Here is a 1,153,433-nt window from a genome sequence, read left to right on the forward strand (position 1 = left end):
GTAAAGAAATGCAACCGATTTCTGTATGTTAATCCTGTATCATGCTACCTTGCTAAATTAACTTATCAGTTCTTGCAGTTTTGGTCACACTATTTTAGATATTATATACTGTATTTTTTATCTTACAATGGCTACTTTATAAAATAGTACATGTTAAAATGTTAATTATTACTTTCCAAGTTATATAATAAATCCAGAATTCTTTAATTCCAATATGTTATCCTGACATAGTTTTTACTTTACTTCTGCAATACAGTAAGCCCCCTACATATGAACCTTCAAGTTGCAAACTTTCAAAGATGCAAACGTGTGTTTGCATGTCCAATCATGTAAGTTACTTCATGTTTCTGGCTTCCATTGTCACGTGCATGCATCCTCTACAAGTGGTTGTGCTTTTGTGTATTTTACTCTACAGTACTGTATACAGTATAGTAATACAGTATCTTTATTTCAAGCCCAGGATGTTTGGAAGCAAGCGTAAAAGCAATGGTATATAGCTGTTGTATTAATTGGGTACCTAGGCTAACTTTGTTGAACTTATGAGCAAATTGGACTTATGAATGAGCTCTCAGAATGGAACTCATTCATATGTAGGGGACTTACTATAATTTATAAGTATAAGCATTATATGTAAATGTTATATTTTCATATACTCACAAATAGCTTTCACCAACATGATTATGTTTTCAATTTTAATTCTTGTGTTTAAAAACATTATTTGATGGAGTAAATTTGAAGATGTAATTGGCTTTATTCAGTGATTCGTGAATTGAGCAGCATCCCATCTAGCAAGCAGAAAGGAGCTCTGAGAAGCTGTACAAAATGGAAGGCTTTTATACACAGAAGGGGGCAAAAAGAAGTTTCTAACAAAGTATTATTTCAAGCAAGGTCACCTTTTTGGGGGGGATGTCACCTGTCTATGAGACAGATTATCTCACTTGAACTAACCAGGTAATTCCAGAGTAACTGGTTAAAGTCATATCCCTGGAAGAGGCTGCAACTGTTAGTTATTAAGTCTTGGTTTGATGACGTGGGGCTTAGTACAAGTGGCTCCATTTTGGGCCTGTTGTTTCTTTTTAAACACTTGTAACTGAGGCCTTTATTGTCAGATTATTTTCTTTCTATGTAAAGTTCATTCTTAGAAGTTTCTTTAGTGTAATTCTACTGCTAATAAAATTTCTTGGCTCTTTTTTTGGTGTGAAAATGTGTTTAATTTGATCTAAGTTCTGAAAGATAATTTCACCTTGTATAGAATTCTAGAATGGCAGCTATATTTAAATATTTTGAGGCCATTGTTCTATTATCTGTTTTATTTTATTACTTTTTGCTATTGAGAAAATATACAATGAGGACAAATTATTTGTCTGCCTTTTACCATTATTACCATCTTCTTTTACCTGTAAACCTAAGTTATCATCATGTCTCATCTGGTTTCCTGTGATAAAATTCTACCTTTAACTCTCCCTGACTACCCTCTCCCCCAAACATGCATTATCTATTACTACATAGCAGCTGGGTTAATCCTTTTAAAGTATGTGTCACTTCCCTGCTTAGAACCCTCCAGAGAGCTCTCTTTTTTATACTGAGTCAAATCCAAAATCATTACAAAGGTCTGGCCCCACCTGCCTAGTTTCATTAACTCTCTGACCCTCTCTTTCTTATTTCTCTCTTTTGCTAACTTTGCTCCAGGCTCTTTGTCCTCTTTGCTGTTCCTTGACCAAGCTGGGTAGGCTCCAACTTCAGTGTCTTGTTACTCATTTTTATTCTTCATAGAACATTTTTTCCCCCCAGACATGCAATGTTTAACTCCTTCATTGCCTTCAAGATGTTCCTCAATGTTAACTTCACATGGAGTACTGTCCTGACAACCGCATTTGAAATTTCAAGCCTTACACTTAGCACTTCCAGTGTACCTGACCCTACCCTGATATTATAATTCTTATAACATTGTAACAATAAAGTGTACTTATTTGTCATGCACATAATTCATTTTCTTTCCCTTCTTCTATACAATGTAAGCTCTACGAGGGCAAATTTTATCTATTTTATGATATTGCCATGTGTCTTGAGCAATGCCTAACATAGTCATCAATTTGTTAAATAAATTAAGGGATGTTGGGCTATCACTTTTATCTGCTTTTTTTCTCCCACAATTAGAACTGCCCAAGGTGTTTTTGCCACTACATTGAATTTTGAATCATGGTTGAATAACCCATGTTAACAAATTCTTCCATGCGGCCTTATCCTTACATCCCTCCTGCCCAACACCATCAAGAAACAGTCTCACACCCCACAGCTGCAGGAGATGGGCATCTCCTATCCTGGAGGCTCTCTGGCTTTCAGAACACGCCATAACCGCAGTTCTTTACGGTAAATTTTAGACAGGTTATACCGTTCCTTTAGTCTGTAACGTGTTTTTCTGGAGCAGGGATTGTACTTCTCTGCTTGGGCTTCAATTAAAGCTGCCCTGGTTTGGTCTATAGAAAGTGGTGTTTTGTGAGACAGAGGCAAAAAGCAAACCTCTTGAAATAGCTTACTCTGTGCTTCTCCTGACACACAATGTCTGTTTTCTTCTCCAAAGGTAGAAGGGGCCATTTCTGCCAGCTTGGAGCATTCAGTGGAATTTGGGGATCAAATCCTCTGATCATTGCCTTTCCATGTTTCAGCGACCTACACGTCCCACGTGAACGCTCTGGTTTAGACATAGGAGGTTATCCTGCCAGGAAATTTAGTCTCATCTGTAGCGCTGTCACCCTCACTGTTGGTTCCTAAACAGGATTTTTGGCAAAGTCAGCCCCACCGCTGCAGGAGATGGGCCTCTCTTATCCTCGAGGCCCTGTCTTCAGCCTGTCTTTTTTTATTTTTACAATGTTTTAATATAGTCAAAAGATTCAGTCTTAGAAAAGGAGGATTAAGAAGGAAAGGAACTGGAAGCAGAGAAAGAGGGAGATGAAAAACTAGGTGAACTGGCCATAGCTTCTTAACAAGTACAACTGCTCCATTTCAAGACTTCTTTGGATAGGCATATAATAGCTTTCCTTGAGTTAGGAAAGACCCGCAGGAAAGGGGAAGGTTTTATCTGATGGTTCTTCTCACTTTGTAGTGAACACAGCTTAAGGCGGCCCCAGTGCGGCACCTCCTTATATAAAGCTGTTGGAATGCAAGGGGGACCTGTTATTTGCATCTGACTAGAGATATTGGGCTGCCACTTCCTTAATTGAATTACTATTCATAGCAAAGGAGATGTGATGTCACTTCTGTGATTATGTTTCACTACATAAGACTCTGTCTTAGCAGAATGTAAAGTTACTACTTTGGTGGCCTTAAGAAGAAAATCACCATTCTGGGAACTGAACTGCTTATGAAAAGGGCCACATGGCAGGGAAATAAGGACAGCCCCTGCCTTCAGTCAACACCCATTAAGAAGTGAGGAGCCTCGGTCATGCAACTGCGAGGGAATGGATACTGCCAACATCCTGCCAACATCCAATTTTGGAGGAATGGGTTTGTAAGCACACGATTCCTCAGCCAAGCCTCCAGATGACAATGCCAACCAGACGACAGCTTGCTTGCAACCTTGTGAGAATGTGAACAGAGGACTCACCTTAACTGTGCCCAGGCCCTGATGATTAAAACTGAAAAAAAAAAATTGTCTTGCTTGACGCTACAAGGTTTGTCATAAGTTTTTACTCAGAGATTAAAAATGTATATATGTATATAATATCCAATTGGAAAAGTCCCACTCTTATGGTCCTTAACTTCATCATCTGGCCTCTCCAGAAAGACACTGGGAACCTAGGGCATTACACCCATTCACTGTGTCCAATCTGGTAGCTGGGTGGGTCCGGAAATCTCTGTGTGCCCTTGCGTGTGCTGGGCTTTTTGATCTGTAGCTGCGGTATAGACAGAATTACCCCCAGGTTTGCACTCTATGGCTTTAGAGTAGACTGTAATTTTTATTCCCGGTCACGCAGTTTCCAAATGTCTAAATTATGATAGAAAATATTATGACACAGACAAATAATTCATTTATTTGTTAATCAACTTAGTCAGTTTACAGGGACTTGTTCAATGCTGTGTGCAGTGATAAAATGGTGACCAAGAGCATCCGTGGTTCCTGCCTTCATGGAAGTTAAAGGCTCTTGGACAAGGTAGATAGAGATCAAATTATTCAACAAAAGAATTACAACTTTTCTAGGTGTTACAAGGAGAAAATTGAGCTGTCAGTATAAAGATATTTGATATGTCATAATAATTAATAACTACGATTTTGTTTTCACTATGTTCCCAACACGACTCAAAACATTTTCTATGCATTAAACCTTTTTATCCTCACAACAACCATATTAGGAGGAAAACTGAAACACAGAAATGTTAATGTATTTACCCAGGGCCATACAGCTAGTAAGTGGCTGAGCTGGGAGCAAATCCCAGACATCTGGGGCTACAGCCTGAGTTCTTAAGAATTACCCAATACTGCATCAAATCTGGCTGATGGCATCAATGAAAGTTTCTCTCAAAAATAATAGATTTGAAAGATGAAGACAGTATTTTAACAAGAAAATGGGGTACTATATTTTAGGCATTGTAAATGTTATGTGCAAAGGCCATGGGATGGAAGAGAATAAAGCATTTTAGAAAAACTTGAAGGAAAGAACAGCTGGTTTGGGATATCAGCAGAGTATGATGCAAGACAAAGCTGGACAGATTTAAGCTCCATTAAAGTACCTCTTGAACAATGCATGGCTCTTAAAAGCCTGTTCCTCTGGTCACTCCCTCCAATGTTTTATTGTTACGTATTTACCTCTTCTGTTTAATCACAGCTGCTAAGTAATCATTATCATTATTGATTGATGTCAACATAATTGTCCTTCTTTCTTCTCATCATTACTAATTACATTCCACTCCTGCATTTTTTTTTATGAAGACTATCCTTAAATATTTCCTTCAGAAGCCAGCTATGGTTATAAGGAACTGTAGGACTTTATTTTTCCCTCACCCTAGAATGAGATTTTAGCACTGTATACAGCTCTAGATTGAGTCCCAAAACCTTTGCCCTGATCCCCATGTGGGCCGTGAAGCCTGAGCACTAACTCTTGGATCCAATAACTCCTCAGCATAGCTGCAGAAACAGTTCGTGAGTCAAAGCTACTATGGTTTTCAGCAGTTTATCTTCTGCTGAAATATGGGAATTTCCTTTTCTTTTATAACTCCAGGCATACTTTTTAACAAACATTTTTGTTATATTTTATCTGGCATTTTATATTTCTTATTAGTATTACAGTATAACCTAGTCTTTCACATCACAGGCATTGCAAGTCTTAGTAACATGCTTTTGATGAGGCTAAATCGTGCCTATATAGTTAGAACAAGGTCACTGAGATTATACTTGAATATGAAGTGATATTGGAAGTTATACCATATTAAAATTTTGATAAATCCTTTAAAACTTTTTCTCTCCTAAAATATTAAAATTAAGAATTAGTAGGACATTTTAGACTTCCCTAGTGGCGCAGTGGTTAAGCATCCACCTGCCAACGCAGGGGACATGGGTTCAATCCCTGTTCCGGGAAGATCCCACATGCCGCGGAGCAACTAAGCCCGTGCGCCACAACTACTGAGCCTGCGCTCTAGAGCCTGTGAACCACAGCTACTGAAGCCCGCGCACCTAGAGCCCATGCTCGGCAACAAGAGAAGCCACCGCAATGAGAAGCCCATGCACCGCAACAAAGAGTAGCCCCTGCTCGCTGCAACTAGAAAAAGCCCGTGCACAGCAACAAAGACCCAACGCAGCCAAAAATAAAATTCATTAATTAAAAAAAAAGAATTAGTAGGACTTTAAAATGATTATAATTGCACCCCAAAACCTACCCCAAATCCTCCGCTCACACCTAACTTTAACAAGAACACACTTGATAAAGTTAACACATGTATGGAGATGTACAGAGTGAAAACCACCCTGGAGGCCCAGCCCACATCACAAATCTAAACCTAAGTCAGCCTGTGCTTACGGCTTGACATCATTGTCAAGGAAACTTAATACCAGTCACAATCCTCCAACTCAGCATTAGCTAGCTTAACCTTACCCTAGAAAATGGCACCTGCTTGCCTTATCAGGAAAGCCCGACCTCCTAGCCGATCATGCCATTTGCATGCTGCTTCTTGTAATGTTCCATGAAACTCGCTCTTGCTCAAAATCCCTCGGGAAGAAAGCTGCACTGCTTGTGAGGCATGGTACTCCTCAATCCATGGGTAGTTTCTCCTTTAATAAGGACTTCAAACTCATTACTAAATCATGTTATTTTTGTCATTTAACACATTCCCTCTGCTTTAAGAACTTGGGAAAAGACCACATGCCAACATATATCTTTTAAGATTTGATATTATCAGTTATCTTAATGTTTGCCAAGTTAGTGGTTGACAGATATTATTTTACTGAAGCCTTAGTGTGCATTTCCTTGACTATACATCTTCATGAGGATATTAGTCATGCTTTGGTAAATTGTTCATGAGATTTGCCAGTTATTTGATTGGTTTGTTTATATTTTCATCAATGTGTACAATTTCTTCATATATTTTATAGATTGATCAATTTGCAGTGTGTATCTTACAAAATATATTTTTAATATTGATCAAGCTCACATGTCTAACTTTTCTATTGAACACTTTTGAATATTTCTAAAGGTATATGTCAAAATGGGCTAATTAATTTTTTAGGATAATGATACAACTTTTTCCCCAGAAATAATACATAATCATAATTATCCTGATATATTCATAAAGTGAGCTGAGTGTTTTGTAAAGCACATGTGGTAATTTATATCTCAAATAAAAAGCTCAGAACATTTTGGAAGTGATAATGATGGTACATCAATGATTCATTCATTTGAACAGATTAGATTCAGGATGTGTCTATTTATCCAATAATGAACTTGTAGGTGTTTGCTGAGAAAAAGGGGGCATATTCAATAAACGTTAGTTAAAGAGCATTAAATGAAGTTGTGATTAAAATAAATTTGTAATGTCCTATTCATGATTTCAATGGTGGAAAGTTAACTGAGTTTTAACATAGCTCCAATTTGCTAAGTAAATTTGTATTTCTTTGACCAAGCAACATATCGGTTTTTTGAAATTTTTCCTATAGCGGATTCAACAACTGTTTATAAAAGTTGGTGAATATTTATAAATATTAAATACATGTAAAAACAATGAAATAATGTATTAAGCTTACATTACATATAATGTAATTTCAATCTCTAAAGTGTTAAGTGATTGACTTAATTGCTATGTTTATTTTATATCTTCTTTCTGTTTCCTCTAGAATGTAAGCTTCATAAGGTATAAGATTTTCCTCTCTTTAGTTCACTAATATATTCCCAAAGCATGGAAAAATATAGCATACATAATAGGCACCCAGTAATATTTTTCTTGAATGAATAATTGAGGAAAAACATTTAAAGAATATCACAATAAGTTAAAGATGCTGAGATCCTAAATCATATGAAAATGAATTGTAACTTTCAGCTCAAGGTTACACGTCAAAACTTCTTGTGCTTTTATTATTTTAATATCTGTTCTATGCTAGCTAAAGGCTCAAACTTCATTTATAGGACCACAGAATTGGCAATAATTTATAGATATGCTGCTATATTCTTCTGTTTATCAGGCAGGATAATAGCTTTCTATTTACATAAGTTCTCAATGAGTCTCCACAAACATCTATCCCCTTGGGTAGGGGCAGAATTGCCAGGGACTGAGTTTCTGCATCAAGGTTGATCTTAAAATTACTGCAGGGCCTCCCTGGTGGCGCAGTGGTTGAGAGTCTGCCTGCCAATTCAGGGGACGCGGGTTCGTGCCCCGGTCTGGGAAGATCCCACATGCCGTGGAGCGGCTGGGCCCGTGAGCCTTGGCCGCTGAGCCTGTGCGTCCGGAGCCTGTGCTCCGCAACGGGAGAGGCCACAACAGTGAGAGGCCCGCGTAACGCAAACAAACAAACAAACAAACAAACAAAGACTGCAGAGCCTGTCAGGTAATTCCCTAAAGAGGTAGAAATTCACATTGAATGGATGTAAAGAAATAAAAAAAAGTTTGAATATTTTCCAAATAAACTGGATAACACATGGAGACAGGCAAATTTCTTTTGCAGACTACTTATTTAAGATCTTCCCTTATCTATTTTTTTAACATCTTTATTGGAGTATAATTGCTTTACAATGGTGTGTTAGTTTCTGCTTTATAACAAAGTGAATCAGCTATACATATAGAGAGGAATTTCCTATTTCCTTAGGCAGAGAGGCTGAAATAGTGAAAGAGTAAACCACTTCACATTTTTTAAAATTTATTTTTTGAAGTATAGGTGTTTTACAATGTTGTGTTAATTTCTGCTGTATAGCAAAGTGATTCGGTTATACATATATATGCATTTTTTTCATATTCTTTTCCATTATGGTTTATCACAGGATACTGAATATAGTTCCCTGTGCTATACAGTAGGATCTTGTTGTTTATCCATTCTATATATACTAGTTTGCATCTGCTAACCCCAAACTCCCAATCCATCACTCCCCCAACCCCCTCCCCCTTGTCAATCACAAGTCTGTTTTCTATGTCTGTGAGTCTGCTTTTGTTTTGTAAATAAGTTGATTTGTATTATTTTTTAGATTCCACATATAAGTGATATCATACGATATTTGTCTGAAAGAGTAAATCACTTTAGATAAAAAACAATTTGCACTATGTTACAAAATGTGAAGCTTTACAAAAGAAATTCAGAGTGAGCCTGGGAAGACCCATGCTCTAAAGTGAAGTAGAGTGGAATAAGCACTAGCAATCTTCAGAAAAGCAAGAATCAGTGCAGGATGCTGAGGCTACAGAACTTCAGTGATTGTCAAGTGGTAGACAAGCAACCCAGGGAACATGCTAGTGAAAGAGAACGTCCCAACCATTTGAATACTGAGGCCAGACAACAGGCAACTTTCAATACCTTTAGCTAATATCCATACTTCCTTGACTGCCTTTTCCAGTGTTATTGAAAACTAATCTTTACATCTGATTCCAAAGTGCTTTGGTTTTGTCATCTGTGACACATTTTTCCCTTGTGTGCTTTAGATATGCATCTCAACAATAAGTAGGAATAAAGGGAATTTGTGTTCTACTTTTTTTAAAAGGAGATGTATTTATTCAAATTAGAATTAACATTGTTAACAGGTTTTGAATATTCTTTTAAGAAGATGTGAGAAATTTATCACACAATTCTATTTCCAAAAGGTGTGTTTTAACTTACATATGTAGAATTTAATGATTAAAAAAGGTATTCTCAGGGAATGTTATGGATCACAGAATCCCAGAAGTAATAAACCACAGAACACTAGTAGTAAAAGAGGGGGGGAAAAGACTTAAAATGTGAAAAGACTTTAGTTCCAACTAATTTAAGAAATTTAAATAACCAGCCAGAAATAAAAGAAACTTGGAGACAAGTCCACAATAGATAATACGATATCTAACTAATTATACAACACTAAAGACTAAAGAAATGGCAAGGTGGCATGTGGCATGATCATGGGAGAAATGTCTATTTGAAACAAATTATTTTAAGTATAGTTGTACAGAATATTAATTCTACAAAGCATAATTACCAGATCATTGGTACAATCTAGAATTTGGGTAGGAAAGAAAAATAATAATTCAGATAAAGTGTTAATAAATCTGATGGATTTTATGCATTTGTTTTTAAAACTAAAGGATGGTAAGTGTTTTATTTAGTATCATATGCTAAACTGCATTCATTCAGGGGTGCAGTCATTGAGTGAGGCTCCATAAATATAAACATGAGTGAAAACAATCCCTGTCCTAAGCTGCTCAGGATTTTGTAGAAAAAAGGTACATGGATTGACTAACATCAGAATAAAATTCAAATTAAGAAAATCATGTTGACACATTGTTTTGGTCTTAGCTGTTTTATATAGTCGTGATTGATTTTGCTAATTCTCAAAAGTTTTTTGTTTTTTTAAACTTCCTTTATGTTAAAAAATAATCCTGTCCCACAAGGATGAGTGTTCTGCAAAAAGGCATCATTCCAGGCATAGGAATCAACCTATGGAAAGAAAAGCACAGGTGGAAATAGGGTTCAGAAGAAATTATTGCAGTAATCCAGGAAGGCAGTGAAGAGAACACAAAGTTGTATGTAGAAGCAATGAATCAATAGAAGTATTAAAGGAAGGATCACCAACCCTATCATATAATGAAGTATGTCTGAGCAGGGTCTATTTTGGTTCCAAGTACTGCGTGTGATACAGGATTCGTATGTTTGGAATGCAGAGTGGTAGGTGAATCTTAAACAAAATCCATATCTTTCAGGGTAAAATATGGACACGGAAGAGGGAAGACCCAGCTGCAGTCCAGAGAAGACCAGTTTTGAAATGTGGGGCATAGTACCCCCAGAATACAGGAGCAGGTAATAGGTTGCACACCAGGCAATGTATGATAGAAAAATTCACTAAGGAATTACAGTGACATATCCTATCAGACCTGTGAAATACTGTGATGAAGTGTCTTGAAATAATGAATACATAAGGGTTTGAATTCAGCTAATAAAGAATATTAGAATAGATCATTAGTTAGAAAAAAACAATGAGTTATATTGAACTACAGTCATAAGATTAGGGATTGCCACTTCTCCCAAAAAAGAATAAAAACAATAAGCCAGGAACTTGGTTACTGGGGGGTAAATCAAGGACCTACTTGAAAGAATTTGGATATAAGATATAGACCCAGTCAGAGGAATAATGTTGAATTTTCCACCTTGGTCAAAGAGTGTCCAAGGATTTTTCTAATGATACATAAAAATAGTCATTAACCATGGACTTCTTACATTTCCATAAATTAGGTCTATCACTAGTCTCTATATTTTGATAGGCAGGCGATATCTGGACCAAATTATTGGAGCAGTTGTTTTTTTAATTTTTATTATGCATAAGTACCACCAGAATGTTTATTTAAAATTCAGATTCCTGGCTCCATTTTTCAGAGCTCTAATTCACTACATTTGGAATAGGCTCCAGGAAATATCATTCTGGGCAAAAATTACAGGTGACTCTGATAAATGTTATCAAGGTGGACACACCTTGAGAAACAATTAGATTAAAGAAGAGTCAAGAAATAAAACTAATATTAGATTGTCTTGGTTTCCAGGACTGGAAAATTTCCAGGAGTGCACTACTTGGGAATATACAATATATTGGTGACCAACATCTGCTGATGTGCTTTTTTCTCCCAGTGACCAGATGGGGCGGCTTTCAAAGTTCATCCATGTAACCTAACCCACCATTTCCCCTCCGGGACCCACCTCTCTCTTTCCCCACTGAGCCCAGATATTGTCTGAGACGTGATCTATGTAGCCCCTACATGTCAGTCTCAGCAGCTAAAATGACTGTTGTTCTAATACTAGATGATAAAATGGATCTCTACTCTGTTGGTAGGGGAAATAATGAATCAAATTGAATCACCACTTTACTTTTTCATAATTCTTTTTAATCACAGACTCAAGTGTCCAGTAAATTATCTAGTCTAAATATGATTGTTAAAATGCTTTGAAACCACTTGACAACCACACGGATGAATGACATGACCAATAACCAAACCGTGTCATTTGCCGATCTACCAAGTAATGCAGGCCAGAGTTGCCATGGAATTTCATGCTTATAAGTGATATGAAATAATACTATGTTCTTAGTAAGTAATTTGGTGGTAAAAAATTGCATTTCTAATATTTCAGAGCTCTGAAGAAATCTTCAAGTGACCCTAAGAAATAGAAATAATAATTATGATACTCTACTACAGTCACAGTTAATAAATAATACACAATTTCAAAATTCTATACACAGTGGGGATCTAGGTAGACACATGAGATGCAAGGAAAAATTTATACTTGAAAAGGTAATTTTAAACATAGCAATTTGCTTTCAAGAGGTACACCTTTAATATCATTGATATTTTTAACACAAACCATATGCAAGTACTTTAAAGCTCATTTTTCTTAAATCATCATCTACCAAAAAAGCATGTGAAGTAAATGACAAGGAAAGGAATATGAAGTCAATGTATAATTTGTATCCAAGACAATGAAGAAAGTAAAATCAAGTAATGATTCATACTTCAGAATAAGTATTACTTTCAGTACAATTATCCTTGAGCTGTTTTAGAGAATTAAATAAGAGATTTACATTCGATGTTTCTTTAGGGTTGCATACGAATGGGTTTCATCAGTGAGGATTAGTACAATACAGACAGGCATACCTCAGAGATATTGCAGATTTGGTTCCAGATCACCACAACAGCAAATATCAAAATAAAGTGAGTCACATTGTTTTTTTGTTTTTACAGTGCATATAAAAATTATGTTTACCTCATACTGTAGTCTATTAAGTGTGCAACAGTATTATGTCTAAAAAATTGTGCATGCCTTAAGTTTAAAATACTCTATTGCTAAAAACACTAACCATCACTGTAGTCTTCAGTGAGTACTAATCTTTTTTGCTGTTGGAGGGTTTGCTTCCATGTTGATGGCTGCTGACTGGTCAGGGAGGTGACTGCTGAAGACTGGGATGGCCGTGGCAGTTTCTTAAAATAAGACTACAATGAGGTTTGCCATACCGATTAACTCTTTGTTTTGTGAACAATTTCTCTGTAGTCGGCTGTGTTGTTTGATAACATTTTATCCACAGTAGTACTTCTTTCAAAATTGGAATCAATCCTCTCAAACCCTGCTGCTGCTTTATCAACCAAGTATATGTAATATTCTAAATCCTTTGTTGTTATTTCAACAATCTTTATAGCATTTTCACTTACATTTTCACAGTAGATTCCATCTCAAGAAACCACTTTCTTTGCTCGTTATAAGAAGAAACTCCTCATCCTTCAAGTTTTATCATGAGATGGCAGCAATTCAGTCACATCTTCAGGCTCCACTTCCAAGTCTAGGCCTCTTGCTATTTCTACCACACCTGCAGTTTCTTCCTTCACTGAAGTCTTGAACACTTCAAAGACATCCATGAGGGTTGGAATCAACTTCTTCCAAACTCCTATTAATATTTTGACAACTTCCTCTGAATAACAGATATTCTTATTGTTCTTAATGGCATAGAGAATATTGAATCCTTTTCAGAAGGTTTCCAATTGACTTTGCCCAGATCCATCAGAGGAATCACTATCTGTGACAGCTATGGCCTTATGAAATGTAGTTCTTAAATGATAAGACCTGAAAGTCAAAATTAAAATTAATCCTTGATCCATGGACTGCAGAATAGATGTAGTGTTTGCAGAAATGAAGATAACATGAATCTCATTGTCCATCTCCATGGACTGGATGTGACCAGGTACATTGTCAATGAGCAGTAATATCTTGAAAGGAATCTTTTTTCTGAGCAGTAAGTCTCAGCAATGGACTTAGAATAGTAAACAATGTTATAAAGAGATGTGCTGTCATCCAGGCTTTTGCTCTTCCATTTATAGAGCACAGGCAGAGTAGATTTAGCATACTTCTTAAGGGTCCTAGGATTTCCAGAATGATAAATGAGAACTGGCTTCAACTTAAAGTCACCAACTACATTAGCCCCTAAGGGGAGAGTTGGCCTGTCCTTTAAAGCTTTGAAGCCAGGCACTGACCTCCCTTTTAGCTATGAAAGCTATGGCATCTTCTTTCAATATAAGCCTGTTTTGACTACAATGAAAAATACTGTTTAGTGCAGCCACCTTCATTAATTATCTTAGCTAGATCCTCTGGATAAAACTTTGCAGCTTCTACATCAGCCCTTGCTGTTTCACCTTGCACTTTTATGTTGTGGAGAGAGCTTTTTTCCTTAAACCTCATGACCCACCCCTGCTGACTTCAAACTCTTCTTCCGCACCTTCCTCACCTCTATCAGCCTTCATAGAATTAAAGAGAGGTAGAGCCTTACTCTGGATGAAATTTTGACTTAAGGGAATGTTGTAGCTGCTTTGAAGTTCTATACAGACCTCTAAGACATTCTCCATATCAGTAATAAAGCTGTTTCAATTTGTTATCATTCCTTTCCTTCAAGAATTTTTCTTTTGTAATCACAACCTGGTTAACTGTTCGGTGCTAGAGGCCTATGTTTTGGCCTATTTCAGCTTCCGACATGCCTTCCTCACTAAGCTTAATCACGTCTAGTTTTTGATTTAAAGTGAGAGACATGTGAATCTTCTTTTTACTTGAACACTTATAGGTCATTGTAGGGTTATTAATTGGCCTAATTACAATATTCTTGTGTCTCAGGGAATAGGAAGGCCCAAAGAGAGGGAGAGAGACAGGGGAATGAGTGGTCAGTGGAGCAATCAAAACACACAGAACACCTTTTGATTATGTTCACCATCTGATATGCCTGTGGTACTTTGTGGCACCCCACAACAATTACAGCAGTAACTTCAAAGGTCACTGATCACAGATCACCATAACAAATATAATAATAATGAAAAATTTGAAATATTACAAGAATTACCAAAATATGACACAGAGACATGAAATGAGCAAATGCTGTTGGAAAAATGGGGCCAATAGACTTTCTTGATGCAAGGTTGCCATGAAATTTCACTTTGTAAAAAAATGCAATATCTGCAAAGCACAGTAAATCAAACACAATAAAATGAGCAAGCCTATAGATGAATGTTTCTGTCAACTCAAAATTTCACTGCCCTCGTGTCTTAATATGCAGCCACAATCTAAATCCAGATGGGCCAAAGTATGCAATTTTTTTAAAGAGCTTGTGGGAAGTTTATAAAAGGCCTTGAATCTATCTAAAACATATTTACTCACATACCTGTTTCTGGCACGGGATTTTTTTCACATAACCATGCTTAATGTAAAATGGGTGCCTAATTTATATTTGGATGTTGCTGTCTTCACCAAAAGAAGACAGATTCCCATCATTTTAGTTAGTTTTATTTCTATATCTCAGGCAAATAAAAAAATAATAATGTTGAAGTCTATAAGAAGTCAGATGCAGTCTGAAGAGTCAGAGGCTGCACTTCATCTGATAGAGAGTAAATGCTTCCAGAACAAATGATATCCTCTAATGAAATTGGAGTTAATTTTTTAAACATGAATTTTTAAAATACTATTTAGGAGATGTCTTATTTAAATAATATTTATGCCTCATAAAAAATTGGTATTTAAGTTGAGACATTATCAGGCTGACCCATCACATTCTACAGCTTTTGGAAGAGTAGCTGGATAGAAGGTCCTAGTGAAAAAATAAAGACTGCAATTAGATAATGAGATTTAAAAGTCAACAAAGATCATAAAAAAGTATTGCCCCAAAAATGAGTGTTGCAGAGTTTCTTCTGCTAGTCAGATCTGAAGACCATGCATGTTTCACCTCATGTGCTAAGAAAAACCATGGCATCTGGCTGAGCATTATTGTGTAATGCAGATTAAATTAACTTGGATTTTTTAAATCACATTAAGCCAAAAAGCCATAAGTCGTAAGACGAAGATCCATAGCCTGCCGTGTTGCTTAAAGGAAATATACTAAGAAGATTTCAGTTTACAGCAATGAAAAGCTATATAACAGAGGAATCCTTCCTCAGCCTCAAATTTCCCTAATGAGAAATTGCAATATACCTGCATTTGCCCATGTATATATTTTCACAAATGAAAGAGTTTCTAATCAAGAACCTATTGGTTGCTACTTATTCTGAATCCTTCTAAGAGTGATTCTGAAATAAATATTTTTAAAACTTCAACATTAAAAATTAATTCAGAATTAAAACACCCTAGAAAAGAAAACATAAAAGAAGTTTAGCTGAATTGAAATGAGATGAAGTTCCTAAAGATTACATAGTCAAAATGAGACTATGGGGGCTTCCCTGGTGGTGCAGTGGTTGAGAGTCTGCCTGCCAATGCAGGGGACACGGGTTCGTGCCCCAGTCTGGGAAGATCCCACATGCCACAGAGCGGCTGGGCCCGTGAGCCATGGCCGCTGAGCCTGCGCGTCCGGAGCCTGTGCTCCGCAACGGGAGAGGCCACAACAGTGAGAGGCCCGCGTACCGCAAAAAAAAAAAAAAAAAAAAAAAAAAAAAAAAAAATTAGACTATGACAAATGAAAAATAATGGTATATTTCCATGAACTCTAATTCATAAGCCATAAACACAAATAATTATGCTTTTATTTGATATGTGATTTCATGGGTATATTTGATAAGCATTAAAAAGTTACTAAGGATTTTCATAGGTTTGCACTCATACTTAACCCCCCAATAGATTATCCACCATAATTATTTAATTACTTAATGTATTTTTCTAATAAGAGGAACTTTAGTAAATGCAATCTTCCTATTAGCTGCCTCAAACCCTCTTTAGAGCCCAATGGGTTACAAGGAAATATTTAATGGCAGAAAAAAAGAATACCAGGAAGAAAGAAAGGAAGGAAGGAGGAAAAAGAAGAGGGAAGGAGAAAAAGAGGAAAAAGTGTCAAGATTGAGGAAGTTAAAATCTTATGTGATATGGTACAGAGGAAATCTCAGAAAATGAGGAAAATCACCAAAAACCAAACTTCATACTTCACATTTTAATTAAGGAATAACCTTGACTATATATATCATTCTAGATACACATACATTTTCTCTGTATGTTGGTATTTTTTATATTTTACATTTTTCCTGTGTGTATATTTTCATTTTTTAAACATAATTTTAGGTGCAATAGTTAATTTTCTATTTATGTCACCACATAAAAAGATAAAGATTCATAATGTTGGGGTAGAAATGGTTATACATTATAGAAATTAATTAATAATAACTGATGGGATGAGTAATCATATTTCTGAAATGAGGTTGGAAGTGGCAAAATGAGAATTAGTTAAATAAATCATTCACTAATAAAATAAACTGATTCTCCCAACACATCACAGTTTTGACCCCAACTAATAAAGTATGTAGGAAGTAAAAATGAAAATTAGCATTTTAATGATAAGCATAAGAAAAACTGAATGAGTTCAAACCAAGAGCAGTCTACAAATATTTGAAAAATTATAAAATATATTAAGTAGGACTTTATATTGCAGTTCACAGATTATCCAAATTATAGCTATATTTATTCCATTGTTCCCATCCTTAGATCCTTTTGGCAGTTCTACTTCTCTGGAGATATTATCTACATATTTAAATATATGTCTTAAATACAATTTATAAAGTCATTTAGGAATACCAGTTACAAACCTATTATTAACATTAAATATGTTTTAATGTGATCCACTGCCAAAGCTCATGTGCCATATGTCAAGTTATGAGTTATTAATATAACAGGAAAACTATCACTCCTTATTTCTCTCTTCAGAACAATTATTCTTACAAAGTTGCCTTTATCTGTTGAAATAAGCTGAAAATATTAGATACAAAAAAGAAACTAATCCAAGCAAAATGGCAAGACACACTTATTAATTATAAATAAAATTGAAAGCTATTCTGTTTCATATTAAGAAATATCAGGCAAGACAGCATGACATTTATGTGGGGAGATAATGTTTGTAGAGAAAATAATTTATATGTATATTTATGTCAAGACAGAGAGTACGTTTTATTCACCAGAACTCCTCTTAGAAAAAGCACTGTATTATTGGAAGAAAGAGTGTGATAAGCTGCAATGATAAAGTTAGTGAGAAATTCATCACCAAGGGCCTACTATTAAAATGTTACATAAAACAAAAAGAGGAATTATTATCTTTCTCCTGTGAGAAGTGAAGGGAAGGGAGGAGGCTGATGGGGGAAGCAGCCCAAATTACTGATACTAAATTTTTCATTGACCTTGAAACAAATTCAAGATATGTTGAATTTAAGAAAATAAATAAATATAATATTTCTAGGACATGGAGAGTCATGAACCTGATGATGCTTCTTATATTTATATAAGAAACTTTAGGTGATCCACTGCTTCTTTTCATTAATTATAAAAATGGTAAATGCCACTGTCTTTTCTATTTATTGTTTATTCATTCATTCATTTATATTCATCCTCTCAAGGACTTTTCTCTTAAAAAAATCAAGTATACTATAAAAATACTGCTTAATATTTAAATATAAAGGAACCTTATTAAAAATATGGGTATGGAAACACTAGAAGACAAATACCATACTTACAGTATCTCATAATATCGCTGAGCAATATTACAAAGAAGAAGACTTCAAATTCATTGACAACGCTCCCATTCAAAGGCAGGGTCTTATGCATCGCTTTGATTCTGAGAAGACTGAAGAGCTTCAACCTAGAGCGTACAGAGGAAAGAAAGCTATGTGCCTTGCAAAGCTAGATCATAAAAACCACACATCTTCCACGTGGTTCTCCTGGAAAATTTGCTCTTTGGAACTCCCACCCCCCAATTTGTACACTCCTACTTAGAACCCAGATGACATGTTCAGAGAAACCCAAACTACATGGAGAGGTCAGAGGCAGATACTCATATCAATACACTCAACTGAGCCAGTCCATCAGCCCAGCCCAGAGACTTGTGAGTAAAGAAGCTATCTTGGAAGTCTTTCCAGCCAAGGACCCAGATACTGTGGAGCAAAAAGTAGCCATCCTCCCTATGTCATATCCTGACCATGACTCACAGACTCTATGAGCAAATAAATTGATTCTTTTTTAAACCTTAATTCTGCAGTGGTTTATAGCATAGCAGCATTCACTACTAAGGATAGGAATAAAAGAAATGGAACCAGTTCAAACCAAGAACAGGCTACAGATATTTGCAAAATAATAAAATATACTGATAGGCTTTTATATTGTAATTCATAAATTATCCAAATTATAGCCATATTTAACCCACTGTTCCCATATTCATCAACTGGGTAAACCCAGAGAGGCATGGAAATAACAGCTACAAGTGAGAGCAAATTGAACAGCCCCTGTAAAGTTGAAAAACAGACAGTGTTTAGGGACCTTTCTTGTGACACGGTTCCAACATCATTTACGTTGCACCACATACAGTAATTCAATGAGCCTTTCCACCATCTGTACCTACTATCAGATATCAAACATGTATACAGAAAGACCTCAAAAATAGCACAATGTCTTAAGAATCTATATATTTAAACATCCATTTACTTAATACACTCAGGGTCATCTATAGATCAGTAAATCAGCAATTTATTTTCCCATTTTTCATACAGGTAACTCACTAGCAATACAAGCTGAACCAATTATATTTAAAAGTTATTCTGAATTTGGACTAAAAACATTTAGATTGTAAACCAAACATTAAAATGGACTTTACAAATAAAACTGTAAATGAAAAAGATTCTAGCTACCTTCTCAGTAAAGTGGATCGATACAAGTTTAGTCTCTAAAAGTATCTTTTTAAAAATTATTCTTCTTTTTATTCTTAATCTATTTACATAAACTCTGTCAATGGACATTTATGATTTAATTGAAATCAAATTTTTCAGCATATTTACATAAAACATATTTTTTCAACTGCTTCAACTGCATCTTAGAAACAAAAAATACAAAATATTTGTTAAATAATAATTTAACATCATTAACATCTAATAAGAGACTGCCTGGTTGTTTTCAAATGATAAGTCATTTGCACTTAATTGATTTTTCCATCATGGATTATGATTTCTTATATATACCACATTCAGAGATATAACACAGATACTTTGAAATATTGAGTTTCAAATTAGGAACTCTCAATACTTTCCTCAAAATATAATTTATGTGGAATAAAAGTTTTAAAATTAAAACGTTATTAAATCATTAATAGTTATGCTTTTTCCCAGTGCCTCTGTCCTCAAAAATACCCTCCAATTATTTGTAGTTCTGTGATTGATGAAAGAAACAATGGGAAAGCAAGGTGAAAACTTTATAAGTTCTCTAAATGAAGTCATTATTCAACCATGAGGAATAGTAAATCTTGGTAAAGAGATCAATTACAAGTAGCTCTGTATGTTCACACAGAATTGTATGTTTCCAGTAATGAACTCATATCACCATTAGAAAGGTTGGATATAAATCACTGAGATTTGATAAAATAAAATCCAAGGAACAAATTATTATTATTATTATTATTATTATTATTTGCTTTAGGTGTGCAAATAATGATTTCAATTTGTTCCAAGACACAATCATGAGTTTAAAGGAAGTTACTTTTTTGCTCATTTTTACCTTTAAATTTGGAGGCTTTTCTAGAAGCAGTAGACAATACAGTCCCATACAAATGGCACTATAGTCTCTGACGAGTGAATCTAAATGTCTATCAATGTTTATTTTCATCAGGATGAAAGTACCCACCTTTCACAAAGAAGCCATCTAATATTTTAATCTAATTATTCTGTTTTATTCGATTATATGAAGATAAAACACTATGTGCTAAAGAAATATATTCAATCTGACGTTTCTGCAAGTTAATTTCCCCCACTAAGGTTAGTGAATCGCCTCCCATTGACTTTCAATAACCTATACTCAGGCAATCTCCTGCAGAAATCTTCTTAACTCACAAGCCTTGGATTCATGGAGTCAAGTCATGTCAAATCATTGAGGGCACTGTGATTGGAGCCGTATAGAATACTGCTTTCCTTCAAAAAATAAGCAATCTACTTTTTTCTTTTTCTTTCTTTTTTTACTTCAATCCAAAATATCTTTTTATAGGAAAGTTTAGAATATTTTCAGGGGATTCCATGATACAATAGCTTGGCAGTGAGAAAACAGCTTAGAGAACAGGACATAAGAGTGTGATATTTTTTATCTAGTGACCAATTGGGGAATTGATGGGGAACAGTACAGTGAGCTGATATCCATATAGTATGTTCACAATACTTTTTGTCGGATGTACAGTGTATAGCTAAGCACTGCTCTGCTTATATACATTTATAATATGGTCATACACTTATTTTTAAACCTACTGGATTTGGGTTTAGCCACTGCATAAATATTGGGCAATACAAGCCATAGTTTATTCAAATTACTTATTAAAAAGGAAAATGAAAGTGATGAAATATTACATGTTCTAACAATGATCCACAAAACTTTTGTTATCTTCTTAAATATTTAAAGTAGCCTACTATGAGAATCTATACTGAATTTTTCTCGGTTATGTTAAAATCTTATAAATTCAGATATATTAGTTATGTTAATGTATAAAATTCATCCCCCTCTCAAATTAGCATATTACAATGACTCAAGGTATGCTTCTGATGGAGCAATGGTCTTCTTATAGTCATCCTTGAAATGGATTTTTGCTGTAACCTATTTATCTTAAAAGTGAAAGAAAAACTAAAAACAAAACATTGCTTCTCAGCCACTATAATTTCATTTTTACAAGGCACATCATTCTCATTTTTTCTGTTTTTCTTTTGCAAATTATTGGGAATAATTGTTGGTCTTCAGTGATTGTGGCACACGGGCTCAGTAGTTTTGGCACATGGGCTCAGTAGTTGTGACTCACGGGCTGTAGAGCATATAGGCTCAGTAGTTGTGGCACATGGGCTTAGTTGCCCGTGGGATCTTAGTGGGATCTTCCCAGACCAGGGCTCGGACCCGTTTCCCCTGCATTGGCAGGCAGATTCTTAACCATTGCACCACCAGGGAAGCCCAAATTTGGCATACATTTTTTAAAACTAAAAATACTATTTTTAGTTTTAGAGATCATTTTTAATAGATTTAAATGAATTAGAGACAGTACAATAGTATTTAACAATGTTGCAGAAAATTGTTGCGTTAAACTGCATTCGGATTCATTGATTAGGATAAGACTCTCAGTGTGACTCTAACAAGGGTCTTAGGAAAAGGAAAGGAATAGAGGTTGTTCCTTTTCCTCATTTCACTTCAGTTCACCTTCCTTCAGGGGAAGATACTGACGCAGTTTTCAAAAATGAAGGTCCATGTCATATATTACATTAATGAAATAAACAACATTTAAAAGTGGACAGACTCTCCCATTATCAGAGCCACTGACAGGTATTGAAATATTATAGTAAACGTCATTCACTTGGAGAAAAAGCATAATGTAAACAGCCTGTGTTTGCCTTCAGCATTTGTTAGATCAAACTGGAATAATGTCTTAGAAAATTTAAAATCTTTTAATGCATAGAAATGACCACAGAGGAACTATTTTTCTTGCCATGAAAGCTAAGCTGTCTGTTGCCTTGAGGAGAAGAAAATAATGAATTTGGAAAGTGACATTCATATTTTAAATATTGCCAGACTTGGTGATTTGTTTTTTTTTATTTGCTATATTCTAGTGTAACTTGGAAGAAACTGGAAATGAATACTGATTAGAAATTTAATCAAAGAGTAATGAAGGCTTTTTTTGCTCTTTTTAAACCAATGTTATTACATTTTTTCCCAAAGTCCAAGCCTCCTAACAAAAAAGTAATGAAATTAGGACTGCAATGCAAATTCACAAATGGCTATGGATTTGTAAATGTGCCTAAAATGTGCCAAGAGACTCTAATAAGATCACACTTCAAAATATATTTAGATTGTAAAATAGTTTGCAACCCAGAAGATTAAATGGTGAGCAAAAGTCAGTGATGTAATTCTAAGACCCAATGATTGAATTCATAGTTTTCTGTCTCTTCAACCTTCCCACTCTCTCTGACATTCAGCCTAGTGGCAGGCAGACAACAGACTAGTCACAGTAGTATGTGTATTGACTATGATGAGAATGTTTCAGATGTTATAAGAACCATATAAGATGCACACTGAACCAACCTTTGTGGTTCACGGCAGTTATCCTAGAGAAAATTACATTTACGTCAGAGCCGTAACTTCTAACCTTAAATTCTTCCCCAAGGAAACCAGTCATCATTTGACTCTTTCTAATGTATAATCACATTTATTAAAATGAAACTTTGGTGTGTCAGAGTCTCAATAAATGCTTGGCAATGACAACGTTTCTTTTCTTCCAACATATTTCTACGTATTTTATGCTGCTTTAGAAAACATTGCTTTTGTCAACTTAACACATTTACATAGTTTTAAAATCATGAATTATCACCATATGTACAATGAAAACTCTACCCCAAATACAAATAGCACTCTGCAAAAGCAATCACCTTAAATATTTTAGCCATTCCTTCACTTACCTATAAATTCTCAACATTACTTTTATCCTGCTCTGTCTTGATTATTCAGCTTCAGACACTATTGCTTTTTCTCCACAGAAGTTGAAAATTCAACACTCTTTACAACACTCACTTGACCACGAACATTCACATGTAAACAAAACACACTCTCCCACACAAACACACATATTCACAAAAGCATTTTCTTCCCTTATTTCCTTGGTATGGTTATATCACAATGTTGTCACTATTTATATCACAATGACAGAGATAAACTCTATACTAAAATTGCATTATTCACTGTATTATCATTTGTTACTCAGGATAATTTATTAAATATTAAGATTTGATTATTTGTTAATGTATCCATTACTAGTTCTTCTCAAACCAACCATTATATAAAACCTCTTTCAATATTATCACATACTTCTGGTAATCTCTCCAATTTTCATTTGTGGCTTTCAGAGACCTATGCCGCCTGGACTTTTGCCTTGGTACCATCTGCTCCACCATCACCCGAGACATTCCTCCATCTTTCTCAAGTGTTGACTACCTCTTGATGTTATCTCTTGTTTGGAGCTCACTTTCCAGGAACTTTTTGAGAAAGAATGAATAAAATGTACTTATTTTGATAACTTACATGTCGAAATATATCTTTACTGTATATTCACATTAGTTAAAATCTTTCTGAGTTTATCACTCAAAGTTGCCAAGTGTTTTTCCTCAAGATTCCAAAGGCAGATCTTGTGTCCTACAATCTGATGTAGTGGCTTCAAAGCCATTCTGATTTCTGACCACTAGTATGTGACTAGCTTTTTCTCTCTGGAAACTCTTCTGAAATAGCATGTTCTCTGGTTGTTTCTTTTCATAGCTTCCTGTCCCTGTTTACGGAGGTAGCATTTTCTCTTGTCTCTGAAGGATATTAATTTTACCTTAATTCTCCTGCTCCTTTCATGACTTGTTCCCTTTAAATTGCTTTTCTTTCTCTTTGTTTGTTTCAGGATCCTCTTTCGTGTTGAAGACTCTGTTTTAATAAAATATGAAGATCTCTGGCTCTTATTAGATATTTTAGAATAGAGACAAGATGAGTAGATGTTCTGTATTTATGGGCAGGAAACAGAGACCTTGGACTTAAGAGTAAAATGATCTAGCAAGGACCAATTAATTGCATTGTTAACCCCTGTAGTAAATGATGCCTCATTCACCTGTGCAGGCATCAAAGGCAGTGGTAGGAAGAGCAGAAGCCTGGCTCCCAGAGTCCTGAGATTGGCGTACAGGACAGAGGTCGTACCTCTGGCCATTCTATGTGTAGACATTGTTATTCCCTTCCTGTTTTCAGTATAACTTCTAAACTCTATTCTCAACTGTGCTCAATATCCTGGAGCCCCTCTGTCAATTTCTGCATAGAATTATCCTTCTGTCTCCCTACTGTAAATACCAGGGGGAGGTAGGGGAGTGGGGTCTAACTGACCCTAAATGTGTTTAAGTACTAAATTCTCAGTCCCACTCCTAACTTCTGGAATCCCTGACCTTTCCAGATTTCTACAATATGAATTAACTTGCTTTTTGTCAATTTGTTAATCTTCAGGGACCTAGGTTTTAGTTTTCACTATTCTGATAAGTATCCATCAAGTGTTCATTTAACCAATTTTTTCTTTTTTCTTTTTTAGCATTTCTCCTCCACTGTTGCCTTCTCTCCATTTCTCTTTGCCTCCATAAGATTGGATTCTTTTTCAACTTTATTACTTTCATTTTTTCTGAAAATTTAGGAACAAATCATGGAGATAAACACATGTACTCAATTGTTACCTATTTATGGAATCTTTAGGTTGAATACATACATGTTGCATATACACATACCTACATACATATATCTGCTGATGGATTTCCTCACATAAAATATTCCAATGTTGAGTCAGTCTTAAGTCATTACACCATTACCTATTACAAATCAACAATAGTATTGTCCTCACACCAATGCAACATTCATCTTGTGTTTCCCCAGGGTTTGACTCAAAGTAAGTATTTGTTGAATATAGATGCCTGACTGACTGATACACCACAAAGAAGTCTTGAGTCATTGAATTAAAACAAATTTTTTTGGAATATAGTTGATTTACAATGTTGTGTTCATTTCAGGTGTACAGCAAAGTGATTCAGTTATACATATACATACATATACTCTTTTTTAGATTCTTTCCTCATATAGGATGTTACAGAGTATTGAGTAGAGTTCCCTATGCTATACAGCAGGTCCTTATTAGTTACCTATTTTATATATAATAGCATGTATATGTCAATCCCAATCTCCCAATTTATCCCTCCTCACTTACCCCCAGTAACCATAAGTTTGTTTTCTACATCTGTAACTCTACTTCTGTTTTGTAGATACGTTCATTTGTACCCGTTTTTTAGATTCCACATATAAGCAATATCATATGATATTTCTCTGTCTGACTTACCTCACTCAGTGTGACAATCTCTAGATCCATCCATATTGCTGCAAATGCATTATTTCATTCTTTTTTATGGCTGAGTAATATTCCATTTTATATAGAGTCATTGAATTTTGTAGTTTGTGTCCTTATAATTATTATGCTGTGATTTTTTTTCAATAGAACAAGATTGCTATAAACCAATTCAGCAGAGTCTATTAGAAGACAGACATTCTCTTGATACTGCATGTATTAATTTTTTAATTTTTAAAACTAACTAGACTTATAGCATATAGAATTGTACTCATTTACAAAAACTGAATGTTTATATTTGTTATAAAAGATCTTCATTTTAACAAAATATCAGCATTTAACTCTATGTAAACACACTGTTGATTCAGACCTTAAGATGAAGTTTATAAGGAAATTTAAAATTGAATTATCATATAATCCAGCAACTTCACTTCTGGGGATATACCCAAAAGAACTGAAGGGAGGTACTCGAACAGATATTTATATACTCATGTTTATAGCCACACTGTTCACAATAGCCAAAATGTAGAAACAACCCAACACATTTATTTTAAAATTTAGTTTTAACTTATTATTGTACATACACCAAACATTGTTCCAGGCACTGTGGCACTGTGCTCTACTTTCAAGCTCAGATGACTAAGGCTTTATACGAACTGGAAAGTTTCATTGCTTTCAGCAGAGCTGGTACATAGTTTGTTTGAAACCCTGATTATATAGAGAGACACTGCTGCACTCTCTAGACTTCCTGGTACATTGCATATCAAGTCCTGTCTGACATTTCACCCTGTATACTGTGGACCTATTGCTGAGAACTGTGCTGACCAGGCTGCTATGAGCCTCATGACTTTTTGCCCAGTTTAAGACTAGATTCAGGCTTGCCATAATCTATCACGGTGACCTCACATGAGTTGCTTTGCCAAGTCTGGACGTCGCTTCATGCCTACCCAGTAATAAGGTAGTGTCCTCCAAATCTTTCCCATGTGAGTCCATATGCCTGCTCAAGACAGAAAGTGCTTCATCTAGAATAATGGTAAGCTTTTCCCTGTTGGGCTTTAGAGTCGACATATCACTTGATTTCTTTCATACCCAGCTTTGTGTATCCTGCACACATGCCTTAAACAGCTGTAGTCATCTTTAGTCAGATTTTGTTTACTTAAATCCTTGATTAGATTTCTGTGGATTACAGTGATATACAGAGGGCATAACTTGGTCTTTCTAGCAAAGCAACTACTATTTTTTGCAAGAAATTCTAAACTTTGGTATGAAAAATCAAATTTATATGAGGTATTTCTTTTCCTTTTAACTTTAAATTTTAATTTTTCCTGAAGAAATAGCATCAGCTCTCAATATATTCTGAAAGGCAATACAAAGGTAAAGTAAATGGAATTTGGAGTCAGCCTGAATATAACAGAATCCTAATTCTTCCTCTAACTGATGGTGTAACATTATTCAGGTTATTCTATATTCCATGAACTTCTGCTTTCCCACCTGGCAAATAGAGATAATCATAGTAACTATCCCTTAGGGATTTTCAAAGTATTACATATATTAATATATATAAAGCATGTATAAGATGTCCAACACATAGTACACATTATAGAAGTATTTGTTGTCTTTATTTTTCAGGGTCCCTGCATTTGGAATGAGAGCAATTTTTATTAATATCTAGAAATTTTAATTGAATATCTAAAACATATCATTTACCAATGGAAGGAACCAACCTGTATAAAGTCAAAGTTCATTTAACTACATCTCTGACAAATGAATTTCTATCCAGCTCTTCAAATATGGCACAGGAATTCCATTTTATCCAACTCCTGATAAATTATGGTACAGTTTGATTTGTTGGAAAATTCTCTTATGCTGACATAAATGTGTTTCACTGTAATTTCCCCTCAATAATTGCTATCAACATTTAATTATAGATAGAGGGAGAAAGTACATACATTACCTCCCATTCATGAGTGTCTCAAGCCCAAAAGAGTAGCTGTCTTTTGACACACTGGATGCACAGTATCCTTAAATTAGCAGGATTTGGTTCCTCTAGTTGGCAATAGAAAATTTTTCATCAATATAATGATATTTATCCTTTAACCAGCATGCTTCATATATTTTTCTAGACCAACCAGAAAAGTGTTCAGAGTATCATCCAATGCATGTTTCACCATTTTAATTCACAGGAAGCTGTGGTCAAAGGTCCTGTTGAAATGAAGATATCAGCCTTATTTTCAACTTCCCATAATCTATCAGGCCAATGAGGCCATCGAAGAAATGATCAATAACAGACATAGCTGTATTTAAAATCAAGTTCTGAATCAGTAAACGTATGGGCCACTTAAAGTAGAGGAATGTCTCAAGCAAAATCATCACACATTGTGATCACACAGGTAAAAATTCCTTTGGAAATCAAGAACAGATTGTGAGGGAAGGCGAGAAACAATGGTCCTATGAGAATTTACCCAAACCAGGTCCTTTATTACCTCAAAGAACCTATCTCATTTTATGTCTGATTAGGTCAATGTAAATTATGTTGCTATGAATTAACTGCAAAGAAATCATTACTAAAGGAGACTAAAGACTTTCCTATTACCAGAACAGAATGCTTCAACTGAAGGGTATCTTAACACCATGCTTCTGAGAGCAAAGCTAATTTCCTTTGATTTACCCAGTGACTCCTGCGCCACTGATAATATTGTGGGTTTTTTGTTTTATATATTATTGTTGCTCGAGACTTTCTTTTCTTAGATAAAGATGATTTAAAGGGCCCCAAAAGGCTTAAAGTGGAAAGTCAAGTCACATTTCATTTTGTTTTATAATTATGCATTCAAAAACCAAAGAGTTCTAATTAAAATTGAGAAAATAAATGCAAAAATTGTCAAACTCATCATTTCAACTATCGTTTACTTATTTCATTGTCTAAATTAGTTCCATTAAAACTTGGTCATCTCAGGGGATTATAAATAAACACTAAGTTATATGTTTATGTTTTACAAGGTCATAGCTCTGGCTCCATCTCAAAACATTTGGACATCATCCATTTACCAATTTGCAAACTGCTGTATAGTAATTCAGTAGGCATTTGAGTTTTTTTATTTAAGAGTTTTTAACTTTAAAGCTCTAACCATGGCTAATTTGGATGCACGCATCTAACTGTGAAAACAACTCCAATAAAGATGTAAAAAAAAAAAAAAAAGTCACATAAATTTATACCAGGCAAGGAATGTATGGGTTACTCCAATTTTTATATCACCATCAGTATTTCATATCATTCATTAATATTCACTAATCTGGTGAAGAGATGATTTAATTTGCAATTCTGGATCAACACTGAAGTTAACATTTTCGATAAACATATGGGAAAATGCACATAACCTCTATCTCCTACCATATACAAAAATCAATCCCAGAGGAATATAGATCAGAATGTAGAGGTGTAATAATAAACGTTCTATTAGACAATGTAAGGAAACATTTTCATGGCCTTGGGCTAGGCAAAGCGTTCTTTAAAAGGAAACAATTGAATTAATGGTAAAGAAATTATTGATTGATTACTAAGTTAAAATTAAGAATTCATGTTTATCAAAAAAATTAAAGACTGAGAATGCAAGCCACAAAATGGAAGGAGATATTTGCAGCAAATTTAGCTGACAGAAGACTTTTATTTGGACTATATAAAGAATTAGTCTAAAATAATAAGGAAAAGGCAGATGCCTTGATAGAAAAGAAAGGACATGAAAATCAAATAGAGATTTCTTTTGCAAGCTACCCAAATGCCTAATAAATATATGAAAATGCTAAACTTCATTAGTCAGTCATCAGGGAAATGCAAATTAATACAATGGTGAGCTACTCCTATAAGTTCACCAGAAAGGCTAAATTAAAAAGAACAATGCAAGATATTCCTGAGATGTGGGACAGTCAGAAACCTTATGCATTGCTACTGAGAGTATATATTTACAAAACCACTTTAGAAGACTATGCAGTTATCCAATTAATTTAAACATACACATCTGTGATCCAGCAATTCACTCTTAGATTTATGCAAAATAGAAGTGTTTATGTAAAAAAAAAAACAAATTATATAGTATATATGTATTATATAATATATATATTCATTTTACATTATTTTCATAGTACTTTATATTATTTTTAATAGCCCAAAGTAGCAAACAATACAAATGTCCATCAACACTAATGTGAATAAATGAATGGGATTATTAATAAAACACTACAGCCATGCACAAGAAAATAGACTTCAAAAACATAAATTGGAGCAAAAACAGGCACAAAAAAATGCGTATTTTATGATTTGAATTATATAAATTTCAAAAATAGATATATTATAGTGGGTTAAAAGTCAGAGCAGTGTTTACTTTGGGGAATAAGTAAAAAGCTCATAAGTTAACGGGGGCATGAGATTTGATTTTAAGTTTCTGGGAATATTCTATTTCTTGACCTGGTGGTATTTACATGGTTATGCTCTGTGTGTAAAAGTTTATTTAACTGTATACTCATGATTCATGCACTTTTTCTTTATGTAAATTATATTTCAATGATATATTTGAAAATTACAAATGCTGTCTAGGTAGATTGTTTTAAGAATATATCTTAAATTTTCAGAGAGCAATTGTATGTAAGTCCAATTTTTTTTTAAAGACAATTTTTTCTAGCCTCTTAAATTGTTTTGTGTCCTGGAACATGAGAAATATCAGTTTTACATTTTATAGATAGTTCATTATAAATTACTATGTGCACTATAAGTGAATGAGAAGTGTAGAACATCATTGTATTTGTGAAATACCACCTGGTGGCTAGCCCTATAGGCATCTCACATGACACAATCATATTTTATATTTTGGGAAGGATACAGAAGAGCTCAAATAGATAACAGAAATGGTTTCCCAATGAATACCTGACTGACTGAATCCATTAATCTGTCCCAGAATGTGGTTTTGAATATCACATTAAGTTGTAAGTTATTACTCCTATAAAACTATTTATAAGTTGCTAGAACACCAAAACTACTGGTGAGTAACAGATCAGGATGTAATAATTTACTTACAAATTTAAAAAAATATTTTCTGTGCTATCATGCCTGCTGATACAGCATCTTCCATCTTAGCAAATTGTTTTGTAAAACATCTTCTAAGGATCTGAAATAAATTCTAAATATCACTGAAAAAAAATGGCAAAATAGGAATTGAGCCAGGAAATTGCCCTTCAAAAAGAAAGATCAGATTTAACGTTAGGATACTTAAAGTTCTTGTTAAATGTTAAAGCAGTCATTATCATATAACTCTGGATGCAATATGAAATGTAGGTAATAATTACCTGGTCACTGAATAATGCCATAGGCCTTGTATGAGTAGCAGCAGGAAAGCAAGGGGAAGGGCCTGAGGTCAGTGTGTCACTTACCAGCTGTGTTGCCTTGAGACCATATAGCTTATCAAAAAAAAAAAAAAAAAAGGAATAATATTGAACTCTAAGGTGTTTGATAAACATGCTTTAGAATTGTTGCTTTCTTTCTCTATGGCACTGTCACAAACAGGTAAAAATCTACGTGGCTTGATTAAAGATGTCTAATAAATGTTTTTGAAATGTTCCTACATTTTTATTAATAGTTTAAAATATGGTTATGTGTTTGATCCTTGAGTTATAATCAGAAATGCTCTTTTTTTAATCTCTGGTTACTCCAATGACATGTATTATTCTGTGCAAATAATACATGTTCCACACAAATGACACATCTTATTTTATTTTTTTACTTCCCCAATTTTCTTGTTATTACTTTGGTTTAAGGGTATGTTGTCCAAATATATCTCCCTGTATAAATTATAATTTTTATGATCCAATTATAGTTCCCAAATATGATAACTGGTTTCAAATTTATTCATCCATAGAGACTTATTTTACTACAAGTACATTAATCAGTATAATGAATGAAGGTGAGCAAAATTGTAAATATGCTAAAGAAAATGCAAGGAAAATGCATAATTAATTATCTTATTATACAGTATTAACTATTTTATCTTTGTTATATATTAACGAAGAATAACAATTAATGGAAAACCTCCTGGAAGGAAATATGAATTTCACTATATTTATTCCTTCAGTAAAACATGTTTAGTGAATACCTACTTTGTGCCAGTAACGGTAATCTATTAAGTAGGAATGTAAAAGGAACTAAAGATAAGAACTTCTGTTTTAACAGAACTTAACATTTGTGTGAAGGAGAGAGAGGATAAATGAGTAAACAAATGAATCCATGTTCAGAGAGTGATAAATGTCATCAAGAAAATAAAACTGATGTGAATGACTGAAGATGGTGATACCAAGCAGGACCCTCTGGGGCTCCTGAGCACAGATTTAAAATTATTTTGTACATAATTTATACAACTTTTGTTATATTTATATTTAAACATTTAATAATTTTAAGGCTATTGAAAGTGATATATTTTATGATTTTATTTTTAATTGCCTGTTGCTTATATAGAGAAATACAATTGATTTTGTGTATATTGCTCTTATATTCCACAACACTGCTAAACTTATTTTTAAGATCTAGTAGGATTTTTGTACTTTCTATAGGATTTTCTATATAAATGACTATGTTACCTACAAAAAAAGATAGATTTACTTCTTACTTTCAAATTTAGACGTATTTTATTGAACTTACATATATACTGTATTTTATGGTAAATTATGTTGGTTTTTAAAATGTTAAACTGATTTTGAACTACTGTGATAAACCTCGAAGGATCATATATTAAGCTTTTGATATATTTTTACTATGATTTGCTAAGATTTTGCTTTACAATTACATCTATGAACATGAAAAAAAAAAAAAAGAAGGAAACTATTTTCAATACTGAGGTCAGAAAATGACATTTAATGTGACCTCACTTTTATTTAACCAGAGCAATTCCAGGGGAAAGGAGGGGTGGAAATCCAATTGGAGTGAATTGACCAGAGAACAGGTGGTGAGGAATAGAGTCAATATGTGTAGAGTATACTTCCTAAATTGCTCACTGTGAGGGGACTTCCCTGGTGGTCCAGTGGTTAAGATTCCAAGCTTCCACTGCAGGGGGCGCAGGACCCTGCGTATCATGTGGTGTGGCCAAAATCAATCAATCAATCAAAAAATAAAATGCTCACTGTGAAAGGGAGGAAAAAAATAGGGTGAGAAACATGAGCAAAGGTAGATTCAAGGTATTTATAACTGCCTTTTTGTTTCATCTTTTTTAAGGAGAGATATTCCTTTTGTTTTCTTGATAATGAAAATGATCTAGTACAATAGGAGATATTTAGAATTCCGATGGGAGATATTTCAGGAATGAATTCTCTAAGGGGCCTAGAGGGTATGAGAATTAGAGAAAAATTGGAGAAGTTGTACAAAACTTTGACAGGAACAGGAAATACAATTTTCCTCGTAAGAGGCTTGAAGGCAGGAAATACTAGAGGCTGATAGTGTGGTATTGCAGATATGAAGTATTTTAGGAGTCTTGCTTAGATGAATTTTTAAAAATGAATTATGGGCTTCCCTGGTGGCGCAGTGGTTGAGAGTCCGCCTGCCGATGCAGGGGACACGGGTTCATTCCCCAGTCCGGGAAGACCCCACATGCCGCAGAGTGGCTGGGCCCGTGAGCCATGGCCACTGAGCCTGCGTGTCCGGAGGCTGGGCTCCACAACGGGAGAGGCCACAACAGTGAGAGGCCCGCGTACCGAAAAAAAATAATAATAATAATAAAAATGAATTATGAGTTAAATCTCAGAGGAGAAGCAGAGAATTGAATTATTCCAAGTTTATAAAGAGGAAAGAAGATCTGAACTATTCTCATTAGGTAGGAACAAAAATTTCCTAGAAAAATGTAGAAGCACTAAAAGTGACATGTTTTATTTATTTATTTGATTTTTTAATACCCCAACCGTATTCGAAGTATTTAACAATAAGCATTCAGGATTTCTGGAAATCTTAGAAATCGAAGGAATACTTCAGCATATAAAATAATGACTAACCTAAGATTTTGAAGTGAATTTACTTCTTTTTAAATATAGATATAAAGACTTAGACTGAGTTTGTCTAACAGCGATACTTAAAATGAGACATTTAAAATTTCTTCTAAAATTAATTAGAGACGTTTTAATTCAACAATTTTCTCCCCTCTGAAAGGAACAATGTGATTTTGTCTCTTTCTGGGTTAGTTTCATGCCTGAGATTGTTGAACTATTCCTTTAGCCCTACTGCATCTGCCTCCATGACAGGCATGTGCTCCCAGAGATTTTATCTATTTTAATCTAATATTTTGTCTTTTGCATGTACTTTAATTTTGAAAATATATAAATAGGTCTAATACTAAACTTTCCTCTTTCTTGCTTTTCAATACCTCCTACTCTGTTTTTCTAATACAAATCTGCCTAATCTGTGTTCTAAGTTTTGCACATAATCATGTTAATCACATAATGATTTTAATCACAGTGAATTGGAAATAAGTTCAATGAACTAGTAGTAAATGATAAAGTAAATCATGGAGGAATGCAATCTCTTGTAGTCATTGAAATAAAACAGTATTTTTGAAGAGCTCCAAAAAACGGAGATTTTTGTTACAATGCTAGATGAAAAAGCATGACACAAATTACATTGAAGTACTGTTTAATATTTCCTATTTTGTTCCAAAAAACTTAAGCTAGCTTACAAAATCTCATATTATTGAACACAGCAAAAATATATTAAACTTGGGAAATGATTAAAAAGGAAAAATTATTAGGGAAAATAAAGTGAAACATTAGCCAATTTTACTTCCAAAAATCTGTCAAAAGATGTTATATACATTTGCTGTATTTGGACACATAATTTACCCTAAGCATCCTCAAAAACAGGTATGCCTAATAAAAACCAAGTTCAGTTACATAATTTAGAGCATCTGCTAGAGAAAGCAAACCAGCTGCTGCAGGGAAAGCTAGCTAAACTTGACACGTCACCTGCTAGACTTTTCTGTGCTGTCTCAGACTCTTTTATCACTTGTCGTGCAAATTTAGTTCTCTTTAGTAGGAAGGGAGATGAAACGGAAGAGAAAAGTGTAACCAGCTTTCTTAAAAACACTATTGTCATAAATATACAACTGAAAAGAGATGAATTATTCTCTGGTTCATCAAGAGACAATCCCAAAGATCTCGACTCATTTATTTGCATTCAAATGAAAATTACCTCTGCTGCTGCTGCTGGTGATGATGGTGATTAACTATTGTCTCCACAATATTGTTTAAACAGAAAGAATAAGCCACTGATATGTTGACCTACAATCATACTCTCACTAAATGAACTATAGTGACCTTGACATGGGAAGGATGCAGGTACAGCCCACAATTCCATGACCCCAAACCCTTGGGACCAGACATATATATATTTTTAATTTTGGTAAGTAATACAATATATAAATTATATGCTATGTTACACTTCATAAACAAACCTATTAATATTTCTGCAAGGAAACAAGTGGATAGTCTCACTTGGTTGGTTGAAAAAAGACTACAAATAACATAATAGCGTCACAGTTTAAAGCATGATTTGCTACCAAATAAATTTACAAATTCTACAAACAAACTTAGTTTTTGCCATTTTTACTTTTTATTTAGGAACAGTAGGTATGGGGTCTTGACCTGAGCGTTCTGTGTAGGGTTGTTGTGAAAGTTAAGTGTGGGGTTTTAAGTCATTTGATTGACACTTGCTATGTGCTCATATACATTACGTATTTTGTCTGAGTTTCTGGCAGGCCCCAGGTCCCATCCAGCTTGCTATTTTTATTGCAAACAGGGAATGTAGAATATATATACATGTACGTGCAACTGTTTTTCTATCTATTATTCATCTATCAGCTATCTACATACATACATAAAATATAAACATTTGATAGAATCTATTCTTTCTCTCTCTCTCTCTCTCTGTCTTTCTGCATGTTTTAGATACCTTTAGAAACTCTATTTCAGAAATAACTGTTGATACTCTATTTGCAACACATTAGATTTCCCAACTCCCTATGATAGTATTTATTTCTTACTATTTTAACTTATTCACAAGATTTCCAGCTGATCTGCACTAAAAACATAACTATAAAACTCTAAACAGTCACCATTATCAACCTCAAATAGTGCTCCTCATATTTTTATTAAAACTGATTTGACCTGATTAATTATACACATCAACTGAAGATTTATACACAGTTGAAGATCCACTGATATGCTGAGTTTTTGTTGTGCTCCCCTGTCTGTTGTGAGAAATCTAATTGCATGTGTTTCTGCCTTGCTTAAGTCATTATTATTCTTGATAAATCCACAACAATATGTACCAAGGTATATTTGCCAAGGAATAATGAGTCTTCCTTCATTATAATAGAACCCACTCCATTAAGGAAAATGCTCATTAGTAATGTGTTTTTTTGTGCCTTGAGTGAGGACTACATTATGAATCATTATTTCATTTTAGAACAGATGATGTATGAAAAAATTCCAGGAAAACTTCAAGCCATCATCATTTGGGCTAATCCAAGTGATTCTAAAAAAGCATGTTAACATCACAATTTTACATGTAATGGACCAAGAAGAGAGAAATCTTGTTTCTCATTTGCAAGGCTGCTGTGATCAGCCCCCTACAGTCCCAGGAACTGAGGAAAATTGGCCAGAAATATCCTTTGGAAGGGGGTGAAGTGAAGTTTGCTGTCACGAAGGACATTGCCTCATACAGGGCAATTATTATGAATGGCACTTGCAAAAATGAGCTCTGGTGCCACTAGCATAGATGGAGCTTTAGACCGACTAGATAATTTGTTTAGTGCACTTACTCTTACATAGTTTTAGAAAACAAACATATCTGAAAAATCATATGAATACAGTTGTCTCTAAATGTCATTGAAATCATTTTTAAATGATTTTATAAGTAATGCTAATTTTTTTTTTCTGTTTTCGAAAACATTGCAATGTTGAGTAAATTGCGATTTACTCACCTGAGCTTCACACAACCCTAGGAAGTAAGCACAATGTATATCACTGTATTACTGTGGAGGAAAGAGAGTGTGGAAAGATGAAATACCTTGCTTAATATCTCAAGCCAGGATTAAAATTCTAAAGGTCATGATTATAACTACTAAGCAATAGGTATACTTGTTCATCTCGAAAAAAAAATCAGATTTAAAAGTATGGAGCAGACCTTAAACTAGAGACACTTTTTGATATTAAGGCAAAAGTCTGGGATTGTGGAATGGAGATCAAATCAGAGTTTTAAAATAAATCAGTAAATCAAGTCATTACCTTTTTTAATCTTAATATTACACATATTACCTGATTTTTTTTACTTCTTTTTATGTTTTCTACTCTTCCCAAAACCAATTTGGGCAAAAGAAATAGTGGAATAAGATAGACAGGAATAAGTAAGGGTTATGCTAAATTATAACACTACCTGAGTCAGCTTCCACTTCCAGCCCATATGGATGAACAGAGAACAGGTTTAACTAGTTGATAGTGCTAGAAAGTGAATAAGTAGTTGCCTGAGGGGAGAAGGGGCACAGGAAGGGGAGAAATAAATTTCAAAAGGGTATGAGGAAGCTCTTGGAGGTGATGATTTATTCAGACTCTTGATTGTGCTGATACTTTCACAGATGTAAAAGGGAAGAACTTAAGACATAAATTTGAGAGTTATCTTCATATAACTGGCATTTGACATATTGAAAGTGGATGGGATAACCAAGAAGCTGTGAGTTTTGGAATTTTCATCTTCCTGGATATTGAAATCACTAAGAGTTATAAAAGTAGAAATTATGAGAATTAGACATCCAATCAAGAATTATAGTCATAGAATGAGAAGCCAGCTTGGGTATCTGAAAACGTCTGCAATATGAAGAGATACAGGATGGTTTACTCTGATGACAGAAGATGCAGACCTGAATGTTTTAAGGAAGAATAGAATAAGGAGGTTCTAGAAGTAGCATTGGGGATGCACAGAGATTCAGAAACTAACAATTTAAAATCAATGAAGTGCACAGAAAAGGCACAGGTATATGAGCAGAGAAGTGCAGCGGGTACTGCAGAGTCATTGGATTTTACTGCATTTTTGCAGAAAGTTTTGTATATTAAGATAGTTGAAGATTCTATTTGAGTAGCTTGGCTGTAAATTGTATTCCTTTAGACTCTATGTACCTGAAATTTACTCTCAGATTATGTCTGGTTTTCTTATTTTGAGGAACTAAAATTTTAACCCTACAGTTATGAAAAATCATTTTTCCAATATAAAAAGTTAACAGAACCCCGGGCAATAGTTAGTGTGTTAATTACTAATAGCCACAGAGAATTTAGATTACATTAGAGTTAACATCTGCATCAATCAAAGTGTGGTTAGCCAGAAGCAATAATATCTACTACTATACTGAAAAGTACTGGTTTCTGGTTCACTACTGTATTGTAAAGAGAGTAAATAAAGAACAAGAGGAGACATCACATTTTAATCCCACTAATCCAAGTTGACAGTTTTATTGATTAAAGATCAAGAATTACCTATTTAGTAGTATTTTCTAAATGACTATGTATTTTAGTCATTTAGTCTACAGAGCACAAATGCAAATGAAACCAAAGTATTAGTTGAACTAGAAAAATGAAAGTGAGCTCCACAGATAGCACATGAAAAAAAGTGAAAATAATTCATTCCAATGACTGATTCCTAATATTTGAAACTTCCACCAATAACTAGCCCAAAATGCACACATAGAAATATATGTGTTACTTTTATACATAATTAGCAACACCATAACATTATATAGACAAAGGATGAATATTTGTCTTATTACATAAATGTCACACTATTGAATGAATGCTAGTATGATAACAGTTTCCACCTTAGGGCTCTTGTAGCTGGGATGTTATTAGCCAGTCTCTGGGCATAATGGGTTTCTTCTTGTCTTTCACCCTAGTTGTATGTCTATTACCTTAGTACAAATACTACTTATGTGAGTTACAGAGATTATTCAAACCATATAATAAATTCCATCATCAAATACCAGGATTCAAATTGATTCTTAAATTATAAGCATTGAAGGGATTTTCTTTGTCTTCTGTATAATTTTCCTTTCTGTCACAAAGTGCAGCAATACCAATATTTAGAGGCCTCCACTGGATCTAATGGTTAGCTGTAGATGGTCTACTTCGTGGATCATTTTGGCAGTATTTTAATTCCATTCAGATTTCCCTCTCCAACCTAGCACCATTTTGAACTTCCTCTGACATTCCTTTAATTGTTTTTTGTCAAAGAATTTGCTGACAAGTTCTGAAATAAATTTTTATTATCCTGAGAAAAAGTTGATTACAAACGTAAGCCACTGCCATAAATAAACCAAACATTTTACCAGCTCAAGTTTCAATAAAATGCCTATTTTCTTATTCTCCTTTTAAGTTGTTTCATGATTGTTAATGCTTAATCTAAACAAATCAATTTAGAGAATGTTCCAATAATGTTACCCGCTGATCTTAACTCTAAAATAAGCCAGAAATACAATGTTTCTGGTATGGCAGTATGAGATAGGAAAATACATTAAAATATTCCTTTGACTTAATGAGGATTTTTATGTGGAACTACATGTTGTTGATTGTTGTTTATTAAGTGTAAATGCAGAAACAACTTATATTTCTTTAAATTCAGGTGAATGTGGTAGAAAAAGGTAATATTTTATTTGCTTCGCTTCTGAGAATGCTTTACGTGTGAATTTAGTGTATTTAGATAATTTCTAAGTTAAAGAGCCAATGAACATGCTACTTCCAAGTAAAACTACAAAGATCACTTTGGATGGGTAATTTTAAGTATTCACTTTGCTTCAAAAATTGCAAGTAATAACTTAAAAATCAGACTATCAAAACATAGGATGTCACAGGCAGGCGGCATTCCACATTCAGTGTTGTGTAGAAAAAGAAATGCTAGCCTGACAGAAAGGAAATGCTATGAGGTCACTATAAGAAAGAAAGAAAAATAAGGATGCATTGTTTAAAAGAATGAAAAAGTTACAAAAGTTCAATGTTTCATATATTTAGAAATCATATTCCAAAACCTATTTTTATTTTGGTATTTTTATTGCAGTCTTCCATTGCAAATAGGTAGATCATTAGAAGAATATAAAGCTAGGTCAGAATGAAAGATGGATTATGTTTATAGATTCAATTTTGAGCTGAGCTACATAGTATTGAAGATGAAAGAATAATGATTACTAATTTCAGCATATCACTTTAGAGTTAAGAGATCTTCTTAAGTGGTCTTATTTGACATTCAAAATGACCTTGTCTGATGGTCTTTGATTTCATCCTCCTTTTACTAATGAAAAATTTGGAAGAAATATTGAGCAAATCATCTGAAATCATGCAGCCAATGATTACTAGAGTTTGGACTTGATACCAGGTCTCCTGAATTTGGACCCAAGGACTGTCATATATGCAGTGGAGAGAACGACCACTAGAGATATGAAAGTCTAAATAAATACCACTGCAGTTTTCAATGTTATGTATTCAAATTATGAGTGAAGTCTAGATTTTGTTGTTGTTCTTGCTTGGTGTTTTTTGTTTGTTTGTTTCTTGTCTATTCCAGTGGCAGGATCTCTTGCAATATATATAGTTTGGCCGCCATGATTCTTGTAGCATTCAGAAGGCAGCCTTACTGTTACTAATAATTTCACAGTGATTATACAAATTACAATTTCTCTGTGTTTACACTCTGATTTGAAAACAATTAGGAGGCAGTTAAATGATTTTTCAGGTACCTGTAAAATTTAAGGGCCACTCTTTCGGGTTCTGCACCCAATTTTACCATGGGGAGGGGAGCTTCCCCCATACCACCAAGCAATTCTCCAGACACTAGCTGGGCATTCTACAATTCAATTCAGTTCAACTCAATTCATACACCATTTACCTGATCTACCCAGAGACAGCATCAGATTCCATAAGTTAAGAGTTCAGCCCTACCAGACTGCCCCACCCCACATACCTGAGGCACCAGGCACAAGCCCAGGTGTCACCTGTGCTTCTGACTGACTGACTGTAGATCAGAGTTTCCCACAACCTCCTCCTTGGGTTCTATTATTTGCTAGAGTGGTTCACAGAACTCAGGAAACACATTTATTCACCAGATTACCAGTTTTTTAATAAAAAGATATAACTCAGGAATTGCCAGATATGTAGGGCAAGGCATGGGGAAAGGGTGGGAGCTTCCCTTCGCTCTGAGAGCACCATTCTCCCCAAACCTTCACATGTTCACCAGCCCAGAAGCTCTCCCACACCCAGTCCTTCTGGATGTTCGTGGAGGCTTCATGACTTAGGCAAGATTGAATAACTCATTGGCCATTGGTGACTTCAATTTCTAGCCCCTCTCCCTTCTCTAGATGTCCTGGGGTGGGACTGAATGCTCCAACCCTCTAACCACAATGTTGGTTCTCCTGACAACCAGCCCCCATCCTTAGGTGCTTCCAAATGTCACCCAGTTGTGTTAACATAAACCCAGTTGTGGCACAAAAGAGCTTGTTATGAATAACAAGACGCTTTATGGCTCTGAAGAGTTTTTTAGGAATTGTGGACAAAAGACTAAATATTATCACAAAAATGCTACCATTGTTCTTATTTATCAAGAAATTCCTCTTGTCCCATTATCTCTACGTGGCATGACAAACATTTGTTTACCAAGCATTGGTTCTTCCCATCTCCCTATAAATTGTCTTCCTCCCCTTTGGAATCCCAGACCCCTACCTCTTCTCCTTAGCTCAGGATGGCACACAAGCCTTAACTGCCTGTCTTGGATCCTCTCAATTCTATGTGAGGCTCCATATACACAAAATTTCATTTTTTTCTCCTGTTAATGTCTTATGTCAACTTAATTATTAGACCAGGCGAAAGAACCTACAAGAATAGAGGAAAAATGTTTCCTCTTCAACAGTACTAATATCAATTTTTTAGTTATGGACATTGTACTATAGTTTTATAAGTGGTTATCACTAGCCGAAGTTTGGTAAATGTTACAATGTAATCGATGTAGTACTTTTGGAACTTGCCATAATTACATAATTATTTCAAAATACAAAATTGAAAAAAAATTCTCAAATGTAAAACAATGTTTCTTCTTATGAGGTAGCCTTTTTACATAGTACAAAAGCCTGCTAAAATGTAATCTGAAATATAACAAATACATCAGCTTAGATAATTATAAAATCCAAACATTATGTAGAAAATAAGATATATATTTTAAAATTTCTTAAGTATTCTTTTATCCATGGATGAATAAAATATTTATTCAAAAGTTAAGTCTGAAATAGAATCATTTATTCAGTCTTTCTTCAATGAACATTAGTTGAAAGCTCACTAAGTGCTTAGAGTTTATTGGATAACCATTGCTTGGATTGCTTTTTGGAATGATGAAATAGCTATATACGAAAACTATGGCAGGGGAATTAGCAAAATGGCGTACTGGGAGGCGTAGCCCTAAAATTTCACTATAAGTAACTATCATAGAGGCCAAATGAAACCTGAACTACTATATGTCAACAAGATCATAGAGAAGGTTCAGACTCTGCTCACTCATAAGTTATAGCCTGTAACTTTATGGCCTCATTGTAAATGATATTGCATTTTTATGCTTTAATTTTTCATATTAACTTAATACAAAGTAGCAACATAATAAATATTTTATAACAAATTGTCTCCTTATTCCTTTAATAAGAAGAATCAAATGGCCCCAGCTACTAGTAAAATATTAATGGAGACTTTATAACTATTTGGGAATGTTATTCTTTTCCCTTTGTTTTCTGTATCAACTATTTACATTTCTAGATTCTTTGATTTTGTAGATCTTTCTCCCATCACTTTTGAGATGAAGCTCCTCTATCTCAGAAGAACTTTTCTTGAAATAGATTATCTATTTAAAAAATACAATCATAATAACTAATAAATTATAGAAAGTTGTTTTTGTCATTTATTCATACTAGTTTAACAGAAGTGGGTTTCTCCTACATAACAGGATTTGATTCTCAAGAGTAGTATTTTCCAGTAACTATGAATAATATTAAACATGCAAAATAAGTACTATTGAAAACATATGCGATATTTAGGGGAAATGAAACATTTTTGCAAGTGTAATTATAGAGAGTGCTTTGTTCCTTTTATATTTTAGTTTTCCTCCACTTGTTTTGCCTTGAGATGGAAAAAAATGCTTTTGATCATATTCCCTTTGTAGTGTTTTGGAAGATTTTGGAGAGAGAGGAGTGTTGCACTTGTGAAATCATTTTTAGGGAAACTAGTATGTGAATCGTAAGAGCACTGCACCCATTCCCATTTTATTTTTCTGGCTAGTGTTCCTGAATTCAGCACTATGCAATTATAGTAACTGCCAAAATGAACACTAACTCAATATAAATAAGAAAACGGGCCCACTGTTCTTGCTTTTGAAAAGTAATTACTTACTGGCATCAAGAAAATAAGAATCATCATGTAAAAAATACTAAATAGGAATACTGGAAAATTTTATGGCAGCACATGAAGCTATTTTGACTATCTTGTGTAAAACAGGTCAACAGGAACCATTCAACATAACGTGTCTGAAATATCTAAATATCTCTGAATTGCTTTTTTCCGTTGTATTTCAGCTTTCTTAGAAAGTCAATTTTGGTCTGATATGAAGAGACAGAGGAAACATTTTTTTAAAGTGTTTTTTAGTTTAGAAACCCTGCCTTACATTCATCATCTCCATAACTAAACCTAGGATTATGTTTACTGCCCTTCGAAAATTAGTCTTCTCCAGCTTGTGTAGTTTTGCAGTTTCCAGCACATAACTAGGTCCTTCTAGCAGTGATTTAAAAAACAAACAAACAAAAAACACTCTAGGGTTCCCAGGGACAGTTTAAATATTCATGGGAAAGGACCAGCTCTTATTCTAGCAATTTATGGGTGAGGTCCAGCCCACAATTTTATGACGTGCCCCCTCAAAGGATCAGACAATCTCCCTGCTGTGTTTCTTCCTCTTCCTCAAGAGAGACAGCCCTCAAGAGAACGCTCCACTCATGAAGCAACACTAGTCTGATAGATCAGATTTATCATTGTTTACAATTAATTTTAAGTGTTTACAAGAATAGTTTACTTCAAAAATTAAAGAAAAATATTAATGTAGATATTTCCATACTTTCATAAAGCATTCTGAACAACATAGTAGAAATCACGTCTTGTTGGGAATTAGACTGAGGTTCTCATTGGTCACTTTTTTTCTTTTTTTTCTTTTTTTGCGGTACTCGGGCCTCTCACCATTGTGGCCTCTCCCGTTGCGGAGCACAGGCTCCGGACGCGCAGGCTCAGTGACCATGGCTCACGGGCCCAGCCGCTCCACGGCACATGTGGGATCTTCCTGGACCGGGACACGAACCGGTGTCCCCTGCATCGGCAGGCGGACTCTCAACCACTGCGCCACCAGGGAAGCCCCTCAATTATGCTTTTTACCTTGTCGGTTCTTCCCCCAGGTATGTTTGTGACTCACACTCTCATCCTCTACATCTTTGCTCAAAGATTGCCTTCTCAGTACCATTAAAACAGGTCACTCTTTTTAAAATCACGCATCATCCCCTTTTCCAATTCTCCTAATGGCCTTTATGACACTCATTTACTTTCATGTATTTATGTTATAAAAATTCTTAAAATGTGGTCTGCAGCATTCAATGAGTCCTCAAGGCCTTTATAGGTTATCCGGAACACACAGACTATTTTCATAATAATGTGATGGCATTATTTGTTTGTTTCTCCACTGTGTTGCCATGTGCATTGATGACACAAGAGCAATGGTGGGTAAAACTGCTGGCCTTTTGGCACAAATCCAGGGATGGCACCGAACTGCAGTGGTCGACTAGTATACTACATTCATGAATGGTCACTTTATTCTTCATCGTCATGTACCTACACATTTTTAAAGGCAATCCTATTTAAGAAATCTCTTGAGAAATCGATAGCAATTACTCATTTTCATATATCTGGATCTTCAAGTGGACCTAATTTTAATCTTCTGTAGATGAAATGGGACGTGTGTATAAGTACTTCTATTACACAAAGGTCATCTCGAGGAAACACACTTGTGCAATTATTTGAGATGCAAGCCAAGCCAGCTGCTTTTTTTAAAAACATTTATTTTTACTTGAAAGAACAAGTGACAGACAAACTATGGTTGTTCAGACTTGGGTATTTCCAGATATTTCTTGAAAATGAACCAAGTGAGCCTGTCCCTTGAAGGAAAACCCCTGACAGAATTCCTTGCCTCTTGTGTGGGTCTCAGCCTACTGATGGTGGTGTTCTCTGCTAGCAATGCCTGAGGGACTCACCTGGTCTGGTGCCAACAGACATCCCCTCTCACCACCACCAGGGCCCTTGTTGTGACTGGGCAGACTTCCCAGTTCTTATTAGGATTACAGGACGTACCTCAGCAAAACCATCAGGAAGCTTCGAATAAGACAATTTATTACTCACAAGTCCTGGAAGGTACCTGGTACACCTGAGGCTCACACAACAAGTGTCGTGGGTAGACAGAAAGAGAGGGAGTGTGGACTTGGACTCTGTCTTTTATAGGTGGGGTGCCTAGGATTTTGTGAGCTAACTCTTTACTGGTGCATAAACATAAGGAGTTGGAATTAGGGTGAGGGTAGGGAAAAGCTGTCGGTTATCTAGGTCACTCGGGGCTTGCTTTCTTTTTTCTTTTTTTAATTGTTATTGGAGTATAGTTGACTTGCAATGTTGTGTTAGTTTCATAAGTACAGCATAGTGAACCAGTTGTATATATACTTATATCCACTCTTTTTTAGATTCTTTTCCCATATAGGTCATTACAGAGTATTTCCCCCATGATAACCATAAGTTTGTCTTCATCTGTTACTCTATTTCTATTTTGTAAATAAGTCCATTTGCACTTTTTTTTTTTTAGATTCCACATATAAGTGATATCATATGGTATTTGTCTTTGTCTGACTTACTTCACTCAGTATGACAATCTCTAGGTCCAGGGTTTTCTAAAAGGGGACCTTCTTGAGTAGAGCAGTCTGGTTCCTTATCTAGTTATTTTGACAGTAGCTGTGTCACACAGCTGGCAATATGTTTATTCAAGATAAATGCCTTTAAAATGGATGCCTTGGTAATCAAAAGCTTAATGTTAGGCATTTACATTACAATTAAAAAGGTTAATGCTAGGCACTACATTGTCAATATACAATTAAATTTTTAAGCAAAATTTAGCGTTTTAGAAAACTTGTATCAGTGTCCCAGTATTAATGGCTTTTCTGATGAAATTGGTAGTGACTTTTTATATTGTATAATGAAATATGTCAACATAAGACATAATCACCATTTTCTTAATGGCTAATATATGAAGTTACAAAATCATGCATATGTGAGAGACCCATTCAAAGTGAAAGAATCACCAGTGGATTTTAATGTAAGAGAAAATGAAGAATTCATTGCCATAGTTACAGATTCCACTTTGCAAACAAACTCTAAGAAATTAATAGTTATTTAGTGTTGATGTCATATCAGAGAAATATATCCAGCATCATCTTTAAAGGCTGGTAAAATACCCTTCTCTTCCAACTACATAACTGTATGAGGTGAGCTTGTCTTCATTTTCTTCAAGGAAAACAACATATCTCAATAGACTGAATGAAGAACGCAATACATAAATCCAGTTATTATCTAATTAGTAAGATATGCAAAAAAATAGATTTGCAAAAATATAAAACAATGCCACTCTTCTATTTTTATATTTTGGATTTGAAAAGTATAGGTTTTTTAATAAAAGTAGGTTAACCTGTAATAGGTTAATTATTGTCACTTTTAAACAAATATATTTATTCTAAAAGTTTATTTTAATATCTAATATGGTAAATATCAACAGATATCAACATAGACAGAAGCTTTTTGTGATCTGCAACCATTTTTAAGAGAGCACAGAAATCCTGACTCTAAAATATTTGAGAAAAGCTCTTCTAATATTTTATTATTCATTTGTATATTATGCTTATTGTGTCTTGGCCTATATCAATTACTTGTTACTATAGAACAAACCACTCAAAATCTCAGTGGCTTAAACCAACAATGCTCAAGCCACTGAATCAGTGGGGTATTTCTGCTGGGTGATCTGAGCTGGACTCAGGCACACAGAGTTCTGCTTTGATAGTGAGCTTGGCATTAGAAAAATAAACTCAAAAAAGGAAAATTTTTGACAGTTTTGGCTTCCAGTGTATCCCCATTGCCTAGAAGTGCCCTTGTCATCCTGTGTGATCAATAAACAGTTGCAAGGTAACAAAGAAATTGCAAGAGGTGCTCATCTGACAGAAATTAAGTATCATATCATTGTTTGTTCTCTTGGACATTGAAACATACTAGTATTTGCCAGGTGAAGATTGCTAACATAATTTAAGCTCCTTGAGAATGAGAACTAAACTCAGCACCTTATAAGCCCTCAATAAATATTTGGTATATTAAGAAACATCTCCTTAATGAATGAAAAAAACATTAAAATATTAAAAGAAATAGAAAAATTATTATATTTGAAAAATTAATAATTTATTTATCTGCTTACCTAATGTTAGTTAATACTTCTAAGAGAGGTAATTATGTAGACATATATTTTACATAGAAAAAACTAATCATGAATTATATAAAACAAAACCATAGATAGGAACATGAAAAAGGAAGACTCAAGTTAATGCTGGCATTAACTTCCTTTTTTCCATATTTGCTCTTTTACTCTCTGTCATTTGTTATACACCAAGGAGATAACAGTGTTTCTAAAGATTCTCCCCAAAAATTAAATCACCAATTTTTAATAGTGCTATTATTTATAATTTTGGAAAACACAAACAATAAAAAATCAGAGCAAAATCAGTAAGTCAAATCATGCTATTAAAATAATAACTATGCAATTATGTTATTGTAATTTTTTAAAAGCCAAAGTAAAAAATGCCAAATTGAAATTATATAGAATATATGTAAATAAATTTCTTTTCAGAGGTAGTATTGTCACTTCTGAATGTGCATTGACTTTTGTAGCTATTCTTTCTTCAGTTACTGAATGAAAATAATATTTGCAAGAGCGATTTTTATCTTCACCTCAAAAAAAGGTATGCTTAATACATCCACGTGTGGTAGGAAAAGTATATGTGCCCTTTATTAGAAAAGCTTCATAAATAATTAATGTTCTCTAAATCATCATGCATGCCTGAGGACTAGTAGAAATACAGTTACACACTATTTTTTAAAGATCAGAGTTCTAAAACATTCTTCTTGCCCAAAGTTTCACAATGGGCAATGATAAAATATGCTTGGCCTACTGGCCCCTCTGTTGGACCTTGCTAATTGTCTAGGGCAGACAAAATTTTCAGAGGGCCACAAATGGTGTGGACTTTTAAAAAGTATTCTCCGCTGAAATATGATGGTTACAAAATGCACTCAGTTCTTTAGTTTGACTAAAATATCTTTCAGATAGAAGAGCAATGAAATCGACCTTTCTAGGTCTTTTGGCTAAGTTCTGAGTAAAAAGCCACATAAAATTCAGGTCTTAAATTACAGTTAAAAGCTTGAAAATGTGTAGGCAAACTAAAACCATTAAAATTTCATTTGTAAGCTAAGCTATTCAATCTAATAGGTACTCTTCACATTTATCCAATCAATATGGATAAAATGCAAAATTAAAAATCAGATATAGTCTATAGATCATAGAAAGCTATCTCACTCATAATTGTGTTCTTTTGATACTGGCTATTGCCTAATACAAGCAATTTTGTGTAATATTATAGGAAAAGAATCAGAAGATTATTGAACCCCCTAGTGAGAAACAGCAGGAATCTTATCTGTGCTATTCTTGATTCCTCCATAGTCTTTTGAAATTTTGATCTTGAAGAAAAAGAATACTAGAATATTTTCCAATCTCACGTTAGTTTTTCAGTGAACCAACTTACAGCTAATAAGCATAGACTCTTTTTACATATTATTTTTCAGGCTACATTACTTCTTACTGCAATTAACAGAACCCACAGAAAATAAAATAGCATGTGATTACTTATAGGACGTGTCTGAACCCAGGAAATTAAAAAAGAAATAAAAAAAACTCACTCTGCTAAAAAACTTTGAAGTAAGAAAAACATAATATATAGACTATAGTAATTGGAGGAAAAATGCCTTTGCCAGTATGTCAGTTTGGGAAAAATTTAGGCAATAACTCATTTGTAATTTTTGGAAGTAAGTAGATAAGAAAAAAGATTTTTAAAATATGATTTATATATTTTTTAATAAACATGTACTATTTAAATATTATTTCTTTGTAGGGACGGTTATACATACACACTTGCATGTGCATGTGTGTGTAGACACACACACACACACACACACACACACACACACACACACACACACACCATCATGTATTCTTCTCCAGAACATAGACGTTTATAAAGGTACACATTAAAGTCAGTAACTTCTAATCATTTTGCTGGGAAAATAAATTAAAAAATTAAATGTGTGATTTTAATCTCCCACATATTTTATGATGTTTCTTTACACTACAGCAATAAAAAAGAAGTTCATGTAATGTCAATGCTAATAAATATCACAGACCCCAAAATGCCTCGTGATTTTTTTTCAGTTTTGCTTCTGGTCATGATCTTCTCACCATCTTACTTAGAACAGTTGTATTCTTTATAGTCCAGCTCAAATTGTATCTCCTTGAAGTCTAGAGAGCAGCAGTCTCTTCCATCAAGGAAGTGATATGACACTTTATATATTTGTCTTGTTTTTGAATTCATTTATTCATTCACTCAACAATGCCTACTTCATTCAGGTTACTGTTATAGATACTGAGGAAACATCTTGGATCCTGTACTCAAGGATTTTTTTTTTTTTTTGTAATTTAGGTAAATCATAAATGAGTAACTATTTGTGTCAGCCTGTAAGTGGTATAAGAGGAAAACAAGCATTGGGTAAGTGGGTAAGGATGCTATTTTCTATTGGGTAGCCTAGGAAGGCCTTTCTCATTCTGTTGTCTTCCCTCATCTGTTTATAGACTTGTCACTTACTTGTCACGTAGTGTTTATGGCTTATATTTCTTTATACAACCTCCAGAGTTCCAGCTGTTATGGGGATTGCCTGTACCCATTCACACCCATCTATGATGTTTCCTTCCACAGAGAAGAAACATAGCACTGCTGGGTTCTCTTCATTCCTCTCACATCCTCTCATAATGGCATGTATTCAGTTGCATAATGATCGTGCTTAAGCTTAGCTCTGTTTTTTCCTCTCCTCTTTTTCTAGGGAGCCAACTTTGACAAAGTGTGTGTAGGTAGGATGGTTCTAAACTGTGAATGTCTGAGTGACTCTGTCTATATCCAGGGTCTGTTATTAGGAAGACTCTTAGCCCACATATATAAGCCACAGTCTTAAATGTTGACGTCATCATTTACAAATACTATATTTTGCTCCCATATGCTTAACCTACTTCTTTTATTTCTTAACTCATTTGAAATCCAATGAGGAAGAGGGAGGTTATTCAAAGCACCATATTTAGGAATTATGTAGAAAGGACAGGTCTAGAAAAAAAAATGGTCTAGAAAAGAAGAAACAGAGATGAATGAGGAAATCCAGGAGTGCCTCTTAGGAAGGAATCTAAACGATAGTAGCTCATTTGACAAAGGGAGAATTAACCATTGAATTAAATGTCTCTCGACTATCGAATACAGTGAAGAGATTAAAAGTATGTACCTGTGGGGCTTCCCTGGTGGCGCAGTGGTTGAGAGTCCACCTGCCGATGCAGGGGACACGGGTTCATGCCCCGGTCTGGGAAGATCCCACATGCCGCGAAGCGGCTGGGCCCGTGAGCCCCGGCCGCTGAGCCTGCGCGTCCGGAGCCTGTGCTCCGCAATGGGAGAGGCCACAGCAGTGAGAGGCCCGCGTACCGCAAAAAAAAAAAAAAAAAAAAAAAAAAAAGTATGTACCTGTGGAGTGGCCAACACAGAGTTCATTCGTGACGGTGGAAAGGATGGTTCCAGCGAATGGAGAAACACGAAGCCATGTTGGTATGAGATGAAGAGTGAAAGTGTGTGGAGCCAGTGCCAAAAACACTTGAGGATGAGGGTCTGGCAACGCGCGGATGCTGCAGGCTTCTGGGAAATGAAAATGTAATGGCGGAGGGGCGGGTGCGCAGCCCTTAGCTGCTCTTAAAGGTACAGCTCCTTCAGCAACCAGCCTGGCCGTGGTCCTCACGGCAGAGAGTGCAGTGAAAGACGGATCTCGGCCTTCTCCCAGGGCCCTCCAGCTCCTCTGGCCCCGGGGCGGGCGGGTGAGCTGGGGGCCGGAGACAGGCTGAGGGCCGTGTCCCGCGGAGCTCCAGAGCCCTCGGCACGGCCTCCCACCCGCCTGGCCCAGGCCTCGAAGCAGTCGTGAACCTACCCCGGTCCCTGCCTCGGCGACCTAATGGCAGCAGCGGTCCCCATGGGTTGTGGTGCACAGAGGTCTCAGCACCTGGAGTACACGGACACTGTCATCCAGGTAAGAGCTTCAACCGGCTTCAGACTCTCTGCTCAAGTTTCAAAACTTGGTCCAGCTTTGATCAGTTGTCCACTCCAGGAGGTGGCCAGAGGTCAGGGTTCAGTTGCAAGGACTTTGCACATCATTACTTCAGGTCCGCCTCTGTGGTTGGGCTGTTCTCGTCAAAGGGCAGTTGTTGGCAGCTGGGAATTCACCTGACTGGTATTTGCTACAAATGATTCTCTCCAGTTTAAAGGAAAAGCCTGAGGGCCGGCGGGGTCCTGGGAGCCTGGCTCCCTCAGTGATGAAGGCTGGGCAGGGTCTGGGGACCTTGAGAGTCATTGTGTTCTGATGAGATTACCTTTTAGAGAGAATTACTTTGATGATATATGAGAAAGGGGTGCACACTTATGGAGTGAAGTTTCTGAGAATAGAAGAGTCTGCGATGAGAGAAAATATGGAGGCATTGGCATTTGCTGGAAGAGATGCTTTCTCCTAAATAGGAGCGAGAGGCTGGTTTCAGTCACATCAGAAATATGAAGCTCCTATCTTATAGTATAATCACAACAAAATATAAACTGAGACTATGAGTTGGAAGGAAGTAGGGGTGGAATTAGAAAGCCAGGCACATTAGAAAATGTGTGTAAGACCCCTTGCTGAAAATAGGAAAACAAGCTTAAAAGAGCTAACTGGAAAAACAAAGTAGAATTACTGGGTGTGGTTGAGGGCCTATTGGAGTTACTTGTGATTTTACTGTAATTTTCTTCTCAGCTCTGTGATTTTTGCCGAGGATTCTCCTTAACTCGGTGGCCTGTCTTCCTGGGCTCATATCCTCCATGTTTTATCCTCCCCTTCTCCCTAATTTTACATCCTACCCTATTCCCTCTTTAATTTCTCCTTTATCCAACCCTTTCTTAGAGAAACAGCTTTACTGCCAATGACATTGTTAAATTAGCTACTATATGGGGAAATATTTGGCAGTGTTCCTGACAAACAGTGGTTTAATTCTAGTCAAATATTATGGTTTTTTTTTCTTTTTCCTAGAGACATAGTTACCTTTGAGAGCATACTATTCACCTAATAAAGGATGAATTCTTAGATAAGTGTTACGTTGCTTCTTAGACATTACAGAGAGACAGCTGCTAATCAATTATATAGAAATTTATTTAGACTGGCATCTGCCATATTCCCAATAAAAGCAAAGCACTTACCTAAATCTTTGCGATGTTTTAGTAAATGCTTTCTTTAACATTCTAGAATACTAAATCAGAAGACTTTTACTAAATTATTAACAGCTTGTTGAATACAAAGTAAGACTCCATAGAGCCCTCTTGGCTAATGTTAAGATTGAGAGATGAAACATCTAACACTAGATGAAAAGGAAAAGCAAAAATGTTTACATTGTGATTTTATTTCTTCAGAAAACTTTGCTAAATGAAAATTATCTGTATGTTAATGCTATCCCCAGGATACATATTCAACATTCATTAAACAAATATATTTGAGGAATTCATGTGTGAAAAGTTGTGGCAGAAGCTGCTAAATTGTTCTGGGTCCTTGAAGATACTCTTAGAAGAGATCTACCCAGTGGACAGGACCACCTGTTTGGGACTTCATGTGATTAATAAACACAGTTCAAGTGGTAAATCCACCGAAACCTGGGAGTTTATCTTTGGAGCTGTAAGCATCTCCTTCACCAATAGTTCCATACCTTGTCTTTCCCACTTTCTCAGGCTGAACTATACACTTAGAATGACAGCAACTGGGTCCCTGTAACAAAGTCACCTAGGACAGTGGCACCATGGACTAACAAGAATTGCCCTCCTGCATCTAGATTCCTATTTGAAGGAAAATCAAATATCTATCATCTTTGAGCCACTGTTATGGGGGCCCTTTGTTCCAAAGGTTCACCCTATACCCTAAATTAGTGGTGCTCATGACTTAGATTGCATCAGCATCACCTGTAGGGCCTGTTAAAACCTAGATTTCTGGTAAACATAGATGTAAACCCCCAAGTTGAAACAATAGATTCAAAGATAGCGTTATTTTTTCATAATTATTGAAATAGATTTATGCATAAGAAATGAGCCATGAAAGAATTATAAAGCTAAACCTTAACCTACTGTCGTGATGCTAAACATGCTACTTGTCAACTACTCTTTGATGAAATAGGGCTTGTGCACTGTTATTGAAACACACTCTACCCTGCAAAATAGCACATCTGGCCTTTCCCTCAACTGTTCTACCTTTTCAGTCTAGATAAATGTCACCAGGGGGAATTCCCTGGTGGTCCAGTAGTTATGACTCTGTGCTCCTACTGCTGAGTCCCCGGGTTCAATCCCTATTGGGGGAACTAAAATCCCACAGGCTGTGTGGTGTAACCAAATAAATAAATAAATAAATTTTAAAATGAAAAAAAAATATTCACCAGGTATGACAATGACATTAAAATCATGGCTTAATATTTGAATGTAGTTATCTTCATTTCACTCCTTGGTCACCTTTGTTTGCTTTAAAGCAGTATGGATTTTAAGGAAGTCTGAAAGCCAAGTGTAAACATATTTTCCTGTCAGCAAAGACAAAGCCAAGTTCATGACCTACTGATAATTGGTGTAGACTAACATACGGAATAGAAAAAGTATTGAACTAGAACAAAATGAATCAGGACATTATTCTTGACCCTGGAATTAAGGGGCAAGTCAATTCATAATGTTTGGTTTTCTCCCCTGCATTTACAAAACAGCAGCAATGCTCCTTGTCACTAACTCATTAAGTTTGTTTGTCTGTTTTTAAAGATTTATTTTAATGTGGACCATTTTTAAAATCTTTACTGAGTTTGTTACAATATTGCTTCTACTTTATGCTTTTTGGTGTTTTGGCCCTGAGGCATGTGGGATCTTAGCTCCCCGACCATGGATCGAACCCGCACCCCCTGCGTTGGAAGGTGAAGTCTTAACCACTGGACCGCCAGGGAAGTTTTCAAGTTTGTATTAAGTATATTAAGTAGGTGGAAATGTAAAGTTCTAAGCAAATGTGTTTATTTGGATAACTGTGTCATAATTTAAATAGGTTAAGCCAAATGTGCACATGCTCCTTTTTATTGAATATTCTGGCCATTAATTTTTTTTTGAATATTATTTATTTATCTAGAATAAGAAGCCAGCTAATGGGGAAAAAAGTTACTTAAGGTGTATTTGTATGTGTTCAGATTTACTCCCTTATTACACTTTTCTTTGCCCATAGTGTGAGAAAAATACTGTTTGCAAACATTACAAATTGAAGTATCCAAATGAAAACATTTACTCCAAAGGGAATGGTTTCACTTTACAGACAAATTAAAAACCAGCTGTGCCAGACTTCATGGAAAACATTACACAGCAACTGATTTGTCCACAAATGAATCATTTCAATGAGCACAATACATAAGGCTGCAGGTGGCATTTATTTTGACAAACTAGGTTTATTAAGGTAGTTGAATTTTAAAAAAAAGTTATCTGTAAAATAATTGAAAATTGCTCTAAAAGCTATCTTTTAAGTTTAAAAGGAAGGGTTCTTCCTACACTTAGTTGAGTTTCTTGGATTTTCTATTGCTGTAACACAGAGATACCAGATATATAATACAGAACAATGCGTAGTAATTTAGGTAAGAGTTTTATAGTTCAAAGCAGAAAATCCAACAACAGGAGTCCAACTGGCAACAAGGTATCATTATATAAGATAGATAGATGATAGAATATAGTCATATACTCAGCAGTACTCACTGAGCTCCAATGATGAGCAAGGCAGTGTCCAAACTGCTAATATTTCAGTACCGAATAATGCAGAAAAGTCATTACTCCCTAGAGCTCACAATCTAATAATGGAAAAACCGATATTAAACAACAAATTTTGTTACTGATATTCAATCATAATTTTAATAATTTCAGTTATGTATTTCCTTAGGTGACTCAAATTACTGCATTGTAATTTGATTCCATTAAAAATACACATTTTCAATGGCGTGTCATACATGACTGTAGAAGTTGGGGATATAACAATAAATTTTTTAAAAAAATTAAATCTCTGCTCTAATAGAGTTTAAATTTTCATGAGAGACAGACAGATCCTAAAATGTTATGTTATGTAGAATATTACTAGGTGATTAGTGCTATGAAAGAAAATAAACTAGGTAGGAGAATAAGAGTGTTATAATATTCAAGAGTAGAGTTAGGAAATTATTTACTGAGGTGAGCCAAATATTGAAGCTGAGGGAGTGGAATGTGGGATGATATTTGCAATATATTTCCAGGCAGATGAAACAAGAAGTATGAAAGGCCATGGGGCAGAAGTGTGTCCAGTGAAAAGCAAGTTCAATAGTGTGAAAAGAGGTAATCAGAGGAAGATGAATAGAAAATATGAAGATACATGTTATGAATGTGTTCCCCCCAAATCCATATGTTGAATCCCTAACCCCCAGTGTAATGGTACTTGGATATGGGACTTAGGGGAAGTAATTAGGGTTAGATGAGGTTATTAGGATGGAAAATTCAGGAGTTCAGCATAAGATGGTGTCCTGGTCTAGGCCCACTGGAAAGATATCATCTATATGATGGAAAGTGCTCCCTCCAAGACTGGGACTTGTTCCAAGTCATGGCCAACCCATTGATGGCAAAGACCCCAGGAATTTGGGCAGGCTTGTGGAAGGACATTAAAGGTGTAACCCATTCCATGTGAAGGCAAGCTATCCTGATCATCCTTGTAGAAAGGAATGCTTAAAAGTGTCTTTGCAATGTCAATTACCAAGTACCCTCAGTTTGGGTCATAGCCTGTAGCAATCACAATGTCAGGGAAGCATTGCAGGCCCCAAGTACTGAAGTACAGTGTTGAGCCATTTATTACACATGGTGACTCTCCAGGTACCTGCAGCCTTCCACACAGGCAAGATGGGGCTACTGAATAGAGAAATAATCTCAGAGAGGGCTTTGACTTCCTGGAGCTCAGCAATGAGGGCAGCTGTTTATTTTTCTCCCTCAGGCAGCCAGTATTATTTTTGAGGAACAACAGCACTAGGTGAGGGTGGTAAGGTAGGTGCGTGGTCTTCCATATGCCCTGCAAGGATGGCCCTAATTGCAGTACTTTCTGGCAGGGACTGGGGGCGAAAGTGAGCAAGATGGCACATAGATAATAGACCTATTCATTCAGTAGCAGGAGGCGCAGCAATGGGGGTTTGTAGAGGCACTAAGGGATCCACCTATAGTCAGCTTGGGCAATAGTCCTAGAGGTGGTGGCCTCAGCCCCCATATCAGAAGCTGTGATTCTTCCCTACCTCTCTATTGGACTGTAACCTTGGCATAGGGCTTCCTGTTCTCCTGGGGGTAGATGGACATTGGCTTAACCTCTGGTACTGTCTTGTCTTTTTGTATTTTGTTTTGTGTTTTTTGGAAGCTCAAAAGATCTGGGTCAAAGTTGCTGGGGCACTCCAATTCATCTCCAGATTCATGGGAAGGGTCAGAGGGCATAGCACTCTTATTAGTCATGGGGACCACCATGAGGACCCTAGCAGGGTCACCCATGGCACTCTCCATGCCTTGTACCTGCCCTGGGGAGTTCATCCATCTCCTCCACTGAGACCTCATGTTTGAAAAACCAGACCCAGAGATCGCTTTGGGAAGATCCTTGCCCACATCGTCTAGGGGAGGGTGTGTAATTACCATTTTTACCTGTTTTTTGCTGTTGGTCAATTTTGATATTTTGCCTGTAGCTGCCTTTTCCATGTCCAAGTTTGTCAGTTAAGATCTGGGTTGTCTCATGGACAGATAGAACTGACCCTATAAGGGATTTAATTGTGCTTGATAGCCAGCAGGATCTGCATGAACAAATATGGAAATCTGACTATGCCTAATAATCTCATCACCTGCTGTTCCCACTCCCTCATTGTAGAACCAAGAGATAACCAGGGTGGCTTTCAGGGACCCCATAGTCTCTGTGAGGATGGTCTAGAATGTTTTTCAGTGATGGGGAACTCATCACAGGTGGACAACTGGTGGGAGCCCAAGTAGTACCCAAATGAGGAAGAAGTGGGTCTGGGGTGCTGTGGAACCCACACCTTCCTCCCGCTTAGGCAAAGAGGATGATGTCAAGGCATCCGGAGGAGAGGGTCTATTTCCAGGAATGCATTCAAAATTGAAAAAGCAATTAATGAGTCACCAATTTAACAACAAATTAACCAACTAAAGATCAGGAGCAAGACAAGGATGTCCAGTAGAAATTCTACCCAGAGCAGTTAGAAAAGGAATTAAAGGCATCCAGATTGGAAAGGAAGACTGAAAACGATCTCTATTCATAGACAACATAATCTTGTATATAGACAAACCTAAGGAATGTGCTAAAAGGCTTTTGGCACTAATAAGCAAGTTGAGCAATTTTTCATGTACATGATCAATATACAAAAATCAACTGTATGTCTACATACTTGCAATGAAAAATCCAAAATGGAATTAAGAAAGCAATTCCATTTACAATAGCATCAAAACGAAATATATAATTAACAATAAATTTAACCAAGAAACTGCAGAACATATACTTTGAAGACTACGGAACCGTGTTGAAGAAACTAAAAATGATTCAATAAATGGAAATTGTTCACAGAACTCATAAGTTACTATAGGTAAGATTTCAATACTCACAAAATTTGTTCAAAGATTCAACATAGTCCCTATTAGAATCCCAGCTGGCTCTGCTGCAGAAATTGACAAGCACACTCTAAAATTCATATAGAATGGCAGGGGATGCACAAAAGCCAAAACAATCTTAAAAAATAAAAGTTATTAGACTCAGAGCTCCCAGTTTCAGATCTTATTACAAACTATAGTAATCAAAACAGTGTGGTACTTGCATAAAGATAGATACATAGACCAATGGGACAGAATTGAGAGTCCAGAAATAAAACTTTGTATCTATGGTCAATTGATTTTCAACAAAAGTGTCAACACCATCCAACTGAGAAAGAATAGTCTTTTCAACAAATGATGCTGGGACAACTGATAGCCACATGCAAAATAATAAAATTGGACTCCCACCTCATGCTAAGTACAAAATGTATCTGAAAATGGATTCAACATCTAAGTATAAAAACTGAAACTATAAAACTTTTAGAAGAAAATATAGGGATAAGTTTCTGTGATCTCAGATTTGACAAAACATTCTTAGATATGACACAAAAAGTATAAGCAACCAAAGAAAAAAAATTTAATTGGACTTCGTCAAAAATAAAAATGTTTCTGCTTCACAGGAAACTGTCAAGGAAAGTGAAAATATAACCCGTAGAATGAAAGTATTTGAAAATTATGTATATGATAAGGTGCTTTTATCTAGAATATTTGGAACCATTACAGTTCAATAATAATAAGACAACCCAATTAAAAAAATGGGTGAAGGATCTGAATAGATATTTCTATAAAGAAGTTATGTGAATGGTTAATAAACATATGAAAAGATGCTCAACATCATTAGCCATCAGGGAAATGCAAACTAAAACCACAATGGGTTATCACTTTGTACTCACTAGTATGGCTATAACCAAAAAGTCAGGTAATAAGTGTTAGCAAGGATGAGAAGTATCAAACTTCTCATAGACTGCTGGTGGGAATATAAAATAGTGTAGCCATATTTGAAAACAATCTGGTGGTTTGTGAAACATTATCATATGTTACCATATTACCCAGAAATTCCACACCTTTGTATATACCTAAGAGAAACTAAAATACATGTCCACACAAAAATTAGTAGGAGAATATTTATAGCAGCCTTATCCATAATAGTCAAAAGATAGAAACAACCTGAATTCCATCACCTGATAAATGGATAAACAAAACTCAATATATCCATACATGCAAAATTATTTAGCCATAAAAAAGAATGGAGTAGTGATACATGCTACAATATGGATTAATCTTGAAAACATGATGCTAAGTGAAAGAAGCTAGTCACAAAAGACCACATAGTATATGAATTGTCCAGAATAGGTAAATCTATAGAGACAGAAAGCAAATTAGGGGCTACTTAGGTTTGAGTTGAGGGGTTAATGGGAGTATAAGATGGTAATAGCTATATGGTTCATGGTTTCTTTTTGCTGTGATGAAAATTCTAAAATTGACAATGGTGATAATTGCATATGTCTGCCTATATAGTAAAAGAGTGAGTTATATCTTTTAAGTAGGTGAACTGTATGTTATGTGAATTATGTCTTAATTAAGCCACTATAAAGAAAAATAAAGCATTTGGTGAAGAATTGGAGATAGAAAAAAAAGAACATCTATTTTGAGAAGTTTTATAATAAAGAGGAAGAACTTAATGAGGCCAGAACTAGATGAAATAATATGGTTGGGGGAGTTTTTGGGTTTTTGTTTGTTTATTTTTTAAGATAAGGTAACATAACATGGAGAGAAAGGAGCAAGGAATTCATGGAGGGATGTTGTTTAGATTCTGGAAAGAGCATGTGAGTTTATTTAACAAAGACAATGGCTTTATAACAAATATGCTATTAGAAAACTTAGTTACTTCTGCTTAAATGAATATCCATTTTGACCCTAAGTAAATGACTACCTTGAGCTAATCAAGCCAAGTATATTCTTACTTATTTATTTATGGAACTGGACTTTTTTGGTCCTAAAATCAGTTCCTATTCTATTCCATAACCTGGGATTTGAATAATGCTATTTAGATTGTTATTTTTACAAATTCTCATCAGTCTTTCAGGTCCCCAATTTCAAATATATCTATATCTATATATCTATATAATTCTAGTATATCGAGTTATATAAACTCTAATATATATATGTATATATACTATATATATGTATATATACTATATATGTATATATGTATATGTATAATGTATATATAGTCTACATATCACACAATAACTATTGTTACTGTGTTTGTTGTTGTTATACTTATTTCAATTTGGTACAGCATAGGTTTAGACTTTAAATAATGATTCCAGGTTTTCTGCTGCTTTAGTCTTGTTTAAATTACTTCATTTTTCTCACTGTCATTTTTCACAACTATACTTAACTGTAAGAACACTAATGTGTATCTTGATTGTCTGTAATAATATTAAATAAAAGTGACATATACGTAGAACCTCTCCTCTTTACCCACTGTTTAAGAATCTTTACGTTTTTCTCGCTCTTGTCAACTGTTGTGCTTAATATCACATGAAAAATTTTTCTCAGTATCTGTGTGCTCAGTAATTTCAGTCAAAATTAATAATTATGTGATAAAAATGCACTAATCTAGATATGGTAACCTCCATTTTAAACCAAATTATAGTTTTGAACTTAGCAATCAAGAAAAAATAAAGGAACTCATTATCAATTCCATAAGTTATTCAGTACCTTTACATATTACTTTTGGTTGAAAAAGAAAACTTTAAGAAAGTCATTTTTCATTCCCTGAGAGGTGTAATTATTTAACTCATTAGCAGAAATCGAACTGATGGCTAAATTTTGGTGATTCATACCAAATAACTAAAATTTGAATATTTTTCTAGTAACTTCTTTCATGTCAACTTTGAAAACTAAGAAATGATATAGGAGAAAAAGTTTGTAACACTAATGGATGTTCTTTTTTTTTTTTTGTATAATTGCTTTACAATGGTGTGTTAGTTTCTGCTTTATAACAAAGTGAATCAGCTATGCATATACATATATTCCCGTATCCCCTCCCTCTTGCGTCTCCCTCCCACCCTCCCTATCCCACCCCTCTAGGTGGTCACAAAACACCGAGCTGATATCCCTGTGCTCTGTGGCTGCTTCCCACTAGCTATCTATTTTACATTTGGTAGTGTATATATGTCCATGCCACTCTCTCATTCCGTCCCAGATTACCCTTCCCCCTCCCCATATCCTCAAGTCCATTCTCTCCATCTACGTCTTTATTTCTGTCCTGCCCCTAGGTTCATCAGAACAATTTTTTGTTTTTTAAGTTCCACAGATATGTGTTAGCATATGATATTTGTTTTTCTCTTTCTGACTTACTTCACTCTGTATGACAAACTCTAGGTCCATCCACCTCACTACAAATAACTCAATTTTGCTTCTGTTTTTGGCTGACTAATATTCCATTGTATATGTGTGCCACATCTTTTTTATCCATCCATCTGTCAATGGACACTTAGGTTGCTTCCATGTCCTGGCTGTTGTAAATAGAGCTGCAATGAACATTGTGGTACATGTCTCTTTTTGAATTATGGTTTTCTCAGGGTATATGCCTGGGAATACTGGGTCATATGGTAGTTCTATTTTTAGTTTTTTAAGGAACCTCCTTTTTTGATGCAAAAAGGGTAACCTAAAACACTTCTTATTAAAGAAACTTAATTCATCACAGCAGGCTTGAAAACCTGGTGCAATCTGAGTTTTACAAAAGAGCTAATATTAAAGCTCTTATTAATCTCTCATCTGAGATGATAGAAATTCCAAAAGTCCTCCTTGAAATATGTTATCACCTTTAAAAGTATTGCTTATAAAGTTATTCTTCTTTTCAAAATGTACTTCATGTTTCCAAAGTCAAACGAAAACCTCAGCTCTCTTTTTCCATGTCTAAAGGCTCACTAAAGGTAGAGGTATATTAAATGTATATTAACACTAAATACTGACTGTTGGGCACAATAAAGAGAATTAGCTAATACATAATTAAGATATACTTCTGCTTACAATCATAGGAATATGTCAGTTGTTAATATTTACTTTAACCCTCCCATTTAGCTTCTGAGAATGTACATCCTACACACACACATACACACACACATACACTCATTTATGCACTATATGTATTATATCATTTTTATTGACCCTAAGAAACATAATTTCCCACATTATCTCCTTTCTGATATTTTAATGCTTCTTATCATCAGTGGAGTCTTACATTTGCAGGCAGATGGGTAGGCAGTAAGAATAATGTAGTTGTCATTTCCTGACATTTGGCTTATATTTTCCACTTTGCATACACACCAAAGTATGTATTAAATATAAGTATATTCTTTGAATTTTATTTTATTTATTTTTTATACAGCAGGTTCTTATTAGTTATCCATTTTATACATTTTAGTGTATATATGTCAACCACAGTCTCTCAATTCATCACACCACCACCACCACCACCCGCCGCCACTTTCCCCCCTTGGTGTCCATATGTTTGTTCTCTACATCTGTGTCTCTATTTCTGCCCTGCAAAGCAGTTCTTCTGTACCATTTCTCTAGGTTCCACATATATGCATTAATATACGATATTTGTTTTTCTCTTTCTGACTTAATTCACTCTGTATGACAGTCTCTAGGTCCATCCACGTCTCTACAAATGACCCAGTTTCATTCCTTTTTATGGCTGAGTAATATTCCGTTGGGTATATGTACCACATCTTCTTTATCCATTCATCTCTCAAAGGGCATTTAGGTTGCTTCCATGACCTGGCTATTGTAAATAGTGCTGCAATGAACATTGGGGTGCATGTGTCTTTTTGAATTATGGTTTTCTCTGGGTATATGCCCAGTAGTGGGATTGCTAGGTCATATGGTAATTCTATTTTTAGTTTTTTAAGGAATCTCCATACTGTTCTCCATAATGGCTGTATCAATTTACATTCCCAGCAACAGTGCAAGAGGGTTCCCTTTTCACCACACCCTCTCCAGCATTTGTAGTTTTTAGATTTTCTGGAGATTTCTGATGATGCGCATTCTAACTGGTGTGAGGTGATACCTCATTGTAGTTTTGATTTGCGTTTCTCTAATAATTAGTGATGTTGAGCAGCTTTTTATGTGCTTCTTGGCCATCTGTATGTCTTTAGGTTCGATATTATACACAATAAATACATATACTCATTTGACCTTGAATTCATTTCCAAGAATATTTCCTTTCAACTCAGTTTCATTGAAAAGTGGTTTGTACTCATTCTCTCCATTTCCTCCCTGCCCATTCATGGTTCAAGTTGTTTGACTTTTATTCCCACTATTGGATAACACTTTCGAGTAAAATGTAACCAATGACTTCTGGATATTTAGTTCTTACTCTTTGTATCTTTCCTGAATTTCAAACCTTTGACTATTTTCCTTAATTCTATCCAGTATTAGTTACCATTGTTTCCCAGTCTTTTAAGGAAGACTGCAATGTCTTCCTTCAGACACTTACATCTTATGATTCCACACAGTTCTGTCTTCAGATTTCTTCTCATTCAACTTCTACTAACTTCATCTTAATTTATCTAACAATATGGTTTCAAAAATCACCTGTTTGTCAATAACTCCCAAATCAATACAGTCTTCTCAGACTTTTCTCTTGAGACTCAAAATATATGTATCCAACATTTTATTATGTGTTCCCCTGATAATCTCATACCCATATCAAACTCCAAATAGCTAATAATGAATCATAACTATTCATTTACTTAATCATTTTAAAAGATTTTGCTAGGAAATATGCTTTGGTCTTCATATTCAAACAGTATTTCATCCTAACTTCTATTATTTTATTTGTACCATAATCAGCATAGTTTCTTGCATTAAGAATTGGGATCATAGGCAAGACTTTATTTCCTCATGTTCTCACATTAAATTAATAGATAATTAACAAGGACCTACTATATAGCACAGGGAACTCTACTCAATACTCTTAATAATCTATATGGGAAAAGACTGAAAAATAATAGGTATATGTATATGTAAACCTGAATCACTTTGCTGTACACCTGAAACTAACACAACATTGTAAATTAACTATACTCCAGTATATAATAAAAATTAAAAAAATATGTTTAGGATCAGCAAATTCTACCTTCTAATTATATCTCTGATCCTCTCTCTCTGTTCATTCCTGTTGTCTATTAATTTAGATCTTTTCTAACATAGTTCACCTTTGGAAAGGCCCCGCTCACAGTGTTCTTTCTGACATTTATTCTTTAACCATCCTTCAGATTGCTTCAAAAGTGATAGTTTGGAAGAAAGAAAACCTGATTATTATTTTCGTAATTAATTTATTTATTTGGCTGTGTCGGGTCTCGGTTGTGGCTTGCGGGATCTTTGCTGCGGCACACAGGGTCCTTCGTTGCCATGCACGTGCTCTCTAGTTGTGGCACGTGGGCTCAGTAGTTGCAGTGCATTGACTCTCTAGTTGTAGTATAGGGGCTTAGTTGCCCAGCAGCATGTGAGATCCTAGTTCCCCGACCAGGGATCAAACCCTTGTCCCCTGCATTGGAAGGTGGACTCCCAACCATTGGACCACCAGGGAAGTCCCCAAAGCCTGATTATTTTTTTCTCTTAATTAAATCCCCTTAATAGCTCCCTGTTCCCTTCCAGAAAAAGTGTAAACAACCTAGCATGTTTCTTAGCAAGTTTGATGAGTATAATACAATAGCGTTGTGTATGTTCACTATGCTGTGCATTAGATTTCTAGGGCCTATTTACTACTTATTGCAAATTTGCATCCTTAAACAACATCTGTCCTATCCCCCACCCTCATCCCCTGGTAACCACCATTTTACTCTCTATTTTTACTAGGTTGGCATTTTTCGATTCCACATGTAAGTGATAACATACATTATTTGTCTTTCTCTCTCTGCCTAGATCTTAATTATTGCAGCCACTAAAAATAAATGGAAGTTTTATGACATGATAAAGAAGCTAATTATTGCTACAATGGCAATCGTATTACAATATATATGTATCACATTAATGTGTTGTACAGCTAAATTTGCACAATGTTATACATCAAATAGATTTCAATTTAAAAAATAAACAACCTAACTGCTATAACCTGGCCCTGGTTATATCACCAAGATTATCTCCAGCTATACTTTACATTCACAATGAATTATTCAATAGCTCTACTCTTTTCTAACTGCCCACTACTATCACCTACCCTTTCCTAATAGTCATTACCTTTTATTTGCTTCCTGGAAAACTCCCATTCATCTTCAAAATACAGGTCATAAATGACTAAAGAAGATGTTCTCTGATGATTTTACTGTTATATTAAAGAAATTCCACGGTTTGTTTGCACGTCTGTCTTTCCAACTAGCCTGTGCATTTCTTGAGGAAAAAAAAAAGTTTCTTCATTTATCTCTATGTCTGCATTGCTGTGCACAAGGCCCAGAACTTAATAGGAGCTCCATCCATGTTTATTAAATGATGAGTGAGAAAATAGTGAATAAATATATGGATAAAATTAAAAATGAATAAATGAATACCTTTATAAAATTAAAGTTAAGAATAACTCTGTTCGTTTTGAGCCTGACTTCTTTATGTACTGGGTTAAGATATATCCCAGGCATTAGCTTCAGTGATGTTTTCAGTCTATAACTGTTATACCTTAATCTGTCTCTTTCCTATTCTGTACTAAGTTTCAGTGTTATTAGAAAAACTTGGTTGAGAATATCAAGGAGAGGAGGACATTACAAAGCAAGTTAAATATTCTGAAAGAAGTCTTTTAAGGTAAGGTTCATGATTGTCTAGAAAGATTTAATGAATGAAACATAAGGAGTCTATGGACTTCTTGAAATTGTACACAGAAGGTGAACTGCATATGTGAGGAAAGAATCCAAAGACAAAACAAAATTAGGAATTGTGTCCCAAAGGAAGCTTACAAGTATGGCTCTAGAAATTCATCTACTAAATCAAATCAATAAGCTAAAACCTGAAAATTTCACCAAAATCTGCTCTGATTATTAATACTACAGAGAAAAATACTCTGAAACTTCCTTGACTAACATAATTTAATACTGGCTTTCACATTGTGTGAATTAATCGGGCTCCGATGGACAGTTCTTGCTTCGAGTTCTTGATGCAGTTACCATACAATAGGGGCAGGTTAGAGTCAGCTGAAGGCTTACCTGGTCTGTTCATCCAATGCGGAGTACTCACTTGGCTAGGAAACTCGAAGATCAGCTGTCAAGCAGAGCATCCAGAGAGCCTTTCCGTGTGACTGGGGTTTCTCACAGCATGATGGCTGGCTTCAGCATAAAAGCATCCCATGTACAAACGTCCCAAGACAGGATACAGAAGCTGCCAAACAAGCTAAGGATACACCTGAAATAAGCAAAGCATCCTTTCCCACTGTATTCTATTGGTCAAGGCCATAAGAGGACCCTCCTAATAGTTTGTTCTTAAAAAAAAAAAAATGAGAAATAGACTCTATCTTATGATGGAGGAGGGGCAACATCACATTGCAGAGCAGAGTGTGAGATGGGAGATGTTGCCTTGGCAATCCATGGAAAATAAAATCTTCCATGCTGTTTACCAAGAAGAAAGACTTTAGGAAAAGTAAATGAGGATTTTGGAAAGCTGATTGATGCCTTACAGTGGTTATTTACACTGAGACAGGTGCAAAGAAAGAGGAAGGCAAAATAATGAGGGGTAATTTAATGTGAGGTGAGAAGAAAATCAAAATACTCAGTCTTACAAGCACTATTAAGGATCTTGCATCTTATCAAAAATTAATGGTAATCTATTCTAAGAGTTTTAATCAGGTTGATGAAATTAATACGTATATTTCCAATAATTGTGCAAAGTATCTGTGAATCAGTTATGTTATCATTATGACAACTGTGTCAGAGAAGTATTAAAATTAAGACCCTTTTACAAATGAGGAGATTGAGGTTCAGTTACACTAAAAACAAAACAAACAAAGCAAAACAAAAAAATTGCTCAAAGTTATGAATTTAGTAAATGTCAGAGCTGGCATATGAGTGAGTCCTGGACAGATGGCTACAGCACGGGACCACTTAGTGACCAAGCTAGAATTGTACACAACACTTGAGTTTGCTTTCCCTAACCACACCTCAAATTTAAACAAAGATAAAGTCTTATTAGTCAGAAAAGGAAATGCTGGGATGGTGAATCATCTCTAGCTCTGAGATGGGGAAATGCCTCAAGCAAGAGTTAAAACCTTAATAGGCCCTCTAGTTCCCAGTTCATATATTGTCTCCTGGAATAAACTTTTATAACCATGAAGAAGCTATTTAAAACCTTCATTAAGATGCTTCAGCATCTCATCACCAAGGATAAATAAAAGCAAATTAACCTGAAGTAGGAGTGAGTAATCTCTTGAATAGAATAGTGCTTTGCTCCAGACACAAGTATTGCTGTACATAAAGTGCTGAACAAGAGGAAGATTACAGGATATCCATAGTGGCAGCACAGCTTGCAGCAAAACAGAGCTAAAGCAACACTTCTGTCTTTGTGAAGGTGCCAGCAGGAATCCACCAGTGGTAGGACTTGCTAAATTTAGATATAGAGCTAACAGAAGACCAATCTGAATTTAGGAATATGGTCAATTTATGAAGACAGAGGCCCTGACTTTAGTGCACAGTAACAGAGATCATACAAGCCATCCTGGAACCAGTGCCCTAGAAATGTCAGGGCAGGGAGAAGGAGAGTCTAAAACATGCACTGCCCTTGATTGGAGGATTCTCAATATAGACACTCTCTGGATTGTTTGCTTTGGTGTTTGTGATGCTAAAACTCAGCCTCTGTGCACCGGTGCTGAATCAAATCTCTGAGAAAGAGTTTTGGGTGAAGTAGGAAAGAATAGCTTTATTTCTTTGTCAGGCAAAGGGGGACACAGTGGGCTAATGCCCTCAAAACTGTATGTCCTAACCCCGGGAGGATTTGGTGAGGAGTTTTATAGCAATGGTTCAAGGGCAGGGTTGCTGATAAGGGTCAGGGTGAGAGGGGCCTGCATTCCTCTAATCTGGCCTCAGCTGGTCTCCTGGTGAGCTTCTGTTGCATGGTTTTGTTGCCAGGGAAGCTTACTTTCTAGAGTGATCATTAGCTTACAGGGGTCTCCCATACTTTTTTCTTTAATTAGAATCCCCTGTGGGATTAACTATTTAATCACCTCCTTTGTCCCTTTACTCTGTCACTATCAATTTTGCCTGTAAATGTAAGATTAGAACTCGGGAGGTAGCGTGAATGAAGGTCCATCTCTAAATCAGCCCAGCTCCTTTTTCAAAGTATAGATGCACAGGTAGTTCACCTAAGGACTACGGAATTAGAAGTTAGTGATGTGACAAGCCATATGTATTCTGGTAAACTTCCCCTAGATGACACTGAAGGTTAAATGCTTGGTTAGAATTACAGCTTTTAAGATGTCAAAAGGTTGAGGATTTAACTTTGGCCATCAGATATAAGCACATTAAAACAATAATAGGCTCTATCCTTTATTTTTAATTTTTTTAGTTTTTTAAAAAATTATGATACATCATGTTAGTGAGTTTTAGTGAGTGTATGGGGGATACAATTTTATAAGCAGTAATGTGAAATTATAAAACTATTGTAGAAGATATTGTGGCATTATGCATCAAAATGCTTAAAATATTTATACAACACTTTGACTCACTAATTTTACTTTGACAAGAATATTACTAGGTTTTAATCATACAAGAAATACAAAATTGCTTTTCAATAATAACAATATGGTAAAGCCTCTATGTTTTAGTCAAGGTAACTATGTTTCTTAGAATATCCACAGTTCCTTTCCATTATGGAAATAAGAGCAGATGTTTTACCTTATTTATCTTTGTAATCCTTTTGTAATTCCTTGGAACAAGATATTTCCTGAGTGAATGAAAATAATAACTACATCTGATTCCTTAGATTAGGAAAGTTATATGTCAAAGTGGTTTACATATTTTCTTTCACAGAGGTTTATCATGTATATTTTATTTTTGAATTAAAAAATAGGCTCCCTGTTTTTAAAAATGAATACCTGCAGTGATGTTTGAAATGAATTTTCAATAGTAGTTTATATTTTCTCTCTTGCATATATTACTTGTACAACTTTGGGCCTAAGAATAAATTCTCATCAATGCCTGAATATGTCATATGCCAAGGATGTTTACTCTCCAAGCAATCACTGAATTGAGCCAACTTTTCTGTTTGATTATTTGTTTTTTAATTAGCCTGGTTGATATATTGTCAACAACCTCCTGCCTCTTGGAAATGGCTTAGTGAGTTCATTTGGTTTTTATCTTAGAAGTTAAAATTTTCCAAAATTACTTAGGGATTAATTAGTTAGTTATTTTTTAATTAAAAATTTGCTGTTGATTTTTGGGATAGTGTAGGAGAGTTCTTAGCTGCTTGAGGCCACATCCAGAATGGTGATGGAATTAGATTTGCCCAAAGGAGTGCAATTTGGGTACGTATGTGTCTTTTTTGATGGTTTGTGAGTTTATGAGCAATGAGACAAAAAAAAGAGGATGAAAACAAAGTAGCCCTGCCAAATCTTCGGCTTTAATTATTTTTATATCCAGTCTAAATGTTTATTTGAATAATCTTTCTAGACATTTTCAAATGAACATAAAAACATATAATTCAGCAGGAGATATCATATCCCTACATTGTGCTGATGTAGGAAATAATCCCAAAACACACACACACACACACACACACACTCACACACACATGCAACTATCTCAGAGTTGGAAGGCAGGCTGACAAGTTACCTGAGATTGAATGCCATTTTTGTGACTGCTTGAAACAGAAATGGATCAATGGGCAACATTTCAGAGAGGTAGTTTTCATCTCTGCAAAAGAAATATCTCCCAACATGCAAAGCTGTAGAGAAGGGAAATGTGCATTATTGGGAAGTGACCACTGCTGATTGGAAATTTGTGCAATTAATTTTTAAAATTATGTGCAGTAAATTTCACTCTTGGCGTAGTCAGATGTGTGTTTTGACAAATGTGGTATTGCTATGTTTGTTATTTTTTAGCCATGGTAACGCATATGCAGTGATGACCCTGGGTTATAATTTGCATTTCTCTAATGACTAATGACATGGAAGTTGAGCAACTTTTCAGGTCCTTATTTACTGTTCATATATATTCTTTGGTCGAGTTTCTATTCAAATACTTTGCCTGCTTTTTTTTTTTTTTTTGCGGTATGCGGGCCTCTCACTGTTGTGGCCTCCCCCGTTGCGGAGCGCAGGCTCCGGACGCGCAGGCTCAGCGGCCATGGCTCACGGGCCCAGCCGCTCCGCGGCATATGGGATCCTCCCAGACCGGGGCACGAACCCGTATCCCCTGCATCGGCAGGCGGACTCTCAACCACTTGCACCACCAGGGAGGCCCCTTTGCCTGCTTTTTACTTAGGTTGTTTGCTTTCTTATTGTTGAGTTTTGAGAATTAAGTATTCTGGATACTTTTTACAAGTCTTTTCTCAAATATGTCATTTACAAATATCATCTCCCAATCTGCTGCTTTTTTTAAAAAATATGTTTAACAGTACACTTCACAGAGCCAAAATTTTCATTCTGATAAAGCCAAATTTATCATTTTTTTCTTCCGTGGATAGGTTTAACTGATATATCTAAGACCTTTTTACTTATCCCAAATTCACAAAGATTTTTCTCCTATGTTTTCTACCAGACGTTTTATAAATTTATGTTCATAGTTAGGTTTGTGATCCAATTTTAATTTTTGAATAAATTCAAGGTTCATTAATTTTTTTAGCATGCAGACCTTCCATTTTACAGCCCTTAAAAAAAAAAGACACTTCTTATTCTATTGACTTGTCTTTATACCTTTGTCAAAAATCAGCTGATTATATTTCTGTGGGTCTATTTCTGGACCCTCTACTCTGTTCCACTCATATATGTATATTTTCCTTGACAATCCCCCACTGTCTTGACTGTTTGATTACTGCAGCTTCATCATAGCTCATAAATCAGGTAGTGTGAATCCTCTTTTCTTTTTGAATAAATTATCTTTTCTAAATTTATTTTTATTTTATTTTATTTTTTTTGGCTGTGTCGGGTCTCAGTTGTGGCATGTGAGATTTTCATTGAGGCATGCAGGATCTTCTCCTTCTGGCACAAGTTCTCTTTGTTGCCATGTGCAGGTTTTTCTCTAGTTGTGGTGTGCAGGTTTTGTCTCTCTAGTTGTGGTACACGGGCTCCTGAGCATATGGGCTCTGTAGTTTGCAGCATGTGGGCTCTCTTGTTGAGGCACACGAGCTCAGTAGTTGTGGCGCATGGACTTAGTTGTCCCTCAGCATGTGTGATCTTAGATCCCCTACTGGGGATCAAACCCACATCACCTGCATTGGAAGGCAGATTCTTTACCACTGGACCACCAGGGAAGTCCCTTGAATAAATTATCTTAGTTAGTCTTATTTCTTTGTGTTTCCATATACATTTCAGTATTAACTTGTGGTCTACAAAAAGTTCTGCTACATTTTATTAGAATTGCATTGAAACTATAGATTTATTTAGAGAAAATTGACGTCTTATTAACATAGAGTCATTCAATTATGAACACAGCACATCTCTCTATTAAATGGAGTTCTTTGGTTTCTTTCATCAATGTTTTGTAGTTTTCAGTGTACAAGTCTTGTACATATTTGATTGCTCTTTACCTGTTTACTTCATTTTTCTGTGCTATAATAAGTGATACTCCTTCTTTAATGTCAAATTACAAACGTTCGCTGCTGGTATATAGATACGATTGGATGTTATACTTTGCAACTTTACTGATTTACTTATTAGTTCTAGGAATTATCTTTAGAGTCCTTTGTATTTTCTATGTGAATAATCATGTCAACTGTAAATATTCAGTTTTATTTCTCCCTTTATTTCCTATATACCTTTTATTTTATTTTTTCTTGTAATATTCTTCTGGTTATAAATTTCAGTATAATGTTTTATAGGAGTGCTGATAGAGGACATCCTTACTTTGTTCCTGATCTTTGGAGAAAACATTCTATCTTTCACCATTAATTAAATTATCTGTATTTTTGTAGATACTATTTATCAGGTTAAGGAAGTTTTCTTCTATCCCTAGCTTGTTGTTGGTATTTATAATGAAGTTTATTGAATTTTGTCAAATATGGTTCCTGTATCTATTGAGATGATATAATTTTTCTTCTTTGCTTTATTGATTTGGTGACTTACACTAATTGATTTTTCAATGTTGAACCAGCCTTGCATTCCTGAGGTAAACCCTACACTAATTGATTTTTCAATGTTGAACCAGCCTTGCATTCCTAAGGTAAACCCTCAGTCTTAGCCAAAATGAGTCAAAGATTTAGTGAAAAAAATTATTCTAAAATAGAGACATGAGTCAAAGACCTACCCCTATTTGAACAGTTGTGATAATGGACAGTACAATCAAAGAAACAAAAGAAATTAAATAAGAAGATATACAAAGGACAACCAGAAAAAAGCTCATTTCTTATCACTTGTAAAATTTTGTTTAGTTTTTTCACTCCATATGTCTTCTAAGTCTACATATAAGTTAAGATCACACTAACTACTCTCACATATATCTCAAACACACACGTGTGCGGGAGCAGACACACACACACAAAACCCTAAAATATAAATGTTTCTAAATATGAGAGGCATTTACTTTGTTTCCTTACAAAATTAAAACTGCTGTTTATTGCCAGTAGTCATAGCTCTCCTGATTAGTGATATAATACCTCAGTGTTCAACCTTAAGCTCTGCCATACTGCATGCTTGGCTTCTAGGGTCACTATGCCTTTCAGCAGCAGGCTGGCAAAAGGCAAACAGAATGGAAGGGCACATGTAGAAAGTCTTTATGTGATGGGCCTGAGAGAGACAAGTGTTCTGCCCTTTGCTTCCCAATGGATAGCACTTAGTCACATGACCTTACTTCACAGTAAACTGGTTTAACTGTATGTCTAGGAAAAAATAACAGGCAGGTTGAATTGGTCTCTCTCATAGCCACTGATGATTTCATAGTTGATCGTGAATATTCATATCTAGTAACCATATTTATAAAAACATAATGTAAATTTGGGGGGGAGTTCTTTGTTTTTAAAAACAGCATCCTTCAAACACACACATCAATAGTGTTAAAAAAAAGTAAAGCTTCCATTTTTAACATGAAATTCTGAATAATGTTTGAAGCAATATCAACTTATATTTATGAGTTATATACTTATACATACTTATGCATTACTTTAAAATTATTTATTTATTTATTTATTTATTTATTTATGGCTGTGTTGGGTCTTCGTTGCTGCACGTGGGCTTTCTCTAGTTGCAGCAAGCGAGCACTACTCTTCGTTGTGGTGCACGGGCTTCTCATTGCGGCGGCTTCTCTTTGGTGCAGAGCACAGGCTCTAGGTGCACGGGCTTCAGTAGTTGTGGCACATGGGCTCAGTAGTTGTGGCTCGGGGGCTCTAGAGTGTAGGCTCAGTAGTTGTGGCACACGGGCTTAGCTGCTCCGTAGCATGTGGGATCCCTTACGGCCGCTCCATGAGTCACTCTCCCGCTGAGCCCAGGAGGGAGGGGGCATCAGTCACAGACCCTAAGGCCTCAGCAGCATTTTGAAACAGCTATGCATTACTTTTCTTGTATGAAAATGCTTAAATTTTTCTTCATAATTGCATAGTTTTAAAACTAACATAGAATGATTGCCTCTTTCATACATTTAAACATTTATTTTCTCATATGTGAGGATATAAAACATGTACATATACATTTGGTATATTCTTCAAAACGCCATATATATAAATATAGCAGGACATATAAAATATTAGTTTTTATGCTTGATTATATTTGCTCAGTGTTGTAATTTTTGGAAGTAAATTTTAAAGGGTAGTATAATTCAGAATAAAATATAATTTTGAGATTTTATTTTATTTTTATATAATATCAATCAACAGGCTGATGATAATATATTCACACCTGTCCATGTACAGTTTTACAAAGTTTTAACCATTAACATGAATTCATTTCTTTAAGACTAAGTAACACGGAAAATGATTCCCAATTTTTTTCAAAGTACTTTGGGTCCTTCACTCCTATTGTCAAATAAGAAAGAACTAGAAAAAGTACCAAAGATAAGAATGAGTGGAAGTATGGTTTAGTGATGAAATTTAGTAAACTAGAAAAAAACCCTCAAAACAAAGATTTAAATATTCAGATATACTGAATAATTGAGCTATTACTAATATTACTATAATATAAATTAAATTGCATAAACTTATGCTTAGTGGAACTAAGTGATTATTTTCTAAATCATAACTCAGATAAAATATTCGGCCTCTAAGATGAGCCTAACATATTTGTATTCAGTGCTCCTAGGGAAAAAAATAAAATAGCGTCATTTTCAAATTATACATCATGCAAGATTGGATTTTAATGTGCTTCAGAATACCTCAACAATGATACCAAATACAGCAATGCTATGGTAAAAATGTTATGTTAACAGGCATCCTATTTGTGCTTCATAATAAAATAATATTTACATTGAGATTTGAATTTTATTATGTTGGTGTTTTATTTACACTTTGAGTTGTAACATTAATAACACTAGGTTAAATCAAGTCTAGCTTAATTTCATTTTTTACAAACTTGCTTCTATATACATTTGCATAATTCTAGCAAACAGTAATCACAGTAATTCAGCTCCCTATAACCTCCTCTAACCATGTCATTCATAATTGCAGAAAATAGAAATTAACCTTTCTGAAAGCTGAATAGCAAAATACTCTGCTGTCATGGAAAAGGTAGCAGGTGTGGCCGTGGGCTGCAGTCATTTGTCAAGTAAACCATAATGGTGGCATCAAGACAAAAATTATGCTAACGTAAAAGTAATGCTTCTCAACACTATTATTAGCACTCTGTACCAGCAGAATGATAATGAGACTTAAATCACTTCTGAGTTTCCAAATTATTTTTTTCATATGGTAGAGTGTTCCTTAGATTCTTTTTTAGATGCTGTGCATGCAGAAGTAAACACACTGAAGGTGCTTAACAAACTGTAAATGGGTTGAATGTAACCTAAAGCTCAATTAATTAGGTAATATTAATATAGTCTCTCACATGATGTTTATTAATTTTTTATAAATGTAACAGTTTTCAGTATTTATGTTACTTAGAAGTTTAATAGCACATTAGGGTCTCTTCTCTCCTTTACACACAAGTTTAAGTTTCTCAGTAAATGACATATAAAAATATTGTCTTCTTCCTTGTGACTCAAATTTACAACCTGAGTTTGAGGTCTGAAGCTGCCCTAGCAATGTGAACTTCAGAAAGTAAGTTAATCTCTCTTGATGTTTGGTTTCTTTATATGTTAAAAAAACAAAATAGTAACCACTCATTGTCATTGTAAGGGTTGATAGTATTATGTGTATAAAATCACTTCATGGATTTTAAAGCACAATATGTCATTAAGATACAAGTGTTACTTAATATTGCTTGACAACATTTAAAATCCTCTAAATTAAGTAAGTCAATGTTGGGAGAAAATAGGCAATCTATCATTTGAAGATTCCAAATATTGAAGTCTAACTGGTTTTGTATTTTTCTGGCTAGATCTGAAACCCGATAAATCAAAAGGATATCAAGTAGCAGAATAATCTGGTTAAGTGCAGAAGCCTCCTCTGTACCACTTTTACTTGGCAAGAGATTAGGCTGAGGATAAGCAACATCACAAACAAAATTAAAATGTCTGTGGCAGGCATATGAGCCCCATGATGAGGAAGCTGTAGAGGAGACAAGTGTCTTCCTCCATCACAGAGCTAAACATGGAAACAACTGGGATTTTCACACTGACTACTTGACTGCCCAAGGCCATGTTCATCATTTCTAAGCAGATGGAGTGCAACTTCTCAGCAACCATGAATCTATTAAATTATATTCAACAAAATTTCTGTGGTAAAATAAAGATGGCCACAAAGTTTTTGAGACTCTTTCTATTGAAAGGGGGATTCTAATTCTTCTCCCATTGAATCTGAACAGGTTTCTTAACTCATTTGTCTTACAAAATTAGGCAGTGGTCCAGATTTGGTCTACAGATCATACTTTTTGACCCCTGATAAGAGTGGATTGGGTTTAGCCTGTAAGTAAAAACTGAGTGGTTCTGTATGCTATAGTACTCTTTACTGAAGCCTTAGAGAATCCCAACAAGTACTTCACATTTTCCAAGTGACCTTTAAGATACTCCTACTTTTTAGTTATTTTGGGAACATACACTAAAGCCCATACACTAGGTTACATTCAATGCTTGTCGATAGACATCTGACGAACAGCCATAAGATTTCCTAAGTTGCAAGCATTGTGTTTTATTCCTGCACAAAGTACCCATTTTCATGGAGACATACAACCCAGTCATTTGTATTTCTACTAAAATACAATAATCATGGAAAGAAATGAGCCAATTATGTTTAGGTTACACAGATAGAGGAGTGAAGTGGGGAGTGAGAAAATCAGAAGAATCAATGATGTCTCCTAGCTTTCAGACTTCATCAACTGGGTGACTTGCAGTATCACTTAGAGATGGAGAATACCGGTGTGATGATTGTAAACACAACCACCCTTTTCCATTTCTCCCCTCAAGAGGTGGAATCTATCACCCAGTCCTTAAGTCTTGCTTGACCATGTGACTTGAGGCCAATGGAACATTAGCTAACGTCACACCACAGAGACCTGAAAAGTACTTGTGAATTTTAGTTTGCTCGCTTAAGAACTTAGAACCCTCCTGCTATCCTAAGAACAATTCCAGAATACCCTGTACACATGAAGAGAGGACCAAGTGGATAGCCATTCCAACCAACTCCTTTATGAAACATCCACGGTGGCTGACCTGCCAGCTGGCAGACACATGAACCAATCAGAACAGACCAGAACTCTCCAGTAGGGTCAAAACCCATTGCCAAACTGCAGAATTGTAAGCTAAATGACTAGTTGTTGTTTTAAACCACAGTTATTTGGGGTTTGTATTAGTTACCTTTTATGTAACAAAGTGCAACAAACTTAGTAACTTAGTAACTTAAAGCACCATACATTTCTTATTTCAGTTTTCACTGTTCAGGAGTCAGGGCATGGCTTAGCTGGGTCCCCTACTAGGGGTCTCTCAAGGTTGAAATTGTATCAGTAAGGCTCTGCTTTTATCTAGAAGTTTGACTGGAGAAGAATGTACTTTGAAACACACTCAGGTTATTGGCAGAATTAGTTTCCTCGCGGTGGCAGGACAGAGGATTCATCTTTTTGCCAGCTTTAGGCTGGAGGCTGCCCTCCACCACCAGAGGTTGCCCACAGTTCCTTGCCATATGGGCTTTGCCAACATGGCTGTTTCCTTACTCAGCCAGCAAAGAGCATCTCTGGAGCGAATCTGCCAGCAAGACCAAGACTTCCTTAAATAACATCCTTTTTTTTCTGAATCAGAATTTCCAATGACTGGGACTTCCCTGGTGGCGCAGTGGTTAAGAATCCTCCTGCCAATGCAGGGGACACGAGTTAGAGCCCTGGTCCAGGAAGGTGCCACATGCCATGGAGCAACTAAGCCCGTGTGCCACAACTACTGAACCTGTGATCTAGAGCCCATGAGCCACAACTACTGAAGCCCACATGCCACAGCTACTGAAGCCTGGGCGCCTAGAGCCCCTGCTCCACAACAAGAGAAGCCACCGCAAGGAGAAGCCCATGCACTGCAACGAAGAGTAGCCCCCCACTCGCTGCAACTAGAGAAAGCCCTCACATAGCAATGAAGACCCAACACAGCCATAAATAAATAAATAAATAAATAAATAAATAAATAAATAAATAAATAAAATCCTCAGGGAAGTGACACAACATCACCCTTGCCATATTCTGTTGGTTAGCAAGTCACAGATTCTACCTACACTCAGGGCAGGAGATTATACAAGGTCACGAATAGCTGGAGTCTATCCACCACAAGGTCATTTGTTACACAGGAGAAGTTAACCGATATGACCAGGTATGAAGACATTATGATTTTTGTTCTTAAAAGACAAGGTTCTGTGGGCTTCTCTGGTGGTGCAGTGGTTGAGAGTCCGCCTGCCGATGCAGGGGACACTGGTTCGTGCCCCAGTCTGGGAAGATACCACATGCCGCGGAGCGGCTGGGCCCGTGATCCATGGCCGCTAAGGCTGTGTGTCCGGAGCCTGTGCTCTGCAACGGGAGAGGCCACAACAGTGAGAGGCCCGCGCACTGCAAAAAAAAAAAGAGTAGGTTCTATAGATAGACTGCCTGATTTTATATCCTAGGTCTGCCACTTAGCTATGTGATATGAGACAATCCATCTAACTTCATCCCTAACCACATAAACAATTTCTATTTTAACAATGTAGATTTTTGACCTATGGGACTTATTAATAACAACCAAACAAGTCATAACCATACCGATACCTTTTACTCATATCATATTAATAACAAGAAAAAGAAAATTGGAATAAGATGTATCTATCACAACTTTATACCCAAACACAACTTCCCAGTAAGAAAAAAAAAAAAAAACTGTCAGCATCAGCACTGTGGAAAACAGCAAAATGCAAATCTGCCTTAGGAAGCTTTTAGTGACTTAAATATTGAAGCCGCTGAAACATTAATTTGAATTTAGGATTCATGCTACAGTGATTTTACTGTATTGTGTAGTTGGCTAGGACTTCCCACCTGTTCTTCCACAAAACTGAAAGTATGAAACAATTGAAATTTAAGTAGGCTTTTACTTAAACTTTCTCATTTGTAACATCTAAAAAGGCAGGATGTAACAGCTAAGAGGATAAACTTTCCATTTGGATGTTAACAAAGTAATTCCTTTAAACTTGATTCTTCTGTTTAAAATGGAAAATACTGTCTATAAACGCTCTCTTATTGCACATATTATTTACCCATATGATTTTTAATATATATTACCAACATGATTGGCATGTGATATTGCAATTTAGGCTGAGCATTAAGTGGCATATATAAAATAACATAAAAATAAGACATTTTATTCTTGAATTTTTATTTTTAAACTTTCGGATACCTCAAGAGTACATTAAAATAAGCCTGACATTTCATGACTTGAGAGGAATAATTGACTCATTATCTATGAACAAAACTGGGGAAAACATAACTACATTGTTTTAATTTATTAATGGCAAGTGTGTGGCATCATAGCTTTAGAAATCCTTGATCCCCTACAAATTTTTGTACATGGAATTCTTACATAGTTCTTGATCTTTTCTGAAGCAAAATATATTTTTCTTTATTGTCTTAGGCTACTTGCTGATTCAGAAAAATCACTCCATATTCATTGCCCTACACTCTTTTAATGGTTCATTGCCATTACTTAGAATATGTGTTAATGAAAAGAGGTTATGAAGAGTATCTGAAATTTAACTTATTTAACTGAGAAAAAAAAGCAAATAAGCCTTTTAGGTCATTGCAAACTTGTGAGTTGGAAACAGTAACTTGTAGAATCATTAGGATGCTAAGATGGAAGAAAGAGAGAAAGAAAAGCCCTAAGTATTGAGCATAATGATCTGCACCTGTTTTCAATCACGACTTTCTGTGGAAGCATCGACCGCGTTGGAATAAAGATTTCAGTGTTTGCACAGCTGGAATACAATGCTACTTTCCAGATAGTGGAAAGTCATTAAGGGCATATAAATAGACCACACTATGATTTTGGAAGATTGAACTATGAAATTTACTGAGGGGTAGGATTGTTTAAAAAATGTTTGGTTTGTTCAGAACTCCTTTTCTTAAATAGCCTAAAAATAAATACAGAGAGGATCGTGTTCTTGCCAGTCTGGGATTGATTTACACGAAGTCTATAAATACAAGAGTGATTACCATCTAATGCAGGAGCTATCGCTTCTGTCCAAAAATAAGCCCCTCTCTATGGCTCCAAAGGGTAGAAATTCTGCTACCAGGGGAACAGACTTGATTTTCCACTTATCTTTTAATGACTTCCTGCAGGCAAAAACCTGGAGCCAAAATCCTACTGACATCTGTTTGTTGGTATGGGTCTTGTTTAGAACCCCAGTACTAAGTAATTCTTCATTTTTTCTTGGCATTAGGATTGCATAGCTCACAATGTTTCACAACATGTAAGCTGTAATAAATAAAGGAATAAACAAAACTCTTCTCCTAAGTGCTCATTTATATAAAGCATCAGCAAAACAAACCGGAAAGCTTATACCACTTATTGCTAGATTGGCACTGTTTACAGTTCACATTTATCATTAACAAATGGAAGAAAAGGAAACTGCTAGCTTTTTCATCTTAAACCAGGTCTGATATTTTAATGATCAAGGAAAACTTCATCTTGAAATTTATGCTATTGTGTAAGTCATCCTGTGGAGTATTTTCTTTTATCCTTAGTATTTATTTTTAAGGCACTATGACTTCACTGACTTAGAAAAATGTGGATTTAAGCCTAAACCTGACCTTAGAGATATTAGGAAAATCTCTTAACCCTTCTAAGCATCTTTACTCCCATACTACATGGAGATAACAATATTTATTTCATAAGAGCATAGTGGAAAATAATTTAACATACATAGGGTATATGACATCACTATCTTAGTAATGCTTTATTTTCTCCCTAAACTCTTCTGCTACTTGCTTTGAAGTATTTAATTTTAAGCACAAAGCGATGCTGACCAAGTTGTTTCGCATGGAAAGACAGCCCTCGTCAATTCAATTTAAAGATAGGTAAGTTGTGAGCCAACCGCATAATAGAACTATTAGTATGGCACTTACCAAAGTGAGAAAGATCCAAATGGGGCCCATGTTTACGGGAAGCTAAAGAATGTCCCCAGGAAATCAGGACCTAATTTCCACAACCTGTGAATATCACCTTATATGACAAAAAATATGTGATGATTTCTAAGGATTTTGAGATGGGACATGATGCCCGGTGATGCATTGCCTTAGTGTGGGCCTTAAATGCAGTCACACATGTTCTTATAAGAAAGAAGCAGGGGCGGGGCTTCCCTGGTGGCGCAGTGGTTGAGAGTCTGCCTGCCGATGCAGGAGACACGGGTTCGTGCCCCGGTCCGGGAGGATCCCACATGCCATGGAGCGGCTGGGCCCGTGAGCCATGGCCGCTGAGCCTGTGCGTCCAGAGCCTGTGCTCCGCAACGGGAGAGGCCACAACAGTGAGAGGCCCGCGTACCGCAAAAAAAAAAAAAAAAAAAAAAAAAAGCATGGGGAGGGTGAACATAGAAGAGGAGAAGGCACACAGAAGATGGTATGTCCCTGGAAGCAGGTGTGGGAGTGAAGTGGATCCAAGTTAAGGAAAGCTGGCAGCCACCTGAAGCTGGAAGAGGAAGCAGATTCTCTCCTGGGTCCTCCCAAAGGAACACCACCCTGCTGAAACCTGGATTTCCAGACGATGACACTGAATTTGGACATCCTGTGCCCAGCACTGTGAGAGAGTACATTTCTTTTGTTTTACATCATCAAGCTTGTCGTCATTCATTACAGGAATCTCCGTGACTACTAGTACAATGCTGCTGATTGTTTACAGGTAAGTGGACTGACTCACAAATGATCCATGATGCAGGAGGAGGTAAACACCAGACACATAACACATGTGCTAGAGGACCAGGATGGAGTCATCACACATGTGATATCTGAGGGGCACTGAAGGTTGTAGAGTGTTCATAGGAATGACAAAGAATGGGAAAAGGACATTCCACATGTATTACATACATGAGGCAAAAAAAGATGACTGAAAAGTCAGATAAGCAGTAGTTGGTGCTGATCTTTTCTTAAATGTGAACTTCCTCTGCTGAGATGGAGGAACCATGTGGGGAGAAATTTAATTTTGAAACCCAGTAGTAAAGAACACAGGCAAACAGCTCTTGGGATTGGAGTGAGCTACTTGCATGGGTACGTGTATGAGCAAATATCAATACACTAAAGAAATACAGTTGTTAAGTGTTCTTCACTTACGTATCTGAACCCTAATGCATTACATAGACATCTTCATAATTCTCTTCGTGTAAAAATATACCTGCCCTAAAAGAGGAAAGTAACTAGTCTGGTCCAAGGTGCACTATAGGGTACAAAATGAAGTGAGGTGCATGTTGAAGAAAGAGACATATCCCTTAGCAAAATCTGGTTAAGAGTCCCAAACACTCGTTAGTGAAAAGAAATTAAAGGAACCTCAAAATGACATTAATTTTAGATGTGTATGTTAACAGGTTTTTTTTTTTTTTGATGGTCTAGCTATGTGGTGGATATGAATGGGTCATCAGATTAAATTAAATGTTAAGTACATTATATTTATTTAGTTGCTTTGTGTATGGTTCATGTATCTGAAGTGAAATTTTATGTTGTTTTTCCCTGAGTTAAAATACCCATTCAGGTATTTTGGTAAAGAACAGTATTTCTAAGGGAATAAGACATATAGCCAATATTTTGAATCCCAGCCTATGAAAATTAGGTAGGTAGGTATTACCATTTTAATAAAAATGTCCGGGGCCTCCCTGGTGGCGCAAGTGGTTAAGAGTCCGCCTGCCGATGCAGGGGATACGGGTTCGTGCCCCGGTCTGGGAGGATCCCATATGCCGCGGAGCGGCTGGGCCCGTGAGCCATGGCCGCTGGGCCTGCGCATCCGGAGCCTGTGCTCCGCAACGGGAGAGGCCACAACAGTGAGAGGCCCACATACCGCAAAAAGAAAAAAAAAAAAAAAATGTCCGAACCACTTTCATGTCTTTCTAAATTTGGAGGAGTTTACTCATGCAGAGGAAGAATATCTGCCACAATATCAAGGCATGAATAGTCATGGCCTTTTGGGAAAAGTGGAAACAGTTACCAGTGTTTGGAATGTTGGCTTAGTGGCCAAAGTAACAATAGAAAAGGCTCAGCAGGGGATTTGCAGAAATATTGAGAAGATCTTCTATGGGGAGCAGAAGAGTTTAGAGGCAATGTAACTAGGATGCAATAAAGGAGAAAATCTGGAGCCAGAGTAACCATGGAAGATAAAGGAAACTCAACTAGGAAATGATTTTAGACAAGAGAAAATGCAGACCTGAACTAAAATTACAGCGATGTCACAAAAACAACATCTAACGACTCAGTACATAGGGTTCATTCTGAGCACCCCACGAAATGACAAAATGAGGCAACAAATTCATATCCTCCTTTCTTCCCTCAATATACTTTCTGATCTGATTATTGTGACAGTACTTTGACTATGTCAAGTATTTATTATGCCATTGCATTTATGTTTAATATTTAATATGCAGTAATATACAAAGGAACAGAACTCTGAATGATAATCTGTGCAGAGAAGCAAAAGTAAAGCTTTTACTGTTCTCATCAAGATTGTGAGCTGTCTGAAATGAGTCCATGTTTTTCAGATAATATTGACTCCTGCAGTAGTTGGCAGACATCAAAAATCGCATTTCAATATAAACCAGTCTGGGTTAAAAGGAAACTTCTGCCAGTTAAAAAATCAATCATACTGATACACATATAAGTGGGAAGAGTTACTTAAATTTTTGTGATTATTAACTTATCATCAGGGAATAGCGTTTTACATAAAACAAATATTGGGTTGGCCAAAAAGTTCATTCAGCTTCTCCCAGAACAGCTTACAAAAACCCGAACGAACTTTTTGGCCAAACCAATACAAAAAGAACCTTGATCCAAGACTGAATGAGGAACAAATAGAAAAGATGAACAGACCAATCACAAGTACTGACATTGAAACTGTGATTTTAAAAAGTCCAACAAACAAAAGTCCAGGATCAGCTGTCTTTACAGGCAAATTCTATCAAATATTTAGAGAGGAGTTAACACTTATCCTTCTGAAACCATTCCAAAAAATTGCAGATGAAGGAACACTCTCAATTCATTCTGTGAGGTCACCATCACCCTGATACCAAAACCAGAGAAAGATACCACAAAAAAAATTACAGGCCAATATCATTGATGAACATAGATGCAAAAATCATCAACAAAATACTAGCAAACCAAATCCAACAATACATTAAAAGGATCATACACCATGATCAAGTGGGATTTATCCCACAGATGCAAGGATTCTTCAGTATCTGCAAATCAATCAGTGTGAACCACTACATTAACAAACTGAAAAATAAAAACTATATAATATCTCAATAGATACAGAGAAAGCTTTTGATGAATTTCAACACCATTTATGATAAAAATTCTCCAGAAAGGGGGCATAGATGGGAACTACCTCAATATAATAAAGGCCAAATATGACAAGCACACAGATAACATCATACTTGAGGGTGAAAAGCTGAAAGCATTTCATCTAAGATCAGGAACAAGACAAGGATGTCCACTCTTGCCACTTTTATTCAACATAGTTTTGGAAGTCCTAGTCACAGTAATCAGAGGGGAAAAAAAAGGAATACAAACTGGAAAAGAAGTAAAATTGTCACTGTTTGCACATGACACTATACATAGAAAATCCTAAAGATGCCATCAGAAAACTACTAGAGCTCATTAATGAATTTAATAAAGTTTCAGGATAAAAAATTAATGCACAGAAATCTCTGGCATTCCTATACACTAAAAATGAAATATCAGAGAGAGAAATTGAGGAAACAATCCCATTTGTCATAGCATCAAAAAGAATAAAATACTTAGGAGTAAACCTGGCTAGGGGGACAAAAGACCTGTGCTCTAAAGACTGTAAGGTGCTGATGAAAGAAATCAAAGATGACACAAACAGATGGAAAGATATACCATGTTCTTGTATTGAAAGAGTCAATATTGTCAAAATGACTATACTTCCCAAGGCAATCTACAAATTGAATGCAAACAAAATCAAATTACCAATGGCATCTTTCACAGAACTAGAACAAAAAACTTTAATATTTGTATGAAACACAAAAGATCCCCAATAACCAAATCAATCCTGAGAAAGAAAAATGGAGCTGGAGGAATCAGACTCCCTGATTTCAGACTATATTACAAAGCTACAGTAATCAAAACAGTATGGTAGTGGCAAAGAAACAGAAATATAGATCAATGTAACAGGAGAGAAAGCCCAGAAATATACCCACAGACCTATGGTTAATTAATCTATGACAAAGGTGGCAAGAATATAAAATGGAGAAAAGACAGTCTTCAATAAGTGGTGCTGGGAAAATTGGACAGCTACATGAAAAAGAATGAAATTATAATATTCTCTAACACCATGCACAAAAATAAATGCAAAATGGATTAAAGACTTAAATGTAAGGCCTGAAATTATAAAATGCGTAGAAGCAAACACAGGCAGAACACTCTTTCACATAAATTGCAGCAGTATCTTTTTGGATTCTTCTCCTAGAGTAATGGAAATAAAAACAAAAATAAACAAATGAGACCTAATTAAACTTAAAAGCTTTTGCACAGCAAAGGAAACCAGAAGTAAAATGAAAAGACAACCTACAGAATGGGAGAAAATATTTGCAAAGGGACAAACAAGGGATTAGTCTCCAAAATATACAAACAGCTCATGCAGCTCTATATCAAAAAAAAAAAAAAAAAAAAAAAAAACAATCAAAAAATACACAGAAGACCTAAATAGGCATTTCTCCAAATAATTCATACAGATGGCCAAAAAGCACATGAAAATATGCTCAACATTGTTAATTATTAGAGAAATGTAAATCAAAACTACAATGAGGTAGGTATCACTGTACATGGGTCAGGATGGCTATCATCAAAATGTCTACAAACAATAAATGCTGGAGAGGGTGTGGAGACAAGGAAACCCTCCTACATTGTTGGTGGGAATGTAAATTGGTAAAACTACTATGGAGAACAGTATCGAGGTTCCTTTAAAAACTAAAAACTGAACTACCATATGATCTAGCAATCCCACTCCTGGGCATATATTCAGAGAAAACCCTAATTCGAAAAGATACATGCACCCCAGTGTTCACTGCAGTAGTATTTACAGTAGCCAAGACATCGAAGCAACCTAAGTGTTCACTAACAGATGAATGAAGCAACCTAATTGTTCACTGACAGATATGTGGTACATATATACAATGGAATATTACTCTGCCATAAAAAAGAGTAAAATAATGCCATTTGCAGCAACATGGATGGACCTAGAGATTATCATACTAAATTAAGTAAGTCAGGCAAAGAAAAATATGTTATAACTTATATGTAGAACCTAAAAAAAATGATACAAATGAACTTATCTGCAAAACAGAAACAGACTCACAGTCTTTGAAAACAAATTTATGGTTACCAAAGGGGAAACATAGTGGGAGGGATAAATTAGGAGTTTGGGATTAACATATACACACTACTATGTATAAAATAGGTAATGAACAAGGGTCTACTCTATAGCACAGGAGCTCTACTCAATATTCTCTAATAACCTCTATGGGAAAAGAATCTGAAAAATAATGTACATGTGTGTATGTATAACTGAATCACTTTGCTGTACATCTGAAACTAACACAACTATACTCCAATATAAAATAAAAAATTAAATTTAAAAAACTTGATTTTTGATCTGGAACAATAATAATAAACAAGCAAACAAAAGTGTGAGGTTTTCTTCCCAAAATAGCAGTGTTTTACAGAATAAAATTAATTTTTCTGAATTTTAAAATGTTCTATTGATTTTAATATATGGCATATGCAGTAGCTACATAACACTCAATTCATTAAACATAGATGAGACTGCTACCAATCACAGTAACTGGCAGAAAAAGCAATTGGTTTTGGAAGTTAAAATTATTGCCTAAAAGAAGCTATGTGTACGTTATTTTGAATAACTATTGAGGCAAAAGAATTTAAAATTACTTTTCATGTGCTACAAAAGTGCTAGATAGAAGACTTTGTATTTATTGGTTTTGGCTAATAATAATTTCTTTATCCTTATGGAAAAGAATTTAAAATTTCTCAGCCGATAAAAAAGTGTGGAGTTTATTTTTCAGTTTAAAATATTCGTATAACTATATAACTGTATTTCTCCACCAACTTTAAAAATAATATATTGAAATTAGATTAGCAGTTTCTATATTAGATTTTTTTACACTTTTTAAAATATGACAGTAGTTTTCAAATATTTATCTTATTATTCTATAATTATATTAATATATGAGAGTGTCCATAAAGTAGATCAAGTGTGAGTTAAGATTAGAAGCTATCTTCAGGTTTAACTGTCTCAGAGACTATTACAGTAAGTACCTACATACGAACCTTAAAGTTGCAAACTTTCAAAGATGTGAACGTGTTCAGAGAAAGGATGAAGAGCGACAAGAGGAAGAAGAAGTAACTGAAGAACTGAAGAGATTCACGACGCAGGAAATAACTTTATCTGAGGAGGCACTGTTAGTTTTTGAGGCACAGGACCCAAAGGTAGAATGGTACACAAAGGTTGCAGCAGCCTTTCAGAATGCAATCCAGTGCTACCATGTCATCTATGACGAGAAAAAAAGAGCTACTACCCAGACATTGCTGGATCTTTTTTTCAAGAGGGTACTATGTTACTATGATAATTTTCAAGGTACTATACTGTAAGATTTAAAATGTTTTCTTTTTTGTTTGTTTTTTTATTTATAATTTGTGTGAAAAGTATTATAAACCTATTACAGTACAGCACTATATAGCCGATTGTGTTAGTTGGGTACCCAGGCTAACTTTGTGGGATTTACAAACAAACTGGATTTATGAATGTGCTCTTAGAATGGAACTCATTCATATATAGGAGACTTACTGTATAAGCAACTTTCTAGTGACAGTGAAAACTACATTAGTGGTTTTAACAATGTACTTTAAATATAAATATTAAAGGATGATGTCTAATATTAGGAATGAAGATTTCACAATTGAAATGGCATCTGTGGAAGAGAAGTAAGAGTCACCGTCTTTCAAGTCCACTTTGAGAGAACTTTACATATACAATGTATCCTTAAAGCCAACAACTGCCTACTTTTCCAGGTACTCTCAGGGTTTAGCATATTTTGTGTTACATCAAATTTGCTGGAAAAAAGTATTTAAGAAAAGAATAAATGAGCATTAAGCTAGTCACTTTTCCCCAGCAAAGAATGTATTTCCCAGGGAGTTGCTGGCCCAATAAGAAAAGAGGCAGGATTAGACTCCGGATTGGTGTGCTCTGCCAGGCAGTATCGTATTTCATAATTATAGGCGAGCCAACTGATAATAACGTGAAATGGAAAAGTTCTGGTCACAACATCTCCTACATACTTTTTTTTTCTAAGCATTGTCAGTAAATTAGGGGGAAATGAATGAGTGTTCAGGGTTTTAAAAAGGTTCATGTCACTATAGGAATTAAGTATGATTTACATATCAATTATAACTTGGATATTACAATAACTTTTGGTTGACCTTTGCCTTTTGCTAAACACTTATGTTTTCTTTTACCTGTGGACTTTTAAAAATATTATTAGAGAGGTTGTTTCAGCACCTTATGTTCATCAAAGTAAGAATTTATGTACCAAAGATGGCTAGAAGATGAGGCTATGTACTTAACTGTTGTCACAGCAACTCCTTAACATAACACATATTATTTTTCCATATTTTGACTCAAAATAATTTTATGTTTTCTTTTTGGCACCACAACAGCCAATTGTTTGGATTATTTAGAGAAATGATCATATTACTTTATAAATTGTATTGAAGGTGAATATTTACATTGTCTGAGCCACTGTTGGAGAAGAGGAAATTTCCCCCTTTACCCTCTTGAGGTCTTGTGGCTGGACTAATAATAAAATTGACACAAGACAGATTAACAGGAGAAAAGGAAACACATTTTAATCATGCCCACAGAGGTCTCATAGAAATGGGACCTAAGAAGTGACCAAAGCAGGTAGCTTTTATCTTTTTAGACAAAGAAACAATAAATTTGTAAGAATTGACAGGACAAAGAAATGCAGGTGTTGGGTGTTTAATTAGTGAAGAATCTAAATGTAGTTTGGGCTTGGAGTAGTAAATTAAAGAAGTCACAGGGTTTGTTTTTATGGGCTCCTTGGCCCTGAATTCCCTGTCTCTGGTGATAAGGATGTCCTCTTACCTCCAGATGCAGGAAGTGCACTTTTCACGTGAGAGTTTTATTTTTTGCTTTCAAGGAGACAGAAATAAGGGTCAGGGTGTCCCTCTTGCCTTGGCCATTTCTTAAGTAAATTTAATTTAAAGTAATCAATATGCCATTGAAGCACATTTTGGGGTGGCCAACCCTGGAACCCAACACCACCTATTTTTTTTTTAAACAAGTATGCATTAATCAGCTATACTTTGACTCTCGGAATCTGATTCCTGGAGGTAGGACTTGGAAACTACATTTTAATTTACTACCTGAGATTCAGAACTGCTGCTATTGGAGCATCTCAGGCCCACTTCACACCTACCCATGATTTTGAGAAGGAAGAAAACCTTGATCATGATTCAAGGACACAATTATTACACTTTGGTAAGGAGGCTAATGGGATAAGTGAAGGAATTCTAAATAGATTTAAACTAAGTCAAGCAATCTCTTGGCCTCTCCTCAGATGTCTTCCGCTTTCAAATTGATTCCTCTTTGTATTGGATCTTTTTTCTTCATCTTCTCATGCAACCCATACAATAAAACAAGTCTCATGATACCTATCACTTTGAAAGGATTTCCTTCCACTGAGTTGTGTAGTTTGTAGCAAAACCAAGTGGGGCCCATAAGAGGAGAAGGCTTAGACTGCAAAATAAATTCTTTTCTAGAATTTATTCTGGAGAAATGTTTTAATTTTGGTTGGGTTTATCTTACTATCATTACTCACCACTCTTTCATTTACACACTCAGTTAGTTAACAAGTAGTTATTGAGTTGTTACCATGTTCCAGGCAGTGTCTAGGCACTGTTGGACAGGCCCTAAAAGTGGTCAAAGAACCTATTCTCATAGGGATTATCCCATCGAGGTAGTGGACAAATTATAAGTAGATACACAATATTTCAGTACTTAACATACCTATGAGGAAAAAAATAAGCAGGTCTTTAGGGATTGGAATTTAAGAAATTTTAAAATGTAAAAGAGAAAATCATGAAACTATTCAGGAAAAGACCAGTCCAAGCAGAAGCCACAATATTTAAGATGCCTCTGCAGATAGAGTGTTTGGTCAGAAAAGATCAGTTAAGGGGCCAGTGTGGCTGAACTAGAGAGAAAAAGGGAAGGATGACATGAAATGATGCCAAAGATAGCTTGAGGAACAGACCATATGTGGCCTTTGAGGTCAGCATGCAACATAGAGTTTGGCTTTATTCTTAATGATGTGAGAACCCTCTGGAATTACCATGTCAGAATAGAGAGACACCACACCAAAATCAAGTTAAAAATGCTCGGTCAGACTCCAGCATATGTAGAAAGAATCATTGCTTTATCCAGCCCAGCTTACCACACTTAATGTGCATTTTCAAATAGTTTAATTAGTCAGCGAATGTCAAAGTTATAGCTTGTAATAAATATAATTTCCTTGTCTAAATGTCTTCTTTGATAAAGAAATATAAATCATCTTGTACTTGACAAAAGGAAAATAATTCCAGTCTTAACGCTTGGCCATTGTATTAGTGAGCTTTTCAGCTGGAAACAGAATCAAACCCAGATGTTACTAGAGTCTTCAATGAAGATAGCATTTACAGAAGTGTAAAAATATTATAATGAAACAAACATAAAACCAAAATATTGATGAACCCAAAGAACAGCAATGACAGTAAGCCATTATCTCTCCTGGGGCTGAAGGGGTCAAGGAGCCAGGTGAGTGGTGAGGCCATGAAAGAAGAGGTGCTGCCTGAGCAGTGTGCTGGAACATAGCCACTACCTGAGGATGGCTCAGAGGCACGAGAAAGCATAGAGAAACAGACCTAGCTCCTATCACCCACTACTCCTGTGATTTCTCTCATTGGTGGATTTATGGTGCTTTACCTAAATCACCTCTTAAAAACTTAAGTACCTATCCCCCTGCTCTTATTCTTTTAGAAGAAACATTTTTTGGAGCTTTGTTGAACTTTGCTGCATGTACACTTTCTATTTAATTATTTTTCTCAAAAATGTTTTCTTCTGTCCACTTTTTAGACCCAGGTTGCTTTTCATTTTGCAACTTTTTCAGGTGATACTTTATTTCTAAGGTATACATTTAACATTACAAATTCCTTAAAAATGTTGTTTTACTTTTTCAGACAAGATTTGATATGCATTATTTTGTTATCAATTAGAATCTTTTCTTAATACACTTGTGTATTTCTTAATATCTAAAAATGTGAGGTGAGGGGTATTTTACTTGTAGTTTGCCATTGATTTGTAATATAATTGCATTGTATTTTTAAAATATCTTAATTTCACTTCTGAAAGGTTTTGTGATTTGCTTGGGGGTTTAATATATTTGTAAATGCAATGCTTACAGTGCTTATAAATGCACTATATATGCTTAAAAATAATGTAGGGTCTAGAGTTACTTACTGACCTAATTTTGTCCACTTTCTGCTTTTTAAAGTTATCTATTTTTATATAAAATAATTATTTTATTTTTCTAACGATAAATACAATTTATAGTGCAAGAATATATTTTATAGTATCTACTTTAAAAAGACCTTATTTCTATCCAAAGAAAGTTGAATAAAGTAGATATTTATTAAAATAAGGCAAATTCTCCTACCGTCCCATAAGCACATCTCACCAAGTTATAAACTAGTTTTTAGAGCAGCTTCAAATTAAAGAAGAGTGAAAATATTTGAATGTACTGAAGTAGATTCAACCAGCGTTTACTTCCTCCCTACCAAAATGTTTATTTACCACACAGCAGTGAGAGAATTTCTTTAAAATACAGGATACCCTGTTCTTCTGAATTTTAGAAAATGAATAAAGTATGTCCCATGTAATATTTGGGACATATTTTATTTCACATTCATTCATTGTTTATCTGAAGTTCAAATTTAACTGGGCATCATGTGTTTTTTGTTTGCTGAATATAGATGTTTCTCTTCTGCTCAAAATTCTCCAATGGCTTTCCAATCTCATACAGAGTAAAAGCCAAAGTAAAAACCAGTTTTAGACACGGCAACACAAGCTCTGACCTGGACTAATTCTCTGATCTCATTTCCTATAATAATATCCAGCATTGCTCCAAAATACCTGCAGTGACCTTCTTGCTTTCCCTGGACAACACAGAACTTCTGCCCCAGGGCCTTGCTATTCCCATCCTCAGTTTCTTGGAAACTGAGTCACCTTTTGAGAGAGTCCCTCCCTGACCAGCTTATGTCAAACAGCAACAATTTCCACATGCCCTGTTCCTTGCACTCATCTTTCTTTGGGATACTTATCACCATCTGATGTTATCTAATTTTGTTTTCTGACTCTCTCCCAAATAAATACATTTAAGCTCTACAAAGCCAAAGACTTTGTTTTACTCACTATTGTATACAAGATGCCTAGAACTGTACCAACATGTGGTAGGGACTCAGTATATTTTTGCAAATGGAATAAATGGAATAAACCATTGCTTATCCAGAAGGTAACAGAGTTGTTTTCATTCATAATATTATTCTCCAGTGTACCATCATACCAAACACTGTGTATACAAGTCAAAGGAATTTTATGTAGAGTATCAAGGTGATTTAAATGATCATTTCAACCCAAATTGTATTTAACCTTCAATTAGAAAGATTAATATTTAGATGAGAGAGACATCATCTATTTTCATGCCCTCTTATGCTTTACTTAAAAATTATTGAAGCAAATAAGTAGGAGACATTAAAATTAATGATGTTATCATATTACTAGATATAGTGTTGAAAGCAATTAAGATTTTTATGATTTGGCTTTAAATTTACCTATGCAATTATTTTGACTCCTCAATATTTTTATAAAATGGTACCTAAACTTATGTTTTTATAAAAAATATGATTGCAAACATTGCATGTGTTTCTTTTAAAAATTTGATGTATTAAAGAATAATAAAATACTAAAAAGTCAGATATGCATATAACTCTACCCCTACAAATAATCAAGACTAGCCACACAAGTCCAGTGATACTCAATGATTATGTTTCTAGAAGCTGCTCTGAGATCCGGATTGGAGCTCATTCAGATCACCCTCTCATGCTAAGGTATAGTTTGTAAAGAATGATATAGTGCCAGAGTGGTTGCACTCAGGGACTTAAAACCTCAGCTGTAACCTCAGTGTCAGCCCCCTACCTAAATAGACCATTGTGTTTATCCATGGATGCCACAAAGGCCTCCACTTCCCTCCAGATGCTTTCCTCTTAAGAACCTGGAGAATTATCTTTCCAGAGGACATGAATTAGAAGCTTTCCATCCCATTATGGAGGTTCCAAAAATATTGAGGGAAAAGAGGTCCTGAGCCTAATTGTTTTCTTCCTAAAAAGCTCCTTGAGCATGTTGGCAAAGGTGCCTATAGTTTAGTGCTCAGCATTCCCGATCCAAGCGTATTTAGAGAAACTAGCGCCTTCACTGGCCTACAAGTGTATTGTTAGTTTGTTCTACAGGGAAATGAGTGGTTACTTGCTTTACATTTGCACAGCTATAAAAAAGGCCATTCAGCAGTTAACTCTGTGTAAGGAAAGGGTGGGCCTTGCTCTGGTCTGCTCTTTACGGACAAACGGTGTCTCTCTCCTGTTGTTCCCTTATATCATTATGACAAAATAACTGAGAAGACCTGGAAACAGAACTTTATTTTAATTTTAATTTTATTTAAATTTTTTTTCGGCTGCACCGTGCATCTTGCGGGATCTTACTTCCCCCACCAGGGATCGAACCCGTGCCCCCTGCAGTGGAAGTTCAGAGTCCTAACCACTGGACCACCAGGGAAGTCCCCAGAGCTTTATTTTTTTAAATAGCTACTACATTTTGATATCTTAATTCAAATATTCTTAACATTAACTCTAACACTTGGTTGAAAATATGTGTATGAGAGTAAAGATTAAGGTTTAGATCAGGCTTATTAACAAAGCAGAGACTAAAATATGTTGAAAATATTTCTTTAAATTTCATGCAATTCAGTGATCATAATTACTACAAAGCTGCATACACTATGAAAGAGAAAAACCAAAATTGTCTATTAACACTGAGACTCCTCCCAACTATAGCTAATATTTATTCTAAACAAAATTGTTATTGAAAACTTTAAGTTGCTTGTAATTTTATAAGATGCCTCCAACGAGCATCAGACTGGAATGGCTGTATTTTATTTCATCTGTGCCTCTTTGTTTTTGGTGGAAAAGGCCTTTGAATTATTCTGATTTGAAGATGAACCCAGTGGCTTAAATTCTTACAATATTTCTGAAGGTACAAATAAATTATGTTATTTCAGTTAAAGCAGTAGAGTCATTTCCAAGTTCTCCCTCATAATGAGTTTATTTCAGAGAGAGTGCAAAGAAATAAGAAAACAAAAGCATTTTTCAGGAATTACAGATGCAGGCTTTACCAACAACTTCAGTTCAGGTATCAAATTGGGGCTCCTGTCCTGGTGACACCCCCATCTTACCAACCCAGCTCTCTCCTCCGTCTGTCTCTCTCCCCTCCTCCTAGGCTCAGTACCTATTCTACTGCCTTGCTTCTGGGCTTTCTCTCTGGGTATTATATTTGAAACTCCCAATCAGAGAGGATGTGGTTAAACTGTTTTGTCACTATCAAATTGAGATCATCCCTATCGGGTAAGTGTGTGTTTGGACTCGACATTATCACACTAATATATATATATATATAATAGATAACTAATAAGGAGCTACTGTATAGCACAGAACTCAGTTCTCATCATTTCTGTCTCCTCGATGCCTAGTATGTGCTTCACATATAGTTGACACAATAAATGTTTTTCAGAGAAGTTAGTTTCAATATAATTATTATGAGGTTCAAAGTAGACTAGAAACCTGTATAAACAAATACAGACATAACTGAATACAACAATTGTGTTAGACCAGAGAATGGGCAGAAAGAAGACTTTAATAAAACATTTTAAAATCGAGATATAATTGACATATAACATTATAGATTTGTGTCAAGTGTACAACATAATGGTTAGATCTTTGTATATATTGTAAAATGGTCACCACAATGAGTCTAGTTGACGTCCATCTTCATACATAGTTACAATTTCTTTCCTTATGATGAGAACATTTAGAATCTACTCTCTTAGCAGCTTTCAAATATTCAGTAGCGTATTATTAACTATAGTCACCATGTTGTATGTTGCATCCCCTCGACTTATTTATTTTGTAACTGGAAGTTTGTGCCTCTTGACCCCCTTCACCCAGTTCACCCCCTGTCAACCTGCCTCTGGCGACCACCAATCTGTTCTCTGCATCTATGAGCTCAGTTTTTTTTTGTGGGGGGGGTTATTTTATTTTATTTTTATAGAATTCACATATAAGTGAGATTATGGAGTATTTGTCTTTTTCTGTCTGACTTACTTCACTTGACCTAATGCCCTCAAAGTCCATCCATGCTGTTGCAAATGGCAAGATATCCTTTTCTTATGGCTGAATTATAGTCCATTGTATACATATATACATATATATATATATATATATATATATATATATATATATATATATATGCCAACACAGTTTTCTCGTGAAGGAAAACATTTTCATTAACAGAAGAAATTCATTGCAGTCAATAATTATAATTATTATAACATCAGTAAGAAAATGTTGATTTGACAAGTAACATACATTTTTGTATTTGTAAAAATTTTAACAAATTAATTTTTACTTTTATGTAAGTGCAAATTGATAATGCCTATGGTACAGTGGGTCTCTTTCTAAACCAGACCCTTATACAGTAGATGCCATTTTGACAGGCTGGTGTACTGTGACTTAACCGTCCCTGGACTTACGTGCCTTTGAAATCTGAAGGAGTCCTTGAGCATTTTTTATAAGACCAAGATCTTCCCTGGTTCCCTTCTAAGATGGTGGGGTGGCAGTGCAGATTTCCCAGTTCTTATGGGGCCTTTCCAATATTGCACAGAAACAGATCTCACTAAGAGAATGTTAAGGCAACCCATGCTTTAAAATGTCTTGGCACAATACAATAATTTTTAATCAAATAATATGTCAGGGCTTCCCTGGTGGTGCAGTGGTTGAGAGTCCACCTGCCGATGTAGGGGACACGGGTTCGTGCCGCGGTCCAGGAAGATCCCACATGCCGCAGAGCGGCTGGGCCCGTGAGCCATGGCTGCTGAGCCTGTGCGTCCGGAGCCTGTGCTCCACAATGGGAGAGGCCACAACAGTGAGAGGCCCGCGTACCACAAAAAAAAAAAAAAGAAAGAAAATAATAAAATAATAAAATAAAATGCCTTAAAATATGATAAAATAATGTATCCTAATATACTAAACAATATAAATTTCCTTATAGTATATATCCTATTACTAACAATGAATTGAAGTCTTAATGATTATGTATTTCTTCGAGCAATTTGTTCTAAATTGTATTCTTTTTTTTTTTTTTTTTTTTTTTTTTTTTTTTTGCGGTATGCGGGCCTCTCACTGTTGTGGCCTCCCCCGTTGCGGAGCTCAGGCTCCGGACGCGCAGGCTCCGGACGCGCAGGCTCAGCGGCCATGGCTCACGGGCCCAGCCGCTCCGCGTCATATGGGATCCTCCCAGACCGGGGCACGAACCCGTATCCCCTGCATCGGCAGGCGGACTCTCAACCACTTGCGCCACCAGGGAGGCCCCTAAATTGTATTCTGAATAAAAATCCAGCTTCAAAGAACAGTGGTTAGTTAACTAACTTCTGAAATTCTTAAAGATCTCAATTAACATTTTCCCTTATTCCAAAGTAAATACATAGAGATAGGCATTTAAAACCTAATGTAGAAAAAAAATATTTTTTTGACATATATAAAATCAGTGAATGAATCCAAAGCAGTCCATTTCATTCTGCTACAAATTGATGAAAAGCAAACTGGCATAAACAGTAATTACATTTCAGGCAATGTTCTGCAAGGCATGTTCAGCTTCTGAAGAATAGAGCAGCTGCTTGTAAAATGTGACAATCTCTTCCACTTAAGAGAGGAGCAGAAAAGTCTCATAAAAGCAGAAAATCACATGAATGGAATAAGTGTTTATTCTTTTAAATCTATGGATGGATAATAAACTTTAACTTGAATAAGCAGGAAAAAATGTAATACTGGTTTCTACATGAATATTATAGAATGTTAGTATTTTCATTATTTCTTCTTATAAATTTTCAGATATAGCACAAATCATTCAGATATTTTAGAAACTGTAAACTCTATGTTTTATGCTATCTGTCACAAAATGTAATCTCAGAGTAGACGATATTCAACATAAAATCTGAAACCATTCCTGATACAGCTCCATAGGTAATGCTCACAAGTCGTTAAACTGATTTTCAGATTAAATCTGCTACAACAGTTTCAAAATTAAGTACCATATCTGAAATCTTAGCACATCTTTTATTTGAACTCAAACTACTTCAAACTGAGTCAATTTTCTCTGATTAAAGCCTTGGCAACCACCAATGAGAGCTTGTTTTTAACATGTCAGTTCACAGACTTCAAGAATTCTACTTTTTCTAAAGTTCACTCAGGATTTAGCAAATAATTTTCAGATTTCAATTCAGGGGAGAAATGGTACCCAGAGGACCTATTTAAGGATGACAACTTTTCCCCCTATTCACTACTCTCTGTTGAAAAACTTGTAAATATAAAAATTACAAACAAGTATGATTCAGAGGAGTTTATCAAACTGGATTTGACTAACCCATCTAATCTTCTGATGCCAAGATAAAGTAAGGATGCCACCACCAAAATAAAGTAGCCTAGCATAAGTTTCTCATAATCTCTGGTATTTCCCCTTTTTGCAGAAAAAACAGTAATTTCCTACACCATTTTAAAGTGCAACTAACAGAGTGAGGAAACTTGCTTAAAATTCAGCATCGGACTCTAAACACTTGACTCTAAGGAGGATTCCCCATGATGGTTATTCAGAATTTATTTACTTTTTTACTTATAAAACATGAATAACAGCTTTCTTGTAAGGCAGAAAACACAAAAAACAAATTTAAATAAGATGTTTTGTAAAATCAGAGATAACTACAAGGATGGAAATGGGCAAGTACAGTTTTTCAGTATAACACCATCAGGTCAAAATGATAGCCTCAATTGTCAAAAGGGTGCCGCTTCTACATTTTATTTAAGAAAGCAAGGAGGCACACACTAAATGATTTAGAAATATTTCAAAAATTGCTAATTTTTAGACTGTTATCAGGGGGAAATGGGCAGAAGTATTTACAACAGCAACAAACAAGAATGTTACTTCATCCTTACGGTTGCTTTTTAAATGAGCAGTGATTCCCTGTGGGAGATACCTTATTGGAAAAGTTTGTGTTCTTAAGTAACCTATGGGATATTTAGGTCGTAAAGAGCATTGCTTTAGTGCATTTGAACCAGACTAATAATAAGAAATAATATCAATAACATATTACCCCCTTAGATCATTAATTTAGTCACTAGTCAACTGTAAATTGGGTTGATTTCTCCCACTTTGTAGAAGTACTTGAACCAAGAGATGAATAATTTCCTGGAATGGATTAAGTTAATTAAAATATCTCTTTTTGGTAATTTGGCATTTAAAATATAAAGCAGTGAAATTCAAACAAGTAGAGCTCAAATTGTGAGTAAGATACCCAATATATTTTCCAGTTTAAATAGATTTAGTCATAGTAGAAAGAGAAAAAAATGTCCTTTTTCCTACTTCCTTTCTCTACCTGCCATTACAACTGCTGGTCTCCAGTTTGGCTCCAAAATAAGCTGCCAGTTCACAGTGGCAAGTTAATCAAGGCAATTTGATGAATATATAAACACAGAACACAAGTGTACCTTTGTACCACTAGCCAGGGCTTTAACTTTTAAGCACATTGTGGGTAAATTTAAGAATGCCTGATTTTCAAAACTTAGAACCCAGGAAGGCAGAATCAGTGACTCAACACTTAAGTAACATTCATCACCCCATATAGTTACAAAATTTTTTTCTTGTGATGAGAACTTATTTATTTATAAAATTATGATCTCCTGATATCTCAAAACAGAGGAGTCATAATATCAAGATTAATAACTGTCTCAGGGTATATTCTCTGTTCATCAAAAGAAGAATATTTGTAGCTACATGTTCTTCTTTTGGAAGCAAATGTTCCATGTAAGATTCTTTTTTTAAATTAATTTTTACTGGCGTATAGTTGATTTACAATGTTGTGTTAGTTTCTACTGTGCAGCAAAGGGAATCAGTTATACATATACATATATCCACTCTTTTAGTCTATTCCCATATAGATCATTACAGAGTATTGAATAGAGTGAGATTCATGCTTTGTACATATTGAAGAAAAGAAGATTCTGCATTGCTTTAAAAATTCAGTGAAACCTAAGTAACAATAACTTTAAGAAATACACATTCAAAAGTGAAAATAGTTTTTGACCTTCTACAACGTTGTCAGATTTTCTGTATCAGGAAGAGATCATTCTTCTCAGCAGGGTACCATATATATTGCAAAGTGCAGTGTCCAAATTTTTTAGAAAACAATTTTGTCAAATTATGTGCTTAGCCCTCAAATTAGCCCTTTGAGATGGAAAAAAACTTTGGCTTATGAGTTAACCCTTCGTTCACTTGGATTCTAAATCAAAACTGAATGTGGAAAAGAGTGAGAATAATAGAACTTCATAAAATTCTGAGAAGCCAAATGAATTTCTTCAGTGTGGAAAGTATCTTGAAAAGAACAAAGCACTACAAAATAGCTTCACTTTGTGACAATGATCACTAATAATGATTTTAAAAAGTGTTTTCTTCATGATTTTTACTATTGCAAGACATGGCCAATTTTCAGAAATTTAACAGTTACAAGACTATCTGAAAATATCAAGATGTTTAAAAGGAACAATTCACTTCACTACAGCCAACACGTAATGATCAGGCTCCCAAGAATCGGCATCATGAATTAAATCATATTTAACACAAAATAAAGGTAACAAGAGATACATCAAGTAAGATAAAACAACTTTCAAGTTTTTTTTTCATATTGCAGTAACATAAGCAATTAAAAATTTTAGGAACTATATATAAATTTACATATGCAATAACAAAATGATTCATTGCAATGTTGTATTTAAACTCTGATGGTATTAAGAACATAATATCCCAATTTACCTAGACTTATAGAGGCCTTTAAGAAAACATGTTTGCCTTCATCCATGATGTCACAGAATTCATGCTCTCTTTGACCTAGTAGACATTCTTATATTTTATTAAGTGTATATTATTTGAGCAGTCATCAGTTTTCTTTTGAATGTGTTTAATTTAATGTACATATTTATGTGGCAGGCAGCCTCTAAGTTGATCCCTGATGATCCCAGGCACCTGGTATGGTATGGGTTCATTGTACTGACCAGAACAGAAAAGAGTAGAATATGGTGCAAGTGATGGGGTGTCACTTCTGAGATTATGTTACAAAAAGACTGTAGCTTCTGCCTTGGTGTTCTCTCTTACTCTCTTGCTTGCTCTGAAGGAAGTCAGCTGCTGTGCTGTGAGTTGCCCTGCTGAGTAGCTGCCCCGGCTGAGTACAAGGGTTGGAGTGCTGATCAAGGAAAAGACAGTCAAACACTTGACTAGTATGCTCCCAAAGGTACTTCATCAAGGTCATGGAGAACAAGAAAAGACTTATAAATCATCATCGAGGAGCCTGAGAAGACATGGTGACTAAATGCCATGTGATATCCTGGAATTGATACTAGAATAGAAAAAGGGCTTTAGCGGAAAAACTGCTGAAATCCAAAGAAAGTGTACAGTGTAGTTTAGAGTAATAGGCCAATGTTCCCACTTGAGTTTTGACAAAGGTACCATGGTTATGGAAAAAAATAGCATTTGGGGAAATTTGATAAAGTGTAAATAGGAACACTGTACATATTGTCTTTGCTACGTCCCTGTAAATCTGAGTATATATTATGTGTTATACATATAATACATACTGCATATAACATAAAATTAGAAAGAGAGAACACTTGGACAATTAAGGTTTATTAAATGTCAGCTACTTATCAATTTTAAGAGAATGCTATAACTGTCCTTAATAAAATGTACTTTATGTCTCTGAAAGATTAATTCGTGAAATATTCTTCCATGGGGATTTCTCCATTTTAATTTGAACTATGATAACTGATTTTAGTCCTGGGATAAATCTGCTTCAACTCTATGTACTTTTAAATAGTTTTCATATGTAGAAGCTCATTTTATCTTAAAAGTAGCTTGTTATATCAGCAGCAGATGTTTTAATAAGTCCATTTTAAATATAATAAAACTGAGGCCAAGAGATTTATAAGAAATAAAGACCTTTATGTGCATCCTCCTGTTTCAGTATTCTCTCCTCTATGGCAGTGACTTAGGAGTTCTCTTCTTTAAAGCCTAGGGCTATACATGGGGTACAGAGACACTGATAAGCATGTTTTGTGTCTCTGATTACCCCTGATTATAATGTAGATGTATCATGAAACTTTGCTTTTAGATGATTGATACATTTCAAGATGACTAGGATTAAAAGAGTTTGTTTAATATTTTACTGAAATTTAAAATAAATACATGCTTAATTAGCTTCTGTCAGCTACAGGATTGGAACTGTAAGTATATTTTGTGTAAGTATTCATAAAGATTTTTGACAGAGAACCATCCCTTTGAGTCCCACCTAACTTTCAGCACAGACTTAAATGATGATATTGTTTATTCATGTTTCATTCATTCTTTATACTTCACTGCCTTTAAATATGCAGGGAATCACGGAGTTGAGTTGTCTTGATAGACTTATACTAACTGCCCTATTGCAGATTTGTTGAGTATGGATACATATACAAATAGGATGCTGTTGGGGAGTTTAACTATAATTAACAGTGGGTTATTATACTATATGGCATATAAATAGAGAAAATATGCTAAATATTATATTATAATATATTAAATAATCCTTATATGCATATATATATCTGAAATGCAAATATATCCATATATATTATATATAGTATATATGAAATTGATAATTGATACTGATAAATATAAATTGTATAGCTTGCTATAGATTTGTATAGTAAAATACAAATTTCCATAAAATGTGTGCTCTTATACTCATTACTTTGGAATAAATGTCACATTTTCTTTTATGCTCAGAAGTAAAGGGAAAATATTGATACAAAAATCTAAAGATACTCATTTCATTTTGTTTGAAATCATATTATCTTATTCAAGAAAATATCACAGGTAAAGGATATGCAATTTTTCATGGTCCTTAGTATTCTAACAAAAAGAAAGGTAAGTAAGGCTCCTTGATACTCAATATTGAATAGATTCAGAAGAATGAAAATACTGAACAGGTCATGAGGCGTGACTTGGGATCTAACCTATACATAGTACTGACTCCTAACTACAGTATCCATGAAACACTTTGTATATGTCATGATCAAGTTCAGACAGAGACCCCTTTGTCACTCATAATTCAAGGATTATTTAGAATTGTGTTGGGAGATCCCTGGGACAGAAGATTTTTGATATGCATGGTGGTTAAAGTAGTTTTGAAAAAAGTGTGTGGGAAAGGAGATAACAAAAAGTTAAAGAATATTTTTTATAAAATATTTTAAGCATACCATTTCATTTCAGATTTCAGAATTAGAGAATATTATTAGAATAAAACTGAAATCCCAAACAACTAAAAGCAGTATAAAAAGGTCAAAAAAAGAATGTTTTGATCAATAAATCAAAAGTTTTTAGTGTATATTAGAGAATAACTTTGAAGCATAATTGGTCAAATTGCAATAGGCAAGTTTTTTGGTTTGTTTTCAAGCTCAGATACAAAGTTCTGAGTAATTCCAAATGAATTAACCAGTTAGTTAGGAACTATGAGGATCAGCATGAATGCTTCACAAGTTTCCTGTACAAATATAGTTCAGAAACTTGGATAAGAGAGATTCAGAGAGAAATAAAATAATTACCTTTCTTTATGATACTACTGACAAGGATATAAGGCTTTATATACTTATAAATAATTTGCCCAAAGCCCAAAACATAATAATTGCTAAAGTCACTTCAAGAAAAATAAGGTACTCTAAATCATTTAACTTTCAAAAAATATAGGTCATCTAAGTAAGCGTAAAAGACAGTGTGATGGAATAAAACAAATGTGAGAGAGTCGGGGGGGTGGGGAGGTGTGTGAATTTCAGACTGAAATTTGATTTTTAGAGTTTGATTTTTAGTTTCTCTACTTATTTATGTGGCACTAGGAAAAGTATTTACTTTCTTTGGGACACAGGTTTTTCCTCTCTAAAACAGTATTGAGGATACTACTTTGTAATATTGTTGTAGGCATTCATGTTAGATGTAAAGTCCCTTGCTCAGTGCTTTCTCACATAGAAAGACTTGATAAATGCTATCAATTATTTTGAACATAGAAAATTACTGGAAAAAAACTAAATAGTAAACTTAGGAGATTTTCGATTCTTAAACACTCAATTATGTAATCATTTGCATTTAGGAAAATCTTGCTTATGATTGACTTATCTCCTCAATGACCAGGGAGATAATTTAGAAAGCCATAAATAATATTCTCTTGTCAAATATTTTCTGAATGTTTCATACCCATAGGAAATATAAATACTAAGGCAAGATAAAGTACAAGACGTGTCACATGGCAAAACTGCATATGGTTACTATCTACACTTAGGTACTCATAAGTTCCATAGTAATTTAGAATTTTTAAAGATGGTTTCACTATATGTGTAGAATGATCACATAGTACAGTTCTGATATGCTTCTATTCTTCCTTTTGCTTCCCTCACCCACATATACGCTATTCCAGTCTTATAAATAATATTTCACTCTGAACACCCCAAGTTATTTCACAACTTGTGCCTTTAATTATGCTCTTCCCTTGGCCAGGGATTCCTATCTTTACTATAGACTGTAAGCTACAAATGCGCCAGAATTGTCCTCTCCTTTGTAGGGCTCTACGTTCGCTATATGTCTAATAGTTGTATCATAAAATGAATGTCCCTCCAGAGAATCCCTCCTTATTTCTCAAGACTCGTCTCAAGACAAGTTTAAACTTCTTCACTGCCAAATCCTTCTCTCCTACATTTTTACAGCTCACTGTAGAATTATATACCTTATCCTTTGAGCTTTTAAAACATCCCATGTTTGCAACTAGTATAAAATTTAAGATCAACAGAATCTATTCAGAAGTGAGGATAGAAAGGGAGAAACATCATTAACCTCATAGAACTCTCTCTAAAATAATTTTTAGTGATACACACAGCATTTCTCAGATTCATAATTCTGTAGCCCTGAAGATGTAGTACTGTGTTGTTGACCTGTCTTTAATAAATCATGATCCTCCTTGAATTAAAGTCCATGTAAGGTAAATTATAAAAATATACCAGAATGTTTCTACATAGCTTTTGATGAAACCACACTTTTATAATAAATTGTAATAATTTAAATAGACCAGTTACTGTAGAATCCAAACAATAAAAACAGAATTATTACCCATGGAGTTTGAGCACTGCCATCTCCAAGTATCACAGATTTTCATGATTTTTTTAAAAAAGAAAATACAACCTAAGTGTCCATCAACAGATGAATGGATAAAGATGTGGCACATATATACAATGGAATATTACTCAGCTGTAAAAAGAAATGAAATTGAGTTATTTGCAGTGAGGTGGATGGACCTAGAGTCTGTCATACAGAGTGAAGTAAGTCAGAAAGAGAAAAACAAATATCGTATGCTAACACATATATATAGAATCTAAAAAACAAACAAACAAAAAAACTGATCATGAAGAACCTAGGGGCAAGACGGGAATAAAGACACAGACCTACTAGAGAATGGACTTGAGGACACGGGGAGGGGGAAGGGTAAGCTGGGACAAAATGAGAGAGCGGCATGGACATATATACACTACCAAATGTAAAATAGATAGCTAGTAGGAAGCAGCTGCATAGCACAGGGAGATCAGCTTGGTGCTTTGTGACCACCTAGAGGGGTGGGATAGGGAGGGTGGGAGGGAGGGAGACGCCAGAGGGAAGAGATATGGGGATATGAGTATATGTATAACTGATTCACTTTGTTATAAAGCAGAAACTAACTCACCATTGTAAAGCAATTATACTCCAATAAAGATGTTTAAAAAAAGAAAAAAGAAAAAAAGAAAATACATAGCCAGTTAATGATTGCAAGTTGAGTTATTAGTAGGAAAAAGAAAATCCAGAGATTATAGAAATTCAACTAGTGAAAGGAAAATAGCAAAATAACGAAATTAACTAACTTACTATGTAATAGCAAACTGCTTAAAGTTTATTTTAAGCAGAATTTAAAACAGAACAACAAATCTCGATGTTTTCTGTTTTTCTAGAAGTGTCATTATAAAAAACAACAATGCTTTTCTGGGTATTGAAAATGGGTCAAAAGTAGTTCTTTTGAAATTTATGGACATCACACATTTTGCAAACAGACCTGCTGTTCCCCACTTGAGAGTAGAAAATGGAAGTAAAAATTCCTGGCTCTTGAAATACCTCTCATTCATTCTCTTTGGTTTTGTTCTTGACTGCATTAGCAACACGTCCCAGTTTATTATCGTCAGCTTCTATTTTTAAGATCATGTTGGTCAGAGTTTGTCACCGTTGGTCTCGGGGTTTTCTAAAGTGATTTACATCATATTTTCTTCCCTCCTCTGACTTTTATGGTTGTCTCACTCTCTCACTGTGACTTTTCCAGCCTGTGTAGGAAACAGCCTCAAAATAGTTTGAGAAGTTGTACTTCTAGAGGATTAGTGGGTCATCATAGCCATGTTTTCCTTCTTTGCCTGAAATTATATTTTTGACTGTAAACCTGTGGACATGGTGATAAGGATGACAGGAGAGAAGAGCCAATATTTATCAAAAACTGTCTGTGATACACACGACTTTTCCTTGGAGCTTCTCTTGATTTTCCATGTGAAAACAGCTTTTCTTTTATGGAAGTGAATATTGTAGTTTGAAAATTGTAGCAAATCCCAGATCTGTTCAATTCAATAAGGTCCTAAGCTTGGCTGTTCCTGAATAATTTTTTATTTAGTCCACTAGTACACAAACTTTACACCATTACAGCAATTTCCCTTACTGTTTAAAACACTAAACTTTAACTATCAGCTAGTGTCCTATACCTTATATATTTTCTATAATTGATGCTATATGCTGTAAGTATTAAAATATAGAGTCAGCTAATTGGATAACAGTGTTACATTAGTTTAGTATTTCTTTTTTTACTTCAGTTTTGATTTTTTTTTGTATTTGCTTTTTCTTTCCATCTCAAATTTTCTATTTGTTTTTGTTTTGTTTTGTTTTGTTTGTGATGGGTATTATGGCTTTGATGCTAATAGATAAAACTGGAATGGACTTATATTGATAACTACAAATGATTTTATGCTTGCCATGAGCTAAATTTAGCCAAGCTGATTGATCATGGATATCAACTAGTTACAAGAAGACAATAATTGGTAAACACAAATAACTTTTAAATCAAGTCTTAAATTATTATACCACTGTAATCGTTAGCAAAAGACTATGTTCCCCAAGTCAATCATTCATTCATTTATTCATTCATTTTTTCATTGAATAAACATGCTTTGAGCGATTTTACCAGTCACTGTGTCTTTGAGTAATGGCCTGAAAAGAATTTTATTTCACTCATTTATCTCTACCCTAAATTTAGTATTTTAATATGTGCAAAGTTTAGAATAGCAATTTCTTATTTTTATATGAAATGCCTAAATAGTTAGGGTTGCATTAAGTAAGGGTTTATTACAATACACGATAGGCACTCCTAGTTTACATCATTTTTTTTTTTTTTTACAGAAGATGGGCGTAGGAGTTTATTAATTAATTTATTTATTTTTGCTGTGTTGGGTCTCTGTTTCTGTGCGAGGGCTTTCTCTAGTTGTGGCAAGCGGGGGCCACTCTTCATCGCGGTGCATGGGCCTCTCACTATCTCAGCCTCTCTTGTTGCGGAGCACAGGTTCCAGATGCGCAGGCTCAGCAGTTGTGGCTCACGGGCCTAGTTGCTCCGTGGCATGTGGGATCCTCCCAGACCAGGGCTCGAACCCGTGTCCCCTGCATTAGCAGGCAGATTCTCAACCACTGCGCCACCAGGGAAGCCCGTTTACATCACTTTTGTGTTGCCATAGTATTAACCTCATAATCTAGAAGATTCTAAACTCATTAGACTTAAATTAAGTCCCCCAAACTAATCAGCTATTTCTTATTTGTACTCATAGCTTATATTCAGGCAGTCTTACTCACGTTATATCCATTAATCTAATTTTTCTTTAATGATACTTTTATTCTTGATTTTTAACTCTGAAATTTTCTTATAAATATAGAAGTTTTGACAGGGAACCAGAAGAAAATTTAAATATCTGCAATCTCATGTACTAGACGTAAAACACATCTGTATAGATGCCCAGCATATGTTAGTATTTTGCTTACTCATAAAAATTTATTCTGCCAGGCAAAACAGTGAACATTTAGATGCATCCCTTTATGAGAATTTCACTACCCATAAATAAGCATATATATATAAAATTAAAAATTGGCATCCTCTTACATGTAGATAATCTGATGTCTATGTCTTAGTATTAACATGATAATAATATAATTAATATATAATGTTATTATAATATATAGTATATATGATATAATAATATAATGATTGTGAGCACTTTCCAATTCACTAAACATTCTTTGAAAAGATTTCATTATCACCATAATACTAGTGTCCTGTACTCTAAGTGCATCTGTCCAAATTTTATTACAATTTTTATATAAAAACCTTTGCACCTATCTTTGTCCACAGTTCTGATTATTTCCTAGTTTTGTCTAAGATAATATATTGGGTTAAAAGTGTAACTTTAAAAGCTTTGGTAGGTATTGTAAGAATAATTTCAAGTTATTCCTATTGTTTGTGCCACACTGAACACTGTTTCCTTTCTCACATTTCATGATACAACAGTAAAATGCTTATAAGTTTCCCATATATCTTGCTATGTTTTTTCTTTGGATTTTTCCCTCCTTAAATTTTATTCAATAATCAAAATTTAATTCAAGAGTTACTCCAGAAAACTTTACTTAACATCCCCAGGCTGGGCGAGATGGTCTTTATTGACTCTCATAATAGTCTGTGCATATCCCAAAGTAAGACTTGTGTATCTGTGCGTATTTGTGTCTCACTTAAGAATGATGATCATATCTCTCTTTGTATCGCCTGTGACCAGCACAATGCCTGGCCCATGGTTGACATCAAATAATTTTTTTAATTAAATAATCATCTGACTGATATACTATTCAATCAATAAATTTGATTCTCACAACAAACTTTTCATGTGGGCAAGTACTATTTTCCACTTCATATTGAGCAAAGAAATATAAAATGGATTACTTTCCTGGAGTCAGACAACTAGAAAATGTATGCAGTGTGTTTCTGGAGCCAGAAACAGACTTTATGAATCCTATTATACTATTATATTAATTTTCTCAAATGTGACACAGGAAATCTATGATGGAAATAGCCAAAAGAACTGGAAAATCAGCTTGACAGTTAGGAAGTGTTAGGTTACAATAAATATCATTATTTTTGCCCATATGATATTAATAGTGGATTTATATTACCTTTTCCATCGTTTTTTATTTCCACATTTTAAATGTCTTTGTAATAAAAAAATAACATGAACTGACTGTCATTAAATAATGTATGACATGATAAATCATTCTTAGTAATTTTTCATATAGGAATCTATTTAAAGACAGAGGATATGAGACTTACAGCGTGATTTATAAACGTGCATCATTAAAATATTTGAAATATGTTTTTTCAAAAACATCTGGTAAGCATTTTATGTAAAATTTTCCTTTTTCTTTTAACTTGGCCTCAGCTAGAGGAGTATATCTAGGAAGTCCATTTTTTCCCACCACAATAACCTACATTGCTTTAAAACAGCATTCTTTATCGGTAAAATGGCAGAGTAGAAATAGCATGAGCTTTGGAATCAAACATACCATATGTTTGAGCCCCAGGTCACCCCACTTCAGGATGTATGATGTTAGGAAACTTATTACACTTTCTGATCCTCATTATAAAATGGAAATAGAAATAATTGTCCTGATAATAAACATCAGAGTCATATATTGTGAATATTCAGTATATGTAAGTTTCACTTTGTTTCCATCTCTCTAGGAGGAAAGATGGTGTTGCTGGACAAAAGGCTGGGGAAATAAATGTTGGGTCTTTTATACCCCATATAATGAGTTTTCCTTCAGATGGTTATCAGATTTACAATAGAAGATTCTAGGGCCTTAATTTTGCTATGAATATGTAAGGTTGGTTTTACCTTTGAATAAGTGTGATTGATTGGTTGTGGTATAAAGCAGTGAATTAGCTTGGCCTGTTTAGAGGCAGCTGATAAAATCCACAGCTTTACCGAGTTTGCCTCACAAAGTTGCTTGTCTTCCAAACTGACTACTGGCCGAAAAGTTCTCTCTCTTCTGACTAGGGAAAGAGTAGTTCTTGGCAACTGAAGTGAGCTGCAGGCTGCTAAAATGAGTTCCAATTATTCAATAGTTTGTTGAGATTTCATGGGGCCAAAAAAATATATCATATAGGCTTACCGAAGCCCAAACACACTGAGATAAACACAGTAGTAAACTAAATATCAGTGTTATTACTCAAAAACAGGATTGGAGGATGTGGTGAAGATAAGGAGTCCCAACGGGCTTCCGCATCATTCTCTCAGAATTAGACTTGCTCACGGAGTCACTGGCAGTCCTGGGAAATCACCGACCACTTCTCACAACGGCAATCAGCCGACTTCAAGGCCATGAGCAGACCGGAATGTTCCCAGTCTGCAGGCTGGTAGAGCCACAGGAATGAGAGCAGAGAACGGCTTTAGAAAGGTCAATTCCTTCTACCAGTTTCTGCAACCAGGTAAGTTATTTTTCTTTCCTTAGGAAGGAATTTCCGAGAGGTGTGAACTGAGGCAAAGAGTATTATAGTAAAGCAATAGTTCTCGAAATGTGGTCCCCAGATAAGCAGCATCAACATCACTGGGAACTTAATGGAAAGGGAATTTCTCAGGTCCTGCCTCAAACCTATGGAATTAGAGACTCAGGATACAGAACCCAGCAATCTGGTTTTTTTGTTTGTTTTTTTGTTTGTTTGTTTGTTTGTTTTTTGCGGTACGCGGGTCTCACACTGCTGTGGCCTCTCCTGTTGCGGAGCACAGGCTCCGGACGCGCAGGCTCAGCGGCCATGGCTCACAGGCCCAGCCGCTCAGCGGCATGTGGGATCCTCCCAGACCGGGGCACGAACCCGTGTCCCCTGCATCGGCAGATGGACTCTCAACCACTGCGCCACCAGGGAAGCCCCAGCAATCTGTATTTTAACAAGTTAGACAGGTGATTCTGAGATGTTAAAGTTTGAGAACCATTGAATAGAGGAAGTCTCCTGTGCTAATTTCCTATTTATTTCTCTATAACAAATTACCACCAATTTAACAGCTTATAACAACACCTATTCAATATCTGATGCTCCACAGGTCAGAAGTCTAGGTGGACTTAACTGTTTTCTTTTCTATGGGATTCAAAAGGCCAAAATGAAGGTGTGAACCAGGCCAGCATCTTATGTGGAGGATCTGTGGGTTGGGGGCAGGTATCTGATTCCAAATTCAGTTGGGTTTTTAACAAAATCCAATTCCTTGCTGTTCGTTTCCTACAGCCTGAGGTCCTCATTCTGTTGCAGGCTGTTGGCTGAGGGTTCCTCTCTGCTCATAAGACCAGCACTCAGGTCCTTCCCATCTTACCTCTTCCATCTGAAAAGCTGACAATGGAATATCCTCTCATGCCAAAATTTTCTCACAACCAATCTCTTTGATTTCTCCTTCTGTTACCAGCCAAAGGAAACTCCTTGCTTTTAAAGAGCCCATGTGATTAGATTACATCAACCTGAATATCTGGTACCTTTTATTTTTGCATTTTAAAATAATTTTCTACATTTCTCAAACTTTCTATAATCAACATTTATCTTATAATAAAAAAACAAATTCTTGTTTTGGAACAGAGTTTGGTCTTACTTTGTATAATTTTTAATTGGGCATTTAAATGAACAAAACCTTATTATTCCTGTGTAGCAAGAGAAAACTGATAATTTTGTAGACGCCCATCACGCGAACTACTACTTAGATGCATGAAAATGTCCCACTATCCAGGGCTTGTTGAGAGACAAATATTTCAGATACTTAATTTCTTAGCACCCACCTGGAGATAGACAGTTGCACCGAACTTAGGCTCACGTTATCAGATGCCCTGCCCTAGATATTATATCCAAATATCTAACATTTTTAAAGCTAATTATGGAGAGATAGAATAGATATTTCACTCTGGCAACACAGTATTAACAGCAACATCTAGTCTCCAAATAATCAGATGTAACAGCAACTCCCCAATTTTCTCCCCAAATTGTGACAGTTTTAGAAAAGTAATATCAAAGAATTTCTGTAGAATCAGTTCAATGAACAGGGATTTTACTACCATTATGACTATGTGAAAATCATTTCTCCAAATATCACACCTAAAAACTCTTCACAAGATTTTTATAAATTGCCTGAAAATACTTTTCAGTAACCATAGCCATTCTAGTGAAGAGTGGAAATTCTGGAAAACAGAAAGGACAAGATGGTGAAACCCAAAATACATCAAACTCTGATGATACTAGCATCCATATTAGCAAATCAGTCCCTATAGAGTAATTTCAGATGCTTATCAAAGAATGGAGTTATTTAATATCACAAATTTTATTTAAAATAGGATATTAAATATTAGAATTGTTCAAATGAGCCTGTAATTATTGAATTAAAGTCTAACTTCAAAAGTCACAAGCAATCAGAGTAATTCTATAGCTAGTTCTCACATTTTTTCTTTTTTCCCTGTTAATGGTAACTTTTACATTTTATTTTTCACTGAACTCTCTGTCTCCCCTGTTGGAAGCCACTGACTCTGTCCTATCTCTTCTCCTGCAAGTACAATTTGGTCTAAAAATGCCTCGAGTATTTGTTGATGTAAAGTCAACTTTACTGAAATTTCTTCTTAATATGAAGTAAATGAAATTTGGAAAAAAATACCCTGGATTTAGGTTTTCTTTGTCTTCACACTGAGCTGTGTAATATTAATTGGGATGCCTTACCTGTCAAATTTTGCTCCGTCATAAAATGGGAATTAAAATAGCCATTCCACAAGCTCACTGTAATATTAAATATATATGTCAAATGTTTTTGTACGATAAAACAATTTTTGCCTACAACAGACTCCTATTTGCCATTGTGTTATTTGATTTTAAATGACTTTGACTAACCGAGTGGACAGCAATTGCTTATTTAAACCTGAGTAATAATCCTAAGACTTAAATATTGTGCTTTCCTATTTAGGAGTGAATGATGAAGAACCACACTAGTTTATCAGGATTCAATTCACAGGGTTCATTTACCTTACAGTTTTAAAATTGCAGTCTTTTCGCCAAACACCAAATAGGAAATGTTCTTAAATAAATTATTTAGATCTCTAAAGAAGTTTCATGTCAATTCTTAGAATATTTGTAAAAGAAAAGAACCGACTATCTGAACTGAATTGTTCACCTCCTGATATGTCTTTATGAATAGGTTAAATCTTCATTTTTAACCTTCTTAGAGATATCTTTACCTCTGTTTAATATTAAATAGATGTAAGATGTATTATTCCTACAATTTTAGCATGGTTACAGTTTTTAAAACAAAACTATAATTCTCTGGCCTGGAAACATGAATAAATTGTGAAAACACTTCTTTAACATGACCATAGTTACATTCAAGAAGTTAGCTTTATATATATATTTTTAAAATTTTTAAAATTTTTGCTTCATTCATCATAATTGTTTTAACAAGTAATATTATTGACAAATATATATTTCCTATAACGTGACTACAGGTTGCAGTATTAGCTGACCTAATAGCATTTTGAACTCAGAGAGTTATCCCATATTATTCTAGATCAAGTGAAATCATATTTCTAAGTATCCACACACCACTCCTAGATGAAAAGCACATTATCACAGTTCTATCTATGAGTGAACAGGATTCTGTTCCTACTGTTTGGAATAGACCTCCTGCAGTTAATGATTCTACACAGACATTAATCACATCCTCTATCAAGTAGCCTAATGATGCTGAGGAGGTGAAATCATTATGATGCTAAATTATATTTTGCCTGACAGGGAATGAAAATTCTCTTTTAGTAATTATTAAAGAGATTGGTAATAAGAACAAGAAAATGACATGTCAGAAGTATTATTTTAATTTTTCTTTAGAGAAAAAGCAATTATTTACAAAAAGCGAGCTGTCCTTTTCATCACTTTTCCCTTATTTCTTGTCAAGTTATTACATTGTCTATGTTACCAAAGTTACCTGTCTTGTTTGGAATATGTTGGAGTATTATACTTTTCTTACACTAAGCATCACTTGTAAAACTTAACTGGATCATATCCTTATAACAAAGGAATATTTTACTGTTTTATATATGTGAAAGGCTTTCAGAGCTACAAAGCCCTGTATAAATCGTCTGGAACTCACTGCCAATTTTAAATTTTACCTCTGTAAAAGTAACTGAAGCCTGGTTATAAAAAAAATAACAACCAAGAGAAATAAATTAACTAAAATAGTCTTCAGAAGAATGTTATTCAGAAGAGGATGAATACTGCAGATTAAGAGTTCTGGGAGATAATTATAAGTGGGAATTAGCAATAGGTTGTCTTTGCTTTAAAGTGAAAGAATAGTAAAGCTTCTATTTTAAAATCCAATTAATTATGGGAGGCTGGTAGAGTTTTATGTCTTCCTTTTTTCCCCCTACATCCAATATACAATCATTTACCAACCCTTGTTAATCTTACTGCTTTTCATCCTTCAAACCATCCAGATAGTCCTCTCCATCAAAACAAGAACAACCCAGTTTATCTCTATCATCTCTGATCTTTATTCATTCATCCTCCTCCTAGTGACATGTTCACCTTCATCCGTGCTCTCTTTCCGATGTCCTTCCATTCTCCAAAGATATCTTCTGAAACACAGGACTCATCTTACCACTCTCCTGATTAGAAATTCAACATGACAGTTAATTTTATATGTCAGCCTTCTAGGATATAGTGTTCAACTGTTTAGTCAAACAATAATCTAGATCTTGCTGTGAATGTCTACTTAAAGATGTGTTTCACATCTAAATCAGGAGACTTTGAGTAAAGCAGTTTATCCTCCATAGCCTGGGTGGGATTCATCCCATCAGTTGAAGGCAAAGACAGATTTCCTGAAGAAAAGCAATTCTCAAGACTTTAATATAGAAAACTTGCCTGCAATCATAAGATTAAAAAGAACAACTTCTCTTTGAAAAAGAACTTTTCCAATTTCTTAAATCTATGTTTTAAATGGCAAAAGAATCACATGTTCATTGTAATAAGTCTGAAAATATAGACTATATATATATGTAAAATACAAATAGCATCCCCATCTCCTACAACAAAGTTATACATGTTAGTAATGTGTTCTGCAGGGTTCCATACCTTTCCTCTAGTATATTTTCAATGTTGCACTCTGTAATTAGATTTGTGATTGTCCAGATTGTGACTGGTAGATCATTTCCAGATCATTTGCTACATTTTTACAGCAATCAATACTCACAGAATTAGTACTTGTACAGTAGTATTCATGATAGTCGAAATATTTCTAAGATGATAATTTTCTAAGAGGATGGTGTTGATAAGTAGTAGCAATAATCACAGGTCCATAGGTCCTAGTGAGCAGAAATTTTCTGATGCCAACAGCAATCATCCAAGACTGTGGCTAAATATGTCATGTGGTGCCTTTTTGCAACTAGAAACTGAACCGGCAGATGATCCAGAAGAATACTTGGAATCTTTCCTATATAATAAATGATAATTTCTTGAAAAGTCCTGTCATTCTCTTCTGAAATGGAGTAATACAATTTTTGAAAATTATTAACTCAAGAAAATACTTTGGACACTCAATAAATTATCCATTTAGCCAAGTGATTTTTGAAACTCTATCACAAATGAGAAGGTTTGGACTACTAGAGAAATCAAAGATGAGATTTAGAATAAAATATATATTAGATGCTCAATAAATGAATTTTGATGTCATGAATAAATGTATATGGACCAGAATAATGAGTAAAGATTTTAGCTATCATGTCATCAAAATCATAACTTTTATTTTGAAGGTATAAGCAAGAAACAAATACTTGCTAGCTTAAAAAAAAAATCAGAGATGGAGGCAAAATGGGAAACGCATTAGTTAGGGTTTAGTTTCGTGATATATATCAAAATAAAAATGACTGTTGGGTTGAATTTTTCCCAAGTATATTAATTTCTAAGGTGGCTGTAACAAAATGCCACAAATGACAGAAATTTTATTCCCTCATGGTCTGGAGCCTAGAAGTCTGAAATTAAGGTGTCAGAAGAGCCATGCTTCTTCTGAAGGCTCTAGGGACAATCTGTTCTATGCCTCTCTCCCAGCTTCTGGTTGTTGCTGACAATTCTTGACATTTCTATCTGTATCACTCCAGTCACTGTCTCTGACATCACACGGCCTATTTGCCTTTGTTTGTGTCTGTATCTCTGTGTTCAAATTTCCCTCTTCTTATAAAGACACCTGCCATTAGACTTAGGGCCCATGCTAATTCAGTATGACCTCATCTTAACTAATCACATCTGCAAAGACCCTTGCAAACAAGGTCACATTCACAGATCCTGCATGGACATGAATTTTGGGGGCACACTGTTCAGTGCAGCACCCCAAGTCTACCTTGTAAATAGACAGTGGTTTTCAACTGGACTCTATTACCAAAGTTCCTTTTAGGAGCATTTTGTTGTCAATAGCGTTTCTTTACAACATAAACTAGGTATATTTTAAAACTGTTGAAACTCTTTTTCTGTTTCTTATGTTTAAATGCTTTCCTCTGTTAACTCAAGTGAGGTTTATTCATCACAAGTAAATCGAAGACATATTATTTGTTAATTTTAAGTTACTAGTTATATAAGGATTATGTGTGTGTGTGTGTGTGTATTTCTTTTCTTTTTAGTGTCTTTATGGTAACTCTTAGACAATAACTCATGTCCTCCTTTCTTTGTAAGTAGATAATTTTGTTCAAATTGCAGCCTCATTTTCCCCGAAAGCTTTTTAATACTACATCATCTTCAGATGATTTGAGTATTTTTCTTCTTTTATATTGATCCATCTTTAAAATAATGTGCTTTTCAGAGTGCTGGAAACCATGACTTCTACCGCAGCCCTACATTTTCTATGACTGATAATGGATGTGCAGTTGGGAATAACTTTTAAAAAAGATTTGAAGCTACTGTCTCTTATTATTATTGCTTTTTTTCTCATTCTATTTCTAGAGAGAGGAAGCTGGAATGTGTTAACGCAAACTTATTTTTACTGATTTTAGTAAGATGATAGAAGTAATACTTAGAGAGTCTCATAGTCTTGTCTGTGGCATTTTTAACAAAATGTTCAATAGTAATACATTAATTTCTTTTGGAAAATGTAAAGGCTTTTAAATGTATAACTGATCTTAAACTAAAATTCTTACTTCATTATTACTGTATGAAAATAAAAGACCCTTTTTCATTTTAGGTATGTTTCTGTATACCCAGTAGTTATTTTAATTTTTTAAAATGTCTTAAAATGCATGTCTTTTTATAGCTTGATAGCTTATTTCCCTTTAGTGCTGAACAATATTCCATTGTTTAGATATACCACAGTTTATTTATCTAGTCACCTACTGAAGGACATCTTGGCTGCTTTCAAATTTTAGCTATTATGAATAAAGTTACTATAAACATCTGTGTGCAGGTTTTTGTGTGGACATACATTTTCATCTCCTTTGGATAAATACCAAGCAGTGCAATTGCAGGATTTAATGGTAAGAATATGTTTAGTGTTGTCAGAAACAACAATTTTGCAAAATTTTTAATTTTAATGAAGTCCATGGATTGTGCCTTTGGTGCTGTATCTAAAAAGTCATCGCCATAACCAAGGTCATCTTGATTTTCTCCTATTCATATTCTAGAAGTTTAATGGTTTTACATTTCATATTTAGGTCTATGATCTACTTTGGGTTGTTTCGTTAAGGGTGTAAGTTTTGTGTCTATATTCATTTTCTTGCATGAGAATGTCCAGTTGCTGTAATATCATTTGTTGAATAGATACACTACTGTTTTAAGTGGAGAGAAATTATTTTAGTTATAAATATAATTGTAAGCATTCAATGTTTATTTGTGATTTGGTAAAAATATTTCTCTTAACTAGTTGGGAAACACAGGGTCTAACTATACCACTCATGGTGAAACCTTTCTACTTACCCTATTTTCCAGCTTCCGTGTTTATAGTGAATTACATAATCTCCAATCTCCTAAGAATTTTTGTCTCTAAAATTCTTTGAACATGAAGTATCAGATTTGAATTGATTCATACAAGTACTTGGGAAGACTCAATTATTGGAAACTTAAAATATCTTTTAGCATAGTGTAGACACAACCTTAGAATCAGTGGGACATATTTTAGGGAAAAGTGAAGAAGCCCTCAGTGAAAAGATGGTTCATTTAGTTCTACTTCTGCCTTTTTCCTGCATTTTCCTATTGTATTTCAGTTTATTCCCCTCTGTCAATATTCTAATTTGAAAATTATCTTAGCAATGGTGAAATACAAATCACCACTGTTTTTATTACTTACAAGGACTATTTGAGACATCTATGTAAAATATTCAGGTAATTAACATAGAATTTTGAGGCTCATAAAAAAAATCACTACACTCAACAGAACTTCCTGACATCACATAGTAGATTGATTTTTAATGTAGTGTAATGTTTAGTCTCAGTGAGTGAGATTTCTGACTATAATTAGCTTTGATGGCTCAGAAAAAATATTATCTATGGTGATTGATGATACTCTAGCTATGTATGTGAGAGTCAATAATTAAATTACATTCAGAACATAGAGGTATTTATGTCATTTTATTTGTGCTTCATGAATTTACTGTCCTTATCTCAGAATTCTTCAGTAATGTTTTGGCCACTCCAATTTTATTTCCATGGATTTATATAAAATTTTTACTTGCTATTAATTATTTGGAAAATTTCAAGTCTGAGGTGCAGTGCTGCTTTACATATACATTTTTGCTAGAATATTTCCAAATGATTATTCTGATTAAGGGCTATTTTACAAAACGTTTTCTATTGCAAACAATCTTGTTATTTTTTTTCCTCTGAGACTGTGATAATGTCAGTGCTAATTTAATAAACTAGTAACTTGATCCTTCTAATTTCCTTGATTCATGCTGTAGAAGCCTCTGCCTAATAGAGAAATCATACAATTTGTTATCTTGGTTGACTCTACATTCCAGATGCTGAAATAATGAGCTCAGGATATTTCAAATTTATTTGAAAACAGTTTATATAATCTCCCTTAGTTAAAGAAGCTATGAGCAGGATAGAATGATTAAATTATGATATTCCAAAATATAGATATGCTCCTGTCTTCTCCTTCCCAGATTTCTTTTCCTATGTCTCCTTTTCAATTCTAAGAAAAGGACACCATACAAATTTTGCATGACACGTAGAGTCCTCACTGAGCTGACCTCACAGGTGTTTCCATTGAATCCTAGAATATGTGTCAAGCTCATCTCACACTAGATCAACAACCTCCAACAGTCTATGTACTTTCACATTCCAATGCCCTTACTTATGCTTTGCTTTGTAGTCATAACAGGGTAATATGTGTTCTAGTTCCCTTTCTTCTCCAAGAAAATAGTAACACTGTACTTTTCTGCTCCATTTGAAGAGTGATGTGGAAATATGATATAGCTTGACCAGTTAAACATGAGCAGAAGTCAATTGCAGGAAGGAGATGTAAGACCTAGTGAATTAATATTTATACCCTCTCCCTGTGCCATAAGGATCTTAGATGCATGTGTGTGAAGATGAGTCTCCATCAGCCTAAATCCTAAGTGTCTACAAGGGGCAGAGATTCTGCATCAGTCAGCCTTCTGGCAGGAAAGAAAATTCAACTCACTTGGTTCAAAGAAGATAATGTAATGAAGGTACGACTTGGAGAAGCGGGGCCAGGGTTAAGGGGAATCACCATAAATGTCAAGGCCCCCAGAGGTAAGGGGGGGAAAAGAACATTCCAAGTAGAGGAGGTAGCAGGTACAAATGAAAGGGAGAGGGGGCACTGAGCATGGGTTTTCAGCACTAAAGCAAATTAAAAAACTACAGAGATTGAGCGTGAGATAATCATGAAATGAGGAAGAAAAGTAATACTAATACTATGGTAAATTCATGTCTAATTGAGTGAAAGCCACTGCTCAAAGTACTTGATCTGTGTTAGCTTATTCGAGTTTTTAAATGATTATATGAAGTAGGCACAAGTAATAACTTCTCTGAGAACTGAGGCTCAGAGAAGGAAACATCTTGTATAGTTCAGCCGTTTAAAGTGTGAAGGTGTTTAGGTTTGAACCCAGGCAGTGTAGCTCCACAACTCTTGTCTATAACAACTACACTACACCCCCTCACACAGCTGCGTGAAAGATCGTGCAAGACTTGTGTGGCAAATGAAGGATTTCTTTTTCTCTTCCTCCTAAGAGAAATAGGAATCCACTGTAGGGTTTTAAAGGATAACCTGAACATATGTGATTTCTAAAATGGCTATTCTTTTTGTAGTGTGGAGAACTGGATGGAGAGCAAAACGTACACGTTAGTGAAACTATTTAGATAGAATCAGTATTAGTCTAAGCAAGAAATGGTGGTTTTTGGCTTAGAGTGAAAGTGGTACTGATGTTGAAAAATTTGAATGCCTTTGAGACAGATTTAGAAAGTAAACTTGAAAGATCTCAATGTGAATTATATACAGAAGAGAGGATTAAGGACAAGCATTAGGGACAATGCCTATGTTACTGTCTTATTCAACTGGATTTACTATGGGGTTGTTCATTAAAATGAAAATAGTGAAGAAAAAAACAGCAAAAGAGAGAGATGAGTTTGGTTTAGGACTGGCTGACTTTGAGTTGGCTTTTATTTATCCATATGTAGATACTGATTAAGCAAATTTTGGTGATGTCTGATTCTCACTAGAGCTACTAATTTGGAGCCTGTTTTTCTAGAGATGACACTTACAGCAATAAACGTGGATCAGATTACCAGGACAGAGAATGCAGAGTGAAAAAAAATGGGGTCTCAGACCAGGTCTTAATTGCTCTGACATATAACAGCTCAGGAGAAGAGGTAGGATTTTAGCGAAGAAGAGGTAGACCCCCAGCAAAGAAGAATATGAGAAAACACTATAAATAGTGCTAAGACGAGTACAAAGATGAACATAACCAGATACTTAGGATAGAAAGCAGAATGAAGAGCTGTCAGTGAAACCAAGAAGAGATTGTTTGAAAAGAAAGGCCACAGTGTTGAAAGTTGCTAACAGTTCAAGCAGTTAGAAAAATAAACGAATGGCTCTTGGTGTCAGATATGACCTTAAAAACCAGTTATTCCAAATTTATTGTTGTTAGTGAGATCCAAAGAAATTGAGGAATATGAAATATGTATTTTATACCATGTTATACATAGTGGCCATCATTATTTTCTCATTTAATTATCTAAAACAGTTAAAGTGCTTACATAATCACATCAGGAGGCATGTATTGTCATTTATTAGGAAAAATTATCCACAATTTGCAAATAAGACAAAGGGAATGTGGTATGTCCTTTCAATGTCATGCAGGGGCATTGCTTAAAAGAATCACCCAAAGATTATGTAATTCTCCAGGAAAATGTACTTGAGTTAGATTTAGCTCTTTACTATTTTATTAGCGCCCAGACACCACTGTAAAGTCACGTCTTAGTTTACAGGTTTCTCACCAGCAAAAAAGAAAAGAAAAAAAAAAAAACATAAACCCAAATTTATGATTTTATTGCCCCAGAGAATTTGAATTAGTGTCATGTCTTTCATGGTATTATTTTTATTATTTCTTATTCTACTATTTATAAATGCCTTAAAATGTTCTTTGAACCAGCTCTACTATCTCTCTGCCCCCCCCAATAATGAAATAATTTTTAGTTACATTTATATTTGTATAAGTAAGATAATTTTTAAGTTATACTTTCGCATAATCAATTGATTTACTAGATTAAATCACTGTTTTACTGTAGCAAATAGCCCAGTGGTAGCCTGAAAATTATTGGTTCACTACAGATTATGTGATGAAATATCAAAAAAAGCTTACCTGAGGGCTTCCCTGGTGGCGCAGTGGTTGGGAGTCCACCTGCCGATGCAGGGGACACGGGTTCGTGCCCCAGTCCGGGAAGATCCCACATGCCGCGGAGCGGCTGGGCCCGTGAGCCATGGCCGCTGAGCCTGCGCGTCTGGAGCCTGTGCTCCGCAATGGGAGAGGTCACAGCAGTGAGAGGCCCGCGTACCGAAAAAAAAAAAAAAAAAACCTTACCTGAAAATATTTTTCTAGAAGTTACATTTTATTATGCATAGTAGGATAACAAAATCGAACTATTTCCTTCTCAGACTGAGACTGTAGCACAATAAATGCCAGTTGTTCCCACATCCCAAGTTGAATTGTGATTCGACTATTTGAAATGGAGTAAAAAGCAAACTTTTTTTTTTTTAATCTAAAACTTCTCAACTACATAGAGACAACAAAAATGTCAGGATTTAGAGATTAAGAGAAGATTTTAAGGGAGAGTTCTTGAAGTGCTGTGAGTCCCAATCGCAGTCCTCAAGGAAACAAAGTGGAAGGTACTTCCCTCTTCATATAATGTGAAAAAATAACAAGTTTAAGAAGACCACTCAGATAGCTTACTATGGCCCCCCCTTGAGCTTGAGGCACACAGTGTATTCTTGTCTGACTCATATCCTCCTAAGGAACAAAAGACTGGATAGGTAGGTGGTATTAGGTCAGATCAAGGACAGAGGTGTCTGAGTTGAAATCAGCCTTCTGACAGTTTCTTCACGCTGCCACTCTGGAGGCTAGAGGCTTCCAATGATTAGAGCAACATGAGCGCTGTAAATATCATCTCTCAAAATCCCACAACCAGGTGAGATGTTACAGTGAAAGCAAGGCTTAGACCAAATTCTATCACTCATAGAGAAATGAATTGGCAAATAGACCCCAGACAGTCCTGAGCTGTACTGTTGCAGCCATATTCAGTCCTATATCTCATAAGTTCATGGGTATTCAGTTCTACATTTAGTACCTTTTCCTCTAGTACGATGACAGATTCCTTCATATCATGGTGGCACCGAAGGAATAAACACCTGGGCTAAAACCCCCACTTGGGAAAATGTTACACCTTGAGTTCTCTAGAACTTGTCCAAAGGCCAAGTATCTGTACAAATTTGCTAGTCAATAAACATATCTCAACCACTACCCATTTAGCAAAGACATACATATTTGTAAATTCCCTTAGGCTGTTTAACAAGTCCTCTACTGCAGATTGAGGTAATGATAGTTCAATCATTTTTAGTTGAAATCTACCTCTTTATGATTTTTCCAGGGGTTCCTTATTTCTCTCAGTAGAAATCGAAAGTTCCTAATTTTCAAATGCTGACTCACTACCCTTAGGGTGAATATTCCTGATTAAAGTATTTCAAGTGTCAACCAAATACCTAGAGGGTATAATACAAATATGTATTCCATAAATGTCACACATGTGATGATGAGTTATTTTTAAATAAATTACTGACATTATAAGACCTAAATTTCTATAGGGTTTCCTGGCAATGGATTGGGTAGGCTGTTTGCATAGGACAAGATATAGGCAATGACTAAAACTAACCATCCAGAATAGAGTTGCTCTTGGTAACCCTAAAGGGAACCACGTGTGAGAAATTCCCAGTGATGGGGCAGTGGGCTCGGAAGAACCCACGCACCATAAGAGAAAGTGTCAGCTTTAAGCATCTACCAGGCACACACAACATTATTAATCTAGTAAGAGCTTTCATGCCACACTCCAACAACTAGTGTGGATTGAAAACTTCTCTCTTGATGGGGGATGGGTGGAATTTCAACTTTAAATGAAATTCATAATGTTGAAGTTAATACAGTGGATTGAACAAAATAATTATTGAACTGAGACTGTGTGTGGAACTGGAAGTTACTGGTGGATTCTTGTTATCTGAAAGTGACCATGGCAGGTATAGGATGTGCACTGCTTTTCACCCAAGGAAGCAAAGGCAAAACAAGTCTCACAGCACAGGGGGAATGGACAGTGGAGGATCAAAGTAAGGCTCCTTTATATATGCTCTCAGTGAGTCCCATTCTTCAGTATAATGATTCTTGTCCTTCAGATGATTCAGAGTGAGGCACCTTTGAAATAAACTTATTTTTTTTTATCACTCAGTCTTTTATAGCATAACCATAATGAGTTAAAGGGAGATTCTCTTCCTGTAAGAGTGAGAAAAGGAAAGAAAGATAAAGTAAGTGAGGGAAACTGAAGACACCATCCTGCCTCATATGTTTTAGGACATTTTATCTGCAGTTGTTCAAAATTTCAGATTTAAGATGATGTATCAACTTGTTGGCTGAATAATGTCATTCAATAAGCTTGCCCCTAGCTACCTATTACATGTAGGTATTCTCTGGGCTATAATTCCTCTTTCATAATCTCTAAAATGACCATTCTAAGTGCTTTTGGCTTAAAAGACTATATTCCAGAAAAAATATAATTGGAGAAAGGATTGCAGATTGGGTAGGAATTTGAATAATGTTATAATTTCTATATATTTAATTACCTTTTCTTTTTGCATCAGCTCCAATCTTCCACTATTTAACATCATTATGTTCACTTATCATGTACATTTCTGTGCAAATTATCAAATGTGCCAATCAAATTATGGGGAAAAAATTGTCAACTAATTTTAGAGTAAAATAAATGATTTATAAAATATTATACTTAACGTATGATCCTTGATAAATTAAAATTAGTTTTTGCTATCCTCAGTAATTCTTTTGTTCACATAACATAGAACTACCTAGAGTGACCTGATTCTGCCATGGAACTAAGAGAATCATTAGATTTTAGAGGAAGAATGATGGCTGTAGGGAGACACAGTTGACTGGCTAAGCTGCTCAGATGTTCACACTACCTCCCAATAGGTGAAAAATTGTGCTCTGGAGTTATCATGTCAGAGCTGCTGAATGCCATCCTGACGTTGTCATAAACCAGTGTCATCAATGATCAAGTTTCCCTCAGTTAAGTATAAAACCCCCAGCTCCCCTCCATAAGCTAACTGAGTCTCACTGTACTCTCTCACTTTGATATCTCTGATGAATTTAAAACCTTATAATCAGTAGAAAAGTGTGGTTTTGGTTGGGTGAAACAAGTTATAACTAGAGCTGAGTATAAATGCTGTTATACTCAGGATAGCTATCAGTAATACATGAACTATAAATGCACACATGTTTCCTTTGAGATCAACTCAAGGAAGAAAGGAAAAATGTAAATAACCAGATGATGTAATCTCCAAACAGTGCATCCTCAATTAAAATGAATATAGTACATAGCTTACCTTCAGTATAAAAGGATAATCAAGTTCCCTTAAGGAAGACTGCATGTCAACAAAAGCAAAAATTAAAATTGCAAACAGAATGAGCTTTCTCATGAATTTGTAAGATATAAAGGGAATGTGTGTGTGAGTGTGTGGTTGAGAAATATTAAAGGAAAAAGAAGAATCTGTGACCTTCTTGTTTTCCTTTCTAAAAAGAATATATTCAGAAAGTTCTGAAGGTTCTGCACTTTAAAAATAGATTGATAGAAAGAACTAGTAATACTCCCAGTTATAGGAAATGTAATTTTTAGGAACTTCCCAGCAGGAACATAATAAGTAGGTGAAAACTTGCAAAAAATACAGAGAGTCAGTCTTGAGGATTAGTAATCATGTGATTTTTCCATGAAGACTTTGAGCTGCTGAAATGAGAAGGTTTGTATTTGTTGTAAATAAAACAAGTAAGTACTTATATTAAAACTTGAGAGAAAAATCACTTTTTCTTACAGCCTAGTAAGTTGCAATCAATAGTCTGCTTGCCTAATTGAAATATTTTTACCAATTTATCTGCAATTACCAAAGAAATATCATGTAGAGGTAATTACGTGCTGTTCTCACTTTTTGAAAAATATGTTTTATCAAATAGTGCTTGTATGTATCAATTGACCCTGCACAAATTCAAAGGGAATCTGGAGAAACTACTGAAGGAAATGCATTGTACTTTGCAGCTCCATTTCAAAGTTATAGAGAGTTAAGGATCCAGCTGCTAGTTATAAAACAGTTATGTGCATCTATTTGTCTGACATTTATTATTTTAGCAATATTTCTGTGTAGAAGCAATATCTCTATATTTAAAAGATACATTATTTTACTTTTATTAACTAAGGTCTTTACTCCTTTTTTTTGGTTAATTATAAGCCTTGTCCTTTAGATCCATATAGTTTCATAGTTTATTAGCAAGCACAGAAGACAATATTATTATGGATAATATCTATTGAGCATTTGCCAGGTGCTATGTGAAGGACTTTACATGAACTAGCTTATTTAATCTACAAAACAAATCTTGGAAGTAGATATTTTGTTATCATCTTAGTTTTTCCAATGAAAAGAAATAAGGCACAGAGAGGTTAAGGCATGCTGTTGGTTGCAGAGCAGGCTGTGAGCAGAGCTAGACTTTGAAGTTAGTAGTTATCTCTGAAGCCTGATGCCTGACCAGTGTCATGTTTCCTCTGTTACAAAATACTCAGCCAAATAAAAGGAGAAGAATGTTTCTTATAAACAGTCAGCCTTTCAGGCAAAATCACCAGCGGCTTACAAAAGATGATATTATTTAACATAAATAAGTAAAAATTACTACAAAGCAAAATGTTTCAAGTACCTTAGGAAAAAAAAAAAAAGGACAAGAGTATAAATAAAAAATTTCTGTAGATGTACCATATACTGAGATAATGCCGAAAGCTCACTAATGGTGTGCTCATAAGGCATTGTTTTAAAACACAATGCATGGAGAACTTAACACATTAGGAGGTTATTGTTCCTTTGACATGATGGCTGAGGGTAGGGCGGGAGGGTGACTTTATCCACAGGCAAACCATTGTTTTCCAAAGACTACAGAATTATTTGTTTCCATGTTATGGCATATAATTATTTTTAAACAAAAATACTCTATTTTTAATCCTGTGCTTGAAAAATGTTGGCACATTTTAGGACTTGAATGCTTTGCAAATATTGGAGAAGTAAGTGTGAGAGCACCTCTCTGTGGTGGGAAGTTATTACTGTTTTAAAAAGAGAAAAACGTTTTTAAAAAAGACTTTTTCAGGAGCTGACAATTATTTTGTGTCTTTTCCAAGCCGTTTGTCTTTCTCCTGACTGCAAAGTTATCCCTCTTTTTCTCTGTTAAGTATTGCTAGCAAATAAGTAACATTTAGGGTGTTATGCTACTTCTGACTTTCAAAGAAAAAGGCACAGCATAATTCTGGATCTTTAGGAAAGTTAAGGATAAGTTAATGACATCATATTTCTTTCTTCTATATTTCTAAGAAAGAATGTATTAATATTCATTTCCAGAATACAAAGGGAATATTTCAGTATAGGTCCCCCAGAAGAAGCAGAACTACTAAGAAATGATGCCCATCTGTCTGTCTTCTCTCCCTGACTTCATGTCCTGTGGACTCCAAGCTCCAGGATCAGACACAGGCAACAGTCTGACCTAGACAATTGTGTAAGGTTGAATTCTTAAGACTGTGTCTGATCCTGGAGCTTGGGGGTCACAAAGTAGGCCACGAGGGAGAGAATATGGATGTAAAGTAAAGTAGCAACAATCCGGAACCCATACACCAAAAAAAAAAAAAAAGCTAGAGGCCACGAAAACAGAATGAAACCTATGTGAGCCATTATTGCCTCTGACCTTGACTGTAGTTTTCCTGCAGAAGTCAAGCCCCTTCCTCATGGAACTTAATACCCACACTGGTCCCAGAGTAGAAGAAGCTGAAGGAAGGCCCAGTGGAAGGTGGGCAATGGCAGACCTGGCCACTGTCTCTCACCAATGAGATGAACCAGCAGACCAGTGAGGACATAAAATGACTGCTGCTTCATTTCCCCTCCAGTCCCCTGTAAGAAACTCTGCTATATCCCACCCTAACCAGAGACATACAGAAAAGAAATGCTGGAAAGTGTGGTAAGGCCTAGCCAAGTGGCCACATCAAAAGGCCACCATAGCTCACCCCTTGTCAACCCATGCAAATCTCCTTAAACTGTATTGATCTCCAAATATTGAAAACAGCCAAGTCGTGCTTCCACCTAACATGGTACAAATATCCCAGGTCCAACTGAAAACAGATGAATCCCTTCCTCAGAAGGGATACAAAGTCCCTTTTTTTTCTCTGCATGATAGTCATTTTCTATTAATTCATTCATACTCTCTCATCGATATCCTGCAGCTTAAATACAGAGATATAGTTATGTGGCAATGGGTCCATTCTCATGGAATTAATTAGTCTAACCATGGTTTTCCTTACAGAGCCACAGATGTAATGGTGGAATGGTCTAAGGGAGACTCAGTTATGGTGCCAGCTAGATGGCAATACCTTACAGGGCTGAGGTGATATCTCCAGAGTGTTCTGTATGATCACCATTCCTTCACATATAGTGCTATATCTCCCATAGTCAGAGTTCCTGGGTCAGGGAATCAAGGGAGGAAAATGGGAGAGGCTCCTCCACTATCACTGCAAGTGATCCACTAGCAAAATATTTGCTTCTCATCTCCATGATGTTAAGTCCAGTGAGATCTTAGTACCAAGGAAAATAATGCTTCTGCCAGGGAACCTGACAATACGTTCATTGAAGTAGAAGTTGAGAGTTTGACCTAGCCAGATGGGACTTCTGAATTAACAGGCAAAGACTGGGGTTTCTGCACTAGTTGGAGAGATCCTTCTATCAAGATGAAATTGGGTTGCTACCAAATAATGTGGGTAAAGGAGGGTCTGTATGGAATGCAAAAGATCCTCCAGGGTGCCTTTTAATACTTTCATTTCCTATGATTAAAGTCAGTGGAAAACTATCATAATTCAGGTTGGGCTGCTATGGTCCAGTTCCTTCAGGAATAAAGGTTTGGGTAAGTTTAGCAGGCAAGAATCTATGACCAACAGCAGTGCTTGCTGAGGGTATAGGATGTACAGGATGGTAGTGGAAGAAGCTTGTTATACATACCAGCTATGATCATGTGATCAGCTGGAGAAACACAGGCTGTAATAGTTATGAGTACTTCTTCCTTATTTTGATATGAATATGTTTGTGTGTATGTGTGTGTGATAAATCTTCCCCCTCCCACATACACACATCACATCACACATTTTTTTTCTTTTTGTTCTCCTCTTTCTCATACTCTAATCATGTAAAATAAGATATGTTAATAATATCTAACTCTATATAACACAAAGAGCTATAAATGAGAATCCATGAAAAGTAGTATTTTATTGGCAAATATAAATGATGAAGAAAATTGAATGTTGACGATTTAGCCTATAAAAGAGAAAGCTAAAGGAACTATGTTTTGAAGAAGATGTAAAATTTCTTCTAAAGTGAATCTAAAAGAAAAAAAAGGAAATAGAAAGGAAGTATGGAAAGGAGGAAGGAAGGAAGGAAGGGAAAAAGGAAGGTAGAGGGAAAAGTATAGGTTCTCCGCACTGGAAGTGTTCTACATAGAACCAAAAATGACACGAGAGAAATGTGTTTAAACTTGCTCTAGTTTCATTTTTCTAAGTCATGTTTACAATCCAGAAATTATAAACATTTATATTCAACACTAATATTTAATAGAAAGGTGAAGCCTGAATTTTGAGTAAACAGATGACATCTACTACAGGAAAACACGTTCAGCTCCACTTCTTGTTTGCCTACATCTGCTTCCAACCTGGATCATTTGTTTGGCTTCCTTCCGTGCTGCATGTACACAGATAAAACAGGTTTATTCAATATGCTGTTTATTCAATATCTTATTGAGATAGAGTAATTCACTAATTTGCTATATTTAAGACTAATACCTTACTGTACGGCAGGTTTTAGTCAATGTTTTCAAAAGAGGTGCTGATGCAAAGACTGAGCTACCAAGGTAACTGTCAATAAACCCATCTTTTGTTGAAGTGCCAGTTCCCATTTCTCCTGCTGTGACTTTTTTTTTTTTTTTGCAGTACATGGGCCTCTCACTGGTGTGGCCTCTCCCATTGCGGAGCACAGGCTCCAGACGCGCAGGCTCAGCGGCCATGGCTCATGGGCCCAGCCGCTCCGCGGCATGTGGGATCTTCCCAGACCGGGGCACGAACCTGTGTCCCCTGCATCGGCAGGCGGACTCTCAACCACTGCGCCACCAGGGAAGCCCCGACTTTTTTTTTTTTAACATCTTTATTGGAGTATGATTGCTTCACAATGGTGTGTTAGTTTCTGCTATATAACAAAGTGAATCAGCTATACATATACATATATCCCCATATCCCCTCCCTCTTGCGTCTACCTCCCACCCTCCCGATTCCACCCCTCTAGGTGGTCATAAAACACCGAGCTGATCTTCCTGTGCTATGCGACTGCTTTCCACTAGCTACCTACCTTACGTTTGGTAGTGTATATATGTCCATGCCTCTCTCTCACTTCGTCCCAGCTTACCTGTGTTTTCCGTGGAGACGGCATGGCGTATTACCCTTCAGGAAGCCCTCCTTAGTAACTCAGGTTGGTGAGCTGGGCTCCTTGCAGGAGAGCAGAGGATTAACTGCAGACTCTCCTGCTGTTCTCAGTCAGCAACCAGGTCGATTACTGGTTCAAACAGATGTTTCTCTTGTAGATCTTTAAGAACTATAATTGGGTGGAAAAATAACATGTTTCACTTAATTCAATTTACTAGTTGCATTCATTTGTTGGAAACTCACTTAAAATCCACATAAATATGTTGTTTTGAATAAATGAAGAGATTCTGAGGTGTATGATTCTGTCCAGATGTCAATAAAATACATTACACAATGGTTGACACTAATAAATGGCAGCTTAACTCTGAGAGAATTCTCTGTGAACATAAGCCTAACTCACTTGATAACAAGGGTCTTGACGTAGTGTCTAAAGTTCTCTAGGTCTAGCAACTTCTCTATCTGGGTTACTGCAATATATTTATCTTCTGGCCTTGACAATTAAATACCCAGTAAAACTTAAGTTAATATCATATTTTAATATAGGGTATACATTTACACATATTAAATACATATTGTACTATTATATTTATTTAGCTATATAATGTGATACACAAGAGAATAATTAAAGGAAAAGGATAAAAACAAAATTGCATGATTATTTCGTATGTATACAATACCTTTGTTATTTGCAAATATCAGTAAGTTCTTTTAATTTACTTTGTATTTTATTAGGCACTAAACCCAATGGAAATGGAAATATAGGAAGAACCCAACATATTTTATTTATTAATTTAAATTAAATTTTATTGGAGTATAGTTGATTTACAATGTTGTATTAGTTTCTGCTGTACAGCAAAGTGAATCAGTTGTACATATACATATATCCACTCTTTTTTAGATTCTTTTGCCATATAAGTCATTACAGAGTATTGAGTTTCCTGTGCTATACAGTATGTTCATATTAGTTATCTACTTTATATATAGTAGTGTGTAATGTCAATCCCAGTCTCCCAATTTATCCCTCCCCCCTTTCCCCTTTGGTATCCATAAGTTTGTTTTCTACATCTGTGGCTCTCTTTCTGTTTTGAAAATAGGTTCATTTGTACCGTTTTTTTAGACCCCACATATTTTAAATAGTTATTAATTTACGGGAAAGAATCTAAATAAATTATAAGCTTGAGAGATGGAGTATTTTTAAAATGTGATCTGTAATTTTGAAATTTTTATTGACAGATGAGAGTGGGGGAACCAATGTAGCAACATGTCCATTCAGTTGATCACACAGAATTTTACATTTTTTTGCTCTGTTACATAATTTTTTAACATTCTTCTCAATTTGAACCAATATGGCACATTAATTCATCAGAATACTGCATAATTATATTTATGGGTTAGCTGGCCATTTTGAACAATAGGACTCAATAAGAATTTTCTTCTGGATTTATTTTTTCATTAGACCCATATTCAAGATCATTCACTGTGGTTTACATACTTTTAATATGAAGAGGAAGACTTCAACTTAGATTTTGTTTTAGGACACATTAGGAAATTCTGTGGAGCCATAGTTTTGGAAGTGGCCCTGGAGTTAACATCCAATGTTTACATAGTTTAATAATTTAATATTAGAGTTTTACTTTATGTAGCTGTTGTGTTTCTAAACATTTTCTCTGTATCATTTCTGGGATAACTTACACTCAAATTAGTTCTTAGGAAGCTCATTTTGAGAGTTAACTATGAACTCAGGGCTCACTCAATTTTAATTTGTTTCACCATTGCATGGGAAATATCAACAAAGTTATCTTTCTTACTGAATGAAGGATAGCTGTATATGTCACGTGATATTTTTGTTTAGTAAACACCTTGTCATATAAACAAGTTTGTAGGACATACTAACAAGTTCAGAACATCTGAGAAAGCTATTTTCTATCTCTTAATAAAGCCATAAAAAGTCTTTCACTGGACCAATGGAAGTCACATAGTGATAACCTAAATAATTATAAATATTAATCTTTATTCAAGTCATATCATCTTTCAAATTCAGCAGGCAATTCAAGTCATATCATCTTTCAAAGTCAGCATTCCTAAAATACTTAATCAGAAATGTGGCACACAAAATTTTTCATAGCAAAACATCATACAATCCACCAACAAAATACTAAGAAAATCATTAATTATAAGTTTAAAAAAATCATTTATCAGAATCATAATCTGTGCCATAGGTGTGATCCTCTAAAGATTACAGTCATCATTTTGTCAAGACTATTTCAAGTAAACTCCTCAGTCTAGTCCCCTAATACTCCAAAACATGCCCAGTTCTGCTATGAATAAGTTTTCTTCTATTCATACCTTCCTTCAATCTCTCACTCTATCTTCCATTTCACAAATTTATTATAGAGTCTTGAGCCATCTGTCTACACCCTTCCATATACTCTCAACATTATCGAGAATTCTGACAATTTTGAAAGTCAAACACTATTAAAATGTTTTTTCTCATTAATAAGGACGGTCACTTTGAGACAATTATATCTCTCTTCCCCTTTTCTCACCACAGCACTTAACTCCATATGTATTCATGTTAAAGAATAAAATAAAGCCTTTAAGGAAAAGAAAAAGCACAGTATAACAACCTTAAAGCCAGCCAATTTATGGAGAAGAAAATTGAATAATATAAACCTAGATTCTTAATATGAGAAAGAATCCTTTCCCTTAATGCAGAAAGCTCCTATGTAATAACCAGAAAAAATGATTAATAGTCTTTGCTTGAACAATTATAGCAGTGGGAAATTCACTACTTTATTGGGGGAGTTCATTTTATTGCTAGACAGCTTTAAAATTGGAAAATTCCACCTGATATTTGTTCATTTTTCCATATAGATCATGAGCAAAGTGTAAAGCTAATGTAGCTGACCTCATCCAGACTCTGAACAGGGATGACCTCCCTGGATTTGTGTGCTTTGTACTGCAGATAATTTGACAGTAAAGGGCCATGTAGTGTTCACCGTTCAAAATGTTCTCGTGTAAAAATATCTACACAGATTCTTTTATTTAAAATTTTGTACAGATGATAAAATACATTCTTGATAACTGAACTCACACTCTGAAATGAGCGCCTGACCACACAATGAGTTACCAATCTCCTTTTCTTCCTCACCGAGGATATGGTGAAACTCTTTACCCATGTGCCTGAAATAATAATTCTGGTTTGGTCTGGATCTTACACAGTGTGCCCTTTATAGTTTTTGCCCTCTTCAATGTGATCTAAAAATGCAGTTGCTTCTTTTAAACCAAGTCTGCTAGTCTATTGATTTTGCCCTTGTTTAAAACATAATCTTTTATACTAAGCATTGTGTGTTTAAGAAATAGCTTTGCCTCCTTCCAATGTACCTGGCTGGATGCCAGCTGGGAATGTGTAGGGCTTCCCACCTGTCTGAGTTTTAGAGGCTGTAAAGATGGAGGGAGATTAACATTGAGGACTGTGGGCATTAAAGCCTTTGTATAAGGCAAATCCAAACCTGCTTAGTGTTTGAACTCAAAAAAGTGTAGCATGTCTCTTCAACATTGGGTCAGTGTAGCAATAACGATACCCAAGTATGATTCGCCTAGGACATGATGGTGTTTGAGTTTTACAAATAAGTTTTCATTTTAAACATTTTCATATACACACCATCCTGTACACCTTCCAACCAGGACACCAACTACCAACTTGAAGTATCTGAATTTATATAAACTAAGTGTCTAAAATGAAAAAGCCTACCCCTAATTTTAAGTGACAAAGGCTCAGACATTTATCTAAAATATCACAGTTGTATCAGTACTGGTTCTTTGTTTACATTTATGCTGTTGAAGCCCTTACTAATTTTTAGCTACAGATAATACAAACTAATACTTGTCTATATATCCAGATAATCAGAAGCAAGATATCAAACTACTATAAAGATACAATATTTCTAAAGATGTGTTTTAATTCATTTACTCAAAAAGACTGCAATACAATAAAAATAGAATACATGAACTGATGTTTGACACAAAACTAAGTTGAATGGATATTTGACACTAAGTTGTGTTAGTTTTGACACAAAACTAAGTTTGACACAAAACTAAATTGAATCTTCAAGAATTACATTCAAGGAAGTATTTAGATATTTTATTTAGAGAACATTCTTAAAATGGTTTCAAATGCTTGAGAACAACTAAATGAGTCACTTTTCTTTCCCAGTGATGTTTCACTTATTTGTTATTTGAGAAATCTTTCCAGACAATTATGCAAAAAAGTGTGAAAAATAAGGACAGGATTTTCTGAAAATTATAAAAAAAGATTATTTTTACTAGTGATGTCTTTGAAAAGGAGAAGCCATGTATTAAAGATTTGAAAAGTAGAAAAATTAACATTCATGTACTGTATTAAATTCAGACAGAAGTTTCACTAAGGTGAAATAATAAACATATGGAGCATGTCAACAAGGAGACCAATTAAAAATGGTCAATCAAAAAAAATCATCGATCAAAAGTACTGTCATCATCCTGGTGGAACAGAAGTAAAGGGAAAAACACAAGAGAAAACAAGAAAATATTTTCTATATTGACAAAGTTCAGCCATTATTATTTTTTTATCTTAATATATACAAAGTAGACCCTCAGTTGGTATAAATTCCTAACAGAAATATCACCCCTATGTATAAAAGTTTTAAATTAACATTTTTCCCATCAGAATTCTATTCTAAAATACCCAGTCTTGTATTCCTATTCTCCCATTATCTTAATTATTCACTTTAGAATGACTACATAAAATTCTGAATTTTGTTAGAGCACACTGAGATTTACTTTTTCATATTTAGGATTATTATAATTGATCAAGATACAGCCAGATCTATATACTGAGATAACCTTTCACACATAGTAGATACACATATCTTTCTTCACATTCTAAATGTCTTCACCATTTCTCCAAATATTGTTCAAACAACTAAAAATTTAATATTTCTGGTTAAGTCATCCTGATCTTTCTGTTAAGATGCAAATTCTTCTACACAGATTCCTCAGTCATAATCAGTTGTATCCTCTAATAGGGTCCATTTATTGAACAGCTTTCCAACATCATTATTGATTGAGAGAAACTGTAACCTGGGTTAAAATAACTTCATTGTGTAGAGAGCGTCGAGGATGCTGCAAAGTGCAGAGTTTTGCACTTTGCATCTCTAGGTAAATACAGTCTCTGGGCAAGTAAACAACCAGAAAGGAAAGACATAGACCTCTGGGAACAGAAAATGGTTGGAAGAAAAAGTTGGGACAGCAGAAGCAAAATGCAGACAATTAAAAAAAAAAAAAAACCTATTTCACAATGTAACCTCTACATTTGGATTAGCCAATGTGTTTTATTACTTTAGTTCTATGTATCATTAATGTCTATACATTATTATGAAAATAAAAAGTGTAAATCAGCTTATCAAAATTAGGTTATAAAAGTTTTAAAATTAATGTTTATAAAACATTTCAGTAGAAAATGATGAAATAGACCTGATATCTCTTCATTTACTCTGCAAATAATTCTCAAACTGACTACTCACAATGAACTGGGCTTACACATAACTTACAATGAGGCAGAGGGTATGAATGACATTTCTTTAGTGTTACAATTGGCTCTTGCATATATTTTCATACTTTGACTTGTTTAATCTTATGAGCTTTAAAATTTTGAGTGGGACTCAGGGGTTACACTATTAGAAGGTAAGTTTATTTATAAGAACCATTCAGAAGGAGAGAAAGGATATTGCATCAGAATTATTTAGAGAGTTACATTTTAAAAAATTATGATTGTACTTAATTGAGAGAAGATTTAGAGCATGTATTCTTGGAAAAACTATGTGTCTATGATATTTTCAATTTTTGTTTATAACCTCTGGAAAGGAAAATATTATTATCCATAATTATGGATTGATACATCTGGGTATCAAGCTTCTTTGGAAAGAAATGATGGCTTGTTGATATGTTCGTTAAATCATTTCACAGTCTAAGATAAAATTTTACTGGTTGATGAAATCTTCGAGAGTTGCCCTTTAGGTAAATTATTTTATATTTCATTTAGTTTTCTATTTAACTTTATATAAAATTGGAGCTGGATACTTCTGGAAAATAATTTTAATGCTATGATGTTATCAAAATGCATAACAGAATATGGCACACTATAAATTATAATAAAATTATAGTATTTTCTAATTTAATATTATGATTAAAATAACTTATAATCATATAATAAAAGATAACCAGCTTACTAAATATTGGAATACAAGCTTCTCCTTGTGTATATATATATATATATATATATATGCAGTACACAAAATAGTGCCAATCACATAGTAAGGAACTTAATGAATATTTGTTAAGTGAATAAATGAATTTAAGTTTAAGTGGACAAAGTGACTGCTTACTTGAGACACTCATGTTGTACTCAAATCAATGCATTTCTTGAAAACACTCTGTTCAAAGTTCTATGTTAAGCAAACAAGTAAATCCTAGTTGAGACCAAAAAAAAAAAAAAAAAGGAAATAAAGAAAGAGAAGGAGGATTTGGGTCAGGAAGAGGAGGAGAGAGAAGAGGAGAAGAAAAAGAAGAGTATTTACCAGTTACCTTTACCTCTGGCATCCTTCCCCTCCTCTTAGTAGCTTTTATGCCCACCTTGGTGCATCCTTCCCCAATTCCTACTAAGGGATTCAGAGCTACTGCAGTATTTCTGGGATACCTTTGAACCTGCAGCAGCCCATCAGTGGCTCGTCCTGGGAATCATCAATGCCATGAATCTCCCTCAAAATACTTACAAAATGTTCTCTTCACACATATTCTTCAACAACATTCTATATTGCAAATTACCTAATAAGATCATGGATAACTTTCTAGTTGGTAAGTAAGGGCAATTGCTTCATGTGATATTCCTTGATAACCAAAACAAACAAACAGAAAAGCAACCACAAAAAAGCCCTAAACAAAACATGCAAACCAAAAAAAGATCATGTCTCTTATCCTACATCTAAGGCGCTCAGCACTGCCAGGGAAAATTACACACCCTGCAAATCTATACGTCGATAACTTAATGTCTTAATTTCTCCTCAGGACATTTGACTCTGCTTCTTAGTCTGTCTCCTCAACTGCTCTTTGAAACTTCATCACCTCAAATCCCCATCTGGTAATCATCCCCTGGGTAATTTTCAAACGATAATTCCCAATTCATAAATTTCCTCAACTTTTTATACCCACAGAGAAATGCCCTTCCCTTTCCCTCCAGTCTCAGAAATAATAAAAAACATAATAACACCGTGGGCTAATGTACATGAAGAATAGTGTTTAATAGAGTCATGACCAATAATTGTTTTTCAGTAATGACAACAATGCTCTGAAATAAATACTAAAATTGCTACCATTTTTGTTTTAATAATAAAACTGAAGTTTAGAGAAGTTAGGTAATATTACCATTTTCATGGATTTAGTAAGTAGCAGAACCAGTATTTTAACCCTCCTGTTTGGAGATCTCCTTCTCAGCTTCACTTAAATTGAAAGAGAATAAGTGTTCTCCTCTGGATCCAATTTAATCCTCAGTCTACCACGAATACTCCCTCTAAAATTATCCTTTGGGGACGTAAACAGAAAAGAGTGTGAAGAAGAGAAGATGGTCAATAGTTTTGTTCCTTAAGTTCCCAGCCTCTTTTCTTACCTCTACTAATGATCCTTGTTCTATGGGTATCTAGAATATCTGCTGGAATGGATGTGTGTGGTTGATACTCAATAAAGATACACTGAATGGATAAATCTCAGTTTCTCCTCATAGCCAAGAAAGGACATCATCTTCAGGGTACTTTCTAAACTCTGTGCTAATTCTTTTGTTCCTCATTCCTCTGGTCCTTAAAGACTGGTGAAACCCAGAATTTTATCCTTACTCGTCTTATTTCACCCTAACCCCTTTCTTTGGGAAATTTATTCCACATCCAACACTCAGTTTCCACTTGGTTTATGCTAATTTATTTCAAATCAATCAATATCTTATGCTCAGGGCTCTTATTTTCTTTGTCTCACACACTCAACTTCTATTTATACGTGAATGCCCAGTATGCATCATGAATAAAAATAAGCTTATTTCCCCCCATAATGTGTGTGTCTCTGCCCACACAAGTCAGCAACAATTACCTAATTCCTTAGGTTAGAAGCCTGGGAGGTATAAAAGATAGCTCTTCTTTCTTGCTCATGTATAACTTTTCCACATTAAAATATAATTTATTTTCCCATTTTGGCCATCTCTACTGCAACAGGTTATACCCTATCATTTTCTTTGTGTAATAATTTCTAACTAAGGATTATCCATATTTCACAATGCATCATAAATGAATTTTCAAAAATACAATTCCAATGCAGTAATACTATTATTTAAAATTCTTTACTGGTTCTTATTATCTTCAGAATGAAAATCCAACCTCCTCTATGTTGCATATCTTCTCTCTATATCTATCCTTCATGTTCTGGATAGATATATAGCACTTTCTTTACCAAATTCTTCCATGACGTCTATACCCTTAGTATAGGTTCTAACCATTCTGAATGAATTGATTTTCTGAAAATGAGATGTATTTTATTTTGATCATAGCTAACAACCTGGGTCTCAAGATTCATTCTAAGTAGTAACTCCTCTGAGACATTTTCCCCATGACCTCAAGAAAATGTCCCCAGGTTGTGACAACGTAGCATTATTTACAAAATTCTATCATAATGAATTACTTTTCCATCTCCCTCTTTAGGCATTGGCTCCTTGAGAGCAGGGGGCAAAGCTTTATCCTTGGAGCACTGGAAATTAATGCAATGCCTGTCACTAAGGATTTGTTGTTCTTCTTCTTTTGACTTGCTAGTGGAAACTAAATCTCTACCACTGGAATTAGAAACATCAGTGAAAGACAATTTGAGCATATAGGTTACATATCTTCTTAAATAAAGCATTTTTGGTTAGTGCTTACATATTTCAGTCTGTTTTCAATAATGATTTCTTGTTCAGATTCATTACCAAAAAGTGTTAGCTACCAAACAAATTTTACTCTAATTGTGGTTTCAGTTCCTAAGGAAGTTATGAGGGAAAAATCAGAGAAGAGGAAGAATGTTAATAGATTAACTTCAATACCAGGTAAATTGTTATAATGCAATTATAAAGAAAGTATTATGTGGAGAATGTCGTTATTATTCACCAAACGGTGAAGTCCAAGGTAACTATCCTTTAGTTGACATTATGACATATCTTTTCTTTACCTCTGCCCTCAATTCCTCTGCATAATCAACCTTGCCCTTGGTTGTAGGGCTTTTATCATTGTGTTAAAGTCAGAAGCATAATCTATGAGTGAATAAATCAGAAGTATAATCTGTGAATGAATAAATCAGTATTTTTAACTACATGTGTATTTATATCCAAACCATATCCATATCTAGATGTTTCAAACACATGACGAGTATGATAGTTATAACAGAAATTGGTATATATGTATTCTTATGAATTTTATATCAACATGATGTTCCTACTATCAAATATAAATTTCCCACAAGTCCCAAAGTATCATGTTCACATTAATGTAATTGCATATATTTTATTATCTTTAAAATAAAGGCCATTATTAGACAGGACTTGGGGAATAGAGACAGCTGTAATATTACAGGCCCGCATACTAAAATGCGTCACTAACTTATACATTTGCTTTAAAAAGTGGGATTGCCTCTCCATTATTTTTTGCATAGATAGACATACAAGTTTCCACTTTATTCATAGCCAGAAAATATGTGTAAAATCTTTGTTAACCAATTTGAACAGCTGCTTTTTTTATGCAGTTGAGTGTTACTATAACAAAGGCAACATATAGGTCATTTCTTTTTCTCTCAACTGGTACATTTATTCAATTCAGATATATAGCTGGGAATTTTTTCAGTGTTTCTCCTATTCTGTTAGTCAAAACAGCACATCTAAGATTACAAACCAACAGTTCAATTTCAGAAATATTGTGAATGCCATTTAGACAGCAGGCTCTGTCCTAGGGATTCTGTTAGAATTCCTTTCCCTGAAGACACAGTTTTTTATTATATTCTCTCTATCACACAACAAATTGTTAGTGTCCTGCAGACACAAAGTCTAAAGTCAGGTTTAAACCTGATGGTAAATATATTCACTATCTTAAGCAGAAACACATAGAAATAAGGAAATTAAAAATCATATTATCTCCTGCTATGATGTTTTCTATTTCCTCCCACAGAGGGAAAAAAAAAAAAAAAAGAAATCTTGAAGGATACTAGTATAGGACTATTCAATCCTGTGATGTTGATTTTTTCACCCTTGTTGTTTAATTTTAGCTCTATCTAATTTATTACTTGAATTTAGAGCATAAACTTTGTCTTTAGGCTCCAGCAGCATTATTTTTATTTCCGACTTTTATTCTTTTTTGATATTAAAGCTTTATACTTCTCAAAATTAATTATAGATCACATTTGAACAAAAAGACCATTTTCAATGAAAATTTAGTTTCTAATCTTCTGATTAGCCAATCTGAAAGTGTACAACTTGCTTTTTGTAAATGGTCTTTGCCCTAAAATACCTGACATTTCTTGCTGGTATTCTTCTGTATTCTATGTATTCTTTCTACACATTTTTGGGTTGTTTTTCCTGCAATTATTTCAAACCCTGATTATTTTGATTCACGGTTTAACTCAGGTGACATTTATTGAAATTCTGCCCCCCAAAATCATAGTTTTAAAGGATACAAATATGAAACAAGCACAAACCCTATACTTTAGCTTTCAGAAAAAAATTGAGAAATCTGATATTTATTGTACATCTAATATGCACCAGATTGCCTCTGATACATATTATAAGCTCAACTGCTGATTCACAAACAACTACCCTGCAAAGATATTAATATTGATTATTTATTAATATGAAGGGCTCAGAAACATTAGATAAAAATGTCTTAAATAGTAAGTAGGGCCAAGATTTGATGTAAGAGCATATAATGCCAAGCACATATACATACTACCATGTGTAAAACAGATAGCTAGTGGGAACCTGCTGTATAGCATAGGGAGCTAAGCTCAGAGCCCTGTGATGACCTAGATGGGTGGGATGGGGGGAGAGGGAGGTCCAAGAGGGAAAGGATATATGTATATGTATAGCTGATTCACTTCATTGTACAACAGAAAGTAACATAACATTGTAAAGCAACCATACTCCAATAAAAAAATAATAAAAAATTAAAAAAAAACATATTTTTACCATATGACCCAGAAAAAAAAATACAACATGCAGTTAAAAAATTTTTTTTGGTATCAGTGTATGCTCAACATTATATTCCTTGATGAGAATTTTAAATTCACTTCTCATTCAGTACCATAAGACTCCAAGTATTTTCTTAAAGTTTTTCTTCCTAACATGACCCAATAAATGTTCTCTGGTATTTTTTATTTACCAGTTTATTTGACATACAATAAATGAATATATTTTTTCTCTAGACACTAATACCACGCACTCCAGATTACTGGCCTTAGGCTGTCTTTCAAAGATAGTATTAATCCTCCAACTCTCTTCTTTTACAAAGTTATTTTCATTATTCTATGTCTTTTGCATTTCCACGTGTATTTTTAGAATCAGTTTGTCAGTCTTTACTAAAAATCCTCCTAGGGTTTTGATTTGGCTTATATTGAATCCATAGATAAATTTGGGGAGAACTGATGTTTTAATAATACAGTGTCTTTCTTTCTTTTTTTTTTTTTAATTTTTTGACCATGCCACGTGGCTTGTGGGATCTTAGTTCCCTGACCAGGCATCGAACCCGGGTCCCCCGGCATTGAAAGCTCAGAGTCATAACCACTGGACCACCAGGGAATTCCCAATACTGTGTCTTCTGATCCATGCATATGGTATATCTCTCTATGTATTTAAGCTTCTTCAATTATTTCTAGTAATCATTTGGAGTTTTCAGTATGAGACTTCTGTATTTCTGTCAGATCTGTCCCTGTATTTTGTATTATTTGTTACTGCCATGGCATAAGACCGTCTAGAGGCTATGACATGGAAGGAGAGGAGGGGCAGGGAAAGAGGGGTCTAGAGAGGGGTGTACATGTCCAGGAGAGCAGGACACTCAGCAGCACAGCCAGGGACCTCTGGGTCAGAAAACACCCAGGACTGTGGCAGCTTGGGCTCTTTTTGTAGCTGCAGGGCTTATTTTATCTATGGCTAGCACAAGGTGCAGATTTGCAGTGTACAGAAAGCGCCTAAATGGCTAAAAACCTGCTTATATTTTAAGACAATTGAATGTGCAAAAATTTTCAGTTTGGTGCCAGTGGGCTTTTGAGCTAATGTGCCCCAGCTTTCTATGAAGAAGTAAACAACATAGGCTCACTACACAGAGGTCATCTTTAGCTCATTTATATAACAATCCATCCCTTGGCCCCATGGTGCTTTACAATCTAAGTTGCACATTATAACACTTGAATCTGAAGAAAGGGATAAAGCATCTTCAACACTCAGAATCCTTAAGGGTCATAATCTTGGATTTCAAAGTCTTTTTGCAGCTAATCTGACCATATAGTGGAGGAAAACCTTGGAGAAGAGATGAGAACGGAGATTCTGATTTGGTCAATCTGTTTAGTTAGTAAAGTGATATTATGGCCCCTTGGCTGTGTGTCCCTGGCTACCTGTAAAGCAAACTTGGCCAGTGTCATCTACCCACAAGCAGCAAGATGTTCACCAAGTGTACAGACCCCTCCTTCAGCAGCCAATAAATAATCTAGGATCATGTGATTATCTACCACCATGACCAGTAAAGCATGGTGAGATATGGCCAAGAGCTCCAGCCCTTGGACCATTTGTTTAATTTGTGTGAATAACTCCTTAGATATGGCTCTCTATGTTGTGTGGTGTCCTGTACATGTGAAGTCCCTACTGCCTCCAAAATTAGCGACCTGAGGGTGATGAGTTCCAGGTGGACTCTTTTCAAAGTTCATTTGCAGTGTTGGAGAGTTGCAGCATTGTAGTTTGTAGGAACAAGAACTTTCATGAGGAAGAGAGGTGGGGAGGATGTTCATCTACTGAGTAAAAATCTACTGGAATTTTGAGCCAAACCCACGTGTAGGGAAATATTGGCCAGGGTTGGATGAGGAGAAGCTTAGGGGAAGCTATTTGATTCCCTCATTGGTCCACGAGGCTCCCTCTGCTACCTGTATTCTCTGTGTTCTATGAAATAAGTTTGTGTGGCTTAATACCATTCCAGCTGGTGTTAATAGGAGCATAGAAAGGTATAATGAAATAAGCTTGCGTGTCATCTGTCTTGCATTCAGCACATGGGTCAATTCAATTGGTTATGGGTTCATCCCATTATTGTCCACATATCAGCAAAACAAAACACAATTAACTAGTGCCATCAGGCAAACAGAGCAAGGGGGCCACTACCTATGAAGCCTCATTTCTCTAATGCCTAGAGATTGTATTCAGCCACTGTTACTACCAGAATGCTCGTGATTGGTGCAATCAAATTAAAGCTGTTGTAACCCATAGGCAATGCTCTCAGATTCCACAGCATTACAGAGATAAACTTATAGCTCTTACTATAATCCTCATCTTACCCTGGGATGATGATAAATGTAACCCCTGCCAACAGTGTACACCCCTACAACTACTGGCTTCTCTTCCTATTAATTGTACTAATCTCTTTCCCCCTCCTGTACAAGCCCCATTTATTGGGGTGGAAATAAATTGCACTAACCCAGTGGCTAAGGGCACCTTAACACAGGTCTCCTCCTCAGCTGCTAGGCACTAAATACAAGGGAAACAAAGTATACAAAATAATATGTATACAAAAAAAGGCAAGTTTTACAGAACACTCCATGGCAGCCGGCTCTCCAATAATTGCTGAATCAGGTGCCTACAATACATAGTCGTAGCTCTTGGTAAGTTAACCTCAGAACTTAGATGTTAGCCACGTCTAAGACTCCACACCATTTACCCATGTTATTGCGAATGTCACCTGTGGAGGTAGCTATACCTGGTAGAGGGAAGAGCCTTGCTTAATTCTCTATAGTCCGTACTTAGCCTCTAGGCATTAGTAGCTGGCTTTAACACAGACCATGCCTGGGAACTGAAAGGTGAACTAGTAGGAATTAGTACCCCTTCTTTAAGCTAAGACACTGCAACCCTTCAGTGTTTTGCCTTGGGGGCACTGTGGCATGTCGCCACGCACATCAGTAGGGGAATGTTTCCTGGTTCCCACTGGACAGCACTCAGCAGCAGCATAAAAGCTCAGGCTTGTTCCGTGAGTAACCTGCTGACAGAGGACATACCTTGCAATACTGAGAAAAAAGATGGTCTGGGGCAGAGGGATGCAGTGAGGAACAACCAAGACTGAAGCATCTTTCAGCAAAACTGGGCCAATGTTAACAGTTAGGTGGGTAATGACCCCTTTATTTAGTCCTCCCAGGAAGCCAGCACTTCCTGAAGCCAGATCAGGGGAAAGCAGGATCTCATAAAGCATGAGGTCTTCCTGGGATGTGAGATTTGGGCACCAGGATCCCAGACAGCCAGCCAGTATTGTTTATTTTTTGGAGCACAAACTACAGTTAATGTGGCAAATGGGAGATGGTCTACAATCTCACAGGAGGGGACGGCTGGATCCCTCTGTGGGGCAGGTTTCTACCACTCCCTGAGATGGGGGCAGGAATGGAAGTGTAGGGGAGCAAAACTTGTCACCTTGAAATGTTTCTTTGGCATGGGGATTATTTCCAGATGAAAAAAAAAAATAATCAGGGCTCAAAAGACTCAGGAAGAAACTTTTACCTCACCCCAGCTATGAATTCTTCATCCACACCAACTACCCAGCCCAATTCCAAGTCCTACTGTGCACTCCCCCTACACTAGCTTTTTTTCCAATTTCGTAAACATTCCCTGGTCCTCACTTTCCTATAACACCTTTTGTCTTCTCCTGGCCTGTTCCACTGTGTCTGCTGTAATCTCCATCCTCTGCCTCAGCACAGCCCAGCCCCTAGTAAATTCCTACTCTTGTTTCAAATCTCAGATAGCTAACAATTTTTCAAGGAACCTTCTCTTGAAAAAGATACATAAGCCCCGCACCACTTTCTACCATGTGTTTTCATAGAAACACATATCTCTCTTTGTACAACTCATCCCAGTAACATGTATTCAAGTGAATATATTTTTCATCCATATGTATCCCACAGTTGACTCTAAGCTTATTGAATTCTAAACACCAAGTTCACTTCCTGGCACATGTAGTGAGCCAATGCAAATTTGGTGAGAGGAAATAAATGAATTAAAACATGTATTGGGCTTCCCTGGTGGTGCAGTGGTTGAGAATCTGCCTGCTAATGCAGGGGACACGGGTTCGAGCCCTGGTCTGGCAAGATCCCACATGCCACGGAGCAACTAGGCCCGTGAGCCACAACTACTGAGCCTGCGCATCTGGAGCCTGTGCTCTGCAACAAGAGAGGCCGCGATAGTGAGAGGCCTGCGCACCGCGATGAAGAGTGGCCCCCACTTGCCACAACTAGAGAAAGCCCTCGCACAGAAACGAAGACCCAACACAGCAAAAATAAATAAATTAATTAATAAACTCCTACCCCCAACATCAAAAAAACAAACAAACAAACAAACAAAAACATGTATTGATTACTTCTTCTGGGCCAGATAGAGTGCCTTATACAGAAACAACCACATTTGTAGGGGTTTTATCTTAAATTTGTAACTTTTTTTTTTTTTTTTTTGCAGTACGCGGGCCTCTCACTGTTGTGGCCTCTCCTATTGCGGAGCACAGGCTCCAGACGCGCAGGCTCAGCGGCCATGGCTCATGGGCCTAGCTGCTCCGTGGCATATGGTATCTTCCTGGACCGGGGCACGAACCCGTGTGCCCTGCATCGGCAGGCAGACTCTCAACCACTGCGCCACCAGGGAAGCCCCTTAAATTTGTAACTTTAATGCTTAATTGCCAATTATCAGAATTTAGAGTTTAAGGTATTAATGTAATTGTTCTGATCCTTAATTTTCTGGCACACATGAGTTCAATTACTGACTATTGTTAATTTCAAATGCTTGTTACCAACAAGGTAGAGAACTGAAAAATAGGTTAAAAAATAATAAAATGAGATTCTACTCAGGGAGTGATATATACCACCATATATCTATGGAAAAAAAAATAATCTAAAATACAAATTGAAAGGGCAAGAGGTACCTGGAAGTGCGTAATGCCATACAAAGCATTGCATGAGGGTAGATAGCAAATTGTATACAGTAAGTCCCCTACATACAAATGAGTTCCATTCTGAAAGTGAGTTCGTAAGTTCAATTGTTCGTTAAGTCCAACAAAGTTAGCCTAGGTATCCAACTAACACAAGTAGCTATATATTACTGTACTGTAATAGGTTTATAATATTTTCACACAAATTATACATAAAAAACAAACAAACACAACAAATAAATAAAATATTTTCAATCTTACAGTGTAGTACCTTGAAAAGTACAGTAATACAGCACAACAGCTCTCACAGAGGGGCTGGCATCAAGTGAACAGGCAAGAAGAGTTACCGACTGGAGGAGGGAGAGGAGGTGGGAGATGATAGAGGTGAAGGATCGTCAGCAATAGGAGACGGAGGGCAAGCTGCAATTTCACTCTCACCTGACCCTGATGGCATGCACATTCGCATCTTTGAAAGTTCGCAAGTTGGGCCTCCCTGGTGGCGCAGTGGTTGAGAGTCCGCCTGCTGATGCAGGGGATACGGGTTCGTGCCCCGGTCTGGGAGGATCCCATATGCCGCGGAGCGGCTGGGCCCGTGAGCCATGGCCGCTGGGCCTGCGCGTCCGGAGCCTGTGCTCCGCAACGGGAGAGGCCACAGCAGTGAGAGGCCCGCATACCGCAAAAAGAAAAAAAAAAAAAAAAAAAAAAGTTCGCAAGTTGAATGTTCATATGTTGGGGACTTACAGTATTAAAAATAAATAGACATCCAAAGGTCAGTTACTCCCTGTGCTTCATATCAAACTGCTGTCAGCTATGAGATTATGGTCTCCATGTATTAAAATAAGAGCAGCACATGATAATCCACCTGTTTCTGTTGGGCAATATGTCATGGGCTATATAGGAAACTGGTGAGTAAAAATGAATTTAGCACCTGTTTCAGATGTTGGTAACACATGATCAGAGCTAATGCAAGGATGGAAGAGTAGGTGATGGTGCTAATCTATTTACCATCAAACTGTAGTCCTGCCATGAACTGATGACAAATAGATTTCAAATCTTTTCTCAGAAATTCTCTTTCGCTCTTCATTTTCTTCTTTACAGAAGCCCTGTTGCATCTTTACTGTTTCATCCTTTCTTCACCAACAGCCCTGATCCATACGTCCTAATGGACAGTTTCTCAAGTTCTATTTTCTTTTCATTGTAGAGATATTGATTAATCCTGAATTTATGATTATAACTTTATTCTCATTTATACCTCCTTAACTTCAGGAAAGCATAATAATGATGGAAAAACCATACACACTCTTTGGAACCTTAAAAAAAACCTGTTTAATCTTGTTAAATCACTTGTTACCACTTTGATTTGGGAAAACCGTTTAAACCATGAGACTTAGATTTCTTATCTAAAATAGTGAAAATAAAAAAGTCTGGAAACAAGTGTTTATAAAAACTACTGGAAACTCTTTAAATGTTAGTTCTCTTCTTCCCCTTAAAATAAATGATATTTAGCAAAAAAAAGAAAAAAAAAGTGTGGGAATGAGCAACATGAACTTCATCTGGCATTTTCTCCTCCATCATCTTTGTGCACTTGGAGTCAAAAGTGTTCTCCCATTTTCTGAAATACAGTTTTATTAATTAAAGCAATACCTTATAGTGCACATCACAATCTCTAAAATTAATCAGATTAAAATTTTAATTTCATATCTAATATTTACCATTATGCTAACAATAAGATTGGATTCATAATGTTTCATCACTTGGCTCACAACTAAAATGTGAGACTTAAAATCATGTGCATGGCTTCTTATATGAATCATCTTGGAAAGACATTAACATCAATATGAGGTTGAAGGCAGATGAAAGTCCACAAATCATTGAATCAACAACCTCATTATTATCCTACATGATTATATTGTGAATATGAGACATATCACAAAACAATCTCTAACTTCAAGGGCTTTTTCTTCTTGAAGTAACTATTTATCTTCTAAACCTGGGTTATTTTTGTCATTTATGAAAAACGTAAGAATGGAAAAAGAAAGATTAATGGATTAATCTTTAAAGAAAAGATAGGGCTTCCCTGGTGGTGCAGTGGTTGAGAGTCCGCCTGCCAATACAGGGGACACGGGTTCATGCCCCGGTCTGGGAAGATCCCACATGCCGTGGGGCGGCTGGGTCTGTGAGCATGGCTGCTGAGCCTGCACGTCTGGAGCCTGTGCTCCGCAACGGGAGAGGCCACAAAAGTGAGAGGCCCACATACAGCATTAAATAAATAAATAAATAAATAAAAGATAAAACACATATTCACCGAAATTAACAAAGTCTGTTTTGGGTACAAGATGTCAACTACTCTGTGATGGTCACTGGGAATCAAGCATGAATTCCCTTTTTATATTTAAGGATCAATATCATTTAAAAAAGAGGTTTGGCAAAGTTTTGTTTTGTTTTAAAATCAAGAGTCAGTCTGATTTCATTCGGTAATTTCAATGTAGGAGTTAAATGTTAACCTAAATTCTATTGTGCAGAAACCTGAAAGTGATTCTTTTACATTACATTCCATTGTTATAAAAGGGAAACAAAAGTTTCTCTACAAAGAGCCATCAAAGAAAAGAAAAGAAATGTAGTGAAACATCATGTTCAGAAAGCAAGCATCTTGTACACACATAACCCTTTCAGACAAGCCCTTGATCAGGGTCATTTCAAGATGAATCTGACCCAGCTTGAGTTCACTGTACCCTCTGACCATGCATTGATATGGATGGAAAAGCAACTTGCTTTCATTTCCACCCAGGATATCAGGGCAACCCCAGTTATTTTTCTAATCTTGACATCTTTATGCACATTAGACACCAGATTTTTACCTTTCAAACTCTAAGTGATACTCATCAATACTTCTAAGTTTTCTCATTCTCAGGTGATCCATGATGGCACTGACCCTCCACTGGTCTTGGGTTTGACATGTGGGCATTAACATCCTTCTCCCCTCTCCTATGGCTAAGGGAAGAAAAGTGTCCCCCACCACACAAACAGCTGTTTGCAAGGAAATCCAGACTTCGATCAAGCTCCTTCCTGGCCCTCCAGGTTTCTCCTATCCAGAGGCTGGAAGGAGGAGATGGGTTGGGGCATCCAGAAGATAGTTTTTGCCACTTTTTAGAGAGTCCTGCCAGGATATGTCCAGCATCTTTCTTTTGAATGTGTGGGTCTTTCACACCCATTGTCATCAACATGGGGGCACCAGTTAAAACTCTGGAAGAGAATGGAAAAGTCAGTTAACATCCTTCTAAACGAATACCATTAAATCCCCACAACCTGTCTACACACGCATTATTTTATTTTACAGGACAATATGCTAAGCAGATTAAGTAACTGGTCTGATAACACACAGCTAAAAGGAAGAATGGCAGGAATTCCAATGCAAATAGCTTGAACCCACTATAGTTCTACAAGGTGGAATCTTAGTAGGCACTTGAGTTTACTGGCCTGTGTTTGTCAAGGACCCTCCTCAAGTTTAGGGCAGCAAGTCTAATTTCCAGCTTCACTCACTGGAGAAAATGGGGCCACTGGTATACTGTCAGGCTTCTTCATGACTGGTTCTAGCAGAGAACAGAGGCAAGTCCACACGGTGAAGGACTCCAGGTCTTGTATTAATTAAATGAAAGTAAGACAGTGTAAGGCAAATGGCCAATGAGACAGTGCATAATGGGAAAAAAAAGAAACTTATTACTCTCAGATTATTTTAAGCGGGTAGACCACTATGTTTCATGTGTCTTTTTAAGAACAGGAGTACTTTACAGATTACTTTGCCATTCCCTAGAGTATGCTCATCATTGTCAAGGCCAAAGCTAGGCTGATACATGCAGATTCTAGACAGAGAGAAGGGAAAAGTGTTTGTGAAGCATAATTACCATCCAAAGGCACCATAAGGGATGTGCACATTTCCACCAAGTCCATGGGTGAGGACTTACTCATGTAGTCACATCTAACTACAAAGGAGGTTGGGTAATCAAGTTGATAAATGGAATATTTCCTGTCATATCAGTTAACAAAGGATGTCACAGTCATCAGCGATTGCAGCCACAGCCGATGGTGAGCTGGTGAGCTCTGAGGGAACTCAGAACGGAAAAGAATACCTGCCATCTAACAGCCATCAGACTGCAGCCACTCCCCACCATGAGCCCTGAAGAGACTCAGGAGGAGAAAGAACAGGATGCTGGCCCCAGCCAGCTGAGGTGCATATCAAAGGAATGATTTCGGTGAGCTCAGATTCTTGCATCTTCCCATACATAGAAAAAAGCTATATTCCTTAACTTGAGATTTCTAGTTTTCTTGAATTAACAGTAATCTTTTGTTCCTACTACCTGCCCTTTGTGGCAAAACTCTCTCATGGTTACTTGAGATTCTGCCTCCCGGGCTTGAAGTCCTAAAAATTCCCACTGAATAAAACATAACTCTTAACTTTTAAGTTGTGAATAATTTTTTAGTCGACAAAGTACAGCTGGGTAACCAAGTACCTGACTACAATCCCAGCATTAGTTTAGAAGGGAAGAAAAAATTACTGTGGGAAACTAGTAATATCTGACATTGGCCTCCAGTAAGACACAACTGCAGAATGAAAAACTGAGTAGATGGAGAGAAAAGACAATGGAGTTTGGAGAAGAGACACAACACAGAAAGGCAACGGCTGTCCACAAAATATGATTGCCACACCATGTGAGAACCATGGTTGACAATGACATTTACAACACACACATGACAGAGCTGAATGCCTGAGAGCAAGGATCAGTAATGCTGGGTGGATATGAAAAAGCCAGATTTGCAGAGGAATTGTGGGAGGGCAAGAAGTAGCTGTAATGGAAACTATGTGGTTTAGTAAAAAAAAGAAAGAAACACAATTAAAAACAAAACTTGAACAAAAAGCCAGACACCTGGATTCCAAGAAGGCATTTACCATTGATTTTCTGGGCAACATAAGGTAAGTCAGTCTTTCTGTACCTCAAACTTCTAGAGCTACACTCTGTAATTCAGTAGCCACTAGTGACATGTGGCTATTTTTTTTTATTATAAGATCTTTATTGAGGTATAATTGACATACAGTAAATTGCATATGTTTAAAGTATACAATTTCATAAGTTTTGTCACCATAATCAAGATAATACATATCATCCCTAAAGTTCCCCTCCATCTCTTTGTAAATGCTTCCTGCCAACCTCATCATTCCCTTCCATTCCCAGGAACCAAAGAACTGTTCTCTGTCAGTAAAGGTAAATTTTCATCATTAAGAATTTTATATGAATGAACCTCACAATATGTTTTATTTTAAACCAAGCTTCTGTTACTTGACACAATTATTTTGAGATTCATCCATGTTGTTTACATTAATAATTCATTCTTTCATGTCGCTGAGTAGCATTACATGGTGTGAATGTACCACAGTCTGTTTATTCACTTGTTGGGCTTTTAGGTTGTTTCCAGTTTGGGGCTATTACAACTAAAGTTGTTATCAACATTTTTGTGCAAGTCTTGCTTTTGTTTCCTTTGGGTAAAAACTTAGTTGCAGAATAGCTGGATCATGTAGTAAGTAAATGTTTACCTTTTTTAGAAACTACTAAGCTGTCTTTTAAAGTGATTACACCAGTTTACATTTCCAGCAAACATGTGCAGGAATTCCAGTTAATCCACACTTTTGTCAACACGTGTCAGTCTTTTTAATCTTAGCTTTTCCAATAGGTTTGTAGTGGTATCTTGTGATTTTAATTTACATTTTCCCCATAAATACTGATGTTGTATATCTTTCCATATTTCTTATTTGCCATCAGTATATCTTCCTTAAAGTATCTTTTCAAATAATTTGCCTATTTCTTAAACTAGATTGTGTGTTCTCTTATTAAGTTTTGAGATTTCATAAGATATCCTGAATCCATGTCTTTCATCAGGGATGTCACTAGCAAATAATTTTTCCCAGTTTGTGACTTCCTTTTCCATTCTCTTAACACTGACTCTGATAAAGTCAAATTAGTTAATGTGTTATTTTATGGATTTATGTTATTTTTATTTTGTTGTCATGTCTAAGAAGTCAGTGACTAATTCAAAGCCACAAAAAATTTCTCCTGTTTTCTTCTGAAGATTTGACTGCCTTAGGTTTTATATTTAGGTCTGCAATCCTTTTTGAAATTTATTTTTTTGCATATGGTGGATGGTATGGATCGAAGTTCATTAGTTTTCAGGTGGATAAATAATTGCTCCAGCTCCATTTGTTAAGAAGACTATAATCCTCCAATACATTGCCTTTGCAACTTTCTCATAAACCATTCGTAAACTCTATATGTGTCTATATGTGTCAATATATATGTCTTCCATATTCTTTCCATATTCTTTCTTCTGAATTTGTCTATGTTAAGGCCAATACCACACTGCCTTGATTACTATAACTTTATAAAAGGTCTTGTATTCAGGTAATATAACTCTTCCAAATTTACATCTCCATATAAATTTTAGAAAGTGTTTCTTGTATTAATTGCCAAAATGCCTTGTCATCATTCTCAAGCCACTGAGAGTTATGATTAATAAGAAAATGGCTCTAAATACATCAATCCCTTATTTAATGATTCTGAAAATCTTTCACATCATGGCTGCCACAGACTGAATGTTTGTGTCCACCCAAATTCATACGTTGAAACCTAGTCCCCAGTAGTTAGAAATGGGAGGTAATTAGGTCATGAGAGTAGAGTCTTCATGAATGCGATTAGTGGCCTTGTAAATGAGATGCCAGAGAGATCCCTTGCCCTTCTGCCATGTGAAGACAATGAGAAGGTGGCTGCCTATGAACCAGGAAGCTGGCCCTCTCCAGATACATTCTCACCGGGTGCCTTGATCTTGAACTTACAGCCTTTAGAACTGTGAGAAATAAATGTTTGTTGTTTAAGCCACCCAGTCCATGGTACATGGTTATAGCAGCACAAACCTCATAAAACAATGGTGTAATAAAGTGTAATAATGTTTGTATGGCATGCTGGAATAAGCAGGCAGAGAGTTGGGCACATTTATGGGACTAGAGGAAATGTTACATTTCCATCTTATAATAAATAGCTAAACATAATAAAATAGATAAAATAGATAAAACTGTTATAGTGATCATACAAACCAGATCATATGCCCCTAGATATACCTTTTAGGAGCTTATTTCAAATTTCAAATTCCTTACATAAGGGGGAATGTAATCAACATACTTATAAGCTTTAGCAGTCTTCTTCTAATATACTCTCTAAATATTGGAACTCAGAATAACTAACAATAAATATGTCTCTGGCAAAGATATTAACAATTGTAACATGACAATGTAAACATTATTTACTCCTATTAAACAAAAAGAAAACACATTCTATAAGCAAGCATATTGATTTCTGCAAGTTAAAAGTGCTAAAACATATTCTTAATACTTCTCATTAATTATATGGTTAGAGGGGGCTTCCCTGGTGGCGCAGTGGTTGAGAGTCTGCCTGCCGATGCAGGGGACATGTGTTCGTGCCCCGGTCTGGGAAGATCCCACATGCCGCGGAGCGGCTGGGCCCGTGAGCCATGGCCGCTGAGCCTGCGCGTCCGGAGCCTGTGCTCCGCAACGGGAGAGGCCATAACAGTGAGAGGCCCGCGTACCGCAAAAAAAAGAAAAAAAAATTATATGGTTAATTAGAACTTTAGGAAAAATCACATTGAAAAACTGCCTAGTTTCCTAAAAACATTGATGTTAAAAACAAATTAGCCGGGGAGGGAATTGTGTGGCATGTTGCGTTAGACATGGAGTGCTGGGGGAATTCTAAACATCAACAAGTACTATTTTTGTCACGCTCGCGTTCCCTTTCACTGTAGTTGAGACATCTGACAAGCAGTCTCCACGCTACAACAGACAACCTCCCCAGACACCAGGAGCTTTCAACAATCTTAATCCAGCTGGTTGCATTTCAAAAGTTTCACTAAATCTGAAAAACCAAGGGGCTTCTCTTCTCCATACGCACTGCACAAACAAGGACCATATTATTTCAAAGTTGAAGAGGATTAATGATTATGCCATCTGGCTTCATTTTATTATTGTTATTATTATCATTATTATTATTTGAACACCTTGTTGTTGTTGTTGTTGTTTGCGGTACGCGGGCCTCTCACTGTTGTGGCCTCTCCCGTTGCGGAGAACAGGTTCTGGACGCGCAGGCTCAGCGGCCATGGCTCACGGGCCCAGCCGCTCTGCAGCATGTGGTATTCTCCCGGACTGGGGCACGAACCCGTGTCCCCTACATCGGCAGGCGGACTGTCAACCACTGCACCACCAGGGAAGCCCTGAACACCATTTTTATTCTCAAGTGTAATAAATTTGGCAATTCTTAATTCATTATCAAAGATGGATTATATCACAACATAAACAAATCAGCTTTTCATTTGTTTTGATGTAATACACATGACAACAGCCTAGGAAAGGTGTGACTTGGTTACATTAGAGGTTAAAGCCTATACTTTTCCTCTGATACAATTTAGGAAGCAATAGAACTTAGAATAATATTTTTTACAACAATTCTCCCTCATCTCTCAGTGGGCACATTGTTACCAATACCCTAATCCAGGTTAGCATGACCTTTTGCTTGGACTAACAAAGTAGCCACATCATCGATCTTCCCACAAATCTCCTCTAATCAATATTCTATCCATAGGTGTCATTTGAAAATCCAAATGTGATCACGTCCCTCCCCTCCTTGAAACCTACAATAGTTTCCCTTTGTTTTTCCACCGGGATCCTTTAAATCCTTACAATCTCTATACCAACAGCTCCAAAGCCCTCTTTTTGTTGTTAGAATGCCCACACTTAGTTCCAACATGAATCTTCATGTAACAAATACTACTATTCTCTTTGCTTGGACAAGGCTCTGCTCTCATTCACCCAACACCACTTTTGACTCATTCCTTACCTTAGTTCCTTATCTCAAAAGTCCCATGTTCAAGGAGGTCTTTCCTAACCTCTGAGACTCTACAATTTCCCCATTTAATGATCTCACAGGAACCTATATTTCTCTTTTGCAACAACTGTAAACAAATAACTAATTGTGTATTTAGTCAGTTGATGTCTGCATTCCTTGCTAGAATTTAATTTTCATGAGGGCAGTTCTAGGGAACTATCATCACCCTGCATAGTAGAAGACCATTAAATATTTATTGAATATGCAAATTAGTATTGTTCAATGACAGAAAATAAAATACTAAACTAACATGTAATTATCATTATAATGTACCCAAAGAGAAGTATGTTAGAAAAGTTGTCATAGAGAAGTTAGGTGGCCCACAAACAATCAAATCCTTAATACTCAAAGTAGATTGGTGTCTATAATACTATTGGTATTACTCCAATATTACTAAATACAACTTAAAATAAAATTTCAGTCAGTTTAAAGCAAATAGAAAACCCTGGTAATTTTACACCCTTTATATATATATATATATATATATATATATATATATATATATATATATGTTATAATGCTGAACCACTTAATTTTTCTAAACATTTTTTCATAGCTGACACAAAAAAGAAAGCTTATTACATAAAAAAGATTTCAACTTAGAATGATAAAATAAACTGTCAGTTCCAGACTAACAGACAGGCTACAGAACTAAAATGTCTTTTCTTGGAAAAGTAAAGCCAGAATGAAATTTAAAATATGGCATAAATATTATCTAAAATGTGTTATAGACAAATAAAAAGCTCTGTATAATAAGTATTATTTAAAATATTATAATATTTATATATGTAATTTAAATTGAAAATAACATATTGAATTCTATAAGAATGTTTATTAAAAAGTTTAAGAAAGAAAAGATAAACAATAAAACTAGAAAATAGTCCTAATTTTTTCACTTAATAGATATTTATTAACATAAACAATGTTCCAGACATTATGTATTTTGAGCACTGGGAGATAAAAGATGGGCAAAAGTTGATATTGTCCCTACCTTCACTGAACTTTATATTCGTCAGAGATCCAGGCATTAATCAAATTATCACAAAATTCATGCAAAAAGTTAATTGTTATGAATACATTAAGGCAGGGACATGATGGAGTGAGGCATATTACAAAGACACTTGACGTTTTCTGTGGAATTTGGAATGGTTTATAGTATTTAAGGATGAATATTTAGTTAAGAGTTGACTCGGTGAAGCTTTAGGGGAACAGAAAATGGATACCTGGTAAAGGAAATAATGATGGATTCAACAACCAAAAAATTTCAAAAGCCAGTTTAACAGTATCACAAATGATTTTTCTGTCCTTCTCTGTGTGATACAGAGTCACTCAGTTGGAGAATGGAGGGTGTTTAGACACACACACACTCACAATACACACATATAGATAATAATACACGCATATACACTTATATATGAATGACAGAGCAAAGGGAATAATTCAAGAACTTAAGAGGAAAATCTTAAAAAGGCATAAACTCAGCTCTGCAGTCCTAGTAGTGAACAATGGCCCTGACTAGTGGCCAAGAAAGATTTTAGCCTTTGTTATATTTTCTTTTCTTTTTGGTTTGTTTGTTTTCATTTTCCTCTCTTTGTCACGTTTCAGAAATAATCTATTAATCAATTAGTTGTGTAGTTTAAAGTTAATGTTATTAACTTGGTAATCTCCAAAATGCATTCATGACTAAATATTTTTAAATATCCATTTTACTGAAAAAATTATTGAATTATACTTAGAGTAATACATTTGGTTACTTATTAAATATTAATTACTTAACGTTTTAATGACATTTTATGGTGCATATAAAGTAACAAAGTTTCAACTTGCTAATATCAAATTAGTAATTATTACATTAATATTTTATATGTTCCTATAAATGTCTATCCATCCCCCAAGTATGTGATTGGCTCTGCTCACAAACCAGGTTTAATTTAAAAATTCCAGGCTTGCTTACAGGGTTATGCAATTTCTAATTTTATAGAATTCTAACTCTCTAATGAGCACTCTACTACAGAAAACTAGTACACTATAACATCTGCAACCCAAGACACATACAGATTTCTGACCACCACTAATTGCATGAGTAAATCATTTAACTTATCCCAGCTACAGGTTTGCATCTGAAAAACAGACATTCTAAAATTAAACTTCAGAATTGTTTTAAGGATGAAGATAATGGTTTTAAATTACCTGCCACCCTTGGTGCTTTTCCAAAATATGCCACAACAAATGCAATATGGTGGAAATAAAATTAGACTGGGGACAAAATGATTTGTTTTTTTGTCCTGGCAAAAGCAATTAACTATTTGATTCTTGCATGTGACACAACTCCTGAGGGTCTGTTTTCTTATATATGTAAGATAGAAAGAATAAAACCTGCCCTGCCGTTCTATGAACATACAATGAGATAATATACGAGGAAAGGCAGCAGAACTGAACTGATGCCACCGATGCTTTTGAAATAGACCTCTGAGAGTTCCTCCCACGGTGTTTGTCTAGGTGGCATTTCTTTGACCAAGGAAAGAGCCAAAAAGAAATAGGTAAGCTGGGGCCACTCAATGCACTCGAAATAACTAGGCAAAAAAAAAAAAAAAAAAGAAAACTTTCACTGCTTCCTATTCCATCATGCCCCCCCTCCTCATTCTTGCTTAAAATAAGACCCCTGTAGGAAAAAGAAAGCAAGTAACGTCCAAAGAGATCTAGGCTGGATTTTGCATCAGAGCCAATTTGTACTAGTTATTCTACTGATGTGAGAGTGCTATATTCGTGAGCTATGATTTTTTTCTTACAGGTCCAATTGCTGTACGTTAAAAAAAAACAAAAAAAACAAGAGAAGTTATATCCTAACACCATGACAATGTGATGGTAATTTTACTTGAATCTTTATCTTTTAATCTAATTTTAAAGACATAGGATGAATGTAAATGTGTTTTACTTTTTAAAACAAAAGACTTTAGCACAGTAGATATATTACACAAAAGAGTAAAGTCTTACGTTTATGTTATTTGGAGCTATGTAACTTTTTCGATGATATTTGAGATCTGTATGAAAAGCTTAGGGGAAAACTGATGAAAGTAAATGAAAATAACCCCATTGTTCTAAATTTTTGCCTTTTAAATTCACATAATTCCCCTGATTATTTTCATTTCTCATATACCCATAGGATGGAGAATATGTTTAAATGATAATAGAATACCTCTTTGTCCCATCTTATGTAACAGCACTGTTTCAATACATACACACTTGTGTGTCTATGTACATATCACAATATACACACAGTATCAAATATTTTCATAGGCATTATATATAATGACACTTACTGGCAACACTGCTTTATTGAAGATTGCATTTTTAAAGAAAGCATATAACCTTTGTTTTTCTTTCTCTGAGAATTAATATGTGGCTTGAACTATGCCAGAAATTTCAATTTTATGTAAAACTATATTTTTGTAAAGAAAAAAGTGGAAAAGATAGAAATTCGGAAGGCAAGGGATTTAACTGGAAAAGAAATGGTGGATTTCTCTCTGACTCCATCACATGTGCTAAAAATCCCTGTTGTGCATACTTTAGACACTGAGGTTTATTAATATTCAGGAAGCCTAAATGAAAGTAGATATGCATATTCAAATTTTAAAATAGGAGATTTATGAAAGGAAAATCCTCCAGTGACCAGACACAGGCTCACATTTTTCCTTTGACCAAATGAATGAACATCATTTTGCCTGAGCATTAAAATCGATTAATCCTGGATCAATCACAGCAAGATGCATTTCAGATGGTATAAGGGTAATTATTAGGAAAGTGTCCTTTCAGATAAATGGTTTATGATATCCATTATCCTATGTTTTGCTAGGATGAGTTTTTTAAATAATATTTTATTGAAGATTAGGAGAGAAACAAAAGACGGAAAAATTGAACTATCGCAACGATTTAAAATAAATTTCATATCTGTCAGAGCTAATACGTAAGAAATCAAGTAATACATGTTTACACTGCAGTAGAATTCCAAACAAATTATATTAGCCATCTGTTTTGTATTATTCATATATACCCTTGTGAATTTGATTTCTTTCCAGAAAATTTCCCTCATTTTTAAAGCTGCAGCTAAAATGCAATGCCTGGTTTCTGCTGGATGTTTATATATATATGTATATATATGTATATATATATATGTATATATGTATATATATATATGTATATGTATATATATCTCCCTCTTTAATAATATTTTATTGGTCCCTGTGGAATTATTTTTTTAATTTAATTAGATAAAAAGATAAGTACCGTTATATTATAACAATAAATTTCAAATCTTCATAAATTATCTATTAAAACAAGAATCATAAAATTTGAGGATCCCATAAATATTTCCTGAGAATTTCTCTGTGACGTTTTGGGATTTTTGGCCCTGAGTATAACAAAAACAAAAACATAATGGCCTCCATGATTTAATAATCTATTAAAAGAATTTCACTCTCCTATAAGCAATTATCCAAGAGATCAGAACTATTAATTCAGCATTATGAACTATGAAGAACATTCTCAGCAGAGATGAAGAAGCAATAAAGTGTATTGTTTACGGAAAGTGAGATTAGGCTATTATGGAGGGAAATCTTGAGGAAAAGTTTGGCTGGGAACCCAAATATTCTAGGGAAATAAGAATAGGCTATGGTGTCAGAAATACCTGTAAACTGGCTAAGACATTGTGACTTGGGGTTTAATTCACCCATTTTTATGTACTTCATGCACTCATGAAGACAAGAATGCCTTTTTTACAGAAATAATGTATCAGATGTGGAATTGTATACATACTGCTTGACACATACAGAAGGCCAGTGATTTCTAAGTATTAATTTTAATTACAAAGAAAGTAATATTTTTTATTAATTATTTATTTATTGACTGCGTTGGGTCTTTGTTTCTGTGCACGGGCTTTCTCTAGTTGCTGAGAGCAGGGGCTACTCTTTGTTGCGGTGCAAGGGCTTCTCACTGCAGTGGCTTCTCTTGTTGCAGAGCATGGGCTCTAGGAACACAGGCTTCAGTAGTTGTGGCGCATAGGCTTAGTTGCTCCGAGGCATGTGGGATCTTCCCGGACCAGGGATCGAACGTGTGTCCCCTGCACTGGCGGGAAGATTCTTAACAACTGCATCACCAGGGAAGCCCAACAAAGAAAGTAATATTTGAATTCACCCTAGAAAATGACAACTACTTCTTCAGATAGAGCATGAAGAATGTTAGTTTCAATTTGAAAGAAAACATAAACAATAGATGGAAATGTAGCACATATAAGGGAAACATTAAGTATTCTCTTATGAGTAGAAGCTGTATAGAGATAGTGGTGGGAGATGATGCTGGGGAAGGAGACTGGATTCTGATAATAAAAAATTTAAATGCCTTACTCATAAGTGTGGACTCCATCGTGTAGACAATGTGAACCAGGAATAAGTGATAGAGGGCTCAAGTGGGTAGTGGTATATTACCTGTAGATAAAACTTATTTTTGATTAATTGATAATTTGAGCAATACTATCACATTAAGATTTATTTATCTATATTATATAGAAATAGAAAACAATCCTACAATTACTTTGGAACCACAAAAGACCCCAAAGAGCCAAAAACATTTTGAACAAGAACAAAAAACCTGGAGATATCATGCTTCCTGATTTCAAAATATTTTACAAATCTGCAGTAATCAAAACAGTATTGTACTGGCATAAAAACAGACATATATACCAATGGAACAAAATAGAGAGGTTGTAAATAAATTCACCCATTTATGGTCTCCTAATCTTCAACAATGTTGTCAAGAATACACAATGGGGAAAATATGGTCTCTTCCACAAATGGTGGCAGGAAAACTAGATATCCACAAGCACAAGAATATAAGTGGACCCTTATCTCACCCCATAGAAAAAAATCAACTCAAAATAGATTAAAGAGTTGAACATTAAGACCTGAAATCATAAAATACATAGAAGAAAACATAGGGATAAATAAACAAGTGGGACTACATCAAACTAAAAATTTTCTGCACAGTGAAGAAAACAATCAATGAAATCAACCTATGGAATGGGAGAAAATATTTATATACCATACATCTGATAAGGGGGTAATATAAAAAATATATAAGGAACTCCTATAACTCAGTAGCAAAAAGAACAAATAATCTGATTTCAAAACGGGCAAAGGACCTGAATATTTTTCCAAAGAAAGATATACGAATGACCCATGAGTATGTGAAAAGATGTTCAACGTTGCTAATCATCAGGGAAATGCAAGTCTATGAAAACAGTGTTTAGGTCCCTCAAAATTTTAAAATAGAATTACCATTTGATCCAGCAATTCCAAAGGAATCAAAGTCAGGATTTCACAGAGATATCTGTATTCCCACATTCCCTGTAGTACTGTTCACAATAGCCAAGGTATAGAAACAACCCAAATGTCCATCGCTGGAGTAATGCATAAAGAAAATGAGGTATATACATATAGCAGAATAGTATTCAGCCTTCAGAAAAAAAGGAATCATTGCTATTTTTGACAAAATAAAAGCACTTGGAGGCTTTTATGCCAAATGAAATAAGCCAGACACAGTAAGACAGACATGGTTTGACCCCTGCATTATAAGGAATCCAAAATAGTCAAATGCATAGAACCTAAAAGTAGAAGAGTGGTTACCAGGGGTTGCGGTAGGGGTGGGTGGGAGGTATTGGTCAAAGGATGCAAAATTTCAGTAATGTACCTACTACTCTAGATATCTGCTTAACACTTATCTTAAGTGTTCTTACCACAAAAGAAAAAACAATATTAAAAAAGGCAGAGAAGGGGAATGGGAGAAGACTTCTGGAGATGAATGATACATTTATGGCCTCATCATAATGATGGTTTCCTGGATGTATCCTTATCTCCAAATTCATCAGTTGTATGCACTAAATATCCATAGCTTTTCATATGTCAATTATAACTCAATAAAGTGAGTTTTTTGCAAAGGAATATGGCTCATTTATTTGTAAAGCACATAAGGGAAAGGAGGAATGGATTACAAAGTTACAACAGGAAATTTTTAGGTGTGGTGGTTACATTCATTATCTTGATTGTGATGATGATTTCATAGCTGTATACATATGTCAAATCTAATCAGATTTTAAATTTGATATATTTTAAATGTCAAGCACATCTCAATAAACCTGTTTTTTAAATAAGGAAAAAATACCTTGAAAATCAATATCAAAAACACCTAAAGAAAATATACTCTACACAAGTCTGTTGCTTCTAAAACAATATTAGGGAAGAAAATTGATAATTGAAAAATAAATTTATTCCATGCCCTATCTTGTAGACCAAATTGTTGTCAGAGCTGTGACCTTTGAAACCTTCAATTACTTATTAGTAACTGAATCTTACCTCTGAGTTTCTTTACAGAGCTTGCCCAGAACTCATATCAATCTCTGAGCAAAAGGTCAGAATGTTTTGCCATGTAATGTGAGTTTTCATTATCTCCTTATAAACTATGACATTTTCAAAATGTCTGCATCAGAGAAAACTCTAGGGTTTTTCATTCTTTCTTCTTGATATGTACTATGAAATATATTACATGGAATTCATATGAAATAAGTTTATATTGTGATGAGTAATAATTGGTGATACATAATAGTAATATAGAGGGCTTTTAAACAACTTTTCTTAAAGAATTTAAAGGCAAATTGAGGTGTGTTTCTAAGTTATCTAAGAATACAGACATGTGTGTAATCAACCACACTTTCCACTTAAAATCTCTCACACTTAATTTTCTTGTGGAGTCTGAAGTCACATAACAAATCAGTGAAACTCAAATGTGGCCTTCAAGTGAAGAAAATCGAAATCAGTAAGATATGCTGTGTAAACTTGGACTAATTAAATAAGCATAAATAACTTTCCCATCAAAGTGAAAATGATTTTAAATAAGTCCTTTAAAAAATGAAAACTTTATTAATTTAGTAGTTAAAGTTCTTAATATACTCTATTTTAAAGTATGTTATTCTAATCTCTGCTCAGTATAATACTTAAAAGGCAATTTATTTGAATCAATTGCATATACACTCCAAAAACAACTAGTACAAATATACCACATACTTTTTCATTTAAACTGGCATTTACATTTTCTAAGACCCCTGACTTCTAGTAGGCTACCATAACTTAATATTTGCTACATTATATCCTATTTGGTTTAATTTGTTCATTATTAACTCTGGATTTTTAGAAGTATAGAGTGAAAATCAAAATCATGCTTTGTTATTTTCAACAGCTTTTTCAGTCTACTAGAGGAGGAGATTGTGTGTGAATTTGAGAAGGCGCTGCTCCCCAGACGTCATTTATTTCCCACCGGATCTGACCTATGGAAGGTACTGTGTGAAAATACACTTCTGAAGGACACATGCTATTTTCAGAAAAAGAAAGGTCTGACTAGGTTTTCATTAAGTTGTAGTCCTCATTTTATTTTTTTTTCTTCTTTTTTAATAACTAACTGAAGCAGTTGCTGTGGTTAAGTGTCTACTGAAGAAGTAGCATCTGGAAGATGAATTAGTATTGTGTGTTGAATTTTATACTTCTAAAAGTGAGATGGGGAGATTCCCATCAATATATTAATCATAGGCTGGTGAATAGATAGAAAATTAGCAGCCATGGCCCTGCATTGTATCCATACACTAATATTACATGAACTATATACAATGTTAAAAAATATTACAAAACATGAATATGAGGGGAAACAAACTTTGTTATCTATTAACCATGGATCACCAGAGTTGATTCTACTGGAATTTCTCATTCTGAATGGAGAGATGGCTACAGGACACGCCTCCTTCTGGAAACTACTATGAAGCTGGACAATTTCAAGGCAACAAAAATTCCAGTGAAGGAATATAATCCTTAACAGAAGGAAAACCAGAATTGTAGACCCATGTTCGGACTGGATTCCTGCCTAAGGGCACTTTTCACTGCCCGGTGGAGGGAGGTTGAGCCCAAACAAAACCCAACAGTCTCACTACATCAAGGATGCAAAGGTCAAGCCTGGAGAAGAGGCAGGACTCTCAGGAACAACAGGGGACAGAGCAGCACAGAAGAAGGGCTTCCGATATTTACATGGGGATCCTCTGTGGTGTCTTAGGTAAGGGCCGGGCTAAAATGTACAAGGCAAGACTCCGTGAGGACCACCTGTGCGTTTGAAAGCCAAACAGGTATCAGAGATCACTCAACACAGGGGTGGGTTAGAGTTGCAGTCCAGCCAGAGTTGAGAGATTCTTGTGAACCTGAAAGAACAAAGTCCATTCCTTGTTACTGCAGACAAAACTAAAATAGATTTGCCCTAACAAAGAAATGAAAATAAGGCTGGCAGAATCAGTCAAGAGAATTCTCCAGTAGCTGAACAAAACACAAATATGAAATAGCAACGAGTACCCAGATCTGAACACCAGTTGAACAAATTGACATTTACCAATTTTATCCCCAACGACATAAAAGGTAACTGAATAGTTCCATAGCTGTTTTTTTTAATTAATTTTTTTTTTTTAATTTTTGGCTGAGTTGGGTCTTCATTGCTGCGTGTGGGAGCTACTCTTCATTGCGGTGCACAGGCTTCTCATTGCGGTGGCTTCTCTTGTTGTGGAGCACGGGCTCTAGGCGCATGGGCTTCAGTAGTTGTGGTGCATGGGCTTAGGTGCTCCGCAGCATGTGGGATCTTCCCGGACCAGGGCTCGAACCTGTGTCCCCTGCATTAGCAGGCAGATTCTTAACCACTGCGCCCCCAGGGAAGTCCCTCATAGCTGTTTTTAAAAAACTAAGTTTGTCTGTAGAAACTTTAAAAAAGGACTCAAGGCCCGGATGGTTTCACTGGTATTTTATATCAAATTATATCAAAGTTATAGAATTATATTAAACCCCTTATCTGCATCTTGCTTTCAGTGGTTTCCATTACCTAAAGTCAATTGCAGTTTGAAAATATTAAATAGAAAATTCCAGCAATAAACAATTCATAATTTTTAAAGTGGGCACCATTCTGTGCAAAGTGATGAAATCTCTTGCCTCCCTGCTCTTTCCCACCCAGAACAGGAATCATATCTTTGTCCAGCATCTATGCTGTACATGCTGCCCACCAGTTAGTAAAGGAATAAACATACTATAAACAGGGTTCGGTATTATTGGTAAGTCCCCCAGTTTCAGGCATTCACTGGGAGTCTTGGAAAGTATCCCCTACAGAAAAGGGGAAACTACTGTTTCCAGATTCAAGAGGGTAGAGAAAAGCACTACAACTCTTGGATGAGGAATAGCCAACGTGACGGTGCAAAGAGCACATGTAGTGGCAGTTAGTGCTGCAGATATCCTTGGAAAACATAATCTGTCACATAAATATTTATTGAATTTCCAGCACGTGAAATCGTCAGATGCTTTAGGGTACGTAGCCCTGGAATCGGCTAGCCATCTGGAGTGGAGCTCAACAAAACTTCAAATAACAGAATACAAGGTAGAAAGTGTCAAAGCAAAGAACAGAGTGCTGTGGAACTTCCAAGGAAATAATCGACATTCTAGTGGGGAGAAATTCAAATAATAATGCACACAAGAGTTGGAGTGCAAGGTGGCCCTTGAAAGAAAGATAAGCTTTTTTACAGATGAGGAAATAGGAAGCAACATATAATTAGTGAATATTCTATTTGTGGAAACAAAGAAGAAGAAGAGGAAGGAAAATGGGACAAAGCTTTTGGAATCTTTGTAGGAAACAAGAAAGAACAGTGTGTATAAAAAAAAAACACTAGAAGTTTAAAAAAAAAAAAAACAGGCAGGTAAGTGGATATTATAAGGCAGAGAGAAGGACAGTGATTTGAGTGTCAGCGATGCAGCAGGAAGGACCCTGGGTATGTTACGTAATTGAACTCATGTTATCTTCATAGCCATCTTGTAGGTTTTAGTATCGTTAAAGGAAGTGAGGCTTTCAGAGTTTCAAAAACTTGGCCAAAGCAGAATAGAGAGTAAATTCATGTTCTGTTCTGGAGCTCATATGTTATACATTTCACCAAGTGCCTCCCCTTGAATGAATCTGATTTGGTATTTAGCAGAGATTCATAGAAGGGTGTGGACAATTTTAACTGTGTTGTAGAAAGATTCTTGTGGCTTGAAAAGAGAACTAAAAGAAGTGAGGGAAAACATTCAACAGGCCACAACAAATTTCCATTACAAAAGATGTGAGACCTTAAGTTATGACCAGGCAGGGGCATATATCCAGACAAATCTATAATTCAAAAAGATACAGGCTAGTGGGAAGCAGCCGCATAGCACAGGGAGATCAGCTTGGTTCTTTGTGACCGCCTGGAGGGGTGGGATAGGGAGGGTGGGAGGGAGACGCAAAAGGGAGGGGATATGGGAACATATGTATATGTATAACTGATTAAATTTGTAAAATAAAAAAAAAAAAGATACAGGCACCCCTATGTTCACAGCAGGACTATGAACTATTGTCAAATAGCCAAGACATGGAAAAAACCTAAATGCCCACTGACAGATGAATGGATAAAGAAGACGTGGTACATATATATAATGAAATACTACTCAGCCATAAAAAAAGAATGAAATAATGCCATTTGCAGCAACATGGATGGACTAGAGATTATCATACTAAGTGAAGTCAGACAGAGAAAGACAAATGTCATATGATATCACTTACATGTGGACTCTAAAATATGATACAAATGAACCTATCTATGAAACAGAAACAGAATCACTGACATAGAGAACAGACTGGGGGTTGCCAAGGGGGAAGGGGGAGGGGGAGAGATGGACGGGGAGTTTGAGGTCAGCAGATGTAAGCTTTCATATATACAATGGATAAACAACAAGGTCCTACTGTATAGCACAGAGAACAATATTCAATATCCTATGATAAACTATAATGGAAAAGAATATTTTAAAAAAGAATGCATATATATGTATAACTGAATCACTTTGCCATATAGTAGAAATTAACACAACATTGTAAATCAACTATACTTCAAAAATAAATAAATAAATAAATAAATAAATAAATGCCAGGCAGAAAAAAAATAGAAAATAGAAAACAGATTTAAAGGAACTTGCAGACTTAACCTAGGACTTGACAATCAATTGTATGTGTACATCTACATTTGGGCAGCAATGGGTTAACAGTGAAGCCAAAGTAAGAGATTGATTGGTACAGATTTAGTCAGAGAAGATGTTTGAAGGTATATTTGGTCTTTGATGAGATATTGATGATTTTTTTTAAAAAGATAAACTGTAAAAATAGCAACTGACATTATCAAAAAAGAGATGTAATGGCACCACAGAAAAGGCATTAGCAGTGGCCTTGAATATTAATGGAAGGATAAAAATTCTCTGAAATCTCTGTGAGCTTAACTACCAAAAATATAAGACAGGCAGGTGGAGTTTACAACCAACCTGGCATGCAGTTTTATTACGTGCAAAGAGTTTTGAGTATTTAGAAATGAGCCAGCTATAAAACCTGCAGCAATTTCTTACTGTTTCTTATCCAGGCAGAGGTCCTTGATAACTGAAATATTAAAACGTGAAAGTGTCACAATTCCAAAGTTTTACTTGCCTATTTCTCTCAAAGAATGATCCAATATTTTTATGGTAGGCAGATGGCCTTTTTTCAGTGAAACACTCACCTCTACTTACTGAGAAACAAAATGAATGGGGGTCACATTTCTTCCGGATTTATCGGCGTGGTCTCTTCCCTTGTAAACTATTGATTCATAAAGTAATACTGTGTTTCTATAGTAATTTTTTTTTTTTTTTTGCGGTACACGGGCCTCTCACTGTTGTGGCCTCTCCCGTTGTGGAGCACAGGCTCCGGACGCGCAAGCTCAGCGGCCATGGCTCACGGGCCTAGCCGCTCCGCGGTTTGTGGGATCTTCCCAGACCGGGGCACAAACCTGTGTCCCCTGCATCGGCAGGCGGACTCTCAACCACTGCGCCACCAGTGAAGCCCTATAGTAATTTTAATTAAAGTCAATATTATATATTAGCTTAATTTTATCCATACAGCTCCCCAAGGGGAGGAAAATTATGATATTGTAGTCTCTGATCTCCATTAAATAATGGTGGAAACTGTTACGTAGAATTCATTAACTTACCCAAAGTCTTAGAGTAATTGTAAACTTGGCACAGATATTAGAACCCAAGGAGCCCAACACCCACAAATGATACTATTTCTCCTAAATTGAAATACTTTTATTGTCCATAAAAAAAAAAGATCACATTTACCTAAATAATATTCTATTCCATGCCTATGTCCAACGTATTTACAGGCCTTAAAATTGTCCACCCCATGAAATACACATACTCAAAAATTATATATATATATATACACACACACATATATATATACACACACATATTTATACAATTGTAAATATGTGTATATATACCTTCACATATGTGTATATATTCACCATGTGTATATATTAATACACATTAACCATATATTTATATTTATATACTATACATATGGTATTATATGTAGTATTTATATACAGTGAATTAAAACTGTGTATATATACAAAAATACTGATTATTTCCAAATATGATCTTTAGGAAACCAAATGAAAGTTAGAAGTTCAATGTAAAATCAAAACTAAAATTATGCCAATATTGGACTTCCTGATTCATACTACTCTAATTTATCGTCCACTTTTTGTGGGAAGGGGGCATGCTGCTCCCTCTGGAATACCAATAAGAGACCTTGAGCCCTGACTGATATCCTGCACTTCCTGATATGATTGATTCCCTGAGGGGAAAGCAGGGTGCCGCTGTGACTGTCCCGTCAAACTGCATCCGTTGTTGATCGAATCATGAGGAAACACTGCGCAAATGCAAATAAAAAGACTTTTTACAAAATGGCCTGGGATCTTCCAAAAAGTCAAGTCATGAAAGCCCAGGAAACAATAAGGACCGGATTTGGAGTAAGGAGACTATGGAGAATTGCAGTTAAATGTATTAGATCCTGATTCAGTGAATTTTTTTTCTCTTTCTAAATAAATTAATGGAACGATTACAACATTTGAATGTCTATAGACTAGGTAATAATATTGTATCAGTATTACTTTTCTGATTTTTGAAAATTGAACTGAAATGATATAAGAGAATTCCTTGCTTTTAGGAAATACACATGAAATTACTTTTGAGATAAGGCATCAGGTTTGCAACTTACTGTCAAATATTACAGAGAAAAGCACACATACATGAATACACATGGAGAGGAGAGAAAGAAAGATGTAAAGCAAATTAGATGACTCTTAACTTTGGGGTCATCTCAGCAATTATATGGGAATTCTTTGTATTATTTTTGCAACTTTTCAGTGTCTGAAATTTTTCAAAATAAAATGTTAAGAAAGATCATAAATTCTCATTCATTCTTATTTTGCTCGTTTGAATTTTCTGAAACCAAGACAAGTGAAATTACACACATTTTAAAAAGAGAAAGCTATGCCAAACAAACAAGATAAGAGCAATTGCTATGTAGGATTATAAATTACAAAACTATACCCCAGAAAATGGAATGCTGAGTGGTTTGCATTTAGTTTCTAAATATCACTTTGAAAGTTTTTGTTAATGTTGATGAATATATGAGGATGGATATGAAGTTACAATCAGAAGATTTCAAGTTAGATATACTTCAAGTACCATGCACCTGTTAACACTATAAAATTTTGTTGAATCCTATTTCTTGGCCCTTCAGGGGCAAAGTCGTATTGCAATATTTAGTATCTTTTTGTGTATCTGTTTCTTAGGAATACATAATTCCTTCTTTGAACTTCTTAATCCATAAAATGATTAATAAATGAATATTATTCTTGTGAGTAGTATATATAATAACACAGTGGGGGAAGGGTCCTCAGCAGTTCTGCCCCAGAACTACTTTACTTCCTGAAAACTCTATACTCTCTCACCCCTAGAATAATCTTTCCCCCTCAACTTCAACTCTGAATTATCCCTTTCTTTATACTCCATAGTTGTTTATACTTCTTGTAGAGACTATCACATCTCAGTATAAATAATCACTCTCTTTTCTGGATTGTCATGTCTTAAAAGACAGGTACTAGCTCATATTTTCCTTCAAATTTGGCAGTTAGCCAATTCCTGTCACATAGTAGACACTCATTAGTGACGCGGAAGCGCTGAAAAACAATGGGGACTTTGGTGTCAGGCATGCCTGTGTGAACTCCAGCAAATGACTTAACCTCTGTTGGATTCAGTTTCCTCATATGTCAAGTGAGAAGAGTAATTTTATCTCACAGAGTAATATTAAAGCTAAAGTCAGCTAACGTCTTTAAAAACTAACCTGTTCTCAACATGCAATGAATGTTAAAAAAAAAAAAAAAATTCCTAAAGGTAAAACTGAATTCAATGAATCTTTAAAAAAGTTAACAGAACACATAATATGGAAAAGTAAGTTGAAAAACTGAGCCTATCTTCACTTTCCACGAATAATCTGTACTTTGAAATATTAAGTGATTATACCAAAATTGTTCCACATTCCTTTCAGAAGGGTATTTATTACTCTTGTGTAGGAAGTAGAAGGGTATTAAAAACAGCATTGTCTTATAGTTCTTACTTCAAAAAGGAACATGTCCAGCTCTTAACACAATGCCAGGCATAGCCAGGCACTAAAAAACCATGCACTGAATGGATTATTGAGTGAATACATACCCACTAGTGAATAAATGAGTAAATACCCATTCTCTCATTCTTTCAATTGTAATCTCATCAATTGTTACCTAGGCATAAATTGCCACCCAGAATTAAGACCACCTTTCTCAGCCTCAGGTGGACCTCATAGGACTTCACGGAAAAAATCCCAAGGAACATGAACTCATATACTTTTACATTCCAAAACATGGAAACAAGGCAACATGGGCAAAGGCAAAAATCATGAACAATTGAATCAAATCACAAAGGCACCACACATTGTAATCAAATTGTATATTCATTAAATGTTTATGATAGACTCAAACAGAATTTTGGAAATATAAACAAAGAACAAGAAATTATCTTAAAATAATAAGGCATATTTTAAAAAGGACCAAACAGAACTTCCCAATATTGAAAATATAATGGTTGAAACAAATAATTAAAATGTGGTACCTATTTCAAACAGAAATTCTAAGCGCTATGGAATCTTCAATAGAGAGGGATGCAGTAATGTGTATGTTATCTTACTGGCTTTTCTATTTGCAGTAACAGCATTGGAAACAAGATAAATTTTAAACATTTAATCAGCACGATACCTTAACAGAATGCTTTGCTATAGTTAGCATGTTTTCAAGTGCATTTTTTGAAGTTAAAATACAATATAATGTCAACTGACCTAGTACATTTGACATCCAGAGTGAATTATTTATTAGCACTGCCTCAACAACAAAATCATTTCCAAAAATAATCATGCAATAATTAGTAATAATCATTTCTCAATTTGTTTTAAAACAAAATGTCAACAATCAATATCAAATTTAAATGCATTATTCAAAATCATTTTCAAAAAATGCGTTATTCAAAGTGAGTAAAATATTTCATGTGCATATTATTTAATATTATGTATTAATTTATTTAAAAAATTTTTTGCTGTGTCGGGTCTTCATTGCTGCACGCGGGCTTTCTCTAGTTGCGGTGCACAGGCTTCTCATTGCGGTGGCTTCTTTTGTTGCAGAGCACGGGCTCTAGGCACACGGGCTTCAGTAGTTGTGGCTTGCAGGCTTAGTTGCTCCGAGGCATACGGGATCTTCCTGGACCAGGGCTTGAACCTATGTCCCCTGCATTGGCAGGCGGATTCTTAACCACAGCACCACCAGGGAAGTCCTCATGTGTATATTTAAATATGCACATACTAAGCAAAAACACTATATCTCTTTATCTCACTTTGTTTCACTCTTTTCACTTTAAACACATTCCAAAATAAACTCAAAGTGTGCATATAGAAAAATAGAAATGAAAGAAATCAAGTTCTGTGTCTTTCCCTTTATAATCATTATGAAATCATCTTTAAACATCAACAAGTAGGGTTTCTCAACCAAGGTTCCGTGGAATGCTAGTTTTTGGCAAGAGGCCACTCGGGTCTCTGTGAGCGACTATGGTTAAACAAGAGAACTTATTTCCACTTTACGTGCCACATGACACGAGTGCTCCCAGGGATAGACAGAGAGCAGCCCCTTCACCAATTGCACTAAGGGATGTTCCGGCCCACTTGGCACCATGCAGAAGAACGGTCCCTTTGGCTGAGTCCAGTCTGCGTTTCCGATGTGCAGGGACAGAGGCTGTTGATAATTGGAGGGTGTCCAATGGCTTAGAGGGCCCTAAAGCTGATGATGTCATTCTCTCACTCTTCAGCCAGCTCTCCTCCCAGCTCCCCTCGCTCGAGCTGACATACCTGAGAGGGAGAACACGCTTTACTCTTAGGATAAAACATCACAGGGGAATTTCCATCCTAAAGAAGGGATTTATGGTGACCCAGCTGCCCCAGTCATCTTGCTATTATGTTAAGGGCTACGAAATGTGGATTATGCAGATTAGAAGTAAATTGTTGTGTGAAGTTTTCCTATGTTTTCATCTTGTCGCTCATCTATTAAGCTCTTCCGTTTTAACTTTTATTAGTGTTTACATTTTGCAAACTTGTCTGATAGTGTTGCTGAAACTCAGCCTCTGTTCACTGGTGCCAAACAGAAAGGTGGAGACAGAGTTTTGGATGAAATAAAAATCAATAGCTTTATTGTTTGCCAGGCAAAGGGGGTCACAGTGGGCTGCTGCCCTCAAGACTGTGTGCCCCACCCTCAAGACTGTGTGTCCCGCCCTGGAGGGGGTGGTGGGGAGTCTTATAATATTCAAGGAGCAGGGCGTGGTCAGCTTGTGGACATGCTTCTGATTGGTTGGTGGTGAGGTCATCAGGAGTCGGCATCAACAATCTTCTGGATCCAACCAGTCTGGGGTCTCCGTGCTTGTGGGCAGCAGACCGTTAACTTCTCCCACTGGTAGGGGTTTCAGTATCTGCAAACCAGCTCAAAGGACATGGCTCAGAATATTACCTACAGTCCTTGAGGAGGAACCAAATGTCCTTGACTTTGTTTACTGGCTAAAGTATTCTTATTTTGTCTTGCTTGACTGCTTTCCTTTCTGCATTTTCTCAATTCTCTGATTAAATTTATTCATTGGCTAAAGTTTTTCTACAGACAAAAGGCAGGTGGAGGACATGGGTGGCGTCTATTCTGGGAAGGCCTTGTAGGGTCCTGCTTGGTTACAATAGTCTAATGTGATTATTTCTGAAGATGATGTATGGGATGGAAGAGAAGGATTCTGGGTCTACAATGATGAATAAATTGGTAACAGTAGTGATAAAGGATGAAAATCTCCACTGCACTAGTGCAACAGAGGACACAAAATAAATGCTTTGTTGCAAGGAAAACTACTTATCACTGGGTCTTACACAGGCTGCTAGTCCAAGCTGTCCTATTCCACTGTGCATCGTCTGTGGCAAATGAGTCAGAATGAGTCAGATATGCTGCAATGGCTCTGGCCAAGTTGTAAAGCTGCTTCACTAAATATCAAGGCATTTGAGAAGTAAAGGTGTTGATTATTTAAGACAAGTATTGGAATCTCAAAACAGAGTATAACTTAAAAAAAAAAAAAAACAGTTAGTGAAAATGTTCAAGAAGTTATTGCCCCAAGAAGCAAAATTACACAGATGGTGAAAATCTATAAGACAATTATGGAAGTAAATGCTAGGTCAAGATGTAGTATGAAAAGTTGAAAAGATTCCACTCTTATAAAGTATAATGAGTTGACATATTGATAATATGTCTCATGATGCTGAAGAGGCTTTGTGTAATAAACTGATAAACAATAGCTTCTATGCCCAGGTGGATGAGCCAACAAATTTTACCACACTGTAGCTGTTTTAGATTTGTAAATGATAATGAAACTTAAGAAAATTTTTCTGCCTCAAAGAGTAACCTAAAACAAGCAAAGATCAAGATCAATTTAATGTTTTGTCTTCATAACCGGAAGCAAAAGCTGTGTCTTGGAGAAACTATGTTGATACCTTTACTGATGGTTTTCCACGGTTAAATCGACCTCCAGCCAATAAATCATCAAAACTGATGAAAAAATATGCATATTCTTCATAATATGCTGTGAAATAATTGACTATCTTTTATAAGAAAGACTCCAAACAAAGTATTTGAATGTCAATTTAGACATAGTATCTGGCCTCAGTGAGCTGAAAAATCTATCGAGGGAGCAGCACACACACATAAAGTCCTTTTAGACAATGGTATAAAGTTTGGGGGAAACAATAAGCAGCAGAATTCCTGTGATGATCAACGTTTACGAAGACAGTCAAGAAAGTGAAATATAAGTTGACTTTCGTCTATAACAATAGACCTTAACCAAGGGGAAAGTATAGAAGCTTCAGCAACTGTTAGCTTACATGTATATACATTAAAGGAAAAAGGTTGAGCATTTTGTTTGCATTTTCTCATAAATCCAGACATTATTATTTGAGTCAGGCTCACAGTCAAGATTACTAATGAAACACTCATTGACTGTTTTCGTTACCCAGAACTAACGGCCATGGCAGATGGAAAATATTACAACTGGTTCATAATCTCTCAATGTTCATATTATATCTTGAATTTAGTTTTAAAAGGGGAATAGAACATTTTGTCCATATTGTGGATTGGTTTATAAAGAACAAATTCAGGTACATTTTGATCATTCACAGTTAACTTCAGGGTTATTTACAGCAAACTTTTTACCATCAATTCCTTAATACTTAATAGTGTCATACAAACTAATATATTTTGTATTTGCTTAAAAATGAAATATCTGGATGTCCCCTGTAAAGTGGAAAAGTGTGAGAAAATGGACAACAGTTGAAAATGCCAATTCTGTTTTTAATTACCTAGAAAGATAATTTATGTTGTAACAAATGCCCAAATATTACACACATATACTCATGTTTAAATATATGCTGAAATATTTATGTTGGACTCAATAATGTCTAAATATCACTATTTTATACTTTATAAATATAATCCATCATTACTCGTGTATAATGAAATTGACTACATTCTTATATATGCATGCAAAGTTTTCAATTAAAATCACAATAAAAAACATAACGTTGTACAATGAAAAACAGACCACTAATGAGTGGTTTGACAGGCATCGGATGTCTAGAATCATACTATTATTTCTCCTCTCCGCATCATTGCATGGGACCTGCCACATGGCCACAGTTGATTGTTCCAGGGGTAGACATGGATCCAAGTTGTACAAATAGGTTCTTTTACTGAGAACTTTAGATCAGCACGTTAGGGAGAGAAACCATTTTCTCCTCAGTGTTGGATGTGCTATAAAGTTTTACTAGGGGATTATCAGAAGAAATTTTTCTTGCTATATTGAGAAAGCTAAACCGCAGCTACAAAGAATAAAGCAGGTGAGTGAGAATAAACAGAATAAAGCAGATGTAAGAGTGCAGAGGGGACAAGAACTCACTGGCCAGTGTCCAGGGCTTCTGCAACCATTGCCCACCCAGCTTCACCCTTGCTCAGGATCCACAGACGTTTCCTCACGTAACCCTTACAAATTTATGAAATAGCATTAAAAATACCAAGTTAAAAACGCGGAATAGGGGCTTCCCTGGTGGTTCAGTGGTTGAGAGTCCGCCTGCCTATGCAGGGGACACGGGTTCGTGCCCCGGTTCGGGAAGATCCCACGTGCTGCGGAGCGGCTGGGCCCTTGAGCCGTGGCCACTGAGCCTGCGCGTCCGGAGTCTATGCTCCGCAACGGGAGAGGCCACAGCAGTGAGAGGTCCGCGTACCACAAAAAAAAAAAAAAAAAAAAAAAAAAAATGCAGGTAAAACACCTAATCAATTGAACAGCTCAGCTTAGCCTCGTCTACCTAAACGTGACAAGAACACTTCCATTAACCTACAGTTGGGCAAAATCATCTAACACAAAGCCTATTTTATAATAAAGTGTTGACTATCTCATTGATTTCATTAACTACTGTACCAAAAATAAGTAGAATTGGGAGATTAGGGTTGATTAGGATTACAGTACCATTTGTAAAATAGACAGCTAGTGGGAACCTGCTGTATAGCACAGGGAGCTCAACTCTGCACTCTGTGAAGACCTAGATGGGTGGGATGGGGCTGGGGGGAGGGAGGTCCAAGAGGGAGGGGATATAGGTATACATATAGCTGATTCACTTCATTGTACCGCAGAAACTAACACAACATTGTAAAGCAACTATACTCCAATAAGAAAAAAATTTTAAAAAAAGCAAAACAAAAGAAACATGAAGAACAGAATGGTTGAGTGGGTACAGAATGGGTTGTTCACCTTCATGATTGCATGGCTAATTGCTGCAGCCCAGCAACACAAGAGAATATACTAATTCATATCCCTAGCTCAGGAAAAGATCAAAATTCACTATTCAAAGTATGGTTTCTGTCTCATGCCTATTGCTTCAGCACCATCGTAAAGCTGAAAAATTCTAAGCAGAACCATCATAAGTTGGGGAACGTCTGTAACCATGAGGGTCCTCATCAGAGGGAGGTAGAGGTGCTGGGGGATGGGAGCAGAGGTTGGATGATACACTTGACAATGGAGGATAAAGGTCAGGAGTCAAGAAATAAGGGCAGCTCCCTGCAACTAGGAAAGGCAAGGAAACGGATTCTCCTCTGGAGCCTAGCAAAGGGACACACACCTTGATGTTAACCTCTGAAGACTCTGTTTGAACCTCTGGCTTCCAGAACTATCAGGTAATAAATGTGTGCTGCTTTACGCCAATAAGCTTGTGGTAATGTGTTGTAGCACCAGTAGGAAACTAACAGACATGGTAATTAAACTGATTATTTCCTTGGACTGTAAACTGAACATTCCCTACCTCTCTAAAGGGGCTGATACAATCCCTAGTAGATATAGTAGTCCTGAGGGCTGAATTTCTATTTCACTTCCACATAAACACTGAGATAACTTCCCTCTGCCTTCTATTACCCCATCCTTTGACCTTCAAGATGGAGAATAAATACTATATTTAAAATGGATAACCAACAAGAGCCTACTGGATAGCACTGGGAACTCTGCTCAATATTCTGTAACAACTTAAAAGAAATGAAAAGAAATGGGAAATGAAATGAAAAAGAATAGACACACACAAAATAAATAAATACATAAATTCCCTTTTCGCTCAAAAAAAAGATGGAAAATAAATGAATTTCATTATGATGATAGATAAGTGTGACACAGTTATATCTTCATGCCATGTGTGGTTATAACATGATAACAAAAGCCCCAGCATTATGGGCCTATTTCATTTTAGTTGTAAATAACTTTAGATATATTTTCATTTTTATATACATTATAGCATTCCTTATGTGATTTAGGCTCAGAAATTTTCTGGCAAATGCTGTACAGGTGGATTCAAATTTGAGAAAATATTGGCAACCAGCTAATAACTTCTTGCACAGTCATTTGTGAAAGTGACTTACAGTGACAAAATATATTATACACACTAAAATATTTAAGCTTTCTGGACATATCATGAATCATAAGGCAATGGTATTTTATTTTTGATGCAGCTAAATGCATCTGCAACTTAATGGCCCTCATAAGTAATAATCTGAATTGCCTATCAGAAGAGAGTGCTGGAGTTATTTACAAAGAAAAAACCAACCCAATAACCCAAGGTGTCACCATTTTATGCAGAAATAAAGTGAATCTGGCAGCAAGAATAATGAAATGAGGTAAGCCACACACTTGAAATGTTATGTTTCACATTTAAGTCATGAAAACTATTTATAGACATCTATAGGTTTACTGAAATAGAATTCATAGAAAATGCATAGAAGATCAGCTAAAGAGATGATTCTGAAATGCCTTGTAATAACTCCAATCACTGCTTCCCCAAATGTCTGTACAATTCAGGTCTTCTAGGAGTCATGCCTCAGGCTGATTACCTCTGAGTTTCTCCTTTCCCTCAATTCCCCCAAGACAGAGCCTATTTATTCCACAGACTGTGTCCACATCTGCCATTTCTCTGTTGCTAATGGAACCACCCAGCCCAGAAGATGTTCTTCATATAAGCCTTAATTTTATTCAGTAGATCTCAGCATTTGGGTTATAATTATTGTCATGCAGATTAAACAAAAATCCGTTTTCCTTACATTTGGCCTATGACTTCTGTTCCTTTGTAACCTCCGCACAAACTAACTTTTTTCAAGTCCTTTTATTTTTTTAATTTGTACTATGTTCACAACTGACCTTCATTTTCCCATGATTCCTAATTATCACTGTATTTTATAATTATCGGTTAAGGGGAGAGAATGAGTGTTATGGGAAGAACATATATCCTTAGGAGACAACCTCTGCTATTACTTAGTTGTGCAGGACAAGTAAAGTTACTTATAGTTCTGAACTTCAGTATCCTCCTTTGTGAAAATTTCTGTTAGGAAGAAGAATTCAGAATGCTGAGAGGAAATAAATAAGCTGAAGTACATGAAAGTCTCTAATACCAAAGTTGGCCCATTCAGTGTATGATGTGTTTTCTCTTCTTTCAGTGTTTAAAGATATTGGTATCCAAACAGGGAAAGCCCTCACCCAAAGAGTGAAGGACGCCATATTTACCTCTGGGAACATGCCATCCAGCAGCAAGAGAAGCAGAAGAAGCTACAACCATCCATCCCAAACATGTGATTCTTTAGCCCTGCAGCTCTCAAAGTGTGGTTTGGAGATCATGGAGGTCCTTTACAGAGGATCCGTGAGGTCAAAACTATTTTCAGAATAACACTGAGACAGTACTTGCCTTTTTCTCTCTCATTCTCTTTCAAGTGTTCATTGGAGTTTTCCAGAGGCTGTGTGATGACTTTATTGCAACAGAGTAAAGGGAGAAGCAAACATAAGAATCTGGCTGTCTTCTGTTACGACTTTATCCAAGAGATTTGCAAAAATGTAAAGCAAGGCTATTCTTCTCATTATGATTTTGAAAAATGCAGTTATTTGCCATAAAATATATTATTTATGTTAAAACCTAGTGGGTGTGTTAATTTGAACTAAATTATTTAATATTCTTAAATGTCTCGGCTTTAATTTCTAATTAAATTTAATTAGATTAATTTCTAATTGAAGTAATCGAGATAATCTGCAAACCCAAAAACTTTTCAGGGGTGGTCCTGAATAATTATCACTAATGTAAGGAGGCCCTGAGAAGAAGGTTTTGGAGCTGCTACTCCAGATTTTCTTCTCCTGGTGGATCATTCACTGTCACCCTCATTCCAATTGAGTCACTTTACTACCCCACTGTTTTCTACTGTAACATGTCCTGCTATAGTTCCCTGTGAGTATTAATTCATAATACTACCCTTTGGGCTTGAATGTGCTCAACCACAGCAGATGTATGCAAAGTCCTGTCTTACTGGAAGAGTCCCAGTGCTCCAATCTACATCTGTTAATTCCATGGAGGACAACTGCTCAGAACAGGGTTTATGGTGTCTTCTTAGTTTCACTGGATATGAAGGCACTCTTCCCTAATATCCAGTCTGAATCCTGGAACATTCATCTCCCTGCATGCCCTTGGATCCCATCTCAAAGTCTGTCCCTCCAACCAAGAGGAGCTCTAGACACTGAAGCCTGCTTTTCTGCTCAGATGTTTCTTCTTCCTTCTTCCCTACAATTTTGAAAAGGACTCTGTTGCATCTTATTCGAAAGAATCCTGGCATATGCTAATTCCTTCCTGTCAATTAACAAGTCCGTAGTGGAAGGCTTATTGTCTTATGCTGATGGACTGATAGAGTCTCTGGAAGAAAATTGGTTGTAAAAATCACTGTGCCTAACCTCATTAATGAAGCCGGAAGTGATCTAAATTTTTAGACTATCATACTCTAACAGAGAGTTTGGTTTTCGTGATTGCTCTTTGTTTGTTTGGGAAAGTGATGTTTCTAGAGCTTATCAAGTCCCGTATTCTAGAACCATGCAGTCCGGTGTGGCTGTTGAGCTCTTGAATTGAGATGTGTTGCAAAATACACACCAGGTTTTGAAGACTTAGTACAAGCGGAGACTGTCTATCCCTGTACTTCCAATCACATTGCTCTGCTCTTCCCACTTTCACCCTTCTGTTCCTATAATCCATTCTCCAGGTACTAACCACAATGAAAACAATAAGTCATTCCTCAAGACTGTCAAGGTCACGAAAAACAAAGAAAGTAACAGACCAGAGGAGTCTAAAGACACCTGACCATTAGACAGAGGAGACAAAGGAGCATGACAGCTAAATGCAGTGGAAAATTCTGTAAAATCCACATAAAGCCTGGAGTTTAGTTAATAATAATGTACTGATGCTACTTACTTTCTCCAAAGTACCATGGTAACATACGACATCAACAATGAGAGAAACTAGGTGAGAGGCACACAGGGACTTTCTGTAGCATCTTTGCAACTTTTCTGTAAATCTAGAATTATGCCCCCAAAATGGGCATAAAAATTAAATCAGACTATATTACCCCTTTCCTTTGATTCTTCAATGTCTTCCTACTTTTCATACAGTGAAATCTAAGCTCCCCACATAGTTTTCATGAGACCCCTGGCCACGTCTCTGTTCCCACCTCAAATGCTACCCCCTTAAATATGTCGAGGTAATTCCTAGCTAAGGTTCTTTGTATTTACTGTTCCTTCTGCCTAGAATCTTCAGGATATTACATGGTTGGCTACTTTCATCATTCATATCTCAGTTATTTTTTTCAGAAATTTTTGTCATGATCTTCCTACCTTAAATTACCACTTCCCCTTAAGGCACTGAATATCACATGAATTTATGATACACATTACTTTGTTTATGTATGTATGCATGTGTGTATTATTTTATAGAACTCATCACGATACGAAACTAAAATTTTCTGGTTACTACTATGCTTTTAATTTTTCTGTTTCTCCTAACTCAAATGTGGGCAGAATTATGTTTATTTTATTTACTGTTGTATATGCAACGCCAAGAAAATTACTGGTAGATAATAGGAATGTTCTGGCTATTTATTGATGCATAACATTCCAAAAGTTAGCGACAAGCCCATAGGTTTGTGGTTCAACAATTCAAATAGAGTCTAGAAGGGATGTTTGGAGCTTCTTTTGAAACAAGCAAACAGCTGGGCTGGAATACTCAGTATGTCTCCATCAGTCACATGGTGGTCCAGCAACATCACTTTTTCTACATGTGGTCTTATCCAAGTCCTCCTCACAGCATAGAGTGGGTTCCAAGAGAAAGCAAGCAGAGACTGCCAGTCCAGTAGACTTCTTCTACTTTATTTCATTGGTCCAAGTTCTCATGGACCAGAATCAAGGAGGTAGAAAGAAAAAGACTTCACCTCTTGATGGAGCAGTGGCAGGATCACAATGAAGAATGGCAAGTGGGATGGGAGATATCATTGGCCACCATGACTCACATGCAAAACGTACTGACACCATACCTGATATCCTGATATTCCCAAAGTATCATCCAATTATGGCACCATGAACATCTGCCACATGCTATCTGGGGCCTCAGCTGAGATAACTCAAACAACCAGGGTTGAAGGATGAAAAATGTTTTTTTTTTTTTAATCTTTTACAGACATTTTGAGCAAGTTGCGAGCTCAGCTGGGAGGACGGCTGGGAACTGTGGCTCCTATCTGCTTGGGTCTTTCCAGGGTTCTCTCAAAGCTGGCTTCTTAGAGGAATAGAAAGAAGCACCCAGCCAAATAAGGCCTATGCTTGTATTTAATCAAAGCACTCATAGGGCCAACCCAAATCAAAGAGGTAGAGAAATAGTGTACAATCAAGAGATGCTGGGGAAGCAAGTATCCAGTGCTTTCAGCATCAATGGGCACTTTCTTCCACCCAGATATATAGGTTGTGAGATCCCCTAAATACAGAGACAAGATTCAGATTCAAAGTACAAAAAAAGAAAAAGAAAAATGCCCATGACAGAAACATTTATGATTATTTCAAAATTCAGTGGAAAATAATAGTATAAGTTAACTATAAATTCATTGTACAGTTTTAAAATATGCACTGATTGCCCTGGTATAGTGCAACATCTGTTTTTAAGGTCAGAGAAATGTTTTTCACTTTTCTGATTATAAATAAAATATGTCTTTAGGGATATGGCAAGGTAATACTAGAAATTCCATTTTGGTTCCGTGTGTGGGGTTGAAAATGAAAATTTATGTCATATTATTGTTAATAGATTATAATTTATCTAAATTAGCTACTAAGGTGGTAAAAATAAATGAAAAATAAGTTCTCAGCATCTTACCTTCAAAATCTGTGTATCTGTGTATGTCTGTTTCAAACTTTGTTGTTTAAATCAGTGGTCTAGGGCTTCCCTGGCGGCGCAGTGGTTGAAAATCTGCCTGCCAATGCAGGGGACACGGGCTCGAGCCCTGGTCTGGCAGGATCCTACATGCCGCGGAGCAACTAGGCCCGTGAGCCACAACTACCGAGCCTGCGCGTCTGGAGCCTGTGCTCCGCCACAAGAGGCCGCGACAGTGAGAGGCCCGCGCACCGCGATGAAGAGTGGCCCCCGCTGGCCGCAACTAGAGAAAGCCCTCGCACAGAAACGAAGACCCAACACAGCCATAAATAAATAAATAAATAAATAAATAAATAAATAAACAAACTTTCATTAAAAAAAAAATCAGTGGTCTATCCTGAGTTCGGACATAGACTGAAATCAAAGGGTAGTTTCTAATAATATGTTCTAGTTGCTCATTGATATCCAATGTAAAATGCATCTTGTTTCATCTCCCATCCAGCTTATAAAACACACATGAAATTAAAAAAATAAAATGTTAAAAAAGAAACTAATATGGTGTGGATTCAATCTTAATACAATAAAAACACGTTGGAAAAGGATTAATTATTCGTTCATTATGTGCACATTTCGAACCTGAATCTCTATAAAACTGTTATAGGAGGAAGCCTTAAGGAAAAATCTCTCTTTCTAGTCATCTCTATTTTATTTCTTTATAAAACACTGACTATATGGCATCAGTGAAATGGATCTTAAATTATGGTAAAAAAATTACAAACAAAAAGAAGAAAAAATGAGCATGAATTTTAAGAAATGGTGATGCACAGTGCACAACTGACATTAAATTATGAAACTATTTGGCTGGGGAAGAAATGTGTTCTGCCCTGCAAGTTCCTTCAGGGTCCCCTAAGGGAAGTTTAGGCACAGAGAATGAAGCAAGGAAAATAACACTTTGGCATTAATGGGGACTTAAGTATCACATTCCCAGAGCTGAAATCCAGTGAGTTAATCAGCCCCCAAGTATTTTATATTTTCTAAGCACTGTATTCATTGCTAGGACAACAAAATAAGCAATCAACACAGTACCTGCCCTCTTGGAGCTTATAGTTTAGTGGGAAACATACAAATCAGACAAATCATCTCAATTCATTGAATAATTCAGCCAGTGCCAAGTGCTGTAAACAAGGCATATGAGAGTGTCTGATAATGGTACCTAATTCATTGTGGAGAGCTGAGAAGGGCTTGCAATTAGGCTGAGATTTGGAGGGTAAAGAAGAGGTAGGAAGATGGAGAGAAAAAAGAAGAGGAGCAGCGTATTTGACGTCCTGGAGGTGAAAAAAAAAAAAAAAAAAAAAGCATGAGATGGGATTCCCTGGTGGCGCAGTGGTTGAGAGTCAGCCTGCCGATGCAGGGGACACTGGTTCGTGCCCCGGTCTGGGAAGATCCCACATGCCGCGGAGCGGCTGGGCCCGTGAGCCATGGCCGCTGAGCCTGTGCGTCCAGTGCCTGTGCTCCACAACGGGAGAGGCCACAACAGTGAGAGGCCCACGTACAGAAAAAAAAAAAAAGCATGAGAAATTTGAATTTACAGAAATCCAGCATACAGAGTGAAAGCGGGAGGGCATAGGATAAGTCTTCAGAGGGTGAAATCTCTCTGACCTTGTAAAACCCTTTATGGTTTTTAACTTTGTCTAATTTTTTTAACTTTGTCTAAATTCCCTATTGCTCTAGGGAATTATATGGTATAATTTGCATTTTACAAATGGTTTTCTATCTCTAATGAGGAGAAAGGGTTGGTTGAAAAAAATGCATGGAAGAGGGGTGAGTGGTTAGGCAGCTCCTGTGGTGGTTTGAGCCAAAGCCTGGATCCAGTGAAATTCCTCCTCTAAACCAGATTGGCCAGAAGCAAAGAAGTTCAAATTGTCAACCTTCCCTATCTCCCTAAAGCCTAAGCTCAGAGCAAGTTCACGTGGAAGCATTTAGTGGCAAGTTGTAAGAGTGTACTTGCCTGTGTTGTTGAAATTGTCTGGGTTTTGTGTTCTGTGAAATATGTGTAGCCAGATGCAAGAAGGACTTCAAGTTGGCATCACCTTAAATGCAAGCAGCCCATCACAGACTGAAAACCCAACTCTAACATCTGGCTCTGATATCAGGATATATTGGCACTAAGTCTGCCCTCTAAAATTACACAACTTTGGGGTTTTCACAGAAACAATTAGTCTATTTTGTAAAGCTTTCCCATTTTCAACAACAATGAGGAGGACATTAGTCAAATTAAAAAAATTCCAAATTCTGTGATTCTGTTTCCGTTCAGATGAAATGTGTGTGTGTGTGTGTGTGTGTGTGTATCTGTGTAAACGTGTTGGAATCAAAAGCTTGGAGATAGTTGATTATCAGGCTTATATAATCAACTAACAAATGCCAGATTATGAACACATTGGCTGAATTCCATGTTCTTTTTTTTTTCTTTTTTTTTCTTTTCTTTTTGCGGTATGCGGGCCTCTCACTGTTGTGGCCTCTCCCGTTGCGGAGCACAGGCTCCGGACGCGCAGGCTCAGTGGCCATGGCTCACGGGCCCAGCTGCTCCGCGGCATGTGGGATCTTCCGGAAACAGGGCACGAACCCGTGTTCCCTGCATCGGCAGGCGGACTCTCAACCACTGAGCCACCAGGGAAGCCCCCGTGTTCTTTCAGTATCTGTATGTCTGTGTGTGTGCTACCCTGTACCTTAGCAATCACACTGAATAGTGAATAATGGTGATTAATGAGATTCACCTGACTGGACACACTATGTGCCGAACTAACCAAGCTTTGGTAACAAAATACCAGGACTGGAGGAGTTCTGAAACGGCCCTCCACTCAGATGGCATCCTCTGAAACTTTAAAATCTCTGAGAAGAATTGTGGGATCAAAATCTTGCAATCCTGAGTAATCTGACAGCGTTGCTAATCACTCTGCCCTAAGATCCAAGGCCACCGACTTCCTTCTCTATCCGTTAAACAGTCCCCCTTGCTCGATTTACTGAAGTGTGTCTGAGGCTGCTCGTTTCATCAGTCTGAACAAGCTGTTGACAAGATAGTTGTGCACTTTCCTGCCAGAGGTCTGACTATCTGGATTCGGAAAGCATCAGAGCCTCCCTGGGGATGCACACTTGGGGTCTCTATACCAGCAAGCACATTAAAAAGTGTGTTTTCAAACAAGCAGAAGAGCCGCAGCAGGCCCTGACTGAGATTCAAAATGACGGAAGCCCAGTCCTCTTCCCTGGGGCCTTGAGAGAACCCTGGTCCTCTGATGTTGCAGAGCGGGATGCAGAGACCCATGCCAAGCGGAGCCTGGGGCAGAGTCAGGGGGTCCTACAGCACCAGTCGTGGGCCTTTCAGACTAGACATCTGTCCAATGCAGCTGCTTAGTACCCACCCTTTAAAAGACACTTATGAGCCTCCTCCTGGGCACTGCTTTTTGCTATATGTGCTGCTGAAGACCCCAAGTAACTCTGAGACCAGATATGATGAAGACTACGTATTTTGCAAGGAAAACGTTTAAATATGGAAGGAGCAGATTTTTGAAAATTCACTCATTTAATGATAAGAGCAACTAACCCCATCTCTCTGGAGAGAGACAGGCGCCTAGAAACAAACCCCAAGCGTTTGCTTACCTGGGACAGATGCCAGAATGTCACGCGTAAGTTGGCAGGTGGAGCTAGAACGTTTGATTGACAGCTGAAGACTGGACTCGGGCCGCGTGAGAGTGTGACCCCCTGGGCTGCAGACACTGGGGGGTTCCTTCTCTTTTGTAGGCTTTTCCTCCATGTACATCGCCCGGCATCCGAGGGGAAGCTTGGGCGGGGGGGTGGTGTCCTGGAAAAGGTTTACCTGTTTTGCCACCTGGGGAATGGAAATGCCGCTGCGGGAACGGAGCGCTACATGAATCCATCTCCTCCAAGGGAAGCTTTCATCTGTATGGAAAAGGACCACACACATTTTCCCCTGAAGGCATGCAGGCGAAACTGCAGCTCTTGGGGTATGAGAATAGGGGAAAACCTCTATCCCTGGAGAAGGAGCAGGGAGGCGTTTTAGGCTCAAAGTCATATCTACGGGGGAGGCAGGAAGCCCCGTGAAAGCCTCATCCCCAAACCTGGGTTCCCAGTGGTGCCTAATATGGAGGCCTAATCAGAACACCAGAGAAGATCCCATTCTCCACTCTGCCCCGACACTGACAGGCACGAAATAAAAGTAAAAGTGGGTACACGGGGACAGCTGCCCTAGGCAGATTTTCTTGAGGCACAGCACAAAGGGGAGGCCCAGAGACAAGCAGGGAAAAGACATTCAAGGATAAAAACACCAGCAATTAGCTCGCAACGAACACAAGGTGTCAGTAATTTGACATCTCCTGTGCTGTGAGAGCCACCACAGCACAAAACAACTATAAACTCAGTCCAGCTCCTGAAGAGATGAACACAAATCCCCACTCTAAAGGCCTGTCAGAAGGAAAGGCAGACTCCCTCCAAGCAACAAAGATATTTACCTTAGTATCAACTGTCTTATATGACATGTCATACACACACACGTACATATTAGGCACAGAAAAGTGATTAGTATGTGAAAGGTACCAAAGGAAAATGTAAAGACAAAGTGACTCAAAGGATGGGAAGGAGAAATTGGGAATATACTATATATTATCCAGGATCAAATAGGTATTTTCGTCAGAGAGACAGACACTGTAGAAACCCAATGGAAATTGGTGACCCACAAGATAGATTGATAAGAGCTACAAAAAAACTGAAATGAAAAGAGAGAGGGGGGTGGGTAAAACAAAACAAAATGACCAGAGCATCCAAGAGCTATGGCACAATATCAGTAGTCTCATATATAATTGGAATTCCAGATGAAGAAGACAGAGAGAAGGGGGTAGAAAAATATTTGAATAAGTAATGATGGAGAAATAGACATGAAACCACAGATCCAAAGCTCAGAGAACCACAAGCAGTATGAATAATAAATTTTTAAAACCTTAGCATATTATATTCAAACTGGTAAAACAAACAAAAAAAAAAAAAGAAAAGAGGATATCTTGAAGGCAAAGAAAAAAGGCACATGGACTACAGTAGGGAAAGGATAAGAATTTTAGCAGATTTGTCATAATCCACGCAAGCAAGAAGAAATGGAGTGACATCCTTAAAGTGACCAAAGAAAGAAACAAACTATCAGAATTCTATACACAGAGAAAATATTCTACAAAAGAAATGGAAAATTAAGATTTTTCTCAGTAAAACAAGAGCTGAAAGAATTTCTTGCTAGCAATCCTGCTTTATAAGAAGTATTAAAGAAAGTCTTTGGTAAGGAAGAACATGATATGGGTCAGAAATCTGGATGTATAGAAAACATAAATTTTCAGAAATTAAATAATTGAAAGTAAAATATATTTTTATCTTTAAAAGATAACTGTATAAATGAAAACTAGTTATAATATACTGTGTGTTTGTAGCACAGGTAATAGAGAAATGCACAACAAAGTGACTCAAAGGATAGGAAGGAGAAATTGGGAATATGCTATATATTATATAAGGTCCTCATGCTACTTAAGAGGTGGTTTACTATGCTATGAACATAGACTCAGATTACTTAAAAGTGAATATTGCAAAGTTTATGAAACTATCGAATTAGTTTAAAAGAGACATAAATAAAAAGTCAGTAGAGGAGATAAAATAGAATCATAAAGAAGACACAAACTCAGAGAAAGCAGGAAATGAGGGGAAAATTAAAGAAAAAAAAAGTGGAAAAAACATCTAGCAGACTTAGATTAATAAAACCATATTAACAGCCACTTTCCACGTGAATGGTTTAAACACATCAGTTCAATGAGAGAGATTGTTAAATTGAGACTTAAAAGCTAGACCCAATCCTATGCTATCTACAAGAAAAAGTGCATTGGAAAAAGTGTTTCTCTTTCGGGGTATGAATTTCCTGCTTGGCAAACAGAAGGGTTTGTACTTGTGACACTACATTGCCCTTCAGATTAAAGACTCTGCGTTCTCTTTCTTGTCATCAATACTTTGCACCTATAAGCAGACAGTTGGGACATGATCCTTCCTGGAATAATCTCACAATCTAAATTAAATGGTCACGGGAAATACATCCTAAGGAAAAAGATCGAAATGGGGCCATATTCCTTACAATGAGGTACAGTCGATAATTAGAAATTGTGCATTATGGAGAAAAATTAACATTAGATTTATAGTGTTAGCAACGGTTTGGAATAAAACACTGTGAGATGGTTCCCAAGAAAAACAATATTGCTTGAAATGGCCCCTCATTCCAGCATAAGGAGTGGAAGGCAGGAAATCTAAACTTGGAGTTGTTTGGTTACACTCGCTATTAACACCTAATATGAATAACACAAATTTTGATGACCTTTTGTCTATTACACTTTTCATACTTACGACACATTTCCTATGGATTAGAGACTGTTATCTTTATCTTGTCAAGTCCTTAGGTTCTAGAATATTTTAAAGCTTAATGATAATAGAATTTCTTCAACTTTTTTCTAGAATGTTTAACAAGTAAGTTCATAACTGGAAATATTTCTGATTTTAAATGAATTCCTCTATATAATGCATGCACAGGATTTTTGTTTGTTCAAATACAACCTTGGTTTTAAAAAGTATTAAATACTTTTTGGAGTATTAAATTCGCCTTAAAGATTACAATAAGATCTTTCTCAATAATTTACATGATGATAACATTTTTGAATTTTAGATAACACAAAACCAGTTCTTAAAATTACGGTAAAGGGCTTCCCTGGTGGTGCAGTGGTTGGGGGTCCGCCTGCTGATGCAGGGGACACGGGTTCGTGCCCGGGTCCGGGAGGGTCCCGCGTGCCGTGGAGCGGCTGGGCCCGTGGGCCATGGCCGCTGGCCCTGAGCGTCCGGAGCCTGTTCTCCACAGCGGGAGGGGCCACAGCGGTGAGAGGCCCGCGTATCGCAAAATAAAATAAAAAATAAATTAAATAAAAATAAAATAAAATAAAATAAAATAAAATTACAGTAAAATCACTAAAAAAGAAGACAGTGTTTCATAAGTTTAATACGGTAGAATATTCTTAGGAAGCTTTATATTGGAATAAACCCAGCCTTGATTAGTTTGCAATGAAAACTATTTTAAGTTTGGCCACAAGATGGTGCTATCACAAAACAATTCCAAAGAAACCAAATTATATTCCAAAGTATTTGTACTTTACTTGTGCTTATTTCCAAGGTAAGTCTTTAAATATAAAAATTCTTGTCAGTCAGTGTCTTCTCCCAACTTATTTTGTATTTCTTGATCTGTTCCATGTCTGCATTTTGGTGTTTTTTTTTTTTTTTTTTTTTTTTTTTGGTGCTTCATACCTATTGCCTCAAAGGAGATCAACTAAGTCTATTGTTCTGGAATCTATATGCAATGTCAGCAATATAATATTTCAAAAATACGAAATAATATATTTCTATTTGTATTCATTATTGTTGTTTATTTGTTTCTTGTTATTTAACAGAAAAGAGATTTCCTGCTCCTGGACTAGTGTCAACGTAACCGTGACAAACAGAGCAAGCACTTGGGAAAATAATAAACTCAATAACAGGCTGAAAGAATATTTTCGTTAAGTTGGCCAGGTGGTCCCTCTTTTTCCTCACCATCTGGATCTCCATGTGTTGAAAGTTTTGCCTAGCCAGCAGAGAAAACAAACAATTAAGAAACTTCTCCAAGATACACAGAAATTGAGAGCCAACCTTAACAAAGCATCATTCCCAGATGATTTGATATCCTTCACACTGCATTCGATGGTTTTGTGTCCAAAGGGTACTGTTACTAATTATTACTGCTTCATGAGGCTCAGAAAAATTTCAAGACTGTAATGCTGCAATTTGCCTAGAACCTAAGAGTAACATCGAAGGTCCTAAAGACCCTCAGTGTATCAGAGGATAGTGATTTTAGGGTTTGTTGAAGCACAGAATGAATTGTACTAGAAATTGCAGAGGCTAATGGACCAAAGGTGAAAAATGAGACAGTCTATGCACTGTAGGTATAGATTTTTGGAACTTTCTTGGACCATCTCAGAGTTAGCACCACGCTGGCACTTTGTGCATGTACATATTTGGTAACTGCCTTTCATTAACTGAATGATTTTCTCACACCTCGATTGAATAATAGATGTTGAAACTGATCGTCTGTATACAGGATCTCACAAACAACGCTAGATCCCCTCTTTGCTATAACCGAGTACCTCATTTTATTGTGTTTTGTTGTCTTGTGTTTTTTACAAATTGAAAGTTTGTGGCAACCCTGTGTCAAACATTTCCAATAGCATTTGCTCACTTCGTATCTTTGTGTCCCATTTTGGTAATTCTCCCAATATTTCAAACTTTTTCATTATTATTATATTTGTTATGGTGATCTATGCTCAGTGATCTTCGATGTGAGTGACTATTACAAAGAGATTATGACTCGCCAAAGGCTCAGATGATGGTTAGCAATTTTTAGCAATAAAGTATTTTTAAAATTAAGGTCTATACATTTTTTAGACATAACACTTTTGCACACTTAATAGACTACAGTACAGTGTAAACATAACTTGTCCTGGGAAACCAAAAAACTCATGTGACTTGCTTTATTGCGATATTCCCTTTACTGTAGTGGTCTGGAACTGATCCTGCAATATCTCTGTGTAAAAATCTGTCATTTCTACAAAATAACAGTAATTAATATGTATTGAGTGGTTATTAAATATATTAACACATGTAAATCCCATAACAACCATATGAAGTAGAGAGACTTATACCCACGTCATATTGAAGAAACTGAAACACCAAGTTAAGTAACTTGCCTGATGGTCTGTAAATACTGAATTGGGGGCCCGGAGACTGACCCAGCCTCTCTGATTTCAGAGACAACACTCTTAATCACTTTGCCACGATGCCAGCTTAGGTCCTGCTAAACAAAATCAATCTTAATACATCAAAGCAAAATACATTCCTGGCACCTGCATAGAGTTGCAGCTCCAGTGAAGATGATTCTTGGCTACTGAGAACAATCCTGACAGAAATTACATACTTTTATCAATGGGAGAACTGAACTTTTCCACTGGAATTAGATTTCTGTTCTTTTTAGCTATGCTGCTTTGGGCAGATTGTGTAACTTCTCAAGGGCTGTTTCTTAGTTTGAAAGGCAGGTAATAAAACCTACATCATACGATTGACCCTTAGGAATGTATACTGATGGAACCAATGCAAAAGTGCCTGGTATAGAACTCGAACTTTTACATCTGCTAAGAATGCTGTGTCACAAATTGTCTCAAAATAGAGTGGCCTGAAATTAAAAGCATTTATTGTTTATTTCTGTGGGCCACCTGGGGGTCAGCTGAGCCAGGGTGAGCACGGCTGGGCTGGAGTCCAGGCTGCAGGTTGGTCCACGTCTGCCTTTATGTCTCTCATCTTCCCCAGACCTGCGGGCTGATTCGGGCAAATTCTTCTTATTGTAGTGATACAAGAACAAGACAGCAAGTCCAACCCCACCAGCACATCTCAAGATTCTGCTTGCATTGTGTCTGCTTACGTGCCATTGGCCAAAGTCAAGTGGGAGAACATGAAGTCAGGGTGTAGAAACGCACCCTGTCTCTGGGGGAAGGAACTGCAAGTTCGCAAGGCAAAGAGTATGTAGGGAAAATAGAGCAAAAATTCAACCCTGAATCCTAAGTCTTTGCACACATCAAGTCAAGCAAACCATCATCTAGAGAAGCCAAAATGATAGTGACAGTTCAATTGGCTTTCACATAGTCAATGCCCTAATAGATTTATAACAGTTATTTCCTGTTCAATAAATGGTGCTTCAGGTCCATTCAATCCTTCCTTCTTTCTTTCCTTCCTTCCTTTTTTTTTTTTTAAATTTGATAGAAAAATAAGAATAAAAATTCAAACCAATATTCTGGTCTCAATCATATCTAAAATGTGTTACTGAAGGTGATTATTATCTAAGCTTGGCTCTTTCCCCAATATCCATGGTAATAAGCTATAGCATTCTAAGTGATGATTTTAAAACACTAAATAAATGATCTATAATTCCACCCATCAAAATGTCATAGTAAAATAATAATAATATTTAGTTTAGTCAGGGTGCTGTGGAGATTTAAAGCTGACGTCACCTTGCTTGACAATATATTCTAAAGCCCTGACGTTATTCAGAAACTCTGATAGAGAATTCCTATAAATAGCCACTTTTTTCTCTGCCCAAGAACTCAGCAGCTGATAGAGGTTAGGAGAACATGGCTTAGTTTTGTGGCAACATGATGCTTCTAATACTGAAGCCCAGAGTCAAAGACTTGCACATATGATCTCAGGCTGCCCTGAAGACCCGCAGGCCCCCTGCCAGGACAGAGCCCTTATCGATAAACCTAAGGCACAAATGCCCACCAGGCCCTCTGCCGGCTTATAGGGTCCCAAATGAGGAGGGGGACAGGAGACTGGGCTCTGAATGGTCTTAGCTCTTGCTACTAACTTATCATTCCGAGAGGCTTAGAATGCTTCTCTAATGACTGTCTCCACCTTTCAAGAAACATCAAGAATAAGTTAGGAAAGCATTAACGTGTCTGAAGATGAATCTTTGGCTATAATCCAAGGTACAAACATATAGAACCCAAAAGTATTAATCACAATATTAATTGTAGTGTCAAATAAGAAAAAGGACTTAAATATATATATATTTATATAAATATTATGATGTAAATATCCATTATATAATATATCAGTCAAGAGTCGTGAAGCAGAAGAAAAGGGTGGGTTTGGAGCTGGGCACAATAGCTTAAAAACCATATGAAAATGGTTACATTTGGGTGTATATAAATGATGGGACACTATACAGTTATAAAGAAGATGTTTTCAAGAATGCTTCAAAGCTTTGAAAAGTCCCACAGTAGAATACTAAGTTTAAAAATCAAGATATAGGGCTTCCCTGATGGCACAGTGGTTAAGGATCTGCCTGCCAATGCAGGGGACACAGGTTCAAGCCCCTGTCCAGGACGATCCCACATGCCGTGGAGCAACTAAGCCCACATGCCACAACCACTGAGCCTGTGCTCTAGAGCCCTTGAGCCACAACTACTGAGCCCACGTACCACAACTACTGAAGCCTGGGCGCCTAGAGCCTGTGCTCTGCAACAAAGAGAAGCCACCACAATGAGAAGCCCGTGTACCACAACAAAGTGTATTCCCTGCTCGCCACAACTAGAGAAAGCCCGCATGCAGCAACAAAGACCCAATACAGCCAAAAATAAATAAATAAATAAAATTTGAAAAATAGAGAAAAGAATCAAAGTTGAATTAAATTAAATTTAAATTTAAAAAAATCAAGATATAGCACTGCAGATGCATCTAATACAATATTCGATATACATACTACATTGAGAAATTTATGTAGAAAGAAGAAAAACACAAATATATTAATAGAAAGTATGTTTGGGAGCTGGTATTATAAATTATAATGACTGTCTTTTTCATATTTTATGTATATTCCAAAATCTCTATAAGCATATATATAACTAATTAATAATAGCACAAAGTATTTAGATACATTGTGTATATTTACCTTATTCAAGCAAAAGAATTGTTGAGATAAGCCTTAGTTATAAAGACTGCTTTTTTTTTTAATGTCCCTTCATTGTGGATGTAAATTCATTGATATTGGGCAATTTCTCTTCACAGATTGGACTAAATTATGCATTTATAACTTTATATTCTGAAAATTCGAGTACTATAACTACACTTGTGGAAAAGCTTTTATTGATCATTCTTACTGTAGGGAATCCCAAGTTTTCATACCCTTGGTGAAAGCTACGGAGCACTTCCTTCTCAGGTTAAAGTAAATTCTTGACCATACTTAAGATCATAAAATCAAACTATGATAAACACAGTATATTTTTCTTCCACTGGCACACAGTACATACAGTTTGCAAATCTGTCCATAAACCAAAACCACTGAAGACAGATAGAACAGAACAATTCTTATTGGTTTCAAAAATATGTATTTTTTAAACATTTTTATTGGAGTATAATTGCTTTACAATTGTGTGTTAGTTTCTGCTTTATAACAAAGTGAATCAGCTATATACGTATTTATAGATATACACACATAAACATTTTCAATAATGTTCTAGGCAGTGTATTATAATACACAATAATTGCTGTCTAATCTAATGGAAAAAAGACATTAAGCAAATAACAACATAACTAGTATGTAACACAAATGGCAAACATTCAAAAATGATGCAGTGAATAAGTATAATGGGAGAGGGAGGCATTGTGGGTTGGGAGATTTGAGAAGGATTCTTAATAATAGACATTGATACTGTGACCTGATATATTGAAATTTGGGGAGTCATCCACGTGAAGATTGCATATATTCTTTAGTTTATTGCAGAAGTAAGTTAAATTGCCTTGAGAAAGAATGTAGGTTGTGAAGAGGACTATAACTCGGTGATATGAAAACCCTCAGAACTATTTACTGATGTTCTTTGCTTCTAGTAGAATCGTTATGTTTTCTTTATTTTTATATCCTATGTATCTAGAGGCTTTTTGGTTTATTTTTCCTTGAACTATTTCCCTTTGATTTTAGTCCAGCCCTGACACTAGCCTGAATGGCAACTTTGGGCAAAGTACCTCTTCTTTAAGATATTTAATTCCATCTGACTTAAAATCATTTGTTATATGGATTTTCCAGGTGCAAGACATTTGACTGCTATCTGGAGAAAATTGTCCTCAGAAATCTAAAAATCAATGTGTACATTAGGAAAGTCACCCCCTTTAGATTTAGAACCATACAGGGTAGCTCCATCTTGGTTTATTCATTTATCATAAGATTGATTTTATTGGGCCCATGGAGCTACCCATTCACTTTCTACAATATGGTAAATAGTTTCCCTCTAATCCTGCATCCCATCCTTCATTGTTCTTTCCTTTTGCTTGTGTATATTGACAATAAAACCTCATGAAGAAATAAAAAAGATGAATGGGAGATAGATTATCTGAGTCCTTCCATATCTCAAAAATAACTTTTTTTCTATCCTCAGAAGACACTGATAATTTTATTTGGTACAGAATCAAAATGGAAAACAATTTCCTTAAATCTTTAAAAGTGTAGCTCCATTATGTTCTAGACAGAGCATGTTAAAGAGAAATCTGTTGCAGATCTGAAATTCATTTATTTCTAGATGGCTTGTTTTATTTGTGTGTCTGTTTGTTTTTCTTTGTTTCTCTGGGAGCTTTCAGGTTGTTATTTTTATGACTCATGTCCTAAATCTCATGGTGTGTCTAGGTGTATGTGGCAGCTGTTGGTTATGGTAACTAAATATTGCCTGCTCTCTCTTCTGAGCCCTTGAGGTAGGTTGGGCCATGTGACCAGCTATGCACAGTAAGGGTGAGTGAAAGTGTTCTCAGTCTCTCTGTATCTCCAAAGACGTGGAAAGAGACAATCTAAGGAGAGTAAGATGGTCAGGTTTAAGGGTTATATTCAAATTTCAGATCCCACTACTTGACCAGAGAATGGATGAAAGATGAACTGAAATCAGGTTATTGCTTCATAATTATGAATGCAAGAAAGTAAAAAAAAAAAGTGTACATATATGCAAGATAGTTTAAACAAACTACTCCTGTCATTAGTAAAAATGGACCAAACAGTGTCGTGGACTTTGGAAAAGTAGATTAGATTTTCTACTACTTGAAATGAAGTAGAAAGATGAAAACAGTAGATTACTCACCACAGAAATCATTATTATATCCTTATTTAAGGAAATGTGGTGATTTATCAGCATTTGGTTTTCTGTTGATATACATGATATTAGTGTCTACTGTGTTGTCAGCTATGTATTGTTTCTGCTCCTGCGGTCAGAATATTCTTGTTCAAAATCAAAATGAGCTGACAACATTAAAATTTTTTTGCTTGTTATACATTTTCAGCATCATTTGTATCAACTATATGAAACCAAAGGTATAACATTATTTTCAGATCCAAATTTCACTTCATTTTACCTATAATGCCAGAGGATCAAGATAAATGAGAAAAGAAAGACACATATTTACTAAATAGGGAAGATCAGCACTTTAGAGCTGGATATACTTTCTCTATTGCAATATATCAGCTCCCAAAGACACTTGAAAAAGCTACAAAACACGAGTCACATAAAAACAGCAATTATCTGTTCTCTGCATTTCACACAATCGCCTTTCTTAATCTGTACCATCTACTTACAAATGAGCTATTTACTTTTTCATACCTCTGCTGCCCAAACCCAATACTCTTTTAGCTCCAATTATAATAGGAAGATAATTTATTTTTAATTTTCAAAACAAAATTTTTCTGAAAGAAGAAACTTCATCCCTTAAGGAAATCAAAGCAACAAAAACCCTCACAATGAATGTTTCTACCAGAAATCTGTTTACTATGAAAAAATAAAAGTTTAATGGCAATAGATGAACTTTTAAAACCAATGAGAAAAAACATGTATTCATAGGCAAATGAATTTTTTTAATCAACGAAATACACAAGTGTAAAGACTAAACATCATTTTTGGTATTTTTAAATCTATTCCTAACCATATAAGAAGTCAGGTGGAGACAGTATCAGGAAAACCTGGGGAAATGAAACTGTGGTACAGGGTTATCCTGTGGTTTCTGTATTTATGAGAAGTGTTGAGAGAGACAATTCCACTGAAGATGTAATGAAAGGAAGTAGAAAATGTCATGATATTATTCAAAAGAACTTTTAGGATACATAAGAAAACTTGACCCATAAAGTTCTAATGGGTATAAAATGGGTTACTATTTATGACTCCAGTGTCCATTTTTTCATGAAAACAGACTCCGATGTGTGTGTTAGAAGAGAGATTCTGATACAAAAACTATTAGCAACAATTTCACGATCAAAGCTTTATTTCAGTGGCTTCCTATGAGAAGAATTTTGCCTATATGAAATTCTGCTAAAAGATGGTACATGCTAATGGGTGTTTATCTTCAAGTACAATGCTCAGATTTTCTTTCTGGAACTGGATATGTGCTTTTACGATCTTTGGCCTCAAAAAATCTACACTGCATCTTTCAGCATTACCTATAAACATTTAGAAGTTGTGTACATGGGTTTAGGTCTTTAGAGTTTAGGATTCTCGATAAAATTGCCACCCAAAATATCATTCTTTAATTTATATAAACTTAAGTTTTCTTTATGTCTTTATAATAACCTTATTACTGCACATCATTTTTTTTTTCTACTGAAATGATTATACTCTGGAGACTTTTTCAAGCAGGTAAACTTTCTTGTTCTGAATAAAGAAGAATTGATTCTATCACAATCTGGTCTTTTGTGATCTTTTGTGTTTGCTCTATGAAATTCAAGCTATACCACAATTATGAGATTCAAATTTGACTCTATCATAATTTTAATATCAAAAGAAAAACATATAACTAAAAATTTAAAGATGATTTGATTATCTGAAGTTATTGATTCCCTACTGATATTTATTATGTGTGTAGCCTTGAGAATTTGTTGGGTGAAAATGAAGTAAATTCAAATCAAGAAGTATTAAATGATTATAGAAAGCATAAGAGTTACTCTGTGGGAATGCAATAATGAATAATAAATGATTTGTTATGGTTTTGCACATGTACAATTTTCTCCTACCAAAGTCATTTCCAATTTCATCACCCAGGTACCAAGGCAGGTGGTTTACATTCCTCAGAGCCTCAGACAGAGATTACCAGGTTGGTAAGAAATATCACAGAAACAACAGCCATGTAACAAGATTGGGGAGTTGATGCTGGGTGACAAAGCACCTTTCCACACAGCCAAAATTTCCCACTACTGAGCTTCTGCACGCCCAGCACTAAGTAGCTGACTCTGTAAGTTGGTGCGGTAAACCATACCAGGACGCAAGATGTGGCAATTACAACACAGGTAAGTCCAGAGACATGATCGATATTGTATACACAGAACAAATTACTTACCCTTGATCATCACCTGTATCCTGTAGTTTATCCTGTGAAGATATTGGAAGAGTTACAAAGAAACAACTGATTTTGGACTCAGATGAAAATTGTCTTCTATCCATGATACAAAAAGACATTAAATTACTTCACCAAGTTACTTCAAGTTTACATGAATTTAGTAATTGCTTTGGTAGCTATTTTATATCAAAAGGTAGACAAAAGAAAGGTGTTGAGGAATATTGAAATATATCAGGGAAGTCTGATTCTTTTAATACAGAAAAATGGCTCTGTAAGTCCAAATAATTATGAGACAGCACAGATCTTGTCAATATTTTTAAATAGTTTCTATTTAAGAAAACATTTACAAATATTACAGGAACTCTTGTGAAATGCTAAGCTTTTGTTCTTGCAGAGTTTTTTGTTTGTTTTTTTGTTTGTTTGTTTGTATTGCTGCACTACAGAGCATGCAGGATATTATTTCCTGGACCAGGGATTGAACCCGAGCCCCCTGAAGTGGAAGTGCGGCGTCTTAACCACTGGACCACCAGGAAAGTCCCCTTGCAGATTCTTAATAATACACGTTTAATAGTTTATTTACATGATGTAGTTTTATTGATCCAAATGAAATATAAAATGAGACAAGCTCAAAATTGTCAAAAAGATGAGTTTATTCAGGAATAGCAGAGGAATTGCTATTTGGGACGTGCAAACAGTAGTAAACTACAGTACAGGCCAGTCTGTTGAGGGTTTGGGGTCAGCTGTATTTATGGGTAGGAATGTAAAGAGGGGAGAGTTCAGTTAGAATCTTTTAAAATCAAAAACCAACGGAGACCACCTTTGAAAATTCCCCATGCAGACAAAACCAGCCCTGACATACAAACAAAGCTCAATTCAGTTTATTTTGTGAGACCAACCTGACCTGGGTCAATTTTTGTTCATCCCTCTAGAAACCATGAAAAAATTTCCTTAGGTTGATATGAGGCAACACCAGACCAACCCCCTATCATTTAAGAAATTCTAATATTATCAGTTTTCTATAAATCAGGCATTTATAGGAAGTCAGTTTCCCAGTCTTTAAGTTTTTGTCTTCCTGAAGGCACATGTGTGAGATTTTTCCATTTTATATCCTCTGATCCATTTTAGACGAAATTCTTTCACAATATCGATATTTCAGCAAACAAGAAAAATAAATGATAGCATGCCCCCAAAATGACAACAAAATAAAATTATTTTATTAAGTGTTTTTAACTTATAGGACCATCTAATAAATATCACAATCATGTTGTTAAATAGAAATTTTTCAACAGATAGATTTTTTAAAAATGTGCCCTGAATTATTTATATTCCAGAGTGATCAAGGAACTATCTTCACTCCTACTAACACAGGTTCTTGAGTTTGTAACAGTGACTTGGAGGTAACTGATTACTCTCCATTTTGTTTCAAATTGGATTTCAATTTGTTTCCTAGTGGAAGGATAAATTTTAATTTCACTCAAGTGAAAAATGAGGATTGCTCACACTAACTTGGAGGCTGTTGAGTACTTCAAAATAAGTGATTTTGCTCCTTTAGTTAGAGATAATAAATCAAGCACAGCTACTTAATTATTTTTAGTAACATGTTTTCCAGTAAAAATGTTAGTCACTTTATAGTCTTTTCACAGTATGCTTTTTGGCATAAACATTAAAAATCAACTAGTTTTTATTAAAAAGCAATCATAAGATAGTCTCTTTTCAAAATCAAATCGTTTGCAGCTTAGTTGGCCCAAAATATCTAAAATTGAAGTATTTTTCAAGTAGTTAGTGTTTTCTCAACATTTTTCATCTAAGTTTGAATTCTTAGTTAAGATAGTAAATATTTCCATTATATTTATACTACTCCAATGATTTGAATATTTATATTGTTCTAGTAATTGTGTTTACAAACCTCAAGTTCAGTACTTACCTCAGGCCTAGTAATAAGAGCATCTCATAGGTCCTATCTTTTGTAAGTTGAGAATATTCCAAGACCTACATAAGCTTTCTTATTCTATATAAATATTAATAACATACAGATCAGGGAAAGGCAGTCTGTAAGTTCAGGAATGTTTCCTTTTGGAATTGTATTTAACTTTCAAGTGCAAAGTTATCTAGCCTGGTAACACATGAAATGAAACATATTTTGTATATGATAGATGGAAAACATAAATCTCTGTGTAGAACTATATATTTCTTTGGAGTGTGACTAAATTATAGTGCAGTTTCTTATATTTCTGCTGTTACTTATATTTAGGAAGACTATTATTTTATTTCTATTGAAACATTTTAGATATAGAAATAGAATAAAATTCTGTTGAACACTATGATAGCACATAAGCTTCAATAATAAGCCAAGTAACTGTTTCTTTAGAACCAGTTGCTATAACCTTAGATAGATCTACCATAGTTAAAACTGACCTGTCGGGCTTCCCTGGTGGCGCAGTGGTTGAGAGTCCGCCTGCCAATACAGGGGATACGGGTTCGTGCCCCGGTCTGGGAACATCCCACATGCCACGGAGCGGCTGGGCCTGTGAGCAATGGCCGCTGAGCCTGCGCGTCCGGAGCCTGTGCTCCGCAACGGGAGAGACCACAACAGTGAGAGGCCCACGTGCCGAAAAACAAACAAACAAACAAACAAAAAACTGACCTGTCCCTCCTAATAATATAGACTAGAAAGAAGTCCTATAAAAAATCAGGGAAGATCAAAACGAAACAGAAGTTGTCTTATGCTCCCAGGAATAAGCATTGTCTCTCTTAAAAATTTCCCAGCAGACACTATTTAATTTGTTGAATTTTCCCAATATCTGTCCTTCAGATTCCAGTCCTTGGAATTTGATATCACCATTATCTCAGATTTATTCAGATGGAGAACTCATTTATGCATCCAGTCTCAGCCAGTGTTCAATCTGGAGAAATAAACTACACAGTCATTTGGAAAGAGAAAGTTTAAGGTAGATAATTATAAACTGTAGCAGAGCTTTGGAGTAATGACAGACTGGTTAGTAACAAGTAGTAAGAACTTGAAAATAATATAGCAATAGCAGATACAAGGAGCATGCATTGTCTTCAGAGCTGAGATACAGCATCCCATGAAGAGACCCCAGGGCTGAAACCCAGACTCTGCTGGCCCTGCTGTGGCTCAAAGAATTGCAAGAAAGTCACTGTGGTTCTCCCTTGCTGGAAATCTCTGTAGCGTCTTCATGGGGAAGGGTCGCACTGGAGGCACTTGACTACACCACCATCCGAGGGGATGCTGAGGGAAGCTCCTTCTTCCCTCTTGCAGGGGTTTCAGTATCTGCAAAACAGCTCCAGGTTATGGCTCAGAATTATAGCTCTTGAGGAACTAAGGGTCCTTGACTGTTTTATGGCTGAACTATTACTATTTTGTCTTGCTTGACTGCTTTCCTGGGATATGGTGCAGGGGGTGTCTGTCCCTGGGAGGGCCCCACAATGTCCTGCTCAGTTTCATACCTAGGGTTTTTACCTGTATTTAGGAGAAGGAATGGGGAGAAAAGTTTCTATTCAATTTTCCTTAGATCAAAAGCCTAGCTTTGCATTTAAAATTATTTTTATTTTCTCTAACCAGTGCTTTTCTGGCCTTTAAATGACTGTATTGAGACATTATCTTCCATTTTGTTAAAAAAAAAATTCTCTTCTGGCACCTACATTGTTTTCGTTTTGCCTTCTTTTTCTTCTCTCTTCTTCCCTTTCCTTTTCTACTTTTCCCTCCCTCCCTTTGTTCACTTCCTCTTCTCTCTTCCCACCCTCCCTGTCCTTCCTTGCTTCCTTCCCTTTTCCTGTGACATAGTTATTCAGGAGCTATTATGTTAAGAAGTAATTCAACGAGTTTATTTATGGCTATCTTTTCCAACGAGATCACCTTCATGTTTATATTGGTTTTGAAATATTAAAGTGACAAATGAAAATATAATTGCGACAACTCAAAATATAATTTGTCTAAATACCTCAAGTTTTGGCAAAAAACATCAAGAGTTTTCATCATCAGAAATAATTTTATTATTTATTTTAAAGCAATTCAGTGTAACTGGTAGCAAAATGGTACATAGACAATAAACAGAACTAAATCCCATAGGGCTACAAGGACTAATGTTGACTTCATCTTTTATTTTCATATGCAAGTGTAAGTATTTAAAAAGGCAACTGTTTGTTAAAAGGCTTTTATAAGTATGTTTTTATTTTTTAAATAACAGAAAAGCTAATAAACTATCATTATTATAGCAAGCTAATATGAATTGTGTCAAATATTAAATTTGGACTAATGTTCATAATCAAAAATAATTATTGTAAAATTTATGAAACAAATTTTTTAGTGTTATAGGAAATATAGTCAGGTCCTACCTTAAATCCTAGTCTTGACAGCTGTCATAATGCAAAAATACTCAACTTGAGATCTTGTGGGGAAATAGAAGATTCATAAAATATTACATTTATTCCTAAACATAACTGTAATGGAGTAAAGAAAAGGCAACTCAAAGAAACATCATACTTAAATATCAATGTGCAAATATAAAACAAGTTCATTAAATTTATTATTATTCTCCATTACATGTATTTGTTCAATTCCGCCTTTAGTTTGAAATTTTACATGTGAATATGTGTTTGTCCAATATATTTCAGCTGTGTTTATAACATATACACATACATATGCATACAATCTTTGTTTTAAGATATGCTTCCAATTTTAAGTAACCTGTTATAAATTCTACTTCCCTGTATAGTTAAAGAAAATTAAATACAGGTTCTCCCTATTTTAGGGGAAATTCTTGATGTTCTTATCATTCTAAAATAAGAGTAATGTAAAATACTAAACAAATAGGCATTTCATATTCTCAAAGCCAAATTATACAATGGCTATATAATCTATAAGTTCACATTTTATGTTTTGTACTTTTATATCCATAGATTTATTGGGGAAATATTAGGTTTTCTTTATTAGTTTTAATCCTTCTATTTTCCTTTCAATTTATCTGCCTCTTTGTGAAAAGAAATGATAACATGTCTCTTTCTAGTCTTATGTATCCTATTTTCTGTTGAATTAAAATTTAATGTCAAATTCAGAAATAAAAATATACAAAATTGGAAGAAAAATATCTTTAAATTTGTCAATGTCTCTTTCATAGGAATGTCAGCGCATTTCCACTACCTGGCAAACTGTGCTCTGTGCTTTTCAACCTGTTTCTGAAAAGGAATAATGCAATGCAGGTAAAAGCACTGGTGTCGCCAAAGGTCAGCGTTTCTTTATTTATAACTGTCAGATTATGTATGGTTTAACTTACATTTAAACAGCAAAACCTACTCTTTTTTTTTTTCTTTTTTTTGAGGTACACGGGCCTCTCCCTGTTGTGGCCTCTCCCGTTGCGGAGCACAGGCTCCAGACGCTCAGGCTCAGCAGCCATGGCTCACGGGCCCAGCTGCTCCGCGGCATGTGGGATCTTCCCAGACCGGGGCATGAACACGTGTCCCCTGCATCGGCAGGCGGACTCCCAACCACTGCGCCACCAGGGAAGCCCAAAACCTACTTATTTTTATTTTATGCTTTTTCCTCACAATGTTAAAACATAGCTCCTATAGATAACTTTCCAAAATTAGATCAAAATCTTTGATATACCAATTTTTGGTGTATTATTATTTCAATACTAAAGGCATAAAGGAGGACTTTTAATGTTTTGAAATTTCTTTGTACTATATAAAAAGTATAATTTTGCTTCTTTTAATTTTAAAGTATCTTTCTAATGAAATATACTGTATAGATATATAAAAAATGTTAAAGCTCAAGAGTCTAATGAAAATCATTACTGAATATTTCAATTAATGCTCAATTCTTATATTAAAGTCGACAAATGTGTTTTAAGTATTCTCTATGTTAGGATTCTTTTAGGAGAACAATAAATATTTGCTTTAGTATACTGTTCTTGGCATACAACGTGTGTTAAACATAAAGTTAGGGAAAAGTTCATGTAGTCCATATTTCTTTTTGTTTGTTTTGGTTTCTTCAGAGTAATAAAACATGCTATGAACAGCTCAAATTCTAAAATGAGTATATCATGTGAAAAGTCAACAAAAAGGGTAAAATGACTTAAAGATTCATATTCTAAAGCAAACTATGATTCTACACAAAAGTCAGCCACACAAGTTTGTCTGTTAGTCTGTGTAGAGGAGGCTGGACACTTGTGATGAGCTCATTTTTATAAAATGGCAAGTTTAAAGACTATAATAGGACACATTTAATTTTAAGTGGAGCAACAATCTTCTATGTCCATTGGGACGCACCAAATATAACTGGACTTCTAGTTTACTTTCATAAACCTTAATACTTTTTAAAAATTGGCTTTATACAGTTTGTATTATTGTCAAACAATGAAACATCAGGTTCAGATTTTTGCGTTTTAATTTAGGTTTTCAAAATCATTCCATTGATGTCTTTCAAATATTAATGGGAGGAGTACTAACAAAGCAGTACTTTAAATTTCAAAATAATCTAAACTTCTAGGAGAATAGATTATTTTTAAATATGAGAGAATTGGATATACTCCAATCTAGTTTATTTCATGCCAGCAACACTCTTGTTCTTCTAAGATTTAGAGTTGTTTCAAGCAAGATCCTTGTAGGAGAAAAAAGTCTCGTATTTTCTTTTTTATCAAAGCTGAGTTTCCTCCCGAGAATCTTGGCCTGTGGTGTTGCAGATGCTGTTTTTTCGACTGGGTTCACCATTTGGTAGGTATGCCAGTGGATCGGGTCGGATTAAGTATCTAAGAAAAGAGAACAAGGCAAATAACTGTAATCAAAAAAACTAGTTCACATTGACACTTTAGATTGTTACTTTAAATTTATTCGTTCAGTGTTTAAGGTTATCGAAACTTGTCTCTATATAACGTTGGTGGAATGACTTGCTGTTTATTTGGAAAGGGCTTGTAATAATTCTACACCTAAGAAGATTATCAAGATGAATGTGGATGAATGAAGAATCATTATCTTTCAGTTAGGATCCATTTCACCACCTCCATCTTTTCAAAAGTTTATGTTTTATTTTAGTATTTTATTGATTTATTATTCTTTTCTTTGGCTATTTTTCTATCAAGGATACCTAAATCCTAGCCATGATTATATTACTCAACTGCTCTTAGTGTTATTTTTATCATTCATAAATAAATTTGACCTACATTATTCTATAGTTTTTTTAATTTAAATATTCTATGATTCTACAAAATTAATGATTTCATAAATGCTCTGGAGGATATTATGCCTAGATACTATTTTAATTATTGGGAAATTTATTAACCTAAAATTCAGGTTATGCTATAGTAAGAAATTGGACAAAGAAAATAATTCTCAATTCATTCTACTAGTAAATAGGAAAATGTTCACCTGCCAAACTCACACATTTCAATAATGTTAGAATTTGTTTCAAGAGGGATGTTTTACTTCAGACCGTCAAGTGACATGAGCGTCCATTTCTTGAGCATGTCTAGACTACTGGGCTAGGTCCTGGGAATACAAAAAACCATACACTTCTGACCCCTGCAGAGGATTAACAGAGTGTAATTTATGAAACAGATAGAAAGATTAAAAAGAAATTCCAAACACCACAGAAAGACAAAAAGAACAACAGTGAATGAGGGAATAGTTTATTGAGGAGGTTGGATTGATGGCTTTCCAGGCTTAAGTGGAGACAAACGGAGAGGAAATGGGACACAGAAAAGGATGCTCCCAACACGTTTAGAAAATGAGTTTGACTTTAGAGGACCGGTTAGACCAGGAGATGATGGTAGGTAAATTCAGGAAGAAACGTAGAAAGCAGCTAATAAAGGACTCTAAGTTTCAGGATAAGTAGTTTCTATTTCTGTTCCAAAGTCTTCCCACTGGAAGCCACTGAGGTTTTGGAATGGAGAGAAGGAAAATAAATATACGTAATACAACATTCTAAAAGTCTTGTTCAGGTGCAAATGCAGTTAGTATTTCATAGTTTATAATAATGTTCGGAGTTACAAAATAAATGGAGAAACTATTTTAAAAGTGGGGACTCTAATGAAGATTTGTACTTCTCCTCTTAAAAACCAAAGGAAAAATATTCATAAAATATGTCCCTTAAAAGAGCAATTTCAAGCACTGCAGTCTATTTTCTTGGATCAAATGAAAGTTGAGATTAGCGTCCTTGGATCTATTAACTAGATTTTGTTATCCAACCACCTGTTTTATAATTACTTTGAATATCAATAGCATAGTAGATCAATGAAGAAAACTAATAGTGCACGTTTAGCTTTTTAACGCCATATCACCTAGTGATTTATTGTTCTTCGAATCAAATTATTGTTGCATCTTCATTTAAAATGAATTTTTGAAAGTGATTTTTTAGAAAAACATAAAAGGTATGAGTATAATCCATTATCCCCTAAATTCATTGATGTAGTTGCAAAATTTCCTTTCCCTATTATAATCACTACTAAAAGTATGAGCCTAATAAAATAAATTACTTAAATGCATTTTTTGAACTGCTCGTCATGGTAGCATATTTTCTTGCTCCAGTTATACTAAAATTTAATTATCTCAATGCAAAAAAAAAAAAAAAAAAACAGATCATGGCAAAAAAGAGTTCTTTTTTTTTATAGCAGTCAAGTTGATGTTTTAGCTTAAAACTAGTAAAAAATAATAGCATCCAAAAGGCAGAAAAGTCCATGCTTATTTTACCTGTATATATTGTAACATTATATATTTTATTTTTATGTTTCAGTTTTAAAAAGTTTCAGGAATTATTTTGAATTATAAAATCTCTCTGATGGAAGGATTTGTATTGATACATAGACTCGAAAGGTTAACACTATCTTCTCATGCCATCAAAAATAATCATGGAAAAGAATTATATTAGGCTCAAGAAACTTACAATTTGTTATGAAATATAAATAAAGTAAACCCAACTTAAAAAATATATATATATATAGTTGATAATTTGAAAAAGAGACATATTAAAGTTGGGACTACAAGGGCAGATTTAATAAAAATTGCCTGATTTTATGGGTTAAAGGAAGAAAGACATGTGTAAATATGGACACAAGAAAAATGGAACAGTTTTGTTGTATTACAGTCATATACTAAGTGAAGTCTCCAGAATGGGGAGTTGAAAGCCAGGTGCATCACAAATAAGATATTTTCATCTAGCTTAAAGTGCTCCAAAAATTCAGCATCCCCATTGGATATAAATTTTGACAGCCACCTTAAGAACTCTAGCAGCTGGAATTACCATTCATCAGATTCCCCCAAGTTCCTATACTCTAACCAGTATCATCAGATGGCAAAATAAAATTATTAAACTTACTAGTTGTATCTTAGGTGACTTATAAAAATCTTTTTACACTGATTTTGGGTCAAAGTTACTCCTACTGATGTATTTTCCTAAGAAGCTTTTGAAGCACATTCATCTTTTTGCCCTAAAACTGAGCAGTACTCAGCAGGCCAATATTCATTCTTCTACTTTTTCTTCTTTATGTATGGCTGTTTTTCAAAAAATTATTCTCTTTTCAGTTTTATTCATTTAGAAGGTGAAAAGTAACTAGTTTCTATATAGAACTAGCTTCTTTCCAAAGCTTGGTACTGTATCTCTATATGCTTTCTAGACATTTCCACTTAGCACATTGAACAATGTACCTAAACTCCAGCTCATCAACTCTCTTTTCTCTATACCCAACGACTGCTCTTTCCTGCTTGAAAAAGTGCCTCCCTATACTGACTTGTTTCAGTGAAGCAGTAATTTCTTTTGCAATCACATAGATTTGAAACCTGAAAGCCACGTGAGAGCCCTTATTTTCCAATTCCCAGACCAATGAATAAGTCTCATTCTTTGTCTCCATAAATTTACCTCCATAGGATCTTGTCTTTACAATCCATCATCCAGATGTTATGACCAATTCTTATCTCCATCCTGCCAATCAATTCTATTGCTTTTTACAGAGCTCTTTTTAAAAAAAATGGAACCCTCCAACCCAAGCCAAAATCTCCCACGAAACTGACAGCATCTAATTGCTGGCATATTACTAGCTTTAGTTCTAAATCACTTGCATGGATCCAGTTTATGCTCTGCAACACAGAATGTTCTCACTCTTCTTAGTCACTAACTTTATTACTTATTTCCAGGTTATAGATACAAACACATCCTGTGGCCCTAACACCCACCAAGACTTTTGAATCTTTGGCATTTGTTTTATGTCACCAATACAACCTGGAGTTAACTACCCTGTGTAAGCAGGCCTTGGTGCAGCTCAGGCTTAGGACCATGAACCTCAAGCTCAGACTCTTATTAGGAATTTCTCACCTAGGCTTACACCTACAACTGTCAAAATACCTTTGCTAAAATCCTGCTACTTTCTTGCTCATATATCCAAGTGCTGCCCATTGCCTATAAGGTTGAATATCAATTCCTTATTTTGTCATCTAAGGTCCTTCCAAAGCCATGTTTAATATGTTGCCAATATTATGTTTAACTAATTAACAACAGAGATGTTAATAATACAAAGATTTTACTCTGGTCAAACTGGGCTCTGTAGTATTGCCCGCTGGCACGCATTATGCGATGCCCAGGCAGTGCATTTTCTCAAGCCATCTCCCTGTTCTAGAACGTCCCCTCCTTTCTCTCCACCTGCACAAATTCCATCTACCCTGAGTGTCCAGTTCAAGTCCGTCATCCTTTGTAATCCCTGTAGCTCACAATAATGAATCTCCTGAATTTTGAAAAGCACCATCTCACTTAATCAATGCTTAAGTCATGTGACAAACTCATATATATATACTTCTATTAAAAGTTTATGCTTAAATTGTAGTTTTGTTAATTAGAATGTAAACACTTTGAAATCAGGGAAGATGCCTTATTTGTTTCTATAGAGCACACTTTTAAGGCAACACTAGTACAACTGAACATGCATAATACATAATTTTTGATGAATCAAATTACTACCATAGATCCTTTCCTAATAAGAGTTTAGACCAATTTTACCTTGGCTTTGAGAAAGTCTCAGGTATTTCATACTAGCTAGTGTGGGATATTTTAGGTTTTCCTTTGAGCTGATCTCTTCTTATTCCACATATTTTCTATTATTTGTCCAAATGTATATTTGCTCACAAAATATAAAATTCATGCTGCTTTTTCCTTCTTTTATAGCTCTGTCATCCTACAATGCTTTTATATAGTATTACACACAACAATATACAAAATGCATTTCTTTATTGAACACAAAAATTAGACTTTGATTTCCTAAGCATTTGTATCACAAGAAAGATAAGGGGCTATTATGGTGGAAATAAAAATATAAAAGTAAATAAATTGGTGGCTGTCTGAAAACACATGCCTTATGTGAGATCAACTTACACAACATCATTCAGCTCTAGTCTGGTATCTGGAGATGGGTTTATCAGGATGTAGGAGAGGGTACTTTGATGATCGTTCATTTCATCTAGAAGATAAATAAATGTCAAGTTTGTTATACCACTTACAGAAAATTACAGGAATTATTTTAGAGTATCTTATCTTCAAACCATAGAGCTGTCAACAATAACTTGCTCTAGTTTTGTCCACAGCAGGATTGTGTATATAACTTTGGCTATTTTCAAATTACTGCCACTGGAAATATCTGACAGGTGTTCATTTTTTGTTCCAATAGATGTTAAAAAATAAAGTATCTAATTCTGTTCAGAACAACCACAGTTATAATCTACCTTGTAAGCTATTACACTGAAAAAGTATTTCTGTTAATGAAATAGCTAGACAGGATGTTTACTTAATTTATTATGCTTTAATAATTATTTAAAAAATCGTGCTTATAAATGGTCATCCCAGACAGGAACATTCATGTGGGAATTCTGCGAAAAATCATCTAATGTCATCATGTTTAAAAAACACAACAGAAATGTACCTAAAAAGCATGAAGGCCCTAAATACGTTTGACTCCCTTACATGATATATCTGATATAAGACATGGTAATGTTCTTGCCAAATGCAAAGAATCCCATGGAACAGAATTTAATTGTAAGTTTTAAGGGAAGTGTACCATGGGATCCTTTGTTTTTTCTCTAAAACAATACATATTTTAAAAATAAAAAGCTGTGCCCTTTAAGTTTTGTCAATTCACTCTGAAAACATCATCAGACTTCAAGTATGGAGAACTGAACTGGCACTGAAAATGAAAAGAAAATAGCTTTGGAATTGAGATTTTTTTAGCTGCTAAAGCTATGAGAAGGTGTAAATATAAAGCCACGTGGACACATACTCAATAAATATTAATCTTCCCAAGGGTAAAGTTTTTAGGCTGGGAGGGCACTGTTTCAAATCCTGCTCTAGAGCCATAGTACTCATCTAGCTACTACAGTTGCAGACAAGCTTGGTTCCTAAAAGTAGTACTAAATTTTGCAGTTTGATCCAAAATCTAAGAATATATTTCATATTAATAGAGATATATCAATATATATCAAGTATATATCAAGATATATACTCAAGTAACTGCCTAAAATCAAAGATCCTTTTTAGGCCAACATAGCTGATCCTGATAATTTCCTACACTGGAAAAAATATATTATTTTCATAAAATAACATCTACCACTAGGTTTAACTAGAAACCTGTCACTTGACTGTGAAAGACAGTAATTTCGGTTATGATCTTTCAAGTTGATATCCAGATGTGCCTTATTCTTAATCTATAAATGAACATCCTTATCTTACAAGGCAGATAAACTGCAGTATAATCGAACCCCCCATAAATTTGCCAGTAAAGCTATTATAATCATAAGATTATCAAAAATTAATACTCAAATAAAGGAATATATTTGGTTGCATATCCCAGGGGCAGACACAAGGAACTGTATCCTGTCATGGGGATAAGGTTGCCAGGCAAAATAGAGAATGCCCTGTGAAATCTGATTTCAAATTAAAAATTAACAATTTTTTAGCATATATATATCTATATATATCTATATCTATATCTATCTATCTATCTATCTATATATATATATAAAATATTATAGGTAACACACTTATACTAAAAATCATTTGTTGTTTATCTGAAATTTAAATTTAACTGGGAATCTTGTATTTTTACTTGCTAAATCTGCCAATCATACCTTGGGGAGGGGGTGGATGGTTAATTCAATCAGCTGGAGCTTGGAATTCCAATGAATATGTAACGATGAGCTTACTCCAAATAAGGTGCAATTTCAACTCAAAGCATATTGTACTGGCAGATTACCAGAATCATCTTTCTACATAAAAAGTAATTTTGACTTATATATTCTTTCTGAGAAATTTCCCCCTTGTGTGAATTTCCACAATAGCTAAACAAAAGAACAGAGGTTAACAGTGCATTCTGGAGACTAAAGCAGGGTACCCTGAAATGTGATAGGTCATTAGAGAATCTCCACCTATTTGGCTACGTATAACTCAACTTCTCATGTAAACAATGGCACTGTTGAAGTCTCTTATGTAAAGCAGTGAACATTATTGAACAGTGGCATTAGAGGGAAAACAATTTTAACAAATAACTTCTCAGTTAATATTGATACTCAACACTTCTCCTTGATTATTAACATGATGTTGTACTCATTTTTGTTTCTGGGATGAAGTCAAAATCTTATTGGTGACTTGGTATGCCTGTTACAAATGTAAAAACTGTCTAGATAACTGAGAACTTTACAGAACTAAATATAACTATCATGTCTGTTCAAGTAGATAGTTTGATTTTATCTTTCTGAAGACTTTTGTTTTTCCGTGGACTCCAGGAATTGGAGCAAACATTTTGCTGATGTGCTCAATTCAATGATCCCAAAAGGTTTATATGGAAACATGGGTAATATTGCAGTCAGAATTCATCACTCCTGGTCTTTCCTCATCCACCCCTCACTGACCTCCTCAGTGTTAACAGAATTAAAATGAATTGCTGAGTTCAAAGCTGTTCTCTCTTTCCTTCTGATGCCTGCCTTGTTGTAGGAGTCACCCTTGTCTGCTTGTTCTCTGCCGTGCTGCTCTGTCTGGAAGTCCTACAGTTCACTCTCTTTCACTTTGTGACTTTAAGAATTAGACAGTGAGGTTTTAAAAGCGCATTGCAGTCATCTATCAAAATCACATTCAACAATCTAGTTTTATCAGCCCTAAGTCTGGTATTTTTGTCTCTACCAGTTATTCCCTACATATTTTTTAGTTATTTCTGAATTCTGGAGGGGGAAATATGGTAGGTTTCCTGTATTTTTAAGACCCTATCATAGTAATCACCGTTGGTGGTGGCAAAGACATGAATGGATTAAATCTCTTGGGACTTCCCTGGTGGTCCATTGGTTAAGACTCCACGCTTCCAAAGCAGGGGGCACGGGTTTGATCCCTGGTCGGGGAACTAAGATCTCACATGCCGTGCAGGCAGCCAAAAAAAAAAAAATATGCAGATTGACCCTCCATATCTGTAGGTTCCAAATCTTCAGATTAAATCAACTGAAGGTCAAAAGGCTCTTTACCACAAGTATAATAACATATATAGCGAAGAAAATAAATTTACTTAGGAAAATTTGGCTCATGAACCAGAATCGAGATTTTATCTCCTACCCAGCAAAAATATCTACTAAGGAAGTCTACTGTGAGGATACTCAATGTGTCCTTAATAAGCAATCTCTGACCTTGGTAAAATAAAACGCACTATATCATTTAAAGTGTCTTATAGAAATTATTGTTCATCATTGACATACTTATCTTAATAAAACTATTCTTCTTTGAAAAGTTGAAATAAATGAAGTAGAATACTGAAAACTTTAAAAGAAGTTTGAGAGTCAAGTTAAACAACTACTAGTAGTATTTACCAAGAAACTTCTTTTGCTGTATTAATTTGCATATGTAATTATTCAATCGAAATCTTCATATAGGAAATACTCTGCATAGATTGTTTCAGGTGAATGGATCATAACAGAAAGGATATAGATGTATATTCCTATTGTTCTTACATAATAATTGATTGAGTCCCTTTCCACACACATGAGTTTCATATTTTTGTTTTGTTTCAGTTTTTAAAACATCCCTTTTGAAGTATTTTAAAAGCAGTTTTAAAAGAGGAGAATAAAATTTGATAAAATAAATTTAAATCTTACATGTATTTGTGTAGGTTTTGTTAAATAAGACTGCCAAAAACACACATTCATTGTGTATTGTTATCAGAGAAGCATTTCAAAGAATACAAAGGTATCAATGAAAAGCTCTGTTAAGAACAAAGACCCTGAAACCAGAGGGCTTGCATTGAAATCCTGGCTTCCCAATTATGCCGAGACCTTAGGCACATTACTTAATTTCTTAATCTTTCTCTGTTCAGTTTCCTCATCTGTAAAATGGGGTAGCAATAGTTTTTTTGTCTTAAATCTTATTATTAGAATTAAATGATAAATTAATAATAAGTATAATTTAACATTAATATATCAGAATAAATATACAGTTCTTAGAATCAATTCTGATCCAGAATATCAAGTGCTGTATAAAGGTTTCCTATTATTATCAGAGCAGGCAAATTCAATCCATAACTTGTAAATAATAACTGTACCTATATTGTGATATGAAGGTGTTGGCATTCAAAGACAGGGGAAGAAAAGTTTGCAGACAAAGAACCCCAAATGGGAAAGACTGAAATGGTTGAGTTTAAGTTGCAGAAAACAGGTCCTTGAGAATGGACTAAACAAGGAGGAGTTAGTTGGAGACATGTCAAAAGGGCAAGCTGGGTCCAGACTCTGGAGAACTTTAGAGACCTTGATCAGAAGTTTGAATTTTAGTCTAAAGGCACAGGAAGCCATTGAAAAGTTGTAAGGATGGGAGGTTTGGAGGCATGATCTGATTTCATCTTGAGTATATCACTTTGGCTGCTCTGTGGGAAATGGACTTTGGGGGGGCTCAAATTTGCTCTCAGGGATAGTAGGCGAATAATACAGAAGCCCAGGGGAGAGATGGTGGTGGCTTGGGAGCAATGGAAATGCAGGAAATTTAGGAGGAGGGAGGGAAAGATAGACGGAGAGCTTGAGAGAGCAGGAGAGCCATAGAGAGAGAAAGGGAGGGGAGGGGGGAGCAGAGTGAAGGAGGGAGGAAGGGAGGGAAGAAGAGATGGAGATGTTTTAGGATGGACACCACAGCATATCTGAATTCTGATGGAAAAGACAAGTAAAAGGGAAAAAATTGGTCTGTACCAGCATGAGAGCATATTTTTTCTTCAGTGACACAAGAAATACCAGAGAAAATACTCTCCATTGCACAATGCTTATCTCCCCAACAGGGTCCAGTCCTAATAACTGGTAATAGCACATCCTAGAGATGATTTCCCTTTCCCCTCACCTGAATTTCCATCTATATTATGTGTTATCCACCTATGAAACACATTAGTTTTTCAGTGCTGATTTAACTAGTTCATGTATTCCAGTTTAGTCTCAAACTGTGTTTATGAGTACAACTATTTTGTTCATTTTACTGAACTTACCAGTGTATTTTCAGGGAAGAAAATGTGGCTAGAGGTATGGATAAAAGAATAAATATATTTAACCACCTCTACTTAAAATGATTTTCATTACCTTTCGATAATTTGGAACTACTTTATGCTACACAAGATAAAAGCAAGAAGTATACTCTCTTAACCTCCCTTCATATAAACATCCAGAAATCAAGATGAGATGAAACAATTAGCCAAACAAGAAGAATGATATAAAGCAAAGCTTCAGAAATCACTCATTTTCAACTGTCATGAGCCTCCCCATCACTTACTAGCTTCATACACAAAACTAGTTTAGACTCAATTTTCCTTTAAAATGGAGTATTTGATATTTCTTAACATTTAAAAATCTATATTACTATCTTGTATAAATGGTAAAAGACTAAAATTCCCTTGTTATTTTTTTAATGTGATAGAGAATTCAAAAAAAGTGAATAATGTGTCTAAAAACATACTATTTCTTCAATGGTTCAGGTTCAGTTTTGTTTTTTTTAAATGCTTTCTCCACTGCCCCACCTCCCCTAAACAAGTATTGACCTTTAGAGCTATTATGTGTCCCTAGTGAATGGAAACTGCTCAATAAATGCTAGTTTCTTTGAAAATACTATTACAATACTTTACATTAAGTGATGTGGGCTGAAACAGTACAGATTGTCTGCAAAGTAAAAAACACAGGTACACTTTAAAAAATAGAACATTAATTACATTTGCAAATAATGGGTTCAATATATTTTCAGGTGAATATTTCTAAATTTAAAACTATGATCTAGCTGATAATCTGAAAAAGTAAAATAAATACACTTCTATACAGAAAGTCCAAAAGGTTTTGGAAAGACCTTATTTACTTTCGTTTTAGTAGTTGGATACACTACTTTAAACTTAAAGGTACTTCACCTGAAATAGTATCTGAGATTGAAGAAAAATGTATTGAACGTATTATCTGAACAATTTAAGAATAAGTATATAGCATGTTTTTCAGTTTTGCAGCTAAACTGTAGTACCACCATATGACTTACCAGAAGCATTTTTATGATTAATTGATAATCATAATTTATCACATGATATTCATTATTTTATTCTCCAATTTAGTCATTTAGTAATGTTAACTGGGCATGATTATAGTCACAAATAATTCTAAATCTGGGGACAGCAATGAACAAGATAGGCAAAGTCTACAGATTTACCTTTAACAAGTTAACTGTAAACTTCCTATATGATTTTAAGTATATCATTTAAGTTATCTTTGGATAATCATCATTGTTCTGTTTATCTCATAGACTTATTGGTAAAACAAAATAAGAAATTTACTAATTCAAAATGCACATTCAATGAGTTTTGATATATGCATAGAATAGTGCAACCTCTACCATAATTACAACATAGAACATTTCTATAATGACAAAAAGATCCCTCTTACCCTTTTGCAGTCAATTCCCACCTTTCACCTCCAACCCCTAGAATCACTGATTTCTAGGAAAAATAACTCTGCTAAGATCTTACAGGGTGTTTCTGTGTGGCTTTTTTTTTTTTCCCTTTGTGTAATGTTTTTGTCAGGCATCCAAGTTATTGTATGGACCTACTTTAATATTAATACAGCCACTCCAGTTTTCTATGGATTTGTGATTACATGAAATATAATTGTATGCTTTTACTTTTAATCTATTTCTTTGTTCACATTTTAAGTGGGCTTCTTTTAGGCAACACAGAGCTGGCTATTGCTTCTTTTAATCCCATCTGATGCCTTCTGCCTTTTAATTGAAATATTTATATTTAATATAAATATAGTTGAGTTTAAATCTACCATCTTGCTAGCTGTGTTTCACTTGTCCCAGATGTTCTTTGCTCCTCTTTTCTTCTTTCCCTGCCTTCTTTGAATTAAATGAGTTTTTAAAAAGCTCTTCATAAGATCATTCCATTTTATTTGCACTATCAGTTATTAGTTATATCTCTTTGATTTAGTTGTGTTGTGGTTTCTCTAGATCATGGGTTGGCAAATGTTTTTTTTTTTTTCTGTAAAGAATGAAATAATAAACATTTTAGACTTTTCAGGCCATATGAGCTCTGTTTTACTTATTAAGCATTTTAAACTGTAAAGTGAAAGCAACCATAAAAAATACAAAAACTAGCAAGAATGGTTGCTTTTTTTTTTTTCTCCAAAAACTGGTGTGCTGCAGTTTGCTGTCCCCTGCTCTAGGGTCTAAAGTATACAGCTTTAACTTTTCAGTATCTACTCTTAAATAATACACCACTTCACATGTAATATAACAAGCTTACTACATTATACTTCTATTTTTTCCTTATTATCTGAGTTATTACTGCCATACTTCTTTGCTTCTATATATGCTATAAAACTTACAATGTTTGTTATAAACAGTAAATTATCTTTAAATAAAATTTTAAAAATATAAATGTATATTTTACATTTGCCCATATGCTTACTTATTTTGTTTAGATCTAACTTTCCACCTGGCATCATTTTCCTTCTATCTTAAGAACTTCTTTGAACAATATTTTTAGACTGCAGCACTGCTGTTGACAAATTTTCTCAGCCTTTTTTCCTAAAACCGTCCTTACTTGCTTTTAGTTTAGAAAGATATTTTTACTATGTATAGAGTATTAGGTAGACTATTTTTTCCAGTACTCTAAAGAGTTTCCCAACTGTGATTTGGTTTGAGAAGTTTCTGACAAGAAGTTTGCTATTGTCCTTTTATTTGTCTCTCATTCAAAAAAAAAAATTACTTCTTCCTCCGGCTTCATTTTATTTTTTTTTCCAAAATGTTCTTCTGCCTACATGGAAACACAATAAGAGTTAAGTATACTGTGTTGTCCGGCTTCTTTTGAGGTGTTTTATCATTGGCTTTCAGCAACTTTTTATATTGTGTCTTGGCATTATTTTATTTGTTATATTTATATTGCTTGAGTTTCACTGAGCTTCTTAGATCTTGAATAGAGTCCCCATCAAATTTGGAAAAAAAAATGTTGGTCATTATTTCTTCAAATATCCATTCTCTCCCTCCTTCTGGTACCAATTACATGATTATCTGATATTGCCCCACAAGTAACTAACACTATTTTTTCAAGGTTTTTTTCTTTTCTTCTCTATTCTGCATTTTATTTTATTTTATTTTATTTATTTTATTTTTATTTATTTTTTTTTTTTGCGGTATGCGGGCCTCTCACTGTTGTGGCCTCCCCCGTTGCGGAGCACAGGCTCCGGACGCGCAGGCTCAGCGGCCATGGCTCACGGGCCCAGCCGCTCCGCGGCATATGGGATCCTCCCAGACCGGGGCACGAACCCGCATCCCCTGCATCGGCAGGCGGACTCTCAACCACTTGCGCCACCAGGGAGGCCCTATTCTGCATTTTAGATAGTCTATTGCTATGGCTTTATGTTCATTGATATTTTCTTCTGCAGTAGCTATTCTTACGTGCATCCCATCCAGTATACATTTTATTTTGAATACTGCATTACAAATTCTAAACTCTAATAAGAGTTTCATATCTTCAATTTCTCTCTTTATCATTCTCCTGTTTCCCTCTACCATCTTAAACATATAGACAATATTGTAATAACTACCTAATATTTGTGTTTTCTGAATCTGTTTCTGTTGATTGATCTTCTTCTACTGGTACAGGTCATATTTTCTAATTTGGGGTCCACTTACATGACTTCCAGCCTGTAAAAAGCTTAACTCATTTGTTAACCTTTTCTCAGGTAACAAAGTTATAGGCTATTTTTTTTCCAACATCTGCACACACTGATTTATAGTTTTTCTAGTTATTTAAATTGAGAGCATAAACAGTCATCATAATTGGAAATGTCTTCTTACTGTTTCAATGCATTTAGAAAGCTCATTATTTGCTCTCATTGACTATTTATTCTCAACTCATAATAAAATGTTGGAATTAAAAAGTTCACTCAAACAATTAAATTTTTTTCTCAATGACAAAAAAATATTTTATTTTATTCAAATGGCCACATTTTTCTTACACTTATGCCAAAACACAGTACTTGAATTTCCAGTTGTAAAGATAAAATATATGTATATTTAAGTGCAATTAAGTTAACCATGGTGTTAAATTATGTAAAAATATTCATATCATTGAGAAATTAATGTTCTGGGAAGGATATGATATAACTCCATGAAACAAAACTTTATAGTTTTACTTTAGGGATATATGGAAAATTCATTGCAGAAACAATTTCATTTACCATAAAACATTATCAGCTCAGAAATTACTTCCTTTGAAAGCTTCATTACTTTATCTATTAAGAAAACCATTGAGTTTGTTTCTTTCTACTAACATTCTATATACAGAATGAGATTAACATAAAAACCATGGATTTATCCTTCTGTGTCTGCTTGCCACCTTGTGAGAATGGGTCAGTTCTGCAGACATTAAATCGTCCATTTTCTAGAAATCTATACTGGCAGTATATACTGATTGTACATGTCAACACTATTGTACTCATTTATATTGGGAGATGGAAAATGATATATTTCAAAAATCAATAAAAATCCAATGTCAATTTCTTTTGAAATAATAAATTGTTATTGAAGTCATTACAGTGATCTCAGATACTTATATTATTCCTCCTAAATACTAAATGTTGTAAAACACGCTAGAAAAATACCTAGCTTTAATGCCTTTTCCCTCTTTGGTAATTTGTTTTAGGATAAATTTGTAAGTAATCTTTTACTAGAAAAAGGTACCTGACCTATTGTTTAGAGTTTGGGGGAATTTTTTATTAAAAGCCTATATGAAAATGGTCAATGATTAATAAAAGAGTCTAAAAATAGAAGTTGATGGTTTTACTATTACTATTACTGCTATTATTACTACTACTGCCATAACCATATATATCATACATTTGGGTGGGAATAACATTCCTTTCTTGTTATTTTTGCTTGCTTCTATCCTATAAGAAAGAGGATGATTAAGAATTAAGTCACCATATTAACTATAAGAAAAGTTCTTGGTTAACCCATCCATTATTTCAGGCAAATTATGAATTTACTTAACAAAGAAACTAAGGCTTCCTGATGGATGTAATGAAAGCCATGTCTAACTAGAAGTTACTCTTTGTCACTTAAAAGGATTTCATTTTTTTCTCCCTTGGCATTCCCTCATTTACTAACAGTATGAAACGTAAAACAAACCATGTCAAAATCAGCTAGAATCTGTAGCAGCGGTCACACCAGGAATACTTACTTGCCGATTTATAATATGAAAATATATTATATTTTATATAATACAAAATCTTATAATATAAATATTAATATTAAAAATATGTATCATTCTAAGTACTAATCATTAAGAATCTGTTAACAGTTTTTAAGAATCGTTCTTAGTGAGTATGAAAGCCAAATAGATTGTTGAAGAATAATGCCAGTTATTAACAGAAAGAAAATAATAACTATATATTTGCAGCACAGTTTATAGACTGAAAAATCTTTTGTCACATGCATTCTATTATTTCATATCTCACCCCTTTGGAAGACCTGATTACCCTTATTTGATTGTTGAAGAACATGAAGTTCAGGGACACAGTGACTTACCCAAGGACACATGGCCAGTTAGTATATAATGCCATGATCTTTGAGGTAAACAAGTTTTTTAAAATTATATCAAAGATGTTTTCAAAAAAATTTCAATGAAAAGCAGGAAGAATTTGTAGATTCTCATGTTATTTAATTTCCCAAGACAGGCAGGTCCTCAAATTCTGTCTCCCAAACCCTTGGGGCCAGATGTGTACCAGAACTGAATTTTTTAGATTTAGAAAGTAATATTGGACACATAATGTATTTCATGTAATACGCTCAGTTGGGCCTGAAGCAACAGACAATTTCATATTTCTGTAGCAAACATATGTATATTCACAATAAATCTGATAAAGGATACAAAGAGTTTCAAGCAGTTTGGATCAGATTCAGCGTTTATACAAGTTTTAGTGTCAAACCTGCTTAAAAATTCAGTCTTCAGAAATTTTGGATTTTAAAATTGCAAGTGAGGGATTATATACCTGTTATCTCATTAATGTCTTTTGGGGGATAGGTATATGTTTATCTTAGTTAATACACGCAAAAGCATTTATAGTATTTCAACCTAACCTGTAGAGATAGGCATGTCAGGAAATATTGAAAATGTTATCCTCTGGTTTTTAAGAATTACCTTTCTTTTGGAATTGAATGCTATAAAAAACAAGTGAGAGGTAATCCTTGCCTTCAGCAAGCATGTTTAATTATCAAATATTAATTTCATAACTTTTTAGAGTTTAAGCATTCTTTTGTGTTTCTTTATGATTTCCTATTATTTGAGATATAATTAAGTTTTTCTTTAAATAGTATAAAAATAACTTTTCTAATCTATCATTTATAAAGCAGCATTGTTCTACAAGTTTGATCATTTGAAGTAATTTTCATGCAAACACTTAGTTGAAAGTTAAATTCAGAAAGAGGACAGAAAAAGAGAATCCAGGAAAGGATATTCCCATAGATAGAGCAGGGAAAATAAGAATCCTTTGTATGTGACAGTGTTCTCAGAAAAGGGGTAGAGAAGGAGAAATGTGTGGAGAGTAAATGTGAAGTAATAATGCACAGACATGGAATGTAATTAGTAGATAAAAGAAAGAGCACAAGAGAAAAGGTGAAGACTAAAAGGTGTGTGTGTGTGTGTGCACGTGTGTGTTTCTGTTGGGATTATGGGAAGGAGACCTGATTTCCTTGGAAGAGGAACTAAGAGAAAGGAAATGGAGAAACATGAAAGATTAGGAAAGAGTGGGATTAGATCACAGAATCTGGATTTGAAGGAGCCAGGAAGAAGTACGATTAAAAGCATGGGAAAAGAATCTTTTCTTTTCATCTGGAGGAAACAAGTTAATTATAAAATTAATTCAGAAGAAGCATCCAAATATAGCTAGGCAAATATTGAAGAGTGCAGTGCTCCTAGCCCTACCAGATATCAAAGACTCTAATTAAAACAGTAGGTGTTTTTGTCAGAAGAGGCAGACAGACCATTGTAACACGACAGAAAGTATAGAAATAGACCCAACAGCAAGTACAAATTTAGGATCTGCTAAAACAGGATCTAAAAATCAATAGAATGGGCTGTGCATTTTAATAAGTGGTATTGTATAACTAAATATGAAAAAATATCCTAGATAATACAAAACTGTGTTCCCTTGCTCACCATATATACCAGGATAAATTCCAAACAGATGGGATATTTAGATGCAAAATGTGAAACCAAATAAGTAATGAAAAAAAAAACATAGTAGAATTTCTCTCTAAATTGGAAGAAAGAAAAGTGTTCCTATTACTTAAAATTGATCAGTAATAATGCAAATGATTTAAAAATTGGATTAGGGCTTCCCTGGTGGCACAGTGGCTGAGAATCTGTCTGCTAATGCGGGCGACACTGGTTCGAGCCCTGGTTTGGGAGGATCCCACATGCCGCGGAGCAACTAGGCCCGTGAGCCACAACTACTGAGCTTGCGCATCTGGAACATGTGCTCCGCAACAAGAGAGGCCTCGATAGTGAGAGGCCCGTGCACCGCAATGAAGAGTGGCCCCTGCTTGCCACAACTAGAGAAAGCCCTCACACAGAAACGAAGACCCAACACAGCAATAATTAATTAATAAACTCCTACCCCCAACATCTTCTTAAAAAAAAATTGGATTAAAATATAAAATAATAAAAGTAAAGGAAAAAGACTAAGCTGAGAAAGAAATATCTGCCATTAATATCCAAAGTTCTAATTTACCTAATATATAAGCACCTCTAAAAATACTAAGAACAAAAAATAAATCTATAAAGATTAGCTAGATATAAATAATTCACTAAAAATGCCTCTTAACCACATGAAAGGATGCTTGACCTCATCAGAATAAGAAGGCATGCTGAGATACCACTTCAACAAATCTATTAGATTGGCAAAACATGCAAAAGTCTAACAACACATTCTGTTGGCAAGGTTTTGAGAAAATGGTCTCTCATACTTTTCTGGCAGAAATGCAAAATCATACATATTTAAGGAGGAACATTTTTCCAGTAGCAAAATTATATGTATATATATATATATATATATATATATATATATATATATATATATATACACATATATATATATACACATTTAATCTTTAATCCAGTAATCTCACTTTTAGATATCCACCCCAAAGACACACTGAGAAAAAACACAGAAAGATGTAGGCATATGCCTATTAATTGCAAGACTTTGTAATTAGAAAAGACAGAAAGGACTAGCTTAATAGACTATGATACATTTATACAATGGAGCATTAGGCAGCTGTAAAAAGAAATAAGTATTTCTATATTCTACTAAATCAGTGATCTCCAGGATGTACTGTTAAGTGAAAGGAGCAATGTGGGAAAAAAAGAAAGGAACATATCATGCTACCATATATATTTTTAAATTTATAATTAAAAATGGAAGGATAAACCATAAAGTTAAAAAAGGTTACTCACGGAGGAGAAGGAGATTGTGTGGCAGTGACGGGGACAGATGTTAAATTTCTTTGAATATAACTTGTATTAAATATTTCTCTTTGGACTGTATACATAGTTTACATAACTAAAAAACAAAATTAAATTTTAGAAAAAGCAATTCTTAAACACTGAAAACAGAAATGAGTCTAAATTTATATCCAATTGATAGTATAACCACATCAAGAAGAACTTTTCCAAGACTTAGAATAGTTTTACTAAACATCCCTATTGGGCTAGTCTATAAAGTAAAGAATGCATAAAAATGCATTTTTAGCAATTATAGTGTTAATATTAGCATTATATTATATTCTGAGACTGTTTTATGTATATTATGAAAAATACAATATGATTTTTTTATAATTCCATCATTTCTATTGTTATTGACAAGCAGTAATCTAGGTGTAGGAAAAAGAAAGTACAGATATAGGACAGAAAAAATTAAATAAAATCCCTAAAGCCTGCATTTTAATTGTAAGTATCCATATGAACTGGTGAAATAGTTTACCTATCTATCCTCTATCTATCTACCTAATCTTTTAGCTCTCTACTGAAAAACTCAAAAAAAGTGACAAACACAGTAAAAATGAACATCTCTGAAACTTGGTTATAATCTCGAAATACCATTTCCCACTAAGAGACAGAATCCTTGGAGGGCTGGCTTATTTTAGGTGGGGAGCATTTAGTCCTACAGAGAGCAAGGGAAGTCGATCACAGACAGTTGATGTCATGACAAAAGGACACAGGAGGCTATTTAAAGAAGTTCCCACTGACCAAATTTAGAACAACATGATGAATAATCTAATAACATACAGATTAAAACATATAAAATACATTTAAATCTAGGAGTTCATAATAATAACAAAAACGGTTAAAAAAAGAAAAGGCAGGGAATAAAATGGGCCAATTTAGAGTGGAAATTCAGAGTCTAGGAAACCGCAGGACAGAGAGTGAGTTCCTTCAAGAAATAGATTGCAGTAGGAAAAATGCAAACTGAGGGAAATTAAAAATGATTTAACAAACTTGTCACCCATCTCCATGCACAAACCTTCATTGATCCTAATTTAAATAAAGTCTAAAAAATTTATGACATGTGTGAGGTCACTGGAAGTTTGAACAAGTGAACACTCGATGATATTAAAATTATTTTTAAGTGTGAAAATGGTAGGTGGCTATATTTTTTAAACTAATACTTGAATGATAGATCTACTATCTATATATTTCAGTATCTACTGAAATATATGAGGTCTGAAATTTATCTGAAATTAATATGAGACATGAAGGAAATTGGTGGTCACATACATGGAAGAAAATAGGCCATGAGTTGATAATTGTTGAAGCAGAAAAATGAGTATACTTTTCTTTCTACATTTATTCATGCTTGAAATTTTCTATATTAAAAATTTTTTTTAAATCAAGAATAAGACAGAAAGGTTAGTCTCATGCAGAAAGGACACCTTTTCCTCTAAAGCTGCAAACATTCTGGCTTATTTTTAAAACACTCACCCTTCCACTCTTGCCATCATTCTCAACAGACGATTATACCTCTTACTATCACGTGAAATATTACTCACCTTCCTGTCACAATAACTACGTGTTTATGCAGTTTAAAACAGCCATCTTTTCCTCACTTCCAAATATCTAAGCAAAGGCTCCAACTGTGATCTCTTTCCTATATTTTCTTTCAACTTCTCCACTGGTGGCTTAATCTTATTTAAACATGCTCTTACCTCTCTGACCTTAAAAAAAAAAAAAAAAAGAAAGAAAGAAAAATAGTCCCTCTTCCCTCTCCACTTTCTCATCCAGATTCTTTCAGAATTCTCACCTCTCCTTCACAATGAAATTTCTTAAAAAACATCCACTGAGTCAGATAATAGTTGTCTTTCAAAAGACATTTGCCTTGTCTTCTTAAATATTAGATTCAGGTCACTGAAAATGAAACATACTTGCTTGCCAATGGGACATAGTGGAAATGGTGTATGCAACTACTTGGTAATATCTTTTAATTGAGGAGACAACCCTTTCTTCTCTGGTCTCTGCCTCCTTCCTCCTGGATGGAATTTCAACATGCGTCTTGTACCATGATATGACTTTGGCAATGGAAACAATAGATCATGGAGCAATAAGACAGAAGACTAAATTTTCAATATCTTGAGGTACCTAATATATGAAATCCACTATATCTAGATCTTAATTCATCCTAAAGCTACTTAAATCTGGCTTTCACACATGCTATCCAACTGATACTATCCTCACCAAGGTCAACAATGACATATCACTATACTTTCTGCACTATTATTCCCTCCCATTTCTCTACTGCAAAATTTCAACATTTTTTTCATATCATAAAACACATAGGACATACAACTTTATATTACATTGGGGTAGCAGACAAACCTGCTTATGACTAGAAGTGACCAGCTTCTGACCAACCCAGGCCACACCTGGCTTTGAAAAGTATAAAGAATCAATGTAACAATAAAACATGTAACCAACTGATAGCATATTATTGTACTATGACACATCTTTTGGGTAATTCAGTTCTAGACACTTCAGCCTCTTGTTTTATAAAGAAAATACTTCTTCCCTTAACATTCCAGGAATGTATTTTCTAGAGTTCTCTTGTAGTCCTTCACCTGGGGTTATTCCATCTACTTCTCTGACCTTACTCAAAATCTATAGGCTGATGACTCCCAAGTCTATATACACATCTCATTTGTTCTCCTTGAGCACCAGACAGCAGAAATCTAGCTTCTTATGGATCATTATCCATTTGAAGTCTTCCAGGCACTCAAATTAAATGTATTATCTTCACCCCAAAGTATTCCTCTTCTTCTAACCTCAGTGAATGTCACCACCATGCACTTACTTGCTCCAGCTAGAGCCCTCAAAAGTCATCTTTTGACTCCCTTTTCTCTCCTTTCTGTCTCATATCCAATAGGTCAAAAGAAATCTATTCATTCTCTTGAATCAGGTGACACCTACTCAAGAAAAATCAGATTATGACTCGTGGTTAAATCATCATGCATTGTGTATAAAGCACTTAAAAATATTTCAAATCTTTAAAGCACTACAAAATATTGACACTAATGTAGGAAAAATAAGTGGTGCAGTGAATACACAAAAATATATGGAGTCAAAAGTCACAAGTTAAAGGACTGATTTGAGTGTATACTAGGCTGGGAGACCCAAGTAAATCGTTTATATTTGAGGCCCTGTTTTCTCTTCTGTGAGCACTCCATTTGTTCATGTAATCAGCATGCGGCTACTGGGTTCCTATGTGTCAGGTAATTGGTTTAGGGATACAAAGTTTAAAGAATGAGTAAGACATTTCCTTTTTCCCAAAAAAAGAAAAAGAAAAGGCAAACATGTAAAACAATAATTGTCTCATAGCATGTATTCTGCTTGAAGACAGCATTGTCCCCAAGTGTGCAAAATGTGTTTGTTTGTTTGTTTTTTGAGGTGGGCAAAAAAAAATTACTTTTTTTATGTATAAAGCACAGACACACACAGTACTTAGACAGATACACGGTAGATCTTTGGGATTAGCTGAGTGCCAGTTCTGGGCTAAGCACATTATTAGTCATTATCCCATTTGTCCTTCACAACAAAACCTACAACATAGGTATTATTATTTCTATTTCACAAATCAGAAAATGGCCTTGAGAAGTTAAATAATACAACAACTCTACCGGCTGACACTAGAATATAAATTCCATAAATGCAGAGGTCTCATCTGAATAGGTCATTGGTCTATTCTGAGTACCTGGAACAGTGCTTGACACTAAGAAGGCAACCTAATAATATCTGCTGAATGGATGAATTATTGTGAGTTAGGTATAAATGGAGAAGTTCAGAGGCCAATGATGCATTAGATTCCAAATCCTGTTTTCATAATCGCTATGTTATTAGAGGGTCCCAATACAGGACTTAGAATGGATTGATGGATCTATGGGTAGATAGATGGATAGAATGGATGGAGAGAGAAAGAAGGAAAGAAAAGAGAAAAAATGGTGGACAGTATCTGTTCTTCCTTCCTGTAAGAATTAGCATGAGAATTAAATTAATAAACTTACCTAAAAAAAAAAAGAGAGAATGGCTAAATGCAAGGTAACTGATAGAAGATTTATTAGCAATAACATAATATGCTTCCCTGATGATTCTCCCATGCAGTCAGTTCATTCATCTTGTGTCTCTCAGAGTCAAACTCTTATTTGCCACACTGCCTTCAGGACCAGCCTGGGGTTATAATGTTCATGAAACACAGCTGGAACTTGGATAGATAATCACTTATTAGAACTTAAAAAAAAAGAAAAAAAATACCTGTATAATAACTAGAAAGAGTACATGTAATTATAGGACTGTAAGAAGTACAATCATACTTCATGTCATTAAATTGGCAAAGAGCTCCTAATATAATTTTTAAATTAAGATTTTTTCTTTTAATTTGCCTCAGTATAAGACCTTTTGTGCTTATATTAAAATTATTCGTCATGAATGAGTCTGTACTACATTTTAAGTAAGTGAAATATAATTATGAATTTCAAGTACCTATGGAATCCTGACTTCAACATATTTCAAGTTTATGTCCTCGAGCAAGATTTTTTACCTCCTGAACTTCAACTTCTTGAAGGGCAAAATGGGACACACATCTAATCAGTGTTTATAAGGAGTAATAAGAAAATATACATAAAGCACCTAACACAATTCCTGGCATAGATTAGGTACTCAGTAAATATGCTTCCTTTTCTTGTTCAAAGAAACACAGGTAACTTCTTTTAAACTCCATCCAATTCAATGATTAAAATTTGTCCCTATGTACAGTGTTTCAAGTTGAGACTTTAATAATAAAGATGAGATGGGGGCAAATACAGCATTTATTCTATGTTATCCTTAAAACCTACACGATACTGACATCTTAGCTCCTGATTTACCCGTTATGTATATATATACATATATATGTATGTATATATATATATATATATAACAAACTAAAACACCTTATTTATTATTTGATTTTCTCATATGTTGACTAAATTTCCTTTAAATAAAATTCTTATAGTGATAAATGACATATTTTTAAATTGTCTTTGCATTATTTATTTAAGCTGTGCTATATGCAATATATCTATATTACAATCACATATCAACATAAGAGCATAACAATCATTGGGACATATCTGCACTGTATGAGGTCAAGCAGTATTTGAGCTTCATATTAAAGCTTTTGAAGATTCTTTGTTTCTGGATCACAACAAACTGAACAAATTTTATAGAAACATTTTGGTTCATCTGTGGCTCATCCATTTAGTTACTTGCCGATGCCACAAGTTTATTTTATCCCAGGCCCTAAAATAAAATGTGGTTTGTGTGTGTGTGTGTTTGTGTGTAAAACAGACTTTGAAGCCAGACAGAACTGGATAAAATCTCAGTCAGGCTAGTAACAAACTAACTAGCAAGTTACTTGACTTAGTTTCCTTATATCTAAAATGGAAGATGTTTTGTGAAAATTAAAATTAAGATAATTCTTGTAATGGGTTCAGCACAGTGTCTAGAGACCTGAGCAAATACTTAAAAATTTCAGTGCTCTCTTTTTAATATCATTGTTATAATTGTCTCTAGGAGATTAGACGTGTTACTAGTCCCTTCAAACTGACCTGTGAAACAAAAATGTGATTCTTAAGTTACTAAATTAGAGCCAAATGTGTTACAACTAACTGCAAGAAATCACAAGTCCACATCATACAATACTTGTAAAGAGCATACCATATCCCACTGTAGAAAGACCCAAGTGTTTCATTCTATTTTTCACAAGTTCAGCAAGCTCTTGTCTTTCTGACCTCCTGTAGAGGTTCAGGCGCTGCTGGGTTATTTTCTCAGCTGTTTTACCGGAGTGTTTGGGACCTTTTCTGCTCAGTCTTCGGGCCCACTGCATGCTCTTCCTCCTTAGCAGGGGATGGTCAGACTGGTCACTGGATGTTGAGTTGCGGTGGTTACTTCGGTGGTGACCTTGCTCTTTGGCATCTTTAGTGTCTTCCCACTCTTCCACACTGATGGATATTTGAGACTTTAAAAGAAATGCATATTGGTAATTAGACATTTTAGGAATCATGTAGCCTGGAGTTATATTCTTATTTTTTGCTAATATCTTAATATAATTATATATCTCATGAGAGTTTTCACAGAAAGAGCAAAATCATAATCATTGATACTAATTTTCTGTTTCTAAAAAATTAGAAAATATGTTTTTTTGAACTTATATTTGAACCAGATAAAATATCCTTGCATCCTCCAATATGTTTCTTTATAAAAAGAATTTAATTTTTCAGAAAGGTAGAAGGTGTCAGATTGATAAAATATATGAGACATTCTTTTCCACACCTCACATGCACACAGACACACACACACACAGCTGACTATTCAACTTCTCTCAATTTTTTATAGAACAGTTATTCATGTCATAGGTTATTGAGCATCTGTGGAATAAAGTGGTATTTTAAAATAAATCAATTCACCCAGCAGTTTGAAAGTGTTTGTAATCTGGATTAGTGGCTCCCTTAAGAATAGTTTTACAGCCTTAATAATAGACTTAAACTGTGCTAGCTGATTTATGTCTGAAGACATTCTGAACTGTTGCTATAGAAAACAGAGGAAAATGAAATCACTGGAGATGTGTTGGTTGAACCTTATATGAAAGAATTCCTAAAAAATGTTTTCCATTAAAATAGGATAAATTATAATAATATTTGAAAGATCATCTAAATTTAAATCTACAAGCACCATGGTTAGTAACTCTGGGTCCCCTGGAAATTTCTTTTTATCAGTAAAAGTCCACAGAAAGACGTTTCTCCATTTTCAATAAAGACTCGGTTTAATAAGTTCATTTAGTCTGTGGTCTAAGAAGAGATATAAAATAACTAGTTACATTGTATTTAGATGTATTTTCAGAATCACAGAGATAATTAAAGAACAAACAATATTATGGTCTAAAAATTTTGGATTTGGAATCAAATGCTAAGTTGTATTTTTAATCACATCAGGTAAATGCTTCATAACTTCATGACTTTGAGCAAATCAACTGAGCTTCTTGAAAAATAGTGGTCATAATACTTATCCTGGTTTTCATAGCAAAAATAAACAAAACTTACAAGAAAATAGTAGTAAAAATCTCACCAAAATTCTAAAACCAAATAATTTCTCAAGAATTCAGGCTCAAATAATAGATTTTCTAAAGCTAATAATTTGATAGAATAATGAACTTTATTCCAATCTCTTGGCTTCATCCATATCTAAAAATAAGATAATTCATCTACATATTCTCTTAGGCACCTTTCACTTTTATCTGTTATTCTACGAATATAAGGTTTACTATAGTAGGTAGAATCTCCATTAACTATTAACTCACCATTTCAATCTACTAACTTCAAAAGTCAATGTTTAATTTTATGTCCAAGTGAAAAAATTTCAGATTCTCTAAAGATAATGTTGAATAATCTACAAATTTATGTTACTTATTTTCCACTATGGTCGGACCACATCTTTTCCTCCTCCTCCCCCTCCCCCTCCTTCTTTTCTTTCTCCCTCTGTCATATGTAACACCTATCTTTCTGTTATTATCTGTAAGAGAAAATCAAACCTAGTCAGTTACTTTTCTATTTATGAGTTAAATCTTATTTTTGATTATTTGTTCTAAATGTACAATTAAACTATAGATTCACACATCTTTGGTTTTCCGTGTGTGTGTTGTATGTGTGTTTAATTAAATCTCTGCTTTCTTTGCTGTCTGAAATTTGAAACTTGGCTAATTTATTATCTCAATATCATTTCTCACATTGGTCATTAATTTTTTTTTCCTTTGAGCCTTCAATACTGTCATTCAGAAACAACTAGTGTACAAGGGTTTCAATAATCTAATGCCTTTCCTAGTGCTTTAAGCCCAGAAAATCTTACTTTTTTCTTCTTTGTTTAAGATCTTGAATACTACTATCATGAAGTTGCTAACTACATGGTGGATGTTTTCCCTTAAAATTTAACTAATTCATCTCGGTTCATAAGAACCAATTGAGAAATAATTTTGGCCTAATTTTAGTTGGTTGTTTGTGTTCTTTTACTAAGGAGTCTTGTAAAGTGTTTATAAATATGTAGGTGTTAGTTGGCATATATGTTACTCATTTTATTTTTTATCACATGCTTAGGAAGTTACACTCCAAAAGAACTACTTCAGTTTTTAAATTTTTACAGACCAAAGTCTGAGAAGCATGTTTGGAAATGGATATTAAGGGTACGGGGTAATGGTGGAAAAAACATAAATTTGGTTCGGGCAGGATTTATTGGGCTCACTAAGCGTTTAACATTACAGCCTGGGGAGTCAAAAAGGGTTCTTAAAGTTGTAAGAATTGGTACAGGAAGCAGGGTATGTAGGCCACGGCTGCCAGCTATGCAGTTTTATGCTGCATTTATTCAGTCCTCCCATGCTTCTGTTTGGATTTAACCAACCTAAGTTAGAAGTTTCAATAATTGGCATTTAAAGACAAGAGTATGGAATTGGGGCTCTTGTTAAAGTGGTCCTGCATCATATGTCTCAGACTTATCTGAGTGTTTCATATTGAATTGTGTGCCTAGATTCCAGTAAGGAGCATGGTTGACATTAAGCTCAGAGAATCATCCTTATCCTGTGACCAGCGTTTGTGTGTCTAAAGCAGGCATCAATCCCCATAGCACAGAGCAGTCAGGGAAAATGCTGATACCCTGAGCATCCTACAGCTGGATTACATGGTTGCTTGTGTGAAAGAAGAGTAGTTGCCATGCTGAGATCCACAATTCTGAACACAGCTCATTGGGACCCTACAAAATGCTTCTGCTGCTGCCGCCTATGCTTCTGGAACAATAGAGTTGCTGATCCCCATAGCAATAATGAGAAGTACCCACAGGTCCCTGTGGCACAGCCAAGGGGTGAATTCAAAACTGAGTTAAGCCACGGGTCCTTAAAATCCGACAAAACAACGACAGAGGCCCATAACTCTGAAGATACTGACTTCAGATTCTCTGGAGCAGGAGACTTATACATATGAACAGGGTAGAAAAGAGCTCCCAGAGTGTCTACCAACCAAAGACAACAGCAGCAACAAAACTGGAGGAAATAAACAACTGCAACAGAAGTCCACAATTAGTCCAACTAGAAAATTCTTAATTCACCAAAAGAGTTTATTAAGACCAAGAAAAATACAATAAAAAGGGAGCTGATTGGCTTTGTACCTCTACAACATAGGTCCCAAATTAACTTTAACATCTGAGATGTACCAATTGGCAAACCTTTAGGGCCTTCTTTTCTCTTTGAGTTGGAGCTCTAATTATAGTTATAACTGAAGATCTCACTACTTTTAAACAAAGACCCTAAATATGGAGATTGCTCTAAAATTAAGGTAATCTCTATATTCTTAGCAGAGTTATCAAATATAAGAGGACAAAGAGGTATTTATCACCCTGCCTAAATTTCCCATGGTCATAACACCCATGGCCCCAAAGCATCCCCTAGTAGACATGAACACTCTTCCAATGAGTAATACATTAAAATTAAATGAAATAAAACTTTTGGTGCTTACAATCAGTTGGACAAAATGGAACTCTATGAACCTTCTGTCTGCTCAATATAGTTAATAAAATCTCCAAGGATTGTACAGAGCTTTCAAGGATTGAAGCCCGTTATAAAAACTATTTAGAGAACAGATGATAATCACCACTGCTTCTCCGTTTAACAGCCAAACTGATCTGTTCTTAAACCTGGAAAGAATGAATGGTGCCCCACAGTAGACGGTCCCAACCTTAGTGCCCTTCTCCCACATATTAAGGTGCCGTGCCCAATATTGTTGAAATTACTGAATCTATTCCGTTGGCAACTGGCAAATACTTTGCAGTCATAAATTTCACTAATATGATTTGTTCAGTGCCTGTTTTGACGGACTCAGCCAGTTTCCCTTCACCTTCGAAGGGACACAATACTCCACTTAACTATATATGGGGCACCTCAACAGCCCTGCAATCACACACAGGCTTCGCGGGCAATATCAACACTGCATCCAACTTTCTCTGGAATACAGGTATGTCATGACTTTGATGACTTATCATTCAAGGAGAGTCATTTGACACCCTCATTCGGGACACAGAAACATTCACAAAGGAGCTCATGAACAGGGATGGGCCACTGTCTCACACAAAGTACAAGGTCCCCTCAACTTAGGAATATTTCTAGACATTATTTGCTCAGTCAAGGGGTTCTCTATCTCTGGCACTGTCAAGAAATAATTATTGATCTGTAAGTACCGACAATATTAAGACAAAACTAGTACTTTTAGGCCTTTGGGTTCTAGAGACAACATATTTCTCATTTACAATTTTTTTAAAGCTCATTTATGCTGCTACTCACAAACTGGCCTACACTGAATGAGGTCCATTACAAGAAAAGACTCTAAATTCTCTCCAAATTGCAATAAAACAGAAAAGTGCATTAGTTTCACCTTTCCCTCCTTTGCCTCTACCCCCAGATTCCTTCACTGCAGAGGCCTCCTCTAGGACCTCCTGGAGACTCTGAACCACTCACAACAGCTAAGTTGTCCACGGGCTTCCAGTGCAAGAAACTGTCCTCCTTGGTTTCATGCTCACACCATCAGAGCAGCAATTACAAGGCATGTATCCATAAACATTTACATAAAATTAAGGGTAATATGATAATTAAGGGCCAAGATTTATGACAGATGTGGTACAAAGAAAATTATATAAATTTGAGTAGATTTGAAAGGATGACTCCATGTTGAGAAGGAGATCTGTGTCTGATTTCAAAAAACATGCACTGAACACTTGTGCAAGGCACTGTCCAAGGCACGTGGGATGCAATAATGAAAAGATAGATGTGGTTTAGCGATAATTCCTTAATTCCAAATATTATACCTCAATATCCTCAGTTGGAGTTGGAGAGTTTGACGTAGAAGAGAAGTGAGAAATTAAGAATATGAGAGAAGGTAGAAAAATGGATTATCTTGGAGTCCAGGAAGATGTATTTTTCATGGAATAGAAGGGGTGATGAATATTGTCAAATAGTTCCTACTGTAGCTTTTCTTCCCTCTAACACAGGGGTCCCCAACCCCCGCACTGTGGACTGGTACCGGTCTGAGGAACCGGGCCGCACAGCAGGAGGTGAGCGGTGGGTGAGAGTGAAGCTTCATCTGCTGCTCCCCGTCGCTCACATTACCACCTGAGCCATCTCCCCACCATGATCCATCCTTGGAAAAATTGTCTTCCATGAAACCAGTCCCTGGTGCCAAAAAGGTTGGGGACCACTGCTCTAACATGCATGTCATAAATAATACCTATCATTGCAGAGACATGAGGAAGAGGAAGAAAAGTTATAAAAGGTCATTACTTTATCTAGGACCATAGCATTGCCCTATGATGGAAGCTTTTTTTTTTTTTTTAATAAAGGTTAGGCATCTTCCACTCATATAAGTATGTTATAGAAATTATTGGTGATTTTGAGAAGTGAATTTTCTAAATAGCAAGTTGAAATATTTAATAGTTAATATGTCTAACATATTCATTGGTTTTTTTTGAGCTGTGGTGTTCAGAAATACATTTTAAGTGTTCAGTGAAATTGCCTTAATTCTGTCATGTTTCTATATCATATAGCTCTATCAATGCGGCAGCACTACTTTCTTTCATTGTTTTTCTTATGAAGTCATGTGACCTTCTTTCACTGTGCAACAGAGGAATGTTTTTATCTTTTCTGAATCTATAGCATTTATTTTCTCCTCAAAATAATGTATTTTAAGGTGAAATAATAATATTATCAGCATCAAAATTATCATTACTGTACATTTTGTAACTACGTTTTTTGTAGGTCTCGAGGCACCTCTTCACTCTTCTAATGGTTATTTAATATTGACTGTTGTATTTCATGTTGATATGTGTCTGGTAGGTTAGATTCAAAGTCTGGCTCAAATCTAGACTAATTTCATCCTCATTAACTTTTAGTTCATTAAGGAAACTAAAAAGCAGTTTTCTTTAACCAAATTATTCATTTTATATCTAAAAATAACCAAATGCGTCAACATATTTTCTTTCTACATAAAACGTCCTTTTGGTGTACATATGGTTTGGTTTTTATGTATTGTACATACTTATATATGTGTGTGTAGAGAATTTTCTTATACACCTGAATAGTTTTAAACTCCAAATTTGACTTTAAAAAAATCAATAAATGGAAGAGTACTTATTAAGCACACAGGTTCAACACAGCAAGAAAGGCATTCCGATAGTTTACATGATCAGAATCATAGTTTCATTGCCAGCTCTGTCATCTTCACAGTACAATTCTCACTCATCATTTTCTAGAATTTTCTAGAATTACAGGAATACATAGCCTAAAGCAATGGTTTCAACTACATGTATATGTGTGTGTGTAGACCCTACATACTGTACGGTAGGTGAAGGGGGCTATCATTCTATCACCTCCAGAATCTTACAGTACAGAAGAAAACACTTAAGCATATAAAGTTATGAAAAACTATTATAGTGATTTCAATATGAGTATAGCATCAATTCTACCATACCCAAACATTTTACACACACACACACACACACACACACACACAGACACACACACACACACAGAGTCCTCTTTTCTTTTTCAGCATTTGAGAGCCACCACCCTAAAGCATATAACAGTTATGAATAAATGAGACTGTGGAAAGAAAGTTTCTATGATATATGTAATGTCTTAACTAAGGAAGATATTCAATGGTATAAGACTTGGTAGATATGAATATTTATATTCTTATGTAAAGAATCTATATAAAATGGTATTATTGATCCAAGTATACTGCTGCTGAGCAACCATCACTCTCTTATTAAGACCTAGATGGCTTAGATCAACCTTATAACTTTCTATTCAGTTCTGATTTTGTAGACTCCAGCACCCATGCAACAAGAAGTTGTGACTAAAGTCTTACTTTACTACTTGTGGCAGGGTCCAGTGAAAGAATGATGTAGTGCAGTTTAAGACATTAAGTGAACAGAAAGCCATGACTATGTAGTTAAAATAAAACAAATAGATTGGATGCATCTAAATAGCTTCTTGCTAATAAGTGTGCCAGTGAGACTCTTTTTTCTCTTTCCCCCTCCCCCAATCCACACAGCATGCAGGATCTTAGTTCCCCAACCAGGGATGAAACCCACACCACCCCCTTCAGTGGAAGCTCGGAGTCTTAAACTCTGGACTGCCACAGAAGGCTTAAGTTAAGGTACGTAAATACCTTAAGTTAAGGTATTTAACTGCCAGTGAGAGGCTTAAGTTAAGGTACGTAAATAATGTAAGTAAGAAATGCTTTCCTGATGTTGAAAATAAGATAAGAATTAGTAGAGCTAGGAAATATTATAAAAAAAGAATAATAAAATGGACTAAAAATATTCGAGTCAAATTTTTATAAGAGAAAAGTGAAAGAAAATTACAGGTGAGATGAGACCCATGGTGTGTGTGTATGTGTATGTGTGTGTGCCTGTGTATGTGTGTATGAATTAGAATGCACTTGAGGTTAGTGAATATATCTACTTTTGATAATATTACAAGGTATTTATCCAAATCACAGGAATACTTACTATTATTTCATTTATAAATTTAAGTGTATTGACACAGACATTTTCTGAAGCAGTGTTATCCACTCAAAAATGAAGAAACAGTGAAAAATGATGAGATGAGATCTATGCTACTCTATGTACCTTCACACAGAATTGTTTGCCATTAACTATGAACGATTCATTTAACACATTTCTGCCTTTTTTCTAACTGATGAAGTGATAATAATAAATCTCCCTACTTAACCTCCACTCTGCTATGTGTTGAGAACAGCCCAAGTTCACACACAGCTAGTTAAAGTAGGAGTCAACTTTTAAACATAGATTATCTTGTTCCACGTCTAGTGCTTTTATGGTCAGACAAAATAATTGAATAAATGAATCTTCCCAGGAACAGGGACAGAGGAGAATAAAGAATGGCTAGAATATAGGAACTTAAAATTCAGCAACAAACAATTGACTTGGTATGACAAGCATCAAACATCCACGATTAGACATTGTTAATCTGCGTGTATGATGCAAGACACTGAAGGGAAGAGAATTTGGATATTGTAAATCCACCCAGAAGTAATTAAGTCCAAGAATAGTCATGAAATGTTCATGTCCACTTTCTGAGAAATCTTTCTGGCATGTTTACTGACTCATTCCAAGCACCTAGATGAGAACATCTGGACCTTGGTGGTGCTCAGTAAATATCTGTAATTCTGGAAGATTATAAGACAAAGTATCTGGCAGATAATGAGTTTGTTATTCATGTTTAGGAATTAGAACAGGGAGGGCAGAGAACAAAAATTTGCCATCCCTCAACCTCGAAGTAATCATTGAAACCACAAGATACACTGAGTGCTACAAAGCCATGTGTTAAAAAGAGGAAAAGTATTTTCCAAATCCCCAGTTTTGGTTCAAGTGGCAATTCCCACGTTGATTCCCAAACAAAGCACTTTGGGATCTAAAATCAGATGGTGGAAAAGAGAGGTGGCCAGAAGTTGGTAGAAGTTCCTACAGCGAAACCTAGTGATTAAAAAAACAGGTTCTGATGTCAGAAAGTGATAAAGTTCAAATCCAGGTCTGCTACTTTCTAAGTTTTTATTTTATCAAGTTAATGTGTCTAAGTCTCTGCTCATTTACAAATGGGAATAATATCATCCACCATATTAGCTTGCTGGGCAGATTAAATAAAACAAGAAAGCACTTATCATTGTTCAAGGATCGAGATTAATGCTCTGGGAGAGATGACCTGCAGTGAAGTTTAGCCCACCCTTAGGTAGATAATGGAGTACTTTCTGGAATCTAAAGATGAAGCCCCCTCCTTGGGTAGGAGGTGAAGGTGACCGCTGCCTCTCCTTGGGGTCCTGCATTCTAGAGCCAATCCCGAGACAGGAGATTAGACGAACCTTCAGATGGAAGATCACAGTAGCAGCATCTAAAATGAGCTGTTATAGGCAGAAACTGAACAGCAAAAAAGGGGAAAAAAATAAACCAGTGAAAACAGGGAAAATAGGAGTAATTCATGATATGAAAACTAAGGATAAGAGAATTTTAAGATGTAAGAGAGAATGAACGCTGTTAAAGGTTCTACAGTGCTTAAACAAATTAAAACTAATTTAAAAGACCAATGATTTTGGCTAAAAGAGATTTTTAATAATTGAAGGACAGTATCGATAAAGTAGTGGGGGAAAACTGGGAGATAAGGAATAGAATGGACAGCATATATGAAGTCTTCTGAGAGTTTAACAGCAAGAGTAAAATAAGAAAAAACAGAAAAAAAGGAGAAAAATTTCTTGAGATTTGGAGAAACCTGAACATATTTGAAGGGAGAGAGAAAAAACAAAACAAAGCAAAACTAGAGGTGGAAAGGATGGAAATTGTATAAGAAAAAACTGGAATTACAAGGATAAGCATATTTTAATATCTAAAGTACAATTAGAGCTTTTTCTTCATAAAAAGGATTGTGAAAAGGATACTTATATTGGAAGACTCAAACTTCCCAGTAAATTAAAGGGAAGGCACTTTATTTATATAGGGAATTGACTGGAGGATTTTGAGAACTAGAATAGTAACTATGAGAAAGAAAGTAATCAGAGGAAAAAAGTTGAGTCAACTTGTAATTGGCTACGAAAAGCCAGAAATGAGCCAAACCTTTGATTTTCTGCATCTGAAGTGGTAAATTAGAGAAAAGAGGAGATAGTGAAGCTTTACATCTGAATAAAAGTGAAGAACAACACTTTGAATCAACATGGAAAACAATAGAGCCAAAACCTACTTTTAAAAAATTAACTCTACTTTCAAACATGAAGCCATAAAGTTTTTTAACAAATGAAAACTTTGTTCTTACTGGGACATGGTGTGACCACTAACTAGTGTTTCTACCACTGTGGAGCAGGTCTGGACTCATGCCCTAGAAAGCCTTCAGTAGAGGCAAAGTGAAGCAACTTGGCTTGTGACATGTTCCTAAAATAATTCCTAAAATAATGTCTGCCAGTTCATTATAAAGAAAATTAAATTTTATTTGTGAATCAGGTCAGGTCAAATGCTGGTACAAATTTAAAATTTTAGAAATATATGTTTGATCTCATTTGAGCTCAAAAAATTACAAAACATATTCTAATAAAGCAACTGTAAGAACCCTAAGACGAGCTCCCCAAACCCTACATGTGCCAGAGCTGTGTTCTTCATTGAACTAGAACTTTAATTTGCACCACCTGTGGTGGCAGCTGGACGCCCTGAACAGCTTCATGCTAAACAAACGTTACTATTTTCTATGTACCATCATGTGAAAAAGGTCGGAAAGCATCTAAAACATTATTCTTACGTCCCAAAGTGAAGCCTCCTTAGTAAATATTAAGTAAATTCCAAAGGAATACATATATGGAAAACAAAATTAGAATATTTAAAAATATAATAAAGCTAGAGATAATTAAACCTTAAATAATTTAGGATGTTCAAAATAATTTAATAAACATTTGCATTTATTGCATTTATTACATGGATTCAAATCTATGATGTAGAGTAAACAACTGTCACTGTCAAAATGTTGGGTATTATGATAATATAGAACTTCTCTCCAAAATTCAACAAGCTCAAAAATAGACTCATACCTTTGGATGGTAATTTTGGCACACAACTTTTACACTTGTGACTGTGTTCTCCCAGTGGGCTGAATGGTACCACTGCTTTGACATTCAAAATGCAATTTTTAAAGTTGAAAATGTTTATATTTGTAAGAGTTTCTTTGATTCTATTTAATGCTTGGGAGTTTGTGTTAAGTACTAAGCCCATAATGACAATTATTTATCGTGATTTAGATGAAGAAAATGGAAAATAAAATTAAAAATGCAAATCACATGAAGATAACATCAAGGGTTCAGGAATATAAGAAGTGTATGTAAACATACATAATGTATTATTAAGAATTTTTTAATTGTAGTAAATCAATGATTATCACAGGTTAATATTATCAAACATTAAAGTGATGGCTTCTTCATGACAATAAATTAAAGCTATTAAAGAATAAATTCAGCATGAAAAAGTGTCCCAGAGGAATCCATCACAGGTCCTATTGTCCCCATAACCATTCCTAGGGGGTCCAGCCTACATAAGAAGCAAACTAAAGATATGTTTTATATCGAGACCCCCATTCCCTTTCAGTACCAGCTGATTGCATTGAAGGTGGCACCTCCCTTGAGGAAAATCTACAGCCAGTAAGTGACTAGCTGGTAATGACACCACACAGTAAAATATGTGACTGGATTAATACATAAACATAATTTGAAGACAAACAGGTAAAATTTGGAATCATATTAGGGAAATATAAATACACTAACTTGAAAATAGAGCATTTAAAAGCACTTCAGCTTACTTGTTTTCTTTTAAAATATGAAATATTGAATTCAATCTTTAATATTCTTTTCATTTAATAACTGAATTAATATATTAGACAATTTGAGGAAAGGGAGACAAACAAAATACTTACTTGTGATGCTATTTCTCGACACTGACACAAAGCGAGGGAAAAAGAAACACACAAAATACAGTTTAAACAATGACTAAACAATACATACACAAACCAGTCAGCAACAGGACAATATATGACAGATAGCACAGAACACATCATCTAATTATGTGTTTGATTATTTATCATAGCACTTTTGAATAAAATTAGGTAAAGAATAAGCTAATATTTTAAAAATTTGCTAGAAAGTTGTTCTTGTTAGATTTTTTTTCAAAATCGTCTTTCTAAGATTTGATAGAAAGTTAATTTGGTGCTAATAGAAAATAAAACAATTGATAAGAGCTTATGAAAGTATTATATTCATGAGAGGATACTGACATAATCATTGATATTCAATAATCACTATTGGTATTAATAGCTGTACTATTTTAAAAAAAATGTTAGACCTTATAATAAGATTGTTTTTTCACCTCTATGTATACATTTAAGTAACTTTATAGAAATAGTCTTAGTTATCACATAGGCTATAGAGGATAAAAATTGATCTGCCCAGTCAACATATAAATGCTAAATATTTAGGGGTTATAAAAATCATGCTATCTTGTTCTTCAGTTCTAAGGAAAAATATTTTCATTCCTCAAAAGGTAGAAGTGAAATTTTCAATTATATTCTTTGGTGTAATATAACTCAAGTCTAACCCATTATCTAGCATTCTCACTATTGTTACAAATATAAAAAATGCATAATAAATATATGAATATAGGCTCCATGAAATTATTTGTCTGCAGATTCTTAACACTTGGCCCAATGTGTGAGTGAATAAATGCAGAGATTGGGCAGCTCGAGTTTCAAAACTATTTTATCTAAATCCTTACTAAAATCATTGTATTAATGTAATTTTATAAAATGAAAACTTTAATTTTAATAATATATTTAAAATATTACTTTCCAATTTAAGGGAACCCTCCCTTACTGTTGGTGGGAATGTAAATTGATACAGCCACTATGGAGAACAGTATGGAGATTACTTAAAAATTAAAAACAGAGCTATCATATAACCCAGCAATCCCAATCCTGGGGATACATCTGGAGAAAACCATAATTTGAAGATACGTGCATCCAATTTAATTGTAAAAAGTTATTGGTTGGTAGATGGTTAACTATTACCTATCCACATTTTTTTAAAATATAGGATTTATTAATGATGAAGGTGAACAACAGAGTAACATATTCCACAAATTTATTAGTTATACTGTAAAGATGTTGGTATTTTAATATGCTTTCAAATGACCTCTTTCTAATTTCTAGAAAAATTTTCACTGGTTATGGTTCACTTCAAGAAAATGTGATTTTCAGTACACTGGAAAACTGAAGGCAAAGACAGTTTCACATTTTCTTACCAAAAAAATGAGAATAAATATTTTTATTAATTCAGAAGTTTCCAGATTTTGGAAAGTATCATATACTGAATAGTAGGTAATACCTTCAGAGGGTCTTGGGTAGCATTTTATAATAAAAACACTTCTGTAATGAAAAACATGAATATTCATTTTAAGTGGAATAAGTAAGTATTATGAAAAATCTCAGAACAGTTAAAGTGAGGTTTTGCCACCAAATCAGTTTAGTAAGCTTTTTGAATTTGAGAATTATGGAGAAAATATTGTGGACAGAAATACTGTTCTCCTTTGTCCCCATGAGAAGCACGAGTCCTTGTTGATTCTCTATTTATTTTTTGAACCAGAAGGGTATGGTATTTGTAAAAATTCCCTGAAATAGACATGTAGACAGTGGTCTATTCCAGCTTGGTGTTGTACAATTAGCTGAAAAGGGGCTGCTCCAGCTGTACCCTCCTCTCCACGGACTGATTTTCCAGTCCCTGTACACACTCCCACTGTATGTTTGTCTTTGTATGAATCCTCCTTCCACCAATTTATAGCCCACAAGGAAAAAACTAACTAAGTGTGCCAGGGCTTTTATAAATTTCATGATTTTAATGATGTGTATTTTTTATCACCACGTGTCTTTGAAAAGACATCTGCAAAAGGATTTGGTGCGTCCCCTCCTCCCACAGCCAAAGCAGTGACATAATTTAACTTTTTTCTCTATACACCAAATATGGGAAGATACTGAAGTCAGATTAGGAAATGATGTGGCATGAAAACCTGCATCTGCCTTTAAAATGTATTTTTTTTCAACACCATGAAAAAACAAGGAAGCAAGACCTAGATTTTTTTTTTTTTTTTTTTTTTTTTTCCGGTACGCAGGCCTGTCACTGTTGTGGCCTCTCCCGTTGCAGAGCACAGGCGCCGGACGTGCAGGCTCAGCGGCCATGGCTTACGGCCCCAGCCGCTCTGCGGCATGTGGGATCTTCCCGGACCGGGGCACGAACCCGTGTCTCCTGCATCGGCAGGCGGACTCTCAACCACTGCGCCACCAGGGAAGCCCAAGACCTAGATTTTTTATATTAGTTTATCCCTCCTACATTCTTATATAAAATGTTGGCATTACATTTAAAATATTTCATATATTTTGAATAGAATTGAATAGAATTGGATATTTAAAAGCATAAACTGAAGAAAGGATCAATGAGTGAGTCGGAAAATGAAATTTTACAGCTGGAAATTTATTAGTTGTTTTTATTAGTTATACATACATAGTTTAAATAGTCAGAAAATGTTATGGTTTGTTTTGAAAAATAGAAGCTCCCACCATGATCTCTTCTATTTTCCTCTTGTAGGACCCAGCTACTTTTACCTCTTTCAGCTAGACATGTAGGTCCTTATCTTTGTGTCTCTATATAACATGCTTGACTGTCATTTCTTAATTTTTTGGTCAGTTTCTACTTTTATCTATTGACTTCTCACTTTGGAAGAAGAGAGAGTAACTATCTTTTCCACCCACCATTGCCATATCTCATCATTTCAAAATGGTTGAAGTAAGATTTTGGTTAGGTCAAAATTCAGGGCATATTATGACTACAATTTACAGGTGAAATACATGGGAAATGTGGTTTACTATTCATTGCCTGCATAGTTTTTTGATGTTGGTGGTGGTGATATTGTATTCCTAGAGTTAATTAATTAATTTCATTAATTGCTTCATTAGATTTGTACTTGGTAATCCATCCTGAACTCTTTGACAATTGTCTAATCTTTCTTTAAGTCAGTGAGATGCATCATGTATCCTACGGCTTCCATTTTCCAGAAGAAAAACTTTCTGAAGCTTTCTGACCTGATCTAGGTTGCACTCCTTGCCTGGTGGTCCTTTCATCACCTTCCTGACTTTTGCCTTGGCCTCATACTTGTTGCCAGGTTTCCATAAAATGTCTGGTTTCTTTGCATACATGATTACTTCCTCAGTTTACTCATTCATTTTGGTGGAAGTAATTTCCTTAGAAAGCAGGCATGGGAGCATATGTTTGGAGAAAATGTTGAAATATGATTAATCCTACCCTAACACAAGTTTGGTAGTTTTGTCTGAATATGAAATTCTAGTGTGGAAATAATATTCCCTCAAAATCTCGAGGACATTATTCCATTGTCTTTTGGCTTGTAGTGTTGCTGGTTGAGAAATCCAAAGAAATACTTTGAATGTGACCTACCCTTTGGTTTTCTTTTCCATCTCTTTTAAGATCTTCTCTTTTCCTTCAGTGTTCTGAAATTTTATGATGCTGTGCCTTAGTGTGAGCCTATTTTATTCACTGTGGTGGGCCTCTGGTGACCCTTCCCATTTGGAACATGTTCTGTTCTAGGATTATTATTAAGTTATTAAACTGGTATTTCTTCAATTTGTTTCATTTCCTCTTTAGGGAAGTCTTAAAATTCAGATCTTAGACTCTTAGACCTCCTGGACTAGTTCTCTAATTTTACCTTATTTTTACTATTTTCCATGTTTGAATTTTTGCTCTAGTTTCTTGGTGGTTCCCTCAGCTTTATGGTACAAACTTTTTCACTTCTGCTCACGTACTACCAATCCCCAAGCGTTCTTTTTTATTCTAAATGTTCCTTTAAAAATACAGCTTCCTATTCATCTTTTATCCTTATAATATCTTATCTTTCTAATAATATTAATTACAGCTTTTCAATATAGAACTTCCCTAATACATATTTGACATTTCCTATAATTCACCCACTTCAAGTGTAAAATTCAAGGATTTTTAGTAAATTTACCAAGTTGTACAACCAACACCATAAAAAATTTAGAATATTTCCATCACCCCAGTAAGTTTCATCATGTTCATTAACTGTTACTCTCCATTCCCTCCACCTCCCCCTGTCTTAGGCAGTCACTAACCTACTTTCTGTCTGCAAATATTCACCTTTTTTTGACATTTCACATACTTGGAATCATACAATATGTGGTCTCTTGAGTCTGTATTCTCCCACTTGACATAATGTTTTTGAGGTTTATCCAAGTCACAGCACATATAAGCATTTTGTTTCTTTTTATTGCTAAATGGTACTCCATTGTATGGCTATCCAACATTTTGACTATCTGTTCACTAGCTGAAGGACTTTTAGGTTGTTTCTAATTTTTGGCTATTATAAATAATGCTGCTGAGAACATTCATGTGCAAATCTTTGTATGGATATATTTTCATTTCTCTTGGGTAAACAGTTAGGAGTAGAAGTCTTTATTATATTTTATGTTTTATATTTTCTTTTCCCTCAGTGATCTGTCTTTCCTACAAGTTCAGTTTTTTCTTTCTGTTTGTTTATTTTGGTATCTCTATTTCATTCTATTCCCTGAAATAGGGAATTTTGAGTTGTCTTCTTATATTAAGAGTATAGGGCTAATAAATTGATTGAAAGCTCCGGGTGGGGTGTTTTTAGTGTGAGTTTCATGGTCCCCTGACTGGATCATTGACCTGGAGACTCTCCCGTGTCTGTATCATTAGGCCGTTCACGTGGCTTTGTCAGATTCCCTGGGGAAGACTTTTCAATGTGCTGTTGCAGGGTAAAGTACACAGAATGTACCTTTGCACTTAGCTCTGTGAACTCACTGTGGTACTACTGCCTGCAAACGTGCCGTGTCTCCCAGTCCACAGACCATCTGTGTACCCTCTTCATAGAGTCACCTTTCAAACTGCCCCTGAGGGGTGAGGGACAGTAACACAGCTCTGTGAGCTGTTAGGGAGAATGAGGACCTGTGAACCATCTAAGAAAGAAGATGTCAGATGTTTAAATTCTAATTATTGAATGACGTTTCTACCTCTTGAAATCTGGTGTCCTTTTTTTTTCTTAATTTTTTTTTTCTTTTTATTTATTTATCTTTGGCTGTGTTGGGTCTTCGCCACTGCACTCAGGCTTTTTCTAGTTGTGGCGAGCAGGGGCTACTCTTCGTTGTGGTATGCGGGCTTCTCATTGTGGTGGCTTCTCGTGTTGCAGAGAATGGGCTCTAAGCATGCGGGCTTCAGTGGTTGTGGCACGCGGGCTTCAGCAGTTGTGGCACATGGGCTTAGTTGCTCCGCAGCATGTGGGAACTTCCCGGACCAGGGCTTGAACCCGTGTCCCCTGCCTTGGCAGGCGGACTCTCAACCACTGTTCCACCAGGGAAGACTTGGTGTCCTTCTTTAATTAAAGTAAGAGAAAGATTGGCATTTTGGACAACGATAAATTATTTGAATTCTAACATTTGAGTATTCTCGAACCATTTGAAATTTGAGAGAGATGGTGGAATGTATGAGCCACTCTTTCATTTCATTAGATCCACTAAGCTCTTATTCTGTGTTTTTATATAATCAGGAAAAAGAGAATGTTTTCCCCTTTGCACAAAACCCAATGTCTTTATTGTGTTAATACTGAATTGATGTTCTCCTCTTAAAAAAAAAATAGAACATCGACTTAAGGGATATTCACCTTATTGGTACTTTCACATCTTGCAAAACTATAACTAAAGATAGATAATGTTCATCATTTATCTATCTCTTAAACACCTCTAAATATTCAATGTCTTAAGTAAGGAAGCACATAATATACTCATTCTTTTAACAGTGATCAGGAAAAACAAATCTTTCTCTAGATGAACTTACATCCTTTTGTGTATCAAACTACAATACAATTATTATAAAACTCAACAGTTCTATTTTTGCCTTATTTGCCAGGAAAATAAATGTAGAACTCCTTTTCAACTGTAGCAGTCACTTCATTTTAAATGTAAAGTAGCATTAATTTCTCTGCCCCTATTATATTTTGCTGTAAAAGTGCTTGAAGTTCCTATTTTTATCTTTAATTATTTAAATTGCCTTTTTTTTCTATAATAGGCAGAATATAAAATCTAAATAAAAGTATGTGTTCCAGAAGATGAACTGAATTCAGTATAGGAAGACAACAGGTATTATCCTCATTTAACCCAGTATCCTTTTATTTTTCCAAGGATGTGTGCTTTTAATATAAGCTAAAGGGTTGGGGGTTTATAAACATTTTGCTGGTTTGTGATAGGAAGAAATGACCAAAATGTAACATTAAATACTCCTTGATGACAGTACAAATACTCAATTATCCTTTCCCTATCTGTACTGTAAACAGCATACAACAACATCCCTTAATAATACAAAATGACTGAACATGGATATAAACTTGACCAAGGGCAGAATTTACCATGTTCAAATTCACAAAGTACATATTATAAGATAAAAACAGGATAGTATTCTGCTGTGTGAAAATCTGCTTTGTTCTTATCAAGTTCAAATAAGAAATGGTTAATTGCTTAAGTGTGAAAGCACTTTTTTTCTCTTAACCTTTCATCAAATAATAATTTTTTGGATGCAGTGTTCTTTAAATTTTAGGCATATCTGGCTAAGCTGTCTTGCACATTTAACTTTCTGGTATGTTTCTCCCACCAATCATTCCTGATTTTCTCTGATTTTGTCTTGCTCTTTGTGGTGTGAACCACAGGGACCACAGCCAATGACAAACTCAGATTCAGTAGCAGAGTTGGCAATAAAGCTTCTTTTAGCACCTCTGAAGCTGCAGTGAAACCAGTAAAGAGCATCTCAGAAAAACTGAACTATTTTCTTCTGGCCTCAATATCACTTACTTAAATGTCAAACTACAAATTATAACAAGAAAATAAAAATCTACTCCATTACCCTTATGCTTCCTATAAAACTCTTCTTTTCCACACATGGGTTCACTGATTTTAATCACAAGCTAGTGTAATGATTACATGACAATTAAAATGCATGCAATTAATCTGAGCCTCATAGATGAGGTTCTGTTTTGCATAAGACCAAAGAAAGAAATGGTTAACCAAAATTTTGAATAACTTTGAGGTATCTGAAGAAGAAAAAATATTTCAAGAATATAAACCATAAGTTGGAACCACATAGTGTGATCAAATTAAAATGTGAATATGTTTTTGGTCATACGCAGGCATCAGAAATTCTGTTCCATTTTCATAGGCTCTAGTTTGCTTTTATAATTACTGAGCTTCCCTCTGGGAGGGTCTGGCACTGATCCTAGAGCTTTTTCTTAGCTTCAAAGTAGTCCTCAACCTGGAGTTTGAAGAATGTGAGTTTCATGCTTCCTAGCTTATCTTTGTTTTCCCTCTTTCCAAATGCTAATATGTGGAGTTGAAGATTATATTAGAAAACTAGTTTGCTTGCCCTGAGAACTTTTCTTATGTATCCAGAGGTTACTTAGAGTTAACTTACTTCCTGAAAACCTACAAAAGACATTCAGAGCCCAAAGTCCACAAACTCTAAAAGAGTCCTTTAGCCAACATTATTTTATGAAATTCCTGACATAATTTACATAATTTAATGACATATTTCAGAAATAAGTTTGTAGGCTTAGGAATGGCAGTGTTCAGTAAAATTAAACATTAAGATAGGAATATTTTGGTATTTCCAAACCTCAGATGTAGTAAGTTTTTGAGATTCAGTCCTGTAGATTCCAATGGGAACATCTCCAGTAGAAGAACATAATTTCTGATACAGTCTGGCATAAGTCCTGATCCATAAGTCATCCTCGGTGATTTTCATCTACAATCATATAAATTATTTACATATCAAATTTTTAAGAAATAACCCAATGGTAATTTTTCACTCTTTAAAGGTAGATTTTATTGATTATTTGAAATCTCAAAGTGACATTCATAAGTGCTTATACATGTATTAAAGTTTTTTATTACATTCCATCTCAGCCTTATCCCTGGGTTCACCCAAACTTAAGAAACCAACTGCTCCATTTGTGGCAGCATGACATTTTATTAGTCCCATATATGTAGGCAATATCACTGGTAATTGATTGGGAATTGTTGGAAAACCTGTAAAGACTTGTTTGAATGTTGTGATAACCTTAGTGGACAGGGTCTGCTGATGTTACAAATCTTGAAATGCAAAGGACACTCCAGCACAAAAATGAATGGTCCATCCAAAGTTCTACTAGTACTCATACTGAGGAAGATGTGTAAAAGTATGGAGCACAGGACTCACACACAGGAGGCATAAGTGCTGGTCTCTCTTTGCTAATCATGAATTTGAATTTGTTAGCAAGACACTTCATTAAATACACTTAGGCATAGTACATTTATTTATAAAACAGAGAGGTTAAATGTCATGATCGCTGTTTTCCTTGGCAGTGTAGCATCCTATGTCAGAAACTGTCAGTCTCAAATACCTGCTAGAATTTTGTACAGAACAGCTACCTTCAGGATTATTTTTGTTCTGAATTTTGTACAGAATTGTTACCTTCGGGATTATTAATTTAAATAATGTTTTCCCTAAACATTGTTTAAGGAATTAAAAAAAACTAGGATGCTATTCTTTGAACATATATTAGAAAAAAATAAATAAGTGACATAGAAGAGTTATCCAAAGAACATTATAGATGGCTTTCAGAATTTCCTGTCAGAATAATCTACACCAGAGATTAGTAACTTACAGAGCAAAGAAACCCCGATCCTGGTGTAGTGTCCAATCCCAACAGAAGTCTGGTGATAGAAATCATGTAGTCCTTCACAAATGACTGCAATATAAACAAAATATGTATTTATTGTGTGTAGGAAATACATAGAATAACTTAGAGCATGAACATCTTATCACATCTTAAAGGTTATTTCTTGTAACACATCATTAAGCCCCTATAAAAAAGGAAATAAAAATCTATCTTGCCAGTGTCCTCAATACACATGTACAGTTAAGCTGTCCTTAACGAAATATGGGAAATGATTATTTTCTAGAATATCCAGATATGCTTAAATCTTATGAATGTTATTGGATGTGATGAAAATATTTTTAGATTTTTAATAACAAAAAACTATAAGCTGAAATATAATAGAGAATGTTTTAAAAAATCTAAAATGACTAAAATTTACAATGAAATATTTCAACCAGTATTTGTTTTTTTGTTAGGATTAAATTTTATGCTAGTAGAATACATTTCTATATAATATTTAAGTAAATATAAATATTAGTGAATTAATAGGTTAGTATTAAATACCATCATAAGGCTATTTTGTTTGCTAACATATGATATATTTTGACATGTTGTTAGAACACTACTCAATAGTTAGAATATTAACTGAAAAATGCTTCTAGTTTCTTCAGTTTATTTTTTGGTCTGAGTGAAAAGAAAGACTTTCAAACCATACAAGCAAATTTCACCATGATATGTAACAATTACTTCATAAATCGTATGAAATTACTGCCTTGAGTTTGATCATCAGGTGTTAACAAGTGAAACTGTTAAATAATCTTCTAGGTATTTTGCATCCTTGTTGCTGCAAATGGCATTATTTTGTGCTTTTTTATGGCTGAGTAGTATTCCATTGTATATATGTACCACATCTTCTTTATCCATTCATATAGAGATTATCATACTAAGTGAAGTAAGTCAGAAAGAGAAAGACAAATACCATATGACATTGCTTATATGTGGAATCTAAAATATGGCACAAATGAACCTATCTACAAAACAGGAACAGACTCTTAGACATAGAGAACAGACCTGTGGTTGCCAAGGGAGAGGGATGGGCTAGTAGATGCAAACTATTACATTTAAAATGAATAAACAACAAGGTTCTACTGTATAGCACAGGGAACTATACCCAATCTCCTGGGATAAACCATAATGGAAAAGAATATTAGAAAAAAGAATGTATATATGTTTATAACTGAGCCACTTTGTTATAAGCAGGCATTAGCCCAACATTGTAAATCAACTATATTTCAATAAAAAAATAACAATAAATCATCTAGTTATTTTGTATAACAAAGACTTTCAAAAGTTATAACACTTTTTTTTTTTTTTTTTTTTTTTTTGGTACACGGGCCTCTCACTGCTGTGGTCTCTCTCGCTGCCGAGCGCGGGCTCCGGACGTGCAGGCTCAGCAGCCATGGCTCACGGGCTCAGCAGCTCCGCGGCATGTGGGATCTCCCCGGACTGGGGCACGAACCCGTGTCCCCTGCATCAGCAGGCGGACTCTCAACCACTGTGCCACCAGGGAAGCCCTATAACACCTTTTAAATAAATCATCTAGACTACTTTGTTGATTGCTAATTTCTTTTACCAAGAGCTAGTTTCAAAAAACTAAACCCGGGCCTCCCTGGTGGCGCAGTGGTTAAGAGTCCGCCTGCCGATGCAGGGGATACGGGTTCGTGCCCCGGTCTGGGAGGATCCCATATGCCGCGGAGCGGCTGGGCCCGTGAGCCATGGCCGCTGGGCCTGCGCATCCGGAGCCTGTGCTCCGCAACGGGAGAGGCCACAACAGTGAGAGGCCCACATACCGCAAAAAGAAAAAAAAAAAAAAAAAAAAAAAAAAAACAAACTAAACCCATCTAAAAAAGAACATAAGGAAACACATCCATTCCATTTTTCTCAGGCCATTTATTTAAATGGCCCTTTGGTTTTCAAGGTATATTAACCTCCTAGTAATTAGGACATGAACATATTGGGGTCACCAAGAGGAGCTGTGACACACACCCCTGTTAGCATCATTCAATTTCATTTGTAACTCAGTGTGTGCTAAAGAAAAATTTTAAACAAATTCTTGGGCACTTAAAACTATTATTTCCAAAATGAAAAACAGAAAGCACTCATGGAAGAGAAATTAAACTGAAGATTTGGCAAATGACTATTTTAAATTATTTTAGACCCAGATGTGGTAATATAGCTAATGTTTACCGTATTCGTCATCAACACATACTTTGTCCAGAGGTCTTCTGTCCTGTCACTTCATCAGGGCGTAGACTAGAGTTAGATGAGAGCCAGAAATGTGGATAGCCCCATTTAACATCACAAAATCCATGCATTAAGTCTTATGTGATGCGATCATAGAAGATTTTTCATAGAAGATTTTTTTAATATCAATTTTATTTTAGGTAATAACTTTTTAAATAATTGGCTTTCCTGATCTACACAGATGAGAATTAATAAAAATGATAAAAATATGAAAGCTATCTGTGTTTCAAGTGGGATATAATAAAAACCAACCAAACAAGCAAAGAAACTCAAACATTATACAAATGCAGAGTCATTTACCACAGGAAAAGGGTCGGGATTAACCTAATGAGGTATGCATGGCTTGAAGATGAGTATTCCCACTAAACGCTGGATAGTTGACCTTCCTGAGCCCTTGTCTCATCCATATATTATGATTGATAATACTGCCTCTATTACAGTTTTCCTTGGGGAAGCAAATAAAATGAGGTCTAGAATAGAATTATATTAATAGTAAATCACTATACAATTGTAGTCATCAATAATAGTTCTTGAATATATAAGCATTTATCTTTAAGAATATGGGTTTAAATCATTAACCAAAACAATTAGACTGTATATTTTAAGAATACAAGAATGCATGTTATATAATTTTAGGGAATAAAATGTTTTAAATTTCTAATCTTTTTTAAACCTGTAAATAAATACTCTTTACCTGTCTGAAAAACGTACCATTAAAATATCTCATTTGACATCAGAAGGTAAATGGGCAGTTACTACTTCGAAAATTATTGTTCTAGTTCATTCTTTCTGCAGCTGCTAGCTTTGGAAAAAACACAATTTCCTGTATTTCTATGTATAAAAAAAAAGTGAAACAAAAATGAAAGGAAAGTAATAACTACTGCTCTCCAATTCTACAGAATGGTTTTCCTTCTACTTAGCTTATATATCAAAGACTTTCTCATGAGATTTCATTTAAACATAAGGTACTGTGGCTAAAATATCTGAAAACCACTGGTGCATAATGACAGCAAGCATTTGACTGCTATGGATATAAATCCCCTCAGAGGCAACACTGCTCTTCAAACAATCCCTCCCTTGAACCCCCTCTTTGAGAGATCAGAATTACGTGTGCCTGGCAGTGGGGTCTGGGGTAGAAGCCTGGCTTCCAGAGTACCCAGATAACGTGTCTGGAGACTTTCAGGAGAGCAGGAGTGTTTACGGTTCTTTACTGTGTTGTTCCCGCACTCATCTGGCATAAGCAGATGGTTTGAAACATGGCCAGAGACACAGTCATATGCATAATTAGCCCAGAGGCCAGTAGAAAAGCTTTAACTGTTGTTGGATTAGTTTATTCAGTCAAGCATGGAGGAAGAGGGTACATAAAATACATGATCAAAAAAGACAACACAATGCTTGAATGCTTAATTTGAGATTAAAGTTATGAAATAACTTAAAGCCCTATGAATATCCTTTTTCTCTTAATGGATATATTTAAAAATTATCTGATTACTTGAATCAGAGAATATGAAATATTGATTTTGTTCAGTTTCTGACAGAGTTTTAAAAAAGATTAAAATATACTTGTGTAAAATAAAATCTCTATGAACTTCTTAGATAAAGTTAAGAATGATAAAATGACAATGTAAAACTCTGGCATTCAGGAACAAACCAAATCATTCTTAGTGGCTGTAAAATCTTCCTTATATTTTTCTGAAGTAGGCAATAATTAGCAGATGTTTAAAATGTCCTTGGTTTATCAGTTTATTGACATAATTTGGTATCTTACTGAAATATATATATATTAGAAAGAAAGCTGTCTTTTTTTTAACCTAGTAATTCTTTCTTAGCTTTTATTTATTGTCTAGTAATGTGCTTAGAGGAATATGCAAAATGTATTAAAATGTCACATTAAACATTGTAGGACACTGGTGTCATAGAATGCTTAATATCATTTCATAGATTTTTCTGAAATTTTTTTTTCTTACAGTGTTTCATAGGCACATTTATGTCATTAAATACATGAAGTAAAATATTGGATTACTTCCAGAGCCAATTTTAAGTTAACAGCTCCATGAGAAACACTAGTTGTATTATGCGTTTGCTAGAATCTAAAGAAAATAGAAAATAAACATTTTAGAGAGAAACAAGAAACACTGCATACCTGGTAAAGAAGTGTGTCCAACATGCTGATACTGAACACCCTCCCGGCAGCAAAAGGCAGTCGGAACATAAAGGCCAAATTAGAACCTCGCTCTCTTTCTTTCTGTTCAGAAATTTGAAAAAGAAAAATTTGTGAGCATTCTCTATTTTATGCTTTTCTACTTAAATTTTCCTAACATATGTGAAGAAAGCCATTTTTATCCCGTGGTTCTTAGCTATGAATGTGTCATGACTTCACTTTTAATTGTATTTTTAATGTCCCTTTACTTTTCATAACCAAGTTTTCCTGGTTAAAATACCCAATAGTAAAGAAAGCTTAATTCTTGAATTCATACATTAAATATTTATTTACTCTTAGTACCTATTTCTGAACAGGATTTGAAGTGACATTAATAAAAGGAACAAACATAATCATATTATTTCATCAAATATAAAAAAACCTAAAGCCACATAATGTATCCTAACATCTAGAATATCTGCTTTTGAATATTCTCATAAGTGAGGACAAATAACATAGGCAAGTAGGAGCGATCACAACCAGTGGTTTCTAGCTTTCTGTCATTCTAGTTTTAATTTACCCATCTGCCTTTAAAGTTGTGCCAGCCATACCAATCTGCAGCTAAGCTTCTGTAAGTGACAAAAAAAGTGTGTGTGTTTGCGTGTGTATTATGATGTATGAGGGTTTCTTTTGAAAAATTCTGTTGCTATTAGTGCCCACTAATAAATGAAGGTCTAAGGCCAGATGTTTGTGTAAGATTGGAAGGAATTTCTTAAAAATGAGACTTAACTTCATACTTAAGTGGTAACCTCAAAAATGTTCGTTTCTTTTGCTGCCAACTTCCATTTAACAAGAAATACAAGACACAGCTAAGCCAATAAAAAAATCACCCCTCGCTCTCAGAGACAATGGGAGGAAGCCCCTGTTTCTAATGTAGCAAATTTGGGAGATCTCAAGGGAGGGGACGTCTCTGGGTCCCCCTTTTTAAGAATGGAGGGGAGGGAGTATTGCTGAAGGAAGGGGTCTTGGAGAGGACGGGGGCCACTGCTGCTGCTTGCTGTCATGATGGTACTAGAGAGACTTGACCCCTGGGCTTCCCCTGGACAGACAGATGAGGCTGGTGCTCAGCATCAAACCTTTCAGGGAGAAACAGGAGTTATTCCACCACATCTAGGCCCATCCAGACTATAAGGACATCCTCACTTGAGATGTAGACAGAAGGAGGGATACGCAAGTAGTGCCACCTTGGTGTCCATGTCCATTACATCACAACACAGTCTCTGATTTATTAGCCTTGGTGTCAAAAATGCTTCATTTGAACCGCCTCGGTGGTTAGGAGATGCCTGGAATGAGCTGTCTTCTTGCAGGGATAGGCAGGCTTTCCTGTGAATTGGGGGCCACATCTGGTTCTTAAGGTGTACTGCCAAAACCACAGATCTTCAGCCCATGTTAAAGCAAGTAGCCAAAATAAAGTGCCGAGACCCTAAGAATTTGAAGTCCAGCATCTGTCACGAGGTCAGGTGGGAAACAGTAAGTCTGCTGGGCTCTGCACATGGCTCATTCAGGGTCTTCTTTCCCAGAACTTGGCCACCGATCTCTGTTACCTGACTGGGATCTTCTAAGCCAATGACCTTCATCTCTGTTCATTGTTCACTCCTCTAGCTAACAAGGGGCATGGGACACATGGCAAAACACGATTTTATGCTTTTGTATGTTTTCTCATCCCTTAAATTTTTTAAATCATGTTTTGTTCTTTTTTTTTTTTTCTTGGATGCAGACTTAGCTGCAGTAGAACTAGATCGGGAATTAATTTGTTCATGGTTAGACTCAGAGAGTCGTGGAGGTTGGGTGGTGGCGATGGAGAGGCACAGGAGAGTGTTTCCAAGGTGATCATACATGGGGCTGGGGTGGGTGGGAAGCAGGGAGTGCGCAGTGGCTGCACAAGCAGAGATCCGAGGAGCCGGACACACTGAGCATGTTCCAGCTGTAGAGGAAGATGTGGTCTCAAATACTGTTCAAAAATCAAGTGGGGGGCTTCCTTCGTGGCACAGTGGTTGAGAGTCCGCCTGCCGATGCAGGGGACGCAGGTTCGTGCCCCGGTCCGGGAAGATCCCACATGCCGCGGAGCGGCTGGGCCCGTGAGCCATGGTCGCTGAGCCTGCGCGTCTGGAGCCTGTGCTCCACAACGGGAGAGGCCACAACAGTGAGATGCCCGCGTACCGCAAAAAAAAAAAAAAAAAAATCAAGTCGGAGGAAGACTTATAAAAGTCATAATTTAGTGATTAGAACATGATTCCAGCTCCGGCCTCTCCTCTGCTCTCTCAGTGCGTAACCGTCTAGTTTTTGGCTTTAAATATCTCATCTTAGGACTTCTAAACCCATACATTAGCGTTCACATCGTTCCCAAAGTTCAGTTACAGCTATCAGCCTGAATAGTTTTTTTTTTCAATTAGACAACTTTTACTAAATGAGAAAACTACATTTAAGATGTGCTTTAAAACAAAATGGAATTAGAAAAAAAGACATATGCATTTGAAAGAACGTTGCACTGTGCTGAAAATCAAATCTCTTGCAGTAATACAATACGCCAATTCTTAAAACCTAAGTTAACAGAATTCTCAATTTAACATTTTCAATAGACGATATTAAGGTCAAGAATTTCACATCTATGGTAGCACCTATAGAAGGGCATTTATAAATATGATGTCCATCCTTATGAAGCTTACAAATTTGACAATGCTCAATAAAAGCTTTTAGAATCACATCCAAAAGTGCTGCATCCGAAGCATCACAAATCTGTGTCCTGTAAGTTCTCCTTCTAAAATCTTTGTGTTGACTTTTCTACTCCTGTCATTTGTTAATACTACCCTTAAAAAAAAAAAGAAAGAACAGGAAAAGAAATGCTGCAATAAACCCTTGATCATGTACAGAAATTATTGCTACTATAGTTCACTACAAATCATGTCTATACAATATCATATGAACTTTGATCATGAATATCTTTCTGTAAACTTAATCCCATGCTTTACTAAAATGAATTTCTCATCATGCTGAATAATCGCCTAACTAGTTAATCAAAGGTACTGACTAGTCAATCAGAGAATCTCTGACCACCATCTCTGCATCCCTCTCCCCAGTCCATCCATTAAATTTCCAAACTCCAGCATTTATCCTTAGAATTATCTTAGAATTATTCCCTCTCTGCATCCTACTGCTACAGTACTTGCTGGGGCTTAAACCGACTATTAATTTGCCAACCTCTAGTCTTTTGTAACAGCCAGTCATCCAACACGATGCTGCCAATTCATGTACAAACAATTGCAATAATGTAAATTTTTGTTCATAAATCTAAAATCAGTTTACTCTAAGATTCAGACTTTCTTGCAGAATACATGCCTGGAGAACTCAAAGGCAAGATTTCTGTGAAAAAGTAACATATCTTCATGGAAAGTGCTTGTCCTAAGAATTTCCTGACAAAAACTTGAGTCTATGGTAAGCTCAGTGGATCAGAGGCAGGGTCATCTTTAGCGTATAGTGGTTTCTTTCACTCACATTATCCCTGCTCAATGATTTACTGATGGAGAAGATACATTTCCTAAATCCAGTGGGTTGTTCTCTAATTTTAATAAAGGTTTAATCAATATTTCAAATGTTCTCTTTTATTATATACCTACATTTACATAGATGCTTCAGTTAAATTACATTACGTAGCACATTTAATTAAAAAAGTTTTTGGTTCAGTTACATTTTCCAGTTCATACACTGTATTTTCCAAATACAGAAATATTCTTTTACCTTCAGGGCTTACACTGAAGGAAAGTTACTCTCTTCCTTTTTCCACACATCTGAATTTTATTGATAAGTATCATTTTATAAATCTTTCATTATTAAAGGTTCCAATCAAACACTAACTCATTCATTTATTTACTAAATTAGTCAGTTAACAAATAACAAATACGTGTTGACAAGTCTACATAGGGCATTATCCTTAGTGCTAGGCATAGAGAATTCCTGTATAGAACTCATAAATTCTGTTAATATAGAATTATTATGCATTGAATATGGACCAGGCACTAGTAGACAAATATGGATACTTTCCTTGCCTACCAGAACTCACAAACTGCGAGTGATAACAATAACATATAGGGAAAACACCGGGGTGAGAATATGCAACAAAACAGGGGTAGATGCTTGTGTAGCACGTAGGAAGGGCATCTTCTGTAGTCTTCTGGTGGAAAAGTCGAGAGACTGAATTAGAAGTGATGTCTAAGTGGAGACGCAAAAATGAGTAGAAATTAGCCAGTAAATTTGGGAAGGGTAGGTGTTAAGCAGAAAGTTATAAACAAAAGGTTCAGCATATGCTAGAAGCTGGATAGGAATAAAGCTTAAAAGACTTGAGGAACTATAAGCAATTCTGTTAGAATACAGCACTGAGTGTGAGTGTACGGGCTGGATGAAGAGGTCAGAAGTGAGACTGGAACAGGAGCCAGGAATTAGATGTTAAAGTTCCAGGACATTTGAGAGGAAAAAGGATGTTATCAAGAATTACACTGAAAAACAAGGGTGAAAATTGGGACAGTTCCAGGAAAAACAGGACATACAATGAACCCATTTTGAAATCATGTTAACAATTTCGAATTATATCTTAAGTGTAATGAGAAAAAACTTACATATTTCTTAAGAGGAGGAGTGATATGGACACATTTCTAGAATGGTCCTTCTGATGACAATATGGAAAATGGACTGGAAATGGGGAGGTGGCACTGGGAGACCAAGCAGGTTAAACGAGGGTGTTAAGGCGGCAATTCTAGTGAGAAATGAAGGTTTACAGAAACAGATCTTCTTCAAATATATTTAGACTTCAGACATTAAATTTGAGTGGATTTTTGACTGAATTGGGTAGTAGAGAGAAGATGAGGGTGATACCCCACTTTCTGGATAACTGGGTGGATAAGTGTGCCCTTCTGTAAAAAAAGGAAATGTGAAAGAAGAGAAGACTATAAGTTAATTTGGACTTGAGTTTCAAGGTTAGTAGAAAAGTCCAGCTGTTAAAAATAGGGATCCAACAGACAGTATAACACACAGTGGTTTGGAGCTTGGATTCTACAGACACACAAGGTGACCAGTCAAGTACTGCCACTTCTGATTGGACGATCTTGTACAAGTTACTTAAGCTCCTTCTTCCTCTGTTTCATCACCTGCGAAATGGGGTTCATATTGGTGATGACATTGCATTGTCATTCTAATAACTAAACAAGATAAAACATCTAAAAGTATTATGTATAGTAAGCACTTACTGTCTTCTATTACTAGTAATTCTTCAAACACATCAAATGATGCATCACCTTGTGGACTTGATATTGCTTGCTTTCTTCCTGTACTGATACTTCCAAGTTTTGACTGGGCTGGTCTGGTGTTATCATTATAGCTCAAATATCACCTCCTCAAAGAGACCTTACTTTATCACTTTATTTAAAGTAGGTATTCCCCAGTTATGTTTGAATATAATCCTGTTATGATTTTCAGAGCTCTTCTGAAATCTATAATTCCTTGTTTATTTTTTTATTAGTTAACTGTTGGTCTGAGGTAGCTCAGTGAGTCCCAGGACAATGCCTAACACAATGCCTGGCACACAATCAATGAAATTTTATTGAACAAATGAATGAATCCTTTCCACTTATAGTAGTTGCCTACATCTAGTGAAAATTTGTTGCATAAAGTTTAAAACATTTCTATTAAGAGGGAGGAAGGAAACACTTTGAGGTTTACTCAATACCCCTTCTTCTCACTTTGGTTCTTTAGGTTTGAAGATGGAAAAACTGCAATGTTTGTGTTATATAAATTTCTCTGACTTTAGTATTTCTTTTGACTATTGTGTTTTATAAAATACAATAGTAAATATTTCTATGATTGCTTCTAGTATAAATATATAATATCTTTTTTATATCATATTTGCTTCCTTAGTAGAATTCTAGATTCAATTGAAGTTTCAATGATGATTTTGTGTTTTCCTAACAACCATTTATCTAAAAATACCCAAAAGAAATCTGAGAAATCCAAATCAGTATTAAAAGATCCCAGACACTTTAATACCCTTGGTCTTACCTATTTCTTTCATTTGGTTTGTTATCATGAACATATGCTTTTGTTGGAAGAAGAAATTTGTTTCTGGCAGAAATTGTGTTTTCTTTAAACTGTGTCCATCCAGTACCATATGGAATAGATGATAAAACTGTTGGACTTAGCAGAACGGTGTGGGAGGTGAAAAAAAGTCAAGAATTTTATTGGCATAAATTAATGGTTTCTATCCGTGTTTTCTCAGAGATTGGCTTTTCTCACCATTCATCCTACTTGACTTTCTTTACATTGTTTGACATAACGTCTTCTTTTTTTCCCCTCTTTTCCTCCCTCTTTCTCCCTGTCCCTACCCTAGTTCACCAACAACCCTCAAATCCTATTTCCAAATTCTCAGGTCCTGGGCAAATTAACTCTGCCTTTCCTCTCACAAAACTTCTTGCCCAGGGAGTGGCCTTTTGAATGCAAATACAGAAAATCCTTATATTAAAATACCAAAGCCTTCAATGAGTTGCTAGGGTTTTATGTATCCTGTTTACAGAGCCTTCCCCAGAAAGAGACTCCTCTCTACCGTAGGAACCCCATCACGGGGGCTCTGCACAGCAGCTCTGAGATGTGTTGCCTCTTCCAGAGCAGGTTTCCTATCAGAGCCTCTCACTGAAGTGTGTGTTTGGGAACTGAGGAGAGAGAGGACCCTGGGCCATTGGTGGCTTTAAATCAATCTCTCTTTCTCTTTCTTTCATTTCTCCTCTCTTTATATTGCATAGTTAATCATCCAAATCAGGACATCTTGACAGGAGCTCCTAGTAATTATACTGAGACAATAGCCATACACTAGGAGTGATGGGCAAAACTGGACTTCAACCACGCCCCTTATAAGTTAGAAATATGTGCTTTACAAACAATACACACAAATGGTTTCCTGCACCCTGTTCTCCCGTGAAGGCCCTGATGATCCTGAGAATTGAGTGGAAGCTTCTGAAAGACATGTGGGTTCAGAAATAAATAAAGAAAGGATGTTGAAGGATTAAACAGGTGAATTTTGGTGGGGGGGGCATAAACATTCAGCCTGTGACAACTTTGAAACTATTGTGTGAAATCATAATACTAAGCACACTCTTTTTTTTTTTTTTTTTTTTCTTTTTTGGCTGTGCTGCGCAACTTGCAGGATCTTACTTCCTGGACCAGGTATTGAACCTAGGCCCCAGCAGTGAAAGAACCGAGTTCTAACCACTGGACTTCTCTATGCACATTCTTAATAGATACATTTGTACATTAAAATAGTTATCCATATAAATTACATATCATCACTCCTCTAGAGTAGATCAGGCAGTGCTTTACTACATTTAAAAGCAATAGAAACTAATTAGCTTTCTCAAATTCTTCCTGGACCAATATGGGGGAAGGTAAATATTTTCTTAAAAATTGGATAAGAAATTTTCCTAATGAATCTGGAAGATAGCATCAAACTCTCCCTCAGCCATTATAGCACTTAGATTATGAATAAAAAGTAGTCCAAGTTGTTTGGACAGAAAAAAACAGAATATGGCAATGTGTTTTTGTTTGTTCTGATATATCTGTCTCCCGTCAAATTACAAATTCTATGTATTTTATTCAAATTCATAACTTCTAGCATTGAGGAAGGCATATGGCTCATACTAGGTGCTCAGAGAGTATTTAGTGGCTTGAATTTAAATTGAGAATATGTAAAATTTTGCCTTCTGGCTTTAAGACGGTGCATATGTTAAAAAGTAAATGAGGGCTTCCCTGGTGGCGCGGTGGTTGAGAGTCCGCCTGCGAATGCAGGGGACGCGGGTTCGTGCCCTGGTCCGGGATGATCCCACGTTCCGCAGAGCAGCTGGGCCCGTGAGCCATGGCCGCTGAGCCTGCACGTCCGGAGCCTGTGCTCCGCAACGGGAGAAGCCACAACAGTGAGGCCCACGTACCGCAAAAAAAAAAAAAAAGTAAATGATATTCTTGCCTATTTCTCCCAGAATATATCTCCAGTGTGTATTATTTTGCTCTACCGTTGACTACATAGCAATATATGATTTATAGGCATGACTGTTTATATTCTGACACTCATTCTCTCACACCAACAGAGTGTCCTACAATTCAATTCTGACGCTCACTACTCAGAGTTGGCTCAGACCCCACAGGTTATGGGGCTCAGTCCCCCAAGACTGCTCTCATTTCAACCACCATCTCCAAGTCCTTGGTGTCTCCAAACCAACAGCACTTCTTCTCCTTCCAGCTACAAATCTGGGGCTTCCCATAACAACCTCAGTTTCAATAATTTTCCAGAATGCTCACAGAACGTGTGAAAGTGCTATGCTTAATGATTATCATCTTAATATAAAGAATGCAAATGAACAACAGATGAAAAGTCACACAGGGCAAGTCTGGGAGGGTCCTGAGCACAGGAGCTTCTGTCTCCATGGAGTCTGAGGGCACCACCCTCCTGGTACATCAATATGTTCACCAATCAGGAAGCTCTCAAGCCTCATTCTTCAGAGTTTTATCAAAGTTTCATGATGTAGGCATGATTAATTAACCCATTAACCACATGATTAAACCCAATCTCCAGCCCCTTTCCCCTCCCTGGAAGCAGGGAGGTGAGGAAGTACTGAAAGTTTCAATATTCTAATCATGTCATTGCTTTTCTGGCAACTAGCCTTCATCCTGAAGCTGTCTAGGGGACACTCCCTGAGTTGCCTTGTTAACATAAAATCAGGCATGGTTGAAAGGTATGAATAACAGAAGACACTGCTATCACTTAGGAAATTCCAAGAGTTTTTGAAGTGCTGTGTCAGGAACTACGGACAGAGACCAATTATTATTTTTTATTATACCGTATTATTCATCTCACTTTTTCATTACCTTGCTTCTTACATCAATGGGTAATTACCATATATGATTGCTAAAGTGTAATTATGATCATCACAGGAGAAGGCTCAAAAGCAATTTTTAAAAAGCAGTCTTGAAGCAAATTGCACCATAAGCATGAATAAAATTCATTTTTATGAAATGCATCAAAATAAGAGAAATGAAATGTCTTTAGAGGGAGATGAGACAAAAATTTCTCTTTTTTTTTTTTCTATTGTTGTTTTCCTCTCTTCGGGTTCCTTGTTACCCATCACATTTCCCATCTCTGCTTAGCTCTCATACTGTTTCCAATGCCCACTATATCAGATTTTTAGGAGGAGTGTCAATGACCCAATGACCAATGACTGAACATGGGAAGTACAGTTGGTCCTCTGTATCTGCAGGTTCCACACCTGCCAATTCCACCAAACAGACTGAAAATACTGGGGAAAAAAAATTCCAGAAAGTTCCTAAAAGCAAAACTTGAATTTACCACCTACTGGCAACTATTTACATAGAACTTACATTGTATTAGGTATTATAAGTAATCTAGAGATGATTGAAAGTACACAGGAGGATGTGTGTAAGTGATACGCAGATACTACACCACCACTTTATATAAGGGACTTGAGCATTCTCAGATTTTGGTCCCTGCTGGGGGGGGGGGGTGAGAAGGGAGGGGTCCTGAAACCAATCCCCCATGGATACCAAGGGATGACTCTACTTTTGAGTAAAGAGTAGCAGTAAGGTAATGTCAATATCCAAGACAAGAAAGATAATGTAGTAGAAAATAAAACAACTCAGCAACAATGAAAGAATGATCAGATGAAAAAAATACAAACTAAAGCATGATGGTCTGGTCTATTAGGAGGTTATTATTGTGGATATTCTTCAGTGAGTTGTCGCTTCCAGAGAAACCTTTAAGAGTATTCCTTCTATTACCAATGGCAACCACATATCTACTAGAATGCAAGGTCTACCAAGAAAACATCAGCAACCAGGCTGAATGAAGGCTAACCTTCCATACTTATTCTTGCAAATCCTATCACTTCTTAAATTTGAATGACAACGACTTCATGACAAAAAAAAAGTGTCTTAAGCAGCCAAGCTGGTGTCTGTTTTAAATTCAAAATCTTGATTGTGTTTCTAAAGGTGAAGACCCCATCCGTGAAGGTGCAGGTGCATCTAATTATAGGTAGAATAAAATGATATTCATAATTGTGTTCAGAAGAATAAAAATCCACCACTTCCTCAGCCAACAGTAACACTAGAAAATATTATTGGGGATGTATTTGAATATTGGAAACAAAAATCAGTTTCCTAATACTAAAAATACCTCCCTGTGCTTAGAATACAAACATAGGAAGATAATTACTTTAAACAGTAAACTAGCTGTATATATATAAGTGATAAGGAGCACTGGTTAGAAATGAACAGTTACCATTATCACTGATGGCACGTATGTGAGATTGCCAGGGCTGCCATAAGGAAGTATCATAAACTGAGTGGCTTAAACAACAGAAATTTATTGCCTCTCAGTTCTGGATGCTCAAAGTCTGAAATCAAGGTCTTGGCAGTTTTTGGTTCCTTCTGAGGACTGTAAGTGAAGGGTCTCTTTCAGGCCTCTCTCCTTGGCTTGTGGATGGCTGTCTTCCTTTTAAATGTGTCTGTCTCTGTGTCCAACTTTACCCTTTTTATAAGGATGCCAGTCATTTTGGATTAGGGTCCACCCCAATGGCCTTCTTTAACTTGCTTATCTCTGTAAAAACCCTATCTTCAAATAATGTCACCTTCTGAGGTAGTGGAGGTTAGGACACCAACACATCTTTTTGGTGGGGGGAGGGACATAATTCAACCCACAATAGCACAACAGTCTAAAACATTTCTATGTGACAATCCTATTTCAATGGATAAAAATGATAATAAGTGAATTTAAAAAGGATTTTCCATGGTTTTATAGCATTCAAACCATTGGTTTCAATTCCACTTCCCCTAACTCCTCTGTTCCTACTAATTAGGTAATGTATTGATTTTTTTGTATTCTTCTTGGAAAATATCTAGAAGATGCAAGGGTAAATATAATCTAAAAAAAAAAGAATTTCCCTGATGCCAAAAAAGAAAGAAAACTCCCCTCTCCCACTTCCTTTTCCTAGAGAGTTTCCTTAAAAATAACTTGGAATTGTAAATCCTTTCCATGTCTCTTTGAGATGGATACAAAGCCTGAATAACCTCTAGCTAGTTTTGTATCCCAGGAATGCCTTTCTCGGTGGGGGTGGGGGGGGGCTTGGAACTATCTTTTTGAAATGTGAATGTAATGTATCCTGTCTCTCTCTTTGGGAGCTTAGCCTAGGTGCCTGGCTCCAAGTTGTAACTTTTTGCTTGCTGCAAAGTTAGAAGACATTTTATTTTTCCTTTGGATCAAGACAGTTAACATGTATGTAAATGACTGTATCTGCCTGGCTATATAAAGGGATAAGATGTCTTTCTGTCTTTGCAATGTCTTTAGTGGATTGCTGAGATGCATATCACAGTCTGGTTTAATGCTTATTCAAACAAAACTTTTCTACGTTTCTGAAGAGGACTTCTAGGTTGGATGAAGATTTTGTGGGTTTTTTTTTTTTTTTTTTTTTTTGCGGTACGTGGGCCTCTCACTGTTGTGGCCTCTCCCGTTGTGGAGCACAGGCTCCGGATGCGCAGGCTCAGCGGCCATGGCTCACAGGCCCCGCCGCTCCGTGGCATGTGGGATCTTCCCGGACCGGTGCACGAACCCGTGTCCTCTGCATTGGCAGGCAGACTCTCAACCAGTGCACCACCAGGGAAGCCCGAAGATTTTGTTTTTAATTAATTCCCCAAAAAAGATCAAAATTTCATTTTGTTCTTTTTCCCTCATGCAGTAGATACACAATAATATAGACACACACATTTACCAATATGAAAATATCTTCCACAATTATGACCTTACTACATCAACTGACTTGGAATAAAACTGAATACACACAATAGAATATTTATTAGTGATGATGTCGACAATAGTAATTTATAATTATGAGTTTAGGGCTATTTATTTGAGTACTGATTATATGTCAAAACTGGGCTAAATATTGTGACTAGATTGTGTGCTGTGATCTTTGCAATGACCCTATCATTTGGCTATTACCACTATTTTCCAGAGACAAATCCCAAGGCTACAAATGTGTCATAGATTTATCCAGGTTCCAATCCTACAAAGTAGTAGAGCCTGTCTTCTTCATCATGGGGTGAGCCTCCCTCACTTATCATGAAGGAGACTGTACCGCACCAGGCCAGCATGGGTTCCACTGGATTCCCATCCGTGGGTTTGTCTTTGGATGTTGAGCCATTCAGCTGTGATTCCCACCCATTCCATGTTGTTAAAGCAGTTTGACATAAGGGATGCTTTTTAAACATGAATGGCTTTAAGTTTCTCTTACTGCACTCACTCAATGAAACTGAGCAGGATGCTGCCTTTTTGTTTTCAGTCTCCTAGACCTCCCCTGAGTTCCAAAGGGCAGATTCACTTACTAATTAGGGGAGTGAGGGAATGCAGAAAGAAGCAATTGTGCTCCATTTATAGCTATTATAAAATACTGGCTATATTCCCCCTGTTATCCAATATATCCTTATAGCTTATTTTATATCTATAGTTTCTCTTAATCCCCTACCCCTATATGGCCCCTCCCTCCTTCCCTCTCCCCACTGGCAACCACTAGCTTGTTCTCTATATCTGTGAGTCTGCTTCCTTTTTTGTTATATTCACTGATTTGTATAACCTTTAAAAATTGTGAGTCACTGTAGTGTATATCAAGTATACTTCAATAAAGAAAGGAAAAGAAAAGAAAAAAGGCAAGGAAAGAAAAGAAAAGAAAAATACAGCAATGGGGCCTGGTCGTGGTTGCTCCTTGGGGGATGTACAAAACATTTACATACATATCTCTGAGTTCTGTGGGAACTAAGGTTCCCACCCTGGGGGAGGATGGTAACTTCAGGCAGAGCCTAAGCTCATGGACCCAGACTGGTTGGAACAAGAAGGTTGATGATTGAGATTCCTGGAATACCACCTCCAACCAATCAGAGGAGGGTAACACACCCTGCAGCCCCCTCCCCAAATTCTGCCTATAAAATGTCTTCCCCAAAAACCATCAGAGAGTTCAGGTCTTTAGAGCACTTGTTGCCCCATTCTCCTTGCTTGGCCCTTCAATAAACCTTTCTCTGCTCCATACTCTGACCTTTCAGTGTATTTGGCCTCACTGTGTGTTGGGCACAACAGTTATTTAATCTGCCTTAAACTCTGTTTCTCATCTGGAAGCAGTGCCTAAGAACAATGTAACTATGCCTATAAAGGGGCAGTGGCAAGGCTCTACCCACACAGTGTATGCAACCAGCGTTGAAGATGGAAATCAACAGACAAGAGCACAGAAGTGGCCTCACTCAACAGTACATCACCCAGGAATCAGGACAGTGCCCAACGTAACAGGTAATCAAAATAAAATGAAGTGAAAGAAAAAAAGTAACAACAACAACAAAAAAGTAAGCCATCCTTATCTCTATTTTATAAATATTATTACAAACAATAAAGATGACATAGATTTAACACATTTTCACATGTATAAGATTGGATCTTATTTTTTTCTCTTACATCGAATTCTCCCAGTACACTAGTATCAAGTACACCTGGGATGCAAAATCCATTTATCTCCACACTCAGCCTGGATACTGAGGATGAAAACCACACCTTTCTGTCCCCATAACTTGACTTTGCAATAACACCACTGTCTCCCCTAGCATTATTCTCATCTCTTCCCAATCCTAATAAGTCCCCACTTGAAAAGAGCCTCATTAAATACAATTCCCAATTCTTGATAAACTTTGACCTTCCTTTCCCCACTCCAAGACATTGACATACTCTCTTGGGTCTTAATTAACTCTATCTGATTGCAGACATTTGTTTAGATTTGTGGGGAGAAAATTCATCTTTGGCTATTATAAAACCACTCTTATTTCTTAAGTGGACTTGAGTCTTTGACATGTCCACGCCAACTTTTTTTGGGTCCCAGGTATATGTTTTTATTCATGGATGGCTCACTTGGGGTACAAATTTTGGAGACCTTTTAAATAAAGTTGTGAAGAGAGGTGTTAGCTAGGAAGGCAAGGAACAAGGAGTTTTAAGCAAAGGCAGATGTTCTGTTATCCTGAAGATTCCAAGGGCATTTATGACAACAGTCATGCATCTTAACATGTGACAGGCAGGTGGATGGATGCTCATGGGATAGAAGAGTAAGCAACTTTCAATTTTAATAAATATTTATAAAAAAAAAAAAAAGCTCTCTTGAGGTGACGGCCTCCCTTACGTAAGCAATAAACTTGGCTTTGTCTCAGATTGTGAGCTTGTGTCTCATATTATCTCCTTTGGGAACTGACTTACAACAAAGCCTACAAGTTTTCTAGGACTTTAAGGATTTATGAAAACTGCAAATTCCTATATAAATATAGATGTCTTGACATAGCATTCGTGATATTATCAATAATGGACATTATAAGTGAGTATATATATTCCTGTTGAGTTTAATTCTTTCATATATCATGCTTTGAATTTATAATTAATGATGATGGAATGAGATACCTCCATCATGTTCACTTGTGATACAAATGGTTCAAATCCATAAATCCATACTTTAAAAAAATTATAAATTAAGATTCTAGCTCCCATATAGGCATTCAAAACAGCATTTTTATTTTTACTATTTCTTTCTACATGTACAAATTTTACAGTTAGTCTTTCAACCCAAAAGGTTAAATGCAACTTACTTCATGATGTGAATTCTTACCTTTTCCAGCTTTGAAAGAGCAAGGGAGTAACAGTCTTTGGCTCTGAATTGCATGAATCTCATGTTGGCTGGGTGGGTGAGCTCTGTGATAATACTGAGACTGGAAAACAACCTGCATTTCAAAGAAACATTTGCATTATGCTAACAATCCACTATGGTATTTTTAATAACAACATATTTATGAGTGAGTAATACTTAGCTGTAGGCATAAAACTACATGCAACTATAAGAGCAGGCCATGCCACATCAACTGTTCTGTGCAATGCAAGAAAAATGAAACCCTCTTTCCCAAAGAATACTTTAACCAACATTTTAGCACCATAAGAAAAATAAATTCAGTAATTTGGCTTTTATTAGGCATTTTCTTGCCACAAATTCATAAAGCTGATTGAAGAAGTTACCTCATGGATAATATTGAAATAGAAATGTGTAAGGTGAATATCCAGATTGGCAAAAATTTCCTATGATGAGCTTATTGTTCATAATTGAGTTCTTTGATCTTCTATGGTTCCCTGTCCTCACAGTATGTGCTTTGAAATGCCAAATCCTGCTACAATGAACTTCTGAGAAGAGCAACTATTTTAACTGAAATAACAACTCATTGTAATGAATTGAGGCCACGGTTCAATTAATGGCGTTGTTCTAGAAGGATCCTGAAACTTCCCAGTTGTCCAGAGTTTTGCATTAGTGTTTTTTCCATTTACCTCCTCTTCCTCAAACACACACGTGTGCAAGCACACACGCACCCATGCACACGCATGATTCCCGCCCCCCCAGAAAAACCGGGCAAAATAAAACCACAGCAAACACCTTCTTATTGTCGCTGTGCTTGATGATCTGATCTCTAGCTGATGTCTGTGATCACTGGTAGCCGTCCTGGCTCAGATATTTTGAGATTCTCTGTGGCAGCCACATCATGTGATCATCACCTTTGCTCTCCATACAATATGTCTTCAAACCCAGTTATGGCCACTTCAAATTCCTACCGGTAGCTGAACCCATGCCTTGAACTCAGGCACTAGAACTGACTGAAATATGCCAGCCAGAAACATCTGGCTTGTGGCTCAGAAACAAATCAGCATCTCCAGCTGATCTCGCATTATCTGTGGGGTCCAGGAGTGAGGGCACTGTTACTCCATCTTCCTGAGCGCTTGGCTTAGTGTCTTAGAGAGGAAACTGGGAGCCTTGACTCTGAACTCCAGAATGACGGATACGATTACCCCTTTCCTCGGCTCTAACTCCCTAAAGCTGATGGATGGTTAGCTAGACCCTCTCCCTCCTCCCAGGGAGTGAGGGCCTGCATGCAGGCTTGCTGGGCCTTCCCTGAGGGGCCCTCAGGTCAATTTCCAGGGGACTTAGTCACCCTATCAGTTAAGACCTAAAAAATGCTTTAAAATGCTATATTTCAGAGTTATCTGTGAAAACTATATGTGCCCTCCTGGTTACATTGCTGGACCGGTATCGAGACTTACCTAATCAATGACTTTGAAAACTACGGTATCATCAGGTTTTTCATGAGATCCACTCTTCGGAGGAACAAATATAGTCACATGGCCTCATCTCCATTTTGAGAGCTAATATTATTGTACTTTAAGTACAACAGGTGACTTGTAATAAGTTGGATTGAAATAATATCAGCAAAAGAACAATCAGAACATAATTTCTTTTGTTGACTTTTAATGTTAAAAGTATAATTTTATTTGTGCAGTTCATCATGGCTTACAATAGTTCTGTTACCTTGAGTTGATTAAGGAAATGCTAAACCTCAGATTCTGTACAGGAGAGGTGGTATGAAACTTAGAGATACAGTTTGTGAAAGACTTAGCACAGTGTCTGATACATAACAGGTCCTGTTCCCTAGTTGTTGCGGTTTATTATTTTCTTAACTTTTTTCTTTTTTCTCCTGTTGCTATTTCTGCTTGAAATGTAGTTTCCTCCCTCCTTACTTTCCTCCTCCACCTCTATATTTGGAATCTCAACAATTATTTAAAGTTCTTATCAAATCTCATTGAGATGAAGCTGTACCATTGCTTAAAGTCAGAATCCACAGTGGTTCCTGGTATTTGGATTATTTGTAATACTGCTTATTACGTTGCATTTTGCACTAAACTCTGGTTGGTTTCATCCACATCTCAGCCCTCCTACTAAAGCACAGCAGCCAGAAAGGCAAAGTTTCACTCCTAGTGTCCTAGTAGTACACATTATATTCCTCTAATTGATAATTCTTTGTTACAATAAAAACATCTCGCAGTTCTGATTTGTGTATTTTTGGTTTAGTGGATTAAATCTTGATGAAGAAGGTGTGTGATTTAACTAGATTAGTTTATGGAGAAACACCATATAATCTGTATTCCTCAGGACTTTCTTTTAGAAGCTCTATTCTTGCTCAAAAGTCCCCAATGGTAGCACATTTGATTAAAAGTTCATTTTCTCAGAAACTTTTGAAAAATTAGAAGAGCGGCCTGATAGAAAAAAAACATCAATTGACTTTTGGGCTGGTGCAACTCCATCTGGTAAGCCTAAGTAATGACAAATCTCGTACCATCTGGAAGTTTCAAAAGTATTCACTCAAGAAATATCTTAAAAGAACAATGTCTCTAAAGATATTTACCATGATATGGTGTGTCGATCAGCTGTCACAACAGAAACTAAAATGAATAAATAAGAGTAACAACATGGATGAATGAAGATAAAGCATGTAGTCTCATTTAGAGAATAAATGACATATTCATGATCTGAGCTTCTAAAAAGGAAAATTAACTGACCTGAGGTTTTTCTCTTTGTCTTTTCACTTTTTTTTTTAAATCTTTTGGAAGGTTAAAGAAAGTTCCAAAACCCTATAATATCTAAAATTTACAGAGCATTATTCTTAGAGCTTTCCATGTATTGATTAATGTAATCTTCAGAACATCAGGTTAAGGACCTCATTGTTTGGGGCTTCCATCTGCACCCCCTGTTCCCTGGGAGAAGTTGGGGACATATGGCTCACTCCTGACTCTGCCTTTTCAGTATCTCTGGGTGTGTGCTGGTCTGAGCCAGGCCATGAAGTGAGCCCAGCCCTGCAGGGCAGTCCCAGTGGTTGTCTAGCAGGGTTCCTGATCAAGGTTCTCCACTACTGCCAGGCACCAACGCTACACAGTTCTGCCTAGCATGGGATCCCCAACTGCCTAACTTCTTTGGGTCTCGATAGTTTCCAACTTGTTTAGGAAATCGAGAGAGTCACTTACTATTTCTTCAAACTCCAAAAACTACTCTATGATTTACTTACAATTATTAGTTTACAGTCAAAGAAACTGAAGCCCAGAAAAAACAAATAAAACGTTCAAGGTAACATTCTAGTAGATAGCAGAGCCTGGGTCACACACGAACAGTCAGGGTCTAGAACACGAACCTGCCCCCCTCCCTATTTTAATAAATAGGTAGGTAGGAAAGGAAACTCAAATGACCCAAATAAAATAGTAAGTTATTAACAATATCTAGCAACATGTTGGAGTTTCAGATATTACAAGTCAACTCTATTTTAAACTTTTGTAATCTCTACTTCTGTATCTATCTGGAAATAGGAGCTGTTAGATCATAACTTCATTATTGTTGTTTCAATTTACTGAGGACAATATTTAGTATCTAATTTAGCAAATAAATATCAAGTGTTTGCTGTTGGAGAGCTCTGGTCTCCAGGAGATAAAAAATAATTGGAACGTGAAATTCCCACCTTTAGATTAGACTCTTATGATCTAATAGAGGAAACTGCAAAAAATTCATAAATTTAAGGATGTACATATTTTCCTAAGGATGATAAAAGTGGATGACTGAAATCTGTGGTTCACAAATTAAATAGCTTTAAGATGCTAGTGAATGGATAGCTTGTGAGGAACATCTTGGAAGGCACTGAGATATATGGCCAGAGAAGGAATTTCTGAGGAAACAAAGAGTAAACAAATGAAAAATGTATCTCAACTTTTGGAAATTTTTATTTTCTTTGAGAAATATGGTTTTTATCTTTCACATATATTATTTTTCTAACTTTAGACAAATTTGTGACCACTTGAATTCTTTTGTTTATAATCCTTTTCTAACACATTACATCAAACAGATATATATATATATATATGTAGCCAGATGTATTTGAGGTTATGGTAAGAGTCAGTAATAAAATGATTGAGTGATCTAATCATTGTATTTAGGTGACTTCTAGAGTTGAAATTAGATAGGAAAACAAAATTTATGTGATGTGCCATTTCCGTTCTATATAATTGAACCTACACCATTTATGTTAGTTTAAACTGAGAAACTGCACTAAGTCTGCCACCTAGTGAAAATCTAGAACTAAATAATTCTTAAATAATGAAATATTTTATTGTAGTGCCCTTCATATCTATAAAATATTACTTGTATTCAATTATAATACTTTATATTTGCAAATTTGGTTGTCTAATAGATTTAATTATATATCTTTAATATACTAATACTGTACATCTATTTCTGAGCCTTAATATGACCTAAATACATTTTGAATATATAACATTTTAGAAATAAATGACCAAATAAGTCTCTTTTCCCTAGGTACTAGGATCATCATAAAGCAATATAGTAATTGAAAATAATGTAGTTTGTTCTACTTTAAATTGTTCTACAATTACTTCTGTAGTTAATTCTCTAGTTTAAGTTTTAAATGACTTGTTTAATACTTTCCTTGTACATTGGAGCAAAACTTGCTATCCCAAAATGTCTTTGGCAGTTGAAATGGCTGTTTTTTATTCAAGACACATTTTGATGGGCCAATGTACTCGGTGATGTAAGTATAATTGTGTAAAATATCTATAGAATTGTCACCTGCTTGAATTAATTCATTTAATAAATCATTTTGACATGCCCAGGTATGTTAACCAACACAAAGATGAAAACCATACCATATACTTCATTTCAGAGACTGGGAGAACTCTGAGACTAGCTGCCTGTATATATTAAAGCAAAACAAACAAACATCAGAACATACAAATCTGAAAATTGTTTATAATATTTTAATAAAAATATTACTTAGTGAGCTATTGTGTTACACTATAAATTTTGATCTGTGATGGCTGGGAATGATGTTTCTGAATAACAAAGGGTGTATATTATTATGAAAGGTATAGAAACACACTTAGATACATGAGACCCCAGTTTTAGACTATGATCGAATATTGGAACTAAAACTAACATGAACATATTTTTTCACAAATATTTTAAAAACACTTTAGATCTGAGTCTGGGGCAGTAGTAATAAATGACAGTATAATAAATATCAGATATCTCCTGCATTTAAAATTTTAATCCATGTAAACCAAACAAAATATTAAAAATTTTGCACTGTATAAAAAATCACTCTTGCATTGATAGGTATTCGGCATCAATGTTTTGAATTACATCATTTCCCAAGTGCTTATGTGTGTTATTTCTCAGTAAGACTATGACTATTTTGCTTGGCAAAAATAAAATATTCCTTTTTAATTTTTTTATTTTTATTTTTAACTCGACATTTATGCTCTTATAGTCCTTGCAATTCAAAAGTCTTCTAACTGGTCGGTTTTCACCCACTCTCACTTTTCCCCAAACCATTCTTCACACTGTAGCTAAAATAATATTTTAAACTTTCCTATCTTTCAATGATTTCCTGTTATTCTTAAAATAAAGGGCAACTTACTAAAGTGTTCTTCAAAGCCCTGAATAGTCTGGCTTCTGGTTTCCACCTCAGCCTCTGGCATACCTTCCTCTGGCTCTGCTCCAAGTCCTTGAATGTTTAGTACCTAGAGCCTTGGTATTTGCTGCCCCCATGTGGAATGCTCTGTTCATCTTTTAAGTCCACTTACTGCCTTTATCTTTTTAGTAAAAGACCAGTTCCTCAGGGAGAAGCATTCCTTCACCCACTGGACTAGATCACATATATCTTTCTATTTTCTTTCAGTAGTTGTCAAATTTATAATCCTCTAGCTAAGTCCTTAAATGACTTAATACTTTCCTTGGATAGTAGAGCAAAACTTCCTACCCCAAAATGTCTTGGGCATTTGAAGTGGTTGTTTTTCATTCAAGGCACATTTTGATGTGCTTATTTAAATTTAATTTAGATACTAATACTCGTTCATAAAAATGTGGAAACTTTCAATATTTTCCAAATGTATCGAGCGCCTTGTTAGGTAAAACTTTAGCAAGAGAAACTTAAATTTGAAAGTGAAGACCTGCTTTTCTTTTAATTTGGAAATCAGACAGGGGATCTTTGTGCAAGGAAGATTCACTTGAGTGTTTCTCTTAGAAATGTAAGGAAAGGTGCTTAGACAGGTAGGAGAGAAAGTTTAACAGGACCTAACTTGACAAAGACCTTATCTGCTAATGTCTTCTGTGGTCTGAAATGCTCTCTGGGGGAGGTGGTGGGCCAGCTGCGAAGGATTCACAGTCTCTTCTGAGCACAGTAGTGGAGCCATTCCCTTCCTCAGTGGGTCTGGAACCTCTGGGCTAGAGGTCATCCCAGAGGAAGTTTGCTGCTTTATGGGGCTACTAAGAACCCATAAAGGAAAACTCACCTTGCGAGGAAGAACACATCTGGCTAAGGACCCACTTAGGTCCTTCTGGAAAGACAGCTCATGCTGGCACAAAGCATGGCTGGAGGTTCCTCTTAGTCCAGCCATCCTAGCACACACTTCAGAGTGCTCACTAAATGAGTGTTAAAACTCTGGACACCATGCTCTAGGCTTTGGATGTTAAAGATGAATCACTTCCTGGCTAGGTTCTCTGGGGCCAAACCAGCAAATAGGTAATTGCCACAAAATGTGGATGAAGACACATTAAACTGTGTTGTCCAGCTTTCAATCACAAAACTATGTCACAGATGACATTGCAGACGGAAAGGAATTCTCCCCATGCCCCCAAGGCTCCCCTAACTCCTCCTTCCCTTTCCACCTCTCACGCACATAAACACTGCCAGTGAATTAAGGTGCTTCTCCTGCTTGCCTTTGGTCTTTTGGGACTAACTTTGAAGGTCCTTGGACAATCCGGGGAGAAGAGAGCCCTGTTGAGTAAAGCTGTGAGTCCTAGTAAGCTAGGCAGGTAGGGGCTCAGGCGATCACTCTGAGCTTCTGAATAACAAATGTAACCTTATTCCAGACTGATCATACCAGTTACATCAGTAGGTTGTGAACTAGAGAACTCTTACTTTCATTTCATACTTGAATTCCATCTCATTCTTGTCTCCTGGGCTCTAATATAAGCACAGATTGAAGACTTTTCTAACATATTCCTTCACAGTTTTAGAAGAAAAAATGTAAAAGTCAAAAAACCCCACATCCAAACAGAATGTCAAAATAATCAAGTTAAAATGGCATGGCCCAAACAGCTAAACAGTCAGAAATGCTAGCATAAAATGTAGCATCACCCCATATAAAGTAACAGTATACAGTACTCTTTATTTGCCTAGTACCATCTTCTTAATCTCATTGAAATTCAGTTTCCCTCATCTCTAAAATGCATGTGGAGAATAATTAACCCTTCTTACAGTGTCAGTGTGAGGACAGGAAATCAGGTATGTAAAGAATCTGTCACAGCAATTGGAAAAATCTACCCTAACTTGCATTAGAACCTCCTCCTGTTCCAGAAGGAGTAATACACCCTCTAAAGTTACTGTAATGGGCAGTTCATTTAGAATATAGCTAACTAGTCATTGAGCTATGTAAATAGTACATTTAAAGGTAGCATAGCACATGTTGAAAATATGTAACAAAGTAACAGTATACAGTACTCTATTTGCCTAGTACCATCCAGATACTACGGAGATCACAAGATTTGATTGTCTCCTAGAAATAAATAAGCCAAAGAAAATATTGCATCTAAATTCTTGCCCTAACTTTCTAACTAATACAGTAACCATGATGTCTGCTTACACATTTTCATGACCACGATATTTTAGAAACTGCAACTTGAGGACACTGCCAATTATTATCTGCCTATTATGTGCCTGGTGCTGCTGAGTGCTTTTCAGAAATCATCTCACTTAGTCCTTTCAACAACCTTGCTGGGCAGGATGATGCCATAGTGTGGGCATATTCAGGCTGCCCAGATTAAAATGAACTTGATGTTAGACTCTGGGACTCTTCTGATTTAAAGCTTAAGCTCCATCAATACCAGCTTCATGACTCTTAAGATAGTTCTCACTTTACGTTAAAATGCTTCAGCACAAACAGTGTGATAGGTTCAAGGTTTGGTTTAAAAGAAACTCCAGGTGCAGCTAAGCATTCTATTTCACCACCCAGGGTGGCACAGTTAGTTTTTGTAATCAGAGTACACATCCCAGAATTGACATGGCTTCTGTTATAAATACTTCTATCAACACCCCAGCCTTACCAGTTAACCAGTAAGAAACTGGCTCTTGTTTGAGGAAATGAATTATGGTCATAAAGATGCAAGGACTGGCTGAGATCTTTTAGACATACTATTGTTGAAATAATTTCTAGGCCCAAGATGGAGTGGCTCCTGCCCTGGCTGTCACGTCAGCAAACCAAAACCTAAACGTTCCTGTTCCTGTAGATGTCCCACTTGACCAGAAATAGATTATAGTCAGTCAGCCAACCCCCAAATGCCAAGCCAACTCTGGGCTCTGTACTTATATCCTTGTTCCTTATTCATTTTCTCTTTTTTCTCTTCCTTGTTTCTTAGTCTTTAAGCTATAAAAACTTCCTGCCTCTCACCCCAGTTTGGAGTTCTCTGGACCCTTGGGAATGGAGACTGTCCATTTCATGACGTGTTAAAATTTGTTTGTATTACCTAAATTGTGTTCTTTAAACATGTTTAACACTATTTACTTTTGCATACTCGATGTGTAAGAATCTAGTTCCCTTGGAGATGGGGCCCTAGGCTTTTATCCTAAATAAATAGTCTGCTATCCACCCACTGTGACTGGACTTCTGGGTGCCTGATGCTTACTAATAAGAGTAACTGGATCCTCTCTCTGGAGTGCTGTCATCTGCCTCTAGGAAATTTCATGCAAGCTGGTGGGTAGAAAATCTGAAAGGACAGAAAACTGGGAGTAGGAGGAAGACAGAAAAGGGAAACAGAGTTGAGATCTGTGTTAGCCCATAGTAGATAATCAGTAATTGGTTGTTTAGGGTTTCAGCACAGGACTGTTTGTCATGACTGATCTTGGAGTTTAATCTGGGTAAAGAGGGAAGATAGCCCTCAGGTGACTAAGGACAGTAGAATCAGTGGACAGTAGATTCCAGCAGAAAAGGACTGCTCGGAGTGGGGGATATGGGAAGCAATGAGGTAGAAAATAAGTAGTAGTGTTCAGGGAGTTGAATGAAATTCAGAATATGGGGGGGGGAATTTTTGGTACTCTAATGACCATGAGAATAGGTGGCTAAGGTGAGACATCGAAAGGATCATCTGGGTAGGATTTTTGAAAACATCAAGAATTATGGTAGAAGCAGGGTTGGTAAGAGTCACAGTGAATGAAGAAATGAAACCTTCAAGGAATGTGGCAGAGTGACCTCAAGGGTTATATCTGACTGACTGCACCGATAAAATGAAACTACCAAGTCTGTACGATTTGGGTCATTTATCTACATAAATGGTATTCCATATACCATAGGGACCCACTTGTATCTGACTCTTTTATTATGTAAGACTAGCCTAGTTTAGTATGCCTAGATTAACAGCTGATGAATTATTCCATAAAAAAGTTTCATAGATTTTTTAAAGTTTATTTTAAATATTACCATATTTTTTAAAATTGGAGTATAGTTGATTCACAATGTTGTGTTAGTTTCAGGTGTACAGCACAGTGATTCAGTTACACATATCTATCTATCTATCTATCTATCTATATATATCTATCTATATATCTATATTCTTTTTCAGACTCTTTTCCCTTATAGGTTATTACAAAATATTGAGTAGAGTTCCCTGTGCTATACAGTAAGTCCTTGTTGGTTATCCATTTTATATATAGTCATGTGTATATGTTAATCCCAATCTCATAGTTTATCCCTCCCCTCCTTTTCCCCTTTGGTAACCATAAGTTTGTTTTCTATGTCTGTGGGTCTATCATAATTTATTTTTTCCTGAAAAATATTGTTATGTACTTAGAAAAATGATAATGCCTTTACGGGCACAGGAAAAGAGAGATCAAAATTTGGGTATTTCATAGTTCTTTTTTTTTTTTTTTTTGCAGTACACGGGCCTCTCACTCTTGTGGCCTCTCCCGTTGCGGAGCACAGGCTCTGGACGCGCAGGCTCTGCGGCCATGGCTCACGGACCCAGCCACTCCACGGCATGTGGGATCTTCCCAGACCGGGGCATGAACCCGTGTCCCCTGCATCGGCAGGCGGACTCTCAACCACTGCGCCACCAGGGAAGCCCATATTTCATAGGTCTTTTCCAATTTCTGCTTGAAACTATTCAGTGTAGATGTTTTTATGAGCCATAAAAATTGCATAATTTCTAAAATGTTCTGCTGAAGATAGGTAACCTTAATAGTGAAAAGATCCAAAATCATTCATTCACTCATACAGTCATTCTTTCAGTATGTGATGCCTCCTCCACCAGGTACTCAGGGAAGGCAGCCTTCCCATCATCAGCAACCACGTGTGTGGCTACCCTTAGTTATTCTGGTCAGCTAGTTCATTGAAAAAGATTAATTAGAGCCTTTGCACTTCTCAGCAAGATGGGGGTTTATTATTCTCTTGAAATAAAAATAATTCATTCAGAGAATATGTCAAAGCAATAGAACTGTCACCATACGAGAAATAAACTCAGAATAAGCTGAAAATTAAAATGGCATGTTTAATCAAAAAGACCAGGATCCTCTCCTGTTAAAACTATAATTAGATTTTGCCAAGCATGGAATCAAAAAGTATGATTTTACTTTATTCATTGGCTATAAATCTCATCCATCTGAATTCATTTTCTACCCTGTGGTTTCCTTTCTCATTTTCTAGAGAAAAAAGAATGCTTATATATATGTCATATTTTCAACATGTGCTATGCTACCTTTAAATGTACTATTTACATAGCTCAATGACTAGTTAGCTATATTCTAAATGATCTGCCCATTACAGTAACTTTAGAGGGTGTATTACTCCTTCTGGAACAGGAGGAGGTTCTAATGCAAGTTAGGGTAGGTTTTTCCAATTGCTGTGACAGATTCTTTACATACCTGATTTCCTGTCCTCACACTGATACTGTAGGAAGGGTTAATTATTCTCCACATGCATTTTAGAGATGAGGGAAACTGAATTTCAATGAGGTTAAGAAACATACTCAAAGTCACAGTAATCTTCTGCGGGAACCTCTGGGATAGAGATGATGTCAGATGAAGTTTGTTGCTATATTGTTCCAAGGTCTGTAGCTTTTCCACTCTGCCCCACGTAAGTGATAAGTCTATGGCTAATAATTATAGTAGCTAACATTTATTGAGAAATTGAAAACGACCCGGCAGGTACTAAGGCATTATATGTTTTAAAATCTCCAACAACTTTGTGATTAAGACATCAAGGGTTAGAGAAGGAAAGTAATTTGCCTAAAATCATATAATAAATAGTCAACTTAAGTGAGACACACATCTTGGCTCTCTCAGCTGAATTCTGACCTCACACTATAAACAGATAATTATCCTCAATATATGATTTGCTACAATACAAAGGTATGAAGTGAGGGGAGATAAAGATAAGAGTTCAGATTGCTTTATTTACTTTCGTCATTTCGTAGCTCAGATATTTCCTTTAGACTTCTGCAAAATTCATAAAACTGAAATAATGATCTTTTAGTTATTTAAATTTTAAGATGATTTTAGGAAGAATCATTCCAAGTGACACCGATGTCTTGATTTATTGGCAGTTTTGACTCTGCTCACAGCATGAACTTTTCTCTTGTCAGTATTGCTCATTCTTATGCAAAGATGACCCTAATGGGAATTCCTATCCGGATGCGTTTAATTATTGAAAGATAGGAATTGTCTTTCGTGAGGAAGTGAGGATAACATTGTGACTTGGCTCCTAACATGGGTATATTAACCTTGCAATCTTTTCTTCCTGGTTACTCAGTATGTAAATGCATACCTTTGGCTACTGCTGGGCATAAAACCAAAATTAAACATGCATGGTTTGGCAAAAATCATGAATGTTACTGCACAGATTTAGAATTTCTTAAACTATATGAAAAAACAAATGCATTATTCTTTTTATTTTTAAAAGAACTGCTGACCTGGTGTTAAAAATTAAACTTCACACAGCACCAGCCATACATTAGGTCCTAAGTATTTGTTTTATGATGAAATGAATAAACATAACTGCAGTATAAATGTCTCATGTTCATTCTTTATACACAGAGTCACAGAGTCATATATTTCACAGATGTTTAAGGGCTGGGTTATCCAGACATTTACCTGAAAAGGGTCTGCACGTTTACAATCGTTTTGGCATCTGCCATGTAGTCTTCCTCTGCACTCATGGTGCTTTCTTTGTCCACAACCACCATGTTGGCAGCGAAAGTCACTCCACACCTGAGTAAATCATCTAGACTTTGATAAAAACCAACAGAGAAAAATGAACTTTCAATAAATCTCAGTACTAGGATGGTGCTAAAACTTGCTTACACCCCTGCGCTTATAGGCGTATAGGTTGCCCTTATACGTGGTTTTCACAGAGTGGACACTGGTAGATGTTATGGGAGCTAATATAAGACACTATTCTCTACTGATATGAAGTAAATTGTATTTGGGGTTTCTTTATGTTTCATTAGATCTCAACCATTTCAAAGCACATGCATTAAGGATCTTTAATAATACTTATTAATTTTATAAATAAAACATGGAAACACCCATTTTACAATCAAATAGATTAGAATATGTTAGAACCTTGTTTTTACAATTAGCACATTATTTCAAAGACACACATTCACATTTTTTATCCCTGAGGCACTTCTGGTAAGAATAAAAATGAACACATATTAATTTAGATGGTCAAGCCTAATAAGGAAATATATTTATTAAAAATACTTATTTTTAAATGTCTATTATTTATTTGTGTAAAGCTATGTGTTATAGATTGGTCCTACACAGGCAAGAGCACGTAAAATATATAAATATCGGTTGCATTCAAGCCTACCTTTTAGCCACTTTTCAGCAAGTGATTGAATGAACTAATTTTGATGGTTGCAGGGAATAATTGCTAAACTACGACACAAGTTCCTATGAGTTACCACAGAGTCAGTCTTCTCCCCATCACTGATAAAAATTTTACCTAGCACTGAATTTAAAAACAATGTTACCATAAAAGCTAAATTAAGAAAACCATTATCTCATTGCCTTTGCTTCATACAAACTACAAAAATAGGACTGAACTGGATAAGGGAGATTGTATCAAAACTTGAAGGAGTGCAAGAGTGTTCTAGGTTCAGAACTGATTGAAGATAGATAAGAAGAATTGGGCTAATTGATTTCTACATCTTTTGATTTAAAATGAGAAGTGTAAATCTTAAAGAACAGTAGCTCGTTTTAGCTTCTTAAATGGAAGAGTCAGCTCCCCAAGGATCTTCTCCAAGTGCATGATCACTTGAATTAGTCATCTCACTAATTCACTAGAGGGAATTTTCCTTTTATGGGAAGGCAAGAGGCAGGATTTCTTACTCTTTTATATGGTGAGAGAGTACTACCAAAGCTTTGAGTCCAAGATCCCCAGGAGTAGTCCAGAAAAAAATAGTTCACTTGAATCAGGCACAGTGTTCTGTGGCAGGGATTTTATGGCTAAAACTGTGGAAACAGAATGTTATTCCAAATAAATTTCCTATGGTGAGAGGGGCCAGGACCATAACATCCAATCAGTATGATGACCAAGTTTAAATCTCTAGGAACACTTTACTAGGGTGTTCCTTTTATCTAGGAAATTCATAATTGTTCTTACATCTATTAAAATACATTTTTTTAAAAAGAAAGAAGTAGGTGGAAAATGAATGTGATATGGTCCCTTAGGTACCATAAAAATGATGCTTAAATCTTATGTCTTCAACCGACCTTATTTTAGTGGTAATCCACTTTCTCATATTTCATTTCTTACAATCTTTACTTCCCTGATTAAAAAAATTATAATTGTCTATATAGGAAAAGGGAAAGATAAAGTGGTAGAAGGTAAGCTTGACTGAAAAAAGATACACAAATAGAAGTGATAATAAAAATGAATATTTCATCAACAATAAATCAATGAAATTGAGACTTAACAAAAAACTTAACTATGAGAGTTCCTGTACTAAATAGTCACTAACTACCTAAACCTGTATATATCAGTTAATTCCATACTCAAAGTATTGACCATTGTAGTTGACACATAACTTTGGCAAATGATTTTAGTAATTATTATTAAATATAAGTTTAAATCTAAAGAAATCTATAGAATCTATAGAAAATATATAAAATTGGAATGACATTTCTGAACCACATAGAAATTTTTTTGTTCTTCATGTTTTCACTTTAAATTATTTATGTTCATTTAATATTGTATTACATTCTTTCTTTCCTTTTTTTATTTGGCTACCGATTTATTCTTATAATTCTGTGTCTATCATATGTCTCCCCACTATCTTATCTACAAAGCTACTGCCGATTTTTTTCTTTAGCACTATTGTTTTACACAGTTTGGTCACCAGATGGCGGCCCAAGAAAAAAGTCAACATGGATGAAAAACAGTTACAGATAATCTAACTGACATTGCCCCTCTTTCTACCTTTCTCTGACTTCCTTTTCGAAGAGAACTAGAAGGTAAAGGAATGAATATAGGTGAATGTTTGTGAGTGTGTTCTAATTCATTCATAGTTTTCTTTGCTTATTTATGCTTACGGAAAATTTCAAACATAAGCAGAAGAGAATACTATATACTGAACCTCCTGTACAAATCACCGAGCTTCAATAATTAGCAACTTGTAGCCAATCCTGTTTCATCTCTAATCCTAGGGGTTTGATCCTTTCCATTCTTCTTTTCCTCCCTGTAAATACTTTTATAGGCGGAGAATTCATTATATAGTTTACATCAAAAAAGACAGATGAGAGGTTTATTTTATATCTTTTAAATATAATGTTCTAATGAATTTTAATAGAATACTCTCACAAAAAGAAACATTACTATTGATAAAATATGGATTGATTTCATTTTCATGGATTTAAATAATAGTTTTAGTACATCTACATTTTAGTTAGTTGGTTAGTATTATGCAACTGATAACATAAGTTATTTTAATGTAGAATGGAAGCTAAATATATGTTAATCTGTTTGGCCTTTAATGTGTCCACAGCCAATAAACACTGTCAAAGTTACAAAGCTTTGTTTTTTCAGCATCTACAAGATGAAATGTAAGCATGAAAGTTCTCAGTGGATAACTTTTAGCATTTTATTTGGAATGTTTTGGGCTGAATTTTTTTAGAATGGAAAATTAACACATTTTATAAGCATACTAGTTTTCTGATCTTTTAGTTTTTGCATTTGTTATAATGTCATGTTAATGCATATAACAATTTGTATTTTGAAACTGAAGCATTGCACACATTTGACCTTTAACAAATTTTAGGAAGACTCTAATATGTTACCAGAATAGACTGTCAAGGAAATGCTCCAGTTAATTTAAAATGATTTAAAATGAGCATTTCCAAATTATTTTGAAGGTTTCCAGAAGTTATGATAATGATACCGATGCATCACAATGTTGAAATTCTAGGTTTTCTCTACAAAGATGTTAACAGTAATAAAGTTACTGCTATAGATGACACAAAACTGGAATAGCTTTAGAAAGGGAACAAAACTGACATGCAACAAGATTTGTTTCAATTCAACAACAGATTACTGCTTAGGAAGTTTGAATGCAAGATGTATAACACGAGAACGTAAGCTCCACATGCAATGTACATCATATTTTCAACAATGAAATGGCAAATTACACTCATCATGCAACACAGGGGTGCAGCACACGACAAACCACAGGACACCACACTAGTTAGTGTGCCAAAGATTTTGTCACCTACTTGTCAATAGAGCCCACCATGTAGTAAACCATTGGAAACCAACAGATTGCATCCAGAAAATGCATATCTGGCCTAAGTAGCAGATGGGTTACAAAATGAAACACAATGTCACAACAGTGGCAGCACTTCTAGGGAAAGGAAGTAAGTTGACTCAGTTTTCATTTCCAAAACTAAACACTGTTGACAAGATTAATTTTAAGTGCCTTTTCTCTTAACATTAATTTTAAAATGTCATTTGCACTTGTTATGAATAATACAATGCACTCAACAATGATAAAAACAAGTTGCATTTCTGCTTTCTAAATCAGAAACATTATGGCATTATTCTACAAAAACACTGAATTGATACTCTTAATTTATGACTAAAAAGTCTTGTCAGTGAGTTTAAAATTATTCATGCTGAGAAAGTCTTGTAAAATGGGGAACTGATGATTTTATTTTGATGATATAAAGCATAAGGAACTAAATTAGCATGCCTATTAAGAGCAATTTTCTCTAAGGGATATACAGAATCACAACATGTCCCTTAATATATCAACATATCAATAAATAAATATAGTATATGTACCCATCTATCTATCTATCTATATATATATATTATATAAAATTAAAGTAATTCACCTTTTACATTACTGATTTCTTCAATATATATTGTTGAGCAAATCTGTATTGCAACTGAAACCTTTACTCTTTATGCATATTTAGGGAAAGAATCATGAACCTGGAAGCTTCCTTAGAAATTACCTAATCTACTGTATTCATTATGTAATTCTTTGAATTTGTATTCATTTTGAATTATTAATTCTCTCATGCATCTATTAACTCAGCATATATGTATCCAAACAGTTTTATCTAACGGACATTTTAGTATATGCAGGTGTATGCAAAAAGAATATGTTGTTAACTTGTACTGTAAGAAATAGAGTTTTTGGAACACATAAGTAAAAGCACAAAATTACAACACGTTTTAATCTGAAAAAATAAGGAACAGGTTGCACTCAGGAGACAGAGTTCAGGATCATTTCACAGAGGAAATATTTAATTTGGATGTTGAAGAATGAGTAGGAGTTGACTCAGTAAAGGAGAAGCAAAGGGAACCTCTAGGCAAAGGGAAGTACAGCCCCTGCAGTATCCCAGGTGCTTCTCCCTGAAGCCTGAAGAAGTCTTGTCCTCCCTGATTTATTTTCTTCCTGTTGATCATACTCATCTTTTTCCACTCTAAAGAAAAATAATGCTCAGTGCAGTGAAGCATAAAAAGAAAACTTCCAAAGACTATCCCTGTTGATTACATTCCTACCATCAATAAATTACATCCTAACCATTTTAAGTGGCCCCATATTACTACATATTATAAATGTACCACAATTCATTTTAAAAATCCTCAATTATTTCATTTATGTTATTTTCACCTTTGTGCTATTAATTACTGGAGTTACAAGCTATTTCCAATATCCTGCTATTATAAATGTTACTCATCTGGACATTTTTGGATGACTCTTTTTCTAGCATTTGTTTTTATCATTTACCCCAAAACATTCATAAAACTTTTCACATTAGTGAATCACACGTTACAAATTTTTTAAAGCTCATGCTGTAGGTTGTTTTCAACAAACATAATCATATACAGTCCCACAGTGGTCTTGGCTAGTGCCTACCAGTTCTTCTCTTTCTGGGCACTGCTCTGCATCTTAAAATTAGAGGGGGTATCCTCACTGCTGACTCAAGACCCTCCATGTCTCTTACCCACCTCGTGATTATAGAAGAATACGTCAGGATACAAGTGACACAAGACAGGGACAGCACTGAGATTCTGTGGTGCTTTGAAAGATCCTTTTGACTGCATTTTGGGGGTTATTATTTTGTTTTATCTCTCTTTGCTCCAACATAGTTCCAGTCAGATAAAGTGAGTAGCTCAATAACTTGTGTAGCAGAGTTGGGTCCATAATTCCTCATTATTAATTCCAGAGCAATACCGTCTGGAATAACCTCCTCATTTTTAAAAAATTCAGATTAATTCAATTATTTACACTATCTTCGCTGACCATCTGTCCACTGTAACATATCTGTCTTCCAAAGTCTTGCAACAGTAGTTAATGTTATTGAATAATTCAACCTAATAAAGATACCAAAAATTTTCCATGTGATAAGAAGTACCGGGGTCACTAGTCCTTATGTTATGCCAACTCTTCTGTTAGAGCTAAAACTGAAGATTTGGCCTTTGTATTTTTTTGTTTTGTCCAGTAGAAATCATTCAAAGTATGTAGACATCAAAATCATTGCCTTATATATTCCTAAAACTCATGAATCTTACTGACATGCAATTCTGCCACAAACATGTATTTACAATGCACAAACAATCTTTCAAATCCTTAGAAATTAACATCTGTATTGTGGTAGCATGGTTCATCCTTACATGAATCCAGCTATGTTACAAGGCAAGGCAAGTCACCTGAAACCTGGTAAACATATAATACTGATGGAGCATATCTAATGTAGGGAGTTTAGTATGCCATACCATGTAAAATTTAACTTGTATAACAAAAAGATCCATCTGATAACGGTGGTTTGAAAGGAAACCTGAAATATCAAGAATATATCAACTATACGTTCATATGGATTATTTTGGCTCATTTAAGTAAATCGGCAAAGGTTTTGATGGCACTAAACTGCTTAGTAAAAAAAAATGAGCACATCCTTCATCAGAGTCCTAACTGTAATTCTATTAAGAAACATGACTATTTTTGAGTCTAAATATCTTCATTATATTTAAAATATCTTCATTATTATATAAAAATTTTCATTATATGCAAATATGAATTAGCTGGTTATTGATAGGAAGTTAAAAGTTTTGGGAAATTGCATGGATTTGCAAGTTGAATATCATTTTTTCCCATTTAACTAATAACTATAATGAACTTAATTTTTTTATTTCAAATTCAAGAAAAGAATGCAGTGAGAGTTTATTTTGCTAGCATTTCATAATTCCACTTTTAAGAAGTTTATTTCTCCCCTAAAACTATAGTAGTAGCTTAATTTCAACAACTTGAAATAAATTTCCCTTTTTTTGTTAATTGGGTTTTCACAGAAATTCTCCCATCAGTTTAAATAGTGACAATGTCCTTCTCTTGAGTGGTAGAAGGGGGAAACTGACATTTCCTCACTGCTTTTTATGAGTCAGATATTGTACTAGTGCTTCATATACATTATTTTATATACTTGCAAAATAACTTAAGATAAATGTTCTACTAATTTTATAAATGAGAAAATTGAGGCTTACAGAAATTCTGTAATACGCAACAGTCCTATCAAGGCCTTATTTCAGATCTGTATGAGTCTAAGGTCTGAATGTCTTTAATAAGGACCCTGACATATCAGACAGTTTATCATTATTTTTGAAATAAGCTGAACTGGAGCTTACTTGTAGCTATATGTGGAAAGAAGATTGATTTAGTAAAGGGATAGTTTAAACAAAATGTTGTAAAAATTAAGAAGATAAGGCTGGATCTTGTACTTTAACCTTGTGTAGCTTTGGGTAATATATTTCAAAGTGTTTGACTCTCTTTCCCATGTCTCATATGAAATGGTATCATGAGATGACTAGACAATTTTTAAGGGTGAGATGGTAATCAAACTATTTAAAATCAGTGTGCCACAACAACAGGCCAAAGAGAACAGATGGCCAATCAGTCAGAACTGAGACCAGCTCTAATGAGCCAGTATCAAGTGTAAGATGTTTTCCAATGTACCTGGGTTTTATGTAATTACCATATGAAATGGAGAAGGCCTTCTATTTGGAAACATTGTGAAGACTTATTTTGACATATTATGTATGTGAATATCATAAATTTAATTTACATTTTTAAATCCCATATTTGTGGCATCTGTTATTTGTTTCTGGTATATTGAATAAATTGGTCATCAACTAAATTTCCTAAGTAGCATGTATTGATATTATTTTCAGCAATGCTCATATGCATTTAAAATAAAGTCAAACCCCACTAAGCTAATAATTGTAGAAGTGTGTACAATTATTAGTGTGCAAATTCTTATAACCCGGAAGTATTTTAAAGAAAACATCATATTTCTTTGTAGTACTACAGGATAGACTGAAAAATACTAGCCACAGCAGAGAAACAAGTATCTCATTGTTTAAAAAAAAAGAAGAGGATTGCATAAAACTTCCTGGAACATTATTTACTGGTGTTTAGTGTTTGCTTCCTCATTCTCAATCAAAGGAACAGAGAACAACAAATAAAAATGTTAGATACCGTTTTCGGGAAATGCACAGGAAGGTGATAAATTTTACAGCCCGAGCTTTCATCCCAACGCTTTGAAAAAAAGTTAAACCCCATTAAAATCATTTAACAAACATCATGTGAATAGCTAGATTCCAAACTGTAAGTCCTTAGGAAAGCAAAGAAAACAATTTAATGCAAAATATTCTAAAGTTAAAATATTCTTGTTTCTAAAAGCAATTGACAAACAATGTATTTTTGCATATATCAAAAACCTGTAAGTAAAGTAAGGTCACATAGTTGAAAGATCAATGAACTATGAATTGCAGAAAAGGTTCTAATTCTAGAATTGACCTTGGAACAAATCATTTAACTTCTTTGGCCTGCTTTTTCCTTTCTATGAAATAAGAGGCAGTGGTGTAATCAAGTCACACAGATTGAATTCTTTAAATGTTATCATTGTAATTCGTAAGCTTTGAGATCTTAAGCTGCTTGGTACATCTTTCTGAGGATAAATCATCACTATATGACATGGATATATTTTTTATGGAAATACAATGTGAAATAAAGGTTAGGTATCTACTATGATGATTGCCATGTAGTAAGTGCTCAACAATTATTACTATAATAAGCAGAGGATGGTGGTAAAGAATATTAATTTTATTAAATAGTCACTACAGTATTATTCAGATAAAATATTCTCTGATAAAAGCTACATCTATATTTATATTGAAATACTGACCAGTTTGTCAGTAACTAAGAAAAACAGAGTCTTCAGATTTTTCTGTGATTCATCAGATTCAGGAATTAAGACTCTAGAAATAACCACTTGATTTTTATAATTCTAATATACAAACCAATCAATCAACCATTGAGTAACTGGGCATTTTGGTAACCTGTTAATTCAAAACCAAACAGAAAGAGGCTGATTTAGTTATGGCAATTCCAAAGTCTACACCAGGTACACAGGTTAAGAAATCCTAGCTCCTGCCACCTGCTCATTGGAATAATAAGGGGGGAGAAAGGGGGATTAGTGACTCTGAGATAAGATTACTCAGCACAACTGGATATGGAAAAGGAGTGGAGCCCGTCTCCATTCCATGGAGTAAACTCCACTCCCAAATTTGACAAGACTGATTCTTTTATTGTGGTTTATAAGGAATGTATATTTGGTATTCACATTCAGATTTCTCACATTTCACCACATTTTCTAGCTCACAGCTCCCCAAACGCTTGGAATTTCCTGAGTGATAACAGCAATGGGAGCATCTTTTGTCATAATATTTGGTCTCTAATCCTCAGTTCCTGAAATCACTTCAGCCAAAAAAGTTGAAATGGGTGTCTTGTTCTTCATAACAAGCCCCTTTCCAGGACCACCGGGTTTAAATTAATGAGGTTCCTTTTGGAAAATACCTAAGGATGGGGCTGTTTGCCAGGGAAACTGAAGTTCCCACCTGAATAGAGGGTTGGAACTTCAGTCCCACCCCGTGATTTCTGAGGAAGGGGGAGGGGCAGGAGATTGAGTTCAATCACCAATGGCCAATGATTTAATCAATTGTGCCTATGTAATGAAGCCTCCATTAAAAACCCAAAAGGATGGAGTCTGGAGAACTTCTGGGCTGGTGAACAGGTAGAGATTTGGTGATAGTGGTGCCCACATAGAGGGCATGGAAACTCCATGCCCTTTCCCCATACCTTGCCCTGTGCATCTCTTCCATCCAGTTGTTCCCAAGTTATATGCTTTTATAATAAAGTGGCAATCTGGTAAGTAAAATGTTTCTCTGAATTCTGTGAGCTGCTCTAGCAAATAACTTGACCTTGAGTAGGTGGTTGTGGGAACCCCCGATCTACAGTCACTCAGTCAGAAGTACAGGTAACAACCTAGACATGCAACTGGCATCTGAAGTCCAAGGAGGGGGTCACTGAAACTTCCAATCTATAGCTGATCAGTTATGGGGTGATAACCTGGCTTTTGATTAGATTCTGAAGTGCGGGTGGGACAGTTTTGTAAGACTGAACTTTCAACCTGTGGAATCCGATGCTATTTCTGGGTAGATGGTGTCAGAAGTGAGTTGAATTCCCCCAGAACTGAGCTGGTGTCCTGAGCATTGTTTGCTGGAGGTGTGGAGAAGCCCTCTGACACACACATACACATTGAAATCAGGTACAAGAACCCAATTAGGAGATTTACACATCAGGACAAGAAATTTTACCTTGAAATAATATAAAGAAGGTGAAAGGATAGTTTTTACCCTTTGCTTTATCATAGGGCTGCTGTAGGCACAGTGCCACTTCTTTCTTTCCAAACCTCTTCCTATCTGCTTCTCTGTATTCTGGGGCCTGAGTTGATCCACTTTGATCCAAGCCATCCGAGATGGGAATGCTCTAAGTCAATCAACAAGTAAATACCCCTGTCTTAAATTCATCTTTAAGGCAGTGGACACACTACACCATAAGCAAAAAGAGCCAAAATTGGACACTTCTGAATTCACATAGTTGATGAGCATCTCTCATGTGCCAGATCTTCGTCAGTTTCTTAGAGCCTCCTACCAGAAAAGTTCCAGAATAACGGATATATCCCAAGGCCTTGCAGGTGCTTTGCCACCATACTCTATCACCCTAGCCATCCAGTAATTCAACTGTTATTCTCCTAAGATTTGTTTTATTAAGTTTTTATTTCCTCTGACATTGGGTCCAAGTTTTTGTTCCCCTACACCTGCCCTAAATTTATCTCACCTTTCCTTGGATGCTAAGGTGGTATCAAAAAATCATTGAGTCATCAGACCTGAAAATTCTTCAACTGAAACCTCTAGAGGTGTGCTCAAGTTTTAGAGTTGATTACCATTGAGATACTGACTCTAAAACAAGATGAGTCAATCAGTCTCTTGATATTCATATATTCAGAATAAATAATGTCATGAAGTTACAATATATTAGGGAGATACCTCTGTTTTGAAAAAATTCTTTTGATAAATTTTAAAAGCAGAGACAAGGCAGCAGATTTTGACCTCATTTGGTTTACCCTGAAATTTGCATCACTTTAGAGTTTAAGAGGAGAGTTGGAGGATTCTAAAATATGGTATTGATTTAAGGACCATCTGCTACTAATCTGAGTCAGAGAGAGAAATATTGCAATTTTAGTATACAATGGATTTGACCACAGCATTTAGTGATGTATATTTGTATTCGTATAAGGATTTTGAAATGTTTAAGTAGTCTTATTTCACAAGACTATATCAATGAAACATTTTCAAAAGAAATGAACATTGTAAAGCACAAACTATTCATGTTATGTTACAGAATATATGTTTTAACAGTGGAAGAATTATAAGAACTTATGATGATGTGTAATGGTATGATATAAAATGGATCATTAATATGCTTCTCTGATAATTAATGGTTCTTCACAAAGACAATGAAACTGTCCAGTTTTGGCAGAGATTTTCCAGGCTAGTTGATTAATTTAATGAAAATAACTATAATTATTTCAGTGGCATGTTTCGCACTGGTATAGAGCAATGACCACTTGCAAAAATAGTTTTAAATAAAAGGCTAAGAGTACTCCAGTGATGTTTTAAGTTGTACTTGTGAAACACAATCATATAAAATGGTTGTTTTCTGCCACAGCACAGAATATATCTCTCAATGAAGCATGTGCCATAATGTATCTGATTTAAAATATTCTAAGTAAATTAAATTATTTTTGATAAAATATTAACAAATTTTTGTCTTGTTTGTACATTTAAAAATATACTTACGGGTTATCCAATAGCAGTATTACAGGATTAAGTTCTTTCTTTGGTCTATAATATGCCCTGAGAGGAACAATAAAATTATACAATCCATTTCCAGCTGTTTCAGCTGCAACTATAATTAGCTTATTTTTGAATCCATAGGCTTTTGCGTCCTCATAGTAGTTATGCTGGCAACTCTAGAGAAGAAAAATTATACAAAGAAAGGCCATTTTTATACTCCACTAATATTGGGTAAAAATATTTAGAAGATCTGGAAATGTGAAATTAAGCTAACCTAGTAAATCCTTTGTTTTCTAATAAATTTGAAAATAGTTACATTTTTTTATGCCAAGTTCTCCAGCCTGAAGGTGTGCATGGACAAGACACATCAATTGCAGGTATGCAGCTTGATTTGGGGGAGGAAAAGGCAGCAACACAGTGTACACATGTTCCACTGCAAACTGAAACTTGATGCCAGATGACATCTGGGTATCAATATTAAGGAATCATCACAAGGTATATGTATATCAAAGCATCATGTTATATACCTCAAATATACAAAATTTGTATTTTTCAATCATACATCAATAAAGCTGGAAAAAAATAAATAATCTGCCTCTGACTTTATTTCCAGAAATAGAGTAATATTAAAATTAAATAACCTTGGAACATTCCAAGTATGGAATACCAAAAGGATGGATATCGATATCAAAAGGGATTTTTTTTTTTTGGTTAAAAAACAAAAACAAAAATTAAAAGAAAAAAACCCTAATTGTCTAAATGTATACATGAGCTGGCAAGATAATGATGCAAATACTCAAATGTAAAATACTAATGTTAACAATAATAACAACAAATTACCAAAATGTGTTTCCTGAGGATATTTTGCTATTTCCTAGGAAGCTAGAATTTACTAGACTTAGCATTATTAAATCAAGATCCTTTTAAACAAAATTATCTGCCTGGAGAATTGCTTTAGTGTTCTGGTTTTTTAATCTTTATATGTCTTTATGAGGGTTTCTTTTTATTTGGGTTGAGATTTGTTGATTCTCTGTGGATTCATCATCAATTCTAGAATGTTCTCTGCCTTTATTCTTTAACAAAAAATTACAGAACATTGTTGGGAACAAGGTACTTTGAGTCAGCAGAAACAGTAAACAACCGAATTAGACTCACAAAGATTACAGATTTCACTGTTATAAGATTCAGAATAGAAAATGAGTGTGTTTACTATGTTTAAAGAAATAAAAGAGAACATTCAAAGCATGAGCAAAGAACAAGAGGGTATTTAAAATATTCACTTAGATGTTTAAAAAATTGCATAGACTCTATTCTGGAGCTAAAAATATAACAATTAAAAACAGAAGCTCAAAAGATGATTTAAATTGCCCATTTGATGCATCTGAAGGGATCAACTGTATGATTGAGTTGAAGTAATTACTCAGAGTACAGAAAGAAAAGAGAAAGTAGTATGGAAAAATTAAGATACTTGGAAGATGGTGTGAGAATATCTAATACACATTTAAACAGAATACCTGAAAAAGATATGTGAGAATCAGCAAGAAGCACTATTCACATAAATATTGACTGAGGATTTTCTAGAATTAATGAAATATCCAAATCCTCAGGTTCTGGAAACCCAATGAATCCTAATCCAAATAAATAAAGAGAGATCCAGTGTCATACACATTGTTATAGTGCAGAACAGCCAAGACAACAAGAAGATCTTAAAAGCAGTCAGAGAGAAAAGAGAGCTTTAACTACCAGAAACACAGTTTAGAACAATGGCTGACTTCTCATCAGCAGTGTGGAGCACAGAAGGTAGTAAATAAAATCCTAACAAGCTAAAAGAAAAAGAAAATTCAGAGCCTGGAATTGGACACCCAGCAAAACTATTCTTCAAGAAAGAGGACAAAATAAGGGCATATCTAGGGAAAGTGACATTGAAAGAATTTACCACTAATAGGATATCATTAGAATTTCTAAAAGCTGTAATCACGGAAGTAGGAAGATCAATCAAGAAGGAAGGATTAAGGCATAAGAAAGACTGGAGAAATGGGGAATGGTAAAGGAGAAGGACAGGCAGTCTTCACTGGAAGTATGATTGGAGAATTACTACTATAAACAGGATCTGAAGCCACATGAAATTAGGTCACTTACAGATTGTGGAAGGAGAAGGATGACAGGCTGAGGCTGAGATTATTAAGAACTTCATTTTTATGAGATCAAATGAGGTAAAAGAACTAATTTAGAAGATTTAGAAGTAGCTCAACTAGTAAGAAAAAAAAAAAGAAATAGAACAAGCACAAAACAGGGAATTTAGTATTGATAAACCTTGACCAAAAAGGAGCCTGCTGATACTGATGCAAAACGGACTGGGCAACAAAATACCTGCTCACAGACTTCATGGACACAGTAGGATTGGCTGCATAACCCCATCTGCTAATCGCAAAATGGGCACTGATTTACAGAGCAGACCACCACCTCCAGCCAGAATAACGCCACCTAAAGAATGGATAACCCCAGATGTTATCGGCCAATCAACGATACTCGGAAACATCGCTTTTTTACTTTGGTAAAGAGACAACTTGTCTTTTGGCTTTAAAAGATTGTTTCTCCTCCAGCAAGCCTCATATCTGAAAGCTTAACTTTTCCTGTATCAGGTTCCCTTCTTGGGAATTAGTGGAATCATTTCAACTCTTTGGTTTCCCAACATTACTTTCATCTTTGTGTGTTAAAAAGTAAAATGCCACCAGATGTGAACCCAAGCTTTATGGGCTCTAAAGCTTATATTATTTTGGAAATCCTCTTTAAGGAAAAAAACACAAAAGTCATACATAAAAAATCAGTCACAGGTTTTGGAAGGGGCCAATACACGAGAAGGGTTCTGAAGCTTAAGATGCATCAAGGTTACCAAAGATGCAGAGCGAGCCAGCGCTAGAAATGCTGTGAAGCAGGAAAGTAAAACAAGGACTGACAAAAAATAAGGCATCGAGAGATGAAACTGTCCATTTTAATGGACCCAAATAAGCATCTGGGAGCAGGGGTAAGTGTTCACAAAAAAACTTTAGGAAGATAGAGGCAGAAATTTTCTAATGATCTGCTCATCTTCCTCAAGAGTGACAGCAAGAGTCAAGATTCATAATGTTTATCACATGGAAAAAGTAATAGTAGTAAAAATATTAACAAAATGTATTAAGTGCCTATACATTTATTACATTCCTGGCACTGTGAAAAGCTTTCTCCATGCAGGACTTTATATCATCTTCACAAGAACCCTGTAAGGTTCATATTAAAATTACAAGCATTTTGGAGATACGGAAACTGAAATTTAATGATAATGTTATTTGTCCAAATGGCTGAGCCTGTAAGCAGAGAGCTGGGATTTTAACTCCAGCTAACTCCAAAATATAAAATAAAGGAAGAAATTCCTGGTTAGAATTAGTGGCACATTTTAATTTCTGGGAGATGGGGGGTTTGAGAGTCTTCTTTTTATCTGCTCTCTGACTCATGATGAAAACAAATTCTTACCCAGGTCATGTCCAATGACCATACTGTGAAAGAGAAAGATTCCTGCTTTCTTGGAATCTTTCTGTTTTGGATGGTTTCTCCTGAATATCAAGGCAGGAACCAAGAACTACTGTAAAATCTTTAGGAAAGGGGACATTAAGCAAGACACTTCCAGTCTAATAATTCAGTAATGAATTATGACTAGTTAATTTCACCATGTCAAGCGATTCCACTTTGAGATTTGAGGCAAAAATGTCTAGTAAAATAAATAGAGTGCATCTGGCCAAAATGATCTGGGGAGACCCTGGTTTGAGGCTCTGGCATCTTTGTTTTTCTCTTTGAAACAAAGACTGACCAACTCGTTGGCTACATTAGTAGAGGGTAAACACTTGGGTAATCTTTAGTGCAGTTAAGAAAGTAAAATTCACCACTTTATGTATTACATTTACATTTGAAAGATAATATTCTTTTAACATATTTTAGTCAAAAGACTATACAAAATTATTTAAATACATGTAATTACACAATGCCATCATTTTAGTTTTACAGAAAATAACAGCAGTAAGTGCTTACCTTGTCTAGTCTTAAGCAGCAAAATGGCACTTTTTCATGAAGGAGATGACAAAAAGTGGGTGAACTTCCTATATATGGAGAGTAAGGTGGGTAGCCTTTAGCATATCTGTAAAACAATATGAAATATTGAATTGCCTTGAATTAATGCAGGCAAAATCAGACAATCAAGTTATAGCCATGTTCCTCTACTTTGATAAAGTTAGATGTAGTAATTATTTTTCGGGCCTCTCACTGTTGTGGTCTCTCCCGTTGCGGAGCGCAGGTTCCGGACGCGCAGGCTCAGCGGCCATGGCTCACGGGCCGAGCTGCTCTGCGGCATGTGGGATCTTCCCAGACTGGGGCACGAACCCACGTCCCCTGAATCGGTAGGCGGACTCTCAACCACTGCACCACCAGGGAAGCCCAAGATGCAATAATTCTTTATTTTGATATGGAAATCGTTTAGAACAGGGCCCATGGACCTAATCTTGCTCATCACATGGTTTTGTGAACTAAAGTAGTAGTTTTAATATTTTTAAATGGTTGGAAAAACAAGTCAAAAGAAGAATAATATTTCAGCTCGTGAAATTTAAATTTCAGTGTCCAGAAGTGAGTTTTGTCGGAACACTGTCATGCTCACTCATTTTATGTATTGTCTTTGGGTGCTTTCATGCTTCAGAAACAGAGTTGAGTAGTTGGGGCAAAGACCACATGGTCCATAAAGTTGGAAATATTTACTAGCTGGTTCTTTCCAGAAAAAGTTTGCCAATCCTCAGTTTAAAAGATTTAGACACATTTTAGAAAATAGTAATGTTAATCTTTACAAAATATATTAAAGCAAAATGCATTATTATGATTCACTCTATCACTATTCATCAGTCATGGATGCATAACCGAAAAAGAGTAAATTATTTTAGATTGATTAAATTATTCCATTAGACCCACACAAAAGCCAGAGTTTTTGCTGGAATCATGCTTAAATATTATCAAAGATACTCAGTTTATTTGCTGACTTTATAAAAATAGTCACATTGTGGTTGTAAAATTTTCAAAATGAAACTATCAAAAAGTAGCAGCACAAATGAAAATTAAGAAATAAAAGAAAATTTAGTAGAGGCAAAGTTATTTTATCCAATATGAAAGCTCTTTTTTGACAAAAAAAATTTATCTTTCAAACCAAGAAATTTCAAATCTAGTTATTCCAGACATCATTAGCTAGGATGGTAAAATGGAGACATTTTGAAAATTTAGAAGTTGATAGCCCCCCACCATTACTTCAACATCTTTTTCATTTTTCTAGATATAAAAAAAAGTTCCACCTCAGTTTTTTCAGTACATGTAAAGAAAGAATTTGTATCACACCACAAAACACCATTTCTAGAAATATACTGGTGGTCAAACCTCTTCTTCTTCCTGTCAAATATTTCATAAATCTATTTGAGTATTATTAACTTCTTGGAGAGTGGCCTTGTCTTCTGTGGGTATGTGTAAGTTTCTTGTAATAAATATTTTAAAGTGTGAAGGATTAACAGAAGGATTTTTCTAAGTTTCAATTATATTTCAGTTCATTTTAGTTCAGTTCAACATTGATTGAACTTTTATTATATGAAAAATATTAGAAGTGTTTGAATGATGTTACCTTTGCCACTATGACCAATACTACACCAAATAGTATTTAATACTCATTGAATGCTTACTCTGCATAAACCATTGTCCTAAATACATTGCTCTGTTATCTCAATTAATCTTCATGTGAACACTATTTACAGATAAAGCATTGTGGGTCAGAAGATTTAATAAAAGTCACTTGCACACAACCAGTATAAGGTAGAACTGCCATGGGACACAAATTCCTTCAGACTCCACTGTCAAGACTGTTGAAAACTGTGCTTTCCTCAAGAAATGCCAACAGGGATTCACTGGTGGCACAGTGGTTGAGAGTCCGCCTACCGATGCAGGGGACACGGGTTCGTGACCCGGTCTGGGAAGATCCCACATGTCATGGAGTGGCTGGGCCCGTGAGCCTTGGCCGCTGAGCCTGCGCATCTGGAGCCTATGCTCCGCAACAGGGGAGGCCACAGCAGTGAGAGGCCTGTGTACCACAAAAAAAAAAAAAAAAAAAAAGCCAACATAATATATGAATACGACAAGTAAACAAACTCTACTGTAGGCTAAAATGTGATTAATAGCTTAAACATACTATCTGTTATGGAATCTTAGTAAAGAGAACTAGTACTTCCTTTATTCATTCATTAAAAATATTATTGATGTATCCTGAATAAAAATGGTTGCTGAATGCTGAAATAAGAGAAGCTTAATGGAAGAAGCTGCATTAGATGTCATTGAATAATTGATTGAACTTCAATATGGAAGTGAAAAAATAAATTAGAGGTAGAAGGTACATTATAATTCAACAAAATCATATAATTATGAAAATACAAACTGTATCCTTAAAAAATATGTAAAATATGATATAGATTATATCATGGAAATGCTGATTTACCTATTTTTTTCTTTAAGGATAAAGGATAATACAGAGAAAAATGAGGCTGTCAATAGCTGTTGAAGCCAGAAATTTGAGGATTTAGGATACTTTATCATAAAGAGAGATACTGGCTAATAGGAAGGATGTTTTGGTGTAAGTATGTAGGATTGATTCTAGGAGGTCCAGAAGGGAAGGATATTAGTTTTTCATGGCAAGCACAAATCCCAGTAAATCTTACAAACATACTCCACATTTGAGGACATTTCTTCATCTGGTGTAGTTTCATCTTCTGATTGATCACTTAGAAGATCACATGTTTGAATTGATGACGTATCTGCAACCTCTAAAACGGGAGCAATGCTGGGTCTTCTGACTTCTTTGTTTCCTTCTGAAGGAAGAGACAGGGTATGGCCATGGCCACCTGCTGACCTACAGCTTGTGTCTTGCAAGTCTATGGCCACAGTACCTGGAACAATGAGACATGAAAATCCATCAAAGCATTTGCCACCTAACCTATAGGACCTGTCAATCATTTAATGATCAAAGTGAGATGAAATACAGCCAGTATAACCACGAAATATACTATATATTGTTTATCCCTTAATCTCAAAGGTTATTCATTTCTTTTTAATATAGTTATTTTTGTCCACATGGATAAAAAAATTTCTGTATTCGTGCAAAAGTGTATTTGCTGCAACCAGCTCTATAGTATGAAACATAAGATTTGTGAAATCCTGAAATACTTAGAAATTTAAGTTAAAAAAGTACCTTGTTTCCATTTATATTTATTTAAAATTAATGAAAAAAATTTAGGCCATTTCCATTTTGTGAGTTTCTCATTATATCTTTTTCCCCCATTTTGTTATCTTTCTGTTACTGATTTATAACCACTTTTTTACATTAGAACCATTAATGTTTATGTTTATTCAACAAATATTTATTAAGTACTCTGTGTGGCAAGCACTAGTCTAGGCACTTGAGATATGCAGGGAACAAGGCAGACAAGGTTTCTACACATATGGATTTATCTTTAAGATAATCGAGTTGACAAAGAAGTGAAAAAAGTCATTCCTGATAATGCTAAATACCATGCAGAAAATAAAACAGAATTATGTGATACGGAATAGTGGGGATGGGAAGCGGGAGGAGGGATGAGCTCTTCACTAGGCGATGAGAAGGGCTACTCTGAAATCATGACATTTGATTTTTTTGACCTAAAAGAAAATCATGAGCACAGGAGCCACTGAAATACCTTGGAGCAATAAGAAGAGCGAATCTAAATAGTTTAAGGCTTTTGAATTCTTGGGATACTCAAGAAAAGAAACAAATTCCTTTGAGATTTTTAATTAACATTTAAAAACTAGTCTAAACATCAGTATATGGAAAGTGGATGTCTCTCCCCTTCTGGAAGAAATAATCCAATCTAACGGATAAGTGCCTCCATATTTTACGATCACTCACTTCATGTATGCTCTTATGGATAGCCAGTCATCATTCTGAAAGCCCTTAGTCCTCATTTCATCTCTTTCTTCGAAGCAACTATTAAAACACTCTCCATTTCTTTCAGACTTCTGTCTGACCTTGCCACCTTCTTCACTATAACAGCCTGAGTTTGTAAAGGGGTGAGGGGGGAGAGAACCTCATGGGTTTTGGCATCTCAATGTTTCTGAGTGTGAAAGTTGATAGAAACAAGAGACTGGGGAGAACATCTGCGTATTCCTCAACATTGAAATGTGGGAGGTTAGGTTTTAGAGGCTAGTACCTCTTCACATACTATACACAACACTCAGATTAGAGGGAGGGGTAGGCTAGTGTGTCTACAGTCAACAGGGAAGACTCCTGTGAGGGGCCTGTAAGAATATGTCTAGAGCTTCTGTGCCCGAGGAAAGGACGTGATGACCAGCAGTCAGCAATTCCAGTATCTGAGCAGAGACAAACACAGCTGGCATCAGAAACTGTACACTCGGCCAATGTTTGAGCACCATAAATAAGGATTAATTTATAATTCAATCTATCTTAGAGGGGAGATGGGGATCTTAGAAAAACTGGCATTGACTTTTCCACTAATCAGGTGACTGGATCTGATCAAACAGAAAATTTTATAAGGTTGATTTATCGAAATAAAGCCATATGATATGATTTACATCTTAATACTATTAATTCAAATCCATACTTATGACATTTATCCCCTGCAGATGACCATGTCGTCTAATTCAGAGAGAAAAGAGAAGTTACCGAAGAAGAAATCCTTTAACTCCCTATCTTCAAGCAAATGAACATGAAAGTTTCACCAAACATTTTTTCCCCCTCATTTACGTTTAGAATGAAACAGACATACCTCTATTTATGTAAAACTAAGCCCTACTCTTGTGGGTGGGGATAAGTCCCCACTTGCTTCCTAAGGAACCATGTTCTCTGAATTCCACCCCCTCCCAAATATGTCTCCACATCACCTCCAATTACCTCTTCACCACCTTCCTGAGCAACACAGGAAATGTGGTCGCTCCCTGACAATTCTGTCAACACTGATATCTGGCATCAAATTGGGCTTGGGGGATATGATCAAGAGAAAGTCAGAATTTAGCAGAGGGAAGACACAATCTTAGAAAGCAGTCATAGTTACAGAAACAAGCTCTTCTTTGAATCCTTCCTTCCCCTAACAAAACCTGGCTCTTCTCCGACATCTTTCCCTGCAGTTCTGAAGGCTGCAACACCTAAAGAGGTGTCTGTGTTTTGGAAGTGGGGAGATACCCTCAATGTCCTCACTGCCTCGTTCAGACCATTTTCCTTGCATCCCCTATAATACCCCAGCTCTGAACCCAGTATCTTTCACTATTTTCTTTGTTCAGTCCTGTGTCTGTCATCCCACGTAATGTTTTTTGTTTTCTTTTTAATTGAAGTACAGCTAACATTATATTAGTTTTATATTCGTTTCAGGTGTACACATAGTGATTCCATGGTTTTTTATAGATTATACTCCACTAATGGCCTTTTCTCCCATCATTCCTTAGCCATTCACTTTCATGGTCATACTCTAGATTTTATAATTACTATTGATTACACATAAGCTCTGTTTCTGGCATCTCATTCTTTGATATTTATTGTCACCTCTTCTCTTTCCAGCTCCCTCCTTTTTGATTCCCACTGGAACTATAATCTATTAAATTCACTAGCTTTTCAGTCTCCTTCAACTAACAGATGTCTTTTCACTTCCTTACCTAAATTAAGTTCCATGGTCCATCACTGTACTCATTCTCTTACATATACTCCAGATTACCTTGCCCTTCTCACTTTCTTGCACACCTACCATCACCACCAAGTCTTTTCTTTTTTCACTTTTTTTCAGCACAACTTTTTGAGAGTCATCTAGACCTAGTTTCTCTACATTGCCTTCTGCCATTCTGTCATAAACCCCTCTGACCTGGCATTCTAAACTACCACTTCATTGAAAGGGCTGTTATCAAGACAAAGAACACTGTTTTGCTAAATTCAATGGCCAGTTCTCAGTTCTCATGTTATTTGACCTACTGGCAGCATCAGACATCGCTGGTAACTCCACCCTCTGTATACACTTCATTCATTTGGATTCCAGGACAGGACATTCATCTGGTTTCCCTGATACCTTGTAGTAGCTCCTTCTTTGCCTCCTTTGTTGGTTTCTTCTCATCATCCTTATATTAATATTGACATGCTGCAGGATTCGGTCCTTTGTCTTTATCCCTTTTCTGCCTACAATCATTTTCTCAATGATCTTGTTCAGTCTCATGGCTTTAAATATAATACATAAGCTCAGGAATCCAAAATTTACTTTTTCAGCATACATCTCTCTCCTGAACTCTAGACTGCTATCTAATCTCTTGTTTGACCTCTTCCTCTCAATGTCTAACAGATATTTGAAATTCACTGTGTCCCAAACTGAACTCTGTATCTCCCCTGGCTCCCACTAAACCTTTACTCTCCCACCTTCATTGATGGCCATTCCCTTTTTCCTGCTGCTTATATGAAAAACCTTGAATTCTTTACACTTCTCTTTTTCTTACAGCTCACTTCCCATTCAGCAGCAAATCCTGGTTCCTCTACCTTCACAGTATACACAGAATTTTTTTTTCTTTTTTACCCATGCCACTTGAAAATACACTGGATCCTTGACCTAAACCATCTATTCTCAACAGCAGCCAAAGTGATTGTATTAAAACGGAGTTCAGCACAGGTGAGATCATGCTGTTCCTCTGCTTAGAACTTTATCATGACTCCCACTTCACTCAGAGTAGAAGCTATAACTCTTACATTGACTTAAAAAGCCCAACATGATCTGACCTCTTTTTACCTTTTCCCTCTCATCTCCTGTACCCTTACCATCAAATCATCATGTTTGAGTCATGAAGGCCTCTTTTATGTTTTTAAATTAATTTTTACTGGTGTATAGTTTCTTTATAATGTTGTGTTAGTTTCTGCTGTACAGCAAAGTGAATCAGCTGTACGTATACATATATCTCCTATTTTTTAGACATCCTTCCCACTTAGGTCACCATAGAGCACTGAATAGAGTTCCCTGTGCTATACAGTAGGTTCTCGTTAGTTATCTGTTTTATACATAGTATCAATAGTGTATATATGTCAATCTCAATCTCCCAATTCTTCCCACCACCTCCCTTCCCCCTTGGTATGCATATGCTTTTTCTCTACGTCTGTGTCTCTGTTTCTGCTTTGCAAATAAGATCATCTGCATCACTTTTCTAGATTCCACATGTATGCGATAATATACGATATTTGTTTTTCTCTTTCTGACCTATTTCACTCTGTATGACACTCTCTAGGTCCATCCATGCCTCTACAAATTACCCAATTTTATTCCATTTTATGGCTGAGTAATAGTCCATTGTATACGAGGGCCTCTTTACTGTTCCTGAAGCACATCAGTCAGACTCCTACTCCTACTTTAGGGTCTTTGTACTGGCTATTATCCCTGAGGGAATGTTCTTCTTTCAGACAATCACAGGGATAATTCCCTAATTTTCTTCAAGTATTTTCTCAAATGTCACCTTTTCCATGAGGCCTACAATCCACTCAAAAATCCAGTTCTCCCAAAATTCATACGCACTGTTTTCTTCTTTTATCTTATTACGCATCACCTTCTAACATACTAAATAATTTACTTTTTTTTATATGTGTTATTTATTGCAAGTCTTCCCCATGATAGAATGTTAGCTCTGGGAGCTAGGGACCTTTGTCTGCTTGTTCTCTAATCACAAATACTTATAAGGGTTCCTGGCACACACTAGGTACTCAATAAGTAATTCTTGAATATGTGAAAGAAATGAATAGAACTGCTATGGAAGAGAAATAATCATGTTATATCAATGACAATCAGATTTACTTAACAAAGTCAAAGCTGGGCCAGGAAATATGCCTCAGAGGGGGTGATATTGGGACTGAGATGCAAAGGATTAGAAGTAGTTACATAGGCAAAGTTGGGGGCTGGGGAGTAGATCCCGTCTGAGGAAACAAAGCATTAAGGTCCACTGGTGAAAAACCATTAGGGAAGATTGAAATGAATTAATATGATTGGGGCTTAGGAGAGCAATTAAAGAGATGATGAAAAACCATGAGTGAAGACAAAGCAATTTAGTATGATTGGGACTTAGGAAAGCAATTGAAGGGATGGTAAATTGTGGGACTAAAAAATATAAGAAAGAATCATTAAAAAAAAAAAACTTTAAGTAAAGTGACTGTGTAATTTATCTTCTAAACTAAGATATTCCTGAGAGTCAAAGTAGAGTTCTCTTAATAATGACACCAGGACAATGTATATAAACTGGTACTGTCCTGGGAAAACTGGGATAGCCTCATGTAAAAAAGAGATTTTGATCATCCAATTATAAGCCATGTTATAAAATTTAGACTTTTCTTCCAATGGCTCATAGGAAGCAATTAAGAAGATTAATGCAGGAGAATGACTATAACATTATGTAAACATTATTACTCTGGTTACAAGGTGGAGGAGAGTGTAGGGCAGCGAGGTTGGAGGTGTGGAGGAAAGATTGGGGGGATGATGCTGCAGTGGAGGGAAAGGATGAGGGAGGTTCAGACTGACCACACTGATAGCACTGAGAGTGGACATAGAAATGAATGACATCAGGGGCTACTTAATGATCAGATTTAGTAGAATTCAGTGAATTATGAAGTATAAGAAGAGAGGAATCATAAAAGTCAGACTTGTGGCATTACCAATCAGAGGATGATGATGTCCCATTCATTTTTAGCAAAAAAAATGGAGGTGGAAGTTGTTTTGAATGAGGGGGGAAAGATTAGTTCAATTTGAATATGCCATATCGGTTTTTCCTATAGGCACCCAGATAGAAATAACCCACGGACAGTTGAATATATTGTTTTGAAGAGAGCTTTAAGGTAATGATTTGGGTAAGGAAAGTATCAATTTATGGAGGACAGTTGAATCTCTGAGATCAGATGTGACTATTTAGAGAAAATGAATGTACAGGATGCAGAGGAAAAGCACTGGAGCGTTTTAAGAACTGTCACATGCTGCGAAGATGTCCACTGGATTTAGTGACAAAGAGGAGAGTGGTGGCCTTGCCAGAGTAGTTTCAGTAATGTAATGATTGCAGATTTCAGACTAAGCTGGTAGAGATACGAGGGAACGATAAGATTTCAAGCCATCAACCGCAGACAGTTCTTTAGAGAAATTTATCTGTGAAAATGATGTCATAACATGAGGTCCAGAAGTGTGTGTATGTGTGTGTGTGTGTGTGTGTGTGGAGAGATGTGAAGTCAGAGAGAGAGACAGAGGGAGGGAGGAGAGAATGAACCAGGAATTTTGAAAAAAAAAAAATTAGGTAATGAGGATGAATAAAAGACTGAAGTCCCGAAGGGGGAAATGGAGAAGGGTCGATGGCATAAGTGAAGGCATTTATACTAAAATATTAGAAGTTAAAAGAAGAAACACATTTTCCTTGTGATAGAAACTAAATGTTTATAGGTGTGTAGGTGGTTTGGTGGCAAAATTTAAAGGAAATTCTTATTTGTCTGAATCTTTTATTTATTTTTTAAATTTCTCTGTCACAGAAGCCAAGTTCAACAATGAGAATTAGATGGATAGGAGAGTTTTGAGAAAAATGGAGAGTATTTGAAAGACCCACTACTGATAACTGAATAGAGAACTGATAAAGAAACATAGAAGTGTCAGGTGCTTATATACTAATCAGACATATGAAATCATTGTTAGAAGTCTTGAATTAGCTTAATTTCTTACCAATTTAACAGATTAGAAATTTTGTTCTGTATACTTAGCTACACCAAGTTTGTAATACACACAAGTATGTTTTAAATTTGGCTTTGGAATTTTAAGAAAAATTAAAGTATATTTATTATTCTTTTCAAAGAAAGAGACTAATGATATTTCCAAATGTATTTATACTTACCCATGCTGGCAATTATGCTATGTACAGGTAATCTAGATGGTCCATGATAAAATGACCTTGATACATTGCTTTTTTTCTGATGGTCATGGTTTTTAAATGCTGAATTCTCTTCTTTGGTAATATTAATATAGAAACATATATCTGTAGCACTCATAATATATCGAGGACCTGGATTCAGCAAAATGTTTTTATTATCTTCCCTCCTAATACCAATCAAGCAGACACCAAACCTTAATTTAAAAAAGAAAATAAAAGAGTTTAAGGGTTAAATTCAGCAATTAGTTTTTTTTAAAGTTCATATATGTAAGAAAATAATTAAACAATTATAAGGCAGAGAAAAATTAAAACCTCAAATAAGAACATTTGAAAGCTTGAAAAGATCCTGAAAGTTCAAGGCTCTTGTTTTTAAAGGAAAAAAAAAAAAATCAAAAACAACTATGTCCTTAGTGTGTTGTAAAATCAATTTAGTTAATTAAGACTATATATGTTTTTTAATAAAAAAGAATGGAATAAAAGATAATAGAAATATCAGAGTGCATATCATTTAGTAAGGGTAAGAGTTTTATTGTAAATTTTGTGTGTGTATACTGGGTCTTACCATAAAATGTATACCTTAATTTGGTCAAAAAAGATAAAACAGTATTTCTTACTTTGGTCAAAAAAGTTTGAAAGCCATTGGCTTAGGGGAGAGGAAGAAACTTACTCAAGGTCACAAGAGAAAGAATTAGGGTCCCTAAATTTATTTTTGTTCTGTCTTGAATTTTAGAAAAAAATTTAGAAAAAAAATTAAATAACATTGAATAGGTATACAACTTAATTAGGAGAAGTAATAACCACTGAATGTAACAGGTGTTACTTAAAATTTCTTATATACTTTTTCAGGTTATGTTCCAAACACAAAACCTTCTAAATATTTTTATCTCAGTATGTCTTATAATGTTACAAATAAATCAAACTTAAAAAGATTTTTTAAATATAAAAATAGTATATAAACAGAATCATGTTGGGAATTAAAGTAGAATACTTTAGATATTAGATTACTGGAATATACTAGATTATTACAAATCTTAAAAATGTTATATTAATATTTTATAATACTAATAATATATTATTTTCATGTTAGACATACTTTTTATTTCTTAAGTAAAGAATTTCTCTCAAAAAGAACAAAAATGATAATGTTCTATGTTTGAATTGGAAGGTACTGCCATTTATTTTTTAACTTATTTTTCTGGACAAAGCAAGTTTAAAAAAAATGTCTAGCTTTTATAAATGTTATTTTTACTTTGTTTAAATTTTTAATCAACACTTTCAAATTTAGATTTATAAAGGAGATTCATTTTCATGTGAATTTTTACAGGATTAAAATATTTTTAAAGATAAATTAAAAGATACTAAAGTCAATTTTCCTACTAAGTTATATGATACACCCAAGAATCTTAACTTGTAGAGACCATACAAAAGGCCAGAATTCAAATGTCTCAATAATTATGTCAAAAATTCAAGAATACTTGCAACTTATGAGCACCAATATGGGTTATATTATGGAAAACTGTGTTTAAAAGTATGACTGATTAATATTTTAATTCCACTCTGGAAGCAGAAACATACTTTTTGTGTGCATGGAAAGAAGCATAGGTGAAGCTCTTTCCTTCATATTCAGCAAAAAATGTACTTTCTTCCAAAACGATGTGATACACTTCATTCCCAGAGCATCTCCCGTACATCTTCTGCCATTGTTCTGGCGATTGCTGGCCTTCTCTGCAACAAAAGCATACACACATACACACAGAGAGAGACAAACAGTGAATGCGGTTCAAAAAACAGTCCTTGTCATACATAATCTGGAGTTTTCCAACTGTAAGAATGGACAAGCACAGTTCAAAGAAGTTATCTGTGTGGTGCTCAAAATGATGACATGATTTACAAAGAGTTGCTATAAAAATTTCAAAACTAACACAACATAGAAGCTTGAGAGATGGCAAATTTTTAAAAAGTAAAAGGTTTTCACAATCCAGTTAATAAAAGCATTTATTGTGATCATGAACCAGTGAGCTATAGCATCTGATTGTTAGTCTTTGTTTATGTATATAATGTCATGCACGACCTATATATAATACTTGTCTTAGAGTCTCAGTAATACAGCCCACTTCATCCTCTTTATGATACCTGCTTGGCTCCTATATGTAATTGACTTTGCTTTGTATTTAAAATTATGAATACATACATCTCAAATTATCAGTTTGATTTTATAGAAAACATACTCTTAATTTCTGTCCATATCATAGCAATGGATTTCTTCCAATTGTGTACCAGTTAAGAAAAGATACTTCTTTGTGATAAAAGTAAGGATCTCCAAAAGAGACTACCAGAAGTATTTTTTAAAAGAAGATAAGTTTATCACAGAAAGTGCAGTTTCTTTTTTATTCTAGAATATTCTGCTCAGTGAGTTTGGAAATTTATTAAAAACTCAATTTATGACAAAATTTATTGCGAATATACAATAATGATTTTTTCCATTTTGTACTATAAATTCTATTTACTTTTGGTGAATAAAGTTTATGAGCTCTGTAAGTACAACAAATGCACCTTCTAGAAGAAAAGAGATGAATTTATAAAAATCAAAATATTTCATCATAATCTCTGTACCTTCTGGATGGATTAAAGCAGACAAGTCATATTTTCAACTCTGAGTTTTGTCTGAAAACATTATAAAACATTTATAAATATTTTCAAAGTATCAATAAATATTTTTAAAAACATATATTTTCCAGGTATGTTTCACTTGCACTTCATTCCTTCTTAAGGATGCTTAAGGGTTAAGAGTCTGAGCCTTGGAGTCTGACTACCTGATGTGAACCCTAACTCTGCAATCTTGGGTGAGTTATTTAACTTCTCTGTGATACTTTACTTCTGTAAAAAACATTATCAGTCTTACTGGGCTGGAAAAAATGCAGTAAATCAAGTAAATCATTTAGCAGATGTTGGGAACATAGTAATCTTCAGTAAATGATAGCATCCATTATTATTTTGCTGTTATATCTTCCTCATTGTTGAATTCGGGAGCTACTTTCAACATTCCTAGTCACGATATGAACAATATTGCTCTTAAAATCTTCACCCTTTCTTCTGTAACATTAATATATTTTTGAAAGTAGGAAAATAAAACAAAACACATTTGACTATTGATATATATGGCTACACCTAACTACTACTTCCTAAGAATGATTGTTCTTGGTGGAGAAAACATTTTCTTTGGCCAACAGAAATAAAACTATTTTTGGTATGTAACATATTGTTACTTGGCAAGATAGTACTTGGCAAAGATAGAATCCGTTTAAAGGGCTGAAAATGTAAGAGAAGGTGCCAGTAATTCATCAGGGTTTGTTTGTCATCCAAAAGGCCTCATGGGGTCAAATAATTGTCACATAAGGGCACTAAAAGCTATTCAAGAGAATCACAAATCTAATTCCAGCAGCTGAAATGGAAATACAATATGGTAACTTGGAAGGAAACAGAAAAGGGGTCAGACAAGGACAGTTCTGATGAATTTCCTTAAATCACTTGCTAGTTCCATGCTATTTTATACTGGAACCTTTTTACCAAACATCTTTAATGAATCTCTAAATTCAGCTAATTGTAAATATACAATTCTTTTTGCTTTCACTTCATGTTAATTACTTGAGAAATGTTGGAAATTAGCAACTCCATCTACTACTAATGGGTATGTCCAAGTCTCACTTATTAATTCCTACATGAAATATTTATTGAGCACTTGGGATGCGGCAAGAAAAGTTCTAGATTTCTAGGTGATGGCAGTTGACCAAAAGGGCAGACATACTTTCTTTCTTGAATCCTTTAGTGGAGGAAAACTGACAATACAGCAAATTATGTGTTGGAAGTGATAAGTGGTGGGGAGAAAAATAAAGCAGAAAGGGAAATTGTTTTCAGGGGTGGATTGGAATATAAATAGTATGACTGAGGAAGACCTTGCCGAGAGAATGACATTTAAGTAAAAATCTTGAAATGGATGAGAGAGGTAGTCACAGGGGAGAAGACTGTTTCTGGCAGAAGCAGCAGCAAGTGTTTCCCTGAGGCAGGGGGATGCCTGGTATGGCTGAGGAGAAGCAAGGAAACCAGTTTGGCTGAGGTTGAGGAAGGAGGAGAAGATGAGGCCAGAGAAGTAACTGGCAGGGAGAGAGGTCGTGAAGGGATTTCTAAAATCTTACTACTTTGACCTTTATAGGGAAAATTTGCAAAAGATTCTGACTTATACTTCGCAAAAATCCCTCTGGTCACTGTTCTGAGAAAAGACTGAAGCAGCAGCAATGACCAGTGAGGAATTTATTGCAATGATTTAGCAAGAAGATGATGGCTTGGACCAGGTGAGATTCTGGGTGTGTTCTGCAAGTGGACCTGAAAGTATTTGCTGATGGAAGAGAACACTAAAAATGAACACCTTAAGTGCCCGTGGCCATCAGAAATATGACAATTAAATGAATAAGTAAATATCCATGCAGATAAAAGTGAAAATGTAAGTACTAATGTTTATAAAGCACCATGGGGAAATCTCAAATACAAAATGTTAAAATAATTAGGTAGCTCTAGGTGGATCATTTAGTTAACTAGGTCCTAGGGAAGAAGACATGTAAATCAGAGATAGTATATGTGGGCTTCACAAACATTTAGAATGTTTATTTTTTCTAAATTTGGAATGCTAGGTTCATGGATGCTCATAATAATATTCTTATACCTTTGAATATCTGAAATATTTTCAAGCAAATAAAACAAAATGCATCACCAAAGTGAAAACACAAACCAGGACTAGTAGTAAGGATTTTAAGCTTTTTGTTGTTATATTTTTCACTGCTACATTTCAAGGCAGCATTACAATCTACACTATACAAGGCCTCCCTGCTTACCAATATTTTGAGACTAACATTTTATTTAGGCAGAAAGTAATATTTTCCCCTCTTGCTATGATGAATGTATCAACAATTTTTTTTCCCAAATAGCTACCCAGTTATTCAATTTGTTGAATAGTCCATCTTTTCACACCCTGGTTTAAAATAACTCCCCTATCAAACATCAAATTCCTGTTGCCTATGGGCCTCGATCTCAACTCTCTAGTCGGTCAAATTGATTTGCCTCTACCCATTACCTAACACTACCTATGTCGACTATTGTAGCTATAAAATTATTTCAAAATACTTCAGGATAATCCCTTTCATTATTATTCTCCTTCAAAAATTTTCTTGCTATACTTGTCTCTTCATTTTTCCATATGAACTTAAAATCAGCTGGTTTACTTCAAAATGAATACCTTTGATATGATTATTGGGATGATTAATAAATTTGGGTGAAATTGACAGCCTTGTGATATTGACAATCTTCATTTGTATGTTTATTACTTGTCTATTTCTGCCACCATCTCTCACTCATCCTGAAGCAGAATGTAAGCACCAGAACTTCTCAGTCCATTGTCTATCCTGATCTCTGTGGGATCTCCAGTAAATAGAACATCTTCTAGAATACAGTGAATGTTCAAAACATTCTTGTTTAATGACAGCATTTAATTCTTCTGACAATCTGTGAGATGCATACTAGTATTATGCCCATCACACAGATAAAGAAACTGAGGCTCAATGGTTTCAAGTCTTTGGTCTTGCCAGCATGGACAGACCAAAGAATTCAACCCAGGCAGTCTGGCTACAAACACTGCCCCTTACTCAGAAGCTTCAGTTCTGAGTAACTCCAATATTTAGTGTGAATGTGTAGCTGTTCTATTTCTTTTCTTCAGGATACTAGAATTTGAGAGCCAAATTTTCCTTTTACCCTTATTAATAATACAAGGTATTTTATAGTCTGTAGATTTGTAAAAAACAAAAACAAAATAAAAAACTTCTGAGTTGTCTTCAATTTACCATTCTACCCGAATTTTCTTTTGTCTTTTCCTACTTTATGTATCTGGGGAGACTTAATTCAAGATTATTTTTGAATGAGAGGAAATTTATCATATAAATAAATAATATATTCCCAAATATTTTATACAAGAGAATTCTTTCATTCTACCACTTAAGTAGCTATTAAGTAGCACTTACCCATTTCTCCACCATCAACTCTTACACTCTTAAAAACTGTGCTAACCCATCTCCTAGCTTCCTTGCTTCGTGTGTTGATTGGTGCTACAATAGGAGTGAATTTCAAAATCTCAAATCACTTCATGTCACTCTCCTGCTGAAAATAGTTAAAGGGCTTCCTCCTTCCATCTGAAAAAGGTGAACTTTCTTACCATCATTACAAAGCCCTCCTGACCTATGCCATGCCTGTCTTCCAAATTTCAAATATCATTCCTGTGTCCTTTCTCTTGAGTTCTCCAGCCATGAGCAATCTTTAATTTCCCCTGAAGAAGAAACTCTCTTATCTTGGTCTTCTCACAATGCTGTTCTTTCTTCCTCCTATGGCTTCCTTGTTTCTGGACCCACAGCTCAGGCATTACTCTCTCAGCTTTGCGGTGGTGTACTTCCTTCATGATATTATAACACTAAATTGTATTAACTAATCCATAATGTCTTGCTTCCCTGTGAAATAGGCCCCATGAGGAAAGGGATCATGTCCTGTTTACCACTGTATCTCTGAGACAAGACATCTGTTCTGACACAGAGTAACCGCTTAATAAATGTTTTGTTTAATGAACAAAGAATAACCTACCAATGTTCTTCATGCTCAGTTACTAAATGTTCTGCTTTTCTAATCATATAATTCCTTTCTCCTTCACCAGAATCATTTTTTAGGTCTCATCAATTACTTTCCCCATGATGAATTTGCTGTTAGAATGGGAGGGAGGACCTTCACTGAGTTTCATAATCATAAATGGATATAAAATGAACTTAACCTCAGCAGCAGTAAATAACACAAAAGACATTAAGGCTAAAAAAGCAAAGAATGGAAAGCTCCATGAAAAGCCATTTTAAAAAGGCTTACTATGTGTTTACACTAATCAAATGAACATTTAGGGAAAAGAGTTGGCTTGGGTATTTAATTCCTGTTAACCTCGAAGTAAACCCCAACTTGAAAAGTAGGATAGCCCGTAGTCTATTTCATACCCTTTCGAGGCTGCTCTACCATATTGACTGGTAATTAAATAGTAATCAATTCTTCCTAGCCAGGTTTATGTACACCTTTATTTTCAAAATAATGGCAGCTCCAGCTGTTTGTAAAGGTGTTAGTAGAAAAAGAAAGAAGGAAGAAGAGGAATATGAAAAGAAAATATTCTACTAAGAAAGTAAAGGAAGTACAGAATGAAAGTGTATGCTCACTACTTGAAAGAATCTCTTTAGATCTCTATTTGCCCTGAATAAAGGGTAACGCTGTGAAATCCATGCATCCAATACCATAGTCATGAGAGCCTTAGAAAAATGTCAGTGGGCAGCCTAGAAAGAAAAGAAGCTTGTGCCTGCTCTTGTCTGCATTTTAAACCCTTAACAAAGGTCTTAGTGAGAAAAATATTTGGGAAAAAAAAAAAAGGAAAGTGTAAGGACAGGTGATAGAGAATTGTTTATGAGAAAGCAAACAAACAAACAAATGTCCGGTGAAGTAAATTACAACTTCCGTGTTAAAATCTTCACGACCTTGAAGCCTTCAGCCATGCTCTGTCAAATTTCCATCCCTGTCCTATAATAATAACATCTTGGGCAGATCCCACTTCTTTCAAATCATGTTCAGTTATTAAAAAACCCTATCCTATCTGATTTGAAACTCCAATCTTCCCAGCTCAGGCTAATTCTCCCTGGAATGCTGATGCTCGGAAGTGACTCTAATGGGTCAGCAATGGCCTCTGTGAAGGTGTCTTGTAGAGACATGTGAACATACTTTGTGCGGTATGAGGGGTGAGCCTCTGGGCACCATCACTGGGAAGCAAGAAACTCTCTTCCACTCTATCTCACCTACTTCCCAGCAACACATCCCATCCACCCTATGGCCTCTGGCTGCTTGGGCTTCCTCACCTTGTAGGCAGAACCCTTAGATGGGGTACCACAGAGAGAAAGTGCAAATCTTTTTAAGCCATCAGCTGTGCTGCTGGAAACCCATGCATGGGAGGGAAGTTTCTGCCATCTCTCTCTCTCAAATTCTTTTTTCTTCATGTTCAAATAATCACAGAAAACTACATACGCAGATGTCCAACTAGGGAACGAACTACTAGTTCCCACTTCCTGCAGATACTCCACGAGTATTAGGTCACTTTTTAGACTTCACTTCATGAGGCTGGGGGTAGGTGCAAAAACACTGTGCTGCACTACTGGTCCCTCTCTGATCTTCTCTTTCTACAGAAAGGTGGGGAGATTAGAAAATAGGATACTTGACTCTTTTTCCTCCTTGGTTTTAGGTTATGGTCACCAATCCTGGGACAACATGAAAAGTCCCTCTCACGACCATAAAAAGCCAAACAGTGGGCAGTGACCCAATTCCTGGAAATCTCTGTCCCTTCCCCAAAGTAGTTGGAATAATTCTCCCACTAATGAGCCTATGAAATTACCCAGCCCATAAAAAACCAACCACCTCATATTTCAGGGCCTCTTTCACTCTCTGAGATGGACCACATTCTGTCTATGGAATTCTGTCTCTAAATAAACCTGCTTTCACTTTTTAAAAAAATAAATAAATAAAAATGAAATAAAAATTTAAGAAAAGGTATGTTCGTTCTATCCTGTTTATTGTTCCCAAGTTAGAAATATCATTTGCTCCAGTTAACTTTTCAATGGTGCATAAATTAAATTTGACAACTGATTTTATTTTTCTTTCAAATGCAAGTTGCACATCCCTTGTTAACCCATGATTACACTTTCAAGGCAAACGGGGAGCAAATTAACTCCCGTACAGTCTCCTGTGTTTAAACACGACCAACCAGTTGGAACAGGACTGTCAGCTAGTAAGTGCTTGGGTCTGCAATTTGCAGAAACGTGCTTCATACAGGTCTCTGAATGCAGTAGAAGAATCTGATATGGTTTTGGTTTTCAAAATTTCCCCACATCAGGGTTTCCCTGGTGGCTCAGTGGTTGAGAGTCCGCCTGCTGACGCACGGGACACAGGTTCGTACCCCGGTCCGGGGGGATCCCACATGCCACTGAGCGGCTGGGCCCGTGAGCCATGGCCGCTGAGCCTGTGCGTCCAGAGTCTGTGCTCCGCAGCGGGAGAGGCCACAACTGTAAGAGGCCCGCGTACCGCAAAAAAAAAAAAAAAAAAAAAAAAAAAAAAAAAAAAAAAAAAATTCCCCACATCAAATTTTCCCAAAAGGAGAAAATAAGAATCTAACTGGAATTTCCTGTTCCAGATACAATATTTGAAGTCTTATTATACTGCATTCTCTGTTCCTATTTCAGGAATGTACTGAATGACCGTACTCAGTAATGTGGTTTGCATTTTTTAAAAAACAGCATACAACCTTATTTGATGGACAACGCCCTATTTTTATGAAGATGTATGTTTTTGTAAAACTCAAACTAATAACTTTTAGAAGGTAAAATCTGATTTTTACTTTCATATTTTCTTTGTGTATTTAAAGATGCCACCAAACTAAAGGTAAACTCAAGAAGTGTAGGCAGGCATTACTGCCTTCAAGCTTGTACAATGAAATTATTAGTGCAAATCCATCTCTTCTACAATATTATATCTGTCATTTTAAACACCTCTGCATCATAATTATTGGATTTAGCTTTGCTAGTACATTTTGTTCTCTTCAATCCTAAATAAGGCATTTAAATATACAAAAAATGGTTAGTTTCAGATTCACCAAAATTGACACAGATTGCCAAATTAGTTGCTTTTATATACTTATTTTTATTACCAAGCTAAATTATTTTCACATCAATGGGAATAAAGAACATATTGTCACAAGGTATCTTTGGTATAAAATCCATTCTTCAAAATGTAATAAAAGGCTTTACATATAACTGGAGGAAATCTTTGCCTTAGGAAAAGATGTCATTTAAATTTATACTGGTAGAGTTACATAAGATAAAATTTCCTTATGATGCTTTATTTTAAAGATAAGAAAATCTATTTATTACCTCATTATAGTAGATTGAAAGTAGATTTAAGAAGTCTAAACAAGTGACCCAAAGGTTTTAATCTAACTGAAATTAACATATTTTATTTAATTCCATACTCTAGTAGTTCACCAATTTAATGTCAGCTTGGTTCCAGATAATTGTTTATATTCTTTACAGGAGCCTCTCTGAAAAGATACATGAATTACATTAATTCACAATGGTCCCAAGCTTTTACTTTATTTAAAAATTAAAATATTTAAATGGTATTCCAATTCCCTTTACTATTAATTTCATGAATCTACAGTGAACACTGCAAGTAAAAGAAATGATTTTGACAAATTGTAGCCTGTGTCATTGGAAACATAATTGTAATTTATGGAGTGGAAAGGGCATATTAGAGTAGACGGAAACTTCCACTACAGGTGAGGCTACAAAAGAGAGAGCTAAAACAGAACTTTGGATGAACATTTATTCTTGCTGGTCTGGGGATCGATCTGACACACAAATTGGATTATCTTACCTAGAAAGAAAAGTAGTCAAGAACTCTAAGTAGAGGAGGTAATAAAACTCAAGATTAAGTAATAAAACTCAAGATTAAGCTGAACTTCCCCAGCTTTTTATGGTATCAGACATCAAAATAAAAACCTGAGTCCTAACATTAAAACCATGTAGAGGATGATAATAAATTTTCAGCCACTAGATGGAACCAGAAAGCTGTTTGCCATTCTCAGGATAAGAAAAATTACTGTGAAAGTGACGAGAGTAGAGAAATACTATACAGCTTTCAATCATTCTTAATAGTGAACATAAACAATGAACACCCTTTTGAAAGAGATTTCAAAGAGAAATAAAGTTCCACCGCTAAATTTGAAAGGCTGATTGTACATGAAAGTGGCCCAAACTCACTACCCTTAAAGTTTGTTTGTTATTCAAAAATTCTAGTGTGGTTTTCTGAAGTGCCCACTTAACTCAAGAAGCTACCTAATTATCACACACACAAATCCTAAAATTCTGTGAAGACTTTTCACCTGCTTTTTAAACTGTCAGGTGAAAAATAAATTCATCTCTCATAATGACACTGAATTCTCAGCTCTTTAATTCCATTATTAAATAAGTCATATCCCACTGATTTTAAACTGTTCTCCTTTAGCATTAATAAAAATCCATAGCGAAGGTGTACCTTCCCCCTCTCTCTCAGAACACAGCCTGCTTGCTTATGAATAAGTACCATACACTTAGCTTATGCTCAAGTGCTCCGTGCCCTTGTGCATTTGCATTGTTCTGCTGTACCTGTCACTTTAGTTGAGAACATCATAGTGAAGTCTTCAGGAAAGTTGTATTCCATAAAGATTAATATTTAGGGATATAGGAGTTTCATAAGCTCCTATTTTTGTTATTCACATTTTATCATTTTGAGTATGTTTTTTGCTCTTTTAAAATTATGTGTAACTAGCAAGTTTCTTCACTGGCTGTCCATGTTGTCATTTGGTTTATTCTCAAGGTATGCAAACTAATCTTACCATAGCTAAAAGAAACTACATTAATAAAATAAATCTACTAGGGGAAATTTATAATACATTCCAAATATACATAAGCCATGTTTACATTGTGTTCTGCCTTGTGGTGAATATTAGTTTCTTGTGTTCAGAATGGAACATTTTCATTTTTGCATTTCCCGAACTCCTAACACAGTGCCTTACACTGTATGAATGCATGTGATTGTTATTGTGGGATGAATGAATGAATGACCAAACCATAACAATATTTTAACTCTATTCAGTGCTATTTTTAGCATGGGACTTAATTCATAACTTAAATTGACCAAAAAAAAAAAATGCTTCCAGATTCTGGGCTTAATTTGAAGAGTTTTGAGGTATCTCAATAAAAATATGTTATCTAATTTTATTACTGTGTCATTGTAGGCATTTTCTATTGACCACCATCTCTGAGGTGTGGGAGAAAAGAATTATCTCACAACAGATTCCCCACAGGGCTGTAAGTATAAAGTAGCAGTGACTATAGATACAGGTCTCTTGATTTTCCATTTTGTAAGCTGAGGATATTAGCTACTCTCCCTTCTACATCTCCTCCCTACTTTTCTCTAAAATATCATTTGCTGCACCTTTTTACATTGTTGAAAATGCAAATATCTGTATTTTGCTCCCTGGCTATAATTAAATCAATGGCTTCAGATAAAAGTGGAGAACGCGTTGTACTTCTTAAACTTATATGTTACATGTCAATTATAATAAAACTGGAAAAAAAATACAGAGAACCTGAGTTCAGTGATAACATTATTAGGATTATTGCAACATAGTTCATTTAAGAGTTCAGTGGAATGCTATAATTATATAAAATTCTCTGTATTCCCTGAGAAATTCAAGAGAGAATACAAAAAAAAAATTCCTTACTTACTGACCACCTATTGTTCAGTATTATGGCACATTTTAATTTGATTTATTATAGTTTCTTTTTTATTTTCTTGGAGTTTATGATCGACTTTCTTTTTTCCAGTTGGGAGAGAAAACAGAAACTTCCTTTGCCACATCCCATTGTATATGTTGCTGTTAATCTAGTCCAGTCTCTTGTTGAGACTTCTCTGGCTTTTCCTATGTTGACCATAGCTTTTAGAAATCTTTGGTTTTAGCTATGGTACAGACATGTGACCTAGGTTCTATCAATCGGACACAAATATAAGAGTTTATTTTGGAAGTGAGCTAAATGAGGAAACAGGCAGGCGAGGTGCATCTATATTGTTGAGATGTCTGGCTGCAGAGGTAGCTGGCTCCCAGGATGTTCAGAGGTCAAAGTTCCTTATTGGGTTAGTTGTGAGGTGAGGCAGTGGGAACTGTTTGTGCATGTTGAGCCTAAATAAAGGCTAACTTTCCTGTTCTGTGAGTTATCTATATTCCTCCATACACCTCTTTATAATCAGACTAGCTCAATGAATATCCTTGTCTAAAGTTATGAATCCTAGTCAATATTGAGATTTCTCTTCCTTTCTACAAGTTTAAGAGAATTCTTCTTCATCATTACTGCTTTATAATTTGGCAGTGTTATGTCTCTAGGTGTGGTTCTCTTTCATTCATTGTCATTCACAAGCAAGAAACCCTGTCTATTTAAAGATTTAAATCTCCCTTCTTCTGTTATAATTTCTTACATTCTATTCTCTCCATCCTTTCTGGAATTCCCACCAAATCAGATATTACCTCTTTTGGCTTGATCTCGTGTACTGCAAATTATTTTTCCTACATATTCTATCTCTCTTTTTTTATATCTGAAATCCTCAAGATTTCTATGATGTTATCTTTCAAGGTTTTTATAATCACTCAAAGGTCTTTACTTTCTATTTCTCTACTATAACTCATTTTCATATCTTCCTGGGAGTAATAATTACAATTAATTTTAGCTATTCTGGATTTGTGTACTTATGTATTATGGCTTTTCCCATTATTATTGAAGAGAAAATCAGATCCTCCAGAATCATAATCAACAAATTTAAGTTAAATATTCTGAAAATTTTAAACTCTACAAATAAAAAAAAATCCTCAGCATTTTATTCCTTTGAACAATCATTATCACCCTTTCATAATCCTTCAGTATTCTTGTGAACTATTATTTATACTTCTCTACTGTTCAAAAATACATTTGATTTCTTTTTAATGTATTTTTGTTCTCATTTTCTGTGATTCTCCTTGCTTCCAAACATTTGACTCTCCTTCCAAATGTTACAGTTTTTTGACCTTAGAAAAAATTGTTTACTAGTGAGTAGAAGACCCAACATCCCTATTATCCCAAAACAATTCCACTGTGAATACAGATATGGCTCTCTTCTAGCTGGATTTGTTCCCTTCATTTCAAACTGCATGCTGGTTGTCAGCAAATGACAAGAGCCATATTTCAAAGTTCTGAGTATAATATATAGGGATATTAAATAGATTCCCTTGTCTGTGAATATGATTTGTTAAGTCACAGGTTACATCTTATATTAAGCAAGAAGGGCTCAAACTATCTAGTCTGGGGTCTCTAAATGCCAGATTAAGAGGGTTGAACCCCAACCCCAAACTATATGTTAGCTTATAATTCAGACTAATTCATTTAGGAAAAATCTGATTTTTCCCAGTGGTAAATGTCTGACAAAACTTAATTATAGAGAAATGGTACTGTGGTGGATGAAACAGGGATAACTTGTTCTGTATACAGAAATTCAATCAAAATGTGTCCTCTTTTTTCCTAGGAATCTTGCACCCCAGAGCCTCACTGGGGGCTAGGATTTTGTCCTGCTGTATCACCTTCTAAACATATGCTGGGATGGAGTATTCATTGAGTTCATTTACCCACTTTCCATCTTCTAGAAATTCACTGAAATCTCTTCTTTTTCACTGATAAAAGCTTATGACTTTTATTTATTTGTTATCATTTCAATGGAGCAGATGAGGAAGAGCAGATGAAGACTATGGATTATAAACTACTTTGAACCAGGGGCCTCAATGAATCATCTTTAGTATATCCTTTACTTCATTTACTTAACTAGTGTTTTTTGAGCATTCATGCTGTGAAACACTATAGAAGGTATAAGAATGAGTAAGACATGTTCTCCACCTTAAACAAAATTATACCCTGTTATGTAGGAAAAAATAAAAGGACCATAACACATGCTCTGGCAGAATGTCATAAAATTCTATGTGAGTTTGTAGAAGGGAAAGATCACATTAAATTGGGGAGTTTAAAAATATTCTTGAGGAGATAGAATTTTCAAATTTTAGCAAAACCCTCTAGGAAGGCAGAAAAAATTCAAGGCAGAGGGAACAACGTTAAAAAAAGATGTAGAAGGCGGAAACCACAAAGTATATTTAGGATCATGTTATTTGGAGAACACGATACATATGAGTATCATGAGAAATAAAGATATAAAAATAAATAAGTACTAGAGCATACAGGGCTTTAAATAAATAAAATGGATATACTTAAATCTAATTTGATAATGAAAGATGAGCTATTAAAGCCTTTCCAAGAAGAGGACTGTCAGACTGAGCAGTACCTGTATTTCTCAAGATATGTTTAATAGAATAATATTCTAGTTAATCTTTTAATAGGCGTGATTAGGAAAAACATTTCTCAGGTAATCAAACAGATTTTGGATACACCTAATAAAATGTATTTCTGTGGAAATTTTCAGTACATATTAGTTTATATAAAAGAAAAATGAGTAACCTTCAGCTGTATATCGTTTCCCTTTCTTGCAATTACTCCATTCAGACCTCCAGTCTTGAAGTGTGTGTGTGCGTGTGTGTGTGTGATGGGAGAAATGGAGAAAGGGCCACCAGGGATATACAGACAATCTTTCTTAATTGCCATGATCAAAGAAGCAGCCTTCTGTGGAACCAGCAGAACTATCTGCTGTGCAATAGAGCTTTCATTATTTTCCTTTCTTATCTTCCTGGACAAACTTAATGAAGTGGCAGCCTTCGACCAGGCTTCACTTTCTTATCATCTCCTTATTTGTTCACACTATCTCAAAATAAGAAAGTCCCCATCGTCCAAAACTGTTTTCTCAGAACTTCCCAGAGACCAGTGACCTACTAATTCTGTTTGCATCTTCTCCATCTTAAACCGTCTGTATTGTTAACCATCCAGTTCTTTCTAGAAATCCTTGCTCCTTTTTGTTCTGTTAGGCTATACTATAGTTGCTGTCCTTTTCTTCCATCTTTTTCCTAAGGAAAAGCCTTAAGTGGTCATTTTTCCCAAATCCCCACCATTTCTGCTTTCACCTCTGTGGCCTTGAATAGCCCTGATCTCTCCTCCGGAACCAAAAGTAGCAGTAATTTCCACGAGCAATGATACCTGCATCAGAAAGCAAATAGATCCAATACCAAACTCCTTTCTCCTGCCAAAACTACACATTTTATAGTTCTCTACTGTCAAACCTCAGTGAGTAAAGGGATTTTTTTCTTTTTTTCTCTTTTCTACATCCATAACTCTTCAGCGGCCAAGTTGTGTAAATTCTAACTTTGCAATATTTTTCTTATCAATTCTCTCTTTCCTTCCCGTTGATGATCACTAAGCAAAAATATTGCCTCTTGGATGGGACTAATGAAATAAATAAATATTTTCATGAAAGTAAATGGAAAGGAAAAGAAAAAAATAAATTTTCATAGAGACAAATGTCATCAAGATGGGCCAATTGAAGGTCTACCAACTGTTCTGATAATTTGGCGTCTCTTTGTTAAAATCATCACGGTCCCTGTTTGACAGCCTACAATGATATTGGTACAAAGAATAAAATTCTGTTCATCTTTCTAATGAGTTTGCCAAATAATTCAAAACGTTAATTTAATTGACAATAAGAAACACCACTGTCAAGAGCACTGAGCACTCAAATGTAAATGAAGTGAGTGATAGGGGAAAACTATGAAGGGCTAAAATACAGAGAAAACTTGAATGGATAAAAGGAGCACAGTTATTCAAAGTCACCTAAAGTTAACATCAGCTAGTTGACTCACAGATCAACTAGAACAAGATGAGTATATTAACATCTAGGAAAAGAAAATGTAAGACCATGACAGCATTAATGAGCCTTGGGATATATTGTTCAGGGTCCCAGCTAAGTTGCTCCAGAGACTCCAAAATACAAGATAAATATTTTTAAAATTAATATTCCCCATATAAAAATACAAAGGTAGGCAATTCGTGCTTAATATATGGTTTCCATCTTTCTCCCCATTATCATGGGCTAGAGAGGAAGAGAACTAAGAAAAGGATGAAGGTGTTTTAGTGAGCAAATCTAATTCTAAGGCTGAATTAGGAACTCCATTCTCAGACCTAAGGCAGGTATGTCACTAAAAGAGCTTACCTTTCTATCTCTAACTCCTGCTTCCTTTGTCTATCTTATTTGTTCCAGAACTCATATTTATTATTTTCCTTAAATACCTATAATCTACAGAGCACTTAATTTAAAAATATATTTTTAAGTTAGACTATTTTAGGTTTTGTATTATATTTATGTCTGTGTTTGTTGGGTCTTAAATTGTTTAGCTTGTGAATATCAACTATTTTTAGTCAAAATCACCATTAAAAGTTCATTTATGATATAATGAACTAATAATATTATTATCTCTCCTTTTTTAATGGGAAAATTTGAGTATTATCGTAAGCTTTTTTTCAATTAGTGGTTTGATAATCTTTGCATAAAGCATTTCCTAGACTATTCAACATTTTCCCCATTATACTACTTAATTCAGCTCCCGAGTTTGTTCTCTTATTATTAAATCAATATGTTTGAGCTCTCTGATTTCTGCTGATGCTCAAAGGCAAAATTTCAAACATATTCTGTTAATAAGTGAATCTTCACTATAACTTCATTTAATGCATAATACAGAAGATAATACAAATTACTTTAGTCATACAATATTCTTAATAAAATATATTAGATATTTTAAATTAAGTGATCTGTTTGGATGACTATTTATATTCAAGTGATGGTATTTATCTGTTTAAGGATCTGAATAGTTTTTTCTTCAAAGGTGATATGAAAGTGGCCAATAAACACATGAACTAATGCTCAACATTATTAGTAATCAGCAAAATGCAAATCAAAACCACGAGACAGCACTTTACATCCACTAGGACAGTTATGATGCAAAAGGTAGATGATAAGCATTGTTGAGGACATGAAGAAATTGGAACCATGATACACTGCTGGTGGCAATGTAAGATTCTATAATCCCTTCAGAAAACATTCTGGCAGTTCCTAAAAAAGGCTAAATCAAGTTACCCGATGACCTGGCAATTCCACTCCTAGATACAGACCCAAAGAAATTAAAGCACATGTCCACACAAGAATCTTTACATTAATATTAAGACCTGCCTTATTCACAATGTCATAAACAACCCAAATATCCATCAGCTGATGAATAGAGAAGTAAAATGAAATATATTCATACAATGGAAAATTATTCAGTTATAAAAAGGAACGAAGTAGTGATATATATTACAATATGGATGAACTTTAAAAACATTATGCCAAGTGAAAGAAGCCAGTCCAAAAATCAAAAAAGCACATATTGTATGATTCCATTTATATGCAATATGCAATGTCCAGAATAGGAAAATCTATAGAGACAGGGTAAGATTAGCTTATGGTTGAAAGAGTTTGGATGTAATATGGGCGGCTGCAAAAAGGTAAAGAATTTCTTTATGGGATGATGAAAATATTAGGAGTTAGCAACGATAGTTGCACAGTTCTATGAATATACTAAAAATATTACATTGTATACTTTAATGTGTTAATTATATGGTATGTGAACTATATCTCAATAAAGCTGCTATAAGGAGAGTTATTTTGGTGGACTAAGGCATTTATTGTATCAGTTAACTGGGAAATAATTTTGCAGGTCAATCTTACTTATGGGAAATCCTTAATTATGTGGTAACAATGTATTCAACAACATCACTTTCATTTTTAATATGACAAAATTCATTAGAGTATATTAGGAAAAGTCCTATTTTAAGTGTCGCTGAAATTCTTTTTAAATTTATGTTAAGTGCAATTTGTTCACCAGGCAATATTGTGTGCCAATAAATAATATTTACTAGGAGTTGGAAAATGTAATTTAACCGATCTATAAATACTAATGTGTGTTAGTGGAGATGGGCCTCATTTTATCATTTGTGCAAGAGAGAAGCTGGGCTAGATACTCAGCTCTAAAGCTGTCTGATTCTATGACAAAGATGGATGACAAAATAATGAAGCCATATGATAAGTTCTATGAACATTCCATTAGTTGGTGACAAAACAGCTTTCAGTATTTTATTTAATTCCATCGAAATGCTAAGTATGTCCATCAAAGAAAAATCAATTTCATTCATGATCCTGTTACATCCTTTCCACTGCAAATCTTAAAGGCTTATAAATTCATAGAATAGAAACATTTATATTCAGAACTTTGAGAAAACTGCTCCTGGGAACATCTTTCTGTCTCAGTAGAACAGAGACGTAATTAGAGGTAAGAGAGTAAAATCTACTTAAAATACTGGAAGGCATTTACTATTTTTCAATTAGCAATTTCCTCCATCCAGTACTAAATCCCAGAAAAGAATTTTCCTTTTCCTTGACTTATTTGATTTGGCACTTCACTTAAATAACTATCAATTAACTCACTAAATTTAAATTTTCATAACTACAAGCACCATGGTGGAATTTACTTAGAAAATCAACATTTTGTCTAAAATACCAAGTAAGAAATATGAAAAGTATGAAATGCAGTGCAACATTTGTCTCTTTAAATAAAGGCAGTGACTATGTTCGCTGATTGTATTTTACTTGATTATGCAAGTCAAAAACAACCTCTATATTTTATGAAACTCTATCAAAATAAACAAATAGGAAAAAATGTTTTGATGATATAATTTCCCTCAATACCCTGAAATTCATATTAAACATTATTTCTTTTATACTACATTAGCTGATTTTATCAACTACTCTGTTATCATTCTATAATAATTATAAAATTTTAATTTTGAGCTCATTTGTGCACATACAGCTTTCAGATAAAAACTTACCTCAGAAACAGAAAAAGAACGGCTTTAAGACCATACAGTAATGACTGCTGTCATCCTGTTTTTACAAGTTTTATTTGCAAATTATTAATCTTGAAAATATAAACAATGCCCTAATCCTAGGCCTAACAAGTGATTAAGACATAAAATTTAGGATGAAACAAATTATATCAAGATTAATTAGAAAAGACAGCAAATCATTGTCAGTTTCCTATATATATTGGACCCTATAACAGGTTTGTATTTGTATGTCTGTCTCTCTACCTATCTATCTATCTATCTGTCAGATGATGATAACTCACACAAATACAAGTATAGGTACATATATAGCTGTATACCTAGGCTTACTACTGTATTTCTAAATCACATAACTGCACTTATATTTTTTATAAATTAAAATACATTATCTTAAAGAAAAAATATACTTACTGCCCTCTAGAGGTATGAACCAGTAGTGTAATAAGTGTAGATGTTGCTGGGCATATACAGTTTAAAGCTAACATGGCGTATTTAAACTCTTCTTCACAAACAACATGATCTGTTTGAAATAAAATAGGTAAATTAGAATAATTTACCTTGGGATAGTAGGATTTTAAAATAATATGAAAAATAAAGCAATGAATAAAATTACAAAACTTTCCATATAAACACACTTGTTTTAGAGAGGTTTTTACATGTGCAAATTTATCCCCAGGAAAAATGATTCATAAGAGAGAGTACTAGACTATGAGGTAAGTTATTGAGGTATGGAGGATCTGGTCCCAGACATGTCTTTAATAAAATTGACAGCTTTTGGCAAAATGCTTATTTTTCCTGTGCCTCATATGTACAAGGAGGTAGGTTAGAGGTACAGTCTGGATAATAAACCAGAGACTATATAAAGTCTCCTTTACTTCTGATAATTCTATGGTATGAAATACAATAGTACTGATTTATAACATAATTGATTTATCAACTTCATAGTCAACATAAAGACTTAGAAAGTGATTATTAAAAAATGTGGCATATAATATTTGCACAGCATACAAGTAATAGATTTTTTATTATCAAAACAACTGTAATTACCAGTCAATAAAAATTAATTCTGAAATAAATATAAATTTAAAATATACTTTAACTTAGGACCTAGGTCAAAAATTCAAAAGATGATAGAGTCCAGTCAGAAAAGATAATAAATGGCATAAAAATATTCAATGACATAAAAACAATAGAGTGTTTGAAAAGATGGCACGTAAGGGGGCACAGGTCATATTAAAGGGGGGTGATGCTACTCAGCCCAAGTATATTATTTTCATGCAAGAACGAGGGCCCAGATGCCATATACTCAATTTTCCACAGAAATCATATTTTAGAGAAGCAATTAAAGGTTGTTTGGGAAAAAAGCTGTTTGTTTTGGGAAAAAAAAACTTCCCTTCCAAGTAAACTATTATAGCTGTTATTGGAAATAAAGACTGTTTAAAGTTCTAATTAAATAAATATTCTTAGGCAGAAAATAGCAGTTTTAGCTAAATTAAGAAATAGAAGGTTGAATAGGTGAGTCGGATCTATAAAATGAATACATACACCATACAATTTATGAAGAAACAAGATTGCTTGGGAAATGGTTCATCAAATGCTCCAGATAGATAAATAATAACATTACTCCAATTTGTATAACATGAGTTAGCATATGAAAGAGCCCATTATTTTTTTTTCTTTTTCCTTCATTTCCTTATTCATTTTTTTTCTTTCACCTTTTATGGAAGAAATTGTATGCTATGGTTACCTATCAGGATTTACTCTTAAAAAAATCAAGAATCTGCTAACAATGTCTCTTTGTTTCTCTTTCCTCTTTTTTGCTTGTCAAACATATTATAATGATAATTTTTAAGGAAAATCTCAAAAAATACATAACCATGATACTTAATATTTTGCAGGAAGGCAGGTAGATTCAAAATCCAATTTTGAATGTGGAAAAGTATACAAAAATATTTTCAAAATAACAATGACTTAAACTACTATTTCAATATTTCTCAAAATAATTTTTGAGTGTGTATGCCCTATCTATGAAAATAAAGTAACAAAACTGCTAAATGAAGAGTGTTATTACTTTAGAATCATATGATAGCCATACATTTGGGGTCCATAAATTTTAAACCAAAAATTGAACATATGATTTAAGAAAAATGTTTACATGTATTATGACATGAGATAAACTACCAGAAAATTTAGAAGGTATGTTTACCATATATGCAAAACCACATGCAATTATTAACTTTCCCTTGGTTTAATGTACAAACCGTATTTCTTCTAGTAGGGGACTATGAGATAATGTGATAGTTCTGTGATAGTTGAAAAATATTCCATCTTATTTCCCTTCAATGGTTAAAAGGTAAAAAATTGGGTCCCCTTCCTTCCCTTTTCCTCACTTAATGTGTTCATCTGTGTTTGGTTGGGGATGGTTGATGGAAGATCATGTTGCACTGGTTAATTTTTCAAAAACTATACTAATCTGTTGGAAATGGAAAGAAGGGAAAGATTAGTAAATTTTAGGTAGTAATTTTTATTTCTGTATATGTTTTTTTCTACAAGTAAGTAAAGTTTTTACAGTGTCTATTAGTCTATCAAGCAATGTACATATTACTGGAGGCTACTTTACACATAAATACAAAGTAGGTTCTGCACTATTTTAGTAAATACTAAATTATTTAGAAAGACAACCACTGTATAAATTAAGAGAAAGTTTATTTTGTTTAGTATTGTATGTGAGTCATTAATACAAATTTAAGATATGATCATTAATAATAAGTATGTGCCTGCTACTGTCAGTGTCAGTAGTGGGCATGTACTTATTGGTACAAGTAATTTTCTCTCTTGCATTGTCTTTTTTTGGTTATTCATACCTGGGCATTTACATATTGAAATATACACTTCCTTACTATTAATTATTTCCCTTCGCTTTCTCCTTCATATTACAATTAGTACATTATATTAATTATTTAAAATGTATTCATATAGATATTTACATTTACTCTGAATTTCATTCCAGGATAGTAAAGGAAGTATTACAAAATATTTATCATAAAAAGGAGGTATTGGATTAGATAGGTTGAAAACAATCATCTTAGATTAATGAGTTAATTGTATATAATGCTGGGATTCCCTGTTAGAAAATAAGAAAAATCAGTACTCTTTTTATAAAGAAAACATCTATGTAATCAATAAGGAAGATTGGCACAGGGAAAGGAATATGATACAATAACATTCTTCATTTGCATAAATTACAGAAACCCAGTCTGAAAAACAGAATTGAATATATCTCTAGATGTCTCCTCTCAGGTCCAAATCTATCCCTCTTTCTCAGATATTTTTTGAATACTCATCACTATCCACTAACTTGAGTTAAAAAACTGACAATATTCTTTCATCCTACTTTGCCCCTCATTTCCCAATGTCATATGACTGCCAAGGTTTATTGACTGATTATACCACTAAAGTCCTCTGTCTCTCTCTCATTCCCCTACCCTCATTCCCACTCTCACTACTTACTACAGGCTTCTGATCCTTGTCCATATCTTAAGGGACACCTATCAGCTTTTAGAATTTTTTTTTTTTCAAATTTTGGAAAGACAATATGCTTCATCTTGCAAACCCTATGTAATATGTGTAGGTAACAACCTATGCTTATGTTTATTATTTCTGCAGCTAATGTGGGAATACTCATACTAATTTTAGGAATAAACCTATCTAAAGAGGCAAAAGACCTGTATGCAGAGAACTATAAGATACTGATGAAAGAAATCAAAGATGACACAAACAGATAGAGAGATATACCATATTCTTGGATTGGAAGAATCAATATTGTGAAAATGACTATACTACCCAAAGCAATCTACAGATTCAATGCAAGCCCTATCAAATTACCAATGGCATTTTTCACAGAACTAGAGCCAAAAATTTTACCATTTGTATGGAAACACAAAAGACCTCAATTATCAAAAGCAATCTTGAGAAAAAAAATGGAGCTGGAGGAATCAGGCTCCCTGACTTCAGACTATACTACAAAGCTACAGTAATCAAGACACAAAAACAGAAATATAGATCAATGGAACAGGATAGAAAGCACAGAGATAAACCCTTGCAACTATGATCCCATAATCTATGATGAAGGAAGCCAGAATATACAATGGAGACAAAGCCGGCCTCTTCAATAAGTGGTGCTGGGAAAACTGGACAGCTACATGTAAAAGAATGAAATTAGAACACTCCTTAACAGCATACACAAAAATAAACTCAAAAAAAAAAGAACTCAAAACAAATTAAAGACCTAAAAGTAAGGACAGACACTGTAAAACTCTTAGAGGAAAACAGAGGCAGAACACTCTCTGACATAAATTGCAGCAAGATCTTTTTTTGACCCACTTCCCAAGGTAATGAGGATAAAAACAAAAATAAACAAATGGGACCTAATGAAATGTAAAATCTTTTGCAGGGCAAAGGAAACCATAAACAGAGGAAAAGACTACCCTCAGAATGGGAGAAAATATTTACAAGTGAAGCAACTGACAAAGGATTAATCTCCAAAATATACAAACAGCTTATGAAGCTCAATATCAAAAAACTTAACAACCCAATCAAAAACTGGGTGGAAGACCTAAATAGACATTTCTCCAAAGAAGGCATACAGATGGCCAGAAAACACATAAGATATTCAACATCACTAATTATTAGAGAAATGCAAATCAAAACTACAATAAGGTATCACCTCACACTGGCCAGAATTGCCATCATCAAAAAATCTACAAAAAAATAATTTCTGGAGAGGGTGTGGAGAAAAGGGAACCCTCATGAATTTTTGGTGGGAATGTAAATTGATACAGCCACTATGGAGATTCCTTTAAAATTTTAAAATAGAACTACCATATGACCCATCAATCCCACTACTGGGCATATACCCAGAGAAAACCATAATTCAAAAAGACACATGAACCTCAATGTTCACTGCAGCACTGTTTACAATAGGCAGGACATGGAAGCAACCTAAGTGTCCATCGACAGATGAATGGATAAAGAAGATGTGGCACATATATACAATGGAATATTATTCAGCCATAAAAAGAAATGAAATTGAGTTATTTATAATGAGGTGGATGGACCTAGAGTCTGTCATACAGAGTGAAGTAAGTCAGAAACAGAAAAACAAATATCATATGCTAACACATATATATGGAATCTAAAAAAAATGGTTATGAAGAACCTAGGGGCAGGACAGGAATAAAGATGCAGACATAGAGAATGGACTTAAGGACATGGGGAGGGGGAAGTGTAAGCTTGGACGAAGTGAGAGAGTAGCATGGACATATATACACTCCCAAATATAAAATAGATAGCTAGTGGGAAGCAGCCACATAGCACAGGGAGATCAGCTCAGTGCTTTGTGACCACCTAGAGGGGTGGGATAGGAAGAATGGGACGGAGATGCAAGAGGAAGGAGATATGGTGATATATGTATATGTATAACTGATAAACTTTGTTATAAAGCAGAGACTAATGCACCATTGTAAAGCAATTATACTCCAATAAAGATGTTAGAAAATAAATAAATAAAAGTAAAATAAAATAAAAAAAGATGTGGTACATATATACAACGGAATATTACTCATCCATAAAAAGGAGCAAAACTGGGTCATTTGTAGAGACATGGCTGGACCCAGAGGCTGTCATACAGAGTGAAGTAAGCCAGAAACAGAAAAATGAATATCATATATTAATGCATATATGTGGAATCTGAAAAAATTGGTATAGACGATCTTGTTTACAAAGCAGACATAGAGACACAGACATAGAGAACAAATGCATGGATATCAAGGGGGAAAGGGGGTAGTGGGATGAATTTTGAGATTGGGATTGACATATATACACTATTGATACTATGTATAAAATAGATAACTAATGAGAACCTACTGTATAGCACAGGGAACTATATTCACTTCTCTGTGGTGACCTAAATGAGAAGGAAATCCAAAAAAGAGGGGATATATGTATACATACAGCTGATTCACTTTGCTGTACAGTATAAACTAACACAATATTGTAAAGTAACTATACCCCAATAAAATTTTTTTTAAAAAATTAATTTCAGTGCGGGGATTGCTACCAAATAATTTCAGGTCAGGTCAGATTTTAACACCAGCACAAATACTAAAATATTTTCTTTTTTCAGAATTTTCTGGATTGGGATTACAGCTAAGGGATGCCAGATCTTTATTCAAACTCTGATAATCTCTCACCAGGGGTAACAAAACAGCTTCTGAATTGCTCTTCCTGTTCTCCAATTCTTCAACAGCCCACCTATCACCCTTCTAAAACTGTGTTGGCCAATACAGTTGCCTCAGCCATAGAAAGGAATGAAATAATGTCATTTACAGTAACACGGATAGACCCAGAGATTACCATACTAAGTAAACCAGACAAAGACAAATATCATATAATACTGCTTATATGTGCAAGCTAAAATAAGAATAACCCAAATGAACTTACATACAAAACTGAAGTAGACCCACAGACATAAAAAACAAACATGATAATCAAAGGGGAAAGCAGGGGGAGGGATAAATTAGGAGTTTAGGGATTAACCTATACACACGACTATATATAAAACAGATAACCAACAAGGACCCACTGTATAGCACAGGGAACTCTACTCAATATTTTCCAATAACCTATAAGGGAAAAGAATCTGTGAAAAAATAGATATATACGTATGAATAACTGAATCACTTTGCTGTACACCTGAAATGAACACATTGTAAATCAACTATACTTCAATAAAATAATGAATTAACTAATTAATTGCATAAAATAAAAATGAAACTGTGCTGGACGATACACTTGCCTCTGCTACACGTGGCTATTTACATTTAAATGAACTAAAATTAAACAGAAATAAAAGTTCAATAACAATTAATTTCTCAATAATACTTGTGACTACTGGCTAGGTATTAGACAAGGCAAATACAGAACATTTCCATTATCAACAATAACTAGAGAGTGCTGTTTGATCTGCCAAATGGATTAATGACCTTTCATAAATCCTAAAGCTTATAGTATATATTTTGAATTCCTTAGAAGGTCATTCCTAGATTGTCAGAATTTGGGTAATCTTACTAACATAATATATCACTCTTTTCATGCCTCTTCTCAGCCATATTGCTACTAAAATTGTTTACCTATAATAACAGGAAAAAAGGTAGAATATATGGGCGTTCTACCTTCAGGTTGGTGGGTAGATGTGTAGGCAGACGTTTACGAAAATTTTGTTTTTCTTCCAATCGTTCTACTTTCTTAGTAAAATAGGTGGAAATGATGATTAGGGAAGAGGTTGGAGGTGAGAGAGAAAATATGGTATCACTGTTTAAGAGAGTGGGAGAAGAAACAGAATTGAGGGACAGAATGATTGTTTGGCAGCTTCTAGACCCCTAAAAATTAGTGATCGTGAATTTAATGGAGGAATAGCCTGCAGGTCATCTTTTGTTTGGTTTCCTCTGGCCACATTCAAATGCATGGAAGTAAACACCTAGAAGACAGAGAGTTGTTCACTAGAGTTGATTTCTGACAAACAAGTCTAACTAATGGAAGGTCAACGAACTAGGCTGAATTGAAATTATGGGTTCTAAAGGTGTGCCATAGGATGCAAACAGGTTAAGAAGGGAATCCAGGACCAACAGGTGAAAACTTGGTCGAATCAACAAATCGCAGGTCCCAGTGTAGTCAAAAGATTGTTGGAGTTCTGTATTATAGGACATGAACTAGAAAGATAGGGGGTGGTGGTCACAGAGGGGGCGTGGCTAGGAATAGCCATGATAGAAGGCTCACATTTACATGATCTAAGGAATATGCCTCTGGAAGTGGGTGCAGAGATAAGACATGGGCAAGAACACTGAAAGAAGGGAAATCACCGAAACACAAGCCTAGGGCACTGAAAGAAGCATTTTCCTGGCTATCCATACCATTAACTATTATGACCAAGCAGTGTGGAAAAGAGGGACAGTGAGTAAGGAGATTGGGCAGTTTTTCAGCTCATTTTTTTTCATCAGCTACTTACATTTCCTTTTGGGGACATTTCAAGCCACAAACTGCCAATTTTTATCAAGTGATTTTCTAATTAAAAACTGGCCATCATCAAAAAATCTACAAACAATAAATGCTGGAGAGAGTGTGGAGAAAAGGGAACCTTCCTACACTACTGATGGGAATTTAAATTGGTGCAGCCACTGTGGAGAATAGTATGGAGATTTGTTAAAAAACTAAATATAGAGCTACCATGTGATTGATCCAGCAAACCCACTCCTGGACATATATCCAGAGCAAACCATAATTCAAAAAGATACATGCACCCCAATATTCATTGCAGCACTATTTACAATAGCCAGGTCATGGAAGCAACCTAAATGTCCATTGATGGAGGAATGGATAAAGAAGATGTGGTACATATATACAATGGAATATTACTCAGCCATATAAAAGAACAAAAATGGGTCATTTGTAGAGGCATGGATTGACCTAGAGACTGTCATACTGAGTGAAGTAAGTCAGATGCAGAAAGACAAATATCATATATCACTTGTATGTGGAATCTAAAAAAAAAGTACAACTGAACTTATTTACAAAACAGAAGTAGAGGCACAGATGCAGAAAACAAACTTATAGTTATTATGGGATAAGGTGGGGGGTGATAAACTGGGAGATTGGGATTGACATATACACACTACTATATATAAAATAGGTAACTAATAAGAACCTGCTGTATAGCACAGGGAACTCTACTCAATACTCTGTAGTGACGTGTATGGGAAAAGAATCTAAAAAAAAAAGTGGATATATGTGTAACTGATTCACTTTGCTGTACACCTGAAACTAACAACCCTGTAAATCAACTAAACTCCAATAATTTTTTTTTAAAAAGAAGACTAAGTTATATAAAATTTAAGTACTATAGAGATGAATAATGTAAAATTAGATCTGTGACGGAAATTGCTATCTTTCCCTATTATTCATTTTCCCCTCTGAATGCAGAAACTACCTGTCGATGGAGACACGTATGGGAGAGGTATCAGAAAGGGCAAGAATACTAATGTGGGTGACAGCACCTTGCTGATTTTAGTAAGGTATACAGAGACAGATGATCTGGGGTAAAAATCTATCACTCTGAAAGCAGAGAGAAAAGGGAACATTGCTTGAAGCCAGAAACCTAGGAGTCCAGGCATCTGGACAGTTGCAGAACCAAAACAGTGAACTGTACCCTAAATCATGGGAGATGATACTGTCTTTCAGAATCTTTATCAGCGACCTCCTTTTAAGACTTTTCAGCCAGATCAATAAAGCTGGACCTAATGTGAGGATCAGATAAAGGTGCTGTGCTGCCTTCCCACGCAATAAACCTATTGTTTCAGATGATGCTGAGGTAGTTGTCATGGCAACCAAGAGGGTGATACGGACACGGCAACAAAAGCCAGTAAATATGGCAAGTGCAAGAAAGTTCTTAAAAAAGAACTTATTGACACATAGAAAGGACTGGAGGAAGTCTGTTCTAATTTCAACATTCTCTGTAGCCACAGAAGATAGTGACCAAGGATCTATGCTTATGAATAGACAAAGGAGTTATTTTCTAAGAGCAGGATGGGTGTCTAATCAAAAAAAAAAAGGACAACCTGGAAGAAATGGACAAATTCTTAGAAATGCACAACCTGCCAAGACTGAATCAGGAAGAAATAGAAAATATGAACAGACCAATCACAAGCACTGAAATTGAAACTGTGATTAAAAATCTTCCAACAAACAAAAGCCCAGGACCAGATGGCTTCACAGGCGAATTCTATCAAGCATTTAGAGAAGAGCTAACACTTATCCTTCTCAAACTCTTCCAAAATATAGCAGAGGGAGGAACACTCCCAAACTCATTCTACGAGGCCACCATCACCTTGATACCAAAACCAGACAAGGATGTCACAGAGAAAGAAAACTACAGGCCAATATCACTGATGAACATAGATGCAAAAATCCTCAACAAAATACTAGCAAACAGAATCCAACAGCACATTAAAAGGATCATACACCATGATCAAGTGGGGTTTATTCCAGGAATGCAAGGATTCTTCAATATACGCAAATCAATCAACGTGATACACCATATTAACAAATTGAAGGAGAAAAACCATATGATCATCTCAATAGATGCAGAGAAAGCTTTCGACAAAATTCAACACCCATTTATGATAAAAACCCTGCAGAAAGTAGGCATAGAGGGAACTTTCCTCAACATAATAAAGGCCATATATGACAAACCCACAGCCAGCATCGTCCTCAATGGTGAAAAACTGAAACCATTTCCACTAAGATCAGGAACAAGACAAGGTTGCCCACTCTCACCACTCTTATTCAACATAGTTTTGGAAGTTTTAGCCACAGCAATCAGAGAAGAAAAGGAAATAAAAGGAATCCAAATTGGAAAAGAAGAAGTAAAGCTGTCACTGTTTGCAGATGACATGATACTATACATAGAGAATCCTAAAGATGCTACCAGAAAACTACTAGAGTTAATCAATGAATTTGGTAAAGTTGCAAGATACAAAATTAATGCACAGAAATCTCTGGCATTCCTATATACTAATGATGATAAATCTGAAAGTGAAATCAAGGAAACACTCCCATTTACCACTGCAACAAAAAGAATAAAATATCTAGGAATAAACCTACCTAAGGAGAAAACAGACCTGTATGCAGAAAATTATAAGACACTGATGAAAGAAATTAAAGATGATACAAATAGATGGAGAGATGTACCATGTTCTTGGATTGGAAGAATCAACATTGTGAAAATGACTCTACTACCCAAAGCAATCTACAGATTCAATGCAATCCCTATCAAACTACCACTGGCATTTTTCTCAGAACTAGAGCAAAAAATTTCACAATTTGTATGGAAACACAAAAGACCCCGAATAGCCAAAGCAATCTTGAGAAGGAAAAATGGAGCTGGAGGAATCAGGCTCCCTGACTTCAGTCTATACTACAAAGCTACAGTAATTAAGACAGTGTGGTACTGGCACAAAAACAGAAAGATAGATCAATGGAACAGGATAGAAAGCCCAGAGATAAACCCACGGACATATGGTCACCTTATCTTTGATAAAGGAGGCAGGAATGTACAGTGGAGAAAGGACAGTCTCTTCAATAAGTGGTGCTGGGAAAACTGGATAGGGACATGTAAAAGTATGAGATTAGATCACTCCCTAACACCATACACAAAAATAAGCTCAAAATGGATTAAAGACCTAAATGTAAGGCCAGAAACTATCAAACTCTTAGAGGAAAACATAGGCAGAACACTCTATGACATAAATCACAGCAAGATCCTTTTTGATCCACCTCCTAGAGAAATGGAAATAAAGACAAAAATAAACACATGGGACCTAATGAAACTTAAAAGCTTTTGCACAGCAAAGGAAACCATAAACAAGACCAAAAGACAACCCACAGAATGGGAGAAAATATTTGCAAATGAAGCAACTGACAAAGGATTAATCTCCAAAATTTATAAACAGCTCATGCAGCTCAATAACAAAAAAACAAACAACCCAATCCAAAAATGGGCAGAAGACCTAAATAGACATTTCTCCACAGAAGATATACAGACTGCCAACAAACACATGAAAGACTGCTCAACATCTTTACTCATTAGAGAAATGCAAATCAAAACTACAATGAGATATCATCTCACACCAGTCAGAATGGCCATCATCAAAAAATCTAGAAACAATAAATGCTGGAGAGGGTGTGGAAAAAAGGGAACACTCTTGCACTGCTGGTGGGAATGTGAATTGGTACAGCAGCTATGGAGAACGGTATGGAGGTTCCTTAAAAAACTACAAATAGAACTACCATATGACCCAGCAATCCCACTACTGGGCATATACCCTGAGAAAACCATAATTCAAAAAGAGACATGTACCAAAATGTTCATAGCAGCCCTATTTACAATAGCCCAGAGATGGAAACAACCTAAGTGTCCATCATCGGATGAATGGGTAAAGAAGATGTGGCACATATATACAATGGAATATTACTCAGCCATAAAAAGAAATGAAATTGAGCTATTTGTAATGAGGTGGATAGACCTAGAGTCTGTCATACAGAGTGAAGTAAGTCAGAAAGAGAAAGACAAATACTGTATGCTAACACATATATATGGAATTTAAGAAAAAATAAATGTCATGAAGAACATAGGGGTAAGACAGGAATAAAGACACAGACCTACTAGAGAATGGACTTGAGGATATGGGGAGGGAGAAGGGTAAGCTGTGACAAAGTGAAAGAGCGGCATGGACATATATACACTACCAAACCTAAGGTAGATAGCTAGTGGGAAGCAGCCGCATAGCACAGGGAGATCAGCTCGGTGCTTTGTGACCGCCTGGAGGGGTGGGATAGGGAGGGTGGGAGGGAGACGCAAAAGGGAGGGGATATGGAAACATATGTATATGTATAACTGATTAAATTTGTTATAAAGCAAAAAATTAAAATATATATATATATCAGGATCAAGTACTTTATATAATGAACCGATAGAATGCCCACATGGCTATATGTATGTGAACTAATTAATCTGTAGCATAGTGAACATAGAAATCTTTAGCCATATTAACAGTTAATTAGTTTAACAAATGCCTGACTTAGTCTTATTACGTTAATTTCATAAATAAAGCAATTAAGTTCCATGTAAAAAAAAATACTGCAAGGTCTCTGCAATTCATGTCCCACAGGATTTCACCATTCCTATGGAACAATGTCTGCTGTGTGTCTCCCTTTCTTTGTCCAAAACCCACTATTTTTTATCACAGCTATCTTGCTCTGCTATTATATATGCATATGGGGTGGGGAGAGGTAACTAACTCACTTATTGGCGTGTTCATTGTGAGACTATTAGGATCCACATCTGGCAATCACTTTGAATTATCGAGATATTCTGCACTTTGAGTTGGATTCAGCAATTGAAGCAACTTTGGGGTATTTTTCATAATAATGAATGAGTATCTTAATGTATAAGGGAAAAACACTGTACATGGATACTTGGGTGGACAAAAAGATTTGAACTGTGGCTGAAACTACTCTCACCCCATACTCATTCTCTCCTTCTTCCTTTTAGTAACAGGCTTCATTTTCCCTCACCCATCCCCAAGGTCTAGCTGGGTGCATGCCTGTCCAGGGAGAAATGACATGTCTCAACTCCTCTTTCAGTTAAATATGGTTACTAGACTAGGTTTTGTAAACTTCTGGATTAATATTTTGTAGACACAACCACTTCCCCTACACACTGTCCCTCTTGCTGGTGAGACCACATATGTGGCAAAAGTACAGTTTTGATTATGCAAAGATTACTCCTCAGCAATGATCAAATCTGTCCATGTTTTCTTTCTAATTTCCTTCCCTTGTTGAAGAGAGCATTTCCTCTTTCGAAATCTTGTATTTTCTTCTCGTCCTTGTAAAATTGCTGTTTTGACTCAGCTCTTTCTCTTGGGTTGCTTGCCATCAGAGCATAAGCACATGAGAGAAAAATGGTGTCACCCCCAAGTGTGCCAGGCCACTGGCAAGGTCCTAATCCCACAGAGCCTAACTTGCCTTATCTTTAAAACTGTGAATTATAATAGTATTTACCTCATAGGCTTTTCTGCGGAGAAAAGTAGATAATGAATATAAAATGCTCATAAGAATTCTAAACAGGTACTATTTATCAACACAATCCTGCATTATTAAAAATAAAAAGATAGATTTCAATAAACCATCCTGAAATAATGTCGATAATACAGGTTTAAAATTTAAGTAGCAAAACGATATGATATAACTCCATTGATAAAAAAGCTGACTTCTTCATATATGGTCATGTGTGCATACGTATGTCTGAATAAGCATGAAAAATTGTAAGAATGGGAAACAAAATGTTAATAGTAACTATTTTAAGGAATGGGAAACAGTTTTCAAGGGCTACGACTTTTAAAATAGCAGGATTATGTGAGATTCGTGGTTTCTGTTTTATTGCTATTTTTATTTGTTTGTTTGTTTGTTTGTTTGTTTTGCGGTACGCAGACCTCCCACTGTTGCAGCCTCTCCCATTGCGGGCACAGGCTCCGGACGCGCTGGCTCAGCGGCCATGGCTCACGGGCCCAGCCGCTCCGCGGCATGTGGGATCTTCCCGGACCGGGGCACGAACCCGCGTCCCCTGCATCTGCAGGCAGACTCTCAACCACTGCGCCACCAGGGAAGCCCTATTGCTATTTTTATTATTTTTGATTTAAAAGCTCTTCAGATAAGCAATTATAATTAAAGGTACAAATTTATAGATAGATACGATCAAATCTATTTTCAAGGCCCTTTTGTTTTATGGAAAATCAATTTGTTAATTGCATTTTAACGAGTCAGAATATTTTTTTAAAGTCTGCCTCACAGTATTTTTTGAGCTTGTCTATGATTTAAAGTACTGGAAGCTTCTTCCATGCAGTTGCTAGGTAACAGCTCTTCAGAAAGCAGTAAGCAACAGTGGACAGTGCATGAAACCAATCTAGTCCTGGATTTTGATTTACAGAAATCAAATATCCTTTGGAGAAAGAGCTTTTAAAGAGAAACACGAAACAGGTTAAATTTTAAAACTTGAATGTTATTTGTTTTTATTTTACAGGGAGTTTATTACATAGACCGACTGAACAAATTGCATTATAAACCTCTCACATAGCCTTTGCTTATTAGACTCTGTTAATAAGCATGAGTGGATTGATTGCCATGAAAATTGCTTCTTTTTCTTCGAGGAGAATAATCTCTAACAATCGAGTTTTATTTTGATCCTGTTGCTTTAATCAATAAAATACCAGTCAGAGTGTGTGTGTTTGTGTGTGTACATGAGCAGACATCATATTTCTGCCAATTCTAGGACTGTGAACCATTCAATGGCTAAGAATAGATTTAAGTAAAGCTTTAAAATTCATTTAGTTTCACAAGATCTAAATACAAGATGCTTATTAAATATACAGAATTCAACCCAGTTTGACACTGGCAATGTTCTATAAACAGTAAACAACGTCAATCCTTCAGATAACATAGCCCCAACTGACATCTTTACTGCAACATCACATATATCCTGATTATTACTCCTCCCAAATTCCTGACCCACAGAAACTGTGAGACAATGAGTGTTTACTGGTTATACCATGAAGATGTGAAGTCATTAACTCAGTATCAGCAATAGATAACTAGTCTACTATCTTAACAAGGTTGTGATGAAAATTCATTGAGTTACAATACTCTGTAATGACCTATATGGGAAAAGAATCTAAAAAAGAATGGATATATGTATACGTAGAACTGATTCGCTTTGCTGTACAGCAGAAACTAACACAACATTGTAAATCCACTATACTGCAATAAAAAATTAATTACAAAAAGAAAATTCATTGAGTTAATTTATAAAAAGTAATTCAGAACCATAGTCATTGCACATAGTAAGCATTAAATAAATGTCAACTGCCACAATAATAATAATATAGTTCTTATATTATTTTTTATTCAGCCAAGGGGCAAAAGTCAAAAGGAATATTGCTCAGTCCTGCAATGATAAGTTATTCATTTCTGGAGAGCAAATTGGCATTGTGTATTAAAAACCATAAAAGTACACATACCATTTAACCTAGGAATTAAACTAGATAATCATCTTAAGGCTATTATAACACAAGTTCACAAAAACCTCTTTTATGATAATTGAGCTTTTATTTTACTTTTATTAGTTCCAGACAAAACTGAATCTTAAGAAGCTGAAAACCTAATAATGAATAAAAAATCGTAAAAGAAACTGATTTTGTCAAAATTACTAATTTACAATTTCAACATATTATAAATTTCTTTTACTTATTTTTAAATATGTAAACTTCCAAAATTTTTGGGAAATAACTTATCTCAGCTAATTACATTCACCTTGGTGGTTTTAAAAATAGCTACCCCTTGGGGGCCTCCCTGGTGGCGCAGTGGTTGAGAGTCCGCCTGCCGATGCAGGGGACACGGGTTCGTGCCCCGATCCCGGAGGATCCCACATGCCGCGGAGCGGCTGGGCCCGCGAGCCATGGCCACGGGGCCTGTGTGTCCGGAGCCTGTGCTCCGCAACGGGAGAGGCCACAGCAGTGAGAGGCCCGCGTACAGCAAAATAAATAAATAAATAAATAAATAAATAAAATAAATAAATAAAAACAGCTACCCCTTTTTTTTTTTTTTTTTTTTTTTTTTTTTTTTTTTTTTTTTTTGCGGTACGCGGGCCTCTCACTGCCGTGGCCTCCCCCGTTGCGGAGCACAGGCTCCGGACGCGCAGGCTCCGGACGCGCAGGCTCAGCGGCCATGGCTCACGGGCCCAGCCGCTCCGCGGCATATGGGATCCTCCCAGACCGGGGCACGAACCCGTATCCCCTGCATCGGCAGGCGGACTCTCAACCACTTGCGCCACCAGGGAGGCCCCCCTTTTTAAATTGACTTATTTTTCATTCCTTATTGGAAGGTGAATTTAACATTCTCAAGGAGGAACTAGGTATTGGCTAATTCATCAGATTTATCCCTTATGATTTACTACACAGAATAGCTTGATGGTTTAAAAGAGAACTGGGCACCAATTAAAGTTGTCATTATATCAATATATTAAATGAGAGTTGATTGTGGGTTATATAACAATATGCTAATTGCACAGATCTGTAAATTCACATATATTATCTTTAACCCACATGATAGTGATATTTCAGGTCTATACAAACATACTATAGGCTATACAAACATAACCCCTTGCTGTAATTAAGTTAACATCTTCCCTGCTTAGATATAACTATTTGCAAATTTTTTCATGGCATTAATTACACTTGATAATTTGGATCTTGTGGGGAAAATGTGAAAATGTAAATTCTATAAATAAATTAAAACAACCATCTTCAACAAACGTACCTTCTAGCTAGTATTACGTTTCCATATAAAAATGAAATATAATTTAATGTACATAAATAGTATTAATAAAATTGTTACCCTACTTTAAGGAATTTCCTATCTTGCTTATTTCATCTGTACTACTCTTCATTTTAATATAATTTCTAACAATGACTTATAGGTGCATAATTTATAGACACACTACATCTTGTATATATTATGTATGTATTCTCATATGAGATACTTTACTTCTTTCTACATCTATTCTTACAATAAAAACTGTAATGGATGTCTTTTTATTTAAATGTTGTGTGCAGGTCATATTATTTCCTCATGAAAGCTTCACATAATTATATAAACTGATACTAGCTGATGTATCCATCCTTTTTGGATTTCTGCATGTGCATCCTTTTACTACTTTATACAGTACTCTCATACTAAGCATTTCCCAACAATACCTCCAGAGTAGCATTCTACGGACACACATTTTAATGACACTGCTAGAAAAAACGAATGATGCAGAAAAAATTACGGGGTCTGTACCTAGATTTCCGTTGTTCTTTTCCTGTGTCACTCCTTCTCCTATAGAATTCCTTGTTACCATATCATGGTGGAAGATTACTTACTTATTTGAAAGCTTTTTGTGAGATAATAGAAAGTATATATATTGATTTCTATCCCCAGTTTTCCTGACGCAGAACTCCTGAAACCATTGTAATATCCTGGTTGATAAGAGCACTAGGAACATCTCTTGTTATTATATTTGGCTTCAACCCAGTCACTGACACGGACCTCTTAAAACTGTTGTAAATTCCTAAGTTATAAGAGTACTAGGAGCATCTTTTGTCCTAATGAGGTGATTCAGGGTGGGCTTCTGGATGGCTCCAGGATGGGACTGGTCACCAGAAAAACCAAGTTGTGATTAGAAGCTTGGAATTTTCAGTTCCAACCCCATCTTCCAGAGAGGGTAGAGGGGCTGGAAGTGGAGTTAATAAATGGTCATGCCTATGTGAGGAAATCTCCATAAAATACCAGTAGTCAGGGGTTTGGAGGGCTTCCAGGTTGGTGAACACATCTACCCTAGGTGGCTGATGCACCCCAAATCCACAGGGACAGAGGGTCCTGTGCTCAGAACCCTCCCAGGCCTTGCTCTATTTACCTCATCATCTGGGGGAGTCTTGCAGGTCTGGTCCCTTAACCTGTGGGATCTGATGCTATCTTTGAATAGACAGTGTCAGAATTGAGTTCAATTGTAGGACACCCAGCTGGTGTTGTGCAGAATTGCTTGGTGTGGGGAAAAAAAACCCCACACATTTGGTGACCAGAAGTGTCAGAAGCGAAGTGCTCAGTGTGAGAAGTAAAGGTCACAGCAGAGAAACACAGGAGGAAAGACCTGGGGTTTCCCCGACACAGGTGGAAAACTGTACTTTTTTTTTTCCTTTTCACTATTTCATACATTTTTGCACATTTTTATTCTCCTGAGTTACAGTATTACTTTTCAACATCCTTAACAGATCATTTAAGTTTTTAAATCATACGAGTTAAATGAACATCTAAGCCACTACAAATAGATTCGTTAACTGTTATAGTATAATTCATATTAAATATGAGAATACACCAACAAGAGATGGAAAGTTGCAAAGATAAAATAAAATAATTTCTCACTCTTCTGTGGTTCTCACAGTCAACTGATTATGAAGTCTAGAGAACGTCTGAAATGATTCGTGAATCCGTTCTCACCCTGAACGACCATTAGGTTAAATCTCTCAGTATCGCTCACCTGAACAAATATAATAACTTCCTAAATAATCACCCTGTGTGGTCCTTTTTGCCCTCTTCCCTGCACTCCATATTTCCCCTGGAGTCACTCTGTTAACTAGTTAAAAATGTACACCTTTACCTAAAACTTTCGTTAGCCTCTCATCACTTCTCCAACAACATTCCAATTCTTTAGTAAAGCCTAATTCACAATCGCACACACACACAACACCCACACATGCGCATGTGCACAATATGTCCTTATGCAGTATGATTTGAGTCAATGTTAGATTAAATAAACATCCCATTATAATATTTGCTCTCTCCACTTGTTGGCTGTCCTAGTATTAGGATCTCATTCTTTTGGGGTTAAAAATTGTGTTTTAAGAGACTCTTTTCAATACAGAAGCAACTATTCCAGGAACAGGGATATTATATCAAATCATGAAAACTTTACTAAATTAGAGCATAATTGGGATCATGAGTTTTGTTATATAAAGAGGGTGACAAGGGTTGAGGATGAGGATTCTCAGGTTACAAATGAAGTTCTCTGTAGAAAGAAAAAGCTCAGTTGAAGTGCTATTTTTGGGATAAATGTAAAGGCACACTCCCTGGTTATTAAAGGGTTAGAGGTAAAGAAAATTAGAAAATCTGCCATTGGAATAGATAGATACTCCATCTTCATCTTCATTATACCACTAGTGCCTGGAACAATTTATTGCTCACAGTAGGACTCAATAAAAATGTTTTGAATGAGTAAGCAAGAATAAAAGAGGATATACCTGGTTTTCTTTATGAAACATTCATATCAAGAAACTACTTTACAGACTGAAAATCATAGGCTTAGGTTATGATAGAATATGTCTGGCACTTTCCTAAGACAGAAGAAGAAAAACGCTTCTCTGGTTTCCAGAACTATGAAAATGAGTCTTTGAGAAATATACAACCATAAGAAAATTAATGGAGAAAAACATAAAGATGCTTTGAGTTAATTAAATTTTAAGTGGTCCACAAGAAAATGGCTTTAAATACTTAATGGTCAGCAGCAATTAATCAAGTGTCAAAGAGAAAAAGCAGGAAATATGGTTTGGCCCATATATTAAACTTGTAAAAGGCACAGAAAGGGAAAACAAAAACATGATTGATACTTTATTAGGAGGAGCAAAATACAGGAACGTATTTAACTTAAAAATAATCCACAGCAATGTTAATTTTTAAAATTTTGATTAAATGGGCCATGGCTATAATAAGAAGTTAACATTCCAGGAAGGTGTGTTATGTGAAAGGGTACATAGAAGTGCTCTGTTCTATATATACCATTCTTCTGTTGATCTAAAATTACTTCTACAAAAAAACTTAAAAAGCAAATGCAATTAAAAATAAAATGTTGATTTTCATCTCTTAGGGGTGAAAATGTTATCTTGGCTATGTAGCAGAATGTCATTCTTAGGAAAAACATGCTTATGTAAAAATGTATGTGTTTGTGTGTGTGTGTGTGTGTGTGTGTGTAATATACAGATAGAAGATGAAACAAATGTGGAAATGTTCACTGTTGAATGTAAATGAGGGTAATACACATTTTCATTGTATAATTTTAAAACTGTATGTTTGATTTTTTTTGCAAAGTGAAAATTAGTGGGAAAGAAAAGTAAAAATTCCAAATTGTGCTGGGTTTGAAGATGGCCTTATGTTAAGTGGTTTCTGATATCTTCAAAATAAGACAAAAATCAAAAAGAAAATATTTCCATCTAAAAACGGAGAATTTTCAAAGTTTTGGTAATTTATTTTTTGAAAATATAAGAATTCAAAGCATTATGTTTTTAAGTAGGTTGTAAGCATGAAGTTTAACATGGTGTCTATGTGGGTGTATATGGGAAATGATATTATTCAGCATGAAGAACTCACACCTCACCATTTGGTAAAAGCCAAGCCTTGTGCATACATATGTTATTTAAAACAGCTAAGATAATTTCCAATATTTATATTGCTTAGAAATATTTTTCCACTCTCTTTTTGGGGAGGAAAAATTGAGGCACTGGAGTGTCTGGTGCGCCAGTAAAAACCGATGGCTAAACTTTGAGTCAAATCATTTCTCCAATATGTGTGTGTGTGTGTGTGTGATTTTAAACAATATTGTTTTTATAATGGTAGCCATCCATGACTATATACTATAAGAAAAACATATGTTTATAGAGTACTGTCAATGATATTGTTAGAAAGTATTTCCTTTTGCTCATTTTAACTTTTTTTACAATTAAAATCTTTTTTTTTTTAAGTTCCCAGAACTAACTCCTATAGTTCTAGTATCATGAATCATTCTTCTCGGCACGCTTTAGTGGTGAAGGAGAAAGAATTTTATTCATTCAGCACTTTACTATTGTGGTCTGATTCTTCCATTCATTCATGAACTTTAATTCAAATCTGTTACTTAGGAAATATCATCATCGAAACATGGGAAATAAAATTCATAGAAAATTCACAAATCACTTACAAATTGAGTTTTACGTTCTTCACTCCTACAAATTTATTTATAGACGTATGTTTACATTCTTTACTCCTACTTGTGGGTGAAAATTTATCAATTTGATTTTTATGCCTTCCTATATTTGTTAAAATGAAGTGGGAAATTTCCAGAGAACCCAGTAGTTGAAAGAAAATTAGTCGATAAAGAAAAGGGAATTGAATAGTCACAGATGACCTAACACTTTATTTGGAAGGGGGAGTATAGAGTGGGAACCTAAATTTAGCAATTAATTTACTCAGATAATAGGGGTTCACCTTTCCACTGATTTTCTAATTTAATCTGATTAGGAGACAAACAGCAAAGATTTTCCATTCAAGTGAGAAACTGGAGAGTACAGTTCATTCTTTAAGTTAATTCAAGGCTTTTCAGTAAAGGAGTTCTTTTCCTAGTAAGGTAGATATTTTTCTTGTCCATTTGTTTTGTGCATTTTTTTTAAATGAGTTTCAGAATGTACAGTGAAGAAAAAGATATGGGTTTGGTTTTATTCTGATTAAAACGTGGGCTACAGAAACACATCTAAAAACTGAACTACTATAATGTTTTGCCTTTTTCATCAGAGTTTTGTCACTAAGGAGAGACAATTTATGAAGGGTTCAGCAATGTGGAGGTGCATCTTTTTTCCAGGTAATTTCAGATCAAATATTTGACCCTGGAGAGGCTTTACTGGAATTGCTAGTCCCACAAGAGGCTGACAAAGAGTACAAGATGTTATAAAACCACATTTTTCTGTTAGTCATAGCTAGGGAACACTGCCATTACCTCTTCCTATGTTCAGTACCAATTCCCACTTCTAAAAAAGAAGTGCATTGACAAAATTATTTCTCACAGGAAAAAAAGATTTAACATAACCAAAGCTATATTACCATTCAATTTTTCATCTACAGAGGTTGAGAAAAAATAACCCACTAGAGTCTTTTAAAAATAATGATGTTGGGACTTCCCTGATGAAGCAGTGGTTAAGAATCCACCTGCCAATGCAGGGGACACGGGTTCGAGCCCTTGTCCGGGAAGATCCCACATGCCGTGGGGCAACTAAGCCCGGCGCCACAACTATTGAGCCCACGCGCCTAGAGCCCGTGCTCCACAAGAAGAGAAGACACCACAATGAGAGGCCCACGCACCACAACAAAGAGTAGCCCCCGCTCGCCACAACTACAGAAAGCTCACGCGCAGCAACGAAGACCTGACGCAGCCAAAAATAAATAAATAAATAAATAAATAATTTAAAATATACAAAAAAGTAAAGATGTTGTAAAAGAATGCTGGCATCTCTACTGAAAGGAGGAAACAGTGAGTTTAGGCTGACATCGATGGTATGAAGATGTAACTGTCTCCTACAATACACAAATGACATTCATTGTTGCAAATATGATGGGAATATGAGAGCAGCAATAAGTTTATAGATACAATTTGTAAATACTCAGGAAGAAAAGGAAAGGGAGTGTTTTGAAACAGCCTAAGTAAAACATGATTATGGCATGGACAAGGGTTCTGTCTGTGGATAAGCCTGAGATATTCAGGGAGTGGAACCATACACCACTTGATGGACTGGATACAAACAATGGAAGAATGAAAGACTCATGGGTTTTGGGCTTGAGTTCTAAGTATTAATAGATGCTGCTGGGAAGAATGGGGTTGAAACAGATTTTAGGTCAGGGAAAATCAGTAACTATCTCTAGATATTTTAATTTTGAGACAGCTATTAGAAACCTAACAGGAGACACTGACTATTCAGTTAGAGGAACAAGACAGGAGTTCATAGTGGATATTTGAGGGAGAGACTCAATTTTGGAAATCAAATAAATGGATGAGCTCCCCTAAGGAAAAGGCATTCTAGGGAAAAAAAAAAGAAAATTCTTTTGAATTTTCTTCATAGAAAATCTTATGATATGTGGATAATGGCAGTTTTATTTCTCTTTTTCCAATACTTATTCATTTTATTTATTTTTGTAGTCTTACCGCATGCCTTAGGATTTCCAGGACAATGCTGAGTAAAACTGGTTTTAGTAGGCATCCTTGTTTGTACATAATATTAAAGACAGACTCTCAGTATGTGAACATTAAATATTTGTTTTCCTCTAGGTTATTTTGTAGATAATCTGCCTTAGGTTAAGAAGTTCCTTACTTGTAGCTTCCTAGCATTTTATATTTTTCTTTTTTTTAAATTTTGAAGGGATGTTAAATTCTCTCTCAAATGCTTTTTTGTATCCATTGAAGTAATAATAATATTTTCTTCTTTAAAATGATAATCTACTTCTAGAATAATTCCAACTTGGTGATAATACGTTAGTTTTTAAAGACATTACTTTTATAATATATTTTCTATAATTTTTCAACCATGTTAATCAACTAAATTGGTCTCTAATTATCATTTCCCATACTATGCTTAATGAGTTTTGTATCAAGGCCATAATCCCATACAATGAGTTAAGGAGACATCTTTCTTTTTCTGTTCTCTGGAAAACATGTGCAAACTGAAAATTATGTGCTCTTTGAATGTCTATAATAAGCTCTTTGTAAAGCTTCATGGGAAACTCTCAGTTACTTTTCCTGGAGACAAAGATAATACAGACTTATTAGGAGGATGAGACATAGGTATTCAAGATTCATGACAATCATCAATTTGATAGGTACTAATTACTAGTGGCTGATGTTCTTTTGAGTATTTTTTTTAAATCATAACAACCCAATGGGATAGTTTCTCTTATTACCCTCACTGTACATATTGAAGAACTCAACCTTGAGAGATCGAGAAGCCTGAGATCATGCAGTCATTACATAGTAGAACAAAGATTTGACTGAGGTCAGCCTCATTCCAGAATTTGCAATATATATCTATTCACTTTGACAAATTTATTATAAAAAGGGGCAAACTATGGAAAATAAATACTGTTTTTCTATGAACCAATCTGAGTTTATTTTCTTCTTGAAAATTGTGGTGATTAAAATAATCAAATTATCTGTGGAGGATATTTTTATTTATTTATTTATTTATTTATTTATTTATTTACTATTTATTTATTTTTTTTTTGCGGTATGTGGGCCTCTCCCGTTACGGAGCACAGGCTCCGGACGCACAGGCCCCGGACGCACAGGCCCAGTGGCCATGGCTCATGGGCCCAGCTGCTCTGCGGCATGTGGGATCCTCCCAGACCGGGGCACGAACCCGTGTCCCCTGCATTGGCAGGCGGACTCCCAACCACTGCGCCACCAGGGAAGCCCTGAAGGATATTTTTATTTTACTTGAATCATTACAATTTATACTTGGGCTCATATTCAGAAATCTTTTATTGTAACTATTATTTTCCTGAGGATTTTTTTCTTTCTAACTCTAGGCTCACTAATGTTAACTTTCTCTCTTGTTGACATGAGTAAGAGCATATATTTTCCATTGCTGATATCATGTCCATATGGACTTTTCTTCTGTGAATCTGATCAAAATGTAGAAGATAATTGTATTTATAATTAATACTATAATAATTCATAGAATAATTCATTCAAATAATAGTGTAACAATTCCATAATTTATTTTAATGAATGCCTACTGTCTTTTTGTTCAGGAGAAAATGATCCATAAATTATATAAATGGTATATTTGCATAAAATAATAGTTACTAGGTTGCTACATTGTTTTTACTTTCTAATATTTTCAATACATATCAGCTGAATTTTGAAGTTCCTCCCTTTCATATTTTAAAAACGTGGATTTACTTACAAAAAATACATCAATGATAGTCATGCTAGGAGTTCCACAATTTAGGGGAATTGAAGAAAGTAAATAAATGGAAATAAAAATATATTTTATATCTTGTGATAATTGGAATCATGCTGTATAATACTCATGAGACTATAAGGACAAAAATATAATGAATATTTCCAAGTAAATATGATTTAAGATTAAAGCAATTATTATTTTATTACAAACAGTATTCATTATCTACTGCTGTATAACAAATGACTCCAAAACTTAGTGACTTAAAATAATCATTTCATTTCTCAACATTCTGTGGGTCATCATGGCTTTTTGGGTTGGTTGATGGGTGAGTTGGGAGCTAGGGAGGTGGGGGTGCCAGGAATGGATGAGCCTCACTTTCCATGTGATTTTTCATCCTTGGAAAGACTAAATCGGGATTCTTCACAAGCAGTCTCTGGGCAGTGTTCCCGTGAAAGGCAAGCAAAGGCTGGATGGCCTTTTAAGGCTTAGTTTCTAAAGTCACACAATGCAGCTTTTGTCACAGTGCATTGGTCAAAGCCAAGTGACAGAACAACCCATACTCAAAGGGTGGAGAAATAGATTCCACCTCCTCATGGAAGAAGCCGCAATGTGGAATCACAACAGGACACAGACACAGGGAGCATGGCTCATTGGAAGCCATTATTTTAACAACGTACCACATCAACGAAATGACAGCTTGATACACTGCCTTTTGAAAGGTTAAGTCCATAATCTTTTTAACCTCATGCTGAGACATAAAGCATATTATATTGGTTGGAGAGTCTCATACATCACCTCAAACTGTTTCTTATAGCATTTTAATGAAACCAGGGTGCTTTCATCTTTTCATATTATAAATAGAGTTCCTCTGAGATGTTTTAATCTCAGCCATAAAAGAATACAGACATTATTAAAACGAATTTCAGCAGATGCCATAAATGAGAAATAATGAGATAAACTATTGGGATAGAATTTTAAAACTGTTCATTTTGATGGATTTATCAAAATAACAGCAAAATAAGAATGTGATAGAGAATCAATTCAAATCATCTTTGTAATTTTTGTTTGTAAAAATAGACAATTTCAGTGAGTTTGGTCTGTTGTGAGCACATCAATGGCTTGCTAAAAGGAGAAAAACTAAAATATGCTCTGAATTTTAGTTATAGCACATTCAAAAGTAAAAATTGTTTTCCCAAACTACATATTGTTTTAAGATCCACATTCAATATCCGTTTATTGAAGACCTAATATGTTTCAGATATTATTTATTTAATCCTTACTGCTAACTCTAAACAATGGAATAGAGACATTATATTATTATGGTCATTTAACAAGAGGAAAATATAGGAGCAAAAATACTAATATGCTGAGCTAAATCTTAAGTGTTGGTACTCAAAGTTAAATATATTTTTAAGAAGTTTAGTGCTGTGCCATTACTATCTTCCTAAAAATTTTATCATAGCAAGTCATTATGAGGTATGAAAATTTGGCAAAAATATTCCTTTTCCTAAATAATAATAAAAATAAGGCAGCTTAGTTACAAAGGTGTTTTTAGATAAATAATTGGCACTTCCTGAATGTTAATAACAAATGTAACTGGTCAAGAATGGAATACTTTACATTTATTTTTCCATTCAATTTCAAAAGATTGTCTACAAAGGAGGTACTGTTACTTTTAATTTTCCATTTAGAAAACAGGCTTAAAGAAACCCTGGCACCATCTAAACTATTTAAATTCGCAGAGACCATTTAAATTCTCAGAATCTTTGGTTAGTACTTAAAAAAAAAATCTTCAAAACAGGGCCTCCCTGGTGGCGCAGTGGTTAAGAGTCCGCCTGCCGATGCAGGGGATACGGGTTCGTGCCCCGGTCTGGGAGGATCCCATATGCCGCGGAGCGGCTGGGCCCGTGAGCCATGGCCGCTGGGCCTGCGCATCCGGAGCCTGTGCTCCGCAACGGGAGAGGCCACAACAGTGAGAGGCCCGCATACCGCAAAAAGAAAAAAAATAATAAAAAAAAAATCTTCAAAACAGATTGTAAAATGCTGCCAAAGTTGAGAGTCATTGCTTTAAGTTGTTTCCTATACTTTTTTAGAAAAAAGTGATGTCATTAGCAGCAAGGTTAAAAGATAAGAGTCAGAGAAAATTGAATAGCAATAATGTCATGATTCTCATCATTATTTTAAAATTTCTTAGTGTTTATAATGTTTCTTTTAAATATCATATACTAATAGGTAAGCATTTTAAGGTATGTGAATACATCTTCTGAAGGACATACATTTTGCAAATGCATACTTAAAATGATTTACATTTTAACGACTTTTGAAGGTTTAGACCATTAAGGTGAAATTTTATAAAAATGGTTCTTATAGTTGAAAAATATATGTATATAAATTACTGCCTGGATCAAAATTAATTCCTACAGAAGCACTTAAGAAAAAAATAAAGTACTATTTTACTGTTCAATTTTCTAACAGCTTAAACTATAACGTCTTGTGGATAATTATTTTAAAAGCAGTGCCTGAATGAAAAATTCACATGTATCTTGTTCTTGAATTGTTTTCAAAATCTACCCCCAAATTAAGTCTATTTAAAATACTTGAATATATTATATTATTTTATTCCGTGGTAAGTTTATATGTATATATAATGATCTATAGCAAAGTATTGTCTATCTATATGTAAACATAAGTATAAATTAATATGTATAACATTTGAAACCTGTGTCTCTATTATGTACTCAACTAATCACGGTTAATCTATTCAAGCTTACTAACGTATCCAGCAAGTTTGGTTACTAAAATCACCAAATTATATAAAAAAATAAAAATTCACCACAAAGATTCACATTTTAAAGTGAATAAATCCTCATAACAAGTAGATTATAAAAAGGAAATTCTTCTGTTCTACAGAAACATGAATGTAAAAAGTTACCAGTAACTTCAGAGACATAACTTACAATCATAATGGGAATTTGAGGCAATTCAAAGGATCTCATTCAAGGCCCAACTTACCAGCAAATTTGATATGGAATTTATTTTCAGGCTTTAAGATCTGGACATACAAAGGGCAATTTGGAGCAAAATCTTTTACAGCCCATGCTCTCAAAATTGTTTGGTGATCCTGAAATGATAAAAATCAAAATATCATGAGCTAAATTGAAAATTTTATAATATGTTAAGTAAAAATCGTCAGTTAGTGTGTGAAATGGTCATATCTACAGTTTAAAATTAAGCATATGAAATCATTCATTGTGAGGTCTTACTATTAAAGATAGTTATTATTTCTATAAGAGATCAACAATACCTAGTTCAATCAGTAGTAATTATCAACACTTAGGAAATTAGAAGAGATTAAGAGGGAAGTCTCTTGACAAACTTAAAAATAAATTTCCCAGAAAATACTTGAGGGGCAGAAACCTTCAGAAATGCAGCACAACTGTTAGTTTGTAATAACAGTTTCCATGGAAAAAAAATGGACATAAAATAATTTTAACATAGTTAGAAAGATTGGTAAAAGGGGAATGACTGTAGTGACTATTTGTGAGGAGAACACATTAGTTTACTTTTTATATGACAGTAAAGATAAAAGGATTTTGACTGTGTGTGTGTTGGAAGACCAATAACTTTCAGATATTAAAAAAATAACAGAAAAAATATCTTTTAAAAAAGATGCTCGGGCCTCCCTGGTGGCGCAAGTGGTTGAGAGTCCGCCTGCCGATGCAGGGGATACGGGTTCGTGCCCCGGTCTGGGAGGATCCCATATGCCGCGGAGCGGCTGGGCCCATGAGCCATGGCCGCTGAGCCTGTGCGTCCGGAGCCTGCGCGTCCGGAGCCTGTGCTCCGCAACGGGGGAGGCCACAACAGTGAGAGGCCCGCATACCGCAAAAAAAAAAAAAAAAAAAGATGCTAAGACTGAGAAAGGCAGTGAAAATCATGCTTACCATGAAATTTTACACATAGTGTCACCCTATAAATTATTACTTAATTAACTGAATAAATCAAAGCAAATTACAGCTGTCCCTCAGTTTCCAGGACTCTCCGTGGACAATAAAATACAAGGATGATCAAGTCCCTCATATGAAATGGCATAGTACTGGGGGCTTCCCCGATGGCACAGTGCTTAAGAATCCGCCTGCCAATGCAGGGGACACAGGTTCAATCCCTGGTCTGGGAAGATCCCACAGGCCGCGGAGCAACTAAGCCTGCGAGCCACAACTACTGAAGCCCATATTCCTAGAGCCCATGCTCTGCAACAAGAGAAGGCACCACAATGAGAAGCCCGAGCACCGCAATGAAGAGTAGCCCCTGCTCACTGCAACTAGAGATAGCTTGCAGGCAGCAACAGACCCAACGCAGCCAAAGATACATAAATACAATAAATACATTTATTAAAAAAATAAAATGGCATGGTATTTGCATCTAACCTATGTACCTCCTCCCATATATTTTGAATCATCTCTAGATTATGATAATATTTAATACAATGTAAATATGATGTTAATAGTTGCTGGCAGGCAGTAAATTCAAGCTTTACTTTTTGAAAATTTCTGGCATTTTTTTCAAATATTTTTGATCCACAGTTGGTTGAATCCGAGGATGCAAAACCCTCAGATACAAAGGGATAACTGTACTGGAGAAATTTGCTACTCAGCTACATTTATTTTATTTATTTACTTTTTTATCAAAGTATAGTTGATATACAACGTTATATAAGTTACAGGTGTGCAATATAGTGATTCACAATTTTTAAAGGTTATACTCCATCTATAGTTATTATAAATATAAAACATTGGCTATATTCCCTGTGTTGTACAGCTTATTTTATACATAATAGTTTGTACCTCTTAATCCCTTACCCTAATATTGCCCTCCCTCTACCCCTCTCCCCACTGGTAACCACTAGGTTTGTTCTCAATAAATGGTAGTCTGTTTCTTTTTTGTTATATTCACTAGTTTGTTATATTATTTAGATTCCACATATAATGATATCATACAGCATTTGTCTTTGTCTTACTTATTTCACTGAGTATAATACCCTCCAAGTCCATCCATATTGCTGCAAATTTTCATTATATTTTATGGCTGAGTAATATTCCATTGTATATATGTACCACATCTTCTTTATCTTTTCATCTGTTGATGGACACTTAGGTTGCTTCTATATCTTTGCAATTGTAAATAATTCTCCTATGAACAGTGGGATGCATGTATCATTTTGAATTAGTGATTTAGTTTTTTTTTTTTTTTCAGATATATAAACAGGAGTAGAACTGCTGGGTCATACAGTAGTTCTATTTTTAGTTTTTTTGAGAAACTTCCATACTCTTTTCCACAGTGGCTGCACCAATTTACTTTCCCACAAAGAGTGTACGAGCACTCCCTTTTTTCCACATCCTCATCAACATTTATTATTTTTGTTCTTTTTGATAACAGCTATTCTGACAGGTGTGGGTGATATCTCATTGTGGTTTTGATTTGCATTTCCCTGATGATTAGTGATACTGAGCATCTTTTCATGTTCCTGATGGCTATCTGCATGTCCTCTAGCCACAAAAATCAGAGAAGAAAACAAAATAAAAGAACTCCAAATTGGAAAGGAAGAAGTAAAGCTGTCACTGTTTGCAGATGACATGATACTATACATAGAAAATCCTAAAGATGCCACCAGAAAACTACTAGGATTCATTGATGAATTTGGTAAAATTGCAGGATACAAAATTAACATACAGAAATCTGTTACTTTTCTATACACTAACAGGGAGAGAAATTAAGGAAATAATCCCATTTACCATCGCATCAAAAGGAATAAAATATCTAGGAATAAGGAGGTAAAAGACCTGTACTCTGAAAACTATAAGACATTGATGAAAGAAACTGAAGACCACACAAACGGATGGAAAGATATATTGCGTTCTTGGACTGGAAGAATTAATATTGTTAAAATGACCATAATCCCCAAAGTAATCTACAGATTCACTGCAATCCTTATCAAAATACCAATGGCGTTTTTAACATATCTAGAATAAATAACTTTAATATTTGTATGGAAACACAAATGACTCCAAGTGTCCAAAACTGTCTTGAGAAAGAAGAACAGAACTGGAGGAATCACACTCCCTGACTTCAGACAATACTAGAAAGCTAATCAAAACAGTATGGTACTGGCACAAAAACAGACACATAGATCAATGGAAAAGAACAGAGAGCCCAGAAATAAACTCACATATGTATGGTCAATTTATCTGCAACAAAGGAGACAAGAATATACAATGGATAAAAGACAGTCTCTTCAGGCTTCCCTGGTGGCGCAGTGGTTGAGAGTCCGCCTGCCGATGCAGGGGACACGGGTTCGTGCCCCAGTCTGGGAGAATCCCACATGCCACAGAGTGGCTGGGCCCGTGAGCCATGGCCACTGGGCCTGTGTGTCCGGAGCCTGTGCTCCGCAACGGGAGAGGCCTCAACAGTGAGAGGCCCGCGTACCGCAAAAAAAAAAAAAAGACAGTCTCTTCAATAAGTGGTGCTGGGAAAACTGGACAGTTACATGTAAAAGAATGAACTTAAAACACTCTCTACCACCATACACAAAAATAAGCTCAAAATGGATTAAAGACCTAACTGTGAGACCAGAAACCATAACACTCCTAGAGGAAAACATAGGCAGAGTACTCTTTGACATAAATTGTAGCAATATTTTTTTGGATCCATCTCCTAAAGCAAAGGAAATAAAAGCAAAGATAAACAAATGGGACCTAGTTAAACTTAAAAGCTTTTGCACAGCAAAGGAAGCCATCAACAAAGCAAAAAGACAATATACAGAATGGGAGAAAATATTTGCAAATGATATGACCAAAAAGGGTTAATATCCAAAATATATAAACAGTTCACACAACTCAACATGAAAAACCAAACAACCTGAATAAAAAATGGACAGAAGACCTGAATAGATATTTTCCAAAGAGGACATTCAGATAACTAATACATTTTAACAAAGAAAGCAAAAATATGTTCTAGTGTAGCACTGTCCATACAATAGCCACTAGCCAAATGTGACTGTTTAAACTTAAATTTAATAAAATTAATTAAAATTAAGAATTCAATTCTTTATCACACTAGCTACATATCAAGAGTCCAAAGCAACATGCAGCAAATTCAAAGCTGTATTGGATAGTGGAGATATAGAATATAGAGTATTTTCATCATCACAGAAAGTTTTATCTGACAATGCTATTAGGGAAAAGGAGGATTAAAAATATAGGTAGATCTGAGGGACTACAGTGCAGAAAGAAGAAACTGTTGTCAATGGTTTGTAACTTTAAGTTGCATGAAAGTTAATGAAGAGTAAACCAGAATTATTTACGTGAACAGTGTGTGTCTTCCAAAACATAACAACAAGCCTAATGTGGTGTGATAGTTAATTTTATGTATCAACTTGACCAGGTCACAGGGTGCCCAGGTATTTGGTTAAACATTGCTCTGGCATACTGGGAAATACCAGAATATGGAGAGGCAGAGAAGAGAAACCACAGACTGTGTGTAAAAATTTACACAACATTGGCTGGCCCCTGAACAGTACATGCATGGGGCCAAATAAAAGCAATCTGAACTAAGATTTGAATCACTGCCAACTGCAAGGGTGATATAGTTTTCCTTTTGAGTTGGATCAAATTAACTGCTTTCTAAAACAAGAACATCAATACTCCTGGAGGAATACAAGAGAATCCAAGGCTTCACCACAAAGCACAATAAACATAAAACAAAGCAAAATTACTGAATATATGAAGTGGCAGAAAAATGTGACCTATTTTCATAGGAAAAAACAAATAAAACAATACCCAATAGCTGCTAGCCTCTAGATGATCTAGATGCTAAAATTATCAGACAAGGATTAAAGCAGCTCCTATAACTAAGATCAGTGAGGTAAAGGAAAATAATGCTTGTAATAAACAGAGAAAAAAAATCAGTAGAGTAATAGAAAATACTTTAAAAATTAAATAGAAATCTAAAATATCTGGAAAAATATTCACTGGATGGACTTTGAGATAGAATGGAAATGACAGAGGAAAGAGTCAATGAACTTGATCACAGATCAATAGAATTTATCCAATTTGAAAAACAAAGAAAATAGGAATGGAAAAAGGCACAGAGTTCAGGGACTTTTGGAACAAATGTGAAAACATCTTAAGTAATGTAAGTGGACTCCCAGGAAAGGAACAAAAGATAAATTAAAGCAGAAAATTATTTGAAGAAATAATGGTCAGAAACCTCCCAGTTTTATGAAAGACACAAATTTACAAGTTTAAGGAGTTCAGCAAATCCCAAATTATATACACAAAATGATAACCACACCTAAGCACATTGTAATCAAACTGTTGAAACCGAAGATAAAGATACTATCTTGAAAGCAGCCAAAGAAAAAGTCATAAGACCAAGGACTCTCATCAAAATCATGGAAACCAGGTGACAATGAAACAATAGCCTAAAGTTCAGAATGATGAGGAAACAAAACAAAAACTTGTGAAACCAGCGTTTTATATATAGAGAAAAATCCTTCTAAGAGGTGAAATAAAGGACTTTTCCAATAATAAAATCTAACAAAATGTGTTGCCATCAAAATCATGCTACAAGAAAAGTGTAAGAAACTCCTTCAAGCTAAAGGGATATGATACCAGAGGGAAAGTTAGAACTTCAGAAACCAGAGAAGAGTATTAGAAACGGTTACCATTAGAATGAATAGAAAAGACTATTTTCCTCTTAATATCTTAAAAATATATGTCTGTCTAAAGCAAAATTTATAGAAATGTCTGTGGGGTTTCAAATTTATAAAGATAACTGACATCTGACAATTACAACATAAAGGAGAGCAGAAGAGGAATAAAAGCAAAGTATCTCATTTTAAAAAGTGGTATAATATTAACATGAATTAGAGTATAAAAAGTTAGTGAAGTGTATTGTAGTCCCTAGAACAGTCACTAAAAAATATTCTAAAGGTATTTCTAAAAAGCCAATAAGTATATTAAACTCAAATTCCAAAAAAAATTCAAATGATTTTTAAAAAGTAGAAAAGAGGAAACAGAGGAACAAACATCAGTGGGAAAAAATAGAAAACAATTTAGACTTACAGCCAACCACAAGAATGATGATATTAAACGTTAATGGACTAAACATACTAAAACATAAAGAATATCAAAAGGACAAAAGAAGCAAGACCCAACTATGAGCTATTAAGAAGAGATGCATTTTAAATATAAAGTTACTGATAGGATAAATGAAGTAGATAATAACAAGAAAACAAACAACACAATTTAAAAATGGGCAAAAGATCTGAACAGACATCTCATCAAAAGCATGCAGGGATGACACACAAACATATGGAAAGATGCTCAACATATTATGTTGTTAGGAATTGCAAGTTAAAACAACAATGAAATACCACAACACACCTACTAGAATGACTAAAATCTTAAACAGTGACAACACCAAATACTGGTGAGGATGTGGAGTAGTAGAAGTCTCATTCATTGCTGGTGGGAAAGCAAGATGGCACAGGCACTTTGGAAGACAGTATGTAGTTCGTAGCAGCACTATTTACAAATCCAAGGTGTGGAAGCAACCTAAATGTCCACTGACAGATGAATGGATAAAGAAGATATGGCATTTTTTATATATAACCACAGGTCTGTTCTCTATGTCATCAAGTCTGTATACATATATATATATATATATATATATATATAGTGGGAATTTGGGGTTAGCAGATGCAAACTACTATATATAGAATGGATAAACAATAAAGCAATATATAGCACAGGGAACTATATTCCATATCCTGTGATAAAACATAATGGAAAATAATATAAAAAGAATGCATATATATGTATAACTGAATCACTTTGTTGTACAGCAGAAATTAACACAACACTGTGAATCAATAAATACCTCAATAAAAAAAAGATGTGGTATATATACACACAATACAATATTACTCAGCCATAAAAAAGGATGAAATAATGCCATTTGAAGCAACATGGATGGACCTAGATATTATCAGACTAAGTGAAGTAAGTCAGACAGAGAAAGACAAATATCATATGATGTCACTTATATGTGCAATCTAAAAGTATAATACAAATGAACTTATTTACAAAACAGAAATAGACTCACAGACATAGGAGACAAACTAATGGTTACCAAAGGGTATAGCAGGGGGAGGGGAGAGATAAATTAGGAGTTTGGGATTAGCATATACACACTATTATATATAAGCTAGATAAACAGCAAGGACCTACTGCATGGCACAGAGAACTATATTCATTATCTTGTAATAACCTACAATGAAAAAGAATCTGAAAAAGAATATATATAGGTATATGTGTATATACATATACGTGCATATATATGTATGCATGTATATAACTCAATCACTTTGCTGTACGCCTGAAACATTGTCTTTCATTACTCTCAGCATCAAGTCCAAACTTCTTAACAAGGCTTGCAAGACCGTTTACTCAACTGTCCCCAAACTACTTCCCCAGCCTTTGGACTCTTTATTCCAGTGACAAGGCATTCTTCCCTCCTGAGACTCCAGGAGTTCCCACGTGGAACAATTTACCTGGAACCATTTGTCATTCACTCTAGGAAGTCCTTTATTCGGACTGAAGTCCACGGTACTTGTTCCTACTGTATTCTGTCTCTGCTTGATCATACCATTAACCCCACATATTTTTTTCAAGTTTATCCCCACTAAACTATGAGTGCCATGAAGTCAAGGGCCATGTCTATATTTTACTCACCCTAAGCAAAACCCTAGCACCTAGCTTTCATTTGCATTTCACAGATGAATAAGAAAAACAATATTTATTTCATAGGGGTATTGTGAGCATTCAGTGAAATAATATAAAGACCAGCAGACACATAGAAAGCATTTAGCAAATATTTCAGTTCAGCAGATAGATGGGATGAAGTACCTATCATAAAGGCTCAGAAGCCTTCTTTATTTTATTCATGCATAGTGCCCTACCAAGATATAAGCAATATCTATGATCCTGTGAGTGATGCATTAAGTGAGAAAAAAGGAAAAAAGATCAGTACACTATGGCATAAATTTCACATAAGGAACAGAAAATAAATATTTTCCTACTACAGGTAATAAAATTGGAACAGAAACAAGCTTTTTAATTCATTCTTCTAAAAGTAGAGGATGATATTAATTTTTTTTAACTTTCCTTGCTGACAAACTAATCTTCAAAAAAGATACTCTATTTAATTTTAACCAAAAAGTAAAAGTGCCAACTTTGGAATAAGCAACCTATGATAATAAAGGAAGGTAGCATAGGGTATGTTTAGAGCATCCTAGTGTCCATTGCTACTGTGAAAACAGAACATTTCACCTATATTCAGTTCACCTAAAAATCAACTTGACTAAAATGTCTTCATAAAATTCAACTTTAATAATTTGAAGCACGTAAAAATTATTGTTGGCATGTTAAGGACCTAAAATAAATCACTGTATCTACTGCAGGTATTTTTTTTAATGGAACTCCAAATGACCATCAAGGAATTGAGACATTTCAAGTGAAATTTTATACATGGATTGTTTCCCTCTCCTCCATAAGAATTTGTAATTTTCATTACAGTCTCAGAGTCTGTGACCCAGAAAATGATAAGATATTGGTCTGGTCAAAGGTCACTTTCAACCCAATTTTCAATTTATAAAATACATCTGTAGCCCTTAGAAATGATACACTTTTTTTTTTTTTACATTTTGAGTATGTTTTGCTAATTTATCTATTGGATACTTTTGGAAGATGACAATAATTTATAAATTAAAACTGAATTATGAAACTTAATATTTGAAAATAAATATTTATAGGCAACTGAACAAAGACAAAACATTTATACAAGAGAGAGTAAAAAGTCTTGCCACAGACTGGATAACAAATCTTTCCTAGAAACACTCAAATGTGTTGTTTTATAAAAAATTCTTGTTAAATATAATCCTTGCCCAGAGAACAATTTACACTCAGAAAAGCTTGTAAAGAGTTTGCATTAGATTAGACTCAAAAGCACCTGAGTACATAGATCTGTTTTATTCACATTCAGGTTGTCATAAATTATAAGGTTAGATTATATATATAGATATCTATCATGTAAGGGATGAAATGCAATTCTGATACAAAGTATCTATAACATATATCATCTATAATTAGTTGGTCTAACTTTATGACTGAATTTAAAAACTACAAGATGGGCTTCCATGGTGGCGCAGTGGTTGAGAGTCCGCCTGCCGATGCAGGGGACACGGGTTCGTGCCCCTATCCCGGAAGATCCCACATGCCGCGGAGCGGCTGGGCCAGCGAGCCATGGCCGCGGAGCCTGTGTGTCCGGAGCCTGTGCTCCGCAACGGGAGAGGCCACAGCAGTGAGAGGCCCGCGTACAGCAAAAAAATAAAAAAATAAAAAAATAAAAATAAAAACTACAAGATTTCATTGTAGTTAATTATAATTTATATCTTTGGAGAAGCAGGCTTCAAATTTGATATATACTTATTATAAATACAAAAGTAATTCAGAATGTTCTTAAATAAAATACTTGAAAAGAAAACATATAACCAAAACCCTTAAGATACAAAAACATTAAAATACATTGCTGCCTTTTAGACTAGGAAACTATTAGAAAGCAAATGATCAGGCCATCTAGCTTTAGTCAAACACCTATAGGCTCAGCAGTAATTCGATTTTCAAAAATAATCTGCACCACAGGCAAGAATAATTAAAGAAGCTTTAGTCTTGCATTCTGGACCTTGGTATCAAAACTCATAGAGCTGTTAGCATAATTTTATCTCCCTGCCATGTTTAAACAGAACAGTTTTTACATTATGTCTGGGACCTGCTAAAGAGAAAAACCCCAGGTCCAAAATGGCATCACTTGTGCTAAAGTCCATGATACCAACCTTAGATTTAATACCTAACCTGCATTTTTGACCTTTACCAGAAGTGTAATCTTAATCAATCAGTTTGGAAATTTCTGGTCAGCACCAGTGAGGTAAGATGCCACGTGGGCCCTTCTCCAACCCCACCAGAGGAAGAGGTAATCTGCAAGGTAAACCCCTTGCTGATTTCCAGGCCCCAAATATCCCTTTCTTTCTTTTGTAATGACTTCCTGGATCCATCCTCCTTTCTATAAAATCCTTCCATTTTCTACCACTCCTCAGAGCTCCCTTCTAGTTGTTAGATGGGATGCTCCCTGATTCATGGATCACCTATTAAAGCTAATTAGATCTTCAAATGTCCTGGGTTGTATTTTGGTTTTTGACAGACTGAAAAATTATCTTGGATTCCAGTTTTAAGATTACTTGTACTCCCTTGCTCTTGACAATGACTTCTCAGGGATTGTAACCCTACCTTTGAGTTCTGAGAGTATACTAATTCTCACAGATATGTACTGGCAAAAACCTGACTGCCTGTCTGAATTTCTAGATATAAAGTATTCTTAGAATGTTACTGGAAATTTTGGGACTGAGAAGGAAGTCAACTATAGTCAGTTCACATGTTTACTTTCTCTTTCCTTATACAGAATCTATTTTGGACTGTGCTTCTCAGAGCTGAAATTCTATACTGTTTTCTAGTTGGTCTGAGTTCCAGCCACTTATTCAAAGCTCTACATAGTGCCTTTGGCTTATTTAAATCCTCTCCCAGGTTCTGGAGGAATCCACCCTGAACACCAAATCCAACTCCAGACTGTAATCCTCTTGAGTCTCCTTCATTTATTTATTCTTTTTAACAAAGTTATGATCATAGTGCTCAAAACTTCATAAAATCATTGACAAATGTCAAGTGAATAATAATGAAAGCGATTCATAAAAAGGCTAGGCTATCATGAAACTGTGTAACTGAAGTCCAGTGATGATCTGTCAAGAATTTATCAAAAAGTATTTCTGGACAGATTAAAACACAAATAATACTAGTGACCCCAGGGAGTCCTAGCAAGTTTAAAACCCACAGTTTAAAATTCTGTGATTTTATGAATTGGTAAGAAAGATCTTTTTGAGAACAGGTTAACCATTAGATTTAATAAAAAGCAAAATAAAATTGCAAAACCTCTCTAAAGAATTTAAGGTACATTTAACTAGGGAATAAAATAATAGAAGGATTATGTACTACAGTGTTGGTTTTTTTTTTTGTTTGTTTGTTTTTGTGGTACACGGGCCTTTCACTGTTGTGGCTTCTCCCGTTGCGGAGCACAGGCTCTGGACGCGCAGGCTCATGGGTCTAGCCGCTCTGTGTCATGTGGGATCTTCCCGGACAGGGGCATGAACCCGTGTCCCCTGCATCGGCAGTCAGACTCTCAACCACTGCGCCACCAGGGAAGCCCCTATTACAGTGTTTTAATGCCCCAAATGGATCTGCTTAAAACAAAACAAACTTAAAAAAAAAAGTTTAAATTGTGAAGGGTAAAAGAATATGCTAACCAAAATATTCCTCTTTAGCATAAGGATTATTTTGAGCTGATTATTTTTGAGAAAAAGCAGACACAAGAGGAGTTCTTAAATCAGAGTAGAATTTATCCTTTTGTAAGGGCAATTTATATTCAAAAGGGAAATCTCCATTTGTAAGGATATCTCTCTCTCTGTACCAAGAAGGATGACTATAAATCACAAGAAACTCTATATCAATAAGGAAGGCACCAGACTTGAATCTGCATGACAACCTTACTGTACCTTTCCTGATAACCTCCCATAACTAGCCTCCCCTCTCCCAACTCCTTTCTTTTGTCTTTAGTTGAAGATAGTATTTGAGGTGGTGGCTTGGACCCTTTGGGGGAGTCTTACTCAGTCTTCCTAGGTATCACCCAGGTACACGTGAGGTATACATGTTATTAAGCTTCGGTTTGTTTTGCTCTCCTTAAGCAGTCTTCTGTTACAGGGGTTCTCAGCCATGGAAGGTATTGAGAGAATGTTAAGGGAAGATTATTTTTCTTCCCCTGCAACTTCATACATTTTATTTCAGTTCTTTTCTCACGCTCTCTGAAAGGGTCATCCAGGGAAATTACTGTCTGAGCGCTCAATGATTATTTGCATTCTACTCTAAGATCCCATATATTCCAAAATGCATGTAATAATAAAAAAAAAATCTTTGACATTTAAGAGGAAAGCTAGGGCTTCCCTGGTGGCACAGTGGTTAAGAATCCACCTGCCAATGCAGGTGACATGGGGTCAAGCCCTGGTCCCAGAAGATCCCACATGCCATGGAGCAACTAAGCCCATGAGCCACAACTACTGAGCCTGTGCTCTAGAGCCCGTGAGCAACTACTGAGCCCGTGAGCCACAACTACTGAAGCCCGTGCACCTAGAGCCTGTGCTCCAGAACAAAGGAAGCCACCGAAATGAGAAGGCTGCGCACCGCAATGAAGAGTAGCCCCCGCTCGCTGCAACGAGAGAAAGCCCGTGCCCAGCAATGAAGACCTAACGCGGCAAAAAAAAATTTTTTTTGAATAAAATTAATTAATTAAAAAAAAAAAACAGGAAAGCTAACCATATGGTCTAAGATACAACTTTTTCTGAGTTAGAATACCAAGTCTTTGGAGTTGGATGACCAAGATGGCCTTAAAGTTCCCCCAGGTTTGACTTTCTTCAAAACTATAGGCCCCTGGCCTCCCTTTTCTTAGAGCATTTACTTTAGATAACTTTCAATTATAAATTCTTTCTCTGTGCCTTTGAGATGTAAATCTTCTCCTGGTCTCTCACCAGATTTACAAGAGAGAAAAGTCTTTCTCAAGGGCCTGGAGGTCATCTCTTTGAAATGTGATCCTCAGAGGTGAAATCTTCCTGATCTCCAGCCTCTGTGGCCAGAAGACAGCTGAACTTTCATACACAGCAGTCAGCAAATGATGGCCTAATCACACTGACCAAGCTCCCCAACCCAGGACTTTGCCACTAGCTCACCCCAGAGTGTAAAAATCCTCCAGCCTTATGCTTCAGAGGAGTTGAGTTCAATCTCTCTCCCTGAGGCCTTTAGTAGTCTTCCTTTTGTTAATCTACCAATTGGAGCTAGTAAGAACTTCCTTGCAGGATTGTCGTGAGAAATGCATCACATGAACAATATGTATAAATATATATAAGTAGTCTCTAGCCTGTAACTGATATTTAGTGATGGCTAATAAATGAGGGTGTTATTGTGTAGTTCTTTTCTCTTTATATTCCCAAGAAGCAAGAAGTCTAAAAATCAGTAGTGCCAAAAAAGCTAAAAGAGAAAAGCAGACATTATTGTTTTTTTCAGAACCAGATCACTTTAAGTAAAAATTCATATGCCTAGTTCAGCTAAGAAAATCAAATTCTTTCACCACTGCAAAGAAAGGCTATTCAGAAGGTAAATCAATGATGCTTCCTTCATTATAATGACTCAGAGAAGAGACTTAGCTTTGAACAAATCATTAAATTGAGCACATCTACTGATAGAGTGAGTGAACAAGATGTTCAAAAGTAAAGCGTCTGAACCTTGGAAAACATATCACAATATAAGACACCCTCCTTCCATCCTTTCACTGCCCCTTACTTCCCAGCTCACTGTCTAGGATGGTGATTCCAATGAGTGTCTGACATCATAAGCAAATTCAATCTATTGACACTACCAATTTTCATTCCCTGTTACCTCTATACCCTCATCTTCGTTTTGCTTCTTACCAGCTTACATCAAACGTTTCACCAAAATAACCAAACCCTTGTATAAACAGGCCGTTTGCTTGCCTCCCTCACCCAGGCCTACTCTATAGGCAAAATTACAACCTTGCTGAATCCAACGATACATCTACTGCAAAGAACAAAGAACAGTTGGCTGGGCGTAAACACAAATAGATGATAAATAGGTCCTTCTTTAAATTCATAGTCCATAATATCATCCAGGAGGGGAGCATTGTCCAGGAATTCCACATTTGTCCAGTCCATCCCCTCTCCCACTATTTTAGAGAACTATTTCATATCTTCTTCTCTCATCTCAAACCTCTACCATCTGATGATTTCAACTTCTATAAAAAATAATAATAATAATAAAAACCAACATAGAAATGGTAAGAGAAGGACTTCCATAGCTCTATCACATTTGACCATATACTTGTCTCTGGATCTATATAGCTTGTCTTCCCTGTTTTTAAAATACATGAGCATTTTACCCATTTATTTATCAAAGGAAAATATTCCAATTTTCCTTTTCCTGCATCATTCATTTTACTCTCTCTGGTAGATCACTTCCTTTAGCATATAAGACTCGCTAAAAATTTTCCCACTTAGGAATAAAAAATACAACACAAATGAATCTGTCTGTGAAACAGAAACAGAATCAGGGACATAGACAATAGATTGGTGGTTGCCAAGGGGAAGGGGGTGGGAAAGGGAAGGATTGGGAGTTTGGGATTAGCAGATGCAAACTATTATGTATAGGATGGATAAACCACAAGGTCCTACTGTAGAGCACAGGGAACTGTATTCAATATCCTGTGATAAACCATAATGGAAAAGAATATGAAAATGAATCTATATATATATGTATACCTGAATCACTTTGCTGTACAGCAGTAATTAACACAACATTGTAATTCAACTATATGTCAATAAAAAATAAATTAAAAAAAAAAGAAATGGAAAAAAATGTTCCCACTTAAAACCAATGGGCAAATATTACCCATCAGTTGCTGCCTTATTTCTCTGCTTCCACTTACAGAAAGCACTTCTAAAGACTGTAATTGTTGTCTCCACTTCCTCTTTGCTATTCAATTTTTAAACTTCTTTTCTCATATAAGAATTTAAAACTATGAATCCCTCTTTAGGCACTACTTGAGCTGCATCCTACAAATTCTGAAATGTTGCATTTTTCATCACAATTCAATTAAAATATTTCTAATTCTCCTTGTTATTTCATATTTTATCCATGGGTTAAAAATGTATAATTTAATTTTTAAATATGTGGGTATTTTCCTGCTATAGTTTTATTATTGGTTTCTTATTAAATTCTATTATGATCGAGACACTACTCTGCATGTTTTTTAATTCTTTTATCTTTTCTGTCATTTCTTTTATGGTCCAGCACACGGTCCATCTTTGTGAATGTTCCATATTCACTAGATAAGAACGTGTATTCTGCAGTTGAGTGTAATGTTCCATATGTCAATTGATCTAATTGATGAAAATGAGTTCAAGTTTTTAATAACCTGAATGATTTTCTTTCTATTTGTTCTATTAATTACTGAGAAATACTGAAATTTCTAACAATAATTGTACCTTTTTTTTGTTTCCTTTCTGTTCTGTTGTTTCATACTTCATAAATTTTGAGATTTTATTATAAGGTGCATACACACTTAGGAGAGTTATGTCTTCTTCATGAATTAATCCTTTAATAAATATAAAATATTTATCTTTATCTCTGTTAAAAGTTCCTGCCTTTGAGGTCTTCTTTATCTATTTTATATGGCCATTCCAGCTTTTGTACGACTAGTGTGCACACAGTATATCTTTTTCCATCCTCTTACTTTTAACCTAATTGTATGTTTTCCTTTTGAGTGAAATTTCTGTGGATAGTACTTTATTTGGTCTTTCTTTTACTTATCCAGTATGAAGATCCCTACCATTCAATACTGAATTTAGTCCATTCATATAATTCACAGAGTTATTAATATGGTTGGGTTTAAGTTTACTATCTTGTTGTTTTCTACTTGTCCCATTTGTTTTTTGTTCTTTTCCTTCCTTTTTTCAGATTAAGTAAATATTTTTAGTGTACCATTTTGTCTTCTGTTTTATCTTTATCATGGTCATTCTGTTTTATAACATAAATCTCTATCAAACTCTTCATTTAAATAATATGTAAAGTGCAAGAATCTTATTACAGTATATTTCCACCATCCCTTTCCAATCTTTGTCATATTATTGCCATTAATTTCACTTCTACATTTCTTACAATTCCATGACTATTTTTTTGCCTTAAACAATAAATTATATTAAAAAAAATAGTCATTTATATTTACCTACATATTTACCATTTTTGCTGTCTTTATTTCTTTGTATAAATCTAAGTTCTCAGAAGACATCATTTATTTTTGTTGAAGAACTTTAACTTTTTAAAAAATGTAGTCTGTTGGCAATAAATGTTTGTATAAAAATGTTTTTATCATGGCTTCTTTATTGTGAGATACTTTTACAAGAAATGAAATAGTATATTGACAATTTTTCAAAGCACTCTAAAACACTTGTCCAATTGTCTTCTGTTTAAAATTGTTTATTCCTCTGTATGTAATGCATCTTATAGCTACATAAGTTTATCTTATTGATTTTCAGAAATTTGATTATTACAAGTTCCAGTGCAGTCTTTTAAGTAATCATACTTTAGAGATTTGTTTTATGAATCTGTGGTTTTATAATTTTTGTCATAGTTGCAATAATTTAAGCCATTATTTCTTTATTTGTTTTCTGCACAGAAGTGGAAACTTCCTTTCCATATATTCAACCACATCAGGGAACGTTGATTTCATCTTTTTCCAGAGGCAGACCTCCCTTCTTGCACTCCCTTCTTGCTTTTGTCCCAGAATCTGCTTTGACCATAACCTTGGGAATTCCCATTCCCTCCCCTGAGTTGTATTCTGTCTTCACTCACTCCCTAGTTTTGGTAAAACACATTTCCCAGCAGTCTCCTGAGAACTGTGCATTTTTGAAACTTTTTAATATCTGTAAATATCTTTCTATCTTCTTACTTGTGGAGCCCTACATCAAGGACACAGGACAAAAATTCTGGAATTAACCGAGCCCCCATAGCAACTGTTGCCATGTGCTCTCTTAATCTAAACTGGACAGCCCCCCAATTCCATGTTAGGTAAAATAATCACCATGTAGTAACCTTGTAGCACCCTGACCAGTCACCTAATGCCATCCTGCCAGCAGGAATTTTCTTTGTCTTGAGGCTATAAAAGTTGGCCACTAACCCACAAAGAAGGTCGGCTCTCCCTGGTCTATCAGGAAGTCGGCCCGCTGTATTTGCAGCGCCCCTCACTAACTCTGCTCTTTCTTTTCAATAAACTCTCTTTTCTAAAATACTTCCGGTCTGGAAATTCTTCTTCCAACCCACGCTCGGACCACGACATTACTGAAGTTTTGCCAGGATACAGAATTCCAAGTGGAAAAGTACTTTCCCCCAGAATTTTGAAAGCCTTGACCCACTGTCTTCTGGCTGCTGGTATTACTGCTAAGTCTGAAAACATTCTAATTCTCCATCCTTGGTTTTGAGTGTTTTCTTCTACTTTACCTTCTCTTCATTTTCATTCTTTCCTTCCTCTTGGTCCTTCTCATATCTCAATTTCTCTGGCAAGCATAACTTTTTTAGTCATTAATCTCTAATAAGTGGCCCCTCTTGATTTGTCAACTTCAGTCTGAGAAATTTGTTTTAATTTCTGTTTTTTTTTAAATTTTTATTTTGTTTTATATTTTTCTAATAATTTCCCCCACTTTCTAGACCTTGTTCCTTAAATTCTTACTATATGGATATTGCTTCTTCCTGACTACTTCTTTAATTTTCTCTTGTTTTGACTCCCCTTTTCCATTAGTTAGTTTTATTGTTCATTTTATTACTCTTCATTTTTCAATGTCCTTAGATTTATCTTCAAAATATTTTATTTAATTTTTCATTTGTTACCTATACTTAATTTCCAGAAGCTCTTTTTGGTTCACTGAATGCTCTTGTTTTGTTTTGATTTGTCTTGCTCTATAGCCTACTATTCTTGTTTTATTTATGTATACTCTTCTCATCTTCTCAATTACTAAATTACTAAAAATAGGATATTTATTACATATTTTGAAATTTACTTATTCTCCCAGAATTCTATGGTAGTATTTGTGTTTTCCCTTAATTCCTCTTTTCTCTATGCTTTTTGTATGTCTGTTACTTGGTTCCTTCTTTTTCTTCTTAGGAAATTCCTTAAATGTCTAGTGATCACTGTTGTTTGAACATATGTAGGAGTGAAGTACTCAAAAGCTGTTTGGGACCTGAGTGAATGCAGGAAGCTTATTTTCACATCCTATGTACACACACACACACACACACACACACACACACACACACACACTTGGCCAAGAATGCTTCCAGTCCTGATGTGTCTACCAACCAGTCTTGCTGCACCAACCAGTCCAATACCAAGGGAGCCCTGCTGGTTGTTCCTGGAGGCGCCCCACCCCACCATCTGGATCACGCAGTAGCCTGAGCTGTCTCCACCATAAGTAGGCAGAGGAAACAGTCTCCTGCATTTCCTGTCCCCCAACTGCTTCAGTAACTCACACTGACCTTCTCTGAAACTGCACAGAATCAGAGGATTTTGCTTCCAATGCTTCATTCCCAGAGGGCATCAGTGGGTCAGGACTCTCTGCCACAAGCTAATTTCCCACTCTTTCTTCCTGAGCAGCCAGAAAGTGTTTATTTTGGCCAAATTCGCCAAATAATAAACCTATTTTCCCAGGATGGGGAGAGGGACGAGCCATGGATGTGTGGAGGGGTTCAGGGAATCTAACTGCTTCTCCTCCAGACTTTTAATCACTGTTCATATATTTAGTACCACGTAAAACCCTACTTACAGAGGCATCTGGTGCCTCTATTTCCTGCAACTTTTGAGGCTCCATTGCAGAAAAGAGCCTGCATCTGATTTGTTTCCTCTCTCAACTTAAATGTTACCTTCCTTCTGTCTGTTAAGTCAGTTACCACCCGACCATCTGCTTTCTAGCTTCCAAACTTGTATTAAGGTCTCCTCATCTACCATCTCCTTTGTCTTGATGAGTGAAGTCTTTTTATGCATTTCTTGTAAATTTGCTAGAGTGTCAGGAGGAAATGGAATGCATTTGTTTAATGGAAAGCTTCCAAATTCACCTTGTAAAGGGTACTCTAAAAGACATTAGGTGATTATTTCCTAATGTTTACTCCCTTTGTTACATAGATACTGGAAGACTGGAAGTATTTTGAAACTAAGCTCCCACTGGAGAGGCCCAAGGTTCACAATTACATAAGTTAAATAATTATAGAAACATAAGGTAGAGGATGTTCAATTCCAGTTCACTTATTCAATAAATATGTTTGGAGTATCTAATGTATGGAAACAATTAAGAAACCATTGCAATAGTGCGTAAGTGGACCGAGGAGAATCTGGTCTGAATTAAGACAGTAACTGTGGAGAAGGAGGGGAGCAAGTGAATTTTAAAATATATATTTTAAAAAAATAAATATTTTACAAACTTTGCAATCATTTGTTTGGTCTATGGCCTTGCATTAGTTTGCTAGGGCTACAATAACAAAGTACCACAAACTGGGTGGCTTAACGAAAATTTATTGTTGCATCATCCTCGAGGCCAGAGTCCAAAATCAAGGTGTTGGTAAGATTGGTTCCTCCTGAGGGTTGTGAGGGGAGTGTGTGTCCCAGGCCTCTCTCCTGGCTTAGAGAAGACTGTCTTAATGTGCATGTGGCATTCTCCCTGTTATCTCTCTGTCACCACATTTCCCTTTTTTACAAGGACACAGCTCATATGGGACTAAGACCCACTCTAATAAACTCATTATAAGTTGATTATCTCTATTAAGACCTTATCGCCAAGTAAGTTCACATTATGAGGTGCTGGAGGTTTGGACTTCAACACACGAGTTTTTGAGGGACAAAATTCAACACATAATAGTCCTCTTCAAATGAAGGATGAGTAAGCTCGTTTAAAAATGAGTAAAAATTTTAGTTAAATTAGAGTGAGAACAACACAAAGCCTGTCACATTCAGGACTTGCAATTCTAAAGTAATGTACCAGAGCACACCTATTAGATGCTTCAGAAAAGTGCAAATCATGTCCCTAAAAGACCCAGACATATTTTGCCTTTTCCCCAATCACTACAGAAGCCACCAAGGTTCTTATCTGTCTGTGTACCACAGTTATGACTACCGATGAACTTACTGGCTTAGAAACACAGGAGTTAACAGTACATCCTCAACATAGAATAATAAAGCACTTTTTAAAAGTAATAAAATTTAAATGCATTTAAAAAATAGAAGTTATAATTTGGTAAATTATAAGATTTAATTTAATTATGAGTTTATAGAACTTTAGACCTAAAAAAAATGTATCATGGAGATCATATAAGCCAGAGATTTCCAAATTGGGAGGTGCTTCAAAATCACCTGGAAATCTTTTAAAAATACACAGCTTCCCAATCCCCACCCTGCATATCCTGAATAGAACTTTCACAAATGCATATTTTTTTAGAAGCTCTCCAACTGATTTTATGCAGACTGCCTGATCCATCTGCCTTGTTTTTAAGTTGAGGAAATTGAGATCATTTGAACAAAATCACATAGCATAGGATATATTTAATTAAAAATGATCTAGTTCTGTTTATATATGACTCATTTCATTTTGATCAACTGAAAACCCAGGGATTAGTGATAACTACTTCAAGAATACTTTCATTGATACAGTCAATGATGCAACTATTCTTATATTTTGGCAAGATAGTTTAGAGATATTTACTTCCGTTTAGTAAAATTTTAAGGTCATCAATACTTAATGTTGGCAGATTAAAAAATAAATAAATTAAAAATCTTCTAAGGAAAGAAGAACAATTTACAAAAAGACATTTTAGAAACTTACAGAGGATGTCCTATCTACTTCACAACGGCTGCTCAGAATAAAACAGGCCTCAGCATCATCCATCCTAAATGCAGATGGAAAAATAAAATAATCACACACTGACATATCTGTGCATATCTATGCATTATCTGCAAAATAGAATTCCAGTGCATATAAAGTACGTGTAAACTATGGACATCCTTAGGTTTAAATGAAAGTAGTATTTCTACAATCTTTACTATATTTGACTGTAAACAAAATAATTGTTGCAGATTGGCTATATAACTCAACAGCTTATAATGACAGACGTTAAAATAGAGTCAAATTTTATTTTCTCTTTTATCATTATATATTTTTTTCATATATATACTTCGTGTAAATTGAGGGAGTTGTATTAGCCTTTAGTTTAGATGGATTACATCTTGGCTACAGTATGTCAACAAATTAAGAGAGAGGAAACAAAGCTGCCTAGTATTTGTAAGCCAACTTCTACTGTACATTTATATTTCCTGGAGATGAATCATCAACTGTTCCAAACCCTTTCCTTTCATGCTAAAGTTCTATATTTCTTAAATGTACTGATAAACAGTAATTACGCTTCAGTGCTTGATAAGTAATGTTCTAAAAACATAAAACTGTGTATTTTCAAAATAAGGAATTATTTATCTTTCTGGTTCATTATGATAAAAGAATTTTTCCCCAAAATATTTTCTATGAAAAATCCATGGAATTAGACCAAACCAAACAGTTCTGGAAAAATGTGAAGTAGTCATGGTTATTAAGACACTATGAGCATTGTATAACATTTTCTAAACGTCATCTTCAACAAAGCAATTCAAAACTCATACAACTGACCTTTGGAACTGGTTTGGAGAATCCTACTCTTTGTTTCTTGCATGGGGAATTGTACTGAAGAATGTATTAGTTAACATTAAATCCCAAATTTTCATGTGACATAGGATAAGAAATGAACATAGAAATGGTGCCTTCTTTCTTAATTCAGCTTTTTGAGAATTACCACCCTGCTACCTCTCACTCATCCACACTTTTCTTTTTTCTTCTTATGGAGGAATCCTTCTTGCAAATGTGACTGATTTTGCTAAGAAACCATTATTAACACTATTAATACTAAATGAATGTGTTAATCCTAGGTAGTATCAAGCTAAGATACTAATAACTAATCCTAATGGCTTATATTAATTTAGTAGGTAGTCAAAAGACTTCATTTATCACAGAAATTCATACTGACCATAATATGTGCATGACTCATTTTTACCCTGTGAAGAACTTAACTCATTATAATAAATTAAGCATATTGATTATCTATGCAGATGAATATAAAGATCCAAGTTATGTTACTGTCTAAGCAACTATTTCTTTACAGTTCCCAAATAATGAGTATAGATAGCAAATAGCAAATATCTGTGTTTTACTTGAGGTACTGGGAGAATCTGACTTATTCTAGAACTGTCATGTATACTGACAACGTATATGAAGTATGTAATCCACAACAAATACTAATATTGGGTGGGTCAAAATGTTTGTTCCGTATTTTGGGTAAGATGGCTCTAGTATGGAGAAGGTGCTGCGACTGATTGAATGTGTCAAAAGTGGTTTGTGAAGTTTCGTGCTGGAGATTTCTTGCTGGATGATGCTCCACAGTCGGGTAGACCAGTTGAAGTTGATAAGGATCAAATTGAAACAATAACTGAGAATCAACATTATACCATGCGGGAGATAGCCGACATAACCAAATCAAGCTTTGAAAATCATCTGCACCAGATTAGTTATGCGAATCGCTTTGATGCTTGGGTTCCACATAAGTTAAGCAAAAAAACCTTCTTGACCATGTTTCCACATGTGATTCTCTACTGAAACGTTATGAAAATGTTCCATTTTTAAAACAAACTGTGATGGGCAAAGAAAAGTGGATACTATACAACAATGTGGAATGGAAGAGATCATGGGGTAAGTGAAATGAAGCACCACCAACCACACCAAGGGCTGGTCTTCATCCAAAGAAGGTGATGCTGTGTATATGGTGTGATTGGAAGGGAATCTTCTATTATGAGCTCCTTACAGAAAACCAAACAATTAATTCCAACAAGTACTGCTCCCAATTAGACCAACTGAAAGCGGCACTCGATGAAAAGCGTCCAGAATTAGTTAATATAAAATGCATAATCTTCCATCAGGATAACGCAAGACCTCATGTTTCTTTGATGACCAGGCAAAAACTGTTTCAGGTTGGCTGGGAAGTTATGATTTGTCCACCGTATTCCAGACATTACCCCTTCGGATTTCCATTTATTTCAGTCTTTAAAAATTCTCTTAATGGAAAAAATTTCAATTTCCTGGAAGACTGTAAAAGGCACCTGGAACAGTTCTTTGCTCAAAAAGATAAAAAAGTTTTGGGAAGATGGAATTATAAAGTTGCCTGAAAAATGGCAGAAGGTAGTGGAACAAAAAGGTGAATACGTCGTTCAATAAAGTTCTTGGTGAAAATGAAAAATGTGTCTTTTATTTTTACTTAAAAAACTGAAGGCACTTTTTGGCCCATCCAATATATTCTCAAAGAAGCTTAGTTTTCCAATTATGTACCATTCATTATATCCTGACAGTTTCTACTGACTTTTTTGTTTCAGAAGTTATTAAATCTTTGGAAAAATCTCAGTTAAACTGAACTATTATATATAAATCAAAACTAATGTCAGAGTTCCTCTTATGAGCTATCTAGTCATCTTTTGCAGGAGTAAGCAGCAAAAAGGAGTTTGGAAATTTTCTTCTGTTCTTTTCCGTCACCCACACACACCCTCCCCCATACACACACAAACACAAACACACAGAGAACATGCATAAAGAAACACAGAACAAACACATGGAAAACATGCACCAACACACACACTAACACACATACTCAAGTGATCTGGAAAAAAACCAAAACAACAACAAAGAAAAAAACACTTATGAAATTGAGGGAAGATACTTTTAAACCTAAAAGAGTTTGTAGGACAACTCAAGGATAAACATGAAGATATATTTAAAACTTGTAAAATAAGAGAAAACATTGAGCAAAGCTACCTGCACTAAGGAACTCTTCTGGCTTCTGAAACTAAGGATGCTGTTTTGCAGATGCCCTGATTCCCCAGTGTCTACAGTCTAACCAACCATCCTCTCACTCTGCCCCCTGAAATGACCCTCATGACCTGTGACAAATGTATAAGACTATGTCACCTTTAAGCTGGGTGGGCTGGCATCTACACAACAAGAAGAGAGAAACTAAGACCCCTGTCACCCTTCTGATTCTTCCAGTCCCCAAGGACTCGTTCATCTCAGACACCAGGCAACATAAGTGTTACCTGCCCAGTATATGATACAAGCTCCTTAAATTTAAACCCTGACGCAAACTGCTTTGGCATCTCACACAATGTTTAGCCCAAGATTTTTATCTGTGGAATAAAAACAGTATCCAGGGATTTGGAGATGAGTCTCCTTGAGTCTGGATAACTCAGCTCACCTCCCATCAGCCTGAGATAATTACACGACACCACACTTCTCACCGTGTTGTGTGGATGCAGTCTGCTGAACATCCCTGCCCTGAGAAAGAGGAGCAAATACGCAGATTTTATATTTTTAACCTTCCGATTTGACCAGCAGTGGGACGAAAGCAAAAGCCTGTATTCAAATACACATCTTGCAACACTGAAAACTGCTAAAATTTGGAGGAGAGAAAAGATATTAAAACACTACAAGATGGAAAATACTGAAGAGATATACTCACTTTGCTCGCAACAGATCCTGATCTTTAAGGGCTGAACCTTGAAGGTAGATGACTCTTTGTGACCACATCGGAATCTGTAGGACCCTTCGGACCTGCACATCCATTTCAGTAGGACACAAAATCACCACATAATAATCCTACTCAAAACAAAGGGGGCCATGGGTTAGAGACAATAATGTTTTGTTTTATACTACGTAGGTAAATAGAATATCTAAGAACATTTCAAAATATGATAAAGTAGAAATTAACTCTTACTAACAAATAAAAGTTTGATTTAAAACCTAGTGTCAAATAAAATGATTCAGTAATAAACATAACAGACATATAAACACCTCATAAGTCAATATATTCATCCTGATCTTTTTCAATTTTATTAGTACCAGGAAGGGAAGGGAATCGCTGCTTATACTCAGCACACATTTTCCAGTCTATGAAGTTTTCAGTTACGACTTCAGGCTGATTCTAAAAGATAAATTGCATACCAGCCAGAAGTCCTAAGAATCAATTCATACTTCGAATTGTTACTTTTAGAATAAAAACTGTGATGGTGATTTGTATCATTTGGTAATATTATTATGAACTGATAATATTGAAAATATTCTGATGAATATCTGAATGGAAAAAGATTCACAAAAATATTGATAATACTGACAAAGTAACTTAAATTTAAAAGTTTGAGATCAAAATATTTCAAAATAATGGTCTTTTGGAGAAAATAAAAAACAATCTGTAAGAATTTAAAATCTATAAGAATTTAAAATAATTTATCTATAAGAATTCAAATTCTCTGGTAAACATTCACCATTTTATCACTTTATAATATATCTAGTAGGAATTTTTGGAGTTCTAAGAATTCTCCATATTGATATTAGACAAAATAAATTACTAGGGATCAAAATTTGGAAGGATCGAATTTTCCCCCAAATAGATTTTCTTTGTGGGTTTTAATAAGCATCTGAAATTATTTAATATGAATAATAAAAAACCTAACCATTAAATATGGAATTCCTGCAAAAAAGGAAAAATAATTTATGCAAAAACAGAAGAATATATTATATTAGTATCACTTCTAAATTAATTTTTTAATCCAAAAAATAGTATTTTAAAAGTTCTCTAAAATATTCAAGAAAAAATCTCTTTAAGGGAGAGATAATTGATGTACTCAGCACTGTCTTGACCTCAGAATTATCCAAACTCTTGCCACAAATTTATTGGGAAAACACAAGAAATTCAAGTAGCTCTTTGCTGTTTGGACTAGATTAAGTGCCTTGAGCAGCAAAGGAGATGACCTAAGTCTACACTGACACAGAACCATGGCAAGTGGAAGAAGTATCTGAGGAGTTTGTCTGCATAGACAGAAGAAGAGATTTTTCTGAATTTATCATCTCAATCAGCAAGTTATTTCCCAAATTTTGGTCATTTTTTGTTACTATAAATAAGACCTAGTTTCACTCCAGGAAACAAAAGGAAAAATGGAACTTCCAGACTTCCACATTTCTATCAGCAACACTTGATAAATGTCTGAAATATTCAAGTAAGCAGATGATATTGAAATGATTCTTTCATTGTTTTATTATATTTTATGTTAAATTTCAATGTTTCATAAAAAAATATCATTTATGCATTACCCAAGGGAGAAAAAAAGCAATCATTTTAATCAAAGAAAACCTTTCTTTGTAGCAGTAACATAATTCCATCTGTCTTTCAGTATAGATACAGAAGGAAACTTAACATACTGTGTATTCCTCCAGCATTTTTTTCTATGTTCCTGGTTATAATTGTAGTTCTTCATTTTCTCTTTCTAAATTTGAGTGTATAAATAAAAATCCTCCAGAACACAGGCTGTACCATGATTAACTGACTTTGACAATGTTAGTAGGTATGATCTGTTTAAAGGTACCTGGAGTCTTGGATGAGCATAGAATTCATTCAGAAAGTCCATGAGTAAGTCAATCTTCAGTGAGCTGACACACAGAACAACGTGCTTTTCAGTCTGAGCTCTGTGTCGACTGTAGTTTCCACCTGACTTTTGTCTCTCCATCCACAAATAGGCCAGCTGTTCAAACTGTAATGCATTTTCCACATGTGAATGAAAGACACGGGACATAAAAATAAAAATAAAATTAAATGCAATACATCTGTTGTTTACTAAGTATGCTCAATTTCTTAGATGAAAGTCTTTGAGATGCAAAGGATCAGTGTTCCCTTCAATAAGAGGCTCTTCACAGTATGGCTGCAGAGCTTGCTAATGCCTCCCAGGGCCTTCAGGTCTTCAGGAAACACAGTAATATGATTTTCCTATTGTATCATAGCAGGGCACTAAGAGGTCCGTGCCTCTGCTCTGTCCAGTAGGGTATGCAGCTATATATGTCATGCACTGAGTCAAAGAGAAAAGCCTCACTTTTTTTCTCCCACGTTCTTATATCAACTTCAGCCCACATCTCCTGCAAGGGGAGATACCCTTACCACAAATGAAAGGTCACATTCTAGCTATTTAGTAGTTGGTATCTAAGGGTTGTGGAGTGTACAGGGGAGGGGTGTCATTAAGGATGACATGTATGATTGGATAGGAATGGGAAGATCATTTTTATACCTATGTAAAGTATATTTCAATACACTGTGGCCAATGGTTCTGTAATGGAACATGCAAGTTTGATTTGTATTGGCCACATCCTGTTTCTGACCTGCCCACCCATGGACACCCAGAGTTCATTGCAGGAAAAAGTTGAAGATGGCCTCTATGTATCTTTAGTCTCATTTTATATCTCTGTCCCTTTGCTATCTCCTTATCCATTCTCCAAAATGCTGCATGATAGCTATGTATCATCTTCAGATTTTGTTTTAGTTGACCATCATATGGAAACAATTTTTATTCATTACAGCACATGGCTTTTAGATGTATTTTCAAGACTCAAGAGAAATCAACCCTTTGCAAGTATATTTCCTTGAGCTATCATTCTATAATTTAAAAATATACTATCGTACAAACTTATAATTAACATAAATATTCTACATTTGAAAGAAAGCACCTTGAAGAATTGAAATGAAATGTGAGCTATCAATAGTGACTGGAGGGAAAAAAAAAACTCAATGTTTCTAATACAATGCAAAAAGGCATTTCTGATACAATTGTAATTAATTGACTGGATGGAATAATAGCAGGTGTTAATATATTATTGTTAGATTAACAAGCCACCATGCAATTTTTATTAAATGTGGAAGATTTGATTTCATAAGACTTTGCAGGTTCCTATAAAATTTAACATGGTTGTGTTTACCTGTATGGGGAGAACGACGAGAGCAACACAGATCATGGCAACAACAAAAAGCTTGGACGACCATGTTTCTGGAGTGACATCCCCAAAGCCCACAGTAGAAAACGTCACAATGCAGAAATAAAGGGAGTCGAAGAGATTCAGCTTCTTTCCTATTCGTTCCAGATGTTGGATTCCACAAATGCTAAAGAAACATATGTGTATTACAATTAAAACTTTCAAATTAGGCACACTGCTTCTCATCATGACTCTCTTGAAAACCAAAGTGCATTTCATAAAGCCACTTAATAGTTAGGATCTTATATTGAACAATATGTTGGTTGAGGAAATATAATTTTTAAGCTTTTTTTCTACATCAAACAGATACAGTCTTATTTTCATTAGTAGCCAAAAATTGTAGCCAAAATATCACAAAGTATATCTGAATAGCATGTAAAATAAATTGACTGAATTTCATTGGTGACTTACACAAACATTTTGAATGCATGTCAAGGAAACATAGACACCAGAATTCACTAGATCTATTCCCCATCAAAATAGCAATTGTCAGAGGGTGGTGGTGGGATGAATTGGGAGATTGGGACTGACATATATACACTAATATGTTTAAAATAGATAACTAATAAGAACCTGCTGTATAAAAAAATAAATAAATAAATCAAAAGAAAATAGCAATAGTCAGTAGTCTTTTTTTTTTTTTAACAGAGAGACATTTTTCAGTATATATATGTGGTATAGATATACGTGTATATATTCCGTGTGTGTGTGTTCCATACACAGTCATCCTTCAGTATCCCCTGGGGTCTGGTTCCAGGATCCCCACAGATACCAAAATCTACAGATGCTCAAGTCCCTTATATAAAATGGCATAGTATTGATATTTGCATATAACCTATGCACATCCTTCTGTATACTTTAAATCATCTCTAGATTACTTATAGTACCTAATACGATGTAAATGCTGTAAAAATAGCTATAAATAAGTTGCAAAGTCTATGTAAATAGTTGCTTGTATGCGGCAAATTCAAGTTTTGTTTTTTGGAACTTTCCGGAAATTTTTTCCCAAATATTTTCAATCTGTGATTGGTTGAATCCACAAATGTGGAACTTGTGGATACAGAGGGACAACTGTATACAGGAAAGGCTTGAGGAGTTAACCATTGCAAGGTGCCCCTAAAAATGAGTCTCTAAGTAGATCGATTATCTGTACAAAGTTATTGATGATATGAAAGTAAGGGAACAGCATAGAAATTGTTATAAGATGTTCCCAAAGTAGAATTGTTAAAATAGCATTAGAAATAGCACTGCTACTAGCTAAAAAAAAGTAAGGCTATGAAACATGCATATATGTGCAATGTTGGAGGGAAATGAGATTTGCAACATAAAAAATCAGCAATAAAAAGGAATCTAGTATTGACACATGTTAAAATATGAACAAGCCAAAAAAAGAGTGAAAGAAGCCCGATGTAAAAGACTACATATTGTATGATTCTTTTTATATGAAATGTCCAGAAAAGACACGGAAAGCATATTAATGGTTGCTTGGGGCTGATGGTAGGAATGGGGTGATGAAAATGTTCTAAAACTGGACTGTGGTGATGATTGCAGAGCTTTGTAAATATACTAAAAATGATTGACTTTTACACTTAACGTGAATGAATTTTATGGTATGTAAGTTACACCCTTATAAAGCTGTCATAAAAAATCCCTGTATGCTTCTGGATACTCTTTGTAACTTCTATACAGAACAAGCAGACACAGCTTGATTATGATGACCAAGAAGATGAGCTATTCAATGTTTAAACGACAGAAATTCCTTTTCCAGCCTTTTAAGATATCTATGTATTTGTCTAAGTTACAATCCATAAATATTCAATTATCTTAAATCTTTTTAAGGCAGAGTATAAGCCACTGGATAGTTCAGAAGGTGGGTAGGCACACAGGTAGATAAACCAAGGGACAGAAGAGAAACAGTAGGGTATGTGTCATCATTTTTCTTCTGAGGCAGGAACTGTTCTGTTCTTTTTCTGTTTTCTTAACTCCAGGTCTCAAAAACATTTCAATAAAATTTCACTTGTTCTATGTTCAGAAATTTTGTGCAAGCTGCCTGCCAGGTCATAATAGTTGACTCATGTCAGTTTATTTTATCAGCTGCCTCTATGCAATATACCAGCCAAGCTAATTCTAAGACTATTCAGATGGAGCCTTCATACAACCAAAGAGAACAGCTGTTTGATAACAATAGACCTTTCTGTGGAATATGTTTTTTACTTTATTTAAAATAATTTATATTTGAGAATGTAAACAACTTCGCATCACTTTTACACTTCAGTAGGAAATAGAATGAGGAAAAATATAATTTATATACTTTTAAGAATTCAAATGTTACTGAAGGGCTTACTATATTTTGCATAACTACACATTAAAAGCAAATCTCTGTTTATAGATAAAATGTACATTTCCTAATTCAGACATGTGTTACCATGACCAGAACTACAAGAAAAAAATCTCCTGCTTTGCTTCCTGGTCTCCAGTTTGTCCTTCTTTTAATGCGACCCACTCATAAAGGCCATATTCCTATTCTTTAAACACAGCTTGGATATATCAATCTCAGGTTCAAAAAAGCAACTGGATTCTCACTGTTGAAGAACACTTTCTAATTTGTGGTGTGACATATTATTATAATAGCTGCCAATAAATCAGTTCTTATGTTCATTCTCCGTTGCAACATGATATTGCTATACTTCCCACTAAGGTGTACAATCTATCTCTCCTTGACCTTGAATTTAAGCTGCCCTATTGACTTGTTTTGACCAATAGGGTATTGTGGAAGTGATGCTGTGTGAGTTGCATAAGCCTAGACCTTAGGGGACAATGAAGCTCTTGTTCTCACTTTCTTGGAAGTCTAAGACCAAGACTTCCAAGCCTTGGAAGTTCTGAAGACACTGAAGTTCTTGTTCTCACTTATGGTGCTGTGCAGCAGCCCCATATAGTCAACTGGAGGATGAGGGGCCATGCGGAGGAAAACAAGGATGTCCCAGCTGCCAGCCAGCACAAACAGCTGCACTGCAGAGAGACGCCGTCTTGGACTCACCAGCACCTGTGAGGCTGTCATGTGACTGAAGCCGAAAGAGTAATCACAGGTGAGAACAGCAGAAAAACTGCCCCAGGTACCCATCACAGAACTGTGAGAAACTACGAAGTTTTGGGTTTGGCAGTGGCTTGTTATTTAGCAATAGATACGTGGTGCATATAGGATTAACTAGAATCCAGGGGCTTCCCTGGTGGTGCAGTGGTTAAGAATCCACCTGCCAATGCAGGGGACATGGGTTCAAGCCCTGGTCTGGGAAGATCCTACATGCTGCAGAGCAATTAAGCCCGCGAGCCACAACTACTGAGCCCACGTGCCACAACTACTGAAGCCAGCGCGCCTAGAGCCCGTGCTCCACAACAAAAGAAGCCACCGCAATGAGAAGCCCGCCCACAGCAACAAAGAGTGGCCCTGCTCACCGCAATGAGAGAAAACCCACACGCAGCAACGAAGAGCCAACCCAGCCAAAACTAAATAAATAAAATAAATTTATAAAATAAAAATGAAATAAAATAAGGTGCCTCTAGTAAAGTGAAATAAGGTGAAAAAGTAGCAGAACTAATTAATAATCATTTGATAAATCTTTGCAAAGCTTTGTAAGAAAAAAGAATTAACTAGAATTCAAAACCTGGATCTAACCTGTTTTTTCTTCAATGTTTCTCTCACTTATCTTCCCTTTACTTGTTATTTGGACAGTTTGCTTATCATAATATATATAACCCATGCCCCAATGTATACTTTTTGCCCAATCTGTTTCTTTCAACTGAAAATCCTCTTTCTCCCAATACCTACAAGAATTCCCATTTTTTGAAACCATAGCTCAAATATGACCTCCCTCATGAAGACTTCTTTGTATCCCAAGCTACAGTGTTTCTGATGAATTTCTAAAGTATATGAGTTCATGTCTTAGATAGCTACACTTTTACATATATATATATATATATATATATATATATATATATATATATTTAGTGTTAAATATTTATCAACCCTACTCAACTATTATCAACCTCGATGACAGTATTTATACTTTATAATTTTCCTACAACACTTAGAACAAAGTGCATAGCAGCTATCCAGTAACTAACTGCTAAATGAACAAAAGAACACTTAATTAAACCCTGCTCAAATCATATATACAAACAAACTCCAAAAAATAGTTCATGCATGATTCAGTTTTTTTATTACAGCATAACAAACTCCCCCAAACTTAGTGGTTTAAAAAAGTAACAATTTATCATCTCATATGGTTCAGTGGGAAGCTCCTCTGGTTTTCTTGGGCTCACACCTGCAGCTGTGTTCAGCTAGAAGCCTGGCTGAATTGAAGGCCCAGGATGGTCCCACCATTGGGGTCTATGGTCAGGGTTCCTTGTTGGCTGTGGCACCTAGTTTCTCTCCATGAGACCTCTCAGCCTCCAATCAGCTCAACCAGCTTCCTTTTTGGCATGGCAGCTGCAAGCCCTCTGAAGACCTAGCTTTGATCTGCCCATTCTACTTGCCAAAGAAAGTCACAAAATCATCCCAGGTTGAAGGTGTGTGGAAACAGACTCCATCTCTTCATGAGAGGAACCACAAAATATTATGGCTATTCTTTCCATCTACCAAACTGTATAAATGATAATACCTACCACAACCTATGTAAATCTTAATAAATTTTGCTGAATAAACCATATTACAAGGTATTTAATTTCCTTGATATGGTTGTAGTTAAATCTATACTTACAATCATTTTTTATAACCCTTATGCAACATTTCATTTACTTGACCTGGGAAAATCATGTGAGCCTTTCACTTATTTGTTAATATTACACTTACACTTAAAGGACTTGGTATACCTTAATGCTCTCTAAATTGATATGAAAATGAAGACCCCTAAAATGATAAGAAAATGAAACAGTTGTTGCATGTTTGGTATAATTATACAATAGCAAAATCAACTTTTTAAAAAAAGACTAATAAAGATGAATACACTGAATTACTTTTAGAGTTTTCCTCTGATTTTGAATAGGCTCATCTGCTGGTTTCTCTTAGGGGCTCATTAAATGGGTCACTGCTTAGGTTCATGAGTAACAATGTCACTACAGGTTTTAAAACATTGATGTCAACATATGATCTTCTAAGTCAATAAATATTTTTGTAATAAGTAAATGACTTTTATTCCTTCTTCCCAAGAGAAAATGAGGCAGAGGATACTTAAATATGTAGCCCAAGAACACAATAATCCTTTTAAATTATAGGTCAAATCTTGTTCCTTCTCTGTTTATAACTCTCAATGCCCTTCTTTCACATTCAGAATAAAATCCCAAACACCTGGCTCTTCTCTGACCTCATCTTCCGAGATCATCCCGAATTCACTGTCCTCCAGCCACTCAGCCTCACTGCAGTCAAGCATCAACCAGCTCCTCTCAATGCTTTCCCTTTATTTCTAATCAACATCTCAAAGTTAACGTGTCCAAATGGAATCCTAAACTTCCTCTCTAAATTTGCTCCTCCAAAGCTCTTCATCATCGGATGGTGGCAAATAGAGCCTTCTTGAGCCAAAATCCCGGAATCATCCTGGACTTTTTTTTTCTTTTTTTATAACAACCTATATCCAATCTTTTAGCAAACTTCACTGCTTCTAACTTCAAAATATAACCAGACTCCACAATCACTACTCACCATTTATACTGCCACCACAATGATCCCTGCCATCAGTTTCTCTTCCCTCCACGGCAGTAAACATCCCCACCCTTTTTCCAACAGCTTATAGTCAACCCATCAGCCAGAGCTGCCCTATGACAACATGAGTCAAGCCGTGCTATTTCTCTACTTAAAGCCCTGAGAGGGTTCCCTATTTCTCTTAGACTAAAAGCTAACAATCGTTCATTTGTCTCCAGCGCACTCCTCTATCCGACCCTTCCCTATGCTTTCTGGACTAATTTTCTACTTTCCTCCCTGTGGTTTGCTCTGCCCGAGCTACACTGGCATTCTTGCTTTCTGACCAACATGACAGGCATGGTCCAGACTCAGGGTCTTGTCATGGACTGCTCTCTCTGGCTGGACCCTATTGCCGAGATATTGTCATGGCTATCTCCTCACATCCTTCAAGTCTTTACTTCTATCCTGACTATCATATGTACTCCAAGTCTTTCTTATCCTGCTTCATTAAAAAATATATATAATAGTTTTAGTCATTTGCTGGGTTTGATGCCCATTGTCCATAAACCTCTATAAGGATGGAGTCTATTAGGACAGAGTCACGTGGTTTCTTCATCTATGTTGCCTGAGCACCTATATTACTGCCAAGAACATAATGATGTGTATTAATACTTCCTGAATGAATGAGGGTCTGAATGTAAAATACACAGATCTCTGTTGCCCACATTTAAATCACCTAGCTATTTAGCCTGTTTAGATATAAACTAAATACAATTCATTAAAGAAAGAGCACATAAAAAAAGTTTATCTCACCACTGCCTTAATGGTGGAATCTAATACAACTAAGAGGCAAGGCTAAATACTTCTTTGTCAAAAGAGGCAAATGATTTTCCCACCACCTTTTGAAATATTCGAGTACTTATAAACAAGTAAATTACGTTTTATTTCCCTTAGTAATTCACTTTTGTAACCCCACCATTTGTTTAGTTAGCACTACTTAATATGATAAATACAAAATTTGGAAATTTAAAATGCATTGACTTACTTATTGAAACCCATTCTGCTTGGATAACAGGCAAGCAAATTGTAAACTAAAAATTTGTCTTTTTATAAAATCAAATTTAATATTCAAATATAAAACTTGTATTTATTTAGTCTTGTTAACATTCTAAAATTTCCGTCACTAACATATTTAAAAACAGTTTGAATTACTGAATTAAACTGACTATATTTCACCATTTACTAATCAAAAGTTTTACCCAAAATCCCATTCATGTTAGTGAGTGAATCTTGCATACATTAATACTAAGTTCAGTCAATCAGGTTAGTTACATAGCTATCATAATAACAAAAGTATCCAGCTTATGTTTTATGGAAGAAACAAATTACTCTCAAACATTAGAGAGAGATTTGCCTACAATAACTTTATGATCTTGACTTTGTTGTTGGGATTCACTTCACATGAACTTACGCAACTATTTCCCGTATGTTCTCTTGTATTTATGTAAAGAATCACATTATTTGAAGGGTAGAAAGAGTTTAGAAGGGAATTCTGCAGAGTTTGCACTAACATCAAATTCTAAGATAGTATCTTCACATTATTTAAACAAAAAATTCTTTCAAACCTCCTCTAGAATTATAAAAATTAGATTTTAAAAGTATTTTGAAAATTTCTTGTTGCATGTTTTTATTTTACAAAAGTAAATACTAACACATGGGGAAGCTTAATAAAAAGGCAGAGACCAGACTACTGTGATCACATTATATGGACACAGCATCACTTTCTGATACTAGTTATAGAGCATCTATAGGCAACACGTGGAGAATGTTAAGAATATCTGCCAACTTATTACATACCATTTTGGTTATAGGTGACACAACTAGGAATGTTTTAAAGAAATATGAAAACTTATATTACTCTTCTATGTCAATCATTCAAGTAAAAATATTTTAATATTGTTCATATAAATTATCTTTCTAAACAATATGAAGGAATGTAAAAAGTGCACTTTCAGGAGAGATAGTTGCACAGATAGTTTACTGTTACTTTATTATATAATTCTGGAGGCTAAGACAGTTTTAGCATTGAAATACCCTTTTATTTTACTATGCATAAACATTAATATTTCATTTATACGTTAGCTATTTTTCCTAGTAGTGTGAATGCTACAATGTGCTGTATAAGGTTTTGAAACTATTCAGTGATTATAATCCATTTTAATATAGATTGTTATCTTATTTAATTCACAGATGTCTTTCGAGCCATTATTAAATGAAAACTGCCTCTTCTCCCTGATCATAATTGATGAAGTTCAGTTAATTATTATTTTGTCTCTGTACCCAGAAGTGATTTTAATGATGGCACAGATTTTCTGATAAACTAAATCCAAGAATATGCTCAAATACAGCACATTCATAATCAAAATATCCTATTTTGCCTCCTTATAAAAGAGATACATCTGTTCAGTCAGTCAAAGCCCAAGGTAAACTATTCAAATTATATCCTGAAATGAAAGTAGCAGTGGGATTTAATAATATAGAATTAAAAAATAAATAATCATGTTGGTGGATATTAGTAAATACTCTGTTACCTTCAAATTTTCTAGTAATCAAATTTAATGTTGTTTTGTGACTGGGCCATAATATTTAAGAAAAAAAAGGTCACTTAAATGCTTAATTTTAATGGATACCTAATTGTAACCAAATTTTTGTTTATTATCATGTATCCCCTGCCTAAACATTTGAAATTAAATAATTTACTACAATTTAAGATATAAAAATAAACCAATATCACACCATGTTCTACTTGCATTTTTGTTTCTTTAATATGCATACAAGTTACTCAGATTCACTTGTAGTGAGTGACTTTGAAATGGGAAGTTGCAAATGAATATATTTTTCTTATAATTTCTCTACTGTAAAAATACCTATCAATTTTAAATTTAAAAATGAATTCTATAAAACCAGTAAGTGCTATAATATTTTAATCAAATGTTTAAAATGGAAAAAGTGTGAACTAATATCATAAAGATAAGTCATGTTTATTGATACAAATACACTTATTGATGGTTTACTAGTGCCAGGCACTGAGCTGTATGTTAGAGATGCAGATACATGACATCTTAGTCTACACAAAAACAGTTTCTAAAATCTAAAGTGAATGATTTTGCCCTCAACTTTATAACACTAATTACTACTAGCAATAACACCATAAATTAATAATCAAACTTTTAATTCATAACTTGATTAATACTGACATAGGGAAACTACTTAAGCTTTTTAAATATCATGCTCCTCAACTGAAAAGTAAATGTAATCATGTTAACTTCTTCATTTGGTTATTATGAGAATTAAGTGGTCTAATGCTCAGTGAAATGCCTGACACCTAAGAACCTTCAATGAATTCATTAATAATTTTGTTATTTATATGACAGTCCCAGCATAAAAGAAAAAGAAACATAAAAATGAGTCAAATATAAGGATCCAATATCTCCACATAAGTGTTAAAAAGCCCTCTCCACTTGACAAAAAGCTAAATGTACTATTAGCAAGAGAGTCAGGGACTGTGGAGGAAGAGAAGGGCAATGAGAGAACAGCCTGTCTGTTCTCTTTGCTGTGGATTAGCTAACAGAGTTGTTAGCAGCAGAAAACCACCCATGGATTAATGAATATCTGTAATCGTGTCCAATCTTTTCTCCGCCCTGTAACCCTTAACTGCTAGGGGAAGTGGAAACATGGGCAAGTGTGGAGGGCTCTAAAAAGAAGAGTTAGGCAATTTGCAAGCTAAACCTATAATCTTTAACTATTTAGAAAGATGGTCATGCTGATATTAGTTGAACTTTGGAGGGTTCACTGTCGTCATTTACAGAAAGGGACAACTAATTCTTGGTAATGCAGTAAGGGAAAAAAAAAGTTAGGTGTTATTTCTGGGCCAAAATGTCAATATCAGGCTAGTGACTTGTTTTAAAAAGGAATACTTATTTTAAAAAAGGACTTCTTATCCCTGAGATTGCTTAAATGAAATAATTTCTATTGTGATTATATAAAAGACTGTACATATGTATCTATTTTTAAAATTCACTATATAATGATAAGCATGTCATTATATGGTAATATTTTAAGATTTAAATGTTAAAATCATAATATTTTGAAAAAAGTACAATTTTCTCTTTTTATATAATTTAACATATTAACTCATACTCAAGGCTATCATTTAAATATGTATTTAATTTTATACAACTTATGAATTTTCTATCTTATGAAGATTAAATATACCTAGTTTTTGAAATTCTATGCATTTTGAGAAGCAGAGTATTCCTGCCATTCACGTATTTATGTTTTTTTTTCATAATTGTGGTCAGTATTCACAATACTGGGCTTAAACTGGAATTTCAAAAGTCTTTCACATAGCCATTTCTGCCTTAATGAAATTTAGTTTTATATGAATACTCACTTGTGACAATGTCTATTTTAAAGATCATTGTCACAGAATAAAAATCCTTGAGGAATTTTATAGCAAGCACTTTGGAAAGTTTTTTTTGTTTTTTTAATCAAGTGGACATGCATTTAAACTATGCAGATTGGAGGGTGAAATGCTAACTAGTCAAATATGTCTTTAAATACCAACTCAGAACTTGATTACCGAAAACATGCACCAGAAACAGAGAAATGCCCTCGAAATTTCATATCATCCAATACTTCCACAATCAATAAGGACAAAGACTGACTATATGACTAGAACCATATGAACAAACACAGCCCATGAAGGATACAATGTTTTCTTTGGTTTTCAACCAATATTTGTTGTTTTTCAATATGACCTACAGATATCAAGGAATAAAGGCAACAGATAATATTGGCATAGGAAAGAAACAGTAGGAAAAATTTTGCAGATGGAGAGGGATATAAATTATTTTATTTTGGGATATGTTGAATTTATCATTCCTGTAAAATGTTATGTCCAATTCATTAAAATAAAGTAATTTATTAATATATACCTATTAGAAGCCATACCTACACTCCTTGTGTAAATCTTACCTGATGGTAATTTTTTTTACAGTTCTAATATTTTCAATTCCAAAAAAACATTAATATGCACTTGTTATTACAAGACAAATAATGAAGATATAAATAAGAATTAATATCATTCCACCTCTTTCTATCCATGAGGTAGTAATATTTAGTACATACCCTTTTGATTGTTTGGTATTTTGTTTTGTTTGCTTTTGTCCTTAATGTAAATGCACTTTTGATGTGAGTTTGGCAATTTATTACTATAGAATTTTTATATCTATCTTTTTAAAGTGATCTTGAGTTACAGTTTTATATCCCAACCCATGTTCCCTGAAAAGCCAGTTTGCTGACCAGACATAAGGGTCTACAGTCAAATACATCTGGCAACTCTGAGTTGAGTATATTTTATCTAGCAAAGGATTTTTCAGATCCCTTTAATGAGTTAATGTTGATCATGAATCTCTGAGAATAGAATACTTTTCATAGGATTAACCAAACATATCTGCCAAAGTTCTTACTTTTGATAGAGTATCTTGAAGTAGGAGGGTTTTATGAACTAAAATATGAGAACATCAGCCCATAATTTGTGCTCTGAGTATTTTAGAATAACTGTTTAGCTTAATCATTAAATGATTTGGGTAACTTTGTACCTTTGTCCATGTCCTGAATTACACCACCCTGGATTTACTGTTCCTTGAGGAAGTTTAACAATGAAACATTCCGTCCCTGGAGTTTTTTTGCTCTGTTTTGTTTTTTGTATTTTTAATTGAGATCAAAAGATATAATTTCAAAATGCAACCTTTTAAAGGCGTTCCATCTCTACCCTTAATCTCAATTTAATACTATTTAAAAACCCATAAATATGCATTTTGGAATGACCTACCATTCCTTCCATAGATCCACAAAAATCAATATGCCTCATCATAATTCCTTGGTCTGTACTGACTTCCTACAAAACTGAACTTTGAGCTCATATGACAAAGGACAGTTTATAAATACAGGCCCACAGCAGCCGTACTGAGTGCTGGATATACATAGAAGAGTCCTCTCTTCCTGCTCACAAAGAAGCTAAGAGAATAGGACAAATATTTTCATAAGCACTGTAATTGTTTAGATGTGGATCGCCAAATTGAACATGTTATATGAAAAACAAGACTCCAAATTTTATCTCATTAAAAAAATTATAAATTCTCCTTTTTTGTTAACTGAAATAGTGTCAAATCTTAGGATAATTTTTTTAAAGTATTCAAACACATGCAAAAGTCATAATCACATTAATTAAAAAAGGGTTAGGCTCCATTTTACACTAAATATATAAAGCGATGATATATATTATACCACACATTTAATTTCTAGTTAAATTTAGGAAAAAATAAAGGCTAATGTAAAGTATTTATTTCTTAAGTCTCACTTTCACTAAATACTCTTCCATTTAGAAATGCTAACATCTTAATTTATATATTTAAAATCTACTTTTTTTCTCTTTCACTCACTTAGTGAAAGAAGGATCACTAGGGTATGAGTTAGAAATTATGTAAGGCTATACGCTACACCAACCATAACAAAATGGTAAGTGTTCTTTCTTATATTAAATATTTCAATTAAAGAGATTCTACATTGTCCCTTACCAGTCCTACAGAATACATTTATTTTCACAAAATTGCATTAAATTTCAGTTTATTACATTTCCTCTCTTTTCATCAATAATGACCTAAACAAAATAAAAGCATCTACTCAATAGTCGATGTAAATTACTCATAGGCTCATCAACCTATAGGCCATTACTAGTATATTGCACACAGATAGAAGTAGGATTTTTTTTGTTCATGGTAGGAAAGATGGAACTTATAATCACGTAGTGTTTTTTTCTATGTTCCTCAGGTTATATTTTGAGCATGTATTCATATTCATCCATAATTATTTATTTAAAAAATGGGTACTGTGTGTCAATGTAAAATGTAGTTTCTACTATAAATTGTGAAGGAAGTAGGAAAATAAAGAAACAAGGTAGTGGGATAAGAAAGATGATTAAACAGATTAAACTAGGTGAAAACAAGGAGACAAAATCATTATGGTTAAAGGTAATAAATAACATGGTATAGGCAAGAATCAAGTAAAATCAGGATGTTGTTCTTGAAAATCTCACTTTAGGAGACTCCAAAATTAAACACTTACTGGAAAAAATGGGGAACTGTATCACTAGCAGAAAGTTATTAAAATTATGTTCATACTTTAAAACAAAATAGCATGGATAAGACAGTAAATAAAGATGTGATACTTAATCATCTTATATTCTTGTTAATAAGTGAAACTTTTTTTACTCCTTGTTTTCTGGAAAACTTTTAGGATTTTTCTCTCCTGAAGCTTCAATAAAGGCTTGTAATTTCATTTCCACTATGTTGTAGATCATATGCACTTGAAAAGTTTTTACATTTATTTGTTCTCCTATTTAGTGAGTGTTACTAAGTGTTGGTCTCAGTACCAGGTCCTGGGGGAGAAAATGGTATAGAAAAACTTGCAAGACTACTTCCTCAATGGGAGTTAGAGTGCAGTGGAAGAGATAGAAAATGATGACTAATGTAAATATATACAAATAACAAAGGAGAGCCCTCCGGTGATATGGTTTCCTATAATAATGGAATCCAACCTACTCAGGAGAGTCAGGATTCAATAAAAAAGTGATGTTTACTTAAAAAGGTGAGTCTCACCTTAGTCTGCAGAGAAGGCAGAGCATTTTAGGAAGGAGGGGGTGGTTAATCTGAAAGAGGAAGCAGGGGGAAAAAAAGCAGAGCTTCTGAGCAGAAGAAAGATCAAGGATGTGAGATGAGAAAGAAAAGATGGGGGAAAATCCCGATGGTGCAGGAAATTTAGAACTTATTAAGGAGTTTTGTATTCATCCCACAACACATGGAAAATTTAACAAGCATTAAGCAAGTGATGACACAATTGTATTTACATTTCCCAGCGCTCACTGCAGTGGCCACGAGATGAATGGTTTGGAAGGGAACCAGAGTGGACAACAGGAAAACCAGTTATAGGGCTGTTGCCATAAAGAGGTTATGACAGTTTAGATGAGTGAGGTGAGACTGAGAGGGACAGAAGTGGAAAGATTTGCAGGATATTTTGGAGGTAAAGTGTATGGGATTTGTTTTATCATGTACTGTGTAACAGAACAGGAGGTGTGACGAATGACTCCATTCTTTGGGACTGTCCAAAAAATGGACAGTAGCTGCTATTTCAGACTTACGGACACTTTGGGGGAAGAAATAGCATAAGTTTGCTTTTGAACATATTTCATTTGAGGAATCTAAAGAGGAAATGGCACAGAAATGGCTAACTATAGAGGACATAATTAAAACCATAGACACTGGCCCAAGACAATTTGGTCACAATTATTAGGTTCTTTCTGTTGCACATTTGTAACCTCCAATGAAAAGAGGAAAAGTTGTGGTGTCAGAATCTCTCCCTAACAGCCTTGCTGCCAATCATTACACAATGAGAGCAAGTCATAGACTGAATTCTGCCACATCAAACACTCACGAATCCCTGTTCTGCAAGATCCAAGAGCTTCCTGTTCTCTTGTCTTTCTGTGCATAACGACAAATACATTGAAAGAAATGATCACACCAAAGAAAACCTGAAAATGTACTGAGGGCAGTTTCTGCTAATGGTCTGTGGGATCAGATGACAAAATGCTCGTAAGTAGGAACAGGTTTGAAAGGGTCTCTAGACCTAAGGCGCAACTTCCTTAAAGGGTTAAGCTGCTGTGCTCACCAAATTCTTATAGTCCAGTTATGCAGGGGCAGAAATAACCAAACAACACTTTCTTGCCAACTATATGTCTAGAAAACTATTTTTAATTCCCTTTATGTTAATTTGTAAAAATTCTGACACAGATATTGATGCTTTAAACTCTTGATAACTGACAATGAGTCCCTGATGAGAATCCTTCACACACTTCTTAAACATCCCTAGATTTTAACTTGTCTGGACACACGTATACCATGCTGTCCTGTGGTATGTATGTGATATTTATGGGATTACAGAACATATAACTAAAATATATGATACATTCCTAGAAGAAAAATAAAAATAAAAAGGCTGAGCACTGACTGCTGAGAAAACACATGATTTAATGAAATGTTATAGAAGAGAATGAAGACATAAAAAGAGAGTGTATCTGTGAACGCACATATGGGGTGCATGTATGTGTGTCTCACATGCCCAATGAATTCTCATAACCCCCATGTACATGTAAGTTATTCTTCATGTAAATTTTTCTGACTTTAATATCGGGAAATATTAAATAATATTTAATATTAAAATATTGGAAATATTAAAGTCAATGACTTACGCTGGCTTTCTGAGTCCTACTGTGATATCAGAGATTCCTTCAAATATATTTTTGCTCCATTTCTAGTAATAGAATAACAGAATAAAGTCAATAGCTCTAAGGATCATATTCCCTTTTTTTCCTCATTTTTAAGGCTTAAATTTCAAAAACAAACATAAAGTATGATATCTATTCTTCTTTCCTCTTTACACTTTTTATTTCTAACCATAAGTTTACTTTAAAAGAGAAAAAAGAAGGTATTCTTGATAGGAATAGCTTCACAATCAAGTCATGAACAGTTCAAAGTAAATTCTACTGGTTGCAAAGCACATAAAATGGAATCTTGCATAAAAACCTCAACTATGAAAAGTATTGCTATAGTGCAATTGCCTACAGTATATCCTTCAGACTAAGACAAATTAGGGAAGATAAAGTCGGTGATGTAAGACAGGAAAAATTGTAAATTGCTTGCTATACAACACCGAAGAATTTATACTATACTAAAGACTCCAAAAGCAAGAATGAAGAATTTTAAGCAAGAGAATGAATGATGTGATCAAATCAAATAGTGTCAAGCTCATTAATAAAGTCTGCTGATACGCTGAGTGGTTACTACTGCTCCAAGAGGTAAAACATTTACACTAGACTCTCAGTCTCCAGGCTGACAAATCACCTTTAAGACACTGCCCATGCAAATCACCCAAGTGAAGTTCTATCTGTGAGCAGAGGAAATAATGGATACTAAATTCAGTCCTAAAGTTTTTTTCTGAGTTTGAGCTCTTGCCTCTCTGCAATTTACTATTTTTTTGCTTGATTTTTAAAAAATTATCTTTTTCAGTTCTCAAAAGTGAAGTGTATAACCAATAAAATATTAGTTTTACACACCATTAATTCCCTTTATATATTTAAAGATAGGTTTATAAAAATAAAATATGTATACATCCAGAATCTTTTCAGAAAATATTTGATTTACTTACTTTTCAGAAATATTTGATTTCTATTTTACTATCAAGAAGCTAGTAAGATAAACACTAAGTCATATGTTTCTGCACATATGAAATATGTAACAGTGCCAAATAAATATAATCTAATTTAGGCTGATTTATACTCATTTAACATGTTCCCACAGGAGTGTCTTGCGAGTTAGAGTCACATAACAAGACCAATCCCAAATATTCAGCCACTAGTCAACAGTTTCTGGAAATCAAGTAAGGCGCAAAACAAGTCTTATTTTATTCTATCTGAAATGATCCAAATTTAATTAGCCATTAGAAATAAAAGAAAACATAGACCCTCACATGTTACTTTATATTGTAAGGAGTGGGAATTACTCCCATAGCAAAAGTGACTCTTACTTTTATGTAATAATTTACTTGAACCCAATTTTTAAAATGTAATATTGTTATCATGTTCATTAACAGAAAAGCTCTGTCATACTGATAACACTTTTACACTCATAACACTTAATCTCTGCTTAAAAGCAATTGAAAAATCTCCCCTAAGAGACAGTGAGGTGAACCTATAACCATGTCATAGACTCTATGAAAGCTAATATTTTTGAAAACTCTGTAATATAAAATATTTCTATATGTGAGTCAGAACACTCGTGAGAAGTATCTGACTGGCTCATTTGAGCATTTGACTAATTCATGGTGTATTTACTGCTTCTAAGCTAATGCCAAATATATCACTATCTATGTAGAATTGTCTGCTAGGTAAATAATTATTTTTCGTTTTCACTGGAAATTACAACTGTTTTCCTGGTAGATAATATTTGTTCAAAGAGCAGTTTCAGGAGGTCAATGACACATTCTAAACTAAAGAAATTTACTGGAAATGTGGTTTGCATTAATATTTACCTAAAGCACATTTTGCTCCAATGGCTTCAATTTTTTAAAAATTTGTACCAGCTTTCTCATATCAGATTATATACACTCAAAGAGATTAAGCTAGGGAGTATTATTGCAATTAAGGTATTACCATTCACAAAACTCTTTAATTTTTTTATTTTTTGGCATCCAAAAGAAATTCACTAAGCAAAACAATAGCATTTTTAGGGTCAAACATATACAATAAATATGGCATTTCCTTTACTTTTTACTCATCATGAGACTCATTCAGCTCAAAATTTCATTTAACAGCATCATCCTAATAGAATTTATCCTCATTCTTAGCAATTATGAATGTCATAGAATGATATAACTTCAATGACGCTGCTGGGAAAGTTCTGGGACACACAGGGTACCATGGTACACTGGATTGAGAACAACTGATCTAGTCCAACTCCTTTCTTTTCAGAGGCAGCATCTCAGGGAGAAAAGAGTCCAACACTTGACCAAGGCTATCTATACTCTTAAGAAGGAACACCAGGAATATAACAATGTTTCTTTTCCCCTACCCACAACTTTGTAGAGATTAAATAACACAAGCTTTCTTTAATAAAACTGTGAAATTAGACATGTTTTTGTTTGAGAGAATAATTAGAAAGGAAACCAATTGCCTCAAAGCAATTTGTTAATTTAACTTGTAGGTTCTAAATCCTTCCCGAACCAAAAGGAAACCAAATTTATAACCCATGAACTAAATAACTAATGATTTATTTAGTTACTAATTACCTAGGGTGAATGTCCCAAATAAGATGAAATTTGACTAAGCTATGTTGTCTTTCCTGAATGACAAATTTGTGTACAATATCTTCCACATAGGGAAGACGAAGAGGAAAAGACTCATATAACATCAATCATTTTACTACATTCTATCTTTAACCATCTGAAATGAAAACCTATAAAACATTTTGATACATGTTCCTGCCCACCAGAAAGACAAGATCCAGCCTCATCCACCAGAACACAGGCACCAGTACCCTCCACCAGAAAGCCTACAAAACTCATTGAACCAACCTTAGCTACTGGGAGCAGACACCAAAAACACTGGGAACTACGAACCTGCAGCCTGCAAAAAGGAGACCCCAAACACAGTAAGTTAAGCAAAATGGGAAGACAGAGAAATATACAGCAGATGAAGGAGCAAGGTAAAAAACCACCAGACCAAACAAATGAAGAGGAAATAGGCAGTCTACCTGAAAAATAATTCAGAGTAATGATAGTATAGGTGATCCAAAATCTTGGAAATAGAATGGAGAAAATAAAAGAAACATTTAACAAGGACCTAGAAGAATTAAAGAGCAAACAAACAATGATAAACAACACAATAAATGAAATTTAAGATTCTCTGAAAGGAATCAAAGGCAGAATCAATAACAGAATAACTGAGACAGAAGAATGGATAAGTTACCCGGAAGATAAAATAGTGGAAATAACTACTGCAGAGAAGAATAAAGAAAAAAGAATGAAAAAAACTGAGGACAGTCTCAGAGACCACTGGAACAACATTAAATGCACCAACATTCAAATTATAGGGATCCCAGAAGAAGAAGAGAAAAAGAAAGGAACTGAGAAAGTATTTGAAGAGATTATAGTTGAAAACTTCTCTAATATGGGAAAGGAAATAGTTAACAAAGTCCAGGAGGCACAGAGAGTCCTATACAGGATAAATCCAAGGAGAAACATGCCAAGACACATATTAACCAAACTATCAAAAATTAAATACAAAGAAAGCATATTAAAAGCAGCAAAGGGGCCTCCCTGGTGGCGCAGTGGTTGAGAGTCCGCCTGCCGATGCAGGGGATACGGGTTCGCGCCCCGGTCTGGGAGGATCCCATATGCCGCGGAGCGGCTGGGCCCGTGAGCCATGGCCGCTGAGCCTGCGCGTCCGGAGCCTGCGCGTCCGGAGCCTGTGCTCCGCAACGGGGGAGGCCACAACAGTGAGAGGCCCGCATACTGAAAAAAAAAAAAAAAGCAGCAAAGGAAGAACAACAAATAGTACACAAAGGAATCCCCATAAGGTTAACAACTGATCTTTCAGCAGAAACTCTGCAAGCCAGAAGGGACTGGCAGGCATATTTAAAGTGATGAAGGAGAAAAATCTAAAACCAAGATTACTCTATCCAGCAAGGATCTCATTCAGATTTGATGGAGAAATTAAAACCTTTACAGACAAGCAAAAGCTGAGAGAGTTCAGCACCACCAAACCAGCTTTACAACAAATGCTAAAGGAACTTCTCTAGGCAATAAACACAAGAGAAGGAAAAGACCTACACTAACAAACCCAAAACAATTAAGAAAATGGGAATAGGAACATACATTTCAATAATTACCCTAAATGAAAATGGATTAAATGCTCCCACCAAAAGACACAGACTGGCTGAATGGATACAAAAACAAGACCCATATATATGCTGTCTACAAGAGACCCACTTCAGACCTAAGGACACATACAGACTGAAAGTGAGGGGATGGAAAAAGATATTTGATGCAAAATGGAAATCAAAAGAAAGCTGAAGTAGCAATTCTCATCAGACAAAAGAGACTTTAAAATAAAGACTATTACAAGAGATAAAGAAGGACACTACATAATGATCAAGGGATCGATCCAAGAAGAAGATATAACAATTGTAAATATTTATGCACCCAACATAGGAGCACCTCAATATATAAGGCAAATGCTAACAGCCATAAAAGGGGAAATCAACAGTAACACAATCATAGTAGGGGACTTTAACACCCCACTTTCACCAATGGACAGATCATCCAAAATGAAAATAAATAAGGAAACACAAGTTTTAAGTGATACATTAAACAAGATGGACTTAATTGACATTTGTAGGACATTCCATCCAAAAACAACAAAATACACTTTCTTCTCAAGTGCTCATGGAACATTCCCCAGGCTAGATCATATTGCAAGTCACCAATCAACCCTTTGTAAATTTAAGAAAACTGAAATTTTATCAAGTATCTCTTCTGACCACAATGCTATGAGACTAGATACCAATTACTGGAAAAAATATGTAAAAAATACAAACACGTGGAGACTAAGCAATACACTACTAAATAACCAAGAGATCACTGAAGAAATCAAAGAGGAAATAAAAAAAATACTTGGAAGCAAATGTCAATGACAACACAATGATCCAAAACCTTTGGGATGCAGCAAAAGCAGTTTTAAGAGGGAAGTTTATAGCAATACAATCCTACCTTAAGAAACAAGAAACACCTCAAATGAACAAACTAAACTTACACCTAAATCAAGTAGAGAAAGAAGAACAAAAAAACCCCAATGTTAGCAGAAGGAAAGAAATCATAAAGATCAGATCAGAAATTAAAGAAAAAGAAATGAAGCCAATGATAGCAAAGATCAATAAAACTAAAAGCTGATTCCTTGAGAAGATAAACAATATTGATAAACCATTAGCCAGAGTCATCAAGAAAAAAAGGGAGAAAACTCAAATCAAAAGAATTAGAAATGAAAAAGCAGGAGTAACAACTGGCACTGCACAAATACAAAGGATGATGAGAGATTACTACAAGCAGAAATATGCCAATAAAATGGACAACCTGGAAGAAATGGACAAATTCTTAGAAAAACACAACCTTCTGAGACTGAACCAGGAAGAAATAGAAAATATAAACAGACCAATCACAAGCCCTGAAATTGAAACTGTGACTAAAAATCTTCTAACAAACAAAAGCCCAGGACCAGATGGCTTCACAGGCGAATTCTATCAAACATTTAGAGAAGAGCTAACACCTATCCTTCTCAAACTCTTCCAAAATATAACAGAGGGAGGAACACTCCAAAACTCATTCTACGAGGCCACTATCACCCTGATACCAAAACTGGACAAAGATGTCACAAAAAAGAAAACTACAGGCCAATATCTCTGATGAACATAGATGCAAAAATCCTCAACAAATTACTAGCAAACAGAATCCAACATCACATTAAAAGTCTCACACACCAAGATCAAGTGGGGTTTATCCCAGGAATGCAAGGATTCTTCAATATATTCAAGTCAATCAATGTGATAAACCATATTAACAAACTGAAGGAGAAAAACCATATGATCATCTCAATAGATGCAGAAAAAGCTTTTGACAAAATCAACACACATTTATGATAAAAACCCTCCAGAAAGTAAGCACAGAGGGAATTTACCTCAACATAATAAGGTCCATATATGACAAACCCACAGCCAACATCATTCTCAATGGTGAAAAACTGAAAGCATTTCCACTAAGATCAGGAACAAGACAAGGCTGCCCACTCTCACCACTATTATTCAACATAGTTTTGGAAGCTTTAGCCACAGCAATCAGAGAAGAAAAAGAAATAAAAGGAATCCAAAAAGGAAAACAAGTAACAGTGTCACTGTTTGCAGATAACATGCTACTATTCATAGAGAATCCTAAAGATCCTACCAGAAAACTACTTTACCAAAACTATTTGGTAAAGTAGCAGGATACAAAATTAATGCACAGAAATCTCTTGCATTCCTACACACGAATGATAAAAAATCTGAAAGTGAAATTTAGGAAACACTCCCATTTACCATTGCAACAAAAAGAATAAAACACCTAAGAATAAACCTACTTAGGGAGACAAAAGAACTGTATGCAGAAAATGATAAGACACTGATGAAAGAAATTAAAGATGATACAAACAGATGGAGAGCTAGACCATGTTCTTGGATTGGAAGAATCAATATTGTGTAAATGATTATACTACCCAAAGCCACCTACAGATTCAATGCAATCCCTATCAAACTACCAATGGTATTTTTTACAGAACTAGAACAAAAAATATCACAATTTTTATCGAAACAGAAAAGATCCCAAATAGCCAAAGCAATCTTAGAAAGAAAAATGGAGCTCGAGGAATAAGGCTCCCTGACTTCAGGCTATACTACAAAGCTACAGTAATCAAGACAGTATGGTAGTGGCACAAAAACAGAAATATAGATCAATGAAATGGGATAGAAATCCCAGAGGTAAATGCACACACATATGGTCACCTTATCTTTGATAAAGGAGGCAACAATATACAACGGAGAAAAGACAGACTCACTCTTCAATAAGTGGTGCTGGGGAAATTGACAGCTACATGTAAAAGAATGGAATTTGAACACTCCCTAACATCATATACAAAAATAAACTCAAAATGGATTAAAGACCTAAATGTAAGGCCAGACACTATAAAACTCTTAGAAGAAAACAGGCAGAACACTCTGACATAAATCACAGCAAGATCCTTTTTGACCCACCTCCTAGAGAAATAGAAATAAAAACAAAAATAAACAAATGAGACCTAATGAAACTTAAAAGCTTTTGCACAGCAAAAGAAACGATAAACAAGATGAAAAGACAACCCTCAGAATGGGAGAAAATATTTGCAAATGAAGCAACTGACAAAGGATTAATCTCCAAAATATACAAGCAGCTCATGCAGCTCAATATCAAAAAGACAAATAATCCAATCCAAAAAAAATGGGCAGAAGACCTAAATAGACATTTCTCCACAGAAGATATACAGACAGCCAACAAACACATGATGGGATGCTCAACATCACTAATCATTAGAGAAATTCAAATCAAAACTACAATGAGGTATCACCTCACACCAGTCACAATGGCCATCATCAAAAAATCTTCAAACAGTTAATGCTGGAGAGGGTGTGGAGAAAAGGGAACACTCTTGCACTGTTGGTGGGAATGTAAATTGATACAGCCACTATGGAGAACTGTATAGAGGTTCCTTAAAAAACTAGAAATGGAACTACCATATGACCCAACAATCCCACTACTGGGCATATACCCTGAGAAAACCATAATTCAAAAAGAGACATGTACCACATTGTTCATTGCAGCTCTATGTACAATAGCTAGGACATGGAAGCAACCTAAGTGTCCATCAACAGATGAATGGATAAAGAAGATGTGGCACATATATACAATGGAATATTACTCAACCATAAAAAGAAATGAAATTGAGTTATTTGTAGTGAGGTGGATGGATCTAGAATCTGTCATTCAGAGTGAAGTAAGTCAGAAAGAGGAAAACAAATACCGTATGCTAACACATATATATGGAATCTAAAACAAACAAAAAATTTGGTTCTGAAGAACCTAGCAGCAGGACAGGAATAAAGACGCAGACACAGAGAATGGACTTGAGGATATGGGGAGGGGGAGGGGTAAGTTGGGAGGAAGTGAGAGAGTGGCATGGACATATTTACACTACAAATGTAAAACAGATAGCTAGTGGGAAGCAGCTGCATCACACAGGGAGATCAGCTAGGTGCTTTGTGTCCACCTAGAGGGGTGGGTTAGGGAGTATGGGAGGGAGACACAAGAGGGAGGGGATATGGGGATATATGTATATGTATAGCTGATTCACTTTGTTATACAGCAGAAACTAACACACAATTGTAAGGCAATTATACTCCAATAAAGATGTTAAAAAAAAAAAAAAAGAAAGAAAATCCAAGTCAGGAATCGTCATAATATCATCAAGGAACAGAAAGAAACCAGTCGTGTGTCAGCCAAGTGGTTCAGAGGAAATACCATACAAGCTGAGGTCAAAGAGGTAAGCATGGGCCAGACCGTGGACAGCCCCATAATTATTTTTGGTGTTTTGATCCAAGTACATTGGGGGGAAGATGGAGGTTCTTAAACTTGTAAGAATATTCTTACTGCTCTGTGGAACTAGATTGTAAGAAAACAAGGGTGTCAGCAGACAGACCAGATATCCAAGCAAGAGACAAAGGCTGTTTGAGGGGTAGAGACAGTGCAAATAGAGGGGCATGGTGCCTGCAAATATCTTGGCCTTAAAGCCAGTAGGCTTGCTGATAGATTGGATGTTCTGCCTGAGAAAAAAGGAGCGGGCCAAATGACTCCAGGTACTTTACTTTTTTTAAGGGATGGATCAACAGTGGGATAATTGAGAACATATAGGTGAAAACTGCCTGGAAACAGAGAAGAATTAAAAATGTTTTGGGCTGCTGAAGCTGTCAGCTTACAGATGGTTTTGGAAGCCATAGGCATCAATGAGCTCACCTAGGCAGATAGAGTAGCCAGGTCCTGGAAATCAAGAAAAGCCTTGATAACTTTCTCTGCCATTTCTTAGCAAACGTCTGGAAAAAAAAAATTTATGTTGGAGAAAGTTAGGTGAAAGTACAAATGATCTTTCCACCCTCTACGTGTTCTAATTTATCTCCTAGAATAAAGTTGAACCCTGCCAAGCACCATAATTTGTACCACCACACATTGTCTCCTGAAAGAATTGCTTTCACGCACCTGTTAAGGCCTCATAAGCATAGAAAAGATGACAGGTCATGATCAGACAAACCCGGGCTCATTCCTGGAGCCCCACTTACTTCTTTCCCCTGCCCTTAATGGTCTCCTCTCCAAACTAGGGATACAATGCATACCTCAGAGTGTCATAAGGCTGTCATGGGGGCTTAGTAGAACACTAAGCCAATAAGCAGAAAACCAATGCTATCTTTCCATTACGTAAATTTTTGTAAGAATAACGTACATTGTGCATCTACCCTTATATACTGTCTCTGTATCATTCTGCCTACAGAGTGAGGTTCTTGAGTTCTGCAGGAAACACGAAAGAGGACATTAATTACCTTGAGGGATGTGTGTGTTTTCTTTTTTCTGATAATGAGAGCTCAGTATAATTCATTTCTCCCCCCACCTCAGCTGCCTTAAAACTTAATATCAGGTTTATACTTCATCCCTACTATGTTGATTTGTTGTTTCTTCTACTTCTGTTATAATGACCCAATTTCATGTCTGTTTTGAAAACTGCCTCCAACTTTTGTTGAAGATTATACAGTGTTTTTCTGTCTCCATTTGACAGATGAATAAATTAAGCCTCAGAGGAGCTATAATTTAACTGAAGTCACAGCAAAAAAGTGACACAACCAAGAAATCTTCAAATCCAATGAATTTCTTTTTTTACCTAAAGCCCCTCCAGAAAGCTGCATATGTCCCTGTGAGAAATGAAGCCTAAGAAGAACGGTTTCTTTGTTAAACTAAAAATCTGTCCCCTAAATTATTGCAATGAAAGATACTACTTTACATTTACATGTACTTTACAAAACACTTTTATATAAATGATCTTGATCTTTGTGTTTATTCAGCACTGCATCCTGCTTGACTTTATAATTAGAAAATAGAGAAGATTTAGTGAAAGGCAAATGAACAAACTAAAAAAGTCCTGTAGAGAAAAATTAAAGCACTTGGGGGATATTTGACTTGAAGAAAAGAAGACTGTGCTTCAATTGTCAATATAAAAAGCTAATTATAAAGCAGGGGATTGAAAGTGGTTTTTCACCTTCCCAGCTGGCACACTAGAGGGAAGAAGTTCATATGAAATTCAAATGAGGTATTTAGAACATCCTAAAATCAATTTCCTAACAAATGAGAAGCCTAAAAATAAATACCAGAAACTTAAATATAAAGGTGGAACAAGGGCCTATAATAAATATAATTCAGTGGGCTAATAGTCAGGAATGAGAAGGAATTTTAAGTAGCTGAATCAGCCTGAATTATTAGGGATAATCAGAAATATTCTGTATACAATTTGCATAGCAAAATGTTGGTGAAAGTTATTATAACTTTGGGGCAGGAGATACCACCAGAATAAGCAATGGGTCTAGAGAAAGGAGACAGTGCTGAAATGAGGCTCTCAATACTGAATCAGAATACTCAAAAGCACAGAAAGAGGGTAAATTACAATACCCTCTATCTATTTAAATAAAATATAAATGCAAAATATTATATATTTTATAACATAAAATAATTTAGAGAATTTACTAACAGGAAATTGTGAGAAGAACAGCAATGATACATGACCCTGCTAAGTCAGCTGAAAGGCAAAAGTGTCTAAGCAATTTAAGGAGTTCAGTAACAGAAAAGGAATTAAGAAGGGAAACACAAGATGAAAAAATGAGGAGGAACTTTGAAAGAGAAAAAAAAAAAGTTTTTATGGTGTTTTAAAAAGATGTATGGGGGCTTCCCTGGTGGCGCAGTGGTTGAGAGTCTGCCTGTCGATGCAGGGGACATGGGTCCGTGCCCCGGTCTGGGAAGATCCCATGTGCCACAGAGTGGCTGGGCCCGTGAACCATGGCCGCTGAGCCTGCGTGTCTGGAGCCTGTGCTCCACAATGGGAGAGGCCACAACAGTGAGAGGCCCGTGTACAGCAAAAAATAATAATAATAAAAAAATAAGGGCCTCCCTGGTGGCGCAAGTGGTTGAGAGTCCGCCTGCCGATGCAGGGGATACGGGTTCGTGCCCCGGTCTGGGAGGATCCCATATGCCGCGGAGCGGCTGGGCCCGTGAGCCATGGCCGCTGAGCCTGCGCGTCCGGAGCCTGCGCGTCCGGAGCCTGTGCTCCGCGACGGGGGAGGCCACAACAGTGAGAGGCCCGCATACCGCAAAAAGGAAAAAAAAATAAAAATAAAAAAATAAAAAATAAAAAAATAAAAATAAAAAGATGTATGAATTTTGCATAGGCTTTGTTGCTTGATGGTAAGAAAATACTTTTATTATAATGAAAATGTACTATAAAAGCTCTGACGTTGACTATGGTTTGAAATAGGCAGCCATCTGGTTGGATGGTATAGAGAGGGCTATGTTTGGAGAAGTGAAAAATAAGAAATATTCTAGGATCTACTTGAGTAATATGATTCTTTATTAAAGTCTTCTGCTGCTATTATATTTTTATCAAGTTCTCCTTGCATTTTCACTAGTTTTTACTTTATATATTTAACTGCCACCTCTTTTGGATACAGAGGTAAATGAAGATCCCGTCTCCTTGTAAATTGTGCCATTTATCCTCTCTTCCTACCGTGTTAAGGTTTTTATTTTGCTTTGTTTTTAATCAGAATTTCTACTGTGTTCATCCCTAGGTGCTCTTTTTTTTGGGGGGGGGTACCTAGGTGCTCTTTTCTAATCCATTGCCTTTAATGCTGATCCATATGTTGATGGTTACTAAATTCACCACCTGGTCCCCACCCTTCTCCTAAACTCTGGGCTCCTATAGACACACAGCTACTCGACACCTTACCTTAGGTTTCTAAAATGTGTCTCAACTAGAATGGACTCTTTTTCTTCCTCTTCATGTTCCTTTCCAAATTTCCTTATCCTTACATATGGCATGACATTCAGTCAGTTTCCCAAAATGTAAATCTCAAAGCCATCTTCAATGTTCCTTTCTCTCTCACCTTACGTCCAATTTGTCATCAAAACTGTGTCACTTCTGTTAAAAAAAGAAACCATGGGCTCCAAATGGAGTCACTTATGCTGAGCCCCACATCAGCAAACCAAAACTTAACTGCAATTTTAGTCTCTCCCAAGAATGTACTCTTTAACCAGTCAGTCTGGAATAACCTGGTCAACACTAGTGAGGTCATCTGCTGGATAGACCCCTGCCTTCCCCCATGGGAAAGTGACCTTGCCTGAAACAATCTACTCTTTGCTAATAAACTTCCTTTCCCCATCCTCTTTCTGCCTTTAAAAACCTTTCTTTTTCTATAGCTCTTCAGAGTTCCTTTCTATTTGCTAGATGGGCTGGCGCCCGATTCATGAACCGTTGAAGAAAACCAATTTGATCTTCAGATTTACTCAGTTGAATTTCAGGTTTTAACCCTTATAAATATTGGAGTAAAACACTTAACATGAGATCGACCCTCTTAACAAATCTATAAGTGTACAATAAATGATCTAAAGGTATAGTCATGGAATTAATCAATGGAAAAGGTATAACATGAACCCAGGATTGTACTGCTCCAATTTATGATTTTTACCATTATACCAAAGAGCAAGCACACCTCAGAGCTCACCAAAAAAAAGCAACTCTGTAGTCACTCTGGTATGACAACATCTGTCATTAAGATAGAAATTAAAGAAGTTCTTAATAAGTGACAGAAAATAACTGTGTTTAAGACCAACCTGAGCGAAATGCACACAGAAAATGAGAAAGTTTCAGCACAGATTGAACCAGAATGGAGCATTTCTTAATTGATGTAACGCTCTCTATTTTGTCCAAGGTCTCACACATCATTCTTACGGAGGAGCCAGCAGGTAACATAAATCAGTACGTGGCTTGTCCTGACCTTGAGGGGAATGCACTCCCAGCTTGAGAATACAGGTAAGACAGTACAGGTGAGTCATGGCCTCAACTTGCACCATTCAAAGCAGTGATGGACCTGGGCTCTTAGCAATGATAAGAACTAGAATTAGAAGACAGGGCCCTGGACACTTGGAAAGCTTATGCAGCAGTTCAAGACAAAGCTCCCAGTGCACATATGGTTGGAGCTACACAGATGCAGCATTAGACTTATCAAGTATCTCAGCCCCAACCTGCAAGGAGGTCAACCTACCTTATTAAAATGACATATATAGAGTTTTGTGAATATGTGGTTGCTTCACTAAAAAAACAATACTGAAAAATAGTATAGGCACTGAAAACATACTTCATTTACATTCACATGAATTAAATACATTTTTTTAAGTTTCAATGTTAGCTTTTTTTTTTTTTTTTTTTTTTTTTTGCAGTACGCGGGCCTCTCACTGTTGTGGCCTCTCCTGTTGCGGAGGACAGGCTCCGGATGTGCAGGCTCAGTGGCCATGGCTCACGGGCCTAGCCACTCCACGGCATGTGGGATCTTCCCGGACCGGGGCATGAACCCGTGTCCCCTGCATCGGCAGGTGGACTCTCAACCACTGCGCCACCAGGGAAGCCCAATGTTAGCTTACTATTATTTGCCTTTTAGAAAAATATGTTGATTTTTGAAATGTTTCATGAAGAGTGCTGGATTTAAGAGTCTTACTGTGAGCTTTGCTTCTTTACAAAACATTCTTAAGTGCTATCTTTGACACAGATCCATGCAAAATAATTTTAGTGTTATACAATTCTAAAACAAAATGTGAACATTTATTTAGGATTTAAAATACAGACTCTCATGCTACCCTCCTTAAAACGACTGAAAAATCGCAATTGATTTGCTTACTTAAATAGGTTCTAAATATAATAACAAAAGCACCTTAATTTCTAATCACTTGTAATTAGTGCTTTTTAAAATGTGCTTCTTTTAATATGTTAACTATACATTGAGTTATACAAGCTTTTTAAGCTTTGGCAAGGTTTATAAGGAAAACATTAATTTGAATGAAAGGAAATATTGAGACTGTAAACATTTTCACCACAAATTTCACCTGGTAAATGTCAATTTGTACAACGAAATGTTTTCAGAGGGGAAAAAAAAAGTCACATGGAAGAAATAAATAAATATCAATGCATTCCCTATGAATCCAATTGTTGTGCAGAGTTACTGGAAAAATTTAATTAGCTATAGCATTCTGTGCTGAAAGCATCTAACACTTTGATTTCATGCTTGTAATTCAGACATTAGCATTCAAATCAGCCCACAACTTGCAATTTGGTATTTACTGAATGAATACGAATTAAATTGTTCCAAATAATCATTTTCATTTCCTGTAGAATCTCTGCCTAAAACCTAAGATTCCCATGGAATTTAAGATCATTTGAGATGTTGGGATTTTACATTTTCTAGAGAGAATTGTTGTTTTTGAAGTAATAATAAATCTCATTTTTCTATCGTTAAAAGAAAGTTCTTGCTCTGCTGGGCATTGTCTTCATGTCTATGCAAAAAAGTTAGTAACTGATACCACAGGCCACAGATCTGAAGTCAACATACACTGCAATTTAGTAGTTCGTGAAAAGTGACCACACCCCACCCTATGCCCTGATGCACAAACATGCATTTTCTTTATTTCAAAATGATAGATAAACAGACTTTTCAGGAGAGGATTGGGAGTTAGATCAGTTGGGAGAAACAAAAGTGAGATATTTAGGAACCAAAAAAATCAAAGAAAGAAGTAGAAGAAAAAACAAACAAACAAAAATCCTAAGAGATGATGGGAAGAGAAAAGCATGATAGTACATGTATCCCAATGCTCTCTAGTATCACATAGGAGGTGACAATTTCAGTAATTTTATTACATTGTTCTGCTCTCTCAAAATTTAACATTAAAAGAAAAATTCTCAAGATGTAAATTCTGAAGTTATATGGAGACAAAATTAACAGCCAAAATTTGATTTATCTGGAAGCTCCTATTTATGAGGTATGTGTATGCAATTTATAAAAATTTTTTCAGAGAACATCTCTTTTTAACTAAAAAAGTTGTAGAAGTTTTACTACCCAGTTATATCTCTTTGACAGAAGTACCAGAACTAGAATGTCTGCATAAAACAATAGTGGTATAGAAGGTTACAGTTATAAAGATTTTTTCCATCACCTGACACCAAAATGTGAAAAGAAGGCATTTAAAAGAACATTCTCAGAATATATGGCTTGAACATGCTTAGCTTACAATATATTTAAGTATCTTCAGTTGATAAGGATATTGTCCTGGGATTTTTAACCCCTGAATGTTATTTTCTATCAATGGCAAACATTTGTTAAGCATCTTATATTTTCCAGCCATAAGAGATACTGGACATAAAATGGTAAGAAAAGAAAATTGAAACTTTGTTATATATGATAAAAATCTGGCAGGAAATGCTGATAATTAAAGGAGCATTATATATTTTATAATTTTTTCCATCACTGAGAAACATAAAGCTTCGGCATCTCCCATTAATTCAGATAAACTTCAAGAAAACTTCATAAAAGAGCCTCAATCTAAAAGTTGAGACTCAAAGGATAAGCAGGAGAGAAAGGTGAGGAATTCAGATTAAAAAAGAAAACTTAATATGAGAATCATTTTACAACTGTAAAGAAATTAATCATACAAATCATATTGAATGTGATCCTTACATTTTGCTTTTTGTGTTAAGTTTTTTTGCCTCTTTTTACATTCCTTAATTTTTGTGACTTTCGTTTTAAAAACTAACACATATTCATTTTGAAAATTTAAACCATAGTAGAAAGTATAAGAAAGTTAAAAAAAAATCCTATATCCGTATAGAATCACCTCATATATTCTTATCTATATCTCTATAGAAACATAGAAGTATAGAAAGAGAGACAGATGAACAGGTAAATGGAAATAATTTGAAAAAATTTTAATCATGTATATATGTGGTAATTTTATCTAAACATATCATATTTGTTGTTGATAAAACTAAAAAAATAAAGATTAGAAACTTCCTAAATTTAAAGTAACTATTCACACAAAAGAGAAAGTAATGGATAAAGTATTTTTCTACAGTTAATCCAAAATATCTTTACAAATGAAGAAAGTGTCATCTTAATGTCTTATTAAACTATTATCCTACTTCAAACAGTAATTTAAAATTCACAATAGAAATGAGCAAATTATCATAGTTCTATTTGAGTTTTTAGTTTGATTATAATTTTTATATATCTAGGTTAATGGCTTCTAGAACTTCATACAAATAATACTACAAAGGTTAAGGATGTGGGCTCTGGAACCAACCAATTTGCCTAGGTCCAGATCTGAGCTCTGCTTCTTACTAATCGTAGACTTTGGATAAACTAAGGCTTATCTTTCCATCTAACCTTTCTGTGACTCAGTTTCTTGTCTGTAAAATGAGAATAATACCTATCATAGAAGGTTGTTGTGCAAAATTAAACAATTTATTACACGTAAAGCAATAAAAAATATTGGCTGGCAAAGAAGGTAAACATTAAATAAGTATTAACTATCATTACTATTATGATGACATTTTAGGATCTCTTTGGGAACAGAGCATTCATGTCTGCTGCTACAAGTAAACTGACTTATCTCTTACCTCAAATCTTTTATCAAGACTTCTTTATTTTCCTTAATTTTATTTCTTAATTTTGTAGATTTTGTCCTAAGGTAATTTTTTCAAGGAGACCTCACATGTGTCACGCTCCCTATGTGTATTCATTTTTGAGATTATCAGTTGATGGCTCTCATACATAACTGACCATCTTGAGTGGTATAAAACCAATGTCACAGAGCCTTTCCTGCAGAACTATTATTCTCCTAAAAACCATCAGAAGTCATTGGTTCTCAATTAGTGTAGTATGACAACTGGCTTTCTCTCACACCTTTACCCCAACTTCTAAGTGGAAACCTCCCTTGGCTAGGTGTCTTCACCATGGACAATAAAACTGGGGTCTCTGCCTCTGCTTGGATAAATCTTCATCTATACTTCTGATAAAATGAAGTGTGAAGATGGGGTTTCCCAGAGCCAGATCCAATGAGTAGCTGTTGCATATACCACTGCTTCTCATAACATATATATTTTTTTCCTTTAATTTTTTTCTTATTTTTGTAATACATGTTTAATACTACATAGGTAGCATACTTTCTAAGTTCCTGTGTATCTGAAAATAACTACATTATTCTCATAATTCAATGAGGGCTTAAATTCTATTAAAGTTTAGGTTCTAAATCAATTTTTTCTTGGAAACTTGTGAACTGTGTTTTAGAAACTTTTAACTCAGATGAGAACATGGATATCAGATTGATTCTTATTCATTTGTAGGTAATGCCTTTATTTTTTCCTGAAGTTTTAGCACAGCTTACAGTAGATAAGTGGATATTTAAGATAGATATACTTAGCTGTTTTCCTTTTTTTGCAAATTCCTTAACTACTTTGTGCCTCAAAGTTTCTTCATCTATAAAATAAGGACAATAGCACTTATTTTATAAGCTGTTAAAGGTTAAATTAGTTAATACATGTGCTCAGAATAGTGCCTAACACATAGGAAACCCTTGAAATGTTAGCCATTATTCTCAGTATTTGATGTTTGAAAATAACTGTACATTATTGTCGTATTTCAAAAATTGCTTATTTGTTGCAGAATTTTAATTCAAAACCATGTTTCTTAGATTTTTATATTAATAATAATTACATAATTATTATTTATATATATTCAATAACCATATTCCGCTTTTCCTCAATTTGAATTCAGCTTACTTGGTTAATTAACTGCCTAAAACTTGGCTGCTCACTTATGCAAAATTGAGTCGGGACAAATAGTTTTCTGTTTGTTCTAGTGTGAAACAAGCTTGGAGACTGTTAGTCAGCTGCCAGATCTTTAGACAAATGCACTTTCTGTCATTCATTTGTAATATAAGCAAAACAATTGTGACCAAACAAAACTAGTAATCAAATATCATGATGGTGCGATACTGCTAGACCATGTTATAATACTTTCTCCAAACTACAGTACTTAGCTTCTCACTGTCCACTTCCCAAGTAGCTCTTTGCCTTAAGAGTCAATTCAGTAAATAGAGTTCAAGAACTTAAGCATCCAGTATTCAATAAGTATTAATCAAAGATGCACAGGAAAATCCCAAATACTTTTGAATTAAGCATGCTAATAATGTTTAACTAGATCACATTTTAAACAATAAATAAATAGGTTCATTTTCTCCTTAAATAAGAATGAGGAGGTAAAATCATTTTTTTTACATTGGACTAAAACACAAAATATCCACTAACCTAATATAGCTCTTTGTTTTATAACTCTACAAAATAATATGAAAATATGTAATACATATTCAAATAAAAAATTTGAATCAAAGTAGGTGCAAAAATAAGTCTACTAGTGTAAAATTAGAAACACCAAATGCATTATAAATGAGAGTACTTACTATTGGTTAGAATATGTTGATAATTAAGCTAAAGTCATGCACTTAATTACCAGATGGACCAATTGTCTCTGCTTTGTTCCAGAGACACAGGCTGAATCACAATTTCCAGCTGTCTTGGAAGTGTGCACTACTGAGCAGGAGGGGCACACAGCCAACACGTAGGAAGATTAGTCCAATTCCATTACAATGACAGGAAAAGCAATTCTGAGCACATTCCCTACAGGGAGGGGTCAGTAGTCTCATTTTTATTTCAGTTTGGCACTGAGCATCGTGTCTCTTATAGATGAATGCTTAATGATAGTCCTTTTTAATGTTCATAATGTTGAAGACAAGATATATTTTAAAACCATACAGCAGCTTTCCAAACAGGTAATATTAAGATTGTGAGATCCATGAACAACAGAGCCATTTCATCAAATATTAGTTCCTGAATCATTTGGGGCTTAAAATTTAATGTATGTATTAAAAGTTCTGATTTGGAAAAGCAATGATAGACTTGCTCCATGAAACAACTTAACAGCAATTAATTATGACTAATTTCACCACAATGCAATATATATATGTGTGTATATATACATATATACCATTATACATACATAGATACAAATATATATACATACACATATTTACAAATATACATATAAAAATATGTACATAGACACACACACACACACACACACACACACATATATATATATATATATATATAATGGAATATTACTCAGTCATAAAAAAAGAATGAAATCTTGCAATTTGTGGCAACATGGCTGAACCCAGAGGGTATTAAGTTAAGTGAGACAGAGAAAGACAAATGATGTATGATTTCACTTATGTGTGGAATCTAAAAAACAAAACAAATGAACAAACATATCAAAACAAACAGGTGGTTGCCAGAGGGGAGGGGGTCTGGGGACTGTATGAAATAGATGAGGAGAATTAAGAGGTCCAAACTTACAGTTACAAAATAAGTGAGTCACTGGAATGAAATGTACAGCATGGGGAATATAGTCAATAATAATGCAGTATCTTTGTATGATGATGATGGCGGTCAAAAGGTAACAACTTCCAGTTATAAGATAAATAAAGTACCATGGATGTAATGTAAATCAGGATTAATATCAATATGATTAACACTGCCTTGTTATATATGAAAACTGTTAAGAGAATAAATCCTGAGTTCCCATCACAAGGAAATTTTTTTCTTTTCTTTTATATTTATATGAGATGATAGATAGTCACTAAACTTATCATGGCAATTATTTCATGATGTATATAAGCAAATTATTATCCTATACACCTTACATTTGTATAATGCTGTATGTAAATTATTTCCCAATAAAACTGGGAGGAAAAAAAAAGTAGTTAGTCCCCTGTCTGCTGACTAGAATCATTTTTAATCATCATGATTCAGTTTCATAGTATTATTAACAAATTACTATGCTTAAACATTTTAGAGTAAATCTCTTTTTTCAGGTTCACATGATAATTCAATCATCTTGTATAAAGAGCACTTTTGAAATTAAAATTTTTGGAGTGTTCACACCATATGCCATGGCCTCTGCTAGACAGACATTTTCTAAACATATCTAATTTAATCCTCATTTGAAAAAACACAAACAACAAAAATCTTATAGGGTGATTAATATTGTACTCATTTAATGATGTGGAAAACAAGACTAGATAAATAAGTAATTTGCCCAAGGCCTCCAAATTAGTATAGACTTGAGTTTTACACAAACAGTGTACATGCAAACATTTATGACTTATCATTGCCAGAGACTGCTTATTGTTCCACAACATCGCACCACTTTTTTTTTTCTTGATAGTATAATATTCAACTGGGTATTTTTTGCCCCGACAGACTACATTTTTTTGCAGATCCCCTGCAGCTATTGTGTGGGTATATGACCAAATCTAGCCTAAGTTATGCACACAATTTCTGGGTTGTGCCTTCTATTCTTCTTTCCTAAGGATGGAGTTAGGATGTAATGGCAAGAGCAAAGCAGCCATACTAAACCATGGAAACACTGCTTCGAAAATGGCTGAGAACAAGATATAAGCAAACTTTGTCTCCAACAGTATTAAGCTGATGTAACAATCTTGGAGAGACTACCTACATGTTTCTATTTGAGTAAGTTCTTGTATCTTTGTGTATATTTGTATTTTATAATATGTGTGGTGTAACTCTTTGGTAAAATAGCCTGATGATATAGCATAAGTAATGTATCATTGTTCATATTTTTCTTTTAGGTAACCCCACCATCAATGGTGAATTTGAATAAGACTTATTCTACCTTACTATGATGATCATGATTTATGAAGACATTTTGCTTGTAATGCTAGAGAAGAATACACAAAGAAATCAAACTTCAGTTTTTCCATCCTTGATATTATAATTTTAAAACATATTAATGTAAATGTATCGAGTATGTGTGATTTAAAACAATAACATTTTATGTACCTAAACTAACTCTAAATAATAATTGCACGTTAAAAGGTAGACTCATATCCATGTATTGGTGACAGCTTGAAGATTAGATAATATCTGTCAAAACTACCACTCAAATGTCTAAAGTTTAAACATACATACACACAACAACAAAGTAACTATAATTGCAAATAAAACAAAAAGTGAAACACAAATGATTAAAGTGACAAATAAACTGTATATTAGAAATTGCATATAGATCATGAAAACCCTTTACCTAGCACAGCACTGTGGCATAAGAAAATGGCAAAATTTGTGTAGTTGTTTCCTTTGAAAATAAAAATTACTCAAGAAATAGATGTATAGCAGAAAGTAAGAGCAAATAGAGAACCCACTGTGGGTAGTTCACTGTGCTGAGGATACCTCCAGAACCAAAGTACTGGACTAAGTGTTATCATACAAAAATAATCTGTCCTTACTTTTGCATTAAAATTTCAATTACCTCTTTAGTAAATTTACTTTAATAGACTCCCATAATATTTAGACTCATTCATTTTACTTTTTGTAATTTTGCAGTAATTGAGAAAGTAGCATGTGCATAGGTATATAAAAATTTTAATTTTAAATAATACTTTCCTTAAGTAAAATGAGAAATTTCCTAAATTATCTAAATTATGTATCATAAAATTAAGAACTTTTTGTGACATTAGAAGAGAAGGCATTACTGTTAGTATTTCAAATTTATGCAGTTAGATATTTACTAGGTAAATAATAAAAACAATTTGTGAAGAATAAAAAAATTAAATGATAAGATGGCATTGTTTCCATTTTAAAGGGGTATTTTATGTTTAAAGACATGAAATATCCTAAAATGTTTACTTTTTAACTATAAAAGTATGCAATAAAACATATTTTAAATCCATTGAATAGAGGTATTAATTGCATACTACTTAGGTGTAATAGTTGTTATACTGCTATACCTACAACTATATTTACATACATATATCTATAGCTATACTTTAAAAATATTATTGTACTAGTGATGAAGGCATTCTTCCTATTGTACTACTTCCTAATTAGCTTTTTCTCTTTCTCAGTAGGTCAAATCCAGGTCAGAACACAATTACACATAATTATGTTGAAAAACAGACATATCATTCTATCTCATTTTTTGATTTTTGAATTTTTTCTCTAGTAAGTCTCTTCATGAATCCATATGGGCAGTGCATCATTTCTCATTCCAAAAGAAGAAATACTGCTCAACATCACTAATCATTAGACAAATGCAAATCAAAACTACAATGAGGTATCACCTCACACCAGTCACAATGGCCATCATCAAAAAATCTACAAACAATAAATGCTGGAGAGGGTGTGGAGAAAAGGAAATGCTCTTGCACTGTTGGTGGGAATGTAAATTGATACAGCCACTATGGAGAACAGTATGGAGGTTCCTTAAAAAACTAAAACTAGAACTACCATACGACCCAGCAATCCCACCATTGGGTATATACACTGAGAAAACCATAATTCAAAAAGAGTCATGTACCACAATGTTCATTGCAGCTCTATTTACAATAGGCAGGATATGGAAGCAACCTAAGTGTTCATCGACAGATGAATGGATAAAGAAGATGTGGCACATATATACAATGGAATATTACTCAGTCATAAAAAGCAATGAAATTAAGTTATTTGTAGTGAGGTGGATAGACCTAGCGTCTGTCATACAGAGTGAAGTTAGTCAGAAAGAGAAAAACAAATACTGTATGCTAACACATATATATGGAATCTTAAAAAAAATGGTTATGAAGAACCTAGGGGCAGGACAGGAATAAAGACACAGGTGTAGAGAATGGACTTGAGGACACGGGGAGGGGGGAGGGTAAGCTGGGACGAAGTGAGAGAGTGGCATAGACATATATACACTCTCAAATATAAAATAGCTAGCTAGTGGGAAGCAGCCGCATAGCACAGGGAGATCAGCTCGGTGCTTCGTGTCCACCTAGAGGGGCGGGATAGGGAGGGTGGGATGGAGACGCAAGAGGGAGGGGATATGGGGATATATGTATATGTATAACTGATTCACTTTGTTATACAGCAGAAATTAACACAACATTGTAAAGCAATTATAGTCCAAAAAAGATATTTAAAAAAATAAAAAATTAGTTCATAAAAAAAAAGTTTTCTATAATAAAGCAACGTACCAGTTGCCTCGCACTGTCGTGTCTACCCTAGCTTTCTGCCTGGATGCCTGAGAGAACATCGGGGGAGGAGGGGTAGGCAGACAGGGATGGGCAGGGACAGTGTTCTCAACAGTGGTTCTGCTTTGAAGATTATGGAAAGATGAGGGCACCCCCATGCCAGCAGTTTGAAGGAAAAATTCTTGTTTGACAACTGTGACATGCAGTACAAATTCTTGTGATCTGGTTGTTTACAGCATTTGGGAAAACCTCAGAGCTGCAGTAAACATCAATACCAAATGATTGATGTGCTTTCTTGTTTTTTCCTTAAGACTGAAGTAAGGATTTCACTTCTATTTCTGTAGGTGACAATTACTTTTTATAGTGACTATTTATCTATTCATTTATTGTAGCCAAATCTTAATTAAAGTGGTTTATTATATGTTTTGTAGAACTATAATTAAAACAAAACATAATAAAAATGCTGATATGTATGATCTTACCAGGTGAAGATAAGGCATAGTAATGTAGATATTAAAATCAAAACTTGATTAAACATTGCAGACTGTGTACGCTGAATGGCTCTGTGTAGATCATTCTGAAATAATACAGAACATGCATATTTTAAATTTTGATAGATACTACATATTCATGAGTTTTGTTACATTTATTACTATGTATTACATTTCAACTATCTTGTGCATACTCAACACATATACTTTAAATGGATATAGCAGCATATTTTCATTTTTGCCTTGGTCTAAATAACCTTACTGTAACATTCATATTACCAAGATAATACTATGGGAGACCACCAAAGCACCAAATTTTAGTTTACTCGCCTTACAAACATCTGTAGAGTTGTTACACTGACTCCCCAAAAGCCCTCCACGGTGAGTATGCTCTCTTGTGGAAAATTCTAATTTTAAAAGATCAGAAAATAATATGTTCAATTAAGGGGAAAGTAATAGCTGGACCAAACTACAACCATATCTCATTCTCTGAATCAGGAAAAATAACATGAATTATGCCAGGCGATTTATCATAAAAATAAAATATAGCCAATGAACATTTTTAGATTAATTTCATTCATATTAAGAGAAATGTGAATTCAAGATATAATTTTATTTTCCAATTGAAAAACATCAAAAATAATAATACCCACTGTTATTTAATATGCAAAAAACAAGCACTCATATATAATACTGCTCATGTAATTTGTTATAAATTTCTTGAAAGTAATTTGGTAATACAGGTCAAAATTCACAAAAGTATGCCCTTTCTACTTCGTGGATTCAGTCATTTAATTAGTATTTACTCCATAACATAATTTCTAAAAGCTAACCACATGAAAATTATGAGATGAAATGGAATACTTATGTATGTTCATCTTTATTACAAAATTATAATATTTATTACATGAAATAATGAATATCCATTACTATTAAAGTAACTAAAAATGCAATAGAAAAATGGTTAAATAAATTGATCAAAACTAGATAGCAGATTTAGATGCATCCATTAAAAATGGTTTGAACAGGAATATTTAATGATAGGAACCTGTCCACCACATACTATTATATGACAAAAAATTCAAATTATAAAATTAAACATACGATTTTGTGTGTGTGTGTATTTTCATAGAAAATATTAGAAGAATATAAATTATTACTAGTACTTAGTCTGTGTGGAAGGTTTTTAGTTTTGCATAATGTTTTATTTTATGGTTTCCTGTTGTATAATTTTTTATAGTAACATTTTAACAGTCTGCATATCAAGACTGCGTGAGATAAATAACTTCATCAACACAAGAAAAGTCTCAATGAGCCATAGTTTATCTTCCTCTACCACACATTTAACCAAAACTGTAACAAAAACAAAGTTGACTAGAATTTCACCTCGTATCTCTTACTTCCTTCTAACAGAGGTGTTAATGAACAGAAAAATAAATTAAAATTTAGCAACCAGGGAGAGGAGAAGTAAAATATAAAGCTATGATGGAAAATGAATCCTAAATTAACAATGCAAAGCACTACTTCTACTCTCAACGATTGACTAATGATTCCTCTCTTGGTTAGGTTACTTTTTCCAACAGCTAATAAACGCTAATTAGCAAAGACGTTTATGTTTTCCTGGAGTATTTTTTTTCATTAGGAATTTACGCAATCTATATTTAGCGAAATAGCATTTTTTTGGACAGTTAAGACAGACTGATGTTTCCACAAACCATCCACAGGCTACACTCTCCCCTTCTTAGCCATGAACTTTCATGAGGCTTCAGTGGTTACTTAACACAGATGTTTAGAAATATTCATCTGGTTGTGAATATTCAAATGTTATCCAGATATTCCTTTTGGCCACAACCTGTGTCATGATTTCTGTTAAAAAGCTATTTACATTGTAAAGCAATTATACTCCAATAAAGATGTTTTTTTTAAAAAAAAAAAAAAAGCTCTTTAAGAGAAAAGCAACTTTGCCTCCCAACACATTTAATTTCTGTGTGATAAAATTAAAAATATTGAGCCCTTACTATGTTTATGCCAGATATAATATTTTACACATACATATATATGCATGTATATATAATTTCATTTAATTCTCACAACAAGCCTGTATGTAAGTACTTTTATTCTCTTTTGAAGATGAAGACATTAGCAAAGAAGTTGAATCATTTGCTTATCTTATCAGAGCACTTAACATAGAGTGGACTCCTATTAACACCTGTAGAATAAATGACCAAGCAGCAAGCTCACTCATAAGTGTCCAAGCCTTTTATAGCAAAGAGATTTTGGTCATAGTTATAAATCAGTCCTTCCGAACAGGGTCAGCCTTGGGCAAAATGTAACTGTGACACATCTCTGAGTTCTGCATCTCTCCTTTCCTGCTTCACTTTCTCCCTCCTAATATCCTACTCCCAACCCAACCCAGTCTAAAAAGGTGACTTTACATGAGGGCCTTCTGGTTCCTATATAGTGTCTTACAAAAGCCCATAGATGGGGCTTCCCTGGTGGCACAGTGGTTGCGAATCTGCCTGCTAAGGGAACACGGGTTCGAGCCCTGGTCTGGGAGGATCCCACATGCCACCGAGCAACTAGGCCCGTGAGCCACAACTACTGAGCCTGCGCGTCTGGAGCCTGTGCTCTGCAACAAGAGAGGCCGCGACAGTGAGAGGCCCGTGCACTGCGATGAAGAGTGACCCCTGCTCGCCACAACTAGAGGAAGCCCTCGCACAGAAACAAAGACCCAACACAGCCAAAAATAAATTAATTAATTAATAAACTCCTACCCCCAACATCTTAAAAAAAAAAAAAAAGCCCATAGCTTTTTGTGGACTGTGAGACTACCTACAGTTAAGAAGAGTTTGACAATGTTACCTCCTGAAGCCTTAAAACCAGGGGTCCCGTTACACATCAAGAGATTGCCTTAGAAGACGAGGCTGTTTGTCTTCAGGAAATTGGTTAACTAGTTGGACCAGTCCGAACAGCAGTTAGCTTTGGTTTGGTGATATTTAGAATATCTGAACTATTTTTGTTTACCAGTTCATAGGGCCTTATGAAGGAAGGGACTTGTCAATATGGGCATTTTATGACTTTTCATTCTCATTAGGATATAAGCAGACTTGGGATCTATTAGCTTAGACATTTATGCAACACATCACTTTAATGAGGTAAGAAGTAATGGAGTGTTGAAAAATATGTTTGTCTTTACACTTGTCTTTTATACTTACAATCATATTTTCCAAGGCATGTTTGGCAAGCCAACAGTTTAGAAAGACTGGGACAAATAGATTTCTTAAGGAAGGCCAGAATATCTGGAAAACAAATCAAAACTAAACTTTTATCTCAAAGCAAGAAATCGATATGACTGAGAAGAAATGTGAAACAGAAATAAGTTATTAAAAACAATAGAATGATCTAAAACATGTGACAAATACTTTAAACTCATATGACTATTGACATGCAAGGAGCAGACAGGATCTTTTCATTCATTCTCTAAGTCTTACTTAAGGAAAAATTCTTTGGAAAATTATTGTAGAAGCAGAATGAAAATAATCAGCCCTCACTGGATGTCAGCTATAACTCTGCTAATTCGATCACTAAATCTTTTAGTGTGACAGTTTATAATAGACATCACCTCTTTCTTTCCTGCAACTGAAAGTAAAAAGTAGATGTAAGGAGACACAGCTTTAGTTTTTCATAGCATTACCACTTACTCTCTGAAGATTCAAACATTCTTAGTGACATTGGGGAACTGTACTCCATTGGAATTATATTTAATTAGCCAGTCATTCAATCTGGGGCCAGTTGCTCCTCTAGATAAATCACTCAAATTAAAATAATTGTCAGAACTTAGCAACAGCTTCAGATCATATTGACTTCTTTTCATAATTTTCCAAATAAAATTCAAACAAATAAGGTTTAGAAAGCATATTACCAACAGATATTACTGTAACTTTATCAAACAGAGATTAAGACCTAATTTTGCAATGGGAAAGTGCTAGTTACATATTTTGTAGTTAAACAGGATCACTGTGGAATTGGTCCTCCACAGACTTTGATAAAGAAGCAAATTACTGGTTGTCTGGCTGACGGCAACCTTCTTAGTAAATAGAGAACTGGACTTAGGAAATCCTGTGGTTAAGCTCGAGATAAACATATTCTTAGCATGAGAAACTGTTATAAATACTTGGTTTTACTTGTTTTCTATTTTTTTAATTCCACAATATACACAGAAATGGAGTGATTAATTCCTGGTTTGTTTAGACAATATTGACACTTGTTAAAATGGCACCTCTAGAGCATATATTTCTAAAAGCATTTCAATTTGCTGTTGTACTAAATCTCATTAATTTTCACTTAATTTCACAACCCAGTTATCCAACTGATTTTACTATTTATTTTCTAATACCATGATTTAAAACAATAACAAAGTCTAAATTCATTCATCTGAGCTAATATGTTATCTATTACTATTTAGATTTAAAGACTTTATGTCTAATAAAAAAAACTTATTTCTTTTAAAGATTCTTTTAGGACTTACTGAGATAATGAAGGGAACCGCATTAATTATTTCCAAGATGAAGGGTATTCGTAAAATCTGTTCCCAGATGTTTCCCTTCCAAGAAAAAATGAGTAAAAATGAAAGTCAATTATAACTGAATCCCATTAAAGGGGGAAAAAGACAGCATCAGAATTTCTCTAGCAATAAGGATGCTTACATTAACAGAATACCAAATCATTATTTAGAAATGTAGCAATGACTTTTAGAGATTATTTTGCTGAATGTAATTGTGTCCTCTCAATTTTATAGTCAGTGTAAGAAGTAAAACAAATGTTTGTAGTAATCCTTGAAAATTGCACATAATACATTTTAATTATATCATATTTCATGGAAGAAAAGTTACTAGTAAAATTAAAACACATTAAAAAACCTTACAGAATCAATGAAAAAGCGACTCAATCTTAATTTTTTTACTATAATAATTACATTCACAAACTTTAAAGCATATCAAATAGTTCGCAAACACAAACATATAACGATGTTCCTTGGAATTAACATTGTTTTTAGATTAATAAAATTTAAAGGGAGGATTTTCTCAGTCTTCTGGATTCTAATCTTCCAACCCACATAGTGCAATGATATTAATCAGGCCTGGCTACCTAATTTGTGGGGCTAAGGACAAAATGAAAATGCAGGGCCTCTTATTAACAAATTATGAATAATTTCAAGAAGGTGACATCAAAGCATTAAAACAAGCACAGGCCCTTCTAATTGTGCAGCTCTGGGCAACCACACTGACTAACAGGTCATTCCTGAAACTTTCTTGAACGGTGTCTAGCAAAAAAGAACTCAGAACTTCCTAAAGCAGTTTATTCGTCTATGAAAACAAGAACTACCCATTAGTCAGGCAATTTGAAATCTGACTCCCTGTAATGTCTAATTATTTTGTGACACTGGATATAATATTGGGATTCTTTATTTTTCTTGAGGTCCCAAAGCCTTAAAACATTACAGTGATGAAAAACACCTCCACTTCACAAGGCAAGTTCTAGATCAGCAATCGTCTGTGTGCTAAAGAGGTTTTGTTATCATTGGTTCATCACCCGTCTGCAAGCTGTATACAGAGTGGCGGAGGGAGCAGGTGGAAGAAGCAGAAGCATTGAGACCTCCTCTGTGTAGAGATACAAGGGTGCTGTGATACTTCCCTCACCACGTCCAGCTCAGTGAGGAGAGCTCGGGTGATCGACTCAGACAGCTGGGCTCAGACATGGAGGCTGCATTTCGCGAATGCTTAAAACATCATCAAAAAACAGCAGAGCATGGGGCTTCCCTGGTGGCGCAGTGGTTGAGAGTCCGCCTGCCGATGCAGGGGACATGGGTTCATGCCCCGGTAAGGGAAGATCCCACATGCCACAGAGCAGCTGGGCCCGTGAGCCATGGCCGCTGAGCCTGCGCGTCCAGAGCCTGTGATCCGCAACGGGAAAGGCCACGACGGTGAGAGGCCCGCGTACCACAAAAAAAATTAAAATTAATAATAATAATAATAATAATAATTCTATCTGAGAATCTTTCAGATCTCACTGCCTAATCCACTGCTTCACCACTGCTTCACACAGATGCCTCAAAGGCACCCTGTGGGTAATATGTCTAAAAGTAAAATTTAAACGACAATGAAAACACGACAATCCAAAACCTATGGGATGCAGAAAAAACATTTCTAAACCTATGGGATGCAGAAAAAACATTTCTAAGAGAGAAGTTTATAGCAATACAATCCTACATCAAGAAACAAGAAAAATCTCATATAAACAACCTATCCTTATACCTAAAGCACCTAGAGAAAGAAGAACAAACAAAACCCAAAGATAGTAGAAGGAAAGAAATCATAAAGATCGAAATAAATGAAATAGAGACGAAGAAAACAATAGCAAAAATCAGTGAAACTAAAAGCTGGTTCTTCAAGAAGATAAATGCAATTGATAAACCTTTAGCCAGACTCATCAAGAAAAAAAGGGAGAGGATTCAAATCAATAAAATTAGAAATGAAAAAAGAGAAGTTACAACAGACACCACAGAAATACAAAGGATCATAAGAAACTAACAAGCAACTCTATGCCAATAAAATAGACCACCTAAAAGTAAAATGTATGATGTTTGCCCTGACTGGTTCTCCAGTAACAGAAACCAAAAATTCTGGAGAAACTCTTTACACTTTCCTTTCACATGCTAAACAAGAATAATTCATCAATAAGACTTCCTGATTCATATATGGATCTTGAGTCCTCTGGTTCTCATTCTAACGCTAATCCCACTCCAGCCTCCTAACGGGTCTCCTCCCCTTTCCTTCTTGCCCCATTCCCATTCACCTCCCACAATGTTACCAGGAATAGGTTTCTAAGGCACATCTCATGTGCCAATCCCTACCCCTCACCCCACACCACCCCCACTCACTTTGAAACTCTTCAACAATTCAGACACTTGCACAGCGAAACACAGATTCTATTACAACCTACAAGGCAACATATCGTTTAGCTCTCCTTGTCCTCTCCACCTGAATTTTAAAGATCATTCTTTCCAAAGACCTTCCGCTCCTTATATATGCCAGGGCCTTGGCACGTGCTTTTGAAGAGACTTGGAAAATCTCCACCTTCCGTTCCAATTTCCCTTTGTCTAGTTAATTCACACACATCTTTCAGCTCTTAACTCAAAATCTTTTGAGTGTTTTGAGGCTTTCCTTGCCCCCTCATTGCACACACACCAGACCAGATCAGATTCCCACACTAGGTTTTTCGATCTTCATCAACATCCTTCTCATTACTTTTTTTTTCAGTTTGCCTTTATATATTTAATCAACACTTGATTTTAATGTCAGGAGGTCCAGGTGAGAGCATCTGTTTAGCTCGGGGTTCTTTGCTCTGTTCCTAGCACAGTCCTTGACAGTCTGAAGCTCCTCAATAAAAACTATAACTGCATTATGTCAAACACGCTCCTGTTGATTCATAGCTAACGTGTGTGCATGTTTGTGTATGTGTGTGTTGTAGCAAGTAAGGAATTTCCCCGAGGACTAATTTTCACAATCTAAAATTATACAGGGAGGCAATGTACTCATGGCTAAAAATAAGTGAATAACTTTTCGATTATATTCATTAGATTTAATTCTAAGATCTCAGGTTGGCTTCTGAACATTCATAAATTATCTCCCCTAAGATGAGCTGATGAAAAATAGATAGAAAAATTATCCAAAAGTTGCATTGACTATTAGAGAGTCCCCATGGGCCTGCATCATATAAATCCACATGATAAAAGTAATTATGATGAAAAAAGAAAGCCTAAATCCGGAGAATGCCGCTACATAAAGAAGCATGAAATAAGATCCAAAAGGCAGGCACATGCCTTTCAAAATTAAGTTAAATACCTGTTTCACTTAATCTTATTTTCCTGAATGAGATGAAAGGCATTAGTCTTCTTCCAAAAGGTAACCTAAAGAAAAAAAAAGTTCCTAAAAAGTAGGTTTCTCTGTTCTAAGCGTGTAGAGCTCTCTGTGTTCCTCTTCTTGTTGACAGAATTCAGTAAAATATAAATAAAACCTAATCTAACAATTCTACAACATTTGGTATGGATGTAACCTTCCTTAACCAATAAAAATGCAGGACAATAGGTGATTTTCTAAGATATACCAGGCTTTTATTTTTATCATAAAAGAAAGTGCAAGTTTGGAACTATTATCTAGGTAACTCTAAAAAGCACTTTAAAAATTATAAGACTTATGGTAATTTAGTTGTCGTTAGCCAAGGTTGGAACATGGGACGTTTAAAAAGCATTTTCTTCTATAATATTAAGAATACCTATATTTAAAATATTTAGCCAAAAAGACTAATAACTTACTTTCCTTCAGTGAGTTTAAATTATGGAGTAACCCTATGGCAGTCTTTTGTATTTCTGAATGTAAACTCAACAACATTTAGATTTACCATTTCCATGGCACGGTAAGCAGAATCACCAGGATCTGGGCGTCCTAGTCCGAAACCTTTGTTCTTTCCAGAAATAAGCCCATCATCATGTTAACATTTCAAAACGGTTGCTTTTTATAAAGTGATTATTGTATAGAAAAAAGAATTGTAGATTTAACCAAAGCCTTCTAGGTGTGCTGAACTTTTGTTTTCAGAGATTTGCAAATTATGCCAGGGCATGTTTTTGTTTCCTTTTGAGTTAATGAATGTGTGTGTATAAATAGAGTTCTATTTTGAAAGCAGCTGCTAAAGACATAGAGGGTATCTATCTGACAGAAGAATAAGAACTTCCCTGTTGGGCAATCCCTGCGACTCTTTTGACAAATAGCGATAAATAAACATGAATTGAATGATGATTTAACTTGAGACCTGCAATTCTGTATGACAGAGGACAAAATAAGTGGATGTCAGGGATTTGTAAGTTATTATCTGCTAACCTCAAAATACACTTTTAAGAGTTTTTGCTCATTTTGCTTTTACTCATTAGTTTTTTGATTTAAAAAAAAAACTATAGTCTCCATGATAGTTTAAACTTTCTTAGTTGTTAAGGATTAAGTCATGCTTATTTTAGAAAGTCTAATTTTAAGAACTATAAAGTACTTACAAATAAAGTATTAAATTTATTTTTAAATATCACATATATACATATATGTTGTATATGTAAATATATATATTATCTGTATATATATATGCAGATGTAAACAAATATGAGAAAATTTTATGTTGATTTGCTATTGATATTTCAGAACTAGAAATATCAAAGAGCAATATTAGAAATGGATTTCATTACTAATACAATATCCATTTCTGCATACCTGTCTATAATTTTTCTTAAAAGTCAAATTTGAGAGAAGGACCTCATTTGAAGTTCTGCTGTATGGATTTGCCTTATATATATATGCCATAAATAGTTATCAATTATTTAATTTTTTCATGCCAAAAAATGTATCCAACAGTTTATTGAAAGGGTCAGAAGAGTTCATGAATTTGACTGAATATATGAAAAGAAAAGAAGGTAATTAACAGCAACCTGTCCTTCCAATGTCACATAACTCCTTTTTATCTTGTGTTGTAACACACAGGACTCTTTCACCATGAACCTCTCCTCCATCTAGACATTAATGTTTATGAAGGTCAGAACGAAAATGTTATATGTCATCTAGCTCGACCTGCTAGGTCTTTGCTCTCATTTTATAAATGGCAGGAATTAACTGACTACAAATGTCAGCACCACATAATTACAATGAAAAATTATAATTCCTTCTTGAAGCTCTTTGTGCATTTTAAATGACTACTATTAGCAAAGCACCAAAGTTAATTTCATATTACTTTTTAGTTAGAATTTGGAGCACATACATTCACCAATGCAGATAAATATTTTGGCCAGTTTATGCATTTGTACATACTCTTGTACTAGTGGAAGAGATTTTATTAAATTACATAAAAACACCCACATGTTTAATTTTTTAGCATGTCACTTTTTGCATATCATATTCAACATTTATCACATACTTGAATACTAAAGACCTTAGAAGATAACATCTTGGATGTTAATTTACTTGATTTTTTATTTTATCCTTCTAGGTATCCAAAATCCAGATTTGTCAACCAATTCATATTTATAGAGCACCTATTCTGACAAGAAGATATACTAATAAGCCATTAAAAGATCCCTCCTCAACATCTTATTCTATGGTGTCCATCTCTAAGCTAGTATTTTCTAAGTAATTTAGGATTAAGTGACCAGCTATGTGCAAGATCTTTCAGCTTCCTCCTCTAACTTCAAAATATTCTTTCAGGCACCATTTTCCATCTCCTGTGCTCTCAGAAAAGAACAGAATGTATCCAAAGCTAATTAGTAGTCCTCAACTTCCTGTTCTAGCTTATTCTTACTTTTTATAAACCTTGCTTCTTCCATCATTTTTTCCTGTCCCCTCTACTTGCTCTCTTTAAAAGATGCATATTTTTATCATCGTGAGGCAATATTCCACCTCTTTATATTGCCTCTAGGGAGCTCCTGTACCAGTCAATCAACATTCTTCATTTGACAATTTTACTCTCAACTGTACTCCATTGAAATTGAGCTCTTAAGGGTGAATAACAAATGATCTCCCAAATTGTAAACCCAAAGGCCTTTCTCTAGCTTCTTACTAAACTTTCCAAGGTTCCCATGCTGTCATTTAACACTTTTCTTCCCTAGACATTTCTAACATCCTATTTTTCTCATAAATATTAAATCAATCCATCTGTATTTTTTTGGAAGGCACTCACTCTTTTCTTTCTACACTTTCTAATTCATCAATCTCACCTTATTAGACATTAGCCTTATGTTCTTTAGGCGGAGTTAATGAGAATTTTAAAAAGGAAGGCAGCGGAAAAGGTGAAAGAGGTTGTAAAGACTTCTTGTCCTAAATTTTGGATTAAAAAGTAGTCTAGGGAATGTTATCTTCAAAACCTTACATTATGAAGTGAGAAAGAAATTTATATGGTAAATAAGAATCCCCCAAAAACAGAACCTTGAGTGCACTTGTTGACATCGTACATGCAGAAACTGCGAACTGGAAATCCGTGATGACTATGACAACCATTCTGATGACTTTCCATGCTTCTCACCTATTCCTCTGTCTGCCCTCATTGCTCGGTTCTTCCTACGGCCACACTATAAGTATCTTCATTAATGTAGGTCTTCTCTTCTTCATTGGCTACTATCCCATCCTTAATGGACTTGCATGCTTCCTTCATCATCTCTATGGAAATGACTGCCAATTCTTTTTTTTTTTTTTTTTTTTTGTGGTACGCGGGTCTCTCACTCTTGTGGCCTCTCCCGTAGTGGAGCGCAGGCTCAGCAGCCATAGCTCATGGGCCTGGCCCCTCCACGGCATGTGGGATCTTCCCAGACCGGGGCACGAACCCGTATCCCCTGCATCGGCAGGCGGACTCTCAACCACTGTGCCACCAGGGAAGCCCACGACTGCCAATTCTTAATAAATCTCTCCTGCAAGTCCCAGATCCTCCTTTTCAATTGCCTGAATGTCACAGCTATTTGTCCCAAAATACCTCAGATTCGTCATTTCCAAAACCATTTCCATTATTCCACCTATCTCGACCCCAGTCTGATTTTTTTCTTGATGTAACTTTTCTTGATTTTACTGCCTTGTTCCCAGTTATTTGGATTTAGGAAACCTTAAAATGATTTTTGACATTTTCTTCTCCTCATTTATTTCAACTATTCAGTTGATGATTTCTTTAGTTTCTACCTTCATGACTTATCTTGCATTGAATGTATTCCTTTCACCCAGCCAAAGCTTCACTTGAAGTTCTCCTTTCATACTGCAAATGCATCTTAACTGAGCATGTGGTTTTCAGTGCCATGTCTCTTTGACCTGTGCTGCACAGATATTCTGAACTAATACTCCTAAAATTAGTTACAATTATAGAACTCTCGTGTTCAACATCCTGCATCAACTTCCCACCCTAAGTTGCTGTACAAGGCCCTCACTATATTATCCCATCTTTTTCCATCAATATTTTCCCACATATGCCATACTCTGCCCAAACCTAAATACTTATTAATTCTTCCAATTTTATATGCACATTCCTTCTTTTAAGCCTTTGCTGATTCTATAAATCCCTGTTGTTCTGCCTTTTCATCTTTCTTTAGTGAAGTTACTGATTCAAGGATTCTGCTTAAGTCAGTCTTTTCACCCCATACGACCTCTCTCTATGAAGCCCCACAGGACTTTATTTGCACCTCATAGGAAGTACCTATTATTCAGCCTTGTATTATTATTGTCTATATAATTTTCTCCTGCCCATCCCTCTTTCTAGATTGTAAATTCATTGAGAAAAAAATAATGCACAGTGTGGTGCTCTTCATCAAATAAGAACTTAATAAACATTTGTTAAATTGGGTTAGCCAAGCAAACCTATGCCAAAAATGAGGGGAATTCATTAAAATAATTCCTAACAGACGTGTTTTTCTCCCTCAATGTTTCCTGTACAGATCAGGAGAAGAGATGGAGAACAATAAAAAGCCAAACCATTCCATCTGCTTGTCTCATATGAGCATGCATGTAATGGGTAAATTAGCCCATGAGAATTAGTGAAGTAGGTTTAAGCCACCAAGGAAAATATTACTATGTTACCACAGCTTTTTATCACATACTGGAGAGGTTCAAAATAGTTAAAGGGGTTTAAGAAGAGCTTGCTTTATCCCCAGATTATAAATTATAAATAGAGAAATACTGGGTCAATGCTAGTAATGTGTTCTACCAGCAGAAAACTTCTAATTAAAATAACTTACCTTATAACTGAGATAACCAAGTAGTATTGTTTCAAAGAGACTTATCAATGCCACTGAAACCTAAAATATAAATTATACCTTAATGAGAAAATACAACAAAATCAAAATATATATTCTGATTACAATACTTTTAACTTCATATATATATATATATATATGTGTGTGTGTGTGTGTGTGTGTGTATGCATATATATACATATATATATATATATATATATATATATATATATGATATAAGAGGTGCTATGTTGCACTTTAATTTCTATATACAGGTGGTAGGCAGCAGGCTGTCCCAGGCATTACAGCTTAGTTTTTATAATTTCTAATACTCCTCAATAAATCTTTTTCAAGTTTATTACCACAAATGTAAATGTGGGATTAAAACAATCAGATGGCTGGAATCTTCACCATATGTAAAGAATAGGTTTTGTTTGTGTGTGTACTCTTAATACACACAATCACACACAACTGTCCCATCACACATAATGCTCTCCCCCAGCCACACCACCACCATCTCAGTACACCCACCAAAAATGGCAGTTCCCTTCAGAAAATAAAAGAATACAAGCTTGGAGTTGAAGGATACTTTCCATCCTATCACCCACCTCAAACAAAATGAAACATCCTCAAACACTAAACAAAATAGTCCATGTCAGCACTTCAAGATACTTTCAGATTTTATTTGAATGGACTTCACAGCCAATTCCCCTTCTGCCGCTGGACATGGGCATCCTGCAGCCCCCTAGACAAGCTTCCACTTTTCTCTCTATTCTCTACTCTGTATACAGTTTCCTCTGCTCAGCTACCAAAGAGCTATGATTGCAACAGAAAAAGTAACCAGTAAAGACATCCAAATTATTTTGTGTTAAAGACCCTAAGCACTTCAGGAGACAGGAATATAATCAAAATAAGCAAGCATCAACATGAAATAACTGAGATAACAAATATATTTATTCATAGATTTGTGAGGGTAAAGTCAATCTGCATGAGAAAGGCAGATACCATATAGTTTTAGATTCTGACTCCTGTTGGAATGAAAACTTTGATTTAGGTGAATATTAAAATATAAGCACAATTTAAAAACATATGAATGCATGACTATCTAAGTAAAATAAGTCCAGAAGTACATACAGTACACAGACATTAAAATAGAAATTTTTCACTTTTTAAATTTTCTCCACAAATTCTCTAAATCATAATCTCTTACTTTTTCTAGAACTACACATTGTTAGATGATCTCAAGACCACTTTTAGCATGAATTGCCCAAAATCCTATGTGAAAATGAGTGTTTTTATTATTTTAGAATATCACTATCAGATAAAAGCAATTTGAACAGATCAAAATATATGTCAAGGCCATATATGACTATTCATAAAAATATTAACTTACTTTACAAGTGTGTACAGCACTGAAATGAAAGTCAGTAAAAAAAAACAAAACACAACTTGACTTCAGTAAAATACAAAATATGCAGACATAGTAAAAATGGGATTCATAGTTATAATCACAATGCATACATAATTGAAATAATTCATTGTCACATATAAAATGTACAGACCTCACAATCATCCTGACTTTAAAAGACAACTCAAACATTTGATTTTAAAGTATTTTAAAGGTTGTTTATACACAGTGAGACTTAAGAGTCCTTCCATTTCTTCCAGACTCAATTGTTTTTCATCTTAGAGACTCTCCTTTTTGAATGATTTTTGCTTTTGAAAAACAATAGAAACTAAAAAGTATCTGCAATAAAGAGACACGAGTAGAGGAGATGGGAAGTTGTAAAAAGTTTGCCTGGCATGAAATCCAACAAAAAAAGGAAAAAAGAGAGATCCAGAGGACTCCAGGGAACACTGCAACAAATGTAGTTCAGACACACTGTGCTCCACACGTTCCCTTACTCCTTCTTCAGGACTCTTTTTATGCCAGGGCACACTTTTTGTTTTATTTACAAAATTATCTGCTTAGGGACCAAACTCTTCCTATTGGTAACACGAACTGTTTGTTCATTTGTTTATTCATCTAACAATTATTTATTGAGATTCTACCATGTTTCCAACATTGAGCACATAAGGTAAAAAATGCAAATATGGTTATGGGCTTTTGATTAATTTTTCGAAGATGATATAACCTAAGACTTTAAGAATGCCTAAAGTAGTTTGGCGAACTTGTTGTGACTTCAAACAAGGTTGGGTTTACTTTAGTTTCCTTCAGATCCTCAAAAGCTTTCTGAAGTCTAAACCTGATCATGAGGAAATTCTCAAAAGGTAGAAGGGAGGGCTCACGTGAACGCGAAGAAAGGAATAAAAATTTTAAGATGTGCATCAATATTAATTAAACAATAAACCAAAACTCATTTTAATGTCAAAACTTTTCTCCCCAGTAGTATTGCTCAGTAAAATATAAATAAATCCAGAAATATAGGAATAAAACAAAATTGTACATAACCTGTAAGCCCCATAAAGGTAGACTTCTGTTCACCCAAAAGATATGAGACCTATGAAAAGAATGATAAGACATTAGTTTTTTTTTTCATGAAAAAAGCATTCATTTTCACATTTTGACTAAAGTTGGAAATATTTAAATGTTGTTAGCATAAAAAAACAATAAAATACCACAATTAAAATTAGAAAAAAAATCTTATATTGCTTCAATTTTCTTTTTGGTAATACTTGTCTCTGTTCCAGGAAAAAAAAAAACAAAACCCTTTTTAATTTTGTTTTTGGTCTCATGTTAATTATGTAAGGAAAGACAATGGGCCCTTATTTAAGGAGTGAGGATGGCAGGGTAGAAAAACTCAAACCACCTGCTAATCAACTCTCCATTGAAAAGCCACTTAAGGATCTCCCATAAACTCTAGGACTTTGTTATTTTTAACACAATATATCGGCAACACACATTCAACAGTCGAAATATCAGAAGAAAGTCAGTGACTCAGATTGCAGAGCACATTTATATTCAGATTTGAATTTTTATAAAATATTTAATATATCACCCAAAAACCTGTGACTGAGGTTAGCATAAAACATTATGCAGGACAAGGAGTAATTGTCCTTAAATGTCTCTTAAGAATCCTATTATCTCTGACGTTAAAAATTGTTTATAGTCTGCAAAGAACACCATACATTCTAACGTCCTACTAGTTACAATTTCTCACTGTTTATACCTCACCCTCATCTACATCATTTGGTGTACAGTTGATTCAAACACTAGTCATTCACAGCAACACACTCTACTTAGGAAAAGATGAAAATAGCTGTATTACGCTGCCCAAAATATGCAAATAAAAAACATACAAAGCAGAACAAAGCCTACTCACTAGAGTTATGAAGTATTCGAGGAATCCCATAAAAGACTGTGTATTTTTAAATCTTTGAATCATTTTCTTTTTCATAATATGTTAAACAAAAATAAAGAACAATTAACTCTTTAAAATTCTTGTTTTAAAGACAATTGCAAACTTTAGAAAACTATTAAAAGAAATTACCGAGCTTATTAAACTAAAGTACTCTTTGTGATTCTAGAATGTAACATCTACGTGGGTGATTAACATCTACAGTTGCTCCAAACCAAACCCATGACCTTTCTCACCAAAACAGGGCCTCTCAGGTTTTCACATCTGAGTAATGGAACCAAATTCCATTGTGTTTGGTTAGCCAAAACCTTAGGCATCGTCTTAGATGCTTTCCTCTCCTCTATTTGTAAATACTTAATACATGAGTCACCAAACCTTTTCAATTCTTCCCACCAACTATCTGTAGAATGTATCTACCTCTCTTCATCTCCACTACCACCGCCACCTTAACCTAAATTAATCATTTTTTGCAACTGGACTCTTGCAAAAGCCTATAACTGGAACCCTACACCTCCTTTTGCCTTCTACAGTTTTTCTCCATATTACAACTACAGAGATTCTTTCTAAATTCATGTCATCACATCACTCCACTGTGTTTTTTTTTTTTTTTTTTTTTTTTTTTGCGGTATGCGGGCCTCTCACTGTTGTGGCCTCCCCCGTTGCGGAGCACAGGCTCCGGACGCGCAGGCTCCGGACGCACAGGCTCAGCGGCCATGGCTCACGGGCCCAGCCGCTCCGCAGCATATGGGATCCTCCCAGACCGGGGCACGAATCCGTATCCCCTGCATCGGCAGGCGGACTCTCAACCACTTGCGCCACCAGGGAGGCCCACACTGTGTATTTTTTTAAAGCATTTCCTTTTTTAAAAATATAGTTATGTATTTGTTTTTGGCTGCTTTAGGTCTTAGTTGCAGCATGTAGGATTGAACCCACATCCCTTGCATTGGAAGGTGGATTCTTAACCACTGGACCACCAGGGAAGTTCCTCCACTGTGTAGTGACACTTCACTTTTGTGAAGATAAGGACCAAAACTCTTGACCTGGCATTCTGAGACTTCGTCAACTGTGACATGGTCCTTCCTATCACAGCCCTTTTCACATGTTCTTCCCTCATCCAAGAGCTCTCAGCTCAACCCTCTCTCAGGGAAACCTTCCTAAAGGCTTCCTCTTGATCAATGTAGCCAATGAATCTCTTAGGCCATGTCACTCACCATACCTCCCCTGCCACTCATCTCGGTTATAACCTTGTATTTGTTTGTAAATATATTTCTTGAATAGTTGATGCCTCACTAAACTGTAAGTTCCACAGGATGAAGTAGTATGTCTATTTCACCCACCATTATGGTCCTAATGTCTTCCCAAGTACATGTCTATAGTAGCCTAGGCATTTGATACAAACAAATGGATGGTGCCAGTAAAGGCAAATTGTGAGTGATGAACTCAGTAACTCTGTCATTTCCAGAACACATCTCACATATGTTCTCAGTAACATTTGAGAAACCAGGCTAAAATACAGTATGCAGGAGCGAAGAGGGATAATATATATGTTTTTTTGCAGATAGAAATTGTGTGCTACAAAAACTATGAAATAAATAAGGAGATAGCAATCTCTGTAAAATCATAAAATAAATTGCAAATAAGATGTTTGAGAACATTTTCAAAAAGAGATTGGTAATTAGCATAGATTTACTAAAAGCTAGTTATCAAACTAATGGCCTTTTCTTTGATCTGACGTTGTTTTAATAGGTCTTGAAAGATCAGATACTTAAATTTAAATAAGACTTTGAAAAAAAGATTTTTTTTGGACAAGACTGTGCCATGTGGAATAAGTTTCAGGATCCTTAAAAAAAAGTTTCTACAAGACTGTAATATGTAAATTTTGATAAAAAGTGAGATCTCCAATGGAAAGTCATCTTTTACATCCATTTACCAGGCACTAAACTGAATAAATGCATAGAAGAAAAATGTACACATTCTAATAAAATGCTAGTGCCCAAACTCTCCTGCATAAAATAAATTTATCAGGAAAAAAGAATGTGGGATCTGATCTGCACAGTCCTAGAGAACCATCAAAACAAATAAGAGTTGAAACTGAAGCTAACAGACAGAATAATTCCAAACGAGGTTTCAATCCCATTGACAAAAAAGCACTTGGAGGAAAGAAATCCTGTACAGAAATATTTATTGCAATATTATCTATAGCAGGAAAGTAACTGGAACCTACCCAACCAACAAAAAGAGAATAGTAGCAAGTAGGCTCCTTATATCCTTAACAACAGCAAAAATACCATCCCTGAGAAAAAAGTCACTGATAAAAATGATGTAGATAATATTGTCATAATTGTATCAGTGTGAGTGTGTTACACATATATGTGTATAGATAGAAGTTACAAAAGATTGGTGGTCAAAACACTAAAAATACTTATTTCTAGGTATTGAGATTTTAGGTAACTTCTACTTCCTTTTCCTTGCCCTATGTATTTATACTGCAATAATCATGAACCATTTATAAAGTCATAAAAATAAAATAAATTTCACTTTTTAAAATTATAACAATAAAATAACAAAAGCAAAGATAAAAATGAAATTTATATTACTCAGTTATTCTAAGTTAAAGTAGGCCTATAGATAAAATCATGTTGAAGCTTCATTATGAAAACTGGAAGAACCATATCAAACAATGGAAATAACAAAGTTAAATATGGAAAATTAATAATATGCAGCCCCAGCCACTCTTCACAGCACGCTTATTTATGGTGAATAAATACCACTCCTAAAGGTAAGAAAAGAGCTGCTGAAAATGTCAGAACCACTTTGGCCACAGAGGTGGAGGTCAGGCGGTGAATATGTTAACCAGAAGAATCAAGCACCTGGTAAACATGCGAAAGTAACAGGGTCACCACATGGGGCAGAATTCATATGAAAGACTTGTGGGTCACAGCTCAAGGTGAACTCGGGTTGCCAGAGCTCTAAACACAGAAGGCAAGCTAGTATTGTATTAACGAAAGTGTAAGATTCTAAACCAGGGAGGAAAATTATGACACTCGCCTAACCATAACAAACACTAAGCAATGAGTACTACCTGTGGTTCTAGGTCCACGTTTTTAAAGACAGACAAAATTTAGCATGTGACCAGGATACTGAAGCATAGGAGAGTCTTGACAATATATTAGGAACATTTTCCAATAGCCAAGTCCTTTCAAAACTCAGGTATATTTCACACCAACTGTCAGGGTGTGAACAAGAGAACTAAATGTTGAGTCTCTGAGAGAATGGAAGTTAAGAGTCTTTCCATCCGACACACACGGGCTGAGGCAGAAGCGGCTTTCTGTCTATCAACATTCGTTCTCCCCTTCCACGGTACAGAGCTGGGTGCAAAAAGGAACTCTTCATCTAAAGGCCACATTTCTCAGGCTTTGTGTCAAGGTATGACATGTGACTGATTCTCAAATGAGATCTGGGTACGAAATACAAGTAAGAGTGATGCTACTCATTTGTCGGCCAATCACTTTAACAATTGTATGTGCCTTCTCCATGCTCTCTTCATCTTTCTGAAAGCTGACTGTGAAGGATTCTAGGGTCTTAGGACAGCACGTAGCCACAGAATGAAAGTAGCTTGCATGTATAATATTGAACTTACCATGTTATAGTGTGTGTGTGTGTGTGTGTGTGTGTATGTGTGTCACCATATGGGGAAGTATACTGACTAAGAGCACCAGCACTAGACTCTAGTAAACAAAGAAATTCTTTTGGATTTTTGAGTTTCCATGTTACAATACTTGGAGATGCTTTAATCTATACTATAACCAATGTATATGAGAGAAGAAAAGGTCTACATTATGATATTCAATCTTATTGGTCATCAGATACTTAAAAATACTGTGAAAATTCTATTTCTTCTTTGAATAGTTGTTATTCTAAAGAAGAAATACCCTTTAAAATTGGAATGTCATCTCAACACACTTGTTGCTCTATTAGGCATTGATTTTAAGTGTAAATCCAAGTACCATAAAATATAAGCACATTTACATGCTTCTTACTTTTGTCTTTATCATTTGATGTTGAAAATTAATATTTACATGCTTCTTACTTTTGTCTTTATCATTTGATGTTGAAAATTAATAATCACTTCAACAACTTTTAAAGTGGGAAAGGCTGCGTGAGTTTTGACACATTGAAGAGCCACCATAAGCACCAGCAGTCAATGAGTCAATGCTGATGATTCAGCTCTCAATGAAATTCATAAATTACATGCTGGATGTGTTTCCTTTGCTAATGCCTTTAAATCATTTACTACGAACTGGGTGTACATGAGAGCTTGTCATTTGCATAATTTCATACATTAAAAGTGAAATTCTTTTCATACCCTTCAGTTTGTCCACACGGCAACATTTTCATATCAGTTTTGACTCCTGGGACTTAAAAATAAAGAAAAGCGGCACAAAATACCTTCAGCTTTATTATGTCAGAAGCTCTAATTAAATAAATTTCTTTGCCGTGTTATCCTGATTATTTTATTTTATTTATTTATTTATTTATTTTTTTTTTTTTATTTTTTTGGCGTTACGCGGGCCTCTCACTGTTGTGGCCTCTCCTGTTGTGGAGCACAGGCTCCAGACGTGCAGGCCCAGCGGCCATGGCTCACGGGCCCAGCCGCTCCGCGGCACGTGGGATCCTCCCGGACCGGGGCACGAACCCGTGTTCCCTGCATTGGCAGGCGGACTCTCAACCACTGCGCCACCAGGGAAGCCCGATCCTGATTATTTTAAAACAGAGCCTGTGCTCATAAGGGCCACTGCTGTTTTTCGTTAACCAATATTACATTGACAATGGGAACCAAACAGAATATTGTATTCAAAATGGAGCCCTGAGGTTTTTTTGTTATATTTTTTCATTGCAGTAATTTGATTTTTCAAATGTATATCCTCTGTAATTACAGTTGAATATTCTTACTAATATGGCATAGAAGTTAATTATGGGAAACTTTGTTCCTCTTAATGTTTTCCAATAATATTATCTCACTTTGCTATCACCTGCCAATGCCCTTTTACTCTTAGAAGGATTCTATCATGTCTCATTTTATGATTCCCAGGTCTCTCTAAAGTACATTTTATTTATAAATCACCAAGTTTTAAAAACAATGCTGGAGGGTTTTTAGAAGGGTTTGAAATGTGATCCATTTTTAATAACACATAGACAGAAAATGTAATAAATGTAATATTCACTGACATCTCTAGGCAGTGGTCTTCAATCATCTGGATTGTGCAACACCATCAGTAAAACCACTGAGCATAATTCCATTAATTCAGCAACATTCACTGACCCACCAAGTCCTATGCTAAGTATGAAAGCTACAAAGGCAAATACAACATGGCCCTTGACATCAGTGAATGTATAGAGAGAAGAGAGAAGTAAACAGTGAAATCAAGGGCAACACGTTAACTGTGCTGACAGAAATATGTGGGAGACACTCGGAGAATCCCCAGAAACCACTCCTAACCCAGAGTGGCACTGGGTTATAGGGCATGATATCAAGTGAGAGTGTCAGATTAAGTTTTATCCAATAAATTGTGGTCCTGAAGGTCCAAAGGTTCTGAGGTAAGTTGAAAAAGAGTGAATGGGGAGGGACAGGAGTGGAAATCATGGACCCAAGAACTGGGAGCAAATGTTCAAAGGCCCAGAGACAGTGAAGGGCAGAGTATAGGTAAATAGCTTCAAGTAGGTCAGCACGGCCGGACTAAGAGGCTGGTGAGGTGAAGTAAACAAAGGATCTTTATTTACTCATGCTCACCCATTACTCAATCAATACTCACTTGTTTAATAACTACTAGTGCCATATTGTGCCAGGCTCTTTGGATTCTGACAACAATCTGTGCCCTTGTGAAATATCTATTGCAATCTACTTGGAACATACGGAAAACAAAATAAACAAGTAACAGACATACCTTATGTGAAAGAGATAAAGGCAATGGAGAAAAATGTAAAAAGAAAGGAAAAAAGAGTATTCAAGAGAGTCTTGTGAGGTGAATACAATGTTAAAGAGGTTGTTTGGGTAAGGCTTCACTAAAAGTTTGATTTTGAGTAAAGATCTGAGGAAATGTGCCAGAGTTACCTGATGGAACTCCAGACAGAGAGAACAGCAGATATGAAGGCCCTGAGCTGGCAGGGTGTCTGGTGTGACCCAGGACCAGAGAAGATGCCAACGTGACTGGAGCAAAATGGGTGGGTGGGTGTGGGGGGGTGAGTAACAAGAAGGGAGATGCAGGGAAAATGGGGGCTCTTATAGTCATGACAGGTACTTTGGCATTCAGAGCACAGCTGTGCCAAGATCTGACTTATACTTTAAAGGAATACTGGCTCTGCTTCACTAAGAATAAACCAAAAGGGAGAAAAGGCAGAATTAGCAGGACTAATTAGGAAGGGTACTGCAGTAATCTAGATGAGAGAAGATGGCTTGGCCAGGATGGTAGCACTGAGAAGTGATCGTATGCTGAACTATCTTGAAGGTAGAAATGATGGAACTTTCTGCGCATTTTGCACATGCTGCAGAATGTGAGGAAAAAAGAGAAGTGAAGACTTACTGACTCCAAAACATTTTGCCTGAACAACTGTTTGGGTGAAGTTGCTATCAGACGAAATGTAGGAGGCTGTGGGTTGAGTAGGGTTTGGGGAAGGATGGGGTTGCCATTCACTGAGATGTAGTAAAGCACAAAAGTCTATTGGAACATGGCAAGTTTGCAATGCCTATTTGACCTCCAAGTAGAGAAGGTGAACGTGTAGTTAGAATTTGGGGGGTGGCAGGGATGTGCTGGCTTCCTGCAGCCAACTAGTTAGAGATAAAAAAAAATTACTGCTGAGGTTCTCAAAGTAGGGGGCAAATAGGAGAGAACTTCTGCTTCTTTATATGTAAGATAGGAATAATAACATTGTGTGTATTGAAGGAAATAACATATATAAAACAACTAGCCCAAAGCCAGAAAATATAAGAACTCTAAAATATAAAACCTTTTAAAGGGCTGAAAATTTCCTGAGGGTAGTTAATATTCCTTTTAGTAGCCATGTCTTCATTTACAGCAATATGAATACATGCTAAGTATTCAAAAAAGATATAGTGAAATATCCATAATTATATTCATTGAATAAATCATATCATAAATTATCATGTAAATTATTACACAATGAAATTTCACTTGTTAATCTTTAATTTATCTCCAAACCCTTTAATACATATGAAATCATTTTCACTATCTAAACAAGCTGAAGAGTAACCAATTCATTTATGCATATTATGTCTTCATTTTCCACTTAACTTTGATCTTTTTTTTTCCTTTACTTTTCTTAGGGCGAGCCTCCACATGAAAAAATAATTGTACAGAAGTCAGCCATCAAATTTGTTTTCTGCTTTGAAAATTATTTTCAATTTAGTAGGCTGGACAGAGACCCACGGTGGCTTTGAGATAATAATTATTTAGGCCATTACACACCCAGTCCCCTTCCCTACTGCTTCTAGCAAAAGACAGAAACTAAAAGGAAAACCCATAAATGAATAGAAATGCAATTTAATAAAAGCAACATGATAACGAAGGAAAAAGTAAGTTAAAATAAATCAATGTCATTTAACTCAAATTAGATAAAGAACTACACAAGCTAAATCTGCAACTTGAATCAGGCATCCCAATAAATGCTGATATGTTTCTATTCAAGAATAAATAACCAGTTTTGTTGTTGTTTTGTTTTGTTTTAAGATTCCACATGTGAGATCATATAGTATTTATCTTTTTCTATCTGACTTATTTCACTTAGAATAATGCCCTCAAGGAACCTTAAAAAAAAGAATGTCTAGACTATAACTGAAAATACTTACAAAACTGGTATACAATAGAGTAAACCTTTTTGGGGAATATGTGAATCAAGAACAGAAAAGTATTTGGGTCTTTAAAGAGACTGATTCATTTCAAACAATTAAATAGAGTACTTTGACTAGCAATAAAAATTGCATAGGTAGGTGTCAAGTATTAGCATTAGACAAATAGATAAATGAAATAAGAGATGTTTTCAAAGAAACTACAAATATTACAGTGATGTATTAACTGAAAACCAGATCGATTTAATTGTGACAAACACCTAAAATGTCCTTGAAGAAATAAATTCTATACAACATTCTTTAAAATCATACTACAATTCAGGAGGCGATTCAAAATGGCAGTGTAGAAAGATCCTGAACACACCTCCTCCCACGGACACACCAAATCTATTGCTACATATGGATCAATTCCCTCTGAAAAAGACCTGAAAACTAGCAGAAGAGTTTCTCCACAACAAGGGATAAAAGGGCCACAATGAGACACATAAGAGAGGCAGAGATTCAGTCTCATCAAAAACCCCATCTCTGACACAGTGACCCATGGACGGGAGGAATCTCACAATACAGAGCTTCTCCCTGAGAAACGGGGAGTCTGTTCCCCACACAGACACCCAACACTTGGGACCTGGAGAAATTAGCCCAGAAAACCACTAGCTTTGAACACCAGTAGGACTTAGGTTCAGGAGACCCAAAAATGCTGTGGGGTACTAGAAGTCTGCTCTTAAAGGGCTCACATGCAGACTAACTCACCCTAAGACTCAGAGAAAAGGCAGCAGTTTGAAAAACACCTAGACCACATAGGCAGAAGATTCATTAGCCAATCTTAAAACAACTTCCAGGGGCACAGGGGTCTCTTTGGAGATCGTCAGGAAACAGAGGCACTGGTGGATGCCATTTTTGTGTTCCCTCTCCTTGCTAGCATAACCCACACTATTTTGTGCCCCCAATGAAGCCCGTGGGTGCAGACCATCAATACAGGTGATGCCCCTTGAGTACCTGGTCCTGGTGGCCAAGGAGGCCTGCATTTCTGGGCCTCAGGAGACTGAAACAATTAGGCATCACAGCTCTTGGCAGGCTACCACCCCCATGACATAGCAGACTGAAACACACCCCCAGTTCTCCACTAAAAAAGGCCCATTTTCTTGTCCTAGAGCCTCAGTGCAAGGAGTAGCTTCAGGCTTTTCACACATCTAGGGGTTACAGAGGAGCTCTCAGGGAACCTAGGCTAGGGGAATGTCATCTTTGCACCCTCCCAGGCCTTGCTACAGCTCACCAATACCTCCAAGAAAGGAGCATATACACTCATCTACAGCCCTGACTTTTGCAACTGTCACCTCCAAATTACCTGGTTTGGAGGTCAGTAAAGATAACAACAGTGGTCCCACCAGACTATATATATTTACATACTTTAAAGCTGCTGCCTGAGAGTCTGGCTTCAAATCAGTCTGAAACTAGGGGCTGACTGAGATCCCTACCTTTGAACACTGATAGGGCTTAGCCCAACCTCAAAAACTGGAACTTATCAAGAATAAACCACACTGCTTAAACAATTACAAAAATTTGAGAGACCACCAAGAGCTAGGGCAAGGTCAAACAATAATGTTCACTGCTCACACAATAGAACTCCTTTGAGACTGGGTGAGGTATCCTCTTTCGCCTAATACATAGAAACACAGAGAGGCAAGCAAAATGAGGAAATGGAGAATATGTTTCAAAAGAAAGAGCAAGGTTAAAAAAAATCCTTAATGAAATGGAGATAAGTAATTTACCTGATATAGAGTTCAAAATAATGGTCATAAAAATGCTCACCAAACTTGAGAGAAGAACAGATGAATACAGTGAGGACTTCAGCAAAGAGATAGAAAATATAAGAAAGTACCAAACTAAAGTCAGAGAGCTGAAGAATATAATAACTGAACTGAAAAAATGCAGTAAAAGGGTTCACTAGATCAAGCAGAAGAAAAAAAGAAACAAACTCAAAGACAGGATAATGGAATTCATTCAGTAAAAGCAGCAAAAAGAAAAAAAAATGACAAAGAGTGAAGCCAGCTTAAGGGATTTACGGGACACCATCAAACAGACTAATATACACATGATAGGGATGACAAAAAAGGAAGAGAGAGAGAGAAAAGGGGCAGAAAGTTTATGCAAAGAAATAATGGCTGAAATTTTTCCTAACCTAGGGAAAGAAACAGACATCTAGGTCCAGGAAGACAAGAGAGTTACAAATAAGACAAACCCAGAGAGAGACACATTACAATAAAAATGTCAAAAGTTAAAGAGAGAATATTAAAAGCAGCAAGAGGAAAACAACTTTTTATGTGCAAGGGAACCTCCATAAGACTACCAGCTTATTTTCAAGAGAAGCTTTGCAGACCAGAAGAGAGTGGCATGATAGATTCAAATTGCTGAAAAGAAAAATCTTCCAACCAAGAATACTCTTCTTGGCAAGGTTATCATTCAGAATCCAAAGGGAGATAAAGAATTTTCCAGCTGAGCAAAAGCTAAAGGATTTTATCATCCCTAAACCACCCTAAAAAGAAATATTAAAGGGACTTCCTTAAGCTGAAAAGAAAAGGCACTAACTAGGGGCTTCCCTGGTGGCACAGTGGTTGAGAGTCCACCTGCCGATGCAGGGGACATGGGTTCGTGTCCCGGTCCAGGAAGATCCCACAGGCCACGGAGCGGCTGGGCCCGTGAGCCATGGCCGCTGAGCCTGCACGTCTGGAGCCTGTGCTCTGCAACAGGAGAGGCCACAACAGTGAGAGGCTGCATACAGCAAAAAAAAAAAAAAAAAAAAAAAGAAAGAAAGAAAAGATATAACTAGTAACAAGTAAACAAAAGAAAGTAAAAATTTCACTGGTAAAGGTAAATTCACAGTAAAACTAGTGGACTGACCATTTATTAAGCTATTATTAAGGTTAAAAGAAAAAAGTAGTAAAATTAACTGTAACTACAATAATTAGTTATGACACATAAAATTTAAAAATGAAAAATATGCTATCAAAAACATAAAACGTGGATGGCAGTGGTAAAAATGTAGAGTTTTTAGAATATGTTCAAACCTAACTTGCTCTCAATTTAAAAGAGACTGCTATATATATAGGCTGTTATATGTGAACATCATGTTAATCACAAAGCAAAAACCTTCAGTAGGTACACAAAAATAATAAAGAAGAAATCTAAACATAACACTAAGAAAGTCATCAAAGCACAAGGGAAAGGAGCAAGAGAAGAAGAAAGGAGCAGAGACAAACTACAAAAATAGCCAGAAAATAAGTAATAAAATGGTAATAAGTACATACCTATCAATAATTACTTTAAATGTAAATAGAATAACTTCTCTAATCAAAATACATACAGTGGTTGAATGGATTAAAAAAAAAAACTCATCTATATGTTGCCTCAAGAGAGTTATTTCAGATGTAAGGACACACACAGAACTTTTCCACTCATTTACTTCAATCCAGCAGAATGATATAACATTTGTAAATATATATATATCCAACTTAGGAGCACCTAAATATATAAAGCAAATATCAAGAAATCTAAAGGGAGAAATTGACTGCAACACCATACTTACATCAATGGATTGACCATTCAGAGAGAAAATAAAGACACATTAGGCTTAAATGACACATTAGATCAGATGGATTTAATACACACATACAGGACATTCCATCCAGATTCAGCAGAATATACATGTTCAAGTGCACATGAACATTCTCCAAGATAGGACACATGATAGATCACAAAACATATCAGAAGATTGAAACTATACCAAGAATCTTTTCTTACCACATAGTATGAAACTAAAAGTCAATTTTAGGAAAAAACTGGATAAATCACAAATACATCAAAATAAAAAGACATGCTACTAAACAACCAATGGGTCAAAAAAGAAATCAAAGAGGAAAAAAAATTATTGTGAGATGAAAATGGCAACACAGCATTCCAAAACCTATGGAATGCAGCAAAAGCTGTTCTAAGAGGCAAGTTCCTACAGACACGGGGCTACCTCAAGGAACAAGAAAAAATCAAAATACACAATCTAACTTTATACCTAAAAGAACCAGAAAAAATGAAGGGAAACATTAGTAAAAAAAAAAGGGGGGTGGGGGAAATAATAAAGATCAGAGTAGAAATAAATGAAATAAAGACTTAGAAAACATTAGGAAAGACAAATAAAACCAAGAGCTGGTGCTTTGAAAAGATAAACAAAATTGACAAACCTTTCACTAGACTTACCAAGAAAAAAAGGGAGCAGGCTCAGATAAGTAAAACCTAAAATGAGAGAGGTATTACAAATGATACCACAGAAATACAAAAGATCGTAAGAGATTACTATGAACAATTATGTGCCAAACTGGACAACTTAGAAGAAATGAATAAATTCTTTGAAATATGAAGTCTTCCAAGACTGAATCATATAGAAATAAAAAATCTGAATAGACTGACTACTAGTAAGGAGATCTAAATAGTAATTTAAAAATCCCTAACAAACAAAAGTCTACCACCAGCTGGTTATACTGAAGAATACTTCCAAATATTCAAAGAAGGTTTGAAAACTAGCTGGCTAAAATTCTTCCAAAAATTGAAGAGGAGGGAATGTTTCCAAACTCAATTTTAGAGGACTGAAACCCTGATAATGAAACCAGACAAGAAAACCACACAAAAAGAAAATTACAGGCCAATATCCCTGATAAATATTGATGCAAAAACCCTCAACAAAATATTAGAAAACCAAATTCGACAATACATTAAAAAGGATCACACATCATGATCAAGTGGGATTTATTCCAGAGATGCAGAGTGGATCAACATCTCATTAACATTAACCACATCAGGAGAGACCTTCAAGATGGCAGAGGAGTAAGACGTGGAGATCACCTTCCTCCCCACAAATACATCAGAAATACATCTACATGTGGAACAGCTCCTACAGAACACCTAATGAACGCTGGCAGAAGACCTCAGACTTCCCAAAATGCAGGAAACTCCCCACGTACCTCGGTAGGGCATGAGAAAAAAGGAAAAAAAAAAAAAACAGAGAAAAAAGAATAGGGATGGGACCTGCACCAGTGGGAGGGAGCTGTGAAGGAGGAAAGGTTTCCACACACTAGGAAGCCCCTTCACTGGCAGAGATGAGGGTTGGCAGGGGGGAAGCTTCAGAGCCACGGAGGGGAGCACAGCAACAGGGGTGCAAAGGGCAAGGTGGAGAGATTCCTGCACAGAGGATCGGTGCCAACCAGCACTCACCAGCCTGAAACGCTTGTTTGCTTACCCGCTGGGGTGAGGTGGGGACTGGGAGCTGAGGCTCTGGCTTCGGAGGTCATATCCCAGGGAGAGGACTGCAGTTGGCGGCTTAAACACAGACTGAAGGGGCTAGTGCACCACAGCTAGCTGAGAGGGAGTCCGGGAAAAAGTCTGAACTGTCTAAGAGGAAAGAGACCATTGTTCCAGGGTGTGCGAGGAGAGGAGATTCAGAGCACTGCCTGAAGGAGTTCCAGAGACAGTCGCAAGCTGCGGCTATCAGCTCAGAAACCAGAGATGGGCATGAAATGCTAAGGCTGCTGCTGCCACCACCAAGAAGCCTATGTGCGAGCACAGGTCACTATCTACACCTCCCCTCCCAGGAGCCTGTGCAGCACACCACTGCCAGGGTCCCATGATCCAGGGATAAATTCTCCCGGAGAACGCATGGCACGCCTAAGGCTGTTGAAACATCACGCCAGCCTCTGCCGCCACAGGCTCGCCCCGCATTCTGTACCCATACCTCCCCCAGCCTGAGTGAGCCACAGTCCCCTAATCAGCCGCTCCTTTATCCCCCTCCTGCCTGGGTGAAAAACAGACATGAGAGGGGGACCTATATGCAGAGGAGGAGCCAAATCCAAAGCTGAACCTCGGGAGCTGTGAGAACAGAGAAAAGGGAAATCTCTCCCAGCAGCCTCAAGAGCAGTGGATTAAATCTCTACAATCAACTTGATGTACTCTGCATCTCTGGAACACCTGAATAGACAACAAATAATTCCAAAATTGAGATGCTGGAATTTGGGAGCAACTGTACACTTGAGATTTGCTTTCTGCATCTAATTTCTTTCAGATTTTATGTTTATATTAGTTTAGTATTTAGAGTTTATTATCATTGGTAGATTTGTTTAATGATTTGGTTGCTCTTGACCTTTTTTTGTTTATATATATATTTTTTCTTTTTCTCTTTTTGTGAGGGCATATGTGTATGCTTCTTTGTGTGATTGTGCCTGTATAGCTTTGTTTTACCATTTATCCTAGGGTTCTATCTGTCCTTTTTTTTGTTGGTTGGATGGTTTTAGTAGTTTTTAGTGCTTTTTATCATTGGTGGGTTTGTTTTTTGGTTTTGTTGCTCTCTTCTTTTTTCCTTCTTTTTTTCCCCTTTTTTAATGCTTTTTAATTTTTTTAATATTTTTTTTTATTTTTTATTTTAATAACATTATTTTATTTTATTCTATTTTAGTTTTTACTTTCTTAATTTTTTTCTCACTTTTCTTCTGAGGTATGTGGCTGACAGCATCTGGTGCTCCGGCCAGGTGTCAAGCCTGTGACTCTAAGGTGGGAGAGCCGAGTGCAGGACATTGATACACCAGAGACCTCCACATAATATCAAATGTCAAAAGCTCTCCCACAGATTTCCATCCCAACACTAAGACCAAGAAACACTCAACCACCAGCAACCTACAGTGCTGGACACCCAATGCCAAACAATTAGCAGTAAAGGAACACAACCCCACCTATTAGCAGAGAGGCTGCCTAAAATCATAATAAGGTCAAAGAAACCCCAAAACACTCCACCGGAAGTGGTACCACAATCCAGAAAGACAAGATCCAGCCTCATCCACCAGAACACAGACACCAGTCCCCTCCAACAGGAAGCCTACAAAACACATTGAAACAAACTTAGCCACTGGGGGCACACAACAAAAACAAGGGGAACTATGAACCTGCAGCCTGTGAAAAGGACACCCCAAACACAGTAAGTTAAGCAAAATGAGAAAAAAAAGAAACACACAGCAGACGAAAGAGCAAGCTAAAAACCCAGCAGACCTAATAAATGAAGAGGAAACAGGCAGTATACCAGAAAAATAATTCAGAGTAATGATAGTAAAGATGACCCAAAGTCTTGGAAATAGAATGGAGAAAATCCAAGAAATGTTAAACAAGTAGCTAGAAGAACTAAAGAGCAAACAGACAATGATGAACAACACAATAAATGAAATTAAAAATTCTCTAGAAGAAGTCAACAGAAGAATACCTGCAGCAGAAGAATGGATAAGTGACCTGGAAGATAAACTAGTGGAAATAACTACAGCAGAGCAGAATAAAGGAAAAAGAATGAAAAGAATTGAGGACAATCTCAGAGACCTCTGGGACAACATTAAAAGTACCAACATTCGAATTATAGAGGTCACAGAGGAAGAAAAAAAGACAGGAACTGAGAAAATATTTGAAGAGATTATAGTTGAAAACTTCCCTAATATGGGAAAGTAAATAATCAATCAAGTCCATGAAGCACAGAATCCCATACAGGATGAATCCAACAAGAAACATGCCAAGACACATATTAATCAAACTATCAAATATTAAACACAAAGAAAACATATTAAAAGCAACAAGAGGAAAACAACAAATAATATACAAGAGGATCCCCATAAGGTTAACAGCTGATCTTTCAGCAGAAACTCTGCAAACCAGAAGGGAGTGGCAGGACATATTTAAAGTGATGAAGGAGAAAAACCTACAACCAAGATTAATCTACACAGCAAAGATCTCATTCAGACTTGATGGAGAAATTAAAACCTTTACAGACAAGCAAAAGCTGAGAGAGTTCAGCACCGCAAAACCAGCTTTACAACCAATGGTAAAGGAACTTCTCTAGGCAAGAAACACAAGAGAAGGAAAAGACCTACAATAACAAACCCAAAACAATTAAGAAAATGGGAAAAGGAACATACATATTGATATTTACCTTAAATGAAAATGGATTAAATGCTCCCACTGAAAGACACAGACTGGCTGAATGGATACAAAAACAAGACCTGTATATACACTGTCTACAAGAGAGCCACTTCAGACCTAGGGACACATACAGACTGAAAGTGAGGGGAAGGAAAAGAAAGCAGGAGTAGCAATTCTCATATCAGACAAAATAGACTTTAAAACAAAAACTTTTACAAGAGACAAAGAATGAAACCACAAATGATCAAGAGATCAATCCAAGAAGATATAACAATTGTAAATATTTATGCACCCAACATAGGAGCACCTCAATATATAAGGCAAATACTAACAGCCATAAAAGGGGAAATCAACAGTAACACAATCATAGTAGGGGACTTTAACACCCCACTTTCACCAATGGACAGATCATCCAAAATGAAAATAAATAAGGAAACAAAAGCTTTAAATGATACATTAAACAAGAGGACTTAATTGACATTTATAGGACATTCCATCCAAAAACAACAGAATACACATTCTTCTCAAGTGCTCATGGAACATTCTCCAGGATAGATCATATCTTGGGTCACAAATCAAGCCTTGGCAAATTTAAGAAAATTGAAATCATATCAAGTATCTTTTCTGACCACAACACTATGAGACTGGATATAAATTACAGGAAAAAATCTGTAAAAAATACAAACGCAAGGAGGCTAAACAATACACTACTTCATAACCAAGAGATCACTGAAGAAATCAAGGAGGAAATCAAAAAATACCTAGAAACAAATGACAATGAAAACACAATGACCAAAAACCTATGGGATGCAGCAAAAGCAGTTCTAAGAGGGAAGTTTATAGCAATAGAGTACTACCATAAGAGAGAAGAAATATCTCAAATAAACAACCTAAACTTACACCTAAAACAATTAGAGAAAGAACAACAACAACAAAGAAACCCAAAGTTAGCAGAAGGAAAGAAATAATAAAGATCAGCTCAGAAATAAATGAAAAAGAAATGAAGGAAACGATAGTAAAGATCAATAAAACTAAAAGCCAGTTCTTTGAGGAGATAAACAAAATTGATAAACCATTAGCCAGATTCATCAAGAAAAAAGGGGAGAAGATGCAAATCAATAGAATTAGAATTGAAAAAGGAGAAGTAACAACTTACACTGTAGAAATACAAAAGATCATGAGAGATTACTACAAGCAACTCTATGCCAATAAAATGGACAACCTGGAAGAAATGGACAAATTCTTAGAAATGCACAACATGCCAAGACTGAGTCAGGAAGAAATAGAAAATATGAACATACCAATCACAAGCACTGAAATTGAAACTGTGATTAAAAATCTTCCAACAAACAAAAGCCCAGGACCAGATGGCTTCACAGGCTAATTCTATCAAACATTTAGAGAAGAGCTAACACCTATCCTTCTCAAACTCTTCCAAAATATAGCAGAGAGAGGAACACTCCCAAACTCATTCTACGAGGCCACCATCACCCTGATACCAAAAGCAGACGGATGTCACAAAAAAATAAAACTACAGGCCAATATCACTGATGAACATAGATGCAAAAATCCTCAACAAAATATTAGCAAACAGAATCCAACAGCACATTAAAAGGATCATACACCATGATCAAGAGGGGTTTATTCTATTAATGCAAGGATTCTTCAATATAAGCTAATCAATCAATGTGATACACCATATTAACAAATTGAAGGAGAAAAACCATATGGTCATCTCAATAGATACAGAGAAAGCTTTCGACAAAATTCAACACCCATTTATGATAAAAACCCTGCAGAAAGTAGGCATAGAGGGAACTTTCCTCAACATAATAAAGGCCATATATGACAAACCCACAGCCAACATCGTCCTCAATGGTGAATAACTGAAAGCATTTCCACTAAGATCAGGAACAAGACAAGGTTGCCCACTCTCACCACTCTTATTCAACATAGTTTTGGAAGTTTTAGCCACAGAAATCAGAGAAGAAAAGGAAATAAAAGGAATCCAAATGGGAAAAGAAGAAGTAAAGCTGTCACTGTTTGCAGATGACATGATTCTATACATAGAGAATCCTAAAGATGCTACCAGAAAATGACTAGAGCTAATTAATGAATTTGGTAAAGTAGCAGGATACAAAATTAATGCACAGAAATCTCTGGCATTCCTATACACTAATGATAAAATATCTGAAACTGAAATCAAGAAAACACTCCCATTTCCCATTGCAACAAAAAAATAAAATATTTGGAATAAACCTACCTAAGGAGACAAAAGACCTGTATGCAGAAAATTATAAGACACTGATGAAAGAAATTAAACATGATACAAATAGTTGGAGAGATAGACCATGTTCCTGGATTGGAAGAAATAACATTGTGAAAATTATTCTATTACCCAAAGCAATCAACAGATTCAATGCAATCCCTATCAAACTACCACTGGCATTTTTCTCAGAACTAGAACAAAAAATTTCACAATGTGTATGGAAACACAAAAGACTCCGAGTAGCCAAAGCAATCTTCAGAACGAAAAACGGAGCTGGAGGAATCAGGCTCCCTGACTTCAGACTACACTACAAAGCTACAGTAATCAAGCCAGTATGGTATTGGCACAAAAACAGAAATATAGATCAATGGAACAGGATAGAAAGCCCAGAGATAAACCCACGGACATATGGTCACCTTATCTTTGATAAAGGAGGCAGGAATGTACAGTGGAGAAAGGACAGCCTCTGCAATAAGTGGTTCTGGGAAAACTGGACAGGGACATGTAAAAGTATGAGATTAGATCACTCCCTAACACCATACACAAAAATAAGCTCAAAATGGACTAAAGACCTAAATGTAAGGCCAGACACTATCAAACTCTTAGAGGCAAACATAGGCAGAACACTCTAAGACATAAATCACAGCAAGATCCTTTTTGACCCACCTCCTAGAGAAATAGAAATAAAAAGAAAAATAAACAAATGGACCTAATGAAACTGCAAAGCTTTTGCACAACAAAGGAAACCATAAAGAAGACCAAAAGGCAACCCTCAGAATGGGAAAAAATATTTGCAAATGAAGCAACTGACAAAGGATTAATCTCCAAAATTTACAACCAGCTCATGCAGCTCAATAACAAAACAACAAAGAGCCCAATCCAAAAATGGGCAGAAGACTTAAATAGACATTTCTCCAAAGAAGATATACAGACTGCCAACAAACACATGAAAAAATGCTCAACATCATTAATCATTAGAGAAATGCAAATCAAAACTACAATGAGATATCATCTCACACCAGTCAGAATGGCCATCATCAAAAAATCTACAAACAATAAATGCTGGAGAGGTTGTGGAGAAAAGGGAACACTCTTGCACTGCTGGTGGGAATGTGAATTGGTACAGCCACTATGGAGAACAGTATGGAGGTTCCTTAAAAAACTACAAATAGAACTACCATATGACCCAGCAATCCCACTACTGGGTATATACCCTGAGAAAACCATAATTCAAAAATAGTCATGTACCAAAATGTTCATTGCAGCTCTATTTACAATAGCCCAGAGATGGAAACCACCTAAGTGTCCATCATCGGATGAATGGATAAAGAATATGTGGCACATATATACAATGGAATATTACTCAACCATAAAAAGAAATGAAATTGAGCTATTTGTAATGAGGTGGATAGACCTAGAGTCTGTCATACAGAGTGAAGTAAGTCAGAAAGAGAAAGACAAATACTGTATGCTAACACATATATATGGAATTTAAGAAAAAAATATGTCATGAAGAACCTAGGGGTAAGTCGGGAATAAAGATGCCTACCTACTAGAGAATGGACTTGAGGATATGAGGAGGGGGAAGGGTAAGCTGTGTCAAGGTGAGAGAGTGGCATGGACATATATACACTACCAAATGTAAAATAGATAGCTAGTGGGAAGCAGCCGCATAGCACAGGGAGATCATCTCAGTGCTTTGTGTCCACCTAGACGGGTGGGGTAGGGAGGGTGGGAAAGGAGAGAGACGCGAGAGGGAAGAGATCTGGGGACATATGTATATGTATAACTGATTCACTTTGTTATAAAGCAGAAACTAACACACCATTGTAAAGCAATTATACTCCAATAAAATGTAAAAAAAAAAAAAAAAAGAAAGTAGACCACTCTCTTACACAATACATAAAAATTAATCCAAAATGGATTAAAGACTTGAATGTAAGACCTGAAACCTTAAGACTCCTAGCAGAAAACATAGGTGGTAAGTCCCTTGACCTAGGCCTTGGTGATGATGGTTTGAATCTGACACCAAAAGCAAAGGCAACAAAAGCAAAAATAAACAAGTGGGACTATTTCAAACTAAAAAGCTTCTGCACAGGAAAGGATACCATCAATAAAATAAAAAGGCAGGGCCTCCCTGGTGGCGCAGTGGTTAAGAGTCCGCCTGCCGATGCAGGGGATACGGGTTCGTGCCCCGGTCTGGGAGGATCCCATATGCCGCAGAGCGGCTGGGCCCGTGAGCCATGGTCGCTGGGCCTGCGCATCCGGAGCCTGTGCTCCGCAACGGGAGAGGCCACAACAGTGAGAGGCCCACATACCGCAAAAAGAAAAAAAATAAATAAAAAGGCAACCTAAAATGGGAAAAATATTTGCAAATCATATATCTGATAAGGAGTTAATATCCTAAATATTAAAGAACGTATTCAAATCGACAGCAAAAAAAAAAAAAAAAAAGGAATAAAAATGGTCATAGGATCCAGATAGACATTTTTCCAAAGAAGACATACAGATGTCCAACTGGTACATGAAAATGTTCTCAACATTACTAATTATTAGGAAAATGCGAATCAAAATCACAATGAGATATCACCTCCCACCTGTTAGAATGGCCATTATTAAAAAGAAAATAAATAAAAAATGTTGAAGAGGTTTCAGAGAAAAGGAAATCTTCTCACTATTGGTGAGAATGTAAGTTGGTGCAACCACTATGGAAAACAGTATGGTGGTTCCTCAAAAAATTAAAAATAAAACTACCATATAATCCAGCTATTCTACTTCTGGGTATTTATCCCATAAAAATCTCCCAAAACTCTAATTCAAAAAGATAAACACACACCCCTATATTCATTGCAGTAGTGTTCACAATAGCTAAGATATGGAAACAACCTAAGTGTTTTTTGATGGATATATGAATAAAGAAGTTGTGGTATGTATGTATATATACACACCCACAATGAAATGTGTTATTCAGCCATAAAAAGAAGGAAATCTTGACATTTGTGACAACATGGTTGGACCTAGAGGGCATTATGCTAAGAAAAATAAGTCAGACAGAGAAAGACAAATACCATATGATTTCACTTATATGTAGAACATAAAAAAAACAAAACATGCTAACAAAACAAAACTCATAGATTGTAGGTTACAGAGAAAAAGGAAGAGAATGGGGTAAAATGGGTAAAGGGGATGGATTGTATGGTGACGTATGGTAACTAGACTTATGGTGGTGATCACTTTCTCTTGTATACAAAGATCAAATTATTATGTTGTACACCTGAAACTAATATAATGTTATTTTTACCAGTTTTACCTCAAAACTTATAATACAATTTAAACTAATCAAAAGAATATTGTAGAAAATCAGATAAAGATACCTTACCATTCATTTCCTTGTGAAGGGTTTTCTAGTAGCACTCGGATTATGTACAAAAAGCAGCTTAATAATTTGAGAGAAAAATTGAACAGACGTATTCTTAGACCTTTAAACAAACAACAAAAATTGGATTTTCATTTGAACTCAGTCCACAAAAGACTAAAAAGAATTGTCAAAACTACCAGCTTTAAGTACAGCACTCAAATTGTGTTTAGAATCTACAATATCATAATTGCTTACTCACTCTGAAGTTCTAGGTGTCTAAATATTGAAACAAAAAATGAGAATGACAGAATGTATGAACCGCAAATGACAGTGAATATTATACCCTAAGAGTAAATCTACATTTGAGCATTCAGAAGCCACAAAAATCATGTCCAATCAAGATTGGTTCAAATATGCTTAGAAGTTTAAGCATTTTATAGATCCATGAATTTTGGAATAAATTTTAACTAACCAGAAAATCTAGCTGCTTACAAATTCACAGGATAAGTTATAAATCTTGTATCTTCTGAGCACCTTGTAGGTTTGATTGTAGAGAATTATAATCATGTAAATAATTATGTATTATACAGTTAATTAGTAATTATATAATTATAGAGAAATCCTCATAGCATATGTTGGGAAATACAGAAGCACACACACACACAAGCAGACACATTTTTGAGACTCCACCAACTTTTTACTTTAGGTTTAAATACCAGTGATATCTTAAAATTTTTTTTGTGGGAATTAAGACTGCCATGTATGTATCTTTGTGTCATTCACAGTTATGCAGCCTATAATACTTGATGATGAAGAAGAGTAATTAATATTAAGCAAAGTGTGTTTAAAGTCTGATTAATAGAAGCATTACCTTTCCTGCAATTATCAGGTGGTAACTGATTCACAGATTGTGAATAACATTTTGAGGGCCTCCTAAAATTAATTCTCAATAAAATCTGGAAATGAAATGCCATTTTGTTTTTACTCTGCTATAAGTGAGTGTACCTGAGGTAACATTTCTTAACAGTAAATGGTTAATGCTTATTAATTGTGCAATTTTTCCTGGGTTTTCCTACTAAAATGCTAGGTACTTATGGGTTAGCTTCTTTATAAAGTCTTCTAAACTTAATGAAATTGCCCTGGGTTTATAGAACTGATCTCCTCAAATGACAGCTTAGTCAAAGCTGGCTGTTGTTGAAGTATTCAAATAATACATCTATTCCTTCTGGCCTGGAGAAAGAAAATTTTTAGTAAAATTAATTTTAAAATAAAGGAAACATTCTATGCAAATGATGTGGCCTCTCCAGGTAACATCTATTGGTGGGACCACCTTGGGAATTCAAGACAACTGGATTAGAGAAGCATTAGTTATTATTAGCCTAATCCTAAAACTAACCAGCCATTAAGGTTCTCTAGCCTGTGTGCCTTACAGACTGAAATATTCCCTGGAGTCAGTATTTGGGTAACAGCTCACAACTCAAGTTTCTATGAACACTATAGAAGCACAACTTACTTTAGACCACCCCAGGAGGATTCAGAGGTCAAAATTCAAAGAGAGCAAAGTCTACCCCAATCTAATGTAGACCTCTCCAATGCTTCTTGACATCTTAAGCAATAATCACATGAAAAAACTGCATATTGGTTCATTATTTATGGCTTTTTCAAAGTACATGGTACTAGGGAGAGACAAGTATGACTGGCACTTCAACCCTGAACAGGCTTAGGAGGTCAGTGGCTATGCTAATTTCATGCCTCCTTGAAGTTCCAATGTTTCCCAGGTTTCTTTTTGATGATAAGGATCCCTGGGATGTTATATGCTGAGCTTAGCTCTATACATCCTGCTTTTAAATCTCCCGGGGAGGATGCTAGTAATCTGTACCTTTCGGAACACCCTACATGTTTCTTGTAATTAGGTGTGATGGGGAAACTCTTCCCTACTAAATCACTAAACTAGAAAAGTATTCCCCATTATGGTCACTTGGAATCACCAGAGTCTTCTCACAACAAGTTTTGGTATCCCTCCCAGTTAAAATATGGAACCCTCACTTAAATGATTTTCCTCAATGTTCCTACCAATCCAAATGGTCCACTCAGAAGTCTACTTACTGATGTGGGATTTTGAGAAGTAAAATAGTCAAGAAACCTTGACTTGACACCACCAGATGTAACATCTATTGTTTTCTAAGCTTTAATGCCTGGCAGATAAGACTATCAATTTTACTTCTCTCTATAAAAGATATTTTGCAAAAGGATTGCAAAGCTGGAATTTTTTAAGGTAAACATATATACAAATATATAGACAGGGGAATAAAATGAAAGACTTACTTGATCTCTGGTTTTTGATAAAAAATAACTTTAGTCTCTCTTTAAATGTGTTTTCATTCATATAAAATTCAACTTGCACCCTGCAAACAAAAAATAAAAACATAATTAATCTAAAGACTAATATATAAGAAAATAAAAATAAATTATTTGATGTGATACATTGTATACTTTGAGTGAATCCCCACCACAGAAAAGGAGAATTGAGTAAAATGCTGATTTTTTATTTTTGAGAGAAGCAGTCACTTTCAAATTTTAAAGATATAGTCAGTTCAAATATCATATGTAGTTGATTTGATTATTTGTATCAGTGGATATGATGAGTGGTATGGGTGATTTCAAACAACAATAATGCAAAAGTCTTTCATATGTGTTTTTGGAATAATTTTTTATGAGCATTTTCCTAATTCGTTTTCCTGTCATCAGAATCAACTGCATGCTTAAAAAATTCAGGTTGAACTAACCACTCCAGATCTACTGTATCTGAAACTTAAGGGACTGGGCCTGAAAATCTATTTTTAGCAAGTCTTCACTTTATCTTGAGACTATTTGTGACAACACGTATGGAACACTTTACCTTTTTATTTATCTAGCTCATATTAAAATATATATGGATCAACAAAGGAGTGGTAGTTCAAGTGGAATGTTAAAGTCACCATAGAGAAGTTGCAAACCAGACAAATCAATTAAGGGACTGGATATTCTACATTTAATCTAGTATAAACTGATACCAACATTCTAAAACATAATAGCATTCTAATAAATGCATTTACTTTCTCCCTAAATTCTAGCAAACTTCTCTTATGTGATAGGGCTTAAATAATATTTTCAAAATACTGAGTGAAAAGAAACATTGTGTTCAGTGCATGGTGACTTGTGAATAATCATCATCTGAAATTTTCTTAGTTAAATAGTCTCAAACATATTTATTATAGGTTAGGATTCCAAAAAAAAAAAAAAATAAGAAAACATTTTAATGCTTACACAAACAACAGACATAATTTCATTTTTCCTTATGTGACAAAATTTTGATAATGTAATCTATATAAATAAGATAGTTTTTTGTTTTTTTTGTTTTGCAGGAGTACACAAAAGAGATAAAACTGGAGAAAAAATAATTGACATGTACTACAGAAATATTTCACTCCTAAATTCTAAGCTGCATGTTCAAGAAGATCCATGAATATTTTAAAAGCAATCTCTTAGACCATAAAAACAAAAGAGCTTTTGTTATCAATTGCAAAGCAAGTTTTATCTGTTATACCTTCTAGAAGACTTGAATTGCTCTTTTTCTCTTATTCCTAAAGAAAATATCCTCACCCATAAACATTTTTTTCTTTTCTTTGCGTCATTTTGTCATTTACTGTCCTTTTTTACTTTATATGTAAAATCACAAAAATCAACACATAAATCATGATTCTCTTTACTTGTTAATTTCTTTAACAAGAAGCCATGAAAATTGCAACAATATCTTCTAGCAGAACACCTCTATATGCATGCCTGTGTGCATGCACACACCACTTCACATATATGCAAACTTTCACACTCACATTCTATAAAAGTACATGCACACACATGCAGTCTCACAATTCCACTAGTATCTTGGAAAGCCATGATTGGCTCTGTTTCCCTTGTTTATCAAATGAAAAGGACTTTATTTTAAATAAAGCAACTGTAACACTGACATCAAGCTAAATTAGTTCATATTTGCTATGGATACAAAAGCAAATTAGAGAGGACATATGGCTACTACACAAGTAATAAAGCAAAGGTCATGTAGATTTGCTTCCTAGAATTATCAAATTTATAAAAATATGAGTCCATTCTTCAGTTAATATCAGGAGTACAGTACTGGGTATATAATAGAGGTGAATTTTTCAACTAAAATGAGATCATCTAAAGCCTGAAGCAAAAAATGAGGGATCTGGAAAGTATTTCATTGGATGACAAGTTTAAGGAACTAGAAATGTTTAATCTAAATATGAAGAATACACACTAACAAAATGGCTGTCTTTAAATACTGAAGTGACCATCACTATTAAAATGAGATGATTCATAATATGATGCTCTATTGTATAGGATTAATTATAGAAAAATATGAGATTATGAATGATATTACCCGAGTTTGAAATGGCCATCATTATAAAGTGGAGAACTCGCCAATCTATATAAATGTGCCAAAGACTAGATAAGAGCTTGCAAGTGACTGGATTTTTTTCCTGAGGTAAAAGCAATTTTGCATAGTGTGAGGTCTCTCATTAAATGACTTCAAAATTCCATTTTAATTATAATATCGTGTGAAGTAAAACTTTCTTTTTTTATTATTTTATTTTATTTTATTTTTTTGGCTGTGTTGGATCTTTGTTGCTGCATGCTGGCTTTCTCTAGTTGCGGCGAGCGGGGGCTAATCTTCATTGTGGTGCGTGGGCTTCTCATTGTGGCGGCTTCTCTTGTTGTGGAGCACAGGCTCTAGGTGCGTGGGCTCAGTAGTTGTGGCACATGGGCTCAGCAGTTGTGACTTGCGGGCTCTAGAGCACAGGTCCAGTAGTGGTGGCGCATGGGCTTAGTTGCCCCACTGCATGTGGGATCTTCCCGGACTAGGGTTCGAACCCGTGTCCCCTGTATTGGCCCAGGCAGATTCTTAACCACTGGGCCACCAGGGAAGCCCAAAACTCTTAATTAATCTAGCGATCTTTCCAAGTCAATATCACTGAGGACCATGGATGATATTAAAGCATAAATTTATACAAATGCTTTTCAAAGCTAAAATGAAAAAAACAAACAAAAAATAATCAAAATGCTTTTTGACCCATGTCTTTTATCAGGTACAAAAAAATGTCCTTTGGGTTTACTATTTATAATATGGAGTGGATTTTTCTTTTATTTTATCCAACGGCAACTCTTTGGGAATCAAGGCCATTTAGTGTACTGTACACTTTCAGGAACTCTCCAGCACCATAAAGTTCTCTAGTACTCAGGGATTTAGGACAGTGTTTACTTTTTATCTTTCCCAATTTTTTTCATGATTTTAGTTTTTCCCTTTCCAGATTTAAATGTGCTTTTCCCTTTCCAGATTTAAATGTGCCTTTCCTTCCTTCCTTCCTCCTTTTCTTCCCTCCTTCCTTCCTTCCTCTCTTCTGATCTTCCTCTTTCCTTCTTCTCTTCCTTCCTTCCTCTTTTATGGCCTGTCTCCTCCCATCTAACTTGATCTGAATTTACCTCCATCCAGGAGGTCATTTTAGTGGACTCAAACTATATGGTTTTGAACAATACATAAGGGAAAATCTGCCCTCATCACTCCTTAAAATGTCATTTTTCCACATGTTTGTACTCAAAATAAAATTAAGATCATTTTGTCACATTTATCCCAATATAATAGTGGAAATGGGTGTATTTAATAAGAAATAAAGTGGAGTTGCAATCCTTATTAGGCCATATCTGTTCTTACTGACATATGTTACCATTGGTTAATAACATTATTTTTATGTTGGTCAACAATGTTTTATTTTTTTATTTGGGCAGATCCTATAATTTTGTTTGCTATTATAAAAGTGTTTTGTTCCAACCTTTAACTTTTGTTTTTGATACTGTAATTGACTACCATGTTGAACTCTCTCATAGGTAGTGATATTGTTCAGGTTTATTTTCTGAATTTTCTAGGCAGACAATCATGTCATCTGGAAATCTCCAATATTTGTATTCCCATTTTATTGTTCTAGTCTTATTACATTGACTAGAACTTTTTGATGAAAAAAATAATAACCAAATAACCATGGTGTGCATTCTTAGAAGGCTTCTAGTGCTTTAGCAGTAATTATATTGTTGACCATGAGATTGCAATAAATACTTATGTTTTACTAAAACTCATAACAGGAATGAATGAATGTTGATGTTAAAAAAAAACCTGTCTTGAATCTATTAGTTGATGGTACATTTTTGTTTTTCTCTTGATTTATTGATTTGGTAAATTATTTTAATAGTTTTTCTATTAGGCAATTATTTTTTTCAATTGTGGAATAAGTTGTTTTTGTAATAGTGAACTATTCATGTAATTTACTGCTGGATTCGTTTTCCTATATTTTAGGAGCTTTTCTTCCATGCTCATAACTAAGATTGATGTGCTATTACCTTTAGATTATTCTAATATCTTCAAATACAGACTGAAAAACTTTCCAGATATTTTATTCTCTGGAACAATTTTAAGTATATAGAGATTTTTTTATAACCATCATCAATTTGTCTTAACAGTATCAACTGCCTTAATACTGATTAAAATGTTTTATTTTTTTCCCATTTTCCATTGCTCTGGTTACTTGAATTTAGCATAAAAATTATGCAGGATCTTGTTAAAAGGCAATTTCCTCGTTTCAGTCTTAAAATTCTTGTTTACTTTCTTTAAAATACCAAAAATAATTCTGACCCAGGTTGTCAGTGCACCATTCTTTCAGAAACACTTTTTTTTTTTTTTTTTTTTTTTTTTGCTCTAATAATGCCTTGGACTCTGTTTAGGGTGCCAAAGTTTTGCAGATATTCTCTTTTGGAAATTATGCTACATACAGATCATTACCAAACGAAAATTCTTCCTCTGTGTCCACTTGGTGCTTTTCCCTTCTGCCTTCCTCTGATGCTGTGATATTGGTCATGGAGTCCAGGTACCAGTTTTTCTATTATTACACTCATTCAAACAAGGCAATATCTACCTGGACTTTCTGGTCTAACTGGTGTTCTTCCCTTCCAATCATACTTTATGATGGTGACAGTAGCACTTCTTAGTCATATGAAGTAAGTCCATTAGACTGTAAGCTCCATGAGGTTGGGGACCATATTGTTCATTCTTATGTCTTAAGTATCTCTTAAGTTACTTGAGACCTATTAGGGACCTATTCCTGTTCAATGCCTGAATGAAGGTCCCCAGTTCTTTCTTTGGTACAAACCTTAAGGACTCTGAGTCGATAGTGTAGTGGAATAGATAAAGTCATCTTCCTTTCCTTAGGTTATAACTATTTTGAGGATGCAAAACTTGGGTTTGTGGTGAGCTGAATCCTCGTAAGCTCTTACTCCAACTTGGTCTACCTTGTGATTAACGATCATATCCTGCAGTTTTTCTTTTCAATTTTATTAACTTGGATGTGTTTGTTTATTTGCACCATCTCCCCATGATTTAATGAACATTTAGAAAAAAATCCACTACTGTTAATTGATTTAATTTTTACAGTGTTGCTATGACTTGGGTAAGGTCACCATCAACTTTATTTTGTAGAGAAAAAACTTTAATTCATATAATTTTAGCGACTTGTCCAAATGTATAGCTAGTACTGAGACAGAATTGGGACACTGGTCTTTCTGTTACTACTTCTTGCTTCCTGCCTCCTCATCAAGTTAGTTCTTCATTATTAGGAGAGTTCTAGGTCACCTGCAAAGAGTTACAAAAGAGCACTGCAAACACCAAACCCACACAGGGGTACTGAGTAGTGTTTGTTTAATACTGCCCTTTGATTATTGGCTCTAAACCAGGTTCCTATCCATTTCCAAATATTCACTCTTAACTTCAGGTAACTAAATTATTTAACAGAGTTACCATTCAAGTGGAACCTTGTAAAAAAAATTTAAAAATAAGCCTACCATTAATTTTTCATTTTAAAAAATTAGTTTCACCAGTTCATGCTCAAGTGCTTCCAAAGGCCTTCTACCTGGCTTCCAATCTTTACTACATGCACAAAAAATAAGCTCATTTTAAATACTTTGGAGTCCCTCCTAAAGCATTTCCCAATATCTTTTTGCCCATCTTATCTTTTCATAATTATGCAAGCCTAACTTTCCCACCTCTTTTAGTTGGTAACATCTTATAAGGAGGCAGAGATTAATTCTGGAGACTTTCAATAGCATTCTCTGCATTTTAAAAATAATGTCATTTTCAGAAAGGGAAACCAGCTATTATTATATGCATATGTATATATATATATACATATATATACACATATATATGTTTTCATAGATATGTTTTTATATAGTACATGTACATATATGTGTTTAAATAGATATATATTTTTATATAGTGATGATAGATGATAGATAGATAGACAGATAGATAGATAGATGTAATGGTAATGAGGAAAGATCCTGGGGTGCTAATCACTCATCAATTTTCTTTCATTCTGGATAATGCTGATACCCCTCAATAATAACATTTATGCTTTTGTCACCCCTTGGAAATCACAGCTTGCTAGTAGCTGGAAATACACAGATTTGTGGTTTCCATGGGAAAACAAGTTAGAAGTCCACCCAGGAGTACTTTTTTATTCAAGTCTCTCTTCAGTTTGAAAACTCATGTCTTCATGTCAATGTTCATTTTCAGGACCTACTCTCTGTACTTCCCCATTTTTCCAAAAATAATTAAATTTAAGCAATACCAATTTAACTTAAACCTATGCACAGGAAGCAAAATATAAAGAAATCTAGGATAAGTATTTAGCTTTATTTAGGTATAAAGATACACTTTTTTATCCTTAAATTGCGAAGAGATTTTGCTTCTTCATACCCTGGCCCAACTGCATGGTGGGGGGCAGGTCTGGATCAAGTAGGTATATATACATATGCATACAGGGTATAAAAATATATACATATATACACAAATATATGAACATGCATAAATGTAAACATACATTCATAAAGTATAAAACTGTTAGCCACAGGAAGGCAGATAAGCTTACATAATAACGACTACAGGTAGCATGGCCTCACCACAAGCCTAACGGCCTCCCAATCAAAACTCATAACAACTACAACATGTAAATCCTCTTTGCTTTTTCTGTATGCATATAAGATAAGAAGAGGATAGAAGACACCATGTAATTTCTAACTCAGATTGGACTTTTGCACCAGTCATTTTAAAGCCTTGAAGGAAAAATATAATGATGCTCCCACAGCCCAGGATTGTTAGGAATGGGCCGCATGATTAAACAGCAAAGCCCAGTTTGGGAAGAAATGTGTGTGTTTGGGGGGAGGGAGCTATTGGGTCTCAAATAGTCAGGGCATGGTCAACAGATACTAGTTGTTAGTATGAAACTGGAAATTACACAAAGACTTCCATATGCAATGAAAGAAGCACCTTTTAGTTTTATTGAATTCTTTGCACCAATGTCATAAGATTTTAAATCAGTTCTGCAAGCCCTCTCCCATTCTGTACCTCAAAAGTCATAGATCAGTAATAGGCACAGCTCACTGGGGACACACATTTCTTTAGGATTTATTTTATTACTTAATATTCTTACTTAAGTAACATATATGATTTTAATAGATAAATCATACTGGGTTGAATACAGTTAAAGACATGGTCCCACAATTTGGAGAAAGAGAGGGAAACAGTCACAAATAGAATTTCACTCAATAAATATTACAATAAATCTAATGGGTTTTCTAGAGAAACTGAATTTTTCTCCACAATAGTTTGTTGGTATGTTCATTTATTTGTTTATTTTGTAGTGTAGTATAAGAGCTAAGAGGGATAAGAGCACAGACTTTGGAATCAGATGATATGCATCTGATTATCAGATTTCCTAACTTTTATTCTCTGTAAAATGTGGATATTATTTCCATTAACAGGTTATGAAAATTAAAGAAGATACTTTCTACGTGAGACAAACAACTGGACAATGGCAAATAACTTTTTTCTGGTATGTTGGTAGCTTAAAAATTTTCCTAGAATAAACACTTATAAAGTGAAAAACAAAAACTGTGGATCACTGATGCCAATTTGATGTAATTGATTCCTCCAAGATATATTTGCTTAGGAAAAATGAAGATATAAGGCAATAAATAACTTCACTGTTTACTCCAGAAAACTCCTACAGATCAATTTATTGGGGACAACAGTCCATTTACCTAGGCAAACACATCACTTATTTATAAGACATTAAGACTTGCATTGTCTTGTTACTTATTACTCACTAAGAGTTCAAAACCCTCACTTTGCTGTGTCTGCCAATGCTAAGTGACTTATCCTTTTTCACCATGAAAGATTCCCTCTGCCACCACTTGAGCCCTTATTCCAAATCCTAATAAATATCTTACTTGTAACATCATCTTCTGAAGCATTGCTAATGCTTACTAACTTCAGGGAGTTTAAATAAACTTAGTTTTACTTCATTTATAAGCATCTGGTGACATATCAATTATTTAAACAACAGTATAAAGGAAATTATCCTACACCTGCTGATTTATAACGTAATTATTTTTACTCAATCATAGAAGATGCAGGCCTAGATTGTCATTTTTAACACTGCATGGTACTCTTCTATATATTCCTCTATGTTAACAATGCACCATTTTTTCACAATTCTCTTATATACATAAATGGATTTTTAGTTTTGTTGGTTTATTATGAAAAAAATAAGAAAAAATCATGCATTTTTCTAATAAATAATAAATATATTGTCTATATTTTTACTAAATAACATAATATCTAAATGTCAAATCAATTTAAACCTATGTATATGACAAATAACATAGCAGTAATCTAAAAATGTGTTTATCATCTTATTATAACAGTCAAATAAGTTTCTCTCAGAGTACTTTCCCAATACTTTTTCCCCAAACTGTCCAAGAAGGTAGACAATGATAGAGTTAAAATGTGAAACTGTTACACTACAGAAACATTTGCTGTCAGTTTTGTCAGGAAAATTATCCAAAAGTTGGAAGTAGGCAAAAGAGATTACTAGATGTTCTTTTAATAAAATGCTGGCCTTGACTTTGTATTTTCTGTGTATTTTTACAACTGTGGAGGAACAGATCTTAGTAAGCAAAGTTGTGTCAAGTAGACACGCAAAGAATCTCCACCCAACAAAAGGGAAAGCTCCAAAGGTTAATGCACATGGCCCCATAGGACTTCTGGAGGTGGGGCTGCTAACCCAACCACCTTATTTTGACATTGCCTGGAAACACCTAGCTTCTTCAATACTCGACCAGTTTTAAATTAGTACTGTTTCCCTCCTTAATCAATGAGTTGAATATAAGTTTTGACAAGTTTTCATTTCATATTTGGATGAGGGATATGATCTTTTAACCTTTTGAAAATTGTACTCTAACAGTATCTCCTCTAATAAGGGCTTCTTATTAATTACCAGCATAATTTAAGTTGTCCCAAATGCTTTGGAAAACAATTTGGTATTTATATTATAAAATAAAGGTTCTATAAAATTCCAATCAAACTCACATAGGCAATGTTGTGGAACTTGATAAGCTGATTCTATAGAGGGTGAAAGATTAAACTAAATAAGACATTTGTGAAGAAGAATAAAGAGTAGATATTTTCCCTACCTGATATCAAGACTTATGATCCTACAGTAACTAAAAGATTATAAGTATCGCACAGAGAAAGAAAAATTGATTAGTGGAATAAAACAGTCAAGAAATTGACTCATGCATATATTGAATATTATTATGTAACAAAAAGAGTATGACAGGTCAATAGGAAAAAGAGGAACTTCCAATAAATTGATTTTTTAAATAGTTATCCAAATAGGAAAAAAAAAATGAAATTGGACCCCCATCTCACACCATATGGATTAAATCACCTTTACATAGATTAAGGAAACTTTTAAACTCTTATTAAAAAATAATGGTAAATACTTTTTTTGACATTTGAATAGTCAAACAGTACTTTAGATAGAAAAAGAAAAAAAAGAAAATTATAAAAGAGGTTTTGCCTGGAAACATAGTATAAACCAATAAATAACTGATGGGCTCAGGAAATTCCCACAGCTCAGTTTATAAGTTTTAAATTTAAATTTTAAAGGCAGTGGAAAGCAAGCTCACAGCTAGGAGAAGATATGTGGATGCAAAACCAGTAAAAGTTAAAAATCAAAAGTATATAAAGAATTCCTAAATCACTAAGAAAATAAACATGTAGTCAAAAGATGTGAAATGGCATCTAACATAAGAGGAACTATATTGGCTAATAAACCAAGGAGGAAATGTTCAACCTTATCAGTACTCAGGAAAATGCAAAAAAAGAGTCTATTGAGATAATATTTTATATCCATTTAATTGGAAAAAATCAAGAAGCATAATAATGCCAAATGTGAGAGAGAAGGTAAATCAAAGGATTTCTTAATTGTGGATGGAGTATAAATTGGTGCAATCACTTTTGTAAACAATTTGGTGTTATCTAATAAAATAGAATATTCACATATTTACAATTCAACCATTCCACTCCTAGATAAATGCCAGAGAGAAACTTACACACATACATGAGGATGCATGTACAAGAATGTTCCAAAAAACACTGTTCATGAAAGCACAGAGAAAAATCAGAAATAACTCAAATATCCACTTACAGGGAAATAGGCAAATCTGGTATATTTTTACAATGGAGTATTGCAGTAAAAATTAATGAAGTATGCAATAATATGAATGGATCTTGGTAACCAGATGTTGAATGAAAGATGCAAGTCTGAGACGACTACATGTAGCATGGTGCCCACTTTGTCAAGTTCAAGAGTATCTAAGACCAAACAATAACTTGTTTAGGGATACACATAACATCTGTTAAACTATATTTGTTAAAAGGAAAAGAAAAGCCAAAATAAGGAGAGTGATGACCTCCAGGAGGGAGCAGGGAAGAGTGGAGGAATGCAGAGCTAGTTGTAAGTTATTAATAAAGTATTAGTTCTTTGAGTATCCATAGGTATGTGTATATATATATATATATATATATATATATATATATATATATATATATAAATTATGAATAAATGAAGGAAAGAATGAATAGATGAATTAAATGAGAGTGTGTCCATAGCAAAATATGGGGTGTTACACAAACTAAAAATTACAACTAAACTAATTCTGGGGATACAAAAAAAATCTTAACTATGTTATATTTATAAAAACTGGGGGTGAGAGGAACTCTGGGGTGCTACGTGAGAAATAATTTCCATACTCTACCAAAAAAGTAGATGACTCAAATCTATAACAGAAGAAGGAATTTGTTATGGAGTCAGAGTGAATAGGGTTGGCAAGCTTGGATGGAAGGAGAGAGACACACCCAAGGCCTTTTCTGATATAAGAAATGGCAGGTACAAAGGGAAAAAGAAATGTGAGAAAAAGTATAGTACAGTTATGGAATTAAAAGGAGTTAAAATGGCTAGAGCACAGGAAGTGTATCAGGTAATAGCAATTCTGGAAAGCAGAGGTAGAAAAGAAGCCAGATAATTAAAAGAACTTGAATAGAAGCCAAGAAATATGTTAATAAACAGTGACAATACCATGGAGGAACTACTTATTGAAAATACCCAAGCACTCCACTGAACACACAGATGTATTACCTCATTTAATTCTCAAGACATACTCTTAATGGGTACTATTACTATTTCCATTTTACAGATTAGGAGACAGAGGCATTTGCCCAAAATCACACAAATCCTAAATGATGGACATAGCATTCACAACCAGGCAGGCTAACTCCCATACGCCTAGGCCTGAAGATATATGAGCTTTAACCAAGAAAAAAAAATAATGGTATATAAATCAAATTTGCTTTTCTTTTTGCTATTTTTTACTGAGATATAATGGACATGTAACCTTATATTAGTTTCAGGGATACAACCTAATGATTTGATATTTGTGTACGCAGTGAATTGATCTGGAAAATTCCTTATAGCAGAAGAAGATGTGAATGCACTTAGCCGTCTTGTCCATGCATTGATCCGTACTGAAAGAAATAAAGAGACACTGAGACTTGCTGTATTCATTTTCTAGAGCTGCCATTACAAAATACATGGGCGACTTAAACAACAGAAATTAATTTTCTCATAGTTCTGGAGACTGGAAATCCAAGATCAAGGTGCCAGCGGGTTGATTTCTCCTGAGGCCTTTCTCCTTGGCTGGCAGAGGGCACCTTCTGACTGTGTCCTTATGGGATCTTCCCTCTGAGTTCAAGCATCTGTGGTGTCTCTGTGTGAGTAAATTTCCCCTTTTTACAAGGACACCAGTCAGATTGGATTAAGGCCCATCCTGATGGCCTCATTTTAACTTAATTACCCTTTAAAGGCCTTGTCTCCAAATACAGTCACGTTCTGAGGTACTGAGGATTAGGGCTTCAACATAATGAATGTTGTGGGACACAATTCAGCCCATAACACTTACAAACAATAAACCTAAAATCATTGGCTCCAATTCCTCACCTCTTCTTCTTTCTTAAGCCTATTCCACTTCTCCACCAAATCTGTAATCATCAAGGTCACCAGTGACCTCTACGTGGCACGATGCAGAAATCAGGTCATCTTACCTATCCTATGAGCATTGGGCATAGTCGATCCCTTCCACATCCTTGAATCCCTTTCTTCACTCTATTCTTTTGGTTTTCTTCCACCCTACACTTTACTCCTCCTGGGTATCCTTGGCTCATTCATTCCCTTCTGTCCTTAAAATCCATCCTTTTGCAGCTATACTCAAAGACTAATGAATCTCTATGCCCAGGTTTGCCAAATTTATATATCCCGCCCACCCCTCTCTCCTAAACTCATACATTCAAATTCAACTGCCTACTCAACTTTTCTACTGGGGTCTCTAGCGGATGTCTCCAACTTGGCATAACCAAGACCTAAATTTCTGATTTTTTCCCCTGAAATCTCCCCCCAATCTGAGCTGATGTTAAATCCACTCTTCTGGTGGTACACACAAAAGTCATGTAGTTATACCCCAATCCTCTTTTCACTTGAGCACATATTAATATTATTCTCCAGAGTTCTTTGAACAGTACAAATCTTTTAGCAGAATAAGAAAGAAGAAACTTAAAAAAAAAAAAAAAACGCTTATAATCAACATGTTTGGTCAAAACCAGCTTGCAAGAATGACCTAAAGATATTTAAACCTGCCTGCAGGTTAAAATTGATTTTCAAGGCAAGATATAGAAAAACAAAGTGAAACAAAACTTCAAGTGATAAATACAAATATTGAACCCAAATGGAAACTTCATCCATGAATCAATCTAGAAAAATAGGTGCAAAATATGTCACATCACTGAAAGAATTGTGATGTGCAAAGTCTTCTATTCTGAGGCATGACCTTTAATTAGATACCACTGCAAAAAACACCAGATTAGATACCTAGGGACGTATAGAGACACAGGAGGAAGTATTGGAAAGGAAATAACCACCCAATTTCTTCTTCCCATCACCTTATTGTGTCTGAGAAAGGAGATACTCTGATCTGCCTGCTAATTTTCCCTATGCTATCCCCTCGCTCTCCCCAATTAATTCCAATTCTATCATCCAGAGTTCTATAAAAATTCAGGATTAGTTTGAGGATAAAATTTGTCATCGCACAGTTTCTTAAAGCCTCATTAAATCGCAAGCCCCACTAGAGCGAAACTTATCAGCTTTTGCTTATAACTGTTTGCCCAGGGCCTAGAATATAGTGGAGGTTCACTAATATATATGGAATGCAAAATTATTTGGCAGTAGTTGCTTCTGACACCACGTTAGCATCCAAAGTTGACAACTATCAGCATGCAGAGGCTGGCAATCTGTGGCTACTGCCATCTGGCATCTATGCTGGGCAACAAGAACTCCCAAGTTACCTTGCTCTAAAAGGAAGAACACATTTGTCAGTTTGCAAATGCATGCTTCTGATTTGCTGTGGATAATATGGGTACTCTAGCATGCCATAGTCACTCTTTACTTTCTCAACCAGACTTAATTATCATACGAGTTACCGGGCTTTTAAATTTGTGGGTCCACTACTTTTCAATAAAAATATATTCAACTGGAACTTAAGAAAAATGAACAACTCAAACTAATTAAGCTTTCTTTTGCCTTCCTTCTCGGCCTTGCTCTGCTTCCTTCAGGTCTCATTTCAGATGCCACCCGAACCTCCTTCCTCACCAAAGTCTTTAAGTGACACACGTATTTTTGCTTAGCGCATTCAATTCCTTTGACCATAGTGCTTATTATAATGTATCAGAATGATCTTTTTAAAAGTGTCCATCCATCAAATAAACCTTACAGAGCACAAACCTAGTTCTATGGCATAGAACACAGAAATGTAAAAGAAGGGAAAAGTTAACTTTTAAACAATATTTACATAATTAGAAAGTTGGTACATTTACATTTTGAAAGTATATACCCTCCTTGAGCAAAGCAGAAACAGCTTAGCTTAGTGCTTTGCAAGAATAAAGAGCAAAAATAGACTGAAATAGACAGGAAGCTACCAAGTACCAGATGGAATGCATCATTAATAACATCGAACTATAAGCCTCATCAAGAGTTGATTTGAGGGCATGTTTCTTGCTGTGTGTCCCTCCAAAGCTGCTAGTAATGGCTTTGCTTGGCTCTAAAATTGTGAGCACAGGAACTGTGTCTATTTTGTTCATTTTGATTGTGTTCTCAGAAGCTAACACAGTGCCAGGTACACATAATAGGTACTCAATATACTTGCTGAGTGTTGAATGAATTTTGCTCTAAAAGTTTGCTTTTTGCTCATTACTATTTACATTCTTATCTGCCAAATCATATTGTCAATTTAAAATCTCTTCTGAAGATGTTTCTAATTTTCCATCATCCTTCCTTTACACATTCTGATGTGGAGCCATATTTGAAATTTCCACCCAGTATTTCCTTCAACCTTCACTCCTCAATATTTTCTTCTCTGTGGGAGAAGTACTATTGAAAATACATATATTTTTCTTTCTGATACTTTCAGAATAACTATTGCACTTCACCAAAATTACTGATAAAACGTGGCTAAAAATGTGTACCATGTGAACATTGACTTATATATTTACTTAAATATTTAAATAAGTACATGTACAGTATTTGAATAGTAATTTACATGTTTAAATAACTAAACAGTGGCATCTCTATAGTATATAAAAATATAATATAGTTGATTTCCATTTATTTATTTCTGTTGGATATTTTTCTTTTACATATTAATAAATCATTAAATTCCAAAAGTATCACTTTGGTAATTCTGCCAAAACGTGGCTTTTAGAATCGTGAAACTATCTGCCCCTGAAATGAAACATGTAAGATATCTCTCAGATCAAATAAGTCTGAATTACAATCATCAGTTTTTAAGAGGGAAACAAAAATGAATAGAGCTCATCTCAAAGAACAAATGAAACAAAGCCACAATAGATGACAGAATCCATCCTAGAGGGATGGATTGAACCTCTTGTCAGAACCCAAGTCCCTGGTTTAGGGAAACTGAAAAATATGTTTTAAAGTACTAAAAAAGTTGGGGAAAATTCTGGGTCCTGGCTCACCATCATTGATAATATTCATGGAAAGGAACTATGAAGATGGTTGTAAAGCATTTGTAGCATTTTTGAGATGAAGGCAATTTTACTAGCAACCACAGCTATGGGTATAACTACAGCATGACCCTTTCAAGGATCCTGAGGTTTGTCACCAGAACTCAGAAAGCTGCTACCTCACATTCTAATCCCTATGAAGAAGGCTTCCAACTCTACATATCATTACAAGGCTTTTAGTTTTCTGTTAAAAGGTAGTCATTCGACACTATAAAATAGATGATAAGCTCAAGAATACTAATACCATGCAAACTTGCTTACCATTCCAGTATTTATGAAAATATGAATATTTCATTTTTACATTTATAAAAGTTGAGCAAGCACTGGCTCACCATTAACAAGGAAGGTGTTCCTTAGAATTAGAAAAAAGTTGAAGTGAAATTAAAGCCTGATTATAGATACATCGTGTGAAAATAATTGAGATTCAATTGTAATGGAATTTTTCTTCTTAATAATGGAATCATATTTTCCCTCATTTAAAGATAAATGGAAATGCCAAGAATATGTGTCATTTTGTCTAACAACCAAAGAATATAAAGATCTCTATAATTATATTTAACAATATGTTTATGCAGAAAGAATCTCTACTTGGCAATTCCATTTCAAACTAGCTTTCACTTACTCCATGCATATCTGGCAATTCTACCCTTTTTTTTTCTTATTAAACTTGTTTGTAAATGTACTTGGTATTAATTCATGTCCACAAAAGTTAAAATTAAAGTGAAAAGATTAATTTTATTGTCCATAAATGTTATAGGTCTCTTATATACAAATGCTGAAAGATACTACATATGCGAAAAGTATTATTAATAGAAATGCCAGCAGTTTCTGATGAAGAACAGATTTACATATACCAAAACAATGTTATAATTTACACAAAGAGTCAGTAAAATCTGCAGTAATGAAGTTACTGAATCTTACATGTTTATGCTTTGACTAAAAAAACTTGCAGATGCCTGAATTGACTATATTATTTGATATGTGTTATATCACCTAAGACTTCAGTTTGCATTTGAGGAAACAAACCTATTCAAACTATTTTAAATTAAAAAGGAATTTAAGGGCTTCCCTGCTGGCGCAGTGGTTGACAGTCCACCTGCCGATGCAGGGGACGTGGGTTCGTGCCCCGGTCCGGGAAGATCCCACATGCCGCGGAGCAGTTGGGTCAGTGAGCCATGGCTGCTGAGCCTGCGCGTCCGGAGCCTGTGCTCCGCAACGGGAGAGGCCACAACAGTGAGAGGCCCGCATACCACAAATAAATAAATAAATAAATAAAAGGAATTTAAACTCATTCATAATTGAAAAGTGCCAGCCTGGGATTGACTGACGGAATGGCTTGAAGCAGGAGCTCATCAATTTCACTGACTTTATTTTTCTCCATCTGCCAGTTTCATTTCCCTTACTTTATCCTGAAACGGATTTTCCTTTATGGTAATTAGATCTCTACAACTGCTTCAGAAATTGCATCTGTTCATGTGAAGTGCAGAGAAAAAGAAGCAAGTCTTTACTAGAATCTCACTGACCACAGGGTGTCAGTGGATCTGATTGTGCCATATATCCATCCCTAAATTAAACACTGAGGTCAGGGGATGAAGTTCTCTGATTGGCTTAGCCTTGGCCATATCCTTCGGTCTCAAATCTGGAGCTTAATTAGGGGTGGGGTGGAGGGAGGAAGGCACTAAAGCCCACGGACTGAGATGGAGGAATAGGTGGTTTTCCAGAGAGAAATCAAGACTCAAGATCAAAAATGAGCAACTGGATGCCAGTGGTATAAAATAACTAAAGAGGCAATATGATGTATGATATGATGCAAATTATACGATGTAAAACAATGCAGTTCACATTAAAATCACACATAATCAGATTTACTTTCAGTGCTAAGCAAGATCTTCATGTTCCTATATCTTAAATATCGTTATCATAAATAATATTGAAAAATGACATTAGAAGTTCATTAGGACATTTCTACCTTGAATTTAGTATCTGGGGTATCAGCTTATTGAGGCAGTTCCTAGTTATCAAAATTTCATTTTGCATACATCTCTAGCTACAAATAGATAGGAAAATCAAATTAGATATAATTTTGTGTTAAACTGTCCCCTAGCTTAGAGAAAATTAAGTTAAATAAAATGCCAGGTTTCAACTTTTATAAATACAAGGAGTGTTTTGTTATATAATCTTCAGGTTTTACATCTATTTTATATTGTTATGACTGGAGTAGAGAAAGGGAAGGAAGGTGATCATGAAAAGGTGTCAGGGTTTCATAAGCCACATTAAGGAGTTTGAAATTGGACTTTAAAGGTAACGGGGAGCCATTTAGATAGATAATTATTTGTTATGTCTGTGGTTTTTGATAGTTCTAATCAGTATAGACATTGCATTTAAAGGGTCAAGGTTAAATATGAGGAAACCCCAGTAGTCCAGGAAAAAGGTGATGTTAAGTAAATTTAAAAATGAACACTTATTTAGGGCTAGAAATAAGACAATTTGGCGGTTGTATATCAAGGTCCCTGTGGAGAAAAGAAGTCAAATTTGACTCCCAGATTTCTACCTCAAGCATCTGATTAGATGTGGTTGTCATTTAACAGGAAAGCAAATATCAGAAAAGTGATATTTCAGTGATTTTTAGTTGTTGGAGATTAGCTAGTGAAGAGATAGAAAATGACAAAATCAACATTCTCAGTAGTTTCACGGTCATTTGTGGATTTTTCATAAAGCAGCAAAAAATGTGAGTCTTTAGGGCGAGTTTCCAGCTGAGGTTGAACAAGATGTTCTAACTCCTTATATATATAGAAAGATAGATAGAGATATAGATATAGATATAGATATATAACTTCTCTTACTTTGAACAAGTGCCTTTTCTATGGTCTATTTAGTGTCATATTTTTTGCATTTTGTGTGCTTTTTGTTGGTGATTTCGCTGTTCAAAATAACCCTCCAGCCACAATGCTGAAGTACTGTCTGGGTTCCTAGATGCCAGGCTGGGATGTACCTTATGGAGAAAATATGTTTGTTAGATAAGCTTCATTCAGGAATAAGTTAGTGTTATTGGCTGTGAGTTCAATGTTCCTTCAGAAAAAGGAAGTTCACCGATCTGTATGTGAGCCTGCTCTGGAAAATGTCTAATTGAGATCTATAGTGTATGATGAAGCTACGGAAAAGTTGGAAAACTGGCTAAATGTGTGGATTCATGAGATGTGGACAATGAGATGTTCACACATGCATACATGTATACAAATTATATATACAGTTAATAACCCTTAAACAATGCAGGGGTTAGAGATCAGTCAAAAATTCACTTGTAACTTTACAGTCGGCCCTCTGTATCCTTGAACTTAACCAACTACAGACCACATACTACTGTAATTTTTACCATTTAAAAAAATTCACATACAAGTGGACCCACACAGTTCAATCCTGTGTTGTTCAGGGTCAACTGTATATATATTATATAAACAAGGATATAATATGAAGTTATCACTTGTACTAATCCTTGATCAGGACCTACCTTGTAGTTATACTTGGATAGTATAATGTATTCTTGTCTGTTCTTCAAATGTTACCAACACAAAGGTACTAACTGCCTTACACATTTTTACATTCCCCACAGTGTGTTGGTTCTACAGTATACCCCTCAAAATTTCCTGTTGAAGAAACAGAGGGTTTTTTGAAATGGCAAATTATCTTTTATTCATTTTAATGGGAATGGAAAAGGTAGACCTCAGAGCATTTATGAGCCATTTATTAGCTTCAGTAATTTGCCTTTTGTTATCAAAGTATAAGGTTTTACTACCACAAAGGCTGAAAGTACACACACAGAAATCTATCACACGAAAATAAAGTTGGTTAAAATTAACTAAAATGTGTTCCGAATTATTCACACATAATGACACTTTACTAACAAAATAGGGTGACCTAAAATCAATGGTATTAATAATCTAACAAATTTCCCCAAAATGAGGCCGTTATCTCTACAGTTTCAAGTACTTTAAAAGCTGCTTGAATTTTTTCATGGGGAAGAATATTAATAGGAAACCATTATTCTGCTTATAAATCACCATGTGTCCTTTGAAAGTAGCATATATTTCTACCATATGAAGGATATATGCTTAATAACTCAGAATCTTTCATTTAAATAAAAAAGTAAAGTTGCAATTTGAAAAGTTTCCATTACTTTAAATAATTTAATGTGAAACAAAGTTCCTGATGCACATGAAGGAACATAATTCATATAAAGAAATATGCGAAGCTTCAAGTTGAATTCATTTCTCACTGTAATCTGCAGATGTTCAAATGATTTTTTAATTTGTTTAGTTCAGCAGTTGCCATGAAAAGATCCAATCTGTAGGTCAAGAAACTATTCAAGAAACCTGTTTTTACACATATGCATCTTCAACAATTATATAGCTCAAGCACTTTGTCCTAAGTATGTGCAAGGCAAGTTCACAAATATGGGTAAAAGGAAACAGAAGGAAAAAACAATCCCAAATGACTAATATGAGCAAGACGAAAAAATTTTCATCACCAATAAAAATTTTCATCTCCAAAATGTACTTGTATTAGATTAATCATAAATACCATCTTAATATATGTCTGCTATATGCTAAGAATGTATTTTTTATTAATTTTTATTGTTGTATACAACTAATGTACAACATTAAGCTAGTTCAGGTGTACTACATAATGATTTGACATTTGCATACATTATGAAATGATCACCAGGATAGGTATAGTAACCATCTTTCACCACACAATGTTATTACAATATATGACCATATTCCTTATGTTATATATTATATCCCTGTGACTTACTTATTATAAAACTGGAGGTTTGTACCTTCTAACCCCTTCACCTATTTTGCCCACCACTCTCCATTCTGGCACCCACTGGTTTCTTCTCTGCATCTCTGAGTCTGTTTTCACTTTGTTTTGCTTATTTCTTTTGGTTTTTAGATTCCACATATAAGCAAGTTTGTGTGTTGTCTTTCACTATCTGACTTATCTCACTCAGCATGATACCCTAGTCACAAAAAGATTTCTCCTTTTTTATGGCTGAGTTACATTTTATTGTGTGTGTATATATATACATATACATATATATATATACACACACACACACACACACATACATACATATATATCACCTTTTCTTTATCCATTCATCTATCAATGGACATTTAGGTTGTTTCCATATCTTGCCCATTGTGAATAATGTTGCAATGAACATTGGAGTGTATACATCTTTTTGAATTAGTTTTTTTTTTTTTCTTCAGGTAAATACCCAGAATTGAAAGTGCTGGATCATAGGGCATTTCTATTTTTAATTTTTTGAGGACTCTCCATACTGCTTTCCATAGTGACTTCACAAATTTACATGCTCACCAATAGTACACTAGTGTTCCCTTTTCTCCACATTTTCATCAACATTTTTTTTTTGGTAGTCTTTTTGATGATAGCCATTCTGTCAGATGTGAGGTGGTATCTTATTGTGGTTTTGATTTGTATTTCTCTGATTAGTGATGCTGAGCATCTTATCAGTTACCTGTTGGCCATTTGTAAGTCTTCATTGAAAAAATGTCTATTTAGGTCTTCTGCCCACTTTTTAATCAGGTTATTTGCATTTTTGTATGAGTTCTTTGTATATTTTTGATATTAACCCCTTTATTGGATATATGGTTTGCAAATATCTTCTCCTATTCAGCAGGCAGCCTTTCTGTCTTGTTGATAGTTTCCTTCACTGTCCCAAAGCTTTTCAATTTGATGTAGTCTCATTTGTTTATTTTTGTTTCCTTTGCCTGAGGAGACAGATCCAAAAAAATATTCCTAAGACTGAGGTCAGAGTGCACTGCCTTTGTTTTCTTCTAGAAGCTTTATGATTTCAAGTCTTACATTTAAGTCTTTAATCGGTTTTGAGTTTATTTTTTTATATATTGTGAGAAAGTATTCTGTTGGCCAAAAAGTTTGTTTGAGTTTTCTGTAACATCTTATGGAAAACCCAAACAAACTTTTTGGCCAACCCAATAGTTAAGCTTGATTCTTCACAGTAGCTGTCTAGTTTTCTCAACACCATTTATTGAAGAGGCTCTTTTTTTCTCATTGTATATTCTTACCTCCTTTGTTATGGGTCAATTGAACACATAAGTGTGGTTTTACTTCTGGGCTCTCCACTCTGTTCCACTGATTTATGTGTCTGTTTTTGTGACAGCACCACACTACTTTGATTACTGTAGCTTTGTAGTATAATTTAAAATCAGGGAGTGTGATACCTCCAGCTTTGTTCTTTTCTCTCAAGATTGTTTTGGATATTCGGGGTCTTCTGTGTTTCTATACAAACTTTAGAATTATTTGTTCAAGTTCTGTGAAAAACGCCATTGTATTTTGATAGGGAATGCACTGAATCTGTCTTCGGTAGTATAGTCATATTAATACTAATTCTTCCAGTCCATGAGTACATATATCCATTTGTGTTGTCTTCAATTTCTTTCAACAGCATCTCATAGTTTTCCAAGTACAGATGTTTTACCTCCTTGGTTAGATTTAGTTCTAGGCATTTTATTCTTTCTGGTGCAATTGTAGATGGGATTTTCTTAATTTTTTTCTGATAGTTTGTCATTAGCATATAGAAACTCAACAGATTTCTGTATACTAACTTTGTATCCTGCAAATTTACTGAATTCATCAGTGAGCTCTAATAATCTTGGGTGGAGTCTTTAGCTCTAGGTATTTCTACATATAGAATCAAGTCATCTGCAAAGACAGTTTTACTTCTTCCGTTCCAATTTGGATTCCTTTTATTTCTTTTTTTCTTTATTGATTGCTGTGGTTAGGACTTCTAAAACTATATTGAGTAAAATTGGTGAGAGTGGGCATCCATGTCTTGCTCCTGATCTTAGAGAAAATGCTTTCAGTTTTCACCATTGAGTATGATGTTAGCTGTGGGTTTGTCATATACGGCCTTTATTATGTTGAAGTCTATTCCCTCTGTGCCCTCTATACTTTGTTGAGAATTTTTATCATAAATAGACATTGAATGTTGTCAAAAGCTTTTCTTCATCTATTAAGATGATCATAAAATTTTTATACTTCAATTTGTTAGTGTAGTGTATTAGGTTGATTGACTTGCAGATATTGAAACATTCTTACATCACAAGAGGAAATCTCACGTGGTGAGAGTTTATGATCCTTTTAATGTATTGTTGAATTTGGTTTGCTAATATGGGTTGAGGATTTTTGCATCTATGTCTATCAGAGTCATTGGGTTATAATTTTCTTTTTTTGTGGTGTCTTTTCTGGTTTTGGTATCAGGGTGGAGCTGGCCTTGTACAATAAGCTTGGAAGCCTTCTTTCCACTTCAATTTTTGGAACAGTTTGAGAAGGATAGGTGTTAACTCTTGTTTAAATGTTTGGTAGAATTCACCTGTGAAGCCATCTGGTCCTGGACTTATGTTTGTTGGGAGTTTTTAAATTATTGACTCAATTCCATTCCTGGTAATATCTGTTCAAATTTTCTATCTGTTCATGACTCAGTTTTGGATGATTGTATATTTCTAGGAATTTATCCATTTCTTCTAAGTTGTCCATTTTATTAGTGTATAATTGTTCATAGTAATTTCTTAGGATCCTCTGTATTTCTGTGGTGTCAGTCATAACTTGTCTTCTTTCATTTATGATTTTATAGATTTGGACCATGGCTCCTTTTTTCTTAATGAGTCTGGCTAAAAGTTTATCAACTTTATCTCTTCAAAGACTAAGTTTTCTACTTTTTTTTTTAAACTCTCTATTTCATTTACTTCTGTTCTGATCTTTATTCTGTCTTTCTACTAACTCTGGGTTTACTTTGTTCTTCTATTTCCAGTTTGTTTAAGGTTGGATTATTTATTTGAGATTTTTCTTGTTTCCTGAGGTAGGCTTGTATCACTATACATTTCCCTCTTAGAACTGCTTTTGCTTCATGCCATAGATTTTGAACCAGTGTATTTCTGTTTCTGTTTGTCTCCAGGTATTTTTTAAATTTCCTCTTTGATTTCTTCAGTGAACCACAGGTTGTTTAGTAGCATATTGTTGACCCTCCATGTGTTTGTATTTTTTGGAGTTCTTCTAGTAGTTGATTTCTAGTCTTAGACTATTGTGGTTGCCAAAGATATTTGATATGATTTCAATCTTAATAAATTTATCAATACTTGTTTTGTGTCCCAGTATGTGATCTATCCTGGAGAATGTTCCATGTGTACTTGAAAAGAGTGTTCATTCTGCTGCTTTTGGATAGAATGTTCTATAAAAACCTATTAAGTCCAACTGTTCTAACTTCATTTACTGCCAGTGTTTCCTTATTAATTCTGTCTGGATACTCTGTCCATTGATGTAAGTAGGGTGTTAAAGTTCCCTACTATTATTGTGTCACTGTCAATTTATCCCTTCATGTTTGGTCCCAGAGGTCTCTTAAATTATCCTCATTTTTAAAAATTCTATTTTTGGGCTTCCCTGGTGGTGCAGTGGTTGAGAGTCCACATGCTGATGCAAGGGACACGGGTTCGTGCCCCAGTCCGGGAAGAGCCCACATGCCGCAGAGCGGCTAGGCCTGTGAGCCATGGCCACTGAGCCTGCACGTCCAGAGCCTGTGCTCCGCAACAGGAGAGGCCACAACAGTGAGCGGCCCATGTGCCGCAAAAACAAACAAACAAACAAAACCCTCTATTTTCTTTTTTCTGTTCAGCATAGGTGATTTCCGTTATTCTTTTAATTCTCTGATCCATTCCTCTGCATCATCTAATCTACCAATGATCCCCTCTAATGTAATTTTTTTTTTTTTTTTTTTTTTTGCGGTATGTGGGCCTCTCACTGTGGTGGCCTCTCCCGTTGTAGAGCACAGGCTCCAGACGCGCAGGCTCAGCGGCCATGGCTCACAGGCCTAGCCGCTCCGTGGCATGTGGGATCTTCCTGGACTGGGGCACAAACCTGTGTCCCCTGCATCGGCAGGTGGACTCTCAACCACTGCGCCACCAGGGAAGCACCCCCTCTAATGTACTTTTCATTTCAATTGTTTATTTATATCTCTGTTTAGCTCTTCTTTATATTCTCTAACTCTTTGTTAAAATTCGCACTTGTTCATCTATTCTTCTGCAGAGTTCATTGAGCACCTCTATGATCATTACTTTAAATTCTTTATTGGATAGATTGCTTACCTCCACCTCATTTAGTTATTTTTCTGAGGTTTAATTTTGTCCCATCATTTGGAACATATTCCTCTATCTCTTTGTTTTGCCAAATTATCTGTGTCTATTTCTATGTATTAGGTAGGTTGGTTACATTTCCTGATCTTGGAGAAATGGCCTTATGTAGGAGATGTCCTATGAGGCCCAGCAGCACTCTCCCATCTGGTCACTAGAGCTGTATGATCTATGGGTGCCCCCTATGTGGACTGTGTGGGCCCATCCATTGCAGCACGTCCAACTTCTCTGGGTGCACTGTAGGCAGGGCTGGCCCCTGGCCTGGTTGACTGCCAGGTTCTGCCCTTTACTGTGGCCACAGGCCAGCTGGTGGGCGGGACCAGTTCCTATTGCAGCTGGCTGTGGAGCCCAGGAGACCTTGGGGCTGTGCTGGCCCATTATTTGGTGTGGTCAGGTCTGAGGGCAGCTGGCTATGGGGGCCAGGGACCCCCTGGATGGTGCTGGACAACCCATGAACAGGGTTGGGTCCTGGTCACTGGCTGTAGGGCCCAGGTTGAGCCTGGGGCTGGTGCTGACCTGCTGGTGAGGGATTAAGCCCCCAGCACTAATAAGATAGATGGAGAATTCCCAAAATGGTGCTTGCCAGCCCCAGTGTCCTTGTGGTAGAATGAGCTCCACAAAATGGCTGCTGCCAGTATCTACATATTTGCACTATAAATACTTGTAGTTTTGGTGTGTCTCTGGGAGGGGGTGAGCTCAGGGTCTTCCTGCTCCACCATTTTAGCCACACACTTTGCATTTTTTTTTCTAATATTACAAAATAACTAAGAATTATTATTCTCTTTAAAGAAATGAGACAGATGGGGCTCAGGAAGTTCAGTATTCAACCAAGATCACACTGCTAGTAAGTCATGAAGCTGGAATCTAAAAGAAGTGCAACTTTGCAATGAAAATAAAATGAATCTTGAAGACTTACCCCCATATTTCTTACAGTTTATCTCATAAAATCACTACATGTAAAGGGCCATAAGTCCTTCTGCACAAAAGTTGTTTGGAATTAAATTTATAGTTAGAAACTGAAGCCCAGAGTAGATAAGTGATGTGACTAAGGTTCATCCCTTTCACACATAGTGTCAGAGCAAAAACCGAACACAAGTCTGATTCTCAGATCATGGCTCTTGCTGATGTATTAGATTTCTTCTGCCATATCTCCCCTACTTTTAACTTATCAACTTTCTTAGCTTCAAATCAATTTTGATTAACTACTTCTAATACACATTTTTAAAGAAAAAACAATACGATAATGATCAATAATGGATTGACAGCCATCCTGTCACTAGTCTTATACTCTTGATAATCATCACTAAGGGAAAATGACCACTTGCAGGTAAAAAATTAAAAGGTTATGCTTTGTCAGTCAAAATAGCCTGTCTCATTTTTAAACAATGTTTTAATTTCTTTAGTACATCAGTGCTATGATCATTGTAAACACATGATCATTGAAAACAACTCCTTTTGATTTTGCATAAAATAATACCTTCTGGAAAGTGAATAAGATGTGGAATTACTCTGAACAAACATTTTACCCCCGATATTACAACCCTGGGTGGCCCCAAGTGTTTACAAATGCTGAAAAATATCTTCAGATACAACTTATTTTATTATTCTTTGTTTTCCTCTGAGCACAACAGGAAATTCTTAAGCTGCCATTTCAATTGCAAAAACAAATTATGTGTGATCCTTTCCTCACTTCTCTCGGAGTGACTCTTTTTGTTCAAGCAAGGATCAAATAGAAACGGCATATATTAACTTCTAATTTTCTAATGATATCCAAGCCAAAGAAGGTATTATTGACCTAAGAGCCAATAATAAATGCAATAAATCTTTATTCACTATGGGTTATCGCCCAAACTTTTACTTGACTACAGTCCATTTAAGGAAGAAGCATTTTAGTTTTAAGTGTTAATCATAAAATGCATAATCATTAATGGAGTAGAGATATATCTTTTATGGGAGTTTCCTTTTTACCGCCTCAGACTGCTCATCAGTAATAAAAATTGGTTAGAACTTCCCTTTCCCATTAGGTAGAATTATTCCCTTGACTGGTGACATCAATGTATCTGGAACAACCCATCTGCAAGGCTGACAGCCTGGCCTAAAACGTGCCAATAAAAGGAGCAGAAGCAGGAGTTGGCATTTGAGAGAAAGCTATTGTAGTCAGTCAAGAGCAGGAAAAGTCAGGCAAGACATATCTATGCATTAGATTGCCCCATACCTGTCATGCTTACAGTTATGCTATACATAAATATTTAACTCTTGAATATGTATCTTAAAACAAATAATGTGATTGAATGACTTTTTTTTAGAACGTTGGGCTTAACATATTCAAAATATCTTCCATTTAGATAAAAATGTTAGAAACAGAATATTATGTTGAATCAGAGCAATTTGATAATGATTTAAAGTGGCAGCATATGTTATATACTCAATTATGCTACGGTATCTCAAAAATAAATTGCTAACTTAAACATTACTAAATGCTAAAAGAATTTTCTTAAATGTATCTCTCTTTTTGATCATTAAAATAAATATATTAAAACATGCAATATAAGTTCACTGAAATCACGAATTATTAAAAGTACTCTGGGATATTAGTAAATTAGTAAAGAACAAATACTGATAGCTCTATCTATGTCAACAAAAGCACTTGAACATTGTTTTCATTTTTTCAGCCCCTTGATATTGTAGCTTACCCTACAGTACCTTTCTCATGAGTCAGATATTGATGACTGAAGTCGGGGAAAAGGCACAAAAGTGGAGCCACAAGGAACTAGCTGTGGAGACATTATGATCTTCTGTTCAGATATTTGTTCAAAAGAAAGAAATGTGTTTACAGCCACAAACTCCTTTCATCCAGTTGCAAGATCAAAGGAATGAAGACTTCTGTTTTTACCATGACTTTAGAAAGACTTGATAGGATGTCAACATTTCGGCTCCAGCAGCTGATTCTAATTTCTTTAATGTTATCTGTAATTCTGCGTCGCTTGACAGACTATTAAGGAAATGTTGATGATGCAGGAAGATCAGCGTACGTTAACATAATTATTCCACAGAACACTGTGCATAGTGAATAAGTTGTCACAACATTCCTCTCTATTTCTTTCTAAGAATCTTTTATTTATCTGTATTTAGTCTTGGGATGTTTGATGTTCAAAATATAGAAATATCACTTGTTTCAGAAAATACATAAACTTTTCTCTGGTAAATTATTAAGAATTTGAAAAAAGGATAGATTTGTAAAAGAAAATAATCTGAAAAATAATAGATACGTATATGTATAACTGAATCACTTTGCTGTACAACTGAAATGAACACAACATTGTAAATCAACTATACTTCAATAACAACAAAAAAAAAGAAAGTATCACACTATCCTCAAGAAAAAGGTCTTTGTTAAAATTCAGACTTCATGCTGAAAACAAAACAAATTCAGATGCTAATTTTCAGAAAAGTCCATGGTACTGAGACCATGTCTACCAAACCCACAAGCCTTACAACTCAGAACAATATGAGTGATATATTTCAAACAGCAAGGGCTTTCTGTAACTAAAAAATATATACACACTAAATGTTAAATTCCAAGAGGACATTATTGTTTAGCATGGCCCTTTAAAATGGCTGACATATTGAGGGACACAGTAAATGTGGAGAAGTTTCTTCTAGGCATAAATGGAATGGCAAAGTATATGAAAGAAAATATATATATATATATATGTATGAATTAATAAAAATACAGACATACATAAAATGTACAAGTCTCATTAAAAGGCAGTGATAATGTTAGGAAGATATTAGCAATTAATATGACAACAATGGTGCACAGAAGTATATAAACTTTTTTTTTTTGTAGCCTCATTCATTATAATCTTGCTTGGATTGTGAAAAATCAAAGAAATGTAACTGCCCAATAATAGAAAATCAGATAAATATTTTTGGTACATCAATAATATGGAATAGTAAGCCATCACAAATAATGATGGAAAGCTAACGCATAATATATTATTAAGTGGAAAACCAATAAATAAACAAACAAACAAAAATAGGTTACCAAATACCATTGTCGTTTGATTCTGTTTAGATAAAGCCCATACATTTCAAAATAGAAAAAAAAAATCTGGATTATCATACACCAAGTTATTGGCATTGATGGAATTATGTTTTTGTGGGTTTTTTGAAGTTTCTGGTGGTTGTTGTTAATCAATTATTTTCCACCTTTCCCGTAGTGACCACATACTACTTATGTAATAAAAATAAAGCACTAACTAAAGAAAAGGAATAAGTTGTACCAAGTGACATCACTATCACAAAGTTTGACCACGATTTTACTTCCTAAAATGTGTATCCCTTCAAAATCACTTTCTGGATGTCATTTACAAAGATCCATATAATTGCTCTCTGGTGACATGAGGTCATTTTAAAGTACGTCATGCTGGAAATCACATGACATCCAAAGTCAGAATCGAGAGCTCCTCATCCTAAATGCTACTTACTAGTTAGTTCAGCCAATTAGACTTCAGCCCCTACCAGCTTCCCAGGTTATTTGCTAAGCTCAGAAAAGAAGTTTAGAAGAACAAATCAAAGGCCAAATATTTACTGTAAATAGCAATTTTACAAAACATAAGTTCTTGACCTTATCACTACAGATCAAGCACCGTATTACCTAACATCCTTATTACCTTATTAATCTCCTTATTATCTAATAGCCTTATTAAGTTATCCTATAACATATTCTTCTGCAGAGTCTCTGGAGGTTGCTTCTGTCATTCTTTCTAGTACAATGTATGGGCTTTGCTGTTCAGAGTTTAGGAGGCATTTTCTTCAACTCAACAGAGCTGGACCCATACTTTTCCACCAGTCCCATCAGGGGGTCCCACAGTTCTCAGAGCAGAATCCCCAAGCAGACTTCCTAGAGAACAGGTTACCATCTGGGGATTATAATGTTGAGGGAAATGGACAAAATTCAGAGCCACAGGACTCGCATAGACTGGCTAGTCCCATAGGACTTTGAACAAACCAAGGTTACTTAACTGTTCTGAGACTCACAGTTTCCTCGAAGTGGTGAAATGGGGGTAGTAATTCTTACTTCCTAATGTTAATGAGAACGAAATGAGAATGCGTGTGAAATACCTAATATAGAAACTGACATAGTAGCCCCTCAATTTTCTTTCTCATATCCCTATCAGCTTGGTATTCTTATGATAACCATCATTATCACACAAGGCTGATAAAATTTTACTCCAGAGCAAATAGACGTTTTAGTAAGGCATCCCAGTATTATCACTAAGAAATGTAGATTTGTGGTAAGTTTATTGAAACAACAAAAATAACTCAAGGTTTCCGAGATGATTATAACAGGATCTCTAGTCAGGCTGTACTACAGTCTCTCTCCATGAAGTAATCAGAGATGCCTTTATTCCAGCAATTTAATGTAATTAGACCAAATGGCTGCTGGTGGAAGTGCAGAAGCACAGCTGAAGCAGTATTTCCTAGCATTTAGAAGTTTTATAAAGCTATGGCAGAGATTATCTAGGTAGGCTTATCTGTGAACTAACTTTTTTGCTCTGCCCATGCATAAGCCATCAAAATCCTCAAACGTGTGATTTAGCTTCATTTGCTCAATACTACAGTAAAGTGGGTTTTCTTAGTAAACAAAGCCTTCATTAGTCTTTTCTCCCTCTTAGGAAAGAAATGCCTTATCACATGCTCACATTCATTTATTTCACAGTGACTTCAAATGAGGATCAACAGAAATAATATTCTGACTTAAACCTTTAGTCCACGAAATATCTTTTCAAAACATCAGAGTTTGGGCTAACAGTGCACCCTGCCAGGAGCAACTCATTCTGCCTCTGAATAGTATCCACACCAGCAGTAGCCAAGCAAGAAGCAGGGAAAAGTAGGTGATTTGTACCATTTCCATGCAATGTATTTGGACATCATTTGAGTTTCCAGAACTAAATCAACAGAACCATTCAACAGCTAAGTTCATTTTTAAATTTAATATGCTGGAGCTCTTTAACATTTCTGAGCTCAAACTTGGAACATGAGTCTTACTAACCAGAAAGGAAGGAAAAGGTAGAGATAAACAAACGAGAAGACAGATAGAATCCTTGAGACCACCATATGTTTCTTATTTCATACTAGAATGTTCAGTATACCTAGCAGGATTCTATGTGCATAATATTTATTAAACGAAATAAAAAGAAAAAAGTCAAAAACTTGTAACTATATTGCAACCTCCAATAATTTATCAGCAGAACACATTTTTTAATGTATTTAACGATTCCCTGCGGCTGAGCCAAAATCAATTACCTCTGCTTTCTATTTGAACTTTTGCATGTGAAAAGGGATGTTTATAGGATACTATGCCACTCTATTAATATGTTTTGATGAATAATCAAGTTGTTGAGCTCTTCTTATAAACCATGACTTATAACATAAAGCAGTACAATGAAATAAAGAGTCTGAGACTGTTTACCTCCCCATATAATCCTGGGAATATTGTTTCCCCCACACACACATACACTTTGGTCCCTCAAAATCTACCCCTTCTTGAGGAGAGCAGTAGCAATTCAAAAGCAAAGGAAATTCTCAAATAATCGACATACACAAAAACCTCTATCCAGTCACACTAAAATTTCATTCTTTTTCTGAGCAAACTAAGGATTATATACATGATGGAGTGGATATAATTTGCATTGCCAAATCACCTTAATGACCAAGGTGATTATCAAGGATATTACTGTCCAACCTAGGTATTGCTTATACCCACTAATGTCTTTTAAAACACAAGGTTTTCCTTCTGATGCTGGCAGAATGATTATGAGAATAGCTACTGATGTAGTTACATACATCATAGTACTGATGTAGAGAGCTACTGAAGCTCTCTTTCAGTGTTCAACAATTATTGGTCCTCTCAAGACTCTATGGATAACATGAAAATTATCCCTCAATTACAAAATGAGATTATTTCTCTGTGGAGATGTCCTTATGTCTCAGAACTACAAGAATTACTTTGAAAGGGAAATATGATCATCCAGAAAGGAGCAAGTTTAAAAAGGAACCAACTATATATAATTGATCACTATTATGGACCAGTGCATCTGGGAACTGTTCAAGTTCTTCCATCTTCTGGGATGCCTAGTTTCACAACCTGTAAAATGAGACTGACAGCTTCCTCCCAGGTCAGAAATCTAGCAATTCTTTAAATCAATCCATGTGGAAAGAACAGTCTCAGCTTGGTTACAGATGCATTTATTTACTCATTCAATAACTTTTGTGTCTTCTATTGTGCTTGATATTATATATATAGCAGTGAATAAAAGAAAAATTGTCTTTGTTCTCCCGGAGCTTATATTAGAATCAAAACAATCAGAAAATAAACAAAGCAATAAATGTTCAATTACAAACTGAAATAAGTGCTGTGAATGAAAAGCTCTAGATGGTAACAAGTGGCTAGATTGAGGAGCTGGGAGGTAGCAAAGGCCCCTCCACGTGTACCATGCTACCTGGATCAATGCACTTCTCTTTGCATAGACAGCCCCCAAAATCATTCTGTTCACTGAAAGTTGATTTTCATTCACAATTTGGGGATAACACGTGATATCTGTCTTTAAGCCCCAGTATTCTTGCACTCAATGGACAAAGTTTGGAGGGTGATGGATGGGGGAATAAAAGAAGGAATTTTTTTTTCTTTTTACTTGAGACATAAACACACTATGTCAGAAAACCACAATTTGCAAAGACCATTTCCCACAGTTGATAACTGTCCCTATTTCAATGCCTTTCATAAATTTATACTTTGAGAGAAAATCATAAACAGAGGTATTGTTCCATGGAGTAAACTGATTACCTAGGACCATGAGGAAAATTGTCTCTGCATTCAAAGTACATGACTGGCTAGGTATATTACTTTAAAATTTCTCATTCTGAAATACTTCTCCAGGCAATAAATATGCACAAGCCACAGAATAATTATTAAGATAGTATTTGCTAGACTTGAGAGACTAATGATTTGAGCTGATACCAAAATGCCTATGTCCTAAGATTATTCTCAAATAAAAAATAAGAAGGAAATGGGGATACTAAGAAAGCTGTTGCAAACTAAAGTAGAAAAAACATATTAAAAGAAAGCATACATTGTAGCCTTTAAAATTTTTTAAAGAAAAAAAATAGAATAGGAGCCTACTTCTTAGACATTTGATTAAAAGGTAAAGCCCTGAGATAAAAGAAAGCAAATTCAAAATTCACAAAAGTAAGGTTTATTCATTTTACCACTGTATAATAAATAGATAGATCTTAAAGTCTTGCAAGAAAAAGCAGACTGTTTTATAGAACTGACACACTTTCACTGATTTCTCTCTGCTAAATCATCTCAATGAGGGGAATATGAAAACAGATGAATTGTCAACCTTCCTAATAATGGAGAAAATTTCTTACAATTCTTCTAGTGAAGACTAGCTACATGGATTACATTCTAAAGACCCTTCAAAATCACCACCTCCCTTTTCTTTATTTCTCTGATTTTCTATCAAAGTATAAGTTTGACTTCCCTTTCTGTGCATACGATTTAATGAGAACAAAGTCACTACCCTGACATTATGGACTGTATCTCTGACATACTATATAGTTTGCTGAGCACAAATCAGTTGGTTTGAAACTGCACAACTCTGGATGCACTCACAATATCAGATGCCCAGCATCCCAAGAGGAGTCCAAGACACTGCACCATGGGCCTCACCAAGGCCACTATGACATATTCAAATGGCCAACTACCATCCCATTTTTTCTGTGATTTGGCTTTATCTTTGAAATCTCAAAGGACAAAATTCCAATGTTTTAGACATTACTTATCTGTAAAAAAAGTTTGTCCCAGAAATACTCATTTAAAGGCAGTATCAAAAGATGCTCAACATCACTAATTATTAGAGAAATACAAATCAAAACTACAATGAGGTATCACCTCACACCTGCCAGAATGGCCGTGATCAAAAAGTCTACAAACAATAAATGCTGGAGAGGGTGTGGAGAAAAGGCAACCCTCCTACACTGTTGGTGAGAATGTAAATTGGTATAGTCACTACAGAGAACAGTATGGAGGTTCCTTAAAAATGAGTTGCCATATGGTCTAGCAATCCCACTTCTATGCATATATCTGGAGAACACTATAATTTGAAAAGATACATGCACTTCAATGTTCATAGCAGCACTATTCACAATAGCCAAGGCATGGAAGCAACCTAAGTATCCATCGACAGATGAATGGATAAAGAAGATGTGGTATATATACACAAAGAAATCTTAGCCATAGAAAAGAATGAAATAATGCCATTTGCAGCAATATAAATGGACCTAGAGATTATCATAATAATATGTGGAATCTAAAAACAAAATGATACAAATGAACCTATTTACAAATTGGAAACAGACTCACAGACTTAGAGAACAAAGTTAGGGTTACCAAAGGGAAAAGGTGGGGGGAGAGATAAATTAGGAGTTTGGGATTAACAGATGCACACTACTATATATAAGATAGATAAGCAACAAGGACCAACTGTATAGCACAGGGAACAATATTCAATATCTCGTAATAGTCTATAATGGAAAAGAATCTGAAAAAGAACGTGTGTGTGTGTGTGTGTGTGTGTGTGTGTGTGTGTGTGTGTATAAATATATATATATGTACATATGTATATATATATCTCACTTTGCTGTATACCTGACACTAACATAACATGGTAAATCAACTATACTTCAATTAAAAAATAATAATAAAGGCAGTATCAGTAGCATATAGGAAGTGGGAAATCCAAACCGCCTGAATCAGTTAATGACAATTCCAATGAAAAAAGACAACTGAAAACAACTCTAATAAGTATTTCAGAAAATGTAGCAAAATTGGGCTCTTTAAAAACAGTCCAGGGCTTCCCTGGTGGCGCAGTGGTTGAGGGTCTGCCTGCCGATGAAGGGAACACAGGTTCGTGCCCCGGTCCGGGAAGATCCCACATGCCACGGAGCGGCTGGGCCCGTGAGCCATGGCCGCTGAGCCTAGGCGTCCGGAGCCTGTGCTCCACAACGGGAGACGCCACAACAGTGAGAGGCCCGCGTACCGCAGGGGGAAAAAAAAAAAAAAAAAAACAGTCCAAAAAATGTTTTTGAGTCATGCTCATTTTCTTTGTACATTTTTATAACCTTGGTTTTGTAGCATCATGACCTGATAGGAGAAGGATATTATATGTAACACAAGTTATAGGTAATTATGTTCATAGGGAACCTTAATCTGAAGTATCTACAACTGTATATAATGTCAAGCCATATTAAAATGAGATTTTACTAAATTGTAAGACTCCGTTTTCAATGTACCATTTGACCATCTTGATTCATTAGTCTCAAAGTTTTCTAACTTCTGCTTACTATCCTAGCACCACCCAGCTGAAAAATTAACTTAAAAATGTATTCAGAGGACTAGAGCTTGAGAAATGAAATCTGCACTTCCATGAAATGTATCTCTATTTGAATGAAAAATAAATAAATGGCTTTAACTCCCTCTTCATGTTTTATTATGTTACAGTTTTATATTTTGTTGAAGTGAGGGCATTTCATATATTTCATGCAAAGTGTTGTTAAATAACTTCCTGAAGACAGAAATCAGAAATGAATACAAGGAATAATTTTAAATAACTAATATATTTCAAGAAATTATCCATTATAAACTAACTGAGCTTCTTCAGTTATTAAAAAAATAATAGGACTGTTTACTGAGGATTGACATAAGGATATGAGAAAAAAAAGATTTAGGGGGATAAAACAAAGTAGATAGAAGATCAGTGCCATTAATTAATTCATTCAATAAACATTTGAGTACTCCATATGTACTGGGCACTGTATGGCCTGCTGAGAATACTATACCCTCCTTCACAGGGCTTTCTGAAATCATTATTATGCATACATAAAGTATAATCATTGGTATATTTAATAATTTTCAACATGCTTATGTTTTAAATACAAATTTCTGACTTCTGTGAATAAATATCAAAATATTAATATCTTACACTCTGTAAAAAAGTTTAAAAATAAGAACAGCTAACGTTTTTAAGGGTATTAGTGTCTCTTACATAGAAGGGCATTATTCCACATTCTTGACAAATATTTTCAATTTCATCACACACAATATTTAATTTTTATTTTAAATAAACTACTCTTCTTACAAAAAGGGTCTTTCCCTCCTCCTTTATAGCCATTAAGTAATGACTGCAACTCTTATCAATAGAATAAAATGCCATGCATGATCTTAGTATTAGCTTCTGCTTTAAATTGTGGAAGCAGATATGAAATAAATTTTTTCTCTGACATCTACAGGTCAGTAAGTGAACCTTCTAATTATTAGCCTTTAAACGATCATTAAAATTAAAGAAATTCTCTGATCTCTAAAGCCCTATGATTTGGAATCAATAATTTAATTATTTAATTACAGAATGCTCTTGTACACCAGAGATAAACCCACAAACCTCTAAAAGGATTTTAAAATGTATATTTGCCAGGACTAAAGAGAGAATGTCTTAACAGCATGGCAGATGACTGTTGAATGTCATAATCATCCTATTGGTTAGCATATTTCAAGTTATTTGCACAAGATTCTAATGCAAAATGAAAATTTAACCTTTTCCAAACAAGTGATAATATTAATTATAATGGCGTGCTACTAGTTTTTGCTTTTACCGAAACAATCCTATTCAAATAATTTAATAAACTCCTAAAATACTCTGAAATAATCTCTATGCAATAAATCAGTATCTATTCAACAAAGGTTTGTTTAAATTTAAATAGTAATAAAGTAAAATGCATTTCCTATGTTGAAGTCTCTTTTTAAGGGTAGCTGAATTTTACTCTCAACATTATGGCTATAATTCAATGCTGTTGTTGGGATGAAAGGATCACACTCTTAATTGTTTTAAGTTCCGAAGAAAGAGCACATGCTTTAACAAATGTTATAATCCCTCCAGAAAATCACTTCATTCTCCCTCTAACCACTGCGAAAAACAATCCCTTGATATCGGGTGTCATCCAATGTTCTGAACATCTGAGGAAACAGACTGAAATTGCAGAAAGAAAAATTAAATTATACATATAACTGCAAGTAAGAGACCATATTTGGAAAAAAAAATACTCTATTTTAAACTCCATTTGCCAATTTTCCAATCCAATTCCCCTTAAAAGGAAGATAGATAAAGTAAAATCACTCAGGTGAAAATTACGTAATGAAAGTCACTATGAATTCAATTTTCCTGTTTATATCTTTGTGAAAATAGCAGCACTGAACATCAACCTACCAACAGACAGGAAGAAAACTTTGAACACTTAAGTTCCATGAGCATAGAAGGGTGCCAAGTGGAAGCAGCATATTTATGTGACTGAATAGTAGTTGTTGTTCAGTTCTATAACCATGGAGTATGATCAACCTCTGTTAAAAACTACAGTCCATCCCCTAGCTAGTACATAGGGGAAATGTTGCTAATCCTCTTCTTCCTCATTACTTCATCTATAAAATAGAAATATCTACTTCATAGCATTGGTAACTGGATTAAGCGAGATAAAGTACCAAGTGTCTAGCATCTAATCATCACTCGAAAGTGTTATGTCTTCTTCCCTAAGTAATATATTGAATTGAATATATAAGACACAAAAATTAAGATATTTAATAATCAGTATTTTGAATACACTAAAGCAAAAAACATCAATTAAAAATGAAATGAATCGTGTTCAGAACCCAACAACATATTTTGCTGTACTCCAGGGGTCAGCAAACAATAGCTCCAAAGCCAAATCTTGCCCACTTCCTGTTTTTTTTTTATAACCTGTGAACGAAGCATGGTTTTTATATTTTAAAATGTCTGGAATAAATTCAAAGAAGAAGAATATTTCATGGCATATGAAACTCAAATTTCAATGTCCATAAATAAAGTTTTATTTCAGCTCAAACATGTTCATTCATCTACATATTGTGTACAGATGCTCTTTAACTTACAACAGCAGAGTTGACTAGTTGTAAAAGAGTCCTTATGGCCTACAGGGCCTAGAATAATTACAGTCATATCTGGTCCTTTCCATAGGAAAAATTTGCTGATTCCTGTTCTAGCAAGCAGAATATCCTATCTTCTGCCATAACCTATTTTGTTACATTTTAGCAAGACCTTTTAGAGACTCACTTTTTGATTATAGGGGATTTGTTTTAATTATCTGAAAATACACTCTGGACTTTTAACTAATCCATATCCTATGAGATGAGATGATGTCAGGACACTAAAACAAAAAAGCTTATTGAGGGCTTCCCTGGTGGCACAATGGTTGAGAGTCTGCCTGCCGATGCAGGGGACACGGGTTCGTGCCCCGGTCTGGGAAGATCCCACATGCCACAGAGCGGCTGGGCCCGTGAGCCATGGCCACTGGGCCTGCACATCCGGAGCCTGTGCTCCGCAACGGGAGAGGCCACAACAGTGAGAGGCCCGCGTACCGCAAAAAAAAAAAAAAAAAAAACATTGCTTATTGAATGGAGGTATGGATGAAAATTGGGTAGAGGACAAAGCCGGGAGAAAGACTTTTCACAACATTCTTGTACAGTCATTGGTTATTAATATATGTAAATATGTTACCTATTCAAAGTATATGCTTATTTTTTAAGAGAGATGATCAAACCCTTTAAGCACAATCTTTTCCTCTGTCAAATTAAGAAAAAATTGTGTATAGTTTTTATAAAAGGCAGAAATATAACATTTATAATTTTAAAAATCAAGATTTAAAAGGCTTAAATAACTAACTCACTTACACTGAGTTAAAATCTACCTAACGTATTCTATTTAAAAAAATAGTTTCTAAGGTGCACTTTTTAATCTAATTAGAATTTCTTAATTACCTTCTATGAATTGAACCAAATATGCATTACCCTTCCAAAGACATAGCCACAAAGTGATATCATCTTTTCAAGACAAGGAAAAAGGGCAACTTCCATTTGATTTTGTATATAAAACTTCATAACATTTGATTTATGTATGTAAAACTTCAGAGATCATTGATTTGGAGTAAACATTTAGGCATTTTCATAGAACTCTGACCAACATATAGAATACTGGATACAGGAGTCAGAGGTCTAACATAAGTCTGGAATATCTGGAAGTGGTTGGAGGAGATTGATTCCAGGCAACTTTCTAGGGTTCTCCCTTTTTCTTACATAATCTTCCTTCTGAGTTATCAACCTGCTCAGCCTCAAAGAAATGGGAATTAGGAACAAATAACTTAGTTGAGAAAGAATCATGAACATGTCCATGGAACTTAGAATTTGGGAGGTATTTTCAAGTCCGTTATTTCATTCCCTCAACCATTCAATGAAAATACATAGATTTGTTGAGTCCCTACGATGGGTAAGGCACCCAGCTTGAGAGTGTAGAGAAAACAATGAACAAGAGAGACATGGTCCTCCTCTTGAAGACAATGTACAAGAGGTTCTGTTAAAGGATGATGGATACTGAAGATGCCGGCATATGTGTTATAAGAGAAGAGTTAAGGAAACATATAGAAGGAGGATTTAACCTGGTCCGGAGTTCAGAATGTTGACTTAGGCATCAGATCTATGAAAACTGGAACCATGCAGAGAAGATAAGCATGGTCCCTGTGCAAAGATGACAGAGTTCCACAAAGCCGAGAAAATAACCAAGGAATAGAGATCCGAAAGGTCAGAGTCACCTAAAGAAAAAAGCTGGTAGAACACCAAGGAACAAAGTGAAAAACAGAAATAAATACTGTGAGATATTTTATATTGTTATAAGTTGATAATATAACTATTTAGCTAACATGTAAGCAAACCATTCATTTAAAATGTAGTGGTAGTGGTCTTGAAAGCTACTGACTTACAATACTTCAAGGGAATTCACTAGAGTTAAGCTTCATGCATAAGAAATTTGGTTCATGATTTAATTTGTAACTTCCAAACAATTATATTTGATATGTAGATAATTATCCCATCTGTCTCTCGGCAATATCTTAGAGAATTAACATTTTAACATACTGCAATTGTGAGGATTCTGAAATCAGAAGACTAAAGTTTAATCTCAGCAAAATGTCTTGTGTACATCTCAGGAGGGATTATCAATCAGAAGTCTCTTCTGCTGTAACCACAGAAAGATAAGTTTTGTCAGATTGAATAGCAATTAAAACATCACACTACCATCTTAATACTCTCAAAGGTAAATCTGTGAAAGTAAGAATATAATGAAAAAGAAAATATTGTGAGACAAAAGGAGTCCAGACAAAAATGAAACTTAATTTTTAAAAATTGTAAAGTACATTTAACTTATTTTTTTTAATCTTTAAGGAACCATTCCATGTTGGAAAAATGGACATCTCCAAGACTTCATATAAAGTGAAAAAAAGAAATGTACAAAATAGACTATATAATCACTAGCATTTGTATAAAGATGAAAAAAAGAAATATGCATGCATATATATATATATATATATATATATACATATTTCCTTCCAAATTTGTAGGATGTTTCTTGAACCATATACCAGAAAAAAAGGACCAGCTAAACTGCTTGTCTTTGGAAATGCAAACTGGGAGGGGTGGGGGGGAGGAGGGAGAATTTTCATTCTATTTCTTCTATTCCTGTTTGCACAGTTTTAAAATGTTAAACCATGTGAATGTATTACATATTAAAAAATTATTTTTGAAAAATTATATATAAATTTTTATAATTATATATGATATATATTATATAATTTTAATTATGATAATATATAATATATTATACAATTTTAATTATGTGAAAAATATTTATACATATATATTTCAAGTTCTAATAACCCTCTTTCCAAACTAACAGAAGTGTTTTCATTATAAATGGGTTTACAATTATAAACGTAAAAGGGCATCTTGGGGAATTTTAGATTTAGAAGTTGGAAATAAATTTGTCTAATATATCTCTAGTCTGGAAGCGAATTGCTGGATGTCAGAAACTCTGATGGTTTGAACACTTTCTTTGATATGATTCCATATTCTCACTGAGTAGTCTTTTCTTCCTAATTTTTTTTCAGACATAAAATTCACTGGAAAAAGAATGCCCTGAGCAGTGTTAAAGCACATCAGCAGGCCTGGCACTTTGATGTCCCATTATACATGATCAAATTTGTTTTGTAATACAAATAATGTCTCCTGTGAGATTAAGCAGTGAAATTTTTCTCAGGATGTGAGCAATTGAGGAAAAAACTTTGGAGTAAAAACTGACCACAAAAATAAGAAAAGTGGGTTTAACTCTGAAGTTTATGAAATGTTTTCCTGGAGAAGAGGAAGAGAAAAAAATCAATCCTCATTTCATTCTTAGCAAAAGATTAAAAAAAAAAAAACCCAGTGGACTTCTCAAAAGCCTAGCAGGCTTGGAAAACATGATTTGGTTCAAATATATTTCTATTTTCTCCATACATGCCAAAAGTTACTAGCAGGAATTACAATTCCTGTGAATTATGAGATATTTCCCACAACCTTAATCTCAAAAACAACCATTAAAAAAATTGTCTAGGTTTGGATTTTTACTTTCACCAGAGGTTTTTGGAAAGCAAAAAAGAAGGCTTTGGGAGACAAGCAGGGTATAATTACGCAGTGACTGTAATATTAAAAAGAAAGCAAGGGAAGAATAAAGCCACCTCCATGTGTTAGTTCTGATCTTCACCAGGACCATGAAAGGAACCACCTGGATTGAGGGGAAGAGGGATAGAAAAATGGTACCAGAGTATAAGCAGAGCCATGACCTTGGGGAAACAGTCTGACTGGGAAGACTGCTAATATCACGAGGGACCAAAGAGAAACCTGGGAGCAAGACTGCACTCCACTTGGCTTTTCTCTTTTAGTGATTGTATTGTGATATAATTCACACAGCACAAAATTTACCTATTTAAAGTATCCAATTCAGTGGTTTCTAGTATATTAGTAGAGTTGTGCAACCATCACCAAACCTAATTTTAGAATATTTTCAGCCCCCCAAAGAAACCCTATACCCATCCACCATGAGCAATGTCTCTACATCCCACTCCCGACCCACCCCAGGCCCTGGCAAAGACTAATCTATCAATACTTTGTGTTTTTATAGATTTACCTATTCTGAATATTTCATATGAATGGGCCATACAATATGCAATCTTTTGTGACTGGCTCCTTTCATTTAGCATAACATTTTCAAGGTTCATCCATGTTGTACCTTGTACAAGTACTTAATACCTTCATATTGCTGAATAGTATTCTTTGGATGGATATATCACATTGCACTTACCCATTCATCTATTAATGGGCACATAGCTTGCTTGTATTTTGGGGCTATTATGAATAAAGCTACTATAAACACCCATGTACAAGTGCGTTTTGCACGAACCCATGTTCCCATTTCTCTTGAGTGTACACCTAGGAGTGGAATTCCTGGGTCATATGGTAAATCTGTGTTTCACCTTTTCAGAAATTGCCAGACTGCTTTCCAATGCAGCTGCACCATTTTACACACCCACCAGCAATATATGAGGGCACTGACTTCTCCCCATCCTCATCAACATTTGTTATTATGTCTTTTTACATCATAACCATCTTAGTAGGTGGAAAGTATGTTCTCACTGTGGTTTTGATTTCCATGCCCATGATGGCTATAATGCTATCTTTTCTTATGTTTCTTGGCCACAGCTCAGAACATTCATCAGCCTCTGAAATAGAACATTGGTGATAATTCCTAAGGGTAATGATATAGTACAGAAGGAAAAACCTAAACATCAGGGTCGAGTGAGTGATGAAATCTCCCATTCGTAACAAAACTGGTTATTACTATGTTGAAATAAAAGAAAAACAAACAAATCTGAACACACAGATAGAGTTCCCAAGAAAGGGAACAAGTAAAATGGAGAAAAAAATTTAAAACTTTATCAAAGAAAACTGTACTGAAACAAAGGAAACTCAAATCTACAGTAACTTACGGCACACTGTGCACCACAAAAAAATTGATAGTAAAACTAAGATATTCTGGTAAAGTTACTAAACTTCATAGAAAAAGAGCTGTATATATACTCCCTAAGTACAAGAAGGGGGAGATAGGTGTATTAAACTGATCTGAGATTTATTCAAGAAAATAATCTCTGAAAGCACAGCAGTATCACCAGTATTAAGCAACAAAGAATAACAAAGTATATATCCATGCACTTTGGCCTTCCAGGAAAAGGACAACATGCCTTCTCAAGCATGCAAGAAGCTAAAGAAAACAATACTCGTTGGACTGTCTTGGAAAGAGAATAATAATATTTAATGAAATCTTTGCATTTAAGAGATGAATCAAAATAAAAATTCAGGATGGGAGATGCTGTAAGTACTACTGATAAGATAATTATACCCCTAAATAAAGTAGTAAGTTAAACAATTATTAAAATTATGATGGTAGAATGGAACGTGAATATTAGAAACCTTGACATTGCAAAAAAATTTGTTTTGAAGACACAAAATTGGGAGGTGAAAGTGCAAAGCAGTGCAATGATATTTATTTTTTCATCCTTCATTGGACAGACAACAGATGTCCAAACTTGAAACACAATGTTATTACATTTTAGAAGACATTTAAAATCGAATACCTCTTCTTGTAAAGAAACGTTTGCTTCAAGTACAGCAATACCTTCAATTTCACTTAAATTTCTTCATATTTATAAATTCTCAATAATTCTGATTTCAGAAAAAAATTAATTTAGCATCTTTCATTTTAAAATGTTTTATAGATAGCATGATTTCACTTCAGTAAAATTTTCTCCCTCATCCTTTCACCATCTATCCATCCATCCATCCATCTTTCTACCTATAGCTACATCTATATCTGTATATACAGATGTCTAAAATTATCATATGATAATGTTATTTCTGAGTTGTTGAGTGAGTTTCTTTATTTCTATTTCTCTGTATTATCTTTATATCTTAAATAGACATGTATAATTTACACAAAAACAATACAGCTACTTTTTAAAACATTATTATTAAAATTTTGTAATTTCATAAGGTAACATATTAAAAGTAAACTCCAGTCTGGTAGAGCCCAAGGAAAAGTATTTTAAGGTAGCACTTCTCAAATTTTAAAACAAATACAAATCAACTAGGAATCTCATAAAATGCAGGTTCTAATTCAGTAGGTCTGGACTGGGTCCAAATTTTCAGCATTTCTAGTAAAGGCCCAAGGCCATCCACTGAGCAATAGATTTTAAGGAATTTCATGGAGTTGCTCATTAAATAAGCAGAACTTTTATAAGCTATGAAAATGAGTATATGAGGGGAATTAGAGAAAACAATAGTAACTAATAAATAAAAATACTAAAAACCTATTCTTGGCATTGAACTTCTACAGTGAGTCACTTAAGGAAGATCTGTTTTTATAGTATTTTTAAATATTTTTTTACCCAATCAAATGGGCAGAAGATCTAAATAGACATTTCTCCAAAGAAGACATACAGATGGCTAAAAGGACATAAAAAGATGCTCAACATCACTAATTGTTAATGAAATGCAAATCAAAACTGCAGTGAGGTGCCACCTCACATGAGTCAGAATGGCCATCATCAAAAAACCTACAAACAATAAATGCTGGAGAGGGTGTGGAGAAAGGGAACCCTTTTGCACTGTTGGTGGGAATGTAAATTGGTACTATGGAGAACAGTATGGAGATTCCTTTAAAAACTAGAAATAGAACTACCATATGATCCAGCAATTCCACTCCTGGGCATATACCCAGAGAAAACCATAATTCTAAAGGATACATGCACCCCAATGTTCATTGTGGCACTGTTTACAATAGCCAGGTCATGGAAGCAACCTAAATGTCCATCAACAGATGAATGGATAAAGAAGATGTGGTACATATATACAATGGAATATTACCCATAAAAAAGAACAAAATAATGCCATTTGCAGCAACATGGATGGAGCTGGAGATTGTCATGCTGAGTGAAGTCGGACACAGAAAGACAAATATCATATGATATCACTGATATGTGGAATCTAAAAAAGGGGACAAATGAACTTATCTACAAAACAGAAATAGAGTTATGGATTTAGAAGGCAAGCTTGTGGTTGCCAGGGGGTGGGTGGGGGGAGGGATAAATTGTTACTACTATATATAGAATAGATGACGATTTTGAAAGTTCATTTTCTTCCATTTTTCTCAATTGTGACTCCATTTTTTTACACATGAACTCTAGGTGAAATACTATGTGGGAAAATTCATTGGAGAAAAGAAACAGAATTATCCTGCAGGAAATAGGCACATGCCAGAGAGTGAGAACTGTCTCAGGAGTAAAACCTATAAAAATTATACACAATTTTATTATGTGACTTGAAGCATCATGTCGCAAACCCCAAATATTCTATCTATAATTTGAAATAAATCGTTCTAAATCTCTGGCAATATACAAAATTCCTAGACCTATGTTTCCCAAATAGCCTCCACATCTGTTAGGGAATTTGTTAAAAATGGACATTCAGGGGTTGGGGCACCAGGCGTCAAATATGGGCTTTCAACAAGTGATGCATACTAAAAACTGAGAACATAAACATGTAAGTCTGCTACTTAGATTCATTCGAGTATTTTTTTTTATTGCTAGCTGAAAGCAGAGTTTAATTGGATAAGGCCTGGGTATTTTGGTAGAGGTTAAGCTAAACAGCAAGTTATAAAAGTCATCATAAACCTTTTCCAGAAGGAAGAAGTTCAGTAGGAAACCTCGTGGGCCCTGACACCTGAATATTTTCAGCAGAAAACAGATGAGCAAGAAAGAAGAGGGCAGAGTGGCAAAGAAATGTAGGTGAGAAGGCCCCAAAGACAGACCTCCTGTTCTCACAGATGTTCTAAGACTAGACTGTTTCTTTCTTTAGCCAAACAAACTAGAGCTAGAAATGGTCTTCCAGTTCAGTCCCACTGGTTTACAAATGAAGAGACTGAGAATCCACAAAGTTAAATGGTTGTGCTAATCTAGTGTCATAAAGATGTAAACAAAACCCAGGTCTCCATTTCCTTTTAGCTATACCTCTAAGAAATACCACTTGATTTCTCAGAAGTCTATTTTCTCAATAGTTACAGAAGAAAATATATTTATAAGTATATCCTTTAAAATCAGTTAATACGTCCAGTGTATATTCTCTATCTGTCCAAAGTCTTTCTTAGGAATATAGGACTATATATATGTTATAATATATTATACTGTTATATAATATATGTTTATATATGTTATATATATATAATGACATATATATACTATCATATAACATATATGTTATTTTATAATTATATAATAGAACATATTATATATATATATATATGTATGTTATTTCTAAATACATGGTTGCAAAAATAACAAAGAGATAACAAAAGAATGGTGATAGGATAGGTATAATAATAATAATATTCTTGCTGCCACTATGTGAATTTCAGTAAACCTCTCTGCTCCTTAATTCTTTTCCTTGAAAACCATAACTTTATAACCCTAAGGACTAAGCAAATAATCACAACTTCAATTATGAAATATACTCCAAACATAGGTTTCTTCCTATAAGCTCCACATCAGGATGATTTTTTACTGAACTTTTAATACATTTTAGCCTATCACTGGATAGTTTAAAAAAAAATTTGATACCTTACATTTTTTGAGTATTCAATAGAAATCAACAGCTTGTCTCAAATTCAATCCCACTCCCATATGCTTATTATCATCTTAAAGGGGGAAAAAAGCATTGCTCAAATACACTAAATTTCAAAATGTATGTACTTTCTCAGCAGGAGTGAGAGAAAAAAAATTAACTCAAAGATTCTGGCAAAATCATTTGGAAAATCAAACATTTGGATTGTCTAGATTCCTCTTAAGTGTTTTGCTTCCAGTAACATGTGAAAGAAAAAACACAAAATGAAGATTGGTTATTTTAAACATCACACATTTTGTGATCACTCTGTCAGAAAAATGTGGATTTTTATATTACATGTAATTTCTGTTAGATATACTATTATACTAAAAGATTATCAAAATCAAGGAAATAACTTCAGCTTTGTAGTCTTTTGACGTCATCACTTATGTTAACATATAGGACATCATTTAGGATTTTGAATGTAGACTACATTTATATTTTATCCAAGTACACAGGTTTAAAAACAAACTCAAGATCATGTGTACAGGTTCTAAAATAAATCAGCCAGCAGACACCAGCTCTGCTCTGTTTCTCACTTCTATTCCCTTTCCCCTTAGTTATCATGGGAATCTCTGTTTCCTTCAGGTAGATGCTTCTGTTCCCAGAAGCAGAGGCTTGGGGACAGTAAAAGGAAAAACAACCAAAACCAAAACCAAAAAACATGCTAGGAAAAGAGGGATTGTTGAGAGTAAATTCAAGATGACCTCATGGGACATTTAAAAGTGACATAGGAAAACTGTGTTCCTAATGAAAAATTTTTTTCCTACATACAAGCAACTGTTCACATTCACATATTTTTTTTTTTTTTTCTTTTTGCGGTATGTGGGCCTCTCACTGTTGTGGCCTCTCCCGTTGCGGAGCACAGGCTCTGGATGCGCAGGCCCAGCGGCCATGGCTCACGGGCCCAGCCGCTCCACGGCATATGGGATCCTCCCAGACCGGGGCACGAACCCGTATCCCCTGCATCGGCAGGCGGACTCAACCACTGCGCCACCAGGGAGGCCCGTCATTCACATATTTATGATTCATGAGTTCAGATACTTGCAGAAGTTGTGCCAGACCATGCTCTCTCAGTTCAAGGTGTGTGTTTTTACAGCACTGCCCCTTGGGGTGGGAGTCACTGAAAAAAGTGGGTGGGCTCCTCATGGCCTCCAGGAGACATGTCAAGCTTAGAAGTTCCCTGTTCTTGCCTCTTCCAGGACTGAACACTTAGATATTGATGGGGATGTACTCAGGCTTAAACACCCTCTGAGATCGTTTCATTTATTTTAAATCCATAACTTCTGTTGAATTATTTTCACCAGATTGTAACACAAAAGCACTGAGCAATAAGGGCTGTTTTTGTTTGGATTTGAGGGACGGAACAGATTTTGAATTGTTTGCATAAACAGTGGAACTAGAGGGAACAGGAGAGCTGGTACATGACAGGTACAAGTGGGGCTTTGGAGATTTTGAAGGTGGGAGAACAGTTTTAAAAGGAGAGGGATTCTGAAGTGCAGAGAGAGAATTACAGAAATGAACTCTGACTACTTTGCTATTTCATTTAGATCGTGGTGACTGCAGTGTTTTGTAAGCTAAGGACATGAAAGTTAGAATCATGTAAAATTAAAATGCAGGCGTTCTTTAAAAGGTACTTTCTTCTATGACCCAGAGAGATATCTTCTAAATCATCCATGAAAGATGAACACCAGCATTGGCAGTCAGACTTAGTGTCAGGGAACCCACTTCCTTCATAAGGATGAAGTCCATAGGAGATCATTCTTCCTCTATGTGTTTTCCTGCAGCTTTTTACTCTCTTAGTGTTGCCCTGAACCATGACAAAAAAAAAAAAAAAAAGTTTCCTTTTTCAATTACATTCATTTAAAGAACATCCACTGTAAGCTACATTTAGTGCTAGGTAAAAAGGCTACCACATCAAGTTAAATAAACATGGTGGTCACTTCCCTGAGAAGCTTAAATATCTCCAGGCATCTGAACATAGATAGATCTCATACACACTCTCCACCCTTGCATTTTCAGTCAGAGAGTGTCACCCTTCTACCTGCCCTGGTTGGTATACTTTGTGAATTGGTGCACCTATAACTAACCACGACACGTGAGACAAATTTTGAGGAGTCCATAATGCAGTAGGAATCCAGGCAGTATTACTAGATTAAAAGTCACGTGATTTGAGATTCAGAAATATTTATAAACATGATGAACCTCAAACTCTTGCCAATTCTTCTGTTCTTCTTATCCTTGTTTATCAAGTCACCAAAGTACTTGCCTACCCAATTCCAAACCCTCCCTAGAATCAGAATAAAATAGGTTAAAAAAAAAGAGAAAGCAAGATAGATATTTTTATGTGAATAAGAAAAAAAGATACCATCCACTAATTCTAAAACAACACTCCCCAATTCTCTCCACAGCTGTGCCCACCCCTACATTATATTTGTTCCTAAAAACAGGAATTACTGTTCTATCATTAAAATAATGAGTTTTTTCACTTTCTGGATGTCTCTGTATTAGTTCATAAATACTTCATAGTACTGTTTTAGAAAGACAAATAAAGATGGCATAAAAGATATTTTTTCTACAAAATTCTAACAATATTTGCATCATAATTTTGATTATGAATTAACCAAAACAGCAAATATCACCCTCCACCATTTCTTAAGGAATATAATGATCTCAGTGTACATTCCCACCAAACTTTATCACCTGTAGGAGGCAGCTTGGTGTTAATTAACAGTCATGATGTAATTTTTCATGGTCCCTGTGGATATTCTCCTCTTACAAAGTTTATGACTCAACATTATCTCTGTGTAGGAAAAAAAAATGGTAGGCTGATAAGAAAAATGACAATCTGGCCCAGTACATACAGGGAATGTATTAATTAAAAGCAAAGTAAGTCCATTCTGCTTAGCAGAGCCCCACCTAATCACATCAAAGTGATGAGAAATACACAAAAAGAAAAAAAAATACTTTTTAAAAATTATAAAATCACTCAAAAGTGGGGGGTGGGTTAAAGAAAGTTCATATTTTAGAAGTCTTATTGGTGAACAAGAGCAGGTAATTTACTTAAGAAAATCAGTTTTCTGGTTATCTACCTTCTTTTAAATGAAAACATACATCATTCACTATTTTAAAGCACATCTATTGTTCCCTAGGAAATCAAACTTCTTTATCAAAGAATACCTTTCAGGACCGGTTCAAGATGGTAGAGTAGAAGGACATGCTCTCACTCCCTCTTTAGAGAATACCAGAATCACAACAAACTGCTGAACAATCATCAATAGAAAGACACTGGAATTCACCAAAAAAGATACCCCACATCCAAAGACAAAGGAGAAGCTGCAATGAGATGGTGGGAGGGGCATAATCACAATAAAAGCAAATCCCATAACTGCTGGGTGGGTGACACACAAACTAGAGAAGTTCACCCACGGGAGTGAAGGTTCTGAGCCCCACGTCAGGCTTCCCAACCTGGGGGTCCGGCAACGGGAGGAGGAATTCCTAGAGAATCAGACTATGAAGGCTAGCAGGATTTGATTGCAAGACTTCGACAGGACTGAGGGAAACAGAGACTCCACTCTTGGAGGGCACACACAAAGTAGTGTGCACATTGGGACCCAGAGGAAGGAGCAATGACCCCACAGGATATTGAACCAGACCTACTTGCTAGTGTTAGAGGGTTTCTGGCAGAGGCGGGGGGCAGCTGTGCCTCACCGTGAGGAAAAGGACACTGGCAGCAGAAGTTCTGAGAAGTACTCCTTGGTGTGAGCCCCCCCAGAGTCCACCATTAGCCCCACCAAAGAGCCCAGGTAGGCTCCTGTGTTGGGTCACCTCAGGACAAACAACCAACAGGGAGGGAACCCAGCCCCACCCATCAGCAGACAAGCATATTAAAGTCTTACTGAGCTCTGCCCACCAGATCAACAGCAAGCCCTACCCACCACCAGTCCCTCCCATCAGGAAACTTCCACAAGCCTCTTAGATAGCCTCATCCACCAGAGGGCAGACAGCAGAAGAAAGAAGAACTACAATCCTGCAGCCTGTGGAACAAAAACCACATTCACAGAAAAATAGACAAGATGAAAAGGTAGAGGGCTATGTACCAGATGAAGGAACAAGATAAAACCCAAGAAAAAAAACTAAATGAAATGGAGATAGGCAATCTTCGAGAAAAAGAATTCAGAATAATGATAGTGAAGATGATCCAGGACGTCAGAAAAAGAATGGAGGCAAAGATCAAGAAGATGCAAGAAATAATTAACAAAGATCTAGAAGATTTAAAGAACAAACAGAGATGAACAATACAATAACTAAAATGAAAAGTACACTAGAAGGAATCAATAGAAGAATAACTGAGGCAGAAGAATGGATAAGTGACCTGGAAGACAGAATGGTGGAATTCACTGCTGTGGAACAGAATAAAGAAAAAAGAATGAAAAGAAATGAAGACAGCTTAAGAGACCTCTGGGACAATATTAAAGTCAACAACATTCGCATAATAGGGGTCCCAGAAGGAGAAGAGAGAGAGAAAGGACCTGAGAAAATATTTGAAGAGATTATAGTCGAAAACTTCCCTAACATGGGAAAGGAAATAGCCACCCAAGTCCAAGAAGCTCAGAGAGTCTCATACAGGATAAACCCAAGGAGAAACAAACCAAGACACATAGTAATTAAATTGGCAAAAATTAAAGACAAATAAAAATTATTGAAAGCAGCAAGGGAAAAATGACAGATAGCATACAAGGGAATTCCCATAAGGTTAACAGCTGATTTCTCAGCAGAAACTCTACAAGCCAGAAGGGAGTGACATGATATACTTAAAGTGATGAAAGGGAAGAACCTACAACCAAGATTACTCTACCCAGCAAGGATCTCATTCAGATTCGACAGAGAAATCAAAAGCTTTACAGACAAGCAAAAGTTAAGAGAATTCAGCACCACCAAACCAGCGCTACAACAAATACTAAAGTAACTTCTCTAAGTGGGAAACACAAGAGAAGAAAGGGACTTACAAAAACAAACCCAAAACAATTAAGAAAATGGTAATAGGAACATACGTATTGATAACTGCCTTAAATGTGAATGGAGTAAATGCTCCAACAGAAAGACACAGGCTTGTTGAATGGATACAAAAACAAGACCCATATATATACTGTCTACAAGAGACCCACTTCACACCTAGGGACACATACAGACTGAAAGTGAAGCGATGGAAAAAGATATTCCATGCAAATGGAAATCAAAAGAAAGCTGGAGTAGCAATACTCATATCAGATAAAATAGACATTAAAATAAATAATGTTACAAAAGACAAGGAAGGTCACTACATAATGATAAAGGGATCAATCCAAGAAGAAGACATAACAATTATAAACATATATGCACCCAACATAGGAGCACCTCAATACATAAGGCAAATGCTAACAGCTCAAAAAGAGGAAATCGACAGTAACACAATAATAGTGGGGGACTTCAACACCTCACTTACACCAATGGACAGATCATCGAAACAGAAAATTAATAAGGAAACACAAGCTTTAAATGACACAACAGGCCACATAGATTTAATTGATATTTATAGGACATTCCATCCAAAGAGAGCAGATTATACTTTCTTCTCAAGTGTGCATGGAATATTCTCCAGGATACATCACATCTTGTATCACAAATCAAGCTTCAGTTAATTTAAGAAAATTGAAATCATATCAAGCATCTTTTCTGATCACAACGCTATGAGATTAGAAATCAATTACAGGAAAAAAATGTAAAAAACACAAACATATGGAGGGTAAACAATATGTTACTAAATAACCAAGAGAACACTGAAGAAATCAAAGAGGAAAGCAAAGAATACTTAGAGACAAATGACAATGAAAACACGATGGTACAAAACCTATGGGATGCAACAAAAGCAGTTCTAAGAAGGAAGTGTATAGCTATACAAGCCTACCTCAAGAAACAAGAAAAATCTCAAATAAATCTAAACTTACACCTAAAGGAACTAGAGAAAGAAGGACAAACAAAACCCAAAGTTAGCAGAAGGAAAGAAATCATAAAGATCAGAGCAGAAATAAATGAAATAGAAACAAATAAAACAATAGCACAGATCAATAAAACTAAAAGATGGTTCTTTGAGAAGATAAACAAAATTGATAAACCATTAGCCAGACTCATCAAGAAGAAGAGGGAGAGGACTCAAATCAATAAAATTAGAAGTGAAAAAGAAGAAGTTACAACAGGCAGCACAGAAATACAAAGTATCCTAAGAGACTACTACAAGCAACTCTATGTCAATAAAATGGACAACCTGGAAGAAATGGACAAATTCTTAGAAAGGTATAACCTTCCAAGACTGAACCAGGAAGAAATAGAAAATATGAACAGACCAATCACAAGTAATGAAATTGAAACTGTGATTAAAAATCTTCCAACAAACAAAAGTCCAGGACCAGATGGCTTCACAGGTGAATTCTATCAATCATTTAAAGAAGAGCTAACACCCATCCTTCTCAAACTCTTCCAAAAAATTGCAGAGTAAGGAAAACTCCCAAACTCATTTTATGAGGCCACCATCACCCTGATACCAAAACCACACAAAGATACTACAAAAAAAAAAAAAGAAAGAAAATCACAGCCCAATATCACTGATGAATATAGATGCAAAAATCCTCAACAAAAGACTAGCAAACAGAATTCAACAACACATTAAAAGGATCATACACCATGATCAAGTGGGATTTATCCCAAGGATGAAAGCATTCTTCAATATATGCAAATTAACCAATGTGATACACCATATTAACAAATTGAAGAATAAAAACCATAGGATCATCTCAATAGATGCAGAAAAATCTTCTGACAAAATTCAACACTGATTTATGATAAAAACTCTCCAGAAAGTGGGCAAAGAGTGAACCTACTTCAACATAATAAAGGCCATATACGACAAACCCACAGCAAACATCACTCTTAATGGTGAAAAACTGAAAGCATCTCCTCTAAGATCAGGAACAAGACAAGGATGTCCATTCTCACCACTATTATTCAACATAGTTTTGGAAGTCCTAGACACAGCAATCAGAGAAGAAAAAGGAATACAAATTGGAAAAGAAGTAAAACTGTCACTGTTTGCAAATGACATGATACTATACATAGAGAATCCTAAAGATGCCACCAGAAAACTACTAGAGCTAATCAATGAATTTGGTAAAGTTGCAGGATACAAAATTAATGCACAGAAATCTCTTGCATTCCCATACACTGGTAAACAAGTGGGACCTAATGAAACTTCAAAGCTTTTGTACAGCAAAGGAAACCAAAAACAAGACGTAAAGACAGCCCTCAGAATGTGAGAAAATATTTGCAAACAAATCATCAGACAAAGAATTAATCTCCAAAACATATAAACAGCTCATGCAGCTCAATATTAAAAAACAAACAACCCAATCAAAAAATGGGCAGAAGACGTAAATAGACAATTCTCCAAAGAAGACATACAGACGGCCAAGAAGCACATGAAAAGCTGCTCAACATCATGAATTATTAAAGAAATGCAAATCAAAACTACAATGAGGTATCACCTCACACCAGTTAGAATGGGCATCATCAAAAAATCTACAAACAACAAATGCTGGAGAGAGTGTGGAGAAAAGGGGACCCTCTTGCACTGTTGTTGAGAAAGTAAATTGATACAGCCATTATGGAGAACATAGTGGAGAACTATGGAGGTTCCTTAGAAAACTAAAAACAGAAATACCATATGACCCAGCAATCCCACTGCTGGGCATATACCCAGAGAAAACCACAATTCAAAAAGACACATGCAGCCCAATGTTCACTGCAGCACTATTTACAATAGCCAGGTCATGGAAGCAACCTAAATGCCCATCAACAGATGAATGGATAAAGAAGATGTGGTACATGTTTACAACAGAATATTACTCAGCCATAAAAAGGAACAAAATTGGGTCATTTGTAGAGACGTTGATGAATTGAGAGACTGTCATACAGAGTGAAGTAAGTCAGAAAGAGAGAAACAAATATCACATATTAATGCATATATGTGGAACCTAGAAAATGGTACAGATGAACCAGTTTGCAGAGCAGAAATTGAGACACTGAAGTAGAGAAAAAAACTATGGATACCAAGGGGGGAAAGCATCGAGGGGAATGGTGGTGTGATTAATTGGGAGATTGTGATTGATATGTATACACGGATGTGTATAAAATGGATGACTAATAAGAACCTGCTATGTAAAAAAATAAATAAATTTAAATGAAAAAAAAAGAATACCTTTCAGAATTATTAAGAAAAAGCAATGAGATCTAATTATTCTTACGTGGAGAGATGTGAGAGATTGCACACTCTGACAGGGAACGGTCTGTAATATGTTACCTCACTGTTTTCACCAAAATGTTACAAATGAGCATCCTGGTAAAGTGGGGGATGTCTAATACTTTCCACAAAGCACTCTTTAACCGCAAGCTGATATTGTAATAGAGTGAGTGATTAACTTTTATTTCTAATTAGAACATAACATGATACAATGAAACCGAAGACATTTCTTCAGTAACTGTAGTCTCACATCCTATGCATTGCCAAAGAAATTATATATGCAACTCTCATATACCATAGAAAAATGTGCATAAAGGTCAAATTGAATCAAATGGTGAAATCTATTAAAATCGACCTCCGATTATCAATTAACAAGGAAGATCATAAAGTAAGGATATTATATCTGTATTATTATTTTATAATTTTTAAATTTGCCTTAACTTGTGTGGGGTTTTTTCTTTCTTTTTTTTCTCCTTCTTCTCCCTTCCTTTTTTTTTTTTTTTGGTTTTTGTTTTGGCCTGCAGCTGTTGCAGGAAAATAGGAGCAATTCTATTCCCACACCGTTGCAACAAGCCAAGTAATATGTACTTACCAGAGTCTCTAATGTCTTTGGGGACCTGGTCAATGATTTTACAGGAAATAGAACGAAAACAAATAGGCTATGAACTAAGAAGAAGAAGACAAAATCCTGAATTAAATAAGCTCACAACAAATCTCTTATTCTTGTCTTTTGTTCAAGTATTTTTCTCATGGTTTTCTATTTACTTCTCTTTTTACACAGTCAAAATGTGTTTTCTTTCAGAGTTAAAATTTATTTTTAATTATTTTGTGAAAATACAGTAAAACTGAAAAATATTCACTGAATCAAATGTAACAGCTTCTGAATTTTTTTTAGTTTGCATAGAAAATTTAGTTATAAATCTCTAATTCTAACACACAGGTTTATATACAGTTTTATGAAAAGGTAATAATACATGGTTATTCTTCTTAATGCAAATAATATCTTCAGAGGGACATTTATTTGAAATACACATAAAGAAAAGCCATGCCTAAATAAAAACTAAAGAAGTAAACAATAGTTGTTTTACTTGGGGAAAAAAATTCACTGAATATTCTCCTTAAATTGATCACACCTAAAGAAGAGCTTTATAAGATCACCTGAAGGTGAAGTGTCTTTTCAACAACTCTTATATACATATAAAATCTAATTTTTAATATAGGTCATAGTAAATAAGTGGAATGTTGTTTTTGTTATTTAATATTATTATATATGTGTGTGCGTGTGTATATATATTTGTTAAACTTGTCAATAAATACAAAAGGACATATTTCCATGCTGTTAAAAACTACCTGAAAACATCATATTTTGTGCCTGTGCAGAAATTCATCACATAAATATACATATTCTATAAATTAGTAAACCATTCCTCCAATTTTGAATAGTTAGCTTGTTTCCAGTATCACACTATTAAAACAAACTTTGAATAATAAGCATCTTTATGTGCTAAGTTCTTGCTGCATTCCAGAGGACATCCCCAGAAGTGGATTTACTTGTTCAAAGAGTATCAACATTTCAAGTCTCTTCATAAATATTACCAAGTCATTTTGCAAAGAGTTGTACAAATCTACATTCCCACTAGGAATGTAAGAAAGTTTTACTATATCCTCTTCCATATTAAATAGTATAATTGTAAAAAGCACTGCTAAACATGACATCTAACTTTAATGTGCATTTCTCAGCTTACTGGTGATGTATTTTTTTCTGTGGTTGGTATTTATTTAGATATCATCTTTTCTGGATTTTATTACCTAATTCTTTGTAAAATATCCTCCCCCCAAAATTATAATACAGTACTTAATTCATTGCTGTATTTTTCCAGTGTATTATTTGCCTTATGTGTGTGTGTGTGTTTACACATGGGACACTTTAAATCAAAGTTATCATTCTTTTTCTTAAAGAAACCTGTTCTACGGTCTTTTTTTAACCATTAAGAAGCTTTCCTCCATTCAAATATTTGGTAAGTATTTAATCAATTTCTCTTTTACTTTTTTACTAACATTTTAATGTTACTCTTTTTCATTAATTCCTTTAAAAATATTAGGTGCTTACTATGCATAAAGAAAACACAGTTTAAACTTGGCATAAAGCAATACTGAACAAAATCTGATACAGCCCCTGGGCTCATGCAGATTAAAATCTCATGCAAGAGGCAGCTATTACTGAAAGGAAGGCTCGAGCTGAGATGTAAAAGATCTGACACGGCTAAATTTGTTGAGGGGATGGTGAAGCAGAAAAATTATCTTATGCTAAATCAATGTAGTGTGAACTCTGATACAATAAAATAAGAACAATGTAGCTGAACATGTCTGTGAGGAGAGAATGGAGTCAGAGATAAAGCTGGAGAGAGAGGTAAGGCAGCATTACAAGCCTCTTAAGATTTCTGGTCTTTATCCTAAGAAGAATGGAAAGAATGGAAACATGTTTGGTGTTGTAAAGACAAATACAAATTAAAAATAAGAGACTTAATTCTCCCTGTTGAAAATAAAGAGATTTCCCCAACCTCCTTTTCCTTTGAGCATTTCCTTAAAAAATCTGGACTTGTAAATACTTTGCTCTTTTGAAGTGATAGAAATCCTTTCGAAAACTAGGTCAGCCTCTTGTGGACTTTACAGACCTCAGACTGTCATTCTTTCTCAAGGACTTGGGAGCAATCTCTCTGAGATGTGAACATCAAGGGAGATAGCCCCTGTCTCTCAGTTTCTGTAGTAGGACAGCCGTCTATCTTCAGGACTTCAAGTCGCAAAACAACTTCCTGTAATAAAGACCTGGGAAGTTAGTTTGGTTGTCCTCTGAGTAAAGCCAGTTAGTTAACACAGATGGTGACTCCAATTACCAGGTAAAGTTAAGATGAACTGTGTGTGACAAATGGTGCTGTCAAGTCCTCTTACTCGAGGATGAGTTATTGTTTATCTTGAGAACATGTAAGTGATGGGCTGTATCTACTTGGCTATATCAGAGGATGAGGTTTCTCTTCCATGCTGTCGCCTAGTGGGGTGCCTGTGATGTGTCTCACGTTCCAGCCTCAGGCTTACTCAATGATAAAAGTGCTTTCTTTCTCTCCTCCCTTCATGGAAAAATTTTCTGGACTGGAAGAAGACTGTGTTTTTAATCATTTTCCCCCAAGAGTATGACGGGAGGGAAAATACACTTAGTTTTATATTTCAAAATGATGTCTTTGGCTGTAAAGAAGAAAATGGGATAGAGGAAAGGAAGTCTCACCCAAATAATAACATTGTGGGTGAAAAATGGGAGAAGCTTGGAATAAGATGGGGATTGAAAAGGAGAGAAGTGGATGTATTCACAGATATCTCGCATACAAGAGCAATAGGTTCTGGTAATGAATAAGATATAATGGTAAGAGGTGTAAAGATAACTCCTAAATTATTTTATAACAAGATAGGTAGTCCAAGAAATATGGCCACAGATACATGGCCATTTCCCTTGGTTGGGGAAATACTGAATTTGAGGTGACTAAAAACAAGTCGAATGAAAATAGAAAGTTAACCATTGCATAATTTATTTTGAATTATATTTTAATGAGTGAAGTAAGGTTCTAATTACTTTTTATTCCTTTTTTTCTATTTTTCTGAATAGCTAATTACCTCCAGGGCAAGTTCTATTTTAGCTCGGTCCCATTCACAAAGTCCTCTCTTGCCAAATGCAAACAAATAAAACAAAACCAAGAACCTGAGAACCCAAGAAGAATATTATTTCCTTCACACCAGGTATTTTTCCTTTCAATTTAACTAGACTCCACCACCTAAATCTAATGCAGAATCTTTGCTTCAAACTCATTCATGCTCTCCACCTACCATCAGTGTAGAGAATTAATATAAAGGGGTAGGTATTTGATTCTTTAAGACACCATCCCAATATTTGAGCTTTCCAACCTCTAGGACTTAGGTTTCAAACCATGATTATTCTTTGCCTTCAGCTTTGCGTCCTTCCCAACAGTTGCCAAGAATCTAAGGACTTTAACCTATATCCTATTCATCAGCCTCCCAATTGCCTGGGAAATTAAGGCAGCGTTAGGAATATGAGGAAAAGAGAAAGCATTTTTTGTTACCGTTATTCTTTCTGAGGGAACAATTTTCCTCCCAGTGCCCCCCAACCTGGCCCCCACCGTTCCTTTTCTAATCACAGCCAGTGAAGGAAAAGATAATTTGGGTCAAGAGATCACTAAAGACCCTTACTGCCAAGGGGAGTGGGACGGCTGCCTGTGGGTCCAATTTCATTGGGTTCAAACAAAGGAAAAACTGACCTTCCAGAAAGAGAAAATTAATCAAATAGCAAAGGACACGTTTACCTGAATAGAGCAGCTTGAATGATTTCATAGGTAATCTGGTATCGAAATTGGTCATCTTTAAATGTTAAATTGCAGAGGACTGTGTCCTTTGGACTATAAAAAAGTCATGGGGGTGAACAATAAAAGTTGTCTCAATGAGACATGACACGATTCAAGAAATTTTTATGAACAGGAGTATGGCAACAGTGTGCAGGATTAATCAAATGGGATGGAGCAGGAAACCAATGTCTTAAGAGGCTTATTTCAAGACCAGATGTGAAGTCGTAGAGAGGCAGGTTAACATGGTGGAAGTAGGAGTGGAAAAAAGAAAAATTTTACAAAATCTACATGGAAGCTTACCTACAGTTTCACAGTGAAAAATCTATTTTTATGGTTTCATCCTCTGCTAGTCCCAAAGGACAAATAACTATCTACAGGATATTTCCTTAGAGATAAGAAGTAAATCATATACCGTTACCACAGCCAAATGTGGTCAGTGAATGCCACACAGAGAAGTCAACTTAATAGGGTACCTCTTACAGGAAAAGGAGATGTACGTAAATAATCAGATTTAGCACTTTGTTCTATTACAAGATATTTTTTAAAGTGAGAAAAATTTTATAGGTTTTGAATATATATTTAAAATGTATGAGACAATACTTTGCAACATGAATAAACATACACAAGGTCTACAGGCAAAAATACACACTAAAATGCATAAATAAACACATAAATAAGTAGTACATAAAAATAGCCTCGAGGTTCATATAACATCTAGTTAAGAAAGGTAGTGATTAATCAATATACTCCTTAAGCAAAAATTTACTGGCTGAATATTAACTGCAAAATTAAATATGAATTCCTCAATTTAGAGTAAATCAATCATAAAACAGTTCAGTCTACTCATTCATATCTCTCGCTCCTCCTCTCCATGAACATCAGTGTTTTAATTAAGCTACTCTCGACTAAGCACCATTTCTGGAACATAACTCACTTTTGCATGCCCTCTTCCATCCGCCTGGAATGCCTTCTTTTCTTTAATTTAATTTTATTTTTTAAATTTTTATTTTATACTGTAGTATAGTTTACAATGCTGTGTCAGTTTCAGGTGTACAGCAAAGTGATTTAGTTATACATATACATATATCCATTCTTTTTCAGGCTCTTTTCCCCTATAAGTTATTACAGAATGCTGAGTAGAGTTCCCTGTGCCTTCTTGACAGTGTAACCTCCTGGAAATCCCCTTATCTGTCAAGAGCAAAACTCAAATGTCCTCTCTCCCCCAACATCTTATCTTGTGGTAACATAGTTTGTAAGTCTCTGCATGATGAGATTGAATCTTTAATGCTACTGGCATAAACCTAGGACTTTCCACATTTTTCTACAATCTTTCCAAAGAGGATTGATGATGCTTAAGATTCACTGGGAAGGGAGAGCAGATGCATCCAGGGAAGGTAGACTGCACACCCCTGGAAAGATATGTCTTCTTGTGTCATGAGGTGTACTCACCAGGGCCAGGTCTAAGAACCTGAGGAACTCTCTTGTGTGATGGCTTCTACTTTATCCCTGAAGTGGGAAGCTAGGTCTTCTGTTAAGAAAGAGAGGAATGTAGTGAAGAAGCACTCCTGAGCAGAGTGGAAAGCATCTCACTGAGCCTGCATGGGAACGGGACGTCAGGGAACAGCACAGGAACTGCAGGGCAGCACACATCTCCAACTCTCTCCCAGTACTTGAGCCTTCCTCCCCCCAGGACTTTGATCTCATTTAGGAAAACTCGATGCCTTGAGCCTTGGGTTCCAGTTTATCGGATCATGGTTTTCTTCACAATCCTCAGCAGTTCTGATATCCGAGCACTGAAGGCATCACCTCTCAAAACAAAAACAACCACCTTGGAATGTGCTCCCTCCTCAGACCAGGTTAAGCAGTCCTTCTCTGTTCTCTCTTAACACCCAGGACTAATTTCGATCTGTGTTTACCACAAATTATAATGCCTGCTTTATGTTGTAGCATCATGGGCTTCTTTTCTTTCCTCTCTAGAGTCTGACACAACTGAAGCAAGTAGTAAATGTTGACTGAATGAAGGCCAGAAAGACCCTATGCTAGGAATGTAAAGACAGAGTTCTGAGCTCAAAGAGCTCATAGCATGTAGAGTCAAATCTACAGATGTGGGCTTCCCTGGTGGCGCAGTGGTTGAGAGTCCGCCTGCTGATGCAGGGGACACGGGTTCGTGCCCCGGTCTGGGAAGATCCCACATGCTGCGGAGCAGCTGGGCCCATGAGCCATGGCTGCTGAGCCTGCGCATCTGGAGCCTGTGCTCCACAAGGGGAGAGGCCACAACAGTGAGAGGCCCACAAAAACTACAGATGTGTTCCCTTGTGATAATTTTCTATCCTTTTAAAGAAATGATAATCCAGGGCAAATGATGGGGCAGAAATCACGAAGTAGATTAAGAAGCTAAGCTAATTTCATTAATGTAGAAATTAATTTGAGGATATCAATGAAAGGATGGAAACTTATTAGGAGTAAGTCAGTGCTATTATAATTTTATTCCTAATAAGTTTCCATGCTTTCATTTAAATCCTAAAATTAATTTCTACTTTCTTTTAGTTTGTCTAGCACTTTTGTTTTATGCTTAGCTTCTTAATCTACAGAAATATTTGTAAACTGGTTTGATTTTTATAGTCAACTATATCTCTAAATTTCTTTCTTTAAATTTATTTTTTAATCAATTTATTTATTCATTTATTTTTGGCTGTGTTGGATCTTTGTTGTTGTGCATGGGCTTTTCTCTAGGTGCAGCGAGTGAGGAGCTACACTTCGGTGCGGTGCGCGGGCTTCTCATTGCAATGTGCAGGCTTCTCATTGCAGTGGCTTCTTTTGTTGGGGAGCACGGGCTATAGGCACGTGGGCTTCAGTATTTGTGGCACATGGGCTCAGTAGTTGTGGCTCGTGGGCTCTAGAGTGCAGGCTCAGTAGTTGTGGCGCACAGGCTTAGTTGCTCCACGGTATGTGGGATCCTCCTGGACCAGGGATTGAACCCGAGTCCCCTGCACTGGCAGGTGGATTCTTAACCACTGCACCACCAAGGAAGTCCCAAAATTTTTCTTTAACAGTTAATTGATGACTTTCTATCATGTCAGGACTATCAAAACTGTTTCATTGATCTCTACAACTACTGTGAATGAATATTCGGTAGTATCCGTCTCTATTTTTTCAAAATGACCTCTTGTATTCTCAACATTTATTTTTCAGACTATCTTAATGGTGATATGTTGATTTTTCAATAAAAGATATATTTTAAAACTTTTATTGGAATTGTAATAAAGCTATAAATGTATCTGATATTTGGTGACCTCCTTAGGATAAAGTTACAGGCTTACATTTGTAAGTCTCTAGTTATATATCCCAATTAAATTTTATAGGTTTCTTCAGGATCATTTGGTAGAATTTACTGCTCTGGCTATTTATGGAGAAACATGACTGAAGGAGTTCAGACTTCTGGAGAGACCCAAAGAGCCCCTGAATTCTTAATGAAGTTAATTCAAAAGGATAATAACAGGGAAGTAATATTGGCTGCCCAGAGGGAAGGAAAAGAATAACAGACATGGGGCTACAGACCCCTAGTCAGATCTGAGCAACTGGGATTCATGTTCATCCAAATTGGCCAGACTGGGGAGAAAATTAAAAGACTGCTATTCACTACACTGTGAGAAATTTCTATTAAAAATAAAGTCATGTTTTTGTTTTGATTACATGGCCAATGGACAATCTGGGGGGAGGAGTGATGGGCAGAGGTAGAAGGAAATCTATAGCCAACTTGGTCATCTCCAAAGTCACTCAAGGATTACAGGGCCTTCTGCTCATGCAGGAGAAGTTCTGACCAACAAGTCTCCAGGGTCCAGGAACTCTGAGCCGGAATAGAAAAAGCCATTTTAGTAAAAGGATTTCGTGTAATGGTGGGCTATGAAGTTCAAAACAACACCTCATTCTGCTAAAAAGACAAAAGAGAGAGAGAACCTGCTCTTAGGGTAAAATTTAGTAACTGTGAAAGGAAGAGTCTCATTTTGTGGAACTACTGGAATATGATAATTCTTATTGTTAAAAGTCTGTTAAATGTTTGTGTTGGCAGATTTTTACAAGGTGTTTGTATTATATAATTTTGATGGGGCCTAAATAAATCTGACTTTAAAACAATCAGATAAACTTTTCTGTACTATGAAGAAAGGAATCTGAAGCTTTGCTGACTTGGAGAGTTCCTATTTGTGGGCATCTCCTCTCAACACTTTCATATACCATGCTGGTGTCACACTCTTACTCAATACCAAGCCAACTGAAAAGTTTTGAGTTTTGAGTAGAGAATACCACTTGCAGTAGTGTTCTCAAGGCAAGAAAATACTTTACACATCTTATAAGCCGGCAGATGCAATGGTACACAAGTTGTCGGTGGCAGATTAGGGTGCTATAAAGAATGTGTGTCAAGCTCTCACAGGAAGAACCAAACAGGGATGCCTAGGATTCTGAAGCAAAAATAAATCTTCCTTGAATGAGTAACTGCCGTCCTTTTTTCAGAAACAGCAAGATTCTGGCTTGCTTCTAGATCTTGGTGAGGACAAAATGTCTAACCATTAAACCTCAGAGAATTCATCTTGAAGGTGCCCCATAAATAACTGGTTGCATCTCATCCATTCAGCCAAAAAATCAAGCATTCATCATTTCCTCTAAAGGAAGTGCCCAGAAGGCAAAACTCAGTTACAGGACCAGACAGCTCACTCCCCTAGCCTACTTCTCCCACACTGCTCTGATCTGGTCCAATACAACCAACCTCCTATATTAATTTGTCTTTCCCTCCCTTTTCATTGTCCCATGAGGGCAGAAATGTTTGCCTATTTTATTCACCTGTACAACCTCAATACTTTGAATAATGACTGTTACCTAGGAGATGCTCAACACATATTGGTTGAAATAATAAATGCTTTAAGATTAGATATTTTTGCAACGAGGGACAGGATGTTGCTATTAAACAGAAAAGGTAGAAATAAGTTCAATATAGATCCATTTACAGTATCTGTTGGAAGAACTTGTGCAACATGGGAAAAGACATGAAAAATTCCCCTGACTCGCCCCTGCTCAAGCTATTAATTTTGGAGGAGAAAGAATGAGAGGTGACATGGCTATTTTGGAGGAACATCCCAGAATACAGTAGCACTGGGACTCAGTTTAGACAGAGAGCTGAAAGAAATGTAGAAATGAATAAAATAAGCCCCTTGATGTAGAATTTTTGGTACTCGAGGGACTGGAGTTAAGGTAGTTTCTCAACACAAGTCAAAAGTGTCCTCAAAAGAGATCCCAGTTCCTCGTTATTAACCATGCTGATGAGTTTGCCTCCACTGGAGAATTCTTGTCTATAAACAAGATAATTATGATCAATAGGTCAACCAGGCCCTAATACCTAGCAAATAAGAGTCCCAGGGGTACAAATCCAGAAGGCATAGGATGGCAGAGACACATATTTCCAGACATGCAGTAAATTTCATTATTGCCCCAGAGATGCAGAAATCTCTTTCCATGGAAAGGGTCCAGAATAGCTTGGAATGAGGGCTGATGTGTGTTTTGGGGATGTCACAAAGCAGAAATATCAATTCTTTTGTTTTAGTAATGTATATAATGTGTATTTGGGGGAATGTATATCCAAGCTAAAAGTCTGACCCTGATTGTGTGATTATGCAGCTGCTAAAACTTGCCTAAAGGAGATTTTAAAACTGAGAAGCAGGACCTGAGAGGTAATGTATTCCAACACCATGAATGAAACAATCCAACTGACTCCATAAAGCTCAGATCCTGTAGAAAGGGGCTAATGAGCTTTAAAAAGTGCTCACCTTTTAATTTCTTTATCTGGTGGACTAGCAAATGACAACAAATCTTGACTGTAAAAGAAGAGAATATGGTAGTGACATATTTTGAGAGTTTACTCACCCTCTTGCAAAAATTAAACCCTGCAAATTGAAGTTTTAGATCTGATACAAAGATCCACCAGAGGCTTGGGATTTCTCCCAATGCAGGGAAAACTCTGCCTGACACAGGATCCTCCAGATCCAGAGTAGCCTAAGCTTGGGTGGTAGAAGTTGGTATGATGATCTAGTGACTGGGCAAGTGAATGAGGGTGTCTCCCAGCATCTAAAAAAGAAGGCAGATCTAGATATCAGCACACAAAAGGGATCTTAGGGATATTAATCTTGGTCTTCTAGAAGTAAAGAGAGTGAGAGAGTGCCATGAAGTGAATTAGAGAAGGCTGAGGAAGAAGTATCCAACTGACAAAAATAAATATGCTTCATCACCTTGTTAGCAAATCAGAGCCACCATCACCACGTTTGGTGAGATAATCAGTAAGGCACCATCGTTACGGCATGCAGATGCTTTCTAATGAGTGTAGATATCATCATTAAAAAAGCTGTTTTATTTTATTGAGCACCATGATGCATTTGGATAGGTGAACGTAGGCTTTCAAGAAAAGCTGATGACAAAGGAAAAGAGAAATTTCCTGAGATGCTGGAAAGCCAGGCACTTTGTAAAATGAAGTAACACATGGGAACCACCAACAAAAGAGTTGCTGTACAGGCTTTAGGAGCAAGAAGGTCTAGCATATGATTTTCAGTTGTTTCTGGATGCATGCTGACTCTTTTTGGCTTCTCAGAAAACTTTAGGCATAAGTTCTACTCCATATAAATGGGGCTATAAATGGAAAGGGGCTCTAGTGCCTCAGGTTTAGATGGATGCTAGGATGAAATAAAAGAACTCATGTACATCAGAAAGGAAAAAAATCTCCGGGATTTTTAAACCACAGCAGGCCTTGTCTTTTCAGAATTTTGAAAAAGTTGAGTGTAGGTTTTTAACTTCCGCAAGGCACACAGTGGATATTTGACCAAATCTTCTAATTCGAGGGATAGGAAACAACTGTCACAAAGACTTCGTCCATTGCATTTAACTTCGAAGAATTACCTTAACTGTCTTCATGGAAAATGTGACAGTTATGACTAATGTAAGGTTTTAAGAATAAAATAAAGCTGAGAGACAGAGTGAGAGAGAGCAAGAGAGAGAGAATTCTGAGAGGTACATTTAAAATTCTATGAACGTAGAGAATATAATTCCTAAACATACGTGTGTGTTTAATCACTTCATGGCTTACTCAGATCCAAAATCAATTGCACTTTTTGTGGTTGGAATGAGCAGAAACAGTGCTTTGGATTTGGTTATACATCCAGCATTACAGTTCATTGCTTAATTATCTTTTTTAAAAAGTTACTCAGGGACAGTCTTGATTTCTAATCAGACCAGGTGAAAATGATCTTAACTTAAATTGATGTCACTGTAGAACTCAAAGTTAGATTGAAGATTTGATATATGATATTCATATTTTCTTCTAGCTGTTTATTCAGTATCCTTCAAGGTGTTTTGAACACTAAATAACTGATGACTAAAAGAAAAAAAGGGAGGGAGGCACAGAGAGGAGAGGAAGAGGGAGGGAGGAGGGTCTGAATGTGCTAATACACAGAAAACTGGCTAAAATATTCATAAGATTCGGTCATTTTATTTCTAACAATTTGCAGTGCTAATGGAGGAGACATGAAAACTATTCTCCCCCAGGAGGCATTTATTTTATTTATGTTTATCGCTTGCTTTTTTTTAAGTCTTTTATCTTGAGATGATATAAATTCACAGAAAGGCAAAGATGTTCAGAGATGTTCTGTGCACCCTTCACCCAGGCTCCCTCGATGTTAACATATGATGTAACTATAGCACAATAGTAACACCAGAAAAACTGAAATTGGTGCAATTCAAAAAGCTTATTCAGATTTCACCAGTTGTAAATGCACTCACTGGTATGTGCGTGTTGTATGTGTAGCCCTGTAAAGCTTTATCACCCGTGTAGCTGCCTGTAACTACCACACAATCAAGATATTTAGCTGTATCATCACAAGACTCCCTCCTGCCATCTGCTTAGAGCCAATCCACCAGCCGGCATCGCTTATACCTCGCTACCACTAATCTGCTCTCCATCCCTATAATCACATTATTTCATGAATGTTAAATAAATATAATCATGTCGTATATATTCTTTTGAGGTTGGCTTTTTTTCCTTCAGCATAATGTCTTTGAGTTTCATCCAAGTTGTCGAATTTATAAATCATTTTTCCTTTTTACTGCTGACTAGTATTCCATGGTATGGATATACCACTGTTTATATAACTAGGGACTGGCTGCTGTGAATATCTGTATACAAGTTTCTGTATGAAAATCTAAGACTGCCTTAGATTGAAATTGCTGGGTCATATGGTAAATCTATTTTCAGTTTTAAAAGGAACTCCCAAACAATTTTCCAGTGTGGCTGTACCATTTTACATTTCCACCAGCAATGTATGAGTGCTCCAGTTTTTCCACAACCATACCAGCATCTGATGGCAAGGATCACTTTTTTTTTTCCCCATTCTGAGAGGTATGTAATGATAGCTCCTTGTGGTCTTAATATGCATTTCTCTAATGGCTAACAATATTGAACATCTTTTTATACACTTATCTGCCAACTGTATATATTCTTTGGTGAAATGTCTGTGCATACCTTTTGCTCATTTCCTAGCTGGATTGTTTTTGCTCCCTTTTCAATGCTGAGATTTGAGAGTTCTCCATATATTCCAGAAACATGTCCTTTATTGAAATGTGGATTGCAAATATCTTCTCCCAGTTTGTAATTTGTCAATTCATCCTCCTGACAAAAGCTTTGAATTTTGATGAAGCACAATTTGGGCAGGGGGGAGGGGGGTTGTTTTTAGTGTTGGTCTGAGGACCATTTGCCTATTCTTGGTCCCAAAGATTTTCTCCTATGTCTTCTCCTACAAATGTTATTTTATGTTTTACATGTAATTCCATGAACCAATTTGAGTTGTTTTGTGTTAAGTGTGAGACTTAGGTCCAGGTTCATTTTTTTAGCTATGGAGGTCCAATTGCTCCAGCAGTGTTTTTTGGAAAGATTATTCTTCCTCCGTTGAATTGCTTGTGCTCCTTTGTTAAAAATTAATTGGACGTACTTGTATGCGTGCACTTCTGGGTTCTCTATCCAGTTCTGTCCAGCTCTGTGCTTCCTTTCTCTAAGACCACAGCGTCTTGAATACTGTGCCTATACAGTAAGCCTTAACATTGAGAAGACCGACTATTTCCACATTATTATTCCTCCCACAAAACTGTTTTGGCTATTCTAGAGACTTTACCTTTCCATAAAAATTTTGGAATAAATCCATCTATGTCTACAAAAAAACCTTGCTGAAATGATGATAGAAATTGTCTTAACCCAACAGATCTATTTAGGGAGAAATGACATCTTTACTCTATTGAGTCTTCTGATCCATGAACGTGTAAACTGTTTCTTGAAACCCACTATTTCCAAGTTCATTTTTTACAGGACACTGACATCTCTGTGAGGCACTAAGGTGGAGGTGGCATGTTTGAGTATTACATAATTAAGCCAGTGCTTTTGGTACTTTCTATTATCTACTCCAATTTGATACTTTGACAAGCTTATCCCGGTCTGAATAACTTCCTTTATATGCAAATTTTATCACAACATTTATCATAATTACAGCTGCTGAAATACATGTTAATCCCACCTGAGAGGGTTAGGGACTACATCATTCATCACTGTATCCAAAGTCCTGACTTGAGTGCCTGCCACATCGTGAAGACTCAACAATGTTCCCTGAATGAGTGAAATCATTCTTTAATCAATGAGGGAATACCTATAAGTACTTATGTCAGATTTCTAAAGATCTGGGGTCTCTGAATCTTCAACACAAACTAGGAATGCTCTCCCCTAGGAAGGTCCTCTCTATTTTGCTTTGTTTTGCATCATACATCATACTTCTAATGATAATATATAATACAGCATAAAACCATATACATAAATACACGTGTATGTGTACACACACATCCACCTACATACACACTTTTACCAGGGCAAAAAATTACCCATTAAAATCTCAAAATGTAATGACACAGTTAGGCAATCTGCTTTTATCTCTAAGAAATAATTCGTTGACTGTAAAGAACTTTCCCAACAGAAATTTGAACAAGAAATTATATCCATTTTGCATATATCTTGTGTCACAGCCAGACTTAATCATCCAAATCTTCGCTGAAGCAAAGCTAACCTTTAGTACATGCAGAGGAGAAAGATCGAAAACTGGATTCCCAGCAGGTCACTTCATGGTTTAAAATTATTCAGTAGTCTCCCTCCTCCATCAGTCAAAAAAGTCTAGAAACTTGCAAGAGGCCTGGAGTGCTTTCATGATCAGAAAGCTCCCTACCTTCACAATCTTATCTCCTGGCATTCTCCAGCACCTGGCTCGCCAGTTCCTTACGTTCTTCACGCTCTCTCATGGGTCTGCACCTCTGCACATTTTATTCCTTCTGCAGGTTCCTACCACACTGACCTGCCGGACTCACTCAAGCAACTGGTCCACTTCAGATCCTCCCCTGGTCCTTCCTTTCCTTGTGCTCTCACGACACCTGCAACTTGATCACACCATGCCACATGGAACTCTTATTTACTTTCCCAGCTACTGTAAATGCCTTTATAGCATGGTTTCCTTTATAACAGTACCTGACAGGCAGGTACTTGAAATTTCTTGAGATAAAGAGAGAAAGAAATAGACTGACATTTCTAAGATAAAGAAAACTCGATTAAGTACACAAAATTGGGTAGCGATAGAATAGTACGGTAGAGTGGGCCTGGGTTTGAATCCCAGCTCTATCATAGTTACATGGTCCTGAGAAAATCATTTAGTTTTGCTGAGAATCAGTTTTTAATAGTTTTATTATCTAATCTGGAGAAAAGAGAAAATAATACCTAATTTATATTTTATGAAATAAAGCATAAGTGGAATAAATGAAGGTTCCTATGACACATAAGTGGAATAAATATGTAAAGTATCCTGTTAAGAAATGCAAACACGGGAATTTCCTGGTGGTCCAGTGGTTAGGACTCCGTGCTCTCATTGCCAAGGGCCTGGGTTCAATGCCTGGCTGAGGAACTAAGATCCCACAAGCCACACGGCATGGCCAAAAAAACAAAAAAAAAAAAATAAGAACATAAAGAAATGCAAACAAATGAAATTTTGTGTTTTATTTTATATTAATTAATTTAGGAGTCAATCTCCATATATCAAATTATCTGTATATTGTAAAGAACTTTAAATTACCAAGCACTTTCAAATATATCATCTAATGTGATTCTCACAACAATCCTATGAGACAGTGAAAGTTTTGTTTCATTTTGGAAAGGAAGAGCTTAGTGTCACAATTGTTCACAACTAACCAGGAAGAAGTTAGCAACAGAAGAGCCCAAAACTTGGGATCCAGGTTTTTTCTCTTATATTTCAGTATTCTCTCCACTCTACAACAAAATTCTAGTTTCATCACAAAGATATCATACAGAAACCTAAAATGTTATAGCTATAAAACAAATTCTAAATTTGCAAATTGTTTCTCCAAGAGAAATAATTTCTTAGTGAAGTCTTAATCATTACACAATTTCTAACAGGGATCAAAAAGTTTTTTTTAAGATTTAAAGAGACATATTTGATTTATTTTTTAAATTATAGAGAATATAATTTATGAGTTATAGATATTTCATATATAATTTATGTACATTTTTTTGCATTATTCAGTTACAATTGGAGAATATTGGAATGAAAAAACATATATGAGAAAAAGGTTTTTCCTTTCTTCCTAAAAATTAACATCAGGTAAAGAAGAACTTAAATCAAATTTCTCCATATGTCTCTCCCAGATTTTTCTCCTACGATTTTCAACAAATAGTATGTTGCCTGTGTTCAATGATCTCAAACAAAATTCAAGGATCATTATCAATTGATGGCATTTTCTATATTAAATAAATTGCACTGTGTCCATTTGGGGAAGAACTCAGTTAAGACACTTCAAAATCATCGTTAGAACAGAGAGAATTTTAGAAGTGGAAATTTGCTATTTTCCCAGAGAAAATAGTGAGGTAACAGTATTAATTAATCAATCAATCAAAGAGAGAAGATTTTCAAAGATCTTGTTTTAAATACCTAACAATGATTGATAGATATTGCTTTAAGTACCTAACAATGATTGGCAGATATCCATATACAATTATTGACCATTTTCTTAACAACTGCCTTTTAAATTCAGAATTCTTGGATCTAGCATGATTCAGTTGGGTAATTTTTTGTTTCACCAATGGTATCTACATCATTTTTTCCCTCTAACTCAGCATCTCTCTTTTGAGATGATGCACATAATAATATACTACAGTTTTATAGTGAATGAGTCATAAGTAAAATGTTCATAGCACTAAGCTATGTCCCTTGACTATAGCAGAGCTGCTAGTGCCCTACCCTCTAGTCAGGAAACATTTCAACCATTATTCAGATGAAGAAAGTTTTGTCAGTTGAGCTGACTTTAATGTACTAACCTACAGATAATGTGGCTATGAGTTTATAGCCTATAGCCTGTATGACTACCGCAGATATAATATGACCATATAATATGCATTGTTTTTTTATATTTTTCAAAAATGTTTCTATCTATAGTCTAAAATTCATTATGCCAACTGCCTTGTTAGCTTAAGTTGGGGATGGTATGGTAGCTAACATTTGGTGAATATTTGGGAAGAGCCAAACAGTTTTTCAGGTTTTTTATATACATGTCTTCAATGAATCCTAACATCAACAATTCAATATGGTTACACTCCGTTTTGATGGGAAGAATTAAAGTTCCCAAGATTAATTAACTCAAGGCCAGTGATATAAAAAGCAATATAAACACAGATATATGTGATTCAAAAACTAGTGTTCCTGGCTTTACTACCATTTTATAAAGAGGAAACTGAGATTTGGAGTATTAAACTAATTATCCAAGGAGATACATGCAGGGATATCACAAGAATTTGAATGTTTTTTTCTATTTGAATCTACTGTCTTCTACAGGACCTATACTATTTAGAAAAACATTCCAGACAAAACTCATTAGGAGTGCAGTTAGTAGCGTGTTTCAGACTGAAATAGATATTGTTGTATATATGATTATGTGAAAAGTTTGCACGTTATTCCTAGCATACAATTCTAAAAGTATCTGGAAGGTCTCATAGCGAAAGAATGAATAAACATGTATCTGAAAATTATAAAGTAAATGGAAAATACTGCTAATACGTTACTCAACATCTTGTATTATTTTTTCTTATCTGTAGAGACCTGCCCTTTTGAATAAAATAAGTACCTTTGGCTACATTTAAATATACATGTTTACATTATATAGTGAATTAAAGATTTTTAAATCACTAGGCATTGTTGGTTTTGAGTTCATCTTTTTTTTTTCAATCAATTTTTGTTGTTCATGGATTCCATATTTGAGAATTTGCCTACTTGTTAGCACATCGCACAGTATGTGGGATATTAGTTCCCTGACCAGAGATCTAACACATGCTCCTTGCAGTGGAAGGATGGAGTCTTAACCACTGGACCACCGCAGAAGTCCCTGAGTTCATTTATTTTTAAATTTTTATTGGAGTATTGTTGTTTTACAATGCTGTGTTAGTTTCAGGTGTACAGCAAAGTGAATCAGTTATACATATATCCACTCTTTTTTTTTAGATTATTTTCCCATATAGGCCATTACAGAGTATTAAGTAGAGTTCCCTGTGCTATACAGCAGCTTCTTATTAGTTATCTATTCTGTATATAGTAGTGTGTATATGTCATTCCCAATCTCCCAATTTATCCCTCCCCTCCTTATTCCTGATAACCATAAGTTTATTTTCTACATCCATGACTCTACTTTTGTTTTGTAAATAAGTTCATTTGTACCCTTTTTCTTTAGATTCCACATATAAACAATATCATATATTTGTCTCTCTGTGTCTGACTTCCATCACTCAGTATGACAATCTCTAGGTCCATCCATGTTGCTGCAAATGGCATTATTTTGTTCTCTTTTATGGCTGAGTAATATTCCATTGTATATATGTACCACATCTTCTTTATCCATTCCTCTGTTGATGGACATTTAGGTTGCTTCCATGTCTTGGCTATTGTAAATAGTGCTGCAGTGAACATTGGGGTACATGTATCTTTTTGAATTATGGTTTTCTCAGGGTATATGCCCAGTAGTGGGGTTGCTGGGTCATATGGTAGTTCTATTTTTAGTTTTTTAAGGAACTTCCATAACTGAGTTCATTTTTAAAGATTGTTAAAAATGAATTCCTTGATCAATCAATCCCATCAGTGATAGTTCTCCTTCCTTCTTGCCCATATTTTCTTAAGTGATGCAGTCAATGAAGTTAATTAAACTCTTCTTTCCCAGCAAAGCATTTTCTTGAAAAAAAAGTGATCAACTCTTGTTGTCTTTGCACAAAGAATTTCTAAGTAAATATCCATGTAAGGACTTTTGATGACACATTGAACAGAGAAAAAAAATTACTTGAAGGAATTTTGCCATTTTTATCTGATTATACTAACAGATTGCTCTTAGTGTATCAACTGCTAGAAGAAAATATAGAGTTCTTATAAGAATGTGTACAGTGATAATCAGTTAAAAACCAACATCTATCCTGTAGCTTCTACTGGCTTAGATAGAGTAACAGACACCAGATCCACACACACACACCCCAGAAACAACAAAAAGACTGACAACACACACACACACACACAAAATTTCAAGGCAATGAACCTCAGGCAACAGAGGATGGTATTCCCAGAAAGACGAGAAACAAACGAGGTGAGCCCTACAGTTGCCTCGGTTTACTGTAACTGCTTTGAGAAAGTTGCTCACAGACAGGAAGATCCAGATGGAGCCTGGCAGCCTCTGAACTGAGAAGACAGAGCAAAGTGTCTGGAAAAACCAAGGCAGCTAGAAATCACAGGATTCAGGACCAGAGAGAAGAAGGCTGCACAGGGGAAAAATTCTGGAGATAAGCATATATTCTCAAGTACTCAGCTGACTGCTGATTATCACATTCATGCCAGGAAACTAAGGCTGGGAAAGAACCAGTGGTAACAGTGCCTGGCAAAGAACACAGGGTCAGGAACTGTACCCAGACTTACACAAAATAGCCTGCAGAAACTCAGGATGCCCAGGGCTAGAGGACTCAAAGTGTCTTGCCTCAGTAGCAGGAAATAATAAACCTTAGTCTGAGCACTGCTCTGGGGCTGCCTGACAAATTTCAAAAGCAAGACCTGAAAGGATCAAACAGTTTCCAAATAACAACATTCCAAAATAAAGCTCAGAATATTTACAGAAATATAAAGTATCTGTCTCAAAAGATAGAATTCACAATGTTTGGAATCCAATACAAAATCACTAGGAAAAAAAAATCACTAGGAATGCAAAGAAACCAGAAAGTACAATCCTTTGAAGTTCAAGTTCTTTGTTTCCTTCTCACATGTGCTATTTTAGAGTTTGTGGATACTTTCCTCATTAGGAAAAAAGGACAACAAGCCATGAGAAATGTAATCTGCACTGCTTTCAGGATGTTGTAAGATTTTACTTAATGCTATGTATTACTTATTTGCTGTCCTAGATCACTGATAGAAGAGAACAGAGCTCAAGGCACAGAGATTGATATTAGAAAAAGTTTTCATTAGTAAGCAAAATTTAGAGATGAGTAGTCATTACAGACTCCATCATTAGCAGAAAAACGAGTCAACTGAAGCTGCTCCAGAATTGACACAGATGTTAGATAACACAGAAGGACAAGAAGTACCTTTGTACCTGGAAAGACCAAGTTACTGGGAAGTGGGAACCTTGGGAGTAGAGGAAGGGCTGGTGAGAAAACAGAGTGGATAAAAGGTCTATTCGTACCAACATCCCCTGCTCCCTCACACACAGTTAGGCAAATATCATTCCCTGACCCCCAGAACACTGGACGATGAAAGAGGTCAGACCAGGGTGGACCAGGGTAGACCAGGGAGAACAGAAAGTGGGGAGGGAGGTGGCACTGTCCAAGACAGAGGGCTTATGTTAAAGGCTGCTATTGTAAGTTAATGTATAAATGACTTCATTTCCAAGATTTAGAGGATTCAAATCTGGACAAACTAGCCCAAGAGGTAAGAACTACAGATGGGGGCAGGGGGTGGGGGCGGGGGAAGGGGACAATGACAAAGAAACAGTCAGCTCCTCTCCATATCATCCCCAGTAAAGTCCACAGGCAACAAATCCCATCCATTCATAGAGCTTACAGTTAATTTTTGGTCATTCACTACTAAATTAATGAAATGTAATAATAAAAAGACCTGCACCGAGGTACATCATCATGAACTATCAGAAGAATGGAGATGAAAGTTTTCAATACCTAGAGTCACATTCAAATGATCATGGGGTTCTCAACAGCAGCACAGGAAAATAAGACAGTGGAACAGTTCCTTCCAAATTCTAAAAGGAAATAATTTTCCAAAATAAATTTTGTATTTAGTCACACGTAATGGTAGAATAGCAAAATTTTTAGACATGTCCAAGCTCAAAATCTTTCCTTTTAAAAACCCTTTCTCAGGAAGCTTCTGGAAGATGTATTCCACCAACAAAAAGGAGTAAACAAAATTAGAAAATAAGAGATTCCAATATGAGAAAATGAGGAGAACCCCCAAGATGATGGAGTCATCTGAACTGAAGTCCCAGATCAACAGAGAGAAAAGAAGCAGAAAGAGTTGAGTCCAGAATGAAGCATGAAGGTGGTTCAGTGGGAGGGCAAGGGGTACCTGAGTAGCTCCACAGAGAACAAGTGAGGATTTGAGGCTGTTTCTGACCTTAGCACAACCTGAACCATCCTGACTGATACAATCCCTGATGTGTTTGACCACACTGAGGAAGCCTTTATATATAGTTCTGCTAGAGTATTGTGGGAAAACTAGGCAAACAAACCAACAAACCCCCAAAATGAAAATGATTAAATTCCTAAGAAGCAAAAAATCTGAATAAGAAAAAGTTAATCATAATACATTACTACATTACTCAGCTCTGAGCAATATTTCAATAGTCATAAAATATACATCCTTGGCATCCCCTAAGCAAGGAGGACTATAGTGGGGGGATGGGAGTGGAAGGTGTGTGCATTGGTGATGTAATTGGACTTCTAACTCCTCATCTTCTACAGAAGGAAGTCAACAAATACTGCCTGAAATTGAAAAACTAAGAAATATACTACAGTGAGTTAAAAACTCTATAGAAGAAACAGGTAAAAGACTGAAGTGTTTCTGTCTGAGAGGTAAACCATGGAAGGGCTGATAACATGATGGCAGGGGCCAAATGTTTGGTTTCAATAAATTTATTTATTTATTTATTTTTGGCTGCGTTGGGTCTTCGTTGCTTCCCGTGGGTTTTCTCTAGTTGCGGCCAGCAGGGGCTACACTTCATTGTGGTGCGCGGGCTCTAGGCGCGCGGGCTTCTCATTGTGGTGGCGTCTCTTGCTGTGGACAGAGCATGGGTTCTGGGTGTGCAGGCTCAGTAGTTGTGGCTCGTGGGCTCTAGAACACAGGCTCAGTAGCTGTGGCACATGGACTTAGTTGCTCTGTGGCATATGGGATCTTCCCAGACCAGCACTCGAACCCGTGTCCCTTGCATTGGCAGGCGGATCCTTAACCACTGCACCACCAGGGAAGTCCCAGGCCAACTGTTTTTGTTGGTCTTGTTTTCTTATTCTAAGCCTTAGGATAACTGCTGACTTTTTGAACAATGTACATGTATTTTGATAAAAACACTTTTTCAAAACCAGGTCATTTATTCTCAAGGAATTAGAGCAACTACAGCTATTTACAAAACAAGCAAGATTTTACAACAGATTAAACATTTAAACATCAGTCTATATGGAATACAATATTTTTTAGCATTTTTTAGCTATTAATATCACAAAGGCTTAGTATAAGATCACATAAATGCTAATCTGTGGCAAGAAAATATAGATTAGGTTGCAGTGCTTCACTTTTTTAGATAATAGAAAAATTGTTTTTACATATTTAGGGAGTGGGAAGCAGGAGATATTTTTCCTAAGTATTTCATTTTTGTAACTTCCCAAATCCATATGCTTTCAAAGGCACTGCATTCTTTTATCTATTTATCTATTTATTACTTTAAATTTGTATGTTATCTTAAACTTTAAAAAATGTGAGGGAGGAAATCTTGTGGGAAAACGCAAGGAAAAGGCACATCACCCTATCTGACACTTTAAGCTCTCTCTTTAGACTCAATATGGTAAGAAATAAATTATAACTTCTGATAATGTATAATTATTGTCATGGGTTAAAAATGCAAGGTCTTACACCCCAGTGTTCATAGCAGCACTATATACAATAGCCAAGATGTAGAAACAACCCAAGTGACCAACAACAGACAACTGGTTTAAGAAGATGTGGCATATATACAATGGAATATTACTCAGTCATAAAAAGGAATGAAATAATGCCATTTGCAGCTACATGAATGGACCTAGAGATTGCCATACTGAGTGAAGTAAGTCAGATAAGGAGAGACAAATATTACATGATATCACTTATATGTGGAATCTAAAAAAGTATACAAATGAATCTATTTACAAAACAGAAACAGACTCACAGACGTAGAAAACAAATTTATGGTTACCAAAGGGGAGAGGGAGAGAGGCAGAGATACATTAGGAGTATGGAATTAACCAACAGTACTATAACATAAAACAGGTAAGTAACAAGGATCTACAGTACAGGGAACTACATTCAATATCTTGTAATGACCTGAAAGTTAGAACTAAGTCACTTTAATGTTCACCTGAAACTAGCATAAAATTGTAAATCAACTATACTTCACTTTAATAAAAACCAACAACAACAACAAAAATGAAATGTCTAATGTGGGCACCTTCAGTATTAAACAAAAAGAGTTACTTTCCTTTTTATGCAAACAGGCAAAGTGAATTTGCAGAAGTGAAGCTGAGATTTGAGAGGATTTGGGGGATTAGGTAGAAGCACAGAGGGCAAATTGTGCAAGCTGCCTTACCAAAGAAGGTCAAGTTCCCAGTTTCTTCAGTCTGACCACTATCTTAGTACCTCCAACAAACACTCAAGACAGGGCATCTTGGACTGGGCTTGGTTCAAAGACCCAGCACTCTGAATTGTTCTCTCACCACCACATCATTTACTTTGCAGTGATGCATCACTGCATGCTTAACCTGCATAAGCTTACCCAAACTAGAAAAAAAGTAGAATAAAGTTTGATGAAGGCTGGGAAAGAGTAAAATATAGAGGATTATGAGAATAGAGGTCTATAGAAAAGAAAGTCTTCCTAAACATGCTGAGACAAAGGCTAATAAGTAAGTAATGGCTGGTCAAAGATATGGCTGGGTGGTAGGGTGTAGGGGGAGTGGGAAGTCTCCAGAGGTGGTCACTCCTTCCAGACTGAGGAGCTCTCAGACATCAGCCAGAGATAGAAATCCTGAGTCAAAAAAATTAAGACAACTCTCAATGGTCTAGGTGAGGAGGATGCCCGCATCCATTATAGAAGTAAGAACTAAAATGGAGACATTTACATGAGCCATCTATGAGCTGAATCAGTGAGACTCACACTAAACTAAGGTTTAGTTAGAATTTCACGCTCCTGGTTTGGGCAGCTGGTTGTGTGTTGCTACCATTCCCCCAAAACAAAATACCAGAGAAGAGATAGTTGTAAAGAGGCAAAATTAATTTTTTTTGGGGGGGGGGTACGCGGGCCTCTCACTCTTGTGGCCTCTCCCGTTGTGGAGCACAGGCTCCAGACACGCAGGCTCAGCGGCCATGGCTCACGGGCCCAGCTGCTCCACGGCATGTGGGATCTTCCCAGACCGGGGCACAAACCCGTGTCCCCTGCATCGGCAGGCGGACTCTCAACCACTGCGCCACCAGTGAAGCCCGACAAAATTAATTTTGGACATTCTACACTGAGGCATCTCTTGAACGTCAGCTATGCAAAGACGCTCAATGGGAAAAGGTAAATACAATTTTAGGTATATATAAATTTACATAGAGGAGCAAGACAAATATAGAGATTTGGAAATCATCAATACATCATTAAAGTTACTAAAATTTGAGTGAAATGAACTAGAAAGAGGTAAGAATTGAAGAGAGTAAAACAACAAGAAAGGGCCCTTTGTAAACCATAATTTTTAGGAGTAAGTAAAAGAAAGGAAAACCTATAAAGGAGAACTAAGAAGGAACGTACAGGACATAAACTAAAGGAGAATGATGTAGAAATCAAGAGAAGGAGGTTTTGGGAATTCCCTGGTGGTTCAATGGTTAGGATACTGTGCTTTCACTGCCAGGACCCAGTTTCAATCCCTGGTCAGGGAACTAAGATCCCACAAGCAGTGGTGTGGTGCTGCCAAAAAAAAAAAAAAAAAAAAAAAAAAAAAAAAAAAATTTAAAAAAAAATTTTAAAAAGAGAGAGAGAGAGAGAGATATCAAGAAAGAAGAAGAGGAGAATCAGAGAAAACTGTTCATTGGATATGGCATAATAATGATCAGAAACTCTAACAGAAGTGTCAGTAGAGCAGTAAGACAAAAAGAAGTACAGGAAGTGGAAGATAAATAAGAGGCAGAGAAGAAAAACAGAGGCTAGAAATGAATGGTGAGAATCCTAGAAGTGGAATGGAAAGGGACTGAAGCTCTTGCTGACAGGTGAAAGTGAATCAGTTTGGTGCCAGTGAAGACATGAGGGCTGCAAGGACAAGAAGTCATACAGTGGGAGGTTGCAGGGTAAAGCAATTCTGGTCACAGGAGGGTCCAGCCTTATAAGAGGATGCTGAAGAAAGCTGGATGTGAAAGTCATCAAAATAAAGGAACCACAGAGGCAAGATCCCAAAAGGGTCGTTTACTAAGGTAAGGAACCTGAAAAGGGGAATAGCAGAATCTGGGATGAGAAGAAAAAATGGAAGCTGTATCCATACCCTTCATGACTATGAAAGAACCACTAAAAAGTTGGGAGAACACAGTGATGAGGAAAAAACAAAGGTCATAATAAAAAAAAATTCACCATTATAAATTATAACGGTCTATAATTTATAAGGTCAGCAACACACCCCCAGACCTGTGGTATGAGGCGAACAGTGTGAAAATGGGTGGTTTTCATGGAAAAGATGTTCACGTTACAGCTTGGTTCCTATTAAAATAAGCATATGCAGACTTCCCTGGTGGCACAGTGGTTAAGAATCCGCCTGCCAATGCAGGGGACTCGGGTTCGAGCCCTGGTCTGGGAAGATCCCACATGCCTCAAAGCAAGTAAGCCCATGCGCTGCAACTACTGAGCCTGTGCTCTAGAGCCCGCAAGTCACAACTACTGAGCCCACGTGCCACAACTACTGAAGCCCACGTGCCTAAAGCCCATGCTCTTCAACAAGAGAAGCCACCTCAATGAGAAGCCCACGCAAGGCAATGAAGAGCAGCCCTCACTTGCTGCAACTAGAGAAAGCCCGCACGCAGCAACGAAGACCCAATGCAGCCAATAAATAAATAAATTTATTTTTTTTAAAAAAAGATTTAAAATAAGCAGATGCAGCATCATGGATGGACCTAGATATTGAGTGAAGTAAGACACAAAAAGACAAATATCATATGATATCGCTTATACGTAGAATCTAAAAAAAGGGTACAAATGAACTTACTTACAAAACAGAAGTAGAGTCACGGATGTAGAAAACAAACTTATGGTTACCTGGGGAGAAGAGGGGGGAGGGATAAACTGGGAGACTGGGATTGACATATACACACGACTATATATAAAATGGATAACTAATAAGAACCTGCTGTATAGCACAGGGAACTCTTCTCAATACTCTGTAATGGACTATTTGGGAAATCTAAAAAAGCGTGGATATATGTATATGTATAACTGATTCATTTTGCTGTACATGGAAAACTAACACAACATTGTAAATCAACTGTACTCCGATAAAAATTTTAAAAAATAAAATAAAATAAGCAGATGCAGTGGACTCTCTTTGAAAAGTACTGCATGTGTGAGAAAATGTATTTATGATGGTGCAGGAATTCCAGAAGATTCCGAAGAAAGTAGGGTTAGCAGAGAGGACAGTGTCTACACAGTTAAATCAGCAGAGTGTGGGGATAAGACAAAGAGAACACAGATGAATGAACATATTCCCAGAAAAGTATATCACCAAACATTGCCACGACTAGAAATACTGTTGTCAGAAGGAAAATCCTTTTTTCCTTAACTGAATTTTTTGTTAATAGTAAATTGATAGGCTTTGCTAGAATAGGAACCTTGGGACTCAGGGTGAAATTAATTGGCTTCAAGATTCCATAATGGAATTTTGCTTAAGATTCCAGGAAGACAAGTGGAGAGAAATATACAGCCAGAGGAAAATAGTCAGGACAGCTACTAAAATAAAAATAGAGGAAAAAAAAATTTTTAAACAGTAACTAGTACAATTTACAATTTCTTCCACTATATCTCACCATAACAAACTATATATTTTTCACAGGTCCTTCCCTTGATCTCTTAACTGCAGTATTTAATAAGTGCTCATGGAAGAACAAAAGTCTCGTTGTCTGTGACTAATGAAAGAAAGAATTCCTCACCTTGGAGCTTGACTCTCCAAAGCACAATCACCATATTTTGTTAAAATAGACTCAAAACCTAGGAAACAAAAAACAGCAATAAACTTTCACTATCAAGATTCAGGTTTTTCAAAGCTACTTTATCTCACTCCCAAAGGCAGTAAGATTATTACCCTCATTTTATAGCTGAGGACTCTGATAACTACAGAGATTAAATAATTGCCCAAGACCACACAGTTACTAAGTACTATTTCAAGAGGGAGTGGCTTTTTTTTCTTTTCTTGGCCGTGCCACGAGGCATGCGGGATCTTAGATCCCCGACCAGGGATTGAACCTGGGCCACTGGCAGTGGAAGCATGGAGTCCTAACCACTGGACTGCCAGGGAATTCCCAAGAGTGAGTGGCTTTTGAATATCTCAGCTTTTATACTTCAATGTGAATGTGAATTAAATAGTACTTGAATGGGGATGAAATATGCAGGAAAACAAAAAACAGGAAAAAAATAAAATATTTAAAACTAAAAGCTGCTGCCCTATTGTCTTGGGAGTAGTATGTCATAAATGTGATGATTTACTTGAAATAATAAAAACCTGACTATTATTCATTTACATCATTAGCTTTTACTAGCAGTCAAGGTCTATGTGTGATTTGTTCATCTTTTCCATTTTTGTTGCTACCAGCACAGAGCAACTTTTCTGTCCTCATTCCTATACCAGAGAAAACATTTTTGTAGCCACTGTTGTTTTAAAAACAGCATGGCCCGCTAGATTTGGGAAATCACCAAAATGTTAAAGAAGATATTAAAAGGAATAAGTCTAAGTGCACTACTTCTTTTCAAGCATTACCTGATCAGTGATGGTCCCTCTTTCTCATAATTCATCTTAAATATGCCAGATCAGCAAAATTATAAAAGGAACTATATAAAAATTCCACACCTGCCATACGTGATCAAGAGATGCCTGCTACTGCAAGACCCCAGATTTATTAATGAGAAGAACATATTATAATTGTCAGATGACTTGTTCCAAGAAAGAGATAAAGTGCTGTAGTCACTGGGATGCAGGCCAGTGCAGGTTTTAGAAGGTGTCCCTGTCCCCCCCGTCTTCCTCCCCACCACTTCCTCCTTGCTGTAGACCTGAAATGAACTAAGGCCGGGAACTCCACATCATGTCAAGGCTAAGCCAGGCCACTCAGGCCCTCAGGAAGCCTGAGGTCAGCGGCATGATCTAGACCATCGGCCCGGGCCACCGCCAGGCCCCGTCCTGGGTCAGCAAGGCGTTTCTGTCAACCAGTTCTGTAAGGAGTTCAATGAGAAGACCAAGGACATCAAAGAAGGCATTTCTCTGCCTACCAAGATTTTTGTGAAGCCTAACAGGGCATTTGAAATCAAAATTGGCCAACCCACTGCTTCCTACTTCCTGGAGGCAGCTTCTGGGATTGAGAAGGGGGCCCCACACACAGGGAAAGAAATGGCAGGCCTGGTGCCACTGAAGCATGTGTAGGAGATCGCCGGCGTCAAAGCTCAGGATAACGCCTTTGCCCTGCAGGACGTGCCCCGTCCTCTCCATCATTGGATCTGCCCAGTCCCTGGGCATTTGTGTGGTGAAGGACCTCCATTCTGAAGAGCTGGCAGCTTTCCAGAAGGAGAGAGCCTTGAAGGAGCGAGCCCTGCTCCTGGCTGCTCAGAAAGAGGCAGATTTGGCAGCCCAGGCAGAAGCTGCCAAGAAGTGACCCCTGTCCCTCACCCTCCAGGATTCTGAAGGGTGCCAGTTGGGAAGGCTGAGCTAGAGGGGAGGAAGGGAGGTCACATCAACCTGACCTCTCCCTGGCAGAGTTCAGCCCACCTGTTTCCCCGTAACCTGGCAGGACCTTCCGTCTCTCCACTGCTCTTCCAGATAATGTAGGATGTGTTTTTTCAGGTAAAGAATGAACTTTCAGTGAGGGGGGTTGGTGTGGTTGGTCTACTTTAAAATTTTAGATAAAACAAAGCTCCTGCTTCTAAATTGATATTTTGAGTAATATCATCTGGCAGTAAGGAAGCATTCACCTCAGCTATACCTCATATATCTATATTATATATAGATATAGATATAGATCTATCTATCCATATATCTGTATTCCCTTCCTTATTATCTACTATCAGCACCAAAAATACCAAAACTTCCTCAACACCTATATGATTAAATGGTGATTCTGTATAAAGAAGTTTTCCACTCTCAAGACCCGTTAACTACCATAACATAGGGATGATTTACAGTGGCTCACAATTTTCCAAAGGGCCCAGTTACAGGTTAGTGCAGTGTTTATAACATTATAATTGTCTTGTTTGTTTTGTTTTGGTTTTTTGGCCGCACTGTGCAGCGTGCAGTATCTTAGTTCAGGACCAGGGATCGAACCCATGCCCCCTGTAGTGGAAGTGCAGAGTCTTAACCTTGGACCGCCAGGGAAGTACTTATAACATTATAATTTTCATAAGGGAATTTAAGAACCTTCCCATATTAGACCATTCTGTTTATCAAGAGAAGACTTAAGATACCTGCTGAGATTACAATTTCCTCTGAGAACTGCTCAGAAATGAAGGCAAACAATCAAACAGTTAAAGAATTAGACTTAGAATTATACTTAGAATTGGAATTATGGGTTCCCCACACAAATAGCCATATCACTTGCCTAACCTCCATCCCTCCTCACCCACCCACCAACACACACATATATTTTTTCCCCATAAACAAACCTGATTTTGTTTGCACACCTTGAAGTGGCAAAGTTCTTCAGAGGAGGCTGAGTCCGCCTCCAGCCCCAGAGGTCTCATTGCTCTGGCCATGTTTTGGTTTGGGCACAGCCCAAAGCAACTCCAGCCAACAGCACATGAGAACATATCTGTCAGGATGCCTCTGGCAATGCTTTTCTCACTTTAAAGAAGGGCTTAATACAAGGACAATTCTTTTCTCTACCTCTTGACTTTGTCACTGGAACCAGAAGAGCCATTCAGGGACCAAGGGGACAAGCTCCAGGAGACAGAGATAGAGTAACAAATGTCAATGGAAGCCATGGAGAAAACAGACATATCCTGGGGTCTAAATTCAACTCTGAAACTATAGTAGTTCCAGACATCTTGTTTTATTGCATGTATCTTAGCTGGGTTTTCTAGGATTTGCCACTGAGAGAATAGAGACTTTCTGCTATTGTGTCAGGCATTTAAATTCTCTTTAGTTGAAGAAATAGACTCACAGACAGACATAGAAAACAAACCTATGGTTCCCAAAAAGGAGAGGGGGGTGGGGGAGGGATAAATTAGGAGGTTGGGATTAACATATACACACTACTATATATAAAATATGTAACCAACAAGGACCTACTGTATAGCACAGGGAACTCTACTTAATATCTTGTAATAACCTACAATGGAAGAGAATGTGAAGAAGAATAGATATATACATATGTATAACTGAATGTATAACTGAATTGCTATGCTGTACACATGAAACTAACATAATATAGTAAATGAACTATACCTCAATAAAAAATAGAAGAAAAAAATAAAAATAAATTATCTTTAGTTGAGTTTCTGCCTATAAAATGCAACATGAGATTGGTTTACCTTTCCATACATGTTGTGAAGAATACAAAACCAATACATCTTAAAAGGATTAAATACAAGATAATAGCTTTTTATGTATTAATGTACATAATATCATCACATAATTCTTTTTCCCCTGTGCTAGCTCCACAATTTGCTCATACTTTTTTTTTTATGTAGTATGCTACACAATAATTGCTTGTTTATTTGTCCTTCTCTCCTTTCTAAGATAAATGAAGGTGGGAACACCTTATTCTTTGTTTTCAGAGGCTTAACACAGACCACAATTCATGGTCAGGCCTTAACTATTGCTTGATGAATTGAATTCAATTTTATCAATAATGAAAATGTGTATATTAAAGAGCACCTTCCTTGGGTGTTTTGCAAGGCATAATTAGATACTAGAGATTTTGCTCCCTAGAATTTATAACCCCAGTGAATAGTGTCAAGTTGCATTGCACAAACATGACAAACACTAACCCAAATTGATCCTCTTTTCATATTTCCTCTCATTTCACAACATTGATATTCTTCACCCCAATCCACTTTCACATTTGTTAATGACACTTCCAAAGTATTTTATTGAATTTTTTTTGGGGGGGGGCATTTTTCACTATCACTGCTCTACCTCTTTTATCCCATTAAACTAGCTTAATGAATTCCCTACTCTTCCAATAGTTTCTAAAGCTACAATTTTAATCACGCCACTTTCTTATTCAAAACCTTTCAATAATTCCCCACAGTCTAGAGAAAAAAAAAATCACACTCTTCAATTTGGCAATATAAGTTCTCCTACAGTCTTCCCCCAAACTACTGATATCCATTATTGATCCACAAGTATCCTATACTATGTCCAATCTAGTCTACTTACTGAATCTTTTCCTAGAACATGCCCCATGGAAGACCCACCATACCTTTGGGCTAGCCATTACTACTTTATGTCTAATACATGAATCCTAATATATAAAATTTCCTTTCTAAAACTCTCCAAGAAGCTCTTTCTAATACTCCCATAATACTGTCCCTTGTACCATGTTCTACTTTATGGGAGTTATTTTGCATGTCTTATGTCTCCCACACAATATAAGCTCAAGGATGGTATGAGCGTGGGATTGTATCATTCAAGTACCTCGCATACATCATCCTAACTCATATGGTAGCAGGCATAAGTTCAATGTGAACACAATTTGAGATGCACAGAGGAACTTCCCCTCACTTTATTATACAGGTTTACTAAAAGGAGACATTTCTTGGAATATGTAGTAGGAGGAACAGAATCAGCAAGTCAGAGCAACTTTATAATGAACATGTTAATTAGTCTTTTTTAAAAAAAACACACTTAATTATATATTTCTGTAAGTGACTAGAGTTTGTTTCTCTCCTACCTGCCATGTGGTAAAGAGATGTATTATAAGTTTCTTTCTGATACTGAAAAGGAGAATGAAGTGAAATCAAAAGTGTTCATTCCATTGGACAAAAAGAGCAGGTAAAGATCTGACTCGGTAAATAGAATAATAATTGGAATATACATGTTTTGGAAGAATCTGCCTCCTTCTATTCTAAGACTTGGAACATGTTAGATAACTGTCACTGATATATTTCACATATTTTTTATTCCTCTAGAAAATCATTCTATTCACACTAACACTGCAAAATTAAACATACTCAACTATTATAAGCACCATTCCTCAATAAAAAAAAAACTTTTTTTTATACTATTTAAGACCAAAAGAATTCCTTCTGTTCATCCCAATTATATAAGTATTACTACCATTACCTATCTGATCTTTTCAACACCTCCACAAGTCTCTTGGACAATGGCACTGCTGGCTGTCAAGCAGACTGATGGCTTTCACTGAGCAGCCCTATATGTAAAATTCAGAATTCACTTTAACAGTCATTTGAACTGTCACTGTATGAATTATGGACTGAAGCACATTCTGCTTTGCCTTTTTGAAAGGAAAGCTTCTTGTGAATATTAAACTAGAAGTGGGAATGGCATTTTCAAGTCAAATGATTTAAACTACATACCTGGGTTTAGAAGGAGCTTTAAAAAACTATTTTGTTTCCATGGAGAAAAACATCTCAAATTCAAATGATCTTCTACTTTTATTATAATAATGTATATATGTATGTATGTGGTGCACATATATATTCATAGCTGTGACTTTTTTTTCTTTAAAAAATATCTTCCTTATATTACAGAGTTAAAATTCTTGGAGCCTTTGTGTAAACCACATGTGTTAAACAATATAGGAAGATCCAAAATAAATTGAAGACATGACTTTTTCCCTAGAAAGTTATATGTTATACCTGAAATAACATGTGAGTAATTGTAAAACAACATCATGATATGTAAAATATATTGAATAGCCTGAGTGATTTCAAAGATTTCATTAGTAACTCTGGCTCTGTGTTTGGTTTTGGGTCCAATCATGAAGCAGGGGGATGACGTGAACAGGAAGAGATGCCAGGAAGCCTCAGAACGTGGTGTGATACCAGCAAAGGCAATGAAGTGGATATCAGCATGGGAGGTGGGGAGTGATTTCTGTGAGTAACTACAATGACTAAATTTCAAAAAGCAGTTTAGGAAAAATTAATGAAGATATTATGTGCTCATAGACTGGAAGAATTAACATTGTTAAAATGTCCATACCACCCAAGGTAATCTAGAGACTCAATGCAATCCCTATCAAGATTCCAATGGTGTTTTTTCACAGAAATAGAACAAACAACCCTAAAATTTATATGGAATCATAAAAGACCCCAAATAGCCAAAGCAATCTTGAGAAATAAGAACAAAGCTGGAGGCAACATGCTCTCTGATGCCAAACTATGTTACAAAGCTATAGTAATCAAAAGAGTAAGGTATTAGTATAAAAACAGACACTAGGGCTTCCCTGGTGGCGCAGTGGTTGAGAGTCCACCTGCCAATGCAGGGGACACGGGTTCATGCCCGGGTCCAGGAAGATCCCACATGCCGCGGAGCAGCTGGGCCCGTGAGCCATGGCCGCTGAGCCTGCACGTCCGGAGCCCGTGCTCCACAACGGGAGAGACCACAACAGTGAGAGGCCCGCGTACCGCAAAAAACAAACAAAAACAAAACAAAAACAAAAAACAAAACAAAACAAAAACAGACGCTAGATAGATGGAACAGAATAGGGAACCCAAAAATAAACCCATGTATATATGTTCAATTAGTTTACAACAAAGGAGGCAATAATACACAGTTAGGGCAAGGACAGTCTCTTCAATAAATGGTGTTGGGGAAATTAGGCAGCCACGATGAAAAGAATGAAACTGGACAATGATATTACACCATGCAAAAAATTAACTCAAAGTGGATTAAAGACTTAAACATAAGACCTGAAACTATGAACCTCCTAGAAGAAACCATAGGTGGTAAGGTCTTGACATAGGCCTTGGTGATCACTTTGAATCTGACACCAAAAGCAAAAGCAACAAAAGCAAAACTAAATAAGTGGGACTACTTCAAACTAAAAAGCTTCTACACAGGAAAGGAAACCATCAACAAACTGAAAAGGCTGCCTACCAAATAGGAGAAAATATTTGCAACTGATAAATCTGATAAGGGACTGATATCCAAAATATATAAAGAATTCATACAACTCAATAGCAAAAAAGCAAGCAATCTGATTTTAAATATGGACAGAAAATCTGAATAGACATTTTTTTCAAAAAGACATACAGACGACCAAAAGGCCAAGGCAAGATGCTCAGCATCATTAATCATCAGGAAAAAGTTAAACAAAACCACAGTGAATGGGGTGGTGGTGGTGGTGGTGGTGGGATGAATTGGGAGATGGGATTGACATGTATACATTAATATGTATAAAATAGATAACTAATAAGGACCTGCTGTATAAAAAATAAAATAAAATAAAATTCAAAAAAATTAAATCACAGTGAGATATCACTTCACACCTGTCAGAATGGCTATTATCAAAATAACAAATAACAACTGTTGGAGAGGTTTTGAAGAAAAGGGAACCCTCGTGCACTGCTAATGGGAATGTAAATTGGTGCAGTCCCATGGAAAACACTATAAAATTCTTCAAAAATTTAAAAATAGAACTATGATATGATCCAGCAATTCCACTTGTGGGTATTTATCTGAAAACAAGAAAACACTAACTCAAAAAGATATATGCAACCCTATGTTCATAGCAATATTATTTATAATAGCCAAGATATAGAAACAACCTAGGAGTCCCTTGATGGATGAATGAATAAAGAAAGTGCATCAAATATATATGTGTGTGTGTGTATATATACATATATATTTCAGCTAAAAAAAAAGTGAAATCTTGCCATTTGTTACAAATTGTGTTGGGAAAATTGGGGAGCCTCATTGAAAAGAATGAAAATGGACAACGATATTACACCATGCAAAAAGTTAACTCAAAGTGGATTATAGACTTAAACATAAGACCTAAAACTATAAAACTCCTAGAAGAAAACAGAGGCGGTAAGGCCCTTGACATAAGCCTTGGTGATCATTTTGAATCTGACACCAAAATGGTGTCAGATGGATCTCGAGGGCATTCTGCTAAGTGAAATAAGTCAGACAGAGAAAGACAAATAAAATACGATCTCTCTTTCATGTGGAATCTAAAAAAATAATAAGTTTTTTTAAAAAGAAAAAGCTCATAGATACAAAGAATAGATTGGTGGTTGCAGAGGCTGGGAGAGGGAGTAGGAGAAATGGGTGAATTGTTTGTTTTAGTTTAAATAAATTGACTTATTTAAAAGAAAAAACTGGGCCTGCAGTTTGAAGACATTAGAAATGTGTTTTCAGGAAAAAAAAAAAATTAATGGAGGAGTCAGTTAATGAAGAACATTGAATACTGGGCTGAGCATTTCAAATTTTACATGATAAGCATCAGTGACATGAATATTATGTTAAAATTATGTTAAGAAGATTCTGATGAAAATGCTTAAGTTGAATGAGACTTGAGCTGGCCATGGAGATTATTGGAGGTGGGGTGCAAAGAACAGGCTTGGAACAATGAAGCATGCTAGCAAGAGCTATATTAATTTAAATAAGAAGGAATGAAATGCTATCAAAAAAGAATAGATGGAGATCAAGAACTAACTAAAAAAGCAAGCTGAAAAAATAATACAAAACTATTGTGAGTTTTGAAATGCAGAATTCTGGAGGATTATAATGATATTGGTGATGATGGATAAACTGAAAAAATATTCTAGTTTGAGGTTATTTGTATCCACTAATTAGCAACCAGAAGTCTGCTATAAAAATTATGTGCTTAATATATATCTCTATGTATATGAAGATATATAGGGCTATATAAATAACTAAATTCAGGATATTTACAAAGTCTTTATATAATGTTAAATTGTATGATATTTACTTTAGGTATTTGTGGGAAAATAAATGAATTAATCTAACCTTTGTGAGGAGGTGAGAATAACTACAATTCAGTCTTGTGTTTTGGTTAGAATCTTGGTAGATTCTCCATGAAGTGAGTCATCCTACCCACTATTGAGTACATTTATACTTCAGGTTCACAACGAAGAATATAACCCTAAACTCTTTGCATTCTTAATTATTAATCAAAGCCATCTATATAAAAAAAGTTTTTAAGTAAGATTACATGAAAGACTAAGTAACTTCAGGAGTTTCTCTCTTTTTTTGTCCTAAAATATGTATCTGAAATACATGTATGTGTGTCCTGTAGATCTACTTTAAGTGAATAATTCTTTCTAGTTATATCAGCATCTGACAGTGAGATGTCACAAAAGTCTTATGAAATTTGCTCTTCTTTTATGACAGGAAAGTGGGTGAGGATATTGTACACTAACCAAGATCCACAGGACCAATGTCCTTTCAATTTGAACACCAAGGAAAACTGTATTTCTCCTGAACTGCTGGTTTATTTCTCATCTTATGTGACCGATCATGTCTTTGCTGTAACTCTGTGGTCCATCTCTGGTAACTACATAGGAACTCATGGAATTCATATTGTGTACCAACTCTACACTTGATTCATTTTTAACCCCTTATTATATTTTTCTTCAGCTATTTTTTTCTATTTATGCTATTGCACATATTTATGTGAACCATTGCAAATCTTTTTTGGAACAGGTGAAACATACTAATAGGTACACCTAAATGTTAAGGCCTCCATCAAGTAATTTGACATTACCACATTTAGATGTCATAACATCTCTGCAAGAGGATTTTCATGATCACCAGCACAATTATTGAGAAAAATGAATTTCAGGTGGGTACAAATACCTTAGGGAGTAGAAGTATAAGTAGAAAACCCCAAAGTTCTACTGAGAAACATAAAAAAAAAAACCCTAGCCATATCAAAAGAAAGGTAATTGTTGTGAATTGTTGTGACTCCTGGGATATCAATTACCTTTAGCCTATTTCTACTATAAATAAATAAATATTTAAATAAACAAAATCTCTCCTTTGTTTGTTTCACTAATTTCCTATTTCAATCCACTTTCTTCAGACTGTCAAAAGAACAATGCTCTATATGGAGAGGGGAAAAATTATTTTCTCCCAGAAAATATTACCAACATCAAAAATTCCATAACTTTCCTCGAGTTACTCATTGTGATGCTAACCTAAAGGGATGCAGATGCTATGTGATTCTTCTACCTTCCAAAGCATTCACATTTGTTTGCATTTTGTTCTTTCTGTTATTTCATAGCATTAAACCACATCTGTTTAGTTGTAAACATAGGGGGTAGGCATAATAATTAGATTCTGGTTCTAGCTCTTAGGATTATGTAACTTGGAACAAGTCATGAATTTCTGTACCTCAGGACATTCATCTGTAAGAAAGGAAGGATACCAGATTCCTAAGAGCTGGTGTGAAGATTCAATGAAATAATACATGGGACATGCTTAGAACAATGTGTGGCATTCTATACCTTCTTCAATATCATCACCTATTTTCACTTCTTCTTCTGTATTTTCAGTAAAGAGGTGGAATAGCACAGGAACTCTTGTGGAGAGATAAGCAAGAAATAGAAACATCTTACAAAAGCTTCCATCTACAATTTGCCAGTGTCATCATCACACAGTGTGGTCGTGACTAAAGTCATTGCCATCACTCTTGACTGGAACTTGTGCTGCTTACTAATCACCAGATCCGATTCCTAGGGGATAGAGTGGTATTTCAATTTTTGACAGACCTGACACAGCAGCCTGTCCATTATTAAACCACACATCTGGTCCCTCTTGTTAATAACTGGTTGTTTGCAAAATGTGGACTATCTGCAAGTCTTCCCACAGGGAGTTAAATGAGGTTGAAATGTGTTCATCCACTTTTATCCCTATTCACACAGTGCTTTACAAGATGGGCTAAGTGTGCCCCCGTAATAATTCATCATTCTGTTTCTGTGCAAGGTCCACTGCAAGACAGCCAAGAACAAGATGTCCTTTAGTCCTTAGATTCACTGGTTTTTGGCTTTGTGTGCAAAGTCCATTTCTTGCACATACATAGTATGAAAAGTAGAAATAATACAACTCTGAGTTTAAGAAAGGCGCACACAGAGGGAAATGATTCTCACTCTTTAAAGCCGTGGCATAATTGCAGTAATGCTGAGAGGACTAAAGCACAGTCCAAAGAGAGGCCCAGTTAAGAGTCTGAACAGGAAAGGGGTCCAAGAGTTGAGACTTGATGCCAGGCAACAGTGCCCTAGAGACCAGCCAAGCTTGGCAGCCTAGGTTTCTGTTTTACTTCCCTTCACTGCTTCTATTTGTCAAAAAAAGACAAGATAAATATGATCAATCCAAGACAAAATCGGGGAGAGAAATCTCACTGTCCCCTGTCTCCCTTTTCCGCAGATCCTCTTCTCAGAATCCGCAAGAGTATGTCCCCCCTACTCCTTTCAGGTGACCAGGACTTTCCAGCCTCTACCAAATCCCTTTCCCAACTCCAAACCCATCCCCACATCCCAACCAAAGAGGACAGGTCAATCTAATACCACTGGAGCACTCAGTTTACACAAATGATTTACTTTTCCGAGTATGTGCAGTGATTCTTCCTTCCCTTGAAATTATACTACATCTCAGATTCTCCTTAAGAGAATCTAGTTCTGGTTATTGAGGAATCAAGGTCAGATATTTTGAATTCACTCTTCTGCTTCCAGATGATCAGATATGAAGGACCCAATGCCATTCTTACAGCACTTTCTTGCCTTCACAACGCCTGGGTTTTTATTTATCTTCTGCAAGCATGTATATGGTCACTCTTGCACATGAGCAATATGCAGTCAAATATCACAGTGGCTCAGGGTCATGCAATACCCAGACACTGTAACAAATTATGAGGCCAAACATACACGAACAAAGATTTGGGTTGGAGCGATGGTTGGGAATACAAGGTAACCTCAGCTCCTAAGGAACCATAGCCTATGCTCTGTAATACATGAGTGTATAACAAAACAAGTGACCTAATACAGAATATTAGAAAAGTTATCAATATTAATGATTGTTTTAGGTGAAAGAAAACTAATAATGTGATTTGGCTGGAAAAGTAAAGCTCAAGATTGCAAAATGTGGCAAATTTAGTGCTCGCTTCAGCAGCACATATACTAAAATGTGGCAAATTTCTTCATTTCTATGTTAATTAGAATCGAAGTATAATAATCATTATAAGTGTGTATTAGGTATAAATATTTAATATGGATTATATTAAATGTTTGACAGATTAACAATGTTCTATATTTTATTGAATTGCAATGGTAAAATATCTATGCTCGGTCTTTATAATTTGTTCATAAAGTTTGGTCATTTGTTTAAAACTTTAAAAACCTTACATACCACCACCATGACTACCAGAAAGAAGTTTCTGGTTCAGAATATCTTATCCACTCTACTTGGGAGGTTCACTCAGTATGAAAGGGGACTCCAAGTCCCCGCCCACCACCCACTTCACTCACATCCTAGTTTTTACAACTCCTCACAGCCAGTTTGAATTTGTACTGAGGTTGAGATTTTCTCAGTGCTACAGATGCACCTTTTTCTTTTTACTCTGTTCTCCAAGTAGTTTTCTCTTAAATTGTAGCTTGATTGCTGTCTAATGATTAAGATACTTGTGAAAAAAAAAATCATGACCTATTAAAAAAAAATCCCATATGCAGTCAAAAATTGTCAAAGAGTAAAAGTAATTGTCCTTCTGGATTATTACCTATTGTTTTGTCTACTTTTACTGAGAAATTTTAAATTAGCAACTTAAGACTCAGGAAAAGCATTAGTTTAAAGACGTCTTGATTGAAGGTATTAAATACAGCTCAGAAAAGGCCACCCTTATTAAATTTCACACTATAAATATACAAAGCTGCTGGTTAAATTTCACTGTAAAATGTATTTCTTCCTGTTTCATTTTCTAAAGGCAACTTGGACAAGCATGGCACATAAGTAAGACAACGTTGGCAATACATAAATACACTAATAAAAGCAGATGAACCATCAATGACAAAATGATATATAAACATATAAACGATAAACAAGAGCATGATTTTTTTTCTTTTTTTTTGGGGGGGGGTATAGTTGTTTTACAATGTTGTGTTAGTTTCTACTGTCCAATGAAATGAAGTGGAGTTCCTTGTGTTATACAGCAGGTTCTCATTACTTATCTATTTTATACATATTAGTGCATATAAGTATAATATCCCAATTCATCCCCCTCTTTCCCCCTTGGCGTCCATACGTTTGTTCTCTACATCTGTGTCTCTATTTCTGCCTTGCAAACCGGTTCATCTGTACCATTTTTCTAGATTCCACATATATGTGTTAATATACGATATTTGTTTTTCTCTTTTTGACTTACTTCACTTTGTATGACAGTCTCTAGGTCCACCCACATCTCTACAAGAGCATGATTTGAAAAAGCCAATAAAAGTATCGCATTCACTATTAACCTAGTACAGGTACACGTGATGACTAAAGATATTGTTAATTTTTATTTTGTACCAATAATGAAGACCAAAATAAGCTTTCATTTGTATTACTTATCTTACTACCTTTCAAATCTATTTTTGCAGAAGTTGAGTTACATTAGTAACAGAGAAGGAAAAAAGTATGTTAATTCTGATAAAACAATAAGTTAGCTGAAATCATTTTCTTGGTCATCCATCTGGATTTATGTCTTTCTACCCGTCCTCAAGACTAACTTGAAGCTGCAGTGGAGAAGCTGTTTAGTAGAAAGTTTAATCTCCTTAAAATGTCACATACCTTATGTGGAAAATGAAATTGCTACATTCCAACTTCCTTCACCCAAGATTTATTATACATAGAGGTATCTTGAGAAAAGTGTAATACTCACAGAAGAGATATTACAATTAAGTAACCATATACAAAAAGTGGATATATAAGAGTGGTTAAATGGAATCAAACTTTAAATTCCAATAAATTTGAAAAGCCATATTTCAATTTTATTAATTACAGTAGGTAAAAAGAAAAAATCATATGTTTTTATATAAAATATGAATGTCTGAATTATTGGTAACTATTGAAAAATAATAATTATTATACTACATTTTTCTCTGCATTTTATATATTTTATATATATATATGTAGAGTCAATTTTTGCACCATTACCTACTTCAGCAGTAGGTAATTTTTTATTGCCTTATTCAAGGAGATTTCTCTTAATATAATAGTGCTAAAAGGCACTGAATAATCTGGGTTTTCTGATAACAAATGCTTAAATCATTTTTATAGATATTGCATATGCATGGTTGGTTCCACTATATAATTAAACAGTAAAAATAATATTTCATTCTTTTTAATAACACTTAAAATATTTTAAAAGTATATTTACTGACCTGAACATAAAATCTTAGAATAAGAACTTTATATTAAATGACTACTTTTCAAAATAATATATAATTTAATAAGAAAGATAAAATTGGTAACACATAAATGTGCCAGATGCCAATCCAAAACCCATTTTCCCAATTCAATTTGATTATATAAAGTCATATTGCATATTTTCATTGTATGATAACTAAACTTACACATACTCCAAAAGCTATCCAACATTCCCCCTATTTTATAAATACTTCTTAAACTATTAATCAATTGAACTGTACCCTTTGTTCAATTCTTTTATGTTTTCAATTACTACAATGCATTAGGTGACTTGCTTGCATTACTTTTAAATTCCACCTACAAAACATGAAAGATATACTTAAAATTACCGGAGTTGCAACACCTGACCAAATATCTGAAAACCAGAATAATGCTAATTAAATAAATGGCCTATTCCGATATGACTGCAACTGAGAATTGTCCATTAACAGTAATTTGTCCACAGCTGTGATAATTTATCCACATCAAGTGCATTGTGTTCCAAACTTTAAAATTACTGAGTCATGATGAAGGATGAGAAAGGCTTGTCCTAACTGCCGAAAGGCATTTAAAACCTGAAATTTACCAACCTTTAACTGGAAGAGAATATTCTAAATTTTTATTGCTTTATGAATTTTAGAAACATTAAAATAGAAAACAAAAGTATTGTAACACTACAAAGATTTTACATATTACAGAATGGCTCCCATATAAGATCAGTTAAATTCTATCTCTACTCATATTGGTTTCAATCATAGAGTAACTTTGATGATATTAAGTATGCTAAATATTAAATTCAAAGTATATTAAGATTTTGAGCCATCTCTAATATAGTGATTTTAGCTACTGTATTTTCAAGCCAACCCTGAATATCCTATCTACAAATGCTGGATGCTCTTCTTGACAGTCTTAAAACAGAAATTCTGCAAGGATATCATCATAACATAAGCAATACTTTCAACATTCTGGGGGAAAATTCACCTCTAATTATATCTGTGAACACCTCCTGATCAAGCCCTGTTTCATATTCTTTCTTATATTCTTCCCAAAGCCTAACTTAATGAGGCCCTCAGATGTACATGTATTCAAACATTAGCTGATTGGATAAATGACCATTAAAGAAATATTATACAAACCATTTAAATTAGATTTTTGTGTTCTATTCAGGATGCCAAAAAAGTAAACACGCATTATATATACAACAGACATCCCTAAGGCATAAGCAGTGTTGGCATTTAGCAACTCTCAAACTTATTCATGGCCTCCCAGAACTAATGTTATTCCTATGCTAAATTATCTTCACTGCTCTAACTCTTTTCCCTTCCGTGCTACTTAGAACAGGATACCAGAATGCAAATAAGGGAGAGGTAATTATGTAAGGACGCACTGACCTATACGTTACATAGTCATTCCATATATGTCACATAGAATACAGATCTATCACATATACATTATACATATACATACATATTGCATGTATTTTAAGTGTGCGTCTGTTTCCCTACCAAAAGGCGGTACAACATAAACGTAAGTGAACTATCCGAGGCTAGTTCACAATCTACGGTGTGGAGTACACACTTCCTGTACCCTGGTAGACCCACCAATATTCCCTCTGTAACAATACCCTTTCACACAGCAGTGATAGGCCTCACTCATTTTCACATGCCAGCCCAACATATCCTACTAAGATTGAATTTAAAATTCTTAAAATGAAGGGCGGGGTAGAACAGGTCTACTTTCCTATCATCTAATTCCCCCGTCATTTCTAGGATGTGACTCTAGATGGGGAAGGTTTCCATCCTGATCCAGATTCCCCCAGAAGAAGACCTTGAGTTAAGGACTGAAGCCTAAATAGCGTATTTGGGAAATGATACAGAAAATACCAGTTAGGGAGAGGGGGGAGGAAGCCAATAAACTCGCAGTACCAAGCCAGTTATCACCGTGAGCCAGCTAGAGCTGAGTCCCATTGGACACAGTGTAGAGAACATGCTCCAGAATGGTCCCAAGCAAGGAACTAGGAGGCTAAGGTATTTGTCTAACAAATCCATATTTACTCAGTGGCACTTCTGCCTTGCTCTCCAAGAGGCCCTGGTGTGCACCTGAGGCTAGGAGAAAACAAACAAAAAACCTCAGACAGGCAGAGGGTGTTCATAGAAAATATCCAGAGACCATGGGCAGAGCAGTAGATGCATCTGTTGTTAGAAATTGTCTACATATTCCTGTATGAAAGACTGCTTCCTCCTCAACTCTGCAGGAATTGAGTCCACAAGATAACTGAGTAGAATAAGATTGCTATTCAGCCTTAATTGCAAAGAGGAATCTGTGACAATACTAAAGACAAAAGAGAAGACTTTACTTATTGCATATTAATTTAAGATTCTGAAGAAAATTTTTAAAGTTGCAAACTTTGAGTCATAGGTGAAGAAGAGAACTAACATTAAGAGCACCTCACCTATGCTAGATGCTGTAAAATTATTCTTATAAATTCAAATTTAATTAAGTGGAGGGAACTTCGGAGCTTCTTGAGTAATTTCAGTCACAAAGTCATCTTTACACTTGTAAGATATATCACCAACACAAGTATTTAATTTCCCAGAAACTGAGTTTCCTAGTCCTTAAAATAATTACCTACAATTCAGGGACTATGTGAGGATCGACTGAGATAACACATATCATAAGTTAACATATACATGTGTTTATATATATATATATATGTTATCCACACACATACATATAAGCATATAACATATAGCATAGTTAACATATAGCACTAGCCAAGTACTTAGTACCAACTAAGTGTTAGTTTTACAGAAATATCTTACAGAAATAAGGTTACTGAATTTCATAATGGCTGAATGACTTGCCCAAGGCCACTCAGGTAGTGAAGAAATAAGCATAGGATTGAAACCTGGGTCCCTATTTCTTTTTTTTTTTTTTTTTTTTTGCGGTATGAGGGCCTCTCACTGTTGTGGCCTCCCCCGTTGCGGAGCACAGGCTCCGGACGCGCAGGCTCCGGACGCGCAGGCTCCGGACGCGCAGGCTCAGCGGCCATGGCTCACGGGCCCAGCCGCTCCGCGGCATATGGGATCCTCCCAGACCGGGGCACGAACCCGTATCCCCTGCATCGGCAGGCGGACTCTCAACCACTTGCGCCACCAGGGAGGCCCTGGGTCCCTATTAATCAAAGGCTCTTGTCTTCGAAGATGGACAACTAATAGAACCAAAACTAAGTTTTCGCCGAGCCACAAAATTACCTTTAAAGTGGACCCACCACGTTTGGTTCAGTAACAATACCTCATTTTAACAGTACATATGGCCTAATTTTAAAGTTAAAGTTGGTCTAGCATAAACTTTCATTATAATACGTATTTTAAATAAACGTGCAAAACTTTTTTTTAACATAGCAATGACTCATTTAGGAAGCAGTCAACTAACCAAACTTCTTAATTCCTGAAATATAACTGCAGCACCCCTAGAAAAGTGAAGGCAACCACATGAACAATTAGTATCTGGGATACGATGCTAAAAGAAAACAAACAAACAGTGCTACCACCACCACGTCCAAAATATGTACTCCATGTGCTCAGTCCAGCTCACACTTTTACAATGAGGATTTCTATTCTACACGATGATCCTGACCTCCTGAAGTAACAAATACAGATCCAATTACGATGAACACCTCACTGTACTTCAAGAGCCATTGAGCTAAGTTAATATAGTTTATCTAAATGTCAGTTAGCATTGAAATCTGTTTAAATATTCTTTTCTTCATCTTCAGTCAACCAGAACACCTTACATTCCAAGCATACTCATGAATTGGTATTTGTTCTTTAATTTTTTACCAATATATATGTTTTTGCCTAAAAAGAAGAGATTGAACTGAAATATTATCCTCTACAAAACATCCATACCCCTTTAAATTACTAACATGAGACCAAAGAAGAAGTCCACAATTGATGCTCAAGATAAAATCCCCTGTGTGTAGGGTAGGGGTTGGTATTGAGAGCTGAGATGGGAAGGAGAGGAAGGAAGGTATTTCCCAGTGGTTGAACAAGAGATTCTGAATGGGACCAATAATGGATCTTTTATGCAATTAAAGTAGAACATATATACCAAACTGAACTTTAAGGAAACATTTCAATTGAGTTGAAAGACTACTTAGTATACACATATTATTTTAACACAAGGAAATGTGGCATGTGATACCTAAATGACTATTTTGGAAAATACTAAATTCAATGAAACATAAAATGTGCTTTTTAAATAATAATAATAAGACATAGCAAGAGGAATTCCAGAAGTTTAACTAGGCAAAACAGTGATGCTATAGATAAAACACATGAGCAATATTATTATCATTATTTACGAAAAGGTTGGATCATACTATACGAACACCATTATTAATAATAGTCATAGTTACCCATTCAAAGTGAGTATTTTCCATTGGCAACGCTGTCATTTTCACTAACTACCTGTTACATATTTAAACCAATTGTCTACCTGCGTCTTCAAATGTTTAAAAAGCATGAAATTCCCAGTGGCAAGTGTCTTGACACCTAATCAAAACAAGACTGACACGGAGTAAGTAAACAGGTGGGTGCAGGTGATTTTAAGTTTCTAATGTGCTTTTTCAATCAACTTGGATGCATTTTCGAATTTGGTTAACAACACCTAAGGAAAAAAAATGAAAATTGACTGGCACTGATATTGCGTGCCATTTGGATGTAATTGTACCTCTCACGCCAGCCTCATACACACCCTAAGAAAGCACAGATAGACAAAAGAATAAGCACAAATAAATGCAACAAATACATTGCAGGGATCAGAAAGTGAAAAGGCAAAGAGTTCCTTGCCTACAGCAATTGCTCTAGAGAGTCAAAATGGAGAGACACGTCAAAGAGTCCCTTTTCCTCCCTCCCCCAGCCTCTGGCTCCTTTCCCTCCTCTCCCTCCTTTTCCCCTTCCAGCCTCCCCATCCCTCCCTTTTCCAGCTGTATCTACGGAACCACAATGCAGCACACCACTCACCTGTCGTCGTTCTGCCATCCTTGGTCCCCTAGCAGCAAATCCCGAAACCTGTACCTGGGAGGCAGAGGGGGCACTTCGCTCTCCAAATCAACCATCCTTCCTCAAAGAGTGGGAAACGTAAAACAACGAATGGAGGCGAGGAGGACGAGAGAAAGAAAATATTGCGGAGTAGAGGGCGCGGACTAACGAAATGCGGGAGACGGGCTGGAGCAGGGGAAGGGGCCTGGGATGGGGGAGGGGGGTCTGCTCCCAGCCGGAAGCTGAGGCTGAAAGGGGCCGGCTCCTCTCTCCTGAGGGTGTGATGGGGATGATGCAAACCCAGCCCAAGAGCAAAAGTCTGGCTCTGACAAGAACCAACGCTGCCAAGGAACCGCCCCCAGGATCGGCGCCGCCTCTAGTCCCCAGGACTCGGGGGAGGCGGGAATGCAAAAGTTACTTCGCCCGAAAGAAAAAAGAGAAAAAACGCTCGGTGGCTAGAAAGAGGGGAGAGGGGTGGGCGTGCGCTCAGCGTTAGGGTGAAGCACTTTCCCGCACGGCGGGCATCGAGAGCCTCCTCCGAGGACAGCTCCGGGCAGCAGGTTCCCTCAGGCGGACGCCCCGCACCGTCGCGCAGGCGCCGGGGGTCCCGGGGTTGGAGTCCCCGCGCAGCGGACGGGCTCTCCTCGTGGGCGGGGCCGCCGCGGAGGCCCCGCCAATGAGACGCCCCTCATTAGCATAACGGTGACGGCGGTGCCTGGGGAAGACCAATGGGTGCGAGCCTAATTAGCGGGTTCCAGGGCTCCAACCCCCTCTCTGGAGGAGGGGGACGCGCGCGTGGAGTGTCCCCAGGTCCCCCAGCTCCTTCTCCTTGGCCGTCTCCAGCCAGGTAGGCGGGGTAGAAATGGCACGCTCCGGCAGAGGGAATCCCCGCTCCCAGCCCCAGGAAAGTCTTAGTCTTTTTTCTCACTGGCTGAAAGCAAGGGAGGTGTTTCCCTGATCCTGAAGAGAATGAAGGGCCACTTTAGGCCGCTGCAGAGAAACGATTAACGCATGGAGGATGACATACTAGGAAATGAGAGCTGCTGCTACTCGTGGTGCTGTGGGCTTCCAAGTGACCTTCACCTTGCCAGGTGTGCTCTTGTTAGTGGCCCACGCAGTCAGAGGAAGGGTGAACCCGAGGGTCCACAGCCTGTTTCTCAGTATGGACCGCAGCTTATGGGAACCTGCTGTGTATACAAGCCCTAGTCCTATTTGCTTATACTGTTTTTGCACCAAGAACCGATTCCATCAGGGTACGTACAGACACCAAATATTTCCCCTCTGAGAGACTCAGGCCTGAGGATACAAGACTATCACGGCCCGTGCCCTCAGGAATCTCATCGTTTGCTTGCAGGAACAAGCTTATAAATGAAGTGATACAATACGAGACACAGTAATCAAGCAACATATAAAGAGTTTTGGAAATACCTGTGAGATAACACACTTTTTCATGCAGGGAAGGGTCAAGACATAGAAAGTGAACTAAGTCTTCTATGCTAGTTTGCAACTTACTCAAGGGAAGGGAAGAAAGCAATGGAGTGAGGAAAGAGAAGCCTATGAGTAGAGGCAAAGGGATATTTTTAAATGTCTGGTTTATTCAGGAGACAGTGATTAATCTTGTATGATTAAATTCTCAGTGAGGTCATGTAGTGGAGGGCTTAATACAGAACGTTAGAAATTCAAGAAGAAACCAGCAAAAAGGTAATAGCAGATAAAATAGAATGAGTACCTACCTAAAGCTGAAGAATCAGTGGCAATAGATGTCTCTGTCGTCCAGATCCAACCCATTCTTCCAGACCCATCTCAAATGACATCTCCTCTATTAGATTTCCCGATGCGTCCAGCTGGTTACAATGCCTTCTTCCTTTGAACCCTTCATACCCTCTGTGAGTATTTTGCTTGTAGTGCTTATTATATTATGGCCTGCTGTGCATTTTTCTACATCTTATCCCGCTTCCTGTGGCTTATCTCTCTTAGCACAGTGCATTCAAAATGAGTAAGATCTTAACAATGTTGAGATGCATTAAAAGCTTTTAAAGATAGTAAATTAATCTTTTTTCACATTTGCTTTAGCTCCAAAGTTGTGTATTTATTTATGTTTTTTTTGCATGAACTTTTGTCATCCCTTTGCCAAATGAGAAAGTTATATCCTTACATTGTTAGTTGGGGGAGATGGGGCAGAAAGAGAGAGAGAGAATATGTGTTTTATATTTTGGACCTTATCATCTGCTATTAAGATAGCTCTGTGAAGTTTACTTTTTTTTTAACGTTCCAGGCTAATATTTATATTTTTATTTATATTTTATAGCCTGCCTTTATATATCTGGCAGAAATCTGAAATATTTAGGGATCAGTAACAGACTCAGAAGCAAGGCACTAAAAACAGGAAAAAAAATAGATGTTGAGACTCCTGCAATGCTAGAGATTAGAGAGTAAAGCAACAGCATTTGACTTAAAAGAAAGTTGTGTTATGCAGCAGCTTCCCACTAGCTATTTTACATTCGGTCGTGTATATATGTCAATGCTACTCACACTTTGCCCCAGCCGCCCCCTCCCCCCATGTCCTCAAGTCCATTTTCTATGTCTACCTCTTTATTCCTGTCCTGCCCCTAGGTTCATCAGTACCTTTTTTTTTTTTTTTTTTAGATTCTATATATATGTGTTAGCATACGATAGTTGTTTTTCTCTTTCTGACTTACTTCACTCTGTATGACAAACTCTAGGTCCATCCACCTCACTACAAATAACTCAATTTCATTTCTTTATATGGCTGAGTAATATTCTATTGTACATATGCGACGCATCTTTATCCATTCATCTGTCGATGGACACTTAGGTTGCTTCCATGTCCTGGCTATTGTAAATAGTGCTGCAATGAACACTGGGGTACAGGACTCTTTTTGAACTAGGGTTTTCTCAGGCTATATGCAACTAGTGCAGTATTGTGAAGCAGTTATACTCCAATAAACATATATTTAAAGAAAAAAAAAGGAAAGAAAGCTGTACACCTTATTTTGGTGTCACCTTTATGGCAGTCTTAATTATTTGGCTTCCAAGTGCCCAGAAAACATTTTAAGAGGGAGCAAGTACCTCAGAAAGAAAGAAAGAAAAAATAGAATAAGTAAAAACTTGCTCAACTAGTAGTGTCATAGCCCAGCTGTTAAGGATACAAAGGGTACAAAGGACCCTACTGTGTCAAAGCAGGCGGAGACCACTATGTGCCTTAAAATTGCCACAGTGAACAATCTTATCTTTCTAAGTTTAAGAAAATTAAAAGAATAATGCAATCTAACAAATACTATCCTGACATTCTTAAAATATAGCAATATTTGGACATTGAAACTTAAATTTGTAATTGGAAGATCCTTTGCTGTCCATTCTATTTTTTTGTCAGTTTTCTGAAGGCAGACTTTTCGTTTTTTGTCATTAATTTTGACTTTTAGCTCTCCGACCTGTCTTTCTATACTTTTTTCTCTTTTTTTGTCATGTCATTTCCTGCTGTTAAAATATATTTTCCTCTTTCACTCTTTTTATCTTGGTTTCCCTTTTTTCATTGTGCTCTTTTAATGTCCTATTTCATAGACTCTTTTTCTCTCTGTGTGTGTGTGAAAGCTTTCATCCTACTATAACATGAAATTCGATTTTTAGAAACATTTTTAAACTTGGTTCTGTACATTACAATTTTGCACCTTACTCACTGGTGTTCTTAAGCACCTTAATCAACATCTAGTGTAGATTAGAGCAATAGACTAATTTGGTCCCATACTACTAAGAGAGTGCTCAGCAAAAATCTTCTGAATTACAATGGTGATGGAGTAGAGCATGTTAAGAATGAGAATTAGGGAGAAGATGCATTCCCTAGTTTAAGAATTTTTCTTTCCAGAAAACACAGTTGTGAATATCTTCTAATTTCTTTAAAAGAAAAACAAATTGTTTTTTTAAATCGTTGATTTCCAGTACACTGATTGATTATATTAATATTTAAATATAAAAAGAAATGAGTCATTCCCATGAGTGAAGAATGATTTTACTTACAAAAAAACAATTTCTTGATAATTATCTTGTGAATAATGAACATAGCTGCGAGTATAGAATATGATGGGTTTTTTTACCCCAAAAATATGTGCATATTACATCTGTTATTTTTATGGCAACATTTTCAAAACTGTCAATGATTATGTCTACCTAGACCTGTAAAAGCTATTTGAAAATAAATTTTAAATAGAAAAAAATAACTTTCTATGGGTTAGACTACCTACTTCATAGATGCTTCATCTGTGTAGGCAGAAAAAGACAGGATAATCCACATCTATTCAGCATCACTAAGCTACATAGCAACATCTCAGTGTAATGGAGAGAGATGTGTTCAATTATTATTTTTTTAAACAAAGATTCATGGAGTAGTTACTATGAATTGAACCTCTCATAGTCTTAATGGGGGAGAGGAAGACCATCCAATAGTTACACTAGAATGTGGCAGGTCACACTCATTAGCACTGGCAGCCTTGTTGCCGAGGAGCTCAGAGAGACATATTCTGGTTTTGGAAAATCAGGGAAGGCTTTGTGGAGGAGCTCACATCTATACTGAAGGATGAAAAAAGTGAGTGAGTAAGAGAGGCATCAGCAAGTATACAGGTACAGATAATGGATATAAGAAAGCAATGGTAATTTGAGCTCAGGGTCTGTATTTAGATGGGGAGGGGGCAGAGAGGAGGGAGAAAAATTGGCAGGAAGATTAGCAGCCAGAAGCTGCCTTCATTTATCATCTGGAGAGGCCAGGCAGGTCATGCCAACAAGTTTGGGTTTCAACTTGTAGACAGTGATGAATCTCTTGAGGATTTTTAAGTAAGTAAGTGACAAAGCCCAGTTTATATTTGGAAAGACCACCACGGTTAGCAGTGCAGATGATTGATTGGTGGGGAGGACAGGAAGGGAAGAAAGGAGACCATTTATGAGCCATACAGTATGTCAGGAGAGATATGCCAGTTGTCTGAAATGAGGCAGTGGTTACAATGCAGATGTAAAGGAGAGGACAGATTTGTAGGAAATTAGGAAGATGGTACTGGCAGGACTGGATAAGTGAGAGAGAGAGTATGAAATTTAATGGGGAGTGAAGAATCGATGATACTTTCCAGGCTTCTGGGATGAGTAAGCAGGTGAAGAGTTTACTGTTGGGTGAGATAGGAATATAGAAATAGGTTTGAGTGAGAAAATGAGTTCACTGTGAGCCATCTGCAAAAGGGAGAAGTCAAGAAGCTTTGAATCTCTGGGTCTGAATATAAGGAGCAAATTCTTATTCAGACAGAAAAAATCAGGAAGCATCATATAGAGGGATAAATGCACCTGGCTCGAGGCACTGGGAGAGAAGAGCAGGGCAGACACTGAGCCTGTAAAGGTTCCTGGGAAAGGGGATGGGCTGGAGAGGTGGGAGGGATGACAGAAGGGAATTCAGCTTCTACCCCCAGCGTAGAGACGGGTATTTCTCTATTTTCTTAATTAGTTTTATTCTGTGACCCTTGATTCAAGCTAAAATAGATTCTATCTGCAGGAAGAAAAATGTAACAAACCCTGCCCTATATTCTAAGCATGTCCAGCCACATGAGCAGAATAATTTTTATTTCAGCAACACTGAAAAGAGGAAGCAGTAGAGAGAAAAGGAAAAGGCAGGCTATCACAACTGATTCACCAATTCCACCTGAAACACACAGTTAAGTAGTTTAGAGGAAAGCCATCTGGAGATTTATGAAGATATTGTGGTAATTAACATGATTTACCCAACACTTCTAGTGGTTTTAGTCATTCTAAAATTAAAACTTGTCCGAGAGGCAAAATCTGTGTGTGTACTTTACAGTGGAAGCTTGTCAGGAGTTATATTAATTTAATATATTAATATAATATTTTATTATGAATGTATTAAGAGCAATGTCCTCTGTGAGCTTCCTTCTTGCTTCCTTCCCTTTTCTCAAAGCTGTCCCTCGACACACATCTTATTCAGCATCACTCTTAATGATAACACACATCATCTCCCTTTACCTGCTTCTAAACTCTCTTCCTTTGACTGAATTTTTGGAAGAAGAACACAGAGCCAAAGGGGGAATTATTTAGTATCAAATGTGATTCAATACCTTCGAAGCATGTTATCCGACAATAATCCAGGAATGACACCCACATGAGTCTTCTACCTACAAAACAAATATATTTTCTGCAGGGAAAAAAATCTCCAGCAGGTTTGGAAAACTCCAGTTCTCATCTTCGATCTACCCATCCTTATGTTGCTAGGGTCCCAAATTCAGCTCACGGGTAGATCAGAAGAAGCACCCTGTTCATGTTCATTTTCCACCTTCACCCTTGTCATCTCAAAACCTTCTAAAACAAGTAATGGCAGCTACGACTTGGCCTTTTTCACAAGGGTTGTCAATTAGTGGGTGATCAACAACCATCTAGTGAGTGAGTGAGAAGCTACATATGTGAATGGATTAGGTCATATCCTTGTCATTCTTCAAGCAAAAAAACGCACAAATGCTAAAAAATTAATAGCTACAGTGTAACTGTTATGTGCCAGATATTATGTAGGAGATTCACAACAAATATGAAAACCAAATAATTTTGTCCAGTTTTGAAAGATAGGTAAACTTAGGCTTAGATAATATCACCCAGAGAGGAGGTGCTAGGCCAAGATTCAGAACCTTGATTTTCTGACTCCAAAGTGCATGTTCTTCCCAATAGAGCTGAGAAAGAGGTTTATGGTCAATAACTAGTAGATATCTGTGTTTCCCGATTGGTCATCTAAATTAAAATAAAATTATAAAATTGCCCAGTCAAAGTCCTACTGATCCACCATCATTTACCTCCTTTTTGCACCTGAGGGACTTCCCATCACTTGTTTGTTTTCCCTGAACTGTATTCCCCCTTCTTGCCACGGCTGCCTCTAACTTCCTTGTCACGTCATCAGAGAAGACTCTTCTAATCATCCAACACGGAGATGCTCTTTGTGTTTGTGTTTCCCTAGTCCTCCACCGCCACTATGATCGATATAAGCTCTATGAGGGCAGGGGCCTTGTTGATCTTGTCAGCATGCAGAACAGTGCCTGGTATATAGTATGGACCCCAAAACAGAGTTTGCTCAGTGATAGAAAGGAAAGTAAGGCGGAGTAAAGGAAGAGAAAATGATTCAATAATCTTGTTGAATAATTGCCTAGATTTTTCAATTCCAATATGGGAAAATTGCATTACACATATAGATATTATTTTTCTGTGTGTGTGTACACATGCATGTTCATGTGCCATGCTTAACTAAGTAAGGCAAGCCAATTTAAAAAGTGTTTTATCACAGCCTTATATTAGTTGTAATAGGTCCTCTCTCATGAGGGTGTGATTTGAGAAATAGAGTAATGTTTGCTTGCAAGAAAGAAAAAGTATATGGGGTATGATCTCTGCAATTAAAATGGTTTTACTTGTATTGAAACATTGTCTTAATTTTTTATTGATTCCTCCTATTAGAAATGTAATTTACAAGGAGGAAAACTTTGGGTGATTTCTGTGTTATTTCTATAATATATTAACAACTTACACAGTTACTGTATGTCCATTCCAGTGTTAAAAATGACCCCAGACTCATTTGTTTAAAATGTATAATAATTTGACAATATTTTATATTAAAAGAATAGATATTATTCTCATTTTGAAGATATTAGATAGAGGAAATGGAAAGCTAAAATAAATCACTCAATACCCATTTCCCTATAAATGATATGGAAGTCCAATTTTCCTGATTATTATGTAGTGTCCCTAGGCTATGAGCTAATAGTAGTAATTTTCATTGCAAATAACATGATGGTGTAAACACAGCACATAAAAAAATCAAAGAAATTAGAAAAATCTCACACTTTTTTTCACAAATAATAGTGTTAGATACATTGAGGTTACCAGTGTTTATGAATACCTAAGACTGGACACTCATGCATTTTCTTTAGCTATAAAGTTATGTTGTAAATATTAATTATATTGCTTTCATATACCAAATTTTGATCTTATTTTCAGATAGCTCTCCACTTTAAGGTTTTAAATGGTAGCTCTGCATCCATTGCCATCTTGATTTGTACCATTTGAGTATACAAATTATAAAATGTGTATTTACTGTACATTTTTCTATTGTCATATAAAAATAAGAATGAAACAAAACTACAAATACTAATGCTAATGTTAAGATGTTGAATACTCGTTCTAGGGATTGAGAAAAGAGAGGGAATCATTAGGCACGGCCATTAGCAGCAACTGCTCAGCCTCAGTTGAGCCTTCTATATTCAGTCTTCAGGAAAATAACAAAATTATAGAAAATTAGATATATCTTTGAAGAGATTTCAGTTTAAAAGGTGATATATTATTAGTGATTTCACACTTGGTAGGTATCTGAAAAGTTATTATTTGAAAGTAGTGAGTCAGTATGTATCTCATTTGCAATGTAAATGCTACCTTTTCTACCCCTAGGTCACTCCAACCCGAGGGGTACAAAAGTTGTGTCCTATCTTTTACACACACACACACACACACACACACACAAATAAAATCTTAATAAATCCTTTCCTGCAGTTATATCATTTAGGCCCTGAATTCCAGAAGTGGGCATAATTTGGCATAAAACCTACCCTTTCGCTTGACCTCCCCACATACCTGGTCCCATTGCCCACCAGCCCATCCACCCAACTACCTGAAAAGCAATATTCTTTGGTGCTCAGGTATACACGTTCCGAGTCTGGACTGCTTGGATTTACACCCTGACACTGGCATTTACCTGTTGCTTGACCTTGGGCAACTTAACCACTGTGCTTCAGTTTCCCCATCTACGAAATGGAATAATTAGAGGACTTATTTTTTGAGGATCAAATACATTAACACGTCTAAATATTTTAGAAGGGTGTTCACCACATACTATGCCATTGTTATTACATGTGTTTTTCAAAATGTAGGCATCTTCATTTTTTTTTTATTATTATTATTTATTTATTTATTTTTTGCGGTATGCGGGCCTCTCACTGTCGCGGCCTCCCCCGTTGCGGAGCACAGGCTCCGGACGCGCAGGCTCCGGACGCGCAGGCTCAGCGGCCATGGCCCACGGGCCCAGCCGCTCCGCGGCATATGGGATCCTCCCAGACCGGGGCACGAACCCGCATCCCCTGCATCGGCAGGCGGACTCTCAACCACTTGCGCCACCAGGGAGGCCCAGGCATCTTCATTTTTAGGAGTCTTTTCCTTAATATAAACTCGTCTTTGCTGTTTAGCAACTAATGAATTTAATTACGCATTTCCAATTTCACACAACTGGTTGAACAGCTTTGATTACCTTTTAAGAGATAAACTATGTACCCTCAGAGCAATTGAAGCAACGTAAAAATATACTAAAACTAAAAAGAAAAAAATATCTGGCTGCTCTGTGATTCTTCTGAACTCCCATGGAAATAATAAATATGGATAATCAGAAAGTACTTTAAATATTCTCTAGTTAGAAGCCAGATCATGGAGGCTTTTAAAATTAAAACAAGCATCTTGAATTATTTTCACATGCAAAGCAGAAAAAAATACGCACCATATTGAGTTCAGATGCAATAAGCTGTACATGTGCTACAGAGCTCCATGAGAAATGCAGTTTTTACACTGGCTTCACGCAAACTTTACAGTTGCAGAAAATAAGGATATGGCAAAAAGCAATCTGGAAATGTCATAGCCAAATCAATAATTAGGAGGAAAGGTGACCACCTCCTACTCAAATATCAATACAAAGTATATTGAAATACTGATTAGTGTGAAGAAATGCAATATATAATATTTGAGAGTATTACGATGAACATTTTTAACAAGGCATTCACCAAGATTTAAGAAACATGAATAAGAAACAACTTTAATTTGTCCTTTGCACTTCTATTTCTTTTTGTTTTGCCTATAAACGTATACACTCACTTGGATTTAAGCCCTGAGAAAATCACCACGTTGCACAGGGTAGTACAGAAAACCTGAATGCTATTATATGTTAATGACCTGACCGCCAAAGTGAGTTTTCAACTAATTTCTTGAAACATTAGTAGGTAATTTTCCTAGGAGTTGACTACCAAATTCTCTAAGATCATACTTTCTCTGTGACTTACCTGTTTTATTCAGACAGTCTTTCCAAAACAATTTATCCAGTTTAATTATACTAGAACATGGTTCAGATAGGACCAAGACTATAAAAATAATAAATCAAATAGCTTTGTTTTGAAATTTCCCACCTTCTCATTTTCTTTCAATGCTTTTTTGCTTTGCTAAGGCTCAGCTCCCTGATCACAGATGAAAGACCGATTCCAAATTCCTAAGTGAAATTCAGTTATTAGAAAGAGCAAACTAGAAGCTAGGTCTTTTATGCTAGAGTCATGTGAGAGCAAGTGAGTAGGAATGAATCAAATAGGAAAGAAAATAAAGTTGCCAAAATCGTAACTCAGTAGTAATAAAGAGACCATGTTAGAGATTCTGCAAAAGCTGAATTGGATTCTGAAGAAGATCCAAGTCAGTAGATCAAGTCAAAAGTAAAATGAGGATGCTCAATACAGAGGAAATATCCTAGGTACTGGGTCTAGTTAGATAGAGCAAGAGGAGTTATAGGAAGAGGGACATCAGAGAATATTGAGTTATAGGAAGAGGGACATCAGAGAACATTAAGGTGAATATGACATATCCAGATTAGCAGATTATTAATTCTCACAAAAGGAGATTTTGACACTTAGTCAAGGCTAAGGGCCAAAATAAGCTGGAGTGTCACTTAGGATGTTCTTGATTATTAGTAACAAAATACCTGATCTACTATGCCATAAAACATTAAAGAAGTGTATTATGTCATATATGGAAAAATCAAGTAGAACATCTTTAGCCAAAGCTTGATGTGGTGACCTAATGGTACCACAAAAGAGTTAGTTCCTCTGCATTTAATTGTCCTGCCTTCTATATTCCTTCCTGTGATTTCAAGATGCTTGAAGAAATTCAGAGGACTAGTTCATTCACTTCCAACAGAAACAAGAGAACATCTTGAAACCTAGGATTCCAAGCAAAACTTGGAACTGCCAGAGTAAATATCCTGGTGTTTGGTTTTCCAATCTGCAGCTAAAGACTAAAGATCACTGAAATAGCCTAGTCTTATGGTTTGTTCTTTCCTCCAATCCTCTTCAAAACAAAACAGAAGAGGCTTCAGGGACTCTGCACATACTTAAAGTAGAAATGCAAATCCTTTCCCAAGATTATATTGCAATCAGGATATTGAAAGAGTACAGCCCAGCTAATTATATTGGACTTAAGTTTTGCTCTACCAACATCCTGTTTTTGTACATAAAAGTCCTACTGTTCTCATTTGATCTCAGTGGAATTCAACACACATTCTTACATAGCTGCATGATCCAAGTTAGGTCAAAGAGTATGGACAACAGGAAAGGGCAATCTTTCATGTATGGATATTGGGAGTGAGCAATTCTCTTTCTGCTGGGGTTTCTAAGAAGTTATGTGTGTCCTTCTTGTAAATAACTTGGAACTGACCAGACTTTTGCAGCAATACAAGATATTTTTTAAGCTTCTGGGGCTGGCCATGACTAAAGTAAGCATGATTCTTAGAATACTCAATCATAGGAATCAATAGCTCTCTTTTTTTCCTTAAGATGGTTTGAATTTCTATCATTTGCACCTGAAAAAAAAAATCCTAACCAATAAATAAACTTATGTCACATATGACAATCTCCTCAATAGTGCTATGAATAATTACCAGTCTTTTTTTGTTCCCATACCAGAATCATTTCCTAATAAAACTAAGTAGTACAACAACTTTATATTTTCTTTCTCAGCAAATTTCACTGCTGTTTGGATGCTAATTTTCACATCATTGGCATGGACTAACATTCCATATGCGAGTCCCAAATTTTACATTCTGCAGTATTCAAATAACCACCACAAAGCAGTGCACCACCTGATCCTACAGAAAAATGTAAAATTGCATAATAATAACAGACTTTAAAAGATGAGCAAATTAGAAAATACTTTTACTGACTGAAGTTTTACCCAATTTCAGAGAATTAAACATTGTTCCCTTCTGTAATTTTATCTGTTTCATTCTATAATGCAAACTGAAAGAACAACCAAATATAAAAAATAGAGACTGCTATATCTTCCATGGGAACAGGAGATAGTCACAGTCCAAATCACAACCTCCAAAAAGAAATTAAAGAAAAATATTATTGGGACCAAAATGGCAAAAGGTGATAAGAGCAAATGCAAACTCCTAGAGACACCTTAAATAGTACAGAGGTCCTTCAAAGTAGAGACAACAGCTCTAAAAGGATCAAAGATACCTGGAATGGAGGTGTGAGCAGAGTACAGGTGTCTAAAGCAAGCCTGAGAAGTGAGGGAAGGCTAAATAAGAAGATTCATACATACATCATCTTTTCGGGAAGCAGACAAGAAGATAGAGCATACACCACAGTCATTGTGGTGACAGCTAATCAAAGTCCATGAAAATTAATTAATAATTGTGAGATATATCATAGACACCTGAAACATCAGGCTTTACTGTGAAAACTCAAGATTTTCTGCTTACCAGACAGGGGAAAGCTAATAATGAGTGGAAACATTTACAAAGGAGATGACAAAACAGAGGTGTCCTAAGCTTCCACTGCTTTAGTTTACACCTCTCAGCTTTAATATATTTCAGCAGATACTTCAACCAGATGTATGTGTCCCATTCAAAATTAGTAAAAGTCAGAAAGAAATAAGCATAGATGACACACTCATAGGTAAAAAAAATAAACATGTAGGAAAAGAGAAATGTAAGAAGGCGAGAAAACTATCAACAAAGTGAAAAGGCAACCCATTGAATGGGAAGAACCTATTTGCAAATGATATGTCTGATAAAGGGTTAATATCAAAAATATACAAAAAACTCATACAGCTCAATAGCAAAGGAAAACGAGTTGAGTAAAAAATGGGCAGAAGTCCTGAACAGGCATTTTTTCAAAGAAGTCATATAGATGGCCAACAGGCACATGAAAAGATCTCAACATCACTAATCATCAGGGAAATGAAAATCACCTGGTCAAAGTTAATAGACCAATGACAGAATGGGAATCTGACATTTACAATACCTAAAATCAATGAGAGGTAACTTTAGAATATATTAGAAATATATGATATAAGAAATTTCTGCATATTTACAATGAAATATATGATTTCTCATTAAAAACATAAAAAGGATATGAACAGGAATTTTGTAGGAAGGGAAAGGAAAACAGCTAATAAGTATATGAAGTATAGAAAGCGATGTTTACACACATTAATAACTAGAGCAATGCAAATTAAAACAATAGTGAGATATGAGGATACAGGGAACTTCATGTACTGTGTGGGAAGAGAGACAGGTATAGCCATTCTGGAGAGCAGGTAAAGTGACTTTGGACTAGAGAGTAAGACTGTCTCCACTGCTTCTGGACTTCAATTTTAAAAAATACATAATAAGCTTAAAGTAATGATTACATAACAAAAAAAAAAGCACAAACCAATGTTTTTGAAAATATTGATTTTCAAAGATGGATAAGGAATTTTACAAAGATAAAGTTCTATTTCTTAAGCAGGGGTAGGTTTGTTTCATAGTAATTCTTCATTATATGTTATAAATAACAATGCATATGTTTTAAGTGTTGAATAGAAATTTTAGGGGGAAATGGGAAAATCTTCATATCTTTGTATAGCAGTATAGAAAAAAAACTGTTGAGTAGTATAAAACTGTTAAATAATTTACCTTAAAGTAACTTAAACAGTGCATTATCATTACAAATCCACAGAAAATTGCTAAAATGAAAAAATCACACAACGCTGAGAAGGATTTAGAGAAACCAGAACTCTCACTTATTGCTGACAGAAATGGACATTGGTGCAACTACTTTAGACAACCCTTTGGCAGAATTGACTAAATCTGAACACATGTATATCCCACAATCTAACAGTTCCATTCCTAGGTATATATTTTTATGGGAAATGTACAAAACTGCCCAAGGCAACACTATTTGTAATGGTCAAAAATTACCAAAATGCCTATTAACAGCTGAATGGATAAATAAATTGTTGTTTAGTCACCAATTGAATATGATACAGCACTGAGAAAGAACAAAGTACAACTACCCAGAACAAGGAAAAGAAATCTCACAAACATAAAGTTGAGGGAAAGAAGCTACAAAAGAGTGCATAGTATATGATGCCATTTATATAATGTACAAAAACACTAGTTTTAGAACTCAGGATATTGAAGAGGGACTTCTAGAATGTTGGTGGTTTTCTGTTTAACGATCTTGTGTTGTGTACAGTTATGATCCATGATCATTTATATATAATTCTTCAATAAGACATTTTATCAAAAAGACCTTGCTAAATAGACTTATAATCACTAATTTAAGATTTTTTTAAGAAGCATCATTAAACAGACGGCAATGAGTCAAAACTCTACCATCCTTTCCACATAAGTACAATCATTGACACCTGAAGGTATGGAAATTTAGTCTTCTTTCAAACTGCTCACAAAATGTAGTTCAGATATGATTATTCAAACTATGCATGCCTCTTTTCATTTGATATGGCACTCTGTAAGCAAATGCTTTTATTAAGAAAAAAAATATAAACTTCGCGTCACGTTCCATCTGTCTTTGTTCCTATGTGAAGTTTCATTTACAAAATAACTTCTTTGTTTTCTGTCCTTTAAAAAATAAGCAAAACTATTTTAGCTGTTAGAATAGTGGTTACTCCTTGGGGAAGGAATGGAGCATGAGGGGGCTCCTAGAATACTGGTGTTACTGTTTTTTTATCTATATGCTGATCACATTGGTGTATTCACATTTATAAAATTAATTTGCTTTATATATATGATTTGCACATTTTCTGTATCTGTGTTATAATTTAATAAATATTTATATTTTTAGAAAAACAAGCTTAGGAGAGGACATTGGTGGAGGATATAAAGGCTATTGACATTTTCTCTGTCTCTGTGCTATATGATGATTAAAATACCACATCTTATTTTGTAACTTAAAAAGGTAAATAAAATTACATTTAAGTTAGTTAAAAAATAAAAAGCATCCTATGGGCATCCTGGGGACAAATCATGCAAATTAGAAAATAAGAATAATATTAAAGTCTTGCACATAATCATATGTTTAAAATGAGTGAAATAATGTTTATGAAGTCCTTATGAAAAAGAAGTGCAATTCAAGACTTTTTAAAGACTTTTTATATTCAGTCAAGTTGAAATTTTAGTCTAAAAGAAATAAATTCATGAATATGCAAGAAATCAAGGAATACAGTCCAAAAGCCTGTCTTTAAAATTTGATTATGAACTTCAAGGAAAAAAATCAAAATTAAGATCTCAATAACAGAGAAGCCACAGTTGGAAAGTACCAGTGATTTAAAAAAAATACACTCAGATATAAAACTAAGATTTGCAGAAAATGGAAAAATTAGTTATGAAATTGAGCATAAATGTTAGAACCACAGAATACATGTTAAACCGAAGACAACCAGGAAGCAATGAAAGGAGGGTGCTGGAGTTACACAGCAGAACTGACACAGTTTTTATATTAAAAACATGCCTGGAACCTGACTTGGATGATGAAATGAGAGCTGAGGTGACTTGTGTGATCTCAAGGCAGAAGCTTTAAGAAATTGTATGCAATTTGCATCTCTTTCCCTCTGCCTTAGGGACTGGTAGTCCCACATGGCCTGGACCCTGGGGTTAGACCAGCATGTACTGTCAATCCATGGGTTGCCCATTAAAAACAAGTAGCATGAATGAGAGATAATATAAACAAGTGTAAACTATTGTTACAGAAACATATTTATAAAACATAATATTCACTTAAATGTTTTGCACTTTGTATATTGTATGCACAATTACAGTATTTTGTATATGTTTGCATTTTGTGTGTTTGTATTTTTACATATAAAAACAAATAGAAATATCATCTTCAGCCATTGAGATTCTAGGATATCTATTGCTACCACTTTATCTAACTGCTGGGAGGGATATTTGGGGCTCTAAAATGTTCCAAGGCACAGTGCTGACTTCTGGAACCTGGGAGAAAAATAGGCCTTCAGTATTCCTGCATATCAAGAAAATATTAGTTGACAATCAAAAATCATCAAACACACACAGATTCTTGCCTTCAAGAGTGAGAATGATCAAAAACGAAAACCAAAAGATTGACAATCACATGGACTTTAGATACTGAAATTATCAATCAAAGAATATAAAATGTATAACTGTGAATAACCCAAAATGCATGTGAAAGAGAAATAGAGGAAATAAAGAGAAGGCATAATGTAGCTCTAATCTGAGTCTGAGAAAGAATATATAAAAGGAAAGAGAGAACTCTTGAAGAGATCATGGCTGAGAATTTTTCAGAACAAATGAAGATAGGAAGCCAGGAACACAGAAGGCATGTAAATGACTAAGTATACATCTACACCTTGGCATATATTCATAAAACTTAAGGACACCAAAGACAAAGAGAAAATTTTAAAGCAGGCAAAGATAAATGACAAATCACCAGCAAAATGAAGATGACTGGACTTAAGATGCCTTTTAAGCAAAGATGGAAACTATTAAGGTGGTGGAATGCTCTCTTTATATAGCTAAGAGTAAATAAAATCAGCCTCTAATTGAGAACGTAGAAATACTATCTTTGAAGAAAAAATATTAAAAAATTATTTTTAGATAAAAAACTAATAATTTACTAAAAATAACCAATTCAAGTAATAATCTCACCCAGAAACACCTTCACTGACACACCCAGATATAAAGTTTAGCTAAATATTTGTGTTCCCGTGACCCCATCAATAATTAAATATAATTAACAATGAATGTTTCTATAAAATAACAACAGAAGGATAGTCTAAGGTGCAGTTAAGTTGGTAAATCTATAGATATATTTAAATAAATATTGCTTTTTAAATTTATAATAATTTTTAAATAGCAGTGTTGAAAGAAAGTTGTTCAATTATTGAACAATAGTAGCATGTAAATTGGGAAAGGCATAAACAGATATATTAAGTATTAAAATGTTCCCTTGTTGAAAGGTGAGAAAATATGGATTAACTTTTTATTTATAAAATTTAAAGGTAATCATTTAAATAATAAAAATAGAGATAGAAAATTGAATAAGAAAAGGAAACTGAAAAATGAAATCTTGCTATTTGTGACAACATGGATGGATCTAGAGGATATTATGCTAAGTGAAATAAGTCAGACAGAAAGACAAATACCTCATGAACTCATTTATATTTGGAATCTAAAAAACAAAACAAAAGGAAAACAGACTTATATATACAAAAAACAAATGGGTGGTTGCCAGAAGGGATGGTGGAGGGAAGGGTGAATAGGTGAAGAGGATTTACAGGTACAAACCTCCAGTTAGATAATAAATAAGCATAAGGAATATGGTCAATAATATTGTAGTAACTTTGTATGGAGACAGATGGTTACTAGACTTGTCATGGTGATCATTTCATAATGTATGCAAATGTCAAAGCATTATTTACTACACCTGAAACTAACATAATATTGTATATCAACTCTATTTCAATTAAGAAAAAAAAGTAGTTTCCAACCACCCTTGCCCTTCTCCTGTGAACTGTTGTCAGTGACAACCATCATGTTGTACTGCCCTATACAAGTTGAGTTCCACACCAGACACTCTTTTTAGACTTTAGTACTTGGATAAATTTTCTCTCTCAAAAAGTAAAATCAATGTACTTTCATTTCTTAGAAAAGGCATTTTCATCTATTTTCACACTGAATTTGCAGTTGTTAAGGAGAACTATGTGAACCAATGTTTCCCTTTGTGTCCTGGTTGTTAGGAAGCTCAGTGCCAAATTTAATATTAAATTATTGTACTATGGTAATAAAGTTTTTCCTTCATATAAAAAGAAAGAAAAGAACACTGAAAAATTCAGAAAATGAGAGAAATAGAAAAGTATAGAAATAGGGAATAATTATTATAAGATAGCAGGAAAAAAAATAGAGACAATTGAAAATCACAATTACACTCATTGGGCTGAACTCAGCAGTGAAAAGCCAGATTTGTTGAATTGAACTGAAAAAACTCCATTACACTACAAAACATTAGCAGAGGTAAAGAGGATCAGTACGTAATGGCAAAATGTGTATTTAACAACTTATAAAAACTTTTAAATTTTATCTAACAACATACAAGGGAGGAAGAAAGGGAGGGAAAAAAGAGCGGAAGAGAGATTGAGAGAGAGAGAAGAGAGAGCAAGTAAAATTGACAAAAGTATCATCATTCGTGTTACTTTATTATATCTCTCTTAGTATTTGATAGAATAAACATTTTAAAAATAAGCAATTTGAAGGCTCTGATCACACCATTGCCAAGTTAGAACTAATAATATATACAGAATATTGTACCTTCACACTTGAAAAATATACATTTTTTCACACACATATAGAATATTTATGAAAAGTGATGGTGTGTCATGTCATAAAAGTAGTTTTTAAAACTTTCAAATATTTGCTAATATTGGAACTTGTCTGATCACATTGCAATTAAGGAAGATAATGATAACAAAGGATGACTAGAATAAAACTACATTTGGAAATATAAAAATTAACACATGCAACTCGTGGTTATAGAAGAAATCACTATGGAACTTAGGCAATTTTTAGACATTTAAAATAGTGGAAATACTAGGTATCATAACTTGGAGTGTTGGGTAAATGGACAGACTAAAATTCTTGCATTAGGAAAGAAGTGTAAAAATTAATGAGCTAAGTATCTATCTTATGATATTAAAAATAAAAAAAACAGACTAAATCCAACCAAATAAAAGGAAAATAATAAAGATAAGAACAGGTCATAATGAAGCTGGAAAAACAGATGACAAATAAAGTCAAAGATTAATTTCTTTGAAATGACTAGTAAAGTAGATAAACCTTTGATAAGATTAAGATTAATCAGAACTAAAAGGAGAACGGGAAGAATTAAACACTATTAAGAATGAAGTATTGTACATAAATAATGCTACAAAGGTTAAACAAATAATGAGGCTATTATGAACAAATGTATGCCAATATATTTGAAAATACGTGAAATAAATTCCTAGAGTTCCTAGAATTCTTATTATTTAAGTAGAAGTTGATAAAAACTGACTTAAAAAGAAATAGAAAATCTGAACAGTCATAAAACCATTAAAGACATTCAGTCTTCAGTTGAAATTTACATGCTGATTGTAAGCAGTCCTGCGAATTCTCATTATTTCACAGCATGGACTAGGCATGCATGGACTCTGTGGACCACGGCCAGGAGCCTGGGCAAGATGAGAGTCTCCAGAAGAGAGAATAAGCCCTGTCTCCACTTCATGTTACATATATTTAAGTTAGTTTAAGAGATGTTTGCGAATGCATAACTTAATTAACAAAAAATGTTCAAGTAATCCCCAAAAGAACACTACAGAGAGGTCATTCTAAGACCAAAATCTGCAAAGCAGGTGCTATAGGGAAAACCTTGAACGCCAGGAATGCTGTCATCAGTCAATGGTTTTGTTCCAGTCAAGCTAGTCAGATCTTTGCTATGCTATCAAAAGGGGCAAGGTCATGAGCCTCAAAACCATCCTTATGTGTCTCCCATACCCTGGGGAGACTCAGTAATTGTAAGTCATTCTATTGGTTCTGATTGACACAAGCTCCTAGTGGGTTTCACAGTGTGTCTGGGAGTTGAGATGTTTGCCCACTATTTTCTGAGAGTGGAGCATCAGTGAGAAGCCATGCAGCTGGATGAAGTGGGTTGTGGCATAGCCACACTGAGGAGGGATTCAGATTTATAAGGCATTGCCTAAAATCTTGGTAGAAAGATATTTCAGGCTGTTTGTACATGTCTGTAATAGAAAGAGGAAATATTTTATTTACTTTCTCCCCCCTACTCATCTCCCAGGGTCAGGGATTTTTATATCCAACCAGCTGAAGTCTGAATGCCTTCTTGGGAATGAGACAGACCGATTGTCCTGTGTCCAGAATAATGAATTGTGTAGGGACATAAAGCCGTCATGTTGTTCTCATAAGCAATCTATGGGGCTGAGAAGGGGGTCCATAAAACCAGTTGAGGCAAACTCAGTGTCCAAGGTCATGTCTGCTCATGTGTCCTTGTTTGAGCAATACAATCTTTGCCTCCACCTACTGAGGTTAAAGCAAGCATTTAAAATTTTTTCCTTGTATCTTCAGAGATCAGAAAGAGCACACACACGCACACACACATGGTCGATGTTACACATATTTAACAACACAGCTATGAAAAAGAGGAAGACGTACCATTTCTTCTCAAAATTTTCTCATTCTCCACTCCCTGATTCATGGGTTTCTAGGAGTACTACCCCTTCAAGGCAGAAGGAGTATGGCCATGTGAAACTTACAAGAATTTGAAGACAATCAGATCATTTGTCCTTGCTTGTATAATCACAAATAATAAAGGCTTTGAAAATAACACTGGCATTCTTATCTGGTTTCATTTTCTTGGTACCTTTGAGTGTACTATGTGGGCTACACCAGAAATAATAGCCCTATGTTCTTGATTGGGCTTTGTCGGAAAATACTTTGACTGAAACATAGTCCCTTTACTTGGACATACCTGTGTGTGATGTAAAGATTAAGTTCATGAACAAGTTATTATATCCAGTTTCATATAGATGTATTTTTAGTATTATAGCCCTAAGTTCGTGTCCAATAGCCTGACAATTTTTAGCCTTTTAGTGTTGGCCCACGAGTCTGTGTAAAGATGAATTTCAGTTAGTGTTGAGATGATGTGCTCTGTGTCTAGAACACTTTTGATGTTCAGCCCACTTTGCAGAGCCTCACTGCTGTGGGCTATTGGTGGTCCATCATTATGTTGGAAGGCTGCATTAGTCCTCTAAATGCATCCTCTTTGTGTCTAAAGGTGGACTTGTTAGGGAGGCCAAGGATGCAAGGCCTTGTTTGGCACTTATTTGGAGGTTCCATTAGAGAGTCATGACTTGTAGTGAGACAATCTCTGGATCTACTGGGCAAGCTATAGGCCCTTTCATGCAGAATCCTGGAGGCTGAAGGGTACTGATGGTCTATTGTCAAAGGTTCCAATCAAAAAGCTCTGAGGCCGTACACAGATATGTGTAATATTGTGGGTTCTGAAGGAGCTGTGGGCTTCAGGACAGCACTTGAGGTATTAATGTTTGGATTGATTTCAAGGCCTCTAGCTCAGGAGATTAGGCTGTCTGTCTGTTGGTTTGGTGCAGAGGCAGCGGCAAAATTTCCCCTTGTGCTATATGCTATCTGCAACATCCAAAGAAGTCAGTCAGGTGTTGGACCTAACTTTTTTATACCTGCTGGCTGCAGAACCAACAGTTCATCTCTACCATTTGTATTAGTCACTTAGGTCTGCTATAGCAAGATACATAAACTGGGTAACTTAAACAACATGCATCATTTTCTCACAGTTCTGGAGGCTGGGAGTCCAACATCAAGGTGCCAGGGTGGGCTTCTAGTGACACCCCTCCTCCTGGCTGGCAGATGGTGGCCTTTCCTCTGTGCATGTGTGGAGGGAAGGGGATCTCTGCTGCCTCTTCCTTTTCTTACAAGGACACCAGTCCTATCGGATTAGGATCCACTCTTAATGACCTCATTCAATCTTAATTACTTTCTTTAAGACCCTATCTCCAAATACAGTCACATTGTGGCTAAGGGTTTTGACGTCTGAATTTGGAGAGGTACAATTCAGTCTATAACATAACTATAAATTACAGTCCAGAAAGTTCCCAGAGTGGTAACTTGGTGGTACCGTGGACTTTGGCTTCATTCACGGTTGATCCATTTTGTCACTTGTGCTAGGATGGCACATGATGTGATGTAAGGAGTTTTCTCAGAATAGTTACATTCAAAAATCATCATTATAAGAAAATCTGAACATACACTGAGTCAGTATTGTTTTACTATTTGTCCAACTTATTAATGATTTGTCATTCACATGACTTAGTTTCTTTCTTCAGAGTCACTGTTATTTCAGTGTGGAAACAGTAACCACTATATGCCTCTACAGTGTGAAGTGGCTCCATTGTCTGGTCAGGGCTGTTAAAATTGGAGATAACTTGAGACAGTGTTTCCACTTCCACTAATCCCTCTGTGAAAAGACCAAATACTGTTTCTTCTCCTAGTGTGAGACATTGTCTCAATTGTTCAAGCTAGACAAGCATTCCAGTGACCATTCTCAGTCATACAGTACTCTGACAGAGGTCACCAATAACTATATCCAATCAAGATATTTTTGCATTTGAGCAGCTGGAACATTTGTATCAACAATATAGAGAACCTTTGGGGAATTCCCTGTCAGTCCAGTGGTTAGGACTCTGTGCTTCCATTGCAGGGGGCACAGGTTCAATCCCTGGTCGGGGAACTAAGATCCCTCAAGCTGCGTGGCAGGACCAAAAACAAAACAAAACAAAAAACAAAAACGAACAACAACAAAAAAACCCAAAACCAACAAAAACCAAAAACAATATAGAGAACTTTTAGTTCCAGCAAGTCTTCACTGCTGTCCTTACAAGAAGAAAATCTCGATAAATTGAAAATCAACAATTTTTCTTGAACCCGAAAAAGAATTGAGTTTGCAGAAAAACCACTACCCTGAAATCTGGAAAGAAAGGTAAATCCAGAGAATCACAACCAAGACCTGCTTATCTGGAGCACAAGTCACTTGATCCATGAACTGGTAAGATTTAATTGATAATGTTGACAATTGTTGGAGACTAAGTATGGACTAGAGTAAGATGAGAAGCTCCTGTGGACTTTACTTCCCAGAACCCCATCAGGTTCTCAAAATGAAGATCTGAGAAATATTCCCCTCCTGAATCTGCAGGGACAGAGGGAGAGTAATCCTTGTGAAATATGCCCAGACTTTCTCCATAACAAAACCCGTCCCTCCAAGAGGAAAAACTTGACCTGAGCCTTATCCCAGAATCGTAGGAAGGACATTCCTCTCACTCCAGCCCCCTCTGTCCTTCCTGTCTTACCTTAAGAGTTTCCTCTGTCCAGAGGAAAAATTGATGATGAAGTTTTTGGAATAATACACTGTAATAATAATATAATAATAATACACAATAATAATAATACACAATAATAATGAGTCTAGTGTTTAAATATTCAACTGTGGGACCATACAGTTTGGGTTCTAATACAATTAAATAAGTTGCTGAACCCTCTCTGAAATTCAGCCTCCCTGTGTGTAAAAAGGGAATGATAGAACTATCTCGTAAGGTTTCTGAGGGAGTTAAAGTATGTAATACCTTTAATACAGTACCTGACACACAAAAATTAGTCATTATTAATTATTAACAGATTAATAGTGTCTGGAAGGTTGAAGCAGTGTTAGTGCAGGGGCAATCAAGTGACTTTGCTCACAGATTTCTAGAAAAGGCTCATAAATGTGCAGTTACATTGTGTGTTGTACCCTATGGTGAATGCCTGGAAAAGGACATTAGGGAAGGGACAACCAGTTTTCTCTGAAGGCTTTTAGAGCTTCCTGCATGTGCTCCATATGCTTGAATAAGTTGCCAAGGAGACAGCAACTTGTTTTTTCTTCTTCCTCTAAAGGGTTGAATTATTTGGAAGAGCTTGCAATCTAGTTTTAGAAATGCACCTAATAAAGTAAATGCAATAATTAGGAAGTGAGGCCATGTGTGTTTTCACTTCCTTACAACTAGAATTAAACAAATCTAGAGTCACTGTTCTTCACTTCTATGCAAATTATTAAATTGGATTATGCTGGCAGTGTCCCAATAGGAAGAAGTAAAGGTACTAGCCTCCTAAGGAGTGGGAAAGGGAACTCTGGAATGTTTAGGGCTTCTCCATGCAAGTGAGGAGATATTCTAAATAAATCTGAAGGATGATCTTTATCTAAGGCCATGTTGTATAGTGCAACTTGTACATTGTTTTTCAGGATATCAAGGAGGAAAGATGACAAGGAAATGTGTCAGGATGTTTTAAGCTCTTTCCTAAAGGAGATCATTACACACCTGAGTAGGTAAGGGGAGGAAAAGTTAACCTCAGATCAGGAACAGTGACAGAAAATGACAAGCTGTTCCTGGTTTAAATTAATTAGAGAAAGGATAATGAACTCTTCACAATTTCTTTTCCTATTTTTTGCAACTCTAATTTGTATTTGCAATAGTACTGGTGCTCTCAAATTGGTCATATGAAAAAGAAGGCAACATTTTCTATAGGCTGACATTGATATATACTCAAAAGAGGAAGACGTGAGACAACAGTTACCAAATTATATACAATTGTGACCACAGAATATACCTCACTCATTTCCAACTACATGTATTCTCTCCTTGACTTCTTGGTTGAGTCCTCCAAAGCCTGTAATGCCAACTAACTCAGTGGAAATATGATGAAGGGGGAAATTAGAGCAGAAAAAGACAGTAGTTTATTCTCTTGCAATTAAGACATCTTTCCAATTTTTACAAAAATATACGACCTCGAAACAACATCACTAGGGTCCCTCTCAGGTCCTTGATGGTATCTGTTCAAACGAGAAGCCCTGAAGTGTAAACTCCACCAGCCTCAAAGGAAATCAAGCTCTTGACTGTTTTCATCAGTTTTTCCCTTTTTCCATCCATTGAGCTTCTGTATAATTGTTGCATGATGAATTCATCCAGTTATCTGCTTAATTTGTTCTCCTACGTCCTTTTCTCTCCATCCATCCTAACACAACCGCCAAAGCAATGCTACTTAAACTGCATTTCCTACATTCCTTTTCCTTAATTAGATATATCAATGATTACATATTGCTTATAAAATAATTTACAAATGTTTTATCTGGAATTCAAACCTTTCCTCATTCAAAGCCCCTCTTACTACTTCCACAGCTTCCTTGTGCAAAACCACTGCTCTGCTGTCGACATTCTCATTAATTCTAGAACACTCTCTACACTTTTCCATACCTCAGAGTCTTTGCTTGGATGTCCTCTTCCCCTAAATTAGAATTTAATGACTAAATGTTCTTGAGACCCTCCCAAATCAAGTCTTTGGAAGAAATTTCTCTTGCCTTCAACTCCTGTGGTACATATTGACCATAATAGTCATTTGATACTTAGTACAGATATTACTTATAATTTTAAAATAGGAGAATTTTTAAAGTCTCTTAAGTCTTATAAATTTTTCCTAACTTTTTCCCCTACAAATACATAGAACACATTTGTTGAGAATGTGACAACATGGGTATTGAGAATAAATACAAGTGTTTGAGGCTTAAAAATAGTACTAAGGGTTAACTATTTGCAGTCTGTTCTTGCTAATGGTAATCTAATATGGTAAGTCCCCTACATATGAACCTTCAAGTTGCAAACTTTCAAAGATGTGAACATGCCCCTGTATGCCAGCTGTTGTACTGCACTACTATAGTTTTCAAGGTACTGTACTGTAAGATTAAAAATGTTTTTATTTTTGTGCTTGTTTGTCTTTTATGTATTATTTGTGTGAAAAGTATTATAAACCTATTACAGTACAGTACTATATAGCTGATTGTGTTGGGTACCTAGGATAACTTTGTTGGACTTATGAACAAATTGGACTTACAAATGCGCTCTCAGAATGGAACTCGTTAGGGGACTTACTGTACCATATAACAACTTTGTGTTATGAAATAATAACATGTTGGTAATTTTCTTATGCTCTAAATCTCTTTGAAATAAATACTTGGTTTTAAAAATATTGATGAAAATAAAAAGGAAACAAAAGCACTCAACTGATGATTTAGCCATCAGTCTTTGAAATCAAATAGAAGAGAAAAAACAGTAAAAATAACACATCTAAAAGATATTGTTGAAATTAATTTGAAGCCATTATTTTCACTTGAACAGTGGAGTGGCATCTTAAATGTTCAACAACTGCAAATAAAGTGAATATCTGTAAAGTAAAATCACTCCTGAAAATACTTTAAATTCTACGTAAACATATATGTGTTTGTGTACGTACATTAAAAACTTGTACAGGGCTTCCCTGGTGGCGCGGTGGTTGGGAGTCCGCCTGCCGATGCAGGGGACACGGGTTCGTGCCCCCGTCCGGGAAGATCCCACATGCTGCGGAGCGGCTGGGCCTGTGAGCCAGGGCCGCTGGGCCTGCGCGTCCGGAGCCTGTGCTCCTCAACGGGAGGGGCCACAACAGTGAGAGGCCCACGTACTGCAAAAAAAAAAAAAAAAAAAACTTGTACAGTAATATGTTTACATAATTATAAAATAAACACGTAAATGTGAAGGTATTTACTAAAATACATATGTAAATATTTATAGCATTTTAAATTATATAAAGGAGTTATTGACAATTTAATTTATATGCATTTAATAGTATGGGAAGCAAATCATTTGAAAGGCAGATCTGTATGGGTTAAAAGTAAGATTCAGGGAATCGGATCGCTGGGTTCCACTGTGGTTGTAGCACAATGTCTTTTGACTTTGAGGAAGTTGCTTAAATGGCCTGCGGCTCAGCTAAATGACCAATTGTGGCAGGAAAGTCACTCAACTTCATTCCTTATCAGTAAAATGCATATTAAAACCTCAGAGAATTACTGCTCCGTGCTCACCAGAATGTCTAAAACTACAAAGATGGAAAACATCAGTGTGTTGAGGGTGTGGAGTAACTTACACACTGGCTAATGGGAGTGTCAGCTGATATAGACCTTTTGGAAAGGTGTCTGATGATCCCTATCACACCGAGAGATATTCATACATTATGTCCTAATGTTCCACTCCTAGGTATGTACTCATCAGAATTGAGCCCACGTGTTTCCCCAAAACCTCATAAGTTGATGTTCACAGCAGAACTATGTGCATTGTCTGCGAACTAGAAGCTACCCAGATGCCCACTGACAGACACACAGATAAATAAAATGTGGCATATTCGAAGAATGGAATACATACAGCAATAAGGGTTAATAATCTACAGCAACACCCAACAGTGTGCTGGAATAATCTAAACATAGTTTTTAGTGGAAGGCTCCAAGCACAAAAGAATATCTTATTATCTGATGTATACAAAGTACAAAACCAGGCAAATCTGTCCCCTGTTCACAGAGATCAAGAGAGTGTGTCATGGGGGAGGGGGGAGGGGGGACTGAAGTGGAGGCTGGGCCTCTCCTGAGAGACTGTTGTTCTTCACCTTGGTGCTCTTAGCACGTGTGTCTTCACTTTCTCCGTATTCAGCAAACCATTTGCTTACATTCTCTTTATGCATATTATATTTCAGTACAAAGTTTAAAAAATTCAGCATTTCAATTTCTTGATTTTTGAATTATTAAACTCATTCATACCTAAGGAGAGTGAGCCTGTTGCTTTATACACACATTTATAACAAGTCCTTAAAAGACTAATTTCATGAACTGCCGGCAAAGCAGGCCCCCCAAATCAACCAGCACTGCATTCCTGGCAAAGTTTAGTTATGTTGTCTGGGTCTTGACTGTGAAAGCATTGCCTAACCTCAAGTTCTGTAAATGATTTCTGAAAGAGCTTTTATTTATTTATTTATTTATTTATTTATTTATTTTAATCTTCTGAGGTCTACCAACGGTAGATCTGAATAGGGTCTAAATAATTGGAGGGTTTATGAAATGCAGAGAATATCACCAGTTATGCACATTCCAAAAACCTGAACGTTTCCAGTGAAGAACATGCCTGGGTCTATAAAAACAAATCAAGGGCAGGTCACGACATTAGCTTTCAGTGGGAGTGCAGGTTCAAACTCTGGCACTGCTGGGGCTCCTGGCTGATTGTTTTCTTTTACTTTGCAAAAGTTTCTGATGGGCGGGACATGTAGCAATGGCTTTAATCCCCAAGCTGTGTTTCGACTTCCTTTTGGAGCAAGTAGTTTCCTGCACTTTTCATAGTTTTTAACAGAGGAGAACCTGACTCAGTGTTAAGCACTGAAGGGTCCCCAAAATGAGATTTCCAGCAACAATTGTGTGGCTTATGTTGTGGAGTGTTTGTGTCGCAAAAGGTAAGATTAAAAAAGGAAGGCTTTTTTTTTTTTTATATTGCAAAACATTTGCTTACATGCTTTTTACGGTGGTAATAAAAATTTGGTCTAGAAAATGTGTTTAATTACTATTCTGTAGCCTAGTGTGTGAGACGCTTTTGACACTGTTCAGTTTAAAAAATATAAGCAGCTTATTTGAATGGCATATCTAATTATTCATCATAATTTTATTTAATGTAGAAGTTCAGAAAATGTTTTAATAATTGTTTTCAAGAAACGTGACATGTCATGATCATTTCCCTTGTGATTATCATAAAATGTAATTTACTTCTTTGCCTAGAATTTTCACCAAAATGCCTATGTGAATGTATTAAGAATTAGGTGAACATAGAACAAGAAAATTAATTAGACAATAAAAGCCTTCAAGCTGCAATGATTGGACTTATTTCAGTTAGAGATGTTAACTCTTGCTAAACAAAAATTGATTTATCATTTACAATTGATATAGCCATGGCTTTAAAAGTCTTGGAGACAACCATCACTTGTATCGTTTGAATAAAAATGTATAGATTTGAAAAAAGAATTGAATATGCAACCTTTGTAAAAGTTCTTAATAGGGTTTTCTTCCCCTATGGTTGATATAAGATATGCTAGTAGGAAAGCCTTTAAGAGTAGTGAATCTGAGTGCAGGAGTTTTTTCTGATACCAGTAAGAATTTATGAATAATTAAATTTATTTCTATCACTTTTCCTTGATAGATGAAAAAGTTTCTTCTTGGAGAAAATTTGGTTTCCTAGTTCATGATAGGTAACCAATTATGTGATACATGTTTGACTGACGTTTTTTAAAGTTATCATTCATAAATTCCCAACATTCTTCACTAGGTCAACAAATTTCGATTGAATGCTTATTTCAAGTCAACCTCTAGGCAGTGAGGAATATTAGCAAATAAAACAAAACCCCTGTCCTTGAGGGTCTTTCAATCTAGAAAGTAAAGATATCTTTTTAAGTTTTATCCTTTAGTATTTTTTTTCAGGTTTTTCTCAAATATGTTTAAGAGTTTTTGAAAGAGAGTCTTTTTCTCAGTTATACACACTAATATACTATTGCTAGCTTGTAAACCTTATATCCAGCCACTTTTTAAACTAGGTATACAATCATTTCCCTGTCCATAAAAATATTACAACTAATAATAACTAATATTACAACACAATATACCAAAATATGATTATATTGACAAAGAGTTCTGGAACAATGTTAATGTTACCAATAGCAAACATCTTTTTCTTTACACAAGTGTTTTTGTCTTTTCTTTAATAGGAATACTTTTAGTGCTTCACGATTTACATATTATTTGCTGAGGTTTTATGTAGATTGCATTTGTCATGTGTGGAAGACTTGTTTGGTTTCTAGCTCATGTTTAAAGCTAAGAATCAATGCTAAATTTAATTAAACTGTTTCCGTGATGACAAACTGGAATTTGAAATATTATTAAAATTGGGTGCTACAAAGTGTAAGTGATAAAAATTAAATAATAGTGATTTAAAACTCCCTGCATCCCTAACTGATTCCAGCTGATTCATTTCACTTGTATTTTATATTTCATGGACGTATGTTTGAATGTGACAGCAGTTTCTGCTGGTGAATTGAGCTTTAGCACTACACGCATTACAGTGAGAGTGGCTGTAAATCTGGCCACTTCCTAGATAAAGTACAGCTTTGGTATTTAAAGTAACACTTTCATTAGCCTCATGGTTTTCACAAAAGCACACACAACGCACAACCAATTCCATCAGTCTAGCCCTAACAGAAGTTTTACTCAACAGAGTGGCCCTTGATCATTAAAAATATCCACATATCCTTCAACATTTGCCTCTGTTTTTGTCTGCCATGTAGAAATGACGATGGAATACAAATTGAGAAATACTAAACTGAATACTGAATGCTAAGTTGAGAAAGTGAGAAAAGACAGTTGTGTATACTCTCACGATCTGCTTTACTCAACTAGATACTGCATTTAAGCCTTTCCTAAGTGGTCTCCATCCTGTTAAGAGTGAACATTCCTCAAAAATACTAATCACTACTAAAGAGGAGTAGGAACCAACAGGAAGAATTTATAAACAACTTTCTATTTTCCCCCCTTTTTAGAAAAGGATATTGGAGACCAAGCAGTACCTTTTTAACGCAGTAGGTGGTCTGTGTTTTCATCCCTAGCTGTACAGGAACGTCAGCTCCTTGATGGGGAGTTCACCCCAGGCTACTAAGAGCCTGGTCAGATTTACAGAGTTCAGAGTAACCGTTCCTCAGTTATACCACATCATTTCTGCTTTCTGGAATATCTTGTGACCAAGCTTTTCAAGAACCTTTAGATTTAAGATCCAAAAAGCGTATACTCTTTGAAATTAGCCACGGTCCCAAAATCCCAGGCTGATTAAAGTAAATAAATCAAAACACAACTGAAATATGTCCAAGTGCACGCTGGCTATGTTGTTTGGAGAAATGTGTTTTCTAATTCTGGAGGTTTAAAGGACAAAAGTGTTCTTTCAGGACCTGAAATATGTTACATATCGGAGAGATTCTATTCCAACAGAGAGAGGAGAATTTATCTCTTTTTAATATATTGTTTCAAGTACAAGATGGTTTTGAATTTGAATTGACTAATACAAAAAAAATCAATATGATCATAAGAATTAATTATAAATTCATAAAAATTGCTCTTTTTTAAGGATAGATGTGAATATTATGCATATTCATCTAATCCAGAAAACTTGTGATAGCGGTTTATATCCTAAATTCTATGTTTCAGTTCCAGTGTGATAAATAAGAATTCCCCGTCTCCAAAAAATCCCACATTTTCAGAGGTAGTAGTGTGGGTATTTACCTATACGGTGGGATCTAAAGCGGAGCAATGGCCCAATTGTCTTCAACATCTTCCCTTCTCCTAAAATGTTTTACATATTAATAATACCATAAATTCAACCAGTCTGAAACTTATGTGCAGTGACGATACTCTGAGTAAGATTTGGGACAGCTAAGTTTAGTATTATGCACCACAATTATGTGAATTATTATTCACAGTAAGTTTTCTGTCTGATAAGTTTTCTGCAACAATTTTAATAGGCAGAGGTAGAAATGAATGAGGATAACGTAAGAACAGGACCCAGCAATCCTGGAAGATGAGGTTTCTCAGGAAGGAAGATCTGATAGGGGAAGCACTCTCGTGGGTGCTTTGACCAGGGGTAGAGGAAACACCCCCAGGAATGTCACGAGAGCGAGAGCCTTGCTGACTTTAAGTTTAGGCACAGTCTGGGAATGCACATGCTACTCTTTTGCCTGCACGTAATTTCAAGTTAGAACTAAATTATTTAAGTATTGCTAACAGTATTCTTAACTAGAAGTAAGTTTTCAAATATAGGTGGAAGCACAGTTTAGGGAGCATTCTTTATTTTGGGCCTTTGGTTGCTAGGGCTTGAGCCTCGGGCTGAGTTGGCCCACTTTTTTATCCCCTCCATCCCTGATGGTTCCACAGCCTTGGCCATGTTTCCTTCTTCCCGGCTCTTTCTCCTTCTCCTCACCCCACACACCATCCCCACCTGCCTGCCTGTGAGAGTCTGCCAACCAGCCTACCCCGTGCTCACTTAACTAATGTGGACTTTACCCACTTCTTTACAGCTTTAACCAGTCTCAGAACGCAGTGTGCAAAAAAGGACGTGATGCCCCTGAACAACTAAAGTGTTACATTCTAGCTTAAGGTTATAAGGAAACACTATAAAAAATGGTTCAGAGAGAGTAAAGTAATGAGACAGAGAAAAAAATCACAAAGTTAATAAAAAGAAAGGGAAAGAAAAAGATGTGACAGAGCACTTTTGTTTGTTCTGACATTTTGACCGAGAGAGCCAAGTTTCTCCCAAACCTTGTCAACCAGAACTGTAATAGATAGAAAAGTGATTATAGAAATGTTCCTTCAAAGGTTCCCCGAAGTTTTTTGAGCTAAATTAAAATGATTCCTCACTTCAAAAAGTATAACATACATTCAAACATAAGACACATAGACAGGATGTAGAATGGAATTTTACAGATGTTAGATTTCTTGGGTTCATGCAACAGAGGTTTAAGTGCACTAAACATTTGTTCCCTTATCTTATCTTTTATGTTTGTTACCGTCTACAATGTCTTTTCCCCAGGTTATCCATAATCTACAGATAAAATTGAAAGTCTTCAGGATAGCTTCACATTCATTCATCCATTCATTCATCTATTTATTTGCTCATTCAATGATCTTTTTTTTTTCTTTTGAGTGACTGCTAAGTGCCAGGCACTATGACAAGCACTTTCCAACAGGAGGTCACTTAGGAGGCAAAACAGAAGGGATGATTATTGTATTTTACTAATATATTGTGTTTTATCATATAAAGTATTTTGATGGAGATAACTGAAAACACTGTAGGATCACTTAGGGAAGGCAAGATGCTCAAACTGGAATGAAAGGATGGAATAGGGTGGTGCTGAGAAGTTAGTTTGTAAGAGGTGCAATGAAGAGAGAGAAATATATCAGGGTTGTGATGACATCATGGGTAGGTTTTGATGGATTGTGGTGACGGTCCTTATTCTTGCAGAAGTTACATTTTGATGGGAGGATAGATACATAAACATAACTATGAACCATGAATTATGTTGTGAAGGAAGTAAAGTAGGGGCTGAGGGAAAATAACAGAGATGGGGTAGTGGGGTGTCTTGCCTACCTTGCCTAGAGGTAAGTGGACCACTTGGAGGAAGTGGCTGAAAGATGAGACAAAGCTAGACACCAAAAATCTGTGGTTAACGTGTTCAAAGAGGAAAAAACCGACACGTGCAAAAGGCCTAGGGGGAAAAATTCATTTGAGATGCTCATCTCAATATAAACAAACTAGGGTGGCTTTGGCACAGTGAATAAATGGTAGAGGTGATAAGATGAAATCAGAGAGCATGGCTAGAGCCAAATGCGGGTTCCAAATCCAAGGGAAGGAGAAGTCACAGGAGAATTTTAATTCTAGGAGTGGCATGACCAAATTTGCAAAAATCGCACGTGGTTGTGAGGCCAATGGGAGAGGGGAGCTTGGGGACTAGTTAGCAAGTTGAGTCACCACCGAACTGACAGATGATAATAAATCAGAACTAAGATTTTGGTGATGGTGGTGGAAAGATGGAACAACGGAGTAGGGGGCGATAACCCTTTTTTTCTTACGGAGTCAAGAGATACAATTTAAAATTTATGGATTTTCACTTCTCTAATACTTTGTGATGTTGAGCATCTTTTCCTGTGCCTCTTGGCCATCTGTATGTCTTCTTTAGTGAAATGTCTATTTAGGTCTTCCGCTAACTTTTTAATTGTGTTATTTGTTTTGTTGATGTTGAGCTCCATGAGCTGTTTGTATATTTGGAGATTAATCCTTTGCCCATTGCTTCATTATACAGCAGAAACTAACACAACATTGTAAAGTAATTTTACTCCAATAAAAAAAAAATAGAGAAAGAAAAATACACCACAATAAATAAATAAAGTTTGTGGAAAAATCACCAGAGTTTTAAATATCATTTGAAGTAAAAAGTGTAATGAATATGAGAACTCTTTTTATGTAGTAAATATGTATACACAGAGTAGATATTGTGAGAATCTAGTAGAAAGACGGTATGAAAGAGATGTATCCTTGTCTTTTATGTCTGGGTGTTAAAAGCAAGTAACACACATGATTACTCTTTGGGTAAATGCATTGCTTTAATAAAAATCGTTTAAATTGAATAAGTTAATTGATAAGAAAATTTGATTACTTTTTTCCTTGCATGAGCTTAATAAAAGGATAGGAATTAAATTTATCAAAATGTTAATATATTAGTGAAAAGTGGTTCTCCACTCACAATGTTAGCATCTACATTTGAAATTTAACTAATTAATTTTTCCAGTAACCTAAACACCATGAAGTGGATCTGAGTTTAGAAAGTGGAAAACACACATATTATCTTGTAGTTAAACACAAAATTTCCATGTAAAAACATGATCCTTAAGTTGAAAAAACAAAACCAAAAATTCGGGTTTTTTGGGGGAAAGAGGGTTGCTGGTAGGAAGAGGCACAGGCGGTTTGTGTTGTTTTATGGTAGGGTGTTAGCACCATCTAGTGGAGTAAAAGTATGTTTACTTAAATTTTAGAAATCAAAACTAATGTGGAATCATCGATTACAAAGTTTCTTAACAAATGTGCTAAACATCTGCAAAAAAGTAAAAGAAAAATTAGTGCATATGAAAGCCCACACAAGTGTTATTTGTTACACAAAAATGAAGTTTCATATGGAGTTTCTGTTCTACGAAATGTAGAATGTTTTTGTAATGGGATCCAGCTCCATTGATTATTTTTTCCCCTTGCCTTTACAAAAAGAAATTCTAGAATAGAATGTTAAACCATTCTTATAAAACCAAGTAAGAAAAAGAGTTTAACAATGAAAATTATATCAATAAATATATATATATGGTGAGAAGTATCTTTGAATTTGCCAATTTAAAAGTAATGTGTTAAAGGTCAACTAATGAAATCACCCTAATATCAAGGGTAGTTGTATCTAAACTAAGCAGCAAGAAGTATTAAAAAGATTAGCAATTATAATCAGTAGGCATGGGCTTCATTATTAATTTTATGTATTCCCTTCTTTATGTGTCATTTTGTTAATGAATTACTTTTTTGGAAAAAAAGAATCGTACGTTACATGCAGATTCTATTACTTTAGTATCTTTATTGTGAAGTATATGAGTGAATAAAATATGAAAGTACTGTATTTAAAAATAGTTACAATTACCCATGTCAATAAGTAGAGCATTCCCAGCAGACCAAACAAATGAAGAGGAAACAGGCAGTCTACCTGAAAAAGAATTAAGAGTAATGATACTAAAGGTGATCCAAAATCTTAGAAATAGAATGGAGAAAATAAAAGAAACGTTTAACAAGGACCTAGAAGAACTAAAGAGCAAACAAACAATGATGAACAACACAATAAATGAAATTTAAAATTCTCTGAAAGGAATCAATAGCAGAATCAATAACAGAATAACTGAGGCAGAAGAATGCATAAGTGACATGGAAGATAAAATAGTGGAAATAACTACTGCAGGGAAGAATAAAAAAAAGAATGAAAAGAATTGAGGACAGTCTCAGAGACCTCTGGGACAATATTAAACACACCAACATTCGAATTGTAGGAGCTGCAGAAGAAGAAGAGAAAAAAAAAAGAGACTAAGAAAATATTTGAAGAGATTATAGTTGAAAACTTCCCTAATATGGGAAAGGAAATAGGCAATCAAGTCCAGTAAGCACAGAGTCCCTTACAGGATATATCCAAGGAGAAACACACCGAGACACATATTAATCAAACTGTCAAAAATTAAATACAAAAAAAATTATTCAAAGCAGCAAGGGAAAAACAACAAATAATATGCAAGGGGATCCCCATAAGGTTAACAGCTGATCTTTCAGCAAAAACTCTGAAATCCAGAAGGGAGTGACAGGACATATTTAAAGTGATGAAAGGGAACATCTTACAACCAAGGTTACTCTACCCAGCAAGGATCTCATTCAGATTCAATGGAAAAAATTTAAAGCTTCACAGACAAGCAAAAGCTAAGAGAATTCAGCACCACCAAACCAGCTCTACAATAAATGCTAAAAGAACTTCTCTAAGCAGGAAACACAAGAGAAGGAAAAGACCTACAATAACAAACCCAAAACAATTAAGAAAATGGGAACAAGAACATACATATTGATAACTACCTTAAATGTAAATGGATTAAATGCTCCAACCAAAAGACATAGACTGGCTGAATGGATACAAAAACAGGACCCATATATATGCTGATTACAAGAGACCCACTTCAGACCTATGGACACATACAGACTGAAAATGAGGGGATGGAAAGAGATATTCATGCAAATGGAAATCAAAAGAAAGCTGGAGTAGCAATTCTCATATCAGACAAAATAGATTTTAAAATAAAGACTATTACAAGAGACAAAGAAGGACACTACATAATGATCAAGGGATCAAACCAACAGAAGATATAACAATTGTAAATATTTATGCGCCCAACATCGGAGCACCACAATACATAAGGCAAATGCTAACAGCCATGAAAGGGGAAATCGACAATAACACAATCATAGTAGGGGACTTTAACACCTCACTTTCACCAATGGACAGATCATCCAAAGTGAAAATAAATAAGGAAACACAAGCTTTAAATGATACATTAAACAACATGGACTTACTTGATATTTATAGGACATTCCATCCAAAAACAGCAGATTACACTTTCAAATGATCATGGATCGTTCTCCAGGATAGATCATATCTTGGGTCACCAATCCAGCCTTGGTAAATTTAAGAAAATTGAAATCATATCAAGTATCTTTTCTGACCACAATGCTATGAGACTAGATATCAATTAAAGGAAAATATCTGTAAAAAATTCAAACACATGGAGGCTAAACAATACACTACTAAATAACCAAGAGATCACTGAAGAAATCAAAGAGGAAATCATATAACATCTATAAACAAATGATAATGAAAAGATGATGACCAAAAACCTATGGGATGCAGCAAAAGCAGTTCTAAGAAGGAAGTTTATAGCAATACAATCTTACCTCAAGAAACATCTAAAATAAACAACCTAACCTTACACCTAAAGCAATTAGAGAAAGAAGAACAAAAAAACCCCAAAATTAGCAGAAGGAAAGAAATCATAAAGATCATATCAGAAATAAATGAAAAAGAAAAGAAGGAAACAATAGCAAAGATCAATAACCTTAAAAGCTGGTTCTTTGAGAAGATAAACAAAATTGATAAACCATTAGCCAGACTCCTCAAGAAAAAAAGGGAGAAGACTCAAATCAATAGAATTAGAAATGAAAAAGGAGAAGTAACAACTGACACTGCAGAAATACAAAGGATCATGGGAGATGACTACAAGCAACTCTATTCCAATAAAATGGACAACCTGGAAGAAATGGACAAATTCTTACAAAGGTATAACCTTCCAAGACTGAACCAGGAAGAAATAGAAAATATGAAGAGACTAATCACAAGTAATGAAACAGAAACTGTGATTTAAAATCTTCCAACAAATAAAAGTCCAGGACCAGATGGTTTCACAGGTGAATTCTATCAAACATTTAGAGAAGAGCTAGCACCCATCCCTCTCAAACTCTTCGGAAAATTTGCAGAAGAAGGAACACTCCCAAACTCATTCTATGAGGCCACCATCACCCTGATTCCAAAACCAGACAAAGATACTACAAAAAAAGAAAATTACAGACCAATATCACTGATGAATATAGATACAAAAATTCTCAACCAAATACTAGAAAACAGAATCCAACAACACATCAAAAGGATCATACACCATAATCAAGTGGGATTTATCCCAGGGATGCAAGGATTCTTCAATATATGAAAATCAATCAATGTGATACACAATATTAACAAATTGAAGAAGAAAAACCATATGATCATCTCAATAGATGCAGAAAAAGCTTTTGACAAAATTCAACACCCAATTATGACAAAAACTCCCCAGAAAGTGGGCATAGAGGGAACCTACCTCAACATAATAAAGTCCATATATGACAAACCCACAGCAAACATCACTCTCAATGGTGAAAAACTGAAAGCATTTCCTCTAAGATCAGGAACAAGACAAGGATGTTGACTCTCGCAACTATTATTCAACATAGTTTTGGAAGTCCTAACCACAGCAATCAGAGAAGAAAAAGAAAAAAAGGAATACAAATTGGAAAAGAAGAAGTAAAACTGTCACTGTTTGCAGATGACATGATACTTTACGTAGAGAATCCTAAAGATGCCACGAGAAAACTACTAGAGCTAATCAATGAATTTGGTAAAGTTGCAGGATACAAAATTAGTGCACAGAAATCTTTTGCATTCCTATACAATAATGATGAAAAATCTGAAATAGAAATTAAGGAAACACTCCCATTTACCATTGCAACAAAAAGAATAAAATACCTAGGAATAAGCCTACCTGAGGAAACAAAAGACCTGTATGCAGAAAACTATAAGACACTGATGAAAGAAATTAAAGATGATACAAACAGATGGAGAGACATACTATGTTCTTGGATTGGAAGAATCAACATTGTGAAAATGACTCTACTACCCAAAGCAATCTACAGATTCAATGCAATCCCTATCAAACTACCAATGGCATTTTTCACAGAACTAGAACAAAAAAGTCACAATTTGTATGGAAACAAAAAAGACCCCGAATAGCCAAAGAAATATTGAGAAAGAAAAACAGAGTTGGAGGAATCTGGCTCCCTGACTTCAGACTATACTACAAAGCTACACTAATCAAGACAGTATGGTACTGGCACAAAAACGGAAATATAGATCAATGGAACAGGATAGAAAGCCCAGAGATAAACCCACCCACATATGGTCACCTTATCTTTGGTAAAGGTGACAAGAATTTATGATGGAGAAAAAACAGCCTCCTCAATAAGTGGTGCTGAGAAAACTGGACAGCTACATGTGAAACAATGAAATTACAACACTCCCTAACACTATGCACACAAAAAAAAATCTCAAAATGGATTAAAGACCTAAATGTAATCCAGACACTACAAAACTCTTAGAGGAAAACATAGGCAGCACACTCCATGACATAAATCACAGAAGGATACTTTTTTGACCCACCTCCTAGAGAAATGGAAATAAAAACAAAAATAACAAATGGGACCTAATGAAACTTAAAAGCTTTTGCACAGCAAAGGAAAACATAAACAAGACAAAAAGACAACCCTCAGAATGGGGGAAAATATTTGCAAATGAAGCAACTGTCAAAGGATTAGTCTCCAAAATATACAAGCAACACTTGCAGCTCAATATCCTAAAAAGCAAAGAACCCAATCCAAAAATGGGCAGAAGACCTAAATAGACATTTCTCCAAAGAAAATATACAGATTGCTAACAAACACATATAAGGATGCTCAACATTACTAATCATTAGAGAAATGCAAATCAAAACTACAATGAGGTATCACCTCACACCAGTCAGAATGACCATCCAAAAATCTACAAACCATAAATGCTGGAGAGGTGTGGAAAAAATGGAACCCTCTTGCACTGTTGGTGGGAATGTAAATTGATACAGCCACTATGGAGAACAGTATGGAGGTTCCTTAAAAAACTAAAAATAGAACTACCATACGACCCAGTAATCCCACTACTGGGCATATGCCCTGAGAAAACTATAATTCAAAAAGAGTCATGTACCACAATGTTCATTGCAGCACTACTTACAATAAATAAAAAGAGAAGACGTGTGTGCTCTGCATCTATCTCCTCACAGAGCTGCATGAACAGACGTGAGTTAAGGGCATGTATTTTAATGTGGTTGATAATTTTAATCACAGCCTGCAAAATGTTGTTAAGTTCAGGTGACATTTTTTAGCTAACCAGCATTTCTCTGGATGACACAGTGTGTAGACTTACATTCAGGAGTGACCTCTTTGACCTAAGTAGTGAAACCAGAAAGCTGTCCAGTCATGGCAGCTGCTCCATCCATGCATATACTGACACAAAAGGACCAATTCAGTTTTCCTGGTATGTAATCATTCAAAGAGTTGACTAGTTCTGCAACTGTGGTGTTGGTTGGCAACAAAAGTGCACATAACATATCCTCATGGACATCCTCCTGAAAAATATATCACACAAAAACAAGCATTGTTGCCTTGTTGTCAACAGCAGAAGACTCTCAACCTAGATTGCATACCATGGTGACTCATTAATCCTCTCTAACAATTGTGCCTCAATATACTCTGCTATTTCAATTCATCTAGTTCTGGTGTTAGCTGAAAGAGGGACACATGCCACCTTTTGAACAGCAGGCACTCCAAAAATTTCACAACAACTGTCCTTAGCAGCAGGCAGAATCAACTCTTCATCCATAGTAAAGGGCTTCTTAGCTTTAGCTATGAGGTTAGCCACTAAGAATGATGCTCTCAGGACAGACACATTTGATGAAGTGGTGGCCTCCAATAATTGCTTCTGTTCTTCGTGTTCACTTTTTTTTCTCTTGAAAAACTCCAAAGGCTTGTCTTTTAATGCATAGTGCTTGGTCTCCATGATAGAAAGCAGTTTTGAAGGTTTCATGGCTTCACTGGAGAGCCGGTCACCACATATTATACAAAGCGGCCTTGGAGAATGTGAAACACCTGTTGCAATGAAACCGTAATTTAAGTAGGTCTCTTGGTATTTTCTTTTAAATGTAGCTTTCTTTTTGTTGGCAGTCTTAAAGTCTTCTGCTGTCTCATCATTGGGTGAGATGATGAAGCTTTTCAAAGAAGCTCTCCAGCGAGCTCATTTTGGCTAGGGTTAGTTTGCAGGCTTACCAAAGCTGTGACTGAGACAAGGGCACAGTGTAGGAAGGAGGGGCGGACACAAGTGGTAAATAAAATAATGGGCAGGCCACATGTGGACTAACATAAGTGTCGGATTCTGACGTAAAGGCTGCCACCAGATGCAGCTGTACAACTGAAGTGCATCAACTCCCTTGCCACTATAAAGCCTGCCACCAGGTGCAGATTAATTGTCACTTGCCACTCAGTGATAGGGTTTTGATATGAAGCTGCAAGCAACTGATTTATTATGGTCTCTGTGCAGTCAAACCTCTCTGGCTAATGATAATCTCTATTTGCAGCCGCTTCCCAGTGCTAGCGTCACCCCCTCTGCTCCACCTCAGATCATCAGGCATTAGATTCCCATAAGGAGTGCACAACCTAGATCCCTCACAGGTATAGTCCACAGTAGGGTTCGCACTCCTATGAGAATCTAATGTTGCCACTGATCTGACAGGAGGCAGATCTCAGGCGGTAATGCAAGCGATGGGGAGCGGCTGTAAATACAGATGAAGCTTCTTTGCTCACCCGCCACTCACCTCCTGCTGTGTGGCCCAGTTCCTAACAGGCCATGGACCAGTACCAGTCCATGGCCCGGGAGTTGGGGACCCCTGCTGTATTTTATGTATATGTACGTGTGTGTGAATATGTATGTATTTTACATCATGTAAGACTATAGTTTCATTGTTTCAGAGCTGGCATTCACTTAGATTTATTTGTTTAGGTACTGTTTTTGTTTCTTCTTTCATCCCAAACCTTATATCTGGGATTCTTTTTCTGAAGTACAACTTTTCTTTTCCCTTAATGTGAATCTACAATGGCAAATTCTCACAAATTTTGTTAATCAAAATCTTGAATCTTGAAAAGTTATTTCTTTGTATTGAATTCCAGGTAGAGAGTTATTGCTTTATGCAAATGGGAGTGATCAGTTAATATCTTCTGGTTTCTGTTACTGCCGTTGAAATGTTAGGTTTAAGTCTAACCATTCTGATCCCTGATCTAATATATCTTCATAGAAACAAAAAGTCTGTACTACCTTCCCCCTTAGTCTTATGTTAACATATACCCACATTATTAAATATTCCCCAAAACACAATTTTTAAAAACCATAAAATGTTTCCTCTGGTGAATGTACCACAATATGACAATATTCACATTTTTAACATATTTTGTCCAGTATAAAAATATTGGAATAAACTCTTGTACATAAGAATCTCAGCAAACTTTTCATTATTGCTTTAGGTTACTTTTTTCAGATTGAAATTATTTGTTAATTTACTTGAGCATTTTTAAGACTCTTTATAAATACTACCAAATTGCTATCTATTAAGATTATAGTCATTTATACCTCTAATTTAATTTAATAATGATATTTATGACCATTGTCTACAAAATTAAGTGTCATTTCCTTTACATTTTTGTCATTGAAATTTGTCAAAAAATATCATTTACATTTAATTGTCATGTCTTTGATTTTTAGTAATGTTTTTTTATTGGCCATTCTTAAGAAAATGGTCTTTCATCCTCTGATATTTTTCCTGTGGTAGTTTTCGTGCTTTTGTTATTGCAAGAAGTGCTTCCATGTGGAAAATAATTTTGCAGTTAATTTTCCTTTGAATTTTGCATAGATTATATCCTCATAAATAGAATTTTTAATTTAAAAATATTCTGTGTGTATACTCTTGTTATGGTTTGCTTTATTTCCTAAATTTATGATATTCATAACTACAATTTTCTGAAAAAAGTAAGGATTCAATTTTATTCTATTTCACCTCCGCTGGTTTCTAATTGCTAAACTGCCAGAGTGGGTTTCAATTTGAGATTGTCAATCACATTTACACAATACACTTGACCTCTCCAGTTCCAAGGTTACTGAGCTTCAAGAGATAATACAGAATAAGAGTATAGCAGCCGGTACAAGAGCTTGATGAAGATTTCGGACACCCGGACACATTATCTCTTTGAATTTGTAGTTAATAACTAACCTCCTTACTAGAGTGAAAACACTTTGAGAGCAGATATTTTCTCTCTTTATCAATTTTTTTTCCTTCAGAGCTTATATTAGTGCCCAATATTTCCTGAATTTAAGAAAGAATAGTATTAGAGAATGCAGTGCAGCAGTTAAGAATAATATAGTAAAGTATAGTTATTTATCTGGAAAGTTATTCTTACAAATCTATGTAGATTTAATTTCTGTACAGTAAAATATATATCTTATATATATTAAGAAATTTGCAGAGAAATGAAGATTAACAGTGATATTATGATTAATAATAAGAAATATACATTTTGGCCTTAATCCATGGTTCCTGGCACACAGCTCCAAAACTCTTATAATTTCCTAATTAATACAGAGCAAAGGAAGTATCTTTTTTTGATAATTTTTTATCTTTTGTTCTCAGTCCTGAAATAGCTCCAGAGGATAAGAGGTTAAAGTAGTGTATTTTGTTATTCACAACAAGCCTCTTTCAACCACTCCTAAGTTTATGTTAATGAGGTGATTTTTGGGAAGGCCCTAGAGAACCAAAGGATGGGGGCTGGTTGCCAGGAGGAACCAACCACTTGATTAGAAGGTTGGAACTTTTAGTCCCACCCTCCTCACCCTACCCCAGTCCCCAACCTCAGGGATTCTGGGAAGGGAGGCGGAACTGGAGGTTTAGTCAGTCACCAAGGGCCAGTGATCTGATCAATCGTGTCTATGTAATGAAGCCTCCATAAAAATCTCTAAAGAATGGCATTTGGAAGCTTCCAGGTTGGTGAACACAGGGAGGTGCTGGGAGAGTGACACACCTGGAGAGAACATGGAAGCTCCACACGCCTTCCCCCAAGTCTTGCCCTATGCATCTCTTCTATCTGGCTGTTCCTGAGTTGTATCCTTTCATAATAAACTAGTAATCTAGTAAGTAAAAAAGATAAAAAAAAAGACTTACATTTGGATGGACCTGTATAGTTTTTTTAAAATAAAAAATAACCTAAACATACTGCATTTTTAATAGTTATTTAAACATCTATTGTGTTTTCATTTTTTTTGTAGATTGTCAAGAACCCCCTCCAAGAAAAGCAACAGAAATTCTGTCAGGTTCTTGGACTGAACAAACATATCCAGAGGGCACTCAGGCTACGTATAAATGCCGCCCTGGATACAGAACTCTTGGGAGTATTGTAATGGTATGCAAGGATGGAAAGTGGCTATCTCTTCATCCTTCGAGGATATGTCACAGTAAGTCATTCCTACATTTGTGAAATCTGTGAAAACTTTTAGTTGTGAAACTACTGGGTGCTACTATGGAAACGCTGGCTGAATTCTATCACTATTATCATTTAAATACAAAATGATACATCCTCATTTTCTTTTTAACTTTTTATTTTATAATGGAGTATAGTTTATTCACAATGTTGTGTTAGTTTCAGGTGGACAGCAAAGTGATTCAGTTATACATACACAAATATCTATTCTTTTTCAAATTCTTCATCGTCATTATTCTTAACAAGGTGTTGTCATCTTCCAAAAGGGACAGATAACTTTGCCATTTTTCACTTTTCCATATTTTCAATTCTGTCCTCTAATACAATAACAAATATCCCTGTCCTCGAACTCATGTAAATTGTTACTCCCCATGCTACATACTAACAATATATCCTTTTTTTTTTTTTTTTTCATTTTAGAAAAGCCCTGTGGACACCCTGGGGACACTCCATTCGGTTCTTTCCATCTTGCAGTAGGAACTCAGTTTGAATACGGTGCAAAGATTGTTTACACATGTGATGAGGGGTATGTAGCCAATAGAAAAAGAGGCTTATAATTGAGATAATTCATAATGGAAATAGTAAAAAGAAACTGTACTAATTTATGTGTTTAAGGTTACTATATTTTTCTATGAACATATTTATAAGTAACATACAAGCAACCTGAAAATTTAAACTATAATGGAAATGATTATATATTGATACAATTATCATCTCCTCAACACTGAAAAATTAGAATGAATTATGATTACTCTGGGAGAGTGTAGTTATAGGAGAGTGGGAAAATAGCATGCATATCAATAAAAATTCACTGCAATGAATCCTCACTACATTCTATTATGTGCAGAGTATTATAGGAGTTTGATATGTCAGGGAGAGTGGGAATGGTAACAAACTTACAGTACATGGTCTATTTTGATAAAATTTTATAAAATTTAGCAGAAGCAAGACTTTTACACTGAAATAATAACTACCATTCTCTAAGGTTCCACAAGCTGTAAATTATCACATGGACCGAAAATGCTGCTATGTTCAGAATCAATGACTTTTTGCTTTCTAAGCACCTGTTGGTTTTCACAGCTAATCTTAACCCTATGTTATCTCCTCAGTGTTCTTTCTTTCCTAAGATCCCCAGCCAGGCCAAAAAATCATTTTGAAGAAAGCTTCATACTTGGGAAAACAGGACCATTGCACTTTTATACTACATAAATACACATAGGATCAAGAAATTACACATGGAATCATTATTCTCTTTCCATTTATTTCTTGAATTGAGGCAGTAAAATAAAATATTTTAAGGCTTAGGCTTTGGAGTAAGCCTATATTCCAAAACTCTATCACTTAATAACTATATGTATTTTTTAAAAAATATCTCTTTACTCTCATGTCCTCACTTATAAAAGTGGAAACATATCAAGTGCATCATAAGATTGGTGGGAGAAATAAATATGACACACACTTGAGGCCCTTAGAAGAGTTCCTGGGATATTGTAAATGCCCAATAAGTATTAGTTCTTATAACTTAGTCTCTCCTTGGTCACTACCACAGGGAGATTTTTCAAAGAGTTGCCCCAATCAATGAAATATCCCTTTCAATCCAGGCTAGTCTGGTCCCTTTAAGTTCCACCCTTGACCTAGCAAAAGGGATCAAAACTCATAAACTTTTTCTACTAGATTCACTAAATCTCAGTAATAAATAATATTTATAATTTGATAAAGAGGTTAGTGACATACGTGCTTTGACTCTGGCTCTGTTTAACTCATCTTTGCCACGTTCTTCTTGTATTAACTATGGATAAACTGTCATAGACCCTGTAAGAGCAACTGTCTCCACCACCCAGCTTGGGCTTTCAACAGGACTAGATATTTGTCAGTGAAATAAAAGTCCTTGGACTGTTGTAAGATCAGCATCAGAGAGCATATAAGTCTTCTGACCCCATAGTGGAATCTGATGATAGAGTGGGTTTACTGTACCCACAGTTTCTGCCAGCCAACCCACCCTGTGTGTCCCCTTGTCCCATCCCCCTTTTGTCTGCTGTGCACCCATTTAGCTGAATACTAGCCACTTACCAGAATACTCAATATGGAAAACCAGTTTGATCCTCCTACGGGGAGGGAGTCTTATAAGAGGCCATCTGCACAGTGTTTCTGGTATTTTGCCAGCTTGGGGTTGCAGAAACACAAGCCCTTACTTTTCTCCAAACCAACATTTGGACAATCTCTCTATCTTTCTCCCTCCTTCGATGTACATGGGCCCTAGCATTACTGACCTTTTCGAGTCGTCTTAACAAGGGTCCTTCTGCCCGGTGTTCTTTCAGTCAATAGAATGAGACCGAGTTGGGTTCAGAAACAAAGGAAAGCTTCATCTTTTAAAAAATTATTTTTTATTGGAGTATAGTTGATTTACAATGTTGTGTTAGTTTCTGCTGTACAGCAAAGTGAATCAGTTATACGTATACATATATCCCCTTTTTTAGATTCTATTCGCATATAGATCAGATTGTCATACTGAGTGAAGTAAGTCAGACAGAGAAGGAAAAATATCATATGATATTGTTTTTTATATGGAATCTTAAAAAAGGGTATAAATGAACCTATTTACAAAACAGAAATAGAGTCACAGATGTAGAAAACAATCTTATGGTCACTAGGGGGGGAAAGGGGAGTGGGGAGGGATAAATTGGGAGATTGGGATTGACATATGCACACTACTATATATAAAATAGATAATTAATAAGGACCTACTGTATAGCACAGGAACGCTTCATTCTCCCAACAGGCTGCAAGTGAGCGGGGCTGCTTTATAGAGTCTTGTCAGCTGGGAGGGGGTGGGGCAGCTGCTCTGCTCAGGCTCCAGACCACAGTGCTGGGTGCAGTATCTCTGCATATGGCCCGATGCCGCCATCTTGGATGGAGTGTCGTGTGCAGGGTCTGCACATGGCCCTAAGCTGAAGTTTAGGGGCAGCCATTTTGAACGAGGAACTCTAGTTTGAAGAGCCAGGTGCAATTCCTCTGCATGTGCGACCCTGTGAGCCAGTGAAACTAGACTAAGCACAGCGGGGGTGGGGGAGGGGGAGAGGTTAGATTTATTCCCCAGATTCTAGTTTTATTCCCCAGGAATTGTGAATACGCTTTGCTGGTGATGCTAGGTGGTTTTGTGTAGAATTTTACAGAACTCCTGAGAGAGATTTGGGCGAATGGATGGGTCCCTGGTGTAGATGGAAAATATTCACCAGGAAATCTCCTTTTCTGTTATAAGGTAGAGCCAAGAGAGGAACCAGAGAAGAACCTTTAATAACCAATTATTTTGTTCCTTCGTGTGACAGAGGCACAGAGTAAAAGTTTGACTTTAAGTTCTGTGACTCCCATTTACTCTGTTGAAATGTTTTCTTCCTGTAGAGAATTAGGAACAAATCAATCCCAGTCTAAGAAAGACACAGTGTTTTTTGAAGGAGAAAATTTCTTTTACTTGTGTAATTTGCAGAACAACTCTTATTTGCAGACAAAGGAAACATTTGTCCACGTAGAATTCTGTAGAAGTTCATGAAAGACCATTTTTCAAAATTCTCTCTTTTGTGGTTATCAAAAATGCCTTCCATTATTTATTTTTTGAGAAAAAGGTTTTGTTTGTTTGTTTTGTTTTTTGCCTCCAACCGTCCAATGTAATAAATGTTGAGAAGGATGCTTTGCCTTCATCTGAAGCATCCGGGGATGACTGCACACTGTACACCTGCCCAAGGACCTTGTATTAAAGTACAGCATCTTTGGTTTCAAGATCAGACTTGATGAGTTACTATAATTCGACATTGAATGGCTTCTATAAGCCAACTTGACTCAGTGACTGCACTCTGGAAAGCATCTCGGATCTCGGAGATGGAGATAGGGAGATGGAGACCAGTGCTGAAAATAAGCCACACTAAGACATTTTTGTTAGCACTATCCTTGATCATGTAAAAAGCCCAAAGCATCCAGAAAATATCACAATCATGGAGGGTAGGAGTATGGATAGAAATATGGAAAAAGAGTAGATGGGGGTGACATACAGTGACCTGTTGTTTACTATCATGTTTTTATCTTCTGTTTTTGGTGATTGTTCGTGGAGCTTATTACATTGTTAAATATACCTCATTAGTGAAAAAATAAATTAATGAAGGAATAAAAGTGCATTGTGCATGAAACAGTAATGAGTTTGTGTCATGAACCAAGGGTTATGATTATTCCAAGTCCATACAGCTGAGGGTTTGAGGGCCTTTCTTAAGAAAGGAAGGAGGGAAGTATATGCTGTTAATTTTCCTTGAAATGGAGTTTCTGGACATTTGAAATGGTATCAAACTTAAAACTGGGCATAAACACGCATTAGCTCACAACTCCGTTATTGTTGGTTTTCAGGTATCAGATGCTGGGTGAGATGAATTTCCGTGAATGTGAAACAAATGGATGGACCAATAATATTCCCATATGTGAAGGTAGATGTAAAACTGATTTACAAGTATATTAAAGCAGATACTTAAAATATTAGGATTTTTTGAAATGTCTTACATCAAATATTCATAAAGTCTATAATTAAATATTTCTTACTCAAATTATTTTTGTGGATTCTACTGTAGTACAGAGTGTTTATCTAATCCTTTTATTGTTACATTATTATGTATTTCAATAACCAAATATAAATACAGGCTCATCTGATCTAATAGTTAATGTATTACAGATTAGAAAAATCTATTTTTTTCCTTTTGGATTCTAACCACTAGAAATAACACAAGTATCACATCAAAATGAAGCTGAGAATTTCAACTTTATTCATGAAGAGGCACTCCCCCAAATAACGACCCCAGTGCAGGGATCTCTGGTAGCGGCTGAAGTGGAGAACATGATTTAGCCACCTCCTCCCTCTTGCCTGGCAAGGGGAGTTTTCCTCTGGTCTTAGTTGTACTGAAAAGAGGCAGGAACTAAGGAAGACCTCTGTCCTTTCTTACTGATCCAAAAAGCAAACAATGAGAATGAAAAAATGCACATCCTGTTCCCAAATTTTGAACTAGTAATTCCAATCTCTAGTCATCATGAAAATAAGAGATCAATCAGAACTGTTTTTCCAAGTTCCATGGTTAGGAGTAAGGAGAGAGGGAGAAGAGAGAAGGAGAGGCACAAACGGAGACAGAGAAAGAGAGAGAAAAACAAGGAGGAAGCAGAAGAGGAAGAAGGGGAAAGGGGGAGGAGAAGAAACATGATGACTCAAAAATCCCGTTGTCTGAAAAAGAGAGTGGATCTTTCATCTGCAGAAACGAGGGGAAGAACATCAATGTTCTAAGGAACATCCACATTGGAATCACCTGGGGTGTTTCTTAGAAACTGAAATTTTTGGTTAGTAAAGACGTATAAATCAAGTATCCCTGAGGTGATAGGGCAGCCATAGAATTTCCATTTAACAAGCATCCTGGGTGATCATTGTAAAATAAAGATTGAATATCATAAGCTAAGGGATACTGGAAAATATTAAGGAAAATCAAAAAAGTGCTCAAGTTATTTTGATATGGAAAAAGGAAAATTAAAGACTATTTAGTTATTGAAATAAACATAATCAGAAAGTTTGCTTTTACACCTTTTAGGAATACAGTTTTATATTATTGTGGGACTTAAATGGAAATTTGTATTTAATTATCACAAACTTTATATTTCTCAATTATTTAAGAAACACTTGTTTGTTACTACAAAATATATAAACTGTCATTCAAAAATTCAAAGTAGTAATTTTCTTTGTTCACTCTCATAGAAAAGAATCAGAGATAAACTTACAGGTTTTTTTTTTGCTTGTTTGTTTTGGGTTTTTCTTACTTAGTAGAATTTATTTCTGGCTAACAGGTATATTAAATACATCTTTAAAAAATTTAATTTCCTCCAATCTTGCTATTCGTTATGTATATGTTATATTTATATATACTCATTTTTCATAATAAAATTTTCCAATTCTATTAGAAAAAATTATATTTATTTTTTCAGTTGTTAAGTGTTTACCAGTAACAGAACCAGAGAATGGGAAAATTTTCAGTGGTGCCCTGGAACCAGACCAAATATATACTTTTGGACAAGCAATACAGTTTGAATGTAATGCAGGCTACATACTTGATGGACATAAACAAATACATTGCTCAGCAGATGGTACTTGGAGTGAAGAAAAACCGAAATGTGTAGGTAAGATACACTTACTGTTTAATTATTTGAATGAGTTCAGTTTTTTTCATGAAAATATGCCTTTCAAAACACTGTGCATCCTACAGAATCTGAAAAATACTAACTCACTAGCATTTATTAAGCACTTACTATTTCCCAGTAAGTGATCTAAGTTCTTTACACATGTCATCTATTTTACCTTCCAAATGACTATGTGATTTATGTACTGTTTTCACCGCTATTTTATAATTGAGGAAATCATGGTGCAAAGAAATTAAATCACATGTACAAAATTATCATGGCATATATGGTAGAGGTAAGATCTAAATGTAGTTTATCTGACACTAAAGTCCATGCTCTTAACTATAATTAAATTGTAATTGACTCTTATGACTAAAATAAAATCTTAAGCATTTCTGCTACAAGTTTAATATTAAAACTCCAGAATAGGTCATTTTTTTATTTGAAAAACTATCATTATTTATTTCTATTGATGTATCATGATAACATTGTGTTTTTGAATAACACTCTAGGAAGTGGCCCTGTTTTATACTTGCACTGGGAGTTTAGTATAAATATTGCTGAACTGAATTGAATCCATAAATCCTTGTCTGTAAAAAAAAAGTTCCATAGTTAGCTAGAAGTTAGCACTTCTTTAGTTTTAATACTACTAACCTGTGCCTGATGACCAATATGATGACTCTGGCTTTTGTAATAATATATTTTGGTCAGTTTATTTAAAAGTTCCATACTTCGTTTGACCAGTATTTCTTTGGCAGAAATTTCTGCCATATTTGTTTTTTAACATTATCTAAAATCCCCAAATTATTTACACTTTCTTAGTCTAGTCTGTCCTAGAGTGAGATGAAGAGAGAAGCGTCCCTCTTCCTAGGAAGTCTTTTTTACAAAACTAGTTCTTCGAGTTAATAATGGCAAACATATTTATATTCAGTGTAGCAATTACTGTATACTCTAGAGGTTCATGGATGGGGCTTATTTCTTGCAACTAAATTTCTGTGGTTAGTGAAAACTTTCTGGAATGACTGATGCAGAAGATAAGTCTTAAAGGAAGAATGAGAATCTTTCAGATGAAGTTGAGGAGGGGAAAAGCAAACCAGTCAGAAGAAGTTAATGGAGAGGAAGGGACAATGGCCTTGAGGCCTCTTTGAGCATGAAGCTCCCCTATTCCCACTGTTCTCAGGGGCCTTAACTTAGTATGCAGGCAGGGAGGAAGTCAGTGATGGAGTGAAGATAGGCAGTCCAAGGTTCTGCGGGGCTACGTGTACCATGCTGAAGAATTAGGCTTTTATACAGACTGAATTGGGAATCAATGAAGTATTTTTAATGGAAAAATAAAAAGAAAACAAGATCATTAAGTTACAAACAGGAAAAAAAAGATTAAGATGAAGGGAGAATAAGACCTGGAAAATTAGTCACTATTCCTGGAGTCCCAGAGAAAAATTTTGGAGTGAGGATAGTGTGAAAGATGATGGCCAGCTCTTTTTTTTTTTTTTTTTTTTTTGAACAGAAAACTTGGATGGATAACAAAACCACACAAGCTGGTCAGTTGCTTTTTGGATATGTAATAACAATGAGATATATTAATTTCTTTGACAAAGTGTTTTGTCAATAATTACTCTATTATCAATAACTAAAAAATATGTAAGTTTTACCAGTCACTCATTGAAAATACATATCACATTAAACCTATTTCTGTATTCAATTTTATATATACAGTTGATGAGTGTTACTGGTCACTATTTATTTCAAGAGGACTAATTTATCCCCAAACTAAATAACTTAGCAACATGATTTAAATCAGAATTTTTACTTATTTCAAAAATGAATGTTAAGAACAACCGATAAATTATTCTCCAAGCATTGAAGTCAAAACAGGACTTTTGTTTAGTTGTCTGATTTACCTAATGGAAACAAGAGTTGTATCTTTATATAACTATGTTTGGGACACAGTCCTTTAATATATAACAAACCTGTTGGAATTTAATCCCTTTTGTTTAGAAATTTCCTGCAAACAACCAACCATTTTAAATGGATATCCTATATCTCTGAAGGAAATTTATAAGGCAAATGAACGAGTTCAATATAAATGTGCAAGTGGTTTCGAATACAGGGAAAGAGGAGATGCCGTATGCACTGAATTTGGATGGGCCCCAGTTCCTTCATGTAAAGGTAATGCTATGTTTCTCTTCTATATCTTTTGCTGTATATTTTTACCGATTGTTTTAATTCATATACTCCTTATGGTTAAGTAGTTTATTTTTTCTCACTATGGAGTATTAATGTTTATAGGAATCAACTATTACAGAGACATAACATTTTATGTGTGCAAGGCCTGTTTTGAGATCAATTGGTGTGATTCTCTCACTCTGAAGATACACATAAACAAGACCAGAAAAGTTCAATAGCTCATTAAATATTTGGTCTATGGTCACAAAGCAAATCTAGAGCAGAGCCAGGACTGTAACAGGTTTCCCAATCCCCAGGTATATATACCTCCCAAATAATGAGATTCCTCTCATAAAGCCCAACATTTCACTTTAAAAAGTAAATTATATTAATACCAGATGAGGCAATCCTCCATGGATAATGGAATTAAATAGAAGAAACTGGATATTTCATTAACCACACGCTTCATATGAATCAACTGTGGTGATGGCGCTGAAAACAGCTCCTCTTTTAGGCTTCGTAAGGGAAGGATGTTACACAGACTCAAAGACTTCATTTCAACGGTGCTCTTTGCCCACCAGAAATTATGTCTGCTTTTTTTGTGTTCTACTTAGCCCACCTCATTTAGAAAGGGATAGTTTCAACTATCATGGCTTAGAAGAGAAAAATATATCAATAAATGGTTGAGGAATGTAAGAAGTCATAAGAAGAGCAGGCAGATACAGCTATAGCATGGTAATAACAGCGTTGAGTTATTTGCAAACACTTATGAAAAGGAGGGAGTTAGCTTTTGATGAGGGCTGTTTCACCGAGTAAAACAAGTAACAGTATTATCACACATGACGTCCGAGACAAGTGACTTTCTAAGAGGGCGACTTTTACAGGTATTGCCACACTGTGACCTTCACCTCTTAAGAGCCCTCTGAACTTTAAATCATGCTATTCGTAATAACACATATAAACCTTGCTTTGGTGATCCTCTTTTACAAAAACTAGAGGTAGTTTTTGAGCTGATTTTATTCCTAAAAAAAATTTAGTTGAGCCAACAAGCAGCTCCTTAGAAAATACATCCTCCTGAATGACCTTCACTTTCAGGCATTGTTAAGAAAATATTTAGAAAGAAGTTAATGAACACAAGACAGCGATAACTGTTACCGAACCAAAACTTGGGTCTGCTCACCTGCACACAGTAAAGCTAATCTACTGACACCTGGCTGTGGTGAAGGGAAGTGCAGCATTTATCATAAGGCACCAAGCAAGGAGTCCAGGGCAGCTAGTGCTCAAAAAGCCCAGCCTCCCCGATGGGTTTCAGCAAAGCATTTTTAAAGGCCGGGTGAGGGAGAGGTGTCTCAGTGAATGTGATCAGCTCGTGCGAATTTTCTGATTGGTTGATGAGAGGTAACAGGGCAGTGTCACAGGGGTTAACATCATCAATCCTCAGGTTCCAGTAGGTCTGGGGACATCAAGTAGTTAACATCTTCCATTCGGTGGGGTTTTCAAATGTGTAAAACAACTCAGGAAATGTGCATCAGATACTATTATCTAGGTAGTTCAAAGAGGAACTACAGCAGAGGATATGGGGGAGGGGTCTGTCCCGGGAAGGCCCCACAGGGTCCTGCTCAGTTACACAACCACAAGAGATCTGTGTGAGGCTGATGCTGTGTGGAGTCCAGCTGTTTATCTCCATGGCATTCGTGGCTCCTGAGCAAAGAAGGTGGATGCACAAGTTCTCTGGCGTCAAACTCTGCCATATATGCTACTTCCAGAGCCCTTCTTCTATCCATCTGATCACCAAAATAGAGCTTATAAACCACTTATTTTATATCAGGACTCTTGTCCTGTATTGAGGATAAACATTAGAATAAAGTTTCAATGAATTCCAGGCTTCAATGAATTCAAAGTAAAGCTTCAGGAATTCAATTTTACTTGGACATAGGACTCAGGATAACATGACATAAAAGTCGTTGAATTATTCCTTTTTCTTGGTCACTTACCTACCTACTTAAAACTCTTCCTTAGAAAGATCCATTTTAGTAGTGGGGAATCTCTGTTTTTCCCACAGTGTTACTACAATTTCTAGGTTTATTTCTCTTAAAACTAGACTCCTTTACACACACGTATCAAAGAATCCATATTTATAAGACATTTTCCTTTTAAAAGTTCTTTTTCATTTTCCCAGTCACAGTCATAACTTAAAAATTCAAGACCGTATGCTTTAAGGTCCTGCTTTCTTTAGCAAAAGACATACCAGGATTAGGATTGGTATTCTCTCTTTTACAAGATAATTTGCTAAAGATCAATATAAGTAAAGAGTATCTCACCCCAAATTAGATAAGCATGCTCTGTCTCTTAATGATGCTTCATTTTATTAAAATGCATTTTACATTAACTAGATATAGAGAAGTCTTTTATTAAAAGAAACTCACTCTCTGTACCTCAGCTAATGACACAAATACCTCTCCCTATTTTCATGGTACATTGGAAGGATCTACCTGCTGATAGTGATAAAGTCCAGATCTACATATCTTATTTTATAGAACTCTATAAGAAATTTGGAATTAAGTCATGAAAGTAAATTTAAATAAAATAGTCTAGGATAAAACACTTAAATTGTCTTCTATCTGGTCTATGATTTGTATGTGTCAGGGGTTTTACTTGAGGGTGATTTGTCAAAACTTTGGTCTCTGTATCCAATAAGGAACAGTCTCTGACAACAAGTCACTCACAGGAATAAAGAAAAGTACCAAGACCTGTTAAATAAAAGCCACCTTTGATGCAAATCTCTCTGTTCCCTGTACAGACTGGATTTTTTACGATTCACAACAGAATGTTAACCTTGAATTAATTATTATTTCAAATGCTTAATGGTTGTTTCTAAAAGTAGAAAAAAATTGGCTTTACATATTCAGACAGTCTCAAATATTATTATTATTATTATTATTATTATTATTATTATTATTATTATTTTAATAGAAGCACCTACCTAGGCTTACTTCTCTTAAACATTGCCCTGGCAATGTTTTAATAACATTATTTATTTTAATGGAGATCATGAGTAGGGAACCAAAATTTATTAAAAGATTTATATATACTGCTTGAAAGTAATCCCTAGAAGTTCTCCTACTCTTAATTAGTTTAACAAAATCTCCCAATATTATTTAGTAGGTATCTTAGTGAAACACATGTTTATTTATATATTGTGACTTTCGACTTCAAACTCTGGTACTAAGTTCAGCTGTAGCATAAAGTAAAAACTAAGACATGTAAACTGGACTTCAATGTGTATATGAAAGTATGATAGATATAGCAGAATGAAGTGAAAGAGAAAAAACAGAAAATAATAAATGAGCACATTTAAGGCTTATCTGAAGTTAGTGTTAATTAGTGAAAACCTATTTCACATAAAACTTGTGTTTAGGTGATCACATGTAATTTCTATTATTTCTAATATAATCATTGCTAATAATTATATTATCATGTTAGCAACAGAGGCATATTGAAGCTTATCTGGCAGAATGGAATATAAATTTAAGACCAATTAGGAGACTACAGCACTACCTCTAAGAGCTGACCATACACAGTGGAGGTGTCTTATGAAAGGGAGGAGATATATAAGCAATAATACCAACTTTATAGAATATGGTGTTTGACTGAATTTTGAAGTGATGTGGAGGAAGGAATGTAGGGGTAACTTTCCAGTCTTCTGTCATGAGGTTCTTGTGTCACAAATTCCAATGTTATACACAGGAAGAAAAGCATACATTGAAAGAAGGATGATGATTTAGTTTGATATAGGATAAGCTGAGTATGCTTTTGAGTTGTACACATGGACCTGTCCAATGTGAGCTGCAACTGGACATATGGATTGGGATCACACTGAAGAATTTATTAGCATAACAGGGAAGCTTTTTGTCATGGACAAGTCCTGAATTATACAGAGAATATGATGAGGAAAACAACAAAATCAAGGTCAAATACTCATGTAGAACCAAGTACAAGACATCTCTCTTTATTCATACAACACTTATAGGGTCTTCAGGGAAGATGTTTCTGGCGTGGTGATAAGCATCACTATGAAGATTTAGAGGAGAAACGTTCAAGACACAAGGAGCAGAAAGTGCAAATGATAGGCATAAACTTGGCATGTGTGAAAACCAGACTGAAGGCTAGTGTGGTGGTAGCACTGAAAATAAGTAGGAAAGTGGTAGGGGATGCGATTGGAAAAGTAGATTGGGCCTAAGATTTAAGTGGAGTGGTGGAAGAAGAGGAGTAACTATAAGTAAACTAAACAAAATTTAATCGTGTTGTTCAGACAAAGGTAAGGAGAAGTAGAACATAAAAAAAGTAATGCACTGGGGAACTTCAAGAAGTTGTTGATCAGCAGTGTCAAATATTACAGAGTTTAGCTAATAATATACAGCAGACACTGTAATATGTGGAATACAAAGATTTTTCAATTTGGAAATTAGAGGACATTGGTGACTTTGGTCAGAGCAATGTCAGTACAATGGTGGGGTGAGAAGCCAGATGGAAAAAGGTTGAAGAATAAATGGGAGGAGGAATAGAATACCTTAGTGTAGTGTAAGTGTCTGCGACATTAAACTTTTGAATGCCAAGGCATAATTTTTTTTTTTTTTTTTTTTTTTTTTTTTGCGGTATGCGGGCCTCTCACTGTTGTGACCTCTCCCGCTGTGGAGCACAGGCTCTGGACGCGCAGGCTCAGCGGCCATGGCTCACGGGCCCAGGCACTCCATGGCATCTGGGATCTTCCCGGACTGGGGCACGAACCCGCGTCCCCTGCATCGGCAGGCGGACTCTCAACCACTGCACCACCAGGGAAGCCCTCCATGTTCTTTTAATCACTGCAGCTGTGGGGAAAAGAACATAAAAATTCACACAATGACTGTTACAGTCAAAATGACTGTTCCTCCCTAAAGGAAAACATATTACTTCCATATTCATTTCATTGTCCTGTGCAAGCCATGTGTTTACGTCTACTTCAAAGAGGCAGGGTATACTATCCAAACAAGCGTCTGGAGAGAGGAGACTCAGAATATTTGTAAATAGTACTTATGAGAATGACAGAAGCTGAGGATCGTGAAGAAAGTGGAAAGAATAGCTGAAGTGATATACCAAGAACTCATTGCCGGGTATGGAATATCATGAAGCATGTGTTGGCTTTAGAGAAAGAGGATTCAAGAGTGCAGCGCGGACAAATACATTAGATGAGAAATACAATAGAGGGAAATATGATTGATATAGCAGGAAGGGTATGAGGCTGTGTTCATTTTAATGACATTTTGTGCTGTACTAAGAACAAATAACATCCACTTTTATATTTCTATATACTTGATTGTTTTTAATGGATAATTATTTCTATATGGTACACATATCTTTTTTCTTTTCAGAAATAACATGTGATCCTCCTCATATTCCAAATGGTATTTACACACCTCAATTAACCAAATACAGAGGTGAAGATAGAATCACTTATGAGTGTAAAAGTGGCTTTTCTCCTGTGATCCAAGGAAATGTTGCAATGTGCACCAGCCAAGGCTGGTCACCTGCTCCAAGATGTTCCTGTAAGTTTCACTCATATCTTGACCTACTTCTTAATTCTGAAGTTTCTTTCTCTTAAACACACAAAAATGCGGACAGAATAAATTCAAGTATTTGCCCTACTGTGTATACAAATTAGAGGCTTTAGAGGTATTCTTCACTTTTCAAAGTAGACAGTTCTAAGGAGGAATAAAAACATTTTTGTAAACTAAAAACTCTTTAAATATTTTGCTACTCAAAGTTAAATATGTGTCTGTGTGTTTGAATATATAATTCTCTAATATAATTCCAATATCTGAACTAAAATATTGAGTAACACTTACATTACCTAATACCTAGTATATTCGTTATCTAGTGCTTTGTAAAAATATTCTCCCAAAACATATGGGCTTAAAACAACACACCTTTATATTCTTAGAGCTCCTATGGGTCAGGAATTAGGAAGTGGCTTAGTGTCACTTCAGCCATATGTATTATTTAGAAGTGGGTCACTAAGTCCAGTACATTCAAGTGTGGGAAATTAGGTTCTAATTTTGGGAGGGAGGAATATACAAGACATCGTGGAATTTTCTAAAACTATCACATTTAGAAAAATGTCACTCAACTGAACAGAGTATTGTATTTCTAGGCATGCTTCATTTACCTTTTTTCAAGTGTTTTCTGTTTCTACAATCATATTCTTTTTCTTTATACATCACAGTTTATTGTAAAGATGCACTACAGTTATACTCGATCTTGCCTGAAAGAAAAATGTAATGATACAAATAATAGATCAATGACCTCAATGTTAATTCCAGGCATAAGTCCAAAATGATTTTTCAAAGTAAGAGTCCCTTAAAAAGGAAGCTATTATCAGTATGAAACAGATTTCAATGTGCATAAGAAATATAAGAGAAATATTTAATCATGTTAAAGTTTGGTTTATGAATATGGCAGATGAGCCTCAACGAGTTTATCCCACAAGGGAACTTCCGAAGTTCTTGTGGACAAGATGGGGAAATCGACCAATTAGATGGTTTATCAGATAGTCATAATTTCATTAAATCAGCCTATCTGATTGTCAGATTCAGGACTGTGTTCTCAGGCCTGCTCCATTCCTCTAGTTTAATGGTGTAGAGGAGATGCAGTACAAATTCACCGCTGGAATGATACAGGGCTGCTGAAAGAGAATCTGCATTAGGATAGATTCATCACTCAGAAAGACTCACATGTGCAAGGTTGGATCTAGTAACATGAAATTTAACAGTGATAACTGTAAGATCCTGGGTTTGGGCCATAGGAGTCAGCTGCACAAGTACAGAAAGACTAAAAACACTTTTAAAAATTAGTGAATATTTTAATCAGTTTTGAGATCAGTCTGAGCCAACACTGTGATGGCACGGCCAAAGCTGATCATGGGACCATACCTCGTGTTGGTAGAAGTGTGAGAGTGTAATGAGGCTGTTCTAAGTCCTGTCAATGTTAGTGCTGATCCGACCACAATGGAATAGTACACGTGCTTCAGGAAATGATCTGGTTAGAGAGATACAAACACATTCACATGTGACCGAATGAAAGACAAGACTAGGAACAGGGCTCAGCCAGTGATACTAATAATACTTACTTTCAATTATGCCCTCAGTGTGTACCTTTTGGAAACGAATCTCAGTCGATTATTTTACTGTATTCATATTGTATGAAGAAACATAATGAAGTGGATAAACATACTAGTTCTGAAATCAGATCATCAGGATTCAAACGTCTGCTCTACAATTTAATGGCAAAGTTAATTGAGTTCTTTAAGATTTGGTTCTTGCAAATACAAAGACTCAAGCTTGCCCAACATAAAATTATTGTTAAATACACATATCTTGACATAACATGATGGAATTTGTAAAATCCATGGATGAAGAGAAAATCTTCTAAATCTCCAAAAAGTAGTGTGAAAAAAACTAGTCTGTTACTTAAAAGGAATGAGAGTAAATAAGCATTTCAATCTTAACAGTGGGAAGCTTTACAAAAGTGGGGAAAATCTATCAATGATGAGAGATACAGACTATAGGACAAGAATCTATACCAAAAGAAGGTATCATTCACAAGTCTTTGTTAAAGAAAGACATTAGGATATGCAAAGATTCAAAGTTTATAATTCACATAGCAAGTCTGTAAAAACAGCTTGAAAGATTTCTGTAATCATACAAAAAAGAAAATGGATCATTGATCTTAAGGAAGATAAAAATAGTAATGAATATTGTGTGTGCATTTTGTACATTTTTTAATGTGTTGCATGTGTGTTCTTGTAATATCATATTTCATGATGTAAAATAAATACTAGTGTAGTATTAAAAGTATTAAATTATCTCCAAACCATCCAATAAAAAGAGTAAATTTTTCTGAAAAATATTATATATAAAACTGTTATAAACAACATAACACTTAAGAATACATGTGAAAATGGAATATTACTCAGCCATAAAAAGAAACGAAACTGAGCTATTTGTAATGAGGTGGATAGACCTAGAGTCTGTCATACAGAGTGAAGTAAGTCAGAAAGAGAAAGACAAATACTGTATGCTAACACATATGTATGGAATTAAAAAAAAATGTCATGAAGAACCTAGGGGTAAAACGGGAATAAAGACACAGACCTACTTGAGAATGGACTTGAGGATATGGGGAGGGGGAAGGCTAAGCTGTGACAAAGTGAAAGAGCGGCATGGACATATATACACTACCAAAAGTAAGGTAGATAGATAGTGGGAAGCAGCCGCAGAGCACAGGGAGATCAGCTCAGTGCTTTGTGACCGCCTGGAGGGGTGGGATGGGGAGGGTGGGAGGGAGGGAGATGCATGAGGGAAGGGATGTGGGAACAGATGTATATGTATGACTGATTCACTTTGTTATAAAGCAGAAACTAATAAAAAAAAAGAATAAAAAAATAAGAATACCTGTGAAAATTACTCAATATATAAGAATAACAATAAATGTAATTATATTATACCTCATTTAAAATATTTATAAGAAAATGAAAAAAACAAATTAAATTAAATTAAATTAAAAACAAATTAAACAAATTAAATTAAAAACAAATCAAATTAAAATTAGAAATAAGCATTCAAGTGTTTCCCTTAGTCGTAACCATTTGGATATTAAGAATTATTCATTCATTGTTTATTTCTCTGATTAGATAAAGAAGGGAAAATATGCCTTAATGTCTAGTTTGAGGGTTAAATTAGAATTTTTTTTTTCTGTGTAATGTGATCAATGGATCAACTGTTGTGCTTCTCTACACTTATCACACATTTCCAATAAATAGAAAAGTAAACTAATGAGTGTTAATCTAAAAACAAAAACTGTTTTCCTACATTGACTTGGTCTGAATATAAAAGCCAAGGTCCTGATTTCTGATGAGAATGAAAAAGAAGACAGATGAGCTGCATGATAAAATTTGTACTTTCATCTCTCGATTAAGATGCTAATTTAGTTAACCAAGGCTAGGACTTATGTACTTAAGGATAATTAAATCAATAGCTCTGTATAGTTTTCTACCAAGAGAGCTCACAAATAAATTTTATGTAATGTGATCCACAAGACATAATGTGATCTTCATTAGCAAGGACCTCCTTACATACCTCAATCATCTGAGTTTTCTATAACTTCTCTTTTCCTAGAAACTCTAACGCAATGAGGGTAATTAAGCTAATAGGAATATAATTCATAGATGAAACATCTGATCTCTAATTTGATTGCTTACTAAGATAAAATATTATTCATACCTTTTTTTTTATTCCAAGTTAAACCTTGCGATTTTCCAGTAATAAAACATGGAAGGCTCTATTATGCATATAGAGGATACTTTCCAGCAAGCATAGGTCAATATTTCTCCTATCACTGTGATCAGCATTTTGTGCCTCCTTCAAAAGGATACTGGGCTTACCTTACTTGCAAACGAGAAGGATGGGTTCCAGAAGTACCATGCCTCAGTAAGTAAACCTCTTTAATTTTATGTGTATAAATCTTCCAAAGAGTGGAGAAACAATAGTATATAAGTGAGTACAATTAAGTCTTGCACAACAAAAATAAGGCCAAGGGTCAAGTTCTGTGAGCAAAAAGACCCAAATAAGCCTTCTTTTTATGAGGAGCTCTCCATGGAAATCACATGAGAAATATAGAGATTTTATAAGAATATCTGCATATTTACACATATTGTAATTATAAAAACTAAAGATAAATAACATGGTATATTGATTATTTTTTCTTTTTTAACAAACACGTGGTAGTAGCTTTCATTTTAATTAAGTTATTTGTTCTTTTTGAATACTAATGCATTGTCAGGTAAATACTATTAAGTTAATTTTTAATGTGCTATTTTACCAAATATATGTTATTTTTTTTCTTTTCTATTGTCTTTATGATCCTTAGGACAATGTATTTTCAATTACTTGGAAAATGGACGTTACCCAGATTACGAAGAAAAATATTTACAAGGTAAAACTGTAAGAGTTCGCTGCTATAATGGCTACAGTCTTCAGAATAACCAGGACACAATGACCTGTACAGAGGATGGCTGGTCTCCTCCTCCCATATGCATCCGTGTCCGTGAGTAAACTGGTCCGAGATCCCAGTATATTTATAATTTTCTAAGACTCAGCTATATTATCCACTGCAAAATGTTTTTATCAACTTTTTCTTGTTTTGCCAAAGGACTTATTTAGTTTTATTTTTTACAAATGTGTGTGAGTGTATGTACAGACTTCTTGATATGTATATAACAAAATAAATGTGCCTATTGATAGACATTAGTCAAGAATACGGCGGGGGGAACACAAAGAAGAAACCTATAATAACAGAGAGATGTCAGCAAGATGGCAGAATAGGAGTTTTAATGTCTCTTCTGAAACAAACTTTGACCATCAAGAATCGACGAGAATATCTTTGTGGGATTCTAGGAGTCTAGCAGAGAAATTATAGCACACTGTTGGAGCACAGAGATTCAAGACTGAATGCATCAAAGAAGGTTAGAGGAACAGTTTCACTTTACCTGTGACACATCTCCCTTAAAGTAGAACAGCTTAGTGCCCAGAGAGTCCCACTCAGCACAGGATTTCACCTGTGGGGGAAAATAAGAGCATGTGGGTAAGGGCCAGCTTTCTCATCTTGCAATACTGATCAAAAGGCCCACTTCTCTCTCACAACCAGAATACAGGGGTAATCTGCATGACTGAGGAGTGGGGAGAGGCCAGGAGTACAGCATCCAGGGCTAGAATTCATCAAGAGACAAGGATCCTACTGGCCATTTTGTAGACACCACCAGCTGGCCGAGGTAGAGGTGAAGAAGTTCAAGAAGATGACAGAGGGCCTGGGTCCCAGGACCATCAGGGACCTTCGCTGTGTCAGGACTGGAGATGCAGGTAAAACTTCTCCAGAGCCTGGGCATAAAATCAACCCTCATTACTGCTGACTCCACTCCCATCAACCTCTTCTTCAACAAAGCTTTGAGTCTTCTGGGGCTCAGGCCTGAGGTCCAGCCCCCAGCCTAGAAGGCAGCCTTGGGGCCCAGTGCCCAAGAGGGCTTGCTTCTCCCCTCCACTGCTGGCTCTCTAACTCTTAGAAGCAACATGTCATGCCTTAGTCCCCTACTGCATGGACAAATAAAATGGATACTTCTGGGCATTTAAAAAAAAGGAAGCCCACCCTCTAACCATTGCACACACATAGTTTGTGAATCCTTCTCACACATGGGCACCCTCAACACATCCAAATCCCCCTGCCCCAAGGCCAGCTCCCTGTGTATGTCCCCAAGGGGGCAATGCAAACTTTTGCAGATGACTAGTGAGACATCTAGAAGCCAGCCTGACCCTGTGGGATTGGGAGAAAACACACAAACATGAACATTTGTGATTGCCCCAGGGAAAGCAACCAGGAAGCTGTCAGCACACAGACTGGCTTTGCCAGATAGAGGGAAGCATACAATCTTCAAAATTCTCTCCCACAAGGGATCAAGATGTGTGGAACAGGTGTATCCATAAAAAAGGTCTGGAGAAGCCTGTAGCAGTGTGACAGAATGTATTTTCCTCCCCGGTCAGTCTGTAAGGACTAGAGGAAGCAATTGCTTCTTTAAGTGTGAAGACAGCAACAGGCGACTTCAAGAAACAAAAAAATCTAAGGACTACAATACAAACAAAGGAGCATAATAGTTTTCCATTAACTGACCTCAAATAATGGATATGTACAATTTATCTGATAGATGCTTCAATATAGTTACTTTAAAGAACTTCACTGAGATGCAAGAAAACACAGATAATTCAAAGGAGTCAAATAAACAATAATTGAACAAAAGAAGAAGTTTAACAGGGAGATAGAATTCTGAAAGTAAAGAATACAATGAATGAAGTGATAAATACAATGGAGAGCATCAACCACAAAGTATCAAGCAGAATAAAAAAACTCATTTGAAAGTATCCTGTCAGAGTGAAGAGAGCCTACAGGAATGATTGGAGACCATCAAGAGAAACATTGTAGAGATTATGGGTGTCCCAGGAGAAGAAAGTTTATTTAAAGAAATAATGGCTGGGAAGACATGGACACTCAAGATCATGCATTTCATAAGTCCCCAAACAGATTCAAACAAGAGATATTCTACATACAAGACACATTGTAAAAAACTGTCTAAAATCAAAGGCAAAGAGAATTTTTGAAGCTGAGAGAAAAACCTCCACAAACAAAAGGGATTCCCCATAAAGATATAAGCAGGTTAATAAAACTGCAGAAACACTGCACACCAGGAGAGAGAGGGATGAAATATTCAAATTACTGAAAGAAAAAACCTGCAACTGAAGAATTATTTGCCTGGAAAATCGATCTTGTAGCAATGAAGGGGGTATAAAGACTTTCCCAGATGAATAAAAACTGAAGGAATTCATTAGTACTAGATCTCTCTTACAAGAAATGCTGAAAGGAGTTCTTCAAGCTGAAAGAAAAGGATGTTAATTAGTAATGTGAAACCATGAATATATACAACACATAAAAAATAATGTAAATTGTGATATCAAAAACAAAATAGGTTGGGAGGAAAGTGAAAGGGTAAGGTTTGTATGCAATCAAAGTGAATTTGTTATCACCTACAAATAGACCGTTACACCTATAAGATATTTTGTGTAAGCCTTGTGGTAATCACAAAACAAAACCTATTTTAGATACACAAAAGATAAAGGAATCAAAGTGTACCACTACAGAAAATCATGAATTCTCTAAGAAAGGGTGCAAGAGAAAGACCAAGGAACAATATTTACTATATAGTGGCCAGAAAACAGTTAATGAGATTGTATTAGTAAGTCCTTCCCTATCAATGACAACATTAAAAGTAAATGCATTCTATTCTCCAATCAAAAGACATAGAGAGTGCATAAAAATACAAGGGGAGAACAGATAGAAACTCCAACTATAAACTACCTAGATGTAAAACTAAACTGAAACTCACTTCAGCATTTAGGACACCCAAAGGCTAAAGTGAATGAAAAGACAATATTCCATGCAAATGGACATCAAAAGAGAGCAGGGATAGCAATACTTATTTCAGAAAAATAGACTTTTAGTCAAAACTGTGAACAAGAGACAAGAAGGTCATTATAAAATGAAGAGATCAAATCAAGAGGATTTAACAGCTGTAAATACATATGTACCCAGCATGGGAGCACCTAAGTACATTAAGCAAATTCTAACTGATCTAAACAGAGAAATAGCAGTATAATAATAGTAGGGGAGTTCAATACTCTACTTTCAAAAATGGGTAGATCATTCACCCAGAAAATCAATAAAGAGCAATTCGACTGGAACCAAGCTTAAACAAATGTACCTAACAGACATATCAGAACATTCCATTCAACAGCAGAATATATATTCATCCTAAGCATACAGAGAACATTCTCCAGGAGAGAGAACATGCTAGGTCACAAAACAAGCCTTAAAAACCTTAAGATGATTGAAAGTATACCAAACATTTTTTGGACCACAGTGGTATGAAACTAAACAATCAGTAACAGGAAGAAAAGTAAAAAACTGACAGTATGTGGAAACAAAACATTTCTCAACAATGGGTCAAAATAGATATCAGGGAGAAATAAAAATGTATTCTAAAGGAAATGAAAATTTAAGCACAACAAAAGCAGTTCTATGAGGAGCATTTATAGTGATAAAATCATACATTAAGAAAAAAGGAAGATCTGCAAAAAACAAGCCAATTTTACACTCAAAGAAAAAGAACAAACTAAGCATGAAGTTACCAGAAAGAAGGAAATAATGAAGATCAGAACAGAAATATATGAAATAGAGACCAGAAAATACAACAGAAAAGATCACAGCATACCTGCTTTTGCAAAAAGATAAACAAAATGAACAAACCTAAAGCTAGATTAAGAAAAAAAAAGAGGTAAAACTCATATAAGTTAAATCAGAAATGAAAGATGAGCTATTACAATTGATGCCACAGCAATGCCAAGGATCATAAAAGACAACTATGAACTATCATATGCCAACAAATTGGATAACCTAGAAGAAATGGATAAATTCCTAGAAACTTATAATTCAACAATACTAACTCATTTAACAACAGAAAATCTGAACAGAATAAAATTAGAAATAAAATGGAATCAAAAATTTAAAATCTTCCAAGGAAGTAAAGCTCAGGACCAGATGATCTAATTGGTAAATTATACCAAGGATTTGAAGAATAAATACCAATCCTTCTCAAACCATTCAGCAAAACCCAATGGCATATTTTACATAAGTAAAATAAATAATCCTAAAATTCATATGGAATCAAAAAATACCCCCTTTTCTTGAGAAAGAACAACAAAGCTGGAGGCATTACACTTCCTGATTTCAAACTATAGTTTTAGAGCAATAGTAATCAAAATAGTATGATTCTGGCATAAATAATACACACATAGCCAATGGAACAGAATTGAGACCCAGAAATAAGCCCGTGTGTCACCTAATATTTAACAAGGCAATCAAAAATACACAATGGGGAAATGATGGTGTCTTTAGTAAATGGTGCTGGGAAAACTGGATATGTACAAACAAGAATGAAATTGGACCCCTATATTGAAACACCAACAAAAATTAACTCTAAATGAATTAGAGACTTAGATGTAAGACCTGAAACCATAAATGTCATACAAGAAAACTTGGGGAGCTAGTTTCTTGACACTGGTTTGGGCAATGAGGTTTTTTGATATGTCACCAAAAGCACAAGTAACAGAAACAAAATTTAAGTGGGACTGTATTAAACTAAAGGTTCTGTTCAGCAAATCAACAAAGGAAAAGGTAAACTATGGAATTGAAAACCATATATCTAATAAGAGGGTAATTTTTTTTAAAAAAAGGACTTTTACAACTCAATAGCAGAAATATCAAGTAATCTGATTTAAAAATGAGCAAAGGATCTGAGTAGACATTTTTCTGAAAAATACACGCAAAAGGCCAACAGATACATGAGTAGATAGTAAAACAATTACTAATCTTCAGGGAAATACAAATCAAAACCACAATGAGATATTACTTCACACCTTTTAGAATGACTTTTATCAAAAAATATAAGTGTTGACAAGGATGTGGAGAAAAGTGAATCCTTGTACACTTCAGTTGGAATTTAATTTGTTACAACTCTATGGAAATCAGTGTGGAATTTCCTCAAAAAAATTAATAGAACTTTCATATGTCCCAGCAATCTCATTCCTAAGTATGTATCCAACAGAAATAAAATCAATATCTCGAAGACATATCTGCAGTACCATGCTAATTTTAGCATTATTCACAGTATCCAAGCTTTGGAAACAACTTACGGGTCAGCAAAAAAATAAGTAAATAAAAGAATAAATAAAGATGTGATCTATATATGTAAAATGGAATATTACTCAGCCACAAGAAAGAAAAGAAGTCCTGCCATTTGATACAACATGGATGAGCATAGAGGACATTATGCTAAGTGAAATAAGAAAGAAAGAAAGAAAGAAAGAAAGAAAGAAAGAAAGAAAGAAAGAAAGAAAGAAAGAAAGAAGAAAGAAAGAAAGAAAAAAAGAAAGAAAGAAGGAAGGAAGGAAGGAAGGAAGGGAGAGAAAGAAAGGGAAACAAAAGATTCAATTCATAGAAACAAAGAGAAGGAAGGAAGGAAGAAAAGGAAGGGAGAAAGGAAAGAAGGAAGGAAGGGAGAAGGAAAGAGAGAAAGAAAGAAAGAAAATCACCTGTCTCCATTTCATTAGTGTTCGTTTATAGATACTTATCTTGTTCTTCTGACTGGAACGTATTTCTCTATTATTATTTTTCTCGAATCTCTGTGTTGATATCTGTGCATTAGATTAAATACCCACACATCTCCTAGTCTTCACAGACTGGACTCATAAGTAGAAAGCCTTCATCAATCAGCCTGGCCAGAGATTCTGGATGCCTCTCTAACCTCTATGCTCATCCAAACTGCTGTCTTTGTACTTAGCAGCTTCCAGGGGTCTAGAGTATGCCAACTCCCATCTATGTCCTGAGACAGGTGACCTAGAAGCCAGAAAAGCTGGTGAAGCTGGGAGCTGGAGTTTATCCCCTCACTCACTCTGCACTGAGCTGGGGAGAAGGACTGTGGAAATATCTGCATGCTCCTCCAAACCCTGGGCTCTTCCAAACCATGATTTTCTCTCTGAAGTCTTCAGGCACCAACAAATTCTGGGCTTCATCAGTTCTCAGAGAGAGGTTAGTTAGGAGCCAGTTCCTTAGGCAGCAGCTAGAAAAGATGAGGGTCTAAGGCTTCCCTGGTGGCGCAGTGGTTGAGAGTCCACCTGCCGATGCAGGGGACACGGGTTCGTGCCCCTGTCCAGGAAGATCCCACATGCCGCGGAGCGGCTGGGCCCGTGAGCCATGGCCGCTGAGCCTGTGTGTCCGGAGCCTGTGCTCCACAACGGGAGAGGCCACAACAGTGAGAGGCCCGCGTACCACAAAAAAAAAAAAAAGATGAGAATCTAGATGTGTAGTCTAACTCCTTCCATGGAAAACCTGGGAGCTGCTCCCTTTGCACTAAGGTAGGGGATGACCTGTGAGCAGTGCTAGCACAGCCATTCCACTTTGTCCTCAGTAGTCCCAGGAGACTGGAAATGCTGGGTCCTCCCAGAGGCAGGTGATTTAGAAGCCAGACCCTGGACTAGCAGTTGGAAAACTGGAGTCCTAGATTGTGGTTCAAACTCTTTGCTCCTCCAGGAGAAGCTGGGAGTTGAAGTTTCCCTCCCAATTATATGGTGCTATGCCTAGGTGGGGTTTATTGTGAGAGTGTGTCTCAGTTTTTCCTAACAGTTAGGATTTTAGCATTTTCTCACTTGCCTTGGATGCAGGAGCCTCTCAACCAGTGTTCTAAATAACGGGAGCTGATATATGCATAGCCGTTAATTCAGAGTGTCTGTGGGGAGAGGTCGAGGCATCCTATTCCATCATCTTACTTATGTCACTCTATTCTTTCAAATTTATATATGTTGTGTTTGTTTGCTTTCCTTTTTATAATTTTTAAGTAAAAAGAATTATTGATTTTCAATCCTTATTATTTTCTATTATTGATTTTCAATCTTTATTATTTTCTTTTATTGCTATTTAATGTTAAAATTCCCCTCTCAGCACACTTTCCTGTCATTTCATAAATCTTATAAAATTTTACTTATCACGTTTTTATTTTCATTCAATTCAAAATATTCAAAGTTTTCTCTTTTGATTTCTTCTTTATCCACGAGTTATTTAATAAATGAAGCTGAGCTCTCTGAAGAGACTTAGTAAGTGTCAGAAATGTACTTTACTATTTCAAGTTTAGTTATACATAGTTGAGGATGCATCATTTAGTCCTTTGTAGAATGAATACATGTGTTGATCATTTTCATCTTCATTGTACTCCATATATTGACATGGCTTTAAGCACCCAATTTTTTTGTTTGTTTGTTTGTTTGTTTGCGTTATGCGGGCCTCTCACTTCTGTGGCCTCTCCCGTTGCGGAGCACAGGCTGTGGATGCACAGGCTCAGAGGCCATGGCTCACGGGCCCAGCCGCTCCGCGGCATGTAAGCACCTAATTTTTTATGACAGACATTTCAAATTCTCAGATACAAAGGCTATGGTAACTGTGGTGGAAGATTCCGAGATCATCACCTGATCTGAGATACCCCAATTTGTTAACTGTGTTCTGGGTTGCTTAAGAGATCCTGACAAAGCAATGTTTCGAACAAGTCCCTGGAAAGGAAACCCATTGTTAGTAGAGTTCTGACATGCTGTAGGATTCCAGATCCATTAGACAAACAGATTTCTAATAATTTCCTAGTAAGGATTCTGAGTACTTTAAATCTTGCTTTGTTTTAAAAACATGAATAAAGTGTCTTGATTTAATATCTTTGGAAACTCATCGATTTTTTTCTCTCACACAAGAACTTAAATGATTAGAATTTTTCTAGGTTTACATTTATAAATGACTCCCCATTTTTCTATAGTTATATTATTTGCATCCTTATAAAATGTTTATCAAATATATGCTTACCTTTTCTTTATGCTTTCTCCCTTTTAGAAACATGTTCAAAATCAGATATACAAATTAAGAACGGATTTTTTTCTGAATCCAGCTTTACATATCCTTTAAATAAACAAACAAAGTATAAGTGTAAATCAGGATATGTAACAGCAGATGGTAATACATCAGGATTAATTACATGTCTGCAAAGTGGATGGTCAATGCAACCTGTATGCATTAGTAAGTAATTGATTATTTTCGTATTCATTATCCTAATGATCACTCTAGAGAAGTTTTCTTTAACTTCATTCTTTTTACCCTTTTTTTTTTTTTTTTTTTTTTTTTTTTTGCTGGAGTTGGGTGGTATGAGGTGTTGATGTGGTCCCATGCCTGTATTTGAAAAGATAAATTTAAAAATGTGTATCATTTTTTACCTTTTATGATTAATTACTAGAAGGGTAGAATATCATTGCATCCTTCACTTCAAGATTTTTTCACTTTAACACATCCAGTGATTAAAAACTAATTTAGCTAGGAGACATACCTATATTCTAGTATAAACTCATTTATTTTTAGCTGAGTCCTTTATGCTGATTGTATCTGATTTTATTTTATGAGACTTTTATGTCAGAATCTTTCCTCCTAAGCCTAAAAGTTATGTTTTTAAGTGAAGATATGAGTCCATAGTGCATAATCTTCAAATAATATAACTTGTAAAATGTGTATGTTTGAAACTGTAGGGTAGATCCACTTGCGAAAAATTCGCTCTATTAGGAAATCTTCATAAACATCTAGTAAGTGGAGACACAGAAACAATTCTAGATAGGAGCAAATTCTGCTGTGCTGAGAGATGTTTCTGTCCCACCACACAGATGTTTATGACGATTTTCTAAGGACAATTTGCGGAGTTTATCTTATTCATCCCAAAGCCGCACAATGATATTTTTGAAGTGATATTTTACATAGTCACTTCAAGTGAAGTGGATATTTAAAATATCCCTTTCTACTGTTTACATTTTATTTTTCTTTCCAATGTCTATGCTTAATATGGGCACTAGCCAAAGAGAAAATGATAAAACTTGCCCCCATATCACTCACTTTGTACTAATATGTGACCAATTTTCCATTCTAACACTCTTTTCATGGAAGAGAAAAGTTCTCAATTACTTTTGTCTTTACTAGTATAGTTTTGCTTTATTTTTTAAAAATTTTAAGCTAGTTAGCTACATAACACATTATGAAATTTGAGATTAATTATTTAAGCCTTGATTAACATCACTCTTATAGTGTTAGTGAAAATTGTTACTGTTCAATTTTACTTTCTTGTAGAGAAACATTTTACTTTCTTGTAACTTGTTATAAATAATAGAACTACTTCTGCATTCAACCTTGATAAATATAAAAGAATACACAACCATTAAAAATATATTTCGGAAAGCAAAATCAGCATGTGACTTTAAATATTAGTGTGTTTTAAAGTAGAATTCTATATAATGTTTAAAAATTTAATTACCTTGTTGAAAATTACTCTTTTTTTCAATTAATCAATTTTTCTTTGACATATATGTCACAACTGCTAATAAGTTCAGCATATTAATTCAGAAAATGCTGTTATAAAAATAGTATCAAACATCTGTAATTGCTTATTTTATTACTAGCCTGGGAAAAATGCATAAGTATAATTAAATTGAGAAAAATGTTCATAAAAGAAATATTTCAGAGACATTAAGTGTTGAGAAAAATGTGTAGAAACATATTTTTTCAGGAATTCCCTGGCGATCCAGTCGTTAGGGCTCTGCACTCCCAGTACAGGGGGCACAGGTTCAATTCCTAGTCAGGGAATTAGGATCCCGCAAGCCGTGTGTTGCAGACAAAAATAAAAATAAAAAAACAATAACAGAAACATATTTTTTTCATTTTGAGTAACTATTCCAGGACAGTGATCTATCACTGATATTCTTGGATTATTTTTGCATCATAATTTATTAGCACACACTAATTGGTAAAGCCCCCTTTCCCCTTGAGATGAGACTTAATCAGATTGCCCACTAAATAATATTAGAAATGAAATATTTTTATTCCATTATCCCTTAGAATCCTGTGATATGCCAGTATTTGAGAATGCCAGAGCCAGAAGTGATGACACATGGTTTAAGCTCAATGACAGGCTGGACTACGAATGCCTTGATGGGCATGAGAGCCAAGATGGACACACCACAGGCTCCATAGTGTGTCGTGAAGATGGCTGGTCTGATAAACCTGCATGTTATGGTAAGAACTCCTTTTCAGCTGTTGTTCTTTTCAAGATGAACATAATTAACAAAAATCATCAAAAATGTTTTATTTTTACCAAATTTGACTGATGTAGAGTCATTTTTAAGGCATGATGATTAAAATCAAGATGTCTCCTTCTGCTTTAATGTAAACTGGGTGGAGGGGAAGTTTTGAAGTCCAAAGACTCACTCATTACCAAAATGACAGTGTCTTACAACCTCTTCAACTATTTTGCTCCTGAGTTTCTGCTTTATACCTCCTACCTTGAGTATTAATTTCTGCAGGTACTGAGAGGAGCTCTTTATTTTCCCACTGTGACAAGTTCTGAGGACAGTGACATGAATCTCTTTTATGTTTGCCAATCAGCTGTCTTGTCTCCAGGGCTAGAAACAGGACTTCAATCTCTGGCCAACTGAGTAGATGTTGAATGTTCCAAGCCAAAGGAACAGTATATGCAAAGCTGGGCAACAAAATAGTATTTGGGAAATACCAAGGTTAATGGATTCTACTCAAGATGTGGGAGAATTTTATGAGCTGAGGCTGCATAGGAGGCAAAGGAAAGATTATCCAGGTTACTTCAGGGCATGTTCACATTTGGATTAATTTTATGATTGATGAAAAGTCATAAGGAATTTTAAGGAAAGGAATGATATAATTTTATTTGGATTCTTGAAAAAAAATTTTTTTTCAGGAAGCCATGTAGGGTGAGAAAGAGTGGGGATTAGATAAAGATATGGCTGAAGAGATGCACAGCAGAGGATAGGTTTGGGATATATTTTGTTGGCAGAAAACACAGATAATGTCACTAAATGGTGGATGTCGAAAAGAGCAAAAAGTCAAGGGGCTCGCGTGTTTGCTCTCCATTGCTTCATAAGCAAGGAGGTAAATGGAAATGACTTTGTCAGGTGCTACTGGCAGGAGAGAGAACACTTTTGGAAGAACACTGCAACTTTTGACTTGAACACATTGTGACTGGGCTGCCCATGTATCATAAAAATTGGATATATCCACTACAGAGTTGAATACATGGATCTAGCCAGGAGATACACCTGTGAGATTATCACCCTATAAATAATGACATCACATTGGGAAATAATGTAGAATGAAAACAGAAGAGAGATCAAGACTGAGCCCTGAAGCATTCCAGCATTTAGGTGTCAGACAAAGAGGAATAGATGGCAAAGTAGATAGGAAAAAGGAGAACCCAGAGAATTTAGGGAAAAAACTTAGAAATGAATGTCTCATAGACGTGGAGAGAAGAAAATGAGTAAAGGTAAAGGAAGTATAATAGATCGACTAATGGTGAAGCCTGTGGAGTCACCCTGGTTGGGTTCTAATTCCAATTCTACAGTTGGTTAGGCATGTATCTTAGGGCAACAACCAAGCCTACTTGAAGCTTTGTTCATGCTTCCTAATCTGGAAAATGGATTAGTAATTACCAATGTTCTAATATTTCAAAGGATTTTGGACTAAATTATTCATATAAAGTTCTTGCCATAATGCCTGCCATACAATAAAATCAAGGAAATTGTCATCTAATTAAATTATTATGATTGTTAGAGTGGTGAATATTTCTAATTCAGTAGATATGTCCAGTTAGAAGACTGTAAAAATGTGGTGCATTTGGCTACATAGAGGCCAACAAAAACTGTGACAGAGATGGTTTTGGATGGAGTAGACAGGGAAAAACCTACATAGAATCTGCTGAAAAAAATGATTAGTAAGAAACTTAGCACAGCATGTGGACATAACTCTTTCAAAAGATTTGCTAGTGGCAGAGAAGAAGAGGTTCAGGATATATTGCTAGGGGAATTATGCACTGAATAAAGAATTATTTAATGGGAAAGATGAGAGTGTAATGAACACTGAAAAGGATATGCTAGAGAGGGGAGCAGGCAGAGACTGAACACAGGAATTTCCCTGTGAAGAAGGGAAAGGAACCAGTGCTGCTGAGAAAACCCTGGGCTTTGGTGGCAACAGCTCTACTTCCAACTTCCTATCAGGAGGAAGGAAGGAAAATGGATGTGTAAATCTAATGCTGAAAAGAAGCAGTCGCTGGAGGTTTCTATTTTCCTTTGAGGTAGGAGACAAAGTCATGTGAGATTAAGTGGTGCACAGGGGAAGGAGGAGAAAGAACACTAGTCAGAGTAGAAAAGATTAAAAATAGAGATTTCGGACAGACACCAGAGTGAATTTATAATGGAAATGAAACAGGCTTGTTCAACAGTGTTCTGGGCACAAATTTCACTTTTCAGGCTGTCAACAAACACCTAATATGTCCTAGAAGTAGGCTAAGAGAAAATGATAAAAGATACACACAGGGGATCTGCCTTTCAAGAGCTTTCCTTCCACTATGAAAAAACAACAAATAATTAAGGTAAATAATGAACCAAAAGGTAAAATATTTCTACTATATTTTCCAAATAACTGTATTCGAAGAACAAAAGAGTCCAAGTGCTTAGAAAATAGGAGGGGACTGAAGGCTCTAGTTCCTACAGGAAGACATCTATGCAAAGAAAAGTTGGAAACCATTCATTCAGCATAGAGATAAGGGTCTGTGCAACAGCCGAGGCAGCAAAGAAATTGACCTATTTTAAAAATTCTGTATTGACTCCGACTCCAGGGGCAGATAGATGACATTGGAAGTGTAGGCAAGGAATGGATTGTAAAGTGTTTGGAGCTTACTCTAAGTAAAAGGGGAGGCTCTTAACATGATCATGGCTTTCTTAAACTCACTGTCTTTATGTGAAGACAGCAGTTGGAAAGTAGCCTACAACCGATGTTATTGTTAATGCAGCATTTTTCACAATATGATAAAATAGGAATTTTATATAAGCACAAAATATATAAACACAGACACATACCAATAAAAGTATTGCCATGTGGAAATTTGGAGCGGAATTTTCGGAAAGGAATCTCAATTGTTCTCATCAGGCATGACCTTCTCAACTAAGCTAAGAAACTCAATATTAACACAAAACAAAAACTACTTTTTGAGTTATTTTTTGTGACATTAGTTTTAAAAATAGTTAACTTACATCTAACTTTATGACTATGTGTTAAGACGACTTTCAGACAGTATGAATTTTCATTTTGGTGAAATTCTTATTTTCAAATTCTAGTTTTGAGTTTTATAATTTAATTAACAAGATAGGAAGATTCCAAATAAGAAAAATGCAATTTTTCATAATTTGTACCAATGTCACAAATTTCATACATTTTATAAATTTGGGGGAATAATTTTACACATCTTTAAATTGAATCAGAATAATTATAAATATATTCATAGTAAGATCTTTTATAGATACAACAAGAATAGATCCTTGTATATCATGTACATAATCATGACCCCTAGAATATGTCTATCTCTGTGACCTTAAACATGTTCCTCATTTTGTTTCATGTTTCAATTTGATAATGTTTCAGTTTGATTTCCACACTTGTAAAATTAAGGGATTTTTAATGTTCCTGTAACTCATATACATGAGAAATGTCTCCCTTATGTGTTCTGGTTTCCCAATTATATTTTTAAAAATACCATTTTTCATTTGTGTGCAATTTAAAAATTGTAGCATTCGTTTTCTTTAACGTGAGAGAATCTTTTGACGTTTTGAGACAGAAAAAGTAACATTAAATTCTATAAGTGTCAGTGATAAAATCATATCCAGTTCAAACAAGCTGACTTAACAAATAAATTATCAGGACACATACGTTGCTGTTCAATACCTTAATATTTCTCAAAGAGCCCCATATGAATGGAGAGGGTGTATAAAAACTAATATGTAATGTTTTACAAGGAAGAGAATTTATGTGCTGCCCCTCTCAATATGCATGCAGTACCCAGCACCTCATTTTTACATGACACATATAATATTTATTTGGCAATGATTAGTTATATATTCTCACTAAATTATTTTTCTCTTTCTATAGAAAGAGAATGCAGTATTCCACAAATGGAAAACAATTTAGATGCTAATCCCAAGAAAGACAGATATAAATTTGGAGACGTGTTGAAATTCTCCTGCATACAAGGACTTATTATGGTTGGAGCAGATTCAATTCAGTGCTACCACTTTGGATGGTCCCCTAATCTTCCAACATGTAAAGGTAAATATTTATCTTACAGCTGCTGAACAAGAGTTAAAACCTTAGTCATCAACCATTTGTTTCCTCTCTTAATTTTCTGTCTGCTTCCAGTGCATCTATAATCTAATGCATTAAGCCAGAGGTATACCCACCAAGGACACTTGTTGGGTTGTAGATAAAACAGTTTTCCTTATTTAAGAAATTAATGTCCAGTTGCTTCTTGAAAAGTGTGGTGGAAGTATCCACAGATATGTATAAGGAACCTGACACCGGCAGGATTTCTTGTTAGTTTTCCTTTTGCCTACAATTCCACCATTAATATTGGACATTTTATATAATGTGGGACTTACCTTAAGTGTCATCAAGTGTGTCTAAACAATGTCCAAGTAGCTTATAGTCAATTCAATCATATGTAAGCCTGGAATAAAAGTTAAAACTTGATCAAATGCTTGTTTCAAAGGATAATATTTTTTTCCAAAAGTTTTGATACAATGTTTCCATGGAATAAGAATATTGTGATGATTTACACACCCATATTGATTAATTGGTTTGTATACCTATTTAGGGTATCTAGATTATTGAACATGTTTTCTGGGCTTACATAGGCTTCCAGTATGTAAGCTCAGGATGAGTAATAGAACTACAAAACAGAGTCTGGTGTCAACACCATTGTTTTTTCATTGTTTAAGAATGCTAAAATAAATTATGTAATAAATAATAAACTAATTAATAAAAAATATCTGTGTTAGCTAGATTTTTAAGCCATAAAATAGCCCACATAACCATTATTTACACGGCATGTCTACTGTAGGGCGAGCAAAATCGTGTGCTCCACCTCCTCAACTGCTCAGTGGGGAAGTTAAAGAAACACAGAGAGAAGAATATGGACACAGTAAGGTGGTGGAATATGTCTGCAATCCTGGATTTCTGATGAAGGGCTCTCATAAAATTCAGTGTGTTGATGGACAATGGACAGCTTTGCCCGTGTGTATTGGTAATGTATTAAAAATAGTCATATTTAAAAGTAAGTCAACACTTTTATTTGTATTCTTATACAAACTTAAATGATAAAGATGAACATATTTTTGTGAAATTTTCCAGAGGAGAAGAGTACCTGTGGAGATATACCGGAACTTGAACATGGCTATGTCAACAGTTCTGCTCCTCTCTATCACCATGGAAACTTGGTAGAGTTCAGTTGCAGAGAAGGATTTACAATGATTGGGCCCAAATCAGTCACATGTATTAGTGGAAAGTGGACCCAACCTCCTCAATGCATTGGTGAGAATGCACTTCTCAAATTGACATTAACATTTGCAACCATATTATTGAAATTTAGAGTTATCCTTGAAAATGTCAATTTAAATTATAATGATTCCCAACATTTGTTGTTTATAATTCAATATGTGTCTGAAGAGGAAAAGTATAAACTAGAAGAGAATTTTATGAATCTTTCTGTCCTGATATTAACATTGTTTATCTTTACAAGTGTGAAGCTAAATCTTACTGATATTCACATGATTAAAATATGAGTACTAGTTACCAGGAAAATACAACTAACTCTGCAGAAATACCATTTTTGTTTTTATATGATACTCTTTCTTTTAGGACCTTTAAAACAAGGAAATATGGCTAAGAAAATACCCATTTCATGCATTCCTTTAGGAATCTTGCCTCTCTCAAACCTTCTAACAATGATGATTTCTCAGTCAGTTTCAAATGCAGCAAAAAGAAGTTAACGTGCTGGAGGAAAGGTGGGCTCAGGCCCTCCCAGTCAGTAGGTAACTCAGTCACAGGAGGCCCTTGGGCTGGGGCCAGGAACCTGCCCTGAATGATGCATTTCACTGTAAGTGAATCATCCTGACCTTTGGATGACCAAGTCTTTGATGACTTCCCGCGAGAATCTTAGCTATCTTCCTTCACTTTTCCCTTAGATGATTTCTTTCCTGGAGTTTTCCTGGGTCCTGCATTCAAAGAGAGTCCCGGATGCCCGCTCTTACTTATTCATCAGATTTCTAGTCATTAATTATTCCAAGAAGAAGGTAGGGCTTAGGCTCAGGCTCAATGAGAGCAGGGATTCATACCTGTTTTGTTCACTGATATATTACCAACACCAAAAGACTGGCTGACAGATGGGAGATATTCAATAGGAGCTTATTAAGTTAATCAGTAAATTTCATTGTTTATTACTCCCTACATTTCTACTAAACACAGTCCGGTCTAAGGTATTGCCAGTTCTTCACCAAATCTCATCTTTATCCTCTTCCATCTCCACAAATGACCTCGCTTCATTAACTTTTCATTCTACCTTACATCAAAACATGTGCTTCAATGATTACTCCCCTGATCTCAGAGTTTTCCTTGCAAAGTTAATCCTCTGCTTGTATTCAGTTTAACATAATCCCTCTCAGCTATAATAGACCTTATTCCAATTTTCTCCTCTCAGTGTTCATTTTGTCAATCTGTCTAGTCTAGCTTTTCATTCTTCTTACTATATTTATTTTCTCCTAATAAATAAGTTTGCTTTCCTTTCAGAAACCAGTCAATCATAGGATGACGACAGCAGCCACCACTGCTCCTTTTGAGTATACATCTTCCTTTGTTTAGCATTCCCTGAAGAATACTATCGGCTTTGTCTCCCTCAACACTCTGAACACATCCCCAAAATAGGGCTGATTCTCAAGCCTCTAGTGTGTTTTGAATTCATCTCCTTATTTCATGTTATTTTTTTCAGGGTGGCATTTTCAAATCATTACTTTTCAGTAGCCAACTACTTGACTTTTCTTTATTCTGTTATCCTCACTTGACTCTTGTCACTAACAAATCATTAACAAATACTACCAAAGACCTATATTGATATATTGTCATATTCAAAACGACTTCCACCTGCATTGATTTTTTGAAATAGGTAGCTATAAAAAAAGGTTTTTTAGTCCATATTTAACTTTTTTTCTGGAGCCAGAAAAAAATTTTTATTATGGCATTATATTGGAACATAGAATGACCTGGTGTATAATATAGCTCCTCTAAGACTCTACGTATATATAGAGAAAACAGGTTTTAACTTTAAGTACCCACTTTCTTATTCCAAGTATTTGTTATTTTTTGGTGATCTTTCAAAAGATCTGCTTAAAAATTAAGATTCTATTTTAAAAAAAACCTTAGACGTACTTTTCTAATTATGTTTCATTATTTTTCTTGAAAAAATATGTATAAGCTATCAACTTGATATTCTATGTCCACACCTAATTGTTTTTATTTTTATGTTTTAAGATTGTGAATTAAAAGTAATTCAGAGATGCTTGAGATCTAAAAACAAATGAATGTGAACATTTGCACATGTTTCAAGTTTGGGACCACATTATTCATGCGATGACTATTCACTATGTAGATCATGCAAAAATGTTCCAATCCAAAATGCAGAATGTCTTTAGGCTGGATATTTTCTCTGAAATTTCAAAAACTGGATGCAGGACTCAGGTTCATATATAATAGTCCATTTCATGCAATCTGTTCAGTAATAACTTGGTTGGTAGAATCTGTAGCCATAAATTGTAAGTTCACTATATTACTGACTTCATAGCTATTTATTGTATTTGTTATTTGGTTCTTAGAATTAGTCTTTTCAAGAGAATATTTTCATTTTATAGCGACAGAGGAACTTAAGAAGTGTAAAGGGTCAAAAATATTTGCATCTGGGGGAATTCCATCAGATACAATTGAATTTGACCATAACACCAGCCAAAGTTACAAATGTCGAGGAAAATCAGAATACAAACACTCAATCTGTATAAATGGAAGATGGGATCCTAAAGTAACCTGCAAAGAAGGTAAACTCTTCTTTATAATGTTTTCAAAAATGTATTCTATTTCTTTCTAACTTGTAAAAGTAGTATCTTTGTGTCTTTCAAGGAAATTTAGTTATATATCATTACAAATAAATTTCAATCTGAAAGGTAATTTAGAAACAAACCAAAACACTGTTTCTAAATATTAATTGTATCGTGTGCATTAGTCAGCTATATGACACAACACCCAGAACTTTGGTGGCTTTAAATTAACATCTGGGCAGTAGGTGTGCTCATTAGCATGGGAAAACCATTGCTTTTGATTTCTTACATTACACATAAATATGCTTATGTCTATGCTGAACTATTATGTAGTTATTCATGTATCTATTTATGTATCAATCTATTTATTTATATTTATGTATCTATCAAGTCATCTATTTATCTGTTTGTGTATCTATAGCTATCTTAAAAAGTCTTGAATCATATTGACATCATCAATTCCAATTGAATAGTCTCATTTCAGTTTTTTACTTTCACATCTGTATCTCTCTTCTCTAACTGACGGACACCTTGACCCACTATCCTCAATATTTTTACCAATTTCTACAAGCCTATAATATATAGAAAGTAGCTTCAAACCAACATAAAAACAAGTCTACTATCTAGTGTTCAACATCTTATAGTTCTTTCTTATATGCAGTTCTCTATGTAAAAATCATACCACACTAAAGCTGTTAAAGGAGAATAAATTATTTAGAAAAACATAAATATTTGGGAATTAAACAACAAACTTCTAAACAACTGCCATGGCAATATATAATGTGCACTGTATATTATACATGGTACATTTATGATTGCTTAGTCCTTGTGAATTAACTTTTTTATAATTATAAAATATTTATTTATAGTTTTTGTAACACACCTTGTCTGCAAGTCTATATCAGCTTATTTAAATATAGTTAATTTATTTAAAACAATTTATTACTTTCATATGATAAAGGAATGCCCTACAAATTTCAAGTAATCAATGTCCTCAAAGCAAATATAAAATTAAAAGAGAACTTGCTACACAACTGCATCTTTAAGGAAACAAGTAATATTTAGAGGCAGTGAAGTACATGAGTTCTTCTATATTTTCTTCTAGAAGCTTTATAGTTTTAGTATGTATATTTAAGTATATTATCTGTCTTACATTAACATTTAAGTGTTGCATAAAATAAGAGTTGATTTTTTTATGTATGGATAGACAATTGTTTTATCAGTATGTGTGGAAAAGACTTTGAAATGAAAATCAATTGACTATGGAAGTGCTGATTTATTTCTGGACTTGCTATTCAGTCCATTTATCTATTTGTCTATCTTTATTCCAGCCAAATTGCCTTTGTATCTAGCTTTTTAATAGACTTGAAGTCTGTAAAGTCTGATATGTAGTCTCCAAGTATGTTCCTCCCACTCAAAATTGTTTTAGTTATTCTGGTCTTTACATTAACATAGAAATTTCATGGAAAGCTTATTAATTTTTATAAAATATTTGTTTGTAGATGGAAAGGGATGGTTTTATGATGATAAATAAATTAGGGAGAATTGACATCTTTACCATATTGAATATTCACATCATAAACATAGTATGTCTCTTTATTTATTTCTGCTTCTATTTTTCCAGTAATGTCTTAAGTGTAAAACACTTATAGTTCTAAAAAATTTTGAAATTATATGTGAAGTCATCTGATATGTAGTTTGCTTTTTTTGGAAGTTTCCCTTGATGAAGAATTCAATTTCAAAAGGGAGTATGCTATTCACATTTTCAATATTGTCTTTTGTCAAGGTGTGAAAGCTGTATTTTTCAAGAAATGTCTCCATTTTACCTAATTTATGGAATTGATTGATGTAAAATTCTTTCTAATAGTCACTTACCATTCTATTTTTCTTTTAATTCTACAGTATATTTGATGATATCACTTCTTTCGTTGTTGGTATTAATCGTTGTTTCCCGACTGCATTTTGATCTTCTCCCGAGAGTTTTGTTTTTCCATATTATTATTTTCAAATAACCAATTTTAACACTCTTAATTTTCTCCATTTCCTCTCTTCTCTAATTTTTAGCTTTGTTAATTTTCTCTGTTTTCTCTTTTCTATTCAACTTTATCAATTTTCTCTCTTTTGTGGACTTAATTCTCCTTCCTTATAATTTCTTGATTTTAATTTTACTCTCTCATTTCTGAAGATAGAAAATTAAAACATTGATTTAAGCCATCCTGCTTTCCAAATGTAAACCTGTAAAACTACCTTTTTCCCTTCTCAGTGCTGCTTTAGCTGTGTCTCAAAAAATTATAAATACATCCAATTTACTTTCATTTAGTTCTATGTGGAATATTTTCTAATATTCCTAGTGACTTCTTCTTTGACATGGCAGTTGTTTAGAAGTTTGTTGTTTAATTCCCAAATATTTATGTTTTTCTAAATAATTTATTCTCCATTTAAGAGCTGTATAGTGGTATAATTTTTATAGAGAGACCTGAATATATTTAATGTATACAGTTTGATGAGTATCATGGTTGTTTGCATAGATAATTTATTCTTATTGATTTCTAATCTAATTCAATTATCACAGAACACATTGTGTAATTTTTCAGTATTTTGAAATTTGTTGTTTATTGCACAGCATATTGCCTATCATTGTGGTATATCCTTTTTCATATAAAGCATATGTATAATCTAGTTGCTAGATCAGGTTAAAGTGGTTCCTAGTGTTCTAAAAATTTATCTATGTCTTAAAATGTTTTTTTCTAGGTGTTCTATCAGTCACAGTAAGAAGGCTGTCAGTATTGTTAACTAGGATTATGGATTTGTCTATTTCTTCTTTTAGCTCTGTCCATCTTTGCTTCATTTATTTGATATATTTTTAGATACATTATACATTTATGACTGCTTAGTCTTTGTGAATTAACTTTCTTATAATTATACAATATTTCTTTATAGCTGTTGAAATACACCTTGCCTGGAAATCTATATTAGCTTATTTAAATATAGTTAATTAATTTAAAACAATTGATTACTTTCATATAATAAAGGAATTCCCAACAAATTTCAAGTAATTAATGTCCTCAAATTATTCTCTCTAAAGTAAAAGCAAATATAAAATTAAAAGAAAGCTAGCTACACATCTTATTCACACATGTCAAAAATCCCTAAACTAAAAAACCCCATTTTCGGTGGTTTATTAACAGAAAATACTTTAAATTAAGTAAAATGAAAAGGAAAACAGTATACTTTGAAATCTATGGGATACAGCAAAAACAAAGATATTTGTATTTTAAAGCATGCATTACAAAACAAGGAATAAATTTAAAGTAATAGGAAGTACAATCTAGAATCTAGAAAAGAACATACACCCAAAGAACATAGAAGGAAAGAATAATTAAAATATCAATTATTATAATAAGGTAAAAAGTCATACATAGCTTATTTACAGAATATTATTTCATTTTTTAGGGAAATGTAGTGGATAGACCAACTTCTGCAAGACTTATTAAGAAGTACAGATTAATATTATTAGGGCAAAAGTGGTTAAACATCAGACACAAAAGAAAATAAATTGTTGAAAATACATTGAAAAAAGTCAAGATAGTTAAAACAGAAATAAGAAAAATATTTTGGATGAAATATAAAATACTTCTATTGATGTAGAGCAAAATAGAAAATCTGATGATATTAGTAAGCATAAATGAAGTGTATTCAGGCAAATATTTCCCTGAATTTAATACAAAATATTAAACAATTGAAAGGATTTACAAGACTTTCCAGTATATACTTGCATATGGCTTCTAATGAAATAAAAATGCAGTATGGCAGGAGAAAACAAAATCAAGGCGTCACAAAGAGGTCCAAAACCTTCATGCAGAGTCTTCCTTCAGTTGAGCAGGACAGGCTTTGTCTTCAAATTATGAACTGCCAATATATATCTGAGGTATCTCAATTTTATGGAACTCAGACACAGTTTACAGGGGTGTCTTTTATACCCTGCTGGTCACGTAACTAAAGCCAGGTTGCCTAATCCGTTAAACCAGGTGTTTTTCATTAATCTGTATATCTCTTAACAGCACAGGAAAGCTAGTAAATTGTACCTCCAGAAGAGTTCTGAACCGTAAACAGTATACTATAAATCCTAGTGAATATATCTAATTCTTACCTTGGCCAAGACTTTGCATCAAATTAATCGATCATTAACTAAGTGTAATTTTTCCTCTGGCTAATCTCCTTCCACTGGGAGAAAATCTTGTGAGGCTTTTAAGCTGATTCCAATACATCTGATCACCAATATCTGTAAAAAAAATACCCTGATATCAGTTTTTACTTAGTGCCTGTATTTGAGTGAGCAATTCACTTAGAACATCCTAAAGGTTAGAAGTAATTAAAATCGATTTTACATAAATTATGCAAGATTGACCACAGAAAGAACAGAAGGAAGAACCTGCAAGGAAGACCATGACACTGTAAACCAAGTGTGAATATATTAAAGTGCTAAACAAGCTTAAGAGTGTAATTGAGTCTAATATTGTTTAATCATTTATGATATATTATTGGAGCTTTCTATTTATTGAAAATTATTCCTTTAATATTTTTAACTTATGGTTTTTAATCAAGAAATCTAATTTTAATATTTTCAGAAGCACAAATACAATCATGCCCACCCCCACCTCAGATTCCCAATAGTCGAGATATGACAACTACAGTGACATATCAGGATGGAGAAAAAATATCTATTCTCTGTCAAGAAAATTATCTAATTGAAGATGCAGAAGAACTTGTGTGCAAGGATGGGAGATGGCAGTCAATCCCACGCTGTATTGGTCAGTAGTGCATAACTTGCTTTATAATATTCTTTTAAATAAGATTAATGCTCCTCTAAGCTTTGTATGGGTCAGCAAGGTCAAGGTCTCTCTATTCCACTTTATCTTGAAATGGTAAATCACAATTAAGTATATAAATTAATGAACACTCTTTCACTTCTAGTGAGAAGTAAAAACAGACAAAATCTTTGGCCTAATATGTAAATACCAGGCAAAATGTATGTTTATGCATATTTTATTCCTAATGATCAAAAGGACAAGAATGAAGGGGCAGTTGGGCTGCCCAGCCTGGGAGTCACAGACTTGCAAGATAATCCCCCCGCATGTCTGACGTAGAAGTCCAGTGTAGCTGGTATACAGGAAAGCCAGAGGGCTGTAGGAAACAGAGACTCTGTTCTTAAAAGGCACACAAAAATTCTCACTTCCTCCATGTCCCAGTGCAGAGGCAGTAATTAGAAAGAAGTCTGGGTTCGACTGACTCGCTGATCTTTGTGAACCTCCCAGAGAGGCAGGAGGCAACTAGGGACATAGATGCTGGTGTCAGCCATTATAAGAGACAAGTGCCACTTTGGAGTTCTCCCTATAGCTTAGTAGCACCAGAAGCTTACCAACCCATGACAGCACCAACCCCAGGCCCCACAGCTCCTACAATAGGACCTGGCCCTGTTCCTGGGTGGGACAGCACCAGCCCAGGTACCCTTGAGCACTGCAGCCAGCTGCCCCAGGACTTGGTCCTGCTCACCAGTGGCTGACAGCCTCTGCATGAGGCAGAGTCTGGTAGCCAACCTGCTGGGGGGCCAACCCCACCTACCTGTACACACAGAGTAATTGGCCTTGCTACAACAGATGGGAACCCTTATAGCATATAGATCTGGTGTATAGAGCCTATAGAGGGGAGCATGCTGCTGGGTCCCATAGACGTTTCCTACATAAGGTCATTCCTCCAAGATCAGGAACATGCCTCACACATATGAATAAACACAGAGTATTAGGCAAAATGTGGAGACAGAGAAATACATTCTAAATGAAGGAGCAAGACAAAATCTCAGAAAAAACTCTAAACAAAGTGAAGATAAGCAGTATGCCCAATAGAGTTTAAGGTAATGACCATGAAAATGCTCAATGAACTCTGGAGAAGAATGGATGAAAACAGTGAGAATTTTAAGAAAAAGGTAGAAAATATAAGGAAGAACTAAACAGAACTGAAGAATACAGCAGCTGAAATGAAAAATTACACCAGAGGTAGTCAACAGCAGATTAGGGGATTCAGAAGAATGGATCAGTGATCTGCAAGACAGGGTAGTGGAAACCACCCAAACAGCACAGGAAAGAGAGAAAAAGAATTTTTAAAAAATGAGGATAGCTTAAGGGACATCTGCAACAAAATCAAGTATAGTAATATTCTCATTATAGGGATCCCAAATAAAGAGAGACAGAGAGAAACAGAGAACGTATTTGAAGAAATAATAACTGAAACATTCAAACAAGACATAAACAGACCTACAGGTCTGGAAATCAGAAACTCCCAAACAACTTTTACCCAAAGAGGACCACACCAAGACACATTATCATTTAAATGGCAAAAAATAAAAATAAAGAGCGAATCTTAAAAGTAGTAAGAGAAAAGCCATTAGGTACATACAAGAGGATTCCTCTAAGACAATTAGCAGATTTTTCTGCAGAAACTTTGCATGCCACAAGGGAGTGGCACAACATATACAAAGTGACGAAAGGAAAAATCTTACAACCAAGATGACTGTATCCAGCAAGGCTATCAAAGGATGGATCAACAGTTTTACAGATAAGCAAATGATAAAAGAGTTCAGTAGCACTAAAATGACTTTACAAGAAATGCTAAAGGGACTTTCTAAGAGGAAAAGTAAAGACCACAATTAGAAATAAGAAAATTACAAAAGAAAAAAATCTTAATGGTAAAAGCAAACATACAGTAAAGGTAGAAGGTGCTAGTCAGAAGGTTAAAAGACAAAAATAGTAAAATCCTCTGTATCCACAATAAGTAGTTAATATAGAAACACAAAACAAAAGGATGTAAAATATGAAGTGGGGAATAGAAATGCAGGGTTGTTACAATGTGTATGAACTTAAGAGACTATCAACTTATAACCACATATGAATATAGGTTGTTATATATGAATCTAATAGTAACAACAAAACAAAAAATCTATAATAGATCCACACACACAAAAGACAGTAATCCGAACATAACACTAAATATAGTCATTAAATCACAAAGGAAGAGAGAACAGAAGAAAGAACAAAAAAGAATTACAAACACAACAAAAAACAATTAACAAAATGGCAATAGGTACTTACCTATCTATAATTACTTTAAATATAAATGAACCAAAATGCTCCAATCAAAAGACATAGAGTGGCTGAACTGATTTTAAGAAAAACAAAACAAAAAGATGCATATATATGCTGCCTATAATCACTCACTTAAGATCTAAAGATACACTCAGACTGAAAGTGAGAGAATGGAAAAAAGCATTTCATGAAAATAGAAATAAACACAAATCTGGGGTAACAAAATTTATATCAGACAAAATAGACTTTAAAACAGAGACTGAAACAAGCGACAAAGACGACATTATATAGTGAGAAAGGGACCAATCCAACAAGATTATGCAACAATTTTAAATATATATGCACCCAAAATAGAAGCACCTAAGTACATAAAGAAAATACTAACAAACACATACAGAGAAATACACAGTAACAAAACAATAGTAGAGGACTTTAACTTCCCACTTACATTAAAGGACAGGTCATCCAGACAGAAAATCAAGTTTAAATCCAGTGAAGAAACATTGGACTTAAACTATAGGACAGACGGACTTACTAAACATATATAGAACATTCCATCCCAAACCATCAGATACACGTTCTTTTCAAGTGCACATGGAACATTCTCCAGGATAGATTACATCTTGGCCACAAAAGAAAGTCAAGAACATTGAAATCATAGCCAGCATCTTTTCTGACCACGAATGTATGAGACTAGACTTCAACTACAGGAAAAAAAAAAACCCAAACTGCCAAAAGTGCAAACAGTTAGAGTTTAAACAATATGCTACAAAACAACCAAGGGGTCACTGAAGAAATCAAAGAGGATATTAAGAAAATTACTTGGAGACAAATGAAAATGGAAAAACAATGGTCCAACATCTATGGGACTCAGCAAAAGCAATTCTAAGAGGGATGTTTATAGTGATACAGGCCTACCTTAAGAATGAAGAAATATCCCAAGTAAGTAATCTAACCTTAGACCTGAAGAAACTGGAAAATGAAGAGTAAACAGAACCCAAAGTTAGTAGAAGGAAAGAAATAATAAATACAGAGGAGAAATGAATTAAATAGAGACTTAAAAAAATAGAAAATATCAATGAGACAAGAGCTAGTCATTTGAAAAGATAAACACAATTGATAAACCTTTAGAAAGACTCATCAAGAAAAAGAGATGAGGGTCTGACTCAATAAAATCAGAAATGAAAGAGGAGAAGCTAAACTGATACTACAGAAATATAAAGAACCATAAGAGATTACTATGAACAATTACACACCAATAAAATGCACAACCAAGAAGAAACTGATAAATTCCATGTAATGAACAATTTCTCAAATATAAATCAAGAGAAATATAGAAAATATGAACAAACTGATTACCAATATTAAAATGGAATCAGTAATTTTAAAACCCAAGAAACAAAGATCCAGGACCAGACAGATTCACAGGTGAATTCTACCATTTACAAAAGAGTTAACACCTATTCTTCTCAAAATATTCCAAAAAAAATGAAGAGGAAGAACACTTCTGAACTTATTCTGCAAGTTCAGCATCACCCTGAGGCCAAAAAAAAAGACGGTGCAGAAAAAGAAAATTACAGGCCAATATCACTGATGAACTTATGTGTAAAAATCTTCAATCAAAATTAGCAAACCAAATTCAACAATATGTTAAAAGGATCATACACCATGATCAAGTGGGACTTTTCAGAGGGATTCAAATATGTTTCAATATCTGCAAATCAATGTGATATACATCAACAAATTGAAGAATAAAAATTTGATTATCTCAATAGATGCAGAAAAAGCCCTTTACAAAATTTAATATCTATTTATGTTAAATCTCTCAATGAAGTGGGTAGAGGTGAAACATACCTAAACATAATAAAGGCCATATATGACAAACGTCCAACCAATGTCATACTCAATGGTGAAAAGCTGAAAGCATTTCCTCTAAACCAGGAACAAGACAAGGATGCCCACTTTCTCCACTTTTACTCAACATAGTATTGGAATTCCTAGACCCAGCAATCAAAAAAGAAAAGAAATAAAAGGAATTCAAATTGGAAACGAAGAAGTAAAACTATCACTATCTATAGATAACATGGTACTATACATAGAAAAACACCACCAAAAACTATTAGAACTAATAAATGAATTCATTAAAGTTGCAGCATATAAAATTAATATACAGAAATATGTTGCATTTCTATGCCCGAACAGCAAAGTTTTAGAGGGAGAAATCAAGAAAGCAATCCCATTTACAATTGTATCAAAAAGAATAAAATAGCTAAGAATAAATCTAACCAAGGAGGTAAAAGACTTGTACTCTGAAAACTATAAGAAATTGATGAAATAAATTGAAGATGACAACACAAATGGAAAGATATAATGTTCATGAATTGGAAGAATTTATATTGTTAAAATGACCATGCTACTGAAAGCAATCTACAGATTCAATGCAATCCTTATTAAATTGCCAATGGCATTTTTTACAGAATTAGAACAATTTTTATTTTTTTTAATTTGTAAGGAAACACAAAAGACCACAAATAGCCAAAGAAATCTTGGGAAAGAAAAATGGAGCTGGAGGAATCAGGCTCCCTGACTTCAGACAATACTACAAAGCTAGAATAATCAAAATAAAATGGCATTGGCCCAAAAACAGACACATAGATCTAGGGAACAGATTAGAGAGCCCAGTAATATACCCACATTTATATGGTCAATTAATCTATGACAAAGGAGGCAAGAACATCATGGGGAAATGATTGCCTCTGTAAATGGTGTTGGGGAAACAGGAAATTTACATGCAAAAGAAGCAAGCTGGACTACTTTCTCACACAATATACAAAAATAAAATGAAAATGAATTAAAGACTTAATTGTAACTCTTGAATCCATAAAACTTCTAGAAGAAGAAAAAGGCAGTATGCTCTTTGACATCAGTTTTAGCAATATTTTGGGTTTTTGGGGTATTTTTGAATATGTCTCCTCAGGCAAGGGAAACAAAAGCAAAAATAAGCAAACGGGACTACATAAAATGAGAAAGCTTTTCCACAGTAAAGAAAACGATCAATAAAATGAAAAAGGCAGCCTACTGAATGTGAGAAGATATTTGCAAAGGATATATCCATTAAGGGGTTAATATTCAAACTATACAAAGAATTAATGCAACCAACATCAGAAAAACAAAAAACTAGAAAATGGGCAAAAGACCTGAATAGGCATTTTTTCCAAAGAAGACATACAGATGGCCAACAGACCCATGAAGAGAGGATCAACATCATTAAAAGTCAGGCAAATGCATGTCACAACCACAGTGAAATGTCCCTTCACACTTGTCTTAATGGCTGTCATCAAAAAGACAATATCCAGTGTTGGCAAGGATGTGGAGAAAAGGAAATCTTTGTGCACTGTTGGTGTGATTGTAGATTGGTGAAGCCACTATGGAAAACAGTATGGAGTTTCCTTAAAAAACTAAAAATAGAACTGCCATATGATCTGGCAATTCCACTTCTGGGTATTTATTCAAAGGAACCAGAAACATTTGAAAAGATATATGCACTCCAATGTTCATTGCAACATTACTTACAAGAGCCAAGGTTTGGAATCAACCTAAGTGTCCATTGATAGAGGAATGGATTAAGAAGATGTTTTATATATACACACAAAATGAACTATTACTGAGCCATAAAAATTACACATTTCCATTTGCAACAACATGGATGGATCTAGGGTGTATTATGGTTAAGTAAAATAAGTCAGATAGAAAAAGACAAATGCCATACGGTCTCACATATACGTAGGCTCTAAAGAAGCCAGGGGGATGTGTATTCAGCATAAGAAATATGGTCAATGATATTATAGTAACTTTGTATAGGGACAGATTGCTATTAGACATCCTGCTGGTCATTTCATATATATGTAAAAGTCAAATCATTAAGTAGTAGACCTGAAACTAGCACAATATTTTTTAAATTTATTTTTTCACACCTTTATTGGAGTATAAATGCTTTACAATGTTGTGCTAGTTTCTACCATACAACAAAGTGAATCAGCCACATGTATACACACATTCCCATATCCCCTCCCTCCCAAGCCTTCCTCCCATCCTCCCTATCCTACCGCTCTAAGTTGTCACAAAACACCGAACTGATCTCCCTGTGCTATACAGCAGCTTCCCACTAGCTATCTATTTTACATTTGGTAGTGTAGATATGTCAATGCTACTCTCTCACTTCATCTCAACCTCCCCCCACCCCCATGCTCTCAAGTCCATTCTCTACTTGTGCGTCCTTGTTCCTGCCCTGCCACTAGGTTCATCAGTACCACTTCTTTAAATTCCACATATATACGTTAATATACGGTATTTGTTTTTCTCTTTCTGACTTACTTCACCCTGTATGACAGATTCTAGGGCCATCCACCTCACTACAAATAATTCAATTTCGTTCTTCTTATGGCTGAGTAATATTCCATTGTATATATGTGTCACATCTTCTTTATCCATTTATCTGTTGATAGATATTTAGGTTGGTTCCGTGTCCTGGCTTTTGTAGATAGTGCTGCAATGAACATTGTGGTAAACGTATCTCTTCGAATTATGGTTTTCTCAGGGTATATATTAATATTCCCTGGGGTCTGAAGTTCTCCGTTATCCAGAGTTTTGGACTCAGAGCTCCCACCACAGGGGCTCAGGCCCGACCTCTGGCCTGGGAACCAAGATGCTGCAAGCCATGTGGTAAGGCAAAAAAAAAAAAAAAAAAAAAAAGATAAAAGAAAGAAGCTGTACAATAACAAAGACTAAAAAACAAAATAAAATTAGAAAGATAAAAACTATATTAGGTAAAATAAAAATATAATTGAAACAACTGCAATAAAGTAAAACAAAACTACAACAGAAAAAAAAGGGGGGAGGGGGCGGGGCACAAGCCAAAAGGAGCTGAACAATAACAAAGTATAAAGAATAAAGTAAAATTAGAAAAGTAAAAGATTTATTAGAAAAAATAAAAATATAAATGAATTAACAACAAGGTAAAACAGAACCCCAATCTAAAACAGGAAAAAAGAAAAAAAGAACAAAAAAGAAAGGAAGAAAAAAACAAAAAGAAAAAACCTTGGCTATGGGGGGTAGGTGTTTAGACAGAGATGGAACTTAGGCAGGGGCGGGGTTTAAGGTGGAGTGGGACCTATGCAGGGAGGCTGACATTTGAGCATGAGGCTGAGCCTAGGCCAAGGACCCACGCAGCCAGAAAAGGCCTTGGGGTTGGAGTCTAGGCAGGGCATCATTCAAGTGGAAGCAGAGAGACAGCAAATCTAAAGGGCTGCCTATGTAGTGTGGAATTCCAGAGTTTGGAAGTAAGGCCCTGGTTGAGGGTGTGTGGGTGGGATACAGGCCCAGCGTGGTTGGAGTGGGTCTCAGAGGGGGTCTCCAATTATAGAGGTAGGGCCCTTGATGGGGTGTAGGAGTGGGGCTTGGGCTCTGAGCCTCAGGAGGGAGGCTCCAAGGGCAATGGATTAGGCCCGGGAGCTCAACAGGCTCCTCAGTGTCTAAGTGGACAGGGAAAGTGCTGGCTGCCTTCCCTTCCATTCCTCTGTGTCCTCCCCACATCTCCCCCAGGGTCTCCCCCATTCCTGCTGGACCCCTGACTGTTGGTGGGTCTGGCTGGGTATCAGAACTCCTCCTCTCCCCCAGCCGCCCCTCAGGGGTGCCAGTCCCAGAGGTCCAGGCTTTACTTTTGCTCCCTGTTCCCACCCTCCCACTCGCTCAGGACCTCCACAGCTGGAGGGGGCCTAGGTTCCCAGAGGATCAGGCCCGGGATCTCAGTAGCCTGCTGGAGGCCCAAGAGAGCAGGAGAAAGCTGGCCACGCTCACTTTTGATCCTCTGCCCTCCCAATGGTTCCCTAATTTCCCCCTTTGGGCAAGGGATCCCTTCCCCACCCCCAGCCACCACTCAGGGGTGCCAGTCCCATCCCACCTCCACTTCTCCTCCCCCCTCACTCCCCCCATGACCCACCTTCTACCTGGTTGCTGGGGGTTCCTCCTGTCCCCTTAGGTGTCCGTGGTCCCCCACTGGTGCCTGGTAGGTGCCCTAATTGTACGGAGACATGAATTCCACGTCCTCCTAGTCCACCATATTGACTCCTCTCCCTAACGTACTATTTATTATACATCAAATATATTTCAATAAAGATAAATTTAAAAAAAGGATGAAGGGGCATACTGAACAAGTGGATAGTAGCATAGTGTTTATGGAGACAAATACCTTGCAAGTTTCAAATATTTTTCAGCTTTAAAATTCTTTAACTTGTTCAAATTATTCTTATTTTAATGTATTTTTAATTTAAACATTATACTTATACTTTACCCTTTGATCTCTGTTCTTCATGTAGAAAAAGTTCCATGTTCTCAACCACCTCAAATAGACCATGGAACGATTAACTCATCAAGCTCTGCAGAAGAAAGGAGAGAAACATTTGAACCCAAGCTTTATGCGCACGGCACGAAGTTAAGTTATATCTGTGAAGATGGTTTCAGGATATCTGAAGAAAATGTGATAACATGCCACATGGGAAAGTGGAGTTCTCCACCTCATTGTGTAGGTGAGGACAGCATGCAAACCAAAATTCTATTTTCAGTACCATTCTTTACTAATCAATTATCATCAAAGTCATGGAACAGAATCCTTTAGCTTCCTAAATATATCAATTATTTATATATGTATAGGTCATTTATGTATTAATATGTAATTTATATTTGTATACATTTAATCGATTTTTGTATAGTCATTTTCTGTTAATTTCATCGGTTCAGTATAGAATCACTTTTAAATCTGGCACTTTCTTTTGTATTAACACTGTATGTGTAAAAAAAGTAAACCTACCTATTCATATAGTTAAACCTTTTTATATTCCTACTTATTCATATAAGTTGCAGTGTATGCGTTGCCACCAAGTTTTTTCATAAAACACTTATGTTCTTCCTACAATGTCCCTTTTAATGTCTTACAATATATAGTACTTTTCTTAAGATGATGAAGTCTCAGTGTGTTTTCTTTTATTAATCATAATTGCTTAGAGACACACTGATAGTCTCATTCATAAATATTGGTATTTTTAGTTTCAAGTTCTTGTTCAAGTGGACAAATGGAAACACACCAGAATGGTGATTTTTGGATGCATTTGTGCATTTCTCTGCAATGTGATGGAAGTTCCTATATAATCATTTATTATTTTCAAGTAAAACTACCAAATATGGCAAGCAGTACATCAAATTAAATTTCAGAGTTAGTGAAACATGAAATCGTTCTTTAACTTATTCCTAGGGCTTCCTTGTGGACGTCCACCTTTGATTCAGAAGGGTGTTGTATCTAATGAAAAAAGCAGTTACCAAGATGGAGAAGAAGTTACTTACGACTGTGATGAAGGTTTTGGGATCGATGGACCTGCATCTATAAGATGTTTGGGAGGAAAATGGTCCCTTCCACCGGAATGCATAAGTATAGTATATTTCATTTTATTCTAAGGCTGAAAAATATCTTTAATTCAGGACATAAATGGCACAAGTATGAAACTAAGCTGTAATTCTAGAATTAAACAAGGTGTCTTTGGAAAGTTCTGGATCCTGGTAGAGAATTAATAACCCTAGTAATAATAAAAGTTTGATTCATGAACTAAATTATCTCACTATCACATCACCTTGTGTACACTTTGGACATCCTCTGATACACATTCTCAGACTTCTGGTCTCTGTTCCTATAACACAGCTGGCCCCTGCTCATCAGTCTTATCAGCACTCAATTTACTGTTAATTTATCAATTATTTCTTTACAATATACAATTTTCTAAGATATTTGACATAATTCAAGGGAACAGATTTTGACAGAAGCAAAAGAAAGAAACACATCCATAATGTAGGTGACCTGTGATGGGGAAAAATAATTTAAATGTGAGAAGTATGGTCTCAAGCATCAAAGGCATCCCTGTCTCTTTGAATATCACCATTCCCATGTTATAGTTTTGATAAATATAGACACATTCAATGTAACTAAGTCAAGACTTCTAACATTTTATGTTGTAAGAGAAATATTGTACAGTATTCATTTGTTTGATATGTATATATCTATTATTCTTGAATATAATTATTGGCCACTATTATTTTTAAAGATGTACTAAAAAAATACTTTTTTTTTCAGGCACAGACTGTTTGAACGTACCCAGCTTTAATGATGCTGTACTCATAGACCAGGAGAAGCAATCGTATAGGTCAGGAGAACAGGTGGCTTTTAAATGTCTACCATATTATCAGTTGGATGGAGCCAATACTATACAGTGTATTAAGAGCAAATGGATAGGAAGGCCAGCATGCAGAGGTACTTTGGTAAAATTTAAAACTTTATTTATTAAAGTATCTTAAGTAACATAATACAGAAAATGCCTCTACCATCATAAAATGGACACAGATTATTTTCAGGCCAAGTCAAAGAAGGTTTATGCCTGAACATAAAAAGGGATGGAATTGTGTACTCAGTGCTCAGTCTTGTAGCCCAATAATTCTCAAAGCACAGCCCCTGACACAGCATATTAGCATATTCTGGAAGATTATTAGACATGCAAGCACAGATTCACAGGCTCACTCACACCTGTTGTATCAAAAACCCTGTGGATGGAACCCTGAAACTGTTTTAAAGATTCCCAAGGGATTCTATGCACATTTCAGTTTAGGAACCATAGCCACAGCGTATTGTACTTTACATCCACCTGAATCTCACTGATGAATTACACATTACTCGTTGTATACTGAAGCATTTGCAAAAGTATATTATTAAAGAACATTTTAATAAATACATACATTTATTTTTCTGTTAGTTTTCCAGATCTTTGTTTGGATCGTTTAATTAATCATCTTCTTCTTTCAACTATGGTATTCTTCAAAGTGTGCTAACTCTTGATCAAGTCTTTAAAGAAGTACCTAATGTGTTTATTTTTCTAAGGGCCTAAAGTTACAGTTCATAAACAGGATAACTATAAACCGAATCCTGATGTCAAATGATCTTTTCTTATGATTTTCTTATGGTTTATAAATTCATTTTGAATTTATATAATTTATAACACTTATTTTACTAAACTCAGAAAGAGATGTCCAGAAAAGCTTTCATTTTCACTGGCCTAAAAACTGTATCAATCTTCTAGTGAAGGATGGGGGAGAGATTTAAGATACAGAAGCTTAATTTGTACTAAAAATATTGCTTTATCTCCTTCTCCTCAAACTTACATGTGAATTTATTAAAATTAGCAGTCTTTCATGGCAGATTAACTCTTGATTTTAAATGACCATGGAATATATGTGACACCGCACTTGTTAGCTTGCTGTTCATAATGATCATTATATTAGAGATACAATATTTCTTTCTATCTAGATGTTTCCTGCGTGAATCCACCCAAAGTGGAAAATGCTATTATACAAAAAGAGAGGTCTAGATATGAAAATGGTGAGAGAGTACATTACGAATGCATCAGGCCTTATGACCTTTTTGGGGAGGTAGATGTGATATGTTTAAATGGAACTTGGACAAAAACACCTCAGTGCAAAGGTAGAGTATCTTACACAGCCACCCCCACCCTAATTTTAAAGAATATATTAGGGACTAAATATGTTGATATAAATGTATAATATAAGTAGTTCTTATGGAATTTTTTTTCATGCAAATAAAATGAAGGTGCTTAAAATCCAGTTCTTTTGTGGACTGAATAATTAATCTGATATATTTATTGTTTGAAAGAGTTGACCAGATTTGAACAGTTGGAATCTTCTAACATTTCTTATCTCAAATATTAAGATGTTCAGTTACTTCCTGGTGAATAAATGTGTTAACGATACCATAAGTACATTTGACAGCCCAAGAAATTCCACTTTGAGACATGGAATATAGGCAGCCAGGGCCTGATCACAGAATGTGACTTATATTTGGGCATCTTCCACATATGGATGATATTTAAAGGTATGTTACTAGCTGAACTCATTCAGGGAATTAGTGTACATAAAAAAAAAGGAAGTCTGAGAACTTGGTCCAGGGACACTTCAGTGTTTAGAGTTCAGGAAGTAAGGGAATCCAAACCAAGAAATATATTAGCCACTTCTAGTTTTTCAAGTTAACTTTTTTCTGGTATGTATTTTTTGCAGTCTTCCACTTGAACATGTTTTCATGTTTAGAGTGATTTTTCTTGTAGACGGCATATAGATGAATCTTGTTTATGTGTCCACCCTGCCATTTTCAGTCTTTCCACTGATATATTAAGGCTATTTACATTGAAAATATCTATTAACATAATAGGTACAATGTCAGCAATTTTATTATTTGTTTTGTGTGTGTTTCCTCAGTTTCGCATCCCCATTTCCTTTTCTTGTCTTCCCTGTGGATTTTTGAACATTATAAATAACTTAATTTTTATACATCTGCATTGCTGTGGAGTATATGTCTTGGCATGTTTTTATTAGCAGTTGCTCGAAGTATTAAGATACACATAAGCGGCTTATCACTCCCTACTTGTATTGACATTTTACCATTTCAGGTGAAATGTGGAAACCTTACTTCCATTTAGATTCTTTTTATATCCCCACTTTTAACATAAATGTCTTTAGTATTCTCTCTATATACATTGAGCAACATATCAAGTGACATTATTTTACACAAAATTTAACCAAATTATTAGGGAAAAGATATTCCTATTATATTTACCCTTATTTTTAAAAATCAATTCCATTATTTTTTCTTCCTTCCTAAAGTCTCAATCCCTTTTCTAGTTTCCTTTATATTTGAAGAATTTCTTTAGCAATTCTTTAGGTATAGGTTTGCTAGAGACAAATTCTCTCAGTTTTCCTTTGTCTGGGAACATCTTTCTTTCTCCCCTTAATCCTAAGATATATTTCAGTCGATATAGAATTTGGGGTTGACAACTCTTTTCTTCAAACACTGAAAAAATGATGTTACTTCTTTCTGGTTCTATGGTCATGGATGAAAATCCTACCAGTTTTTGAATCCTTTTTCCATATAAGTATTGCATAATATCTATCTAACTCTTTTGAGATTTTTTTCTTTCTTTAATTTCCAGCAATTTGATTTTGATGTATCTTGACATTAATTTCTTTGGGTTTATCCTGTTTGGAATTCACTCAGCTGTTTTATTATGTAGATTTGTGCCTTATGCCCTAATTCAGAAATTTTCATCCATTATTTTTACATTTTTTTACATCTCATCCCCTTTCTTTTCATTTTCTGGGTCTCCAATCTTTTGCTATTTTCCCGTGGGTTCCTGAATCTCTGTCCATTTTCTTTTCAGTCTATTTTCAAAGTTAGTCTATAGTCAAGTTTATTTATCCTTCTGCCATCTGCAATGTATTATTGAGCCCATCCAGTGTTTTTTTTTTTTTTTTTTTTTTTTACCTTATATTACTCTATTTTCCAGTTCTATCAATTTGGTTGGATTTTTAAAAGCCATTGTCCAATAATTTCAATATGTATGTCATCTCAGTGTTTTCTTCTTTTGATTGTTTTTTCTCTTTTGAGGTTTTCCTCATCCTTGGTATGATGAGTGATGATCTACTGTATTCTGGATATTTTGGGTATTATGTTTTGAGATTAAGGACATTATTGGAATCTTTTATTTATCAGACCTCCCCTACTGCCATGCAGCGTGCAAGTCCAGGGTTCCCACCTGGTCTCCACTGACTCCTGGAGAAAGGGGAGAATTGTCTTGTTCCCTCACCATGTGGGTGGAAGTCTGGACTCCTCACTTGGCCCCTGCTGATCAAGGCGGGGAAGGGTTGGTCTTACGTTCTATGGCACATTTCTAGAGAAAGTCAGGATTGTAGAAACTGTTTCTGTCTTACTATGCTGATCCTTTCCTTGGAGTTTACTTAAAGACACCAAGTGCTTCTTGGGACTGATTTGTTTTGTTTTTTTTCTTTCTGAACTTGTTATCATTTCTGGGTTGCAGTCTCTATGGTCCATACAAGATACAAAGAAGGGAAAAGGAAAACCCAAACAAGTCTCTGGAGTGTAATTCCTTGAATCCCAATGTCTCTAACCACATATCTTCTCTACATCTTTCATAGTCTCCTGAATTAGTTTATTATAATATGCTCAGGATTTTTAGTTAGCAGAAAGAATACAGAGCAGATACAATAGGCAGAAATATTTCTACCTCATCTTGTCCAGAAAAGGAAGACAGCATTCCCTCTCCCACTACTGAAATCTGTAATTCTTTGACTTTTATAAAAGCAGCTGATGGGGTTGATGTTCGTTTTGTAATAAAAATGAAAATCAATAAAAATGACTAGAGATTCAATACACACTGCTGTATGTTGAATACAAGGATAATGTTTTTTATCTTAGCTATCCATCTGTCCAGCATATATTCACTAAGAAAACATGTGTTAATACCAGAACACTGCAAAGCAGACATATTTATTAATGTATTCAGTGTACTTTCATGTGGGGTAAAAGTAGGGACTTTAAAATGTGCCTTTTCGTTTAAGTGCTTCAAGTTTCTTCAATAAATCATTTCTGTCATCAGAAATCAAAAGGCTGATTGTTACATATTGGGCTATATTTTTTCCTTTTATTTTAAACTGTGGGGTTTCTTTTTTTTTTCTCTTTCAATAAATCAAACAACATATTTTTTAGACTCTCAAGGAAAATGTGGGCCTCCCCCACCCATAGACAACGGAGACACTACCTCATTCCCGGCACGAGTATATCCTCCAGGATCGACTGTTGAGTACCAATGCCAGGCCTACTATGAACTTCAGGGAAACAGAAACATAGTATGTCAGAATGGAGAGTGGTCAGAACCACCAAAGTGTTTAGGTAAATATTTCAATCTTCTTGTGGATCCTGGGAAAATCGGTACATTGAATATGATGTTTAGCTGTTTATAATAGAATTTTCATGGATTAACTACCAGCCTTTCTGTTGCATGCTTGACTATCACATAATCATATGTGTGGAAATAAAGTTTGAAAATTTCCTGTTCAAGCAACAGTAGCAACAAAAGATTCCTTAATGAAAGCTCTTCATATGATAATTGACATTATGAATCTTTGATTATAACATTTAATTATTACACTAAAAATACTACCTCATTCTTACAACATTAACTGTTTAAAATGATGGAAACTACATACTGGATTTTCAATGAGTTGGTTTGTAAAAGGTTTTGAGAAGGAATTTTTGGACCAGAGCAAGAGATTCTACTTGAAAGCCTGAAATTCTGTGAAAAATATTTGTATACTACTTAATGGTTTGTGTTTATTTTTTTAACTTCAGATGCATGTGTAATTCCAGAAGAAATGATGAAAAAACATAACATACAATTAAAATGGAGACGTGATAAAAAACTTTATTCTAAAACAGATGACACTATTGAATTTACGTGTAAACGTGGATATTATCCAAGGACACCTGACTATACATTTCGAACAACCTGTCAGGAGGGAAAACTGGCATATCCTACTTGTGGATGAAACTGTGGTTAAAGTGCAGTTGTAAAACTGAAATATGTACATGTATTCAGAATTTTTAATTATTATTCCAGTTCTCAGTTTCTTTTTATCAAGTATTGTTTATCTCATCTTTATTCATAAATCAGCTTCATGTTAAACATTATAGGGATGATGTAATTATAATCTTGGAGACCAACTAATCACTTCTTAAAAGCACCTCATTAAAACTTGCCAAACCAAAATGCTACGTGTCCTGTTGATAAAACATCTACAGCAAGAAATTAGATGCAATCACTTCAGTACCTCCTTTCATCCATCAATTTCCTAACTTTCTAAGGATTTCTCCATAACTTCTTAGGTTTCCTAAGATTCTGTTTCAGAAGAAATGGGAAGAAATACTTGTCTCCATTTTCAAAATAACATCACTTCGCAAACATGTAAAATGCAAACTATGTAATACCTATATTAATAATTACATGTAAGTAGTTATTTCTTACTTTTGCTCATCCGTCAATAGATAAATATACCAAAAAATAATGAAATACATGATCTTTTAGAAGACGCCATCTAACACACATAATAATTCACATAAAGAGGAATTAGAGGACTTCCCTGGTGGCACAGTGGTTAAGAATCTGCCTGCCAATGCACGGAACATGGATTCAAGCCCTGGTCCAGGAAGATCCCACATGCCGTGGAGCAACTAAGCCTGTGTACCACAACTACTGAGCCTGCGCTCTAGGGTCCACCAACCACAACTACTGAGCCCTTGTGCCACAACTACTGAAGCCCGTAAGCCTAGAGCCCATGCTTCGCAACAAAAAAAGCCACCACCATGAGAAGCCAGCACACCGCAACGAAGAGCAGTTCCCGTTCGCCTCAACTACAGAAAGCCCACGCACAGCAAAAAAGACCAAACACAGTCAAAAATAATAAATAAATTTATCTTAAAATACTACACTAAAATCAATAAAAATAACAATATATCTTAAAAAGATGAATTAGAATCAAATTGGTTGCATAACTATCATAACATGACATATAAGTGATTTAAAATATCCGACATCAAGTATAAACACACATACACATATAAACACACTATGCCTTGAACACTGAGTACGTTTTTGTAGAACAAATATTGGCAAGAAGTACAATAGAATACTTAGAATAACTATAGTTGAATTTAGAGACAATAGGGGTAAAACATGGTGTTTAAATCCTTTTTACTTACCTCTGTTGTAAAATTTTCATTGTATATCACCTTTGAACCATAACATGTTATTTTATTTTATTTATTTATTTTTTTTTTGCGGTATGCGGGCCTCTCACTGTTGTGGCCTCCCCCGTTGCGGAGCACAGGCTCCGGACGCGCAGGCTCAGCGGCCATGGCTCACGGGCCCAGCCGCTCCGCGGCATATGGGATCCTCCCAGACCGGGGCACGAACCCGTATCCCCTGCATCGGCAGGCGGACTCTCAACCACTTGCGCCACCAGGGAGGCCCAACATGTTATTTTAAAATAAAGATGTATACAAGGTAAGACAACATATAGTGCATATAGTGTTGACAACTATAGAGACCTCTTTGGTAATGATCTCCAGGTCTAATAACATTTTCATGATTTTGCTGGTATAGAGAGTTTTGGAAACTTTCAACCACAAGAGTCTGAAGTGTGATCTTTAGGTTCATACATTTCAAACAGCATAGTTAGTTTAAATCAGTTGACTAGAAACATTATAAATTTCTAAAAATCATGAAAATTTTCACATGAAAATAGGGATACAAATAATTGAGCTAAAATATTATACGGTGATATCTTGTTACTCCATGTTGCATCAAATCAAGTGGCCTTCTTAGAATAAGAAGCATGGCGGTCACCACTGGAGCTAATTGATCTAAATCTGAATCACTGGTGACAGCTGCTTTTCTCATCCTTAAATTGTTACAATTGGAAAGTTATCTTTGCTGTTAATGTTAACATTTGTCTATATACTATTTCTCCAAATTCTTCACCTAATGGTTGTAGAATCTATTTATGACACATGGCTACAATCAGCTATTTCACTGTTGACTAGAGAAAATCGTGATTTTAATGATAATCTTATTATTTTTCTGCATTCATTCATTGTCATTCTGTGTACAGATGAGTGTTAATTTACAGACTCTGTTCACATTCAACTTTTACCTAAAAAGTTTTGGGAAATCTTTATTTTTGCCCATTAATTTCCAATTTTTGGAGGAAGGACTCGATGTAATTGTAACATTTCATGGTGGCTTTAAGACTTCTTGCCTTTAAAAAAATTGTTGTTTGTATCAGCATGGATTCCTACATTTTTATTTATTCAATTTATCACAATCAATTATACTCATTCTTTGAAGATAAAATGATCCAAATTTTGGCTAGTGAGTGCCTCTTGAAACTGGTTCTGATTGCCCCTGATCTATCCCCATTGGTCTTTGAGCATTCCTCTTCTTTTTAGCCCAACACTGATGATCCAGTCTCACTAGATACCTCCCATGCCCAACACTAGTAATCATCTATATTTCCAAAAACGTCTGATTCATTTTATTGAAGAGTTGTTTTAAGAACCAAATAATTGTGTTACTGGTGCTAGATGGGAATTTTCAATACTGCTGAAATGTCTTTTCTTCCAGGGTCTTTTGGTTGTCAGACCTTTGAAAGAGAAATGAAATTTTTTCCCATAGTTGGATTTTTAAATATTTTTGATTGAGGTATAATTGATTTACAGTAGTTTCAGGTGTACAACATAGTGATTCACAATTTTTAACTGTACTCTATTTATAGTTATCATAAAATATTGGCTATACTCCTTGTGTTGTACGATATGTCCTTGTAGCTTATATATTTTGTAGCTTATATATTTTATACATAATAGCTTAGCTTATATATTTTATACATACTTAGCTTATATATTTTATACATAATATATTTTATACATAATACTTTGCACCTCTTGATTCCCTACCCCTATCTTGTCCCTCCTCCTTTCCCTCTCCCCGGGGGTAACCTCTTGTTTGTTCTCTATACCTGTGAATCTCTTTCTGCTATGTTACATTCACTAGTTTGCTATATTTTTTAGATTCCACTCATAAGTGATATCATACTTTATTTGTCTTTCTCTGTACGACAAATTTCACTCAGAACAGTAACCCCCAAGTCCATCCATGTTGTTGCAAATGGGAAAATTTTATACTTTTTATGGCTGACTTGTTCCAATGTGTGTGTGTGTTTATATGTGTCTATATGAGGGCACCAATAGTCCGTGGCATGATGTGACAAGAGAGATACACAAGATATCAACACTGGGTACTTCCAATCATATTTATATGTGACAAGTATTTGATATCATAGAACATTTTTGTCAAACTAATGAGAAGAATTGGATTGGCTGGTTGATCTTCATTGCACGAGACACAGTGGGGAAAGAAAAGGTTGAGCTCAGAATTCAAATCCACAGTTCAGATGCTGCACAAATGCCCTAAAGTTTCTCTGTTGACCCTGAAGGAAACCCTTATCTCCTGTATCCCCAGAGCTGAGATCTCTGGAAAGTAAACCCAGAGTCTGATCCTACGAGTAGGTGGATTACAGTGCAAATTAAATTTCCAACTACACGGGATGTCTGCTGTTCAAGTGGGAAGGAATGGGGTCCTGAACATTGGTAGGAAAATTGGTCACAAGGAGATGAAAAGAGGTATGTGGATAGATCTCTCTGATGAGCAAAAAGGTGAGGATATTTATATCCTATGTGATGCTCAGCAAAGGCTGATCTCAGCAGATGCAGATTTATGGATCCAGTGGATAGGGTGACCTCTTTGATGGATTCCAGTCAGACTCTGTCCCCAGCCATTGCTGTCATTTCCTGGTGGGGTCATGTATAATGGCCACGGTAATAGGAATGGAGGTGATCTGTGAGATCAGAAACATGGACTTCCTATCCCCAAAGCCTATCTGATTAACCACTGCTGATGGCCCTGTCTCCTAGCAGCAGAGACCAGATGAGTTTTTGGTGAGGCACAATCCCTGGTGTGATCAGCCAGCCACCTGATGGCAGGTTGATTACTTTGGACACTTCCATCATGGAAGGGGCTGTGTTTTGTTCTTCCTGAAATAGATACTCAACCTGGGAATGGATTTGCCTTCCCTACACACAAACTTCTGCCAAATCAACCCTCCGTGCACTTATCCACATAGCGGTAATCCACACATCATTGCTTCTCATCAAGGAACTCACATGACAACAAATGAAATGCAGCAATAGCCTACATTTTTGGAATTCACAAAAATTCAAAGAATTTTTTTGGGTCATGTTCAAAACATAAACTAATTGGGAAAATTTGACATCTTTATGATGTTAAATATTCCAATCCAAGATCCTCATCTTCTCCTTCCTTGATTTGTCTTTTTTTTTTCTGAGCAATGTTTTGCAGTTTTCAGTGTAGCTCTCTTAAAATATTTTGTCAAATGTATTCCTTAATACAGTTTTTAGAGTATTTATAAAAGGTGGTGTCCTTTATAATATTTTTTCAACTTTGGTTTCTGTATAAAGTTTTGTATATATTATTTCTAATAGCCTTTTTGTAGAATCCTTAATTTTTAAACATTACTTAATTATGTTTTACTCTGTCCTTACATGCCTCTTTTTTCTTTTGCCTTTGTGAATTCAACATTATCTGAATTATTTATTATTATAAAATACTCTTCATTATTCTCTGATAATCCTCTTTTGAATTTTATTTTATCTGATATTGGAACTTCAGCACATAAATGCTCATGTGGATTTAGTAGATAATTTAAGGAGTAATGTGAAGATTACCGGGAATTTCCCCAGTGGGTCTTCATGGATTTCTCCTCTCACACGGCAGATGTCCTTCCTGCCCCACACACAAGTCCCTAAATTATCACAAAGAAACAAACTCTTGCTTCCTCTTGGAGCTCAACCCCTCAACACCATGTGTATGTGAGTGAGTTCTAAGTTCAGAAAATGGGTAAACACGGATCTCACTGTTTGGTTCCATTCTTTCAAAGGTTGGACACTTTCTATTTTCTGCTAGCTTTTACTCCCTCAAGCAGTCATTGTTAAAATTTGTGTTAGCAAATAATTTTTATTCATAGAAACTTTAGTTTGATATAAACTATTTTGCTATTCTGGAAGCCTTAGTTACATATATTAATAAATTATTTTATATTTTGAAACTATTTTAGTTATATTAAGAAAATAAATAAATAATTTCAATGCATTAACTCTCTGACATCTGTGACTGGTTTTTTTTTTTTTCCTTTATAGTAATACTATATTTTCCATATTAATTATCTGTTTGAAAGCAATTCTCATATTAAAGAATTGTATTTTACATTATGTTGAATAGAATTGACTATATAAATATTTATATATAAATAAAATAGAGAATAAGTGTAACTAAGTTAGTGAAAGACCAGGTGAGAATTTTTGAGCTATATTCCTACAACCAAAGGGATATCATTGTGTGCATCTAAATATTAAAAAAAAAAAAGAAGATGCCTCAAGCACATCAAAGAATGCCAAGAATATGCTGAAACTCTTGTACTCACTAGTGTGATCCCACATAAGTTAATAAAAAAGAATCAGTGCATCCCTAAGCACAAGAAAATACAGATGTTAGGGTTTCCCTGGTGGCGCAGTTGTTGATAGTCCGCCTGCCGATGCAGGGGACATGGGTTCGTGCCCCGGTCTGGGAAGATCCCACATGCCGTGGAGCGGCTGGACCCGTGAGCCATGGCAGCTGAGCCTGTTTGTCTGGAGCCTGTGCTCTGCAACGGGAGAGGCCACAACAGTGAGAGGCCTGTGTACTGCAAAAAAAAAAAAAAAATACACATGATAGAATAAGATCCAAATACACGTTGGTTTTCCTAGACCCCTAAGCAAAGAAGCTGGGTGATGGTAAATAAAAGACATGAGAAAGTGATAGTGACATGGACACAGAGTTATTCACATATGATTCACCTGGTTGAGAAAGAACTCCACTTACTTTAAAGAAGTGTTTAACAATTAGTGTTTTATATCACTTCTGGAGCCCACCTATTACTGTCCCCAAAAAGGTTGTACAAGTACTTAACAGGGACTGAACTTAAGAAATTGTTGTGGGGGCTTCCCTGGTGGCGCAGTGGTTGAGAGTCCGCCTGCCGATGCAGGGGACACGGGTTCGTGCCCCGGTCCGGGAGGATCCCACATGCCGCAGAGCAGCTGGACCCGTGAGCCATGGCCGCTGGGCCTGCACGTCCGGAGCCTGTGCTCTGCAACGGGAGAGGCCACAGCAGTGAGAGGCCTGCGTACCAAAAAAAAAAAAAAAATTGTTGTGAAACCACTACCCGTAATTCAGGGATTTTGCAAAGCTGTTTGAACTTTGATATTTACTAAGTGACCTCAGTTAACTAGCTTCATAGTCATGTCCTTAAGTTCAGAGTCACACTTGATAAACTGCTAAACAACCAAACAACACAACTGGAATATTTGTATGAACGTGCCTTTGGGAATGTCTAACATGCTGTTACTACTCAATGTCATCCTCACCCTGTGGGTTTCCTGTGCTCATACACAGGGTAAGTTGAAACAACTCTGAACACTCAGCTTCCCTCTTGAATGTAACTCCACGTTTTATCTACTTTCACCTGTCTTTATATTTTAATGATAGACTAATAGGAATTGTCTGTATTGTGTCATCATGATAGAGTGTAACCTCACAGGAAAATTATCTCATATTCTCTTAAGGGAAAACGAAAAAAAATTATGTTTTTTCTGTTTTTTGAGTTCCACAGCAAAAGGACTCTCAACGCTGATTATAAAGATAAGTGAATATGCTCACACAACATTAGGAAAGAGGTCACAGTCTAGCTTCTGACATCAAAATGGATGGAGGTTTCTTATATATTTTATTTTATTTTATTTTATTTTATTTTATTTTATTTTGCGGTACGCGGGCCTCTCACTGTTGTGGCCTCTCTCGTTGTGGAGCACAGGCTCCGGACGCGCAGGCTCAGTGGCCATGGCTCACGGGTCCAGCCACTCCACGGCATGTGGGATCTTCCCAGACTGGGGCACGAACCCGCGTCCCCTGCATCGGCAGGCAGACTCTCAACCACTGCTCCACCAGGGAAGCCCTCCATGTTCTTTTAATCACTGCAGCTGTGGGGAAAAGAACATTAAAAATTCACACAATGACTGTTACAGTCAAAATGACTGTTCCTCCCTAAAGGAAAACATATTACTTCCATATTCATTTCATTGTCCTGTGCAAGCCATGTGTTTACGTCTACTTCAAAGGGGCAGGGGTATACTATCCAAACAAGCGTCTGGAGGGAGGAGACTCAGAATATTTGTAAATAGTCCTTGTGAGATTGACAGAAGCTGAGGAACTTGCAGAAAGTGGAAAGAATAGCTGAAGTGATATACCAAGAACTCATTGCCATGTATGGAATATCTTGAAGCATGTGTTGCCTTTAGAGAAAGAGGATTCAGGAGTCCAACAGGGACAAATACATTAGATGAGAAATACAATGGAGGGAAATATGATTGATACAGCAGGAAGGGTATGAGGCTGTGTTCATTTTAATGACATTTTGTGCTGTACTAAGAACAAATAACATCCACTTTTATATTTCTATATACTTGATTGTTTTTAATGGATAATTATTTCTATATGGTACACATATCTTTTTTCTTTTCAGAAATAACATGTGATCCTCCTTATATTCCAAATGGTATTTACACACCTCAATTAACCAAATACAGAGGTGAAGATAGAATCACTTATGAGTGTAAAAGTGGCTTTTCTCCTGTGATCCAAGGAAATGTTGCAACGTGCACCAGCCAAGGCTGGTCACCTGCTCCAAGATGTTCCTGTAAGTTTCACTCATATCTTGACCTACTTCTTAATTCTGAAGTTTCTTTCTCTTAAACACACAAAAATGGGGACAGAATAAATCCAAGTATTTGCCCTACTGTGTATGCAAAATAGAGGCTTTAGAGGCATTCTTCACTATTCAAAGTAGACAGTTCTAAGGAGGAATAAAAACATTTTTGTAAACTAAAAACTCTTTAAATATTTTGCTACTCAAAGTTAAATATGTGTCTGTGTGTTTGAATATATAATTCTCTAATATAGTTCCAATATCTGAACTAAGACATTGAGTAAGACTTACATTACCTAACACCTAGTATATTAATTATCTAGTGCTGTGTAAAAATATTCTCCCAAAACATATGGGCTTAAAACAACACACCTTTATATTCTTAGAGCTCCTATGGGTCAGGAATTAGGAAGTGGCTTAGTTGGTTAGTTCTGAATCACACTTCTTGGGTTGCAGTCGGGGTGCTGGCCTGGGCTGCAAGTCACCTGATGGCTCATTTGCTTCCTAGGCTCTCTCACCTGGCTTTGGGCAGGAAGCCTCAATACCTTACCACATGGGCATCTCCGCAGATTGTTTGAGAGGAAGCTATCTTTCCCCAGAGCTAGTGATCCCAGAGAGAGCAGGAAGTTTCCATACCATTTATGACCTGGCCACACACTGTCACTGTCACTTCAGCCATACGTATTATTTAGAAGTGGGTCACTAAGTCCAGCACATTCAAGTGTGGGGAATTAGGCTCTAATTTTGGGAGGGAGGAATGTACAAGACATCGTGGAATTTTCTAAAACTATCACATTTAGAAAAATGTCACTCAACTGAACAGAGTATTGTATTTCTAGGCATGCTTCATTTACCTTTTCTCAAGTGTTTTCTGTTTCTACAATCATATTCTTTTTCTTTATACATCACAGTTTATTGTAAAGATGCACTACAGTTATACTCGACCTTGCCTGAAAGAAAAATGTAATGATACAAACAATAGATCAATGACCTCAATGTTAATTCCAGGCATAAGTCCAAAATGATTTTTCAAAGTAAGAGTCCCTTAAAAAGGAAGCTATTATCAGTATGAAACAGATTTCAATGTGCATAAGAAATATAAGAGAAATATTTAATCATGTTAAAGTTTGGTTTATGAATATGGCAGATGAGCCTCAACGAGTTTATCCCACAAGGGAACTTCCGAAGTTCTTGTGGACAAGATGGGGAAATCGACCAATTAGATGGTTTATCAGATAGTCATAATTTCATTAAATCAGCCTATCTGATTATCAGATTCAGGACTGTGTTCTCAGGCCTGCTCCATTCCTCTAGTTTAATGGTGTAGAGGAGATGCAGTACAAATTCACCACTGGAATGATACAGGGCTGCTGAAAGAGAATCTGCATTAGGATAGATTCATCACTCAGAAAGACTCCCATGTGCAAGGTTGGATCTAGTAACATGAAATTTAACAGTGATAACTGTAAGATCCTGGGTTTGGGCCATAGGAGTCAGCTGCACAAGTACAGAAAGACTAGAAACACTTTTAAAAATTAGTGAATATTTTAATCAGTTTTGAGATCAGTCTGAGCCAACACTGTGATGGCACGGCCAAAGCTGCTCATGAGACCATACCTCGTGTTGGTAGAAGTGTGAGACTGTAATGAGGCTGTTCTAAGTCCTGTCAATGTTAGTGCTGATCCGACCACAATGGAATAGTACACATGCTTCAGGAAATGATCTGGTTAGAGAGATACAAACACATTCACATGTGACTGAATGAAAGACAAGACTAGGAACAGGGCTCAGCCAGTGATACTAATAATACTTACTTTCAATTATGCCCTCAGTGTGTACCTTTTGGAAACGAATCTCAGTCGATTATTTTTCTGTATTCATATTGTATGAAGAAACATAATGAAGTGGATAAACATACTAGTTCTGAAATCAGATCATCAGGATTCAAATGTCTGCTCTACAATTTAATGGCAAAGTTAATTGAGTTCTTTAAGATTTGGTTCTTGCAAATACAAAGACTCAAGCTTGCCCAACATAGAATTGTTGTTAAATACACATATCTTGACATAACATGATGGAATTTGTAAAATCCATGGATGAAGAGAAAATCTTCTAAATCTCCAAAAAGTAGTGTGAAAAAAACTAGTCTGTTACTTAAAAGGAATGAGAGTAAATAAGCATTTCAATCTTAAAAGAGTGGGAAGCTTCACAAAAGTGGGGAAAATTCATCAGTGATGAGAGATACAGACTATAGGACAAGAATCTATACCAAGAGAAGGTATCATTCACAAGTCTTTGTTAAAGAAAGACATTAGGATATGCAAAGATTCAAAGTTTATAATTCACATAGCAAGTCTGTAAAAACAGCTTGAAAGATTTCTGTAATCATACAAAAAAGAAAACGGATCATTGATCTTAAGGAAGATAATAATGGTAATGAATATTCTGTGTGCATTTTGTACACTTTTTAATGTGTTGCATATGTGTTCTTGTAATATCATATTTCATGATGTAAAATAAATACTAGTGTAGTATTAAAAGTATTAGATTATCTCCAAACCATCCAATAAAAAGGGTAAATTTTTCTGAAAAATATTATATATAAAACTGTTATAAACAAAATAACAATTAAGAATACATGTGAAAATTACTCAATATATATGAATAACAAATATGTAATTATATTATACCTCATTTAAAATATTTATAAGAAACTGAAAACAACAAATTAAATTAAATTAAATTAAAAACAAATTAAACAAATTAAATTAAAAACAAATCAAATTAAAATTAGAAATAAGCATTCAAGTGTTTCCCTTAATCGTAACCATTTGGATATTAAGATTTATTCATTCATTGTTCATTTCTCTGATTAGATAAAGAAGGGAAAATATGCCTTAATGTCTAGTTTGAGGGTTAAATTAGAATATTTTTTTTTCTGTGTAATGTGATCAATGGATCAACTGTTTTGCTTCTCTACACTTATCACACATTTCCAATAAATAGAAAAGTAAACTAATGAGTGTTAATCTAAAAACAAAAACTGTTTTCCTACATTGACTTGGTCTGAAAATAAAAGCCAGGATCCTGATTTCTGATGAGAATGAAAAAGAAGACAGATGAGGTGCACGATAAAATTTGTACTTTCATCTCTCGATTAAGATGCTAATTTAGTCAACCAAGGCTAAGACATATGTACTTAAGGATAATTAAATCAATAGCTCTGTATAGTTTTCTACCAAGAGAGCTCACAAATAAATTTTATGTAATGTGATCCACAAGACATAATGTGATCTTCATTAGCAAGGACCTCCTTACATACCTCAATCATCTGAGTTTTCTATAACTTCTCTTTTCCTAGAAACTGTAACGCAATGAGGGTAATTAAGCTAATAGGAATATAATTCATAGATGAAACATCTGATCTCTAATTTGATTACTAAGATAAAACATTATTCATACCTTTTTTTTTATTCCAAGTTAAACCTTGCGATTTTCCAGTAATAAAACATGGAAGGCTCTATTATGCATATAGAGGATACTTTCCAGCAAGCATAGGTCAATATTTCTCCTATCACTGTGATCAGCATTTTGTGCCTCCTTCAAAAGGATACTGGGCTTACCTTACTTGCAAACGAGAAGGATGGGTTCCAGAAGTACCATGCCTCAGTAAGTAAACCTCTTTAATTTTATGTGTATAAATCTTCCAAAGAGTGGAGAAACAATAGTATATAAGTGAGTACAATTAAGTCTTGCACAACAAAAATAAGGCCAAGGGTCAAGTTCTGTGAGCAAAAAGACCCAAATAAGCCTTCTTTTTATGAGGAGCTCTCCATGGAAATCACATGAGAAATATAGAGATTTTATAAGAATATCTGCATCATTTACACATATTGTAATTATAAAAACTAAAGATAAATAACATGGTATATTGATTATTTTTTCTTTTTTAACAAACACGTGGTAGTAGCTTTCATTTTAATTAAGTTATTTGTTCTTTTTGAATACTAATGCATTGTCAGGTAAATACTATTAAGTTAATTTTTAATGTGCTATTTTACCAAATATATGTTATTTTTTTTCTTTTCTATTGTCTTTATGATCCTTAGGACAATGTATTTTCAATTACTTGGAAAATGGACATTCCCCAGATTACGAAGAAAAATATTTACAAGGTAAAACTGTAAGAGTTCGCTGCTATAATGGCTACAGTCTTCAGAATAACCAGGACACAATGACCTGTACAGAGGATGGCTGGTCTCCTCCTCCCATATGCATCCGTGTCCGTGAGTAAACTGGTCCGAGATCCCAGTATATTTATAATTTTCTAAGACTCAGCTATATTATCCACTGCAAAATGTTTTTATCAACTTTTTCTTGTTTTGCCAAAGGACTTATTTAGTTTTATTTTTTACAAATGTGTGTGAGTGTATGTACAGACTTCTTGATATGTATATAACAAAATAAATGTGCCTATTGATAGACATTAGTCAAGAATACGGCGGGGGGAACACAAAGAAGAAACCTATAATAACAGAGAGATGTCAGCAAGATGGCAGAATAGGAGTTTTACTGTCTCTCCTGATACAAACTTTGACCATGATGAATCGACGAGAATATCTTTGTGGGATTCTAGGAGTCTAGCAGAGAAATTATAGCACACTGTTGGAGCACAGAGATTCAAGACTGAATGCATCAAAGAAGGTTAGAGGAACAGTTTCACTTTACCTGTGTCACCTCTCCCTTAAAGTAGAACAGCTTAGTGCCCAGAGAGACCCCCTCAGCACAAGATTTCACCTGTGGGGGAAAATAAGAGCATGTGAGTAAGGGCCAGCTTCCTCATCTTGCAATACTGATCAAAAGGCCCACTTGTCTCTCACAACCAGAATACAGGGGTAATCTGCATGACTGAGGAGTGGGGAGAGGCCAGGAGTACAGCATCCAGGGCTAGAATTCATCAAGAGACAAGGATCCTACTGGCCATTTTGTAGACACCACTAGCTGGCTGAGGTAGAGGTGAAGAAGTTCAAGAAGATAACAGAGGGCCTGGGTCCCAGCACCATCAGGGACCTCGCTGTGGCAGGACTGGAGATGCAGGTAAAACTTCTCCAGAGCCTGGGCCTAAAATCAACCCTCATCACCGATGACTCCACTCCCATCAACCTCTTCTTCAACAAAGCTTTGAGTCTTCTGGGGCTCAGGTCTGAGGTCCAGCCCCCAGCCTAGAAGGCAGCCTTGGGGCCCAGCGTCCAAGAGGGCTTGCTTCTCCCCTCCACTGCTGGCTCTCTAACTCTTAGAAGCAACATGTCATGCCTTAGTCCCCTACTGCATGGACAAATAAAATGGACACTTCTGGGCATTTAAAAAAAAGGAAGCCCTCCCTCTAGCCATTGCACACACGTAGTTTGTGAATACTTCTCACTCATGGGCACCCTCAACACATCCATATCCCCCTGCCCCATGGTCAGCTCCCTGTGTGTGTACCCAAGGGGGCAATGCAAACCTTTGCAGATGACTAGTGAGACATCTAGAAGCCAGCCTGACCCTGTGGGATTGGGAGAAAACACACAAACATGAACATTTGTCATTGTCCCAGGGAAAGCAACCAGGAAGCCGTCAGCACACAGACTGGCTTTGCCAGATAGAGGGAAGCATACAATCTTCAAAATTCTCTCCCACAAGGGATCAAGATGTGTGGAACAGGTGTATCCATAAAAAAGGTCTGGAGAAGCCTATAGCAGTGTGACAGAATGTATTTTCCTCCCCGGTCAATCTGTAAAGACTGGAGGAAGCAATTGCTTCTTTATGTGTGAAGACAGCAACAGGCGACTTCAAGAAACAAAAAAATCTAAGGACTACAATACAAACAAAGGAGCATAATAGTTTTCCATTAACTGACCTCAAATAATGGATATGTACAATTTATCTGATAGATGCTTCAATATAGTTACTTTAAAGAACTTCACTGAGATGCAAGAAAACACAGATAATTCAAAGGAGTCAAATAAACAATAATTGAAAAAAACAAGAAGTTTAACAGGGAGATAGAATTCTGAAAGTAAAGAATACAATGAATGAAGTGATAAATACAATGGAGAGCATCAACCACAAAGTATCAAGCAGAATAAAAAAACTCATTTGAAAGTATCCTGTCAGAGTGAAGAGAGCCTACAGGAATGATTGGAGACCATCAAGAGAAACATTGTAGAGATTATGGGTGTCCCAGGAGAAGAAAGTTTATTTAAAGAAATAATGGCTGGGAAGACATGGACACTCAAGATCATGCATTTCATAAGTCCCCAAACAGATTCAAACAAGAGATATTCTACATACAAGACACATTGTAAAAAACTGTCTAAAATCAAAGGCAAAGAGAATTTTTGAAGCTGAGAGAAAAACCTCCACAAACAAAAGGGATTCCCCATAAAGATATAAGCAGGTTAATAAAACTGCAGAAACACTGCACACCAGGAGAGAGAGGGATGAAATATTCAAATTACTGAAAGAAAAAACCTGCAACTGAAGAATTATTTGCCTGGAAAATCGATCTTGTAGCAATGAAGGGGGTATAAAGACTTTCCCAGATGAATAAAAACTGAAGGAATTCATTAGTACTAGATCTCTCTTACAAGAAATGCTGAAAGGAGTTCTTCAAGCTGAAAGAAAAGGATGTTAATTAGTAATGTGAAACCATGAATATATACAACACATAAAAAATAATGTAAATTGTGATATCAAAAACAAAATAGGTTGGGAGGAAAGTGAAAGGGTAAGGTTTGTATGCAATCAAAGTGAATTTGTTATCACCTACAAATAGACCGTTACACCTATAAGATATTTTGTGTAAGCCTTGTGGTAATCACAAAACAAAACCTATTTTAGATACACAAAAGATAAAGGAATCAAAGTGTACCACTACAGAAAATCATGAATTCTCTAAGAAAGGGTGCAAGAGAAAGACCAAGGAACAATATTTACTATATAGTGGCCAGAAAACAGTTAATGAGATTGTATTAGTAAGTCCTTCCCTATCAATGACAACATTAAAAGTAAATGCATTCTATTCTCAAATCAAAAGACATAGAGAGTGCATAAAAAATCAAGGGGAGAACAGACAGAAACTCCAACTATAAACTACCTAGATGTAAAACTAAACTGAAACTCACTTCAGCATTTAGGACACCCAAAGGCTAAAGTGAATGAAAAGACAATATTCCATGCAAATGGACATCAAAAGAGAGCAGGGATAGCAATACTTATTTCAGAAAAATAGACTTTTAGTCAAAACTGTGAACAAGAGACAAGAAGGTCATTATAAAATGAAGAGATCAAATCAAGAGGATTTAACAGCTGTAAATACATATGTACCCAGCATGGGAGCACCTAAGTACATTAAGCAAATTCTAACTGATCTAAACAGAGAAATAGCAGTATAATAATAGTAGGGGAGTTCAATACTCTACTTTCAAAAATGGGTAGATCATTCACCCAGAAAATCAATAAAGAGCAATTCGACTGGAACCAAGCTTAAACAAATGTACCTAACAGACATATCAGAACATTCCATTCAACAGCAGAATATATATTCATCCTAAGCATACAGAGAACATTCTCCAGGAGAGAGAACATGCTAGGTCACAAAACAAGCCTTAAAAACCTTAAGATGATTGAAAGTATACCAAACATTTTTTGGACCACAGTGGTATGAAACTAAACAATCAGTAACAGGAAGAAAAGTAAAAAACTGACAGTATGTGGAAACAAAACATTTCTCAACAATGGGTCAAAATAGATATCAGGGAGAAATAAAAATGTATTCTAAAGGAAATGAAAATTTAAGCACAACAAAAGCAGTTCTATGAGGAGCATTTATAGTGATAAAATCATACATTAAGAAAAAAGGAAGATCTGCAAAAAACAAGCCAATTTTACACTCAAAGAAAAAGAACAAACTAAGCATGAAGTTACCAGAAAGAAGGAAATAATGAAGATCAGAACAGAAATATATGAAATAGAGACCAGAAAATACAACAGAAAAGATCACAGCATACCTGCTTTTGCAAAAAGATAAACAAAATGAACAAACCTAAAGCTAGATTAAGAAAAAAAAAGAGGTAAAACTCATATAAGTTAAATCAGAAATGAAAGATGAGCTATTACAATTGATGCCACAGCAATGCCAAGGATCATAAAAGACAACTATGAACTATCATATGCCAACAAATTGGATAACCTAGAAGAAATGGATAAATTCCTAGAAACTTATAATTCAACAATACTAACTCATTTAACAACAGAAAATCTGAACAGAATAAAATTAGAAATAAAATGGAATCAAAAATTTAAAATCTTCCAAGGAAGTAAAGCTCAGGACCAGATGATCTAATTGGTAAATTATACCAAGGATTTGAAGAATAAATACCAATCCTTCTCAAACCATTCAGCAAAACCCAATGGCATATTTTACATAAGTAAAATAAATAATCCTAAAATTCATATGGAATCAAAAAATACCCCCTTTTCTTGAGAAAGAACAACAAAGCTGGAGGCATTACACTTCCTGATTTCAAACTATAGTTTTAGAGCAATAGTAATCAAAATAGTATGATTCTGGCATAAATAATACACACATAGCCAATGGAACAGAATTGAGACCCAGAAATAAGCCCGTGTGTCACCTAATATTTAACAAGGCAATCAAAAATACACAATGGGGAAATGATGGTGTCTTTAGTAAATGGTGCTGGGAAAACTGGATATGTACAAACAAGAATGAAATTGGACCCCTATATTGAAACACCAACAAAAATTAACTCTAAATGAATTAGAGACTTAGATGTAAGACCTGAAACCATAAATGTCATACAAGAAAACTTGGGGAGCTAGTTTCTTGACACTGGTTTGGGCATTGATGTTTTTTGATATGTCACCAAAAGCACAAGTAACAGAAACAAAATTTAAGTGGGACTGTATTAAACTAAAGATTCTGTTCAGCAAATCAACAAAGGAAAAGGTAAACTATGGAATTGAAAACCATATATCTAATAAGAGGGTAATTTTTTTTAAAAAAAGGACTTTTACAACTCAATAGCAGAAATATCAAGTAATCTGATTTAAAAATGAGCAAAGGATCTGAGTAGACATTTTTCTGAAAAATACACGCAAAAGGCCAACAGATACATGAGTAGATAGTAAAACAATTACTAATCTTCAGGGAAATACAAATCAAAACCACAATGAGATATTACTTCACACCTTTTAGAATGACTTTTATCAAAAAATATAAGTGTTGGCAAGGATGTGGAGAAAAGTGAATCCTTGTACACTTCGGATGGAATTTAATTTGTTACAACTCTATGGAAATCAGTGTGGAATTTCCTCAAAAAAATTAACAGAACTTTCATATGACCCAGCAATCTCATTCCTAGGTATGTATCCAACAGAAATAAAATCAATATCTCGAAGACATATCTGCAGTACCATGCTAATTTTAGCATTATTCACAGTATCCAAGCTTTGGGAACAACTTATGGGTCAGCAAAAAAATAAGTAAATAAAAGAATAAATAAAGATGTGATCTATATATGTAAAATGGAATATTACGCAGCCACAAGAAACAAAAGAAGTCCTGCCATTTGATACAACATGGATGAGCATAGAGGACATTATGCTAAGTGAAATAAGAAAGGAAGAAAGAAAGAAAGAAAGAAAGAAAGAAAGAAAGAAAGAAAGAAAGAAAGAAAGAAAGAAAGAAAGAAAAAAGAAGGAAGGAAGGAAGGGAGGGAGGGAGAGAAAGAAAGGGAATATAATGTTTTGCAGTTTTCAGTGTAGCTCTCTTAAAATATTTTGTCAAATGTATTCCTTAATACAGTTTTTAGAGTATTTATAAAAGGTGGTGTCCTTTATAATATTTTTTCAACTTTGGTTTCTGTATAAAGTTTTGTATATATTATTTCTAATAGCCTTTTTGTAGAATCCTTAATTTTTAAACATTACTTAATTATGTTTTACTCTGTCCTTATATGCCTCTTTTTTCTTTTGCCTTTGTGAATTCAACATTATCTGAATTATTTATTATTATAAAATACTCTTCATTATTCTCTGATAATCCTCTTTTGAATTTTATTTTATCTGATATTGGAACTTCAGCACATAAATGCTCATGTGGATTTAGTAGATAATTTAAGGAGTAATGTGAAGATTACCGGGAATTTCCCCGGTGGGTCTTCATGGATTTCTCCTCTCACACGGCAGATGTCCTTCCTGCCCCACACACAAGTCCCTAAATTATCACAAAGAAACAAACTCTTGCTTCCTCTTGGAGCTCAACCCCTCAACACCATGTGTATGTGAGTGAGTTCTAAGTTCAGAAAATGGGTAAATACGGATCTCACTGTTTGGTTCCATTCTTTCAAAGGTTGGACACTTTCTATTTTCTGCTAGCTTTTACTCCCTCAAGCAGTCATTGTTAAAATTTGTGTTAGCAAATAATTTTTATTCATAGAAACTTTAGTTTGATATAAACTATTTTGCTATTCTGGAAGCCTTAGTTACATATATTAATAAATTATTTTATATTTTGAAACTATTTTAGTTATATTAAGAAAATAAATAAATAATTTCAATGCATTAACTCTCTGACATCTGTAACTGTTTTTTTTCCTTTATAGTAATACTATATTTTCCATATTAATTATCTGTTTGAAAGCAATTCTCATATTAAAGAATTGTATTTTACATTATGTTGAATAGAATTGACTACATAAATATTTATATATAAATAAAGTAGAGAATAAGTGTAATTAAGTTAGTGAAAGACCAGGTGAGAATTTTTGAGCTATATTCCTACAACCAAAGGTATATCATTGTGTACATCTGAATATTAAAAAAAAAAAAGAAGATGCCTCAAGCACATCAAAGAATATTTAATGCCAAGTATATGCTGAAAGTAAAAGACCTACAATAACGAACCCAAAACAATTAAGAAAATGGGAACAGGAACATACATATCGATAATTACCTTAAATGTAAATGGACTAAATGCTCCCACCAAAAGATACAGATTGGCTGAATGGATACAAAAACAAGACCCATATATATGCTGTCTACAAGAAACTCACTTCCGACCTAGAGACACATACAGACTGAAAGTAAGGGGATGGAAAAAGATATTCCATGCAAATGGAAACCAAAAGAAAGCTGGAGTAGCAATTCTCATATCAGACAAAATAGACTTTAAAAAAAAGACTACTAGAAGAGACAAAGAAGGACACTACATAATGATCAAGGGATCGATCCAAGAAGATGATATAACAATTGTAAATATTTATGCACCCAACATAGGAGCACCTCAATACATAAGGCAAATACTAACAGCCATAAAAGGGGAAATCGACAGTAACACAATCATAGTAGGGGACTTTAACACCCCACTTTCACCAATGGACAGATCATCCAAAATGAAAATAAATAAGGAAATACAAGCTTTAAATGATACATTAAACAAGATGGACTTAATTGATATTTATAGGACATTCCATCCAAAAACAACAGAATACACATTTTTCTCAAGTGCTCATGGAACATTCTCCAGGATAGATCATATCTTGGGTCACAAATCAAGCCTTGGTAAATTTAAGAAAATTGAAATTGTATAAAGTATCTTTTCTGACCACAATGCTATGAGACTAGATATCAATTACAGGAAAAGAGCTGTAAAAAATACAAACACATGGAGGCTAAACAATACACTACTTAATAATGAAGTGATCACTGAAGAAATCAAAGAGGAAATTAAAAAATACCTAGAAACAAATGACAATGGAGACACGACGACCCAAAACCGATGGGATGCAGCAAAAGCAGTTCTAAGAGGGAAGTTTATGGCAATACAATCCCACCTTAAGAAACAGGAAACATCTCAAATATACAACCTAACCTTGCACCTAAAGCAATTAGAGAAAGAAGAACAAAAACATCCCAAAGTTAGCAGAAGGAAAGAAATCATAAAAATCAGATCAGAAATAAATGAAAAAGAAATGAAGGAAACGATAGCAAAGATCAATAAAACTAAAAGCTGGTTCTTTGAGAAGATAAACAAAATTGATAAACCATTAGCCAGACTCATCAAGAAGAAAAGGGAGAAGACTCAAATCAATAGAATTAGAAATGAAAAAGGAGAAGTAACAACTGACACTGCAGAAATACAAAAGATCATGAGAGATTACTATAAGCAACTCTATGCCAATAAAATGGACAACCTGGAAGAAATGGACAAATTCTTAGAAATGCACAACCTGCCAAGACTGAATCAGGAAGAAATAGAAAATATGAACAGACCAATCACAAGCACTGAAATTGAAACTGTGATAAAAAATCTTCCAACAAACAAAAGCCCAGGACCAGATGGCTTCACAGGCGAATTCTATCAAGCATTTAGAGAAGAGCTAACACCTATCCTTCTGAAACTCTTCCAAAATATAGCAGAGGGAGGAACACTCCCAAACTCATTCTACGAGGCCACCATCACCTTGATACCAAAACCAGACAAGGATGTCACAAAGAAAGAAAACTACAGGCCAATATCACTGATGAACATAGATGCTAAAATCCTCAACAAAATACTAGCAAACAGAATCCAACAGCATATTAAAAGGATCATACACCATGATCAAGTGGGGTTTATTCCAGGAATGCAAGGATTCTTCAATATACGCAAATCAATCAATGTGATACACCATATTAACAAACTGAAGGAGAAAAACCATATGATCATCTCAATAGATGCAGAGAAAGCTTTTGAGAAAATTCAACACCCATTTATGATAAAAACCCTGCAGAAAGTAGGCATAGAGGGAACTTTCCTCAACATAATAAAGGCCATATATCACAAACCCACAGCCAGCATCGTCCTCAATGGTGAAAAACTGAAACCATTTCCACTAGGATCAGGAACAAGACAAGGTTGCCCACTCTCACCACTCTTATTCAACATAGTTTTGGAAGTTTTAGCCACAGCAATCAGAGAAGAAAAGGAAATAAAAGGAATCCAAATGGGAAAGAATAAGTAAAGCTGTCACTGTTTGCAGATGACATGATACTATACATAGAGAATCCTAAAGATGCTACCAGAAAACTACTAGAGCTAATCAATGAATTTGGTAATGTTGCAGGATACAAAATTAATGCACAGAAATCTCTGGCATTCCTATATACTAATGATGAAAAATCTGAAAGTGAAATCAAGGAAACACTCCCATTTACCATTGCAACAAAAAGAATAAAATATCTAGGAATAAACATACCTAAGGAGACAAAAGACCTGTATGCAGAAAATTATAAGACACTGATGAAAGAAATTAAAGATGATACAAATAGATGGAGAGATGTACCATGTTCTTGGATTGGAAGAATCAACATTGTGAAAATGACTCTACTACCCAAAGCAATCTACAGATTCAATGCAATACCTATCAAACTACCAATGGCATTTTTCACAGAACTAGAACAAAAAATTTCACAATTTGTATGGAAACACAAAAGACCCCGAATAGCCAAAGCAATCTTGAGAACGAAAAATGGAGCTGGAGGAATCAGGCTCCCTGACTTCAGACTATACTACAAAGCTACACTAATCAAGACAGTATGGTACTGGCATAAAAACAGAAAGATAGATCAATGGAACAGGATAGAAAGCCCAGAGATAAACCCACGGACATATGGTCACCTTATCTTTGATAAAGGAGGCAGGAATGTACAGTGGAGAAAGGACAGTCTCTTCAATAATTGGTGCTGGGAAAACTGGACAGGGACATGTAAAAGTATGAGATTAGATCACTCCCTAACACCATACACAAAAATAAGCTCAAAATGGATTAAAGACCTAAATGTAAGGCCAGACACTATCAAACTCCTAGAGGAAAACATAGGCAGAACACTCTATGACATAAATCACAGCAAGATCCTTTTTGACCCACCTCCTAGAGAAATGGAAATAAAGACAAAAATAAACACATGGGACCTAATGAAACTTAAAAGCTTTTGCACAGCAAAGGAAACCATAAACAAGACCAAAAGACAACCCACAGAATGGGAGAAAATATTTGCAAATGAAGCAACTGACAAAGGATTAATCTCCAAAATTTATAAGCAGCTCATGCAGCTCAATAGCAAAAAAACAAACAACCCAATCCAAAAATGGGCAGAAGACCTAAAAAGACATTTCTCCACAGAAGATATACAGTCAGCCAACAAACACATGAAAGGATGCTCAACATCTTTACTCATTAGAGAAATGCAAATCAAAACTACAATGAGATATCATCTCACCCCAGTCAGAATGGCCATCATCAAAAAATCTAGAAACAATAAATGCTGGAGAGGGTGTGGAAAAAAGGGAACACTCTTGCACTGCTGGTGGGAATGTGAATTGGTACAGCCACTATGGAGAACGGTATGGAGGTTCCTTAAAAAACTACAAATAGAACTACCATATGACCCAGCAATCCCACTACTGGGCATATACCCTGAGAAAACCATAATTCAAAAAGAGACATGTACCAAAATGTTCATAGCAGCCCTATTTACAATAGCCCGGAGATGTAAACAACCTAAGTGTCCATCATTGGATGAATGGATAAAGAAGATGTGGCACATATATACAATGGAATATTACTCAGCCATAAAAAGAAATGAAATTGAGCTATTTGTAATGGGGTGGATAGACCTAGAGTCTGTCATACAGAGTGAAGTAAGTCAGAAAGAGAAAGACAAATACTGTATGCTAACACATATATATGGAATTTAAGAAAAAAAAATGTCATGAAGAACATAGGGGTAAGACAGGAATAAAGACACAGACCTACTAGAGAATGGACTTGAGGATATGGGGAGGGGGAAGGGTAAGCTGTGACAAAGTGAAAGAGCGGCATGGACATATATACACTACCAAACGTAAGGTAGATAGCTAGTGGGAAGCAGCCGCATAGCACAGGAAGATCAGCTCGGTGCTTTGTGACTGCCTGGAGGGGTGGGATAGGGAGGGTGGGAGGGAGACGCAAAAGGGAGGGGATATGGGAACATATGTATATGTATAACTGATTAAATTTGTAAAAAAAAAAAAAAAATAAGCTACAAGGAAATATAGTACCACACAGGGACTTTAGTCAATATTTTATAATAACTATAAATGGAGTATAACCTTTAAAAGTTGTGAATCATTATGTTGTATACCTGAAACTTATATAACATTGTACATTAACTATACCTCAAAAAAACCCAAAAAATTAAAATAAAAGTAATAGTAATAAATTAAGCCTCAGCCAAAAAGAAAAAAAAAAAAAAAAAAGAATATGCTGAAACTCTTGTACTCACTAGTGTGATCCCACATAAGTTAATAAAAAAGAATCAGTGCTTCCCTAAGCACAAGAAAATACAGATGTTAGGGTTTCCCTGGTGGCGCAGTTGTTGATAGTCCGCCTGCCGATGCAGGGGACATGGGTTCGTGCCCCGGTCTGGGAAGATCCCACATGCCGTGGAGCGGCTGGACCCGTGAGCCATGGCAGCTGAGCCTGTTTGTCTGGAGCCTGTGCTCTGCAACGGGAGAGGCCACAACAGTGAGAGGCCTGTGTACTGCAAAAAAAAAAAAAAAATACACATGATAGAATAAGATCCAAATACACGTTGGTTTTCCTAGACCCCTAAGCAAAGAAGCTGGGTGATGGTAAATAAAAGACATGAGAAAGTGATAGTGACATGGACACAGAGTTATTCACATATGATTCACCTGGTTGAGAAAGAACTCCACTTACTTTAAAGAAGTGTTTAACAATTAGTGTTTTATATCACTTCTGGAGCCCACCTATTACTGTCCCCAAAAAGGTTGTACAAGTACTTAACAGGGACTGAACTTAAGAAATTGTTGTGGGGGCTTCCCTGGTGGCGCAGTGGTTGAGAGTCCGCCTGCCGATGCAGGGGACACGGGTTCGTGCCCCGGTCCGGGAGGATCCCACATGCCGCAGAGCAGCTGGACCCGTGAGCCATGGCCGCTGGGCCTGCACGTCCGGAGCCTGTGCTCTGCAACGGGAGAGGCCACAGCAGTGAGAGGCCTGCGTACCAAAAAAAAAAAAAAAATTGTTGTGAAACCACTACCCGTAATTCAGGGATTTTGCAAAGCTGTTTGAACTTTGATATTTACTAAGTGACCTCAGTTAACTAGCTTCATAGTCATGTCCTTAAGTTCAGAGTCACACTTGATAAACTGCTAAACAACCAAACAACACAACTGGAATATTTGTATGAACGTGCCTTTGGGAATGTCTAACATGCTGTTACTACTCAATGTCATCCTCACCCTGTGGGTTTCCTGTGCTCATACACAGGGTAAGTTGAAACAACTCTGAACACTCAGCTTCCCTCTTGAATGTAACTCCACGTTTTATCTACTTTCACCTGTCTTTATATTTTAATGATAGACTAATAGGAATTGTCTGTATTGTGTCATCATGATAGAGTGTAACCTCACAGGAAAATTATCTCATATTCTCTTAAGGGAAAACGAAAAAAAATTATGTTTTTTCTGTTTTTTGAGTTCCACAGCAAAAGGACTCTCAACGCTGATTATAAAGATAAGTGAATATGCTCACACAACATTAGGAAAGAGGTCACAGTCTAGCTTCTGACATCAAAATGGATGGAGGTTTCTTATATATTTTATTTTATTTTATTTTATTTTATTTTATTTTATTTTGCGGTACGCGGGCCTCTCACTGTTGTGGCCTCTCTCGTTGTGGAGCACAGGCTCCGGACGCGCAGGCTCAGTGGCCATGGCTCACGGGTCCAGCCACTCCACGGCATGTGGGATCTTCCCAGACTGGGGCACGAACCCGCGTCCCCTGCATCGGCAGGCAGACTCTCAACCACTGCTCCACCAGGGAAGCCCTCCATGTTCTTTTAATCACTGCAGCTGTGGGGAAAAGAACATTAAAAATTCACACAATGACTGTTACAGTCAAAATGACTGTTCCTCCCTAAAGGAAAACATATTACTTCCATATTCATTTCATTGTCCTGTGCAAGCCATGTGTTTACGTCTACTTCAAAGGGGCAGGGGTATACTATCCAAACAAGCGTCTGGAGGGAGGAGACTCAGAATATTTGTAAATAGTCCTTGTGAGATTGACAGAAGCTGAGGAACTTGCAGAAAGTGGAAAGAATAGCTGAAGTGATATACCAAGAACTCATTGCCATGTATGGAATATCTTGAAGCATGTGTTGCCTTTAGAGAAAGAGGATTCAGGAGTCCAACAGGGACAAATACATTAGATGAGAAATACAATGGAGGGAAATATGATTGATACAGCAGGAAGAGTATGAGGCTGTGTTCATTTTAATGACATTTTGTGCTGTACTAAGAACAAATAACATCCACTTTTATATTTCTATATACTTGATTGTTTTTAATGGATAATTATTTCTATATGGTACACATATCTTTTTTCTTTTCAGAAATAACATGTGATCCTCCTTATATTCCAAATGGTATTTACACACCTCAATTAACCAAATACAGAGGTGAAGATAGAATCACTTATGAGTGTAAAAGTGGCTTTTCTCCTGTGATCCAAGGAAATGTTGCAACGTGCACCAGCCAAGGCTGGTCACCTGCTCCAAGATGTTCCTGTAAGTTTCACTCATATCTTGACCTACTTCTTAATTCTGAAGTTTCTTTCTCTTAAACACACAAAAATGGGGACAGAATAAATCCAAGTATTTGCCCTACTGTGTATGCAAAATAGAGGCTTTAGAGGCATTCTTCACTATTCAAAGTAGACAGTTCTAAGGAGGAATAAAAACATTTTTGTAAACTAAAAACTCTTTAAATATTTTGCTACTCAAAGTTAAATATGTGTCTGTGTGTTTGAATATATAATTCTCTAATATAGTTCCAATATCTGAACTAAGACATTGAGTAAGACTTACATTACCTAACACCTAGTATATTAATTATCTAGTGCTGTGTAAAAATATTCTCCCAAAACATATGGGCTTAAAACAACACACCTTTATATTCTTAGAGCTCCTATGGGTCAGGAATTAGGAAGTGGCTTAGTTGGTTAGTTCTGAATCACACTTCTTGGGTTGCAGTCGGGGTGCTGGCCTGGGCTGCAAGTCACCTGATGGCTCATTTGCTTCCTAGGCTCTCTCACCTGGCTTTGGGCAGGAAGCCTCAATACCTTACCACATGGGCATCTCCGCAGATTGTTTGAGAGGAAGCTATCTTTCCCCAGAGCTAGTGATCCCAGAGAGAGCAGGAAGTTTCCATACCATTTATGACCTGGCCACACACTGTCACTGTCACTTCAGCCATATGTATTATTTAGAAGTGGGTCACTAAGTCCAGCACATTCAAGTGTGGGGAATTAGGCTCTAATTTTGGGAGGGAGGAATGTACAAGACATCGTGGAATTTTCTAAAACTATCACATTTAGAAAAATGTCACTCAACTGAACAGAGTATTGTATTTCTAGGCATGCTTCATTTACCTTTTCTCAAGTGTTTTCTGTTTCTACAATCATATTCTTTTTCTTTATACATCACAGTTTATTGTAAAGATGCACTACAGTTATACTCGACCTTGCCTGAAAGAAAAATGTAATGATACAAACAATAGATCAATGACCTCAATGTTAATTCCAGGCATAAGTCCAAAATGATTTTTCAAAGTAAGAGTCCCTTAAAAAGGAAGCTATTATCAGTATGAAACAGATTTCAATGTGCATAAGAAATATAAGAGAAATATTTAATCATGTTAAAGTTTGGTTTATGAATATGGCAGATGAGCCTCAACGAGTTTATCCCACAAGGGAACTTCCGAAGTTCTTGTGGACAAGATGGGGAAATCGACCAATTAGATGGTTTATCAGATAGTCATAATTTCATTAAATCAGCCTATCTGATTATCAGATTCAGGACTGTGTTCTCAGGCCTGCTCCATTCCTCTAGTTTAATGGTGTAGAGGAGATGCAGTACAAATTCACCACTGGAATGATACAGGGCTGCTGAAAGAGAATCTGCATTAGGATAGATTCATCACTCAGAAAGACTCCCATGTGCAAGGTTGGATCTAGTAACATGAAATTTAACAGTGATAACTGTAAGATCCTGGGTTTGGGCCATAGGAGTCAGCTGCACAAGTACAGAAAGACTAGAAACACTTTTAAAAATTAGTGAATATTTTAATCAGTTTTGAGATCAGTCTGAGCCAACACTGTGATGGCACGGCCAAAGCTGCTCATGAGACCATACCTCGTGTTGGTAGAAGTGTGAGACTGTAATGAGGCTGTTCTAAGTCCTGTCAATGTTAGTGCTGATCCGACCACAATGGAATAGTACACATGCTTCAGGAAATGATCTGGTTAGAGAGATACAAACACATTCACATGTGACTGAATGAAAGACAAGACTAGGAACAGGGCTCAGCCAGTGATACTAATAATACTTACTTTCAATTATGCCCTCAGTGTGTACCTTTTGGAAACGAATCTCAGTCGATTATTTTTCTGTATTCATATTGTATGAAGAAACATAATGAAGTGGATAAACATACTAGTTCTGAAATCAGATCATCAGGATTCAAATGTCTGCTCTACAATTTAATGGCAAAGTTAATTGAGTTCTTTAAGATTTGGTTCTTGCAAATACAAAGACTCAAGCTTGCCCAACATAGAATTGTTGTTAAATACACATATCTTGACATAACATGATGGAATTTGTAAAATCCATGGATGAAGAGAAAATCTTCTAAATCTCCAAAAAGTAGTGTGAAAAAAACTAGTCTGTTACTTAAAAGGAATGAGAGTAAATAAGCATTTCAATCTTAAAAGAGTGGGAAGCTTCACAAAAGTGGGGAAAATTCATCAGTGATGAGAGATACAGACTATAGGACAAGAATCTATACCAAGAGAAGGTATCATTCACAAGTCTTTGTTAAAGAAAGACATTAGGATATGCAAAGATTCAAAGTTTATAATTCACATAGCAAGTCTGTAAAAACAGCTTGAAAGATTTCTGTAATCATACAAAAAAGAAAACGGATCATTGATCTTAAGGAAGATAATAATGGTAATGAATATTCTGTGTGCATTTTGTACACTTTTTAATGTGTTGCATATGTGTTCTTGTAATATCATATTTCATGATGTAAAATAAATACTAGTGTAGTATTAAAAGTATTAGATTATCTCCAAACCATCCAATAAAAAGGGTAAATTTTTCTGAAAAATATTATATATAAAACTGTTATAAACAAAATAACAATTAAGAATACATGTGAAAATTACTCAATATATATGAATAACAAATATGTAATTATATTATACCTCATTTAAAATATTTATAAGAAACTGAAAACAACAAATTAAATTAAATTAAATTAAAAACAAATTAAACAAATTAAATTAAAAACAAATCAAATTAAAATTAGAAATAAGCATTCAAGTGTTTCCCTTAATCGTAACCATTTGGATATTAAGATTTATTCATTCATTGTTCATTTCTCTGATTAGATAAAGAAGGGAAAATATGCCTTAATGTCTAGTTTGAGGGTTAAATTAGAATATTTTTTTTTCTGTGTAATGTGATCAATGGATCAACTGTTTTGCTTCTCTACACTTATCACACATTTCCAATAAATAGAAAAGTAAACTAATGAGTGTTAATCTAAAAACAAAAACTGTTTTCCTACATTGACTTGGTCTGAAAATAAAAGCCAGGATCCTGATTTCTGATGAGAATGAAAAAGAAGACAGATGAGGTGCACGATAAAATTTGTACTTTCATCTCTCGATTAAGATGCTAATTTAGTCAACCAAGGCTAAGACATATGTACTTAAGGATAATTAAATCAATAGCTCTGTATAGTTTTCTACCAAGAGAGCTCACAAATAAATTTTATGTAATGTGATCCACAAGACATAATGTGATCTTCATTAGCAAGGACCTCCTTACATACCTCAATCATCTGAGTTTTCTATAACTTCTCTTTTCCTAGAAACTGTAACGCAATGAGGGTAATTAAGCTAATAGGAATATAATTCATAGATGAAACATCTGATCTCTAATTTGATTACTAAGATAAAACATTATTCATACCTTTTTTTTTATTCCAAGTTAAACCTTGCGATTTTCCAGTAATAAAACATGGAAGGCTCTATTATGCATATAGAGGATACTTTCCAGCAAGCATAGGTCAATATTTCTCCTATCACTGTGATCAGCATTTTGTGCCTCCTTCAAAAGGATACTGGGCTTACCTTACTTGCAAACGAGAAGGATGGGTTCCAGAAGTACCATGCCTCAGTAAGTAAACCTCTTTAATTTTATGTGTATAAATCTTCCAAAGAGTGGAGAAACAATAGTATATAAGTGAGTACAATTAAGTCTTGCACAACAAAAATAAGGCCAAGGGTCAAGTTCTGTGAGCAAAAAGACCCAAATAAGCCTTCTTTTTATGAGGAGCTCTCCATGGAAATCACATGAGAAATATAGAGATTTTATAAGAATATCTGCATCATTTACACATATTGTAATTATAAAAACTAAAAATAAATAACATGGTATATTGATTATTTTTTCTTTTTTAACAAACACGTGGTAGTAGCTTTCATTTTAATTAAGTTATTTGTTCTTTTTGAATACTAATGCATTGTCAGGTAAATACTATTAAGTTAATTTTTAATGTGCTATTTTACCAAATATATGTTATTTTTTTTCTTTTCTATTGTCTTTATGATCCTTAGGACAATGTATTTTCAATTACTTGGAAAATGGACATTCCCCAGATTACGAAGAAAAATATTTACAAGGTAAAACTGTAAGAGTTCGCTGCTATAATGGCTACAGTCTTCAGAATAACCAGGACACAATGACCTGTACAGAGGATGGCTGGTCTCCTCCTCCCATATGCATCCGTGTCCGTGAGTAAACTGGTCCGAGATCCCAGTATATTTATAATTTTCTAAGACTCAGCTATATTATCCACTGCAAAATGTTTTTATCAACTTTTTCTTGTTTTGCCAAAGGACTTATTTAGTTTTATTTTTTACAAATGTGTGTGAGTGTATGTACAGACTTCTTGATATGTATATAACAAAATAAATGTGCCTATTGATAGACATTAGTCAAGAATACGGCGGGGGGAACACAAAGAAGAAACCTATAATAACAGAGAGATGTCAGCAAGATGGCAGAATAGGAGTTTTACTGTCTCTCCTGATACAAACTTTGACCATGATGAATCGACGAGAATATCTTTGTGGGATTCTAGGAGTCTAGCAGAGAAATTATAGCACACTGTTGGAGCACAGAGATTCAAGACTGAATGCATCAAAGAAGGTTAGAGGAACAGTTTCACTTTACCTGTGTCACCTCTCCCTTAAAGTAGAACAGCTTAGTGCCCAGAGAGACCCCCTCAGCACAAGATTTCACCTGTGGGGGAAAATAAGAGCATGTGAGTAAGGGCCAGCTTCCTCATCTTGCAATACTGATCAAAAGGCCCACTTGTCTCTCACAACCAGAATACAGGGGTAATCTGCATGACTGAGGAGTGGGGAGAGGCCAGGAGTACAGCATCCAGGGCTAGAATTCATCAAGAGACAAGGATCCTACTGGCCATTTTGTAGACACCACTAGCTGGCTGAGGTAGAGGTGAAGAAGTTCAAGAAGATAACAGAGGGCCTGGGTCCCATCACCATCAGGGACCTCGCTGTGGCAGGACTGGAGATGCAGGTAAAACTTCTCCAGAGCCTGGGCCTAAAATCAACCCTCATCACCGATGACTCCACTCCCATCAACCTCTTCTTCAACAAAGCTTTGAGTCTTCTGGGGCTCAGGTCTGAGGTCCAGCCCCCAGCCTAGAAGGCAGCCTTGGGGCCCAGCGTCCAAGAGGGCTTGCTTCTCCCCTCCACTGCTGGCTCTCTAACTCTTAGAAGTAACATGTCATGCCTTAGTCCCCTACTGCATGGACAAATAAAATGGACACTTCTGGGCATTTAAAAAAAAGGAAGCCCTCCCTCTAGCCATTGCACACACGTAGTTTGTGAATACTTCTCACTCATGAGCACCCTCAACACATCCATATCCCCCTGCCCCATGGTCAGCTCCCTGTGTGTGTACCCAAGGGGGCAATGCAAACCTTTGCAGATGACTAGTGAGACATCTAGAAGCCAGCCTGACCCTGTGGGATTGGGAGAAAACACACAAACATGAACATTTGTCATTGTCCCAGGGAAAGCAACCAGGAAGCCGTCAGCACACAGACTGGCTTTGCCAGATAGAGGGAAGCATACAATCTTCAAAATTCTCTCCCACAAGGGATCAAGATGTGTGGAACAGGTGTATCCATAAAAAAGGTCTGGAGAAGCCTATAGCAGTGTGACAGAATGTATTTTCCTCCCCGGTCAATCTGTAAAGACTGGAGGAAGCAATTGCTTCTTTACGTGTGAAGACAGCAACAGGCGACTTCAAGAAACAAAAAAATCTAAGGACTACAATACAAACAAAGGAGCATAATAGTTTTCCATTAACTGACCTCAAATAATGGATATGTACAATTTATCTGATAGATGCTTCAATATAGTTACTTTAAAGAACTTCACTGAGATGCAAGAAAACACAGATAATTCAAAGGAGTCAAATAAACAATAATTGAAAAAAACAAGAAGTTTAACAGGGAGATAGAATTCTGAAAGTAAAGAATACAATGAATGAAGTGATAAATACAATGGAGAGCATCAACCACAAAGTATCAAGCAGAATAAAAAAACTCATTTGAAAGTATCCTGTCAGAGTGAAGAGAGCCTACAGGAATGATTGGAGACCATCAAGAGAAACATTGTAGAGATTATGGGTGTCCCAGGAGAAGAAAGTTTATTTAAAGAAATAATGGCTGGGAAGACATGGACACTCAAGATCATGCATTTCATAAGTCCCCAAACAGATTCAAACAAGAGATATTCTACATACAAGACACATTGTAAAAAACTGTCTAAAATCAAAGGCAAAGAGAATTTTTGAAGCTGAGAGAAAAACCTCCACAAACAAAAGGGATTCCCCATAAAGATATAAGCAGGTTAATAAAACTGCAGAAACACTGCACACCAGGAGAGAGAGGGATGAAATATTCAAATTACTGAAAGAAAAAACCTGCAACTGAAGAATTATTTGCCTGGAAAATCGATCTTGTAGCAATGAAGGGGGTATAAAGACTTTCCCAGATGAATAAAAACTGAAGGAATTCATTAGTACTAGATCTCTCTTACAAGAAATGCTGAAAGGAGTTCTTCAAGCTGAAAGAAAAGGATGTTAATTAGTAATGTGAAACCATGAATATATACAACACATAAAAAATAATGTAAATTGTGATATCAAAAACAAAATAGGTTGGGAGGAAAGTGAAAGGGTAAGGTTTGTATGCAATCAAAGTGAATTTGTTATCACCTACAAATAGACCGTTACACCTATAAGATATTTTGTGTAAGCCTTGTGGTAATCACAAAACAAAACCTATTTTAGATACACAAAAGATAAAGGAATCAAAGTGTACCACTACAGAAAATCATGAATTCTCTAAGAAAGGGTGCAAGAGAAAGACCAAGGAACAATATTTACTATATAGTGGCCAGAAAACAGTTAATGAGATTGTATTAGTAAGTCCTTCCCTATCAATGACAACATTAAAAGTAAATGCATTCTATTCTCAAATCAAAAGACATAGAGAGTGCATAAAAAATCAAGGGGAGAACAGACAGAAACTCCAACTATAAACTACCTAGATGTAAAACTAAACTGAAACTCACTTCAGCATTTAGGACACCCAAAGGCTAAAGTGAATGAAAAGACAATATTCCATGCAAATGGACATCAAAAGAGAGCAGGGATAGCAATACTTATTTCAGAAAAATAGACTTTTAGTCAAAACTGTGAATAAGAGACAAGAAGGTCATTATAAAATGAAGAGATCAAATCAAGAGGATTTAACAGCTGTAAATACATATGTACCCAGCATGGGAGCACCTAAGTACATTAAGCAAATTCTAACTGATCTAAACAGAGAAATAGCAGTATAATAATAGTAGGGGAGTTCAATACTCTACTTTCAAAAATGGGTAGATCATTCACCCAGAAAATCAATAAAGAGCAATTCGACTGGAACCAAGCTTAAACAAATGTACCTAACAGACATATCAGAACATTCCATTCAACAGCAGAATATATATTCATCCTAAGCATACAGAGAACATTCTCCAGGAGAGAGAACATGCTAGGTCACAAAACAAGCCTTAAAAACCTTAAGATGATTGAAAGTATACCAAACATTTTTTGGACCACAGTGGTATGAAACTAAACAATCAGTAACAGGAAGAAAAGTAAAAAACTGACAGTATGTGGAAACAAAACATTTCTCAACAATGGGTCAAAATAGATATCAGGGAGAAATAAAAATGTATTCTAAAGGAAATGAAAATTTAAGCACAACAAAAGCAGTTCTATGAGGAGCATTTATAGTGATAAAATCATACATTAAGAAAAAAGGAAGATCTGCAAAAAACAAGCCAATTTTACACTCAAAGAAAAAGAACAAACTAAGCATGAAGTTACCAGAAAGAAGGAAATAATGAAGATCAGAACAGAAATATATGAAATAGAGACCAGAAAATACAACAGAAAAGATCACAGCATACCTGCTTTTGCAAAAAGATAAACAAAATGAACAAACCTAAAGCTAGATTAAGAAAAAAAAAGAGGTAAAACTCATATAAGTTAAATCAGAAATGAAAGATGAGCTATTACAATTGATGCCACAGCAATGCCAAGGATCATAAAAGACAACTATGAACTATCATATGCCAACAAATTGGATAACCTAGAAGAAATGGATAAATTCCTAGAAACTTATAATTCAACAATACTAACTCATTTAACAACAGAAAATCTGAACAGAATAAAATTAGAAATAAAATGGAATCAAAAATTTAAAATCTTCCAAGGAAGTAAAGCTCAGGACCAGATGATCTAATTGGTAAATTATACCAAGGATTTGAAGAATAAATACCAATCCTTCTCAAACCATTCAGCAAAACCCAATGGCATATTTTACATAAGTAAAATAAATAATCCTAAAATTCATATGGAATCAAAAAATACCCCCTTTTCTTGAGAAAGAACAACAAAGCTGGAGGCATTACACTTCCTGATTTCAAACTATAGTTTTAGAGCAATAGTAATCAAAATAGTATGATTCTGGCATAAATAATACACACATAGCCAATGGAACAGAATTGAGACCCAGAAATAAGCCCGTGTGTCACCTAATATTTAACAAGGCAATCAAAAATACACAATGGGGAAATGATGGTGTCTTTAGTAAATGGTGCTGGGAAAACTGGATATGTACAAACAAGAATGAAATTGGACCCCTATATTGAAACACCAACAAAAATTAACTCTAAATGAATTAGAGACTTAGATGTAAGACCTGAAACCATAAATGTCATACAAGAAAACTTGGGGAGCTAGTTTCTTGACACTGGTTTGGGCATTGATGTTTTTTGATATGTCACCAAAAGCACAAGTAACAGAAACAAAATTTAAGTGGGACTGTATTAAACTAAAGGTTCTGTTCAGCAAATCAACAAAGGAAAAGGTAAACTATGGAATTGAAAACCATATATCTAATAAGAGGGTAATATTTAAAAATAAAAAGGTCTTTTACAACTCAATAGCAGAAAAATCAAGTAATCTGATTTAAAAATGAGCAAAGGGTCTGAGTAGACATTTTTCTGAAAAATACACGCAAAAGGCCAACAGATACATGAGTAGATAGTAAAACAATTACTAATCTTCAGGGAAATACAAATCAAAACCACAATGAGATATTACTTCACACCTTTTAGAATGACTTTTATCAAAAAATATAAGTGTTGGCAAGGATGTGGAGAAAAGTGAATCCTTGTACACTTCGGATGGAATTTAATTTGTTACAACTCTATGGAAATCAGTGTGGAATTTCCTCAAAAAAATTAACAGAACTTTCATATGACCCAGCAATCTCATTCCTAGGTATGTATCCAACAGAAATAAAATCAATATCTCGAAGACATATCTGCAGTACCATGCTAATTTTAGCATTATTCACAGTATCCAAGCTTTGGGAACAACTTACGGGTCAGCAAAAAAATAAGTAAATAAAAGAATAAATAAAGATGTGATCTATATATGTAAAATGGAATATTACGCAGCCACAAGAAACAAAAGAAGTCCTGCCATTTGATACAACATGGATGAGCATAGAGGACATTATGCTAAGTGAAATAAGAAAGGAAGAAAGAAAGAAAGAAAGAAAGAAAGAAAGAAAGAAAGAAAGAAAGAAAGAAAGAAAGAAAGAAAGAGAAAAAGAAAGAAAGAAAGAAAGAAAGAAAGAAAAAAGAAGAAGGAAGGAAGGAAGGAAGGGAGGGAGGGAGAGAAAGAAAGGGAAACAAAAGATTGAATTCATAGAAACAAAGAGAAGGATGGAAGGAAGACAAGGAAGGGAGAAAGGAAGGAAGGAAGGAAGGGAGAAAGAAAGAGAGAAAGAGAGAAAGAAAGAAAGAAAGAAAGAAAGAAAGAAAGAAAGAAATCACCTGTCTCCATTTCATTAGTGTTGGTTTATAGATACTTATCTTGTTCTTCTGACTGGAACATATTTCTGTATTATTATTTTTCTCGAATCTTTGTGTTGATATCTGTGCATTAGATTAAATACCCACATCTCCTAGTCTTCACAGACTGGACACTTAAGTAGAAAGCCTTCATCAATCAGCCTGGCCAGAGATTCTGGATGCCCCTCTAAACTCTATGCTCATCCAAACTGCTGTCTTTGTACTTAGCATCTTCCAGGGGTCTAGAGTATGCCAACTCCCATCTATGTCCTGAGACAGGTGACCTAGAAGCCAGAAAAGCTGGTGAAGCTGGGAGCTGGAGTTTATCCCCTCACTCACTCTGCACTGAGCTGGGGAGAAGGTCTGTGGAAATGCCTGCATGCTCCTTCAAACCCTGGGCTCTTCCAAACCATGATTTTCTCTCAGTAGTCTCCAGGCACCAACAAATTCTGGGCTTCATCAGCTCTCAGAGAGAGGTTAGTTAGGAGCCAGTTCCTTAGGCAGCAGCTAGAAAAGATGAGGGTCTAAGGCTTCCCTGGTGGCACAGTGGTTGAGAGTCCACCTGCCGATTCAGGGGACACGGGTTCGTGCCCCTGTCCAGGAAGATCCCACATGCCGCGGAGCGGCTGGGCCCGTGAGCCATGGCCGCTGAGCCTGTGTGTCCGGAGCCTGTGCTCCACAACGGGAGAGGCCACAACAGTGAGAGGCCTGCGTACCACAAAAAAAAAAAAAAAAAAAAAAAAAAAAAAAGATGAGGGTCTAGATGTGTAGTCTAACTCCTTCCACGGAAAACCTGGGAGCTGCTCCCTTTGCACTAAGGTAGGGGATGACCTGTGAGCAGTGCTAGCACAGCCATTCCACTTTGTCCTCAGTAGTCCCAGGAGACTGGAAATGCTGGGTCCTCCCAGAGGCAGGTGATTTAGAAGCCAGACCCTGGACTAGCAGTTGGAAAACTGGAGCCCTAGATTGTGGTTCAAACTCTTTGCTCCTCTAGGAGAAGCTGGGAGTTGAAGTTTCCCTCCCAATTATATGGTGCTATGCCTAGGTGGGGTTTATTGTGAGAGTGTGTCTCAGTTTTTCCTAACAGTTAGGATTTTAGCATTTTCTCACTTGCCTTGGATGCAGGAGCCTCTCAACCAGTGTTCTAAATAACGGGAGCTGATAGGTTCATAGCTGTTAATTCAGTGTGTCTGTGAGGAGAGGTCGAGGCATCCTATTCCATCATCTTACTAATGTCACTCTATTCTTTCAAATTTATATATGTTGTGTTTGTTTGCTTTCCTTTTTATAATTTTTAAGTAAAAAGAATTATTGATTTTCAATCCTTATTATGTTCTATTATTGATTTTCAATCTTTATTATTTTCTTTTATTGTTATTTAATGTTAAAATTCCCCTCTCAACCCACTTTCGTGTCATTTCATAAATCTCATAAAATTTTACTTATCATGTTTTTATTTTCATTCAATTCAAAATATTCAAAGTTTTCTCTTTTGGTTTCTTCTTTATCCACGAGTTATTTAATAAAAGAAGCTGAGCCCTCTGAAGAGACTTAGTAAGTGACAGAAATGTACTTTACTATTTCAAGTTTAGCTGTACATAGTTTGAGGAAGCATCATTTAGTACTTTGTAGAATGAATACATGTGTTGAGCATTGTCATCTTCATTGAACTCCATATATTGACATGGATTTAAGCACCCAATTTTTTTTTTTTTTTTTTTTTTTTTTTTGCGTTACGCGGGCCTCTCACTTCTGTGGCCTCTCCCGTTGCGGAGCACAGGCTCCGGACGCGCAGGATCAGCGGCCATGGCTCACGGGCCCAGCCGCTCCGCGGCATGTAAGCACCCAACATTTTATGACAAACATTTCAAATTCTCAGATACAAAGGCTATGGTAACTGTGGTGGAAGATTCCGAGATCATCACCTGATCTGAGATACCCCAATTTGTTAACTGTGTTCTGGGTTGCTTAAGAGATCCTGACTAAGCAATGTTTCGAACAAGTCCCAAGAAAGGAAAGCCATTAATAGAGTTCTGACATGCTGTAGGATTCCAGATCCATTAGACAAACAGATTTCTAATAATTTCCTAGTAAGGATTCTGAGTACTTTAAATCTTGCTTTGTTCTAAAAACATGAATAAAGTGTCTTGATTTAATATCTTTGGAAACTCAACGATTTTTTTCTCTCACACAAGAACTTAAATGATTAGAATTTTTCTAGGTTTACATTTATAAATGACTCCCCATTTCTCTATAGTTATATTATTTGCATGTTTAGCAAATGTTCATCAAATATATGCTTATCTTTTCTTTGTGCTTTCTCCGTTTTTAGAAACATGTTCAAAATCAGATATACAAATTAAGAACGGATTTTTTTCTGAATCCAGCTTTACATATCCTTTAAATAAACAAACAAAGTATAAGTGTAAATCAGGATATGTAACAGCAGATGGTAATACATCAGGATTAATTACATGTCTGCAAAGTGGATGGTCAATGCAACCTGTATGCATTAGTAAGTAATTGATTATTTTCGTATTCATTATCCTAATGATCACTCTAGAGAAGTTTTCTTTAACTTCATTCTTTTTACCCTTGGGTGGTATGAGGTGTTGATGTGGTCCCATGGCTGTATTTGAAAGATAAATATTAAAATGTGTATCATTTTTTACCTTTTATGATTAATTACTAGTAGTGTAGAATATCATTGCATCCTTCACTTCAAGATTTTTTCACTTTAACACATCCAGTGATTAAAAACTAATTTAGCTAAGAGACATACCTATATTCTGGTATAAATTCATTTATTTTTAGCTGAGTCCTTTATGCTGATTGTATCTGATTTTATTTTATGAGACTTTTATGTCAGAATCTTTCCTCCTAAGCCTAAAGGTTATGTTTTTAAGTGAAGATATGAGTCCATAGTGCATAATCTTCAAATAATATAACTTGTAAAATGTGTATGTTTGAAACTGTAGGGTAGATCCACTTGAGAAAAATACGCTCTGTTAGGAAATCTTCATAAACATCTAGTAAGTGGAGACACAGAAACAATTCTAGATAGGAGCAAATTCTGCTGTGCTGAGAGATGTTTCTGTCCCACCACACAGATGTTTATGACGATTTTCTAAGGACAATTTGCGGAGTTTATCTTATTCATCCCAAAGCCGCACAATGATATTTTTGAAGTGATATTTTACATAGTCACTTCAAGTGAAGTGGATATTTAAAATATCCCTTTCTACTGTTTACATTTTATTTTTCTTTCCAATGTCTATGCTTAATATGGGCACTAGCCAAAGAGAAAACGATAAAAGTTGCCCCCATATCAAACTCACTTTGTACTAATATGTGACCAATTTTCCATTCTAACACTCTTTTCATGGAAGAGAAAAGTTCTCAATTACTTTTGTCTTTACTAGTATAGTTTTGCTTTATTTTTTTAAAATTTTAAGCTAGTTAGCTACATAACACATTATGAAGTTTGAGATTAATTATTTAAACCTTGATTAATATCACTATTATAGTGTTAGTGAAAATTGTTACTGTTCAATTTTACTTTCTTGTAGAGAAACATTTTACTTTCTTGTAACTTGTTATAAATAATAGAACTATTTCTGCATTCAACCTTGATAAATATAAAAGAATACACAACCATTAAAAATATATTTCGGAAAGCAAAATCAGCATGTGACTTTAAATATTAGTGTGTTTTAAAGTAGAATTCTATATAATGTTTAAAAATTTACTTACCTTGTTGAAAATTACTCTTTTTTTCAATTAATCAATTTTTCTTTGACATATATGTCACAACTGCTAATAAGTTCAGCATATTAATTCAGAAAATACTGTTATAAAAATAGTACCATACATCTGTAATGGCTTATTTTATTACTAGCCTGGGAAAAATGCATAAGTATAATTAAATTGAGAAAAAATGTTCATAAAAGAAATATTTCAGAGACATTAAGTGTGGAGAAAAATGTTGTGTAGAAACATAATTTTTCAGGAATTCCCTGGCGATCCAGTGGTTAGGGCTCTGCACTCCCAGTACAGGGGGCACATTTTCGATCCCTGGTCAGGGAATTAGGGTCCCGCAAGCCGTGTGTTGCAGACAAAAAAATAAAATAAAACAATAACAGAAACATATTTTTTTCATTTTGAGTAACTATTCCAGGACAGTGATCTTTCACTGGTATTCTTGGATTATTTTTGCATCATAATTTATTAGCACACACTAATTGGTAAAGCCCCCTTTCCCCTTGAGATGAGACTTAATCAGATTGCCCACTAAATAATATTAGAAATGAAATATTTTTATTCCATTATCCCTTAGAATCCTGTGATATGCCAGTATTTGAGAATGCCAGAGCCAGAAGTGATGACACATGGTTTAAGCTCAATGACAGGCTGGACTACGAATGCCTTGATGGGCATGAAAGTCAAGATGGACACACCACAGGCTCCATAGTGTGTCGTGAAGATGGCTGGCCTGATAAACCTGCATGTTATGGTAAGAACTCCTTTTCAGCTGTTGTTCTTTTCAAGATGAACATAATTAACAAAAATCATCAAAAATGTTTTATTTTTACCAAATTTGGCTGATCTAGAGTCATTTTTAAGGCATGATTATTAAAATCAAGATGTCTCCTTCTGCTTTAATGTAAACTGGGTGGAGGGGAAGTTTTGAAGTCCAAAGACTCACTCATTACCAAAATGACAGTGTCTTACAACCTCTTCAACTATTTTGCTCCTGAGTTTCTGCTTTATACCTCCTACCTTGAGTATTAATTTCTGCAGGTACTGAGAGGAGCTCTTTATTTTCCCACTGTGACAAGTTCTGAGGACAGTGACATGAATCTCTTTTATGTTTGCCAATCAGCTGTCTTGTCTCCAGGGCTAGAAACAGGACTTCAATCTCTGGCCAACTGAGTGGATGTTGAATATTCCAAGCCAAAGGAACAGTATATGCAAAGCTTTGGCAACAAAATAGTATTTGGGAAATACCAAGGTTAATGGATTCTACTCAAGATGTGGGATAATTTTATGAGCTGAGGCTGCATAGGAGGCAAAGGAAAGATTATCCAGGTTACTTCAGGGCATGTTCACATTTGGATTAATTTTATGATTGATGAAAAGTCATAAGGAATTTTAAGGAAAGGAATGATATAATTTTATTTGGATTCTTGAAAAAAAATATTTTTTTCAGGAAGCCATGTAGGGTGAGAAAGAGTGGGGATTAGATAAAGATATGGCTGAAGAGATGCACAGCAGAGGATAGGTTTGGGATATATTTTGTTGGCAGAAAACACAGATAATGTCACTAAATGGTGGATGTCGAAAAGAGCAAAAAGTCAAGGGGCTCGCGTGTTTGCTCTCCATTGCTTCATAAGCAAGGAGGTAAATGGAAATGACTTTGTCAGGTGCTACTGGCAGGAGAGAGAACACTTTTGGAAGAACACTGCAACTTTTGACTTGAACACATTGTGACTGGGCTGCCCATGGACCATAAAAATTGGATATATCCACTACAGAGTTGCATACATGGATCTAACCAGGAGATACTCCTGTGAGATTATCACCCTATAAATAATGACATCACATTGGGAAATAATGTAGAATGAAAACAGAAGAGAGATCAAGACTGAGCCCTGAAGCATTCCAGCATTTAGGTGTCAGACAAAGAGGAATAGATGGCAAAGTAGATAGGAAAAAGGAGAACCCAGAGAATTTAGGGAAAAAACTTAGAAATGAATGTCTCATAGACGTGGAGAGAAGAAAATGAGTAAAGGTAAAGGAAGTATAATAGATCGACTAATGGTGAAGCCTGTGGAGTCACCCTGGTTGGGTTCTAATTCCAATTCTACAGTTGGTTAGGCATGTATCTTAGGGCAACAACCAAGCCTACTTGAAGCTTTGTTCATGCTTCCTAATCTGGAAAATGGATTAGTAATTACCAATGTTCTAATATTTCAAAGGATTTTGGACTAAATTATTCATATAAAGTTCTTGCCATAATGCCTGCCATACAATAAAATCAAGGAAATTGTCATCTAATTAAATTATTATGATTGTTAGAGTGGTGAATATTTCTAATTCAGTAGATATGTCCAGTTAGAAGACTGTAAAAATGTGGTGCATTTGGCTACATAGAGGCCAACAAAAACTGCGACAGAGATGGTTTTGGATGGAGTAGACAGGGAAAAACCTACATAGAATCTGCTGAAAAAAATGATTAGTAAGAAACTTAACACAGCGTGTGGACATAGCTCTTTCAAAAGATTTGCTTGTGGCAGAGAAGAGGAGGTTCAGGATATATTGCTAGGGGAATTATGTACTGAATAAAGAATTATTTAATGGGAAAGATGAGAGTGTAATGAACACTGAAGAGGATATGCTAGAGAAGGGAGCAGGCAGAGACTGAACACAGGAAGTTCCCTGTGAAGGAGAAGGGAAAGGAACCAGCGCTGCTGAGAAAACCCTGGGCTTTGGTGGCAACAGCTCTACTTCCAACTTCCTATCAGGAGGAAGGAAGGAAAATGGATGTGTAAATCTAATGCTGAAAAGAAACAGTCGCTGATGGTTTCTATTTTCCTTTGAGGTAGGAGACAAAGTCATGTGAGATTAAGTGGTGCACAGGGGAAGGAGGAGAAAGAACACTAGTCAGAGTAGAAAAGATTAAAAATAGAGATTTCGGACAGACACCAGAGTGAATTTATAATGGAAATGAAACAGGCTTGTTCAACAGTGTTCTGGGCACAAATTTCACTTTTCAGGCTGTCAACAAACACCTAATATGTCCTAGAAGTAGGCTAAGAGAAAATGATAAAAGATACACACAGGGGATCTGCCTTTCAAGAGCTTTCCTTCCACTATGAAAAAACAACAAATAATTAAGGTAAATAATGAACCAAAAGGTAAAATATTTCTACTATATTTTCCAAATAACTGTATTCGAAGAACAAAAGAGTCCAAGTGCTTAGAAAATAGGAGGGGACTGAAGGCTCTAGTTCCTACAGGAAGACATCTATGCAAAGAAAAGTTGGAAACCATTCATTCAGCATAGAGATAAGGGTCTGTGCAACAGCCGAGGCAGCAAAGAAATTGACCTATTTTAAAAATTCTGTATTGACTCCGACTCCAGGGGCAGATAGATGACATTGGAAGTGTAGGCAAGGAATGGATTGTAAAGTGTTTGGAGCTTACTCTAAGTAAAAGGGGAGGCTCTTAACATGATCATGGCTTTCTTAAACTCACTGTCTTTATGTGAAGACAGCAGTTGAAAAGTAACCTACAACCGATGTTATTGTTAATGCAGCATTTTTCACAATATGATAAAATAGGAATTTTATATAAGCACAAAATATATAAACACAGACACATACCAATAAAAGTATTGCCATGTGGAAATTTGGAGTGGAATTTTCGGAAAGGAATCTCAATTGTTCTCATCAGGCATGACCTTCTCAACTAAGCTAAGAAACTCAATATTAACACAAAACAAAAACTACTTTTTGAGTTATTTTTTGTGACATTAGGTTTAAAAATAGTTAACTTACATCTAACTTTATGACTATGTGCTAAGACGACTTTCAGACGGTATGAATTTTCATTTTGGTGAAATTCTTATTTTCAAATTCCAGTTTTGAGTTTTATAATTTAATTAACAAGATAGGAAGATTCCAAATAAGAAAAATGCAATTTTTCATAATTTGTACCAATGTCACAAATTTCATACATTTTATAAATTTGGGGGAATAATTTTACACATCTTTAAATTGAATCAGAATAATTATAAATATATTCATAGTAAGATCTTTTATAGATACAACAAGAATAGATCCTTGTATATCATGTACATAATCATGACCCCTAGATTATGTCTATCTCTGTGACCTTAAACATGTTCCTCATTTTGTTTCATGTTTCAATTTGATAATGTTTCAGTTTGATTTCCACACTTGTAAAATTAAGGGATTTTTAAAGCTCCTGTAACTCATATACATGAGGAATGTCTCCCTTGTATGTTCTGGTTTCCCAATTATATTTTTAAAAATACCATTTTTCATTTGTGTGCAATTTAAAAATTGTAGCATTCGTTTTCTTTATCGTGAGAGAATACTTTTACATTTTGAGACAGAAAAAGTAACATTAAATTTTATAAGTGTCAGTGATAAAATCATATCCAGTTCAAACAAGCTGACTTAACAAATAAATTATCAGGACACATATGTTGCTGTTCAATACCTTAATATTTCTCAAAGAGCCCCATATGAATGGAGAGGGTGTATAAAAACTAATATGTAATGTTTTACAAGGAAGAGAATTTATGTGCTGCCCCTCTCAATATGCATGCAGTACCCAGCACCTCATTTTTACATGACACATATAATATTTATTTGGCAATGATTAGTTATATATTCTCACTAAATTATTTTTCTCTTTCTATAGAAAGAGAATGCAGTATTCCACAAATGGAAAACAATTTAGATGCTAATCCCAAGAAAGACAGATATAAATTTGGAGACGTGTTGAAATTCTCCTGCATACGAGGACTTATTATGGTTGGAGCAGATTCAATTCAGTGCTACCACTTTGGATGGTCCCCTAATCTTCCAACATGTAAAGGTAAATATTTATCTTACAGCTGCTGAACAAGAGTTAAAACCTTAGTCATCAACCATTTGTTTCCTCTCTTAATTTTCTGTCTGCTTCCAGTGCATCTATAATCTAATGCATTAAGCCAGAGGTATACCCACCAAGGACACTTGTTGGGTTGTAGATAAAACAGTTTTCCTTATTTAAGAAATTAATGTCCAGTTGCTTCTTGAAAAGTGTGGTGGAAGTATCCACAGATATGTATAAGGAACCTGACACCGGCAGGATTTCTTGTTAGTTTTCCTTTTGCCTACAATTCCACCATTAATATTGGACATTTTATATAATGTGGGACTTACCTTAAGTGTCATCAAGTGTGTCTAAACAATGTCCAAGTAGCTTATAGTCAATTCAATCATATGTAAGCCTGGAATAAAAGTTAAAACTTGATCAAATGCTTGTTTCAAAGGATAATATTTTTTTCCAAAAGTTTTGATACAATGTTTCCATGGAATAAGAATATTGTGATGATTTACACACCCATATTGATTAATTGGTTTGTATACCTATTTAGGGTATCTAGATTATTGAACATGTTTTCTGGGCTTACATAGGCTTCCAGTATGTAAGCTCAGGATGAGTAATAGAACTACAAAACAGAGTCTGGTGTCAACACCATTGTTTTTTCATTGTTTAAGAATGCTAAAATAAATTATGTAATAAATAATAAACTAATTAATAAAAAATATCTGTGTTAGCTAGATTTTTAAGCCATAAAATAGCCCACATAACCATTATTTACACGGCATGTCTACTGTAGGGCGAGCAAAATCGTGTGCTCCACCTCCTCAACTGCTCAGTGGGGAAGTTAAAGAAACACAGAGAGAAGAATATGGACACAGTAAGGTGGTGGAATATGTCTGCAATCCTGGATTTCTGATGAAGGGCTCTCATAAAATTCAGTGTGTTGATGGACAATGGACAGCTTTGCCCGTGTGTGTTGGTAATGTATTAAAAATAGTCATATTTAAAAGTAAGTCAACACTTTTATTTGTATTCTTATACAAACTTAAATGATAAAGATGAACATATTTTTGTGAAATTTTCCAGAGGAGAAGAGTACCTGTGGAGATATACCGGAACTTGAACATGGCTATGTCAACAGTTCTGCCCCTCTCTATCACCATGGAAACTTGGTAGAGTTCAGTTGCAGAGAAGGATTTACAATGATTGGGCCCAAATCAGTCACATGTATTAGTGGAAAGTGGACCCAACCTCCTCAATGCATTGGTGAGAATGCACTTCTCAAATTGACATTAACATTTGCAACCATATTATTGAAATTTAGAGTTATCCTTGAAAATGTCAATTTAAATTATAATGATTCCCAACATTTGTTGTTTATAATTCAATATGTGTCTGAAGAGGAAAAGTATAAACTAGAAGAGAATTTTATGAATCTTTCTGTCCTGATATTAACATTGTTTATCTTTACAAGTGTGAAGCTAAATCTTACTGATATTCACATGATTAAAATATGAGTACTAGTTACCAGGAAAATACAACTAACTCTGCAGAAATACCATTTTTGTTTTTATATGATACTCTTTCTTTTAGGACCTTTAAAACAAGGAAATATGGCTAAGAAAATACCCATTTCATGCATTCCTTTAGGAATCTTGCCTCTCTCAAACCTTCTAACAATGATGATTTCTCAGTCAGTTTCAAATGCAGCAAAAAGAAGTTAACGTGCTGGAGGAAAGGTGGGCTCAGGCCCTCCCAGTCAGTAGGTAACTCAGTCACAGGAGGCCCTTGGGCTGGGGCCAGGAACCTGCCCTGAATGATGCATTTCACTGTAAGTGAATCATCCTGACCTTTGGATGACCAAGTCTTTGATGACTTCCCGCGAGAATCTTAGCTATCTTCCTTCACTTTTCCCTTAGATGATTTCTTTCCTGGAGTTTTCCTGGGTCCTGCATTCAAAGAGAGTCCTGGATGCCCGCTCTTACTTATTCATCAGATTTCTAGTCATTAATTATTCCAAGAAGAAGGTAGGGCTTAGGCTCAGGCTCCATGAGAGCAGGGATTCATACCTGTTTTGTTCACTGATATATTACCAACACCAAAAGACTGGCTGACAGATGGGAGATATTCAATAGGAGCTTATTAAGTTAATCAGTAAATTTCATTGTTTATTACTCCCTACATTTCTACTAAACACAGTCCGGTCTAAGGCATTGCCAGTTCTTCACCAAATCTCATCTTTATCCTTTTCCATCTCCACAAATGACCTCGCTTCATTAACTTTTCATTCTACCTTACATCAAAACATGTGCTTCAATGATTACTCCCCTGATTTCAGAGTTTTCCTTGCAAAGTTAATCCTCTGCTTGTATTCAGTTTAACATAATCCCTCTCAGCTATAATAGACCTTATTCCAATTTTCTCCTCTCAGTGTTCATTTTGTCAATCTGTCTAGTCTAGCTTTTCATTCTTCTTACTATATTTATTTTCTCCTAATAAATAAGTTTGCTTTCCTTTCAGAAACCAGTCAATCATAGGATGATGACAGCAGCCACCACTGCTCCTTTTGAGTATACATCTTCCTTTGTTTAGCATTCCCTGAAGAATACTATCGGCTTTGTCTCCCTCAACACTCTGAACACATCCCCAAAATAGGGCTGATTCTCAAGCCTCTAGTGTGTTTTGAATTCATCTCCTTATTTCATGTTATTTTTTCAGGGTGGCATTTTCAAATCATTACTTTTCAATAGCCAACTACTTGACTTTTCTTTATTCTGTTATCCTCACTTGACTCTTGTCACTAACAAATCATTAACAAATACTACCAAAGACCTATACTGATATTTTGTCATGTTCAAAACGACTTCCACCTGCATTGATTTTTTGAAATAGGTAGCTATAAAAAAAGGTTTTTTAGTCCATATTTAACTTTTTTTCTGGAGCCAGAAAAAAATTTTTATTATGGCATTATATTGGATCATAGAATGACCTGGTGTATAATATAGCTCCTCTAAGACTCTACGTATGTATAGAGAAAACAGGTTTTAACTTTAAGTACCCACTTTCTTATTCCAAGTATTTGTTATTTTTTGGTGATCTTTCAAAAGATCTGCTTAAAAATTAAGATTCTATTTAAAAAAAACCTTAGACGTACTTTTCTAATTATGCTTCATTATTTTTCTTGAAAAAATATGTATAAGCTATCAACTTGATATTCTATGTCCACACATAATTGTTTTTATTTTAATGTTTTAAGATTGTGAATTAAAAGTAATTCAGAGATGCTTGAGATCTAAAAACAAATGAATGTGAACATTTGCACATGTTTCAAGTTTGGGACCACATTATTCATGCGATGACTATTCACTATGTAGATCATGCAAAAATGTTCCAATCCAAAATGCAGAATGTCTTTAGGCTGGATATTTTCTCTGAAATTTCAAAAACTGGATGCAGGACTCAGGTTCATATATAATAGTCCATTTCATGCAATCTGTTCAGTAATAACTTGGTTGGTAGAATCTGTAGCCATAAATTGTAAGTTCACTATATTACTGACTTCATAGCTATTTACTGTATTTGTATTTGGTTCTTAGAATTAGTCTTTTCAAGAGAATATTTTCATTTTATAGCGACAGAGGAACTTAAGAAGTGTAAAGGGTCAAAAATATTTGCATCTGGGGGAATTCCATCAGATACAATTGAATTTGACCATAACACCAGCCAAAGTTACAAATGTCGAGGAAAATCAGAATACAAACACTCAATCTGTATAAATGGAAGATGGGATCCTAAAGTAACCTGCAAAGAAGGTAAACTCTTCTTTATAATGTTTTCAAAAATGTATTCTATTTCTTTCTAACTTGTAAAAGTAGTATCTTTGTGTCTTTCAAGGAAATTTAGTTATATATCATTACAAATAAATTTCAATCTGAAAGGTAATTTAGAAACAAACCAAAACACTGTTTCTAAATATTAATTGTATCGTGTGCATTAGTCAGCTATATGACACAACACCCAGAACTTTGGTGGCTTTAAATTAACATCTGGGCAGTAGGTGTGCTCATTAGCATGGGAAAACCATTGCTTTTGATTTCTTACATTACACATAAATATGCTTATGTCTATGCTGAACTATTATGTAGTTATTCATGTATCTATTTATGTATCAATCTATTTATTTATATTTATGTATCTATCAAGTCATCTATTTATCTCTTTGTGTATCTATAGCTATCTTAAAAAGTCTTGAATCATATTGACATCATCAATTCCAATTGAATAGTCTCATTTCAGTTTTTTACTTTCACATCTGTATCCCTCTTCTCTAACTGTCGGACACCTTGACCCACTATCCTCAATATTTTTACCAATTTCTACAAGCCTATAATATATAGAAAGTATCTTCAAACCAACATAAAAACAAGTCTACTATCTAGTGTTCAACATCTTATAGTTCTTTCTTATATGCAGTTCTCTGTGTAAAAATCATACCACACTAAAGCTGTTAAAGGAGAATAAATTATTTAGAAAAACATAAATATTTGGGAATTAAACAACAAACTTCTAAACAACTGCCATGGCAATATATAATGTGCACTGTATATTATACATGGTACATTTATGATTGCTTAGTCCTTGTGAATTAACTTTTTTATAATTATAAAATATTTATTTATAGTTTTTGTAACACACCTTGTCTGCAAGTCTATATCAGCTTATTTAAATATAGTTAATTTATTTAAAACAATTTATTACTTCCATATGATAAAGGAATGCCCAACAAATTTCAAGTAATCAATGTCCTCAAAGCAAATATAAAATTAAAAGAGAACTTGCTACACAACTGCATCTTTAAGGAAACAAGTAATATTTAGAGGCAGTGAAGTACATGAGTTCTTCTACACTTTCTTCTAGAAGCTTTATAGTTTTAGTATGTATATTTAAGTATATTATCTGTCTTACATTAACATTTAAGTATTGCATAAAATAGTCGTTGATTTTTTTTATGTATGGATAGACAATTGTTTTAGCAGTATGTGTGGAAAAGACTTTGAAATGAAAATCAATTGACTATGGAAGTGTTGATTTATTTCTGGACTTGCTATTCAGTCCATTTATGTATTTGTCTATCTTTATTCCTGCCAAATTGCCTTTGTAACTAGCTTTTTAATAGACTTGAAGTCTGTAAAGTCTGATATGTAGTTTCCAAGTATGTTCCTCTTACTCAAAATTGTTTTAGTTATTCTGGTCTTTACATTAACATAGAAATTTCATGGAAAGCTTATTAATTTTTATAAAATATTTGTTTGTAGATGGAAAGGGATGGCTTTATGATGATAAATAAATTAGGGAGAATTGACATCTTTACCATGTTGAATATTCACATCATAAACATAGTATGTCTCTTTATTTATTTCTGCTTCTATTTTTCCAGTAATGTCTTAAGTGTAAAACACTTATAGTTCTAAAAAATTTTGAATTTATATGTGAAGTCATCTGATATGTAGTTTGCTTTTTTTGGAAGTTTCCCTTGATGAAGAATTCAATTTCAAAAGGGAGTATGCTATTCACATTTTCAATATTGTCTTTTGTCAAGGTGTGAAAGTTGTATTTTTCAAGAAATGTCTCCATTTTACCTAATTTATGGAATTGATTGATGTAAAATTCTTTCTAATAGTCACTTACCATTCTATTTTTCTTTTAATTCTACAGTATATTTGATGATATCACTTCTTTCGTTGTTGGTATTAATCGTTGTTTCCCGACTGCATTTTGATCTTCTCCCGAGAGTTTTGTTTTTCCATATTATTATTTTCAAATAACCAATTTTAACACTCTTAATTTTCTCCATTTCCTCTCTTCTCTAATTTTTAGCTTTGTTAATTTTCTCTGTTTTCTCTTTTCTATTCAACTTTATCAATTTTCTCTCTTTTGTGGACTTAATTCTCCTTCCTTATAATTTCTTGATTTTAATTTTACTCTCTCATTTCTGAAGATAGAAAATTAAAACATTGATTTAAGCCATCCTGCTTTCCAAATGTAAACCTGTAAAACTACCTTTTTCCCTTCTCAGTGCTGCTTTAGCTGTGTCTCAAAAAATTATAAATACATCCAATTTACTTTCATTTAGTTCTATGTGGAATATTTTCTAATATTCCTAGTGACTTCTTCTTTGACATGGCAGTTGTTTAGAAGTTTGTTGTTTAATTCCCAAATATTTATGTTTTTCTAAATAATTTATTCTCCATTTAAGAGCTGTATAGTAGTATAATTTTTATAGAGAGACCTGAATATATTTAATGTATACAGTTTGATGAGTATCATGGTTGTTTGCATAGATAATTTATTCTTATTGATTTCTAATCTAATTCAATTATCACAGAACACATTGTGTAATTTTTCAGTATTTTGAAATTTGTTGTTTATTGCACAGCATATTGCCTATCATTGTGGTATATCCTTTTTCATATAAAACATATGTATAATCTAGTTGCTAGATCAGGTTAAAGTGGTTCCTAGTGTTCTAAAAATTTATCTACGTCTTAAAATGTTTTTTTCTAGGTGTTCTATCAGTCACAGTAAGAAGGCTGTCAGTATTGTTAACTAGGATTATGGATTTGTCTATTTCTTCTTTTAGCTCTGTCCATCTTTGCTTCATTTATTTGATATATTTTTAGATACATTATATATTTATGATTGCTTGGTCCTTGTGAATTAACTTTTTTTATAATTATACAATATTTCTTTATAGCTGTTGAAATACACCTTGCCTGGAAATCTATATTAGCTTATTTAAATATAGTTAATTAATTTAAAACAATTGATTACTTTCATATAATAAAGGAATTCCCAACAAATTTCAAGTAATTAATGTCCTCAAATTATTCTCTCTAAAGTAAAAGCAAATATAAAATTAAAAGAAAGCTAGCTACACATCTTATTCACACATGTCAAAAATCTCTAAACTAAAAAACCCCATTTTCGGTGGTTTACTAACAGAAAATACTTTAAATTAAGTAAAATGAAAAGGAAAACAGTATACTTTGAAATCTATGGGATACAGCAAAAACAAAGATATTTGTAGTTTAAACCATGCATTACAAAACAAGGAACAAACTTAACGTAATAGGAAGTACAATCTAGAATCTAGAAAAGAACATACACCCAAAGAACATAGAAGGAAAGAATAATTAAAATATCAATTATTATAATAAACTAAAAAGTCATAAATAGCTGATTTACCGAAGATTAATTCATTTTTTAGGGAAATGTAGTGGAAGACCAACTTCTGCAAGGCTTATTAAGAAGTACAGTTTAATATTATTAGGACAAAAGTGGTTAAACATCAGACACAAAAGAAAATAAATTGTTGAAAATACATTGAAAAAAAGTCAAGATAGTTAAAACAGAAATAAGAAAAATATTTTGGATGAAATATAAAATACTTCTATTGATGTAGAGCAAAATAGAAAATCTGATGATATTAGTAAGCATGAATGAAGTGTATTCAGTCAAATATTTCCCTGAATTTAATACAAAATATTAAACAATTGAAAGGATTTACAAGACTTTCCAGTATATACTTGCATATGGCTTCTAATGAAATAAAAATGCAGTATGGCAGGAGAAAACAAAATCAAGGCGTCACAAAGAGGTCCAAAATCTTCCAGGTATAGACATGCAGAGTCTTCCCTCAGTTGAGCAGGACAGGCTGTGTCTTCAAATTATGAACTGCCAATATATATCTGAGGTATCTCAATTTTATGGAACTCAGACACAGTTTACAGGGGTGTCTTTTATACCCTGTTGGTCATGTAAGTAAAACCAGGTTGCCTAATCCGTTAAACCAGGTGTATTTCATTAATCTGTATATCTCTTAACAGCACAGGAAAGCTAGTAAATTGTACCTCCAGAAGAGTTCTGAACCGTAAACAGTATACTATAAATCCCAGTGAACATATCTAATTCTTACCTTGGCCAAGACTTTGCATCAAATTAATCGATCATTAACTAAGTGTAATTTTTCCTCTGGCTAATCTCCTTCCACTGGGAGAAAATCTTGTGAGGCTTTTAAGCTGATTCCAATACATCTGATCACCAATATCTGTAAAAAAAAAAAAATACCCTGATATCAGTTTTTACTTAGTGCCTGTAATTGAGTGAGCAATTCACTTAGAGCATCCTAAAGTTTAGAAGTAATTAAAATCGAGTTTACATAAATTATGCAAGATTGACCACAGAAAGAACAGAAGGAAGAACCTGCAAGGAAGACCATGACACTGTAAACCTAGTGTGAATATATTAAAGTGCTAAACAAGCTTAAGAGTGTAATTGAGTCTAATATTGTTTAATCATTTATGATATATTATTGGAGCTTTCTATTTATTGAAAATTATTCCTTTAATATTTTTAACTTATGGATTTATTCAAGAAATTTAATTTTAATATTTTCAGAAGCACAAATACAATCATGCCCACCCCCACCTCAGATTCCCAATAGTCGAGATATGACAACTACAGTGACATATCAGGATGGAGAAAAAATATCTATTCTCTGTCAAGAAAATTATCTAATTGAAGATGCAGAAGAACTTGTGTGCAAGGATGGGAGATGGCAGTCAATCCCACGCTGTATTGGTCAGTAGTGCATAACTTGCTTTATAATATTCTTTTTTTTTTTTTTTTTTTTTTTTTTTTTTTTTTTTTTTGGCGGTATGCGGGCCTCTCACTGTTGTGGCCTCCCCCGCCGCGGAGCACAGGCTCCGGACGCGCAGGCTCCGGACGCGCAGGCTCAGCGGCCATGGCTCACGGGCCCAGCCGCTCCGCGGCATATGGGATCCTCCCAGACCGGGGCACGAACCCGCATCCCCTGCATCGGCAGGCGGACTCTCAACCACTTGCGCCACCAGGGAGGCCCTATAATATTCTTTTAAATAAGATTAATGCTCCTCTAAGCTTTGTATGGGTCAGCAAGGTCAAGGTCTCTCTATTCCACTTTATCTTGAAATGGTAAATCACAATTAAGTATATAAATTAATGAACACTCTTTCACTTCTAGTGAGAAGTAAAAACAGACAAAATCTTTGGCCTAATATGTAAATACCAGGCAAAATGTATGTTTATGCATATTTTATTCCTAATGATCAAAAGGACAAGAATGAAGGGGCAGTTGGGCTGCCCAGCCTGGGAGTCACAGACTTGCAAGATAATCCCCCCGCATGTCTGACGTAGAAGTCCAGTGTAGCTGGTATACAGGAAAGCCAGAGGGCTGTAGGAAACAGAGACTCTGTTCTTAAAAGGCACACAAAAATTCTCACTTGCTCCATGTCCCAGTGCAGAGGCAGTAATTAGAAAGAAGTCTGGGTTCGACTGACTCGCTGATCTTTGTGAACCTCCCAGAGAGGCAGGAGGCAACTGGTGACATGGATGCTGGTGTCAGCCATTATAAGAGACAAGTGCCACTTTGGAGTTCTCCCTATAGCTTATTAGCACCAGAAGCTTACCAACCCATGACAGCACCAACCCCAGGCCCCACAGCTCCTACAATAGGACCTGGCCCTGTTCCTGGGTGGGACAGCACCAGCCCAGGTACCCTTGAGCACTGCAGCCAGCTGCCCCAGGACTTGGTCCTGCTCACCAGTGGCTGACAGCCTCTGCATGAGGCAGAGTCTGGTAGCCAACCTGCTGGGGGGCCAACCCCACCTACCTGTACACACAGAGTAATTGGCCTTGCTACAACAGATGGGAACCCTTATAGCATATAGATCTGGTGTATAGAGCCTATAGAGGGGAGCATGCTGCTGGGTCCCATAGACGTTTCCTACATAAGGTCATTCCTCCAAGATCAGGAACATGCCTCACACATATGAATAAACACAGAGTATTAGGCAAAATGTGGAGACAGAGAAATACATTCCAAATGAAGGAGCAAGACAAAATCTCAGAAAAAACTCTAAACAAAGTGAAGATAAGCAGTATGCCCAATAGAGTTTAAGGTAATGACCATGAAAATGCTCAATGAACTCTGGAGAAGAATGGATGAAAACAGTGAGAATTTTAAGAAAAAGGTAGAAAATATAAGGAAGAACTAAACAGAACTGAAGAATACAGCAGCTGAAATGAAAAATTACACCAGAGGTAGTCAACAGCAGATTAGGGGATTCAGAAGAATGGATCAGTGATCTGCAAGACAGGGTAGTGGAAACCACCCAAACAGCACAGGAAAGAGAGAAAAAGAATTTTTAAAAAATGAGGATAGCTTAAGGGACATCTGCAACAACATCAAGTATAGTAACATTCTCATTATAGGGATCCCAAATAAAGAGAGACAGAGAGAAACAGAGAACGTATTTGAAGAAATAATAACTGAAACATTCAAACAAGACATAAACAGACCTACAGGTCTGGAAATCAGAAACTCCCAAACAACTTTTACCCAAAGAGGACCACACCAAGACACATTATCATTTAAATGGCAAAAAATAAAAATAAAGAGCGAATCTTAAAAGTAGTAAGAGAAAAGCCATTAGGTACATACAAGAGGATTCCTCTAAGACAATTAGCAGATTTTTCTGCAGAAACTTTGCATGCCACAAGGGAGTGGCACAACATATACAAAGTGACGAAAGGAAAAATCTTACAACCAAGATGACTGTATCCAGCAAGGCTATCAAAGGATGGATCAACAGTTTTACAGATAAGCAAATGATAAAAGAGTTCAGTAGCACTAAAATGACTTTACAAGAAATGCTAAAGGGACTTTCTAAGAGGAAAAGTAAAGACCACAATTAGAAATAAGAAAATTACAAAAGAAAAAAATCTTAATGGTAAAAGCAAACATACAGTAAAGGTAGAAGGTGCTAGTCAGAAGGTTAAAAGACAAAAATAGTAAAATCCTCTGTATCCACAATAAGTAGTTAATATAGAAACACAAAACAAAAGGATGTAAAATATGAAGTGGGGAATAGAAATGCAGGGTTGTTACAATGTGTATGAACTTAAGAGACTATCAACTTATAACCACATATGAATATAGGTTGTTATATATGAATCTAATAGTAACAACAAAACAAAAAATCTATAATAGATCCACACACAAAAAAACAGTAATCTGAACATAACACTAAATATAGTCATTAAATCACAAAGGAAGAGAGAACAGAAGAAAGAACAAAAAAGAATTACAAACACAACAAAAAACAATTAACAAAATGGCAATAGGTACTTACCTATCTATAATTACTTTAAATATAAATGAACCAAAATGCTCCAATCAAAAGACATAAAGTGGCTGAACTGATTTTAAGAAAAACAAAACAAAAAGATGCATATGTATGCTGCTTATAATCACTCACTTCTATCTAAAGAAACACTCAGACTGAAAGTGAGGGAATGGAAAAAAGCATTTCATGAAAATAGAAATAAACACAAATCTGGGGTAACAAAATTTATATCAGACAAAATAGGCTTTAAAACAGAGACTGAAACAAGCGACAAAGACGACATTATATAGTGAGAAAGGGACCAATCCAACAAGATTATGCAACAATTTTAAATATATATGCACCCAAAATAGAAGCACCTAAGTACATAAAGAAAATACTAACAAACACATACAGAGAAATACACAGTAACAAAACAATAGTAGAGGACTTTAACTTCCCACTTACATTAAAGGACAGGTCATCCAGACAGAAAATCAAGTTTAAATCCAGTGAAGAAACAGTGGACTTAAACTATAGGTCAGATGGACTTACTAAACAAATATAGAACATTCCATCCCAAACCATCAGATACACATTCTTTTCAAGTGCACATGGAACATTCTCCAGGATAGATTACATCTTGGCCACAAAAGAAAGTCAAGAACATTGAAATCATAGCCAGCATCTTTTCTGACCACAAATGTATGAGACTAGACTTCAACTACAGGAAAAAAACCCCAAACTGCCAAAAGTGCAAACAGTTAGAGTTTAAACAATATGCTACAAAACAACCAAGGGGTCACTGAAGAAATCAAAGAGGATATTAAGAAAATTACTTGGAGACAAATGAAAATGGAAAAACAATGGTCCAACATCTATGGGACTCAGCAAAAGCAATTCTAAGAGGGATGTTTATAGTGATACAGGCCTACCTTAAGAATGAAGAAATATCCCAAGTAAGTAATCTAACCTTAGACCTGAAGAAACTGGAAAATGAAGAGTAAACAGAACCCAAAGTTAGTAGAAGGAAAGAAATAATAAATACAGAGGAGAAATGAATTAAATAGAGACTTAAAAAAATAGAAAATATCAATGAGACAAGAGCTAGTCATTTGAAAAGATAAACACAATTGATAAACCTTTAGAAAGACTCATCAAGAAAAAGAGATGAGGGTTTGACTCAATAAAATCAGAAATGAAAGAGGAGAAGCTAAACTGATACTACAGAAATATAAAGAACCATAAGAGATTACTATGAACAATTACACACCAATAAAATGCACAACCAAGAAGAAATTGATAAATTCCATGTAATGAACAATTTCTCAAATATAAATTAGGAGAAATATAGAAAATATGAACAAACTGATTACCAATATTAAAATGGAATCAGTAGTTTTAAAACCCAAGAAACAAAGATCCAGGACCAGACAGATTCACAGGTGAATTCTACCATTTTCAAAAGAGTTAACACCTATTCTTCTCAAAATATTCCAAAAAAGTTGAAGAGGAAGAACACTTCTGAACTAATTCTGCATGTTCAACATCACCCTGAGGCCAAAAACAAATACAGTGCAAAAAAAAGAAAATTACAGGCCAATATCACAGACGAACTTAGGTGTAAAAATCTTCAATCAAATATTAGCAAACCAAATTCAACAATATGTTAAAAGGATCATACACCATGATCAAGTGGGACTTTTCAGAGGGATTCAAGTATGTTTCAATATCTGCAAATCAATGTGATATACATCAACAAATTGAAGAATAAAAATTTGATTATCTCAATAGATGCAGAAAAAGCACTTGACAAAATTTAATATCTATTTATGTTAAATCTCTCAATGAAGTGGGTAGAGGTGAAACATACCTAAACATAATAAAGGCCATATATGACAAACGTCCAGCCAATGTCGTACTCAATGGTGAAAAGCTGAAAGCATTTCCTCTAAACCAGGAACAAGACAAGGATGCCCACTTTCTTCACTTTTACTCAACATAGTATTGGAAGTCCTAGACACAGCAATAAAACAAGAAAAGGAATAAAAGGAGCTCAAATTGGAAAGGAAGAAGTAAAACTATCATTATCTATAGATAACATGGTACTATACATAGAAAAACACCACCAAAAACTATTAGAACTAATAAATGAATTCATTAAAGTTGCAGGATATAAATTTAATATACAGAAATATGTTGCATTTCTATGCCTGGACAGCAAAGTTTTAGAGGGAGAAATCAAGAAAGCAATCCTATTTACACTTGTATCAAAAAGAATAAAATAGCTAGGAATAAATCTAACCAAGGTGGTAAAAGACTTATAGTCTGAAAACTATAAGAAATTGATGAAATAAATTGAAGACGACAAAACAAATGGAAAGATATCATGTTCACAAATTGGAAGAATTTATATTGTTAAAATGACCATGCTACTGAAAGCAATCTACAGATTCAATGCAATCCTTATTAAATTACCAATGGATTTTTTTCACAGAATTAGAACATTTTTTTTAATTTGTAAGGAAACACAAAAGACCACAAATAGCCAAAGAAATCTTGGGAAAGAAAAATGGAGCTGGAGGAATCAGGCTCCCTGACTTCGGACTATACTACAAAGCTACAGTAATCAAAATAAAATGGCATTGGCCCAAAAACAGACACATAGATCTAGGGAACAGATTAGAGAGCCCAGTAATATACCCACATTTATATGGTCAATTAATCTATGACAAAGGAGGCAAGAACATCATGGGGAAATGATTGCCTCTGTAAATGGTGTTGGGGAAACAGGAAATTTACATGCAAAAGAAGCAAGCTGGACTACTTTCTCACACAATATACAAAAATAAAATGAAAATGAATTAAAGACTTAATTGTAACTCTTGAATCCATAAAACTTCTAGAAGAAGAAAAAGGCAGTATGCTCTTTGACATCAGTTTTAGCAATATTTTGGGTTTTTGGGGTATTTTTGGATATGTCTCCTCAGGCAAGGGAAATAAAAGCAAAAATAAGCAAACGGGACTACATAAAATGAGAAAGCTTTTCCACAGTAAAGAAAACGATCAATAAAATGAAAAAGGCAGCCTACTGAATGTGAGAAGATATTTGCAAAGGATATATCCATTAAGGGGTTAATATTCAAACTATACAAAGAATTAATGCAACCAACATCAGAAAAACAAAAAACTAGAAAATGGGCAAAAGACCTGAATAGGCATTTTTTCCAAAGAAGACATACAGATGGCCAACAGACCCATGAAGAGAGGATCAACATCATTAAAAGTCAGGCAAATGCATGTCACAACCACAGTGAAATGTCCCTTCACACCTGTCTTAATGGCTGTCATCAAAAAGACAATATCCAGCGTTGACGAGGATGTGGAGAAAAGGAAATCTTTGTGCACTGTTGGTGTGATTGTAGATTGGTGCAGCCACTATGGAAAACAGTATGGAGTTTCCTTAAAAAAACTAAAAATAGAACTGCTATATGATCTGGCAATTCCACTTCTGGGTGTTTATTCAAAGGAACCAGAATCATTTGAAAAGATATATGCACTCCAATGTTCATTGCAGCATTACTTACAATAGCCAAGGTTTGGAATCAACCTAAGTATCCATTGATAGAGGAGTGGTTTATGAAGATGTTTTATATATATGCACAAAATGAACTATTACTGAGCCATAAAAATTACACATTTCCATTTGCAACAACATGGATGGATCTAGGGTGTATTATGGTTAAGTAAAATAAGTCAGACAGAAAAAGACAAATGCCACATTATCTCACATATACGTAGGCTCTAAAGAAGCCAGGGAGATGTGTATTCACCATAAGAAATATGGTCACTGATATTATAGTAACGTTGTATGGGGACAGATTGCTATTAGACATCCTGCTGGTCATTTCATATATATGAAAAAGTCAAATCATTATGTAGTAGACCTGAAACTAGCACAATATTTTTTAAATTTATTTTTTCACACCTTTATTGGAGTATAAATGCTTTACAATGTTGTGCTAGTTTCTACCATACAACAAAGTGAATCAGCCACATGTATACACACATTCCCATATCCCCTCTCTCCCAAGCCTTCCTCCCATCCACCCTATCCCACCGCTCTAGGTTGTCACAAAACACCGAACTGATCTCCCTGTGCTATGCAGCAGCTTCCCACTAGCTATCTATTTTACATTTGGTAGTGTAGATATGTCAATGCTACTCTCTCACTTCATCTCAACCTCCCCCCACCCCCATGCTCTCAAGTCCATTCTCTACTTGTGTGTCCTTGTTCCTGCCCTGTCACTAGGTTCATCAGTACCACTTCTTTAAATTCCACATATATACGTTAATATACGGTATTTGTTTTTCTCTTCCTGACTTACTTCACCCTGCATGACAGATTCTAGGGCCATCCACCTCACTACAAATAATTCAATTTCGTTCTTCTTATGGCTGAGTAATATTCCATTGTATATATGTGTCACATCTTTATCCATTCATCTGTTGATGGATATTTAGGTTGGTTCCGTGTCCTGGCTTTTGTAAATAATGCTGCAATGAACATTGTGGTAAACGTATCTCTTCGAATTATGGTTTTCTCAGGGTATATATTAATATTCCCTGGGGTCTGAAGTTCTCTGTTATACAGAGTTTTGGACTTGGATCTCCCACCACAGGAGCTCAGACCCGACCTCTGGTCTGGGAACCAAGATGCTGCAAGCCACGTGGTAAGGCAAAAATAAAATAAAATAAAATAAAAAGATAAAAGAATGGAGCTGTACAATAACAAAGACTAAAAAACAAAACAAAATTAGAAAGATAAAAACTATATTAGGTAAAATAAAAATATAATTGAAACAACTGCAATAAAGTAAAACAACACCACATCAGAAAAAAAAGTGGGGAGGGGGCGGGGCACAAGCCAAAAGGAGCTGAACAATAACAAAGTATAAAGAATAAACTAAAATTAGAAAAGTAAAAGATTTATTAGAAAAAATAAAAATATAAATGAATCAACAACAACGTAAAACAGAACCCCAATCTAAAACAGGAAAAAAGAAAAAAAGAACAAAAAAGAAAGGAAGAAAAAAACAAAAAGAAAAAACCTTGGCTATGAGGAGTAGGTGTTTAGGCAGAGATGGAACTTAGGCAGGGGCGGGGTTTAAGGTGGAGTGGGACCTATGCAGGGAGGCTGACATTTGAGCATGAGGCTGAGCCTAGGCCCAGGACCCACGAAGCCACAAAAGGCCTTGGGGTTGGGGTCTAGGCAGGGCATCATTCATGTGGAAGCAGAGAGACAGCAAATCTAAAGGACTGCCTATGTAGTGTGGAGTTCCAGAGTTTGGAGGTAAGGCCCTGGTTGAGGGTGTGTGGGTGGGATACAGGCCCAGTGTGGTTGCAGTGGGTCTCAGAGGGGGTCTCCAATTATAGAGGTAGGGCCCTTGATGGGGTGTAGGGGTGGGGCTTGGGCTCTGAGCTTCAGGAGGGAGGCTCCAAGGGCAATGGATTAGGCCCGGGAGCTCAACAGGCTCCTCAGTGCCTAAGTGGACAGGGAAAGTGCTGGCTGCCTTCCCTTCCATTCCTCTGTGTCCCCCCCACGTCTCCCCTATGGTCACCCCCATTCCTGCTGGACCCCTGACTGTTGGTGTGTCTCGCTGGGTATCGGAACTCCTCCTCTCCCCCAGCCGCCCCTCAGGGGTGCCAGTCCCAGAGGTCCAGGCTTTACTTTTGCTCCCTGTTCCCACCCTCCCACTCGCTCAGGACCTCCACAGCTGGAGGGGGCCTAGGTTACCAGAGGATCAGGCCCGGGATCTCAGTAGCCTGCTGGAGGCCCAAGAGAGCAGGAGAAAGCTGGCCACGCTCACTTTTGATCCTCTGCCCTCCCAATGGTTCCCCAATTTCCCCCTTTGGGCAAGGGATACCTTTCCCTACCCCAGCCACCCCTCAGGGGCGCCAGTCCCATCCCACCTCCACTTCTCCTCCCCCCTCACTCCCCCCATGACCCACCTTCTACCTGGTTGCTGGGGGTTCCTCCTGTCCCCTTAGGTGTCCGTGGTCCCCCACTGGTGCCTGGTAGGTGCCCTAATTGTACGGAGACATGAATTCCACGTCCTCCTAGTCCACCATATTGACTCCTCTCCCTAACGTACTATTATACATCAAATATATTTCAATAAAGATAAATTTAAAAAAAGGATGAAGGGGCATACTGAACAAGTGGATAGTAGCATAGTGTTTATGGAGACAAATACCTTGCAAGTTTCAAATATTTTTCAGCTTTAAAATTCTTTAACTTGTTCAAATTATTCTTATTTTAATGTATTTTTAATTTAAACATTATACTTATACTTTACCCTTTGATCTCTGTTCTTCATGTAGAAAAAGTTCCATGTTCTCAACCACCTCAAATAGACCATGGAACGATTAACTCATCAAGCTCTGCAGAAGAAAGGAGAGAAACATTTGAACCCAAGTTTTATGAGCACGGCACGAAGTTAAGTTATATCTGTGAAGATGGTTTCAGGATATCTGAAGAAAATGTGATAACATGCCACATGGGAAAGTGGAGTTCTCCACCTCATTGTGTAGGTGAGGACAGTATGCAAACCAAAATTCTATTTTCAGTACCATTCTTTACTAATCAATTATCATCAAAGTCATGGAACAGAATCCTTTAGCTTCCTAAATATATCAATTATTTATATATGTATAGGTCATTTATGTATTAATATGTAATTTATATTTGTATACATTTAATCGATTTTTGTATAGTCATTTTCTGTTAATTTCATCGGTTCAGTATAGAATCACTTTTAAATCTGGCACTTTCTTTTGTATTAACACTGTATGTGTAAAAAAAGTAAACCTACCTATTCATATAGTTAAACCTTTTTATATTCCTACTTATTCATATAAGTTGCAGTGTATGCGTTGCCACCAAGTTTTTTCATAAAACACTTATGTTCTTCCTACAATGTCCCTTTTAATGTCTTACAATATATAGTACTTTTCTTAAGATGATGAAGTCTCAGTGTGTTTTCTTTTATTAATCATAATTGCTTAGAGACACACTGATAGTCTCATTCATAAATATTGGTATTTTTAGTTTCAAGTTCTTGTTCAAGTGGACAAATGGAAACACACCAGAATGGTGATTTTTGGATGCATTTGTGCATTTCTCTGCAATGTGATGGAAGTTCCTATATAATCATTTATTATTTTCAAGTAAAACTACCAAATATGGCAAGCAGTACATCAAATTAAATTTCAGAGTTAGTGAAACATGAAATCGTTCTTTCACTTATTCCTAGGGCTTCCTTGTGGACGTCCACCTTTGATTCAGAAGGGTGTTGTATCTAATGAAAAAAGCAGTTACCAAGATGGAGAAGAAGTTACTTACGACTGTGATGAAGGTTTTGGGATTGATGGACCTGCATCTATAAGATGTTTGGGAGGAAAATGGTCCCTTCCACCGGAATGCATAAGTATAGTATATTTCATTTTATTCTAAGGCTGAAAAATATCTTTAATTCAGGACATAAATGGCACAAGTATGAAACTAAGCTGTAATTCTAGAATTAAACAAGGTGTCTTTGGAAAGTTCTGGATCCTGGTAGAGAATTAATAACCCTAGTAATAATAAAAGTTTGATTCATGAACTAAATTATCTCACTATCACATCACCTTGTGTACACTTTGGACATCCTCTGATACACATTCTCAGACTTCTGGTCTCTGTTCCTATAACACAGCTGGCCCCTGCTCATCAGTCTTATCAGCACTCAATTTACTGTTAATTTATCAATTATTTCTTTATAATATACAATTTTCTAAGATATTTGACATAATTCAAGGGAACAGATTTTGAAAGAAGCAAAAGAAAGAAACGCATCCATAATGTAGGTGACCTGTGATGGGGAAAAATAATTTAAATGTGAGAAGTATGGTCTCAAGCATCAAAGGCATCCCTGTCTCTTTGAATATCACCATTCCCATGTTATAGTTTTGATAAATATAGACACATTCAATGTAACTAAGTCAAGACTTCTAACATTTTATGTTGTAAGAGAAATATTGTACAGTATTCATTGGTTTGATATGTATATATCTATTATTCTTGAATATAATTACTGGCCACTATTATTTTTAAAGATGTACTAAAAAAATACTTTTTTTTTCAGGCACAGACTGTTTGAACGTACCCAGCTTTAATGATGCTGTACTCATAGACCAGGAGAAGCAATCGTATAGGTCAGGAGAACAGGTGGCTTTTAAATGTCTACCATATTATCAGTTGGATGGAGCCAATACTATACAGTGTATTAAGAGCAAATGGATAGGAAGGCCAGCATGCAGAGGTACTTTGGTAAAATTTAAAACTTTATTTATTAAAGTATCTTAAGTAACATAATACAGAAAATGCCTCTACCATCATAAAATGGACACAGATTATTTTCAGGCCAAGTCAAAGAAGGTTTATGCCTGAACATAAAAAGGGATGGAATTGTGTACTCAGTGCTCAGTCTTGTAGCCCAATAATTCTCAAAGCACAGCCCCTGACACAGCATATTAGCATATTCTGGAAGATTATTAGACATGCAAGCACAGATTCACAGGCTCACTCACACCTGTTGTATCAAAAACCCTGGGGATGGAACCCTGAAACTGTTTTAAAGATTCCCAAGGGATTCTATGCACATTTCAGTTTAGGAACCATAGCCACAGTGTATTGTACTTTACATCCACCTGAATCTCACTGATGAATTACACATTACTCGTTGTATACTGAAGCATTTGCAAAAGTATATTATTAAAGAACATTTTAATAAATACATACATTTATTTTTCTGTTAGTTTTCCAGATCTTTGTTTGGATCGTTTAATTAATCATCTTCTTCTTTCAACTACGGTATTCTTCAAAGTGTGCTAACTCTTGATCAAGTCTTTAAAGAAGTACCTAATGTGTTTATTTTTCTAAGGGCCTAAAGTTACAGTTCATAAACAGGATGACTATAAACCGAATCCTGATGTCAAATGATCTTTTCTTATGATTTTCTTATGGTTTATAAATTCATTTTGAATTTATATAATTTATAACACTTATTTTACTAAACTCAGAAAGAGATGTCCAGAAAAGCTTTCGTTTTCACTGGCCTAAAAAATGTGTATCAACCTTCTAGTGAAGGATGGGGGAGAGATTTAAGATACAGAAGCTTAATTTGTACTAAAAAAATATTGCTTTATCTCCTTCTCCTCAAACTTACATGTGAATTTATTAAAATTAGCAGTCTTTCATGGCAGATTAACTCTTGATTTTAAATGACCATGGAATATATGTGACATCCCACTTGTCAGCTTGCTGTTTATAATGATCATTATATTAGAGATACAATTTTTCTTTCTATCTAGATGTTTCCTGTGTGAATCCACCCAAAGTGGAAAATGCTATTATACAAAAAGAGAGGTCTAGATATGAAAATGGTGAGAGAGTACATTATGAATGCATCAGGCCTTATGACCTTTTTGGGGAGGTAGATGTGATATGTTTAAATGGAACTTGGACAAAAACACCTCAGTGCAAAGGTAGAGTATCTTACACCACTACCACCACCCTAATTTTAAAGAATATATTAGGGACAAAATATGTTGATATAAATGTATAATGAAGTAGTTCTTATGGAATTTTTTTTGATGCAAATAAAATGAAGGTGCTTAAAACCCAGTTCTTTTGTGGACTGAATAAGTAATCTGATATATTTATTGTTTGAAAGAGTTGACCAGATTTGAACCGTTGGACTCTTGGAACATTTCTTATCTTAAATATTAAGATGTTCAGTTACTTCCTGGTGAATAAATGTGTTAACGATACCATAAGTACATTTGACAGCCCAAGAAATTCCACTTTGAGACATGGAATATAGGCAGTCAGGGCCTGATCACAGAATGTGACTTATATTTGGGCATTTCCGCATATGGATGATATTTAAAGGTATGTTACTAGCTGAACTCATTCAGGGAATTAGTGTACATAAAAAAAAAGGAAGTCTGAGAACTTGGTCCAGGGACACTTCAGTGTTTAGAGTTCAGGAAGTAAGGGAATCCAAACCAAGAAATATATTAGCCACTTCTAGTTTTTCAAGTTAACTTTTTTCTGGTATGTATTTTTTGCAGTCTTCCACTTGAACGTGTTTTCATGTTTAGAGTGATTTTCTTGTAGACGGCATATAGATGAATCTGGTTTATGTGTCCACCCTGCCATTTTCAGTCTTTCCACTGATATATTAAGGCTATTTACATTGAAAATATCTATTAACATAATAGGGACAATGTCAGCAATTTTATTATTTGTTTTGTGTGTGTTTCCTCGGTTTATCAACCCCATTTCCTTTTCTTGTCTTTCCTGTGGATTTTTGAACATTATAAATAACTTAATTTTTATACATCTGCATTGCTTTGGAGTATATGTCTTGGCATGTTTTTATTAGCGGTTGCTCCAAGTATTAAGATACACATAAGCGGCTTATCACTCCCTACTTGTATTGACATTTTACTACTTCAGGTGAAATGTGGAAACCTTACTTCCATTTAGATTCTTTTTATATCCCCACATTTTAACATAAATGTCTTTAGTATTCTCTCTATATACATTGAGCAACATATCAAGTGACATAATTTTACACAAAATTTAACCAAATCATTAGGGAAAAGATATTCTTATTATATTTACCCTTATTTTTCAAAATCAATTCCATTATTTTTTCTTCCTTCCTAAAGTCTCAATCCCTTTTCTAGTTTCCTTTATATTTGAAGAATTGCTTTTGCAATTCTTTAGGTATATGTCTGTTAGAGACAAATTCTCCCAGTTTTCCTTTGTCTGGGAACGTCTTTCTTTCTCCCTTTAATCCTAAGATATATTTCACTCGATATAGAATTTGGGGTTGACAACTCTTTTCTTCAAACACTGAAAAAATGATGTCACTTCTTTCTGGTTCTATGGTCATGGATGAAAATCCTACCAGTTTTTGAATCCTTTTTCCATATAAGTATTGCATAATATCTATCTAACTCTTTTGAGATTTTTTTCTTTCTTTAATTTCCAGCAATTTGATTTTGATGTATCTTGACATTAATTTCTTTGGGTTTATCCTGTTTGGAATTCACTCAGCTGTTTTATTATGTAGATTTGTGCCTTATGCCCTAATTCAGAAATTTTCATCCATTATTTTTACATTTTTTTCATCTCATCCCCTTTCTTTTCATTTTCTGGGTCTCCAATCTTTTGCTATTTTCCCATGGGTTCCTGAAGCTCTGTCCATTTTCTTTTCAGTCTATTTTCAAAGTTAGTCTATAGTCAAGTTTATTTATCCTTAGCCCATCTAGTATTTTTTCTTTTTAAGATATATTACTCTATTTTCCAGTTCTATCAATTTGGTTGGATTTTTAAAAGCCATTGTCCAATAATTTCAATATGTATGTCATCTCAGTGTTTTCTTCTTTTGATTGTTTTTTCTCTTTTGAGGTTTTCCTCATCCTTGGTATGATGAGTGATGATCAACTGTATTCTGGATATTTTGGGTATTATGTTTTGAGATTAAGGACATTATTGGAATCTTTTATTTATCAAACCTCCCTTACTGCCATGCAGTGTGCAAGTCCAGGGTTCCAACCTGGCCTCCACTGACTCCTGGAGAAAGGGGAGAAGTGTCTTGTTCCCTCACCATGTGGGTGGAAGTCTGGACTCCTCACTTGGCCCCTGCTGATCAAGGCGGGGAAGGGTTGGTCTTACGTTCTATGCCGTATTTCTAGAGAAAGTCAGAATTGTAAAAACTGTTTCTGTCTTACTATGCTGATCCTTTCCTTGGACTTTGCTTAAAGAGACCAAATGCTTCTTGGGACTGTTTTTTTTTTTTTTTTTTTCTTTCTGAACTTGTTATCATTTCTGGGTTGCAGTCTCAGTGGTCCATCCAAGATACAAAGAAGGGAATAGGAAAACCCAAACAAGTCTCTGGAGTGTAATTCCTTGAATCCCAATGTCTCTAATCAGATATCTTCTCTACATCTTTCACAGTCTCCTGAATTAGTTTATTATAATATGCTCAGGATTTTTAGTTAGCAGAAAGAATACAGAGCAGATACAATAAGCAGAAATATTTCTACCTCATCTTGTCCAGAAAAGGAAGACAGCATTCCCTCTCCCACTATTGAAATCTGTAATTCTTTGACTTTTATAAAAGCAGCTGATGGGGTTGATGTTCGTTTTGTAATAAAAATGAAAATCAATAAAAATGACTAGAGATTCAATACACACTGCTGTATGTTGAATACAAGGATAAAGTTTTTTATCTTAACTATCCATCTGTCCATCATATATTCACTAAGAAAACATGTGTTAATACCAGAACACTGCAAAGCAGACATATTTGTTAATGTATTATGTGTATTTTCATGTGGGGTAAAGTAGGGACTTAAAAATGTGCCTTTTCGTTTAAGTGTTTCAAATTTCTTCAATAAATCATTTCTGTCATCAGAAATCAAAAGGCTGATTGTTACATATTGGGCTATATTTTTATCTTTTTATTTTAAACTGTGGGATTTCTATTTCTTTTTTTTTCTCTTTCAATAAATCAAACAACATATTTTTTAGACTCTCAAGGAAAATGTGGGCCTCCCCCACCCATAGACAACGGAGACACTACCTCATTCCCGGCACCAGTATATCCTCCAGGATCGACTGTTGAGTACCAATGCCAGGCCTACTATGAACTTCAGGGAAACAGAAACATAGTATGTCAGAATGGAGAGTGGTCAGAACCACCAAAGTGTTTAGGTAAATATTTCAATCTTCTTGTGGATCCTGGGAAAATCGGTACATTGAATATGATGTTTAGCTGTTTATAATAGAATTTTCATGGATTAACTACCAACCATTCTGTTGCATGCTTGACTATCACATAATAATATGTGTGGAAGTAAAGTTTGAAAATTTCCTGTTCAAGCAACAATAGCAACAAAAGATTCCTTAATGAAAGCTCTTCATATGATAATTGACATTATGAATCTTTGATTATAACATTTAATTATTGCACTAAAAATACTACCTCATTCTTACAACATTAACTGTTTAAAATGATGGAAACTACATACTGGATTTTCAATGAGTTGGTTTGTAAAAGGTTTTGAGAAGGAATTTTTGGACCAGAGCAAGAGATTCTACTTGAAAGCCTGAAATTCTGTGGAAAATATTTGTATACTACTTAATGGTTTATGTTTATTTTTTTAACTTCAGATGTATGTGTAATTTCAGAAGAAATGATGAAAAAACATAACATACAATTAAAATGGAGAAGTGATAAAAAACTTTATTCTAAAACAGATGACACTATTGAATTTATGTGTAAACGTGGATATTATCCAAGGACACCTGACTATACATTTCGAACAACCTGTCAGGAGGGAAAACTGGCATATCCTACTTGTGGATGAAACTGTGGTTAAAGTGCAGTTGTAAAACTGAAATATGTACATGTATTCAGAATTTTTAATTATTATTCCAGTTCTCAGTTTCTTTTTATCAAGTATTGTTTATCTCATCTTTATTCATAAATCAGCTTCATGTTAAACATTATAGGGTTGATGTAATTATAATCTTGGAGACAACTAATCACTTCTTAAAAGCACCTCATTAAAACTTGCCAAACCAAAATGCTACGTGTCCTGTTGATAAAACATCTACAGCAAGAAATTAGATGCAATCACTTCAGTACCTCCTTTCATCCATCAATTTCCTAACTTTCTAAAGATTTCTCCATAACTTCTTAGGTGTCCTAAGATTCTGTTTCAGAAGAAATGGGAAGAAATACTTGTCTCCATTTTCAAAATAACATCACTTCACAAACATGTAAAACGCAAACTATGTAATACCTATATTAGTAATTACATGTAAGTAGTTATTTCTTACTTTTGCTCATCCGTCAATAGATAAATATATCCAAAAATAATGAAATACATGATCTTTTACAAGTCGCCTATCTAGCACACATAATAATTCACATAAAGAGGAATTAGAGGACTTCCCTTGTGGCTCAGTGGTTAAGAATCTGCCTGCCAATGATGGAACATGGATTCGAGCTCTGGTCCAGGAACATCCCACATGCTGCGGAGCAACTAAGCCCTTGCGCCACAACTACTGAGCCTGTGTTCTAGGGCCCACCAGCCACATCTACTGAGCCCATGTGCCAAAGCTACTGAAGTCCGTAAGACTAGAGCCCATGCTCCACAACAAAAAAAGCCACCACCTTGAGAAGCCAGTACACCGCAACGAAGAGCAGCTCCCGTTCGCCGCAACTAGAGAAAGCCCGCGCGCAGCAACAAAGACCACACACAGCCAAAAATACTAAAAAATAAACAAATATATTTAAAACTACTACACTAAAATCAATAAAAATAACAATATATTTTAAAAAGATGAATTAGAATCAAATTGGTTGCATAACTATCATAACATGACATATAAGGGATTTTAAAAATCCAACATCAAGTATAAACACACATACACGTATAAACACACTATGCCTTGAACACTGAATACGTTTTTGTAGAACAAATATTGGCAAGAAGTACAATAGAATATTTAGAATAACTATAGTTGAATTTAGAGACAATAGGGGTAAAACGTGGTGTTTAAGTCCTTTTTACTTACCTCTATTGTAAAATTTTCATTGTATATCACCTTTGAACCATAGCATGTTATTTTAAAATAAAGATGTATACAAGGTAAGACAACATATAGTGCATATAGTGTTGACAACTATAGAGACCTCTTTGGTAATGATCTCCAGGTTTAATAACATTTTCATGATTTTGCTGGTATAGAGAGTTTTGGAAACTTTCAACCACAAGAGTCTGAAGTGTAATCTTTAGGTTCATACATTTCAAACAGCATAGTTAGTTTAAATCAGTTGACTAGAAACATTATAAATTTCTAAAAATCATGAAAATTTTCACATGAAAATAGGGATACAAATAATTGAGCTAAAATATTTTAAGGTGATATCTTGTTACTCCATGTTGCATCAAATCAAGTGGCCTTGTTAGCATAACAAGCATGGCTGTCACCATTGTAGCTAATTGATCTAAATCTGAATCACTGGTGACAGCTGCTTTTCTCATCCTTAAATTAAATTGTTACAATTGGAAAGTCATCTCTGCTGTTAATGTTAACATTTGTGTATATACTATTTCTCCAAGTTCTTCACCTAATGGTTGTAGAATCTATTTATGACACATGGCTACAATCAGCTATTTCACTGTTGACTAGAAAATTGTGATTTTAATGATAAATCTTATCATTTTTCTGCATTCATTCATTGTCATTCTGTGTACAGATGAGTGTTAATTTACAGACTCTGTTCACATTCACTTCTACCTAAAAAGTTTTGGGAAATCTTTACTTTTGCCCATTAATTTCCAATTTTTGGAGGAAGGACTTGAGGTAATAGTAACATTTCATGGTGGCTTTAAGACTTTTTGCCTTTAAAAAAAATTGTTGTTGTATCAGCATGGATTCCTACATTTTTATTTATTCAATTTATCACAATCAATTATACTCATTCTTTGAAGATAAAATGATCCAAATTTTGGCTAGTGAGTGCCTCTTGAAACTGGTTCTGATTGCTCCTGATCTAGCCCCGTTGGTCTTTGATCATTCCTCTTCTTTTTGGCCAACACTGATGATCCAGTCTCACTAGATACCTCCCATGCCCAACACCAGTAATCATCTATATTTCCAAAAACGTCTGATTCTTTTTATTGAAGAGTTGTTTTAAGAACTCAAGAATTGTGTTACTGGTGCTACATGGGAGTTTTCAACACTGCTGAAATGTCTTTTCTTCCAGGGTCTCTTGGTTGTCAGACCTTTGAAAGAGAAATGAAATTTTTTCCCATAGTTGGATTTTTAAATATTTTTTGATTGAGGTATAATTGATTTACAGTAGTTTCAGGTGTACAACATAGTGATTCACAATTTTTAACTGTACTCTATTTATAGTTATCATAAAATATTGGCTATACTCCCTGTGTTGTATGATATGTCCTTTTAGCTTATATATTTTGTAGCTTATATATTTTATACATAATTGCTTAGCTTATATATTTTATACACACTTAACTTATATATTTTATACATAATATATTTTATACATAATACTTTGTACCTCTTGATTCCTTACCCCTATCTTGTCCCTCCCCCTTTCCCTCTCCCCGCTGGTAACCACTTGTTTGTTCTCTATACCTGTGAATCCCTTTCTGCTATGTTACATTCACTAGTTTGCTATAATGTTTAGCTTCCACACATAAGTGATATCATACTTTATTTGTCTTTCTCTGTATGACAAATTTCACTCAGAATAGTACCCCCCAAGTCCATCCATGTTGTTGCAAATGGCAAAATTTTATATTTTTTTATGGCTGACTTGTTCCAATATGTGTGTGTTTATATGTGTCTATATATACACATATATACATATGCAGTGTGGTGGGTTTGGGTAAACCTAGTTGGGTATAAAGATAAGAAAACAATCATACTGGGTTTTTCCTTCAGTGTCATCCTGGTTATTGCAGGTAAGCTAGGGAAGAGAAGATTTAACTTTGGGTCACATTCATCTAATTCATCTGTTTACATTGAGGGAGGAGTATTAATTTCCACGCTGAGATGGCTGTTTTTTTGTTTGTTTGTTTGTTTTTTTGTTTTTTTGCGGTACACGGGCCTCTCACCGTTGTGGCCTCTCCCGTTGCGGAGCACAGGCTCCGGTCGTGCAGGCTCAGCGGCCATGGCTCACGGGCCCAGCGGCTCCGCGGCACGTGGGATCTTCCCGGACAGGGGCACGAACCCGCGTCCCCTGCATCGGCAGACGAACGCTCAACCACTGCGCCACCAGGGAAATCCAAAGCGTACACTTTTTAAGCAGACAGTTCAGTGAGTTCTGACAAATGTATTCAGTTACACAAGCACCATGTACTCAAGCTATGGACGGTTCTATAACCTGAAGAGGTTCCTATGCAGACAATCTGCTCCTTCCAACCCTAGCGTCTGGGACCCTTGATTCGTCTTCTGTGCTTATAATTTTGCTTTTCTGGAATGAATAGCCACAAACTGGGAATAATCCAAGTGTCCATCAACTCGTGGGTGGATAGTCCTTTGTTCTTTTCTTTTCAAAAAAATTTATTTATTTTTGGTTGCGTTGGGTCTTTGTTGATGCACTCGGGCTTTCTCTAGTTGCGTTGAGCGGGGCTACTCTTCGTTGCGGTGCACAGGCTTCTCATTGTGGTGTCTTCTCTTGTTAGGGTGCACGGGTTCCAGGTGCATGGGCTTCAGTAGTTGTGGCATGTGGGCTCAGTAGTTGTGGCGTGCGGGCTCTAGAGTGCAGGCTCAGTAGTTGTGACACATGGGCTTAGTTGCTCCATGGCAGGTGGGATCTTCCCGGACCAGGGCTTGAACCCATGTCCCTTGCATTAGCAGGCAGATTCTTAATCACTGTGCCACCAGGGAAGTCCCTAGGCCTTTGGTCTTATTGGCCAGCTTCTGTTAGTCACATGTCTCACTACTGGTGTTAAAACCATTGATAGTTATTCTTCAGTTTCCAATATTATCATATCATCATCAATATACATTTGAGATCTGCATTAACTGCAAATCTCTTCTAACCAATTTATGACCTGAATTCAGGTAGCACTTGGCAACATAGTAAATGTGTCAATACACATGAAAGAGAACTGAAGTTAGCTGTTTTTCAAAGAGCTATTAATGTTGGAAAGAAGATGGAATGTGTCCCCCAAAATCCCAATGTTGAAACCAAACCCCCTAATATGATAGGATTAAGAGGTACGATCTCTGGAAGGTGATTAGGATTAAATGAAGTCCTCAGGGTGGAGCACTTATAAATGGGATTGGGGCCCCCATAAGACTAACAATAGCACTTGCTTCCTTTGGCTTCCATTGTGCTTTTTATACCATGCTCTCTCTGAGAACTGATAGAATTTTCTTTTCTACTCTGTAGCTTCTGACGGTGGCCATCAGTCTGGTTGTTTCTTGGCTTGCAGCTGCATCATTCTAATCTTTGCCTCTCTGGTCACAAAATATTCTCTCTGTGTGCTTTGTCTTTACTTGGTATTTTCTTCTTCTTAAGCGGACATCAGTCATAGTTCACTGCAGCCCACCATAATGACCTCATCTTCACTTGATTACATCTTTTAGACACCCTAATTACAAATAAGGTAATACTTTTAAGTCTTGGGTGTAAGGACTCTAAAAAATCTTTTGAAGGACACTGTTCAACACATAACAATCCACATTGTAGCCTCTCAAATTTTTATCTTTCCCATGTGTAAAATATATTCACTCAATCCCAACATCCCCCAAAGTTTTAACCCTTTCCAGCATCAACTCTAAGGCCCAAGTTTCAACTAAATATCTTCTATATCACTTATGGGGAAGACTCAGTTTCTGGTCCATCCTTGGGCAAAATTCTTATCCATGTACGACTCTGTAAGCCCAGAAAACAAGTAATATGCTTCCAAAATAACATGTTAAGACCGATATAGGATAGATATTACCATTATAAAATGGAGAAATAGAAATTTTTAAAAGGGGGTCTCAGGTCTCAAGGAAATCCAAAACCCAGCAGGAGAAATCTCATTCGTTTCCAAGAACAGAGAACACTCCTCTGTGAAATTCATGCTCTGTCCTTGTGCCCCCTGGAGCGGCAGCCCCAACTTTTTGGACCATCAGGGAGGTGACCCCACTTTCTCAGCTGAAACAGTCCTTGTTGGCCCAGGCTTCTCTATGCATGGCCCAATCTTTGGAGACTTTCCTCCTTTATTTGCATGATCCCTGTCCCTTTCATTCCGTGCTGGAAGCATTTCTGTTGGTATAACATTCTCAAAAATCGTGTCAGTCCCTTGTGCACTAATAGGTACAAGCTCTCAGACGTGAGGGCACATTCCAGATCTTCTGTGGATAATAGTGTTTCTTCTGACTTAGGCTGAGACAATTGCTTGGAATTCAAGTCACATGCCTAACATTTTAAGCAAAGGATTATCCAGCCTCACTCTGGCCTTGATTGGTGAATACACTATGTGGACAGGTTGAGAATTTTCTAATCATCTCATGCTGCTTCCTTTTTGCTTGACAGTTCATCCTTCAATTTACATCTTATCTCACATATTTTACTACAAGCAGCACGAAGAAATCAGGTGGATCTTCCATAGTCAGTTAGGAATCTTCTGAACTAAATATGCAAGGTCATCACTGTGCTGGTTAATTTTGTGTCAGCTTGGCTTAGACTACACTACTCAGGTGCCTGGTCAAAGTATCAGTCTAGATGTTTCTGTGAAGGCATTTTAAAGACATGATTAACATCTATTCACAGACTATGAACAACACAAAGCACCTTCCGTAATGTGGGTGCACTTCATCCAATCTGTTGAAGCCTTTAAGAGAAAACATTGAGCTCCTTCCAGGAGGAAGGAACTCTGCCTCTAACGGCCTTCAAACTCAAAACTGCAACACATGTCCTTCCTGGGTTTCCAGGCTTCTCCCTGCCTTGCAGGTTCCAGACTTGCCAGCCTGCCCAATCACATGAGCCAATTCCTTAACACAAACCTCAACATCTGTGTTTGTCTCTCTGTCACTTCCTGTGTGTGTGTGTTTTACTGATATAGGATATTGCTTCTGTTCCTCTAAAGAGAACTTTGACTACTACAGATTTTGGTAATGAGAGATCCTAAAGAAAGAAAATCTTCAGGATAAATTTTCTAACCTGTTTCTGGGATTTCTGTAATTTATTCTCAAATCTGATATTTTTAACATCACTAATGAATCTACTATGCCTAGGAAAGAGGGCACAAATAGTGCGTGGCATGATGTGACAAGAGAGATACACAAGATATCAACACTGGGTACTTCCAATCATATTTATATGTGACAAGTATTTGATATCATAGAACATTTTTGTCAAACTAATGAGAAGAATTGGATTGGCTGGTTGATCTTCATTGCACGAGACACAGTGGGGAAAGAAAAGGTTGAGCTCAGAATTCAAATCCACAGTTCAGATGCTGCACAAATGCCCTAAAGTTTCTCTGTTGACCCTGAAGGAAACCCTTATCTCCTGTATCCCCAGAGCTGAGATCTCTGGAAAGTAAACCCAGAGTCTGATCCTACGAGTAGGTGGATTACAGTGCAAATTAAATTTCCAACTACACGGGATGTCTGCTGTTCAAGTGGGAAGGAATGGGGTCCTGAACATTGGTAGGAAAATTGGTCACAAGGAGATGAAAAGAGGTATGTGGATAGATCTCTCTGATGAGCAAAAAGGTGAGGATATTTATATCCTATGTGATGCTCAGCAAAGGCTGATCTCAGCAGATGCAGATTTATGGATCCAGTGGATAGGGTGACCTCTTTGATGGATTCCAGTCAGACTCTGTCCCCAGCCATTGCTGTCATTTCCTGGTGGGGTCATGTATAATGGCCACGGTAATAGGAATGGAGGTGATCTGTGAGATCAGAAACATGGACTTCCTATCCCCAAAGCCTATCTGATTAGCCACTGCTGATGGCCCTGTCTCCTAGCAGCAGAGACCAGATGAGTTTTTGGTGAGGCACAATCCCTGGTGTGATCAGCCAGCCACCTGATGGCAGGTTGATTACTTTGGACACTTCCATCATGGAAGGGGCTGTGTTTTGTTCTTCCTGAAATAGATACTCAACCTGGGAATGGATTTGCCTTCCCTACACACAAGCTTCTGCCAAATCAACCCTCCGTGCACTTATCCACATAGCGGTAATCCACACATCATTGCTGCTCATCAAGGAACTCACATGACAACAAATGAAATGCAGCAATAGCCTACATTTTTGAAATTCACAAAAATTCAAAGAATTTTTTTGGGTCATGTTCAAAACATAAACTAATTGGGAAAATTTGACATCTTTATGATGTTAAATGTTCCAATCCAAGTTCATCATCTTCTCCTTCCCTGATTTGTCTTTTAATATTTTTCTCAGCAATGTTTTGTAGTTTTCAGTGTAGCTCTCTTAAAATATTTTGTCAAATGTATTCCTTAATACAGTTTTTAGAGTATTTATAAAAGGTGGTGTCCTTTATAATATGTTTTTAAACTTTGGTTTCTGTATAAAGTTTTGTATATATTATTTCTAATAGCCTTTTTGTAGAATCCTTAATTTTTAAACATTACTTAATTATGTTTTACTCTGTCCTTACATGCCTCTTTTTCTTTTGCCTTGGTGAATTCAACATTATCTGAATTATTTATTATTATAAAATAGTCTTCGTTATTCTCTGATAATCCTCTTTTGAATTTTATTTTATCTGATATTGGAACTTCAGCCCATAAATGCTCATGTGGATTTAGTAGATAATTTAAGGAATAATGTGAAGATTACCAGGAATTTCCCCGGTGGGGTTTCATGGATTTCTCCTCTCACACGCAGATGTCCTGCCTGCCCCACACACAAGTTCCTAAATTGTCACAAAAAGACAAACTCTTGATTCCTCCTGGAGCTCAACCTCTCATCACCATGTGTATGTGAGTGTGTTCTAAGTTCAGAAAATGGGTAAATACGGATCTCACAGTTTGGTTCCATTCTTTGTTGTTTTTTTTTTTTTTTTTTTTTTTCCCCTGTGTCCCGGCGCTTGAGGATAGAACCCGCGGAATGGAAGCCGCCGGTACCGAAGACATGACGCCGCGGGGGCCGGAGCCCTTTCCCTCTACCTCCGTACATTACGCGGACCGGGACCGCACGCCCGATCCCCGCCAAGAAAAGGAGGGTTGGTTCCATTCTTTCAAAGTTTGGACACTTTCTATTTTCTGCTAGCTTTTACTCCCTCAAACAGTCATTGTTAAAATTTGTTTTAGCAAATAATTTTTATTCATAGAAAGTTTAGTTTGATATAAACTATTGTGCTATTCTGGACGCCTTAGTTACATATATTAATAAATTATTTTATATTTTGAAACTATTATAGTTATATTAAGAAAATAAATAAATAATTTCAATGCATTAACTCTCTGAATCTGTGACTGGTTTTTTTTTTTTCCTTTATAGTAATACTATATTTTCCATATTAATTATCTGTTTGAAAGCAATTCTCATATTAAAGAATTGTATTTTACATTACGTTGAATAGAATTGACTATATAAATATTTATATATAAATAAAATAGAGAATAAGTGCAATTAAGTTAGTGAAAGACTAGGTGAGGATTTTTGAGCTATATTCCTACAACCAAAGGGATATCATTGTGTGCATCTGAATATTAAAAAAAAAAGATGCCTCAAGCACATTAAAGAATATTTAATGCCAAGAATATGCTGAAACTCTTGTACTCACTAGTGTGATCTCACATAAGTTAAAAAAAAAGAATCAGTGCTTCCCTAAGCACAAGAAAATACAGATGTTAGGGTTGCCCTGGTGGCGCAGTTGTTGAGAGTCCGCCTGCCGATGCAGGGGACATGGGTTCGTGCCCCGGTCCGGGAAGATCCCACATGCCATGGAGTGGCTGGGCCCGTGAGCCATGGCTGCTGAGCCTGTGCGTTTGGAGCCTGTGCTCCGCAATGCGAGAGCCCACAACAGTGAGAGGCCTGTGTACTGCAAAAAAAAAAAAAAAAAATACACATGATAGAATAAGATCCAAATACACGTTGGTTTTCCTAGACCCCTAAGCAAATAAGCTGAATGAAGGTAAATAAAAGACATGAGAAAGTGATAGTGACATGGACTCAGAGTTATTCACATATGATTCACCTGGTTGAGAAAGAACTCCACTTACTTTAAAGAAGTGTTTAACAATTAGTGTTTTATATCACTTCTGGAGCCCGCCTATTACTGTCCCCCAAAAAGGTTGTACAAGTACTTAACAGGGAATGAACTTAAGAAATTGTTGTGAAACCACTACCCGTAATTCAGGGATTTTGCAAAGCTGTTTGAACTTTGATATTTACTAAGTGACCTCAGTTAACTAGCGTCATAGTCATGTCCTTAAGTTCAGAGTCACACTTGATAAACTGCTAAACAATCAAACAACACAACTGGAATATTTGTATGAACGTGCCTTTGGGAATATCTAACATGCTGTTACTACTCAATGTCATCCTCACCCTGTGGGTTTCCTGTGCTCATGCACAAGGTAAGTTGAAACACCTCTGAACACTCAGCTTCCCTCTTGAATGTAACTCCACGTTTTATCTACTTTCACCTGTCTTTATATTTTAATGATAGACTAATAGGAATTGTCTGTATTGTGTCATCATGATAGAGTGTAACCTCACAGGAAAATTATCTCATATTCTCTTAAGGGAAAACGAAAAAAAATTATGTTTTTTCTGTTTTTTGTGTTCCACAGCAAAGGACTCTCAACTCTGATTATAAAGATAAGTGAATATGCTCACACAACATTAGGAAAGAAGTCACAGGCTAGCTTCTGACTTCAAAATGGATGGAGGTTTCTTTTTTTTTTTTTTTTTTTTTTTTTTGCTCTACACGGGCCTCTCACTGTTGTGGCCTCTCCCGTTGCGGAGCACAGGCTCTGGACGTGCAGGCTCAGCGGCCATGGCTCACGGGCCTAGCCGCGGATGTGGGATTCCCCTGGACCGGGGCATGAACCAGTGTCCCCTGCATCGGCAGGCGGACTCTCAACCACTGCGCTACCAGAGAAGCCCTTTTTTTTTTTTTTTTTTTTGAGGTTTCTTATTTTTAATGCAAGGAAATATTTGGGAGTGATGGCTATCTTTATGATCTTGCATATAGTGATAGTTTTATGGATTCATATGTCAAAACTCATTAAATCAGGCATTTCAAATACATTTAGTCTACTGTGTTTTAATTATAATTTCATACAGCTGTTAAAAGTCATTGACATCATGATCAATTTAATATTTCAATAAAATAAACAGTAGGTTAAAAGAAGTATCTATTTCAACAAAAAGTATAGTAAATTCTTAATTCCAGTGGAATGACAATTAGTTTTACTTTACATTTCTGAGGTCAGAAGTAATTGTTGGGCAAATAAATTAATAAATAATTTTAGAACATTAACCCTAGCACATTGTTCACTGATGTGTTTTCACATTTGTAGTGACATTTCCTATATTAATTTACCTGAATGCAATTATTCTATATCAAAAATTATCTTTTATAACATAACAAATATTGTGGATCTTTTCACTTATCTTTAAATTAAGGAACACTTTATTTTTGTATATTAATTCTAATTTTACATGTACACATCTTTAAGACTTTATTGACACAATTATGTTTATTTTGTTCTTTTACAACTCTATGGATCCATCATGATATCTTTTTAAAGTGTCTTATTTCTTTTAAAATCAAAATATCCTTTCCAAGTTATTGTAAACAAAACCTCTAATATGCTTAAGGATTTCTCATTGCACCATTTTTGATTAGAATATGAAACACTATTTGTTATTTTTAATTTACAAGAAGAGTGAATCTAAATAATTTTTTGCATGGTTGGTTTTGTATGCTATATAAGTCTATATTTGGGCAATTTCTTTCATCAGCAATAGCAATAACAATACAACAATGATTCCTGTCCAATGTAAATTATTCTCATTCACGGAACCCTTTCTAAAAGTAACCTTTGAGCCGAAAGCCCCATAAGTTTGGGTTGCAACAAGGTTTTTCAACAGAGAATGGAAGCCATTTTGTGGAAGCACACCTGTGTGTAAATAGAAACATCTTTGTGTATTTAGTAGACGGACACAGTTTGAATTCTGTCCTCCAAAATTCATATGTTGAAATTCTAACTCCCAGGAGCTCAGAATGTGTCTGTACATGAAGGTACGGTCTTTAAAGAGGTAATTTAAGTTAAAATGAGGTCATTATGATGGGCTCTGATTCAATAAATCGGGTGTCAGAATCAGAGGAGGAAATTAGGACACAGACACATAGAGGGCAAACATCGTGAAGACACAGGGAGAAGATGGTCATCTACAAGCCAAGGAGAGAGGCCACAGAAGAAACCAGCCCTTCTGATACCTTTATCTTGGACCTCTCACCTCTAGAATTGTGAGAGAATAAATTTCTTTGTTTTAAGCTTCCCCATCTATAGTACTTTGTATGGCAGCCCAAACAAATAAATACAATCATACTTACACATTTTAAGTGTACAGTAATAATCAAAAATTATTTTTCTATTTTCCACTCAAGTATATTTAAATTCTTACATACATATTTTTAGAGGACATTCATCACAAGTTAGTAATTATATCTTAGCGGTTTTTTGTTGTTAATATTTTTCCTTTGTGAATATTTTATATTCAAATTGTCTTCACTGAAAAGATTAGACATAGTCATATATACATGTATGACTATATGTATATGAATATATATATATTCATATGTGAATGTATATTTGTTCATATATGTCTCCTATGCAACATGTGACATGGACTGGGGGAGGAGGGAATGAAAGGGCTGAGATTCTGGGGAATCTCTGTGGAAGACACAGGAAGAAGAGGCACAAGAAATGAAAGGAGAACTACAGACAGTCTTCCCATCCCTCCAGAAGCAAACGGCTTAGATCTGGGAGGTTTACTACATAGAACCACTTTTGTTCTCTTCCTCAGTGTTTACATTTTTCTGTGTGATTTTAATCTTGAAAATGCATCCAAAGAACTTAAACATCCTGAGCTCTTCAAGTACCTATGTACTCTTAGTTATACATTGTCCCAGATCTCGGTCACTAATGCAAGTGGAATAATTAAGCTAAATAGAATAATAAATTCAACAATGGGATTATTAACATAAGTAGAACTATTCATTAATGTAGGATACTATTTCTTTTCTTAAGGAAGAACGTGTGATTTTCCAGAGATAAAACATGGAACCGTATATGATGAAAACAGTTATAAACAAATCTTCCCAGTTGACATAGGGAAATATTTCTACTACACCTGTGATCACAGCTTTGTGTCCCCTTCACAATTACTCTGGAATCGAATAATCTGTACACATGAAGGATGGTCACCAAGACCAAAGTGTCTCAGTGAGTAAACACCCTCCTCATTGTCTGGATGCATTATCCAGTGTGTTCAGTGAGTGGAGAGGCTCTGCCTGAAGGCATCACAGAGCCTGGACAGTCATAGCAGCGGGAACCGGAGGGGCCAGCAAAGATGATCTATGTCATTGCTCGTTGTGAGAAGCTGTTTGTAGAAAGTAACTTTACAAACGTAAATTTTTTCCATATTCAAGTCTTAATTACTGGCATGGCATTTTAATTTTTTACATGCATGGCCTAATTTTTAAGAAACAAAATTTTTGTACTTGATTTCTCTTCTGAAGTTTGCAAAATGTAATGCTCTTTCATTGAAAGATTTGTATCTGTCATCTTTTGGCTTTTAGGACAGTGCTTTTTCCCTTGGGTGGAAAATGGTTATTCTGCATCTTCAGGACAAACACATCAGGAAGGTGACACTGTACAAATTGTGTGTGACACTGGCTATAGCCTCCCAAATGATCGGAGCAACGTTACATGTGCAGAAGGTGGCTGGTCCTCCCCTCCTAAATGCAGTCGTGTCTGTAAGCAAAACACTGTCCTCTGGGATCTTGAATTCTTTTATATTTTATGGAGAGATAACAATATTTAGTATATGCAGTATTGCTGTTTCTACTATTGTCACCTTTTCAGTATCAGGGTTCCAACTGTGTCTGAGTAGACATGCAAATATCTGGATCATCACTAGAAAATCATCTTGTCTACTTACATAAATTAAATGTAGGTACTAATAGAAAACACTAGCCAAGTACACAGTGAAAAACTATAATTCTCACATTATATAGTTTCTTCAGTGTATTTTTTATCAGAATCAACAAACTTGATAATACATATTGTGCTGCTTCTCAAATATACAGCATTTTTAATATAATTCCTAATAATTTCACATAATATAACAAGGCATCAAATGAAGCAAGTCAAAATATGGTTCTCTCATGATGCTTTAAAAGGTAGTTTAATTCTGACAAGGTCATTTGGCAAGTTAGTGAATGATTCAAAGGAAGGAGACAAAGGGAGAGAAGAAAATTAGCCTTTTTTAAGTGTGCAAAACCAAATTTATAAAATTGAAAATTTCAGTTACCACATATGGCTTTTACTTTACTTCCACTTAGGATAAGTCTATTTATAATTCTGCTGAAATATGCCATTCACATTGTTTGATGATCTTTCCTATTATGATGTATGTGTGTTTTCCATACCACTAAGTAATTCTCTGAAACTGTCTAACTGGAAATATTGTCAGATCCCATAGGTAAGAACTCAGGCCCCCAAGACTGCTCTCCTACCCCACCCCCTTCAGAATTCAATCACAAGTCCAGCTTGTCATCTGTGCTTCTGTTTACTGGCTATAGAGGTTCCTGGGACTTCCTCTTCAGGTTCAATTAGTTTGCTAGAGTGGCTCATAGAACTCAAAGAAACATTTGATTTACCAGATTCCCAGTTTAAGGAATATAACTCAGCAACTGGCAGATGAAAGAGATGCATAGGGCAAGATACAGGGAAAGGTGCAGAGTTTCCATGCCCTCCTAGTGGACACTCTCCCAGCACGTCCACATGTTCGCCTGCTAGGAATCTCTCAAAATCCCATCCTTTTCGTGTTTTATGGAGGCTTTATCACAGGGGCAAATTGATTAACCCATCGGCCATCGGCAGTTGATGCAATCTGCAGCCCCTCTTCCCTCCCTGGAGGTCAGGGGTGTGGGACTGAATCTTCTAACTTTCTCATCACAAGGTGGCTCCCTTGGCAACCAGCTTAGCTGCTTTCCATTGCATATATACAATGGAATACTACTCAGCCATAAAAAAGAAAGAAATAGTGCCATTTGCAGCAACATGGGTGGACCTAGAGAATATTATCCTTAGTGAAATACGTTAGACAGAGAAAGACAAATACTGTATGATATTATTTATATGTGGAATCTAAAAAATAATACAACTTTGAATGTATATGCAAAATAGAAACATACTCACAGGTATAGAAGACAAACTAGTGGTTACCAAAGGGGAGAAGGAAGTCAGGAGGGACAAGTTAGAGGTGTGGGATTAAGGGATACAAACTACTATGTACAAAACAGTTATGCAACAATGATACACTGTATAGCACAGGGAATTATAGTCAATGTCTTAACCTATAAGGGAGTATAATCTGCAAAAATATTGAATCATTATGCTGTACACCTGAAACTAACACAATATTGGAAACCAACTACACTTCAATTTAAAACAACAAAAAAACTGATCATGCTGCTTGTTGGTGAGGATGAGAATCAACTGGAACGTTTACACATTGCCAATGGGAATGTAAGATGGCACAATCACCTTGAAAACCAGTATGGTAGTTTGTTGTAGATTCAGCCAAACACATATCATCAGATAGCCCAGCAATTTTGCTTCTAGGTGTATATTAGGAAATAGTAAATAAATGTTCATTCAAAGACTTGAGTTCAAGTGTTCAGAAATAGCTCAATCATAACTGCCACAACCTGGAAACACTCCAAAAGTCATTCAACAGAGGATAAAATGGATAAACATATTTTATATCCATAGAAAGCTACCCTGCTCCATAATGGAAAGGAGTGACCCAGTGATGCAAGACACCACATAGAAGAATGGGTCTGACATTGGATGAAATAAAGCAGCCAGATGTAAGAGAATGCATGCTGTATGAATCCATGATACAAAGTTGTAGGAAGGCAAAATTATAGTGACAGAGAGAACATGGGCTTCCTAGAGGAAGAGAGTTGGGGGAGGTGGAGTAGAAAGGAAACAACAGACTTTTAAAGGAAGATGAAAACTGCCTCTAGTTTGGTTGGGTTTGTGGTTACACAGGTGTACACATTGTCACATCATTGGCCCACACGCTAATATGTGTGGATCTTATTGTATGTAGTTCATATCTGAATAAAGGTGATTTTAAAAATGAGCACTTGGAAACCAAAGATATAGCTGTCCAAAATATTGTAATGTGATTGAGTCACTAGAAGAAAAGGAGCCATAGAAATCTGCCTAAATAGGAAATTAAAAGTGAGAGAATATATAAAATTATTAGAAACCAGAAGTCCAGACAGAAAGAAGAGAAAAAAATTATAAAATATAAACAAAAATAGCACAAAGGAGAGAACATTGTCAGCAAGATAAAGGATAAGACAACCCTCCTGGTATCCCACCTTCAACAATAATAATTTAGCATCTATCCGCAAAAACCCCTTTATGGGAGATGCAGGACCCAGGTTCCAGGAGATTATGAAGCCTCAGGGATGCAGTCCAAGCACAAAGACAGGTGTTTTGTTCCCTCCCAGTGTGGGTGAAAGTCTAGATTGAACACTTGGCCCCTGTTGATCAAGGTAGGGAGAGGGTTGGTCGGTCTCAGGTCTCTTCAATGGTGTTTTTCTAGAGTGAGTCCTGTACTGTGAAAAAATGTTTCTCTTGCTAGGCTGATCCTTTCCTGTGCCTTTGGCTAAAGGAAGCAGAGTCTTCCTGGGACTTTTTTGTTGTTGTTAATTTTGCCTGAACATGAGATCATTTCTGGGTGGCGGTCTCAGTGCCCAGTCCAGGATACATACAAGACAAAGTGAAAACTCAGACAACTCACTGCAGTGTAACTCCTTGAATCTCAAGGTCACTAAAAGATCTACTTCTTCTACACCCTTCACAATCTCTTACCTTGGTCTTTATAACACGTTCAGGATTTTTAGTTAACAGAGGGAATATTTAGCAGAAGAAATAAATAAGCAGAAATGTTCCCGTCTCATTTTGTCCAGAACAGGAAGCCAGAAAGTCCCTTTCACGTTATACACATTTGTAATTCTTTGAATTTTATTTAAAAAGCTGATGTTTCTCTTCTAATAAAAATGAAAATCAATAAAAAAATTACCAGAGATTCAATAGCCACTGCACTATGCTTAATATACAAGACCAAGAAACTTTCTTTGTTTATTTTAGCTATCCATCTCTCTAGCATATATTCATTAAGGAAAACATCTTTAAATACCAGGAAGACATATTTGTTAATGTATTATGTGTGTTTTCATGTGGGGTGAAAGGAAGGGCTTAAAATGTGACTCTTAGTTTAAGTGATTAAAATTTTTTCAGTGAATCATTTCTGTCATCAGAAATCACGTCTTGATATTACATATTGTTCTATACTTTTATTTACTTTCTTTAACCTGTGTTTGTCTTTGATCTCTCAATGAATCAAATTATTTTTCAGACTCTCAAGGAAAATGTGGGCCTCCCCCACCAATAGACAACGGAGACATTACCTCATTCCCGGCACCAGTATATCCTCCAGAATCGATAGTTGAGTACCAATGCCAGGCCTACTATGAACTTCAGGGAAACAGATACATAGTATGTCAGAATGGAGAGTGGTCAGAACCACCAAAATGCTTAGGTAAATATTTTAATCTTCTCGTGGATCCTGGGAAAATCAGTGTAATTGGTATAATATTTTGCTGTTTATAATTGAATTTTTATGGATTAACAATTCTATTGAATGCTTGGCTAACAAATATTAATATGTGAGAAAATAAAGTTTGAAAAATTCTTGTTCAAGCAACTATAACAATGAAAGGTTATTTAATAAAAGCTCTTAATGTGATAGTGACATTATGAATCTTTTATTATAACACTTAATTATTAAATTAAACATAGTACCTCATTTTTATATCATTAATTGTTTAAAACGATGGAATTTACATAATGGATTTTCAATGAGTTGGTTTAGAAAATATTTTGAGAATGAAATCCTGGACCAGTGTAAAAGATTCTACTTGAAAGTCTGAAATTCTTTGGAAAATATTTGTATGCTACTTAATGTTTTTTGTTCATTTTTTTTAACTTCAGATGCATGTGTAATTTCAGAAGAAATGATGAAAAAAAATAACATCCAGTTAAAATGGAGACGTGATAAAAAATTTTATGCTAAAACAGATGACACTATTGAATTTACGTGTAAACGTGGATATTATCCAAGGACACCTGACTATACATTTCGAGCAACCTGTCAGGAAGGAAAACTGGCATATCCTATTTGTGGATGAAACAGTGGTTAAAACGCAGTTGTAAAATTGAAATATGTACGTGCATTCAGAATTTTTCATTATTAATCCAATTCTCAGTTTCTTTTATCAAGTAAATCAGAATTTGTGTTAAGTATTATGTGGATGATGTAATTAAAATCTGGGAGACCAATGAATCACTTCTTAAAAGTACTTCACTAAAACCTGGCAAACAAAAATGCTATGTGTCCTGTTCACAAAACATCTGTGGCAAGAAATTAGATGCAATCACTTCAGTGTCTCCTTCCATCCATCATTCTCCTAACTTTCTCGAAGCTTTCTCTGTAACTTCTGAGGCTTTCTGAGACTGTTTCAGAAGAAATGGAAAAAAAATGCTTGTGTCCATCTTCAAAATAATATCACTTCACAAACAACTAAAAAGCAATCTGTGTCATACCTATGCTAGTAATTAGATCTAGTTATTACTTACCTTTGCTTATCGATCAATAGACAAATATACCAAAAAATGATGAAATCTGTGTTCTTCTACAAGATGTCTATCTAGCACATGTAATAAACAAGTCATAAGGAGGAGTTAGAATCTAATTGGGTATATATCTATCATGTTGACATAAAAAGTGGTTTAAAAAATCCAATATGAAGTATAAACACACACACACACACACACACACACACACACACACTATGCTCTGATACTGAATAAAGGTTTATAAAACAAAGATTGGTAGGAAGTGCAATAAAATATTTTTAAAAACTATAGTTGAATTTAGAAATAATAGGGGTAAGAGGTAGTGTTTAACTCCTTTATACTTATGTGGATTCTAAATTTATTAGCCTTTAAAGTATATATATCACCTTTGAATATTTTATTTTGAATAAATATATATATAAAGCAAGACAATACACACTGAGAATTCTAAAGACCTCTTTGGTACTGACCTTCAGATCTAATAACATTTTCATGTGTTTGCTGGTATAGAGAGTTTCGGAAACATTCCATCACAAGAGTCTGAAATGTGATCTTTATGTTTTTAATTTCAAACAGCATAGCTAAAAATCCGTTGACTAGAAACATTTTAAATTTCTACAAAAAACGAGTACTTGAAGATGAAAATAAATATATAAATAATTTAAAATATTTTAGGTAGTACCTTGTTACTGTTTTGTGTAAATATCCATCACTATACATTGTTACAAAATGTTTTCCTTGTAATAAGAAATTTTAAGATCTATTATCTAAGCAACTTTCAGATATACGATACAGTATTATTAACTATAGTTACCTGCTGTGTGTTACATTTCAATGACTAATTTTTTTTACAGCTGAAAGTTTGTACTTTTTCTTTACCCATTTTGCCCAACCCCCCATTCCACTTCCAGACTCTGGCAACCACTAATCAATTCTCAGTATCCATGAGCTCAGTTTTCAGTTGGTTTAATTGTTTTTTGGTTTTGTTTTTACATTCCACATGTAAGTAAGATCATATGTTGTCTTTCTCTGACTTATTTCACTGCTCATAATGACCTCAAGGTCCATCCATGTTTTCACAAATGGCAAAATTTCATTCTTTTTAAGGCTGGATAATATTCCATTGAATACGTATACCACACGCTCTTTATCCATTCCGCCATCTGTGAACACTTACGTTGCTTCCATATCTTTACTATTGTAAATAATGTTGCAGTGAACGTTGCATGTATCTTTTTTCTTTTTTTTTAATTTTTTAATTTAGTTTTGGCTGCATTGGGTCTTCATTTTGGTGCGTGGGCTTCTCATTGCAATGGCTTCTCTTGTTGAAGAACACGGGCTCTAGGCACGTGGGCTTCAGTAGTGTGACACAGTAGTTGTGGCTCATGGGCCGTAGAGCACAGGCTCAGTAGTCCTGGCGCACGGGCTTAGTTGTTCCGTGGCATGTGGGATCTTCCCGCACCAGGGCTCGAACCTGTGTTCCCTGCTTTGGCAGGCAAATTCTTAACCACTGTGCCACAAGGGAAGCCCTGCAGTGTACTTTTAATGGTGATTCAAATTTAATTTTGTGACTTTTGTTTCAGAACTTCCTGGGTAGCTTTTCTGCATTGCATTGACCAGAGCAACACTCCCATTCCTGTCACCAAAATCCAAAGAATTTACATCCTTATTTTGACTGCTCTGGTCTTTCCATTGATTAGAACCTCTGAAAGAGTGAAAAGAAAAAAAAATAGCTGAGGGAGTCTCACTCCTTGTCTAAATAACAGCTTCCTAAGGCAGTGAGAAGAGGCTCTAATCTGAGGTCCATGGACTTGTATCTAAGCAGTGGTTCAGCTACACTTAAGAACCTGTCCTTCCCCTTTAGTTTATAAATGCTTGCTTTACATGGAAAGGTATATATTTTTTTCTATCTACATAATACTTTTTTACTTATTCTTTTTTGTTATGTGGAGCTAAAGGTTTGCTGTGGGTTTTTTTGGTTTTGTTCTTTTGTTTTAGAATTTACTCTTTTATAGTGTAAAAGCTCACTGTTCTTTTTAAAAACCAATTGTTTATGATGTGTTATGGTTTCTGCTTTAAAACAATACTTGTCTTTTATTAGCTGTTGATTTCCCTCAGCTTCAGGTCTGGGTGAGCTGATTTCACTTAACACACCAAACCACTAAGATAATACCTACAAACATAAGGTTTACCTTTTACAAATTCTTTTAAACTCTGTTACCTTATTTAATCCTTACATCAAACTCATGGAGTCCTTATCCACATTTGTAGATAAGGCAACACTGTCAAAGGGTTTGTGTCCAATGGATCAGGGTAGGCAACTAACTTCACTCTTCTGAGTCTTCCATGTCTATTTTCTCATCTATCGGTTGGAAGTAATGTCAACTGCAGCTGTGCGTGGTGCTCAAATGAGAGAAAGCTTCAAGCAAAAGTCTGGACTCTGTGTCCTGAGTAAATGTTCTCTTCCTAATTTTTAATGGGGAAATATGCTCAGAGGGTGGAAATATTTATGCATAGTTTTATTCTTAGCAGTTGACAGAGCTGGGATTCCCATCCAGGTCTTATAATTTTAAATCCCATGCACTTTCCCTTATATTGATTTATAGACATGAGACATGGTTCCTTCCTAAAGACATGTTAGGAGGTTGAGGGAACAATTCTAAGAACAAGAAGCTACATCAAACAGCTATCAAGGAGGTTGGGATGTTTTGAGGAGACCAGTGGTTCTCAAACTTAAGAATGCATCAGAATCACCTGGAGGGCTGGTTAAAATACTTTTGGGTCCCCACCTTCAGGGTTTCTGATTCCATATGTGTAGAATAAGACTAGAACTTGCATTTCTAAGAAGTTCCCAGGTGATGCCTCTGCTCCTGGTCCAGGGACCACATTTTGAAAAGCACTGTAGTAGAAAATAAATATTAGAACATCCCTTAACTAAAACACACCCCACACCTTCAGTGAATTAGCATGTCACGGTATGACTAAGCAGCACTTCTCTGAGATGCCTCAACCACTTGCATCAGATTAGTCTGGATTGTTTGTTAAATGAGGGAGATTTCTACTCACCACTCCACACTTACTAATGTGAATTTCTGGGGGTAAATACAGAAAACTCGATGTTAAACAAGGTCTTATGTACGCAGATGGCATCTAACGAACTACTAGGTAAAGTGTTATACTTGCCAAAGAATGACAGAAATTCACAGTTAGCATAAAAATAGGTCTACAATACAATGTATCTAGGCCTAATAATGAGTGAGGGCCAGAAGACTGTCATTTGGATATTTTTGTAGAGCAGATTTATTGGGGTCAATCCAAGGAAAACTTTTTAATGTTATTTTCAGTTCCTTTTAATCTCCTAGTCATTCTTTTTAAAACTTCAATAATACTGGTGTGTTAGAATCTGCATAGGACTGCTGTAATGTAGGGGGTTTGTCATTTGGGTCTGAGTCTTCATAATGACATTCAGTTAAAATCACCAGCCATCCTACTGAATGGGATTAAGCTACGTGGTGTTTCCGTCCTGACTGCATGTTACCTCAGTGGTGAGCTTTAAAAAAACCACCGGTACCAGGACCCCGCTTCAACATCACTCCTGGTGTGGACATAGAGGGGGGTCGGGGCGTTTTTACTTTTTACAAACCCCTGAAGTGATCTCTGTAACCAGGGTTATGAACAACTCAACTGGATGGTTTAACAGACTCATTGGTGCCAGTTCTGGAAATAGGAGCTTTTGTTCTGCAAACGAGTAGAGGCTAACATGAGGCTGCTTGCACTTCTTCAAGAAAATAAGCCACCCGTCTACTGTGCAATGAGTTTGATGCTAATTTGATGTGACTGGGAGACTTGGATGAACTGACTGGCAAGGCAGCCCCAAACCTGACTCTTCCCTCCTCCTTCACGGCCAGGCTTCTCAGGCAGTTATGGTCTTTGCACTTATGGCCACAAGGGGGCGGGCCAGATCCATTTAATTACAAGGCAGCTTCAGTTGTCACTGGCTGCAACTACCATTTTCTGATTTGTCACTAATAAAAAGTGTAAACAAAGGCCACAGAATCTTAGGACTAGATGGAAATATGAGAGATCATCTTGTTTATTGATTTTCAACCTTTTTTCAATCTTCTCCCAAAGGAGGAGATGTAGCCCGCTTTTTTTTATTGTAATTCTGACTTTCTGCTGTCTTTCAGAATCTAGATAAAATAGTAAGATTCTTATCTCAGACACATGGCAATGCTCCTGTTCAAAAAATTAACAGTGATGCATATCCAAGAATGCCATTACTGAAGGTAATATTTAAAAGAAAGTAGTATAACAGATCTGTTCCCTCATTTGTTTGAGTTACCTAAGAAATTTTTTTAGAGGGTGGAGTTGGGGGGTGAGGGAGACCAAATAAAGATTTACAAAAGGGAAAAAGTAAAATGCTTTATGTTTTATTTCTGTTTTTACACCTCTGAGGGTATTTGTCTCCATACAATCTGAAGTTTTATAGCTAGACTATCACTGCAGTCTGAAAAGCAGGTATCAGTCATAAATCCCTTTGTGTCTCTCAGAACTGACTCGCTTTCCCTGCCTTCGTCTATAGATTGTCACAAATGATGGAAGGGCTTACTCATGGGAAGTTGGATGGAAGCGGAGAAGGCAGAGAAAAGAAAGATGGAGAGAGCACTCTGAGCATCTTTTTTGCACATGTGCTCTCCTCCTGGGTTAGCCGATTAACCTTTCACTTAAGGATAAAAAGACTAGCACTACATTTTGTTATGCCTTAAGAAAGAAAATAGACAGACTAAAAATCAAAAGCCTTTGCAGCCACAAAACATACACCTAAGTAATGTTGTTTCTAATTCAAATCTGCTAAATAAATTACATATATACAACCATCCCCAACTTTTTGAAAGATATAATTTTAATGAGAAAGTCAGAACTGAAACTTCCTTTGACCCCATAGATAATGTTAATGGCCAAAGTGAAGAGAATAGTAAACTTATTCTTACCCCCAAACTGTTCTTCAACTTTGAACATCACACAAAGCCGAGGAAATTTTCTAAATGCAAAAGAATCTTTAAAATTACTGGGTTAATGATATATTTGCTTTAGTTTTTAGAGGAGCACACACAAATACCTATTACTTACTTTGAAATGTGTTTAAAAAGGACAGATGAATAGATGAATAAGTACATGATTTTAAAAAGTATAATAAAATGTGAACGGTAGAATCCAGGGGGAGGTTATGTTTGAAATTTTTCAAATTAAAAAATAATCTTTGAAAATAAGCAGAGGTCATCTTATATTCCTTAACTGGAAGTCACCCAAATGTCCATGAAGAGTAGAATGGGTGGGTAATTCGCACCATACTAGCAGAGTGGAAAACTGCAGGGAAGGAGTTATCTTCTGCAGCCCAAGACCAGAACGAATCTCACAAGCAAAATGTTAAACAAAAGAAGCCAGATATTAAAAAAAAAAAAAAAAAAAAAAACTCCAGGATTTCATTTATGTAGAATAAAACCAGGCAAAATTGACCTATGCTGTCAGAAACCAAGATTGTATTTATACTGGGAGTAGACCTCACCAATGACCAGGAGCAGGGACTCTGGGAACTAGTGTATCCTCTTGTTCTGGGTACTGGTTCACAGATGTGTTCAGTTAGTGAGAATCCATTGATCTGTGCACTAATTTTACATGCACTTCTCTCTTACTATGTGGCATTTTAATAAAAAGTTCCTGAACTGAAATAATAATAGTTCCCATCTCACGGTATTATTTTGTAGTTTAAACTAAAACCCATTAGAATGTAAACTCCATGAGGACAGTCATTGGAATCTATTTTTTCACTGCTATAAACCCAAGACTAGAGCATGTCCTGGTATAGACCAGATAGTCAAAGCATTTTTCATGAAAGATAATTCATGAATAATTCACAGTGCTTATCTAATCACCTGCCACAGCATACAACCTCTTTCAACATTAGACTTTACAATCAATAATATTGTTCTATCACTGCTCGAGACAATTAAGGCCACTTTTCCCTTTAGCAGTGCAGTCTAGACAACACTGTTTTCACATCAGGGATCCATTAATTCATGTACCTAAGTTCATCCCTTCATTTGATCTACAGTGGTAAAGAAATCAATGGCCACCAATGAACTTTACTCCATGGACTTACATTGGGAAATTAACATTGAAAATTTACCCTGCTTTTTATGCAGCATGAGTTAATTATTTTGCTGCTGTTATCGTTGCCCTCATCAGTGGTCATGTTCTTATTGGACTGTGGTGTGAAAAGTACTGTCAATTAATGTAGTTGTGTATTTTTAGTATTATTCTAAACTGTTTTAAATCCAATATAAGGCTTGTTACAAAGGAACTTAGATGTTGTAAATAATTAACTTTTTTCAGGAGACGTATTGTGTACTTAATGAGGAGTCCCTAGTACTTTAGAATGGTTAAACCCTTTATTAAGCACACCATAGAAGATGAGGTCGAAAGGCTTGGTTTTGATTATCATATTAATCATCTCAGGAGAACTCAATGCAGAAGGTAAAGTTAACTTTAAATATTCTTTATTCTCTAATAATTACAAAGGGAAATTCTACCATTATTTCTCTTGAGCTTTTAATATAGTCTTTCATTTTTATGTACCAATTTTATAAAAAAGATACTTATAAATATAATTATATTATATATAATTTATATAATATATAAAGTTATAAAGTTATAATATTTATATAAATATAAATAAATATTTATATTATAATAGTTATAATATATAATTTATAAAGTTATAATATTTAGAAAGACTTCTTCCTTTGAGAAAAACTACTAAACTATTCTCAGAGTAGCATAGCTTAGAAAACCACAACAAGACAAAAAAAAAAAAAAAAAAAAACCTTTTCCATCTTTAGTTTTGAGGGTATAGGAGACCAGGATCTAAATACTTCAAAGTGTTTTCAGGCTAACAGGCTAACGGTACCACCATTTGAAGCTGTAAGTTAACCTTAATTCTAATTTCAGACCAGAATTCATTCCTAACACTGCACAGCTTGTACAATTTTAATTCTCTGCTCTTAAAGAGAGAGCTTTCATGTGGGAAATTTTGAAAACAACCAGAAATCATCAGCAAGATCTTTGACTGTTGACACCTTGATTTTTATCCTAATTTTTATTCTTTGGTTGAAGACAGTAAGTAATGATTAGTAGGAGGACCATATGATTGTTTATGTAAATGAGGACATGTCTCATGGTGAAAGCAGGTTTTATTAATACTCAAATGGGACGACAGGGGTAAATCAGTACTATCCAGACAAGCAATACCTGTGGACTCCCTAACTGTTAGAAAGCTTTCTACCCAGACTGCCTCATGTGTGAGGTGAATGTGAGTGTGCAAGTGTGGGTTATTTAGGAAGAGTTAACGGTGTTCTTGGGCTGTGGGGATAAGAAGCCAGGCAAGTCATTAAGTATCAGCAAGGGTAGTAGACAAAGTAGGAAACCACAGCCATAAGCCTCTTTTAAAACACCTTAGGAAATTTGTTGAAATAAAATATCCGACAGATTATATATAATTGTCTTAGTTGAATAGTTTACTACAAATTTTTTGCCAGAAGAGGCTCTGCAATTAAAATTATGAAAGTGAAATAAATAGAATTCATCTTACACATTTAATTCTACAATAAGATAATTTGTGCGTGAAGTTTCCTTTTATTTTTCTGTCTAAATAGGGAAAAAAACACCGATATAATTGTCTATTATCTATACCATGAAAACACTGCAATATTCTAGCTAATTTTCTAATTATTGTGTAATTATAATCTCCTTTCACACAAACAAAGAAATGTCAGCTGCCTGAAGACAGGGACCATGACCTCATATTCCCATGCTTCCCCCACCCCCATCCGGAATCTTAGGGACAAGATCAAGTTAACTATACCCCTCATTTCATATGACCATCACTGGCCTATGAAAAGTGTCACTTTTGTTTTATTTATACATTTTCCCTCTTCATTCCTGACCCTGAATTCCATTTCCCTTTCAACCAAACTCTTGAAAACCCAACTGTTGAAAACCAAACTGTTGGGACCCACTATAATATTTGATATATCCTTAAATATGCAAATATCTTTGTAAACTATGTCTGGTTTTGTGTGTTTTACATTCATATAAATGGAAGCTTGCCATAGATTTTATCTCCTTATTGTTTCATTTTACTTGCTACTGTTTAAACATATTTCCTTGTTGCTGAATCTAGTTTATTGCTCTTAAGTGCTACCTACCTTCATATATTTACTTATCCACTCTCTGAAGGATGGACACATAGTTTCCTCTAATTTCCTCCTAACCTCAAGTAACTCTGAAATGAGTGCTTTCATGTAATCACCTTATTTCTCTGTGACGATTTCTCTTGCCTGTATATATCCCCCATGTGGGGCTATGGGCTCAATTCCTTTTCTTCGTTTCCTGATTTGTAACAGATTAGCATTTCCCTCTGCTTTCTGCCTTTTAAAGAGCTGATTTGTGGGAGCTCTTTGCAGACAATACATTTTAACTTCTTGTCAATTTTAGACATTGCAAATTCCTTCTTCCAAAATGTGATGTGTGTGTTTTGTCAACAATACTTTTCATGGAAAGACATTCTCAATTTTCATATAATCAGATTCATGAACTTTTGCCTATAGTTTCTGCTAGTTCTAAAGAGTCTTCTTTGTAAATCCCTGGTGGTATGAGTATGGAAAATGGTGAGAATCCTCAGGGGACGGGGCCTCCCCTGCACATGTTTTTATCTGCTCCTTCCTTCCATCAGACTCTGGAAAGTTTCTTTTACTCATAATTCCTTGCCCACTTCCCTCAGCCCTGGGAGGGCACTGCTATTATTTTATATCTCATGGCAGCAAGAGGGTTGTCTGTCGTCCCCAAGGCATTGAAGGCAAAATAATCCCAGCGGCCCAGGTCTTCTACACACCTGCTGCTTCCTCCAAACACAAACCCTAGGGGCTGCTCAATAACTGCTTTCTTTTAAGTGTATTTATGATTTTAAAGTCTCCAACATAAGGATAGATTTTTAAAAATAAATGTCTTCTTTGGAGTATAATGTATGCAGAAAAATGCAAAAATCATAGGATGCCCCTCTATAAATGTTTATGAAATTTTACTGCACGTGGATCAACATATAGAACATTGATTGGCACTCAGAAGCCTCCTAAACGTCCCTTTTTAAAGGACTAAACCTCGGGTAACCATCCTGACTTCTCTGCCCATGGATTACCTGGCACGAGGGTGACGTGCCAGAGGTGGTGGAAGAGGCTTCCAGAAGGATGGTCTCCAGAGCCATCCTGGAGCGGGAGCCAGTGCTGCCAAGCCCCAACTCCCCAGAGACCAAGGAGGAGCCTGCCCCCACCCCCTGAGCTTGAACACATCCCCAGAAAAAGCATTGGAGCCCCAGGAGAGCTGTGGGACTGGCCTGGGCCACCAGCTTCCCTGTGGCACCCTCCTCTCCATCCTCCTCTTCCCCATGGCACCCACCTCTGCATCCTCCTCTTCCCTGTGGCACCTTCCTCCTCATCCTCCTCTTCCCCGTGGCACCTTCCTCTTCATCCTCCTCTTCCCCGTGGCACCCTCCTCTCCATCCTTCTCTTCCCCGTGGCACCTTCCTCTTCATCCTCCTCTTCCCCGTGGCACCCTCTTCTCCATCCTTCTCTTCCCCGTGGCACCCTCCTCCCATCCTCCTCTCCCCCGTGACACCCTCCTCTCCATCCTTCTCTTCCCCGTGGCACCCTCTTCTCCATCCTTCTCTTCCCCGTGGCACCCTCCTCCCATCCTCCTCTCCCCCGTGACACCCTCCTCTCCATCCTTCTCTTCCCCGTGGCACCCTCCTCCCATCCTCCTCTCCCCCGTGGCACCCTCCTCTCCATCCTCCTCTCCCCCGTGGCACCCTCTTCTCCATCCTTCTCTTCCCCGTGGCACCCTCCTCCCATCCTCCTCTCCCCCGTGGCACCCTCCTCTCCATCCTTCTCTTCCCCGTGGCACCCTCTTCTCCATCCTTCTCTTCCCCGTGGCACCCTCCTCCCATCCTCCTCTCCCCCGTGACACCCTCCTCTCCATCCTTCTCTTCCCCGTGGCACCCTCCTCCCATCCTCCTCTCCCCCGTGGCACCCTCCTCTCCATCCTCCTCTCCCCCATGGCACCCTCTTCTCCATCCTCCTCTTCCCCGTGACACCCTCCTCTCCATCCTTCTCTTCCCCGTGGCACCCTCCTCCCATCCTCCTCTCCCCCGTGGCACCCTCCTCTCCATCCTCCTCTTCCCCGTGGCACCCTCCTCTCCATCCTCCTCTTCCCCGTGGCACCCTCCTCTCCATCCTCTTCCCTGTGGCACCCTCTTCTCCATCCTTCTCTTCCCCGTGGCACCCTCCTCTCCATCCTCTTCCCTGTGGCACCCTCTTCTCCATCCTCCTCTTCCCCGTGACACCCTCCTCTCCATCCTTCTCTTCCCCGTGGCACCCTCCTCCCATCCTCCTCTCCCCCGTGGCACCCTCCTCTCCATCCTCCTCTTCCCCCTGGCACCCTCCTCCCATCCTCCTCTTCCCCGTGGCACCCTCCTCTCCATCCTTCTCTCCCCCGTGGCACCCTCCTCTCCATCCTCACCACAGGGGAAGCAGGAGACGACCATCTGCAGAGGATGAAGGCTCTGCCGATCATACGGCAACAGCATTGCCGAGGATGAGAGCCAGGGTCTGGGCCTCCCAACATGCCTCTCCTGAGGTGGCACCCTCCCCTGAATGGACTGACATGGTCCCAGACTGTAGAGTTCTTTGGGTTTGGCCTCAGTTCTGGTCCTTGCCTCAGGTCCAAGGAGGCCATGTGAAGCCCAGGCTGCTGCCAGCCCCACCCTCCCCAGAAGCCATCCAAAGGCAAATAAAGTTAGTCATTTGGTGGGAGGCCTGGTGAAGGGGCGTGGGAACTGCTGAAGCCGAAGATCAAGCAGAGGCTGGTGGATGGGGGTGAACCACCCCCAACCCAGCCATAGACCTTGGGACAGAACCACACATCAAAGCAACAAGCACCCAAAAGTAGAACCTGGGGGGATCCTCATATCCAGGGGGCCTCCTGCCTTCTCACCACAAAAAGAAAAAGTCCTTCAGACAGTGGAACTGCTCCTGCAGCTGGGAGTCGTCATCTCTGGCTCTTTTTCCCTGACCTCTGCCACCTGCTCCCAAAGCCTGACTCTCCCCTTGTGGGACCGAGGGCTGGAGACAAAAGAACAGGGAGTTCCTGCGGTGTGGACCGTTTCTCACTCTGCGAGCACCCATCCTTCCTGGCCCAGGCCTGCTGCTCCCATCATGGCCCCCTGGGCTGTCCAGACGGGAGGCCCTGGGATCAGGAGCCAGGGAACAGCCTTGGAGGCTGCCTCCAGGCCTCCCTCTCCGGGTCTCACAGCGGGGCGTGTGCACCTTGTCTGACTGCTCCCGGCGAGGCCGGCTCTGGGTGAAGCTCAGTCCTGGTGGGAGAGGTTCCTTTCCCTGCACGGATGCCCTTGGCTGCCTGGCTTGACCTCCTGCACGATGACCCAGGTCCTCGCCTCGTGCGCTGTGTCTTTGGAAGCTCCAGACAGGCTCTTCTCCTCGTGGTCACACTGCTCTCTGGACCCCAAGACTGTCCTCTGGACCCCAAGACTGTTTCTCGGGTTGGCAGGTGGCCTGAGAAACCGAGTTACCGTTCAAGCTCTGCAAGCTGATGGAGATGCAGACGGCCCCCACCTGTGGCCGCTGGCGGGGCCAAGGCAAGAGCAGTGCAGTCCGCCCAGCATTGCCGGAGGACCCACCCAGCCTCGTGCGAAGAAGCGATGCTCAGGGCACCTGGGTGCTCACCAAGCAGGAACGCAGCATGACCATCCAGGCACTGGCTCTCCTGAATGTCCACGAGTCAACCTTCCGCCCCCGCGCACCTGGCACCGCCCACGGGTCTCAGGTCTTCCACGCGCTCCGTCGCCCCCACGGCCTCTCCCCCACAGCAGCTGGGTGGTGGTGCCTTTCAGAATACGGGAAGGCAGGTGAGAGGAGGTGGTACCTGTGATGACGGTGGCCCCTGCTCTGGGAAGGCGCCTCTGGCCTGCGCGTCCGAGCTTGATGCCACCAGGATCTCTGAGCCCAGGGGCAGTGACCTGGGTCAGTTCCCACGGGCGCCAGGCTGCCATCAGCTACAACCACCGCTTTGGGTAAAGGTCTGTGTTTCATCGGCTCCTGTTGGGATTGAGGGCGGAACTCCTGGGCCTGATTTTTCTCGGCCATCTCTGCTGAGGTCCTGGTTGACCCTCGCCCCTCCCCCTGATGGTCGGAGGTCTGATGGGACAGGAGGAGGGCGCCGGGCTCATCCTCTCAGCTGCCACCACACGATACTCTTGAGAAGATAAAGCGTCAACCACCCTAGGACCTCAAGTCTCGGTGTAGGGTCCCTTGATGTGTCCGCAACGGCACCTCCCACTGTGCAGTCTGGGAACCTGAGAACAACCATCCAACCCTCACATTCTACCACCGGCACCGATCCCTGCCTTCAACCTTTTGTTGCAGGGGGGCCAGTTCTTCACTTCCCGTTTTACTACATTTCTCCTGGCTGTCTCTGCCTGACAGCCGTGGCAGCTTCCAGAGCAGACTGGTCCTCCTGAGGGGTAAGAACCCAGCTGGCACCTGCTGGAGGGGTTCCAGGCAAGTGTACCCACAGGCAGCCTGCACATCTGATGAGAGATGGGCATGGGGCCTGGAGCAGGTCCATGGCTGAGCTCTCCAGTGAGGTGACAAGGGCCCAGGGGGAGTGGCTGGGGCTTGGTTGAATGAGTGGGGGAGGGGTGGGGGGATGAAGCCTAGGGGAGGAGGGGCTCCTTCTTCTAGGAGTGTTACAACTGGGAAAGGTAGGAGGTGGTGCGGTTGGCAGGAAGAAAAAGGAGGGGACTCAGTAGGAGATTAGGTGACACAGCAGAGACAATCATAGGTCTGTGAGATTCACCATCAGCATCAACACTCGTGTTACTGTGTAATATCCCTTGTGTGCACAGTCTGACGTGTGTTTGTCTTTTCTGCCGTCAGTGGGCACTTGGTTGCTTCCAGTTGGCACCACATGCAGAGACTTGCCAGGAACACTCTGTTACACATGTGGGTGCCCAGAGATGTGCTTTCAATGTGGTTTGTACCTATTCTGCCGTACTGTTTTCTCAGGAGAGGTCGTACCTGTTTCCACTCTTACTTGCAGTGGTCTTGAGCTCCCTTTTCTCCATGTCCACCCCAACCACTGGGGTAGTCTGTCTCTTCCAGGTCAGTCATTCCTGTGGATGTATGGTTCTATCTCATGGTGATTTAAATTTGCCTTTCCCTGATGACTGATAAAGCTGAGTCCTCTTTGCTAGACCTCTGACCGTTTAATGTAAGGTTCTCACTCAAGTCTTTTATTTTTTCACTTGGTTGTCTGTCTTTTTCTTAAAGAACAAAACAAGACAAAAGCCATTCACATGAAAACTTGTAACTGCGTATCTTAAGGAGAACCTCATCTATTCTAGAACTTTCCCATCCAATAATACAGTGGCCACTAATTGCATGTGGCTTTTGAAATAAGACTAGTCCATATTGGGGTGTGCCATGAGTATAAATACACACTTAGTAGGAAAAAAATAATATTAAAATTAACTTCAACTGTTCCTTTTATTAATGTGCCTGCTAGAAATTTAAATATACATATATGGCTTGTGTTTCTATTAGAACGTGCTGTTTGACAAAGTTAGGGAAGCCTTCCCTGAGGAACTGGCCTGCCCAGATTTATTCTGACTGTTGAGTGCTGTGGTTGCTAGCAGATTACTTCCTGATTGAAAAGGATTGGCAAAAAATACCCTAAAATGTTAAGTAATAAAAATAAGTACTGGGTACAGTGTCTGCAAACTCTTTGAATTTAAAAATCTATTGTCACTTGATCAAAAATTGTATGGTTTTAAATATATTTTTCAGTGTTCAGCTTGATATTTTCTTATTTCAGAGAAACCCTGTGGTTTTCCAAGTGTGGAAAATGGAAGGATTGCCCAATATTACTATACTTTTGAAAGTTATTACTTTCCAATGAGCATAAACCAAAATCTGTCATTTTCCTGCTTGGCTGGTTATACAGCTGAAACTGGGAAACAAGAGGCCCAGACCACGTGTACGGCAGCAGGATGGTCCCCAGAACCACGGTGCTTCAGTAAGTCAGTGGCGGGGTCAACGTCATGTGATAACACGGAAATAAATGAGCTTGTAAAACTAGCATCCCCTAAAATACGGCAGGTGTCTAAAACCTTTTGGTAGATAAGAACAAAATTGCTGGCCAACTGTCTTTTTTACAAAATGAAGGCATATACTGTAATTCTGTAAATCATGTCTTTCATTAAAATGTTATCTTATTTATCTGTTTTTAATATTACCCTGTGAAGAGAATACGGATAGTTATTGAAATTGTTATTATCACATTGCAAGGAAGAGAGGCACCACTGCGTGAACACAGCCTGAAGGGGCTAGTGCGCCACAGCTGGCTGGGAGGGAGTCTGGGGAAAGGTCTGGAGCTGCCGAAGAGGCAAGAGACTTTTTCTTACCTCTTTGTTTCCTGGTGCGTGAGGAGAGGGGATTAAGAGCGCTGCTTAAAGGAGCTCCAGAGACGGGCGTGAGCCGCGGCTAACAGCGCAGACCCCAGAGACAGGCATGAGACGCTAAGGCCGCTGCTGCTGCCACCAAGAAGCCTGTGTGCGAGCACAGGTCACTATCCACACCGCCCCTCCCGGGAGCCTGTGCAGCCTGCCACTGCCAGGGTCCCGGGATCCAGAGACAACTTCCCCAGGAGAACGCACGGCGCGCCTCAGGCTGGTGCAACGTCACGCAGGCCTCTGCCTCCGCAGGCTTGCCCCGCATCCGTGCCCCTTCCTCCCCCGGCCTGAGTGAGCCAGAGCCCCCGAATCAGTGGCTCCTTTAACCAGGTCCTGTCTGAGCGAAGAAGAGACACCTTCAGGCGACCTACACACAGAGGCGGGGCCAAACCCAAAGGTGAACACCGGGAGCTGTGCGAACAAAGAAGAGAAAGGGCAATTTCTCCCAGCAGCCTCAGGAGCAGCAGATTAAATCTCCACAATCAACTTGATGTACCCTGCATCTGTGGAATACCTGAATAGGCAAGGAATCATCCCAAATTGAGGAGGTGGACTTTGGGAGCAATGATTTTTCCCTTTTTTCTCTTTTTCTGAGTGGGTATGTTATGTTTCTGTGTGAGATGTTGTCTGTATAGTTTTGCTTTTACCATTTGTCCTAGGGTTCTGTCTGTCCTTTTTTTGTTTGTTTGTTTGTTTTTTAGTATAGTTTTTAGCATTTGTTACCATTGGTGGATTTGTTTTTTGGTTTGGTTGCTCTCTTCTTTCTTTCTTTTTTTTATTACTTTTAAGTAACTTTTTTAATAATTGTTTTTTTAATATTTTATTTTATTTTATTTTATCTCTTTCTTTCTTTCTTTCTTTCTTTCTTTCTTTCTTTCATTCTTTTTTTTCTCCCTTTTATTCTGAGCCATGTGGATGACAGGCTCTTGGTGCTCCAGCCAGGCGTCAGGGCTGTGCCTGTGAGGTGGGACAGCCAAGTTCAGGACATTGGACCACCAGAGACTTCCTGGACTCACATAATATGAATCGGTGAGAGCTCTCCCAGAGATCTCCATCTCAATGTTAAGACCCAGCTCCACTCAACGACCAGCAACCTACAGTGCGGGACACCCTATGCCAAACAACTAGCAAGACAGGGACACAACCCCACGCATTAGCAGAGAGGCTGTCTAAAAGCATAATAAGGTCACAGACAGCCCAAAACACACCACCAGACATGGACCTGCCCACCAGAAAAACAAGATCAAGCCTCACCCACCAGTACACAGGCACTAGTCCCCTCCACCAGGAAGCCTGCACAACCCACTGAACCAACCTTACCCACTGGGGACAGACACAAAAAACAACAGGAACTATGAACCAGCAGCCTGCGAAAAGGAGATGCCGAACACAATAAGTTAAGCAAAATGAGAGGACAGAGAAACACACAGCAGATGAAGGAACAAGGTAAAAACTCAGCAGACCTAAAATATTAAGACGAAATAGGCTGTATACCTGAAAGAATATTCAGAATAATGATATTAAAGATGAACAAAAATCTGGGAAATAAAATGGAGAAAATAAAAGAAACGTTTAACAAGGACATAGAAGAACTAAAGAGCAAAAAAAACCAATGAGGAACAAAACAGTAAATGAAATTAAAAATTCTCTAGAAGGAATCAATATCAGAATAACTGAGGCAGAGGAACAGATAAGTGACCTGGAAGATAAAATAGGGGAAATAACTACTGCAGAGCAGAATAAAGCAAAAAGAATAAAAAGAAATGAGGACAGTCTCAGAGACCTCTGGGACAACCTTAAATGCACCAACATTCTAATTATAGGGATCCCAGAAGAAGAAGAGAAAAGGAAAGGGACTGAGAAAATATTTGAAGAGATTATAGTTGAAAACTTCCTTAATATGGGAAATGAAATAGTTAATCAAGTCCAGGAAGCACAGAGAGTCCCATACAGGATAAATCCAAGGAGAAACACGCCAAGACATATATTAATCAAACTCTCAAAAATTAAGTACAAAGAAAAAATATTCGAAACAGCAAGGGGAAAACAACAAATAACATACAAGGGAATCCCCATAAGGTTAAGAGCTGACCATTCAGCAAAAACTCTGTAAGCCAGAAGGGAGTGGCAGGATATATTTAAAGTGATGAAAGGGAAAAACCTGCAACCAAGATTACTCTACCCAGCAAGGTTCTCATTCAGAATTGATGGAGAAATTAAAACATTTACAGACAAACAAAAGCTAACAGAATTCAGCACAACCAAACCAGCTTTACAAAAAATACTAAAGGAACTTCTCTAGGCAGGAAACACAAGAGAAGGAAAAGACCTACATTAACAAACACCAAACAATTAAGAAAATGGGAATAGGAATATACATATCGAAAATTACCTTAAATGTAAATGGACTAAATGCTCCAAACAAAAGATAGACACTGGATGAAGGGATACAAAAGCAAGACCCATATATATGTTGTCTACAAGAGACCCCTTCCAACCTAGGGACACATACAGACTGAAAGTGAGGGGATGGAAAAAGATACTCCATGCAAATTGAAATCAAAAGAAAGCTGAGGTAGCAATTCTCATATCACAAAATATAGACTTTAAAACAAAGGCTATTACAAGAGAAAAGGAAGGACACTACATAATGATCAAGGGATCAAAGAAGAAGATATAACAATTGTAAATATTTATGCACCCAACATAAGAGCACCTCAATACATAAGGCAAATACTAACAGCCATAAAAAGGGAAATCAACAGTAACACAATCATAGTAGGGTACTTTAACACCCCACTTTCACCAATGGACTGATCATCCAAAATGAAAATAAATAAGGAAACACAAGCTGTAAATGATACATTAAACACGATGGACTTAATTGACATTTATAGGACATTCCATCCAAAGACAACAGAATACATTTTCTTCTCTAGTGCTCATGGAACATTCTCCAGGATAAATCATATCTTGGGTCACAACTCAAGCCTTGGTACATTTAAGAAAATTGAAGTCGTATCAAGTATCTTTTCCAACCACAACATTATGAGATTAGATATCAATTACAGGAAATAATCTATAAAAAATACAAACACATGGAGGCTAAACAATACACTACTTCATAACCAAGAGATCACTGAAAAAATCAAAAAGGAAATCCAAAAATACCTAGAAACAAATGACAATGAGAACACAATGGCCCAAAACCTATGGGATGCAGCAAAAGCAGTTCTAAGAGAGAAGTTTATAGCAATACAATCCTACCATAAGAAACAAGAAACATCTGAAATGAACAACCTAACCTGACACCTAAAACAATTAGAGAAAGAAGAACAAAAAACCCACAAAGTTAGCAGAAGGAAGGAAATCATAAAGATCAAATCAGAAATAAATGAAAAAGAAATGAAGGAAACAATAGCAAAGATCAATAATCTTAAAAGCTGGTTCTTTGAGAAGATAAATGACACTGATAAACCACTAGCCATACTCATCAAGAAAAAAAGGGAGAAGACTCAAATCAATAGAATTAGAAATGAAAGAGAAGTAACAACTGGCACTGCAGAAATACAAAGGATCTTGAGAGATGACTACAAGCAACTATATGTGAATAAAATGGACAACCTGGAAGAAATGGACAAATTCTTAGAAATGCACAACCTTCCGAGACTGAACCAGGAAGAAATAGAAACTATAATCAGACCAATCACAAGCAATGAATTTGAAACTGTGATTAAAAATCTTCCAACAAACAAAAGCCCAGGACCAGATGGCTTCATTTAGAGAAGAACTAACAAACATTTAGAGAAGAACTAACACCTACCCTTCTCAAACTCTTCCAAAATATAGCAGAGGGTGGAAAACTCCCAAACTCATTCCACGTGGCCACCATCACCATGATACCAAAACGAGACAAAGATGTCACAAAGAAAGAAAACTACAGGCCAATAACACTGATGAACATAGATGCAAAACTCCTCAATAAAATACCAACAAACAGAATGCAACAGCACATTAAAAGGATCATACACCATGATCAAGTGGGGTTTATCCCAGGAATACAAGGAGTCTTCAATATACGCAAATCAATCAATGTGATACACCATATTAACAAATTGAATGAGAAAAACCATATGATCATCTCCATAGAGGCAGAGAAAGCTTTTGACAAAATTCAACACCCATTTATGATAAAAAGAAAAAAAAAACCCTCCAAAAAGTAGGCATAGAGGGAACTTACCTCAACATAATAAAGGGCATATATGACAAACCCACAGCCAACATCATCCTTAATGGTGAAAAACTGAAACCATTTCCACTAAGATCAGGAAAAAGGCAAGGTTGCCCACTCTCATCACTATTATTCAACATGCTTTTGGAAGTTTTAGCCACAGCAATCAGAGAAGAAAAAGAAATAAAAGGAATCTAAATCAGAAAAGAAGAAGTAAATCTGTCACTGTTTGCAGATGACATGATACTATACATAGAGAATCCTAAAGATGCTACCAGAAAACTACTAGAGCTAATCAATCAATTTGGTAAAGTAGCAGGATACAAAATGAATGCACAGAACTCTCTTGCATTCCTATACACTAAGGATGAAAAACCTGAAAGTGAAATTAAGAAAAAACTCCCATTTACCATTGCAACAAAAAGAAAGAAATATCTAGGAATAAACTTACCTAAGGAGAAAAAAGACCTGTATGCAGAAAATTATACGACACTGATGAAAGAAATTAATGATGATACAAATAGATGGAGAGATATACCATGTTCTTGGACTGGAAGAATCAACATTGTGAAAATGACTATACTACCCAAAGCAATCTACAGATTCAATGCTATCCCTATCAAACTACCACTGGCATTTTTCACAGAACTAGAACAATAAAATTTCACAATATGTATGGAAACACAAAAGACTCTGAATAACCAAAGCAGTCTTGAGAAAGAAAAACGGAGCTGGAGCAGTCAGGCTCCCTGACTTCAGACTATACTACAAAGCTACAGTAATAAAGACAGTAAGGTACTGGCACAAAAACAGAAATATAGATCAATGGAACAGGATGGAAAGCCCAGAGGTAAACCCATGCACATATGGTCACCTTATCTTTGATAAAGGAGGCAAGAATATACAGTGGAGAAAAGACAGCCTCTTCAATAAGTGGTGCTGGGAAAACTGGACAACTACATGTAAAAGAATGAAATTAGAACACTCCCTAACACTATACACAAAAAATAAATTCAAAATGGATTAAAGACCTAAATGTAAGGCCAGACACTATCAAACCCTTAGAGGAAAATATAGGTAGAACACTCTATGACATAAATCACAGGAAGATCCTTTTTTGACCCACCTCCTAGAGAAATGGAAATAAAATCAAAAATAAACATATGGGACCTAATGAAACTTAAAAGATTTTGAACAGCAAAGAAAACCATAAACAAGATGAAAAGACAACCCTCAGAATGGGAGAAAGATTTGCAAATGAAGCAACTGACAAAGGATTAATCTCCAAAATTTACAAGCAGCTCATGCAGCTCAATATCAAAAGAACATACAGCCCAATCCAAAAATGAGCAGAAGACCTAAATAGACATTTCTCCAAAGAATATAAACAGATTGCCAACAAACACATGAAAGAGTGCTCAGCATCATTAATCATTAGAGAAATTCAATCAAAACTACAATGAGATATCATCTCACACCAGTCAGAATGGCCATCATCAATAAATCTACAAACAATAAATGCTGGAAAGGGTGTGGAGAAAAGGGAACCCTCTTGCACTGTTGGTGGGAATGTAAACTGATACAGCCACTATGGAGAACAGTATGGAGGTTCCTTAAAAAACCAGAAATAGAACTGCCATACGACCCAGCAATCCCACTACTGGTCATATACCCTGGGAAAACCATAATTCAAAAAGAATCATGTACCACAATATTCATTGCAGCTCTATTTACAGTAGCCAGGACATGGAAGCAACCTAAGTGTCCATCAACAGACAAATGAATAAAGCAGATGTGGCACATATGTACAATGGAATATTACTCAGCCATAAAAAGAAACGCAATTGAGTTATTTGTAGTGAGGTGGATGGACTTAGAGTCTGTCATACAGAGTGAAGCAAGTCTGAAAGAGAAAAACAAATAACATATGCTAACACATATATATGGAATCTAAGAAAAGAAAAAAAAGGTCATGAAGAACCTAGGGGCAAGACAGGAATAAAGATGGAGTCCTACTAGAGAATGGACTTGAGGACACAGGGAGGGGAAGGGTAAGCTGGGACAAAGTGAGAGAGTGGCATGCACATATATGCACTACCAAACGTAAAACAGATAGCTAGTGGGAAGCAGCCACATAGCACAGGGAGATCAACTCGGTGCTTTGTGACCACCTAGAGGGGTGGGATAGGGAGGGTGGGAGGTAGGGAGATGCAAGAGAGAGGAGATATGGGAACATATGTATATGTATAACTGATTCACTTTGTTATAAAGCAGAAAGTAATACACCATTGTTAAGCAATTATACTCCAATAAAGATGTTAAAAAAAAGAAAAGAATGAGGGTCTTTTACAGAGAGTTTTTAGGAGACCGAAAAATGCTGGACACTGGCCTTAAGAAGTATATGTAGGGTTGTTACTCTAGTATTTTATCATTTGAAAGACTCTCCTTTGTATGACAACTTCTTCTCACATAATATCCATTGAAAAATGTGTTTTTTTGAGTTCAAATTTGTGAAAAGGAAATCTGATCAGCTCATCTCAATATTTCATGTGAGGCTACACTAGAGTCAAACTATCAGCCGGCTTCCATGGAGTCAGGTGACCTCTCTTGATTGACACATTCCCCAAGCTCTGTTTTGCAGAGTAAGGCGCTTTGGTTGAGTCAGTTTCATTCAGAAAAAGTGGGTAAGGTGCTTATGGTGGTCGATAGGTCCAGTGAATATATCTATTTGGGATAATTATCCACTCCATGACTTGAGGACGGAGCATCAGTTTAAGCACTGCACTTTTAGTATTAACATGGACCACAGATGAACTGTAATAAATACATCTCACTCATAACTAGAGCATAAAAGTAAATTAAACATCTTAGATGAGGTGATGTGAGAGCAGTGAAGTAGGACCCAGTAAAGGATGATGCAGGGTTAACATTGCAGTGTCAGGATTGAGACACCCTCTGTGGCCAGACAGCTGCCCGTGAATCCTGCTCCAACATAGAAAAGTGGCTTAAACATTCCGAGCTGGACTTTCTCACCTATAAAATGCGAATCATACAGCTTCGATGAGATATTCTTTATAAAGGGCTTGCCACACAGCAAGTACAACATATATTTAAACTTATATTAACCTTGGACAAGTCTCTTCACCTTTCTAAATTGGTTTGTTATGAGGGTCTGTTAATGAGGCTTAAAAAATGATTAAACTCCATACAATGCTAAGGTAAATGTACTATCCAACACATCGCAGTCCCACGTATTTAGTAAAAATTAGCTCTGTGAACTCCAAGGTTTTGAGTAGCATGTCTGTGACTCAGTCACAGTTTACATGGACTGACTATGGAGTCTTACTGTGCAGGTAGGCGATCAGAGGCTTAAAAAATAAATGAACATAGTTTTCACATTAAATTGTCTGCATGATTCTTTAAGGATCCATAGAGTAGGTATATGTGCTTTAGTTACATAATGTTAAAAATTATCAAATGCAGTGGACTCAAAAATATTAGGAAGTAAACCCAAAAGAAATTCTTTCTATTTTCCATTAATGACAATTAGTTAGAGGAAGATCTCTGGATATATTTTCTAAAGTAGATGAGGTAGGGGTAGGATGACTGTGAGAACCGAAGTTAGTACATCCAAGAATTTTATTGTCAAATTGAATCAACTTTTAAAGAAATTTGATGCAGAGCATGCAGGATAGTTCCAAAATTAAATTAAATCAAGGAATTGTGGAGTGAACATTCTTCTCTCTCCTTAAAATTCCAAGAATAGTATTAAACTTTTGCATTGTTAGTTTTACAACTTAGTAAAGAACAAGCTTAATTTCATCAATTTAGAACAGAAATATTTTTTCCCCACAGAAAAATGCCCTAAGCCTGACCTGAGGAACGGTTACGTCTTTGACACAAAATTATTTTACAAAATTCAAGAGAACATGCGTTATCATTGTGAATCAGGGTACAAAACCACAACAGGGCAGGATGAAGCAGTGGTTCAATGCCTCCCTGATGGATGGTCTTCTCAGCCAACCTGTAGGAAGGAACATGGTATGTGTTTAAGAATTATCTCCTAAATCTGAAGATAAGAGCTTGTGAGTTCAATGCTTTCTTATATTGGTAGGCATTCTTGTTTAAATATAATTGTTATTTTATTATGTCTCTCAATGCAGGAAGTTATTATATTGTTTCCCTCTAATGCTGGGTGTTTCCTTAATCCAAGGATTCCCAACATCTACCACACACCTACTCCAGCAGTTCCTATTTTTTACTAGTAAACAAAGAATTGGAGTGGAATAAAAGGAAAGACCCTTAATGAAACTTTCTGTCACAACATACATAAGTTATTATTTCCTTCATTAGAGAAGAGTTCGAAATAATACACATTATTTTATACCTCAAACCAATATTAGGTAAACTTAAAAATAACCCAGTCTGGGACTTCCCTGGTGGCACAGTGTTTGCGAATCCACCTGTCAATGCAGGGGACGCGGGTTCAAGCCCTGATCCGGGATGATCCCCTATGCCGCGGAGCAACTAAGCCCGTGCACCACAGCTACTGAGCCTGTGCTCTAGAGCCCGTGAGCCACAACTACTGAGCCCGCATGCCACAGCTACTGAAGCCCATGCTCCTAGAGCCTGTGCTCTGCAGCAAGAGAAGTCACCACAATGAGAAGCCTGTGCACAGCAACAAAGAGTAGCCCCAGCTCACCACAACTAGAGAAAGCCCACGTGCAGCAGCAAAGACCCAACGCAGCCAAAAATAAATAATAAATAAATAAATAAATAAATTTTAAAGATAACCCACTTATTTGAATATATATATGTAGTTAGTGTGGTGTTACCTATTTAAATTATACAAATCCACAGATGGGACATCATCAAAAAATCGCTACTGCACACGTTTTCTATTGAATTGTGACCTTTGGCCAAATACACTAGAGTAGAATTTTAAAGACTAAAGACAGGTAGAGTTAAGATGCAGGGTGCATGAAGAAAGGGAATCCAGAGACAAAGGCAAACTTTGATTATTTTGCAATTTTGCCAAGAGTTGATTCTGTCATATATTGTTAAGATTCATAGAAAATACTTTTTGAGATTTCCTTTTAATATTCTAGGTTTAGGGATGGAGTTCATAAAACAAATGACTTTAATTTCTTTTTTTTTTTAGAAACATGTTTGGCCCCTGAATTACATCATGGAAATTATTCCACAACACAGAAGATGTTCAAAGTGAAGGACAAAGTACGATATGAGTGTGCCTCTGGGTACCACACAGCTTCCGGGAACAGGACGGAGGAGGTGGAGTGTCACCCGTACGGATGGACTCTCACCCCACGATGCGCCAGTAGGTTCTCACTTTGAAAACCCCCTCTCAGAAATGGGTACAAGTTGTTATGCAAATTATGTTCCTCTTTTCATATATTTTTGCTTCTGGTTTTAATGACGATGACAGTAGGCTTTCATTATTTCAAGCTCTCAAAGAGGGAAAAACCCTTTTAGCTCAGATACTTAAATTAAAATAAGCTTAACGATATTCAATAAATATATAAATTGACAAGGTTTTACTAGGCATAACAAAATTTGGTAAAGTTGCTGAATTCTAATTCAGATATGGCAGGTAAGTAGTGGGTGAATTTTGTTCTAACAGGAAAAATAACACTTCTTTGTTTTTTATTTGTTCTTTCATTTTTAGAATTAATATGTTCTTCTTTAAGATCAGTAGAAAATGGTTATTTTCATCCTGTAAAGCAAACCTATGAAGAAGGAGATGTAGTTCAGTTTTTCTGTCATAAAAATTATTATCTAAGTGGATCTGATCTAATTCAGTGCTATAACTTTGGTTGGTACCCAGAATCTCCTGTCTGTGAAGGTAATTTTTAAAATTTCATACCACACAAATAAAATATCATGTCTGAATCAACTTTAATTTCTATGAAAAAAAAGTCTCTGATGATATCTAATTCTTCCCCTGAGTGCTATTTTTTTTAAATAAATATTGTCTTTTAAATCAGTATTATTTTCAACAGTCTTTAATACATTTAATCTGAAGAAATCTTAATTTTTACATTAGTTTGTAGAGTGGATATATCTTTTAAATATATTTTTAAAAATCTATTATAAATTGTAAATCTCATTATAATGAATAAGTTTTCTTGTTAGGAATTAACTAGATCCAGTTGTCCCAAGGTGGCAGCTTTGTGAAGTTACTTTCTGATTACTCAGCCACATATTCTCTGATGTGAAAATACAGTCTTCAAAACAGTGGGGTAAAGAGCAGAAAAAGCAGCAGAATGTTACCCAGAGTGAAAATCAAAACTGAGGTCATCTAGTAAGAGCCAATGTCAAATGGGACGTCTATGGTTCCATTTATATCACTGGCTGTGTTCAAGCAGGTGGTATGATTACCTGTTAAAAGACATCAATTCAATAGTCATATAATCACACCTGCAATGTTATATGAAGGAGGTCCTGGTCTAGCAGAGGAAACAGACACAAGTCGTTGATACAATGTGACAACTGGTATAATAAAGTCAGGTATAAGGTGTTTGAACAAACATTGAAGGTTCTGATTGATATGGTATGGGACAGTGTTTACAGAGGTGATGGATAATGTCTGAACTGGGCCTTAAAAGATAAATAGGACTTGAGGATTGGGAAGGATGGGGAGAGATAAAGGGCTTGATAGCCTCTATTGTCTCTGTAATGTAGGAAATAGCGTCATTATTACAGGCAGGAGAAAGACGGGAAAGGAAAACTTGGAAGAGAGTAGTGAAGATGTGAAACAGTTGCTGTGAGCAATGAAAGAGGGTCCCCAGGGTTATGCAGTGGGGTTTCCCAGAACTGCCACCATTCTCTAAATGCACTAAACAATGACTTTAAATTTTGTTGTTAGAAATATTCTTTTTAAAACTTTCCAGTGGTGCCCAACAGCCTTGCTCTAACAGCAGAGGGGAAGATTGTTAGCAGATTACCTGTAGCATATTATTTCAAAATGAAATGGCAGACCTACCTACTTATCACCTGTTCTCCCCACTGCCACCAAATTAAGTCAGATGTCAACATTCCTGCTATCGTTTTCTAGCAAAGAGTCCTTAGATGTAGGATGGGCAGTGTAGGTGTCTGAGTAATGCCTCCCTCCCTCCCAAAAGAAGATATTCATATTCAAGTCCCTGGAACCAGAGAATGTTACCTTATAGGGCAAAAGTGACTTTGCAGATGTGATGAAATTAAGGATCTGAGAGAGGAATAATATCTGGGATTATCCATGTGGACCCCAAATGTAATCATAAGCATCATAATTATATAAGAGGGAGGCAGAGGGAGATTTGACTACAGAAGATCAAGTATGAGATGTGACGATGGAAGCAAAGGTTGGAGTGAAAAAGGAAGGGGTCATATGCCAAGGAGTGCATACAGCCCCCAGAAGCTTGCAGAGGCAAAGAAGCTGCTTGTCTCCTACAGGCTCCAGAAGGAGCACAGCTCTCCTGATACCTTGATTTCAGCCCAGTGAAACCGATTCTGGACTTTGGCTACCAGAAATGTAAGAGAATAAAGGTGTGCTATTTTTTAAACCACTCCATTGTGGTAATTTGTCACGGCAGCCATGGGAAATTAAAATAGTCAGTATTTTAGAATAGTTAAGAGCAGGAGATTTTAATTCAGATAGACACGGGTTTAGGAACAGATCCACCACTTACTAATAATTTACTTACTTCATAAGTTTTAGTTTCTTTGTCTGTAATATGGGAGATGTAATAGTCCCCACTTAACAAAGTTATTTTAAGGTTAAAGGAGATAATGAATGTAACGTGCTGGCTCTTTTAGTTTTCTATTGGCACGAACGTAACAGCTTGAAACAACACACCTGTGTCTCTCACAGTTTCTGTGGGTCAGGATTCTGGGTGTAGCTGACCTGGCTCTGTGTCCGTGTCTAACAAAGCTGTAGTCAAGGTGTCAGGTGGGACTGCAGTGTCATCTGGGGCTGGGCTCGGGAAGAAACTGCTTTCAAGTTCACTGTGGTTTGTGGCAGCATTTGGAGCTTGGCAGGCTGCTGAGCAGAGGGCTTCAGTCTCCTCCTGGATGCCCCTGCAGGCAGCCCTGTGCCCCCTGCCCTGTGGCCCACCCCCTTCGGACACTCACGATGAAGCAGCTTGCTTCTCTTCCAAATCAGCTGGGAAAGAGCTCGGCAAGAACGGCCTTACCATACTGTGTTAAGACAGTATGTGTGCATGATCACACGCATCCATCTTTGTGGCTGTGTTTAAACAAGTCACATGCATCCCATCATCTTGGCTGTGTTCATCACTTAGAAGCAAGTCCAAGTTCTTGGGGAGGGGCGTGACTCAAGGAAGTGAGCCTCAGGATGTGGGGATCCAGGGGGTGACCCCAGTCTGCCTGCCATACTTCTTAGGGTGCTTGGCACAATGAACGTGCTTATGAAATCCTAACTATTATTTTTTGGTAATTACATGACTAAATATACTGATGTTTTTCCATAAGGAAGAAGAAATCGATGTCCTCCTCCCCCTCTGCCTCTGACCTCCAAAATTCAAAGGTACTCAACCACTTATCGTCACGGAGAAACAGTTCGTATAGAATGTGGACTTAACTTTGCGATGCAGGGATCAGAAGAGATACGCTGTGAAAATGGAAAATGGACAGAACCTCCCAAATGCACTGGTTAGCACCTCAAATAACCTTTCCCTAAAATGAAACCTGCGTGTATGTGGAGCTAAATGGTCTCTTCTGTTTCAATTTTCCCTTCTCAGAAGAAAAGCAGAGGATGGCCTGTGAGGACCCACCCTTGGTTGAGAATGCTGCAGCAAACCTATCCTCCAAGGTCTATTATAATGGGGATAAAGTGACATATGTGTGTGAAAGAGGGTATCACCTCCGGGGACCAGAAGAAATAACTTGTAAACGTGGAAAATGGACCCTTCCCCCTGAATGTGTTGGTATGTGTGCTGCGTTTCACATCCAGAGCTAAGCTTAGTGTGTAAAATTTTCCTTTGTTTAATTCACACACTTACAGCAACGGTCCGTTGCTTAGAAGAGTTTGAAACACACAGATACAGCACTTACTCTGCTGTTTTTCCTGAGCATATGGAGCTCTCTGTAGAATTTAACTGAATATAAAGAATTGGGAAAGAAACAAGTTTTTAACATCCTGATGATAGTACTTTTGCATCTGAGCCCTCCACCCTCTGATCCATATACCTGTTCTTCCATCTCACTGAAGGGCACAACCAGGGTACCACTCCTCAGTGCCATCCTTCCCGTCATCCTCCTCATTTCTTGGTCAGGTCCTGGAGAGACCTCCACAGGCATGTTTACCGAGGATATCTGTTGTGTAAGAAAAAAGCTATTAAAGATGCTAGAGAAATTAGCCAAGTAGGAGAAAGACTCTGAAGTCAGAGAGAAAAATGGAAATTTTCATCCATGGGTTGATTGAGATCTGAGATGAAGAGAGATGAGAAGGAAAAAATAAAAATGGATAACAACAAAGGTCAGTTTTTAAATGGACCATAATTGTTAGGTTAAAGAACACTGTTTATCTTTCTGTACATTTTAAGAATATCTATAGCATGAGTCCTTCAGAAGCAAGAAAAGTGAAAAATCTGCTGCATACTTGTCTTTCAGCAAAACATTTGCTGTTTAGTTTGGCTTAGTAAATTTTAACAATACTTAGCTGAATAAAGTTTCTCTGATTCTGGTAAACTGAGAGACCAGTTGTCCTAAATTACATAGTGAATATTAAATACTATTGTATGGGCAACTGTATTATATCATTATGTTGTTATGTTTGTATTAATTTAAAAATAACTTCTTTTCTTAGGAAATACTGAGAATTGTAATTCTCCACCTGCTGTAATAAATGGAGCTGTTATTGGTGGATTATTAGCAAGCTACCCAACAGGATCCTCAGTGGAATATAGATGCAATGAATATTACTTATTGAGGGGAGCAAAAATATCTCATTGTGAACAAGGAAAATGGTCATCCCCACCTGTTTGCTTAGGTAAGATAGAGAACACATTGAATTAAAAAGAAATTTTCCCAGCCTTACTGAGATACAATTGACATATATCCTTGTGTATGTTTAAGGTGTATAATGTGATGACTTGTTACACAAATACATTGTGAAATTATTACCACAATAAGGTTAGTTTATTTATCCTTCACCTCACGTAATTTGGGGAGTTGTTTTTATGATGAGAGCATTTAAAATCCACTCTTAGCAACTTTTATGTGCACAACATTGGGGTGTTTTTTTTTAACTTTTGAATTTTATCTTATTTATTTTTTAAATATTTTTTATATATTGTTTTGTATATTAGGTCCCTGGAATTTACTCTGCTTATAGCAGGACACATTGAATTTGTTTTACCCTTATGTGTGTATTCTTATGTGATTTTCATATAATGTTTTATAGCATGGAAAGAGAATTTTGTATATATCTTTCATTCTTCAAGTGTTTTACCTTATCCTTTCTGTCAGCAGAAAAAAATCCCTAGTACCTTAGGGTTTAGGCTATGCTAGTTCTTACTCCACTGCATTTTATTTTTTAATGTGGTAACATAAGAACAACAAAACTTTACCATTTTAACCATGTTTAAGTGTCCATTTCAGTGGCATTAAACATAATCACATTTGTGTGTCTGATTACATTTGTGTTGTCTTTCTCCTAACTGGAATTTCCCCTGGTTGTTTATATTCCTCATTGTCTCTCTTATTGTCCTCAGAATGTCATTTGGACAGAAGGATAATCAACCCAATTCTTTCCTTGGTAGAGCATGTCGTTTATAGCTTTCTTTGCCACTGCTTCCTCACTTTTGTTTTATCTTGTTGAACAGATAAAAACGTTTGTAGTTACTCTAAATATATTTTGGATTAAGGCATGGATTAATTAATGTTAATGTTTTCAAGTAGAAAACTTAGGCAGCTATCTAAATAATTACCTAAATTGAAATTACTTTGGGAAAACAATATTCACCTCTCATTTCAAGCCTATAGATTTGCATCATTTTGTAACTTTTCTAATCAGAGTTCCATTTAAAAGTAACGTACCTGGTCACTACAGTTGCAAAGAACTTCTTACATTGTGACTTCTACAAATAGAAAATTGCATGATAAACTCCCTATAAGTTAAAAAAGACATTTAGTTAAAAATATTAGCCCTTTAAACTACAAAAGCAAATCACTGTTATCTACAAGAAAATTAATAAACATACAGAATAAACTAGAAGGAAACAGAAAATATCAGTAACCTTGCCAGAAACAAATGCTGTCAATGACTTAGATAATGGTCTTTTACACCTTTTTCTACACCAGCTTCCAACATACATATTCACAAATATGTATGATATCATGAAGAGGCTATGAATCTTGTTTCTTTCACTTAAACTATATTATGAACATGGTTTGATATATTTCTACATTATATTTTAATGGCTGCACAGTATTCCTTAATGCAAATATGCCATAATTTAATTAATTACTTTTTGATGGACATTTAGTGTGTTTTCAACATCTTTATATTTCACACGGTACATCTTGTACTAAATATTTGTACATGTAAATAATCTTTATTTTTTAATAAAATAAAATTAATTCTATTTATTTCACATGTTTTGTTTTTGTTTTCAGATTATCTGAAGAGGAATTTCTGGGTCAAAGAGATCTGGAATTTTAATTAAATTTCTGTTAATTGCCAAACTGCCCTTCATAAGGTTTATTCTGATTTATGATCCTCTCATCAGTGAATTAATGAAGTAGTTTCTTAATCTTTGTGAACTTGAATATCTTAATCTTTACATATTGTTAATTAAGCAATTAAAATTACTTTAATTGGATTTATTTGGGTATTAAACTGTTGACATTTTTCAATTTTCTAATGGCCACAGGTGGTTTTTCAATGAACTGATTGTTCATAGTTTAGCGCTTTTTCCATACCCATAAGAGTTTTATCTATATAAATTATATTATCCATTTGACAGTCATGTATATTGCAACTATTTTTTTGTTTTCCTCTTCCTTTTATTTATAGTGTTTTTAATATACATAAATTTAAGTTTTAAATCAGCTCTTTCAGCATCTCCTTTGTGGTTTCTCTCCTTCCAGTCATTCTGTTTGCTGTTCACATTCACATTCGGATATATCTTCACCTGTAGTTTTCCTATTGCTCTCATATTTTCATAGATGATTTTGATGTTAAGCTTTTGATGATGTGATTGATATTGCATTGAACGGAAGTACAGTCATCTCTGAGGATAGAGACTGGACCGAAATTATAAAGGAAAAGCTAGTAATGGAACAACCTTGTAGAGAACAATAAGGTTTAAGGAAACCTATCATTTTCTGCCTGGAGCAATTGCCTCATGACATTTAGGCTTGATGCCCACAGCCTAAATCAAAGACTGAGTGAAGATCAATTATTGTCATCAGGGCAAGAGGAGAGAGCTTTGTCCATCTTACTTGTCCCGTGGAACTGAAAATACTCTCACTACGAATGGGAAAGATGGTGCTATAAGGAGCAGCATTTCCCATCTGTGAATTATTCCAGATGTTATGAACTTCTCAACCTCCCCCCTGCTGGTCTTCCCTGCCCTTAGCCTACTTCAGCCAGTCTGGTCTCATTACTCCTCTCCAAGTAAGCCAGGTGTGCTCTCACCTCAAGGTAGTTCCCCGTGCCTGGAATGCCCTTCCCTCAAAAAATGACTTGGTTCAGTCCTTAACCTTCTGCAAGTCTGTTCAAAGATTACTTATTTAAACCTGTCCCAACCACCTTACCTAGAAGCACAGTCCCCCTTCCCCCATGCCTCCACTATTAATTTTTCTATCGCACTTATTATATATAGTTTAAAGATGGCCCCAAATTATAAGATCCATATATTTATTACATTTATTGTTGATTGTGTGTGTGTGTCTCCCAGTTGGAAGGTAATCTCCATGAGGGCAGGGATCTTTGTTTTATTCACCAACGAATATCAAGTGGTAAGTGTCCCACAAATATTACACAGTAAATACATTTTCTATTTGAAGATTTTATTTTATAGGAAAGAAATCAGGATGAACCTAAGTGGTTGTTGTCCTTCAACAATATTTTTAATGTTTCAAATTAAGTGGTTTCAATTTATGTTATATTGACGATAATACAAAATATATAAATTCATTTGACAACAATAAAATGTATCCTTTATTATGTATATGTGTGAAGAGCTTTAATAATGATAAATGGTAAATATAAAATACCGCTTTTGATGCCTGTCATAATTTTTTTGTAAAAATATATCACTTTCATACTTGTGAGATGAGTGAAGAATTGAAAAGACCCTTTGTTTTACAGAGCCGTGTACAGTTAACATGGATGACATGAGCAGAAATAACCTAGAGATGAAGTGGAATTATGAAGGGAAGATCTTACATGGAGATTTAATAGATTTTGTATGTAAACAGGGGTATGACTTGTCTCCATCAACTGCACTCTCTGAATTATCAGTGCAGTGCAACAGAGGTGAAGTGAAATATCCTTCATGTATTAGAAAAGGTAAAACAATAGTGCTTCCTGACAATTTCTTGGGTGACCAATATCACAGGTGATCAGTATGAGTTCAAAGGATAAGACCCTAAGCAATCTACCACCCTCATCATCTAATCTATATAATTGGGAATGACCTGATCAATTTCCAATCAGCACATACCCTTAAATAGGATCTATGCTGACATCTTTTAATTCTGTAAGTCAGTTTTATAAAGAGAGAATTCATGAGATTTTGTACATATCACCAGACTTTCAGAGAATGGATCACCCTCTTGTGAGCAATCAACAACCCTGTAAAGCATTGCTCTCCTCAGGGTTTGCAGGGGAGCATTGTCTCAGAAGAGGGCTTAAGGTAGAGTGAGAGATTTTGTGTACTCCTTGGGCATGGGACTGTCACTTTTAATAAGGAAACAGGAAGAGAATGCATACAGAAAACATGACCTCAAGATGGATCTTATACGCTTTCACTTTTGGCAAACAGGGGAAAAGTAAAATCACAATAATTAATACTTTGCTAGTTTTAAACGTGTATTTAATATTATGCTATTCTAATTGCAATCATAAATTTTATGTATGAAGTGATTACAGAAATGCTTTTGATATTTAAAAATTACTTGAGAGATGTCTTAAAAATGCTTTTACATGAAATATATTTTTTTATTTCTGTAGCGATTATAAAAGCACTGGCTGCCTATTGTAGCAATTCATTGCAGACTATTATTTTTGCAGAATCTAAAAGAACATGTGCATCTCCCCCATTTATTAAAAATGGAGTTATTAAGAGTTCAACAGTCAGGACCTATGAAAATGGTTCCTCAGTGGAATACAGATGTTTTGAGCACCATTTCCTACAAGGGTCTAAGGAATCCTATTGTTTAGAGGGAGTGTGGACTACACCACCATTGTGTTTGGGTAAGTACTGCCACATGTGTCTCTATTTATTAAAATAAAACCATATTTTTCACTTCCTCTTCTCTTTGAGTTGATATAGCACTAATATAAAATTTAATTTTTGCATTTTTGTTATTTTATTAGTGTGCTTGTTGAATTACTGGTTTCTACTCTTTCCTGTAGATCATAACTAGAATCCAGCTCATTCTAACAAGTACTTTTTAAGTACAAACCATACATGAGGTACTGGGTTGGTAGGACCTATGGGATGGTTAAGCTGTGTGGTGTGGGTAACCAGTCTAACAGTGGTCATTCAGTGTTATTGGTGATGTGCTAGAAAACACGAGGACAGCGGGAAACAGATATAGGAATGGTCCCCTCGATCTGAAAGATGATAATGCCTTGTTGATGAGGCATCCTAATAAAAGTAACACTATCTCCCAAGATTCTCAGGAGTCATAAAATAGCATATTTTTAAATAAAAAGAAAATATTTCTTTGTGTTTATATCTGACTTTCATTTATTTTCTTATCTTATTTCACTGTATAATATTGAGTAGAAGTGGTGGGTATCTGTGTTCTGATCTCATAACTAAATCTTTCAGTAATTCATCTTTAAATATGGTGTTACAAATACGTTAAAAAAATCAAAATAAAGATATAGAAACCACCTATTTCTATTTTGCTAAGAGTTTAAAAAAACCTTCAGTGAGTTTAATTTTAGCAATATCTGTTGAAACAATCATATGATTATTACATTTATTTTTTTTCCCTGGAATTACATTGCTTCTTTTTGAATGTTAAAGCAGGATTGTATTTCTGTAATAAATCTCACATGGTTGTGATGAATTATGCTTTTTATATATTGTTGAATTTTATTTGCAGATATTCTACGTAGAATTTTTGCAACTATTTTCATGAGGGAGATTGGTTTGTTATTTTCCTTTTGGGTTTTGTGTCAAGTTTCTGCTAACTTCATACAATGGGTTGGGAAGTATTCCCTCTTTATCAATTCTCTAGATTTTGTCTAAGACTGATACTATTTCTTCTTTAATAATTGTAAGAAATCATCAGAGATGCCACCTGGGCCTTGAGTTTTTTTTTTGAGGAAAGATTTTAATGACAACTTCAATTTGTTTAATAGACATTAGGTTATTTTTCTCTTCTCTCAGTTTCAGTAGGAAGTGGTTTGTAAGAATGTGTCCATTATATCTAAATTGTCAAGTTTGTTGACATAACGTTCATGACATCCTTTTATACTTTTTTTAATGCCTTTAGTGATGTGTCTTTTGTTATACTGCTCTGAAGAAGTATGTCTTTCTGATATATCTTGCTGAGGGTCTTTAAATTTTATTGGTCCTTATAAGCAGTCAGTATCTGCATTTTTTGATCCTTTCATCAAATGTTGCTATTTCATTAATTTATATTCTTATCTTTATTATTTCCTCTCTTCTACTTTCTTGGATTTATTTTATTATTCTTTTCTCGCTTGTTTAGATGTATACTTAGAGTACTAATTTTCATCCTTTATGTTTTTCCCTAAAAATGAATTTAAGGATATAAATTTCCCACTGAGCACAACTTCAACTTCATCCCACACATTTTTATATTTTTGATTTTTACTATCATTCAGCTAAAAATTTATAATACCCATTTTGATATCTTCTATGCTCTCTGAGTTATGTAGAAGTTTATTTTTAAAATTCTAAACATTGGAGGATTTTCTAGTTTTCTTTTGGTTGTTGATTTCTAGTCTAAATCCATTGAGACATACTTTGAATTATATCTGTTCTCTTTGCCTTCTCAGTAGGTTATTTTGGTTGGACCTAGATGTTGGTTTCTTTGTGCATTTTATTCTCCTAGTTGGTCGGACTTCTTGAATCTGTGACTTGATATCTTTCATAGGTTTTGGAAATGTCTGGCTAACGTCTTTTCAAATATTTTTAACATTTTCTCTTTTCACTCTTTCTGTGATTCCATAAAACACATGTTACATCTTTTTCCAGTGTCCCCTGTCTCTTAAACTTAATATTTTCTCTCCTTTTATCTTCTCATTGTTTCAGTTTGGTAATTCTCTTCTGATATATTTTCCAGTTCATGAATCCTCTCTTTAGATGTGTACAATCTACTTTAAACTTCTATACTGAGTTCTCAATTTCAACTATTATCTTTGCATTTTTAGAATACCCATTTCATATTTTTTTGTAGATTTGAGTTGTCTGATGAAAAACTTCATCTTAACATCTATTTCTTGATCATATTAGTTGCAATTATTTAGTTTTAACTCCTTGTCTGCAAATTCCAATATCTGGATCATCTGTAAGCTATATCTATTTTCTAGCCCCATTTCTTGCTATTTCCGTTAATGGTTGATTGAATATCAAATATCATGTGTGGATAATTTTAGGATCTTGAGACAATGATGCCATCTTATTCCAGACAATACTCATCTCATCTTCTGGCTGATGGTGTAGGGAAATTTATTCTCTATTCAGTGAGAGACAAAGCTTTCTCTAAGCTTATTTTCAGAACTTAGTTTGCTCCTGCTCTGCTCACAGAATGTACCCTGCAGGGTTCTTCACTAGAGTTTGGTGTGTATACCAAGGTCCCCCTATCTGCCTGGCTCTGATATTCCTGGGAGATGGCCACTGCTCACTGTAGCTTTTCATTCACTTCAAGCTGAGCTCCTCATTCTCTTTCTGCATAATCAAGAATAGGCAGATGCCCCCCTGGCAAAGCCAGGGCAGAGTATCAAGCTCATTTCCTCATACTTCCCATCTCTCTGGGCTCTGACACGTCAAGTCCTGGCTGTCTTGGCTAACCCACTTTTCTATCCTCAACCCCGTGGGATTTCCAGCAGCTCTTCTGGCTCTGTGTTTGTTGCTGGCCCATCTCTATCTAGTCTCTCAGCTTGCACTGAAAATCAACAAAACCCCAAGAGAAAAATGGCACAGAGTGTGAAACTCATCTGAATGGGCTTTTACCAGACCCTTAGCCTCTGGGGTACTGCCTGCCTTGAAAATTCTCTGATTCCTTGAAATACTAACTTTGTGTCTGTTTTCAGATTTTCTAGTTCTTAGTAGAAGTGCTGGTCTGATATAGGCTACTCTGTCATGGCAGAGTGCAGAAGTTCCGTGAAACAATTTTGAACTCGTTTTAATTTAAATTGCATGTCTTGTAGAACATTCTAAACAATAGTGCCATTTGACCTCATTTTCAAAACTATTTTGCAGTGACTATAAAATTCTGTTAGACTCTTTCTAATCATTCCTGTCATTTTTTTTCTATCTATAGCATTTCTAGGATGACATCTGACACACAGGCCTTCACTTGAGAACGACTGAATAAAGAAGTATTTTAGCATGTCAGTTGTATGATTCATATGCTCTGTTAGCAACTCTGGAACTTTTTATTTATCTCAGAAGCAACTGCTTGGTGCTCGGTCATCCAGGAGGCAAATATGAACACAAGCAGCCCAATTTTCTGACATGACTTGACATTTGGTATTTTAAAAATACCAATGTTTTTATCAAGGAAAAGAAACCAGAGAAGTTTGTTGGGTATCCTAGTTCTTATCTTAAGTTTTTATTTTGTTTTGTTTTAATGCATAAGGAGAAGGACACAATAATACTGTCAATGCTTAAAATTTAAAGCATCTCAATCCAATCTTAATAATCCTTAATAACTGAAATTTAAAAGAGAAGAAACTGTTAATTACTTTGGATATACTTTAAGCATCAAGTCATAAATTCTGAGTCAGTGTCGAGACTCTAGCTTGTTTCTACATTTCCATAAAATATTATCTATCCAGCCATCAATGGTTTGTCTCAAGGGTGTTTTATTTGCACTTTCTGAAGAAGAAAAAGGAAAAAGAACACTATTTCAATGACTATTATTAACTATCAATGTCTTTTATTTTTTTTATTTTTTATTTTTTTTATTTTTATTTTTTTTTGCTGTACGCGGGCCTCTCACTGCTGTGGCCTCTCCCGTTGCGGAGCACAGGCTCCGGACACACAGGCTCCGTGGCCATGGCTCACGGGCCCAGCCGCTCCGCGGCATGTGGGATCTTCCGGGATCGGGGCACGAACCCGTGTCCCCTGCATCGGCAGGCGGACTCTCAACCACTGCGCCACCAGGGAAGCCCTCAATGTCTTTTAAAAAACACATTTTTTTGCCTTCTGTCTTTGCAAGTCTTAATGGCATAAAGCTCAGTAACTGGCAGGACATACCCTTTTTCCAAATTCAGGGCAACAGAGATAAATGGCAAGCTGTTTTCTGTGAACTTTGAACATATTTTCTGACTTGAATATGAATTCTAACTTACTTGCTGCTCTAATGCCTGGGAATTATAGGGTTATTATGAGAAAGCAACACAATGGCTCCTGTTAATATTGAGAGGTATCAAGGTAGTTTTCTTTGTTTTTTATTTTTTTCAGAGCCTTGCACATTATCTTTTGATACAATGCAAAGTAATAATTTGCTCCTGAAATGGAGTTTTGACAATAGGCCATATATTTTCCACGGCGAGTATATTGAGTTTCTTTGTAAGAGAGATACTTACATAACTGAGTTTCCTATTATCGGATCGGAATTGAGAGTGCAATGTGACAGAGGGCAGTTGAAATATCCAAGATGTATTCAAAGAGAAAGGTAAGGAGAGGCTTGTACCTGAAACTTTTTTTTTTTTTTTCTGTTCAGGCTGTTATTCATGAGATTCATTATGTTATAAATTTCAGAAACATTAGGTTCTACAATAGTCCTGCTTTATGGTCATTATAAAGGGGAAAAAAATCACGTTGTCTTTATTTTTTTAAACCAAGCCAACTCCTAGACGTATTAACTAATTCAACAAGCTTTCTGAGTGGTCTAAAGTCAAAGCAATGTTTGCTATTTGATTTTCGTGACTCTTTGGCAATCGGGTAAATAAATCAATTTGAGAGATGTTTAAATGTGGAAAATTAACCTACATGTTCTGAGATAAGAGAAACTCACATTTTCTCCCATTTCTCATTAGCGGTTCGTAATAACGATGGGAAACACAGTTGTACAAACTTGATACTGAGGGAAGAGCATGTCAATAACAAAGTTTAAAATTATGGTATTTGTTTTCAGGAACACAGTTCTATATAAGAATTTGGAAGTTATTTCTGAAGTGTTTTCTCATATAGCAATTTTTTAAATATATTTTCTACTACTTGATCAATGGAAAACAATCCTGTTCTTTTCTTAGAGAAAGGTTAAAAGAATGCAATAAAATAATGTCATTCATTTTATTGGGTCAGAATTTTGCACCCTTTGAAGACACTTTATAAAATGGGAATTATACTCTAGGTTCAACTAAGAACATTTTTAAATGACTTAAAAGTGCATGTGGTACTCTTTTAACGGTTATAAAGAATGAGCTATAAGAACTACATAAGGACAGTTTTTTAGATACTTTGAACATTCTAGAAAAAAATTCATAAGACACACATAAGTGGAAACTTTTTTTATTTTTAATTGCAGTGAAAATCAGAGCAGAAAAATGTTTGTGCTATTTAAATTTTTTATTATATCTTGCATTTCCTATTTATAAGAGAAAAAGGAATAAGTAACTTAGAAAAAAATTGTAGAAAATGGTGTTAGTGTAGTTAATGACATTGAATTTTTAAAAAGAAATTGGTGGTATAATTTACCAAGGATGGTTACTTGCTTTTATCAGCACCTCATTAAAACAAGGACCAGTTATATGAAATATTGAAGGGCTAAGACTATAATAAATACTTGACCAGAAATGATGCTTATTTCAACCCCACCTTCTCTCTCTCTTTTTTTCTTATCAAGGATGTTGTCTTATCAAGAACCCTTAAGGACATGAAAATGAATGGCAGAAAGAAGAATAACATTTTGACACATCATAAAATCCTTTATAAAACATAATTGTTAGAAGAAAAATGTTGAATTAAAAACCTCTGAGTTTTTACTTGCATGAAGATTTGAATCTAAACTGTTTGCTCTGGACATTTTCTTTATTTATAAATAAAAGCTACACATGCTGTTGTTTCACTTCTGGTTTGGATGACTTGACATGTGACCTCATCTTTGCTGCATGTCTTTCATCTATTACAACATCAATCTGCACATCAAAATATTTCTGGTTCCTAATGCCAGTTCACTGGTCTATATTGTCTTCAATATATGTGCAAAAATTCACATTTGTCTTTATCGTCTTTGTTAATATCAGGGTTTTCTGTTCCTTTGAGTTCAATATTTATGTCAACACAAAAGAACCAGCCACACTAGAGCTGAGAAACTATACATCATGTTACAGAATTTACTTTATTAAATGAGCCGAGACTGACCTTCAGACTTTCTAAGTGTAAAGAACTTTTAAAATTAACTGTACTATTAGCTACCATTTGTTAATAATCAAATGGTTTGTGAAATAGTGAACCTCCCACATGTTTAAATGTTGCCCAAAGAACACAGCTATGAAAAAGAACAACCCTTACTATTTTTACATTATACACCATCAATTTTTTTCTTAGATTGGGTAAGTAATGGAATCATGCAGATTCTGAAAAATAAAATCTGAAGTCAGAGAGACCTGCAAGCACCAAAAAATGGTGTGTCAGTAATACTAGGACCTGTCAGAGGCCTGAAATACTGCATTGTCACTTTTCAGTGTGAGAGTTACTCACCCAGTTGTTATTACGGCTCATTCATAAGCACTACCTGGTTCTAGGAGCCTTGTTAGGACTGGTTGTTGTTCCCAGAACAGCACATTTTTCCTCCCTAGAAGGTCTTCAGTTCTTCTGACTCAAGACCTTATATTCCCAGTATGATGGCATTCTTCAAACCCCAGCATACAATTCCTGCTCCTGGGCTATGAGAGCTTCTCTGGAAATGAAGCCACACCTGGACTTAGCTCTGTGGATTAAACATGAATTCATTTGATGTTCAAGCATGTATGTTTTAGAACTGTCTTTCCTTGAGTTCATATGCATTATTTCAATTAACCTCCAAGAGTAGTTTTTCACAGTGGATCTCATAAAATTGAAATTTGACTGAAATATCAATAGGAAAGTATTAATCCTTTCCAATTAATTTGACCAATCCATTAAGAAATGATATTGATCAGGTGCGGTGTCCCAGGAAACATGCTAGGTAACGCAGGATTCAGAGATGAATAAAATTCAGCTCATTATTTCAAGGAACTCACAATAAGGAACTACTTAGTTTAGGAAAAGAGTTAAACTTGTATTATTTGTCATAAACTCTGCTTCCTGGGGGCAGGCACAACACGTGGGTGGGTGAAGCAGGTCTAGTGGTATTTCTGGGGAACTGCTCACGGCATGCTCTCTTTAACCTGGGTAGCTTGCTAGCTTCCTGATTTTAGTTTTTAAATGTGGGTTTCTGCATTTTAAAAGTAATTTAGCAATGGTACATAAAGTTTTGTAAGTTGAAAAAAGTACTAATCTTTTTCAATTAATTCATCAATGCATCCATTTATAAATGATATTGAGTACCTGCTTTATCCCAGGAAACAGAAGGTTCGCTCAAGGAGGATAATTGTCATGTGGGAATATTGTATCCAGTATTGCCATATCTTCTGATTTGTTAATTGTGAAATCTACTGATTTTTATATGGAGGGGTGCCTAAAAAATCTGTGACTTACATCGTGGCTCATTAGCAGCCAATTTGTAAACTCCAAATGCTAAAGCAATAAAAGTGTGAAAAGTGCAGCGATAGAGCATATAAAAGGAGTGGCATTGAGGAAGCAGTAATTAACTTTTTTGGTATTAACTGGGCTGTAGGAAGATTCCTGGAAAAAGTTAAGTTTACAAGACTAGGGAAGACATTCCAAATAGAAGGAATGGCCCGCACAGAATCAAATACTGAGCACACACTATGTGCCAGGCCTGAGGCTCCACACTGGAGGTAAAGCATTGAATAGGACGCGTTGTTTCTGCTGTTAGGAGCTTGTGCTCCAGGTAGACAAGAAGGGTATTAAACAAATCCTTACAAGATGCGGTGTGTCAGGAAAGATCCTGTCTTAGGCAGCAAGGACCAGGAGGGACAACCTAGCCCTGGATGCCCAAGAAAGGTTCCTCTGAGGAGGTAATACGGAGGCTGAGATTTGAAGGGAGAAAAGAAAGTATTTCAGGTAGAGGAAATAACACGTGGAAAACAGCAAAGAGCATGGTGTTTCCAGGAAGCTAATAAAAATGCCTACAGATTGAAAGGGAAAGGGGGGAAGGAGAGAGTAGAGGAAGGCCTTTGTCCACCAAATTAAAGATGCCGGAAGTCAGTGACTGGAATGAGATGCTTACAGTGGTTCTGAGAAACATAGGGGCAGGACAGGAATAAAGACACAGACATAGAGAATGGACTTGAGGACACGGGGAGGGGGAAGGGAAAGCTGGGGCGAAGTGAGAGAGAGGCATGGACATATATACACTACCAAACGTAAGGTAGATAGCTAGTGGGAAGCAGCCGCATAGCACAGGGAGATCAGCTCCGTGCTTTGTGACCACCTGGAGGGGTGGGATAGGGAGGGTGGGAGGGAGACACAAGAGGGAGGGGATATGGGGACATATGTATATGTATAACTGATTCACTTTGTTATACAGCAGAAACTAACACACCATTGTAAGGCAATTATACTACAATAAAGATGTTAAAGAAAAAAAAAAGACACCACTGACTGCAGTGAGGAAGGCTGGTCTGAAGTGTGAAAGTGTAGGCACAGGAAAAGCACTTAGGAAACTAATACCGTCATCCAGGCAAAAGAGGATGGTGTTTATACTGGAAGCAGTGGCAGGGATGTGCAAGGTAACCTGAGCAAGGGTTACTGAGGAGTGAAATGGTCGCCATGGCAACTGATTAGATGTAGGCGGAATGAGGCATTGAAAAGGGTTCAGGAGGACTCCATGGTCCCTGGCTTAACCAAGCCGATGGGACACCCAGTTAAGTGTGACAGGAAGACGGAGGGAGAAGCCATGTGAGGACTTGAGTGTCGGCATGAAGATTTTAGTTTTAGAAACGTTATTTTTAAGGGATTTGTGGCGTACATAGCCAGGTACACATACTAAGTAAGCAGCTGATTCTTGTGGTCAGTACTGGAATGAACCACCCAGACTGCTTTTGGAAACAAGATGTACCTCTCAGCTGCGAGCTCTCAGTTGTCAGCTCCCAAGGGGGTTGCCTCAGCTGAAGAGAACCTTTCTTCCCAAGGTCATAGCTTCTCCCCAGGGTGCCAGCACCAATGACCGGTCAGCAGGAGCTATAAAGAAAAGTCCCCTCACTCCAACCCAGGACGCATCTAAAGGGTCACCCAGCTTCGGAGCTCCCCGTAGAGCTGGCTGATGCCACTGGTTGCAACTTCACCGCAGGTCAGCTTATCCCCATCTGCTTCCTTCCTTTCCCTTCCACAGGTATGGATTCTAAGAGTCCTCCCCCAAATCCTCTCGACGGCTGATTTCCATCTCATAGCCTGCTTCCCCGGGAAACCAATCTGTAAGAGTTATACAAGCCTGCATATCAGAACAGAGTACTGGGCCTAACTTGTAGTCATCAGTTCATAGATGTCTACTAAAACTAAGATAATGGATGAGTTTTTCAGGGTGAGGTTAGAAGTAGGCTTGGTTCAGGGGTTTGAGGGTATCCAAAGTTTGGTGACTGGCTATAGGAAAAGGTCTAACAAAGGGAACCAATCAGGAACGGCTGGACTGGTTGAATGAAAGCCAGGAGAGCTAAGGACTGGAGATGCTGCTTGGATATCGTTGATCACATTGGATAATGCTGCTCCTTGGATATGGTTGACCACCTGGAGAGGAACGGCATCATTCAGGGTAAAACCGAGACAGGAGCAGATTGAGGAATAATCGGAAGGTCCAGAAACAGAGGCATGAGAGTGATGAATGGGGCAGTCAGTGTGACAGTGAAAGGGAGAGGCGTGGGGTGGCATGGACTGGGAGTGAGGATAGAAGAGGACTTTCTGAATAAAATGGGAGAAATTTGAGCCTATTCAAATGAAACAGGAATGGGTCGATACAGAAGGACAGGTGGGGGGCTTCCCGGGTGGCGCAGTGGTTGAGAGTCCGCCTGCCGATGCAGGGGACACGGGTTCATGCCCCGGTCCGGGAGGATCCCACATGCCGCGGAGTGGCTGGGCCCGTCAGCCATGGCTGCTGAGCCTGTGCGTCCGGAGCCTGTGCTCCGCAGCGGGAGAGGCCACAACAGTGAGAGGCCCGTGTACCACAAAAAAAAAAAAAAAAAAGAAGAAGAAAAAGTGGATTAGGTTGTTCTGACTCAAGCCTCTTGTTGATAGCAACTATAAATAATGAATACTTAGAAAATATTTGTAAAAGCTGTTGGAAACCAGTAGTGCATGACTCAGACACGAGAATCTCAGGGCCAGGATTTTAGAGAAAGCAAGTGCAGAGATCTTATCTCAGCATTCAGGAGGCACTTTTCCTCTCACAGCAATCCATGATTTCAGAGTAACGTTAAGAAAAGTAAGAAGATGAGCAGAGCTATCAACAGACCCTGGGGTTTAGAAAACCGAACAGTGGTTTTCAGAGTCTGTAAGAGAAGAGGAAACTCTAGGGCCTTGAAAAATAAGAGTAGGTGAGAAGTGGACATAGACTAGCCTGCCTCGGGACTGAAATCCATCTCGAAACTGTCTCAACCTAAATTGGATAAAGGTGATGTGAGGTAGCTGGTGTTTCTAGCCTAGTTGTCAGCTGGGAGAACAATAAACTCTGTGGAGAAGATGACATCATTCACAACCTTGCATTGTATCTGAGTTTTCACATTTATTGTCCTCAATTAATTTTTTTAAAAGTAAAATTGTATTTTTTGGAAGGAGAATACAACAGATGATAAACAACCTCTTCAACTTCTGCTTTGAATAGGCACAAGTAAAATTCTAAGAGATAACAACTATAAACTCTGAACAAAAGCCAAACTAACCCCCAACCCAAAACAGAAAACCAAATACATGGATGCACAGCAGAATGGAAAATAGCAGATTGTGGATGGGAGGATTCAGCTCAAAGAAGGTAATGGAGCTAGTTCTCCCAGGCAGTAACCCATTTTGACAGGTTACTGCCTGAGAGAGGTCTGCAATCAACACTTTCGCAATGGAGTTAAACCTTGGACTAAAAGAAAAAGCCCACAGCATTCTAGCCAGACGTACCAGTGAAGCGGGTGTGGGGCAGTCACATCCACTGAGAAAGGAGGCGGACGGGTAGATCAGACTAGTGAGAGAAAAAAGAGGGCCCCAAATTTTTGTGTAAATTCTACATAAATCTCCAAATGACTCTTGAATATCTATGTATTGGGCAAATTCAAAGTAACTCAGATAAGAATAAAAAATAATTGAAATAAGATTTGAGCTGCCACCCCAAAATCAGTGTGCAGCTTGAGCCAACCAAGTTGTTAAAAAACATTCTTTTTGGAGGACTAGAAGAGAATCCAGAGCCTCCACAATATAACATTCAATATGTCTAGGATACAAGACAAAATTATGTGATATACAAATAGAAGAATGTGGCCCAGACACACTCACGGAGGTTGTTGAGGAGCAAACACCTGCATGCTGAGAGCGAGGCTACAAGTCAAGTTGGATTTTCACTTGAAAGCTGACTGGGTGTGAGGGAAGCAGATCGCTGCTGCCCGTCCAGTAGGTCAGCGCTTATTTTATTTATTTATTTTTATTTATTTATTTTTTTTGCGGTACGCGGGCCTCTCACTGTTGTGGCCTCTCCTGTTGCGGAGCACAGGCTCCAGACGCGCAGGCTCAGCAGCCATGGCTCACGGGCCCAGCCACTCCGCGGCATGTGGGATCCTCCCGGACCGGGGCATGAACCCGTGTCCCCTGCATCGGCATGCGGACTCTCAACTGCTGCGCCACCAGGGAAGCCCGTCAGCGCTTATTTTAGAGCAGATAGGAACATACATGGAATTGAATGGTCTTGTAGGAAAGTGGCCATGGGACCCAGATAGCCTCAGAGAGACAGTAACAATAGAAGGAAGACACTGAGTAGCTTTACATCTTTAATAACACTGTTAAGGTGAATATAAATGTTACTGGACTATTCTTTGAATGTACCACAATAAAGATCAATCAAAATTATTGATAAGAGGAAGAATCTGTTCCAAATACTCAAACAGTGTTCAGCAGGTATGAAAACTAATGATGCTTTGGCAAAGCAAGGGCAAAGTTTAGATCAAGTTTCATTTTGGTCTCATTTAGATAATTCAAAATAAACCATCACTATTCCAAATACAAAAGTTATCTGCAGTAATAACGGAATATTATTCATAGAATAAAACTTCACTCTCTAAGACTGGTTTCTGAAAAGGCTTCTGTAAAATTGGAGAAAAAAAGGGTCCATAATTTATGCAAGATGCAGATGTACTACTTTATGTAGCCCTCCATAAGCATTTATTGAAATAAGCAGGTTTTTGGACTATTTTCTTCCTCCTTTACATAGGTTGGAAATTTTTACACACACCCACAAATACACACGCCCTCAAATGTAAATTGTAAATAAATATTCATCTGCATTACTCTTACCTCCTGTGAAGAGGTTATAAGCAAAGTATTTTCATTGGAATTCTTCCTTTGTTAAAAGCAGAACTGCAATAGTTTACCACTCTTTCTTTATACCAAGAAACAGTGGCAGCTGAACAATATTAAAATTAAAAGCAAGCCTGTTAGCAAGCTTAGCTACTAGCAAAAAGTAATCCAAAAGACAGTATTTTCTTAATCCACAAAGATTTTTAAATGTACTAGGCTTTCATTGCTACAATGAAAAATTAGAAGTTATAAAGATAATAAACCTGGAAAAAAATCACCTATTGAGAAAAATTCAACAATTTTGCATAACAGATTGCACAATGTGAATTTCTTCCTCTCAAGCATTAAGCCAAAATATGGTATGGGTAACAAGCTATATTAGGGATAGATAAAATTTTCCAAGGTTGTAAAAGTATGGATTTTTTTTTTTTGCAAAAATCGTAACTATGTAACTTTATATATGTTTACATTTAAAACTAAATTAGGTACTTTCCTGGCAGTCCAGTGGTTAAGACTCTGCGCTTCCACCGCAGGGGGCATGGGTTCCATCCCTGGTTGGGAAGTGAACTAAGATCCCACATGCCTTGCAACATGGCCAAAAACCCCAAAACCAAAGCCAAAACAAAACAACCAAAAAAACCCACTAAATTAAAAATGACACTCTATGGTTATAATGACATCTACTGGAAATCTGGGTTTATTACAGACAAGAAGGTGAATTTAAAATTCACCTAACTTCACCAGTAATAAACTCACCTAACACAGAACTAGATTGGAGTTAACGTATTTATATTCCTTCTTTAATACAATGTAATCTCTCTGTAGGAAACAGCAACTTCTAAAGAAAAAGACTTAATTACCTCTCAACCATTCCTTCCAAACACACACACACACACACACACACACACACACACACACACACACACACACATGCCTTCCAGCGTTCAGGAAGCCTTAGAATACTGATATGGATTTATCACATACATTTAAGAGGAATATCCTTCACATGAAAATAGAATACTATGTAAAACTTAAAAATTTTTAGTCTGAGTTCCAACAATAGAAAAACTTTGAACATCTGGAAATCACCTTTCATGTATAACTTCATAGAAATATTTCTTGTGCAAATACTAATTGGATATAACCATCTTAGAGGAAATTAACACCAATAACATTTTCTGTTGGTTGATTATATCCTAGTGGTATAATTTACCAAGTAAATAAATTGCTTACACTAAAATTCTGTTAAATGAAAGAGAAAAACAAACCACTTGGGAGAGTCAACAAAAACTATAGTATTTGGCAAATTCTAAGTAACAAGAGTTCTCCAAACTCCAAACACTTCCTTGGAAGAAAAAAAAAATTCTAAAAATTTCTAGTTACTTTCAATATATTCTTTAATATGTCAATATGGTCTTTATTCTAACCAAATCTCAACAGTCTCTGACTAGGTTTAATCCTCATTCCAACAAAATAATAAAGTTAAGTAGTTAAATGGTCTCTCCATTTCTAGCTACTACTGATTTATTTCAAGCACTTAAAAACTGTCCTGGCCCCCATAGCTAGACAGTCTTTGGGACCCGATCAGATTGCAAACAGCCACTGGAATTAGCCTTCCGTGGCTCTGGAATCACACTGGTTCAGTATTGGTAACAGTGACCCAAAGCTACTGAAAATAACAGGTCATGTTTCAACACTTGAATCATCTTCAGGTCTGTGCTCAGTGACTAGACAATGAGTTTCTACTACAAGCAATACCTTGCTCTCCCCAGGTCAAATTACAGCCCCACTCAGTTCAAAGTCGGGAGTTTTTAATATATGAAGGGGTAGGCTGAACTTGTCTAATTTCCCCAAAGGGGCTCATTTGCCCATCTTGATGGTCCCGTCAGTCAGGAAACAGGGGTGTTGTCTATGGCGTTTGTGGGATTATTTTATCCTCAATTCTACATGAGTTGGCAGAATCTTAAATTTTCCACATTTATTTTAGATAAATGCCTCAATTTACCTACAAAACAGGAATAATAAGCTAATGTTTTCCCTTTAGGAAAATGATTATATTCAAACTAATATAATATTTTAAGACGACAGACATAGATAACAGTGTTGGAATCATGTCATGACCTTAGTTTGTTATCGCATAAAGCTATTAAATAAAAGAAACAAAGAATATAAAAAGTTTATTCGTTACTTATCTCTTTTAAATTTTAATACAAAGTCAGATTTTAAAAGTTGTACAAAGCAAGCCAAAAGCACTTTCTACACGCGTGATCAGCTTTCCTATTTCTTTTCCTGTACATACTGAGACGTTTGCCTTTGCTAATAAGGAATGCCAAGAGTGTCCATCACCATTTGAATAGCTTTCAGAGGATTCATGATTTCTTCCAAGTTATCTCTTCTCAACACCCAATCCGGTTTAAGTCTGTGAGAAGAATTAAAAACCTTGCATTAATCCAGTTCCTCTCTTAGAAGACTCACATCCATCGTTTTGTCTTAACTGAAATGTGGTCCCTCCTGGACGCATCACCTCCCTCACAGGCCCTCATGCAGGTGGGAGGCTTCATGCTATCACCGTTTACGACTTTAGACTATTTCTCCCCATCTTCCCTGAAGGATGATCCTGGCTCCTTTGGAGCTCAGGCTATTCAGCTACCAAACCCCAGGGTTTTGTCTGTAAACCTGGTTCCTGGTCTTCCCTCAACTCCTGCCCCATCTCAGAACTTCAGCAGCCTTGTAGCTAAAGAGCCGACCCCTCACCTGTCCGTTTCCGCCCCCTTTCCTTTAGGTCCACTCAGCACACCCCCCGTCACACAATCACAAGATAGACGCTGTCACCCTCAGAAAGTGCCCGGCCACCAACTGCTCAGTCTGAGCCTTCCAGCCCAAACCACCCCTTGGGGTTCATCCACGCCCTTTGACTTAATACGTCCATGGCTCACAGCTGCCCCCCACTGTGGTGTCCACTTCAGGGGACCTCAGCACGTGCCTGTCACCCAGCACAGTGCTGGTCTCCTTTCCCTCCCGTCTAGCTTGGGTCCCTCAGTATAATCTCCATTGCAAATGCCGTTAACCCTATTGTTGCTCTTCCCTATTGAATGCAACTGGAAAGCTCTATGTGGATTCCAGGTTGAATCCAGGTATCTGCCTTCTCCATTCCTGCACAGCTGGACATTGCTAAAGAAAACCTGCACAACCAGGCTGGCTGATTTTATGCCAAGGATTGAAATTACCTAAAAATTGCTTCCTTTCTCGTTCCCCAAGATGACTGTTTTCTTCTTTCCAAATGTCCCCTCCACACCCTCCCCCCTCTGCTCCTGAGCTAATGTCTATAATCTCCTTCTTCACTGAGGACACGGCATCACATCCGTTTTCCTCACATGAATCCCGACCACTATGTGCATTTCCAGCTTCCTGTTCTTTCCAGTGAAAACTCCGAACATCTATTAATTGGGGGGGTGGTCAGAGTGGGTATATATACCCCTCCCGTGGAACAGCACTCTGTGAAGTAAGAGATGCAATCTAAGCCATGCATCGACATGGATGAACCTCAAGAGCATTACACTAAGTAAAAGAGTCCCGTCACAAAGAGCTACCTCTGTATGATTCCATTTATGGGACAAAGCAGAAAAGGCAAAACTAAAGGTATTGAACTCACATCATCAGGTTCCAGAATCCAGGGGTTAATGGGAGAGAACTGACTGCAAGGGGGCACAAGGGCACTTTGTGGTGACAGAAATATTTTATCTCAGTGGTAGTGGTTTCACAACTGTATACATTTGGCAAAACTCATTAAATTGCATACCTAAATAAAGGGTACATTTATACTGTTGGGAGTTTTACCTCAAAAAACCCTGACAGTGTCAAAAGGGGAGGAAAAAAAAAAAAAAAAAGAATCTACTCATTCATATGTTAATAGTTTTACAACGTAATTCGTATTATAATATGCCAAGTCCTTAAATAAAAACTGTATGTAGAAATAGTTCCCATTAATAATTTTAAGCAGACTATTTTTATGTTATACTGTAAAACATGCAAGAACAGAGCCAATTTACAACTATTATACAGTTTATAATTATGAGTAATTATAAAGCTAACTGCTGTATAACCCAGGTCAAGAAATAGTGCATTGTCAGTGGTGCAGGATTTATACCTAGTAGACAACTGTCCAGTCACAGAAAGCAAGGAGAGAGAGGGAGAGAGAGGGAGGGGTTCTAATGATCCCTGCATCTAAGTTATATCTCTAGACCATTTCCCTAACTTATATCTCTAGACTGTTTCTTCTGCCCAGAACCAGAGAGCAACAACGAATGTCCTTACAAGAGACACAGAGGAGGGAGAGGGAGAAGAAGCCCTGTGAAGGCTTAGGCGTAGGACAGAGCTATCCAGCAACAAGCCAAGGACACTTAGCCGCCAGAAACTGGATGAGCCAGGGAAGGATTCCACCCCAGAGCCTCAGACCAGGTGAGGCCCTGCTGACACCTTCATTTCAAACTTCCAGTTTCAAGAACTGTGAGAGAATAAGTTACTGGTGTTCAAGGCCACCAAGTTTGTGCTAATCTGTTACAGCAGCTCTAGGTAACTAATACAAGGTCAAAAAGAACCTCTCTAGGAGGAGAAATTTCAGGCATCGGGGTGATTATGCGAGGAGTTGGAGGTTGATGTTTTGGCCACCAGAGACCTTCATCAGCTCCCCAGTAGTGCAGCTTCTCCTACATGGAGGGGAAAAAATGATATGGCAAAGCTTATTCAGAGCTAATTATCAGCTTTAGCACGTACCTTGTTAGTACCAGGAATTTACCCAATAACTACTAAATACTCATAGCTGCAGTGTTATTACTTCATTAACTGCTGAGATCGTCTCCTTTAGATTTACCAAAGATTTTCTTCTTGTTCACATGCTGGTTCTCCATTGTCAATCACAGTCTCTTGCTCATAGTAGGTGCTCAATAAATGTTTGCTAAGTGGATGAATGAACGAATGAGTGAATGGTGACACAAAACTACAGGGTACATTTACTGCTCACCTTGAAACCATTCTGGTTCTTACAGGTGTTTCTGGAATAAAGGAAAGGCTCATAGAAGATTTCTTCTTTTGTTCACAAAGGATTCTTTCAGTATTCACTTTATGTTTATGAGCTGTAAGTTTGTAGAGACTATAAATACGGTCAACAACTTTGGACCTACTTCGAACATCCTACAAAAGAAAATGTGCATTTATTAAACTAACAAGAATTCTGTATCCCTTCTATGCTAGCAAAATCAATCACAGTATACAAACACTATGCAGTAAATTACAAGCTTTTAACAATAAAAAGCCGAGCTCTCCAAGTTCAGCAGTTAGATTGGTTTAAATTATGAATTTATAAGACAATTATGAAGAAGGCAAATATTCAAAAATTGTACACTTAACTCCACACTAAATAAAAAAGCAAACATTAAAGTCAATTACCTATTATACATGGTTACCAAGTCCTGTGAATTTTACCTTCTTAAAGTTTCCAGCGTTATCCACTTACCTCTGCCTGATGTGACCCCAGGTCAAGTACAGTCTCTTGCCCAGACCACTGCGTGTCTACACTTGCCTCTTTCCTTAATGGTCTCCCTATACCCACACGCTCTCCCAAATCCATTCTTCGACCAGCAGCCAAAGTGATGTTAAAACTTAAACTGGAACGTATCTCCTTGCTTAAAATCCTTCAGTGGTTTCCCACTGTTCTCAGGATAAAGGCCACAGTCCTATCATGGCTTGCAGTCACCCCTGCTGACTGTAACTCCTGGAGAGGATACTCAGAGGCCTCACCGGAGAAACGCTTGTCATGTATTTGTGTCACAGCAGGGGGATGAGGAGTCGTGCACATCTGGATTTCTACCTTGCTGGGACAGCTGTTGCTTCTCTCAAGTACATGGGAGCTGGTTACTACTAAGGCTGTGATAAATTCTACTTCTAGAATTCAGCTTCTCTGACATATAAGAAACAACTCATATCGCACAAAAAGCAGGTGTGAACACATGCAAAGCCCTGTTTAAGTTGTAATAACTGCTTAAAAGTCTTGGACTTAAGAACATGTAAAAATAACCTCAAAGGAAAAAAACTGATGAATACTTACAGAAGCTCGATTTGTCCTCTTCAGTAAAACAGCTAACAAACAACAAGTTTTTGTGAAAATGCTTCTACTCTTGTCTGCAACTTTGTCACCGGGCTTTTCTTGGTACATTTGCAAAAGCTCCAGCAGTGTATCTACACAGTTTTCTACATCGTAAACTGCTGAAGTCGTTTTCTCATACTGGAAGAGAACAGAACCAAGTTACAAATTATAATAAACACAGATACTGGGCTGGCCAAAAGGTTCGTTTGGTTTTTTCCGTAAGATGGATCTAGTAGCATTAGTTGTCTTTAACTTCATTCAAAACAACTTTGTTAGATTGTATACGGCAGCTGTCATATCAGTGTGCATTTAAAAAAAGACTAATCAAAATTGATGAATTTTTGTGTAGTTATTTTAATATTGAAGATGGAAGAAAAAAAGCAACATTTTCAGCATATTCTGCTTTACTATTTCAAGAAAGGTAAAAATGTAACCGAAATGCAAAAAAAGATTTGTGCAGTGCATGGAGAAGGTGCTGTGACTGATGAAACGTGTCAAAAGTAGTTTGTGAAGTTTCATGTTGGAGATTTCTTGCTGGACGATGCTCCACGGTTGGGTAGACCAGTTGAAGTTGATAGCGATCAAATCGAGACATTAATTGAGAACAATCAACATTATACCACACAGGAGATAGCCGACATACTCAAAATATCCAAATCAAGCATTGAAAATCATTTGCACCAGCTTGGTTATGTGAATCGCTTTGATGTTTAGGTCCACATTAAGTTAAGCGAAGAAAACCTTCTTGACCCTATTTCCGCATGCAATTCTCTACTTAAATGTAATGAAAACGTTCCATTTTTAAAACAAATTGTGACGGGTGATGAAAAGTGGATACTGTACAATAATGTGGAATGGAAGAGATCGTGGGGCAAGTGAAATGAACCACCACCAACCACACCAAAGGCCAGTCTTCATCCAGAGAAGGCGATGTTGTGTATAGGGTGGGATTGGAAGGGAGTCCTTTATTATGAGGTCCTTCCAGAAAACCAAACGATTAATTCCAAGAAGTACTGCTCCCAATTAGACCAACTGAAAGCAGCACTCGACGAAAAGCATCTAGAATTAGTCAACGGAAAACACATAATCTTGCATGAAGGTAACGCAAGACCGCATGTTTCTTTGATGACCAGGCAAAAACTGTCAGAGTTTGGCTGGGAAGTTCTGATTCATCCGCCGTGTTCACCAGACATTGCACCTTCGGATTTCCATTTATTTTGGTCTTTACAAAATTCTCTTAATGGAAAAAATTTCAATTCCCTGGAAGACTGTAAAAGGCACCTGGAACAGTCCTTTGCTCAAAAAGATAAAAAGTTTTGGGAAGATGGAATAATGAAGTTGCCCGAAAAATGGCAGAAGGTACTGGAACAAAAGGGTGAATACGTTGTTTGATAAAGTTCTTGGTGAAAATGAAAAATGTGTCTTTTATTTTCACTTAAAAACCGAAGGCACATTTTGGCCAACCCAGTACTTTAGAAACGCCAACCAAAAAGGAAGCCAGACGTGATTAGAAGAGGTTCTGCTATTCTGATACAGTGCAGTGTACAGGCTGTCAGCTCTGGAGGGAGATGGACATGAACGCTCCACCACTGACCCCACGCTGGTCGTCGGGCGAGGACCTTACCTCCTGTAAAGACGATTATCCCTTCACTACAAAATGGGAAGGATAATACCATAAGAACCACCTTAGAGGATGAATGGGAGGACTAAATTAAATGATGCATGAAAAGCACTAACACAGAGTTAGCAAGGCCTTAACTAACTCTAACTTGCTGTTATTAATATTATAAAAACAGGAGAAATAAATCATAAAAAATTATAGTTTCTATGTACAGTTATGTTAACAGAGTAAACATTTCCCCCCCCCCCCCGAAGACTCTGGCACAGAGTAAATGAACTTTAACTCGGAGATCTGAGCTCTAGTTATGAGCAAGCATAAACCTAACTTGCTGGGGGAGGTTTCTTGACCAAGGAACTCTTCATTATCAAGACGGAAACTACCTTGGCGACGTTAAGCAAGACCTGCACAGCGTATCCGATGACCTCCATACAAGGGACACTACGGTTACAGCTTCGGATCAAGACAAATATTTTAGAAATTGCTCCACTCTGGGCCATATTCTCACAGCAAAGTGAAGACAGTCTAGTAACTACGTCTGAAAGGGGGAGAAAAAAAAAAGATACATTCACAGCAACAAAATCAGTTAACACATTATTATATTCTTTGTACGACTCAAGGGTAAAAACGCATTTCTAACCTTATACAAGATATTGTTAAAACAAACTAACCCAGGTGCTTTAGAGCCTCAAGAATAGCGGAAAGGTACTTGTATGTCAGGAGATAGTGCAGGGCTAGTGCGGTTCTGTGGTAGAGCTTGTTTTCTTCTCGAATCTCCCTGTTAACACACTGAAGTCTCTGTCGAATGGCTTTAATTTTTGTACAATCATTTTTCTTCCTCCAAGAATATCCTCTCCATAACGCCTTAAAGAGACAAACCAGTAACTTTAAGATTACAACCTCTGTTGTTGTGGACTTAACATCTACATCTACTTCCACAAAGTAACTGTTTTCAGTAAAATTATATGATGTGATCTTTGCAACTTTGCAACTACAACTTCAATTCAGGTTCTAATAAATAGCAAAAGCAATTTTTCTAGGAAGAAATACATATAATATTCCTGTATATAAGTTAAAGCATCATTCACTGGCCAAAGACGGCTAAATCTATTCAAAAGGCAAAAATACATTTGCATCTTTCAATCATCAACTTCCTCTATGGAATGTGAAAATAAAGGGCTTAACAATGAAATTATTGTAGCATAGTGTATATGAATTATTCTATTGGCCAATCTCAGCTTTTTAAAATGAGCATGACTGTGCTTTTTAAAATGTTAGACATTGGGGATTCCCTGGCGGTCCAGTGGTTAGGACTCGGCACTTTCACTGCCGTGGCCCGGGTTCAATCCCTGGTTGGGGAACTAAGATCCCGCAAGCAGTGAGGTGCAGCCAAGAAATAAAATAAATAAATAAAAATAAAATTCAATAAAATGTTATATATCATGTAGAAGAATTGCAAACCAAAGTCTTGAACTAAAATCATAATATTTTCAGTTACCTGAATTTTAGTGACTCTATTATTAATTTTTTCCTGCTTTTTACGGAGGAGAAAACGGCATACGGCTTTCTGTATTACTGATGCAGCCCTATTTTGCTGGCTCATATGTTCTTGATCTTCATTCTGAATTTTTATGAAGCTATGTTTCTGAAGAAACCTCTTATGCTGTAATCTTGCTCGAAACCATCTCTGTTTAAAACATATGAATAGTTTTTTTACTTCAGTTTTCTTAATGAAATAAATAGAACACTTATTGAAATATCTTTCAACCCTCCCCAGTGGCATTACATTTCCACTCTAGTTGGTGCAGAAAATCCCAGGCCACAGTGGGTGTAAGTGTGTGTGTGTGTGTGTGTGTGTGTGTGTCTGAGAATTTAACCCTGCACAACATATTCCTCATTTCATAATTGATATAAATCTTATCAAGCTGTATATTATTCTTCAATTTTTTTTACTCAATATTTTATATGTAAGTATATTCACATATACTGTACAAACAGGATTCTCATCCAGAATACATAAAGAACTCCTATAATCATTAAGAAAAATAAAACACTCAACAGAAAAATGAGCAAAGTATGTGGAAAAAAATTTTTAAAAAGCATACCATACACAGATAAGAATTTGAATAACCAACACAGAGGAAAGATTTTTTAGAATTGCTAGCAATCATAGGAAATCCAAACCAAATATGAGATATAATTTGCCATTCACCAAAATGACAAAATCACAAAGTCTTTAATGTCACGGGTTGGCAAGGAGGTTGAGAGAGAGACAGGTGTCCTGGGTGTCGCTACATGGGGAGTGAATGGGTACAACGCACCAGAGGATAACCCACAGCCTTAGTCCTGAGCCATAAAACGCAACTTACCTCTAAGCCAGCCAACCACCCTAATGGCTACATGGCAAAAGCTAAATACTATATAACTTTAGCAGGGGTATTTGGAAATTGTTTATGAAATATTAAAAAGTTTCAAACAAAAATTATGTCATAGTTTTACTGTGAAGGAAAAACTAACCTGAATACAGATGGCTGAGTTAACCTGTTTATTATTAGCATTCTTCAGAGCCCTGTGAAGTCTGTATGCTCTTTGAATTCTAAGAGCAGACAGGTGACAAAAGGCAGCTGCTGTGAAGTGAAGAAGCCTCATTTTGGCTCTCTGTTCTAAAATCTAAAGGAGAGAAAAAGATCAACAACCAAATAGATGACTCTTAAGACAATCAACCAATGTTTATTTTTGTATATCCTTAATACCAAATTATATAAATTGGCAACAGTAAACTAACTTGTAACTATTAAAATTATCTACATTGTAACCTGAAGTAATTATACTCCTTTACTATACAATACTTGCAATGGTGTAACTCCTAACTGAGGGTGTAGAAAGCACAATTATATTGGGGGCACTTCACTCAAGAATGTAACTAGACTACCCAAGGGCAGCTAGATAAGGCTTTGAAGGTACTAATTATAATGGGAGAAGTCTAGGAATAGTAAACTGAGAAAGGGTTAGAGAGCTCCAAGCAGAACCATTGAAGATGGTGATGTTAAATCGGGCAAACATTTGATCCGACTTCTCCAGCAGTGGTCTCGCCACATCCAGCACAAGACTTCTGCAGCAGAAGCTCCCTCCAGGGAAGGGCCTTTAGCCTTTAGACTTTCAATTTATACTCAGTGAACAAAACACAAAAGATTTCTCCTTTAATTTAATTATTTTCTGTTTACCACTGCTTCATGTACTGGATGCCCAGAATGTCAAGAATTCCCTAGGGAGGATTCTCTCCTGCTGAAGGTGTGGAAGTTATCAAAGGAATGGTCCTACAACCCCTGAGAGAGTTGCTTGGTGGTAGCAAAAGGTGACTTGAATAACAACCTCCTTCACGTGTGGGGACGGGGCAGGGGAAGCTGGGATGCAGTGAGAGAGAGGCATGGACATATATACACTACCAAATGTAAAACAGATAGCTAGTGGGAAGCAGCCACATAGCACAGGGAGATCAGCTCAGTGCTCTGTGACCACCTGGAGGGGTGGGGTAGGGAGGGTGGGAGGGAGACGCAAGAGGGAGGGGATATGGGGATATATGAATACATATAGCCGATTCACTTTGTTACAAAGCAGAAACTAACGCACCACTGTAAAGCAATTATACTCCAATAAAGATGATAAAAACTTAAAAAAAAAAAACCTCCTTCATGTGTGGAGCCCTCCTCACACTTCAGTTCCTTTGTTAAGATTTATTACATGAGAAAAGTTATTTTGTATTTTTGGTGAGCACCTATGGGAAACAGGATCATAGAACAAAAATCTATGGCAACCAGTTGATCTTGTTACATGGGGCTCTTCAGAAGCTGAATACATTCTACTTAATGGTTATATCAGTTCTGAAATTATTCTCCAAAATCTCAAATTTCTTAACACAATTTAACATCAGGTATTTCCACTTCATAAGACTGAGATATCCTACTTAAAAATACTTACCCTTTTTCTTACTAACCAACCACGCACCAGTGCTTGTAGAACAACTGTAGATTTTTTTAATTCAACATATTTTATCCTTTCACACTTCCCAGCCTTCCTGGCTCGTATGTATCTTTGTATGGTCAAAGCAGCTGATTTCTGCTGGAGAAAGACCTGCCTTCCTTTATATGCTCTGAAATTTGCTTGGATCAAACAAGCAGCTTGATGTCTCTATAAAGAAAAATTTGCAAGTGACATTAATAGATAGAAATAATAATTCAACCCACTGGAGGTTCTGGAATTTCTCAATGAAAAATAAGATGGTATAATTCTGATTTTTTTTTTTTACATTTTTAGTTTAAGAATGTCATATTTCAGAGATTTTGAAACCCACAGAGGGCTACAGCTGAAAATGAAGTTTTTATGAAGGTGCAAACCAGGGACCATAGATACCTGGTGCTTTTTCCCTCCCTTCCTCTTGATACTTTTCATTGTGAATGAGCAAAGGACTAGTATTACTACAGGACAAATGCATTTAATACAAAAGCTAGCTACACTCTAGAGAACAGAATGGGTATTATAAGCAGCTGTGAGGGAAGCTGTCTGCTGCTTCGAGAACCAGTGTACTCCCAGCACATCTTAGAGTCCTCAATTCTAGAACATCCTGACAATCAAATTCCAAGACACATAAAGTATCTGGATTGAAATGAAAACTAGGTTTGTTTTACAACATAGACCACCCCCACCTACTAGCTGAGTGACCTTGAGCAAATCCCTTTATCTCTCCAGACCTCAGTTTACTCATCTGTAAAATGGGAATGCTGATAATAGCTACCTCACAGAGTTATCATGAGGATCCGATTAGTTAGTAAATATATAATAGAAGGTGTAATAATAATAGTGTGTATATAATCATACATAGTGAATATGAACATCAAAATTTACAAGTAAAATTTTAATTTTGATTTCTTTAATAAAAGACCATAGGTACCACCATTGTTCTAGAACCAATGTTAAATATTTTAAATAGATTACCAAATGTGGCTTAAGGAGTATGTGTTGACTCATACAGACAGGATACGCTACATCTATTATGAGTTTCTTCAAATAAATCACTTCAAACTTGGGTTTGAGAATATGTTATAAAAACAGATACACAAACAAAAATACAAATAGTATTTTTATGAGTGAATATAATTTTTAATTGACTGCAATGATGTGTTTAAAGCAAATGTATAGTTAGATCTTTAAATCATGTTTTGTTTTCTGTTTTTTAAAGTAGTTCTTTACATATGAACTGTTTTTTTAACACCTACTTTTGTCATTAAGAATTGCTCATGAGCTGTTTTTCCAGAAAGTACAGCTCTCCATTTTCTCTGAATGATGATTGTTGATGCTCTCACGTTCAAAAACCTAAAAAGTGATTATTGGAAAGCAATTTCAAATTAACTCATTTAGTAAGTATTCATTGCCCGCCCCCTATAAATACTAGAGGAGAAAGAAAATATAAGAAAGGCAATGAGAGAATTAAAAAAAGTAGAAAAGGATAATTCATACTTAGGTTCTAGCAATCAGAACTTTACAAACACACACACACACACACACACACACACAGGGTAACAATGCAAAAGAAGTTTTACAATTGGCAATATTTCAGTGGACAAGAAATATTAAGTTCTAGAATGACAAAAAATTCTGAACGGGATCAGAAGAAAGTAGGATTAGCCAGATCTAGACAAAGCCTAGATAAAGGGGAGGTGGTAGAAAAAAATGGTAGAGAATAAAGTCTGAGTCCACACTATGAGTCTTTGAGCAGACAGGTGTGGCTGAGAAGACAGCCTGGGAGGGTGGAGTGGCATCAGGCAAATGAGAAACAAACACTTGTTTGAAAGGAAAGATGGCATCATCAAAAGATTTAAAAAGGAATATTCTGTAAACAGAACTGGAGAAAAATTTTAAATGTGAGGGCTAGAGATTAAACTTTAGGCGTCAACATAGCAGTGAGAACAACTGAGAATCGGCAGGCTCCTTCATCCATTCACGGTCCTGTGGAAAAGGGAGAGAGATTAACCTATGCCATGTCGCCACCTTTCCTAGAAAGTGAGGCTGAATATCAATGGGAAAAACTGGATACTGGTCCTTAATAGCTGAGAGCAGTAATTATATTTTTGTTTGTTAAGCCCTGACTCTGCCCATGGAATTGATCAAGAAACGCTTGTAACACTAGTGTCCTCCCCTAAAACGATCTTTAAAACCATCACTGATATAATAGCTCATCAATTCTGGGAACTGAAGAAAAAATTCTTACACTATGAAATAAAAAAATAATATAGACTATCTGGTAAGAGCTTCTGAAAAATGTGTTTAAAAGAAATGAACTAGGAATAGGGAAACACGAGTAACATAGATAAGTTGGTAATTAGGTCTTCTTCATTAAGGATAAAGAGTACAGGGGTTAATACAAAGAAAAAAAAAGCATAAGAAAACAAATGTTGCCAGTAGCTAAATCAACAAACAAAATGGACCCGTGCACCAACAAGGAAAACAAGACTTACTAGATCATTTTATTAACTTCCCATCCTCAGCCCCTACCCTTCTCCTTATGAACCTGAGTTAATCAAGTTTAATATTTTCTCCTGGATTATACCATCAAGGCTGTATCTCAAAAAACAAGACAGTTTCAGAGATAATTTTGTTACATTATTGCAGAAAACACCAGCAAACCATACAAATTAAGCATAGCAACTATTTAAAAAAAACCCAACAAGCAGTATTACTTGACACACAGACTTGGTTACGGCACATGCGTGTGTGCACGCACCCTCCCCCCCCACACACACACTCTCGCCCACGCAGCTGACACATTTACCGTCTTCTCTGCAGCTTGGTACAGAAGCAACCCTGAATGATTCTAACAGCTCTTAACACAGCCAGATACTCTTTGCGCGCTTTCCAACACCTGTACCAGGCTTGAATCTTGCAGGCAGCTTTCACTTCACGTAAATGTTTCCTGGCTTTATGTCTCCTCCACACAGTCTATTAAACATATAAACATAACAAATATGCAATGAGATGTCTAATTATTTTTTGTAAACTGGGAGACTCAGTATTGATAACAGTTAATATAAGGTCAAGCAGACAAGATCAACTGCAGAAATGCAGTCACACCCCAACTCCTCTGTGGGACTCGCTCACTCCAGACACGTGAGCCCTCTGAAAACAGCGGGCTGACCTGTGACCTCTTACTACCTGCTTCAGCACATACCCTGCAGCTGGCTGCTGGCTAAGCCCAATACAATCCTGAAAAGTATTTAAATTGTAAGATGCACACAAAGCCTGGGAAGCCAGGTGTGTGCACTGCCCTCCCCTTCTCAGTCCATGTGAAGGAACGAAAGGAAATGAACACACTGATGCCTCCGATTCCAGGGAAGGGATGGGAATTCTTCCCACTGCCCTCCCCACCCACTGCAGACACATCCTGGGTTCTGTGTCCAGCCTGTTGCAGAATCCTGAGGACATCCATCTACCTGAGGACCATCAGATTTTCTGACTTTGGCAACCTTGTGGCTGACTAAAAGCTTAAGTAACAGCTACAACTTCTTAAGTGCTTAGAGCTATACTAAGCACTATAATTCTTTACAGTAACGTAGGTAGGTAATACTATTATCTCTAATTTAGAGGTGAAAAAAATGAAGGCCCAGAGGAACTGACACCAGTAAAATTACTTGTTGATGTCACAGGTAATAAGTGACAGACATATCTCATTTAATCCTTATAAATATCTTGTGAGATAATTATTAAGATCTCTATACAAAACAGAAATTAAGGTCAAGAGACTTGTTACCACATAGCCAGTAACTGAGAGTCAAGATTTGAACCTGAGTCTATCTGACTTCAAAACACCTACAGCAAATACAATAGCTCCACCTAACATGGGGATCAGGCTCTAAATTCAGTTGACAGGCGAGAATGATATATATGGTCAACCTTAACTCTTGTGATGCCCTTAACTCAGAGTATTTCTATATGGTTTTTATGTAAACAAAACCGAATACCAACATAGTAGTATTCATAGTGGAAGCCAGGTATCAGTATTTTTAAAGATTCCAAAGTGATTCCAATGTGTGCTAAAGTTTAAGACCACTGGTTGGTATGTGTTAAAAACTAGATGTGCAACATGCACTCTTATAATTTAGTTATATGAAAGAAAAAACAGGGCTTCCCTGGTGACGCAGTGGTTAAGAATCCGCCTGCCAATGCAGGGGACATGGGTGCGAGCCCTGGTCGGGGAAGATCCCACATGCCACAGAGCAACTAAGCCTGTGTGCCACAGCTACTGAGCCTGCGCTCTGGAGCCCACGAGCCACAACTACTGAGCCCGCGAGCCACAGCTACTGAAGCCCGCACGCCTAGAGCCCGTGCTCTGCAACGAGAAGCCAGCGCAATGAGAAGCCCGCGCACCGCAACAAAGAGTAACCCCTGCTCGCAGCAACTAGAGAAAGCCCCTGTGCAACAACAAAGACCCAATGTAGCCAAAAATAAATAATTTTAAAAAAACCCTAAAAACCCAACAACTAATTACTAAAAGAAAGAAAAAACAGTTGAATTTTCCTAAGATTGTTATTTTGGCTTTTCTAACATAACCCCAACTAATACATGCACTTGACACCCACCAGTCCTTGACTCCTGGCAGCGTCTGGAACTTGAGCACTCCTTTCCTCCTCCCTCAACCCTTGGCTTCTTTATACCACAATCTTTAGCTTTCTTTGTTCCCTCTTAATACCATATGTTGGCTTCTCCACTCAGCACCCCTGAATTTTGATGCTCTTTAGGGCTCCAGTCCTCGGCCCTCTTCTTTTGCCCACTTTATGCATTCTCCCTAAGTGATCCCCTATCTCCCACAAGTTCAAATATCCGTGTATGCCAACAATGTAGAAGTCAAATTCCAAAATCCATACTGCTGTCTAAATTACAGCAAACATAGCAACTGCCCCGCTGGACGCGTGGTGGTCACGTCAGCTTCACGTACCCCAGGCCGAGCTCATCGGGCTCCAGACCTGTTCCTCCGGTTGTTCCCACGTCAGTGAAGGGTACAATCTGCTAAGCCACCTCAGCCATAAAGATGGCTTGGCTCCTGGTTTACACTCTATACAAGGCCAATCCCATCCTCCACTCACACCGACCCTGACAATCTTGCTGTCACTGCCCTCTGCCAAACGGTGGTTCACTTTCCCTGACCTACTGCCTGCGGTCTCCTGCCTAGCCGCCCGGCATCCAGTTCAGTCCATCTTCCACATCCCTGCCTGAGTAATTTTTTTTTTTCGGTTGCACCACAAGGCTTGGGGGATCTTAGTTCTGTGACCAGGGATTAAACCCGGGCCATGGCAGTGAAAGGGCTGAGTCCTAACCACTGGACCGCCAGGGAAATCCCATCTGAGTAAATTTTTAAAAATAAACTATGATTCTGGTCTTCTCCTAGTTAAACTCCTCTAGAACTTCTTTTAGTCCAGAGGATAAAGACTAAACTTTTTCTGTCTTACACAGCTGCCCACATCTCACTCCATGGATCGCCATCCTTGTCGCAGGTCACCCGTTATTGCACACCTGTTTTCTCTCATTTTTGAACTCCGTGTTACCTCCTACAGCTGGAATACTCCTTCCATACATTTTACTTGGCTGTTTCCAGTTCATCCTTCAGTCTAACATCTCAACTTAAACGCCATTTATTCCGGGAAGCCATCTCTGACCACTGGGACTAGCTCAGGTTTCTCTTCTCTGCATTCCCAGCAACATACATTTCTCATTCTGTATTATCCTGAAGAAATTTCCATACACTGAGGTACGGGCAAGTCATTCTGGCTAATACAGGATTTAATTTGAACTTTATGTTAACTAGAACAGCCTCTTTTGTGGCCTATTAAACATATGTTGTGTATCTGCTTTAACCATTAGGAAAAGAACGCATTTAAAAATCAAAATGGATTAACTGTGGTTCAGGCATTCACAGTGGAGCCGGGTGGCCATTGCGGATGTGGTTTCAGACATGTCTCTACATCACTGAGAACTTGAACTGTATCAGACTCAAGGACACCACCAGCTGTTCTCAAAACAATATCTGCTCACAGCTGCCAGCTACAACCTGATGGTCTCAAGGTCTCTGCTTTTAACTGTGCAACCATAGTTGCAACAAGCTTAGGGTGTCACACCCAGAACAATCCCAGCTCTGTGCTGTCTTTGGTGAATTAGTTTTGGCACCCTTTGCCCAACCTCAAAAATGTTCCATTTTGGCAGGTAAATGAAAAGGCCACGTAAACTAAGTATTAATCTTTACAACCTGCTTAAGCTCATTTCATAAATTCTAAGAAACATTGGTCAAAGAAAGAAAGAAAGCTTTATATTTCAACATATAAATACCTGGATTTTTATGGTGCTATCTTTAATTTTCTGAAACTCCCGTTTCTGTATAAATCCTTCCATTCTAGCTTGAATAATGATAACACTGCTTCTTGTTTGTAAATAAACTTCCCTTTGATGTTTTGCAGACAAAAAGGCTCTGTGGTGATTTTGTAAAACGACTGCTGCTTCTCTATACAATGAAAACTGTTTTCTGGTTTGCCTTCTCCTGAAATACCGCTGTAAAGTGATAGCCGCCCTTTTCTGCTGAATGAATCTTCTTCGATACACAGCCATCTGAAGGAAGGACTGAATTCGCACGGCAGCACGCTCGTGCTTTTCCAGTCTTCTTGCGACCATTTTACGGAAAGCTTTTTGAATTGTTACTGCAGCCTTTCTTTCAGAATGATACTCTGCTTCCTGTAAGGGACCGACCAGAGAAGCTGTACACTGCCTTTGAACCATAAGTGCTGGGCTTTGGCCAGCTTCATACTGAGTTTCAGTTCTGTGACAGCAGAATGCAGATTGGGTAGCAGGGACTGCCATTTTTTCTTCGGGCGTGTTTTTAAATTTCTGTCTAACTTTCATGCCGCGAAAAGCAGCCTGAAGAGGTCTTACAGATTTCTGAACGGCTAAAAATTTTTTTCTTTCCATTTTTACTCTGGCGTACGACCTGTAATAATTCTGTATAACAACAACTGCCATTTTCTTTGCCTGATAATGCACTCTGGCCCGGTACATTCGGTAGAATGACTGAATTCGGGTGGCAGCCAGGTGCATGCGTTGGATACCCCTTCGTGCCTTAAAGCCTCTGTAATAAGACTGTATACAAACGACTGCCTGGGTTTGCACTGCCACTAGCGCTCTGGACCTCCTTTGAACGAAAACGACCTTTGCTCTAAAGTGGAGACGGTGCTTCCTTGTTTTAAAGGCTCTAAAATGCTTCTGAAGAGTAACGGCAGCCTGATGCTGCTTTTCCTGAATCTCTCTCCTTATAATCATATCCTGAGAGTCTGCTTGGACACAGGTTGCTGCTTTCTTGAGTGCATTGTGTTGAAGAGCTTTCTTTTTATTGGCTCTATATCTTTCTTGTATTACTTTTGTAGCCCACTGAAGCTTTTGGTAGAAAAAATACTGCCTGTACATTCTGTATGTGCTTTGTATTACGACAGCAGCTCTGTGCTTTTCCCTTAAAAGCTGCCTTGCTTTCATCCCCTTATAGGCAGCCTGAATGACCACTGCAGAATGCCTTTGTTGGACATAATGCTCTCTTTGCAATTTTGCAGCTCTGTATGCTCGGTAATGTTGCTGAATGAGAATCGAGGCGTGTTTCCAGGTCTGAAAGGTAAGGCGTGTTCTGCGCATTCTGAAAGTTGCCTGGATGAGGGTTGCAGCCCTGTGCCTCTCCTGTAACTTCTTCTTTACCATCAGCCTTCGGTAAGATGACTGGATTGTAATGACTGCCTCCTGTAACTCCAGGGATTGGTGCAAGTGACGTCTGGCACAAACGGTGGCTCGGTATTTCCTCTGAACAAAAACGGCGGCTTTCTTGAGGGAAAGGAACCTTCTCCTCATCACTAAACATCTAAACCTGCTCTGAATCAGGGTTGCAGAGGCATGCATCCTTTTCAAATGTCTTCTGGTTTGCATAGCCCTGAACGCAGCCTGGAGGACCACAGCAGAGTGTCTTTGCTGGCGGTAGACCCGCCTCTGCAGCAGTTTGGCCCTGCTTGCCCGGTATCGCTGCTGGATGACCCTCGAGGCGCGCCTCCAGGCCTGGTATCTCACACGTGCACGGTGCCTTCTGAAAGCCGCCTGGAGAACGGTAGCAGCCCGGTGCATCTCTTGCACCTTCTTCCTCACCACCCACCCTCTGTACCAGGACTGGATTTTGAGGGCTGCCTTTTGTAACCGTAGTAACTGCTGTAAGCGATGCTTTGCGCAAACATTTGCACGATATTTTCTCTGAATCCACACAGCGGTATTCCTGAGAGACAGGAATCTCTTTCTCATCATCAGAGTCCTAAATCTCCTCTGAATCAGAGCCGCGGCTGAGTGCATGACTTTTAAGTGTCTTCTAGCTTCCATCCCCCTAAAAGCAGCCTGAAGGCAGATTACAGAATGTCTCAGTTTGTTATACCTTTGAAATTGTATGTTCCTTTCCCTCACTGCCCGGTACTTTTGCTGCACCATTCTTGTCACCTTCTTCAACTTATTAAAATAAGCTTGTTGTCTGTGTCTTCTGTAGTGGGACTGGATGAGTGTTGCTGCGGTCTGCATCCTTCTCAGGGTCTGTCTAACTCGTCCTCCTCTGAAACCGGCCTGGAGGATGGTAACAGCTTTCAAAGTTGTCAGGTACTTTGCACGTTGAGTTCTACCCTGATGATATGCTCTGTACCTTACCTGAATTATGACGGCTGCTGTTCTCATTTGATGATATCGCCTCCTTGATTGCTGCATTTTAAACACGGCTTTAATAAGAGTGGCTGCTGTGTGCATGTGCTGAGTCTGTCTTCTTACTGTAACACCTCTATACACAGCTTGGATTTTCACAGCCGCCTTCTTTAAAGTAAGATATTCCTTACGCTGACGGTCTGCAATTTTGCTATCTCGATACCACCTCTGAATTATAACAGCTGACGCTCTGTAGGTGGCGTACTTCTTTTTGGTTTGGTAAGCTCTGTAACTAGATTGTATAGTGGCTGCTGCCTTGTGGTGCTCTTTTCTTTTTTTCCTCACTCTCATACCTCGGTAAGCTGACTGTAGGATTACTATTGCTGCTTTGGTTTTCAAATACAAATGATGCTGTTTTCTCCCAGTACTGTAGGCCCGATAGAACATTTGAATCAGGCCAGCCGCTTTTTTCATGATTTTCCACTTCTTTCGCTGCACGTACATTCGGTAGCACGACTGTATGAGGACAGCACATGTGTGTTGCTTCTGAATCTGTCTTCTGGCTGCTCTGCCTCTCCACGTGGACTGGAGCATCACGGCTGCAAGGCGGAGCGCGGTGTACTCCATCCGTGCCCTCCTCCCTGCAGCCCACGCTCTCAGATGTTGCTGGATGACAGATGCTGCCGTTTTTAACAACCCGAACTCTTTCTGGGCCTTGGCCATTCTGAAAGCAGACTGAATCTTCACTGCAGCTTGATGTTCCCTTCTGATCTGCTTCCGAACTTTCCAGCCACGGTAAGCGGACTGTAGAGAAATCACAGCTGCCCTTGTCTTTAAAAAATGTGTTCTTATGTCAGAAACAGTCTTGCGTGTCCTGTACCATCTCTGAATCTTGACAGTAGACTGAAGCACAGATTGATATTTCATCCTCTTACTGAAGCCTCTAAAAGCAGTTTGAATTTTAAGAGCAGCTGTAGATTGTTGTTTGATTAGCTGGCGTACCTTATAACCTCTGTGAGCGGCCTGCAAGCAGATAACTGCTCTTTTGACTTGCAAGAAGTTCTTCCTCTGATTGACCTGTGCTTTGTATGCACGATAGTAATTCTGAATGACAACAGTTGCTTTATAGAGTTTCAGGTAGTACAGGCGCATCTTTCTCATCCTGAAGTGAGACTGTAGTGAAACAGCAGCTTTTCTCTGCAACCTCACTTGCTTTCGAACCAGGTACCCTCTGACAAAAGCTTGCAGTTTGATGCAAGATGCCCGCATGTGTTCTTCTCTCTTTAGTGCGGCTGCTCTTAAATGTAAATATTGTTTACGAGTTTGCTTCATCTTGACAATGGATTGTAACTTTACTGCAGCATTTTTTAGCCTCAGAAATTTTTTTCTGGAAACGTAAGCCCTGTAATATGATTGAATCCTTATAACAGATGTGAGGATGCGAATAAACTTTTTCCTGGCCTGCATCCCTCTATATGCAGACTGCAGAACAATGACAGCAGATCGTGTCTTCTGGTAAGAAGCTAGAACTTTCTTGGCTGAAATGTAAGCTCGAAAATGGATCTGAATTACAAGGGCAGCTTTCTTCATCTTCTTATATTTCTGTAACTGTTGATGCTTCCTTATGTGTGCCTGCAATCTGATAATATTTTTCTTAAGGTTTAGAAATCGAAGTCTGTCCTGTCTCATTCTCCAGTATGACTGAAAGACACAAGCGGCGGCGATCTGTTTGTGTAAATTACGAGCTTTCATTCCCCTGAAAGCGGCCTGTAGTCGGATGGCCGCAGCCCGTTTCTGCAAATAGCTGGTGCGCTCAACCTTTCCTTTCAGATATGCTTTGTAGTACTTCTGGAGAGACAGAATAGACTCTTTTTTCCTTTTATATAACTTTTGGGCTTGAAAGCACCGAAATCTTGTCTGAATGATGACAACACAAGATCTAATATGAATGTATTTCCGTAATTCTCTCTGCATCCTGTACCAGGATTGTATGACCATGGCAGCTTTCTCTTCTTTAACGTGTTTCCTGACACACCATTCTCTAAAAGCTCTTTGCAGTGTTATTGCAGCTTCTGTTTGTAGCTGCATTTTACGTTGCCTCCATCTTCTGAATGCAGACTGGATTATAAGGGTTGATGATCTTAGCATTTCATATCTCTGTTGATCCTGCTTTCTTCTTAAACAAGCACGCCAATGCCTCTGAATTGTAACTGCAGCCCAAAGATATCGTTTGTAAGAAGCAACAGCAATGATCATTCTTATCCTAGATTGCAGGATGATTGAATAATATTTTAGTTTCAGAAACTGTTTCCTAGTGGAATATCTTCTCCAATATCTCTGAAAAAGGTAAGAAAGGACACAAAGTAAAACAGACACATCTTTCTATACTTAACACCCTTGAAAGTATTAATTTTCTAACATTTTGCTTAAAAACAAAGACATTCATTTTAAAAGTGATATATTTTTGAAGAAGATACTTGTCTCTTTTGTTTATAGTTTCGTTTCTGTGTTGATACAACTGTAGCCAATCCAAACTAATGATATTTATAAGGCATTTGTATTCAGGAGACATGAGAAATATAAACAAGTTTATGTTATATTAGAATAATAGAAGATTTAAAATGATACTAGAGTAATATTCTGCTGTCTATTGATTCTAAGTAATCTTCTATGAATGTATCTCTGGACCTTATATTTTCCCCTTTTATCAAGGTTGCTAAGCTATCTTATAATGATTGAAAACTGTTTATAGGAGGGACCCTGTGTTACAGGCCTGGTAACGTCAACACAGGATTTTGAGAAATATCACTGAGCCAGATCACTCTCTGAGTCAGTATTTTCATTAAGAATAAAATTTAGGAATTATAGATACATGGTTAAAAAGTAGGATTCTGGAAAGACTTGAGAAGTAATAAAGCTTTTTCCTCTTGCTTCCTTCCCAACCACCCCACGTTCCCTAACTCCTTAGTTATCCAAGTGACATGCGAGCTACGAAGTCTCAAGCGGATCCCGGCTACTGGTCATCAAGCTCTGGACGTTCTTCTCGCAATAAGACCATTCCTTTGTCCAAAACACTCCAAATATTGCTAAGATGTGGCGGGCACTAATGGAAGGATTAAACGTCTCAGAAAAAAACCATCAAAGATACAACTAAGAACCAAATGGGAATATTAGAACTGAAAACACAATAACCAAGACAACAGCACAAAAAAACCTCACTGGCATGGCTCAGTAGCAGAATGGAGATGACAGAAGAATCAATGAACTTGGAGATCAATACAAATTCTCTAGGCTGAACAAGAAAGAAAAAAAAAGGACTGGGAAAAAAAAAGGGAAAGAAATATCTCAACAGACTAAGAGTAGAGGGGAACCTCCTCAGTTTAATAAGAACATTTACACAAACCTACAGCTATCATCAGAAGAAAAAAAAAGTAGATAAGTTAAATTTTTTTTTTTACTCAGTAGAAAAATTACATAGGCACTCTATAAACTGATTATAAGTAGTATTTCCAGCACTTGCCAACTAAGTGGGCTAGAGAGGAAGATGTACAGTTATCCCCAAAGAAAAGTTTCCAGGACTCATAGTAGAGATGAAAAAGAGAGTGGCTGGGTTTATGGATATACAAGGTAGAAGGGTACAGTGTACCAGCATGACCCACAGTGGAAGATTGCAAACCTCTAATGTAAAACAAAGAAGACAGCACGGGGTACAGAATTAGACTGTTCCCTCCTTCAGAGCAAAGGAGGTGTTTCGATTTGTTTGACCCTTATGCTGAACACAGCCAAGAGTTTTACATGTAGTAGGGAGGTTATCAAATATTTGTTAAGGTTAAGTACTAGATAAAATATAGAAGCCTAAAATATAATAATTTAAAACTTTATCATTTTTACTTTCTTAAAAATGTCATTAAACCTTTTTAAATTCAAAAATTCAGAATACTATACCTGAATAACAGATGCTGATTTATTTTGAACTTTTTCTAGTTTTTCCTTTTTTAACATTAATAATTTTCTCTTTGCTAAGAGTCTTCGCCAATATTTCTGAATGACCAATGCTGCGTTGACCTCCTTTTTAAATCGTCGTTTAGTTAGAAAATTGATTATAGCTGACTGAATAATTCTTGCAGCTTTGTCTCTCTTCTAAAAAAAAAAAAAACACTTAATCACTTAAGACCCTAAACCATTATTTGTAAGAAAATCACCTGTTAAATATTAATCAAATTGATCCTGGAAATAAAATGTCCCCCAGACTTACTGTAAAATATGCTCATCTTTGGAGTATAGACACTTCTGGGCATGTTGAAAGAGCTGATATATTGTTGAACATATTGAATAGATTGCAGATATATTTATATGATAAAACAAAGATTCCTAGGAAATATCATCCTAAGATAATGATCACAGACATGTTTGATTTATCACAGATCATCGGTAATCAATATAAAGTCAATTTAAATGTGGTATGTGTCTCAGATTATGGTGCAGTGAATACATGTTTGATTTTTGAGAAAGGGATGGATTGTAGGAGAAGAAAAGAGACTCTAAAACAAAATGCTTTACAGTATAAGGTGGTACTGTTTTGCTACAATTTGAAGAAAGGAATTCACAAAAAAGGAAAGGCAAAATACCCTCCTTTACCCCCAGAATACATTGTGGTTTTAAGCCATAGAGGCTGAAGAGAACAGAGTACTGGGTTGTGATAAGTGATGGCAGGACTGCCCTGCAGCGTCGGTGGCCAGAGAGGAGCTGGCTGCCCTGGGAAGCACTAGAGGCCAGTGCCCTGCACATCTCTACTTCTTACTTCTAATCATGAATTAATATGAATAATAAAAGATTAAATACCAGGTGTCAGGCACCATTCTAAACACTGCAGGAATGATTCATCCAACCTCACAACAACTGTTAAGAACAGATGAACAGGCACTACTCTCATGGCCATGAGGAAACTGGGGCTGAGTGGTCAGGTAGATAGTCAGTCCACCAGGAGGATGGACAGGATTGGACGTAGGTAGTCTGGCTTCAGAGTTCGTGCTCTTAATCATTTTGCTATACTCTTCAAGGCTAGATCTATCACTTCAGTTCACCTGAATTAGAAACTGGAATATAAATTATTCATCTAGTGAAAAGGAACAACTTAAAGATCGTCTGATAACCCTTTGCTTTGCTGTCTGGGACAGCGCACTACGCAAGAGTGGGCTCTACACAGAGATTAGCAGTTTCCTAGCGAAGGGATCAAACTGCTATTCTGACAGAGGAAAAAGGGAACTAATGGACTGAAACATATACTAAGAAATGGTGGGGGCCATATATTGGATCACACCCTTGAGCAAGGAAAGACTAGAAAGTTCTAAAATTAGGCTAAGGAATTATGTCCAACAAGTGGATTAAGCCATCTAACATCATTGTCAGTGACCTGTGAAGCCTGTGGCCTTTAAGGCTATAAAGATCCAAGTTAAAAGCACACCCCACTTCACCAACACCCACAATTTCAAAACATATCACAATGCTACAATAATCAAACAGTGTGGAACCAGCATAAAGACAGATATATAGACCAACGTAATAGAATAGACTTCCCAGAAATAAACCCCCATGTAACTGGGCAATTGATCTTTAACAAGGGTGCCAAGACCACTCAATGGGAAAGGGACAGTCTCTTCAATGAATGGTGTTGTGAAAACTGGTGTTTGGATACCAACATAACAAAGAGTGAAGTTGGACCCTTATCTCACACACTATACATTTATTAACTCAAACTGGATGAAAGTCCTAAACATTCAACCCAAAGGTATAAAACTCTTAGTAGAAAACGTAGGGTAAATTTTCATAACATTGGATTTAGCAATGATTTATGAGATATGACACTAAAAGCCCAGGTACAAAAGCAAAAATTAGACAAAATGGGATTACATCAAACAAAAAATTTTGTTCATCAAAGGACACAATCAACAGAGTGAAAAAGAAACCTACATACTGAAAAACAAATTTGCAAATCATATATCTAATAAGGAACTTGTATCTAGAGTATATAAAGAACTGTTACAACTCAACAATAAAAAATCAAATAAAAAATCAAATAACCCAGTTAAAATATGGGCAAACGAAAATATTTCACCAAAGATGACATACAAATGGCCAAAAAGAATATGAAAAGATGCTCAACAACACTAATCATCAGAGAAATGTGTATCAAAATCACAATGAGATATCTCTAAACTACTACAAACAAACAAACAAACAGAAAACAACAACTGCTGGCAGGGATCATGGAGTAACTGGAATCTTTGTTCACTATTGGTGGGATTGTAAAATGCAACCCACAGTGACTACTATTGGAAAACAGTATAGTGGTTCTTCAAAAAAAATCAAAAATAGAATTACCATATGATCCAGCAATACCACTTTTAGGTAGATCTCCAAAAGAACTGAAAACGGGGTCGAAAAGAGGGATTTGTACACTCCTGTTCATAGCAGCATTATTCACAATAGCCCAGAGGTGGAAGTAACCCAAATGCCCATTGAATGGATAAACAAAATGTGGTATAAACACACAATGGAATACTATGCAGCCTTTAAAATGAAGGAAATTCTGCTGCAGGCTACAACATGGGTGAAACTTGAGGGCATATGCTAAGTGAAAGAAGCCAGTCACACAAGGACGAATATACTGTATGATTCCACTTATATTAGGTATCTAAAGTAGTCAAAATAGAAAGTAGAAAGGTAGTTACCAGGGATAAGTGGGAGAGGAAATGGGGAATTGTTAATGAGTACAAAGTTGCAGTTCTCCAAATTGAATAATTTCAGGAGATCTGTTTCACCACAATGCAAATATACTTAACACTACAAATGGTAGTGTTCGGTAAAGTTAAAAACTAGGAATAACCTAAAAAACAGTTAAGATGGTATATTTTATGATATGTGTTCTTTACCACAATTTAAAAGAAAAATATTTCAGGGGAATAAAAAGCACCCAACTTATTAGCTTAATAAAGAATACGATGCAGTTCAAAAGTAGCTTTTGAGTCAAAAGCTATAAGGACCAGGGGCATTTTTGGATGCAATAAGTTGACGTAAAATGAAACTGAATTCAGCTTGTAGATCATCTCAATCTCAAGCAAACAAATGTGGAACAATTGTATGTGACATTAGAAAAGCTACAGAAGGAAAGTAGATAAGTTCAAAGAGCCAAATATATTACAAAAACTAGCAACTAGCAATTTGAAAACTTACATAAACCAAAGGCAAACCAACTAGCAATTTGAAAACTTACATAAACCAATGGCAAAAGTTCCCAAACCCACAGTAACTGACCACATGTCATCATTTTTAATTCTACCATGTGGCTGAGCCAACCTGTTACCAGTTTATTTTTATTTTGCTTTGTATATGTAAAGGATTTACTTTGCTTTGGAACTGGTGCCTATTCACTTAGGAAGAACTAAGAGGTAGAATGTATTGGGGACCCTTGGATAAGCCTGCTTCATTCGTCAGGGAATTTGGGCTGTTTAGCCAATGCTTCTCCATCACAAGAGCTTGAACCATTCTATTCTCAATAAATAGTTTATCTAGATTACAATAATGACTAAAGGAAAATATAGAACCTGGAAAATAGCTACCTCAAGGTAATGTTTATGTGCTTACTGGCTTGTGATATTTCTACAGGAATATGAAGGGCACCTGCTGCTTAATGTTCCCAAAAGCAAATGAAGAGGTATACTTGGATCTTAGTGTAATTGTATAAGAAAAGAAGTATTGTCACCTGGAGAAAGGAGAGAAGCAGTGGTTTTCAAAAAAAAAAAGGGAAATTTCCAATACTTGGACAAAGGAAATAAATCAAGAAAAGGGATCTTGTGAGGAAAAAGCTAAGAAATTTCTGTAATTGATATGTGATTAATACAAGATTACCTTAAGCAGAAAACTAAGATTTCATTACAAAAAAAAAATCTAATTGATACCTGTTTCTTAAAATCTTAAATGTCTCATTTATTGCCATATAAAAAGAATTAATGAACTAATTTGAGGACTGGCCAGGAGGGTGCCCTCCCTGAAAACTTTCCTGAAACAATTCTCCGAGAAGCCTCCAGAAGTGCAAGTTATCCTCCAAGGATATGTGGGCAAGGAGGCAGACCCTGGGAAGGTAAGGGGCGAAGGAAGGCACAGAGAATACGTGGCAGCAGAGAAGACCCCTTGCGAGTGTAAGCCACTGCCTGCTTCCCAAAAGTTACTACCAAGACTTAGTGTGGCCAGAGCAGATTATTTCAATCAGTGTTATTTCCAGGTCTGATATGGTGTGAGAGAAAACATGGTATGTTTATGATTCACCAACATTTAGCTACTTTACAACTACTAAGAACTTTATCATAAGTGCATTGTAATTCAAAACCGAGGAGCAATCCTGGGTGAAATGTTCTTCTGAAACAGATCTGATAAGATTTCTGAAGCATGGCTGCTTCTTTGATTTCTCCAAATAAATACAGCATCATTACTGGAAAGAGTACTGAGATAAAAGGATTAAAATAGTTTGTTCAATTTGATCAAGGAGACCATTTCTCAGATTGTTAAAAATGACATTTTTCTCAGAACTCAAGAAAACTCTTATTTTATGTTAATGCAAAATTCATACTATTGGGGTTGCAAAGGAAAACAGTAAATAACATCCTTCTCCCTGTGCTTAGGTCCTAAACATTTTGAGAAATAAAAGGATGGAAACCAAAATGCCACTTTTAAACTAACAAAGGATAACCTAGAAGACAGTTTCATGGCAGACAAAATGAGTTGGCTAATTGAACTGCAGAATCAGGCAGGTGACACCCAGGCTCGAATGGCACCGGTTGAGGTCAAGCCTTCCAGAGCACAGCATGAAAAATTAAAAATTGCCTCCTGTTTCCTGGAGGCAAGTCAGAGTCCAGGAGGAAGGAGGGAAGAGCTGAGTCAGGCCTCCCCAGTTAACTTTTCACCAATTTACAACGTGGTTAAGGTACTCCATGTCCCCTGGAGCAGATTAAGTGAAAGGATGGCAGAGGCTGGAAGAAATACTGAATGAAGGAAACATGAGCAGTTAGGGGAAAACATTCATCCCCAACTCGAAACACACAGGATTATGAAAATTACCTCAGTAATTTCCTACCTCGGTAAAACGTAAGAACAGTATCAAGAATCAATCAGCTGACATCTTATGAACTACAGTTTAGGTTATAGTGTTTTTTCATTTTTGAGGAGTACCTGATGGTGTTTTAGATCTTTTTTTAGCTTATATTTTCTCCAAGTTGTTTGTATAAGTCGAGCGGCTCTCGTTTCTTTACGAAGATCCAAAAGCCTTGCACAAAGAAATGACAAATAGGTAATAACCACCTAAGAGATAACATAAAAGATGAAAACAGAAGTTGCCATGAGACAGAGAATATAAAACTTCCTGTCATCTGAGACTCTGATTATTAAGAGGTATTATTGGTTAAGAAACTTTTACTTACCTTCTCGTCGGGAATTGTATTTGACATATCTGAGTGATGGATCATTGCAGGTATTCCACCGAGGTCTCTAGCAGCAGACCTGACCAACTGAAAATTCTTCTTTTCGTTTTCTAGCAGTTCTTTGTATAGTTCCGAAGTATTTTCTGCAATGCAAGTAAAAGAGAGAGATCAGATTAGACTGCTCTTGCCAGAAATCAGACAGGCCAATGAAAAAATTGGAAAAGTTAATCAACCAAAAGGGACTAACCCTGATCAAGTGCTTTAAGAGACAAATCCAGGGAACTCTCATCAGATTCAGATGATGAGTTTAACACCACAGAACCAGTTTGCGTACACTCTACGGTTTGGGTGGTACGCTGACATATGGCAGCAAAAGGCACATAGCAAGGATGGTAGTGGTGGATCAGGTAACATAACACCCGGCCATCTGAGAAAGACACTGTAAAATTCTCCACCTGATTGGAAATATCAGAAAAAGAATGAACTGTATTTAGATAGGAATATAGATTCGAATGGTTTTATAGTCCATATTTCCTTTGAATAGCTGACTATCACGTTAATTTCTAGTAGCGCCTAGTATAATACCATATTCATGGCCAAATCCTCACCTATAAAATATCAGTTATATTGTTGTTCTGGGTTGGATAGTGTTCATCAAAACTTCATGCCCTTCCCAGAATCTCCAGATGTGACCTCATTTGGATACAGGGTCACTGCAGGTTTAACTAGTTAAGGTGAGATCACACTGGAGTAAGACGAGTTCTTAATCAGATGTGACTGGTGTCTTTATAAGAAAAGGAGAGACACAGAGACAGACACACAGGGAAAATGCCGTGTGAAGACAGGCAGTGATTGGAGTGATGTGTCTACACAGCAAGGAAGGCCAAGGGTTGCCAGCAGGACGGGAAGTTAAGAGAAAGGCATGGGACACCTTCTCCCCTAGAGCCTCAGCACTAGGGTCTTCAGGGCTCTCTAGTACTTAATTAAAACATAGACGATCACCCATATATTTGATGTTTTTTCTGTTTTATATTCCTTACCAGATGTTTTATTCATGTGTGTCAGGACCATTTATTTTCATGTATTTATACTTAAACGTACATTTCATACAGAAATACAGGATCGATCTCACAAATGATTATAAAAGACACAGCTTAGACCCCTCTCCTCCTCTCTAACGTCCCTCTGTGCATGGGGGGGGTTTATTTGCAGTCACTCTTGTAATGAGGGTGTGATCCTTTGGCCCACAGTTCTATGCAAGCATCTCCTATTAAGACTCCCAACTAGGGCTTTTTTTTTTTTCTTGGTGATACATAAAATAATCGTGCATTATACAATTGGTGACAGATTAGATGACACTAGGTATGTGACAGTACCCTTACTCATTAGAGGAAAAGTTTGCTTATACATATCAGCTAAATCATTTAAGAACTTCAAGAAAATATTTCACATGCTAAGTTTGACTTTAACCAAAATTTATTTAAAGAAACTGGGCTAAAACAAAGAACTTACTTTTTTATTATAGAAGTCACAGACAGCATTTACCCAATCCATCAGTAGCTTTACGCTTTCACTGTATTGTTCAAAGTGACCACTTTGCCTTTTGTCTTTTTTCTTACTGATAACAGCATCAGAATGGCATGATAGTGCAGGCATTGTTCTCTTCATACTCTGTGTGTGCTTTAAAAAGTCAATTTCTTCCTTTAACTGATCTAAATTAAGGGAAATATCCACCTGAAATACGAAAAGAGGATACATATCTTTATATTTTTCATATATTATTTTTGACCCACAGAAGCTAAAGTCTTCTATTATCATGACTTTTTTTTTTAAGGCAAACACAATCTACGTGGAAGTGATGGAATGTGTAAGTGGTTAAGTGCCTGGGATCTGCGGCCATGCGAGCCTGGGTTCTAATCTCTCTGCTTCTGTTCAATGCTGAACCCTAACTCCAGTCTCCTCCCTCCCCTATGAAGTAATGACAATAGCTACCTTATAGGGGCATTGAGAAGATTAGACTGGAATGTACTTAAAGCAGTTACCACAGTTCCTGGGACAGGAGAAAGTCTAGCTAGTAATAACTACTACTGTTAGTCTTTATTTGATGCAAAATGCTTTTATAAATCAATATTGAAAATTGATAAAAAGTACAAAATGTACCAAACGTACAATACCTGAAAAGCCAATACTATCTTCCAAAGCAAAGCCAGAGTTTTTTCTTTGTGCCTGTCCACAATATCCTTAGATAGGATTGTATTTCCTGCAAATGGAAAGATAGTCCATTAGCACAATATATGTACACATCAATTTTTAGTGAGAAGAAAAGTTTTATAGTTACTCAATTTTTACCATGCTCATCATTCAACTGAATTCCTCGTGATTTAAGAATTTCAAGAACAATGTCAACATTGTGCATCTTTTGAAGACGACTTATTGCAGGAATCCTGAGTTTCTTTGAGAGATTCCAGTTTCGTGTGAGAAGTTCCATGGTTCGCCTAACAATAAAGGAATTTTCAGATGAAATTGTTAGATAAAAACATACACGAAAAATGAACTTCATTTAAATAATCACCCACATCCATCTTCCTGATTTAAAGGGTTTTAGGTTAGAAAGAACCCAAAATACTTTCTCAAAACTCTGTTGCTCCATAGTTAGCAAATAGAGTTATTTCTCATTTAAGTCGGAGGGTTAAGGTCTGTGAACAGAATGTAAGAATGAAAAATAAGATGCACACACACAAATGCACACAGGAACAGAAAAACAAGGTTCTATAGGGAAAGGAAAGGGAAATGGACATTTATTGAGGGGCTACTGTATTCTACACATCAAGTAAGTGCTTTCTTTTATTTTAGTCCCCATGGCAAATCCCACAATCAGGCATTATTATCCCATTTTTGGCAGATGAAGAAACCAAAGTACAGAAAAGTAAAGTAAATTGCCTGTGATCATAAAGCTAGTAATGACAGGACTAAGATCAGAACTGAAACCCAGTTTTACAGTTTCCAAAGCCATGCTCTTATACCTATACCAGATAAAATAAAAATGTTTAAGTGCCTACCTTAAGAAGTCATTTATACCACAGTTTAAATTCAAACTCTTAGTATCATCTAGTGTTTTACACTAGACAAAGATCCCTGTTTCCACAGGAAAATCAAGCCCCAACTGATTACCATATATAGTTAAAATTTGGTAGAATTGTTTATAGAACCATATTTCTAGAGGTTAGGAAGCAATGTACGATCATTGTAGGCCAACCACTCAGTCAACGTCTGAAGCGTTTCTGCAACACTAGACTGACTGTCACCTACAGCATCAGTGGATTAACCGTTCCCAAGTATCCTCAACTGACCTTGAAGACCTATGGTCATTTTGCTGACACTGAAGAAAACTTGGTATGCAAGATCGAGTCTCTTAACTAGCAAGAGTTCCTGACCAATGACAAAGCATCAACACCCAACACTGGGAAGTCCTCAGTAACTCCTATAAAAGCACAAAAATGTCCTTCTTTGTCAAAAATAGCACTGAACATAAAGCCAATCACTGCTCCTCCTGGACAGTGGAAAAAGTCTAAAATCGTGAATTCCTATTGGCCAGAAAATAGATGTGGTGGCTTGGATTTATGAAATGAAAAATTAAATATAAAAATAATGTGGAAAACATTATCAGCAAACACTCTGGCCTATATGGAAATTACTCAAGTGAGAGGAAGCTACAGTAAAGTTCAAAAGATTGTTACCTTGCCATGAGAATATATGATCAGAAAAGAAAAGAAAGTTCATGGAGATTTAACTTAGAAGGCAACAAGGGACATGCATGCTGCTTTTGAAGAACTGGGGATTCACAGAGATATAGGGATCCCTTCCTCACAAATGTCAAATGGAATATAAATTAGAGAGTTTCCTAGAAACAAGACGGATGTCTTCAATCCACATGTACTAAAGAAGCCAACCAAGGCACAGTGTAAAGGCCACTCCTTCCAGAGCAGGCACTGGTAGCTGTTGTCACACGAAAGCCAATGTTGAGGATTCCAGTTTGTTACTGAGGAAACAGCGTGTGATCTGAAGCCAGATATCTGGAGCTGATGTCCACCACCACTGTATAAAACCCTGGCAAGCCACTTTACGTCTTCGTCTCACGTTTCCTCACATGTAAAACAAGGTTAACACGACTAAAACTGGTCTCAAATGATGCACTCATGAACCCACTGCAGACTTAAAGCATTATTTAAATGTGTGATAGTTTAATTAGTTCCATGCTTTCCCCAACTCCTATTCTGGGGTATCAGTGGTTCCTACTCAGACACTGTCACATGCCAGCAGGGAGAAAAAAATGTGGATAGGAGACAAGGTTTCTGGGCCTAAAACTGACACCATTTCCCCAAACTTATCCCAACTTTTTTAAATCCTAGATTTATCCCATTACATAAAGGAGCAAGAAAGATTGTGTATGTATAGAAAAAAAGTGTTTTCCAGAAAATTTTAGTCTATTCTAGTGAGCAAAATAATTCCATTTCTTATACTTACACAAGACGCACCCCACACTGCAAGTCTACAGCAAGATTTGTAACAGCAAAATCAAATTCATCGAAAGGTGTCTGAACATGGTTCACAGGTAATCCCAGGAAGCTCAGGTGACGGGAAAGGTCACCTTCACCGCCTAGGAAGTTTCGTGAAAAAGCCAGAAGAATTTCTTTACTAGCCTATGGGATAACAAGTGGCGGGTATTATATTCTAGAATTATAATTTTATTTACAATAAAAACATATTCTTCAAATCATTCTGTGCATATAGAAATAAAATTAATAGTAGTATAAAAAGACGGTCAGTTTCATATCCTATAGTAACAATGCGAACCTCATATATTTCCAATTTAAGACTTTTAAAGAAAGTGCTCATAATTAATAATACACTCTAAAAATTAGCATTAATTTTTTTTTTTTTTTTTTTTTTTGCGGTACACGGGCCTCTCACTGTTGTGGCCTCTCCTGTTGCAGAGCACAGGCTCTGGATGCGCAGGCTCAGCGGCCATGGCTCACGGGCCCAGCCGCTCCGTGGCATGTGGGATCCTCCCGGACTGGGGCATGAACCCGTGTCCCCTGCATCGGCAGGCGGACTCTCAACCACTGTGCCACCAGGGAAGCCCCCCCAAAAAATTAGCATTAATTTGATAACATACTAAATTACGAAAGAAATTTTCTCCCAAATTAATTCCTCAGAAGCATAGTTACATTCATTCTCAAATCAAAGTTAAGAACAGGGTGATATGCTGGTGAAATGTCAACCAACAAAAGTTGGCAGGGTTAGACCTACTGGGTAGGCATTCTTATTCTACTCCAGAGTCCTGTTCTTTGGGAAACTCACTTTTTCTAAGGAGGAAATATACAATAAAAACAGGCAGAAGTCTTAAATGTGAAATATAAAACAAATATAAAATGAAAACTATACCTTGAACTCAGCATCTTTACAGAAGAGACAAGGATCATGATCAATAAGTCTGGAGATTTTAGCATAATCAAGGAAACAAACCAGCAACAATAGCTTTTTCAATGTAAACTTAGACAAAGCTTCTTCATGACCTGTAATAAAATACAAAAAAGCCTAGCAAGTTAACCTGTGCAAGTTTTTTTTTTTTTTTTCGGTTCTGAAATATTTTTCTATATTTATTTATTCTGTTGTGCTTTTAGTCTATATATTCCTACTGAGGATTCTTGAGATGCGTTTTATATTTTAAAGTCAAATTATCTTGGAATTCTTTATAAGATTATAAAACTCCTTATATTTACCTTTTTTTGGGCTGGGTTGGTTGCTTTGTTTTGGCAGGGGAACGTAAATTGGTGCAGCCACTATGGAAAACAGTATGGAGGTGCCTCAAAAAACTAAGACTAGAACTACATATGATCCGGCAACTCCACTGCTGGGTATACATCCAAAGAAGACAAAAATGCTAATTCAAAAAGATACATGCACCCCACTGTTCATAGCAGCATCATTTACAATAGCCAAGAGATGGAAGCAACAACCTAAGTGTCCATCAACAGATGAATGGATAAAGAAGATGTGGTATGTACATAATATATAGACATATAGATATATCTGCAGTTGAGGCAGAACCACTTACCATCTCCGTATAGATGAGGAACGGTCGGGTGCCTATACTCGGCTGCAATATCAGGATTCCAAAGCAAGCGATTCAGAATAAACATTGCCAACCCTGTGACATCACTGTTGTCTTCCAAAGGGATGAGTTCTCCATATATTGTCTAAAAAGAAATTCATGCTAAAGTTGGGACAGTGTCATCTCTGAGGATCACTGAGATGCAGAAGGGGAAAGACAGACAATGACGGTCTAAGGAACTGGTGCTGTTCTACGTCCTAGATAGTATGGGAATAATAGGAATATTTGCTACAACTCTTTGGACTGAACAAATATGTTTTGTGCAATTTTTAGTTCATATAGTATATTTCACAATGAAAAAGAGACAAAAGCTCATGACTAAGACAAATTCTTAAAAATCATGTGACAAGTAATATTTACATTTTAATTTTTTCCTTTAAGAACTATCAGATGTAGACCTGTTGCTCAAATTTAATTATAACTGCCCCACAGAGTACATCATGAAGGTGCAACAGACATGTAAATAATTCTAAACTTTCTAATAGTTAACAAATGGAAAACCATCTGTAAACCATGGTTTGAAACCATCTGGGACTCTCAGATCTGTATATAATCGATTAAAATATGTCATTAATTTAACATCAATATGATTATTATTAACGATTTTTAAAGCAATTAGAAAAAACTAAAAGTATATCAAATTATATTTTATAATCCTACACTGACAAAACTAGACAAATCATGGAAAAGTATTAATATCTGCCAAAATACAGAAATTTTATCTTTATTTACTTTTATTTTTGGCCTGTGATGCTTTTTTAAGATCCTCAAAGGTCACACCCACTAGCAGAACCCTAAGGTGTGGTGTAAAGTAGAATGTTTTGTCCACAATCCCTTCCCTTTAAAAAGTCTTATTCCCAACAAATGGCATAGACTTGCTGTGTCTCTTGTGAGAGAACAAATATTTCTGCCTCATTTGTGTCTGGACAGATAATGCACTTTGGCCAGAAATATGTCTGGTAGTGATGCACACTACATGTAAGCAGAAGTTTTAAAAGGCATTGCATGTTTCCACCGAACTCTCCTACGTTTTACCTCTGCCACAAAAAAGCTATGCTCCAAATAGACAGGTTCTACTTTAATTGAGGTTCTGGAACTATTTGACATGTGAAAGCACAGCCAGATGATACATAATTTTCTAATTAATCTTTCAGTGAAAGAAATAAGAAATTGAATTGAATTTCAAATCAATTGAAATAAGAATTAAAGTAAGAAGTCTTAGCAAGGACACTATTGAGCTAAGTGACCAGAGTAGGCTTCTTATTCATTGCCTCAATTCCTTGATAAATAGCCAGAATATTGTAAAGATTCCTTTCAGTATCAAAGATTTTTTTATTCAAAAGCCTAGAAGTAATTGAAGCAAGAATGAGATATCCCACAGGACAAAAGTAAAAAGCCTAAACAAAATATGAGTACACCAATAAAAGACTAAAGGAAATGGAAACACTGTAATAAAAGAATATTTTTAAGAGGCAACTCCTAGTGGCTTTCTAATTCAGTTAGTTTTAACATTCTAAATATTATTGAACCATGCACCATTTGAAAAACTCAAATTCCGATGACGTTTTCATGAGAGGTATTCCATCAAAATGGTTCCAAAGGCATCAGACTGGTGTAGATTCCAGTCCCGACCAGTCATTGGCATTCAGCGAGTCACTTAACATCTGAGCTTCTGTTTTGTCAGGGAAGTTGAAATAATAATATATACCTCACTGGGTTTTATAGAGATTTAAACTAGGAAATGTATTTACAACACCCTGGTATTGTCATTGGTAAATGCTCAGAAAGGAGCTAACTATACTTGTTATTACATCTGGTACCAAATTATATATTGTATATATTTAAGAAACTAACAGGAAAATTGCTATATAACAAAACGGCAATAATATATAATGATAGGGTCTATTAACCTAATGAGCATTTATTAAGGGACCTTAAATTTCATACTGAAAGATCAATTAAGCTAACCAAATGACTTTATAAGTGAAACCATCATTTTATTAAAGAGTCTATTAAAAGTATATAGGGCTTCCCTGGTGGCGCCGTGGTTGAGAGTCCGCCTGCCGATGCAGAAAACACGGGTTCGTGCCCTGCTCAGGGAGGATCCCACGTGCCGCGGAGCGGCTGGGCCCGTGAGCCATGGCCGCTGAGCCTGCGCGTCCAGAGCCTTGCTCCGCAGCAGCAGAGGCCACAGCAGTGAGAGGCCCACGTACCGCAAAAAAAAAAAAAAAAGTATATAATAAAAAGATGTTTCTTTTTTCAAAAATTGAAAGGTGTACTTACCTCTAGGCCGATTCGTAGCCACAAAGGATTATATGACAACAACCAATTCAAGACTTTCTGCCGTTCTCCTGAAATACATGTGAAAAGGAAGTAAGGTCAGATCACTAACCAAATAGAGACAGTAAATAAAATTTCATGGAGAGAAATCAGTGGCCAAAAAGGAAAATCACATATATGAAATAAGTTAAAGTATACTTCCACTCTTTAATATACGTACATGATCACATTTAAGTTTGTGAGATTTTAGGCCACAAAGTGAAACCATGTACATATATTTGACTCTGAAATAAAAAATTTCTAGAGTGTTTTTAACCGATTAATCTCAAGATTTCTATAATCTTCTTACCCACATCTTTCCAGAGGTGTCTGTCTTTTCGAACAATTAACCGCCTAGCTTCAATTTCAATTTCAAGCTTTTTCATAGCTTTAACCATTTTTTCAGAAGTAAATAAGCGACACGCAGCACGACGTAATCTATTCAACCTGCAGCGAGCGGTATAAGCTCTGAGAGACACTTCATCCTTGGTAGGAGCTCTCGGGACACTTATTTTATGTTGACTCTCTACTCCCAAAAGAAGAGTGGAAGCATTTACTGGGTAAAAACAAAAGAAAGAATGTTTCTGGTTAAACAGTATTTATATACATTTTAAAACCCAGCAATAGATGCAATTGAAGATGGCCACGAGAGAACGTATTCCCCGCCCCTTCCAGCCTGCTTCTTCTCTTTCCCACCTCAAAATAAAGGTGTCACCATTCACTCAGAACCTTAGGCCATCCTACCATTGCAGCATCTTGGCTCTGCCTTCAAACTGTATCCCAAGTCTAACCATTTCTCACAACCACTATTGTCCAGGTTCCAACATGATCACCTCTAACCCAGACTAATGGGAGAGCCTCCCTGACTGTTTTCGCTGCTTCCACCCTCTTTATAAATTAGAAAGCTAAGCTGCTAAAGAATGTGATTTGTTAAAATCAGTTAAATTTTGAAATGCAATTTGAATTTTTATAAAACACATTTTCTCTCAAAAAGAGAACTAAAAATCATGCTTTGTTTACTTTTGGAAAAGAAAGAAAAGTGCCTCAGAGATCATCTAATCAAAGGGCCTTTTCATGTAAAATTCCCATACACACTTCTCTGACACTTACAGACCAGTGTCTGCTGGAACACTGCAGCAATGGAGAAAGCCTCTCCCTAAAGTCAGCCTGGGTGTTGCTTTGGCAAGTTAAATATTTTAAAGGGTTTTTCCTTATCTTGAGTAGAACTGATCCCAATACCAACTTCCATGGGAGAGCAGCCCAAGTGAAGCTTCCTTCTCTCAGGGGAAAACTCTTTAAATATTTGAAGAATACCATGTTTCCATCCTGTTCTATACTTGAGTTTTTCTCTTTTCCAGAACAAACACTGAAATATTTTTAAAATTCCCCATAATCAACTGGTTTTCAGAGCCCTCATAATTTTATACTTGTCTACAAACTCCTTAAACTAAGGTACAGTGGAGACAACATCCCTAATCAGGCCACACAAGACTTAAATTGATTCACCAGGACATTACACTTTATTAATGCAGCTAAGACTGAGGTACAGTGGAGACAACATCCCTAATCAGGCCACACAAGACTTAAATTGATTCACCAGGACATTACACTTTATTAATGCAGCTAAGACTGAACTGGATTTCTAGGCAGCCATGTCTCACTGTTAGTGCAGATTGAATCTATACTAAAATAAAACCCATTCACTGCCAAGGCTAGAAATCGAACTGGCTGAGGAGCAGGAAGATAAAGCAAAAAGAAAAAGTAAAGTTCGGAACTTTCAGCACAAAATTCTCACCCGCACAATCTTGAGCATTTGTGTTAATGATCTAGTGAGCCATGCCATTAACTACAATACAATAAACATGTATAACTAAAGAATGAAAAGTCACGTTAAAAAACTACCTGTTAAGGGACTTCCCTGGTGGCGCAGTGGTTAAGAATCTGCCTGCCAATGCAGGGGACCCGGGTTCGAGCCCTGGTCCAGGAAGATCCCACATGCCGCGGAGCAACTAAGCCCGTGGGCCACAACTACTGAGCCTGCGCTCTAGAGCCCACGAGCCACAACTACTGAGCCCATGTGCTGCAACTACTGAAGCCCGCGCGCCTAAAGCCAGTGCTCCACAACAAGAAAAGCCACCACAATGAGAAGCCCATGCACTGCAATGAAGAGTAGCCTCCGCTCGCCACAACTAGAGAAAGCCCATGCGCAGCAATAAAGACCCAATGCAGCCAAAAATAAATATAAAATAAATAAATAATTTTTTTAAAAAAATAAAAGTAAAAAAAATAAGTATTAAAAAAAACAACTACCTGTTAAAACAAAAGTATTATTTAATTTAAACATTAACTAAATGTTTACCTTCAGAAATATTTGTTTTTACAGTGAAGTCATCAGGAGTTAATATAAAATTTAGCCACCAAGTAAAGCCCTGTTCCTGCTTTTCCTTCCAGCGTTCATCATAAAATATGTTTTTTGCAGCAAACGGCATTGGGTGTCTAGGAATACCTAAGAATACAACTAGGTTATGGCATAAGAAATTTTCCTTTAAATTATTATACAATCTATAGCAAAAGACCATTTTTACCAGCAAAACCACCTTTAAAACACTGAACAATGTTTGCTTTTTTACTACTTGCTAGAAATAGTTGAAAGCATTTTGGGTATAAAACGTAGTCAAAGTAAAAGAGAAAAAGTATGGCAGTACCTCCTGGTTTTTTAAAAATCCCAAGTAAAGTGAGTCAATTTCATTGAACTCTGAGAAAATATCCTGTTATTTGAATACACACTTTAACAATTTTTCAAAGCTTTTATTTGACAAAAAAGTATCAATTCATTTCCATTTGAAATGCAATTAATGCTTCATTCCATGTCAGTTTTTCATAGACTTTAAAGATATTAAACACTTGCCTGTTTTTAGTGGTTTTATGAAGGTCAAATTAGATTGTGCCACAGGAACAATGGGTTTTGTCTTTTTGTTTGTTTTAAAATTAGGAGTTCTGTGCCCTAAAGAATCTAAAATATGAGAAAACAGAAATAAAAAAATGAAATAAATTCTGTGAATGAACTGTTGTCAAGTTAAGATTTGGGCTCTCCAAACTCATATCCGTTTAGAAAATGCTGAATAAACACTATGTGCCAGGTTATGAACTCGGGTAATAAAACTTATGTCTGGAAGTTACAGATCAGAAGCTAAAATATATTTTGTGTCTACAGAAGCTAGGGTTCAGATTCAACCAGTTCACTGTGTGTGTATATACAGCAGACTCCGTGCTAGGTGCTGAGAATGCAGAATGGAAAGATGTGGTCCCGGCCCTCAGGAAGTTCTCGGTCTAGTACAGAAGTGTAGAAAGAATCACAATACACTATGGAAGAAGTACACATGAGGAGCCATGGGACAAGGGGAGGGAGAGCTAAGTCACCTAAACAGCAGGACAGCCTCCTGGCGGGGGTGACCCTGAGCTGACCCTGCAGTGGACGTGACACACCAGGAATGGGGGGCCTTTCGCTGAACTGCAAAGTGCCCAGAGCCAAGAACACAGATAAGAAAAACAAGACAAAAAAGAGGTTAGAAGAGGAAGAAAAGAATTCAATACTATTAAAAATAACAGTGACGGCTAATAGTTGAATACTTTGTGCCAGGCACTATCAGAGTCTTGTAATTTAGGTTACCTCATGCAATCATCACCAGAAACCTATGAGAAGTGCACTTTTATTCTCTACATTTTATGGAATCAGGATACTGGAGCTTAGAGCAACTAAGCCACTTGGTCAAAGTAACGCATGCTAGTAGGTGGCAGAGCTGGACAGTATAGCTCCAGAGCCTGCACTATTATTCAGTTAGAAGTACCTGGTGGGCCAGTGAAGGATTAAAGCCCAGGCAGGAACACCATCATATATATTTCAGAAGACAGAATGGACAATGGACTGAAAGGAGTCAAGAGTAGAGATGGAACCCAAAAGGAAGCTATCCCAGGGGCCTAAGTTAGCTATGATGAGAACTTAAAGGAACACGGAAGCAGTGGAGACAGATTAGAGAAAAGTTATTTTCACAGCAGAACTAACAAGGCTTAATGTCAACTGACTAGGCAAGTGATGGAGAATGAGAGCCCCGATGGGTCCCCGTGCCTCACCCCGGTGATGAGTGAGATAGTGGGTGGTCCCTATAAGTAACCTGTCCGAACGCAGTTCACTCCCTCAAAGGCAGGTTTCACACCAGCTTGCACTGCTGCTCAATACAAACAAGAAGTCAATTAATTAAAAAATGGACAGAAGAGCTGAATAGACATTTTTCCAAAGAAAACATACAGATGGCTAACAGATACATGAAAACATGCTTAGCTTACATCACTAACCATCAGGGAAAGGCAAATCAAAAGCACATTGAGCAAATCACCTCACACCTGTCAGGTGGCTGGTATTAAAAAGACAACAAATAACAAGTTTGGAAGGGTGTGGAGAAAAGGGAACCCTTGTTGGTGCAGCCACTATGGAAAATATTATAGGGATTTATCAAAAAACTTAAAACAGAACTACCAAATGATCCAGTACTTCCACTCCTGGGTACTTTCTGAAGAAATGAAAACACTACCTGGGAAAGACACATGTTCACAGCAGCATCATTTACAACAGCCAAGGTGAAAACAACCTAAGTGGTCATCGATGTTGTATACATATGCCATGAAATATTAATCAGCCATAAGAAAGAATGAAATCTTGCCATTTTCAACAACATGGATGGATCCTGAGGGCATTATGCTGAGTGAAATAAGTCAGAGAAAGACAAATACCATATGATCTCACTTACATGTGGCATCTGATGGAAACACAAAAACAAAAAACAAACTCACAGGACTTCCCTGGTGGCACAGTGGTTGAGAATCTGCCTGCCAATGCAGGGGACACGGATTCAAGCCCTGGTCTGGGAAGGACCCACATGCCGCAGAGCAGCTAGGCCCGTGAGCCACAACGACTGAGCCTGCGCGTCTGGAGCCTGTGGTCCGCAACAAGAGAGGCCACGACAGTGAGAGGCCTCGCACCGTGATGAAGAGTGGCCCCCGCTCGCCGCAACTAGAGAAAGCCCTTGCACAGAAATGAAGACCCAACACAGCCAAAAATAAATAAATAAAATTTTAAAAAAAGAAAATAAACTTGTTTTAAAAAAAAAAACAGATACAGAGAACAGATTGGTGGCTGCCAGAGATGGGGCTGGAGGTGGTGGTGAAATGGGTGAGGGGGTCAAAAGTTACAAACTAAAAAAAACTAAAAAAAAAAAAAAAAATTAATAGCTAAAAAAACTAAAAAAATAAATAAATAACCCCTAAAAAAACTAAAAAAAAAAAAAAAAAGTTACAAAGTTATAAAGTAAGTCCTGGGGTGTGATGTCCAGTGGGGCGGCTGGACAAGACTGTGCTGTGTATTTGAAAGTTGTCATGAGAGCAAATCTGAAAAGCTCCCACGTAATAAGAAATTTTATTATAATTATGTGTGACGAGAGATGTTAAGAAGAAGAACAACAAAAGAGGATACCTGGACAGAATGGCAACAGCAACATGGCTAGAATGTTGTTGAATAATAAGACAGCAGGCTGGATACGGGGAGGTCACATGAAGACAATCTTAAATGACAGAATAAGGAGCTTGGAAATCATCTGGTGACGGCAGAGGGCCACTGAAGGTTCTGAGGCAGGAAGCAGGTAAAGCCACATACTGGACACCAAGTGCCTCGAGCTAACTGGCACATCACAAGTTTGAGGCTGGTGGATCTCCAAAACTGTCATCCTTGGTTGGTGCCCAAAATAAAAACCTCATGTCTACCCGCCCTCTCTCTTACTCAAATCACAGTAGGATAGAAAGACGTGGTGGAACATGTACGTTGTAGAGAGGGAGACCTGAGTTTAAACCGTGGCTCTGTGTTAGGAGATCCTGTGACCTTGGGCAAGTTACTGGCCCTTTGGAGGCTGAGATAAGGGACTTAGAGAAGGAAGTCATTCTATACAGAGGGGACAATTAACAGCAAGTACCCTGAGGGAAGAGAATGTTGAAGGGTCAAGGATACCAAGGAAGCCAGGGTGACAGAAGCAAGAAGGACAGAGAGGAACGTCGGCGGTTGGGAGGAGGTTGGGGCAACACAGAGCTTCCAGGGCCTGGTGCATCATCATTGTAAGAACTTGGCTTCCAGTGAGAAGAAAGGTCATCAGGGGCGTAGTAACGGACACTGTTAGAATCCACTTAACAAATATTTGAAAAGTATCGCCCTGGTTGCTCAGTGGAAAATAGACTCCAGAGAAGGCAAGGGTGAAAGCAAGGTCTGTTAGGGGGCTTGCAGTGTCACAGACAGGCTCGGATGGTGCCGTCAGAAATGGTGAGAAGTGATCCAACCCTGAATGCATTGACACTTGGAAGGAATAGAAGATAGGATTTGTCGATGGACTGAATTTGGAATCAGGCAGACTGTGTGCATTTATAGAGAAAGGGTAGGAGAGAAACACACTTAGGGACAATCCCAAGGTTTGGGGCCTGAAATGAGAGGAGGTCATAACAGAAGTGCTGTGTCGGGAGTGATACACCAGGTACACGTGTCACAGGAGTGGGGATAGCCAAAGGCTGGTTTTGGACAAATTAAAGATGCTCATTTTGCAGTCAAGTAGAAATATTAGATGTTGGATAAATAAGTCTACAGATTAGAGGTCCATCCCAAAGATATAAAATTGTGAGGCCTCCATGTACAGATAGTATTGAAAGCTGTGAGATGGCCTGAGATCATTAAGAGAATGAGTGGAAGTATGGAAAAGGTTCAGTGACTAAGTCTTCGTGTACTCCAAGGTTGAGAGGCTGGAGAGACACAGAGTGATCCACAGAGAAACCGGAGAAGCAGCCAGTGCCGTGGGAAAAGAACCAGGAGGAAGCGGGGATGGCAGGATAAAGCATTTCAAGAAGAAAGAGATTCAAAGCATCAGTCTGCCTAATAGTTCAAGACGAAGACTGAGAAATAACCACTGGACTCAGTGTGGGTGTGTTCATGACCTTGACAGGAAAAGTTTTAGTAGAGTCGTCAAAATCTGGTTGAAGTGGTTTCATCAAATAGGAGAGGAACTGGAAACAGCTAACATAAGTAACCTTCAAAGTGATTTTTTTTACATTAGAAAGCACCTTTTAATTCAAGCATAATGTTTACCCGGAAAAGTATATACAGAACTCAGTGAACTATCACTAAGTGAATACCTAGGTTCTTTCAAACAGTTTTGCTTAAAAGAAAGCAGAAGAAAGGAGCCCGGCCTGAACGAGTAAGTGGTATCAGTAAAAAGTCTTTGTTTCTTTAGGAGTTGGAGGTAAGAATGGCACATCTGTGTGTCAATCAGAAATGACCCAGTAGGGGGTAAAACACTGGAGATGTGGGAGACAGAAGGCAGCTGCTAAAGCAACGTCCGTGTAGAGGGCGTGGGGCTTTTGGTGCTGGTAGAGCCCGGCCTCACTGGGCATGCAGACCTTTCAGGCTGTAATAGGAGGGAAGGGAGCCGTGGATGAAAACACAGCGGGGTGGTGCATGCTGCGGAAGTTTCCCGCAGTGAGGCAGGAAGCAGGTTGGGGAAGGAGCAGGGCGCCAGCTCCAGAGCCCTCCTGCCCAGGTGGTGCCCCAGCCCGACCACTTCCTACCCGTGACCTTAGGCAAATTACTCAGCTTCTGGATGTGTACATTCCCTCATCTTAAACATGTATTCATGACAGCATCTACTCAGTATGATTGCTGTAGGTAGGTGTGAGAGGAGGAAAGAGCAAAGCACTTACAACCGGGGCCGCGGAGAATGCAGTCAGTAAATGTTCACTGCTGTTACCCATCCTGAGCAGAGGAAGGGGGTACTCGAGAAGAAGGGAGGGGTGAGATAGGCTGCAGCAAAGTGATGAAGTCAGTAAGCCAGGAAGATGGAGCCAAGAGGATCTACGGGCTTCACAGCGGTTAGTGGTCAGGAATTTGAAGACCAACCAGCAAGGTTCAGGCACAGAGCAGGCAGACTTGAACTGGGATTGGAATCTGCCAGACAAGCACAATGAACGTAAGAGAGGTGAATAAAGGGATTATGAGGAACTGCGGAATCCAAGCTGAATAAGTAAGAAAGTGAGGATATAATGAGGTGAGAGCTGCGGAAATGGGGCTGGACTAGTTGGGTTTCTAGAAAAAATGCTGAGATCATAGTGAGGGAGATGCCTTTAGGACAGTGTGGCCTAAGTAGCCTGGAACTCACAAGTCAGGATATTGGGAGGCTCTCCTACAGGATCTTGAAATCATAAAGAATCATTGTAAAGTAGTAGTTTTGGAGGAGGTCTCCTGAGCCAGATGTAAAAATCTCGAGTTATCTCTCACTGTAACAAGGAGAACTCTGGTGGGAGAGTATGAAAAATGAACTTCAAGCTGTTTGTTGCTGTTTGCTTTCTTCTCGTTTGTTTTTAAGGAAGAAAGGAGAAGCAATAGTCTGGAAGCAGATATGAGACGGCGGGGGGTCCGTTGTCCCACCGAGATACTCAAGGCCAGAGGAGCAGGAGAGAAGACAGCCAGGGCTGGAGAGGGTGGCATGAGGGCACTGTTCTCAGGGGAGGGCCAGGCTCAGCGTGGGAGCAGGAGGGAGTAGCCAGAAGACAGGTGCTAAGGGCAGTGAGTCCACAGGGCACAGACCCTGTAAAGAGCTGCAGAGAAGGAGTGGACGATGGTTCCAGTCAGGCGGCGTGCAAAGAAAAATGAGATAAAATACAGAGGTGGGATATTTCCTAGGAGTCCTAGAGCTCTTTTAAATTACCCGTTAAATAACCTGTGTGGTTTGTCTTCCTGTGGGGACCTTGACTGGCGTCTGAGGGAACTGGGGTTAAAAGGTCATGATGGGATTGGCCCTAACGGTTTTCAAGGCAGACAGTGGTAGTACGGCTGTGAGCACTAGGGAAGGAACGGTGAGGTTTTCCTCAGGTGCCCTGTTTTCATTCCTAAATAACGGCCGAGTAAAGGCTGAGCAGAATGATGTCCCTGGAGCACAGGGAGTGTAAAGGCCTCCTCGGCATCCCCCCAGGTGGTGTGATGGGGCCAGGCATTCACCGGGTCCTCCCATCAGGGCCTGGACTAAGGGGAGGCACGTAAAGTACAACACTTGAGGCGGGGGCCAAAAAACTCAGTCATCAAGTATTTTAATGCAATAGTTTTTAAAAATCAAAATTAATGCAGAAAAATCACGATGAACAAAACGTTAAAAGTTTAAAAAAGAACGAGATCACAGTGATTGAAGAATTCAGCCCTGCACTACGTTTGCTCCATCTTGCACTAAGCAAATTGGTAAATGAAAATTACAAGTAAATGCAAGCTTATCGATAGCAATTTACTAAACCAAAAGAAACAGAAAATATGCCCTGCATAGCTATACTTTCATTAAAGATTTTATTAACAAGACTCACCAGTTTTCTTCTTCGGCTTTAATTTCTCTCTGTTGCTAATACGTTTTGAGGTGGAGGTTATCATTTTTGTGTTTTTAACAGTTGATGTTTTGGACTCCACAGGAGAATAATGGATCCTTTTGATTTCTTGTACTTCTGTGTATTCTGTAACTGTAACCTTCAAATTTGCATCTTCTGTGTTCCCCTCACTCTTTCTTTTACGAGCAACTAAAGCTACCTTTGAGGGAGGAGTTATCACATTTTTACAACTCTTAGGTCTACTCAGTATTAAACCTCTAGATGGAAGAAAAGAATGAAAATCATCTTTCTCTTTGTGATCATCTGTTTCTTTTTCACACTCACCCACTACAGCACTGAGACATCTTTTTGCCTTCGGTTTATTAGCCTCCATTTGGTTTTCTCTGGCACAAGTGGACTTTTTTTTAGTAACAGTGGCAGAAAGTATTGGGCGTCTCTTAAGAGGTTTATCATGGCTGTGACTAGAAATATCCTGAACTGCAGAAAATTTAGGCTGGTTCCGTTTCTTAAAAGTATAACAATTTGACTTCATTTCTAAAGCTTTGGATTCTTCAAAAGTAGCTTTTGGAGATTCTGAACCCTGACTTTCAGGAATACAAGGTAAAACTTCATTTTTCCTCTCATCCTGAGAAGGTTGTGAGGCCTGAGAATTTACATTTGATAATGGTGACAATTTACATGTTTGCTGAGATACACATATGTATGCCATATTATCTTTTAAAAATTGATTTGGGGATAGAATTGGATTAATTGACTCTGATTCTAGATCCTGATTTAATCCATAATTATCATTTATGAAAGAATCTGGACTTAAAATTGTCCGATAAATTTCACATACACTTTTTGACTCCAAAATCACAGGCCTTGAATTATCTTTCACACACATACCTGGTGAAAGACACATCACTAATTCTTGTTCATTATTAGCTGCACGGCTATTATTCACAAAGGAATCCGGACTTAGAAAATTTCCTTGGCTTTGTGTGATGTTCAACGTTGAAGAATAGTTTGGGGTAAGAGTAAGTTTACTGTTCTCTTCAATTTGGCCATTGAGATTATTTATGGAGTCAAAGGAAGTTTCAGTTATGACTGCCTCATTAAAATGAAAATCTTTTACAATGTTGGCACCTTCTACTTTTAATAGTTCCCCATTTTCAGATGCAGGAAGGGATGTGTAGGTAGTAGATCGACGGACAGAAACTGACAAGCGGGTGTCCCCGTGGCACTCTTGGAAAGTGGGACTGATAGGTGATACGGGTATTTTATTTTCTTCAAGGGTTAAAGAATTGTTTTCTGTTGGGGAACAGCTTTCGTTCGTAGCCAGATTCTCACATGCTTGTAGTGGGCTCCTAACTCTGTCAAATTTTGAGGAAACATTAAATGTTTTATTTACATTTTGAATATTTGAAATCTTCTGGCTATGACCTGAAGAGGCTGATACTTTCTTTTTATTAATGGTATCCCAAAGACTCCTCTGCAAAAATAAGCAAAACATACAGATTAAGTTGATAACTATTGAATAGTACCTTTAAGCAAAATTATGTATGCTACCTCAAGACTGTTAACAAAATAATTTTTACATATTATTATTTTCCTAGAGTAAATTACAGAATGATGAAAACTTAGTACCTTTTTCTTTTTTGGTTCTTCTGCATTTCCTAGTAATATAGCTTGGTGTTTCAGAACATCATTTACAAGAAATGTCACGAGCTCTCTTACTCGGCCTCCTTTTAACGGTGTCCAGGTAATAGAAATAACAATTTTTTCTTTAGGCTATAATCAAAAGAATACATTTTAAATGACTATAACAGTAGTGATGTATAAGAACCAAAATATATTATATGCAACTTAGAATACAGTAGACGATTAATAATTGTTACTCACCAACACTCTATACCCTAACAACATTTAGAAATCAAATATATTTTCCTATCCTATCTCATTTCATTATAAGGAAAACAAGTTACTAGTAATAACAAGGTTCACAACAAAATAAAATTATAATAAACACTCAGTGGTTTTTAAAAATTTAATCACATATTTCCACTTCTTTAGAATATGTACAGAACTTCCATTTCAAATATAATGACCTTACATTAGAAAGACTTTTTCAAAAAGAAATGTAAAGATGATCAGCTAAATTCCTTGCTCTCCACTTCTCTGAAGTCCATATTATTATTATTGATATTTGTTAAATACTTACTCTGTGCCAGGCATAGTTTCAGGTATCTAATATAACTAGTCAAATCCTCACATCCCTAGAAAGCAGATACTGTGATGATGCACGTTTTACAGATGAAGTAATCAAGGTCCAGAAAGGTTTAAGTAGTTTGCCAAAGTCATACTGCTAGTAATTAGAACCCAGGCAGCCTGAGTCCAGAGTTTAAACCTTAACATCTATACCCTACAGCCTGGCAGGAATTTGCCAAATGCAAAACCCTCACATGACAAAACAAACTGTCTTTGTTGTTTTTCAGGGGGAAAAAAAAGACAAGTTTTGTTTGTTTGTATGTATGTATGCATGTATTTAGACAAATTAAAATAGAAGTTTTACTGCAGAAGTTGTATTACGGTAATGCCAGAAGGGAGGAGAGATGGTAGACCAACTACCAACATTAGGACCCATGATCACACAACCTGACAGACAAGAAATGGTAGGGCTGAACTGGTATCAGCCTCACAGAGGTCAGACCTTTACAGCTTTTCCCCTGGACAGAAAAAGCAATTCTCCTGTCCTCTTCACAGTACCTGGGCTTCTTAGAACTCATACTCCTAGAGTTTAGTTATATAGGTGCCTGTTTTTAGTACCAAGCTTGCCTGCCATATAATAAAAGTCCTTACTTTGATATCTGTCTTTTATTCCCTTCCCTATGCTTGGCCATGGGCCCAGTAGAAGCATACTGCAGTTTCACGAAACTGAATGAATATCTTTGGATCTTTCTTGTTGAATTATGCTAACTCAGTTAAGTGACCAGCTACAGCAAAAACAACAAGAATAAAATCACAGGAAAAACTCTGGTGAAGGCTAGCCTCTCCCTTGTCTGGCCTTGCAGAATTCCTGAGCTTCTCAACAACTTAGTATCAATAATTAGGTGAGTGTCCGAGACTCACTTTCAGAGCTTTGAAGGCCTTAGTAGATGGATAAACTGGAAAAATCTCAGTCCCAGAGACCACACACACCATCTTCAACCCACCTGCTGTTATCCTTTGTCAGATCAGACTCACACAACTCTAATAAAAGGAAGGGGGATTATAAGCAAAGGTTAGGGTTGGAAGATCCCCCGAATTTAGAGCTTCAATGGGCTTTGTCTCATTTCACTAAATTTCAACTCATCATTTTGTTAAATTAATGTTTAACAGCACATCTGTGGTAGGCTAGATTATTTTGGTTCCACGCTAGGTTGTTTCTGGTTCTGTGATGCGTGCTCCGCATATAGAAATCATTAGGTCAGTGAATGTTCTATCTTTTTTTGTCATATACAGACATACCTTGTTTTATTTTTCTTTATTTTGCTTCATAGATATTGCATTTTTTTTAACAAATTGAAGGTTTGTGGCAACCCCTCATTGAGCAAGTCTATTGGTGCCATTTTTCCCACAGTATTTGCTCAGTATTTGTATCTCTGTGTCACATTTTGGTAATTCTTGTAATATTTCCAACTTTTTCATTATAATATTTGTTCTGGTGCTCTGTGATCTTTGATGTTAGTATTGTAATCGTTTGGGGTCCAGAAACTGAGCCCATAGAAGACAGCATCCTTCACTGAGAAATGCTGTGTGTTCTGACAGCTCCACGGACCAGCTGTTCCCCCGTGTCTCTCCCTCGGCCTCCATGTTCCCTGGTTCCCTGAGACACAACAACATTGAAATTAGACCAATTAACAACCCTTCGACGGTCTCTAAGTGTTCAAGTGAAAGCAAGAGTCGCATGTTTCTCACTTTAAATCAAAAGCTAGAAATGATTAAGCTGAGTGAGGAAGGCATGTTGGAAGCGTTGACAGGAGGCAAGCTAGGCCTCCTGCGTCCAGCTGTGAATGAAAAGGAAACGTTCTTAAAGGTGATGGCTTATTTAAGATCATTTAAAACTCAAAATGGAGCAACTGTTGTTCAGGCATCCAAAATGGAACCCGGTGGCCATCGTGGATGTGGTTTTAGACACATTCCTGCATCAGTGACAACCTGAATTTCCTGAACGGTATCAGACTCAAGGATACTGAGGTAGGAGGTAGATGGGCCCTTGGGCTGGACAGCTGGTGTTTGTCAAGCGGAGGAAAATCCGTTCTCCCTGGACACTCCAAGGACAAAGTTAATGGCAGGAGCTGAGCTCTGCTGGAGTAACGAGATAAGATGACCACTCCTGACTCCTTGGGGGTCAAAAAGGAGGGGGCACCACCCCATAATAGGTGATGCCAAGCCTCTCACAGCCCCTGTGATGGAACCCGTCTTGGAAAAAAGATGCACACGCATGTTGGGGAGGGTCCTAGAACAGGTCATTTGTGGGAAAAGAAGTGAGATAATTGGCCAAAGGTAAACAAAGACCCGGAAGGGCTGTCCTATATAAAGGGTTTAAATCGCCTCTTCACTGCGCTCTTTTTCATTAGGAAGGACACCCACACCCTTTCTCCCCAGGTGTGTATTTCTGCCTTGCTTCAGTCTTTCTTTTTTTTTTTTCTTCTTTGTGGTACGGGGGCCTCTCACTGTTGTGGCCTCTCCCGTTGCGGAGCGCAGGCTCCGGACACGCAGGCTCAGCGGCCATGGCTCACGGGCCCAGCTGCTCCGCAGCACGTGGGATCTTCCCGGACCGGGGCACGAACCCGCGTCCTCTGCATCGGCATGCAGACTCTCAACCACTGCGCCACTAGGGAAGCCCTTGCTTCAGTCTTAAATAAACAAACTGCTTCTCTGTGTGCTCTCGCACTTGTTGTGCTGTGTCTCTAATAATAAACTTTGTACATGTTTTTACAGTTTTTGCCTCCTTGAAACATTCTCGCTTTCAAACGGAGGGTAAGAGCCAGGGCCACTTTGCTTCTAGCCTCTGGCCCCTGGTGGTCTGGCAGCTAGGATTCCTGGTTTTCATCCAGGTTACCCAGGTTCAATTCCTGGGCAGGGGACTAAGATCTCACTTCAAGCCACGGCTCACTTCTGTCTCTCTGAAATCAATACTACCAGCCGTTCTCAACACAGTATCTGCTAGAACTGACAGCTGCAACATTATGGTCTCAAGGTTTCCCCTTGCAACTCTGCAACCCTTTTGGACCCCAACCAATCCTGGCTTAACAAGCACCCTTACGTCTTGCCAGCTCCAGTCCTAATCCTTGATGAACAACTTATGTCACCTTCCTGTTTTTTGCCTTAATAAGCTTTCCCCATTTTGTAGTCTGATGGAACACAATTCAAGTACTTTTTGGATCTGTGTCTCCTGGGCTGGAGTCCTAACAAACCCAAATAAACACCTCCTTATTTCAACCAGTTCTTGGAATTCTTGGTTAACAAAGGAAATTAAAAATGCTACTCCAGTGAACACAAGAATGATAAGAAAGCAAAACAGCCTTATTGCTGACATGGAGAAAGTATTAATGGTCTGGATAGAAGATCAAACCAGCCACAACATTCCCTTAAGCCAAAGCCTCATCCAGGGTTAAGATCCTAACTCTCTGCAATTCTATGAAGGCTGAGAGAATTAAAGAAACTGTAGAAGAGTTTGAAGCTGGCAGAGCTTGGTTCATGAGGTTTAAGCAAAGAAGTCATCTTCACAACATTAAAAGTACAAGGTGAAGCACTAAGTGCTGATGTAGAAGCTGCAGCAAGTTATCCAGGAGAACTCCTAAGATAATTAATGAAGGTGATTTCACTCAACAACAGGTTTTCAGTGTAGAGGAAACAGCCTTCTATAGGATGAAGACACAATGTAGGACTTTCATAGCTGGAGAGGAAAAGTCAATGCCTGGCTTCAAAGGACAGGCTGACTCTCTCCTTAGGGACTAATGCAACTGGTGACTTCAAGTTGAAGCTAATGCTCGCTTACTATTCTGAAAGTCCTATGGCCCTTAAGAATTATGCTGAATCTACTCTGCCTGTGTTCTGTAAATGGAACAACTAAATCTGGATGATGGCACATCTCTTTACAACATGGTTTACCAATATTTCAAGCCCGCTGTTGAGACACACTGCTCAGAAAAACAGACTAAATTCCTTTCAAAATATTATTGCTCACTGACAATGCACGTGGTCACCCAAGAGCTCTGAGGTAGCAGTGAGATTAATGTTATTTTCATGCCTGCTAGCACAACATCTATTCTGCAGCCCATAGATCAAGGAGTAATTTCGACTTTCAAATCTTATTAAGAAAAACATTTCATAAGGCTATAGTTGCCATAGACAGTGATTCTTCAGATGGATCTGGGAAAAGTAAACTGAAAACTTTCTGAAAGGGATTCACCATTCTGGATGCCATTAAGGACATTCATGATTCATGAGAAGACGTCAAAATATCAACACTAACAGGAGTCTGGAAGAAGTTGATTCTAATCCTCATGAATGACTTTGAGGGTTTCAGTTACTTCCTTCAAGACTTCAGTGAAGGAAGTAACTGAAGATATGGTAGAAATAGCAAGAGAACTAGAATTGTAATAGGGAAGAACAAATCTGACTCCATATTAGATCTGTTTCTTTTACTTTAAACTTTGTACTCTATTGCTTTTGCTATAAGTTAAGAATGTTGCCTATAGCCTGAAATATACAAGATAGCCCATTCTCAAGGCTCTGACCTTTAAAGGTATAACACTTTTCCATTCATATAGAGATTAAAAAGTTGCAGAACAGAGAATAACATTTGTCTTGTTGGAGGTTTATAGGAACATCATGACCTGACCTACAGGGATCGTTGCAAGAGCAAAGGATTCTGACACCAAGAAGTTTGCAACAACTAACAATAGACCCTCCTCTTTTAATATAAATGAAGCTTGAATTCTAACTCAGGTAAGATGGTTCTTTAGAATACTAGTCTACCATCTTCTTGATCAGCTGGCTTTCCAAATAAAGTCACTACTCCTTGCCCTAACAACTTGTCTCTAGATTTATTGTCCTGTTGTGTGGTGAGTAGTACGAGCTTGGACTCGGACAACAGACTTAAAAGTGGTGCTTGCAGATGTGACTGAACTGCTGCAATTTCATGATAAAACTTGAATGGATGAGAAATTCCTTCTTATGGATGAACAAAGAGAGTGGTTTCTAGAGGTAGAATCTACTCCTGGTGAAGATGCTGTGAAGATTACTGAAATGACAACAAAGGATTTAGAATATTACATAAACTTAGTTGATAAAACAAGGCAGGGTTTGAGAGGATTGACTTTAATTTTGAAAGACGTTCTACTGTGGTTAAAATGCTATCAAACAGCATCATAGGCTACAGAGAAATCATTCATGAAAGGAAGAGTCAATCAATGCAGCAAACTTCACTGTTGTCTTGCTTGAAGAAATTGCCATGGCGACCCCACCCTTCACCACCCTGATCAGTCAGCAGCATCAGCATCAAGGCAAACCTTCCATGAGCAAAATGATTACAGTTTGCTGAAGGCTCAGATTGTTAGCATCTTTTAGTAGTAGTCTTCTTAAGATATGTATATTGTCTTTTTAGACATGATGCTATTGTACACTTAACAATTACAGTATAGTGTAAACATAACTTTTATATGCACTGGAAAACCAAAACATTCTTGTGACTCGCTTTACTATGATTTTCACTCTATTGCAGTGGTCTGAAACTGAACCCACAATATCTCCAAGGTTTTCCTGTACAACTTACTTAATGGGCATATCTATCAAATTTTGTTCTTATTGAGCTTCAAATGAAATTATCTGTTTAGGATAAATTCAAGAGTGTGAACTCTTACTACTTGCTTCTCAAATTATATACAGAAAAATTTTAAAGGGGGTTTCCCTTCTAAAGAGTTACTGTTATTTAACAAACAGTTATTGTGTGCCTAATAGCATACATAGTGCCTGACACAGGATAGGCATACATTAAATATTTAAGTGACAAAATTATTGAATGAATGAAAAGTAGACATGGTCTCTGGCCCCATGGACACTATATGCTTCTCAATAAAAGAAATTACAAAATCTAAGTGAAAAGATAAATACAAAAATACAAGCCCCCAATACTGTTATCAATAAAACAAAAAAAAAAAGGTTTGAGAGAGCCATAGTGAAGGGATCTGTAATCTCTAACTGGGTGATCAGAGAGTATAATACTAATTTTTAAGCTAAGACAAAGTATAAGAATGAGCTGGACAGACAGAGCTCAGGGAGGAGCAATTCAGCAGAACGTGCCAGCATGTACACAGCCCTGAAACAAGAAACTGCTTAGTGTAGCCCTAGAAACAGATAGAGGACCAGTGTGGCTTAATGCTGGCGGGAAGGCAAATGACCTGCGATACATGAGGTTGGAGAGAGCAGCAGAGGACTATGGTATATACGTAATCTCTTTAACAGATTTGAACATTATAAACAGCATTACTTAGGTGTACATTTTGTGGCTGCAGAGGTTTGGTTTGGTTTTGTTTGTTTGCTTATTTTCTTTAAGGCATACCAAAATGAAGTGCTAGTCTTTTTATCCTTAACTGAAAGGTTAATCAGCTAACTCACAAGGAGAGCATATTGGGAAGAAGATGCTCAGAGCGCTCATCCCCTTTTCCTTTTCCATGCCTCACCTTCCCATGAGGAAGCCCTTCGTTAATCTGCAACAATCCATAGACTGAGACAGTGAGAGCGAGTCAGTTCTGAAAAATGTCAAGGGATTTAGAACTGATACATGCTTTTTGGACTGCAGTGATAGTCTAGCTACAAAACTTCACATTTTATGGAGACAAATATCCTCAGAGGTGTAAAAACTGAGATAAAACATAAAGCATTTTACTTTCTCCCTTTTGTAAATATTTGGTCTCCCCTGCCCCCCAACTCCAACCTTTAAAAAAATTTCTTAGGTAACTCAAACAAATGAGGGAACAGATCTGTTATACTACTTTCTTTTAAATATTACCTTCAGTAATGGCATTCTTGGATATGCATCACTGTTAATTTTTTGAACAGAAGCATTGCCATGTGTCTGAGATAAGAATCTTACTATTTTATCTAGATTCTGAAAGACAGCAGAAAGTCAGAATTACAATAAAAAAAGTGGGCTACATCTCCCTCCTTTGGGAGAAGATTAAAAAATGTTGCCAATCAATAAACAAGATGATCTCTCATAATTCCATCTAGTCCTAAGATTCTGTGGTCTTTGTTTAAAAACTTTTTATTAGTGACAAATCAGAAAATGGTAGTTGCAGCCAGTGACAACTGAAGCTGCCTTGTTATTAAATGGATCTGGCCCGCCCCCTTGTGGCCATAAGTGCAAGTCTTCCAGTCACAGCAAATTAGCATCAAACTCATTGCACAATAGACGAGTGGCTTATTTTCTTGAAGAAGTGCAAGCAGCCTCATGTTAGCCTCTACTCATTTGCAGAGCAAAAGCTCCTATTTCCAGAACTGGCACCAATGAGTCTGTTAAACCATCCAGTTGAGTTGTTCATAACCCTGGTTACAGAGATCACTTGAGGGGTTTGTAAAAAGTAAAAATGCCCCGACCCTCGTCTATGTCCTCCCCAGGAGTGATGCTGAAGCGGGGTCCTGGTACCGGTGGTTTTTTTAAAGCTCACCACTGAGGTAACATGCAGTCAGGATGGAAACACCACGTAGCTTAATCCCATTCAGTAGGATGGCTGGTGATTTTAACTGAATGTCATTATGAAGACTCAGACCCAAATGACAAACCCCCTACATTACAGCAGTCCTATGCAGATTCTAACACACCAGTATTATTGAAGTTTTAAAAAGAATGACTAGGAGATTAAAAGGAACTGAAAATAACATTAAAAAGTTTTCCTTGGATTGACCCCAATAAATCTTCTCTACAAAAATATCCAAATGACAGTCTTCTGGCCCTCACTCATTATTAGGCCTAGATACATTGTGTTGTAGACCTATTTTTATGCTAATTGTGAATTTCTGTCATTCTTTGGCAAGTATAACACTTTACCTAGTAGTTCGTTAGATGCCATCTGCGTACATAAGACCTTGTTTAACATCGAGTTTTCTGTATTTACCCCCAGAAATTCACATTAGTAAGTGTGGAGTGGTGAGTAGAAATCTCCCTCATTTAACAAACAATCCAGACTAATCTGATGCAAGTGTTTGAGGCATCTCAGAGAAGTGCTGCTTAGTCATACCGTGACATGCTAATTCACTGAAGGTGTGGGGTGTGTTTTAGTTAAGGGATGTTCTAATATTTATTTTCTACTACAGTGCTTTTCAAAATGTGGTCCCTGGACCAGGAGCAGAGGCATCACCTGGGAACTTCTTAGAAATGCAAGTTCTAGTCTTATTCTACACATATGGAATCAGAAACTCTGAAGGTGGGGACCCAAAAGTATTTTAACCAGCCCTCCAGGTGATTCTGATGCATTCTTAAATTTGAGAACCACTGGTCTCCTCAAAACATCCCAACCTCCTTGATAGCTGTTTGATGTAGCTTCTTCTTTTTCTTAGAATTTTTCCCTCAAACTCCTAACATATGTCTTTAGGGAGGAACCATGTCTCATGTCTATAAATCAATATAAGGGAAAGTGCATGGGATTTAAAATTATAAGACCTGGATGGGAATCCCAGCTCTGTCAATTGCTAAGAATAAAACCATGCATAAATATTTCCACCCTCTGAGCATATTTCCTCATTAAAAATTAGGAAGAGAACATTTATTCAGGACACAGAGTCCAGACTTTTGCTTGAAGCTTTCTCTCATTTGAGCACCACGCACAGCTGCAGTTGGCATTACTTCCAACTAATAGATGAGAAAACAGAGACACAGAAGACTCAGAAGAGTGAACTGAGCTGCCTACCCTGATCCATTGGACACAAACCCTTTGACAGTGCTGACTTATCTACAAATGTGGATAAGGACTCCATTAGTTTGATGTAAGGATTAAATAAGGCAACAGAGTTTAAAAGAATTTGTAAAAGGTAAACATTATGTTTGTATGTATTATCTTAGTGGTTTGGTGGGTGGAGTGGAATCAGCACACCCAGACCTGAAGCTAAGCGAAATCAAGAGCTAATAAAAGACAAGTTTTTTTTTAAAGCAGAAACCATAAAACATCATAAATAGATGGTTTAAAATATAAGAACAGTTAACTTTTACAGTATAAAAAGTGTAATTCTAAAAAAACCAAACCCAAAAACTTTAGTTCCACAAAACAAAAAAGAAGAAGTAGAAGCATTATGTAGATAGAAAAAAGTATATATCTTTTCACGAAAAGAAAAGCAAACATTTATAAACTAGAGAGAAGGGGCAGGTTCTTAAGTGTAGCTGAACCACTGCTTAGCACAAGTCAACAGACCTCAGATTAAAGCCTCTTCTCACTGCCTTAGGAAGCGGTTATTTACATAAGGAGTGAGACTCCCTCAGCTAATTTTTTTTCACCTTTTCAGAGATTCTAATCAATGGAAAGACCACAGAAATCAAAATAAGAAAGTAAATTCTCTAGATTTGGGGGACAGGAATGGGAGCATTACTCTGGCCAATGCAATGAAGAAAAGCTACCCAGGAAATTCTTGAAACAACAGTCATAAAATTAAATTTGAATCACCGTTAAAACTACACTACAGCAAACAAACAAACAAAAAGATTAAAATAATAAAGTGTTCATACTTGTTTAAAACAACACTGAGGAAGTGTTTTTGGTTTTGTTGCTATAGACGTTTGGCCAAAACAAGCTCACCGGAATAGTATTTACCCTGACTCTGTGGAATCAGTTTCCCTATGGAAACTAAAGTGGATATTTAAGATGACTGATGGAAAGCAATTAAAAAACCCTGCTCTAACCAAAGTACTCCTGGCAGTTTTAAATACAGACAGATGTCTGGATGGATAGATGTATGGATAGAGAGACAGATGAAAGATAAGAATATTGATTTTAAAAGTGCCATCCATTACTCTAGAACCGCAAGTCTTCTCGAGGCCTGAAGTCTATGAAAAACGCTTCTCTGCAACAGAAAGCTAGGAAGGGGCTTCTAAGGATGCTCCGCGCAGGTGCGTGGACGCGCTGTCACCGCCCCAGTCCCCGCCGACCCGGCTCCTCTGCGCCGGGGACCAGGGCTCACCCAGCGTTAGAGGGAAGGACGTGGCTTTATCTCCAGGCCTCAGATCCGCTGCTGCTCGTTCCGAGGCCCCTCCCGGAGCGCGGCGGGGAGACCGCGGAGGGCCCACTCCCCTCTTACCTGCAGCACGAAGGCGCTCGGCCAGACGGTGAAGCCACACTCGGCGGCCGGGCCACGGGACAGCCTCACGGTGGTCGCCTCCTCGTTGGGGTTGTCCAGGGCCAGGGGCAGAGTCCGCGAGGTTCCCAGGCGCACGTCCCCGAAGCAGAGGAAGGGCGACCTGCAGAAGTGGCTGAGGGACAGGACCGGCGGGGAGGCCGTCTCCTCCTCGGTCCGGGGGCCCCGCGGCCCCGGTCGCGGCCTCGGTTCCGGGGGGCTCCGCTCCCAGCAGTCGCGCCCCCGACGCCTGGTCGCCATGGCGGCCTCTGGGCCCAACGGGCTGCTCCGAGCCGCCCCTGCAGCAACGCTCACCGTGTCCTCTCGGGAAGCTGGGGGAACTGGAGCGAATTCGCCCCCTTTCTCGTGCGATCGCCGGGACCCGGCAAACAAGCCAGGCACACAGACTCTCAAATTGGTAACAGGAGCAAACAGCGCAGGTTATTTGCTCTGTTTAAACTTCCCGCCTCCACCAATGGGAGCGCCCTGCCCCGCCCACCTCCCAGCGGGGCCAGTCATCGGGCAGCAGCCCCGGCCAATGAGAAGAGGGCGCCTTATTTAAACGTGACGGCGGCGGCGCCTGCCTCTGCGCGCGGAGGCGGCAGTGGCGTCAGGGTCTCGGTGGCCCCCGAGGCCCGGGGCTCAGACTCGGAATTCGCCTTTCGGTTTTGTGAACGGGTTGCTTGAAAGAAAGAGAGTCACAGCACTTCCGCCGTAAATGCAGCAGTCATTGCCGTGCTGGGACAGTCATTTCCCTCCCCCAGTATACCCGCCCGGGGTCACAACCCAGAGCTCCCCTCAGAGGCTTCCTGGACCCAAATGGGAGAAAATGAGGAAAATTAAATGTATAGTTAGTGTGAACATGCTGATGTCAGTGCCTGACCCCAGGAGGGGCTCAGTAATACTGGAAGCAAAACTAGGTAAACAAACAAAACCTGAGATTCCCAGAAATTCATAAGCAATGGTCTTGACGGGCATTGCCCTTGACAAATATAACTTCTCGGTTTTAATTTTAATTGTAGACATCTGATAATAATGGTTATCGCTTACACGTTACTCTTTGCCAGGGACTGTTTTAAGCCCTGCGCATATTTGTCTCAACCTTCACTTCAACCCTGTGAGGGACGTGCCATTTACTCGTGCTTCACAGATGAGCGAGGCCGGCCTCCAGCCAGCCAGGAAGTGGCAAAGCCAGCAGCGGGACACAGGCAGCTCGGCTGGTCATGCTCTCACCCCTGCACCTACTACCTCTAAAGACAGGAGGAGACGTTAAAAAATAACGTGTGGATGCGTGCACGCGTGCACGATATATATCAGGAGGAGACTTTAAAAAATAACGTGTGGATCTGTGTACGCGTGCACGAAATATATCAGGAGGAGACTTTAAAAAATAACGTGTGGATGTGTGTACGCGTGCACGAAATATATCAAAAGAAAACTCCCTGGGTGGAAAACCAAAATGAGGAAGGTGGGATCTGAAATTCTATTCACTGACACCCATTTTGACCTGATGTTGGACCCTGTTATCTTAACGATATTTAATCAAAAGTGTTCATGGAGGTTTCTTAAAATCCTAATTTAAGATTGATGCACAGTGAGGCCACTGCTCCATAATTTTTTAGCCAAATGTTAATGTGAACGACAATAACTTGATATACACTTAATTTATATTTATTATTTCATACTGTGAATGTTGTTCATCAAATTAACATTACAAATATAAGCCCTTAAGCTTAAGTCACTGAAATGTTTGTTTCAAGCCTTTTTAACATCATAGGAACACATCTTATCTATGCCCTCCTCTCACAGTTTCTCTTCATAAAGCAATGCTGTTGATGCACAATTTTAGAAAATCCAGAATGAACTGTATGGATTATTTTTTATTTGCCCTCCACTTCCACCCTCCACCCTTTTCCAGCCTGCTCTATGCTGTGGGATGCTGGCCTGTGTTCTGTATTTGCTACGTCCATAGGTTTTTTACTCTGTAGCTTCTGTTTTACTCAAAAAGGGAGGTAAGGGTACTTCCCCCACTCCTGCCCCCCTTGGGCTGGCTCCATCTCATCATTAAAATCACAAGTAGCTGGAGAGGTGCCCTCTCCTCATGGGTCTCTGGGGATCTGGGTGTGGGGATACCATGGGGTTACTAGTCCCAGGATATGGCACTATTGTTTGTTTCCCAGCATCCCTGTCACATCTTTGCAAATGGTCCCTTTATTAAATTTCCTTGAATTCCACTAAATTGGAGAGGGCCAACTATTTCCTTCGTGTCCCTGGCTGATGCAATAGTGGCCTTAGGAAATTGCCTCTTAATTCTGAATTGAGTTGCTCGTATTTGAGGAGCACAGGGATAAACTCCGGCTAGCGAGAAACATCATGATAATCCAAGGGATGGGGTAGCATCCTGAGTCCTCAAATTATCTATCTGTGGCGGCAGCATGAGAAGAAGTGTATACGAAGGGCAATTTATTCAAAGATCAGGTGGCCGGGGCACACAGTGGCTATGCCAACACTTTATAAATGATTATAAAGCTTCGAGTGTCACCTGGTGTCACCTGACCACCCTGGGGAGCATACATAGGGAAAAAGAAAATGAAACTGTGTGAACATCCAAGGGAACCACTAAGAACATATCTTGAGAATAAGAATGTGTGGACGGAAGGCCTGAAGAAGCCCCTCACTTCCTGTGGTCTCAGGGGACCCATGGCCGAGGACGAATCCCGAGGCTGCTGGTAAATAAGGCAGCACTGATGAAACGCTCGACCCTACCAGCCCTCCTAAGCTAAGGGGAGGGAGGGGGTCCCTGGGAAGGAGTATGGTATTTGGGCAAAATTTTAAAGGCTGAGAGTTTGTAATTCTCCCTATTCCCACAAACCTCCCTCACCAGCAGAGGCAGCCCCTCCACCGGTCTTTTATATTGGTGACACTTGCTAATTAAATCTGATGAGCAAGAAACGGCTGTCAGGAGCTGGGAGGGTCTGAGATTCACCCCGCTGAAGCTTTACTGGAACACAGAGACACCCATTCCTTTACATGTTGTCTACGACTGCTTTCACACTACAAATTTGTGTCCGTTGAGTGGTGTGGACTTAGGGACTTGCAGTGGCAGATGTGATGTGCTCTCACTTCCTAGATTAGGTTATAAAAGACTGCAACTTAAATCCTGCCAGTGTTCTTTCATTTTTTCTTGGGGGCAGCCAGCTGTGTATCTATCACCAGGCAGCCCTGTAGAGAGAGCCTGTGTGGGGAGGAACTATGGACAGAAGTGGGCTTGGAGGTGAAGCCTGCTCCAGGATGGCCTCTAGAGACTGCAGGTCCCATGAAGTTTGACTTCAACCTCTGGCCCTGAGCCAGAGCCACCTAGCTCAGCCAGTGGATTCCTGACCCACAGGACCTGTGAGATAATGTCTGTTGTTTCAAACCACTACACTTGGTCTAATGTGTTACACAGCAATAGAGAATTAGGTGTCCCACACAACACCGCCTCCAGTGGGAAGGCTTGGAATTCACTAGTCTTCTACCAGCTGCCTGCGGAGGCTCAGTTATGTGCCAGATGCAGATGACAGCTGGCCAGGTCGGGTGTGTCCTGTCACTCAGCTCGTGCCTTAGACCAGCAGTGGTCCCTCCCGCGGCCAGAGTGTACGGTTCTGGGAATGAGGGGTAGTGGCGAGAGTGACCCCTCTCATTGTCGCAGAGAACAGCCCATTCATGGGATTTTCTACACTTCAGACTCCTTGGGGAAAACAGCACATGACTACTTCAAGCATAATGGTCTACTATTAATATTTAAACTTATATTAATTAGCCACTTAAAACCATTGAATAATGATTTATACATTTAACATATAAAATATTTCAAAATGATATCCAGCTTATGAAAAATAAAGAAAATTTTAATAACTGTGCCCCAAGACACTGGTTTTCTATGTGTTCATGATCTTTTTATTCAATTTTTCAGGAGGCAGGCAGAGCACAGCATTGTCATGCTGTGAAAATGTGTTCAATAAAACCTAGATATGCTTTATTAGGACCAAAGAACTTTATTTTAAATATCAAAACAACACAAAGAACTAGTTCAATATACAGTACACTTCCTAGTCTTCACAGAGAACTGAATTTTTCTATAAAGACATTGGTACTCAGGATACACGAGACAGTCAAAATATCTATAAAACTCACAAGATACTTTACACACAGTTGACAAAATAATGAATCTTGATATTTTAGATGTTTCTTTGCAATTGTCTTTAGAAGAGTTCTAATGATTAAAAAGAAAACTTAGGATTGGAGACTGAAAACTAAATTCAAAGGCATTTCCACTTTAGTGTACATCATAAATCCCGTAATCAGAACACTTCCTACACAACACGGAGCAGCCAAATGCCCACCTCTGTGCTCATTTTTTGGCAGCCGCACTCATCAGTTGTAATACAGTTTCGTCCACAGGGATAAGAAAAGTCCGATTGTTACAAGGAATAAAAATTTTGTAATTACAAAGCAGGAATACCAAGCAACAAAGCAAAATAACAATGAGAAGTGGGCATGCTCTTCTTTCAAGAAATGTTTTAAAATCTCCAGCCGTAATGCAAGCACCTAAATTACTTCTTTACCTAAGAATTTGGAAAAAAGCAGAACAAAAGACATATATCCATCTTTGTATAACCTCTAGTCTCTGAATATAATTCTTATTTTCTCTATATATAAATGGCTTCAGAGGCTAAATTTAAATTGGGGATTTTTCAACACAGACTCAAGATCAATGCACAGCAAGTTGAAAGGTGAAGAGTAAACACAGTACAGACGCTCTCTCTACCTGACCTTTCCCTCATCCTCCACATGACCTAATGCTGTAACTTCTACCTTATTAAGGCCACTTCCAAAGACGAAGCGCAGAAAACATGCAACTATTGCAGGAAAAAAGTACCTTGAAGTAGAAATAATTTTAGAGGAAATAAGGGAACGATCTCCCCTGCCTAAACCACTATAGACTTTACTGAGAGGAATGTGCAAAAGAAAGGGGGGGACCTAAAAAGAATTGTCCATGGTTCCTAGAAATTATCAAAAAATTATTCTCACATTATCCATTATTCAATCTAATAATAACATTTACCATAACACTATTAAAAGTTTTAGAAATGCTACTTTTGTTTCTTATTAAAAAATACATTTCGAGGCATTTTAAATTTGGCACTGAATCTTAGAATAGTCCAACATGACTTTAAAAGTCCTAATTTTTCCTGAGTCCATCAACTCAATTTGTTTGTTGGTTGGGATGTTGCTGCTTTTTATGAGACCCATCTCAAACCATCACCTCTGGCTCAGTTTTAGGCAAACTGAAAAAAGAAGCGGTTCAGTGTAGAGCTGGGTGGTTTGGTAACTGATTATTAACAAGAAAAGGTAGGGGATGGGAGGAGGAGAGGCAGACACTGCTTTTTACTTTGTCCGATTCCTCTAATGAGCATCTAGAGACAGGCCCAGGAGTGGCTTCACAGTAACTAGAAAGGCCACAGTAGTAGAGATTAAAAAAAAAAAAAAAATCACACTATACTTGGTGCCAATTTTCCTACAAAAACATAAAGCAACCTAAAAAAAACCTGTTGCCTGACCAGCAGGCAACACACACATAAGACCCATAACAACAACAAAACCACAATCATTTATTAACCAAAACAATCTAGCCAGCAGAGTCAACTCCAAGCAAGTACAGCGCACTGAAAAGGCACAAAGCATTCAATGCAGAGAAGACTGGGCATATATAAAAGGACACTGTCAAAGAGCTGATGCTCCACGTCTGACTTTCCACCAATGATACAGCACAGTGATCTGCTAGGAAGAGAACGCAAACTTACACACACGCCAGTTAATGGTGTTTTTAATTCGTTTGCAATTATAGAGTGAAAAGCAATGAATGATATTTAAATACTTGTTAGCCCTTAACTAATAGCTTATAGTCACTCCTCAAGATGTTTTGACAATTTTAAGGTTGACAGAAATTTATTTATGTACCTACTTCATGATCTACCATCACTTTAAAGAAAGTCACTTAATAAAGCACCAGTTTAAAACCCTATTTTTGCTACTCCTCTTCAACAGATGACTAAGTTACTTACTTAAAAGTATGCAAAGATCACTGCCTTCACAGTTCTTGGTGAAATCTTGCTGGCACAAAGAACAAACCCTAATCTTAAATAGCATTTTAGGCTGCAAAAAATAGGTGGGGTTTCTTACAAAAAAATCTTCAGCTTGTCTTAAAAAAAATTATAAGGCAAAATTAATTAATAGTGTAGTGTAAAAAGTAAGCTTATTTTTAGCATTTAATAGTGTCCACTTAAAAGATAACATTCAATTAATTAAACTGAGGAAAACTGAGTGCTTTTATTTGTAACTGGTTTGTCAGTATGACTAGTCCCAGAGTATTTTCTTCTGTTCTCATTTTTATACATATAAACACAAACATTTAATCTTAGTATTCAAACGATTTTTTAAAAAAATCCATAATCCTAGGACTTCAACTGTGCTTCTTTGGACAAATATTTATTCAAACAACAAAGAATTTAAATCCTTTTAAACTATTTGAATACCTACTAAAAATCTTTGGTGCATTTAAGTAAAAATGGATTAGGTTAACAAATTTCTACATTTGATAAATTATTCAATTTACATAATAAGTGCTAACTGCTATCAACTACAAAATTAATTTAAAACAATAAATTATGCTCATAAAATAAAAAATTCTGCATGAGGCTAAACTTAGTTGCAAGATTCAAAATTTTAAGTATAAAATTTACAGAATTAATGGGTTTTAGAGTTAATGGAGCATTTGTTCAAAATGCTCCAAATCACAATGTGAGAAAAGGTTAACTTAAAAGAGCAGGCCTCATTTCATACTTTTTGTGCCAACTTCAAAAACTTATATACATTCAGTTTGCTCAAATCCATGAGGTTTTCACAACTGTAAAATTTCATATATTCTAATTTGGAAATTAGAGGCAGCAGATCTGTTTGTCTGATCACCCGCTGAGGTTATTTCTTCATAAGAATTATACTACCTACCTTCCAGACTGTTTTCAAGATTACATGAGAAAACGCAGTGCCCGACACCTTGTAAGCATTCATTAATGCTCCATTTCTTTCCCTATTAGTAGCTCTGCAACTTATTAATGATGTAGGCTTACCCTCAGATTCTTTAGCTCTAACGTGGGAATACAGTATGTCATTTCTATTTCAGAGCTGGTTATGAGGTTTAAATGAGATAACTGTGAAAGCATTGTATAAAACAGTAAACTACTATTCAAATTTGTTATCTACAATAATAACTAAATATAATTATGTTTCACTTTATGTAAGAGATGTATTCCAGAAAAGTTCTATACTGTAAACCAATTCCTACAATCAAATCATATATTTAAAGCATTAGGAGATTATTATTAAAAGAACCTTAAAGTCAATACCTTCAAAAAGCAAGGTATTCTTTTGAATGTGAAAATGCAACACCGCAACACCCTCTTTTTCTGCTACCAAACATATAATATACCACACACATGTACATATATACCATTTGCCTTTCTATAAGTCCAAACTTTTCTACATTGGTTTATATGCAAGGCAGGGTACATTTTTAGATATGATTTCTTTTCATCATACCAAGTTTTTTAGTTAAGTCTTGTAGGTCTTTATGATAAAAATCATAAAGATATGTATTTTTTAAAGTCATTTTGAAAGACAGAATAATAGTACCTCATATAGTCAAGTTCTATCATGTAAGTACTCCAGACATAACATTTCCACACAAAAGTGAGAATGCTTTATAAAGAATTAATACATAACTAGTATCTACCGGTCCTAGGATAATTATAACCAAACTTTGATAAGTGAGGCAAAACTCAGGTTGGTTTTATTACTTATATGAGCTACTTTGGTTACCTGCCCTAATTCTCAACTTTTTTTTTCTTTTGTTTTATTTCCATTAGTGTGGTGACTATTCCTGTAAAGTACCTTCATTTCTTAAGTGCTTCAGCAAACAAGTTTCCACATTATTAAGTGGTTAAATTTTATTCACTAAAACTTCATTATTTTATTTGTGAATTTTTTCACAAGGGCTGGGCCAGACTTTACACAAAAAAAGTGCTTAAAGCAATTAGGAGTGTAAACAAAACTGAAATAGAAAACTCTTAAAATTGCTATTTTCCAGTAGTTTACATACAAATGACATGCTAATAATAAATCAACCCTGCCTATTCTCTAACCCTTTAAGCAGCTCTACTAGGAAACATCCTAGTTTAAGTTTAAACTGACTTGAAAATATGGAAAGTGCACATCTTTAAAGGTATTTTACAATTCTGACTGACTTTTTCCTCATTTAAGTTTAATCAGTGAGGTTTTGCTCTAACTGCTATTTACTTTTACCAAGTCCTCAACTTTTGTCTCATACAAAAATAAAAATCAAGGATAATTACAGACATTAGGCTTATGTGTAAAGCAAAAATAAAGATCTAGATTACATGTAAATCTGTATACAAATAATGGTTCCCTTTAATTAAAAAACATTAAGTTCAATTAGACACAAATTTTATGTTTGTTTGGCACCTTTTCTAACAATCATATATGAAATCTGTAGGTTCTATTTCCCAGAGTTTCAGTTAGCAAAGGTAAATGAGACCAAAAGTAGCTTGTTAATTAAATTTTCACTAATTAGTAATAAATGCCCTTCCCATAGTAAAATGAAGATATATGTTGTGATATATTATTGTTTCTGAAGTAAATGGCAAAATACAAAAGGTGAACTTACCTTGAAAAATATCTAGTTAAAACTGTCATATTTTGCTTTTAACACATTTTCAACTTGTGTAATTTAATGCCTAGACCTGTATTTGCATTTCTTATTCATAATAATTGAAGCACAGGCAAAAACCAATCATTTGGGTAATTATTTCAATTCTACATTTCCTTTAATGAGCTAATCCTGCATTAGTTAGCTTTCTGGCTTTGAGTTTGTCAAAAGACCAAAGCATAGTGATAAACTGAAATTATGGCCAGATGAAAAAAGAACACAGAACTATCCAAGACTTTCTTATAAATTCAAATTCCTGTTTTCAGTTTTTAAAAATCTGGAAGAAATAGTAATGAAACTTAAGTTAGGATAAGGAACAGTTGCAATTATCAGTTCTATATACTCTTGTATTCTTTCTTAAAAGCTACATCATCCTTAACACTTGTTCGGAAGATGGGGAAGGGAGAAACGAGGAATGAGACTAAAGAAGAATAAAAATTTCCACTGATGACTAAAAACAAATACCCTCAGAATGTTAACAGCTAATAGTTTTGAAAAGTTAGAGAAACCATTAAAAATTAGCACTAATCTTTAAAAAAATCACAAAAATGTCCATTTCAAATATTATACCTCAAAATATGTCCAAATATTCACATGTTCAGTAAACAGAGATACATATTTTTCTTGATTTGAAATGGTTCTGAGGACTTGAGAAACTAGAGAAAATGAAAAAATAGCAGCCCCACTAAGTTAAAAGCTGTCAGCTCTAGGCTACCATTAACGCCTAACCACAGAAAAAGTCTGTGGAATGTTTAGATTTACTCATGAATGGTGCTCACTATTAGAAATATTTTGTACAGCAGTGGCATTATCAAGGCCCAATAACGTTCCAAGGTAAGACTGTTCTCTAGGATCTAGAATCTGTTCAGGTCGGACTGGATGAACTATATTTGCAGGCTGAGGAGTAAGAGTGTATTTCTCCAGAAAAGCTAAGTCAGCTGCTCGTGGGTAATCAGTGGATGGCGGCTGTGGCGACAAGATCTCGTGAGAAGGTGGAGGGAGAGTAGTGGTGTGACGCACCAGGTCACTCTGAGTGTCAGGCATTTGGACTGGAACCAGCGTTACGGGGACACACACTTCAGCAGACACACTCTGCAACATAGTCTTGGCTTCCGACGGGTAAACTTTGGGCTGGTCCATATATTGTTTTGTTTCTGTTTGAAAGATTTTATCATCGGATGAGTACTCTACTGGCAAGGATACAAGCTTCTCCTCAGAAGCACTGAGTGGGTCGTCAGGTGACTTTATGCCATGAACGTGGTCAATGTGGTATTTCAGCTTGTCTTTCCGCTTAAATGTTGCATTACAGTGCTGACAGTTGAAAGGCCGGGCATCAGAATGAATGACCAAGTGTTTTGTTAAAGTTTTCTTAATTCTAAAAGATTGATTGCAAATTTGACACTTGTATGGTTTTTCACCTATATGAACACAAATGAAATTAACTGTAAAACGCAGTCACTTGGTAAGACAATGATTTTAATTAAGTAGCAAATTTTCCATGGGAATACTTACAAGAACTTAATAAAAGCAGTAATATATGCTATCACAAAGTGGAGACAGTATAGTAACTGGTAAAGAGAATGAGCTCAAACATCCAAAAGATCTTAGTTTGAATTCTAGCTACACCATTTACCAGGCAAACCTGGAGCAAGCTCCCCAACTTCTAAGCATAGTTTCCTCGCCTGTTATATGGAATAATAACAGTACCTACCTCACAGACTTGGTGAAAGGACTGAATGAGAAAATGAAGTAATAGTGCTCAGCACTACACTGGCACGTGGTAAGTACTTGATAAACCTAGGCTGTTGTCATTATTGCTTGCTTGCTGTTATTCCCACTGTAGCCCCTAAAAGAGTTGTAAACTAGAGCATTTGATTTCCTCCCACCCAAGAAGGATAAAAGCTAAAACAGCAACTCGAGAAGTAGTAACACCAATGTCTAGCCTGACGTTAGAATAAGGAGAGTTGATGAGGATCAAGAATAAGGAAGCTTGGCCAGTTTTCAATTCTTCCTGAGTCAGGTTCTCACATGGCAGTTTTTGGTTTTGTTTTTTTTCACATGAAACATAAATTCCTACAGTAGCCAGGGTGGTTGGCTAATCCCCGAAAGGTATGATTTTTTTTTTTTTGCGGTTCGTGGGCCTCTCACTGTTGTGGCCTCTCCTGTTGTGGAGCACAATCTCCGGATGCGCAGGCTCAGTGGCCATGGCTCACGGGCCCAGCCGCTCCGTGGCATGTGGGATCTTCCCGGACCGGGGCACGAACCCGTGTCCCCTGCATTGGCAGGCGGACTCTCAACCACTGCGCCACCAGGGAAGCCCGGAAGGTATGATTTTGTTACCTTACATGGTGAAAGGGTCTCTGCAGATATGATTAAGGTTAAAGATCCTGAAGTGGGGAGATTAACCAGGTAGGCCCAATCTAATCACGTGGGTCTTTAAAAGTGGTGATAACTGAAGATGAAAAGGTCAGAGAGCTGTGACAAGAGGACTCAATCCCGAACTGCTGGTTCTGAAAATGGAAGAAGGAGGCTAGGACCCACGGAATGTGGCAGCCTCTGGAAGCTGAGAAAACTCTCAGCTTACAACCAGTTAAAAAACTAGAACCTGGGCCCTGGTCCTGCAACTCAAAGAATCAATTCTACCAATAACCCAAATGAGCAGTTAACAGATACTCCTTTAGAGCCTCCAGAAAGAAATGGAGCCCTACCAACACCGAGGTTTTAGCTTGGGTCACACTTCTCACCTACAGATTTGTTACATCATAAACTTGTATTGTAAGCCATTTGCAAGAGAGAGGTACATAAGACAAAGTGAGCAGTCTAACATACATATAATTGGAGTCTCAGAAAGAAAATAGAGTATAGGTCAAAAACAGTATTTGAAAGAAAAATTGACTGAGAATCTTCCTAAATAAAAGACAAGTCATAGATGCAATAAGATCTATACATCTTACAAAATACAAAAAGAAAGAAAGAAAAAAAAAACAACAACCCCAAAACACATCTGGGCACACTATAATAAAACTACTGAAAATCAAAAACAGAAAAATCTTAAAAAGCAGCGAATAAAAGAGAGATTTCTTTTAAATGAGCAACAATAAGACTGCCAGTATATTTTTCAACAAACACTAGAGAAGGTCAAAGAGGAAAAAAATGACACATTTAAAATATTGAAAGAAAAATAAATGCTAACGTAAATTCTATAGTCAGTCAAATAGTCTCCATAAAGTAAAATAACATTTTCAGACAATCAAAACCTAAGAGAATTTGGTGCCAGCAGATATGCACAAAAGGGAATCCTTCATGAAGAAGGAAAATGATTCCAGGTAGAAGAATGGTCATGAAGGAAGGAGTGGAGAGTAAAGGGTAAATATGGTTAAAAATAAATGAGTTATTTAAAGCAAACAAACAAAATAATAATGTTTTACATGGTTTAAAGTATATGTAAAATTAAAATACATATAACACATAAAGGCTGAGAGAGATGAGGTGTTGTAAGGTCTTTGAATTGTCTAGAAAGGGATCAAGAACTAATTTAAGATAGACTATAATAATTTAAGAAGAACACATGTTGTGATCTGCAAGGTGACTACTAAAAGAATACTGAAAGAACATACAATTAACAAGTAAACTGAGGGAAAATGGGTAATAAAAATACTTCATAATTACAAGGAAATGAAGACAAGAAAAAGAAAGCATCAAGAAACAGATGGGACAAACAGCCTGACAGATTTGAACCCAAATAAATGAGAAATCATGTGACATTTAAATGAACTAAACATCCTGATTAAAAGAGGTTATCATAATAAAATAATACTCCAAAGACACACATCTTAAATACAGGCCCATATAAGGACTGAAAGTAAAAAGAAAAAAATACCACATAAATATTATCCAAAAGAGAGCTGGTCCTTTATCCCAGTATAAAAAGGGACATTTTACAATGATATAAAGGACCATCAACAGTAAGATATAACCATCTGTACATAGCTAATAACACAGCCTCAAAATATATAAGGCAAAAAACTGAAGAACTCAAAATGAAAAATAGATAATTTATAATCAACAGTTAGGTTAGAGATTTTAACATATAGCTCTCAGTAACTTATAGGATAAGGAGACAAAAATATCATATTAGAATGCAGAACATTTACATAAAATACATTCTCTGACAAAAGTGGAATTAAGCTAGACATTAACATAAAAATATTTTGAAATCCCCAAATATTTAGGAATTGGGCAATACAGTACAATTTAAAATAAAGCACAAATGAGAGAATAAATCAGAAGACATTAAAAACTATTTTTAACTGAATTCTAATGAAAACATAAAATATAAAATGAGGTGTGAACTGTAACTAAAGCAGTGTTTAAAATGTTTAGAAGTTTAAAATATATAATAAAAAATAAGAAATACCAAATTTAATTAAGTTAGGCATCTATATAAAGACAGGGAAAGACAGAAATTAAACCCAAATAAAATAGAAAGAATAAAAAAGTGAAAAGCAGAAAAGAAATATACAACAAATACAAAAGAGAAAAAAAAATCAACAAAATCTAGTAGTTCTTTGAAAGATTAATAAAATCAATAAATTTCTAGAAAAAAAAACAAATTACCAATAGGAATAAAATAAGGTTCTCACTAAAGATCCTATAATCATTAAAAAGATAAATAATATAATACTCTGAATTTTGCCAATAGATTTTATATTTTAGATTAAATAAAATTCCTTAAAAATGAAACAAGAATTGAAAATCTGACAGCTCTGAAACTATTAAGGAATCTTTAATTGACACCTTTCTCCAAAGAAAACAAGTTCAGTGGAATTTATCAGTGAATTCTTCCAAATAGTAATGAGGAAATAATGCCAATATTATATAAACTCCTCCAGTTAACTGAAAAAAGATGTATTATTTCCCAAATTATTTCTTGATGCTAGCATAGTCATAATAAAACCTGTTAGGGACATAACAAGGAATAAAAATAGACAATATGTCTCATGACCATAGACCAAAAAAAAAAAAAAAAAAACTCCAAACCAAAACAAAACAAAAAAATCAATGTATTTTATCACAATAATAAAGAACAAATATATAATCACCTCAATAAAAGCAGGGAAAAATCTGATAAAATTCAACACCTATACATGAAAAATACTCTAACTAAACTAGGAAGAGATAGATGATAATTTCTTTATCTGAAAAACAGTATCTACAAAAATCTATAAAAAACATACTTAGTAATGAAATATTGAAAGCTTTTCCCTGGAGACAAGGATTTCCGCTATCAATATACCACTGATGATATGAACCAAAGCAATAAGGCAGAGAGAGAGAGAGAGAGAGAGAGAGAGAGAGAGAGAGAGATGCAAGGACTTAAAAAGGGAGAAATAAACTGTGATTATTCACAGATGGCCAGTTTGCATGCTTAGAAAATCCAAAAGTAGCTAGAAGGTATTTGTGTTTGGAAATTTATAAGCTGTTTCTAAATTCATATGAAAACATAGAGGAAAAAGAATAAGAAAGACAATGAAAAAGAACAAAGTTGGAGGATTTACACTACAAGATATCAAAAGCCACAGTACTTTAAATGGTATAGTAATGGTGAAAGAATATACAAACAGTCCAATGAACAGAAGAGAGTTCAGAAACAAACCACACATATATGATCACTTAACTTAAAACAAATAGGCTACTGAAATGCTCTGAGGCAAGGATGGTCTTTCCAATAAACGGTGCTAGGGCCACTAGATAACCACATGTCAAAAAAACAAAGAACTTTGACCTTACCTAATAATAAACACAAAAATAAGATAAAGTTCATAATCTAAATATGTAAGTTAAAATAAATCATCAGAAGGTAAAAGAAAAAAATATTAATGACCCTGGGCTAGGCAAAAGTTTCTTAAAGGGGATACAATAAACCTAACTAGAAAGAAAAAACTTGATACAAGACTTCTTTAAAATTTGGAACCTTCAGTCATTGAAAGGTATCGTTACTAGAGTGGAAAGCCCAGCCACAGACTAGAAGACACCTGTAATTTAGATATCCAACAATGAACTCATACCCAGAAAACAGAAAGAACTCCCATATATCAATTTGAAAAAGATGGACAATCCAATTTAAGAAAATCAGCAGAAGCATGAATCATGTGTTCCATAAAAGTGAATATCCAATGACCAATAAGTGTATGGAAAGGTGCTCAATATCATTACTCATCACAGATATGCAAATTAAATCCACTTTGAGACAGTGCTACATATCCATCAGAATGGCTAAAAAAAGAGACACTATCAAAGTATTGGTGAAAATGTGGAGCAACTGGAATTCTCATACACCATACACTACTGGTAGGAGTGTAAATTGTCACAATTACCTTGGAAAACTGGTTAGTAGTGTCTACTAAAGTAAAATATATGCATATCCTATGAGCCAGCAATCCCAGGGCTAGGCATGTACACAAGAGAAATGAATGCAGTGTGTATGAAGAATCATAGACCAGAATATTTAGAGCAGCTTTATTTATAACAGAGCCAAGTAAACACAAACCAAGTGTCTATCAAAGTACAATGGATAAATAAATTTTGATATATTCATATGAAAATGAAAAGAAACAAACTACTTCCATGGATGAATCTCATAGACATGATATGACTGAAAGAAACCAGACAAAAGAGTGCATACTGTATGATTCCATTTATATGAAGTTCAAACAGGCAGACTAATTAATGGTGACATAAGTCAAAATAATGATTATTTTGCAAGGAGGTTACTGATTGGGAGGGGCCAGGGAGGGTGCTTCTGGAGCTCTGGTAATGTCCTACATCCTGATCTGAATGGTGGTTACATAGAAGCGCTCATTTATAAAAATTCATTTGTGTACTTTATGTGTTATACTTCAATAAAAAAAAGCTTAAAAATTCTGCCAAGTCTAAAATCAAGCCCTAAATTTATCAGCTTTACACCCATTTTAACTGAATGTATTACATCTCAACAAGACTACTGCTGAATAGACATAATTACTACTCTGAGGATTACACAAGCAAAGCACATAAGAGATGAGAATAAGACATTTGTAGAAAAAAATCTTATATCCATTTTCCAGTGAATTTCTCTAACTGTGTGGTTTGAAAACATACATGAGTTTAGAGGGTAGTTGTAGGAAAACATGATAAATTCATTCCTTGAAAAAATATTTATTAAGCACCTACTATTTACAAGTCCTGGGCTAGGCGCTGATCATATCTATTTATTTGAAGCACTTAAGGGTACTAACCTGGCCAAAACTAAAACCAATCCATTATTTGTACCTCTTCTAAAGAAGGAATAATGGAAGAGAAGAAGTCTGTAGGGAGTCCGGCAAGGGGATTCCAAAAAACACGAATCTAACAGTACAGACAATGCACTAAGGGTACCCGCACTAGAGAAAAGGAATCTGGGGAACACGATTATTCTCATCACCAGAGAGGTGCACTGTTAGAACAGGAAAGATGGCTCAGCATCCTTCACCATTTCCTCAGTAAATGATTCCATACAATTATTACCTAATTTTATTCTATAACTACATTTAGCAGTTCTCCTTCTGATGAATAAATTTAGCAACTCTGCTTCCTTGATAAGAGAAAAGGACACCTTGGCCAGCACACATTAATATCTCATTCTCTAGAAGGTGAATAGTAAGCTGACACTCTTTTGATTCTACTTCCAGTGGTTATTGAAGAACTCCTCAGAATACTTATAACTATTAGTGCACAGATATAAAATTGAGTTTCTGGACCTGTAAATCTCAGGAGTGGACTTGGGAACATAGCACCCAGGTGTTGGAACAGCTGCTCTGTGAAGTCCTGTTTGGGTAGCCTGCTGATCACTTTAGATCAAGAGGTGGCAAACTATAGCCTGAAAGCCAAATACAGTCTCTTGGAAGTTTTGGTATATAATGTTTTCTTGGAATGTGGTCACATTCATTTACTTATACCCTTCTATGGCTGCTTTCATGTTACCACAGAGAGTTGAGTGGTTGAGATGGAGACTGTCTGGCCCACAAAAACTTAAATATTTACTATCCAGCCCTTTACCAAAAAAGTGGGCTGACCCCTGCTTCAAATGATTTCTCCCTCTCATTTCATAACAGCCATAAGCTTTATCTTATTCTGTAACAGAGCTCATTTCCTCAATTCTCAATGGGCAGAGGGACTTGCCTCTAATTCCAACTAACTTTGAGATATCCAGAGATGAGAATTCCATGGTCATTTGTCATCAACTAATTACTACAAATCAGTGTTTTCAAAAAACTTAATGCAGTTATAAAGCCAGCTCTTATTAACTTTCTCCTCTAGATAATTCCTGTAGTTTTACAATTCTTAAATCATCACTGGTTACAAATTAACTTTTCCTAAGTTCACCATCTTTTTCAAATCATGAGTTTATTAGGCATATTACTTATAACTAGTGTGGAGACTAGCATTAATATAGTTTCCTCATTTTTTACTCCTATTTATATACCCCCCAAATTATGACTTTCTCATTTTGAGAGAGGTGTAATTTTATTTTTAACAGCAGTACTATATCAGTAATAAATTCTTTACTGAAATTCTTTGCTATTAAAATTGCCCAAATCCAGTTATTTCCAATTCTGATATTTATGAAATCAATTATTTTTCCCTACCAGAACAGCAGCTTGACAAAATCCAAAGTCAATATAAAGCAAAGCAGCCATAAATGCATTAATGGCTTTCTTTCTTAAAAAGAAGGAAAGAAAGCTTTAAAAATTGTTCATTTACATGAGAAGTCAAATAAGAACTACGACAACATATAGGAAACAACCCAACAATCTATGTTTCAATATATGGTAGCATTGCCAGGCAAAAAAGGAAAGATTAAGAAAATAACTTCTGGAAAGCACCTGAAGCAAATCATTCTACTATAACTACCTATAAATCACAACAAATCATTCTACTATAAATCACAACTGACTATGTAAAAAGGAAAGCTATGCAACAGTAACTTGGGGGCTTTCCTGGTGGTGCAGTGGTTAAGAATCCACCTGCCAATGCAGGGGACTCGGGTTCAAGCCCTGGTCCGGGAGGATCCCACATGCCACGGAGCAACTAAGCCCGTATACCACAACTACTAAGCCTGTGCTCTAGAGCCTGCAAGCCACAAGTGCTGAGCCCATGTGCCGCAACTACTGAAGCACGCGCGCCTAGAGCCCGTGCTCTGCAACAAGAAAAGCCACAACGAGAAGCCCGCGCACCGCAATGAAGAGTAGCCCCTGCTTGTCGCAACTAGAGAAAGCCTGCACACAGCAACAAAGACCCAGTGCAGCCAAAAATAAATAAATTAATTAATTAATTAATTTTAAAAAAACAAAAAACCGTAATTGGTAAGCAGGACAATGAGGTCATATTTGAATTACGCTTTTAAAAGAGAAGAAAATAAAAGAAATGTCTTCAGAGAGTCTCATAGATATAGAGGAACCAAAAACAACCAGAAAAGGGGAAGATGAGAACTAAAAGTTGAATAAATTTCCTATGGAAAAAATTTTTCCCAAATTCTACAAAATGATATTCAAAAGTATTGAAGCTTACATAATATGGAATAGTAGATCAGAATATTGCCTGTTCATGACATCAATTTTAATAAGTAAAAATCTTACTGGGGGGAAAAACAAAACAATTTCACCAAGAACAACAAAGTATAAATGTCCATATATCACTTCTGAATAATTACACAAAAATATATACAAAATACCCATTAGGTTTTACCTGAATGTGTCCGAAAATGCATTTCCAGACTTGATTTGCCTTTAAAAATTTTCTTACAAACATCACACTGATGAAAGGTTGCTTTATATCTAAGAAAATAAAAAGGTTTGAGCTATAATTTTAATAAATAACATAATGAAAATAAGTTACAACTTCATTACAACTTCATATATAATTCTCACATTAGTAAAGCATAGAACTCCCAAATGAACATGGAAATACTTTTTAAGTATCAACCTTATCTCTGATTCTTCCTTCTCCAGTTATATTCAACAAATAAATCTATAAAAGATGTCCTTAGATTTTTAACTTTAAACTGCTTAATTTTAAGCTTTAAATCAGTAAACTTTTGTATTATTATTTTCTGTTAAAAAATACCAAAGGAAAAATTCTAGGGACAGAAAAAAAAATCAATGAGAGGGGTAAAAAGGGGTTGACTACAAAGGTACATGGGGGACATTTTAGGGGTGATAGATCTACTCTGTGTCTCAACTTATGGTAATGATTACAGGACTGCATGCATTTGTCAAAACCTGCAGAACTACACACTAAAAAGAGTGAATTTCTCTGTATATAAATTGTACCTTAGTTAAAATAGATGCAAAAATGAAACTGCAGCAGTCTCAAAATCTGCATTCATCAAAAGGCGACACTTTTCCTCAGTAGGTACGCTTTATAACAAATAAATATTATAAACTTAAAATAGAATACATTTTACACCTAAGTAAAAAAGAATGAGATACCAGTCCTTTATTTTTATTGTCGATTAATAGACATAAAAAGCTATAAATTCCTCAGAAGTTAACTTAGAAGAAAAGTGTAGTGCCTAAGAGTATGTACTTGTGAGTTAAACAATCCTAAACTCAAAATTTAGTTGTTAGGATGAATAATATTTGTAAAATGATTAGCATTTAAGTGGTAGTTACTAGGAAAGCCATATCATCTCACCTTGGAAGCAATTCACTTCTAATGAGTACATGGAAAAACAAATCAAACACAGGCTACCATAATGTTCTAGAAGACAGTTGGCCTTAACATATCCACTGAGTGTTACTGGAATGTTTAGCATGTTGTTACTAATATTAAATAGCAATAGTAGGCCTAAGGTTTCAAATGCCATTCTCACTTTTCAATTCATCCAACTCTACATTTACAAAGTAGCTACAGAGACACCATGCAAGGCCCTGTCTTCTAGGAACTTACTTCTACTTTATGAAATGGACATTTAAAAAGATAATTTGGATTTAGTGAACTGGGAGTGTCATTGATAAACTTAGCTAAAGACTTGCAACCTGTATGCCTGATTTGTCTTATTCCATGTATATCCATGGTAATATAGAGATACAAACAGGGTTCCCAAGGGCACATAGAGAAAGCAGCAGTGGTAACTCAACTAGGGGCAGTTTTGACCCCCCCCCTGTGACATGTGGCAATGCCTGAAGACATTTTTGGTTCTCATAACTAGGGGTAGGTAGGTGCTACTGGCCACTGCCATCTAGTGGGTGGAGGCCAGGGATGCTGATAAACGTCCCACAATGCACAGGAAGGCCCCACAACAAAGAATTACCAGGCCCCAATGTCAGTAGTATTGTAGCTAAGAAATCTTGGTCTGTACTATGGACAGAGTGACATTTTAAACACAGATATGCTCAAAACACAAACTGTCTCACAGTGTATGTAGGAAAAAGATAAAATCTACAAGGACCTGCATGGGTCAGGCTCTATGTATATATCTCCCCATTCTCACACGGATGCTAAAGAGCAGAGATCTTCAGGGCAGGAGTGATACACAGTAACAAATGGAGCAGAGGTGCCTAGTATGAAAGGGATTTAAACATGTCCACTGGATTTGGCAATAAGAGACTCATACTGATAGCAACTGGAGAGGGATAGTAAGGTCAGAGGTCACATCCCAACAGCTTACAACAGTGAACAGAAAGTGAAGGAGAGGATACTGAAGGAGTCACCATTTAGAAGAGACATTTGCAAATAACTGGTTGGGGGGTGGGTGCTAGTCCTCATCACTCTCCACATTCTCTCCTTGAATAATCTGCTTTTATGTGCTCACATGTAATTCTTTATACACAGCCTAGACTTCACTTCTGAGATGTAGACTACTATCCACCTATCGGATTTTATGTTTCAGTGTGCACTGAGCATCTCGAAGTCAATATACACCAAACTCATCATCTCCCTATGCTATATTCTCTAACTCAGTGGCTGGTATCAATCAACCACTCACTTGGAAACAGGAATTCCTTGAAAAGAGGAATCACCTGTGACTGCTCCCATTCCCTCAATAAAGGCCTAAATATTGGTCAAATAAGTACCTTCCACTGTTCATTACTGACGCTACTGCCTAGTTGAGGTCCTCACCATCTTTTCCCTAGATTATAACAGCCTTCTAACTGGTTGATTTACTTGCCTCCAGATTTATCCACCACTAATCCAGCTTCCATACATCAGTAAGAGTGATGTACCTAAAATACAAATCCAATTGTGTCATCCTTTTGTTTAAAATCGTCAATGGCTTTTTATCTCTTAGAAGTAAGTGTTGGTTCCATGAAATGATCGTAAGGCTCCATATTCTAGATCCACCCTCAGCAGCCCTGGCAGAGCATGGAGAATACAGATTCTGGTTCCACAAGTATCTAGGCCAGCAGGTAGGTCACAGGCCCTGCTGGTGGGGAGAGGATCCCAAAGCTCTTTCATAGGGTCTACGAGATCAAAATTATTTTCAAAATCATACTTTAAACATGACTTGCTTTTCTCACGATGTTGACATTTACACTAAAGAGCAAAAGGAACAGCGGGTGAAAGTGGTGGCGCCTCAGCTCTGAACGAGGTAGCGATAGCAAAACGTACTAATGGTCACTGTACATTTTCACCATGATGTACTCACAGAAAGAAAAGCAACTGTGATAAAGCAGTAAAATTGCTAATTTTATTAAAGTTCACCCTTTGCACTGTGGCCTTTCCGATAACCTCGTGATGAGGTGGGAAGCATGAAGCTCTATTGCACGCTGGGTACCCTGTGTGCTCGAGGCGCCTGCGAGACCCGCTGTGAGCCCAGGGATCCCTCCCCTCACGGAGCACCATTCCACTTGAGGAAACGGAAGTCAGAGTACAGCTGGACTTGAGTAGGTGGCAGACATTTTCTTGAAAATTCAATGAAGTAATAAGCCTGTCACTTCAAGGGAAAAAACTGACAGTATTTGTTATCAATGATACAGTTTGAGCTTTCAAGCTAATTAAGAATTTTGGAAAACTTGCATCTGCCCCCTTGACAGCTTCCCAGTTCTCCTTCTGAGAGACTGGAAGCAATGTTAACAAGCGTGATTTGTTGTTCCTGTACTGTGAAATGTGGTAACATTGGGAAAATCTGCATAACTCAGTGAATCCATATTTTCCAAATGACAAATGCATATTACAGTAGGTTAAAAATACACTTCAGAGCACAAGATAGACCAATAGACTGAATGGAAGAGTATGAAAGCTTCATGAATCTTGTTCCAGATTCCTCTTTGCAACTACCTTGAAGAAACTACCACTGGTTTAGTTTTGGTGTGGCAGCAAAGAGTAACAACCACAATTTTCTAAGAAGGCTTAATATTCCTCTACTCGTCGTTTTACCAACTATGTACCTGAGTGAGATAGATTTTCTTCATTTACTTCGAACAAAATAACACATAGGAGCACATATGACAATCCAACTGTCTTCTATGAAGCCATTAAAGAGATTTACAAAAATGTGAAACAATGCCACTCTTGGGACTTCCCTGGTGGTTATAGAATCTCTGGAGCAAGTGAGTTTGCAGTTCTATTTTCCACCCACTCATACAATATGTTGAAGTTTTTATTTTCTACTCCAGACAGCATCATGTATATCTTTATATCCCAACACTTAGCAGCATTCCTTGTAACTAGTGAATACAAGAGTTCAATGACTACAATGAATACATTGATTCAATGAGTGTATCACTGAACAAAATCAGTGAAAGAAACAATAAACCAATACATGAAAATGGAAAAAAGAAATACAAATCAACACTCCTTACTCTTCTTCAAATTGGCCTATCATTTACTACATTTACATATACTATGTGTACTTTGTTGATCATATCATTACACTAAGTTTCTTGACACCTTAGACCAAGTCTACTACTTACCATTTGCTCCAAGTACCTAGTCCAAGAACAGAACTTCTTTGAACGTTTTAAACTCAACAACTAATCTCAGTTAAGCTTGGATATCTAAACTGTACTAAAAAGTTGATGTTCAAAGACAGTACATACCTCCTTCAAATAAAATACCATTTTAAATGTTTAGTGTGAATAAAAAGAGGTTTAAATTCTGACAACAAACATTTTCCAGTAATTGTTGTCATATTGACAATATATGTAGGCAGTATGTTTATTTATATTTAGCTCTCCAAGAGCCCCTGAAACCAAACATAAATGAAATCCCCAAAGAAAGCCAAGATTTTATACTAGTCATTCACTTCAATGTCTACCTCCTCCTACCAGCCTTTGAATCAACCGAAAACAAGTAGGAAAAATATGCTACATTCAATTCCTTTAGGTCTGCAGAAAAGCTATAGAAGCTAGAGAAAAATTGCTGATTAACCCAACCTCAATTACATAAAATGAACAATGAGACACCTTTCCTCCACCCCAGACTTATCAAGGTAATGATGATGAGAAACTCTGCCTTTTCACTTACTTTTGCCACACTTTCTCTCCAAGGTGTACACTTTTGTAATGGACAGTGAGATGATCCCTACGACCAAAGCATTTTCCACATTCTTCACACTGATGAGCCTTCTCACCTTAAAGACCCAAATATTTTCGTTATAAGGTGCATTTCAATTTTTTTTTTATCCCCAGAAACAAATTATCCAACAGTAAGATAACACAGTAGAAAACATATACCAGGAAGGTAAAGCCACCCTTTATCCGGGCTGTTTGCCTTATATTCTTACTCAAATATCTTCCTTCAATGACTCTGTACTTATTTTTATGGGTGTGAATCCTACTCCCCACTTGGAGAAGGAATCAGTAGCCTTTTGCTGTACACTTCAAACCCTGACTTTCAGTGTAACAGAGTAAGATAAATGAAAGGACTTCAAAACTCAGGATGTTTTTTAGGAATATGTAAGTCTGGATATCAAACACCTCAAATGAACGTACACTTAATCAAGATGAGGCTGTCTTATGTTTATAAAATGGACCTGAACATTTTCAGATCTTTGTGCTTTACTTTTAAAAGATTTTTCATCTGTGGGGATTTCTTACATTTGCAATGAGCCAAAATACAAATATAAAGGAAAATTCTAGATGAGTCCAATTTGTCATCTTTCTTCTTATATTCAGTTACAAAGGCTTGGCCTTTAAAAACCAGTCTCAACTTAACACCTGTGTGCAATTAAACCATGTGACCTCTAGGATTAGCAATTTAGAATTCTCCTCCTGAAAATGGAAATGCGCAATTCCAGTGAGAAAGTCATCAAACCTTCAGCATCTCTTAAAAGTGGCAATAACAACCGCAACCTGCCTCATTGGGGTCATTTAAGAAAATGTTATACCTGTTGCATACTTTATATTTTAATTATGTTTAAAATAATAATAATAATCACCTGTTCTACTGGGCTCATAGAGATGGCTCTTTCCCATTATTGTGCTCATATAGGTGGCTCTTTTAGCACTTCCTGAACATCAATCTGAGAGGAAAATATGAAAGAAATCCCCAGAGTATAAAAATTATAAATACAGAATAAAGATCTGAAATTGATCAGGATTATTAAGGTACTCTTCCAAAGATAGGGCTTCAAAAATTCACTAGTACGTCAACTTTAACACCCCAATTATAATATCTCTCTTCAAGCATCCAAGTTTTGCTAACTTCTTTCAAATCCAATCAAAATGAGAAATATTATCTTGGCTTCTTCCTTCAAAGAAGTGCCAACAGTAATTATTGCACATATCTACATAATATGCAAAATGCAAACCTTGAGAATTTGATTAAAACAAATTTTAAAATACAGTTTGTGGTCATAGAGGGTCACCAAATGACTAAAATCACAGTGACCAAAAAACATGTCACAAAATTATGTCTCTTTCAGATGCTTTTTAAAAAAGGTTTTTACAATCAGCATTACAAAGGGGTGACCAAATATACCAAATTATTTAAATTACAGCCAAAATAAACATGATGTGGTGTTTTTGAAAAGGACCTTGGAAACATCATTACAAAACGCGCCTCACCTGAATGTATTTTCTTGTGCTTTGTAAGGTGATCGTGACGAATGAACGTTTTCCCACATTCATCGCACTCGTATCTTTTATCGTCGTGATGTACTCGTAAGTGAAGTCTATAAAGAAAAAAAATTGAAGCCCATTGACACTAGTGACACAGAAGGAAAAAACTTGGTTAACTCTAAATAACGAGAGCTGGCTGCTTACGCAACCACGCTCACCCACTACTTGCTCCATTCCTGACTTTCAAGGTCCTTCCCACTTTCACCACCTGACTCCAGGGCTCCCACTCACCAGTTTCAAAGCAGCACTTCAACATCTGCACAGGCTCCCACGACCTCTGGATGATACTCCTTCCTGACTTTAAGATCCTAAATCTGCTTCTGGGAACCTACCAAATGTCTAGGGGCGTCAGCCGATGTTGCAGAGGGAGCAAAAGGAGGACTGAATCAGATGGAATTAGAATCGGACACAGGGGGTAAGTGCACAAGTGACTTAAACATATGATGATAGCAAATTACTAAGGATTAATCCTATTCTGGACAACTGACACCACTTATACACTGACAGTTGAGAACTCAGTAAATGTGATAAGTAATCAACTTTCTGACAATCACATTTTACTACTTTTCTTCACACTAACCAAGTAAAGTGTGGCTCATTTAAGTCACCCAAAAACAGATTATAAAAGGTTATTATAATAGGTTATTAAAATTCATTTAATTTGAATTACTTTTATCCCCACAATCCTCCATCTATATATCAATACATCCTAGTGAAATGAACAGCTTTCCCATTCAAGTTGTCCAAACAGGTATTGATTCCCCTATGACTAAAACCAGTAAATGGACTGGACTACATCTAAAGGGGAAACATTCTGTTTAAACTTAAAAAGAGGTAAGTAAGAAATGATAGTGTAAAAACTAGATTCTTAAGAATATTAACAAAATTTAAAATTGTATACATAGCTCACAGTAAGTAATCTATTATTTATTCATTAAAAAACTACTTTTCATAAATTGCAAATGTAGTCAGCACTCAGCTATACAAATATTACATAAGTTACAACTAATACTCAGAAAACATTCTAAAACTGAGAATCCTGGAGTTTTCAATTTTGTCATATTTTCATACCAAAATATTCTTTGATAATTAGGACTGAAAAAATACACCAACTTTAGAACACCAGAGTTTTCATGAATTTTGATTCAAAGAAAAATAATGAAATATTTAAATGACAAAGCATTCACCAAACTTAGTGATGAGGAAATATTTTTAAATATTTTATATTACAAAATGAATGTTAAAAGGTAGGGGCAAAAGTCTACAGTTTTCTGCACAACTTTGTTTATCACAAGTGCTAAGACATGTTTTAATTCATCAAACAACTAACACAATGATAAGAAAAGAGAGTTAAAATGGAGATATAATTTTATCGTACCTAACACTGGGGGAAAAAATGGCTTGACCTACCTGTATGAGCTTCCATGACGAAAACTTTGCCCACAAATACTACAAAGATGAGGCTTTTCTCCACTATGGATTCTCAAATGTTCTTTCAAAGTAGTTCTGCATTAAAAAATATATATATATTTAGCTAACGATTTTTTAATGCCAACGTATATATTAAACACAGATTTCTAGAAAGCTTACTAGAACAGTGTTCAAGCTAACAGATAACAATGTCAATTATTCCCTTATTCCTACAATATGTTTGCTCTTTATTGGATTAGTCGCACCAGCATAATAAACATGTTTATTATGTCTCTCTACTTAAAAAAAGCAAATAATTTAACTTTGGCCACCTTTGCCATTGGTTTGCTCAAAGATTTAATATATAGCTTATGTAAACTTCCAAGAAATACAAATGAAAAAATGCACAATTGTCACCACTGATTAGGTAAAACTGACGTTAATTTTAGTGGACAGTGTTTAATAATACATAAGAAATCCAGTTTATCAGTACTATTCCTTTCCAATATGTGCTCAAAACTTGTTAAAAGAATGTTTTAAGGCAAAGAAAACTTTACAGGTACTTGTAATTTCCAGATGCCAACGTTAAAAAGGGAAACCACATAAAGGACACAACTCTTGCTAGCCCTACCAACCCTGGATGGGCCACTGTGTAACCACTGCTGCATTTCCAACAGTTCTAACATTCGGAGATTTCCCACGTACATACACTGCTGAGTAAGGATGGACAAAGTTATTTTGGGCGGGAAGAAAGGAAAACACATGGAAAGGTTGTTTTCTTTCTTGGTTTGTTTGCTTTTTGTTTTTACAGGCAGACCTTTAAGGGAAAAAAATTTATAATGCATAAGATAAACTATAATTTACCAATCTGTAAATACAAGTTTTCATATAAATATAGCACACTGATTTTCCTGCCATCATACCCATTTGTTTCTTTTTTAGGAAAGTGGCATTTCTAATCTTTTTAAAATAATGAATTTCTATATACTGAAGGATATAAATATACACATATTGTTTAAAGAACAGTACCAAACGCTTATATGCAGGACAAGACAGAGGACGTTCCCATCCCTTACAACACTCCACATGCCCCTCCCTGGTCCTATCCCCCACCATGTCCCTCTCTCAGAAATAACCGTTTATGTAAGTATGCCCTTTCTTTGCTTTACTACCTATATAGTACAAATCACTAAACTATATATCGTATGTTTTTGAAAAACTGAGTAGCAAGCACAAACCTAACAATATGGCCACTACTGGATAAAGGGCTCACAAGGTAATAGCAGCAGGGTCTCCGTGTCGGCCTGGCTGCTCAGCTTCCCTGAGTGTTGGCACCAGCCCTTTCCAGCCTGTCAGCAGTAAAGTCACGACCAAATACTGCAAAGCACAGGGTTCGTTCCAACCAGAGCATCTGGCTGGCTGGAGGGGACCTGGTACTGGAATCTGGCAGAGACACGGTCAAAGTGAGTAGGCTGCTGTGTATATTTGGCTCCTAGGCGTACCATGACCTACGTCTAGTTCTCATGGACAGATCACAAAAGAACATTTCTGTGAAATGAAATGAGTAATCTCAGTTAAGTCAAGCAGCCAGGCATAAAGACAACAGCAGGAGCCTCTTAAGCATACAGGTACTATACAGCCAGCAGAATACAGATGAAAATTTGGGTCAGCGAGGGGGACGTGGGGAGTTGCTGTTCATGGGTATGAGGTTTCACTTACACAAGATGAGTAAGTTCTAGAGACCCAGTGTACAGCACGGCGCCTGTGGTTATCCACACCACACTGGACACCCAAACATGTACTAAGAGGGTAGATCGCGTGTTAACTGTTCTTACCACAGTGAAACAATAAAGCCTTGGGGTCAGACCTACTCCAGCGTTCTGTCCGCCAGTTAACAGAGGAAACATGTCAGCAGGGATCTTAGCACTGACTACCCTCAACATGTCATGGGTCACGGCCACTACGAGTGTGGACTCAGTACCCATCACATAATCACATGTGACATCCTGGGATCTTCTTTCACCATCCTGCACATGTGACATCCTGCGATCTTCAATCACCATCCTCCCGTGAACTCCCTTTGCCTCTTTACCGTATTAAAATTCCTATTTCCTGTTGCCCTGGTCTTCCTCTTCATCGGTTTACTTTCTCATTCTGGTGAAGCACACCTTCTAGGGGCTTCATGAGAAAGATTACAGTGAAAGCTAAGTTTTTGACATCCTGAAGAGTATCTTTATTATCCTCAGACTTGTTGACAGTTTGATTAAGAACAGAATTCTAGGTTGGGATTTATTTTTTTTCCAAATTTTGAAGGTACAATTGCACCACCTTACTTCCAGTGTTGCTGCTCATAGAGAAGTCCGAGTAACTCTCGTTCTTAATTCCATGTATGTGACTTTCTCCCTAGAAAAAACAGAAGCACAGACAGGCTTCTCTTTGTCCCCAGTGTTCTGAAACATCATAGTGCTGCACCTTGGAGTAGGTTTATTTTCATCTAATGTCCTAAGCATTTAATGGGTCATTTCTGTCTGGCAACTCATGTCTTTCAGTTCTGGGAAATCATCTTGAACTATTTCAGTGATGATTTTATTCCTTCCATTTTCTGTGTTCTTTCCTTCTGGACCTCTTGCCTGGTTTCCAAATGTTCTAATCTTTACTTTTCAATTCTGTATTTTTTTGCTCTACTTCTTTGGAGATCCCTTAACTTTGTCCTGCAATCCCATCTGTTAAGGTCTTTACGTTGTGGATCATGCTTTGAATTTCTGGGAGTTCTGATTTGTCACGTCAGTGACTCATTTGTATAACATCCTGTTCTTGTTTAATGGATTCTATATCTTCAACTGAGGATACTAGTAATTGTTTACTTCTTTTTTTGCAAGTTTTCTTCTTCCTGCATATATGTTTCCTTCAAGTTTTTGTTTCGTTTTGTTTGTGTTGGAATAAATCTCCCATGTTAAAGGTTCTCCTTCTGTGTCTTGTAATTCTTCACTATCTGCTCATGATTAAGTGTGATAGGCTAAACACAGCTGGGATGATCAAGGAGCATGGGTAGGTCTTGATGACTCTGTGTTTCACTGTAGGTGGTCTGGGTGTATTATTTACCAGGGAATATATTTGTCCTTTGGTTGCTCATGTTTTCAAGGAATTGTTTTCTAATCTACTGTCTGAAGGGTAAAATCTAAAAGCCAAGATGTCCAGCAGCAACGGCCTGTGTGGGTGACGGAAGAGAAGCCAATGATCTAACTTAACTTCTAGAGCAGTTCTGACTCTAGTGCTCCTTACTCCGCCTGTCCTTCCCCCTAGTTCCAGAGGTATCTGAGACTGCCAGTTCCCATACCTTTTGTGGATTCTGGGAGGTAAGCTAGGTTCTCAATTTCTCCATTGCCACTTCGGGATTTGTCTTCCTCAGATCTGCTAAGTCAGTTACCACTGATACATCTGCTTTCTAGCTTCCAAACCTGTGTTGCTGTTGTCATTTTTCTGTCTCACTGTCTTTGTAGCTTATGTCTTTAAAATAAATAACTGAATGAATAAACAACCTTCTATAACATATTACATAATTTCTTTTATCCTTAAATTTCAAATTAAAGCATAATTCAAGTATCTTGTATCTTGTGTTACCCTAATCCTTATAAAATACATTCATTAATTATTTCTACATAACAGTACCAGGATGTTTCTGGGTATTCAGATAATTCCTCACCTTTCTCGTACTGATTTTCCACAGATAAAGCAAGTCCATTTTCTCTTTCCACCATGGGTACACTCTATATGGCGTTTCAAATTTCCAGTGTCGTTAAACTGGCGACCGCATATATCACATGGAAAAGGACCTAAAAAGGAAAAAATAGTGTGCATCTAAACTTTAAGAATAGATACTAAGTTAAATTTCATACGTATGTTATAAATTCATACCTAACACTACTATTGCATATATCATAACACAATCATTTTTTACACAATTATTATTATTTTTTACACAACCAATTATTTATTTATAGTTTTCTCTTCCCTTCTAGAGTATTTATCGTATTCCCAGCAGACAGGTTACAATCATCTCTATATTCCTAAAGCTGAGTATGGCACCAGGAATCTAATATAACAAAAGCTGAATAAACTAATGAGTTTATTATAAACTGAAACAGCCAGTTCCTAGTTTGAAATCAGACTGGGTCAAACTAAAAAATGTTACATACTGAATTTCTGGGGAAAGGAGGTAATGAGAAGCTTTAAAGAACCAACAGAACACTAAGAGAGCTCATGGTTTGGAAAGGCACTGCTGCTCCTTAGAGCCAAAAGATCTTAATGACACTGCCTCTACCGAAAAGACTGTGGCACATTTCTATTTAGTCGTACAAAATTAAATACGAATTTCTTACAATAATATTGACCTTAGCTGGATTCAAAATTTCACCATGATTTTACCAAATAACTGGAGAGAAGACAGAGTTCTACTGAAGGGCAAACTGAAAGGATGACAAAGGATGTGTGAAAAAGAAGTATAACTCAGCTTGCTTCCCCCCTCCACCCCACCCCGATATCTGTGGATTCAACTAACTCCAGATAGAAAATAATTGAAAAAAAATTCCAGAAAGTTCCAAAAAGCAAAACTTGAATTTGCCAGGCACTGGCAACCATTTACATAGCATTTATATTGTATTTACAGCTATTTAAATAGTATTTACATTGTATTAGGTATTATAAGTAATCTAAAGATGATTTAAAGTATACAGGAGGATGTGCACAGGTTATATATAAATGCTACACCATTTTATACAAGGGACTGGGGCATCCTTGGATTTGGGTATCTGGAGAGGTCCTGGAACCAACCCCCATGTATACTGAGGGGCAACTGTATTCCTCATTGTGCAACAGAGCCTTGAAAATATCTTAAGATGGCTGTTCTGTCTCCCTTTCCCAAACAAAATATTTCAAGGTCCTTCAAAAGTTTTTCAGATGACATGATTTTAAAGCCCTATGTTGCCGTAATTACCCACCTCTAGAATATATGTCAATATCCATCTTGAATGTGGTATCCATAAATGAATGCAATATTCCAGATCAATTTAAAATCAGCCAGATGATTACCTTCCTAATTCTGAACAATACATTTTTATTAATGTATTGTTAAAACTACAGTTGTTTTTGTCAGTCATATGACGTTATTGGTTCAGACTGTGCCTCTGCTATTAATAAGTCCATCTGAAAAGTGAGGCATTTGGATTCTGTACTATTTTACAGCTCTGCAACTCCCAATGATTAAAAAAAGTCAGATCATTCCCATGTGTACAACTTTGTCTTTATTCTTAATTAATTTTAACTTATTTTAACTTTTTTTTTTACAGCAGAGAGTTTTTCTTTTTACTTCTTTATTTTCTGCTGTATCAACTACCCCTGCCCGCTTTATGTCATGTAGCATATTGATAAAGCATGAAATATATTATTTTTATCCAAGTTGTCAATAAAAACATTGAATGGGATAGGGAAAAGGCTACTTGAAAGATAATAATTCATTATTGGGATTAACTGTCATAAATGTACCTAACTGTACTACCATCTGGAACACAAGTCTCAACCTTGGCTGTAAGCGTGAGGGAGAGAATTCATCAAACACAATACTGAATTTCAAGTATACTAAGTTTACTACACTCTCTGAAAAACGAGTTTTTTCCAAGACAAAAATGCCTACCCCCAGTCACTCACAAACCTATCCAACAATCAACTATAAATAAATGGAGTTATGACCACGAACACATCTGTCACCAGAAAGGAAAACAAAACAAACCCCATATTTACTCATCTCCAAGAACAGCAGCAAATCCAGTACCCCTCCCCACGTACACGACCTTCTTCTCCTCAGTGATTCAACAGCAGCAGCCTCCTAGAGCATGACGTGACCACCAACAGTTGCTATGCTGCTCCTAGGAAAATTAATCTGCTTACCCAGATGGAACTTTTCTTGATGCTTTAACCGTGCAAATCGTGATTTAAAATGTTCTTCACAATAGGTACACTTAAAAGGTTTATCTTGAGAATGGAGAATCATATGTTCCTCCAAGTGTGGTCTTCGAGTAAAAGATTTCTTACAAATCTAATAGAAAATGCACATAAAATGTAAGGGAACCTGAATTTAAAATAAAAATACAAAGCTCATGATGAGAAATAAACACATATATTCAAGTAGCTAAAGAGAAATTTCTCCTAAAAGAAAAAACTTACCAGAAGTATAATCAACTATTGTGCAGAAAAAATACCTTGAGGGAATTACAGTAAGAATTTATTTTAAATTAGTACTAAAGTTAGCTAAATTTCAACACCTTACATTTCTAATAGGCTAATTCCTAAGATCAGACAGTAATCCTACTATCTTAATCCTGGTCAACATTTCTAAATCCATTAAATTTATATTTTAAATCAATTATATGTTATGAATAAAGGTTTTATCATGCTTGCCATATATTTGATTAGGAATAGGAGTAAGAAACGTCAGAAAAATTACTTCAAAAAGTTTATCTCTTGAGGTGGTCAGAAAGAATAGACGCAACATTTTAAAGAAATTTGGCAGACATCAGATTTAGAAAAGGGGAGGAGGAACTGCTGTAACAATATAGCATGTCCTATACACCAAGCATAACAACCACCACAATAAAGCATGTCCTATACACCAGGTATAACAACACAGCATGTACTATACACTAGGTATAACAATACAGCATATACTATATGCCAGGTATGTAACAACATAGCATGTACTATACACCAGGTATAACAACACAGTGTGTACTATACGCCAGGTATAACACGGTGTGTAGTATACACCAGGTGTAACACAGTGTGTACTATACACCAGGTATAACATAGCATGTACTATACACCAGGTATAACAACACAGTGTGTACTATACTCCAGGTATAACACAGCGTGTACTATACACCAGGTATAACACAGCATGTACTATACACCAGGTATAACACAGCGTGTACTATACACCAGGTATAACACAGCATGTACTATACACCAGGTATAACACAGCGTGTACTATACACCAGGTATAACATAGCATGTACTATACACCAGGTATAACAACACAGCATGTATTATACTCCAGGTACAACAACAGCACAGCATGTACTATATACCAGGCACAATGCTAAGTAATTCATGGATTATTTTACTTAATTCTCACAATAAACCTAAGAGGTAGATATAATTGTTATCATTTTGCAGCCGAGGATGATGAAACTTAGTAAGGAGAAGAAACCATCTTATAAAGATCCAATAATTAATAATTAACTTCATTTCCTAGAAGCTGAAATCAGAGAAACGGTGAGAATCTTGTCGTGTATTGGGTTGGCCAAAAGGTTCGTTTGGTTTTTTCCATAAGATGGCTCTAGTAGCACTTAGTTGTCTTTAACTTCATTCAAAATAATTTTGTTAGATTGTATTGTGACAGCTGTCATATCAGTGTGCATTTTTTTAGAAAAGTATCAAAATTGGTGAATTTTTGTGTGGCCATTTTAATATTGAAGATGGAAGAAAAAAAGTAACATTTTCGGCATATTACGCTTTGTTATTTCAAGAAAGGTAAAAACACAGCTGAAACGCAAAGATTTGTGCAGTGTATGGAGAAGGTGTTGTGACTGATCAAACGTGTCAAAAGTGGTCTGTGAAGTTTCGTGCTGGAGATTTCTCGATGGACTATGCTCCACTTTGGGGTAGACCAGTTGAAGTTGATAGCGATCAAATCAAGACATTCACTAGAACAATCAATGTTATTCCACGTGGGAGATAGCCAACATACTCAAAATATCCAAATCAAAAGCTGAAAATCATTTGCACCAGCTTGGTCATGCTAATTGCTTTGATGTTTGGGTTCCACATAAGTTTAGCGAAAAAAACCTTCGACCGTATTTCCGCATACGATTCTCTACTTAAACATAACGAAAACGTTCCGTTTTTAAAACAAATTGTGATGGGCGATGAAAAGTGGATACTGTGCAATAATGCGGAACAGAAGAGATCATGGGGCAAGTGAAATGAACCACCACCAACCACACCAAAGGCCAGTCTTCATCCAAAGAAGGTGATGTTGGGTATATGGTGGGTTTAGAAAGGAGTCCTCTATCATGAGCTCCTTCTGGAAAACCAAACAATTCCAAGTAGAGCTCCCAGACCAACTAAAAGCAGCACTTGATGAAAAGCATACAGAATTAGTCAGCAGAAAACACATAATCTTCCATCAGGATACCACAAGACCGCATGTTTCTTTGGTGACCAGGCAAAAAACTGTTAGAGCTTGGCTGCGAAGTTCTGATTCATCTGTCGTATTCACCAGACATTGCACCTTCGGATTTCCATTTATTTCGGTCTTTACAAAACTCTTCTAATTGAAAAAATTTCAATTCCCTGGAAGACTGTAAAAGGCACCTGGAACAGTTCTTTGCTTAAAAAGATAAAAAGTTTTGGGAAGATGGAATTATGAAGTTGCCTGAAAAATGGCAGAAGGTAGTGGAACAAAACAATGGATACGTTGTTCAATAAAGTTCTTGGTGAAAATGAAAAATGCATCTTTTATTTTTATTTAAAAACTGAAGGAACTTTTTGGCCAACCCAATATATAAGTTGAAGCCTAGGAGTAAACAAAATGATATCTGATTACTCCTTTAAACAATATTTACCTAAATAATGAAAAAGTACTTTAGGGGGTGTGGTAGAATAAGAATATGTACAAATTCTTTGCTACTCCTATCATTGTAAAATAGGGATTAATTCCACTCCCCTTAAATCTTCCCTGGCTGTAGTGCCTTGTGTGACCAACAGAACGTGTTAGAAGCGGTGCTCCGAGACTTCCGAGGTGAGGCCATAAGAAGCCTGAGAGCGTTTATCTCGGCTTCCTGGAACACACACTCGCTCCTGGAGCCCAGCTGCTGTGCCAGAAGGAAGTTCAAGTAGCCCCAGGAAGAGCTAGCTCTCCTTGCTGAGCTTCTAGCTGTCGACCAACACCAGGTTTCCAGCCATGTGAGTGAGGCACTTTGGAAGCAGCCCCAAACCAGACCAGATAGACAGACCATCCATCAGCTGAAAACAACTGAGTGACTTCAGCTCACACCATGTAGAACAGAAGAATTGCCTAGCAAAATTCTGTCCCCATTTATATTACTGACCCCCAAAATGATGAGATACAACGAAATGGTAATTCAAGGCCACTAAGTTTTGAGGTGGTTTGATATATAGCAACAGACAACCAGAAATGGAGGGAAAATTCTAACATTTTATATTCTGTACAACAGTAACATCACAGTTTCAGACAACTATAAAAACATGGTATAGTGATTACAATAAAAATAAAAACTAGGATTTCTATTTTTCAGGTCCATCATTTAAAAACTCATACCAGGCTTAATTTACAAAAATATTAGGATAACATTGTATAAAAGAGAGATTCTAAAAGTGATATAAGCTAAGTTTATATTACTTTAAAATTTAATTACTTTCCCAAAAGGTCACACTACATTTAATTTAGTTTTCTACTACGAATTAAAATCTCTTACATCACATTTCCAACTTTCACTCTTAGTCTTCTTAATGGAAATAAATTCTTGTGCATTTTCAGGATGAAATCTATAAGAAAAAAATTAAAAGGCTGTCAGGAAAAGATTATATTAGTTAAGCCAATATTCTATCTGATATGTTGACAGTGATTACAAGAATCAGGCACTGATTCATTTCTTAAAGAGACAGGCACATTTGAGTACTTTAAGAATACAGGTATTGCTATTATTTTAATATATGAATATGTGTGCCTAAAGTTATGCAGAAATAGTCAAAGTAATCATACTTTACATATATTCAGGAACCTATCTATTCACAGATAATCTTCAATGCAATTCACTTGACTTGTTTTAGTCCATATTTCAGTAAATTTAATTTCTCAAAGTTAAATATGCAATACTATACTAAACATTCTTTCTTCCACAAATTTTCATACACTAAAGACAAAGTTGAGCATGAGGAATAAGTTTCCTACAGTTCTAAAACCATATAGGTTGAAAACATACTTGCCAAAACCCAAGACAGAAAACCCAGGATAACAAAAATTCTGTATCTTAAACTTCTATAGTATAGACTATAGTTTTTGTTTCAGTATCAAAAAACTTCATCTCAATAGCAATAGTAAAAAATATGAACTAACATTTGCTGTCCTTTTCTTAATAAATTTGTAGTCTAGAAAATGTTAAGCAATGAAAGAATTGGAGACAAGCACCCCATAGATGTTTTTAGCTCACTACATATTTAAACTAGAAGGCACACTAAAGTATATTACGGAAGCAAGATAATACTTGCCTCTTAACATGCTTGGCTAAAGTCTTCTTGCTTGCATGAAGTTTATTACAATAAGGGCACTTGTGCTCCTTCTTATGAAATTCTGTTTCATTACTGTGCTTCTTTCTGTGAACAGTTAGGTTAGACTTTGTCGAATAGCGCTGGTGACAAATATCACACTCAAAGGGCTTCTCACCTGTGTGAACACGTGTGTGGCTCTCATATTTTCCTATAAAAAGATAGAAATTAAAATTAAATTCAGTACATTTACTACATAGTGATTGAAATTTGACAGTGGAATAAAATCTCCTGATTAACAGTATATTTAGAAGCCATGAATTGAAAGGAATTTTCAGATTTGGCAAACCTTTTAAAAATATTATAAAAGTCAATATAATATGTTATGTAACATATATTTTCATCTCTCTTCACAAAGAAGGTAATCTGGAAAGGGTACTACAAATCTAGTATACTCAGCAAAATTTATACTTCACTACAGTCCATTCCTACAAGACCTCTCCAACTTATAAGACATTAAGACACAAGTAAATCACCTGTACTTGACTGCATGTTTAATACTAAGCTACTAAGGCCAATATATATGGGCAGTATCAAGGGAAGTAAGAAAAGGAAAACATGAACAGGTATAATGTACAGACATATTAATGTGAGATTTGTATTATATTCTGAGTGCATATCTGAGTTCCAAACAAATGTTACAGGTATTTCCAATAGAAAGAATCAAAAAATTTTAACCCTCCTACACTGTTGGGAATGTAAATTGGTGCAGCCACTATGGAAAACAGTATGGAGGTTCCTTAAAAAAAGTAAAAATAGAGTTACCATATGATCCAGCAATCTCACTCCTGGGCATATATCCAGAAAAGACAAAAACTAATTCAAAAAGTTTCATACACACCAATGTTCACAGCAGCACTATTTACAACAGCCAAGACCTGGAAGCAACCTAAATGTCCACTGACAGATGAATGGATAAAGAAGATGTGGTATATATATATATATATATATATATATATGTAATATCTACATATATGTAATATATATATACACAATGAAATATTACCCACTCATAAAAATAATGAAATATTGACATTTGCAGCAACATGGATGGACCTAGAGATTATCATACCAAGTGAAGTAAGCCAAAGACAAATATTATTCTCATTTATATGTGGAATCTAAAAAAATACAAATGAACTTATTTACAAACAGAAACAGACTCACAGACATAACAAATCTATCATGGAAAAGAATCTAAAAAAGAAAAAAAATATATATATATATTTATATATATATATATATATATATATATATATAACTGAATAACCTTGCTGTACACTTGAAACTAATACAATATTATATAGCAACTATAGTTCAATAAAAAAATATAAAATAAAAAAAAGAAATTTTAATACAGCCTGTCCAAAGAGAAAAGTGACAATAAAAACTGAAATACAAGGATACATTTTGGCTTAAATCTTACTTATATTCCTACTTATACAAAAATTCTTTTACATCATTATTTAGAATATAAATTTCCACATTATAGAGGCAGAACAGCATCATAGGTAGGGGCACAGACCCTGGATCCAGCCACCTGGATATGAATCCCAATTCTTTAAATTGCAGGCTATGTGACCTTGGACAAGTAACCTTTCTAAGCCTCATATCTTTCTCATCTGAAAAAATAATAATGGAATAATAGATTTACCTCAGAGGACTGTTGTAATAATACATAAATTAATACACATAAAACACTTATAACTGTGTCAAACCATTATAAGCTATCAATTAATGTTGGCCATTATTATTAACCTGTAATCAAGTTGTGAATGTGCACATCTAGTAGTAAAACAGAAATCTCAATTAAGGATACTTCCAAGTGAAAGGCAATAAAAATAAGAAAAAAATACTATCAATATGAAGAGTAATTTTCAATGAAAAGTTTAGCTTTGCTTTGTTCTGAAAAACAAAAAGTATAAATTTTTCTTCAGCCTAAAGCTAATGTGAAAGTACAGCATTTCATCCATACACTTTTAAAAAATATATAAATCATAAATATATCATGGAGATTAGATAAAACCCCAAATATTCAAAGGCCACTGAGGAAAAAAGATAATCAAAATTATTCATCTACTTAGTAAATGCATTCATCAATTTATTACATGTATCTAAATATGATTATATTTAATAAACACAGTATATTATCTAAAAATTAACTGTACTGCACTTACATAAGAATATTGAGGAAAGGGAACCAAGGTATTTTCTTTAAGGTCAGGGGAAGAATGACAATCATAAGCAAAGTAAAACAAAAGTATGATAAAAATCCAGTAGGTATTTAGGTACTGACCATATGATGATGATCTATGCAACTTTTACATACATGTAGTCAGGAAACTCAGCCAGTGTTTGGGCACCTACTAAATTAGCTGTGTGATCTTAATCAAGCCAGTAATTTAACCTCTGTCTACCTGAATTATTAACACTTCATGGGGCTGTGAGAAGTAAACAAATTAATATATACACGACACTTAAAACATCCTAGCACACAGTAAGCATTAGTAAATATTAGTCATCATCATAATCATCATCATCATCATTATTATTATTATTAGGATTACTGGCCACAGGACAGGCACATAGATATATCTCAAGTATAAATATGCATACACCTGGTTTATGAATATGTTATAACTGATCAAACTGGAGTTTCAGCTCTCTGAAAATACTGTAAGAACTTGACTTTGTCCCCTGGGCATTGCTAAAAACGCCTAGTATCTCCTCAGTTCGCCCTCTGCCACTGCGGGGGCATGACCACATTGATACATGTATACACACCAGAGTACCACCAGTTCCCCTGCTGTGGTCAAGGGATCAGAGCTAACATGGGGCTTGCCTGGGGGAGAGGCGTGCTTGTGTGTCCCAAGGCGAAATCTTTCCACAGACATCACAAATAACAAGTAGGCTCTCAAAAACAAGAGTTGAGCTACATTATGGCTTAGATCAGTATTTCACAAACTAAAAATCATTAGTGTCAATAAAATCAATTCTGTGGGTTATGATTAGCACTGGGGGGAAAAAAGGAACAGAACAAAGTAGAAAATATCAGAGTGCATTCACACTAGATTCAAGCAATTAGTTTGCTTCAGTGCATGTATAAGCACATATATATATACATACATATGTATATAGCATAATAATATATGTATTTCTGACCTTGAACCATCCCCCCCAAAAAAGTTGGAAAAGCACTGATTTTTATTACTTTTTGCAGGGTATAACCAGACCAATACTGCTATAACATAATTTCTTTGGGGAAATGTTTTCTGAGTTGATTTTAATCTTCCTCTATTATAATATGGTATGCTTGTATTGGATTCCTTAATATTTGTTACACATCTACTGGATATGAGAAAAGGTACAGAATCTAAACATTATCAATATGTACTAATAACCCACAATTCTAATTTGGCAAAGGTAGGGGTCATTTTATGGATTAAAAAAAAAAAAGTTTTCCTTGATTGTGAAAGTTTTCACATTTTTCATAAACTTGCTTTTTAAATTATGGAAATGAATCAAGAGTACACAGTATGATTTTAAGTGACTAAGTACAAGTGATTTTTGGAACAGGACCATTCTTACCTGGGGATTGACTGTGCCTGCTTAGCACAGACTCTCAGGACTGAAGCCTAACTTATCAACCCCCTACCGCTCAAGTCTCCTGATTTTTTACACCCAAGTGAACAGGAAGAGCAACTTAATAAAAATCTTTAATTATAAGAAAAATCTTAACCAAAACTTTTATTTTCTATGAAAATGCCTTTGCTGGAAAGATCAATTAGTAGAATTTTCCGTTTATTTGTAGTCAAGAAATTCTTGCTTGCAAATAAAAATTAAGTTATATGTAGTTGAATATTAAAGCCATCAAGTGGCAGTTAAATTAAAAAGCAAAACCACTTTTGATTGTTAAACTGCCATTTGCCTACAGATCAGTAGACTTAACAGGATTTAACCAAAAAACAAAAAGAAAAAAATAAAATCATTTTAAAATAAATTCAGCAAAGTCCAAAGAGACCAATGAAAATACATAAATTTGAATAATTCACTATAACATTTAGAACCTCTAAAGTAAAAAAACATTTTTGTTATGTTATTAATTCAAATTTAATGCACAGAGGCATTGCAGGACCTGTTATCTGCATGGATTTGAATTTCTGACCAACAGAAGAGACACAACTTCTGAGGGAACACTGAACCCCAAAGTCAGATAAATGTCCAAAGAAATCCCATGCTTAAATCAATTGGTAGGGATGTGTGGGGGTTCTCCTCAGCATAAACACAATCAACACATATATCTGTTTCTTTTCTTATGGGGTGGGGGGAATTCAATAATAATGTATAAATCAAATGTTCACTTCAAAGTTATCAAATAGTTTCCATCAAAAAAAACCAAACCCTCAGTATTCTTTCACAGAACACTGAACTATGCCCCACCATTCTTAATCACCAACAGAAAACAAATAATATTAAGAAATTCCATCCACAGCATTTTTCTGACGGAATCCCAGTATGAATTGTGTCCCAAATCAGGACACACAAAATAAAGATATTTTCACATAACAAAACTTGACCTTGGGCTTCACTCCATATGGGTCATGCAAAATTATTATCAGATTTCCTATGGAGGTTTTACAAAGAGAAACATGACCAAATTTGCTCATTATATCTCATATGCCAAATCTTAAATTAACCTTGAATTTATTCATTGGGCATGCCCTAAGGAATATTTAACTAAAATATTTAACATTAAAGTAGAGAATTATGCTACTGTCATTACTCTTTTCTATTCAGAACCAAGCAGAATCTGTCAGGATGGTCTACACAGTCACATTTTTTTTTTTAAGTTTTTAAACATTTTCTACCTCTAGAAAAGATTAAATTTAATCTAAGGAAAGATTTTAGTTCCCAGTAGGAACGACAAAAAAGATAAATTATCCAAATTTTTTCTCTCACCCCCATCTGTCATCTTCTCATCATTTTTGCCTTTTCACCAGCTAGGTTCTCGGTACAAGGGGGAAAGGTCAAAGGACTCTTATTTGCATGAGAATAGGCTGAGAGGAGGACAGCTGGGAGCCTAAGGAAAAAAAAATACAACTGGATCAGGAATCTCACTCTGAGCAACTATTAAGCACTTCAAAAAAGATAAAAGATCCAAAGTGCTGGAATCAAATTACCATACTACATTCTGTGGAGCTAATGGTTCCAGCAGAAGGTCTCAGAGCCTATTAATTCTCTCTCCTAAACCCACTCTGAGGCAGCAAGTTAAAGGCTTCTTACAAGTCCAAAGTCAGAGTCAACCTTTCACCTTAGTTCAATTAAACAAGAGCTTACTGAAAACTTATTATCTGAAATGACCTGGGGTATCATGAAGGATACTACCAAAAGTAACATACAAAACCTTCAAGCTCACAATCTAATGATATAGGGAAATAACAACCAAAATTCTAGGTGGAATCCTATGAAAGGATTAAAATCCTATGAAAGAAATGTGAGTGATATGAGGATTACTGGAAAGTAGCCCTTGAACTGTTTTATTTTAAGAATAAAGAGGACTTCTGATAGGGATGATAAAGGAGGACATCTAAGAAACACAGGTCTTCTCCATCCGCATATTCTTTTCACTCTACCCATCACCAGTCCACTGAAGCCTATATTCGGGGCACCTCTGATCTACTCCCGTCCCACATCCCGTTCCCAATGCTGCTCATCTTCCTAGTCCAAGCCTGCAACACCTCCAACTTCCTTCTCATCACTGAAGCCAGAGTATCTTTCTAAAACTCCTATGGCCGTCATTTCCTTTGTCAAAGTTTTCTCAACTTTCTATCACTTACTGGATAAAAACTCCTCTGTACTGCATACAAACCATTCAAAACTTGACCTCTGCTTACTTGCCAATCCTCACCTCTTGTTATTTTCATTATGCCTCCTTGCCCACCCCGAAATCACACTGCCCTTAGCAATTTCCAGAACACAGCTACCTTCATGTCTTTGCAGTTGTGGTCCTTCTGCCTTGTAAGTTCCTCCCTATTCTTTAGGTCTGAGCTCAAATGTTACCTGCTCCGTGAAATCTTTCCTGATTCCTATAAGCCTCTGTATTTGTCCTGATAAGATGATCTTACTGTAATATAATTGTATTTGTGCACGTACTCATTAACCTCTAAGATTCCTGAGGACAGAGAATATATCATTTCACATTTATTTGGCATAGTAGAGACACTCAAAAACTGCATTAATGATGAATAAGAGAAGCTAGCATTCCCTACACACCTAAATTTCACACGATATTTTAAGTGATTCACAAGGACTATCCCATTTAATCCTCATAGTAACCCCCATGAGAAGGTACTATTAGCATCACCCCACTCTGTGAGGAAACAAAAGTACACACACAGGTTAAGCAACTCACATAAGACCTGGATTCAAAAATGCAGGCAGTCTGACATCACCACAGCTCATACTTTGTAACCAATATGATAAAATCACAATCTCAATCTCTTGCTTGCTCTCTCTCTCTGTACTGGGGAAAAGCCAGCAAGCCCCAACGAAGCTAAGCAAGAGTGGGGCTCAATAAGAGGGGTATAATGTAAAATACATTCAGGAAGGAGGCTGGAAATAAGCTGACAATGTGCCCTACTGATTCCCACAATTATCTGATTATCTGAACTGAATTTGGTCAAAAAAGCTGCAAAATGCCTTCCTCTTAGTACATTAGGACCTTGACCTTGAGCACTCTCTCCCCAAATAGTGTGCACAGAACTCTACTTTCCTGGGAGTTTCCAAGGAGAACCCCAAAAGTGACTAATGGTAAAATTGTTTGAGGAAATGCCAGGTTAAGTAAAATGAACAGGTTTCTTTACTGAAGAATTGGAGAGCATTAATACAGATAGATGAGTATAGTTATCCCTGTCTTACCTGAACACAGAACCCCTTGCTCATAACGTATCTCACAGGCCTAGTTAGTGCTCGATAGGACAGTCTGAGGCCTACAATGCCATTTGCAAACTGACCCCTGCCCACACACCTCAAGTCAAATTAGGTCAAATTAAGGTGTAATACAGGAAGCATGTGCGAAGAATACAAAGTCTAAAAAAGAGAATCAACTGGAAAGATGAAATGTTGTCAGGTATCTCAATCCAAAAAGGTTGTTCTCTTCTCTATATCCCTCACAGCATCTGTTCACAGCTCTTCAGGAGCATTTACCAACCTGAGTTTAACACGCTACTCGTATCCGCACACTCTTCCAACTGACCTCCTCAAAAAAAAGTTGTTTTATTCATTTGTATAGAAACTTAAACACAGTAAAAATAGCAATAAATAATTATTAAATTGGATTGTCAAAAGCATTCTGATTTAGAAAAAAATATTCAATGGCATAATAAAAAGCAAAAAGAGGTTACCACTGCTATGCCATAGTTTATACTATCGGAATATTTTGAGAGCAAATAATTACCAATGCCTATGTAAATGCAAATGTAACCAATTTCCACCTATGCCAATAACAAGTAACTCAACACTTCAAGACACATTGGGATATATTAAACTGTATAAGTAATTTTACAAGGTCAAATTACAATTATCTCTTCTTTTTATCATTCTATGCGGTCGAATATATTTCCCAATTTCATAACTTTGATTTATATGTAAATAGCTGAACTGCTGAAGTTTAAAAGTTCACATTAGAAAATCCATATAAGACACCTCCAAAAATTATTTTACTAGCAAATATTAGATCTCTTGAAAGTAAATATTCACTGATAAATTTTTAACTTAAGGTTAGAGACATTTCCTACATATGCTTTTTTAATAAAGAAAAAGTTGATTTATTCATTATTATAATAACTCAAGAATATTATTAGGATACTTCTTTAAGTCTCTGTCTACAGAATGAAACTACATTTAGCACAGTTTTATTCCTAACTATGTATTAGACTAACCTGAAACATCCCAATTCTAAACAGTACTGGATACTGGAAAAGTAACTGTATTTATGACTCACATATTACCATGCTCAAGGGGAAATAGTATACAAATTATTAAATTATATCTAATATAACCTAATTCAATTTTCTATAATGACTCAAAAAAATGTTACCTATGAAATTAAATTAGCATATAAATCAAAGCTCTACCTTCGTAATTATTGATACTCTGGAATTTTTCACACTAAATACAGGAACAAATCATCTGTCACCTACTGCCAGGACATGAGGAAGAGAAAATAAAGGGTAATATAAATACTTAATTCCTGAATCACAACAAACCTATAACAGGATAAAATATGTATCAAAAATCAATATCCTCCCTACTTAAGTTTTCTTTTTAAAAGTTACTTTCAAAGTTTAGTTTCCAACTATCACCTTTAAATTATCCATGAAAAGTAAGTTATTAGAGACAGGAAACAAGCTTTCTTTTCTTACCTATGCGGTCAAATGTCTTATCGCATTTGGGACACTGCAATATTTTTTTGTTACTGTTCTGAATGACTACAGGGGTTAATCCCTCATGAATGCTTCGGACAGAATCACCAGCCTCAGGCTCCTCTTCTGCATCATTGGGATCCTTTTCACTGTGCTCTTCAATGTCAGAGTATTCATCTGACATTTCCTCCTCTAGCTCATCCTCTTCAGCATTACATTCACTGCCGGGATCCTCAGAATCATTTCTATCTGACTTTTCCTTATCAAAACTGTCTTGATTCAAATTCTCTGACCCATCACCACTTTCTTGTTCATCATCACTTGTGTCATCAAACTTAACAGGGCACTTCCGATTCCGTTTCGATCTCCTTGCGGAAAAACTTCTCTCCAGCATTTTTAACCCATGTTTTTTCCCTAATAAAAGGGATCTATGGGTTTTCGCCAAATGATTCTCTAAAGACTTCTTATAACAAAAATGTCTACTACAGAATTTACACTGATGATTACTCGACAGTCTTCCAGTTAACTCACTTAGTGTTTCTTCTGGTGATGATTTTTCAGTTAGCTCAGACTGAAAAGTGGCAACATTTTCGTTATTTAGCAGCTTAACTGCATCTATAATATCCAGGAATTTTGCAGCCTCTAAAACAAGTGGGATTTCATATTTGTACACAAAAAATTCTGATGTGTAAAGAAATTCAAGCAAATGCTGAAAAACGGAGTGCGTTACGTGATCCAGGGTGACAACATCCGTGCTTGGATTTTTGCTCAAACACGCATGAAAATAACTACTGCCAACAGCAACGACGACTTTGTGCGCACTAAATTCTTTTCCTTCTACTACGATAAGTAAGTCACAGAAAGACGGCTGCTTCTGCCTATCATCATTTAAATACTTCAGCAAGTTCTTATTGTACTGCAAAGAACTCAGAAGTTTTCTCTGATCCGGAGAGGGAGGAAGTTCCTGATAACAGCGAAGAGCTTCAGGAGCTGGTCTTTCCGTGGAATGCGTGTAGGTTACTTGCTCACACTCCACTGCAACATTTCCTTGCGAAGAATCTTTATGGTAGCCTAGATGGATCTTCTCGTCAAGATGTGAAGTAACCTTTCTCCTTTTCTTCATTGCAGTACAACGGTATCAGAACAAGAAACTTCATAAGTGTCGTGAGGGATTTATAAAGGAAAACTAGATTGTCTTGGATCACAGCTTCTGGAGGGGCGTGCCCGAGGGTTGCATGGTCTGCGAAAAGAGTTAAGAACCATGAAAAATAACTGCATGGCCAAGCCATCCTAAATCATTCGCGGCATTGCCAACAAATCCTTCCTAAACGAGAACTAAATTATGATAAAGTCACCGCTTCCACTCATTCGTGGCTGAGATTTTAGGGCGGAGAACAAGGAGGGCCGGGTTAGAAAACACAGCCAACAAAAGAATTTTAAAGGAGGCAGAGAACACCTTGCAGGCCCGATCCGCGAAACGGGTAGGGGAAAGGCGGGCAGAAGGGGAGGCTCCGCGGAGCCCGCCGTGGGTGCAGGTCGAGGCAGCCACCTTCGCGGTGCAGGGGCGCGGGGACAGTGACAACCAGGCCGTCGCGGCCGCGGAACCCACGTCCCCCATTAATACGCTTCCCAGGGGCGGCTAGGCGCACCTCCTCGGGGCCGGCGAGCGTCCAAATGCCGGAGGCGCCCGGCGGGACGGCCCCGGGAGGCGCGGAGAGGAGAGCGGGTCACCCGGGGGACGGCCGCCGGAGCAGAGCCTCCTCAGGCCCTGCGGGGTGGAGACCACGCCGCCGAGGGCGCCCCCGCCGCCCGCCAACCCGCTCCCCGCGCAGACGCCCCACGCGTCCATTACCGGGAACCCAGGGCTACCCGTTGGCTCCCGGCCGCTGAGCTCCACTCCGGGCGCGCTCGCTCTGGCGCCGACCCACTTCCGGGTTCAGCCCCCGGCCCCGCCCGCCCTTCCCCTCTTGACGCCCTGCCGCCGCCGCCGCCGCCGCCGCCGCAGCCACCGAGCACGTCAACCGCGCGCGCAGCCTCGCGGCCGCCAGACACCCCAGCTCGCGACCCTCCGCCGTCACTGCGCATGTGCGCGCACCCTCCCTGCGCATGCTCCGTGAGGGCCCTCCGCCACCCCCGCGGCGACCCCAGCGACTTCATGAGTCCGTTAGTCCGGGTTTTCGCGGCAGTCCGGTGGCCGCTGTGACTGAGCCAGTCGGGGTCTCGCGGGCAGCCAGGCGGGGACCGGCGGAGGGGAAGATGAGGCGGAGTTTCGTAGGGGTGGGCGGAGGCAGCACGCCGCAAGCGGACCGCGTCCTCACGGCTTGTGGCCGGTTGCGGCAGCCCCTCAGCGGCGGGCGAAGCCGTCTCCACAAACGCTGCCCTGCGTCTGAAGAACCCAGCCGGACGCAGCTAACGCAGTTGCTCCTAGAATTCATTTTTAACTTTTTATTGTCCACAGAAAACACTGGAAAATGTACATACAAGTATACAGCTGGCAGGACATGAAAGAAAGCCGAAACAAAAAGAAAAGAAAAAGGTCCACAAGGATAACTTTTGGAGCCAAGATTGTGCGTTTCTAACACAGTCGCAGGTGGTGCTGGTATTGCTGCTCTGAGGACCACATGTTTAGTAGCGAGGTCCTAGTCCTGTGATTTTACAGACACGAGGAAAATAAGGCAGAGGCTGAAGCCAAATAGGATGGGTGACCAGGTTGGTGAACCCATGTCCGAGTCCCCTGGAAGAGTTACAGAAAAGTTATCGCTGACACTTGTTAACGGTAAGGCAAACTTTATTCAGGGCTTCTACTACAGTGGGGTTTTGTACTAGGTCAGAGAGGTTGGGCTCAATTCCAGACGAGAGAAGGTGGGAATTTGTAGCCCAGGAGCCGGCTGGGCGTGGCTGGCGTGTCCGTGAACGGAAAACGGCTAAGAGAAAACATGAGGGGTAAGGGGGGCGGAGTGGGGGCCGGATTCTGGCTAAACCGACCTGACAGGGTTCTTGCGGGAGGCAGGTGGGATGATCAGACAGGGCTCGAGGAGGAGGAGGAACCAGATGTCAGATATTGAGGGTGGGAGATTCTGGCTAAACTGACTTAGCAGGATCCTTGCTAAAATTGAGGAGTTCAGAGACAAATAACAGAAGTTCAAAAGTCAGAGCCTAATTGAGAAGGGAGTTTAGGGGCACCTGATTAAAGTTTGGTCAAGGAGAGAATCTTTGTTAGACCTAATCCAATCAGTTGAACGTCTTAGAGCAAAGGCTAAGCTTTACCGAGGAAGCTATTCGCCTCGAGACGTCAGCATAGAAACTCTGGGTTTCCAGCCTGATTCCCTGAAGTATTTGGACTCAAGACTGGCAGCAACTCTTACCCGGGTTTCCAGCCTGCAGTCCTGCCCTATGGATTTTAGACTTATCAGCCCTCAGAATCAATCATGCAAGCCAGTTCCTTAGAATATCTGTCTGTCTATCCTCTATCTATCTAGCCTGTTGGTTCTGTTTCTCTGGAGAACCCTCGCTAATACACCAGCAATGAACAGTAAGAAAATAAAATTGAGGGCTTCCCTGGTGGCGCAGTGGTTGAGAGTCCGCCTGCCGATGCAGGGGACACGGTTTCGTGCCCCGGTCCGGGAGGATCCCACATGCCACGGAGCAGCTGGGCCCGTGAGCTATGGCCGCTGAGCCTGCACGTCCGGAGCCTGTGCTCCGCAACGGGAGAGGCCACAACAGTGAGAGGCCCGCGTACCGCAAAAAAAAAAAAAAAAAAAAAAAAAAGGAAATTGAAAAAATAATGCCTTTATGTTTTCCTCGATAGTATAGCACCAACATCCATGTCCCTAAGGTGTCAGAAGTCTTTGTCAGAGGAAGTAGCAGTGGGGCGGGGCGCCCAAAAGGAAAGCACAGAGGCGGAAAGCCAAGACAGAAAGGAAATCTACACTCTTCAGAATCTCTTTCCTGTGTCTTCCTTTTGCTGATCTGTCATGGTCTTAATTCAGCATCCTTTAGCAGGCTGTTTCACAAATTTATTTCTGAAAATGAAAATGTTTTTCTTCATTTATTTATTGAATATCCATTAAACAAGCACTCTGTACCAGGCATGTAACATTTTAAATAAACTTAGTCATAAAAGATGTTACTTGATGGCATCAGAGGTATAAAATACCTGGGAATTAATCTAATGAGTTATGTTCAAGACCTCTATACACAATTCTCTACAACAGGGCTGACAAACTTTTCTGTAAAGGACCAGATATGAAATATTTTAGGTTTGTGAGCTACGGGTAGTATCTTTTCCATTTTACTCTTCATTTTTATGACAACTCTTTAAAATGTAAAAATTTTTCTTATCTCACGGACCATACAAAAAACAAGCCATGAGCTGATTTTGGCCTGTGGGCCATTGTCTTCTGAGAACTCCCCCTAAAACCCAACTCAGAGAAATTAAAGAAGACATTGAAGAAATATGTCATATTCATAGATTGGAAGAATCAATATTGTAAAGATGTCAATTGTCCTCAAATTGACCTGTAGATTTAAAGACATCAATGTATTGGACTTAATCAGTATTAAAAACTTCTGTTTTTCAAAACCAATTAAGAAAATCAAAAGGCAAGACAAAGATTAGAAGATATTTGAGAAACATATGCCCCCCAAAATAAAACGGACTCTTGCAACTAATGAGAAGGAAAAAAAATACGTAAAATGAGCAAAATATTAGAACAGACACTTCATGGAAGAAGATAAGTACATGAAAGATCTTATCTTTAAATTGCATCTTAAAGGAGATGCTAATTAAAACCTCAGCGAGATACATCCATAAGCATAACTAAACTTATAAAGACTGACAGTGTCAAGTGTTGATAAAGATGCAGATCAACTGGAAATCTCATTCACTTCTTATTGGAATACAAGCACTTTAGAAAATAGTTGAGCAATTTCAGAAAATTACACATATCATACAAGCTAGCCATTCCATTTTTTTTAAAAATAAATTTATTTATTTATTTATTTTTGGCTGTGTTGGGTCTTTGTTGCTGTGTGCGGCTTTATCTAGTTGTGGCGAGCGGGGGCTACTCTTCGTTGTGGTGCGTGGGCTTCTTACTGCATTGGCTTGTTGCAGAGCACAGGCTCTAGGCACGTGGGTTTCAGTAGTTGTGGCATGCGGGCTCGGTAGCTGTGGCTCGCGGGCTCTAGAGCGCAGGCTCAGTAGCTGTGGTGCTCAGGCTTAGTTGCTCCGTGGCATGTGGGATCTTCCTGGACCAGAGCTCGAACCCGTGTCCCCTGCATTGGCAGGCAGATTCTTAACCACTGCGCCACCAGGGAAGCCCTAGCCATTCTGTCGTTATTCAAGAGAAACCAAAGCATCCACACAGTCTTATATACAAAATCTTACAGCAGCTTTACTTGTGATAGCCCAAAATTGGGATCAACCTAAATGTCCATCAACAGGTGAATGGATAAACAAATATATAGAATACTATCACTTAACAATAAGAAGGAACAAACTAATGCCAAAGACAACAACATAGATGAGTCTCAAAATAACTTGAATAAGAGACAAAATTAGTATATTCTACATGATTCCATTTATCAAATGTCTAGAAACTGCAGATTAAAATGACACTTTGTTGCTTAGTCACAATGGATGGCATCAGAGTTTGTGATAAATTTAAAAAGGGCACAAGAAAATTTTAATTATTTTGATTATAGTGATGGTTTCACTAGTGTATACATATATCATAACTGATCAAATTATTTACTTGAAATGCATGCACAATATTGCATGACAGTCAATCTTAAAGTCATAAAAAAAAAGAATGTCATACAGACACTTGAACAGGGACATACAATGAAACAATAGAAAAATTGAAATTCCAGAGATTCAGATTCACAGGTTGATTTACTATATAAAAAGGTAAAATTTCAAGTCTGTGACATAAAGATAGAAGATCCAATATATGAAGATAGATAAAGACGTGGGCATCAGAAATAAAAGTAAGTTGTATATAACCTCAGTGAATCAAGATAAATCCCAAGTGGATCAAAAATTTAAATGTAAAAGCTGAAACCATAAAAGAACTATAACAAAACACAAACTTCTAAATAACAGTAAAATGGTGAAGGTCTCTCTCACCATGAATCAGAATTCAGAATCAGTTAAGGGAAAAAAATTGTTAAATCAACCATATAAACTTAAAAGTTTTTTTGCATGGAGGAATTCCAGTATCAGCAATGTTGAATTAAGTAGCTGGAACCAATTCTCCTGTGAACAGCTAGGACAAAATGTTTTTTTAACAAAAGCTACTGTTTTGGATGCATGGCATAGCTACCAGGGTTATGTGTGAGGAATTGTGAGGGCCTGGTCTGCAAGAAAAAGAGGCTCAAAGAGGTGATCTGGCTTTGGGAGGCAGGGGCTTCTCCCTAAAGGCAGTTACTGACTGGAAAGAAGCAACTGAGAAGCTGATAAAATGAGTAGATCCTTGACAGACTCATGAGGCAGGGAGATAAACATTGAAACGTAAGGACCTGGAGAAAAGAAGGGCCCTAATAAACACCCCATGTTTTCAGCTGGGACTCTGAAAGGCCTAACCTATGAGTAAGAACGTACTAGAAATAGACCACCCATCACAGCACTGAAGCCCTTAACATTTTTATTCCTTTGAGAAAGACAGTCAGGAATTGCTTCTTCTCTTAGCCTCTGCCTGCCAGGAGCAAAACCAAATGCTGTCTTGATTAAGGTGATGTCATCTAGACTCTTAACTTGTTAATTTTTAATATAAAATAGCCAGCATTGAATCAAACACACACACACAGAGGATATTTCCAAAAAAGTAAAAGACAAACAGACAAAACAGATCCACAGGAGATCAAGAAAATGAAGTTATTGGACCAATACAACAACAAATAAACTATGAGTAATATGTTCAAGGAATTGACAGAGAATATTGAAAATGGAAATGAAATAGAAATTCTAGAACAGGAAAATATGATAGGTGAAATTAAGAATGGATATGTTTAACCTAAGATTAGAAAGAGCTGAAGAGAAACTATTGAACTAAAAGATAAATCAGAAGAAATATCCAAAATAAAACACAGAGAATGCGGGAATGGGTAATACAGAAAAGAGGAAAAAGAAATATGTAGAACACATAAAACACCAAACACAAATCTTATAGAACCACAGCAGCAGGAGAGGAGAATGACAATGAGGAAGAGGCAGTATTTTAAAAGATAATAGCTGAGAATTTCCCTTTGATGAGAGACATCAAGCCAGAGATTCAAGAAATACTAGGAACTCCAAGCAGGATAAGTTCAAAGAAAAGTAAAATTGGGCATGTCATAGTAAAACTGCTGAAAATTGGAGATAGGAAAAAAATTTTTAAAGGGAAAAAAAGAGTATTGGCATTAGAGGAGCAAAATTAGACCAAGAGCTGACTTCCCAATGGAAGCCTAGGAAGCCAAAAGACATCTTAATGATATCTTAATGATGCTCAAAAAAGGTAACTGCTGAGCTAGAACAAATCCTTCAAATGAGAGCAAGATAAAAAGTAGTTGAAATAAGCCAGTCTTGAGAGAATTCACTAACTGCAGACTCACAGTTCCAGAAATACCAAATGGAGACTTTTAGACAAAGGGAAAAATCACAGATGGAAGCAATGTAGTGAAGGAAAGAGTAAAGAATAACATGAGTAAATGCAAATTGACTGTGAAAATAATAATAAAAATAACTGTGGGATTAACAAAATAATAACATAGAAGACAAGATATATTGAATTAAGAATTTCTAAGGCCCTGTGCTGTCCAGCATGTGTTAAAATTTCTAATTTATATACAACTTTATTAACTCAAGGATGTTTGTTATAACCTCTGGAGTAACTACTAAAATCAAAATTAAATGTTTAATAAATAGGCTAATAGAGGTGGGGAAATTGAACACTGAAGAATCAAGATGAAGAAAAGAGAGAAAAAGAAACAGAGCATTTGAAACAAATAGAAAAATATAATTAGATGGTAGATTTAAAACCAAATGTAATAATTAATTACTTAATTGTAAATTGACCAAACTATTCCATTAAAAGGATAGTCATTGACAGACTGAATGAACAAAAAAGACAAAAACTTGCTACTACAGACTTGATTACTACAAAAACTTGATTATTACAGACAAAACAAAGTTAAAAGGACATGTTTGGAAAATGATGCACTATGCAAATACTAACCAAAGGTAGGTTGATGTATGTATATTAATATCAGACAAAGTAGACTTTACCATAAATGAATTATTTGAGATAGAAGGACATATCATAATAATGTAATTTGCAATCCATGCAGAAGATAAAACAATTTCAAACATGTATGCCTGTACTAAATTATCTAGATATTTTATAATATATACTTATAAATTTCTATCTATCCATATGTGTATACATATGTACTATTTTATTTACTTATATAAAAACATAAGTATACTATTGTATAATATTTTATATACTAATTATATAACATTATTATGTATACATATTAGTACAAAAAAAGATAACTTGAAAAGCCCAAATGTTTGGAAATTCATTAATACATGGGTAGCCCATAGGTAAATAGCCCAAAGAAAAAGAAAATAATCTCAATAAAATTTAGAATATTTTGAACTGAATAATAATAAAAATATATCAAAACAAATGTGACAGCTAAAGTCATGTTTAGAGGGCAATTTTAACTTTAAATGCTCACACTAGAAATGAAGAAAAACTGAAAATCCCTGACCTATGCATTCATTTTAAGAAGGCACACACACACACACACACACACACACACACACACACACACCCCACACCAAATTCCAAAGAGGTTATAAGGCTGGAAACAACAAAGAACAGATATCAATGAAATGGAAACAGTCACTTAAAAGAGAGGGTCAACGGTATCAAAGGTTTTTTTTGTTGTTGTAAAAAAAAAAAATTTATAATTGATAATGAACTCTTACCTTCCTATGTGCCATTTATTAAGTTATTGTCTTAACTTCAAGTCCACCCTTCAAAATTCTGCATTGTGATGCTGGGCTGGAATTCAGTTTTGAAGACTGGCTACCTGTTAGTTTCTGCAAGGAACAATAGAGATTTTTAAAAAGTAAGAAAAGCATGGTTGGAAAGTGACATTCAAGCCCTCCATCTTGTAAAAGTACCAAAAGGAAAGGACACTATCAGGAAAGTGAAAAGACAACCTGAAAATGGGAGAAAGTATTTGAATATGATAAATTTGATGAGGTTCTAGTATCCAGAATATATTTTTAAATCTTATGAGTAAAAAAAAATAAAATAACCCAGTTTTTAAAATGGACATTGGATTTGAATAGACATTTCTCCCGAGAAGATATATAAAGGCCAATAAACACATGAAAAGTTGCTCAACATCATAGTCTGTATAGAAATGCAAATCAAAACCACAAGTACGTACCTACCACTTCACACCAACTAAGATGGTCATAATTAAAAAGATAATAACCATTGTCAAGGCTGTGGAGAAGTGGGAATCCTCATACACTGCTGGTGGAAACATAAAATGGGGCACCTACTTTGGAAAATATTTTGTCAGTTTCTCAAAAAGTTAAACACACGGGTTACCATATGACCCAGCAGTTCCACTCCTAGGTATATACCCAAGAGAACTGAAAACATGTTCACACAAAAACTTGTAAACAGATGTTTATGGCAGTATTATTCATTTTAACCAAAAGGTGGAAAAAACCCAAATGTCCATCAGCTGATGAACAGATAAACAAAATCTGGTATATTCATACAATTTAATATTACTCTGCCATGAAAGGGATTAAAGTACTGATACATAATACAGCATGGATGAATCTTGAAAAACTGTGCTAAGTGAAAGATGTGAAACATAAATGACCACATATTGTGTGATTCCAGTTATATGAAATGGATAGTGAAATTCACAAACACAAAGTAGATTAGTTGTAAGGGTCTATAGAAAAAGGGAGTAGGGGAATGAGTGCTGGTGGGTACAGGTTTCTTTTGGGGTAATGAAACTATTCTAAAATTAGATTGTGGTAATGTGCAACTTTGTGGATACACTAAAAACCACTGAATTGTATGCTTTAAAAGGGTAAACTTTGGGACTTCCCTGGTGGCGCAGTGCTTGAGAACCCGCCTGCCAATGCAGGGGACACGGGTTTGAGCCCTGGTCCGGGAAGATCCCACGTGCCGCAGGGCAACTAAGCCTGTGTGCCACAACTACTGAGCCTGCGCTCTAGAGCCCCCGAGCCACAACTACTGAGCCTGCGTGCCACAACTACTGAGCCCACACGCCCTAGAGCCCGTGCTCCGCAACAAGAGAAGCCACTGCAATGAGAAGCCTGCACACCGCAACCAAGAGTAGCCCCCACTTGCCGCAACTAGAGAAAGCCCACACTCAGCAACAGAGACCCAAGGCAGCCAAAAATTAAATTAAATTAAAAAAAAGGGTAGACTTTATATTATATGAAATATATATATAGTGACTGCCTCATTGTATGTACCCAACAGCAATGTATGAGGATTGTGAATTCCAGTTTCTCCACATCCTTGCCTTATTGTCTGTCTTTTTTTGTCACAGCCATCTTAATGGAAGTGAAGTGGTGGCTCAATGTAGTTTTTTTTTTCCTTTTTTAACATCTTTATTGGAGTATAATTGCTTTACAATGGTGTGTTAGTTTCTGCTTTATAACAAAGTGAATCAGCTATACATATACATATATCCCAATATCTCTTCCCTCTTGCATCTCCCTCCCTCCCACCCTCCCTATCCCATTCCTCTAGGCGGTCACAAAGCACGAGCTGATCACTCAATAAAAATGATATATTCATTTTTGTAACTGTAATAGCATAGAAAATGCTTACATAATCATTTTTATGTGTAAAAGAGTACTTTTTGTTCATATGGTATGGTCATATGTATAAAAAAAATATACTGAGTAAAGATTGGAAAACATTGCATGAAAATATTAATAGGAATTCTCTCTAGGTTGTGGGGTGACATAAGATTTTCTTTTCTGCAATTTTTTATAAAAGAATTTCAACTTTTCTATTATAAACATGTATTTTTATAATGAGGAAAAAATATCTTTTTAAAGTACCATAAAGAAAAGGTGTCAGGTAATGTCATTGTACTTACAGCCCCTTAGACTTTAGATTCCAAAGTCAGAGCATGTCACATATGCTGGGCAAGGAATAAGAAAGCTTTTTCACCTTATGAGAACACAATGACTATAAAACTTAATGTAGTCTCAGGGACTTCTCCGCTACCTAGAGAAAAACATTTTTTTTTTCAAATTTATTGAAGTATAATTGGCAATAAAATTGTAAGATATTTAAAGTGTACAATGTGATGATTTGACATACATATATGTTGTAAGTTCATACATTATCAAATTAATTAACACACCATCACCTCACATATTTACTTTTTTTTTTTAGTGAGAACATTTAAGTTCTACTCTTTGAACAAATTTCAATTATACAATACAATGTTATTAGTTATAGTCACCATGTTATGCATTAGATCCTCAGACCTTATTCATCTGATAACTGAAAGTTTGTGCCCTTTTATCACTCTCCCTATTTCCCCTACTTCCCAGCCCCTGGCAACTGCTTTTCTACTGTTTCTATGAGTTTGACTTTTTTGTTTTTTGATTCCACATATAAGTGGTAACAAGTAGTATTCATATTTGTCTTTGTATCTGTCTGGCTTATTCACTTAGCCTAATGCCTCCAGGTTTCAAAGGCAGGATTCCTTCTCTTTTTTTTTAAGGCTGGATAATATGTATATATATCTCATTTTCTTTATCCATTCATCCGTCTACAGACACTTAGGTTGTTTCCATATTTTGGCTATTGTGAATAATACTGTAATAAACATGGGAGTGCATATAACTCTTTGAGATAATGATTCCATTTTTAATTTCTTGAGGAACCGCCATACTGTTTTTGATAGTGGTGTACCAGTTTACATTTCCACTAACAGTGTACAAGGATTTCCTCTTCTCCACATCCTCACCAACACTTGTTATCTTGTCTTTTTGATAATAAACATCCTAATGAATGAGAAGTGACATATTGTGGTTTTGATTTCTGTTTCCCTGAGGATTAGTGATGTTGAGCAACTTTTCATGTACTTGTTGGCCATTTGTATGACTTCTTTGAAAAATTGTCTATGTAGGTCCTTTGCCCATTTTTATTTTAAAATTTATTTTTGGCTATGTTGGGTCTTCATTGCTGTGCACGGGCTTTCTCTAGTTGTGGTGAGTGGGGGCTACTCTTCATTGAGGTGCACAGGCTTCTCACTGCCGTGGTTTCTCTTGTTGTGGAGCACGGGCTCTAGGCACATGGGCTTTGGTAGTTGTGGCACATGGGTTTAGTAGATGTGGCTTGTGGGCTCTAGAACACAGGCTCAGTAGTTGTGGCACACAGGCTTAGTTGCTCCACAGCATGTGGGATCTTCCCGGACCAGGGCTTGAACCTGTGTCCCCTGCATTGGAAGGTGGATTCTTAACCACTGCGCCACCAGGGAAGCCCTGGATATTAACTCCTTACTAGGTATGTGGTTTGCAAATATTTTTTCCTATTCTGAAGGTTGCCTTTTCAGTTTGCTAATAGTTTCCTTTGCTGTGCAGAAGCCTTTTATTTGATGTAGTTCCACTTGCTAGTTTTTGCTTTTGTTGTTAAATCCAAAAAATCATTGCTAATACCAATGTCGAGGAGCTTACCACCTGTTTTCTTCTAGATGTTTTATGGTCTCAGGTCTTACATTTAAGTCTTTAATCTATTTTGAGTTGATTTTTGTGTATGGCATAAGAGAGGAGTCCAGTTTCATTCTTTTGTATGTGGCTTTCCCAACATCTTTATTGAAGAGACTATCTTCCCCCTATTATATATCTTGCTCATTTGTCAAAAATTAATTGACCTTATATGCACAGGATTATTTCTGGGCTCTTGATTCTATTCCATTAATCAATGTGTCTGTTTTCATGCCAGTGCCACGCTGTTTTGATTACTATAGCTTTGTAGTATAGTTTGAAATCAGGAAGTGTGATGCCTCCAGCTTTGTTCCTTCTCAAGATTGCTTTGGCTATTTGGGGTCTCCTCTAAATGGAAAAGAAGCAAAAATCTGTAGGAAAAGGAAAATCCCAACAGGAAAGGCAAATATATAGTAAGGATTGAAGATCACTTAAATAAGCCAGTATATAAATTACAAAACAAAATAAAGTTGTGAAAGCAACTATAAGTACAATAAACAGTAAAGTGATAAGCATGAAGATGTAAAATATGACATAAAAACACAAAATGTGGGGGAGAGGAGTAAAAAATATAGATCTTTTAGAACATTCCTTGACACCATATACAAACATAAACTCAAAATGGTTTACAGACCTAACTGTAAAACATGAAACTATAAAACTCTTAGAAGAAAACATAGGGGAAACACTCTTTGACATAAACCACAGCAATATTTTCTTGGATCAGTCTCCTAAGGCAAAAGAAATAAAAGCAAAAATAAACAAGTGGGACCTAATTAAACTTAAAAGCTTTTGCACAGCAAAGGAAACCATCAACAAAACAAAAAGAAAACCTATGGAAGAGGAAAAAATATTTGCAAATGAAGCAACCGACAAGGGCTTAATTTCCAAAATATACAAACAGCCCATACAACTCAATAACAAACAATCCAATCAAGAAAACTTGAATAGACATTTTTCCAGAGAAGACATACAGATGGCTCACGGGCACAGGAAAAGATGCTCAACATCACTAATTATTAGAGAAATGCAAATCAAAACCATAATGAGGTATCACTTCACGCCTGCCAGAATGTCTAACATCAAAAAATCCACAAATAGGGCCTCCCTGGTGGCGCAAGTGGTTGAGAGTCCGCCTGCCGATGCAGGGGATACGGGTTCGTGCCCCGGTCTGGGAGGATCCCATATGCCGCGGAGTGGCTGGGCCCGTGAGCCATGGCCGCTGAGCCTGCGCGTCCGGAGCCTGCGCATCCGGAGCCTGTGCTCCGCAACGGGGGAGGCCACAACAGTGAGAGGCCCGCATACCGCAAAAAAAAAAAAAAAAAAAAAAAAAAATCTACAAATAACAAATGTTGGAGAGGATGTGGAGGAAATGCAATCCTCCTACACTGTTGGTGGGAATGTAAATTGGTGCAGCTACTATGGAAAACAGTATGGAGGTACCTTAAAAAACTAAAAGTAGAGTTACCATATGATCCAGCAATCCCACTCCTGGATATATGTATCCAAAAAAAAATGAAAATACTAATTGGAAAAGATATGTGCACCCCAGTGTTCATAGCAACACTGTTTACAATAGCCAAGACAAGGAAGCAATCCAAGTGCTCATCAACAAATGATTGTGGATTAAAGAGAGGTGGTATACATACAGAATGGAATATTATTCAGAATAAAAAGGATGAACTACTGCCATTTGCAACAACGTGGACGGACCTAGAGAATACTAGTAAAATGTCAGACAGAGAAAGACAAATAGTACTGAAATATAATACCACTTCTATGTGGAATCTGAAACCTAATACAAATGAATGTACAGTATATACAAAACAGAAGCAGACTCACAGATATAGAAAACAAACTTATGCTTACCAAAGGGAAAAGGGAAGGGGGGAGGGACAAATTAGGGGTATGGGATTAACAGATACAAAGTACTATATATAAAAAAGGTAAGCGGGCTTTCCTGGTGGCGCAGTGGTTGAGAGTCCGCCTGCTGATGCAGGGGACACGGGTTCGTGCCCCGGTCCGGGAAGATCCCACATGCTGTGGAGCGGCTGGGTCCGTGAGCTGTGGCCGCTGAGCCTGCGTGTCTGGAGCCTGTGCTCCACAACGGGAGAGGCCACAACAGTGAGAGGCCCGCGTACAGCAAAAAAAAAAAAAAAAAAAAGGTAAGCAACAAGAATATACAGTGTAGCACAGAGAATTCTACCCATTATTGTCTAATAACCTATAATGGAATATAATCTGCAAAAATACTGAATCACTATGCTTTATACCTGAAACTAACACAGTACTGTAAATCAAGTCTATTTCAATTTAAAAAATTTTTTAAAGTTGAGGGAGTGGGGGTTACATTTTTAAAGAGATGCAAAGAAGAACCAAGTAAAATAAAGTAGAAATATTTATAAATAAGTAAAACAAGTGGAGTAAATAAAGAACTTTGAAGAAGTAGAAATTAAACCTGGAACCAGCAACATTAAAACATTGAATTAGGTTGAGGAAGGTATTCAAGAAGGGTGAGAACAAATCTTAACTTGACAGCTCAATGCCTAGGCTGGTTCCAGAAGGGTTTTTGATAAGAGACAAGACCAGAGGAGCAGAGGGGAGACAGAAGGTGTCAGAATTAGGCCCTGGGCGGTCAGAGCTTCAGGTAACAAAGATAAAAATTGTGTTTGCTTTCTTTTGTGAGAAAGCTTTAAGTTGATTTGTCAAGGACAGCAGATGTTTGTTTGGCAAAGTGGCAGCATGGAGAGAAAATTGTATTTCTTAGTATGACCATCTGCAAGGAAGAGGTTTGGAAATCCTCTAATGAGCATGCTAGGATAGAAGGCACTCAAGTTGGATTATCAGGCTTTCATTTTGCCTGGTGTGTATGGTGTGTAAGGCAAGGCTAGAGAAGAATTGGGAAAATAGAAGGGATTTTTGAGGTCACATTGCAGCAGAGAAAGGAAAGCAAAGAAGGGAGGAATTTCAAGGAGAGATGACAGCTAAGAAAGGACCTCAGTTTTAGGTGATACCTGCTCCTGATTTTGATAGTGTGCTGTTGATTTATGAGAAGCAGAAGAAGATTGAGCAAGGGGTCGGTAACCATAGGATTGGCATAGAATATTGTGGGATGAGTTCAGTTTTGGAGTCAAACTGATCTGTTTCCAAAACATACCTCTTACATCCTGTTGGTGTCAGCTTGTACACTTCTCAGACTATAGTGAAAAACATAGAGACGTGCTCAGCCTTTCAGTTCTTTCTGAAAAATAATAATTTGACAAGCAGTAATTCATATTTTTCCAATTGAAAAAATCATATATATTTTGAAGAAGAATGAAACACTTGCCTGATGATGTGGTATAATATATCTAAACTATTTCTACATGAAATACAGAGTAAAGTATATTCTTTTAGAAAATATTCAATTTATGCCTGTGCATGTCCAATTTTATCTTTTACTTTTTCTTTTTAATTTTTTCATTTAAAGCTCTTTTACTTTCCCAGCATTTAATGGCCTGTTTACACAATAGATTCTGAAACTCAGAGCAACTCTCTGGAGACCCAGAGGAAATGAATAGTGGTAGATATACATTAGTGCAGGTTATAAAACATAATTACATTAAAATTTTTAGGTGAAAGCACATTTTAATGCATTAAACCTGCATTGCAGAAGCATACTAAGTTTTTATGGATAAATTTTTTTTCCCACTGGAGGGTGCAATTCATCAGTATATCAAGATTTCTACAGTTCCTTTAATGAGTATACTTTATAAATAATATCAGAGAGCTGATTATTTCCAAGACACTAATGTAGAATGCTGAGTAGATTTTATAAAACTTTAAATAGATAGAATTTCACTAATAGAAATCTGGGCTTTATTCTACAATATACTTGTTTTTTTTTTTTTTTTTTTTTGCGGTATGCGGGCCTCTCACTGTTGTGGCCTCCCCCGTTGCGGAGCACAGGCTCCGGACGCGCAGGCTCCGGACGCGCAGGCTCAGCGGCCATGGCTCACGGGCCCAGCCGCTCCGCGGCATATGGGATCCTCCCAGACCGGGGCACGAACCCGTATCCCCTGCATCGGCAGGCGGACTCTCAACCACTTGCGCCACCAGGGAGGCCCTATACTTGTGATTTAATTAGGATCAAATGATTTTTAAGCTAAGGGTATTCTTTTATTCTCTCTTTTGGATACTATTTATGAATTTCTTGGTTATTAATACTGAAAAAATGTATGCTAAAAATTCATAATAAAGAGAAATACAGTCCTACTTATTATGAAATTTTTGCAGTTGTTTTCTTCAGCAGTCTATGTATTTATTTAAAATTCTCTGTGAAATATAGATTATTAGACTCTATACACAGTAATAATGTGTGATCTAAAATTAAATGTAAATTTAATAAGCATAAAACTAATATATACATTTAATGGAATTTTTTGTTTTCATTATATATCTTTATGTAGTATGAAGGCTTTTAGATAATGTGTGCCTTCAGTATAACACTAATAAAATATAAATTTTAATAACAGCCAATATTTATTGAACACCAACCAACTGGGTCTCAGCAGAGTTCTGTACTGATTAACTTTCCATTTTTAACTTATTTAATTCTCACAACAACCTCAACAAATAGGTAACATTTTCCCCGCTTCACAGATGAGGAATCTCAGGTGTCACGTGACTTACCCAAGTTCATACAGTTGGTATGAACTGCAGCGCAACCTGGGTGACCTGACTTCACGGCCCAGACTTAATCACTGTTTAATAGCTATGTTAGACGTGTCGGTGCCAACCCCTGCTACCCAAACAGTAATGTGTTGATTTTTATTTTAGACACTTGAAGACAGGCACTTTGCATTGTGGTTAATGTCTCAAAGATCTCCATCAAATATTGTGGCTTTTGCTTGCCTGGAACTGATAGAACTGCTTTAATTATGACTTAGATGAATGGTGGCTCAGACTCTTTAATTGTCTGCCCCAGAGCTCTCCTCTCCTTCCCTACCCATAGCAGAACACCAAGACTGCCACTCAGAGGAAAAGACTGCATTGTCCCATCTCATGCCGTCTCAGAGATGCACAGCTACATAACCAAGTGGGCAGTGAGATGTTAAGTGTAAGTGTTGGGCTAGACTTCCAGGAGGTCTCCTTAAGAAATAAACTCTGTGGCCTGTGACATGACTCCTACTTACCCTCTCCCACTGCCCACGGTGCTGGCATGAAGAGCAGCTGGAGCTCAAGCAGCCAGGATGACAGAACACGAGAGGGAAGGAACATCTATCTCCCGTAAGCCTCTGTTTTGAGTTTTTCTGATATAGGCAGCTCTTTAATCATATTAACAGTTAAGGAGTTTTATAAGGTTTAAAAACCCATGTTGTCTATCTTTTGATCTTCAGTCAACACCAGACCACAGCCTTTCTCAACAGATGTGACCCTACCATGAGGCCACCAAATATCCTTTCTATATTAATTTTGAATATGTTATTGGGCTAGTGATATGTGTTTGCTTAATTCTATAACATCATTTCTTTAAAGATCATTTCTACCCATAGTTTAAAATTAATTGCAAAACTTGTTCTACTCAGGGTAAAAATTTGCAGCTTGCTTTTACCGTTGTCAATGATTTAAAATATTTTAATTCATGCCAGGTGTTATTTCCCTTTTTGTAACCAGGAGGAGTACTATGGTGTACTCTTCTTGAGGTCAAATAAGTTATAAAGTATTTTTATGAGATTGGTAACATGCTTTGGCAGTAAGGAATATGCATGACACATTTTGTATAAAAAAATTGACAAACTTCCTGGATTCCCAGAATTTCCTCTTTGCTCAGACACAAACCTAGATTATGCTGACCTCTCTTTAAACTTGCCACCTACCTCTAAGGAAAAGAATAAAGAAGTTTGCTTTACGGCCCTTTCCTTGAAGTTTATTCGATGTTTGAGAAAAAAAAATTCATGAAATGTCCTAGATTAGAAGATGACCAAAGGTCTGTGGGAGGTAGAATATCAAAATTAAAGTTTTTGCCAGATGTAATAGTAACGGTAGCAACATAACATGGTTATTAATAGTACTGTCTTTCACTTATGCAGCACTCATGGTATACTTGGCGCAGTACTTAATGATTTGTATGTATTAAGCCATTTAAGTCATTCAGTTCTCTCCATTCTAACAGAGGTACTGTTTTACAGTTCAGGGAACTGAACCACAACAACATTAAACAATTTGCTCAAGGTCACTCAGCTAAAATGGAGAAATCAGGACTTGAACCCATGCTTTTTGACCTTGCAATAGTACAATATTACACAGTGTTCCTCCATTCAGAGAATTGTTATAATTATTCTATTAAATTAGCTGAATAAAAGATATAATTAGAGAACTATTTAGAAAGCTATGCTGAATATAACTTCTTTTTTTTTTTTTTGTGCCGTGGGTCATGTGGGATCGTAGTTCCTCAACCAGGGATTGAACCCATGCCCCCTGCACTGGGAGCACGGAGTCTTAACCACTGGACCGTGAGGGAAGTCCTGAATATAGTTTCTTGATCTATGCTTCTCAATCCCTCTTTCCTGGGATTGAAATGTAAATTTGTACAAACCACTGTCTGAATACTTAATAGTTGAATATTTAGTATTTTTTTTTTATCTCCTACCCCTATCTTGCCCCTTCCCCCTTCCCTCTCCCCACTGGTAACCGCTAGTTTGTTCTCTATATCTGTGAGTCTGCTACTCTTTTGTTACATTTACTAGTTTGTTGTAATTTTTAGATTCTGCATATAAGTGATATCATATGATATTTGTCTTTCTCTTTCTGACTTACTTCACTTAGCATGATCATCTCTAGGTCCATCCATGTTGCTTCAAATGGCAAAATTTCATTCTTTTTTATGGCTGTAGTATTCCATTGTGTATATACATATATCACATCTTCTTTATTCATTCATCTGTTGATGGACACAGGTTGCTTCCATATTTTGGCAATTGTGAATAGTGCTGCTATGAACATAGGGGTGCATTCTGAATTAGTGTTAGAATAATTTAAGATTTTTAATTCTTTTTTCACCAAGTTAATTTCCAAAGGAAACATTCATGATAGTTATCCAAATTTTTCATTTTATTTCTATTTTTCTATGACCTCACCAGATATAGGTATTAGGATAGACATTGTAATCAGGTTTAGATTAAGTCTTGGGAAAGAATCACCATGTGGCAAATTAACTCTATCTGATAAGGGGTTGATTATATCTAGTTCCCTTATGGTTGGTCCTGTAGGTAAAAAAAAAAAAAAAAAAAAAATTATCCACTTTCATGTCTGCCAAGAGTATGCAAAAGAAAATGATATATAGGGCTGAAAACATCCTTTAGAATCTATTAAATACTGCCTGTATTTTGCAGAGAAAGATAAAGTCCATATTGATCAAAAAACTTGATCAAGATAATTTACCCAAGCAAAAGATAGCAGTAAAATATACAGAGCATGTACTCTAGTGTCAGAAGATGTAGGTCAGATCTTGGTTCTGTAATTGATTAATCGAGAAAACTTGGAGTGTTACTTAACCTCTGGGAGGATAAAGATTTTGGCTAGAAAAATTAGCTAATTATACAATAATATTGCCCATAAAATTGTCTTGAGGATCAAATGAGAAGATATATGTGGCAGTGTTTTACAAACTATTAAGTGTTACATAAATGTTAGCTACTATTAATTAGATTTTGTTTTCCATTATAGAGAGGAGGTACTATAAAATCTACATATCATCAACTTAGAAATGGTTCCCATACCAAGACAAAGGCAGGAGATATTATAGCTTCTTTATAAAATATTTTTATAAAAAGTTTCAGCTGTTATTGCAAGTACTGAATAGTTAGATTACAATTCCTGGCTTATCATTTTTAAATCATACATTTATAAACTCATAAAATAGCCTTCAGTTTTGTTTTAGTCTGTTACAAAAAATTACAAAGGATTTTGACATCAATATTTTTCACAAATATTTTAAAGTAAAATTATGGTTCTTAGTTCAAAATTTTTAATCTGTATACCCAATCTCATTTTTCAAATTCTTTAATGGCTTTCAGGAAATGCAAGGCGACAGTAACACTTCCCCACTAGAAGATGTGTGATTAAGACATGAATCCATTTGAGGAAATGCTTCAACCTTCCTCCAGCTGTTTGTCTCTGAATATATTTCTTGGATATAAAATGATACAAATATGATATTTAAAACTTTTGTGAGCTGACTGCAAAATGCATATGAGCTCTGCACTTGCTAGGCAGTCCTATGGCAACAGGATCCTAAAGCTGAGAGCAAATTCACTGAGTTGTCTATATTACATATAAATATGTATTCATGGGATGGGGCCTCACACCAAAGGGAAGATCAGCTCAGGGTCTGGGTTTCCATTTCTGATGTCCTCCATCACTTTACCTCTTGTAGTGAGAGTCCAGCCCATTCGCAGTCTTGCCCCCATGAGGGAAGGACAAAAGAGCCTCCAGTCAGCTCTTCTGCTTTCTCTCCCACCTTCTCAGATCATTTCCTTTGAAAGTGGCCTAAAAGTACGAGGAGAATCTGTAGATCTAGAAAAGCTGGGAGAGCAAACAAGTATTGAAGACACTTAGGTAAAGATATACTGAGAGTGAAAAAAGTGTGAGTGAAATAAAGGTAGGAAAGATGAGTTGTCTGCTCCTCAGCCCTTGCTCTTGTCTTCTTATTCCTCAGCAACTTGTCTCTGATGATGAGTCCATGTCACCTAAAATCCAGGACTTAAATTAGAGCAGTAAGAAACTAGCTTCAGTACAGCAGTATCTAAAACTAGATGAATTTGATAAGAAAATAATTTTCAGTGAGGATCTAAAAATACGGATGAGGAGGGGAATGGAAGGGGCATTTCACATGAGAAGTAGAACTCTGTACACTGAATAAAGTGTGTTAAAGATACTTAGCATTTAACAAGATTTATACATACAAACATGAAATATAAGACACAAGGTTTGCTTCATGTACTCAATTTGAGGTCTCACCTAAATGATATCACAGGTGGGTAGGCTTTAACAGAAATCAAACCCTTAAAAAATAAAGTAAAATTTAAGATAAATGACTTTGAGGGCTTTATGTGAAGGAAAATCACACCTTTGCCCAATGCAAGTAGGACAGGACTGTCTCCTCATCTTATTTCCAATGCTTTTCATAATTTGCATTTAAAACTTGAAGAGTGTCCTCCACCTACCTGCTGCCAGACTTGTCTTATACAGTTTTCTACTTGCCTATTGCCAGAAGAATAAGCATGGAACTGGATTCTGAGGGTGCTGGAGTCGAAGGGGGATGTATCGTAAAGTGGATAAAGTATAATATGGGATAACTCTCTGAGGATGCAAGATTTAACACCCAGGCAAGAACCCTGGGAAACAGTGCAGACATGCTGAAAGGTTGGCAATAGCACCCTGGAGAAAGTGAGGAGCTGCAAGCAAGGTAGAAATGCCAGAATTGGGGGCTTCCCTGGTGGTGCAGTGGTTGAGAATCCGCCTGCCAATGCAGGGGACACAGGTTCGATCCCTGGTCCGGGAAGATCCCACATGCCGCGGAGCAACTAAGCCCGTGCGCCACAGTTACTGAGCCTGTGCTCTAGAGCCAGCGAGCCACAACTACTGAGCCCGCATGACACAACTGCTGAAGCCCACATGCCTAGAGCCCGTGCTCTGCAACAAGAGAAGCCACCACAATGAGAAGCCCACTCACCGCAATGAAGACCCAACGCAGCCAAAAATAAATAAATAAAATAAATAAATTAATTTTTTTAAAAAGCCAGAATTGGCATCCCAGATGGTGAAAGACTAGGCAAAGTGGGCATGCTAGAGTGGATACACCACATAAGACTGGGAAGCCCACCAGAGACCTGTTTCCAAGGGGGGCATAGAGGATTCATGGTTCATAATGAGGAATGAGCTGGTGAGGGGGGCACCAACCTTGGAAAGAATCTCAGTAGTAGCTGTCCTCCCCAGGCCAGAGAGTAAGAGATGCTTTTTGTGGAATGCAGAATAAGGGCCCCCCAAAGATGTTCAAGACCTAGTTCCCAGAACCTGTGAATATGTAACCTTCATAGCAAAAGGGACTTTGTAGATTTGATTAAGGATTTTGATATGAGATTATCCTGTATTATTCGAGTGGGCCTATTGTAATCACAGGGGTGTTTATGAGAAAGAGGCAGGAGGGTCAGAGTCAGAGAAGGAATCAGAGGTTGGAATGAAGTGGTCATGAGCCAAGGACTGCAGACATCCTGTAGAAGCTGGAAAAGGCAAGTAAAGGGATTATTCCCTAGAGCCTCCAGAAGGAATGCAGCTAAGCGAACACTTGATTTTAGCCCAGTGAGATTCATTTTGGATTTTGACCTCCAGATCTGCAAGAGAATAAATCTGTGTAGTTTTAAGCCACTGTTTTTGGTAATGTGTTACAACAGCTATAGGGAAAGACTTCACTTTTAAGGAACTGGACTAACTAATGTGGATGACCCCCTAAAACAGTGGAGACCAAATGGCCATGCTTCACAGTTAGGAGTCAGGTGGGTGCACTTATGGTAAAGAGGAGAAAGGTCTGAGTGGCAGTCAGGAGAGCTGACTAATGGAGAGGCTGTGGCTCCCAGAACATAGTGCCCCAAAGAGGCAAGACAGAGGGGCACCCCACACAGACACTACTCAGTCTACACAGTGAGAAGAGATCAAGGATGGATGACCAGGAGGCTGTAGCCAGTTGCTTCAAAAAAACTCATGATTCCTTTTCCAATTTTAGGATTTGAATCACTTTTCAAACCCACTGAGTAAAGAAGAGGTCAGGTATCCAATGGGAAGGACTCTTGAAAAGTGTATATGGTAATTATCTAATACTACCACAATAGAACCTGTGACCAGTTCTTTGGGTAACAGGACAAAGGTGAATACCCAAACACTTTAAAGACTGCTTAAAGTCAGAATCTGAGTTGACTTTGTTACTCACAAACCCCAAATCTCATCACAGCCCTCCTATTAGACTGAAGTCATATGAGGCCAAGTAGTAGACTCCTGGCCCAGATCCAGTTCACGGGGGTCCACTGGTTCCACAAGTATACCCATTGTTTATTTCCCTTCCTTGAAAGTATAATTGAAATGGACATACTTGATAGTTGACACAACCCTCACTTTGATTCTTTGGCCTGAGGGTGGGTGGGTGAGGAAGGTCGAGTGGAAGTTTTTGAAATTACTTGCCATTGTGGCCAAGACAGTGAATAAAAAACACTATTCAATGTCAGGAGGAATGGCAGAAATTACTACCACTCTTAAAGGATGCAGAGATGGTGATCCCCCCTGTATTTCTATTTGATCCACCAGTTTGTTTTCTATAAAAGGTGATGGTCCTTGGAAAATTACAGTAGATACCATAAATTCTGTCAAGTACTAGCCCCAATTGCAGTTGCCATGACATAAAAGAATACCTTTTCTAGAGCCAATTTAAAAAAGAATGCTAATCATACTGGATGAGCAAGAAATGATAAGTATCAAGGATGCATTGATAAGATACATTTACTTGAGAGGGAAGGAGATTAATGCTATGAGATTTCAGGGACCTGCTACATCAGTAATATTTTAGAGGTCCAGTCGTCTGAAGCATGTTAGGCTATCCTCTTCACAGTGAAGGACAAATTCTTGCATCTTGTAACTTCCATCATGAAGAATGAAGCAAAAGGCTTGGGAGGCCTCCTTGGGTTCTGGAGACAGACTGTTCCACACTTGGAAATACTGCTCCAGCCCAAATATTAAGTGACATGAAAGGCTGACAGTTTTGAGTGAGGCCTGGGGCAGAAAGGGGTTCTGATGCAAGACCAGCAGATGATGCAACCTCCGCTTGGACAATACAACTCAACAGACCGTATTATTTTAGATGTATCTATGAGGTAAGATGCAGTGTGGAATCTATGGTCAAATTCCAGAATCTCACTGCAAGCCTTTGGAGTTGTGAAGCAAGGCCATGCCATCTGCAGTGGAGAATTATCTAGCTTTTGGAAAACAAATCCAGATGGGCTACGGGGCCCTGGTAGAGATGGAACGCCTAGCTATGAATCATGAGATGGCCCTGCTGCCAGGGCTGCTCAGCATGAGAAAGATTCCATCAAACACACCAAGTCATAAGGTCAGGGCCGCAGCAGCAACCCAGTTTGAAATGGAAATGTTACACTGTGGATTAGATATAAGTGGGGACAGAGGGCACAGATACTTCAAAAGCCCCATGGCATCTACGTTCCACCCCTCATGGGACTTGGATCCACTTCTTCATATTCATTCCAGGAGCTGTTCCTTCAGGATTCTAGAGGGCCTCTTCTCCTGGGAGAATCTTTAAGGAGAACATAGTGGCACTAACCACAGCACCCCCCACTGCAGCTAATCAAAGGGATATAACTGGTCTTCTGAATCCTTCTTCTCTACTAAGAATTCTAGATGACCCTCACCCTCAGCTGTTCTAGGTGGATTAACGGTGGTTTGACCTAGACCCCAATATGTGATGGGTCTGAGCCCTTGGCTCTCCAGGCCTTTCTTAGGGCATAGCTGTTACACTTGCCCATTAGCCATCAAGATTGGTCAAGGGTGTATCAAGGGCCACCTAGTTGGGAGCCAAACTTATTTCTCCTGATGCAACTAGGGTATGGTTGGCTAACAATCTGTAGCTGTTTTCTTATTTGATATCTACCTAACTTTTGAGCCAAGGTCATGGTCTTCTCAGGGAAGCTAATGAATAAGATGGCAGTACATGGGCCTAGCCATTTCTGCCCAGTGTGAGATCCCTCTTATGGACTCTTCTAATGAGTTCTTTGCTCCAGAACTTCCCACTGAGCTGGCAGACAACTTGTCCATCCTGCATCATGATTTGATTGATCCCCTGCCAAATTCTGTTTCCTCCTTTTGTCTTTCATGGGTGTTACCTCCCCTCCTCCAACAAATTAATTTCTTCTCCTAACTCCATCTCTGTGTCTACTTCTCAGAGAACCTGAATGACCTTCACAGAGAAATAGGGTAGGGTAGAGACAAGTGGATGACCTATGGGAGTGGGCACACAGTCTGAAGATCTTTGTACCACTTGTGGTAGTGGTTTTAAGTGTCCCCACATTCTTTGATACTCCTCTCTTCAAGAGGTGGAGCATAGTTTCCCTCCCCTCCACTTTGAGCTAGACTTTCTTCTAATGAATAAAGACTAGTTTACAAAGGGCACTGTAGCTTCCTGCTCCTTCTCTCTTATATCACTTCCTCTGGAGGAAGCCAGCTGCCATATCATGAGGAACCCAGGGGACACAGGAGAGCCCCATGTGACGAGCAACAGAGGCTTTCTGCCAACAGCCATGTGAGTGACCTTGGAAATGGACCCTTTAGTCCCCAGACTGCAACCCTAGGCAGCAGCTTGACTGCAACCTCCTGAGGGACTCTGAACCAGAACCAGCTGCTTCTGGATTCCTGAGTGGAAGTCGCTGCAGATAAATGTTTGTTGTTTCAAACTGCCAAGTGTCAGAGGATTTTGTCACACAGCAATGGATAACCATATACTTGTAAATGACCATCTGAAAGTATCCGCTATTGAAGAAGCACTAAACAGACAAAGTGACTCACCCAGTTGTCATCAGCCAGCCTCTGTCATCAGCCACTCCTGTGCTGGTAAAATGGTTGCAAGAATGGAGAAACCATGGGGACAGGGATGAAAGCTATTCATGGTCCCAACAACTTGGGCTCCCATTCACCAAGGCTTATCTGTCTAGTTCTGCAGCTCCTGGAAGCCCGAACTGGTGGCAGTGGAGGCCAGCACTGAAACATTCTACGAGGAAACTCACCTGCCAGTTGGTGGCAACATAGCTGCATTGGACCCTTCTGTGAGTCAGGAGTGGGCATGTGCCCTTGGAATCCACAGGTTGTGTCAGTTATATCCCATGTCACTGAACAGCTGCTGGCCTGACAGAATGATGGAAAAGTCTGTCAAAAGCACAATTAAGAAGTCAGGGCCTCCCTGGTGGCGCAGTGGTTGAGAGTCCGCCTGCCGATGCAGGGGATACGGGTTCGTGCCCCGGTCTGGGAGGATCCCATGTGCCGCGGAGCGGCTGGGCCCGTGAGCCATGGCCGCTGGGCCTGCGCATCCGGAGCCTGTGCTCCGCAACGGGAGAGGCCACAACAGTGAGAGGCCCACATACCGCAAAAAAAGAAAAAAAAAAAAAAAAAAAAAAAAAAAAAGAAGTCAGCTCACATCATCCTCCAGGACGTAATGTATGTTCCAAATCAGTGACAATGTGTGTCTCTGTGTCCCCAGTGGGCAAATATGTGGGAACCGAGGATGGAAGCAGGAGTGGCCCAACCTGTCCTCCTTTTGGGGACCCAGTTGGGGAACTTGTACTTTCTGTCCCTGCAACTCTGAGACACTGAAGTGTGTTTTGAGGACCTGATTTCATAGGGGAAATAATTTCATTTGGGTCCCACTAACTCTAAGCTACAGTTGCTAGCCGGGCACTTTGGGTTCCTCATGCTAACGGTCAAGCAGGCAGGGAGAGTCGTCAGCATCCTGATGGGGATAATTAGACCTGATCATCAAGCAAAGGCAGGACTTCAGAGGCTTGACCTATGCAGTGCTCTGTGGCTGGCTCCCCTGCTGCTCCTGGAGTCCTGTGAGCACCATGTGGTACAGCCTGTGTTAACCTGCTGTGATGACAGACATGTGGCCCAGGTACCCATGCTGCCAAATATCCGTCATGTGAGTGAGACCATCTTAGTCACCTACACACCAGCCAAACCACCAGCCAAGTGTGCTGGAGGCATGAGCAAGCCAGAAGAGGCAGCTGAGTGGTTCAGACCACAGACTCACAATTAAATAAATGATCAGATTTCTAAGTACCTAAATTCTAGAGTAGTTTGTTATAGAGCCAGAGTATAGATAAATAACTCACAAGGAGAAGGGTTGTAGGAACCAGGTTACTGGGCCATCCTTCTTCTCAAACACTGTGATCCAAAGGTCTTTCCAAGAAAAATGGATATTTATTAATGACTAGAGTTTCTGAATAAAATCCTTTTCTCATCTACCCTTCTGGTGACTTGATTGAAGCCATGCGTGAATCTTGGGGCTGTTCTTTCCTATTTTGTGTTAGGCTTATCCTGAAGTCATGCTCTTGTGGCCTATCCCCTGGTTCTAGCTTTGGTTCAGGTTAGAATTACAACCTTATGACATAGTTGTGCTCTTATGAGCTCTAGTACAAACACATTATGGACAGAAGTAAAGCTGTGTGATTATAGCCTTATGTATTATGGAGTGAACTTGAGAAGTAGCCCTGTACACACTGTGTAAGTATGATCTGTATGGCTTTTCTTTTCTCTTCTTGCCTTATTGCACTGGCTAGAACTTTCAGCACTATGTTGAATAAGAGAAGCTAAGAGTGGACATCCTCGACTTGTTCCTGATCTTAGGGTGAAAGCATTCCATCCTTCACTATTTAGCTGTGGAGTTTTTGGTAGAAACTCTTTATCAAGTCGAAGAAGTTTCCCTCCATTCCTATTTTTCTAAGTGTTTCTATCATGCATGGGAGTTAAATTTTGTCAAAGGCTTTTTCTTCATCTAATGATATGCTCATATGATTTTTTTTCTTTAAGGCTTTTAATGTGGTTGATTACATTGATTTTCAGCCTTGCATATGAGGAATCAATCCCATTTGGTCATAGTGTATAATTCTTTTCATATATATTTTTGGATTCAATTCACTAGTATTTTACTGAGGTTTTTTGCATCTATGTTCATGAGATATACAGACCTGAAGTTTTCCTTTCTTCTAACGTCTTTACCTGTTTTAGGCATTAGTGTAACGTTGGCCTCATAGAATGAATTAGGAAGTAGTCTCTCTTTCTACTTTCTGGCAGAGACTGTAGAGAGTTGGTATCATTTCTTCATTGAAAGTTTGGTAGAATTTACGAGTAAAACAGTCTGGGCATAGTGCTTTTATTTTTTGAAGATTATTATTTGAAGATTATTGACTCAATTTCTTCAATAGATATAGGCCTCTTCAGATTATTTACTATTTCTTATATAGATTTTGTATTTTTTGTCTCTAAAGAAAATGGTCCATTTTATCTAAGTTACCAAATTGGTGGGCACAGGTTGTTCATAGTACTTCCTTTTATTGTCCATCTGATCAATAGTGACATGTCTGTCTTGCTAGGTTCCCTCTTTTCTGGTCCTTTGGCTAAAGAGTGCTGGCTTTTGCTCGACATTTATTTGTCTACATCTGTTGGCATTTTTGAATTTCTAGCTTCTTCAGATCCAAGTCTGGGATATATAAGGCCAAAAAACCCCAAAAAAGAGCTTATCGTCATATCATTTCTTGAGCCTTGAGTCCACTAGCCAGTCTGCTTTGCTCTATCTTTTAGAGTCTCTCATGTTTACTTTATATGTATAATGTATAGGATTTTTAGTTGTAATTAGCAGAAGAATAGGAAAAAAAATATGTGTATTCCATTTTCCTGGAAGAGGTCCCAAGAATATTTTTAGATTGTTAAGTGCTTGAAAAAAGAGCAAAAGAAGAATAAAATTTCATGACACATGAGAACTATATGAAATTCAAAATTCAGTGTCTATAAGTAAAGTTTTAATTGTCCATGGCTGCTTTTGTGCTACAATGGCTAAGGATGAGTAGTTGCATCAGAGACTGCATGGTTCAAAACCCTAAAATATTTACTATCTGATCCTTTATAAAAATTTGTTCACCCCTGGATCACATAACAGAATGAATTACTAGAACTTTATTAGCAGAGCTGAGTAGAGTACCTCCTCAATCAAAATTAAAAGAGTAAGGGTGTGTAAATTCAGATAGACTCTATTTAGGTTTAGGCCTTGATGAATACAGACTTGATTGAAATGTTGGTTAGGCAAAGTGATACTTCTGCAGAAGGTTTCCTGCACTCCTACCCCTAGTATCCATATTTTTTACATACTTATTATTTTACAATACTTATTTCATCAATTCTAAGAAGTATCTTTCCCTATATTTTAACATCTCTGATGTGACTTTCAATCAATACCTTGTCATAGTCTAATTGGCGGCATTTTTTCCTTCTTAGTAATATAAAAAATAATGATGCATCTTATAGTTGATGACATCTTAGATTAAGTGAGATATGCAATTGATCTGAAGCAGTCACAAATACATCCTTGAGCAGTTAAGAATGTATACATTTTTGAGTTTAGGCCAAAAGCTACTCAGGTTATATTAACTTTTCCTTAAACATTGACCTCAAGGTCACCCTTTTAAAAAATAAATTCTTTTTAGTGCAAAACCTTTTTCACTTATAATTTTTCCAATTAAATGTTTCTCTAGCAAAGTCTGCTAGAGAAACATTTAAAACTCTTAAATATTTTTTCTACTCTCAAAATGTTCCCCTCAAAACTTGAATGTTTCCAAAAAAATTTCTCATTTTGATTATACATAATTGTTGTGTGTTTGTAACTTCCATTTGCATATTGGAATTGTATAACCAAGGTTGTCACTGTCATAATGTTGACCAGTTCTAATTATGAGTCCTAAAAACAAGCACCAAACTAACTTTGAAAGGCATATTGCAAGAAAAAAAAAAAAAAAAAACAAACCAATGGTACTATTTTCCACTTATCTAACCTTTCAAGGGCACTTAGCAGTTAGAAGATTATGATAAGTACAGACAGGTTTCATGATTAGAAGGTTCATTAGTAAGAAGGTACAGAATACTAATCACAAGACTTTCATTTGCACTGACAAGGTCTGACCTAGCTAGCATTCATCAGTGACAGTGGAATTGCTCCCTGGTGATATCAACCCCAGGCAAGGCAGAGAAAACATGTTCTTCATGGAGGAATTCATCAAAAGTAAGCAGCGCTGTACCACACACCATTGCCTTGAGGTGCTCCCCAGAGGGTAGCCAGCATCTTCTCTGAATTGGTTTGTTTGGTCTGTAAAATGCAAAATGCTCAGGGAAAGTTTACATGTTAAAGAAAAACAGCTTAAACTTTGGAACTTGGGAAAAACAATCATCCCACAAATCTGCACCTTAAATAATCTAGGTGACCATGAGTAGGTGCTTTGGTAAATATTAAACCTATAAGCCCAGGAGAATATTATTAACTATTAACTATGTAGTAGTTATACATGTTATAAACTCTTGTAAATATTGCCATTTTAAAATATTGTGACAGCAAAAGATTACTACATTAATATCACTCAAAATTTCATATTTGAAGCCTGGAAAGATACTTGTACATTTTCATTGTACATGTATATTAAATGGCTCTTTTTCCAAACATCACAATTTTCAACAAAATATACCCTCATCATGTAAAAGCATTTTATGAAGAATAATTAAGTTCCCAGATTTTGGTCTGTGAAAGACAAAACCAAGCACTGCCAATTTTCCCATCTGCAGAAATCTTACTGCTAATTTGTTACAGAATTAGCAAATGAAATAATTAGAAATTATACAAAACAAAATATGCCTGACTGGGAAGCATCCAGTCTCTGGAGTCAGACAAACCTGATTTTGAATTCTTTTAATTAATTAAGGATTCTGGGCCTCAGTTTTCTTATCTGTAAAGTAGGACAATACTACCTAACATACAGTGTGGGGGATAAGTGTTAGATAAATGGTGATTATTGTAGCCAACTCTAAATTATGTAGTAAATATTTTAAATACAAAAAAACTCCAAAAGAGAAGAAGGAGCTCAGTGAGACAGGTGAGAGTCTCCTGGAGGTGAGACTTGGGCTAAGCCTTACAAATTCTCTATTTCTTACAATAATAACATCATTATTATCTTACATTTTAATGTTTCTGAAATTGATGTTAAAATAAATGGTGAAAAAAAGCAGGTAAGGATTAAATTATGATACAGTTAGCATTGCCTACATATTTGCCAATTCATGAGATCCCCACAGATAGGTAAATTTTAGTTTTAATTTGGATCTTTATTATTGATTGCAATGTCTTCACAAAAATTAAACTCTGGTACAGGATTAAAACAAAATGTTACTTTTTTTTTTTTTTTTTTTTTTTTTGCGGTACGCGGGTTCATGCCCCGGTCTGGGAAGATCCCACATGCTGCGGAGCGGCTGGGCCTGTGAACCATGGCCGCTGAGCCTGCGCGTCCGGAGCCTGTGCTCCGCAACGGGAGAGGCCACAGCAGTGAGAGGCCCTCGTACCGCAAAAAAAAAAAAAAAAAAAATCAATACCTGTTGGGACTTCCCTGACGGTGCAGTGGCTAAGACTTCTCCTTCCAATGCAGGGGGTGCGGGTTCGATCCCTGGTCAGGGAGCTAAGATCCCACATTCCTTGTGGCCAAAAAACCGAAACATAAAACAGAAGCAATATTGTAACAAATTCAATAAAGAGTAAAAATGGTCCACATCCCGGGGCTTCCCTGGTGGCGCAGTGGTTGAGAGTCCGCCTGCCGATGCAGGGGACACGGGCTCGTGCCCCGGTCCGGGAGGATCCCACTTGCCGCGGAGCGGCTGGGCCCGTGAGCCATGGCCGCTGAGCCTGTGCGTCCGGAGCCTGTGCTCCGCAACGGGAGAGGCCACAACAGTGAGAGGCCCGCGTACCGCAAAAAAAAAAAACAGAAAAAAAACAAACAAAAAAATGGTCCACATCCAAAAAAAAGTCTTAAAAAGAATCAATACCTGTCATGGTTCAGATCCTGGTTGGAAGTGAGCGTTAGTCATTGTAAGAAGGCACCCACATCCAGTGCATCTGGATTACTGGCACCTGTGCCCGTTTTGGAGAAACAAGGACTCTTCTACCTGTCAGTCGATTGCTTTGATCTGGCTGTCTCAGGTATTTGCTAGGGAACTTCAAAGTGCAGACTCAGCCCCATAGAGCTGCAGACATTTTTGCCAAAGCAGTACAAGTTGGGAACCAGAGTTAGTCCTATTGCCCTTAGCATGTTTTCTCACATGACTATCAAGCTTATTCTTTCACCTTAATTCCTCTCCACTTTTTCAGCACATTGAGCTTCTGCCTGGACTTGCTAATTTGTCTCCCTTTCCCACTCTGGGCCTAAGTCCCTGTTTTGAACCCAGTGCATGGTCTTGGAGCCCTGAATACCCTAAGTATATCATGTCAGAATTCTCCCTGTTGTGGTCTAACCCAGTGCCTCATGGCATGACCACTGGCTGAATTTCTGTTCTGAATGGACCAACTTGGAACCTCCTTGGGCATGCCTCCTTAGCACTGCTGTTGTACCAGGCAATCTGCTGTGGAAGCTTGTGGAAGCATATGCTCTCCTATGTGCTTTATTTGTATCCATTCCGTACTCTGTTTGTGTGTGTGTGTGTGTGTGTGTGTGTGTGTGCGTGCACATGCGCTTTTCCTAGCAAAAGATTTTTGTGTAAAAAAAATTTATTTTTTGTATTCTTTTAAATTTTCACATTACCTAGCCTTTAAACTCAAAATAATTCCATGTTCCTTTGACTCTACTGTGTTCATTACACATCTCAGTTTGCAAAGCCAGAAGCCTGGGGATCATCCTTTATACCTCCCTCTCCCACACTCTTCACTCTCAATCCATAACTAAGTCCTGCCACTGTTTCTTGAATTGATTCTTCCTCTCTGAGAGTCTCCAGTCCCCTGGTCTAGACCCTGTATCTCTGACGGGAAGATTGTGCTAGCCTCCTGGTTTGACTCTCTGCCTTTAGTTGTGCCCTTTCAAAGCTGTCCTCCTCCCAGAACTGTGCTCAATTTATATATCATGTTTATATACCACCTGAAATATATTTACTATATATTTATTACCTCAAAGACAATTAACAACACCAGAACTTAATATCCACTGAAATATAATCTTTTTCTCTCTAGAATTACCCTAATTTCTACCCAAGATAGCCAAATTAAGACTAATTTGTTGGCAAAATAAGTCTGGTTTCAATAAACTTGTTCTGATTATTTAGTAAGTGTAATTAATCATATAGATTCTTTTCATTTGACTGCCCTGGAACCTCAGATTGAACTTTAAGAGGCCTCTCAAGGCCAGGAAAGCCATGCCAAGGACTTGCCATTAGATTCACCTGTAATACCTATAGATTTGGATGAATTCCTCTCTTCTCAAGGTCCCCAAAATATTTTGAGCTTCCTGCACCTGCCAGGAAGTGACCTTTCTTATTTACCTCGTAAGGCTCCTGGGAACCCTGTGAGCAATGTTCCAGGTTGTTTTTCCAGGGGAATTTATAGCTCCAGAAAGTACACTTTGGTTCTTTAAAGCTGTCTGGTCATATCTGATTCTATGCATATTCTCAAATATGACATTCCAGTCAAAGCCAATGTTTCCAATTATGTCCTATTATAAGAAGAACAGACTCTTATTGGACTTATGCAAATAGCTTTATTGCCATAAAAATAAGAACACTCACTAAGAGTTTCCAAATTCTGGAGGGATCAGGTAGAAAGGAAAGATAAATGCTTCAGTTTTGCTTACAAAGGAATAACTTACCAAATTGCTGTAAGTCATAATTAGCTTAAAGAGAAAGGTTTCTTATATCTGGAAAACAAAGATTAAAGCCAATAATATTTCAGACAAAAAGTCATAAAAATTATTATTCAGCCATGCAACTAGCCCTTGTTGATCTTGATCTTTTGTTAGCAGTTTATGAAGCCATCAGGTTTTTCATTAGGATTCTTTTATTTGTTACCCAGTTCATACCCAGGAAGGATTTGAAAGTTATCAGAAACTGTGCTTGTCAAAAAATCCTTTCAATGAATCTTCTTGCAGATGAAGCATTTTCGCAAAAGCATAAAACAACTGTCTATAAATGACAAAAGACTTAAAAAGGCATGGTTAAATACCTGATTATAATGTAATTGACAAAGAAATGTGGTTATTTTTGTGGCATACAATATTTTAAGATAATAACTAGAATTATGACTGATAACATAGTAGGACATATCTGAATTTTAGGAATTTCATATAATTTCTAGAACATTTATATTAATGACATTTATCCATACACTATAACCTAAGAAGGTTTATCACCACTCATTTGATGATGTTTCCCATGTAATTTAACATACCAAATAAGCCTAATAAGTTTAATATCTTTATTTGATAAGAAGAGAAAACAAATCTCTTGAAGTGTTCCAGGGCCCCTCTGGAAAACCTCAAAGTAATTTCCAGGTCAGCAACACTTCATTTAGAGTTTGATTTTTTGAGGAAGTTTGTCAGAGATATCAAAGGTTTTAAAACACTTGGTCAAATAAGATCATAGGTCACTGTGAAACAATACTTATTCACTTAGTCAAGTGACAATAAAGATTTCAAAGGCAAATACAGAAAGATACAACAGATTACATAAAAGGTAAAGAAACTTTACAATCTGTTATCAAAAGCAGATCAGTAATTCAAGAAAACTTTGTTGCTCTTAACAGAGAGAAAATGAAATTCAGCTTTTGCACCATCTTACCCTTAATAAAATTAATTTACTCAATTAATTTTATTCTAATTTTGTCAGTCCTGACCTCACATAGAATTCCTTTCATTTTTCTCACTAACCTTCTATAACTTTTTATATCTGTATTAATTTATCCTTTATTTTCTTTCCCATTTAGAAATAACCAACTTTAGGTAAAATAAATCCCTTTCTTATTAATTTTTAGTAGTTTTATTGCATAGTCTAATTAGAACTCTTACCCTTTAAAAACCTCAATTTCTAGTGAAAACTAAGGAATAAGCAATTATAAACTGTCTTTTACACTAGCATTCTGTAGAATGGCAAACTTATAAATACCATTTATAATTTCTAAAAACCATGTACTTATAGAAAATATCTCATATTTATTAATAGTCCTAAATATCTTCAGTTTCTCTGCAAAAGGAAGCCTGTGTTCAGTAATTAATGTTTCATTATCTTATTTTATTTGGGAATGATCTAGATATTTAATCAACTTCCATCATTTAATTTAATTTAGCCAAATTCTAAAGTTTCAAGTTACCAAAAATCTAGAGGAACTATTTTTAAGCAGACATTCCTAAAACATAATTATTCCTAAAGAGTTCACCTAAAAACTCTGATCTCATTTATGTTCAAGTTACTTATAAAAATTTCCTCATATCAAGTAACTTTTCTTGCTGACAAACTTCATAACAGAAAATGTAAGATCTTATTTGACTTTTAGTAAACCTAGGTACAATAAAAGTATTATAGTTAATGTTGATGGCTCTAAAGACGTCTGTATTAATTAAACTAACAAATGAACTAACTTTAATACCAAATATTAAATTAATACTGAATATTTCCCAGATCACATGAACCTGACATTCTTCTGGGTTAGTTTCTTTTATCCTTCTGAGAATTTATGTAAGCACTTAATTTTCCTTTATGCCAATTAAATAGAGCTCATTTATAAATTTTGACAAAACCATCTGGAAGTGAGACACATCATATTTAGAATACGCACACAGAAAGACAGACAGACACAACCAGAGATCTCATAGTTTCATTTTTAAAACTTAGTCATGAATCAGGTATTATAATATAAAACTCACTAGTTTATAAATATAAGTTTGGATAAGTTAAGCTTTACCCACTTGAGTTTAAAAAGGCCTCTTTTCTCTTTTTTTGTTCCTCAGTCTCAGGAATTGGAGGTGGTCTAGATAAGACAAGTGTTCCCGAGAGCCCTGTTAGAACATTTACATCTCAAAGCACAGTGAGAGAAAAGCAATTTATCCTAGAAGGACTTTTGTTTCCTTAGGGTCAGAATTTTGAAAAGATGTTTTATCAAGCTGGCTTTCTCTAACTGTGTACAGAGATATCAGTTTTGGAATGTCACAGAGCCCCATCTTGGCCATTTCAGGCAGCATTTTCTTTATTCCCAATTAAGTAACTACTTGCAAGTACAGGTTTCATACATAAACCTGGCTGGAGTACTAGTTGGAGGTTGGCTATCAGACATCCCTTGTCTCTCTGTTTGGGAAACTTTATTCCCCATTTTAAAGTTGGTTTCAAGATAAAATTACTAATGAAATTGTACAGTGGGTTGATGGACTGTTTGTGAACTTAACTCCCCTAGGTGTCCCCCTAGCGTTGTTTCATCTCTTTTAGATATCTCGGTTTCCCCCTCCAGCAGTCTAGAACTGCCATGGGTGTTGAGAGCACTGAACGGACAACTCCTACATTGTTTGTCCCCGGATGAGCAATTTTTAATTAATGAGTGGGTTTCCCTGTGGGACTGCTGCATAGTATGAGGACTAGCCTCCATCACTCCTGTAAATTTCTCAGTTGCCTGAGAAAAGCCCTAATTGGCTGGGAGAAGCTCTGTCCCTTCTCTTCGGAGCCGAGAGCTCTCATATGGTATCTTCACTTTCATCCCAACAATTCTGTTAAAGTAGCTGAATTGGGAAAACATGTCAGGTCAGCCTCCTACCTACACAGTCCAAACCTCCTCAGTGCCTTTCAACGGAGCAAAATCTTCCTAGTGTCTCTCAGCTGGGGAATACAGGTGCCTCTTCTTGAACCTAAGTTCAAGGATAACCAACTCCTCATAGCAAGGAGTTTAACCACCTTTGAATAAACTCAGGATCTTTAACCAAGATGGGTGATCCAAGACCAGGAGAGACTCACCCAAATTCACCTGGACTCACCAAGGAGGTGGACAGGCACAAGGAGCCCCCTTGCAGGTACGGGGTCCTCAAAGAGTTCAGGGGAAGGAGAAAAATCTGCTCTGAGTCCTTTTGTGGTTGCCAAAACTATCGACTTGAAAACACACACACACAATGTAAGAGCTGTGAGTTGAGTTTATTCAGTGTCTTATGAGGACTATAGCCTGGCAGACAGCCTCTCATACAGCTCTGAGAAACTGCTCCAAAGAGGTAGGGGAAGAGGCTGGTATATATGTAATTTTAGAAAAGGGGTCCATGTAATCCAGCACACATCTTGGTAGAAGGTTACTGCTAATCACAAGGAACAGGTATCTCAGTTAATGATTTTAGTACTTTTCTTAATATGAGGAGATACAAGAGTCCAGTTTCATTAAAAAAAATTCCCTGGAGTATTTCTAACTATCTGAGGACCTATTCTGCCTATTTCCCCAGAGCACAGAGTGCCTCATTCCTGATCTTCACCCTGAATTTCTTTCAGGGTGTTCCGTAGGTCAGCAAATGCAGTGGCTAATGACTCAATCCTTGTAGACCAGATGGTGAGTGACAATTTGCACTATCTATCATCTATCTATCATGTTTCTATTTATTGTCTACCTAACTATAACTACTATATAACTACATAGTTATATATTCTACAGAAAATATATCCTTCACAAACTTTCTACACAGAACTTTGAGATTTCAACTTCATCCACTGTTTTGGATGTTACTGAGTGTCTGAATTCACCATACCTTTTCATTTTCTGTATTTCCAATGCTTTGACATCTTTTTCTGACCTTGGAGAGACTGAGAAACTGCCCCTCCCAGGACTAGCCAATTCCTAGAAATAGTAAGACTCCTCTGCAAGCACGCCTTTCAGATGCAAACTAACCAATTCAGAGTCCACACCCCACCACTTCCTTTATCAGACTCACACTCCAGACCACTATTCTTCTACCCAGATCACTCCAGGATCAGGGACCAGACCACTAAAGACGACCTCTACACCCCAGAGCCTGCTGCAATTATTCCAACTAGCCTGCTTACCCTGCTTCACCCATTCCTTTTATATCTTCTAAACTAAACCTGCTTACCCTGCCTCACCTGTTCCTTCCTGCAGAAACAGGAAGGAACACATTTTCCTACTGTTCCTTCTGCCTCCTGGATGACCATGGTGCTTCCTGTGTGGCCCTGCCTAGCATGGGGTGTCCCCTCCTCTTGAGAACTGTGAATAACAAACAAACCATCTTTTCAGTGGCAATCATCTTCTGATCTGCTGGCCTCACTATACCTGAATAATAATAAAACCTACATTTTAAAACAGAGTCTCTTTAACAGGTTATCAGGTTGTGTGCCTTAGCTTGGATTTCCTGGAATGAAGCAAGGCTTAATTGCTAATGTTTTATTGAGAGGTTTAATTCCAGAGCAGGAAGAGTGTGGGAATTGGTGAATGAGAGAGAGAGGAGTATGGGAGAAAATATAAAGTGGTACTTTCCTTAACTGGTCCTTGCTTGGTAAATCACACACACACAAAAACATTATTTTGTTCTGTCTCTAAGGGGTTCAGTTTTGGTAATATGTATTTTTCTAAGAAATTATGCAGTGAATCTAGATTTCCATATTTATTTACATGGAGTTGTAGAAAGTAATCTCTTAGAGTTTAAAAAACTTCCTCTGAGTTAAATCACTGTATCTCCCTTGTCATGTATAATTTTGTCATTTTTCATTTTTTTCTTAATTTTTATTTATTTATTTATATCTGTAGTATGTTGGACTCTCTAAAATATGGGACTCAGCATCCACCCCAGAGGAGATTAGATGAAGGTCATCTGATCTGGAGGCATAGAGAGAGGGTAAAATAGGGCTTGGAACTGGAGAGGCAGAGACAGGAGACAAAAGGGCAAGTTAGACCTGGTTGAGGGTGGGAGGCATGGAAGTTGATTAGAAAGAGATGAGAGAGTCAGCTTAACTATGAGAGAGCCATGGGGATGTTAAACCAACGTCTAAAACCATGCCTGTCCATCCTTGTGTGCATATATTATCCATTACCTATGTGAAAGTGTTGGTCAGCTATTCTCCAGGCTATTCTAGAAGACTTTCCTTTGAAAACTGCCTGTGGCCTGTTGATTATGTAACAGAAAATTCTGTTTCATGCCCAGTGACTCTGGTCTATACTTGGCACCAACTGTCCCATGTGTCCTTAACTCCTTGTTGTTAAAAGACCAGGACACTTGGAAGGTTCCCCGAAACAGAGGGTGGAGTCCTTGACTCCTTATGGGGCTATGGCATTGGGAAAGAGAAAGCCTTAGCGTTAGGATTGGGTACACTCTGGTGTAGTAATTAACAGAGTGTTTTCTCTCCTTTTATATAATTTCTCTTGTACTTGTAAGGAAGCCGAGACCTACTTATCTATAAATCTGTAGAGTCTGTATTATCTATACAGACTATAGATAATGCTCATATTAAATTAATGCTTATTTTATTTAGTTGAATAACAGATTGTACCAGCAACTAAAATCCATTCATGAAATCTAGCTTTCTTTTTTGTTTTTATAGTCTATATTTTCAAAATCTAAAACAAAGCAATCACAAATGAAAAGCTCTCTAACTCAGTAAACACTACTGGAAAATGGATAGCATTATAAACATCAGTGATATATAATCAGAAAACAATAAGATGAATAAAAAAGAATCAAGGTTAAAAGAGTTTTCAGGATTCAAAAATAGCTGCTACTCTTTGAATAAATAGATTTTAAACTCGATATGAAATTTATTTTTGGATATAATTTACAAATAACCTTTACTTATGAAAATAGCATTTGGGAAGAAGATTACATCATTAATAATAGAGATCATTTGCATAAACAAAAATAATGCAAAATGGAAATATTAGATTGTAGGAATCCAAAATAGAATAATAACCACAGGGTTAAAATGAATTGAATACAAGAATCTCCTGACAGTATTTTATCAACACCCAGTGTTAAGATGATCCTTAAGCTCTATTTATATCTTGTTACAATTTATGATATTGAAATTATTTAGAAAATTAGACATTACATCTAAAATTGCCCTATGAAATTTGGCATATTTATCAGCCCTCTGTAAGAAATATTGACCACTTAAATTTATATTAGTAGAGAAAATTTTTGACATTCTTTCTTTTTCTTTTTTTTCTTTTTTTTTTTTTTTGATGTGAACCATTCTTGAAGTCTTCATTGAATTTTTTACAATATTGCTTCTGTTCTATGCCTTGGCCTTTTGGCCACGAGGCATGTGGGATCCTAGTTCCCCGACCAGGGATTGAATCCCCACCCCCTGCACTGGAAGGCGACGTCCCAACCACTGTACTGCGAAGGAAGTCCGTGACATTATTTTCAAAAGACAAGATCTTATCAGATCCAGCAAAAGGGAATTCATATAAAGTAGAAATTTATGTGTTAGGAAGTACCTAAACATACTCTAAAACCTAAAATTACTGCTTTTATGCATTTGCCCTAGAGAAACTCTTGTACATTTGCACAAAAGAGGTGTGTAAAATGATTATTGTTAAATTATTGTTTGCATAGAGAAAATTGGAAACAACACTGACACCCAGAAAAAGAAACAGTTAAACTATGGTACATCCATCCTGTGGAATGCCATGTGGCGTTAAAAAGTGTGAGCCGGAGGGGGGTTTCCCTGGTGGCGCAGTGGTTGAGAGTCCGCCTGCCAATTCAGGGGACACGGGTTCATGCCCCGGTCCGGGAAGATCCCACATGCCGCGGAGCAGCTAGGCCGTGAGCCATGGTCACTGGGCCTGCGTGTCCGGAGCCTGTGCTCTGCAACGGGAGAGGCCACAGCGGTGAGAGGCCCGCGTACTGCAAAAAAAAAAAAAAAAAAAAAAAAAAAAGTGTGAGCCGGAGAGCTGGACACCACCTGCTTCTCGGCCCCTGCCCTCCCTGGCCAGGTCCTGGTCCTTTGTGACCCTTGGCCGCTGTGGTCTGGAGATGGAGCCACTGCTCCTGGCCTGGAGCTATTTTAGGCGCAGGAGTTTCCAGCTCTGCCCAGATCTGTGCAGACAGATGCTGGAGAAGTCCCTTATGACCGGGTACCGGCTGGACACTGTCAGCCCTGTGGATCCTGGAGATAAGGCTGAGGGCCCTGGGTGGGGGGGTCTGTAGGTCCCTGGGAAGTGGGTCGAGGGAGGAGGGCCCGGGGTGGGGCGGGGGTTGACTGTGTGGTCAGCATAGACACCTGGAGTGAGACCCCCTGGAGACACACACACAGAAAAGTGTGAGCTAGGTAGATTTAATAATGTGCAGAAATACCCAAGACATATGTTGAGTGAGAAAAGAAAGTTGCATAATAATACACATACTATAATATCATTATTTAAAAAGAAAAAAATGAAAAGAAGGCAAATAATTTGTCTGTCAGTCTATCAATCAGTCATCTACATATCTGTCAACCTGTGGTCTAGAATGGTATAAAACAATCTTCACAAAAAATAACAATGGTTATTTCTGGGGAGGAGTGTGAGATTGGTATTCATCAAAGATTCTTTAGAGTATTTTACAAGAATACATTTATAATTTACTTATATAATTAAAAATAAGTACCATCATGACAAGAATTAAGAACAATAGATTAATAGAACTGAGTTTGAATCTGAACTCTATCACTTATTATATGTTTGACCTGGCTGGCTCAGTCTCTCTTTTGTCGAATCGAGATAACTTCATATACTTTATGGAGATTCGATTCTGTGGGTATTAAACGAGAGAGCGTCCAGGAAAGAATCTGCAGTCCAGAGCAGGTAATCAGCTGAAGATAACCAGTACTCTTTGCACTCTATCAAGTCAATTTTAAACCTCAAGTAACTGAATGATGAAGTATTTTTTCTCACTAGATTGCATCTGCTCACTAGAGTGTAGATCCATAAGGGCAATGAGCCTGTCTTAACACATATATATGAATTACTGATGTTTACTCTGGTGTCTGGTATACAACAGGCACTCAGCAAATGTTTGTACATTAATATGATACCTATCTATTCCACCAGGAAGAACTGCTGTCCTGAATTCTGGAGTTGTATTTCCAGATCCTATCACATATCCTCATCTTGCTTTTGAATAGGCACCTCAAACTGAACATATTTTATAACCGTACTTATTTATATCTACACACCTTCATCTCCTCCTATTCTTTGTTTTATGAAGTCTAGCTTATGGATGAAAAGTCTTCAGTACTTTTTACTGTCATTCCACTGTAGACTTTTTAACTTTAAAGACAAATATTGACCTTTAAGATTTTATTTTGTTCACTTTGTCTTATTTCACTTATTTTTGATGCACTTTAAATATGGTATCTTCTAGGGACTCAGTGGGCTTTTCTAAATTCAAGAAGTCATATTTTTTTTCTCATATTTAAAAAATGTATACCATTAGGAATTACATCCTCCCCATTTTCTTCCTTCTTTCTTCTGGAAGAGAGATTTCTACCTCTCTTCGTTGTTCATTCTTTTGGACCATCTCCTTATCTCATACTGCTCTATTCTGGATGAATTCTTCAGAACCATCTGCTAGTTAGCTGAGTGTAGTGTTGTCTACCATTTAAGCCATCAGTTGAATTTTTTTATTTCACTGACTACTCATTTTTAGAATTTATATTTGGTTCACTTTCTAATAGGCCTAATTGTTTTTTATGATGTCTTCTTGTTTTATGAAATACATGCATTCTTTTATCTCTTTAAAAATTTTAAACATTTTATAGTGTTATTTTAAAGTCTCTTCTGATAGGTCCATTTTCTTTGAGTCTTTTGAGTGTGAATGTTTCTGTTTGTCATGTCTTCTGTCTCTTATGGCAGCGGGTTTCTAGTTTGATCGATAGTTTTAGACTGTGAGTTCATCTTCAGTAGAGGCTGCCTTCCACAGGAACCCTGTGTGAACAGTGAGTTACAGCATTCCCACACAATGGTTCCTATCAGGCTCCTCTCACTGAACCATTGATTTTCCTATTTCCAAACAAGTACTTCTTTCTTTCCTTTTTATTTTTAATAAGATTTTTGGCTTAGAATTTTGCACCCCATGTTCAGTGCAAGTTGAGACCTCCACATGGTGTAGGTTCACACATGGGGCAGGTCTGGGTTCCTGTTTGTCACAGGGAGCCCTCTATCCACGTTCAAGAGTAGGAGTCCTGCTTCCAATCTGCATTCCAAAGCCAATGGGAGGAATTGGAATTCGTCCCCTGCATGAAGCCAAAAGGCAAGAGATTTCTGTCCCAATTGGATATTCCCCTCCCCCCTTTTTTAGAGCTAACCTATGTATTTTTACAAAAGCTATAGTTTGTCCAAATGCATGTATTTCAATGTGTTTGACTTGGTGGAGAGTGCTTGCTCCTTCTTGTTTGGAAGCCCTTGTCTATATTATTTATTTCTGTGAGTGCACTACTATTATCCCAAGTGCCCAAGCTGGAAAAATTATAGCTTTTCTGCAGCCTTATTCTCTACCTCAGTCCTTCCGATCTATCTAGTTTACTTTTACTCTTTTTTTTTTTTTTTTTTTTAATTTTCTCTCCCCACTGTCTGATTTAGTTTGGGCCCCACCAGCTCTCTTGTGGGCTATGACAACATCCTTTTCACTGGTTTCCATGCTTCTCATCTGCCCTCTGCCAGTCATTGCCATTTGACCATGAGAGTTATCTTTCCAAATGCAAATCTAATTAAATTATGCCAATCCACTGTTTAAAACCTTTTGATTGTTTCCTTTCTTCATATTAGAAGTTAAACTACCTTGATTTTGTGGTTTACTGGGTTTTATGTGCTGACATTGCCCTGTTCACGCTTGTATTTCTGCAATATCTGAATATGTTCAGCTCCTTGATCTGCCCATACACTGTATGCCTCTATTCCTATACACATGCCCTTTTCCTGAAAAGCCGTTAAACACCACTTTCCCTCTATTTATTTGTTGCACCCACACTTGAAAATTCAGCTTAAATATTACTTCTTTTGTAAAGATTTCCTAACTTGCCCCAAATCCGACACATAGTAGCCATTCACTCTTTTGTTTAATAGCTATATCTGATTATTTTCCTATATTCAAGCTCAACGTATACAATTTCTTCAAACATTCTTTGTGTAATATGTTTCCCCAACCACTTATTATCTTTGATAATTTTGTCTTTTGAAAAACCCAAATTTTCTTTGCCTCTTTAATTGTGACACTCATAACACAACTTTACAGAAAGTTTTCTAGTACCGTCAGATTCTATGCCTGGAGCCCTTCCTTTCCTCTCCAGTCTATCACGTGGTCTTGTACATGGTCACTCGCTTAGCCTTGAGGTCCATGAGGTCCATGGTGGAACCCTTTTTTTTAAAGTCTTTATTATTTACAGCAGTTTTATTTTTTTATTTATTTTTTAAATTTTTATTTATTTACTTATTTTTGGCTGTGTTGGGTCTTCATTGCTGTGCGCGGGCTTTCTCTAGTGGCGGCGAGTGGGGGTTACTCTTCGCTGCGGTGCACAGGCTTCTCATTGTGGTGGCTTCTCTTGTTGCGGAGCATGGGCTCTAGGTGCGCGGGCTTCAGTAGTTGCAGCACTCGGGCTCAGTAGTTGTGGCTCACGGGCTTAGTTGCTCTGCGGCATGTGGGATCTTCCCGGACCAGGGCTCGAACCCATGTCCCCTGCATTGGCAGGCAGATTCTTAACCACTGTGCCAGCAGGGTTTACAATAAAATTGAGAGTTAGGTGTAGAGATTTCCCATATACGCCCTGCCCTGACACATGGAGAGCCTTCCCCATTGTCAGCATCACCTACCAGATGGTACATTTTTTTATTAAATAAACTTACATTGCAAAAAGCATAAAGGGATATGTAAGAATAAAGATGGAAATGGAAACCATAGGGCATATGAAGGCATAATGTTCTAGAAATCAATGGGGAGACTCTAGTCCTAACTCTGCCATATCTTTCTAGATGACTCTGGGCGGACAGTATAATTGCTCTGCATTTTCATTCTCTAACTGATAAAATACAGGGATTAGAATAGAGGATTAATACTGCCTCTATAATCTGTAATTATTTTACTCTAATTGCTAAATTGCTCAAGCTAAATTATTTGCATCATAGGGGAAAATCTTTAAAAACAATAACTATCATGAACTCTGTAAGAAATAAATAACTAAAATGAATAAGCCCCACTATAACAAGTAAAATCGTCTGGGAGTGGGTCAGCATATAACATTAGTAGAAAACATTAAGCCATCAAAATATTATTCCCTATTTAGATACAGAAGCAGGAAATATAGAGACTTTAAAATACATAAACTTCTGACAGAGCTCTCAAGTTTTACACAAAATCTGAAATGTAAATTGCATTTTGAGTGTAACAAGTAGCCAGTTTTAACAACGGAGCAAGGCCATGTACTAGCACTAACCTTAGAGAATAAGACATCTGACTTTAACTGTAGATGTTTCCGTGAAGTGTCCAAGGAAAATACAGTCTTAAGGACTTGAACAATTTAATCTGAAGAAAAATACCACAGTACTTAGCATAAGTATATATAAAAAATAAGCAAATATATTTGCATTCAACAATTATGGTAAAGCAAAAATTCAAGAAACCCCAGAGGATATAAATATCATGAACAGGATTAGGAATGGGCTCTAGGTTTATGGAAGAAAAACTGCTTCTAAATAGTCTCCAGAACTCTGTCCATTTTATCAACAACCGTAATCTGACTGAGTTGTGAGAGTATGTTTATGAAAAGGTGACGTGTCTGTGAATTGTGTTCTGAAGATGAAGGTAAATATACAGAAATACAGGGTGTTCCTTTAATAGTTGCCAGATCATAATGATTGTGTTGCAAGACGGTCATCAGAAAGTAATTCCTCTTTTAAGAATGATTCAGGACACTCACCTAAAGCAGGCCCTTTTCAGGCAGCATTGTTAAAGCAAGGAAAGTAGTACACAAGGTCTGAGGGGGGATGACTCCAGTCCAGCATGAAAAAAGTCTGCACCAGGTTTGAAAAATCACCCCATCCTCCTGTGTAAGTAAGATGCTAAGAATCACAACTGCTTTCCGAATCTAAGTCCCCGAGTCTTCTGTGAGGGAGCTGTGGGAGGGGAAGGGGCTGAGGTGGCACCCAGGGGCTCTGAGACTCTGGCTTCTTTCTGAATCAGGCAGAGCTCGGGAGCTGGACAGGGACCAGACCACCACCAGCACGTCGGAGCATGTCCTCCACGAGACCATGGCGCTTCAGACAGTTACCCACCTTCTCATCTTCTGCCTCAGTCTCTCACTGCTCATCTCCATAAAAAGTAAGCCTCTTCCATTTATTGAACTTCTGGCAATTTCCTGACTTTTAAGTATTTCATGGGAATAGTGTGTAGTGTTACATGTTCTACAAAATGCAAGGCTTTACAAAAAAGTAAAAAGAATTTAGTGTGAGCAAGCGTCCTGTGTTAAACAAATCAGTGGGACCAGTCAGTGTGAACAATTTTCTGATTCTATGATTTCCAGTAAGTATTCTAATAGAAAATGTTCTTTTTCAACCTTTTGAGTGGTGAGCAGGAGGTTGAAATGGCCACATAGAGAAGGTTTTTTGCTGTATTTATACTTCTATGGAATAGATCTGGCACTTTGTAATTGATACCCTTTAAAAGGAAATTAATCATAAGCTATATAGCATTTTATTCCCAATACTGTGTATGTATCTTCACTTTTAAAGAACTTTGTGTCCCAACATTTGCTTTCACAATCAAGGAGATAGAATCTCAATTTTCCCCAAAGGATAATGGTTCAAAGCATTTCTTTTGCCAGAGAGAAATGGGCTTCCTTTCTATTGTATGTGCCTCTGTTTTATAAATGGAGTTGTCATATTCCACAAACTTCCCCAAATTAAAACAAGAGTAATGTTTCTGAGATAATCTTGTCGGATGTACAGCAGTGTGGAAAATCAGAGGAGACCAACAGCCTCAGCTGTGTGTTTATGAAGGACAGTAGCTATTGAACATGCTTAAAACAAAGACAGGCAGAGTGTGTGCTTGTCAAAGGGGCCATGTGATTTGTGTCTGTCGAATCTGAATATCAATAAGGCAAGGCATAGATCAGCTGCCGTTGAACAAGACTCCTTGGTGTTAGAACACAGTGTTGTGTAATCTGGGTCACCTGCTGTGGCTGCACCAGCGAGAGTGTTATTTGTATGGTTTACAGCTGAGCGTATATCAGAGGTTTGGTGAAAACAGGAATAGATGCTATAGCTAAGGCAGCTGAAGGCAAGTGGAGAAAGACCAAGTCAAACTAAAGGAAGGAACAGTAAGTTTGCAACACATACACACACACTCAGGATTTTTTTCCAGAGTGGTACTTATTGAAAAGAGTTGTTATTTAAATAGTATTCATCCTCCTTGAAACTTAAAGTGGGCCCCATGCAATCCAAAGTGAGGCACAGAAGCGATATGTTGAAACGTGGGGGGAGAAATGGAGCAAAAGAAATGACAAGACACATAAAACGCAAGATGGAGTCAGTTTACGGTACGTTTTATGGCAAAGACCTTTGTAATTCCAATGCAGGGTATATTCTAATTCCTAGTGTTTGCTGCACTTAGCTTTTAAGGAGATGAATATGTAACCTCTAGAGTACCATCTCTTTTTTTAGGGGCTCAACTGTGCAACTGAAATTACATACAAATAATTTGTTTTCTCTCTCTTTGAGTGGGGGATTATTTATTGATAGTCTTTAAATAAATACTTTGTAATTACTTGATATGTTCTCTAGCACAATATTTTTATTAGTTAAAAAAATTTGAAGCCTCATTTTGTTTAATTTTTAGGTAGGCAGACTCTTATCTGTGTTAATATATTTGCTGACAAGTGGTGATGATATTGCCTTCCTCGTCAAAACACTTCGTTTAGACTTTTTGTTTTAACTGACTTGAAAACTTTCACAACCTCAGCCTTCTTTTCCACCCTTGCCCCTTAGTACTCATGACACAGATCCTATATTCCAGCCATATTAATAAAATAATAGCTAATAGTAAGTGTTGCTGACATTGCTAAGCATTTTATATATGCTATATTTCACTTAATCCTTACAACTCCACCATAAGATAGGTATGATAATAATCATCTGTATTGTATAGAATCAGATGGCTATCCCAGGTATCTCAGCCTTTGGTACATAGCAGAGAGCTGGAATGTTTAAGACGCAGCCTTTCAAGTCCAGCCCCAGGTATTTCATGTGTCTGGGTAGGTCCCATGAGTATGTAGTTCAATAAGCTCTCTGTTTCAAACACAGGTGATCCCAAGTTCTACACTACCCAATATATCTTTCTTGAGAACTTTAGTCATCAGAGTTGTAAGATATAAACATCTCTCTCTCTCCTCAGAAGGATTATTTAGGAGAGAAAATAAACAGTATGAGCTTTACAAGCATTATTTCCATTTAACATACATGACAAGTAGAACTTGTCATTAATTCCATTTTATAGCTGAAGAAACTGGCACAGCGAGGTTATTTACTTTCCTGAGGCCATGCTGCAGTGAACGGTGGACCTGGGACTAGGACCCAGAGGTCCGACTCTGGATTCTGTGCTCTTAGGTTACGTGTATGGACTCTGTTGAAGGGATAGTGCGGAGGGATTAGCGTGCTGCTCAGAACACAATAAAAGCACACAGAAAATTTTAGTTCTTTGGATCATATGCGTTCAATGAATCAATGATTTTTCTTCTTGAACTTTGAAATACATTCTTTTAAAATTAAGAGAAAAGAGTCACCCTTGACTCCATACTATACTTTTTCATGAAAGTGGTGCCTTGCTCTCCTACAAGGGGCATGCTGTGACCTTGATGCATGAATCTGTGGTGAAAGGCTTTAAAGAAACTACCTTATTAGAGCTGCCATGCATTAGGAAAGTGATTGACAGCAGTATTTCTTGAGTCTTTTATGCATTTGGAGGTAAACTGAATATTGTCAATGTAAATTCCACATCTAGTTTAATTTAAAATTAATTGTTTTAACCCATATTCAAAGTGTGGTCATAGTATACAAGTGAAATGTGGTTTGATAAAATTATTATTAAAGTTATTTGAATAATTTCAAAGGCTTTGGGATACCATCCCGTCTTCTAGAACCCGTTGGCAATTATTAAGTAGCTGAATTTGAATAGAGTTATTTTAAAGAATGCTTTCTTTTAATCTACCTAAAGTATAAAGAAATAGAATCTATAAAGACAAAATATGGTCGTATTTATTCAATCTTAATGCCGCTATTAAGAAATAATTGAGTTTGCTCAATAGGTCAGAGAAGGTTGATGTTATTCATTAGGGAGTAATCGTCTAATTTTCTTTAAAATGTTACTTATGTAGAAACATTTGAAACTTTTATATTCACCATTCCAGTTAACATCTTTGCAGCAGCATGTTGTAAAGTGCTTACAGAATTATCAGAGTGAGAAAAAGATATCTTAGCTTCTTCATAAATTAAACAATTATCTCATCAGTTTACAGTAGAAGTCTCTCTTCATGAAGGTTACTCACTGTTCCCTGAATCATGCAGCAGAATTAATTTTAGCTTGTAATTTTTGATGCTTATTTTAGGCGAATCAGATTTTTCAGGAGAACTGCATTCTTTTTTCACCTTTGGTGATTTTCAAAAATTACCATTAATGGTATTACAATATCAAATTTTGAAATTTGAGAGGACAACAACAATCAGGGTTTTTAGTTCTTTTATATTTTACTGCTGATTTATTGGAAATCCCTGAGAAGCCCAATTTTCTCCTTTTAGAAAGTGAAAATGAGAGTATCCGTCTTCCCCATTCACACCATCCCTGTTCACATTAGATTAAACTTCACTATACATACTTTCATTCCAATTTGCATTTCTTTTCATGGTATGTACCAAAATTTGAAAATATTACTTTTGTGTTGACATGTTTTACCTATGAGGTTGTAAGACATGGTTGTAGAAACCATGGGTGTTTTGCTAACTGATATATCCTTAGTCAGTGGGTAGCTACTGTCTAGCTCAGAGTAGTCAGTCAAGGAATAGTTATTAAATGAGTAAATGAATGATGGAACTTTTATAGCATTTGCTATAAGAATTGAATATCTTCCTTACTCATGACATTTTGGCATTATTTTTTAATTCTTACATTGTTTTTATTTTTTATAAAAGACTTTATTATTTTAGAATAATTTTAGGTTTACAGAAAAATTGAGAGGATGATACAGGAGGGCCACCTATATCTCATACTCAGTTTCCCCTATTCTTAACATCTTACATTAGTATGGTAGATTTGTTACAATTAATGAACCAATATTGATACATTATTATTAAATAAAGTCAATAGTTTATTCAGATTTCCTTGGATTTTTTTTCCCCGTTATTTTTTTTCCTATTCCGGAATTCTGTTCAGAATACCATGTTATATTTAGTTCTCAAGTATCCTTAGGTTCTTTTTGGCTGTGGCAGTTCCTCTGGCATTGTTTTTGATGACCTTGACAATTCTGAGGAGTACTGTTTAAGTATTTTATAGGATCCTCCAATAGTGGAATTTGTGGGATGCTTTTCTCATGGTAAGACTGGAGTTATGGGTTATTGGGAGGAAGACCACAGAGGTAAAATGTCATTCTCAAGATATCACATCAAGGATCTGTGCAATCAACATGATTTATGACTTCTCTCTCCTTTTTTTTTGATTTATAACTTCTGATGTTGACCTTAATCACTTGGGACGTGGTATTTGTCAGGATTCTCCACTGTAAACTTCTTTTTTTCCCCTTCTGTACTTTCTTCTTGGGAAGGAAGTCACTATGCACTGCCCACACCCAAGGAAAGGAGAATTATGCCCCCCTCTGGGAGAGCAGAGCATCTACATAAATTACCTGGGATTCTTCCGCATGGGAGATTTGGCTTTTCTCCACCGTTTATTAATTTATTTGAGTATTTATGTCACTATGGAGTCATAGATATTTATTTTGTACTCTGGGTTATACTAGTAATACTACTACTACTTTACTGTTTAATACTTACTGTCTAATACTACTTTACGGTTTTGTTTCTCAAGTTGTTCTAGCTTTGACCACTGGGAGTTCCTTCACTTGGTTCCTGTTCTCTTTTATCCTACTCCCTAACAACGTGAGGTGCTTTACTTCCTGACTTTCTGGCTCTGCAACATGTTCCAGACTTGTCTTGTGTATTTCCTGCCCCAGTCCTACCATAAGCCATTGCTCCCGTGAGCCCTGGTTCATTTTCACTAGAGAATGGCAATATAAACCAATTATCTGAATGTAAGGTGTGCTTGGTGCCACTGGGGTATCATTTCTTTCAGGCCATCTCAGCTGATAGAGCAGAGAAATATATACACATTTCCTTACATATATCTATAGGTACCTTGGTACATATACTAAGCTAAACATGAGTTTATGTTGATGCCTCTAACTTCATTACCACATGGATCATTCTAGCTTCCTCCCCTTCCTTGTCTGTAAATTCCCACTCTAACAGTGAGAAACCTGCCATCTGCCATTCATTTACTTAATTGTTTAAATTCAGCTGTAACCAAGTGCCATAACTGTGTAGCTTAAACAGAAATTCATTCTCTCATAATTCTGGAAGCTAGAAGTCTGAAATCAAGGTGTCAGCAGGGCCCTGCTCCCTCTAAAATCCTTCCTTGCCTCTTCCCAGCATCTGGTGGTGGTCTTCAGTCCCTGGCTTTCCTTGCCTTGCAGCTGCATCACTCCAAGCTCTGCCTATATAATTACATGGTGTTCTCCCTTCATCTGTCTATAGCTCTTCTCTTCTTTTTATAAAGACATCAGTCATATTGGGTTAGGACCCATCCTAATAACCACATCTGAACTTGATTACACTTACAAAGACCCTGTTTACAAATAAAGTAGACAGGGCACAGGTACCAGGGTTTAGGACTTCAACATATCTTCTTGGGAGACACAGTTCAACCTGTGATATCTATTATAAGTAAAACTCTGATTTATGATGAAACTGCTTGATTAATGCCACTTTTATTGGGCAAAATTAACTTTACATGCAAATGAATTATAAAAGGATTTTTTAAACTTGGTAAGTGCTCAGTGTAATATGTCCATATTTTTCTCTTAATTTTCCTCATTCTTTACACTATCCCTACCTTCCACACATTAAACCTTTGGTTTTGAATTGAGGGCTCAGAAATTTCCTCCCACATAGATTTTCCTCATGACATCAGAGTCTGGTTAATATAGAGAGTGGCACCAGAATTGGGCATAAATGTGTTTTCACATCTTCTTGGGACAAATAGCTTAGTGCTCTTCCCCTACATGAATGTTCAATACTTTAACCTACTTTTCTTTCACAAACTGTGTTTCTTACTTGGGGCACCAAAAGATTACTGTCTTTCATTATCAATTCAAAACAATGATTATAAATTACTTTGTTGTAAATGTATTATTTGTTGTGTTTATTAATATAATGTCATTCTTTATTTTCTTCTTATGATTTTGCCATAAGAGTGAAATTGGAGGAAGGAATGTACTTAGTCGTCTAGAACTAGGTTGTTGATATTGTTAACACCCTTTATCAGTCTTGTAGGGTTTCCTTCCCAATTTAATAAAAAGCAGTGACTCCTCCAAAGTTTTCCAGCAATGTGTTAGGTAAGTTGTCATATATTCCCTAGCCTTCTTTTTGTTCTCAGAAAAGTTCTACTACAAGGGAAACTGAAGTCAGTGTACTTAGAATAATAACAGTATGGGACCAAAAAATAAGAAAAGGCATGGCAGTAGGTATGGGCATGACTATTCAGAGCCAAAATGTTTGGCTGGATCAGAATGTTTATTGGTTCTAGAGGGAAATCAAGCAAGATTAGTTGTCCCTAGCCTCGAGATAGGATAATTAATAAATATTTAAAAGTTTACTGTTTACTCACTCATTTCTTCATTGATTCCTTTATTCAACAAGTATTTATTAAGTCTACATGCTTGCTACTGCTCAGACGATACAGTAGTAAACAAAGAGACCACAATCCTTGCTATTGTGAAGTTTATATTTTAATGGGGTGAGACCAAATAAGTCTCAAAAACCAAATAAGTACAATATGTAATTATAAGCTGGCAATAAGTGCTTTGGAGAAAAGCAAAGGATGAGAGACAGAGAGCAGTTGAGCCATGAGGATATCTGGGTGAATACCATTTTGGCAAAGAAAATAGGGGCAACTAGTCCTGAGGGAGGAGTGTGCCCAGAGTGTCTGAGGTATTGCAAGGTGTCCAAAGTTGCTGGACTGGATTAAGCAAAAAAAGAGCAAAGTAGGAGAGGTCTCAGGGGTTTTGTTATCCATATCTCGAATCCTACAAAGTAGCTATTATTAAGCCAATTAAGCCACCTGAGACCATGGTAGCTTACGTGATATACCTAAAACACAGCTACAAGGTGATACAACTGAGATTTAATCCCAGGCCTGTCAGGTTCTAAGCCTCATACCAGCTCACAAAAGCCAAGACATGTTAAACATTCAGGAATTTTGCAAGCCAGTTATTAAACTGCTGGTGGCTTCAATGAGCAATGGTGGAAGTAATTGCATCACAGAAATTGGCAAAGACTACAAATCGGGGTGGTATTTTTTTTTTTTTGAAAAAAATTAGTCCTAGATAACTGAGTATACATTTCATCTTTAAAACTTTTCCAAATTAAAAATGTTTACAGTTTCAACTGCTATTCCACTCCTGTGACTAATATCTGCAGAGGCAAAACTTGCTCCTATGTAACCTAGATTAAACTTTCTGTGGTCTTTTTGGTTCTTCACATAATTCTGCTGATAATTCCCAAATGAATGATTCTTTTCTCTGAATCCAAAATCCTTTGATCCTTAAAATAAGTCCACGTTAGGCAAATTAGTGAGAGCAGAGTGCTAATGAGGCTGGGTTTATTGTTCAGTCTCAGTATGGTTCTGTTTGCTTCGCACAGAGACCAAGTGTATACAACGAGTACTGGTCAGTCTGATCTGCTGGTCTCAAATTTGTTGCGTTGAACAGAAGGAGAGAGAATGGAAATAGCTCTTAGCAAATCAAGCATCACTACTGGAAAAATCAGTTGTGAGTTAGCAGCAATAACTCTTTCATACAGTGAATTCATTATTTTGATTTCATATCTGTCTATAATTTTAGTGATCCTTCCTTTTAATCTAAAGAACAAATACTTATATTCAGCATTAATTTTTAAATAAGTAGAGTCAGGACATTCAGATTTGGGCCCTGGCCCATTATTAGTTAATTGCATATCCATGAATGCATCTTTTATGCTAATTTCTCACTTGTAGAATGAGGGGGCTAGATTATATAATTTCCATGTTCCTGTGAGATCCACATTTTTTGATTCCATGATTATTCTAAGTAATGGAATCATAGGCTTGGATAAGTAAAGAGTGTTTTCTTTAATTAATTTTTTTATTGGAGTATAGTTGATTTATAATGTTGTGTTAGTTTCTGCTATACAGCAAAGTGAGTCAGTTATACCATATACATATATACATCCACTCTTTTTCAGATTCTATTTCCATATAGGTCATTACAGAGTACTGAATAAGAGTTCCTTGTGCTATACAGTAGGTTCTTATTAGTTATATATTTTATATATAGTAGTGTGTATATGTCAATCCCAATCTCCCAATTTATCACCCCCTCCTTTTCCCCTTTGGTAACCATAAGTTTGTTTTCTATATCTGTGACTCAATTTCTGTTTCATAAATAGGTTCATTTGTACCATTTTTTAGATTCCACATAAAAGTGATATCATATGATATTTATCTTTCTCTGTCTGACTTACTTCACTCAGTATGACAATCTCGAAGGTCAATTCATGGAGCTGCAAATGGCATCATTTCGTTCTTTTTATGGCTGAGTAATATTCCACTGTATATATGCACCACATCTCCTTTACCCATTCCTCCATCAATGGACATTTAGGTTTCTTCCTTGACCTGGCTATTGTAAATAGTGCTGCAATGAACATTGGGGTGCATGTATCCTTTCAAATTATGTTTTCCTCCAGATATTTGCCCAGGAATGGGATTGCTGGATCATATGGTAGTTCTATTTTTATTAGTTTTTAAAAAAATTTCCATACTGTTCTGCACAGTGGCTGTACCAATTTACATTCCCACCAACAATGTAGGGAAGTTCCCTTTTCTCCACACTCTCTCCAGCATTTATTGTTGTAGATTTTTAAAAAAATATTTATTTATTTATTTAGTTGGCTGTGTTGGGTCTTCATTTCTGTGCAAGGGTTTTCTCTAGTTGCGGCAAGCAGGGGCCACTCTTCATTGTGGTGCATGGGCCTCTCACTATTGCGGCCTCTCTTGTTGCAGAGCACAGGCTCCAGACGCGCAGGCTCAGTAGTTGTGGCTCACGGGCCTAGTTGCTCCGCGGCATGTGGGATCTTCCCAGACCAGGGCTCGAACCCGTGTCCCCTGCATTGGAAGGCAGATTCTCAACCACTGTGCCACCAGGGAAGCCCCTGTTGTAGATTTTTTGATAACGGCCATTCTGACTGGTGTGAGGTGATACCTCATTGTAGTTTTGATTTGCATTTCTCTAATAATTAGTGTTGTTGAGCATCTTTTAATAAACCTCTTGGCCATCTGTATGTCTTTGAGAAATGCCTTCTGCCCATGTTTTGATTAGGTTGTTTGGGGGTTTTTTTGATATTGAGCTGCATGAACTGTTTGTATATTTTGGAAATTAATCCCTTATCAGTTGCTTTGTTTGAAAATATTTACTCCCATTCTGTGGATTTTCTTTTCATCTTGTTGATAGTTTCCTTTGCCATGCAAAAGCATTTAAGTTTAATCAGGCTCCATTTGTTTATTTTAGTTTTTATTTTCATTACTCTCGGAGGTGGATGAAAAAAGATATTGCTGCAATTTATGTCAGAAATTGTTCTGCTGATGTTTTCCTCTAAGAGTTTTATAGTATCCTATCTTATATTTAGATCTTTAATCCATTTTGAGTTTGTTTTTGTGTATGGTGTTGGAGAATGTTCTAATTTCATTCTTTTACATGTAGCTGTCCAGTTTTCCCAGCACCACTTATTGAAGACTGTCTTTTCCCCATTGTATATTCTTGCCTTCTTTGTCATAGATTAGTTGACTATTGGTGTGTAGGTTTATCTCTGGACTTTCTATCCTGTTCCATATCATTTTTCACAGAATTAGAACAAAAAAATTTTACAATTTGTATGGAAACACAAAAGACCCTGAATAGCCAAGGCAATCTTGAGAAAGAAAAAAAGCTGGAGGTATGAGGCTCCCTCGCTTCAGACTATAGTACAAAGCTACAGTAATCCAAACAGTGTGGTACTGGCACAAAAACAGGAATAAAGATCAAGAGTGTTTTTGTAATTCACCCTGTATGATGCAGCTTTCATTAGATTATGCTGCAACAATCAAACTCAACATCTTAGCAGTTTACAACAACAAAGGTTTATATTTTGTTCCCACCGCATATTGTGGGCAGGTTGACTGTAACTCTACTTCATGTATCTTCATCTGGAGACACAGGTTGAAGAGGTAATCCCTTTTTAGAACTGGTGTTTTCACAGCAGAGGGAAAGAGCATTGGTAGAACCATGTCATGGCTTCAGTGCATATGTGACCTATGTCAGTCTGGCTCATATTTAATTCATCAAAGCAGGTCATGTGGCTAAGCCTGATGTCATTGAACCGGGGATATATTAAGGCAGAAAATATTTGAAACAAATAGTATGGTCTGCTTTACTTTTCCCTTGTTTCCAACTTCCAGAGGGCAATTTCTATACAAATTTATTTAAATAAACATTAAGGATGAATATTAAACATTTACTGACATTGACAAACATTTCAACAAATATTTATTAAGTAGTTAATATGAGCAAGGTATTGACTATAGAAAATACCATTGTTCTCCAGGCAAATCTACACTGTAGTGGGCTGGACGGATATATAAAGGCTGTTCACACATTGTTGTCTAAGAGAATAATCACGCTTTAAAGTATTGTCAGAGATCTGTGCATGTATCTAGGCATTCTTTTCGGATGTAGATAGAGAAAATTTAGCCCAAAAACTCAAACTAGCCTTGTGATACAAAGAAATGTTTTCTGAAAGGAAATATAATCAAGCTTGCTTTGAAATCATTAACCCTACTAAAATTAATTATATTTTGAGGTTAAGTTCAACTCAGAATTTAGGCAATAGCATATCTGGTTTGTATATTATAAATTCCTAGTTATCTCCATCCTCATTTCATTTACTGATATCATTAAAAACTTGAAAGGAAAAACTGTTTCTCCCTCTACTCACCAGTCTTCTCACACCCAACACAGTCAACACTCTGGTCACCAACTGTGGGGTAGTTTTGCCCTCACCAAGCAATTCTCCAATTCTCTGTGCAAACCAACTGGGTGTCCTACATTTCAGCTAAATTCTGATGCTGTCTACCTGGGGCTAGCTCAGACTCCACAGGTTAAGGGCTCAGTCCCACTCCCATCTCCCCCACTTCAGACACCAATTGCAAGTCTAGGTTATCACCTGTGCTTCTGACTGGCTGGCTATAAATCAGAGGTTCCCACAACCACTTCCTCAGGTTTGATAATTTGCTAGAGTGGCTAACAGAACTCAGTGCGAAAACAAGTTTACTTACTAGATTACTGGTTTATTATAAAAGGATACAACTCTGGAACAGCCAGATGCCCAGGGTAAGGTGTGGAGGCAAGAGGGATGGACTCGGAGCTTCCATTCCCTCTCCAAGCAAGCCACCCTCCCAGCCCCACCATGGGTTCATCAACCCAGAAGGTCTCCAAATCCCCACAGTTGGGTGTTTTTATGGATGCTTCATTACGTAGACATGGTGATCAAATCATTGATCACAGGTGATTACCCCAAATTCCTGTCCCTGTCTCCTCCTCAGAGGTCAGAGGATGGGGATGAAAGTTCCAACCCTCTAATCCCTTGGTTGGTTACCCTGGCAACTAGGTCCCATCAGGTGTTTATCTAGGGGTTTTCCAGAATCACCTCGTTAACATAAACACTAGTGTGCTTGAAAGGGCTGTTATGAGTAACAAGGCACTGCTTTCACCTTTATCACAGGAACTGTCAGTATTTCAGGAACCAAGGACAAAGACCAAATAATATAAAAATGATGCTCCCAGGGCTCTTAAGAAATTACAAGAATTTGAAGAGCTATGTGCCAGGAACCATGGATGAAAACTTTAAAAAAATATTTCTTATTATATCACAATGTCACACACCTCTATGAGAGGCTGGGTAAGGAAAGAGAAGAGAAATAAAATGCAAAGCTTTACATTTTAAATATCAATGCCTGAGAATTGCATCAAACTCACTATTATAAGAATCTATTATTAAAAGATTAACTGAGCCATATTAAAATTTTAAGACTTTATTTGAGTAAAAATAGATTTGAATGCCAAATTGCACAGTCAGAATTTGGAAATACTGATTGCACTATTTATGAGACCTTCTAAATTTTGGTACACTGGACAATTTAAAACTTTTGGTGCCCTGAATTATATAGCCTTTAGGTAGAAACAGCATCAGAGTCTGCCACCAGACTTTGGGCTTGATGAAGAAAAACATTAATGCAAATATAATGGGCAATGAGAAATCAAAAAATATAATCAAAGGAGAGAGATGCAGTGGGAACATCATCAATCCAGCCTGTGAATAGGTTCCACCTGTGAATAATGACCTATTGCTTAAACCATAAGAAATAAAGGTATTAAAGACTGTGTATCATGTATTCATCACCAGTGCATGTGCTACAAGTATAATTTCAAATATCAACATACTGTATATTCTCAAAGGGAATTTGTTGTGAGACTGGTAAATTTCAAAGAGCCATGAACTTTGGGAATAAACTGACTTCCAAAAAATCTAAATATCATACTGACCATGTATGCCACTAAGCACATTTCTCTAAGGCTTTTTTTCCCCCTCGATAGGTAATCATGAACACTGGGATTGTTTAGAGTGAAGATTGTCACAAAGATATATCTCACCAATTCTTAGGGTCAATTGTGTGCCTACCATCAATATAATTGTTTATTTTTTAGGTGAAGGGTAGTTTTTATTATGTCCTTTTCCTGGGAAATATTTCACTGTTAATTGATCAAAGCTGATGAATTCATATTTATGAAGGCAACATTTTCTTATGTAACTCTATTTTCTTTTGCTATTTTATGGAATATATGTAACCATATTTTGTAAACTAAATTGGTCAGTGAGATTCTGTGTATAGCAATGGCTTACACAACTTAAAGTGTAAAATAAACACATGGGGGGTCATTTAAATAATGGATTTTTTTATGGGTTCTAAATCCAGATGTTATTATTCAGTTATTCCTGGTGGGACCCAGGAATCAGGTTTTTCCTTTTCCTTAAAAACAAACCCCACATAAATGTGATGCACGTCTTTTACAGATTAGACTTTGAGACACTAATTCATAGTTTAACAAAGTAGGAGTTGGTAAATGATTGATTCTTAAAGTGTGGTGAAAACTGGCATGAGGGAAGAAGTGGGGAGAGTAGGGGAGTAACAGGGGTAAGAAAAAGGCGAGAAGCAGCCAAGGGCACAGTGCATTTGGGACCTATTAATAGAAAAAGGGAACGGGGAAGTGACGTGAGATGAGGGGCTGTGGGCAGGGTGCACATGAGAAAAGGCTTTAAGTGCCGCAATGGACAGTGATCAGATAGTCACAGGTGCCCAAATGTTTTCACACCGTGATCCAAAGAGCAAGGATAATATATGCATATCACACTTACCACGTAGTCAGGACTGTTGGCAGCAAGGGTGACCACTTGGTGGCCTGCAGCTCTGGCACCCCTGTAAACTACTCTGGGCACACGTTTGGGAAGTGCCAGTAAAGGACATGGGAAGCCACTGAGGGACTTGAAACAGGAACACTGACATGGCCACAATGCGGAGGTTCTGGAGGGCAAGGCTGTTAGGTCAGAGACCTCGAATGAAATGATGGGGACCTGAATGGTGTGGTTATGGTAAGGAGGAAGAAACAAGGGTGGACTTAAAATATTTCGGGGGGAAATCAGCTTCATGTTTGATGAGAAATGAGAGAGGGAAAGGGAGTGTAGTGAAGGATGACTTCCAGGCCTCCAGCATGCCCACCTTAAATAATGCTATGATGTCATCATCTGAAATCATAAAGGCAGGGAAGAAAGTAGGGTGCATACTTACACTTTTTTTTTTTTAATGCCTACAGCACCAGGTATTCCCAGATGGTCTCCCACCCAAGTACTAACCAGGCCCGACCCTGCTTAGCTTCCAAGATCAGACGAGATCCCACGCATTCAGGGTAGTATGGCTATAGTTGCATACTTACACTTTAAACCTGTCTATTTTGAAATAAAATTGGGACATTCAGGTGAAGATGTCCATCAGGCAGTTAGAGACGCCCCTCCAAAGTTTAAGGGAGAAACTCAATTACGGATAAAGAGTCGAATCCTCACTTGCTAATTTAGTAACTACCAGTGAGCCCACACTATGGACTACTTTCCATGACAGGAACAGGGCACACAAATATCTGAGAGAAGTTCTATAAAATATTTTCACATTGTGTATCAAAAGCCTTAAATAAGAATGATCATACCTAATGACCTAGAAACTCTTTGAGAAAAATAATAATTGAAAATTAGGGCAAAGATTAACATGCCAAGGTAGCCATAACATTTGCATATAGTGGGAAATTAGAAATAACTTAAATGAAATCAATCAAGCACATTTGTACTAAGAAAATGTTTGAAACGTAAATTGTGTTGTTTTATGCTCTGGTATCTAGAGATGTTTTCAAAGACAAACAAAATCCAGTAACCAAAATGAAATTAAAATAATTCAAATGTTTCCTGGGGTCTCTTAAGAAAAAAAAAATACAGAATATAATACACAGAAAAACTTCAAAAAATACTTTCTCCATTTTTATGTTCTCAATATCTCTGACTACTTTCCAAAGTCCAGTCTCTCAGCCTCCCCAAAGCTCCTTTCTTTTGAAGTCCTCATAGGCTCCCCTTTCTTGCCTCTTGGAAATAAATCTCTACTCTCATAAAAATTCCCTGTCCTAGATTTTCAAGTTCCATTTCTCTCTTTTTCCATTATATTAATTTTGCATCACAAAAACCCAGGAACAAAGCTGGTGAGGATAAAATGTTTCATAGTGGTTAGGGGAGGGGTAGGGAAGATGAGCAAACAAAGCCAAATTTCCTCTAGTGAATAAGGAAAGAGGGAAAGAATGTCAACACTTATTCAGAAGTTAACTTTTGCCTCTCAAAAAATTGTAAGTGATAAAAAACCCATGCGGGATGTCAAATTGTATAGCATGCACAACACACAATATGTGATGTAAAAAATAGGCAAAATTTTCAATCACCATAGAATAGTATTTGTACTAAAATAAATTTTATTTCAAAATAGTATATGTATTTGAACAATTGTGGGCTTAAATTTTAAGTCACAGAGCTTCTGCTAACAGAAGGAGCTATATAGGGACAAAAGTATTAAGTAAATATTTGCTGTTTTTAAGATACTAAAAATATATACTTATTAGAGAGAAATCAGTTTCAAAAATATGTAAGAAATGAGAAATAGTTTATTTCAATTGTAAGGTGAGTGACCTTGAACCATTTTACTTAAACTCTGCGTTTTCCATTCCTGCAAAATGGAAATGGTGATTATGTCCAACTGCATTGTAGTATTGTGAGGACTGAATAAATTCATGTATGCGCGACATCCACTCTGCTCTACCAGTAGCTGAGGTCTTAACTTCAGACTGACAATCAATCTCAAAATTCACCATAGGCTTCAGCAAGCACCAGCTTTGGTTATCTTTAAGAAAGTTTGCAGGACAAGCATCATGGCACACAAAACAATTTGGCAGTAGTCCCATATTTCCTAGGTACAGCTCTCAATGTCCTGGCCATCCTGCACACTGGGTGTGTGGCATCACAAGGGGCAAAGTTGACTAGACACAGCTTCAGCCCAGGGTAGCCATCAGCTCTGAGGTCCTTTCAGCTTTTATAATGAGCCCTGTGCCTGTACCCTCTGTGGGTCACATCTCCCCAGGTTGACGTGAATAGCCCCCATGCTCCAGGACAGCTCCATTCCATTAGTTCCCAGTTACTCATAGACAGCCTTAACGATGATTACAAGTGCTTAGTCTGGGACATGGGATTCTCACTTATCTTGCATCTGATTTAGATGCAACTATTCCTCATTTGCTGCTGCAAGACTGAAGGTCGAACCTTCAGGCCTGCTTTACACAGACACATAGTAAGCACATAAAAATCTTACAATCATTGCATTTGTCTTTCAAAAATGGATAAATCAAGTGTTCATTATAATACTATAATTGTTTTAAAAAGAGAACAAGGAAATCCACTGCTTGGTTGACATATCTTTTCTTCCTTGATGTTTTTTTTAAATGATCATTGCTGAAATTAGATGTTCACCCTATGCTCTGTCACAATCCTTTCACTTCTAATAAAATTTAAACCTACTCTGTCCTTGAAAGCAGTTTGTGTTGCAGGTCAATAATTATTATGTCATGTAACAATTCAGTGTAGCGAGAGTGAGGGGTTATGACAAGTTGTGGTCTTGAGTGTAAGTGGCTGAAATAGGTCGGGAGTGAAGGCTACTGAAGTGTGAGATGGTCGTTAACCTGTGAAGGATGATTCTGATCAACACTGAAGTCCCTCTGGCTGGGAAGTGACCTGGATGGTAGTTGGGATAATTGGTTGGAGGGAGTGGAAAGGCGAGGCTCCATGTGCTCCAAGGGCATGGCTTCTAAGAAGATTGTGCAAGGAAATGATGGCTAAACTACTTTGAATGATAACTGACCATGGATTTGGGGGTCAGAGAGTAAAAAGAGAGAATTTGGAAAGAAATGGAGGAGGGGGGAGAGCTTGGTCAACTTGGCAGAGGCCACAGCCTCCGGAGAAAAATAGCCAGTGAAACGTTCCTCTCCGTGGGGTGTTCAAAGGAGGAAGAATGAGAATGTCAGACTCTCAATTTTAACTCCTCTGTATTACCACAGTTTAAAGCCTCTCTGTCCCTCCAAACTTTCTGTAAGATTTTATTACCTTTCTAGCCTTGGGGAGTGGAATTGTGAATAATGGTAATAATGGTGGAATTGAGCTATGAACAGTATATTGTGACTCCCATTTGCCTCCCTGCCGAGGCCAAAGTGGTGGGAACAAGGGTTTTTGAGAGATAGATCACAGTCCAGAAGTTTTGAGAGGTGATGCTGACTCAGGAGGAAACCTCTTCCCATTTTCACCAGAGGACGAGCCTGCCAGGGAAACACACATGCTGATTAAATAGTGAAGAGAATCATCTACATAGAATTAAAGCTGTCTCAATAAATCTTACTTTTAAGAAATTACTAATTTATTTATTCTCTGAATTAGAAAAGAATCTATTTTTTATAAAGTTTTCCTGGCCTGTGTGAGTGTCTTAGACTTCTTAGCACAGTAAAGTCACAGTGTTTTTCTAGAATTAATCTTCAGTGTGATCACAGGTTCTCAGTACCGAAGGACCCCTGGGTGCCATGGATGCCCTCTTAATGCACCACCCAGCCCCATGATTTTATAAAGAAATCACTGACACAGGTATCATTTTTTGCATTATAATTTTGTAAAAATTTTGTTTATATCTGTAATTTAAAGGAAAGCCTTATGGTCATCAGAGATATTGAATATTTGATTTGATTATTTAGCTATCTGAGTCATTTTTTCTCTGGTTCATGGGTAAAAGGAAAACTGTTTTGAATTCTATTAATTTTTTACTCCATCGAGTGTTGGACATTTATGAATAAAAGTTCATAAAGATCAGAGAATTCTCAAATTAAACTTAGGTTGATAAATTTATTTATTGTGTAGTATTTATATGCTTTTGAAATTCCAAAAATTCACATTGTATCATATATTCAGAGGTCACAGGACAGGTAAAATGAATTTCTGGAATATAGACTGAATAAATAGGAGTTAATTAAGAAAGAAATGTCCATCGACAGATGAATGGATAAAGAAGATGTGGCACATATATACAATGGAATATTACTCAGCCATAAAAAGAAATGAAATTGTTATTTGTAGTGAGGTGGATGGACCTAGAGACTGTCATGCAGAGTGAAGTAAGCCAGAAAGAGAAAAACAAATACCATATGCTAACACATATATATAGAATCTAAAAAAATAAATAAATGGTACTGATGAACCTAGTTGCAGGGCAGGAATAAAGAGGTAGACATAGAAAATGGACTTGATGACATGGGGTGGGAGGGTGAAGCTGGGGCAAAGTGAGAGTAGTATCATTGACATATATACACTATGGAATGTAAAATAGTTGTCTGGTGGGAAGCAGCAGTGTAGCATAGGGAAATCGGCTTGGTGCTTTGCGATGACCTAGAGTGGTGGGATAGGGAGGATGGGAGGGAGGCTCAAGAGGGAGGGGATATGGGGACATGTGTATGCATATGGCTGATTCGCTTTGTTGTGCAACAGAAACTAACACAGTAGTGTGAAGCAATTATACTCCAATAAAGACCTATTAAAAAAAAAAGAAGAAAGAAAGGTAGAACTTGATGATAAAGAGGCTGAATTTGGTAAACCCTAAGTTGGGAAGATATAATAAAGTTGGTCCTAGCCCTTTGAACAGTAGAGTAACTTTAACCTACTGTAACCAACCTGGTATCTTCTCCAAATCTCCTGCTGCAATACCTGACATTTCTCCTCATTGTTTGTTGCTTTTGTTAGTTCAAACTGTCCAGAAGGTTCATTTATGCAAAGACAATTCCACGTTAATTCATCAATCCATCAACATAGATTTACTTTCAGTTTCTTAACTTAGAAACTTGAAACAAGACCTAAAGTAGATCACCTGTGGAGAGCTTGGAAAAGATTGTAAGCATAAGAAACTGGTTATCGTGACCCCTATAGTGGGGACCCTGACTGACCCCAGTGCAGCATGGAGATACTGACTTCTCATTGTGAGAAAGACAGATGCTAAAGAAAAATGCTGGAGGCAGTAATAAGGCAAAATCACTCATGCTCAATTTATCTAAGTCTTGTCTGAAAATTCTAATTTTCACTCTACTCGTGAAGGAAAAAGAAATACAACTAATCAAATGATCCACCAGGAATTGCCTTCCTTAGTTATACAAACTTGGGTAAAAACAAATAAAAGAAGGGGATTAAGAGGTACAAACTTCCAGTTATAAAATAAATAAGCCATGGGGATGTAATATACAGCAGAGGGAATATAGTCAATAATATTGTAATAACATTGTATGGTGATGGATGGTAACTAGGTTTATTATGGTAATCATTTCATAATGTATGAAAATACTGAATCACTATGTTGTACAACTGAAACTAATATAAAATTCTAAGTCAGTTGAACTTCAGTAAAAAAAAAACAAGTGTAAAAAAATAGAAATTTGTTACATTTAAGGATTATGTTGCATTTAAAGGTTATATTCTTTTCTTAATTTTTTGAGGAATCTCCATACTGTTCTTCATAGTGGCTGCACCAGTTTACATTCTTACCAACAGTGCAGTAGGGGTCCCTTTTCTCCACATGCTCTCCAGCACTTGTTATTTCTTACCCTTTTGATAATAGCCATTGTAATGGGCGTGAGGTGGTATCTCATTATGGTTTCGACTTGCATTTCCCTGATGATTAATGATATTGAGCATCTTTTCACGTGTCTGTTGGCCACTGTATGTCTTCTTTGGAAAAGTGTCTATTTAGGTCCTCTGCTCATTTTTTAATTGGGTGGTTTGTTTTTCTGATGTTGAAATGGATGAGTTCTTTGTATATTTTTGGATATTAACCCCTTATCAGATATATTACCATATGAGCTAGCTATTCCACTTCTGGGTATTTACTTGAAGAATACAAAAGCACTAATTCAAAAAGGTATATGCACCCCTATGTTCACCACAGTATTATTTTCAATAGCCAAGATGTGGAAACAACCCAAGTGCCTAGTGATGGATGAATGGATAAAGAAGATGTGGTATATATACATATGATGGAATATTACTGAACCATAAAAAGAAATACAATCTTGCCATTTGTGACAATGTGGATGGACCCTGATGGTATTATGCTAAGTGAAATAAGTTAGATGGAGAAAGACAAATACCATATGATTTCACGCATGTGAGGAATAAATAAATAAATAAAACACATAGATACAGAGAAAAGAATAATGGTTACCAGAGAGGAAGGGAATAGAGGGAGAGCAAAATGGGTAAAGGGGGTCAACTGTATGGCGATGGATGGAAACTAGACTTTTGTTGATGGGCACACTGTGGTGTATCCAGAAGTCAAAATATTGTTGTTCACGTGAAATTTATATACTGTTATAAACCAATGTTACATCAGTATAAATAAATAAATAAATAAAAGTTTTTAAAAATTAAAAAAATAAATAAAGGTCATATTCTGAAGGGCACTGCCACTTCTGAGCAAGATGGAATAACAGAGACTAGAATTACCCTCTTGTCTGAAGCAATTAAAAACTTGACAATATATATGAAATAATGGTTTTTAAGACATGGCTATCAGGTAATAAGGGACAGTCATCTCCAAGTAATGAGAAACAAACAAGAGAGCCCTAAAATTTCTTGAGCTTACGACCCTGAGAGAGTTTCCAGGAAACAGCATTGGGTGACGTGACCCAAGCTGAGCCCAGCAAATCACTGAACTGAGGGGCAAAGCTGAATGTTTGAGGAGACTCTGCCAGAAAGAATTCTCAGTATAAAGTTCCTGAGAGGAGATTGCTGCCTAGAGACAGAGGACCAGAGGCATGCAGAAGCTTCCTCTTGCATATTCAGCTGAGTTCTGATCAGCTCATGCATGTGAGGAGACTATCCAAGACCCAGAAAAGAACATGACCTGAACTGATGGAAGATAATAGCACCCAGCACTCACAGAGGACTGAGAAGAGTACCTGTCCCCACCTGCCAGACTAGATAACCTCATGATTGATGGGACTTTGCGTAAACAGAGGAACCTGCCTCTGTAGTGGTATAATTAGCTCTGGACTCAGCCTACTCTTGTCCTACTCAACAAATCTTAAAAGCAAACCTGAAAGGATTAAACTACTTCCAAATAACTTAACTGCATCACAGAACAAAGTTCAAGAATATATATAGGAGGACAAAAATAACCAGTACCTAACAGGGGTAAAGTTCACAAATAAAAGAGGCATGCAAAGAAACAAGAAAGACCCAAATGAAGAGAAAAATCAATTGAAACTGATCACAAACTGACACAGATGTTAGAATTAGCAGATAAGGACATTAAAACAGTTACCACTGTATTCCAGATGTTCAAAAAGTTAAGTAGAGGGCTTCCCTGGTGGCGCAGTGGTTGAGAGTCCGCCTGCTGATGCAGGGGACACGGGTTCGTGCCCCAGTCCGGGAAGATCCCACATGCCACTCTGCAGCTGGGCCCGTGAGCCATGGCCGCTGAGCCTGCGAGTCCAGAGCCTGTGCTCCACAACGGGAGAGGCCACAACAGTGAGAGGCCCGCATAACGCAAAAAAAAAAAAAAAAAAAAAAAAAAGTTAAGTAGAAATGTGGACAGTATGAGAAAAGATTTAAGTCAAACTTAAAGAGATTAAAACAACAATGTATGAGCTGAATAGCACCCTGGATGGGATTAGGGGCAAATTAGACATTGAAGGAAAGATTAGTGACACAGCAATAGAAACTGTCCAAAATTAAATGGAGAGAAAGAGCATTTAAAAAGAAAGCAGAGCAAAACAAACAGAAAAACACACCAAAACAGAGCATCAGTGAGCTCTTCTACAACTTCAAGAGGTCTAATATATGTATAATTTGAGTCCCTGCAGAAGAGGATGAGGAAAAAAAATACTTGAAGAAATAATGGCCAAAGTTCTCCATGGGCCAAACTTTTCTAGTGGATGGAAACTATAAACCTACAGATCAAACAACAACCATCCCCCACCCAAGAAAAAAAAAAACCCACCCAACAAACTCAAAATTCCCAAGCACAAGAAACATAAAGAAAACTATACAAAGGTACATCATAATCTCTTTGCTCAAAATAAGTGATAAAGAGAAAATCTTAAAAGTAGCCAGAGGAAAAAAGACACGTCATACAGAGGAACAAAGACAAGACTGTCAGCAGATTCCCCCTGGATGAATAGGTAACTAGTGAGGTACTGATGGCAGGTTGATTATATTTTACCACTTCTGAGGTGGAGGGGGCAGTGATTTACTCCCACTGAAACGGACAATTATTCTGCACTTGGGTTTTGTTCCTCCTACCCACCATATCTACCAAAGCAACACAGTCTCCATAGTCACCATCATGCTATTCTATCCAAAATTGTGTCCTTATTTCCCCATTTCTATTCTATTTTGTATTGGGAATGTTGTTTATGGTTAATATAGTTTAGGTCATGGGTTACAAAAGGTCAGGATAGAATTTTCACTGGATGAGGAGAGAAATGGCCACCAACCAGTATGGTAGGCAACCCTAAGATGGCCCACAGTGACCCCCTGGCAATATTCATCGTTGTGAAATCCCTTCTTCTTGAAGGGACTGAACCTGTCTCCTAAGGAATAAAACAACACAAAAACAATGGATGTCACTTTTGAGATTAGATTACAAAGAACTTTGGCTTCTACCTTGGGTGCTTTCTCCCTTTCTCTTGCCTGCTTGCTCTCAGGGAAGCCAGCTGTCATATTGTGAGCTCTCCTGTGGAGGCGATCACATGGCAGAGAATTGAGGCCCCAGGATAAAAGCCAGTGAGGAACTGAGGCCACAGGATAAAAGCCAGTGAGGAACTGAGGCCCTCAATCCAATAGCATGCAAGGGACTAAACTCTGCCAAAACCACACAAGTGAGTTTGGAAATGGATCCTCCCTTCATTAAGTGTTCAGATGAGACTGCGGCCCCAGCCTAATGCAGGACCTTGAGTCAGAGGTTTCCAGCTAAGCTTTGTCTAGAGTCCTGACACAAAGAAACTGTAAATTAAAAGATGTTTGTTGTTTTGGAGGTGATTTGTTATGCAAAAATGGATAACCACTACACTCATAGATCCTGGAATTGGAGGATGTGAATGTGAATGACGAGAATATGAGGAGAGAGCATTCTGGTGTTTTCTTTTATAGGAGGAATAACTTCATTCTGTTAGGTGGGAGTATATTGTTTTTTATTTTATTTTTTGAAGTTTAGGCATGGAACAGTGATGCGTGTTGATGGCCAATAGGCGTGCATATTATTACACGAGTTTTGCTGAACAACAGTATTTGAAAACCCTTTTTGTATTTAGGCAATTTCCCACTTTATAAGTTATCTCTTCCCAATATAAGAGTCAGACTGCTTGGTGGCTAGAACACAAGGCAGGAAATCTAGACTCTGCCAATCAGACATAATATATGCATGAAACTTGGATTTGGAAGTGAACAGATGAAATGGCAGCTCTGCCCAATGGAATTGGTATAACATATTCAGGCAAGCATGGTGTGATGATGATGGAGCTGTTTGTTTTTTCTTCAAACGCAAGTGGGCGGAATTCTGGCATCCAATACTGAAAGTTACCAAGATGCAGAGAAAATGGAGTTTCCCTTAAAGCAGTCCTTGTGGGATGGCTGCACACTTCAGAGCCAAGACCTCTGACTTTCAAGAGAGGCCCCTGGCTACCCTATATTCTTTAATAAAATTCTTTTCTGCTTAAAGTAGTCAGAGAAGACTCTGGTAGGCAACTAAAATCCTTTTCCTGGTACATTATAACTTACTGAATCGTCCATTATTTTCCTACTGACTTGTCATTATACCTCTGCGTATACGCATGGTTCTAAATGAAGGCTCTCTCTTAAGTTCCACTCTTCTTCCCTGTACTAATACCATATCATATTAATTATTAGAAATTTTGGTATGCTTTACCTGTCTGTTTCTGAAATTACTGAGCTAAAAATCTTTCACATGGTTGGCAAAAGGATGTGGAAAATTATCTTTGTCATTCCATCTATTTTTGATCTTTTTAAGCTTTGTTTTGTGTGCCTACTAGTTCATAATTATATCTTTCTGGTGAATTATTTTATTTATAATTATTCTTTTTTATTCCTAATAATGTTTTTTTTAATTAACTTATTTTATTTATTTTTATTTTTGGCTGTGTTGGGTCTTCATTGCTGTGCTAAGGCTTTCTCTAGTTGCAGTGAGCGGGTGCTACTCTTCATTGCGGTGCGTGGACTTCTCATTGTGGTGGCCTCTCTTGTTGTGGAGCACGGGCTCTAGGCGTGCAGGCTTCAGTAGTTGCAGCACTTGGGCTCAGTAGTTGTGACTCGCAAGCTCTAGAGCGCAGGCTCAGTGGTTGTGGCCCACAGGCTTAGTTGCTCCGTGGCATATAGGATTTTCCCAGACCAGGGCTCAAACCCGTGTCCCCTGCATTGACAGGCGGATTCTTAACCACTGCGCCACGAGGGAAGCCCCCTAATAATGCTTTTTATACAAAATCTGTTTGGTATTAATTTAGGTACATCAATTTTATTTTGGTGCATAATTTTCTGAGATAAATTTTTTATTATTTCATTTCAACCTTTCTGTATCACCATGTTTTTAGGTTAATTTCTTGCACAGAAACTACAGTTAAATTTTGATTTCATATTTAATTTGAAACTTCCTATCATCTAACTGATGATTTGAGCTCATTTATATGTACTGTGATTATTAATATATTTGGGTTTGTTTATGTCATGCTATTTTTTGCTTTCTGTTTACCATGTTTTTTCAGAGTCTCATTTTCCTTCCCCTCCTTTTATGCACTATTTTGGGTTGATGCAGTTTTTTTTTATTCCTTCCCCACCCCCACCTTCTGATTTGACAATATTATTTTGTTTCTATTCTTTTAGTGTTGTCCTTACAATTTAAAAGGCACTATCTGATATTTTTAAGTCTAAAGTTAATAAATATCCCTGCACTCCTATTGAATAATATGAGCATCTTATTTTCTTTACCTCTGACAACAATGCTAATATATTGTATTGTTACTGTGTATTTTCCTTGCATCTCCTTTGTCTACACCCATCAATTTACTATTTTGTTATTATTTTTAATCCAGTTAGTATTTATGTATTAACAATTTCTTTGCTTATCGAAGCTTTTGACATATTACCTCTTCCATCTGATTTCAGTTTTCTTCTTCCTTCTGTAGTCGGGCCAATAAGTGGGAAACATCCTTCTGAAATGTCATTATTTTCTCCTTAACTCTTGAATGGTATTTTATCTTTGACGCTATCATGTCTCTGTCTTCAGGTCACAGTTTTTTTCTGTGGAGAGTTTTGCTCTCACCCTGATTTTGGTTCCTTTGGAGGTTCTTTTTTCTTTTTCTGGTAGCTTAATACATTCTCTTCATCTTCGGTATATTATGGTGTTCCTTGGTTGGGCATTTTCTTTAAATTTTTATTTTATTTGTCATGCTCAAGACTTTTTGGGCTTCTTGAATCTGAATTTTTACACCTCTTATGGGTTTTGAGGAAATCTGAGCCTTTTATCACTTTAAATACTGTCTCGCATTCTCTCTTCTCTCTCTGCACCCCTTTTAAATGAATACTGGAGCTTTTTCTTCTATCTTTGGAACCTGCTAACCTCACTAATATATTTTCTCTTTTTCTTTTCAGCTCTGTTTAATTTATTGATTTAAATGTTAGTGGGTACATTTTCCTGCCCAAGAGATCTATTTGCCTTTTAAAAATGTACCTATTTCTTAACACAATATATAATTTTTTTTTGTATTGCAATTTCAATTTCTTTTAAGATATATAATATATATTATATACAACTGTATATGTGTATGTATAAAATACATGTACAAATGCAAAGACAAAATACAAATATGTATGTATTATACATACATGTACAGTTATTTTTATCAAGTTATGTAAAAGTTATATATGTTGGTCTGTTATCTCAAGAGTTGGGAATTTAGTCTCCCATTTATTGCTTCTGTAAACTCATTGCTTTTTTTTTAATAACTCATGATTTTTTGTGTGCGTGAGACTCTTTGAGAGGTTTTTTAAAAATTTTTTATTCAGTTTTATTTATTTTATGAGAACATTTTGTGACCTGAGTTATGGGAACTTCACTCTGAATACTCTTTTATTTGCTTTTGCCAAGTGACCAAGTGTACCACTGGCTTAGAACCAGTTTTTTTTGCTCCCTTTCTTGTGTGTGTGTGTGTGTGTGTGTATTTGGGGGAAGGGGATTGAAGATCATATGGCTACTGTAACTGGGACAGGTGCACAGTCTTGGGGTTTGATTTCTTGGAGAGCAAGTGTTCAAGGACCCTGACACCCTTAGCTTCAGTGTTGCTCCCCAAAACCCACAAACCGAGAGTGGGGAAGATTATTTGCTAGGCCTTCATTTCACAGAACACCTTGGTTCCAAATCCCCAGCTGGTCTCCTTGGACATTAAAAACCAAGCTCCTGATGTGCAGGATCCACTTTACCTCTTCCTCGCTCCCTCCTGTCATCCACCAGGACAGACACAGTGTCAGTGTACATAACACTCCTGCTGGTTTGAAGCTCCTCCTGCCTTTGTGTCACCTGGTGATCCCCCTTTCCTTCACTTACACATTTAAATAGCTTTTGTTTGATTGGATTCAGTATTTCTGAGTATTTATAATGGAGGGGGGATTTTAAGTTTATGTACATTTGACACTTGCTGAAAGTAGAAGTTAATAATCCATTTATCGAAGTAAAATTTTCTGTTAAAGTGACATGCTGTCACGGGAAACTGTTTCTTGTGCCTGGCTCCCTGGTAGTAAATGTAAGTACATTTTTAATTGTAATGGACTCTAATGAAGAAAGAATCCTTCTTTAAAATAAATACTTTTCAAAATAAGGGATGAAACTAAAATACACTGTAAGCATTAATCATCTTTTTTTATATATATGCCAGTCTCACAGGCAATTCAAAATTGGCAACTTCTGTAAGTTCGCATTTAATAGGTCCTAAGTAAAAGCAATAATTTCAAGAACCAGAATAACAATATCTTAAACCTTAATCAGTAATATTTAAATACCCATGTAAGATAATACATTTCTTGAACAATATACTCTTTAAAAACTCCATTTGAATGCAGATATTAATAATGAAAAATTGAAATATGTAAGAGAGTAGACATATGTCTATTTCTTCCATTCTAATGATTGAGTTTTACTTTCCTTATCACTGTGGCCTAACAAACAGAAGACATTTCTAAGTAGTTTATTCTAGCTTGTAATTACATTAGGGAATTTAATATCTCAATATTTCCTTAATTTTCCAATATTATTTGGTTATCTATCTTTTCAAATTAACGTTCTTGATTATTGCAAATATCTCACATTCAAAATAGCCTCAAATTATATGATAAAATTCCATTCAATTGACTTTGTATCAATTCAGTCATCAAAAATTTATGACATTGTTGGATATTAGTTCATGCTATTATCTTTCTATAGTAAGAGCAGAATTAGAGAGTTCATATTGGTCTTTTCTGTTCCCAGAGTTTTTCATTAACATGGCTAGTGCTAACTAGAGCACATTCCCAGACAACTTGTCTTTATTTATTTAACTTTTAGATTACATATATATGTATAATGCATAATATTATATATACATCCATGTTTTTTTACATACCAGTCTTTCCTATCCTATCCATCTTCTCCTGGGAAGTCTGTGTGAGATCAAGACCTAAGCCTGTTTTACTTGACTGTTTGGGTGGGGAGAGTAACTTTTCCCTAAATGGTATGAGTGATATACTCCGAATTCTTACAGAACCACAAACTTCTTTCAACCTATTGGCAGGATGTAGGAGCCTTGATTCCAATCCTTTTTTCAGTGTCTGTAGATGCTGTTCGGCTGCCCCCTGGCCTCCAGCCAGTCCAAGACCTGAGTGAGGGTGGCACTGGGTGGTGTCATCCGGGTTCTGAACGTCTGACTCCGCCAGGACTGAAGTTGGAAGCCAAGGAAATGTGTTAAGTCCCATTAGGCAGACAAGAGCAAGGGTCAGCCAGAGAGTAGGGAAGACTGAGAGCAACTTGGGATAGCCAGAAGGTGAGAGCAGCTGAACCTGGGGTCACAGGGGGCAGGGGGGATGATCTTGCCATAGGATAGAATGTCGTAGGATGCAGAATCTTTGAGCCGAATCATGGGACCAGACACTCAAGGACTTTACAGTCTCACTGAGTTTGTGCCTCATCATGTTAAGTGCTGTCGGTTGTATTTTACTGCTAATGGCCCAATTCCAAGCCTCCATATCTGTGGCAGTGCACCATGTAATAGCTGCTATGTGTTTCAGCAGCTTTGTTTTAGTCACCCTCCCTTCTTCCACCTCCATGATTAAGACTTGTTAATGGAAATATCTGTTGGATAGAACAAGATTGTGAATTAGATTTTCTTTTAAGTGCAACATATGTCTGAGATCTAATCTTAGTTCTGCTTGAGACCAGATGTACCTAGGCTGCTCCTAGTAAATACTGTGTCTTCATAAAGCAAACCCAGCCTTACTGTGAAACAAGGCATTGTATAGCTGGAAAGGGGTTTCTTTCGTCTCTGCCGCCGGCTCTAAGAAAGATGGCATCTGAACTCTTTTGAGATTTTTGCTTTTCTCCTCAGACAAGGTAAGATATAGTCCTTCATTAATGAGTGGAAGAAAGGGGCTTTAAGAGTATGAACACCCGAGTGGGGAATCTGAGTCCCAGAGCTGCTTAAGTTATAAAACGGGTCCCCAACCCCCGGGCCACAGACCAGTACTGGGCCACACAGCAGGAGGTGATCAGTGCGCCAGCAAGTGAAACTTCATCTGCCGCTCCCCATCACTCGCATTACCACCTGAACCATCCCCCCTGACCCCGGTCTGTGGAAAAATTTTCTTCCATGAAACCGGTCCCTGGTGCCAAAAAGGTTGGGGACCACTGCTATAAAATACGAATTTCTTCATCTTCTTGGATTGTTTTTTCACATGCAAAATGGAGGCATGAATAACGTTCTTAGGTGTAGTAACAAGAAACACTTTTCATAGAAGGTAAGAGCAGAGGGTTTTCAGCCAGGCTGCTGGGGCTGAAGCTTGTCTCCACCACTTACCAGATGTTTAGCTTGAGAAAATTACCTTTCCAAGCCTCAGTTTCCTCATCTGTAAAATGAGACTAATAATGATACTTACATTAAATTGTTTATTGTTTTTATGAAGTTTAACTGACATAAGTGTAAATGATTTAGGACAGTGCCAAACAATGCCTGGCACATATTAACCAGTAAATTTTAATTTCTGCTTTTATTATCCAATGAGATCACTGAATTTCTTTCATATTTTATTCTGTCGAAACTGCCTTGCCACAGATTCTGAAGTCTCCAGGTAAGAGGAGAGTGGTACACCTTGGGAACACAGCAAAGTGGTTTAATTTTGAGACCCCACTTATCTGAGCTTGAAACGCAGGGTTCAAGGACCGATTTCTCCCAGTAAACAAGTCTCTTCCTTGATTGACTTCCCTTCTTTGCTCTCCATTCCTAATAGGTGAATTTGGTTCTGTCTGGCCTGGTAGCCTCAGTATTTGGATTTTCTAATCCTGTAACATCGAGTTTCTCCATGATTGGGTCACTAAATCCTGTGGCTTGATTCTCTACTGTGAAAACTTGGGCACATGAAACCTCACTGATTACTTTCCATGATCTCAGCTCTGTCCTCTGTCCTCTCTTTGGACCTCCTGATATTCAAGTGGTATGATTTCCTTAATGTTGATAACCTGATCCTAACTATCCCTTTCCAGACCAAGAGAATACCAGGTGTGCTATTACATAAGTATGAATTAGAGTCTACAAGATCTGATGAATCACTGAGTGTGTTGAATAACAGAGAGGAAAGAGTCAGGGATGACAGTCAGGATTCTGTTTTGGTCAGTTGTGTGGCCAGCGCTTCCATCAACTTTCTAGCTGAGCTATGGAATATGGCAGGAGGAGAAGTGTTGGGTGGGGAGTGCAGGGGTAGGTGATGACTAGAGGAGTCTCATGCTTGTAAGTTGAGTTAGAATGGAGCTGTCAAATAGGGAGTTAGACTCATAAGCCTCAAGCGGAGGAAAGAGAGGTGCCCTGGAAATTCAGATCTGAGAGACATCAACCTATAGGTAGCAAGTGAAGACTTGATGGTTAAAGATTGCCTAGGACGACAGTTTACAGGGAGAAGAGAAGAGGGCCCCTGAGGAATACTCATTTAAGTGACAGGTTGAGAAAAAAAAGAATCCACAAAAGAGCCTGCAGAGCTTAAAGGGGATAAGAGAGAAGTCAGAAAAGTGTGGAATTATGAAATACTTGAGAGGGTAACTTGCAAGAGGGAGAGACCAGAGAATTTGAGTGACAAGATTTCAAGTCAGAAAATGACTCCACGAGTTTTACCAGTGACCTTGGCTTGGGTAGGTTCTTGGGGTGGTGAAGCAGTAATCAGATGACAGCTGACTGGGTACTAAGTAGAAGCTGAGTAAGAGTCAACGGTCAGCATGGACAAGTGTTTCGAGTGGCTTGGCTGTTAAGAGGGGAAGACAGATGCTGCAGTAGCAACAGGGAAATGGGTAGAAAAGAGGGCTATCCTATGGATTTTACTTCTTTGCTTGTGTTTTATTTTTAACAAAGATTTGAACATGCTTCATGCTTAGAGAGAGAAGTTGTAGACAGAGAGGCAAAACTCAGGTTCTTTAACCTGATTCTGAGCACTGTAGTGTTTTCTCCTTGGACAAGGAGAGGAAAGCTGGTAAACTAGTAACAGGAAGGAAAGGGGAGTACACGGACATGGATGTAGATTACTTCGTACAGTTGGTGCTGAGAAGTTGAAGAAGGTCTCTCACAGGTTCTCTTTTCTCTGCAAAGAAGGATACTAGGCAATTCCTGAGGGTGAAAAAAGAGGGATAAGGAGATTAAATGCTTCGGGAGACAGGAAGCTTAAAGTATTAGTTGGGTTTCTCCACAAAATGATCTATAAATGCAAGGTGAGTCTAATAATTTTCCTGATTGTTTTGGATGAACTTAATGAGCTGATTCTAAAAGGTAGTGGAATAACAAAGGCCTAAGGCTAGCTACACCCCTGAGGAAGAATAATGAGGCAGTAGGAATATGTCCTACCAGATAATATAGCAAATCTTATAATACTACAACTGAGAAAGTGTGAAATTGGCTCAGGGGTGAATAAATAAAGCAGAGGCTCAGAAAGACCCATATGGAGATGGAAAATGGTACATGACAGAAGTGGTCTTGCCAATCACTGGGAATAGAATAAACTGTATTTAAATGATACAATTATTTATTCATATAGAAAATTTAGATTTGGTTTCTGTCTTATTCATACACAAAAGACAGTTTCAAATAAATTAAATAATTAAACATGAAAGCAAAACTTTTAAGCTTTTTTAAAGAAGCAAAAGAACATTTTCTTACCTCAGTGTAGGAATACATTTGTTAAAGACACAAAAGTTCTAATTATGAAGCAAATTAGGGATTAGATTCAACTATGTTAAATTAAAAACTATAATTATCAAAAATACCACAATGAATGTGAGAAAAACAATCAACAAACTAGAAGAAATTTACAGCATATATAGTCAACAAAAAATTACTATGTAAAGCACTTCTATAAATTAATAAGAAAATGACAATCAACCCAATAACAAAATGGGTCAAAGACGTGAAGAGTTGTTTCACAGAAGAGGAACCATGGATGGCTAAAAATATAAGAAAATATGGTCTATCTCACTAGTACTCAGGGAAATGCAAGTTAAGGTCATAAAAAATACCATTTTGCTTCCAGATGGGTAAAAATTAGTAAGTTTTACAAAGCCAACTAGATGGGACTGTGGGACCACATGAGGGCAACTCTTGCATATTATTAAAGGAAGTATCAATTGGCACAAGCATCCTGGAAAGCAGTTTGACATTATTTTACAAATTGACCATAAATATGCTCTAAGACCTAGTAATTCCACCAGTACATGCTAGAGAAGACATCTTTAGTGTGTATGTGCATTAGGAAATGTGTACAAAAATGTTCATACAGTGTTCCTAATAGCAAAAATCTAGGAAAAAAAATCTACCTTGACCAGAAAATGAATAAATAAACTATGATATATTTATACAACAGATTATTAGAAAATATTGAAAACGAGTGAACTACTGTTATTGCAACTACATGCATGAACCTTGAAAACCTGTATTGAATAAAAGAAGCGGGACTCCATAGACTGCAACCATGATCTAGTTATAAAGCTCATAATTAACCAAAAACTAAGAAATATAAAGGCTTAAAATGGTCTAAAACACACAAGATGAGGGTAAAATGTGGCCAAGTGTGAGCTAAGTGTCAGGAGTGAAGGTGGAGTCTGCTGGTCTGCCTCAGACTGACGAATGGACAGTAGGAAATAGAAAATTCAGGTGGGGTCAGAGGCCAGGGTAAAAGAGCACCAGACAAGATCTCAGGACAGACATAGGGCAATATCAACACAGGCACAAGAGCCTCTTTAGGTCAGCTTGAGCTAAAATCTGTTACTGTTAGAAATCACATCAAATTAAAATCAGAAGAACTGAACACACTCTTGAAATTAAACACCGCTTTAGGCTACAGGAGCCAAGTGGGAAGGGATGTCAAGTTCTTCCTGATAATTAAAGATCCATTCTCAAGACTTACCTAAAACACACACATTTCCAAATTTCTCACCTCTCATGAAGCTGCACTAAATACAAGCATTCTGTGTGTCTTGGTCTCTAGCATCCTACTTTCTCATTATCAGTTTTTTTGTTAAAATGAAGCCCAACTCCAAATGACTAGACCAGTTATTCCTAATGAAGAGGAGACCTTGGTCATTTTTTTCTGCTTATTTTTACTCTGAAGCAAAAGAGTTACTACTCCTAACAGGGAAAAGTAAAATAACACATAATAGTACCATGTTGTATTTACATATAGCTTTGGAGATTGTTTATAAGTATTTATTATCTAGCTGTTGTGGCCTCTCCTGTTGCAGAGCACAGGCTCCGGATGCACAGGCTCAGCGGCCATGGCTCATGGGCCCAGGCGCTCTGCGGCATGTGGGATCTTCCCAGACCGGGGCACAAACCCGTGAACCCTGCTTCGGCAGGTGGACTCTCAACCACTGCACCGCCAGGGAAGCCCTGTTCTATCCTTTTTGATGCAATTGTAAATGAGGTTGTTTTCTTATTTTAACTTTTTGATACTTCATTGTTAATATATAGAAATGCAAGATTTTTGTATATTGATTTTGTATCCTGCAACTTTACTGAATTTTTTATTAGCTCTAACACTTTTTTTTGGTGGAGTTTTGTGAGTTTCCTATATATAATATCATGTCATCTGCAAATAGAGATAATTTTAATTCTTCTTTTTAATTTTGGATGCCTTTATTTCTTTTTTTTTTTTCCCTAATTGTTGTGGCTAAGACTTCAGTACCACATTGAATTAAAGTGGTTAAATGGGCATCCTTGTCTTGTTCCTAATCTTGAAGGAAAAGATTTCAGCTTTTCACCACTGAGTATGATGTTAGCTATGGGCTTGTCACATATAACCTGTATCATGTTGAAGTATCTTCCCTGTAAACCCAACTTGTTGAGAGTTATCATGAATGGATATTGAATTTCATTAAATGCTTTTTCTGCATCTATTGAGATGATCATATGGTTTTTTATCCTTCATTTTGTTAATCACATTTATTGGTTGGTAGCTGTTGAACCATCCTTGCATCCCTACATAAATCTGCTTGATCATGGTGTGTGATCATTTAATGTACTCTTGAATTCGGTTTGTTAGTATTTTGTTGAGGATTTTTGCATCTACATTCATCAGGGTTATTGGCCTATACTTTTCTTTTCTTGTAGTATCTTTGTATGGCTCTAGTGTCGGGGTAATCCTGGCCTTGTGAAATAAGTTTGGAAGTGTTTCCTCCACTTCTAGTTTTTGGAAGCATTTGAGAAGGGTTGGTATTATTCAATATTTAAATGTTTGATAGAATTCACCAGTGAAGCCATCCGGTCCTGTACTTTTCTTTATTGGGAGATTTTTGATTACTGAATTAATCACCTTACTAGTAATTGATCTGCTCAGATTTTCTGTTTCTTCATAATTCATTCTTGGTAGGTTGTGTGTTTCTAGAAATTCATTCATTTCTTCTAAGTAGTTCAATTTGTTGGTGTATAATTGTTCATAGTAGTCTCTTATGACCTTTTGTATTTGTGTGGTATCAGTTGTAATATATTTTCTTTCATATATATTTTTATTTCTTTGAGCCATTTTTCTTTTTTTTCCTGGTTAGTCTAGCTAAAGGTTTCTCTATTTTGTTTATCATTTTTCAAAAAATAGCTTCTAGTTTCACTGGTGTTTTCTGTTGTCTTTTTATTCTCTATTTCATTTTTTTCCATTCTGACCTTTTAAACTTCCATCCTTCCACTAACTTTGGGCTTACTTTGTTCTCCTTTTTCTAGTTCCTTGAGATATAAAGTTAGGTTGTTTATTTGAGATCTTTATTTTTTCTTAATGTAGATGTTTGTCACTATAAAATTCTGCCTTAGCACTGCTATTGCTACATCCCATAAATTTTAGTATGTTCTGTTTCCATTTTAATTTGTCTCAAGATATTTTTTGATTTCTTCTTTGACTCATTGGTTGTTCAAGAGCTTGTTGTTTAACCTACATGCACAATATTTATGGATTTTTTTAGTTTTCTGCTTATAATTCATTTCTAGTTTTATATCATTGTGGTCAGAAAAGATGCTGGATATGATTTCAGTCGTCTTAAATTAAGGCTTGTTTTGTGGTCTAACATATGATCTATCCTGGAGAACATCCCATGTGCACTTGAGAAGAATGTGAATTCTACTGCTATTGGATGGAATGTTCTGTAAATGGCTGGTTTGTTTGGTCTAAAGTATAGGTCAAGTCCAACATTTCCTTCTTGATTTTGGCTGGATGATCTATCCATTGATGAAAGTAGGGTATTGAAGTCCTCTAGTATTATTTTATTGCTGTTTATTTCTCCTTTCATTTCCATTCATATTTTCTTTATGAATTTACGTGCTCCTTGTGGGATGCATAAATATTTACAAATGTTATATCCTCTTGATGAATTGTCCCCTTTATCATTATATAATAACCTTCTTTGACTCTTGTTTATAGTCTTTGGCTCAAAGTCTATTTCTCTGATATGAGTATAGCTGCCCTTGCTTTCTTTTGGCTTCCATTTACATGGAATATTTTTCTTCGATTCCTTCACTTTCAGTGTGTGTGTCCTTAAAGCTGAAGTGAGTCTCTTATAGGTGGCATATAGTTGGGTCTTGTTTTTGTTTGTTTGTTTGTTTTTAATCCATTCAGCCTCTCTGTCTTTTTTTTTTTTTTATTTTTTTTTATTTTTATTTTTTTGCGGTATGCGGGCCTCTCACTGTTGTGGCCTCCCCCGTTGCGGAGCACTGGCTCCGGATGCGCAGGCTCCGGACGCGCAGGCTCAGCGGCCATGGCTCACGGGCCCAGCCGCTCCGCGGCATATGGGATCCTCCCAGACCGGGGCACGAACCCGTATCCCCTGCATCGGCAGGCGGACTCTCAACCACTTGCGCCACCAGGGAGGCCCTCTCTCTGTCTTTTGATTGGAGAATTTAGTACACTTATATTTAATGAGTAATGATTGATAGGTATGGACCAATTATTGCCATTTTGTTAACTATTTTCTGGTTGTTTTAGATTCCTTTGTCCCTCTTTCTCTCTTGTTCTCATGCTTTGTGATTTGACCTGCATCTATATCCACAGGGCGTGGAGAGTTCTCCTTCGACCGTTAAGAGCTGCTTGTTTTGTTTGCTCCAATCTGTGGAACTCATTAATGCAAGCCCCATTGGCTATCAGAGCCAGGCAATCCAGAGCCCCATCCCTTGGGCAGTGGCCACAGAAGCTGGAGTGCCAGATATTTTTATAAGCTCCCCCCAGAGAGATACTGACAACTTGGAGCAGGCTAGAGGGAGAGGAGAGGGAAGATGTCCATAGGCTTGCTTCCTTGGTTTCCAGGGAGGAGCTCAGTCATCCCATAGATGCTTGCTAAATTAGAAGCCTGACTTGCAGGCAGCAGCTTTTAGTGCATAAAAATAGATGCTTCGGGCTTCCCTGGTGGCGCAGTGGTTGAGAGTCCGCCTGCCGATGCAGGGGACATGGATTCGTGCCCTGCTCTGGAAGGATCTCACATGCTGCAGAGCGGCTGGGCCCGTGAGCCATGGCCACTGGGCCTGCGCGTCTGGAGCCTGTGCTCCGTGACGGGAGAGGCTGCAACAGTGAGAGGCCCGCATACCAAAAAAAAAAAAAAAAAAAAAAAAAGGATGCTTCCCAGGGAAAGACAGGGAGGTGGGTATTTTTTTTGTCTGTTCCCTTCATACTGAATCCTGGGGGGATATCCATGGTGAGTTTTTTGGAGCTCATTAAGAACTGTTTCTTTGTTTCCTATAGTCCTGTGAGTCTCATGAACGCAAGTCCCATTGGTTTTCAGGGTTAGGTGTCTGGAGGTGGCCCATCCCTCAGATGGGGATCTTAAATGTTGGATGCTAGATGTAGGGTCCAAACACTTTGCTCCTCAGAAAGAAACCAAGAGTTTAGAGTTCCCTCCTGATTGTATGGTGCTGTGCTGGCAGTGAGGTTTATGGTGAGAGTGTGTCTCAGTCTTTCCTATCTGTTTTAATGTGGATATTTTCTCATTCACCCAATGTGTAGGAATCACTCAACTATTTTCTGGATTTCTCTCAGAGGGAATTGCCCCATGTGTATCTATACACTCCGTATGTCCATGGTAGAAGGGGGAATTCAGGAGCCTCCTATGTCATCATCTTGGACCAGAACTTTTATCTGTCAAATTGAATGTAGAAACATGAAATTTTTTAAATATTTATATATTCTGAACATGTATTATTATTTTCATATAGCAAATATTATATAAAAATTAAATATTAAATTTTATATTAATTTTATCTTAAATACTGTACTGTAAAATGTTTGTTTAAAAAGTAAAAAAATCAATATTGTATGAAAAAGGCCTTGAAGCAGAGATCTAATTTGACTCTAAAACACTAAGCAGTTTTAAGAAAATGCTCATTAATATTAATACCACTTCTTTTATAAACTCTAGAAGCCATTTGTCAGCTGTGGCTTAAACTGAGAAAATTAAATTATTTAGAGAAGAAAATATTGTATTTCAACTTAATATTGACTATCAAACAGAAATATAGTAAATTAATAGCATTTCTTCAAATGACTCATGTCTTCCTTCATCTATTTTTTTTTTTTTTTTCAATATGCAGGCCTCTCACTGTTGTGGCCTCTCCCATTGCGGAGCACAAGCTCCGGACACGCAGGCTCAGCAGCCATGGCTCACGGGCCCAGCCACTCCGCGGCATGTGGGATCTTCCCAGACCGGGGCACAAACCCTTGTCCCTTGCATTGGCAGGCAGACTCTCGACCACTGTGCCACCAGGGAAGCCCCATTCCTTGGTCTATTTTTAGATGTATTATATTTTTCTTTTTTTTTTAATGAGTTAAATGCACTTTCAGTGAAGTACAGAGATATTAACTGTATCATTAGATAAATTTTTATAAATATATACCTTCATATAAGCAGCACCACAATAGAGATAATAAATCTTCTATCACTCCAAAAATATACCACATACCACATTTCAGTCATTTCCTACATCCCATAGGGAATCATTGTTATGATTAGTTTTGTCTGCTTGTAAAGTTTTAGGACAAATAACGCTGCAGGGTGAAAAGGAAAATAATGTGTTAATTATAGTATGAAAATAACTTTTACCTCACGAATTCCATATAAAAGGTCTCCCTACCCCAGAGGTCCATGTACCACACTTTGAGAATTCCTGCTCTTACTGTAATAGTATGTATCCTTAACTTACCATTGTCAACTTAGAGTTAGTATTTTTCCACTTCACATAAAGTGTGATAACCTTACAACAGTAAAAAAATTCTTTACTATCTCTGTCCTTTGTGCTATTCTTGACATATATTTTACCTTTATGTATGAATAAACCCCATAATGCAATGATTATGTTTGGTTCAAACCGTAAGTTTTCTTTCAAGAAATTAGGAAAAAAGCGTCTGAAGCCTTTTGTATATGCTGAAATGTGTACTAATTCCAGTGCTCTTCATTCCTTCCTATAGATACAAGTTTCTTCTGATGTTATGTCCCTTCAGCCTGAAGGATCAGATATGCTTGTGACTTTCAGCTTTTTTCCTTATAAATCTTGGTTTTATTTTTTCTTTGAGTTGTTATGTTTTGGCTTTGAACTTATAGCATCTTCCTTTTTCAATGGTGTGGTCTTTACTCCCAAACCGAGGCTTTTCTGGCTTCTCAATGCTTGAGATGTCCAGTGAAGTCTCTCCACTCTGGCTGGGCTAGAACTCCAACTGTCTATTTTTTTGGTATTTTAACTTATCTCAGTCTGTCAGCAGATGATATCTGGTAAGCTTCCCAACAGCCCATGATGAATAATGAATCTTTTGGGCCCTCGTAAGAGTGTCTCTTTGTTCTCTGGTGCTCTGACCTGCAAACTGTAATTGCTTCTGCAGCCCTATGACTTGGTCTTATCCTCCTGAGCTCAGAAACAGTGCTGATTCTCTGATTGTACTCCTCTCAGCATTAAAGTCATTCCATGCCCAGAAAGCCCTAGGTGTCTTTATTTGATTTCTAACACAAATCATAGTTTTGCACTATGTTCAATGCCTGAAAATAGTTACCTCATATATTCTTACTTTTTTTAGTTGTTTACATTGGCAGGACAAGTGTGCCAAGATTGTGCCAGCTCTTCTGTCTTGGGCAGAAGTGAACATTGAGAAAAGGCAGCTGTCCCTTAAAATGTTAGACACTCAGTGGGAGCTTAATAATCAGAAAAAACAAGTTGATTTAATTATGTGTTCAGATGTAAGAAGAATGTGATTCAAGACTAGATAAGAAAGATAAATGCACTATGATCACAGTGAGTATGGTCTTTCCAGCTGGGTTGAGTAATCACAGAAAAGCATTTTGTACCTAATTGGCTCAATCAAAATAACCAAACTAGTCACACATACAAAGTGGTATTAAGTATTTCTTGTGTGTCTGTGTGTCATGCACTATTTGACACATTAGAGAAGTTCATTCTCTAAGTCTGTGAGTCTGATTCCATTTTGTAAGTAAGTTCATTCATATTTTTTTTTAGATTTTGCATATAAGCATATAAGCAATATCATATGATATTTGTCTTTCTCTGTCTGACTTACTTCACTTAGTATGATAATCTCCAGGTCCATCCATGTTGCTGCAACTGACATTATTTCATTCTTTTTAATGGCTGAGTAATATTCCATTGTTTATATGTACCACATCTTCTTTATCCATTCATCTGTCGATGGACATTTAGGTTGATTCCATGTCTTCGGCTATTGTAAACAGTGCTGCAATGAACATTGGGGTGCATGTATCCTTTTGAACCATGTTTTTCTCCAGACATATCACCCAGGACTGGGATTGCTGGACATATGAAAGTTCTATTTTTATTTTTTTAAGGAACCTCCATACTGTTCTCCACAGTGGCTGCACCAATTTACATTCCCACCAGCAATGTAGGAGGGTTCCCTTTTCTCAACACCTTATCCAGCATTTATTGTTTATAGATTTTTTTTTGGTGATGGCCATTCTGACCAGTGTGAGGTGATATCTCATTGTAGTTTTGATTTGCATTTCTCTAATAATTAATGATGTTGAGCATCTTTTCATGTTCATCTCGGCCATCTGTATGTCTTCTTGGGAGAAATGTCTGCTTATATCTTCTGCCCATTTGTTGATTGGGTTATTTGTTTTCTTGATATTGAGCTGCATGAGCTGTTTGTAAATTTTGGAGACTGATCCCTTGTGGGTCACATTGTTTGCAAATATTTTCTCCAATTCTGTGGGTTGCCTTTATGTTTTCTTTATGGTTTCCTTGGCTGTTGCAAAAGTTTTTGAGTTTAATTAGGTCTGATTTGTTTATTTTTGTTTTTATTTCCATTACTCTAGGAAATAGCTCAAAAAAAAGACCTTGCTGTGATGTATGTCAGAGAGTGTTCTGCCTACGTTTTCTTCTATGAGTTTTATAGTATCCAGTCTTACATTTAGGTCTTTAATCCATTTTGATCTTTTTTTAATGTGTGTGTATATGGTGTTAAAGAATATTCTAATTTCATGTTTTTTACATGTAGCTGTCTAGCTTTCCCAGGACCATTTATTGTAGAGACTGTCTTTCCTCCATTGTATAGTCTTCCCTCTTGTCATAGGTTACTTGACCATAGGTGTGTGGGTTTATTTCTGGGCTTTCTATGCTGTTTCATTGATCTATATTTCTGTCTTTGGGCAAGTACCATACTGTTTTGATGACTGTAGCTTTGTCATATAGTCTGAAGACAGGGAGCCTGATTCCTCCAGCTCAGTTTTTCTTTCTCAAGATTGCTTTGGCTATTTGGGATCTTTTGTTTCCACACAAATTTTAAGATTTTTTTTTTGTTCTACTTCTGTGAAAAATGCCATTGGTAATTTGATAGGGATTGCACTGAGTCTGTAGATTGCCTTGGGTAGTGTAGTCATTTTGACGGTATTGATTCTTCCAGTCCACGAACATGGTATATCTTTTCATGTGTCTGTCGTCTTTGATTTCTTTCATCAGTATCTTATAGTTTTCAGAGTACAGGTCTTTTGTCTCCCTAGGTAGGTTTATTCCTAGGTAATTTATTCTTTTTGATGTGGTGGTAGATGGGTTTGTTTCTTTAATTTCTCTTTCTTATATTTCATTGTCAGCGCAACTGATCTGTGTATTAATTTTGTAACCTGCAACTTTACTGAATTCATTGATGAGCTCTAGTAGTTTTCTGGTAGCATCTTTAGGATTTTCTATGTATAGTATCATGTCATCTGCAGTGACTATTTTACTTCTTTTCCAACTTGGATTCCTTTTATTTCTTTTTCTTCTCTCATTGCCATGGCTAGGACTTCCAAAACTATGTTGTATAAAAGTGGCGAGAGTGGACATCCTTGTCTTGTTACTGATCTGAGAGGAAATGCTTTCAACTTTTCACCATTGAGTATGATGTTATCTGTAGATTTGTCATATATGGCCTTTATTATGTTGAGGTAGGTTCCCTCTATGCTCAAGTTCTGGAGAGTTTTTTGGTTTTTTTTTATCATAAATGGGTGTTGAATTTTGTCAAAAGCTTTTTCTGCATCTATTGAAATGATCATATGTTTTTTATTATTCAGTTTGTTGATGTGGTGTATCACACTGAATGATTTGCAGATACTGAAAAATGCTTGCATCTCTGGGATAAATCCCACTTGATCATGGTGCATGATCCTTTTAATGTATTGTTGGATTCGGATTGCTAGTATTTTGTTGAGAATTTTTTTTTTCTTGCGGTTTGCGGGCCTCTCACTATTGCGGCCTCTCCCGCTGCGGAACACAGGTTCCGGACGCACAGGCTCAGCGGCCATGGCTCACGGGCCCAGCCGCTCTGTGGCATGTGGGATCCTCCCAGACCGGGGCACGAACCCGCACTGGCAGGCAGACTCCCAACCACTGCACCACCAGGGAAGCTCTTTGTTGAGGATTTTTGCATCCATGTTCATCAGTGATATTGGCCTGTAATTTTCTTTTATTGTGATATCTTTGTCTGATTTTGGTATCAGGGTGATGGTGTCCTCATTGAATGAGTTTGGGAATATTCCTTCCTCTGCAATTATTTGGAATAGTTTCAGAAGGATAGGTGTTAATTCTTCTTTAAATGATTGATAGAATTCACCTCTGAAGCCATATGGTCCTAGATTTTTGCTTTTGGGGAATTTTTTAATCACAGTTTCAATTTCAATACTTGTGATTGGTCTGTTCATATTTCCTATTTCTTCCTGGTTCAGTCTTGGGAGATTGTACCTTTCTAAGAATTTGTCCATTTCTTCTAGGTTGTCCATTTCGTTGGCATGTAGTTGCTTGTAGTAATCTCTTATGATCCTTTGTATTTCTGTGGTGTCAGCTATAACTTCTTTTTCATTTGTAATTTTATTGATCTGAGTCCTCTCCCTTTTTTTTCTTGATGAGTCTGGCTAAAGTTTTTCAATTTTGTTTATCCTTCCAAAGAACCAGCTTTTAGTTTCATTGATGTTTGTATTGTTTTCTTCATTTCTATTTCATTTATTTCTGCTCTGATCTTTAAGATTTTTCTCCATCTACTAACTTTGGGTTTTGTTTGTTCTTCTTTCTTTAGTTGCTTTAAGTGTAAGGTTAGGTTGTTTATTTGTGATTTTTCTTGTTTCCTGATGTAAGATTGTATTGCTATAAAATTCCCTCTTAGAACTGCTTTTGCTAAGCCCCATAAGTTCTGGATCATTGTGCTTTCATTTTCATTTATCTCTAGGTATTTTTGGATTCCCTCTTTGATTTCATCAGTGATCCATTGGTTATTTAGTAGAATATTGTTTAGCCTCCATGTGTTTGTGTTTTTTACAGTTTTTTTTCTTGTAGTTAATTTCTAATCTCACAGTGTTGTGGTTAGAAAAGATGCTTGATATAATTTCAATTTTCTGAGGCTCACTTTGTGGCCCAGGATGTGATCTGGAGAATGTTCCATGTGCACATGAGAAGAATGTGTATTCTGCTGCTTTTGGATGGAATGCTCTATAAATATCAATTAGGTTTATCTGGTCTAATGTGTCATTTAAAGCCTGTGTTTCCTTATTGATTTTCTGTCTGGATGATCTGTCTATTGATGAAAGCAGGGTGTAACACTAATAACGCTATTACTGTGTTTCTGTCGATTTCTCTTTTTATGGCTGTTAGTATTTGCCTTATATATTGCAGTGCTCATATGTTGGGTGCATATATATTTACAATTGTTATATATTCTTGGATTGTTCCCTTGATCATTATATAGTGTCCTTCCTTGTCTCTTGCAAAACTCTTTATTTTAAAGTCCATTTTGTTGGGTATGAGTATTGCTACTCTAGCTTTCTTTTGATTTCCACTTGGATGGAATACCTTTCTCCATCCCCTCACTTTCAGTCTGTACATGTCCATAGATCTGAACTAGGTCTCTTGTAGACAACATATATACGGGTCTTGTTTTTGTATCCATTCAGCCAGTCTATGTCTTTTGTTTGGAGCATTTAATCCATTTACATTTAAGGTAATTATCGATATGTATGCTCCTATTGATATTTTCTTAATTGTTTTGGATTTGTTTTCATAGGTTTTTGTTCTTCCCTTTCTGTTGTGTTCTCTTCTCTTGTGAAGTGATGATTAACTTTAGTGTTGTGCTTGGATTCCTTTTTTTTGTGTGTGTATCTACTGTAGATTTTCAGTTTGTGGTTACCAAGAGGTTTTGATATAACAATCTATAGATAAACAGGATTGTTTTAAGTTGCTGGTCTTTTAATTTCAAATGCATTTCCAGTAGACTGCTTTCATGCTCTCCTTTTCTCACAATTGCTGGTTTTGATATCATATTTATGTGCAGATGACTTCTACCTTTACTTTATGCTTGCCTTTACCAGTAAGCTATTCCACTCATAATTTTCTTGTTTCTAGTAGTGGCCTTTTCCTTTCAACTTGGAGAAGTTCCTTCAGCATTTGTTGCAAAGGTGGTCTGGTGATGCTGCATTCTCTTAGCTTTTGCTTGTCTGTAAAGCTTTTGATTTCTCTGTCAAATCTGAATGAGAGCCTTGCTGTGTAGAGTATTCTGGGTTGTAAGTTCTTCCTTTTCTTCTCTTTAAATATATCGTGCCACTCCCTTTTGGCCTGCAGAGTTTTTGCTGAGAAATCAGCTGATAACCTCATGGGAGTTCCCTTGTACGTTTTTTGTTGCTTCTCCCTTGTTGCATTTAATAATTTTTCTTTGTTTTTAACTTTTGTCAATTTGATCACTATGTGTCTAGGTGTGTTCCTCCTTGGGTTTATCCTGCCTGGGACTCTCTGTGCTCCCTGGACTTGGTTGACTGTTTCGTTTTCCATGTTAGGGAAGTTTTCAGCTATTATCTCTTCAAATATTTTCTCAGTTTCTTTCTCTCTCTCTCTTCTCCCTCTGAGATCCCTATAATGTGAATGTTGGTGTATTTAATGTTGTCCCAGAGGTCTCTTATTACTGCCTTCATTTCTTTTCATTCTTTTATCTTTATTCTGTTCTGCAGCACTGATTTCTACCATTTTGTCTTCCAGCTTACTTATCCATTATTCTTCCTCAGTTACTCTGCTACTGATTCCTTCTAGTGTATTTTTCATTTCAGTTATTGTATTGTTCATCTCTGTTCTTCAATTCTTCTAGGTCTTTGTTAAGTATTTCTCATATCTTCTCCGTATGTTCCTCCATTCTTTTTCTGAGATCTTGGATCATTTTCACTATTGTTACTCTGAATTCTTTTCCCAGTAGATTGTCTAACTCCAGTTCACTTGGTTGTTCTTCTGGGGTTTTATCTTGTTCCTTCATCTGGAACATATTCCTCTGCCATCTCATTTTCTCTTACTTTCTGTGATTGTGGTTTCTGTTCTGCAGGCTGCAGGACTTTATTTCTTCTTGCTTTGGCTGTCTGCTCTCTGGTGGATGAGGCTGCCTAAGAGGCTTATGCAGGCTTCCCAGTGCAAGGGACTGCTTCCTGCCCACTGGTGGGTGGAGCTGGGTCTTGTTCCTCTGGTGAGCAGGGCCATACTCAAGAAGACTTTAAGCAGCCTGTCTGCTGATGGGCAGGTGGGTGTTCTGCCCTGTTGGTTGTTTGGCCTAAGGTAACCCAGCACTGGAGCCTACAGGCTGTAGGGTGGGGCTAATGGCAGCCTCCGGGAGGGCTCATGTCAGTGAGTACTCCCAGAACTGTTGCTGCTAGTATCTTTGTCCCTGCAGTGAGCTATAGCCACTCCCCACCTCCACAGGAGACCCTCCAATAATATCAGGTAGGTTTGGTCCAGGCTCTTATGATGTCATTGCTTTTTTCCCTGGATCCTGGTGTGCAGGAGACCTTGTGTGCACCCTCCATGAGTGGAGTTTCTGTTTCCCCCAGTCCTGTGAAATTCCTGTGATCAAACCCCACTGGCCTTCAGAGCCAGATTCTCTGAGGGCTCCTCGTCCCATTGCCAGACCCCCAGGCTGGGAAGCCTGACATGGGCCTCAGGACTTTCACTTCTACGGGAGAACTTCTGTGGTATAATTATTTTCCAGTTTGTGGGTCGCCCATCTGGCAGGTATGGGATTTGATTTTATTGTAACTGTGCCCCTCCTACCATCTCGCCATGGCTTCTTCTTTGTCTTTATATTTTTTGCTAGGTTCCAGCATTTTTTTGTCAATGGTTGTTCAGCAGTTAGTTGTGATTTTGGTGTTTTTGTAAGAAGGTGTGCACTCATGTCCTTCTACTCCACCATCTTGCTGGCAAGTCCCTCCAACCCTTGATATTTCTAAGATCTTCATGGGGGTGACAGAGGTTATAAACATTTTTGCCATCATCATCCTTGTGTCAAAAAAATCTGATTTCGAGTTATTTCAAAGTCAGTTTTATGTATGTGTCTGCTAGCATTCTAAAACTAAAAACCATAAAATCCAATGAACTAATTTATTTATTAACAGACAAGGCAATTCAACATGAAAAGATAAAGTCTGAGGTATGATAAAGAAAGTAAAGAAATTAGTCTGTTTGGTTTAATTTATGTAAGCCATTTTTACACAAAAACAGTGCCAAAATTTAATATCATATGAGAATTTTAAAAATGATTACAACCTTGTGGGGAAGGAGATGAATTAGATTATGGTTATCAAAACATGACTTTTTCAGTATGACACCATATTAGGACTTAATATCTTATAAGAAACTATTATAAGAAAATTACCTTTTATTTATTTATTTTTAATTTTTAAAATTTTTTGGTTGTGGCACGTGTCTTGCAGGATCTTAGTTCACTGACCAGGGATTGAACGTAGGCCATGGCAGTGAAAGTGCCAAGTCCTAACTACTGGACCTCTAGGGAACTCCCAGAAAATTACCTTTTATATTTAATTTGATTTAAACTAGGAGAGACAACACCAGGCAAAGGCATATATTCTATTGGGAAATTCTCTAAAATGTCCAATGGTGGCTTTAAAAATATGAGAATAGCAATATTTTACATCTAATTTTTTATTACTCACTTTGAGTCTGAACAGATGGTAATGAAGAGAGTTGGTCACCAGTTTAAAAGCTTGTCTGTTTGTCTAATTATATTTCTTTTCTCTACAAAGTAAAACTGAAATACCTTGGATCTCTTTATTGGTTGTAATATGCCCTCATTCCCCTCTCTCTGTGTCTTCTTTCCTTTCCCATTAAATTTGTTTACCCTTTTTTTCCCTCCTTTGTTTCCAGCAATATAGCAGCATTTAGAAGCAAAACTATCTTGGAGAGGGGTGGGGGGTGGTGATGGCAAATGGATCAAAAACTAGCTTCTGGTCATTTGGTGGTTACTATAGCAATACTCATGATGGGAGATTTTCAGCCACAAGTAGTTTCTATAACAACATGATAGGGTGCTTTAGAAATAGACCTGAGGTAAATAGATTCTTTAAGGGTCTCTTAACCCCTTTTATACCACAGGATTAACATCTTCTTGGAGGATAAATATTAGTTGGCTTATTTGATGGAAGCCTTTAAAATATTGCTTTTATGTTGTAAAGATTAAGCATTTTATTTTTCTATAGAGACCTGGCTTTAGCTGATAGGATCTTAGGCTCCTTCATTTCAGAAAATAATTGATAGCATCCTTATTCTGTTTCTGCATTGTGAAATTGAAGTAGTCTTTAAAGCTGCTTCTTTCATTGTATTGCCCCAAAATGTGGAAAGCAGTAAATACTCCTCACTATAGCATCTATCAATTCTCTCATAGGTCAGATGTGCTTCAAATTAGGCATGGTTTCTATTTGACTTATAATTTACTAGGTATTGTAAAAGGAAGTTTATTGGAATTGTTTTGAATTTATTGTTTTAGTGTGGTAAAAAATGACATAGAAGAAAATAAAGGCTCCCATTTCATACATAAGTACCATTCAAGAACCCCTTCTAAGTGAAAGATTAATGGGAGTGTACACCAGGTATATGATGCAAGAATAGATGGTGGTGGGCTGGGGACAGTTTTTCAAGAGAAAAACACACGGAAACCTTCAATTTAGTGACACAATCAGTTACATTTCTGGAGACAGGGATTAAGCTTGCTTGGTTCAGTTCCATTATGAACTACTGATTATCGACTCTATGCTGGATATGGGAGGTATATACAATGATGACTAATACATGTTTTCAATACTTTGAAAACAATTATATCAAGTGAAAACATTTTCTATTATTAAGCAAAATATCAGTTTACTTAAGTTTATTGATTAAAAATTAATGAGTTATTTGCTCAAGTTCATCTTTCTTCTTTCCCCATGTACCCCCTCCCTCCACAATATTTTAAGTGCAAAGACACAGCCGTGCCTTCCTAAAAGAGGTGATTATGGGCATATTGCAGCCCAGGTGATTCATCCAAGGTACAGTGTCTCATGTCTGCACATGTAGCTCACTTCTATGCATTTTCCACAATAGAACTATCCTTATACTTTTATTATTTTCTATTCAGTTAAGCTGCCAATTCCCAATATGAGACACTGTCTTTCAACTCTCAGGAGGATGTCAACAATCATGCGTCTCCCTCTGAGTTTTCTCTCGTTCCCCTGGTGTTCTGTGCTCGGTAATGAAGGCTCAGCCTTCATTCCGTGTGCGCTTGCCACAGCCTTCTGGGGTAGCGTTTGCCAAATGGGCCCCTGGGAGATGGAGACCCATCCTCCATGTGCATCTCGGGGTGTGCAGCGGAGCTAAGGCGTGCCTGTGCACCCCAGGGCCTGCTCAGAAGGCAGGGCACACGGGCAGGGGGCCATCCACACTCCAGAATCTTCCCCAGACCAAAGGCACAAGGGCATTGTACTTGCTGCACTCAGTGTCACGGGGCTTTTAGCTGAATAAGAAGAAAATGAAATGCATTCACGATGGTTTCCAGGTTATCTAGCAACCACAGTAACCTGGGCTTTCCCCAAGACTGGCTCACAACCTACAGTGACCAGACCAGCAAATCATTCTCTTTCTGTTCCAGTGCCGTGAGCCTTAAAGTGGAAAGAACAAATTGCCCCCGGGGGAAAACCAATCAATCAGCAAAGCAAACAGTCAACGTGGACTTACTGCACTATTCAGGATCTAGTGTTCCGAGTGTGGTGGGAACTGAATACACAGAGCATATGTACAGACAGACTGAAGAATCGAATGTTCTAGTTCCTGAACTTAAAGTGTTCGTTTGCTAATTATGAAGACAAGTCTCCATACGTGAAACAGAACAATTCAGGAAATTCATAAATAAGTGCGATGTTGTCTTAACAATGATAAGTTCTGTGTCTGCTCGGGCCAGGAGATCAACAAGAATGCAAAGATCTGGGAACGACTCATGGGAACGTAGGCTTCTAAGGATGTGCACGATTTGAATGTACATCGTAATTAATAGACTGTTAGAAAGTACCTTGGCACCTCTTTATTCATGCATACTGCTATAATCATGTCATAAAAGAAGATCATTTAAATACTAGAGGACTAATGGTTTATTCATAATTATAACCAAAAGTTATTTTTCTAGACGTTAGTTCCCTGTACAAAATTATGACAAAACTGTTGAGATCTGCATTGTCCCACATAGTAGCCACTAGTCATGTGTGGCTCTGAGCACTTAAACTGTGGCTAGCTAGGGCTGAGGTGCACTGTCAGTGTAAAATGCACATAGGATTTCAAAGACTTAGTACGAAAAAGGATGTAAATACCTCATGAATTTTTAACTCTAATTACATATTGGAATGATACTGTTTTAGTTATATTTGGTTAAATAAAATATAATATTTTTTAAAATTTTATTTATTTATTTATTTATTTATTTTTGACTGTGTTGGGTCTTTGTTGCTGCTCAGAGCGGGGGCTACGCTTTGTTGCAGTGCTAGAGCTTCTTCTTGTGGTGGCTTCTCTTGTTGTGGAGCATGGGCTCTAGGCTTGCGGGCTTCAGTAGTTGTGGCACACGAGTTCAGTAGTCGTGGCACGTGGGCTCAGTAGTTGTGGCGCATGGGCTTAGTTGCTCCGTGGCATATGGGATCTTCCCAAACCAGGGATCAAACCCTTGTCCCCTGCATTGGCAGGTGGATTCTTAACCACTGCACCACCAGGGAAGTCCCTAAAATACATATTATTAGAGTTAATTTACCTGCTTACTTTTACTTCTTAATTTAATTATAATTTTTTTAGCATCTTTATTGGACTGTAATTGCCTTACAGTGTTGTGTTAGTTACTGCTGTATAACAAAGTGAATCAGCTATATGCATACGTATATCCCCATTTCCCCTCCCTCTTACCTCCCTCCCACCCTCCTTATCTCACCCCTCTAGGTGGTCGCAAAGCACCAAGCTGATCTCCCTGTGCCATGCAGCTGCTTCCCACTAGCTAGTTTACATTTAGTAGTGTATGTATGTCAGTGCTACTCTCTCACTTCGTCCCAGCTTACCCTTCCCCCTCCCCATGTCCTTAAGTCCATTCTCTACGTCTGTGTCTTTAAATTATACTTTTCACTGGAAGACTTAACATTACATATGTGGCTCACATTGTACCTCTGTTAGACAAGGTAGAGATGCTTGCTATTTAAATTGCAGTCTCTGGACCCTCAACATCAGCACCACTGGGGGATTATTAGAAATGCTGACTTTCGGGCCTCACCCTGAAAAAACTGGTGAGTCAGAATATTGACAGTGTTCATGAGATCCTCGTGGTTCATATGAATGGAAAAGTGTGAGAAGTGCTTGTCTAGATACTTCTTAGGTGCTTCCTTTTAATGATTCTATATTCATTTTTTGGATTTTTTCAAATAAATGTTTTAAATTCTTCTTGGCATCCTAATCTACCACATATTACCTGCATAACTTTGGGGAATTTATTTAACATCCCTGAATCTCAGTTCCTTACTTATAAACTGGCTATAATACCTCCAACCTCATATTTTTTCTATAAGAATTAAATGTTACATTTATCCCCTGAAACCAATAAATTGGAGGCATTTTTGTAATATCAATAATAAAATTGAAACATTAGATTATTCTAATTTTTTAATTCTTATATCGTCCATACTATTTTGGTGTACAGTGGAACAAGCTAAAATTTGAAGGGCTGTTTTCACTATTTTACCAATTTTCTTTATTTTTTTCTTTAACTTTAGTTATGTATAATATAATTACTTAAAAATCTGATAAAAATCTAATGGAAGATATTTAAACTTTCAGGTGCCTTTTTAGAACAAAAGTGCCAGGTAGCTAAATTATTCTGCATGATGGTTTTATAATTAATATTGAAATTATGTCTGTTGATCATTGATCGGTTAAATAAATGGTGGCTTTATGGAGTGGGAAAAAAAAACTTTTATTTTTCTCTTCATTTAGAACATTTTTAGCTTTACTGTGGGAATTTCAATTCGCTAGAGGCAAAGGAGCTAGTAAAATGTAAGTATTCCATTAAATAAAAGGGGTTGCTTAAAAGCCTGTCCTTATTAAAGTGTACATGGATTATAATAAGGTCAGAGTTTCTAGGCCTGATTAGCTTTAAATGAATTTAATGTCAAAGGAACATATTAGACCCTCATTAAAACTTTCAGTGATTGACATTTAGTAAAAATGACCTTCACAGTTTGCATTATTTAGTCATGTTCTAAGGATGACACAGGGCAGGGCACCTTCTCTGGGGTTAGTGTGTGTGTGATTGCAGCCACAGGCAGGATGTACTTGGTCCATCACCCTGACCCTATTGACAGAGACCTGATCCCATCCAGACCTGTGATCAGGCATATTCTGTGTAGATGAGGACCCAGAGGCTTCTATTCTCAAGGGGAAGATTTGAGAGTAAAAGAAAGCTTTGGAGAAACAGGCCACTGACTTCATCTGTGACAATGTTAATGATCAGAAATTGTACATAAAAGCACCTAGCAAGATGGCAACCATACTCAGGGAATTTAAAATACCTTTGTGGAAAAATTTCTTGGTGAGTCTATGGACACTCTATAGAGGAGGTGAGGTACAGGTGACACCAGTGAGCTTTGGCACAATCTTCTCAACTGGAGCAGCAAAATGGTGCTTCAGAGTTTGCATGTGAGTTAACTGTGTTAAATTTGCAGTTGGCCATGCTGGGCTCCAACATGGACCACGAGGACAGATTCTCAAGAATGTGTGATGACAGTAAACTTGTACTTCCCAGAACTCAAAAACTAATAACTCTTTCCAATATCATATAGTCTCATTTCCCTTGGATTCATTCTTTTATTAAACATGCATTTATTTACCAAGCACCCACTATGTCAAGGTACTGTGCTTGTCAGTAGAAGGGGACCAAGGCAACTATGCTTTGGACTCTGCATTGAAAGGAAAGACAAATAATACTGATAAATCATTACTTATTATACATTTTTATAAAGAACTTTATGTATGTTATCCTTTTTATCCCTCATGATAATAACAATAACTATAATACAAATTGGCTGACAACGCTCTCTCTGTTACAAGCACTGCTGGGAATTTTATTTACGTTAAATAATTTAATCTCCACAATAAACTTATGGGGTAGGCATCGCTTTTATAGAAATGAGAACTAAGGCACAGAGGTGTTAATTATCTTAATAAAACTCACGGCCTCTGTAAGTGGCAGAGTCAGGATTTAAACCCAGGCTCCAAAGTCCATGCTCTGAAGCACTGTGCATATGGCTACATAGTATCTCCCTTAGAAACGAGGAAACAGGCTCCATGACACTGATTCTGCTAAGACCACAGGTATGGGTAACAGCAGAACTAAAATTTAAACCTCTATCTGTCTTACCACAAAATTATACTCATGCCGTTACATTAAATTGGCCTCACTTTAGAATTTAAAACCATGTCTATAGAAATAGCTACGTATGAGAGAGTGAATGCCTAGCTTTTTAGAGGCCACAGGAATGCAGAGGAAAGGAATGGTCTTAAAGGGCCCATCTACTTCTTTAACTGTCCCATGTGAGCCTATCATTCTGTGCATTAAAGTAAGTGATTTACCCGATGATTTGCTCTGCTTGATTTTATCAAAAGAGGTGAGAATAGGAACTTCACAGCGAGGCTTAAATGATAATTCAGGTTTTCTTGCGCATTCATCCATTATTCAACAAATTTCTATTGATTACCCACCATGTGCAACCTATTTGACTACTTCCCGAATAAAGATTGGCCCCTCCTGCCACATTCATCCTCCCCCGGCCGGTCCGACCCTGGAGTTATATTTCAGTCTCTGCAGAATGCTAGGCTCAAGAAAATTCAACCAGACACTATATTAAGTTGAAATTCTTCAATCTGGAAATTTCTCCTCTATCTCCAGTAGCATTGTTTAAAACTCCTATTTCATTCTAAAGGCAACTCATCATGGATGATTTGAAACCTGAACATCCCAAATATTTGCTGTTTGAAATCCAAACTATGATTGAAATTGTTAGGTGGTTCACCAAAATGACAAGGGCCATCCAATTTACCAAATTTCTGAAGGAAGAGACAATAAATATTTTTTCTTTGAAAGCTGAATTAAATTCTCTTTATTAAGTCAATGGCTATTCCAATTATAGAAATCAATAGTGGCTTTTGAGATGTGGTTTAATGAAATATAGAAATCTATATTAACTTCTAAAATATCAAGGATGTAAACATAATATCTATATAAAGACAGTAGACTTTGTTGTTTCTTAATAAAAACAAAAGTACAAATAAAATAAAAACAACTCACTAGCAAATGTTTACTTATTCTTCTATAGGAAAAGATCTTTTATATGAAAGAATATCAGAAACGATTCAGTAGATGTTGCTGGGAATATCAAATTTATGGTCACAATTCCTCAATTCTTCTTCCATTTTTACTTAGGTAAAATTAGGTTAAATGTATATTAAGAATAGAATTAATATTAAAAAAAACCTGTGCCATAGTATGTTAAAAAAATTACTTTATCCTGCAGTGGGCATGCCCTGCTCCCGTCCCAGGCAGCAGCTTTCCCCAGTCCCTGCCCATGTCTCAGTAGTTTGAGGAAACAACACAGTAAAATACCTGCCCCAGAGCAATGAGCTCAGAACACTTTATTTGTAATAGTGGGAGTACAGGTGAGTGTTTGATCTACTTAAATGTGAGGCATATTTAAAACTGCTAATTTAACCCAGGTATGCGCAATAACAGTAGTTCCACCTACAGCCCTTCCTTCTGCTAACCGATTTGATTCTTAGAGTTAATATCAGTAAAAATGAGGACTAGAGAGTGATATGGGGAGAATTTGGTTAATAAATCCTAGGAAAAGACTAATAAGAGTTGTATAAGAGGGCATTTAAATTAAAAAAAAACAAGGGTCAGTAGTTAGCCCTACAAATACATACACGTGTACACATACACATGCAAAGTGTACAGGTATATACACTTTATACAGCAAGGGACATCTTTAAGGTAAGGATCATGGCTTTGACTATTAATACCCACAAAATATTCACTGAGCATTTGCTGGGCATGAATAGGCACTAGGAACACAAAGATATAGCAGATCCTCTGAGTAGTAAAACCCTTATCACAACTCTCACTTCACATGGTATTTCTCTGAGCCCCAAACTTAAATGGTACTCAAAATATAGTGAGATGGTAAGATACTCTTGGGTGAGAGCAGATTTTTCCCTACGTCTAAACTGCATTTACCTTGGTTTGATCCTCAGCAACTCCAGGTACTTTACGGGAAAATTGTCTGGTGTGTTGAATGAGCCCATCGGTAGGCTCTCCGTGTAAGCGTATACTTGGGTCTGTGTTTTGTTTCCTAAAATAAAATTCCTGCAGTGACAATGTGTTAGTAAATGGCACTTTTTATGTTATTATTGTTATTGCTATATTTTGTATTAATCTAGTAACTTCTCTATTAGGACCCCCAAATGATCTCTAAGCATCTTATAACAATAAGACCTAACATTTATTGAGCGTTTACCATGTCTGCCAAGCATTTAAATCTAGTGACTTAATCATCACAAAACCCCTAATAAGTGGGATCTACTGTTGTCTCCTTCCTTGAGGCTGCGCGTGGCAGAGCCAGGACTGATAGGGCGTGTTTCACCTCACAGACTTTGCTCCTCCGGCACTCTCCTTCTCTGGCAAGTCTCCGATGGTTGGCCAGTCCAGACGTTACCAAAAATATTGGTAATAAAAAGAAAGTTGATAAAATTTTCAGATTCGTGACTGATGATTATTAAATCAGAGAATTACCTGTCTATTTCATAGATAAGTACATTAAAACCATCAAGGATGGACAAGGAATGAGTACTCTTTATAGATAGTAATCTCAGAGATATTAAAATGCTTTTCCCTGAAATCACCTTGCAGTGTTTCATTGCTCTGAATAAATATATTCTACCTTATAACTAAGCTAAATTACCAAAATGGCCATTTTCCAAGTAAATCAAATTATTAGAAAATACACACACACACATAAATAGATACGAAAGTTTGAGTGCTCATCTTCTTTAAAACTGGTCAAGTTACTTTTTACTTCTCAGCAAATATATATATATATATATATGTATATGTTTTGTATGTAATGTATATATAATGTACATTTATATTAAAATATATGCATATGTTTTTAGCACTAGCAATACTAAAATAGAAAAGACAAAAGAATTACAGCAACTCTATAAAATATTTTATTTTGTCCTGAACAGAGAGTTCAAATTGCTCTTCAACCCCTAAGGGCTCCCTGCAGGCATCTCCAGAAAGCGTGGGAGGCTGAGTGACTGGACTGCAAGGTCTCCTCCCCTTCTTCAGCCTGATCTGGTCCACATTCCAATTTTGTGTGTTGGGATTACTCATGGCATTTTCCTTGGAGGAGTTCTGCTGTAATTAAGAAAAACGAAAAAGCCTGAAACCCATTATTCTAGAACTTCTTGTAATATCCAGTAGATGGCAGACTTTACTACAAGAAAATAGTTTGGCATACTCTGTAAATTGGTCTGAGAATATCAGTTACACTTCACACCCAGTAAAGTTTTTACCCTGTGTGTAAGACTCATATGAAAGCTGGAAACAAAATTCTCTTCCTATAAGGTTTTTGTGTGTATGTCCATTTAAGTCTTGTTCTTAAGGTATTATCATTATGCGAATTATTTTGTTGTTCACTGAGCATACACACAGTGTACATGGTATAATGTAATAGTATATATGATAGATTGTTTTTCAACTTAGGTGCACAAAACTGAAATAATCATAACCCTTACTTCATGACACTGCCATCATTGGTCTGTGCATATTCTGCTTTTATTTCCTTAGTTGGCTATTTAACTAGTTGTTTTTAATAAGGCAGCAAATTGCAGTTCCTTTTTATATTTGAAAAATATTATTTTCTTTTTGATAGGCAATTGTCTTTGCTTGTTTAGTAGCTGAAGCATCAGTTAATAATGCCTAGGTCACAGACCCCATTTCCAAGAGGGCCTCTTAGCATCTCACCTAGGGACACACCCATAAACCCAGACACCAAATGGTGTCAATAACAACATCACCCCCAGAGAAAACCCAGTAAAAGGATGTGCTTGGTGGATCATCTTGTCCAGTACCAGCATTGAAAACATAATTCGAAGTGCACATGGAAGAAAAGCGATGGGTGTGTGTGCATGTGTGTGTGTGTGTCTGTGTGTGTGTGTGTGACTATATTATAAATCTACCTATTTTGCTTTGAAGGATATTTTTTATTACATTTATTCAGTAATACTTTAAAAGTTACTGAGAGTTATAAGGAAACAATAGTACAGTTCTTACCACCCCCATTCCTGCTTCTCATTCCCAGCCTGCACTCCCCAGAGGCAACTACTTGAAACTCTTCCTGCTCTTTCTTATAGTTCTTCTTTATATATTTTTAAATAATAGGCTAGGCTTTACTTTTCACTTTTAGCTACTGGCATAATCTCTTGGAATTCTACTATGATAAAAGTGTATTGAACCTTCCTGCAGGTCTCAAACACACACACACACACACACACACACACACACATAGTCACTCCCCCAGCTCTACTTGATATCATTACATTATTACCATTATTGTTATTATAAAGAATTCTCTTCAGTTACATGGTATATTATGACTTCATTTCCTTTCTTGTACAACATTCAATTTTCCTAGAATTAATACTGGTAAGAGGTTTTTTTCAATTGTTTTGTTTAATTTTCTAACATGTGGTACTCTGTGCATTTTTCTTCCTGGAATCCTTCCTGGAGCTCCACTTTTTCTGCTCTCAGGGCTGGTTAATCTCTAAGCCAGCAGCACACCTGCCATCTGGGAGCGATTTTCAGTAACATTTTTTGCTCCTTTCCTTTGTTAGATCCCTTGTACCCTAGATTCCATTCTCTTTCTTGGCTTACACCCTCATTTCCATGGCCCATATATCTTCAAGAAGCTCCCTGAAAAGTGAAAATTTGAATCCCTGAACATGTTTCTCTTCTCCCTTCGAATGTGATTGATAGTTTAGCTGGGCGTAGAATTCTAATTTAGAAGTTATTTCCGTTCAAGATTTTTAAGGCATTGTTCTAATGTCCCCTAGTTTCCAGTGTTTCTGTTGATTAATCAAATGCTATTCCGATTTCTGATACTTTGTGAATGAACTGTTTCCTGTTCCACCTTAGGGAAATGATGTGCATTGCTGTGGATTTTTTTTTTTATTCATTTTCTGGGGCACGTCATAGAAACTTTAAATCTGTAAACTTACTTATTTTTAATGATAGGAACATTCTTTATATTCTGTCATAACTTTAAGTTTCTTCCCCCTCCTCTCCTTGTCCCCCTCACCTCCTCCCAGTTTTCTTTGGTGTCTCATTTTGAAATTCCTCCTTGACTGATCTTCTAGTTCCCTGTTTTTTCTACCTCCTATTTCCAATCTCTTCATAATTCTTTTGTGGGGGTGAGGTGGGGGAGATTTTTCTCAGCATTAACTTTCAATCACTCAACTGAATTTTTAAATTTCTGCTACTTGTATTTTTAATCTCAAAGATCTCTTGTTTTCTAGAAGTTTATCTTTATAACCCTTCTAGTCGTTTCATTGCTGCTGTATCTTTTCTTGACTCTTTAAAAATAATAATTCTCAAATTTACATAAGTTTTGGTCCTCTCTCTACACTGTCTTTGTCTCTTCCAAGTTCCTTTTTTTTAAAAAAAATGTGTGTTTTGGTCTTTGTGTTTGATCTTAGTTAGAGGTTTTCCTCAAATGTCTGGAAATCTCATACAATCTGTTCATATATAATAAGGAAGTGCTATTGTTTCTTAAGTTGATTAGTGAATACAAAAATGTTCATTTATCATTATTTTTTAGAGTATAATTTAAAGTATAATTAAAGGTTAACTATGCCCTATATGCTTCTGTACATTTTGTATATAGCTCTTATTAAAGAGCTATTTGAAAGCTCTTTATGTTCTAGGGTCTGCCAGCTTATTAGGATTTATTCTAGAGTGATCAGGTTGGGTCATTTCAATGGATGACATCCCATATCAGTATCTGAAAGTATTTTCACTCAGGCTGGCCAAGAGATATAACTGTTTCCTGCTTGGAGTATAAACCTGGTTTCTGGCATTTTTAGAAATGAATTGGAAATGAGGTTGGGGAGTGCCTCACAATTCTGTATAGACATCCACCTAATTCCCTCTTCAGACTGGACCCAGCCACTCGTGCATCACCAGTGTCTCTGAATCTCCCTTCATGGGAGAAACGGACTTGCAGTTTCCTAGTGTGAGAGATGGAATATGAGCATCTAACTGCTTTCAATGAGTTTTCCAAACAACCTTCCTTTTTTCAGCCCCACTTGCACGATAATTTCAGAAGTACCTGGAACACCTAATTCCTGAACCTGTCTGGGGTTCTGTGGCATAAACTGGCCTGGTTCTGGGATTCTCCCACTGCTGGCATGGTGTCTGCTCCTTCTGGCTTCCTACGACTAGTACTACTCACCCACTTCCAGTGTGTATGTGTATGTGTATTTATGGCTGTCTACCTCCTCAACCTCTGTCCTGGCTCTTGTAAGTTTATGATGACTTATTCCTTTCTGTATTATTTTAAGATTTGGGGGGGGGTCTGATTTATTGAGGTATAATTTACATACAATAAAATTCACCACTTTTAAGTGGCAAATGCATATGATCAGTAACTACCAGCACAATCACCATACAGAATGTTTCCATGAAAATTCCTTTATGCCCCTTTGCATTAAGTCCCTTCAACCACTTCCATTCCCTGGTGACCACTGAACTGCTTCCAGTGTTATAATTGTGCCTTCTCTGGAATGTCATAAAAATGGAATCATACAGCAGGTCTGGCTTTTTCACTTAACATAATACTTCAGAGATTCCTTCATGTTATTCTGTGGATTCGTAATTTGTTTCTTTATATTCCTCAGTAGTAGTCCAACATATGATATATTAAAATTTATTTACCAGTTGATGAACATTTGGGTTTTTTCCAGTGTTGGACATTATGAATAAGGTTGTTAAGAATTTTGCAAGCAACTTTTTTTATGGGCATTATGTTTTCATTTCTCTTGGGGGAAATACCTAGGTGTGGGATTGCTGGGTTACATGGTCAATGTATGTTTAAATTTATAAGACACTTCAAAACTGTTTTCCAAAGTGGCTACACCATTTTGAATTTCCCCCGGCAATGTATGTAACTGATATAGCAATATTAATAATGATAAAAGTAGTCTTTTAAGGTATGATGCACTATTAAGGACAAAAAAGGATATTTTATGAATACACTGGGGTCAAACCAGCAGGATGATGTAACCATTCGGAATTTCTATGAACATAAAAACATTGCTTCAGAATATAAAAGTGAAAATTGTCAGAACTAAAAAGAGAAATAGAAAATTTATAATCACTATGGGAGGTTTTAATGCATCAATCTCAACAGAGAAAAAGTAGAAAAAAATGAGTACTGTTATAGAAGCTCTAAATAACACAATTAACAAACTTGATCTAATTGATTCTTGTAGATTTTCCATGGGGCAAAGAAGAACTCACAATGGCAATCAGAAAACAGTTTGAATATAATGAAAAGAAATTGTAAGCAACACAGTAAAGCTGTGTTTTTAGAGAAAAAACATTTAGTCTTAACTTAATAAATTAGAAAAAATCTGAAAAAGTAAACAGCAAGTTAAATCCAAAGACAGAAAAATTAAGAAAATAAGGCAAAAGTGGAAATGTATAGGGCAGAAAAGATAGTATAAACAAACTCTACAAAGTCCACTATTTGAAAGACTAATACAATTATTAATACATAGACAAGAAAGATCTGTTATAATAAAGAGGGCATGAAGGAGAGTTCCATTTTCTCCACATTCCCAACACTTGGTATTGTCAATCTTTGTCATTTAGCTGTTCAAATGCGTGTGTAGTCATACTGTTTTAAATTTCTGTTTCCCCAATGATGTTGAGCATTTTTCATTGTGCTTATTTGCCATTCCTTTAGGTCTTTCATGGGGTTTGGAAGGCAGCAGAAGTAACAGTTATGTGAATATCACCATGGTTAAGTAGGAAACTCTATCCAAATTATCCTAACTTCTAAAATAATGCAGTAAAAAGAAATAGACTTTGGAATCAGAGAAACCAGAGGTTCAAATCCCACCTCTCTATGACCCTGTGCAAATGACTTATTCCTTATAAAACTTAGTTTTGCATCTGTAAAATGTTTTACACAAATGTTGTTAGAAATTTATTTTTAAAATTGTACTGTAAGGGCCTTGGATATAAATGCTAATTTCTTTGCTGTGTGTTTTTCCACACAAATGCTTCAATTCATGGCTTAAATGAAGATACTTGATTTTTGAAGAAGGAAAAAACCATCACCATTACCACTAACAAAATGAAACAAAACAGAACAAAATCAAAAACATAATTTCCTAATAGGCCCTTGATGGTGGGAGTTAAGAGAGCAGACTTGTAATATTTGATTATCTTTTTTCAGTTTGGACACAAGAACTTTAAGTACTCCCAAATGTTTGAACTATTAAATATCTCTTCATTTTTCCTCCCTATTCTCTGCCCTACACCCTCATACTTTTCATACTATTGGCAGAGAATGCCAGTACCTCTCATGTTTTTTTTTCTTTCTTCTGAAAATAATACCCTTCCTTCACTTGCATTCATTTAAAAAGACATCTCAAGTACCTTTTCTTCAGTGAGGTGTTCCCTGGTACATTTGCCCTGGGCCCTGTGATCACACAGCACTCTTCCTTCCATGTTTCTGTGGTGATATTTCTCCCCTTTCTTCTAGTAAGTATGTACTGAACACCTACAATGTGACAGGTAATGTTATAGACCCAGGAAATACCAGAGACAAGGTCTTCCCCTTTCCTCCATGGAGCTAAGATTGTAATGAGGAAAACAGAAAACAAACATACACACAAAGAAGTAAGAACATTTCATATGTATTAGAAAGCAAAACAATAAAGGTTTAGAAAAGGAGTTCAGAGAAAGCTTTTCTCAGGAAGTGACATTGTAGCTAAGACACGAACAACTAGAAGCCAGTCATACATTTGAAGATGGGATTGGAAAACCAGCACCTGAAAAAAAAAAAAAAAAACTATAGTAAAAGGATGAAAGGAGGGCCTCCCTGGTGGCGCAGTGGTTGAGAGTCCGCCTGCCGATGCAGGGGATACGGGTTCGTGCCCTGGTCCGGGGGGATCCCATGTGCCGCGGAGCGGCTGGGCCCATGGACCATGGCCGCTGGGCCTGCGCGTCCGGGGCCTGTGCTCCGCAGCGGGAGAGGCCACAGCGGTGAGAGGCCCGCGTACCGCAAAAAAAAAAAAAAAAAAAAAAAAGGATGAAAGGATGATTAGTTGAGTTTTTCCATAGGGACTAGAAAAAGTTTGCTCTCAGATCAACCCTCCTGATAACATATAAGCATATGTTAATCTTCTGTGCTCAGGCACTGGAGGAAAACTGTCGGCTGCCAGAAAGACTCCACGGAAGATAATTGTGAAAATCTTCTCTCTCTTGTGTCAAGCATTATCTTCTCCATCTTCTCATCACCCAGTTGGTGGCCAGACTACATTAAAAAGAACAACTACTCTAAACTCAAAATGGATTAACGACCTAAATGTAAGGCCAGACACTATAAAACACTTAGAGGAAAACATAGACAGAAGACTCTATGACATAAATCACAGCAAGATCCTTTTTGACCCACCTCCTAGAGAAATGGAAGTAAAAACAAAAATAAAAAAATGGGACCTAATGAAACTTAAAAGCTTTTGCACAGCAAAGGAAAACATAAATAAGATGAAAAGACAACCCTCAGAAGGAGAGAAAATATTTGCAAATGAAGCAACTGACAAAGGATTAATCTCCAAAATTTACAAGCAGCTCATGCAGCTCAATAGCAAAAAAACAAACAACCCAATCCAAAAATGGGCAGAAGACCTAAATAGACATTTCTCTAAAGAAGATATACAGATTGCCAACAAACACATGAAAGAATGCTCCACATCATTAATCATTAGAGAAATGCAAATCAAAACTACAATGAGATATCATCTCACACCAGTCAGAATGGCCATCATCAAAAAATCTACAAACAATAAATGCTGGAAAGGGTTTGGAGAAAAGGGAACCCTCTTGCACTGTTGGTGGGAATGTAAATTGATACAGCCACTATGGAGAACAGTATGGAGGTTCCTTAAAAAACTAAAAATGGAACTACCATATGACCCAGCAATCCCACTACTGGGCATATACCCTGAGAAAACCATAATTCAAAAAGAGTGATGTACTACAATGTTCATTGCAGCCCTATTTACAATAGCCCGGAGCTGGAAGCAACCTAAGTGTCCATCAACAGATGAATGGATAAAGAAGATGTGGCACATATATACAATGGAATATTACTCAGCCATAAAAAGAAACGAACTTGAGTTATTTGTAGTGAGGTGGATGGACTTAGAGTCTGTCATACAGAGTGAAGTAAGTCAGAAAGAGAAAAACAAGTACTGTATGCTAACGCATATATATGGAATCTAAAAAAAAATAAAAATGGTTCTGAAGAACCTAAGGGCAGGACAGGAATAAAGACGCAGACATAGAGAATGGACTTGAGGAGATGGGGAGGGGGAAGGGTAAGCTGGGATGAAGTGAGAGAGTGGCACGGACATATATACACTACAAAATGTAAAATAGATAGCTAGCGGGAAGCAGTTGCATAGAACAGGGAGATCAGCTCGGTGCTTTGTGACCACCTAGAGGGGTGGGATAGGAGGGGTGGGATAGGAAGTGTGGGAAGGAGGGAGATGCAAGAGGGAGGGGATATAGGGATATATGTGTACGTATAGCTGATTCACTTTGTTATACAGCAGAATCTAACCCAAAATTGTAAAGCAATTATACTCCAATAAAGATGTTTAAAAAAAAAAACCTCTTTCTGCAGGAAGAGATGGAAGAGATTTATCATTATACCTATTTACCAAAGTTTACATGCTATTTTCTTCTGACAGTAGTTGATTTATGTCTCATAAGAGCAAACTATTCATTTTGTAATTTTTGAAATTATAAGCCTGTACTCTTACCCACTATTATATTAGTGAGTAATATTGTGAGACAGGAAGTAAAAATAAGAGAATGATGTATTAGATAAATCCACATGCAAAAGACAGTGTTTTGTGAGCTGATACAATTGAGTTGCCAAATCATAAAGATTCTCTGTGATCATAATGTGCGTAAATTCAGGGAAACTTTGTACACATGCAGATAGCCAATGAATTTGGAAAAGAATCATAGAATTTTTGCTTTCTTGCAGGTTATCATTCCAATTAGAATTTTAAAAATGTATCCCTAGAACAGAGAAGCTTTCAGAAAATTGAAGGTCCATAAACTTTACAACATCTGCTTCCTTGCGGTGGGACTTAATCTGTCATCTTTAAGATGTACACAATATTGTGTTGCTGTGAGGATTATAAATAATATCTGTGAAACACCTGACATGCTTGGTACAGAGTAGACCTTCCACAAATAGTTGGTATTTTCTTTTATTTTTATGTTTTCACTTTTCTATGCTTTTCTTTTTAGAGCATAAATGGTGATTGTGATAAACAGTCATAAGCCAAAGTATAGTATTCATTCAAATATTAGTTTCAGTTCGTATATTCAGAGACAATTTTGTATCTCATCTCTCAGTATACCCCCAAAATTCTCCATGAGAGAATGTGAATTTCAAAATTTGGGATTTATGGAACAATTTAACAAGTCACCCCATTGCTCAACAGCACTTATACCTGAGAAAGGAAAATGCAGGAGAAGCAAAGAATCTGAAACCAGCCATTTTTGTTTCTTATTAGCAGCTATATGAAAAAAAATGACAAATCATCATTAATGACAAAAGTCATTATTAGACAAATTTGACAAATTCATCACCAGAATGCAGTCAATTTTGTATTTCATTGAGTTTCTTTGAGATGCATGAAGAGCAGAAAGAAGAAACTTCTTTAATTTATTGTCCACCATTTATTTGTAAGCTTCATTCTGATGTTTTTTATTTCCTTGTAGATTCCTTTTGCAATAAAAATGACACCAAGTGCCTCTCAAATTCTTGTCAGAACAATTCTACATGCAAGGATTTTTCAAAAGACGGAAGTTGCCATTGTTCAGGCACGGCCATTAATTTGGACAAAGACTGTGACCATGAGAAAGACCCTTGCTTCTCCAGTCCCTGTCCAGGAAATGCCACTTGTGTGAGCATCCCAGGACAGAGGAGGTTTCTGTGCAGATGTCCTACTGGGTACAGTGGGACCAACTGTAACACGGCCATTGCTCCCTGTAGCACCAACTCCTGCCAACACGGAGGCTTTTGCCATCAGGACCCTGTGCACCCTGTGTGCATCTGCCCTGCTGGATATTCTGGAAGATTCTGTGAGCTGGACCACGATGAGTGTGCATCCAGCCCCTGCCACAACGGTGCTGTGTGCCAAGACGGAATCAATGGCTACTCCTGCTTCTGTGTCCCAGGCTATCAAGGCAGGCACTGCGACTTGGAAGTGGACGAGTGTGTGTCAGACCCCTGCAAGAACGAGGCCACATGCCTCAACGAGATAGGACGGTACACTTGCATCTGTCCCCACGATTACTCCGGTAAGTGTGATTCCACTCGAATCCCAGATGATGTAATTAGCTTTCTCTTTAATGTGACAGAAGCAGAAGTGACCTATTATGTCCCATCCAACTGCTTATGAAAATGGCCTTGACAGGAACTCATCAACAGATAGAAAGCTTCCTAAACTACTAAAAATCCACTGAGCTTAAGCATTTGTGTACTGTCACTGTCGTTGTTTTAAATGGAGTCCTACACTGTTTAAAACATAGATTTAGCCTAGAATTAGTGGGCTCTGCAGGACCTAGCCTTCCGGGTCCGGGCAGTACAGGCTCCCCGGCAGAGCAGATGCCCTTCGTCCTAGCTAACCTAACATGTGCCCTCTCCTGCCACCGCAGCCTGGTGGGGGCAGGCCACAGGATGGATATGGGTGGATGGGTTCCTAGTGTCGAAGTGTGATAAACACACCAAGGATAGCAAGGCTGACGGAGCATAGCGGATGAGATAAGTCATGAGTTTACTCATAAAGAAGTCACTTCTTGTTGAATCTCTTGGAAATAGCAAGTAATAGTCCCTCATAACTATTCACAAAGTTTCTGCTGATGTTGATTTAATAATAGAGTAACAAGCAGCTCATCCATTACAAGGCTACGTGCTGTTCATTATCCTCATGCTCGGTCTGCATTCCTCCCCCCTCCCGCCATTCTTCTGAGTCAGCTGCCCATTTAGGTCAGTTTTTCATGCCAACCATCTTCCTTACACTGTTTTACTCTGGATTTTCCATCTACTCTAAGGGCTCTTTGCTTTCTCATGTTCGTTCTAACTTCTGCTCACCACTTTCCTGGGCTTCCTAACTACTAGCTCTGTGACATCATTCTCCTGTTATGCCTCTTTTTCCCTTAGTTCGTGCCACTTTTGTAGCCTCCTGGGGTATTTGGCTTTCAACTTGCCTTTTCCCAACCCTTTGACACTTACTTCTTGGTCTTGTCATTCTTTTTCCAAGTATGCTAAGTAATCTAATTATTTAAAAAATATTCCCCTTCAAAATTTGTACCAGATCCCTCCAGGATCATTTTGCTAATATTACAGATTCTAGAAATGTCTATTTTACAAAGTAGACATATCCCTAGTGGCTCTGATATAAAATTTTCTCCCTCTCCCTTGACCTTCACCTACAGCTAATCTTCAAATTCTGTTGTTTTGACATCCAGGAGGTCTCCCAAATTGAGCTCATCCACTCTGTTACCAGTGCCTTGCCTCATGCCGTCAGATCTCTTGTGTGAAGCACAGTACATTCTCCAGACTCTTATCTTCCCCAACTGGTTCTGAACAATGCCTCCAAAATAATCCTTCTAAAATAGACCTGGCTGTGCTGTTCCCTTCTGAAGGACCTTGAGAGCTCCCCACTACATAGAGACCAAGTTTAATCTCTCCCTAAAACCCCTCCATAATTTGTCCCTTACTTATGGGTCATATCTCCACCCACCATTCCACCAAAGCATTCTATTTCCTCAAGGCATCTTCACTCTTTATTCTAGTGGCTTCCATCCTTCTGGAAGGCCCTTCCTCGATTCACAATATCTACTCTGTGAAGTTCTTCTTTACTTTCAATCCTCAGTTCACCACCCAACTCAAGAAGTATTTCTGACTTACTAGTAGCTATGTAGTAATTATGGTTATTTATTACTTCCATAGTAGTTTGCACCTCTATTAAAGAACTTCCTGTATTCTCTCCTCTTCTTGAGAGATCTGTGTTTTTGTCTCCTCCCACTAAAGTGTTAGTTTTGAAAGAAGTCACTTCTTATATTTGTTCTTTAATTCATCAATACTTTGGGGGTGTTTATTATATTAAGTTAGTGAATTAAAAAGAGTATTCAGCGCAGTGAATAATGGTGGCTTAATAAACTGTTAGTGAATTGTTCTAATTAATTCTTCCTTATCTTTCTGGGCACCCTTCCTAGTAATGAAACTGATGTATAATGAACAGATATTAAACTAGATTTTACTTTCTCTTTTACTTTATGCCTATTTTATGATGGTAGAATGCTTGTGTCAAGTGGAAAATTATTTTGTTGAGTGCCTCTGAATTACCAATACTATGCTAAAAGTTATGGGGCATACTAAAGGAGCTTATAGAACAGTACTTCTACATGAAAAAAAGCCTTGTTCATATGCCATATATCATATCCATTCTTTTAATTGAGTTATAGCAATTGATTTCAATTATTAAGTTTAAAAAATGTTTTTATTGAGGTGCTGTTGATTTTTAACATTATATGTTTCATAGAAACAGCATTATATTTCTACTTTTGTATACACTACAGTGTGCTCACCACCAAAATCAATTTTATTAATTTTTGAATAAAAATGAGAAGTAAATTTTTGTAGGGCTGGTTTGGGATTGCTTCTGTTTATAAAGGTCACATTTAAAAACCACTATAGTTTACTAAGATAATATCTTCGGTTTCCTGCTCCTAATACAATATCCTGAATGGTGACTAAAAGGAATAGATGTGAGATCAAATGTTTCAGCCATTTTAACTACAGTTTTCTGAAACAGTCTTATAATTGCAGAAACACAGCTTGAAAAATACGTTTTACAGTCTACGTGTTTTTACGTTTACATTTTAATTTAATTGGATTGTAATGAATCTTTTAAGTGGTTTAAATTTAGGCATAAAAGATGTCAAAGGTGTGTCCCAAATGTGAAATGTAGTAAAACTCCATCATAAGGCATTTCACTGTGCAATAAATTAATGTATCCTGTGGCTGCATCATATCCCTGCTGGGCCTAATAAGAATCAATGCCTTTTCCTCACTAAAACACAGAGAGTCCACAATGAGGACACTTCCCTTGCCCAAACCCTGATATAAAAGTGTTGTTCCCTATTTAAATATGTTCTCCTTTTGTTTTCCAAGAAATTAGCTACATTTTATTATTTCAGCTTTTCAAAGGACATATATACAACTTACCTGCAAACAGCATTTCAGTGAATGACTCAGAAGGCAGTAAGAACCAGGTCTATTATTAGCTGGGTATGCTTGTTCAGAGAGAAAGGTGTGGTTTAGGCTTGATCACCAGTCTCCTCCCACAGTGAGGTAGCCTGCATCTGGGATCTCCTCCGTGGTTCTCAGGCCTGACTGCACAGGAGCAACTCCCCACGGAGCTCTGAGCCAGAGGTGCTCGTTTCTGCCTCCCGAGAACAACATTTAGCTGATGGTTCTAATGCACAGCCAGGCTGGGAGCCAGAAATTAAGTTTATGTGAACCTAACTGGAAAATTTTCTTGCACAGTCCCAACCTTTAGACCCTCAAGGAAGCTTGTTTTTTTGGCGCTGTCCTGTGGTTGCCAGTGTTCATGGCAGCTCAGGCCAATTAATGAGAAACCCAAAGAAGGTCTATAGAATCAGGGAAAAAGCTGCAGCTGAAAAGGACAGAACGCCCTTGGCCCTCAGCACCGGTTCGCGGAGGCTCCGGCTCGCCCCGGCCCTCCTGACGCATCCCGGAAACTATATCGCAGGCCCGAGCTGTCGCGGGCCATGTCCAAATTTAGAGAGATCATAAAGAACCCGGCTTACAGGAAAAAGCCCGCGTGCCTCTGAGCAGCACAGCCAGAAAACTCAATAAATTTTCAAAGACAGGGAGGCAGGAGAGGAAAGAGTGGTAGCACTTGGAGAGAGGGTTCACCCTGCGGGGCTCCTCCGCTCTGCGCCCTCCTGCCGGGTGATTCACAAGCTACAGCAGCGGGCTCCGGCTCCCAGAGGCGCTCAAGGTGCTGGCGGGAATCTGCGCTGCATAAGCAAAAACTCCGTTTCAGCTGAAAGCGAACAGCGGCCAACTTTTTTTTTAATGAAAAGAATATTAGCTTTGAGCATGTGACTGCTTTTAGTTAAAGGACTTGCAATGGATCATTCTGTAATTGAAGTCTTCGTTAGAATTAGCCCGATTGACTAATGAACATTTTTCACGTTAAAATGCCTGCAGCATGAGAAGAATAGAGCTACAGGAGGGCAGGGGGAAGACCAGTTGGATGCACGGTGAAGCAAAACAGTATAGGAAAATATCTTAGTTCCTCAACTGTAAAACAGATCTTTGGTATAAAAATAATCTTTTGGGAAATAAGAAAAAACACTATATTAAATGTACTTATCGACTGTAAGATCCACCTCTATTTCAGAAACAAAAATATATGAAGAAATTCACTTTATATTCAAGAAAATGTCTTAGTATACGGAGACCGGTTAGCACATGGAGACTAGTTAGAAAGCCATTGCAAGACCAGGTGTAAGACATTAGGACCAGACCTGGAAGAGGGGTATAGGCATGTAAGGGAAGAGTAGGTGTACCATCCCTAGGAAGAAGACTCGCTGACATTTATCAAAGCCGGAATATTTCCAAACTTACTTTACCAACAAAAAACTTGAAATCTCTAATACGAAAATGAGAATCCATTAAAAGTTCAATTGCCATTTCCAGCTTAATGAATTTATAATCTCTACCAGTGGTTCTCAAACTTTAGCATGCAACAGACTCACTATTAAAGTACAGTTTCCGATTCAATAGATCTGAGGTGGGGTCCAAGAACTGCATTTATAGCAAGTTCCCAGGCGATGCTGATGCTGCTAGTTTGGGGACCACAGTTTGAGAACCACCGATGTAGACAATTACGTGGATTCTCATGTGGCATCCTTGATTCTTATTTCACAAACTTTATGAGACGAGGAAAAAGAGTCAACACAAAGTAGTTATATGTATATTTTAATATATTTATATTTTATTTTATATATTTTATTTTACATACTTATATATTTATTTTATATATACTGTGTATTCATATGTATATATACTATTTATTACTGGAAACAGTTCCAGATAAATGATATGGGTAGAAATAAATGTTTGTTGAATTCATTCAGTCATTAATTTAGTGAACAAGCACATATGTATATATTGAGTCCCTGCAATGTGTCAGGCATTGTTTTGTTTCTGTAAATATAATAAGAAAAGTGATGAAAAAGTCCCCTTACATTCAAGAAGGAAGAGATAGACATGTATAAAATAAGTAATAGGTAGGTAAAAATATGTAGTAGGGTAGGTGGTGATAAACTCAGTGGAAAAATGTAAAACAAAAAAAGAGGGAATTAGGGATTAAACTTTAGGTAGAATGACCAGGGAAGGCCTCACTGAGAAGTTGACTGGAGAATAAAGTTCTAGGGAGGTGAGGAAGGGAGTCGGGCAAATGCCTTGTGGAATAGCATCCCTGGAAGAGGAACAGCAGATGCAAAGGCCCTGAGGCAGAGTCCTTGGAATGTTGGAGAAGCAGCAATGAGATCTATGTGATTGGAGTGGAGTGGACAAAGAGGAGACATAATAGGGTCAGATTACTGAGACTTATAGGTCACGGTAATGACTTTGGCTCTTCCTCTACGTGAGATGGGAAGTTGTTGGAGAGTTTTTTTTTTTTTTTAATGTTTGTTGAAGTATAGTTGATTTACAATGTTGTGTTAGGTTCAGGTGTACAAGAAAGTGAATTGGTTTCTTTTCTATTATAGGTTATTATAAGATATTGAATATAGTTCCCTGTGCTATACAATAGGTCCTTGTTGTTTATCTATTTTATACGTAATAGTGAGTATCTGTTAATCCCAAACTTGTTGGAGAGTTTTGAGCAGAAGATTGAAATGGTTTGACTCGCATTTTATTTATATATTTAATTTATTTTTGGCTGCATTGGGTCTTAGTTGCAGCACATAGGATCTTCGTTGAGGCATGCGGGATCTTTCGTTGTGGTGCACGGGCTTCTCTCTAGTTGTGGTGTGCAGGCTTCTCTCTAGTTGTGGCATGCAGGCTCCAGGTCATGTGGGCTTTGTAGTTGTGGTGCACGGGTTCCAGAGTGCGTGGGCCCTATAGTTTGCGGCTCACGGGCTCTAGTTGAGGCACACAGGCTCAGTAGTTGTGGCACGTGGGCTTAGTTGCCCCATAGCATATGGTATCCTAGTTCCCCAAGATCTTAGTTCCCCGACCAGGGATTGAACCCCCATCCCCTGCATTGTAAGGCGGCCTCTTTACCACTGGACCACCAGGGAAGTCCCTTGACTTGCATTTTAACAAAATGTCTTTGCTTATTATGTTGAGGATATGCTGAATGGAGAGGTTAAGGTAGAATTAGGGTGCCCAATGGAGAGTAATACAATAATCCAAATAAATGGACTATTATTTGAGAGGAAAGAGTGAAAGAGAAGTATCACAATAGCACCTTTTTTCCTTTAAAATTTAGGACAGAAATGAACACTGAAGGATCACGGATCACGCAAACGAAATGAGAGTACACCTTCCCCGGCCTGCTCTCTTCTGCCCTCTGGCGGTATGTCCAGATTATTCAGCACAGGTCTATCCACAATATTTCTAGCAACCATGCAGGCTTCCTTAGAAGTTAGGATCAACCATATCCATATCGTTATGCAGCGTCTTTCACATCCACACCTGAAACTTACCCTACTTCTCTGCATCACATGACGGTTACTCATTTAAAATTTCCTATCAGAGCTTTTTTTTTTTTTTTTTGATAATTCTTCATGTTCTTCTCTGAGCTTTCTCCAGTAGTCCTCACCCATTCTGATTCTAAGAGGTAGCTAACTCTGACACTGCAATTACAGTGGCATTTATTAAAGGCATATTTTGAATTTCAGTCAGTGTGGAGATTAGAACCTATTCTTTTTGTTTTTTTTTTTTAGAACGTATTCTTGATGTTCCATCATACCTAAATGTATTTTTTTTTTTTTTTTTTTTTTTTTTTTTTGCGGTATGCAGGCCTCTCACTGTTGTGGCCTCTCCCGTTGCGGAGCACAGGCTCCAGACGTGCAGGCTCAGCGGCCATGGCTCACGGGCCCAGCTGCTCCGCGGCATGTGGGATCTTCCCGGAGCGGGGCACGAACCCGTGTCCCCTGCATCGGCAGGCAGACTCTCAACCACTGCACCACCAGGGAAGCCCACCTAAATGTATTTTTTATCAACTAAAGCACTCTGAAGCATCTATGATGAATCAAATGGGTAATTTAATGGTCATGAAAATAATCTGGGAAAAATAAAAGTATTATATATTATAAAATATAATCTTATTTCATGAGAAATAATATTATTATCATTACTATTGAAAGTTTTTTTACTGAAGTATAATCCTAATTATAAAATTAAGACATAAAACTTGATGAACTTACATCAATTTACCAGGAATAATTTTTAATAAATAGTCCATATTTATATAAAATACTCAATATATGACACCAGTTTAAATAACACTTAAATATTGATTCTGTGAGCACCTACTTAGATATCTCAAATTTTACTCACCATGTAATATACCCATAACAATTATCTTTCAGACCTCAAAGGAAAATAATATATAACAGCCTAAAGAGAAATTCTGAATTTCACAGGCTGTATCTTTATTTTATCAAAGGAAAATTGTTGTTTTTCTATATCCTCTTAATTATTAAACTGACCAACTTTTGTGGTGTCATGTAAAGGCAATTAAACACTGTTCAGGTCTTTGCGCAGGACTAGAGCCATTTGAAATAGTTTTTATGATGAAATGTAGTTTCTGGCTTTTGACAAATGTGTGTTGAATGAGTGCACAAGAAAACAAATGCTATTTGCTCAGCAAATATTTATCACAGCCTTGCAAGGCACTGGACACGGTGCTGGACCATGGAAATATAAAGATGACTAAGGCAACATTTATTCAGGGAGGAGAAGTGTAAACAAAAATTACAATCTCTCTCTGAACAGAGTGCAGAGGAAGCACAAAGTAAGATGCCGCTCAGGGTCAGGAAACACTCCAGAGAGAAAGTGGACCATGAGCGGAGCAGGGATGCACCACTTCCAGGGTGTAGAGCTGAGACTATTGTCCTCTGGCTACATTTATTATTATTTTTGTATGGATAACAATGAGCTGAATGCAAGGGGGGAGGACTGCAGAGATGTTTTAGAAAGGGGTGATGTCTCTCCCGTCATGTTTGCTCTGATGATTGGCTTGTGGTTTAGGCAGTAGTTATGGATGACGTGCTCCATCCTAAACTCTGTCTCTCTCCGACTCCTCCTCTTAGTGCCTTCCCAGCTATGAGCAGGGTGCGCAGGGCTGAGTGAGGAGGAGATATGGTCATACATGGTACTAACCTGTAATATGAGGAATTAGCAGGAGACAGGGATTCCAGGCCCAGCTTTGATGTTCTCTAGTGGTTTGATATTGATAAATAACAAGAGTTCTGAGCTTCTGTTTCCTCATTTTAACATCTAGGCATAATAATATCACCTAACCTTGGGGTCCTGGTGAGAATGACATGACTTAATGAAAGTTTTTTCATAAACTATTTAAGTCTATGCATATGCTGGTTGTCACTATTTTAACATCTTCAATATTGCTACTAGTACCATTGCTGTTTATATTTCTCTAATAATTAATGATGTTGAGCATCTTTTCATGTGCCTCTTGGCCATCTGTATGTCTTCTTTGGGGAAATGTCTGTTTAGGTCTTCTGCCCATTTTTTGATTGGGTTGTTTGTATTGTTGATATTCAGCTGCTAGAGCTGTTTGTATATTTTGGAGATTAATCCCTTGTCAGTTGTTTCATTTGCAAATATTTTCTCCCATTCTGAGGGTTGTCTTTTGTTCTTGTTTATGGTTTCCTTTGCTGTGCAAAAGCTTTTAAGTTTAATTAGGTCCCATTTCTTTATTTTTGTTTTTATTTTCATTCCTTTAGGGGGTGTGTCCAAAAAGATCTTGCTGCGATTTATGTCAAAGAGTGTTCTGCCTATGTTTTCATCTAAGTGTTTCAGTGTGTCTGGCCTTACATTTAGGTCTTTAATCCATTTTGAGTTTATTTTTGTGTATGGTGTTAGGCAGCATTCCAATTTCATTCTTTTGCATGTAGCTGTCCAGTTTTCCTAGCACCATGTATTGAAGAGACTGTCTTTCCTCCATTGTATAGTCTTGCCTCCTTTGTCATAGACTAGGTGACCATAGCTTCATGGTTTTCTCTCTGGGCTTTCTATCCTGTTCCATTGACCTATATTTCTGTTTTTGTGCCAATACCATACTGTCTTGATTACTGTAGCTTTGTAGTTTAGTCTGAAGTCAGGGAGCTCGATTCCTCCAGTTCTGTTTTTCTTTCTCAAGAGTGCTTTGGGGGCTTCCGTTGTGGCGCAGTGGTTGAGAGTCTGCCTGCCGATGCAGGGGACACGGGTTCGTGCCCCGGTCCGGGAGGATCCCACGTGCCGCGGAGGAGTTGGGCCCGTGAACCATGGCTGCTGGGCCTGTGCGTCTGGAGCCTGTGCTCCACAGCAGGAGGGGCCACAACAGTGAGAGGCCCGCGTACCGCAAAAAAAAAAAAAAAAAAGATTGCTTTGGCTATTTGGGGTCTTTTGTGTTCCCATACAAATTGTAAAATTTTTTGTTCTAATTCTGTGAAAAATGCCAATGGTAATCTGATAGGGATTGCACTGAATCTGTACATTGCTTTGGGTAGTACAGTCATTTTCACAATGTTGATTCTTCCAATCCAAGAACATGGTATAGCTCTCCATCTGTTTGTGTCGTCTTTGATTTCTTTCATCAGTATCTTATAGTTTTCTGAGTATAGGTCTTTTGCCTCCCTAGGTAGGTTTATTCCCAGGTATTTTATTCTTTTTGTTGCAGTGGTAAATGGGAATGTTTCCTTAATTTCTCTTTCTGATCTTTTGTTGTTTGTGTATAGGAATGCAAGAGATTCCTGTGCATTAATTTTGTATCTTGCAACTTTACCAAATTCATTGATTAGCTCTAGAACTTTCCTGATGTTACCTTCAGGATTTTCTATGTATAGTATCATGTCATCTGCAAACAGTGACAGCTTTACTACTTCTTTTCCAATTTGGATTCCTTTTATTTCCTTTTCTTCTCTGGTTGCCATGGCTAGGACTTCCAAAACTATGTTGAATAATAGTGGTGAGAGTGGACATCATTGTCTTGTTCCTGATCTTAGAGGAAATGCTTTCATTTTTTCACCATTGAGAATGATGTTTGCTGTGGGTTTATCATATACGGCCTTAATTATGTTGGGGAAGTTTCCCTCTATGCCCAATTTCTGGAGAGTTTTAATCATAAATGGGTGTTGAACTTTGTCAAAAGCTTTTTCTGCATCTACTGAGATGATCATTTGGTTTTTATTCTTCAATTTCTTAATATGGTGTATCCTACTGATTGACTTGCATATATTGAATCCTTGCATCCCTGGGAAAAATCCCACTTGATCATGATGTATGATCCTTTTAATGTGTTGTTGTATTCTGTTTGCTAGTATTTTGTTGAGGATTTTTACATCTATGCTCATTAGTTATACTGGCCTGGTTTTACCTTTCTACTTAATACTTAAGGAAAATGTGTGTAATTTCAATCCCTCTTTGAAATTGATATCTTTAAAAATATTTAGGTGTGAGGGAATTTCTGAACTTATTTTGACAGCTAATGAAAATTGCATAGTTCAGAGTGGAACTATCCCTGACCACCAGGAATTCATGATCTCACATCTTAGTCACCTGTATTGATGTAGAGATGCCACTGTGCATATTAGCATAGCATTAGTCATAGTGAGTCGCCAAAGCTAATAAAATCAGAGGATTTTTTTTTCCTGCCCTGTACATTTTTCTTTTGGTGCAGAGTTCCCCTTATTTGTGTTTTCTTCCCCCAACTCTTTCTATTTTCTTTTGTTTCATACAGAATTATAAACCAATTCCAATGGATCGGTTGGGTTCCTGGATGAACTTTGGGAAAGAATTTTACAGTTATGAATTTTCCATCCATTAGACAATTAGCCACAGAAGTGCTACTCAGTGTAACTGCATTCATTTTCTATTGCTACCTAGAGTTATAATGACATGGCGCCATACATAGTAACACTAGTCATAAAAAGAATGTTTCCAGATAGACTGGACCACACTGTGTAGGTATGTTTTTGAAGGTCAATTAACTGTCTATACTTAATGGCTGCATGCATGTAACAGTAAACATCCAAATGAAAACTGAAAATCATAGTTAGGTTTCCAGATGTTTTACCTATGAAGCCAAGCATCTGGAAATACAAAAACATCTGGATGACTAACTGTACTTATCACTTTTCACCCAGCCATTTTGGCATCATGCAGACGTAGACCAAATCACTTTTTTTTTCCATATCAGTAGCAGTGAAAAGCTGCAGTAAGAATCACATTGTTAAGTAATATTAAGAGTAATACAACAAATCAAATAAATCCAAAGTAAATAGTTGTTTGAACTGAAATTGTATTTAAGTTATTGAAACACATTCTTATACATGCATCAGAATCACTTTAAAGCTAAAGCATTTGAATGACATTGTTATAAATGGAGCTGCAGTATTTAAAATAATGGTTTATAATGTATTTCTTAAGCATTAGGAAATAATCTGGGTGTATAACTGATGAATATATGAACTTTATTTGAATTATGAAATAAAATTTAGGAAAGTGTTAACAAGTTTTAAACCACTGGTTTGGCTTTATATGTTAATAGTTTTCAACAAATACAGATGACTAAAATATCAAAGGCCATAATCCGAAGGTATTATGGAGAGGTGGGTTGACCAGGAGGAGACAGGAATGGCAGAGACACTGTCACTTACTAACTATGGGACATAGGCAAGTCAGTTCACCTTAAATGTGTTGGGATGGAATAAAAGAACACACGTGACATGACCTCACCCTGCATGTGCACATGGTAGCTGTGTAATAAGTGCCAGTTGCCGTCTGCGCAGAGAGCACCACAGGAGCCCACAAGGATGGATCATTTCGGGGTGAGCAGAGTTCTGTCTTACTCCTGATAGAACAGTGTCATTTTAACGGAGTGCTAACACATTATAGTTTCAGTTGCTACATGTGTTTAAAAAATAATTATATAAAACTTAAAAAAATAATGTATCATTTTTATCTTTCATATGTTCTTAGAAAGTATTTTAAAAAGAGGTATCTGTTATTGTATTATTTTACATAGCAGAAAATAAGGTACGAAAACATTGCTGAAAAGCTGTTTCATAGACAGAATGAGAACACGGGTCTCCACCGGACAGTTCAGTGCTCTTTCTCTTGACCTTACTGATACCAATGAAAACAGACATGGAAAATCTCATTCACAGACCGGGTGAGAAATAGCCTCAAATGGCAGGCAATTTACCTGCAACAAATACTATTCCACAACTTTCCATCTTTAGTGATATAAAATTTAAGTTCTTTTTCCTCTCAGAAAACAATCAAATTTAATATGCTGGCATCTCTTTTCACTTCCGCATTTGTAGAATCTAGTCACAGTTGTAAATGGCAGGTGGTGTTAGAATATCCTATTGTATTTTCTATCAGGAAAGAGGGCACAGTATCAATCAAACTACTAAAAACCTCTGAGTTATTTGAAAACTCCTCAATATCATTTTAATACATAATTTATTACCCTGGGTCATAGGCACAGGAATAAAGATTGGCAAATACAGGTAGCCCCCCTTTTGTGTCTTTTAAAACCTATGTGAAAATTTGATTGTGTATCAGATACTGTTTTGGCAGATTCAATCGTAGATTCAGTAGTTTGCTATCTCAGTGTGACCATTTTTGTAAATCTTAAACTTGGTTTGCTTAGAAAATAATTTTCACCTACTATTTGGGCAAGGGAGTAAATACAGATTTTTAAAAAATGTAATGTTACCTTAAAATGAAGTAGCTTCTAATAATACCACTAATTACAACGAGTTTAAGTCACAAATTGATTTTCTATTTAAAAGCAGCATTTTACAACACTATAGAAAATGTCAATATTTCTGTGCAAAAGGGACACTTAAGGAAAGAATTGCACATCATATTTGTACAATAAATTTTGTGGAAAGAACAAGTACTTTTTTTTTTTCTCTAGCAAACACTTAGTATACACCAGGTACTATCATAAACACTTAAGAACACACTGTAATTGTAATCATTATCCTATGGGGTAATTACAACTATTGGTCCCATTTTTCAGGTGAAGAAACTGAGGTAAGGAAAGGTTAAGGAACTTTCCCAAGGTCACACAGCTAAAAGAGGCTGTGCCAAGATCCCAACTCAGGCCGTTTGGCTTTGGAGTCTGAGCTTTTACCCACTGTTCAATATGACGCCTATTAAAAATAACCTAAAGACATTGGCCAGTCCCCTTCAGGCTTCGAACAAAAGTACAGTAAACAATTACTTTGTCCTAAGAACGATTTGTGTCCTCGGACCAAAAAGCCACGAGCTGTTGTATGCAATAGTTCTTTGTAAGTGACAGCTGCTCTGCTTTGTGAACGTCCCATGAGCATGCCAGAAAGTTAATATCAATTACAATTAAGGAGGAAAATTATTTGGGGCAACATCACGTTTCACAAGAGCCTTGCTAAATAAAGCATTGCCAAAGAGCGAAAATATTAACGCTTTGCTAAAACTTTGCCTTTCTTTTCTGTGCCGACTTTTTTAAAAGGTGTAAACTGTGAATTGGAAGTTGATGAATGTCGGTCCCAGCCCTGCCTCAGTGGTGCAACCTGTCAGGATGCTGTGGAGGCCCCTTTCTGTGACTGTGCCCCCGGCTTCCTGGGTGCTGGCTGTGAGTTCAGCACTGATGAGTGTGCCAGTGGGCCGTGTCTCCATGGAGGGCTGTGTGTGGATGGAGCCAACAGGTACATTTTCTCCTACATTTGGGTCATTGGCTTGGAGTGAACTCACTGACCAGAAGCTATTGCACCAGTCATTCTAGTGAATTTGGAGATCTCACATCTCTGGCTTAAAATGTGCAGATTGCTTTTTATACTTTAAATATAAAAAAGCTGTAACATTCACATTTTATTAAAATAATGCAACCTTTGGACGCCATCTGTCTCAAGAGGGAGTATTTTCCAAGTCATTCTTGTAATAGTTTTGAACTGGTTCTGTTACAGAAAAGCGCCAGCCTTCCAGATCCATGAAACAAATGGAATCTACCTTCCGTATCTTTTGTAGATGCAAAAACAAAGCTAGAGATTATTCTATATGTGAATATAAGATTGTATTTATAAAATAACGAGCATATAAATCAAGTGGTGAAAAATAAATCCTTTAGGACTTTTATATAAACAGTGTTGGAAAGGGTGTTGATGTTAAATTAATTATATCTTGAATTTCTAGGTATTTGGAGAATTGGGTGAATACTTTGAAGACAGCAGAACGATGAGAAGTAGCCATGTAATTCTGTTCCAAATTAGAGTCTATCGTTGGCTTTTCAGTAAAAACAAAAATAAAACAATAAATTACACCTTAATATGATGCATATAATAAATTTGGGTAATGGTAGTTGAATTCATATAAATACACATATATATATATATATATATATATATATATATATTTTTTTTTTTTAACTAATTGGGCCTCTCACTGTTGTGGCCTCTCCCGTTGTGGAGCACAGGCTCTGGATGTGCAGGCTCAGCAGCCATGGCTCACGGACCTAGCTGCCCTGTGGCATGTGGGATCTTCCCGGACCGGGGCACGAACCCGTGCCCCCTGCATCGGCAGGCGGACCCCCAACCACTGCGCCACCAGAGAAGCCCCCATATAAATATTTTTGAAAGAACTTTCTAATACTTATTTAAACCACAAGCATCGAGTTATTAAACACTTAAGTTTTAACAACATTAGCATTTAATATTGCCTTGACAGATCCTTCAGCGGCTCAGTGGAAGGCAAGATGGGCACTAAAGCTCCCCCTTTACAATAAGGAATCTAAAGTTCAGGGAAGTTAGGTGACCCCCCATCCCCCCACAAATTCACACAGTTAATTCTTTGAAAAAGGAGGCCTAGAATTGAACTTTTCTTTATTTAATAAATAAGATATAATATATCCCAAATCTGAATTTTAAAGTGAATCAAACTCAAAAGGGCAGCAATAAAAGGCACGTGTGCTTCATATATACCCAGGAAAATAATGTGATTTTAAATAGAGCAAAGTGGTAGAACATTTTTTTTGTAAACTATAACCATTCTCCACGTCTTACCTGTGACTTTCAGTTACACCCAAATGATTCTCCAGTGGCTTGAATCTTCAGGCCTGGAGACAGGTCTGGGCAACACATAGACCAGAAAGGCAGTTTCCACACAAGCGCTCCAGACAAAAGGAGGATGCTCTCCCATCCATGCTTCACTGTTTCCAGAAAGCATCAGAACAGAAGGCACACAACGCTTTTAATGCCTATGGAAATGCAAACAGAGCAAAGCTGAACCTGCCAGCTTTCCTCTCTTCACCTGAATGTGTGCCATGAATAGTTTTTCTATTGTATCCACATCTCTCTTATGACCTAAATTTTGAAATCATTGCAAGGTCAGCAATTACAACCTGACTTTATTTTCCCACAGCAAAAAATTAACACATTTGCTATGAGGAGTGTGGGAAAGTCAGAAACTATACCCCATGAAAGGTTCTTGCAGACAAAGGAAGATTCAAATGGAGACTGATTCCGTGAATTGAGGTCCACTAGCCATCCATGACCACAGGACTCTTGTCTCCAATGTCTTACACATAGTAGGTTTGTAGTAGGTATTTTTAATTAAGTAAATGGAATAGTGAATAGAGGATTTCTAGCTAGCAAAATTATGTATAAAAATTATAGTCACTTATATTTGCTAATATTTAAGTTTCCTTAGTGAAATCTTAATATCTGTATTGGTGGTAAATAGACACACAGCTGTGGTGAACAGGACTGTTACTCTTTATACAATACTAGGTATCCCTCCCCCCAGACACTCATTTTATCTAAGCTGAGTGTGTAAGCCCATGTTTTTGTGATACTAGATCCTCGAGGAGAGACCGTCTAAATTGAAAGCCTATTCTTGACAAAGTGAACAACTCTCTCCAACAGATTTGTATTTTAGGTCTGTCAGATAATCCCACTTAATCAGTGAATGATTATAAACAGCAAGACTAAAATATTCTTGTACTCTGAAAATAAGAAAACATAAATCAAAATTTATATAATGAGAATTTGTCCTGGTTTTTTTCATAATTTATTGTTTCATTTTTCATAAGGGACCTCTTTTCTGGGCTCTCTATATTAAAAAAATGCCTTAATGATATAAATCAGTTTCTACTGCTTCACAATATTAACAACTTTATTTGGTACTATTCAGTAGTTTTATTCAGTATTGTCTGCCCTTTTGCATGCCGTGTCCATTCTTTATATGCACATTTAATTACGCCAACAACTCTGTCACAAAGGTACTATTACCTTCAGTTTACGGGTGAGGAAATTGAAGTATACAATCATGGTTTCCAAATAATTTTGATTGAAAACTGTACTGTAAAATTTTAAAGATAAAAGCTATTTATATGGAAGTGCATAATGCTTTCAGGCTTATAGAGATGATTCCTCAAGGTTTTTGATAAGTATTAAAACCATGCCATGGGTCTGGGGTTGACGGACAAGTGAAGAGACAGGATAACAATATTTGATCTTAATATGACCAAGAGTTGATGTGACAATTTCATTTTACTTTCCAGGTACAGCTGTAACTGCATGGGTAGTGGATTCACAGGGACACATTGCATTGTGAGACCTTGATGCCTCCATGTTGGTCAAAACCCTGTCACAATAATGCTACATGTGAGGACAGTGCTGACAATTACACTTGTCACTGCTGGCCTGGTAAGTGACAAAATATCTTCCACCATTTTTTTTTTTTTTTTTTTTTTTGCTTAGAATAGAAACAAATTGCTTATAGCAAATAGAAACTAAAAATTCTTGTTGCTAAAGGTTTAAAACCAACTCTTTCTTCTAGTTATCATTGTTTAATTTAATTGTATTCTTCAGTGCTCAAACATATCTACTGCTACACTATACATTGTCTGAAGTAGGTTACCAAGCTGCCCAATCATCAGAATCTTCTGGAAGAAACACAGAGGAAAAAAAAGTCAATGGAAGGGTTGATTTCAGCATGGTCTTCGTGGAGTAAAATTCACTGGAAGATGCTTCCTTTTCCTCCAAGATGTTTTCCTTGATGCTAGAATACATTAAAACCAGTGAAACACTATTAAAATCCTAAGTGCTTGTATTATAATTCATGGAGTCAGTCAGTGTGATCATAATGGTTCCCATAAAGGGTGTAGAATGATAATCCAGAAATGGGTGTATTCTCCTAGCCCTTTTTAATGTAAAAGACAATACAAGTTACACACACATAAACCATAACTAAAAATCACACTTAAAAGGTAATTAGACTTGAGTGTAGAGGTGATACCAGAATCAGTAGGAAACAGTATGTGATACTTGAATCAACAGGCCACCCATAAATATTGATGTGAATTTTGGTAATGAACCTGCTTGACATATTTTAACCTAATTCTTACTGGGATTTTATTGCTAGACATGAAAGAGCATTTCATCTCTCTTCTTTCTTGATCCATTGGAAAACACTGATAAATTTATGATTATTTAAAATCTAGTTGTTGCAAGCTTGCTGGTCATCTACCCCCTCCTGCCCACTCACGTTACTGTCTGAGGAAAGGATGACCCTGTGGCTGGGGAGGAGGCATGGAGACCAGGGTCAGTCCCATCAGTAGCAGCTTCTGATGGAAAGACATCTCATTGCCTGAGGCACGTGTAACACGCTTTGGTTGAATGCATCTTGTAGGTAAAAACAAAACAAACATAAAAGTATAAAAGGAAGTTTGGAATTCTTCTGTGGCTCAGAAATCTATGTATCTCATGTGTCTCCCCACTTCCAGACAATGAATAGGATATATTTTTATCCTTTGGTCATTGGCTCTGGTCAGTAGGAAACAGTATGTAACACTTGAATCAACAGGCCCCCTGTAATACTGAATTTTTTCCAAAACATGTTATTCCACATTCTTGTCATCAACCGACACTCAACACTCAATCAGCACTCTGGGCAGGACCTCAGTCCCTAAGCAGGGCATGGAGCAGACAGCTTGGAAGCAGGACAAGTCCACCATTTGTTAACCAAGTAAACTAGGGTGAGTTACCTCTTAATTCTTAACCTCTTAATTCTTAAATTTCTCATCCGCAAATGAAGGATAAACAAAAAAACTACTTGTAGTGTTGTTGTGAGGGGTAAAATTATAAAAATAGAGCCTGGCACTATTAGGTACTGAAAGAAAAGGCAACTATGTATTACTACACACCAAGCTCTACACCAGGAGGTGGAAATTGTGTATGAGAGATGGTTTCTGTGCCCTAAAGGCTTTGTAATGGAGCCAGGCAGTTAAGAGGAGCTGCCTAAAAAAAGACCAGTATGTTGCACAGCAAAGCCAGTCCTGGTCTTTTTTTAGGCAGCTCCTCTTAACTGCCTGGCTCCAATGCAAAGGCTTTAGGGCACAGAAACTAACATGGTATTGTGAAACAGTTATACTCTAATAATGATCTATTTTAAAAAAAGACCAGCATGTGTTCCATACAGTCAAGCCACATGGATTTCAGTGCCATGATTCCTCATATGAGGAATCTGGCAATCAAAAAGACATGGCTTCTCCTTCCAAGGAGCTTAAATTCTATCTGGGATACAGTTTAAAAAAAATGTGTACAGTACAATTTTGGGTACAATAAGAAGCTCTAATAAATTCTGTAAAAGGGATTAAGGAGAGAAGAAGTTCAGGGATGGCTTGACCAAGGAGGCACCATTTTAGAAAACTTGAAAGATCACTAAGCATATCCCAGAAATGTAACCACTAGCCATGTGACTTTGGCCATGTTACCACTCTGAGCCTCAGTGTCCTCATCGATAGATAAAGCAGAGATGATGATAATAATATCTACCTCATAGTGTTGTTGTGGAGATAATTCCAGCAATATAGAAGGAGCTCCCAGATCAGTCTAGACCATAGGGAGCACTCGATAAATGTCAACTAGATACTAAGATTAGAAGCTTGGCCATTCTAGACCCTATGGCCAGCACGTAGCAGCTCATCACTTATTTAAGGATAGAAGAGAGGAAGAGAAAGAAGAGGGAAAGAAGAAAGGGCAGCAGACACACATAGAAAAGAGCATGTCCAATTGTGGAACTTTGAGTGATTTTTTAAAATGCTGGACTACGCAGGGCTGAGGGTAGAGAGATGGGGCTGGGGAGCAAGATGTGACTGAAGCCGATCACAATGCTGTTTGTGTGCCCTGCAAACTACAGGGCAGAGAAGTGACATAATCTGACCTGTTAATTTAAAAAGAGCTCTCTGGCACTTTAGTGGAAGGTGATTGAGAGAAATAAGGCTAAAGGCAGGGAATCTGGTGAGAGTTCTGCAATAGTTTAAATAAGAGATAAGCCAACTGGCCAGAACAAAGACCATAGTGGTGAGGGTGGAGATGAGGGGATGGATGGCCATGAGAGCACTTTAGGAGGTAGAAATGATGTGGGGATTGAGAAAGGGACACCAGAAATGATGTGGGGATTGAGAAAGGGACACCGATTTAGGGTAGTTCTACTTCTGAGTTTCTTGGGTCGCTGGATGGATGGTGATTTTGCCTAAAGAGAAAACTCAGAATGTCTTTGTACCCAATTCTCACAGTTATATAGAAAGAGAAGATTTAATGCTACAAGCTACTCCATATCTAAGAAAAGGAGACCATTCCTTTGGATCACGAGACCACTGCCACTGAGCACGATGGCAAGGATCCACTGCTGGAATTGCCCAGGGTCCTCATTTCAAGAGTAATTAATTACAAGAAGGGTTAGTCACTTTAAATGCCTATCTTGAAAGTTTCCCTGTTACCCAGAAAAGATTGGTTTTTTTTTTTTTTTTAAAAAACACATAATTTAAGAACCCTGGGGTCTTGACTCAGCATCATATTGTTTCTTTGTACAGAGTTTTACAGGAAAACTTGTTAAATCTATTAAATGTAGCCTTGATTGGAGGAATCTATTTATATACATGGTTAAAGGGTACAGCACATCCCCACAGGGCCCCAGTGGTGGGGACAGGACTGGTAAGACTATAAATCAGAACCTTCCTAATGTTCAGGATAAGAATAAGACAATGCATGAGCCAGAAAGGACTTATGAAGGTTCTAAATTACTTCCTAACCTGGCCTGTGTATGAGTCTTCAAACTTAGAATGAGAAGAAAATTGAAAATAGTCAGAACTTTCTTTAGTAAGTCTACTGTAGCACAAGTTTTTATAATGGCTTTGTGACAACCATTATTTAGTGAATATTTGTAGATCCTTAAGTATGAAATAGAAGCACTTAAAAAGTAGACATTCAGGCATAGAAGACTGAGGGTTCTGGGGGAGGGTCACTACCAAGGATTGTGGGACCTTGATCTGACATGTGCTTTTAGTTTCCTTTTCGACTCTAAGTTTCTTCTTCAGACCGCTGACAAAGACCCCAGGGGTCAAATGTGACAAAAGCATTATATTGTTGAGCAACAGAATTTGTGTTGTGCTTACGATCTGACATAGGGCCCCGTTCAGGTTTTTATTAAAATTACAAAATAAGCGATCACATCATATTCTCATTATCTGCTTATTAAGAGTTCATCAATTCTCTAGTTTATCTGCTAAGCTAGGATTATCATCTAAATTGTTGATTAGAACTCTTTGAATCTCATTCGGACATTGATTGAAGGCCTACTACTCAGGTGTTTCTCTGTCCTAGAGTGGAGAATAAACAAACAGTCCCTGCTTTTGTGAAGCTTACAGTCTGTTGAGGGAGACAGCTATCAAGTACATCAACAAATGAAAGCTATATATGTAAATAAATTTTAAAAGATAACTATAAAAGTAAGTATATAATAGCAATCATTGTAAGACAATGAAAGGAAAGAATTGGGTATATAAGAGAAAAAAGGATCTTACTTAGATCTGACCATGAGGATAAGAGACAGAGTCTGAAAGCTCAGAGTTATCCAAGCACAGTCTTGGAGAAGGGTTTTCTGGAGAGGGAACAATGTTATAAAGGCCCTGGGGTAGAAAACATTCTAGGGACAGGAATGCAGAGATGGGATTAGGGCCAGATAATAAAGGGGGCCGGTCAGGTTAACGATTTTAAATTTTATTCTGTGTGAAAAGGGAAGCCATTGAATGTTTTTAAAGTAAAGAAATACCATGATTTGACTTATAACTTTTACAACTCTGGATTATAAATTTAACATGGATAGACCGTGCAAGGGAGTTCAAAAAGCAAGTTGCAGAAGGATGCGTGCAGTACAATTCCAGTTATGTTAACACACACACAATAAATATATACATATATAGTTTTAACAGGGCATATGTATGTAAAACCAGAGGAATAGTTCTGGTAGGGACTTTCTTTTATATTTAACATTAAAATGTTTTATAAAGTACTAAATCATTCATGTTTTATTGTTTTTATTCTTGTCCCTAACAAAATGACCCAGCTAAATCCATTCAAATACAAATCACTATTTTATTGTCTCACTGAGTGTTAAGAAGCAATCATTTACCTTTACTTTGAGTTTTAAGAGAAGAATTTAGGGTTGGCTATGTAGATCCTGCTGATTTTACAGCTATTCTCTGGAAAAATATATCATTTTTTTTCCTTGCTTAACATTCAAACAATTGGAATATTTGAGGAATTGGAGTCTAGTTAAAATGTCCAGGTTAGATCAAGGTTACCCTGAAGTTCCTTGTTCATCCAATCTTTATTAAAAGCATTGATCGATATTGTAGGAGTGACTCCATTGTTACTATTACTCATGTTCGTGGAAGCCTCCCTTACCAGATCCCTTGCCAGCTCCTTGAGGGAGGCCCAGGACCTTGTTAACTGGTGCCAGCACAGTGGCCAGCCTCCGGTCAGGCACATACTCTATGGTTGAGGGGCTTTGACTCAGCAGCTTCTCTGAACGTTTATCCTGCAGGGTACACGGGGGCCCAGTGTGAGACCGACATCGATGAATGCAGTAGTAACCCCTGCCAGTCTGATGGGGAATGCGTGGGGCTGTCTTCAGGGGAAGGGCATGGGCACCTTGCCCAGCTGCTCTCTCTGTCCAGCCGCCCCGAAGCCTCAGGTTACATCTGCATCTGTCCACCTGGACTCACAGGTGAGGCCCAGGGCTGGGGAGATGCCTTGACTTTCTAGCGTTTGATGGTAGATCACGCATTCAACCAAATTGTGGATGAGCAGTGAGATCTGTGCCATAAAACCTCTGTTGCCGTGGTGCAAAGGGTCCCCCTTGTGGGCCTGAAAAATACCTCATTTTGCATATCATAATTCCTCAGATCATGAGGAAAATGTTAAAAATAGGGATAGAACAGGTGTACGAAAGGGGAAATACTTGTATACATTATCCTGGGAATTAGAAGCTGACTCAAATTCTTCACCTTATAAACAGAAAATGTTGGAATTTTTATGTCATTAAATTTTATAATGATGTTACATTTTATGTTATTCAAATTTGCTTAAATAAGTTAACATACTTATATTTACACAGAAAAATTATCTAGTCTCAAGTAATCAACTATTCTATAGCTAAAGTTGTTCCCTATATCAAATTTAAATGACTCTAACTTGTTCTACAGCATTCTTACTCTAAAATGCAGAGGAAATGTGCACATATGTTTTCCAATGAACAGTTGTGTTTCTGTCTGCTCCCATTTCTGAAACTTTTCAGAAGTTTGGAGACAGTCCCGTATTTGGTAATGAGTAGCAGCTTACCTACAATTGCATGGATACCACTGAGAAAACTAATTACAACCTAGATTTCTATCTTATTCTTTTCTCAATAGATCCAGTGATATCTGAGGAAAATATTTCAGCTGCTATCGGGGATTTCTGAGAAAAGAAAAAAAGGGGGAGGGGGTCTATTTATCTGATGGCAGTGTTTGCTGTAAGGTTGCTGTAGATTTCCTTATTCACTGTCCCCTCTATGAAAAATACATAGGGGAAAAGCCCTCCAGTGTCAACGTCAGTATAAGTATTGTTTTTCCTGAATAGCTTCTAGCTTGCATGCTTTTTCCCATAGTAAAATGTGTGCAAATAAATATTGATAAATGAAAAAAAGCATGAAATAAATCTTGCAGTACGTCACATTTCCCAACAATGTAAGGTGTCAGAAATCTTATAGGTAAAAGTGGGTTCTACAAGCATATATGTTTTTCTGGAATATATTTCTGTATTTACCCTACCTCTGAGATTATTTAAATTTCCTGTTTCTGTTTCTTACATTTGTCTTTTTTTTTTCTTATTTTTTCTGAATTGTTTGATCCTGGTATAGTGTAAATATTTTTGTCAGCTACTTTAAATCCCTCTTGGAACAAGGTAAGGGAGTTCTAAAATTTTTTATTGGGTTTAGGGTTATAAAGAAGAGATTCTATCAAAGTCAGAGGCCATTGCTAATGTTGCCTTATCAGATAAAAGAACATAGTTGACCAAAGAATCTGCAGATCCACACAGGAGAGGCAGTGAGATGTTCCAGGGAAGTGTGTTGGCCTTAATTTCTGAGGAGCAGCCAAGAATGACTATATGAGTTAAGAAGTCCTGGACTGCCCCATGTATGGCTGAATGAAATTGCTTATTTTCCACTCGTGTGAATTCCAAAAATGGGTTCTCATAATCAATTGTCCTTCAAATAGTGATTCAGGGTCACAAGTTCCTCTCTTTTTTTTCCATCTTCAAAACGTGGTTTCCAAGTTTACCATGCTCTATTGCAACAAGCAACTGGTGGAGGAAAGACAACGGAGTGTGGCATCTAGAAAGTTTTTTATGGCCCTAAAAGTGGTGACTATGTCTTCTACTCACATACCATTGGTCAAATTTAGTTTTAGGACCACATTTAACTGCAGCAGAGACTGGGAAATCTAGTTTTGTGGTGTACCTAAAATAAAAACAAAATGGGCTTCATGAACAGTTATCCATTTTGTCTTCTCATTCTTTTGACATTTTCTTTGGCAAAGCAGAAGTTTTTAATTTTAGTGACGTTTATCAGTTATTCCTTTCATGGATCATGCCTTCAGTGTTGTATCTAAAAAGTCAACTTACCCAAGGTTACCTATCAACAGGTTTTCTCCCATGTTTTCTTCTAGGTGTTTTGTAGTTGTCTTTTTGTATTTAGGTCTGTGACACATTTTGTGTTAATTTTTGTGAAGGGAGTAAGGTCTGTTTCTAGTTTCATTTTTCTGCTTGTGGCCATACAATTGTTCCACCATCGTTTATTGAAAAGACTGTCTTTGTTCTATTGAATTGCCTCTGCTCCTTTGTCAATGATCAGTTGTCTATATTTACATTAATCTGTTTCTGGATTCTCTATTCTGTTCTATTTATCTATTTGTGTGTTCTTTTGCCTGTACCACACTGTCTTGATTACTGTCTTGAAGTCTTGAACTTGGGTAGTGTCACTCCTCCAACTGTGTTCTTCTAGTTCAATATTGTGTTGGCTATTCTGGGCCTTTTGCCTCTCCATATAAACTTTAGGATCAGTTTGTTGATATCTATGTAACAACTTGCTGGGATTTTGGTAGAGAGCTCATTGGGAAAAACTGACATCTTGACAATATTGAGTCTTCCTATCCATGAACGTGGGATATCTCTCCATTTATTTAGTTCTTTGATATCTTTCACCAGGGCTTTGTAGTTTTACTCATATCAATCTTATACATATTTTGTTAGATTTATACCTAAGTATTTCATTTCATATTTCACTTGGGGGTGCCAATGTAAATGGTGTTGTGTTGTTAATTTGAAATTCTACTTGTTCATTGCTGTTATGTAGAAAAGCAATTGACTTTTGTATATTATATTAACCTTGTACTCTGCAACCTTGCTATAATCATTTATTAGTTCCAGGAGATTTTTTGTCAATTCTTTCATATTTTCTACATAAATAATCATGCTCCTGCCTTTTAAAAAAATTAACATTTGCATGGTATGCCTTTTTCCATCCTTACACTTTCAACTTACTTATTGAACTTGAAGTGAGTTTCTTCTAAATGGCATATTAAAAAGCATATTATTGGGTCATGCTTTTTCAAAATTATGCTGTCAACCTCTGCCTTTTAATTGTTATAGTTAGACCATTTACCTTGAAGTAATTATTGATATATTAGGGGTGAACTCTGCCATTTTATTTTCTGTTTTCTGTTTGATTTCTTTGTTTTTCTTTTCTTATCTTTCTGTGGGTTACTTGGCCATTTTTTTAGGATTTCATCTTGATTTATTTATAGTATTTTCAGCTGTATTGTGTAGTTTTCATAGTGGTTGTTCTGGGTATTACAATATACACATGTAACTTATCATAGCCTATTGGTATTAACATGTTACAATTTGGGGTGAAGTGGAGGAAGACTCTATTTCCACTTAGGTCCCTTTGTCTTCCCCACTTTAAAATATCATTGTCTTGAGGATAAGATGGTATTATAATTCTTATTTTAATCATTACATATGATTTAGAAAACTCATGCAGAGAAGAGTGTTCTATTATATTTACCTGCCCTCTTCATTGTTCTTCCTTTCTGCCTTTTGCCTCAAGATTCTTATTCTACTGTTTACATTCTGTTTAAAGAACTTCCTTTAGCTTTTCTTTAAGAGTAGGTATGCTGGGACTTCCCTGGCAATCCAATGGTTAAGACTTCACCTTCCAATGCAGGGGGTGCAGGTTCAATCCCTGGCTGGGGAGCTAAGATCCCACATGCCTCAGGGCCAAAAAACCAAGACATACAGCATAAGCAACATTGTAACAAATTCAATAAAGACTTAAAAAATAGTCCACATAAAAAAAAATAGGTGTGCTAGTGACAATTCTTTTGGTTTTCCTTTATCTGAGAAAGTCTTTATTGCCCATTTGTTCCTGAAGTGTAGTTTGTTGAATATAGAATTCATGGTTGACAATTCTTTTCTTTCAGCATTTGAAAAATTCTACATCATTTCCTTCTGCACTCCATGGTTTCAAATGAGAAATCTGCTGTCATTGAAATTGGCAACCTTCCTCTGGCTACTTGTAGAGAAAAAGTGTGGTAGTGATAACACTTTCAACTTTGTCTTTAGTTTTTGGAATTTTATTTATGATGTGTCTTAGTGTCAATTTATTTGGGTTTTTCTTAGTTGGAATTCACTCAGCTTTTCAAATCTGTGGATTTATGTCTTTTGCCAAATTTAGGATCTCTTTAGCCAAGTTTTTCTTTGAATGCTCTTTCAGCCCTACTCTTTTTCTTCTCCTACAACTCTGATAATATAAGTTTTGTGTCTTTTGCTATTTTCCCACAGATTCCTGAGGTTCTGTTCATTTGTTTTTCTCTCCTTTGTTTAGAATGGGTAAATTCTATTGATCTGTCTTCAAATTCACTAATTTTATTCTCTTTCTCTTTCATCTCCTCTCTACTATTGTACCCATCCAGAGAATTGATTATTTCTCTTATTTTATTTTCCATTTTATAATTTCCATTTTTTGTAGCATCTAATTCCTTGCTGATAATTTCTATTTTTCCTTTTATCTTTTATTTCCTTTTATTTCTATTTTTCCTTTTATCTACCTTTCCTTTTTATCTCAAGAGAATTTGTAATTGCTTATTAAATAATTTATGATGGTTACTTTAAGTCTTTGTCAGATAATTCCAAAATCTGATCCAGCTCAGGTTGAGTTGATGACATCAGTTCATTTTCTTTTCTCACTCAAGTTGTGGTTTTCCTGATTCTTGGTATGATGGGTGACTTTTCATTCGTAACCAGGACATTTTGGATATTATGCTAGGAAACTATTAGTCTTATTTGAATTTTTAAAATTTTAGCAGGCAGTCACCTTTTTATTTTGGGCAAACAGGTCATAGCCCACTTTTGTGGGCTATATAGGTCCAATTAGTTAGATTTCAGAATTGTGGCAGTGTTAGTTTAGTCTGCTTGGTATATCTGGTGCCACTGGGGCTCCCACTGATCTCTGCTGAGGATATAAATGACACAATTTACTTTTTTGCAAGCTATACATATTTGCAGTTCTATCACTTGTTATATTAAAATAAATTTCCATCATGATGAAAAATATAATTGTGAATAATACATTTAATGACAGAGCTCCATTCAAAGAAACCATTAGAGTTGTTAAATATAGCTACAAACGTTTCCATTTTTTAAATTATAATTAAGGATGTATTTGTTGTTCTTTACTACATGTACAGTTATGTTCCAAATTAAAAATGGTTGTGGTTGGATATTGAATGCAATTCTTTAGCTTTTTTATAATGTAAAAGTGAAATATACCAGAGTAGAAATTAACTGAGGGTCCCTGAAGACAGTACTCAGAGAGAGAGAGAGAAATAAAGAGAGCTTAAAGCCATGGAAAATGGGAAATAGTGAAAACATGGGTAAAAGGGGGCAGAGAATCCTAATGAGAGGAACCAAGCCCCTCTGAAGGGAGACCAGCTTTTACCAGGGTTTCTTCTGGGACTTTCAACAGGTAAGGCAAGTTGAGCCCACAGAAACCAGAAGCATTATTTGATAAGATGATTGAGAAAAGTCTGAAGATCCATTTAGGTATTTTAATGATCAGAACTGAAACTTGGAAACTCATGAGCCTAGATGCAATAATGGTTACTCTTCTCTAATAATCTCAAAATCCTTAAAAAATATTCTTTGGCAAAATATCCTCACACAGTGCCATAGCCAGTTTGTGCCTATAGCTGCAATGCTCAACTTGAAATGAGAATGGCGCATAAACACTTGATTTAAAGTCTGTGCATTTACTTAAAACCCACATATTCACATAATTTTAATGGTAAACTAAATAAATCTATAATTGGAGAAGGCCTGTAGTTGAAAAACACTGTTCAGTCCAGTCCAAAGCTGTAAATTATCTTTATTTTGTATGACCATCCTTGACCGCTACTAGAAGGAATGTTGGCTGCTTCTTTCTATCATGTTTTAACTTTTCACTTTGGGGTACCGGACTCAGTTCTAGGGATATAATGATGAAAATACATGGTCTCTTCCCAAAGGAAAGTGAAAGAGTGGGAGGAAAAAGATGCACAAGAATACAAGATGGTACGATAACTGTCACAGTGAAGCCATAAAAAGGTACAGTCAGAGAAATCAGGAGAGAGGACCTATTTATGCTATTTTTGCCAGATAGAATTTAGTGGAAATTATGAGAATCCAAATGACTTGGTAGTTTTTTCATACAAATGATCATATTGCTTCTAAAAATTAAGAAAGGATCTCATGACCTGTGTGCTTACCCTTGAAGCATCGTGTTCTAACCAAGCTAAATTGGAAACAATTGACTCATGTTTTTAATGTGAACATTTTGTTTCTGTTTATCAAAATGTGATAGTGATAATACCTTTAATGAGTTTCCCAACTGCTCGTAAGCCAAGTCCAATTTTCAGCTCTAACTTTCACTCACCAACTCCAATTAGCATTTACTCCAGCAAAGAGCAACACCATTGCTGGTCTCTGGAGTGCTTCCTTGCTGCCTCTGAGGTGGGGATTTTATTCTGTTTCACCCATCTGCTCTGTGCATGGGAAGAACTGAGCGGTGCAGCAGGGGATTCTGTGACGTCCTGGCTTCAAACCTCGGGCAGAAATAGAGGGGTTCTCAACAGTAAACACCCCGATGAGTGCCACCTGGCAAAGTGACTGTTCACGGGGTCTCTCGTTCTCAGGTTCATCTGCCTCAAGCACAATGTTGTTAAAAATGAAGTGTTCACTTTTCCTTAAAAGTTAAATCCTGTCATTCTACCTAAATCCAACTAAAATAGGCACATAGGGCCAAACATGTAACATTGAAAGCTTCCTGTATTCATGAAGCAATGAAGCAAGCATATGAGGCGGTAGGCATCTCCTGCCTACAGAGAAATCTTCCATAGAATTGGTTCATTTGTTGTTTTTGACTCGCTGTTCTTAGAGATGCACTTTTTTCCTTACTTAAAATTTCAAGTTTGAGAGTATAGATCTTAAATAACTTGAACAGATATTAGATGCACATATAAAGCTGTAACCCTAAAAGAGTCAACTTTGCTTCCATCCTTATTTACTTAATAAGGCATTTATTAATATTAATATTTTCAATAGATTAATCCAATTCATTTACCTTTGCTTTTACTATGAATATTAACATCTATAAACAAAACTCTTTATAGTACATATGAGCACATTCCTGCTTGTACTACTTTTGATTCTGCTCTCTTAGCTACAACAATTAAGAAAGGTGTGTCACCTCCTTATACATAGACAGATTTTGAAAACCATGTTCATTATGCTTACTACCTACTATCTAAAAAGATATTATATCTAATAGGGAAATTTAACAGTCAAGATTTGGAAGATCAAATGCAGATCAGATCCAGAGATGGACATGTCTGTGAGACCATCAGGACAGAGACAGGTAACAGCGGCTTCACAGGCTGTGGCTGCTTTATTAGGTTAGCATTATTTTGTTGACTTACCATCAAACAAGCTAAGGAAAAGCTCTCAAATGGATAATCAGCAGACAGATGTCAATTCTCCAAATCAAGGATTCTGGCCAACGTGTATTTGAAAGAGAAAACAGTTTTCTAAAACTAAAGAATAAAACCATTGCAAATCCTTCACCAGGAAATTCATAATTAAATTCTCAATAATCCACATCGTCATGCCACAGGCACTGTCCTTGCAACTTGGATTCTGTTTTTGTGTGAGAGATGTGGGCCTCCACCATTTATAAGACCTGTAAGGGAAGTACCATTCTCTAGTAATAGCCAGGTATTGTTAGAACAAGGACTTGAAACAGATGTTCAGAGAAGAGGTTGCAGATACTAGGAATTGTGCTTACAGGAGCCCACACGGCAAGCCTGCATATAACCGGGCCAGCTGCGTGTTTGCTGCTTGTGAGGATGGCCATCTGGAAACCCCATTCTGCTTCTTGCTGCTCAAGATCCCCCAAAGTTTCTTTAAGCATGCTAATCTTTAGAAAGAGCAACATTAGTGACCGCCAACTGACCAAATCAAAGATTATGGCTTTTACCAAAGTCCACTGCTGTGGTTACTTATTCAGAAAGTGTCTTCTAACATTAACACGGAAGACTCTTCAGAAACACCCTTCTCCCCCCGACCCCATCCGCCTCCCTGACCGCCTCCCTGTCCACCTCCACATATACATTTGTCTAGAGCTTTACTCCAGCCCTGAGCAGCTCAAGTCCCAGGCCTCGGGAAAGCATCCAAAACCTTAGATCAACCAAATCTCTGACTAAAGGGTTGCATCTCTTTTTCCCATGAAAGGTTTTGTTATACCTGCTCTTGGTAAAAACCACCCCTCCTTCTGCAGTGGTCCTCTTCACCTCTTCCTAGTCAGCACTTAAGCAGCTACTCTTGAAAAGGCTGAAATCAGAGCTGACTATAACTTCATCTGAAGTCCGTCAGGAATGGTCTCACCGTGACTTACCAGTCAGCTTACCTCCATCACTCACAGATGTCCCAGCACCCCAGGTCTCTTCATTCCGGCCCATCAGGCCCTAGTCTCTGATGCCAAAATGCTCTGGCCATTGCCTAATTTCACCTGATTTCCCATCCTTTTCTGAACATCCCACTATATGCTACAGATCTCAAAATTTATTATAAACTCAATTATCACTCTCCTCAACCTCTTTTTCAAACATTTCTTTCACCTACATGCTTTAGCTACAATCTGTCTATATTCTCAGGGTATTATTCTTCTGCAGTCCTCTCATATGGCAGTTGTTTTTTATTCTTCTCCCAAATCCCATGTTCGACTGGTCCCCAAAATCAACTCAATGTCCTTTTACTTTATTTCTACCTCTAAGCAACTGCTCCTCCCTCTTCATTCAAATCCCCAACTCATTTGGAAGCATATGTCTTCATATACGATGACACCTACTGCTTCTCCTTATTACAATCCTCCTCCCACCCCCTGGAACCTTCACTTTAGTCATTGAAGATTTTAGTATCTTACTTATCATTCTTGGAGACACCCATATGGTATATCCCTGCAAACCTTATTTCCCAGTCATTTGACCTCGTTATTTCCAAATGACTCTGACTGCCACCCGGCAACTTCTAGCCACTTCTGTGGTCACAATGTAGACCTTATTGTCACCAATAACTCACTAAAAACCTCATTTTCCATCATTCTATTCTCTGACCATAACCTCCATTTCTCCAGTTCACTTACTTGCCAACACTTTTTCATTGCACCTAGTCAATTGTTCCAACGAATTTTTTATTCATTGCCTCACCCTCTGTCTCAGCTAAGACTTCAGTCTAATACTGAAACTATTTCCTTGCATATAACCTCAGCTCCCCAGATCCTGTCTCTCTCCATTGTACTTACCTGGCAGAAGTACACATAAGATTAAACCTCACACTTCATCTTCTGCACACCTACAAGCAATTTGTGTGTGGCTGGAGAAAAACTCACAACTCACACACTTAACTGATGAATATCACTTGATATTTATGACCACAAATTTCCAGGAGACTCCTAGCCCTTAGAGAACACTCTTTTTTGAGGTCTACTTCCGAAGATGACCTTTTTATACTTTCTCTTTCTTCAAACTTCCATTAACTCCTCCCTCTTTGCTACCTTTGGTTATTATCAGGTTTCTAATTTCACTCAGAGAAGAACCACCTCATATTCCGTCCACTAAATCTATTGGATTTGAGATTCGATTTTATCCTACTTACAAGTTCATAACTTAGTGTGTTACTGCTTCATGGATGCTGGCAGAAGACATAAGGCATTTGAGTAAGGAAAAAAAATCAAATATACTTCAATGAAATTTTTTAAAAGTCTGTGCCACCTCTTAGTGGTGCCAGCAGCTTTATCAGAGAATAAAGGCATGTGGAATGTCCTTTGTTTATCTTGACTATCCATCCATTGTTGGGGGCCTTTATAAGAAAAAAAAATGCTACTGTCAGATTGCAGAAGGTCTGGAAAGCTGAAAACTAGAGTCAGCTGATCAGAATGGAACAGCAACAACATAACCTGAAAATGTATCTCTAGTGACAAGGTGCCAATGGCAGTCCCCAGGGAGACTCAGAGATCCACTAGTCAATTTTCTAAAAGGAGACAGGAAAATGCTCCTCTGTGGAATGTGACCTCCTTCACTGCTGGACTATTGGACCAACTGTGGCAGGAGTCAGAGTCTGGCACACAGTGGTCCTTCTAGATCACAGTCATGTCTTCCCTTATGGTTGACCTATTGTTTTGTCTTGTACAAGAATGGATTCAGGCGGTGATAGCAGTGATCTGGGTGGTTCAGGCTTGATGAGCATCTTGATTCAGCCTCATCAGACAGTGGGTCCTTCCCCTGGTGATCCATGTGACTGGACCAGACTGTCCGATGGGCAACTGAAATTTGCTTCCACAATTGAAGGCCCTGAAGAGGAGGATCTTTAACCGGCCAGCCTGTGGTCTTCCAAGTGGCAGATCATTAACTGTAGCCCAAGAACTAGTAAAAACATAAAATGCCTTGTCCATAGGACTGTTGTCTAAGGCAAGGAGGACCAGCTTTCCATTTAGGCCATTGTGCTGACCAGACCTTATCTCAGTCAGCTTTCTGGAGTTGTTGGGGGATGGATGACCAATGCTTTCCCATGAACACCATCAGCCTTTAACTTGGTCTGATCAGGCCCAGGCATAAGAGGATCCTAATCTCTGTGGATGGAGGGCCCCGTTGAGTAAGTGGTTATATTCAAGGTAGTTGAATGGGGAATGAAGTTTTTTTTTCCCCAAAGGAATAGCTGCCACATTTTCATGTAAAACCAAGATGCTGTTAAGACCAAATCAGCCGTGATCTTGAATATATCATTCCCATTTGACTAACAAGGCCTGAAGGTCCTCTCCATATTTGCACTGAAGTCCAGGTTGACCATTCGAAACGGGTCTGCCATGGCCGAGAGTTGCAGGTTGCCATGAATCGGGTGCATTCAGTTGCAACAGAGACTAGTAGCTGCCTTTGTGTGTGTCTGTTTTCAGAGGGGTGTAATTGGATTAGACCAGGTATATAATACAGAGAAACAGCCTCTATCAATTCCCCAGCATCTAAAGCTCTGATACTCCTTTCTCCTCCTCAGATTCTACATTGTTTCTATTGCACCAGCCTGGAGGGGACAATACATGTGGCAAACCCTAAATGGGAGAAACCCCTCTGACACTTCTGGATTGGGGAAGTGCAGGCATAGAACCCATTATTTCCATTATATGTACAGATGTGGAAGCCACAGCTGTGCATCGATTCAGCCCAGGGTTCCCACCCATAAGGTCACTTTATCCTTTCCCTCTACCAGCCCCATCCAAACTCCATGCATTGAATTTGGATGCCATTTTTATCTCAGGAACACAGACTAAGGACTGTAACCCATGGTGACTTAGGAGTTAAAGCAACAACCATGAAAAAACCCACACAGTCTCCCAGTTGGGAGTGCAGGAGTGCTAGGTGGGGGGAGGTTTGCCCTTGAGGAAGAGGGTGGAGGGTTGCCGGAAAGCTGTTCACCCAGTTTGGTCCTTAATCCAGGAATGGAGTCCAAGCACCAGAGCTACTGCCTCTCCAGAGTCTCCTGATGTCTGGTGAGGCCCTGGGCTGGGAGGCCCCTTCGTTTCTGCCCTTTGCACGCCCTGCCCTCTGCCCTGTCAAAGGAGGCTGCAAGAGCAGCTCCACCTCTGGGTGAGATAGTGACTCAAGGTCCTATGTGGACAGGGATATTTGTCCTTAAAGCAGCTGAAGTCATGTTACAGGGGGAGGGAGGTACCGAGGGTCATGCAGGGAGACAGCAGGTCTACACCACACAGTACGTTTTTGCATCATTCAGTTTCAGTTTCATGTGACTGCTTGTGACTCATCGAAACCAACCTATAACGTGTTGGTCTATCTGCGGTTCTGTACTGAATAACAAGGTCCTCATTGTTGACAGAATCTATTTCAGCTTCCAATTCTACTTGACTCAGCAGCACACACCTGCTGCCACTCAGCTGGAGCTGTGGGGCTTGCTGCCTGTTGCCAGGACAGCATTCCTTCCTCATCCTGCCCAGGGAGATCTGGCAACCACCAGGGCATCATTTGGGGCTGCTTATTTTAATGCTACCCCCTGTTGTTCAATCTTAGGTAGGATGGTGCAGGTCCCCTGCTTCCCTGTCTCACCCATCACTTGGGGGAGAGGCCAGAGAGTCATGCTCTGTCCCTGAACCCATCCTGAAGAGCCCTTGACATTCTTATTCCAGAAAGCTGTGTCTCTGTCAGCATCTCATCTTTGTTGCCATAACTGTTGGGTCTGAGATTTAATTTTACCCTCCTTATAGCCAGTGAGTCAGCCCGTTGTTTCATCGATTCTGGCAGAAGACATAAACCTTGGGTCAGAGACAAAGGACTTTATTACTCACAGCACAGCAGGCAGCTTGAGCAGTGTGTTCACATAGACTTTGCCAGCATGCAAGTCTTACAGGGATGTGAGATGGGCTCAAATGGACGGGGTGCATGCAGTGAATTTGCATCACACAGAACAGCAATCACTTGGGGAATCCACTGCTTTTATAACAAGCAGCAAGCAAGTCTGATTTTTGTCCCAAAGGGAGATGTAACCTCATCCCTCAAAGTTCCTTGCTGCAAAAACCAATGCTAAGTATTGGCCCAGGTAAAGAATGGTTAGGGTCTTGCATTCTTGGTGCACCCATCAAGAATCTGCAGGGATGCTGAGTGTCCAGGGTAGACTCAGTCTCTACCACCTACTTATTTACCTGGGTCCTTGGGGGCACAGGAGGGAGACTGGGGAGATCAGGAGAGGCAGGTGGGAGGGGCCCTCTAGGAGGAGCGGGAGAGGAGCAGAGGGTGATTGCCACACCCACTCAGGCCCTGGGATCTGGCTGAGCTCCCAGGACAGTCCCCTGCCCTCCAAGGCCCCCCCTTCCTCTCCACTCCCCCTGGCTGCATTGGTCCTGGGGGCATAGGAGGGAGGCTGGGGAGATCAGGAGAGGCAGATGAGAGGGGCCCTCCCAGACCCCAGGCTGGAGGAGCAGGAGAGGAGAGGAGGGCGTTTGCCCTGCCCACTCGAGCCCAGGAAGCCTGCTGGGCTCCCAGGTGAGGTACCCTGCCCTCTGAGACCAGGGGTGGGGGGCACACCTGGGCCCCTTCTGTTCCTTGAGCCTAAGCCCCACCCACCACAGCCCCCAGGGCCTCTTCCAACCCTGTGGGTCCTGAGCATTGGCCCCCACCACCACCCAAGCCTCACCTTTGCTTAGGCCCCGCTCTCTACAGCCAAGGCCTTTCCCACCCACCCTTTTCTTCCTCTTTTTTACTATTGTGGTACTGATGTACCTTCTCGTTGTTGATTCATCTACATTTTATTTTTACATTTTTTCTAACATATCTGTTAGCTTCCTAGTCTAATTTTATTTTTTACTTTGTTATTGTTCTCTCTCTCTCTTTTTTTTGCCAGCCCACGTGGCTTTTGGGATTTTGATTCACGAGCCCGGGGTTGGGCAGAGGGTCCTGCAGTGGGAGCTCTGAGTCCAAACCACTGGACTAACAGAGAACCTCAGACCCCAGGGAATATTCATTAGAGTGAGATCTCACAGAGTTCCTCATCTCAGCACCAAGACCCAGCTCTACCCAATAGCCTACAAACTCCAGTGTTGGAAGCCTCAAGCTAAACAACCAGTAAAACAGGAACACAATCCCACTCATGAAAAAGAAAATGAGATGGCAAAAAGTATGTCACAGAAGAAGGAGCAAGGTAAAAACCTATAAGAGCAAATAATTGAAGAAGAAATAGGCAATCTACCTGAAAAAGAATTCACAGTAATGATAGTAAAGATGATCCAGAGTCTTGGAAATAGAATGGAAGCACAGAGTGAGAAAATACAAGAAATACTTAACAAAGATCTAGAAGAACTGAAGAACAAACAAACAGAGATGAACAACACAATAACTGAAATGAAAAATAACTAGAAGGAATCAATAACAGAATAACTGAGGCAGAAGAAGGAATAAGTGAGCTGGAAGACAAAATGGTGGAAATAACTGCCGAGGAGCAGAATAAAGATAAAGGAATGAAAAGAACTGAAGACAATCTCAGAGACCTCTGGGGCAACACTAAAGGCACCAACATTCAAATTATAGGGGTCCCAGAAGAAGAAGAGAAAAAGAAATGGTCTGAGAAAATCTTTGAAGGGATTATAGTGGAAAACTTCCCTAACATGGGAAAGGAAATAGTCACCCAAGTCCAGGAAGAAAAGAGAGTCCCATACAGGATAAACTCTAGGGAAAACACACCAAGACACATATTAATAAAACTAACAAAAATTAAATTCAAAGAAAAAAATATGAAAAGCAGCAAGGGAAAAACAAAAAGCAACATACAAAGGAATCCCCATAAGATCATCAGCTGATTTTTCAGTGGAAACTCTGCAGGCCACAAGGGAGTGGCAGGATATACTTAAAGTGATGAAAGAGAAAAACCTACAACCAAAACTACTCTATCCAGCAAGGATCTCACTCAGATTTGATGGAGAAGTCAAAAGCTTTTCAGACAAGCAAAAGCTAAGAGAATTCAGCACCACCAAACCAGCTTTACAACAAATGCTAAAGAAACTTCTCTAAGCGGAAAACACAAGACAAGAAAAAGACCCACAAAAACAAACCCAAAACAATTTTGAAAATGGTAATAGGAACATACATATCGATAATAACTTTGAATGTAAATGGATTAAATGCCCCAACCAAAAGACACAGACTGGCTGAATGGATACAAAAATAAGACCCATATATATGCGGTCTACAAGAGACCCACTTCAGACCTAGGGACACATACAAACTGAAAGTGAGGGGATGGAATAAGATATTCCATGCAAATGGAAATCAAAAGAAAGCTGGAATAGCAATACTCGTATCAGATAAAATAGAATTTAAAATAAAGACTGTTATAAGAGATAAGGAGGGACACTACATAATGATCAAAGGATCAATCCAAGAAGAAGATCTGTCAATTATAAATGTTTATGTACCCAACATAGGAACACCTCAATACATAAGGCAAATGCTAACAACCATGAAAGGAGAAATCGAAAGTAACACAATAATATTAAGGGACTTTAACACCTCACTTACACCAATGGACAAATCATCTAAACAGAAAATAAATAAGGAAACATAAGCTTTAAATGACACAATAGACCAGATAGATCTAATTGATATTTATAGAACGTTCCACCTAAAAGTGGCAGAATACACTTTCTTCTCAAGTACACATGGAACATTCGCCAGGATAGATCACACCTTGGGTCACAAATCAGGCCTTGGAAAATTTAAGAAAATTGAAATCGTATCAAGCATCTTTTCTGAACACAATGCTATGGGATTGGAAATCAATTACAGGAAAAAAATTGTAAAAAACACAAATACATGGAGGCTAAACAGTGTGCTACTAAATAACCAAGAGATCACTAAAGAAATCAAAGAAGAAATAACAAAATACAGAGAAACAAATGAACACATGACAACCCAAAACCTATGGGACATAGCAAAAGCAGTTCTAAGAGGGAAGTTTAGTGCAGTTCAATCTCACCTCAAGAAACAAGAAAAATCTCAAATAAACAATCTAACCCTACACTTAAAACAACTAGAGAAAGAAGAACAAAGAAAACTGAAAGTCAGTAGAAGGAAAGAAATCATAAAGATCAGAGCAGAAATAAATGAAATAGAAATGAAGAAAACAATATCAAAGATCAATAAAACTAAAATCTGGTTCTTTGAGAAGATAAACAAAATTGATAAACCCTCAGCTAAGGTCATCAAGAAAAAAAGGGAGAGGATGAAAATCAATAAAATCAGAAATGAAAAAGGAGAAATCACAGCTGACACTGCAGAAATACAAAGGATTATAAGAGACTACTACAAACACCTATATGCCAATAAAGTGGACAACCATGAAGAAATGGAAAAGTACAATTTTGCAACACTGAACCGGGAAGAATTAGAAAATATAAACAGACCTATCACAAGTAATGAAATTGAAACTGTAATTAAAAGTCTTCCAACAAACAAAAGTCCAGGACCAGATGGCTTCACAGGCGAATTCTATCAAACATTTAGAGAAGCACTAACACCAATCCTTCTCAAATTCTTCCAAAAAATTGCAGAGGGAGAAACACTCCCAAATTTATTCTAAGAAGCCACCATCACCCTGATACCAAAACCAGAAGAAGATATCACAAAAAAAGAAAATTATAGACCAATATCACTGATGAACATAGATGCAAAAATCCTGAACAAAATACTAGCAAACAGAATCCAACAGCACATTAAAAGGATCATACACCATGATCAAGTGGGATTTACCCCAGGGATGCAAGGATTCTTCAATATATTCAAATCAATCAATGTGATACACTACATTAACAAATTAAGGAATAAAAACCATATGATCATCTCAATAGATGCAGGAAAAGCTTTTGACAAAATTCAACACCCATTTATGATAAAAACTGTCCAGAAAATGGGTGTAGAGGGCACCTACCTCAACATAATAAAGGCCATATATGACAAACCCACAGCAAGCATCATACTCAATGGTAAAAAACTGTTGGCATTTCCACTAAGATCAGGAACAAGACAAGGATGTCCACTCTCACCACTCTTATTCAACATAGTTTTGGAAGACCTAGCCACAGCAATCAAAGAAGAAAAAGAAATGAAAGGAATACAAATTGGAAAAGAAGAAGTAAAACTGTCACTATTTGCTGATGACATCATACTATACATAGAAAATCCTAAATATGCCACCAGAAAACTACTAGAACTAATCAATGAATTTGGTAAGGTTGCAGGATACAAAATTAATGCACAGAAATCTCTGGCATTCCTATACACCAGTAATGAAAAATCAGAAAGAGAAATTAAGGAAACACTCCCATTTAATACTGCAACAAAAAGAATAAAATATCTAGAAATAAACCTGCCTAAGGAGGCAAAAGACTTGTACTCTGAATACTATAAAACACTGTTGAAAGAAATCAAAGATGACATAAACAGATGGAGAAATATACCACGTTCTTGGATTGGAAGAATGAATATTGTGAAAATGACTATACTACCCAAAGCAATATACAGATTCAATGCAATCCCTATCAAACTACCAATGGCATTCTTCACAGGATTAGAACAAAAAATCTTACAACTTGTATGGAAACACAAAAGACCATGAATAGCCAAAGCCATCTTGACAAAGAAAAATGGAGTTGGAGGAATCAGGCTCCCCGACTTCAAACTCTACCACAAAGCTACAGTAATCAAGACAGTATGGTACTGGCACAAAAACAGAAATTTAGATCAATGGTACAGGATAGAAAGCCCAGAGAGAAACCCACGCACATACGGGCACCTAATTTATGACAAAGGAAGCAAGAACATACAATGGAGAATAGACAGCCTCTTCAATAAGTGGTGCTGGGAAAACTGGACAGCTTCATGTAAAAGAATGAAATTAGAACACTCTTAAACACCATACACAAAAATAGACTCCAAATAGTTAAAGACTTAAATGTAAGACCAGGCACTATAAAACTTTTAGAGGAAAACATAGGAAAAACACTCTTTGACATAAACCACAGCAACGTCTTTTTTTGACCTACCTCCTAGAGTAACAGAAATAACAAAAATAAACAAATGGGACTTAATTAAACTTAAAAGCTTTTGCACAGCAAAGGAAAACATAAACAAGATGAAAAGACAACCCTCAGAATGTGAGAAAATGTTTGCAACTGAAACAACAGATGAAGGATTAATCTCCAAAATATACAAACAGCTCATGGAGCTCAATGTCAGAAAACCAAACAATCCAGTTAAAAAATGGGCAGAAGACCTAAATAGACATTTCACCAAGGAAGACATACAGATGGCCAAGAGGTACATGAAAAGATGCTCAACATCACTAATTATTAGAGAAATGCAAATCAAAACTACAATGAGATATCACCTCATGCCAGTCAGAATGACCATTGTCAAAAAAGCCAGAAACAATAAATGCTGTAAAGGGTGTGGTGAAAAGGGAAACCTCTTACACTGTTGTTGGGAATGTAAATTGATACAACCACTATGGAAAACAGTATGAAGATTCCTTAAAACACTAAAATGAGGACTACCACATGATGCAGCAGTCCCACTACTGGGCATATACCATGAGAAAACCATAATTCAAAAAGAGACAGGCACCATAGTGTTCATTGCAGCAGTATTTACAACAGCCAGGACGTGGAACCAACCTAAATATCCATCAACAGATGAGTGGATGAAGATGGTGTGGCACATATATACAATGGAATATTACTCAGCCATAAAAAGAAAGGAAATTGAGTTACTTGTAGTGAGGTGGATGGACCTAGAGTCTGTCATACAGATTAAAGTAAGTCAGAAAGAGAAAAACAAATACCATATGCTAACACATATATATGGAATCTAAAAAAAAAAATGGTACTGATGAACCTAGTTGCAGGACAGGAATAAAGAGGTAGACATAGAGAATGGACTTGAGGACGTGGAGTGGGAGGGCGAAGCTGGGGTGAAGAGAGAGTAGCATCAACATATATACACTGCGGAATGTAAAATAGTTGGCCGGTGGGAAGCAGCAGCATAGCATAGGGAGTTCAGTTTGGTGCTCTGCGATGACCTAGAGGGGTGGGATAGGGAGGATGGGAGGGAGGCTCAAGAGGGAGGGAATATGGGGACATGTGCATGCATATGGCTGATTCTCTTTGTTGTGCAATAGAAACTAACACCGTATTGTGAGGCAATTATACTCCAATAAAGATCTATTTTTTAAAAAAAACATGAAATCCTTTAAAATTTGGTTGAGTCCTTTTTTATGATTTCATGATTTCTTTTTAACTGATAATGTCAAATCTGTAGGAGTTATTATTGAGAATGTGATTACAATCACTTGTACAATGAAGCACTTTGCCACTTAAGGCAAGGTTGCCCCAGCTCTGTGCCTGCTGTTACCCTTTGGCATTATCTTTAAGTATTTTCAGTTCATTGGTTTGTGACAAAAGTAGCTTTACCAGTGAGATGTTTTAGTAGTGCTACCCTTGCTGAGTTGGCTTCTTAAGGCAAGGCCACAAGGTTTTGTTGACATACAACAATGTTTTGTGGTTGTTTTTTCCAGTTTGACTTTCCTGGTTTATCTCCCAAAGTGTGTGTGGGGTAGGGGAGAAAGGAGATAGGATAAAGCTATGTATGGGTAGGCCCTGTTTGATACATAAAACTTTCAATACTTCCCAAGTATCATACAATCATGCAGATGTTAGCCATTGTTTAAAATTTTTTAAACCCATCCAAGCAAGGTTGCCAGCTCTCCACAAAGAAGTTGATTTTTATTTAAATTGGATTCACAGTTTAGATCAATATGTGTTTATTATTTGAAATTTTCCAGGTAGTTACATAGCTGTTGTTTTAAATTATACCACCACTTTTATTGAAATATAGTTTATGTACAATATTATGTTAGTTTCAGGGGTACTACATAATGATTTGACATTTACATGTATTATGAAATGATCACCAGGGTAAGTCTAGTAACCATCTAGCCCCATACAACGTAATTACAATATTATTGACCATATTCCTTTTGCTGCATTTACATTCCTGTGACTTATTTATTACATAACTGGAGGTTTGTACCTCTTAATCCCCTCAACCTATTTTGCCCAGCCACCCCGCACCATCCCCTCCCTTCTGGGAGTCACCCTTTTGTTCTCTGTTATCTATGAGTCTGTTTTCATTTTGTTTTGTTTGTTTGCTTTGTTTTTTAGATTCCACATATAAGTGTGATCATGCAGTATTGGTCTTTCTCTGTCTGACTTATTTCATTTAGCATAATACCCTCTGGATTTATCCATGTTGTCACAAATGGCAGGATTTTATTTTTTCATGGCTTACTAATATTTCTTTGCATATTACAAATCTTTATCCATCCCTCTGTCAATGGACACTGAGGTTGCTTCCATTTCTTGGCTGTTGTAAATAGTGTTGCTATGAACATATGGGTGCCTGTATCTGTTTGAATTAGTGTTTTTGGTGGATTTTCTTTTCTTTTCTTTTGTGGGGGTGGGTGCTAAATACCCGGAACTGGAATTGCTAGATCGTATGGTGGTCCTATTTTTAATTTTTTGAGGAACCTCCACACTGTTTTCCACAGTGGCTGCACCAATTTCCATTCCCACCAACAGCGCAGGAGGGCTCCCTTTCCTCCACATCCTCACCAACACTGTTATTTGTTGTCTTTTTAATAATAGCCATTCTGACAGGTGTGAGGTGGTGTCTCATTTTGGTTTCGATTTGTATTTCCCTGATGATTAGTGATGTTGAGCATCTTTCTTGTGCCTGTTGGCCATCTGTATCTCTTTAGAAAAATGTCTATTCAGGTCCTCTGCCCATTTTCTAATCTTTTTTTTTTTGGTGTTGAGTTGGGTGAGTTCTTTGTATATTTTGGATATTAACCCCTTATCATATATATTATTTGAAAATATATTCTCCCATTCAGCTGTTGCCTTTTCATTTTGTTGATGGTTTCTTTGCTGTGAAAAGCTTTTTAGTTTGATGTAGTCTCACTTGTGTATTTTTGTTTCTGTTTCCTTTGCTTTAGGAGACATATCCAAAAAAATATTGCTAAGGCTGATGTCAGAGAGCTTACTGCCAATGTTTTCTTCTAGGAATTGTATGGTTTCAGGTCTTACATTTAAGTTTTTAATCCATTTTTAGTTTATTCTTGTATATGGTATGAGAAAGTGGTCCAGTTTGATTCTTTTACATGTAGCTGCTCAGTTTTCCCAATACCATTTATGGAAGAGTCTATCTTTTCTCCATTGTATATTCTTACCTCCTTTGTCATAGATTAATTGAACATAACTGTGTGCATTTAACTCTATTCTGGGATCTCTATTCTGTTCCATCCATTTATGTGTCTGTTTTTGTGCCAGTACCACTCATTGTGATGACTGTAGCTTTGTAGTATAGTTTGAAATCAGGGAACGTGATACCTCCAGTTCTGTTCTTCTTTCTCAAGAGTGTTCATAGCTGTTTTATAGATATAGGTTAGCCTGGTTTACTCCAATCTTTCTTCATTCTCAATCTCTCTCTGTCTTGCTTTGCTCACATCTCTCTTTTTCTATTTTAATGGTTCTTAATAAATTCATTAAAATTTTATACGATAGATTTCCTAATCCAAAACTCTGTCAACCCTTCTTGACAGAAGAGGAAATAGACTCACTTTTAATGCCTCTGAGATGAAGCTGTGTAATGAAGCTATTTCAGGCTCATTTTCAACTCCTCTCATCGTGGTCTGACTCTGATAAGGAAGGTCTGAATGAAACATTTCATAAGTATCACAGATACTCTGCTGCAAAAGCCATATGTATATAGTACAGTCTTCTTCATGGGTTTTCTTTAGAAGCCTCCCTCCTAAAATTGTAGTTTACCTTCTCCTGAAAAACTGCACTAATCCAGATATGGTGATTCCTCTTCCTTTTTTTTGGTTTTTGTTTCTTGTAAACATTTTATTGAAGTATAACATACGTGCAGAAAAGTGCACACATCATACATTTATAGCTTCATAAATTTGTTGTAAAGGGAGCACACTCATGTATCAAGAGTCCAGATCAAGATAATGATTAAACATATGCCACTCTCTTTTGAAGGAGACAACTAGAATCAGCATAGGTAGTAACAAAAGCAAAACTCAATTCAAAGGAATGACTTTCAAACAATTAAAGCTGTCTTACAAATGGTACAAGCATCCTCATGAAGAAACAAGGTTCTATGGGATTGGAATTGTTCATGGGTAGTAAAGATGAGATCCCGCATTGAGTGGTTGGTTGAACTGATGACTTCTTTGATTCTTTCCAACTCTAAAAATGTATGTAAAAAGCAAACTAAAGATCAATGTCCTTGTGGTAGCACAAGGCAATTATAAATGTGCACAATGAAATTCTATTTTCTAATTATCATTGAAGATGATATTTAGAAGACCCTTTAAAATGACTTTTCAATTTCAGGAAGCACATTAAGAATAGTAGGATGGGTTTTTTGTTTTCCATATTTATAGAATATTTTATTATAAATTTAGAATACTATCAGTGACATCTTGGTAGGAGGTTAGTATAAGTTTCATAAGATGGAAAATTTATACCTACCCTCATTCTTTGGGTCAGTTTTGGCAAATAGTGAAATTTTTATGCCTCTTCTTATTGAAACTAACATAATTTTATTTTAACGCAAAGATGCTGCCTAGATAATGACTATAAAACTTTTTTTGTAACTCTGCACCCAATATTCAACAATAGAGTTAAGATTTCATTTTTTGTGTACCTTTTCATGATGGGGAACTTTGTTTCTTTAATATTCTTCCATATGTGACCGTTTCATTTTGTGATTTAAATGTTTTAATATGTTACTTTGTTTCAATGATTTAATAAGTAGGAAGAAAGAGGCATATAAAGATAAAAGCTGTCTAATTTTCTACTTAACACCTGGGTTCTGCAGAGCCTAAGGTGATTAAATTGAAGGCAGCATTCCTTCTTCGTCACCTATTAAACAAATATTCTGGAATATCATCAAAAGTTTTGAAAAAGGAGAATCATCTTTTGGATGGGAGGTTAAACAAAGGCCAGGGCCTCAAATTTATCTATTTCTTTGAGTGAGCTTTAACACCATTGACCTGGCCAAATTCCAATACTATTCATTATATCTTGCCTGTCTCAATCGCCCTTGAAATTTTAATAGGGCCCTATATTTCTTCTCTTAACCCACTTTCCTACCATTGCTTGGAGCAGCCATCCAGCTGTGGTCTTTCACTTAAGTAGCTAGATTTATCTAGCAGTTAAGAGCATCCCTGTATCTCTTATTCCCCCCACAGAAGCGGGAAGAAGCTCAGAGAATTTGTTCCAGTGAAAAGATTTGAACAACTTAGACAAATAGGTAAGGAAATTCAAGTAAGATAATCCAATTTCTTGTAGTGCATTCATTAGGAAAAATGATAGAAGCAAGCACCCAGCTGAGCACTTAACTTCAACCACAGTTAAATTCTGCAAAGCTCCAAAGGTAAAATGCTACAAGAAATTAAAACACCGGGAAGCTTTGCACCAAGATAACTTCCAGATCATCTGAAGCCTTCTTTGCCTTTGAATTCTCACAGTTGGCTCTTGGGTGCTTTGATCCATCCAGTCTGAACACATCACCATGCCAAGTTACACAAAGCAGCCCAGCAGGACTGAGAGGGCCTAGGAGCCAGCACTGTGTGTGTCTGACGCATCTCTCCTCGTTGAACTGTCCTTGTTGGTAAGAATTTTTAGCACGCAAATCATGCCTCTCAAAGCAGTAGAAAAAGGAAGAGATTCCTCAGCGCCTTGCTGTTTCCAGTGAAGGATATGTTTCTTTTCATGACCCTAGTATCTCACCTGACAAGCATTCCCTTTTGAATTATTCCTCTTAGATCCTGACAAATCATTAACTACTATAAGCTTTATGACTCTTCACTTAAGCAATACCTCACCAGCACCTTCGGGCAACTTCTGTTAAATGGGTCCCTCATTCTGGTTTACTCTCATCCCTCCCCCATTTTAATATTGTAGCTTGTTCAGGCAGTGAACATTGGAGTAATAGGAGAATTTTTCAGTGATTTTAAGAATATGTTATAATAGAGAGATAAGATGAGAATAGATTATGACTATAATAGGCTCACTCAGATTGTCTGCCTAATCCGCATTTACTACATATTTCACCAACAGATTTAGATCATAGCAAGCATGCTGAGAAAATAAACACATATATTCTTTCAGATGCACAGAATAAGTAATTATTTTCTCTAGGGCCTTACAGTGACATCTTTGAAAGGTTTTCTCCGTGGAGAATTAGGACATTGATTTAATTTGTATACGTGTAACTAAAAGGGCTTCCTCGATAAACATAATTAATTTTTGTCCTTTGTAATAAATTCTCTGGCTGTAATGTATATCATTGATTTGGTCAAACCACGAATCTATAGAAAATGATCAAAAACACAAGAGGTTATGCCTACAGCCTTCAATTTGTCAGGTGACAGCATAACTCATTGCAATAGCAATAACGAGCGTTGTTCCTGCGTCAAATTTATATGAAAACTTAACACGACCATTTAGCTCGCATGAAAAGTTTTGGAAATTTACATGCTGATTGGCAAAGTCAAGTACATACCAACCAGTGAGATAGCTGAGCTCCTTAAAAGTGTTCTGCACTCTTTAATGTGAGGGAGCTGAATAATTTATGGGCTTTAGGGAGTGAACGCTTCCCCACAGATGGGCTTGATGCTTTCCAAATGGCCTCTCCTCCTTTAGGCTGTAAGAAGTTTGGCTAAATATGCAATTTTCAAATACATACGGTGTGCCTAGCACCGTGCTAGGCATTCCTTTATTAAGCCAAGTGAAGAGAAACTGATGGTGACTGGAAGCATGGACCATGGGGCCAGACTTCCTTGGTGTAAAGACAAATTAGTCTATGTGTCTGTCTAGCTCCTCACTTACAAAATATAGATAAAATATTACCCTCATTTACACAGTGCTTATAAGGAATAAATGAGTTAATATGTGCAAGATGCCTAGAACAGTTCCTGGTGCAGAGAAAGCCAGTATAAGTATTTTCTATCATCATGTGTCCTCCTTGAGGGCAGTGATAGTGAGGCTCACCATTTCCTTTCTAATACCTGGCACCCTGCCTGACGCAACTTGCTAACTGGTAAAGTATGTGATAAAGGAATGATGAATGAATGAATTCAGTGAAAATGTCTTACTTCTTTTAATGATATATAGACATTTCAAATTTGTTAATTCATTTAATAATTTACTTATTTATTGGCATAAGAAAGCAAATCACAGAGAAGGTGCTACAGTGGTCATTCTAAGATGGTAAGACATTTTCCAAAGGACCATCTGTGTTATAAAGCAGCCTGTTTTAAGTGTCAAGTGAACCTGTTTATCAATTGCATCCAGCCGAAGGTGCAAAATTAAAAAATAAGCCCAAACCAAAAGTATCATTGAATAAAAAAATCACGCATATATGTATCTGGATGTACAATAACAGTTATGATCATGCACTCAACGAATAGTAAGAGCAGACTCTGTGCCAGCCACTGTTGCATGTCCTGAAAATATGAAACAGACAATAATCTCTGCCTTTGTGTGATTTACATTCTAGGGAAGGAGGAAGAAAATAAAGGTATATACATAAGAACTCATTTCAGGGTACGTTTTGCTGCTTTTTTAAACTTCCCTGATCTCCCAGGTTGCAGTCCTTTCTACAAGAGTTAGATTTAAATTCTTCTATAGCAGAAATAGAAAACTGATAACTTCCCTGAAAAATCTCCTAGGCTAAGGTTATTTGCCCACTATTTTTGGTGCAGAATTCAGGAGCTCTGTTCCAGAATCATTCAAGGACTTGAATGGGCCCAAAGTTACATTTTGAGAGTTCTTGACCCCCACCCCTATGTTCTTCTCCCCTCTCACTTGCTTACCCCTCCCTCCACCCCACACACCTCTTTGGTTTGTGCAGTAAATGGATCTTCTTTCAGTCAACACGTAAGATATCTGTATCACTATGGAGTTTCAATATGAACCCGAATTAAAACTGTTGATATTTGGGAAAGCTAAAATAGGGATCATACTCACAATTCTTTCCTTGAGATTTTCTAAGATGCATCTGAAACCGCTACTCTCTCCACTTACCTGCTTCTTGCAAATACCTTTACATGACTAGGTGCCTAGGGTTGGTCCTGAGGGCCGAATTAAGGATCTGACGCATATAAAAATTCTTTAATTTTTCCATAGAACTGCTACTTAAGTTAGTTACTCTTTGTTAAATGTTGAATGTTTTTGTCAAATGTCCCTTATACAAAGACCCTTCTAAGAAATTTTAGAGTTCAAAGTTGAAAGAAATTTCTTTCAACAATGTGATATGCTGCTTCTCTCTGTGGGACAATGTGACCTCAGAAAAGTCAAGGCATTTCTCTTTTTGTCTCGGTTGCCATGAAACTAAGAGTTCATTTTTTTCTCTTCTCAAAACTCCTCTGAAGTACTATCATTGTCATCATTCGAATTTCACAAATGAGGAAATTAAGGCATAGAGAGATTCAGTAACTAATCTTCCAGGGTCACACAGATAGCACAAGGCACAGCGGGGACCTGGACCCAGACCACTGGACTCCAAGCACTCCCGGGTGGGCCATGCTGTGCCCTGAAAAGAGAAATCCAGAGGCCTGTGCCTACGTCCCTTCCTTGACAACCTGGCATCAGTAGCTGGTCCTGGAAACAGCCCTGCCTCTTCAGATGGTCACCTGCTGTGTGTGGGCATCTCAGTTTACGACCCTTGCCTTAATTCTAAGTTCAGAGCATATTGTCTTGAGGTGGAGTTGCATCTTAAATATATTTTCCACATTCTGTAGGTGTAGGCTTTGCTTGAAGTCAGTTAACATTCACGAGTCCCCCAGGCCTCCATAGCTCCCTGTGAAGTCCTCCACAGGGACAATAAAATGGGCACATGAGCACAGAAATACCTTTCACTGTGACGCTTGCAGGGCATAAAGGCAGTTTTACCTGAATTATTCCTCAAAGCATTTCACACTTAATTGTTTAGCATTTTCAGATAATGAGGACGTGAATGACCCCCTTTGCTATTTATATTGCTCCTTTGCCTTCATGCGATAGTCACTGCCTTTGAGAGAGATTTGGGTACCACCTGTTCTCAGTCAGTTATCCTTTCTCTCCAGTAAAGATTCTTGGATAGAAAAAAGTAAAAGTAAAAACTAATCTCCTTCATTAAAGGTGGAGAGACGTGTAATAAAATGGGACTTGCTCTGCACTTCAGAGGGTCAGCAGACACCTTTGAAGGATTTTCTATCTGAGGAGTTTCCAGGGAGGAAGGGATGTGATTTAGTCAGCTAGTCAGCTAAGCTCGTTAATTCACATAACTTGTTTCTAAAAAGGGAATTTTCCTCTGAAATGTTGCTATTGCAAACCTTTTTTTCCCCCCATATCACAAATTCTAGCCTCTGAGATGAACTGCTGTTGTTAATTTGTTGAATTAGTTGTACAATTGTTCATTGTCATTTGTTAAAATTGTTTTACTGATTCCCAAATTATAATTTAAAATAAAAAGCAGTGGAGGATTTGCTTTTTCTGAAACAATTCTTTTTTTTAATGTAAATAGATAAATGAGGCATTTTTAGAAAATGCTCTCTGTAATCCTCTTTGATATTCTATCAGAAAAGTATGCTATATAATGTAAGATGTAAAATTATGAAATCGGAAGTAAATTTTCAGGTTTCTCTTCTTTCTTGAGACTTTTTCCAACTCTTCAGGGTACTAATTTCAACAGGTTATTTATAATAGTAATAATAATAATATATTAGAATATATTATACTATAACAATACATATTCTATATATAACATTAATGTTAATAGAATATATTAATATATGGACATCAATATAGATACATTCATTAATATTAATTCTAATATAGTATATACTATTATAAATACACCATTATTATTAATAGTATTGTTCTTACTCTTATAATTTTTAGGCAACCTTTACTTGTCCTGGATTGGGGGAAGGTGGTCAAAGGGTACAAACTTGCAGCTGTAAGATAAATAAGTTCTGGGGATCTAATGTACAGCACAGTGACTAGAGTCCTCAATACCATTTTATATAATGTAAAGTTGCTCAGAGAGTAAATCTTAAAAGTTTTCACCACACACAAACATACACAAGAGTATGTGAGGTGCTGGAGGTGTTAATTAACCTTCTTGTGGTGACTGTTCCTCAATATATTCAATATATGTATATCAGATCATCACGTTGTACACCTTAAACTTATACAAGCTTGTAGATCATTTATATCTCAATAAAGCAGAAAAAAGAAAAAAAATAGCCTAATTAAAATATTTAAATCCCCTTCCTTTCTCATAAAAATTACAACCCAAGAGTTTCTCCTTGGTTCTTGGTGATCAAATGTCTTTTTAAATAGAGACACTTCCTATTAAAATTATCATTTTTCTAGCCTGAGGCCTTTAAGAATATGCTGTGATAGGACTTAACAGTAAGGTCATGCAAGCATAGTTACTTATCCATTGCAGGTTCATATATTTTGGAGCAAAAAAAATTTTTTTAATTCCTAGAACTTGTCTCAATACTTTCCAAAGAAACTGTTTCCCCAGGCAAGAGTTGAAGGCAGAGCCAGTTTCCTAACAGACAGCAGGAGTGATTGCATGCCAATTGCAATTAGAACAAGCAAGAGAATTCACCTAGAGACCAGAAACACAATTCCTTTTATGGCTCATTAGAAACACCCCAATTTCTCTCGGTAGTGGTATTCATCAAACAGCTAACGTTCTGAAACTCCCCTAGAGGTTGTCGGAGGGAAAACAGATTCGTTTTTAGGGCGGTGCCCTCAGGAAAGAAGGCTTATAAAGTCGCTTGCCTTGTTGACGTGTCCACCTGCTGTAATAATTGTTGATCCCAAGGGCTAATTTCACCCCACTTCGATAGAGGGGCAAAGGGTCTACAGCCACACATAGTCTCACAAATTTCTTGTGACTTCTGATTCCCTTCAGAGGCGTTGTTTAACGGTATCATTCAAAGAGTATAGATACAGAAATGCAAACCAAGTGTCTGCTGTGAAGTTGTGACAGTAATGGATGATGATCACATCAGAAGTTCAAATGGAAAAGGATGTTTGTAGTTGCTTGTAGTTTTGCTGTTAACAAGCAAAGTGAGCACCATATATAACTCCACAGACCAGCAGGCATCTCTGCTTCTGAGAGCTGCATCCTGAAACTTTACAGTTAATTCCACTCTTGGGTTCTGCACATCCAAGGCGCTGACTTGTTTATTGCGGTTAAACTTAACCAGTTCCCAGAAGTGTATTACCATGACGGAAAGGCTCTCCAAGAGGTGCTGATGAGTCAGCTTGTGGATGCAACAAACAAGAATTAAGAAAAATGTCAAGAAGGATGGACTAGACCCTCCCATAGTAATAGACATCAGGGTGACAAGTCAAGTTCAAGTCTTAGAGAGAGTCAGTACCTGAGAGGGTCCAGGTCTGAGTGTGATGGGGCATCTATCTGCTTATAGAGTTTGCAGCTGAAACTTGGGGGATCTCCCTGCAAAGGAACCCAAAGGCACATTTTGTTGCAATGGATGTACTCAAGAGGAAATTAGGGGTGAGGTCAGGGAGGGCTTTGAAGGCTGGTACAGGATACAGCATCCTGTGGTGCCCACATCCTAGAGAGAAAGGAGCTCAGGAATCCTGGTAGCTGTGGAAGGTGCCAGGATGGTGTGGCCAACACCTGAGGGCCACCTTCTTACTCTTATTCCACACCTGAAGTTCTAATTTTTCTCTCTGATGACAAGGCAAAAAAACCCCAAATCACTTACATGCAATTATATATATATGTATAAATTTTAATAGAAAATGTATATGTATATCAGTTTTGCCTCTTGCAAGTGAGGAAAATAGCTCCTAATATCTTACTCTAGCTAAGACCTCAGAGATTGCATAGCTGGATGAGAAAACCTGCAGGATAACTGGATCATAATTACAGACTGTTAGGGACTGGTGCTATGATGAAACGCAAATAATTTACTTCCATAATTTCCATATTTCAACCTGTTCTACTCGAACACACTCTGAACAGGAAAGAAATAGATTGCATTAAAAATATACAGAATTATGTGCTTAAGCACAATGTAAAAATAAGACCAACTCAGGAGCTGGCTAGATTGGAAAAAATATATATTAAATTTTTTTGGAAAATAGTCCAAATGGAAACAAATACATTTCACACCGATACTTGGAATGTTAACTCCTCTTAGTAAGGTATAATAATTATTTCTCCTCGTGCTATTACTGGATACCCATTTTCCAATCTCTGCTGCCATATTGTTGAATGCCAAGGACCACGAAAAGGAGAAAGAGTAAGGGGATGAATTGTTTTCGTGAAAGTAGTTTCCTAAAACATGGACTGTAGAACAACGAAGCCCTAAAGCCTCACTTAAATGAGTCAATATGACCACAGAGAGATTGTAATAAAACATAACTTTAAAAAATACCCTTGATCAAATATAAGATGTGCAACTGGATAAAATTTCGACAGATCTGCAGTGGACCAGGGAGGTTGCCCTCGTGAGGAAATTAAGTCCTATTGGAAATGAGAAAGTGCAACTGCAGAGCTGGGAATGTCATTTTCTGGAGCTGCCACCACTGTAGCCAAGTAGCGAATCAGGTTACAAATGCAGGCCGCCTTTCAACTTGGCACCTGGAGAGAAAGTCCTTACCTGGTGCCCTGGGGAATGTACAAATATGTATACTCTGTAGTCATATACAAACATATACTGGATAATTACATTGAGTATCTCCATTACAACGTAAGTATAATTAGGACTATAAATCAAATCAAACTTTTTTTCCATAGAGTTTATGATAAAGATTTAAAATAGATTAAAATTTAAAAGTACATGCAAAAGAGGCACAGGAATGAACACAGACAAAAAATAGAATTGCTTGCTCAGTGTTTTATCTTCCTTTCTAGAAGCAGTCATAGGAACTAATATAACTACTGTTTCTTAAAGCTATGTTTGCTGCTGCTAAATTAATACCTTCAGAATCCCAACCTCCACGATGTGGTTGGGAGAGAATCCACAGGTAAAGACCCAGCAATAGTGTAGCAGAAGAAGGGGAGCTACAGCGGCTCAGTAGCTAATATTTGCGGTTAAATAGCTGAGCTGTTTTCAGTTTTCCTTTGCAAATCTAGATGAATACACCAGGTATCGTCAGCATTACTAATTGCTTAAAAAGTGGTCATTTTTTCAAAGGATAAAAATTCATTGTTGGGCTTCCCTGGTGGCGCAGTGGTTGAGAGTCTGCCTGCCAATGCAGGGGACACGGGCTTGTGCCCCGGTCCGGGAGGATCCCACATGCCGTGGAGCGGCTGGGCCCGTGAGGCATGGCCGCTGAGCCTGCGCGTCTGGAGCCCGTGCTCCGCAACGGGAGAGGCCACAACAGTGAGAGGCCCGCGTACCGAAAAAAAAAAAAAAATTCATTGTTTAAGAAGTGAAATCAATGGGGAAAAAAATAGTATTATTTTTACTAAAAAAGGTCTAAATATTTAAAATATTTAAATAATCGAACTTTTACAAAAAAAATAATTACCAGTGCTTCAAACAATTACTACAGATCATGTTTCAGCCAACGAAATTTCAGATGTTTGGGTTATGATATATTATTACAATCCTAGGCCTTTATAAACTCTGCTTCTGTTAGTAAGAATGGAATTTTTATGAAGATTAAGTCACTGTGGTCTCTTCTTTTACTTTATTTTTTCCCAAAATGCTTACCTCTACAAAGTGCATTTAAATAAGCATTAGAAAAACAGAATAAAGAGAGATGAATATATCGTAACAAAAGGAGCTTCTGTTGAAATACTTTTTTTTCGTTCAAAACTACAATGATGGTCTCAAGATCAATTTTTAAATCTCACTATATATAAACAGTGTATAGGCAGCCTTTTTAAAAAGTCACACAAAATTTATGAAGTTTTGGGTGGTATTATATATATCTAGAATTTCTATGTATATAGATATTATAAGAGTACTTATTTTATATCAATTAACCACCTAGAGGTGTGGGATAGGGAGGGTAGGAGGGAGACACAAGAGGGAGGGGATATGGGGATATATGTATACCTATAGCTGATGTGCTTTGTTATACAACAGAAACTAACATAACACTGTAAAGCAATTATACTCCAGTAAAGATGTTAAAAATATATAGAGAGAGTACAGTCTCATCCATTTTTCCCAGTATGTCATATATGTTATTTTCATAATCATCTTTATAAAATCTTTATTATGTATCAGATGAAAAATGTTCATTTCATTCATAACACATACTTATTAAGCCATGTGGCAAAGTAATAACAATATTTTAAATTTGAAAAATCCAGTATACTTTGAGTTATATTCTATAACCAAATTGTAGTTTACATATTAAACCACTTGAAAATTAAAAAAAATAAATTATAATTATATATATTAATTTCTATAATTATAAATTATAATTTAGTTTCTTAAAAATAATCCTAATGACTGTAATCTTCAATTTGCTTTTTGCTGTTCCCTTTCAAGGAATCTTGTTGATTTCAGTTTCATTAAAGTCAGTTTCAACACAGGGATACCATTTCTGGTCAATGACAGGATTAGCTGTCAGTCTCTATTTCTCCAAAGGTGGTGATAACATTTTAATTCAGTAGGTTGTCTAAACCATTCACAGAAATCACATTTTATACCAGAAATCCCATTTATGTATTAGGCAGTGCTCTAATGAGACGGGGTATCTCCAAGTCATATCTGTGTGTTTCATGCCTTGCTTAGTTCCTAAGGCAACCAGAGGAATAAATAACTCTGGCTTACGAGGCAGTCGAGGAGCATGGTTTACACCATTTAGTTTTCATACCAACCCTGGAGTGTAGTTATTATTATCAGCCTTGTAGAGAGACGGAAGGTGGGGCCTCAGACCTTAAGTAAGTTGCCTGAAGTTAACAGTTTCCACATAAAGCAGCAAACCTGGTCCTTCCAGGGCACAGGAAAGAGTAGAAGAAGAAAACCTTATCCTGTATGAGAGGCAGGAGAGAACCCTGTGTCCAGCCAGAACCCTATACCAATACCACTGGAGGCCTCCCACCACTGGAGAGAGATTGAAACTCTGTCCTGCACAAGATCAGCTGCACGCACAAGGCAGGGTTTGGCTGCCATGGGCAGGAGGGACAGGAGTCCTAAAAAGCCCCAACTCCAAGATCTAAACCTCAAACCCTACCCAAGACTGAAGCTCCCCCAGGACAACGGAGAGCACCCCTGCCCCTACCACCAGCCTAGCCAGCACCCAACGACAAGCAACAGTTCACCACCAGGGAGACAAGAACACAGAGAGATGACTTCTGTGCTTCAGGCACATGGCAACCACTGAAAGAGCAAGAGACCCAAATATGGCCCAGATGCCGAGAGTAGCAGGTAGGACCTTTAAGATAACGCTAATCAGTATGTTCAAAGATCTAGTGGAAAAGACAGACAATATACAGCTTGCTAATTTCAGCAATGAGATGAAAATTCTAATAAGCATCAAATACAACTGGACTACATTAAAAAAAAATACAGTATCAGAAAGGGTTACTTCTACAACCTCATCAGTAAACTCAGCACAGCTGAGGAAGGAGTCAGTGAACTTGAAGACAAATAAATAGAAATTATCCAAACTGAACATAAACAGAAAATAAAAAGAATGAAAATTGAAAGAAAAAAAAAGTACATCCAGGAACTTTGGGACAATATCAGTTTAACATACCTATGACTGATGCAAAAGCAAGAAAGGAGATGAAACAAACAAAAAATTTAAAAAGAAAGTGGCTAAGAAGTCTCTGAAAATAATGATAATGAAAGACATTAAATCCCAAGCTAAAGAATATCAGAGAAAACGAGAAAGAAACCACACACACACACACACATACCTACATACATCATTTTCAAACTGCTGAAAACTATAGAGAAAGGGAAAATCTTGTAGTCAGCCAGAGAAAAGAGGTATTACAGAGAAGAAAAGATAGGAATTTTAGTAGACTTTCAGCCCTTATGTCTTATATGACATCTTTAAAATACTAAAAAAATAGCCTGATCTCAGAAATTTATAGCAGGGTTGGCAAACTATAGTGCACTGGCCAAATTCATACCAACGCCTGTTTTTGTAAAGAAAGTTTTCTTGTAAAACTTCCATTCATTTATTTTCTACGGCTGCTTTTCACAACAATACAGAGTTGAGTGGTTGTAAGAGGGCATATGGATCACAAAGCCTAAATATTTACTAAGAGGCCCTTTACAGAAAGAGTTTACCCATCCCTAATTTATGCAATTAATTGCTTGTATGAGGAAAGTTTGAAAATTTTCAAATAAATAACCTAAGTTTCTACTGTAAGACACCAGAAAAAGAAGCAAATTAAATCCAAAGCAAGCAGAAAGAACATAATAAAGGTAACGTATAATCCAGCACGAATCAATTGGGATGTAATCTGCTTCCAAACTTTCTCATGTGTTTGTTGACAGGATTCAATTCCTTGAGGGTGGGTGGACTGAGGGCCTTCTAACAATGGCAGTTTGATCAAAGTCACCAACAGAGAGAGTCATCTGGCGAGATGGAAGTCACAATCTTTTTAACATTATCACGGAAGTGAATCCCATCCCCTTTGACATATCCTATTGTTTAGAAGCAAGTCAGTCCCAGCTCAGACTCAAGGGGAAGGGATTACAGGAGTGTGTGGATACAGGAATGGGGATCTTGGGAGCCATGTCAGAAGTCTGCCTACCGTGTGTGAGGATCAAATCGATGAAAGCAAAAGGTTTAGCAAAACATCTCACACTACTCAAACAGCCATTTTTATCCCAGGAGTAAGTGAACTAATGAATGAATCAGTGGTTCTGCAGTTAGCCTGAGTTACCACTAGATGGTGCTGCATCCTTCATAGCTTCTGTCATTAAAAGTGGGTCGGAGATTTTGAGCACAGGAGCCACCAACAGAAACCAGAAGTAAAGGAACATTCAAAAATAATAAAATGAACAAGGATACACCTTAAAAACAGAAGCATTGGGCTTCCCTGGTGGCGCAGTGGTTGAGAGTCCGCCTGCTGAGGCAGGGGACACGGGTTCGTTCCCCGGCCCGGGAGGATCCCACGTGCCGCGAAGCGGCTGGGCCTGTGAGCCATGGCCGCTGGGCCTGCGCGTCCGGAGCCTGTGCTCCGCAATGGGAGAGGCCACAACAGTGAGAGGCCCACATACAGCAAAAAAAAAAAACAAAAAAAAAACAAAAACAGAAGCATTAAGCACCTTTGCAGAACTCTTGGATCTCTAGTGCTCTTACAAAGCCTGTTTGGTTTTTTTCTTCCAGAGTAAACCATAAACCATGCAAACAAAAATAAAAACTCCATTCAGCCTCACTGATGATCAAGATTTCTCACTCAGATATTTAACCAGCCCTAATTTAAGTTGTCTTTTTTTTTTTTTAATTTGGCTCCCAGAGGCTTGGATGTTTTTGTATTTGCTTTTTGAAATATAATGACTGTTATATTTTCTAAATCAAAGCAATGTAAAATATGCTCATTGTAGAAAATTTGGAAACTACTGAAAAGAATGAAGAAAGCTGAAAACAATCCTAATCCCTCACTCAGAAATATTTTGGTATATTTCTTCTGCTTTTTCCTCTTCTCTCTCTCCTCTCAAGTATTTTCTGAAAACATAATTCGGGTGGACTAAATCTTTGCTTTGGTAAATCAGAGATGCTGCAGTTTACATGAAACTGCATGATGAATGAAACAAAGTAACATTTAGGATTCTATGGGCAGAGATTCCAGTGAGAACTCTGTCACTTGCCAGCTGTGTGAACTTCACCTTTCTGAGACTCAGTTTCCTGATACCTTAATATGTCTGTATTTCAGAGATACTAAAAGGATACAGTGAGCTAATGTTCAGGGCCCAGGAGAGTGTCTCAATTTTAAATGCTGCATAAAAAAGGATTACATTTTGTTTGCAAATAACTCTTCTTTCCAATAGCTACAATTTTTTTCATCTCTTATTATAATGACCAAATCTTCTGACAAATCTCAAAAGGTATATTTACGTGTAATTATGTGTTAAGAGTAACTAATGCATAATTAATTACAATTAAGTATAATCGAGTGTTAACTCATGTTGGGTTCCAGATTTTACCTTAGTCTACTACCATCGTGTGCATATTTGGTAAAAGATAGATGGACTTATCACGTTGATCTTGCACGCTTCCACCTCACTATTCTAACAGAATGTTATTTCTAGAAATGGGGTTGGATTTTTTTGAACTGATTTTTATCACCTACTAAAAGAATCATGTTTTTACTGTTATACATATTGAATGTAAACTATTGACAGATTTTCTAGTATTAAATCATCTGAATTTCTGGAACGATCAGAATTTTGAGTTGCTTCCTTTAATAATTTTTTAAAAGATTTCCTCATTCTGATTTTTTATTATTTTTGTTTTTAATTGTGATAAAGTACGCATAACAAAAACATATCTTCTTAGCCATTTTTAAGTGTAGAGTTCAGTAATATTAAGTACATTCACATTATTGTGTAGCCAATCTTCAGAACTCTTTTCATCTTGCAAAATTAAAATTCTACACCCATTAAACAATTCCCCAGGGCCCCCCTCCCCAGGCCCTGGCAACCAGCATTCTACTTTCTGTCTCTATGCATTTGACTAGTCTAGGTACCTCACATAATTCAAATCTTTCAGTATTTCTCTTGTGACTGGCTTATTTCACTTAGCATAATGTCATCAAAGTTCAGACATCAGTAGCATGTGTCATAATTTTTTCCCATTTAAAGGCAAAATAGTATTCCTTTGTGTGTATATATTACATTTTGTCTGTCCAGTTACCCATTGACAGACACTTGAGCTGCTACCACATTTTGGCTATTATAAATAATGCTCCTATGACTATGGATATACAGAGATTTCTTTGAAACCCTGCTGAAAATTCTTTTGGGTATTTACCCAGAGTGGGACTGTTGGATTGTATGGTGATTCTATTTTTGTTTTTGAGGAACAGCCATGCTGTTTTCCATAGAGGCTGCACCATTTTACATTCTCACCAACAATGTACAAGGGTTCCGATTTCTCCACATCTTTGCCAACACTTGCTATTTTCTGTTTTTGGTAGTAGCTATCCTAATGGGTCAGGTGGTATCTCATTGTGGTTTTAATTTGCATTTCCTCTAATGCATTATAAATATACTTTTTATTTTAGAACCATGTCACACATACCGAATTATTTCAAAGATAGTACAGAGTTCCCTTACACTCCACACCCAGTTTCCTCTATTATTGACCTCTTACATTTTATGGTACATTTTTCACAATTAGTGAACCAATATTGATACACTATTATTAACTAACGTCCATACTTTATTCATATTTCCTTATATTTCCCCTAATGTCTTTTTTTCTGTGTCAGGACTACATTTAATTATCACGTCTCCTTAGGCTCTTCTCGGCTGTGACAGTTTCTTAGACTTTCCTTATTTTTGATGACCTTCCTGGTTTTGTGGCGTACTGGTCAGGTGTTTTGTAGAAAGTCCCTCAGCTGGGACTTGTCTGATGTTTTTCTCATGATAAAAGCAGGGTAAAATGTTTTTGGAAGGAAGACCACAGAGGTAGAGTCCATTCTCATCATATCATATCAAGGGTACATACTATCAATATGACTTCCTATGGTGTTGTTAACTATGGTCACATCTTAAAAATAGTGTTTGGCAGAAATTAAAAAAAAATTTTTTTAGTATCTTATTTACAATAGTACTATTGTATCAATATACATAAATAAGATTGGTTTCTACTCTATTTTGGATAATCTCACATTTAGGTGCTGATTTTATGATAGCTAAATATAGTGATTTGAATACTTTTCCATCTTTTTCTGGAAGATATTATCTAACACGGGGATTATTATTAATTTATAAAAACTGTTTAGCACCTGAGCCTTTTGTTGGTAAACACCTCTTGAAATATTTCTCCTAGCTGTTATCTCATTCTATTCCTCCTTTAGTCAAGTTTGATCATTTTTATTTCCCAGAAAATTATACATTGTTTTCAGGTTTTCAAGTGTATTACTATAAGTTATAAATGGTATTCTTTTATATATTTTATTTTTTGTATCTGTTTTTACAGTATATTTTTTATTTGTTCTTAATTTAACATTTTTTCTTGAGTAAATTTATTATGTTATTTACTTATCTTTTTCCCTCCATGGAAATAAACTCTTATAGCTCTTGAGCCTTTCACTTCTACTGTGTATTAATCTTTCTCCTTCAATAATCTCTGCCTTTATCTGTATTATTTACCACTTCTGATGCTTTATTATTTTCTACTTCCAAAATTTAAAATTTGAACAGTATTTATTTTTTACTACATTTTTTATGATTTTCTTTTTTTATATAAGATCTTATTTTTATTTTTTAGTTAAAATTAAATCAGGAATAAATCATTATGTTCAATGACTTGCTTTTGAAAACAGTTTTAGCTGTTTAAAATGTTTTCACATATTTACTATTTACATTTTTATTGTGGTAAGAATATTTAACATGTGATATAGCTTCTTAATTTTTTAAAAAATTTTGCTACAACATTGAACATAAGATCTACCCCATTAGCGAATTTTAAGCATAAAATACAGTATTACTAACTGTAGGCACTATGCTTTACAGTAGATTTCTAGAACTTATTCATTTTGCATAAGTGAAACTTTGTACTAATAACTCTCCATCTCCCCCTCATTCCTGTCCTCTGGCAGCCACCATTCTCCACTCCCTGCTTCCATGAATTTGACTATTTTAGGTTCCACATGTAAGTGAGATCATGCAGTATTTGTCTTTCTGCTTCTGGATTATTTCACTTAGCATAATGTCCTCCAGGTTCATCCAAGTTGTCATATGTGCAGGATTTCATTCTTTTTTAAGGCTGTGGTATCAGTTGTAATGACTTCTCTTTCATTTCTGACTTTATTTATTTGAGTCTTCTCTTGTTTTACCTTGGTTAGTTTAGCTAAGAGTTCATCGATTTTGTTTATCTTTTCAAAAAACCAACTCTTAGTTTCATCAATTTTTTCCTTTGCTTTTATTCTCTATTTTATTTATTTCTGCTCCAATCTTCCTTTCCTCCCTTCTGCTAACTTTGGGCTTAGTTTGTCCTTCTTTTCCTAGTTTCCTGCAGTGTAAAGTTAGGTTGTATATTTGAGATCTTCTTTTTTAATTTAATGTAAGCATTTATCACTATAAACTACCTTCTTGGTACTGTTTTTGCTGATCCCATAAATTTTGGTATGTTGTGTTTTCATTTTTGCTTATTATAAAGGACACAACTCAGGAACAGCAAAATGGAAGAGAAGGATTGGGCAAGGGGGTGGTGGTGACTGGTGCTCAGTCCCCTCTCTGACAGGCCACCCTCCCAGCACCTTGAGGTGGTCACCAACCTGGATGTTCTCTGACCCCCGTAGTTTAGGAATTTTTTATGGAGGCTTGATCACGTAGGTATGATCCCTGGAGAATATGGGGTGGGTTTGAAAGTTCCAAGCTTCTGATATCAGCTTGGTCTTACTGGTGACCAACCCCCCATCCTGAAGCTATCCAGGAGCCCACCAGAAGTTGCCTCACTAGAACAAAAGCCACTGTTATCATCCAGGAAATTCCAAGGAATTTAGGACCTCTGTGTAGGACACTCCTAACATCCCATCACTCAGGAAATTATAAGAGTCTTAGGAGGTCTATGTAGGAACCAGGGATGGAGACCATATGTATTTCTTATTATGTCACACATAGAAACCAGGTTTTCCTGCATATTATCATGAACATAGTACAGTCTCCTAAAATCTTCTGCATCTTCCTTTATACATCAAAATTTGGTCCTTTGTCCTAGGAATCTGCATTTTTAAACACATACCCCCCCACTAAGTGATACTTATGATATTAAATTTTAAAGAGTCACTGCTACAAATGTTCTCCCCAGAAAATGCAATAATAACAAATCACAAAACATTTCATATATTTTCAAGAGGTTGACAGACCTCAGATGTCCATTCATGGGTGCTTTAGACATCTGTGAACGCCAGGTCCAGAGCCCCTGCATAAAGACTAGAGTCATATTCCAGTACATTAGACTTTTCTTTTATGTATGAGAAAGACTGAATGAATGTTTGCTCTAATTCTGGAAACATAGGACAGTACTGCATACATTTCATCAGAAATACACACATTATACTGTACCATTGTGCAGTACTGTTTACAGTATCAGTACTGTTGTATAATGCAGTGAACTAGAAATTAAAGATAGAGGCATTCACACTTACAAACCTTACAATGCAATTGGAGGAAAGCAAGTCACAAATATTAAACAATAAATAGCACTACAACGTAGTCAATTCTGGGTTCCACGGGGACAAGCCTGGGATTGTTGAGGGCAGAGTATCACTGAGACTTTCCAAGGAAAGCATTCCATAGGCCTGAACACCCGCTAAGCTGAGCCCGGGAAGAAAGTTGGGATTTTGAACAAGTGGAGAGAGGGAGAACGCTTTGAATGTGCTTCAATTTTCATTCTACTAAAAGTGTTTTAATATAGACCCTTTATGTAGCAGGCAGTGGAAAGTAATGCCAGGGATGGGGGCAGGGGCAGTGTCGTAAATAAAAGCCAGATTGTAGATGGCCTTGAATGTCAGGCCTCACCAGGTCAGTAATTTCCTCAGCCTTGGACGTTATTTTGTGGCTGTGCAGAACAAAATATTAATAAACGTGTGAGGGAACGATTGTCACTACCAAAGAATGGAAATGCACTTCTTACCATGGCAGAGAGAAAGCAAACATTACGTGGAATAGCAACTCATCCAACCCAGCACAAAGCAGGTTTTTGTAATTCATCGTAACCTGAGTGTTTTATCATTCACTTTTGACAAGAGGGGGAAAAGGACTAAGCAAGAGCAGAGCCATTTCTGATGATTTACTGATCAAAGCCAATTAGGATAGTTCTGGTTGAACTGGATTGAGTTTCTCTGAAATTACTTTTCAAAATAAAGAAAACAAGAGTGAGTATGTGCAATGCTGTATTTTCTACTTGTTAGTCCATAAAATAACTAAAAATCACTCCCTCATCTCCGTTGGGCTTCAAAGTGGGACTTTTGAAGTGCAAAAATCAAATGAATTGTAGACCTGAAATGAAAAGCTTTTTTGCAGCTCTTTTGTCTTTCGTTTGAAGATCCCAGCATACTTTTCACACAATAGACTGAATCAAATCTTCCTCTAGGCTCGGTATTTTTATCTGAGCTGCTGTATGGCTCTGAACAAATGTCAGGTCTAGAGAGTGTGTGTATGTGTCTCTTGAATCAAAACTTTAAAATAATGTAATAATGAAATAGATCAGAGGAATGGATGCTGAAGAAACAGCCCCATGCACTATGCTGTACACATACGCGTCTTAGTAAACAAAATAATCACCAGTGGTAGAACCATGTTCATCCGATGTCATGAAGGTTGGTGGGGTGGCCAATGTAAAAGACATAACACATTTTTATAATTCTTGTGGGAAAATGTGTTTTAACCATTTGCATTAAAATATTTCAGAAATATATTACACATTTTCTTGCATTTCTGGGTGGAAAAGTTTGCATGCACTTATGTATTTTATTGATGACTTTTGTTATTGATTTATGTTATGTCATTGTCCTATGCGATGAGGCCTTAAGATAGATATTGATTTTGTTCCTATTTTCAATGTCTCCCAAGTGCTATACTGTCCTATATTATTTTATGCCAGCTCATTGTATTATTTTCCTTGGAGGCAGCATGACTTAGAAGAAAAGAAAAAGGCTCATCTCAGGAGTTAGGCAGATTGGGGCACCAGTCACACCTTGGCTCAGTTTCATCATCTGTGAAATGAAGATAGCAACACACTCTGTTGTTACTGAAATAATTAAACGTCCACATAGCTGAGACCCTTCACACAGTGCCTGGACTAGATCTTGGGCTCCACCTACTCACATGCACTGTCCAGCTCTCAACTGTCATCTCTTGTTGCTAAAAATATACATGGTAGCTTCCCCTTTTCTTTTCCTGGATACTGGATAATCAAGCTTATTTTAATTGTGTCTAAAATAATAATAAGTGGTGAACAAGGGCCTGAGGACATAGTTAATAAATTTGCAATCTCTGTTTTTAAACATAGACGCTTTTAGAATATATCTTCATGATTATGTTCTGGATGGTTGAGATCACTTCCAGTGACCTCTGGAAACGTGGAATTTAACTGTAATCAACTCAGAGTAAATTATGGATACCAAAAAACCTAACTACCTTCTTGAGCAAATAAAAATGGAGGTAGGAGATTTTGGCAAGACAAGCAGTGCTGGATAAGCCCCTAGGAGGACCTGGACTTACAAGCTTAGAACAACTGTCTCATGGATTCCTTGTAGCAGCCTTCTAAGGAACATACTGCTCTCTCTTTTGTACAGATTTTAAAAGCTGTGACAAGGTTATGAAGATGTTGGAGCTTATTATATTCAGCATGTTCTCTGCCTATATTATTTCCTTAGCAGTGATGCATACAGCACGTCTTTTACTTAGAAATGATGAAAGAATCTCAGGGCTAAAAAAATCATTAGAGACCATTGAACTATATAGCCCATCTTTTCTTTAATTTCCTGTATAACATCCATGCTGAATGGCAATCCTTTCTAAATGTGCACATCTTCAAGGTCAGGAAACTTCCTGTCTCTCAAGGCAGCTGATTCTATGCTTTGCAGCATCTATTACTAGGAGATTCTGTGTAGTGAACATGAATATAACATCCTATGGCATCTTACCATTGGTGCCCCTTTTCCCTGGTAGGACCAAACAAAAAATTTCATGGGATGGACTTTCAGCTCCATGCAGACCTTTCTGATGTGCCCTAGTACCCGCTTTTCTCTGGGTTAAATATCCTCATTTTCTTCAAGAATTTCTCTAGTGACATGATTTCAATTATAATATATTACAATTATAATAGCTTTCCTTACTGGATTGTGCATGTTTTAACTTTTCCCATTAAAGGATTCGAAACAACAAAAATATTTTGAGATCAAATCTGGAATTGGAGAGGGATTATCCTTTTCTTTCCCTAGATACTATCATTCCCTGTGAAAGCCCCAAACCACATAAAATTTTGGAAACTACACCACCATGGATCCATACTTCAATGATAAATTGGGATAATATATATGAAAGTAAACCATAAACTATAATACACTCTATAAATGTTAATAATTATTATTATTGGTTGTTATTAAGTTTATTATCAGTTGAAGCTCCTATGTCTTCAACTGATAAACTATGTCTCCTCCAATTTTGTGGCTGCTTAATCTCAAGTGAAAAGAGTTAACTCTTCTCCTCAGCTCATGGGAAACTGTCTTGTCTGGTTTGCATGGGAATCTTGGCTTGCCTGTTTTATTTCTATTCTCTTCTATTCCTTCCTCTATCCACTGTTCATTTTTTTTTTTTTTTTTTTTTTGTGGTATGCGGGCCTCTCACTGTTGTGGCCTCCCCCGTTGCGGAGCACAGGCTCCGGACGCGCAGGCTCCGGATGCGCAGGCCCAGCGGCCACGGCTCACGGGCCCAGCTGCTCCGCGGCATATGGGATCCTCCCAGACTGGGGCACGAACCCGTATCCCCTGCATCGGCAGGCGGACTCTCAACCACTGCGCCACCAGGGAGGCCCCACTGTTCATTTTTTTCTTCCCTCCTTTTGGAAATCTCAGTAATATATTAGACATATAGACATTAATTTGCATGTACTCACGTAATGTTTTCTAAATCTGCATGTATTGTGTTAAAATCCTCATTTTCTTTCTCTTTTTTTTTTTTGTCAAGTGCCATGTTATTTAGCTCTATCTGTGGTGCTGGGTTTACATCTGTTTCTAACTGTAATACACATTTTCAGGCTATACATCCCACTGTTTTCTTTAATCCTCATTCTCATGTCCTATCCAGTTTTTTATGCACTCTTCTCAGGCTTGTTTAAATTTTAATAAAATTTAAGGTAAGGACAAAATGTACAAGTTTACATTTTTCTTTGATAAAGTTCCTTTTAGAGTACATTATTCTTGCCTATACAGATCTTTCTTGATCCTGGTAAGTGTAACATCTTCAGTCAGGATGCTTTTGGATAAAAAGAAAATACACACCTGATAATGAATTATAAATTCAGGAAAATCTATTATTTTTAGGAAAATTTAGGATTCACATTCTCAGTATCCTGCCATGTGTTTTGAATGTATCTCCCATGGCTGTAGCATGTTTAATGCTGTTCCGGAAACACATCTGTACAAGACGATGTCAGACTAAAGGGGCATGTCTTTTCATATTAGCAAGGAAAGCCCTTCCCAGAGTCCCCCTAGCGGAACTCCCTCAGGTCCTGTTGCCCAGGACTGGGTCACATGCCCATGACCCAGCTGTAAAGGAAGATGTGAAAGAATATATTTGTCATTTGCATCATTTATGGTGGTGAACCCAGGTTCTGCTGCTGGCCACTCATAAGCCAATAATTCAAGAGGCAAGTGTCAGTAGAAAGGAAAGTTGCTTAAATCAGAAAAGCCAGCAATCTGGGGAGAAGGTGTACTCGTGTCTAGAGACCAACTCTGAAGATTCTGCTCAGCCATGATGGTTTTTTTTTAAATTAGTTTTCATAGGAGCGTAGTTGATTTACAATGTTGTGTTAGTTTCAGGTGTGCAGCCAGGTGAATCAGTTATACATATACATACCTCCACTCTTCTTTAGATTCTATTCCCATATAGGTCATTACAGAGTATTGAGTAGAGCTCCCTGTGCTATAAAGTAGGTCCTTATTAGTTATCTATTTTACATATAGTAGTGTGTATATGTCAATCCCAATCTACCAATGTATCCCTCCCCTCTTCTTTCCCCCTTGGTAACCATAAGTTTGTTTTCTACATCTTTGACTCTATTTCTGTTTTGTAAATAGGTTCATTTGTACCATTTTAAGATTCCACATATAAGCAATATCATATGATATTTGTCTTTCTCTGTCTGACTTACTTCACTCAGTATGACAATCTTTAGGTCCATCCATGTTGCTGCAAATAGCATTATTTTGTTCTTTTTTATGGTTGAGTAATATTCCATTGTATATATGTATCACATCTTCTTTATCCATTCTTCTGTTGATAGACATTTAGGTTGCTTCTCTGTCCTTAGGTATTGTAAATAGTGCTACAATGAACATTGCGGTACATGTATCTTTTCAAATTATGGTTTTCTCCAGATATATGCCCAGGAGTGGGATTGCTGGATTATATAGTAGCTCTATTTTTAGTTTTTTAAGGAAACTCCATACTGTTCTCCATAGTGGCTGTATCAATGTACATTCCCACCACAGTGTAGGAAGGTTCCATTTTCTCCACACCTTCTCCAGCATTTATTGTTTGTAGATTTTTTGATCATGGTCATTCTGACTGGTGTGAGGTGATATCTCATTGTAGTTTTGATTTGAATTTCTCTAATAATTAGTGATGTTGAGCATCTTTTCATGTTCATCTCAGCTACCTGTATGTCTTCTTTGGAGAAATGTCTATTTAGATCTTCTGCCCATTTTTTGATTAGATTGTTTGTTTTTTTGATATTGAGCTGCATGAGCTGTTTGTATATTTTGGAGATTAATCCCTTGGTGATTGCTTCATTTGCAAATATTTTCTCCCATTTTGTGGGTTGTCTTTTCATTTTGTTTATGGTTTCTTTTGCTGTGCAAAAGCTTTTAAGGTTAATTAGGTCCCATTTTTTATTTTTGTTTTTATTTTCATTACTCTGGAGATAGATCAAAAAAGATACTGCTGCGGTTTATGTCAGAGAGTGTTCTGCCTATGTTTTCCTCTAAGAGTTTTATAGTGTCTGGCCTTACATTTAGGTCTTTAATCCATTTTGAGTTTATTTTTGTGTATGGTGTTGGAGAATGTTCTAATTTCATTCCTTTACATGTAGCTGTCCAGCTTTCCCAGCACCACTTATTGAAGAGACTGTCTTTTTCTCTACTGTATATTCTTGCCTCGTTTGTCATAGATTAGGTGACCATAGGTGCGTGGGTTTATCTCTGAACTTTCTATCCTGTTCCCTTGATCTATATTTCTGTTTTTGTGCCAGTACCATACTGTTTTGATGACTGTAGCTTTGTAGTATAGTCTGAAGTCAGGGAGCCTGATTCCTCCAGCTCCGGCTTTCTTTCTCAAGATTGCTTTGGCTATTTGGGGTCTTTTGTGTTCCCATACAAATTGTAAAATTTTTTGTTCCAATTCTGTGAAAAATGCCACTGGTAATTTGATAGGGATTGCATTGAATCTGTAGATTGCTTTTTGTAGTATAGTCATTTTCACAATGTTGATTCTTCCAGTCCAAGAACCTGATCTATCTCTCTATCTGTTTGTGTCATCTTTGATTTCTTTCATTAGCATCTTACAGTTTTCTGAGTACAGGTCTTTTGCCTCCTTAGGTAGGTTTATTCCCAGGTATTTTATTCTTTTTGATGTGATGGTAAATGGAATTGTTTCCTTAATTTCTCGTTCTGATCTTTCATTGTTAGTGTATAGGAATGCAAGTGATTTCTGTGCATTAATTTCGTATCCTACAACTTTACCAAATTCATTGATAAGCTCTAGTAGTTTTCTGGTAGCACCTTAGGATTTTCTATGTATAGTATCATGTCATTGCAAACAGTGACAATTTTACTTCTTCTTTTCCTATTTGGATTCCATTTATTTATTTTTATTCTCTGATTGCCATGGCTAGGGCTTCCAAAACTATGTTGAATAAAAGTGGTAATAGTGGACATCCTTGCCTTGTTCCTGATCTTAGTGGAAATGCTTTCAGCTTTTCACCATTGAGAATGATGTTGGCTGTGGTTTTGTCATATATAGCTTTTATTATGTTGAGTTATGTTCCCTCTTTGCCCACTTTCTGGAGTGTTTTTATCATGAGTGGATGTTGAATTTTGTCAAAAGCTTGCTCTGTATCTACTGAGATGATCATATGGGTTTTATTCCTTAATTTGTTAATATAATGTATCACATTGATTGATTTGCATATGTTGAAGAATCATTGCACCCCTGGGATAAATCCCACTTGGTCATGGTATATGATCCTTTTCATGTGTTGTTGGATTCATTTTGCTAGTATTTTGTTGAGGATTTTTGTGTCTATGTTCATCAGTGATATCAGCCTGTAATTTTCTTTTTTTTGTGATATCTCTGCCTGGTTTTGATATCAGGGTGATGGTGGCCTCCTGGAATTAGGTTGGGAGTGTTCCTGCCTTTGCAATTTTTTGGAAGAGTTTGAGAAAGATAGGTGTTAGCTCTTCTCTAAATGCTTGATAGAATTCGCTTGTGACACAATCTGATCCTGGACTTTTGTCTGCTGGAAGTTTTTTAATCACAGTTTCAATTTCAGTACTTGTGATTGGTCTGTTCATATTTTCTATTTCTTCCATTTTCAGTCTTGGAAAGTTGTACCTTTCTAGGAATTTACCCACTTCTTCTAGGTTGTCCATTTTATTGGCATATAGTTGCTTTTAGTAGTCTCTTATGAACCTTTGATTTTCTGTGGTGTCAGTTGTAACTCCTTTTTTATTTCTAACTTTATTTATTTGAGTCTTCTCCCTTTTTTTCTTGTTGAGTCTGACTAAAGGTTTATCAATTTTGTTTATCTTCTCAAAGAGCCAGCTTTTAGTCTCATTGATCTTGGCTCTTGTTTTCTTCGTGTCTATTTCATTTATTTCTTCTCTGAGCCCTGATGGTTTGTAAAAGGAAAAATGGTGGGGGGGGGAGTGAAGAATCTCAGTGAATCATCAAGGCAGGAGTTTGGGTTTCGCATCATTCTCCATCAAGTGACGGCTGGGTGACTCTCTCTTCAGATGTTATCTTGCCCATGTGACCAGCCTGCAGGAGTCCTTAGGGGCTCTTGGGGGTAGAGAGCTAATCATTCTTTAACTACTTAATTCTTCATTCTTACTTCTTTTTATCTGGGAAAAGAATCAACAAGTTAGACAAGGCATGATGTGCAGTCAGGAGAGCATAAGTCAAAAGTTAGTTTCAATTGCTTAGTAATCTCATTCCTATAGTTTGGTTTTTAAGGTTAGAGGGGGACAGAAATGGGTAAACAGGAAAGGGGGAAACGATACGCTTTCAATGGAGGCATATTCTCCCCATAAGGAAGGTGGGTGGGATGAGTTGGGGAAGTGACTGCTGGGTTAGACCATCATTTCTGCTTCAGAGCAGTCATTATGTTTAACAAGTTCATGTTGCCTGAAAATTTGGTAAACCTTCTATATTTTTATTCAAGTCATTTATGCTCAAGTTCACCTATTCATTAAACACACCCACACACACACACACACTCACTCACACTACTGAAACTGTTTTAAAATACTATGCCCCAAGCAATTATAGTTCTCACTTTGTTCACACAAAATAACCATTTAATAGGCTTTATTATGTCCACTTTATAGATAAACTTCAACTTAAAAAAAGTAGCTACTCGCCTGGGTTCTCCTAGCCTAGTATCAAAGTTGGCATTTGAAAATCAATTTTCAAGGCTCCTATTCCCTGTTTATTCTACTTCATTATCCTGGCTCCCTGATGATTGCTGGAAACGTCTCTCTGAGCTGATCCATTGATCGGAACTCTGAATACGTTGCTTGTCTTCCCCACCCCATCCTCCCCTCTAGCCCCCATGGCCTAGCTTTGTCCTGCAGTCCCCAAGGCCCCCGTCTGCCCAGCTCTCCATAGGGCTGTAAACTTGGCCAAACTGTGTACCCCGTGAAACAGAACCCAGGCTCCTTTTACCCACCATCCTATTTCCAGCACTGCTAAAAGGTTGAATGAATAATAAATGAATGGAGCACATTCGTCCAGCACAGGTCACAGGTAAAAGGTGAACCAATAACAAACAAGTGAAGAAGTACACTACTGCAACGACGCCGGCTTTGTCTCTTTCCTGCCTCCCTCACCACCTGGTTTCCACCGCAGCTTACCAGCCTTAGATCCATGGCAGACTTTTAAGGCTTGGTGATGTCTCACCCTGTACTGCCCAAGTAAAACCTCTGCACATCCTCAGGTCTGTCTCTCAGAAAATGTTTTAAAAAAATGTCAAGCACCAGTTACTCTAAGTACATCCCAAACACCTCGCCTGCTCAAATTGTTCTGTTGTACAAAATCAAATACCATTGTATTTAAGACGAGTAGAGCATGGTTATTTTTTCATAGAGAGTGGAGTTTAAGCCTGAGAGCATGGCATAAATAACTCTTTTGCCACAGTCTAAGTCTAATGAAAACCCTGCTGTTTTCTTGATTTCTCTTTTCCAATTCCATGCATAGATATTCAATGGATTTGAAGTTGCCATGAATTTCTTAACTGCTATTCAAAAGCAAAACAGAACAAAACAGAGTTAAAACAAAACCAAAAAACAGCATTTCTGTTGTGAAGAAAAAGATAAAACCAAGCTCTAATTTTCCATGATAGAAGTTACCAAAAATGGCAATCTGTCCGTAGAGTACCCCAAAACTCATTTTTCTGTGATAAAAGTGTCAATGTTCACTCTTGTGACTTAAAAAGGGGAGGCCCCATGTGTAAGTAGGGACTAAGAATGTCACAAGTCTGCTTGGTAAGTAGCACAAACGGGTCTTACACTAAGCCCCACGGATCTGGCACCCAAACTAAGTCCTCACACTCTCTGCCTGAAGGGAGAAGGTGACACACTTTTGGAAATGGAAGAAAATCATCAGAAACTGGTCCTGTCAACCTAGTAGATGTTTGGATGGATATCTCTTTTGCTACAGAAAAATGTTTGGAGCCAGGACACAGGGTTTTCACATTTTAATGATCATGCTCATAGGTAACTCACTCTTTTCTTATTACTTGTATAAGGTAATTGGTACCATTGTTAGAGTTTTTAAGATGTTTATTTAGCAACTACTATTAATGCTATATTAGATATTACTATCAACTGAAAATTAGAAGTTTTGAGGAACAGAAAGTAATGAGTAAAGGAAATACTTATTCAAGGAGTCCTTGGACTTTAATTTTTTCTTGATTTCTATTTATTAAAATAAAATTTAAAAAACACCTAAGTCAATTAAAATAGAGAAAGATGAAACTTATATGTACATAGGTTTTTGTAGAAATAATATTCTGATAACTTCATTAACCATGACTTTCAATAAAGTGGGAATATAGCAAGGTCATTTTAATAGCCCATGATATTTATATTAAACATAAAGTCTATGTCCTTTTTATCCATTAATATAGTTTATTCTGATGTAAAAATGGGATATTCCAAGTAATAGGACTTTTCCCTATCCTGATTATTTTTTAAAATACAATCTTATCATAGAATCATATATGCATATAAAAGAATTTTAGAAAAATAAAAGCAGTGACCCTTTTGAATGAAATGAATTTACTTCACATAAACAAAATAACAGTCAGCTTCAAGCAATCCACCTTGTACTATAAATACATGGACATAAATAACCAATTCATTGTCAACTAAAATACCCAATTAAGAAGACTGAATGACACAGGTAATCCCATAAATATTGCCTAATCCTTTTATCTTGATTGACAGCAGATCTTCTTTGCTGAGCCAGTCAAATAGCCAATAAAAGAAGTTTCAATCTTTCTTCCTACTTTAGTTTTCTGGGTCCATCAAATAAATATGTCTAACCTTATTTTATGTTGGAGATGTCAATAGAACAGATTTTAAACAAAGTAAAAGCATAAATTACTGTGTATCATTCTACTTTTAATATTTAATTCTTCTTATTTTCTTCAGACTATTGACCTAAATATGGGCTTTCTCTCCTTATTTTTTTTTTCCTCCATGAAGGTAAAATTTAAAACTAGTTTCTCTGTTTATATTTAAAGAAAATACATAGTCAAGTGATTGATTGTTATGTTGTGAAAGATTAAATATATAAATTTTAGGAATTACAAGATAAAATACAGTAAGGAAGTGTAAAGAAATTATCACCCTCTGTACTTATTTGCTGACAATGATAAATGAAAGGGTATTGTAAATTATAAAGGAATACATGTCAGATAGTAGGCCCTCATAATCTTAGGTGTGGACAATTTTTTTTTTTTTTTTTTTTTTTTTTTTTGCAGTACGCGGGCCTCTCGCCGCTGTGGCCTCTCCCGTTGCGGAGCACAAGCTCCGGACGCGCAGGCTCAGCGGCCACGGCTCACGGGCCCAGCCGCTCCGCGGCATGTGGGATCCTCGCGGACTGGGGCACGAACCCGTATCCCCTGCATCGGCAGGCGGACTCTCAACCACTGCACCACCAGGGAAACCCACGTGTGGGCAATTTTAACAACTGTCTAGCATGTTCCTGTCTCTGTTTTCTTCCCACTTCACTCTGTTACAGATCCCTGTGGGATTGGTCTTTACACGAAACCACTTTGGTCTTCCATCCAACAACTACCAGTTTATTCCCCACTTCCTTCCAAAAATAAATAAGTAAACAAATTAATTTAAAAAAATAATTAAAAACTCCCTAAATTCCAGACCTTCTTCACTCTGGCTACATTTAATCTTTCTGACTTGCTTTTCCTATGTAAATCCTCCATCCCAACTAGATTGCCAAACACACTGTCACCTCAGAATGGCGTATGGTTTTCCATGAAAGAGTTTTTGTGTATTCAGTTACTTTTGCCGATCTTTGTCATACTTGAAAACCTATCTAAAATCCTATCACTACAAAATCTTCCCAGCCCAGCCCAGCCTGAAGAACTCTCTCTCTGTCCAGAGCAGCTGTTGTTCATACAATTCACTTGGAATTCATTATACACTGTTCAGTGTTCTCTTCAGTGTTGTCTTGATTTACACTATCATTTAATATTTGACAAATTTGTCTTGCTTTTCCATTAAACTCACTGAGAGCAAGGACCAGTTTTTATTCCATGTTATCCACAGTATTCTATACACGGTAGATATGTAATCAACATTTGTTTACTGATGTAATTTAAATTTTTGAGTTTTCCTAAGATTTGTGATGATCTCTTATTCAGTGCTTTTTCTTTAAAACTTGGCTAAATCTTCTCTAATGTTCCCTGAGTTTGATCCTCACATATTTTCCATACACTCATTGAGAACCTGCCGTATACAGTGCATTTTCCATATTTTCAGTGTATTTCTGTATTTCCATTATGCTGTAAGCATATTGAGATCAGGTCTGTCTCTTCTGCTTTGCATATCTTACAATCCTCTGTGAGGGTCATGTACAGAGTAGGGGTTTTGTAAATTTAAGAAAACAGCAAATTAAAGTTTCAACTAGGAGGTCAAAATATGGTTGCTGTCAGGAACAAAAGTGAGTTATGAGAGACTATAGTGCAGAATGTCAAAATCAAGACAGATGACAGACTTTAGGCTTTTGAAATGTTTGCTCATTTCGAGTGTATGTGAAAACTCTTGAGAGGCAGTTTGTTTTTTTTATAGTTAATTTTTTAATTTATTTTTGGCTGTGTTGGGTCTTCGTTGCTGTGAGCGGGCTTTCTCTAGTTGTGGCAAGCGGGGGTTACTCTTCGTTGCGGTGCACGGGCCTCTCCTCACGGTGGCTTCTCTTGTTGCGGAGCACGGGCTTGAGGCGCACGGCCTTAGTAGTTGTGGCATGTGGGCTCAGCAGTCATGGTTTGCGGGCTCTAGAGTGCAGGCTCAGTAGCTGTGGTGCACGGGCTTAGTTGATCCGCAGCATGTGGGATCTTCCCGGACCAGGGATCAAACCTGTGTCCCCTGCATTGGCAGGCAGATTCCTATCTCCTGCACCACAAGGGAAGCCCTTGAGAGGCAGTTTGAAGGAGTGAGTCTGAGCAGAGTTTTCTCTGGAGACTTGCTGCTGTGCCGAGCTGTAGCCCAACCCTCAAGTGTAGGGTTGGGAGCTACATTGTAACCCCAACAAGTGGGAGCAGCTTCAAGGAGACTCCACACTCACCTAAATTTGGGGAGAGAGGGGGAAGGGCAACTTAGACTAGATGCTCCACCTACCTGAGGAATATAAAAGGTTTATAAGGAAGTTTATTGTACTTAAGAGTCTGTACTATTTGTGTGAGAGGAGCCCAAAGAGGGTTTACATTTGTTTTAAAGCTTATACCCCTTAACCATTCACAACTCTGCTACTTTTATTTTATCTTAGAAAGAGATGTCAATATAGACATATTTCAGGTTTAATAAAATTAACTTATCACAAAGATTTTTTTACAAATGGAGCTGTAAGTTTATATTTGAAAATAACCCTCTTAAAACCAGCCAACACCCTTACAACAAACTTTTGCTGCTGTAACTGCTAGAATTACCAAAAAAACATAGTTTCATCTTTGTACATATGTGGGGATCTGACCTGAGATCATACTTCCCCTCCCCCACACCCATCCTTTAAAGAAATATGTGTTTTTCTCTAGAATGATTCTTAACTAGTGTCTGCATTTTTTTAAACATCTTTATTGGAGTATGATTACTTTAAAATGTTGTGTTAGTTTCTACATCTTTATTGGAGTATGATTACTTTAAAATGTTGTGTTAGTTTCTGCTGTATAACAAAGTGAATCAGTTATACATATACATATATCCCCATATCTTCTACCTCTTGCATCTCCCTCCCACCCTCCCTATCCCACCCCTCTAGGTCATCACAAAACACCAAGCTGATCACCCTGTGCTATGTGGCTGCTTCCCACTAGCTATCTGTTTTATATTTGGCAGTGTATATATGTCCATGCCACTCTCTGACTTCGTCCCAGCTTACCCTTCCCCCTTCCCGTGTCCTCAAGTCCACTCTCTACATCTGTGTCTTTATTCCTGTCCAGCCCCTAGGTTCTTCAGAACAATTTTTTTTTTTTTTAGCATATGGTATTTTCTTTTTTCTCTTTCTGACTTACTTCATTCTGTATGTCAGACTCTAGGTCCATTCACCTCACTACAAATAACTCAATTTCATTTCATTTTATGGCTGAGTAATATTCCATCTTCTTTATCCATTCATCTGTCGATGGACACTTAGGTTGCTTCCATGTCCTGGCTATTATAAATAGTGCTGCAATGAACATTGTAGTACATAACTCTTGGAATTATGATTTTCTCAGGGTATATGCCCAGTAGTGGGATTGCTCAGTCATATGATAGTTATATTTTTAGTTTTTTAAGGAACCTCCATACCGTTCTCCATAGTGGCTGTATCAATTTACATTCCCACCAACAGTGCAAGAGGGTTCCCTATTCTCCACACCCTCTCCAGCATTTATTGTTTGTAGATTTTTTCATGATGGCCATTCTGACTGGTATGAGGTGATACCGCATTGTAGTTTTGATTTGCATTTCTCTAATGATTAGTGGTTTTGAGCATCCTTTCATGTGTTTGTTGGCAATCTGTATATCTTTGGAGAAATGTCTATTTACGTCTTCTGTCCATTTTTGGATTGGATTGTTTGTTTTTTTGATATTGAGCTGCATGAGCTACTTGTATATTTTGGAGATTAATCCTTTGTCAGTTGCTTCACTTCCAAATATTTTCTCCCATTCTGAGGGTTGTCTTTTCATTTTGTTAATGGTTTCCTTTGCTGTGCAAAAGCTTTCAAGTTTCATTAGGTCCCATTTGTTTATTTTTGTTTTTATTTCCTTTTCTCTAGGAGGTGGGTCAAAAAGGATCTTGCTGTGATTTATGTCATAGAGTGTTCTGCCTATGTTTTCCTCTCAGAGTTTTATAGTGTCTGGCCTTACATTTAGGTCTTTAACCATTTTGAGTTTGTGTGTGGTGTTAGAGAATGTTCTAATTTCATTCTTTTACATGTAGCTGTCCAGTTTTCCCAGCACCACTTATTGAAGAGGCTGTCTTTTTCTCCATTATATATTCTTGCCTCGTTTATCAAAGATACAATGACCATATGTGCGTTTATACTGGGCTTTCTATCCTGTTCCATTGATCTATATTTCTGTTTTTGTGCCAGTACTATATTGTCTTGATTACTGTAGCTTTGTAGTATAGTGTGAATCAGGGAGCCTGATTCCTCCAGCTCCATTTTTCTTTCTCAAGATTGCTTTGGCTATTTGGGGTCTTTTGTGTTCCCATACATATTGTGACATTTTTTGTTCTAGTTCTGTGAAAAATGCCACTGGTGGTTTGATAGGGATTGCACTGAATCTGTAGATTACTATGGGTAATATAGTCATTTTCACAATGTTGATTCTTCCAATCCAAGAACATGTTATATCTCTCCATCTGTTTGTATCATCTTTAATTTCTTTCATCAGTGTCTTATAGTTTTCTGCATACAGGTCTTTTGTCTCTTTAGGTAGGTTTATTCCTAGGTATATTATTCTTTTTGTTGCAATGGCCAATGGGAGTGTTTCCTTAATTTCTCTTTCAGATTCTTCATCATTAGTGTATAGGAGTGCAAGAGATTTCTGTGCATTAATTTTGTATCCTGCTACTTTACCAAATTCATTGATTAGCTCTAGTGGTTTTCTGGTAGCATCTTTAGGATTCGCTATGTATAGTATCATGTCATCTGCAAACAATGACAGCTTTACTTCCCCTTTTCCAATTTGGATTCCTTTTATTTCTTTTTCTTCTCTGACTGCTGTGTCTAAAACTTCCAAAACTATGTTGAATAATAGTAGTGAGAGTGGGCAACCTTGTCTTGTTCCTGATTTTAGTGGAAATGGTTTCAGTTTTTCACCATTGGGAACAATGTTGGCTGTGGGTTTGTCATATATGGCCTTTATTATGTTGAGGTAAGTTCCCTCTGTGCCTACTTTCTGGAGAATTCTGGTCATAAATGGGTGTGGAATTTTATCAAAAGCTTTTTCTGCATCTATATGATGATCACATGGTTTTTCTCCTTCAATTTGTTAATACGGTGTGTCACACTGACTGATTTGCATATATTTAAGAATCCTTGCATTCCTGGGATCAACCCCACTTGATCATGGTGTATGATCCTTTAATGTGCTGCTGGATTCTGTTCGCTAATATTTTTTTTTTTTTTTTTTTTTTTTTGCTGTACGCGGGCCTCTCACTGCTGTGGCCTCTCCCGTTGCGGAGCACAGGCTCCGGACACACAGGCCCCGCGGCCATGGCTCGCGGGCCCAGCCGCTCCGCGGCATGTGGGATCCTCCGGGATCGGGGCACGAACCCGTGTCCCCTGCATCGGCAGGCGGACTCTCAACCACTGCGCCACCAGGGAGGCCCTGTTCGCTAATATTTTGTTGAGGATCTTTACATCTATATTCATCAGTGATATTGGCCTGTAGTTTTCATTTTTTGTAACTTCCTTCTCTGGTTTTGGTATCAGGGTGATGGTGGCCTTGTAGAATGAGTTTGGGAGTGTTCCTCCCTCTCCTATATTTTGAAAGAGTTTGAGAAGGATAGGTGTTTAATCTTCTCTAAATGTTTGATAGAATTCGCCTGTGAAGTCATCTGGTCCTGGGCTTTTGTTGGTTGGAAGATTTTTAATCACAGTCTCAATTTCAGTGCTTGTGACTCATCTGTTCTATTTTCTATTTCTTCCTGGTTCAGTCTTGGAAGGTTTTGTTTTTCTAAGAATGTCCATTTCTTCCAGGTCATCCACTTTATTGGCATAGAGTTGCTTATACTAATGTCTCATGATCCTTTGTATTTCTGCAGTGTCAGTTGTTAGTTCTCCTCTTACATTTCTAATTCTGTTGATTTGAGTCTTCTCCCTTTTTCTTGATGAGTCTGCTAATGGTTTATCAATTTTGTTTATCTTCTCAAAGAACCAACTTTTAGTTTCATTGATCTTTGCTATCGTTTCCTTCATTTCGTTTTCACTTATTTTTGATTTGATCTTTATGATTTCTTTCCTTCTGCTAACTTTGGGGGTTTTCTTGTTCTTCTTTTCTAATTGCTTTAGGTGTAAGGTTAGGTTGTTTATTTGAGATTTTTCTTGTTTCTTGAAGTAGGCTGTATTGCTATAAACTTCCCTCTTCAAACTGCTTTTGCTGCATCTCATAGATTTTGGGCCATCGTGTTTTCATTGTCCTTTGTTTCTAGGTATTTTTAGATTTCCTCTTTGATTTCTTCAGTGATCTCTTGGTTATTTAGTAGTGTATTGTTTAGCCTCCATTTGTTTGTTTGTTTGTTTGTTTTGCGGTACATAGGCCTCTCTGTGTTGTGGCCTCTCCCGTTGCAGAGCACAGGCTCCAGACGCGCAGTCCCAGCGGCCATGGCTAACGGGCGCAGCCACCCCGTGGCATGTGGTATCTTCCCAGACCAGGGCACGAACCCGTCTCCCCTGTGTCGGCAGGCGGACTCTCAACAACTCCACCACCGGGGAAGCCCAATGTGTTTGTATTTTTTACAGTTTTTCTTGTAATTGATATCTAGTCTCACAGCGTTGTGGTCGGAAAAGATACTTGGTACTATTTAAATTTTCTTAAATTTACCAAGGCTTGATTTGTGACCTAAGGTATGATCTATCCTGGAGAATGTTCCATGAGCACTTGAGAAGAAAGTGTAATCTGCTGTTTTTGGATGGAATGTCCTATAAATATCATTTAAGTCCATCTCATTTAATGTATCATTTAAAGCTTGTGTTTCCTCATTTGGTTTCATTTTGGTTGACCTGTCCATTGGTGAAAGTGGGGTGTTAAAGTCCCCTACTATTATTTTGTTGCCGTCCATTTTCCCTTTTATGGCTGTTAGCCTTTGCCTTATATATTGAGATGCTCCTATGTTGGGTGCATAAACATTTACAATTGTTATATCTTCTTGCATTGATCCCTTGATCATTATGTTGTGTCCTTCTTTTTCTCTTGTAGTAGTCTTTATTTTAAAGTCTACTTTTTCTGATATGAGAATTGCTACTCCAGCTTTCTTTTGATTTCCATTTGCATGGAATATCTTTTTCCAACCCCTCACTTTCAGTGTGTATCTGTCCCTAGGTCTGAAGTGGGTCTCTTGTAGACAGCATGTATATGGGTCTTGTTTTTGTATCCATTCAGCCAGTCTATGTCTTTTGGTTGGATCATTTAATCCATTTACATTTAAGGTAATTATCAATATGTATGTTCCTATTACCATTTTCTTAATTATTTTGCATTTGTTATTGTACATCTTTTCCTTCTCTTGTGTTTCCTGCTTAGAGAAGTTCCTTTAGCATTTGTTGTAAAGCTGGTTTGGTGGTGCTGAATTCTCTTAGCTTTTGCTTGTCTGTAAAGGTTTTAATTTCTCCAGTGAATCTGAATAAGATCCTTGCTTGGTGGAGTAATCTTGGTTGTAGGTTTTTCCCTTTCATCACTTTAAATATGTCCTGCCACTCCCTTCTAGTTTGCAGAGTTTCTGCTGAAAGATCAGCTGTTACCCTTATGAGGATTCCCTTGTATGTTATTTGTTGCTTTTCCCTTGCTGCTTTTAATATTTTTTCTTTGTGTTTAATTTTTGATAGTTTGATTAATATGTGTCTTGGTGTGTTTCCCCTTGGATTTATCCTGTATGGGACTCTCTGTACTTCCTGGCCTTGATTGACTATTTCCTTTCCCATATTAGGGAAGTTTTCAACTATAATCTCTTCAAATATTTTCTCAGTCCCTTTCTTTTTCTCTTCCTCTTCTGGGATCCCTATAATTTGAATGTTGGTAGGTTTAATGTTATCCCAGAGGTCTCTGAGACTGTCCTCATTTCTTTTCATTCTTTTTTCTTTATTCTGCTCTGCAGTAGTTATATCCACTATTTTATTTTCCAGGTCACTTATCCTTTCTTCTGCCTCAGTTATTCTGCTATTTAGTCCTTCTAGAGAATTTTTAATTTAATTTATTGTGCTGTTCATCATTGTTTGTTTGCTCTGTAGTTCTTCTAGGTCCTTGTTAAATGTTTCTTGTGTTTTCTCCATTCTATTTACAAGATTTTGAATCATCTTTACTATCATTACTCTGAATTCTTTTTCAGGTATACTGCCTGTTTCCTCTTCGTTTGTTTGGTCTGGTGGGTTATTACCTTGTTCCTTTAACTGCTGCATATTTCTCTGTCTTCTCATTTTGCTTAACTTACTGTGTTTGGGGTGTCCTTTTCACAGGCTGTACGTTCGTAGTTCCCATTTTTTTTGTGTCTGCCCTCAGTGGGTAAGATTGGTTCAGTGGGTTGCGTAGGCATCCTGGTGGAGGGAACTGGTGCCTGTGTTCTGGTAGTTGAGGCTGGATCTTGTCTTTCTGGTGGGCAGGACCACGTCCGGTGGTGTGTTTTGGGGTGTCTGTGAACTTAGCATGATTTTATGCAGCCTCTCTGCTAATGGGTGGGGTTGTGTTCCTGTCTTACTATTTGTTTGGCATCGGGTGTCCAGCACTGGAGCTTGCTGGTGGTTGAGTGGAGCTGGGTTTTAGGGTTGAGATGGAGATCTCTGGAAGAGCTCTCGCCGATTGATATTACATGGGGCCAGGAGGTCTCTAGTGGACCAATGTCCTGAACTCAGCTCTCCCACCTCCGATGCTCAGCCCTGACACCCAGCCAAAGCACTAGGACCCTGTCAGCCACACAGCTTTTGGGAAATCTGAGGTCTTCTGCCAGCATTCAGTAGGTATTCTGTAGGAGTTGTTCCACACGTAGGTGTATTTTTGATGTATTTGTGGGGAGGAAGGTGATCTCCACGTCTTACTCCTCTGCCATCTTCAAGGTCCTCTATCTGTCTGCATATTTTAAGAAAATGCTAGAGACATTATATGTATGTCATTACAAAAGTATTAGGAGGCCTATGTATTCTACTGTTTACTATTGCATTAACCTGCACAAAGTTTATGCATTTTTTAATGCATTTTTCTCTTCTTCCTAAGCTCAGTATTCTTGTGAGCTAACATTTCCTGAATGGTTTCTTCTCTCCTCCCTCCTTCCCCCCTTTTCTTCTCCTTTTTTTTTCTTTCATCTTTCCTTCTCTTTCTTTCTTTTTCAGAAACCACCTTATCTATTTTTAGGTGTTTCAAATTCTTAAAATGTGAACTGTTGGGTGGTCTGCAATTTGGCCCTCTAATGACTCTGGGCTTTCATGGCCCGTTTTTATCTATACCACATGATTTTATTTCATCAGAACTTCATGTATTTGGACAGTAATAAACAACACAGAATCTAAGCAGTTCTGAAAAGTCTTTTCAAAAAAAAAAAGATGACAGGGTGTGACTGCTCACCTGGGGCAGCAGGAAAGAGAGAGAAGGAAGGGACTTGCTGCTGGCCTGGGCTGGGCAGCCAGCAGCCATGCTCCCCTCTACCTGCAGGGCAGAGGCCCGTGGTCCTGGGGTCCTTGGGGAATCACGGGAGGAGTGTCATCAGTGGTCAGTGTAAAACGGGTCCTGGTCCCCCTCAGAAGTCACAGGAAGAACAACAGACACAGTTGGTGATGTCAAGTAAACCTTAGGAAGCCAATGAGGAAGGGGCTGGGGCAGGGACAATGTGAGAACAAGGCCTGCTGGCTGGAGTCTCAGCTGGAGCAATGGACCAGGGGGCTCCAAGGACCCCACAAAGAGCCCCGGGATAAAAGTCACCTTGAAACACCTGCCAGTCTCAGAGAGAGTGGAGCCATCTAAAACCAGCACCAGTCAGGGGAAACTTTCTGAACCCTTCTGACACTCAGGCAGAAGTCTGGAGGTGGGGAGGGGAGGGAAAAAAAGAAGGGGGAACCTTTCCTGGTCCTTTTTCAAGACAGCCTGAAGTCGACCTAACAGACAAAGAAAAAAGATTCAATTCCAACGTGCACTGAAACTTACATTTCTTATGACTGGCCATCCTACTCATTATAGGTCTTTAAAATGTGATCTTAAGACTATTATTAATCAAGGCTGAACAGAAAAGACTTGGGGTCTGTAGGAGATTTTATCCCCCATTAAATATGTTTAAAGGCACAATGGGTAGGAAAAAAGAGTTTTTCTTCAATTATAACTCATGAGCTGTTCAGCATTCCTCTTAATTAAATGCTAACGAATTGATTTTTTGTGTGTTTTCAAAATCCTGTGAAAATCAAATTTAAGTAAACTATCTTCTAATAACAAAAGTTTGCACTTTTCATAAGTTCAGTTAAATGAAGCCTGCATTCTAACATTCCTTTAAAATATAGCCTGTAATTTCTGTGTCGGTTCTGTTACCTATGAGGATGATTATAGATCACATAAATCAGTTTGATTTAGTTTTATTTTTTCTACTCATCCAGCTTTTTATAACACACATATGCACAGCACTGTGCAGGGACTGTGGGAGACCCTAAGATTGTAACACGTTCCCTCCTTTCACAGAGCTTGAAATACTTTTGGATTAACAAAGATTGTATGAAAGTAATCCAAGTAAAGTAAAATATAAGTACAGGGGTGTCCAATCAAGGGTCTAAATGTACGGTACATAAATGGCTGTGGGCAAAAATTTAACCACTGTGCCACCAGGTAAATTTATCTCAGACACAAAAAGAGCACTTTGGGCTCTGGATTAGATCAGGTTAAATGCAGTATAAAATTTTAATCACCTTACAGAGGTCATCATTAATCAATTCATACAAAAATTAATTACCGAGTGCCAAACATGAGCCAGGCATCGTGCTGTGGTTTAGACATATGTTGGTAAATCAAACAGCTTCCCTTCCCTCGTGAAGAGCATGATCTAATGTGATTCCAGCCTAATATGCTGTCCAAGTAAATCTCTCATTATGTAAAGTTATGCAATTTGTGGGTCATTCCGTATGCCCACACTTTCTAAATAGTCTCTCTCAGTGATGACAGTGTTATCTGATTTTGTCATGTGAGGGTAAGTTCTTTGGTTATTACTTTTTAATTACAACCAACACTTACTGAGAAGTCTCATATATCAAGCAATGTTATGAGCATCTTATGTGTCTTTACTCACTTAACCTTTAAAAAGCCCTGTGATACAGGTACTATTTTTAACCCCATTTTATAGATCAGAAGACCTAGACACAAAAAATAAATGTAACCTGCTCACTGCCTAGCTGGGATTCAGATCCAACATTATCAATATAGGAGCCTTTGATTAAATTTAAGAAGCACACATTTAGGCATGGAGTTAAGTGGGAAAATACGACAGACATGTTAGTAATAACAAAAAACAAGAATGCACTAAATTATCAATTAAAAAACAGAAAGTGTCAGATTGGATTTTAAAAAACAGATTGTAGAAGTGCTTTGGAGTTTAGACATCAATCTTCCTAAGCCTCAGTGTTGTCTGTGAAAGAGAGCTAAGCCTATCTGCCTTGAAAACCTCGGGAGATTGCTGTAAACACAAACGTATAACGTGGATGATGGTGCTGTTGAAGCCATGGAGTCCTAGATATGTGTCAGTTTTTGTTAACACTATTTGTTCATTTGAACTTCGTTAAAAAGTGATAGCCATCACTCTTAAAAAGTGTTATAGTTCTTTTTGTTACCTGGATTAAATGAATTCTAACAATTCTCTAATTAGATACCTTTTTTTGACTTAGAACCAGGAAAAAGAGTAAAAGAAAGTAAAGAAACTAGAAACCGGAACTTGTTATTGGATAGATTTCATGGTTTATACTAGACTTGTGGTGAGGAGGTTATGGGACCTTCCATTCTCCTCAGAAGCCCTCCACAGAGAGAGTTGTCTGGACTGTCTGTGTGTCTAGGGATTATGGGGAGGTGCAAAAAATGGAGAAGGCAGATTGCTGTTTCCAAGTAGAATAGAGTGCAATTAGCAGTCCAGGGCAAGATAAACAATATCTGGGAATTAAGTCCCCAAGTAAATAATTTGTGTCTAGCATTGCTCCCAATAGCGATCTATTTCTCTCTCTTTTAAAAAAATTTTTATGATATTCAGTGTCACATATATATCCGACGATGATTGTTTGAGTCAACCACTCCTTTTGGCAAATAACCTATTTCTAGAGGGAGAATTCAAGGTTCACCATGACTGCACTTCTGCGCACCATACGTGCAGAATGATGGAATCGGTATCAGCTCCTCAGTTTCTAGTCACATTTCACTCTGTTACAGTCCTACACGTGAGCCGGTTCTGCACCTCCAAAAGATTATACATGAAGATTATGTGAAAGTTCTATTTTTGATCTGAATATATGTAATTTCGATCTATTCTTTATCATTGAACAGGGGTCCACTGTGAAGAGGATGTCGATGAGTGCTCTTCAAGCCCTTGCCAAAACGGTGGTACTTGTGAGAACTTGCCTGGGACTTACACTTGCCATTGCCCATTTGATAACCGTTCTGGAGCATTTTATGGAGGAAGGGACTGTTCTGATTTGCTCTTCAGCTGTACTGATCACCTATGTCTAAATAATGGAATGTGCATCCCTCAACTCCGCAATGGCCAGCATGGATTCAGCTGCCTGTGTCCCTCTGGCTATACTGGGTCACGGTGTGAAACGGTCACCACACTTTCTTTTGAGGGTGATGGCTTCCTGTGGGTCCCAAGTGGCTCAGTGACAGCCAAGGACTCTGGTTGTAAAATAGCCCTCAGGTTTCAGACTGTCCAGCCAGTGGCACTTCTACTTTTCCGAGGTGACAGGGACGTGTTTGTGATACTGGAGCTGCTCAGTGGCTATGTCCACTTATCAATTCAAGTCAGGGATCAGCCAGAGGTGGTCCTGTTCATCTCCCACAGCACCAGCGATGGGGAGTGGCATGCAGTGGAGGTGACGTTTGCAGAGGCTGTGACCCTCGCCTTACTTGACAAGTCTTGCCTGGGAACATGCATCATGAGAGCTCCTTCTCCATTTGGAAGCGATGGGTCAACATGTGCTTTACAAAACTCCTTTTTGGGTGGTTTACCAGAGGGAACAGCCCACAGTGGTGTTGCTCTGCTTAACATCTATAATAGACCATCCATACCTTCGCTTGTGGGCTGCCTCCAAGATGTTCAACTTGACTCGAATGCCATCACCCTGGAGAACATCTCGTCTGACTGGTCATTAAATGTCAAGGCAGGCTGCATGAGAAAGGACTGGTGTGAGAGCCAACCCTGTCACAACAGAGGACGCTGCCTCAACTTGTGGCTTAGTTACCAGTGTGATTGCTACCGGCCCTACCGAGGCCGGAGCTGTCACAGAGGTGAGAGGGGCCGGGCGCCAGGAAGGCTGTGCCTCAGAGCAGAGCTGGGACAAAACAGCCAGGCCGTTCCTGCTGCTTATGAATCATCAGGAGGCCTCAGGACTCTGCGCTGGCTGCGCACTGACAGGAAAAGGAAGAGGCTGATGATGTCCCTTAATTACATCTGAGTGGATTCATAGGACACCAGGGTTTCACTCATGCAGAGAAGTGAAAACTAAGCCCATAGCTCCCACCCAAATGGGTTTACATCTTGGTGTTTACAAAATGCTATTACAAGTTTACCATTTGTTGTGTATCAGAAATTTATTGCATATCTTATTTGAAAGAGGAATAATCTTTTTGGAAAAACAGGACCGTTAGACATGAAACTAGTCAATGCCAAATTCTAGCACAATGTCGCGTGCATAGTAGACTCTCAGTACAGAGTTACTTCCTTGCCCTCCTCTCTATGCAGTTCACACAAGCTCCAAAATCATGCTTAAGTTTAGCACTTTTACAAACCACCAATTTTATTCAAAGGTGTATTTTCCAGAGTTGCATTGGAGAAAACAGGTATTTTACCTACGTGTCTTAAGAAAAAAAAGAAAAAGTTTAAAAAAAGTAACAACACTGAAACTTGGTAGATGCCATAAACTAATTGATCTAATTTCCCTAGCAAATCAGTTTGAAATGCATTTCAAAATCCTTACTTCCGACATTGTTCCAAAGACTGCTGTTGATAGTGATCAGTACATACCTGTTTCTTTTTATTATTTTCTTGCATTGCAAATGTTGGAAAGGTAATTGCAACAGACTGCTTTGAAGTGCAGCTGTAATTTACCCCAAGATTTGAGAGTAACTTGAAATAGGACAACATCTGGTAAATAGTCTTCTTTGCTTTATATGAAGTAAAATTGAAACCAGTCTTGGTCTATACCCTACTCCGTGTATGAAGGGCTAAGAATTATTAGAAGCTATTCACAGGTCTCCCCCTGACCACAATATTCATTACAAATCACGGACCTGCTTGACTGTGAGGCCTGGCGTCTACTAGCTCTATGTAATATTTTAAAGGGAATGGCAAGTTGTTTTGTGATATTTTTAAAGGAGAAAAGGGGAGATTATGCTGAAGCAATGTTCACTTTTTGAAGAAAAATTTAATTGACCTAAGGCAATATTTTTACTACATATACAAAATAACAAACAGATGCTGACTCATTTTGACCAGCTTCCAAGTGCAGTGACCCATGAGGTTAATACTGACCGTGGTGATGCTAACTGTCCTGGTAAATAGATTCAAGGGATGCCAATCCAGTGGGTTCTGGTTTTCTTTAATTTTTTTCCACCTTGGAAAATCACAGAGTCTTTAAGCCCAGTTCCTGAATTGGTTAGCTGCCCCCTCTCTTCCTCCAGTTTCCTTTTCCCCACACTGTCCCCCACCCCTCCACTATTTGAAACTGTTTAATCCTCATGAAAATGCTTAGCTTCAGAAGATATCTTTTTAGGGAGTAAATTCTGTAAAATCATCCCTTTCTGAAAATTCTTGGTATAATTTTAAGAAGAGTTATATTTCTCATATCACCTCTTAGTCATAAATTTAAAGTATTTTGTATTTGCTATCATCTTTGAGGAATGTTTGCTGGGGAGATTATTCCCATCACAAAAGATGCTTACAAGCTGTAAGGACAACCTGGAATCTTCCTGTCATTTTACATAGATGTTCAGGAGGAGATGGGCTAAAAAGTACAAGGCAAACTTCACCCAATTCATGATCCTGGCTCAGCGTTCCCCAAACATGGTACCCATTGCAAGGAATAAGCAGACTGGATGGAGGATTTAGCTGGCTGATGAAGCATGACAGACAGACGGGCTTCCTATATTTTAAAGTTGATTTTTTAAAAATGATCAAGTGTCTCAATAAGAAGAGTTCAGAAAAGAGTTTCTCAAAGCTTAGTTCCCAGAGCTGTCTGCAGGGTCATCGCAGTCTATCTTATCACCCTGGCTGTGTCCAGGAACGTGGAGCTTCCAGGATACTGTTCAGGATAAAGGTATCACCGACCTCATCCCTTCTAGAGAATATTTGATTAAGAGAGGCAATTGACATATGTTTTATCTTCAGTCGTACATCTAAGCTTTGACCCTCTTATTTGCTTGGAATTAGAGTTTCTTAGATATAGAAGTAGCTTCACTCCATGACTGAATTTTTTACACTGTTGTGCACCCAAGTGTAGTGGCCCAAACCTCTGCTTACACACCTTCAGGAACGGGAAACTCACTCACACTCCATCTTCCCAGAAAGCCCCTAGAAGTTGTCTTTTTTTGTACTAAAATAATATATGATGACCTATAGCTCCATTCATTGGCAGCATTGTAACTCTTGAAGCCAATGTCAACCTTACTTACATATCTTCTTCTTGAGAACACAAATATTTGAAGAAAAGTGTCTTGTACTATCCAAGCCATCACTCCTATCATGCTGAACACACCCAGTTTCTTCTAATGTTTTCCACCTGACATTGTTTTCAGACACTCCATCAGCTGCTTGCTTGCTCTGGAATAAATTTGCTTATCTGGCTCTTAGATGTGCCTGACAGTGCAGAGTGACACAGGACTGTAACCTTCTCATTCCAGAGAATGTTCTTCTATTCTGCAGCCTAATGTCCCATTGACCTTTGGGCAGCCACATTCTATGATTGGTTCACTTTGAGTTGTTCTCCCTCTTGGTGCCACAGATTTCTGTCTTTTCCACCCTAAACCATTGAAGTACACTTAGACCCAAGTGGCTTTTATTTATTCTAAATAAATTTCTTCTTGTTGTAGTCCATCAATCATGAAAACTTGGTTATTTCTTATCCCTATTTGTCATCCCTCTTCATGACACATCAACAACACATATGAGAATCATTCTTTCCGTGTCCACAGACAAGTCATATATGGCGTCAGGTGTTTCTAAAATCATGTAGTAAATCACGTGCTCTGACTACTTGCTTGTGATTGCTGAAGAATAGGACTGCTGGAGAGTCAAGCTTCTGAGAAAAAGAAACAGCTCTGTGTTCTGTCTGTCTTTTCATCTGGATCCACAAAGTGATGCTGCAGGCGTCCCAGGATGACCAGCGGGGACCACCCCTGAGGCAGAGCAATTCTGTGCATATTCCCAAACATCGGGAACTTCAAGAGCCACATTTTCTTATTGAGCATTTTATCTCATATGAAAGTGCTGCCGTGCATTCAGAGATGTTAGCCTCTTCAAACAGATTGTTACATCTAACAATGCACTTTGAAAGCTACCTGTAGTTGCCTGGAGCAGGTGGTCTCCAAATGCAGATTCAAAATGTAATGTTCCTGTAGGAAATCAAGGCAGAATTCTGAAAATGCAGACTTTTATGCAGAAGGTCTTCAAACACAGATGGTTACCTAAGCAAGCTTCACTATAATTCATATGTCCCACCTTTGCTCAAGCTTCAGTGGAACCATATGACAACATTTAAACATGCTGGAATGTGCTTTTTTTCTGGTTAGGATTGGGCTGTGAAGACTTGAAGATAGCAATATGTTTAAGACAATGCTCTTGTCAAGTTCATCAGTGATTTCCAGATTGCAAGATTCAGTGGTCATTTTTCAGTCCTCATCTGCCTTGACCTCTCAGCAACATTTACCACAGTTGAACATGCCCTCTTCCTGAAAACTCTTTCCTCACTGGGCTTATGGGGTGTCACTCTCCCTTCATTCTCTTTCTGTCTTACTCTTTTATCATCTCCTTTACCTCCACATGTCTGATGCTTAAGGGCTCAGTTCTTGGACCTCTTCTTTTCTCTCTCTAGATTCACTCTCTTGGTGATCTCTTCCAATCTTAGGGCTTTAAATGCCGCATTTACACTGACAAATCCAAAATTACTGTGACTAGCCCAGAACGTCTCCCCTGAACCTCTATATCTAACTGCTGACTAGAAATTTCCACCTGGATATCTAATAGGGCATCTCAAATTTAATATGGAATCTCATTTCTCCCCCAAATCTGTTCCTCCTGTTTTCTTCCCCATCTCTGCAAATGAAAACTCAATGCTTCTAGTTACTTAGACCAAAAGCCTTGGAGAGCAACTTGCCCCAGAAAATCCTGGTTTTGGTTCTACCAAAACATTTCCAAAATCTGACCACTTCTCCTCATCTGCACCATGACCACTGATCCAAGCCACCATCATTTATCTCCTGAATTTCTGCAGTAATATCTCTACTTTCTTTGGGATTCTGCTCAAATATTACCTTCTCAGAGAGTTCTTCCCTGATGACTCCATTTAAAATGACAGCTCCACTCCCACCCACAGCTCTCCCTAGTCCATTTCTCTGCCTGAGTTTTTGTATATCAAAGAACCTGTCACCACCTGACATACTATATAGCCTCCACCCAAATGGAATGTAAGCTTTAGGAGTACAAGAACTTTTGTTCCTACTATATCATCAATGATTTTGAAGGTCAGCATTTATTTTTATACTTCTCAAGAGTTTTCTTGTGGTGATGCACATCGATAGCATTGCCACGTCAATGCATTAGAAACCTCTCTGTCCACAGGAAATGGGTGAGTTCAAAACTCAGCTTTGCCGCAGTACTTTGTGCCCCATGCCTCTCCTTCACCCACCCAGGACCACAGAAGGAAGAGTCCTCCTCTTCCTTTGGTCAACTGCCTTACCTCTTAATATTATTAGGGGTATCTCCCCAAAAGAGGATTTGCAAATCTAATTCTTGGTTTCTGTCCTTCACAAGGAACAGTTCGGTTTGATGCCATTTGTTTGAGCATGCCCCAGATAGCAGCAATGACGATTGCTCAGTCTGCTTACATGTGTTGCAGGAAGAGCTCTTGCTCCCCAAATTTCTCCAAATTAAGTTGGAGTGCAGTAGCATCTGATATTCCACATTTAAGACCCACCTTTTTAGGGCAGTGAGGAAGAGGTTCAAAAGTTTATTGGTGCAGAAATCTCTTTCTCTTTGTGATCAGTGGACTTCAACTATAAACTATAAACCAAAATCTAGTTATTTTCAGAATAAAGTAAACTCAGAAGTTCAGAAAGTCAGGGATGACTTTTCAAATTGTCATTCTATTGAATAAGCCTGTCTTGAACTTTTTAAAGTATGAATGTATTTGTCCATATATGTATAGATAGATAGATAGATGCATTACCTGTTGGTCTTCAGATGTTTCCTCTTTGTCTCTCCTCCTCTATTAAAGAGTATGTGGCAGGCAGATTTGGCCAAGATGACTCCACTGGATATGCTGCTTTCCATCTTGACAAGAGCTACGGAGAGGCCTTCACGCTCTCCATGTTTGTTCGAACACATCGTCCATCGGGCTTGCTCCTAGCTCTGGAAAATGGCACTTGCCAATACATCCGTGTTTGGCTAGAGCATGGCAGACTAGCAATGCTGACTCCAGGTTCTCCCAAATCATTAGTAAAATTTCTTCTCAGCGATGGAAATGTCCACTTGATATCTTTGAAAATCAAGCCAAATAGAATCGAACTGTATCAGTCGTCACAAAACCTAGGATTTATTTCTGCTCCTATGTGGAGACTCCAAAGAGGAGATGTCCTCTACATTGGTGGACTGCCTGACAGACAGGAGACTGAAGCTTATGGTGGATTCTTCAAAGGCTGTATTCAAGATATAAGGTTAAACAACGAAAATCTGGAATTCTTTCCAAATTCAACGAACAATGCAGCCCAGGATGCAGTTCTTGTCAATGTGACCCAAGGCTGTCCCGGAGACAACCTGTGTGAGGTAGGATTATTCATACCAACTATGTCCATATTGTGTGCTAAAAGTTTCATTTTATTAAATAGATAATTTATTATAACTGTTCTTTGTATGTGAATATGGTGTTACTGACCCACTAGCCGTAGAATAATGCTTCATCTATACTTTCCCAGAAGGACTCAGGGATTTATGTTGAGCCATGAAAGTATGGCCTTGATCTTATTGCCATTATGGTCCATTTAACCAGCCAAGATAACTACATCTTCTACAACCAAATGACTTAAGAATAATTGTATTTTAATTCCCAAATTCTTAATGGCATCCCAGAGGTTTAACTGAATTAATTCATTTTGAAGATACCATTAACTTTATCTTAAATGCCCACCTACCATTGTTTTGAACATCTACTAAGTCAATAAGGAAAAAAAAATCTGAGAGGTAACTTCCTTCTGGGAGTTGGATTTGAAATTTTCTGTAATATAACTACTCAGAGCCCATGCTTTACTTTGTATATTTTGTATGCTCTTCTGAAAGCTACTTCAATACATGGATTTGTCAGCTCTGCATGAGCTTTCAGAGGAAAAGAAGGAAAGGCATTTATATCTGTTGAACATTTATTGAGCTCCAACTATTGCCATGTACTGGGCTTGCTTCTAAATACATAAAAATGAATCATTGTAGCATTACTATAGGGACACCTCCAATGTGCCAGGTGCTGTTTTCCATGGATCAATCCATTTCATTCTGTGGAAGGACTACTGTGCAAAGCAGGCATTTTTATTCTCTCCATTGATGTTATTTACAGAAAAGGAAATGGGCATTTAAAAAGGTTGGGTCACTAGCCTAGATCACATGTTAACAGCGGAATGGGCATAAATAAAGACAGAGCTCTCAGAAATTCCTTTATCAATACTTCCGTTTTGAACACATTGTGAGAAACCTTGTGAGAACTCAAATTATGATACGCTTCTGATTCAGAGGCAGAACTGGAAGGGAGGTGGTGTCACTCCTCTGGGGACCCAGAGGATCCAAGTACCAACTTCCCTATTTGACTGTTGATAGAATCTTGGACAATGAAAGGGACCTCAGTTTCCTCACCAGTAAAAACAGGAGGAAAAGTCTCTAACTCAAACTATCATTAGTGACAGTGAAAGTGCCTAGTAATTTATAAATTAGAGAGAATATAATTACACCTTTGAAAATCCTCCTTGAGCTACAGGAGATCAGTATTATATATTTTTCTTTATTTCCCTTTTCCTCTCTCTAGATGGTAGCAGTAAGTTTTATTCTATTTATCAGCCAATGGATATAAAAAATTCGAAGTGTAAATATGTAGGAAATTAGCATTCACAGATTAACGGGGTCTTTTCCATACTTAGTTGCCGGTGCTTCTAATGCCTATGATTTATTGTCTGCTCAGCCCAACCCCTGTCACAACGGAGGCATCTGCTACTCCCTGTGGGATGACTTCTCCTGCTCCTGCCCTGCGAACACAGCCGGGAAAGCTTGCCAGGAGGTTCGCTGGTGTGAACTCAGCCCGTGTCCTCCCCGGGCCCAGTGCCAGGGGCTGCCTCGAGGATTTGAATGTAAGTGCAGTTCAAACTTATCACCATCCAGTTCAGCTGGGCATTTCAGTTGTTCCATAAGTCAACCCAGAAAAAGAATACAGACAACTCCAGCTCAGCAGAGAAACGTGTAGCTGCTTCTCCCTGCGTGAGTAGTGGTATAACAAACCTAATGGGAGTGTAATCAGCCAGAGTAGCCTCATCCTGCCCCTGGGTTTCTGAGTGGGAAACGGCGGTCAAAGCAGCACCAAGCCTAGATCCTTGATCATTTAAGACTAATTTCTAGAGAAAGAATTAACCGGGTGATGTTTGGCTTTTCTTTTCTTGTTACTGGCAATACAGGGTGAAAGCGCCAGTGTGAGCACATTGTCCTTGGTTAACTATGAGGCTTCTGGCAATTCATACGTCTCCATAATCTAAAGCTTGCTCTGTAAGAAAAGGTTAAAACATCTACTTGATAAGTAGGTAACTATGGGTGTGTGTGTGATGATTATATGACCTCGTGTGTAGAGAGCCCAGCACAGTAGGCACTCAATTGGTGTTTGCCATGAGTATTTCCCTCAATCTGAACGGTTTTCCTCCCCAAATTCAGTACTGCTGAACACAGTTTCCCAAATGTTAGCAATTTGAATACTATCTTTACAACTTTTGACAGGTCTACATGGTAGCCACACTATTATTTATAGTATGTCTTTTCTCCTAGTTCAAATAATGCACAGTTCAGTCTATAGCCAACCGTCTATGTTTGCACTCAATTCTAATCTCTTCCCCTTGCTCAAAGATTTTGCTTCTGAAATTTTTCTCTCACCCGCCAGCATCATCAATTTTCCCCTCAGTATATAAACATCCTGTCAAATTTCCTTATTACAAACTATTTCCCTTGATATCCCTCCCATCCCCACCAGCTACCATCCCATGTTCCTGCTTCCTTTCATAGTGGGAGAAACCCTCTAAGAGTTGTCCTCAATGTACATCTGATGTCTTTCTGTCCAGTGTTCTTTCACCCCAGCTCCCACGCACCATCACCATCTCTACCCTGAACTCTCTAAGCCCAGAGCTTCACAAGGGCCTCATCCCTCCATTCCCTTTTCTACCCAAGTGCCCTCTTCCCTGGCTTTACTTTTCTTCATGGCTCTAATCATCCTTGGATGTTTGGTTACACAGGTATTTGTTCACTTGTTCATCATCTTTTCCTCGATGGAATATAAGTTTCAAAAGGGAGGGAGATTTTCTGTCTGGTTTCCCACGTTACTCTCAGCACTTAGAAGAGTGCCAAACATGTAGGAGGTTGTCAGTAAATATTTGTTAAATGAATATATATTTTTCTTCAATTTAGCTCAGTATTCTCACTTAACTACTCTAGACTTAAATTACATTATCTGCATACAGTTTAAAAAATACATAAAATACCTTGGAAAACACTGCACTAAAATAATGGTCTGGAGCTAGGGGGTAGACTGACCTGAGGCCCAAATCAACAACCAAGCCCCAAAGTGACTGAGAATGAGAATACAGTTACTTTTATGTTTCTGTATTTTAAAATCATATATCAAAATGGTATGTGAAATGTATTGCACAGTGTATATACTTGGGGGGCGGTTTCTAAAAGAATACACATACTCTTATGTTTCCTATTTAAGAAATAATATGCTATACACATGAATAAAGCATGATGAATTTGTGTAAAGAATGAGATCAGGCCTCTAATATGACACAGAACCTTAATGACACCTTTTCCATTGTTCTGCCCTCTGAATTGCTTGTTTAAAATAGTTTACTACTTATTTATTTTACTGTTAATCTTTTGACAGAAATACTAAAGTTCTCAGTCCCAGTTATATTCTACAATGGGGTTTAAATCATTTTGAACATTTTCACAGGGAAAAAAAGAGTAGGGTTTCTAAAAACAGTGGCGGTCCGAGAACCATACCCTGGGTGCCTATTGCCCTCCATCTCCACATAAAGGATTTGGATGCCCCATGTCAGAAAGGCATGAATGATCTTCACTGCTACTGCATGGCCACTACAGAAAGTGGAAAAAGTTTGCCTCTGACCTTTCAAAAAGTCTCAGTAACATTTTTTTAAGTATGACTTATCTTAATGAAGGGAGAAAATGTAAATTAGTAGGAGGGGTGAAAATTTCCTAACCGATAGGTATAAACCCTAGCATTCACTTTTGCTATTTTGTATAATTTTCATTTGATGTGACCTCATGACACTATTGTATTTATTTCTAGTGAGATGTGTTGAGAAGATAGTTCTGCTAGAATAACATACTCTTGAGAGTATAGCTTGTGCATTACCTTTGCCTTTAGTACTTAATCATTTCTATCTCTGTTCCTACCCAAAAACAGACAAGTAAAAATTACAACCCACCTTAGATACAGGTGTGTTTATTATGATAAAGTTCCCTGAAGAAAAGGCAAAGTATAAATGTTAACGTGAACTGCGGTTTTTACTCAGATCACAAGAAGTGATTTCCATGTGCTCAGTCTGTCAGTGAAACTAGTTTATACAGCATGACAGACAGTATTCTTCCTTCAGGAGTTGGAGGGCTAATGAGATTTGTCATGTTAACATTTATGCAAAAACATGTAATGAGACACTTCTTGCTCTTTTCCTGCCTAATCCCAACCCCAAATTTGCTGGGAAAAAACACCACAGTCAAAAGCAATAAAATCAAGTGAAATGTTAATTCAGTCAAATGATACACTTGAATGATACCCTTGAATTTACTCCTGCTGTGGTTTCTAATCATTATCTCCCTTTTCAGAATTAAGGATTGAGTTATTTTTGTAGATTATTCATTTAGTAATATTTACGGAGCACCTGTTCTCTGCCAGGCAATGTTCCCTGCATCAGGTTTAGTGAGAACCTAAACAGAGAAGTTCCATGATCTCGTAAAAGCTCATGTTCTAGTGAGGAAAGACAGGCAAGGAACAAGTAGGAAAGTTAACAGTATAATTTCAAATAGCTACAAGGTGCTATGAAGAAAATACAGCTGAGTAATTAAAAAGAGAGTGGGTTGGGGGGGAAACATTTTCACTTGGATAGTTGGGGAAAGCGTCTCGGAGGAGGTGACATTTGAGCGCATATTTTGTTGAGAAAGAGTCCGGTATGGGAAGATCGGGGGCCAGTATCATGGCTAAGTAACCGCAAGTGTAAAAGGCCTGGTTTGGGAACAAGCTTGGCGTCTTCAAAAAATAGCAAGAAGTTTTTGTGGCTGTAGCACGTACATGAGGAAGAGTGGCAGGAAATGGGATTGGAGAGTTAGGGGTCGGGTCACATAAACTCTGTCCGCCATGTTTAGGATTTAGGAATCCTTTCTAGATGTGATGGTAACTGTGGAGGTGTTGAGCTAAGGCATGGTTGGTACATTGTTCTGCAGAGCAATAGAAACCAGGACACTGAGAAGTGGTTGGAATAGGCTGTATAATAAAGTGTTCGAGGTTGGATGTGGTGACCCACACGTGAGGTAAAGACAGTGTCTTAAGGTCAATTTCTACTGAAAGCTGGAAGATAATGAGAATAGAGAATTGACTGCTGGATCAGTAACACAGAGGTCACCGTGACCTTGACAAGAGCGGTTTCAGTGACCTGATGGGGAATAATGCTGAAGGTATTAAAAAGAAAATGGGGGATGAGAAAGTTGAGACAAGGTGAATATAAAACTATGTGGAGAAGTTTTGCTGGAAAAGGAACTAGAGAAATAAGAAAGCAACAGGGTAGAGGGAGGTCAGGGTAGTGCTCTTGGGTCTTGCCTGTGTTTTTAATTTTTAAGATTGGAGCAGTTACAGCATATTCTTATGCTGATGGGAGCAACAAAAAGGGAGGGAAAATGATGATGCAGAACAGAAAGAGGTTACATGTAGAAGGAATATCTAAAAAAGGTGAAAATGAAAGGGACCCAAGGCGTGACTGGGAGAGTTGCCCTTGGATGTGTGCTGGAGCACCTACAGTTTCCCATCTGAGTAGGGAAAACCCACAGTAGGAATACACGCACAGCACTGCTGACACCTTATATGCGGGCGTCCCCCCACCAAGCAATTCTGCTACACTAGCTGGGTGTCCTACAGGTTATCTCAATTTAATTCAACTCTGACAGTATCTGCCCAGACATAGTGTCAGATCTCACAGGCTAAGGGCTCAGTCCCACTAGAAGGCCCCCCACTGCACTTCAGATGCCAATCACAAGTCCAGGTTGTCACCTGTGCTCCTGACCGATCAGCTATAAATCTGAGGCTCCCACGACCCCCACCTCGGTTCAATTAATTTGCTAGAGCAGCTCACAGAACTCGGGGAAACCCTTAATTGTTTACCAGTTTATTAAAGGATATGATAAAGGTCCCAGATGAACAGCCAGATGAAGAGATACATAGGGCAAGGTCTGGGAGGGTCCCCAGTGCAGGAGATTCTGTCCTGAGGAGTTGGGGTGCATGACCGTTCCAGCGTAGGTAAGGTTAACAACTTGGAAGCTCTCTGAACCCCATGCTTTTGGGATTTTATGGAGGTTTCCTTATGTAAGCATGACCAATTATTAACTCCATTTTCTGCACTCTTCCTTCTCTAGAGGATGGGCTGGGGCTGACAACTTCAAGCTTCTAATCATGGCTTAGTCTTCCTGACGACCAGCCTGCATCCAGGCTCCAGCCAGGAGCCCACCCAGAGTCGCTGTCTCATTAGAACAAAGATGCTCCCAGTGCAGTGCTCTTATCACTTAGGAATTTACCAGAGTTTTAGAAGGCCTGTGTCAGGAACCAGGGGCAGAGAACAGGAGATCTTTTTTCTATTATTGTACAGATGAGAATAAGGACAATGCATCCATTATAACAAATGGAAAGCAGAGTGGATCCAGATTTGTTAGGTTTACAGATTAGGTGGGAAATTGAAGCAGTTCTTCTTTCTCCTGTTTTCTCAAGAAAGTAACAAAGGAGATCATAAACATATAGGGTTAGATATTTTAAGAGACAAAGCAAGCTGTGAACGAGTGATCTTGTGGAATTGGAAAAACAGTCTAATAGAAAAATGCAATAAGATTGCCCAAAAGTGCTGTGGTCCCATGTGGTCCCATGTATGTGGGCGTATATTAGAGCAGAGGGTATGGTTGTATAATTTTGCCCAACCACAGGATGCTACTTGGAGTTAGGCACAGATTGGTAACTCAGCACATAACTGGAGTTTGCCAGGTAGTAAATCAGTCATTTAGAATGCTACTTTTAAGTGCCTCCGGGTCAGCTTACTCAGAAGCCAGACTCCACTGTTTATTAACTGTGTCACTTGAGGCCCAGTTTATAGCTAGACTTGTGAGTTCTTTGTGCTCGATTTCTTGATGTGTAAAATGGGTAACCAATGCTTTATTTGGGGGAGCAGCTGTAAAATAACATTAGAAGGTACTGCATTTCAGTGGAAAAGAAATAAATGATTTGGGTTTTGGCATCTGACCACCCAGGTTTGACATTCTGGCTTAATTATCTATTAGCCACTTGACCGTGAGAAAATTACTTAACCTCTGTGAGTCTCAATTTCTTCTTCTGTAAAATAAAGATGATAATAATAATGAACCTATCTTAGAGAACTTCATATTAAAAATAATATAAAAGCAGCTAACAGAGTGCCTAGCCTGTATCAAACAATCCATACATGACAGTAGTAACGTGATGGTCATTAATGTCAATAAACGTACTTAGGCAAACATTACAGGTTTAGTAAAGTTGCTGATTGGCGTTGCCTTCTCTCTTCAGGTATCGCAAATGCTGTTTTTAATGGACAAAGCAGTGAGATATTATTCAGGAGCAATGGGAATATTACCAGAGAACTCACCAATATCACATTTGGTTTCAGAACAAGGGTCGCAAATGCGATCATATTGCACGCAGAGAAGGAGCCTGAATTCCTTAATATTAGCATTCGGGATTCCCAGTTATTATTTCAGCTGCAAAGTGGCAACAGTTTCTACACACTGAGTCTGACAAGTCTGCAGTCAGTGAATGATGGCGCGTGGCACCAAGTGACTCTCTCCATGACAGACCCACGGGCCCAGGCTTCCAGGTGGCAAATGGAAGTGGACCAGCGAACACCTCTTGTGACCAGCTCAGTGGCTACTGGGAGTCTCAGCTTCCTGAAGAATGATATAAACATTTATGTGGGTGAGCGAGCTAGTGACAACACGCAGGGCCTGCGAGGGTGTCTAAGTACAATAGAAATCAGTGGCATTTATCTCTCTTACTTTGAAAATGTTCATGGCTTCATTAATAAACCTCAGGAGGAGCAGTTTCTCAAAATCTCTACACATCCTGTGGTTACCGGCTGTTTGCAGTTAAACGCCTGCAATTCCGACCCCTGCCTGCATGGAGGACATTGTGAAGACACGTACAGTTCTCATCACTGCACCTGTCCCGTGGGATGGTCAGGGTCACACTGTGAACTCGACATTGATGAATGCCTTTCAAACCCCTGTATCCATGGCAACTGCTCCGACAGAGTTGCAGGCTATCGCTGCAGGTGTGAGCCTGGCTACACTGGTGTGAACTGTGAATCAGACGTAGACAATTGCCAGAGTCACCTGTGTGCGAACGGGGCCACCTGCGTCAGTGACACCAGTGGCTATTCTTGCCGCTGTCCTGGAAATTTCACAGGAAAATTCTGCAGGTGAGCATAATATCCACATAAAGTGTGTTTCGAGCTGTGTTCTACATCTTCAAACTGGAAAGCTCTCTGCCCAGGTATGAACATACAGGCTGTGCTGAGCAGGGGGTGACAGTCAACGGCCATCACAGTTTGGTCTTGCAAAGACAGGATCTCACCTGCTGGCATGTTCTACAAAGAGGAAGGTCAGGGTTTGGACCAGACTTTGAGCCAAATGTTTTCTCAGTCATCTCTGTTAGAATGTCTCAGGAACTACAGCCCCAGAGTCTGACAGCCTTAAGGCCTCAGGAAACAAATACATTTACAACAAATGCAAGAGCTGAATTTTAGTATTGTTGGGGGAAGCATGACTCCTACCCCTAAGAGAATACTCTGGGGTATTTCAGGCAGGTAAACTCATATAATTCTGAAAAGACTATGTTAAAGTATAATTTCAAAAGGGTGAAATCATGACTCTCAGAATGAACGTTTTGATGACTTTGTCATTAATTAATGAGGGAACCAGTAAGATAAAAATCAAAATGTCAAAGGATAATCTAATCATATACATAAATATGTCCATATCATATATATACACACTTGTAAATAGGGATGAGGAAATGAATTTACCAATAAATGCAAAATTGTTTAATAGCCTATAGGGCAACAAAATTAGTATTTGAACCACACTATTTCTACAGTGTGACAGTTGACTGTATCGCTTCAAATTTGTTTGCACTTCAATGAACAAGATCCATTAGTATTACTATAATTTTCTACAACTTACAGAGTTGTGAACTAGCTTGGTAAAAAAAACCTGAGTCATACACATTAGAAAAATCAGATAATCTTAGAGGGTCTTTTATATAACACCCAGCATTCCACTGAAAGAATACCCAGTGATCTCTTTTGCCCATTTCAAAGCATTTCACAGTTGTTTCTGAAACTATAAAGCTTAGTTCTGGCAGTCACATCCGTTTCATGTAATATAAATAGAAACAGGAATGAATATTTTCCTGCCAAGTCACACTGCTTTAGTATTTCTGTGTAAGTAGCATTCATTATTGTTTTTATAACTTATACTTGTTTTGAATTCACCAAACAATTGAGTTGTTATAGGCACATGAGACGGTTATTTCTAGCAAGAAATAGATTCCAGAATGTGGACAGGAAGGCCTGGAGTTGGCTGGCAGCCTGCAGACATTACACTAATTCAGAAGTAGTACCTGAACTGGATGAATCTCCTAGTAGACAGAATATGTAGCCACACCTATAAGAAGATGTATTTGTCTCCATAACATTTATTGCTGTTCAGAGACTGTGAAGACATGACACAGGGTTAGGTGCTGAGTGTTGACATTCCAATAAAATGTCACTTCTCATGAGTTAACCGACTCATTTGCCAACAGGTAATCTGAATGCTTAAAAGCAAAAGACATTCAGGATCAAAATTAATAGTACTTCCATGGTCACTTTGGATAAGTAAAATAAACAAATATGCCCCAGTAACCAGTGCTCCAGTATTTTTTCTGCCTAATTCATCAAAGTCAAGTTTTCAAAGATTAAAGTTTTGATTCAAAAGTACTTTGTAATGAGGTTCAAAAGTGTTTATTAAACATATGATGTATACAAAGCTTCATATATTCATTGCTAATTGACCTCTTTCAACGCTCGTTGACACTTTTGGCTCCTTTGAAAAGTCCTTAGGATATTTTCTTTTTAAAGTCGAATTGATTAGCTCTTGTGGGAAGAGACCCGTGTACACCGGTTTCTCCATATAGACCGGTTTCTCCATATTAGCTGCAGCTCGCACAGCAGCACAAATGAAATTCATCTGATATTTCCTGAATATTAACTATGTATCCAGTTCCATGCATAACATGCACAGTGGGTCAGAGGACCTGAACACCATAAAATCATTTAAACCAGTCCCTTCACACCACTGGATTTTATCACACAGTAAAGTTCTGCTTAGCTTCTAACAATTTGTTCTGCCCCTTATAAGGATTCCTTAATATATACAGCTCTGTTGATAAACGAAAGAGCCAAACTCAGAATTCACACGTGGTCACCACTGAGTACCGTGTACAAACCTCCTGGACAGCACATGGCTTGCATTCTGCTGAGCTGTGAGTTATTAGATGGGGGCAGCAAGTGTTGGCAGGGCAACTGGAGTTCAGCTGTGAAAGGCAACGGAGAAATCACATGAGGGCTTGGGTACCAGAGTCCTGTCCTTTCTTTCCTGGCCTTTATAGAGATGCAATTCTCCTCTGGCCTAGCTATAGCAAGTTTCTTTCCGGCGCTAAATTTATTGCCACCCCCGGCATAGATCTTATCTCACGAATGACCACTGGGTAGCAGTGGAAGATGGATAGCCATGATCCGAACAGTGCAGCCCTCCAGCAGGAGCTGTGCACTGAGGTGATTCTGGAACAAAACAGCACAGTTAAGCATTTGTGGCTCAGCCAGCCTGAGTACCTAGTTAGTTTGGCATTGACTATATACATGAACTTTTCTAAAACGTTTTCATAAATGAAATGAGCAAGGTGAACAGTGTGGCTGTTACTTTTCTCTCTAGATACACCAGATTACCCTCAGCAGTCTGTGGGAATGAGAAGACCAACCTCACGTGCTATAACGGCGGCAACTGCACGGAGTTCCAGGGTGAAGTAAAATGTGTGTGCTGGCCAGGTTTCACTGGGGAATGGTGAGTCGCAGCAGAGCTTTATAGGCAAAAAGTCTGGGCTGAACAACAGAGAGATTATGCAAAGTTTATTTCTTCTGTAATTTTTCATCTCAGTTCCCATAGGGAAATCTGTGCTGAAATATAGGTCCGGACAGAGACAAACAATAAAAAAGAAGAAAAATTACAGTTTAGGTCAAAGTCAAGAACGCTTTTTTAGCCAAGACTTAACTAAGGAAATATGTCTTCGAAAACAGTAAAATGTGATATTGTTGTTTTAGAGGTACTTCTGGATGCATGTTTCTGTCCCACTAACTCTAGTACATGATGCAAACACGGTTGTTGGTGAAGGCAGAATATAATAAACCTTAAAGATTGCCCCTAGAATTACCTTCAACCCTAAAAGTGTACACACTTTATCCAGATAAATCTACCTTTCCCAAAGAAACCCTCCAGCTCTGCTGTACCTAATGCTGGGATTGTCGGTATGGGGTTGATAGCTGGCTGGTTTCGGTCTGTGACTTGCTGAACATGCAGGCAAATTTGCATATGCATTTGACTGGCCGAGGTGAGGTCAAGTGCAAGAAGGTGCGTATTCTGTAGCTTTTATCGGATTCCCAAGGGGATCATTGTTCCCAGAATGGTAACAAACTGGGGCTTTATCTCTACTAAGAGGTAGAGATACTATAACGGCAGGTAACAGATATTTAGCCATTTTTTTCTAGTGCTATGCCAGGCACCGGACAAATTATTATTATTGTTACTGTTATTATTGTCTCTAATTGTTATTATTTCCATTTTGCATTTGTGTAAACGGAAGCCAAGAGGTTAAGTGACAGGTCAGGTGCCAATCCAGACACGTGCTGCTGCAAGGTCGCACTGCCTTCAAAGCCTCTGCTCACCTGTAGATGTGCTGACATAAATGTATGACTAAATCTTTACTTGCAACACTTATAAGAAAAGGGAAAAAGTTCTCCTCCATCTCATATATCATCCAGGGTAAGATAATACTGATCTCTGATCAAATTTCCTCCGAACAAATTAGATCAATTCAAGTCCAACACATTGGACAAAGAGATCTTGACTGAATTAATTTTCCCCAAAAGAGTAGTTAATAAAATAATGGGTATATTTTTGCTCCACAACAACTAGAGTTTGGATTAATTTGAATTTTCTTTTTTTCAACCAGTTTTTGGGCACCACAGAGATACAGCTCTTTTGCCACGTTTACAAAACAGCAGGCAATCTTGGCCACACCTGCATTTTTCCCTTCCGACATTCAATAATAAGGCTAGCTAGCTCATGCCTTCACGGCTTGCTTTCAGTGTCTGGCTCTAAGCGGCACAGGCAGTCCGGGTATCCACGTGCACGGAGGTGTGTAGCCTAGAGTCATGTTCCACTTTTCATTGTACCATATTATTAACCCAGAGACCATTCGGTTGGCCTCCACATATATCAAAAACACTGCAAAGATTTTCTTGTCCTAAAATGTGAACAACACTTTAACTATATATTTAAGTGCTGGTTACTTCCAGCCCTCAATGTCACCATTTAATGCTTAATGGCACATTAAGGTTTAATGGCCAATGCACAGAACTCATTCAAAGCCTTGGCTTATTTTTCTCCACTACTCGCACCTTATTCCTATTTACAACAAACATTTCCCTTTCCTCCAACGTTTATTTGTTTTAAAAAAAAGAAAGGTATCTGGCATTTAAATTCAAATTGTTGACTTGAAATGTGGTAAGAAAAGGAAGCTCAGCGTTTCTGTTCCTCTCCCAGGAGTCTTTTCATCTGGATAAACTTCTCTACTGAAAATGGATTTCTAAAATAGTAAACACATGTCCCATGGATTCTGTGCTTTCAAAGTCCTTCTCCATCATTAGTTAATTCACTGGATGCCAATGGATTTATTTGTTTTGATTTTCTACCTATTAATAACCTCTAATGAAAGCTCCAATAATGTTTATAATGATTGTGTGAATATTGTGCACTGTTCAGCTCAAAAGAGAAGTAGATAAGAAATAGAGAAAGAATAGCTGGAGGAAAGCTAGAAAATACTGGGCAGTCTCCCAAGGCCTAGGGGGATGTGACTTCCATAAAGTCCAAAGATATTGAAAAGCTGTCCTCTAACAAATTGCCTTCTCTTCTGTCGGGTTAGACCTCCAACTCTGTGCTGTCACCCTGGCAGGTTGTACATGATGGATGCTGTGAACACTCTGGCCCACCCAGGGCAGGGAGTACTTGGCAAGCTCCCTTGAGCTGCCGAGTTATGCTCCGGTCTAATCAGAGGAGTCTCCTTCCAGCCCAGAAGCCTAAGCCAAAAAAGGAAAACAAAATGTCTCAGCTATGCTTGGTATCTAAGGGGATAAGGAGCTGTTTTTCTGGGAAGAAATCTTTTTCCCTTTATGCCTTGGGTTGGCCCTGCCCAACCTACCACCTATTCCCTTCAGTTTGAGCCTAGGGATTAGTGGATGACCTAGGCATGCACACTTACCTCTTAGGAGGTGGGGAATGAAAAATTGTTTACAGTGGACTTCAACCTTGTGAGCTGCTCTGTAGAGATTCCCGAAACTGAGGTTTTGTATGAATTTCCCAAAGTAAGAAAGACGCCTCAGTTACCCGTCTATCCCAAGGCCTAGCAGGGGGTTTGGCATGTGGTAATTGCTAAATAAATATCTACTCAATGAGTGATTGGGGAGTGATTGGATAAAACACGTAGTAGTTCATGGAAAATTAGGGGGGAAATGACAGCGTCCCGGGGAAAAGAAAAGTTTCTATTTACCTTAGAATTGATATCACTTGTTTTTGGAAAATTTGGCTTTTGAAAATCATTCTATCTGAGCATGCAAATATTACACTTAACTATGAAACTGATTTATTAGCAAGTGCAATCTTCTATTATCTATTTTGGCTTTTTGTTAAAAATGGGTTTCCCAAGGGTAATAATCCCAAATCTCCCAGAATAAACCAAATACATTTTTCTGTTTCTGAGGGGCTTTACCCTTTCGCTTGGGGGCACTGATGCATCAGAATCCTCACAGCTGCAGTGGAGGTCTGCTCTGTAGACGCTAGGTTGAAAAACTATAGCTCACTGTCTTGGTCCCCGTGTACCCCAATAAACTTAACTTTTATAAGGTGGCAACGACACTAACACTCTTGAGGGAGAAATTGACTTATGCATGGCCCCATTTTGTCTTGGTTTCTAGATATTTGCACCTGTTTTCTCTTTCTAATTAACTGTGTGCACGTCTGTGTGTGTGTGTGTGTGTGTGTACAAATTATTTTCATTAAAAGAAAAATTTGTGAAAGGAATTTTGAAGATTATCTCCCACGTTATCGAGCATATACAACAAAGGGCATAGGGATTGGTCAATTACACCGCGCTGGTCTAGGTGGATCAGGCTAGCATTCTCCCTCCCATTCATTTCACAGCCAATTTATTGAAATGGGGCCCGGGTTTCTGCTGTTTCCGTTTTCAAGGTGTGAAAAGGACATTGACGAGTGTGCCTCCGATCCCTGCCTCAATGGAGGCCAATGCCACGACTTGCTGAACAAGTTCCAGTGCGTCTGTGATTTGGCCTTCGCCGGCGCGCGCTGTGAGCTGGACGTAAGCGGCCTCTCCTTCTATGTCTCCCTCCTGCTCTGGCAGAACCTCTTCCAGCTTCTTTCTTACCTCATTCTGCGCATGAATGATGAGCCCGTGGTCGAGTGGGGTGAACAGGATGATTATTGACGTGCCTGTGAACATTCCCAAACTTGAAAGACATGAATTTCAAGAGATGCCTTGAAATAAAAACCATCTTGAAAATTAAAATAAATTCAAGGACTATTTTAAGCATATGGCAAGCACTTTATGAGTACGTCAAATATTTACCTATTCCAGCTCTAAATGCAAAACAGAATTGTTCTTAACACGAGCAGAGACATCTCCCTGTTGAGAGTATTTAGTACAGATGTGCCGTCATTCTTAGCGCCTCTATATTTGAATGACCACCGCAGTAAGAAACAGCTTTCTCCCACACCCCATTCCTGTGTGAGCTTTTACAGTATGTCGCCCTCATTCGCCCTCATCCTCAGTCATTTATGTTCTTTCATTCTTATCTATTATTCATGACATGACAACTTGAAAATCACTGATTAAACTTTTTATATCCATCTATGCTCTTATACAAGCTATTCAGATGAAGTGTTGCCAGTTCTCTGGTAAGTTAAAAATATATATAAAGAAAGTGGGAAATTCCATGAAATCCCTCAAAATCTAGAAAGAAAATTTTGTAATATAATTGGTATCAATTCTCAAGTTATATACCTCAGCAGTATAATTTACAATTCCATAAAAACCTTCCTTCCTCAGAAAAAAATGACAGATAAAACCTTTCTCCATTTCTTTTTCCTGCAATATTTTCTATACAAATAATAACTTTTTGTTAATTGCTTATAGATGTATGAGCTTATCGACATTTCTATCAAATTGACTAATCTCAATTGCTTTTCAATGCATATTCAATAAAGAAATAAGCATTATTGTATATGCATACACTAAAAATGTAAATTATAAAGCTTGAATTTCTTGGATGCATATTTTTCTAAAATTTGCAAGTAAATTTATCCTCTTCAACTATCTGAGAAAAAAAGCATAGTACCTATTATAATCAAAGTATATTTGGCATTATGACTTTTTTAAGAAATAAATACCTGAAATGACGGATCTACAAAGTAAATTAATAAGGTATGCAAAGATTAATATATTCTTCCTTAGAGTATATAAAATAGTAATTAGAAAATAACTTTATTTGCTAATATTTTTATTGCTTCCACACTGCATGTTATCATTTATGCTAAATATGTTTGTGTGGCTATACCTTCCAAAGGAGCCATTATTTGTGTTCATTTAATGGGAAAATAATTTGATCCTATGAATTAATTTAGAAAGAGCTATAATAACAATGGCCCGCCAAAGATCATTTTGTAAATGTGTTTGTGTCTTTAGGAGCTGCCCTGGTTTGAAAATGTGAGGGTAATTTATCCATTGGGTGATATCCAATACTCATTTAGTCCCAATTGTTTTAAGAAATTTGTTTTTCTTTGGAAATTACCAAGGTAAACTTAACTATACCATGAAATCAAAATTACAAAGTAGTATACTATAAAAGCAAAGGAAATATCTTCAGTTTTATTTTTCAACAATAATAGAGGATTTTATGCAGCAAATTTATCCTGTGGAGTGCTAGCAGCCACTTAACTGGGAGAGACTCATGTTGAAGTCTTTCCTTTCTACTCCTCACTCCCCTCGCCACTACACAGTACGTGCCATCCTGCCATCTCAGCTGATCTGTTCCAAAGCTAGATTTCATGGCAAGAGACATGGGGAAAACCTTCCCATCAATATTTGCATTCCCATATTATCTGAAGTAAGCATAAAATTGATACAGCCAAAGACCACGTGTTCAGTTTTCACATTTGCTCCCATTGGGCATATCTGTAATTATATGCTTACAGGTCATTCCAAATGTAACATGTTTCCTTCCAAATATATTTAAGAATCACTCACCATCTCTTTCTCTGTACAATTCTGATGGCTCTGTTGTCACTGTAATTGTCAGTAGTTGCTTTTCTGTTTTCCAATATCTTGTCATAGCTGACTTAAAAACACTCCCTTTTCTCTGTCTTCTTCTGTATTTTCAATTGCATTGTGTGTGACTATGGCTTTTGCACATTTGCACCGAAAAATAAAACCATTGTTTCTGTATCTCTACTCCTCATCCTCTGATAACTGTCTTCATTTGGCTTGACTGTGTCTTGCACACTAAGATGTCCACAAGCCAGGAGCACGCACACACACACACCCCCCACATAATGAACACAGAACTACCTGTGCTGATCACCCTGAATTGTGGTCTCTTTCCCCAGATGTGTTACTGCAGGTAAACACCTGCGGCAGTCAAGGTCAAAGTTCCATATATTGATACTTTCCCTCTGTGGCAGGTATTCCTCTAGTTGTAATTCTAGTATTGATGACATCCTCAATTATTCTTACTATTGATCTGCATCGTCCCCACCAGAGCTAGCCATAGTTAACTTGGCTCTGAGGAGGGGCCATCTCACCTGAGTGACAGAAATTCACACAAACTCCTCTAGACCCCATTTCTGAAGCATAACCTATAGTAGTTGAATTTAAATTTTTTTTATTTTGTTCTTTTTTAAGGTTCAACATTTGAACTAAACAAGGCTATATCTCTATCTTTGGCCATACCTCTTCCTTCTGTGTGTGTGTACATGGGGAGTAGTTTTTATCACCCTCCTTTTTGGAGAACAGGGAAGCTGAGAAAACAGGGAGGTTGGGAGAAATTACTGTTTTGACAGCACAGAAAGACAAATTCACTTAACACTATCAAGAACCTTCTCTGTGTCAGGGACTGTGATAAACCTTTTATAAATACATACTTTTTTTCAATATAAGGGCAACCAATATCTCTCACCTTCCAAATTCTTCACTAAATTGTATTTAAAGATCCTTTTGCCACGTCTGAATTTTAAAGCAGAAGTTATTCAGCTTTAATTTTGCAAAATTTAAATGGAGCCTCTTCTACAAATGGTTATACATAAAATTTGAGTTTAGTGATTTAGGAAGAAAACCAGCAAAAGAAATATGAAAATTATTCTCAACTACCAAAATTATTACTAATGTGGGCTAATTTCATTTCTCTACTTTACTCTTTTGATTTATTCAACAAATATTTGATGAATACCTACTATGTGTTGTGCCCTGGACTAGGTACTGAGAATACAACTGTAGATTAGACACAGCACTTGCCCGCAAGTTGAGGGTCTTGTAGAGTAGGGGTCCCCAACCTTGGTACCGGTCCACAGCCCGTTAGGAAGCCGTCTGCCCAGCGGGAGGTGAGCGGTGGACAGGTGAGCTGAAGCTTCACCTGCCACTCCCCATCGCTCACATTACCGCCTGAGCCATCCCCCCATCGCTGGCATTACTGCCTGAGCCATCCCCCTGCACGCCCCCACCTCCGGGGTCTGTGGAAAAATTGTCTTCCATGAAATGGGTCCCTGGTACCAAAAAGGTTGGGGACCGCTGTTATAGAGGATATAGGTCAACAGAGGAGGAGAGGTCCTGGGTCCCTGTTAGGATGGAACTTAGTGCCAGCTCTAGAGGAGCACAGAGGAGGGGCATTTTTGCCCAGTCTTAAAGGCAGAAGGTCAAAGAAAGTCCCAAAGCCTAAGCTGAGATTCAAAGGTGAACAGACATGAGGTTGTGTCAGGAGGACTGGAATAGCAGGGGACATGTCAGCAGAAGGGGCTGCAGAGGTGTGCAGTGTGGCCATGTGAAGTGGGGGGTGGGGGTGCAGGGAGGGCGGAGTAAGCCTGAGGCTGCAGAGTCAGTGGAAGTGAGTCCTTGGAAGCCGTGTCAGGGACCTAGGCTTTTCTTCCTAAGAGCAATGGAGAGTCTTTGATAGAGTTCAAACAGAGAGGTGACATGATTACGCTTGCACTTTAGAAGATTACTTGGGCTTCTAGGGAGAGAATGGATTCAAAGCAGGGCAAGACTGGACCCATAAAGACACATTTAAGAGGCTGTTGCAGCGATACAGACAAAAGGGCAGGGCACTTTGAGCTACCTTCTATAGTTAAACGGGATGTTGCGAAAGGGCTTCATTTAACAGAGTTTGAAGCAGTAAGATCTTATGATTGTTTGGGAGAAGCTGTAGATCTGAGTAATGAAAAGTTAAATTTGGTGAATCTTATTTTTTAAATTTTTGTTAATTGAATAAATGAATACATGTAAGGTCAATGGACTATCCAAGTACAATTATTAGTTAGTGTGAATATTCCAGTCTGAAGTTCAAGAGTCATGGCAAGGTGGCAGTATACATTTGGGAGACTTATTATAGATCTATTGAACTTTTGCATTTTATTCTCCATATCTGTATTATTTTTTTGTATTTTTGAATTTGTTCACTTGTATTTTTTTAGTATTTTTCCAGCTTTGTTGAGATATAATTGACATAAAACATCCTGTAAGTTTAGGGTGTCCAGTGTGTTGGTTTGATACACTTGTACTTTGCAAAATGATGACCACCTTAGCATTAGCTAACACCTCCATCACATCACATGATTACTATTTCTTTTTTGTGGTGAGAACATTTAAGATCCTCTCTCTTAGCAACTTTCAATAATACAGTATTATTCACTATATGTGGTCACAGTGGTGTACATTAGGTCCCTGGAACTTGTTCATCTTACAACTGAAAGTTTGTACCCTTTGACCAGCATCTCTCCATTTTCCCCACTCCTCAGCCCCTGGCAGCCACCATTCTGCTCTCTGCTTCTTTGAGTTCAATGTTTTTAGATTCCATATATGAGTGAGATCATACGGTGTTTGTCTTTCTCTGTCTGACTTGCTTCACTTGGCATAATGCCCTCCAAGTCCATCCATGCTGTTGCAAATAGCAAGGTTTCCTTCATTCTCACGACTGAATAATAGTCCATTATATACACTTTTGACCTTGAACAACACAGGTCTGAACTGAGAGGGTCCACTCACTTATACACGGCTTTTTCTTGAATAGCAAATACAGAATGCTAGAGTCTGAGGTTGTTTGACACCCAGGATGCGGAGCCATGGATATGGAGGATCCACGAATATGGAGGAACGGCACATATGGAGGGCTGACTATAAGTTATACGCAGAGTTGTTACTTTGAGGAGGGTGCTCACCCCTAACCTCCACATTGTTCAAGGGTCAGCTGTATGTATATAAATACACTTATCTCTGCAAATCCTATTTTCATTTCCTTTGGATAAATACCCATGAGTGGAATTGCTGGATTATATGGTAGTTCTATTTTTAATTTTTTGAGGAAACTCCATGCTGTTTTCCATAGTGGCTGCACCAATTTACATTCCCACCAACAGTGCATGAGGGGGTTTCCCTTTTGTCCACATGTTCTCTAACACTTGTTATTTTTTGTCATTTGATGATAGCCATTCTGACAGGTGTGAGGTGGTATCGCATTGTGGTTTTGATTTGCATTGACTGATTAGTGATGTTGAGCATCTTTTCATGTATCTTTTTTATCATTTGTGTGTCTTCTTTGCAAAAATGTCTATTCCAATCCTCTGTCCATTTGTTAATTGGATTGTTTGGGGTTTTTTTCTATTGAGTTGTATGAGTTCTTCATATAATTTGGATATTAACCCCTTATCAGATATACATTTGCAAATATTTTCTTCTGTTCTGTAGATTCCCTTTTCATTTTATTGATGGTTTCCTTTGCTGTGCAGAAGCTTTTCCGTTTGATATAAAACTCACTTGCCACTTTTTGCTTGTGTCAAATCCAAAGAAAACCATTGGCAACACCAATGTCTTGGAGCTTACCCCCTATGTTTCCTTCTGGAAGTTTTACGCTTTTAGGAGTTTTATGGTTTCAGGTTATACATGCAAGTCTTCAATCCAGTTTGAGTTGATTTAATACAGTATGGTATAAGACTGGGGCCCAGTTTCATTCTTTTGCATGTAACTGTCCAGTTTTTCCACCACCACTTATTGAAGAGATTATTCTTTCTCCATTTATATTCTTGCCTCCATTGTCATAAATTAATTGGCCATATATGTGCAGGTTTTTTCTGGGCTCTCTGTTCTGTTCCATTGATCTATGTGTCCATTTTTATGGCAATACCATACCGTTGGGACTACTCTAGCTCTGTAATATAGTTTGAAATCAGGAAGTGTGATGCCTCCAGCTTTGTTCTTCTTTCTCAAGATTGCTTTGGCTATTAGAGTTTTTTGAGGTTCCCTACAAATTTTAGTATTGTTTTTTCTATTTCTGTGAAATGCTGAAATGTTGGTCTAATAGAAGCTACATTGTCCTTAATAGAAGTGAGAACTATAATTTTAGGAAGTTAGTCTTAAACTGTATTAACATAAGCATTTGGTCCCAGAACAAGGGTTATTGTTTTCCTTCTGACTTATGTACTGACCAAGTCACTTCAGAAGTGTAGGTTTTACTTCCAGGCACCACATTCAAAGGAAAACCTTGATGACTTCCAGGCCTAGAGAAAGGCATTTTAGAAACAGTCTAAGGATAGGGGATGTTTTCTCTAGAAAGAGACGACTTAAGGAAAGCATGAAACTGCCTTCAGGTGCTTGAATTGTTATCATGAAAATGAAAAAGTAGATTTTTTCTATATTAATACAGAGAGCAGAAATAAGACAGAGGAATAGAATTTATAGGAAAAATATTTCAAGTCAGCATAAGGGAAAAGAATTTAACACTGGAACTATTCAATAATGTAATGCATTGACTTGCACCAAAGTGAACTCCCATCCCTGGAAGCATTCAAATAGAAACTAAGTGACAATATGTCATAAATATTGCGAAAAATATTTGTCACTAATTGAGAGAGATACATGGACCTGACCACTCTTAAGCGTCTATGATTAGCTGATTAAGCACAATTAATGCACTTTGTACATATGAAATTTCTCAAGATTCTTATCTATATTATTCACAACAGAAAGATTATAGGCTAGGTTTAGAAATGACATGTGAATTTTTTAGTTGAGGAAAGTGTGGTGTAGAGGGGCAAGTAACTGACCAGGATCACCTGATACTTTGGATAAGAGTGAAGACTGGAAAGGATACCTCTGGGATTTTTATATCATTAACACCTTGGGCCTTGTTATAGTGAAGACATTTTTGACAATGAGAAATTTCCTTAAGAATATGTTTTTAGGGCTTCCCTGGTGGCGCAGTGGTTAGGAATCCGCCTGCCAATGCAGGGGACACGGGTTCGAGCCCTGGTCCAGGAAGATCCCACACGCTACGGAGCAACTAAGCCCGTGCACCACAGCTGCTGAGCCTGAGCTCTAGAGCCTTCGAGCCACAGCTACTGAAGCCCACGTGCCTGGAGCCTGTGCTCCGCAGGAGGAGAGGCCACCGCAGTGAGAAGCCCACACACAGCAACGAAGACCCAACGCAGCCATAAATAAATAAATAAATAAATAAATATTTTTTAAAAAGAATATATTTTTAGATACAGTAATCTACTATGCTGCTTCCTTTGAAACTGAAAGACTAACACCATCAGTTCTGCCTCATTCACCCTCTGAAAGGCATCTTTATCATCCATAGCAAGAACAGACTGGGCCTGGATGCTTGTCCTGCTCTTCACATGCTTTTTGAGAGCAAACTTTGAGGTTGGCATTGCTCTGCAATCCATTAGTTTCAGGCAAGATCTGCAATAGAATCAAGGCAATAACCAGGGAAAAAATAGAGCATCTGGGAAAGTTTATTTGGGTGGTGTTTTTCTTTTTTAACTCTTATGGTAAAATCATGATGTTAGAAAAATATTCCATTGTTAAGTGTAGGGTGTCCTCTAAAGGAATATTAAGTTAATCCTCTTTCAATCATTACACAGAAGTACATGACACTGAAATATTAGACAGAACCACATGAACTTGCATATTTTGCAAACATGGCAACTTCATATTGTTTTACCTATCACATAAGAAGGGCCTGATAAGTGCCAGGATGCTTCTCCTAAATTTTGAATTATTAATGCAGAACAGAGAATCAAAGAGTTAAAAAGTTCTCATAAACCATCTAGTCCAACTTCTTTCTATAAAAGATGAAGAATGTAAGGCTCAGAGAGGGTATGCCTTACTTGATGTCTATTCATGTCCTTCCCCCCTTTTTGTAATTAGCTTTTTTTTTTTTTTTTTTTTACTACTGAGTTGTAGGAGTGCCTTACATATTCTGAATATTAACTCCTTATTAGAAAGAGAGTTGGCAGGTATTTTCTTGGAAATTTCATAGGTTGTCTTTCCACTCTGTTGTTTGTCTCCTTTGCTCTGCAGAAGTTTTTAAGTTTGATGTAGCTCTACTTGTCTATTTTTGCTTTTGTTGCCTGTGCTTTTGGCACTGTGTTCATGAAATCATCACCAAATCCTATGTCAGGGGTTTTTTCCCCTATGTTTTATTCTAAGAGTTTTACAGTTTCAGGTCTTATGTTTAGGTCTTTAATCCACTTTGAGTTCGATTTTTGTGTATGGTGTAAGATAGAGTCTAATATCAGTTTTTTGAACATGGATTTCTGGTTTTCCCAGCACCATTTGTTGAGAAGAGACCATTCTTTCCCCATAATGTATTCTTGTCACCTTTGTCAAAGATCAGCTGACTATATATCCAAGGGTGTATTTCTGGGCCCTCCATTCTGTTCCATTGGTCTATATGCCTGTCTTTATTCTAGTACCATACTATTTTGATTACTTTGTAGTATATTTTGAAATCAAAACTTGTGAGGCCTCCAGGTTTCTTTTTTCTCAAAATTGTTTTGGCTACTCAGGGCCCTTTGAGATTCTGTATAAATGTTAGCTTTTTTTTTTCTGAAAAAAATGTCATTGGGAATTTAATAGGAATTATATTGAATATGTAGATAGCTTTAAGTGATATGGACATTTTAAAAATATTAATTCTTCCAATCCATGAACACAGGATGTCTTCTCATTAATTTGTGTCCTCTTTCATTTATTTCATTAATATTTTATAATTTTCAGTGTACAAGTCTTTCAGCTCCTTGATTAAGTTTATTCCTAAGTGAATTATTCTTTTGGTGCTATTATACCTAGGGTTGTTTTAATAATTTCCTTTTCTAATTAGTTGTTCATTGTTAGTGTATGGAAATTCAACTGATTTTTGTGTGTTGATTTTGTATCCTCCAACCTTGCTGATTTTGTTTATTAGTTTTACAAGTTGTTTGTGGAGTTTTTACAGTTTTCTACATATAAGATGTCATCTACAAACAGACAAATTTTACTTATTTCCAATTTGGAAGACTTTTATATCTTTTTCTTGTCAAATTGCTCTAGCTCAGACTTCCATTACTATGCTGAATAGAAGTGGAAAGAGTGGGAATTCTTGCCTTTTTCCAGATTTTAGAGGGAAAGCTTTCAGTTTTTCACCATTGAGTATGTGGTCTTTTCATTTATGGACTTTATTGTGTTGAGGTAATTTTCTTCTATTCCTAGTTTTTTGAGTGTTTTTAACATAAAATGGTATTGAGTTTTGTCAAATGCTTTTTCTGCATCAGTTGAGATGATCATGTGATTTTTCTCCCTTTATTCTGTTAATGTGGTGTATTACACTGATTAATTTTCATATGTCAAACCATCCTTGCATCCCTGGGATAAATCTAACTTGATCATGGTGTACAATCCTTTTCATATGTTGTTGGATTTGGTTTATTAGTATTTTGTTGTGGTTTTTGCATTGATGTTTAGCAAGGATATTGGCCTGTAGTTTTCTTTTCTTGTGGTGTCTTTGTCTGGCTTTGGTATTGGGGTCATGTTGATCTTATAAAATGATTTTGGATATGTTCCCTCCTCTCCACTTTTTCGGAAAAGTTTGAGAAGAAATGTAGTCGATTCTTTTCTTTATTTTTATATTTAAAATTTTTTAATAATAATAATTATTATTTTTTTGGCCGCACTGCATGGCATGTGGGATATTTGTTCCCTGATCAGGGATCAAACCTGCACCCCCTGCACTGCATGCATGGAGTCTTAACCATTGGACTGCCAGGGGTGTCAGGAGTTAATTCTTTTTTAAATGTTTGGTAGGATTTACTAGTGAAACCATCTGGTCCTGTGGTTTTCTTTGGTGGGAGGTTAAAAATTGTCACATTTTCGGGCTTCCCTGGTGGTGCAGTGGTTGAGAGTCCGCCTGCCGATGCAGGGGACGCGGGTTCGTGCCCCAGTACAGGAAGATCCCACATGCCGCGGAGCGGCTAGGCCCGTGAGCCGTGGCCGCTAAGCCTGCGTGTCCGGAGCCTGTGCTCCACAATGGGAGAGGCCACAACAGTGAGAGGCCCGTGTACCGCAAAAAAAAAAAAAAAAAAAAAAAAAAAAAATTGTCACATTTTCTACTACTTACATTAATAACTCCAGTTTTTCCCCCTCATAATCACTCTGAGAGGCATTATTATCTTTATTTAAAGATACATAGAGACTTAAAGAGGTTACCTGAATTGCTCAAGGCCAATGTATAGGAAACATCGGAGCTTGGGTTCATCAGAGTCTTCCATTTACAAATCTCATGCTAAAGAAAGGTTTGAGATCACCAATTAGGAAGGGGATGTAGGGATAATTAGCAGGAGTTCCTTTGTTATTGTGGTCCAAAGTGGCAAAAATAAAAAATGTTAGCTGTCATCAAGAATGGTTTGGAAAACCAAACAGGTACTTCTTTCCAATTCAACCCTAAAACTTTGGTGCCTATGACTGTTTGCGACACTTCTAGAAGGAAAAGGGAGGTGACTGTGTAATAGAAGACAGGGGATTTGAGGAGTGGGCAGATGTGTCTAACAACAAAATTACTCTTTATTCTGGCTAAATGAAGAGTCTGAACATTCATGTAAATGAATAGATGGCCTGATTGAGGGAACCTGTTCAGAAAGTCCCAGATTTTCAGGGTGGGAACCATTCATTGAAACACAGTAAATCTAGCAAGTGATAGGAAATTCTTCTTTATACTAATAAACAAAATTCATTAAATTAAGAGAGCAAAGCAGAAAAGAAAAATAAACTCGACAGGGACTTGGGTCGTTTGTGAATGACAGAGTCATGCACGGTTTCTGAGAGGATTAGGGTTGTGTTTGATCCAGAAGGCTGATGTCAAGGGTGACACCGACCGGCCCACATCCTCGGGCTCCTGATGGGAACAGAGCCCTGGGCAAGGGCACAGCATCTTTCTCTGAACAGCAGTCTCTCTGGGCTCTCAAGTTGACTTTCAGGAAAGAGGCACCCAGAATGACATTCTCTTCAAATCACAATTTTATATAGCCCCGTCACTTCTTACTGAGTTTCCACTAATTAGCATTCAGGAAGGAGTAAATATAGCACTAACACAGGAAAAGGTTCTTAAATGTTATTTTGATGTATCTCAATCACTGAAATCAGGTCTGATTCAGTTCACTAATCTGTTTTCCTTTAATCTTTTCACACATTATTAAGATTTCTGCTTCACCAACTATAATTAATGCTCTTCATTTCTTAATGTGAGGTCGTCGCCACCGGCTTCACAGAAATCATGTAACATAGAGTTTCAGCTTCAGAACACATTTCTTTACGTGTCCAAAGTAGAACGGAAACCGGCGATAGAGAGCAGGGCTCCTGGATTGCAGGCATAAGTGAATTAATTGGTTGGTGTTAAACCACAGACAGCAGAGGGAAATAAACTGGTTGAAGTTTGCCGCTGAGCTGACTAGCTAACCAAATCATACAGCTTTTTAGCTACCTGTCAAATCAATTCTCATCATTAAAAAAAACAAATCTCCCTGAAGTGATCCTTGCCTTGCTACAATATTGGACTTTGTGGAAACTGATTTTTAAAATCAGTTATTTACCCATTCATCCACCATTATCAAGGGTCTGCTATAAACAAGGCTCTGAGCCAAAGCTTGGTGAGAAACTAAAATATACGCAAAAGACGTGCTCCTGCTCTGAAGAGCTTAGACTAAGGGAACTGGGTGACTTCCATGTATAGCTCCACCCACACAGTTCTCCAATTTTGTAAACCATGGAGATATTTGAAGTGAATGTAATGATGTGTGTTGGTTATGACACGATGACTGTACTATTTATTGTTCAACTGGAATACTTTGAGAGGGAAAGGAAGCACTATTCATAATTACATTGACACAACAGCCTGAACTGACATTGTTCTAGGAAAACCGAGACACATCCTAGTTATTCCCCCCGGAGAAGCATCATCTCTACCTGACACACTTCCATTCTCTTCAGAATGTCACTGAAGTCGATCACAGATCATTTTCGAAATCAGATGACCATGTTACAAACCAATTAACTTACCAAAATGACTCAAAGTGAATAATGAACTTGATTGCATCGTGTTATCATTTTCTTGAGTTATTCCCCTTGCTTTTTACTCAAGAAAAACTTTTGGCATTGGTTCCATCTATTAAAAACAGAGTTGTGATCAACAAAACTGAAGACTACTAGTATGCAAGTGAATATCATGATGTCGTCTAGTTTAACATAACATGAATTTAGTTTCTCCTAATTTTTCTTTTCAAAAATGGAGTGTGTAAATTCTTATACAGTATGGATTTTCTTCTCGACTGACGTATACTGGCTTTAGGAAAGGAGGCTGCAGCTCACTGAATCCATTGCTAATCTTTTTTTGAGAGCCAAAAACTGGGCACACTCTAGGAGATTTCATATGTGAACAAAGTTAAATATCAAGATACCTGACTTGAAATTGGTACTTGTTTTAACTTTATTTTTCCTTGACACTTTTGTGACTCATAATGTATATTTATGGGTTATATGTATATTATTTTCCCAACCTTGATAAAAATAGAAAAAATTCTTTCCTTTTAAAAAGGCATAAAGTTCATGGCTATTATCTTCTTCTCACATTGTAATGGCTGAACAACAGATTATTTCACATGGGATGGAAATCTATTGGAGACTAACTGTATAGAGGAAGGAAGCGCCGTATTAAATATAACTCCTCCAAAAACAAACAGGCTATTTGCAAAGAAATATATTTGATCATTTGGAAAACATATTCCTGATTGTTTCATTGTCTACCTGACTTTAATTTAGTTGCACATAAATCTCTGAATAATATTACTTCCACCCACTTCCCCTAACGTTTTTTGATAATCCTGTGCTGATAGCAAGACTATGTTATAAAGGAAATTTGAGGTACCCATATATTTGTTATTCAAAGTGGCAAAGCACATGTTAATTTCTGATGAATGAATGAAATCACTCTGGTTGATACCTAAAACTCAGGAAAACATCTGTTTTAAAGCTAGTATGTTCCCTCAAATTTTTCAATAGCCAACTTGATATCGTGTATAGTAGATAATAAATATTAACTAACTTACTAATATAATGAATGAAGTGTTTTTGAGGTGAGTTCAAAGTGGCAGTTTCTAACTTTGAGAACCGTTTGTGTGTATGTGTGTGTATTCAGCCTGTCCCATAGTTATTAAAATTAAGATGAAACTGATAGTTCATATTAAGTACAGAAAGTTGGCCCATTTTCCCCACCAAATTCACAGAATGAAAAAGACAAGGCTTGGTCTTTAGTAACCCCTTTGGTGATGGTAGGGTCTTGAGGATAAGTGATCTACATTCTCCATTAGGGGAATGTTACTTCCATCCAAGAAACAAATGCACAGAAACCCTATTATTCATGTTGAAGTGAAATTTGATATAAATTGGCTCTTTCCTGAACCATTTCCCAGAGGAAGCTTAGATTCATAAAGATGTGGGCTCTCACCTCTAACATAGTCACGTGGACACCCAAGGACACTCTCAGAGCAGCCCTCCGGGATATATTTAATTTGACTTCCTCTTTGCTTTTAGGAAAGCATTCCATTATAGCAGAATGGATAGGGCCTCTAAAAATCTTAGTAATTCAGGAGAGGAGTGTAAGTTTTCTTCTCTTCAAAGATGAATATGTTGAATTGTTAAAATCCATGTCCTTTTAATTCACCTCCTCTAAAACCAGTAGGAAGTGACCACTGTTGCAACTTTGAAAAAAGGCATTTTAAAGAATCTGTTGCTCTTTTCTCTGTGAGCTTTGAATTCTCATTTCATCCTTCTTTGCCTAGTCAGGTGTATATATGCTCAGAACTTGCCCATGAAGGCTTCCTTTCTCTTCTCCCTCTCCGTCGGGGCTGGGAGTGCCTTCACGCTCCCACACCATCCCGAACATGCCTTCATTGTAACATTTAATGGTAACAAGGCTAATAAAATTTAATAACTATAGAGCTTACTCTGAGCCAGCCACTATTCTAAGGTCATCTCACACATTATCTAATTATTTGTCACAAAAATGCCAAGACTTAGGTGGTATTATCTTCCTATTTTACTGATGAGAACACAAAGTCAGAGGTTAAGCACACTTTTCCCAAGCAGATCCAGTTCAGAAGGTGTAGCACCGAGCATCCAGGCTCTGGGTCGTGCGCCCCACTTACCCAGGAGCAATAGTGCAGATGCTCCTCGAGGCTGTGAGCTTCAGGAAGGCTGTTTAACTTTGAAACCTCAGTGCCTGGCAATCCTGCCTGGCAGAGCAGGTGCTTCAGTACTTACTGAAGGGATAAATAGATGGACGAATGAATGATTGGGGTTTACACAGAGGTGGGGAGGGCAGGGAAAGTTATGCATGGAAGATAATTGACCCAGGTCTTAGAATGAGCAGGAATTTTCTTAACAAAACAAAAACTCATGTTTTCCTGACATGATTTTTGGTTTTGTTTGATTGTTTGTTACCAAAGGGCTAATTAAATTGGTTTTCACAGAAGAAATTAAGTCACAAATAAAGTTGTGTGCCTGCTAGCAAAGAGAGCTCAGGATCCCAAGTTCTCATTCGTGTGTAAGGGCCACGCTGCATTTATGATTACCCACTGCCTAGATGATCAAGAATTCTTCTTTGTATAACTGCATCTGCATCTCAAGGGTTTGAGAAAGGAAACCTGGAGAACAGCCATCAGAGCCATAAACTTCCTTCGGGATCAACGGAAAGAGGCTTTAAAGACCTAAGACAGGGAAGGAGATTTATGGCACTGATCCCAAAAGATGACAAACATCAGACGGACTGTTGAAGAGCCCTACGCAATGAGAGAGGGAAAGATGCTGAAGAAATTCAAGTGGTGCCAGGAGAAAAGGAGGACCTGGGAAAGAGCTAGAGTTCTTCCCAAGTAGAAAGGGCCCTACAGCTGCCACACGTGCCCAGGGACGTGGATGAAATGCCTATATTTGCCCCGAGAGCACCATTAGCAAGACCAAAGCTTATCAGTTTTCACAATTTGTCTGGTTGTCAGACAAGCCTCACAAAGAAATGTCCAAATGTTCTACCCCTTTCGAATTCAGCTGCACCTGAAGGTTTGAGCCGTCCACTCCCTCCTCCTCATTGCCAACTTATCCTCCCTCTGAGCCACCTTCTTCTGCAGTAACTGCTCCCGTGGGATGAGCTGACATTCTGGGCCTCTCAGCAGGAAATCCAAAGTTTTGTCCTTGCACACATCCCACGACGATGCAGGGAACTGCCGAGTCGGTGCCGTCACCTGCTCCCGAGAGTCAAAGAAGTAACCACCGCATCCACACATGTGTTTCTACAACCTGTCTGACAGTGGGCTGGACACAGGGAGCAAGGAAGGAGGGCAGGCAATCAGGGAAATATAATCTATAATCCCTCCTCTAAGAATTTCAAGAAAACAACAATCTAGTTTCAGAGGAAAAAGAGAAACTACCAGACATATTGAAAACAGCCCCTAATTTATGGTACTGAGTAAAAGCACGGTATGAATTCACAGAAGTCTGGTCACTATGAGCTAGTCCAAGAGGGGGAGTTTTCATGGAGGTTATGGGAATTAAACGAGGCCATAAAATATGAGAAAGATTATTTGGAGGACAGAAAACGGGAGAGCATTCAAGAGAGAAGAAAGGTCACAAGACAAAATGCGACTGTGGGAACAAAGTTTGGATGATGTGAAGTACACAGAGTGACCAGGCCTGACTAGGACAGATGAAGGTTGCTGGGAAGTGATGGGATGTCAAATCAGATAAATTCAAGCTAGGGCAAGATTATGGATCCAAGCTCCTGTTGAAATCCAGCCCAAGAAGGAAGAGTCATTTCCTAATAACATGATTTAGGCCTCTCCATGCTTTCCTCTAAATTATTTCCAATAGGTTGTGATTATCTGTGGGCTGCCACTCACTTTGATTAGAAGGATTACCTTGCACCAAAAATGGTAGCACCTTTCTTTAATGATGGTTTTATTTGACTGATGAAAACGCCTCAATGATATTCTCAGTCTTATTCTTTCCTGTTGGAACTCAAACTAATACAAACTGTTCCTTGTTCCAGATAGTCTATTTTATTTTTTTAAATAATGCTGTTCAGGCAGGAAGTTTTGTTGAATAGATTTGGTGGGGTGGGGGGCTGTTTTTTCACTAACTTATTAAAGGCACATACTCTTTAACTTAATTTTTGATTTCTACTAATTAAAATTTCCTCTAGACATAGTTTTGTTAACTACGATTTGTTTTAAGCATCTTTTTTAAACTTCATTTGTATCTTTCTAAAGTTCTTATTCATTAATTGAGGATTTTCAGGCCCATGATGCTCTCCCTTTTCTTCTCAAAGGACCAAAGGCATGTTTTGGTCTGAGGAGATTCAGTTTGTCTCCCTTCCCTAAAAATTGAGCAAATTCTCTGGATCAGCACCTTAAAAAAAAGATTCTTTGAGGCTATAGACTAATGCTGCTATCACTCATCATCTTAAAGTACATAAAATTAATATATTTAGTCACTTTTTTAAAATGTCCCAATCGTGCAAATCCTTATAAAATGTACCCTAGGCCAAGCAGGAGGTGGTTGAAGCATTTCTGTGGTTAGTGCCAGCTATTTTCAGAGCTAAGGAAGCCATAAGTTTCTGAAAGTGGACCACCAACTGCCCAAGAAGCGTCACCAGCCCAGGAAACCCCACTGGCTCAGGGACCAGGTGACCAGGGCCCACTGGTGTCTCTTCCTTTGAGAGCTGGGCCTTCTCTGATGTCGAGATGTCCCGATGACCAAAAGTGCCCAACGTGTAGTATCTCATTTAATCCTAACATCAGTAGGAATGTTATTGCCACTTTACAGATGCCAAAACTAAGGCCCAAACAAGTTAAGTGATTTACTCAGACTCATCACTGATTTTCCTCCAAAATACAATCTTGGGTTTCTGTTTCCTAAATTATAAAACACAATACTTGGAGACTGTTTTTAAGCAGACTGCCCCACCCAAATATTTCAGAAATGTTAACATTTCTTAATTGTAAAATGGGTGTTTGAAATAGGTACCATTATATATAGTTTAAAGAAATGCAAGTTTTTCATGAGACAAACTGCATCCAGGGAACTCTGGAATGTTTTGAAGAACATTTCCAGGGAGAAAATGAAAAAATGGAAATGGAAAATAGATTGTAAAATCTCCTCTGTGGCTCTCATGGAATCCGGTACCTATTTATTTTTACCAATTAAGTCCTGTGAATGCTAAAGGTATTCACAGCTGGCAGTATGTACATTATCCTAATTTGCAGCTTCTTGAGGGTAAAGGTCATGTGTGTTTGAACTGGGATAACTCCATTGCCACTTAAATTACCAAAATAAATGCTCTTGAATTACAGAAACCAATATAAGCATCTCAGTTTAATATTGTATCTGCAGAACCCTAAGTGATGACTTTGAGCTTCCCACTCACCTTGTGGGGTGAGCTCAAGAGGTACAGGTTCTGAGTAATTGCATATAATTTGTCTTCTGCCCTGAGACAGAAATGGTGGCATGTTTGGCAGGATTCCCGCCACGGCAGTGGGGGCGGGTTGGGACTACAGCGTGCACCTTTGTACAGAGGCATTCTGGGATGTAAAGAGCCTGGGAGGCATTGTGAGAGTCACGAAGGTGATGTGCATTTACAAAGGGCAAAGCATTTGAGTGGCTCCCTGTTCACATAAAATATTCTGGGAGGGAAGAGTAGGCTGTGTCCCGCTTATTAACTCACATGGCACTGTTAGCTGGAGCAGATTTGACGAGGACACCATCCTGGGTCCAATTCCCTTTTAAGGATTTGTTCACTGATTTACTCATTCCAGTGGTCACAGATTGCAATCACAATGACAGGCTCCTGCTGAGTTCTCTGAGTTCAAAGTGAGGCCCAGGTGGGCCTTGATGCGCAGATCTACCAGGTCTTCCTCTCTACCTGACAAGTAAACCAAGTATCACCTGGATAGATCAGGAGCTGCTCGTCATCTATGTCAAGTTTGCTTTTGCATTTGTTTTACAATGCTATCTAATTTGTCAATTCAGTCAAAAAGAACTCGAGCACCTACAATGTGTCATGAACTCTGAAGTTGACAGGAGAGAAGAAGATGCTATATTCTGTTTGAGTGCAGCTTTCTAAATATAGAAAAGTATGGATCTTGAAATCACACAATAAGACAGGAATACAGCATGTAATGAACTGTAGGAGTCCACGGCTGAGAACATGCCAATTAGAATTTTTGCTACACAATTCAAAGTGTGTTCTTATAAATAAAAGTAGGTAGACTTTATAACATTTTGTACACAGGTAATGCTGCCTTCCTTGATTTTGTACATGGTAGTGTAGGATAACCTTTTTGCGTCAGACTTTTTATGGGTAGTAATATGCCATTGCAGTGGGACAGCTTAAGTGCATTTTAGGGACTCCTGTATCACCATCCTCATCAACCGGCATTTATTGAGTGCAGGAACTATAAATCATACTTATATACTTTATATAGAGTAAAATATGCATGCGTGTTTTCACATAAACAATGTTGAGTCCACTTTTTTAAATCTACAAGAAAATAGGAGCTCCGATATAATGGTTTTGAAATTAGTGTCTCAAAAGGAGTATAAAAACAACCCTGTCATTCTTCCAAGCTCATGGAAACCTTAAATCCTTTGGCAGTGGGTGAAATGTAAAAGGCTTTCTTAGTTTGCCCCTAAGTGTTCCCCAGTGTCCTAGAAGCATTATAGACTTCTTCATCCAGGAGGAAGCAAAAGAACCAATGTGCTTTGGGGAAGCAGGTATAAATGCTATAGCTTCCAGAAGGATTAGCTCCTTTTACTTGGAAATTAGCAAATGGATGTACAATTTTTAATTATAAATTTTAAACTTTCCATCAAAGTCAAATTGTGCTGATGTTAGTCAAACCTAATCTAGGCATTGATTCAAGAACCTGCTGATGGAGTAAAAAATACATGGAAACTTGTTAACAAGAAGTTCAATTTTCTACATCTCAGCAAATCATGCCAGAGTGTCATGTAATCTGCTGAGCTCAGGCAGCCCAGAGCCAGGGAAGATCTCTTTCTTTTCTTCACCATTAATATTTACAGTTGGAAGCACTACGTGGCTGCAATCTCAGCGCTGCACCTACAAAGGGAGTTGTTGGCTTGATACCTTGTTTTCTGACACTGTGAAGCGAGGAAACAGCTACCTTCTTAATCATCACCTGATAACATTGTGTTGACACTGGAGGGTAGCACAGGGCTGTTTTATACAAGCAACAACCCTGGGAGATTTTCTGCATTGTTTCCTTGTTTTATTTCTTGATAGACATGCTGGGGTGTTAAAAGCATGGGACTGAAAGTTGTGAATTATGGGTCCTTTTCTTTGTTCTCCCTCTGAATTTTTCAGGGTCTATGCAGGCACAGTATATAGGGACAGCTTACCTCCCAGACAGCCACTGTGTGCTGGGCACCTTCCTAGAACTCACAAACAAAATCCTTCCACCTCTCAGCCTACTTTGTTGGAGCTTATTCTGACATGCAAAGTCCCGAAAAATTAAACCAACACCAGTAAGCAGGGAAACGCAGCTGGTTATATAAGTGCTGTCCATAGCAAGAGACCTGAAGTGTAAATATTATTACTCATCTCTCAGTGTGTAAATATGTCGAATAAGGGTAACTTAGTTGAAATTCAGGGTAGATTTGGGGTTACATCTGTATAGTGCTCTATCTAGGATGCACCTGTGCATAACTGAACAAGCCCTGACCATTTGGGTACCGGATCTGCTGCTTAAGTAATTTGTTACTTGGGACAAATTGCTTAAAAGATCTTTGAATTAAGGGCAATGATCTCTGTATCATTAGACTATTGTGAAGATTAAAATGAGGTGACTTGTCAGATGCCAGGGATAGACTAAGTCCTCAGGTTTTAATTACTTTTCCTTTTTCCCCCATGTACCACCTTTTAGTTCCGAAGTGTTTTACAGCTGATCTCATTGTAGAATATCGAAAAGATGAATGGCCTGGGTAGAATGCACAAATAATCAAAGATCTAGTTGCCACCTTGTAGTAGAAATACTAGATTTATTCTAGGTTCCTGAGACCAGGGAAAGAGGCCTAAAAAATGGTAGCAAAGAAATTTTAATAAAAGAGAACAATGAAACCATTGGGTAGAGGGCCAACCTCTAAGAACCTCTAAGGATAAAAATGCCTCAATATGGAGGCGATTCCTCCCCAGGTCCGCCACACAGAGGAGTGGTTGGCTGAGGTGAGCCACGTTGTAACTCTCTTTCTCTTCTCGGAGCCGCAGCTATCCCTTGTGTCGTTAAATCAGAGCAGATGGCTTCCTTTGACACCCCGCGCTGTCAGTGGAATGTAAATGCTTCTCCTCACAACACTGAGAGTCCCGAGGCTGTGTGTTTAATCTGTGCTGTGCGAGCAGAGTGACCCTGAAAAGAACATGAGTGCAGAGCACGTTTGGAGAATTGGCAGCCATCCTCGTAAACAGAATCGGGGAGGATTCTGCAAGCCTGGTGACTAATCTTGGTTTTCTTCCTGAGTCTCTTAGCACAGCCATATCCCTGAGGACAAGTCATCTAAATGGTGGTGGAATAGAAAAGTTATAGACCCAAGGGAAATATTTTATAAAGGTGGGAGAGAAGTGTTATTCTGGGGTCTGGGAAAAGAAGCAACAAAACTGAAGAGGCTTAGTTTATAGCTTGAATTCTCAGTTCTCAGTCTCTTTGGGAGTTTAGAAAACAGAATTTCCATATGTTTCAAATTATTTAAGTTAGTAAGGGGAATATTCTTTAGGCAATTACTCCAAACTTCAGGAAAAAAAAGAATGTAAATAATTAAAAATTTCAGTATGACACAGAATATGAGAAAATGCAACAATCAGCAAAGATTATCCAGAGAAAAGCCTTACATTTTGGAATATTAATGACAAATTATAGAACTAAAACACAATTTAACATGTTAACTAGGTTATCTTATTTCTTCTTAAAAAGGTCTCTGAACTGGATAGGAAACAGAATCTGATCTTCATTTTATTAAAACAGTCACTAGAAATTAGTCAGTGGCAAAAGGAGAAGATTCGTCCTTTGAGCCCTTTGTAGGGAAGGAAGAGAACTTCTCAGGCAAGAATCTCCTAAACCGTTATTTCAAAAGGCAATGCAGACACGTTGTATATCATAATTACTGTGCACATACACTTAGAGCTCCAAAAGTGTAAAATAACCAGCACAGCTATATTGTCTGGTCTCATTTTATAATAGGCTGTTAAATTCTATGCTACATTAATACATAGAGATAGGGCAACTGTAGTTCAGCAGGATTTTTAGACTGAGTTAAATGCTGTTAGACTTTATTTTTGTCCCTCCAAGAAGGAAGGCTGTACATCCTCCATACCAATGGAAGTAGATCTTTACGCCCAGTTGCATTTTGGGACATTTAGGTGGACTGTTAGCAAAATCAGACATAAGGTTTTTGTGTTTGTGTTTTGTTTTGTTTTAATCCTGCCATAGAGTTTTACCAAATGGCTTATTTGGAATTTGAAAGCCTGATTTCTGAAAGAACTCTTTAGTTCTAAAACTAACTACTACTTTAATCAATCTTCCCAATATGAAGATTTCTATCTTTCCTGGTGGTAAGATACCCTGGTGTTCTAAGTCGTGACAAGCTCATAGATTTAGGAATGTTCACTTTGGATCCTACCAACCTCAGCACGGCAGGCTCCTTCCCTGTTTAGACGTAGCAAGTCTCAAACGATTTGGGAGGGAGAGAGCTGCACTGTGAAAGGATTCCCGTTAAAGCACGCAGTGCATCTTTCATCTTCCACGAGGCAGACTTTGAAACTGAAAATCTGATAATTTGATGTACACCGACAATGTCAATAGAAATAGCTACTTCTGAGATTATTTAAGAGAAGGTGCAGGGTATAGACATTCATCCATGAAACACTGGAAGCAAGGGTTTTTATTTCTATGTTTGCTTTGTAAAATAAGAAGAGAGTCAATGGCACAATAGATTATATAAACAAGGACTTCAATGACAAGCTGTCAAAGCTAAGGTAATATATTTCACATGGGTGACTTGATGCCACACTTTATCACCTGCACGAGGGGAAACCAATTTGAGTCTGGTCAATAAAATACAACCTCCAGAGCTGGGCCGGGGGCACAGCTGACATCATGCGGCAGAGCCTGGTGACTTGGCACCCAAGTGGGGCCCCGCAGGAGCTGGCACGGCTGCCGTGTGGGGGAGGTCAGACATTTAAGCTCGATTTGGTTAATAAACACGGACGCAGGTATGTCAGGAGAGAGGATGCCGTTGATCTTCATGCTCTGCTAATTTAATGCAGGTCTGAGGTATCAGTGGAACTAGTTATTCAAAAGCTGGATTTACTGCAGTCTTACAACTGTTGAAAATTAAACTACATGTGCTGCAAGTTAGGGGTTACTGGAGTATCTCATTATAGAGGCTGTTTTTTCAGAGGCTGGAATCTTTGCTGAATTACTGAGGGACCTATTTGAATGTAGACTTGGACCAAATAATTTTCTGATAAGTTGGCCATAAATCCTCAGTAAAATAAGCTTGGTGTTCTCAGCATATCTGTTAGCATTTTTGATCATTTTTATGGCTTTCCTTTTGCTGGTCAAATTATCCTTATATGCCCCTAAAGCCCCCCTGATGTGGATTGAGCCAACACAAACCAATAGACCTTCATTACTCTGGCAACTGGTTCTGATTTGGGGGCAATAAATACAATGACACAGACTAGATTACCTTTGCCAAAAGGACATGTGATAAGCCATAAGGATGCTGGGGATTTGGCATTCTTTCTCCTGCTTAATGTGAGAATGAATTAATAGCAGCTTTTCACCGACTGAAGAAAGTTGGTAGGAAGAAAGAATTCCAAGGGAGGAAAGGGCCAAGGTACAGCTTTTAGGTCAGGAAGGATGATGCCAGGAGATGGTGAGGAAGTCCATGGACACCCACTGTGTGCCTGGCACTGCGTTAGGCTCCAGCAGGAGGGTTAGGGCCAAATGTGTGAGGAAACTGGCATGTGATGTGATCCATGAATGTCTCAGTGTCTAGATGGGAGATAAAACCATCGATGGGAACAAGATTTACTAGGCAATAAAAGTATAGCAGGGAGAGAAATCAGCAAGACCCAGAGTAGCAGAAGAGCAAACAGATAGTGAAGAAGCAAGATCCACAAATTGGGGGGTTAGAGGAATTATTTTCACAGTAACATCATTTTTTAAAGTATTACCTTTCTAACTTTTTTGGGAAAAAAAATGGAAGCTAAAGAAAATCAGAAAAAAATAGTGCAGTGAACACATACCCTTCAACCAGTTTCAAAAGTTTTTTAATATTTTGCTACCTTTCTTACCTCTATATAAATACATTTTTTGCTCTAGCTTTAGAAAGTAGGTTGCAGACGTTGTAACACTTTACCACTAAATATTTCAGCAAGTGCCTCTGAAGAAAAAAGACTCCCTTCTACAACCATATACCAGTATGGCATTCAAGAAATTTACCATCTCATGTACTATCCATGTTCAGATTTCTCTAACTGTCCCAAAATTGTCCTTTAGATTTTTTTTTTGATCAAGGATATAATCAATTGCATTTAGTTGTTAGTTGTCATGTCATTTTAGTATGATTTAATCTCAAAAGTCCCCCTGCCTTTTTAACTTGTTTGCTGGATATTCTCTTGCTTTTGAAATGTTGTATAAAATCAATTGATATACTTATCAGTCACCTTCTAAAATCTATAGACCATGTCAGAGAAGGGGTATAAAGAAATTTAAATCCTTCTGTGTCCTACAAAACCCAGGTTAGTAGAGGGCTCCTGGCATATGAGGCTGATAGGTTTCTATTAAGAGGTGTAGGTCAGATGTGCTAGGAAAGAACCCGCAGAGAATATCCATGAAACTGCGCGTGCGATTCTGGCCTCTGCTTCGCTGAGGGACAGGAGAGAAGCTTCCTGGAAGGGAATCTGTTCTGGTTACTGCCCAGGTTGGGTGAACGCTTTCCTGACACATGGGCTGCTGCTTCTCCTCCACGTGGGGCTCTGCAGAAGCAAGAAGCACTTCGCTCCACCAGCCGCCCAGGCCAGCAGGAAAGGCCCAGGCACGCTTCTCCTTCTCTCTCCCGCTGGATCGTGGTGTTTCCTTCTGCCTTCAACACCCTTCCTTACCTCCTTCTTCCAGCAGCTCCCTTTAAGAAAACTGGAGCATGTCATGAAGTCCACCTTGTCGCCTTACTTTCTTTCCTTCATACTCGCCTCTAACAGAGTGCCCGTCGCCTGGACTGTGGCGGTTTGTGTAGCCACCCGGCCTGGGACCATCACTCCACGGTGAACTCTCTGAAGGCGATGCCTATGCCTTTGGGTCCCGTGTGCCCAGGACCTAGGGAGCTGCCTGCCACGGGGACGGCGTTCACTGCCGATGCGTGAGTGAATGAGCGCGTGAACAAACGGGTGAACCGTGTCCCCACCAGTAAACGCCCGGCAGTAGAGAAGTCTCCCGACGACTGAAAAAAGAATCAAGGCGTTAAACAGAGCCACGAGCACTACCAGTGGGTGAGTCAATAACAACTGATCGGCCACTCTGTGCAAAGCACTACACTTGGTCGTGTCAGAAAGTTCCAGAGGAAACAGATACTCATCCGTACAGTCCTGAGGGGCGGGATGGAGGGTGGCCTAACCCCTGATGAACAGGGCAGCACGTTCAAGTGCACGGGACACGTCACGCCTGGCAGGCTGGGCCGCAGCTCTTCTAAACGCTGCTGAGCCCTGGGCTTCCGGGAATGAGATGCTGGCAGGAGAGCCCGCAGGGTCCTCGGGGGATCTGCAGAGGGCAGCTAAGCCCCAGGTGCTCTGAGCAGAGGAGAGGTCTCCCGAAAGGGCGTGTTCAACCTGGAGGAGCGGCATGAGCGGGGGAGGGGCGAGGGAGGCTGGTTCCCGCTCGAGAGGGGCGCGTAAGGACAGTCGCTTTGCTGACGCGCAGGGCGTGGCTGATGCTGACCTTCACAGGAGAATGGGGGCAAAGTCAAAACGAGCCTTGACTTAAAACTCAGCAGGTTAGGCTTGACACGGTTAGGACTGATATGGTTAGCATCCGTGGGCTTCCCAGCCAGGTAAGCAAGCTCTTTTTTTTTTTTTTTTTTTCCTATAGGGCTGGCTGGCTGGGGTAGATTCTGGGGCAAGAAAGAATGGCTAGAGGACCGTTTAACCAGCCACGTAAGAGACAGTTACTGTCTTAACCAGGTTGTGACCCTGAGAATGAACAAGAGAGCAATCCGAGCGGAAGGGCAGGGGACTGCGTTCCTCGTGGATCCCAGTGTAAAATAATGAAGATGGAAAGGGTGTGCGATTGACAAACACAAGTGTGAGCAGCTCACAGTGTGGTGCGCACTACACAGCCCGAATCTTCAGCTGGCGACCACTGTTTTCTGGAATGCAGAGAGAAAGAGAAGGAGAGGGAAAAAAGGAAAGGAAGTATGACTGTCTACCCAGGTTTTCTGAGACCAAAATGGGCCATGGTAGTGTCCAGGGGGTCACCTAGCGGAGACAAAAAGAACGTTTCACACATAGAAAATGGTATTTAAGAAAAAAAAAAAAAGATCTCTCGCATCTCCTGCTTGTGTCACCTGATGACATTCCCATCTGGGTTCTGGGGCAGGAGAAGATGAAAGCAGACTGCTTGTGGCGGATTCCATGGAAAGGAATAGTAGCCAAGTTCTATAATAATAATAGCCCCCTTCACTCTTTGATCACGTGATTTCTGATCTGCTGCACCCCCCACTCCCCCCCAGTGTCTGCCCGCAGCCCCTCCGAGGCGCCCTGACCCTTCAGTGGAGTTAAGAGAGCGGCTGTCTCTCCCCCTGTGGGTCACAGGCTGAGGGTGTCCTCCTGCAGGAATCCCCGGGAAGAAGCTCTGTGCATGAAGTTGAGAGCTCGCCATGTGCTGCTGGGCAAGCCTTCCGCCCAGCGGCGATCACCGCGGGGTCCCTGGGGCACGGATGCCGGTCCAGGGGCTGGGAGGCAGAAGGATGGAGCTGCACCTTGATGGAACCTCTGCCTTGGGAGGGGAGGGACGCCCCCCGGGAACTGTTAGGTGTCCCAGGGCGCGACGTGCTGGAGAGAGATGAAGCTGATTACAGTTAAAGAGGGCGACCAGGCAAGGCCTCCCTGAGAAGGTGACAGGATGTGATAATCCCTACCTGGAATTTAAACGTTTCTGTGCGTACAACATCTGGTAACCCCCCTGACCCAGGGTCAGCAGAAAGGGCAGCAATTATCTTCAAACAGTAAATTTACAAAAACATAATGAAATCTGAGTTTGGGCTGCTGGGATTTGGTTCTTGTATGAGGCAAAGAGTGAATTTTTATTCATAAGACCTGGTCTTCCAAGGAGAACAATTATATCACTTATACCACCTGCTTAAGGAGAGAGAATAGGAAAGCTGTGTCTCCAAACTTCTAGCTACATCTATACTTCTGCTGAAAATGTGGCGTCCTGAGTAGGAAAGAGCTTGTGAGACGTCGGGGCAAGAATTCCAGACCCAGCACTAGACAGATGGGGCTGGAAGCTGCCGGGCTCACCACTGTATTCTGGCTCCCACTGTGCTCACATAGAGGGTGTGTTCAAGAACCATTTGCTGAATGCAGGAATAGCTGTGTCCCTTCATGGCCGGTGCCACAGCACCCCTCAAATCTCAGAATAATGGTGCTCTTCCCCTAAAAGCCCCCACACGTCACGCGTGGGCTGATGGTCAGTTGTGAAAGAAACGATGGTTTCAACTAGGGCTGGAACCCCGAACGTGCAGCCTTGTGCTGGCCCAGCTCCTTTTCTGATTTGTCTCCCGTGTACCAAATTTCCAGTAGCGATTCCAACGTCTTCGGTGGGGCCTGTTGTGGAAATCACACTAGAAGGTTCCCAGGACAGCACCCCTCCGGGGGCGGGGGTGGTGCCCGGAAACACCTCATGTCGCCGGGTTTCTCCATCACCAGGCTGTCAAGACGGTCCCCAATTAGTAGAGTTGGAAGGAACTGTAATTACTTGGTGAGAATTGGTTGAAAGACTATGTCGGCTTCCTTTGAGAGCCTGTGTGTCTTCTGGGAGACGCAGAGCAGTGGATGAAGAGATGGGAGCACCAAGGAGACAATGCTACTGGGCTTGCAGTCCAGACGCCCCCTGGTCCCTGGTCCCTGAAGCCGTCAGCTGCCTGGAGGGGGCTCCGTGGCTGCCACGCTTCCCAGTCCTGAGCATTTTACAAGGTGGCAGGAGCATCTGCTGGGTGGTCCCTTCCCCGTGCCAGGATGCTGCCCAAGGCCTCGCTTTCAGCTTCTAAATACCCTGTATCCCCCCTTATAACTGTAAAGTGGACAGTGTATTTATGGTTGAAAATTGGCTGCTGCAGCAATATTCATTTTAAAAACAGACTTCTGGCACATATTCAATATTACTATGGAAACGGCTGTTCCTAGCAATTCACTAATAAGAGATAGTTCAAGGACCCAGGTCTGTGTGGGAGTTTTTTACCATCCACAAAAATTGAAGACCTACTTGTTACAATAGTAATTCACAAGAACTGCTTGCTCTCTCTCTCGCTCTCTCTCTCTCTCTCTCATATCTATCTCTTCTTTATTTTTAATTTGAAGGATGAGTCAAAGAGATGTCCTCATTTCACTTTAGATACACAGATGGAAGGTAAATATTATAACCGACTTTGTAAAAACACAACATCTTTAAAGTATTTTTCCCATTAATCACTAATGCTCATAATAGTACCTAACGTACTATTATGTACTTGTGTAACACTACACACACACACACACACACACACACACATTTCAGAAACTCACATACTGAAGCTGGAATATAACCCGTAATCAACTAGTACATCCAAACATTCTAACTTCCTGTCTTCAACTGTCTCCACATATTTCCACACAACGGACATATAAACTGAATTCTAAGAAGGATTTGGGGAATTCACTCCAACCTAGTGTTTTTCAGGAGCCAGTTCTTAACTCCCAACATTTCTGCTTTTTTCAACTACAAACGTACTTCCGCTGGTTTTACAAAATCCGACCTGAGAAAAATATGCCCCTATGGGGGAAACCATGGCCTCAGTCCTAGAATTTCCTCACCTCAAGTCAAAGCTTTAACGTCTTCACCTCCTTTCACCTGGAAATTGGAGGTCAAGTTTCCTAAGATATCCTGTTTTTCCAGGCTCCTTCCAATGTGTTTATGGTTTTCACATTTTTCCAAATTGGCCCTAAATATTATGACAGGCGGATCCTTGTGCTGAGGACAGAGATAGTCTCATTACTTTTCCTTTCCAGACAAGCCAGCTCATTCTGTGTTTTCAAAATCAGATGAACTGACCAGCAGTCAGCTAGTGAGGGGCTGTGGGCCCCGACGGCCAGATGGCCCAGACCCCCGCCAGCTCCAGGTCAGCGGCTGCCCCTCTCGGCTCCCAGGCTGGGCTCTGAGTCCCGACTTGTTGCCAGAGTGGGTGGCATCTGGTGGGTGTTCTGACGCCCAAGCAGGACCGGAGAAATCAGCTAGGGAAGGGTCATCTCTCTGAAGAGTGCTAAACAGCAGTGACCACAAGGACTGACTTCCCTTCTGAGCCTGCCCCTCAAAGAAGCTCCACACACCTGGATGCTCCACATCTCAGAGCAAGCCTAGGACACAGGAACTGTCACTCCCGCTTTACAGGTGGGCAAACAGCAGAGATAAGTGTAGGACACTAGTGGCAAAACTGGATTCAAACCCATTTCCGTCTGTTTCGCAAGTGCGTTCTGTTTCCAGTCTCGCCTCAGAGAAATCACAGTATAGAATTCCTCTTCTGGAGTTTAAGGAAACAAAGCTAATGTGTATTTCCAGCATGTTCTAGCCTAGGCTCAGGTGAGAAGATTCAAGATAAGCGTTGGCAGTTTCCCCTGAGAATGCCAGCGTGCATCCTTGCCTTGGGTCACATTTGGCCACAACCAGTCAATGTTTCAGAATGAATCTTCCATGGAGGAAAAAAAATGAAGCACCTATTTATTTTATTCTGCAGATGGGGAGTTCACAGTCACCGCAGTTTAATGTGATCATGTGTAAAATGTACATTTAAACAGGATATTAACAATACAGATTGCAGCATAAGCCATCTGAAAAGTAATTTTACATGAAATTTTAATTAATTTGGGGTCTATCTTTTCTGAAAAAGGTTATTCAAAAGGGCAGCATTAGCAGCACAACCCACCCAAACAGGCCTGGCCTTAAACTCATGCTGTTTTTCAGGACGGTCCACACCTGGCGGCCTTGTCAGTTCCTGTGTCCCAGCAGTTTCAGTTATCAAAGGATCCATTCCAGGGCTGTGTATTTTAAGCCCAGTCGAAGAATAGCAGCGGAAAAAAGGCCTTTCAGCCAGGGGAATTCAAAAGCAAAGGGCCCTCCAGAGGCGATTTCAAACTCAGACTCCCTCGGCTCCCCACCAAAGCTGAGTGACGCGCCCCATCTGATATCGCTAGGCCAGCCATTTCATCCTAAACTTTATCTGAAGCTCGGAATTGCCGTGTTAGGTTTGTAGGTTGGCTCCCGGGTTGTTTCTCGAGGCATTGAGGGAGTTCTAGTTCATCTTTCAGAATTGAATGAAGTCAGAGAGGTGATACATCACATCTTCACGGTTCTCACATTCTCCTGTGCCGGGAACTTACTCTGGGACATTCTCTTTGGCTTTTGCATCTGTTGTGTCTCCTGGCTCCCATCCCTGGGAGTAGATGCTAGGATCTGGTATTACAGGTGATCAAACCCAGGGTCTTGCAGGACGACTGGCTGAGGCCCACCGCTCAGCACACAGCCGGTGGAGGCAGGGGGTTTCTCTCGGGTCTGGAGCTGGCCCTTCCATTCTCTCCACATTGCTGAGAGCAGTGGAGCCTCTACAGACAAGAGCCTTGGTTCCCCACAGGTCCCGAGATAAGTGAAGCGGATCAGTCCTCTGGTTCTGCCAGAACTGGGGTCCCAGCGAGAACTCAGCTTCTACACCTGCCATGTCCCCTCCCTCTCCAGCTGCAGGGCAGCAGGTGCGAGGGTCTGGGCGGCATTAGCTTTCCCCGTGCAATCATTCTCAGCCCAAATGAGAAGATGCCAGAGAAGTTTAGAAAACAGTGGCAAACCAAGTGATTCGTCTCCTCTCCGTGTGGGTGTGGACCCTCCCAACTCACCCACCCAGCAGAACAACCATTGACTCCCAAAGATGACACAGTTTACTGGACAGATTAGGGAGAATTCAGCATCTAGGAACAAGAGGGTTACACAGTCTAGAGGTCCCCAGATAACACCAAAGGGTCCATCTGTCCTGCTGAGACCCAGGCTCTTGAGCTTTCAAGGCCAGGTCTACGGCTTTATTCATCTGTCCCAGCCCACAGTTATCCCTACAGATAAAGGATGTCATTGCCACACAGTGTGGCCAGAGAACCTGCCCTCTAGTTGGGGTAAACAATTTTTCTCAAGAATGACTGAATTCTATGAAACTCTATATGCTTTTCTCCAATAACTGGAAAAGTTGCTGTGACCCAGAATTTTAGACAGTAATGTGGAGAGTAGCAGCACACACCTGAATGTTGCCCAGGAACCTGACGCTAGCTTTTCCCAGCCTAAAGGCAATCTTCCCATGCACGCCTGTTTCTGCTCCTGTGTATCTTATCCCAGTTAACGAGACCCCAGCCAACAGGGTCACCTCCTGTGGTGACCATCCTTGTCTTCCCTCCGCTCCCCCCAGCCTTGCTCGCACAGTCTGCCGAGGACTGGCTCCGCCTCCCCAGTCTCTCTCCACCTTTTCCTCTTCGAGTCTCACTCCACTGGCAAACTTAGACCGAGGTCATCTCACCACGACTAATACAATAAACTCCTATTTCCTCCACCTCCAGCCCCACCTTCACTTCCACCCACCCTCCATCCCGTTACCAGAGCCAAGTTTTAATGAAACACAGACTTGATCATATCATGCTCTCACTTAAACGCCTTCACTGGCTCCCACTGACCTCAGGACCAAGTCCGAATTTTAGTGTGGCTTTCACATTTCTTGTCCAGATTCATCTACCTTATAGTTCTGTCTCTCACCAACTTTTTAAATCCTTTTCCTACTCAAACGTACACATTTATGGACAATACATTTGGTCACGCCGGATTTCCTACTGTTTCCCCAAACTCTAAGGACTTTTATATACTCTTGCCCTTTTGATTTCAAATTGTTTCATCCAAGTAGAATTTCCCACTCGAACTATTTGAATGTTATTTATCCTTCAAAAGGTAATCACATGCCACATTCCAATATTACTCTACCTACACCCCTAGGCAGTTCATTTATGACATTATCATAATGTGTTTATAATGTATGATTATCTGTGTATATGTGCGTGCGTGTCTGAGCTACAGATTTCAGACTTTGACTTACCTTCTATTTTTATCTCAGTTCCATGTTTATAGCAGGTAATCAATAAGCATTGTTGAATGAATGAGGAAACTAATGAAGCACATTCAAACAAGGCTCATAGTGAGTACACCCAAGACAATATTATGAAGAGATACAGTATTAAAGGATTATATTAATTATATAATGGCTAAATCAAAGCACAGTGAACAAGAACAGCAAAATAAAAAACACAAAGGAAAACAAAGGTGTTTAAAATTCGCTAGGATGTTAAACTAACAAAGATTACATTTATAACAGTAGCTTGGTTAGGTAACAGGGAATGAATGGGTCCTAGAGAAAGCTAAAAGAGAAGGTAAACTAGTTTACTTCTGCTTTTACTTACCCTGACAGAAATATTTCTTTGAAAACCTGTTAAAGATTCAAATAGCAACTGTTGTCCTGTCTTTAATATTTCTATGCAACTAAATCAGTTTCATTTTACCCATTGCTAAAAAGTGCTTGACAAACACACTGGAATCAACACTAGGCAAACCACTCTGTCCAAGACACACCCCGGAGATTCCAGGACCCAGCTCCTCCATGCGGGGCTCTGCCTGCAGTTTTCTGTTCCCAGGTTTGGTTCCACGTGGTGCACGTGTGTTTTCACAACCATTCAATTGTCACATCGAATCCAAGTCAAAGTGATGACTGTGGAAACCAGTGCATTGCAGCCCAGCCTATGTCTCCAGATCTTTCCCATGAGACCCAACTAATTTAATTTTCTTCCTTTCCCAAGAAAGGCTGTAAAACAACCATTTTTTTTCAGTGCAAAATCAGAACTTTTTGCAAGGGAGTCGAAAGACTGTGAGCCATACATCTCTATAGATGCAGAACTATTTTACAAATAAACGTGTGGGTTCATCCTTTGGCCTTGATGTCACACAAATGACCTCAGTCACTGAAATTAAGACACAGAGTAGACACAGGAGATGTCTCCTGCCTCACTTTCTGACTCTAGACCTTGGACTCTAGAGACAGTCACGTTCTCATGATCTGGGAATAAGGACACCTGACTTTCCTTTCACACCTTGATCTTTCTCCAGCACTGAGTGGCACCTGCGCTCTGCTTGGTTTCCATTCCAGGGTAGTTCCTTGACCTGGACGTTCTCCTTTGCTGTGTAACTCACATCACAATTATTTCTATCCTTGCAGTTGGCAGACGACTTGCTCTCAGATGTCTTCGCCGCCATCGGTTCAGTGACTTTAGCCTTGTTATTGATCCTCTTCCTGGCAGTGGTGGCCTCCGTCGTTGCCTCCAACAAGAGGGCAACTCAGGGGTCCTACAGCCCGAGCCGTCAGGAAAAGGATGGCTCTCGCGTGGAGATGTGGAGCATGACGGCTCCCCCTGCAATGGAAAGGCTGATTTAGGACCATCCTGTCTCTAGAGGAAGAGATCCACACACTGCAAAAGGGACACTTGTACCTGAGTGTTTTTCTGACAAACCTGGAGACATCAGGTTACAACTGGGACCACACTGAAACTGTGGGAAGGACTCCTTTGACCACCGTACGGATGTTCATAGTGGTTCAACTTGACACCACTATTTTATTGTATTATGTTAGCCAATCACGGAACAGTGTTTCTTGTGCCAATAATTTCAGCCTCATAATTAGAAAAAATACCTTCCTGAGGATGCGACTTCTGGGAAAAGCTCCAGTGCCTGACATGTACACTCCGTACTCTTTGCAACTTGGGGACACGTTTTTAGTTTGCCCATCAGCTGGCAACTGCATTTTTTTCACACAGAAACTACAGAAAAAAAAAAAAAGACACATCTCTCACTCTTCCTGTTATGTGGTGAAAGGTTTTAGTTTGTACCTATGAGGAGATGCACATTTTTTGTCCTTCAGTCATGGATTCGAGAAAGTTATGGGAAAGACCTATGGTTAAAAAGCGACTCACCATCCACAAATAAAAATTGAAATGTGGTTGTTCCTCTTTCTGAGTATTTTTTTTTCCATTTTGTGACACTACATGTGACAAAAGTAACCTCTAGGAACATTTGAAGAACGTTTTAACTAAATCACCCCAAGTGCTACGTTTAAAGTCCTTGCCCTTTGTAAGGTGTTGCTTAAGGTCGAAACACTTTCCGAGGCAGAAAACAGAATAAAAGGAAACCTCGTATTCTCAAACCTGAAAGACCAAGCTCTTTCCTTCCAACTGCTTTTTGATAAGTCAGTGTCAGACAGTGACCTTGTCTAAAGGTAAGAACCCCAAAGTACAGTGCACGCACCTCAACGAACATGTGTGTAGGACTATCTGTGTGGTTTGGAGGGAAAATACTGGGCCTTCTATTTATGTATTTTTTTCCTCCAAAGATTTAATTAGATTTTTATATGTGTTTTGAAATGCATATAGCATGTTATTAAAGTAGTATATAAATAAAAAATTTTAATGTATGCATATATTGGTTTGGCCAAAAAGTTCGCTCGGATTTTTCTGTGCCATCGTATGGAAAAATCCGAACGAACTTTTTGGCCAATCCGATATACTTTGGATATATGCTCAAAAAATTAATAATATGAATTTTTATATTTGTTCTATAGCAAGCCATGCTCCTCAACTACTCAAGGACACCACTCCAGAAATCGCCCCTCTACCTTCCACATCATCAGCATTCCCACTGTATTAGATCATTTCCAATAGCACCAAACATGCTGCCATATTTCCTATCGTATAAAATTACCTTCTGTGGCCCCATCTCCCTCCAGTTACCATCCCGTTCCTCACTATGCCTGTCAGCAAAACGTCCATAAGAGAGTTTTATATTCTCTGTCTCCCCTTCCTCTCCTCCCATTTTCTCTTGAAATCAAACAAATTTGGCTTTTCTCTGCACCACCCCACGAAAGAGCTCGTGTCAGGGTCACCAATGGACACGTTGCCAAACACAACAGCCCATCCTCAGACTTCAGCAGCCTTTGAAACAGCGGTCATTCCTTTCTTGAAATACTTGCCACCCAATGGGACACCATTTCTTCCTGATTTTCCTTTTACCCCACTGCCCAGCCCCTCTCAGATTCTTCGCTGGTTTTCCCTCATCTTCCTCTGCTTTATTTTTTTTCCATACTGTTTATCACTACCTGACAAATCACATATTTTTTGCTGTCTGTTTCTCCTGACTAAAATTTAAGTTACATGAGGACAAGAACTTTGTTTTTTTTTTCTTTCACTGCAAAAACCCTCATTTAAAACAGGTCTAATGTACCATAAAAACAGAATGAATATTTTCCGCATAAATGTACAAATAATGAATGAATGTTATTTGTGCCTGCCAGCAGCAAAACCCCAAAGTGCCCAAGATTTGTGTGAGTTGTCATTGGATGTTCCTGCTACTAAACTGTAATAGCTTTGTAGCTATTAATGGCTTAATCTTTGGCTTTCCCTCAATTTTTCATATTGTTTTAAGTGTTTGTCCAAGAAAATGGATGTCTCTGGGTGTTTGCATGCAGAGTATGCCATAAGACATTTTCTTTACATTTACATCCCATTAGAGTTACAACTTCTTAATAGAGGTGTATATGGAAAGGACAAAAAGAGTTCTTGCTTAAAGAAAACAAAAAGTAGCTGACTTTAAAAAACTACAAACTAAAAAAAAAAATAACAGAGGAGAAGTTCGTCCTGTTGGGATCAACAAGGGTAAGAAGAAAAAGGTAACTGTCAATGGTAATACTTTAAGTGTATAAAAGATGTCTAACTAATCTGGCTACTCACCCTCCTCCAGTGCCTAGTTCAGGGCTTTACATAGGAATGCATGTTCAAATATATATATGAATGAATGCATGCAGGCATGAATAAATGAATGATTCCATGTGGACGTGCCAAACATATAGGAGGTTACTTACTGACTAGCCCAGCAAGTCAAATCTGCATCTTTGAACAAGCTAGATATACAATATCTTATGTCAGAATGCTTCCAAGTTAGCCCTATGGAGTATTTGTACTGAAACATCTTTAACAAGATAAACCTCACCTTAAGTAGAA

The 1,153,433-nt window shown here is 36.6% G+C and overlaps 8 protein-coding genes, 2 non-coding genes and 2 pseudogenes across 17 annotated transcripts; 7 read left to right on the forward strand and 5 right to left on the reverse strand.

The window, feature by feature from the left end:
- Window positions 1-204,095: 204,095 nt before the first annotated feature.
- Window positions 204,096-562,152, reverse strand: KCNT2 (potassium sodium-activated channel subfamily T member 2). 5 transcript variants are annotated; one of them, XM_060091452.1, is made up of 29 exons: window positions 561,883-561,915; window positions 521,329-521,407; window positions 460,881-460,960; window positions 458,577-458,676; window positions 436,166-436,214; window positions 433,717-433,776; window positions 425,443-425,517; window positions 424,130-424,213; window positions 420,906-421,000; window positions 382,188-382,368; window positions 380,810-380,974; window positions 378,910-379,046; window positions 375,150-375,213; window positions 354,518-354,626; window positions 326,958-327,066; window positions 308,533-308,682; window positions 306,922-307,151; window positions 299,729-299,948; window positions 297,019-297,124; window positions 292,960-293,132; window positions 281,346-281,480; window positions 268,940-269,051; window positions 254,160-254,261; window positions 249,719-249,802; window positions 248,689-248,817; window positions 240,855-240,875; window positions 229,025-229,325; window positions 209,629-209,713; window positions 204,096-205,024 (listed from the first exon to the last, which is right to left on the reverse strand). In XM_060091452.1, exons 3-29 carry the CDS (start codon window positions 460,939-460,941, stop codon window positions 204,913-204,915), a joined length of 3,249 nt encoding a protein of 1,082 aa, XP_059947435.1. In that variant the 5' UTR covers window positions 460,942-460,960; window positions 521,329-521,407; window positions 561,883-561,915; the 3' UTR covers window positions 204,096-204,912. The 5 variants fall into 5 exon arrangements, with proteins under 5 accessions (XP_059947435.1, XP_059947436.1, XP_059947432.1 ...); XM_060091453.1 differs by lacking the exon at window positions 521,329-521,407 and having other exon boundaries at window positions 229,148-229,325; window positions 561,883-562,152; XM_060091449.1 differs by lacking the exon at window positions 521,329-521,407 and having other exon boundaries at window positions 561,883-562,152.
- On the forward strand, window positions 500,021-500,125 carry LOC132484741 (U6 spliceosomal RNA). Its single transcript, XR_009531294.1, has one exon. It is a non-coding gene; the product is annotated as a U6 spliceosomal RNA (small nuclear RNA).
- LOC132483382 (large ribosomal subunit protein uL11m-like) lies at window positions 543,585-544,148 on the forward strand (annotated as a pseudogene).
- A 781-nt stretch (window positions 562,153-562,933) lies between the features above and the next one.
- Window positions 562,934-662,890, forward strand: CFH (complement factor H). Its single transcript, XM_060078930.1, has 23 exons — window positions 562,934-563,153; window positions 568,910-569,041; window positions 605,429-605,614; window positions 606,061-606,166; window positions 610,030-610,106; window positions 611,638-611,829; window positions 613,828-613,998; window positions 619,404-619,577; window positions 623,328-623,516; window positions 623,956-624,132; window positions 632,113-632,295; window positions 634,150-634,326; window positions 638,260-638,436; window positions 639,227-639,409; window positions 639,517-639,696; window positions 642,066-642,245; window positions 646,874-647,056; window positions 655,759-655,968; window positions 656,691-656,864; window positions 657,561-657,737; window positions 658,785-658,958; window positions 662,052-662,234; window positions 662,694-662,890. Exons 1-23 carry the CDS (start codon window positions 562,934-562,936, stop codon window positions 662,888-662,890), a joined length of 4,002 nt encoding a protein of 1,333 aa, XP_059934913.1.
- A 3,615-nt stretch (window positions 662,891-666,505) lies between these two features.
- LOC132476781 (complement factor H-like) lies at window positions 666,506-731,783 on the forward strand. The gene is made up of 20 exons (XM_060078942.1): window positions 666,506-666,614; window positions 670,592-670,765; window positions 674,255-674,443; window positions 674,884-675,054; window positions 688,280-688,453; window positions 691,943-692,131; window positions 692,572-692,748; window positions 700,802-700,984; window positions 702,806-702,982; window positions 706,921-707,097; window positions 707,888-708,070; window positions 708,178-708,357; window positions 710,724-710,903; window positions 715,549-715,731; window positions 724,680-724,889; window positions 725,612-725,785; window positions 726,482-726,658; window positions 727,710-727,883; window positions 730,945-731,127; window positions 731,587-731,783. Exons 1-20 carry the CDS (start codon window positions 666,506-666,508, stop codon window positions 731,781-731,783), a joined length of 3,561 nt encoding a protein of 1,186 aa, XP_059934925.1.
- Window positions 731,784-740,000: 8,217 nt separating this feature from the next.
- LOC132484772 (small nucleolar RNA SNORA57) lies at window positions 740,001-740,149 on the reverse strand. Its single transcript, XR_009531322.1, has one exon. It is a non-coding gene; the product is annotated as a small nucleolar RNA SNORA57 (small nucleolar RNA).
- LOC132476788 (complement factor H-related protein 2-like) lies at window positions 740,059-749,440 on the forward strand. Its single transcript, XM_060078954.1, has 5 exons — window positions 740,059-740,149; window positions 744,195-744,389; window positions 744,746-744,922; window positions 748,609-748,791; window positions 749,244-749,440. Exons 1-5 carry the CDS (start codon window positions 740,059-740,061, stop codon window positions 749,438-749,440), a joined length of 843 nt encoding a protein of 280 aa, XP_059934937.1.
- Window positions 749,441-756,358: 6,918 nt separating this feature from the next.
- On the forward strand, window positions 756,359-789,041 carry F13B (coagulation factor XIII B chain). The gene is made up of 12 exons (XM_060088675.1): window positions 756,359-756,422; window positions 763,890-764,090; window positions 772,613-772,798; window positions 773,919-774,095; window positions 774,444-774,620; window positions 777,251-777,430; window positions 777,520-777,705; window positions 778,587-778,769; window positions 782,097-782,297; window positions 783,021-783,203; window positions 787,621-787,834; window positions 789,008-789,041. Exons 1-12 carry the CDS (start codon window positions 756,359-756,361, stop codon window positions 789,039-789,041), a joined length of 1,986 nt encoding a protein of 661 aa, XP_059944658.1.
- An 8,872-nt stretch (window positions 789,042-797,913) lies between these two features.
- ASPM (assembly factor for spindle microtubules) lies at window positions 797,914-856,473 on the reverse strand. Of its 3 annotated transcripts, none has more exons than XM_060091456.1 (28): window positions 855,990-856,473; window positions 845,304-845,447; window positions 843,657-845,148; window positions 837,133-837,237; window positions 836,584-836,730; window positions 834,535-834,780; window positions 834,189-834,256; window positions 831,849-831,990; window positions 831,176-831,306; window positions 830,255-830,430; window positions 828,080-828,225; window positions 827,905-827,990; window positions 827,243-827,464; window positions 825,978-826,185; window positions 825,731-825,873; window positions 825,483-825,611; window positions 820,203-820,397; window positions 816,267-818,594; window positions 810,340-810,506; window positions 808,787-808,883; window positions 807,492-807,701; window positions 806,031-806,183; window positions 805,012-805,200; window positions 804,185-804,377; window positions 803,897-804,051; window positions 801,857-802,033; window positions 800,774-800,943; window positions 797,914-798,172 (listed from the first exon to the last, which is right to left on the reverse strand). In XM_060091456.1, the coding sequence occupies exons 1-28, from the start codon at window positions 856,284-856,286 to the stop codon at window positions 798,070-798,072; spliced, it is 8,019 nt and encodes a 2,672-aa protein (XP_059947439.1). In that variant the 5' UTR covers window positions 856,287-856,473; the 3' UTR covers window positions 797,914-798,069. The 3 variants fall into 3 exon arrangements, with proteins under 3 accessions (XP_059947439.1, XP_059947438.1, XP_059947440.1); XM_060091455.1 differs by having other exon boundaries at window positions 813,885-818,594; XM_060091457.1 differs by lacking the exon at window positions 816,267-818,594 and having other exon boundaries at window positions 855,990-856,472.
- A 6,278-nt stretch (window positions 856,474-862,751) lies between these two features.
- On the reverse strand, window positions 862,752-903,114 carry ZBTB41 (zinc finger and BTB domain containing 41). Of its 2 annotated transcripts, none has more exons than XM_060091459.1 (11): window positions 903,038-903,114; window positions 901,169-902,408; window positions 892,689-892,896; window positions 891,896-891,965; window positions 888,288-888,435; window positions 886,048-886,177; window positions 882,345-882,440; window positions 880,881-880,987; window positions 879,340-879,445; window positions 874,618-874,706; window positions 862,752-866,270 (listed from the first exon to the last, which is right to left on the reverse strand). In XM_060091459.1, exons 2-11 carry the CDS (start codon window positions 902,289-902,291, stop codon window positions 865,615-865,617), a joined length of 2,733 nt encoding a protein of 910 aa, XP_059947442.1. In that variant the 5' UTR covers window positions 902,292-902,408; window positions 903,038-903,114; the 3' UTR covers window positions 862,752-865,614. The 2 variants fall into 2 exon arrangements, with proteins under 2 accessions (XP_059947442.1, XP_059947441.1); XM_060091458.1 differs by having other exon boundaries at window positions 903,021-903,096.
- A 347-nt stretch (window positions 903,115-903,461) lies between these two features.
- On the forward strand, window positions 903,462-1,151,106 carry CRB1 (crumbs cell polarity complex component 1). Its single transcript, XM_060088676.1, is given in 14 exon segments — window positions 903,462-903,944; window positions 947,723-947,860; window positions 1,011,298-1,011,879; window positions 1,025,358-1,025,553; window positions 1,028,403-1,028,442; window positions 1,028,445-1,028,547; window positions 1,033,730-1,033,912; window positions 1,096,572-1,097,528; window positions 1,102,730-1,103,277; window positions 1,104,674-1,104,839; window positions 1,110,560-1,111,466; window positions 1,114,021-1,114,149; window positions 1,117,609-1,117,735; window positions 1,150,604-1,151,106. Coding segments are annotated over 14 exon segments (4,371 nt in total). The 5' UTR covers window positions 903,462-903,865; the 3' UTR covers window positions 1,150,820-1,151,106.
- LOC132484680 (5S ribosomal RNA) lies at window positions 961,794-961,912 on the reverse strand (annotated as a pseudogene).
- Window positions 1,151,107-1,153,433: the final 2,327 nt, after the last annotated feature.

The sequence above is a fragment of the Mesoplodon densirostris genome, chromosome 2, assembly GCF_025265405.1.
Source record: "Mesoplodon densirostris isolate mMesDen1 chromosome 2, mMesDen1 primary haplotype, whole genome shotgun sequence".
NCBI lineage: Eukaryota > Metazoa > Chordata > Mammalia > Artiodactyla > Ziphiidae > Mesoplodon > Mesoplodon densirostris.

Coding starts and splice junctions, on each gene's coding strand:
- KCNT2 (XM_060091449.1), bottom strand. CDS start 561,977: ATGGTTGATTTGGAGAGCGAAGTGCCCCCTCTGCCTCCCAGGTACAGG. Junction 382,369..420,905: donor CTATGCCTTATCTTCACCTG/GTAAGATCATAC, acceptor ATGTTTCTTTAG/CATTTGTGGAATCCAACATC. Junction 297,125..299,728: donor GAAATGTCCTCAAATGTGGA/GTATGTTTGTAA, acceptor ATTGTTTTACAG/ATATGCTAAAGGCTACCCAC.
- CFH (XM_060078930.1), top strand. CDS start 562,934: ATGAGAGCTGCTGCTACTCGTGGTGCTGTGGGCTTCCAAGTGACCTTC. Junction 634,327..638,259: donor TGATAAACCTGCATGTTATG/GTAAGAACTCCT, acceptor CTCTTTCTATAG/AAAGAGAATGCAGTATTCCA. Junction 647,057..655,758: donor GTCAATCCCACGCTGTATTG/GTCAGTAGTGCA, acceptor TTCTTCATGTAG/AAAAAGTTCCATGTTCTCAA.
- LOC132476781 (XM_060078942.1), top strand. CDS start 666,506: ATGTCTGCTGTTCAAGTGGGAAGGAATGGGGTCCTGAACATTGGTAGG. Junction 666,615..670,591: donor TCTCTCTGATGAGCAAAAAG/GTGAGGATATTT, acceptor TTTTCTTTTCAG/AAATAACATGTGATCCTCCT. Junction 675,055..688,279: donor TCCTCCTCCCATATGCATCC/GTGTCCGTGAGT, acceptor TTTTCTTTTCAG/AAATAACATGTGATCCTCCT.
- LOC132476788 (XM_060078954.1), top strand. CDS start 740,059: ATGACGCCGCGGGGGCCGGAGCCCTTTCCCTCTACCTCCGTACATTAC. Junction 740,150..744,194: donor TCCCCGCCAAGAAAAGGAGG/GTTGGTTCCATT, acceptor TCTTTTCTTAAG/GAAGAACGTGTGATTTTCCA. Junction 748,792..749,243: donor AGAACCACCAAAATGCTTAG/GTAAATATTTTA, acceptor TTTTAACTTCAG/ATGCATGTGTAATTTCAGAA.
- F13B (XM_060088675.1), top strand. CDS start 756,359: ATGAGGTCGAAAGGCTTGGTTTTGATTATCATATTAATCATCTCAGGA. Junction 777,431..777,519: donor AGAACCTCCCAAATGCACTG/GTTAGCACCTCA, acceptor TTCCCTTCTCAG/AAGAAAAGCAGAGGATGGCC. Junction 787,835..789,007: donor AGATGTATTCAAAGAGAAAG/GTAAGGAGAGGC, acceptor TTTCTTATCAAG/GATGTTGTCTTATCAAGAAC.
- ASPM (XM_060091455.1), bottom strand. CDS start 856,286: ATGGCGACCAGGCGTCGGGGGCGCGACTGCTGGGAGCGGAGCCCCCCG. Junction 825,874..825,977: donor TCTTAAAGCACTTGATCAGG/GTTAGTCCCTTT, acceptor CTTGCATTGCAG/AAAATACTTCGGAACTATAC. Junction 818,595..820,202: donor AATCAGCATCTGTTATTCAG/GTATAGTATTCT, acceptor TACCTTTTTCAG/AGATATTGGAGAAGATATTC.
- ZBTB41 (XM_060091459.1), bottom strand. CDS start 902,291: ATGAAGAAAAGGAGAAAGGTTACTTCACATCTTGACGAGAAGATCCAT. Junction 888,436..891,895: donor GTGAAAGTTGGAAATGTGAT/GTAAGAGATTTT, acceptor ATTTTCTATTAG/ATTTGTAAGAAATCTTTTAC. Junction 882,441..886,047: donor GGAAAATCAGTACGAGAAAG/GTGAGGAATTAT, acceptor TTTTTAATGCAG/AACTACTTTGAAAGAACATT.